General features: G+C 44.5%; 2 protein-coding genes and 3 long non-coding RNA genes across 10 annotated transcripts; 3 read left to right on the forward strand and 2 right to left on the reverse strand.

Moving 5' to 3' along the window:
- Positions 1-41820: 41820 nt before the first annotated feature.
- Positions 41821-556335, reverse strand: HNF4G (hepatocyte nuclear factor 4 gamma). 6 transcript variants are annotated; one of them, XM_085605412.1, is made up of 12 exons: positions 556113-556328; positions 448781-448881; positions 440028-440080; positions 185836-186007; positions 174488-174582; positions 118532-118638; positions 80734-80886; positions 65335-65422; positions 63043-63195; positions 60533-60769; positions 53223-53345; positions 41821-44008 (listed from the first exon to the last, which is right to left on the reverse strand). In XM_085605412.1, the coding sequence occupies exons 4-12, from the start codon at positions 185979-185981 to the stop codon at positions 43887-43889; spliced, it is 1224 nt and encodes a 407-aa protein (XP_085461538.1). In that variant the 5' UTR covers positions 185982-186007; positions 440028-440080; positions 448781-448881; positions 556113-556328; the 3' UTR covers positions 41821-43886. The 6 variants fall into 6 exon arrangements, with proteins under 6 accessions (XP_085461538.1, XP_085461536.1, XP_085461540.1 ...); XM_085605410.1 differs by lacking the exon at positions 440028-440080 and having other exon boundaries at positions 448786-448881; positions 556113-556335; XM_085605414.1 differs by lacking the exon at positions 53223-53345 and having other exon boundaries at positions 556113-556286.
- LOC146831160 (uncharacterized) lies at positions 381047-381405 on the reverse strand. Its single transcript, XR_014961243.1, has 3 exons — positions 381364-381405; positions 381212-381250; positions 381047-381130 (listed from the first exon to the last, which is right to left on the reverse strand). It is a non-coding gene; the product is annotated as an uncharacterized LOC146831160 (long non-coding RNA).
- Positions 382448-382883, forward strand: LOC146831161 (uncharacterized). The gene is made up of 3 exons (XR_014961244.1): positions 382448-382553; positions 382648-382711; positions 382800-382883. It is a non-coding gene; the product is annotated as an uncharacterized LOC146831161 (long non-coding RNA).
- A 218609-nt stretch (positions 556336-774944) lies between the features above and the next one.
- On the forward strand, positions 774945-776473 carry LOC146831162 (uncharacterized). Its single transcript, XR_014961525.1, has 2 exons — positions 774945-775327; positions 776039-776473. It is a non-coding gene; the product is annotated as an uncharacterized LOC146831162 (long non-coding RNA).
- A 79958-nt stretch (positions 776474-856431) lies between these two features.
- LOC146831163 (homeobox protein CDX-1-like) lies at positions 856432-860184 on the forward strand. The gene is made up of 3 exons (XM_085603845.1): positions 856432-856864; positions 858906-858968; positions 859973-860184. The coding sequence occupies exons 1-3, from the start codon at positions 856432-856434 to the stop codon at positions 860182-860184; spliced, it is 708 nt and encodes a 235-aa protein (XP_085459971.1).
- Positions 860185-1153433: the final 293249 nt, after the last annotated feature.

The following is a 1153433-nucleotide window of genomic DNA, read 5'->3' on the forward strand; positions in this document are numbered from 1 at the left end:
GGATTTGTATATACAACAGCAACTCATGCATGAGGTGGCCTCGCTGGAGGAAAACATTTTGAAACAAAATGACAAGCCACCCTGTGGCACAAGAAGCCTGCAATGGCTCTGTTACTTCAACAAAAGCAGTGCAGGTCAAGGAGACTGTAAGGAGGCCTGGGGCACCATTGCTCACTGCCCATAAGTAAGGAAAGCTGCCACGGTGAATATCCTGGGAGTCTCTAGGGAGGCCCATCAGCAGTATCATAGCCATGGGTAGGGTCCGCGAGGTCCGTTTCTGGCCTCGCATAAGGAATCCAGATGTCAGTGATACATGTGGTGAGCAAAGCTGCGCTGAGCTACTAAATAGTACATTTGAAAATTAGGGAACCCAAATCCCACCTTTCATATAGCAGTGTCATCGTATCTCAGCAGACCCTGGCCCTACTGCCGCCCCAGATCAGTCTGGTGAGGATGGTGTGTAATGCTTGAAAAACTTCTTGGTTAGGTGGGATGGGAATGTTGTGGAACAGGTATAGGAACCTGGGCAATAGCACCACTTTAATGATGGTGACGCGTCCCGCCAGGGAGAGAGAGAGTTTTAACCACCGCTCCACTTGTGATTAAAGGGTACTTATTGCTGGGCCGTAGTTGAGTCATGTAATCTGCTCAGCCTCCCTGTGTACATCCATGCCCAGATATTTAACCGATGTATCAAACCCCGCGAAGGGAAATTCATAATCCAGTTTAGCTGTGACAGAGGTTAAAGGGAAAACTGATTTGCTCCAGTTTATGTGGAGTCCAGAGAACCCTCCAAATCGGATGACTTCTCTGACTCTTGGTGCCAGATTTTCCTGGTGGTGGCAGATATACAGTATGATATCATCTGCATAGAGCATTATCAAGAGTGGGCCTGTTTTGAACTGTAACCCCCTATGAAGGTGCCCCTCTTGTAGCTGCCTAACTAGGGGATCAAGCGCGATAATGAAAAGAAGGGTAGAGAGTGGACAACCCTGTATCGTGCCGCATATTAATTGGAAGGGTTGGGACAGGGTGCCGTTTAACCGGATCCGGGCCATGGGCTGTGTGTAAAGTAGCGAAGTGAGTGCGACAAATCCCTTAGGTATTCCCATTTTGCTCATTGTGGCTAGTAGGAACGGCCACTCCAGAGAGTCAAGTGCCTTTTCTGCATCCAGCAGGGTACCCATTGCTGAAACGTCTGGGGAGATCCTGTGCAACACGGCAAACAAAGTGCATAGGTTTAAGGCCGTAGACCTATACGGGACAAAATCTGACTGAGCTGGTGAGATTATTAGAGTAGACGGGCTAACCACATCGCAATCATTTTTGCTAATATTTTATTATCAAAATATAGTAGAGAGACTGGCCTATACGAGCCGCATAGCTATGGATCTTTCCCAGGCTTAGGGGCAGTATGATAACCGCCTCTCGCAAGGAGGGTGGCAGCACCTTGTTTTCAAGTGCTTCTTGATATACCTCAAGGAGATATGGGACGGGGAGGGTTTTATATGTCTTATAAGAAATACTGGTATACCCGTCAAGGCCAGGTGCTTTTGTGCCATTCATGGCATCAATTGCATTGATTATTTCCTCCGTTGTGTAGGGTTCCCCCAAGAATTGTTTCTTAGCAGAGACCTGCCAAACCATTGGAATTTCCGCCAAATATTTCGTTCTTTCAGCCGCATTAACTCTCACCCGTGACGTTTATAAATTAGCATAGAACTCAAGGAGTTCATCCCGTATGGCTGGTGTGCCTGTTATCAGGGCGCCCGCCTTATTTTGGAGGTTAGTGATGTAGGATTGGCCTCTAGAGGGCCGCAATAACCCTGCTAGCATGCGTCCCGGCCTGTCCCCTCTCCCGTACCATCTCGCGGTGGCATACTTGCTTAAAAAATGTGTTTCCCTTTCAGCCACCTCACGGAATTCAGATCATAGAGTCATCCACATATCTCGCTCCGCATGCTTCCGGACTAAAGTTTCTAGTTGCTCCTCTAGGCGGAAAAGTGTGTTTCTGAGGTCTTTTAGGATACCGGCGTGCCATGAAATACAAATTCCCCTCATGTAGGCTGTAACGCCTCCCACAATGTGGCCCAGGATTTGATGGATCCTTTATTCAAATCGAAATAATCCACAATAGCCCCACGGAGTTCTGGTCGAGCAGTTCCTGCCTCGGGAACCTCCATTGTCTTTCACCACCCCAGCCCTGGGCACTTGCAGTGTAAGGGTCACTGGGGAATGATCTGAAAGTGTCCTGGAAAGGTGGTGTAGGGCTTTGTGTCAGGGCACCATATCAGGGGGCAGAATCCAGTAATCCAGGCATGTCCAAGTGTCATATGGCACAGCATAGTTTGTGTAAGCTGGCTCAACTGGGTGATAGTGGCACCACATGTCTATTAAATTAAGTGCCTCACAGAGGTCTGACAGTGCTCGGCGTGCCAGGGGTTTAAAATCTGGAGTGTCTGCAGTGCTATCTCATTTGATGTCTAATAATAAGTTGAAATCCCTCCCATGCAGATGTAATCAGATTTCAACTGCTCAATCTGGGCATGCACGCTCCGAAAACAATCTGGGCTGTCTGAGTTGGATGCATACACACAAACAAATGCCATGCGGTGACCCGCTACTATAGTATAGCAGCACTCAGTGTCCGTGCGGTTCCACGAGGGTTGAAAGTGTATTCGCTTATGTATCAAAATGGTGGTCCCCCTAGCGTACTTACTGTAATTGGCAAAGTATCAGTGGGCTCCCCATGAGGACGTGTATCCTGTTGTTGTTGCCTGCGATAGGTGTGTCTCCTGAAGTAAGACAATGTCAGCTTTGTGTCTTTGCAGGTAGTGTAATACCTGTTTCCTGAAGCTCCAGGTGACTAGTATTAGCTCTGAAAACTCAGCCGGCTTACCACCATGGTTATGTGGTGTACTTAGTAATGTCAGGTATGTGTGTCTAGCGTTTAGGCGAGCGGACAATAGCAACTATAACAAGCAGCCAACATATATTTCCCCTTTATTCTAATGACCCCTATCCCCCACATCCCCCCCCATCCCTGCTAAACCCAAAACAGGGAAGTTGCAGCATATCTAAGGCACTGGACATAGATATGAGTATGAAGAAATAAAGAGAAGGAATATAAAAGCCATTCCTTTCAATGTTCCAACAAAGAAAGTGATACAGACTAAGGGAGTGGCAAAGCTATGCCAGCTACCCAAGCTTGTAGGAGGTTTCAAAATCTAACACATAACATTATTTTTGCCATATTACCAATATCAGGGTGCTAGTGCCGAACTCAGTACCTGTATGTCATTATACAGCCCACATATTATGCATGCGTTACTGGTGACCATGCGTGCAGGTGGCAGTTATTCCGTGGAGAATAGATCCACACTGGCCTCGGATCCACTGTGAGGTGGAGAGTCCGTCAACAGTTCCCTTCTCTGACTCCCACGGGCCTCAGAATATTCGCGGCAAAACTCTTGCACCACCGAGGAAGTATAAAAAAAAACGAGCTCTTCACTCCACCATGACACGGAGTCGGGCTAGGTCGATCATGCCATACTTGAGGCGAAGGTTGACTCCCATTTATTTCCGTATGGCCTCCAGCACCATGGCCGTGAAGTCAGGGTACAGAGAAATTAGATGACCTCTGCCAATTCAGCTGGCCTTTCTCCCTTGCCAGTCACAATGCGGTATCTCTATCGCGGTAGTTAAGCAGCGTTCTTGGGGGACAACCAGTATTAGGGCAGGGGGCCGGAGTCCAATGGGCACGCTCCACTAGGAACGAGGTTGTGAACGACTCCTTACCGAATAGATCAGACAGTAGAGTCTCCACAAAGTTGTCTAAGCGGCCAGTGTCTGTAGTTTCCAGTACCCCCAGTATACGAATATTATTGAGTCTGCTCCTCACCTCGTAATCTTTGTTTTTCATTGCAACTGTTTTGAAGAGTTTTTCCATCCGATCTATACTCCTGGTCTATTGTGCAGCGCCGTCCTCAAGGTCTGACGCCCAACCTTCAACGGTATCCAGACGTTTCTCATGTATGTCGATACGGGCCCCCATTACATCCACACATTTTTCCAGGATGTCAAAGCATCCATCTAGGGCCTGGAAGCCAGCCCTGAGTTCCACCATTAGGGCATCTGATCCGGCCGGTACAATCTCGGCGGGGGCCCTCACGCCCCTCCCTCAGCCATTCCAGCACTGGGGTCTAACTCTATTCTCAAGTTTGCCGAACTGTAGTGGCCTCTTCTTGGGGTCTCTACGAACCATTGCATACGCTGATACTGCTGTGCTGTGGGCTCCCAACCCCTACGACCCTCAGGGCACACCCCTTCCGAGGAGGGCCGTCGCAAGTAGTGACTCCCGTAGCTCCAGAGATGGTGACAATGTGCAAGGTACTCTCTGCTGTTTAGGAATCTCCCGGATAGAAGGGTGGGAATGTCAAAAGATAGTTTGGTACAAGCAGCAGCCAAGAAACATACCAATACAAGTCACAAAACAATTTAGTAAACACAAATATCATTTTGTTAACATTATCACTTAAAAAATGGTCAAAATGGATTGAGGGAACCAGAGACATGAATTTTTAAAGTTTGAAGTTAAGAAGCTATTGGAAAACACAAAGCACCATTTTAATTCAATGGTTCCAGTGTATCGAGACTTGATTTCACACCGACTGTGGTCCTGTGGTTTGGCATGTTAAGGATGTTGCATCAGTTAAAACTTCTGCCTCAGCAGGGTCTCTCAGAGTCAGAAACATGAAGTCCAGACTCATGCTTAAGCATTCAGTTTTGGCAGCAAAAAAAACAAGTTAGACTAATGTAGAAAATGTAGCCATCAACATTGCTTCTCTACTGGGGTAACTTTGATGTCTTGCTCCAGTCGGATGTTCTAGCTTTGGAATTAGTTACTGTAGTGCCCTGCTGGACACGGTCTTGTGTTCAACATGTTAAATGTGATCAGCCACTCCTTTGAGGGCTCTCTCTTACACCCATCCTGCACCCATCCGACACCGGCGTCACAGATCAGGTGACCCTGCCAATAAAAGAGACAGAGAGCAAATTCTTGTGGCCAGTTCTAAGTACCATACTGATAGTGCCTGCATCCATTATTTATATAGTATGTGGGCTTAGGGCCCAGGACAGTAAAATGGTGACTAGTGTCACTGACTCCATGCCATGTTGCCTATGAGGTTACCCCATGTTTGAGGAGGAAATAGGGCTGAAGCCTGCCCATAAAAGCAGGCATGTCGCCCCAAGAGGAGGGTGAACCCTAGCCTTGCTGCTACTGCTGCCTTTCACCTGGTGCAAGGTTTAGAAAGCTGGTGAGCAGCAAAAAGAATCCCATGTAGCGCTACCGGTAGGATGCCAATGTCAGATGCTCTTCCCGCCCCTGGATGTGAGACATAACCCAGAAATAACCCTGGCACAATGCAGCTGCCACCTGCTGTTATCCATCCTCAGAAGCCCATACCCTTCTATGGTTTTGATGTCACACACAAAGACCCAAGGGGAGTTAACAGGAAACAAACACTCAGGAGGAGAGAGGTGCTATGGATTATGAGAATTAAAAGTGTCGAACAGGGCTTGAACATGGACCATGAGCTTCAATACTTCCTTGGGGATTAGCCCGTACCCACTTCCAAAGGAACCGAAACACTGGCTGGATTACATATCCTTACATACCCGAATGTAAGCAACCATGTTAAACTTAAGCTCGTACTAGATGCTACTTTATGTGGAGTTAGGATTTCTAAGAACGCCATGCCATTATCATAGTTTATAGAGCACTCCCACTATCATCCCTATGTATTTTGTTAGACCACACATTGTTGTAATACATGTTTCCACACTAATGTAGTGATCTACTCATACTCAATACCTGACATGTTGGAGACTATGTACAGTGAGGACTCAAGACCTGGACACATAATATGTTGTAGACAATGTACATTGAGGAACTGAGACATAATGCCACTGTCCTCACCTAGCTATGTCACAGAATTCACATTCACATTGCATAACGTTTCGGAACATGCTTTGGATCTGATACTAGCGAGAATTGAGACCGACTGCCACTGTCCGTAATAAGTCTAAGAATTTACAGCTAAATTTGAGGTTCACCCAACTATGTCATGAAATTCACTATCACATTGCCACATGTCACAAAACACACTATCATGTTGATTAGTTCGGGTCAGAACGACAAAGCACTTGGATATCATGTGAAATTTCTAATAAGGATGTACTTATGTACAAACGCCGCATGCACTCTACCACAAATGTCACACTTGTATGGTAGTGCACCTCAATACTGTCATGTGCCCCTACAGATACGGATTTCTAGCAAATAGCTTTTAGCATTTGAGCATACCATTGGCCTTTTTCTTCCAATATTTCGCTAGTTCTCACTAATTTCGATTCCAGTGCCCGGGGGGTCCCGATACGCCATTCTAAGATGGCACCCAAATGGGTTCAGTACCTCCAGGGGCCCGACACCCGACTCTAAGATGGCCCCCAAAATGGGTTCAGTACCCCCGGGGCTCGACACACCACTCTAAGATGGCCCCCAAAATGGGTCTAGGAACTGGTTTAGTCCGCCCTTGCTCTCCATTACTTAAGACAACGCCGGGGTGGCCGGCTGCAGCCTTCAGATTTGCACGGCAAACACGCCACGGCCTGGAGATCCAAGGGGCTCTACCTAATACTGCTGGTAAGGAGTGAAAAAACTGACTTATTATAGTCAAAATACTAGACACACAAATAAGGGATAATAATATTATTAGATTGTTAATTTCACTTTAGGATGATTGTTAATTTCACTTTAGGATGGGGCAGTTCTTCTAAAAGAAACTCCCTTACACTTGGAAGCACATTAAGATATTCGGACACAAGACTAAATAGTCTACCTCTCCAGGAGCAGAAATTATAGGAACCCCTTCAGGGTTGGAATTATCACCGGAACTAAGGTGGAGGGATCCTTCATGGTTACCAAGTACACTGTATTAGAATGTACCGATTGCCATTCTTTAGCTTATGTGCCCTTTTCTCTGTCATTTAGAGACTACTTGAAACTGACCTCAGGTATCATATTTCAACAAAATACATTCCCATACACATGTTTAACTACAAAATTTAGTCAGCATGTATTTATCATTGAGTGACAGCTTGAGGGAGCACTACTTTGCCACAAATATAATAAAATACAATTAATGAATAAACTCAGGATTGTAAAACCAAATGGGTTGATTGCATGCCAGCACCTTGCCAACCACAGGACTACTCATATAATGGAGTCTTGAATACCAACTGTACTTGTATGTCTTATAACGGTAACATAAACGACAGGGGGCCTTTTTTTGTTCTTTCTTTCCCCCATTGATAAATTGATACACAAAGGAGTTGTACGAAAAGCACATACAATACCAGTTTCACATGGAGTTCCACACAGTAATATTGACTATTTTATAATTCACACAAGTCACCAAAGTCACTTTGTCAATAATTTGAAAGATAAAGTTTCCTTACTAGCATTGCATACACAAACAAGTACTTGTTTATATATTCCCTTAGCCCTGAAGAAGTCGAGGGGTAAACCCCTGTAACAGCGATGAAACACGTGTTGGCTAAGAAGGCTTAAGATCTTGAATTAAAGACATATGAAAATAAAAAGACAAGCATCATTGTGATATTTTATGAAACTTTATGTATTTACTTTTAAACATGTGCAGAGGATTTGTATATACAACAGCAACTCATGCATGAGGTGGCCTCGCTGGAGGAAAACATTTTGAAACAAAATGACAAGCCACCCTGTGGCACGAGAAGCCTGCAATGGCTCTGTTACTTCAACAAAAGCAGTGCAGGTCAAGGAGACTGTAAGGAGGCCTGGGGCACCATTGCTCACTGCCCATAAGTAAGGAAAGCTGCCACGGTAGGTGAAATGACCACAGCGCCACACAGCGGTTACTTACGGTAACACACTTGAATGAAGACCGTAATCTGGAATGAAACAGCCCCACCCAAACAAATACTCATACTAAGTGCAAGCTGCTGTAGCGCACCTATGTTTCAAAACTCCCACTGTACCTATATCTCCAGTGGCCCTTTCCCTCAACTTTATCAGTGGTAAGACAAACTGCAAAACTCCATGATGTGCTGACATAAACTGCCTCCCACTGCCTGCCATAATCAGGGGGGAAGTGCGAAGTCTAGGCAGGAGTTTCCCAGATCATGTCTCTGCCCAGAAAAAGGAAGCACCATCCCCCATGCACAGAGTCCCCTGACAGGGGAGAAGCCTTTGCAGCACTGTATCTAATGCCATGGTGGAGACTGCGGCAGTAGAGGAGGGCAGAGACTGGATGAAGATGCACTGCCACCCCACCTGCTGCAGAGGAAGATAAACTAACTAAGCTTTCCAGTGATGGAGGGTGGAGAAGAGCATTGCACATCCCCTGGTGACAGGGTGCCATCACTGCAAAAAAGAGGACACAGAACAACAGAGTGCCAGCTGAGTGCTCCCCAAAGACAAAACAAGAGGAAAGGCCTAGCATGGCCTGAATGCAGGAAGGACAGCATCCACTCCCTAACTGCACATCACTGCCCCGTAGTGGGCCAAACAATGTTCACAGGGAGAGTCCTTCCCTACACTGCCTTAAGACTGGTCGCTCACCAACACAGTAGAGGCATGAGGAGAGTTGCACGTTCCCTAGTGGCAAGCAGCTGCCACCACAAATAAAAGGAGACCCTAGTCTCCTATGGCGATCCTGCGTTGCACCCAGAACACCTTGTCCAGGAGAAGAAAGGTATGGAAGAGGCTGAAGACCATCAAAGCAATCCTACCTCCACTGACGTCCACAAAATGAGTGAAGCACTGGTGGGAAGACGCCCAGGCCTACTGATAGGACAGAACCTGAGAGTCGTCCAATATGGGAGAAGATATGAAGTCCTACGTACAGGAAGGAGCTGGCAGGAGGTACATGAGAACAGAATTGATGACGTGTGGCCTGGTGTCACCTCTCAGCCTGTGCAGAGAAGACATGCGACATGTGGCCAGGTGCCACACCACACAGCAAGCAAGAAAATTAGAGCATGGCATGATGCCACATGGCAAAGAAGAAATTAAGAGGAGAGGAGAGAGAGAAGTGTGACAGTCCTACACACTGAAGAACCAGTTGACCACAGGTGTGCAGAAGAAATGAACATTGGGACAAGACCGAGGACTCGTATCACTACATGAGTGCACCTACAGGCACAAGCCAGCCCCCGACCGAGGCAGAGCGACGTCCCTGGTGACAGCTCATCATGGGAACCAAACGTAAACCATCAGCAAGCACAAACTGCGTCTCTAACCAACACTTCCCAGTGTGAGTGTCAGTTTCCAAGTGTCAGCTACTTGAGTCAGATGGCATCCCTGCTCGTAACTGCACATGCCAAGGAAGAAGAGCAGCACCAGCAAATACACTGAGCTACGTGGCTGCGAAGTCCCTCCAGTCACCCTTAATCCATGAAAGTTATCGCCACCTGTCGTCCAGGTTGTCTAATGGCAAACACACCTTCATTGCCATGTGCATCACCCGATCCAATGAAGGAGCATCTCATCATCAGGGTGAAGCCTTATGCCATATGCATCCAGAGGCTGAGGTGCCCATGACAACATGGGAGGCCATGTGTCCAGAGCCTATCTGATAGCCCACCACACCTAGGTCCTGTTGGCAAGCACACCGGTCACGAATCATCCACCCTTGCAGTTGCACAAATGACTTAGCCATGTTTCTATCAGCGATCCTTTGGTGGCCCCCAGGAGGCTCACACGCAGCCCTGCACAGGTCACGCAGTCCTGTGGAAACCCATCAGAACGGGCCTTAAGAGAATCACCGCACTAGAGATGGTCTGGAAGCTGTTCTGCCAACAAGGTACTAGGAGGCACCGGGGCATCAGAAGAAGACATCCCAAGCATCGTCAATGCCATCCCAGTCATGAACAGGCTTGCCTACACGGAGTCGACGCCCCTAAGAGTAAGCTCCGCAGCGGACTCCACCAACACTCTTGATGCACCAAGTTTGAACTGTTTGTACAACAATCACTGCAAGAGCATGCAGGACCAACCAGCAGTACTGACCCAACTAACTGTCTGTCAAAGTGTCCGGACTACATATAAACAGTGTTCATGCCCAGTGGTAGCTGGCTAAACCATGGACGCGTGCAGAGATACCAAGATGCTCCCAGCTGCACCTGTCTACCTGTTCGCTGCTGTCCTGCAGACCGCCTCTTGAGGCTGATAGACTAAGTGGTGTCCAGCGAGTTTTTGTTTATTCCCACAGATTGGACTTGTTTTTGATTTTGATTTGATGTCTTGCCCCAGTCTGAAGTTCTAGCTTTGGAATTAGTTACTGTAGTGTTCTTTTGGACACGTTCTAGTGTACAACATGTACAATGTGACCAGCCACTCCCTTGAGGGCTGGCTCCTACACACACCCAACACCCATTCAAAACAGGCATTACCGGTCAGTTGACCCTGCCAATAAAAGAGCCCAAGTGCATGTGTTCATGGTCAGTTCTAAGTAACATACTGACTGTGTCTGTGTCACTTATTTTTGTATATGTGGGCCCTTGGCCCACGACCTTACAGTTACATTTTCGGACATAGACGGATACTGAAAGTGCATGACAGTTCCTCAATACAAGGCGAATTCTTTAGCATTAGGAGTAAGTGAGAATGCCCAGAAATAAAACTAGGGTAAACTTCAAATGACTAACGCAGGCTTGTCTAACATTAACATCTAACACAGCTGGTCTAACACTAAAAGCAAATAGCAAACATGGTAGATAATGTAGATTATTTTTGCTGACTTTAGGTCAGTATTTCCTCACGTCTGTTGCCTTAAATGTTAGGACATTTCCAATATTACATATTTGTTTAATTTGGAATTTCATATGAGAAACACCGGCCTCAGTGCCTTTACATTTGCGCTGATGTCCAAAGAGAGAAGAGAAATATATGAATATTTCATCAGCTCCTTTTCAAATTATCGTGCAGTCTTTCAGCAAACAATACAATGCTGCACTCTGCAGTACCTGACATTGGGAAATAAACAAGACTTCTATAATTATGAAAAAAAGGGTCTGTACTCAATATTCAGTTGTTCTACATATGATCAGTCGGAGTTAATTGAGAACAGAGCAGGTTTTGCCTTTTTAAACACTGTGACATGTTCGTATTTTGGTAGCCCCCACCTAACTGAGAGTGAAACAGTCATGCAAAGAAACTGCTGAGATCTTAAATTCAATCCTTGGTCAAGAAGGATGATAGAAATCTATACATATGTTTAATAATTTCAAGTTCCCAACAAAGATGCACTTTTCGCATTTGATCTACACCTTCATATTTATTTTTGCATGACAGATAAAATATTAATTTTGTGTAATTATAGTAAAAATTAAATAAATCCCGTGTAAGGTAGCATTAATGCTTCTTGCGATTTCCTAATCCACCCACTATGTAAGATTTGTTTCCAGATGTGTTCATGGAGGTGTGCTTTTCCTTAAGTCAAACAGCCTGGACCAGCAATCGTGGCCGAGCTTTCAGCCTGTCACAGGACCTGGGTGTTAAATAAAGGATGGCTCTCCTTTGTATTGACGTTTCCCTGACAGGTACATTAATACAGGATATGAATAGAAGCAGTGGTGACAAGGTGTGAACCGGCAGAAGCTGCACTTGTGACAGTCTATATTAACAACTGAAATGCGCCCACCACAATTACAGCCCTGCAGGACGATAACTGTCCAGTACATCACACGAGTGGCATAATTTGACTCCGAGGAAGACTGCCGAACTCGGGTTCCAATTATTCAGTAATTGACAGCCCTTTAAAAGGCACCACAGTGTAAACCAGCGAGCAGGCTTGCATGTCAGTCAATCCGGGGGAATCAGATTATCGGGCGGATTAGCTGATAATTGGTGTCATTATTATTAATTAACATGCGTGTCGTGCACAATCAGTCATTAGGTTGGCAGCTCAGTGCCCTTTGGCAGTCCGGTGCGGATCTTTTTTTTAAGCCAGACTTAACGCAGATATTAAAGACTCAGAAAGCAGCAAGACACATTCTGGGCATTTTGTGACAGCACACACCCCTCATTGAGACAGGCTGATGCTGACAGAGGCTGTGCTTTTCCCCACCAAAACAAGCATTAGCAAATCCAAAACTCCTGGCCTCTGCAAACCTGTTTTTTATGCACTTTTTCTTTTTACAAACATATGCAATATACATTAAAAGTAAAAAAGAAAGTTAAATGCTGGCATCACATAGTGACGGTTCAAAATACACGCCGAGCTTTGAACACCAGACGAGTGTGGCAGAAATCAGGATACGGCAACGTTCATGGGTTTCTTCAAAACGAGTTTCAGAAGACTGAGTGCAGAGGAACCTACAGCAGCCTCTCTGAACGTGCACGTCCCGCCTGCCTGCGGAGAAGGAGGGGGATGCAATTTATGGGGCTAACTGTAATTATATGGGGCTTACTGTAATTATCCATGCACCTTCATAAGAATCCAATAGGGGGCGCATTAACAGTGCGCCTCCTCACGAAGGACGTCCCTTGAGGGCTTTTTTGCCCATGTACTTGCGTTAGAAAGATGAGGGATGCGCACAGCCTGGCATTCCCTCACCTGCAAGTGGCCTCGTCCCCACGCAAATGAGGGGACATTGCCTATACATTGCACTGTGCTCTCCTTTGATAATCGGGCCTTGGGAGTGATACCTATTTTAGAATTTGACCTGAATTGAGCAATGCCCCTGAAGTATGTATTCACCCCGATGCCCACTGCGAGGACTGAAGGTGAGCAGGAGCTTCAGCCGGCTGGTGTTGACAGTACATCTCATGCCCATAGGGTGAGCAAAACATCAAGGAAGCTATACTGATATATAAGATTTGCGGAATCTCATGGTAAGCTTGGTCCTCAGGGTAATTAGGATGTCCCGGAGCTTCCAGGTAAGAGTGAATAAGAGCTACAGGGTCTGATGGTGAACAGGGAAATCAGGTGATGAGACGGAATCCGAAAGAACCTGAGAGTGAGCTGGAACCTTAAGGATCTGAACAGGGGCAGGAGTCTCAGGGGACCGGAGAGTGGAAAGGAACTTCAGGGTCCTTTTAATAAATGGGTAGTTAAGAGACCAACTGATGAGGAGCAAGAGGACTTAGGACAAACAGCACCCATTTATTTTTAAGTGTGAACAGAATCCTACAGAAAAGAGGATCTACATGAGGTCCTGTTGGTCAGGGCCAAGCAAGGATCCATAAGAATGACCAGGAATTTTAGGACCCGATTGCAGAGAGAGAATTCAGAGACCAGAGGGTGAGTAAGGTTTAGAGGTTCTAAGAGTGAGCGAATGATTCAGGGACATATTCGCTGGAAAACGTGCGAGTGTGCTGCAGAGAAATAATGGTATTTCCAGCATTGGATAATGTTAACACTCCTAGAACATTTGAAAAGTTACATTTATCACAAATGTCTCCCTAAATTAGCTCCCTGATACTGACCAAGCAATGTTTCATGAAAGGTAGTGCTCTGCAGAGGTGGGCCACTTGTTTGTGGGTGTCCGATCCAATATTTGGTCCTGATTCACCTCTGGACATAGGCTACTTTCAAGCCTGGGTACAAGTGTGATGGCAGCAGGGATGGTAGCTGCTACATGCACAAAGGAACAGCACAGATATCCTGCATAATCTCACTCACTCTCACAGATGAGGCAAAGGCTCCAGTTCCAGCCACTTTGCATCATAGCACTATGATTGTTTTCAAAAGCACTTTACCTGACGTGTTTCAGTGCCTTAACCTCTTCAATGCCCATGATGAGATAGTCTCGTCATGGAGCACGGTTGCGCTGTGCCCATGACGAGACTGTCTCGTCATGGACCCCGCCCGCTAATGAAAGGCCCGGCACAGGAGGGGGAAAGGGCGGGGCACTGAAGGGGTTAAAGATAGGTGTTTTAAGGTTCATAGTGCACACCCTTTGTACCCTTCACTCCTGTGGAAGTCTTTTTTTAATACATGAGTGGCTAAGCAGAGCTCTGTAGTGCATACTGGAGTGTTTCTATTCCAAGCATGTTTGTTTAATACAGGCCACTGCAGGATTGTTTTCCTGAATAAAGCTTCTTTTATTATTTGGTACACATTAATTACCATTTACACATGGCAAACCAAATACATGCTAAAAAACAACCAGAGAACTCCATGCTAGCAGTTTAAGCATGTTGTTACTTCTTTCATTACGGGGGAGATATAAGTATTACCACTACAGGGAAGACTGACAGAGTCTAGAATGGCCAAACAAGCAACAACTCAGAAAAAGCTTAGATGGCCTCAAAACAGATGGGAGAAGGACCCAGGCCCAGTTGAGTTGGTTTTGCGCGTTTGTTAAAAGCATAACTCAGTTTTCACTTTGCAGTGCACAAAAAGGGAGGAAAGAAAAGGGTGAAATCTGCATTATTTTATAGGTTAAGGGTGTGCAAAGTTGTCAGATGGCTTACAGCTGCATTTTTAAACTTCAATGCATTGCAAATTGCAGACATATATATATATCTGCAAAGAGATATGTGGCAGCAGGAATGTTTCTGCACATGACATGGGACAGGCTGTAGCCCATCTGCATGCTGCATCCCTCCCTTTCTGCATAGGCGGAAGCGCAGCAGGGAAAGCGAAGTAGGTACCTCGTTGGTGGTTATGGTGTTAAAATATCAAAGGTTGACAACGTGTGTACCTAAAATATCAGATCTCTGCAATACATTTCCCATTAATCTTCATGGGCCACCCATCCTTGTTCATGGCCCTCCCTGAGCACGAATCATAGAGTGAGCCCTGCCAGCAATACGCAAACAATTATGCAGGTCTTCTCTTTTACTGTGCTGTGTCAAGTCGGTTGTAGTCTGGCCAAAGATGGAGTATAGAAACAAGAGTCCAGAAGCATCCATGAGTAGAATGATCAGTTAAGCTGATAGAAAGCATGCACCCCAGTCAAAATATATAGGTCATAGCGGAATGTCAACGTAAACACTGCACTAGAACTTTGGCACCCAAGAACACACCTCTGCAAAAGGAAGCACAGCAGAACGAACAATACACTGAGGGCAAGTCGCATGAACTGTTTGTGATTTGGAAATCTGTTGCAAATAGGTTAGCGACCATCAAAAGCCAAGTATGGAATGTATCAAACTGGGTTTCGGCTCCAGTCTCGAAAATAGCAAAACAACCTTGCTATTTTTGTGATTAGAACTTGTGATTACCTATTACCGATTACCAATTGGTGGTTTTTATTTTGGAATGTAGTATTGATTCGCTAATTGTGAACAGTCGCAAAAACAGGTTTTTCCACCCCCAAATTAGCATAAAGTGGGAGCAGATGGTTATCGGGCCCAAACTATAGAAGGGGTGGCAACTTTTATAGGTTTTTTTCCACAATTGCTGCTTTCCATGCTGTGGTGAGGATCATGAGGCTGTTTGCTCCACACCACCACAGGAGAAGGCAAAGACTGGAACACTTTTCCAATTTTTAGATTCAGAGTGACTGTGTTTCAGCAGACTGGGGAAGAGATGTGTAGTAAATATAAGCTCAGCAGCACTATTATTTTAGACTTAAAGCTGAATTAAACTCTGTGTTCTGTAGGGACACACAAAACTAACCCACATTCAGGTACCTCTCAGTCAGCACCTTTTAGCCTCAGGAAGCTATCAAGAGATTGTTGCCACAGCCAGGGGGGGGTTTCCAAAATGTTTATTCACATTTTTTTTGCAGTTATTTATATTGTATGCCGCTAAACATTCATGGATACATTTCTCCCAGCTCCCAATAAGACTTGCAGAAAACATAAAATTTCCCACAGGTTATAGACTGTTTTGAGGGGACACATGTCTTAAATTACCCTACTAGTGCTACTGAATATTTTGATAGGAATCGGAAGAGTCAATACTCCTTAAACATTTAAAACTTGTACTGCACACCACCTCCGAGCTCCAAGAAGTGAGCTGTGCTGCTAGAGCGGTGGCCTTATACCCCCCCAGCTGTTCCTTCTGGTTGGCGGCAGCGTCCCCCCATTGGGGGTTCAAGAACCTCACCTGGCCCAACATTGACCAGGTATTTTTGCGCCAGTTTTGGCGTGCATTTTCTCAGGGTGGGTGTGGGGGGAGAGCCCCCTCTTTTGTCCTTGGGTGCGCTGCAGTGGGCCAAACTGTTTTTTTTGGTTCCCTGCAGCTGTTATGGCGCTGGCCCGTGAGGCCCCCTTCGGGTGCGGCCTCTGCGATAACCCCCAGACTGTGCCCACTCCAAACTGTCAGGCAAATCATTCCTTACATACATCCAATGAAGTTGCCAACCCGTGTTGTATCTTGTTACATTGTGGTCGATGTTAGCTGCAGTTGTGTGCCCATGAAATGTATGAAATAGCTCTTACAGTACAGTGCAGTGGTCATACCGCTATGACCATGCCATAAATCATCGTCACAGACTGTGATAAATTACTGGCACAAATAATTTTGCTCATCGAAGGTTCATAAATCATCATATGACAGTTTGTTACCTTTTGTAGTCATAAATCATTTCTTTACGTTTTTTTGGGTCATAAAGTTTCTTGTTGGTTTTCATGCTGATTGCATGGAGGGGTAGCCTCTCCCTAGCATTAGGCCCCGACTTGTTACCTTATTTGTCCATTTTGTGCCCTGCTATCTGGTGGTTCTGGGCTGTAAGTGCCGTCTCTGTTTGCTACCCCATTTCTGGCCTCCTCACCCTGCCGTATGGCATCGCCAAGTGAGTGGCCTTCCTCCTACACACCACCCTGCCGGTGTGCCTCCATAACCAACAAATGAACCCCTTCTTAGCCATCATGCCTCAAGGGATGCTTCCATCTCCCGGTGGCTCCCCTGACTCACTTGTCTGGTTTTTTTGTATGTGCAGACTGCCAATGCCATAGCTTCCCATAGGTTGGCCCAAAATACTTTCATCCCCTCTTCCAACAGATGCACCCCATTTGGGTGTAAAGCTCTGGGCACCCTGGGTTGATCAGGCCCTGCCTGATGCTCTCCAGGCCATTGATCCTGCAGAATCTGCTAACTGCAATGTTCAGTTTCCTCCTTGAGTTCTCAACTGCCTTGTTTGACATGGCGACTCGCAACGCCAGTCTGGTGATTAACTCGGACCATATGATGGTGGTGCTGCCGAACAGCTTGGTGCCCTCCGTTAGGCCTGACTGGATGGCATGGAGGAGGTCCTTCCTCCTCAGCTGCGCAAGGCCGTTCCCTCCCAGATGTATCACCAAGATATATCTGGGAGGTCGCTGCCTGCAATTCCCTTAGAGCTGATTAAAGCTGGTTCCAATTCATCCCAGAACAGCCCCACCACCTAACGCACATGTCCACCAGCACAGCTTTCTATGATTTCTTCTTCCCTTCCTTTTTTTATATTAGTTGTGGCCTCACGTATGTCTTATACGCATTGGACCGCCACCTGCCTACTGCCTTGATCCCGGCCTCACACATCCCCTGTTGTGCAGCAGATGTTGCTGCCCCAATTCTAAATGAATGTGAGCCAAAGGATGCCGTCTGGAGCCCTGCCCTACCCAAGGGTTGGTGCACGACCGCCGTGAGCTGAAATGTACTCAGGAGTTTCCTGTTTGTGTGCTTGAATAGTGAGCCCTTCCCTGTGGGACGTATCACCATATAGGCCAATGGGCAGCAGAACGTGCAGTATCTGGGGTCCTCTAGGCATTCCAGCCACACCCAGGCCCCTTTGCCCACCTGATCTGTTTTTAACCTTCTCAACAGCAGCTCTATTCTTGCTATCCCTGGTTTGACATCAGCTGCCTGCAGGCATCTTACAGCCGCAGCACTTTTCGATGGGGCCACAAGTTCACTGACCCTAAATGCCCCAAATAATGCCATTGCAAAGGCCGCCTTGAACAGTGTTACCTCAAATGTGTATCTCGCTACCTCCCCATGTGTGTCCATTAGCAGGGTCAATTTCTTAAAGTCTATGGGTTGCCGGGTGTCAGGTTTCTTCCCTTCAGTGCGCTTCCATCCTTTCATTGCTACCCTGATGTATTGGGTAGCTGTGGGGTCTTGCTCTGTGTATATCTTTGAAAATGTGCTACTGCCATCAATTGGGCCTGCGCCCATGATTTGGGTTTTTTCTCTGTGTATGCCCACTGGATAAAGCGCTCCACTGCCTTGGTTGTATCCAATGGGTCTCCCAGTTTCTTAAGCCCAACCTGCATCACTGTTCCTGTGTATTTCCTGTAGCTTTTCACTGCTCCCGGTGTGAGTACATGTTTGACTAGTACAGACAAGTTCAGTCTGCCAGGCCCCATAAATACTCTGGGAAAGGGGTCATCCTCCATTCTGCTCCTGGGGACAATTTCCTGAATTTGTCTATCTGCGCTGGTGAAAGTGCGTCTTCTACTGAATTCTCCACCCCTGGTATGTGGCATGCCTTCAGCTCTATGTTCCCCTCCAGCTGCAATGTAACCATGCAAAGCATTAATTTCTGTATCTCAGGACACATGGCTGTACCTTAGTTGATCACATGCACTACCCGTTTGTTGTCCGACCAAAGCGTTAGCTTCATGTTCCTCAGCTTCCGTTTCCAGACTGACAGTGCCACTACAACAGGAAATAGTTCCAGGAATGTGATGCTGTTGGTGATACCAAAATCATGCCATCTCCTTGACCATGGCCCCGTGCACCACTTATTTCCCAGGACTGCCCAAACCCTAAGCTGCCTGATGCATCAGTGAATAGGGCTATCTGTCTGGCTGTTAACCAGCCTTCTCTCTATATTAGTAACCCATTTAAGTCTACGAGGAATGCGTCCCTCGTGATCAGGTCCTTTTTCACCCCTGTGCCAGCCTGATGTGGTGGTTGTGGTTTTCCGTGAGCACAGCCGATAGCTGGGTTAGGCACCTTGCAAAGACCCGGCAGGCTGTGAAGCTGAGCTTGCCGATCAGCTTCTGCAGCTTGCGGAGAGTTGCTTTCTCCCTGCCGCACATTGCCCTTATCTCCTCCCTGAACTCCTTCAACTTGTCCTCAGGCAGTCGGGACGTTCCTGCTTCTATGTCTAGTTCTGTCTCCAGGAATGTGAGTTTGGCTGCAGGACCCACTGTTTTCTCTGCCGCCAGAGGTACTCCCAACTCCCTTGCTAGGTCTTAGAATGCTACCAATGTGTCCCTGCACTCCGAAGACCCGGCCTGTCCCACCAACAGGAAGTCATCGAGGTAGGGCAGCCTACCTCCTTGTGGGTGTCGGTCATGTAGGGCCCATTCTAAGAAGGTGCTGAATTGCTCAAAATAGGAGCAGGACACCGAGCAACCCACTGGCATTGCTTTGTCAAAGTATGTTGCCCACTCCCATTGGAAACCTAGCAAATTAAAACTTGCTGGATGCACAAAGAGAAGGCGGAATGCTGACTCTATCTGCTTTCGCCATGAGGGCCCCTAGACCCTTAGTCCTCATCAAGTCAACAGCATTGTACACCATTGCATAACCAACTGAGCATGCCTCAGGACTGATCCTATCGTTTACCGATTGTGAGAAGTTGGCCTGGTATATCCTTATAGTTATAGTGGGCACCTTGCACCAGTCCAAACAACCCATATTGATGATAGGTTGAAGACAACCTTTATTGAAAGCTATCCTAGTGGTAGCTATGGAAAGCAGCCGTCAGACTAAGTCTTGGAGGAATGTAAAGCAGCTTGTTTTACCAGTCTATAGTCCCTTGAATGGCAAAATGAAAGGAAACCACACCAGGTATATATATAAAATATATGTATTTATTACTAAACACAACCTACTAGTCTCTTTATGAGGCTAGAGGTAAAAACACATAAGTTACACTTCAAATATTACAGGTAAGTAGCACAAATACACGTTAGGCCCTAGGGGCGAGCCAAACCATATACTAAAATAGTGGTATAAGAGCCACGACTTAACTAGACACAAGGCCTAGAGCCTGTAGAATCGCTGGGACCCCAAGGAACCACCCAAGGTAGTGACACAGGGGACCCACGGGGGCCGTGTGCAGTGTGAGAACACAGCCACAAGCTCTCGTTAGCTTCTATGGGAAAAGTTGAGGTTAGATTTTTAAAGATCAGGGACACTTAGGGATGGACTAGGACCAAACCCCTTTGGACTTAGACAGTTCTTGGGTCAACACCTACGGGAGCACCAGAGTACTCGACCGACCTCACCCAGGGAATCCGGGTGCATAGGTGTCAAATGGTGTCGGATCGCGTCGTTGTTTTCAGTGGAAGCTGGCGAAGAAGTGCTGCTGCCGGGAAGATGCGAAGTGTCTGCAGAGATCCAAGCCTGGATCAAAGATTTTAAGAACCTGAAAGCAGAGGGGACAGAGTCTGGGTCACATGCCAGTGACCAGGGGCACGATAGACAAATGCCCACCGAGGTCGGGTGTTTGAGGTGAAGAAGGTGAAGTTTGACTCTTCAGCCACGAGGACCAGGAGACGTTGAGGACAACCAGGAGCTGGATTCGAGCTGTCCCACAAAAGATGTCGAGTGCTGCAGCATAGGTGCCTGGATTGGACACAACAAGCCTTGGCAACAGCAACCCATGCAGAAAGGAGAAAGATGCTTCGGTGCAGACCAGCAAGGTCCGAGAGACTCCCTCAGCAAGGAGTGAGGGCACATGTGGAGCAACCAGGTAAGCCCAAAGGAAGTCAGAGTTACCTTCACGGGGACTCAACAGTCGGCAGACCAGGGATCGCAAAGGGACCTCAAGGGGAATCACAAAATAGTGGCCCACGGGTCACTCGGGTGACTAGGCTGACAATCTTCGGTGGATTCTATGCTCGGGGTCTGGGCTATAAGTAACCTAATGCACAGCCTCAGAAGACGTTTAGAAGCTTATGCACTTGCAAATGTGCATGGTGTCCATGGATTCCTGTTCCACGGTACCCACGAGGGCTACGGGTCTCAGCTTTGCTGGGGACCTGGTTCGGCCTCTCGGAAGTCTGGAAATCTACTTCTGGTGTTGCAAAGTCTTCGGCGTCCGGCAGGAGCTTCGGAGATGCAGACCGGACAGATGCGTCTTTGGTGCCTGCCAAGCAGGGGAGTAACTCCTTTACTCCAAGGGATATTCTTCAGTCATCTGGTGTTGAACAGATCGTCGAAATTCCAGGATTCAGTTTCAGAGTTTCGTCCAGGGATATCTAAAGTCCTGTTGCCAGGGGTTCCTACTTTATATCCAAGGAAGGGGTTGGACTAACTCAGGGGACACACCTATGGGAGGGTTTGGAAAGAGGGGAGGCTACACCCATTTCCTTTGTCCAGTTTCACTCCAGTGCAGGAGCTGGTAGCCCCTGAACCGGTTTGAGCTGGACTATGCACAGGGACACCAAATGTGCCCCCAGCGCAGGACTTCAAAGCACTCTCTGAGTGCACCCACCCAGCCCCAAGACACTAAAGCCTGTCTGGGAGGTGGTAACACCTCCCTGTGACAGGAAACCTATTGTCCAGGCCTCCCCTGCCAGAGTTTCGGTCAGCAGCAGGAGGCCAGACTCGTGTCTGTGGCTGCAGCATCCATTTTGTGATGCCAGGGCTCTTTTAAGTTGGTACCGGGTATACCGGTGCTGTCATGTCTTTCCCTCTAGAAGGGTGGGATCATACCCCCACACCAGTTACTGGTGTGGAGGTATGATTCCATGGTGTTTGACAACAAACACAACATGTTTCCATGCAGCCAGTTCAAAGTTAGCATTTACCGTTGGGTTACAATGCACGTAAGAGTATATGGTCAGGCTGCATCACAGACAACCCCGGAGAAGAGATTCCGAAGGCTGCAGAGGGGCTCTGCTCATGCATGGGCACCCTCTCGCACAAAACCAAGCAGGATTGATAAGGCCTGCCACAGGGGTGACTGATAGGTTTCTTTGTGCATGTACTACCTTACCAAGGCTGCATTAGAAGAGCTGTGGTGTAATTTTGAAGGGCTTTCCAGGGGTGGCATAATACATGCTTCAGCCTCTGGTAGGACTTTGGGGTACCTTTGCCCTGGGTACATAGTATACCATATACTAGGGACTTATAAGGGAACCCCAGAATCCAATCTGTGGTGTACCTAAAGTACACTGAATCAATTTAGAGAGGAAGCAGCTAGGCTGGGGTCCTGAATAGCAGGGCCCCAGCCAGACAAAAGTTGAAAAACAGTGTTACAGCAGAAAATAGTGGGGGTAACCATAAGAAGCAGATCCTACTCTCCTACACCGATGTGCACTCAGGGAAAGACAGGTGATGGATGAGCCTGAACTGGCCTATCTCCTTCTTAGGCACTACCCCTAGAGGTGAGATCACAAGCCCCTTGGGCAAGTGGGATGGCAGGGGGCCCACAATGCTTCTGAGTTTCCTTTCCTTTTTAGCGGACCCCCTCAGGGTGTTCCAGGGCCGATTTCAGGTTCTTTACACTGCCCCTGGGGAGGGTGCCTTCAAATGGAATTATAAATTCTTCCTCAAACCCCTTCACTAAAAGGGCTTCATCTCTCTTGTTGTGGTATCTGTTGGCTAGCCTCCTGAGCTAGTGTGTGTTGATGGGGGATCTGGCGAGCTGGAAACTGCTATTTTCTATCTGCCCCCCCAACCCCTGGGATCACATTTCTGCACAAAAGTGAACACCCTGCCGGTTTTATAATCATTGTTGTCCCTTCTAAGTTTATGGGATTTCTCATCCTTCAAATACATTTTGCCTCTATTAAGGACTTCCTCCAGAACTTTGTAATTTGTTTGCGTTCGCTGACAAATTCAATTTCCTCCTCTAGACTATCAATCTCACTAAGGATACATGCCCTTTTCCTTTCTGCATGTTTAATTAAAATGGACATCATGCTATATGAGGAATTGTGAAATTGTTTTTCCCAGTCTAGTAGAAGATCCTCACTTAGATCATCAAGTGATAGAAATGTGATGATCCTCAGACCTCTAGGTACTTGTTTCATCTCCATGTACTTTTTTTTAAGATAGAGGCATCCCACCAACAAGATGCATCTTGTTTCCGAAGTCTTTCCAAACCTACAAATTTGGCTTTGAGTCCCTCTTTATAGTCTTTAGTAATTGTGGTATTTGTAATACTGTTATCCTAAAACAATTCCTCCAATAATCTATTCCTGTCATCGCTAAATGTAGCCACGATTAAATCTGTAGATGATCGTATCCTCTAAATCAGTCCCTTGCTATCAGGAGTGCAGAGCAGAACCATAATAATGCAAAAACAAAGGTGGCAGTCGTCAAATAGCTCAGCTCGCACTTCAAAAATTCAGGGTAATTGTACAACAAAGTCATGAAATAATGTTTGCTCAAATGGACAAACAATGCTATGCCGCCCACCTAGTGTTGACAGATATATGAAAGAAAACATTCTCAAATATTCAGTATATAGTATATCAAGAGCACCACACAATTAGAATTTCTTTGTCTGTCAGTCTGACAGGTCCAAGGCTTAATCTTTAGAACACCAGAAACTTGGTAGCACATAAATCAAAGTCCAAACTTGAAAACACAGTGTAGGTCTGTAGGTCCAAAGGCTTTTATTTTCTAGACATCAAATGATTTGAAATCCATAGATGAGCACGTGCACGTGTTTTTCGTCATTTGACAACTTTCTCAAGGCTGTAAAAGTAAAAATACACACTTTATAGACCGTACAGTTGTTACAAGTGATAACAGTGTCTTAGGTATTTTTTATTAGCCATTCCATTTGCCAAAGCACATTGATTAGATCCGGAAGAGTCCGAAGCAAGACACACATCAATGTGTTTCTCAAAGAACTTACTAAATGAAGAAACCCAGAACAAATGTTGTCCCAGCTCTAGAATTCAATATGCATGCACACATCAAATACCTCAATGGTGTCACGGAGCAGGTCCGCTCCAATAGCATCTAGCACAAAAGAATCCAACGTGCCTCGGATCCCCGAGGACGAAAGTCGAGTTTGTTTGGATGGTTTCACAAAAAAAGCAAGTAATATGATCCACAAATGTACTACATCAAAATACGTCAAGAAATACTGAAAGGAAAAGAGACAATAACTAACAGCATCATAAGAACTAATATTACAAGGCTGGAAGCACAGTCAGGTCCCAGAAGAAAGAAATTGCCCATATGCTCCTGACACATTACCATACTATTAAAATCGGTATAAACCAGTATGAACTTTGATGTAACAAAAAAAAGTTCAAAAAAGCGCAAATAGAAACAGAAGTCATCCTACCAGAAAATGAGTAGCACTGCTGAAGTCTAAATGCCGGCTGCTGTGTAGAGGGCAATGACAGGCCCGTAATTATCATAGTCAAATAGCTAAAGGATTAACAGAACACTGTAAGCATCAAAAGTGGTGCCATATTCGCCCTAGTAATGCCATTGCATGTCCAGGTGATTTTTAAATAGGCACATAATAACAGATGCGGGTGGGTGGAGTTTTTGGAGTTGCACTACGTGGAATTCCACAGAGTTGAATAAAAACTCAGTGAATTCCGCGGAGTTCTGCTCTGCCCTACAACCATCTACTGTCTCTTTCCATTCACCACCCCTCCACTCTCTCCATTTCCCATGCCATCTTCTCCCCTCCTCTTCTCTCTGTCGCCCGAATCATCGCAACGCCTTAGATGTCTCCTTCCCCTCTCTTCCCTAGGTCCATTTTGCCCTCCTTTCCCTCCCGTTATCCCCGCTTTGGCTGGACGGTCTACTAGTGCCTCCTGCACGTCCCTCCCTGCTAAGGAATTAGGATCTCACCGAGACATCCCTCCTGCCCGCAATCCCTGGTTGGGACATGATGCGATCTGCTGAAGTGCAGCCTCCTTCTCACTGGAAAATACCGCCACAATGATCATCCATGGAGACCTGAGCATTGAACAGTTTCCACAAAAGAGCACATCCAGGCATCCAGGTGCCTCTCTCTGCCCTGCGTCTAGACGGTGGGCAGGGTGTGACTTCAGTAGCCGACGTACTCTACAGACATCTATTCTGGACCACAACACTAGACAGACTCTGCACTATAAATATCATATGTGTGCAGCTGTGCCAACTCAGCATTCAGTGTCTAATCAGCACTCAGACACTGTACCTTCCTGGCACCAAGTGGCTGCTCGGCCTTCCTCTTCATTGTGGTGTTGGTAGGTTCTCTGTTACTTGTCTGTGCACTGTTCCTGGCTGCATAGCACACTGACACATGTGAGAGCCACACTACCATGCTGCTAGTATAACCCCGCCTATCCTTCCTGAATTCCGACACATCACAGGGAAAATATACTGAAGTTTAATTGGTTAATGCTAGTGGAAACATAGCTCTCCATTGGCCATTGGTTCTTCCGTGGGTGGGCAAACTAGTGTGCTTGCCTGGTCGTAATTTTTCCCTACGGTTGGATATGCCCTCATTCTCAGTACTGTGTGGTCCTAGTCACAAAAATCCTCTGCAGGGGGCCGTGGCACTTGACCATTAAGGGGCAGGCAATGGCCGCTCAGGCAATGGGGTTTTCCAGTGAGCATGCAGGGGTTCCTACATATTTCTTGAAGACAAAGTTAACACCAGATAAGACTCATTCCTATGGAAACAGCACCAAGGTGCAATGCACAATTAGCTGTGCAATTACAACCATGTTATTTATGGAATAAAAAGTAACTAACATTTTATTTATGGAAAAAAAGGCACATGGAATGGTTACGTGTGTATGAAGTGACATCTGGCATTAACTGATGAATACAAAAAGAATGTTGTCTGTATACATAGAGATGTGTGTATGGCCCAACATTTCTCTGATCACTGACTGCCTTCTTATAACTGCTCATGCTCACCGAACAGTAAAGGCGGCACGTTAGACCTGGACACGCACCATGCACGGCTGGTGGCCTGCCTGCTGCTGGCTCTGGGCTTCAAGCGGCCGCGGGACGCCATGTTAACGCAGCCGGGAGTTACAGACTCACGGTGCAGCCACGCAACAGAGAGAGAGTCCCACCTAGGGGTGGGCGGCGGGGGCAAAGTTCACCACGTGGTGGAATCAGAGTCTTTTGCTGAACTCCAAGCTCCCAGCAGAGCACGGAGTTGGCAAAACTCTGCAAACTCCGCTGGCGGAATGGAGTTCACTGCCCACACCTAATAACAATACATATGGCATAAACATAATGGCTGAGACTTACTGACAAGTCAGAGCATCCTTGGTGCAAGGCCTGCCGTCTGTTGAGGTATGCAGCTGTTGCGTAGCACCAGTGAGTCATGGATGAAACTTAGAAATCTCACACAGACACTGGCGATGTAGAGCTCCTCGATGGAAACCATCTTCGCATTGATGGAATGGATATGGTTCCTAATGTATCTTACAATATTGAGTGATGTCCTTCATACATTTTTAAAAAAAAATAATTAGGCAATACTACTACCTCAGACCCATGCATGTTAAGTCAACTCTACGTAATTTCTCAATAATATTTTTGTTAAATAAAAAAGTGTTTTCTTATCTCCCTCTGTATAGTTTATCCCCATCAGAATATAACGACCCGATGGGCCACTGCAAGGGGAATGCATCATCAGGGGGTCTACAGGTGCTGTAGCATTCACAGCCAAAAATGTTGGGAAAACCTTAGGCAGTAGACCTAACCCATGGCTTTAAATCAACTGAGAAGGTCCACCAAGCAGAAAAGCAGGTGTAACAGTCGCTGAGCTCCATGATGCGGCGAAATTTGGCAGCCGTCTACGGTGACTTGGGCAGAGAGATGAAGGCCGCAGAGCAGCAACACGGGGGTTAGTTTCATCAGCTTTGAAAATATTGATGTTGCTTATAACCTTTCTTTACAGTTTGATGGATAGATTGCTGTTTCAAAAACTGGCAGGTGTACTGTCCTTCGGATTACAAGTGCCATAGGACATAATACACGTAAGTCAGCAGATGGTATATGAGTCACAATACTCACAGAGTAAGTCAGGCACAAACCAGTAAATCAAGCCCTGTGTGTTTCCACTGTGGTTTCATGTTTCAACACTAACAATGCTTTACTAATTTTCTGCCTGTAGCTTTGCATATTAACATGTTTGCACATTAAAATGTGTCCTAACATATGCGTGTATAGGCTACATAACAAGCACGATTTGAAAACAAAAAAATGTTGTTACATATTTTTGAGCATGACATTCTCTATTGCAAACACAAAGTCTATCCCATCTGTTACATTAGAACTAACATAAGCCATATAGCACTTGCATCATGGCAGACGGGATATCTGCAACACTACAGACAGAGTATTCCATCCACAGAAATTGACACAAGACCCTTCATCAAGTGGGCTCAAGAGGCACATACTTCTGGGGTTCAGGTAAAAAGTACTGTTCATCCTCAGAACTGTAATAAACATAATTTATTAGTACTACTGTGCCAATCTAACTACTATATGACCTCCCTTGGCCATTACTTGAGGGGATGCCTCTAGGCAACATCCAGGTCCTGGGAAAGGATGAGCAGATTACTGCCACAATTACAGGCAAGGCCATCAGCCACAAGTTTTGTTTGAGATTAGGTCCATATAGAGTGCAATAGCATATACTTCCAAATGCGAATAGAGGGTATGGGCTAGGAGTGGATACCACTCAGGGCTCATTCCTGTCACAAAAAATAAAGAAAACTAAAGGTAACAGTATGGGTCTGATTTTCAGTTTGGCAGATGGGATATGCCTTCACAAACATGACATAACACACATCCACTGTATTACAAGTGCATTATAGTGTGTGGCACTTGTAATATGGTGGATAGGATCTATGCCATATTTGTGATGGAAACTCTAAAGAGGGTCCACAGTATTTTTGTGTCCTACAAAATGTAGCACGTTTTCAAAATGTTGAATCACCTTTAAATGTGTACTTTACCATATTTTTGGCTTGAATTAGAGTTTGGTGGTTGCTTACTCCATCACGAATGTGACTAATACCCTGTCCATCATATTACCAGTGCCATAGAATATAATGCACTTGCAATAAGGCAGAGGGGGTATCTATGACATTTGTGATAGAGTACCCCATCAACTAAATTCAAAATGAGTCTCTTTGTGAAGCCATACTTGGTGTGCATTCCTTAGAATATTAACACTCATTGAAACAAATTGCTGACATTTTTGCAGCATGTACAAATTCACTCTTTACTATGTAAAAGATGTGTGCATATGTTTGTCTTCAACTTCCTGTGAAGCAAATGAGACACTGACCATGCTTCAGATATGGTCAGTGACCATGCGGAGGACCACGGGGAGTCAGGTGATGGAGCCACTGACAAAGAAGCACCAAGTGCACTGAGGATAAAGAGGCTGGCCAGTAGACAACATCTCCATCTGACTTTGAGGCCTCTGACTCTAACCAGCCACTGGTGGTGGTGGCTGTAACATCACAGACAACATCTTCTCCTGTGGCTCCTACAACTACTAGCACCAGCACCACCATCACTCCTGCCCCCCACCCCAGCACCAAGACAGCTCTCAGTCTGAAAACAGAATATAGTCTCATTTGCCCCAGGTACTTCACCCCCCAGTTCCTATCCAACAAGTACAGATATCAGAAGAGGCACTGGAGGCTCTTAAGAACTTCTCTGTGGAGCAGACGGAATTGCTGCATGCAACCCGGGGTGTCAGTCAGTAATTGGCTCAAGTGACTTAGATCCTGGACATGCTCTCTGCCATGTCTGTCACACAAAAGGTTTCTGCCTTTAGTAGTGCCTCTTCTAATGCATCATTTATTCTGCTACACCTACCACTATTGCTCTTTCTGAATACATTCCGACTCTTAATACATAACCCTATTCCTACACTTCACCCATTCTAAAGCTCACCCCAGTTTACCTGCTGACCAAGTTCCTCCTCCTTCTTCCACTATACCTCCTGTCTCTAAATCATCCAATTCTACCAGTTTTATATCCATAAACATCACCATGCTCCTAAGCATTCCTCCCTACAAATCCCTGGCTCTATCCCAGCCAATAAACTTTTTTAAATCCCCACCCTTTCCCAAAACATAGGTGTCCTAATTACTCTCTGTTTCACGAGGCTAGAAAGCCTCCTGAAGGGCATATTACAGCAGCGGCTGAAAGGTAAGAACCACGTCTGGAGGCGTTAAAAAATAAAACTGTGATAGTGCACTAAACAATCAATCTCCCAGGCTTTTATTTTTTATTTATTTGTTTAATTAAATTACCCTGAAGAAAAGGTTTTGCTTGTGCCTTCTTGGAGTTCATTTAAAAAAGTTATTATTCAATATGTTGTGTTTGCATTCTACCTGTAGATATTGGTTGTTGTTGAAAATGCTATGTTTGCCAAAATACCATGTAGGATTTCTTATTTAGTTACGTTGCTTATATTAGCCATTTACTTACATTTCCAGGTACAGTGATTTCCTTTGTGTTGCATTGTGGGAAATGTAGTTAATTCCATTTCCCATGTGTGTTACAGGAACTGCAAGTAGTATTGTGAGGGACTGGTGTGTGTGGCATGCTCAGTGGTATAGTATGTGACTACATTTCACATTATTATTTGGGTGATAAAATGTAGGTATGCATTCAGGTATCAGGATTAACAAAGTGCATGCCATACATTAAGAAAGTATACACCTAATTTGCTTATACAAGTAGAATTTCTGGTATGTGCATATTTGTACTGCCCTTGGTATTATGGGCAATATTGAAAAAAATGATGGGCTGATTATGATGTCGGTTGGAGTTGCCTCGGATCGACATCTCTGCAGTTTTGGAACCGCAATTACGATGCGACCGCACCTGGTTGGAAACCAGCCGCAACACAACCTCCCGTAGACAAATAGGAGTTATTGTAAATCCCTGCACCGTTTGTCAGGCACCTAGCGGTGCCTGCCACATGGTGCAGGGATTTACATGGGGGCACCATAGGTGCCCCCCAACCAACAAACTGAGGCAACAGAAGGAGGGGGGCATGCTGGGGGCCCCCAAAGTTGCTTTCTGACAGGCTTTTCATGCCGGAAAGCCCAACATGGAAAGCCTGTCGGAAACCAACATCATAATCCCATCCGTTAGGAGTTGTGATCGGTTTCCGACTAATCGATGGGCTTCTTGAGCCCATCGGAAATCAGTCGGATTGACTGGCCCGTTTAAACTCTGGACGCCCTCTTTGTAATAAGGCGGTCGGAGTTCAAACCATGGATGTCAGTCGGAAAGCCTCCGACCAGCAGTCGGAGGCTCTACGACTGACATCCAAATGAGACCCTTAATAGTAGAGTGAGTTCTGGTAATATCTACTTGAGGTACATCGTTGAATCATATAAATTCAGATTGTGAGGTAACTGAGTAAACAGGGATCAAGAGTATACTCATAATAGTTTTGTTATTTAATCAAACCACTTCTGTTTAGGTTTATACTAGAATACTGACACTGTAATACTAAATATAAACATGTAGGTAAGTGTCGTAGAAATAAATGATTGGCTAACCATGTACACTTTTACAAAATTTGCAGGAACTCACTGATTCAAGGTGTAGTAAAACTGTCTAAGGTGAGTATTTTATATGAGTAGGCTGTGTGAAGCATGTGGCCAGAGAGGAAGAGGAGGTAAAATGCTGTTACCTATGCTTTTGTATGCATTAAGTTAAGTTTAGTGCCTCAGCTTCAAGCTTTAGGGTTGTAGACTATGTGCCTGTTCTGAGTAACTCAGTTGGGGAATTTCTCACCGTCGAACCCCTTGTGAGGCAGGTAATGGGTCATCGTTGTGCTGCACTGCCGGTGCTGTGATGTCCTCAAAACAGCAATTCACCGGCGTCAAAGCAAATGTGTCGGTTCTGACCAGTGCAAACTCGGCGAACCGTGGGTTTTGGTGCTGCAGCACAGAAAACCCCACTTCCAAGGGACCAGGACTGCATTGGCACCACTTGGCAGGGTAAGACTCACAGATGGCAGGTGCTGGTTGGTAAACTGGAGTGAAGTCTTTGATGTCCCTAAGAGTTCAGAACAGGAGGCAAGCAGACAACCCCTTGGAGTCACTATGGGTTAAAATGGTGTAGTCCAATCCTTCTCACCCAGGCAGAGATCAGCAGGCAGGTCAGCACAACAGAAAAGCAGTTCTTCCAGAGCAGCAGTCCAGCAGAGTGGCAGTCCTTCAGCAGCACATCAGTCTTTCACCCTGGCAGAGTATCCACAGGTCAAGAAGTGTATTGAGTTGGTAGGGTCAGAAGTCCAGCCCTTATACCCAGTAGTGCCTTTGAAGTGGGGGTGACTTCAAAGAGGGGCTTTGAAGTGCACAGAGGTTTTCCCTTTCCTGCCATGGCTCCATACACACTACGGGGGGGTAGTATGCAGCATTTGTGTGGGGACAAGTACAGCCAATTCAGGTGGAAGTGTCAGCTCCTCCCTCCGATCTGTCCCAGGATGACCCATCAGGACGGCCCATCAGGATGTCAATGGCCCATCAGATCCCTTTGTGTGTGACTGTCTAGAGGGAATGCACAAAGCCCAGCTGTTACCCAACACAGATGTATATTGGAAACAGGCAGCAGGCACACAGGGCTTAAAAGCAGAAAAATGCTGACATTCTAAAAGTGGCATTTTTAAAGTTGTAGTCATAAATCAGACTTTGCCATTAAAGGGGATTTAGTAGTACAAGTTCATAGGTACCAAATATGACATTTCCACTGCTTCTCAATTAGGAATTATTCTTCACAAATATATTAAGGAATCCCCAATGTTAACCTATGATAGGGGTAGGCCTCATAATAGTAAAAAACGAATTTGGGCTTTCACTATCAGGACATGAAAAACTACAACATATATGCCCCACCTTTTACTTACACAGCACCCTGCCCTATGGGCGACATAGGGCCTACCTTAGGGGAGACTTATGTGCAATAAAAGGTAGGTTTAAGGCTTGGCAAGAGGTGTTGAATGTCAAGTCGACAGGGCAATAAAACTGCATATACAGGCTCTGCAGTGGCAGGTCTGAGACATGTTTAAAAGGCTACTTAAATAGGTGGCACAATCAGTGCTGCAGGCCCATTAGTAGCATTAAATCTACAGGCCCTGGTCAGATACAGTGGACTTTACTAGGTACTTGAAAGTAAATTAAATATGCCAATTGTGGATACCCCAAATTTACCATGTTTTAGGGGAGTGAGCACATGCAATTTAGCACTGATTAGCAGTGGTAAAGTCCCCAGAGTCCTAAGGCTAGCAAAAACAGATCAGCATAAAGTGAGCGAAATGGCAAAACGTTTGGGGGAAGACCAGCCTAAGGATGACAGGTTTAACAATTGTGTTGGGATTTTGGGCAGGATTTTTCTATTTATGCTCTTTTTTCTCCAGCACAGATGTGTAGAATGAACCACCATGCTTACGTTAATGGAAATTGTACTCTAAATAAAATGGAGTATTGACTTTCCGTCAACCCTCTGCTGTGTGTTAGGTATAGGGATGGAGTAAGGAAAATGTGACAGACATATTACAGACTTTCATCCGTCACACTGCCATAGTTTCAAAAACGATGGACGGATCTCCATGGTGGTAGATGGTTGAACAGAGGGTTTTTGACAGCCAGTCTGCATCGGCCCTTTACGCCACTGATGTGTCACTTTTTGCAACGTTGAAGTGGCTCAAAATATGCACCACATTGCGCCCTATTTACAAAGTGAAGCATCTAGGCATATACGTCACTTTGTAATCCCTGCGCTACTTTATTCCTGTGTCAGGTATAATGTATGCATGGTGGGCTTTCCCCCACAAAAAAAGCCTCATAGAAGTGGTGCAGTGAAATCTATGAGATTTCAGTACGCCACTTCTAGGACGCTACTGCTTAAAGCAGGCGTAAGGAGTGACGCAGGCCCTGTCACATGGGGCTTGCACCATGTGAAAGGACACATTGCTGGAGTTGCATCTGTTTTCAGACACACCCCAGCAATGTGCCAATGTTGCACCTATAAATACATCAGGAATACTGACGTATCCCTAAATCCTTACGACAAGGAGTGCCCTACAGTAAATATGGCGCATCCATGGTCTCGCAAGGAAAGCGCTATTAAAAGTGTTAGATCGCTGGTTTTCCCCAGCATGCAAAACTTTTCATAAATGAGGCCCTAAATCTGGCACTTAGTCACTCTTCTTCCAGAAACGTTTGCGAAAGTAGATGATCATGATTTAAGAGTTAATATAATGCACTGGATATGGAAACCAATGGGTCAATCTAAAAAAGAATCCAGTTTGGTTAATGCTGAAGGCAGATGGTTTATTTTCTATTTACCTCTACTAAGAAGTAAACCTCCACCCCTCTGTAACTAAAGGAATGTCTTCAGTGGCTAAGGCAACTGGAAATACTAGCGCTCTTACTTATGTGCCTTATGCCACAAAAGAGTTAATAATTGTCAAGTGAATGTCAGATCAGCAGTTGTTCAATGCAATGATATAACCAACCCTTGGCTTAAAGTACATTCACTTTTTAACCATTAGTACGTCTTGCAAGAAAATTGTTCCATTATTATAGTGACTCTAGTAGGGGTAAGGAATGAGGGACAAGGTTAAAAAAAGAAAAAAAATATATTTGTGTCAATACCCATCGTTGGTTTGTAAATTTCCTGTTTACACAGACCTCTTGTGCCATCATTATAGCCTTATAGCCCGCCGTAGCCTCAGCGTTAAAGGCCCAAGCCGAAGGCGAGGGACTTTAACAAAGCAGAGGGACTTTAAAAGCCGGTATAGCCCTGCTACGAAGGGCTATAAGGCTATTAGAACATTCTGCCACTAGAGGGCAGAATGTTCTAACAAATAAAACAAAGCCTTCAGGGAGCGTGAGGGGATTGAAATCCCCTTAGGCTCCCTGAAGCCTTTGTTCACAGCCAGAGCTGTGAACAAAGAAACATTGGAATGTTGGAGCTCCGGGCTTATACCAGCCATTATAAGCCCAGAGCACTCCATGGTTTTCAATGGAGCTGCCAACATTCCAATGTTCTAATAGTAGTTATAAACCTCTGGGGTGGAGACAGATGTCGAAGAAGCTTTCATGTTAACTCCCTACTGAGTTTTAAACAATCTATCCTGGTAAACGGGTACTTATTCTTGTAATGATAGTTAGTAATGGACGGTTTGATTAAATGGAAAATATGGGTGCAGCCTCACTCTTGAATCAGTTGGAGGTAGTGGGGTAAACACAATGGACTATTATACTCATGAATTAGAAGGGTCACATGTCAAACTGAATTTCGATAGGTAATGGCCTTACTCCCCAATATATAGGCAATCACATTTTTTACCTAGATAGATCATGGCTTGGTCTATTATCTCTTTCCCTGTGAAAAGGAATGTACTAAATTTAAGGCAGGTAAAAAAAGCAAAAGTAAAGTGGAAGAAAATAAACAGGCACGGCCCAGAGCAGTCCCTGGATATATTATGAAAGATATCTTTCAGTAATGACTTACCATGCCAAAGGGGACATGACACCACAGGGTCTCAACAGGTAGTGAAGACCACAGACATCAGAGCAAGAGGAATTTTTGTTTTAGGGTGATCCTTGTGGTGCAAGTCGAGATATTGTCATCATGTCCATGGACCAGAGGAGATTGATGGGTATTATGCCCAGTGTATGTTAGGTGTCTGTGACATAGCAGGTATAGGAAGGTGTTCTTACTATCCAAAGAGGGCATTGACAAATGGCCATCCAAATGCATGTACATGGTCCCAAGTGTTTGCCCTGTCATGACAATTTCCACTTCCAGGTCAAAGAAAGCAGCTGTACTATACAAAAAGCTAGCATTGCACATCCTTGCCTGGCAACTCGTGAGTTGCTGAGATCCTTGCAAGAGCCCAAGTTCTTGCTTGGTCTCCCACCACTCTGAACCTTTCTTATGTTCTCAGATTCCTTTGGTGTGCTCTCCTTATGTTTGACGTGTCCCCCAAATGTTGTGCCTTCACCCTCCTATTTTTCGGAATTTCTTTTGCTGTCTTTCAGACTCTGCATTTTACCACTGCTAACCAGTGGTAAAGAACTTGTGCTTATTCCCTAAAACATGACAGAAATGGCTTACACCTTATTGGCATATTTAATTTACTTGTAAGTCACTAGTAAAGTGGTATACCATATACCCATATTGCAGGGCATGTAAATTGCTATTAGTGTGCCTGAGGCACTCATTGTGCCACTAATTAAGTGGACCCTTGAAACATGTCTCAGGCCTGCATTTCAGGCTGCTGGCAGCTTTAAACTGCTAATATGACTTGACAAAATAACATCCTTGCCTAGCTTTAAACTTACCATTTTATTACATATGTCACCTCTAAGGTAGGCTGTAGGCAATCCATAGGTCAGGGTGTATTGTAATTAAAAGTATGGGCAATTACTTGTAAGTTTTACACCTCCTGAAAGTGAAAAACTCCTAAATTTGTTTTTTGTTACTGTGGGGCCTTCCTCTCCCATAGGACAACATTGGGCTGCCTATTACATTCAATAAGTGCTATCCTTTTATCAGAAGCAGATAGGAAATTCACGTTTGGTGTCTAAAAAATTGTAATTTAATGGAAAAGTGGGATTTTGAAATAAAATTTTGAAAATGCCACTTTTAGAACAATGGCATTTTCCTGCCCTAGCTATTTTGTGCTGCAACCTGTTCTTGGGTCACATGACTGGATGTAATTAGCAGCATAACCTTGTTCATTCCTCATAGACAGCCACACAATAGAAGAATTAGGTGTGCTTGGATGGGTCATCATTGGCAGGGTGAGGGGTGGAGCTGGGCACAGCCCAACCTGCAAATAAATAGGCTGTGCACTGTCTTCACACAAAGGACTTCACACTACTTCATTGTTTAGGCAGCCAAGCCGGAGCCAAGGCAGGGGAGGCAGGAAACTTCAAGCACTTCAAAGGGAATTCTCTAGAAACTTCTCCTACTTCAAGGAAGGCAAGAGGTATAAAAATAAGACCGTCAGGCCACTTTACAGTTCACATTCTGGACCTGTGGAAGGACTCTGAGAGAACTGCCTGCTACTGTGGCCTGCTGTGTACTTCAGAGGATTGCTTTGTTGCACCTGGAGGAACTGCTTTGCTATCTGAAGGCTGCCTTGAACCCTCAGAGACCTGCCCTGCTGCTTAAGCCCTCTTCCACTTCTTCAGCCCAGGGCTACCAGAGTCACTCCAATGGCTAGATGGTTGGCCTTCTGATCAGAGCCTCAGGGACAGAAAAGGCAAAAGCCAAATGGCACCTCCCCAGTCCTGGGCCCTTGGAGGTGGTGCTAAAAGTCCCCAGATAGCCAAAATCCACAACCTGGCCCTAAAAATATTGTTGGCTAAAAACTGCTCTGAGAACAGAGAGGAGACCGGGGCCAACCTACTTGTTTATCCACCCAAGGTGCATCGCTGGTTAGCCTGACTTCGCAGCAGTTTCCAGTTCGTTCTTCTCAGCAGCAACAAATCCTCGTCAGCAGTCCTTCACAGATGGGGTATCTGGCCCTGAGAAGCTATCTTTCAGCTATAGCCTCCAGCCTCATTCAGCTGGAAGTTTTAAGCTGCCAAAAAAGAGACTAATCCCAAAAGTGAAAATATTCACCACAAATTGTCCTGCAGCTCCCTGATGAAGAAGTCTCCTTCTCTGATAAAGCCCACAGTCTTGCCCTGCTGAACTTCTAACTTCTCAGACATGTTTTAACAAAATTCCTTCTAAGTCCAAATGTAAACGCTGACCAGGCCCAATCAACTTCTTTTATCCGACTCACGCTCATTTGCGGTTGGCCATATATGTTTTTTTACTTTGACCTGGTCTTGCGAGACTAGATGTCTGCAGTTGGCTCTTTGATCTTTTAGGTGCTAGTTTTTCCCTAAACTTTAAAAACTCATAAGTCCAGTTTTACTGATTGGATTTTGTTGTTTTGGTGTCAATTTTCTCTTATTTTCTAAGTTGGTGTGGGATTTTTCTTGTATAGTATTTTCACTTTATTAATGTTTGTGTACTGCATAAATACTTTACACATTGCCTGTACTTTACGCCTACATGTTTTTGTTCCAAGTTACCAGAGGATTAAGCACAGGTTAATTTAGTGACTTTTGTGGTTCACCCTGACAGGGATTGTGAATGTTACTTGAGTGGGGTGAATACCCAACTCAACCAACAACCCAATTTTTCACACTTTGTCTGATGTTCCAGAGTTTCCCTATGTCTTCATGCTTCAATTGCTCTACCATACAGTTCTACTACATCATCCTTCTTCCCAAAACTCCCTTGGGCAGTGCTACAGTATCTGCTTCAGGAGTACAACAGGCCTTTGCATCCAGTTCATGTGCCTTCGGGGAAATTGGCATTATGGAAGATGCTGTACATACTTGTACTGCCTTTCTATAATATGGATCGCTCCAGCACAGGATACGCGCCAGTGTGACTATAAAGGGCCTGGGGATGTGGCCCCATGCAGATAAGGAAACTATTTGCCTTTGTGCCTGTACTGTATTACAAATGTGAGGCCAGAGACAAACAGATCATCAGGTGTCCCACTTACTGTGTGCCACATAAATGGACACACAATCAGAATGCCTCCTGAGGAAACCCCATGGACAGAGTGAAAGAGGGTCCGATCAGGCATCCCCCTGACAGAGGGTGCAGCAACTCACTGCACCTATCTGCAGGGGGATCTCTGCCTCCCTTTAAATTGCAGGCCAATTTGCAGACCTCATAGTGAAAGGTTAAGAGCAGTACACCTTTCACTGATACATTATTTACAGTGCAGATGCAGGTATGCAGGTTTGCGTCTGCACTGGGAACAGTGCTTTCAGTGTAATAAGATACACTGTTCCAGTCAGCACTTGGTGCACACAGTTAAAGATCTGTTGCAATGCAGACCATTGCAGTGCACACTATTTTCAAAATGAACCGTGGAGTTTAACAGTTCATGGCTGTTCTTCAGTCCAACAGTAGTGACTGCAGGATCCATTGCAGTTCAGAATGGGTGCAAAGCCAGTGGTATGTTTCTATCTTACCTATCCCTTTTGGGTACCGACGTTTAAAGGTGCACTCAATTTTCACCTACTGGTGAGGCGGAGGATTATCAACTTCACCCTTAGCAGTTTACCGGTGCATATGAGGTAAAGGAATGTGTATGTTACCTCTTTAACAAGTGAAGGTCCTTGCACCAGCTCCCCTCACCGCAGTCAAGCAAGTCTCCCGACCGTGGTCTGTGTGCCGCTATTGCTTGCTTCACTCTCCCCCGCTTGTGCTCCCACCCCTTCTGCAAACTTTCCTTCTATTCTACACTGTTTTTCGGAGCGTGTTCTGCTCAGTATAGCCTCTGTTCCTATTACTCTTAGCACCTGTGTCAGCGTAGCCGTCTATTCCTGTCCAGCCCATAATATTGTATTGTTTTTCTGTTTCTTTTGTCATTTTCAAGTTGAAGTTGATTTGTATCTGAGTTGTTTTGATTACTGTATTTTCTTTTGTTGTGCAGCGAGCAAGCCCACCGTGCCGCTTGCTTCCTGCCATGTTATTTCACTTCTCCAGCTTCTGGTCAGACAGTGCCCAGCCCTCCTTGCAGGACCTACTTAATGGAGGCCACAGCAGGGTCGTGCAGTGGACGAGCACAGCAGGTGCACCAAAGACAAGCCCAGTCTTGTCTTCCTGCCATCCACTGATACACCGCTGCAGAACTCCGAGACCAGGAATCCAGACTCTGCAACAACAACTGTTGCATCACATCTCCTTGGTCATTGATAAGACCTTTCACCTGCCACTACTGTTTCTTCACCTGAAACTCAGGACCTCCCGCTCCATGGAAAACCAAACCACACCCACCTTGTCGACCGCAAACACTACTCCTGTGCCTCCTACTGAACGCCTGATCACTCTGCAAACACACCACTGAAATCTAGGACACCATCACCACCCTGACCCCTGATTTGATCTTCATCACTAAGACTTGGCTCAACACTTCCTCCACTCTTGACATCGCCACTGAAAGACACCCAGTGGCTGGAAGATGACACACCGGGACTGCACCAACAAACTTGGAGGACTCAAGAAATGGTTTTTAGACTGAACCCAGCAAACCCTTTGCCTGGATGCCCTGGCGGGTGAATAGCCATGCTTTACAAATCTGAGTTGATTGATTTATTGATTTAATATGTGTGTGGGCTAATGTTTTGCCATTTAAAGAGGGTATGATCCATGAGAAAGTCTGAGAATCAAAACCGGTCCCCTGAGGAACTAAGACAACTGCAGCCTTGAGGTATAATGAAACATAGAAAAGATTTTAACAGTCATGCTCAATATGCATGTAAATTCACTGAATAAAACCAAAGGTTAAAGTGACATTATAGATAGGGTGTTGAAATAAAGTAAAGGCTAATGTTTAAAAAACAAAACACTCTGAAATTCACCAGTTATAGTTTACTGAGCTAACTATAACTTAGGCTGCTTCTGACCTCACATATTAGATCACTCATGACTTATTAAATGACATCATTGATGGTAACACTGATGACTTCTAAAATGACAACCTGGTATTTGAAAGCTGTACTTGTGGGTTTATAAGTTACATTTTATTATTTTCCTGGTCCCATTTACCACTCATTGCTGCTCCGTCCTTGCACATCTTTCCAACTGAGGCACATTTGAGGGAAAGGTATTGTCAGCACTCTCTGCCCTTTACTGACATCAACAGCATAATCTCATCACCTCACCATCTCTCCGAAGTGCTTTTTGTTCCCCTTGCCAACTTCCCAAGATGTTTTCAGGTATTGCTATGCTATGTATCTGTCGTGTGTGCGATACAGCTGTCTGCTGTACTTTGACAGAAGGTTAAAAAGAGCTTGGGGCAAATGGTGCCATTGAGCACAGGTGCACAGTCTCACGGATTGCGATCTTCTCTAAGTACTTTTAAACATTATTGCAAGTGCTAAAATGTGTTATTAGATGCCCCTGCACTATATTGTGCTGTAGCAATGAATTATCTTGATATCACTGAAACAGACAGTACAAACAGACATCATGCAAGTGGACATGAAAGTAGACATAGCACAAGCATTTTTATAAGGCAATCTTCTGATATCTCCATGCTCCACAACTCTGGATTGTGTAGTCTGTTCCTCTTCTCTTGTTTTGTTTCTTTTAATCTTGACTCAGTCCACTGCAGTCCTGTCTCTCTTTAGTGCTTTAGTTTTTGTTAAGTCTTGGCCTGACCTTGGCAATATTTTGGTTGCTCCTCTGTCCTGCTGAGAAGTTAAAGCTATGGGCCTGGCCGCAACTTGAATGTTCTTTCTTACTGTGCCCTAAATGTTCTAGAAATTGTTTACCTTGATTCTCCGTTTGACCTTCTGTTATTTTCTTCCACTTCCTGCAGGAAGACTTCATCAACTGAAGGGTGACTCTCCTTCATTTGTAATTAGGTCTCTCGTCATTATCACCCTGGATAATCTGAACTATTTATTCTTTTCATAGTTCCATCTCCAGCACATCAGTAAAGGTTAGTCTCCTTTTTGCATAGAAATAGTAGTTCCTATTGTCACATTGGGTTACCATGTATCCTCCACACTTGTCGTTGCTAGGTCATATGAGTTGACTCAACCTGTGTTTTTGATTGAGGTTTCCACTACTAGAATTATTTATGTCATTCATATAGCTTTCCTTCGTAAACCAGAATCACTAACACACATGAGATGGAATTGCTGACGTTTCAACCTATTTAAGCCAAAGAGCTTATAGGATTTGTGAGAGGCAAAACTGATGACACATTTCAAGACTGTATGGTACTAACATCACAGAACATAACACCGAAGGAGATAGGCCACTTGATGTGGGTAGGTGATCGTTGTGGCATTGGAAGGGACCTCTAAGTTGGACTGCAGCAAGGATGGTGGTTCTATGAACTTTATATCAATATCTTTCTTTCAGCTTTTCAAGCAGAGAACTCATTATAAGACAAAGCTTGTTGTGCATGGTAGCCACATAGGAGCCAAACACAGAACATGTTCTAAATCTCGAGTCAATTATGTTTTCTGCTGCTTTTCAAGAGTTTGCTGCACCCAACATCAATTGGTTTCACAGAAGGGGCACTTGGTGAGTCATAACTTACTGAGGCGGAGCTCTAAGCAAGTGATGGTCAGCCTGTGGCCATCACTTGCTTAGAGCTTGCTTAAAGCCTTGGTGGCTGAGGTTAGGCACTGTGGTCAGCCTGTGCTCAGCCTGTGGCCATCACTTGCTTAGAGCTTGCTTAGCCTTGGTGGCTGAGGTTAGGCACTGTGCTCAGCCTGTGGTCAGCCTGTGGCCATCACTCGCTTAGAGCTTGCTTAGCCTTGGTGGCTGAGGTTAGGCACTGTGAATTGCAATAACATTTAACACTAGGGAGTAATTTTCATCAAGTGCTGGAAGGTTTCTGCTGACATTCTTGCCACCCAGCTCAGGGTAATGAGTCAGAAGCTGAGTCCACCCAGAGGGAGAAATCTGGTCTCAACCAAAATCAACTCAGTGTGCCAGAGCACAAAGACAAAGAGCAGTGCCTGAAAAAAAACTACTTCTGGCATTTTTGACAGCACAAGACTCTGGTTTGCGTATGGCTGCCTGGACGCCTTCACAGGAGCAGTATGGAACATATGTTTATAGGCACCATTAGTAATTATCTCACTAGAATCTATCCGACTGCCACAGCTATACAATACACAATATGTTACATTACACATGTATGCACTGAGAACAGTCATTATAGACTGCGCTCCATGAATGCATATGCTAAGGCAATCACAGTTTCTCTTAATTTTGATTAGGCCTGTGTAATATTATGTACACACACACATCTTAAATTTGCATACTTAGACCATAAAAGGACTCTTACAAGGCGTTTCTATTTCCTGCAAATATTTTATTCCGTAGACATAACATAATAGATCACCACAATGTAAAAAAAAGAAGTGTAAAAGTGTACATTCCTCATTCGATGTAATATTTGGCAGTGTTCATCATTTTCAATTCTTTTTGATTATGTTTATAAAAATATTTTCACTTTCCATATTTAAACTTTTAAAAATAATTACAATTATTTCAATAAATTATTACATTTGTTATATTAAAACATGTCAGCATCAGAAACCTGTCAGTACCTTAAAAGTACTTAAAACTATATATCTTTACCCACCACATATTGGTAGACTTACAAAAGGAGGCCAGCTATAGAATCATTCTCTTTCTAAACAGCAGAAATTGAAACTAATTCTTAAGCAAGGCATCAATACACTGAGTATTCAACAAAAAATATTTTCAAAATTAAAAAAGAATTAACGAGTACAAGTTATATTTATTATTTAAAAAGAGGTTTCATTTTATAAAAAAGATCTATTCTTCTATGGAGCATGATACCACACAGCCTAAAATATAAGATAGAGAAGATGTGTGACTGTTTCAAGTGTATAGTGTGTGGAAAATAGGAACAGCATCTCTTTGATAGAATTGCTCAGTGTAAAGTTTCTTCATAGAAGAGGGCTTTTCATGACACACGACTACAGCTCCTGAAGTAAACTCCTTAAAGTACATAATATAATATGTGATTACACTCTTCAGGCACAGTCAACATCTGTGCATGCATTCATGGCACCATTTTTAAAACCTTTCAACTGAGATTACATGTGTTGTCAATGTTGGTAAAGAAGAAGCTAACCAATATTCCAAGATTTGGCAATATGAACATCTAATTTTTATTTGTCGGTGTAAATATATGTTTGCCACCTGCCGATATTATTAAGGGGAAAGGATGGTATTCATTTATTATTTGTATTCATTTGGGGTTTTGTAAAGCGCTGGGACATGTGATAGAAGACTCAGAAAACCCAGAGGAACAAGAGAAGGGAAATGGAAAAATAACAAACAGAATTGTTAAAGTTATTCTAATCATATATCCTCTTGAAAGTGGTGGATTTTCAGATGCTTCAGACGAGGAGGCAGAAAAAGAAAATATCTTTAGCAAATAGTCAAACTGTGACAGGAACATTGCAGTGCAGTTTCTGGGTAGGTATGATTAATTGGATATTTTAACATGTTCTGAATGCTGTGGCATGCAGTGTGGAAGCACAGCTTAATTGATCACAGATAACATAATTTTCGCTTTTTTAGTGTTATATAGCTTGCATTACTTGACGAATATCAATGAGTGCCTTAGTCACAGCATGCCTTCTCCTAAAACATTGTAAACAATTCTGATAGCTATAGGTGCTCCATAAAAAACACAACAGTGCCTTACTTTGTATTGGCACAAAAATAAACCTAACATTTTCAAGCAAATCCTTGAATGTTCCAAAAACATTACAAAATTAATTATTGAATTGTGCATCATGTGTGGTCATTTAACTGCTGAGGGCAATTTGCTTTATAAAAGGTAAAGCCCCCTAAAAACCTTTGAATGGAAGAATTCAGAACAGCAGAAATGTGTTTACAAATCGTTTCGTGCATTTGCTTTACTACGCCAAAGTGGGCACCATTGAGCAATGCAATCATTCCAACTTTGTGGCAAAAAACTTCACCCTCTTATGGGCACGTTTAAAATGTTTAAGCCATTCTATATGACTGGTGGATGTCACATTACCATCTGTGCAGAACACAAACACTTTGTTCCTGATAATGGAAAAACTCTCACAGAAAAACATTTCACTTCAAAAACGAAAGCTACACATTCCAGTAACAATCACGAGTTAATGGCATTGCAAGCAGGACCCTTTTGACTGCACCGAAAATAATTTAGAGAAAAACTGTTTGTGTTCGATGAACGTAAATCTCCCTGGCGCCTTTTCCACAGCAAAGCACTCACTGGCAAGTTGGTCACATGAGGGGGCAGCTTTGTCGGGTCTTGGATGATTTTTCCTTTTCTGTTGTACCTGCAAAAAGTCCTCAGGCCCAATAGTTTAATATTTTACGACATCATAAGGACTTGTGCTTCGGAATAGGTTGCTGTGTAATAACAGAAGTGTGGTTTGTGGACATTTTGTATAGTTCTTGTCCTGAGCCATGAGGTGGAGATGGTAGTGGAGTCTCGGGGGCCGCTAAAAAAACAGAAAAAAATAAAGGTGCTTTTTGAACAACATGTCAGACCACTAAAGCAATATACCTCAAGTTTGAATGGAAATGACTTTCAATTTAAAAACGCTGCCTGTCCAATAGGATATTGTCTATAGCAAATTTAACGTCATTCCTATATTGTGGACATCATGCTGGTGTAGTCTTTTTAACAATATAAATACTGAGGATATCCTTACTCTATGTCAAACTACAACACAGCTCTACCCTACATAGCTCCCTGTATTAAAGTCATCAACATTCCCTGTCAGATCTGAAATGCATTGTCTCATGCAGCACCAGACACTATGGACCTCATTTTGACTTCCTGCGATATACCAAAAGGTGAAATATCGGGTTCGGATTGGGGTCCCTGCTCCCTTATCTGGACATAATGAGGTATTTTCCTGTGGAATGGGGAATAACATGTGAACACATCTATAATAGGTCCAATACCAAGTTTCCCCCTTTTCAGATATCACAGGCCCAAATCCGCACACATCACCTGCTCCGAGCAGGTGGTCAATAGGTGGACGGCATTTTCCCTTAAGCATATGGTGACGAGTGAAAGACAGCGGGAGTGCAGAGTAGGTTTATTTCCACCTGGGGGAAGATTTTTGTGCTCTTCCAATGCTGCACTAAGTGGGTGAGTGTGGGCCAAGCATAGCATCTGCCAGCAGCCCCCACTGGCCAGATAGCAAGATTGATCACTGTCTCTAGGGCCAGAATTATCTGGTCCAGAGTTTGCAGCCCCAATAGTTTCGGGCTGGAAACACATGGGTCATTCCTGTGTGCAAGGAGAAGTACCCCACCAGGAAACCATTCTTGGTAATTTGCAATGAGTTTTTCTACAAGTATTCTTCTCATTTTCTTTACTGGTTTCTGGCGATTATTTACTTTATACTTGACACTCTGCAAATGTGGACTGACCACCACACAACCCACCTACATATTCCTCAGCAAGTGCCCAAATGCCCCCTGTAATCTCATTTCACTCAAATGCTTCAATAGCCAACACACAACAACCTTTCTAGAGACGAATGTCCTCTCTTCTTGATTCTGTGATACACTTGTATTGTTTATTGAGAACACCGGTTGCATTTTGATAAGAAATGCTTTCCCTAATAGAAAGAATATGATACAAAAGAACATTTACACATGTGGTGGTATTATTATGAGCATATTATGCTTGAGGGAAAGCTATAGATATTTAAAATATTTACATATTCACATGTTTACTTTTCTGGAGTTTTACATTTGGAGGGGTGATGGGAGAGAATCAAGATTAGTTACATTGTTTCTCTAATTTAAGAGAAATATTTTAAGTGCTATTTTGAAAGTGGGAACGCAGGAGAAAGACTATAGATAAGCTGAGAGCTGATTCCAATGATGAGATCCAAATTAAAAGAAACCCTGCATGCATTAACAATGAGATTAAGGTTTCTGAATCAAACATTGCACTGGTGTGTATATAAATAAAATGGGGCTAGGAAGTAGGGGTGGACAATAAATTCTGGTCTGCCGCCTGAGTTTGCAGAGCTTTAGCCACTCTGTGTTATTCTTGTAACATGGAGCTCTAGCCAAACTCCTCCAACCACCACGTAGCAGAACTTTTTCTCATGCGCAGCTCCTGAACAGTAAGTTGGCAAGCACAAGCAAGAATGCACGTCCTCTAGTGATGTTTTCGGGTTCCAGAAGGGCACTGAGCAAGATTTTCTTGATGTGGGCAGTCGCGACCGTTCGCTATGAGAAAGCCGCCACTCGAGTAGAAAACCTTCTCGAGTGCAAACAAAGAAGCAGCATCCTCAGAGGCACCACATGGTACAATTTCCACTGGTTTGGCAGCGCAGAACATGTTCCTGGCGTAAAACATCAGCATGAGTTGTACGATGTGCTGATTTCCACCCGTTCACGGAACTCTGTGGATCTCACAGATTGGCATTTAACTCTGCAGAATTTCGAGAGTGAAACTCCTCGAGTTCAGCCCACCCATAAGTAAGGCATGCAAGTACTTAGTTGGCAAGAAATTATTTCAATCCTAGATGAGTTAGACATAAGGGAGCAGTAGCCCATCTATTGACTGACAGCTGTGAAGTAGTTAGCAACATTATATTGAAGACTAGATGTGAAGCTAGGAAATTAAATGATTTGTGTATGGCAAAAGTAGACAATAAATTCCAACAGAAGAGATAATGTCCCATAGTAAAAGAAGAAAATAGAAAGCCTGAGACCAAAGTTTTATATCCAAAAATATACACTGCCTACTATAACTTTTATTTCACTATCTGTTTGAAAAGGCTCTCTTGAGCTACTGAGCTGACAAGCTTGTGTTGATGCACCTGCGACTACTGAGTGGTGCAGAGACCTGAGAAGACTTTGGGCAGCAATTCCAGCACTCCCAAAATGACTTGTAGCTTTCTGCTGATGAAGCAATGAATCTAGAAACACACATCTAGAGTTATACAGCACTGGCTGTACCAACATAGGTAAAATTTAAATACTAATACTGAAGTAAGTGCTATCATGCACTGCATTTACCATGATGCATTGGGGAAAGTTGAGTGCTGCGATGCTCCTACCCTCCTTCTGTTAAAAAATATACATAACTGCCTACTATAGCTCTCATTTCACCATCTCCTCCGCAGTATTATATTCTCTCTCATCAAACACTCAAGCTTCTTTCGCTCAGCTAGGATCACATGCACAGGAGGAAGAGGTGAGGTCCTCATTAATAGAACTATCACCTTTTCTCCGCCTTTGGCCTTGACTCATTTCCACACACTTTTAACTACATTATTCTCGGAGTATTCATCTCTTTAAAACATTATTTTATCTGTTCTACTCCAGTTGGCGTAGAAACATTCTTTGAAACCACAGACAAAGAGAAAATAATGTTGGTCTTTGTCTGTCATGGTCCATAGCAATTTTAACATTGATATGAACAAATTGCCAAAAGACAACTCTCTACAGTAAACTTCTTTCTGTCCATTCACTATAAATTAATCACTAGATCTGACCCTGGGTTTCAACTCACTGACTCATTACCCCAATCACTAACCAATTCCTACTGACCACTGAGTATTTCACATGTCTATCTCATTTCAAATAGCACCCTCTCCTACCACTAAAACACCCATTTCAGGCATAAAATTGCTCCAAACATTCAAAATTCCAAAGTGTCTGAACCAAATACACAATGATTTGATGTCACTCCTAGGTAGCACCTGCTTTTATAATTTCAATGATATGATTCTCTATTTATCTCTATTTATCAACTTTCAAATGTGGTCCCCTCAGAACCCATTCATAGTATTTGTTTACATCAGCCACCCACGTACTCAAGATTAAATGGTGCATCCACCTATGTATGTGAAAGATGTCACTTCCCCAAAAACATCTTTTAAACAATAGAAATGCCATCTGAGAGTTAACCTCATCTCTATCTTTTCTGCCACAGAAAAATAATGATATTACCTGAGAAGAACTTGCTCTCCATAAATGCACAACCAACTTTCTCCTTTGACTCCTCAGACTTCCACAAAATCTTCAAAAAGTTTGCTATTGATTTGAATCCATTTGCCCCTTCTGAAATCTCTAGTATAAGAAACATAATTCAGCCACATGCTCAGTGCCTACACTCCACTTCTCCTAACTGCACTTCACTGTAATATCCCTCCTTGCAACTGATCTCATGCTTTGTTGTCCAATATCTCAACTGAGTCATTCTTGGGCTTCCTTAACTCTTTAGTCTAGTGATTCCCTTGCCAGCCAGCATGCCCTGAGAACCTAGATTTAGGTGGATATTGGGTCTACATCCATTGTTAATGACAAACATTGGAACATTCTGGAAGATTACTAGAGGTTTTTCTTCATATACACTTCCTGAGATTAGCCCATTCCAAGATAGTTGTTTTTTCCACACCTGGAGGAGGTACCTCCCAATCCATCATGGTACTTATCTTTTCCTTTTCCTGTATGTAATTTCCTGTTTGAAGGTATATAAGAAGTTCATACAAAGAGCATCCATGCATCACAATGCAGTTTCATCTAATGTATTACTTCTGTTCCAACTCTTTGCCTAGGAAATTTCTGTCTTCTTCAGTTCTGTTCTTCTGGAGAGAATCACCCTGAAGTCTGTTAGCATCTAGGAGATTTTTAGGCCACTGGTGTTTCCTCCTCAAGAAAGCATACCCTCTCTGGGGCCTCTGGTCCTTGCACGTGTCTTGTGAAGGGATCAAGGTGACTAGAGAGTAGAGTTACCCTTACCTTGGAGAAGCAAATCCTAAGCTTTCGGAGAGAAATTCATGACCAGCACTTGAAAGGTTTTGATATCAATATATTCAGTATCACAAAATGTCAACTTAGCCACCCTAATTCAGCAAAAAAATCAGGAACTGCAGGAGTGGCAAGCTGAAAATGTAGTTATTAGATAGTCCTTGGCAGGCAGAGAAGGTGACATTCATCACATTCATCAAGGGTCCTTACATTTCTCAGGGGAACCAGTCAAGCTGAATTAATTTCTGGGTGCTCCTACGGCACACTTTTTTCTTCAGACCTAGCCAGGTCTCTTCAGATTAAACCAAAGTGGGCTATTTGGTCTTCTATCTTTACTGGGCCAGTTTTGGCTTGGGTAATGCATCAGATTCCCTGGTCAGAGAGACAAACCCTTGCATAAACTGGCAAACTTGCACCTTGTAATAGTCTTCTTCATTTTTCTATCATAATAGCTATTCTTGCAGAAGTTAGTGGTTCCCTGGATATAATGGTTTGAAGAAGTTCCAGATCACCTCTGTAACCATTCTGGAGACAGTGGTAGCAGAAAGTCATTGTTTTGCTAAAGTCTTTGACAAACCAACAGAATGTTTCTTACCAGCTCTTTTAAAATTGGATTGTGCCATTCTAACCAAACCTAATGCAGTAATTCCCTATGGTCAGATTTATTATTTGACAGAGAAAAAAATTAAGATTTGAAGCAATATCTACAGGACAACCTACAGAATGGTCTAATAACTTGTTGTAAATATCGTGTTAGAGCACCCCTATTTTTTGTTTTAAAAAAGATCAATAAGCTAAGTCCTTGCATTATTATAGAGGAATAAACAAAATTACCCTAATGCTGGAGTGTTAGTATCCATGTAGGATACAGCATACCAGAAACTTCGTAGATGTTGGAAGCCGTGCCTACTCCTTGATGATGTGTAATCTCAACAGATTTTATCGTGGCTTTTCCTCCTTCTCTGGTTTACTCTTTAATTATGGTTGTGATTGATGCCTTTCCAAGATGGCAAATTTTTCTCCATTTAAGAAGATTCCTTAAGCTGCAGTAATTGCAAAGCTCTTTCGTCTTCATGGATCACCATGCACCATTATTTCTGACAAAGGATCTCAATATATTTCGAAATCTTGGAAAAGCTTACGTACGCGTCCCAGAATCCAAATATCATATTCTACTGGCTATCATCCACAATCTACTGGATTTACTAATCGGACAAACCAGGCTCTTGAGCAGCATTTGCGCTGTTACAGCAAGGCAGCATAGGGCTACTGTATAATAATCTATCCTTAGGAAAGTTTGCATATAATAATGAAACTCATTCAGCCATTATAGTGCCTTTTTCTGTCTCCAAGGCTTCCATCCAGGCTCTCTGCCAGCAATATTACATTTAAGCTCTCTGGTGCCCCAAGGAGATGTAATGTTTGATCACCTACTTGATAAACATTTTTAATAATCAAAGCTTTGATGGAGAAAAGGGTTAACTCTCATGTCAGGCCCACCCCAGACCCCTCCACCTCTACCACCCTTCCTGGTGGAAGGAGCTCCTGAATTTCAAGTTGGAGCCATCTATGATTTAAACAGTTATGGAGATTATATACCTCATTCTAATCACGTGGCTACTAGGCTGTCTTTGGTTGAGCCACTGTCAAGGGCATCCCAGTAGATGCAAATTTTGGGCAAACCATAGGTCATCCATAAAGTGTCCCTTGGAGTCGCCCTTTTACAACAAAAAATATTAATTCTTTTGTATGAGCCAAGTAGAAATTGTTTTTTCAGCTAATAACACCATTTTCCCCTGGTTTAGGTTTTGTAGTACACATGCCACTTACTGTACAAAAATCTCCCACTTTGAAATTCATGCTAAGAATTTTTCAACGCCTAGTATTTGTCTATGCTTTCGATTCCTTTAATGTTCTAGACTCTCAAGTATTGTAAAATATTGGTCATTTAGGAGCATAAAAGCTCAGACAATATCATTGGTATGAAAGCCTTGAAAGAGATTTCTCGCATTTAGTAGCAGAGTGTAGAACAAACTCCCCAATAGATTCCACAGGTCACTGGGCAAAGTCAAGACAAATTCCAGTTGATTTGCTGTGAATATTTAACTGCTTTTAAACTGCCACTGCTGCACTCTTCTGAAGAGCTCCATATAGAGGGAAATACACATCAGACATTGCTCTGAAGCAAAATGTAAGTAAATGTTTTACCACTTGAATAATTAAAATAACAGTTAAGGGTCCCATTGAAGCAAAATATTAGGAAATTAATTATAATAGCAACTACAATTACCATGATGCAGTGGGACCTGAGTGTATGAGCTACTAAAGCAAAACGTAAGTAAATGTTTTACCACTTGAATAATTAAAATAACAGTTAAGAGTCCCATTGAAGTAAAATATTAGGAAATTATTTATAATAGCAACTACAATTACCATGATGCAGTGGGACCTGAGTGTATGAGCTACTAAAGCAAAGGACTGGAATATAATTTAGCGAATAGATTCAACCTGAACAAGTATTAATCAGAGATGAAAGGAAAGTAGGGGCTATTAAAGCAAAGTAATACACATCAAAGTATACAGGATGGCCTGATAGAGTGTGCCTAATGTGTGCTTTGGTATTTTTAGGCAAAGCAGGAAAACACTTCTTGATTGTAAGTGTTTGCGTAACTGAACAAACTTCAGTACAATTTTTCCATAGTATAAAAGTGATGAAACACAAAAACACTGCCCATTTTCAGAAACTGAGGCAGACCATTTTCACACAAGATGTGAAGTATTTTTTCGACAGGGTCTCCTGGGGCTATCTCTGGGCTGTTCTTCGTTGGAAAGGGATACCGCCTGAATTCATTCTTGCCTTGCAAACATTATATATCTCCCCAATCGCTAAAATTCGCATCTCAGGAGAGGAATCGAGTTATTTTCCTATTACTCGTGGCACCAGACAAGGGTGTCCTTGTTCCCCTCTCCTCTTTGCGTTATATATTGATCCTTTTCTATCCCTTATAGAACAAGCACAAAATATCTCTCCGATTATCGTTCATGGCACTGAGTATAAAACACTGGCATATGCTGACGATATAGTAGTGCTAACAAATAATATCACTGCATCTTTTCCTGTGTTGGAGATTTTAGCAGCTCAATTTGGCTCAATCTCTGGATACAAATTAAATATTTCAAAAACTCAAATCTTGCAATCATCAGCTATGCCAACAACAACTGTTTCTACTGTTTTACAAGCGACATATTTAGGCATTGAGATATCGGCGGATGTAGGACAAATCTCAGATTTAAATTTTTCTCCTATCGTCGACCAGCTTCATAATAAACTAGAACGGCTCAACCACCTCCATCTCTCCCTATTTGGGCGCTGTAACGTTCTTAAAATGCTGGTGCTTCCAAAATTTTTGTATTTATTCCGATCTATCCCGTTATTAGTTTCCAACCTTACTTTAATAAAGGCACAAAGAATCTGTCAGAGGTTCTTATGGGCATATCGTAAGCCACGACGAGCTGCCAAATGGACCTATCTCCCGCAAGAACGCGGGGGCTGGTCAGTTCCAAATCTTACCTACTATTATTGGGCGGCGATGATTCAACACTTTGCCTTTCCTCTATTTGGTAAGAAGGTGGTGTTACAGCCATTTTTGGCTCCTTCAATCTATTCAATATCATTAGGTAATGCTACGCAAGGGATACTAACACGTATCTTAGAACCAAGCTATTTTAAAAAAACGAGGTTTAAGGTAGCCTGGGCCTTGTTCACGATCTGGCAAAAAATTCGTCGATTATTTTCTAACTATAAAATCAACTTTTATACTCCATTGAATGCGTCCGGACTTCCTCCGGTGATATTTCAAGACTCAATAACTGCTGTCTGGGCTTTGCAAGGCCTCACCGACATAGGTGATCTAGCTGATTCTGGCATGTTAGCTTCTTTCTCTTTTTTACAACATAAATTTGAATTGCATCCTAACCAATTTTTCAAATATCTACAAGTTAGAAGCTTTTTTGGGAAAAAATTATTAGAAAACTCAGCATTGTTTGACAAGATTTTGATATTTGAACTGGTTAAAAAACAAGCCAAAATTGGCATATTGTATCAAACTCTGCTATCCCAACTATCAGACGATCTCTCGAATTTTAATAACAAATGGGCAGTTAAATTTGGGGTACCTACTATAGATTTAAAGGTACCACTCATGCTAGCCAAGACTGTTTTTGTTTCGGGTACTCTCCGTACTCAAAGCTATATGGCTATGTTTAATCTTTATTATACCCCAGCTAAAATATCAAGATGGGGGATCGCCTCTGGGGCTATAAGTTCGTTATGTCCAAGATGTAAATTCCCATCTGCGGATTCTCTTCACATGTTTTTTGACTGCCCTGAACTATCACTCTTTATTAAGCAAATCGAAACATTCCTCACACAGATAACTCAATCTCCAATCAAAATCTCTGCTGAAATGGTGATTATAGGTTATCAATATGCCATGGACACTGCTAGATCAAGATATCTTCACTCCTTTTTGTTCATTGCAATGGCAATGTTTAGACTCTGTATTACCTCTATTTGGATAAATCCTCAACCCCCTGTTTTCTTTCATTGGCAGGCCAGGATGCTGGCTTGGTTTAAATTAGAAACTGCTGTACGTAAGTTTCAGGGAAGGAGAAGACGTTTAATTGCTGCTAAAAACTGGGCCCCATTTCAAGATTGGTTAGCAAATTAATAAGTTGTTTTTTATAATCAACTGTCATGCATTTGTGTTGCTCTTCTTCTGTTGTTTACTTTTTTTATTCATTGTATATATTTCTGTATTTTCGTTTATGAAGTTTAAATCGCCAAAACCTTTTTCCACCACTGTAAAAAATGTAAAATAAAATAAAAAAAAAAAAAAAAGATGTGAAGTATTTTAAATTACTTACACACATGTTCTGTGCGCAGGGGTGCCGACATAGAGCTAATAAGCAGCGTTTGTCCCGTTAAAGGATCCTGCGCTAAATGAGGATGTATAGAATGGGGGAGATGACCCACGTCACTGGATGTACCTGTAACAAGAGAACATTGATTTAATATTCTTTATTCAAAATATTCACCACTTTAGGGCAGGCTTTGATTGACAACTACCGCCCTTGCGTTTAAGGCACAACTTCTATTAAACATAATGATAATAAAGACGTTTGTGCGCTATTCATTATTTGTTAGACAGAAGAACCTCTGAAAATAATCCCACAGGTAACTTTTCAAACACTGCCCCCCAAACTGAGATTAAACTGAAGGTGCTATCCTTATGAATCAGTTGCAAAGCGTCCTAAGCATTAACAGTGCAACGAGAAGATGACTATTAGAACGAACAATATTTTCAAAAAATTAGACCCTGTCTCTACCAGCCCAATTCACTAAGCATTGTAGGAAGTTAAATTTAACTAAAGTATGTGAAATAAGCACTTCTGTGAAACCCCAACCGTGATGCTCTACATCAGGAATGGTTAGATTTTGCATTTAAAATTTCACTTACAAATGGGCATTTTTATCTGGTATGGCAGAACTACTGTGAGCACTTCTTAAAGCGACTCTTCAAAAACAGGTGAATGTCCTCACTCGCACGAGTATGTTGGTACTCTCTTAGGGGCTGGAAATAGAATTCCATTCTGGTGATGCATGTCAATGTTTTATTGTCAGTGGACAGAGTAAGTCTGTTTCCAGGCCAGCGATTGGATGGACCCCAAAAATCTACAGTGGATATAGGTTAAAGACGGGGGTACGGAATCAGGGTTTGTACCCACTGCCTTCTATTTCCATGCTATTCTGTCCGGAGTACCATATCTCAGGGGCACATCACCCTGTGCCAATTTCACTCCTGAATCGGTGCATAGCTCTCGTCTGGTTTATTGTAGGAAGGTAGGATCCTTCTGCATGGCTACCCCCACTTTTTGCCTGGTACTAAGATGTCTTCTTGATTAGTCTGACTTGGATCCTGCTAATCAGGTACCCAGTCTATCTGCTTTCTCCCTAAATTGTTATGGTAAGTACTTAGGTACATCCCATGTTGGATACTGGGGCACCCTTGTCAGTCCCTAGTATATGATATCCATGTACCCAGGGCATATGTACACCAGAGTTTTCCCATGGGCTGAAGCATGTATTATGCCACCCCTAAGAGACAATTCAAAATGGAACTACAACCCTGCAATTGCAGCCTGTGTAAGTTGGTGCATGCACCACTTACTAAAGATATAAGTTTACTATATCTAAGGGTCACTGCTCATAAAACCTATAAGTCACCCCTATAGCAGGACTTTACAATTAGGCCTGGGCAAAAATTTCGTTCCGTTCGCGGAAATTGCGATAATTTGACATTTTTGCGTTCCGCGGAGAGCGCGAAAATGTCAAAAATTCCGGTTTCCGCAGCTTGGCGATAATTTGTTTCTTGCTCGCGCTGTAAAATGATACATTCTTGCGCGCGCGCGATCGCCTTACCTGAATCCCTGCGTTCGCCGACAAGTTTTCTTGATCCGGTCGCGTTCTCCATGAGATGTTGTATTGTTTTTAGCCATTTGCGCTGTCTCGCGACAGTTCGCGCCCGCAGTGACGTCATGCGTCGCGCGATCACGTCTTTCTTCTCGCGATCATGCACCGCGAGAACAACTCAAAACAAGATGGCCGCGCCCGCAAGCAACCACATGGGTAAGTTGGCGACCCGCAACCATGCAGAAAATCTCGCGAACATGCCGGAAAAAAACTTCCGCATCTTCGCGATATTTCTGCTTGTTTGCGATAATTTTAAACATTCTCGCGATAATTTGCGAAGGTTAATTCCGCAAATTCCGCCCACCCCTATTTACAATCCTGAAGACAGGTTGATTGGTTCTAAGTGAGAGGGTGCCTCTGCATGAGACACATTTCTGCTCTCCTGCTGCTGAGCCAAGCTCGAGCACGGGAAGGCAGAACAATAGGCGTCCTGTCACAGGGAGGTGTGACCACCTCCCAGACAGGATTTAGTGTATTAGGGCTGGGTGGATGCACTTGCCAGCACCTGAAAGCCTGCATGAGGGGCACATTTGGTATCCCAGTGCATAGTCCAGTTAAAACCAGTCCTGGGAGACGTTGGCTCCCGCTCTGGCGTGAAACTGGAAAAAGGACATGGGAGTGACCTCCCCCCCCTGTCCAGACATTCCCCTGGGAGGGTCCCATGAATCTTCGCAATCCTTTCCCTAGGGTACTGAAGGGGCTACCTGGGTGTAGGTCCCTAGATTCGTAGTGGGATAAGATTTAGAACTGAAACCACTGCACTTCTATCTTTGGGGCACTCTGGACTTTTCTGGACTTCGTTTGTCTCCCTTCCAGTCTGCTGCATCGTATGTGCCTGTGTATCATACAGGAACCTTCCAAGGCCTGTGAAGCATCAAGGACAACCAAAGTAACCTCCCTTGGAGTGTAGGAGTCACACTCCTGCATTTGCAGGCACCACAATGAAGACGACCGGTCTGCAGAACCTGAGCTCCTCCAGACTACATGGGCTCTGCAACACCGGTGGTTATTTTCCTCAGCTACCGAGGCCAGCTCTACCCTCTTATCAAGTTTGAGGCCAGTAGTCTTTGTGGGGGTTGCAATAACTGAACCCAAGGGTACCCCGTCCCCTTGATGACATCTTTGCAAAAAGATCTTCGGGTTCCAAGTAGCCTCAATCTGGAGCACCTCCAGTAACCAGTATCTTCGGCCACACCGCATCATGTGCATCGTGGCCTGCATCTTTTGGTGAGCTGCTAGAGGTCCTTGCGACTCCTGTGCCTTTGGCCTGTGGGTCCATATGGGGGCCACCTTTGTTTTCCTTGGGCTCCCCTTATTATTCTGGCCTGCCCTGACTCCCCTGCTTGTGGTGGGTCTCCTGGTCCTTACTGGTCTCAACCGTGCACCTTCTAGACGCCCTGCGTGGGTTGCATTTGCCAAGGCTTGTTTGTGCTCCCACCAGACGCGACCCCTCAGCACTCGGCATCCTTTGTGGGACAACCCGTATCTGGGTCCTGGTCATCCTCAGCATCGCCTGGTCCTCGCAGCTGCAGAGTCAAGGTCACTGTCATCTTTCCTGAAGCACCCGACTTCGGAGGGCGTCCATCTTCCAAGTCTCCTGGTCACCCCTGAGTGCCATAGACACTGTCCCCTCTACTTTCAGGGACACCTCTTCAAGACTCCATGTTTGGATTCCTCTGGACACTTTCTCCTCATCCAGCAGCAGCGCTTTGCTGAAGGCCTCCACTGGGTTTGACGGCAGTTTCTGACTCCACTTCACACCTATGCACAGTCGCGGTCGGTAGTAGGAGTAACTGCATGGGTGGTGACATGGGGAGGGGGAGGGGCAGGGTGGGGGATAGTAAACTATGGATTACGGAGGTTTACAGGTAAGTTAACATATAAATTAATAAAACAAATTTCCTTGCGTGCACTGCATCGCATTTGGGGATGCAGTGCACGCAACGAAATTCGTTTTTATTAATTTATATGTTAATTACTGTAAACCTCTGTAATCCATAGTTTACTACCCCCCACCCTGCCCCTCCCCCTCCCCACGTCACCACCCTGCAGTTACTCCTACTACCGACCGCGGCTGCCTATGCACCTGGCTTCCTTGGGATAGGTAACTTGGGTACCATGGTATCCAAGGGTAGAGTGGCTCTCCAACCTTCTGTTTTAAACGGGGTTTCTTCAGGGTCCACTGGGAAGGGTCCCTAATCTTTAAAATTCCAACTGCGACTTGCACATAGACTTGTACAGAGCACGCGGTTGAGTTCACATACTGCACACGCTCTCCGTGGGGTCCCTATCTACTTACCTTGGGTGGTTTTGGAGGTCCTCAGCAATTCTACGTCCTCTTGACATCGTCCTGACTACAGTCGTGGTTCTTGAACCACTTTCATAGTATATGTTTTGCTCCCCCTGGGGCCCACTATGTATTAGTGCTATTTACTGTGATTTCTTTGCTAAAGTATTGTGTGCTTTGTGTCTATCTTGTTGTGGGAGATACTGTAACGTACTAGATAGTGTTATATAATAAATGCATATTTTTTTATAAATACTATGTGTGGTTCTCTTTTCATTCAATCTATACCATAAGATTGCATTCTGGTAAAACAAGCTGCTTTACACTCTTTCAAGACTCAGCCTAAAGGCTGCTCTCCACAGCTACCACTTAGATTGCTTTCTAAGGTTGTCTGAGACCTCTTAAATCACCATAAGGGTTGTCTGGACTCATGCAAGGTGCCCACTTACATTAGTGGACATCATATACCAGGCCAGCTTCTCGCAGTTATGCATTCCTGAGCATAGGAAAATAATGGTGTGTGTGCTCACTATATGCCCCAAGAGCTTCAACTTGCTTTAAATTCATTATTCATATTGTTCTCAAAAACTTTACTTAAACTTATATTCATAACAATTCAAAGTATGCAAAACACAAAATGCACCAATAGCAGGATTTGAACTTGTAAAGAACTTGATGTGCAAACAGGTGTGTATCCACTTTTATTAAAGAACATTTTGTATTAGCAGAATAATCTCAAAAGCTAGAAGAAATGGTCTCATGCTGTCTTTCATTCCAAGTTTCTCACTCATACTTTGACCTTTATAACAAGATTCACGCATGCAAAGTTTTCTCTGTCCCTGTTCTGCTTGCAAGCCTCAAGTTCATTTTCTCATTCCTTGTACACATTCCCATACTGTGGTGCCTCTGTTGTTCCTTGTGCTCCCCATTTTCCCCATTTCTCCATTTAGTTTTTTCTCCTTTCCTTTCATTTACTCCTTTGCCCTCCTAGTCCATCTTTTCCAGAAGTCTCATATTCATAGTATTTCCTCATCACCTCTGCATATCCATTTTTTTCTCTTTTCTAGTCCTTAATATTTCCCACCTGATTGTCATAATTGTGAGAGGTGGACAAACAGGCCCTCACTACAGCAGTTGGGCAGAAGAATTTGGTGGCCAGCTTTATCCCCATTTTTTGGTCTAAGTTGGAACTCAAGGTGAGTCAGACACGGATTTCTATGCACAGCCCCAGCCACTCTTCAAAGCAAAGCTTGGTACATAAAGAACAAGCAAAGTCAATATGTCTGGTGTTGGCCGCCAACTTTTTTTTTTTTTAATGTTTGCTTTTGTTTTTTCATGGTTTTTGCAAAATGTTATTGTTCGAATAGTTGACTGGCCCACATAAATCTAAAACAAAATTGGCTAATAACACAAAAAAGCACCCTTGCAATAAGAGTCCCTAGCCCTTAGGGGAACTGCTGTGTGTGGTGATGTGTGTCATGTGAAAGGACAGAATTAAGTCACTCACAGTGAAGTTAACCAACGGCTGAAGTGGGCTGACAAACTGCTCCATGCTGTATACGGTAGTGGCCGTTACAAAAATGTAACAATATAACACTTGTTTTGACTGTGAAGAATCCTGTTATGCCACGTCCCTCCTTTTACCTTTGTGTTGCTTCGTCTATTCACCACGGTAACATGAGTCCAATACATGGGGCCATATCACATATAAAGTGAGTACTGCCACATATTTGGGCTGACTGGTATCTTAAATTGTTGAAGACCTGGAGAAGCGCTATTTTATCAACTTTAAAAAGGGGCAAACAGTTGTTTTGTGAAAGGAACTTTCAAGGCCTTTGATAGAAATATAGCAGCATTTGTTGGCATATCTAAAGTAAGCACCTAAATTAACATGCACAGCATAACAACAAAACTAATACATAATCCGGCACATCACCACAAAACAGCCAGAGCCGAATGTAACAAAGCACCACGTTACAACACAACAAAATCACATTGCAATATCAGAGCTCAAAAACACAGCAGCACAAAAAACATAACAAATCAACACCACAACAAAATGCCACACAACAAATGTGCCATGGTTCTTATGAAGCTGTTTGAAACAAGCACTGCCTTTACTTACTACCAAGCACATGAAATAGTACCAGTCAAAAAGGTTTCGGGATCCAGCCTATGATCTTTAAAAGTAAAACTATTCATACTTTCTAGGATCCCACTAAAGCCAGGCTGGTCAATGTGGCATTTTTTTTGCTTCGAAAAGCAATCATTATCGTTAATAATCTATTCTCTCACAAGTTGTAATCACCGAACCCTTGAACGATGTCCTAGAGATGCCATTAATGAATATTTTGGAAAAAAAAGTTTATCTGGACATAAGCCTTCAGACTAATTTCTGTCTTGTTACAACCTTGTTTCTACTGGCTAAGCTACTACTGGGTGTGTGTTAAACTCGTTACATTCTCACAACGTTCCAGAGGCTGAAACCCCCAGACATGCCTCCCCCATGTAGTCTGGACTGATAACCAGATATAGGACTGAAACGGTGCTTATTTTTGCAGCACTGACTTTAAATGTGTTGATGAACAGCATGCAGCAGTACAACTGGCTAAACTGTGAATGTTACAATGCATTCTCTCATAAAATGTATGGTTTCCATGAAACAATACATGGCGGACTTAGGATGTGTTTAGTATATTAAACAATTGCACATAAATTATATTAAAATAATTTAACAAAAAAGGGGAAAAAAAGGCAAACAGTAAAAGAGGAGAGTGGAAGAGTTAGTTCAATGCCTATAACTACCTGGAGGGGAAAGAGCTCTAGTGAATATGCAATGATAGTGTGATCTAAAAAAGAGGAAGCAGCCTGCACTTTAACACACTGTGCCCCTAATGGCCGTCTTTGGTGGTACATGTCCACATGCTTCTCAGATCAAGAATGCTCAAGGTGCCAGCTCAGGTCTCCGTAGTCTGCTGCTGCCTCAATGTACAAAAATGTTACCGTGATTTAAAGGAAAACTCAATTGACAATTAGAAAGATCAAAATCCCGACAGTGAACTTAAAACTTCATATACAAAACTTCAGCTACAAAAAAGACTAAGGAGCATTTCCCAGAAATTCCCCAAAACTCCAGGTTCTTTCTTGCTGCCAGACTAATTCAAACATGTATCTTTGAAAGGCACTACTATTTATAGGAGAACATCATACTTTCTGGTGCAAAACCATCTTTCCTTTGGTAGTTACTTGACTCAAGGATCTGTGTGTGAACCCCTCCCACCAAAAAAAATGCATCTACATGTGGAAATTCACAAATGTTGGTACACGACGGCAAATTTTAACAACATGTATTAAAAATGCAACCTATTTTTTATCAAAATTGTTTTGATCTAATAGAAAACAAGGAATACATCTCACCTCCCAAAAGCATCTCCTGAAGCAGATTGTCAATTTTAATCACTCCAAAGAGTTTGACGAACTGTACTTGTTCGATCATCTGCCAGGTGATGCTCTGGAGTGTCGGCAGCAACAGCAGCAGCTCCCCGAATCGCCCCCGGGAGTCGTACTGGCGGTCATTGATGTAATCTTCCAAACTGACTTGAACCTGGAACCTCATGGTCTTGATCCTTAACTGGTCACTTAGGCCTTTCGCATCTTGATAAGAATAAGTTTAATAAACTGTGATTTATTAAAGAATGATGCATTTAAAAAGCAAAAATTAAGCCCTATTACTGCAGATGACAGGAATCCCAAATGTATAAACAAGCGTTTGTAATTGAATCTGCAATTGCAAGGTGAGCAAAAATGACAGCTCACAAAAGGCAACTTTCGGGACTATGGCTTCAACTGGCCTGTGATTATCCCCCTGGAGCAGGCGTCCCAGACTAAGGGCCTTAAACAGTGTAAAGTAAGCAGTATCATGGGCACATCATTGCTGAGGGCCTGATTAAGTTAAGGTCGACAGAATGTCTAGTTCATGCTTGCCATTATTCCACATAAAACGCTGCTGACAGTCACCGGAGAAATTAGGAAACCTCACTGGAGCTACAACGTTACTCAACTTCTTGCTTCTTTGTATGTTAAAGTTCCTGATTTACTCTTTCCTTTGACAGATGTAAGAAGCTATTAAGCATTTCTTGACAGACTGATTTTCTATTTCAGGCCATTAAGAAATGCTAAATGGGCTTTTCATACGTACAAAGCCCCTTAAGTGGTCACAAACTTGGGATTTCTACCCAGTAGAAATCGCAGTTTGCGATCTCCTAAATAGGAAATCACAATTAAGGAGTACCTATTTGCGATTCCTACTGACATGTACAAAGCATTTCCTAAACGGGAATTGGGCATTTAGAAAATGCAATTACCATTGACTCCAAGTCCATGGTAACCATGTGCAATTTAAAGAAGCACCCAAAGATGCTTTTTTTAAAGTGCCATAGAGCGCACACTTGCCCCTACATGTGCTCTACATGTGCACCACTATTTTTGGGGTGCATCACGGGAGCCTTGTGCCCATAAGCTTCCTTGGTTTAGCCTTTCCAAAATAGCGATTTCCTAATAGGAAATTGCTATTTTGGAAATGCTAAACCGGCCCATTTGAATGAGTGGCATGGGATTTGTTATTTGCGATTTCCAAATAGCGATTCCTACTATGTAGGAATCGCTCTTAGGTAATCGAATATTTCATAAATATAATTTTGCATTTCCTAAATAGTGATTTCTAATGAGTTGCTATTTAGGAAATGCTAAATTGCATTTTTGTACATCTGGCCTTTGATGGGTTAGGTTCTTGTATCAGAAAAAGTCTACGTGATAAGTGTAGTCACCTGATATCGAATATTTTGTGCAGCCCTTGCTAAATCCTATCTCACAAAACAATGTTTTAGAATGTCTGAGCAATACATTTTTTGCCATTTAAAGCATATTAGTGAGTGTTTATAGTTTCTCTTTAAAACTTTCACACATGCAACACATGGCTGGGTGTGTCAAGTGTACACTAACTGAAAAAAACACAAAATATCACACAAATAGCATGATTAATTGCAAAACTATGTATTAGAAATATCCATCAAAAAGATACATTTTTAATCAGAATTGTGATTCACACACCTACTAACTAAGCCTGGGGGGAGTGTGCAGAGTTTTACCTTGTGGAACTCTGCAAAGTGCCAGAAAAACTATGCCGTGCTCAGCGGAGATCCGCCAGCAGCAGAATCTATTAAGCCGTGCTACTCGCACTGATTTTTAGCACTGGGAGTTTGCCCTGCACTTTAAAATCATCGTAAACGGCACTATGCTGCTTTCTACCGCTCAAGTAGACATTCTACTCAAGCGGCAGGCGAATAGCAGATTTCTCAACACGAGTGGTCTCGACCTGCCGCAACCGCTTGCGATGAGAAATCTTACCGGGAGGAGGTCTACAGAGTGATTTTTTTCCTGCAAGCACTCGCTAACTTACGGTTGGCAAGCCGCTCAAGAGAAAAACATTATTTGGAACTACGCCGGCAGCGTGGAATTGTTCTCCCACTCCTACTACTAACCCTGCACTCCCACGAGAGACAGCAACTAGCTGTCCGACTTGACAAGGCTAACACTACTTTGGAGTAATCTATTGCACAATAAGATTCCGTGACTGCTTGCCACGATATTACCGTCATCTATAAATACTCTTTAAACCAAATCAGTTCAGATTCATCTAAAGAACGGTCTTTATGTTTTCTACATAAATATGAATGCGATTTGCTTCAAAAGAAGTATGTCTCATATGGAATCTTCATTTGACACATTCTATATAGGTCTCCTCACATACCAACATATGAAACCAAATAAATCCTTTGGTTCTCAGTGAAAAACGGACGAATACAGTTCAATCGTGTCATTTTCAGTAGGACAGGTAAGTTATTTGACTTCACAAATGCAAAATTTACCTGGATCGAAAAAGACTATCGCCTTCAAACACGCATACTCATTGTCATCTATTTGAATTTCCTGGAAAGGATGGACAAGTTCATCCAAAATCCTGTTAGCCACACGACTAATTTCTATCTCAGACGAATCACGGTGTATTATGTAATTGTTTCCTACAGTGGAAGAAAATAACATTATTATTCACATTGCTAGACTCAATAGAGAGATGCTGTTTTTACACACGCGCACGCACGCGCACACACATATTTCTTGTTTGGTTGTTGTATAAAACATGAACGCATCAGGAAACATTGCAACATGGTGTATTTGGCGTTTTAAGAACAAATAAACGAATACCCCTGCTCTCCAGCATTTCAACTACCAGACAAAACTATCTGTGTCATTTGGCACCGGACTTTTTACGCTGCCAGACCCTATTACTTGCCTTAAAGAAACTTAAATCACTCACTGCCACCATTGCCATGCTGCTAAGTATTTGAACTCAATACTTCCGCGCCTAAAAACAAACAAGTTGTGCACACTATAAGTAAAAGAAAACAAACATAAGCATTTCTTTCCGGAGAGTAGAGCAGGTGCAGAGTGGTGTTTACTAGCCTTATGTTTACATTTTTAAAACTTACGTATACATACAGCCATCATAGTCCTACCACAGATTCACAGGCGAATGGGCGAAAGAGGTTTACAATTACATACTTAGTAATGCCAAAACCAGTACCTGTGATAGCCTCACATTCCACTCAAGAATCAAAAGCTCAGAAGCGTTAGCGAGAAATTAAGCCCAATGATTGCTTTTTCAGGATGTCAGTCATCTACAGTCGGGGATTTGCGACAGAACAGAGCATTAGGACCCTAAAGATGCGGCAGCTGCTTACTTTGACTCTACTGATATGGGAAATTATATATTGATTTTTTAAACAGCGAGAGCAGCATGCTGGATAAGCTGATCTGAAGTCAATAAATGTTAGGATCTCCTTTGAAGTCTTGTTTTCTAAATTGGGAGTGGGTGCTCAAATTTGACTTCAAGGTTTGTATTTTAAGAAAAAATATTACTTTTAGCATACTGAAAACATGGTAAAGGAAGTGTAAGGAAGGAAGTCAATATTTATAAAACTCAGTCAGTGAGAAAGTAAAGAGTGTGCAGTCTAAACACATGCATGTTAACCGATGTGAAGAGACAAGTCAAATGTTTCTTAAGAACATACGTCTTAGAATGGATGCAGCTAATTAATATGGTAACATTCATGAGAATCAGAAAAAAGAGAACCATGGTAATTCCTGTTATCTGCTGTTCTATTTTTTTTTTTTATTTGAAAATGCCTTGCATTCGACACCATCAAGCAGACAAGTTGATGCTTGCCACTGACCTCTACAATGATGTGAAGGTCACAGGATACAATCCCAGCATCCTACCCTTCCATGGTTGGAACATTTCATATGATTAAATTGGGTAACAGTAACATTAGTTATTTACAACACTTGAAAATGGCTTAAATGCAGTATGAAGTCTTCTATGAGAACGCTATTTTTTATTATGAAAGAAATTAAAGGTTGTGTTTTTTGCCTGCTGATCAAATAACAGACTCTTTACCGCATGTTTTACTTGTTGCTATGATTACCTTTTTCAAGGAAAGAAACACATCTTAATTATTCACTACATTGATATTTTACTCTTCATATATTTTAATCCTGAGCAATGTAAACTGCATTTTTATTACCTACATTACACCACATGTTTTTATGGCATTTAATCTATGTTTTAGTCTGTAAAATTTAACGCCATTTTCTATCAAAGTTAAAGTCAAAACGGTAATAGCAAAAGGGTTGGGCAGAGCAATCTATATGGATTGGTGAGAATATTAGTGGTTTTCATGTTGGACTCCAACTCTTCTTACATCTGTCTATTGTCTACACAGACCCCAATGTGGAGGAGTATTGCTCAAGCATCTGTCTGTCGCTTCGTGAAAGTACATTGGAAAAGTGATTTGGAAGAATGCTGCAAGTTATGGTGAATGCTGCTCAGGATTTCAATGAAAATACTAATTTTAATTCTTATAGAGAATGCAGGAATGTTCTTCTCCATTTTCTGTGAGGGGTGCTTGTATTCTAATGAAATGTGCACTGCCGTGGCCTGGTCACTGATACAGACCTATAGGAGTGGGCAGAGGAGAGATATGTAGGCAACCGTAGTACACAATTCTTGTAAAATTGCTTGAAAAGAGAAACTTCACATCTATACCCTTTCAGTTCAATTAAATACAAACTTCACAGTATCCATGACTATGTAAAATTACCTAAAAGCAATATGTCCTTATAGACCATTGATCTTTTAGCGACTCCAAGTAAAAGGTGTTCCCCAGCATGTGCCCTCAACAGAGCAACCTAGAAAAAAAGTACATGTACACCTCATTATTGTGATTTTGATTCTTTCCTGACTAAAATAACATTAGACTCCTTAATATAATTGTAAAATACTCACAATATACTTATTTTACATATGCATGCATCACATTAAAATATGAACTAGTCAGAAGTACAGGATATTGTTCATATACTCAGATGTTCAGCCAACGTACCTAGGTTGTCATGGATAAGGGACATATTAAAAATAATGTCCAGCATGAAAGAATAGTTTGAAACCACATCCAGTGCTACATCACAGCAATCAACTTCAATGGGGCTTTAGCTTAATGCAATCCACTTGGTCTAGGCTTTGCACAGTGTATATATACCCTCTGTACCCCTTTAACAAATGTAAGATCGTATAAATACAATGCCATCTCATATATACTAATCCTATCCCTCTGAAAACCGTCATCTGCATCAAGTGGAACATACATTCTTAAAGTGAACGTATGGTTGGTCAGTCAGAGATGAGTAGTTCTATGTACAATGACAATTTGCACCTCGTTCCAGTACAGTTCTGACAGTAACACTACAAAGTCTCTTGATTTGGGACACATCAAAGAAGGAAAACAAAGGCTAGAATATTCAGTCCACTGGATGATCAAGGGATGAATGGAAAGGTACTGTTTAATGTGTTTGCTCAGACATAACTCTTGAATTGAAAAAGGGATGCATATTTCAGGATCAGGAAATAATTTGAATGCATGCACTGCAGCAAAATAATTTGCTGATATGCAATCCTTTCCAAACAGTTCATAAATTCAAATTGTATTTGCTTATCAAATCTGGGATCCACGCCAATATAAAGTATCTCAAACAAATCAGTGAAATGTGCTACTGTAGATTAAAAAATATAATAATACCTTTCATTTCAACTAAAGCAATACACAGCAGTTACAAAAGCAGCAGTCAATTAAAAAACTACCTAATTCAGCTTTCATCTTACTGCTGGTTATCACCTTGCCTTAGCCCTTCTTATTACGTATGTGAACCTTTGTGATAAACAACAGCTCGAAAAGAGGGCAAATTTTACTATGATTATATGGGTCAGCTGAAGTTTCTTTAGGTGGCTTGACAGAATAGCTGCTTCAAATACCTTCCGATACAAATATGTTAACACATATACAGAGTGGCTTTTCAGTCAACCACAGTGCAGTATCTATGTTTATTATTAATCGACCAATAGCATGATCATAGACAGCATAATACATATCAAATGCACATAAACACATTAAAACAAATTCTTACAACTATGATTTAAGACATAGTTTGGGTCAACTGCCGAATTAAGTTAAGACAGTACAATTTTACAGTTCTATAAAATAGAGGTATGCATGTAAAGACACATATATTGAGACCGCTCTAATCCCAACACTTATTATGATATAACTTTCGATATCTGCCACCAAGCATGTAACAGGTATCTAGTTATTGTAAAAACAAGCCACTTTGTTGTATCTGACCTGAATATGTGTAAAGGTTCAGAGGGGCATGAGAAAGAAAGCAGTCGACAGGCTGGAATAATCCATGATTTCCTTAGGCTTACATACACAGGGCACAAGAAAATAAAATGCTCTATGGTCTCTTGGGCAGTGTGACTAGATGGACACAAAGAAGATATATTAACATTTGCCTAACTGTTTTTCCATGCATCTAGTGACTGAGTTCCTAACCTAAACTCTATATAAAGTGCTCGTGCTTGGGGGCATTCGATTTCATCCATATACATATCAAGCTTAAAACAACTCTTAATATTTACAAATCGGAGAGTTAAAGTGCCACGTGCTACATTATCAATACATGAAAACTGTTTAAAATCCCAATTTCTTTTTTTTTTTAACAAGAGGACGTTTTATTTGTAATAGAATGTGGAACCTCCCACATCCCAACCAGGCCCAGCCTATAAAGCCACTCCCTGATCCTATTAAACCATGGCACTTGGACTGTCTGTTTTTGGAGGGTTAGTAATTCTGCCACTGCTTCTTTTACATGGATCTCGGTATCATTAGTCCAAATTCTAACCCAAAACTTTAACAACAGCAAAATGTGTAATGGAAGCAAGCCTTAATTCAAGGCGTAATGGCAGTATTGGCGTGTTGATGGGAAGATTGAGGATTGCCCGTAAGAATTTATTTTCCGCTACCTCTAGCTGTTGCACATTCTCCAGACCCCACAATTCGGCCCCATAAAGGGCCCGCACTTAGGCCTTTGGCCCTGTGTATTTCGAGTGTGGGAGAGATTGGGCGAAAAGTTGAGCATTTTGCCCTCCTTGCTATTGCTCAGTCCACATGTTGTAATGCCAGCTCACTCTTCAGGATTTGGGGAGTCCATGCTAGATTATCACTAATTCTAACTCCCAGGTATTCTAACACCTTCACCTGTTCTAAATGTTGGGTACCCAACATCAATTTTCCCTTGGCAGATTTATAAGGGTTAAAAACCATGTATTTTGTTTTAGAGCAGTTAATCTTAAGGCCCCGATCTTTACATGCTTCCGCAAACTTGTTTAAAACGTTCTGTATGACCACCGGGGTCTTAGAAATAAGCAATGTGTCATCTGCGAATAGCAAAGAGGACAAAGGACTACCTGCTAATTTTGGTGGATCCCCTCCACAATCATGTAACTCTTTAATTAGCCCATTAATGTACAAAGTAAAGAGATTTGGGGTGAGCACACAACCCTGATGTACACCTTTAGAAATTGCTATGCTGTTGGAGAGACTGCAATCTGACTTCCACCTAACTTTGGTGTAATTATTATTATAATTTTTTTTTATATAGTTTTATATAGCGCGAACTAGACCCGAGATATCAGGTATCAGAGCGCTTTACATGAGCACTAGTTTCGTTACATGAGGACACATTCATTTTTGTTAGGCACGGGGAGATTAAGTGATTTGCCCAGAATCACAGGATCTTGAGCGTCATTGCCGATACTCGAACCCGGTTCCCCAGCTTCGAGGTAGACCGCTCTAGCCTTAAAGCTACATCCTCTCCCCATTATCATGATGTATACGAACCAATAGGGGAAGTAAATCATTTGGGAGTCCTAGTTTTCTGAGCGTGGTCAGAGCTTGTTGCGATCAATGGATTCCAAGGCCGTTTTAAGATCCACAAATACGACGTATAAATGTCCCTTCAGGATCTTCACTTCCTTCCAGTTGAGCAACAAGAATCTGAACACTTGATTTAGGGTACTTGTTGATGACCTAAAGCCGGCCTGCAAGTGTGAAATAATGTTATGCTCCTCTATCCAGTTTTGGAGGCGTAGCAGAATTACTTTGCAAAAGATTTTTTATGAAACATCTATGAGACTTATTGGTCTGTAATTTGAGGGGTCCCCTTTATCCCCTTTTTTAAAGATGGGAATTATTTCTGCTCCTTTCCAGGTTGGGTGGATATCCCTGCCACGCTGGGTGGCTTTAAAGGCCTTTTGGAACAATGAGCCCTAGATATTAGGCTCTGCTTTATAAAGGTCTCCTGGGAGTCTATCTAGACCAGGCGTTTTCCCAGTCTGGAGTAAATTAATTGCTGTTGTGATTTCCTTTAAGGAGAAGCCTTCGGCATATTCCTGAGTTGGTATTAGGATGCCTTCCCTTACTACTCCTGCAATTCCCTTCTCCGAGTTAGGGGCCACACCAATATAAAGCTCTTTAAAATATTCTTCCCAGACATGTGGTTGGATATAATAATCATCTTTACTGACCTGCTTACCTGAGCCCTTGGAAAGTAGTTGCCAAAAGAGTTGACTATCCTTCTGTCTAGAGGCCTCAACCAGTATGTTCCAGTTGTCAGCCTCTCAATTTCTTCTAGCCATATCCTGAACCCTCTTGCACATTGTTCTGCCGTTCTTAATGTCGTCTCATGTTCCCTGCTTAACTGCCATCGTTAAGTTGGCCTTAGCTAATCTACAGTCCTCATTGTACCACAGGACAATGTTTCGTTTAGAAATATTATAATTAGACAATTTACTAAAATATGATTTAATGCTATTGGATAAATACTGAAAGCTGGCTAAAATGGAATCATCCTCTTCTTGGTCTAGGTCACTAAGAACCATAATAGTCTGTGCTACTTCTTTGTACATGGTTACAATTGGTTACAATTGGGACTGATGTTTGGTGAGTTTGGTTATCAAAAAATAGGGAGGCCAGTTAACTCTAGTAGGAGAGCATTGTGATCACTATCCTCACGGTGTTGGACGGTCATATCCTTGACAAGTCAAGGTCCACCATAATGTAGTCTATCCTACTTTTACTCCCCCTCTTGAATGTAAACTTGGCTTCCTCGTCAGAGGGTGTCCGCCCATTACAGGCTCGCTCCCCATGAGCTAGAGTGAGCAACAGTACCTGCTGCCCAACCTAAGTGAGTCTTTTAATAGGGTAAGTATGCAGCTTATTAACACCCCTAGCTTGCTCTTCTTCCTCCACTAACTCTTGTACAAAGTCTACCGGCTCATCGGTTGTATTAAAATCGCCAGCAAGGATAAGATAAGACCCTCCACTACAGATTCCAAGTGAATTGGAGTTGTTATAGTTTGAGAGTGCTTATGCCGGCTACTAAACCTATTATATATGTTAAACAATCTAATATGGACGCCCCTTTTGGGCCATATCAAATAGATACCAAGAAACTCCTGGGATTCTACCTTAAGTAATTTAATTTTACAATTCAGTATTGTCCTAACCCATATTAACAGCCCTCCAGCCGGTTGGCCCGCTGTTGATGGCCTAGCCTCAATACTAAATGTGGTAACCCCCACCCTATGCATCCGCTCTGTCGCCCAGGTTTCCTGAAACAGGCATACATGATTACTATCCACCATCCTACTCCACTCGGGGTCATTTAGCTTGTAATTAATTCCTGCAATATTCCAAGAGACAATCTGAAATGGTTGCTCAGTATCCACACTTCCCTGTTGCCGGCAAGTAGTTGTAGGTTTTACATGCGTAGGTTCCTGGGCTATTTTACAAGTAGGTGGTTGAGTGGAAAGGATGTTATTTACTATCTTATCATGGGTAATGTTATCGATGACAATTGTTCCCAGTACTGGAGTGATTGTGGCTACATCATAGGCCGGCATTACATTTCCCTTCGTTTGATTTAGTCAATCAGGGCTATCCAAGTCTGTGAGGGCTTCATACCTATTACTGACTTCCACAGGAAAAATGACTTTTCTGTTTAATGAGTTCTGGACTGGGAGAGCATTGGATGGGGGAGATAACCAGGTTGTCTTAAGAAGAAACCCAGTGGCACTAGCTCGATCCCTTGTCCTAGATCCCACCCAGGTGGTTACTTCCTACTTTGGAGTAACTTCCCTGCAAAATCCAGAAATCAACAGGTAATCACTATGCAGTCTCCTTTTGCAACCTTTCGTAATGGACCAACCCAGCTCACTTCACGGACAAACAGGATATCATGGAAGCAAGAATTGGAGAAATTGGTGTTCTGTGTTTGCCAATGGCATGCTTTGTTCTTCAGCTTAGTAGTAGATTCCCTTTGGTTGCTCATAAGTAGCGGAACATTGGATAAAATCACCACATATGGGCAACATTCTGGAGGAAGGTTAAGTATCACGTCATTACAGAGGCCCACCCCTGAGGAAGCATTGCCCAATTGTAAATTGGACTGTCTGGCCTGTCTGTGTGGTTCCATTCCTTTCCCATTTGGTGGGGACTAGTGGTGTTGAGGCCAGTATAGGTACCAGGATTGTGCAGCATGATTTTCTGCCCAGGAGGAACTTCACGTATATCGTGACCATTTTCTTGAACATTGGTCACAGCTCGGGGTTGTATTACATTACGATGGTAGTTTTCCACCATGGTGTTAGACTTCCTACTATTTTTAGCTTCCAGTTGGTCTACAGACTCTAAACATAAAGAGATATAATTTATTGTGTCTGCTGCTAAGGTGATAGGTGACTTTTTTATTTTCCACAATAGCTTCTAAGTTATCAAGCCTATTCATAATAGGTGCTAACTATTTTGCATGATTTTTTCAAACCCGTTCATCAAAAGCTTGATATCTTGCGCAGATAAGACTGCAGGAAGAGGCAGAGGTAACACAGGATACACGGGATGAGAGTGTGGTACTTTTGGCGATGCTAAAATGGACCTATTACAATCCACAATTGGGGTCTATTTGGCTTTTCTCTTTGATCTAGTGTTGGCAACTAGTGCGGGCTGCAAATGTTTTTGCTATCTTTTCCTCTTAGCTGGAGGACAGGGTACTGGAGATGCTTGAGATCGAGGCAGAGGCATCACAGGGAGGATTATTTACAATACTGATTGATCAACAGTCTTATTCTCTAAGTCCATAGTCTTTGTTTGTGTACTTGAGGAAACATCCTGGTTTGTACATATAGTAGAGCCCCCCTCTATAGATAGCCGACGTTGAGCTACTAATATTTCTTTGCCTATGGCTTTCGCGGCTCGTGTTAAAAAACAATCAAGGGTAGAATTCTGAAGGGGTTTAGGGGTGCGCTCCCTCCCCACAGTTTGGTTCACTTTCTCAATAATCCAGGTTATATTGAGTCACACCAAGTATCACACTAAGTAGTACTAAGGTCAGTACAAAGTATCAGGCAGACTGACTTGGCAGTGTTCTTCCTCCCAGGATGTCACTATTACAGGCAAGTCAAGTCCCAGTAAAAATTAGAGAAATGAAGAAATGGAAAAATGAAAAATAATGTGATTAAAAAAACAAGGGGGCAGGCCCAGGCCAACCTCATCCTGCCTCTGATGGGTGCAGATGGGCCTGCCCTTGGCCCGGGCGCTTCCTGCGCTGCGGGACCCGTGTAGGTGCTTTGTGCTGCCCCCTCCTCTCTGGACACGAATACGGGCTCTGGCACTGCGGTACCCGTGCAGGTGCTTTATGCGCCTCCAGGTGCAGATTGGCAGTGGTGGCAACAGCCGCAAGGCAGCAGCACCTGGGGGTTGTAGGCAGGCTGCCCCCTCCTCTCTGGACACGAAAACAGGCTCCTGCAATGCGGGACCCATGCAGGTGCTTTATACGCCTCCACGCGCAGATTGGTGGTGGCGGCAACGGCCGCAAAGCAGAGGCACCTGGGGGTTGTAGGCAGGCTGCCCCCTCCTCTCTGGACACGAAAATGGGCTATATCCATCACCTCATGCTAATGCTTGTTTGGCTGTATCCTTCCACACAATGCATGAGGAATTACTTTACATCTCAAAAGTACACTCAATCGTTGCACATTCAATGTGTTATGCCACACATGCAATGTGCTCATAAAGCATTACGTGGTTATTTTTTCATTATATTAGCCTTCGGATGATTGGTTCTTTTTTTCGAAAGTTCAGCTTTTGTTGAATTTTCTTCACTACCAATAGGGCAAATTATTTTATTTTAATTAGTCAAAGTTCCCAACAGCTTTTCATCACTACTGCTGGTGCCTGGCACGCTTAGTAAATGGATGGCAAGGAAGCCCTTATGATATTTTATGCCAACGTTATAAACGCAGAACTCCAATAATGTCTCCGATACCATCCACCTTTCGCTTGCCATAAAAAAGGAAGTAGCACTACACTGAAGGCATCATTGCCTTTATTATACTTCTGTTCTTCATTGTAAGTGAAATGAAGGCTGGATGGCAAAGGAGTCTTTATTATAGTCTGCATCTATTTCTGTCATTGAAATGAAAGCAGGACTGTAATGGCAGCACATATGCCTTTCCTCCTTAATTACATGCAAAACTAAATCAGGACTATAAACATGGCTCGAGATCATTCAATATTGTCCAGCGTTCGTTTCTATACGAAACAAAGATACAAAGGTTCTGGTTTGAACAGGCTGTTGCATACAAAGGATTCACAAAGTTAGATAATTGGGAGCGATTTGGTGTCTTGTTGATTAGAATATGATTGGTGGAGTTACCGGAATTCTTAGGACCATCAATAGCATAGGTGATGTCAGACTGAGAATCCTCTTCAAATGTAAACCAATTGGATGTGATTTACTTGGAGACACCAGAGGAGGACTGCATTGAGGAGGGGGGTCAAAGTCATGTTTAATGGTTTCATATTTTTCATTGTCGGACTTTGTGAATCTGTCTCATCGGTTTTTGTTAAGGCTTATCTGAGTAATTTTGGGACTTGGGTGTGGATACCTGGGTGTGAAAAAGGCGCTTTCTGCAAGCTCATCTGTAAGTTTGTAAATTAATTAAGTGTAAACTTTTAGAGGTGTGTTCCTTAACCCATTGAGGTTAGTGGAAAGCTGTTGGGTAAATGTACGCTGATTGTATTGATAGAAGTTGCGTAAGATAATGGAGCAGACCACACAAAACCTGAGATCCATGAGATCTATGTGCCTACTGTCTCATACGCATGTCTAGCAAATAACCCTAGGTTTGGTGAAATTAATGAGAAGCTTCAACAGAAATCCAGGTTGAAGGGTGTCAGGGGCCAGAAAGTGCTTGGCCCCAATTTATCCAGCTGTTCACTTTGGCCTCTAATGTCCTGTGGCCTCAGTACTTCGGACCCCCAGACTTGGAAGCAAGCACCCCTTTTCCGCACTTGACTCAGGGTAGTGAGGTGCAGCAGTCCAAGGCTTACTCAGCAGTCTCAGACCTCAGCTGTGCAACAAACAGCATTTATTAAACTGCTGTCAAGTACATTTAAAACAAAAGTAGTTTATTGCACATATTACATTGCTGTCAAGTACATTTAAAACAAAAGTACTTTATTGCGCACACACAAATGTACAAATATATCCAGACTGCCAGGTGCAAATGGCTATTGAAAAACACTCTATGGGGCTTCACAGCCTACAAAAGAAGCACAACAAAGAACATTCATACGAGTTATGTATCTCCCTAAATGTACCCTGTAATTCCTATGCTGGATGCACCTTACTTTAACAGTCACACCAGGAGGTGCTTAACCTAAAACCACAATTCCCCTCTTATGTGCCTTAAACAACATAAAGGATGCATCAAGAAATTCAGGCCTATTTACTTTGGAAGAGTGTCACTATACAATTCAACAACAGAACAGAAGTTCTTCTATAACAACACATCTTAGTAATGAGAAAAAAAAACATTTGCGTTGGTATAGACAATATGCACTGATTTTAACCTTCATCGGCCATGTATCATTTCTGCAATAAATCAATAAACCATTAAAACGGTGAACATTTTGTGTGTGTCTTATTTCTTTGAACAAAGTTGCGTAGCAACTATGGATGACCTAACAACAAAGGTTTTGCGCCCCAGAGAGATACAGGAGTGCCTGCAAATCGTAGAAATTCATAGAAAATGGCAGAGACTGCAACCAGAGCCCCTACTTCCTGTACCCAGGAGATCAGGAGACCTGGGGTGAAAATTGAGAACTTGTAGGAAGGGCTCATGTGGGGGGCTGCCAGTCTCCAGGGAGCCCCCATCGCTCAACAACTATTCTGAATTGTACTACTGGGGGACCACTCTTGAAATATGCACATTTTCTCACAGGGTTGCAAGGCCTTATTGGAAGCTTCTATGCTGGCTCAGGCTATACTTTTGCAAAGGCTGCCAATAGAGCAAGTAAATCTATTGATCTTGTTATTCTATGTCTGTGCCCCCTGTAGAGGTGTGTTTGCTTTGTGGTGAGTGCACTGGCCCCCTAACATGAGTCATTCACATACTGGTTCTCGAAAACACATGCGAACAGAGGCCCACAGGGATAAGCCGGCTTCTGCTCCACCCAACACTTCTCCTGCTAGTAAGGTAGTCAGCTTCTGGTTTTCTCTCTCCCACCTATTTTTCTATCTTCCCACGCTTCACTCCTCAGCATGGACAGAAGGAAGAGGAGAGATGACGTCTGCCTTCGCTTTGCAGAGTGCCTGTGTATCTTGCAGGAGTCTCAGGTACTCCTTCCCAGGTGGCATGCTCCTAGAATTGAACTTCACAGGAACCCTGTCCTTCATGGGCCCTAACAAGTCTGTTCTCTATGGTCCTCAAGAGAGAGTTGGGGAGGCCAGTGCCAAAATGTCCAAGATGTACAAGGCTGGAAACCTCACCAGGTAGTGGATTTTAAGCAGCCTGGTCCGTTTTCTTCCTCTGTTGTTTCATTTTCTCTCAAATGTCTCTACCCCTGTGCAGGAGTTTAAAGGTGGAGGTGGACTGTTCTAAAAGGTGAAAGTCTCTTCTTAATCAAAAAATGTTATGTTACCCCTCCATGCCTGGCATATCCTTGGAGTAGCCCACAGGTTTGCTCACTCCCTGCGCATGTATACTTGGACTTTTTTTTTTAAAGATGGCATAATCAAGTTATGGTCTGATATACCTATGCATGTATATTTGCTCCCCTCCCATTTAACACTACAAAACTGTTTTTTTCTACCTAGACTTCACAGGGAACCCCGGTGTGGCCTATGCAAGAGTTCAACCTGTTGCCTGATTGTCAATGTAAGAAGGGCATGTGCTGGCTAGTTAGTGAGTGTCAGCTAATCTCACTATGCAGAATTCTCTCCAATCCCTACTTCTAACAGGATAGAAAAAAATCCCACTCAAAATGCCCATTGTCCAGAGGAGGATATTGACTTGTCAGCTGAGCAATTAAAGTGACCCATCCGCATAGTTCAAAATCTGAGTCTCATTAAGGCTTCCTCAAGAAACATTGCAAAATCCAAAAAGCATGAGAAACTGCAAATATGTCCCAATTAATATTTTATTTGTTCTCTAGATTCTTTTAGACACAGAAAATGTTATGTTTATCATTTTTCTATGCAGAACCAATCCAAAATTATATTTTAGGCACTTTCCAAGAATGAGTAGAGCAAAACACAACAGATTTCCACTTTAGTAAAAAAGAAAAGGAATATTGCTTTATAGATTTCCAGTTAAATTATTAGGCCTATGCAGACTACAACCAATAAATTCTTTGTCTCATACATGACTGTTGTGTGACAGGAGTGATGCTGGCCAGGATTGTGGCTGCCACATGTGCTGCTTTGCTGTTAATCCTCCAACAACAGTGGAATGAAACATATCCCCATGTGGACATCACAAATGCCATGACCATATGCCCCATTTGAGTAGCAGGCTACAGCAGGATCGATGATCCCCAGGTTTTGTATTTGAATGTACCAGAATTTGAAAATGTACTGCAGGATTCGAAGAACCTGCAGTCTATAAAGCCATACATAGAGAATGGCCCGCTTTTCCTCCCTGTTGATGAGAGGGAGCCTCTGTTTCTGCTCAGCTATTTACCTATGTTCCTCTGTTTGGGTTCAGCTCTTTATCTGCATACTTCAGCAACTTCACCTCAAAGGCTTTCCTAGGAATTATTCCACCTCTCCCAGCTGTAAGTGATAGCTAGGGTGAGTTAGGTATTACCTGTTTGGGTTGTGAGACTCCTGTTGGGCCCCTTTCCCATCCCCTGCATCTATGTACTGAGATTCCATCACACACTAAAAGGTATGCAGTCTCTTGGGTCTCCACAGCATGATATGCAGATCCAGTGTGAAGCTTAGTTTCTGATCGGTGTCTGATGTTGTGGAGCATTAAAAACTGCTTCAGGACATTGAATAAGACCAACTCATGACTGTTATTTTGGTTTCAACAAGACAAAGGTACTGTCACGTTGATATGTTGAATGTTTACCATAGTACATCAGTTACTGGAGCAAATACTGTGCATGCTTCTTTTAGTACAGAATACGACCCTTCATGCAAAATTCATGTACATGAAAAATCTGTGTATATTTTAAGGTGATGTAAGAACAAAGAGTAACAATAGTCTGGTGTTCTGTCTAGTATAAAAAAATGCTGTCACTCATGAAAGGCTGCAGAAAATCTGAGAAAACCTTCATCTGAAGGGAAACAAGATGAGCTATGTAACTGAAAACCGATGATGTGTTGAGTGGCTTCTCTCACATCCCTATCCTCCTTCCTCCACTCTTTACTGTCAGTGTTGCGTGGAGTCCAGAACGTGTTTGGCACTGTCGATCGGGAGGGATCCTGATGGGTTCCACATCGTTCCTACAGCAACTTTTGGATCTACAAGCTAGTTGTGACTTGCGTCTGACAGCTTGGAAGGGTTAATCCAAATAAGGCTTTTTTTTTATATCTTTACTGTTAGTTTGCAAATCCTACAAGGATTCCAACCTACACTTCCTTTGCGGATAATGCATTTTGAATATAAATAATTCTGATTGGAAGAGGGAACATTTTTCCTTTTGTCCAATATGGGCGCTGAGGATCCTCAGCAGATTCGCGGCTCCAGGTGATTCTGTCGGCTGGCAGCAACCGAAATGTTTGAGGATTCTGGTGAATCAACTGCCTGGCATTAACTGAAAATATTTGTTTCAGCATATCTTGTGTTGATACTAAGATTTAGTCACCCAAGACTTCATCAGCAACAGTTATGTGACAGTATATCAGGCTTCAATCACACGAGTGCTTCAAAGAGGTTGTAGGGACACATGAAAGTATTCAGTATGGAAAACCTTGTAGCAAGGGTTGACGTTTTAGACAACACGGTATTCCATAGCCTGGGAATATGAAGAGAGGAGCCCTGGTGATGTGCGCCACTAGTGTGGGGAAATAAGCCTCAATGCTTCTATTTTCTTTAAATTCCCTGATGCAATGTTCAGCAATTCTATGTACACAGGTACATGAAAGTTGATGAAGATTCGAGTAAAAGACTAATACAGCAGAAGATCCTTCATTCACTTCATAATCTTTCATTCATAGAAAATAAGAGATAAACTATTTTTTCCTATGTTTCAATGTTATTGATAAATATCAGAACTGAATGAAACTGGGAGCTCGGTATGATAAAGCTGACTGTAGCCAATATAGTTACCTAATGAATTTGCTTTTCTTATGGTGTGCACACTTTATTGAATGACCCAACTGTTGCTAAGCAGTACTTCTATTTTTCATCTAACCATTTTGATGTTAAGGGCCTTATGGCCAGATCTGATGGGAGGTACTCCATCTGTGAGGCTGGTGGAGGACATAACGTCTGTCACCCTGATGGACTACCGCCCACCACATTTTGAGATCACATTGACCCAGACATGATCTCTGCACCATGATAGGAACCACAGTCATGACCATTCTTGTAAAGACACAAAAGGTTTGGTGGACAGACTCTGTTGGTTTTGACAATCATTCTCCAAACGTTACCAAAGTGTTTCTTTTTCAAAAACAAAGTCCCAAAGTGGACGCTTACTACTGAAAAACAAATAACTAACGACACCCACACGCAGGGAGTATTTTTCCCTTGGTGTAGGGGACAATCTTTATTTTTGTTCTGTCACTCACTGCCAGATTTATACCATCCACACTAATTAGGGAGGGTTGTGTAATGTTGTTTTTCTGATGCCCCCACTCTGTCAAAGGAAGCATTACAACAATGGACCCAAAGAGGGCTCCACCGATGGAAAACTAACAGTCCGTCGACTCTAAACTAGGCTGAGGACCAAGGTCGAGCGGAGGTGGAATATCCTTAAAGCTTGCTTGTGACTGTATCTCAGTCTAAAGGCAAGCATCACTGCCATTGCAGCCCAACGCTCACTGGGATGTAGCTGTTGCATTGGACTCAATAACCGAAACGACACATTAGATGCCCTCAGCTTTTTTCCCTGTAACAGGACAATAGTGCCATTACTCGGCCCACATTTTTCAGCAACACATGTGTATCTGCTCTCGCTGTGGATGCACATTGCAAAGTGAGTGTTACCTTTTATGCATAGTTGCATTGCCCTTTGCAAAAGAGGAACTATTTTTTGCCAGTGTATATTCTTTATTTCAAAAAAAGCATGCACATGAGCAAACTCGTCCTACAGGTGAATGCTCAATGACCTCCACTCGGGTTGCAGCACTTTGGGAGGCTACATAGAGGGTCTCATACACCATGTGGGAACCTCCAATGGTTTAATGGGGTGATTTAAAAAAAGAGGCTAGTGATGCCAAAAACAGACACTGCCAATGTGGTACTGGCTACACTATTAGCATCTGCAAATGCCCCCCCCCCCCCACACACACACAGGTCGGGCCCTAATGGCACACACTGGTGTAAATGCAATAAAATACTGTTTGTTTATGGGACTGTGGGTGTGCTCAGTTTCAAACCAGGATGCCCCCCCTGTAATGGCACAGTCACTGACCTTCAAACATTTGGACCTTTACTGGTACAATGCCAAAGCAACTCCTATTTTCCATTCATGTTTTTAGGGCACTGCAGTTCAACATGTTTATTTTTAAACATCCAAATACCTTTCTAGATTACAATGTGAGATTTGTATGTATTATTTGTATTGGTGGGTGGGCAGTAATCAATTACAAGATAGTGGCCTGACAGACACATCTTCATGGCCTTCAACTAGACCTTAATGGCCCTGAAATCAACAAACTAACAAAAAATGTGAAGGATATAAGGCTATTTGTTATGAACATCACGTCATTAGGAAAAACCTGAACTATTCAAGAAAATAAATGAAGAGTTAAAAGGTCATGATTCATTTAATGTTCTGCGTCTCGGGAGCCATCCTTTGTCTTTTTCCCACATACACTAAGACAAAAAGCTGGGTACCACTTCTACCTTTACCTGTCAACAACAATTATGATATTTCGCCCTTGTTCTCTGTATCCCTTCTGGCTTGCTTTCCATCACTCTCTCGCTCTGTATTAAGTCTGGAAGTAGCCAATAACCTTTTTAATTTTATGCTTGTAGAATTATATGTATATGTCATATACTTATTGGGGCATCCAACCAGCCCTTTTCATCCATTGGTCTGTTGTTGTGTCATTCACATTTTAATTCCACCCACTACAGCATACACCATGTGGCATTGGTTCAGTCCACTAAAATGCAGTTATTTTTAGTGCAAGAGACAAGTGGCCCAATGTGTGCTTGCTTTAATGAAACAAAAGCAGACAAGACTGACAAAACAAAAATGTTCTTTGCAATAAAGATTTACAGCAACCACTAAAAACAACACATAGCATTGGCAAAACCAAAGGTTTGGGCACCAAACCAGACCCACTGGCTTTGCCAATGCCTGTTCTTCTCCCTGTGGCTCCTCCGTCACCAGACCCAATTGCCGTCAGATGTGAGCACTTCCTGAAACAATAGAGTTCAAGAAAAGAAATGTCCCGTCACCTGGGTGGACAGGGAAGGGCAGGTGATGCGATGGTTGCGTCCATAATCAATAATCATTTCAGACCTGATTTTCAGCCTCCACCGTACATTGGGAGATGCACCCTACTCGGGAGTGCATTATTAATGCCATGTATCCTGTCGCTACAAGGAGGAAGCTGGTTTGATTAGTAAGTCTGATTCATACCTGGTCATCCAGCGGGAGCTCGCAAAAGGCAGGGATGTATTTCGCCCACTCTACCAGCACCAATAACTGCTGCTTCATGGACTCGCACACATCTCCAATGCCGGCAATTTTCTTCACATTGATATCGCTGCTTGCGCCAGGGTTTGAGGTGATCTGTGCACGAGGAAAGAGAGAAAACAATCCGCTGCGTCAAACATGCATTAAAAAGTGCTATTTCCATTGGCTGAAACAGTTTCGAAGCAAAAGTCAAAGAAGCAATCATGCAAATAATTGAAAATCTCCCAGCGTTACTTCAACTATCAGCGGTCACACAAATTACAAAGCAGTGTCTCGCGCTGCTGTCAGGGATTAATACTTTACCCAAGGCTGCGCTGCGTTCTTTCCTTTACACAATATTATCATTGCATGGGCTTTTTATACAGAGAGCTTCTCAATGCACTCGTTCAATATTTGTGCTTTTCCTTTCTAACTTTCAAAGCTGCTCCTCGATGGAGAACAGCAGTCAGTCGTAGTTTAGTGTTTCTAAATCCACTAAGGGATGGTGAGGCAAATGAAATCAGAGGTTCAGAGCTGAAATGCAATCCTGGAAATTCAAATTTTAAACACAAATGGGTACAGAGGTTCTGCTGGTGAAGGCAGAGCGAACATTATGCAAAGGATGCTTTACAACTGCAATGTCATTAGCCGCTGAGATTGGCACACGCTATGAAAGGGACAAAAAATAGTCCCAATTCTCACAAGATTGGGGATGTATGTATCTGTATATTGTGTTTATGTAGTGGAACCAAAGCAAACGGAATAGAGAGCTGCACAGGGTGAAAGACTATGATCTATTCAATGAGTGCATGAAGGGGGGCAAGGGCTGAGCCAGCGGTGCTATTATCTTATCCCAGTAGCTGTGCACAGGCAGTTGTTGCAGAGAGGAACTTTCATAAATTGATTATGACCTGTGCAGGTCGTATAATTTATAAGGGTTCTCAAAAATAAACATTTTCATTTGTTTTTAAATATGAGCATGAAGTGTTAGTCTGTACATACGTCGGGCTTCATACTGTAAGGGGCAGCTGCACAAAAATACCAACTCTTCATTGGCTGAACCTTGAGAAAAGAATAATTTATCTTTTTATATGCATCAAAAGGTCCTAAGTGCAAATATAATGACAAGTTGGCCATATTTGCTCTCCTTCATGCACTATGTTGCAGCATTTTCCTGAGTCGACCACTGATTAGGTTCGGACTTTGAACTACCCCGCTGGGCTAATTTAGGGGCATATGTATCAACATCTCCATTTGCGATTCTCAAATAGCGATTTTTAAAGAATCGCTATTTGAGAATTGCAAAACGGGATGTATTTAAAAAAAATCGCAAAACTTTTGCGATTTCTTAAAATTCCTTAATTGCGATTAGCAAATTGCGAAATCGCAATTAAGGAATACCTCCCCATTCATTTCTATGGGCCAGGAGACCCATAGGAATGAATGGGAAGTAATTCTCAAATTGCGATTCACAATTTGCTAATCGCAATTTGGGAATTATTTCAAAGGTACAAGGGTGTCATGATGACACCCTGATGCACCCCTGAAATGAGCATGTGTGTGCATATGGCGCACATACATGCCCTAAGGGCATGTATGTGCACCACGTGGCACTTTGTAAAATTCCAAAAAGTGCATTTTTAACAGAAATCGCAAATTACCACCAACTAGAAGTTGGTGGTAATTTGCGATTTCTTAAGGATAATTCGCAATGCTTTGGTGCGTGTTACATGTCATTTAAGAAATCGCAATTTGCGATTTCTTAAATGTTTACGCAAAATTAAGAAATCGCTAAATTAGCAATTCCTGAAATTTGCGCTGAGAATTTGCCTCATACATCCCGTTTTGCGAATTTTTAATCGCAAACGCTGTTTTTTGCGAATCGCAGCGTTTGCGATTAAAAATTCAGTTGATACATATGCCCCATAATTACTTTACTGGCCAGCAGGTAGATCAAAACCTACCCGACATAATAGGCCCAATCTGGAGAAGATTAGCTTGTAGTGGGGTATTATTTGTGCCATGGAGAAATCTGCATGGCATTTTTAGCCTACATTAACTGTAAAGCCTAGGCATGGCCTTCCCCAGGGACACAAAGGGAGGCAGAATCACCTGGCACCACTCACCGGATGAGCTCTCCTTTGAAGGCTTGGAGCAAACTGACCATTACTGCATCTGCTAGGGATGGCAACTCTGGAGGAGCTGTGTCTGACCGAGAGTTGAATTTGTCAACTTGAAAAATCTCATCATACACTGAAAGGAAGATAGATCAGGGATGACGTGGCTGGGCAGAGGTGACCCACTTCAGGAACTATCCAAATCCATCTTTAAACTCCTGCACAAGGGAAGAGATCTGAGCAATAATGGGCCGTGCAGAAGACAGAAATGCAAGCACCTAGCCTGTCTGGAGTGAAGAGACCCTCTGGACTTCTACTGATGTGGACTCTGTTGGACCTGGTCCAGTGAAAGGTACCCCTGCCAAGGGACCCCTGACTCCTGCTGGACAGACTGGCACACTGCGATTGACCAAGAGGTCATGTGGTGCAGAGAGTGCATGCAGGGAGCATAACCTGCCTTTAGGGCCACTTAGTGTCGCAGAGGAAGTCTCCAGGTCATGGAGATTATCCGAAGTTCAGAGAGAGGCGTAGGTCTTGGGCTTTACACAATTCACTACTGCTGGAAGGTGATTATTGGGTGCTAGAGCTGCAGAAGAGCCTAAAAAACCTTTTTGGGAGTAGCATGATTGTGGCTGAGCTCTACCTCATGAGAGGGAGAGCAGTATAAAACCAGCTCCAAAAATGCCCCAAAGATTTAGAGGACAAGATGCCTAAAACCCACACTACTAATGCCTGGAACACACCTCCAGGAGCAATACAAAACCAAACCCTATCTCTTTAGACCTAATGGGGCATAAGAAACATAATATTGTGTGGCCCCTTCGTGCTGAAAGCTGTCTGGAGGGTCACCTAGGCTGCTGACCCGAAACAGCCTTTACCTCATTGAGCATTCTCCTTGAAATTCCCCATGGTCATGTATGTTACCCAAGGAGACTATTTAAAGCTAGAGCATTGGCACCCCATTTTCACAGCAGCATTCTCCCCCGAAGAAGGCCCCGGGGTAGAGGTGAACCAGGAACATGGTGCTCCCTGCGCCAACAACAAGGATCCCCTGGGTAGGACGAGTGCTCTAGGCGTATCACCTGAAGTGCTGTCACTTTTACTCTTAGAAGCTCGTGTGGTGGGCTAGAGCTGCAGGACCGCTGCTGTGATATTCCTTCCCTGCTACACATGCCCTTGTGTAGGGGTAGTGGAGAGTATCCAGCACTGTGGTTCCTGCCATTCTGCCCATAGTGTTTGGTGGGCAGGAGACAGAGGACACAGACAAGTTTCCTATTTTTTGCAGAGTATCAATGCTGTACGGGCAGAAAGCAGGCAGGGTCTCCAGAAGCTGTGGGCTTTCTTCGCCGCAATCAGTACCTTGATTGTAGTACATGTGGCACTTGCAGATTAGAAAACAAAACAACAAGCTGAAGCCAGCATCACATAAAAGGAACACATTTTGGGCTATATTGTGTCCCCAGTAGGCACTGGGGTTGCTGGAAAAATGTGCATATCTTCAAGGGTAGTGCCCCAGGAGGAGTAGGTGGCATCACCAATGTTGTACATTTGCTATGGAGGCTGCCAAAGAGAATCAGATTCCACAGGAGCGCAATATTTTACTCTCACCTGTCACCTTAAGTCCCGAGGTACAGCAAAAAGTGTGACCTGGGAATACGTTTCAGCTTTTTTTAAGCTGGAACTTTTCTTGAAGGTGGGACATCACAATGATGGTAATAGGGGGAATGGCTCTTTATTTCTAGATTCTGAGGTTGCTTTGTAACCAGGTTAAAGTAAGAAGAAAGATACATACACTGAATACTGTTGAACATTAAACACTTTATTAACATACACATAGGTGACAGTAAATCGTTGCATGCATTGTTGAATGTCATTGTAAGTTGTACCATCCCCACATGTTTTAATATTGATTGCACTGTGTTTTGACTGATTACATGCACCTGTTAGGTACATAGGAGAGCTAATGTTTTAGGGATCAAGGTTTGCTGGTGCAGAGATCATTAGATGTGCCTTCAGCACCAAGGGTTCTGGGTACATTTTGGGAGATATCTATCACGTGTGACGTTTCATCAGTGTGCACCCCATGTTGGCCCTTTAAAGGGTGTCCCCATTGGTATTCCCACCTGACATTTTTTAATATATTTGTTAATTTGAGCTGATGTTAAAAAGGGTCATTAGGTGTGATGGAGCAAGGATTTGAGGAAAAGAAACTTGCTCGGATCCACCTCTCGTTAACAAGTACTAACAAATAGAAATAGTAGATAAAAGAAAATTAACATACACACTACAGTCATACATGGGGAATAGGCTTTATGCTTGCTTAAATATTAAAGAATAATTTGCTACGTAACTGAAATCCCGCTTGAACTAACTGTAGTTCTCGAGGCACCGCGTACCTGGCATATGCTTGCCTGAATTTAAAAGGAGCTGAGGCTGCTAATGCTTTTGCTTAACAAAGGAGAAAATAACATAGGATAGAGTAGAAGTGGGTGGTGAACAGTGATAATACCGTATTTGAGATATTCACATATGTTTATGATTCCTTTATCAATAGTGTACGTTTGGGCTTCATGTACGAAGCCAAGGAAAAAGATGGCGGTTGAAACGTAACACAAGTTGAGTCTGCGCATTGAAGTTTAGAAGTGACCTGATGACCGGATCATTGACAGACTGCCAAAAACCAAGCACCGATGCCTGGGAACGCTCTTCAACTGCAGAATAATATAAACATTTCATCTAATTTGTTTTGTGAATGTGTGTGAAAGGAAATTGTATGGAAAAATGAATAAATTAAATGGGAAGGGTTTACTAAACAAAGAATTAGATAAGAAATCAAGAATGACAGCATAAGGTGATGACAACTCCCCTGCCCCTGCCCAATCACAGTCCATGATTCATGAATACTTGCAACTTTTGAGGGTGGGACATGCACAATTAAAGAGTATATCTTGAGTGACTAAAAGTCTGATTGAGGAGTGGGTGAGAGCTGCTGCCTGAGAAGAACAGACTGGGAAGATTCAATACTGAAAGACAGCCCGATTAGATTGAAGATTTGCGGAAGAATATCAAAGAGGGAGAGAGTGTAAGAGAGGGATGCGCTCCGGTGCGTCGGGTTCTAGGGAAGTGTAGTAAGTATAATCCTATCTTGCACCTGTTTATAGTCTTTGTCTCCTGACTCTTTATCAGGTGACCTCCACCAATCCTTTTGGCCAGGGGTTGGGTTTCCCCATTTCACCACGCGGTAAATATATTTCTGTCTTGAATTTGCATATCCTTTGCAAAGTATGAGTTACTGTGTCTATTGTCTCTTCATCTATCACACCTAATGCATTAAAGTTGTTGAATGTGTCTGTATATTTGAATGTAATTTGATAAATACATTTTTCTCTTCCATGAAAGTTGATAGAGTTTGCACTGTGAATCTGTACAAATGAGCGTTCATTTTGAATGAGTTATTAGATAAAATGTATTGAATCTTACTTGGAGTCTGTGATTATTTAATTGAAAGTTATAAGATAGATTAATGAATTTGTTAATATCACCATCAACTACTTGACTAATAGTCCATTGACCAAAAGAAGAGTGTTGATCTGTGAGGGTTAGTTAGATGTTGACTAATTCAGATCAAAGTGAAATAAAACTTGACCCCCAGCGAAACAGTCAAGAAACCTGAATGTGAAGATGTGCCCATTTTGAGTAATTGTTGATTGTGAAATGTTCATCCTGGCCTTTCGGTGGATCAGGTGTAGCAATCCAGTGCTTCATCTTGATCTAGAACTGTTAATCAGCACTTTACCTAAAAGTAACACCTGTCAAGATGAAGTTCCTGCTGCTGGCCAATGACTGGTGACTGAAATATTCTTTAAGAAAATTAACACATACCAGATAGCTGGACAGGACAAGTAAGGAAGTGTGAGAAATATTACCTCTAGGGATCACAGTAAGAGTGTGTAGGAAGGTGAGTTATTAGTAGGTGGAGGTAGGTACCTTCAGCTAGTAATAATACCACAATAACTAATAAGGTCCAGTCAAGTCTCAATAAATTAATCCTTGCTCAACCCTTGGTAGCTTGGCAGATGAGCAGTCAGGCTTAACTTAGGATACAGGTGTGTAAAGCATGTAATATCATCAAAACAGTAAATAAGTTAAAGACATGACCCAATAAAAATACAACACCAATTTATAAAAACAGAGAACATTATTATCTTTAAAATGACACCAAAACAACAAGAATCCAATGTAGGGAACCAGAGCTATGCATTTTTAAAGAATAAACTGCATTATAGCACCTAAAAGCATAAAGCGCCATCCATGGCTATCTGATCACACTGGACCAGGTCAAATCTAAAAGTTCAAGCTGACCGCGATGGAGTATGCGTCGGATACAGTACCAGAAAACTCCAGCTGAAGTTTTACCTTCTCAAGAATTGTACCAAGAGTCCCATTCGCGGGATAGACGTTCGCTGGGGGGAAGTAGAGCGTCGCTGGCAGTGGTCTGTGGGGCGCAAAGAGCTGCCGGGAATCATAGATGGATGTGCTGGAGCCTTGTGGTCATGAGCGATGATACTTGATGTGCAAAGAGACAAACTTATGGCAGCTCAGTCTGATTCTTCAGGAGAGCGACACAGTTTCCGTGCGACCTGGCCTGTTCATGTGCACGAAGAGTCCAAAAGCTTGATTTTAAGGCTACAGATCCACCCAAGGTCCCATGACCTGAGAGGTGCCTCTTGGGGGTCAAGAACTTGTTGCAGACTAGTCAAGGAGCTGTAGTCCAGTTGGTTCTCATGGTTCCTTTAGTGTCTTCTAGTGCTTGCCAGGGGTCAGAAGCTCTGGATTGCCACTTGGAGGCTAGGACTCAATCTTCCACAATGCACCTGTGCAGGCCAGGAAAATTAAGGTGTAGCTTGTCAGCTGGAGTAGTACTCTCTTTTTGGTTGTCGCAGGTGCCATTTTCCCAGCGCTTCCCTACCTGTTGCTGCTCAGGGAGGTCAGTCCTTTTCCTTTAAGACAGGCCCAGTCCTTTCTTTGTGGATTCTGAGAGTGCAGCAGGTGCAGTCCCTCTGACTGCAAGACTTCTGTGGTGCAGTCCAAGGGTCCAGCTGGGCAGTCCTTCTTCTCTTGATGTTCCAGGCAGTGTTATGTTCGCTCCTGCAGATTTCCCATATTTATTCTCCATTCTGAGTTGGCAAGGGGGAGGGGCATCCCAACCAATGGGGTTCAAGTTGCCACCCTCTGCTAAAAAACAACTTCCTGGGAAGTGTGGCATATTTTTGACCCAGAATGTACTCTTCTCCCAAAAATCTAAATGGAGAAATTTTCTTCTTAGAGTGTATAACTGGCAAACCCATCTCACAGGTGTGGCTAACTTTTTCCTACACTTCCCTCCCAGCCCATCGACTAATCTAATTGGGGGGGCTCCAATCTGACTTGGGATCAAGGAAATAGGGGCTGGCCTGAGTCATGTGGCATCAGTTCTTTTACCTTTAAAGTTCAGTTTATCTCTCCAACCATGTTCCTGTACCCTGGCTTCTCCTGGAAGCAAATACCCGCCCAACAAATGGCTGCATTGTTTCAGCCCCAGGCCTCTTCAGACCTACTCAGGGAGCAGCTTGGCTCAGGTTATCTGAGTCTGGCCAATCAGAAGAGGCTGATATAGGGCTGTCGTAGGTAACATCAGGATAGTAAGTTCTAAAACTACTTTCCTGTAATAGGTATAATGAATCAGACTTTGGCAAGATGTTGGATTTATTGCAACTATTATTTTGATACTTTTATTCATGTTGTTAGCTAACTCCAATCAAAAGTTAGACTTTATTACAGTTTAATAAAGCCTTACCATGGTAGCCTATGGAGCTAGCAGCCAGACAATGAGGAAAAGTAACTTTGGCTGTTTTCCATACCAGGGCATATAAAACATATTTTATAATTTCCCTGCTTTTCATAAAAAGACACCCTAGACTGGAGGAACTTACGGCAGACCTTAGAGGTAACTTATATGTAATAAAAAGGTAGTTTTGGACTTTAGAATTACTTTTAATTCCAAAGTCGTACTTGGACACAGTTTTATTTTAAAACCAGCCTGCAAGGCAGGCCTGGCTTTAAAATGACACTAGACACCACAGCAGTGCACATGTAAGTGCATTCTGTCTACTAGGGTCTCTTACCTAACATGTCCAACAATATACTAGGGATTTACAGGAAGGCTATCTTGGCCATTTAAAATTACACAAATTAACATATACCTTTTAAGGACAGAGCACTGGCCCTTGGCCTGGCTAGTAGGACCCAGGGCCCTTTCAGAGTCAGTAACTACCAGCATCAGTCAAAAGAAGAGGGGGTGAACAGGGCAAAACACATGACTTTACTACAGAATGACAGAGAGTCTTCTACTAAAGTCTTTCCTACATTCACCTCTTTGCTTTACTGAGGCTGTGGGTGACAGGGCCATGTAGTTTGATAGTAAAGCAATAGGAGATGCATTTAAAACTTTACACAAGATAACGCCCCCCTCCTTGCTTGAAGCCACTCATGTAATACAAGAAGACTGCATTTCGTATATGTCACAAGAACCTAAGAAATAAAACTGTTCTGGTAAAATATCTTAACATGCTTCTTTTGCTACTAGGATGAGTAGAAGAAAAATGTGCCTTATTAATGGAAGAATGATGATAAACAATTCCAAAACAATATACAAAATGACAGGGTTGGATGGGAATGAAGGAAGATGGCGCTCAAGCGTGTGCACTAAGGGTATCACTATGCGAAAGTAAGTTTAGGTGCTGCCAGGTCAGGGATACCAACCCAAAAGGATCCCTGCGATTAAGTGGGAAAACCCACTTGAATAAATAGCAAACAAAGTCCTGCGCACGCAATCAGGATAGCGCTACTGATAGCATACAAAACGAAATGAACAATACTCAGGGACTGTGGTTTCTTGAAAGAAAAGCATCAACATCAATGACATTTTTTAGAGTTGTATTCTTTATGTGTAACAAGTCTGACCAATACATGGTGCAAGAACATTCAGCCGACACGTGTTTCATCACACTGTATGTAGCTATGACCCTTCAGGGCTAAGAAGGACATGAAAACAAAGAAAAATTTAGAAAATATAACATTAAATATTAAAGCAAAATTAAAAGAAAAACATGGGTTCACATGGCCTGGTACTGTACAAGTACAGTTGAGTGACAAAATAAAGCGGAAGCAACAAGAGCAGTGTGCCACTTGTGACAGGAGAAGAAAACACCCTATGTGTTGGGGTGGATGTGGCTATTCAAAAAAGGGAGAAAGAGCGTGGACCATGCGAAGTGCTCGTGGATGAGACAGGTAACACATGGTGCCTTGGAGTTGAAATAAAGCCAAGAAGATGGAAACCGTGGGGAATGAAAAGTCCTCCTCACGTCACTAGGTAATGTAAATCCAAATGGTAAATGATACTAGAGTAAGACACCATGCTGTAAAGTCCAATTCTAATTAAACTGGTAAACCAAAAAACCAAGAAAATATGGTGAGGAGACAGAAAATGAAAAGGTATAATCAGTAGTGATCGTGAAATCAACATCAAGTGTGTGAAAAACAGGACATTTTAGAAAAAATACCCACGTACAATAGGTGGTGAGTATATAAGCGATTGAACTCGGACACTGTGATAACTCAAAAGCAAGTAGTGTAAGAAAAGTTCGTAAGACTTGTTGAGAACACAAAGAACTGGTGCGGATGAATGCACAAAGTCATAACAAAAAAAGTAATAGGCATACAATCATGAGACACAAGCAGTATGTGGAAAGAACGTCTTCACAAATGAGAATTTAAAACATGTAATAATGAATGCAGTCTAAGTATATAATGAGGCAACTAGGAAAAACAAAACTTAAACAAACAGCTCGAAGAATTATGGAAAACAGGGGTTGAAAGGAGTTTACCCAAGGAGCACATAGAAAATCAGTAAACCTGTGTTGTAGGAAGAAGAGCACGGGAAGAAAATAGACAGCATGCACGCACAATGACACATGGAACGAAACCGCATGAAAGCAGAATAAACAACAATCCCGTACCTGAAGTAGTGTACAATGACGCGGCTCCAGAAAAAGTAATGTGCGGTTTAAAATTTTACCGTATCAGATGTGGTAAGGTGAGCGGCGAGATATATCGACAGCTAGGGTAATCAGCTGGGCGCTCTAGGGTGGAAAAAGGCACAGTGAGCCTATGTGCGAGTATAGAACCTATGAGTGAGACTGGCGGGGAAAAAAACTCTTACCGGGTGTAATGCGGATCACGGGTGGTGGATCCTCAGGTTCGGGTGAAAGCTCTGAAGTGAGGAGAGGGGCAGAGTAAGCCGGACGTACTAAGGAAGAATTGCAGAAAAATGTGGTTAGCGCTGGTGGAGTCTTACCGGGTGCGTGAGTGGATCGCGGATAACGGGTTCCCGGTTTCCAGGGTGTTGGAACCTCGAGGTCTAAACACCGGAAGTTTAAGTAGGTCAGGTGCCATTGGGGGCAAAAACAACTAGAACGCGCGATGCATGCAGCTGAAATGTGAAAAAGGAAGTGAGGGAGAGGTTGCCTCGCGTTGTCATGGTGACGCGTGTTAAAGACGGAAAAAAGCGGCTGTGATAGCCGTGCACGAAAACAGAAATGGAGAATAAAAGGCAGTGTCTAGGAGTTCAATGCAATCAGCATATTAATAGATGACAAATATGGGATACAAAGATGATGTGAAATTCATGTGTGACACTGTAAAACGAGAAATGGGCATTGAGTAGAAAGTCCAACATTCTGAACCTATTTAACACAAAATAAGTCAAATATGGAGACTCAAAAGAAAGGAACAGAGATCTCTACTGTAGAGAGTAGGCATAACCAAAACATACATAGAACTATGTAAGAAAAACAAGTACATGTGTGAGGAAGCAAAACAATCAGTGCTAATTGTAAGATAAAAGTTATGCAATGACGATCATGGAGAGACCTGAAAGAAATTTACAAAAAATCCGATTAGGTTCCTAGAAAGTACTGTAATTCGTGGTCGATATTGAGACCGTGCTTCACCGACTGAAGACGCATGATCCATGTCGCCTCCTGTCGTCTCAGTCTTAGCTCACGGTTGCCACCTCGGGCATTGTTCTTGGCGATGTCTATTCCGAAGAAGGAAAGTCTTTTCCGTGTGCCCTGTGTTTTGTTTAGACCTCGAGGTTCCAACACCCTGGAAACCGGGAACCCGTTATCCGCGATCCACTCACGCACCCGGTAAGACTCCACCAGCGCTAACCACATTTTTCTGCAATTCTTGCTTAGTACGTCCGGCTTACTCTGCCCCTCTCCTCACTTCAGAGCTTTCACCCGAACCTGAGGATCCACCACCCGTGATCCGCATTACACCCGGTAAGAGTTTTTTTCCCCGCCAGCCTCACTCATAGGTTCTATACTCGCACATAGGCTCACTGTGCCTTTTTCCACCCTAGAGCGCCCAGCTGATTACCCTAGCTGTCGATATATCTCGCCGCTCACCTTACCACATCTGATACGGTAAAATTTTAAACCGCACATTACTTTTTCTGGAGCCGCGTCATTGTACACTACTTCAGGTACGGGATTGTTGTTTATTCTGCTTTCATGCGGTTTCGTTCCATGTGTCATTGTGCGTGCATGCTGTCTATTTTCTTCCCGTGCTCTTCTTCCTACAACACAGGTTTACTGATTTTCTATGTGCTCCTTGGGTAAACTCCTTTCAACCCCTGTTTTCCATAATTCTTCGAGCTGTTTGTTTAAGTTTTGTTTTTCCTAGTTGCCTCATTATATACTTAGACTGCATTCATTATTACATGTTTTAAATTCTCATTTGTGAAGACGTTCTTTCCACATACTGCTTGTGTCTCATGATTGTATGCCTATTACTTTTTTTGTTATGACTTTGTGCATTCATCCGCACCAGTTCTTTGTGTTCTCAACAAGTCTTACAAACTTTTCTTACAATACTTGCTTTTGAGTTATCACAGTGTCCGAGTTCAATCGCTTATATACTCACCACCTATTGTACGTGGGTATTTTTTCTAAAATGTCCTGTTTTTCACACACTTGATGTTGATTTCACGATCACTACTGATTATACCTTTTCATTTTCTGTCTCCTCACCATATTTTCTTGGTTTTTTGGTTTACCAGTTTAATTAGAATTGGACTTTACAGCATGGTGTCTTACTCTAGTATCATTTACCATTTGGATTTACATTACCTAGTGACGTGAGGAGGACTTTTCATTCCCCACGGTTTCCATCTTCTTGGCTTTATTTCAACTCCAAGGCACCATGTGTTACCTGTCTCATCCACGAGCACTTCGCATGGTCCACGCTCTTTCTCCCTTTTTTGAATAGCCACATCCACCCCAACACATAGGGTGTTTTCTTCTCCTGTCACAAGTGGCACACTGCTCTTGTTGCTTCCGCTTTATTTTGTCACTCAACTGTACTTGTACAGTACCAGGCCATGTGAACCCATGTTTTTCTTTTAATTTTGCTTTAATATTTAATGTTATATTTTCTAAATTTTTCTTTGTTTTCATGTCCTTCTTAGCCCTGAAGAGTCATAGCTACACACAGTGTGACGAAACACGTGTCGGCTGAATGTTCTTGCACCATGTATTGGTCAGACTTTGTTACACATAAAGAATACAACTCTAAAAAATGTCATTGATGTTGATGCTTTTCTTTCAAGAAACCACAGTCCCTCAGTATTGTTCATTTCGTTTTGTATGCTATCAGTAGCGCTATCCTGATTGCGTGCGCAGGACTTTGTTTGCAATTCCAAAACAATGCCAAATAAGTTAGTATGGCATACAATATGAAGAAAACAGGTTTCACAGGTGGCTTCAATGAGTATCAATTTCTACCCCCCACATTATTTGCCACAAATAACTTAACCTATGTTATATAGTTGACTACATTAGGTGCAGACCTTTAATATTCTGGTTGTCAATCTGGAGTAATGAGAAGGCATCGCTGACTAGAGATATAATATTTGATTGCCTCTCTTGTGACTATGGCCTCTGAATCCCCTGGTTGGCATATGTTGAATTAGAAATGTGTAGAATCGGCATGCAGAGGGCTTTTGTTGAGCCACATTTATGTTCAAGTTTTAATGAAAAGAAAGTAGCAGTAGTTATATAAATCTGCAAAGGAAAGGCGTCTTAGAAGTATAGAAGGGAAAACTCTGATTATGTCATACTTGTCCCTGAGAGTTCCAGATTACCCCCCTGTCTACTTGTGGCAGCCATCTGAGTGATGGGTGCGCTCGTTGTTTTTTAGGTTAAGAGCTGATACTGTTAAATATTTACTGCATTTCCAGCTTGAATATCAGCCAAACCTTGCTGCTATTCTGTGCCCATGCAATGGCAAAATCGGCCAAACGAAGATACACTTTTTGCTATTTTGCAAATGTTATTAATTTTATACCAGACAGTATTTAATCCCCCTGATTGAAAAGAAGTATCATAATCTCTGATTAAAAAGAAGTATCATAACATTAAGCAGTATAGAGCTGTATTTTCACTTGTTTTGCAATCATCCGATACGTAAATCTGTTTATACATAGGTTCATTTTTAACTCATGCTGTAAGGGCACGTGGCACTTTATCGCTCTAAATCTTGCTGCTATTAATTGTTAGCACTGTCATATTTATTGCCTTGGATATATTTCTTTTCTGAAATGTTTTACTTGTATTTATGTTACTTTTATGGGCAAAAATATCGTCTGAATAAAGTGGTTTGAAATGAAATGAAGTTAGTATGTATTAGAAGGTGGTTTATTAGTAGGTGTAGGTAGGTACCCACCACTAGTAATAAGGCCACAATCACAATATAAGGCCCGCTCAAGCTCTCAATAAATGATTCCCTTACTCAGCCCTTGGTAGCTGGCTGCAAACATGCAGGCTTAACATAGGATACAGGTATGTAAAGCATTTAAAAACACCAACACATTAAATAATTAAGACACAGCACATAATAAAACTCCAACACCAGTTTATAAAAATAGGTTATATTTTTATGAATAAATCAACACCAAAATGACAAACATCCAAAGTAGAAAACCAGAGATAGGATTTTTTAAAGATTAAAAGTAAAACTATTGCTTAGAAGCAAATAGCGCTCACAGGGTTAAAAAAGGTCACGCTGGACCAGGACACCGTCCAGAGTTCAGGCCACCCATGATGTAACACTTTTACACTTACTTCCTGAAGTGTTTCTTGATTCAGGAAAGTGGTCCACTGCACCAGTCAAGGGTTCAGATGCTCTGGTTTGCCTCTTGGTGTCTGGGACTACAACTTCCACAATGCATCTGATCAACTAATATAGCTTTCTACAAAAGTGGGTCCAAACTTCTGGAACTTCTTCCTGAAGTTTCCTTTTGTGGGTTAAAAGTGTCCAAAACACCAATTCAAGGGTCTTGAAGCTCTAAGATGGTCTATCGGATACTAGGACTAAGTTCCCACAATGCACCTGATCAAATATTTAAAAGTGCACAGAACGCACTCCAGATGGCAGAAATGATGCAGGTGGAGTTATTTTAACCTGTTGCTGTTAGTGTGTCCTCTCCTTAACACGAGTGAAGCCGGGCGAAGTCCTGAGGGCCGTAGACCCAGATTGCGCAGCAGGTGCAGTCATTCAGAGTGCAATCAGGTGGGTGCAGATCAGTGTTCCAGCAGGGAAGTGATCCTAGGCATCAAGCAGGGGATATACCCTTGCCTAATAGGTTGCAGTGTGCCACCCTCAGGTATGTCAACTTCCTACAAAATGTGGTATATTCTTTTCTCAGAAAGCAATATTCTTCCAAAATCCAAAATGGAGAAACTTTCTCCTTGAGGGATGGATCTGGCTAAGCCAACCCACTGGTGTGGCTATGATATCCTAATACTCCTCTTCCCGCCCCTCCACTAATCCAATTACTGGGGCTCCTGTCTGGCTGTGGGTGCTGGATGTGGGGGTGAACATGTGCTGCCCTAAACTGTCATTTCTTCTTTGAAGACCAGTTTGGTTACTCCACCCCTATCCTGCCTTGTGCTCTGCAGCTTGCAGTTCTCCTCCCACAGTTAATCCGTTGTCTCTAATCAGGCCAATTCACACCTCATTAAAGACAGCATGGTGCAGCCTGGATCAGGCTGACCAATCAGGAAAGGGAAGCTGAAAGGCTAGATTTTGGTTTACAGAAAATAATATTCTAAAACTTCTTTACTGTGATAGTTATAATAAATCTAACAATACCAAGTTGCTGAATTCATTGTAACAATGATTTTGATACTTTGAAGTATGTTTCTTTCCATAGTCCTACATTAATAAAATAATACTATGTTAGCCTACAGAGCCATTGTGCTACAATGGGGAAAAACTAAATTGGCAGTCTTCCTCCACCAGGGCATATAAAACATATTTTATAATGTCCCTGTTTGTAGCTACAAGGCACTCTACCCCTAGGGCACATAGGGAAGACCTTAGTATAGCAGTTGAGGTATGGGCATAATAAACAGAGTGAGTAGGTACTGAGCCACAGTACTGAGCCACAGCATCAGCTATAGAATGTATGACTAAATAGGGCTCAATAGAAGTGCAGCCATTTTGTGTGAAACAAGTCAAGCTGCAGGATGTAGCAAATTTATACTAAACAACACCATAACTAAACATTATAGCAACACAGATCAGCAACCAATGTTGATGTGCTGTGTTGTGCTTAGGGGAGAGAGCAGAATATTGTGCTGTTGTTCTGTTCCCTAGTGCTGGTGCACAAATAACCTACGTAGTAGTAGGGACACACCTTTGCACTACAGAGCAAAGTTATGTGCGTGTTGTCTAACATATGTTTTTTACTGGAAGTGTACCCTTCCACTACAAAATACTATGCCTAGACAATGTTTACACTTTTCACACATTGGATATGTGCTGCACAGTGCAGGAGTCACACATTGGATGTGTGTTGTACAGTGCAGCACACATGCAATGTGTGGACAGTTAGTATAATTTGCGCTTATCTCAAGCCCTTCATTTAAAATGTCATGAGTGATGTAATATGTGAGGTCGTGAGCAGGGCACTGTTGGGGTGCAAGGTATAGTTAGATCAGAGAAATATAACTGCTGAATTCCAGTGTATTTTGGATTTTAAAGTTGTTTTTTGTGTTATAACATCACTTTAACCTTTAGTTATTTTTAGTGAGTTTCTGGTTTTTTTTTTAACGTGAGGTAAAATCATCTTACCACACCTAACTATAACATCAACCCCCTGCAAACTCTCACCTGACAAGCTTGTTATTTTTTTTTTTGAATGTTTCACGGTACTCTTGTAGTACTGTGCCCAACTGTCACCTCCTTGGTACGGCAGGTCCCACCATTGCCGTCTAGGGGAGTACCCCAGTGTCTCACAGGAGAGCAGCGCTGGGACCTGCCCCAAGATACCTCACAGTTCTGGCCCCCCCATGAGTGCCGGTGTGTCAAGATGTTCATACCTGGCCCCCTTATATGATTTTTAACACTAAGCTCATAACATGGGGACCAAGTTACTGCATACAGTAATGGTGGCTGCAACATTTTTCTTTAAAGTTTGGCCAGCCAATCTGATCATTCAGTTCTGTGGGACTGAAAAGTCAGACAGGAGAAAAACTCTCTCTGCCAATCAGATCCCCTCATTTTTAAAATTTACCATACTGCTGGACTTCTATAGGATCAACTGTCCAGATATCACAAAAGATATTTAACACATTCATGAACACCCTGAGAACTGCTTTAAACACAAATTCTCAAACAGGGCTGAACGGATTTTCACAAAATAACAAACAGCACCTTTTCTGAATAAGGTTCCAACTTTCTGCCAAATTTGGTGTAATTTCATTCCGGTGTTTTTTCTGTATCACTTCCCAAAAATGTCTATGGGACTTAACATGGGAAAACAGCATTTTGGAACCTCCATTTTCAAGTCCCCTGATTGATGGATCAGTCTGAAACTTTCCAGAAAGGAGCTGAGATGGATGAACCAAGCACTTTGCCAGGGCCGGTTGTGGTTCCCAGTCCGGCTCTGACTGGGACACATGGATGGTTTTATCATACTCCTCATTATTGGCGACATGCAACACTCATCCACTGTTCTAACAGTACTGAGGAGCACCAGCAGGTCTACAGTGCATCTCAGTCCCGGACTGCAGCACCCCACACTATCCCCTTACTTTCTGGACTCACAAAAACCTATTCAGCAATCCTTGTCAGCATCACCAACCCAATGCTCTTGTAATTCTGGGACACACAAGCTATACACCCCAGCAATGCACCTCCAAAACTGGCAAGCACAAGCAGTTCCGCCACACACTTTAATTCCGATCTTCAGCATCCACTGCTCTAATACAGTACTTTGACACACATGCAGCTCCGCCTTACACTTCAGTCCTGACTTGCAGCACCCACACACTGCCTTTGGGACCGGTATACAGCACTGCCAAACTCCTAAACCGTGACTGATGACACCCACCCACCCCTCTTCTAGTACAAGTTCACACATGCAGCTCTCCTATACAGCACTAGTTTGACGTGCAGCATCCATTCACTGGCATTTCAATAGTGGTGCACACTCTACTGTAGTCCTCATTACTGGCATGTGTCATCCTTCCATTGTTCTACTAGTACTGGCCCCCCATCAGCAGCTCTGTATAACACCTATATCCTGACATGCAGCAACTAACTCTATTGTTTTAGTACTGAGTCCTACAAGCAACTTTGCTGTACTCCTTTATATAGGTTTATAGCACCCTTTTCTGTTCTAAATACACGCCTAACTCTTAATTTACAACCCCCACCCATGACCTGCTGGTCTGTAAAAACCACGGGCCCGATTCACAAAGGTAAACTGAGACGAAAGCCTAACTTTACTACCTTTTGGTACTCACAAAGGGCATTTACGAGTAAATGCCCCGTAAATGCCCTTTGTAAATACCGAAAGTTGAACTTTACGACTTTCGGTATTCACAAAGGGCATTTACGAGTAGCAAATGCCCTTTGTGAATACTGAAAGTCATAAAGTTAGATTTTGGTCTCATTTTACCTCTGTGAATCAGGCCCAACATTTCTACCTGTCACTAACTTTCAGATTGAAAATGTTGACATGTACCAGAGTTTATGGCTCATATCCCAAGAATAAACACAACCTGTAATAAAAGTATACTAAAAACAAATACATGAAACGTTGTATTTTTAAAACGCATTGCTGCAGTAGCAGCAACAAACTAAATGTGCACTGTTGCAAATAATATAAGATCAATGAAAAACACTCACTGTGACTGACTCCAAGAAAGTTGCATGCAAGAAAAGTAAGTGTTTGCCAGCCCCAGAATGCTCCAAGACACAACTATTTCTATAGTTCAGGTCAATGTAGAATTGCACACCAACACTGAGAGCCTCCTGTTCAAGCGTACTCATGCTTGGGAATGTCCAGAGTCATGGAGGTCCTTATAGTGCAAATTATAACTGTTACAGTCTTAAACAGCACAGCCATGAGCACCTGCTATTCCCAGTCCCTGTTCTTCCATTTCTGGAGCTGTCTTTTTCCCTTTCAAGTCAGGAATCACAAAGGACAATGCCAACGGTCACACTTGCGACCACTGGTGACCCCCAAATGACATCCATATTTATCCTCACCTCTGGGTAATGGAAAACACTATGTTACAATACTGGAATGTTGGAGGCTCCTTTGAAGACAACGGAGTGGTGGAGTTAATAATATAGCCTTATAGCCCGCCTTATAGCCCTATTAAAAGGCCCGCTCCCACGTTAAAGGCCCGAGCCGAAGGCGAGGGACTTTAACAAGGGAGCGGAACTTTAATAGCCGGTATAGCCCTGCTACAAAGGGCTATAAGGCTATTAGAACACTCCGCCACTAGAGGGTAAAATGTTCTAACAAATAAAACAAAGGCCTCTCGAAGCTCTATGGGATTTAAATCCCCTCGAGCTCCAAGAGGCCTTTGTAAAACATTGGAATGTTGCTCTGCGGGCCTTTACCGGCCCGTAGAAGCATGGAACACTCCATTGTCTACAATGGAGCTCCCAACATTTCAATGTTCTAATGGCTGGTACAGACCTTCTGCCCAACATTGCAATGTTTTGCTTTATTTTTCTCCATGTTTAATTTAGGCCATTCTACCCGCAGTTGGGTGGGTTTTCTAATAGCATACTGTTAGAAATGGGATTTCTGGCTGGCTAAGGCTTGCGCCAAAGTCAGGCAGAAATCACCCCTCTAGTCAGGGCAAGGAAGTTACACGCCAAAGATAACCCCTGCTCACCCCCTTGGTAGCTTGGCACGAGCAGACAGGCTTATCCCTGAGGCGATGTGTAAAGCGTTTGCGCACGCACCCAGCAACAACACCCAAGGCCCACCACAAAGGAAACTCCACACAAGGTATTATCTAAAAATAACCTTTGTATTATACACAACACATTAGATAAAAACACACACTTTACAATGTGCCAACAGGCACGGGCAGAATTTACAAGGGATTATATATACAGGGGACAGGGCCACATGGACCACTGTCAGGAATTAGCACTCTGTAGGAATAGCACTTAGAACGTAGGAATAATATTTGAGAACATAGCACACAATCACTGTAGCACTAAAAATAGAACATGTAGCACACTACCAGTAACTACTGGTATCAGAACGTACCACCTACGCAACCCTAACCACCTTTAGGAATACCACGCAGGGAACTAGGACCTCACTAGTACCACCTGTACTAAGGAGAAAACAACCACCTAAGTATCACTCTACCTGTAGGGGTCTAAGCACATAAACACAGGATGCATAAAATACATTTAGAGGTGTAAACACAATTCAGGACAGAAAATATCATGAAGGCATTGCGCAGGCGCAAAAAGGACATGTATGAAAATCACCAAGTGCCCTAGGGGAGGGCACAACACAAGATAACTGTCCGCAGGCCAACTGGCCTCTCAGGATGCAGAAATGACCAATATCCAATACTGTCAGGGCGCGACTGCGCAGGCCGCGCAAGCCAGGCGCACAATGCCCAACCTAAACGTGGCAGCTGCCCACTAAGTGCTGGGCAGCTGTAGGAATGAGCGTGGGCACCACCGTGCCTTCTTGGGACAAATAGGGCAAGTGTTGGAGCCTCCCTGGGCTCTAAACAAACGAATGTGGCCCCCAATAACGTGGAGCGCACCAGCGCTCAACGAAAACCATGCGGGGTGTTGGAGCCCCACGAGCGCTCTAAAATAATATGCCCCCACGATGGATTGGAGCCCTCAGGCTCTAGGCAGGGAGAAATGCCCCCGTAGCGTTGGAGTCACACCGGACTCTGAAGGAATACCAGGCGCCTCGTTGGAGCCTTACTCGGGGGAACCTAGTTGGAGCGCACCAGCGCTCAGCAACCCCCTCGGCTGCCTTGTGCACCCTCCCGGCCAGAGCCCCACTCACCCGGCTGGAGGCGCTGGTCTCGGTCACCGGCAGTGCTGGGGGTGGAGTCCCACTCAGGAAGCCTCCGGACGCCGGCACCACTCTCCTAGGCACCGAGGGACTTGTTCCACCGCTCGTCCCAGCGCGGGGTAGGCTCCCACCTGGGTCCGTGAACCAGAGCGTCGCTTCCTTCCTCGCTACGGCCCCGGTCACATGGGTGATGCTCCCTGCCGCTGGACCAATCCCAGCGCGGCAGGGAGGTGACGTCAGCGAACCCTCGGGCTGCCGGCGGTGAATTCAACACGGCTCTCTCCGAAGCACGGGGTGGGCTCCCGTCTTCGGATTTCAAGTATCCAAGGGCAGAAACAAGCGGCAAGTTCCTGGCGGGGTGGGCACCCGCTAGGGCACAGGAATAATCAACTAAGCGGGGTGGGCACCCGTAGTTTAAATAATGAAGGAAGCGGGGTAGGCACCCGTAGTTTAAATAATGAAGGAAGCGGGGTAGGCACCCGCCAACGACCACGGCGATGTCCCTGGCAGGGTGGGCACCTGCCAGGGGACTTTCAGGTCGGCAAAGACGGGGCAAACGCCGGGTGGGCACCGGCTTGGAGAAATAAAGCGCTCTGAGCGCTAAAAGGCAATTACAAGCGCTTCCAGGCGCTTGAGGGACAAATAAAGCGCTCCCAGCGCTTTGGCAAATTAAAGCGCTCCCAGGTGCTTTGGGGAGCAGGAAAGTAAAAGAGAAAGTCCAGCAACAAAAGTCCTGGCAGCAAAGTTCTCCCCTTCGTGCAGCAAGGCAGGGGGGGGGCAAGGCTGGACCCAGAGCCAGCTCACTGGGCCTCCAGGCAGGGAGGTAGTCCAAGTGGCGGTCCTCTGGTCCAGCTACAGCAGCAGCCCCCCTCAGATAGGATCCTTGAAGAGAACAGTTTCTGTGGGGACACAGCCCCATTTTTATACAGGCAAACCCTTTGTTCTGGGTTCAGGGTGAGGGGGAAAACCAGTCGCAGCTGGTTGGGGAGCACCCTTGATGTGCTCAGCCCCTCACTCTATTCACTGGCAGGGCTAGGGTCGTCAGTCGCACCACAGGGGGCGGGGCCAGCATTGTGTTTGGAAAACCCTGTCCTATTCAGGACCCAGGTGGACTCCTCCCACCCATCTAGCTGCTGATCTCCCCATTCACCACTGGGTGACTCATCCTGACACTGGGGAATCCCTAGCCCGTCACATGACATGACCAGCCAATCACGCGACAGACACACTGCACACAGAAGTGCCCACTTCTAGAAGTGGCACTTCCACACTAGGTACATACACGCCGCACACATCATCGCGCAGCATTCACTCCCACGAGTCCGCACATACCAAACTCGGGCCTGCACACCCCACGCATCCGGAACTACTAGGGACACATACATTCCCCATGCATTCCTATGGGAGGGCAGGCCTATCTCACCACATGCACTCAGAGCACGCACGCACTTTACCCTGGGACACAGGGAAAGTGCGCAGAAACCAAACAATCACCACACCAAGTCACCAGTAAAAATCAAAAAAGTTCAGGGGTGAACCTGCCAGAAGGGCCAAGTCCAACACATACCAACCATTATAGTCTCTAGCTATAATGGTTGGTAAAGGCCCCATTATGGCCTGGAGGTTCTCTTCTATCATGTGTGGAACCTCCTGTGATGCGTGGAGTGTTGTAGCAGAGAAAGAACACTGCCGGCTGGGGAGCTTGTAGGACCCGTCTCCTGTTGTATTGTGCACAGTGCAGTAAAAAAGATTTATGAGAAGTCTGTTTCCTGTGGATTTGTCCCACTACAGACCAGTTCACGCTGCAGCGTGGGCCAATAACTCAGGAAGAGGGCCTTTAACAATAGTAATAGGCCTTGCAGTTGGTTATAGTACACTATTAAGGCTAACATGGTTATGGTATTTAAGGAAATTGACAGAAAATTATTCATTGGTGGGCCCTGCTAACGCAAGAACTAATGGAGGTCAAGTTCGTTTTTGCACGGTGTTACAATTACAAGCTATTTGCAACACCATTTTTATCTTATTTCTTCACACAGTGCGTGTTAAAAAAATTAACACAGGAAAGATCAGTCCAAAGTCTTATCTGGGCCAAATATTGTAATATCTGTGAAGAAACATTCTGAGTGAATCATTTGTCTGATACTGTCCATGATGGGAGCGGTGTATTTTATGTGACCTTAAAAGTGCAATCAAATTTAAAGCTGAAAATACCAAACCTATCAGGCAGCACCTGAGCCACAAATTGGAATGGCCTTCTATGATAACGCATACTACCCTTATACGCATTTGCTTCCGACGTATGAAAAACCTTCTCAATTCCTCAATTGAACATATTTTTGCCGCGCGTCATAAACGACGACTATATGTTTGCAACAGAGGGATTGTTAATTTCAGAAAGAGGATTTAAATAAACCCGGAATACATTGTGGACCAACGCCACCTTGAACAGCTGGACTGTGAAATGAATAAATACACGTACGAGATGGCAAACTGGTCAGCAGAGGGCTAATGAATGGCTCTACCCAGCCAAGCATGGGCTGTTTTTTATTATGGAGTGCAGAACATGAAATGCACAAAAACACGGCAGTAGGCACGTTTGTGAACGTGGTGAAAGATTGCTTTTTAAAGGGACAGGGTTTCGTATATAAGGATGGAGTCCACGGAGAGACGCATATATAATGTCCTGTTGATGTGATGGGAGGCAGGCTGCATCCACAGTAGGAAACAGTGATCGCAGTCATATTAGGGCTAGAAGGAAAATGGAAGTCAAAAGGCAAAAGCGAAAATTTAACAAACACCACCACCGTGTTGATGAGTTGCAACAAAATGGAATTGAATGAGCAAAGATGGTGGGAAGCGCTCGAGACATCGCAGGCATTTTGCAAAAAATCATCACATACTCGTAGGCCTAGCTGTGGACCAGTCATGTATATATATATATCTCTACATGGAGGGATAAAATGACCAAGGCAAGTGTGACCGATGTGGACGCGAAATGAAGAAATGAGAAAAGTTAATGGGCCATCAAATGGTGTAGGAGAAAAATATAGCAACAAGATAGATCACTAACATTAACAACAAATGTAAAAAATGGAAGAGAAAGGCTGTGGACAAAAGTAAAATAACTGCATAGAAAAAAACAGCAAAAGGCATTTAGCGAGACAGTGTTTTTTTAACAATACAGTAACAGGATGGCCCAGCCATGCTTGTTTTCTAACTGAGGTTACAGATCCTACAACTAGTGCCTGAAAGAAACTGTCCATTTTAGGCAGTGAACTGGTTATTCATTTGTATATGGACATATTTACTGTCCTTGCTTATTTTCTTTAAATAGAGTTACTAGAGAATATTTATGATGTATCCATGTCTTTTATTTTTCTCTTCTAAAATGTTCGCTCATTATAGTTAATTAAGCTCTCCTGTTGCTTTGGTATCAGGATAAGATGTGTCTAGCTACTGTAAAGTCGATCAAAGGTAAAACCCATAAGGTAGCCAGGTATGACACCCCTCTTGGAACCGCAGCAACAGCCTGCTATTGCCATCTTTGCTGCATCTTCTATTTTGAGGATTATTTTCCACAGTATGCTATTTGCAACCTTTCTCTTGTTTTTTCAAATAAACACATTTCATTAAATAAATTAAACATAAATGTTGTTTGTTGTTTTGGAAAATATATTAGCAACTTTTATCCAAACCAAATATTCAGTCGTAGTATGAGGTGTTTCAGGTGTCTTTATTAATTAAGTGTAAGCATGTGCGTCACTTAACAAACAACACAAAAGAAGGAAGGGCGTACCAATACAATTGTAAAGCGGCTCCTTTCCAGGCAAGCCTTCATTGCATCTAGTCTCACACCTAGCAATGAACTCTTAAAATGTAATGGTGCACGTTGACCACTCTGCCCTTTCCTCTTTGCTTTGTAGGATGGTAGGCAATATTTTGGGCAACCAACATTCAGTGGTTTGTGCAACACAATTATTGTGATAGAACTTGGGTACTGGCAACATTTTTACCAAGGGCCAAAAGGCTTGGTCTGTGGTGTGACCGAGGGCTGCATTGATGCCAGCAGGGTGGGGGTCAGACGAAGGGTGGATGGACTGTAAAGTGGGTGTAGGGGAAGTGAAGTATGTACATCTAGTGGCTGAACTGCACAATGTGAAACCAGGAAACCTGCGATCAATCCTCGCTTCCCCACTTGACCAAATTGTGTGATTCTAGGCAACTATTTTATCTCACTTTCCCTCCTTTATCTTCATAATCACATATAGGAGAACCTTGAAATACATGACTTTAGGATGTGCGCTGTACGAAACTTTTCCTGTGTATGATTTAATAAATTATAATGTTGTCTGCATAAAATACCAACCCACACACCACCCAAAGAGTGCACATAACAAGTGACTTCCCTCCAAGTTCACTATTGCAATTGTTGTCAGTGTAGGTGGAAGGAACCATGACTGTTTCTTAAATTCGTGTTTGAAACATATCACTTCCAAAAAAAAGAAATCACCTCTTAATGCACTGATATACCCTAATGCACTAAGGTGAAATGGTTCTGCATGTCAATGAAATACACTTTTTGAATTTTGAAGTGCAATGAATCATACAACTAATCAACAATTTTGGGTTCTTACCATAAAGCAATTATTTTCACTGCAACACCACAAGCTAGGGCCTTTTTAGGCCAAAGTTACAAGCAGCTGTAGCTGTCAGTTGGCAAAACCTTTCGATTCCAATCCATCTAGTGTGGGCTTTGGCTCATCCCCTTGCTTATACTGAATGGTTTTGCTGTTTAGCTCAGTTATCTCCTTTTGATTTCATGACGTTCCTCTCTATTCCTGTGTTTGTATAGCACAGGAGCATTTAGGTTCCACAATGTTATGACTAGTTGACGTGTTTCATTAAATTGCTGATATTGCTTCTGTTCAAGGAGCAATTTATTTTGTATTCCTTTAAGCAGTCTTTGGAGTGCATATTTTTATTTTTCTCTCTCCGTCATGTGCTACTTCCCTCTTCACGTCGCAACAACTCTCTATTGTTCTCAGTGACGCTTCCCCTCTAACCAATTTTACCACATTTTTGGAGTCTAATGCACTGGGTTCATTAGCATTGTCCCAGGGCACACAGTCCAAAAATCAGTAACAACAGTCCAAAAAAAGGTGGTGATCATGAAAAAAGGGCACTTTCTCACATGCATGTCATCTATTTTCTTTGGCGTCACAGCTATGTCACCACCTTTCCTCCATCAACTCCCTTCACGTTATCATCCCCCTCTGTAAACACCTCTCCTCGATTGCCACACTTCTCTGCCATCGGCATTCTCTTTGATCACCTAATATAATTCAGCAAGCACTGAATCTTTTTGCACATATTGCAGCAGTCTATATTACACTGCATGGAGCCTGTCTTACACTGGGTGCAATATATGTTTTCAACTGTGGCATTGTACTGACAGAACATTTCTAAGTTCCGACTCCATTCCAGGCAAGCCCTCAAATCCATCCCAGATCACACTCTGGCAAAATCCTGTCATACCTATTACAATAACACCATGAATATAATTCCCCCTTATCATTTGTCAAACCAAGGGAGGGACAGAAAGTGAAAAGGCGTTCTGATAATGACTCCCATATAAACCTGATAATACACTCAGTCTGGAACAAGATCACCCATATCAATATATGAAGGCCACCAAGAACCCTCCCTGGATAATTTATCAAAGAGGTGTAGCGCACATTGATGTCCACTCATCTCCCACCTCCTTGGAGATATGTCCAGGACCCGCTACCACACCGCATGTTTGCCTTTCACAGGGAACATTTCCTCCAAGGACCTTCTGGTGATGATAGCCCAAACTGTCAACAAGGTATGTAGTGCACCCCGTCTTCCCAAGAAACCGTAGTCCGCAAGTCACTCTCCTACTTGTGCTCCTTAGGTAGCGAATAGAATAGATTTAGGGTGTAAGGCTTTTAGATGACATTTTAACCTTGTAAGAAATGTTCATTTTATTTTCATCATGTATAATGTCCCTTCTTGTTTTAATAATATCCAGTGTGATTATTTTAGATGTAGCGAGAAACAGGTGCACCTTGTTGTAATAAATACTTTTAGTTAAAAGTGTCTGTTCTTCATGGTACTGGGTAAATGATACAATGAACATGGACATTTGTTTACCATTACCACATCTCCCCTGATCTCCTTTATTAGTAACCCAAAAGCAATGATTTCCCTTCATTCTGTATATTGAGTGGAATTCTGTGGGACCACAATAACCCATCGTTCACATTCAGTGCTGGTGCATTGAACTAAGTTCACTTAAATCACTCGGGTGGGAAAGCAAACCTTGCAGAGCTGCTCCAGAGTTGTAGGTTACTGAGCAGTAACTTATACAGTGTGTAATACACCTTTTAAACTAATGACATAAATGTTCACAGTGCTTTCTGTCACAGGCTGGGCTCCTATTAACACATGTTGTTACTTATCCCCAGGGTACCAACCAAGATTCAAATTAGTGACCCTCTAGCTACACACAAGTGCAAGATGTCTGAATTGATTATATTAACCAACTGAGCTTTTCTAGCAGAAAAATGAATGTCCTAGAGATATTTTTAAGTTTCATATATATGTATTATTTAAGGAGTGTTCATTACATGTTATATGCAGTTACCTGTAGGAGAAAGGCCATTAAAAAAAGTTACAGAATAGTTTGTTCCTTCTAGCAAAATGGCTGATCCTGCCCCCCCACTTACTTGATTCTGTGCATTATTTCCCAGTGAGTCACCACGATATCTTGCAAAGATTAGAAGAAATGGGCCTTTGAGTCTTTATGCTACGCCCACTGATAGATTACCTGTGAGGAGGAGCAGAGGGAGTCCACATCTCAATTGCACAGATACCTGCATGGAGAACCAAGACCATTCTCTGCAGATAATCAGAGGGTGCAGTATGGACAAGTCAATCCACCACAGAACTGTGGAGCATTGCTGCACAAATGTGAACAGCTCCATGATACTGAGATGCACTGAACTGCTCCTGCATGGAGCAAAAACGAAACCGCTCTTCGGCCGGCTCCATAGATACACCGGAGGCCCACATGGCCATTTTATGGTGTCTATTAGTTATTTGCAAAATCACTAAAAGCCTAGGGGTGTGCCTAAGGTTACCAGTGAAGAACTATATGCTATTTTTGTAAATGGCTGTAAATTCAGGAAGGGTTTCAGTTTTGCATCAAACAACTGCTTATGTCATTGGATGATGGTTGGCAGCTATTTACCACATTGGAATAGATAGTACACTTGGACAAAAAACGGCCGATCTCACTCAAGAAACTCTAGATGATCAAGTGTTGTTAAAGGCAAGATAGGCATTGAATAATCTGGCAAAAAACTTGCAAGGACTTTCACTTCATCAGGCAACAGAACAAAAAAAAAACATACAAAGGATATTAAGAATTATAGAAATAGATGTAACTTAGTTGATGAGTACTGCCAACAAGATAACCAGGGACAATATACTAACAGAGGTTGCACTTACAAGAGGTGCTTTGTCACTTTCTCCAAGTCTTCTATCTGCAGTTTATCTGACTTAGACTGCAAGCCAAACCAGGCACTAGTGCCTCATCTCTGCACCCTGGTCCCCCAAGATTCCTTTTTATTCAGAGGGAAAAGAGGCAGGGGGATGGGTCTCTGAAGATAAACCACAGGGTTCTCATGGGGTGAGACAAACTGCACCAAGTCTACATTTGGTAGATCATAATACATTGGAGCACACAGAGATGGTGCCCATCTTCAATACAGCCAATCATACCCTTACCCCCTTGCAATTGTCAAGAATTATCTTTTGTACCTACTAACAGATCTAACTACCTCAACACCAAAGTTAGATTACACAAATTGTTCTGAAAAGTGAGATTAAACTCTTTTGTTCTACAGAATGAAAATAAATGGACTGCTGATTCTGAATGATCTTCGAGCTGTTGAACTGGATTTCACTGGACAAGCCAGCAGGGTCGCTCCTTTAGATGACAAAAAGGTGTTCAATTCTTTGGAGTGGTCCTTCCTGAAGGCAACACTGGACAAGCTTGGATTGCCCGGTGGATACACTGCTCTTATTATGCTCCTTTAATCTCACTGAGTGGCCCCATTGAGGTTCATTGGCTCTCTCACTGGCCCCTTCCCGGTGTCCACGGGGACACTACAAGGTTGCCCAGACACCGCTCCTCTTCATCATTGCAATGGACCCCCTGCTTTGCCACTGACAGGAGAGGCATCTCCACCATGTATTACAATCCGGTCCAAGCACATTTTTGACTTTTAGGTATGTAGACAACATCCTGCTCTTTGTATGTCACCCTGCATACAAGAAATTATCTGATTTGGGTTCTACAGGCCTCACCATTAACTGGGCTAAGTCGTAACTTTTTTCACTCATTGACACCACGACGCCAGACACATTGGACTATCCACTGTCCTGGTGAGATGACACCACCAAATATCTACGAATTGTACTATACAAGCAGAAAGACATAGGGCCACATGTACGAAGCCTTTTTCAGGTTGCAAATGGGCCGACTCGCAGAATCAGGCTGTTTGCGAACACAAAAAGTAATTTTGATATATACCACACCCAAATAGCAATTCGGTAACCTGTACTGAATCGCAATTTGAGTTTGTGATTTAGTATTAGAAAGAGGCGTGTTGAGGGTGTCCCTTCCTAATACCGTATCGCAGTGATATGCATGAATGTTTTGCAACAAAAATGCAGTTACAAAAACATTTGCATTTTACCACTAAATTCAATATGGTGATAACCCACTCGAAAATGGGAAGGGGTCCCCAAGGGACCCCTTCCTCTTTGTGAATGTTTGTTAAAGCATTTTTTAAGAGCAGTCAGTGGCCCCATGGACTACTGCCTGCTCTTAAAAAATGAAACTTAACCGTTTAATTTTTGTTTTGGAAATGCATCCCATTTTCCTTTCAATTTGTAATTCCATTCAATTTGTAAGGCACTCTGATGTCCCTTGAGATGATATATGTTCTGTGCAAAATGTAAAAATAAAACATACTTAAACTTATCTCGGATATGTGAAATGCAAATTGATGGCTTTATCAGAACAATAGCAAGCAATGAAGTAAAATCATTGAAACTTTAGATTGACTGTTACTTATCTAGGTCTTCTCACAGAGACAATATATTAAAAGCTGCAGAATGTACTGCAAACTCTCTGCAAAAGAAAGTTCTCGACCATAACTATTTTACTTTCATGTGGTTCTCCAAACACTTGTGTGCGCATTCATGAACTACGGGAATACCATTCTAATAGGTATTCCAAAATTTGAACTAACACCTTTCACTGCCATCCTGGATTCAGCTGCAAGATGTGTTTTAGAACAAGAACATTTGAACATACCCTCTTACCAGGCAAACTATGCTGGCTTCCACTAGAAGCCAGAATAACATTTAAAATGGCATGCATCATCTTTCAACCCCTCCTCTCGCTACAATTAAGATATTTGCATTGTTCATTGAAAATACTTGGAGGCAACAACAATCTAAGAAATAAAGCATTATAAAACAGGAAATAAACAATTTACTTCAAGGTGGCTCCCAGTAGATCTTTTTATGGAATACGTCCCCCTCCATGGAACACTCTTCTAGAACATATGATGCCCTGAAGACTGACTTCACTTTTGAAAAAAAACTGAAAACTCATCTCCTTAAAATTTATCTACACATGTAACTTCATTAGAGCCCTTACTTCTAGAGATTCCTCCAATGCTGTTCTGTCTCCTCGGTTTCTACCTATACTGACCTCTTTCCTAACTTTATTTCCACATTGTCTAATCTCCTTCGCTTAAGCCTTCCTCTTTTTACCCTCCTGCACTAAAACCTCTCCACTCTTTTTACTCCTTCTCTGTTTATTTACCATGCCCCACAATCAGTTAGCCCTAATTTTCCATTTGATATGGCTTTCTAAATCTACTTATTTGTAGGTTTTGTGAGCTTACTCATTTGAAGGTTTTGGTTTATTTTTAACCTTATGTTATTGATTGTTTGTAAAGAGATTTCTGTGTCTGCAGATGTATTTACTATGAAGCTTGCTAACATCTAGATGTTGGTAGAGCTGTGCTATGAAAAAATGTAAGCAAAAATGTACTTAATAACATCAGTCAAGAAGATCTTCCTCCTTCTGAGTTTTTATCACAGGGTCCTGATAATTCAGGCACTTGCTATTGCCTGACTAGACTATGAAAATGGATATATGCTGGCTGTCCGACTATACATTTGAAATGCTTCAGTGGTTCACTAAACGACAGAATCTCAGGTATTTGGCCTGGAGGATATCGAAGTATGTTGATAAATGTTAGAAATGTGGTTTCTGGTAGACTAAACCTGGAAGAACCCACCACTCTAGTCAGGGTAAGGAAGTAATACACCCAAGATAACCCCTGCCACTTGGTAGCTTGGCAGAGCAGTCAGGTTTATAACAGAGCCAATGTGTAAAGTGTTTGCGCAACACACACACCAGTGACAAACTAGACACAACACAAAAAGAGACTCCAAACAATGGTATATAAAAATATACTCTGTATTATACATAAAACACATTAGACCACAATCACATAAATCACTTTGCCACTAGGCAATTGTCATAGTAAGGTATAGACCATAAATCACTTTTCCAACTAGGCAATTGTCATAATATCACAGGGAGGGCAGTAACATAAAGACATATGTATATTGTTCATATCATAAGAACATATTATGCTTAACATCACAGGTAGTGCGATAAACCAAATACTCATAGGTTACAAACATCATGAAAATTACTGTGTGGGATAGGCCAAATACATTAGATCATCATTACTTTATATACCATGCAGTATCTGAGATGGGTACTTGTCATCCTATCATTGCCAGTTGTAATACAACATACTCAAGATATTAGGGCATAGAACTATAGTAATTAGATCATGCATGAATCACTAGTCCTTACTGCACAGAGTTGCCAAAAATACTGCTATAAAGGACTCCCCAGCTACCACTGTACAGGAGTCCAAATGTCACCACGGACGAAAAGGTTGCAGCTTCCCTGCACTCCTACAACTAGTTGTACTTAGATTTGGTGGGTGCTTAGAAAACACTCCTTAGTAATTTCATCAGGCTCCTCAGGCCGGGGAGGCAATTGCGGCCACAAGGCACCCCGTCCTTGCAGACATAGTGAAAGGCAGGTGCCCTCAAACACGAGGTGCAGCTGCTGCCGGCCCAGGAGATGCAGTAACTTTACCAGGGGAATTGGGAGCCTCCATCAAGGCCTTCCCCCAGAAAGTCACAAGAAATAAAATGCCCCCTAAGGTTCGAAAAGGAACCGCGGCTGCACACATGGGCTCAGTCCGCTGACACAAATGAGGTGGGGGGCCTGGCCACACCACTCAGGTTGAGGGGCTAGCTGTGCCCCTTGTAGGTCCAAACTCACCAGGACCACCTCACCAGGACAACTCTTGGTCACGCCCTGTTCTCTTCAACAAGAGCCACTGTCGACAGGTGCTCTTCGATGTGGGAGGCGGTCGAATGGGGCCGCAAGGCTCTGGTTCCTTCTGGGTGGGGCTGGTTGGAGCCCACGAGGCTCCGGCTTCCTCCAGCGATTGGGCTGGTTGAGGCCCGCAAGGCTCCAGTTTACTCCGGCAGTTGGGCCCCCCTCCCTCTGGCGTCGGCATTGCCCAAGCAACGCAGAGGAACTTCCAGCCAGGATTCCTCACTGTCTGCGCACCGCAATACTTTGAAGCCTGGGGCCACATAGCAGAGCCCCGGCTGCAGATTTAAAAAATGCAGGAATGACAGGCCAACAGGGAGAGGAAGAGCGCTTCCTTCACCTCAGCTCTCCCCTCCTGTTGCTCAAAAAGAAACAACCTACGAGGAAGGTCCAACACTACACGCGCTACAGGGCAAACTAAAGCCCTCTTCATGCGCTTTCATTTGAGATTGGAAGGGGCAGGACACAGCGCTTGCCACACTCTGTTTGCCCAATGTAGGACAGTACAGTCCTTTCTTCTGCTCTAGACAGGAGCAACAGTTTCTCCAGCCCTCCTCCCAGGCAGGCTACTTGGTTTGAAGTCTTTGATTTCCCTGAGACTTCCAACAGGAGACCAGCACACACAAGCCCTTGGAGATTCCCTTCACAAGCAGGATACCACAGCAGGGCAAAAAGAGTCAGTCCTTTTCCTCCACCAAAGACAGAAGCAGCAACTACAGGCCAACCCACACCTCACTCAGAAAAGGCAGCACTCCTCACAGTCCTTCTTCTATACTTTTTGGCAGGGTCCTCTTGTTTCTTGAAGTAATCTAAAGTCCTGGGGTTTTAGGTCTAGTACTTATACCCCATTTTGTCATTGTTCTCTTTGTGACAAGGGTCTCTAAATCCATGTCAAAATCAGTCCTGCCCTCTCTGTTGCAGCATGACAACAGGGGGCGGAAACAACATTGTGAAAAGGAGAAACAGCCTATTCAGGTTCAAGCAAAACTCCTCCCACCACTCTAAATGCAGACCTGGTCTACTCAGTCCAGGTATGAGTCACCCAGGCAAGGCAGGGCACACCTCAACCCCCCCTGTGACTGTGTGGAGTGAAAGCACATCCCCAGCTCCTGTCAATCCAACACCAGGCGCTAAATACGCAGTCAGAGGCACACAGAATGGTAAAGTAAGAGTAAGAAAAGGCCCACTTTCTTAAAGTGGCATTTTCAAACACACAATTTAAAAAACACCTTTACCAAAAGGTGTGTTAAAAATGAGTTAACAGAGCCTAAACTCCATTTTTCTATCTTCTTCCTATTGAAAGTTACACATGTAGAAAGGTTACAGTGCAGCCCCAATGATAAGCCTATGGGACAGACTGCCTTTCAATAGTTATCACGACATGTCACACACACTAGTGCAGGTCCTACCTTTCACATACTCTGCACACTGCCCATGGAGGTACCTTGGGCCTAATTTAGGGGTGCCTTACATGTAAGGAAAGAAAAGGTTTGGGCCTAGCAAGTGGGTGCACTTGCCAAGCTACTTGGCAGTTTAAAACTGCGCGTGCAGACACTGCAGTGGCAGGTCTAAAATATATTTACAGGGCTAGTCATGTGGGTGGCACAACCAGTGCTGTAAGCCCTCTAGTAACATTTGATTTACAGGCCCAGGCACACACTGTGCACTTTACTAGGGACTTATCAGGAAATCAAATATGCCAATCATGGATAACCAATCATATTACAATTTATACAGAGAGCATATGCACTTTAGCACTGATCAGTAGTGGTAAAGTGCCCAGAATCCTGCTACTTAGTCCATAGGCCCCATCGGAATTTCCGCAGGGAACGTGAAATGTTTTTTTTAAACATCTTATTGTTAGGTTTGCAGCAATTCAGTCATACATAAATACACCAAGGAAGTCTTATACATTGTCAATTATAATGGACATTGCATTCGTATTGTTGACTATGTCCACTGTTGGCAATTTGACACTTATCCATTCCAGGTGACAATAGATACTTCCACTCTGAGGATGGGGGAAGCTATTGACATGATAGTGGGGGCAGTACATGTACTTACTCTGTAGATATTCTATTTGCCCCAAACCCTCTTCCAGTATGTGCCATTTTAGAAAAAAGTTCTACCACTCCAATTGCCTTGTATTGAAAAGCTTTTTAATGTTTTGAGCATTTTCTACGGAACTGTGAGATGATTTAACTGACTGTAAAGGTGGTGTGATGGTTCACAGTGGAGGGTTGAGTCACTTTGTGGCCTTCGAAGGAAAATGCTCTCAGCACCAAGATGAATTTGTTAAGATCGGGCGGGAAAGAGTAATTTAGGTTGGTCAAACCCTAACGGTTTTGTGAGAAGTCCATTTCTGGGGTGTTTACTAATTTTGCAGTACTGGAGGTGAAATGTTTAGAACCAGCAATTTGTGGGCTTGCTATTGTTTGTTAATGACGTCAGGTATGCCCTTTTAGTAGTTTCCCAGTAAACATAGTTGAATTTCTGCATTTGGTAGATACATAGGGAAACACGTTTTTCATCTACTTCAGAGGTACCTACAAGAAAGCCACCTACCACGGCTTGAGAGTCTGCATCATAGCAAAGAGATATAGAGCTAGCCTAGGTGGAGGATGCAATGAATTCCCTTCCTTCTGGCAAGGCAGCAGGTGAGGATACTATCCCGCTTGAGTTCCATAAAAATGTAGGGATACTCTGGCACCTGTTTTCATGGAATTAATCACTTACATCACTATTGGGGGTGATGCCCCACCTCTTGGAGTGTTATTAATGTAAAGGTATTCCCCAAGAAGGGAAAACCGCTTGAGGAAATAGGCTTGTATCACCCAATATCTTTGATTAACTCTGATGCCCAATTTTTTAGAACAAGTTTGGCCTCACGCCTGGCCCCTCTTATCCACCAGCTAGTCTCTGACCAACAGCATGGGTTTGCACCTGGTAGAGATACCGTGGCCCATATTAATACATTTATTGCAGCCCTTGACGTATCTGGTATATTAAACAAACACATAGGGATGTTCATGCTTGGCGCCAAGAAGGTTTTTGACAGAGTAGCCTGGGAAGCACTTTGGCTTACTATGTCAACATTTGGTCTCCGTTCCCGGTTCATCTCCTTGGTACAGCAATTTTTATAAAAAAACGGTAGCAACAGTCTAGCTGAACGGCATCTCATCAGCCCTCTATATTGAGGCTTTTTTATAAGGCATTTACTGCAGAATGCAGGGATCTTCACAGTGTGTCTCAACGGCATGGAACTTATGCTGAGTGCGTACGTAGATGACATTGCTGTTTTTTCTGCCAATCCTGTTGTCGCGTAGATGACATTGCTGTTTTTTCTGCCAATCCTGTTGTCGCTATAGCCAGTATTACTCGAGAAGCTGAGCTTTTTGGTTCTTTTTCAGGTTACAAGTTAAACCTAGCTAAGACTCAGACAGTCCTAATTTTCACCCTGATACCATGCCTATATCTCTAGGGGCTACTAAGACAGCTACATATCTAGATGTCCATCTTAGCAGCCAAGTAGAGGATGTTATCACCTTGAATTATGCCGCTTCTTAAAACTGTTTCAGCTAAACTGCGTAGTTGGCATTGGTTTCCCCTCAGTATATTTGGAAATTGTAACATAATTAAAATTAACATACTGCCGAAATTTCCATATCTATACTGCTCAATTCCTTTGTTGGTTCCACGGTCTTTCTTTAAGTGCTTAGACAGCGCCATAGGCAGTTTTATTTGGGGGTATAGATGAGCTAGGAGGGCCCTCAGGTTCATCAAATTATGTTATAAACAAGGGGACTTTAAGCTCCCAGACTTTAAGCTTTATTTTTGGACTGCTTTTATCGGGCGGATCCAGAGCTTGCTTAATGGGCTTGATGCAGGTCCGTCTTCACTGTCCTACAAGCTAGCTTGTGGACCTTCCATTGGGTTCGCATTATATAAGACCTCCGATCCTAACTACTACAAGCGTGTCAGATTCAAGGTAGTCAAGGATATCATTAGGATCTGGCAAGATATCTGTAAGGAATACTCTTTGCCCTCGCTGAATCAGTATATGGTGTTATGGGGCAATTCAACGCTTCCTGATATATTTCAGGATCATGTCGAAAGAGTATGTCAGCGTAAGGGCATTAACCGATTAGGACAACTGTATGATGGGCAGGGATTTCGATCCCAAAAGATGAGTTTGGGCTCTCGCATGGTACCTTTTTTAAAAATCTACAAGTAAGAGACTATTTCCCACGGTGACAGAAGTTATCAGATTTGCCATCCCACTCGGAAATACTGTCAGATATAGATGCGAGCCTCGGCAGAGGCACTATCAGCGCAGCTTATCAGAAATTTCTCGCAGTAGCTTGTAATGATACCCTGTAGATTTCCGTAAAATTAAGTTGGCTTCTCATAATTGATATAACAGCAGAGGAAATACAGGAGGCAATGGGTACATTAGATCGAGTAGGATGCTCTGTTAATTTGAAATTACAACAGCACCGGACAATCTTCATGTTGTACTTCAAACCAGAGCTTATTTTTAAGTGGGAAATATCCCAACCCTCTGCGAAATCGTACTGCCCAAAATGTCAGCTCTCTGCTGCAGACTTAAGGCACATGTTTATTGACTGCCCAAGGCTAAATACATTTTGGAATGATGTTTCCTCTATCCTTACACTGCACCTCAGTTGTGACTTCCAGCTCACTGAAAATGAAATCTTTCTTGGGATTAAACAATAGGTAGCTAGTCGTGAGAGCTCATTAGCCACCATTATCATTGCATGTGCCCGTTTATGTATCGCAAGAGCCTAGATAAATACTATCAGCCCAAATGCCAATGAAGTCTGGGCTGTACTTAGACAGGTGTACGAGTTGGAATCAGCTCTAGCCAAAGTCAGAGGTCCCTGCTCCTGGTTAAAATTTAGAAAGATCTGGTATAGCTTCCAATGGGATTCATTTTGTATTGCCATTGTATCATGTGCACCTTGACGTTTCTCCCCGCAATATAGCTGTTTTTCTCTCCTTCTCCATCTCTTCTCCTTACTTTCCAATCAGACTTTTTTATTCTTTTTCCTCTTTTTTTCTTGTGTTTTAATTGAGTATTTTTTTTAACTTAGAATCATGTTATTATTTCAAATATGTGTGTGGATCTTATTTTCTTTTGTTTCTTCAGCACTTCATACTTTTGTATTTTTGTCACACCAATGGCTATGGGGAAATAAAATAAACACAATAAAAAAAATGTTTTTTATAATGATATAATAAATCCTGCAGGACATGATATGTGCATATTTTTGGAGTTTATATATGTTTTTGCACCCCCAAAGAAGTTCATGTTTCAACGAAACGCTGTGGCTGTGTTTTGATTTTATACGAAAAAAGAATCAAGATTTGGAAGGAGAAAAAGAAAATATATGAACTTTCAAATACAATTGCACTGCTATGAATTATTATTTTGAGTGCACCACTATGTCTAAAATGATTACATTTATACATTGGTCCCAAAACTTAGCTTTTTAAGAATCGGGGCATGAAAGGTAGGGAATATTACAACGACCAGATAAGAGATAGTATTTCCGTATTTTTATGTATATTACATCATCAGTGCAACATAAAGAAGACTGCTTGCAAAAAGGGATTCTCTACCTGACGTGACAGACTCTCAGCTTGCGACAGGGTGTTAATGGAGGGTAGATCACTGCCCTCCAGGTTACTTCTTCTGGTGCTGATACGATCCCTCTCGTTTTGTACAGCTAAAAAATAACAAAAACATTTAGACGGGAAAATACACAGCGTTTTCATGTAATGCCACTATCATATATGACAACAACCAACTCGAAGTATAGACACAATAAAATGTCAAATGTAACGACCACTGAGCTAAAGCAACACTGCATTCAGAAATCAAAGCTGGCATGGTACAAATGGCACAGGTTGTATCTTCAGACTTTGTAAAGTTCATATTTAGTATAGAGGAACATGGACGAAAAATCATAACACAAAACCAAATAATATGGAACCTCATTCAACATAACTATTAATTTTGTTTAGTTTGTTTAATCTCTTCAGTGCCCATGACGAGATAGTCTCGTCATGGAGCACGGTTGCGCTGTGCCCATGACAAGACTATCTCGTAATGAACCCCACCCACTAGTGCAACGCCCGGCACAGGAGGGGGAAAGGGCGTGGCACTGAAGGGGTTAAGCACTCTTTTATTGATCTATTTACAGTCTGATAGTACATTTCTACAGTTCTAGGTATCGGTTTTTAGTTTGAAGAAACTAAACTGGGTTTGGTAACTGACTCCGTCTTAACCCGTTTACCGCGGCGGTAATTCCGACGCGGTGGGGGGGCATTCCATTGAGTGGGCGGGCCGCGTCAGCCAACGGACGTGCGCAGCCCTACCGAGGTAGTGCTCGCCATGGCCGTTGGCTGACGGGCACAACAAAAGGGTTAAACAAACAAATTGATTCAGGATTTTTAATTAAAGGTCACAAAATATGTTTAACTAAGGAAAAATGAATGGAAGTTGTGTCCAGTGTAATTACAGACTTACATATGCATGCAGAATGAATTGAAAAGCACACTATGTACCCAAGAGTCCGCTTAGAAAAGAGCATTGAGATTAAGAAAAGCAGCCTCTTACCAAGCCATGCACACTTAGGAATTAACCATTCAAAGAATGTTCTAAACACAATATTAGTAATTGGAATGTTGAGCATTCCAATGGAAACTTTTGGCGCAGCAGCGTCCTATAAAAGCTGGTATAGGCCCACTGCTCTCAACATTACAATTCCCTAACAGGCCTTGAAAAATCCTAAAAATGTTACTAGACCTGCAGTTCTAGTGACTTAAATAATCTACTCGACCTAATTATAATGCTCTAGACCCATAAACTGGTTTCAAATTCTGTGATCCTAGGCAAGTATTTTAATTCACTGAGATGCCATTTTCTTCTTTATCACATATGAGAGCACCTTTATATACACAATTTCACTATGTCTGCTGTATAGAAAACTATTTTGTTTGATTTAATAAACTAAACATCAACTCCATATAGAATACAAATCTATCCACATAAAGGATACACATGACCACTGGCTTGCCTCCTAATTCATTAACTGCATTGCATTTACTAAAGCATAAAGTAGCAGCACACTGTAATTTGCACTCAGCAGATTTTACAATGAAATGGAAACAGAATTTGCCACTGACATGTGGTTTATATGTTTTTTAAAATCTATATAGTGTACAATATTCAGAAATAAAGTGTCTGCAAATATTTGTCATTTGTACATCACCAAGTAAAGTATTCTGATTTTCTTTGCTCCTATTTAAATATTTGTTTGCATCACACTTCTAAATTATAAAAAAACGTCCTTCATAATTCCAGTTATATTTTGAAATACTTGTACTATTCATTTTCAAGCAGCTTAAATGTTGCTGGAGAAACAGACATTTTACATCCTTTTGTTTCACAATTCTTGTCAGCTCACTTGACAAAAACCATTAACTGTGATGAATAAGTGAAAGAAATATTAAAACCATTTTCCAGGAATAGAAAGGCAACAATAAGTAAAAAGTCAAACTGATATTTGACTTCTGTCCTTGAGCAGTCAGCAAATGTGTCAAGATAAAAACATGATCTAAAGGCCTCTTAATTGCTCATTCACTTTCTGAATGAACAGAACACCTGCTTCTTCCAGCTTAAGTTTACTCGCCAGTAAGGTCGAGTAAGTGCTAATAATAGCTCGACCTGATTAGAAATTCACTCACCCACTCACAATTGTAAAATCCCACTCGCAATTGCGAGTGGGCGAGTGGATTTTTCGAGGCCTGCCCTAATCCACAGCCTGTCTCTCCCTCTCTCTCTCTCTCTCGCTCTCTCTCTTTCCCCTGCCTTTTCAGAATATGTGGATTAGACAGAGGAAATTGAGAGGCAGATCCAGTGCAACAGGGTACACAGTAAGTCTCCCCCCACCCATCCCGTTGCTCACAGTGCCACTGGAGCTTCGGAAGGAGGGAAGGGAGAACTCTACTCAGATCCTGTCTCCCTTCGTTCTGCCAAATGATGGCAGTGTGATATAGCCGAAATAGAAAGAGGCTGACTGTTGCCCACTTTCACAGCTCTTGCTGTGTGTACTTGTGCTAATAACAGCCAAGCACACACAGCAACATTTGTGAAAGGCCAAAGTCTTTGAGGTATGAGTGGTTGTGAAGCCCTTACGCCTCCCAGACTGTTTTTCACTATGAACATTCTGCCCTCATGGTGTGAAATGTTCTAATAGCCTTTTAGGTCACCATAGTGGGCTATACCGACCATTTAAGGCTGACACACTTGTTATAAGGCTTTGCCTTCAGCTCAGGCCTTTTACACTGAAGCAGGCTATTAAGGGATAATATAGACTGCTATCGAAGGCTATACGGCTATAGTAAGGCACTCTAGGCAGGCCTGCAGTGCTGCTACCTGGGATGCTTTCTCTGTGTCTATGTGCAGTGTATTATTTGCTTAAGTCTCATTAACCTTTTCCCCAAAAATGTGGCCAGGCCAAATTTTTGTCCTTTCTCCCTACATATGTAAGTTTCTAAAGAAACCCAGGGGTTGTGGATTACCCTGGAGAAAACTGAGAAAACAATGAAAATACAGCAATATTTTATATTGTTGTTTGAAAAAATGAAGAAAGTGATGTGCAAAAAAAGTCTGTTTCCTTTCTAAAAATGTAATTTACTGTGCTATGATAATCAGAGATATATAAAAAAAAAAATTCAGAGAAGCAAAAAAATAGTTGATCTTATTTTTGGTTGTTTCTACCTACTTGAGGTTTGTGGAGGACATAGGTGCGAAACCTAAGTTTGAACCCAGACAGTTATACATTTCTGAAAATTAGACTAAATTCTCAATTCAGCAAGGGGTTGTTCATTCATTATTCTTGTTAGGTTCAATGAAGGTTGCAATAATTTAAACCTAAGCGAAACATCTATTAGCTAGGGCACAGAGCAGACAGGCGTAAAGGTCAAAAACACCAAACAAAAAAAATCTCACTCCAAGTTATAACAACAGGGAATGATTTAATGCACAGAATGACACCAACATGGCAACATTCCAATAAGGGGAACTTGAGATATGATTTCTTTTTAGTTTTGCCACCAGGAACACTAGGCCTTGTACCTCCACTTTCTCATCTCACCCATCTTACAATGGCCATGGGATTCCACCTCTGTGATCCCACCAACATACCTTTCTCTGCAAATGAGTCATGGATGATAAAGGTAGCTGGTTGAGACATTCACTTTTTGGGCAGATGTTCCATTAATAGACTAATGTAAATGCGTCCCCTGCACATTATGCAAGCCCACATGTTCAGCTGTATAGAAGCTTTTGACACTGAATTCTCTTTTTTCCTTCAATAAAAATATTTTTCTAATGATTTTCTCAATTTCCCTCACCCACCACATAACAATGGGACTTTCTAGAGCACTTCATAAACTCTGTAAGGCACTCACACTTCAGTCATTCAGGCGTGAGGTATCTGACCAAACAAATGTGGAAAAAATATTATAAAAAATGTGTGGGAATAAACCTGTACTCACTGTATACACTTACCCAATCCTGTGAAACTTCTCTAGGACCATCATCTGGACTAAAATATCTACTCCTCTACATCGCAGTGAAAGGGTTTGTATTGTACACATTTATTCTGTGGAAGAGTTCAATAAAATGACCTTGGGGGTCTCTTCAGGATCCCCTTTGGACCCGCTTCCACACAAAATCTGGAAGGAATTGGCTCCTGAACTCTTTCCGATACTTTGGCAAATCTGTAGTCAATCCATGTCTAGTGGATCTGTGCCGACCTGCTGGAAACAGGCGCTGGTGACACCCCTCTTGAAAAAGCACCGCTTGACCCAGCTTGTCCTAAAAGCTACAGACCCATTTCTCTTTTACCATACCCAGTTAAAATCCTGGAACGATTAGTCAGTAAATCACTCCCAGTTCTTAGAAACTAATAACATTCCGGATGATGTGCAATTTGGTATCCGTCTTGATCAGGGAATGGAGACCGCCCTGCTGACCGTTATGGACAATCTACGAATGCGAGCAGACAAGGGACAGTCAGTTATACTGATTCATCTTGACCTGTCTGCCGCATTCAATACGGTAAACCATGCGGTCCTTCTGTCCAGACTTGAAGAGGTTGGGTTTGTGGGAACTGCCCTGAAGTGGTTTCAATCGTATCTATCTAATAGACAACAGGCAGTAGCCCTCCCCTTTTCGTTCCAGGTTTTCCAACATTTTGCACGGTGTCCCACAAGGATCTGCAATCAGCCCAATATTGTTTAACATCTATATAAGCCCTTTACTTGCTGTTATAAGGACTCACAATATCAATCTTGTAAACTACGCACATGACACTCAACTTATTCTGTCTTTAGAGGGAGATCAATCTGTATCTCTGGAAGACTTTCATGCATGTTTTCTGGACACAGCACTTTGGCTTAGAGAGAATTCTCTTCAATTCAACGCTAGTAAGACAGAGGTCCTGCATTGTGCAGCGGGTAGAATTCCCCCTTTACTCCGGTATGATTTCTGGCCCATTCCCACTGCTACCCCATTGGTTCACAGCAACATGGTAAGCAACCTGGGAGTTATGTTCGACAATAGACTGACCCTTGAATATCATGTGAATAAAACAGCTGGGGGCTGTTTTTCTTTGATTAGAGCATTTCGGAAAATCCTCCCGATGTTCTCAAAACAGGCTAGAATATTGATAGTTAGAAGTACCATCCTCAGTACTGTTTGTTTGTTTTTTGGCGTTATCATGCGTGTTACTTTTACTCTTGGCACCAGCATGGAGACGTGACTATGTCATCCTTACACTGTGCCTATCCTTCTTTACGTGACCTCCCACTGATTTTGCTCCAGGGGGTTTAGAGCAAGCTACGTGTATCGAATTTTACTTGTCTTGCTCATTATCTTTACATGTTACGCTTTGGTTACTTATCAAACAGAACGGATTAATTACAAGCACGATTTGCTCATACGGAGGATTTACTCACTTATTGTATACGCTTTCGTGGATTTTGAACTCAGCAGCTACATTGATTGAAATTCTCTTTCAGAGCATCTTGTACTTTTATTGCCTTGAAAAAGTCATTGTACCCAACATGTACAGACGAAACACGTGTTGGCTGTTATCCTTATTCAACATATACGGAAGAACAATAAAACCAACATCACACTCAGGAGTTTGGTGGATCCTTATTTCATCATTTGGAACTTTTTTGGATATCCTGCTAATTATTTAAGAACTTTCGGAACAATAGCTATTATACTACCACTGGTCTGTGTTATTTGTTTAGTGCGAACGACCTAGTTTTTTACATATGGGAGTGCTGCTCAAGCCAACCTTGTCTGATAACCATCCTCAGTAGGTTGGATTACTGTAACGCTTTGCTGCTGGAGTCTCCAAGATATTTGATTGAGAGACTACAGAGAATACAGATCATGGCAGCTAACTTGGCACTAATGAGACTATGTTTCTCCTCCGCCTCTCAGGCACTCTCAGAGTTGCATTGGCTCCCAATATCGCAAAGGATACAATTCAAGGCACTATTTATAGTGTTTAAAGCTTTGCATGGCGCTGGACCCAAATAACTGCAGGACCAATTTACATGGTATGCCCCTCCCCGAATTCTTCGTTCCTCCTCGGCTAAACTGGTGAAGGTGCCCAGAGTCAGAAAAACTAAATCAGGAGGCAGGGCTTTCAGCACGGCAGCTTCACGTCTCTGGTACAAACTTCCACTTGAGATCAGACAAGTGGATGATCTCTTGCAGTTCAGAAAAAGGGTAAAGACATGGTTCTATCCTAGAGTATGTCCTCTGCCATCTTTTCTTCTGGTAACTGCGCTCCACCTGTATCTACGCTAAGCCAGACATAGGTATCACAGCACCAGGGTACCCATAGGGTGTTAGCTGCGCTTTACAAGTGTTGATAATAATAATGCATATTAAATACATTTGTTTCAATATTTTGAATCAGGTGTTAGTTACTTATAAGAGACATTAAAACCGTTACTAGTTTCTCACTACCAAATGCCTGCAAATGCCTTGTGAGTCCGCCCCTTTGAGAAATCAGTCAGCACTACTGAATTGGGGCATAACAATGCATCTTTATAAATAGATTTGAGAAGTAGAATGCAATTGATCAAACAGAAGAAATATGTCAAGGAATGAAAATATGGATATGTAAAACCATCCGTTCCAGCAAAAGTGATAGTTCGATGAAGCAACGTGGCTGATTCTCAGAGATGTATGTAATTATGTGTGTGTGTTACCCCAGTCCTCAATGTTAATTACACCTGCATATCAAGGCATGAACTAAGGAGCATTTTCTGTGAGTGACGGTGTCTTGCTCCAGGATTAGGTGAGATCTCTACGTGGATGTCTGTGACATGGCACTCTAAACTTGTTATCATGCCACACATGTTATGTTCAATTGTATTAGAGGAAGGGTCTCTCCTTCAATGCACCACTGTTACCCACAGCATACAGGTAGGGTGTGTGATTGAGTGTTCCCAAAGCAGGTACAGTAGCAAAGAAACAGCTCAATCATAGCGCTTGTGTCTAATCCATCCACCACACTGGCAAAATGCACCACAATTGTACCCGAGATGTATATTTACCAACCATGTGATGTTTATCTGTGTAATCAGGAGAGGCTGCTGTGTAGACATAGTGGCGTGGGCTGGGGGGGACAAAGGATGATGGGGAGCTGGGGGAGGGAGCGGAAAAGGATATTAAACATTTAGAAATAAAAGTAACTTATCTTCTGCCTGCTGCCCGACGCTCTGTTCCGTGTCCTCTCCTCGCTGCAGGAGAGGCTCCCAGCCTACGCTGCTTTCATGTTAGAAAGCAGCGTCAGGATTGGCCTGAGCGCTGCAAAGTTGCGCTCCCAGGGAGACTGGGAGCCTCTGCCTGATCTCTCTCCAACCCTTGCAATGCAGCTGGGTTGAAACAGATCAGTGCCTGAGACTGCCGGCCAAACCCACATCTGCACTGATAGCAGTGCTGCTCACCGCTCTCTCTCCTGGCTGACTCGCGATGGCCCCACCCCCGGGACGCAGCAGGGAGAAGTTGAAAAATAAAACGATAATAAACTTGTTTTATTATCGTTATTCAACTTTTGAGGGTGGCAGGGAGGGCGAAGCTCCTGCGCCATAGCGATCTAAATAATTGATGAGGATGATCTGGAATAAGGTGTGCTGTTGACCACATAATCTTTGCCATCTGTTGCTACATGCCTGCTCATTACAGGGTGCAAACCCCCAATGTGTAGTGCAAAGGCATACAGTGGAGCAACTTACAAAGTGGGGCCCTTTTTCCCCTCTTATGGGAAAAAAGATATAAACCACAGGACTATCAAAGGCCAAATACCATTTAGTCATCATCCTGACTGCATGTCTGCATTCACTGATGGCCAGATCCAGCAACATTTTGAAAATCTATGCGGTTGTAGTCATTTGCATTCATCCACACCTTAGAATTCAACATTCTCTCAACTTTCAATGTGCCTCTGGCATACCTACTGCAAAACTATAACTTTCATAATTTCCTTTGCCTCCAATTTCATACCCTACGCTTGCAATCCTCAGTCCCAGGGTGCGGGGATATATGCATCTGCACATTCATTTTTCCTTCACATCGAAGAAATGCCTTTTCATACACTTCACAGTGTATGGGGATTCTTCACCATTTCCTTGTCTCAGTCTAAAGGCACAACTACGCCGAGCATTTTAGGTGAAAACAAACTCATGCGTTTGCAACTTCGTGGATGTTCAACAACTTTGCATTCACCACCTTGATGGCATACCCATAGAAATAAGTATTTCGCCATTAAAATCCAGTTAAGACTGCAGAAATACACCCAACGGTTGCTTTTCCACAATTAGAAGTGCCACATGCGCCAATAAATACACACAGATAATTTCATGAATCAAGATCTGTCATTTGTGAGAGCAAGTCACAGATTCTTCACACTTAAATGTCACTTTGGTGTGCAAATTCTTGTGTTGTTCTGCACTAGGTTTTCACCTTTTCACTGCTTAGCAACTCTCTGAGCACAGGGTTGGTCTACTGACCACCACTGACAGGCATATTCAGAGGATTTTTAGGTCTCGCCTGACCCAGCGCATGCGCTGGTCTGGCGAGGCTTATTGAGAGGGCTCCAAAAAGTGCTACCAGGCCAGCCTAGAGCTACAGTGCATGTGCGCGTGCGCGCGCGCCGCGCTTTACCGCGATTACTTTCACTTTCGCAGCCGCACGGCCGCTTTGAGGTTTGATCATGATCGCGATCACTTTCACTTTCGCGGCTCCACGGCCGCTTTGCACAGCCAATAGGCCTCGCTTTTGGGAACTTATAAGTATTTAGTTATGAAACTGTTGCATGGCTAAACACTTATAAGGTCCCAAAGGCGAGACCTATTGGCTATGCCAATGCTTGTTTTAAGTTTCTTCAGTTTGTCCCACACTTTCCACACAACTGGTAAACTGCATGACTAGGATACAAGATGCAGATAAGTAGACACTTGCTTAGATCACAGTGATTCATCAAGTGGAAGGTGGCTATGACTTTGCTGACCAGTTATGGCACTAAGTTAAGCCTATTAATGACCCTATGTGGACTCACATGTTCCATGTGGCACTTGAAAATAAGACATCACCAGCCACACTCAGTGCTTGAAGGCATACCCGTAGAACAATAGTAGTACGAAAAATAGTAGCTATTTGGCCACCAGCCAATATTTCCCTTTACTTTCCCTCTATTGACTGATAAGAAGTGCAGTTTTTTTAGTTGAGCGCCATTGATCCAAAACATGTGCCTGGACTAGAGGCACTGAGGTAAAACAGGTTTCTCCTTCTGGGCTAGACACAAACAAAATGCCCCGTTGTTAGTTGACTACTTTTATTTTACTGTTCTTTAAACTGAGCTTTGTCCTCAATGTCTATACAACTTTTTCTTTTAATATCAGTGGCTATTTCTATATTTATAGTAAGAACAAAATATAATCCTACATCACCCTGAGTGTGGGTTCGATATCGAAGAAGTCACAAACGCTTCAAAATGTGATCAAAAAAATGAATGAAATTGTTTTTACAACTTATTTACATGCAGATAAAAACACAAGCTGTCCTCCGAATTCCAAAAGTATTTTCAAAATCTACTAAAGTGTGCATAAATCATCTTCAATAATAAATCAGCAGTAGATTCTGCCAAGTTATATGACATAAGCAGGGCCGGCTTTAGCACTGGTGGAGCTCTGTGCGACAAAGTTTTTTGGCGCCCCCCCCCCACCAATGACCACCTCCGCCACAGATTCCCTCATTACCACCATTTGATAGTGCCCCTCAAGTCTCCATAGCCACTGTCTCTTAGAATAATTTTGTTTTATAGCGCTTCTCAGAACACTTTACATCACACACACATTGCACAGAGAGAATCATACATGTGTAAATGAGTGTATAGAACATGTTACATAAGACAGAGGACAACAGGGTGTAGGAGTCAAATGTCATCCATTCTGGTAGGCAGTATAGTTTAAGAGTGCTTGGTCTGGAAAAACACAAATTCAGAATTTAAAATGTTACACCAATGTTAGGGTTTTTCTTTAATAAAAAGAATGTACTCCTACCTAAATGAACCCTTTTTGCAATAGTATGATAAAGAAAGACTGGGCAAATAAACACATAGCTCTAGTACATTCCTTGCAGTTTGCATGCAGCTCTTTGATGGCAATATATTAGGATGTTAACTTATAAACTGCAAGTAACAAAAGTATCTCTCATACACAAAAGCGGTAACCCATTGACCAATTTATATTATGTGATCTTTGTGATCTGAATGGGACATGTTCTTTGCAGCAGGAATATTAATCCTCTGCACTATGAGTAAAAATGTCTTAGACAAAGCTCCAGTCCCTCTCCAGGAAGAACATTAATCAAATGAGTTATCTTGACATTTTTATTGCTGGAACTAGGAACGCAGCACCAGGTGTTTTTAAAACAATGAACATGGAGCCCCACCCCAAGTCAGCGTCGGTGCAATGGCACCGATCGCACCGCCCTAGAGTCGGCCCTGGACATAAGACAGAATGAAGGTATGCAACATGCACACCAACGTCACGATAGGTTGTCAGGCTGCTGCCTGTGCTGGCTAGCATAGACCCCAGACAGACCCCCGGCTCACTCAGATCCTCTCTCTTTGGGAGGGTTTTTATTGTTTTTGGTTCTAGTTTTTCTGGCAGATCTTTGGACTTCATGAGCCCCAGTATTTTCCGTTTCTAGCCAGGGTTTCAAAGTCTTGACCTTTGTGCGAGGGTGGGTGGCATGACTGCCATTAAATCCACAAATCCAATGGAATGGGGTGGTGTCCACAACACAGGGGGGCTGTCATTGAGGGAACAGTAACCCTCACCAGGAAGTGAGGAAACACAATGTATATCCTTGGAGGTTCAGGCATAGATTTATTTTAAATGAATAATCAGAAGGTGGTAGCAGTGTGTTATTCTACACTATAGTCTGTTAGTTTATTTGTACGGCACACTTACGCCAATGGTATCCCCTCAAACCCCTGGGGGTATCTGGAGGGTGAATAGTCATGATGATGTGATGTATCCAGCAGGCAGGTATCTGTAAGTGGGGTGGTGGGCCTGTTCCCTGAGTGTCTGTCATTCCATGTGTCCCAGTTTATATTTGTGTCATTTACATCATCTGTATTTGTGTCAGGTATCTCAGGTATTCTGTTCAATGTCTCTATCAACCATTCGCCTTCATGTTCTCTCATTGTCAATGTGTGTGCCTCGTGTTAACAGCTGTATCGCTTTCCAAGTGTCTTTGTGTGTCCAAGCCTCGGTGTCAAAGTGCCTCCCATTATTTGTGCCTGTTTCACCTTGTCTCAATATCTCCCTTTTCAAGTGACTTTTATGAATCTGAAAAAACAAAGAAAAATGGCAAAAAATGTTTAACCATCCTAATTTTGAATGCTAGATATTACAGACACTGCAGCAACACACACATTGCTGTTTACAAAAACAATTGAACAACTTCATTAAAAAAATCTTGACATGGTGTTTTAGTCCAGGCCTAACAGTACATGTGGTTACTGGAACAATCGCACCCCACAGCATCAGGAGACACAAACACATACACACAACAAACCACCAGCAAACTCAAACCAACGCAACATAAATATATATAACCAATAGGTCTCGCCTTTGGGACCTTATAAGTGTTTAGTTATCCAGTACAATATCCTTGGTGCAACAACATCAACTGTTGCATGGCTAAACATTTATAAGCTACAAGGTTTAGCCATGCAACAGCTGATGTTGTTGCACCAAGGATATTGTGCTGCAAAACTAAATACTTATAAGATCCCAAAAGCGAGACCTATTGGCTATGCCAATGCTTTTTTATTATTTTAGTCTACACACCCCATGGATTCTGAAACGCCCAAGCTTTGAGTATTTACTCTTTCCTGCTTGGCAGGGTCTGAGAGAAAGCAGCCTCTGCTCGAGCAGTTTATATCTGTTTTCCTGTTTGTGCCAGGGTGGGAGTGCACACAATGGAGAGATGGCTATCCGTCTGAGGAAGTCTGCCTCCCGCTACATGAGGGAAAGGCTGGGTGTCTGTTGTAGAAAGGAGAGTGAGGCTTGTTAGACACTTTGAAGTCTGTGCGATGTTGAAAGGTGAGCAGAAGGCCGACAGAGGAGTGGGAGAAATGAAGGAAGTAAGAGAGGGAGTAAACTGAAGTTGGAAATACAGCTCTGTGACCTAGAAGGGGAGGCAGTTAGAGAGCAGAAAGGGAGGCAGGAGCGAGGGCAAGAAAGGGGGGAAATTATAGGTTAAGACAGGATGCGCTGCAATTTTGGACTGAATAGGTTTTTCCATTTTTAACGATACTGAACTATTTAGTAAAAATAAATTGCAATCAAGATTACTGCAAAAAAAGCACGCCGCCACCAGAAAATTGCCCACCGTCTTTTCAAGGTTGCCCGTCATGGTCACGTTGTAGTTTATGCAATCTGGTCTAACATGCCCCTGTGAGTGACAGGAGCAGAAGAGAGCGAAGCAAAACTGTTGACGCCATTCTGGATGAAAAGAAGGCGAGGGGTGAGGAAATGAAATTGAAAACGCACGTCTGATTATTTTTTCCAGTATAATTGCAAAATGTTTATTTTACTGTTGCTACCTCATCGAAAGAACATTATGAGGCGCTATCATTTTAAATGAGATCTCGAGGCCCCAGGGCACCGCCAAACTCACGTATCCCCAGAACTATTTCTGACAGCGCTCGCTTTAAGGCCTGAGCCTCCCTGGAGTTAGGCAAATTGAAAAATTCCGCAGGCACCATGGGGGAAAAATAGGAATAAAGTCAATGCGCAGTAATTCACTTATATGAAGCAATTACTTTCCTACTTTTCTAATTAAATGCTCTGATTACCCACCTGAATGCCCGGCAGTGCGCAGAGACGGCGGGGCGGAAGTAAAAGGGGGCGGAAGAGTTAATTCTGTGATGTCACAGGTGGTCCCACTATCTAGATCCCAGACTCGAGGGGCGGAGGAATTACACACGTGGCCTGGGGTAACTCTCTTGTTCAAATATATAAATACGCGTGACATACATGATCATGAATGCAGGCAGCAGTGGCTTAAGGGTTAAAAAAATATGACCCGTTATATGCAAGAATATCAAATACAGACCTGCCAACTTAAAACAAGCGCGCGATAAAAGTAAAACAAGCAATGGCCACGCGCCGTGAAAGTGACACGGCCGCGAGGCGCGAAAGTGAAAGGAAAATGAAGCTGATGAGGAGGGAGTGGGAGAAGGGAGGGGGTAGGGGAGGGGATTCACGCGCACGCTGTAAGGCTTAATAAGCCATTACAGAAAGCCAGATGGCAGTTGTGTACGTCGCGCGCGCTTGTGCGCGTAACAAGCTGGTGGCCGGCAAAAGCCTTCGGGTAGCACTTTTAAAACCCCGCTACTAAATGTCTCGCCAGAGCAGCGCATGCGCTGGCTCATGCGAGACCTAAAAAGGGTTGGTGCACTAATCAAATTAAATATAATATGGAAGAATTGGAACTGAAAATTGCGAGACTACTGGAGTGGCAATAAATGGTAACTTGTTTAGGATTAAATGAAGCACTTTATTGCCAAAGAAGAATCACACACGTTCTTTATATGTTTAAATGCCCATTTTTATGATATTATGGAATCTTATTGACTGACAAATTATTTTTTGTATTATTAGGAGTTGGGGGGAATATTTTGAGAAAAACTAGACTTTTATCTGAACAGTGAATTAAATGAATATGGACATTGTAACTGGCAAGGAATTTTAGAAAAGATTTGTTCTAGGGATTATGCATTATGTAATTTTTTTTGTTTTGTTCTTTCTCTGCTACATCGTAAATAAGAACCAATGCATCATGTAACCAAAACCAGCACATACATCTGGTGTTAGACTCCATCCAATTTTATGGGCCAGTAAGAAACCTGCAGTCCACTATCATCAGCACATGCTTGAATCCTAGCCCCTCACACATGAAAATCTATCATAGAAAGAGATGCTGTCACCAAGGCTGCTAAATAAAAGTACCATGGACCAATCCATAAAACATGCTTAAAAGTTCATATCAGAAAATGGTAACACCAGTATCCCACTGAACATCTCACAGTGATGATTTTGTTAGACACCACAACCACTGAAAACATCACCATTTGCACTAGTGTCACCAGTCGTGAACTTGAAGTGAATGCACCCACGATCTCCACATGGAAAATAAAGCAAGACAACACCAAAGATTAAAAAATTAGGATTCTAGCCAAGAGGTGGCCAACGTAGGTGCAAGAGGGCAGGTTCAGAGCCATTTTGTCACATTCACATAAAATGAAACTTAATGTAACTTATTTACACATTTATTACTTTTACTGTGACTCAGTCCTACATCTGACCATATGATTTCAAATGGGGGAAAGGTGGGCATTAGCCCAACTTTTCCCCATTTGAAATCACGTTTGCCTAGGCCACTCTTGATGTGGGGACTACCTGCCATATTCATATACCTCCCCTTGCTTTGATATCTACTCTCTGTGCACTAGACATTTATATGATTACTGGTTTGACCACAGTTTAGATACAATTTAACTAATTAGATCACTGTAAACGTACCCTAATCAAATCGAAGGCCAATACCGGCCCTAATTAAGACAGCCTTTTCACAGCTACTCATTATACTGATCTATTCTAGAGGATCAGTATCTGAATCATTTACACATTTGAAGAATTGTCACTCTAGAACTCTTTAAAGAGTCTGATTTACATGTTACTCCTCAACTATATGCCTCCTCTTTTTTTTGTCTCTAATCATAGTGCATTAGACATTTATCTGCAGATTGGTTTACGCACAGTTGAAAACTTTAACACACACACCTACTCTCCCTTTCTCACCCCACTTTCCTAGGATACGACCTACAGTCTCTTCTTTTCCTTCTATCCAAACCCTTCAAGCCTGTTACTTCCCTCGCCATTGGCTATACCTACTGGTCTTAAGACCACCTAGTAGGCTCCCGGACTGATTAGCCCTATGTCATTCAGGTAGCAGCCCAAATCGTTTCTGGCTACCCTCCCCCTTGGTCCCCCCAATCTCCCATTAAGGCGTTAGTTGCTCTCTCAAACATTATTTCCCACTGCTCCAGAGCACTTGATATCAAATTAGAGCCGATCAGACATAATGCTTTTAAAATAATGTATCTGCCCAATCTTTTTGAAAATGATTAGAAAAGCTTTAAACACAGACTCCTTAATATCACCCAGAAACACTAATCTCTGGCACATACTTCTGTTTAAATAAATAAGCTATAATTAATGACCTTATCTTCTACACAAAAAGACAAGCACAATGGAGGAAAACCTTTCTCTCCATGCTCCTGATCACCACCTTCTAGAAAACTCCTCATTGTCTCAGACTCTCAGTAGCATCCTCTCCCTTCTGCAGAGCATATGCAACTATATCCCTATGGATGTATGACGTTACAAAGCGTGCTGTTATAACGCATGCTGTTACAACGAAACTGTTACAACGCAAGTGGATTTACAACGCATGCCATTACAATGCAAGTCTTTACATCGACTTGCGCTAGATGGCGTGCTAACATTAGAAAAGTGTAATTTACTATTCCAACTCCAGTCCACTTAACAGTAGGGAAGGTGTTGGGATAGTAAACTACACTATTTGCAATGTTAGCACGCCATCTAGCGCAAGTCGATGTAAAGACTTGCGTTGTAATGGCATGCGTTGTAAATCCACTTGCGTTGTAACAGTTTCGTTGTAATGGTAGTGCGTTGTAAAAGTTGCGTTGTAAAGGTTGTTCCCCTATCCCTATATAACAATGGGATTATCCTCACCCAAGCTTCAAATAGCAACCTTGAAATACTGGATGGAATCTTTGCTACCATCAAGATCACTATGTCTAGAAAAGAAGCTGCCACCCCCCAAGACGATCCGAGTACATCAGCCATCTCCATGGAACCTCCATCAGTGCCGACACTGTCCCTTGACATACCAAGTTCCCCACTCATTCCCCGCACTTGCTGCCCCACATCAAGTCCAACATACAACATATTTTCTACGACACCCTCGGTGAGGTCTGTGGTACCCCTTCAGGATCGTCGTACCAGACCTCATTCACACCAAGCTTCTAGAACAGGGAGCACAGACTTACACAATCCTGGAACTAACAACTGCCCCACAACTACTTCTCTGTTCCCTGAACACACTCTTGATGGTTCTGCGTATGCTCCCTTGACTACCCCATTTCCCCAAGCTTGGACACTTTCAAAGTCCGAATGTCCCACTGTGACTAACAACGTGTCTCATACGACCCTCAATCAGCTCTCGAGCTCCTCACTTCCCCCTCTCCCACTGGACTCCATACACAACCAGACTTAGCCCGTGCCGGACCAGCAAAATTCCTACACCACAAACCAAGGCACCCCCTCAACACCTGTCCCCCCGCCCCATTACCATGCGTTTCCATGCTCCTTTGGAATCTAGACTAGACGAGATCTTGCAGAACCTTCAACAACTTAAGACAGAATTACAAAGCCTCAACTCAGAGCTGGTGATCAATCAGTGGCCTAACAGGTCTCTGATAAATTGTAGTCATAACCATGCCCAAACCGCTAACCTCTGCTCTTGGCTGCCTTCCCACCTCTCCTCCTCTCCTGATATGGAGAACCATTATGGAGAACCCTAACTTTCTCACCCGGCACAATAGACAGAATGACCAACTAATGACAGTGACATCCTAGCTCTCCCCCTGACTTATAATTATTCTAAACCCATTAACTCCGAGTCTCTTGGCAAAATCCACAATATTCCTGCTAACCCACACAGAGAACGCAGCCTCAACACTAGAACCGTAAACAAAGATAATCTTATTATATTATATTTCCATCACCCAAACTCCCTCAGCTGACTCCAATACTCACCTGAAATGCATGCTTCTCAACTGCAGATCGGCTGTTAGACGCGCCAGGTATCTCTTACCTCATCCTTAAACATGAGCTCAAACTCACTATCCTTACAGAAACATGGCTAAATTATTCCTCCACTCCTCTACTATACTTAAGAGTCACCCTTTCTCACGACATCATTAGACTAGATAGAGCTAACAGACATGGTGGTGGGATTGCTGGCATATACCACAACAATCTGCTAGTGAAACAAACACAAATGTTTGCCCTATCCTCCTGCGAATATGCATACAAATTGCTAGTAATAACAGACCCATATGCAAACTTCATGCAATTTATCATCCACCATGAGACAACCTACTATTCATTGAGCAAATCATGGAAGCCATCACAACCACTGCTAGTCATAAAGTTACCCAGATCTTCCTTGGAGACATTAACCTAAACTGGAATGACCCGAATGAATTGGCAGCAAACAGTTTAAAAACCTTTCTTGCTGACCTCGATCTGTTGTAATTCTGCAACAGCCCTACACAATACAAGGGTGCGACCTTAGACCTTATCATTGCTAAGGTGGATAACATCCAACTTGAATCTGTCATCACTTGCACCTGGACAGATTGTCATCGTATCATTTTCCGCCTCCATAATGCGGTGACTACAAAAAAGGCTCAAATAAAGACACCCAAATCATGGAAAAGAAGCATGGGGAACATAAACCTGAATGATCTGACTTCCCTAAGCAACAATACCCTGCCCTCTCAGTCAGACATGATAGACGTACAAGCCCTTACAGATCACTACAATACCTCCATACTGAACATCCTCGACTCGATTACACCCTACAACTAAAAGGAATATCCATTAAAGATTCGAAAGCATGGTTCAATTACAGGTCAAATACAGAAAGACTAGCTGAACAAGCTTAGAGACTCTCTCTATCCATGGAACTTCTAAAACACTTAAGATCGGTGAGGAACATCTACAATAAACTTATCAGTAGTTTGAAAGCAAATTTCTTTAGAACCCAGCTTGATCTAGTCAAAAACCTACCTAAAAAATTCTTAGAACTGGTGAAACAACAATCGAACAATCAACACAACCCAGCTATAATTAAATCCAATATGCTTGCAAACTACAAAGAATTTGCCTCCTTCTTCCAGGGAAAAAAGGAAACAATCGAAAATGACCTGCAGACAGCAAGGGAACTCCTTATACCGCCTATCAGCCTCCCTCACTCACAAATATCTGAGCCGCCTGGTCTCACAGGGCATACCCGCCAAAACAATGCTTCTTGGAATACATTTAAAATCTTCTATGAAAACATCCTTACATTGCTTAAACCCTCAAACCACTTCAACAACCCATTACCATCAAAAATCTTCACGGAGATCAAATCCTCTTTATTTCAACTTTGGACCACGATAGTAAATGCCTATCTTCAGCAAGGATCTATCCCGAACTGCCTAAAAGTAGGGCAGGTAACCCCTATTCTGAGAAAACGCACAGCAGATCACTTGGACCCAAACAACATCTGCCCTATTTCCAACGTTCCAACTTTAGCTAACCTCACTGGAAAATGCATTCAGGTCCAACTTTGCAACCACATTTGTCATTTCCAACTTCTTGACCAATTCCAATCCGGCTTCCGTCAAGGCCACAGCATTGAATTGGCTCTCATGCATATAGTGGATGACTTGCTAAAAATGTTGTATCAGATCAAATCCTGCCTCCTAGACTTATCATCTGCGTTTGATACAGTTAAACACTCCTAGTCTTACTTGAATGGAGGATGGGGCTTTCAGGGTTTGTACTAAATTGATCGCCTCCTTTCTCCACAACAGAACTCAAAGAATCAAGGTTAACCTGTCCCTGTCCTATGCTACATCGGTCACTTTAAGGGTCCAACAAGGGTCCTCTCTATTATCCATGCTCTTCAATCTTTTCAGGGAGCCCCTAGCTGAAATCTTGAATTCCTCCATCACCCATTATCACAAGTATGCTGATGACAACCAATTGGACTTAAAAAATCTCTTCCCCAGAAGATATTCGGTCCCTCAACACAACTCTACTCAAACCCTAAAACTGACTAAGCCACAACCACCTCAAACTTAATGCCATAAAAAATGAATTCCTACTAATCGTCCCACCCAATCACTCGCCCAAGATAGATCTATGCATGAGTCATCTAACAGCTCTTAACTGCTCACCACACATTATAGATTCCATGAGATCTCTGTGAATAACTCTGGACACGAACTTCAACATGCAGGAGTACATGAGTACCACCATAAAAGGAGTGAACTGCCAAATGAATATTTTAAGGAAACTAAAACCCTTCTTCCCTCAGGATGACTTCAAATCAGCGGTTTCACCCTAGTTATTCCCAGGTTGGACTATGGAAGTGCAGGCCTGTGTTGCCTTCCTAGATCCAAGTTGGCACCTGTAAGGGCCTCTCTAAATGCTGCTGCCAGGCTCATTGCAGGATCTAAAAGTAACAATCAAATCTCCTCATAGCTTAAAGTCCTTAACTTACTTACATATGAGGCAACAATACAGTTACAAATTGATTGCATGAACCATAAAGCTCTACATTACAACACCCTAAGGTACTTGGCACAAACATTAGAATTATTTGGTGAATGTAGGTCTTCTAGAAGCACCAGCACCTTGGTATTGAAACTACAGAAATTCCATAAAAAAGAAAACTTGCAGCAGAGCCTTCTCAGGTATTGCCCTGAGAATTTAGAACTCTCTATCACCTGAAATCAGACTGAGTCCCTCAACTGCTACCTACTTAAATTACTACTTATGAACAAATTTCTGCCCTAGATCATACAATTCATCTCAAGATCCGCACGCACGATTATTACTATACTTTTGGTCCATCTCTATTTTTTTGTCACCTTGTCCCAATGATACTACCTCCCTTAATTTGTGAACTTGTTTATTTTATTTACACAGTGTTTACCTCTCTTGAATATGTTGTTGTTTGCTTCCCTGTTTTCTTTTTTACGATCATTTGTAAAGTGCTCTGATACCCTCGCAGGTCATGTTCACGCTCTATAACACTTCATAAATAAATAAAAATAATTTCCCCCAGCCCTTTGCTGCCCCCTTCTGCTTCAATCCCTTTCATACCATCCATATCGAAATATCCACCTATTCTTAAGAACCTTAATATTATAGGTGTATGCGGACAAGTCAAATAAATAGACTTTATTTTGCAGGGAAAAAAACATAAAAAAAGAATAGATTAAGTCTCAAATAATCAATCAAACTAATAATTAAATGGTATGGAATTCTCTTGCCCCTTCCCCTGCACCAGTCATAACTTTCTATCATTCTTCCTTAAACTAATACACGTCCTGAAATAGGAAAATTTCATAGCTTTTGAACAGTTCAGAACTAAATCATGGTGCTGTAGCTGCAGCTAGCATTTTTCCAGCATTCACTGCTTGAATAAAAGATGGACATTTAGAAGCTTTAGATGAATCTGCCAAGGAGGGATGACGCATGGAAAACACATTTTGGGCCTCTGTTAGATACAAACTGTTAGATCTGGGGGTCTCTAGTTGGCAGAGGTATGTACCTTAGACCAAATAGGGACCCTTGCTTCTAGTCAGGGTACAGGGACACATACGGTAGATAACCCCTGCTCACCCTCTAGGTAGCTTGGCTCGAGCAGACAGGCTTATCCCCAAGGCAATGTGTAAGGTATTTGCACGTAGACACCACAATGATCCCCCCTCCGCACACCACAAACTTAGACCACACAGGTGAGTTATATCAAAAATAATATATCTTTATCTAGTTTCCGCAGTTAAAATCAAGCATCACAGATTTACACACTACTCGCTTTCTTGGTTGGTCGGGATCGTAAGACGATAGTCTCTAGTCTCTTGCGTGATTCGATACTCACTGAGAATGAATCAGTTTGTAGGCTCCTGATGTTTAGGCAGCTACGTTGCTCCGGCGGTGTCGCTGCGCTCGTTGTAAAAGCGCTCCTCTGGCTGTTCGGTGCAAGGTTTCCACAACTCCCTCGACGAGCCCCCAGTGACGATGTCGACGTCACCGGAGTCAGCCACTCACAGTGCGGCTTCGTAGAGCAGGGAAGTACGACTCTCGATCTGCTTCAGGCCTCCGGGTCGCGGCAAGGCACGTGCCGATGAGCACGTCGGTCTTCCTGATGCGGCAACCGGTGTCAGGCCCGGGTCAGTGCGGCACTCTCTAGCACGACAGAGAGCAGCCAGCCCACTTCACAGGCAGATGTTGAGAAGCTTGGTCGAACAGTCCCCGGTCCCTGCAGCACACAGAAGCGCAGGGGGGACACAGCAGAGTCTTGAGTTCTTGGCAACCTTTCTATCCCTGGGTTGCGAAACAGGAGGCCAGCTCTTCTCAGGCCCTTGGAGATTCGGTTTAAGACACAGCACACAGCAAAGTCTTGTTTGGTCAAGTGGGTAGGGTCAGCACACAGCAAGACCCCTTCTCCTCCTCAGCGTCAGTTGTACAGCAGAACAGGTCAGCCCTTAGAGCACACAGCAAGGCAATCTTCCTTTAGTTCTTCAGCGGTCCGTCTTTCAGCCGAGGTTCCTCTTGATGGTAGAATCTGAAAATCTGGTGTCAGGGGTCCTTTACTTATACCCCTAAAAGTCTTTGAAGTCTTTGTGCAAGTGGGTCCTGAGCCCGGTCTGATCCAGTTCTGGGTGTTGCTGGTGCACTTTGTTTTCCTGGCTTCTACTTTCTTTTCAGAGTGAGGGGCAGAGTCATCAGCCGCCCAGCAGGAGGTGGAGCCAGCACCGTGGCAGGCAGGCACAGCCCTATTCACTCCCAGGTGCTATCTCCTCCCTCCACTCTCCTTGCAAATGTCACCATTCAGCAGAGGGCTGACTCAGCCAACCTCCCGGGGGATCCCCAGCCCCTGTCACTCTCAAGCCAGGCAGTCAATCCACAAGCATGCCCAGGCATACAGAAGGGTCAGACAAGAGAACAGCTACTCTCTAAAAAGTACTATTCTCCAACTCAGGATTTAAAAACAACCTCTCCTAAAAGATGTGTTATTAAATGCTGAGCTCAGGGATATCAAACACTCATGTCTTATCTTGTTCCTATGAGAAGATAGGCGGATAGCCATTGGCACCAGCCTCCCCCATGTTAGCCTACGGAGCAAGATAACCTTGCAGCAGTGAACACACAAAATGGCCGTTGTTCACTACCAGAACATGTTACCTGCACTAGTACATGCTCTACCTTTTGCATACACTGCACCCTGCCCAGGGGGGTACCTTGGGCCTTCCATAGGGATGACTGACGTGTACAAAAAGGGAAGGGTTAGGCCTGGTCAGTGTGGACACTGGCCAGGAGGACATGGCAGTCCGGGGACTGCAGGCAGGCCTGCGGTGGCAGGCCTGAGACACCGTTTTAGGGCTACACAGGTGGGTGGCGCAATCAGCGCTGCAGACCCACTAGTAGCATCTGTCATCACCAGCCCTGGCACACACAGTGCACTTTACTAGGGACTTCATGGTGATACAGATATGCCAATCAGGTATATCCAATCAATATGATATTTTACACAGGGAGCACTTACACTCTGGCACTGATTAGCAGTGGCAGAGTGTCCAAAGCATCTAAACCAGCAAAAACGAAATCCATCACAGCATCAAAAATCCAGGTAGCAGAGGCAAAAGATAGGGGAAAACCCCACGCCAAGGATGTCAGGTCTAACACAAACAAAATAAACCCAATTTAAAAAAAGGATTTGCAATGCAAACGGTCTCGCCTATGGGACCTTATATGTCTTTAGCTATGCAGCACATTAGCCTGGGTGCTGAAACATCTACTGTTCTGTAACATGGAGGGAAAGTAAGCACCAAACTGCGTGACACACCAGGCATGGGAACACATGGAGAGAAATCCAAAGCTCTGTTTTTAATATAAAATCAGGGCCTTCGGCGGTCATATCACTGAAAATACAAGATTAAAAAATATATATTATTGTCTACGGGTGCTCGTGGAAGACAATTTCTATGGACTGGAATCTAGAGAATGATAAAGTGATTCTGGTATTTTACTGATCTCTGCTGGTCGTTTTCTATCAAGAAAGTTAAATAGAGGCAGTTGCCAGAAAAATAAAAAACTGAAAGTCCCTCAGAAGAAAGAAATTCTGGTATTTTACTGACCAGGGTCGGCTTTAGTGCTGGTGGCTCCCGGTGCAAGAATCTTTGTTGCGGCACCCTACACCCCATGACTGCCTCCTCGGATTCGCTCACTACCACCGGTCATAAGTGCCCCTCACCTCTCCTATCATGTTATTGCTAAACACAGAGCACCCCCCCACGAGTTTGGCACCACCTCCACAGGTCAGCGCCCAGTGCGGCTGCACCAATCGCACTGTCCTAATGCCAGCCCTGCCGATGACTGTCAGGCGGAGTTTAGATGCTTGCCGGGTAGAGTAGAGCAGGGGTTCACACTATGTTGCTTCATCATGAAATGTGCCGCCCTTAGGAAAAGGGGGGCTTTTTTGACTTCTTTGAACTTTGGTCAGTATTTGAGAACATTAACAGAGCCTTGCTAATAAAGTTCAAGGGAACAAAGCTTGGTACTCTCTGTTGTGATAGATGCAATTATCTCAATTCATGTAGATAATAAAGACTTGGCTCTTTGCAGTCAGGGAGGGAAAAAATACATATTTTCATAACGAAGATAGTCACACAGGGCTGGTTCGTAGCTCACTTGTTTAATGTTTTTTAACAATCCCTCTGTCCATCGGGGTAAGTATGGAGTGGACTGCCCAGTGGTTATTGGGGTATCTACACCATGTTTATTACATGCAAATGATACAGCTTTAATCACTCGCACTAAAAAGTGCTGCATAAGCCTTTAACAGCTTTTGAGTACTACTGATAAATTAAAGGGCTGTGCGCCAACCTAGAGAAATGTAAAACTATAACTGCAGCCCTTGGATACCAAATTAAGAAATGATTTCATACAGATAATTAATAATTAAGCTGGTAGATACATTTGCCTATCTAGGTTTGGTTTCTGGCCCTGGGTTCTACGCGTTCAGTCAATTCACACCGTTTCAGCTCATTAACAGAACTAACTTGATTGTTAATATGTCTAGGAATCAAGAGCAGCAGATGAGCACATCAGCAGGACAGAGGGCATTCTGGATTAACAGGCTGATTTGTTAATGGGCAGAGCAGAAGAGGATCAGCAGTCTCAAGATTTCAAGTGGAGAAGCTGCTGCAGCAGACGACTGTGGCCCTCAGCCAGCATCCATCTCATCCAATGATTCTGCACAAGCACAAATAACTAGATTTGGATTTGTTTTTTTAGAGGAGAGTATTTCAATTGATGTGCTCTGGTCACAATTATCGATAACAATACATATATTTACCAGACAAGGTGAACTGTCAGGTGTAAATGTGTAGACATGGTTCATATCCACTTACTCTATTTACTCATCTCTATGTAAACATAAAATGACCCAATCATAGCCTGAGCTAGTCTTTGGCCATGTAGTCTCCTGGAATGCTGTTTCTTTTTGGTGCTCTTAACTGACACCTTTTCCACTTAGGGCAGGCAGGAAGGCTTTATGTTGTTTTCACTAATGATTGAGAGCTAAGCAATGAAACTTGAAATGGTGAGATTTAAATTGACACCGTCCCACACCTGATCCAATGTGGCGTCTATGGTTGCATATCATTTCACTGTAGAGGGTGACCTTTAGGCTGGGGCTGTTAAATGGAAAAATATTTTCCATGCAGCAACTGATCTACCTCCAGCAGACCATGTCAAGCCTCCTTCGGCAGCCTCTTGCAACATGCCAACAAGATCTGACTTAAGGAAGACAGTGGGTCATGCCATGTGGTCATATAATCAATCATTTTAAGGCTGGAAGAATATGGTTAGGAGTGAATCGTCAGTCACTCCATTCCCACGGCCTGCTACACTGATAGCTCAGATGGCATCACTTGTGCCCATGACATTTCATTAAATGAAACATCTTTCCCTCAAAGCGGGTCCCTTTATGTATACATTACCCAGCTGCAACAGCTTGGTGATGGGTTTGGTCATGAAGGGTAAAGGGCAGCATATTGCTGACATGGAGCCCTAAATGTCATAGGATCGCAAGCGTACATTGGGCATTAGGGCAGGGGCAAGCTCAATCTTAGGTACAGCTTGAGTTCTCTAATAGGGATTGGTCCACAATCTTAAACCACATTCCCAAGATTTCCAGGATAGCCCGCCTTAAGTTGCTGCAATTTAATTATGTCCACCAGACCCACATGACATCGCAACGGCTACACCGAGTATTTATCACTGACTCCCATAAATACCCATAAATACCCTAGGTGTGACACAGAGTTAGCAGACTTCTTCCACATGAAGGGGAAGTGATCTGCACTCCAACCATTTTGAGAGAGATGATGCAAGCTGATCACGAATGAAAATGTTAGACGTTAGGTCATACACCTAGAATGTGTCACCTCGGTCTAATGCCTTGCTTTTAAACAGACAACGCAGTAAGCACATTGATTGACTTAGCATTCGCAATCCAGAATCACGCAACTGCAATGAAGTCTGCTATTTCCCGTTGCTGCATGCATGGAAGTTCGAACTCCGTCGGTTGGTACAGCACAAAGTAACAAGACGTATATGATATCGGGCTAGTAAGCATACGTACATCAGAGCTTGGGACACTATATTGTTGGCTCTGGGCCCGGAATGAGATCTAATGCCACTGTAGATGATCAACATGAGATTATTTCACCTTGGTATGTTTTACACTCCCTCCAATATCTCAGTGTGTCACTAATGACCAGCACCTATATGGACAATATCACTGATTACTCTCTCACTCTAGTACCTGTTGCAAGCCTACAACCACCCCATCTCGTAATACTACCCCAATCACCACAACACACTTCTTAAAACCTGTGTGTTGCTATTTCTGCTGCTATATTATTTTCTCTGGTACTGTTTTATAATGCTGGGACCTTACATGTATCTTCCCTCAATTCACATTTATTCATTCTAATTGTGTGTGTGTACGTCAAAACATTGTTCTGGGGAGGTATGTTTTGTAAACTTTCAATAAAGAACAATTTAAAGAAAGGGCAGAGGGCAGGCAAAAAAGTCAACTGAACGGCACTGAAAAAACTGAAGAAATATTCTAGGTGTAATAATATTGAGTTGATAGTCATTGCATAATACACACTAGTACATTACTTGTAGTCAATACTTTGCTAATATCTAGGCAGAAACAAACAGTTCTTTGTGTCTGTTGATTGTTATTTTTTTATGTTGCCTAGAGTCTCTTAAAAACACAATGCAGCCACCACAAATGTCTTGCAAATCTCAGTTTACAGGGAAGGAAAGGAGGGTTTTGTGACTTCTGTTGGGAGAGTCAAATCTTTGTTGGCTTCATCCTTTAACCCCTAAGCCTGCCAGAACACATGCAATTTCACGAGTTTCCTTAAATACCAAAAACACTATTCTGAGGAGAAATTGTGCACGGCATGCCTAGATGAGGCAGCCAGGTCTGATTTTAAGATGTTTGGAGTTTGCCCATTGTCCCGTCTCGTACACCTGCAGAGATTGCATTCAGTTCTAGAGATGGCCACTGCAAGAAGAATAGTCAATCTTTGTGCTGAGAGTGTCAGAGGCATGATTCTGCGAAGGGCATGCAGATAAAGAAGCCATTTTAGTCCTGCTGTTCACATGAAGGTTTACAGAAAGGTTTGACTGTGGTTGAGAACTTTCTGAGAAGGATACGATAGAATTCCAGTGGTTTTCTAATGAGGTTGACAAAAGGCAACCCATACTCTTAGAACTACCCACATCATGCAGTCTGAAGCATCACACTCATGTGTGAGGCAAACTGTGATTGGTCATTGGTTCCCTGTTTTTTTGTTTTTGGTTGTACCAAAGACCTCAGCCATCCAATCATGGAATGCCAACAATTGTGTTATTGAAATTCAAAGCCATTCAATCAATTGCTGTACATAGTAACGAGTTGGTACTTAAGGTTGAGAATCCTCTATTAAGGAAATGTATATATATATATATATATATATATATATATATATATATATATATATTCACTGAAAAAACCATAGGTTTCACACATGTTATAGTTAGCGGAAATTTTACTGATAAAAAACCAGTGAAATTGCCCCGTTATAGTTAGTGCTGGCAACTATAACTCACGCGACCGCAATCCTCTGCTGATGCTAATACTGTATTTAGACACTTATTTGCCCATGTCTTCTTCCATACATTTTTAGCTATACATATATTACAAATATTTTTTTTTTCATAAAGACACATATGTCATCAGCAGAAGATTGCGGTCGCGTGAGTTATAGTTGCCAGCACTAACTATAACGGGGCAATTTCACTGGTTTTTTATCAGTAAAATTTCCGCTAACTATAACATGTGTGAAACCTATGGTTTTTTCAGTGAATTTGCAAGGTTTTTTAAATGCTAATTCCTAACTATAACGTGTGTGAAACCTATGGTTTTTTCAGTGAATTTGTACGGTTTTTTAAATGCTAAGTTACTTTACGCCATTCGAGGCGTGCGCGCCCACTTAACGCAGTTCGTTCCGTGCACGGTTTTTATCAACTTTAATAAGCCCTGTACATTTGGTGGCCTTCGGCCACCAAAAGCACAGGGGGTGGGGTCAATGTGGATAGTGTTTTTTTTATTTTGATTTTATAATTTCATGTTGCCAAAATTTAGTTTTTTTTACCTAGTAATAAGCCCTGTACATTTGGTGGCCTACGGCCACCAAAAGCACAGGGGGTGGGGTAAGTGTGGATAGTGTTTTTTTTTTTTTTTTTTTTTACCGTACGCTTACGGTAAGCGTACGGTAAGCGTACTCGGCGAAATTGCCGAAAAAAAAATAAAACAGTTTTTGCTCTTGGGGGATGTTTGGGGACTCCCTCAACATGACTATGTGGGAGGGAGTTGTCAAAACAGCCCCGTAACATGTTTTTGGCCATCTTGTTTGATAAACAACACTCAGTGCGAGAGACAAAATGGCGGCCGCCGCTTCCTGGTTTCGGCCGATTCGAATGTTTACTAAGATCTAAGAGCCAATCAGAATCGCGCTCGCGCACGCCACCGTACGCTTACGGTAAGCGTACCGTAAGCGTACCGTAAGCGGGCTCAGATATATATATTGATTTAAAGGCTATTTTCTCAGAATCTACTGAACAGATTTACACCAAACCTACAAAAGGCACTTCCTTGACCTAGGGACTACCTCTCTGCCAAATTTCTAGTAATTCTGTTCAGCCGTTCGGGCTGTAGCTCGTTCTAAAGGTCCTATGGAAAAATGCATGGGAAAAACGCGTTTTGGGACCCCCCTTTTATCTCAGCCCCCGCTTGACGAATCCCCCCGAGACTTTCAGGGTAGGAGCGGAGCGTAGCGCCCCACCTATTTTGATAAATTCGCGAGGATTCATCGACCGGCGCCAAAGTTATTCAAAATAGAATGTTGAGGTTTTCCTATGGAAAAGGGGTCCTAACTATAACTACCTACTGGCGACCGCCAGTAGGTAATATATATATATATATATATATATATATATATATATATATATATATATATATATATATATATATATATATATATATATATATTTTATATATATATATTGATATATATAGATCGATTGGACTGCCATTACTTGTTCTTTGCTTGCTGGCCCCGTGTTCCCATGCCGCTGTGTGCTTGCTTTCCTCCGTTGCCTTCTTCTATGGCTTTTGCTTTTGTCCTCCAGACATAGATAAAACAACATTTAAAAGGTAAAAAAAAAATGAAATGACTGGAATTACTTTCCAAGAATCTTTTTTTTGGATCAAATGCATATTACTAACAAGAAAAACAAGGTTTCGTTTCGTTTCGTTTCAAAAGCTTTTATTCGATTTGTACATACAAATCATACAAGCAAAAACACAATTGAAATATTAAAATCACCAAATAATCTTTCCTAAAAAATGGAAAAAGCTAAAGTGCAACAAGTGAAAAGTAATCATGCCTCTATAGATCAACATGTTTTTATAAAATACACGACGGTCTTACATAGACTAACTGGGAGTCAGAAAAAATTACTTACTAGGCCTTTACTGGGAACTGTATATTAAAATTATTAAATAATCATTCAATACTGTGGGGGACTGCATAAATACCTTAATACAGACATGGATATAAAATTCAAAGAGAAATAAAACATATGTATACAGACAGGGATAACAACATTAATTTCATCATGAATAAACCCTGGCAGCTGTATAACACAGGTACAGACAGGTCAGTAAACAACATTAAAGTACAATACTTTTCCTGGCAGCTGTACATTTTAAAATAAAAGTAGCCAAGAAGAAACAAATCTCCTCGTTCACTAGTAAAGATAAAAATATCAATGCTGTTTGTGTGGTACAGATGTTGTATTTAATAAAAATTGGTTTAAGGTATTTAAGCCTAAAATACTGATAAAATTTACAAAAAAGTAAAAAATGGCAACTACTCTGACGAGAAGTACCATCACACGGACAAGGTGTGTTTGAACTAGTCTTTGTGTTTGGAAAAGCAACCAAGTGGTGTACTATACCCAATCTGACCCGTGTTAATACATACTGGTGGGAAGGGCGGGTCACAAATACAAGATAGGATTGTAGTCCAGGAGCTAAATTTAGATCTTTGTAAAATTTCAAAGTAGCAAGATTTCCAACAGCTTTGTCTCGCTCAGCCTTACGAAAATTAAGGAACGTTATCTTAATTTCTTTTTTTGAAATGGATACAACCTTTTCCGGCTCACGGAACACATTAATGTTGAACAAAAGTAGATACCAATGATGGATGTATCTTAGCCATAATACCCGTGAGGAATGATCCAAACCTATACAATCAAGGATAATATCCTGAGTGAATCGGGTCTCCGGTTTAGCCCAAATAGATCGCCACAATAAAAGTGGCCGAACTGCTGCTAAGTCAGAGATGTACTCGATCCCAACTTCGTCATGGATCAATTGTATGGAGGCGGAAGGGGGAACACATAATAACCTCCTTAAGAACTTGTTTTCCTCCTTCTGCAGGGAAATACCCTCACAGTGACCCCATACCCCTGCCCCATACAGAGCAGAGGAAGCACAACATACATTATATATGTTCGTCATATCATAGATACTTCGTGAGCCAAGTTTAGAGGCAAAACGAAAAATACTACTAGTGGACCGTAACATTTTTATTTTTACGGCATCAAATTCCGCATTCCAGGACCCACTGTTACTATATGTTATTCCCAAATAACAAAAAGATTTAACAGAGGTCAGTTTTTCCTTATCTAGAAAGAAAGTATGTTTTACCTGCTTGGCTGCCTGACCACATGACATTACGTATGTCTTAGTTTTATTCACACGAAGCTGCCTAGCTTGTATAAACTGCGTGAAATTATCAATAAGGCGCTGTAGGCCCAACTGTGTTCGAGATAAAAGAACAGCGTCATCCGCATAAAGTAACAGCGGAACAGGTTTACCACCAATCAGGGGGGCATCTGCTAAAATGTTGATCAAGGATCGGTCTACACCATTAATAAAAAGGGAAAATAAAAGCGGGGCTAAAACACAACCCTGACGAATGCCCCGGGACACTTTAAAGAACGGGGTACATTCGCCAAGGGTTCCATAGCGGACTTTACATGAAAGTTTTTCGTATAGTCTGGCTAAAAAATACACTATTTCCCTTGGTGCCCCTGCATCAAGCAGAACCTCCCAAAGAATACTATGGTTAACCAAATCAAAAGCGCTGCTCAAATCAGCAAAACATAAAAAGAGGTTGCCACTTTTGGCCACAGTATATTTACTGATTAAAAGGTCTAGATTTACGCATTGGTCCAGTGTACCCAGACCTTTGCGGAAACCGTATTGGACTTTAGTTAAGATGTTAAAATCAGTTGCCCAGTCTTCTAGCCTCTTCAGCAAAATCCTGCTCATCACCTTTACAGAAGCATCCAGTAATGAAATTGGGCGATAATTAGCGGCCTCTGACTTATCGCCCTTCTTATGTAAAGGAATGATGATCGATTGACCCCAGGTAGAAGGGAATTCATTTTCAGCCGCACAATTAAAAATCCTTGTCAAAATGGGAGCCCATAACGCTGTTTCATCTTTATATAAATCCAGCGGGACCCCATCGGGGCCAGGTGCCTTGCCTCCTTTACTCAAAGAAATTGCTTCCTGACATTCTTCCAATGTTATAGCCAACGAAAGGGGCAACCATGGGTTTATATCTGGTGGAGGTAACTCAGAAGTTGGTCCTCCAGGGTTAAATATTTTAGAAAAATGATTAACCCAGTCGCTACAAGCCACGTATGAGGTCAGTTCTGGAACATTTTCTCTACTGAGAAACGGACTATTAATCGTTTCCCAATAGAGTTTACTGTTTTTAGTTTCAGCAGCCTCCCTCAGCTTGTCCCACGCCTCAGACTGTAATACCCTTTTCCTTTTATTAATGGCTAATTTATAACTAGCCCTGAGGTGTTGTATCACATTCTTAACACGAGGTTTGGTGCCTAGCGCATTCTTTAGGTTGCGGAGGGCGACAATACATGTCTTATCAAACCACCCCTGTTTTTGACCACTATTGGCTGACGGGGTCTTAGTGAAGATACCCTCAATAATGATGTTCAAAGATACAAAACATTCTATTAAACAGCCAGAATCACTGTTATCATCCAGACAATAACTAATTTGATTCTTGCATTGGGTGACAACCTCCTTCTGCTTAACTTTGGAATTTACACCGGTCCATTTAACCCTAAGGCCCTTTGGTCTAATAGGCACTATATCGGTTGTACATTTACCACCTGAAACTGTTGAGGTGCCATGCCCCAAGAGGGTAACACGTAGGCTATTATGGTCACTGAGACTTTCTTCATTCACATATAAATCAGTGTAGTCTCCACTGCTAGACAACAAGATATGATCAATAAATGAACCTGCATCTCTGCCCGTGAATGTAGGGCATGTTATTGCCCGGTTGTTAACATTGCAGTTTAACAGGGTCATATCTAGCATAGCTAGCATATTATTTAGGGTAGAACCGTAACTGCAGTGTTGGAAATGGGGGGAATCCTCCTTCCCCCCCTGATCTCTCCAATGACTATTTACTGCTACATCAAAGCCACAGATATTCCCGTTAGATAGATGGCAAGGCTGCAGATTAAAATCCCCAGCCCATACCACCTCAGCCTTTCTTTTCGAGATATCTAGAGCTTTAATGATTTCCTTTTCTAAAGGCAGTAAAATATCCCCCCTGGTTGCGTCAAAAATGTTGTTATAAAAGTTAACAATAACTAAGTCAATGTTCTTTCTGCATTCCACCCTTATAACTTGGCTGTGCGTCCCCACGGTTGTACTATATTTGACCGTAAAGTCACGCTGCTTAGTTGACACTAACAATAAAAGGCCTCCCTTAGCCCTACCCGAGCTGGATTTGGTTGCTCTAAGACAAAAAGATACATACCCTTCAATATTAATAGGGTCTGGACACCAAGTTTCCTGTAGTAAAATTAAATCAAAACCCTCGCCCAAAAAGCTGGTCCAAAAGGGCGTACCCAATTTACTAGTAAGACCAGCAATATTCCAGGAAATTAGAGAGATTCCTGCTGGTTTCCCAGCATTACCAGCAACAGGTAACTCCTGCTGGTTTACTGGTGATAATAAAGCAGGACCCTCTTCCCGAAAGATGGTAACCGAACTTAGGCTGGGGCTTGCAGTAGTTGTACATATATCCAGGCTACCCTGATTACCTATGTGCTGGGAAGGTCTTAATGATGACAATGCAATAGATTCGTGGGGTACAACTGGGGGCTTGGCCGAGGAAAAAGAAGAATACTCCATCTCAAAATTAGGGTTGTTTAGATCCAGTGCTTCTAGTGAGCTGAGTCAGTCTACCTCATCTAGCACGGCATATCTATTTGGGTGGGCGAATTGTGAGGACATGGGGTCTTGAAAGTGGGGCGGGTCCTGCCACGTTTGTTGCCAAGAATATTTATCCAATTGGGGTGGCTGAAAAGATTGCGGCCATTGGTAAACTGGCTGGGGTAAAGGTGGCGGAAAATGAAAAGGGTGTTGCCAGTGGGCTTTTGCTTGATGCATAGGAAAGAGTGGGGCATTTGGGGGCTGCTGCTGTAAATTAACATGACGTGGGAAAAAAGGGGGCGGATAAGGTGGTTGCAACCAAGATTTAGCAGGTTGCTGTGGAAAATATCCAGGTCCACTATCGCTTTGAAAAGTGGGGCAGGGAGTGTTGGGTCGTACAGGCTTTGATAGAAAATAAGACAAGGGAAGTGGGTTAATTTGGGTCGCAGGACCACTATTGGGTGCATTACACACGTAGCTTGCTGCCCCTACATCCCTAAAATTAACAGTTATTACATCCCCTACTATTGATTTCTTGCTTCTGCCCACCCAATCCCCTCTACGCACGGTAAGAATTTCACCGTTCATGTTGTTAGGTAGGGGTTTATGTAAATGGAGCCATTGAGCACATTTGTTCCTAAGCTCGGTAAACGATTCTTTTACTCCCTCCTTCAATGGGGGAACCGCCGTCAGCACGACTACAAAAGGGGAAACCTCTGGTGGTAGGTTTATGGACCTAAAACGTGTCTGCTTTAGTTTGGGCCCTTCAGGTTTATTTATAATGGGAGGTGCAGAAGTTAAATTAGGTTTCCCTGCTACTTCTTTAGCTAGGATAGTGGGGGTAGTAATATTAGCAACAACGGGATGTTGAGTCGCCTGGACAGGAGTATTCCCCTTTGTAATCTGAGCAGTTATTGGTTGAGCAGGAATATTCCCTATTTGCGGCTTAGGGAGTATAACTGGGTTCCCATGGACTGTAGTACCTTGAGCCTTATTTGATACACCATTGGGGGCCTGAGTGCTCGTTGGACATTCAGGGGTTGATTCTATGATCCCTTGTGACTGGACAGGCACTTGTACCTGCCTTTTTTGTGGCCATTTGGAGTGTATTAGAGAAGTAAGCCTATCCACCTTAGAAATTAAAGGCTTAATTTGAGCTGCTAAAGTGGCTTCTAGGTCTAGTTGTAAATCTTTTACCATATTTTGCACCCAGCACGGGATACCTGATGTCAATTGTGGGGTAGGGGAGATCAAATTATGGTTCCTAGCTGTGGCTTTTACTTTACTTTTGCCCTTCAATAAGGCCTTATGGGGGTTAGAAGCCCTTCCCCGTGGAGCAATGGGTACAGAAACTGTTTCCGCATCCTTATGCCCACTCAGACTCGGCTCCACTTTGTCAGATGACTGACATATTTCGAGATCTGGTGTAACCTCCAGGTCTTCAAAAGACAGGTCCGAGTATGATGGGGCAACCGATAGATCTACAGTATTCGGTACAGTCGAAACATGATTAGTGGGCACAGTTATAGGTAATGAACAATTATTCACATTCTGCGGAACAGGAGATTTAGCCTTTGCCAAAGGGCCCAGGGAAGAACGCCTAGCGTTAGCAAGGTCCATAGAGACTCTTTTTTCCAATAAAACAATACTTTGGTCAATAGTCTCGTTTACGCGTGAAATAAAGAGATCAATAGGACCAGTCACCTGAGCTACCGCCGTAGCTTTTTTCGCGCAACTTCGAGTTCTATTGCGTATGGTCGACATCTTGGGTATTGGTTTTCAGGGGTGAAGACACAAAGGTTCTGGGCCAGGGCCGTCCTCTGCCGTCCTTGAACGGCCTTAAACGGCCCGCTCTTTGCCCGGTCTTCGCCCCGGTAGTCGCCCCGTGCGCGTCCCGCGTGCGCGTTGTTACAGCAAAATATATGGAAGAGGCAAGTGAAGGGGCGGGAAGAGGACCAGCTGCGGCCGATCAGCGCCGCACTGCCTGCTGGTCCTCGCAGTCCCGCCTCACGTCCTCTGATGAGATGCTGGCTCGGCTTAGCCGCGTCGGTGCTTCCAGGCACTATGGTATTGGTCCAGCTACACAAGACTGCAAATTGACCTGGCCTGCGAGCGGCACCCGCGAAGCGGGGGCCGCGAGGCGTAGGTCTCAGCAACAGAGGAATGGAAAAAAAGGATCTGCACTCGCTGCACAACAGCTGACGAAGAGAGTCCCAGGCAGCTCACTCGGCAAGGTGTATTTGACCGGTGGAGGGGCGGGAAGAGGACCAGCTGCGGCCGATCAGCGCCGCACTGCCTGCTGGTCCTCGCAGTCCCGCCTCACGTCCTCTGATGAGATGCTGGCTCGGCTTAGCCGCGTTGGTGCTTCCAGGCACTATGGTGTTGGTCCAGCTACACAAGACTGCAAATTGACCTGGCCTGCGAGCGGCACCCGCGAAGCGGGGGCCGCGAGGCGTAGGTCTCAGCAACAGAGGAATGGAAAAAAAGGATCTGCACTCGCTGCACAACAGCTGACGAAGAGAGTCCCAGGCAGCTCACTCGGCAAGGTGTATTTGACCGGTGGAGGGGCGGGAAGAGGACCAGCTGCGGCCGATCAGCGCCGCACTGCCTGCTGGTCCTCGCAGTCCCGCCTCACGTCCTCTGATGAGATGCTGGCTCGGCTTAGCCGCGTTGGTGCTTCCAGGCACTATGGTGTTGGTCCAGCTACACAAGACTGCAAATTGACCTGGCCTGCGAGCGGCACCCGCGAAGCGGGGGCCGCGAGGCGTAGGTCTCAGCAACAGAGGAATGGAAAAAAAGGATCTGCACTCGCTGCACAACAGCTGACGAAGAGAGTCAAGGTAAAGTGGTAGGTGGAACTACTAGTGGAAGAAAGTAAAGCGCCCCTTCAGTTTACTGAAATAAATAAAAACACTATATAGGCCTAGACAAAGTCTTAATAGTGTGGCACACAGGAATGCTGGGTAACATTTCCTATTAATGTCACGCGCCCAACCTTAGCTTCTGCAAGTTAGGAGTAAACACTGTGTAGATATGATGTCTCTCCAGTGGTGTGTCTGGAATAATCTGCTGTGTGCAGGGGAGACTGTAATGATAAAATGTGTTTCTCACTATCAAAGCAGCTGCCCCCCTTGCCAGTGACTCATTTCTTGTGACCTCCCACCCAAAACACAAGAGTTACTAAAGATATAGTTCTCCTCCTTCACAACATATTTGTGGGCGAGCACTTGAGAGCAGAGTGGAGACACTGAAGAGCAGGGGACAGGGCTTTTCCAGGTGCACTTCCGCCACAGGCAATGTGGGATTTGGCAGGCTTATTTCTTGATAATGGGGCCACAATTACTGCTTGTAATGCTACTACTTCTTTCTGCCGTCCCTTCCCCGCCTCCTCCCACCCCTCGTGGTACCCTGTGCGGTTGCTTTGTGTAGAAAGGATGGATTGTAGTCACGAGGTAAGTTCAAGTAGATGTTTATTGGTAAGTTACAAGTTAGTTTAAGATCTCAAGATCCAAGTAAATATGTTAAGCAGGCTAATTCAAGATCCCACCAGGAGCTGCATCTTTGCTGCTCAGCCTACTCCTCCAACTGTCATTCCTCCAGTCCACCAGGCACACCAACATTCTACACAGTCATCACGCATTCCAACATTCCATACACACATACTCATGCATACTGGCTGAGCAGCAGGAAGTGTAAGTACAACATATCCTCTTCCCTTGAGAAATCAACGAACTAAAAAAACAGAACAAGCTTTTAAGAGGGTAGCACCCATATGCAGAGGGCTTGTTGAAACATTGCAACCAAAAGAATATTTTAGGTGAAGAAAGGATGCAAGATGAGGAAGAACATTGAAGCTGCAAGAAAATAGGTACGTATTGCAAAAGAACAGAGAATGGAAAAGTGAGTGAAAGTATACAGCAAGGAAAAGAGTGCAAATGAGAAAATACGAACATAACATAGCACATCCCCTTCCCTTGGAAACATAAAGAAGAAGAATCCAGAAATTGGAATAAATGAGAAACTGCAAATATGAGATAAAGAGGGAAACATATTAGCAATTCACATGGAAATAAGATTTTCAGATGGAAAACGAGAATAGGAAGAAGGCTATCCTCTAAACCACTATATTAAATTCAATTTTAGCATGGAAATACTGTGCAAGGTTGGGAGAAGAGCTGATACCAATAAAGAATATAACCCAACTAGTCACCCACTTCAACACACCACGCACTAAAGAGGACAAAGTGTAGGACTTGGAGAATGGAGGACACCCGCGGAGTGTAAATTCCAAACCAATCACACTGTTCTACACGCCACAACCATATAAGGAACACTATGGAAAACTCAATGCATTTACTAAAATGCATACAAAATAAACAATTATAGGGTACACTGCCCATTGCGCACCAAAAAACAGACAAACTATATATAATATATAGGGAACACGGCCCATTGCGCACTATAAATTTTAGAAAAGGATACACTGCCCATTGCGCTCCAAAATATATATTGTATGGGAAACACAGCCCAATGCGCACTAAAAATTTAAGAAAAGGGTACACTGCCCATTGCGCACTACATGTTACAATACTTGGCTAAACCACCAACTGCACAAGTATGCAGGGAAAACAAAACAAAAATATAGGTGTAAAGGAAAAGTAACCCACACCGCTAGAAATTATACGGGTAATGCAAGTGTAAAATGGGTAAACGACCCACACTACTAGGCAAACAATCTTCACAAAAATTAGGCACACATGCTGTAAAAGGTGAAATCAGTGTAAAGGGTGTGCGCACCACCCACACCGAAAGATAAAAACAAGTATATAGAGACCAGCTCTAATACACAACTACCCTAAAGGAAACATCTAAGCATAGTGCCCTGAAGATAACTAGATCGGCCATAACATTAGCAAATAAAGCTCACACTAAATGCATACCACATATGCAACAACTCAATTAAAATATGAGTAAAGATAGAACAAAACACAGTGTAAATAACAGATTACCTGGTGTACTAAATAAGATGAAACTGAAGTACACCTCCCCTTACACACACTTGTCAAACACCTTAGAATGTCATTAAAACAAAACATAAGCCATTACAAGCAAAATAAATCGTAGTACAAAACTCATGGCAGATGACTATCAATAAGAAAGGAAGAACAAACGCCGGTGAGCGAACTCTCTCACCCGAAAAGTGTTGAACTGTCCCACGCCGATTTTAAGACCTTTAATTGTTAGGACTTGGAAGAGAAAACACATACAGAATAACTGCACCCTCGGTTGACAACGATGTGACTTATTTTAAATGATGCAAAGATTGCTTAACGATTCGTAACGCCAAGTCAGCTGGTAGATTTTCCGGTGACTAGGAAGCACAGTATTCCCACAGATTGCCAACAACTGTCACAAGCCAGGTGCAGGGTTGATCGAGGATACCAAAAACAGAGTACAACCCAGGAGCATTCACTTCAACTGAGCACGAAGGGTTACGTAGCGTGAATGTGATCGGGAAGCTAACAGCAACAGAGATGACTCCGGATGAAGTCAACAGTCAATATAACTTTATTGACTCGCTCAGCAGAACAAACGTGGTTGGCATGCATCCTGTTTTGTGCTGGAGTTTTCTGGACACGATGAAGCACGCCAAACTAAAAATGGCGGCACGCACAGGTGACGCCGTGCAGGATGGCTCCCGGCACTTCTGTGTTACCTGTGTTACAGTGCACAATGCATTGAGGCTCTGGATACCATCACACGTCATAGAGGAAGCGCAGCAGCTCCCTCTATGACTATGGATTGTAGTCACGAGGTAAGTTCAAGTAGATGTTTATTGGTAAGTTACAAGTTAGTTTAAGATCTCAAGATCCAAGTAAATATGTTAAGCAGGCTAATTCAAGATCCCACCAGGAGCTGCATCTTTGCTGCTCAGCCTACTCCTCCAACTGTCATTCCTCCAGTCCACCAGGCACACCAACATTCTACACAGTCATCACGCATTCCAACATTCCATACACACATACTCATGCATACTGGCTGAGCAGCAGGAAGTGTAAGTACAACACTTTGCATTCCCTTAGCATACGGCAGGTCTTGCTAGTTGTGAAATCCCACGCATTACTCGTCTGAGTACCATCACTGTATAAACAAACGACTGCAGTGCTCACATCTCTACATATGTCTCTTCTTCTAGCACATAATTAGGAAGTCCGTGACATAAGTAAGTACAATCCATACCTGTGACTAAAGCAGTGGCTTTGGGACATTGATCAGAGTTAGGGTGCTGCCATCAGTGTTACGTCAGTAAAGTCATACTGATGGTGAAAAAGCCAAGCTTTGCTCAAAGAACAAGAGTAGTAAATGAGCCACACCCGCTCAGCGGAAGAATGGTCGTGGTGGGGGGGAGGGAGGGGTTGTGGTACTCCAGTGGTGCATTTTGAAACACAATTTCGTGAATATTTGACTAAAGCATGTGCGCAGGGGACTTCAATTTACAGAGAGCACATTTTCTATTGAAATGGTCTCTTGAAATGGACACTAAATTCACTACATTTCATCAGGCATGTCGCTTTACTGCTAAACTTCGTATGACACACAACCGTTAATATCATTTGTGAATCACACAAGTAAAAATGGCTTGGTTTGTTTTGATACTATTAAACTCTTTCTTTCCGTCGCACGTTACCATTACAAAAACACAATTACCTTAATTTGTTATTATGGCTGCCGATATATTTTGAAATGTTAAGCTTAACTGCAGTATTTAAATGTTGTTGTTGTTAGAAAACATTCCAGATAGTGCAGCCTTTTCTTTAATACTTCATGAACCCTACCAGATTGTTACTTGGTTCACATTACAAAATTCCTTCCCGTTGCAATTTAAGCAAGGAAAAGTAGACACCAATGTTATGTCGAATAAGCAGCAGTTTATCAGAAGACAGTGCCTGACACTTGACCTCTGCTCTGCTTTGAACTAACAGCAAATGGACAAGTGAAAAACAAAGTTTAAAGGCCACTTCAGTGGTCATTCACCTTCTGAACTCCTACAAAGTCTACTTGTGGCACCTCCCACACCCCTACTACTAATGCGTGGCACTGACACGAGAAAACAAATACTTCAGATTTTTTCATTCAAATGGGATCAACCATGTGCTTTCAACAGCAATGCGATTTGATGTACTGCTTTGGATGACAAGATTGATAGGTCAAAAGACACAGATAACGAAAGACGTGTATATAATTCTAAATCCCAACACTTAATAGAACAGTACATTTTTCTTCATGCTTTACAAGTTATGTGATGGGAAAATTGAACTTCAGGCGCTAGTGTAAATAGAAATCGATTCAATTTAAATAAATACACACCAATGCCCACTAGATGGCAGGCCTCTCCCACTTGCATGGTTTAGATTGTTAAACCAAATGTACACCTAGAAAGACATTGGAATCATTTACGAGTATGTGAAGTAGTACTTCTGCAGTACTGCTATAGGTACTCTTAAACGCTTTTGTGAATTGGCTCTCAAACATCTGAAATGGTAATAATCAGGGAATAGTCTTATAGAGTTCATACAAAAGTGAAGAGGTAAATGAACCAACAAATTAACAAGGATATTAGAGCCAGAGCCAAGTCAAGGGTCTGGCTTGACTCTAAGAACCCTTGCACAAGCCAAATTATGAACAAAGTTGGCATTTAAAATGTACTACAAACATCATATAAAATATGATAAAGTCTTTTCAAAATTCAAAAACTATTTCTTTAACAATTCGGAACCTCTTCAATTTAGTACATCATGTTATATCACTGTAACTTAATACAATAGATTATATCACTGCTCGGAGAGGAATTTATTGAAAGCGATAGTTTTTAAACATGAACTCAGAAACATTTATGCCTCCCCCAACAATGACAGCAATGCCATCAGTGAACTAAGGTCAAGTCATTTGTCATGTGCACCCTATATGTTGCATAAATTATTTTTATAAATGGAGCAACATTATAGTCCACTATATCAAATACAAGAAATGTATTTCTACTGAGCACATCCTGACCTTGTGTATTTCAAGGCGCTCGTACAGTAATAAAGAATAAGGAAGCACAGTGAAATAAAATATTGTTCTAGGCTCACACAATTTGGTCAAACAAGGAAGATGGGGCTAATTTCAGATTTCAATATTTCATGTTGTGCAATTCAGTCCGTAGATGGTATCTGTTAGACATTGCCTCCTCGGCATGGTTTAGCCCTAACATTTTGCCTTCAGACCTCCTGTTTTTGCTGGCCTTAGGACTCTGCACACTTTACCACTTCATAACATTGGCTTATACCTAATCAGCATTTTCAGTTTATTTTTAAATCCCCATTAAAGTGGCAGTACATGTGCCTCGGGCCTGTAAATTAAATGTTACTAGTGGGATTGCAGCATCAGTTATTCCACCCACTTAACTAGCCCTTTAAACGTGTATCAGGTTTGCCATTGTAGAGGCTGTGTGTGCAGTTTTAATCTACCATTTCGATCTGGCAAAATAAACCTTTAGCATGGCTCAAACCTTTCTTCTTAATACATATAAGTCACCCCTAGGGTAGGATGTGGACAGCCCCAGTGTAGGGTGCGGTGTATTTTAAAAGTTGGACATTAACTTTTAAATTTGTTTTTCACTACCGCAAGACCTATCTCTCCCGCAGGATAACATTGGAGTTACCTATTACATCTTAGAAGTGTAATTTCCAAATAGGAAGAGATAAACAGTTTGTGTTTGATATCTCTGGAATTACAATTTAAAATCCTAACTTATGTTGGAGTCTGATTTTAAATTGCAATTCTAAAAATGACACTTTTAGAAAGTTGGCATTTTCTTGCCTTTGCCATTTGGTGCCTGCAGCCTGTCTCTGATCACGTGACTGGGTAAAGATGGCAGTCGAGCTTTGTGTATTCCTCCTAAACAGCCATACACAATGTGAGTGTAGGTGGGATTTAAAAGGCCACTACTGGAAGAATGGGTGGGAGCAGCTGGGACCAGCCTCATTTACACCCGAATAGGTTGTGTACTCTCTCCACACAAAGGGCTGCATACCCCCTTTTAGTGAGTCTGGCGCCAGGGCCAGGAAGCAATGGCATCTATGCACTTCAAAGGCATGCCTCTAGAACTGTGTATAAAACTAGAACTTCAGATGCCAACTCTTCAGTACACTTCTGTACCCGTGGATATTCTGCCAGGAAGAGAACTGCTGTGCAGCTACAAGGACTGCCACTCAAATGGACTGCTGCTCTGAAGGAGCTGCTGCCCTGCTGTGCAGACCTACTGTCCTATGTCTAGGTGAGAGGGACAGGAGCTTCATTTCTTGCACCCAGAGTGACCCCAGGGACTAGTTGGCTGTCATCCTGATCTGAATCCACAAGGACACAAGAGACTTCTAACTACCTTCCACATGCCCCTGGACTCTGCCATTTGCTAGTTTACCCTGCCAAGGGGTGTCACCACAGTCCTGGACCCTTGAAAGTGGGCTTAAGTTGTTTATCAACCTCTATGGATCCAGGGGAATCAATGCATCTCCTCTGCTGAGCGGCGCGAACCCAAGCAGAACTGTCGCATCACTGCTGCTTTGTGGACTGGACTGTTGCAAAGACCCACATTGCACTGTAGCTCTTCAAAAATGCTGCATCGCCCCAATTGCATGGCATTTCCCCAGTGCAGGCCTTCGCATCCCTCAGTGACAGCAGCCTCAACGATGATGCTGGACTCTGCATCACAGCCTCACAGCTCTTTGGAACCGATTCTTCGCCCCAACTGCGCCCCACATCCTCAATGCCGGACTGCGCATTGCAAGTTCTGTTGACAGGATCCTCAACAACGAGCAAGCCCTCACATCAAACCCTCACCACATCTCGGGACCGACGCATACCTTCAACTGCGCGACGCATCATCGATGCAGATCCTTGCAACGCTCCACAAACAAGGAATTAAGGTACTTTGTTAAGCTGGCCAAACTAGGTCCCTGTAGCCAGCCCTTGCTCCATTGTGGTCGGCCTGAACTAGTGACTTTGTCCCAGTCCGGCATGACCAGATATTCACAGTTGGTGCTTTGTGCTTTTTGGCACAATTTTTGCCTAAAACATTAAAAGTAATATCTTAGGTTTTACTAATTGGATTTTTGTTGTCTTGGTCTTGTTTTATTTATTAAATTGAGATCTATGTTTCTAACTTGCTGTAGGGTCCTTTTTGCATGGTGGTGTCAAGGTTTTGCTGTTTGAAGTGCTGCACAAGTACTTTACAAATTGTCTCTAAGTTAAACCTGACTGCTCTATGCCAACTATCAGGGGGTTGAGCACAGGTTCATTTGGAATTTACTTGTGCCTTACCCTGACTAGGATCGCATTTGCTGCTTGACCATAGCTCATGCCCCAGTCAACAAATAACCCAATTTCTAACAGAATCTCTTTCTCTGTCCGACATCTTTTACACTAAAAGTTAATGTTTGTCTTTAATCCTTGGCATGTGATGTTAGAGCCTGGGTGGCAGCAGAAGCCACATAAAAACTTGGCTCGTTTTGGGCTCCAGGGTCCTGGAGATCCTCTAAATGAACCAGAGGGAGGCATCTAGTTTGAGCCTTCAGTGGCTTGTCCCCCTTTACTCCTGTGGTTTACTGCTTCACTCAGTCAAACTCCTTTGTGGATCATCCCCTTACTTTATTAAGAGTGATCCTTTTTTAAAGAAAGATAAATATCTTTCATTTCTTTCAAAGGATTTAATGTATTCCACACTATTACACAAATGCCCATTTGCAGCAGATAAAATCAGTTATTTGGAATTATCATTAAAAAATTAGCATAATGTATGTATGTATGTATATATTTATTAAGCGCAACAAACACCCCACGGGTACTCTGGCACTGCAATACATAATTTGGAGGACTAATATTAATCAGAGAGGCAACAGAGGGAATGAGCAGTACTCAAAGGATAATGGAACAAGTTGTTTGGAAATCCTTGTATCGAAGACTATAAAAGAATATATGGAATTAATTAAAAAATATTGCCTTTCGGCTTACATCTCATTCATACACATCAATTTCTAAAATTGCCATAGGTAGTGGAACTGACATCATATACCCTTTGGACCTCCACCACTTATGACATCCCCATGGCATCACAGGAAGTGATGCCACATGACATCTGATCCTGAATCAATCACAGGAAATTACACTTTTACAATACTGTTAGACCTGGCGTGGGTTTCCCTGACTTTTTGCTTTCTGACCTCCTGTTTTGCAGACTTAATTTTTGATGGATTTATAATTCTGGTCACTTTACCAATGCTTACCAGGGCTAAAGTGCAGGTGCTGTTCCATAAAACAAGTTAACATGAGCTTATACACCATTGGCATATTTAATTTACTTATAAGTCTCTAGTAAAGTGCACTACATGTGCCGAGGACCTGTAAATTAAATGCTACTAGTGAGCCTGCAGCAATGATTGTGCCACCCACATCTGTAGCCCTCTAAAACATGTCTAAGGCCTGTCATTGTAGAGCATGTGTGTGCAGTTAAAACTGCCATGTCGACCTTTGCAAGGTAACCCACTTGCCAGGCCCAACCATTCCTTTTTAATACATATAAGTCACCCCTAAGTTATGCCCTGGACAGTCCGAATGGCAGAGTGAAGTGTATTTAAAACATTGGACATGTACTTTTAAGTTTTACATGTCCAGGTAGTGAAAAACTCTGAAATTCATTTTTCACTAGTGCAAGGATTCTCTTGTCCATAGGTTTACATTGGGGTTGCCTTATTGCATCTTATAAGTGTAATTCCCGATTGGGATTGCATTATTGCATCTTATAAGTGTAATTCTCAATTGGGACAAGATACAAATGTTGAGTTTGGTGTCTCTGGACTCACAATGTAAAACTTCTGGTGAAGTCAGATTTTAAATCATTCTGTGTCTCTGCTTCTCTCTGAATACACGCCTGAGGTGGGTGACAGCTGGACTTTATGCATTCCCTGTAGACATACACAAACAAAGGGAGCAGAGCAGTGACATTCACATGCTGATGGCCCATCATCAGACTGATGAGGATCCCTGAGCTAGATGGGAGGGAGGAGCTGACACTTGCATCTGGATAAGGCTCTGCCTATCCCCACACAAAGAGATGCATACCGCCCTGTAGTGAGTCAGAAGCCATTGCAGGGAGGGCAGGGATCTGGCGGACTTCAAAGGCCTCTCTTTGAAGTGTCCCCCACTTCAAAGGCACAACTGGGTATAAGTACTGGACCCCTAACTCCACCACCTCAGTTCACTCTGGACCTGACAACACTCTGCCAGGAAGAAGGACTGCTGTGCTGATGAAAGGACTGACACTCTGCTGGACTCTGCTGATTTTGCTGGATTCCTGCCCTGCTGTTCCTGCCCTGCTGCCTCTTGCCTGGTGGTGAGAAGGACTGGACCTGAATCTCTACATCCCCAGAACCAAGTGACTGCAGGGGCTTGCTGGCTTGCCTCCTGTTCTGAAGCCTAAGGGACATCAAAGACTTCCTTCAACTCTGCTCCATTTTCAGGACTCTTCCAATTGTGAGTCCTGTTCAGAGGAGCCAATCCTGTCCTGGGCCCTAAAAGGGTTCTGCAACTGTGTTTCTTCAAAAACCAACACATCACCTGCTTTGGGCCAGTCGGAAGTGATGCATTCTCTTTTCGACGAGGACATTGCTGCATGGCTCAACGATGACACAAAAGGCCAGACAATTACGCTTTGCCTGCATTGTAAGGGGCTCAACAACTTCTTAGAACTCAACTCCATGGCTCAAGGATGACGCATCGCCTTTACCACAAAGGGGTTCGACGATGAAAATGCAGGACTCATCTGCGAGGTCCGACGACAACAATGCATCACCCGATTGCATGACTCGTAACCGATGCATCTTGCTCTTGCCGTCAACACATCCTCTGGAAAGGTCCTCATTTTCAGTGGGGCCTGCGTGGCTTCTGCATCCGACCCACTGTCCATCACAGCCAGATTTAACCTGGTCCAGTGTGACTAGATAACCCCGGTTGACGCTTTATTAATCTGAGCACTATATTTTAAAATATTTTTTATAAAATCAAAACTCGGGTTCTGCGTATTAGATTTTGTAGCTTTGGTCTTATTTTGTTCATTAAATTCAGCTCTATTTTTCTAACCTGGTGTATATCATTTTTTGTGGTGTTTTTCACTGTTTTACTGTAATAAGTGTTGCACAAATTCTTTACACATTGCCTCTTAAGTTAAGCGTGACTGCTCTGTGCAAGCTACCAGAGGGTGAGCACAGTTTAATTTAGAGTGTGTATCTCACTTACCATGACTAGAGTGTTGGTCCCTACTTGGATTGGGTGCATACCTCTGCCAACCTGAGACCCCATTTCTAACAAATGCAATAAGTTCAAGATTACAAAATAGCAAGAAAACTACTAATTCTGATAAAACCTAGTTTAGTCACCACCCATGTGCTAACCGGGGGACAACAATTATCTATGAAAAGATGGAGACAAGGAGAGCTTAAATGTCCAGCATGAGTGCTCCAAATGAACTAGAACATAATGCTTCATGAATGAGCAAGCTCCATGTCGGCGCTGCACTGCCCGACAGGCACACAGGCTCTTTACCTGAGGTCTTTTCGGTTTGCTGTTTATGGTTTCACACAAACCAGTAAAGAGCCCCCTTGTGGGTGCCCGTAGGGCATTGAAGCAGTGTGAGGGCTCTTGCACCTTAGGAGTCGTACTCCCTGCCGACTCTCCATGATTCTACTACCTGTTCATTAGATATTTTCTTGCTGTCTCTCACAGGCACTTGTTCTTATGTTGTAATAGGGGGGCAGCCATGGTATGCTGTGGTTGCAGCTGGAAGACCTTTCCATGCAAGAGGCATAAATAATGAACTATGCATATAGCTGGGGCATATTCACAAGAAAGAAGTTTGCCAAAGCAGCAAAATAAATTGTTTAACCCCTTCGCTGCGGCGCGAATTCCGCTGCAGCGCTGGGGGGGTTTGCGACGCCGCCATGCTCATGACGGAACCACGCCGTCATGAGTCACGGGCGAACTGTGCTCATAACGGCGTGGTTCCGTCATGACTCCACCCACTTGCGCTAATCGCCCGCACAGGCGGGGAATCAGCGCCGCGTGGGAGGAGCGGCCGCAAACGGGCGCAGCATGACGGAACCACTCCGTCATGAGCACACGGCGCCCGTGACACATGACGGAGTGGTTCCGTCAGAAGCATGCAAGGGGTTAAAATACATTGTTTATGTTAGAACTGGTGTCTTTTGGCATGGTCTCCCCTGATACTTTTGGCTTCCAAACTCTGTTTGCACCATGTTTTGCTGGTGTAGGACTTTAAGCACTTTGACACTGCCATTCAGTGCCAAAGGGCTGTGCTTGTCATATACATACTGGTGACTGGTGTATACATGATTGGCTGATTTGAGTTACTTGTAAGCCCCATGTCTTGGGGTAAGTCATATACCTAGGGCATGTAACTCAAATGCAGCAGTTGTGCCACTCACAGAGGTAGCTCTTTAAATGTGCCTCAGGTTTGCCATGATGGAGCCTGTGTGTGCAGGTTAATGTTACTGGACTTGGCATTTAAAAAGCTACTTGCCAAGATTCTGCATGTCTCTCGCTATTTTGGAGTACTCGCTGGGGACAGGGTGAAGTGTTGGTTAGAGATAGGGCATGTGTGCTACATGCACTGGTGGTGAACAGCACCAGATGGTGTATTCGGTGTGGTAGGGCATGCTTCTCACATTGGATTGACATGAGGGGGTCCGTGGAAAGCCTATTGAGCTGTATTTCCTACATGCAGAAAAGTAGCAGAAAAGTGTTTTTGATATCGATGAGTTAGTAGTGGTAAATGCTCTCCGGTGGTGCGAATGGATTCAACATTTATACTGTGAAAATACCACTATGGGAAAGTGGGCATTTCTGTGCTCATGGCTCTGTGTCATGGCCCAGGTCCCTAAGCACTCTCCAAGGACCGGTCGGCTGGCCTCCTGTCCACGATATCCCAGGGATAGGAAGGATCTCCCCGCTTCCACAAGATCATAAGGACCATGTAGGGTGCGACAGAAAAAGGTGAAAGTGATCTTCGGTTGGGATAAAGACCGTCCTGATGTGTGCAGTATTCACACTGTGTCACAAAGTGTGCTCATAATGATCAGTGGCCCACCTGGGGGTCCTGTAGAGTGAGGAGTTTAAGGAGTGCGGGGGACATTTGCTGAGTCTGAGGGACCCAAGCTTACAAGTGGAAACCTGCGTTAGCTCGCACTCCGTAGTGTGTGGTGTCAAAGGGGTGTTGGGGGAAATTTGCTGATTCTTTGGGACCCCAGCTGGCAGTCTAGATGGTCTCTGACCTCCAGATCAAGAGGCCGACAGTGCCTGATATCGGGCCTCAGTCCTGGGTCGCAGGATCTCTCTCTCCGGACCCGGTCCACTATGTAATCTATTGTTGAGAACACCGTGACTTGACCCAAGGAGTCTTGTTGTGCCTTGTGTGCACCCACAGCTGGCTGACTGGAGCAACTGCAGCGCACACCTCCGCAGAAGGGGAAACAATCCTCCAAATTGAAAGTGCACCAGCTTCTGGTGTCACAGTCTTTTGCCTACAGCGATAGTGATCCCACTCTTGTGAAGGTGCTGCTGGGTGCCTGAAGACCTAATCTGGATGTAAAAGAACATATAACTGTATCCTTCCGCTTTATGTGGTCACATCAATCTAATCAAAGTGTTGTCAGATTGTGCAACGTGTATCAGTGGCTGGTGTAGTTTGAGTGGCTGAGAGGCTGGGTCACAAAGTCAGAACCTATGATTTCTTGACCATTACAATTGTGTGGGGTATGCAAAATTGGGAATGTCATGTTTTATGCTAATGTGTTAGCGGAAAAATAGAATACCTCTGAGCAGCCTGCAAATATGTTTCTTTCGCTCTTGATGTGGGAGGGACTGCTTCGATCATGAACACCTTGGGGAAGTACGCTCATGGGTTTATGGTGCTTATGAGACTGAGGGGATAAAGTGGCAAGTGAATAACTATGACTAGTACATATATGTTCATGCCGTTCTGCTGCTAATAATATAACTGTAAAGTATATATCCAATGTGTATATCGTTTTTATTTCAATGTGTGTGTGTAATACAAAGACTAGTATCTTATACATACAGTGTGGAGTCTTTTTGTAGCATACACAGTGTGTTGCGGGGGTAGGGGTTGTGCCGATACTTTACACTTTGACACTGAGGATAAGCCTGACTGCTCTGTGCAAAGTTACCCAAAGGAGAGCACACGTTATCAGACAAGTGCAACATACTCATCCTATCAAAGGCAGTGGGTTCTGCCTGCCAGCCAGAAACTGCTGGGTAAAAGAGATTAAAAATGAAAAAAGTATTTAACTTTATTTGGCAAGTAAGTGGCACTCATGGCATTAAACTAGGTCTGACTCTCAAGTGCAAATAACTATAAAATAAGATCCACAAAATTTCCTACATTGAAACAACATTGTGGATTGATTCCTATGTTGTTCAGAAATGTACGCCTTCACTGTGTAATGTGTAGGTGCTATTGAACTGTTTAAAGTCATACTCTCATCCCAGAGGGAATTAAGACCTTCTGTTTAAGTGTGCATATTTATTTTTGCTATTCTACATGTTGTTCTATATAGATCTCTTGTACGTAGTCCTAACTGGACAATAACGTTTAGTAATATGAATTTGTGTTTTCCTGAATCAGACTTCCAAACTTTCATCCCTTCCTGGACTACACCTTAAATTCTCAACCGCGCCATACAGGAATATGTGGAAGTCAATGTGCAGTACAACAGTACCCAAGGTATTTGGACACATGTAATAAACAATAGCTAATCACCAAATAACTGCCCAATTACCACTAACTGACCCAGGCACTGAGTAAGAGACCTTATGTGGGTACACAGCTGTGACAATGTGCCCAAATACTGGCCTAAAACTTTAGTACTGGGAATCAAACAACACGAACAGCGCACTTCAAATCTGACCAGTAACATCACTGGGATCACAGAACACTTCAAATTCATCTTTAGTGGTAAAATATGGTTCCATGTCATGAAGACTCATATTACTAATCTATGTTTTCATTTATCACTATAATGCATTCTTTGACATTTAGTATTGATTTAATTTAACAAATTCTATTATAACATCATTTCTGCAAATACTGAATTGTAAAAGTCAAATTCAGTACTTTAAAAGATAAGTGTTGCACCCTACATCCTTGATGTAGTTTTCCCCCAACGTTTTGCCTTCCATCCTCCTGTTTTTGCCGATTTTGATTTTGCTGGTCTTAGGACTCTATGCAAACAAATGATAGACGGAATATTGAATTAATCAAACATTCACCCCCAGTCAAGATCTCTGGGTTAAATCCATTGTTCTTTTGCTCATCATGACAGCCCAGTTTGGACCCAGCCATATGTAAATCAGTCTTGAACATGAACCTCATGGAAACAGTCCTGCTCCTCCTGGGAACAACTCAGCCCAAACTGCCAAGCCAGGTCCTCCCTGGACTGGAACCAAGAATCCTGTGACCGGTTTTGGGATATCACCCCTCATTAGCAAGGTTAGCTTGAATCCAGTGTCACAGCAAGCAAGGGACCCATGTTCGGGCATACCCATCCCACTTAGGGCAAGAAATGCAGTGCAAACAAATGACAGACGGAATGCTGAACAAATCAAACATTCACCCACAGTCAAGAGATCTAGATTAAATCCATTGCTCTGTTGCTCACCATGCCACCCCTGTTTGGACCCAGACATACGCAAATCAGTCTTGAACATGAACCTCATGGATACAGTCCAGCCCGAACTGCCAAGCCAGGTCCTCCCTGGACTGGAAACAGGCATCCTGGGACTGGTTTGGGCATATCACCCCCTATCAGCCAGGCTAGCTTGAATCCAGTGGCACAGCAAGCAAGGGACCCATGACTGGGCATACCCATCCCACTTAGAGCCTTAGGACTCTAGCATTGGTTAGCAGTAGTAAAGTGTGCAAAGTTCTTATGTTCTCTTACTAAAACATGGCAACATTGGCAACCACCCAACTGGCTCATTTTATTTATGTGTAAGTCCCAAGTAAAGTGAAACTACGTGTGCCTAGGGCCTGTAATTTAAATGCTACTAGTGGGCCTGCAGTACTCATTATGCCACCCACTTAAGTAGCTCTTTAAGCATGTCTCTGGCCTGCCATTGCAGCCTGTGTGTGCACTTTAAACCTTCCATTTCGCCCTGGAAAAACACACCTTTTGAAAGGCCTAGAATTTCCTTTTTAATACATATAATTCACCCCTAGGACAGGTCCTAATCAAGACATAGGGCAGGGTGCAGTGTATTTAAAAAGGTGGACATGTAGTTCTGACTATTAAATATCCTGGGAATTAAAAACTCTTACATTCTTTTTTTACTACTGTGAAGCCTGCTTTTCCCATTGAACACAATTGGGTTACCTTAATACATTTAGTAAGTGATACATTTAAATTGGGAGAGCAGGTAGAAAAGTTGGGTTTGGTCCCTAAATAATGGTAATTTAAAACCCTCTTTAGATGGTAAAATTGGATTTTAAGTCACAGTTCTGAAAATACCACTTTTAGAAAGCTGGCATTTTCTTGTCTCAACCATTTGGTGCCTGCAGCAAGTATCCTGGGTCACAGGTGTAGCTGGCAGTTGTTCTTTGTGCATTGCCCAGACAGTGAGACAAAGGGGGAATAGGTGATGGCAGGATTGGTCATTTCTGACTTCATGAGGGGGATGAGATGCCACCTACCTCACGTGCACATCTCAAAGACTTTGCCTCAGCACATTCACAAAGGGTTTCACGGCAGTCTATCGTGCCCCCAATGAAGCTGAGGCCAGGGCCAGGTTGCAGGAAATTCCACACACCTCTGTAGGGGGAGACTCTAGAGGAGTCTACCACTTCTTAGCTGGCACCAGGTATAAATACTAGACCCCCTGCCCCAACTCTTCATTAAACATTTGGGTCTGTGAAGACTCAGAAGAAGGACAGCTGGGCTGCTGCTGTGCTGAAAGAAAGACTGCTACTCTGCTGCCTTGCTGCCTGAGAAGAACAGGACCTGCATCTTGAACCCAGGACCACCAGAGTAATACAAGGGCTAGTTGGCTGGCCTCCTGAACAGAGCCTCAGTCACAGAAAAGGCTCCAATCACCTCAAGCCCTGAACCTGTACTCAGCCTGCTGTGAGTCCTACCTCTCTCAAGTAGTGCCACCCCATTCTTGAACTCATGGAAGTGTGCCTGAAGTTGCTCTGCCAGCCCAACTGTGGTCCCAGCAGAGCCAATGCAACACAACACATCACATCATAGCCTCGCATCAGAGTTGCTGTTGATCGATGCATCTCTGATGCAGGACCCCACAGCTCCTCAAAAGCACTGCTGCATGACGCATCCTCGATGCCGGGCCTCACATTGCAGCCCAGCAGCTCCGCAGAACCACGGCTGTGCGATGCATTCTGAACAAGGGACCTCGATGCAGGACCTCACATGACAACCCTGCCGCTACTTGGGATCACTGTTGTACTGAGCATCAACACAGGACCTCACATCTCAGCACCACAGCTGCTCAGAACTGCCACTGCTTGACGTATCCTCGACACGGGCCTCACAACACTCTGCAACCAGGATTTAAGGTACTTTGTTCAGCGGGCCATACTTGGTCCGGTATCAGGCTCATGCTCCATTTTGGTTGGCCTGAAGTTGTGACTTTGTCCCGGTACTGCGTGGCCAGATAGCCACAGTTGGGGCCTCATTTATGAGGTTTTGACATAGGGCAGCGGCGCAAGGAATCTTACTGCGCTGCCCTACGTCAAAACAAAAGGGCAGGAATGTGCTGTATCTATGTGATACGGTGCATTACTGTCCTTTTCCCCAGCGCTGGCTAACAATGGACTGCCATGCACCAACACCATGGTGCAAGGGAGCCGGCGTTGTGGGGATGATTGATTTTGTACAGGAAGGGACACCTCCCTGCACAAAATCAATAAATCCAGGCGATTTTCTTTGTCTGTGTGTGCTGCAGAATGAAGCGCACATAGAAAAAGGAAAGCACGAGTAGAAATTAAAACATTTCACCTTGCTGCGCCTCCCTAACACCACCCCTTGGGTGGCGTTAGGTTCTGATGCATTCCAAGGTTTACGATTTCTCATAAATCTGGGCATGTGTCTGGTTTCATGCGTGTTGCAAGGGAACAATCACAGCAACACCCATGGAATGCCTCTTTCATGCAGTTTTCTGTGTGAAAGGGGAACATATTTATAATGCCATGAAAAGTCACGTAAAGTAGCTTTATGTGGCCTTATAAATATGCTGTGGCACATTGTGCCACCAGAATATCAAAAACATTATGTTCTGGCGACGCAAATGTGCCTGTAGGCCCTTGCTGCTTTGCGCTTTTAAGCATTATTTCTATCTAAATCTTTAAAATTGCATATCTCTGGTTCTAGTGATTGGATTGTTGTTTTGGTATCAAATAACTTATTACAATTTACTCTATTCTTCTAAAATAGTGCGGGATTTTCTGGGGTTGTGTTTTCAGTTGATTACTGCTTGTGTGTTGCATAAATATTATGTCTCTAGGTTAAGCCTGACGACTTTCATGCCAAGCTACCAGAGAGTTATGCACATGTTAATTTGGGGTTTGCTTGCGCTTCACCCTGACAAGAATTGTGATTGCTGCTTGAGTAGAATTTCATCCCCCTCAACCAGTAACTCAATTTCCAAAAATATGTCTTTATAATTTTGAGTCAAATTATTACCCTAGGCACCTACTCCTGACCTGCAGCAAACATGCTATGCCATCACTAATACATAAAAAGGCTTTCATGGGGTACTTCACTCTTAAGCTGTGACACTCCCTCCTATTGCGGAACTGAAACCAAGGCCTGCATATGGCGCTGGAAATGCACTTTAATGTGGAACATATTCATGTTTTCATAAATTACAACCCCAGAAGTCAATTATAATAGCTTGTGATTTGGATCTAATGAAACGCAGTTTTCATTATGCCATGCCTTGCACATTTTTCCTGCACCCGTACCCTGCAGTACATACCCAACAGCTCAGGAAACATGAGAATGATGTCTTCTCACACTTCTACTACTTGGGTTAACTGCAGGGAGGCTTAGAATGTTTGTGCCTTTCCTATCAGAAATGTTATAATGTAACACGAGGGCTTTAAACCTCACGTGACCAGTGCCAGGGAAACGCGTGTTTTCGCCTCTTCACATGAAATACAAGACTTGGCTGGGGCTTACCCTGCTAACTCTTTCTTTAATAACACACGGCTTCCTGCAGGCACCTCCAGGTCAGAAAGTTACTGTTGCATTTTACTGTTTAGAATGATATGTGGTTTGCCAATATCTTACTTTACTTTTTTACTTGATAGCACGCTTTAAGTTAAAAAAAAATCATTATGATAATGGCAGAAGATGGGTAAGGGCATACCAAGATTTTGGTGTGACAATTTCTGCATGAATTAATTTCCTGCATTCAAAAAAATAGGCAAAAACATGTATTGTGAAATTTAAAAAAACAACATGTTTCTTAATAAGAAGTACGTCAACCTTGTGAATTTCGCTGGCTTCGTTTCATTTCTGGCCAGACCTAATTCAACCCATTGTTGAATTTAAAATGATTATGCTGCCTAATCTAGAAGTGCACCCGGATCTCGTTCCATCAATTTTCCAATTTTCCACCAATTTTCCACCATCTGATGACATTTCATAATGCATCTGGATAATGCACCTTAACCCTTTGACACTATTCACAAAGTGTGTATTCATGCATCCATATATTTTCCATGATCATCACACGTTGATAAATGCGTCATTTACGAGTGTGACTCTGTTTCACATATGTGCAATGTACACAACATGTGCATTTATTATGCATACCTAACATCACACTAGATTTACCTGAAGTGGGCATCACCAACGGACTTCGGAGAAGATGAGAGAGATATTGCTAACTATGCTCCTAACATTTTACAAACTCATGCATGTTTACTCGTGCAACATAAAAATTCCTAACTAAAAAACACACAGATCTGGCGTTATTACTGTTGAAAATGTGACAACATTCAGCCCACTTTCAGGTTTTGTGCAGGAAGGAGATCAATTTATGGAAACATATATTTTTCAGGGAAACTAGTACAATTTAAACTAGTGTGAAATTCGATAAATGTTATATACAAACCCATGCATAATTTACACAATTTAAATGTAAATTTACAAAAACAGGATCTGTTCATCATCAACATGCAATAGACTACCATAGATGTGCACACGCCTACCAACATTTAGTTGTGCTCTTCAAATTAAATCACTTGGAGGTTAATTAGAGACTTGAAACAGACTGTCCTGGATTCTGCAGGGCCAGTTCAAGGGAAGTGTCAGTTCAGTATAGACGGTCACATGAGATGCTACCACCAGGCTGTGACAGGTTATCTTTACAAGGAAGAGCAGTTACAGTTCTCAGAGAAGGGCAGAGAAATGTAACTACTCCTCGAGTAATAAAAATAACCTGTGTGGGATGCATCAAGATCCTGAATTCTGAAAGCAGGAAATGGAAGTACTGTTTTATAATGAGCACCTTGCATTAAACACAACATCTGTTATGATCCCCCAACATAGGCACATTCGTATAGGGGTATACTTAGTTGTCTTAACAGAGCTGCTTTATATTTCCTCATTGATCCCCGAGCTGCAGAGGTCACTTATGAGGTCACAAAGCTGGGCACTTTCACTACTTGGTGTCAGTGGTGGATTGTGTCTTCCCAGCTTCTCCTCATCGCCACACATTGGCTTACATGTGTTCCTGTCATGATGCCTGTCAATGTAGAGGTGGGCGCCAGTAAACCCCGTCACACAGAGGTTGGCGGTTTTTGCAGAACTTTGTGCTGCAAGCAGAGCACGGAGTAGCAAAGCTCCATGAACTCCGCCGTTGGAGCGGAGTTTACAACCCAACCCTTCTTTCGTACCCTAGATGATCATTCAGATTTCTTGCAACTCTTTGTTTTTGTAACATTCAGAAATATAAATGTATCAAAATATAATCTTTACCTTCTTTTTTCATCCCTGCCCGGAAACACTTTCTCAAACGGCAGAAACGACATTGATTTCTCTTGTCTTTATCAACCACACATTGTCGACTGAACCTAACAGAAATAAACATTGGTGATTGCAGATGTAAATTGGTTTTCAAAATGGTGCTCTCTAATCTCTGTGAAACACAGAGTATACAATCCCTCACCTAAATTGTTTAGAATCAAAAACATTTAAGGGTGTTTTTGCATTTATTGGGAAAAGTTCTTTGAAGCTAAAGAAACACTGGAAACAAATACCATTTTATATAAAATGCTTCTCTATAATGTAATCCTCAATCACCTAGATGTGCATTCATCTCAAAGATATTATAATATACAAACTCACAGAAGGCTGACATCTAGTGGGGTGGGGGTGACTCCTAGTTCCTCCATGACCAATGTCCCAGGGGCAAACTTGCCCTCTTTTGCATTAGAACCTGTTTGCCTAACTGCAAGTTATCCCACAGTGCACCTCCCTCATGAAATTCAAGCTCGAGCATCCCTTTCCACTTGCAATGGGACCTGTTAAGCAGTGACCTTATGCACAGAGTAAAAAAACGAACGGCAGAATAAGTCTATAAAAGTCTCAAAGAAACGGGGGTAATAAAGCAAACATGGCACTTTCTCCCAGAAATAAAATTATTAACCCGAATTAATAAACCGCTGAGACTCACTGTAAACATGTTGCAGTCAATAACATTTAAACATGTAGGCAAACTTTAGAAATACCATGAAAAATGGGATAAAAATAAACATGAAATCAAAGTTGTTGCACTAGTTCTAGAAAAGAAACAGAGAAGCTTTGGACAATACAGCTGAGGTACACCTGAAAATAAGAGGTCTGGTAACTCAGCAAGCAATTTGTAAGTGCACAAAGCAGCACAGTGCAGAGGCCGAAATGTGAGCAACCTAACATAGATTGTTCTAACATGAAGTTTAAACTGACTCCAGAAAAACCCTATTCGCTCATCCATCAGAAGACAACATAATTGCATTGCCAGTGTGATCTAAAGGATGTGTGCAGCAGGTGCACTAACCCATTGGTGTATTTGTGTCTGTTCAGTGTCCTTTGGAGATATATTCTGTGTCACTGACATTGTTTCCTCTCATGTTGAGCATACTGTCTTCTACAATGATGAGCATAATAGGCATTCAGGTGTACTTCCAGGTAATTGTGTGCACCGCAAGCTAATGTCTTGGTACTTAGGGCAAATCTCACTAATGTACCGTGAGGGCATTGCATTTTTGGTAGGATGCAATGTGGACAAAACCGTCTCATGGCCTTCGGCATTTATATCGAAACCCAATAATAATTGTCATAATAATTAGGCGCCATAGACCATATCCCCAAATACATCTTGTTTAGGAAGCTTTTCACCCTACGTAAAGCACTGCTCATATCTAAATATAAATGCTTTCCCCTGATTCCAGTGGCTGACATATGTTTTTGGGAGAGTGTCTCACCTGCTTGCAGCTGCACCCTGCAACCAAATGTACATGTTTGTATTGGTTTCATTTCAGTTTGTGATTTTTCCTGAACCATTAGACTTTCCCACTTCAAATACCTAGTCTGCTCTCTAGGTATCCATCGTGGAGGTGAATGAAGTCGAAATCAATTATAACTGCCCGACTGAAATTTTACCTAGGGATGCCTACATGGAGTGTCACTTCATTCTAAGCATCTGACACCCAGTCTTTTCTTTCTGCAAGGGGTGACAACAAATTGACCCTGTTAAAGGGCCGATCCTTGTGTCTCTTCCCCCTCCTACCCTTGTGCAAGGGCTGACACTGCCCTTGTCTCGCTGCAGTGAGTGAAACACTCTTCTCCTCAGCAGGGTTGGCATCCTTTGCACTTCTCCTGGAGAATCTGCTACTCCAACCCACCCTGCAAAGGTTGAAACCTACCCATGTCTAACTGCAGCTATTCACAAATACGTTTCCACTTTATAGGGTCAACATCAGTTCTCCCAGACAGCAGGACCAGACAGCCCGGTCCTCTCTCTTTCCCTAAACCGACTCTCCTCGCTAGTTGGACTCCCTCACTCCACTTGCAACACTGAACACAGATCAGCCCCCCTCCTTTGCAGGCACTGGGAAGTTTTATCTCCCTCACTCATTGAGAATCTTCTCTTCCCTCTCATTGTGGGGGCTCATTCCCCTCTTTCCCATCACTGCAGTACCCCTTTCTCTAACACTTCAGAGTCCAGCTAAAGGGAGTCACACCGTATTTCTCATTATAAGGGTTGACGCCTCTCCTCTCTGGGTGGAGGGCTCTCTCTCACTGCAGGGGCTGACACCTCTCCTCTCTCTATTTTCTAGATGTATGTCTCTCACTGCAGGGGCTGACACCTCTCTTCTCTCTATTTTCTAGATGTGTGTCTCTCATTGCAGGGGCTGGCACCTCTCCTCTCTGGGTGGAGGGCTCTCTCTCACTGCAGGGGCTGACACCTCTCTTCTCTCTATTTTCTAGATGTATGTCTCTCACTGCAGGGGCTGACACCTCTCTTCTCTCTATTTTCTAGATGTGTGTCTCTCATTGCAGGGGCTGGCACCTCTCCTCTCTGGGTGGAGGGCTCTCTCTCACTGCAGGGGCTGGCACCTCTCCTCTCTGGGTGGAGGGCTCTCTCTCACTGCAGGGGCTGACACCTCTCTTATCTCTATTTTCTAGATGTATGTCTCTCACTGCAGGGGCTGACACCTCTCCTCTCTGGGTGGAGGGCTCTCTCTCACTGCAGGGGCTGGCACCTCTCCTCTCTGGGTGGAGGGCTCTCTCTCACTGCAGGGGCTGACGCCTCTCTTCTCTCTATTTTCTAGATGTGTGTCTCTCATTGCAGGGGCTGGCACCTCTCTTCTCTCTATTTTCTAGATGTGTGTCTCTCACTGCAGGGGCTGACACCTCTCCTCTCTGGGTGGAGGGCTCTCTCTCACTGCAGGGGCTGACACCTCTCTTATCTCTATTTTCTAGATGTATGTCTCTCACTGCAGGGGCTGACACCTCTCCTCTCTGGGTGGAGGGCTCTCTCTCACTGCAGGGGCTGACACCTCTCTTCTCTGTATTTTCTAGATGTATGTCTCTCATTGCAGGGGCTGGCACCTCTCCTCTCTGGGTGGAGGGCTCTCTCTCACTGCAGGGGCTGACACCTCTCTTCTCTCTATTTTCTAGATGTATGTCTCTCACTGCAGGGGCTGACACCTCTCTTCTCTCTATTTTCTAGATGTGTGTCTCTCACTGCAGGGGATGGCACCTCTCCTCTCTGGGTGGAGGGCTCTCTCTCACTGCAGGGGCTGACGCCTCTCTTCTCTCTATTTTCTAGATGTGTGTCTCTCACTGCAGGGGCTGACAACTCTCTTCTCTCTATTTTCTAGATGTGTGTCTCTCATTGCAGGGGCTGGCACCTCTCCTCTCTGGGTGGAGGGCTCTCTCTCACTGCAGGGGCTGACGCCTCTCTTCTCTCTATTTTCTAGATGTGTGTCTCTCACTGCAGGGGCTGACACCTCTCTTCTCTCTATTTTCTAGATGTGTGTCTCTCACTGCAGGGGCTGACACCTCTCCTCTCTGGGTGGAGGGCTCTCTCTCACTGCAGGGGCTGACACCTCTCTTCTCTCTATTTTCTAGATGTGTGTCTCTCACTGCAGGGGCTGACACCTCTCCTCTCTGGGTGGAGGGCTCTCTCTCACTGCAGGGGCTGACGCCTCTCTTCTCTCTATTTTCTAGATGTGTGTCTCTCATTGCAGGGGCTGGCACCTCTCCTCTCTGGGTGGAGGGCTCTCTCTCACTGCAGGGGCTGACACCTCTCTTCTCTCTATTTTCTAGATGTATGTCTCTCATTGCAGGGGCTGGCACCTCTCCTCTCTGGGTGGAGGGCTCTCTCTCACTGCAGGGGCTGACACCTCTCTTCTCTCTATTTTCTAGATGTGTGTCTCTCACTGCAGGGGCTGACACCTCTCCTCTCTGGGTGGAGGGCTCTCTCTCACTGCAGGGGCTGACACCTCTCTTCTCTCTATTTTCTAGATGTGTGTCTCTCACTGCAGGAGCTGACACCTCTCCTCTCTGGGTGGAGGGCTCTCTCTCACTGCAGGGGCTGACACCTCTCTTCTCTCTATTTTCTAGATGTGTGTCTCTCACTGCAGGGGCTGACACCTCTCCTCTCTGGGTGGAGGGCTCTCTCTCACTGCAGGAGCTGACGCCTCTCTTCTCTCTATTTTCTAGATGTGTGTCTCTCATTGCAGGGGCTGGCACCTCTCCTCTCTGGGTGGAGGGCTCTCTCTCACTGCAGGGGCTGACACCTCTCTTCTCTCTATTTTCTAGATGTATGTCTCTCACTGCAGGGGCTGACACCTCTCTTCTCTCTATTTTCTAGATGTATGTCTCTCACTGCAGGGGCTGACACCTCTCTTATCTCTATTTTCTAGATGTATGTCTCTCACTGCAGGGACTGACACCTCTCCTCTCTGGGTGGAGGGCTCTCTCTCACTGCAGGGGCTGACACCTCTCTTCTCTGTATTTTCTAGATATATGTCTCTCATTGCAGGGGCTGACACCTCTCCTCTCTGGGTGGAGGGCTCTCTCTCACTGCAGGGGCTGACACCTCTCTTCTCTCTATTTTCTAGATGTATGTCTCTCACTGCAGGGGCTGACACCTCTCTTCTCTCTATTTTCTAGATGTATGTCTCTCACTGCAGGGGCTGACACCTCTCCTCTCTGGGTGGAGGGCTCTCTCTCACTGCAGGGGCTGGCACCTCTCCTCTCTGGGTGGAGGGCTCTCTCTCACTGCAGGGGCTGACGCCTCTCTTCTCTCTATTTTCTAGATGTGTGTCTCTCATTGCAGGGGCTGGCACCTCTCCTCTCTGGGTGGAGGGCTCTCTCTCACTGCAGGGGCTGACACCTCTCTTCTCTCTCTTTTCTAGATGTATGTCTCTCACTGCAGGGGCTGACACCTCTCTTATCTCTATTTTCTAGATGTATATCTCTCACTGCAGGGGCTGACACCTCTCCTCTCTGGGTGGAGGGCTCTCTCTCACTGCAGGGGCTGACACCTCTCCTCTCTGGGTGGAGGGCTCTCTCTCACTGCAGGGGCTGACGCCTCTCTTCTCTCTATTTTCTAGATGTGTGTCTCTCATTGCAGGGGCTGGCACCTCTCCTCTCTGGGTGGAGGGCTCTCTCTCACTGCAGGGGCTGACACCTCTCCTCTCTGGGTGGAGGGCTCTCTCTCACTGCAGGGGCTGACGCCTCTCTTCTCTCTATTTTCTAGATGTGTGTCTCTCATTGCAGGGGCTGACACCTCTCCTCTCTGGGTGGAGGGCTCTCTCTCACTGCAGGGGCTGACGCCTCTCTTCTCTCTATTTTCTAGATGTGTGTCTCTCATTGCAGGGGCTGGCACCTCTCCTCTCTGGGTGGAGGGCTCTCTCTCACTGCAGGGGCTGACACCTCTCTTCTCTCTATTTTCTAGATGTATGTCTCTCATTGCAGGGGCTGGCACCTCTCCTCTCTGGGTGGAGGGCTCTCTCTCACTGCAGGGGCTGACACCTCTCTTCTCTGTATTTTCTAGTTGTGTGTCTCTCACTGCAGGGGCTGACACCTCTCCTCTCTGGGTGAAGGGCTCTCTCTCACTGCAGGGGCTGACACCTCTCTTCTCTGTATTTTCTAGATGTGTGTCTCTCACTGCAGGGGCTGACACCTCTCCTCTCTGGGTGGAGGGCTCTCTCTCACTGCAGGGGCTGACGCCTCTCTTCTCTCTATTTTCTAGATGTGTGTCTCTCATTGCAGGGGCTGGCACCTCTCCTCTCTGGGTGGAGGGCTCTCTCTCACTGCAGGGGCTGACACCTCTCTTCTCTCTATTTTCTAGATGTATGTCTCTCACTGCAGGGGCTGACACCTCTCTTCTCTCTATTTTCTAGATGTGTGTCTCTCACTGCAGGGGCTGACACCTCTCCTCTCTGGGTGGAGGGCTCTCTCTCACTGCAGGGGCTGACATCTCTCTTCTCTCTATTTTCTAGATGTGTGTCTCTCACTGCAGGGGCTGACACCTCTCCTCTCTGGGTGGAGGGCTCTCTCTCAGTGCAGGGGCTGACGCCTCTCTTCTCTCTATTTTCTAGATGTGTGTCTCTCATTGCAGGGGCTGGCACCTCTCCTCTCTGGGTGGAGGGCTCTCTCTCACTGCAGGGGCTGACACCTCTCTTCTCTCTATTTTCTAGATGTATGTCTCTCACTGCAGGGGCTGACACCTCTCTTCTCTCTATTTTCTAGATGTATGTCTCTCACTGCAGGGGCTGACACCTCTCTTATCTCTATTTTCTAGATGTATGTCTCTCACTGCAGGGGCTGACACCTCTCCTCTCTGGGTGGAGGGCTCTCTCTCACTGCAGGGGCTGACACCTCTCTTCTCTGTATTTTCTAGATGTATGTCTCTCATTGCAGGGGCTGGCACCTCTCCTCTCTGGGTGGAGGGCTCTCTCTCACTGCAGGGGCTGACACCTCTCTTCTCTCTATTTTCTAGATGTATGTCTCTCACTGCAGGGGCTGACACCTCTCTTCTCTCTATTTTCTAGATGTATGTCTCTCACTGCAGGGGCTGACACCTCTCCTCTCTGGGTGGAGGGCTCTCTCTCACTGCAGGGGCTGACGCCTCTCTTCTCTCTATTTTCTAGATGTGTGTCTCTCATTGCAGGGGCTGGCACCTCTCCTCTCTGGGTGGAGGGCTCTCTCTCACTGCAGGGGCTGACACCTCTCTTATCTCTATTTTCTAGATGTGTGTCTCTCATTGCAGGGGCTGGCACCTCTCCTCTCTGGGTGGAGGGCTCTCTCTCACTGCAGGGGCTGACACCTCTCTTCTCTCTATTTTCTAGATGTATGTCTCTCACTGCAGGGGCTGACACCTCTCTTCTCTCTATTTTCTAGATGTATGTCTCTCACTGCAGGGGCTGACACCTCTCTTATCTCTATTTTCTAGATGTATGTCTCTCACTGCAGGGGCTGGCACCTCTCCTCTCTGGGTGGAGGGCTCTCTCTCACTGCAGGGGCTGACACCTCTCTTCTCTGTATTTTCTAGATGTATGTCTCTCATTGCAGGGGCTGGCACCTCTCCTCTCTGGGTGGAGGGCTCTCTCTCACTGCAGGGGCTGACACCTCTCTTCTCTCTATTTTCTAGATGTATGTCTCTCACTGCAGGGGCTGACACCTCTCTTCTCTCTATTTTCTAGATGTATGTCTCTCACTGCAGGGGCTGACACCTCTCCTCTCTGGGTGGAGGGCTCTCTCTCACTGCAGGGGCTGGCACCTCTCCTCTCTGGGTGGAGGGCTCTCTCTCACTGCAGGGGCTGACGCCTCTCTTCTCTCTATTTTCTAGATGTGTGTCTTTCATTGCAGGGGCTGGCACCTCTCCTCTCTGGGTGGAGGGCTCTCTCTCACTGCAGGGGCTGACACCTCTCTTCTCTCTCTTTTCTAGATGTATGTCTCTCACTGCAGGGGCTGACACCTCTCCTCTCTGGGTGGAGGGCTCTCTCTCACTGCAGGGGCTGACACCTCTCTTCTCCATATTTTCTAGATGTATGTCTCTCACTGCAGGGGCTGACTCCTCTCTTCTCTCTATTTTCTAGATGTGTGTCTCTCACTGCAGGGGCTGACACCTCTCCTCTCTGGGCGGAGGGCTCTCTCTCACTGCAGGGGCTGACACCTCTCTTCTCTCTATTTTCTAGATGTGTGTCTCTCACTGCAGGGGCTGACACCTCTCCTCTCTGGGCGGAGGGCTCTCTCTCACTGCAGGGGCTGACACCTCTCTTCTCTCTATTTTCTAGATGTGTGTCTCTCACTGCAGGGGCTGACACCTCTCCTCTCGGGGTGGAGGGCTCTCTCTCACTGCAGGGGCTGACACCTCTCCTCTCTGGGTGGAGGGCTCTCTCTCACTGCAGGGGCTGACACCTCTCTTCTCTCTATTTTCTAGATGTGTGTCTCTCACTGCAGGGGCTGGCACCTCTTCTCTCTGGGTGGAGGGCTCTCTCTCACTGCAGGGGCTGACACCTCTCTTCTCTCTATTTTCTAGATGTGTGTCTCTCACTGCAGGGGCTGACACCTCTCCTCTCTGGGTGGAGGGCTCTCTCTCACTGCAGGGGCTGACACCTCTCTTCTCTCTATTTTCTAGATGTATGTCTCTCACTGCAGGGGCTGACACCTCTCTTCTCTCTATTTTCTAGATGTATGTCTCTCACTGCAGGGGCTGACACCTCTCTTCTCTCTATTTTCTAGATGTGTGTCTCTCACTGCAGGGGCTGGCACCTCTCCTCTCTGGGTGGAGGGCTCTCTCTCACTGCAGGGGCTGACACCTCTCTTCTCTCTATTTTCTAGATGTGTGTCTCTCACTGCAGGGGCTGACACCTCTCCTCTCTGGGTGGAGGGCTCTCTCTCACTGCAGGGGCTGACACCTCTCCTCTCTGGGTGGAGGGCTCTCTCTCACTGCAGGGGCTGACACCTCTCTTCTCTCTATTTTCTAGATGTATGTCTCTCACTGCAGGGGCTGACACCTCTCTTCTCTCTATTTTCTAGATGTATGTCTCTCACTGCAGGGGCTGACACCTCTCCTCTCTGGGTGGAGGGCTCTCTCTCACTGCAGGGGCTGACACCTCTCTTCTCTGTATTTTCTAGATGTGTGTCTCTCACTGCAGGGGCTGACACCTCTCCTCTCTGGGTGGAGGGCTCTCTCTCACTGCAGGGGCTGACACCTCTCTTCTCTGTATTTTCTAGATGTGTGTCTCTCACTGCAGGGGCTGGCACCTCTCCTCTCTGGGTGGAGGGCTCTCTCTCACTGCAGGGGCTGACACCTCTCTTCTCTCTATTTTCTAGATGTGTGTCTCTCACTGCAGGGGCTGACACCTCTCCTCTCTGGGTGGAGGGCTCTCTCTCACTGCAGGGGCTGACACCTCTCTTCTCTGTATTTTCTAGATGTGTGTCTCTCACTGCAGGGGCTGACACCTCTCCTCTCTGGGTGGAGGGCTCTCTCTCACTGCAGGGGCTGACACCTCTCTTCTCTCTATTTTCTAGATGTATGTCTCTCACTGCAGGGGCTGACACCTCTCTTCTCTCTATTTTCTAGATGTATGTCTCTCACTGCAGGGGCTGACACCTCTCCTCTCTGGGTGGGGGGCTCTCTCTCACTGCAGGGGCTGACACCTCTCCTCTCTGGGTGGAGGGCTCTCTCTCACTGCAGGGGCTGACACCTCTCTTCTCTGTATTTTCTAGATGTGTGTCTCTCATTGCAGGGGCGGACAGGCTTCTTCTTCCTCATCACAATGGTTCATTCTTCTTTACTCCTTCATTGATGATCCCCCTCTTTATCACTGGCAGAGGTGACAGTCAATGTTGAGAATTGCTCCAAACTTCTCTCTCTCTCTCTCTCTCTCTCTCGTTCTTTGCTGCGCTCCCCTGTGTCTTGTTCTCACCTTGGTTACCGTCCTCTTTCTTATAGCTGAGCTAGTCTCCTTCTTTTCTCCTCTCTTGTGGGGCTGGCTCCCATATTTTCTCTCACTGTGGGGCTGGCTCCCTTCTTTTCTCTCATTGTGGGGCTGGCGCCCATCTTTTCATTCATTGTGGGGCTGACTTCCTTCTTTTCTTTTACTGTGAGGCTGGCTCCCATATTTTCTCTCACTGTGGGGTTGGCTCCCTTCTTTTCTCTCATTGTGGGGCTGGCTCACATCTTTCCATTCATTGTGAGGCTGGCTTCCTTCTTTTCTTTTATTGTGAGGCTGACTCCCTCCTTTTCTCTCATTGTGGGGCTGGCTTCCTTCTTCTCTCTCACTGCAAGCTAACTTTTTGCCTAGCTACTATTATGCGGCTAGCCTTCTGCTTCTCTCTCACTGTGGACCTGGCTTCCTGCTTCACTTTTACTTAGGGGCTAGCTTTTCTGCTTTTCTCTTATTGCATGGTTGGCTCCTTCCTATTGTCTTATACTAGAGCTGGCCTCTCTTTGTCATTGAGGGGGTGGTCCCCTTTTTTTCTCTCATTGAGGTTCTAGCTACCCTCTTTTCTCACATTGTGGGGCAAGTTCCCATCTTCACTATCATTGCGGACATAGCTCCCTTCTTCTCTCCTTCACTACAAGGCTGGCTGCCTTAATCTCCCGGATAGTGGGACTGGCCTTCTGCTTTTATCTTATTGTGGGACTAGTTCCCTTCTTTTCTCACATTGTGGGGCTAGCTCTCTTTTTATCCATCATTGTAGACGTGGCTCCCTTCTTCTGTCTCTCATTGCAAGGCTGGCTACCTCAGTCTCCCTGATAGTGAGGCTGGCCTCCTTCCTTTCTCTCATTGAGGAGGATGGCCTCCTTCCTTTCTCTCATTGAGGGGGATGGCTTCCTTCTTTCTCTCACTGTGGGGCTAGCGTTCTGCATCTCCCTCATTACCGTATTGGTCTTTTCATCTCTCTCATTGGGGGTAGTTCCACTCCTTGTCATTGAGAGGCTGAAACCAGTCTTCTCTGTCAAAGTAACTGTGACACCCTATTCTCACCCAGCATCTATTGACACCCCACTCTCTCACTGCAAGGAATAACAAACCCTCCTCTCCATTCAGCATCACAAAACCAGTTTCTCTTCCTGTTGGGATACATATCCTTCTTCACCCACAGTAATTTAACCTCTCTACATTCCAGCAGTTCTACCACTCCCTTCTCTTCACAGTAACAGGCAAGCCTCTCCTGTCCCTGCACTGATGCTCAAACAGCGTCATCACTGTCCCTTCCCAAATGTTCCCTCACAGGCCCTGGAAGGTGTGTGTATCCTGAGGGACAGTCCTGTTACTTGAATACTCAAGTGATACAATATGTAAATCTGTAAAAGAGCAAGTTGCTTAGGGGTCTGTCAGTAATTCGGTTGTAGGTTTAAAGAGACTTTTGTGTACGTATAGGGTGGTGGTCAAAGAAACAGGGGGTTCTGGGTGTGCTCTTCACAAATCTTTGCCCACGCCCCATGTCAGATGACAAAATGGCCCCAACACCTTCTTAAATAACAATAGAGGTGTGCAGATGGAGGCTTTTTTCTGCTGCACAATATTCTACCTTACACGGAAAATGAGAAAATCCCTTGATTTTTTTATTCTGCTTGCCTGGCAATCCGCACGGATATGGCAGTCATGACTGACAGTATTCAGAATCACTAAAAAACAACTTATTTTCCGTTTTTATCCACATTTACAAATAAAAAAGGAAAGATAGGAAAATAAATGGTTTTCTGTCTGTATTTATCTGTAAAAATCAGTAAAAATGGAAAACAGGGAGCCTTGATTACAATACAGACATGTTGCTTCCTTTCAGCCAGGGTTCAACGAATCTTGAGTTACCTGCAGGAGTATATGTGGCTCTTCCGTATGCTGCGCCTGAAGAAGCCCTTGCAGCCGTCACAGCTGGAGGCGCCGTAGTGCTTGCCCGTTGCTCGGTCTCCACATATGGAGCAAATGCAGTTCACGCCACCATCTGCTGAGTTCATGTCGGCTGTTTCTGACGGAGGGCGATCTGTGAAGCATAAAACAGGTGCTCTATAGTTATTATTATTACACCGACGGATACAACCGCACAACCATCCCTGATGGAATTCTGCTGTTCCATTGCATGCACACCAGGGGTCGGATATGATGCAGTACACCAGTTACAGTTTTCATTCATTCTTCAGATTACAAAGATTATACTGGTGGTGGGCATATTTTGACAAAAAAAACCTTTATACCACATGATGTGTCAAGATGACGCCTGCACCGGCTGACCTGTACGAACGCAACATTTTTATTGGTTAATCGGTCCGCAAGGCAGCTGCAAAATGGCACCTGTGCAATCTATGCAATCCACCCCCTTTCAATGACTTTTCATTTTATTTTTTAAATAAACTATGGATATATTTTGCTTTCCAATCCAGATAAGAATCTCTAGGAATGAAATATGCAAAATATGTCAATTACGGCTCCTACCCAATAAACCTTTCTAACACAAAAACAACTGAGATAGGCTACTACGAAACTTTATCACGACTGTATTTTTCATTTCCTGGAACATGTCTGAGTGTTTTATTACAAATGTATTGTGTAACAAAAGTCGGTTAGGCAGAGATAGACACATGACAAAATAATCTGCTTGCACTTACAAGATAAGCATAAAGAGCCTGAGTAAAACTTAGGTAACAGTCTGGTTGACTTCCAACTGAGCTGCGTGAAGATTTAAAAAAGGTATTTGACAAAGTACATACAACACAAGTACTCAACAGAATGTGAATCTATTTATCGCCCTGACTCTCTGTCTCTCTATGTATGTATGTGTCCGCCTGTATGTCTATTTTTCTATCTGTCTATACACATCTATCTAGATATCAATATTTTTATGTCTGTACATATATACCTAGCACACCTTCTTTAGGTTTGTTTACACCGCTATGTGTTTTTTGGGCAGTTTTACAAAGCGCAAACTCAACCCAAAGGTATTGGAGATCTGTATCATTCAAATCAAGTTTATGGGTTCAGCTTTACAAGAAGCCATACAATAACAAAATATATAATACTGGATGCAGATAAAGGCCCTGATTTGTGGAATCACTATGGTTAATTTACCCAGTAATACAAGAAGCTGTAAGTAAAAGAACACTCCTGGGCACGAAACATAAACATTTTAAAACAGGTATGCGGTTCTCACAGAAGGCGGTATACAAAAAGTTTATATAACTATGCAATCAGTATTATTATATTCTTTCATAAGCAGGGCCGGAGTTGGAATGCAAAGCAGTCCAGGCAGTTTTCTCGGACCAGCCCCTGGAGTTGCCCTGCCTGGCCCTGGGAGGCTGGAAACACTTGTTGCTTTTGTTCCTAGGGGCTAATATTGCTGCACTGCTGCAAAAGCGGCCCCCAGTAACAAAACTGACCCCCACCGCTCCAAAACTGCCCCACCCTGCCAGCCTCCCGGGGAATTGCCTGATGCCCAGTAGGGTCAGTCCGGCCCTCTTCATAACCCAATAAGTAGTGTAAAATCTAAATAACAAGCTAATAAAAATAAATTAAAAGTCATTACACCTACATCAAATCAGGCTTTAGAAAGGAGGGGACAGTCTTGGGAAACCAAGAGCACAGAAACCAATAAAAAGCAACCATGCATGGAACACAATTGGGGCAGGCACACAAGATCATACAATTTGCGAAGTAAAGTGCAGGATACAATTGCTAAAGTACAACTAAACGCTGTTAAACTTGCAGGCTTGAAAATGCAGCTCCCACAAAGATTCTTATGAGTCCACACAACAGACGAAATAAAGTGCTGTTTGCAGCTGACAACATGATCAGGGTATAATGTTACTACAATTAGGCACGTCCTAAAAATGACATGAATGAATATGGGAACCATGTAACAAGCTGATAAAATGATTCATGAAAAAGGAAGACTGTGTGGAGCATCGTAAGAGAATTAAAGAGGGCAATGGCTACGGAGGGCATCCAAATTAAAATTGGATTAGATTATTATTTCTGTGCAGCTTGCAAGATAAAGAGCAATATTCAGTCTCCGGCATAAGGAGCCAGCCGGCTATTGCTATTGATTGTACTCAAATGTGCAACCGCGCAAAAAACTAAAATAATTAGTAGATAATACATATCTGTGCAACAAAATGAAATAAAATAGAACACTCGATTTCCAAGTGACATTCCCATCCAGCAATATACGGCTTTTTTGAGCTCTCCCTGTGTGAGCACTAGGGCTGCGAGCTACCTGAGACCAGTAGGGACAGTAGGGACAGGCCAAAAAGACCTCGGAGATCCAGGAGGGGCAAAAAAAGTAATTCCACCTTTGGACAAAAGAACGACAAGGAGCCAGCGGTAAATGATAGTGACAACTTGGTCATCAACATTTCCTCAACGGTTCTTAACAAATCCCAATTACGCTTGTTACAAAAGGGGTCTTCATTTGTACCAACATATTCTAGTAACCCCATGGAAGCAGATGTAAGTTTATTTAAGTTTATGCGGAAACTCAGACTTAGACACTTTTTTGATAATGTTCTCACTGAGCCTTTGACTAAAACAGAAAATACACTGAAAGGTCTTACATCCAAGAGTACCTATGTAGCCCCGGTGAGCCACAAAATTCTTGATACCTTTGAGACTTTGGTGAAGCAAGATCTTCAGTCTGTTTTTAAACATCGCAAACCCAAACATGCAAACTTTACATCGAAGGATAAATCTCTGCTCAAGCAACTAGCTGACAATCCCAACATAATCTTCCTTGATGCTGACAAAGGAGGGGCACTGGTTGCCATGGATACCATACACTACACTCGAAAACTGGATGAACATGTGTTAGACTCTAACACCTACTCAAAACTTGATTACAATCCTACAACTACCATCTTACAAGTTTTACAGAATCTTGTGGATGAAGCAGTCCTATCGGGCACCATTGGTGAGACAGAAAAGAAATTTCTAATCTCTAAATTTCCTAGAAGTCCATCCCTACGGATGTTACCAAAGATCCACAAAAATCTACTGGATCCCCCTATGCGGCCCATCGTTTCAACTAGAGGCTCACTTCACGAACCAGTTGGCAAATACCTGGACAGACATTTTCAACCTCTCGTGCAGTCTATGTCTACCTATGTTAAAGACACAACAGACTTTCTGAACATTTTTCTCAAGTTCAACATCCCGTGGGACACGGATATGTACCTCTGCACGATAGATGTTACTTCCCTCTACACCTCAATTCCCCATAACATGGGGCTAGAAGCCACGGAACATTTTCTTCTACAATCACAAATTTCTCATGATTTACAGGTTTTTCTAATGGAGCTTCTACACTTTACACTTTATCACAGCTATTTCTCTCACAACAACCAATTTTTTTTTCAATTGAATGGAACATCCATGGGAAATTGTGCAGCACCTTGCTACGCTAACCTGTTCATGCACAAGTTTGAGTTGGATCACATTTTGCACACCACACCATGGGAGAATCATCTGTTACTGTTTGTTCGCTACATTGATGACATTTTCTTAATTTGGAGAGGTTCAAAAACCATACTGACTGAAGCGATTACGAATCTTAACACCATCAACGATAGACTCAAGTTCACTTCTACCATCAGTGAAACAGATATAAATTTCCTAGATGTTCACATTTACATCGTGGATCATCACATTCAAACTACACTCTTCAGGAAAGACACAGACAGAAACAATCTGCTACACTACTCGAGTTTTCATCAACCTTCTCTAAAACGACATCTACCATTTTCCCAATTTCTCAGGATAAAGAGAATCATCTCTGAACCCCAACAACTAACCCAACAAACCTTGGAAATGGAACGACGCTTTGTAAAGCGAGGTTATCCATCACAAATACTGACAACAGCCATTGACAAATCGTCCAATAAACAAAGGGGAACGTTGTTGGAAAAACAACCAACAGCCTCAGATACAGCTACGAGAATGGTTATGGTTACAAAATTCTCAACAGAAAGTTTTAACATCAGGAAATCCATTCTCAGACATTGGCCTTTACTACAAATGGAATCTGACTTCAATCAGATCTTTTCGCAGCAACCACTGTTTGCCTACGAAAGGAGTAGAAATTTCATGGAGGTATTAAAATCAACAAGCTCCTCACAGCCATTTTCTGAATACAAGGGTACTATACCTTGCCACAATTGTGGGAATTGTAATAACATCATTACAGGCACAAACATACAACATCCAACTAAAGGTCACAACATAAAACTTTTCGTTTCTGCAACTTGTGATTCCAAAAATGTTGTTTACATGTTGAAGTGCCCATGCGGCTTGCCTTATATTGGCAAAACCGAAAGGAAAATGAAAACCCGATTAAACGAACACAAAAGCAACATCCGCAACAACAATCTCAATTCGACAGTAGCAGTACACTTCAATGAACACAAACACAACGTCAGTCAATTACGTTTCCTAGTGTGTGAAACAGTTCCGCTAAGGGAAGGTTGTGACAACAGAAAATTTCTGATTCAAAGAGAGACCTTTTGGATTTACAAAATGAACTCCATGGTACCCCTTGGACTGAATGATCGTCTCGAACTGAGTTGCTTTATTTGACTTTGAATTGTTGCCTACAAGAATGCCCAAAAGCTCATATACATCTTTCATGTTTAAAATGTTATTGTTTTTTCTCCACTGTTTCTTTACCCATCTTCAACCTTTCTGCTTACATGTATTTTCCATCCATGTTTCTTTTTGATTTGATTTTTTACAACTTTATTTATTTAATTTTTTCCAACACCGTTTTTTAGCTTTTATCTTACATTGGTGACCACAACTTATTATTTCAACTTTTATGTACTTTGCCTTGGTTACATTGTACTAACTCGGTTTTCTTGTCGAGTCATTGTTTATTGCTTTTTGTCATGTTCTGACAATTTATATGTTTCCTATTCTAAGATGGCCGCCACTATTAGAGTCTTCTTTCTTTGTTCACTATCCGCATACTTAACATGGCTACACGCTTACTAACGGTTTTTCGGATCAGAGCAGTTTGGATATGCTCATTCGAACGGGTGAACTGAGGTAACTGTCACGATCTCAATCGACTTTGGTGCGTGGTTCTATCTTATGGCTTATGTTGCTAACACTGCATGCTTTACTTTGTACACGTGTTGGACTATCTCACTTGATCTCGGCACGCATATTTCATATAACATTCACGTATCTATTTAACACGCCGCTATCACCGTATCTATTTCACAGCACGATTCACACGCCGGAAATTTTCAAAAAAGACACCGGATAGCTTGGGTGCAATTTCTAATATGCCTTTGTAGTTCTCCTTAACAGCGTTTCTTGATATGCTTTCGTGCACTTTTTGAAGCTTGATATCTTGGATGGTACATGTTTTCACTTATTTAACTTTGTTAACGCTTTAATTTGTAAGTGGAAGTTAAATCCTATGAGGGGACATGCAACATTATCTCCTGTTTTTGTTTACAGGATTCCTCCTGATGAAGGGTTTCACCCGAAATGCATAGAGGATATCCACCAGCACCTTTGTTGACACAACATGTGATAATTTGTTACACGGAACAATGAATTTCTAATTTCTAATCATGAATAAATGAACTTTGGTTTAACCAGAACGAAAATTGGTAACTTTGTTACCCCACAACGCTGTGCGCATAGAGGGACACCACCCTGGATGGGATAGTGCAACTCTTGCTTTTTAAACGTGACTGCACTTGTTTTTATCATCATTTTTAAATCGTGCTGAAAATCTTTCTGGGGGCATTTTTATTGTATTAGATTAACTGGGAATTAGTCAGAGGCACTCTAACACCCCTCTCCACGCTATCCTACCTTTCCTTCGCTAGCCAGCCGCTTTCATTGATTGCAGGCGGCGGCGGGCACCATCTTGGGTGAGGGCTGGGGCTGCGCTCTAGTCGCGCTGGCCTCCCACCCTCCTCACAGCCTATAAATGGGCACTAATAACAGACGGCGCAGCGGGCTGGCGCAGCGGGCGCGCGCCGAAGCCGCGCCAAAGCCAAGCCCGTCTGCGCCCGTCTGCGGCCGGACACGGCCCAGGGCCATAACCCCTGGTCCCCGACTGCTGTACTCATCTCTGTACTTAAGAGAGCTGAATCTTGGTAAAACTCATAAGGATTGTACCCCCGTCCCTCTCACTGTTGGGAGGGACACTAGCCACCCCCCATGTCCAGGCTGTGGCTACCAACTTCCTCATTCCCACCCTCTAGCCCATCTAGATCCTAATTATATCTTGTCACACGTTCCAGACAATGCTCCTTCGCATGGCTGTCGAGCCGCGCTTATCAACTCGCGCTCACTTCCTTGCCACAGTTTTCACATCAAGGAGTTTATCATCGCTCATAACCTAGATTTACTGTTCGCTACTGAGACATGGGCAGATGCCGGCTCTGGTCCGGATTTTTACGACGCTATCCCAGATGGATATAGCGTTGCTAGACATGATAGGCCCATAGGAAGAGGCGGTGGCCTTGCAATTATCTACAAGGACAAATACCGGACCACACTCGATCCTATAAACTCTGCTAATTGTGAGTCAGCTGCCTTTGCGATCAGCATTAACCCCAAACAAGCCCTAAAGGGTATAATATTATACCGACCCCCTGGCCCTCGTAGTGCCTTCCTCTCCACTCTCTCTGACCTAAATGACAATGTTCCAATGCAAAAAGGGGAACCCCTGTACAGTGGATGTGGGTAGAGATTCAGGGGAAAGAAGACACAATAAATTCAAACACATATATCTCTACCTATTAATTTCAGCACGTACAATGTATCGTCTTCATTGGTGTGCCCACAAAGGACTAGGGCAGTACGATTCAGAACAATAAGCAGAAATAGATTTTGATAGTTTTATTATCAAATAAATTGAATTGCAAAGAAATAAATTCAAAGTACATAGCAAATATATCAAATGGCAGAGAACATGCTTTTCAGGGTCCCAGACACATTCAAACACGCACTAACAAACACACTCAAACCAGATTCATTCTACAACATAAATGTTGAAGTCACATAAATATCTTCACATAAATATCTAACAAAGAGAGAAATCTTTTTTTCAAAAAATGAGGACATGAATCAATAAATGTTCAACATAGAATTGGCTGACATTTGTCCACAATATAAAACAAGCAAAGCAAGGTTTAGGTGGGCCTCATGTATGCGCCGACGCGCGTTTCGGTGAATGCACCGAAATGTGGGTGCCACCTTCCTCAGGCAAGCAGAGACCATGTGTCAAAGGGACCTATCAGAGACATGAATTGAAATACATAAAATGGTAAATCTAAAAAACATCATCATAACTCAAATCAATCGAAAAAATTATTCGCATCAAAAGAATATAAACGTGGGCAGCAATAAATTAGAGACAACAATACATTCTTAATAGAGGTCGTTTAGTGAGCGGATATGCTCTGGATTCCAGGAAATTACCAAGGATTGGAAAGAAAAAGAAAGGAAAAATGGAGAGAAAATTGAGTGTCAGAAAGATTGTAATTAAATATATACAGGTGTAAAGAGTTCTTTTTTAATATGTATTGATGAGTATTGTCCCCCAGATAAAGAAAGACGAAGGGGCGGGAAGGAAAAAAGGGGAAGTGGGACGAGGAAAAGAAGGGGGAAAGGGAGAGGAGAAGAGGGGAACAGAGAAAGAGAAACAGAGGCGTGGAAAAGACCAGGGAAGGGGGGGGGGGGAAAAAGGATACTTGACGCTCACCTGTGGAATCATGAGAAGCTAATAACGCCGGTTAGATGCCGTCGCTTCAGCCAATAGTTGGAAATAGTTCCACTAAGAAAGGCAAAGATTAAACAAATGAGTTGATCCTGGCCGAAATACCGTCCACACTGGTAGCATAGATAATACGAACAAACGAGTATAAAAGGATGGTAATAGGGCTGGGATACAAACTATGCTGCAGGGGGGGAAAAAAGATACAATGTGACATCAAGTCAAAAAGACACGAAGTGTTAGGCTTTACTGAAGTTTCTAGAAGTAAGAAGGGGAATGCAGTGTTAGGTGCTAATGAGGACAGATATATATAAAAAATAAGATGGGGAAGGATAAACGCATGGACTAGTTGCGAACCTTATGGTCTTGTAAGAGGCATGTAAATATCAATGCATCAACGCAAAAGAGTTACGAAAGACAAAGAAAAAACATGGGGTAGACTGGGAATGTAAGAGTGTTCAAGCGATCAAAGGACAAACGCACCTGGCGGGAAAACTCGCTTTCAAAGTTAGTTGCAGATCTCTTACTGGGTGCGTTCCAGGGGCGGAGTGATAGAGTGGCCGATTCTGCAGGGAAAGGCAATAGACACAGAAAATAAACCGACTAAATACCAACGCTAGATGCCGGTGGGTGTAGCGAAAAAGGTGGTAGATCATTACCTTTACTAGTAGAGCTAGAATGGATAGCTTGGGAACTTCTGTCCAGAGTCTTCGGAATAACCGCTTTAGGCAGAATTAAATCAAGACTGAAAATTACAAAAACATAAAACGGGTGAGGATAAGGAAAGGGGAATTCAAATGCGTAAGGAGGTAAACGAAAAAAGCAGATGGAATGGGGGCGTCAAATCAAAATACCTGATACGGTACGAGTCAGCGCGATGCTCAAAGTGCAGCGAGAGTCCTCAGGTGAAAAGAATTCGGCCCAGTAGCACACATGATGAAAGAGGGCCGTTTAAAAAGGCCGAGAGGCTTGCGCGTCACAAATAGGACGCGGAACAAGGTAACAGCGATCCGTGTTATTACCAATAAAGAAAAAGAAAAAGAAAAAAAGGCGGGGGGAGTGTCCAGGATCAGCGGTAGGACGGAAAGCGTTTTTTTTAAAAGCTAACAAAGCCAAACGGGGATGAAATAACTTCAGTATGGAACATAACAATGAGGGAGGGAGCCAAGTGGCCGGGAGCGGTCAAATGCTGCCACAAGAAATGAGACTAATATTGTGTGTAATACACGCGCACGAAATGTGCTAACAGGGAAAGGTGGTATCGAGTGGACAGAATTAGACAAATCTAGAGAAAATGGATGATGTGAATAGGAATAAAAATAATAAAAATAAAAATAAAAAATGAAAAAAATAAAAATAAAAATAATAATAATAATAAGGGACATCAGAGACTACAAAGGTCGGAAAATAAAATAATGTGATCACAATGTAATAAAAATGATGGAAGAAAGGGGATACACTACTCATGGTATAGTGATGAGGTTTGTCATAGAGAACCATGTGAGGCACAGCGAAACGGACAGTTAGATAAGGTCGCCTAAACAATTGCATTTTCCCAAGGTAGGGATTCGTTAAGGCCCTTATCCTTGGATTTAAGAACAAATATCCAAAAAACTTCCCGTTTCTTGCGCACGTTGTTGCTGTCAGTTCCTCTTTGTGTGCGGATCTTTTCCAGAATAGTCCAGCGTAAATCGGCTTCAGAATGGCCATTTTGAACCCAATGGTCTACTAGGGGGGCTCCAAGTTTGGATCGTCTGATGTTAGATTTATGTTCACCAATGCGTATCCTTATTTCTCTGGCCGTTTCGCCTACATAGGAGAGAGGGCACAGGCATTGGATGGCATAAATGCAGTTGGAGGTCCTGCAATTAGTCATGTCCTTCATGTTGACGTATATTCGTTTATACAGATGTGGTCGCCAACTAAGGCGTGGGGGCAAGCATGGCAGGTACCGCATTTATGATTGCCTTTGATGGGTGTCGAGCCCTCGATAGATTTTTGTATGCAGCCCTTAGGTTCAGGTGGTTTGGCTTTCACAATCCAGTTTTGCAAGTTTTTGTTTCTGCGAAAAGCAAAAAGAGGTTTGGGGATATTGGTAGTTTCCGAGTCCAGATTGAGTAAATGCCATTGCGAGTTGACAATTTGCCTGATTTTATTATTCATCGCAGAATGTTTGGTGACGCAGACTAGTTTGTCTGGTTGGTTTTGTGTTCTAGGTTGGAACATGGAGTCGCGATTGAAATACCGCGCTCTCTTGAGGGCATTCTTCACCATTCTGCGGGGGTATCCTCTTTGAATAAATTTTTCTTTCATGGCTTCCGCATGATACAGATAGTCATTGATGGAAGTACAGTTTCTGCGCAAGCGTAGAAACTGACTGAAAGGTATTCCGTCCTTTTGGCTTCTTGGGTGGAAACTGTCGAAGTGGAGGAGTGTGTTCCTAGCAGTGGGTTTCGTATATAAAGAGAAACTCAGTTTGGATTGCCGGTGTTCTACCCAAACGTCGAGAAATTCTAGTTTGGAGGTGCTGGTATGTGCCGTGAATCTAAGATTAACATCGGCCGCGTTGATCCATTCAATGTACTCATCAAGGGACCTTTGGTCGCCGGTCCAAATAAAGAAAATGTCGTCGATGTACCGGGACCATAGACGCACATTCTCAAAGAAAGGGGCAACTACATTGTAAATATTGCGTTGCTCAAAGTGTCCCATGTATAGGCAGGCGACGCTTGGGGCACAGGCCGCCCCCATGCTGACTCCCTTAACCTGTTGGTAGAAGTCTCCATTGTATTCGAAGAAGTTTTCTTCTAGCACAATGTTAAGACACCGGATAAGGAACCTACCGTTGTGTAAGGTGGGGTCTGCCTCAATCATATTGCTCACAACTCTACAGGCCTCGGCCTGGGGGATGTTCGAGTATAGAGATTCTACATCCAGTGTGACCATGATTTCTTGTTGGGGATTGTACTGAAGACCTTCTAGCTTTGAGATGAAATGTCCGGTGTCCTTGACATATGAGTCCAAAGATTCCACCATGGGTTGCAGAAATTTATCAATGTATTTTGATAATGGTTCGGTGGCCGAGCCAATAGTATGCTATGCTACCAGTGTGGACGGTATTTCGGCCAGGATCTACTCATTTGTTTAATCTTTGCCTTTCTTAGTGGAACTATTTCCAACTATTGGCTGAAGCGACGGCATCTAACCGGCGTTATTAGCTTCTCATGATTCCACAGGTGAGCGTCAAGTATCCTTTTTTCCCCCCCCCCCCCTTCCCTGGTCTTTTCCACGCCTCTGTTTCTCTTTCTCTGTTCCCCTCTTCTCCTCTCCCTTTCCCCCTTCTTTTCCTCGTCCCACTTCCCCTTTTTTCCTTCCCGCCCCTTTGTCTTTCTTTATCTGGGGGACAATACTCATCAATACATATTAAAAAAGAACTCTTTACACCTGTATATATTTAATTACAATCTTTCTGACACTCAATTTTCTCTCCATTTTTCCTTTCTTTTTCTTTCCAATCCTTGGTAATTTCCTGGAATCCAGAGCATATCCGCTCACTAAACGACCTCTATTAAGAATGTATTGTTGTCTCTAATTTATTGCTGCCCACGTTTATATTCTTTTGATGCGAATAATTTTTTCGATTGATTTGAGTTATGATGATGTTTTTTAGATTTACTATTTTATGTATTTCAATTCATGTCTCTGATAGGTCCCTTTGACACATGGTCTCTGCTTGCCTGAGGAAGGTGGCACCCACATTTCGGTGCATTCACCGAAACGCGCGTCGGCGCATACATGAGGCCCACCTAAACCTTGCTTTGCTTGTTTTATATTGTGGACAAATGTCAGCCAATTCTATGTTGAACATTTATTGATTCATGTCCTCATTTTTTGAAAAAAAGATTTCTCTCTTTGTTAGATATTTATGTGAAGATATTTATGTGACTTCAACATTTATGTTGTAGAATGAATCTGGTTTGAGTGTGTTTGTTAGTGCGTGTTTGAATGTGTCTGGGACCCTGAAAAGCATGTTCTCTGCCATTTGATATATTTGCTATGTACTTTGAATTTATTTCTTTGCAATTCAATTTATTTGATAATAAAACTATCAAAATCTATTTCTGCTTATTGTTCTGAATCGTACTGCCCTAGTCCTTTGTGGGCACACCAATGAAGACGATACATTGTACGTGCTGAAATTAATAGGTAGAGATATATGTGTTTGAATTTATTGTGTCTAAATGACAATGTTGTCGGCTCAGAAAATTACACGATACTTGGAGACTTTAATTTTCATTTGGAAGAGAAGGATAACCTTGATACAATTCAACTAACGACTGACCTCGCTAATTTAGGACTTCACCAATTAGTCAAGGGCATTACACATCAAGCTGGACATACCCTTGATGGTCTGTTCACCAATGATCCTGACATCTCTGTGTTGGACATTATTCCCATCACGTGGTCAGACCACAGGGCTATTATATTTCAGCAAAATATACGGGCCCTACATTCTTCTCTTCCGAGACCCCGAACTAGGGTGGGGACAAGTGCTTGGAAAAACGCTGACATTCCTCAGATGCTAGACTCCCTTACCTCCTCCCATCCTCAGGGAGGAAATTCTTCAGCATTATCAGCTATAGATTTCCAAGATTGGATCCGAAGTGCCGCCGATCTAGTGGCCCCAGAAAAACTCACAAGACCTAACAGAGCATCTCCTTCGGCTGCCTGGTATAATGAAGATTTAAGACTCCATCGCCAACACTGTAGGAATCTAGAAAGGCGATGGAGAAAAGTTTACTGCCCCACAGCCAGACAAATTTATAAAGATGCCCTTATGATTTACAAAAAGGCAATTGTGGCCCGAAAAACAGTCTTTTTTTCGGCACAAATTGAAACCGCTGCCAACTCTGCCAGAGAGCTGTTCTCCGTTGTTACGACCCTGTCCACCCCCCCCTCTGGCCCTGGGGTAGAGCCCTCACAGACCTTTTGTAATGATTTATCCACCTTCTTCACCACAAAGGTGGCAGATATATATGCTTCATTTGAAGGGGATACCAAAACTGAACACAGAGGCGGTAGTGTGAATGAGGTACCTTCTCATCATAATTATGACTCTTTCTTATGTTTTTCACCTGCCTCACTTGATGACGTTATCACCCTCATCTCATCCACTAAATCGGGTTCCCCTTTGGACCCTTGCCCTCCTTCTGTGATGCAAAAACTCACAGAGGTGATTTCAAGCCCCCTTATGGAGATCTGCAACACTGTATTTCAGACAGGCCAATTTCCTAGTATATGGAAGAAGGCTGTTATAAAACCCCTTCTGAAAAAACCCTCCCTAGACCCCACAGCCGTCGCCAGCTATAGACCCATTGCGTGTCTACCCTTTGCCGCCAAAGTATGCGAATCCATGATGAATAGACAGCTTTCACAGTTCGTCGAGACCCACCAACTTCTCGATGAAACGCAGTTTGGCTTTAGGAAAGGGCATGGGACAGAGACCGCCCTGATTAAGGCCTCTGACGAGATCAGGGCAATCATGGATCAGGGGGGGGCGGCTGTCCTCATCCTTTTGGAATTGTCAGCGGCCTTTGACACGGTCGACCATGCCACCTTAGTCGACCGTGTCACAGCTCTGGGCATAAGCGGTCTGGCCAAGGATCTCATTTCATCTTTCCTGGCAGACCGTACCCAGACTGTAAGGCTGGGAGATTTCTATTCACCCACCTCTGCACTCCCTTGTGGAGTTCCACAAGGTTCCTCGCTAAGTCCCATGCTATTTAACATTTATGTAGCGGACTTAGCGAGGGTAATAAAGGCACATGGAGTACGGCTAACATCCTATGCAGATGACACCCAGCTGGTCCTGGGCATCCATAAGGACGGCTGCACTGTGGCAGCCAACTTCCAGAGAGCTATGCTTGAGGTCAGTACCTGGATGGCCTCTAATTGTCTTAGGCTCAACTCGGACAAGACCGAGGTTATGACCTTTGGAAAACTCTCTCCAGAATGGTCTTCTAACTGGTGGCCGGAAAAGCTCGGCTATCCACCTGTCCCAGTGGAAAAAGCCAGAAACCTGGGAGTCATTTTTGACAGCAAGTTGGTATTTGACCTTCATACAAACAAGGTTGTGTCGTCTTCATTCTTTATTCTGAAAAAGATTAAGAAGCTACTCCCTTATCTCCCTCCCTCAGCTGGGAAGACTCTGGTCTCTACCTTAGTCTTCTCCAAAATGGATTATGGAAACGCTCTCTTTCTCCACACCCAGAAGCGTGTCATAACAAAGCTGCAATCCGTCCAGAATGCGGCAGCCAGGATTCTCCTTAGCATTCCTCGCCGCAACTCCACCACTCTTGGCATTCGTCAACTCCACTGGCTGAGAGTAGAGAGCCGCATTAAATTCAAGGCCCTCTGCATTGCATATAAGGCAGTACACGGCATAGGACCCAGGTTCCTGACGGAAGCCTTTCAGCCATACACTCCTAGACGGCAATTAAGATCGGCCAATACCAACCTCCTCACTGTTCCACGCACAAGAACGGCCACCTGGGGAGATAGACGTTTCTTGGTGGCCACCCCAAAACTCTGGAATCTTTTGCCACATTCCATCAAAACTGCCCCGAATTTGATGAGCTTTCGCAGGCTCTTAAAAACGTGGTTATTTAACCAGTGAGAGGATGACTGACCCCAGTAGCTCCACAGTGCCGAGACACCCCAGGGTATTTGTTGCGCTATAAAAATTACGTAAATAAATAAATGCAATTTAAGTCAAAAGCAGCAGTTTAAAAAACATAGATCCCAACGTCCACCTTGCTCTCCAAACATAAATGACATAGGGCTGTGAAAAATAGTAAAGAAGAAAAAAAATGTAAATATATATCAAGGCTCCATGATCCCTATTTCAAGTGGCGCTCTCCATTGCTGGTGTTGTAACCGGTCGTCTTCTTTTCCAGACGAAGACATATGTGTATATAAGGCTACGGCCTGCTAGATCTCTGGGTGGTCAGCTCTGTAATACAGTAGGAGAGCATCCTTACCGCTCCTCATAGTATATTTTAGTAACAAGGGAATAAGGTAAGTTCTATGAAGGGCTAGAGAGTTATTGCAGAGTAACAAAAAGTGCATCAAAGTTTCTTGGCCACCTAGAGAGCAATCGCATGTTTCATCTTTCCTACCATGGCCCTTGGGCCAGGATTCAGTATATGAGTGGACCTACAATGTGCCTAGCCTGAAGCGGAGGAATAGAGCGCTTTTTCAGATGGAAAGATCGTATCAATGTAAGTTTCCAATGCGGATTCGGCCGATATGACTAAATATTTAGTTAACAAGGCAATGCTTGTCCCTGCAGATTTTCCCACATAAAATCCCAGTATTTCCTTTTCACCAATTGTAGTGTGTATTTGGTTATATTTTCTGAGTAGAACCACAGATCTGCACAGCCAATTGCCTTTAAAATGTGCTCTATATGCCTAAACAACAACAGTTTGTTACAGTTCATCAAGGCAAAAATGTCCCTCAGGCCGTTTTGCCACTCTACAAGATCCGGTGTTGACCAAAGACGAGTCCAGTAGCTTACAGGGCAAAAAGCAATGTAATCTGCTGCAGACCTTACTCCCAGTTCAGCTCTCAGTCCTACCATTGGAGTCCCTGGGCCTAGGTATAAAAGACGCCTCAAAAAGGCATTTTCCAATATTTGTATTGCCTTTGCGTTAGTGTGTCCCCAAATTTCGGTCCCATAGGTGCTTGCAGCAATTGCTTTGGTTTTATATAGTGACAGAGCTGGTCTTATCAGAAGATTATTGCACTTGCTCGCAAATCTTCAAACTGCTCCAGGTTGTTGGAAGAGGAAAGTTTTAGATTTGGATACTTGGCTGCCCCAGAGTAACTTATCATCAATCCGGTTGCCCAGATAATCAAAGGTTCTCACCATACTTGGTTACCATATATCCTCAAGTTTGATTCAAATTTTTAATTTGGCCTTTGATTTTATTATCATGAACTTGGTTTTCTGGACATTTATTGCTAATTTTCTGGATGTGCGGAAACGTTCAAAACCTTCCAGTAGGTAGTGCATGGACAGTTCGGTGCGTGCTAAAATAATGCACCACCCGCGAACATGAGGATCGGAATTTGATGGTTCCCCAACTTGGGTACATCCTGTGCGAGACTGATAAGCATCTTCCCTTTGTCATTGATGTCGATGTTAAATAGGGCCTAGATCAGCAAGCACCCCTGCTTGACCCCTGATTGTATTCCAAAAGCATTAGTTTACTGACCTGTGGGGCCATATTGTATGGCCAATGTGTATCCAGTATGGAGACTAATTAACAAATTCAACACATACTTGGGAACAACATGGTCTTCAAGAATCTGCCAAAGTATAATCGGATCCATGTTATCAAAAGCGGTCTTAAATCAATACAAAACAGAAAAAGTGGTGTTTTTCTTAACATGACATACTTCAAACAGATCATATACAGGCACAATACTTGATCAATCATACTCTGAGCCCTACGGAAGCTGGCTTGCAAGTGAGACATTATTCCATTAGTCTCCATCCACATCTCCAGGCGAGTCAACAGCAGCTTATCAAAGATTTTGCCTACACTGTCCAACAATGACATTGGGTGGTAATTGGAGGGGTCATTCCTAGGCCCTTTTTAATGAATAGGGACTATGATAGATGTTTTCCATGAATCAGGAACACACCTTCCAGTAAGACAGCATTAAAGGCAGCTGGCACAGGGCCCAGCCACACTTCCACGTTCCTGTTGAACACATCTGTGGGGACCTAATCATGGCCTGGAGCCTTTCCCAGCTTTTGGTGTTGGATGGCCCGGGCTATTTCCAATTTGCCGATTACAATATTGTTGGAAAAGTAATTACACCGTAGGACCGCGCGTTCAGTTTGTTACTGTGCAAGGACCTGTCGATTCTCTTCCCAGATCATCCACCAGAGGCACTTGATATAACGAGGAGAAATTCTCCACCCATCGTGAAGGACTTATGTTGAGTTTTGAGTTTTTACAAAGGCCTGAGCAGCCCTATTCTATGATTTCCCAGTACTTTTTGATGTCTTTTGTGTCAATTGCATACTGAAGGGCTTTCCAAGCTTTGATACACTGGATCTTCTTTTTGTAGCGGTTGAGATGTTTAGAAGATCTTCGAGCTTCCATTAATTTTGCCTCACCCGGGTGTCTTCCTTCTATTTCTTAGAGTGGAGGTGAGGGCTTTCTTTTTTCAAGCACACTCATTATCATACCAATCATAGTAAGCATCTTGTACTATCCTGACTTTGTACTCGAGTAGAACTTGCCTGGTAATTATGAGGAGTGATTTAAAAGATTCAATCGTCACAAGACCACCGTCCTTGTCCTCCATACTCAGTGTTGTTAAGACTGCACTCAACTGCGAGTTGGTTGAGAAATCTAGCGTATCCCACTCAATAGGTCCCCTGACAAGTGTTTTTTGCGGTCCTATCTACACTCAGATTCCACTTATATACATGATCTACCTGGTGCCATTTCTCAAAGTGGGATTTGGCAAGATCAAGCACAAGGAGGAGTGGGTGGTGGTCACTCTCTATTCTTTCTTCAACCCTCATAATGATTACCTGATACCAACACTCCAGGTTAATCATGAAGTTATCAATTATGCTAACATGCTTCCCAATCCTAAAAGTTGGTCTTGGAATAGAATCAGAGATAGTCCGACCATTCTGTGGTCGTAGGCCATCATTTAGGATAATCATGGTTACTTGCTATGCCGTTTTTGATGACGTGTTCTTTGCATAAAGTATATGGAGGGAGCCCCCAGGCATGGTCCTCAATCATTACTTCTTAATCCTGCAGGGCTGAGTGGAGTCTGGTTTTAGAAACCCCTCACCAGATTATTATTCTTTCCTGATTTTTCGGAGGATGATGATTAGCTCAGCTTTCATGCCCTAAAGAAATAAGTAGTGACTTCAGTACTTATAGGAGTGTCTAGGTTTCAGTCTTACCACACGGTGGAAGGTAGATGTTAATAAGATCTATCCTTCCCTTGCCTCTTTCAAGCTTCGGGTTTTGGATGTTTTTACCCATGGGGAAGAATGATAATTTAATATTAAGTGTGCAAGATGCCTTAATCCAGATATGTAGACCACCCTTTGCTCTTCCTCTAGGCTGAATTATTGCGGGAGTATTGAAGGATACAAATCCCTCTAAATCGATAGTTTCCACTGCTCATGTTTCTTGCAGACAACAGATATCCTGCAGCTTCATGTACACAATCGAATCGTTGTCTTCCACTTTCATATTTAAACCTTCTATATTCCAAATTACTCTCTTCATACAGTCAGGCACTGAATGATGGGATCTCTGTATTCTCTATACGTAACTGATTGGTTGCCCAGCAGTTCGAATGAGATCCCATCCAGGATGAGTTGTTGATGTGTATTATTAAGGGCCATATTGGAATATAGATCTAGCAGACGGGGCAAATAGGCAGCATCCCTCGCTATGGCTTGATTTCTTGCTACATGCAACCTCAATTTTTTTAAATCAACTGTGGATGGGAGGGGATGTGCAGGGCCACATGCTCTGTTCAGGAGTGCTTGATAACTTGACCTCACTCTGGTGCTTGGCTTTTGGAGTGTTTCCGAGCCTGGCACAAACACGGGCGGGTAAGGCTCAGCAAATTGTTTCTCAACTGCTATGCCCCAATATGCAAGATATTTAGAATGCTTAAGTAGATAGTCTACTATTCCTTTTGTATTCCAGAGCGTTAACATCTGCTCCCTCCCCTGCATATTCCCCCGTGGGTGAAAACTTATACTGAGCAATTCATTTGAGGTTAATTTAGGTGAACCTGGTAAGGCATTGACCTATTTGAGGATGTTTTCTCTATTTAGCATGTCTTGATTCCCCTCGAATGCTACGTTGGAGTAAAGACTAAGACAGCAGAACCCACGCGAAGGCCTTTGATTTGATTAGCACTTGGCACTCAGTTGGAAAGAAATATTTGTGACCCAAGTGGACTGCGACACAATACCTGAGTCTCAGTTAGGTGAGCATTACCCACTGCAGCGTCGTCAATGCTACTTAGGGCTCCTCTACAGGGTGCTTCAATCGGGGTCTCCGATGGTTCTCTGAGCGTTTAAAGGGGGGGGGGGGTAAAGGAGGAAATATTAGAAGTATGCAGATTGTTGAACTAGGCCCTTTTTGCAGGGTCATCCCTGAACTTGTTGCCGTGCTCCTAGCGTTTTTCTGACATGGTGTTGGTGGTTTTAGAACTCTTGGCACTTTAACACTGCTGTTGAGTGTAAAGTGCGTGTGCTCTCTGTGGTAAACATGGTAAGATTGGTCCACACCTGTTTGGCGTATTTAATTTAGCTATCAGTCCCCAGTAAAGCGGTATCTAATATACCCGGGCCAGTAAATTAAATGCTACTGATGGGATTCCCTGATAAGTGTTTCAGTGGTAATTCCTGATATGAGAGGAGCAGCGTGGTCAAGTTTGGTATGTTTGGAATAGTGATAATAAATGCTGCATAATGGTGTGCGCAGATTTATGCTCACTATTTTAGAAATGCCACTTTTAGAAGTTGGCATTTCTGTGTGCTATGTGTCTGCCTGCCTGATGTGTATTGCATGTCTGGCTCTGGAGTGACAGGGGCTGGTGAGGTGTGCGGCTCCAGAGGGGCTGGGTGAGTCAGCGCTAGGCTGAATGGGCAGATCTGCATTTGGAGTAGTGGGAGAAGTAGTCCCTGACCCTGAATAGGTCTGTGCCTGCCTGGGTGAATGCTGGCTCTGCCCCCCTGTGGTGTGTCTGATGACCAAACCCCCACCTGACAAAGGGGAGTAGAAGAACTGTAAACAAAGTGCTCCAGTACCCCCCCCGAACCAGTTGAGACTGGTTTTCCAAGCCCTGTCCCAGGGCCGAACAAAGGGAATTGCAGTATGAATATTGGGTCTGTGACCCCATGGGTGTGTGCTTTCTGGTACTTACTTGCGGCCGGCAGGCTGCCAGCCTGCCAGGAGGGACCGCCACTGGGGATAGACTTGCTGCCCTGCTAGGCAGCTGAGGGGTCTGCTGGCCTTGGAGCCCCAGCGTGCTGGCCTGCCTCCTGTTTTGATTGCCCAACTTTGCCCATCCAAAAAGCTCCAGGACAAGAGGAGCGTGTGTGCTCTGCAGCGCTGAGCTGCCAGAGTGTCCTGAGGGAATCCCGGCATGGGGATTCCTCTGCACAGCGCAAGAGTAAGGCGGGAACCAACCCTGCATTTTTGTGCACCTCCAAGTGGAGTCATCTCTCTGATGCGAGTGATATGCTGGGTGAGGCTCCCGTATGCCAGGGAGAGTCCAGCGTTTTGCCCAGGAAGAGGAGCGGGAGCTCACCACACATCTTTGCGTGCTGAATGAGACGGCCGCACCACGGGCGGCGACCCGGAAGACAGGCGGACTGCCTGGTTATAGGCGGGGCCCGGGAAAGGAAGCAGGCGGCAGGAGGTTATGCCAGGTCATGGCCTGGTTGGAGGCGGTGCTCCCGCAGCCACGGTGCCTGCCCGCATGTGGTCCCGGGCATCAGCCGAGTCTGGCCGGAGCCCTTCCGTGGCCAGTTGGAGTCTGTGCAGGAGAGGGGCCAGTCCGAGGTCTGAGCTTCCATCCGAGAGGCCGTGGAAGGCTCCGGACGTGCTGCACAGCATCAGGAAAGACCAGAAGAGTCCTGAGAAGCCCCGGAGAGGGGGGCTGGGACCACAACTGGCTGGTGCCCGCTGTGTGATTATTTCCTTTTCCCCAAGAGAAGTCCCAGTAAGGAGTCTGAGGAGGCACTGTAGTGCCAGTGCTGAAGTTGATGGGCATTGATTAGGTGCCGATCGAGGGCACCAGGAGGAGCCCAGGAAGGAGGGGCTCCCAAGGCACTGTGAGTGCCAGTGCTGTTTTACACAGCTGCACCACAAGAGCGCAGTCAGCTGCAATAAGGGGGCATTTCTTTCCATGACGAGGAAGGGGGTGGGACTCACCCTCACCCCCAGTGCATTTGCGCACATTTGTGGTGGTTGCATTGGCAGCCAGAGGGCCAGTTGGAAGGTCCTATGATTTAGCGCCCTGACTTTTGGGACAGAGGGCATTTGGGACAGCCCAAACAGGCCCCAAGGAAGGCCAGTTAGCCTGGGGTCATTTGGTGTCCTGGTGTGACGTGAGGCCCCCAGATGTTGTGTGCACCTTCCTAGTGCTACTGGGGTGCACTGCTGGGTATTAGCATGTATGCCTTAGGTGATGCCTAATGCAAATATCATGCTATGATGTTTATGCCTAATGGGATGCAGACATAATGCGTTTATGTTGCTTGACCTGATTCTGAGAACGGTATTTTACCAGTAGTTGCTGGTTGTTTTATATTTGCCACTTGTGCTTTCTAATGGTTCGGACAGTGGCCCGATTGGCTCTGTCATGTATATAATCCCCTGTGAAGTATTGCCTGGTGCCAGGTGGCACAATGTACATTTGTGATTATGAATCTAATGTGTTTATGATAATTCAAAGGCTATTTTTTTATATAACCTTGTGTGGAGTTTCCTTTGTGGTGTGCGTAGTGTGTTGCTGCGGTGTGTGTGTGTTGTGCAAACGCTTTACACATTGCCTCTGGGATAAGCCAGAATGCTCGTGCCAAGCTACCAAGGGGGTGAGCAGGGGTTATCTTCAGCGTGTAACTCCCTTGCCCTGACTAGAGGGGTGGTTTCTGCCTGGCTTAGGTGCATGCTCTAGCCAACCAGGAATCCCATTTCTAATACTGAAGATAAGCCTGTCTGCTCATGCCAAGCTACCAAGGGGGTGAGAAAGGGCTGTCTAAAAGTGTAACACCCTTACCCTGACAAAAAGCAAGGGTCCCTTCCTGAACAAAGGTGCAAACCAATGCCAACTAGGGGCCCCCATTTCTAACAGTGGTTATTAGCGCCCAGCCCTCCTAACCCCCCCAAGTTGGTCCTCCATCATTGTTTTCAGCTGAGAGGTCCACGTCATGCTCGTCTTCTGCATACGTACGTGATTTGGCTGTAAACCATGCTTTGGCCCTTGTTTTGCACATAATAATGATGATAGTAACTCCTAATATGCAAGACTATCATCCACTGCAGGATAGTAGATAAAAATAAGAGAGAAATTAATAGTAGAGGGAAGGGGGCATGAAATAGAAATAGGGAGCTGGCAAGCAGATTTAAACAGGTTTAAAGGCTGGTTTACAGGTTCATATACAGCGGTGGATGGCGGACGGACAGCGGATGCAGAAGCAGAGGTAGGGGGGAGCCAACACAGTGCACAAAAGCCGCACCCTAACTTAGCGGGCCACCTGCGTATGCCCGGGCTCTACTTAATATGGTGTTATTAAACACCCACCCTTCAGCATTTCTGCAACAGTTCTACTTAAGTTTTCGCCTCGTCTACGCCTCTCCACCTTTTTCCTCTATGCCTCTTGGTGCTGTATCCGCTGTATCTGCCTTTGTCAGCCTTTATCAGCCTTATCCAACCGCCAATCGCTGCCCCTACAGTCACTCGTAGTTGCTGCATGTTTCTCGCTGCAGCGATAATTGAATGGTCACAAGGCGGAGGACTAGCAGGCTGAAAGGGCAAATGAAGGCGGTGTATGAAGTGGTTAATAAGGGCGGCCACCACTCTGCATCAAACTATGGTACCAGTGCTGTCTGCTCGCATTCAGGCACGCCCAATGATTTCCACCCTTTCTGCTCCAAACACAGGCGGATACAAAGACTCACCCTCGCTACATGGCTCCACTGCTCTGCGGCCCCGTGGCCCAGCACGGTCCTCCACCGAGCGTACAGGGGGCCAATAAGGAGAGGAGAGGAGACGGTGAGTGACGGTGGATGAGGTAAGGTGATCTGGGCAGCAGCAAAATAGTAGGCAGTAGACCAGCTCTGGTGACTTCAGCGGCTGGAGCACTGTACACAAGCACCAGTTACATTACACAAGGACAGGTTCATTTTTGGCAGGCAATTAAGTGATTTGCCCAGAATCACAGGATGTTGAGCCGACACCGAGACTCGAACCTGGTTTCCCAATTCCAAAGTCAGCAGTTCTGGCCCTTACACCACATCACCTCATCTATCTCTCTATGTGCATCTGGGTACATTGCCGCTTTATCTTCATTATCTCAATAAATTACCCTGCTGCCCATCCATCCATCCACCCACCCACCCATCTACCCATCTTTTGCTTATTTTAATTACAGAAAGCAACATAACCTGTGCCGCAATCTACTGGGTGAGAACAATGAAAGCAGCTAAAGTGCTAGCCCCGTAAAATTCCATATACCCTTCCCAATAATGGGCCTGATTCACAAAGCGTTTCTGCGTACCTAATGTAATACTTCAGTAGTACTACTTTACGCACTTTTTAGTTGCCTTTCAAAATTGCCCCATAATATATACATGGCAATAAAATTGGGATATTAAGAGAATATTCATATACAATTGGTACAAATAGAAAGGACTCTGCCCTCTTGTCAATTTTACTAGTAGGAAATTGGACATATGGGGCGGGTTCACCAAGACGTGTGTGTGTTCCTGACAGAGTACTCCTGTAGCGTGCTTCACGTACTTGTAATTGCCTTTTGGGTCAGCCCGTCTGTCTTGTTTCTAAAGTCGAGCAAGTGGACAGGCCCCAAGTTTTGAACCAGTGTCCCTGTTTCTGTGTTCAGTTATTAATAGCCGCATGAGTTGTTAGTGTGCATGAATAACTGTATGACATTATCTTTATCTGCTATTGTCCCCTAAATACACGATTTAAAATGTGTCCACAATTTGTTTCAAAATAAAAAGCTCTCTGCCAGCCCCACAGACCCCAACGCGTGACCTCTCCAAAGCTGTCCAAAAAGTCAGTTTTAAGTGTGCAGACGGACCCATGTTCAAACCAATTTCCAGCATCAAAACGTCTGTTTTTCGAAATCAGGACCTCGTTTACAGGGAGGAAGGAGTCTTTGGAAACCATGCGATCTGGGTGAATCGAAACCGCAATTCTGAATGCAAAAAAGACCCGAGAAATGTGTACAGAACGTCGGGCGTATGTATGAATGACGAGAGGACAGCGAATACCTGACGAACAGGTATATGGGCCGTGGTAAGACATCGGTGTTTCATATAGACACTGACGTCACTCGGGGGCTGCTCGCTGACGTTTTAAAGTATTACTTAAGTACATCAAGAACGCTACAAACGCAAGTTACTCTAAGGGAATGGCGTTAAAGCAGATTTAATTAATGTGCGTGGGTGTATGCGCTAAATTGCTTATATTCAAACATTATCGCCTGGCGCAGGTGCTGCCATTTTGAATTGAAGCGGTTCTAGTGTCCTGCCATGTACCGAAACATCACATAAGTTAAAATGTAACTCAAGATAAATACCAAGAGATTTACTTGGCTAACCATTAACCTAGAATGACACTAGCGGGACAGCGTCGCCCATCCAAAGTGACATGTTGATCAGCGAGAAACTTCATAGCATATCAACCTGCAACATATTCACCATTCGTTCGTAAGTGAGGTGTCTAATCTCAGATTTTTTAAAAATATTTACGAAACAAAAAACATAAAAACACCCTAAACCGTCTGTTGTTTCAACGAGTGTAATTATAATTGTCTCGAATTTACACAGATCATAATTGTGCCTACATTACAGGTTATTTCTTCTACAGCTTTAATCTACAACACTCGCACCAATAAGAGCAATCGCTGAAGCAGCTGTTCAGTGCCTATGGATAACTGACCAACAGTAGTAGGCCTGCCCTTAAAAATATGTGACATCATCATCAAAGGCCTTGGGGCGAGAGACCACGTGACCCGGTAGTGCACTGGCCAATACAGACATGTTGTAATGAATGAAAAGCCATGTGAATAAACCCGAATGGTCAACAGGCATGCGCAGCACTTTCCAATTGTGGCACCTTGTCCTCTATAGCCTGACAAGTGTAGCACAGCATCTTCATTCTTTGGGGCGCCTTGCCGCTAAATAAAAAGCGTCTTTTGTTACCCAACGCAAAGGTACTCACTTTATCAACATTGGAAGGCTGAAAGACTAAGTGTACCCGGCGGCATTTCTATCTACTGCCATGAGGTCCTACCCAGGTTTCTGGTTAGTCCCCTGAGCCGCCAGACCTAGCCTGGCCTGTCCTGACAGCAAGAGGAGGTGGTGACTTACCACTGCCATGGCACAGAAGCTGCATGGTCTCAAACTCCAAGGACGTGTAGGTCGGGTCCAAGGCCTCGCTGTAGTCTGCCATCTGCATGTCCATGATGGGGTCCGAGAGCCTCATGGCTGGGTCTGACAAGCCCGTCCGGTTTGAGAAAAGGGCCCGGCTGCTGAGATGTGCTCCTCTGAGCAGCAATCCGTGATTGATAGTGCGGGTGAGCTGCGACTGTGTGACCTGTGTGAGGTGATGGGAGGAGTTGAGCTGCCTCTTGTGCGTGCCATCTTCTACCTGGAACTTATTTCTTTTATGGTAGCTGAAGTCATTCTTGCGATAGTTTCGGAATGATTGACGGAGGCCTCTTATCTAGAACGGCTGGCCACAAACGCTTTCCAGAAACTGCAAGGATGTCCAGTCAGCACATCACCTTGTTTTAGCCACACAATGATTTTAACATCTCATCTCTATGGTTCATTGGTTTGTCCTTTTGGGATGTTAACACTACTGGCTCCTGGTTAACCATTTGAGTGCAATTAAACATTACATTACAAAGCCCGAGCGCCACTCAGAAGCCTGCATGAAGGGGCGTCTTAAAGCGCCTTTAATTCTTGTCAATGAGCTCACGTATTTTAAAGACGGGGGCACAAACGCAAAGTACCTGTTAACATAAGAAATCCATCTGTAAGGCTTTCACAACAACCAGTTTACATAGAGGGACATCAACTGCTAGCCAACGAGAGGACTGGTTTAATTCAGGGATACTCACAGTACGGCCCGGGGGCCTTTCACATTCGGACCCTGCTCAACAGCAGCACGGGGCTGCTTTGTACTGGACTCCGCAATAGCATGAAACATTTTAAATAAACGGACACAAATGTATTTAAGGGTTAATTTAAGTCATAGGAAGAAACTACAGCAAACGAGTACAAATATGGTCAAGTATTTCCAAAATTCGAAAAGTTTATTTCATTAACATGCAGAGCCGTTTCACTTTATTTCCTCTTATATCATTGAATTGAGAAGTGTTTTTTTAAGTGATAGTTTTCAAACATGAATTTAGAAACATGCATGCTTCCTTCCCCCCCACCCTGGCAATAATATCACTAATGAACTAAGAGGCAAGTTATTTGCTATGTGCAGCCCTTGCGTGGCCTGGGTTACTACTATACATAAACAACATTGTAGTTTATTAAATCCAACACAAGAGAAGGTTTTGTACAGCACACATCCTGAAGTCATGTATTTTGAGCTCCTCTTATTTCTGATCATTCAAGACAAGTGAAACAAAACAATTGCCTAAGATCACACAATTTAGACAACTGGGGAAACCGGGATTGATCCCTGGGTTCTAGTTTCACATTGTGTAATTCTGCCTCTAGATGTATATGCTTCACTTCCCCTATACCCACCTTACCACCCCAGCCCACCCGATGGCCACCCTGCTGGCGTCAATGCAGCCCTCGTTAACACCACTGACCAAAATTTTAAAACCTTCACAAAATTCTCAAATGTTTAAAACGAGCATAAGTTCTGGATACAAGTTTTGTGATAGCCTGTTTGGTAGAGAGCCCTCCTTCCATAACTTCTTGTTAAAACTTAGGTAGCTGGCATTATTTTTAACGAGAGGTGAAACTATTGCAATTTTGAGAACCTAGGCAATCTCACGATGTAGGGGAGACCATGGCGGCAGGCATAGCCCACATGGCCTGCTGCTAGCACTGATTCATGATTCCTCTCCCTTGTGCATGCTCTCTCCCTTGTGCATGCTCTCTCCCTTGTGCATGCTCTGTCCCTTGTGCATGCTCTCACCCTCAGCATATTGGACAGGCCGCAGTGGAATGGCGGCGTGATGGCCAGCGTCAGGAGGCCTTCAGCTTCTGATTAACTTTCTTGGCTCCCAGGTGGTTTGGGATTAAGTCAGCACTACAGGATGAATATTGGTAGGTACCTGGACTGGGAGACAGGGCAAAAAGGGTCATGGTCTTTGTTAGAATGGGGAACCTCTGGTTGGCACAGGTAGGTACTTGTGACAAGCAGCGGTCCCTTCTTCTATTCAGGGCGAGGGAATTACCCCTTCAGAACAACCCCTGCTCACCCTATAGGTAGTGTGGCGCGAGCAGTCAGGGCTAAACTTCAGGGCGCTAGTCAGTTAAGCATTTATGATCCCACACAGTAAACCACAATGATCCCCCACAAACGGACACCAGGCGTAAGTTGTATCAAAAATACGGATGCTTTATATAAAAGATTCTTTGTTACGCAGGCATGTACCAGACCATCAATAACGGTTACGAAATGGAAGCCACAAGATGATAATTAGGCACTGTTCTTGTCGTTGGTAACTTATTCGATCACGAGCGCTTCACAGGGCTCGGTTGAGTCGGTCCAGTCACGATGATGCGCAGTGCACCCCGGGTACAGTGATACGGGGAAATCAGAACGTTGCGGACCCCGAGTCCGATAGAGAGTTCACTGTATCTGGGAACGTGCGATGTGCTTGGACGAGTCTTCAGGAGAGATGCAGGTCCTGCACCTCGTGGGTCTTCCGGATCAAGAATTCAGCGGGCGGCTCTCGGTAGACAGGTGCGGCCCAGGGCCTCCAACACGGACTGTGCGGGAGGTCACTGCGGAGGGCGGCACGGTCAGACTCAGGCTGGGAGGGGAAGCGGGGCGGCCGGATACGTTACGACGTACGGGCGGCCGTCCGGGGCTGGATTTCACTTCCCCACTAGAAATCCGGCGGGAGGGCGAAAGGGCACCAAGCGCGCTCCAGTAGCAGGCAGGTGACAGGGAAGCGGGACGGCCAGACTCGATGGGTCCAGAGCGACTCAGGTAGAGCGGGGCTCTCGGCGAGTGGAGGCGGCCAGGCTTCTGGGTGTCACGGCCCTAGGAGGGATGCGAAGGTGCGCAGGGCACTCCGGCGGGAGAAAGCACACGGCTCGAATTCTCAGACGAGCGGAGACACGGTGAACCCACTGGTCCTGGGGTTCAGTTCAGGGGGCAAGGTCTTCTTCCAAGCCCTTGGAGATAGTTGAAGAACAAAGTGCAAAAGTCTCTTTCAGTCTTTTTCCTCTCCTTCCTTAGCAAGGCACCTACTGCAGGCCAGTCCCTCAGGTCAGGGAAAGTTACTCCTCCTTCAGCTTCTTCCAGGTCCTTCTAGTCAGGCAGAGTTCCTTCGTGGTTCAATCTGGATCTGATTTCTTAGGAGCCAGGCTCCTACTTTTATACAGGGATTCTTTTGTTCTTTAGCGCCAGGGGGCCTGGGCCTGGCTCAGTCCAGTTTTGGAGCACTCTGTTGTGGTGACTCGGCTTGTTCCTTTCAGCAGCAGGGCAGAGACATCAGCCGCTCCACAGGGGGCGGCGCCGGCTTTGTGGTGGCAGAGCACAGGTCTATTCAAGAGTCAGGGTGCACTCCTCCCACCCATCCTGGGGTAATCTCCCTACCCACCACCTGGCAGCCAACCTGTCTCCTGGAATCCCCCAGCCCTGCTCCTGTACTGTTGCTAGGCAGAACACACACACACAGCAGAGGCAGACTGAGATGGTTAGGCGCGCAAAGGCTAACTTTCTAAAAGTAGCATTTGCAAACCCAGGATATTAAAATAACCTTTACTAAAAGACGTATTTTATTATCCTGAGTTCAGGCATACTAAACATGACTTTCTACCATGCTCTCTGAGTCCACTGGGGTCACAGCGTGTAGCGATCCCAGCAGCCCATTCTGGCCTATGGAGAGCAGGTAGCCTTCAATAGTGAAAAACGAAAATGGCTGTAATTCACTATTAAGACATGCCACACACATCAGGGCATGTCCTACCTTATACCTACAATGCACCCTGCGCTCAGGCCTACCAGAGGGGTGACTAACATGTAGTTAAGGGAAGGTTTAGGGACTGGTAAGTGGGGACACTTGCTCAGTCAGCGCGACGGTACCAGACCGCGCGCAGGTTCTGCAGTGGCAGACCCTAGACACATTTTACCCCGCTGCTTCGGTGGGTGGCACAACCAGTGCTGCAAGCCCACTAGCAGCATTTGGATATACGAGCCCTTGGCACCCCTGGTGCACTCTACTAGGGACTGATAGTAAACCAAATAAACCAAACGTGGAAGTCAATTCACATAATACATTTTACCATAGGGAGCACTTGCACTGTGGCACTGGATGGCAGTGGCACAGTGCCCTGAGCAGCTAACATCAACACAAAAACACATTGAGGCACAGACAAAAATGGAAGGGTGACCCACGCCAATGGTGCCAGGTCTAACACGTGTCCCCTCCAGCTGAAAAGTGGGGAGAACTACCCTACCCCAGGGAGTTCTGCATCACTAAGGCGGAAAAACCTGGACAGACCGTCAGCATTGGCGTGATCTGTGCCAGGGCGATGCTCCACCGTAAAGTCCATACCCTGTAGGGAGATGGACCACCTCAACAGTTTTGGGTTCTCACCCCTCATTTGCATCAACCATCTGAGGGGCCTGTGGTCGGTCTGAACCCGGAAGTGAGACCCAAACAAGTAGGGTCTTAGCTTCTTCAGCGCCCAGACCACAGCAAATGCTTCTCGTTCTATCGCACTCCACCTTTGTTCCCGGGGAAGTAGCCTCCTGCTAATAAAGGCTACGGGTTGGTCAAAGCCCTCCTCAGTGATCTGTGAGAGAACAGCCCCTACACCATGCTCTGATGCATCCGTCTGCACCAGGAACTCTTTGGAGAAGTCAGGAGCCAAGAGCACGGGCGCCGTGCACATGGCAGTTTTCAGGGTCTCGAAGGCTTTCTGACAGGTGTCAGTCCATATCACTTTTCTGGGCTGCTTCTTCGAAGTCAGCTCTGTCAAGGGGGCAACGATGCTGCCATACCCCTTGACAAACCTCCTGTAGTACCCGGTGAGTCCTAAAAAGGCCCTCACCTCCGTATGGGTCTTTGGGGGCTCCCAAGCCAGGATGGTTTCAACTTTGGGTTGGAGGGGCGCCACCTGGCCGCTCCCCACTTGGTGTCCCAAGTACACCACTGAACCCTGCCCGATCTGACACTTGCTTGCCTTGATCGTGAGGCCTGCCTTGCGCAGCGCCATCAACACTTCCCAGAGATGTTGCAGGTGTCCTTCCCATGTGCCGCTGAACACTGCGATGTCATCCAGGTAGGCGGCGCTGAACTCGGTCAGCCCAGCCAACACCTGGTTGACCAACCTCTGGAAGGTGGCAGGGGCATTCTTCATCCCAAAGGGCATCACCCGGAACTGGTAATGCCCATCTGGCGTAGAGAATGCGGACCTCTCTTTGGCCCCATCAGTTAAGGCGATCTGCCAGTACCCAGACGTTAAGTCAAACGTGCTGAGGTACCGTGCAGCCCCTAACCGATCGATGAGCTCATCAGCTCTGGGGATGGGGTGCGCGTCAGTCTTCGTGACTGAGTTGAGTCCTCGGTAGTCCACACAGAACCGGAGTTCGGGCGTGGCACCCGGCGCTGCAGCCTTTGGGACCAAGACCACTGGGCTGGCCCAAGGACTGCTGGAGGACTCAACCACCCCTAGAGCAAGCATCTTCGAGACCTCCTCTTTGATGCAGGCCCTGACCCTGTCAGTTACCCGGTAGGCCTTGTGCTTCACAGGTAAGCTGTCTCCCGTATCCACATCATGGATGCACCAAGTTGTGATACCAGGAACCAGGGAGAACAGGTCAGGGAACTGCCCCAGCAGCTGGCGACAGTCACCCTGTTGCTCAGGGGTCAGGGTGGGTGAGAGGTTAACTCCATCCACTGACCCGTCGCGCTCTGAGGCTACCAAGAGGTCAGGAAGAGGCTCGGACTCCTCTTCCATCCCGTCATCGGTGGCCAAGAGCATGCCCACTTCGGACCTCTCCAAGTGGGGCTTCAGTCGATTGACATGTAGGACCCTTAAGGGGTTCCTAGGAGACCGCAAGTCCACCAAGTAGGTGACAGAACTCTTGCGCTCCACAATCTCAAAGGGTCCTGTCCACTTGTCCTGGAGTGCACAAGGCTCCACAGGGGCCAGGACCCACACTTTTTGGCCAGGTTGAAGCTCAACCAGAGTGGCATTCTGGTCGTACCACCGCTTCATTTCCTCCTGGCTGGCTTCCAGGTTTGCCTCAGCAAGTTGCCTGAAACGCCTAGTCTGGTTCCGGAAAGCCAGCATGTAACTGTATACATTCTGGGGAGGTTTCCTGGGAGATTGCTCCCAGCCTTCCTTGACCAGACTAAGAGGTCCTCGTACTGGGTGGCCGTACAAAAGCTCAAAGGGACTGAACCCTAGAGACTTTTGTGGCACCTCGCGGTACGCAAAGAGAAGGCATGGTAAGAGGACGTCCCACTTACGCCTCATGGGTTCCTCGAGACCCATAATCATGCCCTTCAGGGTTCGGTTGAAGCGCTCAACCAACCCGTTTCCTTGGGGATGGTAAGGGGTGGTGAACTTGTAGGTTACACCACACTCTTGCCAAAGGGACTTCATATATTTCGATATGAAGTTGGTCCCCCTGTCAGACACCACCTCAAGAGGGAATCCTACTCGTGAGAAAATTCCCATCAGTGCCCGTCCCACCACGGGGGCCGTCACTGTCCTCAGAGGGATGGCTTCAGGGTACCGGGTGGCATGGTCCACCAAGACCAGGATAAACCTGTTGCCCATGGCTGTCTTGGGGTCCAGTGGCCCCACAATGTCAATCCCCACCCGCTGGAATGGGGTACTGACCACAGGGAAAGGTTGGAGTGGAGCTCTCAGCTTCCTTCCACTCTTGCCACTCGCCTGGCAAGTCTGGCATGTCCTGCAGTGAGTGTCAGAACTCCTGCGCATTTGGGGCCAATAAAAGTGGGTGACAAGCCTTTCAAAGGTCTTGTCCTGCCCCAAATGTCCTGCTAACGGTACGTCGTGAGCCAACCCCAGTAGGAAGGTTCTGAACTTCTGGGGTACCACCAGCGCACGGGCTGACCCAGGTTCAGCAACCTTAGGCTCGGAGTATAGGAGGTCGTTCTCCCAGTAGATCAAGTGAGTTCCGGACTGATCACCATTGGCCTGGGCTGCAGCCTGCTGCCGCATACCCTCTAGAGAGGGGCACTCTTTCTGCTCCCTGCAGAATTCCTCCCTGGTGGGGCCTCCTTCTTGCTGCCAATGGGTCAGCTCAGGCAGGTCCCCCAGTTCGGCTATCTGTTCCCCGGTAGGCTCCAGGGCATCCCCCTCAAGGTCTGCTTCCTCCTGGGCAGTGGGAACGTCAGGAGCCGGATTCCCGTGCCTCCCTTGCCCTCTCTCTAAGGCCGGTTCCTGGGCCTCTCCCTCAGGCTCCAGGGTTCCTTCAACACCCCTACCGGCTCACACACGCCCAATCAGGCAAGCCCACCATCCGCAGGTGAGTTGTCTTCTCCACCTTTTCCCAAGGGGAGCTCTCCAAATCGTTACCTAGGAGACAATCAACAGGCATGGCCTCTCTCGCAGCCACTTGCAGAGTACCAGAGACCCCCCCCCACTCAAAGGGAACCTGAGCCATGGGACACTGACTCTCGGTGTTGTCAGCGTTGACAACACGGCAGAATGCGTGCGGGACAACCTGCTCTTGAGACACCAGGTGTTGCTTGACAGCAGTCACACTGGCTCCAGTATCTCTAAGAGCCCCCACCCTCTTGCCATTTATGGTCACCCACTGCCCATACTTTTGAGTATTGGGGGGCAGCTGGGCCTCAGCGACCATCTCACTGTCTCCTAATGAGACTAGGGTCATCTGTATGGGATCCCCCGCCCCTTGGACGTCTATCTCCCTCCCCAAGGCTACACTATTCACCTGCTTGGGGGGTGGAGCACCAGAGGGTGCTGGTTTACCATACAGGGGGCACTTGGGATCCACGGAAATGTGCCCCAGGTTGTTACACTTGTAACATCTGAGGGGCCCTCTTTGAACAGGGTTACCTGTCGGGGCCCCGGTCTGCTTCGGGGGTGGGGGTGGCTGAGAACCTTTCCCTTGGTTCCCTTGGGAATTACTTTGGGGCCCTTTGTAGAACTCCCTCTGTTTACCCTTGTCCCCCCCACTCTTCTGCTGGGGACCCTGAACACCTTTGGCGGGGCCTCCCACGGGACCCTTGTGGACCCTGGTGCTGATCCAGCGGTCCGCCTCCTCAGCAAGCTTCCTCGGGTTGGACAGCTTGCTATCGATCAGGTGTTGGCGTAGCTCAGGAAAACAATTATCCGACAAGTGCTCCCATGCGATTAAATCAAACAGCCCTTGGTAATCATCCTCCTTGCTACCCTTCACCCAACCATCCAGCGCTCTGCAAAAAAAGGTCACATATTCTACATAAGTGGTACCAGGTTTCTTGGTGCAATCCCTAAATCTCTGTCTGTACAATTCAGGAGTCAACCCATACCTTGTCGTAAGAGCCTCCTTCATGTGTGGATAGGATGTGTGGACATCAGAGGGGAGGTCTAGCAGTGTGTCCCGCCCCTCACTCAGGAACCTTCCCCACAACCCCGCTCCCCAATCCTTCTCAGGGACCCGGTGGGAGGACATGGCTACTTCATAGGCCCTAAACCACTGCCCAATATCATCCTGCTTATAATATTCTTTGACTACATCTTTAGGAATGTGCACCCTTGACTCTGTTAAATTGCTGCCACCAGAGGGTGAGTTGTCTAAACTCCTGGCCTTGAGATCCAACTCCCTCATTTTTACCTCATGCTCCATGGCCAGTTTCTGCCTTTCTCTCTCCATTTGCAGTTTTGCCATCTCCACCTCATGTGCTCGGGCGGCACTCCTGTCGGCCAACTCCTCTGGCGACAGGCCTCTGCTAGGCTCAGAAACACCTTCTGGGGGTATCACCTCCCGGGCATTCTCTGGGAACTTTGATTCGTGCCAGGCTCTCAGCGCCTTTACGTACTGATCCTTAGTGGTTAGTCCGCTTTGTTTAATTCGGTACTTGGAGAGATATCCTTTCAAGATATCATTGTTGCACTTCCGCAGTGTGCCTTCCTCCCAATCGATGTCATCAACTCCAGAGAATACGGAGGACGCTCTGCTCCCACTGACTGAGCTAGGCATGGTTTCTTAAGGTGGAGATTCTTCTTTAGCAACAACTGTCAATCAATCTGTGGCTGCGTTATAGGTCTGCTCTACGTGGTGATCAATAATTCACTGTATGTAAATCATAAATGCAAATTCGAAATCCCACCGCTGCCACCAATGTTAGAATGGGGAACCTCTGGTTGGCACAGGTAGGTACTTGTGACAAGCAGCGGTCCCTTCTTCTATTCAGGGCGAGGGAATTACCCCTTCAGAACAACCCCTGCTCACCCTATAGGTAGTGTGGCGCGAGCAGTCAGGGCTAAACTTCAGGGCGCTAGTCAGTTAAGCATTTATGATCCCACACAGTAAACCACAATGATCCCCCACAAACGGACACCAGGCGTAAGTTGTATCAAAAATACGGATGCTTTATATAAAAGATTCTTTGTTACGCAGGCATGTACAAGACCATCAATAACGGTTACGAAATGGAAGCCACAAGATGATAATTAGGCACTGTTCTTGTCGTTGGGAACTTATTCGATCACGAGCGCTTCACAGGGCTCGGTTGAGTCGGTCCAGTCACGATGATGCGCAGTGCACCCCGGGTATAGTGATACGGGGAAATCAGAACGTTGCGGACCCCGAGTCCGATAGAGAGTTCACTGTACCTGGGAACGTGCGATGTGCTTGGACGAGTCTTCAGGAGAGATGCAGGTCCTGCACCTCGTGGGTCTTCCGGATCAAGAATTCAGCGGGCGGCTCTCGGTAGACAGGTGCGGCCCAGGGCCTCCGACACGGACTGTGCGGGAGGTCACTGCGGAGGGCGGCACGGTCAGACTCAGGCTGGGAGGTGAAGCGGGGCGGCCGGATACGTTACGACGTACGGGCGGCCGTCCGGGGCTGGATTTCACTTCCCCACTAGAAATCCGGCGGGAGGGCGAAAGGGCACCAAGCGCGCTCCAGTAGCAGGCAGGTGACAGGGAAGCGGGACGGCCAGACTCGATGGGTCCAGAGCGACTCAGGTAGAGCGGGGCTCTCGGCGAGTGGAGGCGGCCAGGCTTCTGGGTGTCACGGCCCTAGGAGGGATGCGAAGGTGCGCAGGGCACTCCGGCGGGAAAAAGCACACGGCTCGAATTCTCAGACGAGCGGAGACACGGTGAACCCACTGGTCCTGGGGTTCAGTTCAGGGGGCAAGCTCTTCTTCCAAGCCCTTGGAGATAGTTGAAGAACAAAGTGCAAAAGTCTCTTTCAGTCTTTTTCCTCTCCTTCCTTAGCAAGGCACCTACTGCAGGCCAGTCCCTCAGGTCAGGGAAAGTTACTCCTCCTTCAGCTTCTTCCAGGTCCTTCTAGTCGGGCAGAGTTCCTTCGTGGTTCAATCTGGATCTGATTTCTTAGGAGCCAGGCTCCTACTTTTATACAGGGATTCTTTTGTTCTTTAGCGCCAGGGGGCCTGGGCCTGGCTCAGTCCAGTTTTGGAGCACTCTGTTGTGGTGACTCGGCTTGTTCCTTTCAGCAGCAGGGCAGAGACATCAGCCGCTCCACAGGGGGCGGCGCCGGCTTTGTGGTGGCAGAGCACAGGTCTATTCAAGAGTCAGGGTGCACTCCTCCCACCCATCCTGGGGTAATCTCCCTACCCACCACCTGGCAGCCAACCTGTCTCCTGGAATCCCCCAGCCCTGCTCCTGTACTGTTGCTAGGCAGAACACACACACACAGCAGAGGCAGACTGAGATGGTTAGGCGCGCAAAGGCTAACTTTCTAAAAGTAGCATTTGCAAACCCAAGATATTAAAATAACCTTTACTAAAAGACGTATTTTATTATCCTGAGTTCAGGCATACTAAACATGACTTTCTACCATGCTCTCTGAGTCCACTGGGGTCACAGCGTGTAGCGATCCCAGCAGCCCATTCTGGCCTATGGAGAGCAGGTAGCCTTCAATAGTGAAAAACGAAAATGGCTGTAATTCACTATTAAGACATGCCACACACATCAGGGCATGTCCTACCTTATACCTACAATGCACCCTGCGCTCAGGCCTACCAGAGGGGTGACTAACATGTAGTTAAGGGAAGGTTTAGGGACTGGTAAGTGGGGACACTTGCTCAGTCAGCGCGACGGTACCAGACCGCGCGCAGGTTCTGCAGTGGCAGACCCTAGACACATTTTACCCCGCTGCTTCGGTGGGTGGCACAACCAGTGCTGCAAGCCCACTAGCAGCATTTGGATATACGAGCCCTTGGCACCCCTGGTGCACTCTACTAGGGACTGATAGTAAACCAAATAAACCAAACGTGGAAGTCAATTCACATAATACATTTTACCATAGGGAGCACTTGCACTGTGGCACTGGATGGCAGTGGCACAGTGCCCTGAGCAGCTAACATCAACACAAAAACACATTGAGGCACAGACAAAAATGGAAGGGTGACCCACGCCAATGGTGCCAGGTCTAACAGTCTTCTGGAGGAATGCTGCAACCAGCGCCTGGCAGGCTGCCTGTGACTCACCGGTATACTGAGGTGACTGAGCGTCGGCCACGAGGAGTAGTGGCAGGGGACTCCTTCCAGGGGATTTAGTGTAATTTTCTGTTAACATGCAAGCTGCTTCTGATATGCGGCAACTCCATCCCAAATCGGCAGCGACAGCCCACAATACTCCAACAGCTCAGAAATTGAAATGTTGGGCGGCCCAGGGTCTTTTAGAGCCGCAGCAGCCCAAAGAAACACCGGGCAGAATGACTCCACGGCTGTTGAAATGGTGGAGGGATACTCATCCCCCAACCAAGAGGGGTTGCAAGACCAGTCTGACCGGCGAATGTATCTTTAGTCTCCCCTATGGTGAGTCCAGTGTTAGTAATACAGCTTTACTCTGACCGGATGGACAGTCACAATAAAGGGTCCCCAGGAAGATATCAGCTGAGCAACGATGGGGGGCTAGGCCTCATTTCCATGTCTAGCCCAAGTGCAATGGCAAAAATCAAAGATTACCCAGTGTTTCATAAGTCAGTGACCAGTCAGCTTGACAGAGAGAAGAAAAACAACCAGCAGCATGGAAAAGGGGAGCACATTAATAAAACCAATACCGGTCAACATGATGAGAGTGCAACCAGGGAGGAGGTGCCAGCCTGCACAGGAGAAGGGACACCCCAGGATTTCCAGGATGACATTTCAAATCTGGGAGACAGCTCTCGGGGCAGTAAGGACCAAGGAGGTCCTCTTCCATTGCTAGTGTCTGACAACAGCAGTAAAGAAAGCTACGACTGGGCCTCTTTGCTACAGGTAGAGACGCTAAAATCTTTCTAACCTAAGCACGAGAGCGGAACCCACAAAGGAAATCGCACCTGTCCTGATATCCCCAATGTATCAGAAAGAAAAGGGAATGCCATGTAATTGGAATTGTGCACACAATTCAAGCACCCACTGCCAAGGTGCGGTCCTAACAGGAGTATACAAATTCAGACAAAGTAAAAGGTTCACCATGAAACAATTGTATATCAAAGTAATCAGACAATACAATTCTGTTTTCAGAGATGCGTCTTTTTACATACATTAGGAACGCAGTAATTAGGATGCGGTTAGACTATGAACAGCTCCTACAATTAGCTGGATGAATCGGAAGGATCGCCATCACGTACATCATTTTGACGCTTGCCCTGAAGAAGTCCCATGTTTTGGACAAAATGCGTTGGCTGTTTTCTGCTGTACATACATCTTATATGTGAATATGACTGAATAAAAAGAAGATTTCAAAGGATCTCTGAAAACAGAATTGTATTGTCTGGTTACTTTGATATACAATTGTTGCATGGTGCACCTTTTTACTGTGTCTGAACGTTAAAATCTTTGAAACAATTTTGACAGAAATTTGGAAGCTAAAACGACAGCAAGTTCACAAAATTGAAATACTAGATCAGAGACTGTCCAAGATTGAGCAAAGCCTTACACAAATGCAGCAGACATGTAAGAGGAAGAACAAAGAATCTTCTATCTGGAAGGCAGATTGCATTCTGTCAACAAAGATGTTTTGAACGAGCAAACGTAGATTCAGCTTTGGTGTTTGGGGAAAACTTTACATCCTGACCCTTGTGGGACTCGCTGTCCCAGGGTCCTGCTGAACAGCTCCAGTTGCGTTCGAAGGGATGTGCTGGGATCATGGTTAAAGCGCTGCCTCATACTCCACAGCTTGGGACGCTTTGCTGTTTGGGGCAAACTTTACATCCTGACCCTGGTGGGACTCGCTGTCCCAGGGTCCTGCTGTCCAGCGAATCCCAGGCCAAAGGTGGGCCCATCTGCACCCGTCCGCATCTGGACGAGGCTGGGCCACCCCAGAGTCTGGCAACTGGACTATGGACAATTAGGTGAGATACTCCTTGTGTGCTTTGTGTGCCCACCTGCACTGTATTAAAAATCGGAAAGCATAAGACCGTTGGATGCCCTGGCCCCCCACAGAAAGTTCTACACAAACCTACCGGCATGGATACCATGGTGAAACGTGCGGTGGAGGTGGTATCGAATAAAATGGGCTTAACAGAAAGGAGTCTGTCTCTTGGTCAGGGGAGCTGTGTTGGCCGGATAACAAACAGATTTGGTGCTGTCACACCTAATGTAACTAGTAGCTTCACGGAGGCTACAGGGACAAAAGCATCTCCCCACTGTTCAGGAGCCCTGCAGAGAGCCAGGGCTACCATAACAAGTTTTGACTCTCTTTTGGCCCACTAGGCTCTTTCAGCCCTGTTGAACCTGCAACCAAATGTAAAAAGCCCAGCACACGAGCTTTACTGGTAAAACCCAAAACGGTCAAAACAATGGTAAAAGGGGGTCAAGGACTGTGTCCATGGGCATAGTTAACACAGAGGAGATATATAAGAATGTTGCCAGCATTCTGGAGGCTCAATTACAGCCAATCAAAAAGCACTGCGAGTCAATTGAGTCCCAACTAGCCACTATGTTAAAATGCTGTGCTTCAACGGCTGCTGGAGCTACATGTGCCACAAGCATACCCGGATTCGCAACCAGTGGCAAATCATCGGTCTGCAAGAGTGGTCAGGTCACCCATCTCAGGGCGGGGCCAATTCCCAGGCCTCTGCAACATTATCTGTTCCCTCTCTTCCTACCCCTGCAACACTGAGGTCCAGCAATTGTGGAAATAAAGATCTTTTAGGTATTGCTTGTAGCACCGGTGGCTAATAATGTACTAAACGCGTGCCACTATGGTTTTCGAAGTGGCATAGGGACAGTTAAGCAATGCCTTAATTTAAGCTTGACCATCGGGAAATATACTTACGCGAAACAGTCAACACTGCATCTTGCCTTTATGGACCTATCAATAGGTTTTGACTGCGTTAATGGAGCACAGCTGTGGCATTGCTCAATAAACAAAAAATGGACACAATGATAGCACACCTGCTGATCTCCCTACACACAGGTACTGAGACCCGAGTTAGGTTAGGGCATAAGGGGGAAGATTCTGATGAATTTAGCATCGGTTGGGGGGTCCGCCAGGGCTGCATATTAGCCCCACTTCTCTTTATTGTATATATAAATGATCTTAGCGCAGAACTAACTAAGAGCAACCCGGATGGGCCTATGGTGAATGGTACTCCCTTCCTGTATCACTTTATGCTGATGACATAGTTTTAATTAATCTTTTGTTCTTTTTATGGCAAATCATTTTACCGAATCGGTGTTTATGACGTGTGGCCCGAAGCATACGCGACTCAAATCTATTTCTCAGCCCCTGCACTTTTTCCTATATGTGGGTCACCTTCATTTGGGCCATGGTCCCCTCATATTGTACAAATCAGGGTTAAGTTCTCAAGCGAAGTTGGGCCACTTCCCAGCTTGCCGTCACCAAAGGGAGGGAGGTCCCTCACACTTGCAGCAAATATATTCTGCTCAGTGCCCCCCATTGCGACTTATGGGGTGGGAATTTGGAGATTAGGTGACCCCATAAACCTTCAGAGGGAGGAATACCATTTTTGCAGCTGAATAAAATCATCACAAGCATCAACTTCCCATTTCATCTGCCATAGCAAGTTGAGCTTAGATTATTTGAATGACTATATCTGTAGCTGGCCAGCAATTTCGTGGCTATCTATTTGGAGCTCAGAAGAAACGTCACTAACAAAAAATATAATTTCTGACTTCCTGGCATAAGATAAGGGGCTCTCATTCCTTGGTTGGCATTAGTTAAAAAATCTCTGGAAGCAATTGGCCTAATTGACAGGTTTTTCGATAGAGCCCCATGGGCAGCAGCGGGCAGGAAGCAAGTGCAAGTTTTAATTATTTGAACAAGCCAAAACAGAGAGGTTACGCATGGAAGGCCAAAAACAATGTGATACTAATTATTTGCACCTTAACACAAGTAGGAACAGGGAACAATTAATATTGTTGAGCTTTAGGGCTGGCACAATGAAATATTCCCTATGCTTCCCGCTTGGGTACCAGCACAAGCTTGACTCTAGGATATGCCAATGCAATAATCTGTTTAAGCAAACTATGTTGCCCTTTTTTTCTGTAGCTTTTATAAATTGTACACCAAACAACTCCTTGTGCCTTTTATGATGCTTAGAAAGTTATGATCCTGTTCACAGGCTATTGTTTTTTACAAACATTCTCAGATGATGAAACTTGTTGTTGTGTAGTTACGTTTCTCCAAGCTGCAGTACTTTCTAGGAGGTCAGTGCTTTTAGAATGATTTTATTGATGAATCAAGCTATTGTAGTTCAACTATGCAGCATGCGGATCTAGGACAATTTTGAACGCTATTGTTTTATCCGATTGTACATAACTTGATATTTTATGCATTTTTTTCATGTGTCTTCTTTTTTAAGATGGGCTGTGTATTTCGATGCTGTTGTTCTCTTGCACATATCCTTTTTTTTTTAAAGTTTCTTTATTGAGTTTTTTATGACATCAGGCAGTCAAGACAAAAATCAAGAAATGCAAATAAATTAACAAAAACATCACTTGCAGGAAGGCACGTCCCATAAGATACATACATTAACAGTATTACATCAGTTCATAACCAGTTGAGAAGTGGGGTCCACAATTTCAACCCAATTGCTCTCCTTTTCTTACCCTTAGTTTTATAAACAGCCATTTCCAGGTGATACACAGAAAGTAGTCTGGCTTGCCAATTATTAAAGACAGGTGGTTCAATGTCTAGCCATTGTGTAGTAATGCAACACCGAAAGATTGACATACATATAAATACAAATCTATCCTCCACATCTGTTCTTATACTATTACTACTAGTTTGTACCCCCAGAATCACCAATTCTGCAGTGATTTGTGTTGAAACCCCTAAGTAAATCGATAAAAAGTTCTCGATGTCTCTAATAAATTGGCTGAGTTTTGGACACAAAAAAAACATATGTATAGTGTCTGCAGCTATTAAGTCGCATCGATTACATTTATTCACTCTGACCTGTGCCCATCTAGCAATTTTAGCCGGTGTATAATATAAGTCATAAATGGACATGAAGTGTTGACTTATTAATGATCCATTATATAGCGTTTTACTAGATATTTCGATGACTCTGTTCATATCAATTCCTTCTACATCAAGTTTCTTTTGCCATTTGTCTCCCACCATTGATAGGTCATCCTGATAGTTGGCAAGCATTAATTGATAAATAGTTCCAATTCTCGACCTTTTCCGAAGTATTTCAATAATTTTAATTTTTTGAAGCAAAATTTGATTCTCAGAACATTTTCTATCCAAAAAACTGCGAATCTGTAAAAACTTAAAAAATTCTATCCGAGAAAGACCATATTTCTGTTGTAGAGACAAAAAAGAAGCCATTTGTTGACCAACAAATAAATTCCCCAATTGGCTAATACCGGCCCGATACCATCTGTACATGATTGGATCTTTGAATATATCCGGTAGCAGAGGGCAATTAATTAAAGGTGTATAATAATTTAAATTGGAGCTGAGACCTATTCTTTTCTTAATTTTTTTCCCGATCTCAAAAGCAGTTAATATAATTTTAAATTTGTTTTTTTTATAGTAACTCGGCTCGATAATACGAACTAAGCATTGGCGTGCCTCCTGTCCTAATACCATCTCATATATAGATGGCCTAACTGACTCATCCAAATATGTTTCATTAACCAATAGGACACCCATATTCTGTAAAAAGATAGACCAAAAGTATAATTGAAAATTAGGAATTGCCAGGCCCCCTCTATCTCTTGATAGAGTAAGTTTTTTTAAAGCTCTTCTAGATCTATGATAGCTCCAGAGAAACCTGGACGACATTCTCTCAATTCGGTTAAATATTGATATGGAAAAAAGCAGAGGTATAGTTAGAAATAAATACAAAAACTTAGGAAAAATGAGCATTTTTAAAACATTGCTGCGGCCATATAACGACAAACGAAGGTTATCAAGCCTCTCCAAAGTTTTGTTGGCAGAAGCAATTACCGCATCAGTATTTAAACAAACAATTTTATCTAGGTCAGCAGATATCTTTATTCCCAAATATGTAGACTCTGCCTCAAAATGCATGTCTTGTGGACGTCCAGCTTCTGAATGAAGAAGTTGAGTCTTGGCAACATTAAGCTTATATCCAGAGTATTGACCAAATTTTTCCGCCGCTTCTATTATTTTAGGGAGGGCAGTCCTGATATCTGTTGTGACTATGGCAATGTCATCTGCATATGCAAACACCTTATAAGCTATGTCGTGTATCATAACCGGATTGATTCCAGCGTTATTGTCAAGACTATTTAAAAAAGGCTCAATATACAAAGCAAACAACAGGGGCGATGTAGGGCAGCCCTGCCTTGTACCCCTCGTAATCATTATATTACCAGAGAACCGACCTGCAATACGCAGGGTTGCTTTTGGATCTTTATATAGAGCCTGAATAGCTATGATAAATTCAGCGGGAAAGCCTTTCCAAATTAAAGTTGACCATAAAAACTTCCAGCAGACCCGGTCAAACGCTTTTTCAGCGTCCAACAGAGCCACTGCAACCGGAGAGTTAGAGGCCTGTGCCCAATCTAATATGGAGATAATTCTTTTGACGTGGTCCGTTGTGTCACGCTGTAAAATAAATCCATGTTGTCTCTTTGATACCAACAGAGGCATAAAATTATTTAATCTGTTTGCTATAATTTTAGAGTAGATTTTGCTATCCACATTAAGAAGAGATATGGGTCTATAAGATCCCATATCTACTTCTGCTTTTCCTTTTTTTAGGAAAATTACTATAATGGCCTCTGACCATGACTCCGGGGGTCTACCCAAGAAGGATTGTTGGAACACTTCCAGTAATTCATTTTTCAACATATTTCTGAAAGTGCCATAAAACTCCAGAGGAATCTGATCCGGGCCCATTGCTTTACCCAAAGCTAATGCTAAAATAGCTTCTTCAACTTCCTCCCACATTATTGGGGCCGATAAAAAAGTTTTCTGTAGTTCAGAAAATTCTGTTGTCAGAGCCCCCATCGTATACTCCCTCCCATCACGATCATACGTCTCACTACCCGGGGCACTATAAAGCGATTGATAAAAATTCTGAAAAGCCTCCAAGACCCCCTCTCTTGTTTCTTGAATAACACCATCGGCATCCATAATTATAATAATATCATTATATGCCGCTTTTTGCCTTAATCTTTGAGCCAAGATTTTCCCAGTTTTCTCACCGAATTCGTATACTTGCTCTTTATGTTGTTTATATTTTAAAGCTATTTTATCCGCGATGTTAGAGTATACTCTAGCCCTATTGACCGTGAGTTCTCTTTGAGCCAGTCCTGGGTCCCCACCAGACCTAATTACCTCGGCTAATTTATGTTCAGCTAACATGACCATCTGAAAATTATTTTTATATTTTATCAGCATTCTTTTGCGTCGAGATAATGAAAAACTGAGGGTCTCCCCACGAACTATGGCTTTAAATGCATCCCATGTAGTTTGAATAGATGCCGTGCCTTTGTTAAAAGAGAAAAACTCCTGTATAACTTTAAGCATACATTCACAATATTCGGTTTCTAAGAGGAGGCTCCGCTCAAAGGACCATGACTGATTCCCTGCTTTTGTTTGTGATTCAATTGAAACTTCGAGAACTAGAGGATTATGGTCAGATATAAGTTTTGGCAAAATCTCTAGCTCCAATTTTCCTAGATATTGTAAAGACATAAAAAAATAATCTAGTCTCACAAATTTCTTGTGCGGAGCAGAGTAAAAGGTATATCCTAAGTCATCCCCATGAACTGCATTCCAAGTGTCAAATAGCCCATGATCTATAATCAGATTTCTTAATGCTGTATATAACCGAGGTTTTCTACCCTTATATGAAGTAGTCATCCTAACATCTAGATTAGCATCCAAATGAATATTCAGATCGCCACATAAAACTAGAGGTTGTGGCCATTGAGCTAACTCAACATTAAGAAAATGAATAAATTCTGTATCATCCAGATTAGGTCCATATACATTACAAACCGTGAGTCTAAGTAGTCCGATCTGAAATAAACAAATCGTCCAGCGCCCCCATTTGTCTTCAGCCGACTTAATACATGCACCTAAGCCTCGTTTCATTAGAATTGCAACCCCTCTCTTCACCCCTGTCTGTTTGGAGCAGGCAACCAGTTCTAGTCCAAGTTTCCTCAAACAGCCCCTTCTGGCCCATGCAACATGAGCTTCTTGTAAGCAGAGTAAATCAACATTTATAATCTGTATAAACTTCGCGAACACTTCTCTTTTTTTCACATCATTCAACCCACAGATGTTAAGCGTGCAAATTTTTAATTTCCTGGCCATAATATAAACAAAAAATTACGGACCATCATCTTGATGAAAACAAGAGAAGTTATCGAGATGATATCTTGTACATACATTAGTATAGTTTTGTCATAGAATTTAATCCTTTCCAGATCAGCAAAATCATACAAACTCATAAGTCCAGACTGCCGATGTTTTTTATTCCCCCCCACACAACCCAACACCCCCCACTCTTCCCTTCCCCTAGACCCAAGATCCCCCGACAAACCTCCCAGACCCACCCAAACCACCCAACCCACCCAAACCACCATATGAGGCATAGGGACAAACAGGCCCTAATAGAGATGGTCAGCCGGCCTCCCTCCCTCCCTCCCTCAACTGCAGACAAGGTTAAACTTATAAAGAGAGACATCCCCTATAATTCAAGACACATATTATAAAGAATCTAAAAATCCTCTAGCTAGAATTTCAGAAAAGAAAAATCTAGTCTGACCTTTAAACATAACTTTGAGCTTGGCGGGGTTCTGCAAATATACAACAGCACCTTTCTCTTGGAACCCAGATATTAATTGTCGTAAGTGCCATCTTCTAGAGACTGTTTCCTTACAAAAATCAGGTCTAACAAAGAATTTACAACCTTTTGCAACTCTCTTCTTATCAGGTCGTGGCAAACCAAACACGGCTTCTCTAGCCAGAAAATTGTTGAATTGAACCAGAATGGCATGAGGTTTCTCTTCTTCTCCCAATCTAGTCTTCCTAACATTAAAAGGAATCCTATGGGCCCTTTGAATCTCCATAGACCAGCCCCATGAAGTCAGTTCCGGAAAAGCTTCGACAAATAAATCACAAATAAATTTCCGAGCATCAGCTCCTTCTTCTTTTTCCGGAATGTCAATAATACGAAGGTTCTTTCTCCTAGCTTGATTTTCCAGTTCAGCCAGTTTAGACACAACATCATCCCTATGTTCACAAATAGAGTTTATTTCCGTTTTTTGTGCTGCTACAGTATCTTCTAAGGTAGAGATTCTAGACTCTGCTTCAGTCATTCTGAGTGCAGTATCAGAGCAGATTTTTATAACCCGACGCACAGAGTTTTGAACTTTCCGACATGTGGCTTGCATGCGAACATTTTCTAATTTAATCTCGGCTCTGTGCTCCATCATAGTATTATAGATTGTGGATAATGTGATTTCATGATCTAATAATTGTGTGGCAGAATCATTTACTATATGAGAATTTTTTTCAGATATTGGCCCCGTCTTCATAGGTCCTGTAGGCGTGTCACCATTAGCTATGTACTTATTACTGTTAATAAGACGTTCTTTTCCTTTTTTGTTTTTTTTCACTGTTATTATCGGGGAGTCCTTACTTAAATCGTCTTCATTTTCAGTGTAATTTTCTGCTTCATTCTCAGACCAATCCTTACTGCTTTCATCTGACGAAAAATCAGACAAGGAATAAAAGTTATCAGTAATTTCTTGAGACCCTGCACTTGCCTGTGGTAAAGCTCCTTTATTTAATCCAGATACCTCTGTTTGTAATGTTAAATCTTCAGACAAAGGAGTTTCACGTACTTCATCTCCCAGAATTCCCCTTCCAGAATTGGAAAGCAACTGATTTTTATCCATTAGCTGTTCTTCTGTTAAGGTACATTTTAGGGAGTTAGATAAAGACAGGCTAGCGCATTCAACAAAGGGTGAGAAATTACTAGCTACAATGTCGCTATTGCCAGATAAAGTTGAGCAAGGCTCCCCTTCCCTTTCAAGTTGCAACATGGTATCTCTTTTTGTTACCTGCTTTCCAAACAATTTTGGGAGAGTTACCGCTCCGTGCTTTCCTGTACGAGGTTTCTCCTTTCCGCCTCGATCCCCTTTCTTTTGAAGCAAGTTGCTGGAGTGCTGGATGAAGCCGGCGTTGGCCGCTCCTTCTGTCGATTCATTAGTTGCACCAGTAGTAACGTTCTCCGCAGAGACTGCCTGAGTCTTAGTGCTACGCGTTACAGCTTTTGGTGGCATCATGCACTGAGTACTTCTGCGCCTGTCAACAGTGTTCTGAAGAGCACGCCAAACGCCGATAGAAGGTAAACGGGTCAGAGCCGCTTCCCGGCTCCAGCTCCGGCTCTGGCTCCGACTCTGTCCGGTTAACGCCCTCCAGCCGTTATGTATTCTGGCAACAAAACGGGGAATAAGGACCCCGCCAAACATTCAGAGGCTCCAAATGCGGGTCATTTACCGACCGAGAAGCATTTTCCTCATTTAATCACCATGTAGCCATATCGTTCAAAACCTTCTCCAGCAGTCGGGACAGGTCAGGGAGTCGAGCTGTTACACAGCCTTAACCACGGCGGCCATCTTGCCTCGTCACAGTCTGTCCTCGGCCCTCCCCCTCTTGCACATATCCTGTATGCTTTTGTGGCTATTTTTACCCAAATACAGTCAATTCTGATCTGAAGATTCAGCAGTTAAGAAATAAGCTTGATGAAATAGAGAATCAAGTCAGGCGCTCAAATCTCAGTCTTATTGACATCCAGTAGGGAAGTGAGTCCCAGGGGGGTGACCAGAATACATACCAATTTACAGACTCACTGATCAGAAAGCATATTTTACCAGATGCTTCAACTGATTTGACAATCATGAGGGCTCACAGGGTCCCTGTGCATCGGCCAACAGACATGAAATAACTGCAAACAACTCTGGTTAATATATCTGACTTCAGGATGAAAGAGTGGATTTTGACTGCAGCAATTAAAAAAAAATGTTTCAGTTGGTGGATAAAATGTAGATGAGAGTGTTCCCTGACTTGTCAATAATAACTGCCTGATGGCGCAAATCCTTTCAAGTCCTGGTAAGGGAATTCAAATTGCTGGTGGTGCAAGCCTCCTTAGTTCAGCAATATGTTCTTAATCAATAACTCCCCACAATCAACAGCTGACTTTCAATCTACCATGACATTCATCCAGCAATGGATGAACCATAACCATTTAAAACTTAACCCTAGCAAAACATAACTGATTCTGACGGGCGGAGGCCTCAATCAGTGGGGCCCACAATACTGGCCTAGCGACTTGGGCCCTCCCCTCGCCCCCTCCACTTCAGTTAAAAGCCTAGGGGTCACCATAGGTAACGACCTGTCCCTAAAAACGCACGTAGGCACGGTGGTCTCCGCCTGCTTCCTTCAACTACGTAAAATTAGACAGATAAGCAGGCTACTGTCCCACGCTGCACTGGCACAGGTGGTGATAGCTCTGGTCCTGTCTCGTCTAGACTACGCAAACGCCACATACCTGGGACTTCCAACCCTGTCCCTACGCTTGTGGAACTCCATCACCCTGGAAATCAGAGTCAGCACCAATTTACTCAACTTCAGAAAATCTCTCAAAATCTGGTTATTCACACAAGCTTACGAATGATCTGCTCCGGGTTGCCTACCCCCTAGTTTTCTCAGTGCCAAGAAACCAACCGGTGTACGAGCGCTTTACAAATCCTTGATAACATAACATAACAATATAAGCTGAAGGTCCTTGTCAATTGTCAATTGCATGTGTTCATGGCAGTTGAGGAAGCTAGGGTCCTACTTTACAAAAAGGCAAAATCTTGAAATAGTTGTTGAAACGCTAGAGTATGCTGCAGGGGGTAAAAACACTGCAACAGTTTATGTGATAACTAATCGGATAGCATTTGTTTGTCTTGGGGGTATCAGTGCGGGGTTACTCAGGGATCAGGGGAGCAAGAGGGTACCTTTGAAGGGTATGTTACTTTGGGGGGGAAGGTGGGCAAATCCCAGATCCAAGGACGGGGAGGGAGTTGGGGTTGGTTGTGGGGGTGTTGGTTTGCAGTGAAAATGACCAGGATGCAGGAGTGGTTATGTTGCATAAATGTAAACATGAATAGCAAGCAACAAGTGTGTAGAAGTGCAGCAATTAAAAAACGTAAGCGTTGCAATGTGTTATGGCAGAACGTTGGAGGTCTCGGTTGGGGGGATGAAAGTATTAGCTGACTGGATTGATAATGGGGTAACAAATTTAAATTACTACCTGTAATGTGAATGGGTTGTCGAATAAGCATTGATGAATTGGTTAACCTGGTTTAACCCAGAGGTGATTTTCCTCCAGGAAACGCATCTTAAAAACAACATGCCCAAATTATCTATTCCTGGAAAATAATCTTTGACCTTTTACACCTCAGCAGGAGTGGCAATGAGGGGAGGGTGGCTATACTTTAATCTAGCTCCATAGCCTGGCAAATTAAGGAGGCCTCAAGGGATCGTAAGGGTAGGTGGATTTGGGCCAAGGTTAGTGTTGCAGATAATGTGCTGAACATGTTTTACTGCTTTGGCCCCATATCGGATGACACAGAGGTTCTGGAACAGATTTATAACATTGCAATACAGACAGAGGGATCATTACTGATGGGAGGATTTGCCTTCATACAAGATCTGACCGGTGCCACCTCCAACTGAAATAGATGGCAGATGAAGGCAACCAACGTCAAGCTCCTGAGTATAATGAAACAAGATCTAGCATTGGTAGATCCTTGGCAGTTAAACTACCCTCAATATACATATCAAGCTTTTAAATTTCAGTCTGCCTCATGTCTAGATTTTTTCCTCATGGCAATAATTTCCATGGTCACAATTTTAGAAATGACTCAAAGGAAAAGGCTGGATGGCAATTCGACGAGGCATTACTTAGGATCAAACCTGGGTCAGTGATACTAAGCACTTTATTCACAAGTTCTTTGAAATAAACGCAAATTCAGTTGCAGTTTTTATATAGTCTGGGAACCTTTTAAGGCTCATTTAAGGAGGCAGGTGATCTTGTACAAAGCTAAATAGCTAAATTAACTAGGGCTTGAGTTGGTAGGATCTAATATCTACAGACAGCAGTAGTTAACTTATGGGATTGCTGGGGGCGCCCCCTCCACGGCAACTCACCGGCCTTTGCAAGATCAGCTTTCAAAGGCAGAACAAGAACTTAGGGATTTTTTCTTGTTGGAGGAAATCGCGGGCGGCAGAGCCTGCAAACAGAAGTTCTATGAGGGGAGACAATAGGTAGGGAGGACATTTCTGGCTTGGACAGCCAAGACTCAATGGAATATGCAAACAATTAATAAAATAAGAAATCCTGATACCGGGGCATTGGAGACCTAAAACACTGCAATAACTGGGAATGTTTTTTAATCATTACAGATGCATTTAAGAAGAAGCTGAACTGGTCATGGAGCACAATCTAGAACAGTAATTTAATAGGCCGCAGCTCCCGCAAGTCTCTAACACCCAAAAAAGCACACTGAGTAGCAAAATGGAGCCTTGTGATGTCGCTGCAGCCCTAAAAAATATGGTCAACTCCAAAGTGAGTGGGAGCGACGGGATTTCTAAGGAAGCCTACAAAACGTTCGAAGAGGAACTCCTTCTATTCCTTTTAGTTATTTTTTAATAGCATCAAAGAGGGAGCAGAGATACCCCAAAACTTTAAAGAATCGGTCATTGTCAGTTTTTCATTAAAAAAAATAAAATCCAACAAAACCCTAATACATATTGCCTTATAAGTCTACTAAATGTGGCATACACACTATTTACAAAGATCTGCTGGATAGGTTTTCACTATTCGCTCAATCATTGAACCATCCGGATCAAATTTTTATTTTTTTACCCAAAAGGTCATTGGCAGCTAACACCTTTCAATTGTCACAAGCCAAGCCGCAATCCTTATGATGGATGTAGAAAATGCGTTTGACCTTGTTCACTAAAAAGCCCTTTTTCATTCTGTATATATCTTTGGTTTCCCACCGGCAATTATAGATTTGCTCAAGAAACTTTATTAGGGGGCCAAGGCTAAGATTATTTTATTTTATAAAGAGGTGGGCATAGTGAAGATTAATCGTGGCACCCATCAGGGACGCTCTCTTTGCCCGCTACATTGTACACTTTAAATTGAACCCTTAGCCTCCAGGATTCGAAATGATCAAATTATTCTTCCACTGATTGAGAGGATGGCAAAAATCAAGTTATTCGCCGATTATATGGTTTTATACTTAAGGGCCGACAGTCCAAATTTCCAGAATGCTATGAATAAAATTGATAATTTTACGTGAATTGGGGGCTATAAAGTAAATCAGGATAAGACAGAGCTTTTATTGTTTAATTAATCTCGTTCTGAGCTCCGAGTGGGTTTACAGATGGTTCCACAGCACCCTGTCAGGTATTTAGGGATTTGTGTAACATATTACTCTTCACAATTATTTCATTTAAATTATGGCCAACTCTTGTAAAAATGAGAACGTTGCTGGAAAGATGGACTCTATTGCCCCTGACTCTGGTTGACAGAGTTGCTTGCGTTGGTTAAAATGTCTATTTTCCCTTTGTTGCTATTTCTTTTTCTGAATCTTCCCTGAAAAATACTTAGCGTTTATTTTAAAGAACGTGATACTATTATTAGAAGTTTTGTCTGGTCCAAGAAACAATGACAGGTTAAAATGTCTGCTCTGCAACTCGACACATTGCAGGGAAGTCTAGCTTTGAAGCATTTTAGGACATACTAACAGGCCTCTTAAATTGATTCATTGGTCCAACTAACAGCAGATACCACAGTTTATGAACATTTTTTGTATCACATGATTGAGGAAAGTCAAATAGGTTTTCTTTAGAACCGCCAAACTTCCCAAGAAAATTAGGTACAAGTTTATCGAGGACTTAGCATCACGTAATCAGACTTTTTTTTAAATCATGAAAATTCTGGTATGTCATGTTTACACTCCGCTGCAGGATTGTGAAGTGTGGGGGTGGAATTATCTAAACAATGGTTCTGTCATGGCAAATGTTAGGCTTCGAGAAACGGAGGGATTTTTATATCGGCACAAATGTGATTTCTTGGGATTCATTAATTCAACATTTTGGAAACCAGTAAATGTTATTATTGTTCAGTTTTACCCAGCTGACCAGTTTAAAAAAAAATAATTATGTGGTAATGAAGGAAGAGATTTGTTCGAATTGTTTATCGCATAAACAAAACCAAGCTGGTGGGAGTGGGAAATTGGTACCAGATGCTATGGCAACATGCTTGTCAGACTGCACTATTCGAGTTGCTGACAAAAGTCTCTCAGGCAACCAGTTGTAGGTATAATATTAAAGAATGGCAGCGCCTTACTGAGGTTGCTCAGAGATTGCTAAGGGCTGCAAACTTTAAGGGAATGGCATTTCTATTCAGATGAATAGCTTATTATACGCCTGATAGGTTACACAGGATGTTTCCATCCCATCCAGACCAATGTTTGAGAAGAAAGGCAACTGATAGAGGTCAGCGGGTTCACACATTTTTTGATTGTTCAATGCTCCAACAATTTTGAGATAGGGTTTTCAACTCATTTAGCCAATCCCTAAAAATCCTAGCATCCCAGTCTTCAAAATTGGAGATCTTTGGATCATCTCATAAGGTATACTATCTACATAAACACCAATAATATTTTATATTTATAGCTATTGCTGTTGCTCGTTCATTGATTCTCCAAAATTGGAAAACAGATGTGGTCCTACAATATCCTCAATGGCACTATAAAATGATTAGGACTTGATCCTTTGAAGAGGCCTATGCTAAACGGGTAGGCGCCCTCCAGAGATTCAATGCAAGATGGGGTGCCTTTATGCTCCTGTAGCACATCTTAATGGTTCTTCTAAATGCTGCAAGTTTAAGGGTATTTTTCTCTGGTAGACACATTATTTTTATGTAAGACAGTGTGCAGCTATATTAGGACTAAAGTTTTCGATTTTATTATCTCATAACAGCATTTCCATGAATTGCTGCTAAGTATATTTAATTAGTTATTTGACTGTCTGAATTGGTAATGCACTGTTGTACTTGTATGGTCGATACTGCTGCTCTGTTATGCTATCTTAAGGGGAAGACAACAAACCTAACGTATATATTGTATGCAGTTTGTCTTTTTATGTATCCCCCTCAATAAAAAATTTATATTAAATAAAAGCTCACAATGTTGGGAGTTTGGTAACTTTGCAAAATCCTAAGAAAGACCCCTTAAGATGTCAAAATGGACCATAAAGGGCTCTGTGCCAAATGGATAGGGTTGGGGCAAATTGCTTTATTAAATCTGCATATTAGATCTGTCAGCCTTAGGGGTGATTTCCCCAACATTTTGCCTTACTGCTCCATATTTTTCTCATCCTGTTTTTGTCGGCCTTAGGACTCTATGCACTTTGCCACTGCTAATCAGTGCTAAAGTGCACGTGCTCACTCCTTAAAACATGGTAAAATTGTATTCTCCCCAATTGGAATATTTAATTTACTTGTAATTCCCACTCCAGTCCCTGCAACAGTAGCGAACAAATTGGACTCAGGAGAGGTCAAAACTACTATTCCCACTCCAATATGTGCAACAGTAGGGAAAGCGCTGGACTCAGATGGGGTCAAATTTACTATTCCCACTCCAGTGGGGGAAACAGTAGGGAAAGTGTTGGACTCAGGAAGGGTAACATTTACTCTTCTCACTCCAGTTGGTGCAACTGTAGGGAAAGCGTTGGAGTCAGTAGGAGTAAAATGTACTAATCCCACTTCAGTTTGTGTAACAAAAGGGACATCAGTAAATTTAGGAGAGGTTACATTTATTATTCCCACTCCAGTCTGTGCAACAGTAGAGAGAGAGAAGTTCACTTCAAACAAATAACATATTTTAACAACTCTATTAAAGAAAAAAATATATAAATATTTCAATTGTAAAATGATATGTCTAAATGTTAGCAAAAATTAAAACATTACAAAATTATTATTTTTTAAAATAATTATTATCAATTAAAACGACCGATATTCATTTCATTAAAATACCACACAATGGGCCTGATTACGACGCCGGTCAGACTTCCGTCCAACCGTCACCGTGGCGGAAGCTGGAACGCCCGACTAAAAGTCTGCGGTCCCGCTGCCCGCATTACGATGCGAATGTGTAGATGCTTAATTTGCATTAAGGGTATGTGCTGTGGGCTGCAGCACACACTGCAGTACAAAGTATATACATTTTAAACATCCATGCACTATGTGGCAGGCACCATGCGGTGACTGCCACATGATGCAGGGAGTTTTAGGGGGGCATCATAGGCGCCTCCCAGCATCCACAGTGGAGGGTCCCCGATGTCACTTCCTGCCTGCCTTTTTATGGTGGGTAAAATGCCATGAAAGGGCCAGCGGAAAGGGACATCCTAATCCCTACAGCAGTGCCTGAGCAGTTACTGCCCCATTCTAGGGAATAGGAGTCCGACCGCTACACTGTTCTTGATTCTGTCAGACGCGGCGGTCTTCGCCCCCGCCAGCCAAGATCCAACCACCTGCATACTAATTCAGCAGTCAGATCTAATGGGCTGGATGGCGGTGGGATTGCCACTGACGGCTTGACGGTGGTGGTTCCATCGCCAATCGTAATCAGGCCATATAATCTCAAAATCATAACAGCCACCAATTAAAATGTAATTTAAATTAAAAAGCATAAAACAATTAACACATTGCATAATAAATAACACATTTTGTAATAAATAAATAAATGCTTTTTAAATGTATTATTACTTAAATACCTTCCCACCATATACCTTTATAAAATAAACAACACACACTTAAAATATACCTTAACAAATATGATAATTTCCCAATTTAATATAATTATTCATTAATAATGAATAGAAAATGAATATTTGATCATCACAAATAATTTCCTAATTAACTTCTCACATTTTACCCCTAAAAACCCAACAAACCACACCTAAAATACATCTTAAAAATTATTATATTTACATAATTAATTATCACTTAAACAATTAATAACAACTAGCTAATAATTAATTAAGTATTGTATTTAACTTTCCACCTTTCACACCTACAAACACAACAACCTGAACCTGAAATATAACTTAAAAAATATCTTAATTACACAATTTACTTAGCTAATTATCAATGAAGCAATTATTAATTAAGATCAATTATTACTTAATTTAGTTCCCACCCTGTAGCCCTGCAAGCCACACAACCTGCACCTAAAACATAACTTTAAAAAACATGAATTACTCAATTTACATAATTAACAATTAAAATTAATTAAAAATGTTTTATAATGAATTGCTTTCGACCCTGTACTCCTACAAATCTCACAAACCGCTACAACACTAAAAATTACAATTAAAAATTAAATTACATTTAAAAACAACTGAAAATTTACTAACTATATTAAAAACATTAACAATAATTATACAAACTATTTATATAATATACATTTAAAACATATACTAAAATATATTAAAATAATAAAAAAACAATATTATTACATACAAGATTTTTGTAAATGATGTTAACAACATAGATATTTTTAACATCGATTCTAACAACAAAGGGGCCTATTACAATTTCGCTTGGAGTTTCCTCCAACCGACACCATGGCGGAAATGGGATCGACCCACCTCTGGTAGGCAGTCCTGACCCCCTAATTATGTTGCAACCACACATGGTGTGGTTGCTTTCTCCTATTTCTCTATGGGAGCTTGTTTCACGGCCATAAACCGGCCATAACACAAGATCCATGAGATTGTGTTAATCCCTGCCCCACCCCCTGTGGCAGGTACCTTAAAGTGTCTGCCACAAGGTGCAGGGTTTAACTGCCCCCAACCAGAGGCTGCAAGGGAAAAGGGGCCCTGCCAGGGGCCACCAAACACGTTTTTCGACAGGGGTTCCATGTCGGAAAGGCTGGCATGGAAGCCCTGCAGGAAACCGTGCATCATAATCTAGATGGCGTAAAATGCCGTCCATATAGATTACGGGCCAGTTCCGGCTGGCCAACGGCTGTCAGAAGCCAGCAGAAATGACTGCCTGGTTTCAATTCCGACGGCTGTGTCGTAAACAGCCGGTCGGAATTGAAACTAACTATGTCATTCGTAAAGTCTCCGACCTATGGTTGGAGGCTTTACAACCGACATCGTAATCGGCCCCATAGATATTTTTGTAAGCAATAGTAAAAACATCGATATTTGTAACATCAATATTACTTACCTTAGAAAATTGATATTCTTGTCACTGATATTCCTGCATCACAATGTTTGTGGCTCATGATATAAAAAATTAGATATTTTTGCATCGCAATGTTTTTTACTAGATATTTTGTCCGAATTCCAACCAACACAGTAGTCAGAGTAAGTGAAGTGCAGAAGAAAAGTTTACCTGTGCTTACCCTGTGGTAACGTGGCGTCGAGCATTCAAGCTAAACTAGAGAGGCATTGCATGAAGTGCTTGTGCAGCACAACACACAGTAATACAGTGAAAACACCAGAAAAGAATCCGCACAGAGTTAGAATAAATAATTCCTTTACTCTGTAAAATAAGACCAAAAGGACAAAAATCCCATTTAGTAATCTCAAGTTATGCACTTTGCAAAAGTAGAATGATAAACACAGTGTTTAAATAAAACGTTATTAGTAGGTTTCACTGGCACTGATCCCGGGAGGGAGATCAATAGATGAGTCTCCTGAAAGTTCCTGTGTGCCCTGGGATCAAACAGGTACCAGAACTGAGAAACTCAGCAGGTGGCATGGGCCAGCTACAATTTAAGGGATTTCAGCCGCTCGCGATAGCGTGCGGTTCGGCTATAGGAACCTCACGGGTCCTTTCTCTGGTGAGGTCGTCGGCCTTGGATTCAGGTGCTCATGTTGGTTTTCCGCTTAGCAATGTTGTTGCCGTGGCAAAGTGTGGGGAAAGGAAGGTGGGGCTTGGGTGCGGCACACTGCTCTTGATCTGGACTACGCTGACCTAGGTGCTGCCCCGACAACAATTAGGAAAAGGAATGTGGTGATCATGAGCAACGCACTGTTTCTTCATCTAGGCTCTGCCATCACTCAGAATGCCATACAAACAAGTGTTCCATCAGAAGGACAATTCAAAACAAAACTTATTTTTTAAGAAACATGGATTTTGTATTAACCTGTAGTATAAATCAATTTCATATTTTCAAGAAAAAGATTTCTTTTAACCACAGTGCAGATGTTTCAATTCTGTATTTAGAATCAATCACGCATGTCCTATTAGAGGGTGGAAACATCGACTTCACTTATGCCCCTCCCTGACATTCATTGCAGGATACTTAAACTCCAATGTTTTAAACATTGCATTTACAACTGCTCAAGTAAAAAATCCAAGGGGCTTGGATGAACTTTGTATATTAATCCCACTATGTTATTATTTTGTTATGGCTCACTGATTATCACTTTCCACTACCCCGTCTCTTGGACCACCTTTTTGGATGATCAGTCTCTTGCATGAATAATTCACACGCTAGCCGATCTCCACTACTTCAGGTTTCAATCTCTTGATTTCCGTGGCGACGTCACTTCAAAGTACACCAGTGCCCTCACTGAGCTAGAAAACAGCGTGTCCATGGAGGAGCGGGTAAGAGGTGCCCTGCCCCCTGCCTGGTTGTGGCCTGAGGTCCGCACCCCAGCAGCCGCCTGCTCTGAAGGCAAAGCATCAGCTGGGATGTCAGGATTTCTTCGAAGACACCTTGATCAACATGTCCTTTATGGAGTTTTTGATTGTTCTGGCCGCCACTGTGGTGGTAGGATAGTGGCTGCTGCGCAAAACACTTGTGGGGGATAAGCAGTCAGGATCTTGCCTGTTAGGGGCCACCCTGTGGTGATGGAGGCAGTGGCCATTTAGGGGCGGCCAATGCGATCCACCAGTAATCAGCTTTTCTTTCTATGCTTCTAGTTGGTTAGTGCGGGGGTTATGTACGCCTTTATTTATCCTGGAAGACAGTCTCTCCTGTGTCAGAGGGAATGTCTTTGCCAGTGGACCCACTGGCTGCAGTTTCTTGGGCCCCCCATTTTCAAGAGGCAAACCCCACCTTGTGTCCCACAGCACCGCTATTCATATGGACTACCATGGGGCATGGGCCCCCGACTATCACAACTGCAAGGAAAGCAAGCCTTGATAGTGGCCTCATTGCAAGGTGCGCAGTGGTGAGGTCAGACTTTTACTATGAATGTCAATTGAAGGATCTTAATGGTCACCAGAGCTCAAGGCTGGGTTCTTATAGGCACAGGTCCCAGGGCCGTGCTGGTGAGTGGAGGCAACTCAGTGGAGGGACTTCTAGGTTTCAGTGGCGCAGGCCGTCTTCAGGAGCTGTGTCATGCGTCTTGGTAGAGGGCCCCACTGGTGGTGCAGATCAGCGCCGATCTGGTTCATCAGCACGCAGGTACCACAGTCAGTGCAAACCTGTATTCCCACTGTGGAATGAGGGGCAAAGTGCATATTTTTCACTGGGCCTCAGTTCACTACTGAGGCGTGCCCCTGTATCACCAGTCGGCTCCAGTCACAATGATGTGGGCTCTGGCTCCTGCCAGCGGGCAGTTGGGCAGTGCCGACCCAGGCAGGGACATCTTAAGGATTTTGGGGGCCCGGAGCCGATTAAACTTTGGGGAACCCTGTCCGGAGCAGTTTTGAATTTATGATCCAGTTTCAGCTCTTTCATGACATCTTTGGCCAGGTCACTGACAGTGCAGAGGCACACTCGTCCAAATTCTAAAGTTGTTACATCTAACATTCATGGATAGTGATGTGTGTTTTCAATACAGTAACGCAGCAGCAGCTCACTAATATTACTGCAAATAATCTCAGTAGCACCCTCCCATTTCTCATGTATGAGGTATCGTTTTAGTCTGAAATAAACTTTATTTATGGATGTTGCATGAAACATAAACACAACATTTCTCTGCAAAACGTCTGAAATAGACTTTCACACATCACACATCAATAAATAAAGAAAAACACAATTTAAAATAATCTATTGAATAATTATTTAAGATAATCAGGGCAAGACTCTGCAAAACGGAGCAGGCTCTATCAGTGGACCCCCTGAAAGGCTTGGGTTCTGGGCCACATCCCACTTTGCCCATGCCTTAAAACGTCTCTGGACTCAATCGGAATCTCCCCATTCGGCCTGGGAAGAATACTCCCCTTTCCGCTGTACTGGGGATCACCGGTTTGGAGAGGATGTTCACAACCTCTCTGGATGTCTCCTCCACACACTGCTGAGTAAGGACTATCTGAAAGCCGATCTGGGCCACAGTTTAGTGTTGATAGGGTGTGGGGCTGTATAAAAGCGCTTCTACACGACTTCCATCTGGGCCATGCCCCAAAACGTATTTTTTTCAAGAAAAAGAATAAGACAAAACAGGAAATATTTTATTTGAGAAACCTATATGGTTTAATACTATGATTTGTGCACCTGTTCAGCAAAGCAGCTTCTACCTTCTTCACTCACCCTCATAACCCACACAGGTGAAATTTCTAGGAAGACAGGGTATACCATCCCGGGAATTTCTGGGAATGGTTGAGAATATCAGATTAGATCAGGCAAGTAACTCCTCTCACAAAAAGTAAACATTTTGTGGCATTCCTGATACTCCTGCAGCATCACTGTAGTTCAGATCTTCAGGTCATCCATGCTCTGACCCTTTCTGTGTTAGACCTTAAATGTATATCTGTTAGAAGAGGTGATTAAAAAAGGATAGTTGCATTCTGTACTGCTAGCTCTATGGCACAAGGAAATATTGCACGGTCTGCTCATTCTTGTTTCACTTGAGCATAGTGCACGTGCATTACACATTACTGGACCTTTGCGTGTGTACTGCACAGCATGACTGACACCTCTGTATATGATCTCTAGCAGCTATGGGACTCTAAGAGTTATAGTGGGCCACTCCAAGATGAGGCCCCAGATGCAGACCTAGAAGTTGGCACCATCTGCCTGGACTTCATATTTACCAAGTTAGAACAATATTAATCAGCACAGTTGTCATATTACTCTCAAGTTTGTTATAGTAATTATTTCTAAGTACATCAACACTGACATGATTTGAAAAAATTTGAAATTTTGAGGTAGTAGTATTTTATTGTATTTATGTTGGAATTTCAGCATGTGCTAGATATGAAAATTCCAGGCATTTTCATTAATTTAACAAAGTATTCAACCAGTTCAGTGGTCCTTAGCAGCTAGGGCTGCACCTCCGGGCCAAGAGTCTTGATCGCAATGGCTGGTGTTTGTCAAGTGGAGCTTATCTACACTGGTTCTTATCCGGTAAGTGGCCCATTTTGCACAGTCATATATGACTATTAGAACTGTCATCCTTATTGTGGTCTTCCCACAAACCTTTTGCCTGCTTAACTCCACTTTTTGCTGTATCTTTGTGTTGGCCCTAGTACTCAGAGCACTTAACCACTGCAAACCAGTGCTAAAGTGCATGTTCTTCTCCCCAAAAATATGGTGATATTGGTGTATACCTGATTGGCATATTTAGTTAGTCCCTTGTAAAGTGATATACCAAATATATTGCAGCACTGGTTGTGCCACCCACACAAGTAGCATTTCAAACCTATCTCCGGTCTGCCACTGAAAGTCTTGTGTGTGCAGTTTACTGCCACTTCGACTTGGCATTTAATCAAGTTACCAGGCCTTAAACTCCCTTTTTATGACACATAAGTGTAGGCCTTAGGTAGGCCTAAGGGCAGGGTGCTGTATACGAAAAAGTAGGACTACTGTGAGGCCTACTAATCTCATAGGCTATAATTAGAAATTCCTTAAAACACTTTTAAGCTGTAATTCCTGATTAGAAAGGAGTAGCTGCATCATGTTTCATATTTTTGGAATGGTATGATAACTCACCTTTACTGGTAAAGTTCGATTTAACAGTACTATTTTAGAAATGCCACTTTTAGAAGGTGATTAGAAAAAGGGGTATACCCAAAAATCACTGGGACCTGGGTGTCGAACAGTATAGGGAAAGGGGTCCCAGAGTATATGAAATATAGAGCACACTGAATAGAATAAATTAAGAAATTGAATCAACAAAAAGGAAGCGTGAGTGTTATTTAATCACACTCTGCACTGGTATCAAGTCATTTCAGATACAACAACAATTTTCAATTATGCAAAATTAGGTGCAAGAGAGTGCCCAGGGAGGGAGGGGGGGGAAAGGGTAACGTGTAGATAGTGATATTTTAGGAAGGGGGGGGGGGTAAGTGACACAACAATTCAAAACAGTATCACAACTTAATTGTTTGGGCAAAATATTTCATGCCACATATTCAGACTGACATAGATTCGTTGAGACATGCGATGATTTGAGAACCCATGTACATAAAAGAGAACACAGTGTAAAATACACTATTGAGGTACTGGTATTGATGATAAGTCGACGTTTCGACCCCTTAAACCCAGGAGGGTGGATAGGTAATTTGATTCCTTATTGACGGGGTCTTCATCAGGACAGGGTCGCAGGGGTGGAGGGAGTGGGGAAGGGCACCGTTAAATGAATTCTTAGCTGAATCACGAATAACGGGGCAGTAGGGCTCCCAGGGTGGAGAACGAAGACACTGAATGAAGAAGTCTCAGGATAGCAAATTAGGAACTCAGTCTAAGCCGTGGAAATGGACCATCGGTGAAAGGCGTGGAATAAATCGCATTCGATTATAACTTCGAACCACAAGGAGGAAGCGCTGAATCAACCGGTTGATTCAGCTGTGATACTGTTTTGAATTGTTGTGTCACTTACCCCCCCCCTTCCTAAAATATCACTATCTACACGTTACCCTTTCCCCCCCCTCCCTCCCTGGGCACTCTCTTGCACCTAATTTTGCATAATTGAAAATTGTTGTTGTATCTGAAATGACTTGATACCAGTGCAGAGTGTGATTAAATAACACTCACGCTTCCTTTTTGTTGATTCAATTTCTTAATTTATTCTATTCAGTGTGCTCTATATTTCATATACTCTGGGACCCCTTTCCCTATACTTTTAGAAGGTGGACATTTCTCTGCCCTTCACTTTGCTCTGTGTGCCTGTAGTGTGCCTGTAGTCTGTCTCCAATACACGTCTGGGGTGGGTGGCAGCTATACTTTGTGCATTCCCTCTAGATAGTCACAAACACCAGTAGGGTGGGTGTGACAGAGAACTCATCTGCATTCATCTACATTCCAATAGCTCTTCCTGGGCAGGAAGAAGGTAGGGGAGTTGACACTTACATCTGAATAGGCAGTGTTCTGTTTCCCACACAAAGGACTGATTACCCCCCACAGATAGGACTGGAATTAAAGGGGACCTTTGCACTTCAAGGGCTTGCTTTCAATTAATCCCCACTTCGAAGGCACATTTGGGTATAAGTACTGTGGCTCTGACCCAACCAAGACAGAAAACTCCTGGACCTGTGAAGGACTCTGCCAAGAGTAAAGACTGCTGTTCTGCAAGGATTGCAACTCTGATTGACTGACTGTTCTGAAGGTACTGCATCTCTGCTTTGCTGAGCTGCCCTGCTGCCTGTTAGGCTCTACCCTGCTGACGACAAGGACTGGGCCCATCTCACTTGAACTTAAAGTGTCTCAAAGGCTTGCTGGCTTGCCCCCCAGTCTCAGGGCCATCAAAGACTTCTTGCAACAGTAGGTTCTACAGCTGTTTTTGCTTCAAAAGCGATGCCGTGACGACTTTTCGCTGATCAGAACCGATGCATGACCCTTCAATGCTGATGCAGGAGCTGATCAACTACATCGCCTTGTGGACTAAACGGCTCGACTGTGACATACAGCGCAACTCAACACCCACACAGCGCCTGCATCATAAAGGGGGTCAGCACCGAAGCCTTCATCAACTGTGCAGATAGGCGCTGACGCATCGCCTTTATCAACAGGACTGAAGCGGCGCCTCCTTGCATTGAGCCTTCGATGTTGCTACAAGCTCCATCCAAGGTACGTTGTCAGCGGCACCTGTCTGAGTCCTGTAGCTGGATTGCCCTCCATTGTGGTCAACCTGAATTTTAGATTTACCCCGGTCTAGCACAACCTCAAGTAACCCTATAGCGCTATTGACTTCTAAGCACTATTTTTGGTTTATTCTTTAAAATGTAATAATTATGGTCCTACTTACTGGATACTTGTTGTTTTGGTCTTCATTTTTGTATAAAAACATTCCCTATTTTTCCAAAACCCTTTGTGGAGTATTTTTGTGGTGTTTTTATTGTGTTACTGTGTGTATGTGTTTCACAAATACTTTATACATTGCCTCTTTAGATACGCCTGACTATTCTGTGCCAAGCTACCATAGGGTGAGCACAGGTAACTTTTAGTGTATATCTAGCTCACCCTGACTAGGATTGTCGTCCCTACCTGGACAGGGTACATACCTGTACTAAATAGAGACACAATTTTTAACATTGGTGATCAGTGGTGAGGCTAGGACTTGTGTGTGTGCAATACCATATAGTAACTCATTGTTTACTACAACTCTATACTAAGACCAATTTAAACCTTTTTCAATGCTCCCTGATTGACATCTTTGATTTTTCCAAAAGTCTTTATGCCACATACTCATTTTTATCTGCAATGTCTGTGGCCTTATCTGGCAACATGGAATTCAAGTTGGCCAATCTGGAAAGCTATACAGTTGCCCACTTCAACGGGATCTTCCAGGAAAGAAGGGTGTTAACTAAGGGAAGTACCAAGAAGGCAGAGCTTCAGAAAGCCTTCAGCTTGAAGAGGAATTGGAGCAGGACCTGTAAAGAGATCTTGCCATGCAATTTAATGATGTGGCGAATAACATCCTCCCAGAACTAGAACTCCACATCAGACCAGGCAAAAGTGTGTATTAAAGGAACCTGTCCCCAGAGGATGTGGAGGACAGGAGGGAGGAGAGAAACCTGAAGCTAGAGCTTAATGTCTAATTCAAATTGAAGAAGGAGCATGCCCTTGCTAAAAGGGAGAGAGAGCAAGCTATAGAGGAGTAAAACTGGCCATGGAGGAGAAAAAAATGGCCCATGATCTCAGCATGAGAGAGCAGGAAATCAGACCCAAGGAAGAAGGGTCCAGCAATAACAACGCTGGCAGCATACCTGCAGTGTCCACTGGTGAGTCCAAAGTCGGGATATCTAAGGATTTGTTGCCCAGTTATCTAGTGGGGGATGATACAGACAAATGGTGTGCAGCCTTTGAAGAGGCTCTAAGAGTACACAAGGTCCAAGAGGAGTTATATGGTGGTAGTTTAAGGCTGCCTTCATTGAATGCACAGATTGGCACGACGCTTCGTTACCATCTACGGGATCGACGACAGTGCAGCGCCTCCTTGACTCCTCGCATCAAGTCTTCCATGTCGACGCTTACTCCATCCAAGATTCTTTGTCTGCTGGACCTTTCTGAGTCCTGTAGCCAGCCATCGCAATAACAACGCTGGCAGCATACCTGCAGTGTCCACTGGTGAGTCCAAAGTCGGGATATCTAAGGATTTGTTGCCCAGTTATGTAGTGGGGGATGATACAGACAAATGGTGTGCAGCCTATGAAGAGGCTCTAAGAGTACACAAGGTCCAAGAGGAGTTATATGGTGGTAGTTTAAGGCTGCCTTCATTGAATGCACAGATTGGCACGACGCTTCGCCACCATCTACGGGATCGACGACAGTGCAGCGCCTCCTTGACTCCTCGCATCAAGTCTTCCATATCGACGCTTACTCCATCCAAGATTCTTTGTCTGCTGGACCTTTCTGAGTCCTGTAGCCAGCCATCGCAATAACAACGCTGGCAGTATACCTGCAGTGTCCACTGGTGAGTCCAAAGTCGGGATATCTAAGGATTTGTTGCCCAGTTATGTAGTGTCTGCTGGACCTCCTGTAGCCAGCCATCGCTGTCAGCCTGAACTTTTGATTTACCCGGGTCTAGCGCGACCTCAAGTAACCGCTTAGCACTATAGACTTCTAAGCACTATTTGGTATATTCTTTAAAAATTCATAACTTTGGTTCTACCTATTGGATTTATGTTGTTTTCATCTTGAGTTTTTCATAAATATCTTCGCAATTCTTCAAAGCTTTGTGGAGTATTTTTCTGGTGTTTTCATTGTGTTATTGTGTGTGTGTTCCACAAATACTTTACACATTGCCTCTTTAGATAAGGCTGACTGCTCTGTGCCAAGCACAGGTTATCTTTTAATGTGTATCTAGCTTACCCTGACTAGGATTGTGGTCCCTACTTGGACAAGTGTATAACTAGGCCAACGAGAGACATCATTTCTAACAATAACATTTTTGGACATAGTCTGCCTGTTTTTCATTTGGTCACCCCTTGCCCTTGAATGATTGGGAATTTTTACGCTTTTGTTGATGTAGTCACCTCCTATGGTGGGTTAGCTTGTGGCTAGTCACTATGAAGGGCAGGAGATTGGCACAAAGGAGGCATGTTTTGTTGTCTTTTTCTTCCTCATAGGAAGTCCCTATCCTTGCCAACCACTCTAGAGTGGAGGGGGAAGATGATCCTGCGTAGAATAATCTGCCTTTCGTGACAAAAGACTAAATTCAGGTCATGATTGAGGCAGCGGTCTGGATAGCTCCTGGATCTTCACCTAAACAAAATTTAAAGGCTTCCTAGTCTCTGGCTTTGCTGCATGCAGGTGATTCTGCAGCTTCAGACTTAGATATGCCTTCCTCATCATTGGGAAAATATGTAAGGAGACAATTTGTGGTTTGCTCCGTTTCACTCTGCGGAAAGTGACAAAGCTCTCTTTTCCCAATATGTGAAGCTGGCAACAGTAGCAATGCTGTTTCATGGGCGGATCAGAGACAGGGTCTTGAGTGAATGGAAAGATCTGGGTGAGGTGGCAGTTCCTCACTTTCTGCAGAAATTATATTTGATGGAAGGGGAGGATGTTTTGCCACACACTGTAAAGGCTGACAAGATTCTTGCCACATTAATTGTAAAGATGTACATTAATCAATGTGACTGATAGGAAAGTGGACGCTCGTATCCCACATACAGATGGTGTTGGCTGTTCCTCATGAGCATGGATTACTTATTAATTAGGGAGAGTCCTCTCTAGCTTATTCTCAAAACTTAATTTTTATTGGAGTTCATTTGCAAACAGTGCTGGGTGTGGTTTCACTTCCTAAAAAAAAGATTACTCAAATTACGGTCTCATATCCTACAGCTTCTGGGACACAAATGGCCAAGGATTTCAGACTGCCCTCAAGTCCGGGCAATTAGACCTCAACTAAATTCTTGGTGCCTTGGGTAAGGTGTCCGGTGCACAAGTTCATTGATGGATTTTGGACAACTGATCGCCGAGCTCCCAGAATCTCTCTCACAATTAAATGGACATAGAAGATGAGGAGGAACATCAGGTGGTGGTTGAATCATGATCATCTCCTGAAAGGGATTCTGTTTGATCCTCCTGTCCCATTAGTAATTATTATAGATGCCAACCTGTCAGGGTTGGGTGCTTGGCTGGAAAATCAGGAGTCTTGTGGCTTTTGATGAAAGACAGAGGCCCAGAACTCATCCAACTGAAGTGAGCTGAAAGCCGTGAAATTGGCTCTTTGTTCCTTCAGACATCAGATTCTGAACCAGGCAGTTCTGGTTCGTACAGACAATATGGTCACCAAGGCTTACATCAACAAGCATGGGAGGACCAGTTTTAACTGTTGAACATTGAACATCATCAACAACAACATTTTCGGTTGGGCTAAATATTCCTAGATATCTCTCTCAGCAATCCACATCCAAGTGCACAATGGGAATGCAGAGATCCTCAGCAGAATTATTCCCTCATCTCTGGACTTCTCCCTTCATCCAGAACTCATCGATCTCCTCTTTCTTCATTGAGGGAGACTGGTTAAAGACCTGTTTGCATTTTCAGAAGATGCCAATTTCAAAGGTTCTGCTCGAGGGGCAGGAACAACCTACATGGGAAGTGGATAGTCTGAGATGTCCTTTGCCTCAGAGACTAATATATGCATTTCCCCCTTCTCCCTGATAAGGCCATTTCTATCAATGGTGATAAGGGAGATGGCACAGATTGGGATGATTGGTCTTCATTGACCTTGCACAAATTGGTTTCTTCTCTTGGAAAACATGAGGATTTCTCAGGGGTGGAGGTCTCCCATACCACTGACTGGAGCAGTGAAGACCTGGTGAGGTGAGGTTTGGCAGCTAGTGCAAAGAGTCCCCCTAAAAGACATGCAGGTTCTAATCACACCAGCATAGCCTCGATCAAATTGTGGCTATCATACCATGTTAGTGATTTATCAACTTACAAATATTGGAAATTGGACTACATTCAATAACCTTTGGATCTTTATATGGATCACTCATTCAACATACAAATCAGGTGATAGATTTCTACTTCTGCTCAGAACAATCTACCTATAAGGCGACAACAGATCTACTTATCTTTCAGTTGCCTCAGACTGAAAAAGCCCTGAAGAAGTCATATGTTATAGGACGAAACGAGTTGGCGGTTGCTTGTTTTGAAAGAAAGAATAAAGAAGAAAAATATCTCATTCTACGCTTCACTGAGCTATGATTATCTATAGGGACATGCTCTTTTCATAGTGGTGCAGCTCTGATTTAGTGTTTGTTTAATTTCCCCTTCAGATGGGGGGTGCTCTTGGAGAGGGAGCACCTTTGGAAGTCTGCACACAAGATATTTCAATTCTTTTATTAGTGATTTTTTGTGATTGGTGCCGCAAGTGTTTGTGTTTGGTCCACTGTCTACTTTTTGTATTTCTAGTCTCCCATAACACTCTCTCCTCTCAGCTTTCCGGTTCTGTCTTGAGAGACACTACTCAGGCTAAAGTTGATGACCTAGAGGTTAAGCACAGAGGGTTAAGTGAACAAGGGGTGCCCAAGGAACTTGCCCTTACAGTACAGGCTTCCAGATCTTCTAGGCTTCTGTCATGCAGTAGTCATTTTTACAATGGTGCCAAGAAAGACAGTTATACTCCACTTCACCCAGTTTGATTTTGGAAATTGAATTTGTACAGGAGAGGTCAAAATTGGGGTTGACAGTGTGAAACCTGAGGGTACAATGGGCAGCAATAAAAGCTTTTAAAATTTCTTGCAAGAACCTAGTTCCCAGGCTTCCTAAGGGGCTTTTAAATTTATATCCTAGATCTTATCAGGCTTTTCAAAATCGGGACCCTTCCCTGGAGGAGTTGATGGCTCTAACTCTCAAAACATGATTTCTGATAGCTATTACATCAGCAATAAGGTTGGGCGAGCTAGCTTAGTAATAGTTCTGGTCCCTTCTTTCAGTCCTTAGATAAATTCTGCATTCCACACATAACCGGAAATCATTTTACCAGAATGTGTTCATTCCGCTTCTGCAGCTGAAGACGTCAAGTTGCGCTGCTTAGATGTAAGGAGGGGTCTCATTCTATATTTTGAGAAGGTGGCGTCCTTCAGAAGCTCTGTTGGTTAACTTTGGACCCGCTAGGAAAGGAGAGAAACCAGCTACTTCTACTTTAAGTAGGTGAATAAGGTAGTTGATTTCCATAGCTTATAAGGTAATGGGTAAGGTTCCACCTCCCCAAATACTGGGCAGATCTACCTGTAGCATGTCTTTTTTTATTGCAAAATTACAATAAGCTTCAATCTCAGAAATATGTAGGACAGCTACATGGGCTACTCATTCAACCTTTGTGAGGCATTACAGGATTCCGGATGGTGAAACCATCAACAATGTTCTTGCTTATGAAGTTCTCTCCTCTATGAACTAATAGGAGTTGGGCTGGTCTTGAAAAATAAAGGATCATTTGTTTTCTTTCTTGCTACATCTTACTTGTTCTGAATTCAAGCAAGAGAGGGGTATGGAGGTAATGCTTTAACTACTTACAGGAAATTGCATTAATCCTAGTCTCACTCCCTCGCTTTAATTGAGAGACTCTCTCCCCCTCACAGTATGAAGCAATTGGGTTGTTTCCTGTACTGACCTTGTTTATGAACAGGAAGAGCATACGAGGGTGAAGGGGCTTTCATTAGACAGGTTGGCTCGGGATTCGTGTCAGGTGAGGGAAGGAAGCTTCACTTGTTCTGAATTAAAGCGAAGGAGTAGGACTAGGAGTAATGCAATTACAGGTAAGTAACTGTAGCATTTCCATGATGGCCTGTTTTGGTTGTGATGTCACATTATCAGGATCAAAGGCAATGCCATGTGAGTTGCTGTGGTGCCATCAAGGTAAAGTGATGTCACTTCTTGTGATATCATAGAGGGGCAAAGAGCATAGGATGTTATTCCGTTACCACAAGCATCTTGATGAAGACATCCATGTATTTTTAATTTCCCAGTGATTTGACTTGTTTGTACTGTAAATATATTTAAAATATATGAGCTATTACTAAAAGTTTGTGAACACACAACCTTGGCTGGACATTTATATTTTTCTGTAGCTTTGATAAACAGGTTACACTGCATATGGATTCACCATTCACAGTCTTTGGCATCAATCCTTAACCTGACACACCTGTTGTTCATTTTTTGTCAGTGGCTAACGACCCTAACCTTCTCGAACAGCTCATTTAATCGGGCAAAATATACTCTAATTCACATATGCTACCAGAAATTAGAATTCTTTGATTTAGAAGTAAACACATGTATCCTGCTGGGCCATATAGCAGAGCAAACACACCTATCATGGAGTTGTAACCGTTAAGCATTAAGGTATTGCTGGAGTTTTCATATCTTATCTTTAGAGCAATTAAGTATGTCCTGCTCCGTGTAACATAACTATTCCTTCCTTCTGATCTTGATTTCAACAAGCACAAATCCATTCTTGTAACAAGGAGGTCTTTAAGATTAAAATATTTTCCCAGAAACAAGATCCTCTTCCAAGTGGTGTTGTAGCAGTTGTGCTTGTAGTGGTTTTCTTTTACATTTGTACAACCATTTGGCTAGTGAATTGTATCGTCTGAGAAGACAGTCGTTGTTTATCTGTGATTGTTGGGAGAATCCACATACATTGTTGCTAGGAAATAACTCTTCAAGAGAACCAAGGACCTACCTAAATTTAGTTGCTCCAGGAGAGGCTGCTTTGTCCTGCCAAGAGACAGTTCACTTTTGCTAAAAACGCTAATTAACAACACTGGGCCTTATCAAAGACACATCCGTGTAGCCGGAGCTTAATATGTAATCGAATATATGCTGGGGCCCAAAGTTTTGTTCACAAGGGGCAGGGGGGCGGTGACACTCCTCCACCATAGCGGAGGAGCCGCTGCTGCAAATTAGAATCCCCAGGAAAAGTGTCAAGGTACTGATTAGTGATGTTAATTGTCCAAGAAGGTTAACAACAAGAATAAAAGTGAGGGAGTTGGAAATGCTAACAAAACTTCAAATACAGTGGAAGTGGGAAAATTAGAGATAAGGAACACCAATGTAATTGATTGGTATATTGAAACAATCTCTAAATTTATTAAATGTATAAGAGTTGAACGTAATAAGACTACAAAGTTAACAACCAAAGAATTAAAACAGCAAGTTAATAAAAAGGGGTGGTTTTATCCCCATTGTCAAAAACTAAAGGGCTGGCCAAGGAATCTTCAGATGTTGAGGAAAAGAAAGGAGGAGGGAAAAGTATGAAGATTGCAGCACATGTACAAAAAAATAATAAAAAGGAGAAGAAAGAGCTTTTTATAATTCAAATGGGAAGAATTGTAAGGTGTTCTTAAACTGTAAGGGAGATTTGGAAATTAATTAATTTTGGAATGGGATCAAAAGTAAATTTTAACAGACTGTATGGTCACTAAAGGTTACACAGTGCATTTCTTAGGTGACTATATGGCAGGCAGGAAACCTTTACAGAGCATCAATATTAAAATTATACAGGAAGTTAGAAATGATCTCTCCCTGTCAAAAGCAGTGGGACCTGATGATCCGCCTGCCATAATGATTAAGATAAATAATGGCTGGTGAGGAGGGATGTTTACGAACCATCAATGAAGGGGGATTGATGTAGGAGCAATAATTATCTGTGTGCTGATTCTTGAATTGGTCAAACTATGTGTGTTGCACCGCCTAAATTTCACTTGTAGGTTTTTTTTTTTATTAGTGCCCATGTACCTTTATACTCTCATCTTGAGGTGTTTGTATGTCCGACTTTTCTTGGCTTTATAATAAATTTTCTGAATTTGGCTCAGGATTCTGTGTTCCTTTTGCATCATGGATAAGAGTAATTCATAATTGGCTAATGTTTTTCTCTCCCCTCCACATTAACAAGCAGGCAACATAGAGCCATCAACCATGGGATCCAGAGTAAGTCTAGAACGTGGAACCCAGCTCCTTCAGCTTGTAGCAAAGTAGGATAGTTGCCTCTTGAAGTAAGGGGAGAAGCCAGAAAAATCTAGAATAGACTTAGACCCATAGAGCCTCAAAATAGAGCCCAATGATCGAGAGCGGAGAATGACAGACTTTGGCAGGGACCGATAAAGAGTGATGGTGCAGTGAGGACAGCGGTGAATGGTGGCGTGAGTATGAATAGGTATGTGTGTGTTAGATTGTGGTGATTATTTGATTGTGTGATGTCTTGCACAGTTGAGTGAATGTGGTCTCGGGCTGAATGTGCGCGGTCCAAGAAGTTTTGTTTTAGTTAGGTTTATCGGGCTCAAAAGTAGCCTAAGATCTCAGAATATATTTGTGGTGTAGGAAACACCAATTTGTTGTAGTTGTCTGGCCGTTGGTTTGTTGGGAAGTCGTGGAGCACTATCGATGACCTGCCTGAAACAGGGAACTTTGTGTGAGTGGACCTGTTAGAAACCTTTGTGGAAAGCCTTGTGCGCAGGGGTAGACAACAGCGATTCGAGCACCCAGCGCAGGTAAAAGGTCATGGTGTGTGAATGCTCTTGAGTGATTTTGTTCCATCGATCTTTTAATAAGGCAGGCAATTACTTGTTTTGGTTTATTGTAACTGTCTGGTCATTGGGAAGGCCGCCAGTTACCTGGTTCTATGATTGGAAGGGGTGAATGTGTACAGTGAGATTGTGAAGGAGGGGGAACTGCTGTGAGCTGAGCTGTGATAGGTCGGTTGGTGTAACGCCATCCTGGGATTGGTTGGTTGTCAACAGGAAGCCGAAGCAAGGAAATTTGTTAGCGAAGTTAATTTTTGCTTAATCATGCGATGCTTTAGGGTACTACGAGATTTGTGCAGGGGAGACATAGGTGTGGTAACTCGAGTGAGTGAGGAAGCACTGCCCAAGGACACTCCGGCACATTATATGGCATGGAACGTAAGTCTTTATACTATTGTCTGGCTTCAAAATATGCATAAGATTACTGAGAAGCAGGGAGATTTGGCTTTTACTCACTATGGGTCATTCCGATTGGAAGTATTATACTAGTTGAGGGGAGTGATGTCTTCATTACGACCCCCGCCTACACCAACACAGTTTGAGGCATTAGATGCTTGGAAGAAAGCAGCTCACGCAAAGGCAGGGAAAAATCCCTGGGAAGGATGAAAAAAGCAATGAAGGCCTATCAGGATGCACAATGGGATGCACAGTTGAAGAAGTGGAGGGTAGACACCATTGAAGGAGAAAGGCTGTACTCATTATTAGTGAGAGGAGACACTGGAATAGGAATGGAGATGATGGAAGTGACACTGATGACAGCCTGTTGGACAAATTATTAGCAGAGCATCCTCCACCTTATAATCCACATTCAGAGAAGGGAAGGCATGAATTGGTAGGTGCAGCGAGCATGGAAAGAACAGAAGTGCCACAGACAGACCCTAGCGCGAGAGTAGTGGGAAATATTTCAACTGGGGCAGAAGGAACAGGGATCCCAGCACTTGGAGGGACTAAGACAAGTGGAGTCAACGCTGCCATACGGTTACCGAAAGCCCTTACTGTACCAGTCACCATCGGACCTGTAGTTTCTGTGTACTACCAAAAGTTAGGGGAAAGCATTAGCCAGCAACAGGCGGGGCTGGGAGAAGGAATCAACTGAGGGAGAAATGTCACGATGGATGGGAAAGGTCTAATTCTGGTGCCTGTGGAAGCTAGTACTTCACTGCCAGCAACTGCAGACCCTTCAAGGGTGTGTGGTGGGTCTAATGCAGTACAGTCAGGTTTATTGGCAAATTCCCAGTCAGATTTGAGAATGTGGGAAGCTCCAATTAGAGGATCCATGGGGAAGATACCAGAGGTGGGAACGAGTCAGGTAGCTTCTGGAGATCAGCATGTCTTACAGAATACAGTGTCAGAAGATCAGCGGAGGAACCAGAGTAGTGAAAGGGAAGGATAGACTAGTGTGTCAAGTCAGGGAACAATTAAGGCTGCAATAAAGGCAAAATTGTTAGATGTAGTGAGGTTGAAAGCAGAAGTAAAAGAGATAATCAGTGGGAGCTTGCCTTTGAAAAGGATATAACTGTATGACCAGGATGAGTTGTTGTTTGTGGTGAAGGACATTACTCGTAAGGCAAGGCGAGCACATGAGAAGTTGACCGAGTTAGCCTAGAAGTATGACGTGGACCTGTCCAAAACTAAAATGTTACAGGGAAATCATAGGTTACATTACAGTGATTAGGAATTGGAAGAAAAGATGATAATGGGCTTGAAAACATACATTCGGGAGTTGGTCATAGTAATACACACATGGAGCATGCTTGACAAGTGGGAAGAAAGGTGGTCCAAGAAGAAGAGTATCAAGAAAGAGATAGGAGATATGCTGACTCCCGGAGGGGGAACTGTGGGAGTGGAGGTTTACCCATTGCAAGAGGTACCGAGTGGAGGGTATGTGCACGTGCCTTGAAGCAGGGGTTATTTGGCCGAGTTTACAAATGATTTTGCTCGGCTGAGGGAGAAACCTGTTGATTGGTACAAGCAAGTTGACCACTTTGCAAAAATTTCAAAAGTGTTGTGGATTGATTTGAATACCATGCTTGATATTGTGGACCCAAGTGACGTATGAGCTGCGTGTGAAATTGATGTTTATTGGCCATCTGCTGAACCAGACAGATCCTGTAACACATGGCCCTTTGCCTGTGGTTATGAAAATGTTTGAGCAGGTAATTACATGGATGCAGTCTTAGGTCGCCCCACAGGATATTGATTGGGTCAAGATGGACCGAAAAACTCAAGAGCCTAAACAATCAGTGCATGCCTACTATGAGAGGATTTTGCAAGCCTTCGAGCAGTACAGTGGGTGGATACTCTAGACCCTAAGGATATGGGACACTTTGTTTCCAAGTGCGTGCTAGGATTGGGACCAGAGATTAGTTTCATGACTCAACAGCATTTGATCTGCTGGCAAAATAAGTATGTTGATGAAATCCTAAGGTATGCCAGATAATGTAGTGATGAAGTAGAGTCCAAGCACAGGAAGATGAAAGTCAAGCTAATGCAGGTACAGATGAGAAATGCGGAACGGGTAGAGCAGATACAGCTAAATGGAGGCACTTTGAGTCGGAAACAGAGGAATAGTCAAGGAAGGACCCAGAATGTGTCGGCCCCTATGGGACAGGGTAGAGTGGGAGGAATGGATCCTAAGTCAGGAGTAAACTTGGGGGCCCTAAGGAGGACAACTGCCTGTCATTATTGTCACAAAATCGGCCATTGGAAGTGCAAGTGCCGATAACATCCAGCAAATCAGGTCCAAAATAAAGAGGTTATACAAGTGCCTGATGTCATGAATACTGTGACAAGACCTAGATCCATGATGGGGGGGGAGTTTGAGTCAGCAGGGGCGAGTACCTCAACCTCCAAGAATTACACAGGGTAACCAAGTATACCAGCTAATGCCTTTCATTGAGACTTCTGACGACCTTGATTTGGGCTAGTTACAATGACGGTACCCCAAAGGGGGAAGGAGACTGTGCTATGGAGCAGACTTAGAGGTAGACCAGAGTGGACCGCTCGTAGAGGCATATCTTGACAGTCATCCCATTACATCCTTGATTGATACTGGTGCTACCTGTTCTACTGTGAGATCTACAGTAGTCTCAAACCTACCCCTCTCGGGACAATCGATCCAGGTTGTAGGAGTTGCCAATAAGATAATGACAAATCCTTTAACAGATGAGTTACCTGCAAGGGTAGGAATATTCCAGGATCAACACCAGTTTGTGGTGTGTGATTCAAGTCCAGTCTGTCTGTTAGGATGTGATCTTTTGTGTTGGTTAAATTGTACCATCTATTGCACAACCAGAGGAGTAGAATTACAGACTAATGATGATGATATAGCATTTAAAACTGGTGAACCAAAATCTGTGCGCAGAATGTTTCCTGTGTTAACGGTAGACAAGCTGCCATACCATTTGAGAGACACTGTCTCTCCAGTGGTGTGGGACTTTACAGGAGAGGAGAGAGGGCTGATTTGAGGGGTTGAGCCAGTCAAGACACAGATTAAACCAAATTCTGAATTTCCAAGAATGCTGCAGTAGATCCTGACCGTGGAAACTGTGGCAGGAATAACACTTGTAATTGAGTTCATGATCGCACAAGGCATTCTGAAGGAGATTAATGGAAGTCCATGAAATTCAATCTTCATGGGATTGCAGAAGCCAAATGGCAAGTATAAAATTGTATAGGACCTGCGGAAGGTCAATGCGATTGTGATTGCATGTTGTCCTCTGGTATCAAATCCATCTATGATCCTGTTTCCAATCTCTTGTGAAGCAGAATGGTTTACTGTCATTGACTTGTGTCAAGCATTCTTTTCGATAGCCTTACACGAGAAAAGCCAATTTTTATTTGCTTTCCGGTGGAGAACTGTGTGTTAACATGGTGTCTTATTCCCCAAGGGTATACTGAGAGCCCATCTATCTTTAATCAGATCTTGAAAAAGAACCTTGAGAGTTTAGTGCTGCCACAGAGTTCAGTACTTGTGCAATATATAGATGATCTCCTGATTGCTTCAGAGGAAGCTTGTAGGGTTGACACTGTTGCTCTGTTAAATCACCTAGCAGAAAATTAGCACAGTACTGTTTGCCTGAGGCCCAGTATTTGGGTCATCTTATCGAGAAAGGCAAGAGAAAGGTGTCACCAGACCGTATTGAGGAGATCATGCAAATGAATCCACCTACTACTCAAAAGGAAGTCCAGATGTTTTTGGGAATGGTCAGCTATTGTCGTCAGTAGATTCCCAATTTTTTATTGAAGGTGAAGCCTTTACGGAAACTGACGCACAAGGATGTGAGCAATCCGGTACCATAGGATAACCAGCCGCGGTCGGTAGTAGGAGTACCTGCAGGGCGGTGACGTGGGGAGGGGGAGGGGCAGGGTAGGGGGTAGTAAACTATGGATTACGGAAGTTTACAGGTAAGTTAACATAAATTAATAAAACAAATTTTGTTGCGTGCACTGCATCGCATTTGGGGATGCAGTGCACGCAACGAAATTTGTTTTATTAATTTATATGTTTACTTACCTCTAAACCTCCGTAATCCATAGTTTACTACCCCCCACCCTGCCTCTCCCCCTCCCCACGTCACCGCCCTGCAGGTACTCCTACTACCGACCGCGGCTGAGGATAACAACTGTTTGGTTACCTTCTTGGAGCTGAGAGAGAGCCTGTGTCATGCTCCAGCTCTGGGAATTACTGATTACATCAAGTGTTGTTCTCTAGTTGTACCCACCCAGACACATGGGGGTGCCCATAGACCAGTGGTCTACTTCTCAGCTACATTAGATCCTGTAGCTTCAGTGTTGCCCAGATGTCTCAGATCAGTTGCTGAAACTGGTGTCAGCATTGAAATATGTAAAAGTATTGTGATGGGTCCTCCACTTACTGTTTATGTTCTACACTCAGTTGAGCTCCTGATGACGAAACCAAAACACAGCATCTGACTAACAATAGGCTTACCCGTTATGAGCAGATTATCTTGGCCCTCAGAAAATGTCACCTTGAAAAGATGTTCTATGTTAAATCCTGCAACCTTGATGCCTAATCCGAATGTTGAAGGGGAAGTTTGTGAGGACGATGACTATCTAGATGTGACTGAACTTTGTACCAAACCGAGTCCCAACATTGTTGATGAACCACTGCCTGAATCAGATCAAGTCCTTTTTGTAGATGGTTCATGTTAAAGATACAATGAGGGTAATCTGTGAGCAGCGTTTGCTGTCTGTACCATTTCTGGAGATGTGGAGGCTGCTTGGTTACAGGGAGTACACTCTGCAGAAGTGTGCTGAAATCATTGCTTTGACATGTGCATTCCTTGTTTCTGATATCAAATCCGAGTCACCATCTATACTGATAGCCAGTATGGATTCGGTGTGGTTTATGACTTCGGACAGCTATGGAGGGGGTTCTTAACGTCATCAGAATCTCCTATCAGGAATGGGGAATATGTGAGACAACTGTTGGAACCTTAAAGTGACCAAAGGAAGTGGCAGTAGTAAAAAAAAGCCCATGGGAAGGGGGAAGATTTTGTTACTAAGGGTAACCGATAAGCGGATGAAGTTGCACTCTGTTGTGCTGTACATGCTTACCTTTTCAATGGGTATTACTCAGGAGAGAGCCCAGAAAGGACCAAGATCAGCATGATGATAGCCATAGCGGACACTTGGGATGAGGTCAAGCGTCTGCAGGGAGAAGCGTCAGACCAAGAAGAAACTGGTTTGATTATGACAATTTGTGAGAAAAGAGGTGATAGCATTTGGGCTTCAACAGATGGTAGAGCAGTTGTACCTGATTGTTTGCTAAGTCCTATGGCAAGCAAATTCATGGAGCAGTTCACATTGAGAGAGGTGCTATGGTGCGAGTGTTCAGACAAACATGGATAAATTTGAAGTTTGGTGTCTTTGCTGAAGCAGTATTTCACGTGTGTGTTACATGTCAACAAATTATTGCTGGAAAGAAAACTGGTTGCGTTGAGTCACATGGGGAGGTCGGGAGGTCCTTTTAATAGGATCCAGTTTGACTTCATTGAGATGCCCAGGTGCAATGGACTGAGATACATTTTGGTGGTGGTGTGTTGCCTTTCATGATGGTTTGAGGCCTATCCAATTAGGAGGTGTGATAGTCTCACAGTAGCAAAGTTATTGCTTAGAGTGCTAATACAGAGGTTCATATTTCCAACTTCATTGGAGTCGGATAGAGGAACGCATTTCCACAGTGAGATCATGAAACTGTTATGCACTGCCTTGCAAGGTGACCACTGTAGCTACAGACCGGAGGGGGTCGGTATGGTGGAGTAAATAAATTGGTCTCTCAAGCTGAGGATACCGAAAGTGTGCTCTTCGATGTCTTTGAATTGGCCTGATGTGTAGCTCTAAGTGCTGATGATTTGGAGTAGCACTCCAGATAGAACAGGACTCTCGCCTCATGAAATATTGATGGAGAGGGTGATAAGCTTGCCTGTTGTGCCATCCACAGAATTGATAAACATCACCCATGATTTGATCCTTGATTATTGTAAAGGATTGGCTGACGTAGTATGTTCTGTGTCTCACCAGGTTGAAACTACGACTGCACCGACCTCAAAGGACCTCTTGCATGACCTGTGTACAGGAGACTGGGTCTTTGGCTGGATATACGTGAGGAAGAACCTCCTTGATGCATGTTGGCGAGGTCTGTATCTGGTTATCTTAGATACGAATACTGCTGTGAAGTGCAGAGGCATGCCGAACTGGATTCATGCCTCCCATACCCGCAGAGTTCCAGGACCCTCAGAAGAAACAGCTCCTCTCCCTGAAGAAAATCCAGCTGTGGTTGCAAGGCCGTTGAAGAGGGCAAGCCAAGCAATTAGGGTTCCTGATGAGGCTGGTTACCCACCATGTCGAGCTGAGGGGGTCAAGCTCCACAAGGCCCTGGCACAGACTCTGAGGAAAACAGTAATGTTGCGAGTGGTAGAGAGTCACAGTCAGCTGAAGAGATTGGTGTGAGAAGTGGTCGAGTGCTGCAGAGAAGAACTGAAGCTGGAAGAGAATTGTGGCTGGTGAGACAGGAAAGGCAGAACTTGAGACTTGCATCTGAAAGAGATCTTGCTCACATATCTGAAACGTCTGAATCAGAGCAAAGTGCTACAGAGCAAAATCAGGGGAACTTGAGAAGATCAAGTAGAGCAAGAGTACCATGCCATAGATACACATCTCCAGAGTGGACTTATCTCGGATGTAGGGAACCACGAGGTCCTGGAGACTGAGATCTGGACGAGTAAGGCACGGAACCTCAGTGATGATAATTGAAATTGAACTGTTGTTCCCTGGAGTAGAAGCAAATGGAGTCCTGACACTGAATGTACCAGATCCTCCGAGACTGAGTGGCTTATGGAACCTGATTCTAGAAGAGCTTTCATTTCCAACTTTTGGGTGTCAGTCGTCCGCTCACGAGATGACAACATTTCGTATGGAAATTTTGCAGCGTGTCATTGAAGAAATTGGCCCTGATCTCATAAATGATGTAAATCGAACTGCAAATAAAAAGTTGTTAGTCTAAGAAGATAACCTAGGCCGTTGTGGAAAAAAAATAAAATTAAGGACTTTTCCATAAAAGAAGAAAGAGGACTAGGGAAGTCTTTGAACTGCGTAAATAACTGTATAGTAAATTGAGGACAAACTAATTCTATGACTTCAAGACATCGTATATAAACTTTGTTGTGCAACAATGAAAGGCAGAGAAAGGGGTTTATTTTGATCCTCTTGCAAGTCACAAGCCGAAATTGATTCAAAATGGAGTCTGAAAATTCGAACCATAGAAAGAAGTGTGTAATAGGCACACTCATAGTAAAAGTGTTCATGGTTATAGCTGTAGTCATTACTATATCCAATATTAAGGCACATGAAACAGAAGCTGATGGGGTGGGAGTACAAGGGACATCCACACCTTCTACTTGTAGCACAAAGGAGGGTCATTAGGTTCTGACAGTGCTATGATATAACAAGTTAGATTTGTCTGAAGGTGATTATACGTTGAATGCATATGCAAAGGTTCTATATGAGTACGTGAACAGAATGGATGTGAGATACTGTTATGCGTGCCAGCGTCAGTAGAGGAGGGAATAAGGTACCACCACTTACCTCTGACGTATGGTATAACTTGTAGTATATTGCTTAGCATGTTTTATGGTGGGAGACATTGTGAGTACTATTTCTCAAACTACGATGTAGTGCTTTCAGAGGTTCCAGCTTACAAACATTTGAATAAGTATGACTATTACAAACAAGAAGAGAGAATGGTAAAATATTTTGTACCTATCGTCACATTAGATACAGCTTATGCGCATAGACATAACTTGAGGTGCATGTTCACTGATATAGAAAAGAAATTTGTAGATCAGATAGAAGATAGGCATAGGCAATCACTATTTAGAAGTAAAAGTAGAGAGGCAAAAAATGAGTGGACTAAGGAGGAGTTAGCCCATAAGTCAAGGGAAAGTTATGGTCCAATAGATTTAGATTTACAACAACGACGAAAGAGACAGATGCAGACATATTATGACAAGATATTTGTGGGACAGAGTGTATGAAATCACATTTTCCTGATTGAAGACTCTGTGAAGAAACCCTTGCAGGATACGGTGCAAGTGGTGCTGAATTTGTATTTTGTGTGTGGGAAGAGTGTGTATGTTCGATTGCCACTAAATTGCTATGGCACATGTTGTGTGGCTATTGTATTTCCCAAGATATATCACGTGGAGGATTTGTGGCCATTCAAAGAGAAAAAGTCTCATTGAGAGAGGCATGGTACAAATGCAGGAGAGATTGTGGGAAATGAGCTTGGATCAATGATACAGAGTCTGCGAGTGGTTTTGAGTGATGTGATGATTAGACGGTCGTCAACTATTGTGGATAAGTTGTCAGTGAATACAGCTCAGTCTGTATTACTTGTGGATGGAGAGATGGTCCCGATAAGGGCTATGGTGATTCAAAACTGTCTTGCTTTAGACGTATTGATAGCAAAAGAGGTTGGAGTTTGTAAAATGTTGAGGGTTCAACAATGTTGTAAGTATATCCCAGACTATAATAAGGATCTAAGGAAGTATATAAACAATATTACCGAGATACACAATGAGATAAGTGACTTGGCCACAGAGGGAATTTGGGATAAAGTTGGTAAAGGACTTGGAAATGTTGGAAGTTGGTTTGCAGTTCTTGGGAAGGGATTTCTTGGTTATATCTTGAAGCCAATCATATTAGTCGTGGTCTTTGTCATCATTTTATTGGGAGCCATTAAAGCTTATAAGTGGCATAGAGGAAGACAGGCTGAGAATTCTCTTAGGCAGAGAGAAAAGAGAATGGAGAGGCTGCAGGACAGTCACTGTGATAATCTTAAGAATTTGGAAAAGTTCAGTCAGGGAAAACTAGCTGCAACATCTGTTAAGGTCAGTTCTTTCTACAGGGAAATGATTATGATTATGATGCAATGGCAATTACTAATGAGTAATTAGAGTGGGTGCTGATAAAGCGTGATTTTGCTCTTTTAATTGTAGAGGGCATGATAATCACAGTTAGTTTGCATCCACATATAATCCATTGTCGTATTAACATTAAGTTATTAGATCGTGTATTGTAATAACGTGTAAGCGAAGTTTTAGGCATTGTAACTGTACGTGTTTAGATGACATCTTAAATGTGTAAAAGATTCTTATATTGTGTTGATATTAATGACCCATATATGCGTGTATTTTAAATCTTGTGTACTGCTCTTATGTTGGCCGAACTCGCCAAACATTTGTTTCTCCCTGTTCGCTCTGATGTTAAATGTTGTTATTCAAATGAATGTGATTGTGAAATTTTTCTCTTTTGACGTTTCTGTTGCAGGTGGAAGAATTCATCCTTGTTAGTTAGAATAACGCCTTTGTTTTAGGAGATAGACATAGGGAGGAGAGGATGCCTTTGAACAGCGGCGCTGATAATGTAGGCGGTGTTCTTTCTCATCTGAGAAGACTTGGGAACCAAGGTCATCGAGCAGGAGCTTGGAAGTACCATTGCTTCATAGAAAATTACCTACAAGGAGGCATAGTAAATAGATGAGGTGGTCTGGTGATGTGTTTGGGGGTGTGATTTTCGACTTTTGTATTGGGGTTAGGGACAGAGTCCTGGGTCTTCTGGTATACCAGGAGAAAGGGGAGCATCTTGGAACGTGCTCCGTTGCTTTATGCTACTCGACCCATTTAACGTGATTGTGCTTCTTAGGAAGACTTCACATGCTAATACTTTTCTGGGGACTTGCCTGGGGAAATGTTAAGTAGGAATGTCATACTAGCAGTAGTGTAGGGACAGACAAATGCTTTTTTTATTTACGAACCATCAATCAAGGGGGCTCTTGATGTGAGAGCAATAATTGTGTGCTGATTCTTGAATTGATCATTCTGTGCGTGTTCAATTGTAGATTTGGTTTTGTATTAGTGCCCATGTACCTTTACACTCTCGTCTTGCTGTGTTTGTAAGTCCAACTTTTCTTGGCTTTATAATACATTTTCTAAATTTGGCTCAGGAGTCTGTGTTCCTTTAGCGGTAAGAGTTATTTATAATTGGCTAATGTTGTCTCTCCCTCCACACTTACATGCAGGCAACAAAGAGCCATTGGCCAAGGGTTCCAGTGCAAGTCTAGAAACTTGTTCCCGGCTCCATCAGAAGCTATGAAGTTCTTTTTATGCATGCAGTTTTTTGATTTGGTCTGTGCAATAGGGTGGCTTTCATTGCAAATTAAGATAACATTGTTTTTAAATTCACTTGTTTTAGATAGGTGTTTTTAATGATGAAGCATATGTTTATTTTGATATTTTTATGTTTAATGGACCAAGGTCTAAATAAACATATGTCTTGAACAATAAAGGGGTAGATAAAGCACCATAGCTTTTAAAAAATAATAGCTCTGACTGTGCAATCAAAGTACAGGGTGGGAATATAGCATAAGATTGTAATGGCGTTCCGAATACACTCTAACATACATACATATATAACATCCTTGACAAAGCTGGACTAAAATAACAGTATAAATTGTACTTAGAAATGGCATAGGGTGATATGAAGCGCTTCTGAAATGCAAAGCACACTTATGCTGTTATTATATGTACATAGAAATGAAGCCAAAAGTGGCGCGTAATATCAAATAGGGGTAGGAAGTGAAGAGTGTAGAAGAAAACGTAGACAACCTCTCCTGACACTAAACTTTAGCCTCTCCCATGGGTTTAGCTTGGCATGTAAAATTGGGAGTGAGAGCCTGAGATTTCCCAACACTCACTGTGACGTCCCCAACAAAGGTCTTATGTCATATTTTCAACTTTGGAACTCGTGTGATATCAGAATTCATGAAAATAAATGTTGTGCATAAATCTGAGGTGAGCACAGCACATAATTATTTTGTTACCACGGAGAACTACCCCCTCGTATCACTGAAAAAGGGGGCATAAGATAGTGGGAATAGCAGAAACAGCCATAGGACTTCACATAAAGCCTGATCTACTAAAATAGTGTGTCCTGGCTTTGCATCAAATTCTAGAGTCAAATGAAACCATAAAAAGGACAAGAGGGATCTTACATGATATTCCTGGGCCTAATGTGTAACTTATGCACAATTTGTGAAAAATACCTTCAAACTGTGGCCACTGCATAAATATTTGGACTAGAGTTTACACCTTGAGTATAAATTTCAAGTAAGAAACCAATGGCTTGACTTTAAATCAAAGTTAAATGATTAACATCGCTCAACAACTTTGTTTTAGTATAGAATCTTTAAAACTATGGCGCTGCACTCTTTTTTTTGCATTTGCACAATGAACTCTGAACCTCAGTGTTGCTTGTATAAAGTTTAGTAAATCCTGTCTCCAAAAGATGATGCAATGAACAGGAATTGGGGGGCTTCAGGAGTTGGAAAGATAGAAGGTTGTGGAATGTAGGGGGGAGTAGTGACATTATGCAAAGTATAGCACTCATTTCAAATCTACCTAAGCATTGAGTTATTTCTATGCTGTAGAAAAATTAGTTCAGCACCAATTGCAATGCAAAGGGGGGTGGGGGGTGTTGAGCCAATCTGACAGTAGAATCTATGCCTCCACCCTTGGAAGCCATTATGTCCACAAACCTTATTGTGTGTCAGTATTTTTTACTTGATTTTTTAATGTCCTGGCGGGAAGATGGTGTTGTGGCTGGCGCCGCAGGGCTGCTGGTAGTGCCACATTCGTCCCTTCACAAGGCTCAACATTGTTTTTGCAGATACGTCAGTCTAACACACCTAAATAGTTTCATTTTTGAGTGCCAATCAATGTTTTTAAATTAGAGCAGTACGTTTTGCACACAAATGTTATTTTATTCAAACAAAGATATTTGTGTTAGCAAATCTATGACCAGTTGTTTTCAGTGCCAGCAAGTGTGCATTAAAGGGCGCCTATGTCCTGTGATGTTGTAAACACTTACAAACATACATAATTGATGGTGTTCAACAAACCCTCTGCAACTCCCTCCCTATCCTGAAGAAAGGTTGGAGATGTACTAGTATCAGTGGCAGGACTAAACACATTTCCAGGGTGGAATTGACAAAAGAATACACACACAATTGTTGGGGTTTATGGAAAGGTGCTCTTCACAGCAGAGTATATTTTCTGTGTTGAGAGAAAAGAAACAAGTTAACAAGTGTATTTGAACTTCCTCTGATTCATGCATGCAAAAATAAAAGTGTGTTAATTTGCGCGTGCAAAATAATGAATTCACAAATGTTTTGCATGCTTGTACATTGACCCCAGTCCCTGAGGCAGGTTTTATGGCATAACCTGGAAAACGTTTGTGAAATGTGAAAATGAGTACACCTATCTCTATGTGAGCTTGTAATTAACAGGGTGCAAATGCACTATCTTTCTGTGAATCTGACTCATTCTCATGAGCAAGTGAGAATAGTTTTGTATTGGGACTATTAGGGCTATTAGGTTGGAAAGTGTGTTTATTGTTTGCTGGGTGCCCCTCTGTCCTGCGCTCTGTGTGTGCCTGTGATAGAGGGATACGAGTTTGGTCTAAACACTTCAATGCGTCTAATGACAAGTGAAATTAAGGCTGCCTTTCTGACAGAGATCCTGCACCCAACCACCAAGCAGCTGAAGCACTGGTGAACCATCAAGCCCCTCCTGCTTAAACAAAATAAATGATTGAATGTAGTACTGTTAAAAAAAATTAGCATTTGGGAAAAGACAACTTGCTGCCCATCATTTCAACCCCTGCAGGAGCTTTTTGGTGTATTCTTATTAATCCTATGGTTCAACTCGTACATTTTAATTAAGAGACACTTTAAACATAAGGTGATAAAACCTGTAATTTGTTTCTATACTTGTACTTTATGTTAAAAAGCTTGAATACTGTGGATTTGTGTTTACTACAAACTGATCTGATACTTATATTATAATAGTGAAATCTTCTACAATTAAGTACACTCCTTTGAAGATCTATTGTTCCACCATCAAACAGTGCCCAGATGAATCATGGGAAATAATCTACCTTCTGAACACTGTTACTCGGAATGCCTACATTCCAAAGGCCTGATTTTGAGTTTGGAGGAAGTGACACATCACCCAAAAATCGTCAACTGTCCCACGCTCTAAATAGAGGATTATCACAGGGTGTTAGACCTGGCACCATTGGCGTGAGTCTCCCTTCCATTTTTTGCTGTTGCCTCCTGTGTTTTTGCTGTGTGTTGGACTCTGTTTTGCTGGTCTAGATGCTTTTGGACACTTTGCCACTGCTGTTCAGTGCCAAAGTGCATTAGTGATTAGTGATTCCATGATTGTCATATTTGATTACTTGTCAGACCCTAGTATAGTGCACTGTTTGTTCCCAAGGTATGTAAATCAAATGCTGCTAGTGGGCAGCAGCACTGATTGTGCCACCCACAGAAGCAGGCTGTAAAATGTTATTCTGGCCTGCCATTGCAGAGCCTGAGTGCAGTCTGGAACTTCTATTTCGACTTGGCAAGTGCACACACTTGCCAGTCCCTAAACCTTCCCTTTTCTCCATGTTAGTCACACCGAAGGTAGGCCCAAGGTACCGCTGTGGACAGGGTGCACATGTAAGTGAAAGATAGGACATGCTCTGATGTGTTTGGTATGTCCGGATAGTGAAATACTGCCAATTTTGTTTTTTCACTATTGGAAGGCTACCTGTTCCCATAGGACAGAATGGGGAGTGTGTTTATAATATCTTATAAACATAACTGGCACTGGGAACAAGGTAGAAAAATAAAGTTTAGTATGCCTGAACTCAGAATGTGAACATGCATCTTTTAGTGTGGGTGATTTTTACATTCTGTGTTTGAAATGACCACTTTTAGAAAGTAGTTATATTCTTCCCTAACCATCCAGTGTGCCTCTGCTAGGTTTGTGTACTGCATGTCTGGCTTTTGATGACAGGGCTAGAGAGGGGCAGCAGCTCCAAAAGTCTGATGAGTCAGGACTGGGCTGAATAGGACTGGTCTGCCTTCAACAATGCTGTTTCCACCTCCTGCCAGGAAGCTGCACCAGTGAGAACAGAACTGGTTTTGGCTGGGTACAGACACTCTCGGCCTTCAGAGAACAATGGATTTTGGTGAATAAAGAGAGGGGCCCAGACCCCAGACTTTTATATCAGTTCCAGGAAATCAAGAGGAACCTTTGCCAAGGAGAAGCGCTGGATAAGCTGAGGAGGAATACTGCCCCTGTGCTGCTTGCTGTCTGGGGTTGGCCAGCAGTGGCTGCTTGCTGCCAAGGAAAGGAGAAAAAGGACTTTGTGGTTTGCTTTGTCACCTGCTTGAAGAAAAGATCTCCAAGGGCTTGAAACTGAGCTTGCCTCCTCTTGTGAAGTCTCAGGACACAAAGACTTCACCACCAGCTCCCCTGAATTCCCTTGCTGGGAATTCCAACCTGCAAAGAGATGCCTGCTGCTGTTTAGGACCTCTAGAGACTGTTTGTCACTGAGAGCTGGAAAATCGACGCAACATCGAAGAAGCGTGTCGCATCCGCATCTGTTTCCGACGCATCGCCAAACAAACCGTTGCAGCATCTGCTGCAGCTCGAGAAATCGCAGCACGACACATCGGGTGCAACGATCTCCAAAGTCCGAGATCATCGCACCAATCACGATGTAAGCCTGCTGTGTGGCTGCACGAAACCACGCATCGTACCGGATTGACGCATCACATCGAGGTGCCAAGACTGTTGCATCATTCGGGGACGCAGTAAGAAACCAGTGCATCAGCTCCCCACGCAGTAAGAAACCGACACATCACCTCCTCTCCGGTAGGGAACCGACGCATCACCTCCCCTGCGCTGGAGTAAGGAACTGACGCCTCACCTCCCCTGAAGCAAAGAGCCGACACATCACCTTCCCTGCGTGTAAGGAACCGACGCATCACATTCCCTGCGGCCATTTTGTCTGTTTTGCATGACACATTCAAGGTACTTTTTGAGAAAAATGTTGCATTTCCAACTTGCATTAAACGGAACTATTTCTATCATTTGAAAGCCTTATCTTTAATACGGTTGTTTTGGTTTAGATAAAGATTACGCATTTTTCTAAACTGGTGCGGTGTCCATTTGTAGTGTTTTCACTCTATTACTGTATGTGTTCACAAATGCTTTACACACTGCCTCTGAAATAAGCCTGTCTGCTCGTGCCAAGCTACCAAGGGGGTGAGTAGGGGTTACTTTAGGAGTGTATCCCCCCTTACCCTGACTAAAAGCAAGGGTCTCTATTTGGATAAAGGTCCCTACCTCTGCCAACTAGAGACCCCAATTTCTAACAGGGGCCATTAGAAATCTCTCCAGAATGACTGGTGAATCTTGAAATCTACCTCAAAAGACGATGAATTGTTGGAAGCCTCAGAGAGAAAATGAATACCACAACCGAAAATAAATATGAAACAGGAAGTGATATGTTTAATGTGAGAGCTGACATGGATGTTTGCGTCCATACATTGTTACAAATCCACAAACTTTTTCCGGATATATGACTCGCAGTTGGACAAATATGTAAAGCATGCTATTCTATGTGGGATTTACTAGTGCACATTACATATGTTTGGATTTTGTCTTATTGCGCATGGTGTCTGCAACTCACATGTACATTATCCTAATGGGACAAGTCATTACCATCATTAAAAAAACGACAGAGAATCCCGCTGATCCTAGCAACTTTCGGCCAGTATCCAACATTCCCCTATTAGCTAAAGTGATTGAAAAAAGTGTTCAGCAACAACTAAGCCAGCACATATCTAAATTCCAATTACTAGACGATTGCCAATCAGGATTTAGACCAAACCATAGTACGGAAACGGCAATTCTGCACATAGTAGATGACGCACTCTTCGCTCTAGACCAAAATAAAGCATGTCTGTTAAGCTTGCTTGATTTATCATCCGCGTTCGACACAGTTAACCACAAAATGTTGCTAGAACGTCTGGAGAACAGGATGGGATTTTCCGGGACAGTTCTTGAATGGTTCAAGTCCTACTTGAATAACAGATCACAAAGATTTCTGGTGAATAAGAACCTGTCAACATCATCCCCCATCCAGATAGGGGTTCCACAAGGATCAACCCTCTCCCCGTCACTATTCAACCTATACGTGGAACCACTAACGGACATTCACCGTGCCAACATCCTTTTCCACATGTACGCTGATGACACTCAGATTTACATTAAGATTTCCTCCTTAGAGGAGATCAGAACAATGAACAAGGCTCTATAGGTGACGATGCAATGGCTAGCAAGCAATCAGCTTCAACTAAACACAAAAAACCCCAGAAATCCTCCTAATTTCACCAACCAAAAGTCCGCCCATTATAAAGTAATGGACCAATTTGATCACTGCACTCAATTGCACCCCGATCACTGTAGATTCAACCAAATCTCTAGGAATAACGCTAGAACAAAGCCTAAACATTAACACACTTGCTAAAAGTGCAAGATTTCACCTGAGCTACATTAAGAAATTGAAACCTTTCATCGTTACGGCAGACCTAAAAATGGCAGTCCAAGCATTAGTAATCTCGAGCATCGAATACGGATGCACAACACTGTCTGGGCTCCCCAAAATTGCAATAGCACCTCTAAAAGCCTGCCTCAACGCAGCAACAAGGCTCATAACAGGATCCAAAAAATTCAACGACATCTCTACTCACCTGAAAGCACTGAACTGGCTACCTTATGACGCCAGAATTCAGCTCAAACTGGCGTGCAGAACACACAAAGTTCTACACTTCAAGTCACCAAGATACCTAGCACAGAAACTGGTGATTTCTGGAGGAAACAGACAATCAAGGAGCGCCAGAGACCTAGTGCTGCAACCACCGATTTTCCGCAAAAAAATACTTACAACAGAGCGTTCTCATGTGCCGCACTGATAATATGGAATTCGCTACCCCCAGACATCGGTAGGCTACCCAACCACGCAAGATTCAAGAAAGAAACCAAAATCTTCTTAATGAGTATATTCCTACCATAAACATTACAGAGCATTCATACATGGCTCATATTAAATGCTATACAGAACTCTGTACCGTAAAATGTACCATGTCCTGAACCGTGAATCGCTCTGATACCCTACGGGGTCAAGTTTGTGCTATACAAAACACTTGATTAATAAATATCCTCAAGCTGCTTTCTACTCAAATTAGACCAGTGGGTTTTTCCAGAGGAGAGTCAGGACCCGAATCAGGTAAATGCAATACACACGAGGTGTATATCCACACAGTTGGGACTATGGTTTTTCACAAACTTTCTCAGGGACTTTCCCATGCGCGGCCTTCGAATTTAACTTTATCCTCAATTGAGTACGAGTAGCTGGTGCAGACACAGAGGGAAAGAGTACTAATAGATCCATTTAAAGGTTGATTGTTGGAGGTAAAGAAATGTATTGCTTAGGCAAGCCAAAGAAATACGAGGGACCACAGACATTGGAAAACCAATTAAATGTAACTGAATAGAAAGCTATTTTCTGAAAAACTGGGCAATGATATTTGATAGATACATCGATATCGCAACACATTATAACAAACATAGAAATTACTTGGAAACAACAGATCTATGTATGCAATATGTATGGATCGCCTTACTAGAACTAACATAATACACATTATCTTTCAGTCTCCACACAAAGAAAAGACACAGCTTCAAATGTTCCTAGTTCCTCCTTGTTTCTATGCCCGATTTTTGCTTTTCTCTGATCCCGTATGTAAGGCACCGGCAATTATGAAAGTGCTAACCAGAAAACTGGCAGGTATGTCGATCAACTAGGAACAGTCAATGACGTCCTTACTAGAAGGCATTTCATGTTCCCAGGGCCTAAATGGGGCTATGAAAATGTGACCATTAACCCTCTCACCCCAGTGAAGGACTTAACATAATAGCAGGTCTTCTTAAGCATTTATGAAGTAAAGGCAAGTCAATATAGACACCAGCCTCTCTGTCCAGAGAGTAACATAGGTTACTTGTGAGTGCGACCAAGAATGTAGTTGTGAAAAGCCACAAATACATGAATGAAACCCGAGTGTATGTCCTAAAAACAGGACTAGTTGCTGCAAATGGATAAGCAAACTTATTGATGCATGCTTGGGTTGCAAGACTGCAATATCAGATAATCGCAAGAACCCAAGCATGAAATTATGGAAATTCGAATTGCAAGAGAGACTGTTGCAGCACTGGAGCATGGGGGAACTGAAGCTTGATGGATGACTGCAATAAGGAAATCAAAGGCACAATGAAGCTAAGCAGCTAAGCAGCAATGTAAAACTGTTGCTATAGTGAGTGAGCACGGAACACTGACGGGAGAAGGGATGATAAGGAGCTGCCATGATGTATTGGTTAAAGTGTGAATAAGGGCAAATTATCAATGGTAAGAAGGCAATATCAATAATCATCTGTGCAACAATAAGAGTAAAACACTGTTTGTACCAAGCTACCTTTTCCCAAGATAGCAAATCAGATCTTTGATGTTAACCTCCTTCAAACAGAAGAAAGACCATCCTTAACAGTTACTTCCTAAGTCCTCCATTGCGGATCAGCCGGCTTGTCAAAGAAGTGCATGAGAGAGGTGATCAATGTTTATAGCCACCCCTTGAGCTTCACCACAATCACCGTAAGATCCTCACATGTGTGGCAGGGATGTGATGGATGTGGGGTTATGGTATTAGGTAGGGGGTTCTAAAGGGCCCAGCTATATTCACCAAGAAGTGAATCAACAGTGACTTATTTTGTGGGTCCATCGACGCATTGTGACATTGAGGGCTTGGGTGGTTCTTTTGGGATTACAAATGCATCCCCGAAGACATATGCAAGATGCAAGTGTTAATGTGTACTACCCCAGTAGTTCTGTAACATCTACCAACATAATTTATGATGAAGCGGTCTGTCTAGTTCTAGCACAAATTGAATAAATCCCACTTTCAGTTCTTACACCCTTTGTTTGTCAGCAGCAGTTATCATACCATGGCATTGCCATGGTCTTCATGCTCTCCTCCCAGCCTGTTTGAAAGCTGTTTGCAAGTACAGCCAAAACTAAGAAACGGCTTGCCCTTGGTAAACAGTCTAGGAAAGCCTGGCACAATTACTAAAGCTTGACATTCCCCTCTCCAAGACTTGTTTCCTTTATATTCTATTATAACAGCAAAGGCTGCTGCCACACTCATTCGAGTACTGTACTACAAGAAGACAAGCAGGTATCGTGCAACACCGCACTCATCTGAGCGCTGTATTACAAGAAGACAAGCAGGTAATGTATAGTACCACAGAACCACACTCCTGATTGGGTCACTTATAGCAACACTAAAGATGTAAATCCATACAGTGTTATGGCATACAAAAAGTGTAAAATTCACAGTTTTAAATTACAATGAAACTGTAAACAAAACAACACGATTCAAAACTGGTATATATGCTACCAGTCAATAACTTTTGATATTGTTACGTGTACTTGCCCATGCCTGTATATGCTCAATGATACTTTGCTGAGTAAAGGTGGCAAGTGTACATTTGCATCTCTGCTAAAGTCTATCATCAATGCGCAGGGTTTAGATAGCTAAAGTGATACCTACTAAGCCCGGCCCATAGAAGTGATGGAATGCATAGCATACAGTAATGCATAGCACCAAAGCACAACATATACTTTTGAGTAACTACGGCTACTAAAAGGGCAACAGACTTACAGCACCTGCCTCTTTCTCAGTTATTTGTTATTTTACAGCACTACAGTTTCTTATGCAACCTTTGTTTGATTAGCCTGGAGCATCCTGAACGCTGCAGAAATAAATTATGTATTTTCTTCCTTAGGTTGTCACCTAAGGTAAGGAAGGGGAAGAGCATTATACATGATAACCAGTATGTTAAGCAACCACTTACGAAGAAGACTTTTTTGTTCCTAATATGTTTCGACCAGTCCCCTTACTAGAAGAGACCACCTCTCTAGCATCTCTAAGGGAAGCGCCTGGTGAAAGTGATTGTGCTTGAAGGTATCTCGAAGCATGGCATGAGATCCCCAAAAATAGGCGTTAGGCTTATTTACTCTGCTTTCCTTAGAGGCAATAGGCCCACGACCACCACAATGCAGTGGTGTGATGGATGACCACTCAAACCACAATATTAAAGGGTCATTTAATCTAGATAAGTAGATCTACTACTAAGAACCCAGCTAGAACACAGACACATAAATACACATTTGACTGCTCCACCCTGGTAATTGAACTGTCTATAAAACAACGAGGAATAACATTGTTGTTATTGACTGTGAGAGTAACGAGCGGATCAGAGCCACAGTGATGTCTATGTAGATCCTAGGGAGCTTTAACAGGGTGATGCAGGGATGTGCAGAGGATTGTTGATGAGTTACAAGGGCATTACCGCTCTGTGGAGATGAAGGGGTGCATACTAAGGTCATGTAGATCTGTTCAGGCTGAGTGGAGTACAAATGAGGTTTGGGCAGACAAAAGGGTGCGGTATTTTAAAGTAGACCGCTTTAGAGTGGGTCACAGGGGATCATTCTGACAAAGGGGTGCTAAAGGTGAGCCTTACTATGGAACTGGAAGTACAGCGTGAAAGCATCCTGCAGTTCAAATAAAACTCTTTACGTCATATGTTGTACAAAGAACTGTGAAGAAGAATAGTTGTAGATACCTGTGAGACCTCGTAATCCATATTTCCATGCAGTGTCCCTTACAAATGTTGTCCAGAAACCGAGCCCTAGGCATGAGATTTCTCAGAGATATCAGTTGGCCAAGTATCCGGTTTCCTTGTCGTTGAAACGACAAAGGAGGCAATCTGTGACAACAGAGCTTTCAAAATTTGATATCCATGAATATGCTTTAAGTCATTTGTGAGTTAGTATGCCCATTGTTCATGTGGTATTGAGACAGTATGCCCATTGTTCATGTGGTAATTAGACAGTATGCCCAGTGTTCACGTGGTGTTTAGACAGTAGGCCCAGTGTTCATGTGGTGTTGAGACAGTATGCCCATTTTTCATGTGGTGTTGAGACAGTATGCCTGGTGTTCATGTGGTGTTGAGACGGTATGCCCGGTGTTCATGTGGTGTTGAGACAGTATGCCCGCTGTTCATGTGGTGTTTAGACAGTAGGCCCAGTGTTCATGTGGTGTTGAGACAGTATGCTCAGTGTTCATGTGGTGTTGAGACAATATGCCCAGTGTTCATATGGTGTTGAGACAGTAGGCCCAGAGTTCATGTGGTGTTGAAACAGTATGCCCAGTGTTCATGTGGTGTTGAGACAGTATGCTCAGTGTTCATGTGGTGTTTAGACGGTATGCCCAGTGTCCATGTGGTGTTGAGACAGTATGTTCATCTGGTGTTGAGACAGTATGCCCAGTGTTCATCTGGTGAGGAGACAGTATGTTCATCTGGTGTTGAGGCAGTATGCCCAGTGTTCATGTGGTGTTGAGACAGTATGCCCAGTGTTCATGTGGTGTTGAGACAGTAGACCCAGAGTTCATGTGGTGTTGAGACAGTATGCCCACTGTTCATTTGGTGTTGAGACAGTCTGCCTGGTGTTCATGTGGTGTTGAGACAGTATGCCCGGTGTTCATGTGGTGTTTAGACAGTAGGCCCGGTGTTCATGTGGTGTTGAGACAGAATGCCCGTTGTTCATGTGGTGTTTAGACAGTAGGCCCAGAGTTCATGTGGTGTTGAGTCAGTAGGCCCGGTGTTCATGTGGTGTTAAGACAGTATGCCCGGTGTTCATGTGGTGTTGAGACAGTAGGCCCAGAGTTCATGTGGTGTTGAGACAATATGCCCAGTGTTCATGTGGTGTTTAGACAGTATGCCCGGTGTTCATGTGGTGTTGAGACAGTATGCCCAGTGTTCATGTGGTGTTGAGACAGTAGGCCCAGAGTTCATGTGGTGTTGAGACAATATGCCCAGTGTTCATGTGGTGTTTAGACAGTATGCCCAGTGTTCATGTGGTGTTGAGACAGTATGCCCAGTGTTCATCTGGTGTTGAGACAGTATGTTCATCTGGTGTTGAGACAGTATGCCCAGTGTTCATCTGGTGTTGAGACAGTATGTTCATCTGGTGTTGAGACAGTATGCCCAGTGTTCATCTGGTGTTGAGACAGTATGTTCATCTGGTGTTGAGACAGTATGCCCAGTGTTCATCTGATGTAAAGTTGCACAGCACTTCTGACAAGTCTGCAAACAATAAGTTCATTTTTGGGAGTCTCATATAAGGTGAACTTTATGCTGCTTTACTGGCATGCTGTTTTTTGTGTTTTATGTCTATGTACGTTTTATGTGCATACTGTCAATATTGATTTTTGAATCAGATAGCCGAAATGTTCTGATTTCCAAAATAAAACAGAAGTTGTAATAAAATGCTTCTACCCACACCACTTTAAATATATGAACACGCCGAAGCTGCCCCATTCCAACCCGTCTCTTATCTTTCGCGTAAATACCACGGAGCAGGTGTGCACATGTCTCTTGTAGATGGTGTTTGCTCTGACATTCTCTCAGGGTTTTACCGAGGTCAGTAAACCAATCATGGGCACGAAGAAAGTGTGTTGTTCTAGCCTTTATCCTGACTAGGCAGTGGAAAACTGTGCACAACTAACGTGGTTTTCTGACTTTATTTTATATGTTTTGTAAAGCGCTGTCTTGGATTTGAAGACCACTTCGTAGCGCCGGTGAAGATAAGATTGTTCTAGACACATAGAAATGCTGTCTTGTAGAACGCAATAGTTGCATGTTACTTCCATGAATGAAAACGAATTAGAAAACTGCAAGATGTGAGCCGAAGACTGTTTCTTGAGATTGTCGAAGTCTACTTGCAAGTTACATTTAATAATGTTTTAGATAAATTAAACGCTATTTGTCCCAGCCACAAGACGAAATGGCATTCCTACACAGTTACGCATGTAATCAGAAGCTACTACAACTTGCAAGTTTGTACATTTAATGTTGCGGATGGTAAAAATAAACTCCAATAAGCAAAACATTTAATGATCTAATTGGCTCGTTATCAACTCCAAACCCCATGCCATTCATCATACAATTTTCCCTTTGCAGGTTTAGATTGCCCATTATATATACACACCTTAGCTCACTCGTTGTTGACTTTGTGGAATAAAGATGCAATTGTTTTTTCTATTCATGAGAAAAGGCGGGCGTAATCGTTAGTACATTACAGCTCCCTCTAAAAAAATATGGAGTTAGTGGAGTGTAAATAATCTAACACGAAATGTTATTGTCTTTTTAGAGAGGCTAGTAAGCTGTACTGTCACAAATACAATTCCTCTCTCCCATCCACCGACGAGAGCAAGGTTGGACTTGGAGGGAGGCCATATTAATGTGGCCCTTTTCAACGTCAGGCCCGGCATGCATACACTCTGCCAGCCACTGCTATGAAAAATCGTCACTGTTCACCACATGCTGGTTGTGCACCAGCAGCATGTCAGGGACGGTCCGTTTTTGTCTTTCAGAGGCAACTGCAAGTGAGTTGTCTTTGTTGTCAGGATGGCAGTTAACATCTTTACAGATTATTATTAATTCAACACAATGTGACCGCTACCCTCCGATGTTTTGTAATGGAAAGAAATATACTATTCCCCGCCCGAGATTCAACAACATACAGGGCCCTTCCTAGCTACTGCCATCATTTTCGCAGTGCCTGCAGCACACTAATTCCATAAAACCACTCCAGCGCCACATTGTTCAGCTGTGCGCCTCGTGGTGGACGTCTGTCAGATGTCTACCTTTGAAGGTTCAGGGCCCCGAATCCACTCTAGCACCCACGGCAAGCTTTGATATTTATAGACTAATTCTGAAACGAAAGGAAGGCTGACTTTTAGCTTTTAATCAATAACTCTGCAGATCATCCTGGATGTTCAATAAAACAGAAACTCCTGCTCTCTATTCCGTAGTAAACAGAATGCCCTTATCTGTAAAGTTTAACATAGGGGGGAAGAGGGGGTGTCATAATAATTTAGTCACACCAGTGCCTATGCAGCACAACACTCTTAGATGCAAAGCCTCCTGTGCCTCATCATGTCTTATTAAGAGCTGCCCACGACAAGACGTGCTCTTCCAAGCAAAGATCCTCCCTGCAAATACTGCGGTTCCCTTAAATATTAATATTATGCTGTTGTTACTGGTAAGAGGAAAGAGGTAGATTATGCCCAAAATCCAACATCATTATATTGGGAAAAAGAGATATGGCCTAGGCACAAACGTGTTTATTTCACTTTTAATTTGCACTTGGTCCCATGGGAGCTCATACAGAACAAGCATTGGCATAGCCTATAGGTCTCGCCTTTGGGACCTTGTAAGTGTTCAGCCGGAGCTATTGGCTTTCCCAATGTCTTAGCCATGGTGTAGAGCAGTGTGCCTGCTATGCAGCATGTTGGAAAGTTATAATAGAAAAGTGTTATAAGAATTTTTGTTACCTTATAACATTGATAGCCCAACTAAAAATAAAGTAATAAGAAATTAACCACAAAAAACATCACAAATTAATGGAGCGAACACGCGAGAACTGACATTAATCTCACCAACCCCGCTCTGTCCTAACAGTGCTCCTGGAATAATACAATGTAATACTATATCTCTTCAACAGGCAGACTATCTTAAAATACTACATGAAAGCTGTTTTTATTCCAGAGTTGGCTTTAGAATAGTGAAGCATATAATATATCAATCAATCAATCAAAAAGTCTTTATTGCGATTGTTTAAAATCATAAAAGTACAGTATAAGAAGATTCATTTTAGATACATGTTCAATTAATACAATAAACCATGATAAAAACAGAAGGCATAAAATTTTATCTACAAGCACGGCCCTTTTTAAGACAATCAATCAGTCTGTATTATTACTAATTAATTTCCTACGAATTAACCACATCGCAAACAGAAACTTGGAAACTGCTACCACAACAAGTGGATTTAGATCACTTCGCAAAATCCTGAAAAAATCGAGGTAGCTCCTCATACCTAGGTTTAAGCATAACTGAATAATCCATTTTTTCCGGATTCCGACGTATGCTGGGCAAAAGAGCACAACGTGTATCATAGTTTCCTGTTCAGATGAGCACCCCGGGCAGCTGTGCTCGGGGGCACCCACCCATTTGTCAGTAAAAGAATAAAGGGGGAGTGTCCCATATCTGAACTGTAGAAACAGCTTCTTTGCTAAAATGGGCTGGATAGCGTCGAGGTCAGGTACAAAAGCGTAGTAACATTTAACATCTAAAAAGATATCTGTCAGGCTAGAAGGCCTGACTAGACTATAAGCTTTTATTAGAAAGTAGTCTTTAAGGGTAAGGGCAAGAATTTTTTTTGAGATGCCTAGGGTAGAATTCTCTGGATTGACCCAGAGATGGGCAAGGCCAATGTTCATTAATGTCTGCCTAACATACTGGAGCCAGGGGATCTTATCAGCCCCAAGTAGACCCAAGATTACTTTCAGTTCGTCTCTGTAACATGCCAACTCTGGTGTACTCCAGAGCCTTTTCCAGTACATCACCGGACGAGTGGCAACGACCTCTGAAATAGGACGGATGTTAAGATCCAACCTTAATGGCATAAGCGGAGTGTTGATTGGAAGTGATAGGAGTTTCCTCATAAAATTGTTTTCCGTAGTAGTCAAGTCATTTGCGCTAGTGTAACCCCATAGCTCAGCCCCATACAGTGTGGAAGATCTGGATTGGACACAGTAAATTTCTAAAGGGGCACTTATGATTTTTGAGCAACATTTCTTGTGGACTTTGAGGATGCCCCCCACAGCCTGGTTAAGTTTTAAATTGGCTTTGCAGATTTGTGGGGACCAACCCATTTTGTCGTTTAGGGTCAAGCCTAGGTACTCGAATACAGAAACCCGATCCAAGGCGACACCTTCCATTTTGGGGTGTGGATAATTAGAGGATTTTATATTAAAGGCCATGTACTTAGTTTTGCCTATATTGACCACCAGATTCCTTTTTTTACAAAAAGTAGTGAACTGATCCAACACCCGCTGCATGCCCATTGGGGATTTGGACAGCAGCAGGGTGTCGTCAGCAAACATAAGGGCAGGGAATTTCCTGGAGGCCAATTTTGGCGCATCTATGTCGGTGGCATCGAGAAGGTCGGCAATAAGGCCATTAAGGAAGAGGGAGAACAGGGTTGGGGCGAGAACACAGCCCTGCCGAACTCCCTTTGCAACAGGGAAGGGGCCGGTCAAATTGCCGTGTTTTCCATAACGGACTCTTGCGTAGCTCCCGTCGTGGAGAATCTTCAGTTGATGGCATAAGTATGGCGGGACACCCATGGCCAGCAGTAGGTGCCATAACTGGTTACGATCCACCATATCAAATGCGGATTTCAAATCCACAAAGGTCATGTATAAGCTACCCCCATCCAATATGACATGTTTCCAGTGGAGCATCTGGAGCCTAAATAGTTGGTCCATGGTTGACGTTTTGGGCCTAAAACCCGCTTGAAGTGGGGTTAGTATATTATTCTCATCTATCCAACTCTGTAAGCGTTGGAGAAGAAGCCTGGAATAGATTTTTTGGCTCACGTCTATTAGGCTTATGGGCCTATAATTGCCTGGATCAAGGGGGGATCCTTTTTTAAAGATGGGAATGATTTCCGCACCCATCCAGGTTGATGGTACCGGTGAGCCTTGTAGGATGGCATTGAAGAGAATTTGAAAATAAGGGGCCCAAATCTTTGGTTCATCTTTGTAAAGGTCCCCTGGAATGCGGTCTAACCCCGGGGCTTTATTGGCTTGGAGCTGGTCCAATGCCAGATCCACTTCTGATAGGGTCCAGGGGGGAGCAAGCCAGGAAGGATCCTTGGCCATTAGGATAGCTGGGGGATCGACGCACCTACTTGTGTCAATCGAATACAGGTTTTCAAAGTGGGAAGCCCAAGCGTCTTCAGAAACGTTTGGGTCGATCTGGGTAATGCCCTCAGATTTCCCAGAGTGGACAAGGTTCCAGAATGTTCTTGGATCTTTTGCCACGAGAGCTAATCTCATAGCATCCCATCTATCCTCTTCCCACTCAGACTTGGCAATAAGGATTAGCTTTTTGTAAGCCCGCCTAGCTTCCCTAATAAATAAGGGATTACCTCCTCTAATGGCCTGTAGTAATTCCTGTTTGGCTAGCCTACATTTCTTAGTGAACCAGGAATTTGAATTTCCCGGCTTCTTTATATTGTGTGGACCTGTGATATAAAAGGAACCACACAAAATTTCTACTAGATCTTTGTGGAGTTTAGCCAAATCGATGGTTTCATCAACTGCACTATTGTTGGCCTCTCCATTAAACACCCTATCAAATAAGGGAAGCATTTTAGAATACAGACTGGCTATTGCCGTTTCAGACTGTTTTATGGTTTGCCAGCGAATCCTCTTCCCCCCTTGTATAATTCTTAGATTACCTACTTGAGGAGTAGCTGTAACTAACCCTGTGTTCAATAGATAAAAATTTAAAACAACTGTCAGGGGGTCATGATCACTTTCAGTACGTCTGGTTATTTTAAAGTCCAGGTCATTGGGCCATAAGTCTAGGCTCACCAGAACATAGTCAATCACGGATTCATGTCCCATTCCCCTATATGTTGGCTGTCCGGGTATATCTCCGTTAAAACGACCATTACATGCTCTCATGGAGAAGGCATAAGTGAGGGAGGTAAGCTGGAGAACCTTCGGGGTCCAGTGTTTAACTGGATACATACTGGTGGAAGGTATAAGTCTAGCCTCGTCTTCTTCAAGTGTAAATGGGATTACTCCAAGCAAAGGCTCAAAGTGGCAATTGAAATCCCCTCCAATCATCAACACTACCTCGTCTGGAAGTGATTCCAAGAGTGTTGACAAGGAGTCTAGGGTGGGGGAACGGCCACCCCCTCGAGTAAAACGCGAGTAGATATTGATGAGTGCAATCTTTGGAGTCGTTTTATGGGACAAAAGAATGCATATTATATCGGTACTAGTCGTTTCAACCCTCTTGATATTAAAGCCAAGATGAGTGCCCACCCAGATGCACAAACCCCCCGATGGCCTCCCTCGATGTCCTTTTACAGCGGGATGCATATATGTAATGTAACCCGATCGATGTATAGGTTCAGTTGACCAGGTTTCCTGGAAAAGGCAAATCCCGAAAGGGTCTATAAAGGAGCACCACTCTGGATTGCCAATATTAGTAGCTAGACCCGCGATGTTCCAGCTAAGAACTTTAAGCTGGCCATGATTAGGGTGGGCAGGTAAAGAGACTATAGTTGCTGGTTGGGTCTCGAGAACACCCCTCAGAACTGGATATTCAGTGCAAGCATCCCACATAGAACCTGAGGGAATAGAAGGAATGGCTTCAGCTACCGAGGATGCTGAACCCTCGGTAATCAACACCGACAGTTCGCCTAGATCTCTCTTAACATCAATCATGTCTGCGGTGGGGATAAGGGTAGGAATGCAGTTAGCTTGTGTCTCTAGTCATTCCACATCATCCAGCAGGCTATACCTGTTAGAAGTTGGAATACCTAAGGCTTCGTTGATAGGATACCTACCCCGCATACCATCCCTAGGATACTCCCAATCAGCAAGGTTATGGGACGGAATAAGAGGTCTTGGGCAGAAAAGAGGGGGTTTAATGGGCGGGGGATAAAAATAGCCTAGGGGAAGCGTTTTGATGTTGGAGAATACATTATCGAATGCGGGGCTACAGATGTAATCAACCACCTCAGGGTTTTGAAAGTTAACGATTACACAATCGCCTCCCACATTTTTTCGTATGTGTCCCACCCAACCAACTCTTCTGACAAACAGAATAGAAGATCGTATATTTGTTGGCAGGGGTCTGTAGGTGTTCAGCCAGAACATTACTTTATTTTTAAGTTCCTGGAAAGATTCTGGTCTCTTAGAGGTCAGTTTAGGAACATTTGTTAAGATGGCCACATAGGATGCGCTTTCGGGAGGAAGATCAATGCGTGGGGGTTCCAACGAGTGGGGTGCCTTAACAGGGGTTTCGGAACGATGGTTGGTTATTGGAGGAATGCTAACAGGGATGTTATTAGCAGGGGAATTAGTTGGAGAGAACCCCCGTCTAGGGCTCTGGCGGTAATTACATGCAGCTCCCCGTTGTTGTGTCGACTGAATATTAGTTAGATCTTGCAAAGTTGGAGGGTATTCTAGAATTTTAGGCTGGTTTGGCGTGGGTGTGGACGGAGTATAGAAGATTGAATATTTTCGTCATGTTTAACTAAAGCAGACTCCAGTGCAGTCAGCCTATTTTCTATGGCAATCAATCTATGCTCGAGAGGTCGAATTACTAGCTCTAATACAGAAGACATTTTCCCTAGTAACAAATCCAAATCAAATGGTGGTGTTACTGCATCAGGGGGGGAGCACTCTGAGCGAGTTAGACTGTTAGTAGTTATAGATGCAGTCACGGAAGAGTCCAAAATGTCAAGATTTCGTTTCTGTATTTTATTCCTCCTGCGTTTTGGTGATTTCCCAATTCGTTTCCTTTTGGGGATAGTGCCAACTTCCCGAACTGAAGTTGCAGGCTTATTAGAGGGACCCGAAACAGAGACAGGGACATTAATGGCCGTATCCAATAATGAATCAGTGGGAGCAATAATAGAAGTTGATGGGCAAGGTTGTCCTTTGTCAATGAGCATGGTCGCCATAGTATCAGTGGAGGCAACAGGAGAGCAGCAGGAAGCGATAGTACCCAATGAGGAGCGTTTTGAGGATAGGGGTTCCATTGACAGCCTGCGCTCTGTGATAGCAATTTCATGCTCAAGTATAGAGGATGCTCTTACAATGAATAATATATATGTTTTACTTGCACAATAATAAAACTAATAAGTTAAAAATTAACCCAAAACAAAATCACAAAATAACAACGTAAACAAATTACAATGGACACTATTTGCACCACTAAAACATGCTATTTTGCCTTTGATAAAATGCATTCATACCATTCTCTGCAAGGAATTGAAAATGCGCAAAAATGCTGCCCGGTAGCTAGAGTTTTGTCCTAGACACAGATTCCGCATAAAGGTTGATACACTGCTTATTACACTACTTAGCATTTTGGTACTGCAATCTTTGCGAAGAGCATGCGGGACCTGGGAAGAGTTTGTTACTGCAATAAAAGCAGCATTTTTCTGGGCCATTAAAACTGTGCTCTCTGTTTTAATTTGACTGTAAAGTAGGAGGCGCTGTTTCCTTATATAACAGAGTAGGAACAAAGTTACGTTTCCGCTCTGGAAATTTCAGAATGAAAGTAGATTTGATATTTTGTATTTGTAAGTTTAAAAAATCGGATTGATAAGTGTGCGTTAAACTGTCTCATTGAGATCAATTTCAAAGAATAAGCATCAAAGTTAAATGAAACGCGCGGCCGCAAAAGTGAACGCGACCGCCATCTGTTTCCAATTAACGCGACCGCGAGACAGAGAGACAGGCAAATGTAAACAAGCGCAGGCACGATAATTTGAAACAGATGGCGCCGCTGCTCGCTCCTGCAAGTTGGATGCCGTACATGCACGAGTGCTCATTGGAAACAGTGCAGTACATGCACGAGTTTTCGAGAAAGTACAGACCGATTCTAAGAGGTCATCTCCTTTGCAGCGCTTGCGTGCTGCGCTAGCCTCGACCTAAAAACTATTCCTTGAGTGGGATCACTTTAGTATTTAAAGGAATTTTATTTGCAAAAACATCTTTTGTGCAGAAAATTCTCTTGCAAGTGATGTTGAATGAAACAGGTAAACTCTAAAAACCTACCCACACCTCCCACATGTGGGGGGCTGTAAAAGTCGAGATGCTTAGAAGCAGGGGTGCAGCAGACAGCAGGCTGTGAGTAAGTTGGAGCCTTTAATAACTGAATGTCATAGATAATTCTTTCTGGTTATCGTGTTTCTGTTGTACAATATCCAGGTGTTTGGAATGCGTCAGTCTGTGTTACATACATGTGAGGATAACTGTGTGTTTTTACAGCGTCATCAGACACTGCCTGACGTATCTTTGCTACCGAGATCTCAAGAGAGGCACAGACCTTTGTTTCAAAGCTGTGGAAGGGTATGTCAGGTGCTATACTGTGTATTATGCATATGCTGGTGATGTCATAGGCTGCTCGTAGTAATTACTAATCATCAATCATTCAGCCACTTGTTATAACAGTCCAGATTTAAAGACCTTCGGAACGGAATTAACATGTCGCATAACGGCTAGCTTGAATTTATCAATCTGTGTCGTAGGTTGTTGGGGGTACCTTATCCTGTATACATTAATACTAGCTGAGGCGTTCATGTGGAAGCTGCTGTCGGAGGCTTGCTATCGAAGCCTTTAAGGAGGTACAAAGGGTTGACATCTTGCAGCCTCAGTCTGGTACCAGTGGGGTACCAAGAGGTCATCTCCTAAGCAACGCTTGCACACTGCGCTAGGCTCGACCTAAGAACATTTATACATTACAACAACAGTAGGAAATTATTCCAGGCTGCCTTGGGTCCAGCTAATGAGGCTTAATGCTTTTGGAAACAGGTTCAGAAAAGTCAAGTGCCTCTATCTAAGGTGTCACCTGGAACACGAGCGAGCCACAATGAAGTTAGAATTCCTGCATGATCAATGACAAAGAAGAATGAGAATAGCAAAGGAATAGAAACCTGCTGCTGTGCCTCCCATAAGACATGGGCATTACTAAAATCCAAGTTTTCTCACCAAGTGCACATAAACCTTTTCAACCATCAATACAAAGTTTAAAACATCCAGACCCAGTCACAAGGGCAAGAGAAGGAAACATGGAAAGAGGAACTGTATTAAGTGTAACCACCAGCATTTGTGTCATTGTTTCTTGGTGCAGTGCTTAATTTTTAAAATATCGAGTGACGGTACCCAAAGCACTGCTCAGAAGCCCGACCAGTACTCTTAAAGTGTCAGCGAGCAGAATACCAAGGCTGTGTAGTCCTGAACCCACCCTAGGCCTTTATAATGCACCGCCAGAAGCTCCCCCTTTATCTCACTACTGCAGGTTCCTGCTTTCTCCCCTTGTGACAGGGTTTCTGTCTTTCCCGTTTGTCTGTTTTCCCTCTCTTGCTCTGTGGAAATGTCTGATGAGGAAAAATGAGTGCCAGTCCCCAAAAATGGGTGCCAGTGGCTCAAATTAAACACTGTCTTGGTGTCAGCTCTTCTGCACTAAATGTGTCAACTCACTTCTTGGAGGGGCCTCCTGGAAACAGCTATATTTTTGTTCTGCTCTGTCACATAACATCCCAGTGATAACAGCAACTAAAGCCTATTGGGGTCCTTGGTGGTCTTCTCTGGTAGAACCAGCACAGTTAAATTATAGCAGCTAAGTTAATTGAAAGTTTAAAGTTGCCTAGTGCTCACTGGTGACAGCTCTGAGCACAGGTTTGAAACATCGGGAAAAAAGGGCTTAGGGATTTGCAGAAATCATCATTCCACCAGCTGAAACACAATATCTTTTTACCCCAGGGGCGTAACACAGGCCCCCACAGCCCCCGCTTTGTGGGAGGGCCCCTTCGCTCCAGGGGTCCACTCGGCTCCGCACGCCCGGCCTCTTAATAAATTAAATGGTATGTACGCCGCAGCCCTGCCAAGTATCACACATCGGCGTTAGACTAACGCATTTCAGTGAGGTGGACCGCATCACCGCACTGAAATGCATTGTCACGCATTTATAGCACCTCCTTAGCAAGCCAAGCCTAGCACTATAATTACACCACACGCCGTCAGACAGAGCTCTTAGCAACCTGCAGCACGTCCCTGCGCTGCTTGCGGCAGGCTTGGGGGCTGGCTTAGATGGTAACAATGTAAAACATTCACCCGTCATGTGACCTCGGAGCTGCAGCACATTTTGTTCACTCAGGAAGTCTTCATGAGTTGAGTAAGCTATACCCAAAATCAATACTGTGGGGTCATCCTGCCAGGACACACTGTCTGTGAATCCATTCCACTCCTATAGGCTGTGGGAGGGCGAGGGCGTGGCCTAGTGTAAACTTTTGAAGCCAGCGCACGCAGCCGGGAGCCTGCCTCTGCTGCAGCTCCAACCGCACAAGGCTCCCAGCGTGGTAATGAACACTTGCTACCAACCCCCGGCAGACTCGTGGCCACCACTAAGATGTGGCCTGGTGCCTTAGCATTGCAGCCTGGTCCCCAGGTATGTAAAGTTAAACGTAAGAGTTCCATGCCAGTCAGACCGTATTTGTGTGTGAGTATAAAATGTGCACATATGTACGGTAGACTGCCTCACGGTATGTCATTTTACACACTCGTGAGGTGAAAGTGTGAGAGTGTCTGTGTACCTAGTGCTCACCTCTGAAAAGATGCTGTCACCACAAATCCACAATCCTAGCATCGGCACTCTTCAGACTGACACATCGTTAAACATGAGAAAGCGGTGGTGCTGGAAAGAGCTGTTGTAATACAGAGCAGGATTCATTATTGCTAGAGTTGCCTCTTAGAATGGGTGCAAGAGTATAAAACTTTTAAAGGAAGTGAAACATCTAGAAAGAAAACAGCGGAACGGGAGAAAAGTAGTAGGAAAATTAGCATGCGGTTCAGAGAGAGAGTACAGATGTATTTGCCTTGTGGCCTGGTGAGGTATTCTCAACGGAATAAAACGTGCCAATGGGCATTTTGTACCCAAAGCCTCCCATTGCCTTACCCAATACCATCACAGGCCCGTAAATCCTGCAGTACCATCCCTCCGTGCAAAGCATGCATATTGGGTCAATAGTGAGGGGTGTTATTTTGCACAGTGTGCATGCCACGCACGTTAAGTTCTGGTGCTTGTTTATTGTTGTAGCTGCAGACTCAGAAGGCCCCAGTTAGGACTGCATCAGAAGCAGAAAGAAGGTAGCAGTGTTCTCTTTGAAGTACAGGACAAACCACACTAGACATGACAGGCACATATTCGCATGCTGTCTGCTCTGACCTCACTCGATGTGTGCAAACGGTCATGCTAGGGAGTCATAGGTCTCTGGGGACATCCCACCTTATTATTCCAATACTGTCGCATTCAGACCAGTGTTTCATGCAACCAGAGAGTTTCATGTCACAGAGCACGACAAGGTGGGTGAGGGAAGAATGCCCCCTACCTCATTGTTTCAGGAGCTGTGACAAGACACTAATACATAGAGAGATGGGGAGGGAGAGACTAGTCAAGCTAGGAAGAGGAATATTGTATAGACAGGCAGGGAAGTGCGATGAAGTTGCAGAGGTTTCAGACAGAAAAAGGGGGAAGCTGAGAGGGAAAAGGGTGACACTTGGGAGAGAAGATAGAGCAAGGGAAAGCAGGTGCTGAGTAGGAATGAGGATGAAACATGGAGCAGGGGAGAAACAGGCAGTGAAATATATGGGTCACATGTAGACACATAGTAAGTAAAACGCAGACAACTGAAAAGAGACAAACTTTGCAAGATGAAAAGGGTCAGGAAAGAACTAGAGAGCAGATCAACAAAGATCAGACTAGCACCGATTTAGTTAGGGAGGAATCAAATTATAATCGGACACATTATCATGTATGCTTTTATATTAATATAATGGACGTAGTCACCTTTAGCAAAATATGTCAGGCAAGAATTCTCCAATAATACATTTATTGGATTGAAAAATAAAAGGCACACATCCTATTATGCATTTTATGGCACGACACTGAGGCCAACATTATGCAATAAATCCTTTATTTCCACCATTCAGCAGCAAGAGAACATGTTCTTAGAATAGAGAATACAGAACCTCTAAGAACATTCCAATACAACAAAACTCATCCACATAATCTCCTCTTCCTTCTTTTATTGCTGCTGCTCAAGAGATAAGTATTACTTCTAATTGAATTAATAGCTAATGATAATTTAAAGATCTTAAGACTATGAAAATGTATAATATGTTTGTATAATTTATTAATGAATAAGATTAGATTTGTAGACATGATATAATTGAATATAGGTTTATTGATTAATAAAATGCCGATTTCGGAGAATATAAATATTTTAAAATGTATTATTTTTAAAGGAATATGTTGTACATTATCACTTGAAAGAGTTTATTCACTTTATCAAATTTTTAAAGAGTTTAGGAAAAGTATTTATTTATCACGAAGCGTAATATTCATGTTTTTAAGAGGAAACATGACTTTGAACAATGCCGGCATGTGTTTCAGTAGGAAACGAGGGGTTATATTGTTGAAATTTAAGTGAAATATTCATTTGATAAAGAAACTGTTTATGCGCGCTATGCATGCGCGAGCGGTTTGAAATTGTTAAAACTGTCACGAGCTCTCATCGCGAGCCTACCTTATGACGCAGCAACGACTTTCTGCATATCCTCACGAGCCCTTCTCATGGCTATGAGTGATCTTTACAGACTCGATCGTAGGAGGACGCGCGTTTACACAAAAACGTTCGAGTTCATATTCATGTTTGTTTGGCAATGTGGAGTTGCCGTACACGTTTGGTTGCTTAGCAACGATGTTACACTGACAGAATCGGATATTCTAGTCAGTTTCATGAGGAGGAAAGAGAGCGTTTAAGGTGGTGTTTGTGATCGGATTGGTGTTGAGTTAAAAATAGGTTAAAGAGGCTTGATTTGATGTGTTTTAAGCTTGGAGAAAGAAATTTAAAATCATTTTAAGAGAAGTAGGCTTGTTAAGGGAAAAATGTTTTTTTTTTTTGAAAAACCTTTATTCAAAGAATCAAGGTACACAGCAGAGAGCCTACAACCCTTATGGGCCGGCCGCGGTAAGTATACTTGCATATGTCTCGAATCACACAGCCCAATGCCGTCAACCCGGAGGAACGGCGGCGTTAAAGGATGCAGGTGTACCAAGGTGGAACCAGAATGTGGCAGGTCTAGTGTCCTGCAGAACATCCACAAAGATATGGGCAGAGTGCCCCAACGTGCATTAAGATGCCAAACAATCAAACTCCCCCTCCCTCCCACCCCTTAACTACCGGTCAACACTACGCTCGTTTCACGTGTCCAAGGCTAGGGGCTGCAGCCGCCGCCCCCTTCCCAACACCCTAACCGCAACAGCAGGATACTAGACATCTCCGGGTTCTTCCTGCGCGATGGCAGGAGGTTCGCAAATGCCGCCCCTAAAATCGTTCCACTTGGTCCATACCTCAACCCACTTGCGAGGGCACCCTCTCGCCACATACACAGTTCTTTCCTGCAGCATGCACCAGTCCATATCATTGTTCCAATCTGATAGTTTTGGTGGAACAGCGCTTCCCCAGAGCCTAGCAATGTTCCGCTTCGCAACCATTTGGCCAAGCGTGACCCAGAGCCTCCCTTTTGGCGGCAGGTCGGTTGGTTCCCATATATTGAGGATGCACCTTTTAGCCTCCGGGCGAATCTCCACTTCCCACACCTCCTCCATACACCGCACAACTCTTCTCCAATACCTCTGAATCTTCGGGCAGCCCCACAATATGTGGAAAAAGGTTCCCGTGTCCCCACAACCCCTCCTGCAGCGCGCTGTGTCCGCCCTCCCCATCATGTGTAGTCTCGTGCAAGAGATGTAAACTCTGTGTAGAATCTTCAGTTGAATGAGCCGCAATCGGGCCGATATTGCGACTTCACGGGGGGAAGCCAGGGCATAAAGCCACTCCTCGTCATCTATCTCCAACCCTTCCGCAACCCATTTTTCTTTTAGGGGAAGAAGCATATCTGGGGGGTTATTGATAAGTTTTTTGTAGGTGAGGGAGATGGCGTGCTCCGCGAGATGTCCGTCCAGCAACCTATCTTCGAGGGGGGAGGCAGGTGGCAGTTTGGCCCCCGGTGGGATATTGGCCTGCAGGGAGTGACTTATCTGCAAGTACCTAAAGTATTCAGTATCTGCCAGCTCGTATGCTTCTCGCATTTGGGCGAACGTGCGGAGCCCGGCAGACCCCCAGATGTCTTTGATCTGGGAGATGCCAATCAGGTCCCAGTTACGGAACCCCTTGGTGCGTCTGAGATTGCCCAGTGCCTCGGAGGCCCAAAGTGGCGTGGGCATCGTGAGGACGCCGGACCAACCGAGCTTCTTCTGGGCGATGTGCCATATCTGCACCGAGTGGAGCGTCGGACCGGTGAGTCCGCGCGCCCCTCTTTTAGAGTGGAGTGCTATTTCATAATTCCCACCGGGAAACAACCATCTATCCATACCATATGCTGGGTCGTTCCCGTCCCCGTATGTCCCTTGGTTAATCGCGGACAGGTGAGCCGCCCAGTAGTATTTACGGACGTCGGGGAGAGCAATTCCACCATCGTACCACCCCAGCGTGAGCTTAGCCAGCGAGATACGGGGCATCCCGGCCCAGAGGAGGGTGCGTACCGCGGTCTCGATCGCCAGAAAGTAACTGTTCGGAACCAGGTCAGGGTAGTTTTGCAGCGCGTAGAGGAATCGCGGGAGCGATAACATCTTAAATAGCGCTGCTCGGCCCAGCAAGGACAGTGGGAGGTTCTGCCAGGACTTTGCCTCCCTTTGGAGCCGGAGCAGCGGCGGTTTGAGGTTGTGCTCATACAGCAGGGCCTTGTTAACGGTGATATACACTCCGAGATACTTAAACGCGTCCTTCGCCACCCGAATGGGACAAGTGGCAGGGAGTCTGGGAGGGTCCCCGTGCAGGACGTAGAGATGCGATTTAGCCCAGTTGACTCGGAACCCAGAGTTGCGACCAAAACTGGCCAGTATGTCCAGCGCTGCGATCAGGGATCCACGCGGCTTAGAGAGGTAAAGAAGTATGTCATCAGCATACAGCGATATTTTATCCTCCCACCCCTCCGCCCACGCTATGCCCTGCACGGTGGCAACCTGTCTTATCCAGGCCGCAAGCGGCTCCAGGGAGAGGGCGAAAAGAAGTGGCAAAAGGGGGCAGCCCTGTCGAGTCCCTCTGGCCAGCGTGAAGACTTCAGACACCTTGTTGTTTACCAGCACCTGTGCCAGGGGTTCTGCGTACATTAAGCGCACCCACTCGATGAAGCGAGGTCCAAAGCCCAACTTGCGTAAGACTGCGAACATATACGGCCATTCCAAGGTGTCGAAGGCCATGGTGGCGTCCAATGAGACCACCACCGCATCCTCCTGCAGCCTATGGCGTTGCCCTAGCACCCCATGGAGTCTCCTGATATTGAGGGCCATGTTGCGGCGAGGCATGAACCCCGATTGGTCGGGGTATATTAATGAGGCTAGCACCGGCTTAAGTCTATTGGCCAACGTTTTCGCCAGTATTTTGGGTTCCGCATTTAGGAGCGAAATGGGCCTGTAGGAGGCACATAGGTCTTTAGGTTTCCCCTCTTTCGGGAGTGCTACTATGGTCGCCCGCTGTAGCTCAGCCTCAGTGAGTGGGCTATCCAAAGCTTCCCGGTCTGTGTCCGAGAGAGTGGGCATGCGTATGTCGGCAAGGAGGTTCATAGAGTCCTCCTCTGGCCGGTCCGATTCCCGCCTATAGACCTGCTGATAGTGATCAGCAAACTGTTGTACTATTTCCCGCGGCTCTGTAAGCACTCTCCCGTCGTCAGTGCGCAGCTCAGGCACCACCCGACCGGCACGTTGTTTCCGCTCAAGCCAAGCAATGAGTTTCCCGGCTTTATCACCTTGGTCGTATATCCTGCCGATTTTGTGCCGCGCCACCTCCTGGGCTTCGTGGGTCGCCAGCGCTCTATATTCCGCAGCCTTGAGCTGCATCTTGTGCCTAACCTCCCGGTCCCCGCTCGCCGTCGCCTCCCTTTCCAGTTCTTCCAGTTGCGCCTCAAGTGTCGTGACCTGCTGGGTTCGGTCACGCCGTCTAGCCGCTATGGCCGACCGCGCCTCACCCGCACCACGGGTTTGAACGCCTCCCACAGGGTGACCGGGGAGTCCACCGACCCCTCATTCTCGGTAAAGTAACGCGATATGGAGGTGGAAATGTGTTTCCTAGTGACCTCATGTTTCAGGTGCCAGGCATGTATTGGTGCAGTGCAGCCCTCTCGTCTACTCCCGAATATGATATGTGTAAGGACCGGTGAATGGTCAGAGATGCCGCGAGGGAGGAGTACAGCCTCCAGTACCTCCATATCGTGCTGCAGCAGAGTAAGGATGTGGTCAAGCCGCGAGAAGGAGTGATGTGCCCCGAAGAAGAAACTAAATTGACTTTCGGTGGGGTGGAGCATGCGCCATATGTCAGTAAGCCCAAATGACTCTAGAAAGTCCGCCATCCACCTCTGCCCCTGTGGCAATTCTCTAGGTGGCTGCCTATTGCGCGATCCCGATACTACTGCATTAAAGTCCCCTCCAAGCACCAGCTGCCCCTCAGGAAGCGAAAGGAGAAATGAGCCCAGGTCTGCAAAGGCCCCGGGCTGGAGGCCTGGGGGAACATAGACTGAGAGTAGATTGAGCGTCCGGCCCTCCCAACGCCCCGACACCGCCGTGAAGCGTCCCTGCGGGTCAGTCTTGGTGAGGTCTATGTGAAGAGGCAGCGAGCGACGCAGGAGGACCCCCACTCCCCTCGACCCCGTGGTGAAACCTGAGTGCGCCGCTAGCGTGTAGCCATATCTGTTTAGAGCCTGACAAGCATTCCCCAGTAAATGTGTTTCCTGCAATAGCACCACATCTGGCTGGTGCCGTTTGAGAAATTGTAACACTATAGTACGTTTTAGTCTGTCCCCCAATCCATTGACATTCCAGCTGAGGATCTTCAAACTTTTTTCCCATCTCCTAGCCATTGCAGCGTCTCATCAGGGTGCCAAGTCCCACCACCCCGGAATCATATGTGTCGACAAGATTCGTGTGACCGTACCAATTCCCCAACTCCCCCCCCTCCCTGGGTCCCACCCCACCATGGCTAGACAGGTAGTGTACAACAAAGCTAATATACCAGTCAGGCCACCCCCTCCCTCCCGTGTCTAACCCCAACATCCCTACCCTCTCCTGCAAAAACAAACCCCCCTCCCTGCCCCCTGCTCCGTGGGTTCCGAACTACCCACCACCCCAATTAGCAGAGCGCCTGTCGCCCAACCCTGCCCCGGTGAACCCACCGAGAAACTGTACTTGGGAAGTTCGTGGGCCAGCCCCCTCCTGGCCGCCCGTCCGCGGTGTCCCAGTTCGTGCAGTCCCCAAGGCCTGGTGCCAAATGAAAACTGGAGCTAGCCCCCAGAGGACTTGCAACCATAGCGCCCCAGGGCCACCCAGTCACAGAGTGACGGCACATGTGTTATACATTACTGTTCGATGCCTTCATGGTGTCAGCTCTCGTGGCTTCGACGCGGCGTTCCGTCTCCCGGCGAGTCCCAACGGGGACTGTTCGACCTGGAGCGCCAGGACCGCTGACTCAGCTCACCACCCTCTGGGCGTCCTGCCGCCGACTCTCTCTCCGTGGCGGGAGGGCCCGTGCCGCGCCACCGCTCATTGTCACGCCGGGAACCCTGAGCCGCCTCTCCGGCATCCAGCCACTCCTGTACAGCCTCCGGCGAGTTGAAAAAAAGGGAACGGCCACCAGCTATAATTTTCAGTTTGGCGGGGAAGAACATCATGTATTTGAACCCACGATCTCGCAACACCGCCTTGACCCCCTGGAAGGAGCGCCTTTCCCGCTGGACCTGGAGCGTGAAGTCAGGAAAGAATCGGACCGTCGCCCCTTCGTACTTTAGATCACCCTGTTGTCTCGCCGCCTGGAGGATTGCGTCCCGGTCACGAAAGTTCAGGATTTTCGCTATGATCGTCCGTGGCATAGCCCCAGGTTTGGGTCGTGGGATGGGGGCTCTATGCGCCCTCTCGATTGTGAAGAACTTAGAGAGACGCTTGGGTTTCAGGTGCCTGAGGATCAGGTCCTCTAGAAAGAGCTCCATGCAGTCCCCTTCAAGCCCTTCCGCCACACCAACGACGCGGATATTACTTCTTCGGGCCCTACCTTCCTGATCGTCCAGCCGCAGGGCCATCAGGCGGTGCTGGTGCACTAGCTCGTTTACCCGACCCTCGAGCCTCTTCTCCGAGTCCTGCAGTGCCTTGATATCGACTTCATTGGCTTTGGAGCGGTCCGCTGTTTTCCAAAGGTCGGCTCGGAGCAGGTTCACTTCAATAGTGATTTTGTCCATCTTCGTTTCAAGGGTTGTGCCCAGGGTTTGAATCGCGGCCATTATGGACTGCAAGGACAGTTCCGCCGGGCCTGCAGCCTCCTTCGTAGCCCCATCTGTCTGGGGCGGCGCCCTGGTCACCGTGTACTGGTCGAGCTTGTTGGCCTGGGTCGCGGCGCCGCCCTTGGGCCTCATGATGGTCCGGGTGCCCCGGGTGCCGAGAGCTCTTCCGCCCGCCGCTCCACCAAGCACTCCCTGGCCCGCACCAGCGCCCTCCGGCGCGTCCCTGGCTCTCTCTCAAGGCCCAATGTGGAAGGAGGCCTCCGGCGCACTCAGACAGGCTCGCGATCGGGCGCGGGCCGAGACGCCCCACTCCCCGGCTTCTAGGCGGCAGGCTGTCCCCAGCCGCGATCGGCGGTCCACACCTGTCGTCTGTGTTGGGTAGTCCTCGGCAAACAGCCCGGGCCGGACCCCGTCACCCCGCTCCTGCGGCTGCAGATGGCGCCCTCTCCCGGCCAGGGAGTCACTCCGCACCAGCCTCGATCGCGGTGTCGCGTCCCTCCCTCGGGGGTCTGTTGGTCGCTGGCCTCTGCGACAGGCGCCCGGATCCAGGGGCGATCCAGCGCCGCACACGTGACCGCGTCCCTCCGGGCCGGCGCTCCTCCGCGCAGGCCATCAAGCAGGCCACGAGCCGGGGCCTCGGGTTGCACCCGCAGCCGTCGCGGAGCTCCAGAGCCGAGGCGCCCCGCCGCCGCCGCCCGCCGCGTCCTATCTCCCGGGCGGTGTGGGTCTCCCCGGAGGTCGCCGAGCAGCTCTCTGGGGCACCAGGTCGAGGGGATCCGGGGGGAAGCTCAGGTCGCTCCCCTCCGTGCGGATTATGGCCGGATTGCGCGAAACACCAACGGCCCCGGCGGAGCTCCGGGATCAAGCGGCCATTTCCCAAGGCGCCTGGCCACGCCCCGGGAAAAATGTATTTGATAAATATTTATTATTTTTACATAACGTTTTCAAAGTGTATTTTATAGTGTGGAAAATAATAATTAGTTGTTATGGAGCAAGGAGAGGGTTCTCTGGAGGAGAAATTGAACAAAGCTATAGAAAAAATTACAACAGAGGTTTCACCAAGAATGCAAAGGAAATTAGAACTAGAATTAGAATTCTGGCTGCTTCTAAGTCTAGTAGGCAGGAGGAGGAAAGGTTTTGGTCCGCAACTGAAAATGAAAATGCGCATGGAAGCAATAAGAGGGTATCACAAAAAAGGAAACATGTTTCTTCCAGTGTTCATCTGGGGAACAAAAAGAGATTTACTGTGGTAGAACATGTTTGCTGTTCAGACAGGCAAGCAGAGGATGCCTGGGGCATTAAAGATGGGCAAGTAAGAGGCCCAAGTGATGATGCAAGAGGATGCGCAGACATAAATATGTGGAATGTGAGGATTCCTCTGGGAGTGCAGAGGTAGAACTAAGTTGTAGTTCTGATTTTGAGTCTGAGGACAAAGTAATCATAAAGGGTGCGAAAAAGGATGACACGACAGGTTCAGAGAGTTTAAATATTAAAGATCCTTTGGGTGACAATATGTTTGACCCCTTAATTATAAAACACCCTTTTTCACCAGAGTGGTCTCCATTTGATCATGTGGCAGAGTATTTACAATACTGGATCAGAAGGGAAATACCAAAGGAGGTGCGTGTTAGGCTCAGATCAGAGCGCCCTCGACCATCTGTTGATAATAAGGTGTTGATGACACCAGAACTTGACTCAAAGATGATTGCATTTATTGCAAAAGGGGGACGTGACCCTAGGAAAGGAATAGATCGATGGTTGAAGTCCTGCCAGGACAGATTATTAGATGTTGTTGGGCCAGTATAAAAAATATTTGACATGGCAGAGGAGGCCTATGTCGGTAAGCACAGTATTGATGTGCAGGAACTATGTGAGTGGGTTCAAAGGGTGGTCTGCCTATTAGGCAAAGCAAATACGGCTCTGTCAATTGAACGGAGAAAGAGTATATTACTTAAAATTGACCCAAAGTTAGTAGACCTGGCGACTAAAGAGGAAGGACCTTTGGCTAAGGGTCTTCTCTTTGGAGATGAATTTATTAAGGAATTATCAAGGTATGTAGGAGCTTTCAGCAGCCTACAAAAGTCTCAGAGAGAGATTAAAAAGTTCTTCAGTGATCGTATTTTTGGGTCGGCTGGGAGAACGCGGAGTCAGTCCCCTGGGCGAGGCCAAGGCATCACGAGAGGCTCCTTTTCGCGTGGGTTCGGAAATAGAGGCTACCAGTATTTTTGCGGAAGCGGATTTTATCCACAAAGACAACGTTCTAGAGGAAGATACAACAGAGGTGAAAGACGAGGCAGAGGCACGAGTGGTAAGTCTAGACCCTTCTGCTATCCACTTAAAATTGGGCAGCAGACTTGCCCAATTTTTACAAGCTTGGAGGTCGATAACAAAGGACCCATGGGTGTTGGAAACTGTTCAAGGTTTCAAGATAGAGTTTATTGCAAACCCAATTCAGAGAGTTGTACCAAAATGTATACTTTTTCAAAAGGAACAGGTAAAAATGATAGACTTAGAGGTACAAGATTTATTAAAGAAAGGAGCAATAGAAAGAGAGAGAGAGTTTGTAGAAGGATTTATCAGCAACATCTTTTTAGTGGAGAAAAAGGACAAAGGGGGTATGCGCCCAGTAATAAATCTATGACAGTTGAACGATTGGGTAGTTTATCACCATTTCAAAATGAAGGGGATACATCTGTTGAAAGATGTGTTGTTGAAAGGAGACTGGATGACCAGATTGGATTTGAAGGATGCTTATCTTACAATACCAATTTGAAAAGAGCATCAGAGATATTTGAGGTTTGTGTGGAAACGCCAAATGTGGAGGTTTGTTTGTCTACCATTCAGCCTATCGTCAGCTCCGTGGTGTTTCACGAAGGTGCTACGGCCGGTGGTGGCTTTTCTGAGGGAAAGGGGTGTACGTTTAATAGTCTATTTGGACGACATTTTGATTATGGATCAGGACAGGAACACTCTTCTTTCTCATACAAAGTTAGCAGTGGAGTTACTAGAGTCACTGGGTTTTGTGGTGAACAGGAAGAAATCACAATGTGTACCGAGTCAACAAACACAGTTTTTGGGTTTGGTGGTGGGTACGGTGGAAGCTGTTCTGAAACTTCCAAAGGAAAAACTAAAGAGAATCCGGAAGGAATTGAAAAGTGTTCTAAAAATGAACAGTATCGCTTTTAGAATGTTAGCACGCATAGTTGGACTTCTGTCTTCTACAATTCAGGCAATTGTCCCAGGTCCTTTACATTACAGGGCATTACAGAGGTTAAAGGCTTTGGATTTGAGGAATGTTGAAATATTCAGAGAATGTATGTCTTTCGCAGGAGGCAAGAAGAGTGTTATTTGGTGGCTGAGGAATATGGAAGCTTGAAATGGGCAAGCAATTTTTGGGGAGAATGCGGATTTAGTTGTGGAGTCAGATGCAAGCTTGGAAGGTTGGGGTGCAAGATGCGGATTGCTAAGTACTGGCGGTCATTGGACAAGTCAGGAAAGGAAATTGCATATACATTGGTTGGAATTACTAGCTGGCTCTTTTGCAATAAAATGTTTTGGGAACAGACTGCAAGATGCTCGGTTATTTTAAGGATGGACAATGTTTCTGCTGTGAGGTATGTCAACAGGATGGGAGGTCCTCGATCGAAAGGTCTAGCAGATTTAGCGGGAATCTTTTGGGAGTATTCTTTGGAGAGAAATATTTATGTACAAGCAGAACATATCCCAGGCAATTCCAATTCAGTAGCAGATTGGTATTCGAGGATTTTTTACGATTCAAGAGATTGAACGTTAGACAGGTTGGTTTTTGCGAAGTTGAACCTTTTTTGGGGACCTTTTCAGATAGACCTTTGTGCAAACAGAATAAACACACAACTAGAGAGGTTTTACAGTTGGCATCCGGATCCGGAGGCTATGGGGATAAATGCTTTTCTGCAGGATTGGAGAGGTCTTCGGCCTTATGCTTTTCCTCCTTTTTCAATGATAAGCAGGGTAACAGGGATGATTCAGAAATGGAAGGAAACAGTGGTGGTGATCACACCGTTTTGGAGCTCACAAACTTGGTACCCTATGTTGTTGGAGATGAGTGTGGATTTGTCAATACTTCTGCCAATGTTTTAAGGAATCTTATGAGGTCCTCTGGGGGAGGTTCACAGTCTGGTAGACTCAGGTCAACTTCAACTTGTGGCTTGGAGACTTTCAGGAGAGTCTGGAGAAATCCAGGATCTTCATCTGAGGCTTCGAAACTCATTGAAGAGTCATGGGCACATGGAACAAGGAAGGTATATAAGTCAGCTAGGAATAAGTGGAATGGTTGGTGTGTGGAAAGGAATATATCCAGTTTCAGCAGATGTAGTTCATGTTTTAAATTACTTAACTGATTTGTATAAAAGGGGTTTGGCTTATAGGTCAGTGAATTTACATAGATCTGCTATTTCAGCAGGTCATGTTCTGGTGAATGGGATTACTGTTGGACAGGACATTATGGTTAAGAGGTTATTAGGAAGCATCAGGTTGTCTAAACCCCCTGGTCCAAGATATACTTCTATTTGGGATGTGTCTCATGTTTTACGTTTGCTTGAGTCTTGGGATGACAATATGCTTTTGGATCTAAAGGATTTATCATATAAACTTACAATGTTGTTGTGCCTTCTTTCTTTCAGAACAGTTTCTGATGTGCGTGCTTTGGAAATTACAAGCAGATGTTTTACTCCTGAGGGTATGTGTTTTTACATTAAACAAAGAACAAAGACTAATTCTTCTTCAGTTTTTTATCCATTCCTGTTTGAAAGGGAAAAGCTTTGTGTGGTGCATTGTGTTAAGGAATATGAATGAAGAACGAGGCCTTTAAGACCTGTTGGGGTGGATCAATTACTCATTTCTTTCAGGTACCCATATAAAGCTGTTTCGTCACCCACTTTAGCAAGATGGGTGAAAAGTTTAATGGAAAAGGCAGGTACAGATATAAGTATGTTTGGTGCTCATTCAGTGAGGGGTGCAGCTGCATCAAAAGCACATATATTGGGAGGTAGTCTGCAGGATATTCTAAAATGTGCAGATTGGTCAACAGATTCTGTTTTTAGACGGTTTTATTTTAAACCCATTGAAAGTGCAGCTAAATGTCTGGTTAATATGCTTTGAACTTGCATAATGTTGACCTCCGTGTCGTGCCATAAAATGTAGATTTTCCACAGCCTTGGTGGGCTGAAAATCTGGATTTTATTAAGGACACGGAGACTGATATTATCCCTCCCATGCTTCTACCCAACCCTGATGTCATTTACTTTGTTTATTAATGTAGGTCAAAATTAAGCTGATTGGGAGTGGTTGGATTCGAACATATCTCATCTCTACGTTTTGCAAAGCAAGAAGATATCTTTTGTTTGGATTATTTTCGTGAATAAAGACTGAAAGTATTATTTTTGTTTGAAGTTTTTCTCTTTTAGCAGGCAATGTAAGAAGGAAGAGGAGATGATGTGGATGAGTTTTGTTGTTATTGGAATGTTCTTAGAGGTTTTGTATTCTCTATTCTAAGAACATGTTTTCTTGCTGTTGAGTGGTGGCAATAAAGGATTTATTGCATAATATTAGCCTCCGTGTCCTTAAAAAAATCCAGATTTTCAGCCCACCAAGGCTGTGGAAAATCTACATTATATGACATGATATACAATTGTGGGTATAATCCTTATATGAATGAGTAACTTTATTTTTGTTGCTTTTTATGTTTTGTTTTGGGGGAGCGCAGCGTGTCATCAATCAGCCTGTAGTATAAGTAAAGTTACATCTCCTCTGCATTGATTGGAGTCATTGTCTGCCAGTCTGTGTGATCATTATACATTTGTTTAACAGTAAGACCAGTTTACAAGGGCCCTAAGTTAGTGCCCTTCATTTTCTGGTGCTTTTCAGCAGTTGTAAGATCTTAAGAATTTCTCGTTACTCAAATGGGTGTAATTTCTAATAGTTTTATGGTTCCCTCGTCTTCAGTGCTTGATTTTGCTTGCAAGAAAGTGTCACTCTTAGGCCTGCGCGGTCTTCAGGGTGGGGATAGTCCATTGTCATGCGCATTGTGGAGCGCAATTAAAAGTGCGCATGTCGGACTTGAGGTTAGGCATCCCCAGGACTCAGCCACGCGGCACCAGAGACTGAGAAGGACCGTCCAACTCTGCCACGCCGTAAGTTCAATTATTACTAGCCCCAAGCCCTGGGCCCTGCCTGGCTAGCGATAGCCCTGCCCTGCCCTGTTTTCTATCTGCTGCCCGCTCGCGCCTGACTCTGAAGCTGCAGGTGGCAGGCCAGGCCTCAGCCCTCAGGTGAGTGAGTCTATCCGAGGCAGGAGTGGTCCGTGGGTGGTGGCGATAATTTGATGAGATCATAATTTGATGATCGATTTGGTGGAGCCCGGCCGGAAATAAAAGTAAAGTAAAACATAATATAGTGGGCCCAGACAGTGAGTAACACAGGCCCCGCATTGTGGGGGGCAGGGAGGGAGAGGAGGAAGCCTCTTCATTAATTAATGGTGTGCATGCCAGGGTCCCGGCCAGGGCCTGTTCCCGCACACGTTTATTGCAGTGCACAGTCCCATGCATAGCACTGTATTGTAGTTTAATTGCATTCATATAGCGCTTACTACTGTTGCAATCATCTTTTGTGAAAATTGCAGCATGATCCCAGTGAGTGCAGCAGTGCATGGCTAAACCCTTCATCAAACACAATGGTGCCACACAGCAGTCTGTGCACCCTAAATACATGGGTTGACAAAGACGATTTGTCTTCAAAGTTCAAACTGTACTTTTTTACAGGAAAAGTATTTCTGATGTGAGCGCCTCCCAGAACTGGGCTTCTGTATTTGAAGCTGGCCCTTCTGGAGCAAATGTATGTTTTTTTATTGCCTCTTTCTTTATAGTTTACTGTTTTATGCAAACAGATCAGACAAACTTTTCAAAGTTGGGAAATACTTTGGGGACTTTGAGAATTGATGACAGGTGATTACCCCTGAAATCCAAGGATGTGGTAGTGAGCATTCATCTTGGTTTCAGGAGCTGGGTCAGATTTTCAACAAAGCTGCTTTTCAATAGTAAGCTTGGCTTACATTCAATGTATGAAAATGTACCTTACTTTGATATCCTGAAAATCTGATGTGGATGCCTGTCTTGTGGACCTACACTGGATTCTTAGGTAGTGCGGCTACCACATCAGTTGGAGAAATTCAGTCTTATCCCTTTTGCGATAATTTACCAGTGTAAGAGAAGGAGGCATTTTAAGGGTGGGATGTTAGCAATTCCAGTGTGTGAGCCCATGGCAGTCTCCAACTGATAGAAGCCATTCACTCTTCTTTAGTAGGTTCTGGTTGGAACAGAAGGCCTTGCAAATCTTTTTAATCCGATTTCTGCTTAGAGCTCTGCCCAGCACAGGGGCTTATTCTCCAAGGGTCCTCCTGGAGCCAAGGAACAACATGTGTAGAGGAAGTGTCCCAAAATTACATAATTTAGCACGTTAGCAGGGTGTCGTGCAATGGAGGACTCTACGGTGACAACGTTGATTATAGACTGCAGTCACAAGAGGACATAATCTAGGAGTCCTGGATTGGAAAATATAGTGTGTTTGGCAGACTTAATATAAGTAGGAAGTCTCCATCGCAAGCCCGTTAGTCAGACTGCTAATAACCACACAGCCTATTGGTAGAAACACAAAATAACTATCGGCTGGCAGCTACCTACAGTAGCACACCACAGATATCTCGCTAGCCTGGAAACCCATATATTATACACATCGGTTGGTAACATTTACATTGGCCTCCATCCTTCTCTTCCACTGACCTCCGGAAACACAGCCTCTCCAGTAACTCCCCCAACTGCCTCCACAACCCGTAGGTGAGCTATTAATTATTGTAACCTCTGCATCTCACTTGCATGTTTAGATGGAAAAAACCCATGGATTCCTGCGGCTATCTCTGAATTCCATCTGGGATGTGTTTTGCCATTGTATTTTCAAGACTATGTGCCCTTGTGTGTGTACAGCAGTTTTTCAATGGACTTAATACATGTAGCATTCTTGCAACCTATTGCTATGCTTTTCCCGATTGGACTTTAGTGTCAGAAGATGCTTGTTGTACGTTTGTGTGGTCTACTCTTCTGCATGGATTATTATTTTGTTGCTACTCACACTCTGCATTGCGATGAAAAAATAAGTACAGACATTTGGTTGTACATTATGTTTTGCGACAACGGATGCACCATAGAGTAGTTATGGAATTGCAAGAAATCTGTATATTTCAATTATGCCGGAAGAAAGTAACCCCAGCCCTCTTTTTTTTCTGAAGGTCGGTAGATTGAGTGCCGTTAAACTGAGTGATAGAAAACCTCTTATTTACAGTGCTTACAAATGGCAGAAATGTGTTAAGAAGCAGCACTATATAAAACAAGCATTAGGAAAGCCAATAGGTGTCTCCTACAAGAGGTATTGACGTTATTGTTTATTTAACCATGTTGTACAGCAGCGTAGACAATGGAGGAAGGCATGTGGGGGGCAACGCAGACAATAGCAGGAGAGTGGGTGGGGGTCAACATGTACAACAGAGGATGGTCAGGAGGGGTGGGGCAAGCAGACGGATAAATGGCAGGCTGGAGAGAAGGGCTGGGAGCAAGCACACAGACAAAGAAGGGTAGAAGGGAGGTGCTGAGGGCTAGCAGATGGACAACAGAGGAGGAAGATGCTGGGGATAATCAGATGTACAGCAGAGGATTGGCTGGAGGAACACATGGGTGAATAGTACAGGAGGGAGATGTAGAGTGCTTAAACACAGAAAAAAGTAGCACCTTAAAAAAATGAGCGGTTAAAGGACACAAGTAACACGATCATGCTTCAGGGGAGGGATAAATACACAAAGAGGAAGAAACCCTATGGCAGCTGACCAAGAGAAACAAGCAAATGAGAGTGACAATAAAGCCAACAAATGGTAAGCGATGGACAGTTTCTGAGCCCACTATTAGAAGACAAAAGGTCAGACAAGAGACAACGCATGTGCTGGCTTGGATGAGACCTAAAATTATGTTGTTATTATTATGAGTGCACCTGCTGCATCATACTTACTCATGGAGATTGACTGCAGGTGAACAATTACCATGATTATGTATCATGAAAATTTGTATTGTACTTTTTAAAACAATATCTCCACAGAGAAATTCTGCACCCCCTTTAAAATGGTGGTATTTTATTTTTCTTTTCCACCTCGAAAGCCCACTTAAGGCCAAATTCACAAAGATAAGTTTATATCTGTAGATCCACGCATGTGTAGCTCTACAATTACACATGGGTGTACATCTGTACTCCTTTTATGTTTACCATTTCCGAGTGTAGATTTATCCCAGGTGGAGACTTAGACTTAACAGTTTCCGCCCCCTTATAAGGGATGGGGGAAGACTCCTACGACGAAATTTATATATGAAAGTTACTGTTAGTAACTTTTCTCCTGTTTGTGGAGATCTCCTCCACCTGGATTGAGATCTTCCTATAGCAAAACACAGGGAGGTTAATTAATCTTAATTTCAGCAAATCAAATTAATGAAAACCAAAAATAGAACATACATTTAAACAAATAATGTTAACCTTTGACTACTTAATGGAAAAAGATATAAGGCACTACCTCCTAAAATTAACTTGGTATTCAATTGTAATTAATTTAAATATATTAATACATTTTTAAAATATTATTTTCGAACAATACTTTAAAAGTATCACCCACCCTTGCCTGCATTTTTATTTAATTTGTAACACTCCTTGGTTATAAGTTATGGTTTTAATTAATTATAATTTGTTTATTAGACTTTTTTAAATGTAATTTAATTTGGTCCAAATTTATGACTAATATTATATTCAAAATAATAAAATGTAGAATTAGCCCTTATGGGGTGATAGTGTTAAAGCCTACCTCTAATGCTTTCAATGGAAGTGTGTTTCCGTTCTAGAGGCAGGCCACGTGTGGTGTTTGACTTACACCAAGTCTGGGTTGGAGAATGTAGGAGAGTAGGATCTGCACTTATGTTGCCCCACTTTTTTTCTGATGTTAACACTGGTTTCTGGTTATAGTCTGGCTGGGTCCCTGCTAATCAGGGCCCCAGTCTCTCTGTTCTCTCTAAACAACTTGGAGTGCATATTAGATGCACTAGTGATTGGATATTGTGGTACCTTATGAGCCCCTAGTATATGGTACCTTAGGTACCAAGGGCATAGGTACTTCACAGGCCTACCAGGGGCTGAAGCCTGTATTATGCCACCCCTGGGAAGCAGACTAAATCTGACACCACTGCAGCCACTACTGCAGCCTGGGTGAGATAGTGTTAGCACTCCTCACTGAGATATAGGTTCCCTATATCTCACCTTACACACACATATGGAACCTATCAGTCACCCATAAGGCAGGGCCTGTCCATCCTGAGGAGAGGGTGCCTGGTTTACATGTGAGGGGGTGCCTCTGCCTGATGAGGGCCCCTCTGCAGCCCTCAGAGTCTATTCTCTGTGGCTGTTTGTGGATGCGGTTAAACCATATACTCTTAAGTGCATTATAACCTCGCGGTAAATGCTAACTCTGGGATGGCTGCATCAAAACATGTCGTGTTTGGTGTCAAACGCTTTGGAATCATAACCCCACAACAGAAACTGGTGTGGGAGTATGATCCCACCCTTCTAGAGGGGAAGACATGTACCTACTGTGGAAACATGGTAGAATCATGAAAGAACCCTGGCATCACAAAATGGATGCCACCAGCACTGACACTGGGCTGCCCTCCTGCTGACTGAAACTCACAGTGGAGGATGCCCAACAATAGGCATCCTGTTACAAGGAGGTGTCACCACCTTCCAGACAGGATTTAGTGTATTGGGGCTGGGTGGGGGCACTCCTAGAGTGCTTTGAAGTCCTGCACTGGGGGAGAAGTAGGCTCCTCTGTGCATATGCCAGCTCAAACCGGTTCAGGGGCTACCTGCCCCTGCTCTGGCGCAAAACTGGACAAAGGGAAGTGGGTGAAACCACCCACTCCCCTGACCCTCCCAAAGGAGGGATCATAGAGCTAGTCCCTCTATTTCCTTTAGTATAAGTTAGGGAACCCTTGCCATTGCAAGTTAGATATCGCTGTACAACGCTCTACAAGATGAATCCTGGACCTTCGATGTTCCACTACCTTTGGAAGATTGATGAATCTCCCTTGGAGTCAAGGAGTGACTCCCCTGCTTGGCAGGCACCAAAACTTTGAATCAACGGTCGCAAACTTTCCCGCTCCCGCCGCAGTCCGAAGTCCCTGTAGCCCCGGAAGTCAATTTCCTGACTTCACGATGGCCATTGTGAGTCCCCAGCAGAGCTGAGGCGAATGGACCCCACGAGTGACGAGGAACAGCAATACCCGGGTACCGTGCACTATTTTCAAGTGCAATCCCTTCACGAAGTTCTACAAACTTGTGCATTGGACCACGTGTGGTCCAAGCCTCCAGCAGGATTTTCACCGAAGATCAGTGGTCTACCTCGTCCCGAGAGACCGTGGGCTCCTATGAAGTGAATCCTCACGAGGCGTCTTCGCGATCCCTTGCCCGTTGGCTTGTTGGTCCCCTGATGACTTTCTCATCAAACCAAAGGGCTCCCCTAGTTGCTCCAGGCCTACCCTGACTTACCCTTGGGTGAGTCCCGCAGACCTTGCTGGTCTGCACCGCTGACTTTCTTCACATTCTACGAGACTTGCTGTTGCCAAGGCTTGTTGTCTCCCATCTGGTTGCCGACACCTCAGTAAGCTGCAGACATCGTGGGACACTCTGAATCCAGCTCCTGGTTGTCGTCGACGCCTCCTGGACCTTGTGGTTGAAGAGTCAAGACACCCATGATCACCTGAAACCACCCGACGACTGTGGGCATCCATCTTCCTGGGCCCGGGTCACTGGCAAGTGACTTTGAACACTGTCTCCTCTGCTTTCAGGTCTTCTTTCTTCAGAATCCATCCTTGGATTCCACCGGACACTTCTCCTGTCTTCACAAGCAGCAAGTCTTCTTTGGCTCCCATTGAAAACGGCGCCGCGACCCGACACCAAAAGACACCTATGCACCCGGCTTCCCTGGGTGAGGTAACTCGTGCACTCCAGTGCTCCTGTGTGTGTTGGCTCTAGAACTACTTACCCTGTAAGTGACTTGCTTGTAGACTCTCCCGAAGTACCCTAGAACTTTAAAATTCCAACCGCGACTTGCTCCATTGAAGTCTATTGGGATCCGGGGCTGTTTTCTCACACTGCATGCGTCTCCCGTGGGTCCTTTACTTACCTTCCTTGGGTGGATTAGTGAGGCCCCAGCGCTTCTGAAGGCTCTAGGCCTTCTCCCTTCTCAAGTCATTCTTCTTATACCTCTTTTTTAGTATATGGTCTGTTACGCCCCTAGTGCCCCAGCCATATAAGTGATTAACTTGTTGTGAAATATTGATTTGTGCATATGTTCCTGACTTCTAATCTCATAAAGAGATTAGTAGAATGTGTCTAGAAATAAATACATATCACAGGAAAGACCACTCAATTCGGAATGACCCAAGGACACAGCGGGGATTCTTTCAGGAGTCCTTTATTCACCCTTTGCGCAGCGTAATGCATTTCGGCCAGAGCGGCCTTCCTCAGACGCCATTGCAACTAGAGGGTACCGTCTCCCTCCTTCATTTATTGTTGCGGTGCTCCCATTGGTGGGAGAGCAGCTGATCCTGTTCAACTGGCGGCAGCTGAGATCACATGCGAGACCGCAACTCCCAGAATGCACTGGCATGGCAAATGCGTTGACAGGAAGGTAAGTTTATCTTTTATGCTGCAATTCCGTGTGAAGGGGGGGCCGTGTAGTTGCAGGAACCCTCCTAAAATGAAAGTGTCAAGGCTCCCTCGGGTCCCCAGCGCCCCAGCCTCGAGTTCAGAACAAATCGGGCCGTGGAGAGCACTGCAGTGAGTCCTCCCTCCCGTGCAGTCACGGTCTGTCTGCTGACAGCAGCCTTAGGCTTGATCCGTTCTCGTGGCGGTCCCGGTAATCACCAATCCCTTGGTAGCCACAACAAAGATGCCAGTAAAATCCGGGACTCTTGACAGGGCGGGTCCTTGTACCGCACTTCTGGCTCGTGCGGAAAATATCACAGGAAAGACCACTCAATTCGGAATGACCCAAGGACACAGCGGGGATTCTTTCAGGAGTCCTTTATTCACCCTTTGCGCAGCGTAATGCATTTCGGCCAGAGCGGCCTTCCTCAGACGCCATTGCAACTAGAGGGTACCGTCTCCCTCCTTCATTTATTGTTGCGGTGCTCCCATTGGTGGGAGAGCAGCTGATCCTGTTCAACTGGCGGCAGCTGTGATCACATGCGAGACCGCAACTCCCAGAATGCACTGGCATGGCAAATGCGTTGACAGGAAGGTAAGTTTATCTTTTATGCTGCAATTCCGTGTGAAGGGGGGGCCGTGTAGTTGCAGGAACCCTCCTAAAATGAAAGTGTCAAGGCTCCCTCGGGTCCCCAGCGCCCCAGCCTCGAGTTCAGAACAAATCGGGCCGTGGAGAGCACTGCAGTGAGTCCTCCCTCCCGTGCAGTCACGGTCTGTCTGCTGACAGCAGCCTTAGGCTTGATCCGTTCTCGTGGCGGTCCCGGTAATCACCAATCCCTTGGTAGCCACAACAAAGATGCCAGTAAAATCCGGGACTCTTGACAGGGCGGGTCCTTGTACCGCACTTCTGGCTCGTGCGGAAAATATCACAGGAAAGACCACTCAATTCGGAATGACCCAAGGACACAGCGGGGATTCTTTCAGGAGTCCTTTATTCACCCTTTGCGCAGCGTAATGCATTTCGGCCAGAGCGGCCTTCCTCAGACGCCATTGCAACTAGAGGGTACCGTCTCCCTCCTTCATTTATTGTTGCGGTGCTCCCATTGGTGGGAGAACAGCTGATCCTGTTCAACTGGCGGCAGCTGTGATCACATGCGAGACCGCAACTCCCAGAATGCACTGGCATGGCAAATGCGTTGACAGGAAGGTAAGTTTATCTTTTATGCTGCAATTCCGTGTGAAGGGGGGGCCGTGTAGTTGCAGGAACCCTCCTAAAATGAAAGTGTCAAGGCTCCCTCGGGTCCCCAGCGCCCCAGCCTCGAGTTCAGAACAAATCGGGCCGTGGAGAGCACTGCAGTGAGTCCTCCCTCCCGTGCAGTCACGGTCTGTCTGCTGACAGCAGCCTTAGGCTTGATCCGTTCTCGTGGCGGTCCCGGTAATCACCAATCCCTTGGTAGCCACAACAAAGATGCCAGTAAAATCCGGGACTCTTGACAGGGCGGGTCCTTGTACCGCACTTCTGGCTCGTGCGGAAAATATCACAGGAAAGACCACTCAATTCGGAATGACCCAAGGACACAGCGGGGATTCTTTCAGGAGTCCTTTATTCACCCTTTGTGCAGCGTAATGCATTTCGGCCAGAGCGGCCTTCCTCAGACGCCATTGCAACTAGAGGGTACCGTCTCCCTCCTTCATTTATTGTTGCGGTGCTCCCATTGGTGGGAGAGCAGCTGATCCTGTTCAACTGGCGGCAGCTGTGATCACATGCGAGACCGCAACTCCCAGAATGCACTGGCATGGCAAATGCGTTGACAGGAAGGTAAGTTTATCTTTTATGCTGCAATTCCGTGTGAAGGGGGGGCCGTGTAGTTGCAGGAACCCTCCTAAAATGAAAGTGTCAAGGCTCCCTCGGGTCCCCAGCGCCCCAGCCTCGAGTTCAGAACAAATCGGGCCGTGGAGAGCACTGCAGTGAGTCCTCCCTCCCGTGCAGTCACGGTCTGTCTGCTGACAGCAGCCTTAGGCTTGATCCGTTCTCGTGGCGGTCCCGGTAATCACCAATCCCTTGGTAGCCACAACAAAGATGCCAGTAAAATCCGGGACTCTTGACAGGGCGGGTCCTTGTACCGCACTTCTGGCTCGTGCGGAAAATATCACAGGAAAGACCACTCAATTCGGAATGACCCAAGGACACAGCGGGGATTCTTTCAGGAGTCCTTTATTCACCCTTTGCGCAGCGTAATGCATTTCGGCCAGAGCGGCCTTCCTCAGACGCCATTGCAACTAGAGGGTACCGTCTCCCTCCTTCATTTATTGTTGCGGTGCTCCCATTGGTGGGAGAGCAGCTGATCCTGTTCAACTGGCGGCAGCTGTGATCACATGCGAGACCGCAACTCCCAGAATGCACTGGCATGGCAAATGCGTTGACAGGAAGGTAAGTAAAATATATATATTTTATATATATACCTGTGTGGTGTCCTTTCATTTTGTAATTCAAGAGATTATTATTATTATTATATTATTATAAGGTAAAACAAGCTGCTTTACATTCCTCAGAGACTTAGCCTGAAGGCTGCTCTCCACAGGATAGCTTTCTTTAAAAGGTTGTCTTAAACCTATCTACCATAAGAGTCGAATTGGACTGGTGCAAGGTGGCCACTTTAACTATTGGCCAGCATATGCCAGGCCAACTTCTCACATTGGTGGGCATCGTGTGGGATTACAGCTTGCCATTGTTTTATCAGAAAATCTCTATTTGAATTACTAACTGAAAACCACTAAAGGTACTCAAGGTACATATGAAGTCAAGCTTAGTATCGACAAGTTCTACTGAACTTAGAGCTGTGAGTGAAGGGATAGCACACCCTTGCTACAGCTCAAGGTAGGATCAGTAGGCCACAAACTAGTGTAGGTAGTACAACACTGCACAACACTAGAATGTCCTCAAGAACTGGAGCCAGTGGGTCCACCCAACCTCAGTATAAGGACATGACTTTCTTTGACTTGAAAGCCATGTGTGCTGCAAGGCACCTGAGGATAGGACAGAGTCCCTCCACACTACACCTGATAGATCTGTTGACCACAGATGATCTTAGATTAGCTCTAGGAGCTAAGGGGTCTGAATCAGGGAGTGGGTCAGCTATAGTCTCTGGGTCAGATGATGAAAATCAAGATGACCTGGACTCTGTGGTTGAAGTGCCAGATCCACAAGGATCTGAAAAGGACAGAGGAATTCTCCCTAAGAGAACTGACAGAGTGGAGGAGAGGCCTAGGTCCCTTTCTAGGGAATCTGACCACTCATACCACTCTGGCAGGGAATCTGTCCAGCAGAGGAACTTATACCTTCCTAGAAGGGAGATCTCCTCTGACAGGATGTACAAACTGCTGCAGTATGAGGAAGCAAGAGTTGCCCTTAAGGCCAAGCAGTTGGTATCGGACAAAGAAGCCTTTGAGCTCCAGAGAGCTTCTAGAAGAGAGGGTTTAGAAACCCCTGGTGGCAGCAACAGTGTCCCTAGAGTCAGAGATTACATTCCAGACCATAGGAACCTGTCCAAGGTTGTTCCTCCCTACTAGAGTGGGGATGATATCCGCACGTGGATAACTGCTATGGCGAGGGCCTGTAGAGTACAACAGGTCCCCAGTGGGCAGCAATCTTGTGGTTCTCCTTTTCTGATAAAGGTAGAGACAAGCTCCTCACTGTTAGAGAAGAGGATGCCGATGATTATGAAGTCCCGAAGAGTGCATTAATAGATGGGTTTGGCTTAACCACTGAGCAGTACAGGTTGAAGTTCAGAGACACCCAGAAAGCACAGACACAGGACTGGACAGACTTTGTAGATTGTGCAACCAAGGTTCAGGAGGGTTGGCTGGTTGGTAGTAGAGTTACTGATTTTAAGGGATTGTATAATCTTATGATGAGAGAACATATCCTTAATAATTGCCAAAAACAGTTGTTGCATCAATACTTGGTGGACTCTGATCTGCCCTCTCCCCAAGAATTGGGAAAGAAGGCAGACAAATGGGTCAGAAACAGGGTGAGGTAGAAAACCCAGAACCAAGGGGGTGACACTAAGAAGCAGGATCCTAAAGGCTCTGAGAAAGGTGGGGATAAGTCAAAAGACCAGAAGTCTTCACAAGGGCCCCAAAAAGCTGCATCTGGTGGGGAGTCACAGTCCAACAAAGGAAAAGGCCAAAAGAAGCCCTGGTGCAAATTCTGTAAACAGAAAGGACACTGGACTTCTGACTGTAACAAGTCCAAAAGCCAAACCACCACCACTCCTGCCCCTAAGGCAACTGTTCCCCCTAGTACAGCTACTGGTGGAGGTGGTAATCAGAAAAAGGGTGTAGTAGGGTTGACCCTGGGTTCTGAAGTGGACTCTGGCCTAGTCAGAGTACCCACTCAGGCATTACTGATTTGTGATGGAGACATTGATATGTCCTTCCTAGTGAGCCCCAGTAATCTGGGCAAATACAAACAGCATCCTGTAATAAATGGCAAACAGGCTTTGGCATTTAGGGACACAGCTGCTAGTGTCACCATGGTGGCAGAAGATCTTGTGGACCCTGGACAGATCATCCTGGGTGAAATGTACCAGGTTACCAATGCAAGCAATGTCAGGACCAACCATAGTCTGGCAGTTGTGAATTTCTCCTGGGGAGGGGTAACTGGCCTTAAGAAGGCTGTAGTCAGTGCAGACCTCCCTGTCGAATGTCTATTGGGCAATGATCTAGAGACTTCAGCCTGGTCTGAAGTAGAGTTATAGACTCAAGCTGAGATGTTGGGCATACCTGCAGAGGTATTTGCTGTGACCAGGTCACAAGCCACAATGCATCAAACTGAAACAGCTCTGAATCCTGAAAGTATGGACCAGGTGCTATCCAAGAGGAGGAGCAGTAGGGTTAAGGCAGTGCCTCCCCCTCTGTCTCAGATCTCAGATTCCCCTCCTGAGGGAGGAGAAGCAGATCCTGAAGAAGGAACTGCCCCAGAGGGAATTGAGCCTGATCAGGTTGAGTTCTTGGGGGCAGGGGGACCTTCCAGGGAAGATCTGAGCAAAGAGCAACAGTGCTGCCCCTCTCTTGAACCCCTCAGACAGCAGGCTGCTGCTGAGGCTGCTGGAAGTGCTAGTGGGTCCATAAAGTTTATTGGGATGAGGGACTCCTATATTCTGAGGCTAGAGATCCAACCCCTGGAGCCACCAGGAGGTTGGTAATACCTCAGAAGTTTAGGGGGTTCCTCTTGACCCTAGCACATGACAGCCCCTTAGCAGGACACTTGGGCCAAAACAAGACCTGGGACAGGCTTATTCCACATTTTCATTGGCCACATATGTCAGAGGACACAAAGGAGTTTTGTCGCTCCTGTGTCACTTGCCAAGCCAGTGGCAAGTCAGGTGGCACAACAAAGGCCCCCTTGATACCACTACCTGTGGTAGGGGTTCCCTTTGAAAGGGTAGGGATTGACATTGTTGGTCCCCTTGACCCTCCAACAGCATCTCGGCACAGGTTTATCCTGGTGGTAGTGGATCATGCCACCAGGTACCCAGAAGCAATACCCCGGAGGACTACCACAGCCCCTGTGGTGGCAAGAGCCCTCATTGGAGTTTTCTCCAGAGTGGGTTTCCCAAAAGAGGTCATATCTGACAGAGATACCCACTTCATGTCAGGGTATCTAAAAGCAATGTGGAAGGAGTGTGGTGTAAACTATAAATTCACTACTCCCTATCACCCACAATGCAATGGGTTAGTTGAAAGGTTCAACAAAACCCTTAAGGGAATGATTAAAGGCCTCCCAGAAAAACTTAGGTGAAAATGGGACCTTTTACTTCCCTGCCTTTTGTTTGCATACAGAGAGGTTCCACAGAAGTGGGTTGGCTACAGCCCTTTTGAACTTCTGTTTGGGCATCCTGTAAGAGGTCCATTATGTTTGGTGAAGGAGGGCTGGGAGTTACCTCTCAAACCTCCCAAACAGGATGTGATGGATTATGTACTTGGTCTCCGCTCCAGGACGGCTGAATACATGAAGAAGGCAACCAAAAACCTGGAGGCCAGCCAAGAACTACAAAAAACTTGGCATGACCAACAGGCTGTGCTGACTGTATACCAGCCAAGACAGAAAGTGTGGGTGTTGGAGCCTGTGGCACCAGCAGCTCTCCAAGACAAGTGGAGTGGCCCCATACAATTGTTGAGCAAAAGGGAGAAGTCACCTACTTGGTGAATCTTGGAACTCCCAGGAGCCCCCTTAGGGTGCTCCATGTCAACAGATTGAAACCATATATTGACAGGGCTGACATGGGCTTGCTCATGGCAACTGATGAGGAACAGGAGGAGGAGAGTGACCCTCTCCCTGACCTGCTCTCACAGAACCCTGATGATGGGTTTGTAGATGGTGTTGCTTTGGCAAGCAGTCTCACTGATCATCAGCAAACTGAATGCAGACAAGTTTTGCAACAGTTAAACATACGTTTAACCTGACCCCTAGTCAGACTTCCTGGTGCACCCATGAGGTGGACACTGGAGACAGTCTGCCTGTCAAGAGTAAAATCTACAGGCAACCTGACCATGTCAGGGACTGTATCAGGACTGAAGTCCAGAAAATGTTGGAGTTAGGTGTAATTGAGCCTTCAGATAGCCCTTGGGCTAGTCCAGTAGTCCTAGTACCCAAACCTCATACCCAGGTGTTAAGAAAGAAATGAGGTTTTGTGTAGACTACAGAGGCCTCAATGCAGTCACCGGGACTGATGCCTATCCCATACCAAGGGCAGATGAGCTAATTGATACTTTGGCCTCAGCCAAGTATCTTAGTACATTTGACCTAACAGCTGGCTACTGGCAAATCAAGTTAGCTGAGGATGCCAAGGCCAAAATAGCATTTTCAACCCCTGGTGGGCACTATCACTTTGTGGTGATGCCCTTTGGTTTGGAAAATGCACCTGCCACTTTTCCGAGGTTGGTGAACAAAGTTCCGACAGGTATGGAAACTTATTGCTCAGCTTATCTAGATGATATTGCTGTCTTTAGTTCCTCCTGGCAGGATCACCTGGTCCACCTCAGAAATGTTTTGGAGGCCCTGCAAAAAGCAGGCCTCACTCTCAAGACCACTAAGTGCCAGATAGGGCAGAGTCCGGTGGTGTACCTGGGCCACCTTGTAGGTGGAGGCCAGGTTCAACCTTTACAGAGCAAAATCCAAACTATCATGGAATGGGTTGCTCCAACCACCCAGACACAGGTGAGAGCCTTTTAGGCCTGCCTGGGTACTATAGGAGGTTTGTTAAGGGATATGGATCTATAGTGACCCCCTTAAATGATCTTACCTCAAAGAAAATGCCAAAAAAGGTTCAGTGGACAGCTAGCTGTCAGAAGGCATTTGAAGACCTAAAGCAGACCATGTGCACTGCCCCCATCTTACAGAGTCCAGACTACACCAAAAAGTTCATTGTCCAAACAGATGCTTCTGAGCTGGGTGTGGGAGCTGTACTGTCTCAACTGAATGATGAAGGTCAAGACCAGCCAGTAGCTTTTATAAGCAGAAGGCTGACCCCTAGAGAGAAACGTTGGTCAGCTATAGAGGGGGAGGCCTTTGCTGTGGTGTGGGCCCTGAAGAAGCTGAGGCCATACTTGTTTGGCACTCACTTCATAGTTCAGACTGACCACAAGCCCCTCCTATGGCTCAAACAGATGAAAGGTGAAAACCCAAAACTTTTAGGTGGTTCATTTCCCTACAGGGGATAGACTAAACTGTGGAACACAGACCTGGGACCCAACATGCCAATGCAGATGGACTCTCAAGGTATTTCCACTTAGAACACGAAGACTCAACTGGTCAAGGTTAGTTTAGTGTCCCCGCGTTGGGGGGGGGGTTGTGTAGGAGAGTAGGATCTGCACTTATGTTGCCCCCACTTTTTTTCTGATGTTAACACTGGTTTCTGGCTATAGTCTGGCTGGGTCTCTGCTAATCAGGGCCCCAGTCTCTCTGTTCTCTCTAAACAACTTGGAGTGCATATTAGACGCACTAGTGATTGGATACTGTGGTACCTTATGAGCCCCTAGTATATGGTACCTTAGGTACCAAGGGCATAGGTACTTCACAGGCCTACAAGGGGCTGAAGTATGTATTATGCCACCCCTGGGAAGCAGACTAAATCTGACACCACAGGCCTGCTACTGCAGCCTGGGTGAGGTAGTGTTAGCACTCCTCACTGAGATATAGGTTCCCTATATCTCACTTTGCGCACACACATATAGACCTATAAGTCACCCCTAAGGCAGGCCCTGTCAATCCTGAGGGCAGGGTGCTTGGTTTACATGTGAGGGGGTGCCTCTGCCTGAGGAGGGCCCCTCTGTAGCCCTCAGAGTCTATTCTCTGTGGCTGTTTGTGGATGCGGTTAAACCATATACTCTTAAGTGCAATATAACCTCGCGGTAAATGCTAACTCTGGGATAGCTGCATCAAAACATGTTGTGTTTGGTGTCAAACACTTTGGAATCATACCCCCACACCAGTAACTGGTGTGGGAGTATGATCTCACCCTTCTAGAGGGGAAGACATGAACCTACTGTGGAAACACGGTAGAATCCTAAAAGAGCCCTGGCATCACAAAATGGATGCCACCAGCACTGACACTGGGCTGCCCTCCTGCTGCTGACCGAAACTCATAGTGGAGGAGGCCCAACAATAGGCATCCTGTCACAGGGAGGTGTCACCACCTTCCAGACAGGATTTAGTGTATTGGGGCTGGGTTGGTGCACTCCTAGAGTGCTTTGAAGTCCTGCACTGGGGGAGCAGTAGGCTCCTCTGTGCATATACCAGCTCAAACCAGTTCAGGGGCTACCTGCCCCTGCTCTGGCGTGAAACTGGACAAAGGGAAGTGGGTGTAACCACCCACTCCCCTGACCCTCCCATAGGAGGGGTCATAGAGCTAGTCCCTCACTTTCCTTTAGTATACGTGTTAGACCTGGCACCTTGGCGTGAGTCTCCCTTCCTCTTTTTGTCGCTGTGCCTCATGTGTTTTTATGGTGTTGGCCGCTCAGCGCGCTGTGCCACTGCCAACCAGTGTCACGGTGCGAGTGCTCCCTATGTAAATTGTATATGTTGGTTGGATTCCATGATTGGATTGTTTGATTTACTGTCAGACCCCAGTAAAGTGCGCCGGGGGCGCCAGGGCATGTAAATGCGAACACCGCTGGTGGGCTTGCAGCACTGGTTGTGCCACCCACAGAAGCGGCCGGTAAAATATATCCGAGGTCTGCCATCGCAGAACCTGCGTGCAGTCTGGTACTGACATGCTGACCGGCAAGTGCCCACACTTGCCAGTCCCCAAAACCTTCCCTTAGCGGCATGTTAGTCACCCCTCTGGTAGGCCCGCGGGCAGGGTGCGTTGTAAGCCTAAGGTAGGACAAGCCCGGATGCGTGGCATGTCCTAGTAGTGAATTGCCGCCATCTTGTTGTTCACTACTGCAAGGCTACCCTGTTCTCATAGGCCAGTATGGGCGGCCGGGATTATTACACCCTATGATCCTAACCGACCCAGGGAACATGGTAGGAGATCGAGTTTAGTATGCCTGAACTCGGAATAATAAGGTACATCTTTTCGCAAGGTTTATTTTAATATTCCGGGTTTGCAAATGCCGCTTTTAGAAAGTTGGCCTTTGCTTGCCTAAACCTTTCAGCCGCCTCTGCGTGTTGTGTATCTGATGTCTGGCTGGTGTGAGTGACAGGGCTGGGGGAACCCAGATGGGCAGGGCTAGGTAGCCTGGTATGAATAGGACGATCGACAGGTAGATGGGTGGGAGGAGTGCTCCTAGGTTCTGAATAGGACAGTGCTCCGCTACCTCGATGCCGGCTCCACCCCCTGTGGAGCGTCTGATGACTCTGCCCTGCACTCTGAAAGGAGAAGCCTGAATCACGTAAACAAAGTGCTCAGAAACCGGACTGAACTAGGCAAGGGCCCCCCTGGCCTGGGAGAACAAAAGATTTGTGGTATAAATGGAGGAGCCCTGCTCCTAAGAAACTAGATCCGCTTTTGACCAAGAAGAATCTCTGCCTGAGGAGGAGGCACCGGGAAAGCTGTAGGAGGAAGACTGTCCCTATCCTGGGGGATTGGCCTGCAGTGGTGACCTTGCTGCCAAAGGAGAGAAGAGAAACTGTTGCTGAAGACTTTTACTTTACTTTTACTTTCAAGACTTGTGCTTTTCCAAAACGATCTCCAAGGGCTTGGAACTGAGCTTGCCCCCTGAACTGAGCCCCAGGACCATTGGGCTCTACCTGATCTTCACTCGCCTGCTGCTGGACTGTGGTGTCCTTTCCCTCGCCGGAGCTGTGACCCTTGTGCCCAGTCCCTCCCTGAGCCGTGACCAGGACTGCTTAGCCGCCCCCGCCTTGGGAAGAGCCTCGCTCGATCGGAGCCGCTCCCCCTACGCTGTGCTGGGCTGCCCCGTCACCTCGCTCGTTGGAGGCTCGCTGTGCACCTTCACCCTCCCGCCGGAATCGGCGTTTGTGAGCATCTCCAAGCCTCGGACGGCCCGGACGCATCTGCGTGCCCGGCTGCCCCGCTTTGTTCACCCGCCACCTACAACACCCAGCTCTTGTCGTGAGCCTGAAGATCAGACACCCTCGTGAAGTGTGGGAGCCCCGGACGCCGCCTCGCTCTTCTGTCGAAGAGCCGCTGAAATCCCGCACCCGCCTTTGCGTCAAGAAACAAGGTACTGTACTTACGAACTCGACCGCGAGCTCGCATCGGATCCAGGGTCCGCAACGTTCTTATTTCCCTGTCATCTGCTGTGTGCTCCCTGGGCGCTGCCTCAGCACGAAGTGCGCTGAGGCCTACAGTTACCTTGTGCCCGCCTAAAGAACTTTCCGTAAAACCAAGAGAACTTGACCGTATTTCCAAGAATTGTGGCCCCATCAGTTCAACGTTACTGGGCCTTGTATTTGAATCTGCTGAAACTACATAAAAGCTTATTTTTATATACTTCCTGATTGGTGTCCGTTTGTGGTGCATGCAAGGGGTTTACTGTATGTGTTATTGCATTTGCTTAACCGTGTACGCCTGAGACTTAGCCTAGACTGCTCGCGCCACGCACCTAGAGGGTGAGCAGGGGTTATTCTGGGGAGTCATCCTTCGCCCTGACAAGAAGTAAAGGGTCCCTGCTTGTTGTGGGTTCACACCTGCGTCAACCAGAGCCCCCTCATTTCTAACATTGGTGGCAGCAGTGAGGATTTACGGATTTGCATTTGCGGTTTGCGTATAGTGAACCACTGATCACCACGTAGTGAGAGCAGACCAGTAACACAGCCACAAGGCTAGCATTTGTTTTTGTTTTGCCAAGAGTCTCCGTTGTTAGAGCCATGCCTGGTTCACTTTCCGCCGGAAGGGCGGCTTCCATAATCTCTGGATTTGAAGACGTAGATTGGGAAGAAGACGCACTTCTGAATCGTACCAATGAAGACTTGAAAGGTCTTTGCTCCAAGTTCAGGATTGCCCAAACTGGATTGAAAAAGAAGGAACAATTTGTGAAGGCGCTGAGGGCCTGGTATGAGTCAAAGGCACCAGAGAATCAGGTGGAAGTGGTTCCACCGGAAAGTGTCCATGAGTTTGGCAGATGCCTGTCGCCAGAAGAGTTGGCGGACAGGGCAGCAACCCGGGCACACGAGGTGGAAATGGCAAAACTTCATGGGCAGATGGATATGGAAAAACAAAGATTAGCCATGGAAGAAAAGAAACTACAATTAGAGCATGACATGAAGCTGAGGGAGCTGGAGCTGAAAGCAAAAAGTTTGGAGCTTAATCCCTCTGGTGGCAGCACACCGCCAGTACCGGCGGAACCAAGAGTTTATATTCCCAAGGATGTAGTGAAGGAGTTCTTCAGGAATGACGACATCGGGCAGTGGTTCAGAGCCTACGAGGTAGCCATGTCTTCCCACCGGGTCCCTGAGAAAGATTGGGGAGCGGGGTTGTGGGGAAGGTTCCTGAGTGAAGGGCGGGACACACTGTTAGATTTACCTGTTGATGTTCGTAATTCTTATGCCCATATGAAGGAAGCATTGATGGCTAGGTATGGGTTGACCCCTGAGTTACATAGACAGAGGTTCAGGGGTTGCACTAAGATTCCCAATAGTACGTATGTGACTTTCTTTTGCAGAGCGCTGGATGGTTGGGTAAAGGGTAGTAAGGTGAATGATTATCAAGGGCTTCTTGATCTAATGGCATGGGAGCACTTGTCCAGTAATTGTTTTCCTGAGCTACGCCAGCACCTGATAGATAGTAAGCTGACTAACCCGAGGAAGCTTGCTGAGGAGGCGGACCGCTGGGTCAGTACCAGGGTCCACAAGGGTACCGTGGGAGATTCCGCCAAAGGTGGGCAGGGTCCCCAGCAGAAGAGTGGGGGGGACAGGGGTAAACAGAAGCAGTTCCAAAAAGGGCCCCAAAATAGTCCCCAAGGGAACCAAGGGAAGGGTTCTCAGCCTCCCCCACCCCAGAAACCGACCGGGGCCCCGACAGGTCCTCCTGTTCAAAAGGGGCCCGTAAGATGTTACAGGTGTAACAATTTGGGGCATTTTGCCTCTGATGTAAAATGTCCATTGTTTGGTAAACCAGCACCCACTGGTGCTCCATCCCGGCAGGTGACTAGTGTAGCCTTGGGGGAGGAGAGGGATGTCCAAGGTGGGTGGGGTCCCGCAGAGATGTCCCTGGTCTCGCTAGGAGACCGTGAAGTGGTCCCTCCAACCCAGCTGCCTGAGAACACTAAGAAGTACAGGCAGTGGGTGACTATAAATGGCCATAGAGTGGAAGCTCTTAGAGATACAGGAGCCAGTGTGACAGCTGTCAGGTGTCACCTGGTGTCTCAGGAGCAGGTGGTCCCCAATGCATTCTATCCCGTTGTTGCCGCTGACAACACAGAGAGACACTGCAAGGTGGCTCAGGTTCCCTTTGAGTGGGGGGGGTCTCTGGTACTCTTCAGGTAGCTGTGAGGCCCGCCATGCCTGTAGACTGTTTGTTAGGGAACGATTTGGAGAGCTCACCTTGGGCTAAGGTGGAGCGGAGTGCTCACCTGGAGATGTTGGGTATGCCGGATTGGGCGTGTGTCACCACACGGTCCATGGCAGCCAGTAGAGGTACTCAAGAGGTCCTGGAGCCCAGGAACCGGCCTCAGAGAGAAGGAGCAAGGGGCGCGGGAAGCCGGCCCCTGAAGTTCCCATGGTCCAGGAGGAAGCAGACCTTGAGGGGGATGCCCTGGAGCCTACAGGGGAGCAGATAGCTGAACTGGGAGACCTGCCGGAGCTGACCCATTGGCAGCAGGAAGGGGGTCCCACCAGGGAGGACTTTTGCAAGGCACAGAAGGAGTGCCCTTCTCTCGTGGGTATGCGGCAGCAGGCTGCAGACCAGGCCGCAGGTGATCAGTCAGGATCGCATTTCGTTTACTGGGAGAACGACCTCCTATATACCGAGCCTAAGGTTGCTGAGCCTGGGTCAGCCCGTGCGCTGGTGGTACCCCAGGACTTCAGAGCCTTCCTACTGGGGCTGGCTCACGATGTGCCATTGGCAGGGCATTTGGGGCAGGACAAGACCTTTGAAAGGCTTGTCACCCACTTTTATTGGCCTCAAATGCGCAGGAGTTCAGATACTCACTGCAGGACATGCCAGACTTGCCAGGCAAGTGGAAAGAGTGGAAGGAAGCAGAAGGCTCCACTCCAGCCATTCCCTGTGGTCGGTACCCCATTCCAGCGAGTGGGGATTGACATTGTAGGGCCACTGGACCCCAGGACAGCGATGGGCAATAGGTTCATCCTGGTGGACCATGCCACCCGGTACCCGGAAGCCATTCCTCTAAGGACAGTGACGGCCCCCGTGGTGGGACGGGCACTGATGGGAATTTTCTCCCGAGTGGGATTCCCTCTAGAAGTGGTGTCTGACCGGGGTACCAATTTCATGTCCAAGTACATGAAATCTCTTTGGCAAGAGTGTGGTGTAACCTACAAGTTCACCACCCCTTACCACCCCCAAGGAAACGGGTTGGTTGAGAGATTCAACCGAACCCTCAAAGGCATGATAATGGGCCTAGAAGGAGCCATGAGGCGTAAGTGGGACGTCCTCTTACCATGCCTTCTCTTCGCTTACCGTGAGGTGCCACAGAAGTCTCTGGGGTTCAGTCCCTTTGAGCTTCTGTATGGTCACCCAGTCAGAGGACCTCTAAGTCTGGTCAAAGAAGGCTGGGAGCAATCTCCCAGGAAGCCTCCCCAGAATGTATATAGTTACATGCTGGCCTTCAGGAATCAGACTAGGCGATTCAGGCAACTTGCTGAGGCAAATCTGGAAGCCAGCCAGGAGGAGATGAAGCGGTGGTACGACCAGAATGCCACTCTGGTAGAGCTTCAGCCTGGACAGAAAGTATGGGTCTTGGCCCCCGTGGAGCCGTGTGCGCTCCAGGATAAGTGGACCGGTCCCTTTGAGGTGGTGGAGCGCAAGAGTCCTGTTACCTACGTGGTGGACCTGAAGTCTCCTAGGAACCCCTTAAGGGTCCTACATGTCAACCGCCTCAAGCCCCACTTGGAGAGGTCCCAAGTGGGCATGCTCTTGGCAACAGATGCTGGAATGGAAGAGGAGACAGAACCTCTTCCTGACCTCCTGTCAGCCAAGGAGCAAGATGGGTCAGTGGATGGTGTCATCCTCTCTTCCACCCTGACCCCTGAGCAACAGAATGATTGTCGCCAGTTGCTGGGACAGTTTTCTGACCTGTTTTCCCTGGTCCCTGGTGTCACTGATTGGTGCGTCCATGATGTGGACACTGGGGATAGTCCACCTGTGCGGCACAAGGCCTACAGGGTGACTGACAGGGTGAGGACCTGCATCAAGGAGGAGGTCTCCGAGATGTTTGCCCTCGGGGTAATTGAGTCTTCTAGCAGTCCTTGGGCCAGCCCCGTGGTCTTGGTCCCAAAGGCTGCAGCGCCGGGAGCCACACCCAAACTCCGGTTCTGTGTGGACTACAGAGGACTCAATTCGGTCACTAGGACTGACGCACACCCCATCCCCAGAGCTGATGAGCTCATCGATCGGCTAGGGGCTGCCAACTACCTCAGCACGTTTGATTTAACGTCTGGGTATTGGCAGATCGCCTTGACCGAGGGGGCCAAAGAGAGGTCAGCATTTTCCACCCCAGATGGGCACTACCAGTTCCGGGTTATGCCATTTGGGATGAAGAATGCCCCTGCCACCTTCCAGAGATTGGTCAACCAGGTGTTGGCTGGGCTGGATTCGTTCAGTGCAGCCTACCTGGATGACATCGCAGTGTTCAGCTCCACTTGGGAGGAACACTTGCGTCACCTCTGGGAAGTGTTGATGGCGCTGCGCAAGGCAGGCCTCACGATCAAGGCGAGTAAGTGCCAGATCGGGCAGGGTTCCGTGGTGTACTTGGGACACCAAGTTGGGAGTGGCCAGGTGGCACCCCTTCAGCCCAAGATAGAAACCATCCTGAATTGGGAGGCGCCCAAAACCCAGACGGAGGTGAGAGCCTTCCTAGGTCTCACCGGGTACTACAGGAGGTTTGTCAAGGGGTATGGCAACATGGTTGCCCCCTTGACAGCGCTGACTTCGAAGAAGCAGCCCAGGAAAGTGATCTGGACTGACACCTGTCAGAAAGCTTTTGAGGCCTTGAAAACTGCTATGTGCACGGCGCCCGTGCTCTTGGCTCCCAACTTCTCCAAAGAGTTTATCGTTCAGACAGACGCTTCAGAGCATGGTGTGGGGGCTGTTCTTTCACAGATTAATGAGGAGGGCCTAGATCAACCCGTAGCCTTTCTTAGCAGGAGGTTACTTCCACGGGAACAAAGGTGGAGTGCTATTGAGCGTGAGGCATTTGCTGTGGTCTGGGCGCTGAAGAAGCTAAGACCCTACTTGTTTGGGTCTCACTTCCGGGTTCAGACGGACCACAGGCCCCTCAGATGGTTGATGCATATGAGGGGTGAGAATCCAAAGCTGTTGAGGTGGTCCATTTGCCTACAGGGTATGGATTTCACGGTGGAACATCGCCCTGGTACAGATCACGCCAATGCTGACGGTCTGTCCAGATTTTTCCGCCTTAGTGATGAGGAACTCCCTGGGGTAGGGTAGTTCTCCCCACTTTTCAGCTGGAGGGGACACGTGTTAGACCTGGCACCTTGGCGTGAGTCTCCCTTCCTCTTTTTGTCGCTGTGCCTCATGTGTTTTTATGGTGTTGGCCGCTCAGCGCGCTGTGCCACTGCCAACCAGTGTCACGGTGCGAGTGCTCCCTATGTAAATTGTATATGTTGGTTGGATTCCATGATTGGATTGTTTGATTTACTGTCAGACCCCAGTAAAGTGCGCCGGGGGCGCCAGGGCATGTAAATGCGAACACCGCTGGTGGGCTTGCAGCACTGGTTGTGCCACCCACAGAAGCGGCCGGTAAAATATATCCGAGGTCTGCCATCGCAGAACCTGCGTGCAGTCTGGTACTGACATGCTGACCGGCAAGTGCCCACACTTGCCAGTCCCCAAAACCTTCCCTTAGCGGCATGTTAGTCACCCCTCTGGTAGGCCCGCGGGCAGGGTGCGTTGTAAGCCTAAGGTAGGACAAGCCCGGATGCGTGGCATGTCCTAGTAGTGAATTGCCGCCATCTTGTTGTTCACTACTGCAAGGCTACCCTGTTCTCATAGGCCAGTATGGGCGGCCGGGATTATTACACCCTATGATCCTAACCGACCCAGGGAACATGGTAGGAGATCGAGTTTAGTATGCCTGAACTCGGAATAATAAGGTACATCTTTTCGCAAGGTTTATTTTAATATTCCGGGTTTGCAAATGCCGCTTTTAGAAAGTTGGCCTTTGCTTGCCTAAACCTTTCAGCGGCCTCTGCGTGTTGTGTATCTGATGTCTGGCTGGTGTGAGTGACAGGGCTGGGGGAACCCAGATGGGCAGGGCTAGGTAGCCTGGTATGAATAGGACGATCGACAGGTAGATGGGTGGGAGGAGTGCTCCTAGGTTCTGAATAGGACAGTGCTCCGCTACCTCGATGCCGGCTCCACCCCCTGTGGAGCGTCTGATGACTCTGCCCTGCACTCTGAAAGGAGAAGCCTGCATCACGTAAACAAAGTGCTCAGAAACCGGACTGAACTAGGCAAGGGCCCCCCTGGCCTGGGAGAACAAAAGATTTGTGGTATAAATGGAGGAGCCCTGCTCCTAAGAAACTAGATCCGCTTTTGACCAAGAAGAATCTCTGCCTGAGGAGGAGGCACCGGGAAAGCTGTAGGAGGAAGACTGTCCCTATCCTGGGGGATTGGCCTGCAGTGGTGACCTTGCTGCCAAAGGAGAGAAGAGAAACTGTTGCTGAAGACTTTTACTTTACTTTTACTTTCAAGACTTGTGCTTTTCCAAAACGATCTCCAAGGGCTTGGAACTGAGCTTGCCCCCTGAACTGAGCCCCAGGACCATTGGGCTCTACCTGATCTTCACTCGCCTGCTGCTGGACTGTGGTGTCCTTTCCCTCGCCGGAGCTGTGACCCTCGTGCCCAGTCCCTCCCTGAGCCGTGACCAGGACTGCTTAGCCGCCCCCGCCTTGGGAAGAGCCTCGCTCGATCGGAGCCGCTCCCCCTACGCTGTGCTGGGCTGCCCCGTCACCTCGCTCGTTGGAGGCTCGCTGTGCACCTTCACCCTCCCGCCGGAATCGGCGTTTGTGAGCATCTCCAAGCCTCGGACGGCCCGGACGCATCTGCGTGCCCGGCTGCCCCGCTTTGTTCACCCGCCACCTACAACACCCCGCTCTTGTCGTGAGCCTGAAGATCAGACACCCTCGTGAAGTGTGGGAGCCCCGGACGCCGCCTCGCTCTTCTGTCGAAGAGCCGCTGAAATCCCGCACCCGCCTTTGCGTCAAGAAACAAGGTACTGTACTTACGAACTCGACCGCGAGCTCGCATCGGATCCAGGGTCCGCAACGTTCTTATTTCCCTGTCATCTGCTGTGTGCTCCCTGGGCGCTGCCTCAGCACGAAGTGCGCTGAGGCCTACAGTTACCTTGTGCCCGCCTAAAGAACTTTCCGTAAAACCAAGAGAACTTGACCGTATTTCCAAGAATTGTGGCCCCATCAGTTCAACGTTACTGGGCCTTGTATTTGAATCTGCTGAAACTACATAAAAGCTTATTTTTATATACTTCCTGATTGGTGTCCGTTTGTGGTGCATGCAAGGGGTTTACTGTATGTGTTATTGCATTTGCTTAACCGTGTACGCCTGAGACTTAGCCTAGACTGCTCGCGCCACGCACCTAGAGGGTGAGCAGGGGTTATTCTGGGGAGTCATCCTTCGCCCTGACAAGAAGTAAAGGGTCCCTGCTTGTTGTGGGTTCACACCTGCGTCAACCAGAGCCCCCTCATTTCTAACATTGGTGGCAGCGGTGAGGATTTACGGATTTGCATTTGCGGTTTGCGTATAGTGAACCACTGATCACCACGTAGTGAGAGCAGACCAGTAACACAGCCACAAGGCTAGCATTTGTTTTTGTTTTGCCAAGAGTCTCCGTTGTTAGAGCCATGCCTGGTTCACTTTCCGCCGGAAGGGCGGCTTCCATAATCTCTGGATTTGAAGACGTAGATTGGGAAGAAGACGCACTTCTGAATCGTACCAATGAAGACTTGAAAGGTCTTTGCTCCAAGTTCAGGATTGCCCAAACTGGATTGAAAAAGAAGGAACAATTTGTGAAGGCGCTGAGGGCCTGGTATGAGTCAAAGGCACCAGAGAATCAGGTGGAAGTGGTTCCACCGGAAAGTGTCCATGAGTTTGGCAGATGCCTGTCGCCAGAAGAGTTGGCGGACAGGGCAGCAACCCGGGCACACGAGGTGGAAATGGCAAAACTTCATGGGCAGATGGATATGGAAAAACAAAGATTAGCCATGGAAGAAAAGAAACTACAATTAGAGCATGACATGAAGCTGAGGGAGCTGGAGCTGAAAGCAAAAAGTTTGGAGCTTAATCCCTCTGGTGGCAGCACACCGCCAGTACCGGCGGAACCAAGAGTTTATATTCCCAAGGATGTAGTGAAGGAGTTCTTCAGGAATGACGACATCGGGCAGTGGTTCAGAGCCTACGAGGTAGCCATGTCTTCCCACCGGGTCCCTGAGAAAGATTGGGGAGCGGGGTTGTGGGGAAGGTTCCTGAGTGAAGGGCGGGACACACTGTTAGATTTACCTGTTGATGTTCGTAATTCTTATGCCCATATGAAGGAAGCATTGATGGCTAGGTATGGGTTGACCCCTGAGTTACATAGACAGAGGTTCAGGGGTTGCACTAAGATTCCCAATAGTACGTATGTGACTTTCTTTTGCAGAGCGCTGGATGGTTGGGTAAAGGGTAGTAAGGTGAATGATTATCAAGGGCTTCTTGATCTAATGGCATAGGAGCACTTGTCCAGTAATTGTTTTCCTGAGCTACGCCAGCACCTGATAGATAGTAAGCTGACTAACCCGAGGAAGCTTGCTGAGGAGGCGGACCGCTGGGTCAGTACCAGGGTCCACAAGGGTACCGTGGGAGATTCCGCCAAAGGTGGGCAGGGTCCCCAGCAGAAGAGTGGGGGGGACAGGGGTAAACAGAAGCAGTTCCAAAAAGGGCCCCAAAATAGTCCCCAAGGGAACCAAGGGAAGGGTTCTCAGCCTCCCCCACCCCAGAAACCGACCGGGGCCCCGACAGGTCCTCCTGTTCAAAAGGGGCCCGTAAGATGTTACAGGTGTAACAATTTGGGGCATTTTGACTCTGATGTAAAATGTCCATTGTTTGGTAAACCAGCACCCACTGGTGCTCCATCCCGGCAGGTGACTAGTGTAGCCTTGGGGGAGGAGAGGGATGTCCAAGGTGGGTGGGGTCCCGCAGAGATGTCCCTGGTCTCGCTAGGAGACCGTGAAGTGGTCCCTCCAACCCAGCTGCCTGAGAACACTAAGAAGTACAGGCAGTGGGTGACCATAAATGGCCATAGAGTGGAAGCTCTTAGAGATACAGGAGCCAGTGTGACAGCTGTCAGGTGTCACCTGGTGTCTCAGGAGCAGGTGGTCCCCAATGCATTCTATCCCGTTGTTGCCGCTGACAACACAGAGAGACACTGCAAGGTGGCTCAGGTTCCCTTTGAGTGGGGGGGGGGTCTCTGGTACTCTTCAGGTAGCTGTGAGGCCCGCCATGCCTGTAGACTGTTTGTTAGGGAACGATTTGGAGAGCTCACCTTGGGCTAAGGTGGAGCGGAGTGCTCACCTGGAGATGTTGGGTATGCCGGATTGGGCGTGTGTCACCACACGGTCCATGGCAGCCAGTAGAGGTACTCAAGAGGTCCTGGAGCCCAGGAACCGGCCTCAGAGAGAAGGAGCAAGGGGCGCGGGAAGCCGGCCCCTGAAGTTCCCATGGTCCAGGAGGAAGCAGACCTTGAGGGGGATGCCCTGGAGCCTACAGGGGAGCAGATAGCTGAACTGGGAGACCTGCCGGAGCTGACCCATTGGCAGCAGGAAGGGGGTCCCACCAGGGAGGACTTTTGCAAGGCACAGAAGGAGTGCCCTTCTCTCGTGGGTATGCGGCAGCAGGCTGCAGACCAGGCCGCAGGTGATCAGTGAGGATCGCATTTCGTTTACTGGGAGAACGACCTCCTATATACCGAGCCTAAGGTTGCTGAGCCTGGGTCAGCCCGTGCGCTGGTGGTACCCCAGGACTTCAGAGCCTTCCTACTGGGGCTGGCTCACGATGTGCCATTGGCAGGGCATTTGGGGCAGGACAAGACCTTTGAAAGGCTTGTCACCCACTTTTATTGGCCTCAAATGCGCAGGAGTTCAGATACTCACTGCAGGACATGCCAGACTTGCCAGGCAAGTGGAAAGAGTGGAAGGAAGCAGAAGGCTCCACTCCAGCCATTCCCTGTGGTCGGTACCCCATTCCAGCGAGTGGGGATTGACATTGTAGGGCCACTGGACCCCAGGACAGCGATGGGCAATAGGTTCATCCTGGTGGACCATGCCACCCGGTACCCGGAAGCCATTCCTCTAAGGACAGTGACGGCCCCCGTGGTGGGACGGGCACTGATGGGAATTTTCTCCCGAGTGGGATTCCCTCTAGAAGTGGTGTCTGACCGGGGTACCAATTTCATGTCCAAGTACATGAAATCTCTTTGGCAAGAGTGTGGTGTAACCTACAAGTTCACCACCCCTTACCACCCCCAAGGAAACGGGTTGGTTGAGAGATTCAACCGAACCCTCAAAGGCATGATAATGGGCCTAGAAGGAGCCATGAGGCGTAAGTGGGACGTCCTCTTACCATGCCTTCTCTTCGCTTACCGTGAGGTGCCACAGAAGTCTCTGGGGTTCAGTCCCTTTGAGCTTCTGTATGGTCACCCAGTCAGAGGACCTCTAAGTCTGGTCAAAGAAGGCTGGGAGCAATCTCCCAGGAAGCCTCCCCAGAATGTATATAGTTACATGCTGGCCTTCAGGAATCAGACTAGGCGATTCAGGCAACTTGCTGAGGCAAATCTGGAAGCCAGCCAGGAGGAGATGAAGCGGTGGTACGACCAGAATGCCACTCTGGTAGAGCTTCAGCCTGGACAGAAAGTATGGGTCTTGGCCCCCGTGGAGCCGTGTGCGCTCCAGGATAAGTGGACCGGTCCCTTTGAGGTGGTGGAGCGCAAGAGTCCTGTTACCTACGTGGTGGACCTGAAGTCTCCTAGGAACCCCTTAAGGGTCCTACATGTCAACCGCCTCAAGCCCCACTTGGAGAGGTCCCAAGTGGGCATGCTCTTGGCAACAGATGCTGGAATGGAAGAGGAGACAGAACCTCTTCCTGACCTCCTGTCAGCCAAGGAGCAAGATGGGTCAGTGGATGGTGTCATCCTCTCTTCCACCCTGACCCCTGAGCAACAGAATGATTGTCGCCAGTTGCTGGGACAGTTTTCTGACCTGTTTTCCCTGGTCCCTGGTGTCACTGATTGGTGCGTCCATGATGTGGACACTGGGGATAGTCCACCTGTGCGGCACAAGGCCTACAGGGTGACTGACAGGGTGAGGACCTGCATCAAGGAGGAGGTCTCCGAGATGTTTGCCCTCGGGGTAATTGAGTCTTCTAGCAGTCCTTGGGCCAGCCCCGTGGTCTTGGTCCCAAAGGCTGCAGCGCCGGGAGCCACACCCGAACTCCGGTTCTGTGTGGACTACAGAGGACTCAATTCGGTCACTAGGACTGACGCACACCCCATCCCCAGAGCTGATGAGCTCATCGATCGGCTAGGGGCTGCCAACTACCTCAGCACGTTTGATTTAACGTCTGGGTATTGGCAGATCGCCTTGACCGAGGGGGCCAAAGAGAGGTCAGCATTTTCCACCCCAGATGGGCACTACCAGTTCCGGGTTATGCCATTTGGGATGAAGAATGCCCCTGCCACCTTCCAGAGATTGGTCAACCAGGTGTTGGCTGGGCTGGATTCGTTCAGTGCAGCCTACCTGGATGACATCGCAGTGTTCAGCTCCACTTGGGAGGAACACTTGCGTCACCTCTGGGAAGTGTTGATGGCGCTGCGCAAGGCAGGCCTCACGATCAAGGCAAGTAAGTGCCAGATCGGGCAGGGTTCCGTGGTGTACTTGGGACACCAAGTTGGGAGTGGCCAGGTGGCACCCCTTCAGCCCAAGATAGAAACCATCCTGAATTGGGAGGCGCCCAAAACCCAGACGGAGGTGAGAGCCTTCCTAGGTCTCACCGGGTACTACAGGAGGTTTGTCAAGGGGTATGGCAACATGGTTGCCCCCTTGACAGCGCTGACTTCGAAGAAGCAGCCCAGGAAAGTGATCTGGACTGACACCTGTCAGAAAGCTTTTGAGGCCTTGAAAACTGCTATGTGCACGGCGCCCGTGCTCTTGGCTCCCAACTTCTCCAAAGAGTTTATCGTTCAGACAGACGCTTCAGAGCATGGTGTGGGGGCTGTTCTTTCACAGATTAATGAGGAGGGCCTAGATCAACCCGTAGCCTTTCTTAGCAGGAGGTTACTTCCACGGGAACAAAGGTGGAGTGCTATTGAGCGTGAGGCATTTGCTGTGGTCTGGGCGCTGAAGAAGCTAAGACCCTACTTGTTTGGGTCTCACTTCCGGGTTCAGACGGACCACAGGCCCCTCAGATGGTTGATGCATATGAGGGGTGAGAATCAAAAGCTGTTGAGGTGGTCCATTTCCCTACAGGGTATGGATTTCACGGTGGAACATCGCCCTGGTACAGATCACGCCAATGCTGACGGTCTGTCCAGATTTTTCCGCCTTAGTGATGAGGAACTCCCTGGGGTAGGGTAGTTCTCCCCACTTTTCAGCTGGAGGGGACACGTGTTAGACCTGGCACCTTGGCGTGAGTCTCCCTTCCTCTTTTTGTCGCTGTGCCTCATGTGTTTTTATGGTGTTGGCCGCTCAGCGCGCTGTGCCACTGCCAACCAGTGTCACGGTGCGAGTGCTCCCTATGTAAATTGTATATGTTGGTTGGATTCCATGATTGGATTGTTTGATTTACTGTCAGACCCCAGTAAAGTGCGCCGGGGGCGCCAGGGCATGTAAATGCGAACACCGCTGGTGGGCTTGCAGCACTGGTTGTGCCACCCACAGAAGCGGCCGGTAAAATATATCCGAGGTCTGCCATCGCAGAACCTGCGTGCAGTCTGGTACTGACATGCTGACCGGCAAGTGCCCACACTTGCCAGTCCCCAAAACCTTCCCTTAGCGGCATGTTAGTCACCCCTCTGGTAGGCCCGCGGGCAGGGTGCGTTGTAAGCCTAAGGTAGGACAAGCCCGGATGCGTGGCATGTCCTAGTAGTGAATTGCCGCCATCTTGTTGTTCACTACTGCAAGGCTACCCTGTTCTCATAGGCCAGTATGGGCGGCCGGGATTATTACACCCTATGATCCTAACCGACCCAGGGAACATGGTAGGAGATCGAGTTTAGTATGCCTGAACTCGGAATAATAAGGTACATCTTTTCGCAAGGTTTATTTTAATATTCCGGGTTTGCAAATGCCGCTTTTAGAAAGTTGGCCTTTGCTTGCCTACCTTTCAGCCGCCTCTGCGTGTTGTGTATCTGATGTCTGGCTGGTGTGAGTGACAGGGCTGGGGGAACCCAGATGGGCAGGGCTAGGTAGCCTGGTATGAATAGGACGATCGACAGGTAGATGGGTGGGAGGAGTGCTCCTAGGTTCTGAATAGGACAGTGCTCCGCTACCTCGATGCCGGCTCCACCCCCTGTGGAGCGTCTGATGACTCTGCCCTGCACTCTGAAAGGAGAAGCCTGCATCACGTAAACAAAGTGCTCAGAAACCGGACTGAACTAGGCAAGGGACCCCCTGGCCTGGGAGAACAAAAGATTTGTGGTATAAATGGAGGAGCCCTGCTCCTAAGAAACTAGATCCGCTTTTGACCAAGAAGAATCTCTGCCTGAGGAGGAGGCACCGGGAAAGCTGTAGGAGGAAGACTGTCCCTATCCTGGGGGATTGGCCTGCAGTGGTGACCTTGCTGCCAAAGGAGAGAAGAGAAACTGTTGCTGAAGACTTTTACTTTACTTTTACTTTCAAGACTTGTGCTTTTCCAAAACGATCTCCAAGGGCTTGGAACTGAGCTTGCCCCCTGAACTGAGCCCCAGGACCATTGGGCTCTACCTGATCTTCACTCGCCTGCTGCTGGACTGTGGTGTCCTTTCCCTCGCCGGAGCTGTGACCCTCGTGCCCAGTCCCTCCCTGAGCCGTGACCAGGACTGCTTAGCCGCCCCCGCCTTGGGAAGAGCCTCGCTCGATCGGAGCCGCTCCCCCTACGCTGTGCTGGGCTGCCCCGTCACCTCGCTCGTTGGAGGCTCGCTGTGCACCTTCACCCTCCCGCCGGAATCGGCGTTTGTGAGCATCTCCAAGCCTCGGACGGCCCGGACACATCTGCGTGCCCGGCTGCCCCGCTTTGTTCACCCGCCACCTACAACACCCCGCTCTTGTCGTGAGCCTGAAGATCAGACACCCTCGTGAAGTGTGGGAGCCCCGGACGCCGCCTCGCTCTTCTGTCGAAGAGCCGCTGAAATCCCGCACCCGCCTTTGCGTCAAGAAACAAGGTACTGTACTTACGAACTCGACCGCGAGCTCGCATCGGATCCAGGGTCCGCAACGTTCTTATTTCCCTGTCATCTGCTGTGTGCTCCCTGGGCGCTGCCTCAGCACGAAGTGCGCTGAGGCCTACAGTTACCTTGTGCCCGCCTAAAGAACTTTCCGTAAAACCAAGAGAACTTGACCGTATTTCCAAGAATTGTGGCCCCATCAGTTCAACGTTACTGGGCCTTGTATTTGAATCTGCTGAAACTACATAAAAGCTTATTTTTATATACTTCCTGATTGGTGTCCGTTTGTGGTGCATGCAAGGGGTTTACTGTATGTGTAATTGCATTTGCTTAACCGTGTACGCCTGAGACTTAGCCTAGACTGCTCGCGCCACGCACCTAGAGGGTGAGCAAGGGTTATTCTGGGGAGTCATCCTTCGCCCTGACAAGAAGTAAAGGGTCCCTGCTTGTTGTGGGTTCACACCTGCGTCAACCAGAGCCCCCTCATTTCTAACAATACGTTAGGGAACCCTTGCCATTGCAAGTTAGATATCCCTGGACAACGCTCTACAAGAAGAATCCTGGACACACACATATAGACCTATCAGTCACCCCTAAGGCAGGCCCTGTCAATCCTGAGGGCAGGGTGCTTGGTTTACATGTGAGGGGGTGCCTTTGCCTGAGGAGGACCCCTCTGTAGCCCTCAGAGTCTATTCTCTGTGGCTGTTTGTGGATGCGGTTAAACCATATACTCTTAAGTGCATTATACCCTCGTGGTAAATGCTAACTCTGGGATGACTGCATCAAAACATGTCGTGTTTGGTGTCAAACACTTTATAATCATGCCCCCACAACTGGTGTGGGAGTATGATCTCACCCTTCTAGAGGGGAAGACACTTACCTACTGTGGAAACACGGTAGAATCCTAAAAGAGCCCTGGCATCACAAAATGGATGCCACCAGCACTGACACTGGGCTGCCCTCCTGCTGCTGACCGAAACTCACAGTGGAGGAGGCCCAACAATAGGCATCCTGTCACAGGGAGGTGTCACCACCTTCCAGACAGGATTTAGTGTATTGGGGCTGGGTTGGTGCACTCCTAGAGTGCTTTGAAGTCCTGCACTGTGGGAGCAGTAGGCTCCTCTGTGCATATGCCAGCTCAAACCAGTTCAGGGGCTACCTGCCTATGCTCTGGTGTGAAACTGGACAAAGGGAAGTGGGTGTAACCACCCACTCCCCTGACCCTCCCATAGGAGGGGTCATAGAGCTAGTCCCTCCCTTTCCTTTAGTATAAGTTAGGGAACCCTTGCCATTGCAAGTTAGATATCCCTGGACGACGCTCTACAAGAAGAATCCTGGACCTTCGACGTTCCACTACCTTTGGAAGACTGAAGAATCTCCTTTGGAGTCAAGGAGTGACTCCCCTGCTTGGCAGGCACCAAAACTTTGAATCAATGGTCACAAACTTTCCCGCTCCGCCACAGTCCGAAGTTCCTGTAGCCCCTGAAGTAGATTTCCTGACTTCTCGATGGCCATTGTGAGTCCCCAGCAGAGCTGAGGTGAGTGGACCCCACGAGTGACGAGGAACAGCAATACCCGGGTACCGTGCACTATTTTCGAGTGCAATCCCTTCACGAGGGTCTACGAACTTGTGCATTGGACCACGTATGGTCCAAGCCTCCAGCAGGATTTGCACCGAAGATCAGAGGCGTACCTCATCCCGAGTGACCGTGGGCTCCTGTGAAGTGAATGCTCACGAGGCGTCTTCGCGATCCCTTGCCCGTTGGCTTGTGTGTCCCCTGAAGACTTTCTTATCAAACCAAAGGGCTCCTCTGGTTGCTCCAGGCCTGCCCCGACTTACCTTTGCTGGGTGAGTCCCTCAGACCTTGTTGGTCTGCACCGCTGACTTCCTTCACAGTCCATGAGACTTGCTGTTGCCAAGGCTTGTTGGCTCCGAACCGGTTGCCAACACATCAGTAAGCTGTAGACATCGTGGGTCACTTCGAATCCAGCTCCTGGTTGTCGTTGATGCCTCCTGGACCTCATGGCTGAAGAGTCAAGACGCCCGTGATCACCTGGAACCACCCGACGACTGTGGGCATCCATCTTCCTGGGCCCGGGTCACTGGCAAGTTACTTTGAACACTGTTTCCTCTGCTTTCAGGTCTTCTTTCTTCAGAATCCATCCTTGGATTCCACCGGACACTTCTCCTGTCTTCACAAGCAGCAAGTCTTCTTTGGCTCCCATTGAAAATGACGCCGCGACCCGACACCAAAAGACACCTATGCACCCGGCTTCCCTGGGTGAGGTAACTCGTGCACTCTGGTGCTCCTGTGGGTGTTGGCTCTAGAACTACTTACCCTGTAAGTGACTTGCTTGTAGACTCTCCCGAAGTACCCTAGAACTTTAAAATTCCAACCGCGACTTGCTCCATTGAAGTCTATTGGGATCCGCAGCTGTGTTCTCACACTGCATGCGTCTCGCGTGGGTCCTTTACTTACCTGCCTTGGGTGGATTAGTGAGGCCCCACCGCTTCTGAAGGCTCTAGGCCTTCTCCCTTCTCAAGTCGATCTTCTTATACCTCTTTTTAGTATATGGTCTGGTACGCCCGAGGGCCCCAGCCATATAAGTGCTTAACTTGTTGTGAAACATTGATTTGTACATATGTTCCTGACTTCTAATCTCATAAAGAGATTAGTAGAGTGTGTCTAGAAATAAATACATATATATTTTATATATATACCTGTGTGGTGTCCTTTCATTTGGTAATTCAAGAGATTATAAGGTAAAACAAGCTGCTTTACATTCCTCAGAGACTTAGCCTGAAGGCTGCTCTCAACAGCTACCACTAGGATAGCTTTCTTAAAAATGTTGTCTTAAACCTATCTACCATAAGAGTCGAATTGGACTGGTGCAAGGTGGCCACTTTAACTAGTGACCAGCATATGCCAGGCCAACTTCTCATAGAGAACATTACGGACATTCAACCCTATTTTTTCACTATTAGGGCTGTAGTAGAATTTGAAGTGTATTTTGTGAATTAGCGAATGGCTTACTCTTATGTGGCTGTGTGTTCTATCTGATCATCTCAGCCACCGGGCGCAGACCTATGCACAGAAAAGACTGGATAAGCAGGGTTGGAAATCTCTGGCCTTGGGTTTGTGAATTGCATTTTGTAGTATGTGAAGTAGTACTACTGGAGTACTTCTTTACGTATCCTACAATGTCTTTTGTGAATGTGTGTTTACATTACCCTACAGGGCAAAAAGGTTAAGCAGTAATCAAAGAGACGGACATAAAAAAGCAGTGTGTTTAGAATGATTAAACTCCTTTTTCAAGGAGATCCTTACAACTTTAGCTGTCGGGTAGCAGGCAGCACCTGTTCGAAAAGAACAGCGGGTATATCTGTGCCTCAATGAAATAGTACTGGTCACTGTCAAGCGTGGTGCACATCAGTGGCATAAAAACAGCCCCGCGGTGCGGGTGGGCCTCCTGAGCTCCAGGGGGGACCCTCCGGCACTGTGCACAGGTAGGCATGAGAGCTCTTGACTGGGTCAGAAGGGTGGAGGGCCCCCTCCATGCACTTTGCAGGGGGGTCCCCCTCAGTTTCGATACGCCACTGTTTTACCCAGGCCTTTCTTTAACATTTCCGAACTAAATAATATTTTCTCATCAGTGTTGTAAAAGGTATGTTGAGTTCTACCATGCTTTCTGCTCTAATTACTACAATGGGAAAAAGAGTGAGAGAAATTCACCCCCACTCCACACAACCCATGTTTTGTTAATGGAAGATTAACCAAAATAGCCAGAAACTAATCAACGAGACTCCGTACACAAGACACTGGAACACCAGGAGCCACAGCCTTACGGGAGATGCACAAAGGACTCCTCCAAAACCTAAACTCCCACCATTACACTGGACAAAGGAACAGGATCAAGCAGAAGGCAAAGCCAAGTGAGTACCTTAGGAAAAATCATTATTTTAGAGTTCCAAATCACGCCTGTGCACGCGTGCTTTTTCACGTTTTTACACAGAGCCCAACCTCGGTGCCATGTAGCACAAAGACAGGAGTTGATCAGCCACAGGGCAGTAAGGAGTAACAATACCAACAGGGCCCCTCTCTAAATCAGGTTGATCTCACTAGGTGGCTATAATTACCTTAGGGTAGCACTGTCTGACCAAATGAATTGCCACATGAGGGTACCAATACCAGCTTGTAAGAGGATATACGCCTACCATGAATAAATATGCAAGTAAATTTCCAAAATAATCTTTGATTTTCTGGAACAAAGGTGTTTTACAATTGCTACCTTCAAGAAATAACGAAATTACCAAAGCGGATTCAATAGTGGTAACTGTATCCAAAGCAGAAAACAAAATAAGTCATGGAGCAATAACTCACTCTAGCAACCTGAACTATGAGCAAGCAGCCACAACCAAAATGCTGATATAAAATAAAATGCATGTGATGCCTAGAACCCAATGTCAGGAACCGCGAGCATGGCTAGCTGTTAGTCACATAAAGAAGAGTGTTCAATCAAATGAAACAAAACAAAAGCAACTGATGACTCGGTTAAAACATTACGCCCACATATTTGGATAATTTGCAGTAAATACACTATTGAAATACCTAAGAGAAGTATAGTTTGCACAAAAATCAACCTAGGCCAAAAAAACACCTAGAAATCACACATGGAAGGACTAATCTTTGTCAGGACAGTCAACCCACAGACACCTTAAATAGCACCCTAAAGTAGTATTGCGCATATCACGCCACTATTGCATTTGCATGTGAAAAATAACCTTACTTCAGTAGTTCCTCATTACCATACCTATAATCTATATGATATCGTTGCTCTAACTAAATTCACATAACGCTGCCATCATACTAGACAATCCACAGTGTAAACATTAAGCAGTAACCATGCATACAAATGCAAATTGGACACCAAGAGGGAGTACACGACAAGGACATATGCACATGGCCCTCGCTCATCACAAACAAGATCACACAGTTTCTCGCTAAAAAATCCCATCACTTGGTGGATCAATTCAAGTGACAACATTTCATGGAAATATGTTCCTCACATGGTGAAAAAAGTTCGAGTATCGTTCCTTAGCTTACCTGACATCCAAGTCAAAAACATGTTAGAGAAAGTGAGTGTCACACAGGAAACAATGGTTTCACTTCCCTACTGGATTGGAAAGTGAGTTAAAGTTACCCTCTCAGCATGTATTAACACTAGCACCATGTTGCCTCTCCTTCAGGGGGTGAGGCATGTTCTTCCCCAAAAACATGTTTGAGTAAACAGGACCAATCTAGTAATTTTACAGTGCAATATTACAAATATTTTCAATAAATGACAGGTAGTATTGAAGAGAATCTCATAAAACATTATAATACTAAAGGGATGGAGCTGTACCGATGCAGCAGAATATACATTTCCATATCTGGACATTTTGTGGTGCTTTCTCAAAATTCCGCCCAGCTAGGCCCCCATCCTAGCCCTAATTCACCCGTTGTTTCCTCCATTCCCATTCCAGTACTGCTAATCAAGGTTTCATTATTTCCACCTATGTCACTCCCTTTGGGCAGAACATCCTGTAGCTCAGATGGCTTGCCTGTTGAAATTTTGGCTGTGATTAATTTGGTTTGCTTCATATGCTCTTTCCATAAAAGTAATGAAAAAGAAATAATAATTTACAAAAAGAACCCTCTGCGGTACCATGCAAAACAATTCACAAGCTCAAAACCAATACATAAATGGTTAAAATAAAAAACATGAAAAGCAAATAGTACATATTTCAGAGTTTGAAATCAGTGGCTTGAGTTCCATAAAAATGAACTCGCCTTTATCATACACTGCCCTATCTTGTGGGAAATATTTAATGAATGCACAAAATTATCAGGAAAACACTGAAAATACAGTATTTCATTTAATGACACTCAACAATAATCAGGAATCATTCAATGGTTTAGCAAATTGCGGCAGGAATATTTGGTCTTCAGATCTTATTCCCAAAATATATAATTGTTTTCTTGCTCATCAATATTGGAAATCAATGTTCTGATGCTTCTCTGCACAATCTATAAAATCTTTTGATGTGCACAGCAGCTTACTGTCAGAAATGGGAGTCTCGAATTGGCAGCGGCTTAAACCCTGTCCAAGTAGGGGCCCTTATTCTAGTCAGGGTAAGGGAGTTACACACCCAAGATAACAACTGCTCACCCTCTTAGTAGCTCGGCACGATCAGTCAGACTTATCTCAGAGTCAATGTGTAAAGCAGTTGTTTATAATCACTTAGTAATGCAGTGAAAACACAACAGATGGACACCACACCAGTTTAAAACAAGCATTTGTAATGCAATAGGTCTCACATTTACGCGAGTTTCAGCTATTTGCATTGTAAATGACAATGCCTTATATTTATGTTTTGGTTTTTAAAACGAAATAAAAGGCATTGTAATTTACAATGCCAATAGCTTAAAGTCGTGTCAAAGCGAGACCTATTGCATTGCAAATGCTTGTTGAATTTCTGTTACGATGAAGATGTTTCCAATTTTGTTACTTTATCATCCTCCAGGCATATTACTGAGTCCTGTTCTGGTATCCGTGCTCTTTATAGCGCCTTTTTGTTGCCCTGACCTGATCTCGTCCTCCCATACTACACTGTTATCAATATGTCTCCTTTCGGCCCCTTCTCCGTTTGAACTTTGTAAAAATAGTACTGCAGATGAAACTTTGCTTGCCCACTTCTGTAATAGACAATTTCTGACCGTCGCTCCCTATGAGGTAAGCTCCTGGGTCCATCAGATTCCTTGCTGATTTACAGAACCCGTGGGTTCTGTTTCAGCCTTTTCCTGGTCTGTCAAATTCAGCCTGGGGTTTACATGCTGATCTTTGCATATGGGACTGTTGGAGAAGCGAGAGAATTGTAGCGGCATTGTGTAAATGCAAGGTTGCAGCTAGGTTTAAATTTGAGGGTGTTTTTGTCCTTCAGGGAAGGACTGGGCTGATGCGGGTGCAGTTTGCGCAGTTTCTTCAGTTTTATTCTGGCGCAGCCTACTTCCGGGAATCCCCTGCTAAGCCAGCGGGGGCCTGGACGTCTCAATGATGAGACTCACTCTGGGAGCACACTAGTTACTCCCCACCACCTGCCCTGCATGCCACACTGCCCAGCAGCCCCCGCTGCCTCAATCAATCTTCCACTCACAGTAAATTGTCAGTCTGTTGAGTATACCTGGTGCTTAAAAGTGCATGTGTCTTTTTGCGACCTTTTCACTTTTTTATTGGACTGTGAATGAATTTGCAAGCCACTTACTGCTTACCACCTCTCTCTATGTCACGACCACCAGCTGTTAATCTGAATGGCGAGCTAACTGTCGTTTGTCTAAGGCCAGGATCCTAGGTGGGGGACGGTGAAAATGGGTGCCTCCACGGGCGCGGATGCGGGTATAACAATGCTTGGGTGCAATGACTTGGTGGGCGGTCACAAGCAGCACCGGCTTAATACCGACCCCCTCCGTGCTACGCAAGGGGACTGCAGCCTATTGAAGCGGCCACGTCATGTTGCACCGCCCATTGCCTGTCTCCTGCTGCCTCCTGTCTTCAGGCCTGTGTTGGGTGATAGGATAGCTGGGCAGTGGGGCAACCCAGGAGAAAACGACAGCAGCTGTGCGCGTCTTTCTCAGACTTCGCTATGCAGTAATGCCACCTGACCGCGCTCCACATCCGATCCGCAGACTGCTTCGTTCACTGCTGCTTGCTATTGCTCCTCCTCTGGAAGTCCATCACACAAATAATTACTTCACAAAGTTCCTGAAGACGAGCGGCCTGTGCTACATCAAGCCACAGCAAAGCGTTCTTGTTAGCTCCATTTAATGATTGATTTAGAAGATGGGAAGCAGGGTTTTCCACAGAATGGACATCTGCATATTGAAGCCTTTAGCTAAACAAGAGAAACAAGGGGAAAGGGCTGCAACGGAGAGCGCGAGCTGCTATAAATAGAGCACGCATCAAAGATTTGGGGGGAGGGGGGTGGAGAAATGCCGCGCATAAATGGGAGTCAGGAATGCTGCTGCATAACATCCACAGTGGTGCGCGCGCACCACAGAGGACCAGGGCCGGGAATGGAAACTAGTGGTGCGCGCACACCACAGAGGAGCGGGGGAGGGAGCGCGGCAGTGAGGTGAACGCGCGCTGCTGCGCGTGCTAGACACGGACAGGAATGGGCGTTGCAAAGGCGGGACATGCGCCCACCTTTGCCCAATCGCGTGCCTTTAAAAAAAAAAAAAAAACACTAAAGCCAATGGCGGCCGGCGAAAGCCTGATCACACGCAAGAGCGTGTGAGCTGCTTTCAGAACCCCTTTACAAGAGGTCTCGCGCTGAGCGAGCAGTGCTACGCACTGCAATGCTAGGCGCGAGACCTAAAAATGACCAATCTTTATCTAAGTAAAACAATACCAAATATTTTGCAGAGTATAATTTCCAAAGGATCAAAAAGAGTTTGGAAATGAGATTATTTTAGTCTCTGCAGGATGTCAGTGATTTATTTAGAGACGAGAACAGAATACAATGCAGTACTCTAGATGAGTAATCCCTAGAGCAGTTGTCAAGTCAACCTGGTTGTTAGTTTTCAAGAGTGTAGGGAGTTTCCTGACAGTTGACTACAGTGTTGATTAGTGGCAGGAACAAAAATGTTATCCTAAAGTCTCTCACTCACGAACTATGATCTCTGTTTTTGATCCACTTAAGTAGAAAAAACATCTTTCATCCATTGTGCTTTCTAGAAATTCAAGCTCATTTAATCATTGTTCAACCAAAAGTTAATTTAAGTGTCCCAATATACTTAAAAGTAGAGATTATGTATACTAATTATGTAGCAATCACATTAATGGTAGTTCCATAGCACTACAGAGGAAAGATGACTTGAAAAGAAAGTTTAATATAACAGCTTATGTTGAACCAAAATGGGGTAAACTGTTGTAATGCCACAAGAAGCCCCATCTCATATTTACCATATGGTGTTTTTTTTTTACTGTTGTTATTTGAAAAGAACTACACAATCAATACATTTTATAAAAAGAAAAGCTTTTGGAGGCTGTGGTGAGCAAAAAAAAATGTCTGAATAAAGCTATCAAAATCTGGATCACCATTATTTTTCTACCTAACCATGGTCAGCAATCTGATATTAAAAGTCCTAGTTTGAAATTAGCAGAAAAGTCCCTTTATTTTCATGTAGTGCCTCACTGCACACATGAGAACACTGCACCTGTTCCTCTCTGCTTTTTTAGGTCGAGCTAGACAGGGCATGCGCTGTCTCTTTGAGACCTGCTGTAATAAGTCTCTATGCATCAAGTCCATCCCCTTTCTTGGCATTGCTTTTCATTTGTTTATGTCTGTTTCCTTTAAAAATCATTGCTTGCTAGTGGTCAGTCCTGCCTCTTTGTCCGTCCTTTTCTCTTCTATTCCTCCCACAGAGCAGGGACTTAGTAGTGTCTCATTTCACTATGGTTTGTTATCTGTTCTTTGGGAAACTAATCGTTTCTTGGTTTCCTGCTCTGTTACTGTTTGTCTGTTTAGCTTCAGTGCCCTAGCTGCTTACATTCAAATGTAGCATTTTTCCACCCACCTCCTCTTAATGTCACAGTTGTGTTACTGCTGCCTTTTTACTGCTGCCTCCCCCACTGTGGCTCCTGCTCCGTTGCATGTATTTTTTTAATTTGGCTTTTTGCACTTTTCAATCTCTACAGTCAGTTGGGCTTTTTCTAGTAGGATATTTGCTTGGTTTGAGCTTTCTTTTAAAGGGGATTGGGCTTGTTTTGTAAGGAATGGCCTACAAAGGGTTTACATCCCAACCCCCTCACTTACATGGCTTTTCATTAGTTTCTATGCAGGCCACTTACTTTTCCTCCAGTTCTATTGGCTGTATCATATTTTCTTGCATTGACCAATGCTTGTTTTCCCTCGGGCTGGTTTACTTTTCAAGCCATGTTACTGGGCACTTGCTAATAGATGCGTTAAGTAAGAAGCGATGCATTCAGAAGGTTTTATAGTAAACAGCAACTTGTAGAGTCTTGGGTTACCCAACCAAGCAGGAAATAGAGAAATCTACACTGAAGTGCACAAGTGGGCGCACGCCCACGAGTTACCAACACAGAGACGGCCATGCCCACCCTCTGAAGCAGAAAAACATAACCCGGTTATTAGTTTGTACTTGCTCCCAGCCCTGTTTTATGGCATTCCAAGCTCAACTCTTGAGCAACATTGAGTGAGCAGGCAAGTCTATATGCGCTGCCCAGTGAACTGCTAGATTCAGAGTCATGTCAGTTACCCGCACTGAATTAAGACCTGGTTTAAGCATGTGACATGACTAGATTTTACAGTCTAATTGAACAGGTTTTTTGCCCTGAGGAAGTAATTTAAAATATTACAAAACACATTTGCAAAAACAGAATGACACTGAAATATTACTATTTCAAATTATGAAATAAAAGAAGTACTGACTATGAAATCCAACGAATTGTGCAAGACTTGAATATTGAATTGTAGAACTTATGTGTACATTTCACAGAAAAGAGCACCGCAAGATTACGTAAAGTAGCTTCAGATTGGGCGTGAAGCAGGACAATGCTTCACACATATGGAGAGTACGCAGCCATTACACGGTTTGTGTGTTACGTGTCATGTTCATTCAGCTACCCCACACTAAAGATTTTTTTCAATGGGGAACCGAGATATCCACCAAGAAAGAGATCACATGACATGCATAATAATTCCTGTGTCATGCAATCTGTAAAATGCATACCAAGGTACGCCGCTGTCCAGCCCAGACCCTTTGCCTAAAGAGGAGAAGTTTTTCCAGTTCAGGTAAGAAACAAGTCACACCTGTGTCCGTGCTTGTCGTAAAAACACGTTAATCAGTGTTTTATTTCCACACAGAAATACATGATGTATGCAAAGGCAATGACGAGCATTTTCTTTCATCTACAAACACTTGAAAGCAAAAATATACTGTGCATGGCTTTTACTTGTGCTCCGGTGATCGCCAATGGGGAGGCTTCCAGTGCTGATTGTTGAGACCTGGGCGCCGGTGCTTGAGCTGAATGCATGAATGTTTTAAAGAAAAGAGAAAAGCATTGTTTTTTTCGTTTTGATTGTGATATTTTGTTATAATGTGGCGGTGCAGAAGAGGTCTTAGAAGGGGAGCTTGTCCTGAGTGTCTGTTTCAAGCTTCCCTGCTCTGTCTGGAGACACCTGAGGAGCTGCATTCATTAAGGGCCTCATGTAGGTGGGCTTGCATTTACCACTTCATAAATACCGAATCATACCGATTCGGTATTTATGAAGTGGTAAATGCAATGTAGGTAATGAGTCGGTAAATATTACCGATTCGGAATAATTCGGTAATTACCGAATCGGTATTTACCGATTCGGTAATGAGGCATACCTTCCCATTGATGGGAAGGTATGCCTCATTACCGAATCGGTAAATACCGATTCGGTAATGGAGGAGCACATGCAAGGGTGGCAGGGTGTCACATTGACACCCTGTTGCACCCCTGATTCGGCCATGTGTGCACATGTGGCACACATACATGCCCTAAGGGCATGTATGTCTGCCACATTGCACACTTCTAAGCGCTATAAAATGCTTTTACACATCCATTCATTATTTACCACCAACTATTAGTTGGTGGTAAATACCGACTCCAAACAACACCCACACACTCCCCCTACATCTCATTTCTGTATTCGGAATTTACCGAATCGGTAAAATTACCGATTCGGTAATTTTACCGATTCGGTAAATTACCGAATACAGAAATGAGCCCCCTACATGTCACAAGCCTAAATACCGGTCGGTAACGGTATAATTACCGAAAATCGGCCGTTACCGACCGGTATTCGGCTACGTACATGAGGCCCTAAATGCTTATTGTCAACGATTCAGTCAAAGGGAAAGAGGTCTCTTGTAAGTGAATTTCCTAAGCTAAGTGCTGTCAGCTCTCTGTTATTGTCTGAACAATGCATGTGAAAGTTTATAAACCTTATCTGACCTGTGGAAGCAACGCTGCTGCTCCTGTATTTGCTAGGGCCTGGGACCAATTTTGTGCACAGTGTTTCTACACAGTGATGGCCTTTTCAGTGAGGTAGAGACCTGTTAGCCTGCTACTATCTGTGGGTGACTACTGCATACAGGGCAGCCCCCTTTCAAAGCTTGTTGGGTGGCTCAGTGAGCTGAACTTTACTGCTAACTATTAGGGTTAAGTTAAGATCACAAGTCCCAATCTCAGCAGGGCATGCTCACCCTTCCTTTGTCTGTAGAGCGGCAAACCTAGTAGATTGTTTGGGTAACAGTGGTACGTTTTATTTTCAGCTGTAAGAAAAGCTTCAGTCACCTCATGCACCCTCACACGTGTCCCGAAGGGATTGCAGTACTTTACATGAGCACCATCGCTTTCATTTTTTAATATTCTTTCGATTACACATGAAGAATTAAGTGATCTGCCTAGGATCATAGGATGTTGAGCCGATGCAGAGACTCATACCCGGTTCTCCAGTTCCAAGGTCAGCAGCTCTGCCTTCAACATGCATTAGTTGTCTTAACCCATATCACCCCGCCTCCATTGTTTCCCCTTCTCGCTTTTGAACCACAACCACTCCTCCCACTCTCTGTTGATCTCCCCACCCCCGTGTACTAGAAAAAAACATTGAAATCTCCATATGTGCTATTTATTTCAATGAAACATCCAACTCCCTATTAGTTAAAGTGTAAAGAACACAGGGTTTTCTGATTGTACTATTTTTATGTGAATAACAACCAAATATTTGCATTTTATTCCCATGTGAGATGGTTTGCAGCCAATTTATGAATGCATGTAAGAGTATGTAAAAGACTTCTACATGGGTACTTTGTGGATCAGCCCCAAGTAGACTGGGATACCTATTTGAGAAAAAGGAGAAATATTGCTATAGGAAATAAAGATTTTGGAATGCAGTTGACAAGTGTTGACTAAGCCTTCATGATTTTGCTACTCACTAGTAGTATTGTGGAGGGAAAATATCTCTTGATCCTCACAGCTGCACACAGCACTCAAGTAGCAAATCTAGGACTTTATTCCTTCTCTCTATGCAACATCTCTATCATTTTGTATGTTTTGATACTTCTAATTCCTGTCCGCAGGTCTCTTTTTTCACTCTTTTCTTGGTCTCATGGTATCCCCGCCACAGCGGATTTGTGACTCTTCAGATGACCAAACGATTGTATTCGCTAGGATATTTTGTTAACATTTTCATAGTATTGTATTTTCTCAAATGGGAGGGAGCACATTTCTGGTAAGTCAGCATCAGTCCTCCCACTGCATTATGGCGTATGCAGTTCATAGAATTTTTCAATTTCTCAGTGTCAAAGTGTTTGCCACAAGTGAGGAAGCAAAACCAAAGGGGATGATGGACGGAGTGTTGAACATTGCAAGCACTCACCCCCAGTCAACTCATCTGGGTTTAATCCATCATCATTCTTTAGCTCACTCCGCCACCCCAGTTCAGACATGGCCATATGCAAATCAGTCTGACCCTGTGCCTCATGGGAACAGTCCAGCCCGAACTGCCAAGCCATGCCTTCCCTGGACCAGAAACAAGCTTCCTAGGGCCGGTTTCTGGCATATCAGCCGTCTTCAGCCAGGCTTGCTTGAATCCAGTGGCAAAGTGAGCAAGGGACTCAAGTCTGAGCATACCCTGCCAACTTATGGCGAACAAAGCGGTACAAAAGGGGGTGGTTTTTGCTCAACAAAATATACTAGATAAATTGAAAGAAGCAAAGTAGAAAAAAGAAAACAGGCTGCCAGTCTGAACATGGTAGGCATATGTTTGCAATAACAAATACAATGAAACATAGCAGCAGGAGCCTGTCAAGCAATGGTATTATACATGGTATTTCATTCTTCTGAAGTTGCAGCATGGTCGACACATTTGCAGTGCGATGTCCGTCTTAGAATTTAAAAAAAGTAAAACTATGGCCAATACCATTCCATGACTGTGGCCTGGTAAGGAGGCTGTGGCCTCATGAGATAGACCTACTGCAGCTAAAATAAATGGCAATCAAGCAGTCTGTTAGCACTACTTGGAGAGCTGTAGTATTCTCTAAAATAATGTACATAAAAAGATGAGGAGGAAAGAAACAAGAAGAAACAATGGAAAGCCAAAGGACTGTCCCACCAGTTCTGGGTCGGAAGCACACTCATTTTCAGTTGGATGTGCACATGATCAGAAAAATGCCATCGTTCATATGGCAATACATCTAATGTTTGACATCATACTAGTTTGGGACTCACTTCCACGTTCAGACAAACCCCTCAGATGGCTCATGCAAATGAGGAGTGAAAATCCCAAACTGTTGAAGTGGTCTATCTCCCTACAGGAAATGGACTTTGTGGTGGAACATCCTTCTGGGTCAGACCACACCAGTGCCGATGGCCTATCAAGATTCTTCTGCATTAGTGATGAGAACTCTTAAAGGGTTGGGTAGTTCTCCCCATTTTCAGCTGGGGGGACCCATGTTAGATCTGTCAACCTTAGGGTGGTCTTTCCCACAACATTTTGACTTCCTCCCCCATATTTGTGTGGATCTTGTTTTGATGGCCTTAGGACTCTGTGCACTTTACCACTGCTAACCATTGCTAAAGTGCTTGTGCTCTCTCCTCTAAACACAGTAATAAAGGGCTTATCCCCAATTCCCATATTTCAATTACTTATAAGTCCCTAGTTAAGTGCTATTGCATGTACCCTAGGCCCGTAAAGAAAACGCTACAAGTGGGCCTGCAGCACAGGTTGTGCCAACCAACAAAGTAGCCCTTTAAACCTCAGAGCCTGTGTGTGCAGTTTAAACTGCCATTTCGACCTGGCAAAATAAAACTTTTGCCAGGCCCAAACCTTCCTTTTTAATACAAATATGTCATCACTATTGTAGGCCCTGGATAGACCCGAGGTCAGGGTGCAATGGATTTTAAAAGTAGAATATGTACTGTGAAGTTTTACATGTCCTGGTAGTGAAAACCTCTTAAAGTCGCACTTTCCAAATGGGAAGAGATGACCAATGCATGTATGGTGTCTCCAGAGTCACAATTTAAAATCCTAATTTATGGTAAAGTCGGATTTTAAATTGGCATTCCAAAAATGGCATTTTCAGAAAGTTTCAAAAATAACAATTGATGGACGGAATGCTGCACAATCTCTAACGTTCACCCCAATACAGAAATGTGGGCCTAAATCCATCGTTTTTTTGCTTACCATGCCATTCCAGTTAGGACCCAGCAATATGCAAATCAGTTTTAACCATGCTACCCATGGGAAGAGTTCAGCCCGAACTGCCAGGCCAGGTCCTCTGTGGACCAGAAACAAGCATCATTGGACCAATTTCGGGGTATCACCCCTCATTAGCCAGGCTAGCTTGACTCCAGTGGCATGGAGAGCACAGGACCCAAGTCTGGGCATATCCATCCCACTTGGAGTGAAAAATGTTGATGGTTGGAATGTTGAACAATGTCAAACATTCACTCCCAGTACAGAGATATGGGCCTAAATCCATTGTTTTTTTATCACTATGCCATTCCAGTTTGGCTTCAGCCATATGCAAATGGCCCATGGGTTTGGCGCTATTTTCTCTAAAACCGTACAAACTCAATATCCCCGGGTTCTACTAATTGGATTTTTGTTGTTTTGATCTTTTATTATTCATTAAAATAAGCTCTATTTTTCTAACCTGGTGTGGGATTTTTGTGTGTGGTGTTTTTACTGTCTTCCCGTTTGACGTGTTGCACAAATACTTTACACATTGCCTCCAAGTTAAGCCTGACTGCTCTGTATCAAGCTACCAGGGGGGTGAGTACAGGTTAATTTGGGGTTTGCTTTCCATGATAAGGATTGTGGTTGCTGCTTAACTAGGGATCATACCCTAGTGTACCACTAGCCCAATTTCTTACAATCCTGTATTTGGACTCTGCATCATTATTGGTAATTACATTACTGGTAGTTGCAGCATAAACCTTTGCATGGTGGTTACTAATTACATTATTGGTCAGAACTTGGTAAACCAAGTGAATGGGGTGTCAGTCATCTATTGTGACATAGCCAAAGAATAATATATAATATTTTTTTTGTCAGATTTAAATGTTTTTTCATGCGGGTGCATAGCATTTCATTTGATTAAAACATTTAAACACAGCGCCAACTTAAATCATATTTGACGTGCATAAGGTAATACACAACACTTGTTCATTGATTATTGATTAAGGTGAAAGCCCATCATTCCAGTGTTCACTTACCACCCTGAAGTAATTCATGAGAAAAGAAGAAAAAGAGGTTGAAAATATCTTTTGTCAGGAATAGTCTTGGATATTTAAATTCAATCGAGGCCTTTTACTATAGTTATCAATGTGAACTCCTCTGAGTTATCAATGTGAACTCCTATGAAAAAGGGGGACCCGTTTAGACCTGCAGGTTTCATGGCTCTACTGACTCTTGGTAGAATGGGGCGCGGTGAAGGGTTTCAAATGGATTTTCGGTTCTGGTGTTCTCTGGATGCACGTAGTCTTGTGCACCATGGATGCGCTGTACAGCAGAAGCCCGACTATGTTCTTCTGGAGCAGCTAGAATCGAAAATCAATTTAAAACACTTATGATGCTTCCACCAGACTACACAGCAGTTATCCACAACCACGTCTCTTAACACATTCCATAAAATGAGTTTTAAGAATTTTCTGGGTCTGGAGGTTGAACTCATGAGTGATCACTCTCTGGTTATCAAAAATATAGAAGGCAATAGTCACTAAATTACAGCCAAAAGAGATCAGAAAATGGTCACCAAAATAATTACCAAAAGTCAGAAGACAACTGAGTAACCAGATGAAACATACAGACCCAGTGCCTGCTTTCCTTAGCATTGTACTTTTTGAAAGCAGCCAGGTAATTACCCTGATGTGCTGAACAATGTGTGGATTATCATAGGCCTCACACACATGGGGACAATAGAGGTCTGTGATGGTAGGTAAATTCAATTGGCAAACTGAAGGTTTCTCATAATAAGTGACTATTGTTTATGTTCTCTCCAATCAAGAGAATGAATTGTCACCACTGGCAAATGAATTTGTTTTGATAACATCTGGCTGTCAACGACTGGATGTGAAGCTAGCCACTTTCCAAAACTCCACTGAAAAATATGTATAAAAAGTTGCCAACTGTCTCTTTTAGAGGGTTACAGACAGAAGGAAAAACCCATGTAGGGGATGCTATACCCTCTGGCAGTCTTGTGATTCTTGATTTCAGATGTACAGACCATTAGTGAGAACAAGTGCAAAACATCTGAAAATCAGAGAGCAGAAACGAGCCAAGCCGAAACAATAGATCCAGGAAATGAAGATCCATTATTAATTCCAATTACTTGAGAAATAGATGATAACAAGGGTGCAGAAACATCAGGCAGTAAATGACGGAGGAAGGAAGGAAGGAGAATTCAGAAAGGAAAAATTCAAATTGTCCAGGGAAAAGTCAGGGATAAAAAAAAGAACAAGTGGCTGTTGAGTGCGAGGAAGAATCATGGGACAAGATATGTTCCAACACACTATGGGCCTTATTACGAGTTTGAACCATCATACTGGCGGTTGCGGTCTGACTGCTGTGAGCTCGGCAGTCTGAGATGGTCAGATTGTCTTTTCAAAGATCACCGGTGAACCACCTACTCTGTCAGCACTCCGCCAACCACATCGCCTGCAATAGAGCGATACTGAGGCGGCTCACTTCCGTCTGTATTACAAGTTGTCTTTCTGATGAGTCGACCATGGCTGTTGGACCACAGTTTTCAGGTCGCCAGAAAAGAAGGAGTTGGGGTGCACACTCACCCCTTTCCTGTTCTTCCAGGCAGAGTTCCATGTGGATCCCTTACTCCACGTCCCCCCTTCACAGCAGCATCTTCTCCCTACCCTATTGGTGGAAATCTACAAGCAAATCCTTTTTGTTCCATATACACATTGCCTGGATCGCCCACTTATTGGCTGGAGTACGGAAATAGGTAGGTGGTATTTTTCCACGTGTATCATGCATATGTGTGCATTCAACACTTATGGAGTCGAAATGCTCACACAGGCATCGATGTGTATATATGGAAAAACATTCCCCACCTCTGTAAAACTGCCGTGGCCACACCGCGGGCACTACGCTTAACTCATAATACAGCAGTAGGAAGACTGCCAGCACTGCAGTCTTCTAGAGGTCACAGTGTGCGGGCATTCAGACCGCCTAACTCATAGTCAGGCCCTATATCTCTACAAGTTCCGCAATATATTTGCTTGAAACTGACCGTGCAAAAACAAACTGCCACAAATGGGAATGGGACAATCCAAAAACTCCTAATGTAATGATCATTGTCTTTAAAATAGAATTTCCAAGCTCCAACTTTCATTTCACAGCTTATTGTGCCTGCACCACCTTGAAGAAGGAACTGAAGTTTAACATAATGTGCATCATGGGATGTTCTGGAAGCTGGATTTTAATTCTTGTTCTCAGCATTGCTCACAACCCCTGAGAAACCCCTTCTGGTGTTGTATGCTGGATTATCTGTGGAAGTAAGGAATGGCACCCAGCAATGCATTGACAAGAAGTTTGCTAGAGAATTCTTCCCCTTCTGAGTCTGTATTATCCGTGATAAGCTCTTTGTACAGTCCAGGGCATGAACCTAACCTGCTGTGACAATAAGTTCACAGTCCGTTAGTTTTTGACATACATAATGCAATTCTGATGCAAGCCTCTTTGCCATAGTTTTTACTTGGTAATTCCAAAAATTAAGAAGGAATTTTAACTGTGAGCACAAACCAAAATACTCAGTTCTGGAGCCAGATCATTTTCACACAAGTGTGCACCACAACCTTCATACATTTGCTGAAGACGCACTGCATACTTGAAGATGTATGAAGTGAGTCTGTCTTTTCCAACTAATAAAACAATCCAATTTAAGATTCAAAATGAGGTTAGGAGTGTCTCCAGTAGACTAACAATAACCTCAAGTACTGTAATCCTGATAATTGTGTTGTTACTCCAATAAAAAATTGAGTCCTTTAGATTACGGGGGTCACTGTGCTGTGGAGTCTCATAACACTGCTTCGAATAAAAACACTAACTTAGTAAAAGGTCTCTTTTAAATTGGTCTTCTCACATACATTCTAGGCGTGAGTATCTCAAAAGCCCAGATTACCACTCTACTAGACGGATTGGAGATAATGATATCACCTGATACTATTAGATACTGCATTTTATGGGTGTGAATATTGTGTGTTATGGTGATTTCCTTGAAATGGCCAATGGCATTAGGTTTTGGAGTGTTCTGCTCAATAATCTGCATTGCTGTGTATTTAATGATCATTTTTCCATGTTATATTTTGGCAGGATTGATCGGTGCAGCTAATTTCAGAAGTGGGGGATTTATCACACCTGGTAATTAGAGGGAGCAGTAAACAACTAAATTTATAACTGAAAAGTTTGTGCAGGAGTTGGAATTAACTGAATCACTCGTACACCGTGCTAAACATATCTAATTGATTTATCTCTGTATACAAAACCATAAATGTGATGAAACGTTCCAAGTTTTAAGGCTTTGGATGAAGCTCAAAGGAGAGAGATGATACTATCACAAGGCTACCTACTGCCATCATGTGCGGTGCAGCTCATTCCTTTAAAGCGTAGGAAGTGGACATGGGACTTTTTTTCTACACGAGATATGGTGACCATGCCTCGTGCTGGAGGAGGGGCTTAATGCAGCACTCTTCAGTCTTTCTCTCAGCTTTAAAAATATCAGTCGTTGTATAAATACAATTAGGCTTCTATGAACACCACTACATAGGGGCAATGAAATACGAAATGCCTTTTGGGCCCTCTGCATTCAATACTATCATACCTGCAAGTTCTACCATCAATGACAAAATTTATGCCACATAAAAAGAATGGTCTATCAGATATCAGAGACATTGGTTTTCAAACTCAAGCACCTCATGATCCCAGATTAAGACACGTCAAGTATCATTCCGCTAGGTACATTTAACTTCTCAAAGTACCCTGCTCCTCTGGTTAAAAGTAGCGATCCTACCTTACACGGGTACATCATTACAGCCCAACTTCACATTTCTTGAGACCTGTCGAGCAGATATATATATTGTGAAGTAGCAAGGTACCCCTCTTTTAATGACCTTCCAGCCAATGGCAACACTTTCAAATTAAGGGCACCAGTCATGTATAGGCAGTGGCAATTCAATGGATTATGCAAAGGTGTGTGCTTAAATATATACTTTAGACCATGCTACCTTAGATAGCTTAAACTAATCTATTCAACCAAAAGTTGTAATAGTTATTCTGAGATATGTTTTTTAGATGTTTACTTGTAGTGAACAAAATTGTATTCAAAATATTACATTAGATATTGTTTAAATCCGTACTTGCTCTATGGCATTCAAGCTGTAGACAATGACTAACATCATATGTAAGCAGCTAAATATTGTTATCTGCAGGACATATAAATACTATTCCAAGGCACATGAAAATCACTTTATTGACACAACCTTACAGGTGTGGCTCAGCTGAGAAATAACTACTCAGATTTAAAGACATATGTCTGGAAGTGAACTCAATGGAATTTGATTAAATGTCTTTACTTTGCTTTTTATGTACGGCCTCGTGAATGAACCTCCGTGATTCAAGGAAAAGTGGAGGGGCAATAGTCATAGAGAACACCTTTCTGTCATAATCCTAGCCACAAGACTTCGGAGAGTGATAGCTTCCTTAGTACATGATTAGCAAGGTTTGTACCTTCTGGGACCCCACCCCCGGGGACAAGGACTCACCTCTTGTGGAAGTCACACTATACCCGATTGGTGACACAACGGTCTCCCTCAAGGCAAATGGGATTATGTTTTTCCAACAATAAAAAGTGCAGCACTGGAGCGAGACTTCATTTTTAAAGTCAGAACTAGACTGTGCATTTCAACTGCTGTTGATTATTTTTAGAACCATTACATATCAAGGGAGGAACTATACAGCACTAGCCCTATTTGCCATCTTATTTATGTTACCTTTCAACCCCCTATCTGCTATGATAAGGCTACCTGATAGAACAAATGGAATTGAAATTGCAAATGGGCAGGTGAAATCCTTCCTATATGCTGCCAATATATTACTTAAGGTCACCAACCCTGTGGTCTCGCTGCTGCTCAAACAGCAGTACCAGGTTCCTTTCTGGGTCTATATGGGTATAAAACAAACTGGGGTAAATGCCAGAAAACACATCTAGAGCCAGCCTAGGAATGTACCTTCGTCATAGGGCTCCCAAGGGTTTCATATACCTGGGATTTAGGAACAATAGGGGTGTGGAAGACAATATAAACCCTCTGATATCTAAAATTCAGAATTACATGTCATGCTGGACCTCACCTCAACCTATCCTTCTGGGGTAGAATCCAGATTGTAAAAATGATAGTAGCAACCAATACAATTAAGTACCTCTGTAATGACAGGTTGAAAGGAATTTCAGATCAATCACATAAAATGGCGCACAGCTGAAACCCTTAAAAACGCATACACAGTCACAGGTAATTGGCATTTGCATGGAGACAACCCCAATGTGGGTCTGACTTAAATTGGAAGACTGCGCACAAAAAGCAATGGGTAGAATTATAGATACACCTTTCTGCACCCACCTTGCAGAGTACAGGCATTGTAATGGGATAAAGGAGCTCATGAGAAATGAAGGGGATTACTCTTCTAGACCACCTGATCAATACTTGTCAAACCCTCTGACGCCCTGTGCTCAGAGTTCAAACTGAATTACTCCTTCCGCTGGCAGGACCATCAACAACCGGTGAGAATGCCAAAATATCTTAATCTAAGGTACATCATGACTTCAGGTTTGTTTCAAGAAGTGGGATCAGGATTATAGAGTGTGTTTATTGACCACTTCTTCTTGAGACAGGCATAGACCAACTCCACAGTATTGTGGTAAAAATCACTAAACAAGGATTACGTGATGGAAGACTTGTACTCAAAAACCATGACAAGTATTATAGAGAAGGCAAAGAGAAATTACTATATTTTAAACAGCAACACAATTGTAGTTAGACTCTCTACAAACTACACGAAGTGCATCAGTTACCTCACTCTGAACGTTGGCGGTAGTAAGCATTCTGATTTAGATTTGCTACAAGATCTATGGCACTGCCCAAGAAAGTATGGGCCCTGGACTGACCTATGGACCGAACTATCACTCGCCAATGGCTTACCTGTGACTGTCTCAGTATTTCTAGGGCTTCTGAACCATAGACATGTGTCCCTATGACATGGTTTTCTGTTTTGTTTTTGATTTTGTTTTGTGGTTTTGTAAAGTAAAAAAGAAATTGTTCCTTTATATGGTAACAAAAATGGCAACTGGGGCAGGAGGAATTCAATAAATATGCACTGAGAAATTTGCAAAAATATAAAAGGGGGAAACAAATTAGCATGTATGATGTGTCTATATATGTGTATTACTCTTTGTCAAAAACACCCGGTATTCACAGTATGTTCTTGGCAATTGCACACATAGAATCATACAGGCACTACCTATGCAATCATACAATCACCAAGGCACTACTCATGCACTTACATAAGTAAGCAGACATTACACCTTCGATCGATCAATATTAACTTTATTTCGGTTCGATGAACCATAAAAGTGCACAGTGCCAAGACATTTTTTGAATACATAAAAAACGTAATTAATCCAATCACATTTCATGCCAGTGTACATATATTAATCGATTTCCAACATAGTACCTCAATTTATAAAATGCAGAGCTATAACTACAGTCAGACCCAGGGAGACAAAAACCTCAAAGTGAGAACCCTTGCTGGTGGACTTCTAAGGGTCTGTCATATGACCCGGGTTATCTGTATTATTTCCAAATGAGGGCGGCTCCGGTACACCTTCACTCACAGACCCATACAGCTACTCACACACCCAGTCTCCAACCTATTCAGTGACTCACACACCCACTGTTAAAGTTTACAGGTTACAGTTTGGAAATAAAATTTAAAATGCCTTCGAAATTCTCTGAAAAAAACAAAGGTTACAGGGATGTTATTGTTGGTAATTAGCATTTAAAAAACCTTCGAATTTCACTGAAAAAACCAAAAGTTGCAGGGAAATATAATTTTTAAAAACTTTAGAAATTCACTAAAAAAACAGAGATTAAAGAGACGTTATAGTTAGACTGACATTTCACTTGTACAAAACCCAAAAATCTATAACTCACGTACCCACAATGCACTGCTTATGACCTCCCATATTACTTCACTCATGACATGGTAGGTGACATCACTGATGACATCACTGATGACATCTCAAATGATATCACTGATGACATCATCCAATGACTGTGAGTGTTTCTATAAAGTTTATGAGTGTTAAATATATATACACCAATGTGTATTGATGAATCAGTGGGTGTATGAGTGCCTGTATGGATGATTTAGTGGGTGCATGAATGACTGTTTAAGTGAGTGATTATACGTGACAATTTACACATCCCATTAAGATACAGTATTATATTAAAAATCAGCTAGCATCGAATTTAAAAATGTAACTCTAGCATCAAAAACTGTAACTCTAGCATCAATTCTGCTGGTAGTTGCTATAAGTTCCTATTGGTGGATATTCTAATGCATCAAGGTAATATACTTTGCATTTTTCTATTTAAGACCTCTAGTTGACAAGGATTGTATACATGTATGGTTAAATATTGTAGGTCTAATCATACTGTGCAGCATTAAGGGTTTCTAGAAGTCAGCCCTTTTGATCTAATTTTCTAAGCCCAATGTGCAACAGCAAACACAATCATTTCCTTCAGGTCACTTTTCAGAAATTCTTAATGTCTCCCAATAGTTCTCCAAATGTTATCTCACAACAGGGTAAATCGGAGAAATTATAACCACAAACGGTACCACTCCATTATGTCAAACTCACAAAAAGTACCGTAATGGAATTTATTAAGGATGAAGTTCTAAGTGTACATGGACAACACCTAAAGAAGTGTATAAAAAGCTTTAGTTTTAAAGACGAGAACCCTCACTCACCATGGCGGTGACATGCTTCATCATTGGGTCCCCTCTTGCACACAGTGTCCGCAAGGTACACTGTGTGGGCTACAACTCTCCCTATTGGAGAGGCGCTTGAGGTGTTCTACACTCCAATGTGAGTTTGTGAATGAGGGGCAGAGTGCAAAATAATATCAAAAGTGTGTTAAAACCATCGCAAAAAGGAGAAAAAATGCTTTTATAACTCTCCCTCACGGATGGAATTAAAATAAGTAGTTTGACGATAGGAGCAAGGATGTTTCCTATCTGACTAGGTCAGGTCAACATGTTTCTACCGGATGATATAAATTCATGGCATTCTTCAAGACCAATGTCTTGTCGCTCTGCTTAAAAATAATAAACAAAAACTATACTTATATTTTGTAGGTGTCGTAACTGACCAACTTCAATTTGGTCTTTGTGACAGGTTCGACGGGGCTCAGGAAGATAACAGGGACAGTGACTCTCTATCTCTATTGCAGCCTAGGGACTGGCCCTTTAACGAAGACACGGACTCGGGGGAGGCAGCGGAGTTCGCCCCTGTGACATCAGCCTTTGTCGACCTATCAGTGTCCTCCAAGCCATTGAAGAAGGACGATCCGGAAGACGCCAGCGCGAAAGCCGAGCCCAGCGAAAGAGAGTGGAAGCTGACGCCGGAGGAGCAGAGACGAAGGGAACCCAACCAGGACGACGGGAGAGAGTCCGGGAGCAGAGCGGAAGCCACAGAGGAAAGGCCAGGAGGCCGAATACACCGCGCAACGCCCAGCCACACTTCAGGAGAAGTGTGGCTACCCGAGGTACGCAAGAGAATCCGGGGGCTGTTCTCATTCAAAGGGGGAAGCGGGTGAAGTGTCGACGGGCTGTCCAGAAGAAGGAGGGGTTGAGGAGCCTGATCGCTTAGGGGTCCTTCGATTAGGGGGAAAACGCTTAGGCTCTCACACTTGGTGGCGGTCCATGGTGATTACTTCCCGCACTCCCTTGTCCCAATCAGATAAGAGACGTAGAACGTCCACCTAAAGCCCTGTTCTCTTTTGTTTCTTTCCGCATCTACTGCCTCCCGTGAGAACTACCAGAGTGAGGGAGAGGGAAGCTGAAGCTGGGGAACACAGAAGAAGGGACAAGAGATGGAACAAACCCGGATCTGAGCTAATTGAACCCTTACACTGGATTACTCCTGCTTAAATAAATCACTCACGTAAAATTCAGCCGTTGTGTTGGCTCCTTCCCTTCTTGTCCTACCTACCGGGTGACAGTCTTCTTACAGAAAGCAGATCAAATATCTGCCAGTACCTTTCATTGGTCCTTTACTTATAAGCGGGTGCCTAATACCACTGCACGCCTCTCTCAAATGGGTTCTTCACACCCTTCACCTTACATGCTGAAATAATCAATTTCCTACAGGACAATGAGTAAGTGGGCCATAAGTATAAACATTTCCCTAAGTTTTTTTTAGCTGTGGGCAATAAGGAAAATGGTTGGTAGAGCAACATGATTTATTTCACTTAGCTGTGAACGATTATAGCGGTAAAGCACCGGATATGAATTGTACATAAATACATTCTGCTTGCAGGGATAAATTCTGCTCATATAGGATTCAAATTTAGGAGAGCATTTAGGAGTTAAAAACTGGCCAGTTAAGCTCCCATCTTTATGATCATGTCAGATGCATATTAGGATATTTTCCCAGTATGCTTTTTTAAGTCTCTCAGTAGCTCCTTTGGCTATATTTGCTGGGGAGTTCCACAGATCCCTAATTTTAATCATTTCACATTGATTTTTAACATATTTTAACCATGGGCTATGTACTGTCTATCACTGGAAATTAGGTCTACTAATGATGCCCTGTAAGGCGTCAGCTCTGGGGTTGACTAAATCCGTAACCAGTACATCTGTGAATTTAGGGAGGACAACCAGTCAATACAGTTCAGTGCTAGTTGCAACCTTAGAGAAATAGTGGGAGTGATCATAGGTATATTAAAGAGTTCACTAATAAAGGTATTTTTTGCAAATGTAAGGATAGTTGCATCAGCAGATCTTCATATCTCTGCCCTATAAACAGCTGCTGACACTGCAGTGTCTCTGCATATTTTAAGGGCAGGTGACACAGCATCACCTGGGGTGTCATTTTTTCCCCATGCAACAGCTATCTCTGCTTTAGACCATTTTTACTTTTCCCCATTTGCAACTCCCAGGTAAAAATTATCTATCAATATTACTCCTAAATAATCAATTTTTTTACCTGATCTATTGAGGCTCCCTCAATATTCATCCTACCTCTGAAGGATCAGTGTGGGTTTATTGCCATAAATTTTGACTTTACTGGATGTAATTCTTGGCCCCTGCTTTTGCAGAAGGCAGATAAAGAGTCAAATTCTTTCTAAAAGGCTAAAGGGGTTCTAGTTATAAGGAGAGTATCGTCTGTGAACATGAGGAGTGAAACTGATGCTCCTGCACTCCTGGGTGTATTATGCTTACATTAGGATAGCAATTTAATCACCCCATTATTGTACAGGCTAAAGAGTGTAGGTGCCTGTTGGACTTGGCCCTTTTTCCCTGATTTTTTTTTCGTTTTTGTAGTGTTAAGGTGCAGGTGCTTACTTCGTCCAAGATGGCTGCCACAGACCCCTGCTACTGCAGGGTGGTCGTTTTTCATAGTAGCACCCTAGCTGCCAGGAGCTGGCTGGGACCCACAACAATGTTGCGATACCAGCCTGCCTTTTTGTCCCATAGTTAGAGTGGGGAAGCTCCTGGAAGAAGCTGGAACCTTCTAGAAGGGAGGTGGGGTTTTACTTTTGCCGCCTTGGCTAGAGGTCACCTGACCTAGGGCTACTTAAGAGTGGGAGGGAAACTTGTGTGGTGAGTTGGCCATTGGGGTGAAGCAGAGCTGGAAGAATCCACCAGGAGTGTGCCCTGCTGTGTTGCGAGGCCCAGGCGAAGTTCGGGGCCCCGTCGCTGCCGTCGCAGCCGTGTGAGGAGAAGCGCAAGGTCGGGGCCGAGTTCCCCCAACGTCGTGAGGACGGACGCCTGCTGACGCCGAGACGGAGGTAAGCCCGGAGGCCGAGATCCCCCCTGGTGCGCCCCCTGCTGGTCTGGAAACCACACCGCACTTGGCCCGGGTTGTCCCCTCCGTGGGAATCCCCTCCCCTGCCTGCGCGACGGAGAGACTCCGCCGAGGGATCCTGTCCGTGTCCCCCCTTTTGTAATTCTGAGCGCGGTGCTCTGTGAACTGCACCGGAGCATAGGGACTCGCTCCTCAAGTCCAGTAATCCTCCCCGCTGGAAGCCGTTCAAAGTACTGACTGACATTGCTCTCGTGTGGCGCTTCACGCCACCGACTCTGCTTCCTCAGCCGGAGAGACCGGGACGGCGAGTAACCCCATGTATTATATGCAAAGAAATTACCTGCCAGGAATGCGAGTAGCGCATTGTGTTATATGCTCTGCTCGAAAGTGATTATATGCCCAGGGATGCGAGTAGCGCACTGTGTTATATGCTCTGCTCGAAAGTAATTACATGCCAAGGAATGCGAGTAGCGCACTGTGTTATATGCTCTGCTCAAAAGTAATTACATGCCCAGGAATGCGAGTAGCGCACTGTGTTATATGCTCTGCTCAAAGGTAATGATATGCGACTGATTATGAGTCACGCGTTGTATTAACTGTTCTACGCAAACGTATCCACATGCAACTGATTGCGCGTAGCGCTATGTTTATATGCCTTGCTTCACAGTACTAGGGGCCCTTGATCACGAGGAGCGCTCAGTTCTACAGGCGCCATGTTAGTGACCCCAATGTGTCCCCTTTCAAGTATTACGCTTAGTTAGACGGCCGGTTCAGGGAAAGACTTTAAGTAAGCGCGCACAGCGCTAGAACAAGGTTAGGCACTGCCTAGATATCACCCAGAGTGTCGAATGTAATGTTACGATGGTAGTATGATTCATGTATTACCGTGTTATTTCCTGAACTGCAACTGACCAACTATACTTGGATAAACTTGAAGTATTTGCATAATTTAAACGGTGTGGCGTCCCTTATTGTGTGTGACTCTAGTCCATGAGAAGCGTGTGGTGTATGGTTGCTTAACACATAGCCCTCTGGTTGCCCGACCGGCTCGCGCCACGCTACCGCCTATAGGGCCTGGTGACCCCAGGTTCCTACAGTGCCAATACGCATCCCTGATTAACTCCCCGATTTAAAGAGAATCCTGTCCGTATAGTCTCCTCCCATGTTAAACTTCACCATGGCATAAGTATGTGTGGAGAACTCTTACTATCCAAAGGATGTCACTGGGAACCCTGTAGGTCTCCAGGACCCTCCATAGATTATCTCCAGGGACCAGGTCAAATGCTGACCTCAAATCTATAAAAGCAACATAGAGATGGTCCTTCCTCAAGGTTATTTATTTCCAGCATAGCACCATGAAGTGGAAGACCTGGTCTAGGGTGCCGACATTTTTCCTGAAGCATGCTTGTGTGTCCTCAAGAATATGTTTTTCAGAAAGCCAAGTTTGAAGCCTTATGAAGACCGGCCAGCAAAATATTTTTTGTCTGTTATAGAGTAAGCTAATAGGTCTATAGTTAGCTAACACATCTCTGTTCCCCTTTTTATAAATCTGAATAAAGGCAGCTCCACGCCAGGATGGAGGAATATCCTTGCCCCTCCTGGTGGCATTATTCAGAGCATAAGATAAGGTACCCACACTTCAGGATGTGATAAGTACAGCTCACCAATGATGCCGCTCAGTCCCTGGGCCTTTTCTTTCTGCAGTTGCCATGGGCATCTTCTGTTTCAGTTAGAGTGAAACTTACCAAATCCCTATCTTCAGTCACCCCACCCCTTCCAGTGGGAGTTAAAGGCACACACTCTGAAGCAAGATATTTTTCCATGTGCTTAGCCTGGGCATTATCTCGGTTCCACTTGCTGTTTAAGGCCCCACAGTGGGCTACCCATTTGTCCAGTTGAACTATTGCCTCCAGGTAATTATCAATTGCATGGTTGCCAACTAAGACTGGCTTCCAGAAAGCCTTTAGACCCTACATCTCTAATGAGTCAGTGAGATCTGTCCACTGATCAGATACCCATCTCCTCTAAGCCTTAATCAATATATTGTTATAGCTCCTCCGAGCAAGAGATATTGCTGCATTTCTGCCCTTCTTTAAAGCTTCTAATAAGCAATTTTTGGCAAGGCAACACTCTTTAGTATACCAGCTGGGGGAGATTTTTTGTGAGCAACTCCATTTCCCGGCTTTTGTAAAAAGTGTTTTCAGTTGACCCATTAGCTGACAGTGCAGAGGAACACATTGAATCTTGTGAGCATCCTTTAATTCTATCTTGGAGAGATTTTCCACAAATATCTCATATATTTTGGTTTGTACTACGGTATTGGTTGATACCTCTGACCATTTGATCCTGTTATTCACTGTCTCCATTGGGCTTTTAGTCTTTAAGGGTGATAGATTTGAATTTAGAAAGGGGCTAGCTTGAAATGTAATGCTCAAAGTTTGATGGTCACTATTGGGCTTTGCAACTATTTCTATGTCATCCAAGAAGGACCATAGTGCCTGGTGCAGAAGTACATAATCTATATTACTCGTAATGAAATCTCTTTTAAAATTTTTGGGCACAGTCAAGTCCTCCAATTGAGCTGCCACAGCGGTTGATATTTTGGGGTCGAGCTCGAACAACTTGGATCTAGTTTGTGAGTCAAGAAGAGCCATCTGCCCTACTTCCTTATGGTCATAGAGAGTATAGTATTGTAATCCCCTCCTAGAACTATATAATACTTTTGCTATTTTATGTCCAACACAAGGACTGCTAAGATGCGGATAACGAAAAAAGTTTAAAAAAGTAAATGTAATTGGAGAACACTGCCATCGATAATCACAGCAAAATGATGGGAAAACTATCAACTTGTGTGTAATCTAAACACATTGAATAAACAAGAGACAAAGACAGAATCTGAGTTACCCTTTAGTTAATATTCTAATTTTGCATGGCCAGCTCCATTGCCTTAGAAAACAAAACACCATTCCCATTTGCTTTTTTTTAGATTGCTTCATATATCACAAAATCGCGTTATTTGGAGTAGATCCTTTCTGTGATGATTTTACTGCTTTTATTACATCCTTGAAAAAGTGTAGAGAGATGAAAAACCTTCAGCTCTGTGTGTTCTACCATAACTCATTCTCATTCTTTTCTCTAGAGTTGCATGGGATGTTCACAATTACAGGGATCAGAAGTAACTTCATTATGATCGATTTTTGGCTCCCCCTTGGCTTAGGGTGAGGATCCCCATGCATTGTTTCAATTTTAGCTGCAGCATGTGGAGGATCCAAAGGCAGTGGCAACTCCTGAAATATCCAGTGAAAATATCCTGCTCACGTTTCTTTGGAAAAAGCGAGACCATAATATTGTTTGTCCAACTCTGAATTTGTTTATTTGGCTTGTGCTATATTTTCTTCCAGATTTTTAACCATTCCTTCAAACAACTCACACTGACTATTAATGCTTTAAGATCCCTCATGTCCCAACACACCTGCCAAAGATATCTCCATCTAAGCTGATAACTTTGGGTCACACTTCTCTTCAAAGAGCTCAAAAATCATACAAAAGTCTAACAACGATCTTCTCAAGCCCACCTCCTTCATTGTGCACTTCGCCACCCATCACACCCTCTCTGTCATACCCTACACTTTCTCTCACTCTTCTCCGTTCCAATAAGTCTCCAATCTCAAAGCTGACAACCCTTCAGCTGCACCATTCAACCCCTTCAATCTATAAATCATCAACTGGCGCATGCATTTAAAAAATTGCGATCGCAAACGGTGCGATTCGCAAAAATCGACAGTTTGCGATCTCAAAATTAGCTTTTGCAATGCATCAAGGGTCAAGGCCCTCGTAATTTGAGAATTCGCAAATAATTGTGATTTCTCAAATTGTGATTACATTTAAGGAATCGCATTTTGCGATTCCTTAAATGCAATGCAAGAATCACTTTGAAGTAGCGATTTCGCTACTAGGGAGCGCAAATTACCACGAAGTTGAACTTCATGGTAGTTTGCAAAAACTTTGAAAAATGCACTAAGGTGCATTTTTCAAAGTTGTAGGTTACACACACACATCCTTGGGACTTGTGTGTGCGCAACATTTGTGCACAGATCAATTTCAGAGGTGCAACAGCGTGTCCTTTTGACACCCTTGCACCCTTGAAATTTCTATGAGCAATTTGCGAGTACAAATTGGTACTCGCAAATTGCGCTTGCAATTTCCCATTCATTCCAATGGGCCGGCCCATAGGAATGAATGGGAAACTATTCCTTATTTGCGACTCGCTATTTGCGAGTCGCAACTAAGGAATGTGTAGGAATTGCTATTAATATAGCGATTCCTACAGGCATAGGATTTTGCGAGTCCTTAATTGCGAATCCTTAATATTCGCAATTAAGGATTCGCAAAATCCTAGCTTGATGCATGTGCCTGCAAAGCACTAACCTCTCACACACTATCCTGCCTAATATCTCCATCTAATTACTCTTTCCATACAGAAACCTGTTCTCCCTCCTTCAGAACTGCTGTGGTCCTGCCACTACAAAAAGAACCCTATTGCTGCTTTCCAATCCCCAGATAACTACCATTTTGTCTCTCTACTTCCATTTGTCCCAAAAACGTTTGAACAGTTGTTTTTTTAAATCATTTTACCTACTTCCACTCTATTCATCACCAATTTGACCCCTTTCGTTATGGTTATAGGGCGATGTACTCATGTGCATCCAACTTCAAATCCTCTGCTCGCTGCAACAACCTCTCATCGAGTTATTGTACTCCTCAACCTCTCTTCATACTTCCATACTGGTAATTACCCGACTCTAATATCCACCATAACCAAAACTGGAAACCGGGAATCCACTATAAATTGGTCCTCATCCTACCCTAACATCTCAGACAGCAGTTGCCCCTCAGGCGTCAATCCTGGGTCCTTTTGTCTTTTCAAATGACACCTTTATCTTGGCAGAATCATCGCATTTACTTTCTCCTACTTTGAAGGGCAGTACTTCACCATCATCTTTATTTTCAATAATAATTTGTAAACCTACACTGTAAGGAGACAATGAGAAGTAGAAAGCATGTGACCATCAACGAGATTATGCATGGTTTGACCCACAAACAACTTGTTGCTAGATTAAGAAGCAAGGCAAATGTGCACCTGGATTTTGGCAGCAAATACCTTGTTAGTTCCATTATGAGAACCATATGGCAAACTTATTAGCATGTTTCAGGAACTTTATGAACACAAGATTTTTAAATTCGGTGTTTTATAAATTTGACTGTCACTAGTACACAATTACAAACTCACTTTGTTCAACTTAATCCAAAAATCAAATCATGTACAATTTAGTTTTTTTTGCAAAAATATAGAAACATTAAATGCTGTATATGCAGAACATTTTTCAGAAGTCAATGTGTGTGTTTTAAAAAAAGATCTCTAAGAGAGCCTCTTCTATTGCTCTTTGTTTCAAATGATTTCATGTTTCAGTTTTCTTTCACAAAGCTAATGGTATGGTCATTAGTATTGCAATAAAGTGAGCACACAGCAATAAAGTGATCCTGTTACAGTATGTTTATTTAGTCATTATTTTTAATGATAGAGACCTTCGTACCAGGTGATAACAGAAGCCAGCAAGTTTCTCTGCCAAGAAATCCCTTTCTTGCTAAACCATTTTTGCTATTATTGTGAAAGCATACACAACTGGCGGCCTTCATCACCAATGCTGAGTTGAAAAAATAGTTTGTGATATAAATCAGAAAAAAAGCTATTTTCCAATCCGTGCATACTAAAAGAAAATATTTAGCAGGTTTAATTGAATAAAACAGTGCGTTTCCCACTAATCAGTTTAATTTGCATTTATTTGTCATTTGAGGTGTGGGCTTTGTTTTTTATGGTTACCTAATGATGAAAACACAGCAAAGTAATTATAGAATATTTAGTGGCTTCAAGCCACATCTTTTACCCCGCCACTACAGTGTTCAGGATCACAGTTGTCTACTGTTTGTACTTTTTTTCTTAAAAGCAACAACCCCTGAATTATTAATGGAGACTTTGTTCTTCTTCTTCCTGGGTGTGAAAGGAAAGTCAAAATGTAGGTCATGAAAATGAAGACAGAAACATGAAAAATAAACAAAGTCTCGCTTTGCAGGCATCTTCATTTACGAGTGCTTACTGACAAATGTGTGCCCCCTTGGGAACGGAGTCATGGATCTCTGTGGGTGGGGGAGGGCACAGTTGGAAGACCACTGCTGTAGATGTATTGCTCTCGCCTTAATGCCCTCTCTCAGATTCCCCCTTTCTCTGGTTGTGAACTCTCTCATCTCCTCCAGCATAGCCAATGTTTTATTATGACCGCCGTCATTCCTATTTCAGTAAAAATCTCTAGCCTTCTTATAAATTATTTAAAATCCACTCTAAGAATTGTATAGCATCCACTTAGGCAGGAAAATATTGCTCACCGTGTTCTTAAAAATTGTCCTTTACTAGTGGGTCATCAGCAAAATATGTCTGTAGCCATATTCGTCTTAGTGTCAACCTGATTTTAAGAATTCTGATAAAAAAGACTTGATTGGGCCGGGTACTGAAGCGATGGTCTTCGGTTTTGTAAGCTCATTAATTCCTAGTTATTGATCTTTCAGTTGTAGTGTATGTGCTATGTATGCTACAGTAAACTGAATAACCACAGTCTTGCTCATTAAAAAATAACAACAAAGATGGCTTGTAATCTTGGAATATGTTAATAACGAACTTCATAAATGTAAGGCCTCAGTTTGAGGAGGGTACACATTGAACTCCAGCCAAAAAAAGGCATCTCCAACACTAATTTGCAGGATCACAATTAAAATGAGGTTGTTAAAGAATGTTCTGTGCAGAGGACATGATCCAATTCATGGGCATGTCTATATTAAAAGTAAAATCTCAACAGACGTTAGCATGGATTCATCAAGCAGTGAAACCTTAGGGGAAGGGCAATCAGGAAATCTACAGCCTGGCACTGAGTGCTCACTACATGTGCACCAGATATTCCAAATGGTGTAATGAATAGTTTACCATAATAATTTGAAAGCAAAACAACCCAAAAAAAAGCCTAACGTTACAACATGTTATCCTTTCTCAAAGCCTGACTTATCTCTTCATCCAAAAATAATATTTTCCATCAGCAGTCTTCACGTCAACAGAAAAACACATATTCCACATTGTCACATACTTATTCTTCATGGCTGTGATTCAAGCTCTACAAAATAAAATCTGTTTTTTTTCTGGCTCAGTATAGTACAGCATCGGATGTATTCACTCTTTACTTAATAACATGATAGATTTCATAAATGATCTCTAACCATGTTGTTCATCTTGCTGTTAGTCCATATTTTCAAATATTGTTTTTGATTAAAAAAACAAATTAAATCAGCATTATTACATATGAAATGTGAGAATACACTTGGGTAGCAACAAAAACTATGTAAAAAATGAAAAGTAACAAAGGTGGGTGGGTCTTATTACTGATAACACACAATGACCCAATCCTAGTCATGGGTCAGACTAAACAATATGAGAAGAAAAATATACCAAAGTAAGTGACAAGCTCACTGTACCCCTAGTCATGAATATATTAAAATCAGTTTTATTTATGACAATTAAGTTTGAATTCCTGATAAATAATCTGTGGCTATCAAATGTTATGTTAGAATTTAAGGCAGAGTTAAGGCTTATGCACTAAACATAATTCACTTCACATTATATTTAAACATAAATCAATTCCAGGCTACACTTCTGAAAATTTATTACACCTAAAAACCTTCATTAGTGCCAACTATTAAATGCTGATAATTGTCTTTGCTTAATTATAAGATATATTTCTACAATCAACTGGCATAACATTCATATCAATTTCTAGTCATATTGCACATTTCAGTCATCTACTACTGTCTTTCTGAGGTTAATCTGACCCCTTAGTTCAGTATTTCCTTCACTTTTTGTGCATGTAAAGAATTGAATGTAAAGTAATTAATAAAATACTATCTATTTTTTGGGAAAAAACAAACAGAGCCGACTCCATGCAGATTTGTGCTTCTTTCTATAATCAGCTTTCAGCAATAACGCGTTTCGGCCGCTGCAACGGCCTTGGTCACATGACAGCTACGGATGCTTTTTACTTTTGTTTTTCGGGAAGACATGGATGAAAGACTACACCCTTGAAATGTCAAATATAAATAACAATTGCAAATCCATTGTAAAATATCATGATTGGAAACAACTAAAGTTTTTAGCCCACTTTTGCATACTAGTTAATAAATACAAATTGCAATAAAAGTAAAAAAATAGATGAGCGTGGTTAGTGATGACTTCTCAGGAAATTGCCTAATGTATATTTAGATCAATATCCACTGACTCAACTAACAATCGTGGATGCGCTGTGAGTAGGCAAATGCCTAATTCAATACACACAATCCAATCCATTTACTTTTATAAAACCATTCATACAAATTATAGTTAGAAAGTTTATTCTATTGAAGGTGATAAAGTGCTGTGTGCAATACTATATTCGGCAAGTGCCGGTTAATTTGACTGTCACCTTCTAACTTTTAGGTGCTTTTTCCCAATCGAATGTGCAAGGGTAAAACACAAAGTGTAAACAAAGAACAAACAGTACCTGAATTCACAACTAATTTACTGCTCTAAGTATTTTCCATCATACTTCCAATTGCAGCAATTATTGGACATCCCGGGGGACACACAGCATTTTTATGAACTTTGGGTATTAGATACATGATAGGAGTCTTTGGAGTATCGTTCCTAAGATATAGATATTCGTCATGAGATAATAGACCCTCAGACGTCCAATGTTCCAACTTTTGTCTATATTCGGGATAAACCAGGGTTAATGTTACTTGTTTGCATTTTTTGTGGCAATCTCTTTGCCCAAGTTGGATCTAAGCTTCTTGTAAATACATGTTGAGGGGCCATAGAACAATGTTCGCACCTTTATTGGCGTTTCGTACCACTACATTGTTATTCTTTCTCCGTTTTCAACTAACTCATAGAATTTCCATTCATCGGGAGTGCGTTTAGTCTTGCCATCATTGGTCTATATATCTTACAGTCCCTAACGTTTCTTGGCCTTAAAACAACTGGATCCTATTAATGGTGTCCAATTTAAGTTACATTTAAGGACTGTTTGTGGCCAACACCGTATTGAAATTCTATGTTATCATACATCAAATTATGCATTGTGATGTTAGTTCTGGCATAAAGAGATCTCACCATTAGATGCAACCCCAAAGTTACTAACCACCATCTTCTCATAATCCAACCGGATATGAAGAAACCCTGGGGAGCGGGAACAAGTGTAATTACTAACCATATAATGCTGTTGCTTTTAAAATGAATAAAACAAATATGTTTACACAATTGATATTTTATCGTAATTATATTTGATCCAAATGCTCTAGGAGGTAAAAAAAAAGAAGAACTTGATCAGGTATGCTTGATAAACAAATACCTATTCTTTCAAAAATGTAAAGTCAACTTAGTACTATGACAAGGATCGAACTTAATAGCATGGAAATTTACAAATGAATTTACCATTAACTTACGACAGAGAAATCCAACTCCGTGCCACCTCTGTCTCTCGGTCAACAGATCTTTACCACCGTTTTAGAATCGAGAGGAAATCAAAACCAACAACCTACTAAAGTTTAAATTTCAGTCAATGATGAGAGGGTTGGTACATTTTAAAAGCTTTATTTTTCATTTAGAATTGAGCAATAGTTTTAGTTTTTTTCCTATTCAAATTAGTCAGATATATCCAGTTAAAATTAGTTTGAGTCAGCATAGAAATTGACCGTGTATTCCATAAAGGAAATAATCCCTATCTTAATCTAAAAAGTCCTAACCTATCCTAACATGAAATGCATAAAGAGTTTCTTTTGGAAAAGAGCAAAGATTCAGAGCAACAGCAAATAGTCGCATAAGAGAGAGAGAACTCCTCATCAACAATAGTTCTGGAAAACTCAGCCAAGTTCCCTGTCAATTACAGTAGCAACCGTAAGTCCAAGTAATAGGAAATTTAATCAGGGCAGTAGCTATGATTTAATATAAGTAAGTCTCCTCATAAAGAGTAAGGAAACATAGAAAATAAATCAATGTAATCAGTACCTCAAAACAATGAAGTGCTAAGGTACATGGCAGGGTAGCAGTGCATAGAAAGCATGCATGGATTGATCAAATATTGAATACAATTGCATAGCATTTCCTCTCTATATAGGATCATGCATTATATGAAAGCATAAACATGTTGCAAAAACAGGTGCTTAAGTCATTTTGAACCAATGAAGAAGGATCTTCCGATGGTCGTCACTTCTCCTCTCGGTTCCCATGGAAAGCACACGAGTTGACGTAAGGTTATCTTAAGACTGCTAAAGGTATACAAAGTAGATACATTCAGTGAAGGTTCTCATGAGAACCCTCAGTAAGCCTATTCTATAAGTTGTTCATTGCCCCACCATACAATAAAGCACTCCAACTAGCTTTCGACCACAAACCACCTGCAACAAGCGAGTAGAAACGGCCAGTAAATTAGGATGTAGGGATGGGACTCAAAAGAATTCTACCTTAGAAACACAAGATAGCGATACAAGAAATGCAGCCAAGACACCTACTCTAGGGATGAGCACATTAGTTAAACAACAGGGAGGTAGGCTTGCACATGACACACAATCTAGACCAACTATAGCCACTTCTAAATCCCATGACTACCCAAGCGTGGGACATTATCTTGACCTCCCACTAGCAGCAGCCCCCCTTATAGCGGTCCTGGCAAATGTCCCAGTCCTTAAGCCAGGAGAACCTGAAACATGGATCACATTGAAAAACAAGGTCATACACTTCCTGGGAAATAGAGTAGGTTTGTCCGCGGAATTGTTTAGGAACTTTAAAATGGTAAGGCGAGTACCCTGGGTAAGAAAGAGTAAGAAATCTTTTAGTGGAGATTGTGTTGTCCTATCCCTTGGTTCACCATCTCTGGTTAGGGAAGTACTGAATAGGGCAGAGGAAATCACGATCACTGGAACTGCTATAAATGTTCTCCATTTAGGATTCTTTTACCGTCCATGTCGGTCTAACACGCAACAGGATATACATTGTAGATCACAATCACCCACCAAAACGAATTATAATTTGGAGATACGAAATAGATTTGAAACCCTACAATCACTAGACACGAATGATTGACTCATGGTAAAGAGAGGACAGAAGGCTGATACTGGGGAGAACAACAATTCAAAAGAATACAAAGTGAGTAGGTACAAAACAAGCACTTCCCTGAATCCCAAAAGGATAGAGCATTCAGATATAAAGGGAGGTGATGTCGGGACAGGGATTAGCACAACTGACCAATTTGATTTAAGCTTGCCTAGTGTTCCAACCCGTGAAGAGCGCACAGGCTTGGAACTAGACTATCAGCTTGAAACTGATCCAGAAGCAACAAGCATGATTGAATCAACCAACCAGAAGACCATTAGACACTATTCTGGAACGTGGCTGGCCGTCAGAGTAAAGAACACAATTTAGCCTGGCACGATTTCATTGAAAGCTTTGATATTCTGTGCCTCCAGGAAACGTGGATGGTAGAGGAATTACCCATTAAAGGATACAAGACATATCACACGTCGGCCATCCGCTCAAATCACGGTAGACACAAGGGAGGGCTCTGCATATATATTCCAAATCTAGTGGAGACGCAAAAAATATCATTGATAAAATGTACACATTTTTACCAGATAATGCAGATCCACCTGGTTGCAAATTGTATTTTAACAGTGGTAAACTTCTATAACAATATAGAGAAGGGCCACCTGGGGGATGCTCTAAGGCAGCTTAGTGATGACATTGGCAACCTGAGTATCCCCAAGGATAAAGATATGATCTCCATCTGGGGGGGGAGATTTTAACGCTAGCTTGTGTTCTAAACCAGGGCCAGGAGCCTGTGGCCTAATGACCACAGAGGATGACCTATTAGTTCACTTCGACCATACGGAGCGGGGTGAAAAGTTTAATGAACTTCTATTTTCCCACAACTTTGGCTTTGCAAATAGATTGTGTTCTCCTAGTGTTGATTTTGATTACACTTTCGTAGGCAGGGGCTGCCAATCTATAATAGATTTTATCATAGTCCCAAATTGCTATACAAATTGGGTAGCAAATTTTAAAACTCATTCAAACGTTATTAGTGATCACTTGCCCTTAAGTATTGATTTAATATTACCAGACGCGCCAGCCCAGCGAATAAATAATAAACTGGCCTGGACACAGGGTCTCTGTCTTTCTAGCCAAAATGGATACAAACTGCAATGGGAGAGTTGTAACACGGCCGAATTGAACAAGCAAATCATTACAAAGACCTACGACTCAATTTTAGCTTGCTTGCAGGAAGACTCGTCCCACGAAATTACCCTGAATGCCTTTTTACAGATTACTTCTACTGTCCAAGATACTCTTAAAGCTATTAATAGAACTAGATGAGATTTTAAAAATGGGTGGTTTGACAAAAAATGCACAAAGGCATATTCCAGACTAAAAGAGGCCCTACATAGGATAGAGAGAGACCATGATGAGATTAGGAAGTGTAGAACATCTTATAACTTAGCAAGAAAAAATCGAAAGAAAGAATTGAAAAACCAGGCGTGGATGACTCTTCATGATGCATCACTCAGTAAAGATTGTACCCTGTTTTGGCGGGCAGTGAATGCGCTATTTTTTAATCCTTAAGACGTTGCGTCGATCACGATTGCAATAGATGAAAAGGCATGGGTAGATTATTTCTCAAAGGTCTATAGCACACAGGGAGATGATGAAATCACCTCTGATTTTTTAATTCCACAGGTGGAAAACCCCATTACTTTTACCCCAGTTGAACTAGAAATTTCCCTTGATGAGGTAACGAGGCAATCATTTCCAGTAGGGGTGGCAAGGCCCCTGGACCAGACGGCCTTCCTATTGACTTATTTAAAACCACCCCTTTACTCTGGTCACCTCTGATAACCAGGGTACTCCAAGCAAGTTGTGCTAATGGCTTTTTAAAAACATGGGCGGAGTCTGTTATCCTCCCGATTTTTAAGAAGGGGGAGCGAGAAAACCCGGCATGCTACCGCCCGATTTCCCTACTCGATTCCTTGATGAAAGTCATGGGACGAGTTGTCTTGAACAAATTACAAATCTGGGCGGATGATAATAATATGATAAGTGACGTGCAATATGGTTTTAGACAAGGGGAAGGGACAATTGAACAAACTTTGAATTTAAGGATTTTAATAGGGAAGTACACACAGGCAAAGGGTGGGAGACTCTACGTGGCATTTGTAGATTCAACAGCTGCCTTTGATTGTGTGATACACAATAACCTGTGGAGCATACTCAGAAATTTAAAAGATGACCCGGTACTGATCCAGTTTTTAAAACAATTATATTCTGGGGCCACAGCTAAGGTGTGCTATGGCACGAACGGGGAATGTACCGTGCCATTCACCATGGATAGGGGTGGGTGCAAGGGTGTGTTCTTGCGCTGTTCCTTTTTAATCTCTATACTAATGCCTTGGAGCAGGAGCTCAAAGGAACGGCGCAGGATCCTCCATATATCATTAAATGGCCAATAGTTGCCCTCCTGTACGCTGATGACGCGGTCCTAATGGCCCGTACGCAATTAGGTTTGCAGAAAGCACTCTCAATTTATTCTTTCTTTATGAACAAACTAGGCCTGAAATTAAACGCAAAAAAAACCTTTGTGATGACCTGTGGGCGAGGGAGAATTAAATGTAACAGCTGCCCCCTGGGGGATAAAAGAGTAGACTCCACCAACTCTTTTACTTACCTTGGTGTATTATTCACTAATACGGGCTCTTGGGGCCCAGCGGTAAAAAACAGGAGCTTGTTATTTATGAAGTCGACTGCCGCCCTTGTCAATTTCTCCAAGAAAATGGGAAAAAGGCCCCCCGGTATACTCCTTAAAATATTTCAGGCCAAATGTTTAAGCATTGCAATATACGGGGCCGGTGTGTGGGGTTTCCACTATGTGTCTATTATTCAACGTGTAGAAAATGCATTCTTAAGATTTATTCTAGCTGTACCAGCAAGCTCCCCAGTTTTTAACTGTCATAGCGAGCTAGGCATCCCCTATGTTTCTGATATCATAAAAATGCAACCCATAGTGCTATGGCACCGTGTATGGACATCAAGCAGCACGTGCCTAAATAGAGAGATAATTAAGGATTCTATGAACCTGGATCAGGCTAACAAGATCATGTGGCTGAATTACGTGAAAAGATTCTTGAGTGACATTGGCCACACAGAGTACTATTTCACGCCTGAGAAAATGAATTCTATCTCCAGGACGGAGCTTAAAATAAATTGTTCCACTCATTTGGAATCACTCAGATTCACCCAGGAGGCAAATAAGGGAATGGTGGTTCAACATCAAATGACTTTGTCCACATATGGTATGCAACTGTATCTCCTATGCTGCACGGGGGGATACGATAGATATCTTTTAACTCGCTTTAGGTTCAACAGTATTCATCGGCTGGTCAGTTACCCAGAAATAAATGATTGGTCCAGAGAACTTTCTCCTTGCCCCTGTGATGATGTGCCCTCACAATCCACCATTCACGTGATCCTGTTTTGTAAACTCTATGAAATGGAAAGAAGAAGATGGTTCCTCCCTTTGTTAAAACAGGCTGGTTGGAGGGAATGTAGACCAGCGTTTTTATACCTACAAGTTTTAGATAGTACATTATTAGTATGTGCTATGAATGGTTTTTTGAAAAATATTATGAGAACCAGAAAAAGTGTTAACGCATAATGTTTATTTGTGACTGTAGTCTGGAACGTACCACTTTGTAGGCTAACTTACCTGAACACACTTTTTGCACCTTGTGATAAAATAATGTTTTTAACTAATGTACATATCAGACCGTTTTACTTTTCTTCGTTTTTATCAGTTTTTATATATGCTTGTGCTTTTATGATTTTAAATGTCTAAAATCGAATAAAGCTAATTTTGAACTTTGAATAAAGTAGTCAAATACATTAAACATTTTCTATTCACAATGTCCTGGTTAGATCATGGGAAATGTTTTCTACAACAAGCTTTAATTCTACTAAACATTGTATTTATTATTAACACAGAGCAGAAGACTCATTTTAAAATGACGAAATCATATGGTATGAGGAAAAGAATAAATACATTTGCAGAGTTTGGGACATACAGGTTGGTTTGCATAATTCTCATACTATTTTGTATAGCTCTTTTACCGAGTTGCTGTTCTCATTTATTCGTTGTGCAAAATACGTCCTTTTGGCCTTCTTAATTGCATAAATCTAGCTCCTGAGATCTGTCTTGTATGCTGACTTTTCGGGGTCCAATCTGGACAGTCTCCAGTTGTGTTCCATTATTTTGCAAGTTTTTTTCAGTGCCTTCTGCTGTGTACCACTTTTCGGATACAATTCTTTTTGTGGATTTAGGTTTGAGTTTTGGTAGATTCTATATTGGAGAACAATAAGTCCAGTGTATGCCCTGCGATATGTCTGGGTCCCTTGATCCATTGTTTTAGGTGAAGGATCCGCATGACGTTCTCCAGATGGGTTATCACCGTATTGTTAGATTTTTCAAAGTGGACATTGAAGTCCCCAATAACCATAACATTTTTGTACTTTAGGCAAGCAGGAAATAACTGTGTAAGCAGATTCGTGCTGAATTCTGGCTGGTATCCAGGGGGATTATAGATCACAGACCCACCAAGTATAATGTGATTTCCTTTACACACTTGGAATGGCAGTAGTTGGTGCTCTCCCCGCTGAGCTACTGTGATGGGGAGGCAATTGAGGCAGTCTTTGAACAGGATGCCGAGCCCCCCACCCTTCCACCCTTGCCTGTCTTGCCTTAGTATTTTACATTCAGGGGGCAAGGCGTTTGCAATGTCGGGAGAATTATTACCATCCAGCCAGGTTCCAGTGATAAAAACCAGATCGGGATCTGTCTCCTTAATGGTGTACCAGATCTCAAAAGAATGTTTAGGTACCGACCTAGCATTAAAGTAAATACAGTTGAGTTTCACTAGGTCACCCATTTCTCTATGCGGCTGATCAAACTGTGCTAGGCTGCACCATTTGCAGGTAATACAGGAGCAGGGCCCCTCTATATGCCCTGGGGACGCTTCCATGCATGATGTTTGCTTGCAAGGAGCATATATGGCTAACGCCAGAAGTGAATTTCTCGAGTAGAACAGAGGGTTCTTAGGGTCTTTCTTGGAAGGAGCAGGGGTCCCCGCCCCTGGTCCCAGCCAGGCATGGACGGGCACAGATGGGCTTGTCTTAGGCACGCCTTTGGCATGCCAGCAGTGCCTCTGCTGTGCACACACTGGCACATTGCTCTGAAGTAGGAGGGCGAGTGGAAGGACTACTCCGCCCCTTCCTCGACCGGAAGTGCCCTGTAATTGCCCTGAGTGCTGTCAGCCCCACCTTCCACTCAAACAGCATGCTGCTGTGGTGGACCAAGTTAACAACAACTGGGTTTAGGCAAGTAGCAGTAAGGATAAGCCTATAAACGTAAGTAACAAAAGAAATACCAATACTGAAAAAACTTTATTGTCCGCCTTTCTTTCGCGGAGGATTATATTGAATGAAAACAACATAAGCCAATAACCTATTTTTACATCTATTTAATATATTTGATCTTTCAATTATTTAAAGGTCACTTTTATTTTTGAGTGATTTTATAAGCAATAAATTGTAAACATGTAACTAAAGACAAACATTAGCTGTGGACATATAAAACTTTATCACTTCAGACACACCCAATTTTTTCACATTTCTTATAACATACATTCATTCACATACCATACTGCGCAGTTCCAAACATACAAAATACCACACACCAATCAACAGATATTTTAAATTCTTACAAGGAATCTTTAGAGGGAATATTTACATGAGGGCCATAGAAACATATTTAGTCAAAATGGAGTACAAAGATGCAAACATTTTTAGGGGTTATTTTAAACTCTTATGGCCCAAGGGTAATGGTCGACGCGTTTCAAGCCCCGTCTATTCTTGGGGCTCTCATCAGGACCTAGAAGCTGAAGAGACAGGGAGAAACTTAGTACTACTAGAACGCCACTATTCTGTCTAAACAACTAAGCAGCTTGTCAGGATTTTACCTTTAAGGGAGACAAAAACGTCCAGGGTCGTCTTAAGACCTACGACAAAAGAAGCCAATAAAGTAAAAAGGAGCCAATAAAAATCAGCACGACTGAAAAGCCATTCATTAAATCATACATTCAGTTTGAATGTTCGGAAAACACATGCTTACTTTATGTGTGTCTCGTCTTGTCTTGAAGGAGTGGTGATTTAACTGAAAGGAACGGGAGTGAGGAGATTAGTTTGGATAAAATGAGAAGTTTTCTAAGAGATGGAAAGCTGCACTTAGTGACTTACTGATGGCTGTTCACAATCTCTTCGCTCAGGGTGACGTGTCGGTAAGAGAATCTTTTCAGGAATGTGTTTCAACTACTGTGGAGATGAAAAAATGCCGGAATCAAAAATCAGAACCTGCTTCAAGGGGAGCTGTTCTTAAACAGTTTTAAAGAAGAGTGCAAGGTACCTTCATATTCACAGCGGTCGCGGCTCTTAAATCCGCGTGTTAACAGCTTTGGTTCACTCTGTTGCTGGAAGAGAAGGGAGGAGAGCTTAGTCTCACTCTGCGTATTATCGGAATAATTTTGTATGCAGCTAAAAGGGAATACCGCTCTGTTCGTATTATAAATACCTGCAAGTCTTGCGAATTTCTTTCCGTTGTGGAGACCAGTCCTACTGTGTTCCGCATTCAGGAACGAAGTCTCGTAGGATTTAAAAGTGTACCTTCGTTGTGCGAGTATTCATGGGACTTGTAGTTCGAGTCTCACGGGCTCATGGGATATGTAGTTGACAATACATTTCTATGGTTGTAGGATGTCACTTCTAAGCACCGTGTTTCTATGCTCCAAGTTGCGGTGAATTTCTGCGGGAGGGATGACCCACATCAAACCCTTCCTTTATCTTAGATTGTATATTTCAGGAAGTTCATTCAGGCCGTTCACAGCTGTGTTAAATTTAATAATTAGCATGGCTTCTCTACTTGACAGTTTTGCGGAGATATTGACGCAAAACTGTCAAGTAGAGAAGCCATGCTAATTATTAAATTTAACACAGCTGTGAACGGCCTGAACGAACTTTCCGAAATATACAATCTAAGATAAAGGAAGGGTTTGATGTGGGTCATCCCTCCCGCAGAAATTCACCGCAACTTGGAGCATAGAAACACGGTGCTTAGAAGTGACATCCTACAACCATAGAAATGTATTGTCAACTACATATCCCATGAGCCCGTGAGACTCGAACTACAAGTCCCATGAATACTCGCACAACGAAGGTACACTTTTAAATCCTACGAGACTTCGTTCCTGAATGCGGAACACAGTAGGACTGGTCTCCACAACGGAAAGAAATTCGCAAGACTTGCAGGTATTTATAATACGAACAGAGCGGTATTCCCTTTTAGCTGCATTATTCCGATAATACGCAGAGTGAGACTAAGCTCTCCTCCCTTCTCTTCCAGCAACAGAGTGAACCAAAGCTGTTAACACGCGGATTTAAGAGCCGCGACCGCTGTGAATATGAAGGTACCTTGCACTCTTTAAAACTGTTTAAGAGACGCTCCCCTTGAAGCGGGTTCTGATTTTTGATTCCGGCATTTTTTCATCTCCACAGTAGTTGAAACACATTCCTGAAAAGATTCTCTTACCGACACGTCACCCTGAGCGAAGAGATTGTGAACAGCCATCAGTAAGTCACTAAGTGCAGCTTTCCATCTCTTAGAAAACTTCTCATTTTATCCAAACTAATCTCCTCACTCCCGTTCCTTTCAGTTAAATCACCACTCCTTCAAGACAAGACGAGACACACATAAAGTAAGCATGTGTTTTCCGAACATTCAAACTGAATGTATGATTTAATGAATGGCTTTTCAGTCGTGCTGATTTTTATTGGCTCCTTTTTACTTTATTGGCTTCTTTTGTCGTAGGTCTTAAGACGACCCTGGACGTTTTTGTCTCCCTTAAAGGTAAAATCCTGACAAGCTGCTTAGTTGTTTAGACAGAATAGTGGCGTTCTAGTAGTACTAAGTTTCTCCCTGTCTCTTCAGCTTCTAGGTCCTGCTGAGAGCCCCAAGAATAGACGGGGCTTGAAACGCGTCGACCATTACCTTTGGGCCATAAGAGTTTAAAGTAACCCCTAAAAATGTTTGCATCTTTGTGCTCCATTTTGACTAAATATGTTTCTATGGCCCTCATGTAAATATTCCCTCTAAATATTCCTTGTAAGAATTTAAAATATCTGTTGATTGGTGTGTGGTATTTTGTATGTTTGGAACTGCGCAGTATGGTATGTGAATGAATGTATGTTATAAGAAATGTGAAAAAATTGGGTGTGTCTGAAGTGATAAAGTTTTATATGTCCACAGCTAATGTTTGTCTTTAGTTACATGTTTACAATTTATTGCTTATAAAATCACTCAAAAATAAAAGTGACCTTTAAATAATTGAAAGATCAAATATATTAAATAGATGTAAAAATAGGTTATTGGCTTATGTTGTTTTCATTCAATATAATCCTCCGCCAAAGAAAGGCGGACAATAAAGTTTTTTCAGTATTGGTATTTCTTTTGTTACTTATGCTGTGGTGGACCAAGGCGGAAGACAGATGAAAAACGTTGTGCAAGTAAGCAAAGTTATGTGCAAATACAATTCCACAGGGAATACGTTAAAATGCTGTTAAAAAGCGAGCAAACTGTAGCTTTAAAATGCGAACTCAAATTAAGAGCTATCAAACGTTTTACAGCCGCCATAACCACCGTGCAGCTAATGGTGAGATCAAGCGGCAGCCAACTCACCACGATCCACGAAGAAATGTTCTTTGCAAATCTTTCTATTCCCCCACTCTCGTCAGGTATATATGTGCAGCAGTGAGTTAATTTAAGCATTTTGCAGACTCTGCCCTTTTCTGCGAGTAAGATGTCTTACGCAAGTCGGTGTTGTAAAACCATGGAGCATATAGCACCTAACTCTGTGTTAGTAACAATCAAAGCTCCAGATGTACTTATTGCCATTTTATTGACAACTGTCGCTAGCTTTCTAATCTTTTCACCATTCAGGATGATGCCTACTGGTGGAGTGACTGCTCCAAATATATCTCCTACAAAACCGGCTTCTGTTTCTGATCTACGTTTCTGTCTGTGTGCTGATGTTATTGTTAATGCATCTATACTTTCTATGTGATACATTTTCAGAATTAGTAGACCTAAATAACAGATATCCTTCAATTCTGCTGATAATAAAAACAAGCATTCTATCCACAAATGTAGTAAACCCCTGGATTGCTTTTTCGTCTCCTTGTAAAACCTGCCAATTTCCTATATTAATTCAAATGTGTGTCTGTAGCTACTAATTTCTACATGTCTAGTCCTTTTGGGTGTCCATCTTCCGTATAAGCAAATTTCCCCTTGATGTTGAGTAGCTAGTCTTAATTTTGGGTAAACCATTTTCTTCCTGAATTTGTTTTCTTCCTTTCTCCAAGCATTCTCCAAAAAGTCACTCTTTCTGTCACTAGTCCGGGTTATGTTAGTGTATCTTTCTTCCAAAGCCATTATGTACGCTTTCTCTATTGGCTGCATTTAAACAAAGTTTTCTTATAAGCTTTAACACTATCTATAGGTCTATAAGGAAAGAGATAATAAAAGGCTGTATCCATTTCCCTTGCTTGTGAGTGCAAGTTCATGATTTCTGATAAAGGCTCTTGAGAAAATACTAGATCATAATAAGAATAGAAATACTCAAAATGTCCTTTACTATAAACTAACAACAGTAAGATGCTGCAAGGAATAGCATAAGATAAAGACATGTGGTAGCAGGTAACTTCTTTGGAAACTTGAAGTAGGTAAATGTGTGCCAACAAAGCAATTCTTTGCATCCAAAGCATTCATGTATTTTTGTACAACCTAGAGTACACTTTAGTTGAATTATCATTTTTCTTATAACTCGCAAAGGAGTAACTAAATGGATCCTCCCTACTATTGTCATTTTGTAACTTAGTAATGTCCTCTGCCTTAGACTCTGACTCGGGTGTTCGGTAAAATCCTATTAGTACTTTAGTGAATGTTATTATTGTTACGATGAAAATTGAACCCATAATATATTTACAGTTATTTTTAATGCGACACATTCTCTTTGAGTCAGACCCAAACAATTATATTTAGTTGCTTGTAGTAGGGTTTCAAAACGCAGCTCATTTTAGTGTAGTTAATTTCTTCTTCACAACAGTTAGATTTCTAAAAGACAATCCCTATCCCTACTCTGTGTTCTTCCAAGATGTTGTCCCTATCTCTTCTATAGCTTCTACTCAGGCCTAGGTTAGTGTTAAATAGTTGATTCTTCCATCAAAGATTAGATGAGAGTAAGTAGATTTCCATAGGTTCTTTATTCATAAGTATAAAGGTACAACAGCTCAGCCACCCAACTGCCTCTTACTCCGCTCCTCAAGATTCTCTCCACCACCAAGCTCGCTTATCCATTCTAGAACCCTCAGATGTCATCACAGCCATGATAGACAGCTGACAATCTGAAGCATGACAGCTGACAATCTGATGTGTACAAGATAATGAGCATAAACTTTACAACACATCTCCCTCCTTTACACACTAACATTTGGACGAAAAGTCAAAGGAAGAAAAGAACACCATACAATTAACATATAAATATGACTAAATCATTTTACTACATAGTCGTTCAAATATGAAGGAATATGAGAAATTCTGTTAGATTTCCTTAAGGTTCGTGAGCCATCATTGCTAACAATATTTTTTGAAAGATCACTCACATGACGCATCTTGCCACATACAGCGACTCTATTTAAATTCCACACTCTGTGGTCAGAAGTCCTCACAGCATTGCCAAAGACCTTAATTACCTTTAAAGGTTTCGTGAATTTGGCACCAGAAACACAGAAACCAGGTCTTTTGATCATGACAAAATCACCAACAGAAACTTTAGTAGATCTAACAGTATGTCTCGCATCATAATTTTCTTTACTTTTCAAACACTTATAAACCTCCCTTTCCTCCCACGAGCTTACATCCGGAACACCTCCCTTGGCCGAGATACATTTATTAACCCAAGGCGGTTCCAAAAAAGTATCAGGTTGCCTCCCTCTGAACAAGGAAAAGGGAGACCTTCCAGTCATGGTATGAGGCGCAAAGCGATAGACACCAACTCTCCTAGAAACCTCCTCCTTCCAGTCAAGACAATTCTGTTTAGCCAGGGAAATAGTGTCTTTTAGGACCCTATTAAATCTTTCAACAGTGCCATTAGATTCAGGGTGATATAAGCCACATTTTTTGTGAACAATACCACAATTAACAAGGAAGTCTTCCATTTCCTTTGACACCAGCTGGACACCATTGTCAGTCAGCAAAGTCTGTGGTATACCTTCCCTTGAAATTAACACTTTCAGAAAATCGATAACGCTTTTAGTATTAGTGTTTCTAGTGAAAGAAATTTTAGGCCACCTAGAGTAGAGATCCATGACAACAATAACAAAAGTATCCGACCCATCACCATGCACTGGTCCCAAAATATCTAGAGCTATGTCCTTCCAAGGACCACTGAGGCACGACCTTTTTTCCATGGGCTGAGTCCTGATCTTTAAACTCTTCTCACTTAGAGAACATTGGACACACTCCCTTACCAAACGCTCAATTTGAATGTCCATCCCAGGCCACCAGTAAGTAGAACGCACTCGTTCTTTGGTTTTAGAAATCCCTAAGTGTGCCTCATGAGCTAGATCTAGAAGAGAATTCCTTAGAGACAAAGGTGGAACTAGTCTGTGACCTCTCCATAACATTCCTTCACAACAGGACAACTGTTCCCTAACTGACCAAAAATCTTTAACAGCTTGACTTCCTTCTTACTTACAATGCCAACCCTCATGGATAAGTTTCAAAACCTCTTGAATAACTTGATCTTCATGACAAGCGTTTAGCCAGGAATCTTGAGAAATTACTTTGTAATCAATTTCACACACAAAATCATGGGAATGACTAAATTCAGAATCTAAACTGTCACTAGATTGGGTAACAGGGACCAGTCTTGAAAGCGTGTCGGCAACCAAGTTCTCTGAACCTGGAACATACCTAACTGAGAAATTAAAACCTTGCAACCCAACAATCCATCTGGAGATTCTCGGAGAAATTGAGTCAATACCCTTACTCGTTAGTACCTCACACAATGGTTTGTGATCCGTCCTAACTACAAACGAAGTTCCCCAAAGAAATTTTTTTAACTTCTTAATAGCCCAGTAGACAGCAAGGGCTTCTCTTTCAATAACCGAGTACCTAGATTCTGCACCCTTCAGACTCCTTGACACAAACATAATGGTGTTGTCAGGATTCGTGCCACCTTGATATAAGACAGCACCGAGACCCTTGAGACTAGCATCAGTAGAGATAATTGAACATTTAGCTGGATCATTACGAAGATTGGGCGCATTCTGTAACTTGTACTTTATATCTATGAATTCCTTATCACACAAATCATTCCAGACAAATTTTACTCCTTTTTTAAGCAAATTTCTCATGTTGAAAGTAGCTTCTGCAAAATTCTTAATAAATTTGTTGTAATATTCCGGCATCCCCAGGAAGCGCATGAGTTCTTCCTTTGAAGAGGGGGCAATCAGATCTTTAATAGTGCTTTCCAATTCGGCCTTGGGGACAACACCATCAGCTGTTACCGTGTGACCCAAGTAATCAATTTTATCAAGGCCAAACTTGCACTTCTCACGCTTAATAGTGAGATTGTGAGCGGAAAGTCTATCCAACACATGTCGGACCCTTTTCCCATGTTCTAATTCATCACATGCATAGACTAAAATATCGTCCTGATAGACGCAAACACCAGAAACGTTGACTAACACCTTTTCCATGACTCTTTGGAAAACCGAAGCGGCAGAGACAAGACCAAAAGGAAGTCTTACAAATCTAAAGGTACCAAACGGGGTAACGAATGCAGTTAAATCTCTGGAGGACTGATCAAGCAGAATTTGATGGTACGCAGATGTTAAATCTATCGTGCTAAACACTTTAGCACCACTCACCATGCTTAACAGCTCTGTTATATTTGGAAGAGGATATTTATCAACAAGAACACATTTGTTGAGTTGTCTGAGGTCCACACACAATCTCAAAGAACCATCAGCCTTCCTTGCGGCCACAACCGGAGCCAACCATGACGTTCCTTCAACCTCCTCAATAATCCCCTGTGATTTGAGCTTCTCTAACTCCTTCAACATCTCCTCCCTAACAGTGAAAGGGACATTACGTACCTTACTGGACACTGGGACGGACCCCGGAGACATTTTATTTTGTGACAATACCCTTTCAAACATCCAAGTTTGTCACCAAACACTTGTGGATATTCCTCCATCAGTTGGGTTTGCAGAAGGGAATGATGATCTACAGATTCAACAGTTTCCCTCTTTTTGAGTAAAATAGGAGGAGAGCTGTTAGGATCCAACATGACGCCTAGATCTTTCTGATGCCACCAACTGATTATACTGTCACCCTTCTTAGAGACATATACTTTCCCAGACGTAAAGCGACCCTCATATTCAACCAAACCCATAAAGTAACCTCTCAAATCAATAGGGTCCCCACCATAGGCTGTGGGGCGAATGTCAGGTTTTAACAGATTGATTTTTGACCTTAAATTATCATCAAAAAATTTGCTTGATACAATGGTAATTTTTGCACCAGAGTCAAACAATACTTTGGTTTTATGACCTTCAATAAGAATATAATCCAAAGGTCCATCACTACCAACCTGGACAATAATCTGACCACACTCAAAATCATGTTGGTCACTCGAATTGTCCACCGTAATTTCATTAATACCTTGTTTGGACGATTTAATTCTGCAAGCAATTACAAAATGTCCCCTTTTCTTACAATACGTGCATATGGCATTTAACGCGGGACAGGATTTATCATTGGCCCAATGACTAGCATTGTTACATCTGTAACATTTATTTCCTTTATTGAATTGTAATCGAGATTTATTTTCTTTTTTTTCTTTTACTGGTGTTTTGGATTGGGTCTCTTTAGGCCTCAAATTAGGAGTTGTGTTAGCACTGACCACCGATACATCTTTACTGAGATCTTTCTTGATCTCCTTAACACACTCAAGAGAGTGTTCAATTCTTTTAGCTATGACCAAAACTTCATCTAGAGACGGCTCATCTTTGAGCCAAAGTTCCTCACAAACCTTTTCTGAAACACAGCCCAACATAAATTGGTCTCTTATTCTCTCTTCAATTAACGTATCGAACTTACACGTTGACGCTAAACGTCTAAGGTCTGTGACATAATTCTCAATACTCTCACCTTCCTTCTGCATACGCCTACCAAAATGGTAACGCTCTAAAATGGTACTGACCTTAGGCAAATAGTGGGCATCAAGTTTGTAAATGCATAATTCAAATTCATTTAGGTTAGCTGCAGCACTGTTGGGGACATCCGGAAGGTGATCAAAAACGTCTTGACCTTCTGAACCGAGGCAATGCATAAGTAACGCAGTTTTCCTCTCTACGCTAAGAGAGGTACCAAAAACACGGGCATACCGTTCAAAAACCTTTTTCCATTTTGACCATTTTATGGGAGGATCCCCTGATGACTGTAAGAAAAACGGGGCTGCAGTTACATTTTGCATATCAGAAATTGACAGTTATGAGCTTATGTATATAAAAGAGTGAATAAGGTAAATATAGATGTTATAATTAGCAGAGATTTGATGAATGTCAATGAAGAGGAGAAATAAAGAAAAGAAAAGAAAGAAAAGAGAGAAAAAGAAAAACAAATAACAATAATGTTCAACGAAACGTTTCACACTTTAAAATTACAACCTTAAACTAAGCTGTGCGTATCAGCGTGATGTTGACACACACGGTGTGTAACTTGGAGAAACTCCTATTCCAAGTATCTCTTGCTTGAAGATTGTGTTGAGAGTCTCTGTGGCAACCAGTATATAAGACAGGCAGTAAATATATAAGCTGTGCGTATCAGCGCTGCGAATGTATAATAATGTTCAAAGAAACGCGTTTCACACTTTAAAGTTACCACCTTAAATTAAGCTGTGCGTATCAGCGTGATGTTGACACACACGGTGTGAGACTTTGACTGGAAAGCAAAACCGTAAGCAGAATTATAACCCATTTAAGTGGGGTCAACAGTACGAGTAACTTGAAGAAACCCCTATTCCAAGTATCAACAGTACGAGTAACTTGAAGAAACCCCTATTCCAAGTATCCAAGTATTGTGTTGAGGGTCTCTGTGCCACGCAGTACATAAGACACGCAGTAAATATATAAGCTGTGCGTATCAGCGCTGTAAGAGACGGCTCATCTTTCAATGTACGTGTTCCAACAGTACTTGCTAAATTCACCGCGAAGGATTACGTACAGCACGCAAGTGAAACACAAACTCTGAGCGTCTGCGTTGCTAAGTAACCACGGAGAAGACACCAACCAATCTGCAATGAGAGCGCGAGCATGCGCATAGGTCATAGAAGAAGATCCTTGGTAGCGCGACGTTGCATTCCAGTGACGAGTTAGACAATGGGAAGACGTCGTCAGACCACAAACCTCAGAGGGTTACAGGACATCGAATGTAGAGACATCAGCTGAGATTGCCAAAGTATGAACGCGCATCAGTAACTCACGAGGTATCCATGCGCATCAGGGGCTCACGGGACCTCCACGCGCATCACAAGGCTCACGGGCATCAACGCACATCAGAGACTTACGGGGCATTTACGCGTGTGAGACAGAAGGTAATTGAAAGTAACCAACTTTAACCGTTGAAAGTTCGGTAGTAACACAAAAGAAAACAAAAACTTAGATATTTGGCAGACAAAAGCTGACAAGTATAGTTTGAGAAGACTACGAAGTGAGTCTTGGAGGGCGCGCTTCAAATAAAGTGAAAGTCTTACTTGAAAGCCTTGAAAGGGCTCCTGGAACGGAGAGTACTTGATTCTATCTGTAGTTTACCTCACAGTACGGCATCTCAGATAAAACTTCAGTATCTAGCCAGTCTTCCCTCTTTGTCTTTTTTTAAAGATTTTGAAATGTAGATTTGGTTAAAACTGAGATTTTCCAGGCTGGAGTTGAGCTGCTTTTCCCAGTCGTCGCCAGTGTTAAATAGTTGATTCTTCCATCAAAGATTGGATGAGAGTAAGTAGATTTCCATAGGTTCTTTATTCATAAGTATAAAGGTACAACAGCTCAGCCACCCAACTGCCTCTTACTCCGCTCCTCAAGATTCTCTCCACCACCAAGCTCGCTTATCCATTCTAGAACCCTCAGATGTCATCACAGCCATGATAGACAGCTGACAATCTGAAGCATGACAGCTGACAATCTGATGTGTACAAGATAATGAGCATAAACTTTACAACAGTTAGTCTTCTGTAAAACAAAGAACTAAAATAATTAATATCTAGAAGACACAGTTTGGAAATTTGTTTGGCTTTCAGTCTTTTCTGTATCTTTTCCCAAGAAACCAGCTACTTTGTTTTTCAGGGTTGTTAATATTTCAGGATTCATGTTGCACATATCTACCAATGAGACATTGAAGGCAGTGTTCACGTAGTATGACCATTCAGGTGCTGAGTATCTGTGATAGGGCATCTGTGCTCTCTTTGATCTTCTCAGAATATGCTGATTCGGATCTATACCACTTTCATCACTATACTCAGTTTCTTCAGGTATAGTCTCTGGGATTCGGGATATTGAAGAGCTTCTCCTAGGGTTTTTATGCTCATAGCTCTGTGGCCACTCTGCTTGTTGATTCGCTCTCCTTGTTCCAGGGCTTGTACCCTTGCCTGAGTCCTCTTCTCCTTCTCGGCCTCTTCGGTGGTATTTTCACTCTTTGATTTGATCTCTGCTTCTTGGTCGTTAGAGATCTCAATACTACTCTGTGTCACTTCAGATACTTGCAGTTGTCTCTCTCTCTTTGTTGATCTTAAACACTCTCTTCCTCCTGATGCTGGACTGGCAACAGTGCTGCTGGTCTAGCTGGTCTCTCAACTGGTGGTGCAACCACCACGGTTCTTCTTTCAGGATCATAGACCAACAGTGCTTCTTCTGGTTTGCTTACTCTCTATATGAGAAGCGTGAATCCGGTTTGAAACTCCAGCACATTTAACAGCTGTGTGGATAGTCAGGATTACCTGGAAGGGGCCTTTCCATCTGGGTTTGAGACAAGACTTCCGAATGTGCTTCTTGATCACGACCCAATCAACAGGATTGAGGTTGTAGCACTGTTCTTGATGCAGGCCTGGTATAACAGCTTTGAGCTGATGAGAGACAGAATGAACCACATCAGTATTCTAATATCATATAATCTGTGATATTCAGGAGGGCATTTGCAGTGACAGTAGGTAATCTCATTGCCCTGCCCATGAAAATTTCATGGGGTGATGACCCCGTCTTTTTGTCTGGGATACTTCAAATGCTCATCCATACTAAAGGTAAAGCATCAAGCCATTTCAGAAATGTAGAAGTACAAACTTTTGCCAATCTGGATTTGATAGTATAATTTATCTGCTCAACAAGACCAGAGGCTTCTGGTCTGTAACTGCAATGTAATCTTTGTTCAGTCTTCAAGGCTGTGCAAATCATCTTCATCACTTCATTTTTGAAGTGTGTTCCTCTACCTGACTCAAGAGAAATTGGCATGCTGAACCTGGGTATCAATGCTGGTAGCAATAACTTGGCTACGGTTAGATTGTTATTTCTCCTAGTTGGGTAGGATTCCACCCATCTTGAGAAGATGCAGACAGTCACCAAGATGTATCTTATCCAGTATGTATAGACATATCAAGAAAATCCATCTGCAGTCAATTAAAGGGACAACCTGATCTTCCTATGTGTGTTAAAGTGCCATGAGTCCTCTTGCCTGCATTCAGTTGTTGACATGTTACACACCTATAGCAAATCTCATCTGCCATCATACAAAACCTTGGGTTGTGCCAACTCTGCCTGAACAATCTCACTATTAAATCCCTTCATACCCATGGTCATAACATGTAATTGGAAACAACAGACTAGCTGGCAATACAAATCTCCAATCAGCTGATATCCAAATACCATTTGTATCTTTCTGGCATCCCACTTTTACCACTATTCAACCCAGATCTGTGATTGGGTGTGAGTGTCTGAAAAGTATCAGCTTTCCGTCCATCATCTTGTGTTTGCCTCATCCCACTTTTACCCAACCAGTTTGTTCTGCTTCTGACACATTTTATTGCACATGTTTCAACTCGTCCCAAGTGTCAGTAAATTAGAAGGGTATGCCCAGACGTGAGTCCATTGCTCACTTTGCCACTGGATACAAGCTAGCCAGGCTGATGAGGGGTGTTAGCCCGAAACTGGTCCCATGATTCTTGTTTACGGTTCAGGGAAGACCTGGCTTGGCAGTTCGGGCTGGACTGTTCCCATGAGGCACAGGGTCAAGACTGATTTGCATATAGCTGGGTCTGAACTGAGGTGGCAAAGTGAGCTAAAGAACAATGATGAATTCATCCTAGATCTGTGACTGGGGGTGAGTGTCTGAAAGTATCAGCTTTCTGTCCATCATCTTGTGTTTGCCTCATCCCACTTTTAACCAACCGGTTTGTTCTGCTTCGGACACATTTTATTGCACACGTTTCAACTCGTCCCAAGTGTCAGTGACATTCATCATCATTCCAAAAGAACTCTCTTCATTGAACTCACATGCGAACCCTCCATTAAAGGTACGGGCTAGTAATGCGCAGTACCTGGCAACTGAGCCAGAATATCTGTTGCCCATAGCAACATATCTGCATCCAATTTGATGCCAAACACACTTCATTACAGCAATTTCACTAGGTAATTGTGGTGTTTCTAAGAGGTCCTTGGCATGCATCCCATTCTTTATTGGAGTTCCTGTGGAGGAAAGGAATCCCTTCTGGGACCAAAATTGCCCAACATCATGGACAAAACCAAATCCATACTGGCTGTCCGTGAATATGGTGACTCTCATTTATACAGTCAAACTTCAAGCCCTGGTAAGAGCAATCAATTTGGCAACTTGGGCAGAAAAATGTTTTTAAAGCCATGAAGCTTCGACAACAACATTTATGGTGCAGAACCAGTCCACATCCCTGTGATGACAAATGCTGTTGACCAGTTATGAGCAAAACATATTGTCTTCTGATAACATAATTCTAAAGAGATGCACTGTTTTGAACCCGTCAACACTGTTACCTGTAAATGGTGATAATGATAAATGTGATGAAGTAGAACATTATTGCCTAGATGTCACAGGACTATGCACCAAACCCCTACCTGATATTATCAAGAAAATCCATCTGCAGTCAATTAAAGGGACCACCTGATCTTCCTATGTGTGTTAAAGTGCCATGAGTCCTTTTGCCTGCATTCAGTTGTTGACATGTTACACACCTATAGCAAATCTCATCTGCCATCATACAAAACCTTGGGTTGTGCCAACTCTGCCTAAACAATCTCACTATTAAATCCCTTCATACCCATGGTCATAACATGTAATTGGAAACAACAGACTAGCTGGCAATACAAATCTCCAATCAGCTGATATCCAAATACCATTTGTATCTTTCTGGCATCCCACTTTTACCACTATTCAACCCAGATCTGTGATTGGGTGTGAGTGTCTGAAAAGTATCCGCTTTCCGTCCATCATCTTGTGTTTGCCTCATCCCACTTTTACCCAACCATTTTGTTCTGCTTCTGACACATTTTATTGCACACGTTTCAACTCATCCCAAGTGTCAGTAAATTTGAAGGGTATGCCCAGACGTGAGTCCATTGCTCACTTTGCCACTGGATACAAGCTAGCCAGGCTGATGAGGGGTGTTACCCCGAAACTGGTCCCATGATTCTTGTTTACGGTTCAGGCAAGACCTGACTTGGCAGTTCGGGCTGGACTGTTCCCATGAGGCACAGGGTCAAGACTGATTTGCATATAGCTGGGTCTGAACTGAGGTGGCAAAGTGAGCTAAAGAACAATGATGAATTCATCCCAGATCTGTGACTGGGGGTGAGTGTCTGAAAAGTATCAGCTTTTTGTCCATCATCTTGTGTTTGCCTCATCCCACTTTTAACCAACCGGTTTGTTCTGCTTCGGACACATTTTATTGCACACGTTTCAACTCGTCCCAAGTGTCAGTGACATTCATCATCATTCCAAAAGAAATCTCTTCATTGAACTCACATGCGAACCCTCCATTAAAGGTACGGGCTAGTAATGCGCAGTACCTGGCAACTGAGCCAGAATATCTGTTGCCCATAGCAACATATCTGCGTCCAATTTGATGCCAAACACACTTCATTACAGCAATTTCACTAGGTAATTGTGGTGTTTACAAGAGGTCCTTGGCATGCATCCCATTCTTTATTGGAGTACCTGTGGAGGTAAGGAATCCCTTCTGGGACCGAAATTGCCCAACATCATGGACAAAACCAAATCCATACTGGCTGTCCGTGAATATGGTGACTCTCATTTATACAGTCAAACTGCAAGCCCTGGTAAGAGCAATCAATTTGGCAACTTGGGTAGAAAAATGTTTTTAAAGCCATGAAGCTTCGACAACAACATTTATGGTGCACACGGCATATGAGACATGAGCCTTCTACAAACAATACATGGTCGGGCTCAGTCAGGAGTTCATCCATTATGTCAGGTAGGGGTTTGGTGCATAGTTCTGTGACATCTAGGCAATAATTTTCTACTTCATCACATTTATCATTATCACCATTTACAGGTAACAGTGTTGACGGGTTCAAAACAATGCATCTCTTTACAATTATGTTATCAGAAGACAATATGTTTTGCTCATAACGGGTCAACAGCATTTGTCATCACAGGGATGTGGACTGGTTCTACACCATAAGTTCAATGGTTTTCCTCGTATGATCCCAAACTTCGATATATACTGTTTCTCTCAGATCCTCTGGAAATTCATCACAAGTCCGGGTTCCGTCTGCAGTTTGATCTTCTTGAAATCTACATCCTCATCATGGGTCTGAAAAGGCACACTATCTGGTGTACAGTAAATAGTGCAATTTAACTTGCACAGTAAATCTCTCCCTAACAGATTCACAGGGCTTGAATCGCAGACAACAAATTGGTGTTTTTTCCCTAAATGAACCGCTTTTTATAGAGACTTTGTCTGAAACTAGGTTGATGACTTGTTTATTAGTAACTCCCACAACTTGGATAGTGTCCCCCGAGAGAGGTAGGTCTGGGACCTCCACTGTTCTAACAGTGTATCGGGTAGCACCTGTATTGATAAAAAACAATACGGGGTGGCCATAGACTTCGTGCATCTACAAAGGGGCCACTCTGGTCTACCTCTAAGACTGCGCCAAGTATGAAATCTTCCTCCTCTCCAAGCCATCGTCATTGGGAATTATCAGAACAGGAACCATCATTTTCAAATAAAAGGGAATCTCTGCAATGAACTTGGGTTTTGTTCTTGAAATTGTGGCACACCATTCTGAAATGAATTTGCATTTATTTTTGGCATTTGATCTAAATTAAATCTAGGATTCCCAATTTGTTCTGGTGCAATATGCATCATTGGAGCCTACCCCTGCATTGGCATCTGCATCCACTGTGTGGACACAATTTGGGTCTACATACGTCGTTGTAGTTGTATATTTCCCCTGCATTTTCAGGATTATATCAACATTCCCTTTTCCAATGTCCACAGGAACACCTCAACCTCTATCCTGCAACACATTAATTCCTCCTTGAGTTCCCTGAAATCCAGGATGTGGCACTGTGAGTCTGTGCATGTTTCCTTGGTTTCCTACAAAAGAAAGGTTCGGAAAATCTTTCTGAGCCAGCTTCATTTGAGCTAACATGAATGTCTCTTTTATCCTTTCCCTGGAGACACTTTGGGCCTCATGTAGGTAGCCAAATACCGGTCGGTAACGGCCGATTTTCGGTAAATATGCCGTTACCGACCGGTATTCAGACAAGTGAGATGTAGGAGTCCAAAAACCACTTTTCGGTAAATATGAGGCGGTAAATACCGAATCATATTTACCGAATTCTAAAATACCGATTCATATTTACCGAAGACATAATTAACGAATCGGTAAACATGAAGTGGTAAATATGAAGTGGTAAAATCTAAAATGACATGTAGGAGCACTCGGTAATTAAGAAATCCAGTAAAATCGGTAAATAAGAGTCGGTAATTAACACGGATTGAAAGCAGGTGGTAACCATCAACAATGCATATAATCAAACCCAAAATGCAACAGCGTGGACAACATGGCCGCTATGTACGTCATTGCAAGGCGCCTACGTCTACAGGCAGCAGGACTGAGGGTGTGGCGACGGGAGGAACAAATCCACAGACAGCGCATCACACTATTCCAGCTGACTGATGCAGAGATACATGAGAGGTACAGGCTAGACCCCGAAACCATCATGGACTTAATCAGGGACCTACACCCACTCCTGGACCATCCAATAAGAAGGGCGCACGCCATACCCCCACATGTGCAGGTGCTCTGCAGCCTACATCTGTTGGCATCCGGCAGTTATCAGGTGGTGATAGCTGCGGTGGGTGGGGTATCCCAGAGTTGCCTGTCACGTTTCTTCAGGAAGTTCCTGGATGCCATGATGCAGAGAATGCACCACTACATAAGCTTCCCGAACACACAGGCTGCACTGCAGAAAACAAAAACTGACTTTTATCACATGGCACAGTTCCCCCATGTCATCGGCTGTATTGATGGTACACACATCCCAATCTGTCCTCCAGCTGATACAGAGCACATCTACAGGAACAGGAAGTCCACCCACTCCATCAATGTGCAGGTGATCTGTGATGCAGGGAACATCATCACAGATATAGTTGCAAAGTTTCCGGGGAGCACCCACGACTCTTACATCTTCCAGAATAGTGGGATCTACACACGACTGAGTGCCGGAGAATTCGGAGAGGGATACCTGCTAGGTAAGTAACAGTGACGCCCCTTGAAACCTGCAAATCATAGTGCATAGAGGCTTGTTACTGATGGTTCCCTTTTACTCATCCAGGCGACAGTGCATATGCATGCCGGTCATTCATCCTCACTCCCTACCTACACCCAGCAACCCAGAGTGAGAGACGATACAACGTGGCACACAAAACAACACGCAATGTGGTGGAGCGCACGTTTGGACTACTGAAGAGCAGGTTCCGCTGCCTCCACAAGAGCGGAGGCGCACGCCAGTACAAACCCATCACCTGCTGCAAGATTATTGCCACTTGTGCAATGCTGCACAACCTTGCCACGAAAAAAGGTACAGATGTGGAACTGACATATTTTGAGGACAACGAGGATGAGTCAGGCCAGCCAGAGGGCAACGCAGCTAGAGTGCCAACTGCAATCGATGGGAGAGAGAGACGGGCAGTGATCACATGCAACTATTTCTGAGTAAGTAAGGGGACACAGCGAGTTGTGAGAAGTCCTGACGTAGTTTTAATGTGGCACCACGCCATGAACACATGAACAGGCCAATCTGGCAATATACCATCTATACAAGGAGTATGTCCAGGGTTACGTCACCCAATGGGAAGTGGCTAAGCAGGGCCACATCAATGTTTGCGCATACGCGCTGCAGTGGTGGATTGCACGGCCTGTGCATCCTCACTAGAGCCAACCCCAAGCCGCCTGCTGCTCCTGCGTGCTTCTGGGACGGGGGGTGTGATGCTGCTGCTGGTGTCGATGCTCTCCGCAGCATCCCCTGCAGCAGTTGTCGACGCCTGACTAGTCAATAGCACCCCTAGTGCACTTGTCACCTGCACCATCCCCCGAGACAGGTCGCTGCAGCACTGTGTTAGGCCCTCCTGCATCGTCACAGAGCGCCGGCACAGCAGAGAAGTCGCAGTTGCCAGACGGTTGAGTGCCCTGCTGGTGGTGTCCCGTCTCTGGCGTTCCCGGCGCCGTGCTTCGATGTCAGCATCTAATTTGCTGCACAACTGCTGGATTGACTGGGACATGTCCCGAATGCCCGCAGCCATGCCGCTAATGTTAGTGTCCATGTTGACTAATGTTGTCTTCATCACCCGCATGTGCCTCTGGACTGACATGACTGCCTTTGATTGCAGGCGCTGTTGCTTCAACATTTGGCCCTCGAGCCCCAAGAAGACACCATGGCCGTCAGTGGGTGCTGGTGGACTCTGGACACGCGACCTGCGGCGCCCTCTTGCTTCCGTCTGTGCTGCCTGTGAGGTGTGGGGCACAGTGGCATGGCTCCCTTCCTGGGGCCCGGTGCGGTCTTCTGGGCCCATGCTGTCGTCTGACGAGGTGTCTAAGGCTCGTAGCCTGGCTGCTGGACGCCTCCTCATTCTCACACCTGCAAGCGGAGATGTGGCCGGTGAATCGAACATGAGTGGCGATGCTGGCTCTGGTGGTGGTGATGCTGGCTCTCGGTGAGGTGATGCTGGCTCTGTGTGCGGCGAGGCTGGCTGTGTTGGTGGTGCGGCTGCCAGTGGGCCTGCTCCCTGGTCTGCACTTGTGCTGGCTAGAGGTGATTTATGTGGCCGGTGTGCCGTCTCTCCTGCAGCATGCCCTGTCCTGCATGATGTCACATCTGTGGACAGAAATACAACATTGGCTCAGTGTCCCCGAAGGGCTGCATTGCAAGCGTCACAATAAATCATTTCACATTCCAATATGTCCCCTGTCTCCTTGTGCCTCGAGTGCGTGACATGCCTTGTTGCCCTGTAACATTTACGTCATGGTTAGTGTTGCCCTGACTACATCTCCCGGAATGCATTGCCTGTCTGCACTGACACGTGTGGACTGCAGTGTGATTCTCGTTTCACAATGGGGGATGTGGGATAGGGGTAGGGGGGGCAACATTGCTGTGCTTTCGTCTTACCTTGGTGTGTTGCGGCTCTGGCAGAGCTGTCGGCGTCCCCAAGACCCACGACGCTCTCTTGCTCGATTGTGGCCGCCACCAGCTCCTCCAGTTCGGTGAGGGCAGGTGCCCTGTTGGTTCCACCTCCGGTCTGGCTGGCCTCCTTCTGGATGTCGCCCATCTTCCTCTTGGTTACAATCCTGAGGTCATACCAGCGCTTTTTGAGGACCTCAATGTCCCTGTGGGTCACTCCCACAGCATTGACCTGCGCCTGGATGGCCAGCCATATGTTGCGCTTTTCAGCCTCAGGCACTTGCAGGGATTGCCTTCCAAACAGCTTCTGGTGCTGCTTCACCACCTCCTCCACCAGCACCTGGAGTTCCTTGGGGCTAAATTTCAGCTTCCTCCTCCTTTCCCCTCCGTCTTTCTGTGTTCTCTGGCTGGACATGCTGTTCGTTTACCCGCTCGCACATGCAACGGCTCCCTGCCTCTCCTCTGCACTCCAAGCCTCTCCAGGGTCGGCTGATTATGTACACCTGCCTGGGTGTGGCCACTTCGGCTAATGATGTACACCTGTCTGGGTGTGGGCACTTCCTGGTTGGGTGGGCTGTCGTTGCACTGGATTGGCTGTTTCGTCAAGTCATGTGATTTGATTTACCGAATCCGTACATACCGATTCGGTATTTACCGATTCGGTAAATACCACCTCGGTATTTACCGATTCGGTAAATACCACCTCGGTATTTACCGATTCGGTGAATTCCGATTCGTATTTACCGACTGTTACCGAATCGGTAACTGTTACCGAATTTTTACCTACATATAACTTACCGATTCTAATTTACCGATTCGGTACGGCTCGGTATTTAAGAACCGGTAAAATTTATTTACCTACATGAGGCCCTTGGTTTCCAATTTGTCAGTCTCACTCCACCTGCGAATGCACTTGATCAATTCCATAATATGCAAATGCTATCCTGTAATCCTAATGTTCTTGAATGCTGACCCTTCAAATTGTACCTTATAGCTTCTGTGTAAATACCCATTTTTTGTAAGATCTTTTTAATACTTTTGAGATAGTTCAATAAATGTGTCATGAGCTAAGGCTGCCCTTCTTGTCGCCTGCTTGCGCAAGTACATTAATTCTTTCCTGTGATATTGCTCTAAGTGTGCAAACAACCCCATATTATTTCCTCTAGTTTCACTTTCAACTGAGAAACATTTAAGGGCTTTTTTCTCAACCTCTAATCTCTCAGGTGTCCCTGCACTCTCCACCTTACTGAGTTCTGCTGTTTCGTCATACCAAGCTGGTATATATCCCTCCTCAGTCAAAACTATTTCTTCTGGTGGCACTGGGCCAGTGAGTAATAGCATCCCTCCATCTATTAGTGCTTGCATCATCAATGGTACCTTTCAGGCAACTGTCTATGAGTTCTGGGAAGCCGGGACAGATCCCTTGGTGGGTAGATTTCCAGCAATTAACTGAGTCTCAGCTCTTACCTTCACTAGTGGAGCAGTGCTTGCTACTATCCTGGCTACAGATTGAGCATTAACAACAGGTACTGGTGCCATACGTGTCACTGTAGTAGTCAAAGTTGGAACGGTAACTTGTGGTCAAGCTATTACTGGTGAAGTAATCTGCAATATTTGTAAGGGTCATTCAAGTGGGGTTGTACCTGGGTGTGTGGGAGCAGTAGGCACTGTTGAACTAGTACTAGCGCCTGAGTCACTTTGCTCTGCCGGGATCACATGTGGTGGTCTCGAAGTCAACATTTGCTCCAATATTTCATCCCCTGAATCAGTATCTGACTCATCCCCTTCAGTCATTAAGGAAACTTTGTCCTTACCTTTCTTACCAGTTTCTGAAGTGAGTACTGGATAAAATCTTGTTGCCTCTATACTGGCCTTTCTCCATCTACACTGCTCTTCATGCCATCGGGAATTAGCATAATTTTTCACTGCCCTATTAGTCCTCCTCTGGTATTTCTCCCTGGCAACTTTTTCCCAAGCATTAAATGCTTCATACTGAAGCGGTCGAGATGGCAACTTCATCTTGTACAATTTCTCCTGCAAATGGTCAAGAATTCTAGTATTAAATATCCCCTATCTAGGAAAGCTCTGGGCACCCTCTTTCTCTGTGATTCTCCTCCACTGGTGAAGCCAAGCACAAGTGTTTAAACCATGCACAGTAGTCATAATATCTGCAGGCATACCCTCAGGAGGTGCCTCTTCCTCTTCGTGAACCAGAATTTTAATATCTCCTCTCAACAAACTCTTAATTTCCCTAAAAACATTTCATGAGGACAAAACTATTTGAAACTACACAATTAAACCAAATGCTATGATTTATTTCCGTATAGGTCAATTTCCTGTTAAACCAATTAAATTCTAGTTGTTATTTTTTCAAAGCTCTTGATAACAAATTCAAATACATTATTCACGTTTAACGATCCAATTCCAGAACGGCACCTCAACGTCACCAAACAATCACAGAGCGAAAAAACAGTAATCAACCAATCCCACCGCAAAAGATTATGACCCACAATCTCACTCCTCACAGCAGTTCACCCTCCTTTACAATTTTCTTCGTACTCGCACAGCTGTAATTTTAAAACACCTACTTGTTATCTCTACTAGAGAATTAAGTACTACAATCATCCAAGAATACACATCACAATCACATGTGACATCTCGACCAGCGGGAAATCACCCTAATCTATGTAGTCACCCCCTTTTGTGCAATTAAGTTCAACTAACACCGATCAATGTTAATCAGTCACCATAACATTAACTCTATGTTACTGGTGAAGGTGATGGTGCCTCACACACCACACCTCAATCCTGCAAACAAGTTTTCAAATTAATTTGTAATATCGAGGGATCTTTCGACTACAATGAGACTGAAATCATCAAACAATTTTCTTCAACAACTTATCAATACTTTCTCTCACCCACTCACTAAACCCAAATTAAAAAGGCAACCACAACACATTTGCCCTAATAATACTCACACCTTCCAAACCACGACTGCCTTCGAATACCGCCTTGTCAGATCCTAAAGTTCTGAACATTGGATTCAGGAATCAGGGATTTCAAATAAAGTTTTGACATCTATTTTATCTCTCCATTCACTGTGTAAACCAGTCCTCTGCTACCAGATTTTATGGCGCAGAAATCTACAAACATTTTGCCCCATAATTACGACAGAGAACTCAAACTCCACACCAACTCCATCTCTTGTTCAACAGATCTTTGCCACCATGTTAGATTGGAGAGGAAATCAAAATCATCGACTTACAACAGTTTAAAGTTCATTCAATAATGAGAGGGTTAGTAAGTTTTCAAAGTTTTATTTCTCATTAAGGATTTAGCAACAGTTTTTTGTTGTTTATTATTTAAATTAAAAAGGTATATACAGTTACAGAAATGTCAAGATAAATTGGTTAGAGGCAGCATAGAAAATGACCACGTATTCCATAAAGCAAATAATCCCTATCTCAATCTAAAAGGACTTAACTTAACCTAACATGAAACCCATAAAGAGTTCTTTTTGGAAAAGAGCAAAGATTCAGAGCACCAGCAAATAGTCGCAAAATAGAGAACTCCTCATTAAGAGTAGTTTGGAAAACTCAGCTGAGTACCCTGTCAATTGCAGTAGCAACCGTAAGGCCAAGTAAAAGGAAATGTTATCATAGCAGTAACTATGATTTAACATAAGGTAGTAAGTCTCTTCACAAAGGGTAAGCAAACAATGGAAAAAAATCACCATTGCTCCACTGCTTTTAAGCAGTGCGAAGAAAAAGCATAAAAGTATAATACCTTTAAGTTATTATCATTTTATGCTTCGTTGTGCTTTGCGGGCGGGTGGGTGGATGGGGCTGCTCTGCTCTAGGAGCAGGGCAGGGCAGGAGTGTTTTGCCCACTCCTAAGTATGCAATGACTGTTTGGGCAGCCCTCTCGGGCTGCCCAAACCAGTCATGCGTAGTTTCTCCATTCTCCATGCAGGCTCCATTGCAGCCTGCATAGAGAACAAGCCCAGGCCCCCATTTCCTGGTTGAGCATCGAACCAGGATGCTCAAAGCCAATGACAACACTGCAGCATTAAGATTGGTCAGGGAGGCCTGGCTGTGCTACCATCCGAGATGGAGAAGAGCAGGAGCAGAGACGCTGGACCCGGCGTAAGTTTATTAAATATTTTTTTTAAATATGTGTGACCCCCCCACGTGACCTGGCCAACCCACCACCCGCGATCCATGCCGGCCACCACTGACATTAGCAATAGCTGTTAGCAAATCAGGCAAGCACAATGAAGGACTAAGGCACATGGCAGGGTAGGAGTGCATAGAAAGCATGCATCGATTAATCAAATATTGGATTGAATAGAATTGCATAGCATTACCTCTCTAACTAGGAACACATATTATATAAAAGCATAAACATATGTTGCAAAAACAGGTGCTTAAGTTATCTTGAATCAAAGAAGAAGGATCTTCTGATTGTCCGTCGCCTATCCTCTTGGTTGTCATGGAAATAATGCGAGCTGTCGTAAGGTTATCTGAAGACTGTTGAAGCTATACACACCAGATACATTCAGTGAAGGTTCTCACGAGAACCCTCAGCAAGCCTATTCTATTGGTTGCTCATCCTCCCACCATACAATAAACTAGTCAAATAAATGAAATATTTTCTATTCGCAATGTCCTGGTTACATCATGAGAGATGTTTTCTACAAAAATCTTTCATTCTACTAAACATTTTATTTATTATTAACACATAGTGGGTGACTCGTTTTAATTTGACTAACTCATATGGTGTGAGGAAAAATAAAATACAATTTCTTGAAGCAGAACATTTTCTGATAATGACACATATTACAGTTAAATTCTGGAATAAATCAGTAGTTCTAAAAAGCATTTTGTATTAAAGGGAATTAAAAGGCGGGAGAAAAGAAAAACAAATGTGAGGCCTAGTCATGTAATCACAATGAAAATAGGAGCTTTACGTCGACTAATGAGCTGCACGTTTGTTTTTATACATTTAAGAAATGCACACGTCTACGGTTTGTTCTTGTTAAGCATTCTTTATGTTATTGTCATGTTACATTTTAATTATTGTGTAAGGCTAATATTGTCAAGAAATTTCGGTCTTTATCAAATCCTAAGATCGTACTACTAGGTTTCCCACATCTAACATCTAAACCTATCCATGGTAAGTAGGCTAGCCTTACATTCTCATATTTGACTTAATATTATTTAAATGTACAATGTGTCCCAATTTCTACTTTGTATTTAATTAATGTTACTTTTGCCAAATAAACACATATCTGTTAAAAATAATACAATTATACAGTTCTAGCATTCCTCGTTTCCTGTGGGGAAATGTTGCAGCCTGGTGCCTTCATATATAGGCTCCCTGGAATGTCACCTTGCAGCAAGGAAGCTGAGTTTTCGTTGAAGCAGGGCATTCTCAGCATTACAGAAAAGGGTGGGGACCTGTGTGACAGGTGTCATCTGGGTGTTGCAAGGACTATATAAATTACTATAGCTCTCAGAGAATTTTTATCCCGAAACAGTGTATGGGTCAGGGACTCCACAGTTAATTCCATGTACCCACTTTCTGAAATGCTGCAAGACTCGTAATTACAGTGTAATTCTGAATTGATCCGTCCGGTTGATCTGTGAGTCACTCCAGGGGAACAAGGGTGCTCTGTCGGCGCCTTGGAAAGCTTTTGTTTCATCCCTAACATTTAAAATCAGTGACTCTACCACTTTCATCCCGCCTCACGGTCTCCATATAATTTGCTAGTTAAGGGGTGAACCTTATCACCCACAATTGTTTTTCTTTTAGTAATCAATTTGCACATTTTTGCCACGGTTGCAGTGAGGTAGCCATTATTTCTAAAGAGTGTGGTTTGCCTGACTCTGCTGGTTTAAATACTGTAATGCTGATCTACATCTTGACACTTTTTATGCCACATATGCTAACTAGTGCCTGTAAGGATATGTTGATGGTGTCAAAGCTCTCAAAATGTTACTTCTGTAATTTGCAGGTTAACCAATGGACATGTGTGCTGTTGAAATATTACACTCATTCTGTAATGCAAGTCTTCTGGGTTGTATCCTGAACAGCAAACATCTGAAATTGACACAATATCGCCACGTGTGGGTGGAACCCTGTGCCAGCATCATCACAAAGTTAGCCGACCAACTGACGAAACAAGTGAGCAAGCAGAAACTCGAGTGAGGCACGACACACTGATAGTGTGGCTCACAGCACAGGGACTGACAGTTTATGCTCTTGATTTCTAATAGAGCCCTGGTGGGTAGAATTTGCATTGTCGCGTTACGCAAAGCTCCGCGAAATGGTAAATAATCTCCGCGAGCATGCAGAAATTCCGCGAAACCAGGGAATTGTTTGTTCGCGATGCTTTTTTCCTGTTTGCGAACGCTGTTTGCGTGCTCGGGGTGAAATATCTTGTGAACACGCATTTTGAGAACGCGAACAAGCAAACAATTCCGCAAAGCCACGGAACGCAGAATTTTGGCCAATTCCGCGTTCTCCGCGGAACGCGAAATTACCCAAATTCCGCAAATTCCGCGAGTGGAACAGAATTTACAACCCAGGCCTAGTCAGCACTCAACTGTCCTCTCACCAGGCAGCGCCTCAAACAAACACTCTAATCACAGGACTATTGCTGCTATGGTTCATTTTCACCCACATTACAATTCACTCCATGGTCACCATCTTGTAGCTATAGTGCTACACAAAGGGAGAGCCTTCTTTAACATACATAACTACTTAAAGTATCAGACACTGGCTGCCTGCATTTCAGAGAGCAGCCCCATCAAAACATCACAAATTAGGTTCTAGAAATGAATCCTTATTTATCTCAATATGAATGATAAAATAAAGGAAGCATGAGAAAATCTTAAGAGTACAATAAACCTCTCTCCTCTCAGTGTAGAAGAAAGTCACAACCCACTTTTAACACATGAGGCCTAATTTAGAGTTTGTGATCGAGTACCGGTCTGCCCGTGTCATTTAGGGACGGGATGGACCTTTTCTGTTGGTGGAGCCCCAATTGGATCCACTGACAGAAAACTTCCTCCAATGGAGCGATCGAGTAGGGGCCATCGGAGGAAGGATATTTCACCAAGCGTCCTTTTTGTGGTGTATGGTGTAATGTATGTTTTTTCCTGCCGGCGCCCGTCGAGAAAAATTAGCGGTGGGGGACATGAAAAAATAGTAATTGACACACCGTGAGAGAAAACTCCTAGGGTGTGGGCGTCATTCGTTATTTGATTTTCTGATACAAAATACCACTATTTTGTGTGTTTCAGAAAAATACAACATTTTGAGAAGTTTGGTGAATAGCCCTCATAACCTGCGGCAGCCATCCACCAAACGTTTGTGCACTGAAAGGAACTGCCATGATGGCCATCAGGTGATAGTTATTGCCTATTGGGACATTTTAGGGAGTAGCTTGCAGATTATGGTGCTTACTGTATAAAAATCTGCATGCCCTTGTAAATACCAGGACTTTTCCTTTTGTTAAATTCTGGCAGGTTTCACCTAATGAAATGTAACAAAGTTTACAAACGTTGTCGCACCTCACAGTTATTAGTTGTGATCAACTTCAAACCCTTTATAATTGCGATTCTTGTGCAAAACAGGTGTTTGGGCAGGGGTTATAATTTATTGGGACACCTGTAATCATGTTCATAGTGTTTCTTTCTAAATGCAGACAGTAGGACAGTAGAGCTGGGGGGAGGTATGTATGTATTAATGCTTATTAAGCACGACTGTCACCCGAAAGGGTATCCTGGCGCTGAGACCGTATCTAACCATCAGGTGAGGTGTATTACATTGCTCTTGGGAACAGGTAGGTCTTAAGATCCCTTTTGAAAGAGGGCAGATCTTGGCTACTCCTCAATGCCAGAGGTAAAGTATTCCATAATGTGGCGGCCGTGAAACTGAAAGCGCAGCCGCCCATCCTCACTCTATTAATCCTGGGAATCCTCACCAGGAACGCCGAGGAGGATCTCAAAGGTCTGGCAGCTTGATACCAAGAAAAAAGATTTTGGAGTGGTATTGGTCCTAGTCCATGCAGAGCTCTGAATACAATGCATGAAGCCTTGAAGGCAATCCTCTGCTGGACTGGTAGCCAGTGCAGATCGGCTAGTGCTGCAGATGAAGAAGCAGAACGTGGCCGAGATAGAGCCAATTTAGCAGCCATGTTTTGGATCCTCTGCAACTTTAGGATCAGGATCTTAGGAGCTCCCAGAAGTAGTGCGTTGCAGTAGTCTAACCTACTGAGGATAGAACTTCGCACTACCTCTGCTCTGGCTCCCCGGGGGAGTATTGGTAGGATCTTACGTAGGGCACGAAGCAGGCCCATACAAGTCGCTGCAGTCCTATTTACAGAGGCATCCAGCTGTAAATTAGGTTCAAACAAAACTCCTAAATTACGAGCCGATTCTGCGGCTTCCACCGAGCTCGGAATAGAGGTTGGCCAAAAGTCATCCGGTAGCACGCGAGGGAGACGGTCTAGGGAGCAATGGAGTACTTCCGTTTTCGACCCATTAAATTGGAGTGAGTTAGCTCACAGCCATTCTGCTGTAGCCGACATACAGCGGTGAAAGGTGTCCCTCGAAACTATCTCAGTGCCCTCAAATGAAAAAATCAGTTGAGTGTCATCGGCAAAATTGATGACTGATATGCCAAATGACTTGATCAGGTCTACCAGGGTTCGGAGATAAAAGTTAAAAAGGATCGGGCTGACCGCCGACCCTTGGGGGACACCATGGTTCACCTGCCGTGTGGCTGAACAAAATGGTGGTAACGCCACAGCTTGCTGTCTGTTGCAGAGATAAGATGTTAGCCAACTTAGAGCCAGACCGTTTACTCCCACGCTTTGAAGACGGCCCAGAAGAACCTCATGGTCCACCGTGTCGAACGTGGCCGACATGTCAAGCAGCACTAAGAATGCTGACTTACCCCTGTCGACACGCGTTCGTAGATCGTCCAACACGGTAACCAGTGCGGTCTCAGTGCCGTGGGCCGGTCTGAAGCCAAATTGGGCTGCATCCAGACAGGAATTTGTTTCCAGGAAGTTGGACAAGGCTCTCGTGACCCACCTCTCGAGAATTTTTATCGCAAATGGTAAAAGCGAGATGGGTCTATAGTTGGCAGAGCATAGAGGGTCTAGAGAAGCCTTTTTTAGCAGTGGAGTTACTATTGCCAACTTCCAACTGTCTGGGACTAGCGCTGTAGTCAATGACTGGCAGCAGATGGAATAGAGTGGAGGAAACAACTCATCTTGGAATGCCTTCCAGATCTTATGAGGCATTGGATCAAGTGGTGAACCTGAGGATACGCCATTGGCCAAGACACAGAATTCCTCTAGCGAGGGAATAGGAAAACAAGACATCTGAGAGGAGTCTACCTTGTTGTTGTTCCATGCGGGTCCCGAATGGCAGGGGGATTCCAAGGGGAGGGATAAAGACGGCACAGACTGTCCGGGTACTGAAAGTCCATTCAGAATGGTCCTAATTTTCTCCTCGAACACGAGGGCCAAAGAATCACAAAGTTCCTGGGAAGCCGGAATGGCTGGTACTGTACAAGACGCGTTAGATAGGTTGTTAACCAGCTTGAATAGAGTCTGCGATTTATTAGAGGCCTTCGCCAAGGTATCTTCTAAGAACTTTGCTTTAGCGCTTCTTAGCTGGGTCTTATATACCTGCAGGGCCGCTTTATATGCTGCCCTATCCAGCTCCTCATACCCTCTCCTCCAGGTACGCTCCACCTGTTTGCAACGGAGCTTGTGCTGTCCAAGATCATCAGTGAACCAAGCATTGGCTCCTCTAGGTCTGTCCCTCACCCTTCGCAAAGGGGCCAACTCGTCCAGAGATGTCAAAATTTGCTGGCAAAGGACAGCATAGCTCTTGTCCACACTATCCTCCACCTAAAAGTCCTAGGCAATAGAGTGGGTTGAATTGGCTCCCTAAAAAGGCGAGACCATTGTCGATTAAACTTAGTGCCGCCAAGGTTACTTGATTTTAGCGGAGCAGGCAAAACAATAGACATATTGATCAGTGAATGATCGGTCCAACACTGATCCACGACCTCTTTCACTACAACCAATTCCTTCTCGGCAAATACCAGGTCTAAAGTGTGCCCCTTGACATGAGTGGGTGACAAGACCAGCTGTGCAAGTTGAATATTGCTACACGCTTGGCAAAGTTCCCTATAGGCCAGATCTTGAGGGCCAGAGGGCCAGAGATTAAAATCACCCAGTACTAAGAATTTAGCATGGGAGTTTGAGAGGTCATAGATCAAATCGACCAATGACTGAAGGGCTGTTGTGGTCGAAGAGGGAGGTCTGTAGCATAAAAGGCCTGCTATCAAGGTACCGCCCTGGGCCGTAATAGAGAAGCCCATGAGCTCGAACCCTAACACCTCTTTTACCACCAGTTCCAAAAGGGAGATTGAGTCTCTGAAAATGTAACCTACTCCACCCCCCCTACCAGAAGCTCGGGGAGTGTGTCTTATGAGGTAGCCCGGTGGGCAAGCCCAACCGAGTTCCATCCCACAGTCTGCCGAAGCCCAAGTTTCGGTCACGAATAATATGTCCAGATGTAAAGATTCTATTAGAAGAGCAATCTCAGCATAATGCTTAACGAGAGAGCGAACATTCAGCAGGCCACAGGAAAGAGTCCTATGAGAAGATGGGATAGACAAACATTGAATACCAGCCGCAGTAAGGCACGATGAATCGTAAGAATCCTCACGAGTATCTGCCAAATGAGAGGTAGCAAGCACGCCGGGAGCACCCGGGACGCGAACGGGCGCAAACGGGCTTACCTCTGGCACACCTCCGGCGCGTCTACGGCGCGTCCGCTGCGCGCATCCGCTGCGCGCCTGCTCGCCCATATCTATTTATAGTATAATGCCGCGCGGGCTTTCGGCTGCTAGAGCCTCTAGACCCGACCAATATGGCGCCTGAGAGTGGCCCAAGCGTCAACACCCACCCAAGATGGCGGACGGAGCACCACGACCCTACTACCTAAGTCCCGCAAAATGCAAGTGAGGACACAATTATTATGCAGGTAAGCCTAACTATGCCCCTAGTTGCTGTACTGACAAGCGCCTGATGATTAGGCAAGGAAAACAACAGCGCGATTACAAGCAGCGCAATTTAAAAGTAATATGCCCAGGAATATACAAATAGGATCAAAATCTGTCCAGCAATGCGCGCGATGAAAGAAAGGTCTGTAGAGCGTGTTGAGAGAGCAGCTTAAATAAGCTCTCCAATGTGCGGGCTTCCGGCTGCTAGAGCCTCTAGACCCGACCAATATGGCGCCTGAGAGTGGCCCAAGCGTCAACACCCACCCAAGATGGCGGACAGAGCACCACGACCCTACTACCTAAGTCCCGCAAAATGCGAGTGAGGACACAATTATTATGCAGGTAAGCCTAACTATGCCCCTAGTTGCTGTACTGACAAGCGCCTGATGATTAGGCAAGGAAAACAACAGCGCGATTACAAGCAGCGCAATTTAAAAGTAATATGCCCAGGAATATAAAAATAGGATTAAAATCTGTCCAGCAATGCGCGCGATGAAAGAAAGGTCTGTAGAGCGTGTTGAGAGAGCAGCTTAAATAAGCTCTCCAATTCGCAGGCTTCCGGCTGCTAGAGCCTCTAGACCCGACCAATATGGCGCCTGAGAGTGGCCCAAGCGTCAACACCCACCCAAGATGGCAGACGGAGCACCACAACCCTACTACCTAAGTCCCGCAAAATGCGAGTGAGGACACAATTATTATGCAGGTAAGCCTAACTATGCCCCTAGTTGCTGTACTGACAAGCGCCTGATGATTAGGCAAGGAAAACAACAGCGCGATTACAAGCAGTGCAATTTAAAAGTAATATGCCCAGGAATATACAAATAGGATTAAAATCTGTCCAGCAATGCACGCGATGAAAGAAAGGTCTGTAGAGCGTGTTGAGAGAGCAGCTTAAATAAGCTCGCCAATGCGCGGGCTTCCGGCTGCTAGAGCCTCTAGACCTGACCAATATGGCGCCTGAGAGTGGCCCAAGCGTCAACACCCACCCAAGATGGCAGACGGAGCACCACGACCCTACTACCTAAGTCCCGCAAAATGCGAGTGAGGACACAATTATTATGCAGGTAAGCCTAACTATGCCCCTAGTTGCTGTACTGACAAGCGCCTGATGATTAGGCAAGGAAAACAACAGCGCGATTACAAGCAGCGCAATTTAAAAGTAATATGCCCAGGAATAAACAACTAGGATTAAAATCTGTCCAGCAATGCGTGCGATGAAAGAAAGGTCTGTAGAGCGTGTTGAGAGAGCAGCTTAAATAGGCTCTCCAATGCGCGGGCTTCCGGCTGCTAGAGCCTCTAGACCCGACCAATATGGCGCCATATCAGTCAACATGTATCCAGGTTCCTAGTATCAATCAATCAATAGTTCTTTATTCGGATGTTAAAAACACCATAAAAGCAAATATGCACAATACAAATATCATTCATAATCCGTTTTAAAAAAACAATTAAATCAATCAGAAAGAACATTTGATGAAGATGATACAAGATAAAACAATCGTGTCCCCTCATAGGTACACTACTTCTAAGCGGACGCTGTTTAGACTTAACCTTTGGTTAATCTTAGTCTCCAAGACACTTTGAGAAAGTTCAAAATACAACACAGAGTCAGTGGGTCAGCTGCCCTTTGTAAGAACAGTATTGCTGAGTGTGCCTGGGTCAGTTTAGCCCTTTTCAAGATATCAATTAAAAAACCTCGCCTGGGAGTGGAATAATAAGAACAAAATAATACAAAATGAAGGGTGTCCTGCGGAGACCGATTGTCGCAGCCGCAGGCACCCTTCTGCTCAATCGGTACTGAATACCCTTGTGGGTCCGCCAATAAATACGGTAAAAGATTGAGCCTAAAACGGGTTATTAAAAATCTATCTTGGGCATTATGCAATAAACAAAGATAGGGTTCCATGCCCACTGTGGTTTCAGTGTGAGTATACAAGTTCACTGACCTTTTAGACCCTTCTTCCGTGAGTCTGGTTATGTTCCTTTGGGCCATAAACAGGCTTTTTACCATTAGTTTATCCTGGGCTCTAATCTCTGGGGGGTTAGTGAAAAGTTCTATGTGACCCAACTTCTCTAAAGTATCCTTGACGTATTTGAGCCAGGGTATCTTCATACATTTCTCTCTGCCTAGACAGTCGCTCAAAATTAGTCTGCTTAACTTAGCTTCTGTATTTGACCAGATATTGAGCCACGCCAGGATCGGCCTGAGCTTAACCATGTCTTCAATGTATGGCCTCCCTAACTCTCTATGGGCAATAATAGCTGGGGTGCTCTGCGGGATTTTGAGTAAAGACCGCAATATTTTATTTTCCTCCCGCTGTAGTTGTGTGATGTTTACAAAGCCCCATACTTCGGCTCCATACAGAGCTTTAGAACAGCAGATGGAATTGTACATAAACAGTACTTGTTCAGGGGACCATCTACCTAGTCTATGCCCATAGTTCATCACTGCACCATAAGAGGATATCAATTTCCCACATCTTTCTTCTACCAGGGATGTAAATTTTAATCTCTCATCAAACAATATCCCTAGGTAGGAGAAAAGTTGTACTCTTTCTAGTTTGTGAGACCCAATTCTGTGTGTAGATGTGGGCCATGATTTTTTCCCTGCCCTCATCACAAATGATTTACCCAGATTTACAGATAGGTCTAGGGATCCCATGAACTTCACAAAGCCGTCAATTAAAACCTGTAAACTTTTCGGGGTGCGGGCTAACAATACCGCATCATCGGCATAGAGTAAGACTGGGATCTGGCGCATTCCAATTTTCGGGCAATCAGTATTTAAAGCAATCAGGGTCTGCTCAAGTTTGTTGATATAGAGGGAAAATAAAAAGGGCGCAAGGATGCACCCTTGTCTTACCCCGCTTGAACACCCAAAAGCTTCAGTGAGGCCCCCAGCATTGTTGTAGCGTACCCTAGCTGTGGTATCTCTGTGCAGCTCCCTGAGAATGATGATCAATCCCTGGTCAGTACCAAGTTGGGACATCATTAGCCACAGTTTCTCCCTATTTACATGATCAAAGGCAGCCGCCAAGTCCATGAATCCTAAATAAATGGATTCGTTACTTGCTATGGTGTACTTGGCGACTAGCATATATAAATTGAGACATTGATCACTAGTAGATCTCCCAGATCTAAAACCATATTGAATGTCCGAGATTATATTGTTCTCCTCGGTCCATTCAGTTAGTCGGTTAAGGATTACCCTTCCCAGGATCTTAGCAGAGACCTCAATCAGAGAAATGGGCCGGTAGCACTGGGGGTTATCCCTATTACCCTTCTTGAAGATGGTGATAATGGTAGCCATTGACCATGACCTTGGCAAACCAAACGTGATTGCTGCATTTATTACCCTGGTCATTAGGGGTGCCCACAATTCCACATTGCTGATGAACAAGTCGGGGGGAACCCCATCGGGGCCAGGCGCTTTGTTTTTTGATAGTCCCTCGATTCCTATAATGATTTCTGCTAAAGTGAACTCTACCCTCTGGGTCTGTAATGTGATATCTTCCACGGTGACAGGGGCCGTCTTTTCATGATTGTACAAACTCTTAAAATGTGCGACCCACTGCTCCGGTAAGATATTTGCGCTGATTTCTGGTGTATTGCTTTCGTGAAAGCAGGGTTTGTTAATAATACTCCAGAATTTAGCTAGATCCCTAGATTCGGCCGCTTCCCTTAGGTCAGCCCACACTTCCCCCTGTAGAGCTGATTTCCTTCTTTTGGTAACAGCCTTGTATTTTGCTCTACACTTAGTGACCCTATCTTTATTCCTGGGCTTTTGTTTTAAACAGCATTTTAGCTCTCTGAGTGCACGAGAGCAATCGCTATCGAACCATTTTGGTTGCGTTAAGGTTCTTTTGACAGATCGTGTAGTTAAAAGTTTGTCCACCAAACTTGTAATCTGCCCAAAGGCACACAATACTTGGGAACCCTCAGTTGTTAGATCGAGACAATCTTCAATAGGTTGTTTCCCTTTGTCTATCAGATCTCTGTAGAATACTGCACCCTCAATCTTGGCCCACTTAATCCGCCTTCCTTGATCTGTTGCCCTCTCAAGAACCCCATCCAAAGTGCCTATCTTGGCTACTACCTGGTACTGTAATTTTAGTGTTAGGGGGTTATGATCACTGAATGGGTTCCACTCTATTCCGACCGCTATAACCATGCGCTTGAGGGACCTAGACACCAAAAGGTAATCAATAATTGATGAACACCCTCTGCCTTTAAAGGTCGGAGGGAGGGAGCCATCACTTCCCATGGCCATCATGTCCAAAGTATGTTCCATGTTATGGCTATTCAAGAGGTTACTCAATTCTCTGCCTGCTGTCGTGTGGGCAAAATGGGGCCCCTTGACCAACGGGCAGCGTGACCATTCAAAGTTTATGGGGAACAAGGAAGAGCATAAATGGATATTTAAATCACCCATTATTATGTAATGTGGGTGAATTGCTCCATTTGCTTGTGTGTAGTTCTTGCTCAATAGAGTATCCAATGTTCTCACAAAATCCTCTTCCTCTTTAGCTTCACCCGGGTTATATATGTTGAGCAGTAACAGACCTAGACCCTGCCCCTCAAACCTTACGGCCTGTATATTACGCGATGGGCTTGATATGTTCGTCCACTTGCCTTTTATCCTTAGATCCACATACAGGGATAAACCCCCCATGGCTCTCCCTGATCTTGATTTCAGGGCTGGAATGAAAAAACATTTAAAACCCTGTATGTGATAGGGGCTATTTTCTGTTACCCAGGTTTCCTGGAGGCCTATTATCTCAAATTCTGTAATGTATTCTCTCCACTCCTGGATGTGGAACTTGCTTGCCAGGCCAGCCGTGTTCCAGGAGATAACATTTAGACCACCCTCTGACTTCCTTGACTGGTCCGTTTGTTGGGAAATTACTTGTGACCCATCAAAATCCCCTGTCACTCTTAACTCCTCGCTTGTACACTCCAAACCCTGGGGTGTCCCGCCTTCATCTGATGCCATTCCCGCGTTGTTAATTCCTGGCAATTCGTCACAGGTGGCATATGGCTTATCGACCAAATCAGCCTCTCTTGTTTCAAGGGGCGATACCAACAAATCTAAATAGATCGTATGGCAATTACCTTCTTTGGGGGCAACCTGTACAGTGGTCGGTTCGTTCACCCTGTCTCCCGGCTTATTAACCTTGCCCTCCATGTATCCATGTTCCGTTATCGAGACAGCATGGGTTAGTCAGTCATTAACTTCTAGGGACATAAGGGGTGCATACCTATTTTCCCACCTGGCCTGCTCGACGTCCCACGGCCTCGGCCTTTCTCTCCGCCATTCCTGAGGTTCGTGGGGTTTTATGCGGGTTAACTCCCATTGCCCATCCTCATGTTGACTTCCCTTGTGTGGGACGTTTTGGCAGGGGTAAAAATAGTCTAGGGGTAACGGTTTTATGGTTTTACTGTTCACCCCTATGTCCTCTCTGAGAATGTGGTTGACTACACTGCTATCCCTAAAATTAATGATTATGCAATTTCCCGGGATGTCTTTGTGCCTATTTCCGAGCCAGTTCACCCTTCTCACTAAAAGAATCTCGCCATCTTTCCCGTGTGGTAAAGGCTTATGGCTGCCCAACCAGTGTATGACCTTGTTCTTTAATTCCTGGTGGGACTCCTTCTGATCACCATTGAGTTCCGGTGCCCCAGCCAGGATAACAACTAGTGGGCATGCCTGTGGCGGTAAATTTACTGTCGGGAGGGAGACTGTAACAGCTGGCCTAGAGATGCTCATTGATTGTTGGGTGACCTGATTCCTATACGCTGTGTGCGGGGGGTTTTGTTTGTTCCCAGATGTCGCATGTAAAGCTTGCCCTAACACTTCTTTTTGTTGAGCTTTCCCCTTTAGATTTGTGGGTTTGGATTGCAACAATGTGTGAGTCTCACATTCTGGGGTCTGCATAACTTGTACTTGATTAACCTCTGAGTTAATAAGTTGTCCCTCATTCGTGCGGACACTGTTGGTGCCACTTACATTAGGGATGGGGGCTATATCTGGGGCTGACCTTACTACCCTTTCCCTGCTTTTTATTTCATTGATTATCTTATCCAATCTACTGGTGAGTGGTCTGATCTGACTGGCTATAAAAGTTTCTAATTGAGATTGGAAATCTGCCATTATTTGAGCTAACCATAATGGTGGGATTGAGTATTGTTTTGGCTCGTCGTCCCTCCCTGACTCTATAGTAGTCTTTATTGTTGGCGGGGCATTACGACTTTTTGATTTGGTCCTACCTTTTGCAGGGCCAACTCTTCGTTTCCTGCCTACCCCTAGTGGTGGACCTCTAATATGGGCCTCACTATCCCTCTCCGCTGTCCGCTGGGCACAAGGAAGATCCGAGACATTCATAGTTGTGATTGGGGGGGGGGGAGAATCCGTATTGTCACTCACTATTATTTGAACCGGGGATGGTGTGTCTAGTAATGGTGTGAGTGATAAGCGTCTCTCTGTGCGTTCGATTTCACTAGAAACCGCCCCTATAGCTTTTTGCAACATTCGATCGATTGCCGTTGGTTGAATCTGTAATGGCAAAAGACCCTGTTCCATGGGGGGCGGGTTTAGCTGCGTTGTTTGCCTCAACTTTGATTTAGTAGAGCGGGTTCTAACTGTACCTGCCATACTTCCGCTGTCTTTTGGTGAGGCTACCAGGCAATCTAGTCAGCTTAATACCCACCACTTACTTCACCCTACCCCTCACCTACACCAACCCTTTAAAGCCTTCTATACCCCGGGTTATCCCCTGCTCCTCTGCTTGGTAACTGTAACCCTTCAAATCACACCCACAGTGCTAGAAAGGGCAGCTGTGGTCTCTGTGGCTTGAGGTGTTCGTGATGTCAATCCAGCCACCTTGTCTCTGGGTTACGCTGCCAGCACATTAACCCCAATAAACAATATTAAGTCTCCAGTCAGGTGGTATCCCTACTGAGTCTGTTTTGCCGCCGCAGTACTTACAGTTCTCAGCTACGCGCTGTGCGGCAATCAGGCTTTGGTTGTCAGTTGTCCTTCTTATGGGAGTGATGTTAGAGGGGTGGCCCAGCCCTGCCTCTTCCTGGCGATGACGGGCAAGGACGGGCCCGCCCTTGGCCCGGGCTTCGCCCGGGCGCAGCCCGCGCGCGTCCCGCGCTGCGGGAGGCGTGCAGCGAAGATGTAGGCAGGTGACGCCTGCCACTGACGTCACCTGCTAGCGCCGAGTAAGGGAGCCTGGGAGTTGTAGTTCCCCGTTCTGCCGCTGCCGTTGCCCTCACGGCGATCCCGATGGAGTCCGGAGCGGTGTTGTCCCCGTGGAGCCAGGGACCCTCTGCCTGTGGTTTAGAGCGATGCCGTTGCCCTCACGGCTCTTGGAGGGTGTTGCAGGTAAGCCCCCTTCAAACGCGTCCCGCGCTGCGGGAGGCGTGCAGCGAAGATGTAGGCAGGTGACGCCTGCCACTGACGTCACCTGCTAGCGCCGAGTAAGGGAGCCTGGGAGTTGTAGTTCCCCGTTCTGCCGCTGCCGTTGCCCTCACGGCGATCCCGATGGAGTCCGGAGCGGTGTTGTCCCCGTGGAGCCAGGGACCCTCTGCCTGTGGTTTAGAGCGATGCCGTTGCCCTCACGGCTCTTGGAGGGTGTTGCAGGTAAGCCCCCTTCAAACGCGTCCCGCGCTGCGGGAGGCGTGCAGCGAAGATGTAGGCAGGTGACGCCTGCCACTGACGTCACCTGCTAGCGCCGAGTAAGGGAGCCTGGGAGTTGTAGTTCCCCGTTCTGCCGCTGCCGTTGCCCTCACGGCGATCCCGATGGAGTCCGGAGCGGTGTTGTCCCCGTGGAGCCAGGGACCCTCTGCCTGTGGTTTAGAGCGATGCCGTTGCCCTCACGGCTCTTGGAGGGTGTTGCAGGTAAGCCCCCTTCAAACGCGATAGTAAATATCAAGGTTATTTCCAGTGATGGCACCAAAATACTAATGGTAATCCTCATAAACTATGGATATTTGCTCTGGCCGTAGAGTCATTGGCAGAAAGGTTTCGAACGGAGAGAATGGATTGGGGGATTAGACAGGATGGCTCTGTCCATGTTCTTTCTTTATTCGCGGATGATCTGCTTTCTACCTTCGGGAAGGCGTAACAGATATTCCTCAGGCTCTGTGACTCCTGGAGAAGTTTAGCGAGTGCTCTGGTTTCTGGGTAAATAGGAGTAAGACGTGTGTGTTTTCAGTGGTTGCAGGTTTGGTGCACCCTGTTTCTTGTCCATCCTATATACTCTGGGCTACGCAAACCTTTAAATATTTCAGCATTCCATGATCTGGATGACCTGTGTGAGGGGAATCTTGTTTTAAAAAATACTCACTATTTATAATGTCTAAATTTGCAATACCCAGGGATCCAAAGGTGACTCTAGAGTTAAGAGATGGATCAGATGAATGAATAGTCACATTTAAAATGTGACCACTATTCACCAACTTCGAAGAGTCAATCTCCTAAAAGGACTTCAAGATGACACTTCTATTTAACGGAGGAGACTTGTTATCAAATAGCAGATAGAAATCCAAAAAAAATGATATGACACTCTGCTCTACACAAGTCCTTAGTAGCGGGCCTGTCTGGGGTTGTCCATAAAAATTCTCCAGCCTTCGGAAAAAAAACCTTTGCCCCATGATTAAGAGGGGTGATGGGAGTGTGGGGCAGTCTACAATAGTGCCAAAATCCACATTTCTCACACTTGAAGGGTAACCCAAAACACTTTCCCCACGAGACTACCCCCCTCTGATTGCTAACATCACTTGAACCTGTCTCTGGCAAAGGAAGAGCAACCCCACTTTCAATGCCCCCTCCCATTCCTAGAGGCTCAGATGAGACCTTCAATGTTGGAATTAAGGCCCCTTGGGTGCAGGGATAGGAGAGGGTGGGACCGACCAGCAGGGCTCCAGTTATAGACTCTGCCAAAATGGAGTTATCATATGTATTCTGCATATTAGGAGCAGTCAATCCCCCCCCCCCCCACCCTTGGACTCTTCATATCATACTTTTCCGTTTGGGGATTCTTCTTATTTTTGAATTTTTCTTTGCCTTAGTTGCACCCTTCTGACTTCTAACAGAGAGCACCTTGCCCTTCATAGAAATGTATTTTGCATACCACTGGACTCGGGGTCAATATTGTGCAATGCGGATGATGTACTGGCATTTGCCATCTCCTTTTCCAACCCAACACCCAACTGCAATGATGGTCCATATAACCTTCAAGGCTTTTATGATACTTTTTTTTTTTCAATCCCTTTTTAAACATTGGAAAAATCTCTAAATTTACCAGGGTCCCCAAGCAGCGTATACTAAAAACATAGCTCTTTATTGCCATGAGTACAGTTTTTTTGGGAGACACAACATAACGAAGTGGTATACCAGACTGTACGGTAGTATCTCTTATCCCTCCCAATGGCACAACCGATTTAGACTTTTGTTTCACAATGCTATACTTAAAAGGATTTACAACTGACTTTGACCCAGAGGAACCAAGCGTATTTACATGCTGTACTTCCAGCAAGATTGTGGATATCATTTCCAATCAATGATTGGAACATAGCACAGTTTTTCCAATAAAGATAATATCGATAAATAAGATCTTTTCAGATCAAAATTAAATGTCAGAGGAGTCAACCTTTCCTCCACTTTCGATGTTCATTTGAATACTCAGGAGGAAGACGTCATGATATAGCTCTGAGAGGACCCGCCAAGGGAGAGAAACTACAGTACAATGGAGGAAGTGATAGTCGCTGAGAGTAAGGGGGGGGGGAGTTGAGTTCAACAAGCTCCCTTCATCCGGCATAATCTGGGAGGGACCACCAACAGGGAAACCCCACTCCAACCTTCTTATGCAGATCAATATCGATATGAGGAAGAGTGAAATCTTCAGTAGGCACCATCTCTTTACAAGCAACTGCAACGGCCTCTTTGCAAAGATCACTTATTTGGACCATATCAAAAGCTGTGCATAGCCCCTCACACTGGACAGCCTCCTGAGATAGGCTTGTGCACTATTTTAATTAATATTGGAAGAGATAAAAGCTCAAAGTTGAGTGGCCCCAGAAAGCTCCTATGAAGACACAGATGGTGTGAGTGCACTGAGATCTCCTGTACATCACCAGCCAAAAGAGGCCCACTATCCTCAGTGATCCTCATTGTACATCCATGGGCCAATCAAGAGGGTGTAGAAATAGGTGCAGCCCGGAAGTACAAGAGCTGGAAACATCTGCCGCTGCCTCTAAGGCTACTTTAAACATTCTGCAGAAAAAAACTGTGATGAGGGGTTGAGATTTAAAAACATGGTGGTGAGTGCTTCTAGAACCACAGGTGAATTTCTTTACTTGAGTTTTGACATCCTGTCAGCTATGACTTATTAGTGGCTAAATAGGTTAAAAGAAATTGGCTCAAATGCTCTGAGCAGGAGCTCAAAAGCACTCAAACAGCAGCAGAGTCCTTAGACAGTGCCTGCAATGGCAAAACCACTGCAGTGCAAACCACACTGCAAAACCCCAAATCAAAACACGCCCTCAGAGAGAAAATAAGCAGCAGTGATGGCATTATTAACGATGCTTAACGGTGATTGCAGAAATATTAAAAGAGTTAGCAGCAGACCACAGCAGCCACAGCAGGCACAGACAGCCAGATAACACCGCATCGTCACAAAGGTGGCAATTGAGGTGGAGGGGTTGTCATAGTTCTACCCACAGTTATTAGAGCATGGGGCCTGGCACCAGTCAACAGGACCACGTCATTGTACAGGGTGGGCAGGTGAATACACAGGGGCCCGATATCCCAGAACCCTCCTCCTTGCCCCCTCCTTACTGAATGGGTTGCGGTTACGAGTGGATGGGCAGAGCGCAGACAATACTTAAGTGTTCCATTGCTGGTTTGTGCAGCTGTTGTCTAGCCCTCTGAAGGACCCTGCTTTGTATCTCGTGTGTGAAGGCTCAGCTCACCAAGCCGGCTCCCGCTTTGCGGAGGAACAGGACAGCGGTCGCATCTTCTCCACAGGTGCTCAGGGGTAGAATCACTGAGTCACAACCCCCTGGTCCTCCATACAGCAGTCCACCTCCACGCAGATAAGTACTACACCAGCAGCAGTCTAGCTGGCCCCCTCAGGCATGTCTCCGCTCACATCAAAACTGAGCACCACTCCCAGTACCCAACCAGGCTCCAGCGTCTGCGACAGTGGCACAGCCCTAGCCACTAGGCTGGACAGAAGCGGCAATAGTGTAATCACCTAACAAGGCTTCTTGGTGGCTCTCGACATGCACCTCCCCCACTGCTCCCCATTTGCCATGCAGAGAATGGTCAGTGGCAGCATAAACGTCCCAAAGGAGGCAGGAGAAAAGCAAGGCGCTAGGGAGCTTCCCTCTAGCATGTCTGCTCCTCCATCTTGCTCGTCCACGTCCCCTTGGTGCTGTCTTCTGATTGTGACAAATTGACCCACAGGAATTTCTTCACCACCCTTGATAAGGTCAACATGAGCATAGACCAATGTAGAAGAATACGCTGGGGAGTTTTAAAACAACCAATGGAATATGGTGGCATTGCACTACCTGACTTCCACACCTGGCAGCAAAGGTTCACTGTTTAAACTACTGCAACATGACACAGACTGGGAATGGCCTGGCATGATGTTGATATTCTAGCTGTCACAAGCCAGGCTTGACAGGAACTGGTGCAAACATAGGCGTCCATAATCACCCCCTTTACCTCTTGCAGACAAACCTATGCTACCTCCTAGTGGTGAAAAGGCCAAAAAGGGACTACTCTGGCAGTTCTATGTATGGGTCTCACTGTGCTGCCTTCAATCATAGTTGTACATCAAAAAGAATCGCACCTAAAAAAAAAAGGAATTAAGATGGAGGCGTGAATTATGTCTCTACTGTGGGATCACTGGACACTTTGTCTAAGACTGTCCTCACTTGGTAGGAAACTACAGAGCCTGACCATAACTGATGAACCCTGGGAAGTTACTCCCCCAGATAAGAGGTTTGCCCTGAAGACTAAAAGTAGCAAGAACTAATTCTCAAATGCCAATAAAGATCTTAACTTTAACAGAACTCATGAGTTGGCTGGCTCCAATAGACCGTGAAGCATTAGGATGCTTTATCAATCAATCAATGTATGCATTATATGAACATTCAAGACAGCAAAAGGATAAGTCGGAATCCATAGTAGGAACTGATGGTAACGCTTTTGTGGATAAAGGAGTCAATTGGCAAACAATGGAATTGGTTGTGGCATTAGAGAATGGTCATGTAGAAAAGGTACATTTTGACCTCAGATGCCCCTACATTCACTGTGATTTTAAGAACAAGCTGGCTTTGCAAACATACCCCTCAGATCAATTGGAGAGAACAGAACCTTGTTTTGTCTTCCCAGTGTGATAAACTGAAATGTTTTCCAAGACAAGTTTTAAATCACATGCTACCTTTATGGTGCATTATAGACCAAAGCCACTTCAGTGCCTATCCCAGAACCTTACCAATAGTTTAAAGATGTGTTCAGTAAACTTGTGTGTTGGACTTGGCCATTTTTGCAGGGTTATCCCCAAACTTTTTGCTTCTTCCTCCTATTTTTCCTGACCTGTTGTTGTTGGTTTTAGGACTCTGGGTACTTTACCACTGCTGATCAGTGCTAAAGTGCACAAACTCTCTGTTAAAATTGTGAACATGATTGATTATTCATGATTGGCATATTTGATTTACTGATAAGCCCTTAGTAAAGTGCACTGAGTGTGCCAGGGCCTGTAAATCAAATGCTACTAGTGGGCCTGCAGCACTGATTGTGCGACCCACATGAGTAGCCCTGAAAAGGGTTCTCAGACCTGTCACTGCAATGTCTGCATGCAGTTGTTAACTGCCATGTCGACCTGGCAAGTGCACGCACTTACCAGTCCCTAATCTTCCCTTTTCTTACATGTAAGGCACCCCTATGGTAAGCCCAAGATATCCCCCTGGGCAGGGTGCAGTGTATGTGAAAGGTAGGACATGTACCGGTGTGTGACATGTCTTGATAGTGAAATACTGCCAATTTTGTTTTTCTCTATTGAAAGGCTTTCTTGGCCAATAGGATAAAATGGGAAATGCTTTGTAACATTTTACAAGTATAACTTCCCATTGTGACAAGATGAAGAAATATCGTTGAGGCTCTCTGAAATCAGAATTTAATAACAAATCTTTTAGTAAAGTTGTTTTTTAAATTGTGTGTTTGAAAATGCCACTTTTAGAAAGTAATAAAAAACAACATAACCGCTAAGTAGGCATTTTCTTGTTTAACCATTCTGTGTGCCTCTGCCTGTTTGTGTATTGACTGTCTGGTTTTGGAGTGACAGGGCTGGGGATGTGCATTCGTGGGTGATGTTTGTGGTGCTTTTCATGAATGAGTCAGGGCTGGGCTGAATAGACATGGGCTGCATTCAGAGTAGTGGGAGGAGTTTTCACTAGCACCTGAATATGCCTGGTCTGCATTTAGTGTGGTGGACGGAGATATCCCTTGCTCCTGAATAGGGCCTGTCTCCCTTGCACAATGCTGTCTCCACCCCCTGTGGTCATACTGCACCAGTGAGGACAGGAATTATTTGGACTGGGCTCACAGACCCTTACACAAAGAGAACAAAGACAGCTTGGGGTATAAGTATTAGACCTAAAACCCCAGAACTTTAGACTACTTCTGGAATCAAGATGAACATTTGCCAAGGAGAAGAGCTGGAGAAACTGGAGGAGGAGTACTACCCCTTTGCTGTGTGCTGTCTGGGGTTGGCCTGCAGTAGCTGTTTCTGCCAAGTAATGGAGAAGGACTTTGGTGTGTGCTATTGTCCCCCTGATTGAAGATCATCTTCAAGGGCTTGAGTAGAGCTTGCCTCCTGTCCTGAAGTCTCAGGGACACAAAGACCCCTCACCCCCCCAGCACCCCTGAACTTCCTTGTTGGGAGTTCTGACCTGCCAAGAGGTGCCTTTGACTATGTTGGGCCTCTGGATGTTGTTCCTGCTATTGGGAGCTGGAAAAACAATGCAACTACAAGAAAATCGACGCACCCTTTTTCTTGCGGCTGTTTTTCTGACGCAGTACCACCGTGCGAAAACAATCTCCACACATCGCAACGCCGCTGCCAAAATCGACGCAGCGCATGTCGCAACTGCAAGAACTGACGCATTGAGGAATCGTGGCTGAAGAAACCAACGCATCACCGGTCGACGCAGCCGCATCGACTGCCGTTGCATCCTGGATTTCCACGCATCGTACCTGTACTGCAAGTTTTCATGACGCATCACCCATGGACCAGAATCATCTTGGAGTCGACGCATCACTTCCTCCTACAGACCAGACACGATGCATCACTTCTCCTGCGTGCAGTAGAACTGTTGCATCGCCTCCCCATGCTCTCAGGAACTGGTGCATCTCTTTGTGTTCTCAACGCTTCCCATCTCTGCGGCTGTTTTTCCTTGTGAATTCTGTCACAACATGTCACGGCGCGCATATAATTTAGGATGTCTGGGGGATGAATGCAGCACTACACATCCCAGAATGCCTGCCACAGAGTTGTGTGTCCTACCTCTCTTTCCAGGCCTCCCTATCTAACCACCTCCTTCCCAGGACACGGGGCTCGTCAACTGATGATTACGACCGTTGGAAGACCGACAAGCCCGTGGGACGTCTCCCGCTATCAAGGACAAATTGCTAACGGAAAGAACCTTGGAAAGGAATCCGAGACTCGCCGGGAGAACAGCGTCGAAGCACGCCCACAGAACTACCACCAGACGGGTTCAGCTGCAGGAGCTGAAATCCGTAACCCGCACTCAGCTGCTTATGCGTCGGAGACGTGTGAGCCCCCACCGAGTGACCCCGGGCAGCCGCCCGTGTTTTCACCGCCAGAAGCGACGCGAGAGCATTCCCCGTACATTACCAGGATACTGAGGAGCCGTGACCGGCTCTTATGTGAACGGCCATTAGGTCGCTACCTTCCTTGCACAAGCGCAGAGGAGCGCTAGTGAGAGGCTCTCATATTGTCTAAATACCGCTATTATAGCGGGTGGCCACACACACGCGCAGGAGCGCTTATAGTTTAATTAGTGGCAATCACAGCGGAGAGCTGGTTAGAAGCTCAGTTACGAACAAACACCGTTACGTGGCGGTTGGCAACACACATGCGCACAGGAGTGCTAATTCATTCGTCCTTTACTCCCCTAGGAGCCGCTGAAAGGCTCGGATCTTAGAACTCAGGCAAAAGCGAGTTGGGGGCGACCCCCACTAAAGGACGACTGCTACTTCGAGGCCCTTGACGTTTCAGAAGGGGAGACAAGTACCTCTGTCCTTGGCAGGAGATCCTGCTTCGTTCTTATTTCATTTCTATGTTTGATGACTCCTGAATGCTTGGGGCAGAGATACAGAGTACGTGAGTTCCTTCATGATACATTGTATGGCATCGCTGTGGGAGGGAAAGGGGCCACACTAATAGTCTGTGTTTCTGCAGGAACAAAGGACGGTTGAGGGAGTGAATGTTCCAACTCCCGGGCATCTTCCCAGGATCCCTACTGCCTCCTCGTTATTGTTTCGTTTATCCCTTTTTTTCCCTTTCCCCCCTCTCTGTGGTCTTCGCTGTAGAGGTGAAATATATCATTACTCACAGGAGGGCCACACAAATAGGGGAAAGGGTTACTTACGTCCAACATCTCTCCTGCTGCACCCGGCTAAAGGTTAGTACCTACTCTCTCTCTTGTGACACAACTACAGGTACTTTGAGAGAAATCATGCATCGATAGATTTCTATGGACCAAGTTGTATGAAACCTATTTAAAGTCATACTCTTAGTACATGTATGTTGAATTGTTGTCGTTTTGGTCTTGTTGAGTTTAGATAAAGATACTTTATTTTTCTAAACTGGTGTGGTGTCTATTTGTGATGTTATCACTGTATTACTGTGTGTTTTGAGTACAAATACTTTACACATTGCCTTTGGGATAAGTTTGGCTGCTTGTGCCAAGCTATCCAGGGGGTGAGCAGGGGTTATCTAAAGTGTGTATCCCCCTTACCCTGACTAGGAGCAAGGGAACCATTTGGACAAAGGTGCCCACCTCTGCCAACTAGAGACCCCCATTTCTAACAATGAGGCAGACCAGTTATTACCACATCTGCCATACTCCTGTCTGACTGATCTTCCTGAAGCGTAAGATGGCTCTCAGCTGAGTCTCGGTCTTGGGGCGGGGGGCCACAACAGGACGGTGTGTATTTGGGGCTGGAGGAGCAGCAATGTGCCCCCACCAACTTTGTGGCCTACGTACAAACGGATCCATGGCGTATCTGGCATTTACTGGCCTTGATAGTCAGGCCTGCTTTCTGCGTTGCTGGAAGCAGAGGTGTTGCAGGAGGTCAACCTAGCTAGAACTGAAGACAGTAATGTTATCTAGGTAGGCAGCATTGAAGTACTCCAACTAAGCCAAGTTGACCAACATCTGAAAGGTGGCAGGGGCATTCTTTAACCCAAAGGGCATCGCCCTCAATTAGAAGTGGCCCTCTGGGGTGGAAAAATCTGACATCCTTGATCACCCTCAGTTAAGGCAATTTGCGAGTACCCCAATGTCAGAGGATGTGGTTAGCATCAGTCTTGGTGACTGTGTTGAGCACTCTGTAATCCAAACAGACCTGGAGTTCTGCGGTGGCACCAGGTGGAGCAGCATTGGGTACCAGAACCAATGGGCTGGACCAAACACTGTTGAAGTGCTCATTCAGCCCTATCTCCAGGATCTTGGACTCCTCCTCCTTCATGCTGGCTCTAACTTTATCAGCTAGCCTGTAGATTTTATTCTTGACAGGCATGTGGCATGAGTACACCAAGTGGTGAGCCTGGGTGTAAGCGAGAATAGGTAGGAGAACTGATACAGCAACTGGTAGCATTATCTCTCCTGGTGTGGAGTCAGAGAGCAGCAGAGGTTCACACCCTCTCCTGACCCATCTTTCTCTTGAGAGGAGATCTGGGAGAGGTTCACTCTCCTCCCCTTGATCTGTCATCAAGAGCATTGCAACCTCAGACCTCTCAAAGTGGGACTTGACGTGGTTGACATGCAGGATACTCAAAGGGTACCTGGTGGTCTGGCGGTCCACCAGGTAGGTGACCTTTCCTTGTGCTTTGTGACCTCATGGGGCCCTGTCCACCCATCCTAAAAGGCCCGGGGCTCTTTGGCTCCATCACCTACACTTTTTGGCCAGGTTGAGACTCTACCAGAGTGGCTCTCTAGTCATGCCAGAACTTCATAACTTTTTGGCTGGCCTCCTAGGTTTTCTGTGTTCTTTTTCCAAAAGTGCATCATCTTAGTCCGGAAAGCCAACGTGTAGCTTCCTACATCTTGGGGAGTTTTTTTGGAAGCTTGCTCCCACCCTTTCTTCACAAGGCTGACAGGCCCTTGAACAGGGTAGCCATAAAAAGGTTCAAAGTGACTGAAACGTAGCCCTTTCTAAGGTACCTCCTAGTATGCAAACAACAGGCATGGCAAGAAGACTTTCCACATACCCTCAAGGTCTATGAAAGGCCCATATTCATGCCTTTGAGTGTCTTGTTGAATCTCTGAACAAGTCCATTGGTCTAGGCGTGATAGGGTGTGGGGAACGTATAGGTTACTCCACAATCATTCCTCATTGGTTTCTTGTAGACTGGCATGCAGTTGGTGTCCTACTCAGACATAACCTCCTTGGTGAATCCCACCTGAGTAAATATCCCTATCACTGCTCTGGCTACTGTGTGTTTGCAGTCAGTGTCCTAAGAGATATGACCTCAAGATACCGAATGGCATGGTCTACCAGGACTAGGAAAAAGCTGTTGCCCAGAGCTGTCTTCGGTTGGGGAGGTCCCACAATGTTGATCCCACCCTTTCACTGGGGTTGCCCAAAAGAGGGAAAGGGAGCAGGGGGGCCATTTGCTTTACCCCTGACTTGCCACTGAACTGGCAGGTATTGCAGAGCCTACAATAGATACAATTCGGTTAGTAGTGGTCCCCAATAGGAGAAATACCGCACATCAAATATTGCATACGTTATTTACAATTGATTCATGTGTGAATATATTAATATAACAAACTTTTTTTCAGTCACATTGAGGTGCTATCTTGGCTCGGTTCACCTACTACCTTAAAGATGCTCATTGACATCAGAAAAACTAACGTGTAACCACATAAGCAAAATAGAACCTTATTCAGCACCCTCATAGATAAATACAAATACAGATATTCATAATGTAATACGATTAACATGTAAGTTCTTTTTGTTCGATTTAAACACAACTTCACATTTAGCATCTAATCAAAAAAGGTCAACAATATCTTTTTGCGAGATGTAGATAAACGCAAGAGTCCATAAATTCCTATTCAACTTGTCGGTTTATTCTTTTGGTACTCCCAGCAAGGATTCTGCCAACACGTGTTTCATCTAACATAGACTTTTTCAAGCCTGGAAATATAAATACCATACATGTTGTTTTGGTCTGTAGAAAGGTTGATGGTGAGATTACAACATAAATGCATCAAAGTGATTTCGTCATTATTTGCCCGAAGTGGAATGGCAGTAAACCAAGTCTCTAACAGTAAGAGTCAAAATAAGAATAGAAGAGAAATGTTGTCAAGTGCTTGAGCTAGGAAGAGAGTTCCTCAGTCACCTTAGAGTGGAAGAAATTTTGTTAAAGAAGTGAGAGATAAAGGCAAGAATACCATTATCCACCAAAAATAAAAAATATAGTTCACCCAAAATAGTGTCAGAAAGAAGTGGAAGTTTAAAGGAAAATCACACGTGATTCATTCCATTCTAATGTTAAAACTATATATAATATACTAGTGGATCCACCGATTTCAGATCAGACATCTAGACGTTCCTGATGTGTGTTGTTCCACCGCAACGTCATATGATTGTACTCATGAGTAAAATGTCAATAGGAATCTGTAGCAATGATAGGAAGTTGCATTAGGCCACTATTCTCCCAAAGCTTGTAGGTTCCATAGTCTCCTACTATAATGTCAAACATTCTAATCTAATCTAATCAACATACTTGTATGCCCACTAATAATCAATCAGCTCCCTTCTGCGACGTCCAAGTATCAATGGCCAATCTGAAATGTCATAGATGAGACAGTGCTGCCTATAACAAAATAGATAGGTAGTGGTCAAAACGACAAAAAAGTAACCTGTTGCCATGATCCTCCAAAGTTAATAAGGATAGAAAATACACTGCTCAAAAAGTTAATTGACCCTTGCGTAATTTAATTCACATTAAAGTAAATATAAATTAAGAGCCATAACCCCAGAATAAATTGTTATTACTGTTCTAAAAAATATCTGATAGTTTCTAAGGTACTGTTGGTGCAAAATGTAAAGCACAGTCCTTGACAGTGTGATCTGACCAATAGGGGGTCACTGTTACACTTACTCACTAAACAGTAAAAAGAACCAATACAGTTTAAAATATTCTCTCAGTAAGAAGTCATCAAAAAAGCTTCTAACTATCCTTTAGTTCATGATGTTCAGAACCACGAGGTTGGTTTACCCGAGAACATAGCTCCGCGTTGTCTTAGACGCAAGTCCGAGTTAACCGCATCAGGGGCCTCATGTAGGTAGCCAAATACCGGTCGGTAACGGCCGATTTTCGGTAATTATACCGTTACCGACCGGTATTTTGGCTTTTGAGATGTAGGGGGAGAATTTCTGTATTCGGAATTTACCGAATCGGTAAAATTACCGAATCGGTAAAATTACCGATTCGGTAATTTTACTGATTCGGTAAATTCCGAATACAGAAATCAGATGTAGGGGGACTGTGTGGTGTGTGTGGGGATTCGTTATTTACCACCAACTGATAGTTGGTGGTAAATGACGAATATGTGTGTGAATGCATTATTTTGCCCATAGATGTGTGCAATGTGGCAGACACACATGCCCTCAGGGCATGTATGTGTGCCACATGTGCACACATGGCCGAATCAGGGGTGCAACAGGATGTCACCCTTGCATGTGCTCCCCCATTACCGAATCGGTATTTACCGATTCGGTAATGAGGCATACCTTCCCATCAATCGGAAGGTATGCCTCATTACCGAATCGCTAAATACCGATTCGGTAATTACCGACTCACTCCGATTCGGTAACATTTACCGAATTTTTACCTACATACACTTTACCGATTCTTAAATACCGAATCGGTATGATTCGGTATTTTAGAATCGGTAAAGTGTATGCCACCTACATGAGGCCCCAAGTCACTGCATTAGTATCCCGCGGTAACTGAAGATATGTTCCACTTTAGAGGACGTCCTTGATAAGTTACTGCACTGAAAAATGAAAGTAGCCCACTCTTAGCTGAAAATAAATATATTGGAATTAAGGATCATGGTGAATCAAGAGACCGCTGTATCCCGTATCTAGTGCACTGGTGCGATTCACTTACCCGAGACAGGTTGTAACAAATTCCCAAAAGCGAGTCCGGGCTGTTAGCACCCAGTCACTGCGTTTGTTCAGCGCGGTAACTAATGTTGAATATAAATATCCAAATCACCCATTCACGTGTGACTACAACAGTAATATGTGACCGCTAGACTAGTGTATCTCAGTCATCGGCTGCGTCATTATAGAGTAGTCTCCAGTGTGCTAATTATTATTAAAATGCCCTGAAGTGTCAGTTGAAATTAGTTCAAGTGCACATTTCTATGGTATGTTCATAATATAAACCACTACGAGGTTACAATGTGGTGGTATATATATTTTGTCTTAGTCAGGTCTGGGGGTGTTACCTGCAATTAATCACCTTTTATTCTCATGTCATTCAGGCTAGTAGTGTATAGCCCAAAAAGAGGAAATTCTCACCAGATCAAGGAGCGTGATGCAAAATACAGAGGGAGATAATATGCAAAATAAACATTAATGCTTGAATATCATATCATAATACAATATGTAATTTCTTCTTGTTTGTTTATAACAGGACACTAGGCATAGGCAACATAATACAATGTCAGTTTCACATTAACAGTGTATACTCTCAGTCACGTAAGAAAACATGTAACTCTCAGCATTGAGTCCTAGATCTACAGATCTCAGTTTTATCAACCACTTTATTTCAAGCTTTCTCAATGCCAGAGTTCTGTCTCCACCTCGTGTGTCATCATCTGCTACTGCAATATCATAGAAGCTAAGTTTTTTTATTTCGGACGCAGCATGCATATTATTATAGTGAACTGCCAATGGATAATTGGTATTGCCATTGCGGATAGCTCTAATATGTTCCTGAATTCGTTCTTTAAGAGGCCTGATTGTACTGCCCACGTAAATCAGGCCACATTGACATACAATACAGTACACTACAAATTTAGTGTTGCAGTTTATAAAGTGGTGTACTTTATGTACCTGTCCTGTATTGTAGATGAAACTTGTTGTTCAGTTTATAGCATATTGGTAAACATTACATGTAGCACACCTATAAAAGCCCATAGGTCTATTAGGTAGTCATGTTTGTGCCTGTCCAATCCTTTTGGGTGGTGTGTATGATGGACACAAGAAGTTTCTAAGTGTTCTCTCTCTACTGTACATAATTTGTGGTTTCTTCACTACATATTGGTCAAAGCTGTGGTCAAGTTTCAAAAGATGCCAATGCTTATGTAAGGTTTCATATACATCGTGGCTGCATGAGTTATATTTCGTGATAAATGCAATATTAGTCCTCTGTTGTTTATTCTTTTTGCTACTGGATTTGAGAAGCCCCGTACGACATATTTTATTTATCTTGCTGTGTGCCTTATCTAAGGTGGTTTTGTCATAACTCCTGATTGAAAAGCGAGCTTTCAGAAGGTCTAATTCCTCTTGGAATATTGTGTCATTGCTGCAGTTTCTTCTCAGTCGAGTCATTTACCCAAAGGGAATTGCTCTGATCTGTGTACTGGGGTGCGTCCTATCAGCGTGTAGCACCGAGTTGCACGCAGTAGGTTTGTGATACAACCTGGATGCAATTTTATCATTTTCTATATATACACATTTGCTGGACTTATACGTAAACCCCAAGTTTTATTCATTGCTGTTAAGATGTAATATAAATTCCATCAGAGTCTCATTGTCTCCACCCCAAATTATGAGGATGTCATCTATAAAACGTCCCCAGGTCCTGTCATGTTTGGTGGACAGCTTTTCCAAATATGGTGCTATTAAAAACATTTTTTGACCCCATGGCAACCCCAGATGATTGCCTAAATCACATTCCATTGTGTAGAAAGAAGTTGTTTTCCAATGTAAGGCGTGTGCGCTCTAAAATCATTTGCGTGTGTTCATAAAGTGTTGCGTCACGCTTGCATAGATAATAAGTTAACACCTCCATACCCTTGTTCAAAGGAATGCTAGAATATAATGCATTGATATCTAAAGAAACAAAAGTAAAATCATTAGACCAAGTCTGATCCTCCAGTTTTTTCAAAAGGTCCTTGGTGTCTAGGATGAATGCTGGTAGGTTTTGTACAATAGGCTGCAGGGAAATGTCTATGTATTCTGAAATTCGCTCGGTGGGTGACCCAATCCCCGAAATAATGGGTTTACCTGGAGGAGAGGTGCAGTTCTTTTGTATTTTGGGTAACGTATAAATGCATGCTGCTCGTGGTGTTGGATTGAAAAGATTTTTCAGTACCATATCAGTAAGCAGACAGGAGTTGTGCCAATAGTTTAGTGTTTTTTCAATTAATGCTGTTACCTCCTTCAATGGATTCTGCTTTACTTTAATGTAGGAGCCAGTATCTGCTAACTGATTATCAATTTCCTTGATGTAATATTCTTTGTGCAATAGGACAATGTTACCCCCCTTGTCTGCCTCTTTAATGGTCATGTCAGAATACCTGGACAATTTTTGTAGTGCTGTTCGTTCATCTTTACTAAGATTGTCTTTAAATCTAATATGTTTGCAATGAAATTTGTCGTCTAACATGTATAACTCATTTGTTACAGCCTTGTAGAAGCAATCAATCAAATTGTCTGGTGATAACATAAGTACAAAAGTGGACTTTGCCCTAAGACCACTGTCCAAATTTAGGTTAGTAGCTATATCCAAATCCTGTAAAATTTCTCCAATTGTTGGTGCTGAACCCTTACTTTCATCCAATGATAACAACGTTTGTAAGTATTGAATGTTTTTAATTGTTTTGTCACTTTTGCTCACCGTGTAAATTAGCATTGGACATGGTTTCTGATTCGCATCAAAACAATTGTTTAGTTTTAACCAGCGTACAAATTTGAATAAATCAATATGGATTTGTGTGAAATCATGTTTGGACATGGGGCAAAAACTCAAGCCTTTCTTAAGCACATTATTTTCCATAGTTAATAATCTATATTGTGATAGATTAACAACTGAAACATCGTCATTAATACATTTGACCATAGGCGTGGTGAACACAGATGTATCATTAGATACACCTCCCTCTCCAGCATTTAGTTCTTTTAATTGAGTGATGTGGATCGCGTTACTATTTTTTTCTGATTTGAGCCTGATCTTTCTCCCCCCTCATCTTGTTCTTTTGTGCCTGAATTCTTTTTGTAGAAACTTGATCTGGTTCCCTTCCTGTACCGCTCTAGCTCTGCGAAAAAGGAGGAGGCTGCTGGTGTATTTTCCCCTCCCCCTACAGCTGTGTATGTTTCTCCTCTGGCCTCATTTATTTCGCTTGTAATGCTAGATAGGTCCGACTCACTTGCTGAGGTCAAAACCACGGCTATTGTGTCACTAGGCACATTCTGTATACCTCTTGGTTTGAGTTCATCAAACTTTTTGGCAAAAGTAAATATTCTGCCATTTCGTAGTCATTGTGATCGCATTTTCTAGTCTTTGATATACGTCTGGTGTGCACTTAAAACTTCTCTCAGAATCTTATAGTTTAAATCAGTAGCCTCTTTAAGATTCAGTGATTTAAACTCTTCCTCTATTTGTTCAATTTCACTCAGTAGTTTAGATCTTTTTCTCTCTGCATGCCTAATAAGTATATCCATCATACCTAAGGATGATGATGAAATCCAATTTTCATCAAAGAAAGATAATAACTCTAAGACCTCTTGGTATTTGCTTAATTTCAATATATTTCTTCAAAATTGGTAAATCCCATCATCGTGAGAGTTCTTGTTTGCGTAGTCTTTCAAGTTTTATGAACAGTTGTTTTAGTCCCTGAGGTTTATCAGTAGATTTCATTAGTTTTCTGTTTTGAATATTTTATTTGATTTATTTGCAGAGTTTTATATAGCGCTGGCTAGACCCGGAGGTATCAGAGTGCTTTACAAGAGGATTAGCGTTAGAAAAAAACAGTGTTACTTCATTTACATCAGTTACTAGATCATAGCATTACATTAGACAAAAAAAACAGTGTTACATGGTTCCATCAGTTAATAGAGCATGGCTTAACACAGAAACTAGTCCCATGCAGCATAGAAGGAAGTGGGGAATAGCAAGGGGTTGGAATATTGATCAGGTCAGTCAGACCAGTCAGGGAGATAGTACTTCAGGGGAAGATCAACAAAGTCAGAGTAAACAAGTCAACAAACTCGTTGCTACTTTGTCAGGGGAGCAAGACTTTGTGCGTCCCAACCGTCATCCCGGAAAGGCATAGTGGGAAACCAGGCAACTGTGGTCAAGTCCGGAAGGCAGGTGATGGCCGGAGGAATACTTTGTCCCGAAAAGATATCATTATCTCTATCATCATCGAATCCTGCCATCTTTTTATTAGTTGATTCCAATTCCTCTAATATAATTTAAATCAGATCACACTTTCAAATGAACTTGAGTGCTGGTAACCACAAAACATATAATAGATAGAAATGAGGTAGTAGTGGTCCCCAATAGTAGAAATACCGCACCTCAAATATTGCATATGTTATTAACAATTGATTCATGTGTGAATATATTACTATAACAAACTTTTTTTTAAGTCGAATTGAGGTGATATCTAGGCTCGGTTCACCTACTACCTAAAGGTGCTCATTGCACATCAGAAAAACTAATGTGTAACCACATACACAAATTAGAACCTTATTTAGCACCCTCACAGATAAATGCAAATACAGATATTCATAATGTAATAAGATTAACATGTAAGTTCTTTTTGTTCAATTTAAACACAACTTCACATTTAGCATCTAATCAAAAAAGGTCAACGATATCTTTTTGCGAGATGTAAATAAACGCAAGAGTCCATCAATTCTATTCAACTTGTCGGTTTATTCTTTTGGTACTCCCAGCAAGAATTCTGCCAACACCTTTTTCGTCTAACATAGACTTTTTCAAGGCAGGAAATATAAATACCATATATGATGTATTGGTTTATAGAAAAATTGATGGTGAGATTAGAACATAAATGCATCAAAGTGATTTCGCCATTATTTGCCTGAAGTGAAATGGCAGTAAACCAAGACTCTAACAGTAAGAGTCAAAATAAGAATAGAAGAGAAATGTTGTCAAGTGCTTGAGCTAGGAAGAGAGATCTTCAGTCGCCTTAGAGTGGAAGAAATGTTGTTAAAGAAGTGAAAGATAAAGGCAATTTTACCATTATTCACCTACAGAATGCACCTGTGGTCACTCTTATCTGGGGCCAATATAAGTGGGTGACCAACTTTGAAAGGTTATGATCTACCTCAGATGTCCAGCCAAGGGTATAGCATGAGCCAGCTCCAGTAGGAAGGCTCGGTAGCAATGGGGGACCACAAACACATGGGTTGTTCTAGGCTCAGGGACCTGGGATTCGCAATCCAGGAAACCATTCTCCCATTAGATGAGGTGATCATCTGAATTAACTTTATTTGCCTGGGCCTTGGCCTGTCATCTGTGCCTGGCAGAGCTGTGCCAAGGAGAATCTCCTTCAGCTTACCATTCTGCTAGTTCAAGTAGGACTCCCACGGCAACAATGTCCTCTCCTGTAGGTTCAGCGATGTCATCTTCAAGTTTAGTCTTCTCTCAGACCATGGGAACATCTGAAGGGGGTTTTCTATGCCCCTGGCCCCTCCTATTTTTGGCAGGTACCTGGACCATTGTTCCAAGCTCCAGGTTCTTTGGACTCTTCTCTCAGGTTGCCACTGACCATGTGGTGAGGCACATACACTCAGGAAATCCTTAGATCTCCAAGTGGGACCAGAGGTCCAACTCTTTCCAGGTAGTGTGTTCTAGGTCATTACTTAGTGGACAGTCCGCAGACATGACCAGACTTACAGCTACCGTTAAGGAACCTGCAACCCCTAATGTCATTCAAAGGGAAGCAGATCCAGATCTAGTGTATAGTGGCTTGCATGGTTTTCTGCAGTCACAACTTGGTAGAATACATTGAGGATTACCAGCTCTGAGGACTACAGATGATAGCTAACAGTAGTTATACTGTCTCTTCTATCTCTCAGAGCCTCCACTCTCTTCCCATTGCTTAGTATTGTCAGGCATGTGAGCCTTTGGCACCATCTCTTGGTTAACCAGGGAAACTAGAGTAACCTCTGCACTACCCCCAACACTAACTGGGGTGACTTCCTTCCCAAGCACTACACTAACCATCATGGGGTATATCCACCAGTGCGGGCTGCTTCCTGTGCCCACAGACGGGATTTACTTTAAAGTGTCATACTCGTAGCCCTCATTGCACTTGGGCTTAAAGTGGACCGTGGGTTTCTTCCCATAGCAACTACCTTTCTTTTGTTCAGGATGGGGCGGGGCATCCTTCCCCTGGGAACTCATCATTTAGGGGCTTTGCGAAAACTCGTTGTGTGTTTCCTTGTCACTCCCTCTTTTTTTCACTAGGACCCTGTCCACAATTTTAGTGCTCCCACCAGGTACCTTCTTGGACAATCTGGTGCTAATACAGAGGTCAGCCTCATTTGCAAGCTCCCTGGGTGCAGTGAGCTAGGAGCTTGTCAGATGTTGATTCAAACTCTGTAAAGAAATTACTGAGCACATGCTCTCCCACCATCAGATCATATAGCCCATCCACATCACTCACTCTGCTACCCTTCACCCCACCTTTCAGTGAATTACTGGTGTACTCTACAAAATCCACCCAAGACTAGTTAGACAGTTTGTGACTGTACCTCAACCTCAAGCGGTACTTTTTTGGGGTGGGACTAAACTTGATGATAAGGGCTATCTTTATGGGGGACACACTTCATCTGGTCAGCTACCTCTAGGGTCAGCACAACCACTGGTATATGGCTCCATAGAGTAGTCCCCTCAACCCTCCTCTGGGTCCCTATGCATCTGCAGGGCTACCTCATAGGCAGCAGAACACTATATATCATCCCTTTCACATAACTAGGCACCAGGCCTTTGTGGATGTGAACTCGTCTGCCTTGATTGAACACTTCATTGATGTTGCCACCATTACACCTGGACTCTAGAGCTGTTTATCTTTTAGGTCCTGCTCCTTTTGACTCACTTCACAAGCCAGGAGAATTTTATTTTTCTCCAGAGCAGGTTTCCTTTTATCTAGGGCCCTTTCTCTTCTCTGCCTCAGCCATTTTCTCATCTGCGGCCGATTTTCTTTCCTTTCCTTTGCAGCCAATTTCAGCTGGGTCAGCTGCAGTTTGAACTCTCTGTCAGCTCTCCTGTCCTCCAAGTCCACAGAGGACTGCTGGCGGGAGGACACACTGCTTCCTGCTCTGGATCCAGTAGGGGACCTCATTCCTGGGGGTACCCCGCTCTCCTCTGGGGCCATAGCCAGGAGGTTCTCTCCCTCCTCCTCAATTTCATCCTTCTATCTGACATCATCCTTAACTACTACTTGCACTTCTGACAATGACTGTAGCTGATGGGCCTTTGAGGGCTACCTTGAGCTCCTTTTTCTTGGAGCCTTTTTCCCTCTGCAGCCCCCTTTACCTAAACAAGTGTTTCAGCTCTTTCACAGTGTTGCTGAGGACTCCCTCCAACAGATACACAAATATGAGGTAGGAATTAAATGTGGAATTTAGAAAAAGGAAGAAATTGCCAACCAAGGAGAATCTTAAAAAACAATTCTAATGACAGATTGTCACTAGGGATTTTTGTTTTTAAAAAGATCATTGAGTGGCCCCGTGCAAACACAACTACTGGACACCACGTTCAAACACCAATGTAAGAACATGGATTAATAGATGAGAAGGGTTCTCCGAGCACCCAACATTTTTTATCATATGTCGAAGTTATGGTATCAACTGTTCTTTTATTGCAGTATCCAATTCTAGTCCTTACACTAGGACTATCCACTTACCCAATTGCCAACATGTGTTTTGTCTTAAGCTATAACAGCAGACTTCCTCAGGGCTATAATATAAACACCGGAGTATCAAAAAGAGAGGAAGTTCTGGAAAAATTAAAGAGTCCAATCACCAGGTTCAACGACTCAAGAGGCACACAACATGTGTCGTGTTTAATCCTAAAAGTCAGACCACGGAGTAATTTAACATTATTTGTAAGTGGTATCAGTAAAGTGAAGTAAGAGATGCTGTAATCAATGCACTCAGTGCACTGTAGTTCTCCTTCACTTTAGGGCGTAGTGCTAAACATCCATGTTACATGCCCGGTAATTTATCTTGTCGTGAACGTGGTTAGCTTATTGGCCAAAAGCGTGAGCATGTGGGTGGTTTGAAGCAACTGTCACTATGGATGTATGGGAGCTATAACTAACCTCCATCTCAATGTATAGGTCATCATGTTCAGGATATCAAATAAATCCTGTTAATTCGATACAAGCAGGCTTAATAGACTAGGTAAGCTCTATATCGTGGCTGTGGAGGACCATAGAATGTAATTATTCTGAAATGAAATTCAAAAGCCATCCAAATAAATAACGGTATGTGTTGAAGCACATTATCTTACCTTAAATTTCCCAATAGCCTTGAGTGTAACCCGGATATGGGTTACACTCAAGGCTATTGAAGTTCAAGTTCCCTACTACCACACCTTGCTCTATTGTAATCATTTGTAGGCCATGGAAATGGAAGGTTCTGTGGTGATCCTGTTTGTCGCAGGTAAGTGTATGTGAAGCAAACGGGTATCTGGAGTCACCTTGTTTAACTGCTTGAAAATGTTCAAATATTCTTTCCTTTAGCATCCTTATTGTGTTGCCCACATATATTTGATTAAACTTGCAAATCAATATGTAAACAACAAAATGTGTGGTGCAATTGATGCTGTGCTTGATCGTGTACACTGGAATCTGATTATAGCAAAAATTATTTATTTCTGTTGCCAACCTGCATTTAGCGCAGTGGCAGCATTTATAGGACCTCTTCATTTAAGTAGTGAGACAATTGTCTTGGGTCTTAGAATGTGGGTAGCTGGGGCTGATCAGACCTCCCAATGTTGTGCCTTTCTGGAAAGTAATGCATGGATGTCTTGTGATATATGTGGTAATATGAGTATCTTCATTGAGCAAATGCCAATGTCACTTTAGTGTTTTGCTGATGTCAGCAGTATTGGTACCATAGGACATGATGGGTCTGAAGGTCTCTGCAAACTTATCTTTTGTGAGTTTGTTATCTGTTAGTGTTTTATGCCTCTTTAATTTGACTGTTCTCGTATATGCTTTGTTGACGGTGTCATTATCACACCCTCTGATTTGAAATCAGTTTTTTATGTCTTCTAGACTTTTGAAGTATTCTACTTCGCAGCTGCAGTTCCTTCTAGCCCTGGCCATCTCACCATAAGGTATTGCTTTGGGTAGGTGGCTGGGATGGGCACTATCTGTATATAATGCTGCGTTACACGAAGTGTCCTTTCTGACCATTCTACTCATATGTTTGCTGTGAATAACTAAGTTGTGTATGAGAGGAGTTCTTCTCCAAACAATGTGTGGCATATATAATGCTGTCCTTACTGTTATGTCTCATTTACAGAAAATTCCTGGGATAAAAATAAATACAAGCAAGTATCTACTGAATATTTTATGTTTGCCCTGTTTGTCCTTCCACTTGTTTGACTGATTGAGTATAGGAACAGGACTTTGCGTGAGGATATCATAGTCCACTGGGTTAGATAACTTTAAAATTGAAAGACTGTTATGTGAACAGGAAAAAGAATGTTGTTCAGATTCCTTTAAAAGAATGCAGACATGTGACAGCAGAAGATATGGAAGAAAATTTACAATCAGTGTATTTCTATAATAAGTAGCCTTTGCATCCAATAAGATCAGCAGAACAACATGTAAATCATTTTTAGTGAGATTAAGCATTTCCTATAAACCTCCTACACAGAGCTATCAAATTAAAAGGATGAAAGGCATACTCTCCTTGAAAAGATACAGATTGCAAGTTATGCAGTGCTGCTGATACATTAAGTGAGAGACAGTCATTATCTGGCTCCACTATTGTAAACTGCTACTCTGCCACCCGGAATTAAAGGGCTGCACTGTTTTAGCAGAGGTCTGCCTACTCTACTGGCTGGTGCTGGTGTCTGCAACAGAAGTGATCCAAGGCACAAGATCCACACTCTCTGAATACACTTATTCAGTGTCTTGATATGGTTGCAGAAGTCAAGTAATATACTGCATCTAAAGCACACAGGGCTAGGCTGTGACATCTGATCTGGTGTCCATAACTGGCACGACCTGCGATCTGCTTGTCATACTAACTGCAAGACCCCACAATGACTCTCAACAAAAGTTGGAGTTCTGTCACAGCAGTTTTTCCTTGCAATCAGCCACTCTTTGTTTAGAAGGTCGTGGCTTTTAAAGTGCAAGTGCTCTCTCCCCTGCTTCTAGGGTTGGGACTACTGACTATTCTTTACCTCCTACCAGCTACCACATAACACAATACCACATACCACATAACACAATACTAATGTCTACCACATCATGTCTTGCCTTCACCAGTCCCCTCTACCCTACAGCCCGGCTCCTGAAGCTGAACAATCAACACAGCACTATCTCTGCAGCTATCAATAAACAAAATTTCCGATCTCCAGTTGTGAAGGCACTTACCAGAGATCTCACCATAACCATCTTAACCAGATTCAATAGTGCTCTTCCAAATTTATGTTCAACCGTCTTCCACAACCATTTGTATAAACAACACATTAACTGCTTTTACCTAGCCATGTCCTACATGTACAGGGTCTCTCAGTCTACTGCACTGATCTAAAATATAAATGCTGCTATGATGGAGGAGGCACTGTTACCACCCAAGCACTTTATGCATTCTCAAGATAAGATTTGAGGCCGTCATTATATTTTAAAGCATCCCCTCCAACCTAAAGGCCAACTTTCATTTTTATAACTTTATTCAGATAAAAGTATATCCATAAAAGAACAAGCACATTACAATATTTAAAACCATACAAATTGGGATGTATTAAAAGACACGCATAATAATTCAATACAATGCAGAGCTATTAAAATGCAGTTATACAGTATTCACGAGTTGCGTGAATGAACAGTAGTTTTCACCCACACAAATTATTAACTCGTCCTTTCCCAATTTGAAAAGGGTCCTGTATGCTTCTCTATGATCTACATAGGAGTGCCTCTTAAAAAAAAGGAAGTAGAAAAAGTTTTGTTTATTGCATATAGTACTGGCAGAAAAATAAGAAGTGTAACTGGGTTTGGCCTGAGCGCCCATAGGGGTGCAAGCTTTTCCCTTGTATAATTTTGCACCCACATTGCTCATTGAGTTACCCATCAAGGCAGCAGACAAGATGCCCTTCTGCATACCTTTTACCACAGCTATGTGTCATCAATGGTGCAATGACTACTGCACAAAAGACAAGTAAGCTTTATTTCTGCCATGAGATGCTGAGTAATGTTGAGCAAGAAGGAAACCACCAGAGAATCTTTCAAATGATTTTAAACTAAATTAAGTTATCATTCATTACCTCATTCATCCACCCCTTACAAAATGTCTGGAGCATTCTAAATGCCCTTTTACTATACATAATTACTAGAAACAGAACGGGTGCTGCATTAGCTGCAGACGGGTGAACTTGAGCACTCCATTGTATTGAACAATCAAAATTAGGATCTTTGGTAGGGTACATAACATATGCAGCAGGATTCCCATCAGGCTTGAAGTAAAAAAATACATTAAAGGGAAGACAACATTTTTTGCTAAGCAACTACAATGGGATGGTCCAACTATCAGCCTGATCCTGCAAGTCCCTGAGCTCCAGCGATACAGGAAATAACTGAAAACCCTCCCATTCAAGCAACACTTCATCAGTGTGTCAACCTCTGGACGATAGACCACACCGATAATACCGACTGGCTTCTCTGCATCTACATCATCACCTTTACATTACCTCTGCATTGTTATTTTATGTATATTTGTAAAGTGAACTATCGCCAGAGATGGTATCCAGGTGCTGAGTTGGTGTGTGCACCTAGCCCTCCCAATGGGAGGTTGGTTAATTGAAAGGAAGGTCTTCAGCTTCTTGAGGAACTCAAGAAGATTGGAGGAGGCTCTGATGTGGAGAGGGAGTTTGTTTCATGCTTTAGGAGTGATGTAGGAGAATGCTCGTCCTCCTGATCTGGTTCTGTGTATGCATGGGATGGTTGAATGTAGGAGTCCTACAGCGCAGAGGTATCTGGAAGGAGATGCAAATGTTCAGTTAGGTGGGGCCTGAGTTGTGGAGTGTCTTGAATGTGTGCATGAAGAGTTTGAATTGAACATGTTTGTGTATTGGAACCTTGTGTAGTTCCCTGAGTTGTGGTGTAATGTAAGTTCTGTGTGGGAGATTGAGGAGTCTGGGTGCTGAGTTCTGGGTGGTCTGTAGTCTTCTAGAGAGTTGCTTGGTGATCCTGGCATAGAGGGTGTTCCCATAGCCCAACATGCTGGTGAGTAGGGAGTGATTGACTGTTTTTCTAGTGTTGCTTGGGAGCCATTTGAAGAATTTCTTCAGCATCTTCAGAGTTTGGAACCCGGATGCAGTGACAGCTTTGACTTGTGTGGTCATGTCCCATTTGCAACATTCTGAAGTATCTGGCATGGCTGCTGGTTGTGGGTCTGGGTTGAGGTGGCCACTAGTTGGAGTCCCACCATGAAGTGTTCTTGCCAAAGATCACTACTTCTGTCTTGTCAGTGTTGACCTTGAGACAGTTGGTTTTCTTCCAGTTAGCAACTTCGGTCATGCACGCGGTGAACTTGTTTCTTGAGTTGGGGGTCTTATCTGAGAAAGAGAGCATGAGTTGTGTGTCGTGGGCATATGAGAGAATATTGATGTAGTGTGCTCGGATAGTGCTTTCCAGAGGAATCATGTATGCATTGAAGAGGGCATGGCTGAGCGATGAACCTAGAGGGACTCCGCAGATGAGTTTGCCAACTTCCGAGGAGTAAGGTGCCAGGCTGAAAACTTGTGTTCTATCAGTTAAGAGAAGCAGAGATAGAGGAAAGAAGGTCTTGGAAGCCAATCTTTTGGAGGTGCCTGATAGGGATAGGGTGTGAGACTGTGTCAAATGCTGCAGAGAGGTCCAGGAGAATGAGGGCTGTTGTGTCTCCTCTGACAAAGATCATGTGGATGCCGTCTGTGGCAGCAATGAGTGCTGTTTCTGTACTATTGTTGGGCCTGAATCCATACTACGTGGCACTGAGCCGGTGGTTGCTGTGGTTGTTGGTGAAGGGTCGATTGATTAGTTTCTCCAAAACCTTTGCCGGATATGGTAGGAGGGAGATGGGTCTGAAGTTGTAAAGCGGGGTTGGGTCAGCAGATGGTTTCTTGAGCAGAGACATGATGGTGAGATGCTTCCAGTTGTCCAGGAATATGGCTGAGTTGCTGAAGCTTTAAGGATTGGTGTTAGTGCTTCAGTGATTTGTAGGAGTCCTTTGGTGAAGGCATTGTGAGGGCAAGGGTGTGATGAAGCACTCGAATCGAAGATCTTCAAGGTAGCAGGGATTTCAACAGTGGTGATGGCAGGCCACAAGGCCAGTGTTCGTTCATCAGCTGTGATGGGAAGTTGAGTTACCATGGTAATGGGGTCTGGTTGAGGGTAAATGTTGCTGTTTATCAAGGTGATTTTGTTACAGAAGAATTATGAGAACTTATTGCACAGGTCTGGTGAGGTGGCAAAATCGTTGATGGCAAAGATTTGTGTGCTGCTGTTAGTGCTAGTGTTGATGTGATCTGCTGCAAGATCTGTGTTATTGGTGTTCCATATCGGCTGGTGGTAGTATCTTATGGCTGATTTGGAGATGTCTTTATCTGGGGTGTCTTGGCATGTTCTCCTTTCGCGCATCAGTTGCTTGCAGTGGTGTTTCATCAGCCTGAGTTCCTCTGTGTACCAGCTGGCCTGTGGTTGGGTCTTCCCTGTGGGTGGCAGTTGAGGGGAGACAAGGTGTCAGCACAAGGGGTGACTCAGCTGTTGAGGTGTTTGATGGATTTCAGCATGTTGTTGGTGCGCTCGAGCCAATGCTCCGATAGGGTGGAAGCCCACTCCTCTTCTGAGATGTTTTTCCAGCTCTAGCAGGCGGTTCCTGTCGTGGTAACTCTGTGATGGTGCAGGATAAGTATACTGAAAATGACGAGGGCGTGGTCTGTCCAGGTCATAGTCACTGGCTTGTCGACAGTGATGTTGCTGATTGAGGAGAAAATCGGGTCCAATACATGTCCAGAGGTGTGGGTGGGTTCGGTAATGTGCTGGGTGAGGACAAGGTTTGTGAAGATTTCTAGAAGGTCCATAGAGTTTGGGTCAGTGCAGCCGTTGAGATAAAAGTTGAGGTCTCCAAGGATGAGGAAGGTGCTGATTTTGATGATGAGGGTTGTGACAAAATCCGCCTTGTCGCTGGAGAAATTGGTGTGGGGTCCAGGGGGTCTGTATATGAGGTTTCCACTCAGGGAGAAGTTGCCTATGAAGTGTATCTTGAATGTGAGGTGTTCCATGTAGCTGGAGGGGTTTTCCGTATAGGTGGTGCAGCATATATCTTTGAATATGATTGGGACTCCACCTCCGGGCTTCTGCTAACGGTCTTGTCTAACAATCTTGTAGCCAGCGGGATTTACAGTAGTGATTTCCAGTGCCGAGGATGGGTTTATCCATGTTTCTGTGAGAAAAAGCAGATATGTCGGGTGGTCATGCAATAGGTCTCAAATTTCTGTGGCATGTTTGGTGAGTGAGCGGGTCTTGAGGGGTATGCATGTGAGTGTGGCACATTGTTTGGGTGGTGTTTGGTCTATGTGAGCATTAGTGAGAGGGGTGCTGTGGGTGCATGAGTGGTAGGTGTAGGGTGTGGGAGAGTGTATAAGAACTTGCAGGATGCACAAGTAAAAGCTCCTTCCAAATTCTGTGGTGTGAATTGGCACATTGATTTGTGGTTACCTTGTGCTAGATGAACTCACACACAAACACAAACATATAAATAAATATTGTCAGTCTCCCCAACTGCTAAACTCCCTCTGCACGTTTCATACCAATGACCCGTCTGAACACTTACCTTACCAAACACTTCCATGTCAGTTTCTACAACATTTATCCTGACCTGACCAAATACCTGCACCTCACAACACGGTCATCAAGGTTTAGGTCATATCATTTCTGCTACCATCTTCAAATAATGTTTCGGCATTCAAATGATCCATTGATCAAAATAACAACAACTAAACTACTTACCTTGGCCGATTGTCTGCTGCCTCTTCTCTGCCCTCTTCTTCCTGTTTCCTCCAGCTGCAGTAAGGAGCAGGAAGTACCTGGGCTCCCAGGCTCTCCTTAGCCAATCACAACGCTGCAATGGAGCGCCAAATCACAGAGGCTTTAAATGTTCCTCACCAGGCTGTGTAAAGCAAACCTGGTAGGGAAGATGCAAAGTACGCAGGACTGTTCGGCAAGCAGTCATGAGCACTTAAGAAGTGCAAACCACTCCTCTTCCTGTTCTGGCTAGCCCCGCCCCATCGCGAGATCCACTCACTTCAATAGGAAAAATTAAATAATAGTAACGATACACTATTATCATTTTATTTTTCCTATTGAAGTCAGTGGGGTGACGCTACTGCGCCTTAGCAGATGAGCCACCACCTTCTGGGGAGCGGTAATAATTTGGCCACATCTCAAAAAGTAACTATATGCTCAGTGAGTAAAAGGAAACAAAACATCTCCACATCAAAGGAGCCAATACATAGGCCATCTTACTAGACATATCACACATACTCCACACCCAAATCACTGTCCCTACATCTCCCCACATCATCTTTGAACACATTACCTTTTTTGTCTCTGAAATGATCTAAAATATTTAGCTGGACAACTGCCTAAGTATGTCTGCAAATGAATGTAATATCCCATTTAGCTCCTTCTTTCACTCAGACAACTGAGAAAGTTTCTCAATTACGTATAGTGGGAGTGGGTACACTAGATAATGCTAAAATCTCTATGCTAGAATTATGTAGTCTATATAAAAGCGTGCAGAAAGTTCAACTCATAAGCACAAGATCAGAATCGGAACTAAAACCGGACTTAATTAAAAATTAATTTAAAAAAATTGTGCTTCCATATATCCTTGAAAGGACATATACCCATCTATATGACACATATCCCACATCTTTGTAGCAGAACTGTCCCTTGCTAAACTTACACCGTTGTTGTTCCTCCACCCTTTAACTCCTCCGTATCACAAATCAGCAAGCCTTGTGGAGGGTTGACGAATGGCTGATTCCCTGTGAATGGCAAGCCCTAGATTCTGGAAGTTTCCACTTTGGAAAATATCCCTCACAGTCCTTATCTCTCTCACAAAGCCCTCCAATCTTTTATATTGTGGTATGATCGGTCCTAATAAGTGCTAACGATGAAAGGCTGTTTCCTGATTTAAAATGGAAGCATGTGGACAAGGGAACCCAATCTGTTATGAGAAGGTGAAGTGACTGTGCCAGTGAGGTCTTGATAAAAGGGCATGCCAGTTCAAGTGTGTATGCGTGTGATTTAACAAATACGTATAATGTAACAAACGGTTTTATCTAATTTTATCATGCTGTGGATTTAAGAGAAAAGACAAATGGCTCCAGTTATTGGAGGACATTCTGTAAAAGAACAGGGAGAGCACTAGGTACTTTAATAAAAAAAAGATTTGGGTAGAAAATGAAAAGTAGGAGAAATATAGGGAAAAAACCTCAAATTAGGACTGATGTGAGGTTGAAGAGATCAAGAGAATCATAATGCAATGGTAAAACACGAGTCTAAATTATTGGACTAAAAAGAAAAGTTGCACTGACATAGGCACAACAGACTGACTTAGGCACCTGATGTAGAGTTTGGCGGAGGGGTTAGTTCATCGCATAATTGCATTTAATTTTAATTTTGGAAAGCGTGACGTTTGTCCTAGGGCGTTTTGGCGCTACCTGTAGTGTGAAAGGGAAGGACAGCATTTAAAGTCTACAGAGGGAAAGTGGCAGATATACCATTACAAGTGCGTTTTAATCCTGTGACACTTGCAATACCGGAGACGTTGCCAAACTCTAAACCAGAAACACAATTATTTATGCACCAGCTGATTATATAAATGCCACCAATAACCAGCCTGCCACAATCTCTAAATTTAAACATGAACAAAGTAATGGATGCTTTGGGCAGAAACGGAGTCAAGCTAATGAACTTTAAAGGCATGTACAGCGAAAAAGGAATCAGAATAATAATTCAAAAACAGCTAATTTCATGTCACTGTACCTGTGAGGCTCAGCATTCCATACGTGTTTATGGTGGTGCTCCTGGCTTGGGAGACGGTCTCATCCACTGCTTGATTCTAATTTGCCATGGCGGAACCTGCAATAAACAGACACTATAACTACAGTTTATAATTTAATATTCACATCACTTTTTCAAAGACTGTGGTAAATACAATTTAAGATGACTTACCTAGCATTCAACAAAATACTGAAACATACATAAAAAAGCGATGTGACATAGTTTTCAGCCCAGCAAGGACAAACTTTGCAATAACTCCAATTTATGCAAGAAATATATGAACTGCTACAAAGGGGTCATTGTGGTACAAATACTGTCTAAGAGTGAACTACAATAAATGGAAATAGTGGCAGCCTTCAAACTCATAAAATAAAATCATCCAAGGGGTACAGGATTAACAAGGAAAAATAGTCATGAGGCATCAACATATTTATATATAAATGCAATTACCATACAATTATGCACGTGCCACTACAAAGAACCCACCGGCGCTCCAGGGTTCCTTTTTAAAGGTGAGCTTTCTGCTCTGTGACTTCAAGTAGCGAAGCAGGATATCCTATTTGCTAGGTCTGACAGAAGAAGAAGACGTGGCCGGCTGTGGCTCTCGTCAGCAAAGATGCCCAAAAATAAAGGTCCACAGCAACTATATAAGCTAATTAAAACCAGTTAAAAATGACTTCATTTTGGTTGCGCTCCCTCCCTGCTATTTGTCCTGTCTGAGTTTACTGGCTTTAGGACCCTGTGCTAAACACTGGTACAGCGCTTGAGTTTCCCTCCCAAAGCAGATTCTTAAGTTCGAACCTACTATTCGGCTCATTTAAGTTTCCTATGAGTCTGTTGTAAACAGTGAATAAAAGGCACCTATGGCATGGAAAGTTACACACACCACTTATAAATGTGTAACCCGCACATCCAATACATGCAACGTATCTGGATTTTAACACCAGAAGATGGTATGCCTGGTCATGAACTTTATACATCTTGAATAGCATGTAAAAAATGAACTTAATAGAGCTTAAAGCCTGATCCACCATGACGGATGTGATGGGTGCAGGACTCGAGAGAATTCTGTTCAAGATTTGTGGTTCATTTCCTCAACCCTTACTGTACCTAAAGATCCTGGCTTTTGCCCTTTGAGAACAACAGATGAGGCTGGCGGAAACACTGGTGTAGCGCGGCGGGACCTTGGGAGTGATTAGGCTGCAGCTATGCTAAAAGAATCCACAAGACTCCACTTTCGCTATCGTGGCCGGAAGACCCCGAGCAGTCTCCGGCTGTTTATTTATCCCCTCGGGTCGAGCCCGCCCCGAGGGGTGTGGGAATGCGTGTAAGTGGCAACACTGTAGTGAAGAGCCCGAGTGGCTCTCTACATCCCTCCTTTCTTTCGGTTATAGACCACAAAGTCCTCTCAGTTCACGGAGAAATATATACAAAATCTTTCAGTCTCTGACTTGGCACAGGATTTGGCCGGAGACCATACTTCTGGCTCCGGGAACTATGACCGGCCTGAGCACTGGACGGGATACTCTTGGATGACTCAGTTGCTGTGCTTTGACCAGTCGACCTGACAGCATCACTAGACCCTTGACTAACTTGCCGTGGTGTTTCCGATGGTGGGCTCCCCATGCTGGGAGAAGCAGGTGAGGAGAAACTCGGAAGGGTGTCCTGATGGTCAGATGCTTCTTGGTCCAGCTCCCTATCAGACACCTTCTTAAAGCTGGACACATTTCTCGTGACAGAGTGCTGTCCCCTTCGAGCAGTAAACATGGTCCCTTGAACGCCTACAACGACCCATGCTTCCGGCTCATAGGGCATCCGCAACTTCCAACAAGGGTGTCGGTCTTAAATCACCACTTGATCTCCTACTCTCAGATGATGTTCCTGTGCCCTTCGGGCTTCGCTGACCTTTCGATTGGTTGTTTCTCTCTTTGCTTGGACTGCGTAGTTGTCCCGTTCCATGGGCATCCACGTCGGGTCAGCCGGGATGCTGTCCCGTGGCGCCCTTTTGAACAGTAGATGAGCCGGCGCTCACTTGGTCGTACTGTGTGGGGTCTGTCGATATGCTCCCAGAAATTGATCAAGAGCCGTTTCAGCGTCTTCTCCCCCATTCACAGCGATGCACAGGTCTCGGTTGAGAGTCATCATTAGGCGTTCTACTTCCCCATTTGCTTGGGGCCAGAGCAGGGTGATCTTCCGGTGCTGTATTGCTTTGTTTTCAAGGTACTCTTGAAAGTCTCTGCCCTGAAATGGGGGTCCATTGTCGAACTTGACCTCCTCCGGTAGCCCCATCATTGCAAAAGTTCTGTCAAGGACCATCTTCACTTGTGGAAATACCATTGATGCAACTATTTCCACTCTGGGAAACTTCGAGAAGGAGTCCAGCATGTGACGTCCATCCGGGAAGCTCCCAAAGTCGAGACTGATTTGAGTCCAGGGAGCCGTGCTCGGCTCTTCCGTGATCACTGGTGCCGGTGCAGGATCGCCTCCAGTGATCGTGCAGGCATGTCACTGCCTTACCATTTCATCCACCATAGAGTCCATTGCCGGGAACCAGACCTTGGCCCACAGCCTGGCTTTCTTTTTCACCCTTCCTTGGTGGCCAACATGTGCCAGCGTGAGGATCTTCTTCTGTAAACCCTCTGGGACCACTATGAGGTGACCTCTCAGAACCACTCCTTGCTCACCCACGCTGAGTTCGTGGCATATTTGCCACAGCTGCTGTTGGGTGTGACTGACTTCCGGTCGGAGGACGCGGGCCCCATCCATGAAGTATGTCCATCCGTTGTTCTCAAGGGCCTCCTTTACCCAGGACAGTGTGTGATCCTCCTGTGTCGCCCTGCTGATTTCTTCCAGCGGCATGGCCGATGGGCACGCCCCTTGAGACACCATATTCACGAAGGCCTCTGTGTGACACGCATCTTCCGACAGGTCTGACGCCCTTGGGGGCTCCGGGTGACGAGACAGGTAGTCAGCCGGATTATGAGAGCCGTAACGGTAGATTACTTTAAAGTTGTATGATTGCAGCTGCACCGCCCATCGTTCTATCCTCGGGGGCGCCAGCCGAGAGGAGCCTGCGAACAGCGGTAGCAGCGGCTTGTTGTCGGTCACCACATGAAACTCCTGGCCACACAGATACAGATGGAAGTGCTGGCACGCCCACTTGATGGCCAACGCCTCCCTTTCTATTTGAGCGCACCTGGTCTCTGTGTCGGTGAGAGCCTTATTTGCTTAGGCAACTGGCTTCCAGATCTCCGAACCATGTTCTTGCAGGAGGACCGCCCCTAGGCCGACCGGACTTGCGTCGACGACTAGCTCAGAACGCCGCTGGGGGTGAAAGTAGGCCATTATCGTCTTGTCAAGTAATCCCGCCTTGATGGCGTTGAATGCCTTGTTGGGTGCCACCGTCCTCTTCAATTTGTGATCTTGACATGTGAGGGTCCGAAGTGGTTCTGATATGGCCATACCGAGAATACTCCTCACCTCCATTGGATTCTTCGGAGTGCTGGCGGCACAGATGGCCACGGCCTTCTTGGGGTCTACGAGCAATCCATCCCGGGTGAAGGTGTACCCAAAGAAGTAGACTGTCTCTTGATAGAATGAGCATTTGGACTTATGCAGGGTCAGGCCACAGTCTGTGAGTCTCTGCAGAGCAGCTCGGAGGTGAAGGTGATGGTCTTCTAGGGTGCTGGAAAACACCAAGATGTCGTCACTCAGGTAGATTACTCCCTGCAACCCGGACAGTGCTTCCCTGATGTCGTTTTGAAAAGACTTCAGCTGCAGACAACACCCCAAAACTGAGCTGTTTAGATCTTCGGAGTCCAATGTGAGTCATGAAGGTCGTGATATACTGGCTTTCCAGCTCCAGTTCCAGCTGATGGTAGCCAGCTTTGAGATCTAACTTGGAGAACCACTTGGCTCCATTCAAATCAGCCACTATGTCATCCATCGTGGGCGTGATATGGCATTCTCTCTTCACGGCGGTGTTCGGCAGCCTCATATCGACGTAGAGCCGGATGGCTTCGGGCTGCTTGGGCTTAGGTGCTACGACCAGCGGAGAAACCCAGGGGGTCAGGACAGAAACTTTTTCGATTACATCTAGTTCCTCGAGTTTCTTTAGTTCTTCCTCGAACTGCGGGCGAAGGTTGATTGGCACTCTCCGGTGTCTGAGGGCTACTGGTCTGACCGAGGGGTCAATGTGCAGTTTAAACCTTTTGCCTTTCAGCTTTCCTAGTCCTTCAAAGAGAGCTGGGAACTCCTGCAGTATTTCTTCAGCGTGCGAGTCATGGACTTGATTCGCGAAGAATACGAGTCCTGGAGCTTCTGCCATGTAGCAGCTCAGTAGGGTCCCTTTTCGTCCCTCCGTGATGTAGAACCGGGTTTCCGTTGAGTTGTTCCCGCTCATGTCTTTTGCTTGCATGACCCCACGGAGAGGAAGCGGGTCAGTCCCTCCATATGCGTATATTCGGGCTGTAGAGAATGTTAGCGGGGGACGAGGTGACAGGCAGTCGTATTGTGTGGAGTCCATCACATTGACAGATGCTTCGGTGTCAATGAGGGCTCGTACTTCTGTGCCCTCGATGGTGACTGAGCACATGGGAGGTGGCCGCCGCCGCCGATCCGTTCTGCAAATGTACGACACTACAAACCCCTTGTCATCTTCGTCTACGTACATGGGCCATCGCCCCTGTGGCTGATTGTCCGCGACCGTTGGCGGATCATCAAGAGAGATCTGGTGGACGCGTTGTGCCATGCCCCGGGACCTTGATGACGTTTGCCTGAAACGCCTACCGCGGCATACTCTGGCATAGTGTTTTAGCCTTCCGCACGGGGAGCATGTCTTTCCTTTTGCCCCGCAGACAGCCATCGCGGGGTGGTCCTCTCCGCAATATCCACACGGTCCCCCTGGTACCGGTTGCGGTCTGGGCGATTGGCGAGCCGCCGAGGGGCGCCGTTGGATGGCTTCAACTTTTTCCTCTTTGATCGGCGGATGTCGGGATGCAGACGACACGGCAACTGGCGTGTGTAAAGCGGCCTCCATCTCCTGTGCTCGGACGTCCGACAGTTCATGGGAGCGGGCTAGGACCAAGATCTCGTCTAGCGAGATTCCAGGTTGCCGGAGGATCAGCTTCCTCAGGAGTTTGGAACTGCTTCCTAGGATGATTTGGTCTCTTATCTCCTCTCTCTGATCCGTGAATGTGCACGTGCTGGCCAGCTGGCGCAGCCGTGCATAGAACATGTTGACTGACTATGAGTCCAACTGCCACGCCCGTCTGAACTTGAACTTCTCAAAATCTGGGTTGTGTTGCGGGTCGAAGTGCCTGTTAAGTGCAGTGACCGCCGCGTCGCAGTCATCGTCATTGCCCGTGTTGGGGTGCGTCTCAAAGAGGTCATATATCTCCGCACCTCCATAGTAGATGAGGAGTGAGCGTTTAACGGTGCCATCTGTTTCCCTTGTCCCCTTGAAGTAGTGGTTGAGCCGTCCGACCCATGCTTTCCATCTCGGCGCGGCAGTGGCAGGATCTGAGGCTTCACTGAAGGGGGGCAGAGGCGCAACTGCTGTGTGGCTGTGTCCTGGGAGAGGCAAATTGGCACCCCACGTGGATTATTTGCTCCATCCTGCTGAGCAGCAGCGCCAGCTACCAGCGGGTTGCTCATGGTGGCTGAGCGCTGGGGTCCTGGCGCGAGTCTGGGGCTTGGATATCAAGCTTGGTGGATGGGTGCGAGTGTTGGCGTGTGGCCACTTGCCACTGGCTGGCTTGTGGCAACACATGCATGTGTGCATGGGAGGTGACGTGCCCTCTGGCGCAGTCCTATGGTCGAAGAGAGGCGCGGGTGTAGCATGCGCCTTGTTCCCCAGATGTCCACTATTGCCCCTTTCACTTTTTGTCTATGTTAATGTCCTTTCAGGTGTGTGACCTCCTTTCCACTCTTCTGTTGTGCCCCCTTCTTGGTTTTTTTTCCTTTTGGGTGTTCAGAAACTCAGGTGTCAATCGCTTGCCACTAGGTGCTGTCCCATCAGCAGAGTACCACTCTGCAGGCTAGCTGCAAAGGGAGAGGTTGTGTCTCTCCGTTGTCCTCAGTTCTGGAGGCTCTGTCTTGGTGGGGCAGGCAGTGCAAAGGGCAGCCCAAGGAAAAGGGGGCCTTCGCCTCAAAGAGCCGGTGAATCACTCACAGGGCAGGCAGCAGGAGCGGACACAGCCGCGGAACGCGCTCCGGGTGGGCGGGGCACCAATCACTTACCCCGATGCGATCAGCCTCTGCGAGCGCCGCCAGCTGAACGCGCTCCCGTTTGGACAGGGAGACGCGTGGGCGGGCGCGAGCATAGAGGCGGTCTCAGCAGGGCAGGCAGTGGAGCCGCGGGGCTCACCGGTGCCAGAAGGCGGAAGGCCCCGGCGAGGACAGAGCTGCGCGGGTGGGCTCCGCGAGCTCCCTGCAGGAATCCAACTCGGTGGCAGAGCGTAGCAGGACTATGCAGGTAGGCACCGCGCGCTCCCAGCAGGAGCCGACCAGGTGAGCGGGCACGCGTGGGTTCGCATCCCACCCTCGTCGCCAATGTAGCGTGGCGGGGCCTTGGGAGTGATTAGGCCGCAGCTATGCTAAAAGAATACACAAAACTCCACTTTTACTATCGTGGCCCGAAGGCCCCGAGTGGTCTCCGGCCGTTTATTTATCCCCTTGGGTCGAGCCCGCCCGAGGGGTGTGGGGATGCGTGTAAGTGGCAACACTGTAGTGAAGAGCCCAAGTGGCTCTCTACATCTGGCTACTGCTCACCTGCTACTCCACAGAAACATCTCTTTCAGGGCATTTTTCCCAGAAAAATCTACAAATACCGTCACAATAGTTTTTTTGCTGTTTTTTTGTCAGAACTTTCCTCTGTATTAATCTATATCCTTTGATACATTGGAAGGGAAAGTAACAGACATTTTCCACAACCAATAAAGTTCCTAGTCTACCTGTAAGAGGTGAATAAATCCTTATGTTGTTTGGACATTTTCAGGAGTGATACATGCACCTCTGTAAATTGTCCTCAAACCCCCTCGCCAGAACGGCTTTTCTTATATTGCCCTATGTCAAAGGATTTCCTATGTGACTTGGTTTACGACAACATGACAATATTTGGGAGTAGTAAGTTCTTTAGTCTTTTGTGAGAACTCTTGCTCTATAAACGGATTACGGATCCGGCAAAGATAAAAAATGTGGGGACACTAGACCCAACTCTTATCCTGGGCTGACCTCGGGTATTAAATTAAACAATTCAGTTGCCTGAAACTTAAGCAGCTGGTTTTTCAGGTCCAAAGGCCCAAATAAAACAGATATCACTCACAAAACCAATAATCCAAAAACCAAACAATGTAGACCCCACCAAATAAAGTGAAAGGTGCACAAGCAGAGTCTCAGTAGTGTATACATGGCGACCCCAGTATCTAAAAAAACACAAGTTACTGGAGCCTCACAACTGCTTTAGCACCTAATCAAACAGTTGACAAAATGACCAAAAGTATTCTTGGATGATAAAATAATGTCTTTTACCTTTTGAGGCCCGTTTCACGAAATCAAACACATGCTTTCAGAATTTTCTGATGATAGGCGCACCCTTCTGACCAGAACATACTTAATTGACTTACTGGTGCAACTGAGATTTGGTCTTTTACAATTAGGGCCTGAAGCAATGACAGCAGTCAATAATACCTCATGAACTGTAATTGCTTGAAAGATTGTTCGATGTATCCAATATCAGGATAGCTCCCTTCAGCCAGAAGAACTAGCCTGCTTGCCAGGGGCATGAACTCTGACCCTCTCCTGAGCAATTTGGGTGAGGGAGAGTGGATAAAGGTTCCATAGAGGCACCAGATTGGTCAGAGACACTGCATCACACATGTATGCAATATTACTTGAATATTGCAAAAATGGCAGCAACGGATCACTGAACAGTGGAAATTACATTGGGACAAGATCCGTTAGAACTATCAGCCTTAGGGAGGTCTTCCCCCAAACGTTTTACCTTCTACCCTCCTGTTTTGCTGAATTCATTTTGATTGGCCTTAGGACTCTGTGCACTTTACCACTGCTAAAGTGCTTGACATTACTCCCTAAAACATGGTAAAACTGACTTACACCTGATTGGCATATTTAATTTACTTATAAGTCCCTAGTAAAGTGGTATACCATATACCAAGGGCCAGTAATGTAAATGTTACTGGTGGTCCTGCAGCACTTAATGTGCCACCCACTTAAGAAGATCCTTAATACATTATAAATCACCTGTAGGGTAGGCCCTAAACAGCCTAGAGGCTAGACTGCATTGTATTTAAAATGTTAGACAGGTGCTTTTAAGTTTTATGCCCTGATAGTGAAAAACTCACAAATTCGATTTTCACCACAGTGACCACTACCTCTCCCATAATATAACATTGGATTAGATTATTACATTTAATAATTGATAACTTTTGTTTGAGAAAAGGTAGAAATGTCATGTTTGGCCTCTTGGAAATTGTGATATAAAATCCTCTTTAATGGTAAGTCAGATTTTAAGTCCCAATTCTGAAAATGTCGCTTTTAGAAAGTTGTCAACTATTTTGTGCCTGTGTAGTGGGTTACATGACTAGGTGCAGTTGGCCATTGTGTATTCCTCTCAAACAGTGTCACAAAGTAGTACAGGGTGTTGGCAGGATGGGCTATCCTAACAAGATGGGTTGGGGGAAGCTGCCACCTAGAGCACTTGAATAAGGGTGCCTCCTTTATGCACAAAGAACTTCCCACTGGCCGTTTGTCACTTCAGACATCATGGGGCCAGGGTAGGGAGGAAGGACATTCCATAACCATCTGTGGGGGGGGAACTCTAGGAGCTTCTCCAACTTCAAAGCTGGCCCCTGGTATTCATATTGGATTCTGAGACCCACTCTTCAGTACACTCCTGAACCTGTGAACACAACAGAGGAAGGAGTTCTCTGCAGCAAGAGGACTACCCTGCTGCTTCAGGCCTGCCCTGCTCTATGAGAACGAAGACTAAACCTGCTCCCTTAATCCCAGGCAGAGTGACTCCAAGGATCAGTTGGTTGACTTCTTGTTCTGAGCTAATGGGACATAAGTTACGGAGGCCTCCCTGAAACTGCCCAGCTGACCTGTTGCAAATGGCCTGCCTGAGCCCTGCTGGTCTATGCTGGAGTGAGTTTCTGATCCCCAAGAGGTGCTTCCTCAGTTCCTGGACCTTTGCTGGAATCAGTTGAACTCCTCCTGTGAGGAAAAGGAGAAATCCTGGAGTTTTGGGTTCTTCGTAACCGCAAGCGGGTCTGCTCAAGCCGAGATCTTGCGCCTGCAATGACTGCAACTCAAAGCTCCAGTGGACCCATCTCTATGTGCTACAGTGACCACTAACAACAACCGGCAACATGAGATCTGTACTTCATACTACAGCATTGACAGCCCATGGTGACCATAAACGCAAAACTCCAACATTGACGGTTCATGACGAACGACAGGATTGTTGCACTCCAGTGACGACTGTTCGTGACACCCGGCCTGCTCTTTGTGCTTCAGTGACAACCATCTGCAACACTCTCCCTGCTTCTCACAACCTCCTCCACTGTGAACTGAACTCTTAGCGAACGACTTTGAGAAGGTAATTTTTTCTACAGGACCAACCAAGCCCCTGTATCAGGTCCATGCAACATTGCGGTAGGCCCAAACTTGTGACTTCCCCGGTCTAGCACAACCAGATGACTATGCTTTTGTGCCAGGCTACCAGAAGGTTCAGCACAGGTTAATTTAGTGACTTTTGTGGTTTACCCTGACAAGGACTGTGGTTATTGCTTAAGTAGGATTGCACTTCCTCAGCCAATAACTGTATTTCTCAAATAATCCATGATCATTTCCAATAGGCTTGATGTCAAGAGGGCAGAACCCCACCACCAGGATCATTTTAGCCAAGACCACAGTGCCTGGAACAAAGATCACAGTGATATCACTGATCTATCTGCAAAATGCAAATAAAACCACTGGTAAAGCACAACTGGTGTCTGTTTGCTCTCAGATCACTGTTCTGGAACCACTTGTCTACATAAATTAAAGAGACATGTGGTCAATCTCACTCAGCAGCTCATAGGTGGTGGTGGGCTTGCTGTCACTATTAGTGTCCTTGAAGGCAAGGTAAAAGGCTCTTGAAGAGCAACACAATAGGAAAATAAAACATGTCCCAGGATAATAAACAGGGGCCATCGTGGGTGGGTTCCTGCTGTAAAAGGCGGCCCGCCCAAAGACAGTTTCTCTTTATTCCCAAGGACTGGTCGTGGTGGTTGGAGAGGGAGGGGCTGTGCTTAATTTGAGCAGGTGATTTCTGGTTCTTGGCACAGGAACTTAATTATCAACAGCAGCACTTATGACAGTTCACCACATGGTGGCACAGTCTGTCTAATTTTGAAATGAGCACAATAGTTTTATCATTCAACAAACAATAAAAATGGCTAATACCTTCTGCTTAAACCTTTGTTATAGCTCTGGGTGGCCTGTAATAGTCTGAATTATCACACTTGTAGGAGTGTGATGGTTAGTACTTGTGTTGGTACTGTCACTGGTAGCGCTGGCAGGGGCAATGGGGGATGCAAGCTGCAGTTGCCTCCTGAGAAGGGCTCTGCCACTCACTTTTTGACATATTATCACTGGGAAGGAATGATGGATTTCAATTATATAGGCAACAGCTCCCGTGTCCAAGAGGCAAGTGCGGTAAGGGCGCATCTTGTTCAAAACAAATTGGTGTTTTTTCACCTTGACAAAATGTTGAACTTTGTTTATGACATTTAAGCAGACAAGACAGATCTGCTGTGAATGGGGGTATGAACCCTTGCTATAGTAACAAGTAGGAAACATATTCCAGGGTGTGTTTGGACATTTACATGATTATGCAAAGAAAAGATTAAGGCGTGTCTTTTGATATTTCTTTCAAAGGATGTAAATTCATAAAAAGGCTTAGAAAACTACTAGAGAGAATCAAAATCAAAGAATAATTGAGTAGGAAGTGTCAGAGACAATAATTTCTTCCCCAAGAGAAAAAAGAAAAAATTTGGAGAACAGACCACTTGGAAAATCTGTTTATAATCATTTGCAAATCTAGGCACATGAATGACAGGTTGAGATGTTGTGTGTTTTGTAATTGAATGACTTGATTAAAGGCAGTGAAGACCATGAAAAGAGGGAGCCCTCAAAGAAATGTCCCAAACATCCTGAGGACAAATTCAGTGGTATGCACTTTGTTTGTTAGAACAGTATTTGTTGGACCTGGCATCCTTGACTTGGTTTTCCCCCTAACTTTTGTCTTCAACCCTCTGCGTTTGCTGACGTCTTTTTTGATGGCTTTAAGATTCTCTGCAGTTTACCACTGCCAACCAGTTCTAAAGTGCTTGTACTTGCTCCTTAAAACGTGGTAGCAATGTCTTATACCCAATTGGCATATTTTATTTTACTTATAAGTCCCTAGTAAAGTGCCACTACCCATGCCTAGGGCCAGTAAATTAAATGCTACTAATGGGCCTGAAGCACTGGTTGTCCCACCCACTTAAGTTGCACTTTAAACATGTCTCAGGCCTGCCACTGCAGCCTGTGTGTGCACTTTTACACGGCCATTTCGACCTGGCTAAATTAACCCTTTGCCAGGCCCAAATCTTCCTTTTCAATACATATAAGTCACCCCAAGGGTATGCCCTGGACAGCCCAGAGGGCAGGGTGCAATGTATTTAAAAGGCAGGACATGTGCTTTTAAATGTTGGAGGTTCAGGTAGAGAAAAACTATTAAAATCAATGTTCTCTACTGCAAGGTCTACCTCTCTCAAACAATGACCTTGGGGTTACCTTATTACAACTAATAAGCTGTAATTTCCAAATGGAAGAAGGTAACCAGTTCATGTTTTGTGTCTTGGAATTGTAATGGAAAATCTTAACTTATGGTAAAGTCATATTTTAAATTACAATTTTGAAAATGCCACTTTTAAAAAGTTAAGCAAAAATAATGATAGCGGTTGCACTCCTTCCCTTCAAAAATAGTTAGTTTTTGCTTTGACTGCCAAATAGATGCGTGCATTACAGTGCTGTGATCGTCCCTCCACACCATATAATCCCAAACGTGAGGTAGCACCCCAGAGGTTTAATGAACATCGGATAAACTATTGAGTGAATCTAAAGCATCACTGTGGGGACAGCATTACATCGTAGAACCTTGAGCAGGTGATCTAAAAGTGGCATGAAGTTTGGACTGAGTAAAATTCTACTGGAGAGGAAGCATTATCGACATCTAGAGGGCTGCTCAATACATCATGAACTTTGTTTTCTTTTAGTTACGATATTGTATTGATTTATGTTTTGCTTATATTTATGATTGCATGTATTTACACATATTTTGATGCTTTCATTTCTTTGTGTTATGATGGAGTTTTTTAGTTTCTTGGGTTCACGGTTTTCGGTAACTGTGTTAGTGCATTATGGGATATTTAGGCAGGAGCTTTTTTTCACGATCAAGGGAGTTTTAATAGGTCACGGGGTTTTGATTTAATTATGGACTGATTGGGGAAACGTGTGCAAGCAGGCTTTGAATAAAACTATGGTGGGAGAGAGAGTAGTTGATCTTTTTTCGAATTTGAAGGGAGATAAGCATACGTTAAACCGCCGGTTATGGTTTTTTAAGGTAAATGAGCACTGTTTGTTTCTTGTGGTTGTTATGAATAACATGGGATTTTTCAGATTATTTGTTTCACTTTTTTTGTGTGAGGATGAGACTTCTAGGTTTGTGAGGAAGGGGGAAGGTTAACGAGGGTTGTTAGGGAGGGGATGACATGGGGAAAATGTATTATTTACAATTATTTACTGAGCTTTGTTTTGGAGCAGCCGTTTAAGCAGTTCTTTCTGATTTATTACAGTATCCCTGACGAAGAACTTCCAATAGTTCGAAATGCATTGGGTTTTTCTACTGTACCGGCTCAAAGGACAGTTGGCAACACATGTCTATGTTAAAGCTTGGATGAGAAGCATATGACATTTGAAAATGAGGAATAAAGCATTCAAGTTCAATTTATCTGTCTCCGCAGTGACTCTATAAGCATGGAAAATATGGATTACTGAAATCTTTTTTTTAAAAATGGGAACACTATGGATTACTTTGGTCAATGTTAAAATAAATGGTTTACTTATGAAGGAGTTTTCTCATCGTAGCAGTGCAGCAGTTGGTGTTGTAATTAATGCACCTTTTTTTCTGTACTTTTAAAAAGTTGGCATTTTCCTGCCTTAGCCATTCGGTGCCTGTAGCCTGTCTCTGGGTCACATGACCGGGTGTAGTTGACAGTTAGGGTGACCTCCTGATTTAAGCCTCAGGAACAGAAGTCTCCAACAACCATGAACCCAGCACCTGGACTCTGTCATCTGTAAGTCCACCGAGCCAAGTGGTACCACCCCAGTTCTGGACCCTTGGAAGTTGGCCTTCATGCTCTGCCAGCCTCTGAGGACCCAGCAGAACCAAATCATCTCCTCTGCTGTGCGGTGCAACCCAGAGCAGAACCAACGCATCACTGTTGCTGCATGGATCTGACCAGTCGCAAAGATCTGCATTGCCTTCGCAGCCCGTTGCCTCATCCGAACCGCTGCTGTGCAATGCATCCTCGGCACAGGCCCCTGCATCCCTCGCCAACGGAAGTCTCGATGATGACAGACTCCACTTCGCAGCTCCTCGGAACTGATGAATCACCATGACTGCACAACGCATTTTTGACACCGGAATGCACAACGCAAGCCCTGATTGACGGAATCCTCGACGACGATGCAGGACAGCCTTGTCACTCCTCGGAACCGATGCATCACTTTAGAAGCATTATGCATCTTTGACGTGGATCCTTGCAATGCTCCGCAAACCAGGGTTTAAAATACTTTGTTCACCTTTTTTTAAATTGCACATGGTTTTAAATTGCATTTCCTAAATGCTCATTTTGCATTTAGGAAATGCACCGTACATGTTCTATGAAACTGCAAATAGGAAATCCCTATCTGCAATTTTCTATTTAGGAAATCGCAAAATGCGATTTCAACTGGTTAGACATCACATTTTCGCGATTCCCACAAGACTTTTGTACTTAGGAAAAGGCAGTTTTGCATTTCTTAATGGACCGAAATTGCGATTCGGCTGGTTAAGAAATGCAAAAAGCCTTTGTACATCTGGCCCATAGCAACTAGAGGTGAACACACCACCGTTGCTTGATTGTAAAAATGTTCTAAATGTTGAATGGATCGCTCTCGCCCCCCCATTTACCACACACAATGGTAAGTCAGACTGTGAAGCCTCACAAGATTGGCTGACCAGCTGGTTGCTATTGAACTGCGGGTGCATTAGAAACCCGAGTGAGCAGGAATACTCATTTTATTCGCTTACACATGATCTGCATACATGCTAGGACTGAAATTTTGCATTATGTCACTCCAGACTTTGGTGTATCACAATGAATGTTTGAGAAAAGCAATGCGTGATCATATATAACCCACTTGTGCTGAGTAATAGGTGGAAAGAACAGCTCCCCTGGTATTCTCATAATACCTACAATGTGCAATGCTGCCAGAATTCACCTTTTGCAACACATTCAGGGAAGCTAAAGAGCAATACTTTCATCCCTCCTAACTGAACAGGTAGCTTTCAAAATCAAGGTGAGGAGCCACTGTATACGGGTAACAGTAGGAATTCAAAGAACAACTGAAAAGAAGCCCAGAACCCTAGACATCTCATTAGCTGGGTTGTAGCGAGAAACCATACATGACTCTACGAAAAGAGACTACCTCAGGCAAGGTACTTGCATAGATTGTTCCTTGTTTGTGGCAAGACAACATAAGGAGAGGGATGATCACGTTGTTCATAAAACCAGACTATAGGGACGTTCCCGTAATGGCGGTCAAGGATGGGTAAGATTACATTCTTCAAACGAAAGGGGAATTCGGTAGAGCTTTCCTTGATTGTTATTCACAGTTATACAGCACATATTACTTGGATGCAGTAACTTAAATAGAAGAATTCCTCAGAGAGGTGACCCTACTGCAGGTGACCCTAAGAATCAGTAAGGAAATAGATCAACTGATTAGGCTCCAGGAAATAATGGGAACTGGGAGATCATCATGCATGGATCAGCTCGCCCTAAAGTTTACAACACATATGTGGAGTGCTTGGCCTGGGACTAGAAGCATTATGCAAGATGACCTTTGAGGTTGGTCACATGCTAGTTATAATTAGAGAACCCTTGACTGGTTCCTTACCTAAACTCAGGAGGGACCCTTTAGATAGACTCCTCTCCATTTTGCACATTGACAACACATTTTTAGAAAAGGTATTGGCTAAAATACTTCTACTGCAACTGCTTGCAATGGTCCATATAAACAATAACAGATTAGAAAGTATGCGTGACTGTGAGGGGGGACCAACTCTGGGGTGGCAACTTCAATTGTGTGATGAACACACACCACTGCGACGGCACGCACTATTGCTGATGCATTGACACAACTCGAACTATATGATGTCTGGCGACAGCGCCACTCGAACAAAGGCGGGTACACACACTACTCCGCCTTCCATGACCTACACACTAGGATACATTACTGGCTTGCGGCTACGAATATATACGATGTAGTCCGTGACTGTGTGGTGCTCCCTCGCACTCTCTCAGACCACTCATAGATACTGCTGGTACTGGAGACCACACATAAATAAATCCCCCCTTTCACCTGGTGTTTTCCACCATATTCGCTGCTGGATACGGTCTTTAACGCAGAGATAGCTGAGGCTATAGACACATTTTTTGCATGCAATATACGTTCTGTGGACACTTTTACGGTAGTATGGGAAGCATTCAAAGTGTGTATGCGTGAGATAGCCATGTTGAAGCACTCCGGTGTCCTTCGGGCGCTCCGTAAGCAGCTGTCGAACTTAGAGAGTTCCCTGAAATCTTTGGAACTATGGCTCCTAGATGGCGCTGAGGATAGCATTACAGCGGAGTTCTAGTGCTAGAAGAGTATCACGATGTGGCGGATTCTGAGATCAAACACTTAGGCAAATTTGCGATGGCCCGCACGTATGGTGAGGGAGAGCGCCCGGGGGCGGTCCTGGCCTCGCTTCTGAAGAAACGCAGGGAAACAACGGTGGTGGCAGAGATTAGTGACGCAGAAAGGGAAACCCTAACGGACGAGACAGAGATCATGGAACGGTTTAGGCAGTACTATTCGACATTACATAGCACACAGAATGCAGGCACTGAGGCGGAAATATTGGATTATTTGACGCATATTAAACTACCCTGGCTTACAAACAAACACCGAGAGTACCTTATGTGGCCCTTGGAGCTAGAGGAGATAACTTCAGCTTTGGCGGGGATTGAAATCTGGCAGCGCGCCAGGAGTTGATGGCCTAACAGTTAACTTTTACAAGGAATTTAAGGATCTGCTGATCCCGCACTTGGCGACGCTGTTTGAAGAGATGTATGTGGAGGGTATCATGCCACTTTCAATGAGAGAGGTGGTCATAGTTGCTATCTTGAAGGCGGATAAGCCACCGGCTGACTGCTTGTCGTATCGACCATTGTAGCTATTGAACGTCAATACTAAGATTTACGCCAAGATTTTGGCTACCCGACTTACGCCACGGGTCCCGTTACTAATAGCCCCAGAGCAAGTGGGATTTGTTCCCAGCAGAAACCTGACCTACAACCTGCGAACTGTATTCGGGGCGATACAGCACACTAGACAAAATGTTCAAGCAGTGGTTGTATTCCTTGATATGGAAAAAGCATTTGACTCAGTTGAGTGGCCATTCATGAAGCAGGTCTTGACTAAAATGGGATTGGGGGGGAATTTTCCTACAACTTATTGGGGTCTTATATAACACCCCCATGGCCAGAATCAAGATCGGCAACCTAGTTACTGCCCCAATCCATATAACTAGAGGCACACAACAATGGTGCCCTCTATCCCCGATACTCTATGCACTGGTGGAGGAGCCGTTGGCTTGCGCTCTCCGGGAGTATCACAGGCACAGTGGAATACGATTTCCGGGTTATCAACTGATAGTATCTACATATGCGGATGATACGCTGTTTTATGTGTGAGATCCCGAACAAAATCTGTCTCCAACATTGAGAGAAGTAGTGAAATTTGGCACGGTCTCGGGCCTAAAGGTAAATTGAATAAAATCAATCATTTTTCCCCTGACTCCTGCCTGAAGGCCGAGAGGAAGCTACAGGAAGCTGGTGTGAGTAGCACTGGGGACTACGGAGAGACGCTGTGGAGAGTCTGTCTGAGGTGACTCTCAACCTGAGACTCGGACCTGGAACATAATGGGGAGTCCCAATTAGAGGATGGGAGAGCCTGTCTGAAGCAGAGGAGAGCCTAATCCTTGCACTGGGCCACACGCGAGGTCTGTCCTGGGGCTGTGTGGAGCATGACTGACCCGCATGAACTATTGGTGAATTACTTTCCTCATGCTTCCTCCCTCTGCTTTTTCGGAACCTATGCATTAGTAAAATTGCCCTCAGGGCTCCCTGGTGGACTTGGCATTGGTGCAGACGGTGGTAAGACCCTGCTGAGGTGAGTTGGGCGAGGACAAAGCACCCAAGCCAACACAGAGCATCACCATCACCCAGTATACTTTGGCCCACACCCCTTTCCTGCAGACCACAAGGCAAAATGACCCCAAAGGGTGCCAGGGCAGGAGGCGCGGAATGAGGAACCATCTAGGCTGCAATTCAGGGCTCATGAACATCCCTTGAGGGTAAGATAAAGATTGTCTCTATCGTGGTGAACCTCCTCTCTACTGTTCTCCACAAGGTGGGGGACACAGTCCAGATGGTGTAGAGCGCAGTTGTGATCTTACAAATGGAAGTAAAAGCCCTGAAGGCTCAGGTAGTTTGGCTGAATGCTGAGGAGAAGAGGGCAGAGGATGCAGAAAACCACTCCCACTGCAATAACCTATATTTCTGGGATTCCCTGTAAGAATTGAGGTACGAGATTCTGAGGCCTTCCTGGAGAACTGGATTCAGACAGAACTATGCCCTGAGGGACTGTCCCCCTTGTTTGCTGTTGAGAGTGCCCAAAGAACCCTGGGCACGCAACCCCCTACGGGAGCCCCGCAGAAGGCCCTGATTGCTAGGATTTTCCATTATAAAGACAGAGATCAAGTACTTTAGAAGTGATGTAAGAGAACACTCATTTTGGTTCTATGTATGCATGGGATGCATGAGAGTAGGTGGCCTGCAAAGCAGTGTTGTCTGGGCGGTTGGTGGTAGGAGATGCAACAGTTCAGCTATGTGGGGCATAAGTTGTCTAGTGTCTTGAATGTGCATGTGACGAATTTGAAATTAGCATATTTGAATATCAAGAGCCAGTGGAGCTCCCTGCGGTGTGGTGTGATGAGAGTTCTGCATGGGACGTTGAGGATGAGTCTTGCTGGCAAGCTCGGGATGGTTTGTAGTCTTCTAGTGAGTTGCTTGGTGATCCTGGCCAAGAGGGAGTTCACACAATCCAACTTCATAGCCTGAGTTTAGCCAGCCACCATTTGGAGCATCACTGTAATCACTGACGTATGAGCGGGTACTGATGTAGTTTGTGTGGACGGTGTTGGCCAGCAGAATCATGTATGCATTGAAAAGGGTGGGGCTGACTGATTAACCTGTAGATGAATTTGCAGGATTTCGAGAAGTAAGGTGCCAGGCTGACAGCTTGTGATTTATCCATTAAGAAGGAGCAGATCGAGCGGAGAGCAAGTCATTGGATGCCCATTCCATTCAAGCACTTGATGAAGATGGTGTGTGAAACCATGTCAAATGCTGCAGAGAGGTCCAGGAAAATGAGGGCTGCTGTGTCTCCTCTGCCAAGGATCATGTGGATGTTGTCTGTGGCAGTGATGAGTGCTGTTTCTGTACTGTGGTTGGGCCTGAATCCGGTCTACGTGGCATCAAGGAGCTGGTGGTGGTTGAGGTGGTCGGTGAGGAGTTGGTGAGGATGAGTGTTAGTGTTTCGCTGATCAGTAGGATTCCTTTGGTGAAGGTGTGGTGGGGGCATGGGTCAGTTGGGGCCCCCAAGTGGATGGTGTTCTTGGTATCAGTGAATATGACTGCAGGCCACAAGGTCAGGGTTTGTTCTTGGACCATTTTGAGAAGTCCAGTTGAGGTAAAAGTTGCTATATATGTAGGTGATTTTGTTAAAGAAGAACTGAGAGAGCATGTTGCAAAGGTCTTGTGAAGGGGTGATGTTGCGGCAGGTTGCAGGAGGTATGGGGAATTCTTTGGTGATGGTAGTGATTTCTTTGCTGCTGTTAGTTCAGGGATTGTTGCGATCTGCAAGAGCTGTGTGCTTTGTATACCGTATCTGCTGGTGGTAGAGTCATAGAGCTGATTTGAAGATGTCTTGCTAACTAGAATAATAGGAAGATCTCTCTAACCAGAATAAACAGACAACCTATTTCATGTATCATGAGCTATTAGCATACTACTATCCACTCAAGAGACCAAGGGCCAGGTGTGGGCATGGTTGGAAATGTGGGATAAGGCAGGCCTGCAGGGGTTGGAGCCTTCTCGTTCCCAGCAGTGGGATTGTGATTGAACAGAGGTCTGGAGACAGAGGCATCATAAACTGGGCAGAAGGAGGGTTAGGTCTTACAGTGCTGCCTGGATAACATTCCAGGGAGACGGCACACTGGCCAGAGCAGAGGACTCATCTTTGGAGGGCCCGGAGACATCTTTAGACCACCCAGACAAAACACCTGAGGAGGGCATCCAGATGGAAAGGGGGCTAGCCCTAAGAACGGCCTAGCAGAGCCAGAAGATTAGACTATGAGTGCTTCCCCAGAGACTGCGCCACCAGTGGGGAGCAGTGATGAACTGGGCACCTTCTATACTCCCCTTGGTTGGGGAGAGCTGTCATGAGAGACATGGATCAGCACCCAGAGAATGGACTGGGGTCTATGGAGTGAATGGAACCCGTGAATAAACCCTCCCTCCAACCTGCTGCTCCTCATCTAGAAAGTGGTGTGGCAGCCTACAGACGGATCTGTGCTAGTGGTGCTGTTACTAGGTGGGTTTTCTTAGGGCTGACCTGGCCTGGTCGGCAACTGCCTGCTATTTTCTCTTTTCGTCGGTTTGGTTGATCTTTTTGGTGGGTTTGATTGCCTGTTGAGGGTAAGGTGGAAGGACAGTGCACTGTTTTCCTGAGGCAAGGCGGGATGGTGTTACAACTGAGTGGGCCAGCAGTTGGGGGCAGTGTTTGATATCTGCCCTGAGGGTGGGGGAGGTGAGTTTTGGAGCACCCCTTTGGGGTTCAACAGCTGTTCTGTGGGAAGTTTTAGGCCGGCAGCCAAATGAATTGGGAGTTACGACATGCAAGACAAGTGTAATAACTGGAGTGATTTGCCTTTGACTGATTGGAGGGCGGGCATTAGCCCACACTCACACTGCAGATTGCAACACAATATGACTAGAAAGCGGCTCACCGGGAACGGCTGAGGTCTTGTTAGCTGCCCTAAGTGGTATAATGTATGCTCCTATTTACATCGGTACAAGGTCCAAATTACTCTCTTTTAGGAGACCCACTTACTAAGGATTCAGGTCTCTAAACTGGGGTAACGCTGTTGGGGCCATATGTATGCAGCAATTATGCCATGGGGGGTGGTGTCATGGATCACTGGTGGGGTCCCATTTCTGGAGCAGTCAGTTGGGGTAAATCCACCGGCTAGATATGTGGTTGTGACTGAGCTCTTGGGTGGGATCAAGACCTGTCTAGTAAACACGTATGTACCGGACGTGGATGATAGTCAATTTTTCTCAGACATTAAGGCCCTCACAGTGCCTTACAAGGACATGAGGGTCATTTGGGCGGGTGTCAACTGTGTGCTAAACATGCAGATGGATAAACAACCTACGAAGCTAAGTTTCAAACCCAGCATGGACTTGGGGTCTTGTGAGTGACCTTAACCTCTTTGAGGTGTCGCGGCACCTACATTATTGGTTTGGGTCCTTCTTATTCTACTCTTTAGTCCACAGTGCACTTAGCAGACTAGACTTTGTGGTTGGACGCTCAGAAGATTCTCACATCTTTGTACATTCAGCTTATCCTGACAGATATCTTACTAACCACTCATCGTTGCTTGTGGCACTGTCACTGGGTTGGCGTAGACCCAGGATTCCGTTGTAGCACCTGAATGCCAAGACACTGCCTGACGCAGCTTTCCTAGCACATATCAGGGATTACACTGTGTCCTTCTTTCCGGAAAATCCGGGCTTGGCTGGAAGCAGGGTTTTGGACTGGGAGGCATACAAGGTGGCCCTGAGGGGAGAATGCTTGACATGCATCTATGGGGGGCATTGCCAACTGGAAACAGACTTGACTGACTCGGAGGGCGAAGTGGACTGCCTGAACTAATTGAGTGTGCAACCGCCCTAAGACCTGCAAAACTGAATAAACAGGAGAAGCGTGGGCCAGGTTAGAGAAGTATACCAGCATGCAATACAGGCAACAACTGTTCCACAAAGATGATAAGTCAGGCAGGCTGTTTGCTTGGCTGTTGAGATGGAACAGGCCCCACATGTACATATTGTCACTACAGGCTGATGGACACCCTGACATTGCACACAGGGGAAAAGTCAACGATGCTTGCTTTGACTACCTTCAACGGGCATTGCCCACGTATATGATGCTCACAGGATGAGCCTAATTGCTACTTCGATGAGATCAGCCTGCCCCACACCATAACCGAACAGAGACATCTATTAGATACTCGATTGGACTAGATAAGCTAAAGGAAGACCTCGCTGGGCTGCCCCATTGAAAGACACCAGAAGCAGACATGATGCTGCCAGAACTATATTAGTCCCTGCCTTCCTCTGTCCTGGAAAAGCTCCAGGAGGTCTTTTGGATGCGAGTGAGAAGAGGGTCCTAACCCCTATATTGAGAGAAGCAGGGATGATCCTTATCCTCAAGGAGGGCTGAGATAAGCTGGAGCTGGTCTCTTACAGACCACTCTCGATGTTAAACACAGATCTGAAATTGCTGGACAAGGTCTTTTCTGCAATGCTGCTCTGGTTAGTGGAAGCCCTGGAACTCACTTATTTATTTATATTTTTAGTTGTATAAAGCCATTGGCAACACCACATGGTGTGTCCCCATGCTAGGACCAGAACCTCTTCTAAAGCTGAGGACACTACACTAAGAAGTGCATAGGCCTGGACAACGAGATCGGACAGCTGAACCTAGCCTAAGATAATTGAAACAGACAGGTTTTAAGCCTCTTATGGAAGATCAGCTCAAATGGTTGCATCCTCAGGTAATTCAACAGGGAGTTCCACATCTTTGCTGCTTGGAAACATGAAGAGCGCCCCCCTAACCGGGCTCTATTTACACAGAATACTAACGCTAAGTTAGCGTAGGCCAATTTAAGGCTGCTCGGTGGATGATAGGGCTTCATTAGTGAGGGCAGAAATTTCGGGCCCCTGTCATTGAAGATTTTATGACAGAAGCACGTGGCTTTGAATGAAATTCTCTTGTCTAATGGGAGCCAGTATAATTTGGCAAGGGTTGCACTGGCAAATGCACTTCTCAATAGATTTAATGCCAGCTGCGCCGCTCCGTTTTGTGCCCTTTGTAGTTTTTTCAAGCTTCCCTTCTCCACACCAAGGTAGAGGACACTGCTGTAACTTTCCTTGTGGCCAAAGGGTGCAGATCCAAAGTCTTGATGGTACCGAAGCATTTCCCGGCAATGCTAATTATCTGGCCCTCAAAAGGCAATTTGGGGTCAAACCATACACCCAACCTTTTCTCTTTGTGTTTATGGTTTGGAATCTGACCCAATACATCCGGCCACCAAGGTCCAAATGGAGGGAGATTTTCCAACAATGAGGACCTAGTTTTATTCGCATTGAGTCTTAAACATCTCTTAGACAGCCATTTTGCCAGCTCATCCAGGCAAGATTTGAATTGCACTGCGGCTTCTTCTCCTTCCTGAGATAACATCACAATCAGTTGTGTATCATCAGCGTAGGACATAAGTTTCACATTGTGTCTCCCGATGATCTCAGCCAGGAGACACATATATAGATTGAATGAAGTAGGGCTCAAAATGGAGCCCTTGTGGCACCTCCTTGGTCAGTGGCAACGTGTTATAGAGGGAGGGCCCTTGAGCTACTTGAAAAGTGCGGTGTTGGAGAAGGGAGGCTAGCCACTGTAGCGCACATCAACCGACACCGCAGCCCCCCAACCTCTGTAGAAGCAGGCCATGAGACACGATGTAGAATGCTGCACAAAGGTCCTACAAAACTAGTGTCACACCTTTATCAGATAGGGTTTATCCCAGGCAGGAGCACAATGCTTAATATTAGGTTCCTGAACCCACTGCACTGCATACGTTGGCCTCCTCCCAGGGTAGGATTACACTCTTGCTATCCTGGATATCAAATGCACTATCAATACAGTAGGGTGGCAATATTTTTAGGTGTTCCTCCCAACGATGGGTTTTACACCGCGCTTTATCTAGGGGGTGCACATTCTGTATACAGATCCGACAGCCAGAGTGCACAGTGGCAGGGTAGTCTTGGAGGCCTGAATGTGGGAAGGGGCACTAGACAGGGGTGCAATCTCTCTCTTACTATTTGTACTTGCGATGGAACCCTTGGAATGCTGGCTGAGGGTGAGACTTGAAGCCGGGAGAATCATACTCACAGCTACAACACATGTGATATCGATGTTAGTGGATGATACTCTGATATATTTGAGCAACCCTAAGCTCTCTGTCCCTCTCCTTCTGAAGGAGTTGGGCTTCTTCATCCGTATGTCAGGATTGCGTACAAACAGGATGAAATCTAAGCTGTTCCCCCTGGGTGGGCTTGGACCCTCGTAGCGGTCCTACCCCAACCGTTGGTGCTGGAGTTGCAGTTGGAGACATTCAGGTTCCGCTACGTGGGTATCTGCATGAGCATTACCCCAAGGATCATTACAACTTGAACGTGGGTATGGTCCTGTTAGGCCTGGATTGGCCAGTGGAGTTCTGAACTGGTCCATGATGGGCAGTGGTGAAAATGGTGTTTCTTCTGCACCTAGATAGACTGATGTGAGCACTAGTGTGGGCCAGGAAAACGGAGCAGAGTCAAACCAGATACTCTGAAGCTCTTATGGTTGGAGGGTGGGCTGGGATTGCCAGCCTTGTTCTTGTACTACGAGGAGGCACAGCTTCAGCATGCTGTGAGCTAGTTTGACAAGGGCGCCAACTGGGGGAAGTCATTGCTGACTGGCTCCCAAGGTGAACATACTGTCACAGAGCTTTTTTTATGGGGAGAGGGGTCCCTGCCGACTCCTTGTATCTGAGTCAATTAATAGCTGATGTATAACACAGGGTGGTCACAAGGATCTTCAGCAGGGTCCCCTTTTCAGGGGGTCTGCCCCGAGGTCATTGAAACTATTTAAAAACCTGAGGAAGGACATGAACTGTGTGACATGTACCTAAATAAGAGATTCATCTCCTTTGCGCAGGCCCAGGAGCGGTTCGGCCTGGGTGCTGGGCAATTCTTGCACACAGCCTGTGAGATCTGGCCGCCCTTCCCCGATGAGCCACCGGAGGACGGCACTGTGCCTCTACTCCTTAATCAGGCCAGCTGCTGGAAACTGATCATTCATCTACATGTGGCCTTAGTGTCTAATAGAGGGGGCAGGACAGACCAAGCTGTGGACAGGTGGTGTATGAACTGTGAGACAGACCTGTCAGACTTAGAATTGAAGAGCGCTTGTGAGCGTTGTATTATGAAAAGTGTCCTGGGGGTGCAACGGGCATGTGCGCCCCCTTTCTACGTGCCCGGGGGCACTTTGGTATTACAGCCGCTTGTGTGGCCCTTTGTGTAATACAGATGTGATGGCACACATATAGCACTAGCACTGTCACCAGAGGGTGTTCCCTCTTTTGCATGGGGGTGTGGCCCTATGCAAATGGGGGAATCCCTTTGCCTCTGTGCTGGCAGCGTATTATAGGCGTAGGCACAGAGGCAAAGAAGCTGTCAGGAGATTAACTGACAGTGCACCACCTAAAAGGTGGTGACTGTAGTGCTCCCCATGATAGCAGCTCTCTAAAGGGGGAAAGGAGTCCTATTGACCCCCCCAGACATCCCCTTGCAGGTGTGTGCCATCACTCAGTGCACCCGCCTGGAAGGGGATCTCTAATCCCTCTTAAAAGTGCAGGCACGGAGAAACACGGAGCAGCATTTTTTAAACAGCTGCTCCTATTTTCTCTTGAATGCGTTGGCCTGGGGGCAGCACCAGTTTGTGGCTGATGTGAGGGCAGAGCATTCCTATGGATAAGGTGCTCTTTCCATGTTTGCACCTAGCACACCTGCTTTAAGGTGGTGCAAACATGGGAGTTGCGCCCAATCTGTAATCCGGGCCCGGGTACACTCGTGCGTCTGGAGGTTGTTGCCTGTGGCAGGCAAATTTAGCAGCACGCCAGACATGAAGAGAACAGGCAGGCGGTTTTTAAAATGCCGTTGCACACACTTGAGCGGTACAAAAGGGGGTGGTGATGGACGGAGCATCAGAACCAATCAAACACTCACACCCAGTCAACAGATCTGGGTTTGATCCATCACCGTTCTTTAGCCCACTCTGCCACCCCAGTTCAGACATGGCCATATGCAAATCAGTCTGACCCTGTGCCTCATGGGAACAGTCCAGCCCGAACTGCCAAGCCATGCCTTCCCTGGACCGGAAACAAGCTTCCTAGGACCGGTTTCAGGCATTTCAGCCGTCTTCAGCCAGGCTTGCTTGAATCCAGTGGCAAAGTGAGCAAGGGACTCACGTCTGAGCATACCCTGCCAACTTATGGCGAACAAAGCGGTACAAAAGGGGGTGGTGATGGACGGAGCATCAGAACCAATCAAACACTCACACCCTGTCAACAGATCTGGGTTTGATCCATCACCGTTCTTTAGCCCACTCTGCCACCCCAGTTCAGACATGGCCATATGCAAATCAGTCTGACCCTGTGCCTCATGGGAACAGTCCAGCCCGAACTGCCAAGCCATGCCTTCCCTGGACCGGAAACAAGCTTCCTAGGACCGGTTTCTGGCATTTCAGCCGTCTTCAGCCAGGCTTGCTTGAATCCAGTGGCAAAGTGAGCAAGGGACTCACGTCTGAGCATACCCTGCCAACTTATGGCGAACAAAGCGGTACAAAAGGGGGTGGTGATGGACGGAGCATCAGAACCAATCAAACACTCACACCCAGTCAACAGATCTGGGTTTTATCCATCACCGTTCTTTAGCCCACTCTGCAACCCCAGTTCAGACATGGCCATATGCAAATCAGTCTGACCCTGTGCCTCATGGGAACAGTCCAGCCCGAACTGCCAAGCCATGCCTTCCCTGGACCGGAAACAAGCTTCCTAGGACCGCTTTCTGGCATTTCAGCCGTCTTCAGCCAGGCTTGCTTGAATCCAGTGGCAAAGTGAGCAAGGGACTCACGTCTGAGCCTACCCTGCCAACTTATGGCGAACAAAGCGGTACAAAAGGGGGTGGTGATGGACGGAGCATCAGAACCAATCAAACACTCACACCCAGTCAACAGATCTGGGTTTGATCCATCACCGTTCTTTAGCCCACTCTGCCACCCCAGTTCAGACATGGCCATATGCAAATCAGTCTGACCCTGTGCCTCATGGGAACAGTCCAGCCCGAACTGCCAAGCCATGCCTTCCCTGGACCGGAAACAAGCTTCCTAGGACCGGTTTCTGGCATTTCAGCCGTCTTCAGCCAGGCTTGCTTGAATCCAGTGGCAAAGTGAGCAAGGGACTCACGTCTGAGCATACCCTGCCAACTTATGGCGAACAAAGCGGTACAAAAGGGGGTGGTGATGGACGGAGCATCAGAACCAATCAAACACTCACACCCAGTCAACAGATCTGGGTTTGATCCATCACCGTTCTTTAGCCCACTCTGCCACCCCAGTTCAGACATGGCCATATGCAAATCAGTCTGACCCTGTGCCTCATGGGAACAGTCCAGCCCGAACTGCCAAGCCATGCCTTCCCTGGACCGGAAACAAGCTTCCTAGGACCGGTTTCTGGCATTTCAGCCGTCTTCAGCCAGGCTTGCTTGAATCCAGTGGCAAAGTGAGCAAGGGACTCACGTCTGAGCATACCCTGCCAACTTATGGCGAACAAAGCGGTACAAAAGGGGGTGGTGATGGACGGAGCATCAGAACCAATCAAACACTCACACCCTGTCAACAGATCTGGGTTTGATCCATCACCGTTCTTTAGCCCACTCTGCCACCCCAGTTCAGACATGGCCATATGCAAATCAGTCTGACCCTGTGCCTCATGGGAACAGTCCAGCCCGAACTGCCAAGCCATGCCTTCCCTGGACCGGAAACAAGCTTCCTAGGACCGGTTTCTGGCATTTCAGCCGTCTTCAGCCAGGCTTGCTTGAATCCAGTGGCAAAGTGAGCAAGGGACTCACGTCTGAGCATACCCTGCCAACTTATGGCGAACAAAGCGGTACAAAAGGGGGTGGTGATGGACGGAGCATCAGAACCAATCAAACACTCACACCCAGTCAACAGATCTGGGTTTTATCCATCACCGTTCTTTAGCCCACTCTGCAACCCCAGTTCAGACATGGCCATATGCAAATCAGTCTGACCCTGTGCCTCATGGGAACAGTCCAGCCCGAACTGCCAAGCCATGCCTTCCCTGGACCGGAAACAAGCTTCCTAGGACCGCTTTCTGGCATTTCAGCCGTCTTCAGCCAGGCTTGCTTGAATCCAGTGGCAAAGTGAGCAAGGGACTCACGTCTGAGCCTACCCTGCCAACTTATGGCGAACAAAGCGGTACAAAAGGGGGTGGTGATGGACGGAGCATCAGAACCAATCAAACACTCACACCCAGTCAACAGATCTGGGTTTGATCCATCACCGTTCTTTAGCCCACTCTGCCACCCCAGTTCAGACATGGCCATATGCAAATCAGTCTGACCCTGTGCCTCATGGGAACAGTCCAGCCCGAACTGCCAAGCCATGCCTTCCCTGGACCGGAAACAAGCTTCCTAGGACCGGTTTCTGGCATTTCAGCCGTCTTCAGCCAGGCTTGCTTGAATCCAGTGGCAAAGTGAGCAAGGGACTCACGTCTGAGCATACCCTGCCAACTTATGGCGAACAAAGCGGTACAAAAGGGGGTGGTGATGGACGGAGCATCAGAACCAATCAAACACTCACACCCAGTCAACAGATCTGGGTTTGATCCATCACCGTTCTTTAGCCCACTCTGCCACCCCAGTTCAGACATGGCCATATGCAAATCAGTCTGACCCTGTGCCTCATGGGAACAGTCCAGCCCGAACTGCCAAGCCATGCCTTCCCTGGACCGGAAACAAGCTTCCTAGGACCGGTTTCTGGCATTTCAGCCGTCTTCAGCCAGGCTTGCTTGAATCCAGTGGCAAAGTGAGCAAGGGACTCACGTCTGAGCATACCCTGCCAACTTATGGCGAACAAAGCGGTACAAAAGGGGGTGGTGATGGACGGAGCATCAGAACCAATCAAACACTCACACCCAGTCAACAGATCTGGGTTTGATCCATCACCGTTCTTTAGCCAACTCTGCCACCCCAGTTCAGACATGGCCATATGCAAATCAGTCTGACCCTGTGCCTCATGGGAACAGTCCAGCCCGAACTGCCAAGCCATGCCTTCCCTGGACCGGAAACAAGCTTCCTAGGACCGGTTTCTGGCATTTCAGCCGTCTTCAGCCAGGCTTGCTTGAATCTAGTGGCAAAGTGAGCAAGGGACTCACGTCTGAGCATACCCTGCCAACTTATGGCGAACAAAGCGGTACAAAAGGGGGTGGTGATGGACGGAGCATCAGAACCAATCAAACACTCACACCCAGTCAACAGATCTGGGTTTGATCCATCACCGTTCTTTAGCCCACTCTGCCACCCCAGTTCAGACATGGCCATATGCAAATCAGTCTGACCCTGTGCCTCATGGGAACAGTCCAGCCCGAACTGCCAAGCGATGCCTTCCCTGGACCGGAAACAAGCTTCCTAGGACCGGTTTCTGGCATCTCAGCCGTCTTCAGCCAGGCTTGCTTGAATCCAGCGGCAAAGTGAGCAAGGGACTCACGTCTGAGCATCCCTGCCAACTTATGGCGAACAAAGCGGTACAAAAGGGGGTGGTGATGGACGGAGCATCAGAACCAATCAAACACTCACACCCAGTCAACAGATCTGGGTTTGATCCATCACCATTCTTTAGCCCACTCTGCCACCCCAGTTCAGACATGGCCATATACAAATCAGTCTGACCCTGTGCCTCATGGGAATAGTCCAGCCCGAACTGCCAGGCCAAGCCTTCCCTGGACCGGAAACAAGCTTCCTAGGACCGGTTTCTGGCATTTCAGCCGTCTTCAGCCAGGCTTGCTTGAATCCAGTGGCAAAGTGAGCAAGGGACTCACGTCTGAGCATACCCTGCCAACTTATGGCAAACAAAGCGGTACAAAAGGGGGTGGTGATGGACGGAGCATCAGAACCAATCAAACACTCACACCCAGTCAACAGATCTGGGTTTGAGCCATCACCGTTCTTTAGCCCACTCTGCCACCCCAGTTCAGACATGGCCATATGCAAATCAGTCTGACCCTGTGCCTCATGGGAACAGTCCAGCCCGAACTGCCAAGCCATGCCTTCCCTGGACCGGAAACAAGCTTCCTAGGACCGGTTTCTGGCATCTCAGCCGTCTTCAGCCAGGCTTGCTTGAATCCAGTGGCAAAGTGAGCAAGGGACTCACGTCTGAGCATACCCTGCCAACTAGTGGGATGGGTATTCCCAGACGTGGGACCCGTGCTCACTACGCCACTGGAGTCAAGCTATCCTGGCTGATGACGGCTGATAGCCAGAAACCGGTCCTAGGATGCTTGATTCCGGTCCAGGGATGACATGGCTTGGCAGTTCGGGCTGGACTGTTCCCATGAGGCACAGGGTCAAGACTGATTTGCATATGGCCATGTCTAAACTAGGTTGGCGTAGTGGGCAAAAGAACGATGGATTTTACCCAGATCTCTTGACTGGGGGAGAATGTCTGCATTTTCAGTATTCCGTCCATCAATTGTTTGTTGTAACGCTTTTCGCCCTAAGTGGGATGGGTATTCCCAGACGTGGGACCCGTGCTCACTACGCCACTGGAGTCAAGCTATCCTGGCTGATGACGGCTGATAGCCCGAAACCGGTCCTAGGATGCTTGATTCCGGTCCAGGGATGACATGGCTTGGCAGTTCGGGCTGGACTGTTCCCATGAGGCACAGGGTCAAGACTGATTTGCATATGGCCATGTCTAAACTGGGTTGGCGTAGTGGGCAAAAGAACGATGGATTTAACCCAGATCTCTTGACTGGGGGAGAATGTCTGAATTGTCAGTATTCCGTCCATCAATTGTTTGTTGTAACGCTTTTCGCCCTAAGTGGGATGGGTATTCCCAGACGTGGGACCCGTGCTCACTACGCCACTGGAGTCAAGCTATCCTGGCTGATGACGGCTGATAGCCAGAAACCGGTCCTAGGATGCTTGATTCCGGTCCAGGGAAGACATGGCTTGGCAGTTCGGGCTGGACTGTTCCCATGAGGCACAGGGTCAAGACTGATTTGCATATGGCCATGTCTAAACTGGGTTGGCGTAGTGGGCAAAAGAACGATGGATTTAACCCAGATCTCTTGACTGGGGGAGAATGTCTGCATTGTCAGTATTCCGTCCATCAATTGTTTGTTGTAACGCTTTTCGCCCTAAGTGGGATGGGTATTCCCAGACGTGGGACCCGTGCTCACTACGCCACTGGAGTCAAGCTATCCTGGCTGATGACGGCTGATAGCCAGAAACCGGTCCTAGGATGCTTGATTCCGGTCCAGGGAAGACATGGCTTGGCAGTTCGGGCTGGACTGTTCCCATGAGGCACAGGGTCAAGACTGATTTGCATATGGCCATGTCTAAACTGGGTTGGCGTAGTGGGCAAAAGAACGATGGATTTAACCCAGATCTCTTGACTGGGGGAGAATGTCTGCATTGTCAGTATTCCGTCCATCAATTGTTTGTTGTAACGCTTTTCGCCCTATGTGGGATGGGTATTCCCAGACGTGGGACCCGTGCTCACTACGCCACTGGAGTCAAGCTATCCTGGCTGATGACGGCTGATAGCCAGAAACCAGTCCTAGGATGCTTGATTCCGGTCCAGGGAAGACATGGCTTGGCAGTTCGGGCTGGACTGTTCCCATGAGGCACAGGGTCAAGACTGATTTGCATATGGCCATGTCTAAACTGGGTTGGCGTAGTGGGCAAAAGAACGATGGATTTAACCCAGATCTCTTGACTGGGGGAGAATGTCTGCATTGTCAGTATTCCGTCCATCAATTGTTTGTTGTAATGCTTTTCGCCCTAAGTGGGATGGGTATTCCCAGACGTGGGAACCGTGCTCACTACGCCACTGGAGTCAAGCTATCCTGGCTGATGACGGCTGATAGCCAGAAACCGGTCCTAGGATGCTTGATTCCGGTCCAGGTAAGACATGGCTTGGCAGTTCGGGCTGGACTGTTCCCATGAGGCACAGGGTCAAGACTGATTTGCATATGGCCATGTCTAAACTGGGTTGGCGTAGTGGGCAAAAGAACGATGGATTTAACCCAGATCTCTTGACTGGGGGAGAATGTCTGCATTGTCAGTATTCCGTCCATCAATTGTTTGTTGTAACGCTTTTCGCCCTAAGTGGAATGGGTATTCCCAGACGTGGGACCCGTGCTCACTATGCCACTGAAGTCAAGCTATCCTGGCTGATGACGGCTGATAGCCAGAAACCGGTCCTAGGATGCTTGATTCCGGTCCAGGGAAGACATGGCTTGGCAGTTCGGGTTGGACTGTTCCCAGAGGCACAGGGTCAAGACTGATTTGCATATGGCCATGTCTAAACTGGTTGGCGTAGTGGGCAAAAGAACGATGGATTTAACCCAGATCTCTTGACTGGGGGAGAATGTCTGCATTGTCAGTATTCCGTCCATCAATTGTTTGTTGTAACGCTTTTCGCCCTAAGTGGGATGGGTATTCCCAGACGTGGGAACCGTGCTCACTACGCCACTGGAGTCAAGCTATCCTGGCTGATGACGGCTGATAGCCAGAAACCGGTCCTAGGATGCTTGATTCCGGTCCAGGTAAGAGATGGCTTGGCAGTTCGGGCTGGACTGTTCCCATGAGGCACAGGGTCAAGACTGATTTGCATATGGCCATGTCTAAACTGGGTTGGCGTAGTGGGCAAAAGAACGATGGATTTAACCCAGATCTCTTGACTGGGGGAGAATGTCTGCATTGTCAGTATTCCGTCCATCAATTGTTTGTTGTAACGCTTTTCGCCCTAAGTGGAATGGGTATTCCCAGACGTGGGACCCGTGCTCACTATGCCACTGAAGTCAAGCTATCCTGGCTGATGACGGCTGATAGCCAGAAACCGGTCCTAGGATGCTTGATTCCGGTCCAGGGAAGACATGGCTTGGCAGTTCGGGCTGGACTGTTCCCATGAGGCACAGGGTCAAGACTGATTTGCATATGGCCATGTCTAAACTGGGTTGGCGTAGTGGGCAAAAGAACGATGGATTTAACCCAGATCTCTTGACTGGGGGAGAATGTCTGCATTGTCAGTATTCCGTCCATCAATTGTTTGTTGTAACGCTTGTTGCACACACTTGAATCAGAACTCCCCAGCGTCCCTTTAGACCCATGCGTTTCAAGGTAAGGTATACAATGCTCTCTCCGTCATGTGGACAAAGAACTCAACACTTTCCAATAAATGTCAACAAATTAATTCAGCAATCCTACCCATTATGCTTTATTGCATATTATAATTCATATGGGCATGTATGTACGATGTAAAACAAACAGCGCTAATTGATTGTGAAAGGCTGCATGTCATGTAAACCTCCCCTTAAAGAAATATTGCCTTTACCTCCTATTTGGCTTCATGATTTATTGGGGTGCGCGTGGAATAGTAGTTAGATGTAGCCTTAGTGCTTCTAATCCCTGTGTGAGCGCCAAGCCACAGCACTCAGACCAATCACAACAATGCATTGCAGAGTTGTGATTGGCCTAGGGAGCCTGGTGCTTCCTGTTTGCAGAGAAGCCAGGAAGAGGACGGAAGTAGCCAGCTGGCAGATAAGTGATCTAATTTTTTACACCCCCCTTCCCACCCCCCTACTGATTCACCACTGCTGTACCACGCACAAAGCCATGAGATCTTCCATGCCACCAGTTTTTTCCAATGATACAATTATAATTGTGCAGTAGTTCAGGTCTCCATTAGACCACAAGTTAACTGCTTTTATGTAGTGCCCATTTTCATAGCTTTCAGCGTGCAGTGATGCCATCTCGCCAACTCCAGTAGTAGAGGTCTAGCTGGTGAGTGGGCATTTTTTACATGTATTTTAATGATATATATTAATGCCAAGTTGGTATATCTCAGTAGACACACAAGGACACTAGCTTTTACTGAATGCCAGGGTTTATGTTAAAGTGTTTTCTTCGGGCGCACTACCGACATTCGCTCTTGGGACGTGGCATTACATGAAATGCAGTCAGTTCTAGGATGGAACATGGTTGCAGTATCCGTTAGAACGGCGTATTGTAGTGTAAAGGTGGGAGAAGGTCGGAAGCAACATGAAAATGGTGGCTTTTACAAGGAAAGTAGAGCAGAAGAGAAACTGAGCAAAATACAGTGAAGAGGAGCAGTATCAGACCACTTAGTTGGTTTCATATAGTGCTAGGTTCTTCAAATGTTGTTAGTGCTATAAATAAGTGCCATTATTAGATAATTTAATGGCACTCAATTTACTCAACTTGGACGGATGAAAGGCTCTGTTGGCTTTGGTGGAAAACTTGTGACCCACAAGTTAGAGCCGATGCCAGAACAGAGCAGTAACGCAATTGGGGTTCATTGTGTGTTTCCCTGTAAAATGAAGCAATAATACCACACACACGATTTTATCAATACTCTGGGATGCGGTAATTACTAGGTTTTTCCATTTGGAATGAACATAGCATGCAAAATATGTGAATCGCGCACTCATTTTCGAAAGTTTCGTCTCCTGAGAAGTTTTCCCTGTTCACATTTTGCTAGATTGTTCCCGGCGGAATCCAAACGGGTAGAATGACTCAATCTGCAGTTTTTTCGACTCGAATCGTAATCCTAAATTGGACGGAAACTCGTTTTTCCACCCAAAACGCAATCACAATGAGATTCATAATAAGCCCTTTAGGCATCTTGCTGGCCACTGAAGACATAACGCTGTAGACAGGGAGATACGGAAAGACATATAGACAACAGAAACAAAGAGATGCCATTGGAAAGGAGGTTGAGGGTTGAGGCATGCATGGGGGAGTGGTGGGTGCTGTGCAAGATGTGAGTTGCGAGTGGCAGCACGAGATGTTGGCTAGTTATTTACAGTTCGAAGGCATTTGACTTGCTGCTTGCATAGGGGCCCATATACTCCTTATCGCACCACTAAGTTAGGGAGACGCTTGACTGCATCACAAGGGCCCATGCCAATGGCCAAGAAGTCACTAGTAATGACAGCCGGTCCCAGCCCAGGCTAAGCATAGACCCAAAATACACTTCTTGCACACTAACTCTTCTCTTCTCTACTTTCTTTCCACACTTCTCTATCCTTCTTCTAACCTCGTCGGCAACACAGAGGGCTCCAGATGGATAAGAATAAAGCGGGCAATTTGAACTGTTGTTAACAGCAATTAAGCTACTATGTAATTTTTATTGCTCCTTTATGCTTTTTGAGGTGAAGATATGTAACGACAAACTGGAACTCTCAACTGCAATACGAATGTACCTGTATTTGTTGAAAAATTATAAAAATTAAAAAGAAATTAAAAAAATACAAGTATAAAACGGCATACAAAACCACAAATCTAATTATTACAAATGTATATATTAAGGAATAAGTACAATAACACATTATTATTGCTCTTTCGACTTTCTGCTAGTTTAAAATCAAGTCAGGGAATAAAGGCCTGCGGGAGAGAAAAGTACAGATATTTTATGAAACGATACTACCGAACGATTTTATCGTAATATTATTATTAAGGCCTTAATTAAGGTTTTTAGCGTCTTTTTTTTCACAGAAACGTGGTAATTCGGGCATGTTGAACAGATAAGATTTTCTTATAAACTCTTCCAACAAAAGTCTATGACATGAAGAAGGTTTCAGTTCGAAGGCGTAGGTTCAATGGAACTTGGCTCAGAGTCAAACCCCAACCCACTCTATCTCCACTACTGGCAGTAAACTCCGTTTTTGAATTGTAGAATTCTCCGAAAGTATGAAACTAGTAGATCTTGTTTGTTCACATTTGTCAAGTCTGAAATATTACATTCTTCTGTTATTCTGGCATTCGAAAGAAATGGAACTGGCGTGGAAAGCATTTAAACTAAAGTGCAAAATAAATCTGCCTTGTTTGTGAAGAGAGCAAACCCTTTAGAAGCTTGCTGAAAAAGCTGCAATCAGATGTTGCATAAAGAACTCAATTTAATGACAAGTCGTCTTTAGTTTCTTGAGCTTTTGTTCAATCACTTGCCTTCTCATCCTTTGGTATGTTTTTCTACACATACGGCATATTCTTATTTAACAACTTGGTTTAATGTTTACAATTTTATCCAACGTCCTAAGAAATAATGCAATGTACAGAGAGACTGAGAGAAAGCTTTGTCGAATATGCTGAGAGATATATGACAAAAAGAAACAAAGTTATGAACGTTATGAAAGAAAGAAAATCACTGCTACATCGTAATTGTAAATAGAACATCAGGTTTAGGAAATCAAAAATGCTGATGGTGGGTAGGATGATATAGGAGTTGGAAAATCCAAATGCTATAATCCGGCTATTCAGTTAGTGCAAAATCATTAAGTGAACATTCAGAGGATAATCCAACAGTGGTTTTAACCACAAGCAAAAAAACATATTTTATCATCAAGAAACATATTACCTTCACATACTAGTCGTTAGTTAATGAAAATGAGTACACCTAAACAAAATAAACGGGGGTCAGTGACAATTTAAAACACTTAACCAACATCCATGCCCACCATCCAAGCCTCCTGACTGACTGGAGAGTGTTTAAGCACAGACCCCTCTCCTCTTTTGCCCGTAGAGATAGATTTTGTGCACTGTGGCTGAGTAAGGGATCAACAAAGTTATTTGTTGCTCAAAATGTGCATCGGCCAGCAGTTCCAGGGCATGTGGCCGGCTGGGTCACAGAATTACGAGCAGTTCCCTAAGCCTTGGGAGAACTGGAACTCAAGTAGAGCAAAGTTTGAAAACGTGGCGTGGCATGGCATGGTAAAGCTGACTGTGTTGCTCATATGTGTGTGTATAATTAAACATACATAAATATAATGTAACACTATTATTAAAAATATATATTTTATTATATTAAATTTGTTGAGTATTTTTTTATTTACTACTATAAAAAGCATACATTTATAGCTCTAAAAAAAACAAAAAATATATATATATATATATATTATTTGCAATTCTCAATCTGTAATTACTAAACATTTTGGACTGGTTAGAAATCCTTGAAAATTAGCAACCAAATGGAAGCAGGTGATGGTAATCATGTGCAAACTTTACAATTAGGTGTTCCTTATTTTGTTTTTCTTTCACACTGGCAGCATGTTATGTGAGCGCAAAGAGGAGAATGAGAATCATGGCAATGCACCAGAGACAGAGAAGGCAGCAGGAGAGGATTTTTAGGGTTAGGGTCACTTTAATGGACCGAATAGAGCTGGAGATTTCTACCAAGCACAGACTGAGTGGACAGATCAAATTTGTACATCTTAAATATTTTAAAATATAACATTATTATAATGTAAATTAAATGCATTTAAATAATATTTACTACTATATGGAAATATATATATATATATCAGGTCCTGGGTCCAAAACCACAAGAAAAATGCTCACTCAGAGTTTGCGAGGAGAACTCGCTTCTTAAATATTTTAAAATACAACATTAATATATAAAATACATTCAAATAATATTTAATGCTATATATAAATCAACAAATGTCTCCAATCTCTAACAGGAAGAAAGATGCGGCTAGCCAAAATCTCACACTGCAGTTTATTTACTCGTTAGAACATGGCACATTTCAGCGATCCTGTAGCCTTTGTCAGACTTGACAGAGGCTACAGGATAGCCGAAACGTGTTGTGTCATCTGGAGTGTCGTTTGTTAAGGAATGGTAACCAAAGTGGGTGTATGTACTCACTGATCTGGCATGCTTGATAAATTGGATACATATTGGAACAGTTATTGACTAATAGGACACTTTTGAGCGAATAGGTAAGCCACTTGGCTTTAACATGGTGAAATAAATGTTTGCAAATGTTAAACGTGGAATGAACGCGGATCATACGATACTGTGATCTATTTATGAACAGTACTCTTCCGTTTGTACTCTATTAATTATTTATTTGTATTTTTATTTATTGTGACTTCACTGTAAAAATTATTCTGTTTAGCTGGCAAATGAATTTCGAGTCAAATGAAATTAATTTGATAATATCACGTAACAATTATTATTTTGGTGCTCAAATACCACATCGGCATTGTAACCACACGCCGAAAGGAAGTCTTTCCTCTATATGCAAACGTGTGTAAACTACGAATAACAATGTATGAGTCTGTTTTCAGTGTCCATACAGCTAACCAGTTCATTTTGGTCCGTTCTTTATTTTGTGTAAATACATTTTAAATGGTGGATTCAAATGGTGAAAGTTTGGCTTGTGAAAAAGACCGTTCCGGTGGAAACGCGTCGCCATTTTTGTTTACACTGACCCTGGTGTGCGAGTCTTTTTCTTGGTGAGAGAATTGCTCACAGGATTTTGTGGATATTCGCTTAATGTGTACATGTGATCAAGGCCACAAGGCTGGCCAAAACGTGTCTGGCTGGAAGTAAAGAGAGTAAGCGAGTTCTCCATGCAAACTCTGAGTGAGCTTTTTTCTTGTGGTTTTGGACCACGGACCTGATAAATATTCGTCAGACACGTTTTGGCCATCCCTGTGGCCTTGATCACATGTACACATTAAGCGAATCACAGTACTTAAATCTACCATAAGTGAAACCAACAGTGGACTGAGGATGAAAACATTAGAGAAAACATAGAAGAAACACTATGAATAACATGGATTTCATCGTAAACCATCTTGAGCAGTTGGTTGTGGATTTACATATATATACCTCCACCGGCTATTACTCCAACATCGATCAAGGACCAGGCGCAGGCACCAACTCTCTCCTTGCAAGTTGTTTTATTTGGCAAAGATTGGCCATTAAGCGATTCGGCCCCACAGTGCCCTTATTCACATACGTGTGGTGGCATAATGAACACAGACTTATAGTGGTCACGTGACATCGAACGCAACAAAAGACTACCTACATTGTCTTTCTTCTCATAAGTATTATGCCCCAGGGGAAATAAATACATTGCAAACGAACATCAATAAATCCAGCATACAATATGTATGCAAAACTAAATGAAATATAATAGAGTGAAATGAGGAAATAAAAAGAATTGTTGAATGCGTTTACAAAATGTGTGTCTGCGCCAATAATTAAGTGACATTGGAGTTGATCGGTGCTGAGCAAACTGCATTATAAGTATGTGATATTTTCCCATTGAATTCCACACATTTTGTTAAATTAATGCCAAGATTATTACTGACATAGACACACAATTAAACTCAAAGTGAGCAAGCATCATCCCAGTTGCCATTCCCTTGGCAAATCACTGATTGATTTCACACATTTTGTTAAATGAATGCCTAGATCATTACCGACACAGATACAAAATTGAGCTCAAAGTGAGTAAGCATAATCAGTTACCCATTTCCATGGCAAATCACTCATTGAATTGATAAGTCAATGAATCCATATTCATTGCATAGGTAAACCATTTGAATTAACAAAAAATATAATTCCACAAATAGTTGTAATACATCAAGATTGTGTCCCAGTGGGCAAAATTAACAATTTAAACATGTAATTCAAGAGGCCCCTAAACCCATAATCCTGTCCTGGAGGTACTTAAAATACATTGTACCACTCATATCTAGTTCACTTATTTAATGGAAAATCAAATCACCTGTGCAGAAATTTCCTTCCTAGGGCAATTTACCTCCTCAACGTAAATAAGAGCAAAACCTCAAAAGAACTAAACAAACTAAACAAGACTATTACCTCTTTTAATTCTCAAACTTCACCGTGAGAATAGTCATACGCGAGCACTAAAAACTTTTCCATACAGAGGGCTTGGCAGCTATGTGAATTTTTATAAAAGAAATATGTATATATACATTTATACAAACATAAAAAATATTAACAAATAACAAATTATCTGCATAACATTAAATACATTACCAAATTAATAAAATATAAAAGCCCATAAAATGACATTTACTAAAAATATTGTTAAAAAAAATAAATATATATATGATATGATTGCTGAATAAATTATACAAAATAGGAAGCAGAGAACTCTGGGCAGTTCTCCAATTTATGGTGGAGAGCAGCTCCAATATAGAGCACCCTATAACACCAGCGACACTCTGAATTTGCTAACCTCAAAATGTCTGGTTTTGTAGCACAGTATTACAGCTTTGGACTGGTAAAATACCATCCAAGCCAACCTGGAATGTATAAAAGCAACCACTGACACGTGTTTCACTCTCATTAGAGCTCTGCAAAGAGCTATAGCGTTGTCCAGACACAAGGGAGCACCCAGTATAAGTTAAAACAAGACCCTCTCGGGCTTAGAGTGCAAAATTAATTATTCAAATTAGGAAGCAGAGAACTCTGAGAAGTTCTCAAATTTAGGTGGAGAGCAGCTCCATTATAAAGCACCCTACAACACCTGCTCAACATAAATGTCTGTTTTTCTAGCAAAGTTTTTAACATAGGATTATCACAGTGCCATCCACGCCGAGCTAGAACGGGACAAAGACATTTGCCATTTATACAGCAAAATTTAAGCACAGGATTAGCAAAGTGCTATCCATGCTGAGCTGTAAAATGACAAAATACTTTTACCACTCCAGGCACAGTAATACAGCTTTGAACTGGTAACATTCCATCCAAGCCAACCCGGAATGCATAAAAGCAACCTCTGACACGTGCCTCACTCTCATTAGAGCTCTTCAGAGAGATACAGCTTTGTCCAGACACAAGGGAGCACCCATTATAAGTCAAAACAATACACTTTCAGGCTTAGAGTTCCGAATAAAGTATGCAAAATAGGAAGCAGGGAACTCGGGCAGTTCTCAAATTTAGATGGAGAGGAGATCCTATATAGATCACTTTGCAACACCAGTGACACTCTGGATCTGCTCACCTCCAATGTCTGTTTTTCTGGCAAAGTTTTTAACCATAGTATTACGACAGTGCCATCCATGCCTAATATAAGAAATTAGTGTTTCTGGATGTATTTAATTCACAAAAGGAGATACCTTTGTTTTTTTGTTCAATGTGGTGTACTTTGATGCTTACAATGTTATTGTATTCATATCTTATTTTTGTTAGCTGATTTAAATATGATCTGTTTGGGTTTAGTTTAAGATCTTTCTCTAGAGATATTATTTATTTTTCTAGTTTATCTAAATTGAGATTTTTTTTTTTTCCAAAGACATTATTTTGATCATGTGACCGCGGATAGTAGATTTGAAGGCGTCCCAAACAGTTTGTGGATTGGGTCATGAGTTTCTATTAAATATGAATTTCATTTTTAATCTTGTCCCTAAATATAAGGTCTCCTGTGAAGTGGTTATTCATTCTCCAGGTTTTTGGTTTGCTTGCGTAGATCTGATAATAGGATTGGTTCAACAGTGGGGTAGGAGGTGTTGGGGATATGCAGTCTAAATGAGAGAAAAAGTTGTAGGGATGGGAGAAAATGAGTACTTTTTGCCTGTAGGGTCAAAATATCCCTATACACCTTACAGCTTGAGGGCATGGCATACGTTTAGCAGTTTGTTTGGTCTACAGGGGCAGGTGGAGTTCCTGTCCAGGATACTGTTTCAAGGAAAGTTAAAGCAGTGGCAGCCAGCACAGGTAAAAACGCGGTGGGCGGGGCAGGGCGTGGCAGGGGGAAGTCGACAGACGACGGAATAGGTATTATTTATATATACCTATTCCGTCGTCTGTCGACGTCACCCACTCCCACCCCTCCCCGCCCACCACTTTTACCTGTGCCGGCTGCCGCTGAGTTAAAGTCACCACCAATAATAAGTCCACAGTGTAAAGGGATGAGCGATAACTTTTTATTTAACTGTGATCAAAAAGTGAGGAGGTTGTTGTTGGGAGCATAAACATTTACCAGAACGATTTTGGTGTTGTTCTTTTGGAGTTTTGTCATTAGCTATCTGTCTTCTGGGTCTGCTTCTGAGAGCGTAATACAAAGGGCAGAGGAGTTGGGTGTAAGGGTAATAAGGCTGTTTTCCTTTTTGATGGCAGGGACACAGGAGAGGTCATTCACCAAATGTTTCCATAGAATGATGGCTTCCTTCATAGCAACCTTTGTTTCTTGTAAGAGGATTAGGTCTCCTTTAAGTTTGTGGAGATAGTCTAGGATGTTCTGACACCTGGTGGGGTGGTATAATCCTTTTATGTTTGTGGTATAATATCTTTATATCATGCATAGTTGGGATATGTGGAGTTTGTGGAGAATGTACGTAGTTGTGTAATAGAGAGAAAGGGTGGATTTATGGTACCAATGCCACCAAGCGTAAGTTCTAAGGGGATGGGTTCGGAGTGGGCATGGGGTGGCAACAGGAGGAAGGTGGGGCAGTGGGGGTCAAGGGTAGGGTGGGTAGATGAAGTGGCATATACTGTAAGATAGGGAGAGAAGAGAGAAGGAGAAATAAAGAGAACAAAAGTACATACAAGAACAGGTGTACCGGAGAGAGGTACGCATGTACAGAGATAAAGTCAACAGGAGGATTGGAGGTGGAGGCCACTAGGGGTCAAGCTCAGCTCATATTCACAACACTAGAAACCATGCCTTTAGTGTGGTATTAGGAAGTTCAGAAATAGATCTTGGCTGATCCTATAGAACGATTATGACCGAGGTTAATTGACTATACAGGGCATTGCATGATATCAGAACAGAGTCGTTAGGGACCACATCAATGAGTGGGTGCGCACAGCAGGACTCCAGGCACCTCTTCAAAGGTGGCTATACAGGGAGAGGTATGACCTTATAGCAGTGATGTTTAACGATAACAGAATTGAGGGTGTATATGATGTAGGGATTGTAGTAAATACAGGCACTTCTTGAAAGCAAAGGTAAGCAGGGACAGTTAATCTTAGATAAACAAAAGCAAACTAAACAAAAACGGAAAGAAACTACCATAACTTTATAACTGGGTGTGGGTTGTGAGGCTCACCGTGGTGTAGCTTGAACTTGGAGTATGCTAGCTTAAAACCTTAGGTAGGCGCAGTATTCATGGGACTCATGGTGCTCATAATGTTCACATTGCTCACAGTCAGAAAGAGATGCAGATACATATGATGGTGAGAGCACAATCTAAGGTATGAATGTGTGCGAACTGGTAAATAGTAACTCATGGTTAGGGGTGTGAGCCGACACAGTGTGGGATGAGTGTATCGGCTGCAAGAGGCCAATTAACAATTAAAGGCTGAGAAGCTGCTCTATATGTAGGTGACTAGAACACTGTCAGAATGGGTCAGTTACTTAAGGGTTAGGAACAAGTGCCTTGCTAGTGACTCAACAATTAATTAGAAATTGGTTAGTTTAACTTAACCAGTAGCCTTCATGGTCACCTCAAACTTTAGTGGCTGGAGGTGAGAAGTTGGAAGTTGTCAAGAACACGTAGGGAACTTAACATCAGTGGATTATTGTGAGGGGTCAGTCAGTGTAGTAGTGATGTATGCTCATGGTATGAGGTAAAAGGGTGTGATTTTTTGTTGGTTAGATAAGTGATTAGGAGTGAGAAATTAGTAGTTTATCTCATAATAATTATTGGGCCAAGAAACAGTTAATCTAATAATTCATTTTCAATTCCTGAATTTCCATGATGAAGGAGTCCAAGTCTGTAGGTTTATTGTAGATGGACATTGTCCCATTGTAGATGATCTTCAGGCAAGCTGAGTCAATGAAGAAGAATTGGATTTCTAAGTCTTTGAGTACTTTCCGTTGAGCTAAGAATGCTTTTCTTCTCTTGACTCTGTCTTTAGAGTAGTCCTGGGATATTCCAATAGAACAGCCATGATAGCTGATCTTTTGCACCCTTTACATCTGGGAGAGAATTAATTCCATGTGTGAGTAGCAAAGAGGTCTGAAAATCAGAGCTGTGGGTTAGGAGATATTTTTCAGTTTGTTAATTAGGACTCTGTTGGTGTGAGTTATTTCAAAATCCTTTGTAAAGCTTAAACCCAGGGTTTGTGGTATCCACCTTTCTATGAAGGCGGCACAGGAAGGGGAGTGATCCTCCGAACACTCTGGGAGGCCAAAGATAAAAAGATTATCCCTTCTGTGACTATTTTGTAAGTCTGTAAGACTTCTTTCCAGTCAGGCCACTCTTGAAGTGTTATGTTCCATATAGGTACCCTAATATAGGCTCAGGTAGTCATATAACCCTTCACCTATATTCTCCCTACCATTACACTGCATGACGGTTCTAAGCACTGACCTTTTACCTAGTTACGGTAATGTCCAGAGATAACATGGGGATTTCTTCGAAAAGCTTAAGCCTCATTCATTATGCATGAGGATTCTTGGAATCACAGAAGGGGAGCAGGCCTACCGTTTCCTGCATAATAACTATGTATAAGGGCCATTCCTTCCATTATCCCAGTCCTACATGACACAGCAAGGTATATCCCCAGGTTGTACCACTTTGGGTATATATACATCATCTCTTGCTGAGATAGTCAAAGGAGAAAAGAACTTCCATGTTGACACACTGACGCAAGACGCTGATGCTCCTGCATGCAGATACTTCAGCTCGCAGTGGTCTGAGATCCCTTGTGGGTATCCATCTTGAGACCAAGACGGGGTCCCACAGTCTCTCACTTCAGGTAATGGGGTTCACTTTATCCTGGAGGTATTCTTGGCTTTACACCCACATACATGCTAGGTACATTCAGGTACATCTAGTCAGGGACGCATGGTAGGAGTACACATTTTACTAATGTCATGTATTTTATATACTTGCCTGTATTCATTGTTTTAGCACGATGGTAGAAATCTACCATCCTTTTACTCTGTTAGTAATTGTAATCATTTATATCTGTTACTGTCTAATGGTTGTTTCAGCACACCTATTTTACACTAGAATGACGCTGGTTCAATAAACACTTATTTAAAAACGTCCCCATCGTTTATTCTGTGTATCTCTCTGGGACAAAGTGAGCACGAGTGACTGAGCGAAAAGTAGTACCATGTTTCTGCGATCCCTGATGGGACAGAGTTGTCATGTTCGATAGTTGCCAAGAACTATTCTCTCGTTGGTAAGAAGGGTTAATAGTGGCACTGTGAGCTAGCTGGTATACAGGCTGACATATCCGGTAGGAGTGTCCAGAATCAGCCTGACTCCAATCCTACAGTATATGTTGTCTGAATGTGCAGTTCCTATATAGGTTTATAGGAACTACACAACAGAAGTAGTAACCAGCAAAGCTTTAGACAAGCTCTGTTTATGATCTTCCAAAAGGTTTATGTGTGACCCTGCTTCCGTCACTCTTCCCCCCAGTAGTCGAATATCCTGTTTAATACATGTAATATAAATCTGCATAGAGTCTGTGCTAGGCTTTGTGGATTAGACAAGGACATGTACTGTATCGAGCTTTGACATGATGAGGTCCAGAGTAGGGATAGCGTTCAGTTTATATTTGATCTGTGAGTCAGGGATGGGGGCTCTGTATGGATCTATTTTGCATAGGATTTACGTCTTAAATGCCCCCCCTGGTATTCTTGGAATTGTGAGATCTGGGGTGAGACATATCGGCTGTATATGTAGGTGAAGCTGGTATCTATTAGGAGTGTAGATCATAGGTAGGTACTTGCCAGATCCCATATGAGGGGATGTGAGTGACTTAGTGAGCGAAGATACCCCCACAGTACGACAGTGAAAGCGACAGTGATAATACCAGGGTTGTGAGGCAAATGAGGAAATGAGAGTCATTCTATATGCACCAGGAGGTTGATAAAATTGGTGGTGCCACCTTGGAAGTTAATCAAAAGGGGGTGGGGGGGCGAGGTTCACAAAGGACTCAGCCTCCTGTCTTACATAAATAACCAAAGGAAAGTCCACTCGTATTTTAACAAACTATCCTTCCAGTAGTCTTGTTAGAACATAATGAAAACAATTAGTTTTCCTAAAATAACCCTCACCCACCAAAACGTCCCTTGGTGGCATGCTTCATCATTGGGTTCTTTCCGCCCCACTGCGGGATGGGGCGTGTTGCAACCGACGGAGACGTGGGAGCACCTTGGAAGGCGTGAGTTATAAAGTGATGTGAGAGTGGAAAGGTCATTAAAAAATACCTGGCCACGTTGAACCTAAACTTTATTGAATCCAGAGCCTATGTCATTTCAATTTGGCAAAATAATCCTTTAGCTAGACCCAAACCCTCCTTTTTAATACATTTACAGGCACATGCATCAAGCACAATACCGGTCGCAAACGGGCAGATTCTCAGAATCTGCCCCTTTGCGACCGGTATTTTAGCATTTGTGATGCATCATCCCAAATGCACAAATCGCTATTTAAGGAATCTCAAAATAGCGATTCCTTAAATAGCGATTGCATTTAAGGAATCCCTAATTGAGATTCCTTAAATGCAATGCATTACGGTTTTAAAAATAGCGATTTCGCTATTAGCGTGAGCAAATTACCATGAGGCTGGACCTCATGGTAATTTGCGAAAACTTAGAAAAATGCACTTATTTGCATTTTTCTAAGTTTCATGTTGTGCACACACATGCCCTTAGAGCATGTGTGTATGCAACATATGTGCAGAGTTAACATACATGGGTGCAATAGGGTGTCATTTTGACACCCTTGCACCATCGAAATTGCGGGAGCAATTTGCGAGTACCTACTGGTACTCGCAAATTGCTCCCGCAATCTCTAATTCATTCCTATGGGCCTGGAGGCCCATAGGAATGAATGGGAAGACATTCCTTAATTGCGACTCGCAATTTGCTAGTCACAATTAAGGAATTTGTGGGAATCGCTATTTCTTTAGCGATTCCTACATGCATAGGGTTTTGCTATTCCTTAATTGCGATTCCTTAATAATCGCAATTAAGGAATCGCAAAACCCTATGATGGTGCATGTGCCTATTAATCACCCCTAAGGTAGGCTCTGGATAGCCCGGAGCACAGGGTGCAATGTATTTAAAAAGCAGAACATGTACTTCTAAATTTACATATTTTGAAAAACTCTTATATCCTTTTTCACTGCTGCAAGGCCTATATCTCACATTGGATAACATTGGTATTACCTTATTACATTAAATTTGTGTAATTTTTAAATGGGAAGATATATCTGGTTTAATTTTGCTGTCTCTGTAAATCCTAATTTATGGTGAAATCAGATTTCAATTACAATTCTGAAAATGCCACTTTTAGAAAAATGGCATTTTCTTGCCTTAGCCATTTGGTGCCTGCCTCTGGTCACACGGTTGGGTGTAGTTGGCAATTCAGCTTTGTGAATTCCTCCTAGACAGCAACACACAATGGGAGTTTAAGTATGACTGAGTGGGTCATCACTAGCATATGGGAGGGAGGAGCTGTGCCCAGTCACCCTTACACCTGAATAGGCTGTGTTCAGTCCCCACACAAAGGGTTGCAAACCCCCTGTATTTAGTCTGGAGCCAAGGCAGGGAAGGTAGGGCATCGGTGTACTTCAAAGGCATGCCTTTAGAAGCTTCTTCCAGACTTCAATGGCACAACTGTAAAGAAGAACCTCAGACAACACCACTTCAGTACACTTGTGGACCTGTGGATACTCTGCCACTGTTGGAAGGCGGACCCCGAGGAGTCGGCGAGACCACCAAGGGGGGGCCTCACACTGCACGAAGTAGCCGAGCGCTGCCGAGAAGTCTCCTGAGAGATCCTTCTCCTATCACGTACTAGCACAGTAACACCACCACACAGGACTCAAGGAGGTTGTCTCAAGGCGAGCAATTCTTTATCAGTATTAAAAGGTTACGAGGTCAATATTTACACGAAGGGATCGAGGGATCCACCAAAAGTCTCAGTGTCTCTTTGGAAGGGTAGGGGTAGCGGGACAGTCTTTGGCAGGAGCTCGGTACGAGGGTACCTGGGGCCCAGTTCTTATCCTCAAGCTGGAGGACCTCCGGATCTCGGAGGGGTCGAGCCGCGACGGCGTCAGCAGGGCTCTGGCGTACAGTTCGTGGAGAGCCGCGATCAGATCAGCAGGGCTCTCAAGATGGTTTCTGCTCAGCTCGAGCCGCGACGTCGTCAGCAGGGCTCCGAGGGAGGTTTCAGCGAGGTTGGGCCGCGACAGCGTCAGCAGGGCCCGATGTTCCGGGGGGCTTCAAAGTGTTCACAAGAAGGAGCCGCGACGCAGTCTGCAGGGCTCGTGATAGTTCCGACAAGAGTTCTTCTCCGTAGGGTCAGCCGCGATTCAATCAGCAGGGCTCTCGACTCCGGGATACAACTGCCGATCTGTGGCGGGGTCGCCCCAGATATAGGTCTGGAGCCCTTTGATGTCCGGACCCTGGCGCCCGGGGGGGGCGGAGAGGCCGGGTGGAGGTGGCCAGACGCCCAGCAGGAGAGGCGCCAGGCCCAAGAAAGTTGCAGGGCGATCACACCTAGAGATGGGAGGACAGTTGGGGGTCTCATCGATACTGTCCTCTGCCGGGGGCGGTGAATGGTTCCTGCGGCACCCCCTGGCCAGTTCTTGGTGCCTCGATGTCGGGGCTTCGCTCGGGCCGAGGCCGGGTTGAGCGGGGTCGCGCCGGCTGGTGCACAGAGTCACGTGGATGCCAACAAGATGGCGGAGCCACGAGGGGTATGCGACCTCGTGCGGCTCGGGATGAGGGGTCTCGGTGCAGTTCGGAAGGGTGGCCCGTGAAGGCCGGGGCGGGGAACGGGCACAATCCACGGGGGTAAGGACCACGCCACGAGGCCGGGTCCAACAGGCGTCCCCCCCAGCCGAAGGCATGGAGAGTCACCCATCTCCTTGGGGATTCTCCTCGTCAAGGCGGAAGAAGCGGGACAGGCCGTCGGCGTTGGCGTGGTCATTGCCGGGCCGGTGTTCGACATCAAAGTCTATCCCTTGCAGCGAGATGGACCACCGCAGCAGCTTGGGGTTCTCGCCCCGCATTTGCATTAACCACCGCAGGGGCCGGTGGTCGGTCTGGACCCGGAAGTGGGTACCGAAGAGATAGGGCCGGAGCTTCTTAAGGGCCCACACTACAGCGAAGGCTTCACGCTCGATGGTGCTCCATCGTTGCTCCCGGGGCAGTAGCCGTCGGCTGATGAAGGCCACTGGTCGGTCGAGCCCCTTATCATCGGCCTGGGACAGGACGGCCCCGATCCCATACTCGGAGGCGTCCGTTTGCACCACGAACTCCTTATTATAGTAAGGGGCCTGCAGCACAGGGGCAGTACACATCGCTGTCTTTAGGGTTTCGAAGGCTGCTTGGCAGCGGGGTGTCCAGTGCACCTTCTTGGGCTGCTTCTTGGACGTGAGCTCTGTGAGGGGGCCAACAATGCTCCCATAGTCCCGGATGAACCGCCGGTAGTATCCGGTGAGACCCAGGAAGGCCCGGACAGCTCTCTGGGTAGTGGGGGGTTCCCAGGCCTGGATGGCATCGATTTTTGGCTGGAGAGGGGCCACCTGCCCGCTTCCCACTTGATGGCCCAGGTAGGTCACGGATCCGTGGCCGATCTGGCATTTGCTGGCCTTGATCGTGAGCCCGGCCCGCTGGAGGGCGGCCAGGACGGCTTTGATGTGAAGGAGGTGCTCCGCCCAGTGGTTGCTGTACACGGCAATGTCATCTAGGTAGGCCGCGCTGAAGGCCTCGAGCCCGGCCAAAACCTTGTTTACCAGCCTTTGGAAAGTGGCCGGGGCGTTCTTCATTCCGAAGGGCATCACCCGAAAGTGGTAATGCCCATCCGGGGTAGAAAAGGCGGATCTTTCTTGGGCGCCGGGGGTGAGCTGGATCTGCCAGTACCTGGCGGTGAGGTCCAGCGTGCTCAGGTAGCGGGCGGCCCCTAAGCGGTCGATGAGTTCGTCGGCCCGGGGTATAGGATGGGCGTCCGTCTTGGTCACTGCATTCAGGGCTCGGTAGTCTACGCAGAATCGTAACTCCGGGGGGTGGCCGGGGGCTGCGGCCTTTGGTACCAGGACGACAGGACTGGCCCACGGGCTGTCGGAGGGTTCGATGACCCCCAGGGCCAGCATCTTTGCCACCTCGGCCTGGATGCATGCCCGCACTCGGTCGGGTACCCGGTAGGCTCTGTGTCGCACGGGGGGCTCTCCCCGGTGTCGACGTCGTGGACGCACCAGTGGGTCACCCCCGGGGTGAGGGAGAAGAGGGCTGCATAGTCCTGCAGCAGTTGTTGACAGTCGTCGCGCTGTTCCGGGGTCAGGGAAGAGGCGAGTTGGACACCTTTGATGGATCCGTCATGGACGTTGGACTGCAAGAGGTCGGGCAGGGGCTCGGAGTCGTCCTCGCCCCCCTCGTCGGTCGCTAGTAGCAGGCTCAGTTCGGTCCGGGCAAAGTGGGGTTTGAGCCTGTTAGCATGTAGAACCCGGAGGGGGTTCCGGGGGGACTCCAGGTCGACTAGGTAGGTGACGGGGCTTTTCTTCTCCACTACCTTGAAGGGCCCGGTCCACTTGTCCTGGAGGGCGCCGGGTTCAACCGGGGCCATGACCCATACTCTCTGGCCTGGCTCGAATTCGATGGTAGAGGAGTTCCGATCGTACCACCGCTTCATGTCCTCCTGGCTGGCCTCGAGGTTGGCTTTGGCCATGGCTCGGAACTTACGGGTCTGGTTTCGAAGGGTCAGGAGGTATCGGTGGACGTCAGGAGGGGCGCCTTGGAGCTTCGTCTCCCAGCCCTCCTTGACCAGGCTGAGCGGTCCGCGGACCGGATGTCCGTACAATAGTTCAAACGGGCTGAACCCCAGGGACTTCTGCGGGACCTCCCGATAGGCAAACAGGAGGCACGGCAGCAGGACATCCCATCTCCGCCTGAGGGGCTCTTCCAGGCCCTGGATCATTCCCTTTAATGTTCTGTTGAACCGCTCAACCAGTCCGTTCCCCTGAGGGTGATAGGGGGTTGTGAATTTGTACGTGACCCCGCACTGCTGCCACAGGGACCGCATGTATTTGGAAATAAAGTTCGTGCCCCTGTCGCTCACCACTTCGCGGGGAAATCCCACTCGGGAGAAGATCCCCATCAAGGCCCGGCCTACCACGGGGTCCGTTATAGTTCTTAGCGGGACCGCCTCCGGGTACCTGGTGGCGTGGTCCACGAGGACCAGGATGAAGCGGTGGCCCAGGGCGGTCTGGGGGTCCAGGGGCCCCACGATATCGATTCCGACCCGTTCGAAAGGGGTGCTGACGGCTGGAAAGGGCTGGAGGGGGGCCTTGACCCGACCCCCCGTCTTCCCGCTGGCTTGGCAGGTCTGGCAGGACCGGCAGTGGTTGTCCACGTCTCTCCGCATCCGGGGCCAGTAGAAGTGGGTCACCAGACGGCTGTAAGTTTTGTCTTGCCCCAAGTGTCCGGCGAGGGGCACGTCATGTGCCAGTTTGAGCAGGAACTCCCGGAAGCGGAGGGGGACCACCAACACTCGCTGGCCCCGAGTTCTGCCACTTTTTGCTCACTGTATAACAGACCCTCGGCCCAGTAGACCCAGTGGGTGCCGGTCTGGTCCCCGTTGGTTTGTGCGGACGCTTGTTGGCGGACCCCTTCGAGAGTGGGGCAGGACTGCTGCTCTTGCTGGAACTGCTCCCGGGTGGGGCCCCCTTCGTGTCGCCATTGTGTCAGCTCTGGTAGGGCGCACGGGGAAGCAATCTCCTCGGGGGAGGATTCACTAGGTCCAGGGTCGGTGTCCGCCTCCCCCTCGCCGCCGGCGGGGGGTGGTGCGAGCCCCTTGGGCTGGGCGGCACCGGAGGCCGAGGACGAGCGGGGGGCCCGGGCGGTCATGGACCGGGTGATGGCGCAGGCCCAGTCGGATAGTCCCAGCATTCGGAGGTGCTCTCGTCGTTCTACTTGAGCCCAGGGGGAACTCTCCAAGTCGTTCCTCAGGAGGCAGTCTACGAGGGCGTCATCGCGGACCGTCACCTTTAGCAGGCCAGTCACCCCTCCCCACTCGAAGGGGACCAGGGCCATCTGGCACAGGCTTTCGCTGTTGTCGGCCGTCCGGACGGGGCACAGCACATTGGGTAGGATCTGTTCGGGGGTCACCAGGTGGCAGCGGACAGCGGTGACACTGGCGCCGGTGTCACGAAGGGCTTCGGCCCGTTGTCCATTGACAGTGACCTGCTGCCTGTACTTCTGGGTGTTGCTTGGGATGGGTGTGCAGGGCACCATTTCTCGGCTACCCAGGCAGACCAGGGACATGGCTGCCGGCTCCCATTCGGTGGTCCCTCGGTCGAGGGTCTCTTCTTCCTCTTCTCCCTCTCCCAGGGTCGGCGGCCGCCAGCTGTCGGGGCGGGGGCCCGCCGGCCCCGCTTCTTCGGTTCAGGGGGCAGACCGGATCGCTGGCATAGTGTCCGGTTTGTTGGCAGCCGTAGCATGTTACTGGTGGCCGTGGTCCGGGTCTGGCCGGGGTCGCCCCCCTTCGGGCTAGGCTCGGGGAGAGTTGTTGCTGCTGTGGCCCTCGAGGGGGGCTCCTGGGGGCCCCGGCGGGGGGGTCCCGGTTCCTGTTCGCCCCCCCCCTCCACCGCGTTGGCGGGGGGGTCCGGTGGGGTTCCTCTAGTACTCCCCCATTGAGTTCCGGGGGACCCGGGAGTTGACCCATCGATCGGCCTCGACGGCGAGATTTCGTGGGTCGGTCATCTTGCTGTCGAGGAGGTGTTGTCTCAGTTCCACGAAGCAATTGTTGGAGAGATGTTCCCACACGATGAGGTCGACCAGCTGCCCGTAGGTGGTGACTTTGCTACCCTTGATCCACCCTTCTAGGGCCCGGCTGAAAAAGTCCACATATTCCACCCAGGTGGTACCCGGGATTTTTTTGCAGTCTCTGAACCGCTGGCGGTACATTTCCGCGGTTAGCCCGTAGCGGGTGAGCAGGGCCTCCTTCATGTGATCGTAGGAGGTCATCACCTCCTCCGGCAGCTGGAGCAGTGTGTCTCGACCCTCACTCAGGAACCGCCCCCACAGGCCGGCGCCCCAGTCTTTTCGGGGCACCCGATGAGAGGTCATGGCCACCTCGTAGGCCTTGAAGCATTGTTGGATGTCGTCATTCTTATAGTACTCCTTGACGACCTCTTTCGGGATATGTACCTTGGCCTCGGAAGGCGGTAGGGTGTCTCTAGTACTGGGGGTGTTGGTCCCCCCGTTCTTGGAATTGATTTCGAGCTCCTTGAGACTGCGCTCGTGCTCAAGGGTCAGTTTCTTTTCCTCCAACTCTCGGTGCCGTCTCTTCTCTTCTATCTCCTCTTGAAGCCGTAGCTGCTCTAGGGCCAGTTTCTTTTCTGCCAGCTGGAGTTCGCCGTCCAGCCGCAGTCGTGCGAGCTCTAGTTCGTGGTTCCGGACCTTCTCCCGCTCTCGTATTTCTTCTTCGGAGAGGCCGGTTTCTAGGCTCTTTCTTCCTCCGGTTGCCGGAGTCAGTGCGGTTGATGTGGCCTCAGTCAGGGGCAAGGGACCTTCTTCCTGGGAGTGGCCTGCCTCGGCCTCCAGCCAGGTCCTCAGAGCTTTCTGCATCTCCTCTTTGGTACCTAGGCCGGTGGTTGCAATGCCTTTGTCTTTGCAGAACTGTTTTAATTCTTTGTGCGTATATTCCTCCAACCGTTCGGGCTGGAACTCCATGGTCGCGTTGTTTTCCTGGCTGCTTATGATTACTGTTCGCCTGGATGGGTAGCTAGTGGGTACTGGCTGGTACGTACTGCGTTCGGCTCGGATCCCGTCGCTGGCCACCAAATGTTGGAAGGCGGACCCCGAGGAGTCGGCGAGACCACCAAGGGGGGGCCTCACACTGCACGAAGTAGCCGAGCGCTGCCGAGAAGTCTCCTGAGAGATCCTTCTCCTATCACGTACTAGCACAGTAACACCACCACACAGGACTCAAGGAGGTTGTATCAAGACGAGCAATTCTTTATCAGTATTAAAAGGTTACGAGGTCAATATTTACACGAAGGGATCGAGGGATCCACCAAAAGTCTCAGTGTCTCTTTGGAAGGGTAGGGGTAGCGGGACAGTCTTTGGTAGGAGCTCGGTACGAGGGTACCTGGGGCCCAGTTCTTATCCTCAAGCTGGAGGACCTCCGGATCTCGGAGGGGTCGAGCCGCGACGGCGTCAGCAGGGCTCTGGCGTACAGTTCGTGGAGAGCCGCGATCAGATCAGCAGGGCTCTCAAGATGGTTTCTGCTCAGCTCGAGCCGCGACGTCGTGAGCAGGGCTCCGAGGGAGGTTTCAGCGAGGTTGGGCCGCGACAGCGTCAGCAGGGCCCCGATGTTCCGGGGGGCTTCAAAGTGTTCACAAGAAGGAGCCGCGACGCAGTCTGCAGGGCTCGTGATAGTTCCGACAAGAGTTCTTCTCCGTAGGGTCAGCCGCATTTCAATCAGCAGGGCTCTCGACTCCGGGATACAACTGCCGATCTGTGGCGGGGTCGCCCCAGATATAGGTCTGGAGCCCTTTGATGTCCGGACCCTGGCGCCCGGGGGGGGCGGAGAGGCCGGGTGGAGGTGGCCAGACGCCCAGCAGGAGAGGCGCCAGGCCCAAGAGAGTTGCAGGGCGATCACACCTAGAGATGGGAGGACAGTTGGGGGTCTCATCGATACTGTCCTCCGCCGGGGGCGGTGAATGGTTCCTGCGGCACCCCCTGGCCAGTTCTTGGTGCCTCGATGTCGGGGCTTCGCTGGGGCCGAGGCCGGGTTGAGCGGGGTCGCGCCGGCTGGTGCACAGAGTTACGTGGATGCCAACAAGATGGCGGAGCCACGAGGGGTATGCGACCTCGTGCGGCTCGGGATGAGGGGTCTCGGTGCAGTTCAGAAGGGTGGCCCGTGAAGGCCGGGGCGGTGAACGGGCACAATCCACGGGGGGTAAGGACCACGCCACGAGGCCGGGTCCAACAGCCACGAAGAAGGACTGCTGTGCTGCCAAAGGACTGTCACTCTGCTGAACTGCACTCTGCTGGACTCCTGCTTTGCTATGCTGACCTAATGCCTGATGGCCTCTTGCCTGGGTGAGAAGGACTGGTCCAGCATCTCTTAAACCCAGAGTGACTCCTAGGGCTAGTTGGCTGGCCTCTTGATCTAATACTTCTGGACATAACAGGCTTCCAACCTCCTTGCATCTGCACCTGGACTTTGCAATCTGTGAGTCTGCCCTGCCAAGTGGTGCCACCTGGACCCTTGAAAGTGGGCCTAAGGTGCCTACCAGCGGAACTGACTCACCTTCTCTGCTGAGTGACGCATCCCGAGTAGAACAGACTCATCTCCTGAGTTGAGTGGTGCTTCTCAGGGCAGAACTGACGCATCGCCGCTGCTTCATGGATTGGGCCCGTCGCAAAGACCCATAGTCCTCGGAACCAATGCAGCTCACCGGTGGCGTGGAGCATCCACAGCCCCAGACTTTGCATCCCTTGTTGACAGCAGCCACGGCGACAACAACGAACTCCACATAGCAGCCTTGCAGATCCTCAAAACTGATGCAACACCAGCTGCGCACCATATCCCACACACTGGGCTTCACATTGCAAGCCTTGTTGATGGGATCGTCGAGGACGAGGCAACAGGGCCTCGCACTGTAGCCTCGCGGCATCTGAGACCAGACATATTGCTTTGGCTGCGCAGCACACCTTGAACCTAGATCCATGCAATGCTCAGCAACAAGGATTTAAGGGAATCTGTTAAGCATGCCTAACAGGGTCCCTGTAGTTGGCCTGTGCTCCATTGAGGGCAGCCTAAACTTGTGACTTTGCCCCAGTCCGGCATGACCAGATATCCCCATTGGCAATTTGTGCTTTTTGGCGCCATTTCCACTATAAACTTTAACATTTAATATCTCCAGTTCTACTAGTTGGATTTTTGTCATTTGGTCTTGTTTTATTTAACCAACCATACTGTATTTTTCTGAAACCTGCTGTGGGCTCCTTTTGTGGTGTGTTTTCACTGTTTTACAGTTTGAGGTGTTGCACAAATGCTTTACACATTGCCTCTAAGTTAAGCCTGACTGCTCTGTGCCAAACTACCAACAGGGTAAGCACAGGGTAATTTGGGAATTGATTGTGCCTTACCCTGACAAGGATAGTGGTTTCTGCTTGACCAGGGTTTACACCCCTAACAACCAACAACCCAATTTCTTACAGTTAGAAGTCCAGTGATGAAGTTAGTTAGATAATGTGAGTTAAATAGTTACTCCTGTGATGGGTTTTCTAAACAAAACATAAAAAAACAGAAGGGGGGGGGGGGAGTACAAATTTCAACATCCCCAAAACTCAATCAGACCTCTTGCAATAAGCAGTCCACCTGCAAGCATCTCTTTTAACATTGCAAACACAGATATTAGATACTGTATTCTATTTAATACTATCTCTGTCCTGAATGAAAATGTCCTTCTTTATGACTACATTTTCACTTCCACAATAGTGTCAAGTGAGAAAAAAAAGGATAGGATCCTGCATGGATTCAAACTTAACCACAAAGAGCACCATGATGAATTTGCAATCAGCTTTTCTAGAAATCTTTCGGTTAGATAGAGAGCTTGTTATCATTTAGGCTAGTCCTGTCATGTATACCCATTTTTACATACACTGTCCCATCCACACGACAATAACGATTCTGAACAGGTGACCTTTTACCTAGTAGCTTGCTCCTATCTTTTTGACACCAGGCTCTTAGTATTCTATCATAATCCCTGTACCTGACGTACATAAACATGTCCTCAGGCACTGCTTAGTCATTCTGTATAAAGGCCACCACTTTTTAGGACTCGCCTGAGCCAGCGCATGCGCTGGGCAAGCGAGACATTTAGTGAGTGGGGCTTTGGAAATCCGACCACAAGCTTTTGCTTGTGACCAAAAGCTTGCGGTTACGCTTGCGCGCACGCGCATAGCCGCCATCTGGCTTTTCTCGCGGCACCCTTACAGTCAGGTGCCATCTGGCTTTCCTCCTGCTTGCTTACCGAAGCGCCTCGCTCTGCCCCTCCCCCACCACAACTTTTAGGCAAATGAAAGCTGCCAACATTTCTACCCAAATCACTTTAGAAGTAGAGAATCACCAGGGCAGTGTTTGTTAAAGCTGGTTGCTTACTGACTCCTACATCCTTTAGTATTCCCACTTCAAGCCTCTGTCTTAAATGTAAATTCCAACACAAGCTCCTGTGGCATTTCTCACAAGAATTTTTTTGTAGAACTAAATGTCTCCAGAAAATAGCAGAACGGCATTGACTTCCGAGGTTGTAAGACACCGCACTACAAAAACCTCAGCGCATTTCTGTTGAAAATATATAAAGGATATCAAGTTAGAGAGAGTGGGGTTGTGGAGGTGGTTCTCAATGAAGTTAACTTACCACCAAACCATGATTGATTAATTGGTTTGAATATTAAGATATCACGTCTGATGCCAACGGAACTTGGGCGATTTAGGATCACAGTAGCGGAAAGCTTCCACTTCTCTCCATGTTAGGCCGAAGAAGCACTCCCTGATCTGTAAATACGTAGTGCTTTCATCTGATATTGTCCGATTACATTACATTAGGCCACACCCGCTTGCCTGGCCCGCATAATTATAGCACAAACTTGAACCAAGGGCATTACAGCGCTTCACACGGAAATCAGCTCCCCTTACACAACAGTGTTTAAGCACAGTGTGACAAAGCGATTTGCACAGAATCACAAGATGTTGCGCCTGAGCCGAGATTCTAACCTAGTTACCGAGTTCTAACATCCGCAGCCCTAGGTGCAACGGGTGTGATATTAGGAGATTTGTCATAAGAAGAAGCACTCCCTGAGCTGTGAATACCTAGTGCTTTCACCTGATATTGTCCGATTACCTTACATTAGGCCACACCCGCTTGACTGTCCCGCATAATTATAGCGCAAACTTGAACCAAGGGCATTATAGCGCTTCACACGGAAATCAGCTCCCCTTACACAACAGTTTTTAAGCACAGTGTAACGAAGCAATTTGCACGGAATCACAAGATGCTGCGCCTGAGCCGAGATTCTAACCTAGTTACCCAGTTATAACATCCGCAGCTCTAGCCGGAACGGGTGTGATATTAGGAGATTTGTCATAAGAAGAAGCACTCCCTGAGCTGTGAATACCTAGTACTGTAAGGGAAACGTTGTCACTCTTGTTTTTTGCACATTCTTAGTGCTGTAAGGAAAACGTTGTATGCCATTATCTTTTAAAATCTTTTAAAACTTTGGGGTGATGTGATGTATGCATTTTAATAAGGAAACGATCGGATTTGGTGAACTAAACTTCAAGGAGGGTGTGGGAATTGAACCAGGGATTGAGGGAACCATGAAGTGGGGAACTATATTTGGTTGCGACCCACCATCTTGGGCAAGGCGCGGTCTAGTCCTTCAATCATGGAGACGATAAAACGGGACGCTGCGCTACGTATTAGCTATAATAGCAGGGATCTTAAAGATTTGGATAGTTGTGCGAACTGCCGCCCCCACTCTCTTTCTGTAGGGTATATGAGAGTTTGGAGCTGTGAAATGTGCCACTCGACCCTCCCCCTCCCCACGACTATAGCCGAAACTTCATCACTGGGAGAACACGCCCTCGGTTAGTCAATCTTAACTAATCAGCGAGTTAGCAGAGACCTAACGCTGATGCTTCTTAGTACTCGCTCTATGAGACAGCATGAATACCAAATTTTTGATCTCCTCTCTGAGTCTAAGCCCGACGTGTTGTTTCTGACAGAGACGAGGCTCCATGAAGGATCCAATCCAACCATTGCTAACGCCATCCCACCTAATTACCTTATTCTAAGGAAAGATCGTTTAGAGGGACGAGGCGGAGGAGTTGCGATTATTTATAAAAACACTTTCACTTGTGCTATTTTACCTAACTTTGTCCTGGAAGACGCTGAAAGCCTTGGCTTCCTCCTAAAGTTGTCACCACATCAGTCTATTGCAGGAGCTTTAGTTTATCGACCTCCTGGTCAGGCTAAAAGCTTCCTTGAAGTGTTAAACTAGGCCATTGCCCCTTTGGACGCTAAATACATACAGTGCTTAATTTTAGGAGATTTTAATATTCACATGGATTTGTCCCATGATCCGGACTCGATGAAGCTATATGAATCTTTAAATATGCTACATCTTACTCCCTACGTCTCCCTTCCCACCCAGGAAAGGGGACACACTCTATACCAAGTTTTTTCATCAGACATGATTGAAATGGCCCCGCCGCATCCCCTGGTTTGGTCTGATCATTATCTACTGACTACTTGAAAACACCTGCTCAGTCTCCGAAGCGATACGTGGAGCGGACTAATAGTTTTAGATCTTTTAAATCTATGACTCCGGCAGCCTTAGGAGTTTTTCTTGAGGCGCATCCGTTTGGTCTTATGGACAGTCTTACGCATGATGTTCCCGCCTTAGAAAGCTGGTTGAAATCATGCGTAAACGTTCTTGCCCCTCTTAAGACCCGGGTAGCAAATGGAGGCTGAACATCTGCTCCTTGGTTTACGGAAGATCTCAGGAAGAGCAAGAGCCTGTGCAAACGCTTAGAAAGAAGCTGGAGGAAGGATTTTAACCCATTCGCTAAACAAATGTATAAGACGTCACTAAAAGCCTATTACAGCAAAGTACGCCTGGAAAAAAAGAACTTTCTCAACGGAAAAATTGAGAAAGCCGGTAATAAAAGCGAAGAACTTTTTTAAATTGTGAAAGATTTTATGGCCCCTTGCGCTATAAAGAATCCCTTTACTTTGACAGAAGAATGGACAGTGAGCATTGCGCAATATTTTTTTACTAAAATCTCCTTTATACAAGCCTCTTTTGGAGAGGTTTGTTCAGATTCCCAGGTGAATTCGGAGTGGCTTCTCTCTCAGACACCTAAGATTGAGAAATGTCTGTTACAATTCCCGACGCTCTCTCCAGAAAAATCCTTAAATATCCTGCGCTCTCTTAAATCAGGCTCTCCTGTGGACCCTTGCCCCGCAAAGATTCTTGCTTCTATAGCTGAGGTGATCAACCCGGCAGTAAATCGGGTGCTGAAACTTTCATTAACTGAAGGGATAGTACCGGATAGCTGAAAACAGGGGAAAATCTTCCCACTTTTAAAGAAACTATCTGCCGACCCTTGGACAGCAAGTAATTATAGACCCATCTCACTGCTCTCGGCCCTCTCTAAGACTTTGGAGAAATATGTGAATCAGGTTCTCGGAGAGCTTGTTGAATTTAATGGCATTTTACATCCTAGCCAATCTGGGTTCCGCACCAACTATAGCACTGAAACTGCTCTCCTTGAGATATCGAATCCATTAAAGCTACATTGGATAAGGGCGGAAAACAAGCAGTCTTGATACTGCTTGACCTTTCGGCAGCCTTTGATACCGTACCACATGACCTTCTTCTCGAGCGTCTTTGGGGGTACGGTGTCGGTGGTACTGTCCTTCAATGGTTCCGGTCCTACCTAACTAATCGTCAGCAAACAGTTTGGTCCCCCCCTTTTGAGGCACCCATTCAATTGATGAATGTGGGCGTCCCTCAGGGATCTATACTGAGTCCTACTCTGTTCAATGTGTATATGGCCCCCTTTACATTTCTGGTCGAACCTTTTGGTGCCAGAATCGTTTCCTACGCCGATGACACGCAATTATTGTTTACGTGCGGTAAGGGCAAAGTCCTGGACGGGAAGAGGCTCAACCTTTGTCTATCGGCGGTATTTAGTTGGTTTAATTTGAACCAACTATGCTGTAACTCAGAGAAATCATAAATGATCTTCTTCGGCTGCAAGCCGGGTGAAGAATGGTGAGAATGGTGGCCCTCTAATATGTCCGCCCGACCACCTTGGCTACCACGGTTAAGAATCTGGGGGTCAAATTGGATAATAACCTGTCCATGAATTCCCAGGTTCAAACGGTGGCGGGCACCTGTTTTGGCCTCCTGAGGATGATGCGCAACTTTCTTCCTTTACTTTCTGTATCTCATAGAAAGATAGTCGTGCAAGCTCTAATATTGTCTCGTCTTGACTATGTGAACGTCCTATACCTAGGCCTTCCCGAGTATCTGATCAAACGGCTTCAAGTCGCTCAGAATGCTGCTGCCCGGGCTATCTTTATGGCCGACCGCAGGACACATATGACCCCACTCCTTAGAGCGCTACATTGGCTCCCAGTGCGTAAGAGGGTGTTTTTTAAGGCACTTGTACTGGCCTTAAAGCCTTTCACAATATCGGCGCTCGTATCTAAGGAACAGATGTCAGCAGTATGTTCCCGCTTGTAATTTACGATCCTTGTCCTCCTGCTTTTTACAGACCCCAAGGTTTCTACGCGCCCGTCTGGGAGGTCGCTCCTTTCAGGTAGTGGCCTCTGGGCTGTGTAACAATTTACGCATTGAGTTGCGCCGTGAAGATGATCTCCTGCGCTTTCGTCATAAACTAAAAACATTGCTGTTTTCATGATCGGTGTTTTCGGTCTGACTACTGAGGGTTTCTGTCACTGGTCCCCCCTGTTAGCGCCGGGACACTCCTGGGAGTAGCCGTGCGCTTTACAAATACCCATTAACATTAACATTAGTGTTTTCACCTGATATTGTCCGATTACATTACATTAGGCCACACCCGCTTGCCTGTCCCGCATTATTATAGCGCAAACTTGAACCAAGGGCATTATAGCGCCGAGATTCTAACCTAGTTACCCAGTTCTAACATCCATAGCCCTAGCCGCAACGGGTGTGATATTAGGAGATGTGTCATAAGAAGAAGCACTACCTGAGCTGTGAATACGTAGTGCTTTCACCTGATATTGTTCGATTACATTACATTAGGCCACACCCGCTTGCCTGTCCTGCATAATTATAGCGCAAACTTGAACCAAGGGCATTATAGCGCTTCACACGGAAATCAGCTCCCCTTACACAACAGTTTTTAAAGCACAGTGTAACGAAGCGATTTGCACGGAATCACAAGATGCTGCGCCTGAGCCGAGATTCTAACCTAGTTACCCACTTCTAACATCCATAGCCCTAGCCGCAACGGGTGTGATATTAGGAGATTTGTCATAAAAAAAGCACTCCCTGAGCCGTGAATATGTAGTGCTTTCACCTGATATTGTCCGATTACATTACATTAGGCCATTTACAATGTTCTGCTGTTTGCTTCTACCCCCTCCTGAGTGTGCAATGCACTCTTCCTAAAGTAAATGCTTCTGAGGTAATTTCCATCCTTCCAAGCCCCGTCGCTCTTTGGAAAACTCGCATCCAATCTTTAGTCGCAGCTGTTGGTTGCCCCTTACTGCTGTCCCAGTTAGGGGTGATAAGAGACGGTTCTTACTGGCACAGACCATTCTCAGAACTTCCAGGGAAGGTTTGTAGCAGCCGCCATTGTCAAAGTCACTGTGTGTTTGTGCCCCTAGCTCACCCTCGACATTCTCACTCCACCTCAGACCTCAGCCTATCCGGCAAGCTGAATCCAGGTGCCAAAAGGCAGCATGAATAAAAATACATACACATAAATGTAATAAATCCTTCAAGTCCTTGATCATTTTCTTGAGCAGTTGTTAATTTAATCAAACTTAATTTAAACTGCATTGTAACCACAATTAGGTAAAATGTGTTTACTAAGGTAACTCTCCAATAGCATTCATTAGTAAACAAAAATGCAGCAAAAACATGTAGTGTTCTGAATTTTACAAGCACCACCACAGCATCACTCAGCGCAACAGCAGCATCACTCAGCACCACAACAGCATCACTCTGCTCTACCACAGCATCACTCCATGCCACCACAGCATCACTCAGCACCACCACAGCATATGTCAGCGCCACCACAGCATCACTCAGCACCACCACAGCATCACTCAGCACCACCACAGCATCACTCATCACCACCATAGCATCACTCAGCACCACAACAGCATCACTCAGCACCACAACAGCATCACTCAGTGCTACCACAGCATCACTCCGCGCCACCACAGCATCACTCAGCGCCACCACAGCATATCTCAGCGCCACCACAGCATCACTCAGCGCCATCACAGCATCACTCAGCGCCATCACAGCATCACTCAGCACCACCACAGCATCACTCAGCACCACCACAGCATCACCCAGCACCACATCAGTATCACTCAGCATCGCCTTTGCACTAGTACACCACCACATCATCATCAGCAAGACCAGAGTATCATTCAGCATCACCTCAGCATCGTCTCCGCACCAGTCACCACCACCACCACCACTACCACCTCAGCATCACTCACCACCACCTCAGCCTGCTCTCGGAATCTGGCACCAGTTGATTCTTCCCTAGCGTCTGGCCGCTGCTAGTGTTATAATACAGGTACTAGTTCCTAACCTTCGCCCTCCGATTGTTTATGCCCCTCACAAAAAAGCTTTAATAAACAACCATTGGAATAGGCAGAAAAAAGTTGCCAGCATTGCAAGAACAAAAGAAAACTGAGGACATTTTTTTATTGTAAATACTTTTTTTAATATGGTCGTTCAGTTGTACATAATGCCTTCTTGGTCATATATAAGGTAACAAAAATGCTTCTGACACTTTTTTATTAAAACTTTTTAGCATGCTGCACAGCAGCCACACTTTTCTACGGCACAGCTTAAAGACATTGGCAAAGTCAATTGCTCTGGCTAAACACTTATAAGGCCCCAAAGGCGAGACCTATTGTCTATGCCAATGGGTCTCGCCTTTGGGACCTTATAAGTGTTTAGCCATGCAACACTTGATGTTGTTGCTCCAAGGATATTGTGCTGGATAACTAAACACTTAAAAGGTCCCAAAGGCGAGACCCATTGGCGATGCCAATGCTTGTTTTTATCCTTGGCCAACACCCAGCTGTGCATGATCACATTTGTTTGGAAAAACATTTATGATTGTTTTCAAAATGTTTATGATTGCTTTTAAAACACACCGATTCTAGAAGAAACCCTGGAGTGACCTCTAGTATATGAGACTCTTATTCCCCCCTACAAATTAGAGGAGCATTCCTTCCAAGCTGACACGGGGTCCTGCATGCTGAATCTTCGACACGCAGTGGTCTGACATCCCTTGTGGGGTGTGTCATCCTCGGATCAGAGACGGGGTCCTTCATTCTTTACCATCAGGTGAGGAGGTTGATTCTTCCCTAGGGGATTCTTGAATATATATAGATATATATATATATATATATAAATATATATTTCTATACCGACACCCCGTGGAAATCTGGAACCTCCTGTACTCACTCTCACCTGTCATCACTTTCTTCACAGAAACCTGGACCAACACTGCATCACCCCCTGACATCGCCATCGCCATCCCGGATGGGTACAAGATCCAGCGGAAGGACCGCCCCAACCACCCGGGAGGAGGCATCGCCATCGCACACAAAAGCTCCCTCCGCCTCGCCACCTCCAGCGAAAACTGCCCTGCAGCAGAATACCTGCACTTCCAGTTCCAGGCCAGCCCTAACTCCATACTCCGTGGCACCCTCGCCTACAGTCCACCCGGCCCTCGAGCACCCTTTGCGGACACCATCACCGACTTCATCGCACCCCACGCCATCGCCACCAAAGGCTACATACTTATCGTAGACCTGATCTTTCATCTCGACCACCACCACGACTCCAACATCACCTCCCTTTGGGACAACCTTGCCAACATCGGACTCAAACAACTCGTCACCACGCCGACCCACAAGGCAGGACACACTCTCGACCCCATCTTCGGTGGAGATAGCAGCGTCCACTTCAGCCACGCCACGCAGCCTACATGGATCGACCACCATTGCGTACACTTCATAGTCAACAAACCCAAGCCACCTGAACCGCCTCCATGCCTCCCACGCAGGAACTCGAGCAGAGTCACCGAAGAACTCAACTCCACCCTCAATGACAACACCTCCTCTGCTGCAACCAACACCAACCTCGCGGCCATGGAATTCCACACTTGGATCACCAACTGCGCAGACAAACTCGCCCCGCTGCGCAACCTCAATAATCAACACCCCAGAAAAGCCGTCTGGTTCACCACTGATCTCCAAGAAGCCAGACGCACCTGCAGTCGCCTGGAGAAGAACTAGAGAAACAGCAAGACACCTGACAACCACACCACCAACAAGGACGCTATGACAGAATACCACCAAGCATCAGAACCACCAAAAGGATCTTCATCCACAACCAAATCCTCGCCAACTCCAGCAACTCCAAGGAAATATTCAGCATCATCCAGGAATTCACCAAGCCCAGCAGCGAAGCAACTGACATCTCCCACTCCTAAGACCTCTGCGACAAACTTGGTACTTACATCCACCTGAAGATAAAGAACCTCTACGACAACTTTGACGACCACACGCCCAACCCTGCAGTCAGACCGCCCGGCGACAACACCAGCCAGACCACCATCTCTACCTGGACACCGATCAGGACTGCAGAGACCACTGTAACCATGAATGGCATCCACCCCGGGGCCCCCACAGACCCCTGCCTATCGCACATATAGCACAGATTCTCCACCACCATCGCACCTATCCTACAACGCGCCATCAACACCACATTCAAGGCCGGCTCCTTCCCCGATGACTGGATATGCGCAGAAGTCAGGCCCCTGCTCAAGAAGCCCTCAGCAGACCCAACGGACCTTAAAAACTACCGGCCCATCTTGCTCCTCCCTTTTGCAGCTAAAGTCGCGGAGAAAACAGTCAACACAGAACTATGAAGATTCATCGAAAACAACGCCATCCTCGACCCCTCCCAATCCCCAAAACGAGAACGCCCTACTAGCCGCTACTGACGACATCCACGCCCTCCTTGACCAAGGCCACTCCGTGACCCTGATTCTACTAGACCTGTCAGCAGCCTTCGACACGTCTTCTGCCGCATACCAACAGACAGACACCACGACGCCAGAATACAAGGAGCCACCCTCGGCTGGAATAGATCATTTCTCACCGGCAGAATCCAAAGGATCAAACTGCCACCCTTAATCTCCCAACCCACCGAAATCAACTGTGGAGTCCCACAGGGATCATCACTCAGCCCTACCCTCTTCAACTTCTACATGGCCCCCCTCGCCGCCATCGCCCGACAGCATGGCCTCAGCATCTTCTCCTACGCCAACCACACCCAGCTCATCCTCTCCCTCACCAAGGACCCCACCACCACCAGACTCAACTTCCAGAAAGAAATGCAGGACCTCGCAGCCTGGATGAACAACAGTTGCTTAAAACTCAAATCAGAGAAGACAGAAGTCCTTGTAACCACCCCCTCGGCGTGGAACAACACCTGGCGGCCCACCGCCCCCGGCAACCCCCCGACCCCCACAGACCACGCAAAGAACCTTGGCATCGTACTCGAGTCCTCCTTCTGCATGAACTGCCAGGTCAACGCTGTCATCTCCGGCTGCTTCAACACCCTCCGCATCCTCCGTAAGACCTTCAAATGGATCCCCCCTGATGCAAAGAAGACCGTCACCCACGCACTCACCACCAGCAGGCTGGACTCCGGGAATGCCCTGTATGCCAGCATCAACAAGTCTCTACTACGCAAGCTTCAGACAATACAGAACACTGCCGCCAGACTCGTCCTTGGGGTCCCTCGCTGCGAACAGATCAGCCAACATCTACGTAAGCTGCACTAGCTCCCCGTTGACAAAAGAGTCACTTTCAAGCCTACAAATGCCTACACAACACTGGACCCCAATACCTCAACAACAGAATCACCCCCATGTGCCAAAAAGCTACCTCCGCTCCACCAACCTCCTCCTTACCGAGACCCCACACATCCACAGAGCCAGGGCAGCGGGAAAACCCTTCTTCTACATCACTGCCAAGAACTGAAACGAGATCCCCATTGACATCAGACACGGCTGCTCCCTGAACACCTTCAGGAAGGCACTGAAGACCTGGCTCTTCGACTGATACAGAACTGCTGACCACCCTTCCCCCCTCAGTGCCTTGAGACCCTCACAGGTGAGTAGTCCGCTTACAATCCCTGATTGATTGATTGATATATTGATATACGCATATACATGCTACAATTACATATCCAGGCTAGGTACGGATGTATGACATTACAACGCACACTTTTACAACGCATGCACTTACAACGCATTTTTTACAACGCAAAATCCATTACAACGCATGACATTACAACGCATGACACTACAACGCATTTTTAAAAAATACCTTTACAACGCATTACCATTACAACGCATACTACCTTTACAACGCATACCATTACAACGCATAATATTAAATTACATTTAAGGTAAGTATTAGATAGTATAGGGGTAAAAATTACTATTCTAACTCCAGGGGGTGCAACAGTAGGGTAAGTGTTGGATAGTATAGGGGTAAAAATTACTATTCTAACTCCAGGGGGTGCAACAGTAGGGTAAGTGTTGGATAGTATAGGGGTAAAAATTACTATTCTAACTCCAGGGGGTGCATCAGTAGGGTAAGTGTTGGATAGTATAGGGGTAAAAATTACTATTCTAACTCCAGGGGGTGCATCAGTAGGGTAAGTGTTGGATAGTATAGGGGTAAAAAATACTATTCTAACTCCAGGGGGTGCATCAGTAGGGTAAGTGTTGGATAGTATAGGGGTAAAAATTACTATTCTAACTCCAGGGGGTGCATCAGTAGGGTAAGTGTTGGATAGTATAGGGGTAAAAATTACTATTCTAACTCCAGGGGGTGCATCAGTAGGGTAAGTGTTGGATAGTATAGGGGTAAAAATTACTATTCTAACTCCAGGGGGTGCATCAGTAGGGTAAGTGTTGGATAGTATAGGGGTAAAAATTACTATTCTAACTCCAGGGGGTGCATCAGTAGGGTAAGTGTTGGATAGTATAGGGGTAAAAATTACTATTCTAACTCCAGGGGGTGCATCAGTAGGGTAAGTGTTGGATAGTATAGTGTAATATTATGCGTTGTAATGGTATGCGTTGTAATGGTAGTATGCGTTGTAATGGAATGCGTTGTAAAGGTAGTTTTTAAAAATGCGTTGTAGTGTCATGCGTTGTAATGTCATGCGTTGTAATGGATTATGCGTTGTAAAAAATGCGTTGTAATGGTAGTGCGTTGTAAAAGTTGCGTTGTAAAGGTTGTTCCCCCTAGGTACATTTAGGCAAATTACATAGGGCGCGGATTATAGAAGCATGCAAGTGCTACTGTTTTGTCTGAACTGTATATGTTCATCTTCTTAGCACTATGGTAGAGATGTATCTATTGTTAACTATATTAGTACTTGCAAATTTTTTGGTATGCTTCTGTCTCCTGATTCTCGCAGCAAATATGTTTTACACAAGACTGACGCTGGACCAATAAATACTTATTGAAACGTCCTAATCGCCATCCTTTGTATTTTCTGAGAATAAGTGAGCACAAGTGACTGAGCGAAAAATACTGTACTGTTTTCCACGATCCCTGAGGAATCAGGGTTGTCATGTTTAGTGGTTGCCAGAAACTACCTACACCATTGTAAGATACAGGGGGTGGTAATGGCACTGTAGAGCTTGCTGGTCTAATGGCTGACTTATCGTGTGGGGGTGTCCAGAAGCAGTTTGAACACCAAGACCTCAGTTTAGGTCATCTAAAACGCACAGGTCCTGGGGATTCCTAGGAACTACATGACATGGCACCGCCAATGTTGGTTTGGATCTTATATTAACAGTAAAATATAAGTAGTTCAGTCGTTTTTTTTTCAGAAAGCACTACTCTCACTTTTCAGAGACGTCAGAAGTGAGAAGGGAGATCCGCCTCAGCTGAGCAGATATACCCTGTGTAGTGGCTGAAAGTTTAAAAAGCTTTGAAGGATAAAAGGTTCCCACACTGTGCAAAACTTCTAATTACTTAAACCTGTATTCTTCTCCTGAGAATTAGTCCATGAGTGGTTGTTCGGGCTCTGGGGAAGACGAATTTGCAAATGCTCTCAACATTACAGAGAACTACAGACATGCAGTAATATAAAGTTGTTGAACACAGCGCCCCCGCACCAGCTGGCTGTGGTACCTTCGTGATTGAGGCACACGAGGTGTTCGGATAAGAGGTATTCTATTCTTGGGATCAGTTCCCGCTTGCAGATCCACAGACTAAATTGTTTCACACATACATTGTAGTTGAACCATCAGAAGAATACCTTCCACACAGAAAGTGGTTTAAAGGCACCCTATCACACACAACATCCATTGTAAGACTCGGTCCTCTCAGCATAGAAGGAGCGAACTGGCCGGGCTCAGCGACATACGCTCCACATCCTGAGATAGATACACTACCAGTGGATGAAGTCCATACAATATACAAGGACATAGTCCAGCTATACAGACACATTGTTCAGTTTGTCATGCGAACATTAACAGTCCAACCTGCGAGAAATGCTCCAGTTGGTCCATATCAGACCACACCTACAATTAACCAGCACACACTAAATTCAGTAATGGGGACAATCCCTTCCAATCGAAGAAACCTATGCTGCATAAGGTAGAAATAGTTTGGGAGTCAAACCAGGGAAGCCACAAATGTAAGGTAGTCCCGACAAGGACCTACTCGAAGCAAGCACCCTCTTTTTCTAAAAAGAAATGGGATAACAAACAATCTGAAAATAACAATACAGAAAATAATTCAGGATTAAGGGGTGGGTCTCCCCAACGGGAGTCCCCTGAAAAGAGGTATAACCTTAGAAACTGTGATAACATTAGGAAACCTGACAGGTATCAGGATACACGTTCCATTCGGGGTTCAGCAAAAATCTCAGAGAGGGACGGGTGGACAGAACAAAAGATTGAAGATCGACAAAAAGGGGAACGCATTGAACTTCAGATTACATTATCAAACAGGAAGAACAACCTAAAGCAAGGCCTCACTTCATAAAGAAGAAAGTAGCTGGCTTAAAAATAAGACTTGGCCAGGTTACTAAGGACTCAGCTTCTGAATGGGAAATGGGCTCTGACGATGCTAGACAATGCAGCAGAAGTAACAATAGCTGGCCAGAACCTGAAGGATTTTCTAGTGACAGCAGTATTGAATGAACATGTCACGGTGGAAATGCCTGATACGAGAATTAGTGTCCCACATCGACCATACAAAATTTCACTTCAAATAGAGGGGAACGTCTTAAGAGAAGTTAAAGGTCTCTTTTGGGAGAACTTAACATATAGATATGACATCCTGTTAGCAGAAAAAGATTGGCTGCCAGAATTTGTGATGGATTGCCCAAAAGGGGAAAGCGTCATTTTGCCAGCTTTCTCCGACCTTGTTCCAGAATCTTTAAAACATTCCTACATGCAGGAATGGATGTTAACGCTAGCTCCAGCATTATACCACAACCATATAGGGTGGGACGTGGACTCTACTCACCACTAAATCCCATTAAAATCTACTCCAAATCCACAGAGACAGTACCCTATTAAAAATGATGCAAAAAGACAGGTCAAAGAAATCTTAGACCAACTTGAATACCAAGGTGTGATTGAGACTTGCACCTCCCCATTGAACAATCCTTTGTTAACCATAATGAAACCTGACAATTCATATTGTCTAGTTTTGGATTACCAACATTTAAACACATGCACATGAACATTGGCGGTTCAAAACGCACATAGTACCACATTAATGAATAACATTGTGCGGAAGAAATACAAAACCACATTAGATATCTCGAACGGATTCTTCTGCCAAAATATAGCTCAATGACGGCATTTTCTGCCTTCTGCACTCAGCGTCCTTTCCGTCGTTTACCCCAGGCTTATAAGAACAGCCCGGGGCTATTCTCAGCAAGAGTGTCAGAACTAATACAAACACGCGACGAGGAGGGGGTGTCCTATGTAGATCACATCTATCTGATGGACGATGACTTACTTGAACACTTGTGCAGGGTGAACAACATAATTGTGGGATTCGCTAATTTGGGCTACAAATTTAATTTCAAGAAATCAAAAATTGCCCAGCTCAATGTCCTATTTTTGGGATATGAGCTATCAAATAACGGCAAGAGCCTGGCAGCCAACTTTTTACAAAATTGACCGCTGCTTCAACCTCTGAAGACGCTGAAGGGTTTGCAATCCATTTTAGGATTTCTACATTTTGGCGGAACATACATTCTGGATTATGCAGAAAGATTAAAACCTTTCTACGACTTAATCAGACCTGATTTCACAGCACATCAGTGGACACAGGAACACACAGATATTCTCCGTTCCATTCAGGCTGACATAATAGCATCAAAACATTTGCACACATGTGTGTATTCCACTAGCTTGGTGATCGTGGTGGTCCCGAGTTTATTGGGATATACATACATCACTTTCAATGAAGGTGAGACAGTCCCAATTGCATACAAATCACATTCATACACAAAAGCTGAAATGCGATTTGCAGCCACAGAAAAAATACTGAGAGCAGTACAGACTGCTGTAGTGAGAGAAAGAGCACTAGCACAGGGGATACGCATAATCGTTGTAACCCCGGTACCAACTTTAGAAGCTGTTACCAAAGTGAGCAATCCAAATGTAAAAGCACTGCATCCACGATCGATACAATGGCTAATTCCCTCACTACAACAGATGTAGATTACAAATACGATCCTACAGTGAAAACATAAGCATTCCTGCAGTACAAACTAGAATACCCTCTCCCGAATGAAATCTTGCCTCTAGAAAAATATGAGTATTTATACTGATGGTTCTGCTCATCCTGCCATTGAAAGTAAACAACAGTATAGCGCAGCATGTGTTATAGTGAAGTGACGTATGCGGGATGGTAAATTCCATCCCATCAATACAACTACACAATCTTTAGGAGATTGTGCAGCACAGCTGGCAGAACTGAAAGCCCTGATACTAGCACTACAATATACAGATCGGGAATTCACGACAGTGATAGTGTGTGATTCATTCTACTGTGTGCAGTCTTATAATGAATATCTTTATTACTGGGGTCAGAATGGGTTTAGAGATTACAAGGCTTGCACAATTAAGCATAAATTGTTATTGGAAAAAGTGACAAAGCTGAAGGAATGCCATCCTCGGGCTCAAGTTATTCACACCTTGAGTCATCAGTGTGTTTGCATACACATTGAAAGGAATTTACTGGCTGATAAAGCCGCTAAGACGACAGTGCGAACTGCTTTTGTTGCTGCAATCACTCGTTCTAGCACGAGGATAGACGGAAACATACTGATAGCTGTCAACGCCTCGAAAAATGGCCCTGTCATGCCAAAGTGCTTTCCACTCAAATATTCCTATAAATTAGATGCACAAAATACATAATATGCTCAAATTCCAGGAGCTGGGGATAGAGTACCAAACATAGATCGCAGATTAAGTTTTATTCTAGCAGCACACAAGGGTCTGGGCTCAGCACACGCAGGAGTCACTGCTACAATTTCATTGTTGAAACTGCAATACTGGTGGCCTGATTTGTCTAAACAAAGCAAGGGTTATGTCCGAAAGTGCGACATCTGCCAGCAGATGAAAGGTTCTACCGTAGCACTGCCACCGCAAACACCATTACTTATTTCAGACAGCCCTCTCACGTGTCTATTTGGACCACTGTGGCCCCTTAAATTCAGATGAGGCCTACAAGAACATCTTGGTGACAGTGGATTCATGCTCTAGCTTCCTATGGGTTTGGCCTCAGTGCTCGGCTGATGCGCGAACTGTTTTAAAGGAGTTGCGAGTCCTTATCGGTCATACGCAATTGGCACACTACATTCCGACCGTGGTCCTGCGTTTAGCTGACTTACAAGGAATCCATAGAAAGTATGGGCGTGGCTTTGGGGCACTCCTCCCTCTACCATCCCGAGGGAAATTCGGTGGTGGAGAGGAAAAACCAGGATCTAAAGCAATCCTTAACAGCAAGGGTGTTAGGTGCAGGCGGTAGTTGGTCAATCACCTGTATGGGGTCCAGAGGGCACTTAACAACATGCCAAGAAAACCCTTGGGAGGACGTACCCCCAATGGGATCCTGTTTGGGACAAGAATGTGGGTACCTTACCTCCATTGTGCTAGCACAGTGGCAGATGTAAAACCATTTGAATTGAATGATCGTTTGGCTGTTTTACAGGGACTCAATTAATTCCGGGCATTACAAAGCAACGTCCAAGTCCAATGCACTGCCACTGGGAAACAGAAACGGGTATCGGCAAGACCTGTCTGGGTCCTGAAGACTGGGGACCTGGTCAGAGAAAAGATCGTGGACAATTACGTGCACTATTATAGGTGAAACAACACTTGTCCCTTCTCTCTGATAACATGGATCTTAGCGATTTCTTACCAGCTCCCAAGAAACCACGTGAAAGACGCTTCTTAAATGCCATTTACAATGGACTGCGGAAAGTCTCCCAACATGAAGCTGCTGAGAGATTATGTGAGCTTGATAGAATTAACCTAGAAAAGGCCTTGACTGTGGTAGACAATGGAATGACCACACTTTCTTCACGTATTTATTCACTGGGCAACATTGTGTTGTCAGCAATTGACAAAATGAACCAAGATTAGTCTATTCTACAACATGGGCAATCTCAATTACGCTCCATTATGCTTTTAAGCTGGACGCTACAATCATTGAGTTCTGGCCACGTGTCATGGCGGTACATTAATGGCACAATTTTTTTTCCGGCTTATAAGCTGACCGACAATTGACCATGGCACGCAGGGATGCAAAGTACACCATGCTGCTCATCGAGAAGTTAGAGAAGTTATCTTTTACAGTAGCAGAGTCACCGTCTACGGAATGGTTAATTCATGGCTATATCACGCTGCCAATCATGACATTTCAGTTCCAATACAGCCTTAGATACCAACAGGTAGGCAGGTATGAAGTGTTGGGTGAAGGGTACATACAGGAACATGGGAGTTGCTGTACAGATAGAGATGTAGAAATAAGGACACTGACGTTTTCTTAAGTGGTACAGACTGTGAGGGGGCTTTAAGTGGGTCTTTAGTGTGCAAGGAGGTCTCACTTTACGGAGCGTGTAATGCTTCAATAGCGAACTTACCTTGCTACTTGAAAGGCTCCCCAGCTGCAGTGATCCATCCAGTTTTCGAGTTACTCTCGAATTGGAGTTATTTAATGCTGAATGATCAAGGCTATTGCAGGATGGCGACAGGGATCGCATATCTAGTCACAGTAAACTTCAGGGTTGTTTGCTGTAAGCGAGTTGATCTTTGACCTCTGAGGCGGAAGCCGGAGGAGGAAATTTGCAGAATTTTTAAAACTGTTGTATCTTTGTGTGTTTTTAACTCACTCACTCGCACTCTCACCTGTGCTTAAATTGGGGCTGAAGCGCTGACAGGATCCTACAAACTAGCGGTTCTCCGCTGTTTGGGACAGCTTTCTGTCAGGGACGCCATCGCGGCTCTTGCGAGGCCACGCCCACCTCATAGGCCACGCCCACACCCCCCTGCCCTTAAATTGCAGCGCGGAGTACCGGCGCGTTCAGTTGATCTTTGACCTCTGAGGCGGAAGCCGGAGGAGGAAATTTGCAGAATTTTTAAAACTGTTGTACCTTTGTGTGTTTTTAACTCACTCACTCGCACTCTCACCTGTGCTTAAATTGGGGCTGAAGCGCTGACAGGATCCTACAAACTAGCGGTTCTCCGCTGTTTGGGACAGCTTTCTGTCAGGGACGCCATCGCGGCTCTTGCGAGGCCACGCCCACCTCGTAGGCCACGCCCACACCCCCCTGCCCTTAAATTGCAGCGCGGAGTACCGGCGCGTTCAGTTGATCTTTGACCTCTGAGGCGGAAGCCGGAGGAGGAAATTTGCAGAATTTTTAAAACTGTTGTATCTTTGTGTGTTTTTAACTCACTCACTCGCACTCTCACCTGTGCTTAAATTGGGGCTGATGCGCTGACAGGATCCTACAAACTAGCGGTTCTCCGCTGTTTGGGACAGCTTTCTGTCAGGGACGCCATCGCGGCTCTTGCGAGGCCACGCCCACCTCATAGGCCACGCCCACACCCCCCTGCCCTTAAATTGCAGCGCGGAGTACCGGCGCGTTCAGTTGATCTTTGACCTCTGAGGCGGAAGCCGGAGGAGGAAATTTGCAGAATTTTTAAAACTGTTGTATCTTTGTGTGTTTTTAACTCACTCACTCGCACTCTCACCTGTGCTTAAATTGGGGCTGAAGCGCTGACAGGATCCTACAAACTAGCGGTTCTCCGCTGTTTGGGACAGCTTTCTGTCAGGGACGCCATCGCGGCTCTTGCGAGGCCACGCCCACCTCATAGGCCACGCCCACACCCCCTCACCTCAAATGTGCTTTCTACGCAAGCGCAGCGGACAAGCGCAGCGGGAGCGCCGACTGCGCGCCGAAGTCGCGCACAAGTCAAGCCCGTCTGCGCCCGTCCGCGACCAGCCGGGACCCGGGGCCACAAACCCTGGCTCCCACCAAATACAGAGTAGGACTTATAGCGGGGCGGCCTTACACAGTATAGGCAGGACTGCCACGCCCCAGTGTTCCCATATTTCTGATCCCACAGAGCTACCCGCTCGATGTCCAGGGTGCAAACACTCCTTCCGCAAACCCTCATTGGCCGCGACACAAAAGTACAGGATGTATGTGCTTAATTGCCGCTCCCTACCAAAACACAGCACACAGATTGCCCTGCTGCTCGAGGAGCAAAAGCCAGACGTGGTTTTCTTGACTGAAACCTGGCTCACTGTTCATTCTGAGCCAGACGTGGTATTAGCCCTACCCGGAGGCTATCATATCTTTAGACTGGATAGACAGGTAGGGAGAGGCGGAGGTCTGGCAATTATATTGAAGAACCATTACCGATGCCGCACTACTGCAGAAACTATCTCTGAGTGCGAGAGTGTAGCTTTTTGCATAGAGTTCAACGCAAACAGCTCCTTTTCGGGCACCCTGATCTACCGCCCCCCCGAACCTGTAAAAATATTCCATAGGTCTCTTCCTGAAATTATAGCTGAAAGAATTCTTTCTTCCGCTACCTACACGATTCTAGGGGATTTGAATCTTCATTTTAACTCCTCGTCAGACCACATTGCTCAGGAACTTTTAGATGACCTAGAAGCTCTCCAACTGTCCCAGCTGGTTGCAGCCCCGACCCATGAAAGAGGTAACTTACTGGACCCCATATTCAGTAACTGCCCGGATATAATTGTTGACCAACCCATCCCTCTTCCATGGACAGACCATTTCTTGGTCTCATTCACCTGGATCTCATCTAAAACCTCCAAAGTACCTCCGCAAGCGATCACCAGGAGGAACTGGTCAAAACTCCCTCTGGAAACCTGGCTGCACAACCTGGACGCCACGCGCCCAGCACCCTGCCTAGACCCTAATAGGGCAAATGTCAACTATGAAAATTGGATCAATCACTCGTTAAACTCGATCCTCCCGCTTCATAGATCCTCCTCGAAGAGACTACAGAAATCTGCTCCCTGGTTCTCTGACTCTCTAAGACAGTTAAAGCGCCGCTGCAGGCAACGAGAGAGAGCCTGGCGTTTAGACTTCCTTCCAGACAAAAAGGTCGCATATAAAGAGGCGATTAAAGCTTATAGAGAAGGGATCAGAGCAGCCCAGGCAACCCGCTATGCTGAGAAAATTTTAGGAGCACAATCAAAACCCAAGGAAATTTTTCAAATTATAAAGCAATGTACTAGTACCAACACGGCACCCCCTCCTAAAAAAACCCAGGACCAATGCAACGAGCTTGCAGATTTCTTCTACAATAAAGTCTTAAAAATGTATTCTTCTTTTTCAATTACAGCAACATCTACGGACGTGATTAATCCTCCCCCTCCTAGTTCACCCTGCCACCCTGATCGGCCTTGTCTTGATCACTTCCCTCCGCTTGACCTCGACACTTTAAGTAAAGTGGCTCGACAGGTCAAGTCAGGCTCTCCCTGTGATCCCGCCCCCCCAGAAGTACTGATGCAGGCTAGTAAAGCCACCCTGCCTGTGGTGCTGGATCTTCTGAATTCGTCAATTTCTGCCTGCTCTGTCCCCACAGTTTGGAAGCAAGCCATGGTACGGGCGCTACTGAAGAAACCTAGCCTAGACCCAGATGATCATTCCAGCTACCGCCCTATCTCACTGCTTCCCTGGGCCAGTAAGGTACTAGAGAGATATATAAATACACAGCTGGTCCAGTTCCTGGAAGAGCATTCTCTACTACACACATCCCAGACAGGCTTCAGACCAAAACATGGTACGGAAACCGCCTTGTTAGCAGTCACCGAAGAAGCTAGAAGGATACTGGATCAGGGAGGATCAGTGGCAGTGATCCTCCTTGATCTAAGTGCCGCCTTCGATACGGTCAGCTATACCACCCTGCTGGACCGTCTCCATAACAGTTTCAGGTGATGCTTTAAGGTGGTTTGATTCCTTCCTGTCTGGGAGGTCATTTCAGATCTTCGACGGTGAGACAACGTCCTCTATCAAACCCCTGAGCTGCGGAGTACCACAGGGCTCCTCCCTAAGCCCGGTCCTGTTCAACGTGTACATGGGACCGCTGGCGGGCGTTGTCGAACCGTATGGCATTAAAATGGTGTCATACGCCGACGACACCCAGCTCGTGGTCTCGCTGACAACCGGGAATGATAGGCACTCCCCAACCAATTTGTTAAAATGCTTATAAGGACGTTAAGGGATGGATGACCACCTCCTCCCTCAAACTAAATGGAGAAAAGACGGAGCTCATGCTCCTTGGTCCAACCTCTCCGGTACCTTTCACCTCCCTGTGGCCCAGTACTCTGGGACCCCCCCCTCCCCTAAGGAAAGTGTTAAAAGCCTGGGAGTATGGCTGGACAATAAACTTTCCTTTTCCACCCAAGCCAAAAAACTGTCCGCCTCATGCTTTGGTCTACTTAGAGTCTTGAGGAAGGTTCTCCCGCTACTTCCCTTAGAGGCAAAAAAGGTGGCTGTACAAGGTCTCATACAGTCGAACAATGCCCTATATGTGGGGGCTCCTGAGATGACCTTCCGAAAATTGCAGGTTGTGCAAAATTGTGCAGCACGTTCTCTGTTGAAAGTTCCGCGTACCCAGTCGGCCAGACCTGCTTTAAAAAGTCTCCACTGGTTGCCAGTGAGGCAGCGAGTGGCCTTTAAGGCACTGTGCCTGTCGCACCGCGCTTTTTGGAAAACTGGCCCAGCTATTAATAACGACCTTGTCACCCCCTACCACCCTAACAGGAATCTTCGGTCTTCAGAGGCGTTCCTTGCCGTCATTCCCAGAGTGAAGCGAGCCAGGTCGGGGGGTAGGCTGTTCTCTTTGAATGCCGCCAGGCTGTGGAATGCTCTCCCCCTCTAACTTCGCTCCAATCCAGATCTTTTTTCATTTCGTAAAAACCTGAAGACACTGCTGTTCGCCAAATCTTGCGTTTCTTAGCTCCTTCATCTTTCACCTCTCTGATCAACTTAGCGCTTGGACGCCTGCGGGCAGCAAACGCGCTTAATAAATACTTTTACAATTACAATACAAGTATTGTTTCCCCCAGCTCGCATAGTTTGGGGGGCACCACTGTGGCCTTCATTGAATGTTTCCAATATAAGGTTTGATTCTCTAAGCAGACTGAAAGCCATGTTGTTTCAACAAAATGTGGCCTTTACTTCAGCCCGAGAGACTTTTGATATCCAGGTTGCAATGTCTTCGGCAGAGGTACAGGCCCTGGTCTATATACGAACATCCTGATCTATTTAGGAGAAATGGTTCATCGTATCTTTAACATGTCTGATACAAGGGGGATCATACACTTATTTAGGCATCTTGGATCAGGTCTCTTAACCATCTTTGAGACCATCTTGGGGTAATTTCAGCTTTCATACAATCCGTACTTGGAAACGATTTCGGAGGGCTTCCTCTGGTCCTGCTATCGGTAGGTGGCATCCTGATTTCAATCCTATTGATTCGCAATGGACGTCTCAATCCCTCAAGACATGGAGAGAACACTGCTGGACTGACATTGTTGTGAGCGTATGGTGTTCACCTGGGTATGCCTCAGCTTCGAGAGCTGAGTGAGCATTGGTTCCTGTCTTTTAGACCAATCTGGTTAGACTGCGTCCTGCCTGTGTTCCGCTGCCTCTTCTGTGGATTCGGATGCGTGTTGGACCTGTGTCTGACACCTTCATCGGTTGTGCCACCTGACAAAGATGTGCTCCTGGAGTCCTTGCAGGCCCACGTGTACAGTTTTCCACAGCATATTCCCATGTTGATGACGGCATTTTTAGAGCCTTCAAGGGATGCTTCCGCTCCTGTTGGAAGGGAAATTGGCTCTGCTCCAAAGGTACAGGCATCTGTTCCAGGCGTGTAGGCATCTAATTCTTCCCCGGCGGCTTCTGTAGGAAACAGAGATGACAATCTTTGCTCACTCTACATGATATTGGAAGTGCTGGAGGGATTACCACCTGCGGATAAAATGTTCAGCGATGTTGAGTCTTCAGCACAGGATTCATTAACAATATGGCCTTTCCTGTACAGGGAACTATTCTGCACTTTTTAAACATTTACCAAATTTAAGGTCGAAACTGACTTTTTATTTTTCCTTTCCTGCTCTAACTAAGCATAATTGCTTTCAAGGTGCTTAGTGTAATAATAACCACATATACACGTTTAGAGGACCTTTTGAATGCTTTTAAGAAAAACAGATTTTCTTTTATGGACATTTTTACAGGCTTTTAAGAAATGCTTTTCAGTACCTTAGTTATAAATGATTTTTATGCTTTTTATGGCCTTAGCTTTATTTAGCTGACCCTGTTGACCTTTTGATGAGGAGTGGGTGTCATGTCCTTTAGGCTAGTCCTGTCATGTATACCCCTTTTTACATACATTGTCCTATCCACACAACAATAATGGTTCTGAACAGGTGACCTTTTACCTAGTAGCTTGCTCCTGCCTCTTCGACACCAGGCTCTTAGTTTTCTATCATAATCCCTGTACCTGACACACATAAACATGTCCTCAGGAACTGCATATTTATTCTATATAAAGGTAACCACTTTTCTTCATCCTTGGCATACAGCCCGCTGTGCATGATCACATTTGTTTGGAAAAAAATGTATGATTGTTTTCAAAACGTTTATGATTGTTTAAAAAAAAAACTATTCGAGATGAAACCCTGGAGTGACTACTGTAGTATACAAGACCCTTATTCCCCCCTACAAATTAGAGGAGAATTCCTTCAAGCTGACACAGGGTCCTGCATGCTGAGTCTTTGACACGCAGAGGTCTGTCATCCCTTGCGGGGTGTCATCCTCGGAGCAGAGACGGGGTCTTTCATTCTTTACCATCATGGGAGGGGGTTGGGTCTTCCCTAGAAGATTCTTGGATATATATACACCAAATTCTACTCCATCTGAAAAAGGCACGTAAACAGGCTGTGAGGATACGGCAATATTTGTTTTCTTGAGTCTCCCCCGACCCTGCGACCAGAGAGACGTGTTTCGGCTGCACAGCAGCCTTTATCAATCTACATATATGCTAAACCTACATATCCAGGCTAGGTACATTTAGGCAAATTACATAGAGAGTGCATTAAAGGAGTATGCTAATGCTACTGTTTTCTCTGAACTATTTATATTCATCTTAGCACTACGGTAGAAATGTATCTACTTTTTACTATATTAGTACTTGCGATTTCTTTTGTATGCTTCTGTCTCCTGATTGTCGCAGCAAATATGTTTTACACAAGAATGATGCTGGACCAATAAATACTTATTGAAACGTCCTAATCGCCGTCCTGTGTATTTTCTGAGAGTAAGTGAACACGAGTGACTGAGTGAAAAGTACTGTACTGTTTTCCACAATCCCTGAGGAATCAGGGTTGTCATGTTCAGTGGTTGCCAGAAACTACCTATACCACTGTAAGATACAGGGGGGTGGTAGTGGCACTATAGAGGTAGCTGGTTTAATGGCTGACATATCCTGTGGGAGTGTCCGGAATCGATTTGGACACTGAGCCCTCAGTTTAGGTCATCCAAAACACGTAGGTCCTGAGGATTCCTAGGAACTACACGACAAGCTGATATAATTCATAAAAAATGTAAAACACTCTAAAAGTCTATGAAGTTTGGTTAAAACAATCACATATTGGTATATCATTACTTGTAAGTGCAGAGACCACAGTTTGGACAGGAAAGTAGCAGCTAAAACACAACCCTATTTAAGCACCCTATCTGATATTCCATCTCCCCAATAAGATTGTACAGTGTTATTGAGATAGTAATTCTAAATGCTCTGGAAAACAAAGGTGTCTATTAATAATGGACACATTTCTATATCATGACATATAGTTCAGTGACCTAATCTATCCATTAACATATTGTATATACACGTTCATACTCCAACCCCGTATCAACATTCCTTTGCATTAATCTAGCAATTAATACTGATACTTCTGATCAAAAACTAGTGATGTTTGCTTACAGTCTTTGCACGTATGGACACCTTTATTTCATTTCTTGAAATGTTATGTGTTTTGTCATTAGTATTGCTTCCAATCTGGAGTCAGTCACTGTTAAAGCCTAAAATGAAAACATGTCTCTTATTTGATCTGGCTCCCTAGTGAAAATAATCCATTTTTCTAGCTATACCCGTGCCATTCTGTTGTCACAACATTTAAAAACGATAACATTAACCATCACAGGTGACATCAGATATGGCCACCCGATATTATCGTCCATTACATCAGTAATAACAAAGCATATGGCACTAACCAATGAAAAAGCATTGGAATGATAATGGCACAAAACAACTCAGGTAACCTATATTCACTCCCTACTGAAATCTGCTAAAACACTGGAACTGAACCATTTGGATCCCAACTCTCACACAATTCATTGCCACAATGAAAAGCAAAAGCATAAATTTGATTGCAGATATTTGCAGCAATATTGAAACAAATATTGAAACCATCCTTGCTTCACTGCTCAGAAAAATATGTTTCTCTGTTACGTTATATGGATAATAATTGGTTTAATAGGGTATGTATATCTGCATGGATTATTTTATGTTCTGTGAAATTGAACACTTTCAGGGTATGTGCATGCTTTATCAGCAAGGGAATCGATTACAGACAGACCTTCAGGAACTCTGTCTGCATGCTTTAAATAGGAGTCGATTGCATAGTTGTGACTGCTTCTGGATACTTTAATACATTGTCAGCAAACGAGGTGAACAAAAATATGATGGCACGTATCCAGAGATATTCTCCAATACCCCGAGGCCCGCCCTAGAATAGTAAGCCAGGAGAGCTCATCTAATGGAATAATATTAAATTTGCAAAATTCGCTTTTAAATCCCATTTGAATTAAGTTACAACGAATTCAAGTGATCATCCATGAACACTAGATATAGCTCAAACTATAACAGAGAAATAAATATGTATCGTTTTACAAAAAAAAAGCTTCTTCCACTTGCTAAACATGTAATAATCATAAAGAGTTTTTCATAGTATATAGTGCTACATAGCACAATTCTGCCATGTTAAGTACTCTAATTAGCTGGCATTACTATTACAAAATTTAGTGATACTTTTAGTTTACGCCCTAAGGATTGAAGGCTGAGTTGGAAGTACAGGGATTTCATCTCATGACCTGTAGCTCATACCATTTGATGTTTTTTACAGTAACGTATCTGTGTATTGGTGTCACGTTACTTAAAACAATTAGCCACTTCGGTATGTAAAGAATTGATGTCTTCTAAAATCACAAGTATCACTGACACAAATAGGCATAACTGACTCGTTGAATTGAATTGCTGGTTTTTCTTTTTTGTTGTTGTTAAAGAATCTGTATTTTTGCACCCCAACCAAATTTACAACTCAATTTATTTTCCAGTAATAAAGCATGTTGTACTCAACTTCACAAAAACACTAGCAAATGACAGCTTAGTGTGTTACAATAACGATTAAGGGCATTAGTGGCTCTTAATAAAACATAGTTTGCTCTATCATCAAAACATGCCTAATAAAGATAAAATAAAACATTTTACAAGCAAAACAATACTGAATCATTGAGATGGCATAATACGTAATACGGCTCTTTTTAAAAGGTTTAACAAAAAATGGAACCTTTGTTAGTCAGAGCTTATGATATACAACATATAAATAAAATGCTGATTGCGGTCCGATTTTGGTAAAGGTAATAAATTTGACTACACTTACACACAAAAAAGTGACTGTTACCCTGGTAGCAGAAGGCACTAGCTTCTAAATTACAACATAAAAAACTATTTAGAAATAAAATAACACTCAAGGAAACGAGATAATTCTGCCCACTAGAATATTTTTTTAGGAAAGATGAAGATTTTGTTAGTCACAGCATGAGCTAAAGACCCTTTAGAAGAAGGATGGATTACTTACTCATGTTTGTACAGACAATGACATTGTCTTCCCATAAGGTCAATGTTACATTTTTGCAAAAACTTGATGCATATCAGTTTTAATAAACATTGGCAATCTTCCTAGGCTCCAGTCCTCACTCAACACAATGAACAGGGACGTGTTTAGAGGCATAGGCCCCAGGAGACTTTTGGTGCAGGGACTTGTTGTCCCATAATTCAAGGTGGAGAGAGGAGGGGCAACGGCCGCTAATCACATGCCGCACGCTTGATATGTGCCTTCCTCCTCCTGCGACACTGGGCACGTATAGAGGCATCGGCCTCTGGAGACTTTTGAAGAAGGGACTCGTTGTCCCATATTATAAAGTGGAGAGAGGAGGGGCCACTACAGCAAATTGCCGTGCGCTTGATATGCACCTGCTACCTCTCAGGGAGTGGGACGCATTTAGAGTCATTGGCCTCAGGAGACTTTGGATGCAGGGACTTGTGTCCCATAATTTAAGGTGGAGAGAGGAGGGGCCACTGCAGCTAATCCGGCGCAGGACACGTTAATAAGGCATCAGCAGACTTTTGGTGCAGGGACGTGTTATCCCATAATTCAAGGTGGGGAAGGAGGGGGCACTGCAGCTAATCCCATACCGCACACTTGATCAGTGACTTCCACTTCCCATGGCATAGGATGCACCCGGTTAAAGCCCTGGCCATTAGTGGGTCTGTCCTGCGCCTGTCATCACCCGGAAGAGGCTGGACCATCCCTCTTGACTTCCCAATTGCCCATCAGACTGTGGTGAGTGTTCTGCATTTGGAGCCTGGGTTCTGTGTTCTTGTTGTGACAGGGCCCTTCCTGCACAATAATGGTCAAACACAAAATGGAAGGGGATAGAGTCCCTACCTCCTAAACCCCAAGTGGCATTACCCATGACTCATTTGTGGTGCGAGCTGTGGGGGTCATAGACAAAGAAATTGTCCAAGCGGAACGTCGCTTGTCTCTATAAATGAGGTAGCGCCCTTAGGGATGCTTTGGGCTACAAAGGAGCACTGGAAAAAGACTTCCCTGGTACTGTGTAGCTCCCAGTTTGATGTGATCGTTCAGCACTCACAGTAAACAATACTTACATCCAGCATGTCTGTCAAACCCAACACCTTGCATATCAGCGAAGTTGGTACCTCAGCTAAAAAAAAAAGGAAATCTAAGCAAACAGTTACCACTAGGGCCACACAGATGCCCATAGACCAGGGGACTGCCGTAACAGACAGCATGCCTACTTCAACTCCGATTTATCAGTCACATGCTTTAACACCAGTGGTTTTGAACTTGCATCTAACCTCGACTGGGATTATGTATTCAGCAAATTTCAGAGTATGGTGACCCCCGTTTCTCTCCACTGGTGGACAGATTAAGTAATTTGGAAGCCACTGTTTATCAGCTATCAAGGTCCCTTGTTAATCTGTTGGACCCAAAGAACTCTGGCCAGGACCTGACACGGTCTGTTATACCATTACAGGATTAGTATTCTGCCTCCAGCAAGGCTTCCACTGAGGCCCAAGGCCCGCCGCAATATGGACTGCCTTCCCTTTGCCTCCGCCCGCTTCATCCCCCGACATTAATGCTGGGGGCCTGGAGCAAGGGAAGGAATAGTATGTCAATAGGCCAGGGAGTAACAGAACTTTACCTGGACAACCAATCCAAGGCCCCAACATTTTCCTAACCAATCTTGCCTCAATCTTCTCCAGACAGTTGCTCTTTTGTGGCTATATTGACTGATGTACCATATTTAAATTTCCCCAGAGAAGAAACAACCCTTCAGCTGAAAAACTAAATTTGTTATTGGTTGTCCTGCAATTAGGGTTTTGATACCAATGAATTTGAGGACATTCTTCTTGTGAGAAGGGTTTTGTAGGTTGGTCCACGGGTCAAGCATAACAGTGGGGACTGTACTGTGGTGAATTGTAAAAGTCCAAGCCTTGCTCGACAACTAATCCCTAGTGGTTTTAGGAACAATCGAGAGGGTGTTAATTTTGTCCCTGTGGGGTATTTTTACAAACATTTCCAACACCCTCAACCAAGGGTAGAGGTTTGTGGAAATTTAGCTTGTAACTGAACATTATTTGCGCCATCTTGCCTCTCCCCAGCGCCACACACAGCGAACGCACGGCCGCCATTTTAGGCACCCCACTCTCTCCCCCGCTCATTGTCGATCGCCAGCACGTTCCCCTGGCGCTGCAAGCATCCCCCGCGCGCCGGCCACCCCCGCTCTCTCATACACGGGCCATAAACCCTCTCCTTCTGCGCGACCCTGCCATGGAACCGCATCCCACGCCCGACCGACATCCCATACATGGTCATGCATCTCTTTGATAACCCCCTTCCTCTGCGCCCCATTGTCCGAACCGATCCCAGGCCATCACCTAGCCCTGCGGATGCAGTTTATTGCCCCTACTGTAAGGGCAACGCCCCACATCAAAGGGATTACAGTAGATCAAGGCCCCCCACCCCCTGGGACCCGACCGGTCACACACACCCCCGGGAATTGGCGGAATACCCTGCTGTGTGTTAGCCATCTCCTACTGCGGGTGAGGTGGGAACTTCTACTGTAGCTATGTGTGGGATCGGATCTGAGCCGGGGCTTCAGGGGATGTTCTTTCATACATCAAAGTGATCTCAAGAATGTGCCATGTACAATAATCCTGTAATAAAGTCATAAACCTGTGTATAAGAGGCCAGGCCTCAGAGATGCAGTTAGAGCACCTCGTGACGATACCTTGCTGTCTGATCTGATGTGTTCTGCTCCGACGGAATAAAACTTTGTTTCCTGCCTTCCAGTCTCCGGCGCCTGCCTCTTTCATTGGTAAATTATCGAGTGGTATGAGAGGCGATTACCGCCGGGCAATACTTGAAAGGTTATCGACTGACACTGCCGCTACCATTTAACAATTGGCGTCCCAAGCGTGGGGCCCATCAGCGACACGTGGATCCAGTGGGAGAGGTCCCGACGACAGAGTGAACAACTGCAACGATCGGGAGAGCTCCTGCCCGATAGACCCTCGTCTGGCAGCCGATCATCCGAACTTCACTGGTTCCGAACAGACCTCTCTCGAGTGATCTACAGTCCTGACTGGGAACCATCAGGAGTGCCGCGGCAAATACGGAGAGTAGAGGACGATCGGGCGCTGGAGGCGGAAGACGAGAAACTGTCCACACAGTCCGGGTAAGGTCGTGAAACACGACAAAAGTGCGAAATAATTGATTGATTGTTTTTAAATACTAGTATAGCTCATTGATTGTTCTCTTTGAGATATTCGCTGTCTACAAACGGGGAGGAGTAGAAACTCTCTCTCTCCCTTTGCAGATAGTGAAGGGTAGGTAACGCAGACTTTTGTCCCCGTTGAAACCCGTCGTGCCTATCTTTATCTCCCCACTGATTGATTGTCCGAACATTGATTGTTTTGAAGAATAGTGCTCTTTGAGATATTCTCTGTTTGCAAATAACGTAGAATAGAAATATTCTGTCTAGTCTTTGCAAATAGTGAAGGATAGGTAACGCGGACTTTTGTCCCCGTTGAAACCCGTCGTGCCTATCTTTATCTCCCCATTGATTGATTGATTGATTGTCCGAACACTAGTTGTTCGATATTGGTTCTTTGGAGGTATTCTCTGCTTACAAATAACGAGGAATAGAGATATTCTGTCTAGTCTTTGCAAGCAGTGAAAAGATAGGTAGTGCTGACTTTTGTCCCCGTTGAAACCCGTCATGCCTATCTTCTCCCCACTGATTGGTAGTTGGTTCTGCCCGGACCGCTTATTAGAGGTGAACCATCCAGCTCCACTGTCGGGCACCCCTAATAAGGACATGTTCACTAAATATGGACTAGTCGCCGTAGCTTATAGCAAGCTGTGGCATAAATATACAAGGAAGGACCCCGAGAGTCAGTGGCCACTGATGGGATCCTTCGACGACCATAAGATAAAAGTGCTAGAAATAGCTCTGCGTAGCAATAAGACGACGCCTACTATGCTTGACAGTATCGGCATGTGGCGCAAAGAAGCAACGCAACGGAAAAAGAGGGACGAAGTAAAAGCAGAAAAGGAATTACAAAAGGCAGCTCACCTTGCCACTAGAAAGTTAGAAGAAGAAATAAAGGAGAGAAGGGAAACTAAACTAAGACAGGAGCCCGAAACATCAGGCCAGTACGCTGTTAGGACCCCTTCTTTGCTCTACCCTGAGTTGTCCTCTAAGCAACGAACGAATGATGAATTACTATTAGGTCCCCCGATCATTTACATGCCCCCTCCATACGCACCCTCCCAATCAGTAGTGCAACACCCACAACCCCCAAACACGAGCGAAAGCAGTACAGGGGCCTCGGTCCTCACGGCCTCCGCGCCGGCCGAGCCTCTTGTACTGAACACAACGTCGGCAATAACGTTGGATGACCCTGAGATGAGAAAGAAAGAGTCCACCAGAATGAGTCGACTAACGAAGGATGAACGAACAGGAATCGACAAGATAGTAAAAACACTGGTGGAGGGTAAGGAAAGTGAGGAGTATATAACAGATGTGTATAACTCGTATGCCGACAGCCGCAGACGACACTTTGTCGTACGACTTTGTTATCACGCTCTGAATACATATGAGGATAGGTACCACGATAAAGGTCCCGAAGGCTTAGCGGCCCTATATAGGAAGGTAGACATTGGGGAAGAAGGAGAGGGTGATGTGACGAACCTCTTCACTCATACACTCGAGGTCTATCGACACCTTAAAGAACACAGGCAGACAACCAAAACAGAAACCCCCATAGCGACTAAGCCCCAGGAAGGAAGGACTGATACCATGATGCCCATCAAAGAGGCCGCCCCCTACTGGGTCCCCCCGCGAGGTCAGGGAACACATGACGACATCAACCACCAAGATGCGAAGGGAAGGGTTGTATATAATTGGGTCTACCAGCCATGGGACCGACAAGATATTTTGACCTTTAGAAGAACTCTACCCGACTTGAGAAAGAACCCGACTGCCTTCTACACTGAACTGGGTACAGCCTTAGGTTCTACGATAATGATTTTAGCAGATATCGACTTGTTCTTCGGGCTATGTCTGCCGGCTGATGTGTGGAAGCAAATCCGGAAAGTTGACCACGCTGAGCCGTTTGGATATACCTGGGTACAACTCGATACCATAGATAAACAGCGAGAACCGGGACAGAAACCCCGAAAGCCATATTGGAGCTCCCAGACAAGATTGTACAGAAGTTGAAGACTCTAATCCCAGAAAGAAAGGTAGACTAGTCGATAGTGACGGCTTGTCGCCAGAAACCCCAGGAGGATGTGTTTGAATACTTCTCTCGATTCGAGACTGTGTTCTCCGATTATAGTGGCCAGGACATGACCACTGCAACCGGACATCACCTCTTTGTCCAGAATTATGTGAAGGGTCTGTCACAAGAAGTCTCCCAGAAGCTACAGACCAGCGAGAGTAGTTGGGCAGCCTCCAAACCCGCAGCTATCCTCCAGATGGCCCAATACTACGAAAACCAAAAGAATGAGAACGATAGGGCGTCAGAAAGGAAGAAAAAGGAACTGAAGGAGAGGGTAATGATAGCACAGTTGCAAGGGGTGACCATAGGAAGAGAACCCCCGAAAGGGAATTACCAACCAACCGCCCCTAGAAAGCTACCCCCTAGAGACCATACACCTGTACCCTACAACGGACGGAGAGACTTAGATGGGAACCAATGTGCGTTCTGTAGAGGGTTCGGACACTGGAAATCCCAGTGCCCGGTCCTTCTGGAATTGAACAAAAATAGGGACCCCAGTAGACACAACAGGAAGTTTGCTGATACCCACCATCAACGTCACCAAACTTGATTAGGATCACGTGCAATCGAACAATGCCATTTTCCGATTACACTAACTAGATTGCTGATATGTACAGCACTCCAACAAAATAGTATGGTTAAACATTTTTAATAACTTATGGGTATAACAACATTCCGACAAGATGAACAGGCTAAAACGTGTTTTAAACAACTATTTACATGACAGTCTGCTGCGACCTGCATCCCAAAGCATTTACGTCCACGTGACACCGTCCTCGCCTCTCCTTCCTCGAAGTTGCAACATTGGCCTGTTTTGGGCCGTCATTTTAGTCAGTTTTGGGCTATAAAAACCATGCAAAAATCCATTGACATCAGTGGCGGACGACTGTGCGAATAGGCCGGAGGCTGCACCGAAGCTCTGGCAGCGCCAAGGCGGAGTCTGCCACGCTGTGCGGATCTTCCCATTCTCTTCTTCCTTCAATAACGGAGGGTGCCCTGGCGGGGGGAGGCGACGCGGACGGGCCTCCCCCACCTCCCCAGGTGGAGGCTCGCCAGCAGATGAGGGCACCCCAACCGTCTCTTTCACCAGCCAGCCGAGTTGCACCCTGCCACCTCATTCGCCCTTCGGCTGAGCTGGCACCCCTGCACTCGACCGCTGGGCAACCACCCAAGCACGGGTTCACCAAGGTTGCCGCTAGCGCCCGACGCGAGGAGTGGGCCCCCGCAACCGAGTAATCGGGGACCCACCCCGGTAACGGTACCATCTGAACTGCTGCCGTCGCTGCCACTGGACAAACCACGGTGGCAATACCATCCGAACTGCTGTCGTTGCTGCTGCTGACCCCTCTCCGGTGGCTGTACCGAAGAGCTGCTGTTAATGCTGCCTTTGGACTCCGGCGGTCGGTTCCTCCGGATCCAGGCCTAGCCCACCGTGAGACAATTCTGGACTCGAAAGCTTGTCTGCTTGGGCGTGGGCCCCACCCTTGACAAAACGCTCCCCTCAGCTTTGCAGAATCGGCTGGAGTCATTGGCACTCGACTCCCGCGGACTTCCGGTAAGGACAAACCGCTGCCATTGTTCTTTGCCCCGGGCGGCAGCCACCTTGCCTCCGCTTGGTGCAGTGAGAAAGACTGGTTCAAAGCGTCGGCGGAAGAACCCGCCTGCTGCCCCGCCCCAAGAACGAACCATGGCTTTGCTACGAGGTCGCGGTGACGCCATGCTGACGCAAAGTTGACGCTACCGAAAGTTCTCGAACTACCGAAAGGAATTCTGGTCCAACAGCTAATTCATGGAAAGACTTAGACTGTACACTGGCCCGACCTCGCCCCAAGATGGCGCCGATGTAGGAGAGGCCTACAACTCCTCGTGGCGTTCCAGTCACGTGACATTTGTGTTAAAAAGAGATATATATATATATGCGATGCTTCCACACATGATGGTCGGGAGGGGGGGGGGGCGGGGAGGGAACCGATTTTATGCTAAAGTAGTGTTGCTCATGATGCTCGACGCCTCTCACGCCGTAGCCGGCCTATAGCGGTTGTAGGCCCCGTATTTGTATACTGACATTGTTTTAAATAAAGGGCTTCTTAAAAGGAATTACGGAATCAGTGTCATGACAAATCATCTAGGTTGTTAAAGGTTTTTCTTTTGAATAAATGATTGTTACTCCCAAGCGAAAGAATACAGATAATACAGACTCCATTTGCCTAAATCTTTTTGATTAACGGAATTTGTACCCATCACACCTGTCCTTTTCCAAGAGTTGTCAAATCGATGATCAACTATAACTTAAGGTATATGCCGAACGCAAGGTATGGTATCTTGCACCATAATACACGACCGATTGAGAAATACATGTACGACCAGGGAACCCGAATTTAGGAGATGAATGAAATAGAGCATCTTTGTCTCGGACAAAGGGAATAATAGGTCTGTGGTATTACCCACTCCTGCGGCCAGCCTGGTACGTGGTAAGTAGAACTTTTTCGTGTCTACGTGCGCTAGGGTACTTTGAATACTGCACATCCCCTCCCCTCTTTTTCCCCTCTATAGGTCACGACGAAGTTCCGACTGAAGAATGGAGTGGACATGGACCGCACCGAGTTCAATATCAGGGAAAACATAGACAAACGTTGTGAGATAGTGCGTAAAGTCCAGACCACCATTGGGAACATGAAAAACTGTATGGTATGATTGTGCGTGTGTGCTACGATTATACGGCATGAATGTGTATGCATTTCATGCTTGGGTCACTTGAAGAGAGCGTCACTGTATGATTGAAGTGTTCGTCCATCGATCAAAGGGAGGAGAATAAAAGGTCCGACACCCCCCAAGATAAACTACAAAATACTGAAAATACGCAGCATGCATAGGAAAAGAGGACAGGAAAGGAGAGGTCCCCATACTCAACGTAGCCCTGAGTCTCCGTCTTAAGTTTCTGCGCTTGATGCATGTACTGTCACACCCTATCCGGCATTTGTGTGTACGTGATCACCGAATTTATGTCTTTTCCCCGCTTGTGTTTTCTTACATGGAACAGACCCATGCTACTCCATGTTGTGTGTGCACCAAGTGGCCTATTATCATACCCATGTCTCTCTCGTTTTGTGTCGTATGTATGCCAAATAGCCTACTTGATGCACACGTCTCTCTCTCTCTCTCTCTCTCTCTCTCTCTTTCTCTCTCTCTCTCTCTCTCTCTCTCTCTCTCTCTCTCTCTCTCTCTCTCTCTCTCTCTCTCTCTCTCTCTCTCTCTCTCTCTCTCTCTCTCTCTCTCTCTCTCTCTCTCTCTCTCTCTCTCTCTCTCTCTCTCTCTCTCTCCCTCTCACTCTCTCCCCCTCCCTCACTAAAGGCTTTTCTTGCCCTCTTTCCTTTTGAATAAATTAACGACACATACCTCTTCGGTAAGTGTATAATTGGCCTGAAACACGGTGGTGTTCGAACAAATTGACAGAAACAAAACGACCATACTTTACCACGTTACTACCTCTCCTTTCTGCAAATGTTGAGCTTAATCGGCTGAGAAAGAAAGGACAGGTAAGACGACTGATGTCTCCCAATCTGGCCCTCAACACGGGGACTATATGTCAGTGGTTTTTGTTTTTAGAGACACCATCTCCACCGCCCAGAATTGCCCCCGCCCAATTACCCCGAAATAGAATGTCTAAAGCGCCCCGTTCTCCCAAAATAACCCCAGCCCTGTACTAGCCGTCTCAGAGTATTTCGAACGAAACAGCCGATGACCTTATTCTCTAAAAATACATCGCCTAAACTGATAAGGGTTACCTATTGTCTCCAGCAAGAATAATGTTTAGCTTATGTTCCTCCCCGAAATAGGATACTCGTGAACCCATGACAGTAGTTTTCATAAACTTAGCAGTCCTCGGAGGAAAATGTGTATTAACAAAACTTGTGTTGAAATGAACGAGTCTCTACCGGAGAAGCCGGTTCGAATTTTTAATAGACCAGAAGGTTGACAGATGTCAAGCTTCCTGCAACGATTATAGGGCGCAGGAATCGACACCTAGAAGGCCAGATGATGGACAGGGACACCCACAGAAACCTGCACCACAGCAATGCATAATAAATTAGTAACACGCACACTAACATCAGAGTTAATAGACATCAATCATACAGCAACCGATAAAAGCATTCCCGCAACTACTCGGTGGTTGGGAAAGAGGATGAAGTATGTAAATGTCTTCCCTGCCAACTCTCTAAGATTTTTGTTTCTTGTACCCATTCAAAGATAATCGGCGACCATCGGAAGAGAGGGGTCGGACGTGACGCACAGCCTGGCTGCGGACCATGGAACATCTATGGCATCGACCAAGGGGGAAGCATCGAAGCAAAAAGGGCGTGAGACGAGGCACCATTATCAGGATGATAAGCGATAAAACGAAGGGCTATATCAAGGCCCCCCGCTCACTGACCAGCGTGCCTGAAGTCCCAACCCGTCGGGCCCGATTGATGGGCCCAGTGCTGGAAGATTCTGCTCTCCTTGGTCCGCATTTTGATCCGATCCCACTCCACCCCCTCTTCCCTCGGCATCCCGAAGCACGTCACACCCTTCTCTCTTTCTCTCCCTCTTTTATATGGATTATGAATTTGACTTAACTACCGAAGTACCTATGATGAACTATGCTAAGGGAACAGGACTGTGATCGGAGAACAGCGAATGGTCACACCCTGCCACGTGAGAAATTGGATTTGAGCTGGACCTTAGCTCCACCGCCGGTGCTGAACAGTGCCAACGAAAGAAGAACAACAATAAGAGCTTACCAGTGATGGCTCTTTATAAAAGGACACTGGAAAGAAGAACCCATGTTAAGTTGAAAATCCTCTCCCAACCACCTTTTTATATTAACTATCTTCCTATCGAGTTTTCATGATGTTGCATCAGTCACTTCCGACTATACACTGAGACAGTATCCTATTCATGCTCAAACAAGCTCCCCTCCTCCTATCCCTGGGCCTGACATGCGGCGCAGCTAATGTAATTTTGTATGTACTACCTCCTCGCCTACTTTACCAACTGTCTGTAGTTACGTATAAATGTGTCAGATTACTCCTGCCTGCCCTAAAACTCTGTATCTTTAAGGAATGTATGGAAAACATTAACGATATTATAGCTGAAGGGTTAACGAAGGTGAATGCCGGCCAGGCAAGCTGGCGAGATATGTTAAAAGGGAGGACTGTGGAAATTTAGCTTGTAACTGAACATTATCTGCGCCATCTTGCCTCTCCCCAGCGCCACGCACAGCGAACGCACGGCCGCCATTTTAGGCACCCCACTCTCTCCCCCGCTCATTGTCGATCGCCAGCACGTTCCCCTGGCGCTGCAAGCATCCCCCGCGCGCCGGCCACCCCCGCTCTCTCATACACGGGCCATAAACCCTCTCCTTCTGCGCGACCCTGCCATGGAACCGCATCCCACGCCCGACTGACATCCCATACATGGTCATGCATCTCTTTGATAACCCCCTTCCTCTGCGCCCCATTGTCCGAACTGATCCCAGGCCATCACCTAGCCCTGCGGATGCAGTTTATTGCCCCTACTGTAAGGGGAACGCCCCACATCAAAGGGATTACAGTAGATCAAGGCCCCCCGCCCCCTGGGACCCGACCAGTCACACACACCCCCGGGAATTGGCGGAATACCCTGCTGTGTGATAGCCATCTCCTACTGCGGGTGAGGTGGGAACTTCTACTGTAGCTATGTGTGGGATTGGATCTGAGCCGGGGCTTCAGGGGATGTTCTTTCATACATCAAAGTGATCTCAAGAATGTGCCATGTACAATAATCCTGTAATAAAGTCATAAACCTGTGTATAAGAGGCCAGGCCTCAGAGATGCAGTTAGAGCACCTCGTGACGATACCTTGCTGTCTGATCTGATGTGTTCTGCTCCGACGGAATAAAACTTTGTTTCCTGCCTTCCAGTCTCCGGCGCCTGCCTCTTTCATTGGTAAATTATCGAGTGGTATGAGAGGCGATTACCGCCGGGCAATACTTGAAAGGTTATCGACTGACACTGCCGTTACCATTTAACAGGTTCGGAACGTTTTTTCCCAGGAGTGGGTAGATGGGTTGCCCAAATTTGCTGTCCCAGTCTTCAGCAGGTGTTATCCACTTTTAGACTTGGCAAGTGTTGATTGATGCCCAGTGACTAATGCCTCCTATACAGTGTTGCCCAATCAGGTTCTTCTCAGGAGACGCAGGCTTGTGGCAAGGGTGATTTAGTAGAGATTATTCTCTTGCCCCTAGACCATGATTTAGAGTGTTCAATTGAAATTCGTGCCATTTTTAGCGACTCAACTTCACAGTTTTGTACTGTGCACACCAACTTTACTCATCCCCAGCCCATGGCTAATATCACTTATGTCCCTTGTACCTCTGGCAGTCACTCTCATATATCCCCCAAATGAGTACTGTATACCTGCAAATGAACCTCTATCTCTCGGAAAATTATGGATCCAGATTAGGGAGATTTTATCAACTTGCATGACATAATAGTTTTGCCAGGGACATGGGCTGTGGAAACATTTTTTAGATTGGGTTAATCCAGTTTTATTATAGAAGCAGTACCTCCAAGGTCCTCTGGTGTACTTTTAGTATGGGTTAAAAATATGCCAAATATAATCATTAAAAAACTGGACATCAAAAGCAATGACATTATAGGTCCGTCCATTTGGGGTAGAAATGGTAGTAAGATTGAGCTCTATAATGTACATAACCGCTCTGTGCAGCATAATAAAGAATCTCTTACACTACAAACACTCGCCCATCTGCTCTCCATTAGAACAGACAGTACACCACTTATAATTGCCGAAGATTTTAATACCACCTTTGAGCAGCTAGACAGCATAGCTCCAACTATCGATTTAGAAGACAGAGCTAGAGGCATACCCTTACTAGAGAGGAATCCCTTATCATCATGGACAGTCTCTGCCACACAGTTTCTGTCAATCACCCTGAACCATGGTTTGTGAGTATGTAATGGAAGGTTTTCTTCCGAAATACAGCATGCCCATACATTTGCCCGAGGGATTATAAAAAGTTGAATTGACTATGCTCTTTTAGACCATGATCTTTGGCATATGGCAATTGATTTTGAAATTTTAATTAGATCAGACAGCGATTATAACGCACTTAGGCTTTCACTGTATGGCAAACTGTTGAGGAACTCCACCGTCCTGTGCGCCCAAACAGAGATGATTGTAACCTTGGGCAAAAATAGAAAATCCATCAATTGGTCAAATCTCCGATTTGATACCGAATCTCTAAAACAAATCTACAATACTTTCAATGTCATCCTTGAACCCCTCACTGAGCACACTTTTAACACATCATCACTGTTAGACCACCAAGATTTGCACCAAGGAGATCAAAACTAAAAGGGGCCTATTAAGAAGTCACCAGCCTGGTTCCCCACAGAGTGCAATAAGGCTAAAGGGCAATTAATCGATGCTGTCAAAAAGCGAACCAGAGGGGATATTTGTGCTGCTTGTGCAAACCATAAATGGATTGTTACAACCAGGGCTCAAATTGATTAGCCCTGGTTGAGGCAACAAAAATAAAGATCCTCAGACATTTTGGCACATACTTGCACATGGCAGTCCTAGATCCCATAGTCCCTTCGAACTGGCAAAACAACTGCAACAATGGATGGACCACTTTACTGACATCTATGCCCAAATTAGTACAGATATAGTTGCATCAAAGGCAAAAGTCCAGGACTTGGGGAATGTTACTATTGAGTATCCGATGCACTTCACCCTTGAAGAAGCACTTACAGCCATTCAGGTCTATACAGCCCAGGAAAGCACCGGGCCTTGACAAAGTCTCAGGAAATTTATTTCGTTCTCAAGCCACCATATAAGACATTTACATAAATGCACTGTCAAATGGGATATCAGCAGGAGGGAAAATACCTAATTCTTGGCGCAGTGCTGAGATCATCCCAATATACAACAAGCATTTGCAATGCAATCGGTCTCGCATTTGCGAGAGTTTGCACTATTTGTATTGTAATTGACAATGCCTTTTATTTATGTGTTTTGAAAACTTGCCGGTGGTGCATGAACGCCCACTGTGTACTTATAATCCTTGCTTACGAGAAGCAAGACTGGCAGTAACTGTGCCTCCTTTACTACCAGCCTTGTTTATCATAAGCAATGACTATTTTACTCACCAGCTGCAGGTTTTTAAAACACATAAATAAAAGGCATTCTCATTTACAATGCCAATAACTCAAACTCTCGCAAATGCTAGACCTATTGCATTGCAGTACCACAGGCTCCTACTAGATGTCCCTGTGGAGCTGTAAAGGGAGGATGTATGACGTTACAACGCACACTTTTACAACGCATGCACTTACAACGCATTTTTTACAACGCATAATCCATTACAACGCATGACATTACAACGCATGACACTACAACGCATTTTTAAAAAATACCTTTACAACGCATTACCATTACAACGCATACTACCTTTACAACGCATACCATTACAACGCATAATATTAAATTACATTTAAGGTAAGTATTAGATAGTATAGGGGTAAAAATTACTATTCTAACTCCAGGGGGTGCAACAGTAGGGTAAGTGTTGGATAGTATAGGGGTAAAAATTACTATTCTAACTCCAGGGGGTGCATCAATAGGGTAAGTGTTGGATAGTATAGGGGTAAAAATTACTATTCTAACTCCAGGGGGTGCATCAGTAGGGTAAGTGTTGGATAGTATAGGGGTAAAAATTACTATTCTAACTCCAGGGGGTGCATCAGTAGGGTAAGTGTTGGATAGTATAGGGGTAAAAATTACTATTCTAACTCCAGGGGGTGCATCAGTAGGGTAAGTGTTGGATAGTATAGGGGTAAAAATTACTATTCTAACTCCAGGGGGTGCATCAGTAGGGTAAGTGTTGGATAGTATAGGGGTAAAAATTACTATTCTAACTCCAGGGGGTGCATCAGTAGGGTAAGTGTTGGATAGTATAGGGGTAAAAATTACTATTCTAACTCCAGGGGGTGCATCAGTAGGGTAAGTGTTGGATAGTATAGGGGTAAAAATTACTATTCTAACTCCAGGGGGTGCATCAGTAGGGTAAGTGTTGGATAGTATAGGGGTAAAAATTACTATTCTAACTCCAGGGGGTGCATCAGTAGGGTAAGTGTTGGATAGTATAGGGGTAAAAATTACTATTCTAACTCCCGGGGGTGCATCAGTAGGGTAAGTGTTGGATAGTATAGTGTAATATTATGCGTTGTAATGGTATGCGTTGTAATGGTAGTATGCGTTGTAATGGAATGCGTTGTAAAGGTAGTTTTTAAAAATGCGTTGTAGTGTCATGCGTTGTAATGTCATGCGTTGTAATGGATTATGCGTTGTAAAAAATGCGTTGTAATGGTAGTGCGTTGTAAAAGTTGCGTTGTAAAGGTTGTTCCCCGTAAAGGGATCTTCATTAGCCACATAACGTACTGCATGTAATTATAAAGAGAAAGATTGCACCTGAGCATATGTTTCCATTTGTTTTTATTGGACGCAAGATTTTTTTTATTGCTTGCATTTAAAAAATGCGACATTGTTTATTTTAATAGTGCATTTTTTTTAACGCAATCTAACAAAAATCTCACTTTTAATAAAAACAAATGCAAACATATTCTCCACTGCAATCTTTCTCTTTATAATTGCATTAAGGGTGTAGTACCTTATATGGCTAATAGAGGTCCTTTTACAACTCCACAGGGACACCGAAAAACAGCATATAGTACTGTATCCTTTTCCTTCTTTGAGGATTTTCTTTTATTACTTAAGATACCGCTTTGTTGACAAAAAATAGATTATTATTTTGCAACACCAGTAGCTCAAACTTTCAGTATTGTGAGACCTACAGCATTGCAAATGCTTGTTCTTTAATGGTTTTGGGCGAGCTTTTGTCTGAGGATTCTTCCTTTCCTGCAACTTGACATTGCTAGATTGGAGTGGCAACCATATTTAGTAGCAAAAAATAGGTTTCGACAAAAAGAGAAAATTTGCCTTTAAAAAATTAAATGGCGGTGTCAGAAATCATCAATAGCGTTCATTGGAAGGTTCTGGAGATTGATGACATTTTCTTTGGCTGATGAAACTAGATATGTTAAGAATGTGGAAGACAAATGGCTGATCATTTTAACTTTCATAACCAGTTAAAGTTGTATTTCAGGCATCCTAGAGCACAGATGAACAAGGTGTTATCATCAAAAAATACTTATGACATTATACAATCCCTTGTGCGATCCTTCTGGAATACCCTATGTCATGTTTAAAATCAAACCCTCTTTGGTGGTTCTTGGTTCATTAATTGAATCCACATTTCTTCAAAGGTTGGTAAGATCACTATTGCTATGGCAAGACTTATACTGATTACTATTTAAAAGAAAGGTCCAGCTGAATCTCCAAAGTCATACTAGCTTATTTAATTAGTTGAAGAAATAAACTGATGCAAAATTATCAAGGGAGAGTCAGGAAGAACGGTTCAAGAGTATATGTGTTAGGCCTTTTGGCAAGGAAATACTCTTATCTTCCAAAATCACAATAGCTTCTCTAGTCCACTGTGGGTTATAGAGCTCATTTTCATTGTATTGCTAAGCTTAAGTATCAGTAAAAATTGAACAACAATCAAGGATGAATCAGATATTCTATTGTTGTTCACTGTCATATCTCCTAGTACCCTGCCAGCAGCTAGTTACGCCTACATCTTTGGGGAAAAGCAAAGATCTTTCCCAATGGGGAACCCTAAACTATTGTTGGATTTTGTTTGCAGAGGACTCTCTTAAACGTGTAGTGCCCTAAGTAACCATTCCTTAGCTTGGAACATATCATGCTGTATGACATATCGAAGTAGGAACTGATTCAGGAGCACCCTCATTGATAAACAAAATATTTCAATTCGCAACAACATATACTTGGCATATTACACCTTCAGAACAAACATGGAACCATTAGGGACGGATGATCCCTACTGACCATTTGATAAAGTCCGGAACAGGCTTTCCGACTGACTACAGCCCTCACAGCCTGAAAGTTGCAATTCTACACCAGCAATGAATAGATATTAGGACCGCTAATAATCTCCAGTCACTGTATCTTCCTCGCCATACACATCGTACACACTACTCTCCTTTTTATATACATATATTATTCTCCAATTTTATGAATAATAGTATCTTGCAACCTTTTCTTTTTCATATTTACTGTTGCATAGGTTCTGGTTTCCCTAATTTTTTGGTTGTTGATTCTGCTTCCACTACCATCTTCTGGCTTATGAGGAATTTATTAGTAAATGTGGTTGACCTAACACCTGGACCCTCACAAGTGAAAGCCAGTCTAGGCTCCTTACTCTAGGTCTTACTAGAGCGCTGGGCTTGTATTACAACTTGCATTTACAATATTAAAAGCCAGCCCAACCTGTTCCTTCATGATGCTGCTAACTCTGCAAGACTACTAGGTAAAGCCGCATTCCCAAAATGTTACTTATGTCCCAAAATTAGTCACTGGAACTTGGATGCGAAGTGAATGAGGCCCTGCTAAATGTTTGTACTCCAGCCCCACCAATGCTTCCGATATGTATGTCTGACTTGATACACCAGAGAATCTGACATAACACACTAAGCAGCAGAAACCTCTGCAATCGATCATCACCTGCCCATGTTCCAGCAGCCCCAATGATGTCAAATGACTCAAACTACGAGGAGGATAACATGCTCCCGTTTCCTGGCAGAGTTTTCCAAATACTCAAAACTTGTCGCTTTATTGAGCCATAACTACATTGGAGAACATGGCAACCACAGTCTTAGTTAGGATACTTAGATAGGATGGCACAACATAAGGTGTACCACTTCCAAAGGAAGTAATATGGTTTCTTTGTCTATCACCTGCCTCACCCATAAATCCCAAATCACTCCTAATTCTCTTCATAGGGCTAACTGCTTAATGCACATGGCAACAAAGTTGTTGCAGATTTCACAGTTGGAAAACAACCCCATTGTCCACCCACTCATTTCCTTCATGTTGATTGATCAGTGCCACATTCAACAAGGATTTGTATTTCTACTGCTATCAGTTTTAACATGTCCAAAACACCAAACCATCAGATTGCAGCACTTCATGTCGCCCAATACCATCATGTACTAGAATCCACATTCAACATAGCCCGAAACGCACAGCAGTACAACATTCATACACAACAGCACCCATAGTGAGTCACAAGTCCCTACTTTATAGTAGTCCTTCCTGTAGGCTTCTGGTAAAGCAATGGGTATTCACTTAGAATAAATGCATAGCAGGAAGGAGAGGCCAGGGATAGTAAATTTAAGGTGGGAGTTATGTCTGGACATGTTTTTCACAAATTAGAGCAATTCATTTACGGATGTGGCTCCCTCAGCAACAGACAAAATATAAAGACTTCATGTGCGCTCTCTCATGCTAGAAAAAAACACTTCCCACAAAGTCTTGTGAGATTTAGCAGCTTGTGCATGAATTAGGAAATCCTGGTGGCCATCTTGGAATGGACCCCGGTATATACTGCGCCCTGCAAATTCTCAATGCTTCGAATTGAGAATCTGAAGAGGAGCACTCCTGCAGGAGTTCGGGATCTTTCTCCACTGCCTCGACAAGACTTCAAGGTGGCGTCACTCCACAACTAAGTGTCCGACTCTGTAGCTTTCTTTGATCATTTGTTCCCCTTTGCTTGGTGAGCCATGTGATGTAAGATTGGGTCATCGAGATAGCTGTAAGAATTTTTTTTTAATTAATGCCCATTTTGAATTCAAGATACTTGTACCTAGAATAGGGATGATGTCAAACAATTATAGACGGTCAACTTAACCAGATTCTTTGGTGTGGTAAATGTGGTGTGGACCCTGAAGATAATCTCTGCCATGAAAAACCTGGAAGTATAAAAGTGACGGAAAGCTCCTACCCAGGATTTACTTTTGTGCGATAATCTCAATAATATTGTGTCTGTTTTTATGTTGAAGCTATCATGGTGTGATGTTTAGTCCAATACCTTGCAAAAACCTTATATTAAGCCCTAAACTATATCTTTGGGTAGGCCTGCACACCCCAAGTCCTGCTGGATGTTACGATGTGTTGTGTTTGATGTTGCAAGAAGCCATCCTCTCCTTTGATGATTTTCTAACCATGATGGAGATTCAGGAAGCGTAGGCAACAATGGAGATCCAGTGTGATTTGTGGCTCCTGCCCTACAATTAGCCCTTGTCAGTTGTCTATCTGAGGGCGAAGGGACAGCCAAGGCTTGTAAGTTGTCTACCTAAGGGAGGAGGGGTGGGAAATTCTGGGAAAAATGTATGTCCACACAATTAACGGTTCTCCTTTTTTCCTCAAAAGAGATATCAGTCGGGCCAATTCAACAAAACCCCAACTCTGAACTAGAGCAGGGTCTCAGTCGCTGAGCTATCTTAGCACATGATGTAGGAGCCGAGTTACCTAGGGCCAGATGTATGTCGCAAATGACCTACCTCATGAATATTAATGAGGTAGGTCGCAATTTGCGACCCCCTAGGAATCGCAAAAATCACAGGGATGGTGGCCTGTTGAGATCAGCAGACCACCATGTCCGTGATTGCTTTTCAATAAAGCAATCTTTTTTTTTTGTAAAGCAGCCTGTTTTCCTTAAAGGAAAACAAGATGCTTTACAAAACGAAAAATGAAAAGTTTTCTTTTCATGTTTTTAAGAGCAGACAGTAGTCCCTGGGACCACTGCCTGCTTTTATAAATAGGTTTACAAACATTCACAAAGGGAAGGGGTCCCTTTGGGATCCCTTCCCATTTGCGAATGGGTTAGCACCTAGTTGAAGTAGGTGGTAAAATGCAAATGTTTTGCGACCGCAATTGCGATCACAAAAAACTCATACATACCGATGCAATTCGGTATTGGGAAGGGATGCCCTAAACATGCCCCTTCCTAATACCAAATCGCAAACCCAATTAGGTTTGCTGCATCGAAAAAGCATTTTTTTGTGTTAGCAAAGGGGCAGATTCTGCCCTTTTGCAAACTCAAAAATGCTTGATACATCTGCCCACTGCTGTTAAGCAAGGACAGAAGGTGAGGAAAAAAAAACCAAGGTAACTCAAGTGATGCTAACCGTTTTTTCTTCCAGCGAGAGGTGCAACCTGTTTCTTAGTTTTTATTTCAATCTCCTATTTTATTATATGGTCTAGGCCTCCTTCCTTTGGGCTCAAACAATCACCTCAGTGTTTAATAATCTAGTGGGGTTTCATGGGTTTGCGGGATGGTGACTCCATACTGCCTCTGTTATCATACCAGACCGAATGGGTGTTGGTTCCTATGAGCTTCAAGACAGCGTGTTTCCTAACATCATGACTCACAGTGCTGCCTGGGCCACAACAATGCACAAGCCAACAGATGTGCGGAGACTGCCTCATGGCACATAGCAATACTATCAGCGGATAGAGAGGAGTTAGTATGCTTCCACATTCTGACGCCTGTTAACTGGATGAGGAGGTATTAAAGTACATAACTAGCTGTATGAAATGAGGCAAGCACAGTCACATGACAGACTTCCTCTTCCCAGAACACTATATCTGATGTCACTGCACACATGAAAACCATGCGTTCGCCAAGGTGGCCCAATCAGCAGGAGAAGAGCAATTTTCACTAGAGAACTACTACACCCATAACTAATACAGCACCTCCCTCACCTCCGTGGCCCTTTACTCAGTCAGTCCTGAATCAATGGCTACCGCAAGACAATGATGCTATACACAACAATCCCTCATGGCCCCTCATGATTCAGCCACAAAGCTCATTGCCATCTGATTGCCATCCAAAATTGCTGTGGCACAATGACTGTCTGCAACATAAGGATGGTTTTGTGGACAGCCTACTGGCATGTGTATGCAAGAAATTGTGAATTATAATGGCTCTGAACTCTTTTGTGACACAAAATGCCATAAATGGAATTGCTTGTAACCATTTCAACCACTTCCTGATCACATTTCTTATTAAAAGAAGAGATGCACAGCCTGCCAAAACCTCGACATGTATCCAGGTTTCCACGACGCTAATGTGGAACTCAAAAATATTGCCTTAGCGTAAGTGTAATACCATCAGCCATGTTTTTACTCAATGCTAAGTCAATGCTACCAAGCTGTGCCGTTCTCTGAGATATAACGCCTCATTTCATGCCTAGCATCGTAGATGAGAAATTTCAAATAACTTGTTCAGCTCTGAAAATTTACATTTTTGCATCAGTTTGAAGGTCGAGCGTGCACTATTGAACGATTTCATTTTCTTCACTTGTGTATCACCCTTTGCCTTCCTTTTGTCACATAATCTGCACTGGAGCCATATGCATGAAAATATATACAGTTGTATTCTGTACATATGTGCTTTAGTCTTTCTTCTCACTGGAGGCACGGGAATCCCCATGTTGCTGGACCCTATGATTTAAGGGTTTTAATGGTAATAAACATTTTCTACTTCTAATTCGGCGTGAGCGCACTCAGCGCAGATTTCTTTCTCGCCGACTTTTGTGATGACCACAGTGTACCCGCTATCTCCGATGTCCATAAATGACACCTGCTCTCACAGCAGACGCACACGCCATTTCAAGCCAATGGCCATGAAGAATATCTAAATGGTAGGGGTGCGGGGGGGGGGGGGGCAATTTCAGTAAAGAATACATAACACCACTTTGGAAGACGGAAAAAAGAGACACTTTAGAAATGTGGTTTCTTCATTGATTTGAATTTAATTTCAGATGGTTTTAAGCAGAAACCTGCTAAATGAAAGCCTATATATATTACCTCGAAACATTGGGAGTCTCCCACCTACATCTTTGATGTTTGCATGTATTCTGTCCCCAACACACGCACCTATGAATGTGTCCACAAGGGTATACACTGATACATATTACATTTCTGTGTCACATGCATTAGACACTGACACATTCTGTACCTGTACATGACAAGCGTCAGTCACGAAATCATACACCTGCGTGTCACCAGGGTCACACAATAGTACATATCACATGTATGCTTTACCTGTTAAATGCATATGCAGATTACAGCTATCCTTGAATACGTGCTCATTTTTAGGTAAGAATGCATGATTTATATAATACGTGCGTCACCAATGTCAAACACCTGTGTTACTTTAATTTTTTTAATCTACGTTCGGGACAGTGATTGGAAAAAAACCAGAACATGTCCTCATTAAAAACAGCAAAAGACACACACATATGTTAAAAATTCTAAGTAAGTCAGCGTGGCTGTTTGAAGATGGAGCTTGTTTCAAGATCAGACTTGGAGAGGCTGCACCTCGCGCCTATCGCATTGCCCAGATGTTGCACAAGGAGGTGCTGAGATACAGCCCGGACAGTGAGACGTCAACACATGCTGCCTGGTCAAAGGGTCCCCGGGTTGCACCACACAGCAGCTGCAAGCCGGGCACTGCTTTCCAGACAAGGACCAACTTCACATGCACTGCTACAGCGTGCGCAAGGCTGCTGGTCCCCGAGCCAATACTCCATGGGCATTAACTTCAGAGAAAAGGTGGGACATGCAGCAACTGTTAGCCATTTGCAGGCTACCATTTTTAATGACAGAAACAAAAGCCAATCCTAAGCAAAGGAGGAGTCAGGCCCCACAAAGCACATACAACAGATCGCCTGCAGCGCAAGCGCTGTTTAGGCTCGACCTAAAAAGGGAGACAGAGCAGTACCAAACAACTATCGGCCTATCCGTCTTATTGAAAACCTTCAGGAAATGTTTTGTTACCAGGTTTTGGTTTAGCTACTAGACTGGACTGATGAGGCTTCCATCCTGTCCCATTTACAGACAGGCTTCCACTCCAAAATGAGCACAATAGACCAAGTCTTTTGTTTTGACCTTATTTCGAAATATCTAAGGCTCTCCAAGGACCACATATATATGGCTTTTGTGGACCTCAGCACCTGTCCCAAGACATCCTCTGTGGTCCACTTTAGCGACTATGGGTATCGATCATGCACAGTTAGACATACTTATCAGATTACATGACAACACCTTTGCTCTGGTTAGATGGGGGCTGGGTGGCGAACTGACCGATCGCATACCAGTTAAGCGTTGAGTATGCCACGGATGCGTACTTTTGCACCAAAATTGTTTTCATTGTATATAAATGATGTTGTTAAATATCTACAAGAAAGTGTCCTCGACTCCCCATGGTGGATGTTCCATTCCTGCGCTGCTTTTTGATGACGATAGCCTTCTGCTTTCTCGAACCCCGTCTGGGCATCAAAACCTGCTTAACAATTTTACTGAGTTTTGTGAAATCTGTGGTTTGTAGGTGAACACCCCAAGGACTAAGATTATGGTACTTAAACCCCACAGAACTTGCAGAGGTGGGGTTTCAATGAAGGGGTCGACCCTGCAAATGGCACAAAAATGTCACTATTTCTGCAAATTCCTCCACATATGACAGACCTGGATTAAGCCACTCTGCATTTCTATTGGTGTGAGACAATTTAAGGCGACTTACCGAATTCTACAATCTGATACCAGTTTGCCAATAGTCTTTGGTATTAGCTGATATTTATATGTGGTGTGGTTACTCAGTGAAAAATTCAGGTACCATGTTCTGAAAATTGTATATATGATCCCCATGAATCATTTCTTTCTATTGTTGTTTTACGGAAACGTCAATATATTTACACTGGCATGGCACCATGCGTCACGTTTTCATTCAGCACTTCCATTTTATTTAAAGTTGCTAGGGGAGATTTGATCCAACAAACTTACGCCTCAAATGTAGATATTACACTACTATTTTAAGAATTGTCCATAATGAATGGTTTATAGACTAAGTGACACTCAAAATAGTGCTGCGTCGGCTAAAAACACTTGGGTGTTTGCATGCTATTTTAATAGGTATCCTGCACGTTTTTAGTGTAATTGCATGTAATGTATATACTGTAATCCCAGGCTAATGGTAACTCAATTGGTTATTATGTGTACTTCTTGTGCACGGTCTAAATATTACTAGTAACAGAACCGGTTGTGGGTTAAACAATTAAAGTCAACATATGAAATATATTTTAAAACAGTATAAGTGCAGAGTGTGCATAACAAAAACTTTTTAAAGAGCTCACACTATTCAAGCGGTAAAGACACGGCTGAACTTGAACAACTGCACATGGTACGCAACAGTTAGTTTCATGTTTTTCTAATTGATGCCAACTAGTTGGGCGGGAAATTGTATGCAATGTTGAATCAGAGTTTCGAACACCGGTCTTCAAAGGGGTTTTGTAACCAATTACTAGATATATTAAATTGCATCACCCATCTCTGAGAAGTGTGGCTCAATGATTAGAGTGGCAGACCTGTATGCAGAGGTCGAGCCCGGACCTGGGTTCAATTCTCCACCTTGGCGGGTTTTGGGCTCAAATTTCCATGGACCTGATAATTCTCACCTCGGTGCCTATTCCAATTATGGAGTGCAACTCTGGGCAATAGCTTGCTTAATCTCCACAACGGCCCCCACAATGCTAAGGATGCCTGGCCTACCCCTTGGGGGTGCCCAGGAGTGGACGACTCACAGGGAAAGCCAGGATGGGTTCCACAGCGGTATTTGTAAAAGCGCCATGAGACCCTTGCGGGTGAGTAATGAGCTATACAAGTATCAGTTTACATTTACATCTCTGTTTTGAGAATCACTGTGGCCGGAATTACATATTAAAGACAACAAAGACATAGTTACATCGTGGTACATTGTTTATCGTGCGGCCGTTTATACCTGACCCTCTACCAAATCCACATAAAATACTATTTTGAATATGTTAAATATAAACATCCCGCTCCAAACTACGGTACTTGAACGAACTGCCCTGTTATCTTTCAGCATAAATAAGCCCCGTTCTTAAGGACACAACACCTGTCCTGGCGGGAGTTTTTATACAGTCTCCGCCCATGCAGTCGTGTAATGATTACGTCACTGCGGGTCTCACGTGGAGTTGCTGACCAGAGGTGTAAGGTACCGCCTTCTGTTGGGAAGCAGTGAATGCGGGTCTAAGCCTAGCTGCGCCTGCGCTTAAGTAAAGAAGGTTTGCTGACAAAAACCATCACGTTTCTGTTACTGGTACAAATTTTAAGAAGCAAAGCGCAGTTTGGACTTGTCCCGGCGCTCAGTGACCGCAGAGGTGGCGCGTGTACGCGGAAGGTTCTATTTATGCCGACCCGCAGCGCATGGTTCCACCAGGGGCAGCAAAACGAACCTACCTTAGCCAGCTCGCGGCTGATGAGTACCGCCTGTAAGAAGCCTCCTCCGCCTTTGCTCCAAGCCGCCGAACCTGCAGGCTACCCGAATGTTTTTCGGTGGGGTTCAGAGGACGTGCCCATAAGCTTCAGAATATTAGCTGCCTTTACTCAACGGCGACGGGGCAGCCTACCATCGGATCGATTTACTAAACAAACTTAAACGTGGGTGGGGATGTTAAACAGTAACTAGCGCTGCTTCGGAGAAACCGAAAGCGAGTTTACCTGTACTCCAGTGCAGTTGCCGCGTCGCAGTCCTTCTCTTGCATCACAACACCTGCCCCGAAGGGAAGTGCCATGTGCTCACACCACCGAGACAGGTACCCTGAAACCACATGTGCCGTGATCGTTATTCCCAATACATTCAATGCTAACCACCAATAGCAGAGCGAGTCCTACGTGATATGCGCCTCTTGATAGTGAATTGTCAGGTCAGGTTTGATAAAGCAATCACTTTACATGCTTAGCTTCAAGGTTCTTTTTGTCCCATAACAAGTTTTAACATGCCATCTCAGCATTTGGGGCAGGCCAAGGCTGATATGCATATCGTTGGTTTACCATAATAAAGTAGGAGACACTTAACCATGCAACCTGCCAAAAGTAATCGCCATTCTATTACTGTTATCAAAGTATTTTCATTCTCCACTTTTCTGCTGTATCATGAACTGGATAAAGTTGTAATACGTGGCAAAGTTCTGCTTGGTTGCTATGAATGTCCGATGCTTCTCAACAAAAGTTCCAGGGACATATTATCAAGCGAGTTATCGCCTCTTTAGCGGCACTTTCATACCACTAACGCTTTTTTTTATCGCGCTATTATCAAGCTGCCGCTAACAGGCGTTAGCGACAGCAGCCGGATTTTTTATCGCCTTGCATGCCAGCGATATTTATCGCTAATGACATGCAAAGTAGGCGTTCCTTCCCAAAACTTCACAGAAAAAGTCGCTAACACAACATCGCACTATTATCAATGATGCCCCGGACCCGCGAAGCGACAAGAAAAGTCGCACTAAGCCTCTTTAGCACCAGGAATTTAACACCAGATAAAAACATGACAAACTGGTGATGAATGGTGCTGCGTAGGAAATACTAGGCCACAGCTCCATCAGAAGAGCCACAGACACCATGGAGGTGGTGATCATGCAGTTTAGGGGTCCCACGAAGGCAATAACAACCAATGCCCCCCCCCCAGGACCACCCCATAGGCAGTGACGAAGAAGACAGCGGGTACTTTGCAGACGTCACAAGCGCAAGTCCAGCGTAGCATCCAGGATCTCATCATGGTAATCCTGGATGTTGGGGGGGCTTGTTGATGTGTGCTGCACTTGGCCCTGGGTGCTCAAATCTGCATTTCACAGTTATTGTACATCTTTTCTATGGTAGGTGGACTGAGAGGCAATTTTTTCAAAGTCCACACTTGCGGGTTAGCGTGCGTATTTTTTATCGGTAAGAGCTCATCGCTTGTTTTTGTCTGCTATCGCCGTTTTTCCTATTGCTATCTCGCAGCGGTTAGCGGCAGTTTTCGCGGAAGCTATCACCTGTTAGCACCATGTTGATTATAGAGCGATAACAGGGCGGAAGAAACAGGCGATAGACGACGATAGAAAAACTAGCGCTAAACTAGGTTAGAGTTAGTTATCGCCAGTCCTTGATTATATGCCCCCCAGGGAGAGAGACTGTTTCGAGAAGTAAAGTCGCTTAGATAAAAGTGCTTCCTTATGGCAAAGTTCAACGTTTGAGTGCGGTCACAACTTAAACGGCGTGAGTTGTGCATTAGTTGTGAAGTCTGTTTTGTCAGTTTTATCATGGCAATGTACGCAGTGCAAAAGTTATTCTATAGAGCTGCTGCAGTCATAATTGAGTGGCGACAGTCGCGAGGATTCACAATTTAAAATAGTATTGTCCTGCTTAGCAGTGTGACAGATTTAGTTTATAGTCCTGAGCAGGCATGGGTTGGAGGAGGATATGTTGGAGAGATCTGCTGGGACGGACTTTATTAATCTCATCCCATAGTTGATTGCCATTGTGAGATGACAAGAAACAATCATATTATGTAGCTTGTTGGGACCTGCAGTGGTGGACTGAATTAAAGCGCCCCATTGGCCACCAGCATGTAACATATCTCTTCAGTTATCCATGACTGTTCAGATGGTAGTTGGTGGTTTACTGCTGTGAACTGCTACAGTACGGGGTAATGGACATGCACCATAGTAGTTTGTCTTAAGTGAGTATGAGAGGGTTGAGCAGAATAAGGAGTTTATTATGCATTCTGCATGAACTACAATTGATTGCCAGACTGGTGAATGTTATTATGGTGTTAGAGGTATGTTTTAATTGCAAATATATGGTGCTTAATAGCCTTGATGGGACGTTGAAGCACTTTAGATCGGCAGTATGCTGTTCTGAAATTTAAAGTTGGTGTCTGTTTTTTCAGGGGTTATTTGGATTACTCTTGTGCTATTAAGTAATTCCAATCAATGCATTTACCCCATTTTGTAGGTGGTACATCAAATTAATAGGAGTTAGGTGTGATCGTTTGCAGGAGTGGGATTTGTGAATTCATGCAAATGGTTGGTGATATCAACAGATGAGCTACAGATGACTAGGTTTTGTTTGGTTGCAGGGATATGACTTTCGAAGGAGAGGTTGTGATCTTTGAGATGAGATGGAGGAATTTGCCGAAAATAGAGTAATAGGGATCACGGTGAATATGCATGTTATTTGAACTGCCTGTGTTTAGAGAGAAGAGTCATGCAGAGGTTGGAAAATAAGTGGAGGTTTATTTGAAAGAACAAAGGAGATGCAACAATCAGAACATAACATCCATGGTTTGCTTTGGTCCGACCTTGCATTTCAAGCCTGCTTTTTTAAGTCTTCCACAAATCAAGGACTTTTGTCATTGTTGCTTTGTGAAACCTCTGTTTGTCGTCTATATTGGAGCAGCGGACCTTCTTATTTTCTTATCACACTTCTCATGTGGTTCCAGTACTGAAACTGCTCTGACCCATGAGTGCAGTTCAGGTAGTGCTCATACTGCCCAGAGTTTACTTTTGTGCACTTTGTTGCTTACCTAAAACAGGTGCATTCATTCAAACTGCTACGTATGGTTACAACTACAGTCTTTACTTTTTCTGCTGCGATTGGCGCACCACAGACAAAGTGACCAGATTTTTCTTCTGTTGAGAATGTGAAAAAATTACAAAGGAGATATAGTATTTTAATCCAGTGTACTCCATCCCAGATGAATGAAAGCTGCCAACGATGTGCATTTTCGGTATGAAGAGGTGGCCTTATGTTAAAAATTTCCAATTGCAAAAAGTGGTCGCACACTAAGCACTGACCTGTGATTTGAAAATAGTTTTGCTAACGGACCTATATGGTAATAGAGGAGTTTACAAAATTGCAAATTGTAGTAGACCACAATCCGACCTACCCCATCAATATTCATTTTCTTAAAAGGAAATGGACTGCATTCAAAATAAGTATTTTTTGTTTCTTTGATTACTGCCTGCTCTCCCACCAACTTTTTTTGTTTTACATTTGCAGAGGGAAAGAAGTCCTAATGGGGAGTTTTAAGTATGTGCTGTCACCCCAACTCGAAAGTCTGTAACCTTTTCCAATGTTTTGCAATCAGATTTCAGTTGCAAAACATTGATACATACTATAACAAATCGCTACTGTTTGGAAGGGATGCCCTAAACCTGCTACTTCCAGGTAGCAATTCGTTATGCCTTTCTTACCCCATTTTGCAATTCAGTAGCATGTTACTGAATCTTAAAATGGTTTAGTACATTAAAAAAAAGCCATTCAGCAGTTGCTGAAGCTGTTTTTTCAAGTACCCTAATGTTTTACGGATACATATGTCATTGTAATAGTCAAATGCACATTCCATTGGGAAGCATGAAAAGTGCACTCCTAAATTGCACGGTTGGCCACTTTCACTTCTTTATCTCCTATATGCGTTCTATACAGAAAGCAGTTGTTTTTGTTACTTCCTTCCCAGCGCTGGCAGGGCCAGTAGGGTAGATTTCAATGCGGTACACAGTATTTGCTCACCTACAGCCAGTTAACAGCATTTATGAATGTTAACGTGTTGGTATGTGGCAGCCAGATTGATTTCATTTGACTGCTTGTTTTCCAAAAGATGCTGTCGGCAAGGGCACGTTTTCTTCTGCCTTCACAGCTAGCTCGCTTTTATTTACTATGCTGCTTGAGGCTACAAAGGCAAATATCAAGGAAACTGTATCGGACTACATACACAAAGGGGGATATTCACAAGGATCCGTCGCCGAGTTAACGGCACTTTATCACAGCCAAAGTAGCGATAAACTTATCACCCCAATCACAAGCTGGTGTAAACAGCCCACATCACCAGTTTACCTGCGATAGCAGCCGCAAAAAACATCGCCACCGATGACCCCTGCATATATCGCTAATGAGATGCAGAGTAGGCGTTACCATGCCAAAAGCCGCGACAACACCACTAAGAACACAAAACAGGCGATAAGGAGCGTTAGCAGCAGGAAAATAACACCTGCTCTGACCTGGTGCAAAGTTGGACCACAGCCTGAACCACAAAATGGAGCACAGCCCACAGCCACATCGGAAGGGCATAAGATGCACCCGGGCAACTGAACATGCAGCCTGGAGGGCCGAAATTGCAACAACACCTGCTTTCACCACCCCCAGGACCCCCCCCTCCCCGGCACCCACGACAAAAGACATGCCACATCAGCTACACCTAAACACGTCAAAACTAATCCGCTTGATGTCGCCCAATCACAACTGGTGACATGCATGTATTGTCACAAAAATGAGCATCACACATTCACTTTCGAAGCAACAAATGAAACTTTATTAACATGAACACTGAAATGATAGAAGACACATGGCGGCTCCCCTCGGTACAATCCGTAGGTCACAGCCTGCAAGACAAAAATCATAATGAGAAGGTGTGTCCTGCACACATCAAAGGTAAGAGAGAGAGCGGAGGGGAGAAAGTGGAATAGAGGGAGAGAGAGAGAATAGAGAGAAGAGAGGGAGACAGGGAGAGAGAGATAGAGAGGAGAGAGAGAGAAGAGAGGGAGAGAGAAGAGAGGGAGAGAGAGAGAAGAGAGGGAGAGAGAGAAGAAGAGAGGGAGAGAGAGAAGAAGAGAGTGGGAGAGAGAGAAGAAGAGAGTGAGAGAGAGAAGAAGAGAGGGGAGAGAGAGAAGAAGAGATGGGGAGAGAGAGAAGAAGAGATGGGGAGAGAGAGAAGAAGAGAGGGGGGAAGGAAGGGGGAGAGAGTGAAGAAGAGATGGGGAGAGAGAAGAAGAGGGGGAGAGAGAAGAAGAGGGGGAGAAAGTGAGAAAGAGAAGAAGAGCGGGGGAGAGAGAGAAGAGAGGGGGAGAGAGTGAGAAGAGGGGGAGAGAGAGAGAGAAGAAGAGAGGGGGAGAGAGAGAGCGAGAAAAGAAGAGAGGGGGAGTGAGAGAGAGAGAGTACCGCCCCTGTGCACCCAGGCCACACTGCTCACCTGCTGCCCCTGGTGTGTCTCCAACCACTTGCCGGTATGAATAGCAGTACACCGGGTCACACATCTGAGACAGAGCCATCATCTGAAACAGAGTCCAGATGCATGATTGGCACAGTACACACAATTGCAAAAGACAACATCGCCTGCCCGCCCATGCACACCCAGGCAGAGGCACCCAAGCCCCTCCCGCCGCCCATCGGAGCACGCCCACCCATGCACACCCAGGTAGAGGCACCCCAGCCCCTCCTACCACCCATCGGAGCATGCCCGCCCATGCACACCCAGGCCTCACTGATCACCTTCCACCACCGGCGTGTAGAGAAGAGGTCCCACCACGTGCCGCTGCAAACCCGGGGCCCGCGGACATGGCACCCTCAACACCATGCAGCCCTGGTGCTGGGTCTTGTTTCCTCCATCGCATAGGACATACCAGTGCACCCGGCATCATCGCAGGCTGCACACCCACTCAGCCCAATGGGTGCCACTAACTCTGGGATCCCTGAAGCAATGCCACGTGGTGGTAGACCCGCGCTGCCCACTGGCTCCGGCCTGCACTGCAGTCCAGCAGGGCACACAAGCTGTCCAGGCCGCTGGGACGGGGCATCATCGCAGGCTGCACACCTGCTCAGCAGCCTAAGGTGCCACTGACTCAGTGCACCCAAAGTCACCGTCCCGTGGCGGGGTGCCTGTGCCGGCCACGAGCTCCGGGTGCCCCATACCCTGTGCAACGCCAGTCAGTGCCACGTGGTGGTAGGCCAATGACGGCCACAAGGTCTCGGGGGCCACTAACCCTGTTGGCAACAACTCGTGCCCTTTATGATTGAGAACCGTGGAGCGTCCGTCATCCAGTCACCACTGGCAGAGGGGAATGTGACGTCGTCAGCCCCTTATGTTGGCGGAGTCACATGGCCTGTGACGCCTGTGCCGGATGGGTGTGGTGTGCGTGCAAACCTGCCCTCAGGGAGTGGGTGTGACATACAGGCGACTAGACCAGTAACCTGCACACCACCAGCATGTACGCCAGCGACGGGCGTAAGCGGAGTGGTCTGGCCTGCCGTATGCTGGACCAGCACAGGGCCTGCAAAAATGACTCGTGGGCCCTGGGCGTGGTTCAGTCCATGTCCGGACATGAAAGTGACTGATGTGTGTGTCCCTGTTGTAGTGTTCACGGGACACAGTATGCAATGTAGCACCCTCTGACTGGCATCCCACAGGATGAGCTTCATTGATGCAAGGGAAATCACTGTCCCTACATTCATCCACACATTCATACATGAATGATGAAAGACATGACACAGAAGTGCGTCACTGGATGTTTATTGCACATCCAGTGCAGTTCTGCAGCTGGAGCGGTACAGGGCAATGCCGAGCACCCTACACAATATGGGCCCGTGGAGGGACAGCCAGAGTCCATCCGGGGATGACAAGTACTGCGGAAGAGGAACGGTGCAGTCCGCAGTCTGGTCGCCGTGTCATTGGTCATCACACAGGATATGGCAGTCCATGTCGCTGCCCAAGGTGAGTGCATCGGAGTGTATCGGGGGTCAGTGGATGGTCATAAGGCCATATGCGGCACCAAGCAGAAACAGGCCAGGTGGCGGAAATGAATGCTAGTGCCTCCTGATCACAAACCCATCCATGTCCCCGTCCCTGGATGTGTGCTCTGCCCCACCTGTGGGTGTTGCAGTACCGGCTGAGGCACTGTGTGCCACTGACACATCAGGTGCCGGAGTGGATACGTCTGCCGCACTGTGAGGCAATAACACACCAGGTGGCGGAGATGTGGATGGTGTGGGGGCAGCATCATTCATCTGCGCCACGCCTTGTGGAAGCAATGCCATGATGATGATCTGCAGGGCATGGTAGATCCCAGCTACATTTTGCTGATGTACAGCGGTGGCTGCCATCCTTTCCGCCTCCATCCGCACTATGTCCTCCATGAGCATCCGCATGTGTGCCAGCTCACGGCTGGTATCACTGGTGCCCTTCTGAGCAGACAGGTGTTCTTCTCTCTGTGTCAGGGCTCCAGCAATGTCAGTCAGGGCTCGTTGGAGATCATGGAGCGGGCCTAGACACCCACGGATGGCGTACAGTTTGGTAGCCATGAGGTCAAACCCCACCTGCACCTGCTCAGCCGTCTCCCTCTGGGCCTCCAGCACAGGGCATTGGAAGGCCGTGTGTTGTACCTCGGGGTCTTGGGAGACTGCTGGGGCTCTGGGTGCCTCCTGCTGGGTGGTGGGTGGGGTCTCCTTGATGCAGCTGATCAGCCCTGGAGGTGAGTCGCGGATGATGTCTAGGAGGGCTTATGCGTCGATGCTGGGGTTGTCCTCCTTGTCATCAGTGAAGAGTGGCTGGGACTGCTCTGCAGGGGGTGTTGACGGTGGCCCTGCAATGTGAAGGGGAGATGGTGTATTGAAATGTGCCCCCATGTATGTAACCCCATGGTACATGTTGACATTCAGACAGCATGGCATTGTACATTGTGACAGTCTATAGATCTGGGTGATGACCCAGAGTCATTGTGGGTGTGCACTGTGCTCTGCTTGATTGTGCATGTGTGCCATTGAGGCCATCTCCACCCGTCCCCCAGTACCTGGTGGTCACTCACCCTGTTGCGGTTGTGTTGTGTCCTGTCGAGCAGTGTCCGGTCCCCCGACTCCGGCCACAGTATCCACACTGATGACTGTCAACACCAGCTCCTCCATGTCATCCAGCACATGCACCTCCAGTCTGCATTGCTGCCTTCTGGTTGGCTGCGAGTTTCTCCTTGGTCTTTCTCTTGATGTCATTCCATCGCCTCTTAACCTCGTCCATTGTCCTCTTGAGTTCTCCGACGGCATTCACCTTGTCCACGATGTCCTGCCATATTCCAGTTGTTGAGCCCAATGACACGTTAGAGATGACGAACAGTTGGTGATGGCTTTCCATCACCTCCGTGACTATGATCCTGTTCGCCTGCGGACTGAACTTCGTCTTCCTCTTCTTCTTGTCCTTGCCCTTCTCTGTCTCCGAGGTCCTGGGCTGGTCGTCCGGTGCGCATGTGGGGTTGCGCTCGTCCTCTGTGCATGCTCCGGCTGCCTTCATGGTGCTTGGGTGTTGGTCAGTTTGTGTGTGGGTGTTTTTTCTACCTTTATGGGGATTTTTCCCACCTGCCAGGTGTGTTATGCAGGCCTGGCGCTGCTTATCGCTGATTTCCTGATCGCGCTTTGGCCCATCGCAGGTTTTTTTGTGTTGTGGTTTGTGTTTTTATCTCCATCGAGGTGGTTGTATCGCGGACATTGTCTGCAGTTTAGGCAGACCATCACATGGTACCGCCTTGTTGTGAATTCCACGTTGTCACAGGGTTATTTTCCTGCGATGGGCTGCAATGTTGAGAGTTGCGTTCAGCTACTCTTGCGGTAGTTATCACACGTTCTTGTGAATTTACCCCAAAGTGTTATAAAATGAGGCAACAGATCCTATGCTGGCATCGAGTCACCGATACGATCCTCATATCACTGGCTACCTCGTGTGGAATGAAAGAGAACATTATAGGTTTGTTTATATCCACAATACTGACCTAAGGCTCAATAACTGTATAGATTGTAATATGCTGTTGCCCTCTGGGATCATCATGTGTCGTCCACTGGTCACCTATGTTACTTATACCTATGTTATCTTATACCTTTTACCTCTTTTGTAAGTAATGACGAACATCAAATGCGTGTATACTACCTCATTTCTAATGTCTTTTTAACTATATACTGTAAAGCGCTCTGATACCCTCGTGGGTCATGTTCGCACTATGTAAAACCGTATAAATAAATAACCAAAATCAGAAACTAACACAAACTTTACATCACACCGTTTATTGACATGCTAGCAGTAGAAGCAGCATTCCTGTCTAAGATGCTGGCCAGCGGTACATGGGATCTGCATCAAATATGTGCAAAAACAAAGTGCTTCATTCTTGTTGTCACTTTTATGTTTGTTTATTGATGCTTCTGTTAGCTTCACACTCATATACTGTATGGATGGTGCCACACAACAAGCATTGGCAAAAGTGATGGGTCTTGCGTTGGGAAGCTTGGGCAATGGTGATTTCTTTTTTTTATTGCTGACATGTTCCACAAAATACACAAAATATATTGTCACCTACAGGTAGTAACTATGTTTGCAATGCAAAACAAATATCTGTAAATTTGTTTATGCATTTTAATAGAAGAGTACATGTGCTTCCTAGTAGACCTGCACACTTTAAACATGTTTAGAAACCCTTTTTTAATAATAATGCACATCATAATATGGAAAATATGATTCATAATGACCCCACGAAAATTACTATTGGTATAGATTACTGTTATCTGAAGACTTGGTGAATTCTCAAGGATGACTAAAAATAAAGTATAACGATTTGTTTCCTTTAAACTATTGCTGCAGACACTGGAATTAAGCCAGGGCTACTAGAGACTGAGGTGCTCGGTGTACATTAATGGGCGGAGGAGGATTGGTCTTCTAGTGTCTCGGCTCTCAACTGTAATGGTAATAACCTCTTGTCTATGGCCAGGTTCAGGGGTGTTGATTTAAATATAAACAGTCTGGTTTGGTTCTGCTGCTAGTGCCCAGGCACTACGTTTTAGGATGCCAAGGTTCCAGGAGTTGCCATAGCTAAGATTTCATGGCTGTGTTAGCTTTCCTAGCTGCTGGATTGTGATCCCTCAGTTTAACTAAAGTGTGGCTGTACTGCTAGTGTCTACTGCTCCTAGTATTGAAGATGATATAGTTATGTCCTTGGTTTTAAATATATTTGAGACACTGCTTGCTACCATTGCTTGCTACCAGAATCTGAAGCACTCCAATTACGCTGGGGCTCTTTCCTTGTCTCTGTACCCTGGACCCTCTCTGTTAAAAAGACCATAATGATCTATTGCAGCCAGCTCTTTTGACGTCATTTCTTTTTTTTAAAAAAAGAATTTTTATTAACAATGCTCATGAGACCATACAGTACCACATCATTGCAATATAGTACATTGGAAACACATTACAAGAGTTGACACCATAGTAATCGGTAGGGAACAGCAAGGACAATCAGCAATCTCCAACTTAACTACCCCTCCATGATTACTCCGTTCTCTGTACTTCCGCCAGGGCGCCCACACTTTCTTCCATCTTTTAGTATACCCCCTACTTTTGTATACCGTTTCCTCGGCCCTTTGACACCAGTCGAGGTCCCGCTTCCATTCCTCCCACCGCGGGGGTGACTGCGCCCCCTAGCAATATTTAATTTCGCCACACCCGCTGCCAGGGCCAACCAGATTTCCACGTACTTGGACAAGTCAGTGTCCCCTTTAATCATCAATAGAAGCCACTTTGGCTCCATCGGCACTGTCACCCCCACCACCCTAGACATGGTGTCGGTGACCCTCGTCCAGAAGGGGATGATCTCTGGACACTCCCATAAGATATGAAAGAAGGTGCCCTCTTGTTGACAACCCCTTACGCAGGACGCTGATGGACTCCTGCCCCATGCATAGAGGTGTGTGCGGGGGTAGTAGGTATGGTGAAGGAATTTTAGCTGCACTAGCCTGAACCTCAAACGGATTGCAATCTCTCTAGGACTCTGCAGCACATCCTGCCAGTCTTCATCATCTAAACTTCCTAGATCTTTGGCACAAGCTGCTCTGAGAGTGACCAAAGGTTCAGGTACATTGTTTATTAATTTACAAGAAATTGTAGTTTTGGGTTTCTCTGTTATAGGGTCAAGCAACAACCTATCCTCCATTGGAGAGTATTCCGGAATAGATGTACCACTCGGTATATGGGATTGTAGGGCATATAGGAGTCGCAGATGATTGTATCTCTGTGACTGGTGTAGGTTGTATTCCCTTTGGAGGTACTCAAAGGACCGGGGGGAATCCTCTTTCCAGATATCACCTAGGTATGCAATGCCAATCAATTTCCACCCCTTAAAACCCATCAAAGCAGCTACCTCCTGCAGTTGCTCGCCTAGCCATATTTGTGTTCTCTTGGTTAATGTGCCCGCCCAGCCTAGGAGTTTATTGGCCTCTCTCCAACACTGCAGTAATACCCTGGTGTGTTCAGACCACATTGCCTGCGGCCTACAGGCATAAAGAAGAGGTTCACAGTTTTCCCCGGGCACAACCATCCTATCCATATGGCTATGTCTGAACTGGGGTGGTGTGGTGAGCAAAATATGCATGGATTAAACCCAGATCTATGACTGGAGGTGAATGTTTGACAATGTTCAACATTCCATCCATCATCTTTTTGTGATGCATTTTCACCCTAAGTGGGAAGGGTATTCCCAGACGTGGGTCCCGTGCTCACTACGCCACTGGAGTCAAGCTATCCTGGCTGATGAGGGCTGAAAGCCCGAAACCGGTCCTAGGATGCTTGATTCCTGTCCAGGGAAGACATGGCCTGGCAGTTCGGTCTGGACTGTTACCATGAGGCACAGGGTCAAGACTGATTTGCATATAGCTATGTCTGAACTGGGGTGGCATGGTGAGCAAAATAACGATGTATTAAACCCAGATCTGAGACTGGGGGTGAATGTTGGACAATGTTCAACATTCTGTCCATCATCTTTTTGTGTTGCACAACCATCCTATCCACCCTGTAGGCAGGCTCACTACTATCCATATCCCAATCATTGATCACCTGAAGCTGTGAGGCCCAGTAATAAAGTTTGACATCTGGAAGCGCTAGTCCTCCATCGTATACTTCCCGGTGTAGCTTGTGTAATACAATCCTAGGGGACCCTCCATCCCACAACAATGTCCGCATTGCCTTTGATATTCATTTAAAAACACTCTTGGGGGGACCGGGTAAGGTGTGTTCTGTAGAATGTAGAGGAGCCTCGGTAATGTAAGCATTTTAAAGGGAGACTCCCTGCCCATGAGGGAAAGTGGAAGGGTACGCCAGTGGCTTACATCGGCGCAGAGGCGACTCAGTTGGGGTTCGCAATTTCTATCAGAAAACACCTTCCTGTTGCGCGTGACGTGAACGCCTAAGTATTTAAACCCCTCGATAACCACCGGGGCCGAGCATCGAGATGGGATCCAAGGGTTTTTTACAGCATTTCTAATAATAGAATGCTGTTGGCTATCACAACAATGATAGTCTGAACCACATCAAGCATATTTAGGTAACATACCCTTAAAATGGGCTAATGTGTTAAAATGAATGGTGTGCCATTGTGCCCTAATTTATTGGGTGGAATGGATTTACAATCTAGATTTAACTGAGGGACCCTCAGCAGAGAAGCTGAGGGCCTACGCAAGTCCATCTGAGTACAAGCCATTAGGTTGAAATTCACATTGAGATCTGCAAATGTAGGAGCACTGTAGGCAACAAACTTATGTTTGACCTACACCCAGAATGCAGCTTTGGACTCCTTATCGGGAATGCTTGACGTGATACATGTTTCCTGGGTGTAGGAAAGCTGATTGTCTGACTCTAGCTTAATCTCCAAAACTTGTTCTCCAGCTATTCAGCAGTTCCGAGGCAGTTTTCATAACCCTGACTGTAAACTCGGTAAAATTATTGACTAGGCTCCTTGTAGCTTTAAGTTTTATAAATTATACGCAAACTGTTCTAATCTGAGTTTACATAATTGCAACATATTCATGATGTTGTTTCTTACCTAGCTAAGAGGGCAATAATGCTGTTTAGGCTAATGCTGCTTCTGTGTGTCTATTTTATTTTTTATTTTTTATGTATTTTAATATCAAGTGCTTCTTTAGGTCTCCCTAGGAAGGAATGATTGTCGATTTAGTAGAAATTAGATGTAATGTTATTTTGCCCTAGGCAGAGCTTTGGAGAAATACACTTATTGCATTCTAATCAAGAACATAAATTTAATTTTGTTAAATGATGCATTTTAACAATTGATGAATTTAGACTATCTGGAAGGTAGAAGGAAATAATTTTTCACAAATGTATGGGTTGTTTTATAAAATGTCAATCGTTTTCTAAAATGCTTTTTAAATATGGTTTTATATTTTTGTCAACAAGTATAAACAGTTACTGTATCTTATCTTCAATCAAAATCCATGTGAAACTCATGTAATGGCTGGTGCTCTGGGCAATAAAGTTCAGCGAAATCACATCATTGTAGGTAAATCAAATACTTTTGTTAGTCTGTTGTTGGATCTAGTACTCTTTGCATTGTCACCCCCAAACATTTTGCCTTGACCCGTCCTATTTTGCTGAATTCGTTTTTGTTGGCTTTAGGCCTCTGTGCTGGTGGACCTGCAGCATTCTTTGTGCCACCCACTGAAGAAGCCTTTTAAATCTTGTCTCAGCCTGCCACTGTAGCCTGTAGTGCATTTTTAAACTGCCATTTCGACCTGACAAAAGAATCTTTTCGCAAAGCTTACCTCTTCCTTTTTTTAAAACCTATATAACCCCTGAGGTAGGACCTAAACAGCTCATAGGTCAGGGTTCAGATTATTTAGAAAGTAGGATATTTGTTTTTAAGTTTATCATGTTCTGGTAGTTTAAAAAACGTACATTCTTTTACACTTCTGCAAGGCCTCTTTCTCCCATAGGATAACAATGGGTTACCATATTACACTTAATAAGTGATAAACTAAGTTTGGGAGCAAATAGAGAGATGTTGTTTACACTCAAATGAATTGTCATTAATGGAATGTAAAATACTTTTAGTGATAAAGTTGGGTTTGTTTTTTAAGTAACAATTCTGTAAATACCACTTTTAGAAATGTGGCATTTTCAGGTCCTAACCAACTATGCCTTCTGCTGGTATCCTGGGTCACAAACCAGTGATTATTGTAGCTGTTGGCCTTTGTGCAGACATGTGAGACGTAAAAGGGACTAGGTGTTGTGATGATGGGCAGTCCTCCAGGAGGTTTGGGGGGCTCTGTTCCTTGCTCCACTTACATTTCAAAGGCCTTCCTCTAGCGCACACACACAAAGGAACTTGATACTAGTCTTTTTGTCACCCAGACTACTCAGGCTGGTACCCGGTATAAATATTCGAACTCCTGAGCCCCTCATCAGTACATTCTTGGACCTGTGGACATTACAGAAGAAGGACTACCTTCTTCACCAGAGGATGGGCCAGCTGTTTGAGTCCTGCCCTGCTCTCTGAGATGGAAGACTGTACCTGCTCCCTTCATCCCACGCTAACCAGAGTGACTCTAAGGAGCAATTGGCTGACCTAATATTCTGAGCTAAAGGGGCACAACAAGATCCAGGCTTCCCTGCAAGTGCCTATCTGACTTGCTGGACTTGGAACTGTCTGGATCAGCAACTGGGCCTGCCTAAGCCTGGCTGGTCTCTCCTGGAGTCACTGATTCCCCCAAGAGGTGCCTCTTCTGGTCCCTTGTCCGACATCCATTTGTACTTCTCCTGGCAAAACTGATGGTTCATCGAAACTGACAAAGCGAGACACATCTAAGTTCCTGAAAAGAATGAATGTTGTGGATAAAGAGAAACTAAAAGAATGGCAATGTTCACAAATAAATTAGAAAGTAAAGAATACATTTTCAAAGTACTCTGTTCCACCGTAGCCCTTATCCCTTTGGCCACAGATTATCCACTCAGTACAGGATATGTTGAGAAAGGAGAACACTCTTACAAGTATCTCTGATTCAATTCCTATCTACAGTTTAGGATGGTACACATTCAATCTTAGGCCTTTTCAATTTTAACTAAGATCTGCACAAAGAAAGTATAACAAAAAAAGCTAGGATCTAGAAAGCTTGTTGAACGTCATGCAACTGAAACATCAGTACAAGAAAAGGCTGTGAAAAAAATGATTTGAAAACCAGTGGCTAATTCTTCCAAGCATCAACATGTATTGATCAAAGTAAGTTTTGGAGCTACATCAAAAGGCCAGATGATACTACCTCCCCTTGGATGGAAAACAAAGTGAACATTTTTGATTGGGAAAATCATTCTGCAGCTTTGAAATATTAAAGACACTCCCATCCAAGCAGAGAAATCATGTGGTGCTCCAGATGGGATTCTAGGCACATGCTTAAGGCAGGTATAGATCATTGGGAAACTAGACCACCCATTGTGTAGAGAGCATTTTTCCTATTATCCACAGTAACTGTATTATGATGAAGTTCAATTTATACTCCCTTTTCATAAAGGGCAACAGATCCAATCCAAAATTATGTCATCTGAAAGCACGCTTAGATATTGATGGTATTACTTATGTTGGAATTGTATTAAGTGCATTAAAAACATGGCCTGAGGAAAAGTCCTAATTTCTTTTTTCCAAACTTGTTTGGATCTAATTGTAGCATGGTCAGTAATATAATTTGTAATTTCTAGCTCATCATGTGGTTAATCAGAAAGGTACCCTCTCCTTGCTTGTTTCATAGAGTGCTGTCCCTTTTTTGACAGTTTGTTATCTTTTCTGGAAAAAGATGTCGCATCTCTGCTTCAACTCCAAGACTCAGCTATCCCTCGTGCTGCGAGCCCTCGCCACTACTTCTCTATGATTGCTTCGATCATTCGCACTTTTCTCACTCGTGCTTAATTTCTTGTGCTTTTCCTCTTTTTGTCATTTCTTTTTCTCTTTCTCTATGCTTAGTTGGTATGCTTTTCTCTCTTCTTTGATTGTTCTTAATTTCTGGTGCTGGCTGCCCGTTTTTCCGCCTCCCTCCAAACTCCTCTCCCTAATGCAGGCACCTAGCCCCTGCCGATCCAGCGGCCCCCCTCCACCCAGGGCCTACTTAGTGATGGCTGCAGCATGACCCCATTGAGCAGGCCTCAGACCCAGCCCTCTCTCAGTATGATTGCTGCAATCCTTTGTGCCTTTCTCACACATTGTGCTTAATTTCTTGTGCTTTTCTCTTTGTCATCTTTTTCTTTTTTCTCTGTGCCTAATTCTTGTGCTGCCTGCCCATTTCTCCCACCTTCCACCAAACTCCCTCCCGATTGTTGCTACCGATCTTATGCCTCATACCTAGCCCAGTATACAAGGAAAAAGGTCCCCCCTGTTGCTTTTAGGTCTAAGTGGAGGGGGAAATAACAATAATTGTGAAACAACCTCTTAACTGACCTATTTCATTTCGACATTGGCAATTGCTCAAAACAACATTTCCCCATAAACACAGTCTTATCACATAGAAATTTTCTTAATAATTTTATTTATCAAAACATTTATATTTTTCTTTTTTTATATATAGTATTTATATTTTTTGATGCTCATGTACAAATATTCACAAATTCATATACTTTTTTGTAGTGTTATACATAAAAGATCAAATCTCTAAATTGTGGTAACCCCCACACTGAACCATCATAGCTCCATTCTCAACTATCATTCTCTTCAATCACACTATCAAGCATACCACACAAAAAATGACAATAAAATTCTGAACTTTGATGGGATCCTACTCAATTGTACTTTCTTGCGTAATTTTAAATTTCGACTTTCACATTTTGAAATTTGCTCATTGCTTCTTATTGATTCTTCTTCTCGTCTGTATCTCAGGTAGGATTCCCAGATGTCTAAGAAACGATCTACGCACGTTTTGGTGAAAAGACAATTTGTATCACTTTCATCAGGACCAAATAGATAAAGATTCCTTTAAATCTGTATAGTGGACAGGGGGTTATCTGTGAATACAATAGTAATTTACATAAGAAAAGGGGAATGTCACACTCTGCAATAACTTCAAAACTTGTTTCTACATAGTCATGCTCATATCATTAAGTATCTGTACTTTACGAGGGTCAGAGTGTGACTTGTGCTCAATGCTCATCCAGTACGCAATCTGTCCTGCATCCAACTTTTATATTATATTTATTTATTTATTTATTTGAAAGTTTTATATAGCGCGAACAAGTCAAATTTTGGAAACCAGTATAGGCCGAGTAAAGTACAAGTATAGGTGCTTCAGATATAAGGTGCTCCATATAACATACTTATAATTAAAATACAATATTAAGTAAGTAATTCACGTGAATTTAGCCATGAGAATTGTTTTCAATTCTTTTTTGAAGGAGGCAGTAGAAGGGTTCAGTCTTGTTTCTGTGGGCAGAGCATTCCAGATCCTGGGAGCCATTCCGGAGAAGGTTTGGTAGTGTTTTTTCTTGGCAGATTGTTGTGGTTTCATTAGAAGATTCTTGGAGCTCCTGGAGGGTCTGTTACCGGCGGAGAGAACCAGTTTCTGAGCTAGGTAGCTCTGAGAGTTGTGGTGTAAGGCCTTGTGCGTCATACATGCGATTTTCAGATGAATTCTGGCTTCAAGTGGTAGCCATTTTAGTGCTCTAAGGTCTGGAGAGATGTGCGAGGTTCTTTTTGAACCTGTGATGAGTCTTGCAGCTGAATTGATAGCAGCTCTTAGCGGGGCTGTCGCCGATCTAGGGAGGCCACATAGGGTTACAGCCCCATATTCTACTCTTGGGATTACAGTGATTACAAGGGCTTGAACTGCTTGTTTGAAATCGTTTGCTGGCAGGAAGGGTTTCAGTTTTCGTAAGGTGTTCATGAGGAAATTTGCTCCTTTTGTGGAGGTGCTGATATGCTTCTGCATCTTCAGGTTTCTGTCTAGTGTCATACATAGCGATTTTGCTGATTTAACAATGAGTGCTTGCCCTTTGAGTGCTGTTAGGTGCTTCATCCAGTGAAGGGTGGTGGCTGATTTGTTGGGGGTGGGGGGGGGGGCGATTAAGAGGAACTCCGTTTTAAGGGAGTTTAGTTTCAAATGGTTTTCGGCCGCCTATGTTTGAGTTTTTTTTAGCGTTGTGTTGAGGGATTTGATGTCCTCAAGTGAGTGGATCTTGATGTAGAGTTGGGTGTCGTCTGCATACATATGAAAATGGATCTTGGAGAGACTGAGAAGTTCGGTGAGTGGTTCCACGAAAAGGTTGAAAAGAGTGGGTGAAAGGGAAGAGCCTTGCAGTACTCCGAATGTGACTGGAACTGGGTTGGACAAGGATTGATTGACCTTGAATCTTTGAGATCTATTTTGGAGGAAGCAGATAAACCAGGACAGCACAGATCCAGATAATCCCATTCTGTGTATCAGGAGCTCTAGCAAGTTGTCATGCTTGACGGTGTCAAAAGCCGATGACAGGTCGAGTAGGATTAGTAAACAGGCTTCATTTTGGTCTAGGATTTTTAGAGCGTTGTTGATTATGAAGCCTGATTGATATTGGCTAAGCAGGTTGAATTGTTTGATGTGGTGGTTAAGCTGCATGTAAACACATTTTTCCAGGAGCTTGGCTAAAGTAGGGATATTGGATATTGGGCGATAGTTATTCAAGTCCAATGGGTCCGCTGTTGGTTTCTTAAGGATAGGGGGATACTTGACCTGATTTCAGGGATGGATCCTTGAAGGAGGTATTTATAATCTTGGTCCAGAGAGGTAGTAAAAGTGGAGTGAGGTCTTTTAAGTTGTTGGCAGGAAGCAGGTCTGAGAAGTGGCTGGAGGGATTCAAGGCGGTTAGTGTCTTTAGTATTGTATCTTCACTGTAGGTGTTGAAGCAGGACCAGGATGCGTTATTTTTAAGGTTGAATTTATTGATGCATTTGCCTGGGGCATCCGTCAGGGGCAGTGCAGAGTTATTTTGTATGTCCGTAAGGGATAACCGGTAATTGAGTAAGTTGGTTTTTATGGATTCTGATTTTGAAGTAAAAAAGGAGGAAAATTCCTTACAGTTGGGTAGAGTGTCGGGGATAGACTTGGGTTGGGTGGGTGCACTCTTGGTTTGGGCTTTGATTAGATCGAATAGTTTTTTGGGACGGTTCTTGGCTTGGTCAAGTTGAGTACTGAAGAAGTCGGTTTTAGATCTTCTGATCTTTCTAAAGTAGGAGTTTCTGGTGCTTCTTAGTAACTTGAGGTGGTCAGCTGAAGGTGCAGATCTCCGTCTTTCAATTACTCTAAGTGAACGTCTGTCTTCATTTAGCCTACCATCATACCAGGGTTTTGAGTCTTTTGTTGAGGGGCTATTTTATCTAGGAAGCTGTTCATGGAGTGGAAATAGGGGTTTGTCAGACCTTGAACATCTACTAAGTCTTCTGGGGGACATAGGATATTTGGAATAGAAGGTGCTAGTAGGTCGGCATCAACGTTTTTCAGATTTCTCTTCCAGATCTTTGTTCTTGGGGGTTGAGTGGAAAAACGTTTAACTGTTTCCATGATTTGGAATGTAATGATGTGATGGTCAAACCAGTCGCAAGGGAGGATTGAGTCAAGCTGAGTGGAGTCAACTTTGGAGATTACTAGGTCAAAGATTGCGCCTTTGTCGTGTGTTGGGCTGTTACAGATTTGGTTAAGATTAAGATCTGAGAGGAAAGCTTTGAGGCTGTTGACCCCTGGGTCATTTTGGTCATCCCAGTGTAGGTTGAAGTCACCTAGGAATATGTGCATAATTTGTTGGCCGTCATTTGTGGCTAGAATATCCATGAGGTGTTCTATGAATGTGTGGTTATCTCCTGGCAGGTGGTAGAATGTGTGTAATGAACATATTTGTTTATTATTATCTGAGATGTTTAAGTGAAGGTATTCACAGGAGGATGGTGCGGGGGCATTGGCGTTGGTCACTGTTAGATTGCTCTGATGTATACAAGCGATCCCACCACCCAGCCTATCAATTCTATCTAGTCTGGTGATGTCATAGTTGGGGGGTACTAGTATGTCCAAGATGGGTGTGGATGATTCATTTAGCCATGTTTCCGTCAGGATTAGAATGTCTGGTTCGTTAGCGAGTAGAAGGTCAGCTATATCGGCTGCATGTCTGGATACGGACTTGTAGTTTAGGAGTATACATTTTAGTTGCGTCTTGTTGGGTAATATGGTGGGTTCGAGTGTGAGAGGGATTCGTGTGAGGTTGTCTTCCACTATGCCTCTGGGATTGTGCCTTGTAGCTCTGTGTGAGTTGATAGGGATAGTCTGGATTAAGGAATCTATATGGGTGCATAGTGTTATGTGGGTGGTAAGATAGTTTGTAAGAGTGGAGTAGGGAACCTAATTCTATAGATGATAAGGGGTTTTTCATCCTGCTTGGGTGGGATAAGGCATTGGGGTCGGGCACTGTCCTCCATCTTGGGGGCTCATGATTTTGGGAGCTTGCGTGTAGTTGTTTGGTACGATTAGAATTTTTGATGTGTGTGGTATGTTCTGGATTCATGTTTATGGCGTGCGAGCTTAAGTTGCAGAATCAAATCATGTAAAGTTTGGATGTCAGCTTTGACTTGTTGAAGAGATAATAATATCTCATCTAGTCTAGAGTCTAGGGTGAGAATTACTGTATTTGATAGAAGGACTGTGGGAGAGGGAGGAGAAGTTGTCTTGTGTGCCATTCAAAGGGGGGGTCCTATTCGCGCTCCTTGTGTTGAGATCTTTCTGTGTGCATGTCAATGGGGGGGGGGGGAGTGTTGAGGCTGTGTGTGGAGGGGTCTGGATGTGGGCTATGTAAGGGACTGTGGTGGTATACGAGAGGATAGAAGGGACAGTTGGGACGTCAGGATTATTGAAGGTAGGGGTTAAATGTGTGATTGGGACCGTGTGACTATTATTGTTGTTGGGGGAGGAGTAGGCATAGGGGAGATGCGTGGCGCTATGAGGGTGTGTGAACGAATAGCTAAGGGGTGAGAGCAGGGCACTGGGAGAGTTGATGCGGGTAGATAGGCGTGGCGCTATGAGGGTGTGTGAAGGAATAGCTAAGGGGTGAGAGGCACTGGGAGAGTTGATGCGGGTAGATGGTGGGGTGGTAATGCGGGGAGTGTGGAGGTAATGTGTGTGGAGGTGGTGTTATGGTGCGAGAAGGGCTTAAGATGGTATGTGTTGTTAGTCCAGGAGTCAGTTAGGTCTGGGGTGGGTGTTTCTGTAGGGGGGGACATCTGGGTATCAATACTTACTTGGGATTCATATTGGGAGTTGGTAATTGAGCTGTGGATGGCTGATGGGGGGGGGTGTTCTTATAAATTTTTCCTTGATAAGCGGAAAGATGTTATATTCTATTATAGGTCCATTGGTTCCATCTGTAACAATAAATACCCAGACACATTTTATAGATGGTTTTTGATTTTAAAGTCTCTATTAATATGTGCACTTAGATGCTTGTATACCAAACTGGTAATATCTTACCTATATTTTAACAGCACTGTCAGTTAAATGGTGATTCTCACTAGACTCATTATCCAAAATTTGAAAAGGACAATTTCTCTTTATAGCTGTGGTTTATCCAAGTGGTTTTGGTTCTAAATCATATGAAAAACCAGTCGGTATATTAATACGATTAGTGTAGAGCAGGTTCATAGTCCTATTATATTGGACATTTATTTGATCTCAAGCCTTGTGTTATATACGAGATGCAAATCTATCATTGTTGGTATATACTCAAGTACTATTTATGCCATCTGTTTCGCGTGGCATACCATATCAGATTACTGAAATCATAGACAATATATGCCACTGCTCATGTGCCAAACCTTGTCTATAACTTCAGTCTTGTTCTCAATCTGTACATTTGATTCACAGAGATACATTTTTAAAGGTGGGTTTGAGGACGTCTATAGGTCATCACACCTAGCCCAGCCCACCGCCTTCCAGCGCCCTACCTCCTCCCAGGACCTACATAATGGAGTCCACAGCGCAACCCCATTGAGCAGGACCCAGACCCAGCTCTCCCTTGGGCTGCCAGCCCTCACCAGTGCTACACTCTGTTTGCTTCTATCTTTTGTGCCTTTCTCGCTCGTTGTACTGCATTTCTTCTGCTTTTTCTCTTTTTGTCATCTCCTTTTCTATTCTCTTTTCTCTGATCGTGCTTGAGTCTTGTGCTTTCCTCTTTTGTCATCATTTTTCTCTTTTCTCTGATTATGCTTAATCCTTTAGATTTTTTTCTTTTTGCCATCTTTTTCTTTACTCTGATTGCGCTTAATCGTTGTGCTTTTCTCCTTTTGTCATCTTCTTCCCATGGTGGTAATTCCTATCTGGGGGCCTTGTATGTATCCTGTCTAGGTAGAGTATATAGGATGCCCTGTGATTTAAAAATACAAGCTTTGTAAAAGCAAATGAATTTGAGCCTGGAGTTCACTACTGTGCAGGGGTCAAATACAAAAAAGTAAATATGGAAGCAATATTTCACATCCCAGAAGGAAGAAGTTATTCCAGAAGTTTACGTAAATATCATCCTTGCAAGGAATTCCTTTTACAGTCACTAGACTTTGTGATCACCATAAGAAGAGCTCCTCCCACATGTTCATTTTTCCTCTCTAAGTTCAGTTGGTTGGGCATAAGGTGTGAAAAAAGAGGTTTGTATTGCTCCTTTTGCCATGTGTGAATGCCTACACTCAGTAGAGTAGGCCTGCGGTGGTTATGGTGACAACCCAGTTGCCAATGCTGATCGGTTAATTTTGAATGTTATAAAAAAAGATTGCGAAAGGTAGAAGTTAAACGCATTTGGCCTTTAAGGATGAACTTTTAATATACACTATCAAAGCCCATAGCAGACTTCATTACATGGACACTCGCTTAGTAACATATCAGACAAGGATTTTGGTGAAAAGCCAGTGATAATAACTAAATGTCTGATTGGATCTTTGGTAAGAGTTAGGCCAGATACCATAGATCTGAGCTGTGTTTAGTATGAAATGCTACAGCAGTGGCTGTAGACCTGACATTTATTTTGAAATGGGGCTCTTAAAAATAAGTTGTTATGATTCTGTATTATTTTGTTAGATGGAATCTTGCAGATTTCTTTAATAGTCAAAGGTTTAGCGGTTGGCTACTCTCTTTGACACACCCTGGGAGTAGAATATGCGCACATTGACAGTGATTAGACTGTCTTCAAAGTGGTTTCAAATGATCAAATCTAATTGTGTACATATTTGTAATGTTATGACTCTATGCCTGTTGGTTGACTTTTCAGAAAGTTGTATTCTTAATAAGTAGATCGTGGTTGGTTATGGTGACAAGTCACTAATAATTGCTAGATGCCTGATTGATTCATTTAGAAAAGCTATGTCCAGTCCATAAATCTGATCTGTGTGTTGTGAAAAGCTATGACAAAGGCAGTAGGCCTGACCTATTGATTTTGAAGTACATATGTTAAAGGCAATAGTGTTTAAGCCATAGATTACTATGGACGAGATGATCTCATCCGCAGTGCCTTCTAGAGTGTGCCTGTTGTATGTGAGAAACTCTCTGGTGTTCTCACAAGAGAACTGCCATGTGGAACACTCTGTCACGGGCTGGTGAGGACATTCTTCCACTGCAGCCTTATCCTTTTGCATCTTGGTAAATGACGAATAGCATGTGTGGTGCACTAACAACATCAGAATTGCAAGTGAAAGTAGATGGTGTCTTAACAGTTCCTCCTGCTTTTACAGTGTCTGGTTGTCTGGGGGCACAACTCCACCCTCCGAACACTGCTTACAATGACAAAGGGATAGTTGGAAGGGAGACACTTCCAGTAGTACCACTCCTAAGTGGATTCATACTTGGAGACCTCTGCAGGAGGGTAATTCCTGATCTAAAACCCACCCCACTAAATCATTAAAGATGTTTTCATTTTGGGAGATTCCCCCACCTTTGCTCGCCCCCCCATCATAGGCTGTTACACCGCCCAACCATCTGGGACCCACATGATCTTTCTGCCCCCGGAGGGGCAGATTGGTTGGTGTGTCTCCAATTTAGCCAGCCCATTGAGGCAGAAAGCTGTCAAGATGCAGTAACCTTGCAATCCAGATCCAAAAGGAGCAATGGAAACTTCCAAACTTCAGCAGACCCACTCCCAACCTCAATCTGTTGACCGTTATGTTAGAAGTAGACTGAGGAAAAATGAATGGGACTAAAAAGAGAGGCAGAAACGTATATGCTGAGGAAAAATGAATGGGACTAGAAAGAGAGGCAGAAACGTATATGTTTATACTTCTTGTTGCACAGCTGGACTCAATCTGTACTCCTGGAGCATTGATTTATTAAAACAAGAGAGCAAGTTTGGTCATAACTGTAGTGTTGACCTTGGAAAATAATGTCCGATCTTATATCTGATATATCCGTTGACACACTCTGTATTTCCCAATCTCAGTATGGAAATGAAAGTCAGTATTTTTTTTGAGCTGTAATGCAATTAAAGTTGATTTAGTAATTGTTAACAACACTCTGATTGACTATGTATTGTTTGCTAAAGACTATGCAGTTTCTTTCCTTGGTTCTGTCTGTATTCAATTTAGCAGGTTAATAGCTGTAATGTTAAAGGCATAATGTCATGTAATTTTTGTATATCCTGGTTCATCAAATATGACTGTCATTAGTGTTTTCATAACACACAGCAACAATGTTGTGCCAACGTGACTCAACTGACTTCTATAAGCATTGCATTAGCAATGAAGTTCTTCTATGAACTCTGTGATGTCTTTAGTCGACTTCTCCAGATAACAGGTTCCACAGTTTCTAACAGCAAGTCGTGGCTGCAGCGACTACGTATCACGATTGCCTAGCAAGAACACTATGGCTGGACCATGAGGAAGTTATACTGGAGACATTCAAAATGGCCACCCACCATCATCCAGTCTTGTGAGAGTCCTGAGCCTCCATGCAACAGAAAGCCAACATTGCCTTTACTTCAGTGTTTAATGTAGCACGTCTCTCTAAACGCAAAGCTTCTGTCCAGATGCTACTCAACCCTCTTCTCCTCCTAAAGGCATGTACTTTAAGAAGTTCTGGAGTAGTGCATTTCATAGAACGAGCACGTGGAGGTAAGCACTACCTACACCGCATCCTGACAAAAACTTACTAGAAATAAGGGTGTATATAAATAAAAATCAGAGTGTGGACCAGCCAGTCCTACCTTTGGGGCTATACCCCTGTATCTCAGGACCACCACAGTCTTTCTTCCCCGCTGGGTTGCAGACGGACATGTTCACTCCCAGTCAGCGTACCCCAGAGGAGGAGAAGACCCAGTAGTCTCCAGAATTGTATATGTAAAAATCATTAGGGGCTGGCCACTTTTATTTATATCAGGGTGTACCATCCCGATTGTCTGGACAGCCTTTACATCCCCCTGAGGAGAGTAGGTTTGCCTAGCTAGGGTGTAGAAATCCCACTAGACACCAGAGCACATAATATAAAACTCACTTGGATTAGTGACAGCTTGTCCATGCATGGGGTCACACTCTCAAATCACCATGTCTTTTTGGGCAAGGGGAGCTTAACCCTAATCTACCCACACCACAGGAAAGAAAGCACTCTAGACCCCATCGTTTTCTATATAAAATGTGGTGTGCGGCCAGTCTGTCCAGATATTTGGCTGTGCTCATCCAGCTCCAACCCTGGGACACAGATACTTTAACTGGTGTCTTAAAACCTAATATGCCTAGTGTAGCGGTGCAGAATGCCCACTGGATGCCAGGGTATTACCCCAATATGTCTTCTGTTGGGGGCAGAAAGTCCACTCTAAAAATGGGGTGAATAGCCTGCCTATCCTGGCATCAGACTTGGAGGCTCTGAAAGACAGGTGGGACAGCTGAAGTATTTGCGTCAGAGTTTGGCCTTACCCATGGAACCCTTCCAATTCAGGGGAATTTAATAAAAAATAGAGACTCAGTGGGTTCCGGAGTAGTACAGCTTGTGTCGCTTCCATCATTATTTCCTATTAAGGATGCCTTGCAAATGTCATCCTATTGTTGAAAATACTAGATTTCCTCACATTTAGGTGACAGAACAGTTTGGAACTTCTAGACAGTGTCTTCACAACCACTGTCCCTGCATACTGTAGAGCTATTTAGATCTTCAGTATTCGAGTAGCTGATGATAATGTAATAGCGATCTTCATTCCCAAACAATCAAAGTCCTTGACTTGCTCCAGAGTAGTACATTCCAGCTTCACTTTCCCTCTAAAAAACCTGTGTGGGCCAAAAGCCATAAGTTTAGTGTTAGTAACATTAATTTCCAAGCCATACTGCCCACACGAAGTTGAGAACCAATCAAGTAGGTTCTGCAAACCTATAGTATTTTTCAAATTAATAACGTGTTGTCTGCAAACAGTAGGGCAGGGATTCTTTGGTCTGCCAGTTGTGGAGAGTCACCCTTGCAGTCTAGATTGTGTCAATTGGGAACGTGCTAATACACAGCCCTGGTAAACTCCTGTTTTGATGTTAATGCGGTCCGTCAATTTGCCTTCCTTTACCCATCTCATTTGCTCATAATTATTATTGTACAAGCGTATTATGACAAGCAGGTTAATTGGCCTCCCAATGTCTTTGAGTGCAGCCCATTGTTTCACCCTGGGGATCACATCAAAGGCTGCTCTCAGGTCGACGAATCCTACATACACTGGCCCTTTGTTTAACTCTACTGCTTTCTAAAGGATTAAGATGAAATGAAACACCTGGTATGTGGCACTCGTATGTGCCCTGAAGCCTGCATGCAGGTGCAACAACACTTGGTTTCCTTTCATCTAGGTTAGAGTTTTTACTAACAACTCCTTACTGAATATTGTATGGGCCTTAATCTATCAGGCTAATGGGTCTATAATTACCTGGATTATCTTTGTCTCTTTTCTTATATATTTGAATTATTTCTGCACCTCTCCATGTTTCTGCTATTTCTGCCCTCTTGTCTATAGCATTTGATGGAACATTAGACTCCCATACAACTGGCTCAGAGCGATAAAGATCTTCCGATATCTTATCCAACCCCGGAGCTTTCCTTGTTTTCATGCTATGTATGGCTGAAAACGCCTCTTCCATGGAAAAAGAAATTGGAGGAGTACACTCACAATCATGCCCTATGTTCTGATAATTCTTCTCAACATCTGCACTCTCACTCATGGTCTGATCAGAGTAAAGATTGGTGAAGTGTCGTAACCAAATGTGAGGTGGAATATAAAAATCTTCATCCCTTGCCACATGGGATGTTCCGTGTGCAAGTGTATGCCAGAAGGCTCTGCTATCTTTCATGGTTGTGGCTCTAGCCATTTCTCCCCAGTTCCCTTCATACCAGTTCTTCTTTCTAGTAACTGCAAGCTTCCATATTGTTTTATCCCCTTGACTATGGAATCTCTATTACCACTTTTTATAGTAGCTGGTATTTTTGTTTGGCATGTCTATATTGTTTATAATAACCGAGTGTGTCTTTCTGTTTTTATAGTTTTACCTTCGAGTTTATATAAAAATAGACACTTGTTGATTAAAGTAATTCATTGAAAGTAATTATAACAGATTTCTTTCTGGGCTGGGTCATTGATCAAACATAAAGCATCAATAACGGTAAACTGCATTTACAAGGCGGCTGGAACCACGCATTACCTTTACAACATGTCCATTGCAACTCATACACCCAGTCACTGGCCCACATAGCCACTCACACACACCCTCACAGACCTATACAGCCTCTCACACACCCTCTCACCAACCCATACAGCCACTCACACACCCACAAAACCACTCACACACCCATTCACAGACCCATACAGCCACTCACTGATCTATACAGTCACTCACACACCCGCTCTCAAAGGCTACAACTTACAGTTAGGAAATAACATTGAAAAACCATAGAAATTCACTGTCAAAAGCAAAGTTTACAGAGACGTTTTAGTTAGGCTCAGATTTCACATGCACAAAACCATAGAAATTCAACAGTTATAATTACCTGAGCTAACTATAAATTGCGCCCCCTAGTACGCTGCGTATGTCCTCACATATCACATCACTCAGGACGGTCAGTGACATCACTGATGACATCGTAAATTACATCATCTAGTGCGTTAGTATTTCATAAAGGTTTTCAGAAATCAGCTAAACTACTGCTTAAGTTAAATTACTATTGTTTCTGTACTTGTAAATAGCCATACTATTTCTAATATATCTAATCTGAGTGGGTGTATGACTTATCATTGTGTGAGTGGGTGTGTGAGTGGCTGTATGGATGTTAGGATGTGTGTGAGTAGCCGTAGGGGTGAATGTGTGGCTATATTGGAGAGTGAGTGGGTGTGTGAGTGGCTGTATGGGAGACTGAGTGGCTGTGTGAATGGCTATATGAGTTAGGAAGTGGGAGTGTAAGTGGCTTTATAGGTGAGGGAGTAGCTATTTGTGTGTGTGTTTAGGTAACTGAATGGGTCTATGAGTGCTGTATTGGAGAGCGAGTTTCTGTGAGTGGCTGCATGGGTTAGTGAGTGGGTGTGTAAGTGGTTATATTGATGTGTGAATGGGTATGTAAGTGGGTGGTTGTATGGGTACGTGAGTGTGTGTGTGTGGCTCTATGTGTAAGTGGGTGTGTGAGTAGATTTTTCACTAAGTGGGTACCTGTATGGGTGATTGAAGGGCTGTGTGAGTGGCTGTATTTGTGATTGTGTGGGTTGTGAGTAGCTGTAAGAGTGAATGAGTGAGTGAGTGGTGTGTGAGTGGTTGTTTGGGTATGTGAATGGGTATGTGAGTGGTTTTGTTGGTATGTGAGTGGGTATATGAGAGTTTGCATGAGTGTGTGAGATGGGTCTGTGCGGGATGGGTCTGTTATGTCACTGACCATGTCATGAGTGATGTAATATGTGAAGTAATTAGCAGTGCATTGCGGGAGTTTAAGTTATAGTTAGCTCAGATATCTAGAATGGCTGAATTTCTATGGTTGTGTAAGTGTGAAATCAAAGCTAACTATAACATCCCTGTAGCCTTTGTTTTTTTCATATTATCTTTGTTTATATATGTTAGGGCAATAGTGTTATTCGTGTTTAGGGTGCGTGTCGGTTTTTGGTGGCAAGGGTATTTTTAGGGTGGGTGTGTGTTTTTGGGGGCAAGGGTATTTTCAGGGTGGGTGTGGGTTTTTGGGTGGCAAAGGTATTTTTAGCATTTAGGGTGGTTGTGGTTCTTGGGTGACAAGGGTATTTTCAGGGTTTGGAGTGCGTACAGATGTTTGGATGGCAAGGGTATTTTAGGGTCTAGGGTGGGTGTGGGTTTTTAGGTGGCAAAGGTATTTTTAGCATTTAGGGTGGTTGTGGTTCTTGGGTGACAAGGGTATTTTCAGGGTTTGAAGTGCGTACAGGTGTTTGGATGGCAAGGGTATTTTAGGGTCTAGGGTGGGTGTGGGTTTTTTGGGTGGCAAGGTTATTTTTAGGGTTGAGGGTGTGTGTTGCTTTTGGGGTGGCAAGGGTATTTTTAGGGTTACGGTGTGTGTGGGTTTTTAGGTGGCAAAGGTATTTTTAGGGTTGGTATGTGTTTTTGGGTGGCAAGGGTATTGTTAGGGTTTATGGTGTGTGGGTTTTTGGGTGACAAAGGTATTTTTAGGGGTTGTGGTTTAATAAGGTATTACACTTATATATAGGGTTTAAACTTACCTGTACATTTTTTTTACCATGCATACCTTTACTATAAGTGTGTGTGTGTATATAAAGGGTTTATACTTACCTGTAAAATACTTACATTTTCATGGTAAAAGCATGCGTGGTAAAAACAAATCTATGGTAAAGACACATGCGTTGCAATGGACACATTGTGAAAGGCATGCTGTAAAATTCTTATATTTCGTGGTAAAAGCATGCCTGGTAAAAACATTTGTTGTAATGACGCATGCATTGCAATGAACGCGTTGTAAAGGCATGCATGGTTCTATTATACAACCATTAATAACTAATGTATGAATATGAGCTAGTATATCCACATTAGATACTATAGTGGGCCAATCAATCCGTCTTTTATTATTAGAGTAGAAAATTGTCGCTGAAACTGATTGGCTCGTATGTGGACAAAGGTATGTTCCACTGTACCAGTGATGAGGCATTGTGATCACTATCGTTTCCATTGACAACATTCATGTCCTGTAAATTGGGCCATAGGTACAAGTCATGTAGGACATAGTCAATTCTGCTTTCGGACATTGCCCTCTTAAAAGTAAAACTGGCCTCCATATATGGTCGTGTATGACCATTACACACACGCAGGCCATGTGATAACGTTAGAGATGCAACTTGTAATGTGTCCTTTGACCATTTCTTTAGAGGAGGAATCCTTAGCCTTAAAATGCACTTTTCTTCCTCCTTGGTAAGTGTTCGACTAATAGCTAGTGGTTCAAAGGTTATATTAAAGTCCTCTGCCAGAATAAGATGGATATCAGTATTAGATTTAGATTGTTCCAGGTAATCTTCAAGAATAGTTAGTGTCGGTGACTCTCAATTTTGTCTGAGAAAGCAATTTTATATACATAATAATCTTACTGTGAATGACCCAATTGATGAATCAATATACATCCCCAATATGTCAGTGTTCTTCAGATTCAGCTGTTTGATTTTGCAAGCTAGGGATATCTTTATCCAAATTGATAGACCACCTGATGGACGGCATTCTGCAGAAGGTTTGGCTTCTATGCTGTAATACATATAATTCTGATCCTTGCATTGGATACAAAAAGGCCAGGTTTATTTATTGACAGATATGGAATTTGTCAATAAAATCCCTCCCACTCTGGATCATTCATTTTAGATTTTAACCCTGCCACATTCCAGTAAAGCAGCTTAATCTGTATCATAGCATCAGAAATCTGGATAGGAGAAGTAGCTTGGCCTAACTGCTCCTGATGATTATCCCAGTTCCTAGGTACTTGTGTATCATTCCCCGGGGTGGGGTTAATTGAATTCATCTCCCCCTGCACCTCCTCCCCACTGGATATTGGACACCCATCATTAAGTCGATCTATCTCAATGAGATCTATATTAGTGCATGTCGTCGATATTGTCAAAATAATTGCCCTTTTATCAGTGGCCTGTAGATCTTCACACCCCCTAGCTCGGTGCTTCTTTATAGAAGGATTGTATTTAAATTGTATTGGGGAACCCTTTGATGGCAAAGTGTGCTGATTCCAAGCTCACTGTCCCATTCATATATTCATCTTTGTTCAGTTCCAAGGCTAGATAATCAAAATGCTTCTTTGAAAAGGAACAACACTTAACAGCGACAAGATCAGATCTTACTGTTGAGTAAAAATGCAGATAGTTCCTTGTCCAATGAATCATTTTATTCTTGAGTGATTCTTCACTCTCCTTAACTCCCGGGAGTAACTAGGGGATGTAACTATGAACAATTCCTTACCACTAGAACTTTGGGTCCCGACATTATCATATCGTCCCCTCTCCTCCTCTAAATGATTTATTTCCCTTTTTATGTCAGTAGTGGGGCACCTTATGGTTATCATTTTGTGCCAACCTCTGGCAACCTCCACCACACTGGGTATGCATAAGCGACCCTAGTAGTGCATTGGGAGTGTATCTTTCCTACCACCTCTGAAACTCTTTGCCATACTGGATATACCTAGAAGGTCTACATGGTGAGTCTGGGGTGCAATTCACCTCCCTTCTCTGACGGTCTCTGCAATGCTGGCTGAAACTAGGATCTCTGGGTCGAATATTCAGCATATAGCTCCTTTCTGGGCTAATACGTCTGTACAGAACCTCTCCATCTACCCCACCTCTACATTCCAACTCTGGGCCACTCCTCCCCATTTTGTCCTCAATTCCTCGCCCAGTCTGGGTCAGCCAAATTTCCTCAGTTTGGTTTGTTAATAATTCAATCTCCAAGCGTAGTTGCCCAGTTTCAACCCTCATCTGAGCAATTCTCTCCTTTAGGGCTTTATTACAATTGTGCTTCATATCCTATTTGTTCACAATATTTGAAACATTCTGTGTTGGGCATTTTACTTTGTCCCTAATAGGAGGGCTTCTTGGAATCTCAAAAAGTATGAGGGGACTATTATGTGTTCTTGTAAAGTATTTCAGGAATTATGTGGTTACTATTTACACTCATTAGTCTCATCATGCTCTTGCACCACCTTATGCATTATACTATCAGACTGAGCTCCTTCCTCCTTGTTATCAATACCTTGAGAAACCCTCAGAGTCTGGCATTTGTTAGAAGGACGAGGGAGCTTGCTCGATGACCCAGATTTATTCTGTGTATGTGACCTTCAGGTCTAAGTCTGGGCAATCAGTTATTTTCCCCTTATTCAAAATGGATTTCACCTTTTCAATGAGGTTGTCAATTTCATCTATTGTGCAATTGTGGGTGGCATGCTGGACCAGCTTCTTGTTATTCACAGCCCCTAGAGGCTTGCTTGGGCTGTACTTTTCTCCATTACTACTCAAACGTCTGAAGAACACTAACACCACTCCTCCCAGCACAAATAAAGTGCTTTAGAGAGCAGTTCTTCGTCATTCCCAATCCAGATCCAGCCAGATATCAGTTAATTGCATATGATCCTTCTTTGACCCGTATCGGAACTAATTTCCACTTCAGTCTTTGTGAGCTTCCACTTGAGCTACCTCTTTTCAATAAATGACCGTCATTCATCAGAGCCCCAACATAGAGATCAAAATTTTCAACATCGACCCCCCTCAAATTGGTTTGAGAACACTGGGAGAGGGATGGGTTGGAATTAGATGACGAAGAGTGGCAGGAAGCGGTGACCTCTCCCTGGGAAGTCGTAATTTCTTCCAGAATTCGGCTGGTCCAACTTATGAACCTCCACAGAATATACATCACGGGGCCTCAGCTTGTCAGAATGGGAAAAGCAGACAAGGGATTGTGCAGAAGACAGTGGGGCGTATTAGGTACATTTATGCATATTGTGTGGGAATGTGTCCATATCCAGTCTTATTGGAAGGGAGTTCACGATTGTATTGGTGATGTCCTAGGGGTACGAATCGGAATTGAAGGCAAAAGATGCTTGCTGAATGTTTTGGAGCCTACCGATTTAAATAGTGAGGATAAAATATGGGTTACATTTGGGTTGATGGTGGCCAAACAAAATATAGCCCAGTTGTGGGGTTCCGGGGTATTGCCTGGAGTTGTGACCTGGAAAGAAAACATGGACTGGTGTATGCTCAGAGAAAAAACTGTATATGTTGCACGTGGGTGACCCCAAAAGTGGTCTTTAATATGGAGCAAATGGAATGCATTTCGTGGCAATATTTGTATCCCGCCTTGTACCCTCTCTCTTGAAGATCCAGCGACTCCATAAAGATCTTAATTGTAAGACTCACAGTATAAATGCATGATGTAACTATCCTCCTAAGTATATTTGAAACTGATAATATCCCTTCTATTTGTATCTAACAAATGTTGACTCACTATTGTTCAATAAAAAGAATTAAAAAAAATATATATCAACATTTTCTTCCTAAAAACATGAGCTGAGGGCAGAGAAGAACTTAAAAGCCTTATCTTTTCAATCCCCCTCTGTCATTGTTTATCAGTGGGGGTAATGACAATCCTTCTGGCCAAATTGTCAAGATCTCCCAGCAAAATGATGTTAAATGTTAGGGGGATGGCCCTGCCTCTTCCTGGCTCAGATGGGCATGGTCTTGACCTGGACGCTCCCCGGGAGCGTCCCACGCTGTAGGAGATGTTGACACCCCTTAAATGCTCCGATGCTCCTTCCCAGTCTCCAGGTGACAATTGGCAATGTCGGATTTGTAGCTATCACTGATGACTAGCAGCAACCCAGATACAGCTTGGGTACTGTGTGTGCGGGAGAACCCAGTGCGCAAATACTACAGCTGCCCCCACTCCCCCTTAGGAAATTGAGAGGAATTTGTGTTTTTACCCTAATGTTTACATTTGAAGGCTTTCTGGATAAGAAAACATAGTGTAATGAATCCATACAAACCACTGTGGACTTCCTCAGGTCTTTAGTTTAAAAAATGTTTGAGGTTGGTAGGCTTTCCTGGATACTGAATCAAATATTGGAGCTACCCAGAGCCCTAATATAACATTGCAAGGTCCTTTGACAAGCTTTTCATACGTTGTGTTTTGGGAACTTCTCTGTCCAGGGTGATTAGCCTATCCAGCCCTATGGTGTAGCTTTTGTTTTCATTAGAAGGTTTGTGGGAAGGATGAGTGGTGGGGCATTTGCTGTTCCCAGTAGATTTCAGAACTAATATTACAAAAAAGTGAGAACATTTTGGATATTTTTACAAAATATTAACGTTTGCATGGCATTGTGGGTAAGAAAATATATTGTAATTCATGCAAGCCACATCAACCATGAGTGTCTAGTTATAAAAAAATGCCTGTGATTGATAGGGATTCCTCGGTGCAGGCTGACCAGAGGTGGGATATGTTAGCTACCCATAATGCAAAAATGATGCAAAGTCCAAAATGCCTAAACCATTGGCATATTTAAGGTCCTGTGACAGCCTTTCCTTACTTCAATTCTAGGGACTTACCTATCCATAGCTGTTCTTCATACCCAATTTTTATTAGATTATTGATAATTAAGTGAGGAGTGGTCGATAAAGAATGAAAAAACATCTTAATCCATGTCTAGGTTGTTTGCTCTGAAAGTTGCGAGTTTTTTTTAAACGTCTAAGCACTGTACATCTCTGTGAACACATGATTATAGTTGACATGATGTATATCTTTTGGATATTGGTCTTCATATGGAAAGTAATTAATGAAACACATATAGCCAATTTTTATTTTTTCAGTAGTTTTCTGACTTTTCATCACTGTCACGTTAAGTTTGTTTTAATGATTAGTTTATTTGCCTAAACCGTGAGAAATATATGTAAATGACCCTCTGCTGTGTTGAAAAGTTTGTCTCCTTTCCTTACTTTTGTGGGTTTACTTGTGGGGTTTTACCTTATTCCCACACTTATCACTAGTATGTAGAAGCCACAAAGTTAAGAAATGCTGGGCAGCAATTAGGAAACTGGAAAAAAAACAAGGGTAATGAAATCTCCTTGCTGTACGTTTTTAAAAGCAAGGAAGAGAGTGATGATAGCACAATTCTTTTGTTGATGCCATATTTTGAAAAATAGGCACACTTTTTTCCAGAGCACATCCTTTTTTTTTTTTTGTGTGTGCAATTTTTAAAATAATTTCTCAGGCTTATCTGGGGTTGATCTTTTTCTCTAGATGCAATCTCCAGCATGTGGAAGAGAGGAGAAGGGAAAGGATGCAAATGAATGTGACTGGAGGCTCAATTGACAAATGCCCCAAAAGTGAAAAAAGGGTATAGTATTCTAGGAGGAAAACAGTTAGCACATACTTGGTAAACAACAGATTTGTATTACACTGTGTATACACTATGCAATACTGTAAGAAAGTGAATTACTAATGGGGGTGGATGAAAGTCAACCACCAGTAATAAACCAGCTAACCTTTTCTGTCCAGTCAAAGGTTTCAGTAGTTTAAACCTGAGCTCACCCCCTTTAGCTATAGGGCAGAGCAGACAGTCTTAACTTAAAGAACAAACTTTTAGAAGTAACAAAACAGTTACAAAATGACATAAAAATGACAAAATTCAAATAATTTGAACTGGAGATATGAATTTTAGAAGATGTCATGAAATATAACTTGAAATAGCACAAAGCGCCAATGATAGTCCATGTTTGAGGTAGACTGGAACCAAGGTTGCCCGTTGTGTACTGCATGTTGGCTATACCAGCCAGGTTTGGCCCAGTTGGAGGTTTTATCTTGGGAGTTAGTGTCTGAAATGGAAGTTGAAATCCTCTAGTAGGGCAAGCTGAGGAAGTCCTCTCGAAGTCATATAGCAGTTGAGGAGATCCCACTGACGGCATCGGTTTTCGCAGGAAGAACTCTGAATTAAAATTTCGCACCCAGGGAAGTCTTCATATCGGCTGGATACTATCTGCACCTTTGTTTGGTCAAGATCTCTACATTTAGACTGCAGGCCTGATTTAGAGTTTGGCGGATGTGTTATCCAATCCGCTGTATTTGAAGTGCATTTGTATTTGAAGTGCAATATATAATATGGCACTTCTAAAATGGTGGATAGGGTATCTGTTACGTTTGTGATGGAGTAACCTATCTGCTGAACTCTAAATCAGGCCCTGAGTCTCTTTCTTTTTTTTAAAATTCCAAATGCCCTGGCGAGACATGGTTGCAGGCTGTATCCGAAGATGAGATCCACATTGCGTAATACCCTCTTGCTAAACGGATTTGCTACTGTGGAGAAGTTGAAGAAGGGAAAGATGTTTTGTCAGCCCAGCAAAGTCGTGCCTTGTACATCTTGGCTTGAGGTTTTGGTTCCTGTTCTCCTAAGGTTTGAAAGTCCAAAAATGTTCTAGGCCCCAGCTTTTCACAGCTATTAGGAGGAGTGTAGTAGGACCCAGCCAAGGATCCCAAGACCTCAGGAACAGTTCTGAAGGCCAAGACTGTTTCCTGCAGAGGCAACCAACAGGGTCCAGTACATGTGCTACTGGCCGACTGGGCAGTTAAGGAAAACGCCTGGTACAGCTTCTTGTGTCCCTGTAGCCACACAGGTGGTTAGCCAACTGATCCTTGGAGTCCACTTCTTTGTCCTGGATGCAAGAGGGAGCACATCTATCCCGTCTTGTCCCCGCACACGTTACAGACTGCAGGTCCAGTCCTCTTCTGATGTGTTACCAGTTCAGAAAGTTGCAATGGGTACAGTGCTACTACATTAGCCAATTAGTGGGAGTAGCTCCTGTACACTTCCAGACCAGTTGACAACAAGTTCTCTCAAAAAAATTGTCCCCCTTCGTACCACATCCTATTTGCCTCACTGTAAACTTACAGTGTATCATTCTCAGTAAAATCAAAGATGACACTGGAGGGAATATGTGGTGTACCCAGTGATGTGTTTTGGGTAATGAGCAGTCCCCCCTCCTGGTCAACAAATCCAATGTGTTTTTTACGCCAGCTCCCTCCTCCTATGAGACTAAAGCTGGGAGGCCAAATTGTGCTTCGGGATAGGACATTTTTTTCTCCAGGCTCCTTTTTATAACTAAACTATAAAAGTAAAGACCTCCTCCTAGTTCCTTTTAAGTTAGTGAAGTTCCTCGACACCTCTAAACTGCCATGCTTGGGTTAATTTGGTTCATCTTCCTCCCCGAGCTACCCTCCAAAACCCAGCATGTCTCCACTCAGAGCAGTATTTCACATGTCATCAAAGCAGTACTGACAGGGCAGGTGCAGGTAATCCAGTGCTAGTGAGCCTGTGGGCGATAAAGTCAAGGCAAATATAACATTTTAAAAGTTACTTTTCCTGTTTAGTTATCAAACATCATACCTTAACTGTACTTTAGGCTTTTCTTCAGGGAACCAGCTACATCCCTAACAGTGAAAATAGCTTCTGGGGGCCAGTCACTGTACAAACAATAAATTCTTATGCTACGTTTAAATTCAAGGCACCTTGGCCTGTAGGCTAAAAGACCTAGTTAAGGGGACTGTACTCAACATCTAAAGATAGGGATTCCCACCTGTCAAAAGATTATTTTGACAGGTCTACCTGCAGGTTTAAAATCTGCGGTAGTCCAGCTACATATGTAGGCCTGAATCCATGATTTACTTGTCAGCCTAGTAAAGGCACAATTGGAGTTGCAGTAAACAAGGGACATTTAACTTCCTATACTATTGGCGAAATTTTCTTATATCATATACTATGGCCTTACTGGGAAGGAAACTATGCCAATTGGGGGGTTGCTAATTTGACCAAGTATTAGGGGTTAGAGCACATACAGGACTGGACAGGGTTACCAGAGTGTGCACGGTTAAAAAGGAAATAGAAGTCCACAAAATATGAAGGTGACAATATGAATAGAGGTATTTCTCACATGGCTCTCTCCCAGATGAAAGCCAAAAAGCAACTCAGCTGTTTCCTTGGCAGTTCTAGTCTGTTAGGTTATTTTAATGTTATGATAATGTGATTTAAAATGTGCTATCTCGCCCCAGGAGGGGTATCCTGACTCAGTTATAGCAAAAAAAAGGAGACAGGGTAGCAGAAGGGCTAGATGTATTTTGAAGAGCCAGGAACTTAGCAACATCTTTAAGGTAAAGACTTTGCTGGTAAAATAGACCTAGGAAGAATGTTCCTGTGGTGAGCTGTGAAATAGCAAAAGGAGTAACCGCCTGATCTAGCAACTCAGAAATGGGTGTAGCTTAAGTGGAGGATCTAAGGTCCCTAGGTGGCTTGTACAAGGAATTTGTCCTAGGAAGATAGAGGGTCCAAGAGAATGGACCGCTCCATGAGTGTGACACAAGAGCTTATTGATCGCGCGTTTATGCAGGGGCAGTTAATGTGGGGTTTTCACAGTAGGCATTGAGGGATTGCTGGATGGGAGATTCAACACCAGATTATCGTCAGTATTTTGGACAGTTTGGAGTAATAGACGATACTCTCATATAGGCCATTGCCATAATCCAGCTAACTTGTGATCAAAGCCTAGGTAATGGTTTTACTGCATTCCAATGGGAGCCGTCTGAAGATTTTGCACATTATGTTTAGGATACTGTGGCAGTGTCTGCAGACTGTCACCTGTTCTTTCATGGACAAATTGTTGTCTGCAGTGATACCCAGACTCCTGGCTGAATCAGATGGGGTGGGGGAGAGCTGAGTTCGCTTGGCCCCTAGTCTGTAGACCAAGATGGTGTAGCCTTTCCAAATAAGATGTCTTCAGTCTTATTGTCATTAATCTTTAAACAGCTTTCTTTCATCAAATCAGCATATGACAGGATGACTGCGTGTTGGAACATATAAATGTTGAAGACAGTCAGGCTAAGGGAGCATCCCTGGAAAACTCCATAGGTAATAGTTGTGGGGTTAGACATTTAGGGAGGAAGTTAAACTGATTGAGATCCACCAGAGAGGAAAGACTGAAACCACTGTAACGCTTTGGAATAGATTCAAATATCATGCAGACGCTTGATTGGTATGGCAAGGTAGCCATATCAAAAGCTGCAGAGAGATTGAGGAGGATAATGACAGCCCTTATCCAGACTATGTGTAATGTCATTCTTGTCGGCCAGCAGGGTAGTCTCAGTCCTGTGGTCAGCTCTGAAGCCTGACTGTGAGGGATCTATTTAGTTATTCTGTTCCAAATAGAATGCCAGTTGCACATGTATTAGTTTCTCTAACACTTTAGTGGGGATTGAAAGTAACCCTGGGCGTAGTGGGGCTGCGTGGAGCATCACGTAGTGTGGCCAAGTCTACGCGCACTCGCACACTCCGCGTAGCCCCACTACGCGCCACCCGCCTCCCTCCCGCCCTCTTTTAAAATAACTTAAAGTGTTTCAAAGTAAGGAAAATATCTTACCTGCGCTGCGGCGTCCCGGGGCTCCCTCTTCCTGCTTCATTGGCAACTTCTTCCTCACAAATGCGCGATCACCCGCACATGTGCATTTCTCGCAAAAAATGTGCATGCGCCCGCGCATGCGCATTTGTGAGGAAGAAGTTGCCGATGAAGCAGGAAGAGGGAGCCCCGGGACGCCGCAGCTCAGGTAAGACATTTTCCTTACTTTTAAACACTTTAAGTTATTTTAAAAGAGGGTGGAAGGGAGGCGGGTGGCGGGCAACTCTGCTCCGCCGTGGCATGTGTGTAGCCTGCCTGCTACGCCTACTTCGTGGACCACGAAGTAGGCAGCACTACGCACACTCTGCGGGCGGAGCGGAGCACTGCGCCCACCCTTAATAGAAAGAAGTAAAATAGGCTGGTGGTTTGTTAATATAAGTGGGTCAGCTGAGGACTTCTTCAAAAGAGGGAAAACATTGGTGTGACTCCAGGCTGAGGGGATGTCTGACACGGTAAGGGACAGCTTGAACAAGGTGGCCAAGGGGCAACTTAAAAGATCAGTATTGGAGGAGACTATGGGGCAAAGGCCATAAGGAGGTCCGTAGTATTCTGACTGGATGGCTTTGCTGATTTCTGTAATAAGATGGCAAAGCGAGCCAAAGCTGTAGTGGGCATATAATTAATAAATTGAAGGAGCCCAAAAGGATTATGGGGTAGGGAGGGACTCACAGTAAATGGTTTTGATCTTTTCTTGATAAAAGGTGGCTAGAGTAGTGCGCGATAAGATGAATGTTAATATTTTTCTATGCATGCAGTCAGATGTTTATGTTGAATATGACAAATAGTTCTGTTGTAGAAACTTGGGGCTGATTTATAAGTAGCTGTGTCAGATTCCTGATTAGAGCATCACCAGATGCGCTCCAAAACATTATGTACATACCTCTGAACTGGCAGGCAGGATGATTATAGGTACAGTGACAGCAGCCTTTTGAGGGAACACTTGAGGTATGAGAGAATTAGGCCTCTGGTGTTAAGTAATTAGCAGCCAGAGGGGCAGCCCAAACCACCTGAACCAGGGGCAATCAATGTGTAATCCTAACAAAGGTTCAGAGAACAATTAACATCAAACTACACTACAAAAAGCTTTTAGAAGCAAGGCAAGTCATAAATCAATACCTTCAAAAAAAGAAAATAATAATAAAATGAAAAGAAATTAACCAAGAAGAAAAAGAAAAAAAGGGAGGGAGAGAGACCCATATATAATGTAAAATGATGATTTCTTTAACAAATGTATTATATTAATAAATATTGCAACAGTTAGAATAATGGCGCTCAATACAAAGTGCTGGTACAAAACCAATATATCATTCAAACCAGACAAGTGGCTGGCAAAAGAATAAACATCACAAAACAAGGAACAACATAGAACAAAATAATGTGTCCTTCATTAATTTTATGGCCCCATTGTGTCGACGGCGTTTCGACCTCTGCGTCCAAGTCGGCAACAAGAATCAAGAAGCTTCTTGATTCTTGTTGCCGACTTGGACGCTTTCGCCAGTTGTGGCGTCGGAGTACCTTGGTCATTTATTCACCTGACGCTTGACATGACTTGTTAAAGTCGAAATAACCAGCCAAAAAATGTTTCAGTATCTTGCTTGGATGGCCTACATTTATGCCTGCCCATTTAAAAAAAACTGGTGGAGTATTATTCCAACCCACAAAAGCAAGATAGGGTTGTTAAGTAAAGCCGAATAGAACTTTTGGATGCTCAATGTATTTCCCAGTCCTGATGATGACCGTGTAATTTTACAGAGGTCGAAACGCCGTCGACGCAATGTGGCCATAAAAATAATGAAGGACACATTATTTTGTTCTATGTTGTTCCTTGGTTTGTGATGTTTATTATTTTGCCTGCCACTTGCCTGGTTTGAATGATATATTGTTTTTGTACCAGCACATTGTATTGAGCGCCACTATTCTAACTGTTGCAATATTTATTAATATAATAAATTTGTTCAAAAAAATTGTCAATTTACATTATATATGGGTCTCTCTCCTTTCCTTTTTTTCTTTTTCTTCTTGGTTAATTTCTTTTTATTTTATTATTCTTTTCTTTTTTTGAAGGTATTGATTTATGACTTGCCTTGCTTCTAAAATCTTTTTATATTGTAGTTTGATGTTAATTGTTCTCTGAACTTTTGTCTGGTGTTAAGTAGGCAGGAAAGTATAGGTGCCCTGAAGAAGACCGTAGTACATCCGGCCGACACATGTTGGCTAAGTTTTAGTGGTAACTGAACCATAATAGATCTAATTTTACTGCTTTTTGTTTTTTAACAATATAGCCATAAGATACTTTTATCTAGACCCCCTTCACAATTCCAGTAAAACACTTATCCAAGAACTGCTGTAACAGCTTGAGTCCACCAGAGTGGTATTTACCTGCTCTGGTGTGGCTAGGTCACATTTGATGAAGCATACCTCAATAAGTTGTATGTGAGGTGTCATTTCCAGAATCTTTTAGATACTGCTGAATACTTCTATCCAACAGCTTAAACAATGTAAGCCACCTCCATCGGGGTACTGGAGGTGTGTATATATAAGCTGTCACCAGTGTCATGGACATACCATTGGGTAATACCAGATGTCAGGGAAAACCGACAAGCAAACTGGTTCACCAGCTGGCAGCAGTCCTTTGCTGCTGTTATGTCAGGGTAGGAGAGAGTACAACTCCCTCCAGTGAGCTATCTTTCTCATTGTGGGCCAGAAGTTCAGGAAGGTGCTCACTCTTTCCTACGCCCCCTTGCCATCAACTTGGTTATATCTGCCTTATCAAAGTGGGATTTCAAGGGATTGATATGAATCCCTCTGTTGGGATGTCTGGTAATGCCCAAGGACACCATTAGGTAACTCATCACCTCCAGCACAATTTGGAGCCCAGGCAATTGTATTGGGAGGCACAGAGAGCCACTGGCTCCTCCACACAATCCGTTTTGTTGGTACTGATTTTTTATTCTGATCAGATCATTGTTTGATCAGCTCCTGACTGGCCTCAAAATTCTGTTTAGCTTTCTTGATGTACTCGGCCATCCTATTTCTCAGGCCAAGTACATAGTCCACTATGTCCTGCTTGTGTTCCTTGAGAGGTTTTTATGACCCTTCTCTAAAAAGACTCAAAGGACCTCTTACAGGGTGCCCACACAAAAGCTGAAAGGGGCTGAAGCCTACTCCCTTCTGCTATACCTCACTGTAGGCAAATAAAAGGCATGCCAGCAAGACGTCCTGCTTTCATCGGATTTTCTGATTCAATCCAATGTTCATGCCTTTCCGGGGCTTGTTGAATCTCTCAACAACCGCATTCTTTTGGGGATGAGAAGGTGTGGTGAACTTATAAGTCACCCCACACTCATCCACATAGTCTTCAAGTATGTACAAATAAAGTTTGTGCACCTGTCTGTAAGGACCTTCTTGGACAACTCTACTCTGGTAAAAATGCCAAGCAAGTCCTTGGTCACCAAAAGCACAGTCGCCGACCTTAGGGGTACTACTTCAGAGTCTCCTGTTGCATTATCCACTGCAACCATTATAAACCTATTTCCTGAGTTTGTCTTGCAGTCTAGTGGCTCAACATTGTCAATCCCCACCCTTTCGAAATGCGTCCCCACTGCTGACAGTGGAAAAAGGAGGGCCTTTGCTGCCCTCCTGTCTTGCCACTGTTGACATGAAGTGCAAGAGCGACAGAACTCTTTCACTTTGTCGGATATCTGGGGCCAATGGAAGTGGTCACCTAAACTTTCCCATGTCCTCACCTGCCCCAAGTGCCCAGCTAAGGTGATGTCATAGGCCAAAACCAGTTGGAAGGGCCTATAGCACTGGGGGACTATCAGCCACCGGGCCACCCCAGGTTTAGGGTCAGTAGCCTCACTGTGCAGTACACCATCCTTTCAGTAGATAATGCATGGCTCCATCTGTTTTCACCTTGTTCCTGTGCCTCAGCCTACCACCACATGCCTTCAAGAATTAGTCTCTTTGTAACCAGCAGAAATCCTCCTGAGAGGGTCCTCCTGCCCCTCTTACCTCTGAGAGTTCAAAGATGTCTCGCAGGACAGTTTCCTCTTCTCCCTTAGTCTCCAGATCTTTACCTTCTGGGTCAGACTACTTCTGTGCCATGGAAACTGTAAGGGCTTTATTCCTATGTGCCCTACCCTCCCACTTGACTGTAGGGACTTAGGCCATGGTTCCAAATTCCCTTGATTCTTAGGCCCTTTGCCACCAGGTTGACCCAACATTTTGCATAGGGCCTCATTTCAACTTCCGCCCTAGCTGAAGTTTGTAGTTTATTGCCCAACAGATGCGTCATTGAGATGGCAGGTCTCATAGCTTCCTTCTTTTGGCCAGACACCCCACCCCTCCATGGTGACTGTCGACGCAGGATGCTACATTACCTCATTGTCTGCATTGACACCCTTCTGTAGAACATCTTGAATGATCTGCTCTGGGAAATCAGAATTTCCATCACCTTCGTCATGCCTGTGTTCATCAGGACCTTTTCACGGTTCCCACTGATGGTTGGCCATTGGCTGTACTTGCTGAGAGGTAAGGCAGCCATGGTCTCAACATCTACACCACCCAAGGAGACTAGTGTGGGTTATTTTCAAGCCCTTGGTTTCCTCTGTGCCAGTTCCATCTGAATTCTTGCACTTTCTGTTTCTTGGGACTGCCCACTCGTGGGAGGCTTTTTGGAGCAGGCAGTCTCCCCTCTTGTGCCCAGGCTGCTGCGAGTAATAGCACACCAAAGCCTCAGTGGGAACACAATTCTTCCCTTTGTACTCACCCCTTTTCTTGTAAGTGGTGGAGTGGGACTACACCTCTTTCTCAGACTTTTGGAGCCCTTTAGAGAACTCATTATTATCCATGTTGCTTCTGCTTCTCTTCTTTCCCTGTTGAAGGCCTGACCCCCCCTCTTAATATCACACATCAGCTTCCCTTCCAAATTTTCTGGGATCAATCAGCTTGGAGTCCACTACATGCTGGTGCATCGCTGAAGAACGATTACTCAAGATCCCCTTCAAAATCAAATTATATCGCCCATCAAAAGTATCAACTTAACTGCCCTTCTCCCAGCCCTCCTGTCGTTTACAGAGATGGTTCGAACTCTTCTCAAGACTGTTGTGACTCTTTGTGTGTCTTTTAGCTTCTTGTGATATTCATCATAAGTGAGACTGAACATTTTTACTAGTACATCCTTTATCTGGGTGTATGAATCTGCTACTTCACTATCTAGGGTCAGGATTGTGCCCCTCCTCTGGGTAGGCTCCAATCCCCACAACAATGATCCCTAATATTGTTTATCCTCCACATCCTCAATGCACTTTCGTAAGAAGCAAACCATTTATCTATATCATCCCCATCAACAAAGCTTGCCACAACCCCCTTGGGTAGGTTTGAGGGAGTTGGACCTTCCTGTGGATGCCTCATCTCTGCTGCTGCAATCTTCATTGGGCTGTACCAGCCCCACTTGGCCTTACACTCCTTTACAATGACATTTTATTGAGGTTGTATGCCATAAACATATTGCTACAATCCTTACATTACCAACAAAATTATATTCACTCCCTCCTCTCAATTATCCCCTTGGATACACAGAGTTATATTAAAACACATCCATTACACATGTTTATCCTACTCCTTCTGCTCCTCTAAAGCCAGTCTCCCTCAGGTCCAACTTCTTTTCCTCAAGGGTAATAGAAGGTGGCTTAGCCTGATACTCCCTCTCTGACCTCTTCTCTTTGAGCTCCAGCTCGCGGACTGCCAGCTCTGAGGTGGTTATGATCTGGGCGCCCTCACTCATATCCCTGGAGGGTGTAATGGAGAGCCCATCTTGCAACAGGTTATCCTCTGACTTCTCCCTCTCTTCTTCATACTTCTCAGAGATGCTCTTTTACTGGCGGACCACTTCCCACGCCCTGAGGGCTTTGTGCACATCCTCCTTCATGGAATCCTGGGTCAAATTTCAGCCCTGTCTACTTGCACGGGGTGGTCCTCAGCTCTCCAGTGGTGAGGCCATCCATGGTAGCCAGCTCCACCTCCATGTTCCCCAAAAACTTAAATTGCAACATTTTAAATCAAAAATGAATTTGGAAAAACATCAAAAATTACCCAATCAAGTTCTTATGCCAGTCACAAATCAAAAATCAATTTGTGCTGTCAGTTTTATAGGGGCATCTTTAACTAAGATTTCTAAAACTGAGAAGCGTCTCCTAAACTCACGTTTTTCATCTCACTGCTGCCATCATTGTAAGAAAATGGGTTATTAGTTGGGGCGGATGTAAGTCCTACCCTAGTAATAAGTCCATAACCCCTGTTACATCAACCACAGAGTTTCGATAATGTAAACCTGGGCTCAACCAATGGTTGCTATCCAACAGGTCAGACAGGCTTAACTTCGGAAAATGTGCAAAGTATTTAGCAACATTAAAGCAGTCAGGATGTCAACACTCCACTTACTGAAAATCCCATCACTGATTTCTAAAAGCTAAGATAAATGACACCAAAATGATTAAAATCTAATAGGGTTGTTGGAGAATTTTTTTTTTGTTTGTTTTATGGCAAAAAGCCAAGAAAAAGTAAAGAAGCAACTAGACTTCACTGTTTGTGGGGGACTTTGATCGAGGTGCAATTTTTGGCCGAACCCGATGGACCAGAGGTCGGATACATCAAGGGTGTCATCCTGGTCAAAGTTTCTACATTCCAACAATCTTTTTTTATGGAATCTGAAATCCTCCAGCCGGGCAAGGTTAAATGCTGTTTCAGACGAAGTCCCTTCAAAGCCAGATGGCTGCTGGTCGAGGTCCCACTGAGGCTGTTGGTTTTGGCAGGAAATTTGTGGGCGTCTAGGCCACAAACGCAAATACTAAACAACTCCAACTGCCTGTGTCATGTGAATGCATTGCTACAGCACTTTTACTTGCTCGACCTTCAAAGATTCATAATTTGGGGTATTACATTGATCTCAGCTATGGATGGCATTAGAAAATTAGGTAGTAAGATATAATGTGCTCTTTTTGGCATTTGCAAGTAACTCTTAAGGTTGCAGCTGCAGTCGAAAGAGTGTACAGTTTAACAAATGTTATCAATGTGCCAGGAAGAAGTTGTTACACAAATAATGAATGCACATCTGTTTGTCATGCCAGAGAACTGAACTGTTCAGTACATTTTTATTGCTGAACAACTGTATAACTATCTTTGTTTAGAGTTTTTTTGTCAGACATCTTGCTAAAGCTCCAGGTGTTCCCTGACATTAAGCTGAATAAAACTTTGCTCTTAAAGAATGATACTGCTTATGAATTTCATTTAAGGTTTGTGCATTGACAAAAGCTCAGTGTTGGAAAGTAATTCCACTTTTGTAGCTGGCCAAGTGCTATAGTCATCAGATACTTTTCACGGTTTCACCCTGCCAAGATTTCTACCTTCGGACTTGGGGCTTGATTGAACTCTAGGATTATGTATAGCATATAATGGGATTTGTATTTTAGCAGATGGCATATTTGTCACTGTTGTGACGGAGTAACCCATCCGTCATAATCTAAGTCAGGCCCTTATTATCTTGTTTGGAGCTCGCGATCTTTCAGCAGGGCAAACCTGGAGCTTTATCTGACCAAGTCCTTCCAAAATGGGACACATTTTCCTTGAGGCCCCGCCAAAGCCCCGAAGGTCTTGGAACCCCAAAAATGTCCCAAGTCCCAACTTTTCATACTTTCTTGGACACTATCTGTTAACCACTTCTAAGGTCCCAGGACCCCAGGGACAGCACTTAGAGGGCAGGGCAAACTCTAGCAGAGGTAACCAGCAAATTCCAGTCCTGTTCAAGTAACTGGTCTATGGGTAATTCTAGTTAAAAAGGTCTACTGCAGCTTGTTATGTCCCTGTAGCTAAACAGGAGATCATCAACTGACCCTCGGAGTCAGCTTCTTTGACCTGGGTACATGTGGGAGCTGGTTCAGCTCTTTAAGTCTCCACACAACATCATCACCAGTACTTTTATGTTCTGTCATAGGTCTAGAAAGTGATTTGAGGGGTGTGGTGAGGTGCTACTTAATTTCAATTCCCTAACCAGTTGCTCTGGGTGGCTTCTTTCACTCCTGACAAAAGGGCAACATGTTTTTTTGTTAGTTATATAATCTATTAATAGAATTTATTGTGAATGCTACCATCAAACTTTAACCACACAGCTGTTAGTGGACAGTTGTATGGTGTATATACACCTAAATGAAATGTACATTTTCAAAACCAAAATTGAAGTTTGATTAAGCCTATAACTCCTCTCAGCTTGTGGAGGAGTAGCTTTTTCATTTCATTGCCACGAAAAAAAAACAAATGGCATCATTCAATGTGTTCCGGTTATGATTGGTTTCAAAACACACCAGTTGGAAACAGTATGGGTCTGTTTATGCCCTAATTATTACTTTTGTGATAAATACTGGTGAATAATCAAAAATAATTGATGAGACTTATTTTTCTCATGATATGACAACTATCAGAGTTTTTCCAACATAATGTTCTATCGGGAAGACCTGGAAGAAATAGAAAATGTAAAATGTTTGAGTCAGCTTTATTCCCGCCTACCTGGCAATGAGCACAAGCTGAACAAACCATGGCAAAGCCATTAGGCCTGGCATTCTCTGCAGGCTTTTTGGCTTTATCGATGCTTGTTTTGTCATGACTTTTGCAAAACTTTGTTAGGGGAGCTGTCAAGTTCTGTCTAGTATAAAAAGAAATTGGCTAAAAGAACTTTTTTTTTGGTCCCAAAAAACACAAATTGCCATATTTAATCACTGGCACTGAAGGGAAGTACTCTGTATGTGTGTGTGTGTGTGTGGTCCTTGTAAAAGAGCAGAATGCCGTCACTCACAGTGAAGCTAGCCAATGTCTAAATTGGGCTGACCCTTTGCCCCAGGGCCGGCTTTAGGGCAGTGCGACTGGTGTGGCCGCACTGGGTGCTGACCTGTGGAGGGGGCACTGTTACCTCAGAGGGGCGCTGTGTTTAGCAATATCTTATGATAGGAGAGATGAAGGGCACTTTTGCATGTGGTAGGGAGAGAATCCGAGGAGGCAGTCATGGGATGTGGGGGCACCAAAAGTGATTGTTGCACCAGGCACCACCAGCCCTAAAGACGGCCCTGCTTTGCCCTTTTAGTATGCTGTACCAGGCTAACACCAGACCTTCAAATTCAGTGCAAAAAATGATTTTTCACTTTGCACTCAATTCAGGTCGAAGCCCTAAGTATTTATTTTGCAGCTGGTGCAATTTGCCATAGTGTAAATGCAGTAGCAAGTGTTTGCTTCTCCTCTGGGTGAACCTCTCATGCTTACAGTGAAATTCTAGCAATGGTGTATTCAGCTGCAACCTGATTTGCACACATCTCAATTCAGCATATCCAGTGCCAGTGTGCTCTGGGACCGTCAGCAGGAAGCTGTGTGTTTTTAGCAAGCCTGAGCTCAATGAGCCCCAATAAAGATCTGCGGCTCCTTGTAAGCGGCTTTACCTTCAGTAAGATAGAGAGCAATGATTCAGTGTTATCAGCAGTGCCTTTAATACTGGGTAATGATTGGCAGCCTCTAATTTATTGAGCAACAATATCATTAACCTTCAGGTGAAGCTATTGTTTGTACATTGATACTCTAGTTACCTTCGGCTTGATTGAATCTATCTCTGACTCCTCTCATATTATTCATTGTTTGTGTCAGCCATTACTTTACCAAATAGGAAACTTATATGCATGTATATACTTGGTAATAATGGAATATGCAGCATTGATTATTTAGGCTTTCCTTGGAGAAGAGGGCAGAACCTATCTAGGAATGTGCATCGTCTTACTCCTATCTCTTGCTCGTTAAAGTACAAACCCAAGTGCATCACCAGTTACCTCCTAAGTCACAATAAATAGCACGGACATTCGGTGACCGCGAGACTTTGCGATTACCCACTTCCTGTCAGTGTGCCCAAAGCATGCCATCGATGCTGTAATCAATGTAAACAGGAGTATCGGCCCCACTCTCTGGCTCCTGAGCGGAAACCAAGCTGAGTCCTACTGTACACAGGCTCGCAACACCCATTGGAATCAAAGGGCTTCAGCCCCCCCCCCCCCCTTTCCCTCGTGTGTGGCAGCCCGGGATGAGAGAGCTTCCCGGGCGCACACACAGCCGCATCCGAGCACTTCACAGGTCTTTAAAAGACCATTTGCATGTTAATGAGGCCTCGCTGTTGTTTCACCCCTTCTAAGAGCCCCTGCAGCTCCACTCTGCCTATTGCTCACCCCTTCTAAAAGCCCCTGCAGCTCCACTCTGCCTATTGCTCACCCCTTCTAAAAGCCCCTGCAGCTCCACTCTGCCTATTGCTCACCCCTTCTAAGGGCCCCTGCAGCTCCACTCTGCCTATTGCTCACCCCTTCTAAGAGCCCCTGCAGCTCCACTCTGCCTACTGCTTAAAGATTCAGCCCCCCCCCCCCCCGAAATTTTTTCCTAGCACCCCCCGAAATTTGGCTCTAGTTGCGCCTCTGACTGTACATAACTATAAAAGGCATTCCTGCTTCTAGATGTTAACAAGATTTACATCTGGGAGTTCAAGGACATTATGTTTAATATAGTGCCTCCACTTTGCCTTTTCAAAGCTTTAACCTTATACAAATAACCATGGGCGAAGACCACCATAGCCTCCTTGACTTTTATACATAGAGTTCAGTCAGGAGAACAATCTCGGCTAACTAAAATGGGTGTACACTTGTACAGTCTATATTTAGTTTCTTCAAACTATGTACATGGCGGTCACAAGTTTTTATCGTTGACCTCACCTGTAAGTCAACACATTCATAAATGTATATTCCCATTCAGGTTTCAATTCGGAATTTCCATTCGGCAGTAGCTTCAACAGAGCTCCTATGGCTGTCTTCGTATACCATTCCATTAACGCTCATCAGAAGTTTGACGGAACATTGCTACAATGGCTGCAGCTCCCCTGAGAATGTGTTCCGGTCCTCCCGTGCATATGAGACTGCAGTTTTCGAGATGCTACACAGCGAACTCCGGTACACGGCATGCATGTATCCCCACAATTTGTCGTGAACACCATTTGTAATTGGAGAACTATTTTAAATGTAAACTTATGCTGCCTTATATCTAGTCGTTCGGTTAATATCATAGCCATCTGCATTAGTAACTACTAATGTCTCCCATGTTGTAAGCTTTAAACACATTTTAGGTAACAACACACTGTTCCTTCCCTCTTTCAACAATACTAGGCATTTAATACCACAAGCTCTGTTTGCCTATATGTGAAATCTATACAACTGCGGATGAGGGGGAGGGGCGTTCCTCACTCCATCCAGGTGGTATGCGCCATGATTGGGCTCCGTTCTCACCTCAGCCTGCAAGTGTTGGCTGTTGAGGGTTTCGGAGCAGAGCGGTGCTTCTATTCGAGTTTTCCTGCCTTCTCCAAGATCCCTCCAGTGCCGGTGTGTGCATCTTCTCACTGCTTTGGAGACCTGTCTTGGGCATGCATTATCCTTTTGGCCTGGTAATACAGAGACCTGATCGAGTTTGATTCAAATTGCATGACGGTAAGGAAGCCTCATTAGTGAGTAGCTCTCGGGTCCATATTTCAAAAGAACAGGAACCTTCATATCCTCTCAGTCGATGTGTCTGTGCACTCAGTGAGCAGTCCTGGGTCTTTGGCATTCATCATGACTGTGCTCCGCTGATCACTACAGTGCCAATAACCGGCATGTATATGGTGTTCATCTATGTCTGTGTGTTTAAATATATGTGAGGAAAAGATGATGCTTTGTGAAAATGAAGTACACCTGTGCTGCTTTTCACTCCGTGGGCGGGAGAGTCAATGCTCTCACAGGGTCCATCTGGCGATTAGAATTTGTCCCTTCCTACTACCTGTTGTAACAACAGAAACACTAGGTTTTAAGAGCAACCATAGGCACCGCACCAGAGCACCCACAGTTAATTATGCTTCTCACCCTCCAAAAGGGGCTTTATGCCAACTCTTTACCTAAGTGGTGGCTTACTTTTCTGCTGTTTACTCTGCACAAGTAAGACCATGTTTATACAATAATTAAGGTTTAGGATGACTCTGTCTGAAATGTTTTCTGATTATGAGGTCGCATCTGCATAGACCTGCATACACTTGAAGGACCTCCTATGTCATTACCTCCTTCATCAATCACTTTTCCCTCTATCCGTCTAGCGATGTTTGCATTCAGCCAATCTTCCACATAAAAAACCAATGGAATCCATCTATTGTCTCAATCCCACTTGTGCTCACGTCCTCAGTGTCAGAAGATGGCATCCTTCCTCTGATGCTATTAAAATATGTTCTTTACAGTTCATTCCTACCCTACAGGTCAGAAGGTCGAGCTTTTAACCTGCAGTGCCAAACTGGAGCATTCAGCTTTACTGACACATTTTAAATCATCGTGATCATGGGGCTCCCAGCATCACTGTGAGAGAGGACCCAGGTGTTGCTCCAAGAGCTACCTGGGGGCGATTTGCATGAAGGTTTTCACAGAAAACATCAGCTTCAGCTCAACATTCCATGATGACGCCACAGAATCTCTCGGCGGCACTAGAATAATTTCTGCAAGAGAAAAATCTCACACTCTACACTCTCCTACAAAACTAAATGATTTCCTAGTTACATGAATGGTCAGTATTGTAGTCTTGCACTGGACTGAGACTCCAACTCGCACTAAGTCAAATATTAATAATATTGTGCCAGCGTGCTCAGCTCCGCCAAGCATTTCCCCCATCCAGAATGTTGTTTCACACACATTAAAGCGTCAGGCAAGGATGACGGAAATTCAAAGGGGATGATTGAGTGAAACATGAGGAACAGTGAGAAATGGAGAACAGTGAGAAATGCGACTTGCAGAGTCGTGCAAAATTGCAGACAGGGAGGGAGTATGAAACAGGAAGGGATGGATGGAAACATTACAAATAGAAAACGAGAAAATAAGAGTAGCAGAATCAACACAAAAACAAAGAAAGAAGCACGGGAAGGGAAATATGAGGAACTCGAGGGGAAAAGGTAGACGGGGTTGTGGTTGCCTCTTCAGGGAGTGCCAGATAAGGAAGGTGGAATCGGGAAATTCAAAGCCAACCTGGATACAAATGAGAGTGTAAGGGTAAGCAAGAAAGACACACACACAAATATAAAGGAGGTGGCAGCCATGCCGAAGAGGGAGAGACCCCGAAACTGTTTTCTCCGTATTGAGATGCGGTTTCAACAATTCTGGTTGTTCTGCATTTATTGTTGAGGCTAAGTAGGCACGCAAGCAGAGGCTTGGAAGTCAGTGAACATTGTAAAATGGCCAGGGCGGTTGCAACCTTCATTTTGTCAACTGCTTTTTAACATGTCGTTGGCATCTCTTCCACACCCATCCTGTTAGGTATTAATAGCAATACTGCAGCCTAGGGAAATATGCAAACTTTATTGTCATTTATGGTCGGTGTAATAAAAGACAGGCATATCAGTTACTGGTTCAGGGTATTATGCAGACATTTATTAGGTGTGCTTAGCAACTATCTTTAGCAGCTCTTCTTGTTTGCAGAACACACCCTTCCCATCATTCACAACTTCTGCAAAATCAATTGTGGTCACAGGACTTCAGTTAAACAGGTGCCTAAGATATTTAAAACAGGCGCAGGGCTCTGGGATGTGAAGTTGAACAAGTCAGCAGGGTTTTGACCATGCTAGAGATGCAGTTAACAGTGAGGAATTCCATTGTAAATCTACACAGCCAGTCTCTGCTCTTTAATGGTGTTTATCCATGTATGCACGTGGTTCTATATATTGCAAACCTAGCGACAAGCTGCAGAGTACTGCACGGTATTGGGGGGGGGGGGGGGGGGGGAGGTTACATTTCCAGTTAGTACAGAGACCATGACCATGGATGTGGAGCGCTAAGGGCAGAAGGAGAGCATAGGACGGGGAAAAGGGTGATGACGACAGGAAGTGCGGGTATTGGGGATACTCGCATCTTGATTAAAGGTATTTAATGTTTTTTCTTTTCGGATGTCGGGAAATATGATTGTATTTGTAGGAATCTGTTTCTGAAGTCAGTGGCTGATTGAGATTAATTGTGCTTTTGAATAATGGAGCGTTTCTAGTTCTGGATACGAATTGAAGACTATCTTCCAACAACAGTACCTGTCCAATTGAGCAGAATGGCTCACCTAAAGGTATAATTAAAATTAAGCCTGCGGCTGTATGATAACACAGAGTTTTGTATGGCTTCAGCTCACGTTAAAGTATGAACATATATGTATCTAAATATTTTATTTTGCAACTATGTATACATAACACGCATGTAACAATGGACTTAATACTTTTGTGTTTTCAGTAATTCACCCTTGGATCTGCATGAATAATTTGTTGCACCTTCCATTCGATGTTACCCAACTAGTGATTGCTTAAGACATAGGTGAGATTCTTATCATGATATATATGTAGGTAGAGAAGGGTCAGGCTTGGGAGGATAACTTTTAAATGGGTCTCCTTTTCTTTTACTCATTCCCAGATTGAACATTCCCTTTCTAATTGACGTGTGGCACATCTGCCTGTGAATTATTTGTGGAAAAGGTTATGTACTTTAACGGGCAGTATCATCTTCTAGTCTCTAATTTGGAGATATTATTTTTGTTTTGACTGAAAACTGCGCACCGGTAGACGGGCTTTTTTATGGTTTTACCGTAAACTTTCTAGTAGCGTCTGTGCTTGCTATTCTTATGCTTCCATTAAGTTGTATTCGCATGGGTGCTCTTATATTTATTTTTTGACTGTGCATCGTTAAAGGCACCACGAGCTCTCTATGAATTATATTGGAATCATTTTAGGGTGATCCTGGCCCTGATAAAGTGACCTTACTTAGTCACAAAACACGTGTTGGCCTTGTTTCTGAGGGAAAAAATGTAGCTATTGAATAAACATCTATGAATAAATGACTTGCAGAACTCTCCAGTATGATATTTACTTATACCAAAGTGACCTCAAACTCTGCCTGTAGTTCATGGAAGTTTGAGCAGAGGGGTAGGCACAAACATTTTGCTGGAGGTCCTATTTGCCTGAATTACAGAGCCTTCTCTCACTTCAAGATATATATATATATATATATATATATATATATATTTTTTTTTTTTCCAGTGGACAGTTTGTTTATGCTGCACCAGCAGTCTGAACATATCCTGGAGCAAGAAGCAGCTCCCATTCGCTTCTTGTTTTGAGTAGGCTGTGTGTAAGTGCATTTTATCTTTGTAAGTAATAAAAAAAGAAACTTTGAGTTGATGGGGAGAGTAGAGGAAATGGGACAGACTCAACTCTGACACGGTGTTGAGAGAGATAAAGAAAGATTACCCCTGGAGTGCTGAGATCAAGGTTTAACTGGCTGGTACATATATGTGCATGAGTTTAAGCCTGTGACCTTTGGCCAACCTCAGATTCAGGCATAATACATGCTCCTTTTACACCACCCCAATACTGAACCGTAATGCAGGAGTTGGGACGATTCTGTCTTGGTGGCATCCTGAGGAAGCTACTATTATGAAGCACAAAAAACCAAAGCATAGAGTTAGCGGATTAGCATCGCAGAAATTCCTGCTAAGTAGGTGAACGCTTACCAGCATCTGAGCTACTGAGTGAATCGTTGTTGCTCCTTCTCTGGTAGCACAGGTATGATGAAGGCTGGAAGCATGAGAACCCCCACTGCTTCTTCACTTCACATGATTATCCATCCATGTCCTGTTACCTGTACATACAAAATTGGGGTAGTCGTGGCCCCAAAAACGAGGATTTACTGCACCTCGTAATATAGCAGCAATTCAAAATGTTTCTAAACCATGGGAAACGTAAAGCAAATATGCTAAATGTAAACAAGAACAATGGAGGTACTGCTAATGTTCCAGCAACCTACTACTCAAGGTTGCACTTACACATTACCAGAGTTAATGTGTTCAACATACATTATAAAGAAACTAAAGAAAGTCACTCTCCTTAAAAGTCACACTACCCAACACAGTTGTTGATAATGGTTCATAGAACACGATACATTATATCCTTTTAATAGGTTTTCAATCATCCACGTATCAGTATATTTCAAAGTCACGAATTTGGCACTTCCGTGTTTTTTAAAAACAGCTTTCTCCTTTTCACTCAAATGACATTGATAAGTTCAAATATAGGTCAGTTTCCCCAAAGAACACAGTCCTCTTTTTATTTGAATTTGGTTTATTTTGTAAACAAACACAGCCTCCAGAAAAAAATCAGCCCTACATGTTTCATCAATCTTGACTTTTTCAAGGCTGAAAAAAGACATTTACATATATGTTGTTGATATTTAACATAATTTTTTACATAACTTTTACACAAATGCTTAAAGAGAGATGAAAGTAAAAGAATGAGTTCAAAAAATAGATTAGGAAACGGAAAACAAAAACAAATTAAAAAGATGGGAGAACCAAAGTGTAAGGAGGAAGATGGAATGAAAAGCCCGGTCTTTGTCCCCAAAAAACTGAGGTGTCTCAAAAGTGTCAATGCTGTCAAGCAATTATCGCGTGAATATTCACCGAAATGTATCCATGCACCAGTTTGTAAAACTCACACATGTAGAACGGTTGAACCGCCAAATGTACCCCATAGTACCTAAGAAACACCCAACAGGTAGGTAGAAACACAATCAATGTAATATAGATAATTCCAAAAGTTCTTCACACTGTGAATCATCTGTAAGGATCTCAGCGTATCCAGTGTTTGTCAACTTTTGTGAACCCGGGGTATACCACACACCTGAAGTAATGGATAAGCAAAACTAACACTGTAATGTACTGAGTTGTATAGAATTAGGAGAGTATAGTCTAGTCTGTTAAACTAGGAAGCACTTACTACTAATAGAGAAAACGGTCTGGGAATAATCTTGTGATCGATATCACAAGATAAAGTAAGAATGTTAATCAGAAGCGGAGTCTACCCAACAAATGTAATATAACAGAACATTCTAAAGAAGAAATTAACTGGTCGGAGGACGTTCAGATGCTGAGAAAAAAATACCTAGTCTTTACACGTAAAAAACACCCATGCAGAGTCATTGTGAAAAGTATGCAAATTATGTCACGAAAGCGCATCAAGGACAGAGGTATGTTACCCGAAAGCAGCGGTATCCATAAATATCCCTTTGACATAGGAAATCAAACTGGAACCTAGTTAAGCTGATGCAGCGCGGAATGCAAAATCCCTCTTTTCGTCACAGGTCATAGATCACAAACAATACTACATACGCTGGTGGGGCCCATAACACCAACATACACCCATCAAATAACCTGTTTCAAAGAGGTGATTGTTCCACTTGCTGTAATGGAAGAGAGTACACACATAACCCTATTCATAAAGATCTAAACTTCACCTTTAGTACTCCTCCCATGTATAGGCCATGGATCTAATAGCTGCAGGTTGAAGTGATAACGAAATCTATAAAATCATTTATATAAATTTTCTCAAATAATAACGACCCAACACAGTTCTTGTAATGAATATTACATTTCATTTAAATAATTGAATTCGATTCTCTGGGTTTTAATCAAGCAAATTAGATCATCATAGTTACCTATTCTGGCTAAGAAGTCGCCCTCTAAGTCAAAATCTCGGTCATCAGTTCATACTGTCAGAGTCTTTGGAAAACAGCTGTCCTGCAGTGTCACCGTCCTCTCCGTCAGCATAACGTCAGGAAATCTGAAGGGTCTCGAACGAATCACCCATACCAACCTCTCTAGTCTACCATTTTTATAGTAAATTTACATTCCAAAGTGTAACGATTTATATTTTAGACAATTTTAATTGGTACGTTGAGAAAAGTTCGACTCCTTTCCCATACATATAATGTGTCTTTAGATATAGTTCCAATCCATGCAATAGTATCTTTTCATTGTTTCTTTCAGAGCAGCTTGGCCGTAAGCCCGGGAAATAGCCTTGGTTGTCACAGTTGAGTCGGGGTCATATAAAGGCTGCGGCAGCTGATGGCGACGCATGCGCTCTTCACCCAGAGATGCTCATAATGGAGTTGTTCTCGTCTAACAGGGACGTCAGCCATTTTGTGGCCACCAAATGGTCAACTTAAGCAAAGAAACACAAAAATGTAATTAATACATGGAAATGACTAATAATCTGTTATCCCCTTACTAATACCCATAGGTGTATGTATTTATCTAGCAGAAGCAACACTTAATGCAGGTTATATTCACATTAATAAAGCACAAATCACAGATACATCACGAAAACAACACACAATCATGCAATTTCTGAATATATATTATTAATATGCATACAAATTTAGTTTACGTCATTAGTTAGGCCATGCAAATGCAATTCCCACATGTATTTCTTATATTAGTAATGTTGATCAATTCACACAGCAAACCATTAGTATAATTACCATTAATTAATCAATCTTATTAATCTAAACATGCAAAATGGAGAGGGTATATGATTTTTAAAGAAAACCCCACTCCAGCAAGGCTTATAAGAAAGAGTCCATGATTAGCTCCAATGCTGCAAAGAGTAGGTAAACGAAGTTCCATTAAAATATTAATAATAATAAAGTTGAATTAAAAAAGTAACATACCCATCATATAAATTTCAAGTCTTGTCAACCTGTTAATATAAATCCATTTATCACTAATAAGCGGGTGGAAACCACCATGTTTCATATCCTCAAATCCAATTACTTATGCAGATGATGCACTGTGTCACCCCTCATGCAATATACATATTTAAATGTGTAGTCTGCTGAAAAACGGGTATACCTCGAAAATTTAAAGCTCCTCCAGTAATACAACGAGCCAGCCTAAAATCTATTGTTGGATATAAATTACAATGTAATACAATGATTAATGTAGACTTATGAGTCCTGCGCTATAGGTTTAAATCTTGCACCGATATTAAGCCCGGAACCAGGTCCTGGAAGACATCTTGTTCATGGTATTACAATTGCTGAGGATAGTCCCCGGGAGGGGGGAGGGGAGGGAGAGATAGGACATTAGCTCTTAGGAAACTTGAGACAAGAGGGTTGATAAAATTAAGAACTGTTGACTGAGGCCTAAATACAGACAGAGAATTGCAGGTCTTCCTACATGAATAGGGCTTTACAATGAATGCAATACTCTTCAAGAGGGTGGTAATGAACTCGCAAAAGGGAAGGGGTCTCCACGGGACCCCTTCCCCTTTGCAAATGCAGGGTAAATTATTTTTTAAGGGACCACTGCCTGCCATTAAAAAATGAAACAAAGACCTTTCAATTTTTGTTTTTTAAATGCATCCGATTTTCCTTTAAGGAAAATGGGCTACATACAAAAAACACTGCTTTATTGAAAAGCAGTCCCAGACATGTTGGTCTGCTGAGCCCAGCAGGCCACCATACCTGGGAGGACCTGCCAATGAGGTCACAAATTGTGAGAGGCTCATTAATATTCATGAGTTTCTCAATGTGCGACCCATTGGGAATCGCTAATAGTGTGAAATACACTATTGTACATAGGAAATAGAGCCTCTCAAACTGCGGGTCGCAAAAAACGTGTAATTTGCGAGGCGCTATATCTACAGTCGTACATCTAGCCCCAGGTCCACTAATATTTGAATGTGTGGATGCATAGTCCCTTATCATTCTATTTTTAACACGATCTAACCTCTAAATATACCCCTCCAGGGTTAAAAGGAGCGCTATGTACCTAGAATTCTTTGTCCATCTGTATGCCCCTAGAGGTTCTGTTGTATGACTGATCATGCCTCCCCTGCACCCAGAGACGTGTCATTTAAGGGACTACTGCTCAGAGTACCCCACACCCTTAGTAGTATGTGCTTGGAGTGTTAGCCCCCAGAAAGCCCCTGTGCCCCTAATCCATGACCCCTCGGACTAGATGCATTGAGTCAATAATCATCTTGTGAGCTGCTGTACCCTATGAACTTAGCTTGAATGATCAAACCCACACTGCTCTGAGAACGGTGAGATGCGTGCTCAGTGCTTCTGTACTCCCTTGCACCCAAGGACCTGTGGTCGAATGTCTGTTGATCGAAGAACGGTGCCTTGAGTAAGTAGTCACAGCTCTGGTCCTGATGCTGGCAATGGCTGAGCGACCTATGTGCTCTCCAGTGTGCCAAGTGGAGTCCAACGTATCCCCATGAACATTGGTGTAATACTTGTATTCAGCAACAGGTACAGTGAGCCATGGCGATTGCTGCCAGTCATTGCATTAAAATAGAAGACAGACCATCTTGCTACACCACCTAAACTCAAACCATAGTAAATCTTTAACTGCTTTTAGGATGGGAAAGTGTTATGGGGGCATGTCAACATTGATAACTCTGGGGACAGACTATCAGGGGTAAAACAGAGGATCTCATAACTTCACTCTACTTGCTTTCTAAAAGGAAACTAATCAGTAGAACGCTAGGCACCAAAATGGGGGAGGCAGAGTTCTGGACTGATATAGAAGCTCCAGAACGGCAATGATGGATTATTTTAGTTTTTCTACTATTAGGTACATTAATCCAATACTGTTCCTTAATTCGTATTGTGCAGAAGCTACTGAAAACCCTAATTTTGAAAGCAAGATAAAGATGAGTGCCAATGGATGCTCCGGTTATTCAGAAACCTATGTATATTCATACCAACACAAATCCAACTATTTACAATAAGTATGTTATTAAGAAAGCATGCATTCATAATGAATCACAAAATCAAGATGGTAGCCAAGGTCATGAAGGGAAGCATACAAATTAGGGTACTTAGCGTCACATACTGAAAAAACAGACAGACGATCGCCATTAAGCCTCCTATCCCAGAAATACAAATGTGTAAAACACCTGGGAAATGAACCTCTCTTTAGAAAACTGAAAATAAATAGTGGGTGTTTGCTTCCAGTCAAAGCACCTCAAGGCAATTTGTACTTTCCTTAACCATTGCCATATTTGGGGAGAGGGGAGCAAAGGAATCTCAAAATAAGGTTGTGCACAGTTCCCATTTTATCAAGTTCCATTTAACACAGGAAATATCTAGTATTTTCGAATGACCTTCTCATGTGTATTGCAGTATTGAGCATCTCCCCAGTGCCCATGTCCAGACACATTTACCTTCCAGTCATGTGTTAGCACCCTTCTTATGAGGAATTTAGTAGATTGTGTCACTCCTTGGTGAATACATTTGAATCCGGTACTAGAAGATAGTCCTGGTTAAGGTGTGCTGGTGGGTATAGCCCTCTGATCCTGGGCATAGGTTGAGAAACTGAAGAAGAATGCGCTGTCTAAGATTAGAACAACGTCCCCACCAAGCACATCTTTTGTGAAATATACATCAATTCCAATGCTATCATAGTTTTATAGATACTTGTATAAAGTATTTTATTTTCTCTTTTTGTTCATATCACGATCTTTGTGTTTAGTAGTCACACGTTTAAATGTAAATTTCTTGTTCATAAATTGAGTCAATCCCAATGCCACTGCACGGACACACTTATCGAGCGGGCTTGTAATGGAATGGAAATTTCCCCCCTGACGAAGGGCCCTGTCCCGAAATGCATTGGGATTGATTCAATTTATGTAAAAGCAATTTACATTTAAACGTGTGACTACTAAACACGAAGATCGTGATGTGAGCACAAAGAGAAAGTAAAGTACTTGATACAAGTATCTATAAAACTACGAAAATGTTAGAATTGATTTATATTTCACAAAAGGTGTGTTTGAAGGGGACATTGTTCTAATCTTACACGGTGCATTCTTCTTCAGCACCCTTCTTATGATCATCACAGTAGATGAATATATGTATCAGTGGTTGAATAAAAAAGTTTTAGAACTTCGAGAGCATAACTATGGACTGACAGATGGGTTTAGATTCTAAGTAGCACCTTCAGGGAAAGTTCCCATAACGCTTCGTCAGCTGCTCAATGGCACTATCACAATTGTGCAGTGTGAGAAGTTGGCCTGGTACATGCAGTCCACTAATTAAAGTGGGCACCTTTCACCATTCCAAACAACCCTTATGGTGATTTAAGTATGTTGGGGTATTTATAAAAATTAACGCAATACCCCATATGGTCTTCATGTGTGTTCCTTTGATTGAAAGTAAATGTGTCTTTGAATAACTCATCGAGTTTTTCGGCTGTAGAAGTAATATGTAATACCCGATAGAACCATTGTTTTCTCTATATACGATTGCCCAGGTTCGGAGGGATACTGGGTTACCCCATTGCTACTAAACCGAGGTTAAACCACAGGCAGCAACCCAAAGGCTCTATCAGGATAGGAAGTGCCGTAAAAGACTCTATCATTGCACATTAGTTCAAAATATGTTATATGTATGTCAGGCTTAAATATTGCAAGATGGAGAGATGTTGTCTATGCAGGTTCTGAATACTTAGCAACAAGGACCTGCTACCCTGACAATCACAGAAATCCAGTTTTTGGTGTAACTCTGCATTGTGGCCCAGTGCATCAACATTGCCCTTTTCCTCGTCAGATCTTAGATGAGTCGGGTACCATTCCTTCTCCTGATTTTTTTTTTAAACAGATTTTATTGCCTTTTACATGTCAGCCATTTTGCTAATGGTGGGACAGGTAATTGCATAGCATTCACCTGGTCAGTAAATCTTAGTACATATTATGCATATACAAATCCGTATTATTCCTGGTGTCCTCAGTCTCATCCTTTGCTCAGTTCCATTCCTTCTCCTGATTTTCTGTTTTTGGACTTTCGATGTTTTTAGGTTCCACAGGTTCTAAGTTAAGGGCAATGATGTATTGTGGCTGTATGTGGGATAATAGTTGTTGACTCACCTCCTCTAGTACCATAGGTGTTGTTTCTTTAGCTGTTATGCTGGACTCAGGTGTTGATGAGAGATGCATGTCTTCTGAACGGCCATCATCACAGTGCTCTACTTGAGAATTTCCACTTCTTTAATTAATGTGTATTCCACTAGATTGAGCCGTGTCATGAGCAAGACTGAAATGTTGGTCTTTGCATGGAAGCAAACTTCTCAATGCTTATTGTTGTCTTGATGTTGCTAGTGTAGGCTCTGACTACAAATGACAGCAGTTTACTGTATCTTTTGTTATGTTGGTGATTGTTGCCGAGGGTGTTCAGTGTATCATGGGTGATGGTACCTTCGGAGCTCTAGGGATAGGGCTTTTGTAGGCAAACCTCCTAATTCTTTAGATTGCATAGGTGCACACCCTGTACCACTCACCTTTTAGGTGGTTTTGCTGCCATGGATTCCGTTGGTATTTTAATACCTAAGGATGTTGATGACAGTAAGTTTTTTTCCTTATGCTTTGTTTTTCTGCAATAGTCGTCCGATGTTTACCAATATGTTAGCTAGCATTAGCAGCACTTGTCTCAGTAGATATAGTAAGTGTAGCTGAAGAGTTTGAGGCTCTTGCTAGAGCCATAGCAAATGCACTTTGAGCATTCACTTGGCAGAAGTCTTCAGGTGGGGTACCTGCTGATGGAAAAGATGACTCACCATTACCAATTTTAAAAATGAATCAATTGTGCATAATAAACTGTTTTATTTTGGAGTTGAAAGGAAATAACCATGTAATTAATTCAGCAAATTATAGCTGTTAAAGTCGCCTTCAAAATAGATTTATAAATATTTTTATAAGATATTATAAGAAGAATTGTCCAAGCCAATAGGTCTGATGTTGTCAGTACTAATTTTGGTTTAGCATGTTTTCTAAAAAAGAAAATAATAATTTCAGAAGATGGAGAATGTTAAAAAATAATAGACAAATAGCCACTGAAGAAAAATCCTTTGGACCTGATTATTTTTTCCGAAACATGCGCAAACTCCTGTTTGTGAAGGGGTCGTAATACAGAGTTGTGTGATGTTTACTGCACTGAGTAATTAAATAGTGCATTAAATACTTCACCCTTAACTTTTGGCTGATCAAACTTGCAAGAATTTACATGGATAAACAGTACAGTATTTACCAATGTCAGCATTCTGCCATTCTGCCTTCAGGTGTTGCTCTCAAGGGCCCTATGGGAACCTACCTTAAGTCCATGTCAGAATACTCTTCAACACATTGCATACCTTGTGTCACATCATAGGTCAGTCCTCGTTTTCGCACCACCATTGTGATGTATCGTGGTCCTTGTAGTACCTTCTGTTGCCATACTTTACCTAGAACACATACTGGAGGTGGAGCTTTTTTCAGTATGTTGGCTCCTGGATCGTAAGACTTTTCTGATATTACATTCTGAACTTTTCTCTTGCTCAGCTCTAATCTACACTCCATTTCTTGTTTTCCTATACTCTTATTTATGGCTTCTAGCTTTTCCATCTTTAAGTGCCATTGCAGTCTTTCTTCCATTGCTGTTTTTCTGATTCCCAGGTCCTGATTAAATATTCACACCCATATCTATCCTTGCACCTGTACTCCTCCCAAACGTGCCCATTTATTTCTACCCTGTCAACTTAAGTGTACAGTAGCTTGCAACAGTTTTTACTGCTGAGAATTTACTCGAACTGTCACTGTGTTGCTGCTTTGATGCCAGGTTAACTCAGTGATTCTTTGGTTTTCTTTATTAATTGTTCCCCATTTCCTGTTTTGCTACTTTGGCTTATCTGTTTCTGTTCCTTGCTGTTGCTACTTCTCAGTCCCTTTCTTTTTGGCCAGTGTTTCTAGTTCTATGTGGATTGTTTCAGTCCTGTTCTTGTTAGCATCTGGTCCTACTTTTCCCTGAACCCAGTTCCAGTATTTCTTGCTCAGTCCCTTTAACCCCTTCGCTGTTAGGCCTTCCCCCCCCCCCCCCCTGTGCTAAGCCTTTTTTTGGCTATTCGCAGTAATTTGCGCTTAGGCCCCTGTAACTTTTTGACCACATAAGGTATTCACAGGGTTTGTGGATTTCCCCGGAGGGGACCCAGAAATTAGCCGAAATACAGCTAAATGTTCTATGTTTTTTTGGGGGGGGAAATGGGAAAGAAAGTGCTGCAAATAAAAGTGTCTGCTTTTTTTCCCTGCAGATGGTATCAACTAAGGGTTTGTGGGACTGAAATCAACATTTTCCCAGCTTTCAGGGACTGACAGACGTTTGTAAATAGTTTTACACAGTTTTGGCATTTTACTGGGACAGAGCCTATTTTTGCTATTTTTTGTGCTTTCAACCTTCTTCCAGTTAATGGTAGAAATGGGTATGAAATCAATAATGGATCCTGGAAAGCTATACATTTTAGAAATGTAGACACAACTCTGAATGCAGCAAGGGGTCATTTGTGTAGATCCTTCAAGGTTTCTTCATAGAAACTAACAGTTGAAAACAGGACAAAATCAAAATGATTTGGAAAAAACTGCCATTTCTGCCAACGTTTTCATCTGTAACTTCTTCTAATTATGACAGATGTTTGAAAGCAATATACCGTTACATTTGCTGGACCTTTCTGGTTGTTGGGATATATAAGACTTGTAGGTTCACCAAGAACCCAGATCTAATAACTGAGCAGCATCTTGCAATCGTTTTTTATTGTGTACCGGGTATATAGCAATTCATTTGGGAAAATATATACAGTGAAAAATAGGGATGAAAGACATCTATGTAACAAAATATAGAGTTTAGAAACAGTACTTATTTGCACATTTCCAAAATTGTGAGTACCCATACTTGCATGAGAATTATAGGACATTTTTCAAAGTGACTTCTTTTTTACACATTGTCTTCATGTGGAAGGCAGAAATGCATCAAAAGTCAATAGGTAATAACAGTTGCTATACAATTCTGTGTTACCCTAAGTCTCCAGATAAAAATGGTACCTCACTTTTGTGGGTAGGTCTAGTGCCCGCGACAGGAAGCGGCCCAAAACACAACATGTACATAACACATTTTTACAGTGAAAACTGACCCTTTTTTTCAAGGTGCTTAGCTGTGGATTTTGAACTCTAGCTCTGCCGGCACCTAGGGAAATCTAGCAAACCTATACATTGTTTAAAACTACACACCCAGGGAAATCCAGGATGGGATGACTTGTCTTGCTCTCGCCAGGTTCTGTTACCTAGAATCCCTTGCAAACCTGAAACTTTGTCAAAAAACCCACATTTTCCTCACATTTATGTGATGGAAAGTTCTGGAATCTGCGAGGATCCACAAAATTCCACCCACCCGCATTTCCCAAAGTGTTCCAATAAAAATGGTACCTCACTTGTGTGGGTAGGCCTAGTGCCCGTGACAGGAAATGGCCCAAAACGCAACATGGAAACACCACATTTTTACAGTGAAAACTGACCCTTTTTATGCAAAGTGCCTAGATGTGGATTTTGAACCCTAGCTCTGCGGGCACCTAGGGAAACCTAGCGAACCTATACATTTTCTAAAACTAGACACCCTGAGAAATCCAGGATTGGGTGACTTGTCTGGCTCTCACCAGGTTCTGTTACCCAGAATCCCTTGAAAACCTCAAACTTTGTAAAAAATAAAAAAAACATTTTCCTCACATTTCTGTGATGGAAGTTCTGGAATCTGCGTGGATCCACAAATTTCCTACCACCCAGCGTTCCCCCAGGTCTCCTGATAAAAATGGTACCTCACTCTTGTGGGTGGGTCAAGTACTAGCGACAGACAAGGGCCCAAAATTTATTCAGGAAACATCAAAATTACTTATCACAAAACAACCTGGTTTTGCAAGGGGGATCACCTGGGTTTTTGGCCCGGGCTCGGCGGACATCTTGGAAAACTACAAAACCCACACATTTTTGAAAACTGGACACCTAGGCGAGATCAGCGAGATATGGCTTGCGTGGATTCCCCAATGTTTTCCTATCCAGAATCCCCTGCAAACCTCAAATTTAGCAGAAAAAAACAAATTTTCCACATATTTGTGCATGGAATCACCGTGCTGGCACAAATTTCCTACCACACAGCATTCCCCTCAGTCTCCCGAGTAAAACTTACTGCCAGAATCTTGCACTCCCTCCTCTCCCAAAGACTCACTGTCGGTCTCATAATCCTGCTCAGAGGAAGATTAAAAAAGCATACCAACCACCTGCTGAGCAGTAATTCTACAGCTAGCCATAATCCTTACTAATAAAGGTAACTTGTCAAACAAGTCAACAACAACAAACACTTTGTAACATAAGTAATAAACAAAATGTGGCTTTATCACAAAAACCTATATACTCCAAAACTACACCACTTACTTGCCAGAAGCAGCTTGACTCACCACCACCTATCTGCACAGACACAATAAGGACCACCAATATCCCACTAAAAAAAAGATAAAACAAATTACACATAAGACAACACAAAACACATCACAAAGAATTTCATGCTCAGAACACTAACTAAATATGCTGCTATTATGACACCACTTACAAAAGAAGTTCTTTAATGCATGACAATAATACTCATTTGGATTTACACAACAAAAATGTTTTTCTTACCAAATAAATGCAACTACGCAAAACTGCAGATCAACCACTGCCGAAACCGAAAACAAGAATCCAAAGCTTTGCACTAAAATAAAAAGGAGAAATAAAACATTATAAACACATATGCAAATAATTCACTAGTCCACACACAATCCACAAGCCAAGCAAGGGTGGTAGGTGGACCTAAAAGCATAAGGCCGATCTGCTCTTATGGGAGCAGAAACAGCGAAAAAATTCACCCTTATAGAGTGAGAGCGACCATTGCCCAAGGGGTCACTTCCCAACACACATTTAAAAAACCCTGGTGTCTAGTGGCTTCTGCCCCCCTTGGGGACAGATGGGCCTTAAAACATTTGGCCGATCTACCCCCAAAGGGGGAAGAAATGGCTACAATAATCACCCAATAAAGGCGAGTAATCCTTGCCCAAGGGGCCACTCCCCAACAACACAAACACAATCCCTGGTATCTAATGGGTTCTGCTCCTGTTAGGAGCAGATGGGCAAAAAACATAATGCCGATCTGTCCCAAGGGGGGGCAGGAACGGCAGAAATATTCAGCCCCAAGGGGCTGCTCTCCAACAACACTAAAATAATCCCTGGTGTCTAATGGCTTCTGCCCCCCCTTGGGGGAAAATGGGCCTAGATTCACAAGGGGGGCAGAAATGGCCAAAATAAATGATCCCCAAGGGGGAGCGACCCTTGCCTAAGGGGCCACTCCCTACAAACATATTTTTAACAAAAAAATCCCTGGTGGACTAGTGGTCACACAGCTAGTTTTTAAATTATTTTTTTTATCCGGTCTTGGGGGCAGAACCAGCCAAACAAACTGCTCCCCCAAGGGGAGCGATCCTTGCCCAAGGGGCCGCTCTCCGACACAAAGGGCATTTAAAAAACCCACAAAACAAATGGGCATTCCTGCTGCACAATCGCGTCCCATGCGCGATCGTGCAGCAGGAATGCTTAAAAGAGACATCAGAGGAAAGGAAACCCCTTTCATTTCCTCCGATGCCTCTTTTTAACCCCCCCCCACCCTCCCAGAGGAGAAACGTACCTCCTCTCCTGCTGACGCGCTGAAAGCAAATGGCTTCCAGCGCGTCCGGTATCCTCTAGTGACATCAGCGCTCCTCACACGCTGACATCATTAGATGACGTGGAGTGGGTGCGGGGCAGCGGAAGGGCTTCCCCTACCTTCCTCCGTGGGTGCAGCATGGAGGGCAGCCCACGGGGAGCGCCTACGCTTCCCCCTTGGGTGGGTAATAGGACGGCTGGAACCTGTCCGACGCACACGCCCACCGTGACATAGGCTTCCGGCCATCCGACGCATGCAAGGGGTTAATTTTCCCTTGTGTTAGTGTTGATTATTGTTACTAAGGGGGCCTGTGAGAGTCTGAGGCTTGGTGCCTCATGCACAGAGACTCACCCAGCACTCTTCTTCATGAGAGCATCTGATTGTCTTTCAAATCTGTGTAAGAGTAACAGCTCCTTGCCTTATTGTAAGATCTTATTGTGTGGATGTGCTCCTTCTGAATGGACAGAATGCCATCCCACACTGTCATGTTAGACAAATATTACAGTTAACTGCCCCATTGTTACATGTTGTAGTTGGAAAAATGTGACTAATTCTATAACAGAACAATGGGTGAAGAGGGCTGGGTGAAAGCCTAAATAACACTATTATATAATATTATACATATATTTTGAATTAAATACATGTGTTTTCATATACCAGACTTAAAAAGAGCATTACATAGGTTATGATAATATACAAAGCAAACACAAGAAGATGATGGACAGAGCGCAGAAACTTTTCAGATACTCAGCCCCAATCACAGATCTGGGTTGAATTCTTCATCGTTCTTTAGCTCACTTCACCACCCAGTTCAGACCAAGCCAAATTCGAATTGGTCTTGAACCCTGTTCCTCATGGGAACAATCCAGCCTGAAGAGCCAAGCCAGGTCTTCCCTGGACCGGAAACAAGCATCCTGGGAACAGTTCCGGGGTAACACCCCTCATCAGTCAGGGTAGCTTGAATCCAGTGGCAAAGTGACCAAGGGACCCAAGTCTGGGCATACTCTGCCAACTTAGGGCAAGCAAAGCAAACACAAGGAGATGAAGGACGGACCACTGAAACTTTTCAGACACTCATCCCCCAGTCACAGATCTGAGTTGAATCCATCATCGTTCTTTAGCTCACGTCGCCACCCCAGTTCAGACCCAGCAATATGCAAATCAGTCTTGACCCTGTTCCTCATAGGATCAGTTCAGCCTGAAAAGCCAAGCCAGGTCTTCCCTGGACTGGAAACAAGCATCCTGGGACCAGTTTCGGAGTAACACCCCTCATCAGTCAGGCTAGCTTGAACCCAGTGGCAAAGTGAGAAAGGGATCCATGTCTGGATATACCCTACCAACTTAGGGCGAACAAAGCAAACACAAGGAGATGATGGACAGAGTGTTGAAACTTTTCAGACACTCACCCCCCAGCCACAGATATGGGCTGAATCCATCATTGTTCTTTAGCTCACTTTGCCATATGCAATCAGTATTGACCCAGTTCCTCACAGGAACAGTCCAGCTCGAAATGCCAAACCAGGCCTTCCCTAGACTGGCAACAAGCATCCTGGGACCGGTTTTGGGGCTGATTACGAGTCTGATGGTCCGAGGACCACCAGACTCATGGAGGCGGCGGTCTCCCAACTGCCCTTTTATGATTTGAGTGGTGGGACCACCGCAGCCGCCAGGGTACCACTGTTCCCTGGCGGTGTAGCGGCGGTGTAGGGCATCAATATGCTTGGCGGGACTACAGTGATTCCGTCAAGCACATTAAGAGTTGTCTAACCTTGGAGGAGAGGAAACAAAGGGGGCCCTACAGGCCTGGAAAAAACACAACATTTAAATAAAAAGAAAACAAGCACAAAAAAGCCACAGCAAAATATGACTTTGGTATGCCCTTGTATGTTTAAAAGCTACAAATGGCCCTTTATTGCCGATAACTGTAGTATCTCACGTCAGTAGTACACTTTCCTTGTGTGAGACACACATTACTGCTGTACATGCTGGTGTACCTTACACTGTTTCCAGAGACCCCTTAAGTAGTGCATGCATCCTTTTTGTAGATGGCTGCAGTACCTTAGGTCATCAATGGAGGTCCCTTGAGTCAGACACCGGTTCTTTGTTGCAGTACATTAGGCAATTACTAGATGCTGAAGAATCGCTGCAGAGTGGATGCTATGGAAAGTGATGGCGATGCGGATGGATGCAAACAGGAGGGCGTGACTCAGGAGTACCTGAATCCAACTACTGAACCATATGTCTATAGTAGCTGGACAATAAACACATCTCTGAAATGTCATGGGCTTTAGAACAGTTTATTCAAACAATAGAAAACAATTGATAAAACATAAAAAACAATGTCTAATTTGGCTGATTCACAGATCACTCGTATATTTCTTTCTTTCTTTTTGTTTTTTACTTTTTAACGTTTTTATGATATGATGTATCTCACACGCTTAAAGATATTAATATCAAGAGCTAAAAAGAGTACAAAAAAATATGTTGGGTCTTTCAAGTACCTTACAGAAGAGGGAGTGAGAATGTCAGAAAGGATATAGTGGCTAAGACTGTTGATTAATAATTTAAGAACTCCTCTAAAAACAACCTGAAAAGCTGAATGAAAAAAGCGAAAAAGGTGAAAGAGAAATGTATTCTTAATACCTAAGCATCCAGAAACTTAATTAAGTGAAAAAAGACTTACAGAATTATCAGCTGTGATCAATACAATTGTAAAAACCACCACGATAAGCTATTTAGGACTCATAAAAATTAAAATATGATCTCTTTATAATTATTTTCTTTGAACCGCAAAAAAAGTCAGACTCTGCATTATGTTGACTCTAGATCTGCTACGCAAACAAATGATGGATGGAATGCTGAAGTAAATGTTAGTGTTGGATTAGTGCTCCTGAGGCGGAAGCCGGGAGATTACGTTTTTAACTCTGCTTTTAACATTTCTTGTGTTATAATTGTGTTGTAATCTCTTACCTTGACATACTTGCACCGCGCAGCCGACCAAGGCGCTGCCACGGTGATTGCCGCCATCTACAGGGAAGCCCTCGCTCATGGACACGCCCACTGATGCTCGGCCACGTCCCCCCTCCCATACTCCCTTAAATGAGGTGTCTTCCCCGGACGCGCAGCGGACGCGCGCCAAAGGCGCGCCAAAGGCAAGCCTGTCTGCGCCCGTCCGCGAACGGCCGGGGACAGGGGCCACTCTCCCTGGTCCCCTTCAAATATGCAGAAAGTATTTTATCTCAGGATCCCTCCACAACCTACGACCCCCTTTAAAAGTCAGTTGTGGTCATCTCCACCATCCTCTAGACCTTCCCTCTTGCTGCTCAAACTGCAACACTAGGCTCAACATATCTCAGCAGAAAAATGATCTACAGAATTATACTATGCTTCTTCTAAACTGTAGATCACTTATAAAGCATAGCACGGAAATCTCTTTAATGATAGATGATTTAATGCCAGACGCAGTTTTTCTAACTGAAACCTGGCTTAACTCCGATTCCGAGCCGGACCTGATACAAGCACTCCCCTCCAGTTATCAAATTTCTCGTAGGGACCGCTTACAGGGGAAAGGCGGAGGACTTGCAATTATCTATAAATCTCTTTATCAGTGCCACTGCATTCCGGACCCCATCCCAGACTGCGAAAGCATGTCTTTTTCCCTCAAGCTTTCCCCTAATGATAGCTTCACAGGAACACTTGTCTATCGCCCTCCAGGCCCACTGAAACAATTTCACACATCACTACCCTCCTTAGCAGCAGAATTAGCTTTGTCCCCCTCCTACTTTACCTTGCTGGGCGACTTTAACATTCATTTCGACAATAGCGCAGATAGCACTGCAAATTACCTTACCGTAAACCTGGCCGCAGTGCAACTGGAGCAACTAGTCCGAACCCCCACTCATAACAAAGGACATTTGCTGGACCCAGTATTCAGCAACTGCAACAACCTCATGGTAGGCCCCATCACCCCTCTCCCATGGTCGGACCACTTTCTTATTCCTTTCACTTGGTCCATATATAAACCTATATCCTGCACCCCCCCCCCCCCCAACGCAAAAAGAGAAATTGGTCCAGGCTCCCACTAGAACAGTGGATTAGGTCCCTGGTAGCCTCAAGACCCTCATTTTCTCAGAATCCCTCGTTAGACAGCAGGGAATTTGATGGCTGGATCCGGGAGTCCATTGATTCCATACTCCCCATTCGCAAAATCACCTTAAAGAGACCTCGGGAAACAGCCCCTTGGTACTCAGATGAACTTAGAGGGAAAAAACGACTTTGCAGGAAACTTGAGAGGAAGTGGCGTCTGGGGTATGCAACCGCAGACAAAGTCATGTATAGGGAAGCCATCAGAGCCTATAAAGCTGAAATAAAAACGGCACAATCCTCTTATTTTTGTGGCAAAATTATGAAGGCTAGATCTAAACCGAGAGAGATTTATCAAATAGTAAAAAGCCTCACCAAGCTGCCCTCTCCTATAGTCCCAAATGACAATCCCATTGCGCGCTGTAATGACCTAGCGGAATTTTTTTATCAGAAAATAAACAAAATTTATGTGACTTTTACAGTCTCAACCCTGGAATCTCCCAGGGTTGAACCCCAGCCCTCTGCTAGGGCGGAGGGCCATTTACGAATTGCTCTGGATCACTTCCCCCTAGTGGACCTAGAGTCACTAGAATCCATGATACTACAGGTGAAGGCAGGTTCCTCAAATGACCCAGCCCCACCCCGCACTATGACCACCGCCAGTAAAGTTATTCTCCCCACTCTCATGGAGCTGCATAACAACTCCCTGATAAAAGGAAGTGTGCCACCAACTTGGAAGCAAGCTATGGTGCGAGGACTTTTGAAAAAGCCCAATCTAGACCCCAGCAATTATAATAACTACCGCCCCATTTCCCTTCTGCCTTGGGTGGGCAAGATTTTGGAGATTCACATCAACCTCCATCTCACAAGGTTTCTCGAATCTAACCACCTACTCGATGCCTCACAGACAGGGTTCCGCCCCAAACACGGGACGGAAACGGCTCTGTTAGCTGTGATAGAAGAAACTAGGCGGATCCTGGATCGAGGGGGATCAGTGGCAGTCATCCTCCTCGATCTGAGCGCTGCGTTTGACACGGTATGTCATAAAACTTTGCTGTGGCGACTGCGCGACCTAGGAGTGTCAGGAGACGCTCTGGCCTGGTTAGGATCCTTTCTGAGTGAAAGGACCTTCCAAGTCTTTGACGGAGATGCCATCTCCACAAGCAAACCATTGGACTGCGGGATACCGCAAGGCTCATCACTAAGCCCCACACTGTTCAACGTGTACATGAGGCCGCTGGCTGAGATCGTACGCCCATATGGCATTAAGATCGTCACTTATGCGGACGATACTCAGCTGGTGGTCTCCCTCGCACAGAAGAACAGAGAGCCGGTACAGGCCAACTTAACGTCCTGTATGGAAGAGGTCAGGAGATGGATGATGGCATCCTCTCTTAAACTCAACGACGATAAGACTGAGCTCATGGTGCTCGGCCCTCCAGCTTTGTCCACCATCGATCGCCTATGGCCCATCACCTTAGGCTCACCCCCAAGTCCGAAATATAATATCAAAAGCCTAGGGGTTTGGCTTGACAAATCCTTAACTCTTAGCACCCAAGCTACAAAAACATCTGCTACTTGTTTCGGGATTATTAGGAGGCTGAAAAAAATCTTGCCATTTCTGCCTCTTGAAGCTAAAAAAATTGTCATTCAAGGCCTTATTCAATCCCGACTTGATTTCAACAATGCCCTTTACTTGGGGGCGCCGGAATACGTGCTGCAAAAACTCCAGCGGATCCAGAACTGCGCTGCACGCACGTTGCTGCAGATTCCACGCAGGGCATCAGCGGTGCCCGGGCTGAGGACCCTACACTGGCTCCCTGTCAGGGAGAGAGTAAAATTTAAAGCCATGTGTATATCCCACCAAGCCTACTGGAGAACTGGCCCTAAAATTAACCACCCCCTGCTCTCCCCCTACTGCCCCGGCAAACAACTCCGATCCACCCATGCATTCTAAGCAGTAACCCCCCGGTTTAAGAGGTCAAGAGCAGGAGGAAGGTCCTTCACGCTCAATGCTGCTAAGATGTGGAACTCCCTCCCTTTACACCTCAGATCGAACCCTAATCTGCCATCCTTTCGCAAGGAGCTTAAAACGTTCCTTTTTAGCAACTACTAACCCTTTGCTGCTCTCCTCAAGGCACTATCCTCTCTATTAGCGCTTGGACGCCTCAGGGCAGCAGTCGCGCTTAATAAAACCCCTTTTCATTTCATTTCATTCATTCATTTCATTTCAAATCATACATTCACCCCCAGTCAAGAGATCTGGGTTAAATCCATCGTTCTTTTGCTCACCATGCCACCCCAGTTTAGACCCAGCCATATGCAAATCAGTCTTGACCCTGTGCCTCATAGGAAAAGCTCCAGACCCAACTGCCAAGCCAGGTCCTTCCTGGACTGGAAACAAGCATCCTGGGACCGGTTTCTGGGTATTGCCCTTCATCAGCCAGGCTATCTTGAATCTAGTGGCACAGTGAGCATGACCTCCAGACAAAGTACCAACTGGCACAATCCGAGACAGATTAGTCATGCAATTTCGTCCGCCCTGCTAAAGGATACCCCTCTCCCCGACTCTTCCCTCCTAGAAGACTGGTTATTATTGGACCCCATGTATCGCAAGGCCATATCGCTCACTTATTAAAAATTGGTAAATAACCGTGCAGATCCAGTGCAGAAATTGAGGGTTAGCTGGGAGACGGACTTGGAAAGCATAGAGGAGGACGACTAGCGAGACGCACTGGCCTCCTCCAGGGAAGTGGCCATTCCCATGCATTTGAGACTAATTCAGCTGAAAATTCTTTACCGGGTCTAGTTTGATGCTAAGCTCCTATTTAGACTGGGTAGACGCCCTGACCCGCTCTGTATCTGGCATTCTAACCAAGTGGGTACCTTTTTACACATATTATGGGATTGTCCACAAATCCAGTACTATTGGGAAAAGATTACTCGTCAACTTGAGAGGACACGTGACAAGCCCCCAAAGTTGTCTCCCCAGCTCTGTCTTCCTAATATTTGGGGGGCGACGGACCTCTCCCAGGCAGAACAGAATTGGGCCTCGATGGGCTTCATCATTGCAAAGCGCAACATCGCACAGAAATGGGGGGTGGACACGGTCCTGCTTGTGGGCGACTGGGCAAAAGACATTGACACGGCTATGATTGCTGAGAAGACGGTGTTTAAGGGACGAGGTTGCCCCAGGAAGTGGGACCATAAATGGAGCAGGTGGAATAAATACAGAGGAGACATCTGCATCTCCCCTATGGTAGAGCTGCGGAGAGAGCGGCAAACTTTGATGGCCCAGTTGACAGAAGAAGTGGTGTCCCTTACTCTTTCCAATTAGCAGATGTACTGACGCCAGATCTATGTCATTCATTATGTCTTAATATGTAGTTTTTATTTTTCCGCTAGTAAACTATCTTGTAATGGGCTTGGCTTTGAACATGGGCACGATGTAAAGTTACCAGAACTGGGTGTGGGAAACGCTAATATGGTTAAGATGTATACTGCGTACCGATGCAATGTTGTTGGAAAACAAATAAAAAGTTTTTTAAAAACAAAAAAACAGCACACAGGGTTCCAAAAGTCTGCATACTTACTCCAAAACTCTTGTACTTGTGTGTAGAACTGCTCAGGGAACAAATCAGAGGACTAGGGCTAAATATTCACCAATATGCTGATCAATCTCCGCTATATTTAAAGATGAGCTCAAAACAAGAGTTAAACTTATTTAAAGGATTCAAAGTGACTGTCGTGCTTATCTACATCAAACACACCAGAGAGAGGAGGAGGTAAGCAGCTGTAAATCCTCCTTAAGATAGACTGTAAACACAAGAAATGCTGCAGCTGCAGGAAGGGAACACAATTTCTGCTTATAGCTAAACACAATCAGTTTGTCATACTTGGATGGTCCATGCTGCTGGAAGGGTCATCCTTAGGGAAGAAGAAGCCTCACACACAATATTGTGTGATGCTTCATCATCAGCAACCTCTCCCCACCCTGGAAAGATAGTACCTCCAGGGCGGACTCAACCTCCTGTTGGACTTATCACAGTAGCGAGTTCTTAGATAAAGGCTACTGGACAGTGAGGGGATCCTGGTCAGTGAATTAAAACTACCTTAACGTATCTGTCCGCTTGCCTTTCTTAGTGGGTACATTAGGTAAGGTTAAAAGGTTCTGAGCTGGTCATGTGAGAGCAGTGACTCACTCTGCCATAAAAATTGGGCCAACATTTTTCTGCCCATCTACAAAGTCCAAAAAGGTCTGAGGCATTCATCAGGGCCAGGGATCCCTAATTCCTTCTAGGGGGCCCATATTCAATGTGAGAATGAAAAATGGTGAGTAACGATACAAAATTATTAAATGTGCTCAGGTGAGTACTACTTGAACAAAGCACGTCAGAATAACCTAGACATAAAAAAACACACATCTGGTCATCGTATGAGTTAATGCATACACAAAGTGACACACCTTGTTTATTTATTTTTTAACTTTTTAATAAAACAAGCAATGAAAGAGTGTGGCATGCAAGTGACACTGCACAGTAGCAAATGTACCCCAGCTCATAGCTGTAATAAGCCCAGCACCACATATGGCCACACACTGGTACTGCAACACCCTCTTGTAGGAAACAATAGAGGCATGCACTTAAAATAAAATCCCATAGGAGGTCATGTTAAATTAAATTAACTTGATGTAACTTTTTAAAAATGTAAATACATGTAATTTAATGCAAAGCAAATGATATATAATTAAAACATAATTATTAATTTGTTTACATATAGTAAAACATTTTTAAATTGAATGTAACTTTAATGTTTTAAAAAATAAATTGATTCAACATAATTCTGTACATACCTTGTTTTAAACAATACTACAAACTAATTTAATAACATTTTTATATACTATAGGTGGAAGAAAAATTGTTAGTTTAATATATTTAAAAAAATGAAATATTTAATTCAAAATCAAGTTAGTAATGCTCTTGCATTTTCTCATTTTGTTCTACAATTAAAATAAATATTTGTACATGAAAATGTATCATAACAATAGTTTTACTAATTTTATTTAAATTTAAATAAAGTTGAACACTTTTGGCTATAATTTACCACAGGACAGTCTCCACCCCAGTGGCATAGATATCTGCCTTCATGTGAAAAGTTACAGGTAGTAATTTTACATTTATAAATTAAGGTGTATGCCTGATTTTGGGGGTAAAGACATGCACACCTACACTTTGTAGTGTAGTGAGTTAACACTTGTAAATAATGAATAGCCTAAAGTAGTACATTTATTACAAATTGTAAGAGTAAACTTAGACAAGCAGATTTACACACATGTAAGTTTCCCTTTATGAATAGACCCCAAGGCTTTCATTTTTCTTTTTCAATATTTGCATCTTTTTTCATGTATATAGAGTTTAGAGTGTTTATTTTTATACTATAGATTTTCCTTGTATTATCTTTTGTTTGTTTTTACTTGAATTTGAGTAACATTCCTTGTTAAATATAGTACAGAGTAGGCCAACAATATTGAAGAACTCTGTCAGCTGATCCTCCTCCTAAAGTTATATGGTTGGGGAATTTCAGTATGTTTAGTGAAGACCACGAATGATACAATACATGCAATTAAAGCAAGAGGCAGATTTTACATATTTTACAAATACGTTTGCTAGCCAGGATTTGAGGGCCAAAGCTTGAAGAAAGGGGGTAGAAGAATGGAGGTGTAGCTAAAGATAATATAGAGTGAGTATGTGGGTAAATGGAACTCAAAGTTGAGGAGGTGACTCTTGAGAGGAAAAAAAGGCATATTGAGAGATTGTCCCTGAAGTTGCGATGGAGGATGTTCCAATAGAGTGGAAGCAGGAATGTGGAATGAGTGGAAGATAGATTGTGCATATGAGCATTTTAGGAGTAGTGAGGAGATGTCGGTAAACAGAGAGTTGATGTTGGGCAAGATGTTCTGGCAAGTTTAATGGAATATCTGTAAAGCAACTTAAATATCAAGACCAGAAGAACGTACTGGGTTCTGCAACTTATAAAGATATGAGTCCTGCCTTCTCTTTATTATTAGTGTAACATGCTACTATGACAAGATATCCTCCAAGTTGTAAAAGATGAGTATCTCTCTGATTACAGCTTATATATTGAATTATGAGCTCTTTGGGGTAAGCTACCACACACAGTGGTCAGTCTTTCCCTATTTACAAAATGTTTTTAATCAGGTCAATACTAAAAAGTGAAGTTCGGAGAATTTATTTTACCTTTGGTGGCAATTTCCGTATAATTCTCACCATGTCTAACAGACAAAATCTCCCTGGTGCATTGGTTGAGATAAACCAGATTGGGCCACTAGCAAACTAGTGGGGGCACCCAATGCCTCTTACCCATATTTGTTTAAAAATATAGCATTGTTGTAGAAACAACAGGACTACAAACCCATCTCAAGGCTATCCAAAAATGCAGAACCTCCTGCCAAAGACACTGCAGCGCTTATTAGATCTGTTTCTGGATCATCATCTTAAGGACCAGCAGTTCACATCACCCTCAAATGTTGTCTCTAATTAGCTGCATGAAGAATTGGCTTTCTGTGCTTTACAGATTTCCTGAAACCTGGCAGTGTGTTAGAAGCAGTAGTGCCCACTAATGCTGTAGGCCACAAGGATGAATCATACTTGCATCATTTGGAAGGCCGAGAGTGACCTCAGAGGTTTGTCCCAGTGAACTGTTGACATACTTTAATCGTGATCTAATTGGACCTATTATTTTCATGAGTGGTAATATTCTGAACTTAATTAATTAGTCTGGGACCTGGGGTTCGTCCTTCCACATAAAAAATGAGCTGTGGGTCGCACACCCAATCTTAAGAAAACGCACTTTGCTCAATCTACTAACCTTGGGGTCATATGTACAAAAAATTTTAAATTGCGATTTCCTAATTGCGATCCTTATTTGATCACAATTAGGAAATCACAATTCCTGATGTAAGAAAACTTACATCTTTTAAATAGAGATTCCTTGTGGGTCACAAAATGACGCACCTCAAGAATATTAATGAGGTAGACTGCAAACTGTGACCTACCTCATTAATTTTCATGCCGTACATCATTGTGGAATGATAGCCATCACAGGGGTGGTGGCATGTTGGGGTCAGCAGTATACCATGTCTGTAATAGTTTTTAAATAAAGCAATCTATTTTTTTCATTAAATAAAACAGATGCATAAAAAAAGAAAGAGAATGAAACTTTTGAGTTTCATTTTATTGAGAGCAGGCAGTGGTCCCGGACCACTGCCTGCTCTTAATAAATATTTTGTTGAACATTCTCAAAAGGGAATGGGTCCAATGGGGAACCATTCCCATTTGCGAAAGGTTACTACCTCCTTCGAAGTGTTGGTAAAAAATGAATGTTTTGCAACCGTTATTTGGTTGCAAAACGTTTATACATACCACACACCTTCCATCGCTAAACGAGTCGCAAATTAGTATATGTACTTTGGAAATTGCGTTTTGGGGCTCGCAAATCATCCGATTCGGCAAATGTGTCCGTTTCCGACTGCACAAAAAGTTTTGTACATATGCCCCTTATGTTTCTGTTTCAAACCTGTCTTACTTGCCAAAACTGTGGCAAGGCAACGTTAAATGTTAGCAATGTTAGATGTTTTAAATGCAAATAAATAGAGCTCCGGATTCAGCATTATTTCTTGTTATATATCCGGCGTCTCCTATTGGTCCATATGACTGGTTGATCTAAAACAATGCAAATGACAGGCAGCTGCTTGGCGGACTGCGCCCTGCAGGCCTACACACAAGACATACTGTTATTCGGCTATTGACACGTAGATGGCCTCTAAGCTGCTCATGTGCAGTGGGTGAAATAATGCTATTTTAATTGCTAGGTAAGACTCAAATAGGTTCCTGCTAGATATTTGCTTTAGAACCTTCCTTACTGTTTTTGGTTAAAGATCTACTGAATATTGCGGAAGCCCTAACTTTGGTTACTCATATAAATAACTGAAACTCTGGAGGACAATGCACCATCTTCCTTTTTTTGATGTATGATCCAAGCACCTTGTCATTTCGAGGACTGACAGTTGCTACATGATTTGGTGTCATTTATTTGTTAGACGTGTGCATACATGGCACAAATCCAGGGTCAGGGCTCGCTTTCTAAATTAATGTTATACTTTGGAGGCAAAGCATCCTTGAAAGCAGCTCCAACCTCACTGAACCGGTTCACCTCCACATTTCAGCAGTTGGCAAGTTGGGAGAAGCAGGTTGGGATCTGTTCTGATGGAAGATTCTTAACAGACTTCCTGACCTAAAAGCTATTATTTAATTTAACCTGATCATAAGCGTTGCAAAGCTTATCAAATAAGAGTTAACACTCTGAAATGAATGAGAACTTTATCAGGTAGCCAATTTAAACTGGGTTCTGTTCTGTCAGATGCTCAAATGTATTTAATCGACATACAAAAATGTTTGAAATGTTACATTTGGATAAGCTTGCAGAGTGAACAAATTGTATTGACTAATATTCAAATATATGTTAGAATATTAAAAAAGTCAGCAAAAACTATTGCCTTTATTAGCAGCATGAGTTGATTGAAGTGACGGCAATCTAAAATAAATTGAGTAGATGGAAAGGATCTGTCTTTGTAACCACTTATTGCCCCAGAATTTCTTACAGGTTTTTGTAAAGACCCTAGGGCTCTAGCTCACAGTACCAAAACTTTGGTATTCACTTGATTCATGCCTGAGAGCAAAATCTCGGTTTTTCTTATGATTACGTGTAGTCAATTAATAAACATCCAATATTTAATGGCTCCTAACACTTGTCGACACAGACCCACCCCAGGGCCTCTGCCCACCATTGGACGACACTGGAGAGGGCATAAAGGTAACCTCTGGTGCTCATTAGGAGGGAACCCTGCTTTTGCACATGACTTGTGTCACCCTTAGGTAGACCCTGTTGCCCTCAAGGTAGGGTGCCCAGAGCTTACAAGTGGAATATGTAACCAAGTATGTTTGTCATGTTCCTACAGTGGCTAGGCCTTAAAAGCTATTTTCATTGTATAGGGCTGTGGTCAGTTCCATAAGAAAGGATAAAGTACAATTAAAATACTATTTTTTATCTCTTTTGACTGAGAACAAGCTACACAGTACACCATTATTTTAAATATTTATTAAAATACATTCCAATTGGTGATGTTGGATATGTAATCAAATTAAAGGAATAGTAACTTTTAGTAATTTATGCTTTTCCTTCCCGCCTGAAAATGTAGTATGCTATTTAGTTTTAGCCTGTCTTCAGCTGTTCTACAATTGCTTCCCTTTGAAGACGTGCTTCCAGACAATCGACCATGTTTTGGGCCTGGCAGGATGGCCTGGTTGAGTTATGTGACCACAGATATCCGACTTTGAGAGGACTTGATCAGATATTGCTTGCATCCTTGCCCCACTGGAGGATTTAGACTTACAGAAAAAAGACTAAGTTAGAAGGTAACGTCTTGGCCTGGATCCTCATAGCGGTCTTAGCAGACATTTGGTGCATCGTGGTTGGCCTCAACTTATGCTTAGTCTACGCCATTCATAGGCACTGCGCTGCTTCTTGACATTTTGTAACCTTAGAAGTTTAAAAATTCATATCTCCCGTTCCCATGTTTGAATTATTGAAACTGTGTCTAATTTGACAAGTTTGTGCACTTATGATGGACTCACCTCCGCTCCAACTAATAACCAGTTTTCTTACAGTCCCTCGTTGCATTTTTGCTTGGCTAGTTGCTTATACTGTGCCCTGCTCTGAAGAAACGTAACACCATTTTCAACTACATGAGGTTCACTTCCTTAAGTACGTCTCTTTCTACGTACCTACACTTTTTATTAATTCACCAATGACTCCCTTTATTTAGCCTACACTATTAGGGCAATTACATTCTATGCACCAATTCACATATATGTTTTTCAAAACTTCTTATATATAGACGAGGTGAAGTGTTGAAACACGAAATTTCCTTGTGGGGTAGGATTTTCTTTGTTTGAACTTTATTTTACTCATCAGTCTTTGTCTCATCCTGCCACACTCTAGTTCATTACATTATTACGATATTATGCTCACTTCAGTTCTTTTAATGACTGCACATTTTTAACTAAAGCTCAGGTATCCTATTCTTAGAAAATCCACATGAGAAGTAGAAAATCCCTAGAAAAAGCCACATTAACTGGAACATCAGAACAAAACCTCTGGTTAAGAGGCGATAAACCTTATTTATGAGTAATTGACAAATTGTTTACGTGTCTGTCAAATTTTAGATCCTTGTAGAATGTTATGTTTGCAGAGGGATAGGAGTTTGACCCCAGCTCATATGCAGGACCTAAACGTATAGCTCCAATAAATTACAATCAAAATGTTTCTGCATTTGCATCATAGTTCATCACTAGTGAAGTAGGTGGACATATTCCTCAACTCCTTAATATTGTATTTGCTGTTGCTATGCAGCAGCCATTCAGGAACCCTCATCGGTTTCTCTGAAGCATTCATTCAACTGAACCGTTTTTTCAGCAGCAATAACTGGGCTAAAACTGTGGGCAAAACCTACATTTTCAAAGCGAACTCCCTAGGCAAAAAGTCTTCACAAACTTTGTGAATTCAGTGATATTTTCCATTGATCTTTGTGAAGGTTTCGAAACATTCCCAACTTTAACCATTGGTAAAAATGTTTCAAAATTATTTTAGAATATTTTTGCTGGTTATATCATAAGAAACGGAAGTGAGTGATTTTGCTTCAAATCTAGTTCCATCTGCACATTACAAAGGTGGAGACAAATGTATCTATTCTATCGAATGCAATGTGAAATTCATGTTAGGCCAACGTTGCCACGGTGCAAAACATTAGTTTGAAGAACATCCTGCATATTCTCGAGTATGCAATCTGCAAAAGTGGTGCAAAACCTTTTGGAATACAACCCTGCCAACCTTTTTCATTTCTCATAGACTGATTGGGGACCTCATTGACTAGTTTTGTTGCAAATGTTTTCACTGGCTTTAATAATAAACAGTTAACAATTTTATATTTTCCCAACTTTTCTAATTGATTCTTGTACCCACTATCACCTCCACCTAAGAATGAGTTTTGAGCTCAGGAAGATACTAAAGTGAGCAGTAATGTTGCAGGAAGGCATCTGATCTGTCTGTGTAGGGGTGATGTCATTGCATCAGTGCTTTAGAAGCTCAGGTAAAGCATGTGTTAATACCCACTCTCTCGCGGTTTTCCTGGCAGTGAAAGTCTTTACCACTTCTCCAGGGCCTGCAAGTGCAAACCAGCACAGCTCGAACTGTAGTAAATACTGCTAGACACAATCAATGTAATCTGCAGTCAGAAGGCCTTAGAGATTAGTGTAATGGACAGGTTCAAGTTTAAAGCATGGAATCAGGTTCACAAAACACTTTTAGAAATACACCTGCCTATTTACATGAAAGATTCGAATTATAAACCTATGTAGAAAGATACAAATCTACTACATTCGCGTTGGCTCCCAACCCTTGTTGGAACCAGAAATCAATGTACGGATAAGAAGACAGCTGCCAATTGAACATTCTCTGTTATAACCCGGCTTCTCTAGGTATACCACTCAGCTGCTCTTGTAAGTGCCCTATGCTTCCCACGATGGAATCTCTTAACGCCATCCTTGAAGGCTTTCAAAACAAGCAGACTGCAAAAGTCCAGAGGATTTAGCACACTCTTTACCAAATTCTTCTGAGAAAGGTTTTTTAATTTCACCATACAGTTCCCTTATGTTTTGTTAAATGAACAATCATTACTGAATTGTTAATGCTGACATTGAGCTGTGTTAGACCGAAAAGAAAGAAGGGGGGGTCGTCTGTACTGTGAAGTGAGATAAGGGACAGACAGCTAAAGAAGAAATAAGCATTCTCTCCAGGGCGTCTCCTATCTGAAAGAATGTATATGTGTGAAATATGTTCATCAGTTAATCTAAAGGTTGTTTGAGAGCCAAGTCAGACTTCAAGGCGCCTGAACACTTAGCCTGCTTCTTGCCTGTGGCCTTCAGTTCCTGCTTCTTCCGGCCTGATCCAGTGACACCGCCACTGCCTGGGCTTTCTTGCCCGGTTTTTCCAGCTCACCGTTCTACCCACCCGTTGAGCTGTGATGGAAGGTTCTGCATTGAGTATCCATTGCACAGCAGCAGTTCCGAGGAGTTGCAGGGCTGCGATGTGAGGTCCTGCCTCGAGGAGGCCTCACACAACAGTGATTCCAAATTGCTGTGGTATCCTGTATCCGAGATGTGTCACGCAGTGGCGGTTCCGTGTTGCACTTCGTCTGTTCTGCTCAAAAGACCACAGCTGGGCTGGCAGAGCTCCTTCAGGCCCACTTCCTAGGGTCCAGGACTGGGGTGGCACCGCTTGGTGGATAAGACTCACAGTATGCAGAGACCAGGTACAGGGTTTCAAGGTGTTTAGAGCCTTTTCTGTCACTGAGGGTCTGATCAGAAGGTCAGCCAACTAACCTGTGGTGAAACTCTAGTGGTCCTGGGTTCAAGATGCAGGTCCTTCTCACTGCAGCAGCATGGCAGGAGGTCCTTCTTGCAACAGAGTAGCACAGCTGTCCATCTGAATCTTCCACGGTCCAGATGTGTACTGAACAGTTCTGAGGTTCCACTATTTATACCTGGTGCCCACTTTGAAGTGGAAAAAACTTGTAGAGTCATCCCCCTACAGAGGTGTCTGGAATTTCCAGCCTCTTTGCCCTGGCCCCGGCTTGTCTTGGGGTACAAAATATTAGTGTGAAACTCTCTGTGAGTGTGCTGAGGTAGGATCTTTGAGATGTACAGGAGTGGTAGGTGACAGCTTTGCCCTCCTATCAAGTCGTAGATGGTCATCCTGCCAACACATATTCCCCCTTTGTTTCACTGTCTGGGAGCAATGCACAAAGATAAACTGCCAGCTACACCTAGCCCTGTGACCCAGCATACAGTTTGCAGGCACCAAATAGTTGGGACAAGAAAATGACGTCTCAGTATTGTGACTTAAAATCCAGCTTTACCATTAAAGAGGGTTTCAAATGAAAATTATTTAGAAGCCGAACTTGACATTCTTACCAGCTCCCAGTTGTAAGTTATCACTTATTAAATGTAATAACATAACCCAATGTTATATTATGGGAGAAGTAGGCCTTGCAGTAATGAATTCTTTTTTAAAGAGTTTCTCACTAGCAGGCTATGTTAAACTTAAAAGTATATGTCCAACTGTTTAGATACACCACACACTGCTTCTGGGCTGTGTAAAGCCTACCCTAGGGGTGACATATGAATTAAAAAGGAAGGTTTCGGCCTGGCTAAAGGGTTATTTTTATTTCATATAGACAAACTGGCAGTTGAAAACTGCACACACAGGCTGCAATGGCAGGCCTGAGAGATGTATGAGAGGGATGCTTAAGTGACTGGCAAAATAAGTGCTGCCGGCCCACTAGAAACGTTTAACTTACAGGTGCTTGGTACATGTAGTACCACTTTACTAGGGACTTTCAAGTAACTTAAATATGCCAATTGGGTGGAAGCCAATGTTACCATGTTTCAGGAAGAGAGCACAAGCACTTTAGCCCTGGTTAGCAATGGTAAAGTGTGCTTGGCCAGCAAAAATGAAATCAGCGAAAACAGGAGGGTTGAAGGCAAAATGATGTGGGAAAACCACACCAAGAATGTCCGGTCCAACAGGGAGAAAACAAACATGTGGCAAGAGAAATTTAGACATTGGCAATGGGCTACTAGGGAAATGCAAGCAAAGAGGCCATGACTGTTCTTAAATCAACCATTACAAATTATCATCATTTCCATCCTTATACATTTCAGTGTTTGCATAGTACCTTCGTTTTGCACTTTGATAAATAACATTTTCTGGAAAGTTTCATTGTATGAGTTCTTCAGAGGAGTACAGGACTACAGCTAATGCTGAGGAATGGTTTGTAAGCAGTTTCTGTATTCAGAAGATTAGTACTGGACTGCCTTCAGACTGTTCTGAAAGGGATGCAGAGACACTGGGTATGGGAGACATAAGCATGGTCCAGGAATTGTCAAACACTGCACCAGAGAGACATTGACCTTGTTGCAGGAGGACTAAGACATTTGATGCATAGACATGGATACTGTCAGCAGGAGACACTTGAAGCCTGCATTGTATACAGTGTCCGGTGTGTCTGCTATTATATTTTATGTGCACTAAATGGTGCCCGGCCATCATGGTTGTGTCCTATTTGTATGCCGTATTAGAAGGTGCTCATAATTTGTCAACACAGATATGTGATGGAGCAAGGTTTCACATCTAAAGAAACTTGCTTGTATGCAATCCTCTCAAATAACATGTAATACTGTAACCAACTTGTCCATGTGTACTAAAATTGCACCACATTTTACATAATCCCATCTAGGATAAACTTTTCTATGTGCTGTCTTAATAAGTAACCCGAGTGTTCTAAAAATGGCCGCTTAAAACACGGGAACTTTTATGCCCATGCGTCTACCATATCACGTGGTGTGACGTTCTTCTGTCGCTTGGGGGACAACTTTGCAGCTACGCAGTAGCTTCTAAAATGGCCGCTTTAAAAATAAAACACTAATGCACATGCTGAGCTGAAACTAACCTATGCACGTACTACTAAGCTATTAATGCAAAAGATTTATTAAGTAAATGGGGTTAGAGTAGAAGTAAGTGGTATACAGTGAATTCATTTAAGTTTGTATTCTAACGTGTTCTTCTTTGACTTTATTAATAGTTCCCATTCGGGCCTTGGAGGGTGACCGCGTCTCTGTTTCCCTGTGACTTCTACACATGCGCAGAATGTCTATTTGCCTTGAACAAGTGAACTAATTTTGATTGACTGCCAAACTCAAGCTCAGCAAGGACATGGGAACCTAACTTTCTGAACCCTACGAGAAGAAATTAAAGCAACATTGTAAAACAAATTTGTCGATCATAATATGAGATGCTTGTGGGAATAAAGCTTGTGGGTATTAAAATTAAGGGGAGGAGAATTAGACAATAGCCTAAAGGAAAATATTGCACTTGGTACGGTGTGATGTCCTCACCCCACTGCTAGGCCCAATCAAATTGAGGGTGAACATTGAATTGAAACATTTTGGGGTGGATCATACACTTGAATTTGGTATAACAGAGGTAAGTTATAGTTAGTTAGACACACTTGATGCTGATGCTATGTTATGTTATCGTAATTTGTATAGCGCGCGATTACCAAATAGGTGTCCTGGCGCTGTCCATTACTCCTTAAACCAAGATCCGGAATTATTTAACAAACAACCAAGTCTTCAGCGGTTTCCTAAATTGAAATAAGTTTTCCATGCAACGCAGATGAAGTGGCAAACCATTCCACAGCTTGGCTGCACCATATGAGAAACTACGGCCTCCTCAATTTACTTTTCTTATAAGAGGGACCGTACTTCGAATGGCATCAGACGAGCGGAGATGTCGGGCAGGGACATCCCTTCTAAATCTGTTGATAAGGAAGTCTGGGCCTTCTCCGTGTAGGGCCTTAAAAACCAAGCAAAGGGACTTAAACTGGACCCTACACTCAATAGGAAGCCAGTGTAGGTCTCGAATGGCCTTTGATATAGGAGAGAACTTGGGGAGGCCAGTTAAGAGTCTGGCAGCGGCATTCTGCAAAAGCTGCAATCTATGCAGCAGGCCTTCCTGAATGTTGAGGTATAGACTGTTGCAGTAGTCTAATCTAGATGTTATCAGGGCCACTACAACAGTCTGTCGATGCTCCTGAGGAAGAAGGAACAGAATCTTCCTCAACATTCTCAGGATGTAGCCTGTTTTAGAGGCTACCGCCTTTACCTGTAGTGCCATGGATAACTTGGCATCCACTACCATTCCAAGATTCTTAACTTTATTTACCGGCGTGGGAAGGGCCCCCAGTTCCTGCGGCCACCATGCTGGGGTCCAGAAACTAGGGTTGTTACCAAATAACATAACCTCGGTTTTGTTGGAATTCAACCTGAGGCAGTTGCTTGCCATCCATTGAGCCACTTCGGACATGCAGGACTGAAAGTTCTGGTCCAACCCTAGTTCGTGGCCGGGTAGAAGAGACACCACAATTTGCGTATCGTCCGCATAGGAGGTAACTCTAAAACCATGGTTTCTGATAATGGGCGCAAGGGAGGAAACGTAAATATTGAACAGTGTGGGACTCAGCGAGGATCCCTGTGGGACCCCGCAGGGCAGCGAAAAAGGTCGGGAAGCAAAGTTTTCCAAGGAAACTATTTGGCTCCGATCGGAAAGAAAGGAGTGTAGAAGGTCCCATGCCTTATGCTGAATTCCACTTTTCCTAAGTTGGCCCATCAACAAACTGTGATGGACCGTGTCGAAAGCAGCGGATAGATCCAAAAGGATCAAGGCAGCTCTGCCTCCCTGATCCACCGTGGACCTGATCTGATCGGTAGCCGCGATCAGCGCGGATTCGGTGCTGTGTCCTTCCCGAAATCTGTGCTGAGAGGGATCCAGTAATGAGGTGTTTCTCACAAAAGCTGTGAGTTGTAGGTTTAACGCCCTTTCAACTAGTTTAGCCGGAAATGGGAGACGAGAGATAGGCCGGAAATTATTTGGATCGGAGGGATCCAAACTTGGTTTTTTCAACAGGGGGAGGATAGAAGCCTTTTTCCAGACTACTGGAAATATCCCTCCATCAAACATGCCGTTGAAGATTGAAGTGAGGTGGGTGGCAATCGGTACTGGGGCCAATTTGATGATTTTCAGAGGGCAGGGGTCCAGTGGGGACCCGGAGTTAGCTTTGGCTATTAGCTCCAAGGTGTCCTGAAGGGTAAGATGCCTAAACTCCTTAAGGATTACTGGTGGTAAGATTCCACTGGTCTCTGTCTCGCCCTCCTGATTCCTCACAATTGGGTTTCTGAGACTAGTGAAGATGGTGTTAACTTTGTTCAGAAAGAACAATGCTATTTTCTCACAAAGCTCAGTGCTGGCCAGCACAGAGGCCGGTTTTAACGAGGACAGTTTATTAATGGTGGAGAAAATCTCTTTTGTAGCATTTTTTGCTGCTAAAATCCGAGAGGCAAAGTGCTTTTGCTTGGCCTCCCGTAGCATACGTTTATAATTAGCCAAGCTTGCCAGATATAACAGTTTTTCTCCATCAGTGTATGCTTTCCTCCAATTGCGTTCTAATCTCTTACGTATGCTTTTTTGAGATTTTAATTCGCTCGTATACCATGGAGCTGACGGCACAATTCTATTAAAAACCGCTAGTTTGGGTGGAGCCAGATTTACACAAGCCTGGGTAAGCCAGTTCGTGTATGACAAAGCCGCCTCCTCCATATTGTTGGAAATGGGTGTGAGCGAGGTGGAAAGTACCCTGGATAAGGTCTCGGCTTCCACCCTATTCCAAGCTCTGATTACTTTGGACACTGTTAGGGGTCGTGCTATGCTGAGATGCTGCCCGATTTTGCTGCAATCTGACTGAAGAATCCTACACTAGGGAAGATTTGCGGAACAACCGAGGAGGCACATCTAGGGAAGGGTCCGGACATGCCTGAGCCAGAGAGAGTAGCATCAGAGAGGGGTGTAATGCTGGTGTTGCACTAGAAGAGGTCACCTTTCACTGTCCCAAACCTGTCCTAAATCCTTGACTGTCAGATGTTGGGGTCCTCACACCATTTCTAGGTAAATATATCTGTAGGGTAAATGTTCCGTACTTGCTCTCTGTCCTTTTCTTTCCTCAGGTGCAAAGAATTTATTAATGCAAAACTGATTATGAGCTAACTGTATTATTTTCCTGATGGAGATTTCTGGTCTATTCAAGTGTCTTTGATTCGACTCACATGATATTAATTTAGTTAAACTTTTAAAACTCCTTCTGAGTCTGTGGTTCTTTAGAATAAAAACGCATTGTTGAATGTTTCCTTCCTGTTCTAATCTACTACTAGATCCGTCGACAGTGCATTTTACTCAGGAGACAAGATTGGTAAGAATACTGGTATAAAGGTCTCCTAGGGTAAACAAATTGATGACCAGTGGATATTTGCCAGCTCATTTTCTTGTATGAATGTGTATGGGCCCAAATGAGTGTTGTGTGTATGAATGTGTCGAGCTAGTAAACTCCGATGCATCATATGTGATACAATATTTTGCTCTCCTTACACTTTTTAATAGGTTGCTCAATTTGCCAAATGTTTACCTGTTCAAGTAATAAAAAAGAGGAGCATGTTAGCATGTAGTTAGGAATTTGTGTTCTAAAGTGTGAGAAGTTTATAAATTAAACAATGCAAACTTGTAATTGCTAAATTTGAATTCTTAGCATTTTTCAATGCAATTTGTCTAATCAAACCATGATAGTAAGGCAGGGAGACATTGACTTTGTGAGAGGTATACATGGACACTGGGAACTGTAAAGCTCAAACATGGACACATTAATACATGAATACTGGGGTAGGACATAGGGACACACACACAGACATCTTGCAAAGGGGTGCAAGTAGAGATGAAGGTGCAAATCCGAACAGGAACACAATGGAGCCAATTCTCTAAGATTTTTTTGTAGTACATAAAGTAATACTCTTGTAGTACATTTATGAACACTCTTTCTTTGTCAGTAAGCCCCAAAACATCCAAAACAGAAATAACTAGAATGTTTCGGTACTCATTGTGAGAAACTAGGACTTTTTACAGCGTCCTCCCCACTTTGCTTGCCCTCATTTTGACTACTACATTCTGGTTTTCTGACTCTGATTGTGCCCTGGGCTCTGCTAACCAGACCCAGGGTCTGTGCTCTGTGTGAAAGGTACTCAGTAATTAAGTATAATTACAATTGGTACTGACAACCTACCTGTAAGTGCTTAGTATATGGTAAGCCATGTGGGTTTAGAGGCCCAGTAGATTTAATGCACTTAATTGTGCACTGCTGAGGTGCCTGCTGTCATTTTAAGAAGCAGAGGGCTGCTTTTAAAATAAAACGATGTCCAAATTCGACTTTGGAATTAAAGGTACTTCCAAAGTCTTGAACTACCTTATTTTTACATAAGTCACCCTAAGGTCAACCCTATGTGCCCCATGAGTAGGTGCCATGTTAAAAAATCCAGGGACATAATAAAAATGGTATAAGCCCTGGTGAGGTCTAGAGCAGCCTCTCCTGATTGTCCAGCCTTTGACAGGCTTAGCCAAACTGCTCTAATGAGGTGTGAAGTGGCCTGAATAGAGACGAAAGAAACATCTGTTGGAGGAGATCTGCTGCTGCAGAGCGAAAGGCAGGAAGGGGCTAGGTAGCCAAACTGGTCCTTAAAGATGAAATTTCACTTAGGACAGGAACCAGGCCCACCTCCACTTCCTGCACTCCCAGCCAGATTGAATTCCCTGTAATTGATTAGCACAGGGGCTGGAAGGGTAGTTTTAGGGAAAGTTAGCCACACCTGTAGGGTGGGTTCGCCAGACCTTAAGCTGCAGGAGAGATTTTCTCCATTTTGGATTTGATGGAACAGTGCTGTCTGGGAGAGGAATTTGCCACACTTCAGGAGAAGTGGTCATCATTGAGGGTGGCAACCTGGACCCATTGATCAGGGGTGTCCCCCCTTCTTGCCAGCCCAGAATCCTGGATAAATATGGGAGTGCTGTCCAGCAACTCAGATCCCTGCATTGAGGGAACAAGAAGAAGAAGGACTGCCTTGCTGAAGCCCTGAACTGGACTCTAAAGGACTGCACTTGTAGCGCATGTTGGGCTTTAGCAAAAGAAGGACTTTGCCTGACTCTAAAAGTTTGAGGAGTGGACTTCCTGAAAACAACAGGTTAAAAGAGCTCCATCTGCATTATCTCCACAAAGAAGAATCCAGCTGGACAGCACTCATTGAACCTTTAAGGATTTGGTCAGGTGCATTGTGGTTCTTGTAGTCCCAACTTTCCAAGGAGCAACTCAGAGCTTTTGGAACCTTGGATTGGTGTTTTGGGCACTCCAAGAACCCTAAAGGACATTCTGGAAGAAGATTCAGAAGTTTGGAATCATTTGGAGAATTTTTTTTCAAAAAGCTCTATAAGTTGACTTAACCATCATCGATAGGAAAGCCAGCAACGTTGAATCACGAGTCGGCCTGAGTCCAGATTTGCCCCACTGAAGCTCCAGAGCTTTTCATCATCAACAAGACTTCCAGGAGATGACTGAGGTATCACACTAAGCCAAGTTGCCATTGTCAAAGAGCAAACCGCCCTGACGAGGAGACCCGCTCAACTTGAGAGAAAAGGCTCCTAAAAAGGACTAAGTCAGAAGGTAAAAACTTCACCAGGCCCTAATGCTCACTGTATCCAACCCACATTCCATCGGGGTCAGCCTGAAACTTTGACTTTGTCTCAGTCAAGCGTGACCAGATGTCCCAAGTGGGCACTTTTGGCTTTTAGTTGCTAGAAAGTATTTACTCTTTAAAAACTCATATCTCCAGTTACCTGCATTGCGTTATTGTCATTTTGGTGTCCTTTTATTCATAGAAATATTTCCTATTTTTATAAATTGGAGTTGGATTTTTATGATATGTTGTGTCTTACTTATTTAATGTATTGGTGTTTTTAAATGCTTTGCACACCTGTCTCCTAAGTTAAGCCTATCTGCTAACTGTCAAGCTACCAAGTATTGAGCAAAGTCATAGAAATATGCGTGTGGTGGCTCGGGATGACAACGCACACAGCACAGTAATCTCAGATATTCCAAGTCCGCTTTGTATGTAAATGTCCATTAGTTTCCGGTGCTGCTAGGAGGAGGAAGAGCCCCTAAGTCTTCCTCTGCTGGATGTATTCCAAATGCAGGAACGAACTCTCAGAGCACTCAGGAAATCAACAGTTGAGGTTGTTGTGGTTTCAACAGGTATTCTTTATTGCACTCCCATTAGTCCTTTCTGCCCTCGCCAACAAGTATTTCATCTATTGCTGAGTCAGTTATAGCAGACTTCATCAGGGCTAGTCTAATGGTGAATAGTACTGATATTGAACAGAAGTAGGATGAACCTGGTTAATATCTTGTGTAGCCCCACTGCCTGGGTAGAGTTTGGGGCATTAGTGGTCTAAATGCATCACAATATGGAGGGGAGTACTCCCAAGTGCATCCTACGAGGTGCAGCCACATAAAGAACACATGTTGAAACCAGGAATCAACTGTTGATCTCCTGAGTGGTAGGATAATTCGTTCTTGCAACGGTTGAGAAAAGATTAATTTATTGAGAACTTGACTGGACCTTATTTTTGATTGTGGTGTTTTTAGTAGTTGTAGGTACCTTCCAACACTAATCATATACAATTTGTAGAAAAAGAAAGGACTAGGCCTTCTGTGCACTTTTACTAGCAGGAGGTTGGACGTTGGAGCACTGAAAGGAGCACTCCTGTGACACTACTCCCCCGAGCTAATAATCAGGTTTGTGAATCGGCCCATAGTCACTGATCCGAAAACATGGCCTCACAGAGGAGCATAGAAATAGTGAAATTCACTGGAAAATTCAAGATTCAACACGATTCAGTAATGCAGCCAAAACAATCTGAGGAGTTACATGAAAGACCTTAGTCTACAATCGTCCTGTAAATGTTATATAATGCGTTCTTCTTGCTCTTCTCTAAACACCTTGCCCTTAGCACGACCGATGTTTGAATGTCAAAAATGACATGTATTTACTTGTATCTTTTCTAATTAACAACACGTTTATAGTTTATTTTTAACAGGACAGAGAGCCCATTTTAGCCTGAGTATTGAAATAGTGACTAGGCGACAAACCTGCCTTATTTAGAGCTCCTGAAACATAGAATGTTTCAGTATCACGACATTAGTGTTACACACTAAGCAGTTTAATAAGGTATCCTGAGACTTCCTAAATGTCTTGAGTCTCGTTTGTTTATACAGTTCAAGTGCTGACAGAGACTGTGAGCAAATATAAGAAATGTAATACCTCATTGTGGACACCAGATGGCATCACACAATAAAGTTAAGGCGTCCTAATGGAACTAAATCGGGAAAAAAAGAAAAACGTGTTAAATGTTGCTGAAAGTATGTGTGCAAGCGAGTGAATGTCGATTTCTTGGTAATCACATCAAAATATACCAGTTCAATCATTAGCTATCACATAAATATAATAATTTTACTTTCTGCTTTATTTGAGGTGCTCATAAAAGGGACTGTGAATTATTCCGACGAAATTCGAATTAAAACAAATTCAAATTATTTTCGAAAATATTGACAGAATTCACTTCGAAAGCGTACTCCTAGGAAGCGGAAGTTTGGCAATAAGGACCTGCTGTACTAAACAATTTTACTATCGTAAACACAGTGATTCGCAAATTCACATTGACGGCACCCGGGGGAAGTGAAGGTCGCAGACCAGTCTTCCCCCGGGGTATTCGCGCAATGACCGGAAGGACAAGGTGGGGGTGGGATCATAGGAGTGAAGGAGGGGGCGGGAGTTGGGAGGGTATATAAGGTGTCAGGTGAGGAGGATCCGGCCTCTTCCTGACACCTGAGCACCACCGGGGGGGGGGGGGGGGGGGGAAAAAAAGTTTGTAGTGAGATAGTTCACAGTGTTAGGCCATCTGCCGATTGGTCGATCGGCGGGGGGCTGGCACTGGTAGTTAGGGTAGGGTAAAGGGAATTTGTCACAGCTGGCTGTAAGGCACGGTGTCATCGATGCGACGGCCGTTTGCGCGGCATTGAGGTCTTGCCTGGCCCGGCCGGGTGGACCTCCTACGTCCTTTGGCGTTGTTATCAGGCGTGTGGGCCAGGATGGCCTGGCGTGCGCTGGATGGCAGACTCGACCGGCCGTTTCAGGTAGGGGGCGGGGGCTGCCATATCATGGTTGTCCGGGATGCGCGGGGGCAGGGGGGCACAGAATACTGGCGCATCTGCCGTTTTTGATGCGAGCATGGTTCATGCGGGAGGTGGGTGTGCTAGGGGACGGCACACACAGCTGCGCGATTTTGTGTCAGGCGGCCCAGGGCAGAAATGAGGTGGGGGAAGGCGGGGCATGCGTGTGTCGCCCGGTATGGGGGGAGCGCTCCGGTTTCTTCACACAGGGTGAACACCGGGGTCTGGGGGGCAGAGGCGGGACCCCTCCTCTTTCTGCTTCCCAGGAGGGGGATCTGTTTTTTCCGCCTGTCTGCTGCACTGCCGCCTCTGGTGCAGGAAACCAGGGTTCGAGCCTCGAGGTCGCGTACATATCCTGTGATACTGGGCAAATCACTTAATCTCCCCGTGCCTGAATGTGTAATGTAAATAACGTGCTATGTAAAGTGCTCCAATACCGTCGGGTCGAGTTTGCGCTGTATAAATATGCAGAAAGAAAAAAAAAACTCGGGCTGAGCACATTGTCCAAGTTGGTGCAGAGGGACGTGGTTTGGGGAGGGGGGGCGGCATTGGTGGTGGATTACTGCTTACCCCCAGCATGTGTGGAGCCTACTCAAGGTAGCGGGCAGTGGGCCCATCCCAGCGGCTGTATCCACGGCTACGCTCAGGGTCCCTAGGTTTTTGGTGGGGGGGAGGGTGGGGGCTAGAGTCCGGTGGCAGTGTAGGAGGCAGGGCTTTGCATAGGTGCTGCTTCTAGGGAAGGAGGTGTGGGGGGTGGGCCTAGGGGGTGGTGGGGAGCTGCAGGCAGTAGTGGCCAGGGTCATCAGAGTCTGGGTGAGGGACTGCCAGCACGGCACGAGGCCCGGTGGTGCTTGGTTGGCATGACCGAGTGGGGGGGGGATCCAGGACCGGCGAATAAGGCCGGCAGATAAGGGGTGATGCCAGCGGGGCGCACGACGGCCCCGAGACGCTGGCCAGAAGCAGTAGGGGGGTCCGCGGCGGCCTGCCCTCCTTCGAGGGATTCGCGCATTGAGCGATACAACCTTGTGAATCCTACCAAGTTATGAGTATGTTCTGTGTGAAAGATGGCATGGATGTTGTGGGGGGCGAAGATGGGGGAATGTGACGGTGTGCGACAGATGAGAATTTGGCGTGCCGGATACAGTGCGATAGAAGAAGGATGTGGAGAGGGGGGGATGCCGGGGGGGGGGCGGGGGGGAGTTCAGGCATCCAGACCATTTTGTTGTTTGTTTCAGGCAAGTGCGGCCTAAGACGGAGCGGGGGCAAGGAGCTCCAAGGGGGATGGCAGCTTCGGTCTGGATGAGGAGGTCCCGGACGGACACTCAGGTAAAGGAATGAGGGTTTAAGGTCTTGGATTCGTACTTTGAAGATTAGGTGTTCACTCCCTGGTTGTCACCGGGTGCTCAGTTATAAGTGTATGCAATGGTATTTCCTTCAGTAAGGTTGGGACAATACTGGGGGCTTGGGGAGCCCAGGGCCCAAATGACGCACAGCTGGTCAGCTGGGGAATGTGGGGGGTTTGGTGGTGATACAAGCGCGGAGGCGGCATACGTCAGACGATGGGAACCTTGGGGCCAAGCGATGAGAGGGTTTTGGGTTTCGAACGGCCGATTGTGATATCCGGCAAAAGTAAGGCTGGCAAGCAAAGGGTAGCTCGTCACTATTTGCCGTGTTTAAAGGCTATTTGCCATGCTTAAAGGCTGACTTTTGAGCTGGGGGTGTCAATTGACTCACATTGTGGATATCGGTCTCGAACACATGGGGCAGCCTATTGAGGTGTGAGGCCCAGGGACAGCTGGGGGTATTATAAGATGGATGGGGTGTTTGCCGGGCTGGAACGTTGGGAGGAGGGATAAGGTCAGCCCGAACTTAGCTCAACTGGGGGATGGGGGGGGGTTCAACGCAATATTCAGCCGCTACCCACAGCTGGGGGGGCAGGCAGGAGATTTTCTCGGCACTTACATTGATGGGCACGTAATCAGAAGAGGGGTTGACCTGGAGGGAGGGGGAACAGGTTTTTCTGGGGACTTCTTCTAACGGACAGGTCACATGGGGGACAAGGGCGACTGGTGAGGGCTCCCGTGTCGGTTGGACAACGACGTTTAGAGGGACGGAGAGTCATTCCAGGGGTCAAGCTGGGCCACGCCAGTAGAATGGGGGAGAAGCCCTTGGGGGTAGTCAGGAGCCTGGAGGTCTTTCTTGATTATTTGGAGGCCATGGGTCCATGGCGCTAGTTGACTAACAAGAGGAAGCAGTTGCTGTGGCAAGCAGGAGCACTGGGAGACGTGGCTGGCCATCATGGATGCCCCTCCCTCTTTTTTTGTAAGGGAGACCTGGGGCAAAGTCCATCTGCACAGGGAGCACTTGAGGACTGGGAGTAGTGGAGGTCTCCGGGGTGGGGGGGATGTCTCTGGGTGCGAGGGCAGCTGTTAGACGGGGCAAATATGCAGAGGAAGCGGGATTGCCTGATGGACGGTGCACACTGGGTGGGGGCTGAGGTCATGAAGAACTGTGGGGCTCTGGGGGTCACAGTACCTGAAGCGCGAGCGCCGCGAGGCGTGACGGGGGCAGTGTTATATAGGCAGGAGACTTGCCTGGAGGGTGGGACTGGTACAGGTAGTTTGTTGGCCACTTGATAAGATACTCACCTTTCGGTAGGCATCGCAGTAAAGTAGGCTGAGGGGGTGCGCCAGACAGGGAGCTGACGAGCCGGGGAAGGGATGGGCCACTGCTTGGGGGAGCCTGTAAATGTCCTTGTTTACAAGGGACACAGGAGTAAGGCTGGATGGTCATCCACCGATGGTGCCTTGCAGAGGAGGGATTTTTGGGGGCTGTTGAACATGCTTAACAGCTAATAGCCCAGAGGTAATGGGACTGTTTGAGGGGACATGGGGTGGTTTTGTTTGGGGATGGGGCCCTTTTCATGGATGGGGATTGCCCTGGAAATGTTACTTGTTTACAAGGGACACTGGCTTCATGGGTGGATGCTCGTCCACCGATGGTGCCTTGCAGAGGATGGACTTTGGGGGCTGTTGAACATGCTTACAGGGGAATGGCCCGCAGGTAATGAGACTATTTGAAGGGACACAGGTGGTCTTGTTTGGGGCTGGGACGCTCTTCATGGATGGGGGATTGGCCTAGAAATGTTACTGGTTCACAACGGACAATGGTTTTACGGGTGGATGGTCATTCACCGATGGAAGGGAGTTTGGGGGCTGGGGAACAGGATTACAGGGAGACGGTCCGCAGTTAAGGAGACGGTGGGAAGGGAAACAGGTGGTTGTTTGCGATGGTGCATTTTTCCACGGATGGGGTTTGTCCGGTAAATGTTGCTTATTGACACAGGACACAGGTTTCAAGGGTGGATGGTCGTCCACCTGGTGCCTTGGGGGTTGGGGGAGGTGTTAGGTGCACGCGAACTGGAGGAACAGGTAGTCCTACTTAGAATAGGTCCACCTTTCGCAGTCTGGGGTCTCCCGGCAATAGTGTGCTTTATACGGGACGCAGGTTTAGGGGATGGAGGGTCGTCCACAGGGTGCCGCAAGGTAGACTGGATGGAGGCAAAAGGTGCACTAGAACTGGGGGTGGGGCAGGGAACCGCCCTTCGGGGGTTTCCCTGGTTGGCGGGACTTTGAGGGGGTGGGGAGTCACATACGGGCGGATCCACCCCTCGGGGGGGAGAACGGTACACAGGTGACTGATAGCAGGCGCGGGAAGCAATGACCAATGAAGGAAATTCAACAGAGGATGCTTGGAGGGCAAGTGAAGGTGAGAATGGGGAGAGGAAGGAGGTCACTGAGTGAATAGGGGAAGAGTCTAACAGGTGAGATGGTTTTGAGAATGGATGAAAGGAGAATGAGTCGGTATGGGATGGGGAAAGTATATTTATCATCATATCACTTCGAATATCCTCTTGCAATTTAAAACTGAGACTGAATTCGCTATGCAGGTCACTATAAAAAGGGAAATCAGGAATGCATTCACGTCATCCTGTCAAATGTTTTGTGCCCACTTTTTTCATATTTTATTTAATGGCGGTTTTTGTCTTACAACACTAACAGCAGCTCAGAGCAGGACTGAAAGCAAAACAAAGGAGAAACCCACAACAAGCTATAGGCACAAAATGACATATAAAGTTACACAAAGCAAAGCTAGTTCCAGCAATGTCAAGAGGTATACAGCAATTATTTGGCTGGTGGTAGCATGAGATCTCACGCACAGTCTTACTCTGCATGCCTCCAGGGCCAGTCCGAAATCATCACCTCAGCACCATGCCACCCATCCCTGGGACGTCAGATGGGACCCATATTGTGCGGGTTCCTCAGTTGGGGCGTGGCAGTTCATCAAGGTCATGGCGCAGCAGATATGCCTGCAAGGAGCCCTAGATATTTTCTGGGTGATATGCCTGGAGCAGCAAGGAATAGTAAAGCACTAGCTCATCATTACAATATACCATATCTTTCAGCCACTCCCAAGTCCTGGGTCAACCGCAGCCACCCCACACACACAAGACCTGCCTCTTTGCCAGCTGGCATGCTAGCTATGCAAAGTGCCTAATCTCTCGTGGATATCCCCTTGTGCATCCACTGGCGGCTGGCATAGATCTGGGGTGGCGGTGTGAGGGGGTGTTAAAAAAGAAAGACACTTACCTCCTCGCTGCTATCTCCCATGTTGTCTCTCCTCTGCGTCGGTCAAATAGGAATCAGCCAGGGTCCCCTGAGTCAATCACAGCGCTCCAATGTAGCATTGTGATTGGCCAGGGACTGGGGACCTGGGCATGTTCTCCACCCAGGCTGTAATGCAACCTGGGTAGAGAACTTGCTAAGAGCCCATAACTGTTTGGCCGTCCCAGCCCGACTGGCCAAAGCGTCATGCACCCTTCAGTGTGCTCACCACTCCTGCCTTGCTCTGTGATACAATTGGCACAGATATTTGAACTGAATAAGTCACAATCCCCTGTTAGGGGACTGTTCTCTTGTTATGTTTCAACAGTAGGTCCAGTCCTAATCCAAAAGGGCCGCACCTAGATCTTGTTCTCTTTATTCCCTAGCCTTGATGTGCGGTGTTGGTGTGTCTGCTTGAATGGAGGAGTATAGATTGGTGATCCTCTGCCTAACTATGGTACAGACAGGATCATGAAGAATGGAGGTGATGCCAGGGACTCCTGGGTAAAGGTAGGGTAATATGCCCTGCATAACGCACGTATATGATAATACGTAAAGATGTCTAACGGGTTGGGTCGGTATTGGTGAGCACTGTCAGACAGTCCAGGAAACGGCTTCAGGGAAGAGATTCCCCAGCATGGCCAGGTCCCAAGTGTGCAAATGGTGGAAGAGTGTGGCTTTAGAAGTGAGTAATGTGAGTGGAAACTGGGCCAGGCACTGCTTGGGAGAGTAAAGAATTGCAGTCATCAATCTATTCCGGATCCCAGTCCAAGCCAGTTGTGTGCTAGAAATCATGTCTATTTCCACACTGCTACATCAGGAGGTCTGACCCAGTAACGTCACAATCTGGGTGGGGTAGGCATTATCAGTCTCAAATGTAACATGTGCCATGTAGGGTGGAGGTTTATACTAAAATTATGTGGAATGTGCTTTCGCACACACAATATATTTATTTATTTATTATTTGTGGTATTTCTCAAGTGCATTAGACAAAGAGGCTTCAAAGTGTTATGCATGAGGAGGGACAGCCAGAACAGTGGAACCCAAAAGACCAGACAGACCTCGAAAAAGCAACCCCTAAGCGACCTAGTCCGCAAACAGCCAGGTTTTAATTTGCTTATCGACCATCAAGTGAGAGCTCTGGCTCCTAATAACTTCAGGAAGAGAGTTCTACAGCCTAGCAGCTGCTACCGTAAAGACATGTTCCCCCGACCTAAATTTTGCATCGTGGAACCACTGCCTTAATTTGTCCCACAGATCTCAAAGATCTCCTGGGAACATACCAATTCAGGGTTGTCTTAAGATAGCTGAAAGCCCTAGAGTGAAGGGCTTTATGCGTTAAACACAGTGCTATAAAAGACATCAGTTTGTTTATCGGCAGCCAGTGAAGTGATTTCTATCCTTCCCTTACTGAGGTGTGTTTCGGTACTCCCAGGACAAGTGGGTGCCGGCATTCTAAATGACTTGGAGCTTGTTCAGTGAGAGTTGAATGATGTTTAAGCACAGAGCATTACAGTAGTCGAGATGTGAGTCGATGAGTGTGATGATCACTGAAGTTCTGAGCTCCTTCAGAAGCAAAGGCAGAATCTTCTTCAAGATCCTGATCAACCGAAAACATGAGCTCACAGTTCTATTAACCTGGGAGTCAAAAGTCAAGGTGCTATCAAACAGCACATCCAGGTTTTTGGCCTTGCCAATGGGATGGCTAAGGTATCACAGGTATCTGGCCACTAGCGGTCAGTCCAGATGGAACTGTTTGCTCCACACACCACAATCTCGGATTTCTCCCGATTCATTTTTAGCCAAGTATCCCTCATCTATCCACTAGTCTCCTACACACACTCCCTAACTCTGCCCGCTATCTCGTTCCAGTCATCAGAGATGGAAACGATGATCTGGGAATCGTACGCATAGGATGACATCTGGAATCCGAAAGACCGTACCAGTTTTGCCATTGGGGCAACGTGCAGGTTAAGTAGTGTCAGGCTTAAGGATGACCCTTGGAGAACTCCACAAGGGAGCTGAAAGGGGGCTGCTCTAAAGTCACCAGAACTAACTGTGATCGTTCTATTACACAGAAGGGACTCCAACAGCTTGAGGGCCGCATCCTTCAGCCCAGCCTGCCGCAGCCTTTGCACCGACAACGATGGAGATTTGGTGTCAAAGGCTGCTGACAGCTGTTTTGATTTCTTTTATCATCCTTTTATAATTGAGAGGAAGCTCCCTAGGTTTGGTTTTCTCTTCTAGTTCTGGGTCCAGTTTCCACTTCCAGTCCTGCCTCCCACACTGCCTTTGGAGCTCCTTCTGAAACCAGGGGGCAAATGGTTTCTTCCTACCCTTAGAGCTAACTCTCCTGAGTGGGGCAACCTCCTCTACCGTCAATCTTACCCAATTAGTAAAACTTTCAGCAGATGAACCCAGACCCAAAAGGTCCTTCTCCTGCAATTTCTCCAGGGCATAGGCAAACTCCCATGACAATTTTTCCCCAGTTTCTAATATTCTTGGCCATGCTCCGAGTTTGATCAACTGCGCATTCCTCCAGAACCAAAGATTTGACTAGACTATGATCCATCCAGTCTAGGTGAGAGCACTCTCTAAACATCAAATTCTCTTGATCAGAGAAGATGCCATCTCATATGTGTCCTGCTTTGTGAGTGGAAAACTTGACCCATTGGGTCAAAACAAAGCTTGACATAAAATCCCAAAAAGCGCTGGAATTCTGATCCTGCTCTTCATCTAAATGAAGGTTAAAATCTCCCAGAATAGTAAAGTTGTTACCTGAAATGAAGGGCTCTAGCACTTGGTGCCAGTGGGAAAGGAATTGTTTTTTATGTCCAGGTGGACAATAAATTAGCAGACCTTGCACTCACTGATTTCATATTTTTGATTTTTAAAAAACCTACTTCATAGCCTTCAGTGGGAGTGTTAATAGCTTCTAGAGTGCAGCTCAGGTGTTCCCCAAAAATAATGTCTAGGCCTCCCCCCCTACAAATAGAGTTCAAAGTACGAAGCATTCAGCCCTTCCTTATCGTACGGCAGGGTCAGCGTTTCCCAGCGTACCCGGGGCTGTCGCCCCACCCAGGCCAATTTAGTTAGATAGGATTTGTGCGTTTCGAAGAAACGTTGGGTGAGGGGAATGTGAATGTTAATCAATAGGTAAAGAAGCTTAGGCAGAATTACCATTTTTATCAGCAAATGGTAGTTCCGTAGTTTTCCCGGACCACAATGTCTTTATCCCAGTGGATCTAAACTCTGAGATACTTGACAGGCTGCATTGCCCATGTAATTGGGAAGTCTATTTTTCATGGGGTTATAGCTGGTGTGAGTGGGAATATCATGAATTTATTCCAGTTTACAGATACCCTGAAATTGTGCGAAAGAGGGTATCTTCTCGAATAAACGGATTAAGCTTATGGGCTGGGTCTGTCAAATGCAACATGATATCGTCTAGATATAGGACACTATTAGGTCTTCTGCCCATGTAGCTGCTGTATGGCTTAGGCTAGGGGCTCTGAGGCAAGGGCATAAAGAAGGGGGGCCAGTGGTTTCAGTTCCCACCTCTTCTGCAAATACTGTGTCAAGAAAAGAATATGGGGGTAGGTGCCATGTGAAAGCACCGTGTTTGGGAGCAGGCGTACTTATAGTCAGCATAATAGGTGAGTGGTCAGACAGGGTGTGAGGGAGGTGGTTGACACCCGCCACCCAACCAGAAATGTCTGGTGTACCCAGCCAGTAATCTAGGCGGGCCCAAGAATCATGTGCTGTAGAAATGTGCATGCCCTCCATATGACTGGGGAAGGGAGTCCGCCAGAGGTCCTCAAATCATGTGTGGTGAGGATGATGTTGGTAAGCGCAGTCACAGCCACCTGATGAGTGCGGGTAGAGGCGTTTTAGCTATTGAGATGCCTGTTCAGAACCATATTTAAGTCCCCCTCCCAAAGTATAGTGTGGGGTGCCAGGACCTGACATCTTGTCCAAAGCCATCTAACAAAGATGGGGTTGTCCGTACTGGGAGAATAGGAGTTAATCAGAATGATATGTTTACCCCCCAGTATCACATGTAGTATAGTGTATCAGCCGTGCAGGTCATTGTCTTCATGTAGTAAACGATAAGGGACACCTCATTTGATGAGGATGACCGTCCCTTGGCATAGGAAGAATCATTGGAGTAGGAACGGTGAGTGCTCCTGCTTGAGCCAAATTAAGTCAGTGTGTGGGCCAAGGTGGGTCTCCTGCAAGATGGCAATATCCATTATTTTAATGCAATTGAGGTATGCCACCACTTGCCGTGTTTTGTAGGGGTTGTTAAGCCCTCTCACATTCCACGTCAATAATGAGAGAGAAAGGAAGGCAGTTAAGTATAACACCAATACAGTTGGATACGTATTGCATAAATGAGGCAGTGGAGACCCTGTACCCTATGTGTGTTCCACTCACCAAACTGTGTTCAAAAGTCATAAGTGCCATATGCTCTGTGAGCGCAATTACTTAGTTCTAAGTTGTGTGCTTACAATACAAAACCTTTAACCCCCCTCCCACACAATCCACCCCCTAACCTGCCAGTGAATAATCACAGAATACAACAATCATCCCTTTGTAATACAAACCAAAAAGGAATTTCAACATAATAACAATGCCTACAATCAGATAAGGTTTCTCCACCTGTGGGGAGTCCAGAGTGTCGGCCGAACAACAACACCGCAGTCACCCAAGGCAATTGGTCCAGGATAGTCTCATCAGCTAGTTTGGACAAGGCGGTCCAGGACACAGCCATGTCACCCCAAACATAGGTATCTCATTCCGTGTCACTTTCCCCACCCTCCTGCACCCGCATGCCTTTCCGCGGTGATACATGCTGATCTTTGAAGAGTTTTCGGACAAATGGCTCAGTACTCTGAGGCATGGTGAAGAGGTGAGATTTCCCACCATGTGTGATGTTCAAGCGTGCTGGGTACAACATAGCATACTGTACTCCAGCCAGAGAAAGTTTATGTTTTTAGGGCATGGACTCACAGAGTACCTCCTGCGCCGCAAGGGTGAAGTCTGGAAAAATCAAAATCTTCGAGCCCTCGGAAGTAAGGTCCTGCTTTTCTCGGGAGAGTCTCAGGGTAACATCCCCCTAATTGATCAGCCAGGCACTGTTCTTTAGGACCCAGGCCCTTGCCTGGGGCAGCACCACGCCCTTTCTACTGGAAAAAAGGCATCAGTGTTTGCATATCCATCTCTGGAGAGGGGTCACAAGAGGTAGAGGCCTCAGCAATGTGGTGAGATTTGGCCACCTTAGTCTCGAACTGTAGCTTGCCCTGTCCACCCTCAGCCTTCCCCATCTTGGGAATCGATGTCCCAGGATACCTAGAGCCACAGATAGCTCACCTCGCTCCTCGAGCAGGCTCCAATAGTCTTGCAGACCGGAGCCATCTCGTCAAGAGCACGAGAGCCGCCTCTCCACCCAATCCCACCGCAGTCAAGCTCAGCGTCTCAAATATCCTGTATGGCTCCCTGAACAGTGGGTGCCCCAACACGGCTGTCTCTTCCCAACCCAGCAGTGATCCTGAAGGGCCACAGTATGATCTCACCCTACTGACCTTCACAGTGTGTCCAGGCAGGCATCGGTAGCCGCCATCCACAAATCGATAGAGGGAGGGGGCTACACCTCCAAGCCTGGCAGCTGTCTAGATCTGTCCCAATAGCATTGCGGACTTCAAATGTTACTCTGGATCCCCGGAGGGTGGGTGCCACACTGCGGCCATCGATCACCAGCACCCCAGCAAGCACAAAGGGCTGCAGGTCTGTCTCCATGGGGCCCCACAGGTGTAGGTCTCTTTCTGCTCCCTCCCACAGTCCCCCGCACGACCGCAGCGCCACCAAGCAGGCTGTGGAAACTGCAGTTTATGTAGAAAGAGGTATGGGGTCTTCCCCCCAGGCAAGGACACAGTGCTGAAGTGAGCATGCCGACCCCTGTAGTTCCCGTCACTACTGGTCAGGTGAGGCCACATTTTACCAATATGCTGCTTCAGTTGTGTCTCAGGAGATCCATGTAAGGCTAGGTTACTCTGGGGAATTTAGCGCTTTCTCAGGTAACATCACAGCAATGGAAAAATAACTTTGCTTTTTCACTGCTGTTATTTAACAGCAGTGAATAACCATATTCAGAATCCGATATTCACCCTAATGGCTCCCAGCAGAGCCTGGTATAATAATACCCTTACAGCCTACAATCCATCTCCACTTGACTGATCAGATCACTATATCATGCCCTTTAAAACAATTCCTCCCAAAATCTGCTCTGTTGAACCAAATCATGTGAGATCTGAAAAACTTCTGCTATCGGTTTTGTAATAGACTCCACTCAGGTGCACTGGATGAAACTCATGCCATTGATATGTTACATTCTGCAATAGATCGGGAATGTAAGCCATTATCCCTGGATGTATTTAACAATAAATACATTAAGTCCGGAAATCAAGCTCGAATCCCTTCTCTCCAAGACAGTAGAAATGCATTCACTTCCCTTGACTCTGGATCCTGTCTTCACCAGAAAAATATTGACACCTGAGCATTCAATCTGTATGCAAAATGGTCTACATTGATTTGACCTCCACATCTTTTCTAAATTCTAGAACTAAATGTACTAGCGTCTTTGAACATGGGCACCCAACTTGTTTAAATATTTTACTGCTGACACATTATCTATCTTCAGCAAGATACAACAACTCACCTGATGCCTTGCAAAGCTTCTTATCTCAAAAGAACCTCCAACAAAGTGGAAATTCTACAACGGGTAACTCACCGCATCCCAAGTGTGATCTGGCGCCCTCATGGCTCGCGGCTGCCTCAAGGATGCACAAGCTATTTACACACAAACCACAACCAAATGCTCATTCTGCAATGAAACAAAAAGGTAAAAAGGAATACTACTGTCCCCAATGATAACGCATTGTCTTTGCTCCAAGTGAACATTCTGAAGCTATTAAGTCTTTTTTTGTCAAAATGTAAACGCACCCAGGCCAAGTCTAACGCCAAATTATCCAGGCTAAAGATAATATAACCTATACGTTTATTCATATTTATAAAACCCAGGCTGAAATACATTCAATAGGTTATTTATTCTGAGAGTCATAAAATCCTGTACCTGAAGCAGAAAAAAACATCAACTCATTTGTGCTACTTTTAAAATCATAGAACTCATTTGAAGTACTTATCTATGCATGAGCAGCAACAAAGGTAGGAAGGTGGTTGTGGGTTCTGTTGTTTTATAAGGATTCTAGATTGATAGAATGTTTTTTAGGGTTCTAAATTCTAAATTCTTTCCCTGTTGCTAATGTGTAATTTGCAGTAAAGGAGGATTGCATATTATTGGCATTGCCATAACACTGCAGAAACATGAAGCAAGGAAAGTTGGAGTCCTATCCCATGGACATTGCATTGGTCTGATGCTCTTCAATTGCCTCTGTTCATCTATGATGCGTTTGCTTAGAAGGCAATTGTGAAAAGTTTAGGCCTTACGAGTTCCTGAATGGTAATTGACTAGATCCAGATCTAAGGGACAGATTTAGGGTATTACACAGTTTAGGGCTCTGCACTCGCAGGGGCCTGCCTCTGTGTTTTACTTTCATGAATAAACATTGATGGATCAGGTGAATGTGATACTGAACTGAGGTTTCTGGCTAAGATGTAATGAGGGGTCAATTTCTGCAGACATTTCTTGCCTTTGTCCAAATAGAGCTTGTGTGGGGTTCTGGCATGCTCCCTTCCATGAGCGCCTACGCTGGCCTGAAAAAAAAGAAACTGTAGATAGTAGGGAGAAAAGACAAACAAACAAGTCACTGCTTTCCCAGACGCAGTTCAAGTGATACAGACTTGCATGTAGAATGTTGGCATGTCTGCCTTGTATCCCTCAACTGCATTAAGTGTGTTATCTCAGTGTTTGATGTTTGTTTGTCCACATTTATAAATATGGAGTATTGAATCTTTTTGAAAAAATCAACTACCTAGTGTATTTCCTAAGCAGTTGTAACATTTACAAAGGTAAGGTGACCGTTCAGACAGTGGACATAAAGTGCTGAGGGTACCTCCTTCAGAAACCATGAAACCGACCTCTCATCACTGACGCTTCGTCATACCCGTGACCGACACAGTCTTTTTTATCAATATCTGATGATGATAAAACAATGAACATCTGACATGTCATTCCTTACCAAGGAAATCCACTTTATAGAATTCCAGAAGATTTACATTAATAGTTTTAATATGAAAGTACCTCACAACAGTATACACATCTTTTATCTCGTTTGTAAGTATAAAAAAAGCGCTGCCCTTAAGGCTGTCTGCAATACCTTCTCTATGAGATTAGCCATTATTGGGAGTAGCTCATTTTGAAGAATGTAAAGAACCTGCATTTTGTTGTCCATTCAGTTTCTTTTTAATAATGCTGTGAGTCTCTGCAATTAAAAATAAAGTTTATCTTATTTATATGGTTGATCTCACTAGAACTCCAACAATGATTTAATTGAGGAATGTTGTTTTATCACGTAGAGCACCATTTTTACGATGGTTTTGATATAATGTTTTTTTCAGTTGACTGGGAATAGGTTTTGTCAGTATCTTTTATGATGGATGGTTATTTTTTGTGTTCCTTCTTTAGTCCAATGCAAACTTCTTTGTGTGATTAAATCTTTTCATGTAGAGAAATTCCTGTTTTATTTTCCAACACATTTTACCAATTGGTGAAACCCACAGTGAAAAATGTGTTTCTTTAAAATCCCCCACTTCCAGGGTAAAAAGAGGACTGGCACACAGAAAGAAATATGGCATGTGAAACAGTAGGCCCACCTTGGGAAATTAAATACTCCACCCATTTATATGTAGGAATCCATTGTGATCTAGGACTATCTCCCATGACAGGCTGTTTGGCCTTTCTGTAAAACACTGACCAAGCTCACTTAGGCCTAGCGGTGTTCGCTTGACACATACACCTAAATGCTTCAAGTGTACCCTTTGTTCCTAGGTTCTATCACCTGGATGAGCTCCATAAGATTAAATAGATGCTTGGCTGGATTTTGTTAAATTACTTGTAGTATCTGCCAAGAAGGCTCATCATGTCCTGATAATTAACCAGCATTTGAAGTGGCATCATTTTCCATATCTCCACTCCCTACACCAACATCGAACCTTCATCCCAGATGAGCCAGGCAGACCCACCTCTTGCAGCTGCTCCTTTGCAGCATCCTCTAATGGACATGTGATGACTGATGATCATAAAACACAAACAGTAGGATCCTATATCCATTGTTAGTTGTCTTCCTTTACCAACTGCAGTGAAAAGAAGATGCTATAAACCCTTTGAAATTAACTATAGACCACTGAATAAATAATACTAGATAACACTTTGTCCTTCCAAGGGCATTTTTCAGTTCATTCTTTGGTGCATATAGTACATCTTATCTCCCACCAACTGTAAGCACATCCTTTCTGCCACTGAACATGCATGACATTTCCATGTCATTAGGTAAAAAAGTAATCTATTAATTGGTGGTCAGCATACTCTAGAGAGTAAATATTTCATATGGGAGGTTTAACTTTGTAAGATATACCCCTATCTCAGCAGCTGGGGGACCCCTGCAATATGAGGGGCACATTGGGGGCATCTGAAAATATGTACACGACTATAGCGGTTCTTAACCTGTGGTCCCTAGACCCCGGGGGTAGGTGATATTTACTCAGGGAAGCTGAGATAGTTTAGAAATGTAAATAATATTAGCAGATTAATAAAATATGTACACATAAAAAGGCAAAAATGAAAATGGAAAGTTTTAAAACACTCTATAAATGGGAAGGAATTTGTACTGGAGACTCAAAATTAAGTTGGTATCTTTAGCTTGATTGGTGGGACCAGCACAAGTACTGGAAACAGTTGTAGTGTTGAATGGTGGCCTAAACTGAAGCGCTAGTGTGCGCTGACCGAAAGAGAGACTCCATTAGGAGCAAAAAGACAAGCCTATAAATTAATAGTTAATTGGATTATTGCTGAACTTTTGTTTCTAGAAATACGTCTTGTGTGAGACTAGTTTAACATGAGACTAGTTTTATTTCTTAATTATACTCCTCAACTAATTAAACACAAATCATTGTACCTCGGTGTTAAGTGACAGAAACATGGGGATACCCACCCAGTGGCATTAACTGCACAGTCTATCACCGGGAAACCTGTGCAATTACAGCATCCAAACTTGACCAAACTGTGTGACCCTATGCAATTATCTTACTTGTGCCTCCTTTAATATGATAATCACATTTAAGAGCACTTTCAAATAAATGAGCTCAGGGTATAGTTGTACACAATACTTTCTTCTATATGATGTAATCGACTATAATGTTGCTCCATCCATAACATTGTAGGCCTTCTATATGGAATAAATGACCAATTACTTGCCTCTTTGGTCACCAAAGGCATCATTGTCAGGGCAGAGAGGGGTGGGATGGTTCATTAATGTTTCTAATGCCATGTTCATAAATTACCACACCTAATAAATGCTGCTCACACTGTGAAATAATCCCATGCTCTTATGGGAAATGATTCCATGTCGATGGAACACTTTTTAGAGTCTTTATCATGATTTTAAATGACACTTATTCTACAATATTTATGGCAAGTATGTGTGTGGCTTGGCTTATGCACTGTTTTTGAGGGCCAAGCCATATCCATTACCCTTAGGTCATCTCCCTGTTAATTTGCTGGCTTGCCCACTTCTAAAGCACCAGCCCTGAATCAAAACATGAAGAATTGGCCAATGCAGTCGTTTTAGTAAAAAAGGTGGCTCTGGCAACTAATAGCGTTCCAGGCAGCAACCCAAAGTATATACAACATAAGGTTCAAGGACCTTATGTGCTGATAAATATATAATGCACAAAACAAACATCAGTAAAATTCATGCATCACATCATGAAAGTCACTTCATACAGTCCAATCATAAAAATCATCTTGCACAAGATGGGTAGACATATCTAAAGCTATATAGCTAATCCATAAAATGAGGCTTTCCTTGATGGTCAAGTATAGAATGATTAATTAGAGCCCTGCGAAGTGCCACACATTGCAGGTTTAGCATGTGTGTCACTTCCGTCATCCAGGTCTGTTCTGTTAGGCAACAACCCACGTTTTTAATCTTAAAGGTGAAAACTACACGTCTCATAATGCAACCTGTTGTTGGCTATAAAAGCTGGTACTGCCTGCAGGTATCACCCATGAAGGCGATATTCTTTACAATGAGAACATCAATGTACCCAAAGTAATAGAATGATTTAAAGGTCAAATTCCAATACATCTCTAAAGGATAAGAAATACCGATAAATCATTGCATATATTGCTATTTTAATCCCAGCTCTCTCTTGAGAGAGAGAGAGAGAAAGAAAGAAAGAGAGAGTGTGTGTGTGGTGTCATCATTTACCAGCACCCCCACTCTAAAAATCTTTCCAGCACCAATGATTATAGCAGTCACTAGGCCAGAGGTCATCAAACTGTGGTGTGCACCCCCCAGGCGGTCTGTGGCTGTATTCCCTTGGGGATGCTTATGTCTCAATAAGTAATTGTAAATGAAGATGGCCTGGAAGTGCGACTTTGTTTATGTGGCGCCTTTTAGACTGTATTCGTTTACAAATTTACAATTAAAAGTTGAAGCGCATATAATTTAAAACAAGTATGAGAACTGCGATCCTGCAGGCTGTGGTGGCATGGACATGACTAAGAAAAACATTGTGTTTTTTGTTGAACTTTTCCACAATCTGGTAACTGCAGATAAAATAATGCACACACCTTGAATGAAAAATAAATGCAAGTTAAACTAATCAATGGGAAATGCACTCTTTAGGTTATAAAATCTAAATTGGCTAGTGGAACCACTGCAGATATCTGTGAGTGTGAGACCAGAGAACCACTGAATTGAATCCTGGTTGGTGCAGTGGTGAACAGGGTTCTATGTATTTATAGTGCTACGAGGTCCCAGCTTATAACAGAAAGCATGTGACATTATTTTCAAAACATACAGTGTACGATCACAAAATGATGTAGAGTTTAAAATAAACCAATTGCTTTCAAAGTATATATCTAATAGTAAGTAAACAGACTGTAGCTAGTGCAAGCATTGCGATAAGCATCCATTAAAAGGGCACTTTCCAGAACTCAGCACCCTTATGTCATGTTTCAAAAAGAGTAAATCTTTGTCACAATGAAACGTCAAGTGACTTCATCAATTAAAGCTCATACTGGCTCCCAAGGAACCTGTACTTTGGTGATTAGCCATTTGCACATGATTACATTTCTTGCAGGTAGAAGGCATCTTGGTAAGAAGTCCTTTTTAGGTCTCGCCTACGCAGAGCGCATGCGCTGCTTAGGAAGAGACCTTTAGAAATCAGTCCGGTTTTGCAGGCAAAAACGTGCACGCGTTGCATTGCTTTGAATGGCCATGCGTGCGCGTTTGGCGATTTCCTTGCAGGAGCGAGCGGCGCCGTCTGGTAGCAATTATCGCGCTCGCTCCCGCAAGGGAAACGCTGCCTGCTCTTGGCCGCACTCCCCCCCTTCCCCCTACTTGCGCGAGGCGCGCACGCTTGTTTACCCTAGAGGGTGCACCTGCAGAACAGACGAAATAAGGTTCTCCTTTACGTAATCTTGGCACGGGCTGCAGTGAGGCATCGTTCCTTGTCAGGTAAGGGATTGTGTTGGTTTCAAACCTGTCCATTTGCTGTAAGTGTCGATATACACAATTTTGAACTCAAAACGGACTCCCAAAGTTTGTAGAACGGAAGTGCTACGGAATCTATGGTGCTTTGTACCAATAGAGGGCGCATATTGGGGCAGCTTCAGACAGAGATTTCAGGATAAGAGAAGCAGTCGACGGAGCTTCAGGAACTATCGCAAACTGACAAGACATTTATGTGGCTGTTGAATAGAGCGTGGCTTCTGACGGGGAAAGGTAGATCCTGCCTTAATATTTATGTTTGGTTATGAAGATAATTTGTACCGTGGAGCCACAGTTTTCCAGCCAAACCTAAAGGAAACGTTCAAAAATTCATTTGGCGCCATCCCCTAATAATTGCATAAATTGTTTACTGTAGGGGTGTCCTCTCTCTTGCCAGAGCCACTGCAGCCAAACCCGGTTGGCTCTTGTATGAGTACTGTAAAATATCTAGAAGTGCAGTTAGTTTTGAAAAGTGTGATTTCCAAGATAACTGCTTGTGCGTATGACAAACAGTCTTATATGAAAGTACATTTAATATTGGCACCCCTAAGTAATTCACAATCTATTATCAGTTTCAGTTTTGTATTCTGAGACTCCATGACAGGTACTAACAGGGTCTTCTTTGCTTCTGTGGTTTTATTGGCGGTGGCATTCAAATTCATTTTCACTCTCATCAATCTCAGTTTTCTCTGCTTGTGATTACTCTGCATTATATCTATGTCCTAGTTCCGGCCATTACTTGTGAGGTACATATATCAAGTAGCAACAAGCATTGGCATAGCCAATAGGTCTCGCTTTTGGGACCATATAAGTATTTAGTTATGCTGCACAATATCCTTGGTGCAACAACATCAACTGTTGAATGGCTAAACACTTATAAGTTCCCAAAGGCGAGACTTATAGGCTATGCCAATGCTTGTTCTTCTTTAGCTCTGTCCCACCCCCAGCTTCACAGAATGTGAGACTCCATTCCCCTCCCCTTTCACTGTCACCAAGAGACACCTGAAGGTCCTTATTAAACATTCAGGTGTGGTTGTGTGTTTTTTTAACAAAAAGAAACTGTTTTGTAAAATAAAAAAAAATGGAGATATCGGTCTCCATAGATCCCTCTCATTTCGACATGCAAATGTCCTTTCAGGAGAGTTAAAGTGTGGCAGGGAGACTAGCAGGGTCGCATTCAGAAACAGAGTCCTTATCGCCCAGACCCTTGGCTCCTCAGAGTGATGGCCAAGGAGAAAGAGTAGGACCGAGATCCATGAACAGTGTCAAAAACATAGCCCATAGCAGGGGGGCTATATGGTGGCAAAGGTATTATATACAAACAGACAGAGACAGCTTTCTCGGAAAGATGCCCAGAGGAAAGTGGAAAGATATAAGGTCTCTTTTTTGTTTTTTTGTTTTGAGAGTGGACCAGTACTACTGTTAGAGAAGCAGGTACAGTGGCACTGCAACCAAGAGAGTGAGGGGGGCACTGAACCCCAACTATGTCTGTCATACTAAGAAAAGGTGGAGTGGGGCTCATTTTTCTTGCTGGTATTAGGGCCCAGATCACTCTTTTTGCACAGGGAACAAGGCCCAAGCAACGGGGGGTGAGATATGGGGTTTTCCTTTTATGCCCAAGCAAGGGTGAGATATGGAGTTTTCCCCTTTTGATTACTCAATGGGACAGAGAGCCTTTGGGCTTTAGGATTAGAAGGTATGGCCCTGTTGAGAGGACAGCTGTGGAAGCCTGCTTTGTGGGACTGTAGGCATCATTGGTGCTGCAGATGCAATGGCACCGAACCCCAGAGGTGTGAGGTGCCAACTAAACCACAAGTATAGCTGTTTTACTATCCTTCCTTCCTTGTTTGCATTAGGGCCCAGTGCACCCTTTCTGTGCCAGTGTTGCTTTGGGCCTCGTACCTATTGCTCAAGTGAGGGCAATATTGAAGCAGAGAGAGATGACTAAGAGGGGGATAGGGCAAGATTGTCTCATGTTTTTGTTAAAGAACTGAGGAGACTGCCTGCTTCTCAAGGCATTAGGTATCACTAGTGAAGCAGGTAATGTGGCACTGAGGCCTGGGGGTGTGAGGGACCCACTTCATCACAATCATGACTGTCATACTTTCCAAAAGAGGCATAGGGCCTTGCTAGCATTAGAGCTGAAGAAAGACTTGCTGCAAAGTGGGGGAAAGAGGTGAGAGTGGATTGTATTTCTGAAAGGGCCAGGGAGTCCGTGTCAGGACTGGAGTGATGGCCAAGCATAGTGGGGAAGGGGTGAAAGAGGCCGTTTGCCGCCTGATGCCTGAAACCTTGCCCACGTGGTGCAGCAGTTTCTTTTTGTTTTTTAATTGCCTTTCCAGCCAAGGATGTGCGGGGTTGCAGGGATCAGGATATATGAGCGATCAGGATATATGAGATAACGCAATGGCAGTCACTACTGAGAAACAAAAAACACCAATCCTGCTTTCCTAATCTTTTGAGTTCAATTGACATTTGCTCTGTGACCACTAGATGGCAATGTCAGCGCGTTTATGCACTGCGTGTGCGGCTCGTAACTGAATGTTGTTAGGTGCATAGCAGTGCACTGTAGCATAGTATTTTTAGAAAGCTGTACTGATTAAAATATTGATTAAATAATATACGCTTTTCAGTGTCAACGGGCACAATATAGCAATATTCCGATTCCAACATTCGACACAGCCCTTCGGGATTCTCAGGGTGTTTGTTCATGTTTATTTTTCCTCACTTTGAAATATGTACTTATAACCTGGAAATACCACACGTGCTAAATAGTACCAGAGGCAATATCAGAAAACGAAGAATATTTGTACGTGGCTTTTCTGTGATGAACTGTATTTCCGGTGAAATGTATATAGTTTCCATCCCATACAGTTTAAGTTGCGGCACTTTCCATGCACCCCAAATAAGTATTAAAAACCGCGAAGGCTCACAGAGCTGCCATAACCATCTTTTGAATAACTTGACGCGGGGAGTGGAGCTCTACATTTTAAATTTTTTTTATTTCCCCACTTCTTGTTTTTTTCTATAATCTGCATGGCAGACTATTCAATGCTAACATATAGAATCATAGATGAGTAACTGTGAAGTAAGTGTATTTTTTCTCTGACGGTTTCTGAGTGACCTCAGATAGAGAAAGTGAGTGAAGCCGAGCTCTTCGTGATGTCACTCAGAACCCGTCAGTGAAAACACCCCCTTTTCGGAATGAGTAATTAAAGGATTATTGCAGTTTTATAAGGAACACCCTCTACAAGTTCAGCGTTAAAGTCTAAGTAATGGCTTGAGCCTTTTCTTGGAGTGTCTTCACACCTGATCCCAGGGGTGGCTGGTGACATTTGAAAGTGGTGGGCCGTAAATACTGCACTGTGGCGAGCGAGGCCGAACCACCTACGGGGTGTTCGAGAACATTTTGAAAAAAGAGTGGGCAAATGGTGCATTCTCAAGCACATTTGAGAAAGAGGTGGCTTAGCGAATACATCTCTGGGAGTAGCCAGAAAAGTCTCTTTGCACTTGCACAGATACATCTCTCTCCCTGCATTCACATAGGCACACTACTCGCCCTGCACTCATAGACCCATTGCTCGCCCTTCCCTGACAGATCACTAAGCCTGCATTCACCCATCCATATCACTCACCCTGGACTCACACAGGCACACTGCTCAACCTGCACTCACACAGACATCACTGACCCTTAGCTGCACTGCACTCAATAGGTTTCATTTATTAAAGCCTGTCTAGGCCTGACATTGCCTGGTAACAGACTCCAGTAGATAGCACCACGTCTGCTTGGGCCTCTGAGAGGCTGGGGGTGCTCAGCACAGACCCGAGAATGCAAGCAACCTCCCCACAGGCACTGGCATTATTGTAGGCTGTTCGTCACTGCATGCGAAGAAGTTCAGCAATTGCCCCCAGCTGGGCCTGCTTGCGCAGTTTAACCATGGCACCAGTTCTTGTTGAAGTTTTAGTGAACATCTCTTGATATGAGAGGACCAACTTATTTTATGATTCAGGCAAACCTTTCCTCTTCAGATAATAATGATTACTTTCAAGGTGATGCAATTTGAACCAACTTTAGCATCACTTAACAAGTATAAAGGTAGATTGGTACTGGCAAGCCATTGCAAAACGACAGCTTGCACCAATTGCTATTCACAAATGTTGCCCAGCAACAACCAGGCAGCCTTTGTAATTCTTCACGGGGCATGTTCACTGATACAGAGTTTCCAGAAAATGAATGCAAGCATTTAGGATGGAAAAACACATGCTTTGCGACACAACCCCTAGGTAGGTGTTCATTAGCGGTTGCCTGCTAAAAATCCTCGAAAGAAAATATACCAGGAAATCAATCAGACGAGCTCTTTAGCTTTTACATTTATTTGTCAGTGGAACACAATCAAATTTACATTGAATTATCATTGTTAATCATCAGCTATTATGTGTGATTCTGTTAAACCAGGATGCTACAAAATTGCATGGATTTTTCTTCCAGTGCTAAAAACAATTTCCCATTAGAATTCTCACCAGGCAATCTATATACTGTGCTGCGTTAGTAAGAGATGGAATCTAAATTGAATTTCCTGCCATGAACGTGCCCGGCGTCAGGTAGATTTCTGTTATCTGTAATTATTGTGATAGATTATTTTCGGCTCCGGCTGGTGTGTGAAGTTTTTTCAGACTGCCTTACTTCTGCTTTTTGCTAACTGTGAACAGCATATGATGCGGGTTGACAATAACGAGCATAAACAAGGCAAACAGACTAAGAAGATGCGGGAATTCGAAAGAGACAGGAATCAAAGTCCAAGCAAAAAATCGTCATAGCACCAAGGAAGCTTGCGGCTGCCTATTCGTCCTTACAGGTCAGAGGAGGAATCTGTTGGTGTTTGCGGTGAGATCCTGCTCATGTCACTGAGGAAAGTGCAGCTCTGTGTGTCATCGCCCTGACTGTGTTTATACTGGCTTGCATCATAAACAAGCTCTTCTCCCCTCATAGCTTGTTCATGCATACTTAAATCACCCTGCCCATTAAAAATGTCTCTCTTGACAATTATTCTATCATGTTCAGTTGTCATCAGGCAATTACTGTAGCCCTAGGACGGGCCCAATAGGAGCCCAGGCTCTGGGGCTGCTTTCTGAAGCAGATAGAATGAAAAGTACAGGCATGGTAATTTATAGCCCAGGCAAAGCACCTTTCTCCCAGCCCCGCAGAATTAAACCATTGCACCGAGCTGATGAAATATAATGACATTTTCCAAAGCATGGCTTTTCAGCCCATTATGGTTTTGTCCTTTTTAATATATATTCCTTTGCAAACACAGGTTGACAGTGCCCTTCGTTCCTGGTGTTTTTGAGCCACATGCACATTGGGCAGCAACAATCCTCTCTGAGCCCTGACTCCTTTCATGTTTGTACAAGCTTAGCAATAAGACTTTCCCCCTTCAGCACAAAATAAACATCCGCTCCCACCCAGCAAGGCGCAGAGAGCTGCAGAACCCGTGGTCAACAGTCGTGGCTCGCGGGGGGGAAGTGGGGAGAGTGTTAAAATACATTAAAAAAAATCTTTATCCTACCTGCTGAGGTCCTGAGCATGTCTGCGCCGCATCTGGTCCATTCGTTGGCGCCTACAGCGGTACAGCCTCTCTCAGGCTCTCAGACAATCCTGGCACTGCCAGCAGCACCAGTATTGGCTTAGGGCACGGTTACTGCTCGCCCGCCTGCCCATTTGGAGACCGAGGTTTGAACCATTGCTCAACCCTCGGTCTCCTAATGGGCATGCGCCAGCCAGAGCACACACTAGTGCGCATGACTGGGCACGGAGCGAAAATTCGCTCACCATCCCCAATCATGCGCACTTGTGCTGCTGCCTGTTGCCCCTGCCTGGTCCGTCTGACGATCATGTCAGTCAACATGACGCCGGACCGCCCACCGGCGGTCCGACGTCATGCTGACTGACATGATTGTCAGTTCAACCAGAATCAACAAAGCCAGTGTACAGTAATTCAAAACAAGGGGCACTGTAGTCAGTACAATACTGTAATCAAAAGAGCACAGAGCCACAGATTCCATATGAACCGTTATGTTCATGGAAAGAGAGTGGGCCACTATGGAACCATACCCAATAGGTATAAAAAGCCCTCACTCGCCAACCTGGTTGGTGACATGCTTCATCATTGGGCTTCCACTGGGACGACCGAATGTCATCCCAGTGTGCTGCGACGCCAGGTTACTGCGGAGCGGGGTTTTGTTGTGTGTGGAAAGTGAATTTAAAATATCCAATTGAGTCAAAAATAAAACTTTAATGATTTTGCTTAAGTGGAAAGGAGTAAAAAGGAGTGAGGGTCAAAAAAATAAAAGACCTGGTTCACTCCGCGGCGGTCAACATGTTTCTGCCTCTAAGAGTGTTAATCGGGCATTCTTCAGGACCAGAGTGGGATGTGCGGAGCCCCGGTGGTGTGAACTCACTAAGGTCCACCCTACCGTGGGCTGCTTATGTGAAAATCAAAAAAACACTAAATAGTGTAAACTCCGCCAGTTAAAGTAATTAATTAAGGGGAGAGGAACGAGTTTACTCTAACGATACAGAGAGACAAACAAACAAAAAGACAAAACATAAAGAGAGATATCAATGTTTGTCGCAAAGTCGTGCTCTACAAATCAGGAGTTAAGAACTGTTGTGCTCGAAGGACAAAACAGTGCCTCTAGATCTACCTCAGGTGCCAAAATGTGAGAAGCTGTGCACCTAGGTATAATCAAATATCGGTGTAAGATAACAGAACGTTATCCTGTCAATAGTGACTAATAGTCAAATCTCGGAATGCACGTGAAATGTATCAGTGACACTCAAATGCGGAGAAATAGGGCTAGGGACTGATTCAACTGCCCGCGATGCTCAGTATGCACAAAATAGGGAACGAATCTTACAGAGAGGCCAGTTAAAGTAATTAATTAAGGGGAGAGGAACGAGTTTACTCTAACGATACAGAGAGACAAACAAACAAAAAGACAAAACATAAAGAGAGATATCAATGTTTGTCGCAAAGTCGTGCTCTACAAATCAGGAGTTAAGAATTGTTGTGCTCGAAGGACAAAAGAGTGCCTCTAGATCTACCTCAGGTGCCAAAATGTGAGAAGCTGTGCACCTAGGTATAATCAAATATCGGTGTAAGATAACAGAACGTTATCCTGTCAATAGTGACTAATAGTCAAATCTCGGAACGCACGTGAAATGTATCGGTGACACTCAAATGCGGAGAAATAGGGCTAGGGACTGATTCAACTGCCCGCGATGCTCAGTATGCACAAAATAGGGAACGAATCTTACAGAGAGGCCAGTCCGTTAGATGCCTCATGGATCCCGGGAGGGGGGTGGGAGCAAATTGGCACACCCTGCATCAGGAAGAAATGAAAAGAAAACGGAGTCCGTGTAAATGTCACGAACGGAGGAGAAAGCGAAGGCTCGCTTACCTTTATGGGCGAGGAGCGGATAATGTTACTTACGCCCTTGCTGCTCTGCACCCGTGAAAAGCCTACACAGCCTCTTGCTGCCGGGTCCGGATGGTAGTGATCCGGGGCCGGAGGTGTGTATAAAAAGGTAACTCGGCGCTTCCCTGGTCAGGCTCTCTAAGAGAGCTTCTACCTGATTGGGTAGAGAGCTCTTGCTCCGTTGCTGATTGGCCAAGAGAGATCCAATCGGAGCGAAGGTGAGAAAGAAAAGGTTGTTCGTTGCGCTTGACAACGTGTAACAACGAAGGAAGAGAAAAAAGGGAAAAGGTTTGCACAAAACTTTATTGGCAGGTTCCAATGGGGGCACTAAACAAACCAACACAGGGCACACGTGGAGTGTGCAAAGGGGCCTGGTCAGAAATACCCGGTTCCAAGTAGGTGGATGAAGGGTATCAAGAGTACACTAGGGACGGTACTGCTCGAAGGGGGTATATGGCAGACTCGCGTACTAGGTCAAGAAGATGTACGAGCAGAGTAAAGGGCAAGCAAGATAACCTTTTCTGTCTGAGGTTAAGGCATGTAAAGACAAATGTGTCATCATGGCTGGAAAAATGACAAAAATGGGACATCGCTGCCGGGGTGGCAGGAGTTCCTAATGTGTAGAAAAATTTTCCGTAATTGGAGGGAAGATGAAATACACCCAACGACTAATTAGAGTCATAGTAGCAGTGGTCTCAGGGGTTTCTGATGAATAGAGAACAGGAAGATAGTGATCATCCTATAGGGTGAGAGTGTTCAAAGGATATTGGTCCAAGGGACATTATCATTTAACCCATGGAGGTTAGTCCCCAAGCGGTAGACCCATCTCTGCTCCCTTTCAAAAAGTACTTTAGGGATGTTCCTACCGCTTGAGATCTCTTCTATCACCGTCCACTTTAGGTCGTTGGTTGTGTGGTTGGCAGATAGAAAGTGTACACTCATTTTGGTAGTTGCGCGTTTGCACCTGACGTTACTCCGGTGTTCGCATATCCGGAGTCTGACCTTCCTCGTCGTCATCCCCACGTATCGTAAACCGCAGGGGCATGTAATGAGGTAAACCACATTCGGAGTGTTACAGTTCGTGCGGCCTCTTTGGGTCCAGATCTTGTTAGGTTCAAGGTTGAGGGTTTTAGTATGTGAGGTCAGATGACATACACTGCAGTCAGAACAAGGAAAATGCCCAATGATCTTGGGGAGGCCCCAAGCTTCCATTATAGATCTTTGTGGGGTCTCTCGTGGCATCAGTGGTCGTGTATGTACCAGATTGTTGCGGAGGCTTTGTGCGCGTTTGAATGAAAAGAGCGGTTTTTCCCAGTTATGATTAGCGCTGTTGATTATACCCCAATGCTTATTGATAGTTTTTTTCAGTTGGTTGGAAAGGGTACAATAGGTGGTGACACAAGTAAGTGGGATAGACACAGTATCCTTAGCATAGTCAGTTAGGAGTACATCCCTTGGTTGATTCCTCGCACGTTTGTAACTTCTGGAAAGGAGAGGGGAAGGGTACCCTCTCGTTCTCAGTTTGGTTGTTAAGTCATGAGATTGGATCTTGAAATCGCTCAGGGTGGTGCAATTTCGTCGTAGACGGAGGTACTGTCCGTAGGGTAAATTTTCCCTCAGGGTGCGTGGGTGGAAACTGGTAAATTCGAGGAGATTGTTCCTCGAAGTTGGCTTGTAATAGGTCCTGGTTTGGAAGGACCCTCGTGTCTTAGTTATCACCACATCAAGAAATACAACCTCAGATTCGTCATATGTATATGTAAAATTCAGGTGCGGGTTCAGAGTGTTGATCCATGTGAGGAAAGACTGGAGGGTGTTGTTATTACCTTGCCAGATCAGAAGCACATCGTCTATATATCGCTTCCATAAGGCTATGGAAGAGCGATACGGGTTTGAAGTCGGGAGGATGAACTTTTGTTCAAAAGCATAGACGTACAGTCCAGCTACACTGGGAGCAAAGGTACTCCCCATGGAAGTACCTGTGGTTTGGAGATACAATTGTCCCTGGAACTCAAAGAAGTTTCTCTTCAAGGCCAAGGAAGCACATTGAATCACGAACTCTTTAGTGGTTCTGTATTCCCAGGGAGTGGAGTCAAGTGATTCTTCTAAGACCCTGATGGTTTCGTCCTGGGGAATGCTCGTATACAAGCTTTCTATGTCCAATGTTGCCAGTATAGTATGTTCTGAGCACGTGGTGTTACTGAGTAGTTTTAGAAGGTCCTTTGTATCCTTAAGGTAGGTGGTAGATTTTTGGACCAAGGGTTTCAGGAAGTGGTCACAGAACCGAGATAGGGGTTCCAAGAGAGAGTCGATCCCCGAGACTATGGGGCGTCCAGGAGGGGGGACTCTCTCTTTATGGATCTTGGGAAGTGTGTAGAAATAAGGGATCTTGCCCGGGCCTTCAGTAAGGAAACGTGCTTCAACCCTGGTGATGACACCTTGTGTCTGTGCCTCTTCAACCACACTCAGGATCTCACCCTTAAGCTCCTCGGATGGATCATTGAGGAGTGGTGTGTAGTTATGGCGGTCGTTTAAAAGACGAAGACACTCCTGGTCGTAGTCGGTAGTGTTCAGTAGTACGACAGCGCCCCCCTTATCTGCGGGTTTTATGGTGAGGTTGGGGTCCGCACGGAGAGAGGTGATGGCTCTGTACTCATCTGCCCTCAGATTCTTAAAAGTAGTGGGGATGACTGTGTGCTCAATTTCGGCAAAAACCGCTCGTTCAAAGGTCGTAATTTCCACAGGAATGGTATGTGGAGGAGGGTTAAAGGTCGATGGTGGTCGGAGGGGGGTGTCCCCAACGTCCAAGTCAGCTTCCTCGTTAGCTCGACCTTCAAAGAAGGCTTTTAATTTCAACTTCCTGAAAAATGCTGCCAGTTCGCAGTGAAGGCGGAATTTATCGGGGCGGGCTGATGGGACAAAGCCCAGTCCCTTTTCCAAAACAGATCTCTCATGGTCTGTTAGTGTCTTATTCGACAGATTGACGATCAGGCTGTCGAAGTGCTCGGTCCCGAGGCCAACTGTTCCTGAGCTTGTTTGCTCCGGGTGTGGTTGCCCACTGGGTCGTCTTGTACCCAGTGTACTCTTTGGTTGTTCCCTCTCCGCCGGCCTTTTCCCCTTTGGCCCCTCTCTAAAAAATGGGGCTGTGAAAACGGGTTGGGAGGGTACATTGGGGAGGCATATCCAGGGTTCCAACCCATCTGTGGGCCGAATGGGTAATGGAATTGTATGGGGTGTGAGCCCATAGTACCTTGTTGTGGGGGAAAGTTTGCCCAAGGTGCTTGATTAGGGAAGGGACGTGATCTTCCTCTTTGTCTGCCCCTTCTGGTTTGTCTAGAGCTGCTATTGCTTGAACCACTGCTGTTAGAGGAGTCATCATCTGTCCCGTAGGAGTTGGTTTCAGTTCTACGTGTGGCCACAAAGGCCGGGTCAGCATAAGGGTATACCTTATTAAATTCAAATTTCTTAAGATCTTTCTGAAATTGATTCACCTTACTCTGTGTGAGATTCTCTTTATACTCATTGATGTCTTTGTTCAATTCATCAAGTCGTTTTTTAAAACCAGTGAGTGTGGTTTTAAATTGTGTTTCTGTCTGGGTAATCTCGATCATAATCGCCTCAGACAGTCGGACGGCTGTTTTTATGATTAAGACTAACCAGTCTCGAGTGCAGTGCCATGCTATCATTGCCCAGTCTTTTCTGAAGGTGGCATCCTCCAGAAAGATACGTGGAGCATTGGTTACTAGTAAGCCCCTTGGGGCTGTATTAGTCCGTAAGTACTCCGTTAGGATAGTGCCATGCAGAATTGTGCGGATCCGATTTTTCTTTAACTCAGAGAGTTGTTCCCATTCGCTAGCATATGTTACTGTTTGCGATATGGAAGGGTCCGCAAAAAGTGAGGGGCGTGCTAGAATAGCATCCACCTCAGAGTCTGAGAAAGTAAGACCAAGTGAGGCCATACTGTCTGGGTACAGGAGGGATGATGCAATCCCGGAAAGATAGGGAGAACCACCGCCTAAGGTAAGGGGGGGGAAAGATACAACACGATCTCTCACAGCTGTGCGCTGCTGAACTATCAAAAATCAACAAGAGAGGAAGGGATCAACACGGCTAGTCCCCTCAGTAGATTAACCAGAATCAACAAAGCCAGTGTACAGTAATTCAAAACAAGGGGCACTGTAGTCAGTACAATACTGTAATCAAAAGAGCACAGAGCCACAGATTCCATATGAACCGTTATGTTCATGGAAAGAGAGTGGGCCACTATGGAACCATACCCAATAGGTATAAAAAGCCCTCACTCGCCAACCTGGTTGGTGACATGCTTCATCATTGGGCTTCCACTGGGACGACCGAATGTCATCCCAGTGTGCTGCGACGCCAGGTTACTGCGGAGCGGGGTTTTGTTGTGTGGGGAAAGTGAATTTAAAATATCCAATTGAGTCAAAAATAAAACTTTAATGATTTTGCTTAATTGGAAAGGAGTAAAAAGGAGTGAGGGTCAAAAAAATAAAAGACCTGGTTCACTCCGCGGCGGTCAACATGTTTCTGCCTCTAAGAGTGTTAATCGGGCATTCTTCAGGACCAGAGTGGGATGTGCGGAGCCCCGGTGGTGTGAACTCACTAAGGTCCACCCTACCGTGGGCTGCTTATGTGAAAATCAAAAAAACACTAAATAGTGTAAACTCCGCCAGTTAAAGTAATTAATTAAGGGGAGAGGAACGAGTTTACTCTAACGATACAGAGAGACAAACAAACAAAAAGACAAAACATAAAGAGAGATATCAATGTTTGTCGCAAATTCGTGCTCTACAAATCAGGAGTTAAGAACTGTTGTGCTCGAAGGACAAAAGAGTGCCTCTAGATCTACCTCAGGTGCCAAAATGTGAGAAGCTGTGCACCTAGGTATAATCAAATATCGGTGTAAGATAACAGAACGTTATCCTGTCAATAGTGACTAATAGTCAAATCTCGGAATGCACGTGAAATGTATCAGTGACACTCAAATGCGGAGAAATAGGGCTAGGGACTGATTCAACTGCCCGCGATGCTCAGTATGCACAAAATAGGGAACGAATCTTACAGAGAGGCCAGTTAAAGTATTTAATTAAGGGGAGAGGAACGAGTTTACTCTAACGATACAGAGAGACAAACAAACAAAAAGACAAAACATAAAGAGAGATATCAATGTTTGTCGCAAAGTCGTGCTCTACAAATCAGGAGTTAAGAACTGTTGTGCTCGAAGGACAAAAGAGTGCCTCTAGATCTACCTCAGGTGCCAAAATGTGAGAAGCTGTGCACCTAGGTATAATCAAATATCGGTGTAAGATAACAGAACGTTATCCTGTCAATAGTGACTAATAGTCAAATCTCGGAACGCACGTGAAATGTATCGGTGACACTCAAATGCGGAGAAATAGGGCTAGGGACTGATTCAACTGCCCGCGATGCTCAGTATGCACAAAATAGGGAACGAATCTTACAGAGAGGCCAGTCCGTTAGATGCCTCATGGATCCCGGGAGGGGGGTGGGAGCAAATTGGCACACCCTGCATCAGGAAGAAATGAAAAGAAAACGGAGTCCGTGTAAATGTCACGAACGGAGGAGAAAGCGAAGGCTCGCTTACCTTTATGGGCGAGGAGCGGATAATGTTACTTACGCCCTTGCTGCTCTGCACCCGTGAAAAGCCTACACAGCCTCTTGCTGCCGGGTCCGGATGGTAGTGATCCGGGGCCGGAGGTGTGTATAAAAAGGTAACTCGGCGCTTCCCTGGTCAGGCTCTCTAAGAGAGCTTCTACCTGATTGGGTAGAGAGCTCTTGCTCCGTTGCTGATTGGCCAAGAGAGATCCAATCGGAGCGAAGGTGAGAAAGAAAAGGTTGTTCGTTGCGCTTGACAACGTGTAACAACGAAGGAAGAGAAAAAAGGGAAAAGGTTTGCACAAAACTTTATTGGCAGGTTCCAATGGGGGCACTAAACAAACCAACACAGGGCACACGTGGAGTGTGCAAAGGGGCCTGGTCAGAAATACCCGGTTCCAAGTAGGTGGATGAAGGGTATCAAGAGTACACTAGGGACGGTACTGCTCGAAGGGGGTATATGGCAGACTCGCGTACTAGGTCAAGAAGATGTACGAGCAGAGTAAAGGGCAAGCAAGATAACCTTTTCTGTCTGAGGTTAAGGCATGTAAAGACAAATGTGTCATCATGGCTGGAAAAATGACAAAAATGGGACATCGCTGCCGGGGTGGCAGGAGTTCCTAATGTGTAGAAAAATTTTCCGTAATTGGAGGGAAGATGAAATACACCCAACGACTAATTAGAGTCATAGTAGCAGTGGTCTCAGGGGTTTCTGATGAATAGAGAACAGGAAGATAGTGATCATCCTATAGGGTGAGAGTGTTCAAAGGATATTGGTCCAAGGGACATTATCATTTAACCCATGGAGGTTAGTCCCCAAGCGGTAGACCCATCTCTGCTCCCTTTCAAAAAGTACTTTAGGGATGTTCCTACCGCTTGAGATCTCTTCTATCACCATCCACTTTAGGTCGTTGGTTGTGTGGTTGGCAGATAGAAAGTGTACACTCATTTTGGTAGTTGCGCGTTTGCACCTGACGTTACTCCGGTGTTCGCATATCCGGAGTCTGACCTTCCTCGTCGTCATCCCCACGTATCGTAAACCGCAGGGGCATGTAATGAGGTAAACCACATTCGGAGTGTTACAGTTCGTGTGGCCTCTTTGGGTCCAGATCTTGTTAGGTTCAAGGTTGAGGGTTTTAGTATGTGAGGTCAGATGACATACACTGCAGTCAGAACAAGGAAAATGCCCAATGATCTTGGGGAGGCCCCAAGCTTCCGTTATAGATCTTTGTGGGGTCTCTCGTGGCATCAGTGGTCGTGTATGTACCAGATTGTTGCGGAGGCTTTGTGCGCGTTTGAATGAAAAGAGCGGTTTTTCCCAGTTACGATTAGCGCTGTTGATTATACCCCAATGCTTATTGATAGTTTTTTTCAGTTGGTTGGAAAGGGTACAATAGGTGGTGACACAAGTAAATGGGATAGACACAGTATCCTTAGCATAGTCAGTTAGGAGTACATCCCTTGGTTGATTCCTCGCACGTTTGTAACTTCTGGAAAGGAGAGGGGAAGGGTACCCTCTCGTTCTCAGTTTGGTTGTTAAGTCATGAGATTGGATCTTGAAATCGCTCAGGGTGGTGCAATTTCGTCGTAGACGGAGGTACTGTCCGTAGGGTAAATTTTCCCTCAGGGTGCGTGGGTGGAAACTGGTAAATTCGAGGAGATTGTTCCTCGAAGTTGGCTTGTAATAGGTCCTGGTTTGGAAGGACCCTCGTGTCTTAGTTATCACCACATCAAGAAATACAACCTCAGATTCGTCATATGTATATGTAAAATTCAGGTGCGGGTTCAGAGTGTTGATCCATGTGAGGAAAGACTGGAGGGTGTTGTTATTACCTTGCCAGATCAGAAGCACATCGTCTATATATCGCTTCCATAAGGCTATGGAAGAGCGATACGGGTTTGAAGTCGGGAGGATGAACTTTTGTTCAAAAGCATAGACGTACAGTCCAGCTACACTGGGAGCAAAGGTACTCCCCATGGAAGTACCTGTGGTTTGGAGATACAATTGTCCCTGGAACTCAAAGAAGTTTCTCTTCAAGGCCAAGGAAGCACATTGAATCACAAACTCTTTAGTGGTTCTGTATTCCCAGGGAGTGGAGTCAAGTGATTCTTCTAAGACCCTGATGGTTTCGTCCTGGGGAATGCTCGTATACAAGCTTTCTATGTCCAATGTTGCCAGTATAGTGTGTTCTGAGCACGTGGTGTTACTGAGTAGTTTTAGAAGGTCCTTTGTATCCTTAAGGTAGGTGGTAGATTTTTGGACCAAGGGTTTCAGGAAGTGGTCACAGAACCGAGATAGGGTTCCAAGAGAGAGTCGATCCCCGAGACTATGGGGCATCCAGGAGGGGGGACTCTCTCTTTATGGATCTTGGGAAGTGTGTAGAAATAAGGGATCTTGCCCGGGCCTTCAGTAAGGAAACGTGCTTCAACCCTGGTGATGACACCTTGTGTCTGTGCCTCTTCAACCACACTCAGGATCTCACCCTTAAGCTCCTCGGATGGATCATTGAGGAGTGGTGTGTAGTTATGGCGGTCGTTTAAAAGACGAAGACACTCCTGGTCGTAGTCGGTAGTGTTCAGTAGTACGACAGCGCCCCCCTTATCTGCGGGTTTTATGGTGAGGTTGGGGTCCGCACGGAGAGAGGTGATGGCTCTGTACTCATCTGCCCTCAGATTCTTAAAAGTAGTGGGGATGACTGTGTGCTCAATTTCGGCAAAAACCGCTCGTTCAAAGGTCGTAATTTCCACAGGAATGGTATGTGGAGGAGGGTTAAAGGTCGATGGTGGTCGGAGGGGGGTGTCCCCAACGTCCAAGTCAGCTTCCTCGTTAGCTCGACCTTCAAAGAAGGCTTTTAATTTCAACTTCCTGAAAAATGCTGCCAGTTCGCAGTGAAGGCGGAATTTATCGGGGCGGGCTGATGGGACAAAGCCCAGTCCCTTTTCCAAAACAGATCTCTCATGGTCTGTTAGTGTCTTATTCGACAGATTGACGATCAGGCTGTCGAAGTGCTCGGTCCCGAGGCCAACTGTTCCTGAGCTTGTTTGCTCCGGGTGTGGTTGCCCACTGGGTCGTCTTGTACCCAGTGTACTCTTTGGTTGTTCCCTCTCCGCCGGCCTTTTCCCCTTTGGCCCCTCTCTAAAAAATGGGGCTGTGAAAACGGGTTGGGAGGGTACATTGGGGAGGCATATCCAGGGTTCCAACCCATCTGTGGGCCGAATGGGTAATGGAATTGTATGGGGTGTGAGCCCATAGTACCTTGTTGTGGGGGAAAGTTTGCCCAAGGTGCTTGATTAGGGAAGGGACGTGATCTTCCTCTTTGTCTGCCCCTTCTGGTTTGTCTAGAGCTGCTATTGCTTGAACCACTGCTGTTAGAGGAGTCATCATCTGTCCCGTAGGAGTTGGTTTCAGTTCTACGTGTGGCCACAAAGGCCGGGTCAGCATAAGGGTATACCTTATTAAATTCAAATTTCTTAAGATCTTTCTGAAATTGATTCACCTTACTCTGTGTGAGATTCTCTTTATACTCATTGATGTCTTTGTTCAATTCATCAAGTCGTTTTTTAAAACCAGTGAGTGTGGTTTTAAATTGTGTTTCTGTCTGGGTAATCTCGATCATAATCGCCTCAGACAGTCGGACGGCTGTTTTTATGATTAAGACTAACCAGTCTCGAGTGCAGTGCCATGCTATCATTGCCCAGTCTTTTCTGAAGGTGGCATCCTCCAGAAAGATACGTGGAGCATTGGTTACTAGTAAGCCCCTTGGGGCTGTATTAGTCCGTAAGTACTCCGTTAGGATAGTGCCATGCAGAATTGTGCGGATCCGATTTTTCTTTAACTCAGAGAGTTGTTCCCATTCGCTAGCATATGTTACTGTTTGCGATATGGAAGGGTCCGCAAAAAGTGAGGGGCGTGCTAGAATAGCATCCACCTCAGAGTCTGAGAAAGTAAGACCAAGTGAGGCCATACTGTCTGGGTACAGGAGGGATGATGCAATCCCGGAAAGATAGGGAGAACCACCGCCTAAGGTAAGGGGGGGGGAAAGATACAACACGATCTCTCACAGCTGTGCGCTGCTGAACTATCAAAAATCAACAAGAGAGGAAGGGATCAACACGGCTAGTCCCCTCAGTAGATTAACCAGAATCAACAAAGCCAGTGTACAGTAATTCAAAACAAGGGGCACTGTAGTCAGTACAATACTGTAATCAAAAGAGCACAGAGCCACAGATTCCATATGAACCGTTATGTTCATGGAAAGAGAGTGGGCCACTATGGAACCATACCCAATAGGTATAAAAAGCCCTCACTCGCCAACCTGGTTGGTGACATGCTTCATCATTGGGCTTCCACTGGGACGACCGAATGTCATCCCAGTGTGCTGCGACGCCAGGTTACTGCGGAGCGGGGTTTTGTTGTGTGGGGAAAGTGAATTTAAAATATCCAATTGAGTCAAAAATAAAACTTTAATGATTTTGCTTAATTGGAAAGGAGTAAAAAGGAGTGAGGGTCAAAAAAATAAAAGACCTGGTTCACTCCGCGGCGGTCAACATGTTTCTGCCTCTAAGAGTGTTAATCGGGCATTCTTCAGGACCAGAGTGGGATGTGCGGAGCCCCGGTGGTGTGAACTCACTAAGGTCCACCCTACCGTGGGCTGCTTATGTGAAAATCAAAAAAACACTAAATAGTGTAAACTCCGCCAGTTGAAGTAATTAATTAAGGGGAGAGGAACGAGTTTACTCTAACGATACAGAGAGACAAACAAACAAAAAGACAAAACATAAAGAGAGATATCAATGTTTGTCGCAAATTCGTGCTCTACAAATCAGGAGTTAAGAACTGTTGTGCTCGAAGGACAAAAGAGTGCCTCTAGATCTACCTCAGGTGCCAAAATGTGAGAAGCTGTGCACCTAGGTATAATCAAATATCGGTGTAAGATAACAGAACGTTATCCTGTCAATAGTGACTAATAGTCAAATCTCGGAACGCACGTGAAATGTATCGGTGACACTCAAATGCGGAGAAATAGGGCTAGGGACTGATTCAACTGCCCGCGATGCTCAGTATGCACAAAATAGGGAACGAATCTTACAGAGAGGCCAGTCCGTTAGATGCCTCATGGATCCCGGGAGGGGGGTGGGAGCAAATTGGCACACCCTGCATCAGGAAGAAATGAAAAGAAAACGGAGTCCGTGTAAATGTCACGAACGGAGGAGAAAGCGAAGGCTCGCTTACCTTTATGGGCGAGGAGCGGATAATGTTACTTACGCCCTTGCTGCTCTGCACCCGTGAAAAGCCTACACAGCCTCTTGCTGCCGGGTCCGGATGGTAGTGATCCGGGGCCGGAGGTGTGTATAAAAAGGTAACTCGGCGCTTCCCTGGTCAGGCTCTCTAAGAGAGCTTCTACCTGATTGGGTAGAGAGCTCTTGCTCCGTTGCTGATTGGCCAAGAGAGATCCAATCGGAGCGAAGGTGAGAAAGAAAAGGTTGTTCGTTGCGCTTGACAACGTGTAACAACGAAGGAAGAGAAAAAAGGGAAAAGGTTTGCACAAAACTTTATTGGCAGGTTCCAATGGGGGCACTAAACAAACCAACACAGGGCACACGTGGAGTGTGCAAAGGGGCCTGGTCAGAAATACCCGGTTCCAAGTAGGTGGATGAAGGGTATCAAGAGTACACTAGGGACGGTACTGCTCGAAGGGGGTATATGGCAGACTCGCGTACCAGGTCAAGAAGATGTACGAGCAGAGTAAAGGGCAAGCAAGATAACCTTTTCTGTCTGAGGTTAAGGCATGTAAAGACAAATGTGTCATCATGGCTGGAAAAATGACAAAAATGGGACATCGCTGCCGGGGTGGCAGGAGTTCCTAATGTGTAGAAAATTTTTCCGTAATTGGAGGGAAGATGAAATACACCCAACGACTAATTAGAGTCATAGTAGCAGTGGTCTCAGGGGTTTCTGATGAATAGAGAACAGGAAGATAGTGATCATCCTATAGGGTGAGAGTGTTCAAAGGATATTGGTCCAAGGGACATTATCATTTAACCCATGGAGGTTAGTCCCCAAGCGGTAGACCCATCTCTGCGGTAGACCCATCTCTGCTCCCTGATTGTCAGTTCTCCTTCTGCTTCTTTGAACTTAAGTAAACTGATTCAGTTTACTTAAGTTCAAAGACGCTGACTCTGCGGGCGACGCTGCGGGCGGGGGGGGCTACGCCCCAACGCCCTAATGGACGCACCGCTACTGCCTGATCCATGTCGGAATTCAGGGCCGGACAAACTGTCAAGCTTTGACCAGTTTTAACTGGGTTTATGTCAGGTACTGTCCCCCCCCTCTTACCGCATATAATTGTGCATATTCACCGCCGTTTTGGTGGGTCCGGGTCTCTGGGGTTGTCCGGGTTGGGCGCCATCTTGGCTTGGGCACTGTATTCTCCGGCGGGCGCCATTTTGAGCGTGACTACGCTCGGTTTGCCTCGCGGGACGCCTACTTAAGGCGGTTTTTCTTTCGCTGATTACCAGACAAGGTACCCGTACAGCTAAGCCACGCTCGCGTTGCTGCTAGCGATTTAACTTTTAATAATATTCCTGTTTTGTATTTTCTTTTATTTTTTATTTGTTTTTCCCTGGTTTTAACTGGGTTTATGTCAGGTACTGTCCCCCCCCTCTTACCGCATATAATTGTGCATATTCCCCGCCGTTTTGGTGGGTCCGGGTCTCTGGGGTTGTCCGGGTTGGGCGCCATCTTGGCTTGGGCACTGTATCCTCCGGCGGGCGCCATTTTGAGCGTGACTACGCTCGGTTTGCCTCGCGGGACGCCTACTTAAGGCGGTTTTTCTTTCGCCGATTACCAGACAAGGTACCCGTACAGCTAAGCCACACTCGCGTTGCTGCTAGCGATTTAACTTTTAATAATATTCCTGTTTTGTATTTTCTTTAGTTTTAATTTGTTTTTCCCTGGTTTTAACTGGGTTTATGTCAGGTACTGTCCCCCCCCTCTTACCGCATATAATTGTGCATATTCACCGCCGTTTTGGTGGGTCCCGGTCTCTGGGGTTGTCCGAGTTGGGCGCCATCTTGGCTTGGGCACTGTATCCTCCGGCGGGCGCCATTTTGAGCGTGACTACGCTCGGTTTGCCTCGCGGGACGCCTACTTAAAGTCGCTTTCTCCCGCGCAGCGGGACCGCGCAGCGGGGATGCCGTCGCTTAGCCGGAGTCGTGCCAGAGTCCTGCCCGTCTGCGCCCGTCAGCATCTCGGAGGCGGCGGAGAGGCGGTAGGCTCTGGTGGTATTCTGTTCCTGGGCAAGATGATTTGTTATTCCGCCGGGGAACTCCTTACATTGCGAAAACGTTCCTGTACATGCCGATCCGTGTTCCCGGGACGCTATAGGGGTAAACGGCTTTGCCCGGGGTGTGGTTGGGTGCCTAATTATGCCCCTGTTTCCTCACAAGGGAGAGAGGAGGATCGAGCGAGACATCTTTTCCTATTGCTCAATACTAGATCGGTGGGCAAGCATGCTCTGGAGATCTTTGATCTCCTTGTGAAAGAAAAGCCACTCTGCCTGCTGTTGCCTGAAACTTAGTTGGGGGAGCTGTCTAATCCGGACATCATGGCAGCGATTCCCTCGGATTATAACATCTTCCGGCAAGATAGAGTCAAAGGCAGGGGTGGGGGGGTTGCGGTGGTAGTAAATAAAGCTGTTTCCTGCTCTGTTCTTCCTCTTAATGCCATTGCAGGATCTGAATCTCTTGCTTTTACCATTAGACTGTCCCCGCAGCTAGCCCTGAAAGGGCTGTTGGTGTATAGATCCCCTGGCCCACTTGGATCCTTTTTCGACGATCTCCAGGCCGCCACTGCTGAGTTGGTCTTGAGTGCGCAGCACTCTCTTTTGGCAGGAGACTTTAACTTTCATATGGATGTCGTCGGTGATTCGGATGCCAACAAACTGCAGGATATCACGGCTTCTCTCGGCCTCGCCCCTTTTCTCACAGGTCCCACTTATGATAAAGGACACACCTTGGACCAGGTCTTCTCTTCAATTCCTCTCTCTGATATCGAGCTTCTTCCGGTGCTTTGGACTGACCATAGGCTGGCTAGATTCTCGATATTAGCCAGCAAGAAACCCCCTTGTAGTGGGCCGAGACAGCATGATATGGCGCGGAGGGCTCTGCATAGAGTTACACCTGAGATGTTAAGTCAGGCGGCCGAGGACCATCCGTGCCCTATATCAGGCAATTTGGAGCAGGACGTTGAGTCCCTACAGGGGTGGTTGACGGAGAGGTTGGATGACCTTGCCCCAGTTATGGCCCCGAGAAATAAGATTAAGAGGGTTTCGGCTCCCTGGTTCACTAAGGCACTGCTGGCCACTCGTCGCCAATGCAAGGTGGCAGAAAGGGCGTGGCGCCTCCATTATGATCTGGAGGCCAGAGCGGCCTATAGGTCAAGGGTTAAAGCCTACCACTGTGATATTCTCCATGAAAAAAAGGTTTTCTTGGCCAGGAGGATTGAGGCTTCCTCAAACTCATGCAAGGAGATCTTTGCAGTAGTTAGGGAGTTTACGGCCCCCAGATCCAACCTGCCCCAAGGGGTTCCATCTAAGTTGTGGGTCTGTAACCTCGCTAGTTTTTTCACGGATAAGATTAAGTCCATTCAGGACTCTTTCGCAGTGGGCTCAGCCGCGGTGCATGCGAGCGTGGTGGTGGGACCAGTGTGGCGACCTTCACAGGCTGTGGTCCTCGCCGAGTTTCCACCTATTTCCACCGATGCTTCCTTGGCGCTTCTGGCCAATCTTAAGTCGGGCTCGCCATTAGATCCTTGCCCGGCCAAATTTTTGGCTAAGATGGCGACTGTGGTCAACCCTGTGGTCAACCCACTTGTGAATTTGTCTCTGAGGGAGGGGCAGGTTCCACCGCCCTGGAAAAGGGCGATGGTGATCCCCCTCCTCAAGAAGCCTGGGCTGGATTCGGAGGTATTGGCCAATTACAGGCCAATTTCCCTCCTTCCAGCGCTGGCCAAGATCACGGAGAAGCATGTGCACGGCGTTCTTTCCAGCTTTCTTGAGTCCAGTGGTCTGCTACACCCTTCACAGTCCGGTTTCCGTCCTAATTTAACTACGGAGACTGCACTGTTGGAGGTGTCTGAGATCATTAGGGAGACGCTGGACTCTGGAGGGCGTGCTATGCTTGTCATGCTCGATCTCTCGGCGGCCTTTGACACCGTCCCCCACGAGATGCTTCTCGCCAGACTTTATGACATCGGTCTGAGCGGGACGGTGTTGGATTGGTTTTCATCTTTCCTGGAGGGCCGCCGACAAACGATCTGGGCCTCTCCGAGCTCCGCTGAGATGCCGCCATTGGGAGTCGGTGTTCCGCAGGGCTCTGTGTTGAGCCCGACTCTCTTTAACATCTTTATGACACCTTTGGCGGCACTGGTGGAGTCTTCTGGGGCCCAGATTGTTTCTTACGCCGATGACACGCAGTTGCTTTTCACGTGTGGGAAGGATCAGGCTTTTGATGGCGAGAACATCCGGGGCTGCTTGGAGTCGGTCTTTAGCTGGTTCCAGTCGAATGGCCTTAAGGCCAATTCAGACAAATCGGAGGTGTTGTTTTTTGGCTGCTCCCTCGACCCTGATTGGCGGGCCTGGTGGCCGACGGATATGTGTCCTCCTGTCCTGGCGTCACTGGTGGCAAAGAATTTGGGAGTAAGGATGGATAATAGCCTGACACTGGTGCCACATGTTCGTGGTCTAACGGGCACTTGCTTTGGGCTACTCAAGATGCTCCGGAAGTTTTTGCCTCTGCTCTCGGAGGAGCATAGAAAGATCACTGTACAGGCCTTGGTTGGTTCCAGATTGGACTATGCTAATGTCCTGTACAGTGGTCTCCCGGACTATCTTGTTCAGAGGCTGCAGGTTGTGCAGAACGCTGCAGCTCGCGCTATTTTTGGCCTCCATTGGCGAGTTGGAGCCTCTGGTTTGTTGCAGTCGCTTCATTGGCTGCCCATCCGGAAGCAGATCATGTTCAAAGTTTTGACGCTGGCGCATAAAGCGCTTTTTGGCGTGGGCGCGAAAGACCTCCAACGCAGGCTCGCCTTTTACCGTCCTGCCAGATCCTTGCGCTCCGAATCTCTGTTCTTGGCTGTGGTTCCTCGATTTAGGAGGGCACGCTCTGGTGGGCGCTCCTTTAGTCTGGGGGCCCCTCAGTTGTGGAACACCCTCCCTTTGGCCCTACGGTCCTCTACCAATCTGCTTCACTTTAGGAAGAGCCTGAAGACCTGGCTTTTTAACCTTTAGTATCTCTGTTATTTCCGTTTCAGTTGTTCGCTGTATGGTGTTATGTTTTTTATCCTGAGTTGCCTTGATAAAGCGCCGGGACACTCCTTTGGAGTTGCCGTGCGCTATAAAAATAAATGTATAACATAACATAACATAACATAACATAGATCTGCTGCTGCTGAGATCTGAAATCTGATGAGAATCCATGACGTCCCTGAATTCTTCCAGCTGCACTGAATCTGGAAATTCCTCACAAGTGAAACAAATATCATCAAAGCAGATAGGTCGGATTTAGAGCTAAAAGTGCCTGTATGCTTCCATTTACCCTGTCCCTCATCCATATGTCCATGTATTAAATCACTGTTCATCCATTCACTCATCCGTGGATTCGCACATCTATACCTATATCTATATCTATTTGCCCATTCACAATGCCGCAAGCCCACTCGCTATTTGATGAACAGGCACTTTCCTTTATAAGCCAAACCTACTGGGTTTGCTGCTAATCTGATAGGGTTTTAAGAGTGCTGCAAGTATGTGAGGCTGTTACCTTGTGAGAAAAGTGAAAGTGCTACTAGTAGTTTGTGAGTGCTAGTCTGCGTGAGCTGTGAGATTGCTTCCGGTAGTGTTTGATTTCTAGTCTGTGATAGGTTTAAGAACACTTCTGCTAATGACTGCTATTCTGTGAGGGTGTGAATGTGTTGTGAGAAGAGTAACACTGCCGCTGTCTGAGGAGTGTGAGTGGTTTGAATAGTGTGTATGTGAGAGTCTGTGAGGGGTGTGAAAGTGGTTTGGTAGTGTTAAGATGGGTGAATACGATGTCAATGTATACCATGATATATGCAGGCCCGAGAATGGCAATACTATTAAATGTGATGTCAATGTATGCCCTAAAGTATGCTCGCAAAACACTGTCAATACCAGTAGGAACAATGTTAATTTATACCATAATCTATGCATACATAACAGCATCATTACCAGTAGAAACAATATGAATGTACCCCTTGACAACTGTACGCTCAATACTGAGGATGTCGGTATAAATTATGACCACTGCATTATTTGTTGAAGTTCTAAAGAACTCATATCATTGCTGTTGGATTCACCCAAGGTGACCTCCCTATCAACCCTGAGTCAGATATGTGGTCAGACAGGCCCTGCGACCCCCAACCCACGCCTATCGAGTGACAGGTCACAGGTGGGGTCTCACTCAGCCCATAGACAAAAACACGCCCAGGGAAAAACCTGATCGATCCCACAGATAGGTAGTCACACCACAAAAAGGACCTAAGAGATTAGCCCCAAAAAACACATTTGACCAAAGGTGTGATTCTCCAAAATTCCACAAAAGTTAGATGCCACATGTTGTTAGGAACACTCAGCCACCCAGGACACGACATGCACACCGCACGAGGTGATCATGTGCTCCCCAGACCAGACATCTGGACAGATACCCACTGGCCCACACTAGCTCTCCCCCAGGTCAGGTCCCTTATCGATGCCCAAAATTGTTATTTATGACTATGATGCTTTCAAAGAATATCAAAGTGTTTTAATGTACCCACAAAATGTGTATATGTGTGGCCCAAACTTCTGTACTTAGAGACTGTCTTCAGTTGCGTCTTTGTCGATACTCTCCAGGCCACTGCTCCTAATTAAAACAATGTGTTCCTGTTTTGCCAAAAGCCTCTTGTCTTTTCATTTTCATATTTGAGCAACAGTATGAATGAATGAAATAGTTTTATAGTGCGCGCATTATCCAAGCGTGTCTTAGCACTGAGCAGATCAAGGCTGAAAAAGGTGCCGAGGGTTTGGAGGGGTGGAAACCTGGGTGATCCCGCTAATTAAAGTGGAAACATTCAAGTCTTTAGCTGCTTTCTGAATAGCTGCAATACCGGTTGTGAGCGGAGAGCTAGGGGAAGAGAGTTCCATATTGTTCCCCCCTGATAAGCTAGCGTTTAAAAAAGTTCCATGGTGGAGTTTGCAGCTAAGCTGATTTTTTTCTGAAAAATACTTAGTCTTTTCTGCTTTAATTAGCTATTTATACTCCAGAAGAAATTTTTTATATTACATTTTTTTCTTCGAAACTTATTCTCTCCTTCAAGTGCGCTCCTGCTGCCTGCATTTAAGCTGTACTGCTTTTAATGCTGGTGAGAACCATGGTGATGATGGATTTTTCCTGTGGCTCTTTAGCGTTTTTTCAGGCACCAATTTGATGCAAGCTGCATCCAGCCAGCACGTGAAGCTAAGAACTGCGCAATCTAAAATGCTCTCTGGAGTTGGAGCTGATTGAGAGAGAGCATGACATAAGGCTTCCACCGTGGTATACTTCCAGGGCCCGTATTTAATCGTTCTAATTACACTAGTTTCATCCGCTTTGTTACACAGGGTTGTAACTGAAAAGAGAATGGCCTTGTGATCCGACCATAGGAGTGGCAGGATCTTGTCAATGACTAAGTCTGCATTGTTAGTGAAGACTCCATCTAACGTATGATTAGCCGTGTGAGTAGGAATATCAATTTGTTGGTGTAGGTTAAAGCTATTGAGAGTGTGAACCAAATGCCCTGTGTCCGCACTAGAGGACAGTTCTAGGTGAAAGTTGAAGTCCTCTACCATTGTGAAGCTGGTGTGCGTCATGCAGGATTCCATAAAGGACTGGATTTTGTCAATGAAGCCGTTTCTGGGCCTGGAGGTTGATAGACTAGCATTCCATGAAACGTATATGATTTATACAGTTTAACGCTAAACTTGAGCGCTTCACAGTCTAGATGAAACAATGGGATGAAACTGGCCTCAAGAAAGTTGCGATAAACAATTGCCAGCCCTCCACCTGTTTTCCCTGTTCTGTCTAACCTTACAATATTGAAGCCCTCCTGGGATAGCAGTCTTGATGTCTGGATCAGACAAGCTATTTGCCCAAGTCTCAGTAAGAAAGGTAATGTCAGGATTATGCTGGATCATAAAATCTGCAAATTCATATTTATTCTTGATGAGCCATCTGGTATTAAGGAGCAAACAGTAGTGTGTCCTAACACCCTCTACTCATTTGTTGTTTCTCTAATGTGGGCTCTAGGGGCAACAGGCCCTGACCCAACCCCCACATAGGGGGAGAAATTACACGCATGGCAACTATACTCCTTTGATCCGCCACACCAGTCATGAGGGAGACAGTGGCTGTTGAATCCAGTATTGCGTAAGGCAAGGAGTTTCTCTCCCGTGTAATGGATCGGCGAGACAGGGGTCCTGGACCCTGGCGCTGTCCAGGCATGGACGGGCGCAGACAGGCTTACCTTTAGCGCTCCTGGTCCCTCTCCCGCCCTTATGGCAGGAAGTGGAGAAGGACTAGAGTGCCAACCCCCAAGATGGCGGTTGGCCTTGTCGGCCCAGAAGTAGGGCTAAATGAGAAAGTATGTAGCCATCTCCACCTGGCTCCCTCCACACAATCCAGAAAAAAAACGGTGGTGGACCGGAGAACCAGGGGGGCACCCACAGGCAGAGCAAAGCAGGGAAACAGGTGAGAGAATTTAAAAACGATACAATAGTGTCCCCCTAAAAACAGTATCCCCCACAAATTGGCAGTAGTGCGATACATTTAGCTTGTGAGGGGTGTGAAAATGCTGTCAGTAGTGTTTGACTGCTGCTGAGTTGTGCGAGTCCTGTCAATAGAACAATAATGTCAATCTGCGAAGGGCGTGAGAGTACTTCCTGTATGTGTGAATACAGCTCTAAGAGGGTGTGCAAATGATGGGGATAGCGTAGTGAATGACTCAAGTGCTTTGGAGCTTTGGCAGTCTAACACAGTACCCAAATGAATTCATCTTCATGATTAGCACAACTGACAACATTCTTCAGAGTCCAAAGTTGCAATTTTAGTTGCTTCCACAGGCCACTAAAGCATAGCAAAGTGTTCAAGTGAAGACTTACATACACTAACAGAGCTTTTGGGTAGAGATGATGTCCTTGAGTTTTGATCTTTCATATTACACATATGAAGGTCACCTTCATTTCATGAAGGTGACTGGAGGTGATCAAGCGCCTGGAAGATTTTAGGTTAGTAGGGTGAACCATAGCAGTATTGGCAATCAATTTTGTAAACTTTGAGGAAGTCTCAGTGTAAGAAATTGGGGTATAATTTGAGCGTAGTGAGTACCCACCGCAAGTAATAACCACAACACTTGCCAGGGTGAACCAATAAACTCACTGAATAAACCTGAGATCAATTCCATGTTAGCTGTGGCACAGAGCAGACAGGCTTAATTTAGAGGCAATGTGTAAAGTATTTATGCAGAATAAAAATAGGAATAAAGACAAAACACAAGAAAATGAAGGCAAATAGACTAGATTTTAATAAATAAAATGACATCAAAATGTCAAAAAAACAAAAAAGGAAACCAAGGTTATTTATTTTTAAAGTTTAAATAGTCATCTGATTGTGATTAACCGCTACTTATGCACAAGTTATAGCCAACTGTGATGGGACACAGTTCAGATACAATAACCAGGTTCGACCCAGTTGGAAGTTTCACCTTCGGACATACTCTCTAAAATGGAAGTCAAAAATCCTTAGCGGGGTAAGGCAGCAGGCTGTGTCCAAGGTGGGCTCCGGGTCTTTGGGTAGCCACTGGATGAGGTTGTGGTGAAGCTATTAACTTTTGGTGGGAAAGCTCTAAGAGGGAGAAATTAGAATTTTGTCCCCAGGGAAGGTCCCTTTTTTGCCTGATAGTTTTGGTGCTGTTGCACTGTGAAGATTTCTACCTTTGGACTTTGACACTTTTTTGGAGCTTTGATTCTTCCAGCGGACTAAGACTGCATCCGCAAAGTGCTCCACAAGTCCAGATAGCTTCCCAATGAGGTCCCATTGAATCAGATTTGCTGCTGTTGAAGAGCTCAGAATGGGACAACCTGAACCTTTTACCCAGCAGCAACTACCTTTGGTGAATCAGCCTGGCCGTTTGGTGCTGGTCCATCGTAAGTTCATGGAGCCAAAAAGTTTCTAAGATTCAGGTTTCTGGAGATGATGTGAGGACACCAGTCAAGCTGTTCAAGGACCTTGGTGACAGTACGTGGGCGGCAATACTCATTCCAGCACGTTCAGTTGCAACTGATCATCTGGAAAGTTGCAGAAACAGAACAAATCATCCATTTGAACCTTGAAGTCTACGTCTTTGACCTGGATACAAAGAGAGGGCTGGTCCACTTTTCTAGACTTTATTCAATTCATAGACAGCCCTCTTCTGCTCTTCCAATGGCCCAGACACTGATCTCAGAAGGGTACTTGAGAGTACACATTTATGTGTGGCTACAACCTGCAGTTGGGAGGAACTCCTGGCCACTCCCTAACCAATGGGGTAAAGGGTCCCAGGGGTAACGCTACCCACCTTTGCAGCATTTTCTGTGTTTCCTACTGCAAGAAATCCAATAGGGCCCCTCTCTACCTAAGCCAACATGGCAGAACATTTCTCCCCTTGTACAGATCTCCTGTGCCCACCCCGGACATGTGGCCACAGAAATTAGCAGCCCCTCCTCTGTGGTTACTCTAATCCGGTTCTGGAGTCAGCTCCCTTCCTACTGGGATTGGGTTCATGCCTGACTGGTGGGCCAAAGGAAAGGGGCAACCTCAGATGTTAGCTACATCTGCCTGTGAGAGGGTAGGCCTCTTTGAAGTTAATCGGTACCTGGGCCAGCTCAAAGCCCATCTGTCAAGGGATAAACAACACCTCCTCACACCCAAGGGCTTTAGTCCCTGCTCTGGGAGCAAGTTCACACCCCATCAAGGGGAATATTCAGCTTCCAGGTGGCAGTTAAAGCACATGCAAATTGACCTCCAGATCCCTTATACAGCAAAAAGGTTTCTTTCTAAAAGTACCTTTTTAAAATTATTTAGTTGGGTTTTGATACGTTTTTCAAGAAGTCCAAGAATGAAATTTGTAGGTGTGTCCTAGCCAGAGATAACATTATTTAATTTAACATTGTAGCCCAGTGTTTTCCTAAGCTGAAAATGGCTTTTGGGCATTTTCACTTTAAGGACAAGTGTAACATTAAACATTTACATGTCCTACTTTTGCAAACCATGTGACCTGCATGATGGATAATAAGGTCATCTTAGAGGTAACTTATTCATATTAAAAGGAAGGTTTGACCTGTCAAAATGGGTAATCTTTTACAGGGCAAATTTGTAGTTTTAAACTACACAGTCAGACTACAAATGGTAGGCTCTAGTCAAGTTTACACTGTCATTGGAGTGGGTTGCAGAATGGGGGCGTCAGTCCACTTGTGGCCTTTAACTTACTGTATGCTAGGAAATTATAGGTAAGTTAAATATTCCAATTATGGGTATGCCAATGTTATCATGTTGAAGGGGAAAGACAGGACCTTTACCACTGGTTAGCAGGGGAAAAGTGAACACAGAGTTCTATAGCAAGCGAAAGCGGTTGAGGCAAAATTCCATGCAAAACATTGTCCTTTTCAACACTTTTGAAGTCCCAGAAGATGCCTATATAAACAGAAATTGCTAACACAACACTGCACTTGGATGTCAAAACAGAAACAGAAGCAGAACAAAGACAAATATTCCATAGAATGGATGCTGAAGAAAAAAGGTGCAATAACTGGAAAGAGCTACCTTAAACTCATGTAACTGGAGAACAAGACACTCTTGAACAGATGAACAGAAAGGGCACTGAGCAGTGCTTAAGTTGTGAAATAATAAGTGCCAGGGCCCTGACCAGGAGGCCACTGTAGCTTGCACCACTTATTGCACTGTTGTCACTGCCAATGACAGTAGCAAAACTACTACTGACCATCTCTCTCTCTCCTGCAAGTGCGACTGTTCAGATTATTCCAAGTTCCCAAAGCTAAATGAATGGCTGGGGAGGCAGGTATATTATTTTTTATGTATATTGCATTTATAAACAACTATTTTTCTGCTCATCTCTCAATTATATGAGCAGCACCACCATGTGGTAGTCTCACAAGTCAGGTGATGACAGTTAAGTGCCGGTGCCGCGCAGTGGAAATGAAATAAGTGCTGGTGCCGAGCACCTGAAACCACTGGCTCAAATTAAACTCTGGCACTGGGGAGTATGAAGGGAATGAGAAGATGCATGTATGGAAAGTTTGCTATAAATAGATGACATTTGAGTAATAATTAGTCCAGCTCTCCCAAATCAACAACAAAAGATTTGACCCCGACCACTAACACAGTTTGCTTATTTCCAGTTTGTTGGAAATGGGGTTTCTGGTTGGCTCGGGTATGCGCCTAAGCTAGGCAGAACCTATCCCTCTAGTCAGGGTAAGTAAGTTACACGCGAAAGATAACCCGTGTTCACCCTTAGGTAGCTTGGCGCAGATCAGGTAGGCTTATCATCAGAGGCAATATGTAAAGCTTTTACGCAACACACACACACACACACACAGAAACATAATGAATAAACCACAACAGAGACCCCACACAAGATTATATAAAAAATATAGTATATAATGTGCATATAACATAGGCCAAAAAGACATGGATCATAAATACTGTGCATACTATGCCAATTCTTGTCACGTGGCCCATAGGGACATTTTCGTCTTCACTAAGTTAGCATGAGCCCGTTGCAGCCTGCCTGCTGCTTTACGCACGTTACTACATGTCTTTATTTTGTGCAATATTTTCTATGGTTGCTTTCACATGAGAACTCATCGCTGTGCTCGCTCTCTGCATGTTCCTGGGATTTTGACAGAAAATTATGTTCAAGGTTGAACAACAATGCCCCTTGTTATTTTGTTCTGACCAGACCTTAGCCCTTAGACAAAAAATACTGATGCAGCTGTTGTTTGGACAATGTAATTTGTTTTTTTTAGTGGGATGCACGAATAGGTAGCACACACTTGGAGAGGGAGCTTTCCAGAGAGTAAGAGCGAGACAGTACCTATCATGTAGCTCTAACATTTATAGGTTAAGGTATGGGGTCTGCTGACAAAGCCCAGAGATCTTCTAATATATAATAATATTGCACCGTAGCCTTGGGGAGGGAGGTTAGGCTCTACTGTCTTTCCATGATGACATCTCCCTTCATGATTTATGGACTAGCTGCTATGCTGACTGTATTTTTACTATGCATTTTTCTGCTTGTTGTGGCACGTATACTGCATGTTAGGGCACGTTAGTTACAATAAATATTTTAAACTGTTTCGTTTCTCTGTCAGATCTTATTGTGGACAAGTACAAGAGTGCAAGCGAAAGGGTGTGTCTTTTTAACATGATTCCTGAGAGATTGGAGAGTGTTGTGTTCTGGGGTGTCTAATAATTTCTTTCTCTATGTGTGAGTAGGAGAGCAAGTGAGACACTTTAGCTAGTTGGTCCTTGGCTTGTGGGTACTAAGGTGGTAGGAAGACCCAGTCCCTATACATCAACGTCCCATAATCCTGCGCATAGTGAGTCAGCATTAATTATCCTGACAATGCAAGAATTAAAATTACATATGTCCTAACATCAGGTCAAGAACTGCAGCAGGTTATGAAAACATACATGAATCAATAATACTGTGCATATTATAACAATCCTGACAAGGCATGAAAAACAACACCCATTAGGACTTAAGTGCCTATTTAAGGCATGAAAATGCAGCAGTTTATGAATAGGTTCCCACATCACCAATTATGGCCCTTTGAAACACAGGGCATTGTGCACTTGTGTTTTTATTAAACTTTTAGGGGGAACTTTGCTATAAGATAAAGGGTACCTGAAATACAGTGATCTAATGTAAGCCCATTTCCTATCGATGAGCGGGGGGCCTCCATCGAGGTTTCACCCTGTAATATGGAGAAATATAATGCTCATGGTCTGGTGAGCACAGGGATTTCTCGGGGCTTTAAGGGTCACCAATGATGCCCCCAAAGAGAGGAACTAGTAAGGGTAACCCTCCTGCCACAGTACAGAGGAGTGCGGGACAGATTCACAGCTTTCCCTGGCCCCACTCACCCTGAATACTCTGCAGGGGCATGGCAGAAGCTACGCCAGCACTACTACTGACCACACAGTGCTGCAAGAACCACTTCATGCCTTCCGGGAACTTCTGGGCAGAGCTCAGAGTGTGGCGGGCATTGGGGAATGGACCAGCCAGGGCTTCTGAGGGTACAGGTGACCTCCTGCTAAGGCAACAGGTGTCAGCGGGCCTTGGGAGTGGGGCCCGCTATTCCTCATAACTTAGTCTTCCCACAGTACCGTGGCTGATGAGCCCTGTAATCTCGTCACTGTGAGGGGCCACGCTGAGTGGGGTTATTGACGGTTGATGGCTCTGCAGAGTGCAGGGGGATGGTGCCTCAGGATGGTACCTCCCTCTTGAGCCTGCACATCACAAATCACTTGCCGGCAGCTGCTGGGGCATCAACAAAGGTTCTGCGTGATTGAAGACCGGAGTGGATGGCTTTGTCTGCACAATTAAAAACGTTCAACTTGTGCTGGTCAGGATGCTCCTTTTTGAAAGGAAAGCACTCCACACGCACTCTCCCACTAAAAGCTCTCTTCAAATGCTTCTCTCTCTCTCTGGGGAAAGTGGAGGAGCAAAAAGCGCTCAGCCCCCACTCTAGTGCAGGAGAATCCAGGACTAGTACATAGTGTTCTCAAAGTGCTGGGGTTCCTGGGAGAACACTTGGGCACAAATGAGGATAGCAGGCAGCAGGCCAGCACATAGGGCAGAGAGCGTTATGACGGTTTCATCTGAAGGCCCAGCAGTCCTCTGGCAATGTGCAATTAGTAGAGCCAGCATCAGGGAGCAGCAGGCAGCAGCAGGCAACAGGGCAACAAGAGAAATGCAGTCCATTTGAGTGCTTTGAGCAGCACAGCAGGCAGCAGGGCAACAACGGAAAAGCAGTCCAGATGTGTCCTTTAAGCAGCACAGCAGTCCTTCTGACAGGTTCTGTTCCAGATCCAAAGGGCTCTGAAAACATGGGATCAGAGCTTCTGTACTTGCATTCAAATTTGTCTTTGATGTAGAGGGTTACTTCACAAGGAAATCTTAGAAGTGCACAACATTCCCTTTCAACCCAGCCCTGGCTCCAGACATCTGTGGGGTAAATTAGCCCCTTGTGTGAGGTCAGGACACAGCCTGTACAAATGTAAAGTGTAAACACCCCCCTCTCTCCCAGCCCAGGAAGACTATCAGTATACATATACATACAGATGTAACTCTGTCACACCCAACCCTTCCTGTGTGATGGCTGTCTGGAAAGCATGCACAAATGTAGCTGTCACGCAGGCTTAGACATGAATTAGAGACAGTCTGCAAAGCATAAAGAGTTATAAGCACAGAGAAATGCCAACATTCTAAAAGTGGCATTTCTACAATAGTAATGTAAAATCCAACTACACCAGTGAGCAGGATTTATCAAAACTGTACAGAACATATCAAACATTGCAACGCTACTCCTTTAAGATCAGGAATTACCATTTAAACACACATAAGGGAATTCCCAAGGCTAGTCTATGAGAGGAGTAGGCCTCACATTAGTGAGATACAAAATAGGCTGTTTTTCACTACCAGGACATACCACACACTAAAGGTGCATCTCCTTCCTGTTTCTTACACAGCACCCTGCCAATAGGGCTACCTAGGGCCTACCTTAGGCGTAAGCTATTTGTAGTGAAAGGGCACTTTAAGGATTGGCAAGTAGTTTTAAATGCCAAGTTAAAATGGCACTAAAGTGCACATGCAGGCCCTGTAGTGGCAGGCCCAAGACACTTTTGAAATGCTACGGCTGTGGGTGGCACAAGCAGTGCTTCAGGCCCACAAGTAGGTGACCTGAAACCATGGAGTGGTTCTTGCTGCACTGCGCGGTCAGTAGCAGTGCCGGCAGGTATACAGGTTGATTGTGTCTTGGTAATTAAGTAATGCAAGATGTTGCCAATCCTTTGGAAAAGCAATTTGCAGTGACAGCACATGTTGCTTGCTCAGATTTAGTTCTACTCTTAACGGTAAGTGATCCCTACCACTTGACTTGACTACCTGAAATGTATTAAAGAGATCAAAATACCAGGCTTGCATAAAAATATACTGTATAGGGCACTTAGGGTTTGCTAGTATAAAAGTTTTTGAGGCTGGGGTGTCTGTTTTAAAACAATCTTTCAATCAATCAATCAATCAATGACACTTGTAGAGCGCGCTACATACCCGTAGGGTCTCAAGGCGCTGGGGGGGGGGGGGGGGTGCCGCTACTGCTCGAACAGCCAGGTCTTCAGCTTCTTCCTGAAGGAGAGGTGGTCTTGGGTCAGGCGCAGGTCGGGGGGGAGGGAGTTCCAGGTCTTGGCGGCCAGGTAGGAGAAGGACCTTCCTCCTGTAGTAGCTCTTCGGATGCGGGGGACGGCGGCGAGGGCGTGGTTGGCTGAGCGGAGGTGGCGTTTGGGGGCGTAGAAGTTGACTCGGCTGTTGAGGTAACTCGGGCCACGGTCGTGTAGAGCTTTGTGTGCGTGGGTGAGGAGGCGGAAGGTGATTCTTTTGTTGACGGGGAGCCAGTGAAGGTCTCTCAGAGGTCCGGAGATGTGGCTGGTTCGTGGGATGTCGAGGATGAGTCTGGCTGAGGCGTTCTGGATCCGCTGGAGTCTCTTCTGGAGCTTGGCGGTGGTACCGGCGTAGAGGGCGTTGCCGTAGTCCAGACGGCTGGTGACGAGGGCCTGGGTGACGGCCTTTGAGACAAATAAAATCCCAGTGACCATACAATTATGCATTTTGCTTGCAGCCTAGTTTCTACAGATTTTGGAAATCCCTTTCTAGGTATGTTGTATGTAGCCAACACATCAGCCTACACAATATCCTTTTGGTTTGGTTTTGAACCTTGAAGTCTACGTCTTTGACCTGGATACAAAGAGAGGGCTGGTCCACTTTTCTAGACTTTATTCAAGTCATAGACAGCCCTCTTCTGTTCTTCCAATGGCCCAGACACTGATCTCAGAAGGGTACTTGAGAGTACACATTTATGTGTGGCTACAACCTGCAGTTGGGGGGAACTCCTAGCCACTCCCTAACCAATGGGGTAAAGGGTCCCAGGGGTAACGCTACCCACCTTTGCAGCATTTTCTGTGTTTCCTACTGCAAGAAATCCAATAGGGCCCCTCTCTACCTAAGCCAACATGGCAGAACATTTCTCCCCTTGTACAGATCTCCTGTGCCCACCCCGGACATGTGGCCACAGAAATTAGCAGCCCCTCCTCTGTGGTTACTCTAATCCGGTTCTGGAGTCAGCTCCCTTCCTACTGGGATTGGGTTCATGCCTGACTGGTGGGCCAAAGGAAAGGGGCAACCTCAGATGTTAGCTACATCTGCCTGTGAGAGGGTAGGCCTCTTTGAAGTTAATCGGTACCTGGGCCAGCTCAAAGCCCATCTGTCAAGGGATAAACAACACCTCCTCACACCCAAGGGCTTTAGTCCCTGCTCTGGGAGCAAGTTCACACCCCATCAAGGGGAATATTCAGCTTCCAGGTGGCAGTTAAAGCACATGCAAATTGACCTCCAGATCCCTTATACAGCAAAAAGGTTTCTTTCTAAAAGTACCTTTTTAAAATTATTTAGTTGGGTTTTGATACGTTTTTCAAGAAGTCCAAGAATGAAATTTGTAGGTGTGTCCTAGCCAGAGATAACATTATTTAATTTAACATTGTAGCCCAGTGTTTTCCTAAGCTGAAAATGGCTTTTGGGCATTTTCACTTTAAGGACAAGTGTAACATTAAACATTTACATGTCCTACTTTTGCAAACCATGTGACCTGCATGATGGATAATAAGGTCATCTTAGAGGTAACTTATTCATATTAAAAGGAAGGTTTGACCTGTCAAAATGGGTAATCTTTTACAGGGCAAATTTGTAGTTTTAAACTACACAGTCAGACTACAAATGGTAGGCTCTAGTCAAGTTTACACTGTCATTGGAGTGGGTTGCAGAATGGGGGCGTCAGTCCACTTGTGGCCTTTAACTTACTGTATGCTAGGAAATTATAGGTAAGTTAAATATTCCAATTATGGGTATGCCAATGTTATCATGTTGAAGGGGAAAGACAGGACCTTTACCACTGGTTAGCAGGGGAAAAGTGAACACAGAGTTCTATAGCAAGCGAAAGCGGTTGAGGCAAAATTCCATGCAAAACATTGTCCTTTTCAACACTTTTGAAGTCCCAGAAGATGCCTATATAAACAGAAATTGCTAACACAACACTGCACTTGGATGTCAAAACAGAAACAGAAGCAGAACAAAGACAAATATTCCATAGAATGGATGCTGAAGAAAAAAGGTGCAATAACTGGAAAGAGCTACCTTAAACTCATGTAACTGGAGAACAAGACACTCTTGAACAGATGAACAGAAAGGGCACTGAGCAGTGCTTAAGTTGTGAAATAATAAGTGCCAGGGCCCTGACCAGGAGGCCACTGTAGCTTGCACCACTTATTGCACTGTTGTCACTGCCAATGACAGTAGCAAAACTACTACTGACCATCTCTCTCTCTCCTGCAAGTGCGACTGTTCAGATTATTCCAAGTTCCCAAAGCTAAATGAATGGCTGGGGAGGCAGGTATATTATTTTTTATGTATATTGCATTTATAAACAACTATTTTTCTGCTCATCTCTCAATTATATGAGCAGCACCACCATGTGGTAGTCTCACAAGTCAGGTGATGACAGTTAAGTGCCGGTGCCGCGCAGTGGAAATGAAATAAGTGCTGGTGCCGAGCACCTGAAACCACTGGCTCAAATTAAACTCTGGCACTGGGGAGTATGAAGGGAATGAGAAGATGCATGTATGGAAAGTTTGCTATAAATAGATGACATTTGAGTAATAATTAGTCCAGCTCTCCCAAATCAACAACAAAAGATTTGACCCCGACCACTAACACAGTTTGCTTATTTCCAGTTTGTTGGAAATGGGGTTTCTGGTTGGCTCGGGTATGCGCCTAAGCTAGGCAGAACCTATCCCTCTAGTCAGGGTAAGTAAGTTACACGCGAAAGATAACCCGTGTTCACCCTTAGGTAGCTTGGCGCAGATCAGGTAGGCTTATCATCAGAGGCAATATGTAAAGCTTTTACGCAACACACAGACACACACACACACAGCAACATAATGAACAAACCACAACAGAGACCCCACACAAGATTATATAAAAAAATATAGTATATAATGTGCATATAACATAGTCCAAAAAGACATGGATCATAAATACTGTGCATACTATGCCAATTCTTGTCACGTGGCCCATAGGGACATTTTCGTCTTCATTTAGTTAGCATGAGCCCGTTGCAGCCTGCCTGCTGCTTTACGCACGTTACTACATGTCTTTATTTTGTGCAATATTTTCTATGGTTGCTTTCACATGAGAACTCATCGCTGTGCTCGCTCTCTGCATGTTCCTGGGATTTTGACAGAAAATTATGTTCAAGGTTGAACAACAATGCCCCTTGTTATTTTGTTCTGACCAGACCTTAGCCCTTAGACAAAACATACTGATGCAGCTGTTGTTTGGACAATGTAATTTGGTTTTTTTAGTGGGATGCACGAATAGGTAGCACACACTTGGAGAGGGAGCTTTCCAGAGAGTAAGAGCGAGACAGTACCTATGATGTAGCTCTAACATTTATAGGTTAAGGTATGGGGTCTGCTGACAAAGCCCAGAGATCTTCTAATATATAATAATATTGCACCGTAGCAAGGGGAGGGAGGTTAGGCTCTACTGTCTTTCCATGATGACATCTCCCTTCATGATTTATGGACTAGCTGCTATACTGACTGTATTTGTACTATGCATTTTTCTGCTTGTTGTGGCACGTATACTGCATGTTAGGGCACGTTAGTTACAATAAATATTTTAAACTGTTTCGTTTCTCTGTCAGATCTTATTGTGGACAAGTACAAGAGTGCAAGCAAAAGGGTGTGTCTTTTTAACATGATTCCTGAGAGATTGGAGAGTGTTGTGTTCTGGGGTGTCTAATAATTTCTTTCTCTATGTGTGAGTAGGAGAGCAAGTGAGACACTTTAGCTAGTTGGTCCTTGGCTTGTGGTTATTAAGGTGGTAGGAAGACCCAGTCCCTATACATCAACGTCCCATAATCCTGCGCATAGTGAGTCAGCATTAATTATCCTGACAATGCAAGAATTAAAATTACATATGTCCTAACATCAGGTCAAGAACTGCAGCAGGTTATGAAAACATACATGAATTAATAATACTGTGCATATTATAACAATCCTGACAAGGCATGAAAAACAACACCCATTAGGACTTAAGTGCCTATTTAAGGCATGAAAATGCAGCAGTTTATGAATAGGTTCCTACATCACCAATTATGGCCCTTTGAAACACAGGGCATTGTGCACTTGTGTTTTTATTAAACTTTTAGGGGGAACTTTGCTATAAGATAAAGGGTACCTGAAATACAGTGATCTAATGTAAGCCCATTTCCTATCGATGAGCGGGGGGCCTCCATCGAGGTTTCACCCTGTAATATGGAGAAATATAATGCTCATGGTCTGGTGAGCACAGGGATTTCTCGGGGCTTTAAGGGTCACCAATGATGCCCCCAAAGAGAGGAACTAGTAAGGGTAACCCTCCTGCCACAGTACAGAGGAGTGCGGGACAGATTCACAGCTTTCCCTGGCCCCACTCACCCTGAATACTCTGCAGGGGCATGGCAGAAGCTACGCCAGCACTACTACTGACCACACAGTGCTGCAAGAACCACTTCATGCCTTCCGGGAACTTCTGGGCAGAGCTCAGAGTGTGGCGGGCATTGGGGAATGGACCAGCCAGGGCTTCTGAGGGTACAGGTGACCTCCTGCTAAGGCAACAGGTGTCAGCGGGCCTTGGGAGTGGGGCCCGCTATTCCTCATAACTTAGTCTTCCCACAGTACCGTGGCTGATGAGCCCTGTAATCTCGTCACTGTGAGGTGCCACGCTGAGTGGGGTTATTGACGGTTGATGGCTCTGCAGAGTGCAGGGGGATGGTGCCTCAGGATGGTACCTCCCTCTTGAGCCTGCACATCACAGATCACTTGCCGGCAGCTGCTGGGGCATCAACAAAGGTTCTGCGTGATTGAAGACCGGAGTGGATGGCTTTGTCTGCACAATTAAAAACGTTCAACTTGTGCTGGTCAGGATGCTCCTTTTTGAAAGAAAAGCACTCCACACGCACTCTCCCACTAAAAGCTCTCTTCAAATGCTTCTCTCTCTCTCTGGGGAAAGTGGAGGAGCAAAAAGCGCTCAGCCCCCACTCTAGTGCAGGAGAATCCAGGACTAGTACATAGTGTTCTCAAAGTGCTGGGGTTCCTAGGAGAACACTTGGGCACAAATGAGGATAGCAGGCAGCAGGCCAGCACATAGGGCAGAGAGCGTTATGACGGTTTCATCTGAAGGCCCAGCAGTCCTCTGGCAATGTGCAATTAGTAGAGCCAGCATCAGGGAGCAGCAGGCAGCAGCGGGCAACAGGGCAACAAGAGAAATGCAGTCCATTTGAGTGCTTTGAGCAGCACAGCAGGCAGCAGGGCAACAACATTAAGCAGTCCAGATGTGTCCTTTAAGCAGCACAGCAGTCCTTCTGACAGAGGTTCTGTTCCAGATCCAAAGGGTTCTGAAAACATGGGATCAGAGCTTCTGTACTTGCATTCAAATTTGTCTTTGATGTAGAGGGTTACTTCACAAGTAAACCTTAGAAGTGCACAACATTCCCTTTCAACCCAGCCCTGGCTCCAGACATCTGTGGGGTAAATTAGCCCCTTGTGTGAGGGCAGGACACAGCCTATACAAATGTAAAGTGTAAACACCCCCCTCTCTCCCAGCCCAGGAAGACTATCAGTATATATATACATACAGATGTAACTCTGTCACACCCAACCCTTCCTGTGTGATGGCTGTCTGGAAAGCATGCACAAATGTAGCTGTCACGCAGGCTTAGACATGAATTAGAGACAGTCTGCAAAGCAAAAAGAGTTATAAGCACAGAGAAATGCCAACATTCTAAAAGTGGCATTTCTACAATAGTAATGTAAAATCCAACTACACCAGTGAGCAGGATTTATCAAAACTGTACAGAACATATCAAACATTGCAACGCTACTCCTTTAAGATCAGGAATTACCATTTAAACACACATAAGGGAATTCCCAAGGCTAGTCTATGAGAGGAGTAGGCCTCACATTAGTGAGATACAAAATAGGCTGTTTTTCACTACCAGGACATACCACACACTAAAGGTGCATCTCCTACCTGTTACTTACACAGCACCCTGCCAATAGGGCTACCTAGGGCCTACCTTAGGCGTAAGCTATTTGTAGTGAAAGGGGACTTTAAGGATTGGCAAGTAGTTTTAAATGCCAAGTTAAAATGGCACTAAAGTGCACATGCAGGCCCTGTAGTGGCAGGCCCAAGACACTTTTGAAATGCTACGGCTGTGGGTGGCACAAGCAGTGCTTCAGGCCCACAAGTTGGTGACCTGAAACCAGGGAGTGGTTCTTGCTGCACTGCGCGGTCAGTAGCAGTGCCGGCAGGTATACAGGTTGATTGTGTCTTGGTAAGTAAGTAATGCAAGATGTTGCCAATCCTTTGGAAAAGCAATTTGGAGTGACAGCACTTGTTGCTTGCTCAGATTTAGTTCTACTCTTAACGGTAAGTGATCCCTACCACTTGACTTGACTACCTGAAATTTATTAAAGAGATCAAAATACCAGGCTTGCATAAAAATATACTGTATAGGGCACTTAGGGTTTGCTAGTATAAAAGTTATTGAGGCTGGGGTGTCTGTTTTAAAACAATCTTTGAGACAAATAAAATCCCAGTGACCATACAATTATGCATTTTGCTTGCAGCCTAGTTTCTACAGATTTTGGAAATCCCTTTCTAGGTATGTTGTATGTAGCCAACACATCAGCCTGCACAATATCCTTTTGGTTTGGTTTCAAATGACAATTGAATTTCCCCAGAAGTATTAGCAGGATGTTAACATACAAAATACTTATATTATTTACTGTTAAACGTGGCTTTTTCAGCAGGTTCAACCCCAGAATTTTTGCTTTTTGCCCTCCTTTTTTTGACCCTGTGTTTGTTGGCTATAGGACTCTGGGCATTTTACCACTGCTGATCAGTGCTAAAGTGCATATGCTCTCTGGGTAAATTGTGTTTATGGATTGGTGTTTCCATGATTGGCATATTTGATTTACTGGTAAGTCCCTAGAAAAATGTGCATTGAGTGTGCTAGGACCTGTAAATCAAATGCTACTAGTGGGCCTGCAGCACTGATTGAGCCAACCACATGAGTAGCCCTAAAAAGGTATCTCAGACCTGCCAATGCAGTGTCTGTGCGCAGTTGTAAACTGCCATGTTGACCTGGCAAGTGCACCTAACTTTCTCTTTTCTTACATGTAAGGCACCTCTATGGCAAGCCCAAGGGACCCCCATGGGCACTAGTACGTGAAAGGTGGGACATGTACTGGTGTATTTGAGACATGTCCTGATAGTGAAATATTGCCAATTTTGTTTTTCACTATTGAAAGGCTCCATGTCCCATAGGATAACATGGTAGATACTTTGTAACATCTTACAAGTATAACTACTCGTTGGGACACAATAGAGAAATACAATTTAGGCTTCCTGATATCAGAATTTAATAAAGACGGTTTTTAAATTGTGTGTTTGCAAATGCCACTTTTAGAAAGTAGGCATTTTCGTGTTTAACCATTCTGTGTGCCTCTGCCTGTTTGTGGATTGACTGGAAATTTACTGTGAACCTGCTTGAAGAAGAATCTCCAAGGGCCTGTGTGTGCTGGCTTCCTGTTCTGAAGTCTCAGGGACACATAGACTTCATCCCCAGATCCCCTGAACTCTATTGCTGAGATTCCTGACCTTTTAGGAGGTGATTGTTCCTATTTTGGGCCTCTGGAGGTTGTTCCTGCTGCTTGGAGCTGGAAAAAAATCTAAGGGAAGCAAGAAACCCCGTTTCCGACGCCGTCAGTGGCCATGTGATGCCACATCGTGCACCGAGGCCAGGGTCACCGCTCGTGAGGTGCCTGCACCACAGCTCTGATGCGCTCGATGCCTGCCGACACCTGCAGTTATCGACATTTCCCGATGCTTTTACTCACACCGACTCCGTCATTGCCAGCGCCTGCATCTTGTTATCGTGGCACTCATAACTGCTGAGGGTGACTCCACGAACTCGCTGACTTTGCACCATCACCGGAACCGAAGCCTCACCACTGCCGCCACCGACTTCCCCTGTCCTGGATTAGACACATTGCCTCCTCGCTGACATGATGCCTCGACTGCCCAGTGGCAGCCAGGGAGACTTCTTTATCCAAAGGTTCTGTTTGTTTGTGGGTCCGTGTGACCCGTGCCCGACGCCACGCACCTTGCGGTCGGTGCCGTACTTTAAATTTATTGCTGTCACAACATCGTAATAGCCCCAGGCAGAGCTATTTGTTTTCTAAAAGCTTTATTTTTTAAATAACTGTTTTTAAGTAATATTTGGATACTTTTATGTTGGATTTTTGTCATTTTGGTCTTGTTGAGTTTAGATAAAGATATTTTATTTTTCTAAACTGGTGTGGTGTCCATTTGTGGCGTTATCACTGTATTACTGTGTGTTTTGAGTACAAATACTCTACAAATTTCTTTTGGGATTAGCCTGTCTGCTTGTGCCAATCTATATAGGGGGTGAGCAGGGGTTATCTAAAGTGTGTATCCCCCTTACCCTGACTAGAAGCAAGGGTCCCTATTTGGACAAAGGTACCTACCTCTGCCAACTAGAGACCCCCATTTCTAACACTTACATATACATTGAATAATTGCACCTGTTTCTTATTATTTTGATTATCTCCCAGAGACACATAAAAGTTCATCACAATTACTGAGTCAACAAATGCAGAGTTACCATACAAATTAATTACACATGCCAACATCCAGTCACATTCAGTTCTTAGTTGTTTTTCCCTTTTACAATCTTAATGGGAATTAGGGTAATTAAACCACCAGTGGAACTCACTATGCCAGTAGATATAGATGTTGCTTGGGTGAAGATTTTTACAAAAAATGGTGAAAGTCAGCTTTTCTCGCAACAGCTAGGTCTCCTAGAAACCAATAATCCGGTTCGTATCTAGCACTTTATTTATACATTCTGTATCTAATATTCTACCTATCCCGTGGGTATTCCAGGAGTATAGCCACAGGTTGTCTGTCAGACTTTCATCCTAATCTAGATCGCTAATGCTTCTATGTTCATCTTCTCACTAAGGGTTCAAGCAAGCATATCAATTTCCCATCTGCTGAACTGGGTTTTGCCCAAGCTCACTGCTTTGTGGGAGGGTTACTTTAAGGATTTCCCTGCTAAACTCTATCAATCTCTTTTGCACGTCCCAGGTACCATCATTCAGATGAATTTGACTTCATGGTTATTTATAAATACCTTTACTAAACCTTTCTCTATTTCTTCTCCAGGGGTTATCATTCAGCTTTCAGAGTTTAGCTCGTTGACTTCACTCTGCATTAGATTTTTTTACCACAAGGGATACAACCATATATTCGAAACACCTTTCACATCTTTCTGCAGTATGGACCTGTTAGACCTGATCTCCTTGGAGTGTATTCCCACAGACATTTTGCCTTCATTACTCTTGTTTGGCAGAATTAGGATTCATTTGCTTTAGGACTCTGTTCCCCTTACTACTGCTATCCAGTACTAAAGTGAATGTGCTCTCGCCTTGAAACATGGTAAAATTGCACTGCAACTAATTGTCACCTTTAATTTATTTGTAAGTCCTTGGTATAGTGCTGCCTGCACCTGTAAATTAAATGCTACTAGCGGCCCTGCGGCACTCCTTGTGCCACCCATCAGTGTTGCACTTTATAAACATGTCTATAAAAACATTTCAGTGGCAGAGTCCTAAAGCAAACAAAATAGATTTTAGCTGAAACTCCTCTAAACTGATTGCCCTATGCCAGAAAGTTCTGGACATTTTAAAAAAAATATATTGTACACGTGAAAGTCCCTTTTACTCTTACACCTTCTGTGGATGGTAATGACGAAGGCCAAGCAGTTACTGAAGGGGACAATGTTGGGACAAGCAACAATTAATTGAACATGTCAGAGTGAATTAAGCCAGCTCCAAGTAACCATCAAAAAATTAGTCAATGAAACTCACTGTCAGAATTGATAGGTCAGGTCAATGCAGATCAGTAAAGTTGCTCTTAGGCCCCGGGATTGCAAAAGTCCCCAGCCAACCAAAAGTTTAGGAAACACTGGGATGCACATCTTACACCATCATGACCCAGTGGCAGGCCCAAATAAATTTCTGGACCTAATACCCCAGCTCATATCTAGAGGTCACATGATGTTTAGCTGTAGGAGTCTTTTAACTAGGGAGATTCCCCACGCCCCCTATGGAGTCCAGCATTAGGAACCCTTGCATAATCCCTGGCCCAGGCCATTCACAGGAGGGCATTAAGACACCATTATACTCCCTCACTCTCTAGGGGTAATGGGTGGGAGGGCAAAGATGCACCCTCAGGTGGAAAGGCAGCCTCCGAGGTAGCATACTTAGTGTACGCAGAGGAATTCTTCCACAAGCTCTGGGTATCATCCAGAAGGAAGTAGAAATACAATTTGCATGGTAAATGTACCTATAATGGCACATTCAGAAAAAGGAAATGGGGAGACTTAAATAAATAGGATTGCCCATTGGATCAGGCAGGTTACACAATGCCATTCCATCATAAGACCAGATATAGTGGCTGCAAGACAGTGTCATTCTGGCGATGATTATGACTACATCACCCTTGAGCTAGCCAAGGTAAACCTTGGAGATGGATTAGTGAACTTAGACAAATGCACCACACCTCCCAATGGTTCTAAGATCCAATTTAAGTACTCTCTACCTAGTAGGTGGGAGGTACCTGACTTGGGGAGGAGTAGACTTTTTGCAAATCAAACTGATAATGCTCAAGACAACTCGAGAAAGGGTCATCCCAGCAGGGCTGAAGTTGGTAGAATATGATGGGTAGAGAAATTGTCCCCCCGAAGCAGCAAAGCAGCGTGATGAGGGAAGACGCTTTCCCCTGCATAACCGTAGCAACAGATTAATATATCAACCTCAAAGGAGACTATTCAGTCTCCTTTCCCTCTGGTCACCTGGAAATTAAAGATACTGTCCTGGAACATAGCTGGCATGAAATGCAAACTTAATTGTGAGGATTGGGGCAATTACATCAATTGTTTTATATATGTCACTTCCAAGAGACGTGGACCAATAATGTGGTTATAGGGTGGGCTTTACACATCTTAGTGTAGAAGCCTCCCCATCACCAATAGACTGATAGGGAGCCTTATTATTTGGGTGACCATTAATTTACAATGCACCATCAAAAAAACTTGACACAAATTTTAGGGACCTATTAGCTCTTAGTCTTCTAAGTGTGAAAGGGAAACAGTCTGTACTTGTGGTTAACATTTACAATACATTTTCTTCACAGCACCAGCATTCTCCCACTATAACAGCTCTCGAGGATTACTTGGAAAGGGTAGAGGGTACTGGCCATCCTATACTTACAGGGGGGCTAAATACAACATATGAACCCTGTGAAGTAATTGCAAATGTCACTGAGGAGGAGAATGAGGAGTGGGGAATCCCTATTCTGAGCCATCTTGGCCCTTCAGAGAAATACAAAAGTTGCTTTCCAGATAGCCTCATTTACTTTTCAGCATATTTTTAGAGTCTGTAAAGGGGTGCTGAATATCAGACAAGGTCCTGAGACAAACCTTCAAAAGGGCTAACTGCTGAACTAGAATAGACTACATCCTACTAGATTTACCATGCTGGTTCTATCTGATTGACATGATGATAACCAAAAGGCTAGACCGTGATCACAATGCCCTGATCCTAGAACTGGATTATATGCTCATATCTTCCCAGCTCCAATCAGTGGGAGAATCGGCCTACCCAATTGTCCTAAGTAACAAAGAAGTTGTCAAGTGGCCCAAGATTGAGGGGAACAAGTGTACCTTGGCCCAGATATATACCATACTAGTACAATCACTTATCGATCTCGACAGGCTCCTAGATGGGGCACAACTAACTCTAAATATTTTTTGTGAATTAATGTGCAAGATCAAAAAATTTCTCTATAAAACAGTGAAGTGCACAGCCATAAGTATTAATAAAGCTGAATAGTTTAATGAGCTCTGTAAGGTAGCAAGAATGGAGATGATGGGTGGGGAATAAAAAATGACTATAGAAATATAGTGGCCTTTAAAAGGACAGAATACAGTAGGTTTAAAAAAGAGGCAAGAAGAACCTGGGACGAGTGCCTATGGAGAGATTTAACAACTGCAGCAAAAATTAAAGACAGCAAACATTTTGGCACATTCTAGCCAAGGGAACTTGGAGCCAAGTTATAGAAGAAGACTTCCATATCCTAGCTCAGTCCTGGGAAACATATTTTGGCACGCTCTATGCCGGCCAAAATGGGGTTGGGGGCTGATGACCTAGCCTGTCTAGATCAGAATAAAGAGCCTTGGGCTATAGACCAGACTAACTTTAGTTATGAAGAAACTAAGCTAGCCCTAACTACTCTACAAAAGGGAAAAGCTCCCGGACTAGATGAAATACCAGGTGACCTCTTCATTTCGAAACCTGACGTATGCTGTGTAATCCTCAACCGAAGTTCTAATGCCATTCTAAAAGATGCCAAAGTTCCTGACTCCTGGCTGAGGACAGAGATAGTCCCAGTATATAAGAAGGGAGATACAAATGAACCGGCACACAACAAGCCTATCAGCCTTATAGACATTTCACAAATATTATTCTGTAGGCACTTGCTGGAGAGACTATATGACTGGATATGGGAGAACCTGATCCTCTCTCCTTTACAGGCTGGCTTTAGAGAGAACACGAGCACCACTGATCAATTATTTTGGCTTTTAACCATCTTATGGAAATATTTGGTGATTAAAAGAGAGCACATATATGTAATATTTGTGGACCTTTCTGCTGCTTATGATCTCATCCCTAGAGATAAAACGTGGGCAGCCCTGGAACAGTTAGGGGTTCCAAACTACCTACTGCAAGTAATAATCGGGCTCCACAGAGACCATTACGCCCAAATAAGATGGGGACGCAAAGGTGAACTTTCAGAACATATAAGGGTGAACAGAGGGGTTCACCAAGTGTGTGTACTGACACCGACCCTGTTCACCCTATACATTAACGAGCTGGTTGAGTCCTTCGATGACTATAATGGGGATTTTCCCAAGATTACTGATAACACAGTTGCGTCTCTGCAGTTTGCTGATGACCCGTTAATTGTATACAGAATTCCAATGGGGCTACAAAATCTATTGAATAGGTTTTTAGCATCTTGTGAGAAACTTGGTCTAGAGGTAAACGTCAACAAGACTCAATTTATGGCGTTTAACCCACAAAAGTCATTCAGAGGCAAGGTCAATTTGGGTGATACTTTCCTGGAACAAGTGAAGCGATTCAATTACCTGGGGGTAAGGCTCACAAATGCACTTTCATGGACCCTGCAAATCTCCAGCCAGTTCAAACAAACTTCAGTGTGTAAGCTCCGCTCTGGTCAAAAGGTTTAAAGTATCCACTTATAGGCCAGTTGCTCTGGTTATTGATATCTATCGGGCCAAGGGCGTGGGTGCTGCGCTAAATGGCGCTGAGTTCTGGGGCTCTCATACTATACGGGCCATGGAAAAAACAGGGAAAATCTTTATGAGATCGATTCTTGGCTTACCTTGAAAGATGTCTAGATCTTAGGCTTGAAATATAGTGTATTTAGCAGCATCCAGACCCCTTGCTTACTGGATCTGAGTTTGGTTTAATAACTCACCGCTCCCTATTACACAATCATTTCTTGAAATGATTGCACTCTATATTAAAGGGGCTATACCGCAGCTTAAATACGTCAAGACATGGCTATACAGACTCGGTATGAGTAAACTCTGGTCTATCCCATACTGTATACAGAAAACACCTTGCTGTGCCTTAAGAAGTAATACTGGCATTATATCAGTTGTCTTTGGCTAAATCACAGTACTGCTGGGGAGTCAACAGGAAGGTTTCTGGACTTTAAAGATAACTTACATTTTGAGAAATTCATGAAACAAATTTAACCTCCCCAAGCAAAATATTTGTACCTGCAATTTAGTTATGGCATCTTGCCAATCAATGGTTTTCGCTGTCCATAGAATGGCAATAACATCTCCCCTAATTGTCCATTCTGTCTTGATAGCCCAGAAACAGAGGAGCATTTCTTATTCTTCTGTCCTAGAAACACTGATCACAGGAGAAATTGGTAATTCCGATCTGTCATATTCTGTTGGCAAGGCATATGAGGGCTACAATCAAGATTCTCAGAAGCGATTCCACAGTTTGGCAAATGTGTGCTCTGTCCTGATATCTATTATATGCATGGCGGCTAAGATGAAAGAATATGTCACTTTCTGTAATAGAATGGAATTGGTACTTCTTGTTACTTGATTTGTATTTTAAGATGTAAATCTGTCTTTGTTATCCGCAGAAATGTTATAGATAATGGTTAATTGGTCTGTTGTTTCCTCTTGAAATTTCCCTAACAATCTCAGGGAACTAATTCACATAATTGTACTTTAGTTCTAGAATGTGTTGTGTTTACTTGCTTCTGTCCTCGCAACTTGCCTCGCGCTGCCTTCTGCCACGAGCCTTCGCCCAAGGCTCTATGACGTTTACTCGTTCCATGATAGAACCTTGGGCGAAGGTGACGGTTGGGGCGACAGTTGACTTCTGCTAGTTAGAGTGTCAGACGCCTCTTGGTGTCAGGGCTTTACCGGATTAAACTACTTTTATTATATCCTTACCTTACTCCGGAATTCATCTTTACAGAATGTTCTATAATTTCTGTTATTTTAAATTGTTTTATAGATGACAGTTTTAATAGACACATGCAAGTGTGGCAATTTTTTGGCGACAGCTTTTGTTTTATTGTTGAAGCTCAAATAACAAAAATGTCAAACATGCCAATATTCTCGAATGTGTCAGTCTTAAGGATTACTCATATGAACATTATGTTCTGAACTGATTTTATAGCTTTCTGTGTATTGTGTGTGCTTTTATGGTTTTTGTTTTAAAACCGAATAAGTCTGTTATTAAGAAAACAGGTGGGGTGAAGGCAAAAAGTTTAGGGTGACCATGCAGAGAGAGCCAGAATCAACATTATCCCAACGATCAGTGTCTTGGATCACATGACTGTAAATCACCCTGCTGAAGGGGTTTGTGTATTACTTCCAGGCAGTGACACCAAGGCAGGACAGGTGTGGACAGGATCGGCCATTCTGACAGGATGACAGGGGAGGGGCTGTGCCCAGCACCCTTACATATCAAAGGGCTTTGCCTCCTTCACACACAAAGGAACCTGGCACCAGGCCTACCCTGTCTTTTGTTACCCCCAGACAGTTTGGAGTCTTGACAGGGGAATTGCTTTGCTGAACCAGACGTGGAGCTAAGAGAGGGAGATCACCCACACAAAAGCTGGCACTAGATATAAATATTGGACCTCCAGAGCCACTCAAGAAAACATCCCTTGACCTGCGGGAGTGAGAGAAGAAGGACTTCCCTGCTGCCGGAGGACTGCCCTGCCATGTTGCTTTCATCCCAGGCTAACCAGAGTGACTCCAAGGGTCGGCTGGCTAATTTCCTGTGTGAGCTTCAAGCACACAGCAAGTTTCAGAGGCCTCCCTGCAACTGCCCAGCTGATTTGTTGCGACGGGACTTGCCTGCAACTGGAACTGCCTGAGCCCTGCTGCTGGCCTCTGCTGGAGTAAGTCCTGATCCCCAAGATGTACCCACCAGGCCATGGACCTTTGGCTGGCATCATTCCTCCTAAGGAAAAGGTAAAAATGCTGAAGTTTGGGATCTTTACGACTGCGAAAATGTTGTTATCCACGACAACAATCATTGCAAAGATACAGTGAGGCCTGCTCTTAATGCCAACCGTGACCGCCAGTAACAACCAACAACAACCAGTGACACAAGAGCTGCACTTCACGCTACAGCAGTGACAGCCCGAGGTGACCACTGACGCAAAGCTACAGCACCAACTTTCCACAACTTCTGACTGGCTCTTCGCGATACACTGACCATTTTTTAATGCCCGACCTGCTGTTCGAGCTACGGTGATGACCATCTGTGACGCTCGACTTGCTACTCGGGCCTTCTCCAATGAAAACAGAACTCTTTGTGCCGGACTTTAGAAGGTATCTTTTCAGTGGACTGGCTTGGTCCCTGTATCCAAACCTTGCTCCATCGTGGTTGGCCTGAACTTGTGAATTTCCGCCGGTCTAGCATGACCAGATGACTGCGAGTGGCGCTTTGGGCTTTTAGGCGCAATTTAAAAAAATAATAATAATCTATAGCACTGGGGGGAGGAGCCTAGCGCGCAACCAAGATGGCCGCGTAGGTGCGAGGCTCCCGAGGACCTCCGCAACCTCCTACATTTATCCTGAACTCATCCTGCCTCGATTGAGGGGACTGTGTTGGTGAGCCTGAGCTGAGGTGGAACCCGTTTTCCGTTCTCGAATCGGACCTCGGGTGCCGGAGTGAGCACCGATTGAAGTTTGCGGCCTTCTTCTCGCCGAACCCCGGATTTGCGTTGGGGGTGACCCAGTGGCAAAGTGAACAACAACGGCGGGCCGGGCCTGGCGGGTCGCGTACCCCGCACTTTCGCTTTCGCTTTCTCGCCGCCTCTGCAAGTGAGATCGCGGAGCCTTTTGTGTTGGTGTGGCCTCGCTGGGGGACCCTGCCTGCCTGCCTGCTGTAGCCCACCCCGCCGATCTGGGGTGGCCCCCCCGGAGCTCGTGGCCCTGATTGCCTGCCCTCTACGGCGTTGCTGGTGCGATTGTGGGACCAGCGGCGATGGCCACGAAACAAGATGGGGATCGGTCAAAGACCAAGTCGACCCGACGTGGCACCGTCCATCCGGCCAACAGCATGGACCGCTATACCCTCCAGAGGGGATCTCCCGGCGGACCGCACAAGTCCCCTGAGGGCCCTTCTGATGCCCCGGACTTGCCCACGGATCTGACTCTCCACGACGTCATGGGTGCCATTTCCGAGATGAAGGCCTCGGTGGGCCAGCGGTTCGACACCCTGGCACAGAAGATCGACGCGGTCCTTGTGGACGTTGGCCTGGTGAGGGCCGATCTTTCCAAGACCAACGATCGAGTTGATTCTTTGGCCCACACCGCATCGGGCCTTACGACTGAGGTGGCGGCACTACAACTGGAGGTACGCCGGCTAAGTCAGGCGAGCGCACTTATGGATCGGCGCCTCGAGGATTCCGAGAGTCGGGCCCGGAGGAATAACATCCGCATCATTGGAGTACCCGAGGGACGGGAGGAAGCGGCGGCGGATCTATTTGTGGAGGACCTGATCGCTACCCATCTCCAGCCTCGGGGACTGAGTAAATTTTTTGCTGTGGAGAGGGCCCACAGGGTTCCCGGGGGAAGGCCGAAGGTCGGAGCCCCTCCGCGACCTCTCATTGCCCGGATTTTTAACTTTCGGGACAGAGACGCTATCCTGCAAGCTTCCAGACTACATGGGCCGGTTAAGCTGGAAAATATGGAGGTGAACTTTTACCCTGATTTCACCCAAGCGGTCCAGAAGCAAAGACTGAGCTTCCTGGGCGTTAAACGCTGACTCCAGGACCTGAACTTAAAGTACGCCATGCTCTTCCCGGCCAAGCTGCGAGTGGAGGTGGATGGTCGCACGCACTTTTTTGATCGTCCCGAAACGGCCGGGGACTGGCTGGACACTCTGTCTGGGGATCGTGATCGAGATGGCGGGGGGGGGGGGCAGCGGGAGGAGACGGCCCACTGGATCGGGACTGAGGGGTCAATATTGGGCCTCACTCTGGACGAATACGATGCTACTTTCGATCAAGCGTCTGTCTTTGTACATTCCCCTCCCATGGAGGTTGTGTGGGGTCTAGAAGGGGTACTCTTTCCTCCTCTAGGGGGTCTAGCTAGTTTCTTTCTATAGGGGCGACAGGCACACTGCAAGTTGGGGGGGCTGTCCGGGCTCATGCAGGGGTGCAGGGAGGGGGGAGTTTTGTTGGAGTGGGTGGGTTGGGGTGGGGTGTTGTTCGTTTACACCACAAGGCAAACGTATCATTGTGTTATCTCTACAGTGCTCTCTGGGGGACGAGTGATGACTTCTGTTTATGATGGGGGGTAGGGGACTGAGTTTGTTGTCCTGGAATGTTAATGGACTGGGGGACAGGATAAAACGAGGTGTGGTCCTGCAGTTCTTGAAGCGAACTTCGCCCGATATAGTTTTTCTGCAGGAGACGCACCTCATTGGCAACTCCTTTTGCGCTATGAATCGACGGGGCTACCGCCTTGTGGCCCATTCGGGCTTCACGTCTGGTTCAAGGGGTGTGGGCATTATGGTTAGAAACTCGCTCCCGTTGGAGATTGATGAGGTGCGCCATGACGATAGGGGACGTTACACGGTTTTGGTGGGCAGACTGGAGGGCAGAGTGGTCGTTTTTGTGTCAGTATATGTCCCACCGGGGCTGCAGACGACCACCTTTGCGGACCTGGGGCGCCTCCTCCTTGGCCTTCCGGAGGGGTTTCTAGTGGTGGGGGGGGATTTTAATGCTGTAGTTTCCGGAACTGTGGATCGTCACCCCCCTAGGGATCTCCCCCGGGCCCAAGCGTGGTTATCTGGCCTCTTGGATACCCTGGGGCTGGTGGATTGTTGGCGTTTAAAACATCCCACGCAGCTACAGTACACCTTCCATTCCGGGGCTCATGGTAGTCTCTCACGGCTAGATTATGTCCTGGTCCCAGCGGCTTAAGTGGGGAGGGTGGGAGAAGTGCGCCATTTGGCACGGGGTATTTCGGACCACTCCCCGCTCTTGCTGCACTTTGATATTTTGCCGAGGGGAGAGGGTAGAGTGGCCCCGATCAATCCCTGGTACCTGCGTGACCCCACCATTCGAGCAGAGCTGATTAAATCCCTTAAGCGCTATTTTGACGAGAATGTGGGGTCTGTGCCATCGGCGGTCTCACTGTGTGAGGCGTTCAAGACAGTACTCCGAGGAGAGGCCCTGTCCCTTATTTCCCACTCCCGGAGGCGCGAGCGGGAGGAGGTGACCCGTGTTGAAGCTGAGATAACCGAGTTGGAGGGTGATCTAGAATGTGGGGTGACGGATGATAAATTACATGTTCTCCAACTCAAGCAAGCGGCCTATAAGGCCCTCGTCACGGAGGCGGCCAGGGGCCTCAGTAGAGAGCAACAGGGGAGACTGTATGATGTGGGTGATAAGGCTGGTAAATTGATTGCGTGGCTGGATAAGAAAGAGAGAGCGAGTCGAGTTGTCCCGTTGATTGAGAAAACGAATGGTGTGTGTGTCACTGAACCGGAGGAAATTGTCTCCTGCTTCGCGGACTATTTCCGTGGGGTGTATTCCCCAGTGTCTTCCCGCTCTGAAGAGGATTCCCATGCCCTGCTCAGAGATATCGCGCTGCCTTCCCTTTCGGAGGAGGACAGAGTGTTGTTGGACGCCGCTCCAACCTCCGAAGAAATTGCCCTCGCCATACGCTCGGTCGCTTCCGGCAAGGCCATGGGTCCTAATGGTCTTCCCATCGAGTTGTATAAGCTGCGACCGCATCTCCGTGCTATGTTCCTTGCGGCCCACTCGGTGGGTTCCCTCCCGCTAGACCAGCGTCTGGCTACCATCGTGGTTATCCACAAGGAGGGGAGGCCACGGGACCGGGTCACATCCTATCGACCCATTTTGTTATTGAATGCGGAGCCCAAAATTCTCGCCAAGGTTTTGGCCAATCGGCTGGTCGGCGTGGTGTGTGTCTTGGTCCACCAGGACCAGTCCGGCTTTATTCCCCATCGTAACACAGCTCTTAACCTGCGGCGTTTGCATGGGGTGCTCGCACGTGTCCCGTTCATACGGGAGCCGGCCATCTTGGCATCCTTGGACGCCACTATGGCGTTTGACACACTTGAATGGCCATATATTTGGGTTTGGCCCGGGGTTTATCAGCTGGGTTAAATTGTTGTACTCTGGCCCACTGGCGCAGGTGGTTGTGAACGGTAGAGTGTCGGCTCCGTTTGAGTTGGGCAGGGGCACGCGGCAGGGCTGCCCGTTATCGCCGCTCCTTTTTGCGCTTGCCTTGGAGCCCCTGGCGGAGTGGCTGAAGTGGGAACCTTCTATTCGTGGTCTCTGCTGGACCCCCGAGAATGAGGACCGCGTGTCTCTATATGCTGACGATATTCTCCTGTACCTGGCTTCCCCACGTAAATCACTGATAGTACTGGTTGATGTATTGCAATCATTTGGTCCTAACTCCGGCCTTGTCATCAACTGGGCTAAATCGTGCGTGTATGTTCTCTCTGGGGAGGCTCCTATCCTTCCGCGGGGCTGTCCTATCCAGATCGCCCCGCAGGGATTTAGGTACCTGGGTATCTTCATCACCCTAGACGCGGAGGCCCGGTATGATCGAAACCTGCTGCCCCCCTCCAGCGCCTGAAGGAGGATGTCGCGCGTTGGCGGCGTTTGCCGCTCTCGCCGCTCAGCCGGGTGGCATTGTTTAAGATGATGTCGCTGCCGCGTTTCCTCTACGCTCTGCAGAATACAATGGACCTCGTCCCGGCGCGCTACTTCCGCGAGGTGGAGAGTTTGCAACGCCGCCTGTTCTGGGACGGGAGACCGCGTATCGCCCTGGCGAAGCTGACGCTCCCGTGGTATGACGGGGGGATTGCCCTCCCGGATATTAAACGGTATTATTGGGCCTCCCAGCTGGCTGCGATTAATCACGGCCTATACGGGCCCGCCCTAAACCCGGCCTTTGAAATGGATAAGATGCTACTGCCGGGTGGTGACTATAATCGAGCGCTCTACTCCAGCTCGCTCGACGCACGTCTGACGGGCCCCACGCGTGTCATGGTACGAGTGTGGCACGCGGCTAATGTAGCGATGGGGTGGAAGGATCGTTTGACCCGGGCGTCACCACTGTACGCATCTGAGCAGTTGGGCTCCCTGTGGACCTCGAAGGGCTTCGAGAAGTGGGACATGATAGGCATCAGCAGGGTGGGGGATCTCTGGACGAGGGGGGGATTCAAAATGTTCGGGATGCTACAGACGGAATTCCAGTTGCAAGACAGGGAGTACTTTCGGTATATGCAGATCCGTCATGCACTATGTTCCGCCTTCCCGGACGTCGCCTCCATCCCGGAGTACTCCCCTCTGGAAGATAAAGTGCTGGATGGACATGTACCGGAAAGCACGATCTCGTTAATCTATAAAAAACTGATCAATGACCGCGCGGGATTGCTGCTTGATCTTCGCGAGGCTTGGGTTGCTGATGGATTGGAGCTGGACGACGAGGACTGGGTCTCTGCGGTGGCCTCCCCGAAAGAGGTGGCCATACCGGCCCGTCTTCGCTTCGTCCAGCTCAAGATACTCCATAGGGTCTACATAACGGGGCCAAGGCTATTGCGTATGGGCTATGCTGTGGACGGGTTGTGTAAGCGTGGGTGTGGTTCTTTGGGGACCTTTCTTCATATTTTGTGGGAATGCCCAGAGGTGGAGCGATTCTGGCGTGGTGTGCATGAGGTCCTGCGGGTGGTTACGCGTGTGCCGCTGCTGCCCGAAGCGAGGAGATGCCTGTTGAACGTGTGGGAACCAACCGACTATTCGGCGCCACAGACGTGGTGGGTGACTCTGGGATATATGGTGGCCAAGCGCGATATTGCTCAGCTGTGGGGTTCCAAGAGGCCCCCGACTGTTTCGGCCTGGAAGGAAAATATGGACTGGTGCATGTTTCGGGAAAAGGTGGTCTATGTAGCGAGAGGTAAGCCTGGGACATGGGTGAAAGTATGGGGCCCCTGGAACGCCTACCGTGGGGGAATCTGTGCCCCGCCGTTATTGCCCGATCCATCGCCTGCCCCGTCCCCTTAGCCGGTTTAGCTCTCCGGTACCGGGCACTGAGTCCACCCAGTCCCTGTTCTGACCTTCTCCCCCCCCTTGATACTCCTATGGATTGGTAGGGTCCCCCTTCTAGGGGAGCAGATGCTGCTGTTTTCGATCGTGGGTTGCCTTGTGGTTTGATTTTGTTTGTTGTTATTTATGTTTAAAAGAAACCGTCATGTGGGGTCCGGATGGTGTGGCCATCAACGCGGCTAACTCCTGTACGTTTCCCTTTGCCGCAGCCTGCGTTCTATTGTGTGTATCTTATGCTCCTCTTGTTTGCTAGCGGCCGGCCTGAAGGTTGTAGGCCCATCTTTGTATATTCTTTGAACTTTGTAATAAACGGTTTAAAAAATAAATAAAAAAAAATAATAATAATAATCTATAGCACTGGTTCAACTCGTTGGGTTTTTGTTGATATGTATAATTTTATTTATTAACATTTACTCTGTTTTTCTAAATTGGGATTTGTCTTGTGTATTACAGTTTGTGGCTGCATAATTACTTAACACATTGCCTCTAAATTAAGCCTGACTGCTTTGTGCCAAGCTACCAGAATTAGATTGGTGACTTTTGTGGTTCACCCTGAGAAGGTTTGTGATTGTTGTCTTAGTGGGGCTTCCATTACTCCCAATCAATAAGCCAATTTCTTACAGAATCCTTTTTGCTTGATGTCTTTAAGACACAGCTAGGAAAGATGTACACTTTTTGAACGTTTTTAACTAATGTAATCTGTTTAAAGGTATCATTTTTTTTTTTATTCTCTGTAGTTTGAAATTCAAATATAGGTTATTATCCACTACCAGACCCTATAATTTGTGATCCTCCCCATTTCTGGACGATGTTTCATTTAACTTGATTTCTTTCTTTGGGACAGGCTGTTACACCGTTTCTCTGAACTCCGTCTTAAGCTTCCCTCTCCCTGCCCTGGATAGTCTTTGTTATTTTTATTCCTTTGAAATTACATCTTTGTGTTTTTTGTGTTTGGCTTGTCTGCTGTCGTATTCTTTTTTTTGGGAGGGTTCCTATTTGCTTTGGGCATTACGAAACGTGGCAAACTCTATTTTGACCTTACTAGAATTAGCGAGTTTAATTCTTGCCCTTTTCTCTTTCTATGCACTGCCATCACTTTCCCATTTGTAATAAAGACGTTTCCCTTTTTAACTAGTCTCTGGTGGCTTCTAATTGGAAATTTCAGCCTCTTATAAGATAATTGATTGGTTCTTCTTCTTATCAGTATGGGCTTTCTGGAGCTGTATACCTTGGAGTTCTCATCCCTTTTTTCATCTCGAGTAGAAAGTCATTATCTTTTACGCCAGGCCTTTGGTCTGGGCCTGTGACTGGCTTTATCAGTGAGGGTATATTTTTTAACTCTTGGGCTATGGTCCTGAGTAAACTGATATGGGTCTTCAAAGTGTTATTGTTCAAAACTACTGATTCAAAGATATCATGTAAAGTTATTTTGCGTAACAAAAAGAATGTACAATTGTTTTTTTTGGTTATGTCTTTATTGAGCACATAACAAGCAATAAGTGAACAAATACACCACAAGTAGCCGCATATGTAGACAATTAATAAATAAATTGCAGTCTCGTCAGTAATGATCTTAGTCCCTGCCTCCCAGTATCTTCCTCACCCCTCATTTAACCAAAGCATCAGTCCTGTAAATGGGGGCTTCAGTAGACAGTGCTATGGGAGCGGCACAAGGGCTTCCTCTGTACACATTTCTCTTGCCCCAGACCCTCTCCCTCTTCCTGGGACAACCTTGGCTTTCATACACCCCTTTGTTCGGCTAACATGCACCAATCCGTGTCCCTTTTGCAGTCCTTGAGAAATGGTGCAGATGTCGACCCCGATAAGTGCTCTATGTTACTTTGGCAATCATCCTACCCAGGGTCATCCAAAGTTATTCCATGCGACTCAAATCAGTTACATTGCACATATTCAGAAGGCGCCATTTAGCTGAGATGAACAGATCTCTACCACGTACGTTATTCATGCACGTCATCACTGACCCCCCCAGAAGGTTTGAACCACTGGGCAATCCCAAATTATGTGGCAGAAGGTCCCTTCCTGTGCACATCAACTATGACAGTTTGTGTCAGACACCCTACCCTGGTCGTCATCTCAGCACTCTCTCAGGCGAAAAAGTGTATCTGGTGAATCATTAATCAGCCTCTGATAGGTGAGGGAGATTGCTTTCCAGCTCAAGTGGTCATCTAGTAATCTATCCTTGAGTGGTGATGATTCAGGGAGGTCCTCCCCTCAGGGAATTACAGCCTGGAAAGCATGGCATAACTGGAGTTACCAGAAGGTCTCAGCGGCAGCCAGTTCAAATGCCCTTTGTAGTTCAGAAAACTGGACCACTCCACCCTGGGTCCACAGGTCCCTGACCTTAGAGAAACCTATGAGATCCCATTTGTCAAAGCCAGGCCGCGTCCCCAGAGTGCCCAACTTCTCAGAATTGTACAAAGGTGTTTCCTGGGTAATCTTATCTCCCCATCCCAGTGTTTTAAGTGTCATATGCCAAAGTCGGACCATGAGTGCCATAGGTCTCATAAGGGTCAGGTGTCTCAGGTTGGTGTAGAGGGCCTGCAAATATCCTCCCAGGTGCAAAACATAACGGTTCATGTGGTATGCCTGCTCGTCTATGGGGTTGTGGGCCCCTTGGTTATTGACCACCAGTTGTGCCGCCCAGTAATTTTTCTGAACATCTGGTAGGGCCATCCCCCCATCATACCTACCCCGTGTTAGTTTAGCTATGGCTATTCATGGCAGCCCTCCACCCCAGAGCAGTGTCTGAACCTCATCCTCCATAGCCTTAAAATAAGCTGTGGGAATAGGGAGGGGCGTGTTCTGCAGCACATAGAGAAAGTGTGGCAATGCAATCATTTTGAAAAATGCCGCTCTCCCAAGCAGTGAAAGTGTTAGTGACCTCCAGTGCTGGACATCACTTTTAAGATGCGACAAAAGGGACTGAAGGTTTTTGGTGTTGAATAGGTCAGGACCAGTGCTGACAAAAACACCAAAGTAACGGAAGCAATCCATTGCTCTTCATGCCTCACAGTTCGCTGGGAGGACTGGTGTACTGCCATGTATAACATTCACTGTGTATGTGGACCAATTGATGGTGTACCCTGAATATTTACCAAATTTAGTGAAAATGGGCAATATTCTCTGAAGGGAGAACCGTGGATTACTATATCGTTGGCATAAAGAGATATTCTATCTACCCTCTCCTCTGTTCAGCGCAGTCCCCAGATAAGTGGATCAGACCAAACCCAGGCTGCCAAAGGTTCAAGAATCAGGGCAAAAAGGAGTGGGCAAACCTGAAGGGTCCCGCACCAGAGGGGGAACACAAATGATGTTGTCCCACTAACTACAACTTGGGCTAGAGGCTCAGAGTTGAGAAGCCGTAGCCAGGACAAAAACTTGGGGCCGAAGCCCATACCTTTTAATACGGCAACAAGATATAGCCCTTCAACCTTATTGAAGGTCATACGAGCATCTAATGAGAGGACTACTGCATCTTCGCGGATTCTACCAACTCAACCCAATAGTCCATGAAACCACCGTAAGTTAAGGGCCATGGTGTGGTCAGGCATAAAGTTGGATTGATCGTGATGTACCAATGTAATGACAGTTTGAACAAGTGGGGGATGACAGGTGCATTGCCAGGACCATGACCTTGGCATTAAGCAGTGACATAGGTCGATAGGAGGTACATCGCTCTGGGGGCCTACCCTCTTTGTGTAGGGCTACTATTGAAGCCACTCGCTGCTCTCTGGGAAGTGTGCCCTGTTGTCAGCTTTCCATATATATCTTTAACAGATACAGCACTATGATAGGTGCTGTAAGCTTATAGAGCTCAATCAATTGGCCATTGGGCCTCATTGCTTTGCCTGATCATATGCTTTGTATCGCTTGGGCAACCTCATCCTCAGTACGATCGCCCTCCATAAGTTTTGTGTCTTCATCGGAGAGAATCTGGAGCTGCTTATCAGTCAGGAGGTCACACGATTCTTGTGGATCTCGCAGATGTTCCTCATTCTCAGTACAGATATCTGATACCCATTGGTTGGCCCTTTCGTGTCTATCTAGCCATTTTAGTATTTTCCCCGCTTTGTACCCCATGCCATAGACGCGATGCTGCATTGCCTGGTGTCTGGCCCTGGCAGCCTCCAACACAATATCTTTATACTTCTGCTATTTAATGCCCAAATTGTGTTTCGTGTCCCTGGTCTCATCTACCACCAGATTAGTCTTGAAGTCAAGAATATCGAGGCCCTTTTTTCTTTCTTGTGCCCAACTATCAGTTAGAGTGCCTACCCCTTAATGACAGTCTTATAGGCCTCCCACAGAGTCTGAGGGGCGTCTACAGAGGACTTGTTTTCTATGAACTATCATTCCGTGGCAAGAACGTACAACATTGATGATGATCCTGTTGCTGAATGTCTCTAATTTTGATAGTAGTCATTGACTTGCGTGTCCTGGCGTTTTTGCTTCTTGTGCCGTTAATGTTCTCTCAACGTCTTAAAGAACACTTTTTTCGATGGGAACAATGGCTGGGGTGTACACCCTAATCCCTACACCTCTTGATACTTTTCCCCTTGTGTGTTCAAATTTAACCAAGCCATTTGTGCCAACAGCAGGGAGAAGGATATGCATTGTTCTAAATACCCCAAAGCAAAGTCCCCTGAAAGAGGAAGAATATTGTCTCCTGTGTTGATTAATGAGGTGTATTGTATAATATTATTATCCAAATGGGGAATCGTTTGGACTGTGGCAGAAGTACCAACATTAGTTTGCATAAAATACTTCCCCTCAAATTCCCTAATAGAAGCTGCTAACTATGCTGAGGATGTGAAGCTGAAGGAAAATCCGCTGGGGTGCATGCTTGTTTATGGGACTGTTTACTGAAATGAGCGAGCCCAGTGCACTGCCTTTGCCTCTATGTACTGCATGTTTTCAGAGCTTTTTTCCCTCCTTTTCGTTTCTCTTTTGAGTTCCCCTGTGCCCCTCAATATTCTTTTCTTCTATTAGCATTGGAGAAGCCTTCAAAATGCGTGATGGTTATTGTTCAGTATATAATTTTCTGTGATGTCCTTTAAAACTTTTTATATAAAACAATATTTGTTGGAAGCTTAACTCATCCCTCCTCATGGAATCAGATTGCTTCCTCCTTACCCCTGACTTTTACTGCAGGCATATGTCACCCTGATGTGAACTCCTAGTCTCCTCAGGTGTCTCCATTACATTGTTGCCAGAAAAGGGGAAAAAGGTGTTGCGGTCTCAAGGAGAACTCTCCACCACACACCATTTTTCATCTCTGGGCCTGGCCACCTAGAACCACAGTATGCTGGGACTGGTGGGGGATTCTAATAACCCCCCTCAATTCTCTTCACTCCAAAAAGAGCCAAACCCACGCTGATTAATGGTAAGGAGGGAAAGGCCAGGGAACATTGAAGATCTGACTTGAGAAACTCAGGCAGCTCCACTGCTGTTCAATTTCAGCTGTGTAGCCCAAGGCAAATATACCACCCTAGCAGCCCATCTGCCCGAACTCCAGTGGTAGTATGGGGAAACAGTTTACTTGACTCAGCTCAAATTCCAGCAAGCCAGGGCAGGCATGAGCATTTGCAAACAGAAGAGGAGCCATTCTCAGGGCAAGCTCTTGGAGAAGTATATGATGACGTTGTTATCTCTGGGGCATGAGGTATTTTTACTTTAAAAAAAAAATTGTAATTACATGATTATATTGTTGAATTCATGTAGAGTGATACGTGGAAATTAAAGTGGTGGGTACCTAAAGTAATTGTATTTCCAACTTGAAGGGCCTTAGAGCTTTATCTTGCAACCTAGCTTGTATTGGTACTAAACTCCTAAATACTGATTGGCTGAATCTAGTAAGAAAGCATGACATAATATGCTGCCAAGAGGCTTGAACTTTTGATGATTTTTATGTGGATGGATTCCATGTGCATTGTCAACCAGCTACTCCGTCATCAGCAGGTAGACCAAAAGAAGGTTTAGTTATCTTTGTATCTATTAAACTTCCAGCCATAATCACTGAAATAGTGCACTGTATGCCCTGGTTTTAATTATTGCATCTCTCTTTCCAGGGATAAATTGATCTTCTAATTAATATCAAAACATTTTTGATAATCAGATACCTGAAATAACTGATCAGCTGGCGAAGCTTTGATAAAATTTTTTTACTAAACATCACCTATATTTTATAGTCGTATGGACAGGACATTTTAATACGAACATCTCCAGATTTAGAAGGTCTCCACTTTGTGCTTTGTGCACACATATGGGGAAGATTCCACTCACTTTTCACACACGGACTATGGTGAAGTATGAAATGGACATATAACAAAATATAATTTAGTTTTTGCCAAGGATTTCTTATCGGATGCCAAATCGCATATACCAACATTTACTAGCTCTGGGCAGGGTAGCATTATTGATTTCATTCTGTTTTCCCAGGCAGGACTTAAGTGCCCAATTCGCTGATTTTAAGATCATTGCTAGACATAGTAGTGACCAGAACCCCCTCCAGGTGATCTTTATCTTATGTCTTGAGTCTTGAGTCCACACTGGATGCTAGAACAACAGAGAAGTTAGTGTATTTAGAAAAAAGGGCATTAGTGTTAAGTAGGGCAAAGTAGATCAACTGCTGTTTTTTTAGGTATCTGATAGTCAGTAACACCAATTTTACACTTAACTGTTTGACCCCTGATTTAGAACCCAGAATTTTAATTGAGAGTTTTGCCATGATTAGTCAACACATATCACAGTTGCTAATGATCATAAAATCTATGAAACATAGCAGTAGTACGCCATTTTATAAATGTTCAACTTAGGCAAAGCACAAGCGACTTAAGATGGCCTTGAGTATTGTCCTGCTCAATACCAAGATGGTGATTCATGCTTGTGCACTTTATAAGTCAGTTTTAAAATCCGGAGAGAGGAGGTCAAGAGAACAGCTTGGGCAAATCTCGAAACCGCGGGATGTGCAAGGGATAGCGCAAGCTTGGGAGGACATCAATAGACCATTTTTTCAGATAAAGTAGAATCTGGTATTACTTGTCACATCGCAGCTAATGCATGGAAATCTTATTTTGATGGGGTCTTTGGCTGCGATGGTATGAATGGATATTTTTAATCAGGCGAGACCAAAATTGACCATGAGGCTGCTAACATCTTCAGTAAATCCATAGGCATTAAGGAAGTAACTTTTGGTATCCAGAAAAACCAACAAGGGAAAGCACTGGATCCTGATGGTATCCCGATAGATGTATTCAAAGCAAATTTTCCACGGTGGTGTCCGTTAGTCACAAATGTTTTATGTGCTGCTATTGAGGGATACCTTCCAGAATCCAGGAAGGAATCAGTAGTTGTTCCCATCCTTAAGAAAGGTGATAGAAATAATGGCAAGTTCTACTCTCCAGATTGGAGGAGTGGGCTGAACGAAACCATTTTTTCGCTGATGTACAGTTTGACTTCTGTCTCGGAATTGGCACAGTGGAGAAATCTCTCAATCTATCACTGTTAATAGGGAAATATGTCAAAGCCAGATGAGGCTCCTTACAAATAGCATTTATGGACTTCTGCTGTGCCTTTGACAATGTAAATCATTCTAAATTGTGGGGCATGATGAAGGATATGGGAGCTGAAGAGGCATTAGTTACTCTACTGAGAATAATGCACACAATACATTTGTCAGGATCCATTATGTCCCAAATGGTGAGTGCACCACACCCATATGTTCCACACGTAGTGTGCGCCAAGAGTGTATCTTGGCCTCCTTTTTGTTTTTATTTTACATAAATGGCCTTGACAGCTATTTAGTCCAGCAAGGTGCTGATGTTCGGTTAGTGAGGAATCGGCCAATACCAACCATGCTGTATTCCGAGGATGCAGTTTTCCATGCTAATACTGTGAATGGCCTTCATGTATTGCTGGATGCATTCACTGCTTTTATGAGCAATCTAGACCTAAAAGTGAACCATAGAAAATATGTTATGGCCAGTGGTCCAAAAAACAATTTCCAAATTTTATTTTATTGGGTGAGCTGAGGTGGGTAAAGGTACTTCAAAAATCAGACAGGAGGGAGAAAGAAGAGGCTTAGATCCACTCAGCTTCCTTGTCTCAATATTCGCAAAAATCAATTGGAGAGTGGATCAATAGTCCTGAAAGAACCAGGGTATGCAAGGTCAGTACTTGGTACTGTTTAAGAAACCCTCATTCACGTTTAGCAAAGATCGAATAAGTCGGTATATCTTGATTCTCCGCTCAATTGTTATAAACGTGACAGCATCATCATTGGGTTAATCCAATGCTTCCTCCACCCGGAGGTTGTACCACTGGTAGTCTCAGTAGTGATCGTGAATAAAAAAGTGAGGTGACGTGTGGTGAAAGAGTACTTGATAAAATTCTCGTAAAACCAGCGAATGTCTTTAATAGAGCTGGGTTCGAGATTGTTTTTCTAAAACGATTCTATTGTAAGTGTGCACGTTTAAGACTTGTTATGGTCTAGTGCACTATAAAAAAGTGTCCATAATAAAGGTCAACATGTTTCAGCCCTTTTAGCCCCGAAGGGTCAAGCGGGCTTTCTTCAGGACCTAGCGTAGTGAAGAGTAAAGAAGAGTACCCTTTATTTCAAGGGGTCTCTGGTGAAAGAAATCCGGATGGGATGATTCGTTTTCCCATGTATGTGGGTTCAACTTGAACCTATATTAGTCAATCAAATAGAATTTGTTGGGGGAGGGGGAGGGAAAATGACAGAAGACAAACCATGTTAGATATATGTATCTGTTATGTATAAACAGATTGTAATCATTGCATCAAACATTATAACAGCTAAAAAATGGCAATTCTTTTGGAGTGAATAGTAATTTCTAGAAAGTCACTCATTATGGCAAAATTCGTCCCTCCTTTCAGCAAGAACTCGACCAACACACAATCCATTTTGTCATATATTTCAAATATATCTCTCAAACCAACTCAATGGGATACAGTCAAAAAAAGTCAAAAAAAGGGAGGAACGAAGACGTACACAATGGTGCGTGTGTTACCCCGAGGTATTGTTATTAGAGAACGTCAATTTCTATGGTTATTAGCATAATTCATTATACGTGCTTGCGGGTAGCCCCGAAAAAGTAGAGTGTGCAATCTGATCAATTCTTATTTTTATATATAATCATTTAAAATCAGGTGCAACATTCCGGACAAAGCGCGCTAAGTTAGCGTAAAAGTGCAGTGTTAGTCCTGAAAAAATTAATAAAATAAAATAAAAGACAACAAGCGCGTTAGACACACAAATGAATTAGAGCAGTTAGAAGGTAAAAGTGTAACTCGTGTCTTCTAGGAGTTTCAAAATGTAAATGAAGCTTTTACTGTTGATTCTTTAGAGAGTACATAGGAAACTGCTAAAGGGTGCATTGCGTGGAAAATAAGGCATGAACAGGAAAGAGTTGAGGCATATCCAAGGAAGGATTGAAGTACGCACTAATGGTTGTTTAAAGGCAGAGCCGCGTTATGTAAAAAGCGAAGTCTGCTCGGGCAGCGAATGGAAAAACAGCCATACCTGATATCCCTGGTTGTGGGCTACAGCGGGTACTCTAGGGGGGTCGCTTCACGCTCTTTCAATAATAAAGAGGAAAGAAAAGAGAGTTCATAAAGAAGCGCCTACGAGGAATACGTTACGGTTTCAATGGTGTCCTCTTCTTCCTGTTACCTCTTAGGCATCGGTATGTGACCAGTGCTGACTCTGCCTCCTAGGACCCGGTATTGACACGGGTGCTTGCGTTACAGAGATTTTAAAGAGGCTGAGAAGGCATAGAGGGAGAAAACGGACTAGAAGTAGGTTATGTCTCACCCTTGAGAGTTTTTTGTATATCAGCTGGATATCACAGTGCTGAGACAGTTGTCAATATTAACACTTCAAAGACGAGACTACACCAGAGAGACTTCGTAGGATTATTCATCACAGTCTGTTCACTAGGAAAGTAGCGGAAGGCATTCTTTCAAAAGCGTATTGAGTTCCCATAACCAGGTGCATTTTAAATAAAGTTATTTCGTCATCGTTTCTTATCACTGCTCATTGGAAAACGGCAGGAGACATTACTTCATGAGTATGCTTTATTTCCGTCTGCAAAAGCTATTTTCAATAAAGTTATATCCTTTTGTACAGTTCTTTCGCTGTAACCCGGTACTGTAATTTTCTCAGCAACAGGGTAGAGCGTTGTCAGTATTGTATTGTTGAGAAGTTCAATCTGCCCAAATGAAGAAGTTGAGAGATTCAATCACACAGATATTTATAACATTCAAGGTGCTCATTATGAAGTTATATTGACACATAGGTCTCAAAAAAGGTACTGACAGAGGAAAAACAGTTTGTCAATGTAATTAGTTCTTAAAACTGAGCCATGGGATATTATCGTTCAGACCGTGTTTGTGTGTTTGAAGACGATAGACCCATCTTTGTTCTTTCTCGAACAGTATTTTCTCAGCATTGAAGTTCTTGATGAGTAAGGTCTCTAAGATAACCCATTGCAGGTCATTGACAGTATGTCCTTTCTCTAAAAAATGAATGCTCATTTTGGTAGTGTTCTTCTTGCACTTGACGTTGCTCCTGTGTTCGCAAAGTCTCTGTTTGACTTTGCGACACGTCATTCCAATATAGCGTAGATCGCAGGGGCAGGTGATCATGTAGATAACATGGGTAGTGTTGCAGTTGGTATGTGATCTGATTGTCCATTTCAAGTTAGGCAACAGTTGCAGTGTCTTTGTTGCAGTTGTTAAATGGCAAACAGAACAGGAACCGCATGGGAAATGTCCGGTTATTGGTGTATTGTTCCAGAGTCCTTGTGGGGCCTTAATGGGAAGTTTTTTTCGGTGGTCTTGTGTGTACTAATAAGTCTTTCAGATTCCTGGTTCTTCTATTAGAGAACCTAGGTTTAGGCCATTTAAGGGATCCAGAAGTAAGGATACTCCAGTTCTTATTGATGATTTTTTTAACGTTGTTGGATACTGTGCTATAGGTACTAACACAGGTCACCAGGTCTGTTGTAGGTTCCCTCACGATGGTGTCGAGGAGGGTGTCCCTTTGTTGGCCCTCTTTTGGCATCTTTTGATGGTCCTGGCGGGATAGCCTCTTGTGCGGAGTTTATCGCTGAGTTCCTTTGCTTGATTTTTGTAGTCTTGAACATTACTACAATTTCGTCTTAACCTGAGGAATTGTCCGTAGGGGAGGTTCTCTCTCAACGGGCGTGGGTGAAAGCTCTTGTATGACAAAAGGCTGTTTTTAGCAGTGGGTTTAAAATAAGTTTTTGTTTGTATTTTGTCATTTTCAATAAAGATTGTGACATCCAAAAAATCCAGTTTGTTTAGACTTGCTGTATATGTGAATTTCAACCACTCAAGTACTCTTTCACCACACGTCACCTCACTTTTTTATTCACGATCACTACTGAGACTACCAGTGGTACAACCTCCGGGTGGAGGAAGCATTGAATTAACCCAATGATGATGCTGTCACGTTTATATCAAGTGGGTAAAGGTACGACATTTAAATATTTAGCTATTACCATTGATTTTTTGCTATGCTGAGGTCACCTTTTAAATATCAGATCACAACAATTGTCCCATTTAATAGAAGCAAATTTTTGTTTTGCAGCTTAGTTGGGACACTGACCAGCAAAGGAACTGTTGCAGGTCTATTTCTGTATATGTATCCCAGTGGGACTCTCGGGGGCTGGTGTGTAGAGGTACACTAACCCTGAGTTTTGTAAAGAATAGAGAACAATTTCTTGCGCAAACTCTTTTCTGTCCCCAAGGGTGCCACAGCATATATCTGCCATACAGAATTGGGGATGGATTACAAGCAGGATTCCGTAAGACTAGCTCCCCTGCTCTTATGGCTCAAGATATGACTTACTCCTTAGGCATCTTTTACCAGCCTGAGAGTTGAAGATTTTTTAACAGCTAGACAACATGTCAAAGATCCTATGGCCTAATTAAATAAAACAGACATTTTTACATTTGAGAGTTCCCAAATACTTTACTCATCCAGAATTTATTATGCTAAACTGGAAGCAGCAAATTAAAAATTTGTTTTTTATTTGTTATAGAAATGAAGAGATACAGCAGGTTCAAAATACTAAGGGGCCGATTCCAATGTCAGATGGACCGGAGTCCAGATCTGCAAGTAGGATGCAACAGAACCTTGTTCGGTCGCAATCCTATACTTAACAATGGGAGCATGCATCCCGAAGGAATGCATGTTCGCATCATTAACTGCAGAGGTGCAGTTCATCCCTGCACCCCGTGGCAGGAACCCCAGGGTGCCTGCCATCGGGTGCAGGGATCAACAGGGGGGGCACCATAGGTGCTCCCTAGGCCGTCATTTGGCGGCTTCCCAACCTTATTGAAGGTCATACGAGCATCTAATGAGAGGACTACTGCATCTTCGCGGATTCTACCAACTCGCCCCAATAGTCCATGAAACCACCGTAAGTTAAGGGCCATGGTGTGGTCAGGCATAAAGTTGGATTGATCGTGATGTACCAATGTAATGACAGTTTGAACAAGTGGGGGATGACAGGTGCATTGCCAGGACCATGACCTTGGCATTAAGCAGTGACATAGGTCGATAGGAGGTACATCGCTCTGGGGGCCTACCCTCTTTGTGTAGGGCTACTATTGAAGCCACTCGCTGCTCTCTGGGAAGTGTGCCCTGTTGTCAGCTTTCCATGTATATCTTTAACAGATACAGCACTATGATAGGTGCTGTAAGCTTATAGAGCTCAATCAATAGGCCATTGGGCCTCATTGCTTTGCCCGATCATATGCTTTGTATCGCTTGAGCAACCTCATCCTCAGTACGATCGCCCTCCATAAGTTTTGTGTCCTCATCGGAGAGAATCTGGAGCTGCTTATCAGTCAGGAGGTCACACGATTCTTGTGGATCTCGCAGATGTTCCTCATTCTCAGTACAGATATCTGATACCCATTGGTTGGCCCTTTCGTGTCTATCTAGCCATTTTAGTATTTTCCCCGCTTTGTACCCCATGCGATAGACGCGATGCTGCATTGCCTGGTGTCTGGCCCTGGCAGCCTCCAACACAATATCTTTATACTTCTGCGATTTAATGCCCAAATTGTGTTTCGTGTCCCTGGTCTCATCTACCACCAGATTAGTCTTGAAGTCAAGAATATCGAGGCCCTTTTTTCTTTCTTGTGCCCAACTATCAGTTAGAGTGCCTACCCCTTAATGACAGTCTTATAGGCCTCCCACAGAGTCTGAGGGGTGTCTACAGAGGACTTGTTTTCTATGAACTATCATTCCGTGGCAAGAACGTACAACATTGATGATGATGCTGTTGCTGAATGTCTCTAATTTTGATAGTAGTCATTGACTTGCGTGTCCTGGCGTTTTTGCTTCTTGTGCCGTTAATGTTCTCTCAACGTCTTAAAGAACACTTTTTTCGATGGGAACAATGGCTGGGGTGTACACCCTAATCCCTACACCTCTTGATACTTTTCCCCTTGTGTGTTCAAATTTAACCAAGCCATTTGTGCCAACAGCAGGGAGAAGGATATGCATTGTTCTAAATACCCCAAAGCAAAGTCCCCTGAAAGAGGAAGAATATTGTCTGCTGTGTTGATTAATGAGGTGTATTGTATAATATTATTATCCAAATGGGGAATCGTTTGGACTGTGGCAGAAGTACCAACATTAGTTTGCATAAAATGCTTCCCCTCAAATTCCCTAATAGAAGCTGCTAACTATGCTGAGGATGTGAAGCTGAAGGAAAATCCGCTGGGGTGCATGCTTGTTTATGGGACTGTTTACTGAAATGAGCGAGCCCAGTGCACTGCCCTTGCCTCTATGTACTGCATGTTTTCAGAGCTTTTTTCCCTCCTTTTCGTTTCTCTTTTGAGTTCCCCTGTGCCCCTCAATATTCTTTTCTTCTATTAGCATTGGAGAAGCCTTCAAAATGCGTGATGGTTATTGTTCAGTATATAATTTTCTGTGATGTCCTTTAAAACTTTTTACATAAAACAATATTTGTTGGAAGCTTAACACATCCCTCCTCATGGAATCAGATTGCTTCCTCCTTACCCCTGACTTTTACTGCAGGCATATGTCACCCTGATGTGAAATCCCAGTCTCCTCAGGTGTCTCCATTACATTGTTGCCAGAAAAGGGGAAAAAGGTGTTGCGGTCTCAAGGAGAACTCTCCACCACACACCATTTTGCATCTCTGGGCCTGGCCACCTAGAACCACAGTATGCTGGGACTGGTGGGGGATTCTAATAACCCCCCTCAATTCTCTTCACTCCAAAAAGATCCAAACCCACGCTGATTAATGGTAAGGAGGGAAAGGCCAGGGAACATTGAAGATCTGACTTGAGAAACTCAGGCAGCTCCACTGCTGTTCAATTTCAGCTGTGTAGCCCAAGGCAAATATACCACCCTAGCAGCCCATCTGCCCGAACTCCAGTGGTAGTATGGGGCATCTCGCGGCAACAGTTTACTTGACTCAGCTCAAATTCCAGCAAGCCAGGGCAGGCATGAGCATTTGCAAACAGAAGAGGAGCCATTCTCAGGGCAAGCTCTTGGAGAAGTATATGATAACGTTGTTATCTCTGGGGCATGAGGTATTTTTACTTTAAAAAAAAAATTGTAATTACATGATTATATTGTTGAATTTATGTAGAGTGATACGTGGAAATTAAAGTGGTGGGTACCTAAAGTAATTGTATTTCCAACTTGAAGGGCCTTAGAGCTTTATCTTGCAACCTAGCTTGTATTGGTACTAAACTCCTAAATACTGATTGGCTGAATCTAGTAAGAAAGCATGACATAATATGCTGCCAAGAGGCTTGAACTTTTGATGATTTTTATGTGGATGGATTCCATGTGCATTGTCAACCAGCTACTCCGTCATCAGCAGGTAGACCAAAAGAAGGTTTAGTTATCTTTGTATCTATTAAACTTCCAGCCATAATCACTGAAATAGTGCACTGTATGCCCTGGTTTTAATTATTGCATCTCTCTTTCCCGGGATAAATTGATCTTCTAATTATTATCAAAACATTTTTGATAATCAGATACCTGAAATAACTGATCAGCTGGCGAAGCTTTGATAACATTTTTTTACTAAACATCGCCTATATTTTATAGTCGTATGGACAGGACATTTTAATACGAACATCTCCAGATTTAGAAGGTCTCCACTTTGTGCTTTGTGCACACATATGGGGAAGATTCCACCCACTTTTCACACACGGACTATGGTGAAGTATGAAATGGACATATAACAAAATATAATTTAGTTTTTGCCAAGGATTTCTTATCGGATGCCAAATCGCATATACCAACATTTACTAGCTCTGGGCAGGGTAGCATTATTGATTTCATTCTGTTTTCCCAGGCAGGACTTAAGTGCCCAATTCGCTGATTTTAAGATCATTGCTAGACATAGTAGTGACCAGAACCCCCTCCAGGTGATCTTTATCTTATGTCTTGAGTCCACACTGGATGCTAGAACAACAGAGAAGTTAGTGTATTTAGAAAAAAGGGCATTAGTGTTAAGTAGGGCAAAGTAGATCAACAGCTGTTTTTTTAGGTATCTGATAGTCAGTAACACCAATTTTACACTTAACTGTTTGACCCCTGATTTAGAACCCAGAATTTTAATTGGGAGTTTTGCCATGATTAGTCAACACATATCACAGTTGCTAACGATCATAAAATCTATGAAACATAGCAGTAGTACGCCATTTTATAAATGTTCAACTTAGGCAAAGCACAAGCGACTTAAGATGGCCTTGAGTATTGTCCTGCTCAATACCAAGATGGTGATTCATGCTTGTGCACTTTATAAGTCAGTTTTAAAATCCGGAGAGAGGAGGTCAGGAGAACAGCTTGGGCAAATCTCGAAACCGCGGGATGTGCAAGGGATAGCGCAAGCTTGGGAGGACATCAATAGACCATTTTTTCAGATAAAGTAGAATCTGGTATTACTTGTCACATCGCAGCTAATGCATGGAAATCTTATTTTGATGGGGTCTTTGGCTGCGATGGTATGAATGGATATTTTTAATCAGGCGAGACCAAAATTGACCATGAGGCTGCTAACATCTTCAGTAAATCCATAGGCATTAAGGAAGTAACTTTTGGTATCCAGAAAAACCAACAAGGGAAAGCACTGGATCCTGATGGTATCCCGATAGATGTATTCAAAGCAAATTTTCCACGGTGGTGTCCGTTAGTCACAAATGTTTTATGTGCTGCTATTGAGGGATACCTTCCAGAATCCAGGAAGGAATCAGTAGTTGTTCCCATCCTTAAGAAAGGTGATAGAAATAATGGCAAGTTCTACTCTCCAGATTGGAGGAGTGGGCTGAACGAAACCATTTTTTCGCTGATGTACAGTTTGACTTCTGTCTCGGAATTGGCACAGTGGAGAAATCTCTCAATCTATCACTGTTAATAGGGAAATATGTCAAAGCCAGATGAGGCTCCTTACAAATAGCATTTATGGACCTCTGCTGTGCCTTTGACAATGTAAATCATTCTAAATTGTGGGGCATGATGAAGGATATGGGAGCTGAAGAGGCATTAGTTACTCTACTGAGAATAATGCACACAATACATTTGTCAGGATCCATTATGTCCCAAATGGTGAGTGCACCACACCCATATGTTCCACACGTAGTGTGCGCCAGGAGTGTATCTTGGCCTCCTTTTTGTTTTTATTTTACATAAATGGCCTTGACAGCTATTTAGTCCAGCAAGGTGCTGATGTTCGGTTAGTGAGGAATCGGCCAATACCAACCATGCTGTATTCCGAGGATGCAGTTTTCCATGCTAATACTGTGAATGGCCTTCATGCATTGCTGGATGCATTCACTGCTTTTATGAGCAATCTAGACCTAAAAGTGAACCATAGAAAATATGTTATGGCCAGTGGTCCAAAAAAAAAATCCAAATTTTATTTTATTGGGTGAGCTGAGGTGGGTAAAGGTACTTCAAAAATCAGACAGGAGGGAGAAAGAAAAGGCTTAGATCCACTCAGCTTCCTTGTCTCAATATTCGCAAAAATCAATTGGAGAGTGGATCACTAGTCCTGAAAGAACCAGGGTATGCAAGGTCAGTACTTGGTACTGTTTAAGAAACCCTCATTCACGTTTAGCAAAGATCGAATAAGTCGGTATATCTTGATACTCCGCTCAATTGTTATAAACGTGACAGCATCATCATTGGGTTAATCCAATGCTTCCTCCACCCGGAGGTTGTACCACTGGTAGTCTCAGTAGTGATCGTGAATAAAAAAGTGAGGTGACGTGTGGTGAAAGAGTACTTGATAAAATTCTCGTAAAACCAGCGAATGTCTTTAATAGAGCTGGGTTCGAGATTGTTTTTCTAAAAAGATTCTATTGTAAGTGTGCACGTTTAAGACTTGTTATGGTCTAGTGCACTATAAAAAAGTGTCCATAATAAAGGTCGACATGTTTTAGCCCTTTTAGCCCCGAAGGGTCAAGCGGGCTTTCTTCAGGACCTAGCGTAGTGAAGAGTAGTGAAGAGTACCCTTTATTTCAAGGGGTCTCTGTTGAAAGAAATCCGGATGGAATGATTCTTTTTCCCATGTATGTGGGTTCAACTTGAACCTATATTAGTCAATCAAATAGAATTTGTTGGGGGAGGGGGGAGGGAAAATGACAGAAGACAAACCATGTTAGATATATGTATCTGTTATGTATAAACAGATTGTAATCATTGCATCAAACATTATAACAGCTAAAAAATGGCAATTCTTTTGGAGTGAATAGTAATTTCTAGAAAGTCACTCATTATGGCAAAATTCGTCCCTCCTTTCAGCAAGAACTCGACCAACACACAATCCATTTTGTCATATATTTCAAATATATCTCTCAAACCAACTCAATGGGATACAGTCAAAAAAAGTCAAAAAAGGGAGGAACCAAGACGTGCACAATGGTGCGTGTGTTACCCCGAGGTATTGTTATTAGAGAACGTCAATTTCTATGGTTATTAGCATAATTCATTATACGTGCTTGCGGGTAACCCCGAAAAAGTAGAGTGTGCAATCTGATCAATTCTTATTTTTATATATAATCATTTAAAATCAGGTGCAACATTCCGGACAAAGTGCGCTACGTTAGCGTAAAAGTGCAGTGTTAGTCCTGAAGAAATTAATAAAATAAAATAAAAGACAACAAGCGCGTTAGACACACAAATGAAAACTCATAAGTATTAGAGCAGTTAGAAGGTAAAAGTGTAACTCGTGTCTTCTAGGAGTTTCAAAATGTAAATGAAGCTTTTACTGTTGATTCTTTAGAGAGTACATAGGAAACTGCTAAAGGGTGCATTGCGTGGAAAATAAGGCATGAACAGGGAAGAGTTGAGGCATATCCAAGGAAGGATTGAAGTACGCACTAATGGTTGTTTAAAGGCAGAGCCGCGTTATGTAAAAAGCGAAGTCTGCTCGGGCAGCGAATGGAAAAACAGCCATACCTGGTATCCCTGGTTGTGGGCTACAGCGGGTACTCTAGGGGGGTCGCTTCACGCTCTTTCAATAATAAAGAGGAAAGAAAAGAGAGTTCATAAAGAAGCGCCTACGAGGAATACGTTACGGTTTCAATGGTGTCCTCTTCTTCCTGTTACCTCTTAGGCATCGGTATGTGACCAGTGCTGACTCTGCCTCCTAGGACCCGGTATTGACACGGGTGCCTGCGTTACAGAGATTTTAAAGAGGCTGAGAAGGCATAGAGGAAGAAAACGGACTAGAAGTAGGTTATGTCTCACCCTTGAGAGTTTTTTGTATATCAGCTGGATATCACAGTGCTGAGACAGTTGTCAATATTAACACTTCAAAGACGAGACTACACCAGAGAGACTTCGTAGGATTATTCATCACAGTCTGTTCACTAGGAAAGTAGCGGAAGGCATTATTTCAAAAGCGTATTGAGTTCCCATAACCAGGTGCATTTTAAATAAAGTTATTTCGTCATCGTTTCTTATCACTGCTCATTGGAAAACGGCAGGAGACATTACTTCATGAGTATGCTTTATTTCCGTCTGCAAAAGCTATTTTCAATAAAGTTATATCCTTTTGTACAGTTCTTTCGCTGTAACCCGGTACTGTAATTTTCTCAGCAACAGGGTAGAGCGTTGTCAGTATTGTATTGTTGAGAAGTTCAATCTTCCCAAATGAAGAAGTTGAGAGATTCAATCACACAGATATTTATAACATTCAAGGTGCTCATTATGAAGTTATATTGACACATAGGTCTCAAAAAAGGTACTGACAGAGGAAAAACAGTTTGTCAATGTAATTAGTTCTTAAAACTGAGCCATGGGATATTATCGTTCAGACCGTGTTTGTGTGTTTGAAGACGATAGACCCATCTTTGTTCTTTCTCGAACAGTATTTTCCCACCATTGAAGTTCTTGATGAGTAAGGTCTCTAAGATAACCCATTGCAGGTCATTGACAGTATGTCCTTTCTCTAAAAAATGAATGCTCATTTTGGTAGTGTTCTTCTTGCACTTGACGTTGCTCCTGTGTTCGCAAAGTCTCTGTTTGACTTTGCGACACGTCATTCCAATATAGCGTAGATCGCAGGGGCAGGTGATCATGTAGATAACATGGGTAGTGTTGCAGTTGGTATGTGATCTGATTGTCCATTTCAAGTTAGGCAACAGTTGCAGTGTCTTTGTTGCAGTTGTTAAATGGCAAACAGAACAGGAACCGCATGGGAAATGTCCGGTTATTGGTGTATTGTTCCAGAGTCCTTGTGGGGCCTTAATGGGAAGTTTTTTTCGGTGGTCTTGTGTGTACTAATAAGTCTTTCAGATTCCTGGTTCTTCTATTAGAGAACCTAGGTTTAGGCCATTTAAGGGATCCAGAAGTAAGGATACTCCAGTTCTTATTGATGATTTTTTTAACGTTGTTGGATACTGTGCTATAGGTACTAACACAGGTCACCAGGTCTGTTGTAGGTTCCCTCACGATAGTGTCGAGGAGGGTGTCCCTTTGTTGGCCCTCTTTTGGCATCTTTTGATGGTCCTGGCGGGATAGCCTCTTGTGCGGAGTTTATCGCTGAGTTCCTTTGCTTGATTTTTGTAGTCTTGAACATTACTACAATTTCGTCTTAACCTGAGGAATTGTCCGTAGGGGAGGTTCTCTCTCAACGGGCGTGGGTGAAAGCTCTTGTATGACAAAAGGCTGTTTTTAGCAGTGGGTTTAAAATAAGTTTTTGTTTGTATTTTGTCATTTTCAATAAAGATTGTGACATCCAAAAAATCCAGTTTGTTTGGACTTGCTGTATATGTGAATTTCAACCACTCAAGTACTCTTTCACCACACGTCACCTCACTTTTTTATTCACGATCACTACTGAGACTACCAGTGGTACAACCTCCGGGTGGAGGAAGCATTGAATTAACCCAATGATGATGCTGTCACGTTTATATCAAGTGGGTAAAGGTACGACATTTAAATATTTAGCTATTACCATTGATTTTTTGCTATGCTGAGGTCACCTTTTAAATATCAGATCACAACAATTGTCCCATTTAATAGAAGCAAATTTTTGTTTTGCAGCTTGGTTGGGACACTGACCAGCAAAGGAACTGTTGCAGGTCTATTTCTGTATATGTATCCCAGTGGGACTCTCGGGGGCTGGTGTGTAGAGGTACACTAACCCTGAGTTTTGTAAAGAATAGAGAACAATTTCTTGCGCAAACTCTTTTCTGTCCCCAAGGGTGCCACAGCATATATCTGCCATACAGAATTGAGATGGATTACAAGCAGGATTCCGTGAGACTAGCTCCCCTGCTCTTATGGCTCAAGATATGACTTACTCCTTAGGCATCTTTTACCAGCCTGAGAGTTGAAGATTTTTTAACAGCTAGACAACATGTCAAAGATCCTATGGCCTAATTAAATAAAACAGACATTTTTACATTTGAGAGTTCCCAAATACTTTACTCATCCAGAATTTATTATGCTAAACTGGAAGCAGCAAATTAAAAATTTGTTTTTTATTTGTTATAGAAATGAAGAGATACAGCAGGTTCAAAATACTAAGGGGCCGATTCCAATGTCAGATGGACCGGAGTCCAGATCTGCAAGTAGGATGCAACAGAACCTTGTTCGGTCGCAATCCTATACTTAACAATGGGAGCATGCATCCCGAAGGAATGCATGTTCGCATCATTAATTGCAGAGGTGCAGTTCATCCCTGCACCCCGAGGCAGGAACCCCAGGGTGCCTGCCATCGGGTGCAGGGATCAACAGGGGGGGCACCATAGGTGCTCCCTAGGCCGTCATTTGGCGGCCTCCCACCCATGGGGGCCCCCGCTGGGGGCCCACAAAGACAGTTTCCCGCTGCTTTTCTGTGTCTGAAAGGCTGGCACAAAAAGGCAGTGGGAAACTGCCATCGTAGTCCCTCAGCCGGAAAGAGCTGACTGGGGAGTACTGAAGGGTTTCCGGAAAGTGGACAGGCTCTCTGAGCCCATTGGAAGCCATCCGAAAAGCCGAGTTGGATTATTTTCCGACTGAGCACATCAGAATCGCTCGGTCGGAAAGGAATCCGAACAGCAGATTCTGATGCGGGCAGGAGGGCTCTGACCAACGGTCAGAGAGCTTCCTTCCCGCATCGGAAATGGCCTCTAAGTCGTACTTATTGTATCACAATTTATAACCTAGAACCCTACTTGGTTTTTTTCTGTAACTCCAATTACAGATTTTATCTCATTCGATTTGGCCTAGGCATGTTGCACTTTCTTTTGGCTTTCCTAGTCCAGGATGGGTGGCACAAGAATTTGCCAAATTGTCTGTGTGACAATGTGTCTATTTAAAGCACCTTCATTTGTTTTGTTTATAGCAGACATTGTAAGTCAATCCATCAATCAATGCATTTATGTAGCGTGCTACTCACCCGGAGGGTCTCAAGGCGCTTGGGGAGGAGGTGGTCCGCTACTGCTCGAACAGCCAGGTCTTGAGCTGCTTCCTGAAGGCGAGGTGGTCTTGGGTCAGGCGGAGATGGGTCGGGAGGGAGTTCCAAGTCTTGGCGGCCAGGTAGGAGAGGGACCTGCCTCCTGTGGTGGCTCTTCGGATGTGGGGGACGGCGGCGAGGGCGTGGCTAGTCGATCGAAGCTGGCGTGTGGGAGTGTAGAAGTTGAGGCGTCTGTTGAGGTATCTCGAGCCTTGGTTGTGAAGGGCTTTGTGTGCGTGGGTGAGGAGACGGAAGGTGATTCTCTTGTTGACCGGGAGCCAGTGCAGGTCTCTCAGGTGTCCGGAGATGTGGTTGTGTCGGGGGATGTCGAGGATGAGTCTTGCTGAGGCGTTCTGGATCCGCTGGAGTCTCTTCTGTAGTTTGGCGGTGGTTCCGGCGTAGAGGGAGTTGCCGTAGTCCAGTCGGCTGGTGACGAGGGCCTGGGTGACCGTCTTCCTGGTCTCGGTGGGGATCCACCGGAAGATCTTACGTAGCATGCGCAGGAGGTTGAAGCACGACGAGGAGACGGCGTTGACCTGTCTGGTCATGGAGAGGGAGGAGTCTAGGATGAAGCCCAGGTTGCGTGCGTGGTCCGTTGGTTTGGGTGCGCTGCCCAGGGCGGGGGGCCACCAGGAGTCGTCCCAGGCGGAGGGTGAGGAGCCCAGGACGAGGACTTCCGTCTTGTCTGAGTTCAGTTTCAGGTGGCTGTTCATCATCCACTCGGCAACGTCTGTCATCCCTTCGTGCAGGTTGGCTCTGGCGGTGGCGGGGTCGTTGGTGAGGGAGAGGATCAGCTGGGTGTCGTTGGCGTAGGAGATGATGTTGAGGTTGTGTTGGCGTGCGATGGCCGCAAGGGGGCTCATGTAGACATTGAAGAGGGTGGGGCTGAGCGAGGAGCCTTGAGGAACGCCGCAGATGACTTCGGTGGCATCTGATCTGAACGGGGGGAGGCGGACTCTCTGTGTTCTTCCGGCGAGGAAGGAGATGATCCATTCTAGTGCCTTCTCTTGGATTCCGACGTTGCTGAGGCGCTGCACTAGGGTGCGGTGGCAGACAGTGTCGAATGCCGCGGAGAGGTCCAGGAGGATGAGGGCCGCCGTTTCCCCGTTGTCGAGCAGGGCTCGGATGTCATCGATGGCTGCGATGAGGGCGGTCTCGGTGCTGTGGTTGGCCCGGAAGCCAGACTGCGAGAGTTCGAGGGATCCGTTCGTCTCGAGGAAGGCGGCCAGCTGCTTGTTGACGGTTTCTACTACCAATTTTTGTATGCTTCTGCTATTAGACACTGCAAGTTATGCCTACAATATTTACAGCATCTTGAGACACCGGAAATCTTTTTCACTATTATTAACTTTGCAGTTTTAGCCATTAGAAAAATATATGAAATGTTAATTTAATCATATTGACTGATGGATTTTACTCCTAAAGATGCATTACAAAACATTCTGATGTCACAATATTTCTGATCTGTTTTTTACATTATGTGTTGATCTGCTGTGCTTTAGTGTTTTTAATGAATATTTCCATGCCCTGTTGTTAGAAATGGTTTATTGTATTGTACGTTTATGATGTATTTGCTTTCAAATAAAGGTAAATAACTGACTGCCTGCTCCCCGGGGTGGTTCACTCTGCTACTATCATTCCGCTGTACAGACTGTGTTTGCAAAGGGACATCACAACAGCCATGACCATGACCATGTTCCTCAGAATTGCTGGAAAAAGAGTCATCAGATGGAACTCAACTGACTGAAATATCACTTCCAGATTCTACTCCAGTTTCCTCTCCCTCATTTGCTGTCTCAGTATCTGACCCTGCTTCAGAGCTGTCCATCATTACTCGGTTTACGGCCTTGGGCATCAGTTATCCACAAGACGTCATCTCTATTTAAAACCTGCCTAAAGCTTACTCCTAAAACACTGTGTACTATGTAGAAGGCAGAAGTATGGAGTGTAATCAATGGGTAAATGTGTGTATCTGTAAGAAGTGTCAGACAAAGCATAAAAGTAAGAAAGGACTTTCTTTGTTGATACTGCGGTGTGATGAACTCCTTTAAACAACTTCTCCACAGACACTAAAAAAGGCAAAAAAAACAAAGTATTACTTCAACGTACCACATATGCAATACAGGAACATATGTCATGGTAGAAATGTTCCAACACAGCAAGCAAAGTTGCTGTGCTGCGTCATCTGGGTAGAGCAGAACTGCACCACTTTTTTAAGACATTGCGCATTTCTGCTCTCTCCATGTCCTGGCACACTATGTGTGCTGCTTTGCGCCAAAGCAGGCACCCTTATGCCCTAGTGCTACAATGTCTGCGTTATGGGCAGGATAATGTAGGTGCAGGAAGGGGCCCCTCCATGCATAGAAATTAAACTTTGAGGCTTTTTGCTCTATGTATGTGTGCTGCAAAAGACGCCACACATGCCAATAGAAAATACTGAGAAGTAAAATATTTCTCCATGTTGCCACAGGCTCAGGATTTTTGTAGACATGGATATGTGTCAAAAAACAATGGTGGATGTATGGAACACCAATGAACCACCCAGGATACGCCTCTCCTGAGGCACAGTTAAGCAAGGCAGCACAAAACGCTGCGTAACGTTCCTTCTCTACAAAGCAATGCAAAGAGCTATTTGCACAGCTTTGTAAATCCCAACATGGATTTTGCATCAGGTCTGAATGAAATAAGTCACGCAAACCTGGTGAAAATCTTTGAGTCATTTGTATTTTTCCCTCGGGGGCACACCCTCTGTACATTTATCAATGCATTAATCCCCTCTAGAGCACCCCCCAATGGAAAACACATTTGACTATATTTTTTGCCCCATTGGGGGTCAGCAACTATGCAACAAGGACGGACTGTGGAAATGTAGCCCGTAACTGAACAATATCTGCGCCATCTTGTCTCTTCCCAGCGCAACACACAGGAAAACGCACGGCAGCCATTTTAGGCACCCTGGTCTCTCTCCCTGCTCATTGCCGATCGCCAGCGCGTCCCCCTGGCGCTGCGAACATTCCCCCGCGCGCCGGCCACCCCCGCTCTCTCATACATGGGCCATAAACCCTCTCCTTCTGCGCGACCCTGCCATGAAACCACATCCCACGCCTGACCGACATCCCATACATGGTCATGCATCCCTTTGATAACCCCCTTCCTCTGCGCCCAATTGTCCGAACCGATCCCAGGCCATCACCTAGCCCTGCGGATGCAGTTTATTGCCCCTACTGTAAGGGAAACACCCCACATCAAAGGGAATTACAGTAGATCAAGGCCCCCCCACCCCCTGAGACCCGACCAGTCGCACGCACCCCCGGGAATTGGCGGAATGTCCAGCTGTGTAATAGCCATCTCCTACTGTGTGTGGGGTGGGGACTTCCACTGTAGATATGTGTGGGAACGAGCTTGAAGTGGGGATTCTGAGGATGTTCTTTCATGTATCAAAGCGATCTCAAGAATGTGCCATGTATGATAAACCTGCAATAAAGTCATAAACCTGTGTATAAGAGGCCAGGCCTCAGAGATGTGGTGAGAGCACCTCGTGACGATACCTTGCTGTCTGATCTGATGTGTTCTACTCCGACGGAATAAAACTTTGTTTTCCTGCCTTCCAGTCTCCGGCGCCTGCCTCTTTGTTGGTTAATTTTCGAATGGTATAAGAGGCGATTACCGCCGGGCAATACTTGAAAGGTTATCGACTGCAACTGCCACTACCATTTAACAATTGGCGTCCCAAGCGTGGGGCCCATCAGCGACACGTGGATCCAGTGGGAGAGGTCCCGACGACAGAGTGAACGACTGCAACGATCGGAAAGAGCTCCTGCCCGATAGACCCTCGTCTGGCAGCCGATCATCCGAACTTCACTGGTTCCGAACCGACCTCTCTCGAGTGATCTACGGTCCTGACTGGTAACCATCAGGAGTGCCGCGGCAAATACGGAGAGTAGAGGACGATCGGGCGCTGGAGGCGGAAGACGAGAAACTGTCCATGCGGTCCGGGTAAGGTCGTGAAACACGACAAATTGCGAAACGATTGATTGATTGATTGAAAATACTAGTATTGCTTATTGATTGTTCTCTTTGAGATATTCGCTGTCTACAAACGGGGAGGAGTAGAAATACTCTCTCTTCCTTTGCAGATAGTGAAGGGTAGGTAACGCAGACTTTTGTCCCCATTGTAACCCGTCGTGCCTATTTTTATCTCCCCACTGATTGATTGTCCGAACACTGGTTGTTCGATATTGGTTCTTTGGAGGTATTCTCTGCTTACAAATAACGTGGAACAGAGATATTCTGTCTAGTCTTTGCAAGCAGTGAAAAGATAGGTAGTGCAGACTTTTGTCCCCGTTGTAACCCGTCATGCCTGTCTTCTCCCCACTGATTGGTAGTTGGTTCTGCCCGGACCGCTTATTAGAGGTGAACCATCCGGCTCCACTGGAAGGCACCCCTAATAAGGACATGTTCACTAAATATGGACTAGTCACCGTAGCTTATAGCAAACTATGGCATAAATATACAAAAAGGGACCCCGAGAGTCAGTGGCCACTGATGGGATCCTTCGATGATCATAAAATAGAAGCATTAGAAATAGCTCTACGTAGTAATAAAACGACGCCTACTATGCTTGACAGTATCGGCATGTGGCGCAAAGAAGCAATGCAACGGAAAAAGAGGGAAGAAGTAAAAGCAGAAAGGGAATTACGAAAGGCAGCTCACCTTGCCGCTAGAAAGTTAGAGGAAGAGATAAAGGAGAGAAAGGAAGCTAAACTAAAACAAGAGTCTGAAACATCAGGCCAGTGCCCTGTTAGGACCTCCTCTACGCTCTACCCTGAGTTACCTTCCAAGCAACGAGCGAATGACGAATTGCTATTAGGTCCCCCAATCATCTACATGCCCCCTCCATACGCCCCCTCCCAACCTGCAGTACAGCACCCGCAACCCCCAAACGCAAGTGAAAGCAGTACCAGGGCCTCGGTCCTCGCGGCCTCCGCGCCGGCCGAGCCTCTCGTACTGAACACAACATTAGCAATAACGTTAGACGACCCTGAGATGAGAAAGAAAGATTCCGCCAGAATGAATCGACTAACAAAGGATGAACAAGCCGGAATCGATAAGGTAGTAAGGACACTAGTAGAACGAAAAGAAAGTGAGGAATATGTAACAGACATGTATAACTCGTATGCTGACAACCGCAGACGGCACTTTGTCGTACGACTTTGTTACCACACCCTGAATGCCTATGAGGATAGGTACCAAGATAGAGGTCCCAAAGGCTTAGCGACCTTGTATAGGAAGGTAGACATTGGGGAGGGAGGAGAGGGCGATGTGACGAACCTCTTCACTCGTACACTCGAAGTCTTCCGGCATCTTAGAGAACAAAGACAGACAACCAAAGCAGAGACCCCCATAGCGACTGAACCCCAGACAGGGAAGGCTGATACCATGATGCCCATCAAAGAAGCCGCCCCCTACTGGGTCCCCCCACGAGGTCAGGGAACACACGACGACATCAACCACCAGGATGCGAAGGGGAGGGTTGTATATAACTGGGTTTACCAGCCATGGGACCAACAAGACATCTTGACCTTTAGGAAAACCCTACCCGACTTAAGAAAGAACCCGACGGCCTTCTACACCGAACTAGGTACGGCCTTAGGTTCAACCATAATGACCTTAGCGGATATCGATTTGTTCTTTGGGTTATGTCTGCCGGCTGATGTGTGGAAGCAAATCCGGAAAGTCGACCACGCTGAACCGTTCGGATACACCTGGGTACAACTCGATACCATTGATAAGCAGCGAGAACCTGGACAAAAACCCCTAAAAGCCATATTGGAACTCCCAGACAAGATCGTACAGAAATTGAAGACTCTAATCCCAGAAAGGAAGGTAGACTGGTCAATAGTGACGGCTTGTCGCCAGAAACCCCAGGAGGATGTGTCTGAATACTTCTCCCGATTCGAGACAGTGTTTCCCGATTATAGTGGCCAGGACATGACCACTGCAACCGGACATCACCTCTTTGTCCAGAATTATGTGAAGGGTCTGTCACAAGAAGTCTCCCAGAAGCTACAGACCAGCGAGAGTAGTTGGGCAGCCTCCAAACCCGCTACTATCCTCCAGATGGCCCAATACTACGAACATCAAAAGAATGAGAACGATAGGGCGTCCGAGAAAAAGAAAAAGGAACTGAAGGAGAGGGTAATGATAGCACAGTTGCAAGGGGTGACCATAGGAAGGGAGCCCCCTAAAGGAAATTACCAACCAACCGCCCCTAGAAAGCTACCCCCTAGAGACCATACACCTACACCTTACACTGGACGAAGAGACTTAGACGGGAACCAATGTGCGTTCTGTAGAGGGTTCGGACACTGGAAATCCCAGTGCCCGGTCCTTCTGGAGATGAACAAAAATAGAGACACCAGAGACATAGCATATGACCCCAGAAGTAGAGGACAGGGACGAGGGTACACGAACGACACCGCCAACGATAGGCCAGGCAGACCAAACACCTTTGATCGCCCCGACAGAACCAGTGCCAGCAGTCCGACTACGAAAACACCCATGACTTTGCATAGGACCGCCAGAGGCAAGGGAGGGATCCAGTCGAACTCCGTGTTGACCAGCAAGGTCCTTACATCACTGCTAAGGTCCTGGGCACAAAGTCTCCATTTCTGGTAGATACTGGGGCGACACGTAGTGCGTTATCTAAACGACTGATTCCTAGGGCACCCTTGTCTGGCTCACACGTAACCTCAATAGGCTTCGATGGAACGCCCTCCACTAACCCCTTGTCAGCACCAATCTCCTTTGACTTAGAAGATAACACCACTGACACGACATTCCTGCTCTCCTCCAACACCCCCGATGCTATCATGGGACTTGATTTGCTAAAACATTTCCGAGCTACCATCAGATGTTCCCCAGACGGAGTGCGAGTCATCCTGCACGATAACCCGGATCTGTTCAGGTCTTGTCTCACACGACGTATGTTCTCCATAACCAATGCTGACTTGTCCCTACTCGACACGTTACCCTCACACCTGTGGGCAAAAACCGACTCGGACGTAGGACGCATGGTGATCGACCCCGTACACATAACTGTCCGACCGGACGCGGTGCTCCCAAAACTTCCACAGTATCGGATATCGCCCGAAGGCGAGAAGGCATTGGTGGAAATCATCCAGTCCCTAGTCGATGCAGGAGTGGTAGAAGAAGTAGTCAGTAATGTTTGCAACAGCCCTATCCTACCCATTGTAAAGAGGCATGGTGAGGGAGATGAGAAAGCATACCGCTTCATTGTTGACTTGCGAGAGGTTAACAAAGTAGTCATACCTCAGTACCCCGTGGTCTCGGACATCACCACCATCCTCACCCTAATTCCGTCCACTGCCACCACCTTTACCGTTATTGATCTCAAGAACGCATTCTTTTCCATCCCCATCCACCCAGACAGCCGCTACCTGTTCGGCTTCACCTTAAAAGCCCGTTCGTACAGATTCTGTAGGGCACCCCAAGGCTACACTGAGAGCCCCAGCATTTATAGCCAAGCCCTCAAGAGACAACTAGATGCAGTCCAACTACCAGATGGAGTGGTGTTAATACAGTACGTTGATGATATTCTTTTGGCGGCCGACACCACTCCACTTGCAGTCACAGCCACCATTCACCTCCTCCACTTCCTTGCGGAGAACGGTCACAAGGTCTCCAGGAAGAAGTTACAATTCTGCCAACCCCAAGTGACATACCTAGGCCACCTCCTATCCAAAGACGGGAGGAAACTTACACCTGACCGAATTCAGACCATCTTAGAAACCCCTGTCCCCAAAACTCAGAAGCAAGTGCGGTCTCTGGTCGGCCTCACCTCCTTCTGTCGACAGTGGTTGCCAAACTTCAGCCTTATTGTAAAACCTCTGCTTTCCTTGCTAGCTAAAGACGCCCCCTTCCCCCTCCCCTGGACACCCGAATGCCAGTCTTCCTTCAAAGAATTGCGAAATGCCCTTTGTTCAGCACCAGTCCTAGGAACCCCAGACTACACTAAACCTTTCTCCCTCTACACCCACGAAAGGGAGGGATGCGCGTTGTCTGTCCTAACCCAGTCCATAGGTCCTAAACAACGCCCTTGTGCCTACTTCTCTGCCACTCTTGACCCTGTAGCCAGAGCTTTGCCCGCCTGCCTTCGAGCAGTAGCCGCCGCTGCTGTCTCTATCCGGCAAAGTGAGGGGATCGTGCTCTCGAACCCCCTCACTGTGTTAGTACCCCATGCGGTTGACACCCTCCTGAACCAGACCAAGACTCAACACCTGACTAGCGCACGACTGACTGGTTATGAACTGACTCTGCTTGCACCCCACATCACACTGAAACGATGCACCACTCTGAATCCAGCTACTCTGCTACCTCTCCCTGACACTGACCCCAATGCGTCCCCTATACATGACTGTGTGACCCTCACTGACGAACAGACCAAGAGTAGGGTTGACCTCCGAGATACTGCCTTCCCAGATCCTGACGGAGAACTGTGGGTAGATGGCTCATGCATCAAGCTCCCCGACGGCACCACCTCAGCCGCCTATGCAGTTACCACGGCCCGAACAGTTGTTGAGACAGCCCGCATCACACAGCGATCCGCACAGGCGGCTGAACTGATTGCTCTCACACGAGCATGCATCCTAGCAGCGGGGAGAACCGCAAACATTTACACCGACAGCCAGTATGCCTTCGGGGTGGTTCACCACTTTGGGCTCCTATGGAAGGAGAGGGGATTCCTGACTTCCCATGGCACACCCATCCTACACGGATATCTAGTCTCCGCTCTGACCGAAGCAGTCCTCCTCCCCACACGACTAGCTGTGATCAAATGCCAGGCACACAAAAAGGTGACGGACATTATAGGACAGGGAAATGCGCTGGCTGACATCACCGCCCGAACCACAGCCTAGAATAGGTCAACAACACGCATGTACGTGACCAGGTCACAAATTGAGAAATGGAAGGATGCTAGGGAGACGATTAGGGACATCCAATTAGCCAGCTCACCACGTGAATTGACTGAATGGGCACGGGTGGGATTGAAGGACGATGACGGTTGCTGGCGAACTAAAGACACAAACAAATGGTTGCTACCTGACTCGTTCCTGATTCCCATGCTAACCATGACACACTCCCCCGCGCACATAGGGTCTGCCCCCATGATCGAGCTCATCTCCAAGGTCTGGCACAACGACAAGATCCCAGACTCAGCCAAACGTCTGGTCCAACAATGCCTGGTATGCCTCCAACACAACCCTGGTAAAGGAACTGCTGTACCCCGGGGAGGGTTTGGGGTTCCGAATCATCCCTTTGAGGTCCTACAGATGGACTACATCCAGTTAGAAAGGTGCCAAAGCTTGAAGTACGTACTTGTCGTTGTGTGTGCTTTCAGCAAGTGGGTAGAAGCTTACCCGACCCGCGACAACACTGCTATGACTACCGCAAAGGTATTGCTGAAAGAATTCTTCCCCCGTTACGGCCTTTGTCGAATTTTGTGGAGCGACAACGGCCCCCACTTTGTAGCCGAAGTTATCCAACTCATCTTAAAAGGGTTGGGTGTAAAACAGAAGTTCCATGCGGTCTTCCATCCCCAATCTGCAGGCTTGGTTGAGCGACATAATGCCACACTGAAGCTCAAAATAGCCAAAATAGTTGCCACTACAGGACTGAAATGGCCAGACGCTCTCCCGCTAGCATTGCTATCAATGCGTTCCACTCCCACCAAACACCACTTAACCCCCTACGAGTTCGTCTTCGGGCGGCCCATGAACCTTTGGACCGCACCAAAACCAACATCCATTCACAACGTCCCGGACATCCTCATGTCTGACTATTTGTACAACCTAACTAAAACATTGTCTGTTATCCATCGGCAGGTGCTGCAAGCCATTCCCGATGCTTCCAGGGGCCCCGGGCACGATATCCAACCCGGAGATTTCGTCCTAGTGCGTAATTTCCAGCGTGCAAGGAGTCTGGAGCCCCGGTGGACGGGCCCCCTGCAAGTCCTGATCACCACCCGAACAGCTCTTCGAGTGGAGGGGAAGCGCAATTGGCTGCACGCACATCATTGCAAAAAGGTATCACCGACCCTGACGACAACCGACAACATCGCCGGCCAAGAAGAACTCCTGGACGAAGGCCGACCATCCCTGAGCTGCTACCCGGACACAAAGACACTTAAATTAATGAAATATCCCGATCCCACTGTGCCGTCCAAAGAAGGGTATAACCTGCGACGAAAGGAGGGAACTTCGGCTAAGCAGACCACGAACTAAGTTGAAATCTCGAACCGGTAGCCTAATCACCTCAAAGGCCTCCAGAAGAGAAATTAGACAAAGTCTGTGTTTCTGCCCGCTACCGAGTCCCTTGAAGGTGATGGAAGCGCCCGACATGAAGATGATGGAAGCAACCGGACGTCCGAATATCCACTACAAAAACCCAAAGACTGACAAAATGCACAGCTCAAAGACTATCGCGATTTTTATTACACTACTCTTTTGCCTTCTCCTCATGATCACCTTCTGGATCGTGGAAGAGAGTGCACCCGCTCATGAGACATTGTTGACCACTGTCCAACCTACCACCATGAAAGAACACCATCTGATCTCACTTTCACCCCAACTCCGAGAAAGGCGTAAGGAGTTCTGGAATAACTCTTTTGTACAGTTGCTCCACCAACACAATCTTGCCGCCAATGCAACCAACTGCTGGATCTGTGGATTGCTGCCACATGCCACTGGACATTCTATCCCTTTCATCCCTTCGCCCTTCTCTGTCCATGGCTCTTGCCTCGCTTGGTATATCCTCCTGCAAGAAAGCTACAAGGACAATGCCACTTCCGACAAAACTATGTCACACTTCTACCATGGGTTCTGGCTGAACAGAACTGGAAAAACTTCTGCTCCCTTCTCTCCTCTGAGATCAAACACTTCCTTTCATATGGACATCCCTGCCAAAGAGCGAGTCGAAATGCAGGTGTTTAACAACCCAGCCAGACCCACCTTCTCTTACCTCCGGAAACGAACGGCCGCCACCCTAACAGTGGCCCTATCCGTCATCAACATCACAGGTCTTGTGTGCATCGAAGGTCTGGGAACGCAGCTGGTGGGCCACAGTTCCTGTCTCATCACCCGAACATTGGACTCAGTTGACCCACCCTCCTTTGTTACCTCCCCAAATATGTACTTCGTCTGTGGTACTAAGGCCTACACCTGGCTTCCGAAAGGGTGGGGAGGCACCTGCTACATCGCTTTTATCCTTCCTCCAACATATGTGGCTCCAGCAAACCATCACCGGCAGAAACGTGCAAAGGACATTGTACAAGCCGACTCCACTGGAGCACAGTTCATGGATGCAGTAAAGGGACTTGTTCCACTGTGGGGTCCAATGGCAAACAGCCGTGCCATCCGGGACCTGACCCAGGCAGTCGAAACCACAATGAACATTACAGCCAGCATCCTCACCAACAACACCGCTGAGCTTCAGGTCGTCCGCCTGGTAGCTCTTCAGAACCGCCTCGTTCTAGACGTAGTTCTGGCCGATCGTGGAGGAGCATGCCGCATCATTGGGTCCAGCTGTTGTACCTACATACCGGATAACTCACCCTCAGTCTACAAGGCAATTGAACACCTCCACAGACTTTCCGCAGAGGTTCATCAGGAGCAAGAAGGATGGTCGCTTGGGAGTTGGTTTTGGGACACTATTAAAAGTTGGGGGTGGAGGTTGTTTGCGTTTATCCTAATACCAATTGTGATCCTATGTGGATGTTGCCTGGGGATTCAGTGTTTGCCACCTTTATGTTCACTTCTCATAAACTGTATCTGCCCTAAGACTCTGAACTTTGAAGCAGAACATATGAAAGCTCTATACGAGGTAGAAGTTCGTGGCATTATGAGGATAGATCCGAACTAAACAAGCTGGCGAGATATGTTAAAAGGGAGGACTGTGGAAATGTAGCCCGTAACTGAACATTATCTGCGCCATCTTGTCTCTCCCCAGCGCAACACACAGGAAAATGCACGGCAGCCATTTTAGGCACCCTGGTCTCTCTCCCTGCTCATTGCCGATCGCCAGCGCGTCCCCCTGGCGCTGCGAACATTCCCCCGCGCGCCGGCCACCCCCGCTCTCTCATACATGGGCCATAAACCCTCTCCTTCTGCGCGACCCTGCCATGAAACCACATCCCACGCCTGACCGACATCCCATACATGGTCATGCATCCCTTTGATAACCCCCTTCCTCTGCGCCCAATTGTCCGAACCGATCCCAGGCCATCACCTAGCCCTGCGGATGCAGTTTATTGCCCCTACTGTAAGGGAAACACCCCACATCAAAGGGAATTACAGTAGATCAAGGCCCCCCCACCCCCTGAGACCCGACCAGTCGCACGCACCCCCGGGAATTGGCGGAATGTCCAGCTGTGTGATAGCCATCTCCTACTGTGTGTGGGGTGGGGACTTCCACTGTAGATATGTGTGGGAACGAGCTTGAAGTGGGGATTCTGAGGATGTTCTTTCATGTATCAAAGCGATCTCAAGAATGTGCCATGTATGATAAACCTGCAATAAAGTCATAAACCTGTGTATAAGAGGCCAGGCCTCAGAGATGTGGTGAGAGCACCTTGTGACGATACCTTGCTGTCTGATCTGATGTGTTCTACTCCGACGGAATAAAACTTTGTTTTCCTGCCTTCCAGTCTCCGGCGCCTGCCTCTTTCAGGTGGCTGTTCATCATCCACTCGGCTACGTCTGTCATCCCTTCGTGCAGGTTGGCTCTGGCGGTGGCGGGGTCGTTGGTGAGGGAGAGGATCAGCTGGGTGTCGTCGGCGTAGGAGATGATGTTGAGGTTGTGTTGGCGTGCGATGGCCGCAACGGGGCTCATGTAGACATTGAAGAGGGTGGGGCTGAGCGAGGAGCCTTGAGGAACGCCGCAGATGACTTCGGTGGCATCTGATCTGAACGGGGGGAGGCGGACTCTCTGTGTTCTTCCGGCGAGGAAGGAGATGATCCATTCTAGTGCCTTCTCTTGGATTCCGACGTTGCTGAGGCGCTGCACTAGGGTGCGGTGGCAGACAGTGTCGAATGCCGCGGAGAGGTCCAGGAGGATGAGGGCCGCCGTTTCCCCATTGTCGAGCAGGGCTCGGATGTCATCGATGGCTGCGATGAGGGCGGTCTCGGTGCTGTGGTTGGCCCGGAAGCCAGACTGCGAGAGTTCGAGGGATCCGTTCATCTCGAGGAAGGCGGCCAGCTGCTTGTTGACGGTTTCTACTACCAATTTTTGTATGCTTCTGCTATTAGACACTGCAAGTTATGCCTCCAATATTTACAGCATCTTGAGACACCGGAAATCTTTTTCACTATTATTAACTTTGCAGTTTTAGCCACCTGAAAAATATATGAAATGTTAATTTAATCATATTGACTGATGGATTTTACTCCTAAAGATGCATTACAAAACATTCTGATGTCACAATATTTCTGATCTGTTTTTACATTATGTGTTGATCTGCTGTGCTTTAGTGTTTTTAATGAATATTTCCATGCCCTGTTGTTAGAAATGGTTTATTGTATTGTACGTTTATGATGTATTTGCTTTCAAATAAAGGTAAATAACTGACTGCCTGCTCCCCGGGGTGGTTCACTCTGCTACTATCATTCCGCTGTACAGACTGTGTTTGCAAAGGGACATCACAACAGCCATGACCATGACCATGTTCCTCAGAATTGCTGGAAAAAGAGTCATCAGATGGAACTCAACTGACTGAAATATCACTTCCAGATTCTACTCCAGTTTCCTCTCCCTCATTTGCTGTCTCAGTATCTGACCCTGCTTCAGAGCTGTCCATCATTACTCGGTTTACGGCCTTGTGCATCAGTTATCCACAAGACGTCATCTCTATTTAAAACCTGCCTAAAACTTACTCCTAAAACACTGTGTACTATGTAGAAGGCAGAAGTATGGAGTGTAATCAATGGGTAAATGTGTGTATCTGTAAGAAGTGTCAGACAAAGCATAAAAGTAAGAAAGGACTTTCTTTGTTGATACTGCGGTGTGATGAACTCCTTTAAACAACTTCTCCACAGACACTAAAAAAGGCAAAAAAAACAAAGTATTACTTCAACGTACCACATATGCAATACAGGAACATATGTCATGGTAGAAATGTTCCAACACAGCAAGCAAAGTTGCTGTGCTGCGTCATCTGGGTAGAGCAGAACTGCACCGCTTTTTTAAGACATTGCGCATTTCTGCTCTCTCCATGTCCTGGCACACTATGTGTGCTGTTTTGTGCCAAAGCAGCACCCTTACGCCATAGTGCTACAATGTCTGCGTTATGGGCAGGATAATGTAGGTGCAGGAAGGGGCCCCTCCATGCATAGAAATTAAACTTTGAGGCTTTTTGCTCTATGTATGTGTGCTGCAAAAGACGCCACACATGCCAATAGAAAATAATGAGAAGTAAAATATTTCTCCATGTTGCCACAGGCTCAGGATTTTTGTAGACATGGATATGTGTCAAAAAACAATGGTGGATGTATGGAACACCAATGAACCACCCAGGATACGCCTCTCCTGAGGCACAGTTAAGCAAGGCAGCACAAAACGCTGAGTAACGTTCCTTCTCTACAAAGCAATGCAAAGAGCTATTTGCACAGCTTTGTAAATCCCAAAATGGATTTTGCATCAGGTCTGAGTGAAATAAGTCACGCAAACCTGGTGAAAATCTTTGAGTCATTTGTATTTTTCCCTCGGGGGCACACCCTCTGTACATTTATCAATGCATTAATCCCCTCTAGAGCACCCCCCAATGGAAAACACATTTGACTATATTTTTTGCCCCATTGGGGGTCAGCAACTATGCAACAAGGACGGACCCCAAACAGAATGACTGCCATTTTTTTTCCCCTAAGAGTCACACTCACAATCTCCCTGGGGGAAAACACACAAGTAGAAAATATATATGTACACCCCTGAGGGCCGGCCTGCATATCAGATGCGCCGACCCCCCAAACAAAATGGAGGTCCTTTGTTTTACTCCTACGTGAGCAAGCGCGCCCCCCATGGGAAAACACTTATGTAAATATATGTGCCCCCGTGGGGGCTGGCCCATATATTGTAAGGGCCTACCCCCAAACGAAATGGCAGATATTTGTTTTCTCCGGGGAGGTGCAAAGGTTTTCTTCAATGTGATAAGAAGATGCGAGATTAGAACATGCCCATCCCTTATAGCATGGCAATAAATCATGCATTAGGTGACACATATGTTATGTTATGTATGGACGTAAGAAACTTAATGCATTTGTTTTTAGTTTCTGTCCCAGTATCAGGTTCAACAGTGAAAAACTCACTCCTATAGTAACTTCATCTTCACAAGGTTGTAACGAGTCATCAGAAAATTATGACAGCGAACTCAGTGTGAAAGTTTGAGTTTATATTTTCTTGCTGCATGCACCAGAGCTACCCAGGGATAAACAATGGATTCGTTTGCACTTGCCTTCCTAGCATTCAACAGGAGAGTTCATACAATGCCATCTTTCGACCTTCTTGTGGGAACAAATTAGGGTTTCTAAATAAAAAGTGAATGTTCCCAATGTGGTGCAGAGTGCAGACTTCGTTTTCAGTCTATCAATTAAAACTTTGATGGAGAAACCAGACTATTTGCATACCTAATAAAATCAATGAAAGTTAATCTTGGGCCATGTCCAGAAAAAACTACAGCTAAACTTCCTTTCTCTTATGTACATATATTTTGCAAGCTTCCTAATGTACACTTTGACAATTGCAATACTTTATGCACAAAATCAACCTTAACCTCAATGCTTACAGTGATATCAGTAAAAATGCAAAGTTTGTGTTGCTTTTTCCTTTGGAATTTGTTCTTGTTAAGCTCCTGAAATATCTCTCACTCCGCCCCAGAAAAAGTTAAAAAAAACATATGTAGAAGCTCTGGGTACCAGGAATGAAACTAACATTTTCATAGCATGAACCCTCAACCAAGCTTCTGTGATAGGTACCTAATGCCCAGAATCCCTAAGGGCAGTGGCAGTGCTCTGGCACGTAGGCGCACTTCACACCAATTTACAAGTATTGGTCTTCTGTGTTACCCTGGTGCAATATTCACATATCTTTTCTTTAATAATAGCTCGAGTGTTCTCTCGATACTAGCATTTTGAAAGTATTACTTCGCAACGGATAATACTATTGCATACTTTTAAATAAGATGGCTTCTAGCCAGTCATTTGACATTCAAACGGTAGACGTATTTCTTTGTTGGGAATCTGCGGGGGTTCGGCATCAAAGTTACAGTCAAGCCAACCTTACATTTTAATTCAGTGCATTTTCTGTAAGACTACTTTGAGAAACATATGGAGAGGAATTAAAGTATGAATGTTAGACTTTGCATCTTTGGCATGGTTTCCCCTGAACTTTTGCCTCTACCTCCTGTATTTTTGATGCTGTGCTGGATTTCGTTTTTGCTGGCTTAGATGTTTTGGGCATTTTGCCACTGCTGATCAGTGTCAAAGTGCAAGTGCTCCCTGTATAAATTATTGTTACAATTGGTTTCCCCGATTCTCATATTTGATTTACTGGTAAGTCCCTAGTAAAGTGCAGTGAAGTGTGGCAGGGCCTGTAAATCAAATGCTACTAGTGGGCCTATAGCACTGATTGTGCCACCCACATGAGTAGCCTTGAAAAGGTATCTCAGACCTGCCGCTGCAGTGTCTGTGCGCAGTTGTAAACTGCCATGTCGACCTAGCAACTGCACCCACTTGCCAGGCCCTAACCTTGCCTTTTCTTATATGTAAGGTACCCCCCTGGGCAGGGTGCAGTGTATGTGAAAGGTAGGACATGGACTGGTGTGTCTGACATGTACTGATAGTGAAATACTGGCAATTTCGTTTTTCACTATTGATAGGCTTTCTTGCCCTATTGGATAGAATGGGAAATGCTTAGTAACATCTTTCAAGTATAACTTCCGGTTGGGACAAGATAGAGAAATAAAGTTTAGTCTCTCTGAACTCAGAATTTAAAAACACATCTTTTTGTGAAGATGGTTTTTGAATTGTGTGTTTGAACATGCCACTTTTAGAAAGTAGACATTTTCTTTCTAACCATTCTGTGTGCCTCTGCCTGTTTGTGTATTGACTTTTCTAATTTTGGAGTGTCAGGGTGAAGGGATGTGCATTCACTATAGACAGTCACTGGGAAGGTTGAGGTGTGCCGGGCCCTTCCTGGATGACTCAGAGCTGGGCCGAATAGATCCCGACTAAATTTAGAGTAGGGTGAGCAGATTTCCTTGCACCTGAATAGGGCCTGTCTCCCTTGCACAATGCTGTCTCCACCTCTTGTGGTCATACTGCGCCAGTGAGGACAGAAATGGTTTGGACTGGGCTCAGAGACCCTTGCACAAAGAGAACAAAGACATTTTGGGGTATAAGTATTATACCTAAAACCCCAGAACATTAGACTACTTCTGAATCAAGAAGATCCTTTGCCTAGAAGAAAAGCTGAAGAGCTGTGAGGAGTACTGCCCCTTTGCTGTGTGCTGTGTGGGGTTGGCCTGTAGTTGCTGTTTCTGCCAAGGAGAGGACAAAGACTGGAACTTTGCTTTGAACCTGCTTGAAGAAGATCTCCAAGGGCCTGTATGTGCTGGCCTCCTGTTCTGAAGTCTCAGGGCCACAAAGACTTCACCCCCTGCTCCCCTGAACTCTGCTGCTAAGATTTCTGAACTGCCAGGAGGTGTCTGTTCCAGTTCTGAGCCTCTGGATGTTGTGCCTGCTGCTGGGAGCTAGAAGAAACCTGAAAAACAATGAAAATTGATGCATCTCTGTCCTTATGGCTGTTTTCCCGATGCAGCACCGCTGTGCGAGTAGAATCTCCACGCATGTATCAAATTCATAACATCAATATGGTATGCATCAACAAGGTATGCATCTCAGACCAATATAAAGATGTCACATCACCCCAATACCCCTGATACATCCTACTGCATGGCATTTTGGGATTTTCTAAAATGGCCAAAACAAGCTGTGGTTGGCCATTAATATTCCAGAGCCATTAACTCCACCCCTCAGTTCCTGGACCCATGGTGTGGCATAAATTGAGCTCTCCCCTCGAGAAAAGGACAAATACTGAAGTTTTAGACTTCTTGCTAACAAGCCAGTTCACGCCAAAATATTACCACCCTTGATGGCCGGCAACACGAAGTTCTCATGAACTTAAATCTTTGCACCACAGTGACCTCCAGAGATGCCTCGCAAAGCGAGATGTACACTTTGCGCTCCAGCATCAACAGCTCATGGTGACTGCCAACGCAAAGCTCCAACAGTGATGTCTGTGACGCCCGACAGAATCTGTCCGCAAAACCTGGCCTGCTCTTAGCGCTACAACAACAACCATCCACAATGCTCTTCTGGCTCCTCGTGGCACCTTCCATCACAAACAGATCTCTTTACATTGGATTTTAAAGGTACTCTTTCAGTGAAACTAACCTGGTCCCTGTATCCAGCCCATGCTACATTGTGGTTGGCCTGAATTTGTGACTTTGACTTGGCCACGCGCGACCAGATAACTGCGAGTGGCTCTTTGCGCTTTTAGATGCTTTATTCACTTGAAATCTTTGAATGTGCATATCTCCAGTTGTACTGATTCGATATTTGTTGTTTTGGTGTCAAATAATTTATCTATTTTTCTAAATTGATGTGGGATTTGTCTTGTTTTGTGATTTTACTTTATTACTGTTTGAATTGCTGCATAAATACTTAAGCCTGACTGCTTTTTTGCCCAACTACCGGAAGGTTACGCTCAGGTTAATTTGGGGTTTGCTTGTGACTTCAACCTGACAGAAATTATGGTTGCTGCTTGAGTAGAGTTTCACCCCCTCAACCAATAACCCAATTTCCAACACATATATAGATCCGAAAAACATGAGGTATCCACAATGAGTTTCAACATTAACAAGAGTATGTCCCCATCTTTGAGTTCTGTTGACCGGATAATCCTGTGAGTTGTCGACAGCAGCAATTGACTGATAACCTACAAATTAAAAATAGGGCCCCCAATATTACAAAAAATATTATCAGCACAAACGAAAATACAAAAGTTTAGGTGCTCCTCATACCTTAAATAGAAGCAGCCGCAAATGCAAATCACAACTACAATCCTGAGGTTGGTCTATTAAACAATCAGTGACAAATTCATTGCAAACTCCAAACAGAAATTATGGTAATATTCTGCATGCGGGTGTAGAGTTCACTTTGTCGTCAATGTATTGCTTGCAGTCTAGTGCCAAAAAACATAGATACTTGCTAGAATGAGCAATATAATGGTCGCAATAGTAATAGCATGCACTACGATGCAAAAGGTGGGCAAAACACAAAATATCCGGAAGGGTCCAGCATCTTAAACATGTGGAGTAGTGCATCACCTTAGTCACACCACGTCCGGACATGCTAACGGGGGTTTGCAAACTGCCTTCGCACCTAAAGAATGTGAAAGATTACAGTGCCATGTATTAGAAAAGCCCATCTTGTATCAAGATCAAAGTCGCATTCATCTGCAACATATGAGCTGCAGAACCATAAACAAGTAAGCTGTTCAAAGATTGTGGAACTAAAAGGTGCATGGAAGGCTTTGTTCAAATGATATGGGCTACACAGCAGATAAACAATTTGTGTCCGGTAGACACTGGACAGTCAAACTCAGTGCAGCAAAATGCCAGTGGACCCAAAGGGGAAAACACTGCATGGTCACATGACCAACATCAAGGGCACAACAACTAGACTGGTGTTTATGGCCAATGCATGCATTGGCATCGCTCTGCGTCAGCTCCAGTGTAGCCACCAACTTGGAGCTGTGCGGTGCTGCTATGCGAGGGCATATGATGCTCTATGCCAGGTCTAGCGAAACCTTCAGTTAGCAGGGAGAAGTACACTTTGACTCCAGCCGAAGATCCAGGACCCTGAGGACAGAACTTGGAGGTCAGAACTTACACCCACAGAGGCCAGAAGAGAGGACCAGGTCAGGTTCAGTTGGGTATGGTCAGCTGCTCAGCAGGAAAGGCCTCTGAAAGCTTGTTGTATCCCTGTAGCTCAAACAGGAGGTGAGCCAACTGACCCTTTAACAGGAGCCCCATGCTTAGAATCATCATGAGGTGCTTTATAGCCCTTTACCAGGTGGCTTAATCCCTTGCACCACCTCCCTGATATCCTGAATGTGAATCCCAGCCCTCGGCACCACAATGTAATCATTGTAACGTGACCTGTGTGACTGCACATATGTTATTGTGCTCTGGTTTTGTGACTGCTCCTCTGTTGTACTATTTTATTGTGCACTGGTATGTACTGACAGGATTGAGACCCGCACCTCTCTGGCCCTGTGACATTACCCCAGGTGAACACGGAAGCTTGCTCAACTCTCACACGTGTCTAACAAATTCAGGTGGCCATCTTGGGTGTGGTTGGGCACGGCTCAGTATTTAAGCAACCACCAAGTCTACCTTAAGCTCTTGGGCTTGAGCTTCCTGCAGAGCACAGATAGCTCTCTCTACAACTTTCGGCAACTTAACTGGTCTGCTCATCCTGCCGCGTCGTGTTGCATCGCCGCTCCGCATCTCACTGCCACATTCCGCAACTGGACGCCGTGAAGACCCTCATATATGCAAAAAAAGGGTAAAGAAAGAGGCCTGACTGTTGACGGGGGAAACAGCTAAACCGGTCCCAGGATGATTGTTTTTGGTCCAGGGAGGACCTGGCTTGGCAGTTCGGGCTGGAGTGTTCCCATGTGGAGCAAGGTCAAGACATTTGCATATGGCTGGGTCTAAACTGGGGTGGCATGGTGAGCAATAGAATGATGGAGTTTTTCCCAGATCTCTTGACTGGGGGTTAATTTTTTTATTTGATCTGCATTCCGTCCATCATTTGTGTGTCTTTTGGTATTGTGATCCACTCCTCTGTTGTGCTATTTTATTGTGCAGTGGTACACGCTACCACCAGGATTGTGACCCACACCTTTTTGGCTCCGTGTCATACCCCAGGCAAGCATGGAAGTTTTTTTAATCTCCCACAGGAGTCTAACGAACCGATGTGGCCATTTTGGACATGGTTGGGCTAGGCTCAGTATTTAAGCCCTGCCCAAGCCTGCCTCAAGCGATTTGGCTTGAGATTCCTGGAGAGCACGGATCACTCTCTCTATTAACTCACTTCAATTTACCTGATCTGCTCAGCCCACCGCATTGCGTTGCATCGCGGCTATGCATTCCACTTCCGCATTCCTCACTGGACACCAAGAGACCCTCATATCTGCAAATAAAAGACAAAAGAAAGAAACACAAAGCAGTAAGTGGTTACCGATGGATACAGGCATAAAGAGTGCATTTATATCTCCTAACCTTCGTATGGAACCTAATCTGCATATTGATAACAGCATTGCTACTAACACAAACTCTAACCAAAAAATGTTGTTTGTTTCTTGAATTTAACTAAGATAATACCTTCTTGACAAGAACAGTCATTTGTTTCGTGAACATAACCAAAAGCTATACCTTCTTGATATTGATATATATTAGTAGCCAAAAGACTAATTGAAAAGCGGTGTGAAGGAACACCATGATTAGAATCTCCAAGTGGGTAACAGATCACAGTGTAAAGCAAATTCAGTGCGTTTGTAGTGAGGAATAATGCCATTAAGTATTCGCATTGCACCCTGTGAAGGAGCATGGAGCTATAACTCTTAGCATACCATTTTCTGCATCGTGCAAATCTGTACTATTGCGCCACCTCTGTCTTAAACCATGTGTCTTATTTGTTAGTGGCCTGAATGGTTCCTCATTTATATTTTAAGAGCAGATGAAAATCAGAGCTGACATCTGATTTCCACAGATACCATCATTCATCACTCCTGTTGCCTCGCAGGTACGAATGTGGTACTTACTTTATATACACCACAGCATAAGGGATTATCTAGGGGGGATTTATGACTCATGGCTGGACTTAAGTATTAATAGTATATCTTCTCCACAAGGTTTGAAAACAGAATGCAGTGCCAGTAGATTAATCACTTCAATGAGACATCCAATGGACCAGGCCCTCCTCTCTGAGTTCGACCACTTTTCTGGTAGAACGCTTCTTTCTAGTAGTGGAAAGGTAGGGCATAGTGGAGGTGGGTCTATATCGTCTTTGTGATGCCCATTTACCAAGTCACAAAGCTTGTTTTCATTGTCTGTTACCTTTGGAGTCACTACGGGGTCCTGAGTTGAAGACAAGCTGCGGCCAGTCTTCCAAATTCAAATAGCAGGGCAGACCTTCTTTTGAATCTTCTCGAGTCCAGGAGTGTTCTGATTTTAGGATCTAGAGATGTCACTTTTATGCCCAGTGCCAGTCTGTGGGTGGAGGACACCACTTTGTCTAACTTGTAAACTGGTTCTTGTCAATTCTTACCCTTCTCATGAGTTTGGATCCAGGTTGGCTAGTGAAACCAAAGCCAGGCAGACCCAGGTGTGAGCTGCATTTGCCAGTGACAAGGTAGGCATCTTCTGAAATCAGGAAGGGGCGGGGCACAACCCCTAGGCCATCCTACTCAGGAGAGCAGACCCTTCCCTTCTCCTGAGACCCTTTTGTCCAGTCTATGGGAGTAATACTCATCTCCTCATAGGAGAACTGTTAACAACCAAGTGACCCTGGACACTGGCAGAAAGGCACATTAGGCTTAGTCAGAAAATGCCAACTTTCTAAAAGTGGGTCATTTCCAAAATAGCAATTTAAAATCTGAATTCACCATTAAAGAGGATTTTAAAGTATAGTTAAAAGGGGTGAAAGATCTATTTTCCTAGCCGTCCCCAAACTGAAATGAGCTCCTAAGTGTAATTATGTAAACCAGTGTTAGTCTTTGTGCAGCCAGCCTTGGCGCAGTGAAAAACTACTTTGAGGTTCGTTCATCGCAGGCACATGTAAAATATGAACTACACATGTCCTGCTTTTTAAATATCATGCACTGTTCCCCATGAGGAGTTAGAACCTACCATAGGGGTGACTTATAAGTATTAGAAACAAAGGTTTGGTCCTGGCAAACAGGTTATATTGCCAGGACGAAATGGCAGTTTAAAACTGCACCCATTGGCTGCAAGTTTTGGCCGGTAGGTGTGTTATGCAGTGCTACTGTAGTGGTTGCCATAATGAGTGCTGTAGCCCATTGGTAGAATACAATGTCCACCCCTGAGGCACACATAGTACCATATACTAGGTAATTATAAATAAATTGTATTTGCTGATTAGGTGTATACCAATTTCACAATGTGGGTAGAGTGCAAGCACTTTATCATTGGTTAGTAGGATAAAAAGTGCAGAGCCCAAAGGCCGAGAAAAACAGGACCAGCAAACATAGGGCAGTGAAGGCAAAATAAATCTGGGGAATACCAATCAAAAGAAGATAATTTCCAACGAGAAGTGTACACACATTACACTGTAAGCCAATAACCTTGGGACAAGTGCTCCTCCAAATTCAAGTTTCAAAAACAAAATAGTTTTTCCAAAACACTTATCGGAAGATTAATTAATCAGTTTTCAGTGTTTATTATTGCAACAAGCTATCTTTAAGAACAAAAATCTGTACCCAAATTGTACTTATTTAAAAACTAGTTGATTGGTGTGTTTTTTTAAATTGATTTCACGTGTAGTTTTCAATAGCTTTCACTCTTATAACGCAATAATTTAATATCCAGCAACAGTTGGCTATCAGCTATTCATTTGTACAATTTCTTGGACTGCTGCGTCGCATCACATGGTCTGACTGACTGGAAAAAGATTTAAAAGCTGTGCCAGTACAGCATGGACCATGTGATTCCTGGACCGGGCTCAAAGATAAATGACCAGCCTTTATTTTATGCGTGCTTCAAGAAAACAAGGTGTTATTTTGTTACCTCTGTGCGTGTTGCTCAGGTCAGCTGCTCCTTTTTGGAAGACCCTCTAATTCAATTTATTGGAACCTCTCACAGCAGCTTAGCACTAATGTCCTTGTCCTTTAAAAAATGCTTCTTCATCAAAAACAAATCCCCCCAAATAATTTTCCTGGTAAGATTTACATCCTGTGCTTTCTCAGATTTTGGAAGCCAAAAACCGAACTTCTTCTTTAATCGAAACCAATGTCCAATTTTTCCCAAAAACGCTGTGGAAGATTCTATTAGTAGTGTTTTTCATATGTTTCTTGCTAACACACAAGGCTAGTGTGTTTCTTTCAGTCGGTTTTGGTCTGCATTGCGTACATCCCTGTAGCCACATATCCCAGACCTGTTTACAAGAACATACAGGATACTAATCTAAAAGGTTCCTAGCTTTTTTCATTCTAAAGGTTAGCAAAGCCTCCCATTGGCATGAAATCAAATCATATTTATGTGAGGGACCTTGTGTTCTCTGATGAGCTAAATAGTATTTAAGGAAATATTCTCCAAATCTTCAAACAACCAAGCAGTTGCTTGATTTTCTGAAGAATAAACTTTATTTTTGGAAATGATTCCCTTTTTTCAATGTTTTCATTACTTTTGGTAAACTGTATTATTCTTAGTCTTCCTGTCCTTACTCCACTGCTTACAAAGTGAGTCATTCTTTATCTCTGGCAGACCTCGGAAGCCTCCAATGCAGAAGTCTGTTTTCTGTTCATTATGGCTGTGGCCTCCAGAATGGCCCGCTATCTCATTACCTCATAATCTTAGCAGGGGAGTAGCCTCGGGAGGGGTGTTACACCCCCCTAATAAATGTATTATTTAAAAAATAGTTGGGTGCAGGAGCTTTCAATCCCGCCTGGTGAGGTGTCTGTCCGATTTCATGTGGGATTTTTAAATACTCACGCACACAAAAACACACACACATAATGGTCTCTGTTTAAAGGTCTTAAAACATGGATATTTTCGGAAAAAAATACTGTCTTTTAGGTACCCCTTACTATCTGCACTCCTTTCACTTTCCACTGAGCCTTAGGCCCTACTCATGTGCTGCTTCTCATGTAAGGATTAAAATGAAATGTCAGCGTGATTGTTGGAAAATCTGAAGCTCACCCCCCCCCCACCCAGTCAGACCAAGTTACACCCCTGATTCTTAGAGACGACAAAGCGCTTGACCTATCATACCACTAATGAGGAATGGAGAAAAACTGAGGTGGTGGTGTTGGGGAAAAATCCTTTGAGATGAATGGAACTGAACTGGCCTTCCTCCTTTGGTGTCCAACCTCCCCCAAAATCAGAAGTCAAAAGCCTCTGCTTTAGGATCGATGATAAATTGACAATGTCGCCTCAAGCCAAAAAATTGGCATCAACCTGTTTTGGCAAAATAGGAGCCTTTAGAAAAATGGCTTAAATGGCCACCAAGCAGACTAGTAATACAAGGCTTAGACATCTCCAGACTTGACTACGGGAATTCTTCGTATCTAGGCAGCCCGAAGTCTGTTTTAAAAAGACTTCAAGTTGTTCAAAATGCTGCAGCATGGATACTATTGAAAATTCCCAGGTGTCAGTCTGCCACTACTGCCCTAGCAAGCCTTCCTTGGCTGCCGGTACTTAAGAGGATACATTTCAAGGTATCGTGTATGGCTCACAAAGCGATATATAAAAGAGGTCCTAAACTGATTCAAAATCTTCTCACTGCATATAACCCCGCAAGACGTTTGCGGTCCAACACTCAACATCTCCTTGCAGTTCCAAGGATAATGAGAACCAGGAGTGGCAGGAGGCCCTTTGCCGTTATGAGTGTCTACACTGTGGCATGCACTCCCTCTGAACTAAGACTATGTGCATTTGAACTAGCTTTTAGGAAATTGTTAAAAACCTATCCATCTGATGATGTCCGGTTGTGACAGTGCTGGGAAGTCTTTTATGGTAGCCATGTGCTTTAGAAATCCCTGTGAATAGAATAGAATCGAATAGAATAGAATGATATATCGAAAAATCTAGGAATGGAAGGGAGGTATCTGGTAATGGAGGAAAGATGGCAAGAATAGAAATAACGGTGATTAGCAGACGTCATCCTGACAATACCTCCAATTCTCTCTGCCTTTACTCTATTACTTACAAAGTTAGGTCACACTAATGCAACAACAAGATGAGGCATGTGCACAAACAAGAATAAAAGACAATCCCCAGTGATAAATGATGAATACACAAAACAATATTAACTATACACTTATCAGAAAAACTAAAAAGCCACAGTTAGTACAGCCTCGCTGACGGTCCTTGCTGCAGTATCTGATACTAAATCCGAAAATGCTGAACAAAGATAGACCCTTCCACCCATAATTCTTCATAAAAATATCCAACAATGTAATGTTCACTGCAGAGCCACACCCCCAGTTCAACACCAAACAACAACAGTAGGAAGTGCCCCCCTCAGGCATCTCATATCCTTTCATGATGACTGTACGAAGCACAGTGAGGGATTCCACTTAAAAGAGTAATTCTGCTGCTGACCCAGCTGTGAGATCTGCAATACAAATACAAAAAATAGCAGCAGTAAGCCCATCACAAACTAAGAATGACACATAATTACACTTAGCATTACAATTGCCCACAAAGTGCCCATCCCTCTAGGATTATTCGTGAACTCAGCTACTTTCTGGTACGGTACGAAATGAGCCCCTCCCAGCTACCCTTACTAGGAGCAGCACACTGATGCATACCGAATAAACCAGCTGGTACTGTAGTATTTAGAGCAGTGCATGAATGTGTTTCTTTCCAAACATGAAATGTTATATTCACCTGTGTTTTTAATCCAGCATTCTGAACAGGGTGTTATAAAATGGAACAAAACAATTACTTTCTAGGGTGCAAGGCAAATGAAGTAGCAGGTGCAAAGAATAGACACTACCAGGCACATGCATCAAACCTTTTTGCGATCGCAAAGGGTGCGAATCGCAAAAATAGGCCGTTTGCGATCGCAAAAGTCAGTGTTGAAATGCATCAACTGTATATTTGCGAAAATCCATTTTTTCGCAAATATAAGGAATCGCAAAACATTCTGCGAATCAAATAGCGAATCGGTATTAGCGTGTCCCAATTACCGAATCGCAAACAACGAATCGCAAAATGTATGCATGACAAATCGCAAATAGCGATTTCCATGAAAATCGCAAATTAGCGATCGCTAAATAAGAAGGATCACAACCAGGTGGTAATCATGAGTGCAAATCACAGACAGGTGAAAACCAACTGAAACCCATTTAAACACACCCAGAATGAGCCAGCACTGTTCACAATGGCAGGGATTTACCTGATGGCGAGGAGGATGAGGCTGCAGGCTGCCGCACAGAGACGGAGGCGAATGAATGAGCGCATCTTCAGAGTCCGCATAACTTTGCTAGGCCAGCAAGAGGATGAGATATACGACAAGTATAGGCTCAATGCAGCAATGATCCATGACCTAATCAATGAATTGGACCCCATAATGCAACGACAGACACGTAGGACCAATGCCATCCCAACGCATGTGCAGGTCCTATGTTGCCTACACCTTCTGGCGTCAGGCAGTTTTCAGGGGGTCATTGCTGTTGCGGGAGGTGTGTCACAAAGCGCACTTTCAAGAATATTGAAAGCATTCCTTGATGACATGATGGCCGTGATCGGGTCTCATATCAAGTTCCCTACCACCGCGCTTGACCTTGCAAAAACCAAACAGGAGTTCTACCAGATAGCTCGTTTCCCACATGTTTTGGGTTGTATTGATTGCACGCACGTTGCAATATGTCCCCCTGCAACACAGGAATATATATATAGAAATAGGAAATCTTACCATTCCCTCAATATTCAGGTTGTTTGCAATGCCAAAAACATTATCACTGACATTGTTGCGCAATTTCCAGGGAGTGCACATGACTCTTATATCTTCAGGCAAAGTGGCATACACACCCGTCTTGTCAGGGGAGAATTTGGAGAGGGACATCTGCTTGGTAAATATGTGTTATAGTTTATCACTGTCATTGTACGTATGTCAATGTGAAGCTGCCACTGACTCTTTGCTCCATTACATGTAGGTGACAGCGCATACGCCTTGCGTAATTACCTAATGACGCCTTACCTCAATCCCACAACTGCCAATCAACAGAGGTACAATGCAGCACATATTTCGACAAGGAACATCATAGAGCGCACATTTGGGCTGTTGAAGAGCCGATTCAGATGTCTACATAAGACCGGTGGAGCACTGAAGTACAACCCTGAACAATGCTGCAAGATAGTAGCGGCATGTGCCATGCTGCACAACATAGCGACAAGGGGAGGAATGGACATCGAGGTGTCTGACAGCGATTCGGAGGATGGGAACCAGCAAGTGCCACAACACCATGCAGCACAAGGGGCAGGCGCAGCAGAAGGGCGTAGGAGAAGATTTGACATCACACAAAATTATTTCTGAGGTGAGTAATGATGACACAGAAACTGACTATTGCTATCAGAGTATTCTTTAATTAAATAAAATTGCCATGAGTGTTCAAGCACACTTGTAATCTGACCAGTGCAATGGACATAAGTGGTTTGCAAATGTCAATTCACTTGTCACTCTGTGAAAAGTCAAATCCAAATAAATGGTTACGTCACCATAGTGGAATGCACTTGTACATGCCAGTCTAGCGCTTTTTCCCACGAACACCCAGACGCCTGTCAGACCCAGCATTGTCATCCGTTATGTTGGAAGCGGCGGGGGTACTGCTGCGTGTGTTGCGTCTTCCTGCAGTGCGGACTGGAACTGCCACACTACTTAGGCTTGAGCCACCCTCACTACCCTCTTCGGGCGTGGAATTGTTGGCCGCAATTGTGGAAGCATTTAGCAAATCAACTGCATTGGTGACCTGGTCCAGTGCTTTAGCCACATCGCCGCTCCAATGGCACATTTCAGTTTGCATGGTCACAGACCTACGTGCCAGCAGTGCAGTTGTCGTGGCCAATCTATTGTTTGATTTAGCAAACATTTTCAATTGCAGCATTAGTTGACGATGCTGTCTCTTCTGGGATACATTTCCCTCATGCATCACCTTGCTCAGTTGCTGCACACTTTCTGACAGTACTGCTATGTTGCTAGCCATCTTGCCAACTTGCAATTGTACTAATCGTGTGTTTTTTGTCTGCAGGCGCTGCATACGGAGCATCTGTCCCTCAAGACCACCCCAGACATCACTTGGTTGCTCCTCCTGCTGTGTCCTGAGTGCTCTTCCTCTCCTACGCCGGGCTCTGTGATTAGTTCTGGGGACCTGTGGTTGTGTTTGTGTGATGGAAGTTGTCTGGCCATGGCTGCCACCTGGTGTTGCATCAGCCTCATCATCTTCACACTCCATGGTGACTAGGGATGGAACAGTAGCCCTGCGTGACTTTGTTGGACGTGAGGGATTTATTTGCACCACAGGTGTGTCCATCTGTTCACCTGCGCTGGTGTCCTGCATGTCTGGGGAATCGCTATCCACATCTTCTACACGTTGTGCATCTGTGAGGTGAAACAGTGCAACACTGTATTATTTCATGTCTGTGATATTAATTGCACAGTAATAAATTTCTGCCTTTGTAAATGATTTTATACTCTATTAAGCTTTTTTGGGTTGTTACTCTGAGATTTGACATTTTAACTGCTTGACCTGACTACATCTCCCATAATGCCCCTCACCTACTGAATGCATTGTGTACTGGATGTTCAGGGTCTGCACTTGGGCTGTGCTGTGGTCGAGTTCTACCTTTACATTTTGTAACACTAAGAAAACATACATTCATCTTACCTTCAGATGTGTTTGCTGCTCCGGACGTGTCCAGCTGGGTCACACCAACAACAGCTTCTGGCTGGATGGTGGATTCAATCAAGTCCTCCATGGGAGTGTTCCCAGTGTCTGTTGGTGTTCCCCCTCCTGTCTTCTTTGCCTCCTTCAGGCGGTCAGCTATGCGCACCTTAGCCCGACTGCGCAAGTCGTACCATCGTTTTTTGAGTTCTTCAATGGTGCGGTGTGTCACCCCAATGGCATTGACCCTGTTTTGGATCCGGAGCCAGATTTTCCTTTTCTCCTGCTCTGCCACTTTCAATGATGCCTTTCCAAACAGCTTGTCATGGCTGTGGACTACTCCCTCAATGAGGGTGTCAATTTCTTTTTCTGCAAATTTAATTTTGCGTTTCCTGCCTGTTTGGCTCTCCTCTGCTGTTTGTGAGGCTTCCATTTGATATCACAAGTTTTTCTTCTGTCTCTGTCACACTCCTGTTCTGCTCCCAGAGCCAGCTCCCTCCTCTCCCTGACACTGTGCACTGGAAATGAGGCTGGTGCTGCTCACTTCCTGGTTGTGATGTCATCAGGATGCATCAAAAAGCGACTTCGGTATTAGCGATTTCGCTAATTGCGAAATCGCTAATAGCGAGTTCGCAAATGCCGAAATCGCAATTTATTTAGCGATTTTTAGCGATTCGCAATATTCTCGCAATGTTTTTGTTGCATCGTGTTTTGCGAGTCTTTATTTGCGATTCCTTAAAATTCGCAAATAAGGACTCGCAAACTCTCTTTTTGATGCATGTGCCTGTACATATCCAGTGTATTATTATACTAAAGATATATGGGCCACATTTATGAGGCCCTACTGGCACTTTTGCACCGCCGGAACTTTATTTTTTGACCTTCTAGTGGCGCAATGTGCCACTGGCATATTTATAAGGGCACGTAAAGGCACGTTACATGGATTTTCATGGCCTTATAAATATGTGATCCTTTCATGCAGAAAACTGCATTAAAGGGGATTTCATGGGTGTTGCTGAAGGCATTCCCAGCAACATTCATGGCTTTTTGACACTGCCCTAGATTTAAGAGAAATCGTAAGTCTGAGGCAGCGCTAAAAACTTACGCCTCGCGAGGAGAAATATCTTTACTTCTCATTTTTCCTCTTTCTATGCGTGCTGCAGAATGCAGCTCACATAGAAAGAGGAAAAAGCCTCTTGTGATTGTTTTTGTGCAGGAAGGTTTCCCTTCCTGCACAAAAATAATCATCGTAACGCAGGCTCCCTTGCACCATGGTGCAAAGGTGCCTGCGTTGGCGCACGCAGCCTATTGTGCACCGGCGCAGGGGAAAAGGACAGGAATGCGCCGTATCTAATAGATACAGCGCGTTCCTGCCCTTTTCTTTTGATGTAGGGTAACGCAGCAGCAAAGCCATAAATGAGGCCCATATATTTCTAAATTATACTATTAAGCAAGCAACGTGTTTTGTTTTGCCATTGTTAATAACTAATAATTCCAATTGTTCTTCAGCAAAATTATTCATGTTTTCTTGATTGATTTGAAGTGGAGAATTTTAAGCAGTTATGAAATTACTGGTTTAAATACAAATTATATTTTTCAGAATACTGCAGATTAATCCAAGGGAAGCTACATTTGCAATTTACATAGAAACACAGAAATGAGTGTCACCAAAGATTTGATAAAGGAGTTGTGGGACCACTAGCAAATAAAATGTATCCTAAGTAGAGTAAATATGTTGTCAGCTCACATAGTACTGGAAATTGTGTTAAAAAATAGTGTAATAAACGTCCCTTTGCCGCATTTCCACAAGACAATGAATCATTTAATGAAAACATGCATGTAAGGTGGGCATGGCTGAGAAGATGGCTTACAAGTTAAGCTAACCTATCAAGCCTCCGATGGCCCAAACATAACCCTCCCAACATCAGTAGTCCAAGCATCGGTGGGTAAAAATTATATCATACGAAATAAGTGCTGACTGACCTTAGATTGAAGCAGAGATGGGCGTTGGCGACCACCATAGAGACCTTTGAAGTGGTGCCGTACAAGAGATCCTTGAGGGGAAGATAGTGCGGGACCCACGTCTGGGCATACCCTTTCCACTGGGACGGGTATACCCAGACGTGGGTCCCGTGCTCTCTATGCCACTAGAATCAAGCTATCCTGGCTGAAGAGGGGTGAAACCCCGAAACCGGTCCTAGGATGCTTGTTTCCAGTACGGGGAGGACCTGGCTTGGCAGTTCGAGCTGGACTGTTCCCATGAGGCACAGGGTCAAGACTGATTTGCATATGGCTGGGTTCAAACTGGAAGGGCATGGTGAGCAAAAAAACGATGGATTTCGACCCAGATCTCTGTACTGGGGTGAATGTATGACATTGTTCTGCATTCTGTCCATCGACTGTTGTTTTTGCACCTGACTGGAGAATGGCACTGGTCCAAGAGAGGTGAAGTAGGAAAAAGTATAGTGATCTTTGAAGGTGGCCTGTGAGGTTGCCTGAGCACAGGGCAGAAAAAGAGAAGTTGTTAGAGGAAAAACAGGAAAACAATGAAACAATCACTGGCACACTGAAAAAGGGTGTAGAGCTTGGTTAGACTGGTGATAATCCAAGTGGTAGGCAACAGGTAAATGGAACAGGGAAGGGATCTGTCTGTGAATTTGGAAAAAAGGTGACTGACAATATAGTACTGAATTCATTGCTAACATAGGAACGATATAATTGCACTAAATAAAGGAAGTCTGTGAATGTTATGCTGGAAATTAGTTATACATAATAAAACAACAGCCACTTATCTATGAGTGACAAAAAGAATGCCAAGACTATTTGGTCCTGTACATTAACAATGAATGCTGCAATATCTGCAAGAATAGTAAAATGGACAATACTTTACAGGACAGTAAGATCCTAGAGCACACATCTGCTCTAGGATCTTTGTCCCAAAATGCGTTTTCCCCCTGCAGTTTCCCATCGAGACTTTAGACACGACTACAGCTCGAATCACTGAATGGAATTACACCAAATTTGGCAAAAAGTTAGATCTGGGCCCAGAAAGGGCCCTTTTTGTGATTTGGTGTAAATTCGTTCAGTAGTTTTTAGGATATTAAAGGAAAACAAAATGTGTATATCCAGTGGGGTAGACCCACCACAAATCCAACAGATCTCAAGCTGAGATCTGATAGGCTGCCATTACTTCAAACAAGAAGTGTTGGCAGCCATTTTGGGGCTCGGACTCAGCCGAGTCCCCCCAAAAAAGTTACAAATAAAGGAAAGTGGGTGGATTAGAAATACCCTGCCCCCCTAGGCCTGATGCTGGGGTCCCCCAGGGATCCTGCCTGGGGAAAAAGCATCTTTAAAACATTTTGCCTGTGAATTAGTGTGAAAAAGAAGTAGAAGCGCTGTCTCCCGCACTTCTTTGTATTTCAGCCTCCAGGTGGGCCAGGTCCTGGGGCATATTTAAATGTATATACTGGGGAGGGGGTGCATACCGCCCCACTCCCCAGGGCTGAAATGGACCCTGGGGACCCCCACCTACCTTGAGCTAGGCCAATATGCAAATATATGTGAGGGGAACGTGTGGTCTCCTCTGTAGGCCTTTTAAGGCTCAGGGGACCACCAACAATGGGGCACGGCCAACAAATTTTGATAATAGGAGGGGGGCCGAGCAGACCCCCTCTAGGGCCCTATTTGACCTCAGGGACCATCACCTCCCTGGGGCCAGGCAAATTGCCTGGCCCCTGACCATCCAACCGGGCCAGGCCGTAGAAGAACAAAGGAAGGGGGTCATGTGGCCCCCTTCTGGAGTCCTTAATGGACCTGGAAACTACCCCCCCCCCCGGGCCAGCTCCCTATGTCCCAGGGTTCCCATCCCAGTGACATAGCTGTTTGCAGAAAATCATATTACAGGATTCCTACCCAATGCAGGGAGCAGCGTTTTTGACTGCTCCCTTTGTGTGGGAGCAATGCTGGCTCCTGCTGGAGGTGGAAAGCCAGCAGTGACAGCATGGGCATTGGAGCGGCCCTCCTGTCCCCAACACTGCACACTGGGTGCCCTGGGTGGGCTCCAGGGCACCCAGCATCCTGAGGCCATGTCCCAGGGGATGGGGTCCCTGGGGCCAAAATTGGCATGGCCTCCCATCCCCATGATTGGGAAGTGTGTTCCTTCTTGTCCTGTTCATGGTTCTCCCTTTAAATTACAATGAGTATGCAAACGTACAAATCACCTGGAAGCTCTGCCAATTTGGCCCCGCCCTGTACACCTTATTAGTATGCAAAGGTCTTCCTGCCTTTTGCCAGCATGACAAACAGCTTAAGGAAAGGCCCCCCACTGCGATTTTGGTGACACATTCTTGATGCTAAGGAATATGAGAACAGCTCCAGTAAACAAAGAAGCACTTTCTTCATATAGTTAGGAGGAAGAACACTTGTTTGGTGGAGATTTACCTCTTTGTAGTCTCGCTGTCTTCTCTATAGAAGGATTCATGTTATTACAGATTTCTGGATGAAGATGCACGAGAGCACTGGAGACATTTCCTCCTGTTTGATTATGCAGCTGGAGTGTAGAACATACACTAGACATTTACCCAACGAGGTAGCACTTACTTATTAAACAGTAGAAAGTACTCCAGTTGGGTAGATATTTTTTGCAAAACTGTGGACTTTTGTTGGATAAAGGGACAGGTGAAGTTCAATTCTGGCCCAATCACTCATACAGCTACTGACACACCCACACCACTCACAAACCTATTCTAGGACTCTCACATCTACTCACAGTCACAAACAACCACTTACACACCCACTCACAGATTCATGCAGCCACTCATACACCCTCTCACAGACCCATGCAGCTAATCATACACACAAATAACCACTCACACACCCACTCATAGACCCATACAGCTACTCACTCACACACCACCACTCACACACCCACTTGCACACCCAATACAGCCACTCACACACCAACTTACAGATCATTCAGCTACTCACACACTCACTCACAGACCCATACAGCCACTCACACACCCACATAACTACTCACAGACCAACACACAGACTTATACAGCCATTTACGCATCTGCAAAAGCCCTTCACACACCCACTCACAAATCCACTCACACACTCTCAAAACTACTCATACACCCACTCATACACTAATACAGACACTCACATACCTACTCACAGACCCATACAGCCAGCCACACAGCCACTAACCGACCCATACATCTATTCATACACCCAGAAATCTACTTACACACCCATACAGCCACTCACAGACCCATACAGCTACTCACATAATCACTCTCAAAGGTTACATGTTACAGTTAGGAAATAAAATTTAATACACTTTCAAAATTCACTAAAAATCCAAAGGTTACAAGGAAGTTATAGTTAGGAAATAAAATTTAAAACACGTTAGAAATTCACTCAAAAAACTAAGTTACAGGGACGATATTGTTAGGAACAAACGTTAAAAAATCTTGGAAATTCACAAAAAAACGTTACAGAGACATTATAGTCAGACTCAGATTTCACATGCACAAAACCATAGACATTCAGCAGTTATAGTTATCTGACCTAACAAAAACGTATGCCCCCGCAATTCACTGCTTATGACCTCACATATTACATCACTCATGACATGGTCAGTGGCATCACTGATGATATCTTAAATGATATCACTTATGACATAATCCACAGAAACACTCACACACACACAACCACTCACACACCCATACAACTACTCTCACACTCACTCACACACCCACTCACAGATCCATACAACCACTCACACACCCAATTCCAGACCCACAGAACCACTCATATACCCACACATCCACAACACCACTCACACACCCTCTCACTGACCAATACAACCACTCACACACTCACTTATACACCCACTCACAAACCCACTCACACACCTGCATAAGCACTCACATACTCATAGAACTACTCACACACACAACCACTCACATTCCCACTCACACACCCACACAACTACTCAGACACCAACTCAAACATTCATAGAACCTCCCACACACCCATACACCCATTTACACACCCATACAACCATTCACACACCCATATAACCACTCACACAGTTACTCTCACACCAAGAAAACCACTCAAAAACCCATTCACAGACCCATACAGCCACTCTACTGACAGACCTATACAGCACTCACACACCCAGTGGCAAATCCATACATCCACTCACACACCACTACAGTCACTCAGAGACCCACTCATACACTGATAAAAACAGTCACAAAGCCACTCAGATGACATATGTTAGAAATAGTAACACTGATTAGTAGTACAGAAAGAATAGTAATTTAACTTATACAGTAGGTTAGTATTAAGTCTCAGGTATGTTTACAAAACACACTCACTGGATGATGTCATCAGTAATGTCATTTGAGATGTCATCAGTGATGTCAGTGACCATGCCATGAGTCGTGTAATATATGACGTCATAAGCGGTGCATTGCGGGGGTGTGAGTTATAGTTAGCTCAGGGAGCTATAACTGCTGAATTTCTGTGGTTTTGTGTTTATGAAATATGAATCTATCTCTAACATCCCTGTAAGCTTTGTTTTTTTCATTGAAAAAATATATATATATATATATATATAAACACTACTACTAAGATGTAACACAGGCCAATACATACGGGAATCTCAACAAAATCATCAACATGCAATTAAAAGAACCACCTGTCTCCCTATATGACTCATGTTCACCACTATTCTTCTGCCCACATTTAACTGCGGAGTGTCTTGTTTGGCTCTCCCTCTTTCATCCCAAAACACCTTTCCCCTCAGAGACTTTACCGGTGGCTGTGAGTCTAAACTCCAGCAATGATTCTCAGTCTTTAGGGGGATAGAGGTCTTAGGGCCTGATTTAAATCTTGGCGCAGGGGAATACACTGTCACAAATGTGACGAATATCCTGTCTGGTGTATTACGATCCCATTATATACTATGGATATCGTAATACAGTGGATGAGATATCTGTCACATTTTTGATGGAGTATTCCATATGTCGAGATCTAAAAAAGGCCCTTACTCTTCACTCCCATGGACTCACTAGATTCCAGGTTAGTGGAAACCTTCTTTTAACAGAAAGCTAAGCCCACAAATTATCTTCTGCCATGGTCTTATGTAGTAAACCCTGATGGTTGCATAGCTTGCTCAAGCTCTTGCTACCTTACAGTCAGAAGTAATTGGTTTACAACAGGAGAATCCGATGCTAAAGACAGATTTACAATGGTATAAACTGTGGACAGCACCTTTGGTGGACAACTTGGGAGCTCATTCAAAAAAATCCCCTCCAGTGCTCCAAGCATCTGATTTTACTATGACTAGGGGTTCTTCCCAATCACAAGAGTCATCCCCTGCTGCTTCTTTTACCGAGACGAACCCTGCTGACCTGGCAATGAACCATACCATGATGACCCTGACAGCTGTGCCATTAGATGCTCCAAAATGCTTTCTGGAGATAGTTCAAAATATGGCATTTTAGTGAATCAGTGGCAACTTCAGTTCCTTTGCAAACCCACAGCTTTCCCAGATATCGCCTCTAAAGAGACACTTGTGATTTCTCATTTAGCAGGAAACGCCGCCATCTTGTCGACAGTGGTATTTGACTCCAATGATGCCCTGTTACACACCTTCCCTGCCTTTAAGGAGGCCTTGAGAAAAATGTTTGCGAAACACACTTATCTGAAAGCTAGTGATAATGAGGTACTGAATCTCAAGCTAGGGAATAGGGATCTGTTAACATATAATTCCAATTTGAATAGACTGATGTCCAAAACCGAATGGCCTAAAGAAAAACACAACCAGATTGTTCTACTAAGGCCTCCGTGATCATCTTACAGATGTCTTATCTTAGATAATTGGTACTCCAGATGAGTGTTCTGACTTCATAAATCTGGTAGTCAAGGTAGACCATAGTTCTAGGAGAAAAATCTAGATCAGATAACAGGCTAATCCTCCTATGTGGAGAACGGAAAGAAGTAGAACCTAAAAAATTGACCTCCTGAGCCCAAGCGGATAGGTGGGGTACAAGACAAACCTGTGTCTTTCTTGTGGCAAAGGGCAACGTTTTGCCCACCAATAGCAAAGAAGGAAGTCATGAAAAAGGTTGCTCTGGTGGATGACACCCCATCCTAGGAGTCAGAAAACGTATACATTTTGGAGAAAGAGGTCCAAACTTCTAGTGATATTGATAAGGTCTCCTAATCCCTAACCAATACTTACTCCTCTGTGCCCAAACATCTCACGATCATTATAAGTCTATTATTCCCCCCCAAATGCAGAAGACTTCCAGTTTTAGTCAATTACAGAGCCACATGCAACTTTTTTGACATAACTCTAGTCAAGACCTTGGGATTGCCTGTAGTGCAGAAAAAGGTCCAGGAACCTGTTAGAGCAGTCAATGGGTCCGAACATTCCTCAGGATTTCTAACTGGACACACTGAACCCCTTCTTTAGTTTGTGATAATGGGCATTCGGAGCTCCTTCATTTTGACCTTATTGATACTGCAATTTTTGGGGCCATCTTAGAAATACTCTGGCTCAAATCATACAATCCCAAGATAGAATTGACCCTTAGAAAAATAACTCTAGTCTCCCAGTTTTTTCGGCATTCATGTTATCATCTGGACACTGATTGGTTGACTTCTCTCTCTTGTGCTAGCATGCCGACACTTCCTTTGACCTCTGACTGTTTACCCAAGGGCTATGGAGAGTTTTGAGATGTTTTTGACATAAAAAGGGTGACAGGAGCTTTGATTGCCGAATCGACCTGGAATCTGGAGCAACCTTACTCTGTAGTCGAGTGCATGACCTATCAGAACCAGAAATGTGCCATCTCAAAGAATACCTGGATGACCTGCTATCCTGTGGTTTCATTAAGAATTCCACTTTACTGGTATCATCCCCACTGTTTTTTGTTACCAAAAAGAATGGGGAATTATGGGCATGCATATATTACTGTGTCCTCAACAAGGTCACAGTAATGAACTGTTATCCCTTGCCCTTAATTCCACTGCTACCGGATCAAATTAAAGACACTACCATTTACACCAAGTTAGAACTACGTGGAGCCTACCATTTGATTCCTGTCTGAGAAGGAGATGAATAGCAGAGTGTGTTCCACATTACATTTGATCTATACGAGTATTGTGTGATGCCCTTTGGTTTAATTAATGCCCCAGCAGTATTCCATTACTTTATCAATGAAGTCTTGAGGGAATTTCTGAAGTCATGTCATCGTCTCAGGGATGTTAGGGCATTCCTACTAGCCTTGCATAACAATTAACTTTCTGGAAAACTAATACAATGTTTTTTCCACACTTCAGAAGTAGATTTCCTTGGTTGTGTCATCTTCCCATCTCCCCATTCGGGATCCAAATGGATAAGAATAAAGTGGGAGTAATCTTTAAATCACCCACTGTGACCTGTATAAAGTGATTCACTAATGTTTACTGCAGATTTATAACTCATTTTCCCATATTTTTTTATTATAGTCATCTCCATTACCACCCTTACTTAGGGAAGGAGTCACATTTAACTGGCATCTAGAAGCTGAACAAGCCTTTCACTTACTCAAAGAGAAATTTACCTCTGCACCAATTCTGAGACACCCCGATCCATCTCTAACCTATTTCGTAGAACCGGACGCTTCACAATATGCCGTGGTTGGCGTACTTTTCCAAAGTGATTTCATGCATGAAATAGCCTATTTCTCTAAGAAACTATAACCGTTTGAGCAAAATTACACAGTTGCAGAGCGCACATTATTACCCATCCGATTGGCTTTCTAATAAGTTTGTTAGTACCAATTCAGTGCTCAACACACAGTAAAAATCTATTCTGATCATAAGAATTTACAATTTCGATCTGCCAAAGCTCTAACCCGATGTCAAATGTGTTAACTACTATTTTTAGTGATACAGATCTCGAACAAAACAGGCCAAAACAAATGCTTTGTCTAGACTACACCAAAGTCTAACTTCTGATGTCCCAGAAGTATTCATACCAACTATCCTGCCCCCAGAAACGGTAATAGGAGCAATGCCTAAATCAGACTTTTGGCAATGACTGCACCAAGTATACAATGCTATAGACCCCAGGGCTTAGCTGCAAAAAGCCACACACAGGATTGCAGGTAGATGTTACTGCCATTCAGGTTTTCTGTATATACCCTCCCCAGAACTAAGACAGGAAATGTTAGGGAGTTGTCATGCATCCTCCTTAGCTGCATATCCTGGAAAATCCAAGATCATGCGATGGTTCTGGTGTGAAGAGATGTCTCAAGATATTACCTCTTTTGGGCAGCAGTGTTCAAATTATTCAATTAAGCCTAGCTCCACCAAACCCGCTGATTTGTTGTTACCAATGCCAATCCCTCCAGCACCATGGCATACAGTGATTATGGATTTTATTGCAGGCTCCCCTTAGTTAAAGTTTTCACCACCATAGTAGTAGTAGGAGACCTGTTAACCTAACAAAGACATTTCGTACTCTTAAAGAAACTGCCTACTGCCTTAGATTTAACAGACATTTTCCTTCACCAGGTTTTCCGTCTTCACGGACACCCGACTGTAGTGGTTTCAGACCGAGATCCGCAATTCATAGCAAAATGTTGTCAAGGTTTATGTACTTTCCTTGTCATAGACACCTGTTTGTCCTTGGTCTATTATCCCCAGACCAATGAACAGATGGAACGGGTAAATTATTCCTTGGAACAACTTTTCTGCTGTCTCTTAGCCACACTTACTAGTGATTGGGTACCAGCTTTAAGCATAGCTGAGTTAGCCTATAATAATTCCACACACTCAGCCACAGGTGTTGCCCCCTTCTATTGCAATCTGTACTACCATACCCGGTCATTCCCTATACAGTCACCCAACACTACACATAAACCTGCAATGAAAACACAGCACGACCACCTTATGCACAAGACCATTTCCTTCAATACAAAGCCTCCATGAAACTCCTGGCCAATCTCAAATGCAGAAAAAGCCCTGACTATACTATTGGGAATCTAGTATGGCTCAGCGCTAAGAGCCTTTCCCTACCTGGTCCCCGTAAATTGTACCGCATTTCATTGGACCTTTCCCCATTGCCCACATTTTAAATCCTGGATCTATAATGTGGACATTGCCAGAGGAAAACCAGATCCATCCTGTATTCCATGTCTCCCTCTTGAAATGCTTTTGTCCTAGCGGGGATCCCGCTTCCCCACCACCTCCAGTCCTCGTAGATGGGCACCCTGAATATTAGGACTCTAGAGTGCTTGACTCAAAAAGTATTCATGGAATAAAACATTTTTTACCTCCTGGACTGAAAAGGTTTCCCTCCAGAAAACCGGTCCTGGGAACCTGCGGCCCATGTTCACGCCCCATACCTGGTTCATTACTTCCATGCCTGTAACCCGTCTAAACTGCTTCCTGTGGGTCGGCCTTTTGGGGGGAAAAATATTGTGCCTCGCTCAGCATCCCCACTGTGCTCCTTGGCCTTGTAAACTCTTCTCTCACATACACATTTGGGTCTCCCCCTTCCCTCCACCAAACATGTATCCCTTCTTTCTCCCACTTCCCTTTCACCATTTATTCACCCTTCACCCAGCTTAGGCATCCCTCTCATACCAAAACAAGAAAGTTCTGGGCATTTCCTGAAGTCTTGTGAGACTTGGAATAGTGTGGCCATCTTGGGCACGGCTTTATAAAAGCCATGCCCATGTGTTTGGGCCTTCCTTAACTTGAATGCATCGGAACCAAGAGCATCTACTCATGTGCCCGATAATCGAAGTCCCTACACATCAGTACTTACTTGCAATCAGGATCTTGCAGCATTGTCTTCCTTCTTTCTGGCGATCAACATCCACAATGTCTTCATCTCTGGCAAACAGCATCACAGCCTGCAACAAAGAAAGAAAAGACAATAGTTACAAGTGCTGAAATTTAACCATTAGTGGCGCAGGACTACAGAGCGCTCCAGAAGTAAGGAGAAAACAAAAGGTCAGTGAACTTGCAATTAACCTTTGTTTATTGACACCTGGGAGAAGCCTCCAGAGAATAAGACTGGAATTCCATAAAATAAACTTTGAATCAGGATGCAATTTGAGCCCTGAGTACATATTAGAATTGATGCAAAGAAGACAGCTTGAAGAATGAGATAGAAAACCCATAATAGGGACACACAGGTGGAGGTGCTGGATTAAACAAATAATTTTACAATGTTTGCCTAGCCTGTTCTCCTCCTAGGGTTGTGGGAACAATTAACCAGAGCCTAACACTCATTAGCACTCAACAGAACACAGCTTCCTCCCAGCTAAGGCTCCCTTCTTGTCCCATGGTAGGACCCAGGGAATAGGTCACTATCGACATCACCAAGTGCTGATGTAAGATGAAGTGCAAAAAACTAACACACCCTATTGAACAGGGAGATTAAACACAGGGAATGTTCTGATCTTTATTTATGTTACTCCTGTGCAGAGTCTATGTTCAGTACCAGTCTCAGTCATTCAACATTCAACTAAGGATACACGGTCTGCAATTTCCCAAGGCCCTACAGTGTGATGCAGTGTGACAACCGCCCTAACGGAGTGTCTTGTTCATCTTTCACTCTGTCTCCCTCCTCCCAAAACCCCTTTCTCCTTGGAGACTTTGCTGGTGGATGTGATTCTAAACTCCAGTAACGAGTCTTAATTTCTAGAGGGATAGAGAACTTATTTGTCAATCTTGCGGATTCGCTGGATTCCACATGAGGTGACACATCAGTGACAGAGATTCTCAGCAATAATGCAAAAACAGGAACGGAACTAGTTTGTTTTAAAAAAGCGCATCATTGCATCTCTCCCTATATAGGTTGGTCCATGAAAATGTTTAGCCATATCAAACATAATGACAGGTCTCCAATCTGCTGAAGTCCACATCTCATCCTGTTTCCTTAAACACCCTGGTTTGACGCATCCTTCCTGCTCACTTTCTAGGACTTATTCCTCCAAACTCTTGATCACTTCCTACATACCAGCTGCAGTCTGCAGTAGGCTTGGAGCAACCTCATTTTCAGAGTCTATTGAATGGTCTTGTTTCAGTGTGCAATACCCAAGAGTGCAATATTTGGCCATCTCAACCACATAGTGGTTGTGAGCAGTGACTAAATCACATCCACTCTTTTATGCTGCACATTTCACAATCGCTATTTCAGCAGACAACTGTAAAGCATTAAGTAAATCTATTGCATAAGTTCCATTGTGGATAGGGGATCCAGAGGAGGTCATGAAACCCCTCTGGCACCATAACTGTCCCAAATCATGTACCATGCTAAAGCTTGACTATGTAGATGGTCTCAAGTTATAATTCACATAACAAGCTCGAGTAAGAGCAATCAGTTCAGCCATCTGTTCTGTACTTTCATTGCACAAATAGGAGGCTTCCACTGCACCTTCAAAGTTGCAGAAAGCATAGGCTGCTTTCAGAACTCCTTAGCCATCTCTTAAACAAGAACCGTCCACAACCATACAATCGGGCTCTTCCAGAGGGATGCCTTAAATATTGGGTCTAGGCTTTGTACACAATTCTTGGATGTCCAGACTGTCATGGTCAACACTATTATCATTTTTATCAGTCAAAGGCAAATGCAACACAGTGATGTTCTCCGCTGCAAGGATAACCTCATGACTGGTCAGCCTACTATTGTTCATGTGTTGTGTTTGAGTGTGGGTGTGCAAGATCTCCACAGCATGGGGAACTATAAGTGTAAGTGGGTAGTCAATAACAGTTCCCTCATATTGCAGAATGCTGATACCAACTGTGGCCACTTCCTTTAGGCAACTTGACAATGCTGTGGGTACCAGATCAAGAGTGGTGGAGAATGATCTAACTGTACATTTAGAATTTGCATGGATCTGTGTAAACACAGACAGCAAGCACCCAAGACCTTCACAACAGCACATTATGAAATCTTTGTCGTAGTCTGGCCTTCCTAGAGCTGGGGTGCTACTGAGACTTTATCTCAGCTCGAGGAAGGCACTCATGCAGTCTTTGTCCCAAGGTAGCGAATCAGATGTCTGCAACGACAGTAGCCCACCATTCCCACAAAAACATCCTGATTTCTCTTTGTGATGTCAGAGGGTTTATTCGCAGTACGGTAGAGATTCTCTCTTGAAACATTTTTCTAGCTTCTTTCTCAATATTTTGTCCCAGATACCAGACTTCCTTCTGGCAATATTGCAATTTGGATGGGGACACTTTATATGCATCTTCTTGGCCAAATGGTTAAACAGGGCAATGGTGTCTTATGTGAATGCATCTTGTGTTGGTGACACCATCAGTAGGTCATCGATTTACTGGACCAGGACTGAATTGCGTGGCAACAGCAAGGTCTCCAGATTCTTTTTCCGTATCTGACTTAAGGTCAAGAGGCTCTCTATATGCTTGTGGAACTTAGCACCATGAAAGAACTTTAATTTGTAATCAGAATGCAAAAAGGAACTGGCTGTCCTCAACCAAAGGAATGGAAAAGATTGCTTGGCACACATTGATGACCATGACTACCTTAGCATCTCAGAGTGTTTGGAAGAGTATCACAGCAGAATTGGTACCATGGGACAACATGGAACAATAATATTATTGAATTTTCACAGGTCATGCATAATTCTCCACTTCTTGTTTGGATTTTGCCAACCCATTATAGATGAATTGCAAAAGCTCCCTAATATCTCTTTTAAAATCTCTTGCTCTAACATGGACTCAAGTCAGTCAAGAATTACTTTATTCGGTTTACAACAAAAACCATAAAAGCATATAAATATTAAAAAACATACACTATAAATATCAATAATAATAAACACTACAATTGGGTTAAAAAGGCATACAAGACACTTCGTTTCAATTCATGAGTTACCCAAATAATTATTGTATCCAGGAAATTTTCTTCCTTAGTCTCATTGAGATTGCTAAAAAAATTGGCAATATTAAACATCTCCCACGTAGATCCCAGCATTTGTAAATATAAAAGGGCAGGTTTAACCTGCCTAAAGCCTTTCTCCGTAATGAGGGGGATGATGAATTTTTTGCGAATAGGAGAAAGGTGTTTACAAAAGAAGATAAAGTGCACTGTGTCTTTAAGGGAAAATCCGTCACAAGAGCAGATTCCCAAGTCCCTATCACTAGACCACCCTGGGTAATTGGTGAGCAAAAGATGGAATTTGTTCAGTCTAAACTTGGTCAATAAAAAACGATGATTCATATTGTTAACGGTGACCAAGTATGGTTCAATACTGTTGGAAGTAATTACCAACTGATGGGCCCTGACTGAGGGTTTAAGTAGCTCCTTATCTTCTCTTTCTAAGGCTATCCGCTGTTTAAATTCAGTTTTCACCCATTTTAGATCCCCCTTAATTAAGTTGCCCGGTAGATCAAATAATTCTGGACGACCTAATTCTCTGGATAAGTTCTTCATAAAATTTATCCAAGGAATGGAGCAGCCATACTCAAGAGATAAACAATCTTTTAAAATCGCATGATTTAATTCCAGATCAGGGTTTAGCCAGGTTGTAATCCATTTTAACAATGGAGCTAGAGCAATACGGTCCTCTAAAAAGTCTATCCCGCATTCCTGATGAACAATAAAAGCAGGGGTTGACTGGGGTAAACATAAGATGGATTTTAAAAATGTATCTTCAACTATTTGAAGAATTTTAACATCTTTGATTCCCCACAAATCGGCCCCGTACATTGCTATGGAAAGACATTTAGCAACATAAATGTTCAAAATGGCCTGTATGGGTTTCACCCCCAATTTGCGGGCAAAATCCAAGACAGCTAAGGTAGACCTAACATATACATTACCCTTAGCTGCCAATTGCGGAGACCAATTGAACTTGTCATCAAAGATAACCCCCAAATAGGGAAATCTACTAACACGGGATAAAACATGCCCTTCGCAGTACAAGGTCTTAACTTTTTTTGCTTTACAACCCATAATCATGACATGCGATTTAGAAAAATTCACACTAAGATCCAGTGCTTTCATAAAATTTGCAAATGAGTCCAGCAAACGTTGCAAACCCACAGGTGTACGTGCTAACAAGGCGGCATCATCGGCATATAATAATGCCGGAATGGAGAATTTGCCAGCTCTTGGGATATCCTTGCACGACCTAGTTAAAATAGCACCTAAATCATTGATATATAAAGTAAAAAGCAGGGGGGCTAAAATACAGCCCTGTCTAACACCGTTTGAGATTTCAATCTTACCAGTACAATTACCCTGGCGGTCGTATCTGACAGTGGCGGAGAGGTCCCTATGTAAGTCAGCCAGGAAAAATACAATATTTTCATCAATGCCACACTTAAGGAGCAAATCCCACAGCTTTGACCGATTTACTCGGTCAAATGCCGAGGACAGGTCCATAAAGGCAAGATATAACTTCCCTTTTTTGGCAATAGTGTATTTACCTATTAATAAATATAGGTTCAGACTTTGGTCTATAGTGCCTCGACCAGCTCTGAACCCATATTGTAAACAAGAAAGGGTCTCATCACCTCCAACCATGCTGTAAGTTTCCCCAAGACTACACGCCCAAGGACTTTGACTGCAGAATCAATAAGGGAGATAGGGCGGTAACAACTAGGATCCCCCCTGCAACCTTTTTTAAAAATGGGTATAATCACGGATTCGGACCAGGTGTCCGGGATGCCTGAAACACAAACCCTATTAAAAACATTCATTAAAACCACAGACCAAGTCTCAAGGTCAGATTTATAAAGGTCAACCGGGACACCATTCGGGCCCGGGGCCTTATTACTTGTCATTTTTACAATGGCCTCGACTACCTCGGACTTAGTAACCGATAAAGTATATTGATTTACGAGAGGGGGCAACGGGGTCAACGTCCCGTTTCGTACCCCTTCATAGACTGACTTAAAATCAGTACACCACAAGTCTTCCCCTCTACCACAATCTAATTGGCCATTACAAGCATCGCGAAAATAGGGTTTATTCACGACAGACCAGAACTTTGCACTATTTCTAAGAACGTCCACGGAAGCTAATTCCCCCCATGCATCCTCTCTAATCTTTTGCTTTCTTGTTTTCAAGGCTTTATCATATTCTTTCCTAAGCTTTGGGATGATCGGCCTATTAATAGGTTTACGACGTAAAGCAGCCTTCAGCCTTCTATTAGCCGAAGAGCAATTACTATCAAACCAACCTAAATTGGTGTTATCATTACCCTTGACTGGGCAACTAAGGTCCGCAGAGATTTGGGAACAGATTGCCGAGTAAGCCTCTAGAACTTCCTTATTACCGGCATCCAAGTCCAAACAAGTATTTATCTCAGGACCCACTTTCCTTATTAAATTAGAATGAAAGTCCTTCGGAATTATTTTGTTCCATCTAATCCTGCGATTCTGATCCGAGGGGCGGATACTAGATTTATCCGTCCTGCCCAAAGTTTTAGTAGGGATGATAAAAGTATCTGAAAAGCTAAGGACCACAGGGTTATGGTCACTAAAATGTGACCAAGTCGCCTTGTAGCCGTGAATCAATTCACCAAGTGCACAACTAATAAAAATGTAATCAATGACAGAATGTTTGCCATTCCCTTTAAAGGTAGGAATTACCTCAGATGTCGTAGGAGGGAGTATAAGACCAAAGTCAGCTAAAATTGACTCGAGACAGTCTCCCTGAGCTGAATGCTCAAAATGAGCATCGCCTTGTATAGATGAGCCTAGAGGATCAAAGGACAAACAATTTTCAGGACAGCCGTGAATATTAAAATCACCCAAAATTATAATAAAACAGTCATTTTGATTTGCGTCCTTGTAAGCTGCCAAGAAGCGTGTTAAAGATAAGAGATGATCAGTTGTGGTGACTCTATCAAAGGAATTATAAAAATTTACTATTAAAAGAACACCTCTTTCTAATAGGGAAATTTGAACTGCCAAACTGTTCCGTGAACCTGTGTCTATTTGAGTCTGTTGACCCGGAATGCTAGCGGAAATTAAAGTAACCAGCACCCCCTTTGCCCTCCCCGCATTTGAAGGCACGGCTGGAACAAAAAAACTCCTGTACCCATCAATAGATAGGGTATTCTCTATGTCCCAAGTTTCTTGTAAACTAATAATGTGTCCTGAGCCTATAAGTGATGGCCAAGCTGGATCATCAATTTTATTTTTCAGGCCAGCTATGTTCCAGGTGACCACACTAAATAGATTACCCAATACGCCAGATATAGATGCGGCATTATAGTCATCCGATGGCTGCGATATATTCTCATCACAGCCAGCTACCCGACTATCCAGAATATTGCGCTCTACCAATGTCCCTAGTCATTCATTGTCATCTAGGTTTGAAAGAGCGTCAAATCTATTAGAAATAGGGATAGTATAGTTGTTTAAGCCAATATCCCTGATGGGGTCACTAAATAGGGGCCCAACATGAAATGGAGGATAAAAGAACGCCAAGGGGAGAACATTAACAAAATCCGTCTGAATTCTCACTGTCCCCGCCTGTTTCAATATATCCTCAACCAACCTTGGAGATCTAAAACTTACAACAATACAATCACCCGTCAAACTCTTATTCGTCCTGCCCACCCACGGGACCCTTCTGATCATCATAAAATTGTTGGCAAGATGTTGTCCCAAAACAGTTTTATTAGATAAGAAGTGGATGGCCTTATTTTTCAAGGAAGTCCAGTGTTCTCTTTTATCCCCTTCCAATTTTGGGACATTAGCTAAAATGATGGTATATGGACAGGCCTCAACAGGTAAATGTAGGGAGTCCCTCTTATCATAATTAGCCAAAAAGCCGGGCCTCCCCTCAGTATTCCGGGAACCTGAGACCACCGCTTGGGTTGTGCCCCTAGAAATTAAGGCTGGGGCTGGTGGATTTACACCAGTAGCCGAGATGGAACCATGAGGTACTGGTTGTTGGGGTACAGTAATTATGGTATCCAAAAGGTTGGTAACCGAAGCAGTGGCTGAACTAAGAGAGTCGATTGCCCGAATACTAGGGCCAGGAATGGAAGCCCTAGGAGTGAGATATGACTCAATTATATTCAGCCGATCCTCAATACGCCTCAAGGTAATCAATAAAGGAGCAGTAAATGATTTAAGATGATCATCAAGAACAGTTTTAAGATCTGTCAAAAGTTTTTCACTGTTTCTATCGACAATACTATCAGTTGCTGAATTAGTACCAACATTCCCTGTTGCTCCCAGAGTCTCGCTAATTGAACGGGGGGCCTCAATATTAACTTTAACTTTGTTCAATCCAGGAGCGGGACTAGCTTTAGATAATTTTGCCGGTTTTCTACCACCTTGAGGGTTATCCTTCGCCTTTCTTTTCCCCATGGCAATTTTACCACCACCAGCATTCAAATTAGACCTAGTCCTTGATTGCCTAGTGCGAACAACCGGGGAGGGTTGTACAGGACTCACTACGGTTGAGGGGGGTGACACAATTGTAGGACTAACATTAATGCAAGAGCCATTCATATTCTCAGGCAAATGCACATCAACCAAGGGGACGTTATCTGATGAACAGACCACAGCGGGTGATAGAGGAACAGATAATCTAATGGGGTCCAAAGATAGTCTTCGTTCGACCGAAGCGATCTCCTTCACAATGGCAGATTCTGCCTGTTTTAGATAACTATCCAAGGTCCCCATACCCGCAACCCTGGTGCATGCCTTAGAAGACCCTTTCGACATGCTTCCGCCGCGCAGTACACAGCACAATCCAACCAACCAATAAATGGCACGATAACTCGTGCTATAAACTCCTCCTCACAGTCACCTGTACAAACCCACAAATGGGTGGGCACTCCAACAGCGGTTTACAGTCACTTTACAGGGGGCAGTCCCAACCCAACCTCTATCGGCCTCTGAGGGCCACAGAGGGCCCGCCCTTTGCCCGGGCTTAGCCCGGCGCCGCCCGCGCGCATCCCGCGACGCGGGAGGAGCGCCGGTGCTTTATGCGCGCTCGTGCGCGTGTGTGGCGCTAGGCAGTGTGGGGGCTGAAGTCTCTGGCCGCGAGGGTAGTGATGGCGGCGGCAAGGAGACACACAGCAAGCAAAGGCCCAGGGCGCGGTAAAGCCACCAGCAATGAGGGAGCAGTCTGCAACAATGAAAGCCAGCAGGTAGGCAGCGTTTCTCCGATTTCAAAGGTTCCCACTCTGCAAGAGGAGCGCCGGAGCTTTATGCGCGCTCGTGCGCGTGTGTGGCGCTAGGCAGTGTGGGGGCTGAAGTCTCTGGCCGTGAGGGTAGTGATGGCGGCGGCAAGGAGACACAGAGCAAGCAAAGGCCCGGGGCGCGGTAAAGCCACCAGCAATGAGGGAGCAGTCTGCAACAATGAAAGCCAGCAGGTAGGCAGCGTTTCTCCGATTTCAAAGGTTCCCTGGACTCAGTTATGAGAGTAATGCCAGCCATGGTCTCTGGTGAGAAGTTGTACTGGGGCATTCGAGAATACTCTGCATTCTGTTTAATTGTTATTCTTACAAGTTCAACATCTTTGATCAAGGCAATATCTTTGACAGAATAATCCCAGATTTCCTCCTTTAAAGAGTGCTTTAGGTCAGGTAGTAAGTCTTCCTTGGCCAAAAGTGGGAAAAATCCAATGGCTGACGTTTGTGTGCTTAGTTTAAAGTATACATCCTCATTGTGTGTCTGAAGCTCATCACCATCCGGTTCAGTAGATCATGCAATTACGTTTGCAGAGGAGATCTCCGCCCTATTGATTGACTGGACTTGAATATCACAAACTGATAGTCCTCTTCACGGCAACCCATCTTCACAGGGATGTTTGCTGAAACAAGATTCATTATTTGCTTATAACAAATGCCTACAACTGTGACTTGTTTCCTTAAGAGCGGCAGGTTGGGAAGGTCTACAGTTCTCACCATGGAGCGGGTAGCACCTGTATCGATATAAAATGAGATGGGGTGGATATTAATCTCTGCATCAACATATGGGCCACTCTGGTCTATCTCAAAGACTGAACCAAGCATGCAATCAGCCTTCCTTCTCGGGCTCCGTCATTGTGCTTCATCAGAACCTGGATCTCCGAAACTGTTAAAGAATGGGAACTGTTGAACACTATCAGAACTGATTAAAAGGATTTGCTGAACTCTTGGGTTGGGAGCTGAGTTAAACTTTGGGCCATTTGCTTTTTGGTGCATTAGCGGGGTTTGGGGCATATTAGCATTTTGAGGTCATTGCATTTGCATATTTGGCATCAGTATTGCTTTCATATATGACAACTGACCATCAATTTGTATCTGATTAGGATTCAACCTAAATTCCTGCTTACAGTAACACATCTTATTATAATAATGACACAGAGCAGTCTATTTCAACATGGCTATGTCCATCTTTGAATTCATTCATTCCTCATCCCCTACCCTGTGGGACACTGTTCTCGTTCTGCATCATCTGACCACCACCTTGATATCCAGCTCCCTCCATTATTGTACTAGTATAGGACCATTACCTGAATTTGCCATACAGGGGCCATTCTGAAATCCCTTCAATAGTAACTTCGTTTCAGCCAACACGATTTCTCATTGACTTTCTTCTGTCTCGCTTCAAAATATTCAATACAATAATTTGCATATCATAGGATTTTATCCAGAAAATCATAGTCTGCTGAATATGCACACTAATTTCTGGGGGCAAACCAAGAACGAAATGAGACACAAATTTACTGAGATTTCCTCTTGCTGAATTTTCGAAGCCACAATGCTGGTAGAAAATTTGCATTAGCCATTTGTAAAAGGCATGCACAGACTCTTTAGAATCGGGTAGCTCTTGATATTTTCAACCAATCAATCTATTTCTGCTGAAGCTTTGTCTTAAAAAAGTCAATCACTTGATTATATTTGTCCATGACAATAGGCAAAGGGGCATTCGATTAAGCAACCCTCTGCAGTTCCTCAGTCGGCCCCTGCACCGACACCTTGCACTTGGCCCAATATATTAAAGTAATATTTAAGAAAGTATTCAAATCATCTCAAAGCATCTTTGAAATGTTCATAAACCACTCAAACTGTGTGTACCAGAGGTCTGGATTTTCTCTCAGTTTTGGAAATTGATTTAGGAATGTGAAAAGATCACCACAACTCCAAGGTACATGCACATATCCACCCCCATGCACCTCTCTGAATGGGTAATTCTAGACCTCTATGTCCCTTTGGATAGTCTCTCTATCTGGTCCTCGTGCATCATCTTTCCTTTTCTTTCTCTCTTCTTTCTGAGCCCACAGATCTTTAATACCTTGAACATCCCTCCACCTTTCGATGTTAGTAAATTATTCCCTTAGATGTAATTTTAGTTCAGGTGTTTGCATGTTCTTGAGAGATTCCTTACTTATGAGCAACCACAATTCTTCCTGAAATTCTGACTCTTGTATGAATCAATCCTAAATTCGGCGGCTTTTCCCTCCAAAATGTGCATGTCTAGCAGCTTTGTTGCCCAGAAACAAGAGCTCCGCTTCTTTTATCCATTTATGAATCCCAACTCAAGATTTCCCTCTACCACTTTCTTAAATTCTAACTTCAATCGCAAAACATCCAGCACATTTGAAGAAGAATTCCAAGCCGAGGTTTATAGTGCAGTACTTCCCTCAAACTCGACAATGGGCACACTCACAATGGGAGTTGCTCCAATTTGGGACCTAGCTCCTGGATCTAAAATAGTACCAGTGCTTGTTAGCTGGAACTGTTGTAACTGTGGATGTAATAGGGGCTGTGATAATGACAGTAGTACTCAGTTCTCCTAATGGTGGACCTGGTGTTATAAGGGATAGACTTCCTTAGGGAGACCCTTATCCACAGGCATTAAAGTTTTTTCATATGTGCAAATTTAGGCCACAAATTATTTGTGCGAAATAGTGGTTTTAATAATGCAAATCATCGTAACTGATTAACTAATGCAAATGCACTTGAAATGATTTCATAAGGTGGGATAGAAATGCAATTAATATTGTAATATAGTTAGGTCACATTTTTGGGTTAGACTCCATTTTAACAGGATGGATGAGATTTCTGATGTTCTGTTCATCTTGCTCCTGCTGATTCCTCATCCCAATAAGAGACCGGCTGTGAGTGTTCTCTCCTCACAGTACCCTGTACCAAGACGTAGAGGGTGATTGTTTTAGAAAGCATGTATTATGAATAGAAGTTTCCACTGTAAACCTGATTTATCACTTTGAAGGATTTCTGATTGAAGTTCTGATGTAGGTGTGCAGAACAAAGTTCTAGGATCTATTGTTTGAGAAATGTTTAATATTATATTGTACATCTCCAGAGTGCAGTTGCTGAGGAAGCAAGTGGAAGATCTTCTCTTACCTTAAGAAATGGGTTAATTTTCAGAGTTTTCATTTTTACGAAGTTGCTTTTCATTTGCTAATTCAACTTACCAATGATCATACCATGCCGAATCTGCAGTTTTCTAATGGTTAGTGAATAAATGTGCATATAAACCCCTGGTTTTGAAAGTTCTGTGGTGACTTCTCATTTTTCTTCAGAGACTCTGTCTGATTATTTTGAGACATTCTCTTTCTCCCTTAGGATGTTGTCAGTACTCTTTATGAGTTTGACATTTAGTATCCAGAGAGATTTAATTGCCTAAAAGGGTATTTACTATGATTTTATGATTCTGTGTTCGGTTGCTAATCCTTCATGGCAAACTATGATTTTTTCTGAATTGTTTATACAAAACAATTCTGTAATAAACCTTTTAAACTTAATTTTGATCTATATCTCTGTTATTATATATTAGTCCCTGTTTCTATTTTTAATTTCTACTCAGCTAAATGATTGTGTTTTTGATGGGGACGGTAGTCTCTTGCCGCTAGATCAACAAGAAATCTCGGAACCGAACTGCCTATGGTAAAAATCGGGGTGCATGAACTATTGGGGCTCAGCAAGTTATTGGGGTTTGGTGCCACAGAGGCACACTCGCAGCTGTGTCTGCAGGCTGTGGGGACCCTACAGGCTCTTGATTCCCTCCAGCCTACAGTGTTCTATGGAGGTAGTCGGGAAATCAATAGATCATCTAAAAAGTCCTCACTGGAGTCACTATCACCTGTCTCATCTTTCTTTTCTTGAATTCCAACCCCCTCTTGTCTTTTCTTCCTCTCTGTTGTGTCTCTTGTTAATGCAGAATGTATTCTTATACCCCAATTACGTTCTATTCAATCTTTCTTTTCTCTATTTAGCACCTCTCCCATCCAAATACAGACTATGGGGCATATTATCAATACCGGCAATAAAATTATCGCCGCTTTAGGCGATAATGGGCTTGATAATATGCTCAATGGAATTCCGATTGAAGCCCATGTTAGATGTGAATGACATCTAACATGGGCTTCAATTGGAATTCCTTAGAGCATATTATCAAGCCCATTATCGCCTTTTTAGCTGCAGTTTTCTGCTGCTAAAGCGGCGATAATTTTATCGCCTGTCTTGATAATATGCCCCCTTATTCTTTGCTAGGGTCCTTCTATTTCACAAAAGCAGCACTCTCTTCATGCATTCAAAGCCTCATATTGGTCTGTGCTGGGTGTGGGTTTTGTCTCACACAACAATTGCCTCAAATTCTTAATTATTTTTTAGATTAAGGGTAACATGTGGAGGAAACTTCAAGGACCCTTCATTTGCAGTGATCGTATTCAATTTTTTGACCCAGATACACATGTGTAAACCGATCTTGGTTGTCATGCAATGTGCAGGCACTCCTCACCCTCACAGACAGGTATTCTCACATCATCGCTAAACAAAGCTCTCAATTTCTTCAAAAATTGTCATCTTTTCTCTGTATACGTTGAAACACAGAATCAATAAAGCTTCAACTGAAATAACTGGCATTTCTCAGCAAATCACAATGCAATACGCAACAACACTAGCACCTAATTGCAGAGCGACACCATGATGCTGACCACTCAAAAGAGCAGCACTCTGACGTAATGATGAATCCCAGTGTGGAACACACATCAACCAACCAATATCAGTGTGGCACCTTAGGACTCAACTTGCAGCACCTCACAGCAGCTCTCACTAGCAAGCATTCAGCTTTGCAATAGCAAATCATTGAAACCAAAATAATAACTCTTGACTGTTACACTAAAAGAAGAATTCAAAGTCACCAATCACTCTAGAGGAAATGTGGAATATGCTGAACAAACACTGATTGAACAAAGGAGGAGTAGGAAACCCTGAGAATTCAGTGACAAAGGAAACAGGAGAGTATTGGTAAATGAAGACGGAACTGTCAGCATGGATCACCGACTCAACTGCTAGGGAACTCTCTGCAGCCTTGATTTGTGCAGTGAGGATTGTGACCTGGAGCTTTTTTCAAAAGTGAATGGCCTGCATGATTAGTAGGATGCCTGATCCCTCACCTACCCCATCCACACCCAATCCACATGGACAACAGCTGGGGTTGAGGCAGACACTTGCTGAGGTATTCTTGAAGGGGGGGCTATTACGTGGTGTTGGTATTCTTTGCTCCACCCTCGATGAATTGTATATTTTCCAGTGAAGGTTGTGGAAGGGATGAAAATTGCCCTTGGTTAAATGTAAGTGCTCTTTAAGGAAAGAATATTTTGGGATGCTCCTTGTCTCTATGGAGGGGCTGGAGGAAGAGTCTGTTTTGGTTTTTGTTTATGTTGATTGGCAGTGAGGTTTGGAGATGCACATGTTTGGGGAAGTAAGACTAGAGAAGAGATGGGAGGAGAGCATTAACAGATACTACAGCTATATTATGACTGTACAGGAGGCAGGTTATGAGTGAGACGCAGAGTATGGATGATGACCTTGAATGTCTGGGGGATTACTGAATGCAGGAAATACAGAAGTCTGTGTTCTTGAGAACTCAGACGGTAGAAATTGGTTTCCTTCAGGAAACTCATCTAAATACAGAAGATCGTACTAAATTGGCCTGGAGAAAAAAGTAGGGTTGTGTATTACTCATCTTACTCTTCCTCTTTCAGGTTAGTTTCAATATAAGTGAATAGAGGTGTTTCCTTTCAGAAATCATCGGCGATACAGGTTAAGGAGGGACATTGTGTACTCGTAAATGGCACTTTGAATGCTCAAGAGGTAAGCCTATTAGATGACTACTCACCTAATACCCAAGACATGTCCTTCTTTTCCCTGTTGTTGAATATGGCTCCTCAGCATTGGACTTCCAGATGATCTGGGGATATTTTACCTGTGCTGTATCAGGAGTGTTAGACATTTCACCTCCTAGAATGGGACCTACACCTAAATGTATGGACCAAATGAAAAAACACTTTTTGAGGTCCTGTGGAGAATGAAAAAGCTAGACTACTAACTAATGAAGGTGGAACTTACAGTTTGCCATAAACTTCTAGGTTAATAGCGAGGGTAACTATTTAACTACCTTACACGATTATCATAGCCTTGTGACTACACATAGTTGCAGTGTCTCTCTCTTACAGTTTGTCCACCCAATGCTGTGTCCCACACCTTAGTTATTTTGACTCTTTCCCAATTCTGGAGCATAGCCACTAAAAAGAGTATCTTCTTTGGATTGTTTTGCCTCATCTCCTTGTGGGTGGAGCATGACCATCTGCTGCTGATACCTAATCGCTGATGTCTGAGCATCCTGGGGAGCAATGTTGGTATCCTGGTTGACGTCTACTCTCATGAGCCTTTCATCACTGATCACTGTTGAGCAAGTGAGTGTCCTATCCAGAAGCAGATGCTACTCGACTCTTGACTTGGCTTACATTGACTTCCTATAGTATGTTCACCTGGTTCTTCTCTCTTTTTCCGGTTATCTTCTTCTTTTTTTGTGAGGTAATAAATGGGTTAATAGCTCCAGAGAGAGGTGAAGATAGCCAGGACTCTCAGCAATTTTCAGTCTGAAGCTTGGCAGCTATAAACCAGTTCAAAAACATGGGGTATTGAATGGAGAGACCCTACAAATCTCTGCTTTTAGCAGTCATGTGTGAGATATTAGCTGACTACTTTACATATAACTGGGCACAGCATGCATGAGGGCAATAGAGTGGGACAAAGATGGTCTTTAGAGGAGCTTGCATTGGGAAAACACATGGAGTAAGCCAACAATTAATCTGAGCTATAAAGAAGATAGAGATATTAATACTGACATAGACAATAATGATGCACGTGACCCCAAACAAATGTTGGACTGTAAAGGAAGATGAGACAAATTGCATGCTTCCATAGATACATTTGCATATGTGGCATACAGACTAAAACTGCATAGGAAAGTAGACAAATCAAGGAGGCTGTTGGCCTGGCTTCTGAAGAGGGAGATGCCGAAACCCCTGTTCTCCGTATAACAGACCAAAATGGGGGGACATAGAGCATTGAAAAGATATTTAACACAAAGGGACTATTGACAGACCTACCCTAACTGTGGCTTGTTTGATTCACAAGAAAGCAAGGTATATTTAGAGAAAGTTACAGTGGCTCATCCAAGAATAGATGAAACAGATAGAAGACCCTTAAACCAAGGAAATGTTTTAACTAGGATACAACCTATGAAAAGAGGGAAGACCACTTGATGTGATTTTTTTTTTGCAGAGTTCTACTAGTCCAAGTTTCCCGAAAGTCGGTACTGGAGGGTCAGATCTATGCCAGTTTTTAATATAACTACATTTATCTAAATGGAGATATGCTAAAAGTCTGGCATGGATCCAGCCCTCCAGGACCGACTTTGGAGAACCTTGTACTAGACTTACCTGAGAATTCTACCGGAAAATTTGTCAAAGTGCGCAATGAGACTTTTGAGAGGGTCGACTTCTGAGCCAATGAGGGCGGCTTTAAAACAGGAAAAAGTCCCTGAAGATATCGAATGCTATGGACCACTGTCAATGTTGTTGGCGGACAAAATATTCTTAGTGGAGCCATTGCAGACTAGTTGCTAACATTCGTCCAGAGTCTAGCAAGAAAAAAAAAAAGAAGAAAAGTGTTGTCTGCTTCATGGGCAGACGAAATATTCAGCAATTTTTTTAATTTGGGTATAAAAATGAATCTTCACAAGAACTAACCAGGTGCTCCTTGAACAGCAAACTTTGTATTTGACTATTGTGCTTCAAATGATACTGCCAGTGGCAATTGTTGTGTAAACCCAAGGCCCACTTAGTCTGCTTTTGCATTTAATGTTGACTGCATCTACATAGATTATCTTTATCTTCGATATACATTTTCGCATATTCTGATGATGATATTCTTTCTGCTGAACACATTTTTGCGTTTTCTCTTGTTGTTGAGCTATGTTGCTCATTTTTGACCCTTAATGGTTTTCACCACAAAACGTGTTACTATTTTAGTTTTTATTATGTAACATGTAACTATATCTGGATATCTGTTTTCTCTGGATCTTCTTTGAATTGTATATGCTATTTGGTGTGCGTTATCCAAACCTTTTCTAAGGAAGGCCTTGAGCAAACTAAACAAAATTAAGCCAGTTCAGAGGCACTTCAATTCACCCCTTTCTGTATTTGCTGGGTCTAGGTGCTGTGGTAGCTTTAGAATAGTAGATTCATGTTTTCTTCCATTATGTAACCCTATCTACCTTTCAAAGTTAATGATTGGCCTTGGCAAATGGGTAGTATTTTGTGTTGTACACATTTGCCAGAAAAATAAAAATAAAACATGTTGCCAGCTAAATGTGATTTCCAAATGTTTACAATAAATATTTTAAAGTTCAAAATAATCAACCATTGCATATAATGTTTATAGAACAGTATGGGTGCTTCTTAGTATGCAGGTGTACTTCATACATCACTGGAAAATATTACTCTTAGAGTAAAGAAAATATACTACTCAGACTTTGGGCTTGATTACGATGAAGGTTGGATCGCAACCACGTCTGCCCCTGCGTTTCGCCTACCACATTATGATGCGGTGGTCAGAGGCAGCATGCAGAGAAAACGACCACTGTTGATCCAATGGGCTCAAGGAACCCATTCGCCCACAGTTGGAATGTAATCCCTACAATACTTCCAGAGCCTTATCAGGCACCATTCAGATTACAATGTACCTGTCGGTCTTCCTTTCTATGGCGGTCCGACCGTCATGGAAAGGAAGATGGAAATGGACTTTGGGGGCCCCTAGCAGGGCCCCCCGTCCCTCCGCGGCCTCCACTATGGGGCCTGAGGGCACCAATGGTGTCCTCCTAAACATCCCTGCGCCATGTGGCAGACACCGCATTGTGCCTCCCACACTGTGCATGGATGTTTTAAATGTGTATATTTTTTATTGAGGCTGGTGCTGCAACCCGCAGCACAAGACTCAATAGAAAATATATACTTTCCGACTGCCCTGAAGGCGGTTGCATCATAATAGTGGAAGCAAGACTGCAAACTCCTTGTCGGGCAGTCCTGTTTCCGCTACGATGTCAGTCGGACGCTCCTTCGACCAACATCATATTTAGGGCCTTAATTACTGTAACCATCAGACAGTACAAAAACAAAAGACTGACTAATTATTTTTAAAAATGGACAAAAATGGAAAGAAAAAACATTGGTAAAAGATTGGTAAAGTAAAGTTTAGCACACTAGCCATGGCTGTGGAGAGCACTTCCTTTTATGTGAATATGGACATGTAATCAGGCAAAATGCTGTCATTCACAGTGCAAGACAGCCAATGGCTGAAGTGGGCTGACCCACTACCCTATTAAGAATGCTTTGGTAGAAATGTTAATGATAGTTTAACAGACCAATAGATAAAGAGGGCTAACCCAATGCCCCTCTCCATATATCTTTATGTATGTTTGATTTATGTATTAATGTTTTTGATTATATGGGGCTGATGGGACAGCTAAAGCTGTCTCTAGGCCTGACCTTAACATTGCATAATTAGTACCATCAAATGCTGGAACTAAACATTGTGCTATTATTTGGCTCCGTTGAGTAGCCATACAGTGATAAATTCAATGCACTTTCCCTCCTCCATCCCCAATAAAAGCACAGGAACTTGCTAGAAAGATTAAGCACTTTGATAAATTGCTCTCTGTGTTTTTAATTGTTCACTGCACGTGGCGGTGCAGTACCTTGCCTGTAACTTCCTTGCGAGCAGGAATTCACACTGGTGACAATCACATTTTACTGAAACTGTAACCCACCTCTGTTAGGACAATACTAGGGTGCACCGTCTCCGAACCTTCAAATGACCCATAGGCACGACGGATCTTAGAAATGGTATCAAACCGTGTAAAGCATGACACGATCCAGTTGTCATCGTATTAATCACTGACTTTGGATCTATGTAGAGGCACAATTATTTTATATCGTTTATATTTTAAGAATATTTATTTAGGACGCTAACTAATTTATTTTATGAGAATTGTACGTTTGAAATACATAAAATGGCTGAATTGGAGCATTACTATCCTTGCATGCTTTCTCTCTGACATTTCAAAGTTTGCAATATTATATAGTTATTGATCCTGAAATAATACTGGATAACGGATGTCAACGCAAACATCCTTATGACGATCAAGATTCGGTTAGACTTTATTGACCATCGAAGAAGTGACGTAAACAAAGTATCGCTTTAGTTTAGGAAAATAAACAGGTAATAGTGGCTTGGGGTGTTTGCACAAGGCCCCACTGTGCACTTGAAACCCGTTTTCTCTGTTGATCTCGCGCCATGTGCGCCTCCGCAAACATCTCTCGCGATACCCAGACATTTCACAGCGAGAGATGTGGAAAGTTTATGAATGATTATAATTGTATAACCTGTTCCTATAAACAATATGGCATCGATATGGGGTTGCATTTTTTGGCTGAAGAATGCATTCGCAGTAAATTGTACAGTATGTTATACTGCACTGAGATACAACGTCAGTGTTCCAGCTCTAAACCAACAATTAGCTGTGCGCTGAGAAATGCCGACAGTTCAAGAGCCTGGAGCCATGGCGGCGGCCAGGGAAAAGGTACTGGAACACGGCCAATAGGCATCGTGGATGAAAATAATAGCTGCTCACTCGAGGCCCGTGTAATTGTAAAATGGCTGTGCTGACACGTCCAGTCATAGACATTCCTTATTGTTTATGTATACTGTACATCTGGAATGTGCAAAGGTTTGACATTCAGGTCGTTTTCCTGCACTGTATGTGGATGTTGTTTCATTGAGTTTGACTCTACTTCAAAAGAAGGACCAGGGGAGGGGTGGGCCACCTTCCTCCAAATCGATCTTTGGAGACGCATCCTCACCACGGGAACTAGAAAGACATTCTCGGCCACATGTGCAGGTACCGTCTGTTGAGGTTTATCAGGTCGAATGGCCTCTAAATATCAGTAATCTTTATTATTCTGATGTTAGTGCTCAGACAGTAAGGTGTGGCGGCCTTTCACAGATACAATATGACGCGACGAAAAATAACCTTTCTTCCTTCCTTATTGTCCCAGGCCCAAGGGGGGCGGTGCCTAATTAAAGAGTGAAGACGCATGAAGTGTAGGCGGACTGCAAGTACCGAGGAAGGGAAATTAGAGCATCGAAGATTAACAGGGAGTAAACGGGCCACTGTATCCGCTAACCCTGCTGCGTCCTAGTCCATATATGGTGAGGGTCTCCCTTAGCAGCACGCGTGTGATGAAGTCCCGTAAACAAAGCCACTTAAAGGAATGTAGTCATACAGATCAAGTAAAGCATCTTTTAGGATGGAAGGAGCAGTAATTGACCATAAGTCGCCTCTGATGGGAGGCTGAAGTTATGGAGGGGCACGTGTGGCTCCTTGAAACCGAGGGCGGAAAAGACAACACATGAGCCATCGTGTCATTAAAGAGTAATCTGAAAGAGATAAATGAAGAGGGCTAAAGAAGGACTGTGGTAGTGTGCACAAGGAGGCAGATAGCCACGAAAGGTAATAATAGTAATAAAAAAATATATCACCTTACAATTACGCGTATGGGACACGATAGCTTTGCCTCATGTTTGTAATTGTCTGGTGGTTCACTATTTCTGGATTTTAAGCTCCTTGTGCATGCATGCACGGTCCTGTTTAGCCCTCCTCATCTTTTCTTTCAGATTATTCTATGTCATCGACAGCCGATTAATGTGGCATTAAACAGGAAAATTACCTTTATAGTAAGTGATCCCCTAGCTTTCTAATTCCTAGATCTTCCTAGCAAAGAATCAGACTTTCAAACACTGATTCTGCACCTTATCCTCACAGGTGCTGTCTTTCCTGCCCTCGGTTTCAAGGAGCCACACTTGCCCCTACATAACTTCAGCCTCTCCTCAGAGGCGACTTATGGTAAATTGCTGCTCCTTCCATGCTAAAAGATGCTTTACTTGATCTGTATGACTACATTCCTTTAAGTCATTTTTATGCTCTTCCCTAGATTCCTCAATCCACCCCCACACCTCAGTCCTGATGAAGACCCCGGCTTAAGGACTGCAACAGCCTACAAATCTTTTGAGGTCGAAACGTCAACATTTCTCCATCAAGCCAGCTTGTACAACAGAGGTTTAGTACTGTGTTAACTAAAACCATGGCTACACAAGCTATCTGGTGTAAATTGTGATTAATGGGCTGGATCAATGAGCCATGTATCTTCTAAGTGATATATTGTTTTGTTTTGATGCACACTACACTTCTGTAGACACCACCCCAACCTCACCTGAATCACAATCACCCCACCTGCTCCGCCTCCCCTTTCGCCATCTAGGGACATCACTGTATATAATAATATGTGAACTATGTCAATAACAGAGCAATGATCAGTGTGAATTAAACACTATGAGCAACAAACACCTTGTGTCTCGAGTTTGTATTTATGTTATGTTCTTGTATTTATGTTTTGAATTTCAAACTGTATGGTCTTTTTCTGGGACCACTGTTCCTTTGCTGGGTTGGCGTGCAGAGGCTGCTTCTGTCTTAGAGAGGACAAAGACTGGACTGTGCTTTGGTACCCTGCTTAAGAAGATTTTCCAAGGGCTTGTGTGTGCTTGCCTCCTGTTAAGAAGTGTCAGGTACATCAAAGACTTCATCTGCAGCATCTTTGAACTCCATTGCTGGGAGTTCTGACCAGCCAAGTGGTGCCAATTCCAACTCTGGGCCCTTGGAGGTGGTTCTGCTGCTTCCGGAATTGAAAATCCACGCATCAGCCTTCCAGCGCCTGTTTTCTGACAACCACCGCCGAAGCCTGAGTTCAGCGCACAGTGTCTCCGAAGTCCAAGACCACTGCACTGACTCCGACGCAGGGCCTTCTATGTGGCTGAGAAGATCGACGCATCATGGACCATGGATGAAGAAATCGACGCAGCGCCTGTTTACTGTCATTGCAACGCCCTCCCACGTGTGTGGATTTCCACGCATTGCACCTGTGTGCCAAGTCTACATCGATGCTGGCCTTCAGTAAGGAACCGAGGCTGCGTGTATGGAGAATCGATGCATGACCTCCCCACACAGTAAGAAACTGGCGCATCACTTCCTCTCACAGTAAGCACCTGATGCATCACCTCCCCTGCATAGCAGTAAGGAGCCAACACATCACCTCCTCTGGGAGCAAGGAGTCAATGCATCACCTTCACTGTATGTAAGGAACTGATGCATTGCTTTGCTTTCCGGCGCCTCCCGTCCCCTGCGCCCGTTTTCTTCTTGTGATTTTGACACATCACTGGTACTTTGCACAAAAAGTGACACTTACATATTTGTATATGGACCCAACAGGTTTTACCTTTTTAAAGTGATATCTTGGTATATGTATGTTGGATTTTTATTGTTTTGGTCTTGTTTTGATTCTATAAATATTGACTATTTTTCTAAAATGGTATGGTGTCCACTTTGTAGTGTTTTTATTGTGTTACTGTGTGTTTAGGTACAAATGCTTTACATATTGTCTTTGAGATAAGCCTGACTGCTCCTGTCAAACTACCAAGGGGGTGAGCAGGGGTTATCTTAGCTGTGTAATCCCCTTACCCTGACTAGAAGGAAGGGTCCCTACTTGGACAGGATGGAAGCCAATGCCAACTAGAGACCCCCATTTTTTTCAGTTCCAAAGTCTAGTGACCCCTGCTTAGCTGTTACGTACAAAACGCTCTACACTTGCAGCTGGATTTTATCAGTGATAGACTCAACACATTGGAGGAATGGTGAAGCCTGAGGAGAGACTACAGCTACTAATTAGGGCACACAGTACTTTTCAAAGACTGCATTTTGAGAAAGTCGTGGCTACACATCAGTGTAATGTATCTAGTGTGTATGAAATATTTAACTGTGATACATATTCTCTCCTATGCTGAATACTTGCAACTCATACTCTCCCTCTTGGAAAGACCCCCCCCCCAGAAACACGTTCACTGCCTGCTTGACTGAAGTTGATAACTGGATAAAAGCCAACTGTATCAAGCTCAACACCGACAAGACAGAAGGAGTGATCTTTGACAAGAACACCTCGCTGTGGGACTCTAATCTGTGGCCGACTGAACTAAGACTTACACCCAGAACCCATGTCAGAAACCTCAGAATAACTATCAGCAGAAAACTGGGCATGACTGCACAAGTCAACATTTGTATTGCACCCTGCTTCCACACCCTGAAAATGCTGAGGAAGATCTTCAAATGGCCCCCAATCAACACTAGAAAAACTGTCACTCAGGCTTTGTCACCAGCAAGTTAGACCATTGGAACACACTCTATGTCGAGATCACTAAGCAAATCACTAGTAGACTGCAAACCACACAGTACTCTGCAGCCAGACTCATCCTCAACCTCCAACACAGAACTCACATCACACCACACCTCAGGAAGCTCCACTGGCTCCAGATACACAAACAAATCTCCTCACATGCACAATCAGCGCACTACAAAAGTCTGGACCCACCTACTTGAACAGTAGCATCTTCTTCCAACAATCACCTTGACAGTTCCACTCTGCAGAACTCCTTCTCTTACATCACCCCTAAAGCATGGAATGCCCCTCGCTCTATATCAGAGCATTCTCTTCTCTTCTCTTCTCTTCTCTTCTCTTCTCTTCTCTTCTCTTCTCTTCTCTTCTCTTCTCTTCTCTTCTCTTCTCTTCTCTTCTCTTCTCTTCTCTTCTTCCACAAGAAGCTAAAGACCTGGCTTTCCAATTAACCAACGTAGCATAGGAGGGGCTAGATTAACACACCTGCACCTCGCGGGTGATAGTGAATGTTACAAATACACATACCATAACATAATATTGAGAATCCTCATATTTACAACATCTCCCTCTCTGGTCGAAATTATAAAATCTTTGGTATCTTCATCTCTGTTGCGACAATGTTTTCACAATAATTGCTGGATCTTGAGCATTCCTCGTGCATAAATTACTAAGATTCCCCATTCCACACCTCTGCCCACTCAATGTTGTGGCATTAATTCTTCTTTTTGTGATGCTTCGCATACATAGAATTATGAAGGAATCCTTTTCCTAACCTATCCATGTCATTCCTTTCACCTGAGCAGATTGGCTCCATTTCTAATGCGGATTGGGCTAACCCACTCTGATAGACTGTACAGTGGCGGGCCACGTGACAACTTTGTTGGCATGCTCCATTCAGGGAGAGCGAAGGCAATCCTGTCTCACTCACAAGACGTTTTCTTGGTGTTTTTTTTACCTGCATTCTTCCGTGAGATACCGTTATAGTTGCCTCCCCTTGCTCATGAGACACTTGTGTCCTTGACCTGCCCTCCTGGAACACTCATAGGATGCTGGGGCTGCTCACTAAGTACATGGGCCCTAATTGTGCCTGAATATCTGAATTGTACCTGCAGTCCCCCATGCAAGGAATCAACTTCACTATTGCCCGCCCGCTTTGTGAGTCCTTTTATTTTTTGTTATACATTTTTTTTACTGACCAATTTATCTCGTTTTGGCCTACACAAACCCTCATAGATTTATTGTTTTCCTCCAATGGTATGATTTCTTGTTTGACTCGACCAGCTGTAAGTACCTCAGCAGCCTGCATGTAACACAGTGCACTTTATCACTACTTGGGTACTCCTCGCCATTGTACCCTGTTTAAAGCACAATGTATAACAGGGAAACATTTGTTGATTTATTCTTCTTCATGTAACAATATCCATAGCCCGCATGGCACACAGAGAATCCATGTTGCGCTAAGGTATGGGTATGCGTTACCCCTTTGTATGACTGTTTACACAGCAAGAGTGACCAGTGACATTTTACTGATCCTTCTTTTATACGTGAGGAATATATCAATTCTACAAGTTTTGAGTAGCTCAGCACACTCCTTGATGGACTAATGTGTCCTCATTTTATTGCACCTGCCCCAGTTCTATCCTTGTCCTGATCATGACCTCGTTGAATCAATGAGTGGTCGGAGCCCTGTCAACAGCAACTCAAACTGACTTCAATTTTGTGAAAAGCTACTTGAGGCTCTGTGACTTACAATGCTTAGGCTACACAGCTCTCTTCAAACTCCTTTTTGTTAGCTGTCTGATTTTCTCTACACATTTTTGAACAATATTTGTATTTTTATTGAATGTAAGAACTGGGGGCACTCAACACTGCCCTGCTTTTTTTTAGATCGTGTTGTATATAAAAGGGTTTAAAACCAAATGTGAGACTTCAAAGGCTAGTTGTTTCAGAAATGTTCTTCATAAAGTGTTTGCTTACTATTTTTGGAATGTATCCATGAGTTGTGGTTGCCTAAAACAACTTTATTCTGTATTATGTACTCTGAATGAGTCCCTGCTAACCATTGTTTTTTTTAATCTTGCATGTAGTACACAGGTTAATGTGGACTTAACGAGTCGCTCTTGTTTCTTCTACAGATTGCTGTGGCATACCAAGAGATATCTGGAATAGACGTCACATCAGCCCAAGCTTAAACTGTGAATCAGTCTAAGTTAAGCACAATGATAGTGGCTATTGCTACAAGACACCACCCAAAGACCATAAAGTCAGCACCCCAAAAAATTGTCAGTATAGAGATTCTTAGGACATTTATAGGAACAGCAATCATCCCGAGTGGTACGCTGCCCCCTCCCCCCCCCCCAGATGGGGGCATTCATTCACAGCTAGCAGAGAGGAGGAGACTGCTGCAGACCTGCTCCACTGCTACCCACCATGGGCACCAACAGAATGATATACTTTGGATCTCCCCAAATCAATTATTTTGGCCAGCACAAGGCAAGGCAATCCAGGGGGGCCGTGATTACTGGAGATTTCCAGCTGCTATGGAAGACTGCTTCTCCTCAGGCACAAAGAACCAGAAATCGGGTCTGTCAAAGTTGCTAATCAAGACTGAAGCCAACCAAGCCACTGCACTGCCATGGGCAGTACCTGCCACTGAAAGAGGACGATTACTTCTGTACTAATTGCTTAATGCAAGGTAGTAGATTACCGTGATTGAGGCCAGATCGGCAAAGCCTGTTATACTTGCCATGTGGCTTCACTAATACCTGGAATGAATATATATGAGTGAAGCCCCGAGCCCAAAATGCACTGGGCAACAATGAAAGGTTGGAATGAAATTTGAAGTTTCTGTTTTCATATGATTCTGAACAAAATCATGCAAGATTGGAATTAAAAAGAAAAAGTCAATTTTAACCCACAAAGATTGAGTTGTATTTTTGAGTTAAATTATGAATTTCTTGTCTACAAAAAGTTTGGAATAAATTGTTATATGGATTTATGTTAACACAAATTGTTTGCAATTGCATTGAGTAAATGTGAATAGTGGACAAGTCAATGTGACTTAAATTAGGTTCACCAATACCTGAACAGATGTTGGTCCATCCAATCCCCAAGCATTCGTTTGAGCACAAAACACAAAAACAAATAGTTGTGGGGATTAATCCTGACACATAGCGAGAAAAGTTCCCACTTTTGCGTGAGTTACATGATGTCTGGGGGAGATGGCAACTACGCTTTGTAAGGATTGGTATTAGGAAGCATTTGAGGTAATTCCAAATTCTTTCCCTAACCTGACTTCTACCTGATTCCAACTCTAGGACTTTCTTTGCTCTCCCACCTCTCCTTTCCCACCTTTTTTGTCTCTCTACCTTCTTCTATGCGTACATTTTCCTTTGCTTGCTGTTGTATAGTCTCTTCCTTTCCTTTGCTTCTTATTTCCAGCCCGTCCAGTGCTATCTAATTTTCTCACTCACACCTTTCTATTCCCCCTTCTACTAACACTCATCCTCTTCCTTCCACCACCACCTACATATAAGACTCTTATTCCACCCTTCTTGTTCACCACCTCCCCTGGATTTCCACCCTCCACTCATCCAAACCATCGTATTTTTGTGTATTATTTAAATCATTGGCAGGCAATTATTACAAATTCACTGACACATGCACAATACCACAAAGCAACATATGCAGTTTCAATTTGCACCAATTCCTTTTGCACCATTTTCTATGTTCACAACTACCTGACAAAACACACAATATATACCCCAAGGTAGGCATTTGGAAAGCTGTGTCTTGTTGGACTATAAACATATGTCTTCTGAGACATACAACACATTATTGCAACACGCGGGGTTTCACTTTCCACCATTTTTAATCTCATGACCAATGAATACTGAGCACACAAAAGGGCCACATATGGGCCAAACAAGTGACACACAACACACACTTCATAGTAAGCAAGGAGAAAAGCTCGTGCCTTTGTAATTCATAAATGTGTATCCCCTGAGACAATTGAAACATTATTGTGAGACAAGAATTTTCACTTTGCACCAAAGTGTATGCACCAATTTTGTCCTACATATTTCTGCGCCCAGCCAAGACGTGTAGGAAAACGGGCCATATGTTGTGTTGCCTGCACAAGTAATGGGTCTGCATTTGTCCTCCACTGGAAACCAAACACACTATTGTAGCGCTTGACTCTCTCAAGGTAGAGAAGTAGAGCAGTCCAAGACCTACTTGTGGGAGGTGGTGTGGGTTAGTAATCACCATTCATTGTCACGTAATAATAACACTCATTAAATGATTGTCTAGTCCGTGCTCTTTCTTTTGTTGTTCCTCTTCGCTGTATGACCTTGTGCAGTGCAGTCTTTTCTTTTCTTTAGAGGTGCCCGGTCCAACCCTGGCATCTCATGCAAGATCTTTGCCAACTTTCGGCTTGTTTGGCTGATAGTAGGCCTCTAATGCCCTGTGACTTGGAGGCAGCAATTTCATGTTTTCATGAATGGGTTGTCCTTAGCCTGGATACTTGTATCCCGGCCCGCCTGGGAGTAAAAAGTAGAGGGTCCTCCAACCCCTGGTTTGATGCCTCACTCGTCTCAGCCAAAAAGGGTTGTAAGCAGTTGGAACGTGTCTGGAGACGTTCTTTTGATGTCTCGGCTAATGCGGAAATATCGGGCCGCTATTAAACAGTACCATCGCCTTATTCGGAAGGTGCGAGCTGAGTATGTGGCTGAAGAAATCTTGGCAAGTTCTAACCCTGCCAAGTCGGTATTTGCCCAGCTCAAAAGTATGAAAAGTGCTGGTTCTGTGGTATCCTCCCTGATTGCCTCCAAGCAACAGTGTAGTGAGCTGGCTCGTCACTTCCTGGATAAGGTTGAGCAGATTTATTCCAACCTGCCGTCGGTAGATAGGTGCGCTGGGAGTGAGTCTTTTATCACTTCTGGCCCTTTGGCGGGTCGCAGTCTGGTGTCCTTCCCTTCTCTATCTTCTAACGAGTTTGATGTACTCTGTTTGAAGATTAAGTCTGTATCCCCAGCTGATCCCCTGACTCCTGCCTTATTTCGCCAACTCCACTCTGTGATCTCCCCTTGGGCTGTGGGATTAGTGAATTAATCCTTGTCTTCTGCAGTGGTTCCCAGGGTATGGAAACATGCCTAAGTCGTGCCTTTACTTAAGAAACCCTCCCTGGACCCTGTGGTACCGTCCAATTATCGGCCTATTTCCCTGCTCCCGTTCCTGGCCAAGGTGACAGAATCCCATGTCAACTCTGTCCTTTCGGAGTATATAGATCAAAATGCCATCTTGGACCCCTCGCAACATGGTTTCCGTGTGCGTCATGGGACCGAGTCTGCACTGTTGGCAGTATCGGAAGCTTTCAGGGATAGTCTGGATAGGGGTGACTCTGTGGCTTTGGTCCTTCTGGATCTAAGCGCCGCCTTCGACACCATATCACATGCAATTTTATTAACTCGGTTGCAGGAAATTGGTGTGGAGGGCAAGGCCTTGGGTTGGTTCCGCTCCTTCTTGGAGGAAAGGTCTTTCCAAGTCTCTATGCCCCTGTTCCATTCCCAGGAGTTTACCCTGCATCAGGGAGTACCGCAGGGCTCAGTTTTAAGCCCGCTCTTGTTTAATCTCTATGTTTGCCCTCTGGCTGCAGTAGCTAAAAGCAGAGGGCTTGCATTGGTGTCATATGCTGATCTCCTTTTCTAAGAACTGTGATGTCAACCTGGAGAAATTTAAGGAGGATCTTTTAGCAGTGGCAGATTGGAGGGCGGGTAATTTTCTGCAGCTCAAAGCCAGCAATTCCGAGATCTTACTGTTTGGGAAGGATCGGGATCTATGGTCCGAACAGTGCTGGCCTGAGCATCTTAAACCTGCGCCCTCTCCCAAAAAGGTGGTAAAGAACCTAGGGATATGGTTCGATCAGGGTTTGACGTTTGAAGCGCAATCCAAGACTGTGGCTGGGGTGTGTTTTGGGCTTCTACGTGGCCTAAGACCAGTGATTGGCTTTTTTCCCCCCAAAGTGCGGCAAACCATAGTCCAGGCCCTAATTTTGTCTAGGCTGGACTATGGTAACGTACTCTATCTGGGCGCCAATGTGGCCAGTATTAAGTGTTTGCAGCGGGTCCAGAATGCCGCTGCGCAGCTGCTGGTAGGTCTACCTAAGTCGAGCTCAGTGACCGCTTTGCTTCCTAAATTGCACTGGCTTCCTGTGGATAAACGCGTCCAGTTTAAGGCTTTATGTGTGGCGGACAAAATTCTATTGGGTCAGGCCCCTTTGGGCTTGGCCAACTTACTTAAGCCTTATACTCCACGGCGCCTCTTAAGATCGGCTGGCTGTGCCCTGGTCTGTACCCCTTGCATCTTCAAAGCCAGAGCAGGTGGCTGCTCCTTTCGGAATTTAGCCGCCAAACTCTGGAACTCTTTACCGGTCTCAATCAGAACTATTCAGAAGCACTTGGCCTTCCGCAAAGCTATAAAAACCTGGCTCTTTTCTGGGCCTGCCTAATCCTTATATGTTTAGCTGTTTTCTTGCGTCTGTCTCCCCGGTATTGGTCTCGGTCACGGTTCGCGCTGGGACGCCCCGTTGCTGGGGCAGCCATGTGCATTATAAATCGGTCTAATAATAATAATCAAGGTGAGGTCCTGGGAGCCCATCCCTGGCTGCTACCGCCAGCTCCCCACACATGCAGCACTCCTTTGTGCTGACACGGAAGCCGGCAGGCTTCTTCTGCCTGCCCTCTCCTGCGGGCAAGGTGCTGTGGTGTGTGGTGGCCTCCTGCTCTCCCAAAACACGGGCATGAGAAGCAAGGCGAGCCAACCACATCTGTGGGAGTGTAGCGGCGCTCCCCCTATCTCCTCTCAGGGAGCAGGTATGGAGTCCTGGGCCCTCCAAAAAAAAAACAGCTTGGGGATGTGGTCCCAGGACCTCTAGAATGCTCAAAAGTGGGCCCAACACACGCCCTTCCTGGCATAAAAAGAAGGTAACCCTCCTTTCAGCAACCCCGGGTGGGATGTTGGGGCTCAGCAGCAGACCTCCACATGCTCTGGCCTCACCAGGGGAGGTCAAAGGTCAATATATTTCTAATATCTCAGGCCCCGTGGGGCAATTTTGCGTGAACTTGGTTTCATTTTACTCCGTGTGGCAAGCTCTAGGTCCAGGAGCACTTTCTTTAGGCCTCCTGGCCTCTAAGGTGACTAACATTGCAGGGAGCTGGTTCACTGTGCTCCCTGATCCAGCCTTCCTCCTTGATTTTCTCTGAGCCTCTCTCCTTCTTGGTGCAGAAGCCCAGTCATTGCCCCAACTAGTACTCCGGGGGTGTAAAGGGACCAGCATTCCTGGCCTTGGGACTACTGAAGTCAGAGTCCTTAGTCTAGATGGCATCAGCGGGTTCTTTCTTCCAATTGTCCATGGCGGCTTCCTCCATTCCCAGTGTCCAGCAGAAAACACAACCAAGAGAGAGCTCACACCCTACAAAAGACCTTTTAAGTGGGAGGTTACAACAGTGAGGTACCTTTTGCCTTTCCTGGGGTGCCACATCACCTCTTCACACAATAACGGATGCCCAACCCCTGCCAAACTCAGAGATTCTTTCTTTTTTTTTTTAGGATTCACAGATTATTTGTTTCATGATGTTCACAAACCTACACCAGCTCGTAGACCTATGTAGAGTTATCTGTAAAATGCCCAGACTAGACCACTTTTTAAATATTAGTTCCCAAAAACTGTGGAACAGATTTAAACCAAACCAAGTAAAGGCATTTTCTTGAATAAAGTTCTACTTTCATGGCAGGTTTGGTGTAATTAATTTCAGTCATTTCTTCTGTATCGAGGAGCAAAGAATTCTCTGTGATTTAAAATGGGAAATGCCTATTAGGGACCCCTCTTCCTTTCTTTTCCCCTCACCTCAAAGATCTGAATTAATTGCTACAGCACAAAGTTCAAACTCCATGTTACTATGACAGTACAGTGAAATTGACATGAGAAAAACAATGTTTACTGCGTCATTGATTGCATATAATAGTGCCTCACAATAACATGATAAAATGCCATGGCATAAACCATACATTCAGATATTGGATGTAATATGCAATTTCTTTTTACCATGATTGAGGGTGGCACTGGGCATCATGACCCACTCTCAAGAATGGTAATAAAGAGCATATTACTAATTTTCCAGTCCTACTCATTAAACCTTGCTCAAAGGTATAAAAAGTCCTTTATATGTTTCAATCCATATATACATATACACATAAACTACCTTGCTGGGGTAAACAGCAATGTGATATTTAAAATCTTTGCATTCCAATCACCCTTCGTTACAACAGTTTTATGTGAAGTAGAAAAATTGTTAAGTACACATTTCTTATGAGTGTCAATCTCCTTATTCTCGTATGCATTTTCCATTTATTTACATTGTGCCATTGTTTTAAATAGCCTTAAAAAACTGCCATTGCAGTCTCTCAGCCCATTAATATGTTTCTCAACTTAGTGGGTATTGTCTATACTCTATTTCTTCTACATTTACTTGTAAGGAATTTGATTAATATTTGGATGGTTGACTGCCCACTTGAAGGAATAATCACAATGCTTCTGAGGGTAAGCCTTCCAAGTTAATTAATTATCCCAAGCTCATTTCCCTGGTAGCAGACATGCTTAACTTGGGGTAATCTGTAATCTATTTATGCAGAACCAAAACAGTAATAATGTCAAAATATCAAACAATGAAAAAACAAACCAAATTAGAAAAAAGAGTAAAAACAGACTAACATTTTATAACAAAATGACATCAAAATAACACAAATCCAACAAGAGGACCAGAGATATGAAGTTTTAATATTTTAATTAGAAATTGCATCTAGAAAGATGAAGAACCAATGAAAGTCAATGTGCATGGTAACCCGGGACCAAGGTGAAATCTCAGGTTGAAGGCAATGGATCCCGGGTCAGATTCACCAAGTGGATTGGTTCCAGTGAAAGTGTGGAAGACAGTTTGAAAAACTCCCGCTAGTCTGGCTGAAAGGTTTCTAAACATTCTCATTTTCTTCTGGTACCAAAACAACCATAGGACTTCAGGTGAGGCACTTAGACACTCACACAGTGTCAGGCAGAGGCCAACATCAGGGTCGAAACCTTGTACAGTTGCCACTAGTCAGCTTGGTGCTTCCAGAAAAATACCTTTTGAGACTTGCTGTCTCCCTTTAGCCACACAGGAGGGCAGCCACTTCTTTATACTGGGTATAAGAGGGGGCAGGCCTAGCCCTTGAGAGCTCCTATTAAGGCACAGACAGCAGGTCCAGTTCTCTTCCGATCTTTAACAACCCCAGGAAGTGTTTTGAAGTGGGTGACTGGAAGTGGCACATTTATGCTAGGCAACAGCTAGAGGGCAGGGGGGACTCCTCGGCACACCCTCAACAGAGGAGTAAATGTTCCCAGAACCAACCCTACCCACTTTTGCAGCAGTTCTTATTTGCCTTATTGCAAACAGACCCAAAAAATGCCATGTGTCAAAGCATTTCCAGGATGATGAAAGTCTTTGGCTGTTTTAGACTTGGGCTCTGAGGATGTGTGTAGAGAGTGTACTGTGTTAATCGATGTGTCCTTCCATATTTAACACTAAAATCCAATTTGAAGAAGGCACTAAACCCACAACAAACCCAGAGACAGACATCTGTAAGGACAAAGCATGACCCTGCAGTACCAAGACATTGAATGCAAAGAATTGTCGTGGCATCCTGTTTTCTTACTTTCAAGTACACCCCAAGTGCTACATGTGGCTCAAAACATCTGTAAAGCAGCCACCCTCTGAATATTCTGTTGAGTTCAGAGGAATCATCTTTGCCTCTTCAGGTCAGCCTATTGTTTGCTTCGGGGAGGCATTTCACACTTCCTTCTCATCTCTTTAAAGATCAGCACAGGATGAGAGCTGGCCAAGGATTATGCTAATTATCCTTTTGACAGTCCATGCATGTAAATGGTAAATCTCTAAAACGTATTTATTACAAATCAGACTTTACCATTGATATAGTCATGCACAGTGGGTACTGGGCACAGAGTCTGGCCTCAAGCTAAGCCTTGCACCTAACCCTCTGCAATCATTCAACTTCACTACCTCTGCAAACATCTTCTGGTTTTGGACACAGATCTTTGCCTCTGGACAATCTGAATTTTTAGTGTGTATTTTTACAGACGTTTTTCAAACTATTTTTGTAACCTTTTTGGTTTGAGACTTTTTAAAACACTCTTTGAACCTTTTTCACAGTGTTGAACTATTCTATTTTAAAACTTTTTATGTAATATAATTTTATTTATTTATTATGTTTTTGTGAGGTCTTTGTGTTTTTCTCACATGGCCCTGTATAGTTTCCAGAAAATTAGTTTAATTTGCCTCACCAAAAGCTACAACCTTCCGACAATGTTAGTGACACATAGCAAAATGCTTCATATTGTTGTGACTGGCCTCTTCCTGTTCATGCTGTACTTACAGTGGTGCAGTTTCAGATTCTTCTCGCTGTTGTGTTCCTTCCATCTCTTCACGAGCTATGTGGTCAGGGTGCAAAGACTGCAAGACATCCCACTATGTACCGGTGGAGTACTGCACAGGTTTGCCCCGCCCTTATGGAGCACCTGTTTCTACAAGGTGCGTGTAACTTCTGGGTCATTAATTTATTTGTCCGGCTGCAAATGAAAAGGCCTACTTAGTTGACATCACCCTATCATGTCCCAGCCCAGGAGTAGAAAAGTCGGCAGATGGATGGGGTAGGTTGCTGCTGGTCTGGAACTTTTTCTGAGGCCATGATGGACTTAGATTGCCTCCACAGGAGTTTCCGCAGCAAACCACGAATGTGCTAATAGTGTTCACGATATTGCTTTGTGTTTTTTTTTTTGTAAGTATGTGGGCTTTTTTTGAGAAGTGTACCTTGTAAGACCAATCAGATGGCTGCTTTGATTTTTTGGGGTGTCCCATAGGTACCACAGTACTTCAGCAGGGCCCATAGAGCAAACGATAGAGCGCCATGTCTCCCAAGAGGCCTTTACTGTCTTTTCCAGATACCGTGGTAGTACAATAGGAACCAGAAGCATTACAAAAAGTTTGCTCTAAAGGGATCATTTTATTTCATGTTTGAGATTAGAGGTTTGCCGACAGTCAAAAATAGCTGAGAATGTTTTTAGTTTGTGTTAAAATGTCTCCACTTTTAGCTGTTACTGTACCACAGTATCAAAAAGTGGCACTTTGGCACCAATGGTTCACAGTAAAATTACAAGTCACTCCTTAATGTGACTGCACTCAGGTATTTTGAAGTAATTCCTACCACAGCACTCTCACTTCGGGCCTTGACTGTGTCCACATTTTATGCACTCTCATCTTTTTTTTTCTAAGCGTTTCTTCTTTTTTGGGATGTTAGTCTCAAACTTCATACAACATGCTATCTGGGGATCTGATAAAACCTGAAGAATCTCAGGAAACGCAAGAGTAGCTGAGAATCTCTCCTGAGTTAACTGTTTGGGATTTCTTCTCCATACAACCGCGAGAAAATAATGTGTCAGGAAAACTGGTCATATGCAAATTGTGCCAGAAAGAGTTCAGTAGAGACACTGGGACAAAGTACTCTTCTGGTACTTTTGTTACGCTGAAACACTCAAATGCAGGGCATATGTGGCAGTTGAATGCTGCATAGTAGGCACATGAAGAAGATGAGGAGGCGTCTGTTCCTTCTGGTGTAGTGTGAAGTGTGCAACCTGCCTACTCTCTTCCAGTAAAAGTCGTTGCCATCCAACAACATGACTTGAATCCCTCAAACTTTGGGTGGTATATATTCAATGTTCTAAAATGTTAGCAAGCAGAGTTCCATGGCTCGTGATAATCTGGTGACTGTCCATCAAGCCACTTTCAAAATATATTTTTGTTTTGTACACAAATTTTGATGTCTTGTTTTGTTATTATTTTGAGTTAATGCACAATAAAACTAGAAACATTCCAGGGCAAAACCATAACATTAAAAAAAATTAAACATTAGAACCACCTCCTTTGGTTAAAAAATATAAAATCAATTAAGTTGTTTTTCACGTCTGTCTCTAACTGTTAAAGTATGGAACTATGGACCCACTTCGGACCTGCTTCCAGAGGTACTAAGAATAGATTTGTAAAAAGGGATTGCAATATTTGCACCAACCTTTTGCAAATCCAGTGATCATTTGTGACCTGACCTATTTACTAAAAGATTGGTTCACAAAATTCTGAATCATAGTTGCCCGCAATCCTACCTCTCTTGAAATATTCATAATGGATTACAAATTTCAACCTAATTTGATTTTCTGTCATCACACAGATGGTGACCTACAGGGGTCAATACTCCTTTATGTTTGCAATCACTTCTCCATGTTGCACAGTAGCAGTTAACCACGAGGCCTGGGTTTCAGCCACACCCTGTGCCCAACCCCTGAGTAGCTGCCAACCCTTGCTCTGCATGGCTTTTAGCAGTGCGCAGCAGGCTTTGGCTGTAGGAACTTGCCTGAAGCCAAGCCCCATACGCAATTTATTGAGGGGATCCACTGCAGAGCCTGGCCCAGCCCTGTGGGACGCCTCCAGTTGGGGGTGGGCCTCAGAGGGTGCTCATCCTACCCTCTTATATGCCCTTTTATTCTCTATTTCAAAACTTGGGGACAGAGTCTCTGAGTTCTGTAATGGTGTCCGCAACATTTTCTTTAATAATATGGCTAGCTGATTGAATTGTTTCAGTACTGCAGCACTGGTACCATAGTACTGAAATACTGACAGGATAAAACCCCCCCATGACCAATAAGGTTCCATTACATTTTTAATTTTGGTACAGTTAGACTACTGTTGTACCATACCACAGAAATACTACGGGACCAACCATCCAGGGGCCGTATTATGAAAGTGACCCTGGTTACAATAGGCTTGGCGCGTCCCCGGGCCACTTTGGCATTACAGAAGGGGCCTCAGACATTTGTGTGGCCCCTTCTGTAATACCGATAGGGCTGGCACAATTAGAGCGCCAGCGCTTTCTTCAGAGAGTGTTCCCTTTCTCAAAATAGGGGCATGGCCCCATTCAAATGAGGGAATCCCTTTGCTTCTGTGCCCGCGCCGTATTACAGATGCGGACACAGAGGCAAAGAAGCTCTCAGAAGGTGCACAGACAGTGCGGCACCCAAAAGGTGGCGCGTTATCTGTGCGTCCCCTTAGAGCAGCCCTCTGGAGGGGGGAAAAGACATCCCCTTGCAGGTGGGCGCAGTCACTCACTGCCCCCGCCTGCAAGGGGATCTACAAAGTGCAAGTGGGTTCCCGCCTGCTGTGTGAAAACACAGAGCACCTCAAACCAGCTGCTCCGTTATTCATTGGAATGCGCTGCCCTGGGGGCAGCACGATTTTGCGGCTGCCCTGGGGGCAGCGTATTCATGGTGTTATGGCACATTGTCATTGTTTGTGCTAGTATAATCAGGAGGCTGATGGGTACTGCCAGGAGTCTTCTAAGAAAGGAGTTTTCTGTTGTCTGCAGAAGTGAAGCATTACAAAAGCTCCAGACTCCTGCCTCATACATGATAACAGAGCAAGAGCGTGCACCATAGATGTTAATTGGTATGTATCCCAGTTTCCTTAGAAACCTAAATAATAACTCAAGGGTTTGGTTCAAAATACTTTTCCTAGCCTCTATAAAATGGTGCCAAGTGCCTCGTTGATCAAATGGACACCTGATTAGTAAAAGGTTGGTAGGTGGAGCAGCTTGTCATTGTTAATAAAACAAGACTTTAAAGGGGAACGAGTTTTCCCAACTACCTTAACCTGCGACGTAGATGTGTTTGTTTTTAGGCCCAAGTCACTCATAAAATCACTGAATCAGTTAAAAACGTTTGAATAAATTATATTTTTTCTTGCACAAAGGTCGCAGCACTCCAAAGATTGGGGTTTAGATTTGCATTTATTAAACCATGAATGTAACGGATACAAGCTGCCATCAAATTTCTATCACATTAGCTTGTTCACGGCCAGCCAGTCTATCCTCAGCAGGTGCTTACATAGCATCCCATCATTCCGTCCAGGAGGTATTCTGAGACTTGTGATCTAAACCATAAATGGACAAGTGCACAATTAAAGTGAATAGAGCAAATTCCAAAGTGCTTAACAACATCTAAATCCACATATAGCAAAATGTGCATTGCAAACTATTTATTTCCCACATTAATAAACTGATGTTCTCTAAGAGAGATGTAATTAGATACAACATCATAATACTTTTCAAATGATTCTTCTCCTTATTTTTCAAGCAAGGTCACATTCTTTCTAACCATTCTCTCCATAACACGGTCCTCTGGGATTCAAAGTGGACGGCCATAAAGTAACATGTACACATGTACAGGCCATACAACTTCAATAATAACCTTAAATGCAATCTCTTTCAAATTTGACATTATATTTTAATCACTGGTTCCACATTACACTACTGATCACAACATCCCCAGATTTTAAATTGTGATCTCTAATGAGAGACAATTACTCTTGAAAACTAATATTCAGTCCATGTTAGTATCTGTCCTTGCATGATACCTTCCCTCTATTAATAATGCCTACATTAGACCACTAATTCATAATGTGCATACCATCCTAATGCTGGGCAAAGTTCCTGATTACGTTTAGATGAACATTTACAATAGAGTTGCAATTATTAAACTCTCTAATCCATAATTTTCATCTCAATCTCATATTTAAATTTATATCTTGCTAGTCATATTGGCTAAACTATTAACCTGCTATCCATCATTATCAACCATCCAGATGTAAAAACATCTCCTCATCATTATTCAATCCAAAATGGATTCTGTGCTATATTCGAATAATGAACTAGATTCTAGTTGGAGCAACAGTCTGATTCTATATCCTGCCCTTTCAGCCATCACATGCTCTTTCCATTGTATCTCTTTGACTGCCAGTTTGCGTCAAGATATTTCATATAATGTTTCGCTATGACATACGATAGGTACATATTTTCCATTGCCTGAATATGTTCCAATATCCTCTTCCTGAGGGGGCAGGTAGTACTCCCAACATATTATAGCCCACAACCACATTCCAAATAATTGATTCTCATGCAATTTTGTTTAATCCATGATCGCCTTAGTATTTTTCCAATCATACAACCTTTGCATGTTGAACATTTGATAAAACCATTCACTGATTGTTCCAACCATGTCATTTGTGTTTTTGTTTCAAAATGATTTTTTTATCACTTTATCCTTTAAAGATGATGTTTTCCTGCAGGTAATGGATTGTGTTGTTCCCATTCTTTTCCCAATATCCGATTCCTGACTGATGACACTCCAATGTTTTTGGAATCCTTTCCTGATTTCTTCTCTTTCCTTACTATATGTCAGGATCAGTCGTATCTCTTTCTTATCATTGTTAATAATCTCTTGATCTCTTCTTGCAATAAGAATGTCCATCCTTTTTGTTTAATTTTGACCTCTTATACCCCTTTTGGATAACTCCATCATGGTATCCTCTTTGTTTAAATCAATGTTTTGTGTTGTTAGACCTGTCATCCTTAGGGTGGTCTTTCCCCAGACATTTTGCCTTTTGCCTCCATGTTTTGCTGATTCTTTTTGTTGAACTTAGGACTTTGAGCACTTTACGACTGCTAAACAGTGCTAAATGTGCTTCTCCGCTAAACATGATGAAACTGGTGTATACCTGATGTATTGGTAAGTCCCTTGTAAAGTGGTATACCATACACCCTGAGCCTGTACTTTAAATGCTACTAGTGGGCCTGCAGCACTAATTGTGCCATCCATATAAGTAGCCTTTCAATCCTGTCTCGGGTCTCCCACTGCAGTGCCTCTGTGTGCAGTTTAATGCCAGTTCAACTTGGCATTTAAAACTACTTGCCAAGCCTTAAACCCCCCTTTTATTACATATAAGTCAATCCTGTTTCAATTTACAAAATGGTCTCTCTCTGGACCAACAGCTATCTTTCTGCCAAATTTGGTGTAATTCCGTTCAGTGGTTCGGGCTGCAGTCATGTCCAAATTCTCATGGGAATTAACATGGCATTCACACATTTTTTGGACCCCCTTTTTCTCTGCCCTGCTTAATGGATCAGGTGCCTTAGGAGAAACCGGAGTTGGAGTTTATATATATATATAGATAGATATATAAGATATATCTTATATATCTTATATTTTTTTCTTGCACAAATATATATATTGCATACACAAACCATAAACAAATTTAAACACTCCTAAGGTAGCCCACAAGTAACCCTAATGGCAGGGTGCCATGTAAGTAAAAGGTAGGACGTGTGTGTTTATGTTTTGCATGTCCTGGAACTGAGAAACAACCTATTTCATTTGTCATTACTGTGAGGCCTACTCCTCTCATAGGATAGCATTGGCAATACCTTAATACACTTCTAAGCTGTAATTCCCGATCAGAGCGGTGTAGCATTTCATATTTTATATGTTTGGAATGGTAATGATAAATCCTCCTTACTGGTGAAGTTGAATTTAACATTACTGTTTAAGAAATGCCCCTTGTAGTGGACATTTACTGCTCTGTGAGCCTGACAGCCTGTCTCCAGTATACGTCTGGGGTGGGTGACAGCTACACTTTGTGGGTTCCCTATAGACAGTCACAACACAGAAAGGATGGTGTGTCTGAGTACCCATCTACAAACATCTGCATTCTAATGGCCTTGCCTGGGCAGGGTGGAAGGGAGGGGCTAACACTTCACATGAATAGGCAGTGTCCTGTCCCCCCCCCACAAAACACTGATGACCCCTCCACTGATAGCCTGGCAGAGAGAACTGGGTTGAAATGGATGATTGTGCACTTCAGAGAGCTGCTTTGTAGTCACCCCCAACATCAAATGCAGTTTTGGGTGTAAGTGCTGTGCCTCTGACCACTGAAATCAGACACTACTGGACTTGTAACTGAAACTCTCCCAGAAGAGCTGCTGTGCTGCTTATGCTTAAAGGACTCTAATGTCCTGCCTGTAGTTCAGGCTTCAGAGAGCGCTTCCTCTGTCTCATGCCCTTTACCCATATCCAATAGATTTGGCGTACTTTCTGATATGGACTGACTCACAGGCCTTAAAGTAGTCTTAACAACCACTACTTCATGTACTACATATTTGAATGACAATTTTACAGTGACAACCATCGTTACCCCTCCGTCAAGGACAATGGTAGTCGCAACTCACACTTGGCATACGCATTACAGAACTCTTTCTGTCCTTAGCTGAAATTTGGCAGGCCTCAAAGGGAAGATTAATAATGAAGACTAGAGGGCAATCGTTTCTAAGCTTGACCTAATTATTTTGCGGAAGACCTGGCTCACTGTTACACTGCACTTTGAGGGTTATGCTGTCATTCAAGTCCTGCAATTCCCTCCACTCACGGCCGTACGACCGTTGGATTAGCTACCTGGGTCAGCCTAAGCCTTCAGGTAGGGGTCTCAAAGATTAAATCTAGTTCCTCTTTCTTTTTAACATTAATTAATCGAGTACCAAAGACTAACATGGCTTTTTACTTGATACATTTTTATAATAAGGATTTTACTATTGCTAAGCTGTACACCCCATAACAGTCTATTTCATTTATATCTCTACTACAATCTAAGATAAACAACCGTGCTTCTGAAGTTCACTTTTTTCACTGCGGTGGCTTTACCACTAAGATTAATGGGGGTCTCAGGTTGGAAGACTCTGACACGAATGGGCATTGCATTATGCAAGACGCAAGAAGTGTAGAGCATTTTAAATATCTTACTGCCCATGGCCTGGCCGACTTACAAGAAACCCTTGGGGGAGCTTGAAACATATCAACATCATTCATGGGGGGGGACTGAAGTTGAGGTAAGTATTAAACGCCCGTCCTAGGAATAAGACTGAAATCTCCCTGGCACGCACTGAGTATAAAACTGGCCTCACAAAAGGAAGAGGGAAGTACATGATGAAGATTGGGACCTTTTGGAACATGCATCCTGGGGAAAGGACAGTAAATCCTTCAGGGACTTAGTAAAGTTAATTCGATCCAGGAATCCCTCCATCAACCCCTTCTCCAAAATAACATTTCAGGCACAGACTGGATTACCCACTTCGCCTCTATCTGCCACACAGAGGACGTGCCAATTATGTCTGCTACTCTCCTCAACAGATTGTAAAATTCTCTCGCACTTTTATTAACTTAGCAGGAAGTTGAGTCGGCCATCCACCACAGCAAGGGTGGGAAATACCTAAGTCCAGATGGGGAATCAATGGATTTGTTGAAATCCATGCCTAAAATTTGGGGTTGGTTATATATAATCAAAGAGGGGGGAGGGAGAGAGAAGCAATGGTCCATTCAGCTTCCACAAAATATGCAAAGATCAAAAGAGGATGGACCACTTGTACCTGTGTGACCGGGGTCATTGGTTATCAGTACCTTTTATAAATAACCCTCATACACGCACACAGGTGGAAGGCGGTACATCTTGGTTCTCTGCCTGGTCGTGATGTGACAGCATCATCATTGGGTTAGTTTTTTGGTATTCTGACCTCCACCTGGAGGTTGACCGACTTGCGTTTACAGTATTGTCCAGAGACCAAAAAGTAATAAAAAGTGAAGTGTTTGGGTGACGTGAGAGATAACATTTCCTACATCGCCACACCAAAAAGTCTTTAATTCTTATGGAGATGTGGAAAAGTTAAAAGTATTCTTGGTGTGCGTATGTGGATCGTGTTAATGATCCTTCGCACTGTTTAGTCTATATGTGAGGTCGACATGTTTCAGCCCTGTTACGCCCATCCGGGTCTGGGAGATTTCTTCAGGACCTTGAGGTGTGTCGGTGTTTATTTAACAACCGAGAGATAGTGGTTTTTAATTTCGCCCCCGAGGGGCCTGTGGGTACATAATGCACCGCGCATTTGTCTTCATGACATTGCTTTCCGGAAAGATTGGTCCTCGATCTTGTGAAATGCATGCGGGACTATTTAGTACTAATAATGAAAACACCTACAAGACTAACAGAGGCGCTAACAATTAAGATCCAAATAAATGAAGCGAAACTGAAATCAACAGTACACATTTCTGTATACAAAAAAAACTAGAAGAAATACATTGTGAGATGGACGAGACTTACATTACCCAAAATCAAATACAGAAAGTAGGCAAAGAGCTGAAACGCTTCTCCCAAGAAAAAATGCACCCCTATTCAAAAGATGATTATGTTGCACCAGACCAATCAACTGACAACGAATCAACAGGAGGGAACTCAACAAACAACTCTGACTGGAGTGGAGATGACACCAGCTCTCACCAACACAGCGGGAGAGGCAGATTCAGGAATCAATGGCGTCGAAGACCAAATGCTTGGCACACACCACAATATGGTGACCAACCCATACCTTTCTACCAACCCTGCATACCCAACTACCAAGGATGGATGAACCCATTTCTTCAAGGACCACCACCGCATAGCCATTTCATGGAACAGCAGAATACACAACGGCTGCCTTTATTAGGGAGAGGCCAGATCCCCCAAAGAGGAAGAAGAAAAGAAGTGACATGGACAGAGCAACAATGCCAAGTACTGACACGCAGTATGTCCAAGGAGAAGCCAGGACCCAGCTTAGCAAATCGCTTGTAGTTAACCTAACAGACATCAACTTAACTGAAGACCAATTACAAATCCTGAACAGAGGTCCGGGTTTTGTACTGACACCACCATTAGATATTAGATTGGCTGACATCTGTAGAAAATTGAAACTAAAAGCTTTTTTTCGCTGGGGAAGAAAATCTAACACCTGAAAGTGATACGAATCTCAGATGCAAATCAATCTTTTGCCCTCCCAACCAAATGACACCCATTGAGATACAAACTATTGAACAGGCCATCATGAAAGAAGCGGAGACTGTTCAGAACAACATTAAGAAACCCTTTGTCACCATCACTAAATGTGAACACAAGCGCTGGAACAACTAAAAAAGAACAACAACATAATAATCAAACCGTCAGACTAGGGGGGAGGCATTGGATTACTAAGCAAAGAGGGGTACAACAAACAGTGTCTGGACCTCCTCTCAGATGAAAAATACTACAAGAAGATCTCAACGGACGCCACCACGAGGTTACAACAAGCCATTGACCTGATGGTAGAGGAAGCTGAAATAAATTGCTGGATCACAAAGAATGAGAAGGATTTCATGATAACAAAAAATCCAAAGATACCATATTTCTACTCTTTACCAAAGACACACAAAAACAAATACCCCCTCACCCCCCCCCCCCCTGGATTACCCATTGTTTCTGGGATAGGCTCTGTACTAGAGCCACTCTCCCAATTTGCAGATCAATTTCTCAGGCCTCTGGTACAAAAAACATCTACAGACCTTAAAGACACCAGGGACCTCCTGAACCATCTCAAAAGAATGTCCTTCGATGGAGACAACATGTTCTTGGTAGGCTTAGATGTAGAGAGCCTTTATACGAGTCTTCCACAATGTAAAACCTTGGAAACCCTAGAAACCATCCTATTCACTGAAAAATGGAAATATAAAACACCCAGACACTTTGTCCTAGAATGCTCTAGGCTGGCGCTCACTGAGAACTTTTTTTAATACAATGGCAATCTGTATGTACAATGCCACGGTACTTCTATGGGCAGCCCTTTTGCGCCTTCCGTGGCAGGCCTCTATGTTAGCAATTTTGAAAACCAACATATACTGAACAGCCAAAATCCATTCCACACCAAGATACTTTTTTGGAAACGCTACATAGACGATATCATTGAAATCTGGAAAGACACTGAGGACAATCTAAAAAATGTCATCAACTGGATCAATACCAGAGATGACTGTCTAAAATTCACCTTCACAGCAGCCAAGAGACGCCTAGATTTTCTAGACATTACCATATACATAGAAAACAACACTATCCAAACAAAAACATACTACAAGCCTACCGCGAAAAACAGTCTACTCTCTTACACGAGTTTCCACCCTAGACCATTGAGAGACAATTTACCTTATAGCCAGTTTTTACGTCTGAGACGTAACAGCAGCAAACTCAGTGATTACAAACAACAAGCTGAGGAACTGAGCCAAAAACTGATCAACAGAAACTACCCCCTGAAAACTATACGAAAATGCCAGAAGAGGGCCAGGTACCAACAGAGAGACAGTACCAACAGAGAGATTGCCTCCTGGGATGTAACTCCAAAAACACCTTCTGAGGATATACTCACATGCGTGACCACCTACAGTCCAGCAACTAACCCAATGAAAAAGATTGTGAAGAAGAACTGGAGAATCTTAACCTCTGGCAATCTCAAACGGCCAAAACCAAGATTCGCAAACAGAAGAATGAGAAACCTGAAAGATATCCTGGTACACACACGACCAGCCAGCACCCAAGACCAGAATTGAAATCATCACAGCATCATGGAATATGAACCCCGTCAATGGCCATTACCCTTGTGGCTCATGTGCCGTTTGCCAACTTACATCAGCAACCAAAACTCTAACTCTGGCTCACAACTTGACTTGGACGCAGAAACAGCACACCAATTGTAATTCAACGCACGTGATCTATATGATCACATGCCCATGCGGAATGAAATACATTGGCATGACTACTTGCAAAGCCAACTACGAATTGGAGAAAATAAGAGCAATGTAAGATGCAAAAAGGCAACACCAAAGATGAGCAAGCATTACATTGACTCTAACCACACCATTGACAAATTAAACTGGACTGTAATTGAGATGCTAACTACAAAAAGTCACAACGCTGAACGTATTCTATTTGAAAAGGAACAACGCTGGGTGCATTGTTTTAAAACAAGCACCCAAGGACTGAACGACGCAATTCCGTGGCACAGTCTAACCTAGTCTGTAATAAAAGTCTATAATTAGACTTCTCATCCATCCAATAAATACCTACCTCAATAGATAGGGAACTAGATCATTTTGCTGCCCTCAACTATTCAACATCGCAAACGTCGCGGAAGGAAGCAAAAGCATAATAAACGAGGTACATTATGACAACTATTACCACTATAACTATTACCTCTACTAAGCCCCCTTCTAATCTCCCTATTAATTACATTATTCCATTTATACAATAAACGTAACTATTATTAAAAACAGAAATATAATTTATGGATGTGAGCAGTAGATCCTCCTGACATCATCGTTGCAGTCTAGCTACTATGCCAATGATGCCTCAGAAAAATAAATGACAGCTCTAAACGGGCCGATGTCACCCGGGGTACCGTTTTCGGAGCGAGAACAAGTCCGCCACCCAGGAGCCGCAGGTGAGAGAAACACGAGGAAGACGCCGCCATCAACCTAACTAAGTAAGGCAGAGTAATGATCATCTTTCTCCCTTTACAGTAGGTTGGGAAAACTGTCGCAGGTTCCCCGCGGAGGCCCTCATACGGGAGCCGTAAGGTAATTATTCACTGCATAACATGAGTGTGCACGAAGCGCGAAAGCAAGCCGCATTTAAAGAGTATTCTATGCATCTCGCATCACTGATATTACGATCTGTACCTAATTACGGGCTATGCGACCAGGGCACTTAGAATGCGATGACATATTTGCATTCAAAATTTGACGATCAACACTCGAACATTTTTAACAAAATCATATGCTATGTCTCCCTCGCACTTACGTATCTCAAACAACACAATTACACGAGGCGCTTAGGCTTAAATTTAACCGAGGGTGCCTAAGATTAGTTTTTGAACACCACGAGTGACATCTACTCAAAGCTCACGCTACCCTAACATCGAGATATATATTATGTGCCCTTTCTTAAGTGCCTTTTAATGACAAATTTGGTGGCATGTCGAATTAGAACACTGACAGACCAAGTCTGAATTCGATTTATCGAAACAACACAGTATAGATTCGTCATACTTCAGCATAGCTAAGGAGAACAATTTATGACAACGTGCGCTCTTTCAATCATCCGCGCCATAGATTCCGAATCTGCCTTGTTCACGTAGCAAAATTTAAAAATGAAGTATTGTTTGTTCAACCTGCACAATAGCATAACTAATGACCTAACAAATGTATGGTTTACAACACGTGACAACACTCGTACTACTCAATTGACATGTAATTTTTGTCTTCCCAACTATAGATCACAGGTACTATTGGCCTACCAAAACTACTGGCGAAATTAAAAACCACTATCTCTCGGTTGTTAAATAAACACCAACACACCTCAAGGTCCTGAAGAAAGCCCCCAGACCCGGCTGGGCGTAACGGGGCTGAAACAGGTCGACCTCACATATGGACTAAACAGTGCGAAGGATCAGTAACACGATCCACATACGCACACCAAGAACACTTTTAACTTTTCCACATCTCCAGAAGAATTAAAGTCTTTTTGGTGTGGCGATGTAGGAAATGTTATCTCTCACTTCACCCAAACACTTCACTTTTTATTACTTTTTGGTCTCTGGACACTACTGTAAACGCCAGTGGGTCAACCTCCAGGTGCAGGTGAGCATACCAAAAAACGAACCCACGACCAGGCGGAGAACCAAGATATACCTCCTTCCACCTGTGTGCGTTTTTTATGAAAGGTACCAATAACCAATGACCCCGGTCACACAACTACAAGTGGTCCATCCTCTTTTGATCTTTGTAAAGTTTGGGGTCCCCTTATCATGAATACATATACACTTCCCTATCTACAACTATTCCCTGTCATGGTCTACCGCAACAATAGTACCCAGATTAAAAAAGGGTGACTTTATGTCACCCAAGTGCTATCGACCTATTTCACTTATCAACCTCACTATTAAAATCATCAATAGAGTCATTTATCACCGTTTGGTCGAATGGGCAGCTGACAAGCACACACTCTCCTCTTTTCAAATCGGATTCCGCCCAAAACTAGGAACCAACGAAAAATGTCTGAATCTGGCTCTGACCATATCTAAATACAATGAGGCCAAGAGACACCCCATCTACTGAACTTTCATGGACCAATCCACCACCTTCGACTCAGTGAACAGAACAAAAATCTGGGTAAGGTTGCTGGATGAAGGCGTGGACCCCATCTGGTGAATTTCTTGTACTGTCTTCACTCAGATATTTCAGTCAGGTTTGTTTAAATTCCCTTGGGGAGATTTCTTCTGAATTCCTCCTGAAGAGTGGAGTGAGGCAGGGTTGTAAATTGGCACCTTTCCTCTGCCGTCCACTTCCAGTCTCATTACCCGCTTAGAGTTAAACCAGGGATTTATTGAGGATAAGATTCATCTGGCACCACTTTTATTCTGGGTTAGCCTTTCGTTGAACCCAGCTGCAAAACTCTGTAAGGACATTCTATCTAACTGCTTTGCGTTGGATAAGGCATGCTCCATACCCTGGCTGAGTGTATACAGGATACACCTGATATCCTCAGTAAATCCTGGTGGTTTACCAAACCCAGTCGTATCCCCAAAAATGCCAAGTTGGAGGTGAAAACATTATTTAAGGACTGCTGTGTAAATTCAGGCTGAAACACGAGTTATCCAAACCCTCGGTGTGGCATTCGTATAGTCTTTTACACAGATGTCCCCCTTTGTATCTGTCGTTCGCCTTATCAAGATGGGAGCAGTCATTTCTTTTCCGCCTCAGAGCAGGGACAAATATCGGTCTTCATTTTTTAAACACCTCTTAGACCCAGAGGGTAACATAGTCTCTTCCTGCCCCTGTGATAATCATTCTGCCCAATCACTATTGCACTTTATGCTCTTCTATAAATTGCACAGCCTGGCACGAAAGCACTTTCTTAGACCCTGGTTACGGAGGATATGCCACTGCCGCTGTAGACCAGCTCTCCTCCACTTACAATCCCTGTGTTCACCCGAAATTGTTTTCATCATCTGTGCCTTTTTGAAAGCAGCACTTATTTTTAAACACACCATGATGGGCTAGTCTGTCAGAATTTTACGTGCAGTATGGTTCAGTATATAGAGTTGGCTGAGAAGTTGCGTCTACTCCTGGGGAGTAGTAGGAGCGCATGGCGAACCCTACTTTTAGATTTTTGATCTCTCTCTATCTCCTCCTCATGCTCTTTTAACTGCATCTACTGCCTATAACAATGTAATGGAGCACTGAAACCTGACTTCGACTTGCACTTCTCTGCTCATTTCAAGCATAGTTATTTAACACATTATTTGATGTTTTGTTGAATGCTAAAAGTCATCTTGCACTCATTTTATAACTGTTTTTAATGTACAATCATTTTAAAATGTGTATGTGTGATTATAGCTATGCGCAATATTTCCATGTACTTTGAAGGCCTATTGTTTTTTAGACAGAATAAAGTTATATTGATTGATTGATTGACATAACTCGATCGTCTGAAGAAACACCATTGAGTGTTCATACTTCCCAATCCATCTCTGTTTCAAATAATACTCGTAAGCTCTCAATCCGACTTCATGTTTAATTAGTGTGTATAGAGAGACTACATCTATTGTTAGCATTTTGTAATCTTGGTGGCATGTAGTATCAGATAGAATTCATTGTAAACATCCAGTGTCTTAATATAGGAGCTCAGATTCTTAACTGTATGAATCATGTAGTAATCAATATATTGTGATGTTCTTTCGAAGAGAGACTCACATGCAGAGACAATTGGTCTCCCTGGTGGATCTAAAAGACTTTTGTGTATTTTCAGGGGAAAAAATATTGTATGAGTGCTGAGATTTTCCATTTTCCAGCAAGTGTACTCATAAGCAATGATCAACATTTTCGTGTGCCATTCCTTCAATTCCTTTTCAGGATCTTCTTTGATTACTAACTTAGGATTGTATGCAAGTCTTTCATTATTCGATGTATCTCCCAACGGTCGGTTAGCTTCTCGCCCATATGCTTGTTTACCTAGTATTACAATATTTCCACCCTTGTCCATGGGCCTAATTATAATTTCATCATTTTTTGTAAGGTTTGATGGCATTTGTCTCACTGCATGTTTGACTTTCTTTTTGTCCTTTGTTATCATATTTCTTCAACTTTTCAATATCGGCAGACACTAGTTCCTAGAATACATCAAATTTATTTCCTGGCTGTTGTATTGTACATCCCCACGATTTTGCCTTTACTGTTGTGTTAGTATCAATTCCACAAGAGTCTAGTATGTTTGTCTCTGTCATTGATAGTGACTCACCTTCACTTTCCACTTCCAAAATGGTTTTTGGAATTTTGTGGTCAGAAGTCAATTTGGCCAGATGTTTCTGAGGAGCTAAAAATTCTTGTTTCATGGCATAGACTTTGGCCAATTTTGATTTACATATGGATTTCAAGGTGCCAATGTGAACTTCGATGCAGTCCAAATGAGCTTCTGGACAGAAAGATAGTCCATTATTAAGTAATTTGTGTTCTGACTCTGTCAATTCATACTAGGAGAGATTTACAACCAAGTTATTTTTCTCCTCTATTATTGTTTCTTCTGACTTAATGGGGGATAATTTATTTCTATTACATCTTCTCCTCATTCTCTTCCTCTCTGACTCTTGTTTGTCAATCAATGTATATCAACCACTGTCTTCTAAAAAAAAATCTTGGCTATAGTTATGTAACTTTATCTGTGCCAATGTTAATGTGTTGAACTAAAAAAGACACAGAAAGTCAGCAGATATGTTTAGCAACATTAATCTCTCAGGGCTGCTTACAAAAATGAGTATCCACTATGTATTCTGTTGGCAACCTTTTCTGCAGAAACAAAACGTTCTGTAGAGCATAATGAATGCAAGTCAACTGTCATTCGCAGACTGAGATTCTCATGAATGCAAACATTTGTAATGTGTTACAACAAACAATTGATGGACGGAATGCTGACAATGCAGACATTCTCCCCCAGTCAAGAGATCTGGGTTAAATCCATCGTTCTTTTGCCCACTACACCACCCCAGTTTAGACATGGCCATATGCAAATCAGTCTTGACCCTGTGCCTCATGGGAACAGTCCAGCCCGAACTGCCAAGCCATGTCTTCCCTGGACCGGAATCAAGCATCCTAGGACTGGGACAGGTACAGACTAATTTGCATGTAGCCAGGTTCTGAGCTGGGATGGTGCAGTGAGCTAAAAAACGGTGATGGATTAAAACCATGATCTCTTGACTTGGTAAGAGTATTCTGCATCATTCAGAAACTCTGTCCATCACCACCCCCTCTTTCCCAAATCGATTTTATCCACACTCAGTGTGGGAGGGTATGCTCAGAAGTGAGTCCCTTGCTCATTGCACCATCAGGATTCAGGCAAGCCGGGCCGACGAAGGCTGTGATGCCAGAAACCGGTCCCCGGAAGCTTGTTTCCTTCCCAGTATAAGAATTGGCTTGGTAGTTTGGTTTGCCCTGTTCCCATCATGCACTGGGACAGGTACAGACTAATTTGCATGTAGCCAGGTTCTGAGCTGGGATGGTGCAGTGAGCTAAAAAACGGTGATGGATTAAAACCATGATCTCTTGACTTGGTAAGAGTATTCTGCATCATTCAGAAACTCTGTCCATCACCACCCCCTTTTTCCCAAATCGATTTTATCCACACTCAGTGTGGGAGGGTATGCTCAGACGTGAGTCCCTTGCTCATTGCACCATCAGGATTCAGGCAAGCCGGGCCGACGAAGGCTGTGATGCCAGAAACCGGTCCCCGGAAGCTTGTTTCCTTCCCAGTATAAGAATTGGCTTGGTAGTTTGGTTTGCCCTGTTCCCATCATGCACTGGGACAGGTACAGACTAATTTGCATGTAGCCAGGTTCTGAGCTGGGATGGTGCAGTGAGCTAAAAAACGGTGATGGATTAAAACCATGATCTCTTGACTTGGTAAGAGTATTCTGCATCATTCAGAAACTCTGTCCATCACCACCCCCTTTTTCCCAAATCGATTTTATCCACACTCAGTGTGGGAGGGTATGCTCAGACGTGAGTCCCTTGCTCATTGCACCATCAGGATTCAGGCAAGCCGGGCCGACGAAGGCTGTGATGCCAGAAACCGGTCCCCGGAAGCTTGTTTCCTTCCCAGTATAAGAATTGGCTTGGTAGTTTGGTTTGCCCTGTTCCCATCATGCACTGGGACAGGTACAGACTAATTTGCATGTAGCCAGGTTCTGAGCTGGGATGGTGCAGTGAGCTAAAAAACGGTGATGGATTAAAACCATGATCTCTTGACTTGGTAAGAGTATTCTGCATCATTCAGAAACTCTGTCCATCACCACCCCCTTTTTCCCAAATCGATTTTATCCACACTCAGTGTGGGAGGGTATGCTCAGACGTGAGTCCCTTGCTCATTGCACCATCAGGATTCAGGCAAGCCGGGCCGACGAAGGCTGTGATGCCAGAAACCGGTCCCCGGAAGCTTGTTTCCTTCCCAGTATAAGAATTGGCTTGGTAGTTTGGTTTGCCCTGTTCCCATCATGCACTGGGACAGGTACAGACTAATTTGCATGTAGCCAGGTTCTGAGCTGGGATGGTGCAGTGAGCTAAAAAACGGTGATGGATTAAAACCATGATCTCTTGACTTGGTAAGAGTATTCTGCATCATTCAGAAACTCTGTCCATCACCACCCCCTTTTTCCCAAATCGATTTTATCCACACTCAGTGTGGGAGGGTATGCTCAGACGTGAGTCCCTTGCTCATTGCACCATCAGGATTCAGGCAAGCCGGGCCGACGAAGGCTGTGATGCCAGAAACCGGTCCCCGGAAGCTTGTTTCCTTCCCAGTATAAGAATTGGCTTGGTAGTTTGGTTTGCCCTGTTCCCATCATGCACTGGGACAGGTACAGACTAATTTGCATGTAGCCAGGTTCTGAGCTGGGATGGTGCAGTGAGCTAAAAAACGGTGATGGATTAAAACCATGATCTCTTGACTTGGTAAGAGTATTCTGCATCATTCAGAAACTCTGTCCATCACCACCCCCTTTTTCCCAAATCGATTTTATCCACACTCAGTGTGGGAGGGTATGCTCAGACGTGAGTCCCTTGCTCATTGCACCATCAGGATTCAGGCAAGCCGGGCCGACGAAGGCTGTGATGCCAGAAACCGGTCCCCGGAAGCTTGTTTCCTTCCCAGTATAAGAATTGGCTTGGTAGTTTGGTTTGCCCTGTTCCCATCATGCACTGGGACAGGTACAGACTAATTTGCATGTAGCCAGGTTCTGAGCTGGGATGGTGCAGTGAGCTAAAAAACGGTGATGGATTAAAACCATGATCTCTTGACTTGGTAAGAGTATTCTGCATCATTCAGAAACTCTGTCCATCACCACCCCCTTTTTCCCAAATCGATTTTATCCACACTCAGTGTGGGAGGGTATGCTCAGACGTGAGTCCCTTGCTCATTGCACCATCAGGATTCAGGCAAGCCGGGCCGACGAAGGCTGTGATGCCAGAAACCGGTCCCCGGAAGCTTGTTTCCTTCCCAGTATAAGAATTGGCTTGGTAGTTTGGTTTGCCCTGTTCCCATCATGCACTGGGACAGGTACAGACTAATTTGCATGTAGCCAGGTTCTGAGCTGGGATGGTGCAGTGAGCTAAAAAACGGTGATGGATTAAAACCATGATCTCTTGACTTGGTAAGAGTATTCTGCATCATTCAGAAACTCTGTCCATCACCACCCCCTTTTTCCCAAATCGATTTTATCCACACTCAGTGTGGGAGGGTATGCTCAGACGTGAGTCCCTTGCTCATTGCACCATCAGGATTCAGGCAAGCCGGGCCGACGAAGGCTGTGATGCCAGAAACCGGTCCCCGGAAGCTTGTTTCCTTCCCAGTATAAGAATTGGCTTGGTAGTTTGGTTTGCCCTGTTCCCATCATGCACTGGGACAGGTACAGACTAATTTGCATGTAGCCAGGTTCTGAGCTGGGATGGTGCAGTGAGCTAAAAAACGGTGATGGATTAAAACCATGATCTCTTGACTTGGTAAGAGTATTCTGCATCATTCAGAAACTCTGTCCATCACCACCCCCTTTTTCCCAAATCGATTTTATCCACACTCAGTGTGGGAGGGTATGCTCAGACGTGAGTCCCTTGCTCATTGCACCATCAGGATTCAGGCAAGCCGGGCCGACGAAGGCTGTGATGCCAGAAACCGGTCCCCGGAAGCTTGTTTCCTTCCCAGTATAAGAATTGGCTTGGTAGTTTGGTTTGCCCTGTTCCCATCATGCACTGGGACAGGTACAGACTAATTTGCATGTAGCCAGGTTCTGAGCTGGGATGGTGCAGTGAGCTAAAAAACGGTGATGGATTAAAACCATGATCTCTTGACTTGGTAAGAGTATTCTGCATCATTCAGAAACTCTGTCCATCACCACCCCCTTTTTCCCAAAACATTTGTAATGTGTTCATTACCTCTACACAGCTATGGTGCATTAGGAGCACACGCCCATTAGCTGCACCCAAGCTGTTCAAAATTATATAGAATTTATATGGTAGTTACTTGCCACTATGTAAACTGTAAAATAAATTAGCACACTCATTGGAGGATGTCATCAGTGATGTCATCAATGATGTAATTTGAGATGTCATTCGTGAGATAAAAAATTATACCACAAGTGATGTCATATGTGAGGTCATAAGCAGTACATGGTGGGGGCAAGCTATAGTAAATACTTCTAACTATAACTGCTGAATTCCCGTGGGTTTTTTTCAATTCAAAATGTTAACATTGTCCCTGAGAAATTCACCTAACTATAAAGTTACTTTAACCTTAACTTTTTTCATTGGAATTCTAAGATTGTTTTTTATCGAAAACTAATATTTTTCAAAAAATTAGAATGTTACTTTAACCTTTGCTTTTTATTAGCGAATTGCTAGGTTTTGAAGAAGAAATACATATATATTTAAAAATCCATAGATACTATGTACTCAAATAATGAGAGTGTGCAACTTGTTAGTGTTTGTAACTCGCATACACAGAAATGTTCCGAGTATAGTTTTTGTTAGAAATGGGATTTCTGGTTGGCTAAGGCTTGCGCCAAAGCTAGGCAGAAACCACCACTCTAGTCAGGGCTGGGGAGTTACACGCCAAAGATAACCCCTGCTCTCCCCCTTGGTAGCTTGGCACGAGCAGTCAGGCTTATCCCGGAGGCAATGTGTAAAGCGTTTGCGCGCACACACAGCAACAGCACCCTAGGCCCACCACAAAGGAAACTCCACACAAGGTTATATATAAAAATAGCCTTTGTATTATAACAAGCACACTAGATTAAAATCACATAATTTACATTGTGCCAACCGGCACTAGGCAGAATTTACTGGGGACTATTTACACAAGACAGGGCCAATGGACCACCGTCAGAATCATCACAAAAATCACCAATTGTAAATGTAGAACAAATAATAAATGTAGCGCACAACCAGTAACTACTGGTAACGTTAGGAACTTAGCATGAGATCCTGCAATGCAAAACAGTGGATGCATACATCACTTTGAGCATAAACCTCCTTAGGCATGAAACTATATCATGCCCAAACCTCAGTAGCCTCACATATTATGCAATAGGCAATACAGTAGGCATCCCAGGTGTAAGACCCGTGGGAAATAAATTGACATAAAACACAGTGTGCCCCAATCGGGGGCACAACGCACTGAATCTGGCCCCCGGCCAACTGGCCTCTCACAGGGGCTGAAATGCCCAATGTCCAGAATGTCTGGGCTGGCTGCAAAAGCAGCGTAAGCAAAGCACGCAGGGGCACAACCTAAAAGTTGCAGCTTTCCACTAAGTGCTGGGCAGCTGTGACAATGAGTCTGGGCACCAGCGTGCCCCCTGAGCTCCTCTCTGGGGCTTTTCAACGAAACCTGCCCCCTCGTTGCAGCTGTCCGCCAACCGCGGTGCAGCTGGGAAGTAACCGATTAGCAACACCAGTGCCCCAATCAGATCAGGCACACCCGGTGGTCCTTGAGCCCCTGTTATGATGCACGAGGGTGTGCCGTTCCCCAAAGAGGATACTGCCTCTAACTGTGGACCTCACTCATCTGGGTCATCACTAGAAGGACGCTGTCCCGTATAATGCCCCCGCTGTACATGGGCTCCAATGGGGGACCGCTTTCCTAAAATGCCCCCGCTGTAATCTAGATCGTTTGGAGGGCGCTCCTCTAGTCTCGCTCTTGCACCCGCTCGCTCACAACCCCCCCACCAGCTCCTCACCCGCTCCCGGCCTCACATAAGCAAAGCGCGGCTGGGAGTGTGTTACCTGGGGAGTTGCTCACGAAGCTGCTTCTTCCTGGGTAGGCGTCTGGTGATACCGGAGACCTTCTCTTCCGTGAACTGGGACTTCGGAACTCTGCAGGGCTCTCACCACACACGGGAGCCCTGCTGAGGAAGCTGCCGCACGTCTTCACTACCGTGGTGCACCGGAGCGCGGGGTAGGCTCCCGTCGGCTTACCTCTTCGTCCTTCAGTACAGGAGCACGGGGTAGGCTCCCATCTGCTTCCTGCTCCTTGCCCCGCCCACAACACAGCCGATCGGCCTGGCTTCCGGGTTGCCGGGTAGCGGCGGTGATTCCCTCTCAGATCTTGGCGATGCGGGGTGGGCACCCGCCAATAATGACAAAGTGCGGCAAAGCGGGGTGGGCACCTGCTATGAAGGACACACAAATGCGGGGGCTCCCGCTCCCCTCAGAGATGCGCAACGCGGGGTGGGCACCCGCTATCGAGGCAGCCAAAGCGGGGGAATCCCTACGTCGGGATTCCCTCGGAAATGATCGCAGCTCAGCGCTGCTGGCAGCAATGGGACGCGCTTCTTCTTCAGCTGGCAAAGAGTCAAGCGCTCTTTTAAAATAAATCCAAAAGCGCTCCCAGGCCGCTAGAGGCAAAAGTCCAGGATCAACCAGTGGACAGCTTCTCAAAATTAAAAGGCAAAGTTCCAAGTCCAGGGAGAGCTGTTCAGGATGCAGGGGGGGCAAAGGCTGGTCCCAGGGGCCAGCTCACAAGGCCCTCCAGCAGGGTGGCAGTCCCCAGTGGCGGTATGTCCTGGCGCCCAGCAGCAGCAGGCCCCCCTCAAGTTAGGAACACAGAGAGAGAACATTTTCATGGGGTCACAGCCCCTTCATTTATACACAGATTTCCTTTGTCGCCAGGGTGCAGGGCAAGGGAAAAACCAGATGCAACTGGTTCTGGAGCACTTTGTTTTGCTCAGCCCCTCTCCCTATTCACAGAACAGGCTAGGGACATCAGATGCACCACAGGGGGCGGAGCCAGCATTGTGGAGGGAAGGCACAGCCCTATTCAGGTCCCAGGTGCAACTCCTCCCTCCCATCTAGCTGCTGATCTCTCTACTCACCACTGGGCTGACTCATCCTGGCTCCTGGAATTCCCCACACCATCCAGCACCTGTCAATCACAAGCCAGACATGCACTCCACATCAGGCAGGCAGACACACAGCACACAGAAATGCCAACTTCTAGAAGTGGCACTTCTCCTATAGTTATAATAAATCCGCGCACATCATTGCACAGCATTTATTCTTCTGAGTTCACACATACTAAACTTCACCCTGCACTCCTCTCACATCAGGAACCGCCATGGACACACATATCCCCATGCATTCCTATGGGAGGGCAGGCCAGTCTCATTAAATGTAACACAGAGCGCACGCACTTTACACTGGGACACAGGGTTAAAGTGCCTAGAGGCCTAAAACAACTAACATCAGGTCACATTAAAAGGCAAAATGTTTAGGGGTGAACCTGCCAGAAGGGCCAAGTCCAACAGTTTTCATAGTCTTTGTATGTATCTTTACATAGGCTTCATATGTATATTTCAAAAAGACACTGATCAGTTTTTCCTATTCTGTAAACTAGGTGTTTTCACTATGTAAATTTATTTCCTATGTAAATCTACTTTTGCGGGAGGCTTGCGAGAAATACAGAGTTACACATTTTGTTCTAATCTGTTGTACAAAGTTCTTTTTCACCTGGTCAGGTTTATTGAATGCTAATGTTTAATAATAAATTCAGCCACTGCCAGCCCACCTTAGGAGTACACACCTCCACACGTGCCCTCGATCCCCCGCACAGATGTACCCACCACTGTGTATAGGGGTCAGAGACCTGAGATACTGTACCATAGTAGAACCTTGCCTGAATACTGAAGAAAGACACACTGCTGCAACCTGGGGAGGGTTGCCCATTCTGCCGGAAGCTGTCAAATAGCAATAGAAGTTTGTTTGTTTTGTTTTGTTTCCGTTTTCGAAAAACGCTAATCAAAAAAGTAGGAATGTGATTACGGGACGCAATTGGAAATGGACTATTGTGATAGTGGGAAATTAAAGGTCCCTAGAAAATTGTACCAGCATTATGGCCTAGGCTACATTGTAAAACTAACTCTTTTATGGCACCCCTTAAAGGTAGCACTCCATGAGCTGGGAACGGCGCCAAGCTGCTGTTTACAGCTGGGTAACAATATACTGCATTGATGCTTGTAATATGATGTCTGTACATTGATCCTCACATGCATACTACCAAAATAAAAAAAGTTAAAAAAAGAATAATAATAATAATAAAATCAGCTCAGTCTGTATATTGTACTTTTTTTTTTTTTACAAACTTATGGCTTCGCAAGACGGTCATGGGAGCCAAACACACAATCCCCTGCATGCACGATGAGGGGGCAGTACTTCCTGTCCGGCTCTCAGGATCCAATAGTGAGATCGTACATTTGGAATTAAGTTCATAACAGTGAATGTTTGATGCAAGTATGACTTGGGAAGTGTTGTTTAAAGTGCAAAAACAGTTGATGTTTTGTTGCATTTGGAATATTAAGTAAATTCTCTATTTTATAAAATGTAGCCCTCTTGCAAGACACGAGCAAGAAGCCAGAGAGAGGAAAGACATCCCAAGGAAAGATTGTGATTGGTTCATTTGGATGTCTTTAGTTGGCTAAGAAAGATTTATTCCTTGCCCACCTAGGCAGCATTTGTTTTACATTATTGTTCAACATTTTTCTTCTTGTTTTGAAGGAGATGCTGTTTCTTTTACTCCCAGATTTTTTTCTCTGTGCTATCCCTTTACAAAAAAAGTTAAAAAAGGATTAAAAAAAAGCACAAAAAATACAGTTGTTGAAAATGTTACTTGGAAAAGGTCTTTTCAGAGCTACCCTATATGTTCATTGTGTATGTTGTTTGTACTATGTTCCCCCTTTTTTCCCTCCATGATGCTCTCATACATAGCATGATAGACTCTCGCAGGTCTCTTGTGAGAGTCAGGTGCATAGTTTTCCGCGTCCACGCCGAGGGGGCAGCGTTTGGTGCTTTACGCTCATGAGCCTCTAGTGAGAGTGTACTTTCATATTGGAATTTGCTGGTTCACTGAATATATCCTGTTGTAATAGATATAATTTATATGCACCAGGTTTTCGCTACCCTTCTGTGGTACGATCCCACAAGAGTCTCTACAGATCATAACTTTTTGGGGAAAATAGGAATTAACCATCTACTCATCATAGTACTTATCTCTTACACACTTCCCCTCAAAAATAATAACCACTATATGCATTCTTATTAATGGAGTGCATTCAGAACATACCCCTTTTTACTATTCATGATCTCGTGAGAGTCCCACAAGACCATAACAATTTGTTAAAAACAATATACATTTATGTTCTTCAGAGTAGTTATTTAATAGACACCTCACCTCTAAACTTAGGGGTACAGCATGCCTTTCTGCTTCTCTCTTCTATAGCTTTTTTTTATTCAATTTCCACAACAGCTCGAAATTTTTACAATAAACAGTAATTGCTGCCATTTCATTTCCAACATTCCCATACCCAAGCAATCAAAGGGCTCACAAGACTCATAGTGAGAGCATGAAGGCTCACGGGAAGAATACAATCACAAATTTGCGCTCAGCCAAGCCTCCCGCAAGCCCAACTGCCCAAATATACACGAGCGAGTTATAGTTAGCTGAAGTAACTAGCTGAAGTAACTATAAAGGTGGAACTTCTCTGGTTTTGTATGAGTGAAATATCCAACTAACTATAGCGTCCCTGAAACCTATGGATCTGAGACAACGGAACAGAAGAGGAAAGGCGTGGTCACAGAGCAGCAGAGCAGCAGAGCGGTCACAGAGCAGCAGAACAGCAGAGCGGCAGAGCAGCAGAGCGGAGTGGAGCGGAGCAGAGCGGCACCATTCGACATCACTCGCTTCTCTCTCGCTTCTCCACCATCGCAGCATCGCCGCGTCATCGCTACCATTGCCTCCCGTGGTCCAGCAGCTTGACAGCGATAAAAGTAAGGTGGCAGTTGCAGATGGGGAGCATGAGAGCATGAGAGCGTGAAAATTGCTGCCGACTCTGGAGTTGGCGTTCCTAAGTTCCCTGAGTCCCTGAGCTCCCGAGGCAAGTGTGGCCGCCTTAGTCGGCGGCCGCAGCGAGTGTGTGCCCTCTGTAGAGCGTGGAGGGGCCCGATTATATCGGGTGCAACCCGCAACTCTACCCTGCGTGCCCCGCTTGTCCTCCATCTACTGGCCGCCCTGTTCTTACTCTCTGACATGACGAGAGCAGTTGTAACGCAGTGGAGCAGGAGCCAGAGTCAGAGTCAAAGCCAGGTGGAAACAGGCCGCTATGGGGGGGCGAATTAGGTCCCCTCTCACGCCTACCATCACGCCTATCATCACTACTCGGGTGCCTAGAAGGAGCTGAACAAGGCGCCTAGAGGGGGGTGAACACCACAGAGAACGGCAGAGAACCGCAGAGAACTGCAGAGAACCGCAGAGAAATTTTTAAAATAAAGAAATCCATACAGGAAGACCAGGAAAACCAGTTAAACATCATCCCAATCAAGTAATCAAATCAAATCAAGCTATCGATACCAAGTATCCAACCACTCAAGTAGGCAAGCAATCAAGCAATTTCGAACAAACTGCTTGCGGGGGCATAACTACACTACAACTGCAACCTCTTGAGAGCGCTATGAGGTCAGAGATAGTCAGGAAAGCGACAAACAATGTCCCGGCAAGAAGGCACAGCAATAGCAAGCCCAAGGCACCAAATTAAACAAATAACTTGTTGGTGCAGGAGCTATCTCCATCAGAAAACCTGATCTATGAAGAGGCAGAATCAGATATCCTGAGCAGACCGGCAACTAAGGGTTATCAACCAAAAATGTACAATCTTCTCATTCTTGAAAGATCCTGACTCGTTCCTAAGTACCTCAATTAGCAATCTCAAGGGACTCCCTTCCCCCATGGAACCCGAGGGGAGTGCTCAAATCACTGCTCCTGGAGGCGAAAAAAGTGAAAACACCGAAAATATACCACAAGACATAATGAGACATGGGAAAGGCATAAGGGATGGACGGGGGGCAAGATCAAGGAAGCGGGATCCAGGGCAAGGCTGAGGGTGAACTGAGAACACACACATCCAAGGAAAGCTCCATCCAAGCAGAAATGACTGCCACTGGCATCGGCTGCTGCTGGGAAAATCATAACGTTAATAATAGCACCACTAACGATAGGGGCTACGCGCTTGATATGAAGATAGCAATCCTGCCAACTTTGCAGCCATCAATTACAGAAACAGGGGTTGACCAAAACAATCAAGATCTTACCAACAACAGAAAATCAGATTCAGATTCATTCAGAAATTCTGAGCCACAAACCCTAAGACACCCATCAACCAAGGACCCTAACGCTTTGGATCAAATATTAGCAAACCTAGGATCCACCATTAGCAAACTAGTGACAGTTACCACCACAGACCAGGCCCCAGTCCAGATGATACAATTAGACCATGTTCCAGAGGGAGATGGGAGAGAGCCAGGAAAAACGGTGAAAAGAGAGGAGATAGAAGAAACAGAAGAGATAGAAGAGAAAGAAGAAACAGAGATAGAGTATGACCAAATGGATACTTCTAAACTAGAAAATACCCCTCAGCTTACAACAGAAGAAGTGGGAGAGGCTAGTAGCATCATACTCCCCAGTCATCCCGCAGGAGGAAGACTGCAAACGAGAACCCAATATAATCCCAATCAAAGAAGAGCTTCCAAAGGGACCAGAAACACTACGGTCATCCTTGCTAAATACGTTACAGCTATCAATAAAGGCCATGCAGTACCACTCGGACAAAATGGATATGCAATTATCCCTCCTAAACTTTCTAGCCATACATGTAGACAATATCAACAACAAGCTGGCAGACATGAATGGCATGATCAAGAGGGTGCAAGCAGAAACAAAAATAATGCAGCCAAGCTGTGCATGCTACACAATTGTGGACAAACTCACAACAATTCCATCATTGCTGGGGGGTATCCTGTCTGACTTAAAAAAGACAACTGACAACGCTAAAGACGAAGCAAACTCAGGCATTGCGAATGTAACAACAAATCCACATTTCGGCCAGTCAAGAGAACAGCTTAGGAGCTTAAGTTTCCTGAGCTCTGCACATGATCCCCCCAGTAGCCTTAGTAGCAACAAAAGAGACATAGACGGAAAGGACATAAGTCCATTCCAACAACCAGGAGGCATTGGGCAGCAAAAAAAAAAAGAGTCACAGAATTTACCCAATATATCAAACCCCAAAAACAAGAATGGGCATATGGCTCAAACCCCCAACGGGGTTGAGCCAAACAGCTCAAACACCTTGGAGAAAATCAAAGACAAAACTTATGCCGCAGTAGCAGGGAAAGCCCCAAAGCTGCCTGCAGAAACACAACAAAAGGAATGGTGTGAGCAATCGATCACATAGCCCAGCCATACGCAGGGGCAACAGGGGAAGGTTTCAGAAATCATCATTCATCAAAGTCCGCATGGCCAAAGCATGGGGAAAGAAAGCCCGGAAAAATCCAGGGAACAAAATAAAAGAGGGCGAAAACAAAAAAGGAAGGGGAGAAAAAGACCAGCAATATAAAAGCAGTCTTTAAAGTGGTAAACTCGACCCCAGAAAAGGAGATGACGCAGAAATAGATAGGTCAACTGCGGCCACAACAACATCACCGGCCAAGGAGACTGTACAAACTGTACAAAGTCAGAACTTCAACTATACAGGTAAAAGCACAAATTGCAAGCGCCAAACAGAAACCATTCACCAAAAAAATAAGTCCACCAACTGGACAAAGAGGGCAGACAGTCCTGATCCCCCAAAAACCCAAAGGCTGGGAACATCGCAAGTTGGCAGCAAGGGAGCCCCCTGACACAGGACCCAACGTCGGTAGAAGACACGGAGGTAACAGATGCGCGGGCAGAAGAGCCACTACTCGGAAAGAGAACCGACTTGACACAGGTCAAACCAGTTACAGAAGAACTTAAACAATGGGACCACAGCCAGGAGGGAGCCGAAAGCAGCATAATATTATTCATCCAAGAGTACAAGTCAAGAGGCAGAGGGGATATCCTCAACCGAGGCAACATTTTACGCTTACTATCCACCATCAGCAACCTGATGGATATAAGCACAAATTACCTGGAATCTGTGGAGTTTGCACACTATCACTACCTGTCAGATCAAGAGGTCACTAAAACAACATGGGCCATGCAGGAAGTAGCCGAGAGAATCATGAAGATGGAAACGCACTTACAAGCATGGGGGATACGCCTAAAAATACAGGAAAAAACGGGGTATCCAGAACCACTATGTCAGGCTCAGAAAGAGAGAGACGATTGCATCTTCCCAAACAAACAAAAAATAGCGAAAACGAAAAGTGTCCTGAAGGGGGCCCGAAGTTCATCAATCTCACATATGGACACCAACTCATGGAGTCCAAGGCAAGCTCAAGGATCACTTGGACAAAATGACTGGAATTGGATAGCAAGGACCATTAATACAAGGGCCTTGAAGAAATGACAAAATAGGCAACAAAATACTGCAACAAAACATCAATTAAAAATATGTTCTTGGGACATAAATATCCTTGGGATTAAAGCCGATGATACTTTGCTACTACTTTACCTCCAAAAATTCGACATAATTGCCCTTCAAGAGACCTGGTCAGATCAACCATATCAAATACGGGGGTTTAAAGCATATCATCTACCAGCAATAAGAAATGCCAAATATGGCCCTTTAAAAGTAGGCCAAACAATATACACTTCAATAAAAAGAATCAATGAAATAAAGAACAAAGACGCTAAACAGTCAGGTAACAATAGCATAAAAACAATAGAGCTGGATCTAGGCGGAAAAGAACAAAACCAAAAGCTAATACTGCTAAATGTATAGTTACACCCTTGTGAGAAAAAAGCTGGGATGAAACTACTGATTGCAGAAGAGACAAAAACACTGTCAGAGGAGGTAACACCTAACCTCATTGTAACAGGGGACTTCAACATGTACTTTGGAGAGCCCCAGACAAGGGATCCACTTGTGAAAGAGCATTTTCTGGCATGGGGCATACCACAACAGGAGGCAAGCAAATGGGGCAAACAAAACAGGCTGGCAAGAGACAGCTTAAAGGATTTAGAACATCTTAATCTTGTAGCTCTAAATATCTGCTTCCCAAATGACAGCCCCTCAGCTGCCACGTTTCATAACTCGACCGCAAGTACAACCATAGACTTTACATTCACATCTCTACAACTTTTTGGCAAAGTCTTGGATTTCCGAATAGGAACGATGACAGCCAGCGACCACTTACCGCAAGAGATCACACTTAACATCCACGGGGTAGCGGTAACTTTGCCAGCACTAAACATGGGATCTTCACTTTCGGTCACACGAAAAAGATTAAAATACAATACGCATAACTTGGAAGGCTTTGAGAAGGAAGCGAAAAAACTGTGGGAAAAAAGTACTGTGACTCAGACAGACAACTTAAGTCGATGGGTGCTATTCACCAGCAGCCTTGGGACTGCATACACAAGGAAAAAAAAGGTCCATACAATAAGGGAAGCCCAAAATCAAAAAAGCCCCATAAAGCGTCCTCATAGCAAAGAAAGGTCACGACAAATTAATAAAACAAAATACCAACCTAAAGAACCTTAAGAGAAATACTAATAAATTACTGTGGCACCTACACCAAGATGTGCCGGACAAGGCGGTTCAAAAAGAACTGCAAAAACTAAAAATCACCAAAAAGAAACTCATTTGGAATTTAAAAAGGGAAGCAGAGGAAGAGCTATGGGCTAAGCTGCTCCACGTCGCCAAAGGAAATAACACCAGTGGAAGATTCTGAAAAATGGTGAATAACCTCCAGACCCCGAGAAGACCCAGCATTAATTCTCACCTCACTAAAGAAGCTTGGTCCGATTACCTTTTGCTCCACTTTAATACAGCACCAAGGAACATCATAACGGGGCCATCAGAATCCGACAGTAAAGTCCTAGATTGCGCCCTACTAACAGAGACAACTATATTGGCCTTCACAGAAAAGCAAATTTATCTAGCTGCTGATCTCTCTATTCACCACTGGGCTGACTCATCCTGGCTCCTGGAATTCCCCACACCATCCAGCACCTGTCAATCACAAGCCAGACATGCACTCCACATCAGGCAGGCAGACACACAGCACACAGAAATGCCAACTTCTAGAAGTGGCACTTCTCCTATAGTTATAATAAATCCGCGCACATCATTGTACAGCATTTATTCTTCTGAGTTCGCACATACTAAACTTCACCATGCACTCCTCTCACATCAGGAACCGCCATGGACACACATATCCCCCATGCATTCCTATGGGAGGGCAGGCCAGTCTCATTAAATGGAACACAGAGCGCACGCACTTTACACTGGGACACAGGGTTAAAGTGCCTAGAGGCCTAAAACAACTAACATCAGGTCACATTAAAAGGCAAAATGTTTAGGGGTGAACCTGCCAGAAGGGCCAAGTCCAACAGTTTTCATAGTCTTTGTATGTATCTTTACATAGGCTTCATATGTATATTTCAAAAAGACACTGATCAGTTTTTCCTATTCTGTAAACTAGGTGTTTTCACTATGTAAATTTATTTCCTATGTAAATCTACTTTTGCGGGAGGCTTGCGAGATCACAGAGGTACACATTTTGTTCTAATCTGTTGTACAAAGTTCTTTTTCACCCGGTCAGTTTTATTGAATGCTAATGTTTAATAATAAATTCAGCCACTGCCAGCCCACCGTACGAGTGCACACCTCCACACGTGCCCTCGATCCCCCGCACAGATGTACCCACTACTGTGTATAGGGGTCAGAGACCTGAGATACTGTACCATAGTAGAACCTTGCCTAAATACTGAAGAAAGACACACTACTGCAACCTGGGGAGGGTCGCCCATTCTGCCAGAAGCTTTCAAATAGCAAAGAAGTTTGTTTGTTTTGTTTTGTTTCCGTTTTCGAAAAACCAAATAAAAAAAGTAGGAATGTGATTACGGGACACAATTGGAAATGGACTATTGTGATAGTGGGAAATTAAAGGTCCCTAGAAAATTGTACTAGGAATATGGCCTAGGTTACATTGTAAAACTAAATCTTTTATGGCACCCCTTAAAGGTAGCACTCCATGAGCTGGGAACGGGGCCAAGCTGCTGTTTACAGCTGGGCAACAATATACTGCATTGATGCTTGTAATATGATGTCTGTACATTGATCCTCACATGCATACTACCAAAATAAAATAAGTTAAAAAAAGAATAATAATAATAATAAAATCAGCCCAGTCTGTATATTGTACTGTTTTTTTTTTTACAAACTTATGGCTTCGCAAGACGGTCATGGGAGCCAAACACACAATCCCCTGCATGCACGATGAGGGGGCAGTACTTCCTGTCCGGCTCTCAGGATCCAATAGTGAGATCGTACATTTGGAATTAAGTTCATAACAGTGAATGTTTGATGCAAGTATGACTTGGGAAGTGTTGTTTAAAGTGCAAAAACAGTTGATGTTTTGTTGTATTTGGAATATTAAGTAAGTTGTCTATTTTATAAAATGTAGCCCTCTCGCAAGACACGAGCAAGAAGCCAGAGAGAGGAAAGACATCCCAAGGAAAGATTGTGATTGGTTCATTTGGATGTCTTTAGTTGGCTAAGAAAGATTTATTCCTTGCCCACCTAGGCAGCATTTGTTTTACATTATTTTTCAAAAATGTTCTTTTTGTTTTGAAGGAGATGCTGTTTCTTTTACTCCCAGATTTTTTTCTCTGTGCTATCCCTTTACAAAAAAAGTTAAAAAAGGATTTTAATAAAGCACAAATAATACAGTTGTTGAAAATGTTACTTGGAAAAGATCTTTTCAGAGCTACCCTATATGTTCATTGTGTATGTTGTTTGTACTATGTACCCCCTTTTTTCCCCTCCATGATGCTCTCATACATAGCATGATAGACTCTCGCAGGTCTCTTGTGAGAGTCAGGTGCATAGTTTTCCGCGTCCACGCCGAGGGGGCAGCGTTTGGTGTTTTACGCTCATGAGCCTCTAGTGAGAGTGTACTTTCATATTGGAATTTGCTGGTTCACTGAATATATCCTGTTGTAATAGATATAATTTATATGCACCAGGTTTTCGCTACCCTTTTGTGGTACGATCCCACAAGAGTGTCTCCAGATCATAACTTTTTGGGGAAAATAGGAATTAACCATCTACTCATCATAGTACTTATCTCTTACACACTTCCCCTCAAAAATAATAACCACTATATGCATTCTTATTAATGGAGTGCATTCAGAACATACCCCTTTTTAGGTCTCGCTGAGACAGCGCAAGCTGTCTCTTTGAGACATTTTGTAAGTGGGTTTTCAAAAGTGCTACCCACATGATTTGGCAGGCCTAAAGCTTGAATGCACGATGGCGTGCACGTGCACAGCTGCTGCTCACACTCCCTCCTCCCCCTCCCTTTTCGTCAGCTTTAATCAGGCTCCTCTGATGCTGGCATTACCCCTCCCTTCTCGCCCAGCCCTTCTTGTCACCTTGGCTTGTTTATTCGCGCGGTCGTGTCACTTTCACAGCCAATGCTTGTTTGTGTTTACTGCAATGCTTCAAATTTGCAGCAGTGCTCGATGCATGTCTGTGTCCGTCCCACCCCTCCCGCACTGCCACCCGCCCTCTGTGTGCCACCCCCCCTCATTCCTTGTTATTATTGATTCCCGCTTGTGTCTTTAGTACTTGTTTTATATGTAACTTGGCCTATCCCGCCATGTGAACAGCCAGGCGTCTACTGAAAGTAGAGGGAACGTGTGACACAGATAGGTGTCGAAGTGCACAGCGTGCGTTAGCCCGAGAAGGCACACCCCTAACAAGGAAAGAAGCTGATTACAACTCGTACATCTTTTTTAACAACACCCATTTATAAACTGCCCATGACTCAGGCCCTACCAACCCCAGAAAAAAAACCAGCAGCTTTTCCAGCCACCTACTCCAAAGAGCAGTAAAACGCAAACAGGAATGGCTACCATTCGCCAGCACTCCCGTTTTTCACTGCATGTCTATAATTACTGTATCCACTATATTTACTAGGCGCTCATTGCGAACTCGATGTTGTCTTTGTACAGTTAGGAAAACACCAACGTATGTTGTGTTTTTGTGTTAATACATTTTTTCATTAAAATGTTTGTATAAAGAACGTGCGCTCAAATATCCCCTAAATTAGCTTGATACACGTAACTCCCTAATCACTTTCAATCAAAAAATAGGCGTAATAGAAAAATATGATCTGATCTTACTATTAAAGAATTTCATGGCAACCTCTAAACATTTAAATTGTTAATAACTCTATAACTGCTCACGGACTTTACGTTGTGCTTTAGGAAATGTAGTCGTTTACTGTTTCAAACAGGATATGTTTCAAAGGGATGTTCGAGAGCAGATCGCAGATATACAATTCAATGCATATTTGTGTAAATGCGTACAATTAGAAATGTGGCCCCACAATAACGGTATCGCTTAGCGGAGGTCTGAGGGCTTCTTCTGAAGTCAGTGGGGTGGGCTGGCCGGGGCCTCAGTGCTTCTTTTGAATGCAAATATCTTGGGGCAGGCAAAGGCTAGGCCTGACGTCAGACAGGGCCTGCGTGGAACATTCGCACACGCAACAGCGCTTGGTGACACTTCCAGAAGCTCCTGCAAGTTCTAGGCAGTGCAGGGAGGGCACTATTTCTCTGCCACGGGCAGAAGCAGCAGATAAAGTGACCAGAGGGCACGCACCAGCCACCACCCAGGATGTCCTAGGAGCAGCAGGACCTCCGAGGAAGTCCCTAACACACGCATCATGTACGTGAGCTACTTTGGGGACAAGGAGAGCAACATGTTCCCAGGCTCTGTCAGCTCCACCACCAACAGTCTGCCCACTCCGAACTTTGCGCCCACCCAACCCTACCCCAAATATGCAGGATACCACCACCCTGCAACGCAGGTGGAGGAGCACAGCCACTCTTCGGGGGGCTGGGGCCCAAACTGCGGACTCCCAAGGGAGTACTGGAGCGCCTACGGGACAGGAGTGCCTAGTCTGGTGTCTGCGCCGATGCCCGGGCACATGCCCTACGGCTCGCACGAGTACAGCCCCATATACCCTGCTGGCACCGATCTCCTGCCCTTGGTGGTGGACATGGGGAATGCGGTGCCTATCTCGGCCAGTACCCCTAGGCTGCACCCCTACATGTGGATGAGGAAAACTGCGGAGCCCGCTGCATCAGGTGAGCAGAGGCCACTTTTATAACAGATTCTCTTCTCTGCTGAGCGTTGGCGCCGGGGGCGCGGGTGGACGAGGGCACTTCACAGGAGGTGGCGGCTTACGATGGATGTTCCATTGGCCACATGGGGTCAAAGAAGCCTTGCATGGAGGTCGATACATTACACGCCGACATAACCAATGCAAATTGAAGGTTAGCATGCTCTAAAATGAGGTGACACATGCCATATTATCCTGCCACATAACCGGACCAGTTTATTGTAATCAAAGAAAAAATGTGTCGTGTAATGTAATCGGTGCTCATGTAAAGCGCCCCAATAGCTTCAGCTCGAGTATATAAAACTGCAAAAAAAATTAAAAAGGACAAGTTTGACCTGTATTGTAATGTAATTACGTTTATATAGTGCTTACTACCCCTGACCAGGCGTCGAAGCGTTTTTTTGGCGAGTAGCACGCTACTCCAGAACCGATAAAGGATTAGTGGCGAATTAGTGTAGTGAAAATATTCAAGTAATTTGAGTGGAGGACCTAAAACGATGGTGTTTACCATGGTATGGAATAAACCGTTTTTTTTACCTTGAAAATGAATTGTATCATTTAGTTAATTGGTGAACTTGTGAAGCTTATCCTGGGTTTGTTAAATGCTATTAATGTTTTAAAACAGGGCTACCAGCTTATTTAGGGGGCACTTGGCAGCCAGGAGACAACAGTTTCTAAACCATCACATCAAAAGTGGGGTTGGCTTTTGTTTAATCAGGTGTGTGTGTGCGTGCGTGCGTGTGTGTGCGACCCTCAGGTGTCGCGCGGTTTTTGTGATCTTACGCCACCATTAATTTAATTTTTTTATTTTACTGCTGACAGGTCATTAAGGAATGTCAAATCTAGTAATTAAATTGCGTGATTTAAGTTCACTCCTGACTTCATGAACTCGTGTGAGTGTGGGCAAACAAACCACTTTTCCTCCTACCCCAAAATGTCTTGTCTGCCAATAGTGAAGTGCTTAGAAACAGCACTGACGCCGGCATGAAATAATGAATGTGCACATTTGAACAGGCAGAATACATAGGGTCTTTTTTTTAACCTGAGCGGCGCCCTCAGGGCAACAATTTTCACAATGCAAAGTTACTACGTTTCATCCCTTTAAAAAAATGTTCACTTTCCACAACATTATTTTGTAACAGTTACACTAGTAAATAAGCAAACTGGTCTAATTTGGTGAAAATTGCACTCTCACAAATATTCCAGGACTCCAGCTGGAATGGTAATTTGCGTCCTGGCGTTTTAGGGCACCCTCCTGCTGGGAGCACGATCGCCGACAGTACTCTGTGCTTAGGCTTCCAATGCACCTGCACAGCGAGGGTTTGGATTCATTAGCTGGTCGCTTCGAAGCGCAGTGTGTTTCCGGGTGTGAACCTGAGACTGTCACTTGGATGGAAATACCAAAGCCTCGAAAAACAGGCTGCAGCCTGGGCGAGGCCACGCTGGTAGGAAGAGTTTGTACCAGCCCTTAGGCCAACATATGGATTGCATTTGGGCCACAGTGTATGAAACTGTGTACAATAACGCACTGCATAAATACGTTTTATTAGAAGGCGCTAGGTACAATCTACCAAACTTAAGGATGCAGTAATTAGTCTGTTATGTGGAGCAAGCTGCTATGGTCCAGCAGCTTTGCATCGCAGCATGTAGGACGTGACTAGTATCCACCCCAGCAGCACAAGTTCTAACAGAACGGGCAAGCTGAGTCGAAAAATCCTCGAAGCTCCATGTTCCATGCAGGCCTTCTCAGCAAATGCAGCGCGTCCGTTGTCTGACAAGAAGCTGGGGCGAGCGCACTGTATCCGGCGAGCTTCACATTTAAACCCTCAGGTCCATCAATATAATGGAAAGATTCAATAAACGTTGCACATTTCTGAAATATTACTTCTAAGTAACTGACAGCAATATTAACAAACTATGCAGGCATCTGTACGTACGTAAGTGCATATATGTATATTTAGACACATTACAATTCAATTCAATTCAATTAGACACATTACAAGTTTAACGCTTTTGGCAACGAGAGAGATATCGGGTCCTCTATCAATTGGATGATTTGTGCATTGAACCCACCACACGTTCACTTCTGAGCCGTGTCTGCAACACACTTTTAAAACAAGCATTGGCAAAGCCAATAGGTCTCGCTTTTGGGACCTTATAAGTATTTAGTTATGCAGCACAATATCCTTGGTGCAACAACATTAACTGTTGCATGGTTAAACACTTAAAAGGTCCCAAAGGCGAGACCTATTGGCTATGCCAATGCTTGCTGCTATTCATGATCTCGTAAGAGTCCCACAAGACCATAACAATTTGTTAAAAACAATATACATTTATGTTCTTCAGAGTAGTTATTTAATAGACACCTCACCTCTAAACTTAGGGGTACAGCATGCCTTTCTGCTTCTCTCTTCTATAGCTTTTTTTTATTCAATTTCCACAACAGCTCGAAATTTTTACAATAAACAGTAATTGCCGCCATTTCATTTCCAACATTCCCATACCCAAGCAATCAGAGGGCTCGCAAGACTCATAGTGAGAGCATGAAGGCTCACGGGAAGAATACAATCACAAATTTGCGCTCAGCCAAGCCTCCCGCAAGCCCAACTGCCCAAATATACACGAGCGAGTTATAGTTAGCTGAAGTAACTAGCTGAAGTAAACTATAAAGGTGGAAGAGGTGTGGCTCACTGGTTAGAGGTGGCAGATCCGTAAGCAGAGAATCGGCCAGGGACCAGGGTTCAATTCCCGACGCGGCAGGGTCGTGGACCAGGGTCAAAACGGACTTGATAATTCTCGCCTCGGTACCTACTCTAACCAGGAACACACTCGGCAACTCTGGGCATTAAGCTTGCCTCATCTCTACAACGGCCCCCCACAGACGCCGGGGATGCCTGGTTTCACCTTGGAGATACCCAGAAAGGGACCATCTCACAGGGATAGCCAGGACGGGTTCCCCAGCGGTCTATAGCGCCGGGACACTTCCGAGTAGCTGTGCGCTGTATAAATGAAAATAACATAACATAACATAACATAACAACTTCTCTGGTTTTGTATGAGTGAAATATCCAACTAACTATAGCGTCCCTGAAACCTATGGATCTGAGACAACGGAACAGAAGAGGAAAGGTGTGGTCACAGAGCAGCAGAGCGGTCACAGAGCAGCAGAACAGCAGAGCGGCAGAGCAGCAGAGCGGAGCAGAGCGGCACCATTCGACGTCACTCGCTTCTCTCTCGCTTCTCCAGCATCGCCGCGTCATCGCTACCATTGCCTCCCGTGGTCTAGCAGCTTGACAGCGATAAAAGTAAGGTGGCAGTTGCAGATGGGGAGCGTGAGAGCATGAGAGCGTGAAAATTGCTGCCGACACTGGAGTTGGCGTTCCCGAGTTCCCTGAGTCCCTGAGCTCCTGAGGCAAGCGTGGTCGCCTTAGTCGGCGGCCGCAGCGAGTGTGTGCCCTCTGTAGAGCGTGGAGGGGCCCGATTATATTGGGTGCACCTGCAACTCTACCCTGCGTGCCCCGCTTGTCCTCCATCTACTGGCCGCCCTGTTCTTACTCTCAGACACGACGAGAGCAGTTGTAACGCAGTGGAGCAGGAGCCAGAGTCAGAGTCAAAGCTAGGTGGAAACAGGCCGCTCTGGGGGGGCGAATTAGGTCCCCTCTTACGCCTACCATCACGCCTATCATCACTACTCGGGTGCCTAGAAGGAGCTGAAGAAAGGCACCTAGAGGGGGGTGAACACCACAGAGAACGGCAGAGAACCGCAGAGAACTGCAGAGAACCACAGAGAAATTTTAAAAATAAAGAAATCCATTCAGGAAGACCAGGAAAACCAGTTAAACATCATCCCAATCAATTAATCAAATCAAATCAAGCTATCAATACCAAGTATCCAACCACTCGAGTAGGCAAGCAATCAAGCAATTTCAAATAAACTGCTTGCGGGGGCATAACTACACTACAACTGCAACCTCTTGAGAGGGCTATGAGGTTAGGGAAAGTCAGGAAAGCGACAAACAACGTCCCGGCAAGAAGGCACAGCAATAGCAAGCCCAAGGCACCAAACGAAACAAATGACTTGTTGGTGCAGGAGCTATCTCCATCAGAAAACCTGATCTATGAAGAGGCAGAATCAGATATCCTGAGCAGACCGGCAACTAAGGGTTATCAACCAAAAATGTACAATCTTCTCATTCTTGAAAGATCCTGACTCATTCCTAAGTACCTCAATTAGCAATCTCAAGGGACTCCCTTCCCCCATGGAACCCGAGGGGAGTGCTCAAATCACTGCTCCTGGAGGCGAAAAAAGTGAAAACACCAAAAATATACCACAAGACATAATGAGACATGGGAAAGGCATAAGGGATGGACGGGGGGCAAGATCAAGGAAGTGGGATCTAGGGCAAGGCTGAGGGTGAACTGAGAACACACACATCCAAGAAAAGCTCCATCCAAGCAGAAATGACTGCCACTGGCATCGGCTGCTGCTGGGAAAATTATAACGTTAATAATAGCACCACTAACGATAGGGGCTATGCGCTTGAGACGAAGATAGCAATCCTGCCAACTTTGCAGCCATCAATTACAGAAACAGGGGTTGAACAAAACAATCAAGATCTTACCAACAACAGAAAATCAGATTCAGATTCATTCAGAAATTCTGAGCCACAAACCCTAAGACAGCCATCAACCAAGGACCCTAACGCTTTGGATCAAATATTAGCAAACCTAGGATCCAACATTAGCAAACTAGTGACAGTTACCGCCACAGACCAGGCCCCAGTCCAGACGATACAATTAGACCATGTTCCAGAGGGAGATGGGAGAGAGCCAGGAAAAACGGTGAAAAGAGAGGAGATAGAAGAAACAGAAGAGATAGAAGAGAAAGAAGAAACAGAGATAGAGTATGACCAAACGGATACTTCTAAACTAGAAAATACCCCTCAGCTTACAACAGAAGAAGTGGGAGAGGCTAGTAGCATCATACTCCCCAGTCATCCCGCAGGAGGAAGACTGCAAACGAGAACCCGATATAATCCCAATCAAAGAAGAGCTTCCAAAGGGACCAGAAACACTACGGTCATCCTTGCTAAACACGTTACAGCTATCAATAAAGGCCATGCAGTACCACTCGGACAAAATGGATATGCAATTATCCCTCCTAAACTTTCTAGCCATACATGTAGCCAATATCAACAACAAGCTGGCAGACATGAATGGCATGATCAAGAGGGTGCAAGCAGAAACAAAAATAATGCAGCCAAGCTGTGCATGCTACACAATTGTGGACAAACTCACAACAATTCCATCATTACTGGGGGGTATCCTGTCTGATTAAAAAAAGACAACTGACAACGCAAAAGACGAAGCAAACTCAGGCATTGTGAATGTAACAACAAATCCACATTTCGGCCAGTCAAGAGAACAGCTTGGGAGCTTAAGTTTGCTGAGCTCTGCACATGATCCCCCCAGTAGCCTTAGTAGCAACAAAAGAGACATAGACGGAAAGGACATAAGTCCATTCCAACATCCAGGAGGCATCGGGCAGCAAAAAAAATAAGAGTCACAGAATTTACCCAATATATCAAACCCCAAAAACAAGAATGGGCATATGGCTCAAACCCCCAACGGGGGTGAGCCAAACAGCTCAAACACCTTGGAGAAAATCAAAGACAAAACTTACGCCGCAGGAGCAGGGAAAGCCCCAAAGCTGCGTGCAGAAACACAACAAAAGGAATGGTCTGAGCAATCGATCACACAGCCCAGCCATACGCAGGGGCAACAGGGGAAGGTTTCAGAAATCATCATTCATCAAAGTCCGCATGGCCAAAGCATGGGGAAAGAAAGCCCGGAAAAATCCAGGGAACATAATAAAAGAGGGCGAAAACAAAAAAGGAAGGGGAGAAAAAGACCAGCAATATAAAAGCAGTCTTTAAAGTGGTAAACTCGACCCCAGAAGAAGTAGATGAAGCAGAAATAGATCGGTCAACTGCGGCCACAACAACATCACCGGCCAAGGAGACTGTACAAACTGTACAAAGTCAGAACTTCAACTATACAGGTAAAAGCACAAATTGCAAGCGCCAAACAGAAACCATTCACCAAAAAAATAAGTCCACCAACTGGACAAAGAGGGCAGACAGTCCTGATCCCCCAAAACCCAAAGGCTGGGAACATCGCAAGTTGGCAGCAAGGGAGCCCCCTGACACAGGACCCAACGTCGGTAGAAGACACGGAGGTAACAGACGCGCGGGCAGAAGAACCACTACTCGGAAAGAGAGCCGACTTGACACAGGTCAAACCAGTTACAGAAGAACTTAAACAATGGGACCACAGCCAGGAGGGAGCCGAAAGCAGCATAATATTATTCATCCAAGAGTACAAGTCAAGAGGCAGAGGGGATATCCTCAACCGAGGCAACATTTTACGCTTACTATCCACCATCAGCAACCTGATGGATATAAGCACAAATGACCTGGAATCTGTGGAGTTTGCACACTATCACTACCTGTCAGATCAAGAGGTCACTAAAACAACATGGGCCATGCAGGAAGTAGCCGAGAGAATCATGAAGATGGAAACGCACTTCCAAGCATGGGGGATACGCCTAAAAATACAGGAAAAAACGGGGTATCCAGAACCACTATGTCAGGCTCAGAAAGAGAGAGACGATTGCATCTTCCCAAACAAACAAAAAATAGCGAAAACGAAAAGTGTCCTGAAGGGGGCCCGAAGTTCATCAATCTCACATATGGACACCAACTCATGGAGTCCAAGGCAAGCTCAAGTATCACTTGGACAAAATGACTGGAATTGGATAGCAAGGACCATTAATACAAGGGCCTTAAAGACATGACAAAATAAGCAACAAAATACTGCAACAAAACATCAATTAGAAATATGTTCTTGGAACATAAATAGCCTTGGGATTAAAGCCGATGATACTTTGCTACTACTTTACCTCCAAAAATTCGACATAATAGCCCTTCAAGAGACCTGGTCAGATCAACCATATCAAATACAGGGCTTTAAAGCATATCATCTACCAGCAATAAGAAATGCCAAATATGGCCATTTAAAAGGAGGCCAAACAATATACACTTCAATAAAAAGAATCAATGAAATAAAGAACAAAGACGCTAAACAGTCAGGTAACAATAGCATAAAAACAATAGAGCTGGATCTAGGGGGAAAAGAACAAAACCAAAAGCAATACTGCTAAATGTATAGTTACACCCTCGTGAGAAAAAAGCTGGGATGAAACTACTGATTGCAGAAGAGACAAAAACACTGTCAGAGGAGGTAACACCTAACCTCATTGTAACAGGGGACTTCAACATGTACTTTGGAGAGCCCCAGACAAGGGATCCACTTGTGGAAGAGCATTTTCTGGCATGGGGCATACCACAACAGGAGGCAAGCAAATGGGGCAAACAAAACAGGCTGGCAAGAGACAGCTTAAAGGATTTAGAACATCTTAATCTTGTAGCTCTAAATATCTGCTTCCCAAATGACAGCCCCTCAGCTGCCACATTTCATAACTCGACCGCAAGTACAACCATAGACTTTACATTCACATCTCTACAACTTTTTGGCAAAGTCTTGGATTTCCGAATAGGAACGATGACAGCCAGCGACCACTTACCGCAAGAGATCACACTTAACATCCACGGGGTAGCGGTAACTTTGCCAGCACTAAACATGGGATCTTCAGTTTCGGTCACACAAAAAAGAATAGAATACAATACGCATAACTTGGAAGTATTTGAGAAGGAAGCGAAAAAACTGTGGGAAAAAAGTACTGTGACTCAGACAGACAACTTAAGTCGATGGGTGCTATTCACCAGCAGCCTTGGGACTGCATACACAAGGAAAAAAAAGGTCCATACAATAAGGGAAGGCCAAAATAAAAAAGCCCCATAAAGTGTCCTCATAGCATAGAAGGTCACGACAAATTAATAAAACAAAATACCAACCTAAAGTTCCTTAAGAGAAATACTAATAAATTACTGTGGCACCTACACCAAGATGGGCCGGACAAGGCAGTTCAAAAAGAACTGCAAAAACTAAAAATCACCAAAAAGATACTAATTTGGCATTTAAAAAGGGAAGAAGAGGAAGAGCTATGGGCTAAGCTGCTCCACGTCGCCAAAGGAAATAACACCAGTGGACGATTCTGGAGAATGGTGAATAACCTCCAGACCCCAAGAAGACCCAGCATTAATTCTCACCTCACTAAAGAAGCTTGGTCCGATTACCTTTTGCTCCACTTTAATACAGCACCAAGGAGCATCATACCGGGGCCATCAGATCCCGACAGTAAAGTCCTAGATTGAGCCCTACTAACGGAGACAACTATATTGGCCTTCACAGAAAAGCAAATTATAAGTAGAAAAGCGAAAGGAAAAATAGAGGGGGCGCCGGGCCCCAACGGAATCCCCCCCATTCTGTACAAACGAAACCCAGAAAATTGGGCAGCGGCGTTATTACCACTTTCCAAACAGATTTTAGAAACTGAAACAATTCCTGATCAATGGAAAGGCTCAATAATAGCTCCAATACACAAGAAAGGCAGCATAAACGAACCAAAAAACTATATAGACTTGTTGCCTTAATCGACAATGAGGCCAAATATTATGCTGGCCTTATACTAGTGGAGCTTATGGAATGGGCGAACGCAAATGCTGTGATTCCCATCACCCAGACAGGTTTTCGGAAACAAATGGGAATAACGACAAAAATATTCTGGCTTTAACACTCCTAATTGATGCTGCCAAACTTGCCAACTATCCTCTCTACGTATGTTTCAGCGATTTCACTTCAGCTTTCGATAACATCAACAGAAATCTATTATGGTGGAAGCTGGTCAACAGAAATATACCATCAACCTTACTATCACAGCTGATGTTATTACATACGGACACATGGCTACAAATTAAGCTGGGTTCAGGCGACTGCCTGTCGAGGAAAATACAGACGATCAAGGGTCTTAAACAAGGGTGCGTGCTAGCTCTGACCCTTTTCAACATCTTTATGTCCGATCTCTCATTGAAGCTAGATGAATGTAACTCTCATGCCCCAAACCTAGGAGGACTCAATCTCTCGAACTTGAAATATACGGATGATATTGTGCTTATTAGCCGCACGCCGATAGGGCTACAACATCTAATCACACAACATATAAATATTCGGCAACGAATGGCCTGAGCATAAACCTCTCAAAAACAAAAGCCATGAGAATAAACGCGAAGATGTCCACACCAAAGTTTCGCTGGCAAATGGGAGGATTAACACTAGAAACTGTGGATGAATACATATATTCATGTGTAATAGTTGATAGAAAAGGATCATTTCAACCACAGAAAGAAGCAATAATAAAGAGAGGAATCACAATAGCGGTCGCACTGAGGAATCTTAAAACTAAAGTAGCTGGCCTCAGCTTTACCCCATTACTACAGGTGATCCAAGCAAAACTAAAACCGGCCATCTCTTACGGAAGCGAATGCCTCCGAGGGAGTGATGCGCAGACATTGGACAACATAACAGCAAGGGCAATGCAAATGATATCCAACCTTCCTAAGTATACCTCGCAGGCACAAATAAGGCTTGAATTTGGCGTGAGGAATTAAAGAATAGAAAGAATGGGCGCCTATGCCAAAGGTTGGCATAAAATACAGGGAGCCAAAGTTTTAAGCTTGGATCACCATCTCTGGAAGGAGTTAGAAAGGAAAAATAAGTGTGCAGCTGCAAGCTATCTAAAGCATTCAATAGACTCTTTGGAACAACAAGATGCCTGAAAGAGCATCGGATCTCATAACACGTTCAAACAACTAGTAACTAACAGGCACATGCATCAATGTAAAAACCGGTCGCAAACGGGCAGATTCTCAGAATCTGCCCCTTTCCGACCGGTATTTTTGCATTTGGGATACATCATCCCAAATGCAAAAATCGCAATGTAAGGAATCTCTAAATTGCGATTCCTTAAATTGCGATTGCATTTAAGGAATCTCAAATTGAGATTCCTTAAATGCAATGCATGAAAGTGAAAAAATTCGCGATTTCGCTAATAGGGGGAGCAAATTACCATGAAGTTGAACTTCATGTTAATTTGCAAAAACGTTGAAAAATGCACTTTTGCGCATTTTTCAAAGTTTCATGTTGCGCACACACATGCCCTTAGAGCATGTGTGTGTGCAACATATGTGCACAGATCAATTTCAGGGGTGCAATAGGGTGTCATTTTGACACCCTTGCACCCTTGAAATTGCATGAGCAATTTGCGAGTACCTACTGGTACTCGCAAATTGCTCATGCAATCTGGAATTCATTCCTATGGCGAACAAAGCAAAAACCAAAGGAAATGATGGACGGAGTGTTGAACATTGCAAGCACTCACCCCCAGTCAATTGATCTGGGTTTAATCCATCACCGTTCTTTAGCCCCCTCTGCCACCCCAGCTCAGACATGGCCATATGCAAATCAGTCTGACCCTGTGCCTCATGGGAACATTCCAGCCCGAACTGCCAAGCCATGTCTTCCCTGGACCGGAAACAAGCTTCCTAGGACCAGTTTCTGGCATTTCAGCCGTCTTCATCCAGGCTTGCTTGAATCCAGTGGCAAAGTGAGCAAGGGACTCACGTCTGAGCATACCCTGCCAACTTATGGCGAACAAAGCAAAAACCAAAGGAAATGATGGACGGAGTGTTGAACATTGCAAGCACTCACCCCCAGTCAATTGATCTGGGTTTAATCCATCACCGTTCTTTAGCCCACTCTGCCACCCCAGCTCAGACATGGCCATATGCAAATCAGTCTGACCCTGTGCCTCATGGGAACATTCCAGCCCGAACTGCCAAGCCATGTCTTCCCTGGACCGGAAACAAGCTTCCTAGGACCAGTTTCTGGCATTTCAGCCATCTCCAGCCAGGCGTGCTTGAATCCAGTGGCAAAGTGAGCAAGGGACTCACGTCTGAGCATACCCTGCCAACTTATGGCGAACAAAGCAAAAACCAAAGGAAATGATGGACGGAGTGTTGAACATTGCAAGCACTCACCCTGGAGGCCCAAAGGAATGAATGGGACGGCATTCCTTAATTGCGACTCGCAATTTGCGAGTCGCAATTAAGGAATTCGTAGGAATTGCTATTTTTATAGCGATTCCTACATGCATAGGCTTTTGCAATTCCTTAATTGCGATTCCTTAAAAATCGCAATTAAGGAATCGCAAAAGTCTTTGTTGATGCATGTGCCAGTAAATCTGTAAGGATCATTTAGCTAGTAGAGGACAAAGCAATATTAGCCAACAGGGCTCACGGCTGGACCGTCATCCAAAGTTATGCCAGCAGCTTCTGTCAAGGCTACATAGGAGTCGGTTACACACGGATTATGAAGGAGAAGTTCATACGATTACGACTGGGCATTCTTCCATCACGATACCATCTTCCCCCGTGTAAACGTCCCCAAACGATTACAAATTGCCTTCTATGTGGGGACCCAAAAGAAGACATCCTTCACTTAATATGCATTTGCAAAGGACTGGAAAAGGAGTGCAGATATCATTTAAAACCAATCCTAAATAATCTGGGAATAAGAACATGCCGGCAGGCGGTCAAAGCATGCTTTGACGGCAAAAACACCCAATTAGTAAGTCATCTTGTCAAATTTCTGGATATAGCGGAAAAAAAGCAGAACGCCAGAAGGGAGAGATTGGATGAAGCAAACTCATATGGCATTTAAGCCCAACTGCCCCACTTGGCAACGATAAGAAACAACCACCTCACTGTCAAACCTTGCATATGCAAAAACTTCGGACCATTCTAACTTTTATGCTGGCAGGAAGGAGGCTCAAGAAAACGTCATTCGTCATTAAATAATACAAGCTACGCACCAAGACATTCTGGCTGTGCCCATCTTTATTACAAAATATTACATTTTTTTCTTTCTTAAACAAGCCAGTACACTTCCGTTACTATGGATCGGTCACTATGTCACAAAACTGCCAAAGCTGTTTGCAACCAGCCAACACACTCTTCCAAAGGTTCATCTCTTGACTGTCACGCCCTCCTGACGGTGCCGCTCAAAATTGCTTCAAGAATCTGCAGTCGTATGGATTTTAATATAGACACTTTGGGCCACATAACGACTCATTTTTATCCTAGTTTATTGAAAGCGCTAATAATGCCAACATTTTATATGCAATTTTAGCCTCATGAAATGTTTGCAATGTTTCAAAGCAATTTTAACAAATTCCATTTATAAAAAGGGCTGTACTAGATACATTTGTATTTTAACTTTGTTTATATGTATTAGCTCATGTAGCTAATTGCAATGGTTTTAATTAACTGAGCAATAAAGAATACTTACTATGGCTTTTTCCGTAAATTTTAATGTTTATTTAAATGCTAATTTCTAACTATAACGTCTGTAAAACATATGGTTTTTTCAGTGAATTTCAAAGGTTTTTTAAATATTAAACTACTATTCTACTATTTGTCATTAGTAGGGGTGGGCAGAATTTGCAAAATTAACTTTCGCAAATTATCGCGAAAATGTTTAAAATTATCGCAAACAAGCGGAAATATCGCGAAGATGCGGAAGTTTTTTTCCGGCATGTTCGCGAGATTTTCTGCATGGTTGCGGGTCGCCAACTTACCCATGTGGTTGCTTGCGGGCGCGGCCATCTTGTTTTGAGTTGTCTCATGGTGCATGATCGCGAGAAGAAAGACGTGATCGCACGACACATGACGTCACTGCGGGAGCGAACTGTCGCGAGACAGCGCAAATGGCTAAAAACAATACAACATCTCATGGAGAACGCGACCGGATCAAGAAAACTTGTCGGCGAACGCAGGGATTCAGGTAAGGCGATCGCGCGCGCGCGAGAATGTATTATTTTACAGCGCGAGCAAGAAACAAATTATCGCCAAGCTGCGGAAACCGGAATTTTTGACATTTTCGCGCTCTCTGCGGAACGCGAAAATGTCAAATTATCGCAATTTCCACGAACGGAACAAAATTTTCGCCCAGGCCTAGTCATTAGTACTGTTTTTTCTAACTTGCGGGACAGTGATGTGGGGAGAGGGAGCGTGAAGGGGGTATCTCGCAGAGAGAGAGCTGCGGTATATTTCTAGTCTTGGCTTTAGAGATATAACTGCGGGCCTAAGAACTCGCACACGAAGAGCTACGAGCTGACCGGTGGTTTGCAGAGGGAGAGTTGCGGGCCTGAGAAGGTTGTTGGGGCTATGCTTCAGAGAGCTGTGGTCTAACTCGCACAGAGAGAGCAACGGGCCGTCGGGCCTGCTAGCAGACACACGGCTACGAGCTAATGGGCTGGCTCACAGAGTTAGAGCTGCGGGCCCGACGGCTCGCAGACGCAGAGCTGCCAGCCGACGGATTAGCTTCGAAAGGCATAGCTGCTAGCTGGTGATGTGGGGACAGGGAGCGTGAAAGGGGTATCTCGCACAGACAGAGCTCCGGTATGTTTTCAGAGTTCCTTTGCAGAGGTAGAACTACGAACTCGATGTCTTGTAGACGGAGAGATGCGAGGTGGTGTGGACTGAATCACAAAATGGCTGCCAACAGTTCCTAGTTTCAACAGTTTGCACCCAGGCTCACAGAGGGAGAGCTGCAGTCCGTGGGCTCGACTCGCACAGGGAGAGCTACGGCCCGTCGACTTGCAAAGGCACAGCAGCGTACTGGCTCGCAGAGATAGAGAGCTGCGAGCCGACGCCACAGCGTACTGGCTCGCAGAGGTAGAGAGCTGCGAGCCGATGGACTGGCTTCTAAAAACATAGCTGCGAGCTGGTGATGTGGGGAGAGGGAGCATGAAAGGGGTATCTCGCACAGACAGAGCTCTGGTATATTAAATTGCCCCCGGGACCTTTGTTTTATTTTCACTCGATGCGAGGCACAAGATGGCTGCTAACACTTCCTGGTTTGAAGTGTTAGCAGCCAATCGGAGGCAAGCTTGTGCTTGGTAGTTAGGCTTCTCCCAGATATATATATATGTTTTTCCTTTAATATCTCAAAAACTACTGAACAGATTTACACCATTTGAACAAAACCGTGCTTTCTGGGCCAAGACCTTTCTCCCTGCCAAATTTGTCGTAATTCCGTTCAGCAGTTTGACCTGCAGCCTTGTCTAAAGTTTCCTATGGAAATTGCATGGAGAAAACACGTTTTTGGGACCCCCCTTTTTTCTCAGCCCCCCTTGATGAATCACCCCCAAACCTTTCATGATAGGAGTGAATCTGAAAACAGGAACTTTTTGGAAAATTTCGTAAAGATTCGTTAAATGACGCCAAAGTTATAAGCACATCAAAAAATGCTTTTTCTATGGAAACTAGGTTCTAACTATAACTATCTACTGACAACCGCCAGTAGATAAAATATATATATATAGATATTCAGTGAAAAAACCATAGGTTTCAGAGACGTTATAGTTAGAAATTAGCATTTAAAAAACCTTAGAAATTCACAGAAAAAACCATAGGTTTCAGGGGTGTTATAGTTAGCTGGCCATTTCACTCGTGCAAAACCATAGAAATTCCTCTGTTATAGTTAGTTCTGCTAACTATAACTCGCGCGCCCGCAATGCACTGCTGATGATGTCCCATATTTTATCATTCATGACATGGTCAGTGACATCACTGATGACATCACTGATGACATCTCAAATGACATCACTGATGAAATCACTGATGACACCATCCAGTGAATGTAGTTTAGTTTGAAATTTAAATATGTAATATATATATATATATATATATATATATATATATATATATATATATCAAAAAACCAGGGTGTCCCCAAGAAAACATCACACCTGGAAGGGTTACCGCACACCACCACCAGCAGCAGCGTCCACCACGAGTTCTGGCAACTTCCAATATGCCATTGCGTGCACAGTTTGGGAGTGGATGGGGCCTCACCACCGGATCATATTGGGAGCTACACTGTGATGTTCTTGGTTACCTCCACCCAACCGGGTTGACATTTCTTTCATCGTGAGGCAGCATCGCCACTTGGTCTTACATGGAACTTGGGTCTTAGCAGATGGACTGCATCTACCACAATGCCATGCCTGCTCACGCCCACATGGGCGGGACTCTGAATTGAATAAAGGCGTTCCTAATTTACCTTACTGCCTCACTTTGTCTGTTGCATACCAGTGAACAAGGGCTACGGCTTGAAACGCGTATGGTAATATGCATATTGGAAGTTGCCAGAACTCGTGGTGGACGCTGCTGCTGGTGGTGGTGTGCGGTAACCCTTCCAGGTGTGATGTTTTCTTGGGGACACCCTGGTTTTTTGATGTAATGCGGCTAGTCCGGCCGCGGAAATGTCCCGCCGCTCAAGGGCGGATCCTGGTGCGCGCCATTGCGTGCACAGTTTGGGAGTGGATGGGGCCTCACCACCGGATCATATTGGGAGCTACACTGTGATGTTCTTGGTTACCTCCACCCAACCGGGTTGACATTTCTTTCATCGTGAGGCAGCATCGCCACTTGGTCTTACATGGAACTTGGGTCTTAGCAGATGGACTGCATCTACCACAATGCCATGCCTGCTCACGCCCACATGGGCGGGACTCTGAATTGAATAAAGGCGTTCCTAATTTACCTTACTGCCTCACTTTGTCTGTTGCATACCAGTGAACAAGGGCTACGGCTTGAAACGCGTATGGTAATATGCATATTGGAAGTTTCCAGAACTCGTGGTGGACGCTGCTGCTGGTGGTGGTGTGCGGTAACCCTTCCAGGTGTGATGTTTTCTTGGGGACACCCTGGTTTTTTGATGTAATGCGGCTAGTCCGGCCGCGGAAATGTCCCGCCGCTCAAGGGCGGATCCTGGTGCGCGCCATTGCGTGCACAGTTTGGGAGTGGATGGGGCCTCACCACCGGATCATATTGGGAGCTACACTGTGATGTTCTTGGTTACCTCCACCCAACCGGGTTGACATTTCTTTCATCGTGAGGCAGCATCGCCACTTGGTCTTACATGGAACTTGGGTCTTAGCAGATGGACTGCATCTACCACAATGCCATGCCTGCTCACGCCCACATGGGCGGGACTCTGAATTGAATAAAGGCGTTCCTAATTTACCTTACTGCCTCACTTTGTCTGTTGCATACCAGTGAACAAGGGCTACGGCTTGAAACGCGTATGGTAATATGCATATTGGAAGTTGCCAGAACTCGTGGTGGACGCTGCTGCTGGTGGTGGTGTGCGGTAACCCTTCCAGGTGTGATGTTTTCTTGGGGACACCCTGGTTTTTTGATGTAATGCGGCTAGTCCGGCCGCGGAAATGTCCCGCCGCTCAAGGGCGGATCCTGGTGCGCGCCATTGCGTGCACAGTTTGGGAGTGGATGGGGCCTCACCACCGGATCATATTGGGAGCTACACTGTGATGTTCTTGGTTACCTCCACCCAACCGGGTTGACATTTCTTTCATCGTGAGGCAGCATCGCCACTTGGTCTTACATGGAACTTGGGTCTTAGCAGATGGACTGCATCTACCACAATGCCATGCCTGCTCACGCCCACATGGGCGGGACTCTGAATTGAATAAAGGCGTTCCTAATTTACCTTACTGCCTCACTTTGTCTGTTGCATACCAGTGAACAAGGGCTACGGCTTGAAACGCGTATGGTAATATGCATATTGGAAGTTGCCAGAACTCGTGGTGGACGCTGCTGCTGGTGGTGGTGTGCGGTAAGCCTTCCAGGTGTGATGTTTTCTTGGGGACACCCTGGTTTTTTGATGTAATGCGGCTAGTCCGGCCGCGGAAATGTCCCGCCGCTCAAGGGCGGATCCTGGTGCGCGCCATTGCGTGCACAGTTTGGGAGTGGATGGGGCCTCACCACCGGATCATATTGGGAGCTACACTGTGATGTTCTTGGTTACCTCCACCCAACCGGGTTGACATTTCTTTCATCGTGAGGCAGCATCGCCACTTGGTCTTACATGGAACTTGGGTCTTAGCAGATGGACTGCATCTACCACAATGCCATGCCTGCTCACGCCCACATGGGCGGGACTCTGAATTGAATAAAGGCGTTCCTAATTTACCTTACTGCCTCACTTTGTCTGTTGCATACCAGTGAACAAGGGCTACGGCTTGAAACGCGTATGGTAATATGCATATTGGAAGTTGCCAGAACTCGTGGTGGACGCTGCTGCTGGTGGTGGTGTGCGGTAACCCTTCCAGGTGTGATGTTTTCTTGGGGACACCCTGGTTTTTTGATGTAATGCGGCTAGTCCGGCCGCGGAAATGTCCCGCCGCTCAAGGGCGGATCCTGGTGCGCGCCATTGCGTGCACAGTTTGGGAGTGGATGGGGCCTCACCACCGGATCATATTGGGAGCTACACTGTGATGTTCTTGGTTACCTCCACCCAACCGGGTTGACATTTCTTTCATCGTGAGGCAGCATCGCCACTTGGTCTTACATGGAACTTGGGTCTTAGCAGATGGACTGCATCTACCACAATGCCATGCCTGCTCACGCCCACATGGGCGGGACTCTGAATTGAATAAAGGCGTTCCTAATTTACCTTACTGCCTCACTTTGTCTGTTGCATACCAGTGAACAAGGGCTACGGCTTGAAACGCGTATGGTAATATGCATATTGGAAGTTGCCAGAACTCGTGGTGGACGCTGCTGCTGGTGGTGGTGTGCGGTAACCCTTCCAGGTGTGATGTTTTCTTGGGGACACCCTGGTTTTTTGATATATATATATATATATATATATATATATATATATACCAATCTGTATTGAAGATTGAGTAGACATATAACTGTCTGGATGGAGGATTTAGTAGCTGTCTGACTGTCTGTTTAAGTGAGTAATTAAAAGTGTCTCACTCAATACATGGATTAGTAACTAAACTATGTGAATGTGTACATCACTGTCTCTGGTGTCGAAGCACACCCGGATGGTACTCGGCTATCCGGATGGGACCCCGATGATGAAGCATGTCACCAACCAGGTTGGTGAGTGAGGGGTCTTCTACAGAAGAGAGAATTCTTCGTGCCTTGTGCACTCTTCCCAGCATTTTGGAGACTCTGATCGGTCTCCCGGTTATACTCCTTCTTTTGTTTGTTTGTTGTATAACATGCTGCATCAGTTGGTCACTAACTACATTAGTGTGTATATTAGTTATTGATTAGTTGGGTGAGTATTTGTATGGGACACTGAGTTTGTGTGTGGTTGGATGGGGTGTGTGTAACTCTATGCATAGATGTGTGAATGGTTGATTGACTGGGTGTAAAGGTTTAAGAGTGCATGTGGAAACAGTTGTTTGGGTGACTGAGTGTATTTATTTGTGTGTTGGTGAGCGAATATATGTTTTAGTTGTACACCTTCAACAAAGTAAAAAAATAAAAGGCATTGTATGTGAGAGTTGGTGTATATAAATAAGTATGTGTAAGAGTCAGTGATTGTGAGAGTAACTATATGATTGAGTGAATAATTGTAATGGTGAGTTTTTAACATATTAACTATGAGTTAATATGTGTTTGAATAAATGAGGTATTGTTGGATAATTGTGTAAGTGAGTAAATGTAAGTGTGATTAATTTTTTTCATGAGTGAGTAGGATGACTGCATAACCGACTAAGATGACTGCTGATGTGTCAATGTCTATATATGTGTATAAGTGCATTTGATAGTGTTCTATTAATTAGTGACTGCATGTATAAATGATTCTGTTGTTGAATGAGTAGTTGTGTGTGTAGACTTAGGAATAAGTGAGTGGGCATGTAGTAACTGGTATTGGTGTGTCAATGGTTTCAAATATGGTACTCTGTATTTTACAGTGAGTGATGAAAGGTTATACTAGTGTATGATGAGGTGTATCAGATTGTCACGTGGATGATGTCATCAGTGATGTCATCTGAGATGTCATCAGTGATGTCACTGACCATGTCATGAATGATACAATATGTGACATCATCAGCAGTGCATTGCGGGCGTGCGAGTTATAGTTAGCAGAACTAACTATAATGGAGGAATTTCTATGGTTTTGTAAGAGTGAAATGGCCAGCTAACTATAACACCCCTGAAACCTATGTTTTTTTCTGTGAATTTCTAAGGTTTTTAAATGCTAATTTCTAACTATAACGTCTCTGAAACCTATGGTTTTTTCAGTGAATTTCAAAGCTTATTTAAATGCTAATTTCTATCTATAATGTCTCTGAAACCTATGGTTTTTGCGGTGAATTTCAAAGGTTTTTTAAATGCTAATTTTTAAGTGTGATAGTTGTTATACCTATTTTTTTGTACTGATTTTCTACAGTTTCTTAACTGTTCATTTATAAATATTTTATTCATTAAATAACATTATATATTTTTCTGAAAATTGCAAAAAAAAACGTAAAAAAAATATTTTAATATATTTATATTATTTTCTTTAAAAAAATGTTCTTTCCAAATATTTTTCGGAGCCACGCACTCAAAGCGTACACATCACGGTGGGTGCGCGGATTCTAGACGCTATTTTAGAAAAGTCGTGAAGGATCCGCGTACGGTGCGTGACAGCTGCGTGCTTTTCAGTTACATCATATACATTTAATATTACGTGATGTGCACGATTGGTATGCGACCAGTCCGCGACTCCTGCTCACGCGCTTTCGCACCACATGTGCATTGCGGTACGAGATGCTTGTGCGGTGGCAGGTCCCGCGTGATGTCATATACGTGCTGGGGCGCGCTGGGTGCGCAACTCCCACAAAAAAATGTTATGTTCCAAAATGATATGTATGTGTCTTTAATATACATATTAGGGCAAGAGAGTATCTAAGATAGTCATAAAAATAACATATTTGTACTTATAATAAACTTATATTATTTTTAAATATATTTTAGCAAAGTCAGGTGCGTGCATCGTGAGTGCAGAGAACCAGGTCAACAGAGGTGCTGTAGAGCCAGAGAAACCAGGTCAGCAGAGCCGTTGTAGAGCCAGAGAACCAGGTCAGCAGAGCTGCTCTAGAGCCCAAGAAGCAGGTCAGCAGAGCTGCTCTAGAACCGGAGACCCAGGTCAGCAAAGCTGCTCTAGAGCCAGAGACCCAGGTCAGCAGAGCTGCTCTATAGGCAGAGAACCAGGTCAGCAGAGCTGCTGTAGAGCCAGAGAAACCAGGTCAGCAGAGCTGCTTTAGAGGGAGAGAACCAGGGCAGCAGAAATGCTTTAGAGCCAGAGAACCAGGCCAGCAGAGCTGCTTTAGAGCCAGAGAACCAGGTCAGCAAAGCTGCTTTAGAGTCAGAGAACCAGGTCAGCAGAGCTGCTCTAGAGCCAGAGAACCAAGTCAGCAGAGCTGCTTTAGAGCCATAGAACCAGGTCAGCAGAGCTGCTCTAGAGCCAGAGAACCAGGTCAGCAGAGCCGCTGTAGAGCCCGAGAAACCAGGTCAGTAGAGCTGCTTTGGAGGGAGAGAACCAGGTCAGCAGAGCTGCTCCAGAGGGAGAGAACCAAGTCAGCAGAGCTGCTCTAGAGCCAGAGAACCATGTCAGCAGAACTGCTTTAGGGCCACAGAACCGGGTCAGCAGAGCTGCTTTAGAGCCAGAGAACCAGGTCAGCAGAGCTGTTGTAGAGCCAGAGAACCAGATCAGCAGAGCTCCTCTGTAGCCTAAGAACAAGGTATGCAGAGCTGCCCTAGAGCCAGAGAACCAGGTCAGCAGACCTGCTGTAGAGCCATAGAAACCAGGTCAGCAGAGCTGCTTTGGAGGGAGAGAACAAGGTCAGCAGAGCTGCTTTAGAGCCAGATAACCAGGTCAGCAGAGCTGCTCTAGCTGACACTGACTCACTGACACTGACAGATTGACACTGACTGACACTGATTGACTGACACTGACACTGACTGACACTGACACTGACTAACACTGATTGACTGATACTGACTGACTGACACTGATTGACTGACACTGACCGACACTGATTGACTGACACTGACACTGATTGATTGACACTGACTGACTGACTGACACTGAATGACTGACACTGACACTGACTGACTGACACTGACTGACTGACTGACTGACTGACAATGACTGAAACTGACTGACTACTCTCTACTACTCTACTACTCAATCTCTACTACTCTCTCTACTACTCACTCTCTACTACGCACTCTCCACTATTCTCTACTACTCACTCTCTACTACTCTACTACTCTACTACTCTCTACTACTCACTCTCTACTACTCACTCTCTACTACTCACTCTCTACTACTCTCTAGTATTCACTCTCTATTACTCACTCTCTACTACTCTCTCTCTACTACTCACTCTCTACTACTCACTCGCTACTACTCTCTACTACTCACTCTCTACTACTCACTCTCTACTACTCTCTACTACTCACTACTACTCTCTACTATTACTCTCTACAACTCAATCTCTACTACTCACTCACTAATACTCTCTACTTCTCACTCTACTGATCTCTAATACTCTCTACCACTCACTCTTGACTACTCTACTACTCACTCTACTACTCTCTCTCTACTACTCACTTTCTACTACTAATTCTACTACTCTCTACTATTCACTCTCTACTACTCACTCTCTATTACTCAGTCTTTACTACACGCTCTCTATTACTGTCTACTACTCACTCTCTACTACTCACTCTACTACTTTCTACTACTCACTCTCTGCTACTCACTCTCTACTATTCACTCTCTACTACTCACTCTCTACTACTCGCTCTCTACTACTCTCTACTACTCACTCTCTACTACGCACTCTCTACTACTCTCTACTACTAACTTTCTACTGCTCACTCTCTACTACTCTACTACTCTCTACTACTCTCTCTAATACTCACTCTCTACCACTCTCTACTACTCACTCTACTACTCTTTACCACCCACTCTCTACTACTCTACTACTCACTCTCTACTACTCTCTCTACTACTCACTCTCTACTACTCTCTACTACTCTCTCTCTACTACTCACTCTCTACTACTCACTCGCTACCACTCTCTACTACTCTCTCTCTACTACTCACTCTCTACTACTCTCTACTACTCACTCTCTACTACTCACTCTCTACTACTCGCTCTCTACTACTCTCTACTTCTCACTCTCCACTACTCACTCGCTAATACCCGCTCTCAACTACTCTCTACTACTCACTCTATTACTCACTCTCTACTACTCTACTACTATCTACTACTCTCTCTACTTCTCACTATCTACTTCTCCCTCTCTACTACTCTCTCTACTACTCACTCTCTACTACTCTCTACTACTCACTATCTACTACACACTCTCTACTACTCGCTCTCTTCTACTCTCTACTACTCGCTCTGCTACTCTCTAATACTCACTCTACTACTCACTCTCTACGAACTCTACTACTCACTCTCTACTACTCCACTACTCTCTACTACTCTCTCTCTACTACTCACTCTTTACTACTCTCTACTATTCACTCTCTACTACTCTCTCTACTACTACTCTCTACTAATCTCTACTACTCCCTCTCTACTACTCACTCTACTACTCACTCTCTACTACTCCCTCTCTACTACTTTCTACTACTCACTCTTTATTACTCTCTACTACTCACTCTTTACTACTCTCTACTACTCACTCTACTACTCACTCTCTACTACTCTCTACTACTCTCTCTCTGCTACTCACTCTCTACTACTCACTCTCTATGATTCTCTACTACTCACTCTACTACTCACTCTCTACTACTCACTCTCTACTACTCACTCTCTACTACTCACTCTACTACTCTCTACTACTCACTCTCTTCTACTCTCTACTACTCTCTACTACTCACTCTCTACTACTCACTCTTTACTACTCTCTTCTATTCACTCTCTACTACTCACTCTCTACTACTCTCTACTACTCTCTCTCTACTACTCACTCTCTACTACTCACTCGCTACCACTCTCTACTACTCACGCTCTACTACTCACTCTCTACTACTCTCTACTACTCACTACTACTCTCTACTATTACTCTCCTCAACTCACTTTGTACTACTCACTCTCTAATACTCTCTACTACTCACTCTACTACTCTCTACCACTCACTCTCGACTACTCTACTACTTACTCTCTACAACTCTCTACTACACTCTCTCTACTACTCACTTTCTACTACTCACTCTACTACTCTCTACTACTCACTCTCTACTACTCACTCTCTACTATTCACTCTCTACTACTCACTCTCTACTACTCACTCTCAACTACACTCTACTACTCACTCTATTACTCACTCTCTACTACTCTACTACTGTCTACTACTCTCTCTATTTCTCACTCTCTACTTCTCCCTCTCTACTACTCTCTCTACTACTCACTCTCTACTACTCACTATCTACTACACACTCTGTACTACTTGTTCTCTACTACTCGCTCTCTACTACTCTCTACTACTCACTCTACTGCTCTCTAATACTTACTCTCCCTCTCACTCTCTACTGCTCTCTACTACTCACTCTCTACTACTCCACTACTCTCTACTACTCACTCTCTACTACTCACTCTCTACTACTCTACTACTCTCTCTCTACTACTCACTCTCTACTACTTACTCTCTACTACTCCCTCTCTACTACTCTCTCTACTACTACTCTCTACTAATCTCTACTACTCCCTCTCTACTACTCACTCTACTACATACTCTACTACTCGCTCTCAACTACTCCCTCTTTACTACTCTCTACTACTCACTCTACTACTCACTCTCTACTACTCTCTACTACTCTCTCTCTGCTACTCACTCTCTACTACTCACTCTCTATGATTCTCTACTACTCACTCTACTACTCACTCTCTACTACTCACTCTCTACTACTCACTCTCTACTACTCACTCTACTACTCTCTACTACTCACTCTCTTCTACTCTCTACTACTCTCTACTACTCACTCTCTACTACTCACTCTTTACTACTCTCTTCTATTCACTCTCTACTACTCACTCTCTACTACTCTCTACTACTCTCTCTCTACTATTCACTCTCTACTACTCACTCGCTACCACTCTCTACTACTCACGCTCTACTACTCACTCTCTACTACTCTCTACTACTCACTACTACTCTCTACTATTACTCTCCTCAACTCACTTTGTACTACTCACTCTCTAATACTCTCTACTACTCACTCTACTACTCTCTACCACTCACTCTCGACTACTCTACTACTTACTCTCTACAACTCTCTACTACACTCTCTCTACTACTCACTTTCTACTACTCACTCTACTACTCTCTACTACTCACTCTCTACTACTCACTCTCTACTATTCACTCTCTACTACTCACTCTCTACTACTCACTCTCAACTACTCTCTACTACTCACTCTATTACTCACTCTCTACTACTCTACTACTGTCTACTACTCTCTCTATTTCTCACTCTCTACTTCTCCCTCTCTACTACTCTCTCTACTACTCACTCTCTACTACTCACTATCTACTACACACTCTGTACTACTTGTTCTCTACTACTTGCTCTCTACTACTCTCTACTACTCACTCTACTGCTCTCTAATACTTACTCTCCCTCTCACTCTCTACTGCCCTATACTACTCACTCTCTACTACTCCACTACTCTCTACTACTCACTCTCTACTACTCACTCTCTACTACTCTACTACTCTCTCTCTACTACTCACTCTCTACTACTTACTCTCTACTACTCCCTCTCTACTACTCTCTCTACTACTACTCTCTACTAATCTCTACTACTCCCTCTCTACTACTCACTCTACTACTCACTCTACTACTCGCTCTCAACTACTCCCTCTCTACTACTCTCTACTACTCTCTCTCTGCTACTCACTCTCTACTACTCCCTCTCTATGACTCTCTACTACTCACTCTCTACTACTCTCTACTACTCACTCTACTACTCACTCTCTACTACTCTCTACTACTCACTCTCTACTACTCACTCTCTACTACTCACTCTACTACTCTCTACTACTCACTCTCTACTACTCTCTACTACTCTCTACTACTCACTCTCTACTACTCACTCTCTACTACTCTCTACTACTCTCTCTCTACTACTCACTCTCCACTACTCACTCGCTACTACTCTCTACTACTCACTCTCTACTACTCACTCTCTACTACCCTCTACTACTCTCTACTATTACTCTCTACAACTCACTCTCTACTACTCACTCTCTAATACTCTCTACTCCTCACTCTACTACTCTCTACTACTCTCTACCGCTCACTCTCGACTACTCTACTACTCACTCTCTACTACTCTCTACTACTCTCGCTCTACTACTCACTTTCAACTACTCACTCTACTACTCTCTACTACTCACTCTCTACTATTCACTCTCTACTACTCACTCTCTACTACTCAGTCTCTACTACACATTCTCTACTACTCTACTACACTCCCTCTACTACTCACTCTCTACTACTCACTCTTCTACTCTCTACTATTCACTCTCTACTACTCACTCTCTACTATACTCTACTGCTAACTTTCTACTACTCACTCTCTACTACTCTACTACTCTCTACTACTCTCTCTCTACTACTCTCTACTACTCACTCTACTACTCTTTACCACTCACTCTCTCCTACTCTACTACTCACTCTCTACTACTCTCTCTCTACTACTCTCTCTACTACTCTCTACTACTCACTCTCTACTACTCTCTCTCTACTACTCACTATCTACTACTCTCTACTACTCACTCTCTACTACTCACTCTCTACTACTCGCTCTCTACTTCTCTCTACTACTCGCTCTCAACTACTCTCTACTACTCACTCTGTTACTCACACTCTACTACTCTACTACTATCTACTACTCTCTCTACTTCTCACTCTCTACTACTCACTCTCTACTACTCACTATCTACTACACACTCTCTACTACTTGCTCTCTACTACTCACTCTCTACTACTCTCTACTACTCACTCTACTATTCTCTAATACTCACTCTACTACTCACTCTCTACTACTCACTCTCTACTACTCCACTACTCTCTACTACTCACTCTCTACTTCACACACTCTACTACTCTACTACTCTCTACTACTCTCTCTCTACTACTCACTCTCTACTACTCGCTCTCTACTACTCTCAACTTCTCACACTCCACTACTCACTCTCTGCTACTCGCTCTCAACTACTCTCTACTACTCACTCTGTTACTCACTCTCTACTACTCTACTACTGTCTACTACTCTCTTTACTTCTCACTCTCTACTTCTCCCTCTCTACTACTCTCTCTACTACTCACTCTCTACTACTCACTATCTACTACACACTCTGTACTACTTGTTCTCTACTACTCGCTCTCTACTACTCTCTACTACTCACTCTACTGCTCTCTAATACTTACTCTCCTTCTCACTCTCTACTGCTCTCTACTACTCACTCTCTACTACTCCACTACTCTCTACTACTCACTCTCTACTACTTACTCCCTACTACTCACTCTCTACTACTCTCTCTACTACTACTCTCTACTAATCTCTACTACTCCCTCTCTACTACTCACTCTACTACTCACTCTACTACTCGCTCTCAACTACTCCCTCTCTACTACTCTCTATTACTCTCTCTCTGCTACTCACTCTCTACTACTCACTCTCTATGACTCTCTACTACTCACTCTCTACTACTCGCTACTACTCACTCTACTACTCACTCTCTACTACTCTCTACTACTCACTCTCTACTACTCACTCTCTACTACTCACTCTACTACTCTCTACTACTCTCTACTACTCACTCTCTACTACTCACTCTCTACTACTCTCTACTACTCTCTCTACTACTCACTCTCCACTACTCACTTGCTACTACTCTGTACTACTCACTCTCTACTACTCACTCTCTACTACTCTCTACTACTCACTACTACTCTCTACTATTACTCTCTACAACTCACTCTCTACTACTCACTCTCTAATACTCTCTACTCCTCACTCTACTACTCTCTACTACTCTCTACCACTCACTCTCGACTACTCTACTACTCACTCTCTACTACTCTCTACTACTCTCTCTCTACTACTCACTTTCAACTACTCACTCTACCACTCTCTACTACTTACTCCCTACTACTCACTCTCTACTACTCTCTCTACTACTACTCTCTACTAATCTCTACTACTCCCTCTCTACTACTCACTCTACTACTCACTCTACCACTCGCTCTCAACTACTCCCTCTCTACTACTCTCTACTACTCTCTCTCTGCTACTCACTCTCTACTACTCACTCTCTACTACTCACTCTCTACTACTCACTCTCTACTACTCTCTAGTATTCACTCTCTATTACTCACTCTCTACTACTCTCTCTCTACTACTCACTCTCTACTACTCACTCGCTACTACTCTCTACTACTCACTCTCTACTACTCACTCTCTACTACTCTCTACTACTCACTACTACTCTCTACTATTACTCTCTACAACTCAATCTCTACTACTCACTCACTAATACTCTCTACTTCTCACTCTACTGATCTCTAATACTCTCTACCACTCACTCTTGACTACTCTACTACTCACTCTACTACTCTCTCTCTACTACTCACTTTCTACTATTAATTCTACTACTCTCTACTTTTCACTCTCTACTACTCACTCTCTATTACTTAGTCTCTACTACACGCTCTCTACTACTGTCTACTACTCACTCTCTACTACTCACTCTACTACTTTCTACTACTCACTCTCTGCTACTCACTCTCTACTATTCACTCTCTACTACTCACTCTCTACTACTCACTCTCTATGATTCTCTACTACTCACTCTACTACTCACTCTCTACTACTCACTCTCTACTACTCACTCTCTACTACTCACTCTACTACTCTCTACTACTCACTCTCTTCTACTCTCTACTACTCTCTACTACTCACTCTCTACTACTCACTCTTTACTACTCTCTTCTATTCACTCTCTACTACTCACTCTCTACTACTCTCTACTACTCTCTCTCTACTACTCACTCTCTACTACTCACTCGCTACCACTCTCTACTACTCACGCTCTACTACTCACTCTCTACTACTCTCTACTACTCACTACTACTCTCTACTATTACTCTCCTCAACTCACTTTGTACTACTCACTCTCTAATACTCTCTACTACTCACTCTACTACTCTCTACCACTTACTCTCGACTACTCTACTACTTACTCTCTACAACTCTCTACTACACTCTCTCTACTACTCACTTTCTACTACTCACTCTACTACTCTCTACTACTCACTCTCTACTACTCACTCTCTACTATTCACTCTCTACTACTCACTCTCTACTACTCACTCTCAACTACTCTCTACTACTCACTCTATTACTCACTCTCTACTACTCTACTACTGTCTACTACTCTCTCTATTTCTCACTCTCTACTTCTCCCTCTCTACTACTCTCTCTACTACTCACTCTCTACTACTCACTATCTACTACACACTCTGTACTACTTGTTCTCTACTACTTGCTCTCTACTACTCTCTACTACTCACTCTACTGCTCTCTAATACTTACTCTCCCTCTCACTCTCTACTGCTCTATACTACTCACTCTCTACTACTCCACTACTCTCTACTACTCACTCTCTACTACTCACTCTCTACTACTCTACTACTCTCTCTCTACTACTCCCTCTCTACTACTTACTCTCTACTACTCCCTCTCTACTACTCTCTCTACTACTACTCTCTACTAATCTCTACTACTCCCTCTCTACTACTCACTCTACTACTCACTCTACTACTCGCTCTCAACTACTCCCTCTCTACTACTCTCTACTACTCGCTCTCTGCTACTCACTCTCTACTACTCCCTCTCTATGACTCTCTACTACTCACTCTCTACTACTCTCTACTACTCACTCTACTACTCACTCTCTACTACTCTCTACTACTCACTCTCTACTACTCACTCTCTACTACTCACTCTACTACTCTCTACTACTCACTCTCTACTACTCTCTACTACTCTCTACTACTCACTCTCTACTACTCTCTACTACTCTCTCTCTACTACTCACTCTCCACTACTCACTCGCTACTACTCTCTACTACTCACTCTCTACTACTCACTCTCTACTACCCTCTACTACTCACTACTACTCTCTACTATTACTCTCTACAACTCACTCTCTACTACTCACTCTCTAATACTCTCTACTCCTCACTCTACTACTCTCTACTACTCTCTACCGCTCACTCTCGACTACTCTACTACTCACTCTCTACTACTCTCTACTACTCTCGCTCTACTACTCACTTTCAACTACTCACTCTACTACTCTCTACTACTCACTCTTTACTATTCACTCTCTACTACTCACTCTCTACTACTCAGTCTCTACTACACATTCTCTACTACTCTACTACACTCCCTCTACTACTCACTCTCTACTACTCACTCTTCTACTCTCTACTATTCACTCTCTACTACTCACTCTCTACTATACTCTACTGCTAACTTTCTACTACTCACTCTCTACTACTCTACTACTCTCTACTACTCTCTCTCTACTACTCTCTACTACTCACTCTACTACTCTTTACCACTCACTCTCTCCTACTCTACTACTCACTCTCTACTACTCTCTCTCTACTACTCTCTCTCTAGTACTCACTCTCTACTACTCACTCTACTACTCTCTACTACTCACTCTCTACTACTCTCTCTCTACTACTCACTATCTACTACTCTCTACTACTCACTCTCTACTACTCACTCTCTACTACTCGCTCTCTACTACTCTCAACTTCTCACTCTCCACTACTCACTCTCTACTACTCGCTCTCAACTACTCTCTACTACTCACTCTGTTACTCACTCTCTACTACTCTACTACTATCTACCACTCTCTCTACTTCTCACTCTCTACTACTCACTCCCTACTACTCACTATCTACTACACACTCTCTACTACTTGCTCTCTACTACTCACTCTCTACTACTCTCTACTACTCACTCTACTATTCTCTAATACTCACTCTACTACTCACTCTCTACTACTCAATCTCTACTACTCCACTAATCTCTACTACTCACTCTCTACTTCACACACTCTACTACTCTACTACTCTCTACTACTCTCTCTCTACTACTCACTCTCTACTACTCGCTCTCTACTACTCTCAACTTCTCACACTCCACTACTCACTCTCTGCTACTCGCTCTCAACTACTCTCTACTACTCACTCTGTTACTCACTCTCTACTACTCTACTACTGTCTACTACTCTCTTTACTTCTCACTCTCTACTTCTCCCTCTCTACTACTCTCTCTACTACTCACTCTCTACTACTGACTATCTACTACACACTCTGTACTACTTGTTCTCTACTACTCGCTCTCTACTACTCTCTACTACTCACTCTACTGCTCTCTAATACTTACTCTCCTTCTCACTCTCTACTGCTCTCTACTACTCACTCTCTACTACTCTCTCTACTACTACTCTCTACTAATCTCTACTACTCCCTCTCTACTACTCACTCTACTACTCACTCTACTACTCGCTCTCAACTACTCCCTCTCTACTACTCTCTACTACTCTCTCTCTGCTACTCACTCTCTACTACTCACTCTCTATGACTCTCTACTACTCACTCTCTACTACTCTCTACTACTCACTCTACTACTCACTCTCTACTACTCTCTACTACTCACTCTCTACTACTCACTCTCTACTACTCACTCTACTACTCTCTACTACTCACTCTCTACTACTCTCTACTACTCTCTACTACTCACTCTCTACTACTCACTCTCTACTACTCTCTACTACTCTCTCTACTACTCACTCTCCACTACTCACTTGCTACTACTCTGTACTACTCACTCTACTACTCTCTACTACTCACTCTCTACTACTCACTCTCTACTATTCACTCTCTACTACTCACTCTCTACTACTCACTCTCAACTACTCACTCTATTACTCACTCTCTACTACTCTACTACTGTCTACTACTCTCTCTATTTCTCACTCTCTACTTCTCCCTCTCTTCTACTCTCTCTACTACTCACTCTCTACTACTCACTATCTACTACACACTCTGTACTACTTGTTCTCTACTACTCGCTCTCTACTACTCTCTACTACTCACTCTACTGCTCTCTAATACTTACTCTCCCTCTCACTCTCTACTGCTCTCTACTACTCACTCTCTACTACTCCACTACTCTCTACTACTCACTCTCTACTACTCACTCTCTACTACTCTCTACTACTCACTCTACTATTCTCTAATACTCACTCTACTACTCACTCTCTACTACTCACTCTCTACTACTCCACTAATCTCTACTACTCACTCTCTACTTCACACACTCTACTACTCTACTACTCTCTACTACTCTCTCTCTACTACTCACTCTCTACTACTCGCTCTCTACTACTCTCAACTTCTCACACTCCACTACTCACTCTCTGCTACTCGCTCTCAACTACTCTCTACTACTCACTCTGTTACTCACTCTCTACTACTCTACTACTGTCTACTACTCTCTTTACTTCTCACTCTCTACTTCTCCCTCTCTACTACTCTCTCTACTACTCACTCTCTACTACTGACTATCTACTACACACTCTGTACTACTTGTTCTCTACTACTCGCTCTCTACTACTCTCTACTACTCACTCTACTGCTCTCTAATACTTACTCTCCTTCTCACTCTCTACTGCTCTCTACTACTCACTCTCTACTACTCCACTACTCTCTACTACTCACTCTCTACTACTTACTCTCTACTACTCACTCTCTACTACTCTCTCTACTACTACTCTCTACTAATCTCTACTACTCCCTCTCTACTACTCACTCTACTACTCACTCTACTACTCGCTCTCAACTACTCCCTCTCTACTACTCTCTACTACTCTCTCTCTGCTACTCACTCTCTACTACTCACTCTCTATGACTCTCTACTACTCACTCTCTACTACTCTCTACTACTCACTCTACTACTCACTCTCTACTACTCTCTACTACTCACTCTCTACTACTCACTCTCTACTACTCACTCTACTACTCTCTACTACTCACTCTCTACTACTCTCTACTACTCTCTACTACTCACTCTCTACTACTCACTCTCTACTACTCTCTACTACTCTCTCTACTACTCACTCTCCACTACTCACTTGCTACTACTCTGTACTACTCACTCTACTACTCTCTACTACTCACTCTCTACTACTCACTCTCTACTATTCACTCTCTACTACTCACTCTCTACTACTCACTCTCAACTACTCTCTACTACTCACTCTATTACTCACTCTCTACTACTCTACTACTGTCTACTACTCTCTCTATTTCTCACTCTCTACTTCTCCCTCTCTACTACTCTCTCTACTACTCACTCTCTACTACTCACTATCTACTACACACTCTGTACTACTTGTTCTCTACTACTCGCTCTCTACTACTCTCTACTACTCACTCTACTGCTCTCTAATACTTACTCTCCCTCTCACTCTCTACTGCTCTCTACTACTCACTCTCTACTACTCCACTACTCTCTACTACTCACTCTCTACTACTCACTCTCTACTACTCTACTACTCTCTCTCTACTACTCACTCTCTACTACTTACTCTCTACTACTCCCTCTCTACTACTCTCTCTACTACTACTCTCTACTAATCTCTTCTACTCCCTCTCTACTACTCACTCTACTACTCACTCTACTACTCGCTCTCAACTACTCCCTCTCTACTACTCTCTACTACTCTCTCTCTGCTACTCACTCTCTACTACTCCCTCTCTATGACTCTCTACTACTCACTCTCTACTACTCTCTACTACTCACTCTACTACTCACTCTCTACTACTCTCTACTACTCACTCTCTACTACTCACTCTCTACTACTCACTCTACTACTCTCTACTACTCACTCTCTACTACTCTCTACTACTCTCTACTACTGACTCTCTACTACTCACTCTCTACTACTCTCTACTACTCTCTCTCTACTACTCACTCTCCACTACTCACTCGCTACTACTCTCTACTACTCACTCTCTACTACTCACTCTCTACTACCCTCTACTACTCACTACTACTCTCTACTATTACTCTCTACAACTCACTCTCTACTACTCACTCTCTAATACTCTCTACTCCTCACTCTACTACTCTCTACTACTCTCTACCACTCACTCTCGACTACTCTACTACTCACTCTCTACTACTCTCTACTACTCTCTCTCTACTACTCACTTTCAACTACTCACTCTACTACTCTCTACTACTCACTCTCTACTATTCACTCTCTACTACTCACTCTCTACTAATCAGTCTCTACTACACACTCTCTACTACTCTACTACACTCTCTCTACTACTCACTCTCTACTACTCACTCTTCTACTCTCTACTATTCACTCTCTACTACTCACTCTCTACTATACTCTACTGCTAACTTTCTACTACTCACTCTCTACTACTCTACTACTCTCTACTACTCTCTCTCTACTACTCTCTACTACTCACTCTACTACTCTTTACCACTCACTCTCTCCTACTCTACTACCCACTCTCTACTACTCTCTCTCTACTACTCTCTCTACTACTCTCTACTACTCACTCTCTACTACTCTCTCTCTACTACTCACTATCTACTACTCTCTACTACTCACTCTCTACTACTCACTCTCTACTACTCGCTCTCTACTTCTCTCAACTTCTCACTCTCCACTACTCACTCTCTACTACTCGCTCTCAACTACTCTCTACTACTCACTCTGTTACTCACACTCTACTACTCTACTACTATCTACTACTCTCTCTACTTCTCACTCTCTACTACTCACTCTCTACTACTCACTATCTACTACACACTCTCTACTACTTGCTCTCTACTACTCACTCTCTACTACTCTCTACTACTCACTCTACTATTCTCTAATACTCACTCTACTACTCACTCTCTACTACTCACTCTCTACTACTCCACTACTCTCTACTACTCACTCTCTACTTCACACACTCTACTACTCTACTACTCTCTACTACTCTCTCTCTACTACTCACTCTCTACTACTCGCTCTCTACTACTCTCAACTTCTCACACTCCACTACTCACTCTCTGCTACTCGCTCTCAACTACTCTCTACTACTCACTCTGTTACTCACTCTCTACTACTCTACTACTCTCTTTACTTCTCACTCTCCACTTCTCACTCTCTACTACTTGCTCTCTACTACTCACTCTCTACTACTCTCTACTACTCACTCTACTATTCTCTAATACTCACTCTACTACTCACTCTCTACTACTCAATCTCTACTACTCCACTAATCTCTACTACTCACTCTCTACTTCACACACTCTACTACTCTACTACTCTCTACTACTCTCTCTCTACTACTCACTCTCTACTACTCGCTCTCTACTACTCTCAACTTCTCACACTCCACTACTCACTCTCTGCTACTCGCTCTCAACTACTCTCTACTACTCACTCTGTTACTCACTCTCTACTACTCTACTACTGTCTACTACTCTCTTTACTTCTCACTCTCTACTTCTCCCTCTCTACTACTCTCTCTACTACTCACTCTCTACTACTGACTATCTACTACACACTCTGTACTACTTGTTCTCTACTACTCGCTCTCTACTACTCTCTACTACTCACTCTACTGCTCTCTAATACTTACTCTCCTTCTCACTCTCTACTGCTCTCTACTACTCACTCTCTACTACTCCACTACTCTCTACTACTCACTCTCTACTACTTACTCTCTACTACTCACTCTCTACTACTCTCTCTACTACTACTCTCTACTAATCTCTACTACTCCCTCTCTACTACTCACTCTACTACTCACTCTACTACTCGCTCTCAACTACTCCCTCTCTACTACTCTCTACTACTCTCTCTCTGCTACTCACTCTCTACTACTCACTCTCTATGACTCTCTACTACTCACTCTCTACTACTCTCTACTACTCACTCTACTACTCACTCTCTACTACTCTCTACTACTCACTCTCTACTACTCACTCTCTACTACTCACTCTACTACTCTCTACTACTCACTCTCTACTACTCTCTACTACTCTCTACTACTCACTCTCTACTACTCACTCTCTACTACTCTCTACTACTCTCTCTACTACTCACTCTCCACTACTCACTTGCTACTACTCTGTACTACTCACTCTACTACTCTCTACTACTCACTCTCTACTACTCACTCTCTACTATTCACTCTCTACTACTCACTCTCTACTACTCACTCTCAACTACTCACTCTATTACTCACTCTCTACTACTCTACTACTGTCTACTACTCTCTCTATTTCTCACTCTCTACTTCTCCCTCTCTTCTACTCTCTCTACTACTCACTCTCTACTACTCACTATCTACTACACACTCTGTACTACTTGTTCTCTACTACTCGCTCTCTACTACTCTCTACTACTCACTCTACTGCTCTCTAATACTTACTCTCCCTCTCACTCTCTACTGCTCTCTACTACTCACTCTCTACTACTCCACTACTCTCTACTACTCACTCTCTACTACTCACTCTCTACTACTCTCTACTACTCACTCTACTATTCTCTAATACTCACTCTACTACTCACTCTCTACTACTCACTCTCTACTACTCCACTAATCTCTACTACTCACTCTCTACTTCACACACTCTACTACTCTACTACTCTCTACTACTCTCTCTCTACTACTCACTCTCTACTACTCGCTCTCTACTACTCTCAACTTCTCACACTCCACTACTCACTCTCTGCTACTCGCTCTCAACTACTCTCTACTACTCACTCTGTTACTCACTCTCTACTACTCTACTACTGTCTACTACTCTCTTTACTTCTCACTCTCTACTTCTCCCTCTCTACTACTCTCTCTACTACTCACTCTCTACTACTGACTATCTACTACACACTCTGTACTACTTGTTCTCTACTACTCGCTCTCTACTACTCTCTACTACTCACTCTACTGCTCTCTAATACTTACTCTCCTTCTCACTCTCTACTGCTCTCTACTACTCACTCTCTACTACTCCACTACTCTCTACTACTCACTCTCTACTACTTACTCTCTACTACTCACTCTCTACTACTCTCTCTACTACTACTCTCTACTAATCTCTACTACTCCCTCTCTACTACTCACTCTACTACTCACTCTACTACTCGCTCTCAACTACTCCCTCTCTACTACTCTCTACTACTCTCTCTCTGCTACTCACTCTCTACTACTCACTCTCTATGACTCTCTACTACTCACTCTCTACTACTCTCTACTACTCACTCTACTACTCACTCTCTACTACTCTCTACTACTCACTCTCTACTACTCACTCTCTACTACTCACTCTACTACTCTCTACTACTCACTCTCTACTACTCTCTACTACTCTCTACTACTCACTCTCTACTACTCACTCTCTACTACTCTCTACTACTCTCTCTACTACTCACTCTCCACTACTCACTTGCTACTACTCTGTACTACTCACTCTACTACTCTCTACTACTCACTCTCTACTACTCACTCTCTACTATTCACTCTCTACTACTCACTCTCTACTACTCACTCTCAACTACTCTCTACTACTCACTCTATTACTCACTCTCTACTACTCTACTACTGTCTACTACTCTCTCTATTTCTCACTCTCTACTTCTCCCTCTCTACTACTCTCTCTACTACTCACTCTCTACTACTCACTATCTACTACACACTCTGTACTACTTGTTCTCTACTACTCGCTCTCTACTACTCTCTACTACTCACTCTACTGCTCTCTAATACTTACTCTCCCTCTCACTCTCTACTGCTCTCTACTACTCACTCTCTACTACTCCACTACTCTCTACTACTCACTCTCTACTACTCACTCTCTACTACTCTACTACTCTCTCTCTACTACTCACTCTCTACTACTTACTCTCTACTACTCCCTCTCTACTACTCTCTCTACTACTACTCTCTACTAATCTCTTCTACTCCCTCTCTACTACTCACTCTACTACTCACTCTACTACTCGCTCTCAACTACTCCCTCTCTACTACTCTCTACTACTCTCTCTCTGCTACTCACTCTCTACTACTCCCTCTCTATGACTCTCTACTACTCACTCTCTACTACTCTCTACTACTCACTCTACTACTCACTCTCTACTACTCTCTACTACTCACTCTCTACTACTCACTCTCTACTACTCACTCTACTACTCTCTACTACTCACTCTCTACTACTCTCTACTACTCTCTACTACTGACTCTCTACTACTCACTCTCTACTACTCTCTACTACTCTCTCTCTACTACTCACTCTCCACTACTCACTCGCTACTACTCTCTACTACTCACTCTCTACTACTCACTCTCTACTACCCTCTACTACTCACTACTACTCTCTACTATTACTCTCTACAACTCACTCTCTACTACTCACTCTCTAATACTCTCTACTCCTCACTCTACTACTCTCTACTACTCGCTACCACTCACTCTCGACTACTCTACTACTCACTCTCTACTACTCTCTACTACTCTCTCTCTACTACTCACTTTCAACTACTCACTCTACTACTCTCTACTACTCACTCTCTACTATTCACTCTCTACTACTCACTCTCTACTAATCAGTCTCTACTACACACTCTCTACTACTCTACTACACTCTCTCTACTACTCACTCTCTACTACTCACTCTTCTACTCTCTACTATTCACTCTCTACTACTCACTCTCTACTATACTCTACTGCTAACTTTCTACTACTCACTCTCTACTACTCTACTACTCTCTACTACTCTCTCTCTACTACTCTCTACTACTCACTCTACTACTCTTTACCACTCACTCTCTCCTACTCTACTACCCACTCTCTACTACTCTCTCTCTACTACTCTCTCTACTACTCTCTACTACTCACTCTCTACTACTCTCTCTCTACTACTCACTATCTACTACTCTCTACTACTCACTCTCTACTACTCACTCTCTACTACTCGCTCTCTACTTCTCTCAACTTCTCACTCTCCACTACTCACTCTCTACTACTCGCTCTCAACTACTCTCTACTACTCACTCTGTTACTCACACTCTACTACTCTACTACTATCTACTACTCTCTCTACTTCTCACTCTCTACTACTCACTCTCTACTACTCACTATCTACTACACACTCTCTACTACTTGCTCTCTACTACTCACTCTCTACTACTCTCTACTACTCACTCTACTATTCTCTAATACTCACTCTACTACTCACTCTCTACTACTCACTCTCTACTACTCCACTACTCTCTACTACTCACTCTCTACTTCACACACTCTACTACTCTACTACTCTCTACTACTCTCTCTCTACTACTCACTCTCTACTACTCGCTCTCTACTACTCTCAACTTCTCACACTCCACTACTCACTCTCTGCTACTCGCTCTCAACTACTCTCTACTACTCACTCTGTTACTCACTCTCTACTACTCTACTACTCTCTTTACTTCTCACTCTCTACTTCTCCCTCTCTACTACTCTCTCTACTACTCACTCTCTACTACTCACTATCTACTACACACTCTGTACTACTTGTTCTCTACTACTCGCTCTCTACTACTCTCTACTACTCACTCTACTGCTCTCTAATACTTACTCTCCTTCTCACTCTCTACTGCTCTCTACTACTCACTCTCTACTACTCCACTACTCTCTACTACTCACTCTCTACTACTTACTCCCTACTACTCACTCTCTACTACTCTCTCTACTACTACTCTCTACTAATCTCTACTACTCCCTCTCTACTACTCACTCTACTACTCACTCTACTACTCGCTCTCAACTACTCCCTCTCTACTACTCTCTACTACTCTCTCTCTGCTACTCACTCTCTACTACTCACTCTCTATGACTCTCTACTACTCACTCTCTACTACTCTCTACTACTCACTCTACTACTCACTCTCTACTACTCTCTACTACTCACTCTCTACTACTCACTCTCTACTACTCACTCTCTACTACTCTCTACTACTCACTCTCTACTACTCACTCTCTACTACTCTCTACTACTCTCTCTACTACTCACTCTCCACTACTCACTTGCTACTACTCTGTACTACTCACTCTCTACTACTCACTCTCTACTACTCTCTACTACTCACTACTACTCTCTACTATTACTCTCTACAACTCACTCTCTACTACTCACTCTCTAATACTCTCTACTCCTCACTCTACTACTCTCTACTACTCTCTACCACTCACTCTCGACTACTCTACTACTCACTCTCTACTACTCTCTACTACTCTCTCTCTACTACTCACTTTCAACTACTCACTCTACCACTCTCTACTACTTACTCCCTACTACTCACTCTCTACTACTCTCTCTACTACTACTCTCTACTAATCTCTACTACTCCCTCTCTACTACTCACTCTACTACTCACTCTACCACTCGCTCTCAACTACTCCCTCTCTACTACTCTCTACTACTCTCTCTCTGCTACTCACTCTCTACTACTCACTCTCTATGACTCTCTACTACTCACTCTCTACTACTCTCTACTACTCACTCTCTACTACTCTCTACTACTCACTCTACTACTCACTCTCTACTACTCTCTACTACTCACTCTCTACTACTCACTCTCTACTACTCACTCTCTACTACTCTCTACTACTCTCTACTACTCACTCTCTACTACTCACTCTCTACTACTCTCTACTACTCTCTCTACTACTCACTCTCCACTACTCACTTGCTACTACTCTCTACTACTCACTCTCTACTACTCACTCTCTACTACTCTCTACTACTCACTACTACTCTCTACTATTACTCTCTACAACTCACTCTCTACTACTCACTCTCTAATACTCTCTACTCCTCACTCTACTACTCTCTACTACTCTCTACCACTCACTCTCGACTACTCTACTACTCACTCTCTACTACTCTCTACTACTCTCTCTCTACTACTCACTTTCAACTACTCACTCTACTACTCTCTACTACTCACTCTCTACTATTCACTCTCTACTACTCACTCTCTACTACTAAGTCTCTACTACACACTCTCTACTACTCTACTACACTCTCTCTACTACTCACTCTCTACTACTCACTCTACTACTCTCTACTATTCACTCTCTACTACTCACTCTCTACTATACTCTACTACTAACTTTCTACTACTCACTCTCTACTACTCTACTACTCTCTACTACTCTCTCTCTACTACTCTCTACTACTCACTCTACTACTCTTTACCACTCACTCTCTACTACTCTACTACTCACTCGCTACTACTCTCTCTCTACTACTCTCTCTCTAGTACTCACTCTCTACTACTCACTCTACTACTCTCTACTACTCACTCTCTACTACTCTCTCTCTACTACTCACTATCTACTACTCTCTACTACTCACTCTCTACTACTCACTCTCTACTACTCGCTCTCTACTACTCTCAACTTCTCACTCTCCACTACTCACTCTCTACTATTCGCTCTCAACTACTCTCTACTACTCACTCTGTTACTCACTCTCTACTACTCCACTACTATCTACTACTCTCTCTACTTCTCACTCTCTACTACTCACTCTCTACTACTCGCTATCTACTGCACACTCTCTACTACTTGCTCTCTACTACTCGCTCTCTACTACTCTCTACTACTCACTCTACTATTCTCTAATACTCACTTTACTACTCACTCTCTACTACTCTCTACTACTCACTCTCTACTACTCCACTACTCTCTACTACTCACTCTCTACTTCTCACTCTCTACTACTCTACTACTCTCTACTACTCTCTCTCTACTACTCATTCTCTACTACTCACTCTCTACTACTCTCTACTACTCACTCTCTACTACTCTCTCTCTACTACTCACTCTCTACTACTCTCTACTACTCACTCTCTACTACTCTCTCTACTACTACTCTCTACTAATCTCTACTACTCCCTCTCTACTACTCACTCTACTACTCACTCTACTACTCACTCTCTACTACTCACTCTCTACTACTCTCTACTACTCACTCTACTACTCACTCTCTATTACTCTCTATTACTCACTCTCTGCTCTCTATTACTCACTCTGCACTCTCTACCTCTCTACCTCACTCTACCCCTCTCTCTACTACTCTCTACAGCTCTACCTCTCTACCTCTCTACCTCTCTACCTCTACCTCTCTATCTCTACACCTCTACCTCTACACCTCTACCTCTCTACCTCGCTCTACCTCTCTCTACACGCACACATATGCACATATATATATGCATATATATGCATATTCATGTATATATATGTATGTGTCTATATATATATTCATACATATATAAACATATATATAATCTGCATATCTATATAAATACAAATATAAATGCATGCATACATATACATATACATATATGCATACATATGCATGTTATGTACATGAAAGTTTGAAAAACACTAATACAAGCAAAACTAAAAAGCCACCTAATTACAGACAGAATTGCTTTAACTTAAACGAGGGCGAGACCTATTGCATTTTCAATGCTTGTTTCCTTGGTTCCATCAAGAAGGCATTCAGATGTATCACACATTTGCCATAAATTCTGAATGGTCGCACTCTAGTTGCTCATTAGATCACTGTAGTAAAGCTACTGCTCACCAGGGAAGTCTGCTGCTGGTATTCAAAGTGCATGTTAGAATTTTTTAATGAAATAGAAGAGGATTTGAGAAGTCAAAATGTGTCATAATTTTTCTTTCTGCAGCATTAATCATAATTTCTATGGCAAAATGATCCCCCTTATTTTGTTCCCTTGCAAATTCAATGTTTTAAGTGTTACCACTTTATTCCAATCAAGATGGCTTCAGGTGTGCCATACTTTTGTCATAAGTAATACTGTTAGCGCTCTAGTTGTTATATAGAACACTCTGGGACATTTTGTCATTGGGCTATACTTGGGCTACATCTGGGTGATATTTGTGCTACATTTGGGCTCTTTTGTCTCTTGTGGCCATCTTGGAAGACTTATTTGTTATGAAGTTTCCTAATTTCCTCATTTACTACAGTCTCCTCAGTAGGAAATATTTTCAGTTTTTTACTTTGATTCCATCAAGAAGGCATTCAGATGTGTCACACATTTGCCATAAATTCGGAATGTTAGCACTCTAGTTGCTTATTAGATCACTGTAGTTAAGCTACTGCACACCAGGGAAGTCTGCTGCTGGTATTGAAAGTGCATGTTCCAGTCTGCATGTCAGAATGTTTTAATGATATAGAAGAGGATTTGAGAAGTCACTCAAAATGTGCCCTAATTTTTCTTTCTGCAGCACTAATCATACTTTCTATGGCAACATGAACCCCCTCATTTTGTTCCTCTTTAAATTAAATTTTTTAAGAGTTACCACTTTATTCCAATCAAGATGGCTTCAGGTGTGCCATACGTTTATCATAAGTAGGACTGTTAGCGCTCTAATTGTTCTTTGGAACACTCTGGGAAGCTGCAGTAGAACACAAAGGAATCAACTGACAGTCTCTGCCCTTGTTGGATGTACAGGTTTTACTGAGAATGTCAGAATTGATTCTCACATGACTGAGAAAAATAATGTGAATTTACAGAAAATATGCTCTCAGTTTAGCTTATAGATCACCTTCCAAACCTCTGCAGGAAAAGCATGAGAAAATAGTTTTCTCTCAAACATGATTCATGATATCCCAGTAGAAAGCTTTTTCAAATCTTAAAATCACCTTAGAACATACCACAATTCCTAAAATGAGTATGGTACCATCAACAAATGATTAATAATGTAACTAAAGTTTTAAAACCTTCTATAAACTGCAATGCTTTTTAATGAGGTGCTTTCATGTGTATTGGTCCCAAGATGGCTGCCAACACTTCTTGGATGAAGTGCTGACAGCCAATCAGATCTCACGATGAGATGTGTGGTTAGGCTCCGCCCAGATATATATGTGATTTTGATTTTGATTTTCTCAGGAACTACTGAACAGATTGACACCATTTAAGCAAAAGGCACAAGTCTGAACTAAGGACTACCTCTTTGCCAAATTTGGTGTGGTTCCATTCAGAAGTTCGGGCTGTAGCTGCGGCTAAAAGTCCTATGGGAAATTGCATGGGGAAAACACGTTTTGGGACCCCCCTTTTTTCTCGACCCGCGCTACACGAATCATCCTGAGACTTTCAGAATAGGAGCGGACTGGAGCTGGCCAAAAGTTTTAAAAATTTTGTGAAGATTCGTCAATCGGCGCCAAAGTTATTGGGAATAGAATGTTGCGGATTTCCTATGGAAAATAGGTCCTAACTATAACTACCTACTGGTGACCACCAGTAGGTAATATATATATATATATGTATGTATATGTATTACCTACTGGCGGTTGCCAGTAGGTAGTTATAGTTAGGACCCCTTTTCCATAGGAAATCCGCAACATTCTATTTTGAATAACTTTGGCGCCGGTTGACGAATCCTCACGAATTTTTCAAAATAGGTGGGGCGCTATGCTCCGCTCCTACCCTGAAAGTCTCGGGGGGATTCGTCAAGCGGGGGCTGAGATAAAAGGGGGGTCCCAAAACGCGTTTTTCCCATGCATTTTTCCATAGGACCTTTAGACAGGGCTACAGCCCGAACGGCTGAACAGATTTACTTGAAATTTGGCAGAGAGGTAGTCCTCAGGTCAAGGAAGTGCCTTTTGTAGGTTTGGTGTAAATCTGTTCGGTAGAATCTGAGAAAATAGCATTTAAATCAATATATATATCTGAGCCAGCTTACGGTGCGCTTACGGTACGCTTACCGTACGCGTACGGTGGCGTGCGCGAGCGCGATTCTGATTGGCTCTTAGATCTTAGTAAACATTCGAATCGGCCGAAACCAGGAAGCGGCGTCCGCCATTTTGTCTCTCGCACTGAGAGTGATTTTCAAAATATGAAGCCCAAAAACATGTAAAGGGGCTGTTTTGACAACTCCCACCCACATAGCCATGTTGAGGGTGTCCCCAAAGATCCCCCAAGAGCCAAAACAGAATTTTTTTTTTTTCGGCAATTTCGTAAAAAAATTGAAATAAAAAAAACACTATCCACACTCACCCCACCCCCTGTGCATTTGGTGGCCGAAGGCCACCAAATGTACAGGGCTTATTACAGCTGAAAAAAAAACTAAATATTGTAAACATGGAATTATAAATTCGAAATTTAAAAAACACTATCCACACTGACCCCACCCCCTGTGCTTTTGGTGGCTGCAGGCCACCAAATGTACAGGGCTTATTAAATTTGATAAAAACCGTGCACGGAACGAACTGCGTTAAGTGGGCGCGCACGCCACGAATGGCGTAAAGTAACTTAGCATTTAAAAAACCGTACAAATTCACCGAAAAAACCATAGGTTTCACACACGTTATAGTTAGGAATTAGCATTTAAAAAACCTTGCAAATTCACTGAAAAAACCATAGGTTTCACACATGTTATAGTTAGCGGAAATTTTACTGATAAAAAACCAGTGAAATTGCCCCGTTATAGTTAGTGCTGGCAACTATAACTCACGCGACCGTAATCCTCTGCTGATGACATATGTGTCTTTATGAAAAAAAAATATTTGTAATATATGTATAGCTAAAAATGTATGGAAGAAGACATGGGCAAATAAGTGTCTAAATACAGTATTAGCATCAGCAGAGGATTGCGGTCGCGTGAGTTATAGTTGCCAGCACTAACTATAACGGGGCAATTTCACTGGTTTTTTATCAGTAAAATTTCCGCTAACTATAACATGTGTGAAACCTATGGTTTTTTCAGTGAATATATATATATATATATCTATATATATAGATATATATATATATATATATATTCACTGAAAAAACCATAGGTTTCAGGGGCGTTTATAGTTAGCTGGACTTTTCACTCGTACAAAACCATTGAAATTCCCCCGTTATAGTTAGTTCAGCTAACTATAACTCGCGCGCCCGCAATGCACTGCTGATGACGTCACATATTACATCACTCATGACATGGTCAGTGACATCACTCATGACATCACTGATGACATCTCAAATGACATCACTGATGACATCATCTTTGTGATAGAGTGGCAGACCTCCTCTCCCCCTAATATAACCTTTGATACACACATTCAAAAATAGAAACTAAAATTTTCAAAACAATGGACATACCAATATCAGTTACAACAACCTATTCATTAATTCTAAGATCCACATACACATCCACTCATTCACCAACAGTCCTAAACAGTCACTCATACATGTACTCACTCATCATATGTACTCATACACCTATACATCCTGTTACACAATGCCACTCATCCATAGAGTTACTCACACACATAGTCATTCATGCTAATAAAGAATCAAACATCCATTTAATTGCATATACAGTTATACACACACCACCACACTTACTTCTACAGAAACTTACACATACTTAGTCTTTTAAACAATCACTTATATAAACACATACTTATTCATACAGGAACTCTTTCAATCTCTCACTCTCACATATACTCACTTATATACACCAATAGTCACATATACTAGTTTAAAACATATGTAGTTACTCATAAAGACACTATTGAGACAGTCATTCACTCACTAACACACCCATGCACACACTCATCCACCAATACAGTCCTGCACACATGCTGTCTTCAACACATACAAACAGTGAGTCACTCATTCATGCACTTATGCACTACGTAATACCCCCACCGAACCATACAGACACTCAGACACTCATTCTGATACTCAAAAAACCAACTAATAACCTATATAGATACTCATGTAGCTACTCACCAACCCATGCAGCCACTTATACACAAAGTGAGAGACTGATACAGATATTTACATATTTAAACATTACTCACTAATCCATGTATTCACTAAAGATACACTTAATCAGTCAGTTATACAATCTATTTTTCAAAAACAAATCATCCATTTAGACACTTATATACCCATTTATTCTTCCATCGACCTTGAGATATACATTTATAAAACATATGTAATTTTCAGAAAAAAACACATTCACCTGATGATGTCATCAGTGATGTAATCAGTGATGTCATTTGAGATGTCATCAGTGATGTCATCAGTGATGTCATGAGTGATGTCACTGACCATGTCATGAGTGATGTAATATGTGACGTCATCAGCAGTGCATTGCAGGCGCGCGAGTTATAGTTAGCTGAACTAACTATAACGGGGGAATTTCAATGGTTTTGTACGAGTGAAAAGTCCAGCTAACTATAACGTGTGTGAAACCTTTGGTTTTTTCATTGAATTTCTAAGGTTTTTTAAATGCTAATTCCTAACTATAACGTGTGTGAAACCTATGGTTTTTTCATTGAATTAGCAAGGTTTTTTAAATGCAAATTCCTAACTATAACGTGTGTGAAACCTATGGTTTTTTCAGTGAATTTATACGGTTTTTTAAATGCTAAACCTATGGTTTTTTCTGTGAATTTCTAAGGTTTTTTAAATGCTAATTCCTAACTATAACGTGCCTGAAACCTATGGTTTTTTCAGTGAATTTCAAAGGTTTTTTAAATGCTAATTTCTAACTATGGCTACAGAGATAGGACATGTGAAGAAAGAAGAAAAAACACACAGAAAGAAAAAAAAGTAATGCAGAAAGAAGCAACAGAAGTCCTCAAAGACGAAGAAAAGTGCAGGAAGAAGGATAACGTGCAGAAAGAACAAACAGAAGAACAGAAAGAAGCCTTGTTGCAAAATCATCCTGTACCCTCAACTTTTTCAGACGGATACTGGTGTTAACTGAGTCTGACTAACCAGTCCTAGAGCCAGTGCTATGTTAAAAGACACTCAGAATACAGTGAAAACACCTACATACACTAGGTAACACTATGCGTTGGGGTCCCCCTGTGATCAGCATGACCTCCTCTGTAAGCCCCTAGTATATAATAGGGCAGGTGATTAAAACTACCTCTTAAAACGCGCCACAGGGCGTGTTTGCACACGTCATCTCAGGCCCCATCCCCTCACTTCCCCACTGCGTAAACACGCCCTGTGGCCGTTTTAAGTTGGGAGATTAAGTCCCCTTGAATCCTGAGGGTCCCTAGGGTCCAACTAGACCACTAGGTACCTCCAGTAAGCGCCACAGAGCTGCGTTGCAGAGAGATGTAAAAAGGGGCACGGCCTAGACCACCTCTCTGTAACGCAGCGCAGTGGCGCTTACTGGAAGCACCTGGTGGGCTAGTTGGCACCCAGGGGCACTCAGGATTGAAGGGGAATTATTTCCCCAACTTAAAACGCGCCACAGGGCGTGTTTGCACACGTTAACTCAGGCCCCGTCCCCTCCCTTCACCACTGTGTAAACACGCCCTGTGGCCGTTTTTAGTTGGGAGATTAAGTTCATTTGAATCCTGAGCGTCCCTAGGGTCCAACTAGCCCACTAGGTACCTCCAGTAAGCGCCACAGAGCTGCATTGCAGAGAGGTGTAAAAAGGGGCACGGCCTGCACCACCTCTCTGCAACGCAGAGCAGTGGTGCTTACTGGAAGCCCCTGGTGGGCTAGTTGGCCCCCAGGGTCACTCAGGATTGAAAGGGAATTATTTCCCCAACTTAAAACGTGCCACAGGGCGTGTTTGCACATGTCACCTCAGGCCCCGTCCCCTCCCTTCACCACTGTGTAAACGCGCCCTGTGGCCGTTCTAAGTTGAGAGATTAAGTCCCCTTGAATCCGAAGGGTCCCTAGGGTCAAACTAGCCCACTAAGTACCTCCAGTAAGCGCCACAGAGCTGCGTTGCATAGTGGTGTAAAAAGGGGCATGGCCTCAGAACACCTGTCTGCCACGCAGCTCCCTGGCGCATACTGGAGATACCTGTTGGGCTAGTTGGCCCTCAGGGACCCTCAGTATTGAAGGGGAATTATTTCCCCAACTTACAACTGGCCAGGGGGTGCATTTGCAGAGTGCTGCTAGGAGGGGGCATGGCCTCCGGCGCGATGCTGGTCTTTTATTTATTTTTTTAAGAAGGAGGGCTGTGTGGCCCCCCCTTCTTTTTCTAATTTATAAAAAAAAAAATTGGCCCTCCCAAGGCCTTAATCGGCCCCGGGGACCCCAACCCCCGGGTCAAGGCCTTTTTTTTTTTATTTTAAAAATATATATATTTATAGAAACACTTAGGACATGCTGGACAAACCGTATGTACCTATCACCATGACGATTTGCGTGATAAAAGGCAACTATGCATAGAATGAATCCACATGGAATGTATTTACACCGCTAGTGAAGCTCTGACGTGTCTGACGCCCTACCGTGCCTAATCCCGGTGCCCCCGCCGGTGGGTACTCTCCAAGTAGACACCGTTGTCGTTTATTTATACAAACATGGGTAGCTATTGACGGGCACATTTAATATACACGCACACCAAGCCATTCAAAGGGGATTCCACAAAAATTCGACCAAACTATGCAAGAAACCCCCCTCACGGTTAATAAAACACACATCCACTGCCGGATGTGTAATACTTTTTATTTTACTCTCTGGAAAGGAGACGAACCTCACTTGAGAGTCACAGTGTGCTCCTGGCTGAGCCCAATGCTGTGTTACACCCACCAGTGCCCGCCGAGTGCCTCACACCTCTGTGTTGTATTCCACCAGCTAGTGCGTATGCTATGACACTCTCTAGCCCATGTGCACTGTAACACCACCCTGTGAATATGTCGTGCCACACTTGCCTTCGCACGGGTTATATTGCCCCATCTAACGTGCCTTCCTCGATGCCTATGTTATAACGCACAGCGCTATTTCATACATATTACAATCTGGGTTCCATATCTTTGTCACAGTGCATATGCAACGTTACACTCCCCAGCAAATATTTTATATTACAACTTTAGAGACTAGTTAGGTTACACAACACTGCCCTGTGCATATTACACTCCAAGGCGCATATCGCATAGCACGAGCTAGTGCCTGTGCTATCTCGCGCTCTCCAATGAATCTGTCATTGCGCACAATGTATTGCATATTATATTTCACGCCCCGGTTCATCTTATATCACACTTTTTGGTGCATAGTTTATACCATATACTATATCTAGTTTTCATTTTCAATCGTGCTCTCAGGACTATGTTCTATATAACACTGTGTCCACCTACCCTTTTCACGGACATTACATTTTGCGTTGGGGGGGTGGTGGGTCAGGGAGTGTTTCTGCCAAGTGAGCCCGGAGTCACAGTCACAAACGTCCTCTTCTTCCTGAATAAAAGTGAGATTATGCTGCATAATTGTTCATATTTTAAGTAGTTAGCACAGACACACATTTTAAAAACAATAAAGTTCCTAATACCCACCTTCTCTGAACAGTTAGCTTTCTGCCCCATCCACCTCCTCCCTATCCTCTGCTGTCTGAACCCATGGACTAGCCTCCTCCCTCCTGCCATGCATGGTCTGATGTGCTACCACTGCCCTCCATTTAGCATGATGTACCAGTCCACTCCTCCTGCCCTCCATTGCCAGATTCTATGGCCCATCATTGACCTCCTGCTTAGCCTCTGTGCTTAGCTTGCTGCCCCTATTCTCCTTCCCCCTGCCATCCGATGTCTTTGTGCATGCCCCTGCTCCATCCCATGGACCTGCCACTCCTATCTACTCTGCGTGTTCTGTTGAGCTGCCACTTCCCTCCCACCTGCCTAGCATTGTCAGATGACTGTAACCTGTCCCTGCCACCTCCACCCTGCCTGTCCACATGCCATGCCCCTATCCCCTTCCTCCTGTCCTCCATGGTCCATTTTACTGCCACACCCTTCTGCCCTCCCTGGTCTGTTGTGCTGCAACTGCTCCTCCTGCCTGCCCCGTGCGGTCTGGTGTGAGGCCCCTTCCCCTGAACTCTCTTGTCTGTGCCCAGGTCCTGGCCCTCCCTTCTATCCTCCATGGTCCTTTGTGCATGCCCCTGCACCCTCCTTCTTGCCCATCATAGCCATTGTGCTGCCACTAACCCTCCTGCTTGCCATGCATGGTCTTCTGTGCTGCCATGGCTCCTCCCACCTTCCCTGTGTGGTCAGCTAGCTGCCCCTGCCCCCTCCCACCTTCCCTCCATGGTCTGTGTGTATGACATCATAGTCTCATTGTTGCTCTCCATGGTGTGTCTTGTTTCTAGTGCCCATACTGCCTGACCTCCATGGTCATCTTGCTGCTCCTGCCCTGCCCCTTGCCCCAGCCTCTTTTTCCATATGCAGACCCCTATTCCCTCCCTCCTGGCTTGCCTGTTCCATTGTAATGCCCCTGATCCGTCCCTCCTGCCCTTTATGGTCTGTTATGCTGCAGCTTTCTCTCCTATCTGTCCATTATGGTCAGCTAGCTAGCATTGTCCCTTTCCCCTCTGTTCTCTGTTGTCCATGTGCATGGTCCTGTCCTTCCCTATTGCTTTCCATGGATTGTTGTGCTGCACTCCCTGATGCCTGCCCTGTAGGGTCAGTTTGGTGCACCTCTCCATGTCCCTCCTGTCCTCTGTTATCCGTGTCCATGTCCCTACCCCAATTCCTCCTGCCTACCATGATCCAATGTACCATACTTGCAAACATTTTGAACTTGGTAAGAGGGAGATTTTGAAAAAAAACTGGGGTATTGATTTTCCCCTTTGAGTTACATTAAAAAAGAGGAGATTGTAGACAGGAGATAGATCAAGTAAAGCCCATTTGAGCTTAAAAACATTGGACGTTTCCTGGCTGAAACGGGTCTGTTGGCATGTATGGTTGTACTACCACTGCCTCTTCCTTCTGCCCACAATGGTCTATTATATTGCCACAGCCTCTCTTGCCAGTCCTGTATTGTTGGTTTGTTGCCCCTGCCCCCCTTTCCACTGCCCTCCATAGTCTGTTGTGCTGCCACTGCCCTTCCTGCCTGCCCAGTGTGGTCAAATTGTTGCCTCTGCACTCTCCTACCTGCCTTCAATTTTCAGAGTCCGTGCCCCTGGCCTCTGTCTCTCAACAGTATCCCAATGAACAACTAGATTGCTAACATTCTATATTTATTACAAAAGTGTGGAACGCCTGACGTCATCTTGATGTAATCAAAACTGTAATACCTAGAGTATTTCCTTTAGAAATTACATATATGAGAGGGTCTTATTTGCATCAAAATTATGGTTAGTGCTCTAAAAAACTAAAATGAGCACATATTTTCTGAGTTTTCAAATAGCGACAAAGAACTTTTAAATTATTTGTAATCTTTATGTTTTTTTATCCAGTTGACCACTTGATTAAATGTTGCACCTAGGGGAGAGGATGTGGTGTTACTTCCAGAGCTGCAGACTTTGCAACTGGGGAACCAGGTTGGAGTTTCTGCTTCAGCTCAACATTCTGTGATTCTGGTCAAATCACTTAATCTCCCCATGTCTACAACCAGAATGAATTTGATCTTGTGTGATGTAACCAATGCTCATATAAAGCACCCCAATACCTGACAAGTCTGCACTATATAAAACTGCAAATACACAAAAAATAAGTGTTTTGCACACTTCTGTCATTGGGCTACATGTGGGCTACATCTGGGTGATATTTGTGCTGCATTTAGGCTCTTTTGTCTCTGGTGGCCATCTTGGGAGATTTATTTGTTATGAAGTTTCCTAATTTCCTCATTTACTGCAGTCTCCTCAGTAGGAAATGCTTTCAGTTTTTTACTTTGATTCCATCAAGAAGGTATTCAGATATGTCACACATTTGCCATAAACTCTGAATGTTAGCACTCCAGTTGCTCATTAGATCACTGTAGTAAAGCTACTGCTCACCACTGAAGTCTGCTGCTGGTATTAAAAGTGTATGTTTCAGTCTGCATGTCAGAATATTTTTATGAAATAGAAGAGAATTTGAGAAGTCAAAATGTGCCCTAATTTTTCTTTCTGCAGAACTATTCATAATTTCTATGGGAGAATGAACCCCCTCATTTTGTTCCATTGTAAATTAAATGTTTTAAGTGTTACCACTTTATTCCAATCAAGATGGCTTTAGGTGTGCCATACTTTTGTCATAAGTAAGACTGTTAGCGCTCTAGTTGTTCGTTAGAACACTCTGGGACATTCTGTCATTGGGCTATACTTGGGCTACATCTCGGTGATATTTGGGCTACATTTGGGCTCTTTTGTCTCTGGTGGCCATCTTGGGAGATTTATTTGTTATGAAGTTTACAAATTTCCTCATTTACTGCAGTCTCCTCAGTAGGAAATACTTTCATTTTTTTAGTTTGGTTCCATCAAGAAGGCATTCAGATGTTTCACACATTTGCCATAAATTCTGAATGTTAGCACTCTAGTTGCTCATTAGATCACTGTAGTAAAGCTACTGCTCACCAGGGAAGTCTGCTGCTGGTATTCAAAGTGCATGTTTCAATCTGCATGTCAGAATTTTTTTATGAAATAGAAGAGGATTTGAGAAGTCAAAATGTGCCCTAATGTTTCTTTCTGCACCACTAATCATAATTGCTGTGGCAAAATGAACCCCCTCAGTTTGTTCCTTTGTAAATTAAATGTTTTAACTGTTACCACTTTATTCCAATCAAGATGGCTTCAGGTGTGCCATACTTTTGTCATAAGTAAGACTGTTAGCGCTCTAGTTGTTCGTTAGAACACTCTGGGACATTCTGTCATTGGGCTATACTTGGGCTACATCTCGGTGATATTTGGGCTACATTTGGGCTCTTTTGTCTCTGGTGGCCATCTTGGGAGATTTATTTGTTATGAAGTTTACAAATTTCCTCATTTACTGCAGTCTCCTCAGTAGGAAATACTTTCAGTTTTTTAGTTTGGTTCCATCAAGAAGGCATTCAGATGTGTCACACATTTGCCATAAATTCTGAATGTTAGCACTCTAGTTGCTCATTAGATCACTGTAGTAAAGCTACTGCTCACCAGGGAAGTCTGCTGCTGGTATTCAAAGTGCATGTTTCAATCTGCACGTCAGAATTTTTTTATGAATTAGAAGAGGATTTGAGAAGTCAAAATGTGCCCTAATTTTTCTTTCTGCACCACTAATCATAATTGCTGTGGCAAAATGAACCCCCTCAGTTTGTTCCTTTGTAAATTAAATGTTTTAACTGTTACCACTTTATTCCAATCAAGATGGCTTCAGGTGTGCCATACTTTTGTCATAAGTAAGACTGTTAGCGCTCTAGTTGTTCGTTAGAACACTCTGGGACATTCTGTCTTTGGGCTATACTTGGGCTACATCTCGGTGATATTTGGGCTACATTTGGGCTCTTTTGTCTCTGGTGGCCATTTTGGGAGACTTATTTGTTATGATGTTTCCTAATTTCCTCATTTACTACAGTCTCCTCAGTAGGAAAAACTTTCAGTTTTTTACTTTGATTCCATCAAGAAGGCATTCAGATGTGTCACACATTTGCCATAAATTCAGAATGTTAGCACTCTAGTTGCTTATTAGATCACTGTAGTAAAGCTACTGCTCACCAGGGAAGTCTGCTGCTGGTATTGAAAGTGCATGTTTCAGTCTGCATGTCAGAATGTTTTAATGAAATAGAAGAGGATTTGCGAAGTCACTCAAAATGTGCCCTAACTTTTCTTTCTGCAGCACTAATCATACTTTCTATGGCAAAATGAACCCCCTCATTTTGTTCGTTTTTAAATTAAATGTTTTAAGAGTTACCACTTTATTCCAACCAAGATGGCTTCAGGTGTGCCATACTTTTGTCATAAGTAGGACTGTTAGCGCTCTAGTTGTTCTTTAGAACACTCTGGGAAGCTGCAGTAGAACACAAAGGAATCAACTGACAGTCTCTGCCCTTGTTGGATGTACATGTTTTACTGAGAATGTCAGACTTCATTCTCCCATGACTGAGAAAGATAATGTGAATTTACAGAAAATATGCTCTCAGTTTAGCTTATTGATCACCTTCCAAACCTCTGTGGGAAAAGCATGAGAAAATAGTTTTCTCTCAAGCATGATTCATGATATCACAGCAGAAGGCTTTTTCACATGGTAAAATCACCTTAGAACACACCACAATTCCTAAAATGAGTATGGTACCATCAACAAATGATTTATAATGTAACTAAAGTCTTAAAATCTTCTATTACCTGCAAGGCTTTTTAATGAGGTGCTATCATGTATATTGATCCCAAGATGGCTGCCAACACTTCTTGGATGAAGTGCTGACAGCCAATCAGATCTCACGATGAGATGTGTTGTTAGGCTCCGCCCAGATATATATATGATTTTACTTTTGATTTTCTCAGGAACTACTGAACGGATTGACACCAGATATGCAAAAGGCACATCCCTGACCTGAGGACTACCTCTTTGCCAAATTTAAAGTAATTCTGTTCAGCCGTTTGGGCTGTACCTTGGACTAAAGGTCCCTATGGAAAATTGCATGGGAAAAACGCGTTTTGGGACCCCCCTTTTTTCTCAGCCCCTGCTTGACGAATCCCCCCGAGACTTTCAGGGTACAAGCGGAGCGGAGCGCCCCACCTATTTTGAAAATTTCGCGAGGATTCGTCAATCGGCGCCAAAGTTATTCCAAATAGAATGTTGCGGATTTCCTATGGAAACACGGTCCTAACTATAACTATCTACTAGATAATATATATATATATATACATATATATATATATATATAAATATACCATTTAAAGATCGTACGAGCTGACACCCAGAGATGGAATGAGAACATGAAAATGGGCACTGAGGAAAGCTATTGAGGGCTGAAACGCGTCTGCCAGCGTTTCATGGACTCGTAATGCCAGCGCTTTTTTACTAATAAAGCCACTTTGTTACACCCCGGAGCTGTCCCGCACTCTTTCTTATTGAGAGGGAGTATTGGTTTGATGTTTTACCAGCGTGCAGGTTGCTGGTGTAGCGGGACGCCCTCTCGTTCAGGAGCTACGCGGAGTGCCTGCAGCTTTGGTCGTCGCATGAAACTGCAACGCGTCGCCCCCCCTGGTATAGCAGATTTCCACTTGGCGGTTATCGTTACCTGGGGAGAGAGGAGGCGAGATTGAACTGCCCGATAAGGGGTGCAAAAAGTGGCTTGAGCTTCCGGACAACTGCGGTGGGGTGAGGTTCATCAGCCACACAGTGGGACATCGTATGGTGTTGTGCAACACCCCATCACTGTATGGGATTGCTCTGAGGACTCCATCTACCAGAATGCAGTGGACTGGGAGGAGTAGCGCGAGGTGCCGCCGTGTCATCAAGGCGGAAGGAGGGGCAAGTGATCAGCTGACTGGATGTGGTCGCCATTTAAAGATCGTACAAGCTGACCCCCAGAGATGGAATGAGAACATGAAAATGGGCACTGAGGAAAGCTATTGGGGGCTGAAACGCGTCTGCCAGCGTTTCATGGACTCGTAATGCCAGCGCTTTTTTACTAATAAAGCCACTTTGTTACACCCCGGAGCTGTCCCGCACTCTTTCTTATTGAGAGGGAGTATTGGTTTGATGTTTTACCAGCGTGCAGGTTGCTGGTGTAGCGGGACGCCCTCTCGTTCAGGAGCTACGCGGAGTGCCTGCAGCTTTGGTCGTCGCATGAAACTGCAACGCGTCGCCCCCCCTGGTATAGCAGATTTCCACTTGGCGGTTATCGTTACCTGGGGAGAGAGGAGGCGAGATTGAACTGCCCGATAAGGGGTGCAAAAAGTGGCTTGAGCTTCCGGACAACTGCGGTGGGGTGAGTTTCATCAGCCACACAGTGGGACATCACATGGTGTTGTGCAACACCCCATCACTGTATGGGATTGCTCTGAGGACTCCATCTACCAGAATGCAGTGGACTGGGAGGAGTAGCGCGAGGTGCCGCCGTGTCATCGAGGCGGAAGGAGGGGCAAGTGATCAGCTGACTGGATGTGGTCGCCATTTAAAGATCGTACGAGCTGACCCCCAGAGATGGAATGAGAACATGAAAATGGGCACTGAGGAAAGCTATTGAGGGCTGAAACGCGTCTGCCAGCGTTTCATGGACTCGTAATGCCAGCGCTTTTTTACTAATAAAGCCACTTTGTTACACCCCGGAGCTGTCCCGCACTCTTTCTTATTGAGAGGGAGTATTGGTTTGATATATATATATATATATATATATATATATATATATATATATATATATATATATATATATATGAAAAGCAGGAAACTCCCACAACCTCCGAACGGGCGGCGAAGAAGGAGAGACGGACCACAGGAAACTTCAGGCAAGAGTATTTATTCGACCATTGCTCAGCAAACCATGACGCGTTTCGGGCTCGAAAGCCCTTGTTCACATGCGGAGACAAGTTGCACTGAAAGATTTTTTATATGCGCTGCAACGTGTACACCCACTTCCTGATCACGTGCTACTAGACCAGGAAAACAGACTTTGTGTGATACATTTTAAATCAATGGAATCAAATTGCACGATGATTATAGAAAAACGTAATACAAATGTAAAATACGTATAGTTGGTAATTTGTGCAATTTAAAATACGGAAATGTAATGATAGCCATTGTCATAGGCAGCCAGCATAAAGCATATACAAGATACTGAACTTGTTCAAGTAAGAGAGTGTAGATATAACATATATATATATATATATATATATATATATATATATTACCTACTGGCGGTTGCAGTAGGTAGATATAGTTAGGACCTATTTTCCATAGGAAATCCGCAACATTCTATTTGGAATAACTTTGGCACCGATTGACGAATCTTCGCAAAATTTATATATATATATATATGTTGCCACAACGGTAGACAATCCCGGTAAAACCGAAGAAGGACAGCACTCATGGGAATTCTTTGCAGTGATTTTATTGTGCGTAACCTCCCCCGAACCAACAGACGCATTTCGACGTTGCCGCCTTCCTCGATGTCGGTAAAAAACTTTACAAGCCACCATTTAAATGTGCACAGTGCTGATGTTAAAATAAAATTTCATGAACAGCGAAGATGGCCCAAATCAACTCATTTAGCCATGTTTGGAGTCTATAAGAGCGGACGTCTTTTAGCATGTCTCCGGCAATAATTCTTTTATATACAATTCTATATACTGGAAAATTAGTGCTTGAACATCGGTCAGGTATTGTAGCAAATTTGCCAGCGATATACCAGTATCTTTGAGAGGATATGCATACATATATAAATATATTACAATTTGTTGCACTTTATAAGATTTAAAATATGCCTTCTATCTCCTCTAATTGATAAGAATACTAAGCCTGCTCAGTGTCCAAGTAAACAATAAGCCTCGTAGGCAACAATCGCATGAATGGTCTCCATAATTATTCCATCGGAAAATTCCTATTTGTAAATACTCATGGGAACAAGATCTCATATTAAGCGATTTTACTTTGGCAGGGAAACTGCCCCAGTGTCTCACTTTCATTAATGATAGACAGAACAGAACAAAAGTCACATAGACAGTACTTAATGACAGGGATATTAGTCTAAATGAGTCCAAAGTTCCTCCGTGACTTTCAAACCTGTCGGTACCATGGTGTCGAGGTCAGTAATGTATTTTGACTCCATTCCGCGGAGATTCCTAACTCTGTTCCCACCTCTCTCCTGTCTAGGGACCTGATCTATACAGAAGAATTTAAGCAAGTCACAGTTACTGTTGTGTGCCAGCTCGAAATGGCGCGCCACTGGGTATGTTGGATCTTTCTACAAAATTGCGCGCTTGTGTTCTAAGACACACTTTTTTGCGGGATGGATGGTGCTGCCCACATTATGGCATGGACATTCCAAACAGTACACCGTGAAGTCTGAATTGCAATTAAGCAAACAATTGATCTTTCTCCTTGCTGTGGGTCCCTTACTTGTGCTGTAACTATTGACTTTCTGGCTATACTTGCATGCCTAGTATTGCATACACGGATAGAACCCGGTAATAATGTCTTTCTTATGTATGGCCGCACAGTAGTGGCTCGAGACCCGATGGTCATTGATGGACTTGCAGCCTTTGTAAGTGATCAGAGGTTGGGCAGGAATTACACCTTTCATGATCGGGTCTGTTTTGAGAATATGCCAGTTCTTTTTAAAGATACGCACTATTTTGGGGTTCTAAAGTTGTAGCGGGTAATCATTCTAGTGGGTTTAGTTTCACTACTCTGTGTTGTTGTGTGTGATGTTTTAGGTATCAGTAGTTCTGATCTAGTGACTGTGTCAGCTCTCTTTTCAGCTGCTCTCAAAGTGCGATGTGAATATCCCCTGATTCTAAAATGTCTGAAAGCTTCCTTTTTGGCTATGAGATATTCCTGTGATGTTGTGCAGTTGCATTTCAGTCGCAGGAGCGCCCCATAAGGGATGTTATTGATCATACTCTTTGCGTGGAAGCTCCTCGCGTGTAGGACAGAGATGCCCGCTGTTGGTGTTCGATACAGCCGGGTCAAAATCTGTCTATTTGCCAAGTAAACCTCTAAGTGAAGGTACACCATGCTAGTGTCACTAATCTGCCCGCTAAATTTCTAATTTAAATCATTGGAATTGAGAAAGGTTATGTATTCCTCCGCCAAGGAAAGTCTGTCCCGCCACACGATGAATAAATCATCAATGTAGCAGGCCCACAATGTCACATTCTCAAGCCAATTTTTGGGTGTGTCCCTTCAGGCCACGTGCTTCTCTCACCAGCCAACAAACAAGTTTGCATAGCTGGGGGCGAAGCACGTGCCCATCTCAATCCCCCGTTGTTGCCGATAGAGCTGGCCTGAAAAAATAAAGATTTTATTTTCAAGACAGAATTGCACCATCTCTAAAAGCATAATGTTATTCTGATGGAACTTCAGGGGTCGTTTGTCTAAGAACCATTGCACCGCTCTTATACCCTGTTGGTGTTTAATGCAGGTGTACAAACTTGTGATCTCAAGCGTTATAAGCAGCATATGCTCTTCCCACATGATGCCCTCAATCTGTCTCAGGAAGTCTTGCGTGTCTTTTATGTATGAACTCTTTACCCATGTTGCTAGAAATGAGTCAATGTAGTTAGAACAGTTTTCCAGAAGACTGTTGATTGATGCCACTATTGGCCTCCCAGGTGGTTTCATCTTGTCCTAAAAGGACAGGAGGACTTGATACTCACAGAGCAGAAAGTTGTATTCAACTATGTCTAGCATCCCATTCTCTCCAAACTGCTAAATATTGATGGTACATGGAGATACAGTTTACATAATCCACTCTGTTCACTGGTGAATAACATTCTTTATCTTGTAGTTGGTTCATTGCTTCATTCAGATAATGTTCCCTGGAAAACAAGACAATGTTACCCCCCTTGTCGGAAGGTGTTATAAATATTGATTATTCCAACGGATGGTTGCAGTTCCTACACAAAGACAGGGGAGTAACAGCCAATGGATAAGCTGTAGAAAGTAGGGGATGTCTCCAAGGACAGAGTGAGTGTGCAGAGTGAGGAGAGAGTGCTCCTTGTTGTGGTACTTGGTGCCCTCACACACCCTTGTGGATGTTTAGCATCATCATTGGGCACAGTTGCTCCTCGTGGGGGTGGCGCTGCAGTCCCTCACGGGCCCTTGGTTAGGGGCTCTCTGGCACTATGTGGATGGGGGTGTTAAGTGGTAACGGGAGGTCAGGGAGAGGTTAATGGTGAAAGGTATGGTTCAATACCTTAAGAGAAAAGCCTCTCAAGTAGACAAATGGTATTGTCGGTGATACCGACATGTTGAAGTGAAGGATTTATTAATTAATATATATTCACTGAGAATGGTATTCTCGGGTAAGAGAAAGAGGAAAATGGTGGGGTGTACCAGGTCCAAAGTGGACGTGATGGAAACGACTTGTCGGACTAAGTCCTAAGTAGGGGATATGACCCCAGCGCTCTAAGCCACGAATCAAAGGTCACGTGATGTAACCGTGGCGGTACAGTAAGTGTGGAAATTATGATCATACACATTAGAGCAATGCTGTGTTAACAGCAAAGGTGTCGAGGAGGATACTTTGCTTGCTATAAAGGGGATTACACCGAAACACATCGTTAGTGTAACTGTCGTTAAATGGTGCCTCAATAAATAAGCACCCAAGACTACAGATACAACAGTTAACATATAGCATAGTATCTTAAGGGACCTGCCAGACTGACGTGTCATGTAATCCGTGTCTTAGTTTAGAAGGTAGTGATGTGACTAGTGTCCCTGATACTAAGATTATTATAATCGTGGGCTGATAGTATTGATGCACAATATAGCTGGGTCATAAAGTTGTGGTGCTTGATGTAACATGCTACCTAAGATCATCTCGTGATATACCACTAACGGGATAATTCAACCCAGGGAATATCTTCATTAAGTCCCCCTTTATTGCTTCTCAATTTGAACACCCATCGTTGTTCCTGCCTAAACAGTGTGGATGCTGACCAATGGGGATTAGATTCGATGATAGTCCATCGTAAGCTTTCAGGGGAGTGATTCATTTCCAAGAAATGGCTTTGTAGTCTTGTTGCTGTGCATTTGCACCGAATCGTGCTCTTATGTTCCCCAATTCGTGTTTTGACTGGTCTCATAGTCATGCCAATGTATCGTGACCCACAGGGGCAGGTAATCATGTAAACACAATTTTTCGTGTTACAGTTGGTATGGTGTAATTGCTTCCAAGGTTTTGCAAGTCCCAGATCAAGTTCCTTAGTGATGCTAGTCAATGGGCATACTGTGCACGAACCACATGGATAATGACCAGTTACCGGGGGAAGATTCCATAGAGTTGGTTGCGTTTTGATAATGTTCCTAGGGCGTGTGTGGACTAGCATGTCTCTCAGATTTTGTGTTCTCTTGAATGCAAAGAGAGGTTTAGGTCCTGGTTGGAACTCCCCCATCTCCAGGATCTTCCAGTGTTTCTTGATTATTCTCTGGATTTTGTTGGAGTTCGGGGTGAAGGATGTTACACATGTTAGTATATCTGAGGTGGTTTTTTCTTTGATTTCCAGTAGAGCTTCTCTGTGATTATTCCTGGCTCTTTTACGTGCCTGCTTCACGATTTTCTTAGGATATTCTCTTTGCATCAAGTTCTCTGTTAGAGTGTCTGCCACTTTTTCGAATTCCATGATGGTGTTGCAGTTGCGGCGTAGGCGGAGGAATTGCCCAACCGGTAAGTTGTTTCTTAAGGCCTTAGGGTGGTGACTTTGGAATAGAAGTAAACTATTCCTATCTGTGGGCTTTTTATAGTTGGTGGTCATCAGACGCCCTTCTTTTAGGGATATCAGAAGGTCAAGGAATGGTATTGATTCAGATGACAATGTGCCCACAAATTTAAGGTATGGATTCAATGTATTCATCCACGTAAAAAATGTCTGGCATGTCTCTTCATCCCCTTTCCAGAAGATGATTATGTCGTCGATGTACCTGCGCCATAACAGGATGTTATTGTTATATGGGTTGGTCTCTGTTAGGATGTGTTCTTCTTCGAAGTTTGCCATGTATAGGCAGGCCAGACTCGGCGCAAAGGTGCTCCCCATGCTGGTGCCCTGTGTTTGGTGATAGAGGTTGTTCTCGAAGGCGAAAAAGTTCTCTTTAAGTGCTATCGTCGCACAATCACAGATGAAGTTAATAGTTGGTGACGTCCATGGGTCGATGTTGCGGAGGGCCTTGTCAAGGACCGCCAATGTGGCATCTTGGGGAATGTTAGTATATAATGATTCCACGTCTAAGGTGACCAACAGGGTAATAGACTCTGGTGCGGCGAATCGCTCAATGAGGTTGAGCACCTCTGTGGTATCTCTCAGGTACGTCGGGGTCTTAGTCACCAGGGGCGTAGGAACACGTCACAGAATTTGCTCAGGGGTTCCAAGAGGGAGTCGATCCCGGACACAATGGGTCTGCCTGGTGGGGGGGAGATTGCCTTATGAATTTTAGGGAGGCAGTAGAAGTACGGTGTACGTGGCTTGTTATTCAGAAGGAATAAGGCCTCTTCCTTGGTAATCCATCCCTCTGCCTCTGCTTCAGATGTTAAGTGTTGTATCATGGTCGAGAGGCGTGTGGTAGGGTCTTCATCGATGGATTCGTAATACCTGATGTTAGATAACTGTCGTATGCATTCATCATCATAGACAGGCTTATCCTGGATGACAATAGCCCCTCCTTTGTCTGCGGGTTTCAATATGATGGTACCATCCTCTGTCAGGTGTCTGAGGAGTGATCTTTCTTCTTTAGAGAGATTATGAAACGGGCGATTAGTGGTGATGTTATTGACGTCCTTCAGAACAGCTTGTTCAAATGTCAGTACCTCGTTTAAGGTCATGGCTGAAGTGGGAGTGAATTTGGATTTGTTCCTCAGGCCTGACCCGCTGGGTGGGGCCTCAGGTTTATCTTGGAAGAATGCTCTTAGGCGGATTTTCCGGAAAAACTGATGGAGTTCTTGGTGCAGGGTGAAGTCCTCTCCCTTAGGTGTAGGGACAAATCCTAGACCTTTTTCCAACAGTCTATTCTCACCTTCAGTAAGGGACCTCGAGGATAGGTTAACCACTAAGGTCTTGTGGTCTTGCTTCGTAGGTCCATTAGTTCTGGGTCCTGCCAGTGGATGGTCTTGGTTGTTCCTCTTCTTTATCCTCTTCCTCTGCCCCTCCCTCTGTTGAGAAAAGGTGGGATCTGATACTGATGGTAATTGGGTATCGGATTCTGTCCCATGGGGCCATTCCATATAGGTTGGGGACCCCTCCATGGTCCTTGATACATAGGTGTCTGGAAAGAGTGCGGAGGAAACCCGTGGAATAAGGGTGGTGGGGGTGGTTGATGTCTATACCCGCCTCTTGGTCTTGATTGTCTGGTTTCGTAGTTGGATTCACTCCCAGTAGAATCTGACCTTCCAGAGCTGCGGCTGCTGACATCGTCAGAGGAGGTGTCTATGTTGGAGAACACATAATCATCTTTGGTATAAGGATACATTTTCTCCTTATCAAACCGTTTCACGTCTTTTTGCAATTGACTGATCTTCTGTTTAGTTAGATATTCTTTGTGTTCATTAATTTCAAGATTAATCTCTGAGAGTTTCGATTTAAATGCTGTGATAGAAATCCCAGTCTTTAGTCTGTTCTCAGACAGGTTGATTTGGATAAGTAGGTCATCTGATAGACGTTTCGCTGTATTTATAATTAGTATCAGCCAATCACGTGTACATTTCCAGGATATTCTTGACCATTCACGACGGAACGTCAGATCTTCCAAGAATATCCTGGGAGCCAGAGTTATCAACAGGCCGTTGGGAGCAATGTTTGCTCTCAAATATTCTGTCATAATAGTCCCATGTAGGGCTGTTTTTATCTGTAGTTTTCGTAGAGTTTGGAGCGACCTCCAGTCATCGTTACCGCTCCCTGACGGTGCACTGCCATCTTCTGCTAGTAATGATGGAGCTCTCAAAATCTCTGCTACCATGTCCTCATCGAAGCTGAGACCAGGGTTGTCCATCGTGTCAGTTGGGTGTCTGATACTGCTCTTTCCAGTTAGGATCTTTCAATGGTTCTAGACCACGTGTGTCTCATGGGATGTGAGGAGAGTGAGGAAAGAAAGAAAAAGAGGATACAGATGTCCCACGGCCAATGGCCGTACTAAAATTCAGCAAATCAATAAGAGAGGGGACTAGGAGCGAATTGAAAAAGGTCCTGAACCAATGCTCCTAAAAGTCATATGTTATTCCAACGGATGGTTGCAGTTCCTACACAAAGACAGGGGAGTAACAGCCAATGGATAAGCTGTAGAAAGTAGGGGATGTCTCCAAGGACAGAGTGAGTGTGCAGAGTGAGGAGAGAATACTCCTTGTTGTGGTACTTGGTGCCCTCACACACCCTTGCGGATGTTTAGCATCATCATTGGGCACAGTTGCTCCTCGTGGGGGTGGCGCTGCAGTCCCTCATGGGCCCTTGGTTAGGGGCTCTCTGGTGGAGTTCTTTTTAGGAGTTGCCGCATTTGTTACTCCCCTGTCTTTGTGTGGGAACTGCAACCATCCGTTGGAATAACATATGACTTTTAGGAGCATTGGTTCAGGACCTTTTTCAATTCGCTCCTAGTCCCCTCTCTTATTGATTTGCTGAATTTTAGTACGGCCATTGGCCGTGGGACATCTGTATCCTCTTTTTCTTTCTTTCCTCACTCTCCTCACATCCCATGAGACACACGTGCAGCGCCACCCCCACGAGGAGCAACTGTGCCCAATGATGATGCTAAATGGCCTTGATCACATATATATATATGCTGATTTATTTTACCCAACATAACATCCAAGAGAGTCTTCTAAAAGCAGAGAAAAGGTGCTTTGGGAATCTCCGCCTGCTACTGCTATTACTCCCTGGTAACTTCCAGAAGCTAGCAGAAGAAGAAAATTGAGTACTTGGATACTTATCAATCAATCAATCAATCAATCAATCAATCAATCAATCAATCAATCATACAGTGTATTTGTAGAGCGCACTACTCACCTGTGAGGGTTTCAAGGCGCTAAAGGGGGGGGAGTGCTGCTACTGCTCGAACAGCCAGGTCTTGAGAAGTCTTCTGAAGGTCAGCAGGTCCTGGGTCTTTCGCAGGTGGATGGGGAGGGTGTTCCATGTCTTGGCGGCGAGGTGGAAGAATGATCTACCACCGGTGGTCGTTCGGTGGATGCGTGGAACGGTGGCGAGGGCCAGGTCGGCGGAGCGATGCTGGCGGTTTGGGGTGTAGAAGGTGAGTTGTTTGTTGAGGTATGCTGGTCCGGAGTTGTGGAGTGCTTTGTGAGAGTGGGTGAGGAGCTTGAAGGTGATCCTCTTGTTGACGGGGAGCCAGTGCAGGTCTCTCAGGTGGGCAGTGATGTGGCCGTGGCGGGGATTTCGAGGGTGAGGCGTGCGGAGGCGTTCTGTATGTGTTGGAGTCTTTTTTGGAGTTTGGCCGTGGTTCCCGTGTAGAGGGCGTTGCCGTAGCCCTGCCTGCTGCTGACGAGGGCCTGGGTGACCATCCTTCTGGTTCCGGTGGGGATCCATCTGTAGATCTTGCGAAGCTGTTGAAGCAGGAGGAGGAGACGACGTTGACTTGCTGGGTCATAGAAAGTGATGAGTTTTTGGTGAGGGAGAGGATCAGCTGGGTGTTGTTGGCATTTGAGACGATGTTGAGGTTGTGTGATCGGACGATGTTGGCGAGCGGTGCCATGTAGATGTTAAAAAGGGTCGGGCTGAGGGATGATCCTTGGGGTACGCCGCATGTGATCTTGGTGGCTTCGGATCGGAATGGGGGCAGGCGGACTCTCTAGGTTCTGCCGGTGAGGAAAGAGGTGATCAAGTCCAGGGCTTTGTTACGGATACCCACGTCGTGGAGGCGGGTGCGTAGGGTGTGGCAGCAGACGTGTCGAAGGCGGGCGAGAGGTCCAGGAGGATGAGGGCCAAGGTTTTGCCTTTGTCCAGCAGGGTCCTGATGTCATCGGTGGCAGCGCTGAGGGCGGTTTCGGTGCTGTGGTTGCTGTGGAATCCGGATTGCGACGGGTCCAGGGTGTTGTTCTCCTCGAGGAAGTGGGTCAGTTGCCTGTTGACGATCTTCTCGATGATTTTCACCGGGAATGGGAGCCGGGAGATGGGTCGGAGATTCTTGAGGTCCTTTGGGTCTGCCTTGGGTTTCTTGAGTAGGGTGTTGATCTCGGCGTGTTTCCAGCTCTCTGGGAAGGTGGCGGTTTCGAAGGAGCTGTTGAGGATCTTCCAGAAATGGAGTGCGATCATGGAGCTTGCTTTGTTGAAGATGTGATGGGGGCAGACATCGGATGGCGAGCCGGAGTGGATGGTGTTCATGATTTAGATGGTGTCGTTGACGTGGTTCCAGGAGAGCAGGAGGCCGGTGTGGCTGGGGGGCAGTGAGTTTGGGGTGTCGGCGGCTGTCGGGGGGTTCTGGGTGTTGAAGCTGTCGTAGATGTCTGCCATCTTGCGGTGGAAGAAGGTGGCTAGAGAGTCACAGAGGTCTTGTGATGGCGGGATGTCATTGGAGCTGGAGCTGGGGTTGGCGAGCTCCTTCACGATGTTGAAGAGCTCTTTGCTGTTGTGTGCGTTGTTGTTTATGCGTTCCTTGAAGGAGGTCCTTTTGTAGGTTCGAATGAGTTGGTGGTGCTTGCAGCTGGTGTTCTTGAGGGCAGCATGGTTGTCCGGTGTCTGTCTTTCTAGGAGAGTTTTAAGCTTAACTACTAAACCTAAAATAAACTAAACAAACTAACTAGAAAGTCCTAAATATTTTCTCCTCCGTTTGTTCAAAATTGGTAATCCTGACCCTAAAAAGCCATTCTGTCTCCTCCACCTCGTCTGTAGGCCAACCACTATTCACATTCTCTTCACCCTCACATACAAATCATTCTGGGGCTGTTTATATATGTACCACCTGATTAGCACCTGAATCCATTTTTTGTAAAATTACACATGAAAAATTCTCATTCGGCATCTAATGAGTGGCTTTGCTGAAAATAGCAAATAAAAAGTCTTTTGTACATACAAAGTATCTTTTTAGTGGTCAGTAACCAGTTTGCGAATGGTTACCAAATTGCTAAACGTTCATCCATCTGGCCCCAGGTTTCTCTACCACCATTCAATGTGGGAGGGATTCAAATGATTTCACTTTTTACAGATGTTTCGTGACAGGACAAACTATGGCACAAATCTATGTGGCAATAATAGCAGTTGTTCCCATATTCAAGACTAATCAAAAGGCTATATTTCAAACTCAGTGTAGGAAGCTGGCTCTTTATATGGTATATCAAAAAGAGGTATTCCGTGCAAAGAGTCCAGGTATTCCCTTACTAGTAGACAGAGGCTTGTTCTAGCAATCCCAAGGTGCTCTGTTAGGGGGTAGTGTGTACGAGCAGCCTTAGACCTATCAGAGAGGAATGTTAGACATCTACAAATACACACACTAGTCAATAAATGATGCGCACAACTCAATAAGGTGATCCACACTAATTTATAAAAATAACACGTATCTTGATATATGTTTAGGCACCAGAATCAATACGATCAAGTAAGTACATTCTTCATGAGAATTACTTAAGCATTTAAAAAGGCAAAGCTGCATTTTTCAGAAGCTTAAATGTTATCCAAGGGGAGGAAAAACACTTACAGCATTCATGTACAGTACAGTGGCTTACGAGTCCAATCTCCTGGACTTGAGGCGAGTATGGGGCAAGGTCCAAGGCAGCACCAATAGGTCACTTCAGGTGGCACTGAGACAGTCAAGTGCAGAGGTGCTTTTGAGCGTCAGGTGCCTAATGTTATCCTATGGGGAAAGAACATGAACTACATTTTGGGCACTACACAGCAACCTACGGGACCAATCTCCTGGGCATAAGGTAAGTATGGGACAAGGTCCAAGGAATCACCTACAGGTTACCTTGGGAGGCATTGGCAGAGGTGCTTTCCAGCATCAGGTACGCAATGTTATCCTATGGGTATTGGTCCGTTGGAAATGAAGCTGCAGGCTTGGACTGGGAAACCAGTTGGTCTGAGCCACAAGTGGGGGGGGGGTTCTGGTCTCAAGATGCTTGGGGACTTGAGGACATCGAGGTTTTCTTCTCAACGAGCCAGGGGCAATGGTTGCAGAGGTCTCTTCAGGCTTGGATTTTCATAGCCTGGAGCACTCGCAGTGGAGGGGGCCTGCAAACAGAGGCTGCAGGCGGTGTTGCAAGAGGCAAAACGAAAATTGTCTCTGTCTCTTAAGGAATTGGGGACTACACTGACACAATTGGCCTACTTTAGCTTGGCCTAGGAAGCGCTGTTGCAGTGGTGCTTTTAGCAGCGCAGACCTTTGACGTTCCGGAGTCTCTCAGTCTTCTTTGGGATATCTGCAGGATGCAGGGGAGCAGCGCCGCCTCTTCAAAGGAGTCCTTGATTCTTTATTGAAGGCAGGCAGTCCTCGCAGGCTTCAGAGGCATGACAGCTTGCAGAACAAAATGACTTTATCTCAATTCAACAGGGAAACCGCAGACAGGCTGACAGGGCTGGGGCCAAATCAGTTGATTTTCCTTAGTCTTTGCTTTTGCAGCTCTTCTGTGTCCTTCTTCTTCGTAGGTCAGCAGGATCTGATCCTTTGGTGCCAGTGTTCCCCTAAATACTGAATTTAGGGGTGTCAAGGGAGTGTAGAGTAGTAGCCAATGGGCTACCTACCCTTTGGGTCACTACTCCCCCTAAATGACACTTCCTGGGGGAGGTGGTTATAACCCTGTCCCAGAATTCCTGATTTTGCCATCACCACTATGGCTACCTTTGAAAATTTGCATCCACTTCAGGTTAGGCCACCTTAGGGGTGGTACTGGTAAGGGGGTGGACACGTCTATCGCACTAGATAATTTTCCCACCTGTCCAGGTGCCAAAATGGCTTTGGACACACAGGGTCGGCTTCTTCTCCTGAGAGAGAAACCAGATTAACATACCAAAAGCGGTAGGTGCTTTGAAGCTCCCCTGCCTTGGAATGTTAATCTGCAGGTCATCCTGTGGGAGGAGGTGAAAGCACCCCCTACCCAAGCAGGCTCAGGTTTTGGCCCCCAGAGAGCAGAGACCCTCACCCTTGGGAGTCAGCCACTCATCTCCTGGCAGGCTGACGAAAGCCAGTCAGCACCAGGGGCTGGTAGGTTTTAATGGGGCACCTCTATGGTGCCATCCGTGTACATACATTACTAAATCCAACACTGACATCAGTGTGGGTTTATTAATTTGAAATGTTTAATACCAAACATCCCTTTTTACAGTGAAGCCATTATTTAGATGGGGAACTCATTTTCACCAGTGTCCAGCAGATGTTTTCAAACTAGCTTCCCTTTTCCCTTGTATTTCCCTTAAGGGAACTGACCAGCACTTAGCCATATCTGCTCATGCAGATATGTCCTCAGGTGTAGCATAAGGCACCCTGACTTAGGGAAGTAAGGCCTGCTGTAGAGGTGACTTACAAATATTACATGAAGTGTTAGGGGACATGACACCCAGGGATGGGTGTCATGTCGTGTTTTCACTTTTGTCTGCACCAAGACACACAGCCTGTGAGACAGTTTGCATGAGCTTGGTGAGTGGTCATTTAGGATGCCACAATTCATGCTGCAGCCCTTTCGGACCCTCTTTAATGCTTCAGGCCCTAGGTACAAGGGGAGTCATTTGCTAGGGACTTACAGAAGCTACTGAAGGTATTGCCATTTGGGGAAAACAATTGCACAGTTTTGGGAAAGAGATCTGGCACTGGGGACCTAGTTGACATGAACCAAGTGCATTTCCAGTCGAAATCAAATTATATATAAAAAGTGGGGTGTGGCCATGTCAAAAAGGGAACTTTCCTACACTCCGACTAAGTTTAAAGAAGTTTTTTTCCGTTTACTCCATTCCGAATCTCGATAAACAAGAATGGTGGCAAATGTTCACTTGTCCTTCTGCGAAAATGTTGGTAACATTATTTTGTGTGTCATAAGGATAAATCACCTTAAATGCTTCACTTTCTCATTATGTTAATTATGCAATGAGGTTCCTCCTGCCTCTGATAGAACGTTACCCAAGCTTTCGTTTATGTTTATTGAAGTAATGCCATACAAATAAATCACCCACCCCCCTCCTGCACTTCCTGGTGTTACCAAGCAAATATAATTGAGCTAGGATAGGAGGGAGAGATGTTACAACAACGAGGAGGACTATCCTAAGGGTGATGAAGATGAAGACTGTAAGTCATTTGTTGGTTACCATCATAGAAAATCATTTGTTGTTGGCAAATAGTAGCAGTTTTAAAATTCTCGCATTGTTCCTCGAGACTGCTTTGTGGCAGCCCAGGCCCAATGCCAAGTGTTATTGTGTCGTACTAATGGCTTATTGGCCCCTATGTACGTCACAAAGCTGGTCGCGTTTCACGTTGCTGGCTTTGTCCTGTCACATAGTATGAACCGATTAGACCCTTTTTCCCAAACTCTCGTCAATAACTTACCCACCATTAAATACGTTTTCAGAAAAATCTTGACAGCATCTTGCCCGATAGTACTTGATACAGTTTGAAAGCTCACGCTCTATTTCGGCCATTGGGCTCACTGTGCCACAATATGAAGTGCACAGTTAATTAATGCCATCTTGGCCACCTGCACTAACCACGACAAGCCGCCGCACTCAGTCCGAGTTGCCTTCCACGCGAACATATTCAACAATCCGTAACCTTGACACCAGGTACTTGGGTGAAAAATCTGTCAGTATTAAAGCAAGCCATGCTGGAAAATGCACCATTCATTACCCTCGCTCAGAAGCCAGAAGTCTTTCAGCCTGAAACACCTTGCCAAGACAAAATAACACCACCTTGTTCTGTGCCCCAGTTGCCATGGACACGCATTCAATTGAAGGTAACATGTTCGTAGGTACCTGGTTTCTAAGTACTGCTGTTGCCTTTAAATGTAAAACCGCTACTCCATGGTTTGTTTGCTTAAATGTTCTTACATATGGTGCACAGCTGAAGCCTGTGTTTACAGATGTCTCAAAGTCCATCGTGGTGAAACCGTGCATCGGTGTATTAACAATACGACCCATTGAGAATGCACATGAATGGAAGGTCATTTATATTTATCCGCTCAAGCAAGGATAAAATATATATTTATATTTATACTTATTACTGATAATTCTCTCTGAATCTAAGTCCAGAAATATAATTGATTTATACCATCATAGGAGAAATTCAAAGTAGGTTTTTAAAATCACTGTGGCACACGTGTCTCAAGGTGGTTATAACGGTTCAGCTTGAATTGTGTGCAGGAAATACACCATTCCATTCTCCTCACTGGTGAGATCCCCACGATGGATTCGTCTCCCGGACCATACTATTTTATCACAGGTGGGTTGCCTATGAGGCCCCCACACCCTGTTAAGTTGCACAATTTGTGATTCCGGTTTCATCTCCATACCTACTTTGCAATTTATGCATGAAGCTCTACTTTGCCATTATTGTTTGCACAGGTTTACGCTTCCGAGGTGTGCTGTTGTGCCACTTTTTGACTCAGGACATTTTCCACGACTGCCATATTGTGTTGACCACAAAAGTGTTTTCCCTTAAGATAGGGATGCCCCTCATGCACTTACTTGCCTGTTTCCATTTGTTTCCCTGCCACCCTGTCCTTCTATAATACCGACACATCAGCCCCATGCCAGTTGACTGTGCTACCCCAACTGAATTGCTGCTGTTGGGTTTGTGGTTATAGAGTTAGAGCATAAACTAGTTTCTCATAACCTTACCAAGAGCATGCCAACCATTCAGGATATCGAGCAATGGACTTTGGTGCTCCCCTAGTGAACCCGTCTCTATTTCTTATGCCCTCATATCACTGGTAGGAATTGTGACATGCTCAGTAAGAATGACAGGCATGGGTCAAGATTTAAGGAGTTTATATAATCAATAAAAAAGTTTTATAAAGTGCAGCAAATCACCTGTGAGGGTCTCAAGCTGCTGGAGTTGCAACCTGCTGTGTGGCAATCGGTTCATTTGAACAGGCAGGTCTTTAGTTCTTTCCTGAATTCCCGGAGCAATGGGGCGATCCTAAGGTGCAGAGGAAAGTCATTCCAAGCTTTGCCACCAGGTGTGAGAAGGAACAACCACTGCCTTTGCCTCAGCGGATCTGGGGGGTGTCTGAGAGGAAGAGGGATCCAGAGCTTAGGTGTCTGGTCAGTTGGAGGAAGGTCATGTGTTTGCTGATGTATGCTAGTCCTTCGCTGTGCAGGGCTTTTTATGCGTGGATCAACATCTTGAACTGCCATCTCTTCTGGACCGGGATCCAGTGTAGCTTATCGTGGTGTGATGTGATGAGGGTCCATCTGGGGAGGCCGAGGATGAGTCTTGCCATTGCGTTTTGCATTATCTGTAGTCTTTTCCGGATATGCGTTGATTCCTAGATAGAGTGTGTTCCCGTAGTCCAGACTGCTGGTGATAAGGACTTTCATGACGGTCCTTCTGGTGCTGACTGGGAATCATCCGAAGATCTTGCGGAGCATGTGTAGGATGTGGAAGCAGGAGGATGAGACTATGTTTGCCTGTTTCTTCATAGAAGGCTTGCAGTCAAAGATAATAGTGAGGCTGCGGCTGTGGTCTGTCGGGCGGGGGAGGGCAGAATTCAACAGGCCACTATGCGTTGTTCCATTATGAGGTATTGTTACCAAAGATGTCTGCTGAGCTTGAGGCAGTTGTCCTTCATCCAGTTGGCGACATTCATCATGCATGTATGAAAGTTGGCTCCGGTGGTGAAGGGGCCTTCTGACAGTGAGAGGATGAGCTGGGTGCCATTGGTGCAGGAGATGATGATAAGTCTCTTTGATCTGACGGTGTTGGCCACAGGGTCATGTTGAAAAGGGTGGGGCTGACGGATGATCCTTGGGGGATGCCGCAGATGATCTTGCCGGGTTCCTAGGTGAACGGTGGGAGACAGATTCTCTGGGTTCTTTAGGTTTTTTATGAGGCGATCCACTTGAGGGCATCTCCCTGGATACCGATGTGGTGGAGTATGTTGGTCAAGATGTGATGGGAGACGGTGTTGAAGGACGGTGACCAGTCCAGAAGTATGATGGCTTCCATTTTGCCATGGTTCAGAAAAGTCCCTGATGTCATTGGTGGCTACGATCAGGGCGATAAGGACTATTAAGCAAAATACATGGAATAATTCATAAGCATGATTAGCACTAAGGAATACAGATCTTAAGTACAAAGAACTCAGTAAAGTTCAATGCAAATCCAGCATGGATTTGCCTTACAAAAGTGGAAATGAGTTTCCTACTTAGAGAGGAATAGTGCGTCCTTTTATAGGACTTCATACAAAGGATTTCATGCATGACTAAGCAAGTGCATGGTTCTAAGAATATGCTCCAACAAGCAATGAAAAACATTTTACTACAGAATACTTATGAGGGTCCTCTCATAATACTATTGCATTGAATTTAAGTGCTCCCTCAAATTATTCAAGCACTATAATTCATACATTGTATAAACAATAGTCTGAGATAGTTGGGATGTCCTTGGTTAGGTACAGCATGATGAGAAGTCTCTGGAAACCCTCACTGTCTCCCAGTGAGAAGCTTGCTGTTCTTTATTCAAAGCTGTGGAATAACAACAGCAACAATGATGACGTAATATGGTACGGAATCAATTTAAGATGAAAGTACATTTCTTGATTATGTTAGCACAAGTTTGATTTCAAGTGTTTAAAAGCACAAAAGATAAATTTTTTTAACAACCTTCCCCCTCTGATGATTTCTAAATCATTAAATCTACATCTTGATTACAGCACATATTTTATCAGCTTGAGGTTCTCCTCCTTCCATTCTGCCAAATCCTTCACTGTGTCATAGAGTTCATTTTGCATCTCTTCAACCTTTACATCAATTCTCTTTCTTTTTCTTTCTCTCATTGCTCACAGTTTCTTATACCCACAACTAAACCCATTGCCTGGTGAATTTTCTTTGCAGAATTTTATAGAAAAAAACACACATGCAATGCCAAGTAGTATAATCAAGAGAGGAGTTAAAAGCTATTTCAGTACTCATCCAACTATTCTTTCTAAACATTTGCTTATCTTAACAAAGCCATTTTCAATAGATCCAAATACTGAACCTATTCCTTTCCAGGCACCTTTATCTTCTAATTCGGTTAAATCATGTGTGATATTCGCAATGCTGGCAACGTAACTATTAAGATGATTATCTGTTTTCGGGATGTATCCACTGTGAGAAGTTGGCCTGATATGTAGTGCTCACTATTCTAGTGATCACTGTGTATCATTCCAAACGACCCTTATTGATGATTGGTTGTAAGTCAACCTTATAGACCAGCTATCCTAGTAGCATGGACACGAGCAGTCTTAGGCTAAACTCTAGAGGGCGTGTTAAGCCAGCTGTTTTACCACCACATTTACCCCTTGAACACCACGTGAAAGGACACCACACAAGTTGTTATGAAAATAAAGGATATTTATTTATAACAAGACTACCCTGGCTCTTTATGAGTCAGGGAGCTAAGCACACTACAAAACTCTTATGAAAATACTTCAAGTTGCACAATTTACACAAATGCCCGAGGGGCACGAGAAACCATCTACACTAACAGTGAAATGCGAATGGTTAGAGTCTGGAGTTACTGATTCCGGAGTGATCCGATCAGTGGGACTAAACGAAAAAGGAACTGGACACTTGTAGAGCGAACCTGCGATGGAGCACCGAAATGCTCGAGTTACCTAGCCCAGAGGCTGCGGCTGCGGGAGGTTCGGCAAGATGTCGGGAGTCCTTGTTGTAGTCTCGGGAGCCTGAAAGAAGAAGTTGCTGGCAGGCGACCAGTGTCGATGTTCAGCGAGATCCAAGCCTGGATCGGTTATGAAGGAAACCTGAAAGCAGAGGGGACTCAGTTCTCAAACGCTAGCCAGCGATCGTGTGGGCACCAGAAGGGTACCGGCTGAAGTCACCTCGACCAGGTGAGTGGATGACGTCGGACTCGGCTGTTCCTCGGACCAGGAGGCGCGGCGGCGACCAGGATGGAGGGCGAGCTGTCCCACGGAGGTGTCTGCTGTCGATGATGCTGGGCCCAGGAATGGGGCAGCAGGTCTTGGCAGTGGCACGCCCACGCGGTAGAGTCAAGATGACGTCTGGAGTGGACCAGGAGGGTCCGGGGTACTCCTCTGTTGAAGGGAAGCAAGAGCCAATCTGGAGCAACCAGACCGGTGATGAAACTATCGTGGTGCGTCGTGAAGAGGGCCACAAGCCGGTCGGCGAGTGGCCGGACAACGTGGTGAACAGCAAGGAGCGGAAGGGCCCCCACGCAGATCTCGTGGATGCTGGGGAGGCAGACTTCGGTGCTGGAGCTGCTCAGGGTTAGGGCTTCTCAAACCCTAGGTACACTCACTCGAGGGTCCCTCGGTGGGCGTGCTAGATAAGCGTCGTGCAGGTTCTGAAGATGGCCGGTCCCGCAGGTCTCGTCACACCTACGACTCTCAGCTGGGCTGATGATGTAGGTAGAGGTCAGAGATGGCAGGGAACTCGGGTCTCGTCGAGCTGGGCAGTCTTGATCCGTAGGAGAGACGTACAGCAAACCGCAAGCGCTTAGGTGGTGCCTGCTGGTGCAGGGTGGCTACTCCTTAGCCACAAGGGAGAGTCTTCAGAAACAGTCAAGAGTTCCTTTCGTGGAAAGTAGTTCAAGATTCAGAATTATCCAATTTGGGAATGGGACTCGCTCCTACCTTTATTCTAAGAAAAGGGGCTGGCCCGTGACTAGGTCCTACCTATGGGTGGGGCCAGGAGGGGGGTGGTTACACCCCTATCCTTTGTCCGGCTTCGCCCCAGCTCAGGGGCAGGGTTGCCCCCGAAACTGGTTTGAGCCGGACTATGCACAGTGAGCACCGGGGTGCCACTTGCAATCACCTTCCTTTCAGCCCTGCCTACCTGGGATACACAAACCCTGTCTGGGATGGTGCTAACACCGCCCTCGAAAGGAAACCCTTTGTCCAAGCTCCCTCCGCTGTAAGGTCTCCCAGCAGCAGGAGGTCAGACTTGTGTCTGGTGGCAGCATCCATTTTGTGATGCTGAGGCTTGAGTCAACTTTTAACCGGGGTTCAAGGTTACTTCCATGTCGTGCCCCTCTAAAAGGGGGGAATGCTAACCCCGTCGCCAGAATTGGCGAGGGGTTCGTATTCCAAATCGTATGACACCTTACTCGACATGTGTGGGTGATGCGATGCCAAAGTTAGCAAATAACCGCGAGGATTATAATGTATTTTATGGTAGTTGGCACGCGTCACCATGGAACGGCTATTAGGACTTGGTTCCGCCAGCTGTCGACGGGCTCAGCTCGCACCAGAGCACCGTCCCACATGATTCCCTGCACTCTGCCTTCAGGATTGATAAGGCCTGCCATAGGAGTGACTGATAGGAATCCATGTGTCCATTTTAGGGTTAGGTGTAGGAATACTACACCTAGAGCAACGGGTGATTACACCACTTTGCCCCAGCTGTCGTGCAGCCAGTTGTGTCAGATTTGGGCGGCCATCCAGGGGTGGCATAATACATGCTGCAGCCCCTGGTAGGCCCTGGGTACACCGATGCCCTGGATACCTGTGGTATGCTGAGACAGGGACTGACAAGGCGGCCCAGTTCCAATTAGTGGATGCACCTAATGTACATGTGTGTTAATTTCGAGAGAGAACAGCTAGGCTGTGGGTCTGATTGGCAGGCCCACAGCCAGGGAAAGTCGTAAACCAATGAAGCAAAAGCAAAAAATCTGGGTGATCATAGGATTGCAGACCCTACTCTCCTACATGACCCCCCCCAAACTTTGGGACAATAAGCTAACCTTGACCAGGTGAGTCTTCTTGCTCTAAGTGGAAATACCTGGAGAGCCCATCTGCATTGCCATGATCAGTGCCAGGTCTATGCTCCACTGTGAAGTCCATCCCCTGTAGGGAAATGGACCACCTAAGTAGTTTGGGGTTTTCACCCTTCATTTGATTTAGCCACAAGAGGGGCTTATGGTCGGTCTGAATCTTGAAGTGAGTGCCAAACAAGTATGGCCTCAACTTCTTCAGGGCCCAAACCACAGCAAAGGCCTCCCTCTCAATAGCTGACCAATTCTTCTCTCTGGGGGTCAGCCTCCTGCTAATAAAAGCTATGGGCTGGTCATGACCATCAAAATTCAGTTGAGATAGAACAGCTCCCACACCCAGCTCCGAAGCGTCTGTTTGGACAATGAATGGTTTGGAGTAGTCTGGACTCTTTAGGATAGGTGCTGTGCACATGGCCTGCTTTAGGTCATCGAATGCCTTCTGACAGCTTGCTGTCCACTGAACTTTTTTTGGCATCTTTTAACTTGTCAGGTCGTTTAGCGGGGTCACAATGGATCCATAATTTCTGACAAATTTCCGGTAATAACCAGTCAGGCCCAAGAAAGCTCGAACCTGAGTCTGGGTGGTTGGAGGAGCCCAGTCCTGGATGGCCTGTATTTTGCTCTCCAATGGCTGAACCTGGCCTCCCCCTTCAAGGTGGCCCAGGTATACAACCTGTGTCTGCCCTATCTGGCACTTAGTGGCCTTGATAGTGAGGCCTGCCTTTTGCAGGGCCTCTAACACTTTCCTCAGGTGGACCAGGTGATCCTCACAGGTGGCGCTAAAGACAGCGATATCGTCCAGATACGCCGCACAGAAGTCGTCCAACCCAGTGAGAACTCGATTCACCAGCCTTTGGAAGGTGGCAGGTGCATTTTTCAAACCAAAGGGCATTACCACGAACTGAAAATGCCCACCCGGGGTAGAAAATGCTGTTTTGTGCTTGGCCTCCTCAGCTAACCTGATTTGCCAATACCCAGCTGTCAGGTCAAACGTACTTAAGTAGTTGGCCGAAGCCAACCGGTCGATAAGTTCGTCTGCTCTTGGTATCGGGTGGGCGTCAGTCTTAGTGACTGCATTGAGGCCTCTGTAGTCCACGCAAAACCTCATCTCTTTCTTACCGCCCTGGGTGTGAGGTTTCGGCACGAGAACTACGGGACTAGCCCAGGGGCTGTCCGAGGGTTCAATGACTCCCAGCTCCAACATTTTCTGCACCTCTGTCTTGATGCAGTCTCTGACATGATCAGGCTGCCGATAGATTTTACTCTTTACGGGCAGACTGTCCCCAGTGTCGACCTCATGGGTACACCAATTGGTCTGACTGGGCGTCAGAGAGAACATATGTCGAAAGGATTGAAGAACCTGTTTACAATCCTTTTGTTGATGTCCAGAGAGGCTGCCACAAAAGACAACACCATCTACTGACCCATCGTCAGGGTTCTGAGAGAGCAGGTCCGGGAGAGGGTCACTCTCCTCCTCCTGTCCTTCATCTGTGGCCATGAGCAAGCCCATGCCCTCCCTGTCGACATATGCCTTGAGCCTGTTTACATGGAGCACCCTGTGGGGGCTCCGGGGAGTTCCCAGGTCTACCAGGTAGGTGACCTCTCCCTTTTGCTCAATGATCGTGTGGGGCCCAGACCATTTGTCTTTGAGTGCTGCTGGGGCCACTGGCTCCAGCACCCACACCTTCTGTCCAGGCTGGTACACAGTCAGGACAGCCTTTTGGTCGTGCCAAGCTTTTTGTAATTCTTGGCTCGCCTCAAGGTTTTTAGATGCCTTTTCCATGTACTCCGCCATCCGCGAGCGGAGACCGAGCACATAGTCCACAATGTTTGATGCCGGCTTTCTGAGAGGTCTCTCCCATCCTTCCTTTACCAAACAAAGGGGTCCCCTTACAGGATGTCCGAACAGAAGCTCAAAAGGGCTGTAGCCAACCCCCTTCTGCGGGACCTCTCTGTAGGCGAACAAGAGGCAGGGTATCAGGACATCCCATCTCCGCCGAAGCTTTTCAGGTAGTCCGTGAATCATCCCTTTTAGGGTCCTGTTGAATCTCTCAACAAGCCCATTGCATTGTGGGTGATAGGGTGTGGTGAACTTGTAGTTGACACCACACTCCTTCCACATTGCAGTCAGATATCCTGACATAAAGTTTGCACCTCTGTCTGAGACAACCTCCTTAGGGAAGCCCACTCTGGAGAACACTCCAACTAGGGCCCGTGCCACCACAGGTGCTGTAGTGGTCCTAAGGGGAATAGCTTCAGGATACCTGGTGGCGTGGTCCACCACCACCAGTATAAACTTGTGCCCTGATGCTGTCTGGGGTTCCATTGGTCCGACAATGTCGATCCCCACTCGTTCAAAGGGTACCCCCACCACCGGTAGTGGGATGAGGGGGGCCTTTGTCGTGCCACCTGACTTACCACTGGCTTGGCAAGTGACACAGGAGCGGCAAAACTCCTTCGTATCTTCGGACATGTGGGGCCAGTGAAAGTGTGGAACAATTCTGTCCCAAGTCTTATTCTGGCCTAAGTGACCTGCAAGGGGAATCTCGTGGGCCAAGGTAAGAAGGAAACCTCTCAGAGACAAGGGGATGACCAGCCTCCTGGTCGCGCCAGGTTTGGAGTCTCTTGCCTCGGAGTACAGGAGTCCATCGTCCCAGTACACTTTGTGGGTACCTATGGCGTTCCCTGCAGCCTCAGCAGCAGCCTGCTGTCTGAGGGGTTCAAGTGAGGGGCAGTCTAACTGTGCCTTCCCCAGGTCTTCCCTGGAGGGTCCCCCTGAGCCCAGAAACTCAACCTGACCAGGTTCAAGCTCTTTCGGCTCAGTTTCCCTCAGTTCTTTAAGGTCAGCCTCCTCAGAGACTTGATCCACGACCTGGGGCAAGGGGGAAGGCGAAGCCTTACCCTTACTGCTCCTTTTCTTGGAAGGTGTCTGGTCCGTTCTTCCAGGATCCAGCACCTGTTCAGTGGGGCATCTTTTGGCCTGTGACCTGGTCACAGCAAGGACATGTGCTGGCAAGCCTAACATTTCCATGTGAGTCCTCTGCTCCACTTCTGACCATTGTGACGTTTCCAAATCATTGCCCAACAGACATTCTACGGGGAGGTCTGAACTAACCACAACCTTTTTCGGGCCACTTACCCCTCCCCAGGAGAAATCAACAACTGCCATACTGTGATTGGTAGTGACGTTGCTGGCATTGGTCACTAGGTAATCGGTACCTAGCATGATCTGTCCAGGGTCCACAAAGTTAGGCGTCACCATGGTGACACTGGCACAAGTGTCCCTGTAGGCCTGAGCCACTTTTCCATTGATCAAAGGTGTCTGTCTGTATTTGCCCAAAGTATTGGGACTGGCATCAGGGGACATATCCATATCCCCTGTACAGACAAGGACGGCCAGAGTGAGCGTGCTGACTAAGTCGTCACTCCCCTCGGTTCCCAAGGTTAACCCAACTAATGCCTTGGGAGGCGCACTACCACTGCTGACTGTACTAGGGGGTGCAGGTGCCTTAGGGGCTGCAGTGGCAGGAGTTTGCCCTCCTTTCTTGGTGCACTCACTAAACCAGTGAGTCTTACTTTTACAGTATTGGCACCACCTTTTTGACTGGCCTTCTTGAGTCTTCTTCTTCTGTGAAGCCTGACCCCCACCCTCTTTGGTTTGTTGGGGACCTGTCGAAGACTTCTGGTCATTTTGTTCGTTCTTGTTACTACCCTTTTGGTCTGCTTTCTTCTGACCACCCTGGTACTGGTTCTGGTTCTGCTTGACCCTTGTTCTGACCCATCTGTCTGCCTTCTTTCCCAATTCTTGGGGAGAGGTCAGATCCGAGTCGACAAGGTGCTGATGCAACAATTGGTTCTGACAGTTGTTTAAAATCTGTTCTCGCATGATAAGATTGTACAATCCTGTGTAATCAGTAACCTTGCTACCCAGCAACCAGCCTTCCAAAGCCTTAGTGCCACAATCGACAAAGTCAGTCCAATCCTGAGACTGAATTTTCTGGGTGTCCCTGAACAGCAACCTGTACTGTTCCGTGGTTAAGCCAAACCCATCAATCAGTGTGTTCTTCAGGACTTGGTAGTTGTTTGCATCGTCAGCTCTAGTAGTGAGGAGCTTGTCTCGCCCTTTGCCTTCAAAGGAGAGCCACAGTATAGCTGCCCACTGACTTGGGGGGACGCACTGGAAAGTGCAGGCCCTCTCCAAAGCAGTTATCCACTTGTGGATGTCGTCCCCTTGTTTAAAGGGGGGCACTATTTTACTCAGGTGTCTAGTGTCTATTCCCCTGTCTTTCTCTCTAATGAGAATGCTGCCACCAGTGGGATCTAACCCACTTAATTTCTGCTCTCGGGCCAAGGCAAGTCTTTCTTTGGCGAGGGCAAGTTCTTCCCGCTCGATCCTCAGATTGACTTCCCTCATCTTCGCTTCATGCTCCCTTCTCTGAGGGGACGTCATTCCTCTCTGAGAAGATGCCTGAGAGACATGTGTACGAACAGATCTGTTAGAGCCTCTGGAGAGAGACCTAGCTCGTCCGTTCCCAAGGTTAGGCCTGCTTGAGCGTGGGCCCGGGGCTCCCCAGTTCCATTCTCATGCCTGCTTAAGTTGGTCCTTGTAAGCCTGCTGACTACCACTGGACCTTTGTTTGCCTCGTCTCCTGATAACTCCTCCTCGTCCTCCTCCTCTGTATGGAGGTCGAGGTCTGGGTCACCGAGGGTTCCCTCTAAGGGAGGCATGTTCCCATCAGCATTGGGGGGACCTGTGTTAGAGGACCTCCTAGCATCGTAAGTCTCCAAGAGACCTATCAGAAATGTGATGGTAGGGTTAGAACCCTGGTTTAGCTTCCTGGAGGCACACAGTTGTCTCATCTCCTTGAAGCTAAGAGCTGCATATCGTGACACGACCTGTGGAGGGTCACTGACCACTAAGGGAGTCTCCGCAGACTCTCCGTGGACCGACATGCTTTCTAGTGAGGTGTAAGTGATGCACCTACCTACACTATGTGTTTACCTACTGATCCCTTGCTAAGAGTTGTAGTCAGGGTGTGCTAAGCCCTGTTACACTACAACAGCTGGTTCAGTAGAACTCAGAGTATTCTAAGTTAAGTTATATGTACCTGGGTACTTATGTGATCTTTCACTTCGATATTCTTAGGATACGTGTGTGGTAAAACAACAGCAAGCTCAAATCCCAACCGCTGCTCACCAATGTGAGAAGTTGGCCTGATATGTAGTGCTCACTATTCTAGTGATCACTGTGTATCATTCCAAACGACCCTTATTGATGATTGGTTGTAAGTCAACCTTATAGACCAGCTATCCTAGTAGCATGGACACGAGCAGTCTTAGGCTAAACTCTAGAGGGCGTGTTAAGCCAGCTGTTTTACCACCACATTTACCCCTTGAACACCACGTGAAAGGACACCACACAAGTTGTTATGAAAATAAAGGATATTTATTTATAACAAGACTACCCTGGCTCTTTATGAGTCAGGGAGCTAAGCACACTACAAAACTCTTATGAAAATACTTCAAGTTGCACAATTTACACAAATGCCCGAGGGGCACGAGAAACCATCTACACTAACAGTGAAATGCGAATGGTTAGAGTCTGGAGTTACTGATTCCGGAGTGATCCGATCAGTGGGACTAAACGAAAAAGGAACTGGACACTTGTAGAGCGAACCTGCGATGGAGCACCGAAATGCTCGAGTTACCTAGCCCAGAGGCTGCGGCTGCGGGAGGTTCGGCAAGATGTCGGGAGTCCTTGTTGTAGTCTTGGGAGCCTGAAAGAAGAAGTTGATGGCAGGCGACAAGTGTCGATGTTCAGCGAGATCCAAGCCTGGATCGGTGATGAAGGAAACCTGAAAGCAGAGGGGACTCAGTTCTCAAACGCTAGCCAGCAATCGTGTGGGCACCAGAAAGGTACCGGCTGAAGTCACCTCGACCAGGTGAGTGGATGACGTCGGACTCGGCTGTTCCTCGGACCAGGAGGCGCGGCGGCGACCAGGATGGAGGGCGAGCTGTCCCACGGAGGTGTCTGCTGTCGATGATGCTGGGCCCAGGAATGGGGCAGCAGGTCTTGGCAGTGGCAAGCCCACGCGGGAGAGTCAAGATGACGTCTGGAGTGGACCAGGAGGGTCCGGGGTACTCCTCTGTTGAAGGGGAGCAAGAGCCAATCTGGAGCAACCAGACCGGTGATGAAACTATCGTGGTGCGTCGTGAAGAGGGCCACAAGCCGGTCGGCGAGTGGCCGGACAACGCGGTGAACAGCAAGGAGCGGAAGGACCCCCACGCAGATCTCGTGGATGCTGGGGAGGCAGACTTCGGTGCTGGAGCTGCTCAGGGTTAGGGCTTCTCAAACCCTAGGTACACTCACTTGAGGGTCCCTCGGTGGGCGTGCTAGATAAGCGTCGTGCAGGTTCTGAAGATGGCCGGTCCCGCAGGTCTCGTCACACCTACGACTCTCAGCTGGGCTGATGATGTAGGTAGAGGTCAGAGATGGCAGGGAACTCGGGTCTCGTCGAGCTGGGCAGTCTTGATCCGTAGGAGAGACGTACAGCAAACCGCAAGCGCTTAGGTGGTGCCTGCTGGTGCAGGGTGGCTACTCCTTAGCCACAAGGGAGAGTCTTCAGAAACAGTCAAGAGTTCCTTTCGTGGAAAGTAGTTCAAGATTCAGAATTATCCAATTTGGGAAGGGGACTCGCTCCTACCTTTATTCTAAGAAAAGGGGCTGGCCCGTGACTAGGTCCTACCTATGGGTGGGGCCAGGAGGGGGGTGGTTACAACCCCTATCATTTGTCCGGCTTCGCCCCAGCTCAGGGGCAGGGTTGCCCCCGAAACTGGTTTGAGCCGGACTATGCACAGTGAGCACCGGGGTGCCACTTGCAATCACCTTCCTTTCAGCCCTGCCTACCTGGGATACACAAACCCTGTCTGGGATGGTGCTAACACCGCCCTCGACAGGAAACCCTTTGTCCAAGCTCCCTCCGCTGGAAGGTCTCCCAGCAGCAGGAGGTCAGACTTGTGTCTGGTGGCAGCATCCATTTTGTGATGCTGAGGCTTGAGTCAACTTTTAACCGGGGTTCAAGGTTACTTCCATGTTGTGCCCCTCTAAAAGGGGGGAATGCTAACCCCGTCGCCAGAATTGGCGAGGGGTTCGTATTCCAAATCGTATGACACCTTACTCGACATGTGTGGGTGATGCGATGCCAAAGTTAGCAAATAACCGCGAGGATTATAATGCATTTTAAGGTAGTTGGCACGCGTCACCATGGAACGACTATTAGGACTTGGTTCCGCCAGCCGTCGACGGGCTCAGCTCGCGCCAGAGCACCGTCCCACATGATTCCCTGCACTCTGCCTTCAGGATTGATAAGGCCTGCCATAGGAGTGACTGATAGGAATCCATGTGTCCATTTTAGGGTTAGGTGTAGGAATACTACACCTACAGCAACGGGTGATTACACCACTTTGCCCCAGCTGTCGTGCAGCCAGTTGTGTCAGATTTGGGCGGCCATCCAGGGGTGGCATAATACATGCTGCAGCCCCTGGTAGGCCCTGGGTACACCGATGCCCTGGATACCTGTGGTATGCTGAGACAGGGACTGACAAGGCGGCCCAGTTCCAATTAGTGGATGCACCTAATGTACATGTGTGTTAATTTCGAGAGAGAACAGCTAGGCTGTGGGTCTGATTGGCAGGCCCACAGCCAGGGAAAGTCGTAAACCAATGAAGCAAAAGCAAAAAATCTGGGTGATCATAGGATTGCAGACCCTACTCTCCTACATGACCCCCCCCCAAACTTTGGGACAATAAGCTAACCTTGACCAGGTGAGTCTTCTTGCTCTAAGTGGAAATACCTGGAGAGCCCATCTGCATTGCCATGATCAGTGCCAGGTCTATGCTCCACTGTGAAGTCCATCCCCTGTAGGGAAATGGACCACCTAAGTAGTTTGGGGTTTTCACCCTTCATTTGATTTAGCCACAAGAGGGTCTTATGGTCGGTCTGAATCTTGAAGTGAGTGCCAAACAAGTATGGCCTCAACTTCTTCAGGGCCCAAACCACAGCAAAGGCCTCCCTCTCAATAGCTGACCAATTCTTCTCTCTGGGGGTCAGCCTCCTGCTAATAAAAGCTATGGGCTGGTCATGACCATCAAAATTCAGTTGAGATAGAACAGCTCCCACACCCAGCTCCGAAGCGTCTGTTTGGACAATGAATGGTTTGGAGTAGTCTGGACTCTTTAGGATAGGTGCTGTGCACATGGCCTGCTTTAGGTCATCGAATGCCTTCTGACAGCTTGCTGTCCACTGAACTTTTTTTGGCATCTTTTTACTTGTCAGGTCGTTTAGCGGGGTCACAATGGATCCATAATTTCTGACAAATTTCCGGTAATAACCAGTCAGGCCCAAGAAAGCTCGAACCTGAGTCTGGGTGGTTGGAGGAGCCCAGTCCTGGATGGCCTGTATTTTGCTCTCCAATGGCTGAACCTGGCCTCCACCTACAAGGTGGCCCAGGTATACAACCTGTGTCTGCCCTATCTGGCACTTAGTGGCCTTGATAGTGAGGCCTGCCTTTTGCAGGGCCTCTAACACTTTCCTCAGGTGGACCAGGTGATCCTCCCAGGTGGCGCTAAAGACAGCGATATCGTCCAGATACGCCGCACAGAAGTCGTCCAACCCAGTGAGAACTCGATTCACCAGCCTTTGGAAGGTGGCAGGTGCATTTTTCAAACCAAAGGGCATTACCACGAACTGAAAATGCCCACCCGGGGTAGAAAATGCTGTTTTGTGCTTGGCCTCCTCAGCTAACCTGATTTGCCAATACCCAGCTGTCAGGTCAAACGTACTTAAGTAGTTGGCCGAAGCCAACCGGTCGATAAGTTCGTCTGCTCTTGGTATCGGGTGGGCGTCAGTCTTAGTGACTGCATTGAGACCTCTGTAGTCCACGCAAAACCTCATCTCTTTCTTACCGCCCTGGGTGTGAGGTTTCGGCACGAGAACTACGGGACTAGCCATGGGGCTGTCCGAGGGTTCAATGACTCCCAGCTCCAACATTTTCTGCACCTCTGTCTTGATGCAGTCTCTGACATGATCAGGCTGCCGATAGATTTTACTCTTTACGGGCAGACTGTCCCCAGTGTTGACCTCATGGGTACACCAATTGGTCTGACTGGGCGTCAGAGAGAACATATGTCGAAAGGATTGAAGAACCTGTTTACAATCCTTTTGTTGATGTCCAGAGAGGCTGCCACAAAAGACAACACCATCTACTGACCCATCGTCAGGGTTCTGAGAGAGCAGGTCCGGGAGAGGGTCACTCTCCTCCTCCTGTCCTTCATCTGTGGCCATGAGCAAGCCCATGCCCTCCCTGTCGACATATGCCTTGAGCCTGTTTACATGGAGCACCCTGTGGGGGCTCCGGGGAGTTCCCAGGTCTACCAGGTAGGTGACCTCTCCCTTTTGCTCAATGATCGTGTGGGGCCCAGACCATTTGTCTTTGAGTGCTGCTGGGGCCACTGGCTCCAGCACCCACACCTTCTGTCCAGGCTGGTACACAGTCAGGACAGCCTTTTGGTCGTGCCAAGCTTTTTGTAATTCTTGGCTCGCCTCAAGGTTTTTAGATGCCTTTTCCATGTACTCCGCCATCCGCGAGCGGAGACCGAGCACATAGTCCACAATGTTTGATGCCGGCTTTCTGAGAGGTCTCTCCCATCCTTCCTTTACCAAACAAAGGGGTCCCCTTACAGGATGTCCGAACAGAAGCTCAAAAGGGCTGTAGCCAACCCCCTTCTGCGGGACCTCTCTGTAGGCGAACAAGAGGCAGGGTATCAGGACATCCCATCTCCACCGAAGCTTTTCAGGTAGTCCGTGAATCATCCCTTTTAGGGTCCTGTTGAATCTCTCAACAAGCCCATTGCATTGTGGGTGATAGGGTGTGGTGAACTTGTAGTTGACACCACACTCCTTCCACATTGCAGTCAGATATCCTGACATAAAGTTTGCACCTCTGTCTGAGACAACCTCCTTAGGGAAGCCCACTCTGGAGAACACTCCAACTAGGGCCCGTGCCACCACAGGTGCTGTAGTGGTCCTAAGGGGAATAGCTTCAGGATACCTGGTGGCGTGGTCCACCACCACCAGTATAAACTTGTGCCCTGATGCTGTCTGGGGTTCCATTGGTCCGACAATGTCGATCCCCACTCGTTCAAAGGGTACCCCCACCACCGGTAGTGGGATGAGGGGGGCCTTTGTCGTGCCACCTGACTTACCACTGGCTTGGCAAGTGACACAGGAGCGGCAAAACTCCTTCGTATCTTCGGACATGTGGGGCCAGTGAAAGTGTGGAACAATTCTGTCCCAAGTCTTATTCTGGCCTAAGTGACCTGCAAGGGGAATCTCGTGGGCCAAGGTAAGAAGGAAACCTCTCAGAGACAAGGGGATGACCAGCCTCCTGGTCGCGCCAGGTTTGGAGTCTCTTGCCTCGGAGTACAGGAGTCCATCGTCCCAGTACACTTTGTGGGTACCTATGGCGTTCCCTGCAGCCTCAGCAGCAGCCTGCTGTCTGAGGGGTTCAAGTGAGGGGCAGTCTAACTGTGCCTTCCCCAGGTCTTCCCTGGAGGGTCCCCCTGAGCCCAGAAACTCAACCTGACCAGGTTCAAGCTCTTTCGGCTCAGTTTCCCTCAGTTCTTTAAGGTCAGCCTCCTCAGAGACTTGATCCACGACCTGGGGCAAGGGGGAAGGCGAAGCCTTACCCTTACTGCTCCTTTTCTTGGAAGGTGTCTGGTCCGTTCTTCCAGGATCCAGCACCTGTTCAGTGGGGCATCTTTTGGCCTGTGACCTGGTCACAGCAAGGACATGTGCTGGCAAGCCTAACATTTCCATGTGAGTCCTCTGCTCCACTTCTGACCATTGTGACGTTTCCAAATCATTGCCCAACAGACATTCTACGGGGAGGTCTGAACTAACCACAACCTTTTTCGGGCCACTTACCCCTCCCCAGGAGAAATCAACAACTGCCATACTGTGATTGGTAGTGACGTTGCTGGCATTGGTCACTAGGTAATCGGTACCTAGCATGATCTGTCCAGGGTCCACAAAGTTAGGCGTCACCATGGTGACACTGGCACAAGTGTCCCTGTAGGCCTGAGCCACTTTTCCATTGATCAAAGGTGTCTGTCTGTATTTGCCCAAAGTATTGGGACTGGCATCAGGGGACATATCCATATCCCCTGTACAGACAAGGACGGCCAGAGTGAGCGTGCTGACTAAGTCGTCACTCCCCTCGGTTCCCAAGGTTAACCCAACTAATGCCTTGGGAGGCGCACTACCACTGCTGACTGTACTAGGGGGTGCAGGTGCCTTAGGGGCTGCAGTGGCAGGAGTTTGCCCTCCTTTCTTGGTGCACTCACTAAACCAGTGAGTCTTACTTTTACAGTATTGGCACCACCTTTTTGACTGGCCTTCTTGAGTCTTCTTCTTCTGTGAAGCCTGACCCCCACCCTCTTTGGTTTGTTGGGGACCTGTCGAAGACTTCTGGTCATTTTGTTCGTTCTTGTTACTACCCTTTTGGTCTGCTTTCTTCTGACCACCCTGGTACTGGTTCTGGTTCTGCTTGACCCTTGTTCTGACCCATCTGTCTGCCTTCTTTCCCAATTCTTGGGGAGAGGTCAGATCCGAGTCGACAAGGTGCTGATGCAACAATTGGTTCTGACAGTTGTTTAAAATCTGTTCTCGCATGATAAGATTGTACAATCCTGTGTAATCAGTAACCTTGCTACCCAGCAACCAGCCTTCCAAAGCCTTAGTGCCACAATCGACAAAGTCAGTCCAATCCTGAGACTGAATTTTCTGGGTGTCCCTGAACAGCAACCTGTACTGTTCCGTGGTTAAGCCAAACCCATCAATCAGTGTGTTCTTCAGGACTTGGTAGTTGTTTGCATCGTCAGCTCTAGTAGTGAGGAGCTTGTCTCGCCCTTTGCCTTCAAAGGAGAGCCACAGTATAGCTGCCCACTGACTTGGGGGGACGCACTGGAAAGTGCAGGCCCTCTCCAAAGCAGTTATCCACTTGTGGATGTCGTCCCCTTGTTTAAAGGGGGGCACTATTTTACTCAGGTGTCTAGTGTCTATTCCCCTGTCTTTCTCTCTAATGAGAATGCTGCCACCAGTGGGATCTAACCCACTTAATTTCTGCTCTCGGGCCAAGGCAAGTCTTTCTTTGGCGAGGGCAAGTTCTTCCCGCTCGATCCTCAGATTGACTTCCCTCATCTTCGCTTCATGCTCCCTTCTCTGAGGGGACGTCATTCCTCTCTGAGAAGATGCCTGAGAGACATGTGTACGAACAGATCTGTTAGAGCCTCTGGAGAGAGACCTAGCTCGTCCGTTCCCAAGGTTAGGCCTGCTTGAGCGTGGGCCCGGGGCTCCCCAGTTCCATTCTCATGCCTGCTTAAGTTGGTCCTTGTAAGCCTGCTGACTACCACTGGACCTTTGTTTGCCTCGTCTCCTGATAACTCCTCCTCGTCCTCCTCCTCTGTATGGAGGTCGAGGTCTGGGTCACCGAGGGTTCCCTCTAAGGGAGGCATGTTCCCATCAGCATTGGGGGGACCTGTGTTAGAGGACCTCCTAGCATCGTAAGTCTCCAAGAGACCTATCAGAAATGTGATGGTAGGGTTAGAACCCTGGTTTAGCTTCCTGGAGGCACACAGTTGTCTCATCTCCTTGAAGCTAAGAGCTGCATATCGTGACACGACCTGTGGAGGGTCACTGACCACTAAGGGAGTCTCCGCAGACTCTCCGTGGACCGACATGCTTTCTAGTGAGGTGTAAGTGATGCACCTACCTACACTATGTGTTTACCTACTGATCCCTTGCTAAGAGTTGTAGTCAGGGTGTGCTAAGCCCTGTTACACTACAACAGCTGGTTCAGTAGAACTCAGAGTATTCTAAGTTAAGTTATATGTACCTGGGTACTTATGTGATCTTTCACTTCGATATTCTTAGGATACGTGTGTGGTAAAACAACAGCAAGCTCAAATCCCAACCGCTGCTCACCAATGTGAGAAGTTGGCCTGATATGTAGTGCTCACTATTCTAGTGATCACTGTGTATCATTCCAAACGACCCTTATTGATGATTGGTGGTAAGTCAACCTTATAGACCAGCTATCCTAGTAGCATGGACACGAGCAGTCTTAGGCTAAACTCTAGAGGGCGTGTTAAGCCAGCTGTTTTACCACCACATTTACCCCTTGAACACCACGTGAAAGGACACCACACAAGTTGTTATGAAAATAAAGGATATTTATTTATAACAAGACTACCCTGGCTCTTTATGAGTCAGGGAGCTAAGCACACTACAAAACTCTTATGAAAATACTTCAAGTTGCACAATTTACACAAATGCCCGAGGGGCACGAGAAACCATCTACACTAACAGTGAAATGCGAATGGTTAGAGTCTGGAGTTACTGATTCCGGAGTGATCCGATCAGTGGGACTAAACGAAAAAGGAACTGGACACTTGTAGAGCGAACCTGCGATGGAGCACCGAAATGCTCGAGTTACCTAGCCCAGAGGCTGCGGCTGCGGGAGGTTCGGCAAGATGTCGGGAGTCCTTGTTGTAGTCTTGGGAGCCTGAAAGAAGAAGTTGATGGCAGGCGACAAGTGTCGATGTTCAGCGAGATCCAAGCCTGGATCGGTGATGAAGGAAACCTGAAAGCAGAGGGGACTCAGTTCTCAAACGCTAGCCAGCAATCGTGTGGGCACCAGAAAGGTACCGGCTGAAGTCACCTCGACCAGGTGAGTGGATGACGTCGGACTCGGCTGTTCCTCGGACCAGGAGGCGCGGCGGCGACCAGGATGGAGGGCGAGCTGTCCCACGGAGGTGTCTGCTGTCGATGATGCTGGGCCCAGGAATGGGGCAGCAGGTCTTGGCAGTGGCAAGCCCACGCGGGAGAGTCAAGATGACGTCTGGAGTGGACCAGGAGGGTCCGGGGTACTCCTCTGTTGAAGGGGAGCAAGAGCCAATCTGGAGCAACCAGACCGGTGATGAAACTATCGTGGTGCGTCGTGAAGAGGGCCACAAGCCGGTCGGCGAGTGGCCGGACAACGCGGTGAACAGCAAGGAGCGGAAGGACCCCCACGCAGATCTCGTGGATGCTGGGGAGGCAGACTTCGGTGCTGGAGCTGCTCAGGGTTAGGGCTTCTCAAACCCTAGGTACACTCACTTGAGGGTCCCTCGGTGGGCGTGCTAGATAAGCGTCGTGCAGGTTCTGAAGATGGCCGGTCCCGCAGGTCTCGTCACACCTACGACTCTCAGCTGGGCTGATGATGTAGGTAGAGGTCAGAGATGGCAGGGAACTCGGGTCTCGTCGAGCTGGGCAGTCTTGATCCGTAGGAGAGACGTACAGCAAACCGCAAGCGCTTAGGTGGTGCCTGCTGGTGCAGGGTGGCTACTCCTTAGCCACAAGGGAGAGTCTTCAGAAACAGTCAAGAGTTCCTTTCGTGGAAAGTAGTTCAAGATTCAGAATTATCCAATTTGGGAAGGGGACTCGCTCCTACCTTTATTCTAAGAAAAGGGGCTGGCCCGTGACTAGGTCCTACCTATGGGTGGGGCCAGGAGGGGGGTGGTTACAACCCCTATCATTTGTCCGGCTTCGCCCCAGCTCAGGGGCAGGGTTGCCCCCGAAACTGGTTTGAGCCGGACTATGCACAGTGAGCACCGGGGTGCCACTTGCAATCACCTTCCTTTCAGCCCTGCCTACCTGGGATACACAAACCCTGTCTGGGATGGTGCTAACACCGCCCTCGACAGGAAACCCTTTGTCCAAGCTCCCTCCGCTGGAAGGTCTCCCAGCAGCAGGAGGTCAGACTTGTGTCTGGTGGCAGCATCCATTTTGTGATGCTGAGGCTTGAGTCAACTTTTAACCGGGGTTCAAGGTTACTTCCATGTTGTGCCCCTCTAAAAGGGGGGAATGCTAACCCCGTCGCCAGAATTGGCGAGGGGTTCGTATTCCAAATCGTATGACACCTTACTCGACATGTGTGGGTGATGCGATGCCAAAGTTAGCAAATAACCGCGAGGATTATAATGCATTTTAAGGTAGTTGGCACGCGTCACCATGGAACGACTATTAGGACTTGGTTCCGCCAGCCGTCGACGGGCTCAGCTCGCGCCAGAGCACCGTCCCACATGATTCCCTGCACTCTGCCTTCAGGATTGATAAGGCCTGCCATAGGAGTGACTGATAGGAATCCATGTGTCCATTTTAGGGTTAGGTGTAGGAATACTACACCTACAGCAACGGGTGATTACACCACTTTGCCCCAGCTGTCGTGCAGCCAGTTGTGTCAGATTTGGGCGGCCATCCAGGGGTGGCATAATACATGCTGCAGCCCCTGGTAGGCCCTGGGTACACCGATGCCCTGGATACCTGTGGTATGCTGAGACAGGGACTGACAAGGCGGCCCAGTTCCAATTAGTGGATGCACCTAATGTACATGTGTGTTAATTTCGAGAGAGAACAGCTAGGCTGTGGGTCTGATTGGCAGGCCCACAGCCAGGGAAAGTCGTAAACCAATGAAGCAAAAGCAAAAAATCTGGGTGATCATAGGATTGCAGACCCTACTCTCCTACATGACCCCCCCCAAACTTTGGGACAATAAGCTAACCTTGACCAGGTGAGTCTTCTTGCTCTAAGTGGAAATACCTGGAGAGCCCATCTGCATTGCCATGATCAGTGCCAGGTCTATGCTCCACTGTGAAGTCCATCCCCTGTAGGGAAATGGACCACCTAAGTAGTTTGGGGTTTTCACCCTTCATTTGATTTAGCCACAAGAGGGTCTTATGGTCGGTCTGAATCTTGAAGTGAGTGCCAAACAAGTATGGCCTCAACTTCTTCAGGGCCCAAACCACAGCAAAGGCCTCCCTCTCAATAGCTGACCAATTCTTCTCTCTGGGGGTCAGCCTCCTGCTAATAAAAGCTATGGGCTGGTCATGACCATCAAAATTCAGTTGAGATAGAACAGCTCCCACACCCAGCTCCGAAGCGTCTGTTTGGACAATGAATGGTTTGGAGTAGTCTGGACTCTTTAGGATAGGTGCTGTGCACATGGCCTGCTTTAGGTCATCGAATGCCTTCTGACAGCTTGCTGTCCACTGAACTTTTTTTGGCATCTTTTTACTTGTCAGGTCGTTTAGCGGGGTCACAATGGATCCATAATTTCTGACAAATTTCCGGTAATAACCAGTCAGGCCCAAGAAAGCTCGAACCTGAGTCTGGGTGGTTGGAGGAGCCCAGTCCTGGATGGCCTGTATTTTGCTCTCCAATGGCTGAACCTGGCCTCCACCTACAAGGTGGCCCAGGTATACAACCTGTGTCTGCCCTATCTGGCACTTAGTGGCCTTGATAGTGAGGCCTGCCTTTTGCAGGGCCTCTAACACTTTCCTCAGGTGGACCAGGTGATCCTCCCAGGTGGCGCTAAAGACAGCGATATCGTCCAGATACGCCGCACAGAAGTCGTCCAACCCAGTGAGAACTCGATTCACCAGCCTTTGGAAGGTGGCAGGTGCATTTTTCAAACCAAAGGGCATTACCACGAACTGAAAATGCCCACCCGGGGTAGAAAATGCTGTTTTGTGCTTGGCCTCCTCAGCTATCCTGATTTGCCAATACCCAGCTGTCAGGTCAAACGTACTTAAGTAGTTGGCCGAAGCCAACCGGTCGATAAGTTCGTCTGCTCTTGGTATCGGGTGGGCGTCAGTCTTAGTGACTGCATTGAGACCTCTGTAGTCCACGCAAAACCTCATCTCTTTCTTACCGCCCTGGGTGTGAGGTTTCGGCACGAGAACTACGGGACTAGCCATGGGGCTGTCCGAGGGTTCAATGACTCCCAGCTCCAACATTTTCTGCACCTCTGTCTTGATGCAGTCTCTGACATGATCAGGCTGCCGATAGATTTTACTCTTTACGGGCAGACTGTCCCCAGTGTCGACCTCATGGGTACACCAATTGGTCTGACTGGGCGTCAGAGAGAACATATGTCGAAAGGATTGAAGAACCTGTTTACAATCCTTTTGTTGATGTCCAGAGAGGCTGCCACAAAAGACAACACCATCTACTGACCCATCGTCAGGGTTCTGAGAGAGCAGGTCCGGGAGAGGGTCACTCTCCTCCTCCTGTCCCTCATCTGTAGCCATGAGCAGGCCCATGCCCTCCCTGTCGACATATGCCTTGAGCCTGTTTACATGGAGCACTCTGTGGGGGCTCCGGGGAGTTCCCAGGTCTACCAGGTAGGTGACCTCTCCCTTTTGCTCAATGATCGTGTGGGGCCCAGACCATTTGTCTTTGAGTGCTGCTGGGGCCACTGGCTCCAGCACCCACACCTTCTGTCCAGGCTGGTACACAGTCAGGACAGCCTTTTGGTCGAGCCAAGCTTTTTGTAATTCTTGGCTCGCCTCAAGGTTTTTAGATGCCTTTTCCATGTACTCCGCCATCCGCGAGCGGAGACCGAGCACATAGTCCACAATGTTTGATGCCGGCTTTCTGAGAGGTCTCTCCCATCCTTCCTTTACCAAACAAAGGGGTCCCCTTACAGGATGTCCGAACAGAAGCTCAAAAGGGCTGTAGCCAACCCCCTTCTGCGGGACCTCTCTGTAGGCGAACAAGAGGCAGGGTATCAGGACATCCCATCTCCGCCGAAGCTTTTCAGGTAGTCCGTGAATCATCCCTTTTAGGGTCCTGTTGAATCTCTCAACAAGCCCATTGCATTGTGGGTGAAAGGGTGTGGTGAACTTGTAGTTGACACCACACTCCTTCCACATTGCAGTCAGATATCCCGACATAAAGTTTGCACCTCTGTCTGAGACAACCTCCTTAGGGAAGCCCACTCTGGAGAACACTCCAACTAGGGCCCGTGCCACCACAGGTGCTGTAGTGGTCCTAAGGGGAATAGCTTCAGGATACCTGGTGGCGTGGTCCACCACCACCAGTATAAACTTGTGCCCTGATGCTGTCTGGGGTTCCATTGGTCCGACAATGTCGATCCCCACTCGTTCAAAGGGTACCCCCACCACCGGTAGTGGGATGAGGGGGGCCTTTGTCGTGCCACCTGACTTACCACTGGCTTGGCAAGTGACACAGGAGCGGCAAAACTCCTTCGTATCTTCGGACATGTGGGGCCAGTGAAAGTGTGGAACAATTCTGTCCCAAGTCTTATTCTGGCCTAAGTGACCTGCAAGGGGAATCTCGTGGGCCAAGGTAAGAAGGAAACCTCTCAGAGACAAGGGGATGACCAGCCTCCTGGTCGCGCCAGGTTTGGAGTCTCTTGCCTCGGAGTACAGGAGTCCATCGTCCCAGTACACTTTGTGGGTACCTGTGGCGTTCCCTGCAGCCTCAGCAGCAGCCTGCTGTCTGAGGGGTTCAAGTGAGGGGCAGTCTAACTGTGCCTTCCCCAGGTCTTCCCTGGAGGGTCTCCCTGAGCCCAGAAACTCAACCTGACCAGGTTCAAGCTCTTTCGGCTCAGTTTCCCTCAGTTCTTTAAGGTCAGCCTCCTCAGAGACTTGATCCACGACCTGGGGCAAGGGGGAAGGCGAAGCCTTACCCTTACTGCTCCTTTTCTTGGAAGGTGTCTGGTCCGTTCTTCCAGGATCCAGCACCTGTTCAGTGGGGCATCTTTTGGCCTGTGACCTGGTCACAGCAAGGACATGTGCTGGCAAGCCTAACATTTCCATGTGAGTCCTCTGCTCCACTTCTGACCATTGTGACGTTTCCAAATCATTGCCCAACAGACATTCTACGGGGAGGTCTGAACTAACCACAACCTTTTTCGGGCCACTTACCCCTCCCCAGGAGAAATCAACAACTGCCATACTGTGATTGGTAGTGACGTTGCTGGCATTGGTCACTAGGTAATCGGTACCTAGCATGATCTGTCCAGGGTCCACAAAGTTAGGCGTCACCATGGTGACACTGGCACAAGTGTCCCTGTAGGCCTGAGCCACTTTTCCATTGATCAAAGGTGTCTGTCTGTATTTGCCCAAAGTATTGGGACCGGCATCAGGGGACATATCCATATCCCCTGTACAGACAAGGACGGCCAGAGTGAGCGTGCTGACTAAGTCGTCACTCCCCTCGGTTCCCAAGGTTAACCCAACTAATGCCTTGGGAGGCGCACTACCACTGCTGACTGTACTAGGGGGTGCAGGTGCCTTAGGGGCTGCAGTGGCAGGAGTTTGCCCTCCTTTCTTGGTGCACTCACTAAACCAGTGAGTCTTACTTTTACAGTATTGGCACCACCTTTTTGACTGGCCTTCTTGAGTCTTCTTCTTCTTGAAGCCTGACCCCCACCCTCTTTGGTTTGTTGGGGACCTGTCGAAGACTTCTGGTCATTTTGTTCGTTCTTGTTACTACCCTTTTGGTCTGCTTTCTTCTGACCACCCTGGTTCTGGTTCTGGTTCTGCTTGACCCTTGTTCTGACCCATCTGTCTGCCTTCTTTCCCAATTCTTGGGGAGAGGTCAGATCCGATTCGACAAGGTGCTGATGCAACAATTGGTTCTGACAATTGTTTAAAATCTGTTCTCGCATGATAAGATTGTACAATCCTGTGTAATCAGTAACCTTGCTACCCAGCAACCAGCCTTCCAAAGCCTTAGTGGCACAATCGACAAAGTCAGTCCAATCCTGAGACTGAATTTTCTGGGTGTCCCTGAACAGCAACCTGTACTGTTCCGTGGTTAAGCCAAACCCATCAATCAGTGTGTTCTTCAGGACTTGGTAGTTGTTTGCATCCTCAGCTCTAGTAGTGAGGAGCTTGTCTCGCCCTTTGCCTTCAAAGGAGAGCCACAGTATAGCTGCCCACTGACTTGGGGAGACGCACTGGAAAGTGCAGGCCCTCTCCAAAGCAGTTATCCACTTGTGGATGTCGTCCCCTTGTTTAAAGGGGGGCACTATTTTACTCAGGTGTCTAGTGTCTATACCCCTGTCTTTCTCTCTAATGAGAATGCTGCCACCAGTGGGATCTAACCCACTTAATTTCTGCTCTCGGGCCAAGGCAAGTCTTTCTTTGGCGAGGGCAAGTTCTTCCCGCTCGATCCTCAGATTGACTTCCCTCATCTTCGCTTCATGCTCCCTTCTCTGAGGGGACGTCATTCCTCTCTGAGAAGATGCCTGAGAGACATGTGTACGAACAGATCTGTTAGAGCCTCTGGAGAGAGACCTAGCTCGTCCGTTCCCAAGGTTAGGCCTGCTTGAGAGTGGGCCTGGGGCTCCCCCAGTTCCATTCTCATGCCTGCTTAAGTTGGTCCTTGTAAGCCTGCTGACTACCACTGGACCTTTGTTTGCCTCGTCTCCTGATAACTCCTCCTCGTCCTCCTCCTCTGTATGGAGGTCGAGGTCTGGGTCACCGAGGGTTCCCTCTAAGGGAGGCATGTTCCCATCAGCATTGGGGGGACCTGTGTTAGAGGACCTCCTAACATCGTAAGTCTCCAAGAGACCTATCAGAAATGTGATGGTAGGGTTAGAACCCTGGTTTAGCTTCCTGGAGGCACACAGTTGTCTCATCTCCTTGAAGCTAAGAGCTGCATATCGTGACACGACCTGTGGAGGGTCACTGACCACTAAGGGAGTCTCCGCAGACTCTCCGTGGACCGACATGCTTTCTAGTGAGGTGTAAGTGATGCACCTACCTACACTATGTGTTTACCTACTGATCCCTTGCTAAGAGTTGTAGTCAGGGTGTTGTAAGCCCTGTTACACTACAACAGCTGGTTCAGTAGAACTCAGAGTATTCTAAGTTAAGTTATATGTACCTGGGTACTTATGTGATCTTTCACTTCGATATTCTTAGGATACGTGTGGGGTAAAACAACAGCAAGCTCAAATCCCAACCGCTGCTCACCAATGTGAGAAGTTGGCCTGATATGTAGTGCTCACTATTCTAGTGATCACTGTGTATCATTCCAAACGACCCTTATTGATGATTGGTTGTAAGTCAACCTTATAGACCAGCTATCCTAGTAGCATGGACACGAGCAGTCTTAGGCTAAACTCTAGAGGGCGTGTTAAGCCAGCTGTTTTACCACCACATTTACCCCTTGAACACCACGTGAAAGGACACCACACAAGTTGTTATGAAAATAAAGGATATTTATTTATAACAAGACTACCCTGGCTCTTTATGAGTCGGGGAGCTAAGCACACTACAAAACTCTTATGAAAATACTTCAAGTTGCACAATTTACACAAATGCCCGAGGGGCACGAGAAACCATCTACACTAACAGTGAAATGCGAATGGTTGGAGTCTGGAGTTACTGATTCCGGAGTGATCCGATCAGTGGGACTAAACGAAAAAGGAACTGGACACTTGTAGAGCGAACCTGCGATGGAGCACCGAAATGCTCGAGTTACCTAGCCCAGAGGCTGCGGCTGCGGGAGGTTCGGCAAGATGTCGGGAGTTCTTGTTGTAGTCTCGGGAGCCTGAAAGAAGAAGTTGCTGGCAGGCGACAAGTGTCGATGTTCAGCGAGATCCAAGCCTGGATCGGTGATGAAGGAAACCTGAAAGCAGAGGGGACTCAGTTCTCAAACGCTAGCCAGCAATCGTGTGGGCACCAGAAGGGTACCGGCTGAAGTCACCTCGACCAGGTGAGTGGATGACGTCGGACTCGGCTGTTCCTCGGACCAGGAGGCGCGGCGGCGACCAGGATGGAGGGCGAGCTGTCCCACGGAGGTGTCTGCTGTCGATGATGCTGGGCCCAGGAATGGGGCAGCAGGTCTTGGCAGTGGCAAGCCCACGCGGTAGAGTCAAGATGACGTCTGGAGTGGACCAGGAGGGTCCGGGGTACTCCTCTGTTGAAGGGGAGCAAGAGCCAATCTGGAGCAACCAGACCGGTGATGAAACTATCGTGGTGTGTCGTGAAGAGGGCCACAAGCCGGTCGGCGAGTGGCCGGACCACGCGGTGAACAGCAAGGAGCGGAAGGACCCCCACGCAGATCTCGTGGATGCTGGGGAGGCAGACTTCGGTGCTGGAGCTGCTCAGGGTTAGGGCTTCTCAAACCCTAGGTACACTCACTCGAGGGTCCCTCGGTGGGCGTGCTAGATAAGCGTCGTGCAGGTTCTGAAGATGGCCGGTCCCGCAGGTCTCGTCACACCTACGACTCTCAGCTGGGCTGATGATGTAGGTAGAGGTCAGAGATGGCAGGGAACTCGGGTCTCGTCGAGCTGGGCAGTCTTGATCCGTAGGAGAGACGTACAGCAAACCGCAAGCGCTTAGGTGGTGCCTGCTGGTGCAGGGTGGCTACTCCTTAGCCACAAGGGAGAGTCTTCAGAAACAGTCAAGAGTTCCTTTCGTGGAAAGTAGTTCAAGATTCAGAATTATCCAATTTGGGAAGGGGACTCGCTCCTACCTTTATTCTAAGAAAAGGGGCTGGCCCGTGACTAGGTCCTACCTATGGGTGGGGCCAGGAGGGGGGTGGTTACACCCCTATCCTTTGTCCGGCTTCGCCCCAGCTCAGGGGCAGGGTTGCCCCCGAAACTGGTTTGAGCCGGACTATGCACAGTGAGCACCGGGGTGCCACTTGCAATCACCTTCCTTTCAGCCCTGCCTACCTGGGATACACAAACCCTGTCTAGGATGGTGCTAACACCGCCCTCGACAGGAAACCCTTTGTCCAAGCTCCCTCCGCTGGAAGGTCTCCCAGCAGCAGGAGGTCAGACTTGTGTCTGGTGGCAGCATCCATTTTGTGATGCTGAGGCTTGAGTCAACTTTTAACCGGGGTTCAAGGTTACTTCCATGTCGTGCCCCTCTAAAAGGGGGGAATGCTAACCCCGTCGCCAGAATTGGCGAGGGGTTCGTATTCCAAATCGTATGACACCTTACTCGACATGTGTGGGTGATGCGATGCCAAAGTTAGCAAATAACCGCGAGGATTATAATGCATTTTAAGGTAGTTGGCACGCGTCACCATGGAACGGCAATTAGGACTTGGTTCCGCCAGCCGTCGACGGGCTCAGCTCGCGCCAGAGCACCGTCCCACATGATTCCCTGCACTCTGCCTTCAGGATTGATAAGGTCTGCCATAGGAGTGACTGATAGGAATCCATGTGTCCATTTTAGGGTTAGGTGTAGGAATACTACACCTACAGCAACGGGTGATTACACCACTTTGCCCCAGCTGTCGTGCAGCCAGTTGTCAGATTTGGGCGGCCATCCAGGGGTGGCATAATACATGCTGCAGCCCCTGGTAGGCCCTGGGTACACCGATGCCCTGGATACCTGTGGTATGCTGAGACAGGGACTGACAAGGCGGCCCAGTTCCAATTAGTGGATGCACCTAATGTACATGTGTGTTAATTTCGAGAGAGAACAGCTAGGCTGTGGGTCTGATTGGCAGGCCCACAGCCAGGGAAAGTCGTAAACCAATGAAGCAAAAGCAAAAAATCTGGGTGATCATAGGATTGCAGACCCTACTCTCCTACATGACCCCCCCCCAAACTGTGGGACAATAAGCTAACCTTGACTAGGTGAGTCTTCTTGCTCTAAGTGGAAATACCTGGAGAGCCCATCTGCATTGCCATGATCAGTGCCAGGTCTATGCTCCACTGTGAAGTCCATCCCCTGTAGGGAAATGGACCACCTAAGTAGTTTGGGGTTTTCACCCTTCATTTGATTTAGCCACAAGAGGGGCTTATGGTCGGTCTGAATCTTGAAGTGAGTGCCAAACAAGTATGGCCTCAACTTCTTCAGGGCCCAAACCACAGCAAAGGCCTCCCTCTCAATAGCTGACCAATTCTTCTCTCTGGGGGTCAGCCTCCTGCTAATAAAAGCTATGGGCTGGTCATGACCATCAAAATTCAGTTGAGATAGAACAGCTTCCACACCCAGCTCCGAAGCGTCTGTTTGGACAATGAATGGTTTGGAGTAGTCTGGACTCTTTAGGATAGGTGCTGTGCGCATGGCCTGCTTTAGGTCATCGAATGACTTCTGACAGCTTGCTGTCCACTGAACTTTTTTTGGCATCTTTTTACTTGTCAGGTCGTTTAGCGGGGTCACAATGGATCCATAATTTCTGACAAATTTCCGGTAATAACCAGTCAGGCCCAAGAAAGCTCGAACCTGAGTCTGGGTGGTTGGAGGAGCCCAGTCCTGGATGGCCTGTATTTTGCTCTCCAATGGCTGAACCTGGACTCCACCTACAAGGTGGCCCAGGTATACAACCTGTGTCTGCCCTATCTGGCACTTAGTGGCCTTGATAGTGAGGCCTGCCTTTTGCAGGGCCTCTAACACTTTCCTCAGGTGGACCAGGTGATCCTCCCAGGTGGCGCTAAAGACAGCGATATCATCCAGATACGCCGCACAGAAGTCGTCCAACCCAGTGAGAACTCGATTCACCAGCCTTTGGAAGGTGGCAGGTGCATTTTTCAAACCAAAGGGCATTACCACGAACTGAAAATGCCCACCCGGGGTAGAAAATGCTGTTTTGTGCTTGGCCTCCTCAGCTAACCTGATTTGCCAATACCCAGCTGTCAGGTCAAACGTACTTAAGTAGTTGGCCGAAGCCAACCGGTCGATAAGTTCGTCTGCTCTTGGTATCGGGTGGGCATCAGTCTTAGTGACTGCATTGAGACCTCTGTAGTCCACGCAAAACCTCATCTCTTTCTTACCGCCCTGGGTGTGAGGTTTCGGCACGAGAACTACGGACTAGCCCAGGGGCTGTCCGAGGGTTCAATGACTCCCAGCTCCAACATTTTCTGCACCTCTGTCTTGATGCAGTCTCTGACATGATCAGGCTGCCGATAGATTTTACTCTTTACGGGCAGACTGTCCCCAGTGTCAACCTCATGGGTACACCAATTGGTCTGACTGGGCGTCAGAGAGAACATATGTCGAAAGGATTGAAGAACCTGTTTACAATCCTTTTGTTGATGTCCAGAGAGGCTGCCACAAAAGACAACACCATCTACTGACCCATCGTCAGGGTTCTGAGAGAGCAGGTCCGGGAGAGGGTCACTCTCCTCCTCCTGTCCCTCATCTGTGGCCATGAGCAAGCCCATGCCCTCCCTGTCGACATATGCCTTGAGCCTGTTTACATGGAGCACCCTGTGGGGGCTCCGGGGAGTTCCCAGGTCTACCAGGTAGGTGACCTCTCCCTTTTGCTCAATGATCGTGTGGGGCCCAGACCATTTGTCTTTGAGTGCTGCTGGGGCCACTGGCTCCAGCACCCACACCTTCTGTCCAGGCTGGTACACAGTCAGGACAGCCTTTTGGTCGTGCCAAGCTTTTTGTAATTCTTGGCTCGCCTCAAGGTGTTTAGATGCCTTTTCCATGTACTCCGCCCTCCGCGAGCGGAGACCGAGCACATAGTCCACAATGTTTGATGCCGGCTTTCTGAGAGGTCTCTCCCATCCTTCCTTTACCAAACAAAGGGGTCCCCTTACAGGATGTCCGAACAGAAGCTCAAAAGGGCTGTAGCCAACCCCCTTCTGCGGGACCTCTCTGTAGGCGAACAAGAGGCAGGGTATCAGGACATCCCATCTCCGCCGAAGCTTTTCAGGTAGTCCGTGAATCATCCCTTTTAGGGTCCTGTTGAATCTCTCAACAAGCCCATTGCATTGTGGGTGATAGGGTGTGGTGAACTTGTAGTTGACACCACACTCCTTCCACATTGCAGTCAGATATCCCGACATAAAGTTTGCACCTCTGTCTGAGACAACCTCCTTAGGGAAGCCCACTCTGGAGAACACTCCAACTAGGGCCCGTGCCACCACAGGTGCTGTAGTGGTCCTAAGGGGAATAGCTTCAGGATACCTGGTGGCGTGGTCCACCACCACCAGTATAAACTTGTGCCCTGATGCTGTCTGGGGTTCCATTGGTCCGACAATGTCGATCCCCACTCGTTCAAAGGGTACCCCCACCACCGGTAGTGGGATGAGGGGGGCCTTTGTCATGCCACCTGACTTACCACTGGCTTGGCAAGTGACACAGGAGTGGCAAAACTCCTTCGTATCTTCGGACATGTGGGGCCAGTGAAAGTGTGGAACAATTCTGTCCCAAGTCTTATTCTGGCCTAAGTGACCTGCAAGGGGAATCTCGTGGGCCAAGGTAAGAAGGAAACCTCTCAGAGACAAGGGGATGACCAGCCTCCTGGTCGCGCCAGGTTTGGAGTCTCTTGCCTCGGAGTACAGGAGTCCATCGTCCCAGTACACTTTGTGGGTACCTGTGGCGTTCCCTGCAGCCTCAGCAGCAGCCTGCTGTCTGAGGGGTTCAAGTGAGGGGCAGTCTAACTGTGCCTTCCCCAGGTCTTCCCTGGAGGGACCCCCTGAGCCCAGAAACTCAACCTGACCAGGTTCAAGCTCTTTCGGCTCAGTTTCCCTCAGTTCTTTAAGGTCAGCCTCCTCAGAGACTTGATCCACAACCTGGGGCAAGGGGGAAGGCGAATCCTTACCCTTACTGCTCCTTTTCTTGGAAGGTGTCTGGTCCGTTCTTCCAGGATCCAGCACCTGTTCAGTGGGGCATCTTTTGGCCTGTGACCTGGTCACAGCAAGGACATGTGCTGGCAAGCCTAACATTTCCATGTGAGTCCTCTGCTCCACTTCTGACCATTGTGACGTTTCCAAATCATTGCCCAACAGACATTCTACGGGGAGGTCTGAACTAACCACAACCTTTTTCGGGCCACTTACCCCTCCCCAGGAGAAATCAACAACTGCCATACTGTGATTGGTAGTGACGTTGCTGGCATTGGTCACTAGGTAATCGGTACCTAGCATGATCTGTCCAGGGTCCACAAAGTTAGGCGTCACCATGGTGACACTGGCACAAGTGTCCCTGTAGGCCTGAGCCACTTTTCCATTGATCAAAGGTGTCTGTCTGTATTTGCCCAAAGTATTGGGACCGGCATCAGGGGACATATCCATATCCCCTGTACAGACAAGGACGGCCAGAGTGAGCATGCTGACTAAGTCGTCACTCCCCTCGGTTCCCAAGGTTAACCCAACTAATGCCTTGGGAGGCGCACTACCACTGCTGACTGTACTAGGGGGTGCAGGTGCCTTAGGGGCTGCAGTGGCAGGAGTTTGCCCTCCTTTCTTGGTGCACTCACTAAACCAGTGAGTCTTACTTTTACAGTATTGGCACCACCTTTTTGACTGGCCTTCCTGAGTCTTCTTCTTCTGTGAAGCCTGACCCCCACCCTCTTTGGTTTGTTGGGGACCTGTCGAAGACTTCTGGTCATTTTGTTCGTTCTTGTTACTACGCTTTTGGTCTGCTTTCTTCTGACCACCCTGGTTCTGGTTCTGGTTCTGCTTGACCCTTGTTCTGACCCATCTGTCTGCCTTCTTTCCCAATTCTTTGGGAGAGGTCAGATCCGAGTCGACAAGGTGCTGATGCAACAATTGGTTCTGACAGTTGTTTAAAATCTGTTCTCGCATGATAAGATTGTACAATCCTGTGTAATCAGTAACCTTGCTACCCAGCAACCAGCCTTCCAAAGCCTTAGTGGCACAATCGACAAAGTCAGTCCAATCCTGAGACTGAATTTTCTGGGTGTCCCTGAACAGCAACCTGTACTGTTCCGTGGTTAAGCCAAACCCATCAATCAGTGTGTTCTTCAGGACTTGGTAGTTGTTTGCATCCTCAGCTCTAGTAGTGAGGAGCTTGTCTCGCCCTTTGCCTTCAAAGGAGAGCCACAGTATAGCTGCCCACTGACTTGGGGAGACGCACTGGAAAGTGCAGGCCCTCTCCAAAGCAGTTATCCACTTGTGGATGTCGTCCCCTTGTTTAAAGGGGGGCACTATTTTACTCAGGTGTCTAGTGTCTATACCCCTGTCTTTCTCTCTAATGAGAATGCTGCCACCAGTGGGATCTAACCCACTTAATTTCTGCTCTCGGGCCAAGGCAAGTCTTTCTTTGGCGAGGGCAAGTTCTTCCCGCTCGATCCTCAGATTGACTTCCCTCATCTTCGCTTCATGCTCCCTTCTCTGAGGGGACGTCATTCCTCTCTGAGAAGATGCCTGAGAGACATGTGTACGAACAGATCTGTTAGAGCCTCTGGAGAGAGACCTAGCTCGTCCGTTCCCAAGGTTAGGCCTGCTTGAGAGTGGGCCTGGGGCTCCCCCAGTTCCATTCTCATGCCTGCTTAAGTTGGTCCTTGTAAGCCTGCTGACTACCACTGGACCTTTGTTTGCCTCGTCTCCTGATAACTCCTCCTCGTCCTCCTCCTCTGTATGGAGGTCGAGGTCTGGGTCACCGAGGGTTCCCTCTAAGGGAGGCATGTTCCCATCAGCATTGGGGGGACCTGTGTTAGAGGACCTCCTAACATCGTAAGTCTCCAAGAGACCTATCAGAAATGTGATGGTAGGGTTAGAACCCTGGTTTAGCTTCCTGGAGGCACACAGTTGTCTCATCTCCTTGAAGCTAAGAGCTGCATATCGTGACACGACCTGTGGAGGGTCACTGACCACTAAGGGAGTCTCCGCAGACTCTCCGTGGACCGACATGCTTTCTAGTGAGGTGTAAGTGATGCACCTACCTACACTATGTGTTTACCTACTGATCCCTTGCTAAGAGTTGTAGTCAGGGTGTGCTAAGCCCTGTTACACTACAACAGCTGGTTCAGTAGAACTCAGAGTATTCTAAGTTAAGTTATATGTACCTGGGTACTTATGTGATCTTTCACTTCGATATTCTTAGGATACGTGTGGGGTAAAACAACAGCAAGCTCAAATCCCAACCGCTGCTCACCAATGTGAGAAGTTGGCCTGATATGTAGTGCTCACTATTCTAGTGATCACTGTGTATCATTCCAAACGACCCTTATTGATGATTGGTTGTAAGTCAACCTTATAGACCAGCTATCCTAGTAGCATGGACACGAGCAGTCTTAGGCTAAACTCTAGAGGGCGTGTTAAGCCAGCTGTTTTACCACCACATTTACCCCTTGAACACCACGTGAAAGGACACCACACAAGTTGTTATGAAAATAAAGGATATTTATTTATAACAAGACTACCCTGGCTCTTTATGAGTCAGGGAGCTAAGCACACTACAAAACTCTTATGAAAATACTTCAAGTTGCACAATTTACACAAATGCCCGAGGGGCACGAGAAACCATCTACACTAACAGTGAAATGCGAATGGTTAGAGTCTGGAGTTACTGATTCCGGAGTGATCCGATCAGTGGGACTAAACGAAAAAGGAACTGGACACTTGTAGAGCGAACCTGCGATGGAGCACCGAAATGCTCGAGTTACCTAGCCCAGAGGCTGCGGCTGCGGGAGGTTCGGCAAGATGTCGGGAGTCCTTGTTGTAGTCTCGGGAGCCTGAAAGAAGAAGTTGCTGGCAGGCGACAAGTGTCGATGTTCAGCGAGATCCAAGCCTGGATCGGTGATGAAGGAAACCTGAAAGCAGAGGGGACTCAGTTCTCAAACGCTAGCCAGCGATCGTGTGGGCACCAGAAGGGTACCGGCTGAAGTCACCTCGACCAGGTGAGTGGATGACGTCGGACTCGGCTGTTCCTCGGACCAGGAGGCGCGGCGGCGACCAGGATGGAGGGCGAGCTGTCCCACGGAGGTGTCTGCTGTCGATGATGCTGGGCCCAGGAATGGGGCAGCAGGTCTTGGCAGTGGCAAGCCCATGCGGTAGAGTCAAGATGACGTCTGGAGTGGACCAGGAGGGTCCGGGGTACTCCTCTGTTGAAGGGGAGCAAGAGCCAATCTGGAGCAACCAGACTGGTGATGAAACTATCGTGGTGCGTCGTGAAGAGGGCCACAAGCCGGTCGGCGAGTGGCCGGACAACGCGGTGAACAGCAAGGAGCGGAAGGACCGTGGATGCTGGGGAGGCAGACTTCGGTGCTGGAGCTGCTCAGGGTTAGGGCTTCTCAAACCCTAGGTACACTCACTCGAGGGTCCCTCGGTGGGCGTGCTAGATAAGCGTCGTGCAGGTTCTGAAGATGGCCGGTCCCGCAGGTCTCGTCACACCTACGACTCTCAGCTGGGCTGATGATGTAGGTAGAGGTCAGAGATGGCAGGGAACTCGGGTCTCGTCGAGCTGGGCAGTCTTGATCCGTAGGAGAGACGTACAGCAAACCGCAAGCGCTTAGGTGGTGCCTGCTGGTGCAGGGTGGCTACTCCTTAGCCACAAGGGAGAGTCTTCAGAAACAGTCAAGAGTTCCTTTCGTGGAAAGTAGTTCATGATTCAGAATTATCCAATTTGGGAAGGGGACTCGCTCCTACCTTTATTCTAAGAAAAGGGGCTGGCCCGTGACTAGGTCCTACCTATGGGTGGGGACAGGAGGGGGGTGGTTACACCCCTATCCTTTGTCCGGCTTCGCCCCAGCTCAGGGGCAGGGTTGCCCCCGAAACTGGTTTGAGCCGGGCTATGCACAGTGAGCACCGGGGTGCCACTTGCAATCACCTTCCTTTCAGCCCTGCCTACCTGGGATACACAAACCCTGTCTGGGATGGTGCTAACACCGCCCTCGACAGGAAACCCTTTGTCCAAGCTCCCTCCGCTGGAAGGTCTCCCAGCAGCAGGAGGTCAGACTTGTGTCTGGTGGCAGCATCCATTTTGTGATGCTGAGGCTTGAGTCAACTTTTAACCGGGGTTCAAGGTTACTTCCATGTCGTGCCCCTCTAAAAGGGGGGAATGCTAACCCCGTCGCCAGAATTGGCGAGGGGTTCGTATTCCAAATCGTATGACACCTTACTCGACATGTGTGGGTGATGCGATGCCAAAGTTAGCAAATAACCGCGAGGATTATAATGCATTTTAAGGTAGTTGGCACGCGTCACCATGGAACGGCTATTAGGACTTGGTTCCGCCAGCCGTCGACGGGCTCAGCTCGCGCCAGAGCACCGTCCCACATGATTCCCTGCACTCTGCCTTCAGGATTGATAAGGCCTGCCATAGGAGTGACTGATAGGAATCCATGTGTCCATTTTAGGGTTAGGTGTAGGAATACTACACCTACAGCAACGGGTGATTACACCACTTTGCCCCAGCTGTCGTGCAGCCAGTTGTGTCAGATTTGGGCGGCCATCCAGGGGTGGCATAATACATGCTGCAGCCCCTGGTAGGCCCTGGGTACACCGATGCCCTGGATACCTGTGGTATGCTGAGACAGGGACTGACAAGGCGGCCCAGTTCCAATTAGTGGATGCACCTAATGTACATGTGTGTTAATTTCGAGAGAGAACAGCTAGGCTGTGGGTCTGATTGGCAGGCCCACAGCCAGGGAAAGTCGTAAACCAATGAAGCAAAAGCAAAAAATCTGGGTGATCATAGGATTGCAGACCCTACTCTCCTACATCCACAACATTCCCGCGCATGAATAACCTTATTGACTCTGTCTTCCTTCACAAGCAGTAAAACTAATGCTAGGCAATTCGGCGTGATCATAGCTCTCATAGCAAGCAATTATTTATCATAGTTAGTGCTCCTGCTCCATTAGTAGCAAGACAGTCTACTTGGGTTGATAGATTTCTAATCTTAACATTGTTCAATGCAATTCCTAAAGAAGGTGTACATGCTCCAGAAATATCACTAAGAATCTGCTTCAAGCTCTGCTTACTTCATTTAATGTTGCGATCCAAAGGTTTAACTTATTGGTATGGTAGATTCTGCGGAAAAAAAAGCATAACAACTGCCTACCCAGTTGTGCAGTAACTTGAAATATGCTGATTTACTACCACATAATTGGTGTATTTGATACTCAAGTCTAATTCAGCAAATGTCCTGCCTTTGACCAAATACCACTGTTCACATTCACTCCATCCCAATACCTTAGCAGTTTTGTTTCCCTTCTGTTTTCATATCATACATAAAGTTCCCTTTTTAGCAATGTCAATGCTCAAACTTGGAGGTGGTTCCTACAGTCTCCATTTACTTCCCAATTACTTGTTCCGAGCTAACTTTCTTTTACCCTTTCTCATCATCTGACCATATCTTCCTGTTCAACACATCTACAAAAGCTCTTTCATCCCTGTTAACTCTGCAGTTACATCATGCATGCTTTGATTAGTAATACTCAAGTTAGTCAAAGGAGTAAAGAATTTCACCATATGCTTACACTGATTTCTTCCCCTAAAAGACTTGGAAGAACAATAAGCATGTTTAGTATCCCAAAAATGCATATTCACATCAGTCACAATTGGTACAATTTCTAAAGGCCTATTATAATCAGAATAAAACAGCTTGATCGAATTCTGTTGATATTATAGATTCAGAAAGATGGATCAGGAAAAAGAGTACGACAGTAGCAAATGAAAATACGCTATCTCTTTCGCCGCAGAGGCTGGAAGATAGGAACAGATATAACAATTTTCTACCTCCATAACTTTTACATACCCGGCTACCATTTGGAAGTACACATTATAACTATAGACAATTTCACAATTCGGGACAGAAGAATTTTCGCCTTTCTGCTCTGGTTTATTGACAATCAATCTATTTTGTTGTGTCTTCTGGAATACATGTAATCTCTCCACCCAGCAAATAGATGTCTAATCTAATAGCCAATCCTGCCATAGCTATGAGTAGGAATTTGCGGCATTGCTGCGCTATGTTACCTTAATTCAAATCAAGAAACAAATTGACATTTTAAGATGAAACAACTAGTCCTATAATCTCTTCCCTATCATCACTACCCTGTCTCAAAGCTACAGTGGTTTTTATTCTGCGTCTGCTGGTGGCCTACAGCTCTAACGTCCTCTGACCTTTATTCTCACTGTGTAGACATCCATTGAATGTTTGTCAGTGATTTGCGTATATGGGTTCCCTTTCTGATTGTCTCGACCTCAAGGAAGCTGGTCAATGTCAGTCAGACAGTCACCAGATTCCCATTGATTCTCGCAAGATAGGTCCAATCCTAACGTGAGTACTTTTGATTGACCTTGCTCTCTCCTTTAGGTTATTTGGGAGTTGGCAAATCTACTTTCTCATCCACTAAATCAGGTTGTTCAGCATGTTCTAGTTCATATAACTTCCTAACTTCCTTTATTGTCTCTGGCCTTTTTTAGTCAACAACACTCTCTTTTGGCTTGTCGTAGTCTTTGGCTCTTCTTCCTCAGTCAAGCCACGATCCTGAGAAGTGCTTGCAATCTCTGGCTCTGATGGGGCCGATTCAGTCTCAGAATCAATAGCCAGGGTTCAAATCAGTAGCAGCCTCAACCTGATAGGAAATAGAATGCACCACATCAGCCAGTCGTTTGCAGTACTCCAGAACCAGATCATCTGTGATACTCATAATGCCAGCAGCTGGAACAGAAGGAATTTGCATGGTTATTCCCATCAAAACCTTGTGAGGAGACAATCCTGTTCATCTACAGAGGGTGCTTTGTAGCCTCAGCAATACCAGAGGAAGGGCATTAGGCCATTTAAGAAATGTAGAGGCACAGGCCTTGGCCAATTTAGCTTTAATCATTCTGTTTAGTCTTTATACGACTCCTGAAGCCTCAGTCCTATAAATACAATAGAACCTTCGGTCTATCGCTAGTGCTGTGCATACACAGTAACTGCAATACCTAATTCATAAAGTGGCTTAATTGTTCTGATTTTAAATTAGCTGGCACTCTGAATCGTGGTTTCAAATCCCATACAATAACTTGGCAACCGTTAGATTGTCACATCTCCGAGTGGGGCATATCTCAACCCAGCAGGAAAATAAGCACTCAGTCACAAGGATGTACCTTATTGGTTACATCGGGGATTCACCTCAAAGTCATTCTGGAGATGGTTTAAGTGACCATCAGACTTTCCTATGTAGATCATGCTCACTATAACCTTTTTGCCCACATTTTGTTTCTGACAAGTTGCACAATGCTGACACAAAATTTCTGCCATCATCCGAAAATGGGGATTTTACTAGTACCATTTGAAGATAGACACCATCCCTCCTCTGCCTACATACGTTGGACCATGAATGTTTTGTACCATGCAGGTAACATTGAATCTGGGAGTCCCTGCTTCCTGTCATTGGATATCCGATTGTCACTGGCATACCTTACACAGCCCATCTTTTCCCCTTTGGCTTCCTCTACTTCTGGTGTAGTGTGTTGCAGTTCTCTCAGCTTACTGAAAATGTGTACAGTGTTTAATAACATATTTGCCACTGTTTCTTCTTCTGCATTGCATGGCTCCCTCCAGAGCACAATATCAGGCTATTTCATCTTCATTGCGGTTGCCTCCAGTGTGCAGAACGCTTCACTACTGCAATTTCCTTTGGCAACTGTAGGGCTTTCATTAAATTGAAACCATTCTGATGGGGGACCCAGCAGGGGTCATGAATCCCCTCTGTGACCATAACTGCCTAAATGTGTGCACAATCCCAAACCCATTCTGGATTGTAAATGGTAACTCATGAGCCTTCTGATGTACAATAGGCTCTGGTAAGGACAATCGATTCAGCCACATAGGGAGATGATACATGGCATCGGTGAGATTTTATTTATTTATTTATTTATTCTGTGTTTTCTATAGCACGAACCAGACCCTGAGTTGGGTGTCAGAGCGCGAATGCTCTATCGTAAGTGCTGGTTTCAGTAGAAAGTCTTCCAATCCCCTCGAGGGTCTAGCGCCTCCGGATAGCGTAATTTTATGAGCTAGGTAAGTTTTGTGGTGTACTGCCTTGTGAGTGATACAAGCAATTTTTATCTCTATTCTTGCTTCGTATGGTAGCCAGTTGATCGCTTTCAGTTGTGGAGTGATGTGGTTGTATTTTCTTGTTCCCGTTATAAGTTAAGTTGCTGCATTGAGGCACGCCTTTAGGGGTGCTGTTGATATCTTAAGGAGTCCTGATAGAGTTGGTCATCCATGTTCAATTCTTGACATGACCAGTGCTTGTACTGCCAATTTCAGATCATTGGGATCGATGAGTGACTTCAGTTTTCTGAGTTAATTTTTGATAAAAAAGGGCGCTTTTTCCATTGTGTTGATGTGTGCTCGCATGTTTAGATCTTTTTCCAGTGTGATACCCGGGGATTTGGTTGAGTCCAGTATAGTAGGGGTACCGTTTAGAGCTGTGATCAACTTGGACCATTCTTTGATCTTGGCTGCACTTTTAGGAGGGGGGATCAGAAGGAATTCGTTTTTTTGTGAGCTGAGCTTAAGATGATTGTCAGCTAGCCATTCAACGGTTTTCTGGAGTGCATGGTTTATAGTGTTGATCTCTTGCGGAGATGATATCTATCCCTGGGTGTAGCACTTCGCGAAGCTACGCAAAGTGCAGTTCGCACTACGCGAGCTACGCGTAGCACTTCGCGAACTGCGTAGTACCTTGTTCGCACTGTGCCAGATGTCGTTTTCAATGATTGCACAGTGCGGACAAGCAAACGGCACTGTGCAATCATTGAAAATGGCATCTTACACAGTGCGAGCTGTAGTTTTCTGCTGCTCGAGTAGATTTTTACTCGAGCGGCAGCTTTCTCAACGCGAACTGGTAGTTTCTCATCGCGAGCGGTCGCGAGCATACGCGACCACTCGCAATGAGAAACCTGACCTCCTCGCGTTGGGAATCTCGCCGGGAGGTTTATTTTCCATGCTCGCGATCGCCAACTTGATGTTGCTGATCGCGAACAAGGAAAAAGACTCGCCGGGATGTCATTTTGCTTGCTCGCGGTCGCCAACTTGACGTTGAGGACCGCAAGCAAGCAAAAAATGACCGCAGCACTACGCAACACTACGCTACGCATGTTCGCACTGTGCTACGTGCAGTTCGCGTAGTGCGAAGTAGCGCGAACTTGGCAAACTACGCGTAGTGCTTTGCCCAGGCTTAATGATATCTTCATATACTGCTGGGTGTCGCCAGCATACATGTGAAATTAAATGTTGCCTTATGCAGTACTTCCGTTAATGGTTCGATGTATAGGTTAAGTAGTGAAGGGGATAGAGTTGATCCTTGTGAGACCCCAATTTTTATCGGAGATGGTGGGGATAGCTTGCTGTCTACCAGGAATCTTTGCGATCTGTTCTCTAGGAAGGAGTGGAGCCATTTCAGTACAGTTCCTGATAAGCTCATTCTATTTTCCAGGCACTCTATTAATTTGGGATGGTTTACTGTGTCAAATGCAGATGATAGGTCTAGAAGGATCAAGAGACAGGTTTAATTACGGTCGAGTGCTAGTAAAGTGTCATCTACTATGTGTAGGATTGCTGTTTCCGTACTATGGTTTGGTCTGAACCCAGATTGGTAGTCATTAAGTAGCTCAAAATTAGTAATGTGTTGACTTAAGTGATTGTGTGAACATTTTTCTAGTACATTGGCTAGAAGGGTAATGGTTGTTACAGGACGACAGTTTTAGGAGAGGGACCACCTGTCCTGTTTTTAGGCGGTCCTGAATTGATCTTTGGGCCAGTGGTTCATTAATGATCTGAAATGACTATGGGTTCGATAGAGGAAGATAATAGGTTTTGAGATAAAGAGGGAGAAAGAAAAATGTAATCAAGGCGAGAAAAAGATGCATGAGGAGGAGAGAGGAAGGAATAGTCAAGGGTGTCAGGATGAGAAAGTCTCCAAGAGTCAGTGAGGTGGACTTGAGAAATAGTGTCTAGAAATTGTTTGTGAGGCTTGTGAGGTATGAACCAGACAGTTGACTTACGATCAAGAAAGGGGATCTACAATCTGGTTACAATCACCACCAAGGATGAAAGAATCATTTCTATATTGAATACATTTGTTCGTAATTGAGGGCCAGAAAAGTAAATCGGGTTGAGTGGGACCATAAACATTAAACACAGAAAGGGGGATAGAATTAATTAGTAACTTAACTAGTATCCATCTACCATCAGCATCTGTTTCTTGTATCAAAACTTTACACTTTAATCTCTTGTGACATAAGATAGCAACACCATTCTTCTTATTGGTTGAGGGAGAGAATAAGACCATACCTACCCATCCTCATTTTAACTTAAGGGACTCAGCTTCGGTGAGATGAGTCTCTTGTAAAAGAACTATGTCAGGGGAATATAAAGCTAAGTGGGAGAGAACTCTCTGACGCTTAATGGGATTAATAAAACCTTTTACATTCCAGGAAATTACTCTGAATTTAAAAATTGGAGAACATTAATAGAAACAAAGGTTACAGCAACATATGAAGAGCAAAAAATGCCAAAAAGTGAAAGAAGAAAGAAGCAAGAAAAAAGGAAGGTTCCAAGAGGAAAGGAAAGGAAAAATAAAAAATAAATTATTGAAAGAAAATGAATGAGAGAATGAGATAATAGTACAAACAAAGGGGAGACAAAAATAGATAACAAATGAGACAAAAGGGAAGGGAGAATAAGAGGAGGATGAGGAGAAAAAAGTACAAGAAGAGACAGTACATATCCAAAAAGGATGACTGAGAGTAACATACCTGAAGGGGACACAAAGAGGAGAACGGGGTTGTGGGAGGATTCGACAAGAGTGACCTCCCGGCACCAGGAGCTCAAGCCGCACCAAGACGGAAGATGATGAAGACGAACCATATGGGATGAAGGGGAGCACACCAGACGGTCTAGATGAATAAGATAGATATTAGAGACAATTATAATGAAGGAAACATATGAAAAAACATAAATGCATGGAAAAGGAAATACAATACAGCAAACAGTTGAGAATGGTAACAAGAGTGGACTTGGGAACATGTTATAACAACAACCAACCAACACTATAACAGGCAGAGGCTAATGTGAGGACGATAACTGAATGAGCCTGCAAGAAAAAAGGGAAACTAAATAGTCAGCCATGAGCAGGAGTGGAGGTATCCATGCCAGCATTTGTCTGAATATGAATGAAGTTTTTGAGTTCAGCAGGGTCATGAAAAGTCCAAGTTTGATTTTGATGGGTAACTTTGAAGATGCAAGGGTGAAACAAACCATATCTGGCACCAAGAGAGCATAGGGGAGCACGAAGGTTCAAAAACTCTTTTCTTCTTGCAGCGGTGGCATTAGAAACATCCTGAGCGACAAATACCCTCTGGCCCAACCAGGAGACTTGACGTTTGGATCTAGCTGCGGAGAGAACTAGAAGGAGATCAGTGAATTTCAGAAACAGAATGATGACTCCTCGCGGCTTAGTTGACGACGATGAACGAGGACCAAGTCTATGAGCTCTTTGGATACTTAAAGAGGTGGTAGCAGGGAGGTCCAAAAGCTTCAGAAGAAAAGAGGAGAAAAACGAGACAGGGTCATCTCCTTCCAAAGATTCTGGCAGACCATAAATACGTAGATTGTTCCTCCTATTTCTATTTTCTAAGTCCTCAGTGTGTTGTTGGAGGGCAAGAACAGATTTTTCTAGTGAGGAAATACGTTGAGAATTAATGTGGATTTCTGTAACCTGCTGCTCCACGGAGGTCACACAATTTTCCATAGTTGACCACTTTGCCTCAAAAAGCTGCATCTTAGTGTTGGTCTCCTCTACGAACGGGTGTAAAGCGCGTATCTCCTCCAGCAATAACTCCATGGCTATAGGAGGTGGCGACTTATCTGGGGGAGGGGAGTCCTGCTTCAAGCGTTTAGATGAGGTGGTAGAGGGAGAAGCTTTGTTTAAAGCTGGCTGTGATGAAGAGGAGCGATTGGGAGCTGCTGCCGTCATTTGATCTGTGCTAGAAGAAGAGTCTGCTGTTGAGAAAGAAGAAGAAGAGACCGTAGGAGAGCTCTTCGAGGGCACAAAGACAAATTTTGGGTTACATAATTTGCCCATAGAGACCTGGACGTGCAAATAATAGAATGGACAAAGACCAAAGTACAGGTGCGCGTCGTGCCCCAAGAACAGGAATTACCAAGATGTTCGACAAGGAAGCGCAGGAAGTAGCAAGAACAATAAAAGTCTACTACGGAGCAGCAGTGCTCCAGTCTCCAAAGCTCGCCCCAATCGGCGTTAAAGTCTCACCTCTGATGGTGGCTGAGAGACCGCTGCTCCACTTGGTACTTTACGCACAGAACCTCATTTATCTTTTGTTAAAAATACATTTGAAATTACTTTAACATATATAATGGTCTCTCGTTAAAGCCATACACAACTGCTCAAAAGTCTCATTTGGGGCTGTCGTGGATAGTGCAACGGCTGACGCATAAGAATATATCCCTCTGACACAGCCACAAAAACTGCAATGCCCTATTAGCTGTACCGGGCGCTGACACAACTACGCTCTTTGGCGCGAACCAGCAGGCGCAAATCCATTAGACTATAGTGTGTCAGAAAGCGAACAAACTGAAGACTCTTCCAGTGAGGGAGCGCTTCGCAGCAGTGTCGGGCCTCTTGTGCAATATATTGGTACAGTGACCCTTCATGGAGCACCTCTGATGAATACTGAGAAAAAATACTCCCCTATCAGATCGTTTGTGGATTAACTGCTACTCAGTATGGAGGACTGGGCTGGTGTGCACCCGTTCTGTTGAAGAATGGAGAGGAACGAAAGGTGTAGTAAGCCAGGAGCATACTATATAGGTGAGAGAGGCCATCAGGTTTTACTGGGTCTTCACATTATGAAGAGAGATGTGTGCAGTCCAGCCTCACACGAGCGTTGCGCAGGTCTTAAAATGGCGGACGCGCTGAGGTGCTTACATATTGCGGGGAAAACGGAGCATTTTAAGCAAAGTAGTCGAACCTTTTAGTGACACCAGTCGTGCTTCATGTTCCGCTCGCTGGAACTGCAACGATCCCGCTGGAAAGATAGTGAAGTTCCGAGAATAAAAACAAAGTCCGTCTCGGCGCAGCGGAGCTCCGAGCTCAGGCGGCCATCTTAATCGGCGTCCAAGCCACGCCCCCGAACCAAGGAGTTTTTATCTTTGATTTGTATTCTTTTAAGTTTTAGCGGGGCAATGTCGTCAATTATTTTAGCTATCGACTGATTGTAGTGATCTGTCAGCTCGTTGACGTCCGTTAATTCTGACGGGGGTTTTGGTTCCTTCTCGACTTGTATTTTTAGAATCCCCTCATTCAGATTTCAAGTGTCTCTCATCCAATGTTTGGGTTTGATTGGTTGCTATTTTTGTTGATGTTGATATTTTCTCTTCTTTGGCTGATATTTGGAAGGTGATGTAGTGATGATCAGACCAGTCACAAGGGATGATTGAGATTTCTTGGATCGCATTTTCTTTGGAGGTGATCCAGTCTAATGTAGCACCTTTAGAGTGGGTAGGTAGGGCACATGCTTGAACTAGTGAGTGGTCGGCTAGGAATTCTTTCAGAATGTTGACCTGATTATCTTGGATGTCGTTCCAGTGATGACTGAAGTTCCCTAGGAAAATATCATTGGAGTGAGGTTCTGAGTTGGTTGTAATAATTTCCATTAGATTGTCTATGAAAGTTAGGTTTTTTCCCGGGGGGTGATAGAATGCGTGTAGTTTGTACACTTGGTTGTCTGTGAATCATACTGTGAGTCTTAGGTATTCACATGAGTCTATATGGTCTGCAATCGTTTTTAGAGAGGGTGATGTTTGATCTGTGGATACATGCCACTCATCCTCCCGTTTTGATTAGCCTATCTAGTCGTATAATGTTATAGTTCGGAGGTACCAGCATGTCAAGGCATGGGGAGGATGATTCCGATAGCCATGTTTCTGTTAGGATAGCCACGTCAGCATCTTGATTCAAGATTAGGTCGGCAATGTCCGCAGCATGTTTCATTGCTGAACGGCAATTGATAAGTATGCATGAAATCTTATTTTTTTGAGGGGGGGTTTCTAGGTCAGGGCTGTAGTCGGGCTCTTCTGGACATAGCGTTATTTCTTTCAGATTATATGAGTCTGATTTTCTGTGCTTTGTATGTGTTATTCTGTTGGAATTAATTGGTACCACCTGAATCTTCTGGTTACTTAAATTGTCGGGGAGGTTGGTAGTCCTATCATAGGAGAGTAGTAGGTTTTTGATTTCAGTGTCCGACAGATATCTAAGGAAGATACGTGGCCTGTAGATCCTATTGGATAGAGGCAGTGGGGTTGTGTTGAGCATAGTGTGGAGATTGTGTGCCGATTTTTGACTCTGGATAAACTTGTCGAGATAGCTTTTTGAGAGCAATAGAGTATTCTTCATGTTCCTAATAGCATTGCGCATGTCTGTAGCTATCTTATCTGTCTGGGCCATGAGCATTTCTAATTCCTTCCCTGATGGAAGTGGAAGTTGGTATTATTGTTTTTGCAATGAGCCTGCTGACCTGTGGATCGTTAAGTTGGAAGGTTCCTCCTCCGGCTGTTTGTATATATCTTGCGTTCCCTCAATAGTTCTTTTTGGCAGGTCCTGAGTTGATATCGGTCATGTTGTTTGTCATCTCAGGGCCTTGGATGTTGGGTGTTGTCCCCGATACCTCGGTGGTTTGTAATGTTGTCGAGGTCTTGGCATCAGATGTGCACAGATTGATAGCTTTCAATTGGATTGCTTCTATGGGGTAATTGATGAGTGTTATGTGTATGTCTATCTGCTTGATGTATCGTGTTTCTTTGTGTGTTGTCTAGTCCTAGAGGATTTGGAGAGTTGATTTCCCTGATCTGTTTTGCTGTCTCTCTTCTCGATTACCCTCAGCAGAGTATTGATGTAGGTGTCTGAGCTTTCGTCTTGGTGTTGAACTGATATAGATGCTTCCACAACCCTACTTAGGGTGAACACAGCATAGTCAGCACTTAGTATGCTGCATCGGTCTCTCAGATAACACCCTTCAACAAAAAGGATGTGGTCAGATTTGGGAAGGAGTACATCCAGTATTTTGGGTCCTGGTTTTGTGCACAAGAGTTACACTTACGCAATCATGGCCAAAGTTTCCCTCTACTTCTGCCTCTGTGGTTGGTAACAAAGCAGCAGGATTTAGGGTTTTACATCTTCTGATAGAAACATTTCTAGCAGCCAAAATATTTCTCCAAAGTGGATGTTTGTCAAATGCTGAGTGTGTGTGTGCGAGTCCTGAGGTTTTCAATTGAATGGGGGACCGTTACAATTAACGGGTAGATCATCACTATCCCTTCTGTTTACTGAATACTAAGACTTACTGCTACAACCGCTTTGAGACAACCAGTCAATGCTGCAGGTACTGGATCAAGAGTCTCTGAAAAATATCCAATGAGGCGCTTAGTTTCCCCAAGGGCTTTGTTAGCACGGATAAAGCATACCCATCTCTCTAAAGGCAAAAGAGCACAGATTTTTGTATGAACAGACTTTCCAAGAGCACGTGCGCTGCAAAGTACATTTTTGAGCTCCTGGAAGGCTTTCGTTCTCTCATCATCCTATGGTACCAGGTCATTGTCATCAGTGTGCATCAGCCTCAGTAAAGGCTTTGACACAAAAGAAAAGTTCTGGATTCATTCTCGCAATAGCCAGCCATGCCCAAGATCCTTTGGACTTCTCTGTGTGTGGTCTGGAACTTCATCTTAAGAACTGTTTCAATGCATTCATGGGACACTCATCCAAATCTTTTCTCTATCTGGTGTCTCAGGCACATGAATTCCTTTTGACAATACTGTATTTTTTCTGGGGAAACCTTGTGTCCATTCTCTGCCAAATGGTTGAGTGGAGCAACAGAGTATTGTCTACAAGCTTCCCTGTTCATTGGTGCAATCAGAAGATCATTGATGTACTGGATCAGGGTGGAGCTACAGTCACATAGAGTATCTGATTGAAATAGGATTGACTTTCGGTGTACTTATAAGGAGCACAACACCATACAAGAGTCTTCTCTTGGAACCAAAACATGAATGACTGTGAACTATTCAGCTTCTGGGGGAATTTGGAACAAAATCATAGGAAAGCATGGAATGACAATTTGCTTAATCTTTCGAAGATCCTGGACTATCCTCTATTTTTTTGTTTGCCTTGTGCTAAGCCATAATTGGAAAGTCACATGAACTCAAAATGAGTTCCTTTAAAATGCTCTGCTCTATCACACTCTCAATGACCGGGGTGATTCCTCCAATGACCTGTTGTGCCATTTAGTAAGGCACGTTTGAGGAAAAACTGCATTGGGCTATAGGATTCTCTTTAGGGGTTTTACACCATTAATCAATGCGATTTCTTTCCCTGTAAAATACAAAACGTCCTCTCTAACTGTCTCTTTCAAGTCAGTGGGTAGGCCCTTTTGGTAATAGCCGGTTACAGCTGATGACAGATTCCAACGTTTGTAGCATGAACTCTGCATCTGCTGCTTGGTTCACGATTCCGACCCCATCCTGCGTACAGGAAATGATGCAGTTCAGTTTGCAAAAAAGATCCATTCCCAGCTAGTTTACAGGGCTCGAATCGCACACTACAAAATGGTGTTGTTCTTTGATGTCTCCTATTTTTACTGGGACAGGGGCTGTGATCTGATTGGTACGCTGCTGATTTGCAATGCCTACAACTTGTACTTCTTTTTCTGAGATGTGTAGTTTTGGGACCTCAACTGTTATAACAGTCGAGCAAGTGGCTCCTGTGTCTATCACGAAAGATACAGTCCACTTTCGTCCACTTCTAGGACTGTGCCAAGTACTCACTCCTCCTACCCCTTCAGGCACTATCACTGGGCTTTGCCGAAGTCTGTGGAACTCTCAAACATCATAGAATCAGGCCATTCTGAGACACAAATGGTATCTGGGAACTCTAGTTCTTGGTGGAAAATGGGACTTTCCTTCCTGCATCTGCATAGGGCCGGGTGAACTCAGTGATATGCCAGGTTTCTGAGTCTTTGGAGCTGGAACAGGGGGTCTGGGTAATGGAGGGATCGCTCACTGGAACACAAACATTTCAGTCTGGGCATCAATCTTAGCTCAATCAGTATTGTAGCGACACTCTCTCTTCCAATGCTCAACCTTGTTACAAATGTGGCAAGGGCTAACCTTCTTAAGGGCACTTGTTTCTGCTTGTTCCTGGTGTGTTGCCTCAACCTATTCCCGTTCCTTCTGTACCTCCTTGATATGCCAAGGAAACTTCCTGCATGTTTATCCCAGTACTGGGCTCAATCTCAGGTCCTTGATGGGGTATCCCAGGTCCCTTCATACCTCCGTTCTGTGATAATTGGGTCTGAGCAATCATGAACCTTTCCTTGATTCCCTTTTGCTCAACTTCTATCATGTCACTGTAATATTTTGCATTCGACAGAATCTCATCAAGGGGTTTACTCTGCCAATAAAGAACACCTTGAATGATCTGGGTACTAATTTCTTGTTGTAGCCCTTGCACAAAAGAGGCAAGGAAACCTCCTATATTAGCTCCAAGTGGATAATTAGCCCACTATGCTCCCTGTACACCTGCATCACCCTTTCAAAGTATGCATGCACATACTCTTGAGAGGTGCAGAAAATCTTGGGCCAAATTATTTCCATTTAGGGGACCTTAGTTTTTAGGTGCATTGTGACTTCCACACATTTAGGGGTCGATTACGATCCTGGTTTTTTTTCCACGTACGACTCGCATCCGTATTTTTTTACGTATGAATCGTACAAGTACCGTACAAACGGCGAAGTACGATTCGTACGTGAAAAATACATACGAATTGCCTCGGGAAAAGTCTACGAGATGTCCCCGGACAGTTTTACATACAAAACGTAAAACTGAAGTCCGAGCGCGCAAGTACGATCCGTACCACCCGTCCAAAAACACAAGCGCATGGAAAAGGCTCCGTACGGAGCAAACTTTGTACGAGCCCTACCCCGTGTGCCCGGGGTATGAGTCGTACGGCCCCCCCCAGCCTCCCATCCTTCCCGCGTACGTCCGCACCGTACCCCCCACCCCCCGTATGTACAGTGTGTAACCCCCACCCGCGTATGTCCGCACCGTACCCAAGGCGTACCCCCCACCCGCGTATGTCCGCACCGTACCCCGGGCGTACCCCAATCCCCGCGTATGTACGGACCGTACATACATGAGGATTGGGGTACGCCTGGGGTACGGTGCGGACATACGCGGGTGGGGGTACGCGCCGTACATACGGGGTGGGGGGTAGGCGCTGTACATACAGGGGTGGGGGTACACGCCGTACATACGGGGGGTGGGGGGTGCATGCCGTACATAGGGGGTTGGGGGGTACGGGCCGTACATATGCAATGTTGGGGTATGCACCGTACATGATGACACGTACGATGTGGGTGATGGCGTGTACGTCGCGTAGCGGGCCCCCTTTTCTTAGTGCATCGCAGCATACTTAGCTTTTCCGGCACTTTTTAGCTGCCATAAAAATATAGCAGTGCGGAGTGCTGTAGGTACGAATCGTACTTGCTGGTCCGTAAAACGCTGCCTGACTCCATTTGGACGTCGCGTATGCGCTGTCCAGGATCGGAATTGTATGTATTTTTTAGCTGTACGGTGTTTTTTACGATTCGGACTGAAATGGTATTTCTGTACGAATCGTACTTGCTGGTTTGTACGGTGGAATTCCTGGGTACGAGTCGTACGGAGAAACGCTCCGTACGACCATTTGTACCTGGGTTTTACAGGATCGGAATCGGCACCATTGTCTTTACCTAGGGTGAAGGTGCATTTGTTCCTGCTACCCTAGGGGGCTCCTGGGTCAGCCACTCCACTGCTCTCTTGCATTCTGCCCACATATTGTTAAGGACCACCACTTCAGTCAGCACATCTAAATCCACCCACATGGCATTTGAAATGGTCACAGGTTTGTCCACTTGTGTGCAGCAATTATCAGGATTTATACACATAGATATATATATACATATATATATATATATTCACTGAAAAAACCATAGGTTTCACACATGTTATAGTTAGCTGGACATTTTACTGATAAAAAACCAATGAAATTCCCCCGTTATAGTTACTGCAGGCAACTATAACTCACGCGACCGCAATCCTCTGCTGATGCTCATACTGTATTTAGACACTTATTTGCCCATGTCTTCTTCCATTAAATTTTAGCTTTACATATATTACAAATATTTTTTTTTCATAAAGACACATATGTCATCAGCAGAAGATTGCGGTCGCGTGAGTTATAGTTGCCTGCAGTAACTATAACGGGGGAATTTCATTGTTTTTTTATCAGTAAAATGTCCAGCTAACTATAACATGTGTGAAACCTATGGTTTTTTCAGTGAATTTGCAAGGTTTTTTAAATGCTAAGTTACTTTACGCCATTCGTGGCATGCGCGCCCAGTTAACGCAGTTCGTTCCGTGCGCGCACAGTGAGCACTCGGTGCGCTTCGCGCACCGCGCGCCCACTTTACGCAGTTAGTGCCGTGCATGCACAGTGGTCACGCGGTGCGCTGCGCGCACCGCGTGCCCACGTTAAGCGGGATGGGCCATGTACGCACGATGCGCTTCGCGCACCGTGCGCACATGGGGGACATATTTTGCGCATCTTTGTGAAATGTATTCTTCGGGCACCATTTGCACACGGGGTGGGGAGAATGTGGATAGTTTTTTTTTTTATAATTTTTTACCGTGCGCGTACGGTAAGCGTAATCGGCGATTTTCCGAAAAAAAGAATTTTTTTTTTTTTGGGCTTGGGGGTGGTTTGGGGACCCCTGTATCAATGCTGGGTGGTTAGGATCTCATGAAACTGCCTCTTTACATATATTTGGGGTACGTTTTTGCTGCCCAACTCAGGAAGCGAGAGAGAAAATGGCGGCCGCCGCTTCCTGGTTTCGACCGACTCGAATGTTTACTAAGATCTAAGAGCCAATCAGAATCGCGCTCGCGCACGCCACCGTACGCGTACGGTAAGCTTACGGTAAGCGTACCGTAAGCTGGCTCAGATATATATATTGATTTAAAGGCTATTTTCTCAGAATCTACTGAACAGATTTACACCAAACCTACAAAAGGCACTTCCTTGACCTGGGGACTACCTCTCTGCCAAATTTCATTAAATTCTGTTCAGCCGTTCGGGCTGTAGCCCTGTCTAAAGGTCCTATGGAAAAATGCATGGGAAAAACGCGTTTTGGGACCCCCCTTTTTTCTCAGCCCCCGCTTGACGAATCCCCCTGAGACTTTCAGGGTAGGAGCGGAGCGTAGCGCCCCACCTATTTTGAGAAATTCGTGAGGATTCGTCAACCGGCGCCAAAGTTATTCAAAATAGAATGTTGCGGATTTCCTATGGAAACGTGGTCCTAACTATAACTACCTACTGGCGACCGCCAGTAGGTAATATATATATATATATATATATATTAACTACTGGCGGTCGCCAGTAGGTAGTTATAGTTAGGACCCCTTTTCCATAGGAAATCCGCAACATTCTATTTTGAATAACTTTGGCGCCGGTCGACGAATCCTCGCGAATTTCTCAAAATAGGTGGGGCGCTACGCTCCGCTCCTACCCTGAAAGTCTCGGGGGGATTCGTCAAGCGGGGGCTGAGAAAAAAGGGGGGTCCCAAAACGCGTTTTTCCCATGCATTTTTCCATAGGACCTTTAGACAGGGCTACAGCCCGAACGGCTGAACAGAATTACTAGAAATTTGGCAGAGAGGTAGTCCCTAGGTCAAGGAAGTGCCTTTTGTAGGTTTGGTGTAAATCTGTTCAGTAGGTCCTGAGAAAATAGCATTTAAATCAATATATATATCTGAGCCAGCTTACGGTACGCTTACCGTAAGCTTACCGTACGCGTACGGTGGCGTGCGCGAGCGCGATTCTGATTGGCTGTTAGATCTTAGTAAACATTCGAATCGGCCGAAACCAGGAAGCGGCGGCCGCCATTTTGTGTGTTTCACTCAGAAAAAAAAGAGTGAAAACAAGAAAAGGGGGCAAGGAGGAGAGTTACAGACCCCCTTACATTTGTGAGGGGGTCAAAGAAGGACAGAAAAGTACAAAGAAAACATTTATGGATTTTAAAAAAAATCACGGGGTACGCCTACGGTAAGCTTACGGTAAGCGTACGGATGAAAAATTTTTTTTTAAAAAAAATGAAATGCAGATTTAAGAGTTTAGATATTAGGGGGCTCTAAAAAGAGCCGTTGTGTTTATGAAGTGATTTTTTAAGTGGTACCTACAAGTAAGTACCGATGCAGAGTCTAAGGTTCAAGAGGAAGACTCTGTTCCCTTCATCATTGAAGTGCACACCATCTCCTCTATAAATGTCTTGCATGTCATAACGCAAGTTGTTGTGGTAAATGGCACCCATACCATAGTCACGGAGGAAAGCAGAAACAGATTTGTTGACGTGCTTTCTTGCTTTGTCAATTTGCGGACAGAAATGATTGGACCACTTCCATTTTTGCCTTTGGCATATGTTGGAAAACACAAAGGCAGTTTTAGGGAAAAGTGAAAACAGTTGTGCAAAGGTGTCCTTCATAAGCATTTCCAGACCTACCCCAGTCAAAGTGCCTAGGTCATTGCCACCACAGTGCACTATTATGAGGTCAGGGTGTTGGATTTGCATGAAGGATTTCACCAATGGCATCACTTGGTGCCACTTTAACCCTCTCTGACCAATCCATTTAATGTCTACATTTGGCAAAGCAAGGTCTCTCACCATACCTGTTTTCTCTGCAAACTTTTCACTCCAGAAGACATAGATGTGCCCTACAATCCACACTGTGAACATCTTCAAAGGAGAACTGGATGCACTCAGGAGGTGTCTTTCAGTAGAATGGCAATAAGAAAAGAAAGACAGTTTGGAAATGGAGGCATACATATTTTTTTCAAAACAAAAAGAACTGATTGGCTGTTTCATACCATTCTAGAATAAAAACTAGGCTGTATGTGTAAATTAATAGAAGCATGTTTTGTATTGGTACAAAAAAATGTGTTACCAAAGAACAGTACTATGGATTTGCTGTTAGGTTTGAAAAGTCAAGCACTCTTGCTCTGTGGAATTGAAACATTGTGTGGCGAACTTCTGACCTAACTCCACACAGCAGTGTTCCATGAGCTGTTGCTATGGTAGCAGGCAGAAGTCAAGTTGGGGGAAGGGTACTAGGCAGAAGTCAAGTTGGGGGCAGGGTACTTTTGGAAAAGGGTTGGTTTTCAACCAATAGAAATGTGTGATTACATTTGAAAAAAAGGGGGAAGCACTGAGATTTGAAACTTACATGTATATGTGTGGAAAAATAGAGGGAAAGTTTGCCATTATCTGGTTCTGCTGAGAGGAGAGAGGTGTAGAGAACAGAGATCCTGGCTATGATAATCTGCTGTTTGAGTGCCACATTTCTTTCACAACTAACTAATTTTAAAGGTGAGTTTAGAGTTTGAGAGGGGATGTATATGGTAAATTAAGAAATGAATAATAGAATTGGAATTCCTTTTGTAGAAGTTGTGTTTATTATTTTCTGTTTTGGGAGAAATTTAAATGTGAGGAACATGTAAAATAATATGGACAATTTTTTCATGATAAATTAAGGTGTACTGGTAAAAATAAGGAATACTTTAAGGGTTTGAGGTTGCAGTCAGTAATGCAAATACATTCAGCATCACTAAGGCTGGTTGCCCTTGATGGAGTGTAGGCAGTCACCGAGGATACACATGGTGGTGGTCTGAAAAAGCAGTTTGGACATGGGCTTTTTAAGAAAATCTAAAAAGTGGATTCATAATGTGTCAGTCTGTAAAAGTGATTTTCACTTGCCAAAAAAAAGAGCAGTAAGTGTGCATTTAAATTGGCAAAGAAATTTCGTTTTGTGACTAATGTGAAAACATGACTCTGTGTGCAAATAGGAATTACAGGCAGAGATTTATTGCGTATTGCTCTGGTGATTTCACAGTTGCATTAGATGGAAAGGGGGAGCGATTTTTTGGTGCAGAAGCAGACTCTTAGCACACACCCAGCTCCTGTCCATGTATAATCATGCACAGTATTTACAAGCGAGTGGGGTTTTCAGGTTTCAGTCTGTAATGCAAATACATTCAGCATCACTAAGGCTGGTTGCCCTTGCTGGAGTGTAGGCAGTCACCGAGGATACACATGGTGGTGGTCTGAAAAAGCAGTCTGGACATGTGCAATTTAAACAAATCTGAAAAGTGGTTTCATAATGTGTCAGTCTGTAAAAGTGATTTTCACTTGCCAAAAAAAAAGAGCAGTAAGTGTGCATTCAAATTGGCAAAGAAATTTCGTTTTGGGACTAATGTGAAAACATGACTCTGTGTGCAAATAGGAATTACAGGCAGAGATTTATTGCGTTTTGTTCTGGTGATTTCACAGTTGCATTAGTAGGAAAAAGGGGGAGCGATTTTTTGGGGGAAGAAGCAGACTCTTAGCACACACCCAGCTCCTGTCCATGTATAATCATGCACAGTATTTACAAGCGAGTGGGGTTTTCAGGTTTCAGTCTGTAATGCAAATACATTCAGCATCACTAAGACTGGTTGCCCTTGCTGGAGTGTAGGCAGTCACCGAGGATACACATGGTGGTGGTCTGAAAAAGCAGTCTGGACATGTGCAATTTAAAAAAATCTGAAAAGTGGTTTCATAATGTGTCAGTCTGTAAAAGCGATTTTCACTTGCCAAAAAAAAAGAGCAGTAAGTGTGCTTTCAAATTGGCAAAGAAATTTCGTTTTGGGACTAATGTGAAAACATGACTCTGTGTGGAAATAGGAATTACAGGCAGAGATTTATTGCGTTTTGCTCTGGTGATTTCACAGTTGCATTAGTAGGAAAAAGGGGGAGCGATTTTTTGGGGGAAGAAGCAGACTCTTAGCACACACCCAGCTCCTTTCCATGTATAATCATGCACAGTATTTAGAAGCGAGTGGGGTTTTCAGGTTTCAGTCTGTAATGCAAATACATTCAGCATCACTAAGGCTGGTTGCCCTTGCTGGAGTGTAGGTAGTCACCGAGGATACACATGGTGGTGGTCTGAAAAAGCAGTCTGGACATGTGCAATTTAAAAAAATCTGAAAAGTGGTTTCATAATGTGTCAGTCTGTAAAAGTGTTTATCACTTGCCAAAAAAAAGAGCAGTAAGTGTGCTTTCAAATTGGCAAAGAAATTTCGTTTTGTGACTAATGTGAAAACATGACTCTGTGTGCAAAAAGGAATTACAGGCAGAGATTTATTGCGTATTGCTCTGGTGATTTCACAGTTGCATTAGATGGAAAGGGGGAGATACGTAGAAAAATGTTTCAGAGAAGAGTTATGTCCAATTTGATGAAGGATGTGAAGAAATATAAGAAAAAGACAAAGTTTTATAAAAGAAAAAAAGAAATAGAAGCCATTGCAGCTAAGGCATTAGAAAGAAAAAGGAAACTATTCATTTTAATTTTGAATAGGATGCGTACATTAGACAAAATGGTTAATGTACTGAAATCACATAGCAAAAGGAAAAGAGTAGTGAACAGAACAAACTTTTGTAAAGTGTTTTTAGGAAAGTGGATGCATAGTTCAAGTAGTGAACCTTTTTTTAATGAAGAGAGCTATTTTCAAAGTAATAGTTTGCTGCATGCAGTTGACACCAGAGGTCGTTCTTACGAAGTAAAAAATGGTTGCATAATGGAGAAGGAGATAATGGTTCCAAGAGATGAGGTACAAGTGATGGCAGATGAGGCTATGGGGAGACGTCCTAAAGCCCCAGTGTACACTTGGAATTGTAGTAGTATTTGCACTGTGCGTCAGGAATCTATTGACAAATTTCGAGAGTTTCTAAGAGAATATAGTAAAAAAAAGTATAAAACAGAAGATTAAGGTGCTTCAAAGTCTGGATCCATGCAGAGTGAGAGAGAATACTGGTTTGCAGGGTCATTCTCTGGCTTGTCTATCTAGAAAAGTGTGCAATAGTGTTTTCCATCATTTTAGGATGCTGGCTGTTCATCATACTGAAATGAGAAAGTTTGTGAGACGGTTGTATTTTGCCAAAAGTCCAGCAATAAAGTTAAATGAATTGAATAGGGCTCTGTTCCGAGGAACGGTATTAGATGTAGAGAAGGTTGTGGATGAAATTCAGTTTTGTTACTTTGGTCCTGAACAAAACAGTGCAGAGAAGGACACAGTAAATGAGGAAGAAGTGGAAGAGAATGTAGAACCCTCTGTAAGTAACACATTTAATGATCATATAACAAAATTTCCAATAGTCTCTAATGAAAGACCAAATTTTACTTGTATTTGTTGCCGCAGAACTCATTATAGAAAACAAACTAGGAATGTTGATCTCTACAGAAAGAGTGAAAATGAAGATAATTATAAGTGGAAGGATTTTGCCACATATATATTTCTAGAAAATTGTTTTGATTTGGGTGAAGATCAGCGTATTTGTAAATACTGTTACAACAAGTTAGAGGAAAATAGAATGCCGACCAGAGCTGTACATAATAATTTAGAATTGGATGCTATTCCTGCTGAACTTTCTGAATTAAATACATATGAGTCTATACTCATTCAATGTGTTCATCCGTTCCAGACCATAGTACGTATGGAGCCCAAAACTGGTAAATTGCCTCCTTCTGATTTACTGAGAGGTTTAAAAGGAAGAGTGGTGTATTTGCCCTTGGATTTGAAAAAAAATATGGAAACTATTGATGCGGATACTTTGGAAACTGAACCATTAATTATTCTGGTTAATGGTGTACCTACAAAGAATAAGAAGATTTGGCAGGAGCTGGTAGATGTGCGGAAAGTACAAAGAGCAAATTTGTATTTGAAAAGGAATAACAAATGGTATGAATCAATTTATATAGAAGAAGAAGAAGAAGAAGATTTACAAGAAGACACAGAAACACCAACTGGACAAATTGAAAAAGTGGACAAGTCAAAGGAAGAAGAAATTTATGAACATTTTAGCATACATCCTCTTCATTCAAAAGAAGTTATGGGAGATAATATTGATCTCTTTCAGATGAAGAAAGCAAAAGGAACTCCCGTGAGTGTATGGGAGGAGAGCTTGGAAGCTCAATGTTTTCCCCAGCTGTTTCCTAAAGGAAAAGGAGGACGATACGATGAACGTCCAGAACAAATTCCAGCTTCTGAGTATCGGACTACAAGACTATATGCTGAAGATCCCAGATTTCGACAAAGTATTCCTTATTTGTTCCATCTTTTATTTGAAAGCGACTTGTCTGCACTGTCTTATGCAGTAAATCACATTTTAAAAAGTGGAGTACATTTACAAAATGTGTCTGCTAAGGATTTTATGGAGAAAGTGCAGCACCGAGATGATCATTTGGAAACACAACTGATCAATCTGATGGCTTGTCAGCGTGGGACAAATGAATATTGGTACCGACGCCATGGTGAACTAAAATGCATGTTACGGAATTTAGGAACACCAACATGGTTCGTTACCCTAAGCTGTGCGGAGTACGCTTGGGATGATTTACTGGATTTTCTACGAGAGGCAAATTCAAACATTAAAAACATTGAATACAAGACAGCAGGAGAACTGTGCTCATTGGATCCGGTTAATGTTTGCAGATATTTCAATCATAGATTTGAGGCTATGATGTCCTTCATCTGCAATAAAAAAAATCCACCTCTTGGAGAAGTAGTAGATTTCTTTTGGAGAAAAGAGTACCAGGCAAGAGGTGCTCCTCATATTCATATGCTGTTGTGGATCAAGGATGCCCCAAAGTTTGGAACAGATACTGATGAAGCAGTGTTATCTTTCATTGAAGAATATGCAACATGTGCTATACCAAAAAGCACAGAAGAGAAAAAGTTAATGGAGCAAGTTTTACATTTCCAAAGTCATCGGTGTGGAAAATACTGTCGACGGAAATACAAGAGCAAAGATAAATACTACACTAAATGTCGATTTGGATTTCCTAGACTTGTTCTTTCAAATGGAAGAGTCAACAGTTTTATGTCAGCTGTGAGACATACTATCACAAGGAAATCACCTAAGAATACCTACAACCTAAAAAGAAAAGAAGAATCCAAAAATATAAATGACTACAACCCAGTCATTTTATCCATGTGGAACGCTAACATGGATATACAGTATGTAGCTGACAATTCCATTGCTGTTGCTCGATATGTAACGTCTTACATTACGAAATCAGAAAAAACAGAATTGAAGGAAATGTGGGAAGAGATTTCTCACGAGAAGACTGTCAGTAAGAAGCTGTACAGTTTCAGTTTGAAGATGTTATCGCATCAAGAAATTGGATCCTACGAATGTTCAGATAGGTTATCTTCTGCAAGTCTCTACTCGAAGTCAAGAAGAATAATTTGGGCAAGTTTAGGCCTTGCAGCAATGAGAAATCGGGTACTGAAATCTGTTGGAGAAATTGAATATTTGGCCGAGAATGACCCAGAAAGTACAGATATTTTGAAATCAAACATGTTGGACACATATTATCCCAAGAGAAGTCAACATCTGGAGAACATGTGTCTCTATGAAGTGCTGCAGAACTACATTTATTCACGGAAAGCCGCAGAAGACATCAACAATGGAAAATATAAAGTCGTTGGTGAGGAAGGATGTTTGGTGAAGCAAACAAAAGGAAGTTTGATAAATCACAGGAAGCTGAGTTGCGACACTACTGACAAGAAGGAATTTTACTACTTGGCTCTTTTACAGTTGTTTAAACCATGGCGTACAGAGGATGAACTACTGGGAGAATTTCAAAGCTATGAAGATTCTTTTAATGCTTGCAAAGACAGCATACAATGCAGTACATTCTCAAGTTATCTGCAAATGTTAAATGAAGAAATTGAACAGGAAACTACAATTGCAGCAGAAATAGCTAGAGACAGTTCTCAGGACAGCCAAAGTTCAGGAACACTCAGTCAAGATCCCCTAGGACAACCAATCGTTGAAAATGAAGCATCAATAGCCATGAATGAAGTGGAAACGGCTATGAATCAAGCTCAAGAAGAATTTATAGACTTAGAAATTTTGGAAAGACAACTGAATCAAGAGCAGCAACAAATTTATGAAGAGATCAGAAGCAAAATTGAACACGGATTTCTACATGAAAAAAAAGAGTGCTCATGCACATCATTTCATCCAATCAGGATGTATGTAAGCGGACAAGCTGGAACTGGAAAAAGTTTCCTTATAAAAGTCATCAGAAGCTACCTACAGCAAAAAACAGATTCTACTTTGTCTTGTGTGGTTACTGCTCCAACTGGGTTAGCAGCATATAACATAAAAGGAATCACTTTACATCGTTTGCTAATGTTACCAGTGGAGCATGAGAACAAAATACAATACAACAAGCTAACTGGAGAAGCATCCTTGGAAGTTTCAAGAGTATTGAAGAAGATGCAAGTTCTCATTATTGATGAGGTGAGCATGGTATCAAACTTAATGCTTGCCTTTGTGCATTTAAGAATGCAGCAAATTTTGAAGACAGACTATGACATGTTATTTGGTGGAAAACACGTCATAGTTTTTGGAGATCTTTTGCAACTTACTCCAGTTAAAGTGTGGTAAATATTTCATTACCGGTACTATTTTTTATGCGGTAAAGTCTAGTAAGAATAACTCAGTAAATATAAGAGGCAGAATCCGTGGTATTAGAGGTTCTAAAAGGCTTTATTCCTCTACAAAGGAATTACAGTTCGAACTGCAGGCTTCAAATTCCATCACCACGAAGGTTCAGGAAGGGAAGGCAATACATTATTGACAAGTAATGATATTTATATGAAAAGTATTACATTAAGACAGATGCAAGAGGCGTAACAACTGATAGTACAGATAATGATACACATACGTAATGGAAAAAGGCGTAAACATAGGCGTAACTAAATACGTCATTAAACATGATGTCACAAGTGGGTGGATCCATAGGAGAATCCTGCAATGTCAGCAGAAAATATTTGGCAGAGATGCGCGCGCAGCCGCATGACGTGTGATTGACGTGCAACTAGAGGGTGAAAGGGGGTTGACATTTAGCTCTACATGTGGAGACAGAAGTCTGAGGGGTCATGTCAACCTAATCCCAAATCATATCTAATATCTTATGTTTAAAGAACTGTATTATCCAAAAGGAAAGGTTTCTCGGACAGAATCTATTCTATACTAACTGTTAGTGCGTGTACAAGCGTCTAAGTGTCTACATGAGATGCGAGGGGGAAGGAATCTTCCATGGTAACAGGGACTATGAATTACTTGCATGAGGACAGTGAGGCCTGGCCCTTTGCATTGTAGCTGGAAGAATGTTTACCTAAACTACTAGACAGGAATGCATCGGATGAGGAGCGGAGCAGATAATCTTGAAGGTGAAATACAGTTTTTGGCAGGCAACAGGCTGGATCAGGCATCGTTAGCCGCGCAGGGAGTAGGACAAAGTTCATGGATACAGATGCGGGCTCGGACTGGAGCTTTCAGAGGCAGAAGGCAGGAAAAGGCTTGATGGCAGAATTCAGGGCCTACTCGCCTGAATCTGTAAAATGTGGAAAGTGAACCACATAAAGTCGGTGGCCTTTCATACTTAGGAATGGAATATCTGACCCATTCATGGCGGATCTGAAAGAGGACATGTTGACGGTGGACGCACATGTATTTGCGTCTTCATAACTGGAACTGGAGGGAACATACATGTACTTATAGCATGCACATGGAGCCGTTGGGGTCTACGATAGGGGACATAACTGATCACAAAATTCATATTTCCTCATTCCCTCCTTGTCCCCTACGGACCCTCAGGAGATATCGATCTTCATCAATCCATCGATCTGTTCATATAGCATCATTTGTTCTTCTTTCTTCTTCCGGGATCTTGAACGAAAACTTGGATGCGGGATACACGATGTGGCACACAGACCACAAATCGCTGGCCCACATTGTAGACATAAGCAGCAACTGAATAGTATGAGAAAGCCAATACCTAGGAAGGATAGGATTCTCCATCCCCAGGCTGACAACACGCTCCAGAACCAACCGGACCAAGTCCAGGTGCCTGGACTTTGGTGTATCTGGCTTATAATCTTATGAAGGCGAGTTATGGCTTTATATACTGACGGCGAGTTTTCTGGTATGAAAACACAGCAACTTGATCCGATGACCCTACAAGCTCCGCCCCTATCGGCCAGGATGACGTCAAGGACAAGACGATTTTGAAGCACAACAATCCGCATAGCAGACTGCTCTTCTGTTAAATTGCCTAAGGCGGAAGTAGTCTCGTTCACTACTGCTTCAAGGGTTCTAGTTAATCTACGTATCAGCTTACTATTAGTGACTGTACCTATATAGGGAAAGAAACCTTTATTGAAATCTGTGTATTGCTCCCATGCCGTTTCAGTGTAATCGACAATCGGGAGATCTCTCTGCTGTCTATTGTGTACTAAATGGATATTTCGGTGATAGTCAGGAGGGGCTAGGAAGACAGGTGGCAGAAGAAATGCTATGTAACAGGTACCATCCCAATCTAGAGGTAGACGTATATATGCGGTCTGGCCACATATGAAGTAGGAATGACGGGAAGCTCTAAACGTAGACTTGCCTTGATCACTGAATTTTATTACAGTGGTGCATTTACTATGGCCCATGTGTATGGAACCATTCTTTCTTACACATAATTCCCCTTTAACTGGGAATACTGACATAGTGGGCAAGATTGGCGTAGCTTTGGATTCAACATTCAGAATCAGGAGGTTAAGTGTAAAATTACCTAATCCATATACTTCATTTTCTAGATCGGTTCCTGTTCTTTTGGGAAGTCCCTCCTTGTTAGGGTAGCAGACTTTAAGCAAAACTAGGTTCAGGTTTCCCCATACCCAGTTGTCTTGATAAACTACTGAATTTGAATCTAGAGACTTGATCAAACTAAACCATGCTCCACAGGAGCCATTATGAGTGAATGGGTACGGAAAGAGGGGCAAAACTCCCTTATAGTTCTGATAGGGAGGGAGTCGGCCACATATCCAACAATTTGTAGCATTGCTGGTCTGATGGGAGTGATGTAACATACTAATGAATGTGTTGTTGCGCAGCGCAAATCTATAGGACAACTCATGCGGAGGTAATTCGCTAAAAGAATGTTCAGCAGTAACATTGTAAGCACGCTTAGAAATAGGGTAATGCATATGTAGCAATATACTAGTTATAATGATCAGAAAACTTAGAGAAAACAAAATTAATAATGTTACTGTGCAGTGACTACGAAGTGATTTACAATACGCATGCCTTTTAAGCTGCATCTGTCGATTTCTTTCTCTATTCCGGTCTAGAGGATACATGTCAGAGACAAATTCAACCGATTCACCTTGGAGAGGACTTAAACAATCAAATTGTCTGACTTGCTAGACCTTAGCTTCAGTTTATAAAGTTCTGTTTTTGTTTGTTCAACCAAGGGGAGCTTTGAGTCTGTCTGTGAGGGAATGCAGGGCTGAGTGTTCACGTCGGACGGTAGTCCATAAAATTTCTTGATATGACTCGAGTGCAACCACCCTTTACGTCCCTCAATCTTCACGGCTGTCCTTGTTGTTAGCAGAACGAGTTTAGGCGATTTCCACCTAGGCTCCAGTTGGGTCTTCCGGTCGAAATTCCGCACCAGAACCAGATCACCTGGAACCACGTCATGGGGCTTCACCTCAGTGTTATCGGGAAAAGCTGCAGCTACCTGTGAACGACAAGATTGTAGTGCAGACATCAAGGAAGCCAGGTAATCTGTCAGCATATTACAGTCAACATCAGTGATTTTGCGAGGTATAGGCGTCCCCCACATATTTGGTGGTCTACCGAAGATCACCTCGTACGGGGATAGCCCTGTTCGAGAATGTGCTACCATTCTCATATAAAAGAGCGCAACTGGTAAGGCTACTATCCAATCGACACCTTTTTCTCTACATATTTTGGACAATCTAATTTTCAGAGTTTGATTATGACGTTCCACAAGACCTGCTGCCTCGGGATGCCGAACACAGTGGAATTTCCATTGGTAACCTAACAGAAGTGAAACGTGTTTCATCAGTTCGGATGAGAACGGCTGGCCGTTATCTGAGTAGACAACACGTGGCAAACCGAATCGTGGGAAAAATTCTCGAACTAGCTGTTTGGCAGTAGTCGGGGCAGTGTAATCTGAAACCGGGTAGGCTTCTGTCCAACGGGAGAGAGCACAGACAACTACGAGAACATATTTGAATCCTCGACATCGTTCCATCTGGATATAATCCATCTGGAGGACTTCAAAAGCATGATCGGGAGGTTGAAATCCACCCTGCTCTACGGGGATGCTTTTACCTGGATTAAACTGACAACATATCATACAGGTACGTACTTTCTGTTTGGCTGCTGCTCGCAGATGTTTGTTAAACCAAATGTGTTGAATACTGTCTAGCATAGCTTTTTCTCCTAGGTGCGCTGGACTATGTATTGTGTTAATGATGACTTGAACCATGGAGTCGGGAAGAAACCATATAGATTTTTCCTTCGTCATCCATCCTTGATCCGTTTGGATCCCTCCTAATTCAGTCCATTTCTTTATTTCTTCTGGTGTAGCATGTGTCTGTATGTCAATTACATCAAGGGCGGGATCCTTAACTGTCATGCAATGTGTTGGTGTCAGAACTATTGTCTTTGTCGTGTCAGTTGTGTGAGTCTGGTTCTGAGCAGTCTGTTTAGCTGTTCTGTCAGCTAAGTCGTTACCCTGAGAAATGATATCGGTAACTTTTGTATGGGCTTTGCATTTCATAATCGATATTGCAGTAGGTAAATGAATCGCGTCTAATAGGGCTTGAATGAGGGGTCCGTGTTGGATATGGGCGCCGTGAGAAGTTAAATAACCTCTCTCTTGCCATAGTACGCCGAAGTCATGGACGACTCCGAATGCATAACGTGAATCTGTGTATATGTTGACTTTCTTATTTTTGGCTTGAATACAGGCTTGTGTCAGAGCGATGAGCTCTGCTGCTTGAGCTGACAAAGTGTTAATACAATTTGTTTCAATGACTTTTGTGTCTGTTGTGACTGCGTAAGCGGCCACTAACTCTCCTGTACTTGTTCTCATACATGAACCATCTACATACAATGTCAAGTCTGGATCTGATAAAGGGATATCTGTCAAGTCTTGTCTGGGTTTCGTCGTGATAGTAATGACTTCAATACAATCATGTGCTAATGGATCTGTTCCATTTACTAGCAAAAGTGTGGCAGGATTTAACGTATTACAACGTCTGATTTCTATGTGTGGCTGAAACAATGTTAATTCATAACCGGTGAGTCTCGCTATAGTCAAGTGTTGTGTTTGTGTGCGGTTCAAGAGAACCTCTACTGCGTGTGGTACTTGTACTGTTAATTGATGTCCTAACACTATGGCATCGCTTTGTCTGATTGCTAAAGCTGTTGCTGCCACTGATTTCAGGCACGCAGGAAGAGCCTGAGCTACTGGATCTAATGTACTAGAGAAATAAGCACATGGTTTGTGTGATCCTGCTTGTTCCTGAGTGAGTACTGACAAGGCAGTACCGTCGCGTTCTGTAACAAAGAGTGTAAACTGTTTACTATAACATGGTGTTGCTAAAACAGGTGCTTGGCATAAAGCTTTCTTTAAGCTTTCAAAGGCATGTGTATGTTCTTGAGTCCAAGGGAGGACAGTCGATGTGGCTGCCTCCTGTGTTGTTAACTGGATGAGTGGTTTTGCTAGAAATGCATATTGAGGGATCCACTGCCTACAGTATGAAGTGAGACCTATAAAAGCCCGCACCTCCTTTTGTGTCTTGGGTGGTGACATGTTAGCAATTAACTGGATGCGATCAGGTGTAAGCTGTCTTCCCTCCTTGGACAGCGAGTGCCCAAGGTAAACAACTTGCTGGACACAAAATTGCAGCTTAGAAGGGGACACCTTGTGCCCCTTGTCGGCCAGAAATTTCAAAACCGTCAGTGACGCTCCTTCACATTCAGGTTCGCTTCGGGCGGTGATCAGCAAATCATCGACATATTGAAGCAAGGCAGTGTTAACTGGCATGTGGATACTGTCAAGTTCTCGTTTCAGTGCTTGGCTATAGATGCTGGGGCTTTCTGTGAATCCTTGAGGAGCGCGTGTGAATTTAAAACTTCGTCCATTTAAACTGAATCCGAACAAATATTGACTTTCCGGATCTATTGGGACGCTAAAGAAAGCATTCTTGAGATCAATTACAGTGAAGAACGTTGCTTCTGAGTCAATAGCTGTTAGTAATGAAGAGATATCTGGAACCACAGGGTATTGTGGTACAATACATTTATTTAATTCGCGCAGATCAATAACTAATCGATATACTGGTGATGCTTTCGGATCCGTTCTTTTAAGAATCGGAATTATCGGGGAATTACATACATTGGAGTCGGTTTCTACAACCACTCCTTGTGCAATGAGCTCGTCAATGATTTGCAGCAAAGCCACAACAGCATCTGGTGGTAACTTGTATTGTCGCATTCATGGTAGTACTACTCCTGTTTTTAGTGTGACTCGATATGGTGTAATATTCATGCAACCAACATCAGTGGGGCCTTGTGCCCATAAATGTGTAGGTAAATTCTGCAGCCGGTGATCCATGTCTCTGGACACGTAGTGACCTTTGAAGTCACGTAAAAATAGTCGTACTCCTTCCGGAGAACAACATATTATAGCTCCTAGAGCTTTCAATGTTTTTATACCTAACAAGTTTTCTGGACATGATTTAGTAAGCAATAAATCTGTAGTTCGTGTCAATGGACCAACCGTAAGTGGAAGGGGTTGCGTTACTTCATTAATGATAGGCTTTCCTGAGAATCCAAGGGAAATATTCTGTGAGCCTGAGAGGGGTGCCCCTGGAACTTCACTGCGTCGTATAGTTGTTCTGCTTGCCCCTGTATCAAGTAAAAACTTTCTGTCTTCCCCTAATAGTTCACTATGTACATAAGGTCCCTCTTGATCTACAGGAACCTCGATAAGGGGTAAGCCAACTTCCCTCTCTAGGCTATTTCATGTGTATCGCTGATAATCGGGATAGTCATTTTGTGCATACTGGTACATCTGTTGCGTGGTTGCTTGTGTGGCAGCAATAGGCTGCGCTTGTGGTGGTGCTACGGTCTGTTGTGGAGCTGCCTGTTGCGGAGCTAGTTGTTGCGGAACTGACCTAGATTGTGCATGCTGAGGGATTTGTGGTTGGTTCTGATCCTGTCTAGGTGGACGTGGTCTTTCCTGTGTTACCTGGCACTGGATCGTATCTACAATCCACAAGATGTTCTTTAAACATGTCGGATGTCGCTAGTTGGGGTGTACGTTGGAGTGCTAAATCTCTAAGGGTCTGTTTATTTCGCGGCGGTGTGGCAAACATGTCTGTCGTACCTCCTGTAGCACCATCTGAGGTGCTGGGCAAGAAAGGATTCGTTGGACGTAAGATAGAAATTGTAGATGCGGGAAAAACAGTAGAAACGGACGGACCCGTGGGAATGGGCGTAGGAGTTTGTTGTTGCGGGGATACAGACGGATGATCTTGACGTTGAACACCATCAGCAAGCGGTGTGTGTGGTATGGTATTAGCATACTCGGGAGCTACGTCATCTAAATAGGAGGAAAGGAAAACGTCTTTTGCTGTTTTAGGATGTGCTTTTATCGGGAGTAATGGGGGTGTCAAGTTTTTCGGTATTTCCGGGGTGGCCTGAGGTAACCCTTCGGCCAGAAGAGGATACATACCGTTCATAAGGGTATTTCTTTGTCTATCTACTTGTTCTGTTTTTACTCGGGTACCTTCCTCGATTAATAAATTTTCTCGGGTTTTATTCGAATTCTCCCTAACTTTCTCTTCCTGTCTGAGCGCTTTTTCTGTACGTCTATATGATTCTTTACGCCATAATTCAATGGCATCTTTCTGTGACTGTCTGGCTTTCTTTTTCCATAATTCATCTTCTACTCTCATGATGCAATCTGCATCCCAGGTCCCCGCTGCGGGCCATCTCTGACTCTCTGGTAAATCCTTGGTGTAGTCCACCCATAAATCAAGAAATAATACGGCATCTAGGCCATGTTTATGATACATAAAGTACCCTGGAGTGTCCCTAGGTGGGATGGGAACAGCTTCTTCGAGTACACCTTTTCTGGTTTTGATCTGTCTTAATTTCGAAAAGAGCGGCATTTTTAGACCTTATTACTAGAACACACTTTATACACGTAAACACAATAATGAACAATCATTCACACCACAATATGTAGAATGTATTAAAACAATTAACATTTAGAAGTTTAACGAACGATAATAACTAATAGAAAACTAGTTACGGACATAATACTGACACTAGATAATACTGAATTATATGCAAGACATACTAGATATACTGCTAAACAGTACAGATACACTGCTAAAACAGTGCAGACCGGATTTGTGTACCCAAACCCGTCTTGACCGGCACAATCTATGTGCACGTTTAAATGCCTCCCCGGCAATGGTACTCACCGGGTAGCGCGGAACGGAAGGCCTCGGAACTGAACTGGACTGGACCGGACTGGACTTGACTCGACTGGATTCAGAACTTCGGAACCTGGTGGGCCTCTGTATACCTCGGATCTTGCTCTCTCAGCTAGGCTCTGGTCGGGATACTTCGCACTTCTCACCGCCTCGTCTGGGTGTTGATCGCAGCCTCAGTCACCCCCGCTCGGCCGGAGGGAGATACAGGAAATCCTGCAGGTACGCGTTTTTGTCCGTTCAGCTGTGGCAGGAGACCGGGCCTGCAACGCACCTCCGGCGCGTGAGATGAGAAAGTGTCCCTGTTCGGGCGCCAATTTATGTGGTAAATATTTCATTACCGGTACTATTTTTTATGCGGTAAAGTCTAGTAAGAATAACTCAGTAAATATAAGAGGCAGAATCCGTGGTATTAGAGGTTCTAAAAGGCTTTATTCCTCTACAAAGGAATTACAGTTCGAACTGCAGGCTTCAAATTCCATCACCACGAAGGTTCAGGAAGGGAAGGCAATACATTATTGACAAGTAATGATATTTATATGAAAAGTATTACATTAAGACAGATGCAAGAGGCTTAACAACTGATAGTACAGATAATGATACACATACGTAATGGAAAAAGGCGTAAACATAGGCGTAACTAAATACGTCATTAAACATGATGTCACAAGTGGGTGGATCCATAAGAGAATCCTGCAATGTCAGCAGAAAATATTTGGCAGAGATGCGCGCGCAGCCGCATGACGTGTGATTGACGTGCAACTAGAGGGTGAAAGGGGGTTGACATTTAGCTCTACATGTGGAGACAGAAGTCTGAGGGGTCATGTCAACCTAATCCCAAATCATATCTAATATCTTATGTTTAAAGAACTGTATTATCCAAAAGGAAAGGTTTCTCGGACAGAATCTATTCTATACTAACTGTTAGTGCGTGTACAAGCGTCTAAGTGTCTACATGAGATGCGAGGGGGAAGGAATCTTCCATGGTAACAGGGACTATGAATTACTTGCATGAGGACAGTGAGGCCTGGCCCTTTGCATTGTAGCTGGAAGACTGTTTACCTAAACTACTAGACAGGAATGCATCGGATGAGGAGCGGAGCAGATAATCTTGAAGGTGAAATACAGTTTTTGGCAGGCAACAGGCTGGATCAGGCACCGTTAGCCGCGCAGGGAGTAGGACAAAGTTCATGGATACAGATGCGGGCTCGGACTGGAGCTTTCAGAGGCAGAAGGCAGGAAAAGGCTTGATGGCAGAATTCAGGGCCTACTCGCCTGAATCTGTAAAATGTGGAAAGTGAACCACATAAAGTCGGTGGCCTTTCATACTTAGGAATGGAATATCTGACCCATTCATGGCGGATCTGAAAGAGGACATGTTGACGATGGACGCACATGTATTTGCGTCTTCATAACTGGAACTGGAGGGAACATACATGTACTTATAGCATGCACATGGAGCCGTTGGGGTCTACGATAGGGGACATAACTGATCACAAAATTCATATTTCCTCAAAAGGACAACCAGTGTTTAGTACTGTCACACATGAAGACACGAAGAAGTCATTGGGAAGCATCGGAAATACAAATATTTGGTCCTTCTTTGAGTACAAGGAACTTACTACTAATATGAGGCAAGCAAGCGATGAAGAATATGGAAGTATTCTGAAAGATATCAGAATTGGACTACTCACAGAAGTTGGCAAAAAAGCATTACAGAGTCGGCTGCTACATAATTTATTTCCAAAGGAAGAAATAGTTGCAGAGAAGATATACAAGAACATTGCAGAAAACAAAAGTGTCATCTGCTTAATGCCAACTCTACGTGAATGCTCAATATTTAATGAGGAGCTTTTGAAATTGGAAAAGGAAGAGATCAGGAAATTGGAAGCAGTGGACAAAATTGAGGATGGAAGAATTACTGTCACAGTAACAGGCAAACTGAAAAATAAATTGGACTCACTAGAGAAGAACATCTCAAAAACAGCTGGATTAGAAAAAAATCTATATGTTTGCATGAACTGTAGAGTATTTTTAAGAAGAAATTTGGATGTTGAAAAAGGTTTAGTTAATGGAGCTATGGGAAGAGTTGTGGGTTTTATTAATTATCAGAAAAAAGATGGAATTGAATGTTTAAAAATAAAATTTGATCAGATAGAAGAAGTTAAAGATATTTGTCGTTGTACAGTTCGTTTCATGCTTGTGAAAGACTTATATGTACGTAGGAAGCAGTTTCCGTTTTCTCTAGCATATGCTGTAACTATTCACAAGTCTCAAGGATTGACTGTAGATTGTGCATTTGTGAACATTGGTTCAACTGTATTCAAAGAAGGTATGGCATATGTTGCTTTGTCACGAGTGAAAACATTATCAGGTTTATTCATGATAGACTTTGATGATTCAAAAGTTAGTGCTGATACAAACTGTGTAAAGGAGTATAATAGATTAAGAAGAAGCTATGCTCCTCATTTAGGTCAGTATCCTGTGTTGGAGAAACGTGTAGTTTCTCGTAAAAGAAAAAATGAGAATATCTGTAGTGAAGATGTAGAGAAGAGGAAAAAAAAGAGGAGTGATGTAATTGCAAGCAAAAAGAAAAAGGAAAATGAAGAACAGGTTGTAGGATGTCATTTTGAAAATAGCTCTGGTGTCAACTGCTACGCAAATGTAGTGCTGAATGTTGCATTTTATCTGGAAAGTTTGCAAGAGCAGATAATAGTAAATCAGGGAAAAAGATTCTGTTCTGAGCTGAGTCTCCTTTTTCAAAAGCTGAGTAAAGATAAAACTCAAATAGAAAGTGCTACTGAAATTAGAAAACTTTTAGATATATGTTCAGGACGAACACAGTTTTCTCAAAATGTACAGCAAGATGCACAGGAATTCTTGATGTATTTTCTTCAGGTACTGGAAGAAGAAGGGGTTCCCATTGAAAATGTATTTGGTCTCTCTTATAAATGGGAACATAGTTGTGAAAACTGTTATAATATATGTGGCTCTAATGTTGATAATGAAAGGTTTATTTATTTGACATTGCCAGACAGTAAAACAGTCACTTTTGCAAAATTAGTTAAAGATGCTAATCATAGCATGAAATGCGCTGAGTGTAAATCTGACATGTTTTCAACATTAATTTTAAACGAATACGGAAAGTATGTAATTTTAATGATGCAACGATGTAGAGCTGATGGTTCAAAATTGGATACTTTAATAAAGAAGTTTACAGGACAGCAATTATCAATTTCAGGAAAAACTATTGTAACTGTTGCAATAATTTTCCATGATGGACCTACTGTTACTTCTGGACATTACACAGTTTATCTTAAATGTGAAAAAGGCTGGACACTGTGTAATGATTCCCAATTGATTTTCAAACAACGTTTGCCTTTTGATTTAGCAAATTCCTATCTAATCTTCCTGAAACCTAAATTTTAGAGAAACTTGGCAAGATCTGGACAAAATAATTTTTCCATTTTACTGGATTACCATTGGAAATTTCTAAAAAAAATATTTTTTAAATTATCATTTGGCCTAATGGAAAGATAACCAATTGTAATGTTGACTTTTTTAATTTTTAATGAAACTTTCAAAAACCAATAATTTAGAGATAATCGGTAACATCTGCACAATTTAAATTTTGGAATGTTATTGGAGTGCCATTGGAAATTTTTTCAAAAATTATTTTAAAAATTACTATTTGGCCATGCGGAAAAGTAACCAATTCTATTGTGGACTTATTAAATTATTAAAAAAAAATTCTTGGACCAAAATGTTACAGAGAATCGGTGAGATCTGTACAAATTAAACTTTAGAATTTTATTGGATTACCGTTGGAAATTTAATCCAAATTTTTTTTTAAAATTACCATTTTGCCTAAAGGAAATGGAATCAGATGTATTGTGGAGTTATTTGAGATATAATATTGTGATTATACTTCTGAAACAAAAATATCAGACGGTATTTTAAAGAAATAAGTATTGTTTTTTGATGATATTTTTTTAGAATATTATGCATTTCTGTAATGTTAAGTTTAAGTGAGAAGAGATTCTGGGCTTTTTTAATACAATCTTTGAGATTGTTATTTTTTTTTTGCCTGCTGTTAACTGATGAATGCAATTGCTTTCACAATTTAAAGTGAAATGCAATATATTCTGAAAACAGCAAAAATAAGGCAAAAATATTTTTTTAAAAATATGTAAATACGAGTACTGTATTTTAAAATGTTTAAAAAATATTAATACTTTTTTCTTTTTTTTCAGATTGATATAGAAAATTTTCGAAAACTAGACCCATTTTTAAAGGAATTTTTTCTTAAAAAACAAATGAATAAATATTTTTTTGAGTGGGTATGGTAAGTCAATAATAATAATTGTAGTGTTTCAAAGTCCTTGTAATGTGATTATTGATTTTTAGTGTTTTAAAAAAAAAAAAAAAAAAAAATTACGCGCACGGTACGCGTACGGTAAAAAAAAAAAAAAAGTTTTTAAAAATATCTATAAAAAAAAGATGAAAGATAAGGTTGGCTCTTAAAAGAGCCGTTGTGTTCATGCAGGGAGAGAGGAAAGAAAGAATGGGAAAATTAGTCTCTGTGACAAGTGTGCTGATCTATTTTGAGGTCCACTAGGGAAACACTGGTCTCCCTATGACAAATTAGATCATGACAAGAGGCACATCGAATATCAACCCTCAGAAATCGAGGGTTAATTTCCAGAGGGCCAGCAAAAGGAGATGCTCCCCCCACAGATGAAGGGCTCACCTGACCTGCAGAAGAAGGAGTCAGCCCTGCAGATGATGGTCCAGGCTGAGCTGCTGTGGATGTGCTTGGTTGACTTTCTGAAGGGTTACCTCCAAAAAGTCGAGCATGTGTCCTTCTGTGTACATCCTTGAGGTGTCTCTTCATGGTATGATTCCCAAAGGAATACTTCCTGTCAGGATTACCTCTTGAAAGTACACGCTTACACAGCTTGCAAGTTACCAAGGGTGCATTTACCTTTTTCTGGCCTTCAGGAAAAGTAAAATAATCCCATACATAAGAGGTCTTTTGTTTCCTCGCTCTCTGCCTCAAGGTAGTGCTGCTAGTGCTAACCTCACTCTCAGAAGAGCTCTGCTGGTCTGCCATCGTATCACAAAGACAACCCAGCTCCTTCTCCTAAGGGATCACAAGCAGAAATGAGGGGAATGGGTGTGGTGTAGGAGAGTTCTAGAACTGAAAGTAGTTTCAACCAATCAAAAGTTGTGTTTCATGATCACATGACCTACCGTACGCTTACGGTACGCTTACGGTGCGCTTACGGCAAAAGTGCGCATGCGCGTAAAAAAGACACGCGCTTGCGCGCATGCGCATAACAGTCACTACCCGACACTTCCGCGTAACGTGCGCGTGTAGCGTACACGCGTACGCGTCCCACGCGGAGTACGCGCGGCTACGCAAATTGCGTAACTATACGCAAACAGCGTAGAAAAATTACGGGCGTTGCGTTAACCGTACGCTTACCGTAAGCTTACGGTACGCGTACTAAAAAAAAATTTAAAAAAAGGAAAAAATGTATTGCTAATAAATTTTACCTTTTTGTATTATAAAAATTTAAAAAAAAAACATATTATAGAATTTTAAAAATTTAACCACAGTCTTAAAAAAAGGATAGAAAATTTTAAAAAACAAATATGAAAAAAAAAAAAAAAAAATACATAACTTAGCATTTAAAAAACCGTATAAATTCACTGAAAAAACCATAGGTTTCACACACGTTATAGTTAGGAATTTGCATTTAAAAAACCTTGCTAATTCAATGAAAAAACCATAGGTTTCACACACGTTATAGTTAGGAATTAGCATTTAAAAAACCTTAGAAATTCAATGAAAAAACCAAAGGTTTCACACACGTTATAGTTAGCTGGACATTTTACTCGTAAAAAACCATTGAAATTCCCCCGTTATAGTTAGTTAAGCTAACTATAACTCGCGCGCCCGCAATGCACTGCTGATGACGTCACATATTACATCACTCATGACATGGTCAGTGACATCACTCATGACATCACTGATGACATCTCAAATGACATCACTGATGACATCACTAATGACATCATCCTTGTGATAGAGTGGCAGACCTCCTCTCACCCTAATATAACCTTTGATACACACATTCATAAATAGAGACTAAACTTTTCAAAACAATGGACATACCAATACCAGTTACAACAACCTCTTCAGTAATTCTAAGATCCACATACACATCCACTCATTCACCAACAGTCCTATACAGTCACTCATACATGTACTCACTCATCATATGTACTCATACACCTATACATCCTGTTACACAATGCCACTCATCCGTAGAGTTACTCACACACATAGTCACTCATGCTAATAAAGAATCAAACATCCATTTACTTGCATATACAGTTATACACACACCACCACACTTACTTCTACAAAAACTTACACATACTTAGTCTTTTAAACAATCACTTATAGAAACACATACTTATTCATACAGGAACTCTTTCAATCTCTCACTCTCACATATACTCACTTATATACACCAATAGTCACATATACTAGTTTAAAACATATGTAGTTACTCATAAAAACACTGTAGAGACAGTCATTCACTCACTAACACACCCATACACACACTCATCCACCCATGCAGTCCTGCACACATACTATCTTCAACACATACAAACAGTAAGTCACTCATTCATGCACCTATGCACTACGTAATACCCCCCATCGAACCATAAAGACATCAGACACTTATACTGATACCCAAAAAACCAACTAATAACCTATATAAACACTCATGTAGCTGCTCACCAACCCATGCAGCCACTTATACACAAAGTGAAAGACTGATACAGATATATACATATTTAAACATTACTCACTAAGCCATGTATTCACTATGATACACCTAATCAGTCAGTTACACAATCAATTTTTCAAAAACAAATCATCCATTTAGACACTTATATACCCATTTATTCTTCCATCGACCTTGAGATATACATATATAAAACATATTTAATTTTCAGAAAAACACACATTCACTGGATGATGTCATCAGTGATGTCATCAGTGATGTCATTTGAGATGTCATCAGTGATGTCATGAGTGATGTCACTGACCATGTCATGAGTGATGTAATATGTGACGTCATCAGCAGTGCATTGCGGGCGCGCGAGTTATAGTTAGCTTAACTAACTATAACGGGGGAATTTCAATGGTTTTTTACGAGTAAAATGTCCAGCTAACTATAACGTGTGTGAAACCTTTGGTTTTTTCATTGAATTTCTAAGGTTTTTTAAATGCTAATTCCTAACTATAACGTGTGTGAAACCTATGGTTTTTTCATTGAATATATATATATATATATATATATATATCTCCTGATAATTGCTGCACACAATTGGACAAACCTGTGACCATTTCAAATGCCATGTGGGTGGATATATATATATATATATATAGATAGAGAGATATAGATATATAGATATGCGCTAACCTTTACTTCTCTCAGAGGGTTTTCCCTCACTGCTCATGAGTCTCATTTTTATCCCCTTCCACAGATTATCCTCTGCCAGGCCTGGGACAAAGCGAGGATCTTCAGGATTTAAATACACTTATTATCATGTCCTTTTGATACAAAAAGAGGAGGCATGACAAAATGCATGAATATTTCATGGATGCAGACTTATAGAATCTAAGGGTGAATCTGTGATTTGCGAGGCCATGCAATATCTAGCCAGTGGATCCTGTTTCTCAGCTCAGTTACAAGGATTTGAGGCGGTAAGAAGTACATCTTTGAGCTTGCACATAGGTCTTTGCACATGCAGCATTTCGGTTTCTTGCCGAGTGGGACCTAATTGTTACTTATTCATTCAGGAGACCAGCAAGCAAGTGTGTTCTTGTATATTGGTGAGCATTTTGTTGTGTTTATTGCAATTCCTGCTGATGCTTTGAACTGTGCAATACTTGGAGGCATTTCTCTATCCTTGGTGACTCTTTTTGATTATTCTTGAGGCAGTTCCTGTTTGGGGAACAAAGTTGAGATGTGTTTTATATGGATTGCTACATAGGGAAATACACAATGCAAACATACTGATTCTTTCTCCTCCTCATCATCATCTTCTACAGTCTCTTCAACTGCCTTGAAACAAGGAAAGGAGATAAGTGATGAAAGATTAAAAAATTAGTCATTAAAAATATTTTCACCTTAAGGAATAAATCCCAAAAAGGGGCTGTTTCAGAAGGTGTTACCTCACCAGTGGCATATTCGTTCTCAGACTGGTCTCTATTGGAGTGAGAGTCTGAAATTATTCTGGAGTATCAGAAACAGTGGCGTCTCCTCCGCTATGGCGGAGCACCGACTCACTGCAATTTTCAGCAGTGCAAAAAATAAAAATAAAATGATAATAACAGGACGTTAATATCATTTTAAATTTGTATGCAGGAGTTGGTGTGGGGCTGGGCTCTATGATGCCAGAGCAGGGAAGTAGTTGTTTACACTCCTCTAAGTGCACATGAGGGTTTGGCTGGCCCTCTAGGGCCGGCTAAAACATCATGCGCACATGGCATGTCCTTCATTAAGCTGTGTTGCACAGCCACCGTGGAGAGCATGCCCAAGCTCCCAGGCACTGCCCGAACATCGGAACAGGACGCTCAAACCAATCATGACGCTGCTCCTGCAGCGTCGTGATTAGTTGGGAGAGTCTGGAAGCCTGGGTGCTTCCGGTGCTTCCAGCAGACCAAGGACAGAGGAGAGGTGTGCGGTGGTGGGAGAGGCGTGTGCCGGCGTGCCAGAGAAGGTATGTTTATTATTAGTTATTTTTTGTACTTCATCTCGCCGCCTCACCACCCTCGTTCTGAGGCAGCAGCTACTGATTAGAAAGCATATACATTGGAAACGATATACTCCATGCTGTGCTGACTAATGTTCATTGTAATATTGGGTGTCCATTGCCAGAGTTTCTGCATACGGTTTAAAAAACATGACTCAAGTGAATCTGACTATTTATTCTCATGTTTTTGATGTGATTATGAGGGAATGGAAAGGCACTGATAAGATAAAACTCCCTAGTAGGGGTGGGCAGAATTTGCGAAGTCGCGCTATGCAAAGCTCCGCAAAATGGTAAAAAATCTCCACGAGCACGCAGATATTCCGCAAACACGCGAAATTGCTTGTTTGCGATGCTTTTTTCCTGTTCACGAACACTATTTGTGTGTTCGGGGGGAAATATCTTGCGAACAAGCGTTTTGAGAATGCAAACAAGCAAAAAAATCAGCGAAGCCGCGGAACGCAGAATTTTGGGCAATTCTGCGTTCTCCGCGGAACGCGAAATTACCCAAATTCCGCAAATTCCACGAGCAGAACGGAATTTACCGCCCAGGCCTACTCCCTAGGCTATCTCGAAGCTTTATCAGTTGGAAGTAATGGAGGCCAAACTGAAAAAATACGTTTTGATTAACTCCTTGATAGGAAATTTAGTTGATAGAATATCCATGGTTGATATTGTCATTATTAAAGCCTCCCATAAGGAGCTACAGAGGGTAATTCATCAGGTCGCCCTCCACTCACTAAATCATAATAAGCACAAAGACCTGACAACACGAGGGCTCAAACCATCTAGTTTTCTTTTGTGATCCTGGATAGAGGGGGTACATTAACTCTGTATCTTTCAATCCTCTATTAGTTATCCAGACTATTTTTATCCAGTATCCAACACCCCAACAAGTTAATACAATTGTTTATCAGTCCTCACTTAACAAACATACCCCTTAATAAAGAAGTGTATGTGAAAACAAAAAATGTGTGAAGGTGAGAGAGTCCCTCACGTGCGCTCCACCAGAGGGGTTACTGGTTGGTTCTCACCGGCTTGCCCACGTTTCTCATCATTGGGATCTCTCTCACCTGTGAAAAGAAATAGAACATGTCCAGTATAAAGAAAAGAGGTGCAGACAGAAATGTGCATGTCTGAGACAGACCAAAAAGTGCAAGTAGGAAAAATTGTTTCCTCAAAATAAAAGTGAGTTATGGTTCACATAAACCAAGTTTCAATTTTAATCACACTCTTGGACCATACTCAACGTTCAGTGCCAGGATATGTAAAACCTAAACAAGCATGCCTTCATTTTTAAATACCATGCACTCTGCGCTATGAGGCTTCAGGCCCTCCATTAGGGGTGATTTCAAAGTATTAAAAAGGAAAGTTTAGGCTTTGTAGAAAGTTTATTTTACCCAGTAGAACTGGCATTTTAAAACTGCACTACAGGCTGCAGTGGCTGGCCTGCAACATGTTTTAAAAAGCTGCTTAAGAGGGTGTCACAATGCATTCTGCTACCTACTAGTATCATTTAATTTACAGGCCCTAGGTACATGTAGTACCATTTAATAAGCATGTATTAGTCAACTAAATGTACCAATTGTGTGTAGACCTATATTGCCATGTTATAGGGGGTGAGCACAAGATCTTTACCACTGTTTAGGAGGGAAAAAGTGCACAGAGTCCTAAAAGTCAACTAAAACATGCTCAGCAAAAGAAGGCATAGGAAGGCAAACATCCGGGGTCACGCTGCAGAATGGGCCAGGTCCAACAAAGCTCAATGGCATTGGTTGAATAAACATGAGTATCTGAAGGGTACCATTATGACATGGAACCAGTTACCTCAGTGCAACAAAATCCATGGTGCTTTCTCTCAAATGAGGCTTTACACTTAGCCGAGTTCTAGAAATGTTCCTTTTAACAACATGTTGGAATGCAATTCATAGTTGTTGCTACATTAAAAGGTGACTACTTCAGTGATTACTCTTTAGAAATGTAACTTTGGATCCATGTCCCATCTACTTGCTGCACATCTTGACACAAGAGCCTTACAACCACCTTGAGGGTTAAGCCACTATCTTAAGGCAAATACACATTAGACCACAAACACCTCTCTTTACAGACATTATTCCCATGATCATATAATTACTGGATTTTTCAATTATTCTTTTAACAGACTATCCTAACATTTGGTTTCTTTATGTAAAAAAGTACATCTAGTAGCTCCAAAAAGAAATGCATCTTTGTGGACAATTAGGACTACCAGGCGCCCTCTTATCACCAAGGCACAGATATGGCTGTCCTATCTCTTATTTACAAGTCATTCTATTCAGGTGTGATATTTCAATTGTTAAATTATAGTGAACCAAGACTACAACTTCCACAGCCCATTGATGTTTCAAATGAAAGAAAATACCTGGAAAAGAGAGTTTGCTGATTTGTGGAGCCATAATGTAACTCTGTAGCTAAACGATATAGTTTCACATAAAATGTGGGATTTATTCACAATTTTTATCCTCACAATTCTATGCCATTTTTGTTCAAGGAAAATTAAGTTCATTATATATTTTATATGCAATCTTTGTTCAATGGGTGCATGAAGAAAAATGTCTAAGGTGATATGCCACAGCAAGAGTACAAATCCAAAGTACAGTTCTCTACCATAGGCTAATACAGCTATCAGAGAGTAAGGTGCACTTGTGCATTTGAGAACGACCCTTAGCTGACTGTAACATTGGGCATTGTTTTACAGACCAGGAGGACCTAGCATCATTCTTTTTGCTTAAAGTTTCACCAGATCAAGTGTGATCTAAAAATAACCACTTCAAAGGCTTACAACATAATTGCCCTTGATTCTCTCAAAAGTGTGAGGCCATCTAAATATGCAAAGAGAAAGCCATATAAGGATGTATTTTAGAGTCAGGCTCTGAAATGTATATAATGTAAGAAGGAATAATCCTCTTGCTTAGTGCCCTCAACATCAGTTAACCTTCTGCTGACTTATTTTCCTAACCTTAATTAAATTTGAGGTACAACTCAAAGTAGTTTTGTAGATCCAAGATTATCTCAGAAACAGCAAGGGCATATAAATATTATTTATTCTCTTGGTAACCAAAATTGTCCAATTTTTTTCATCATCCAAACATGTTCATATTCATTAGAAAGAATGTAACCTGCACACAGAATGTCTTTACTCACAGCAATCGACAGTGATTTTTGCGTATTACCTGGCTTTCTCCACGCTCAATGTGATTAAAAACATGTGTTATATTAGATCAGTTCAATAAATAGGGATGCATTACCATGAATAAGATATATCATATTAACTGATAGTACATAACTAGTTAGGTCCAAAATAGTCTAATCATTTGTAACAGTATCAGTAATGCTAAAAATAAAACTAAAAACAAAACAAAGATATAAGGAGCTATCCCTTGATTCCAGTTTCAGTAGCAGAACATATATTATTTTATTCATTAGTGTGTCTATGTTAGACACTGAAATACTAACTCAAATATACCTAAACTTGAAAATATACACCATTTCCCAATTTAAACATGATCTAATGACAGTAAACAAGACCCTCTCTTATTTTTCTTTTTAAAATGGGTGCTTATTACAATCTCAGTTTTTTTTATGTGGCGCTTTTCAGGGCTTTCAGTTGCTAATGGGATTCTAATTATATATGGGATTTTAAATGATGATTGCATTTGATTTTTGTGCCTGCTCACTTGGGAGGGAGGGGGTCAAGCCAGCAAGACCAATTGTGTGTGTGTGTGTAAAAGGCTGCTTTATTAAAAAAAGGTACATATCACAATAAAAAACACTGTCAACTGCCTTACAAAACTTAAACCTCACTATACATCAAATGTCTGATTCCCCATTCCCCCCGCCCCTACGATCCCCACTACAAATCCCCACCCTGCCAACAACATAATAACATTACATAACAACCACATTACACATTATTGCAGTTAGAAATCCTGCTTCCCCTGAGACCCAAAACCCCTACCTGCATTTCTGCAACTGTAACTACCAAACATCTACTCTAAATTTAGCCTACCTGCCTACCCTTTCCCTGCCACTACTCTCAAACTTCCAACACTTAACTAAAAACTTCTGCCAATCCTGGCCAACTTTTTAACAACCCTGCCACCCAGTAAAAAGCGGGAGCATAGGCGGAAACGCTGCCTCCCATTTTTGCTTCCCCCCTTACTCAACTTAGGAATTAGTCTCTAGCAACCCTGTACTTTCAACATCCTGGCCAATACCTCTCTAATTTCCAACAAATATAAATCCATGCCAATACGCGACAGGTGAACACCATCACCCCTGAAAAGTTCAACTGCGTCAAATCTAATTTCTTTGTGAGCGATCCTCTCAACCCCAACTTCCCTGCAAAAACGGACCATTTCTGTATTGAGTTTTCTCCTGGCCCTGTCCACTGCTCCGGGGCTAACTGCGCATCTCTACACCCTGCGGGGAATAAACTCCATCCAAATGAGAGAGCACCCAGACCACTGCTGCTTCAACAGAGCCAGGTCCGTCTTCATGCTCCTCATCAATACTATTCCCTTTTCTTTCACCATGTCGTTTCCCCCAGGTGAATCAACAATATGTCGGGGCACCTACCAGCCACCAACAAACCATTCAGAGCCTGTACAAGCTCCTTCCAGAGCATTCCCCCTCGTCCCCTCCAAGACACTTTAAACAGATCTTTATAAAAAAGCAAATTCTCTCCAAAGTAACAGACTCTGGCCTGGACCTGGGCCCACTTCACAAAGGAATGCCCGTCTATCCAAATGGACATTTCGCTGGCTCGGGGGCCAGCCAAAGAAACTGAAACAAGAAAAACTGCGTGAACATGAAGAAAACCAACCGCTCTAACCCCCCCCGGCTGTGCTGCGAACATACTGCCTGTAACAATCTGATGACCATCTCCCCAGCCTCATATTGTTCCCCCACCCTCACCCCCTGTTGTTTGCTTACGATGCTTACGATGCCGCCCCAATCCTAAATGAATGCGTCCCAAAGTCTTTACCATTTATGCCCAACTCCTTGAGCGCTCTCCGCAGGACTGCCAATACCTGAAACGCTGTAACTCTCTGTCCATTCGCATACAAAAAGACCAACCCAGAATGTGACCTAGATCGGCATCATACGCGGCGGGGCACCTCAGAAGGAGTAAAGCAGCGCTGGTTGAACGTTGCGACCGGTTGGTGGGACAATATAAAGCAAAGGTGCCAGTCGAGTACACTCGAGCCACCCACTGGGGTTTTTAAACAGCAACATTGTGGAGTATGGTGGCATGAACTATGAAGGTGATGAAAGGTAGTACTCTATCTACCATAATGCATTGGGCCACTACGGCAGGAATTAAAGTGCGCAGAAGCGCTGAGAGTCTGTCTGCCATTCTTCATTACTTGGGTCAGTGAAAAAGGGCGAATGCAAGCCCGAAACGAGTTTGGCAAAATAATCAAATTGCAAGGAAAAATGCTGAAAGAGAGCTGAATGGACAACACTGAATCCTTTGCAACCGCCAATAAAAGGTGAAACGTTACGCAACGTGTGTGGCCCTCAATTGGGAGCAGTTTCTTGTGGATCTATATATATATATATATGTATATCATATATTATTATATTATATATTAGTTAGAACCATGTTTCTACAGGAAAAGTGTTTTTTTATTTTGCCAATATCTTTGGCGTTGTTTGATGAATCTTCACGAAATGTTCAAAACTAATACGCCACTCACTTCAGCTGTTGTGTTCAAAGATTCGGGGTGGTCCGTCAAGTGGAGGCCAAGACAAAGGGGGGTCCCAAAACGCTATTTCTCCATGTTAATTTCAATAGGAAACTTTAGACATGGCTACTGCCTGAACTGCTGAACCTACTCATACCAAATTTGGCAAAAAGTTAGCTCTTGAGTCCGAAAGTCCTCTTTTTGTTAAATGGTGTAAATCCATTCATTAGTTCCTTAGAAATGTAAAGATTTCTCAGATATACAACTGTGGCCACGGTAGATCCGCAACACCTCCCGATCTAGTGCCTGAGATCTGATTGGCTGCCAACACTTCAAACCAGGAAGTGTTGCCAGCCATCTTGTGACTCAGTTGAACCGAATCACAAGAAACAAGGTTAAAAAACAAGAAAAGGGGGCAGGGTAGAAAACACCCTCACCCCCTAGGCCTGGTCAGGAAGTCCCACAGGGACCCTCAGGGCCCAAAAAAGCATTTTTTTTTTACATTTTGTCAGGATTTACAGAGGATCCCACACTTCATTTCCTTTAAGCCCCCGGTTGGGCCAGATACCAAGGCCAATTAGAAATAGTGATGGGAAGGCCTGCGCTGGCCCCTACAGTCCCGGGAACCGCCACTTCCCCGGACTAAATTCGGGTGGCCACGTGGCCGCCCATAGCCCGGGGAACGCCACCTCCCTGGGGCTATATGGACAAAAATGGGTGGGGTGCTCCAGCCCCCCATGCAGCCCTGTGGACCGCCACCTCCCCGTGGCTCATAGTGTGAAATGAGGGGGGCCACGCAGCCCCCATGCATTCCTGGGGACCTCCACCTCCACTATGACAAGATCATTCTGCATCTCACCGCATGTCCGGGCTTAAGCAAGTGGTTCAGTTCCATAAGCCTGCGTCTGAAAGAGAGCAGGGGTATCAGAGAGCGACACCTCAGGGTCCAGGGCACTCGGTGCACTCCCTGCCCCAGATGGGCTCGGTGATCCTGTCATCTGTGCTGGTTTAGTCTGAGAGTGGGATCTCTTCCTCCAAGATGCCCGGGAGGGGCCTCAAGTGGGACCCCGCTGCCCCCGATTGCACCAGTCCCCCACCCCCGGTTGGCCGGAGCAGCCGCTGCTCCATTTTCCATTCTCATGCTTGGTTGAAAGTTTCAAAGAAATAGGTAGATGAGTTGAAAATCACTCAGGCGGTCTGGGAAGAGAAGCATGTATTGGATCTTGAATGCACAGCGTTTCTGCTTAACCCCTTCAAATGAGCAGCGTCGCTGTTGGACTGCCTGGGTATTGTCCAGAAAGATCATGATCTTGGTGTTGAGGATGTGCAGATGCTGGCGACTCCGAGTCTCCTTAAGGATGATGTCCAAATGGTTGAGGATGCAGGCTATCATGGGTTGAAGGGGAGCCCACGGGGGAAGTCATTTAGGTAGGGGTCAATGTGCACTTTCCACTACTAAACAACAGGACAGTTTATCCAGTGGAACCCAAGACCAGAACCACTCCTCCAGTAAAGCATCCACACTTTAAGTCTCATCCCCCTCTTGGAACCCAATGAGGCAAAGATTATTTCTCCTGGACCTGTTCTCTGCATCCTCTGCCTGGCCCTCCAGGATGGCCACCATGGACAATCATTTGGAGACTTGGCATTTGAGGGTCACCATTTAATCCTCAGGCTCCGTCTCCCGTTCTGCCACCTTTTCGCAGGAGTAAAACATCAATCTGGACACCATCCACTTTTGTCTCCTCAGCCACCCTGAAGTCTTGAATCACTTTGAGGATGACTACCAGGACTTTATGTTGTGGGTTAGTGTCGATGGGAGGATGTGCCTCTGCTGCCCCCTGTGTATATACAGTAGGTTTGGTACACTGCTCCATTTTGGTTTGGGAGATTTTGGCAATGGGGGTTTGTCACACCCCATTTCCAACTGCAGAGTCACTATCGTTCTTGGAGGGCAGAGTCACATTCCTGCTGGCCCGCTTGCTCCGAGGCAGTCTGAGTAGCCAGTGACTGTCGCCACAAGGTGCGTCCAGAAGAGGCGTCACTGCAGGTCAGAGCTCCATTTAAGGCACATGCAGGATTCAGGAGGGGTGAGGGTCTCGAATGTCCCACTGATGTCACCACTCAAGCAAATGAGAGGCCCACAGCCCGGCACAGCCCCAGCTATCACCCAGAGAAGGGAGACAGCCTGAGGACATCCATGCAAGGGCAGGATACACCCCCCCTTAGTGACCCAGCGGGGAGAACATCCTGGACTCCACACAATCCCCCAGGAGCCGGGGCAGAGGCCACCAAACACAGTACCGGGAACACTGGAAATCAGTGCTCAAGGTCTGCGTGGTCACTCCAGCTGTGAATCTGGTCGGATGCTTGCCAAGGATGCCGGTCAACAGCAGTCCAGTGGAGAGCAGGTATCAGCACAGTTCGTTATCTCCCATCCGGCTGCCCTCAGTCCAGACCTCTGGCCATTCGTCAGTCTGTAGGGTCCCCCCTCGACCCACGGGACTGAAAGGGAGAACTCAGGCTTCTCGGTGGAGCCCACCAGTAACCTTCGCTTGGTAACACAGTCTAGGCAGTCGCGGTCCATGCAAGTAACAGGGGTTGAGCGATGGCGCCAAGTTAGGGGGGATTTCGAAGGACAATGCAGAAGGAAAATTAAATAAATAATTAATTCTACTCAACATCGTCCCTCGAAATCCCCCCTTACCGGGCCCCACCGCTGTTACTTGCAAGGACCGCTGCTGAATCTAGGGTATGCCGCCTTCTCACAGCAGCAACTCACCTGTGTATGTCGCAGTCTTAAAAGGGGGGGACTCCCTCAATCGCCAACCTTCTTATCACAGGTCACATACACCTTCACCAGGAGGGGGAGAAGATCTCCACAGTCACCCCTAAAAAGGCCGCAGCCGATGATGAATGAGTAAAGGGGGAGGTTACTTGTGGCAAGACCTCAGATCTCCAGATTGTTCCCAACAGAAAGGGCATGTGGGCCAGTCACACCACACTACCTGTGCCTACCCCTGTACCCGGCGCTGTGCATGATACTCGAGGGGCCACCCCTGCTCAGGGGACTTTCCACAGTTATGGGCGTATCGTGCCTTGTCTCCCAGGGCCCTTGGCAATTGGCTGGGTCTCTCCACTCAGTAGAGCCCAACTGCATGCCCCCAGTTGACCTCTCCATGGGGGTTCTGTCCTCAGGGCTACTCCCAGTCTGTGGCCATCACCATGCAGGTCTGTAGGCAATGGGGACTGCAGCTCTCTGCTTCAGGGATTCAGCACCTCCATTGCAGGGATGGCTGCCATCTTGTTAGTAGTGCCCTTTCACCGCAACACTACATAGGGCCGTGGGGTCCTCACTGCGGCCCCCGCTGATGATTCTTCAGACAAGGGAGCCACCACAGTTCTAGGCAGCCAGTGTGCGGCAGCCAACCTCGCTAATGCGTGGTGGCCGCCATCTTGTTCCCATCCATCTCTCGAGAGCCTTGTGTGGCTGGGCCCTGGCATTTCTGTCACTGCCGTCACTGGCAATAGGAAAAGCCCCAGAATATGGCAGGCACGGGGAGAGGTCAGGGGAGGCACCAAAAAGGCTGTCAGGAAGGATGGTGATGGATGTTGAATCAGACTGCGGGTGCTGGACTAAAGCTCTACCGCCATCTTAGCTGCCCAGGTCATGCCCATGAATGCTTTTTAAATGTCATTTTTATATTACAAGCACATGAGGACCACATTTAGGTGGCAGAATGTTTTATTTTTTATTTTCCCAACGTAAGCTTGCATTATAAAAAATTATCAAATATTTAACCATTGTACCACAATTACAAGTCAGGGCTTCATGACTTTGCCAATGTTTGCTTACCTTATTGCATCACACAAAATGAGAGGAGAGAAGGTGGTAATAGGATTTTCCTATTAGTTTCCTCTCAAGATATAATTTAACGCTATCAATACAAATGACCTGGAACACATGGACAGTAATTTGGACTGTGCTTGGAGGCATATGTTTGAATACGTAGCTACAATTATTATTTAGGAAGTGTAATTACTTTGATTGAAGTTTTTTTTTTCTGAAGATCTGTAGCCAGAAAGTCTCATATGTGACGCTAAAATAGCAGGCGACTACTTGTGCACAAATGTATGGGCTGTATGAAACCTTTTAGCATGGGTGAAGACTAAATGAAAGAAAATTACCTTTGGATTTATTAATTGTATAATTACATTGTTAAATGTAACGATATGCTTGTAAGTGGAGAATGTTAATAGACATAATGGCTCTGAGACAAGGAGAGTGATGCAATTATTTTGAATTAATTATATAAAGTGAAATGACAAGTGTTGTATTTACATTTGTGGTAACTATTTAATTTTGACTCCATAGAAAAGAACCTTTTGAAAATGAAAGAGTTTAAAATAATGTCTGTGAATGGGTATTTATTCTGAAAAAGACTGTTTAATAAGGGCTTGTCAAGACGTTGCATCGAACTGGGATTTACGGAATATCAGCATCCTAGTGTACATAGATTGTCCTAAATGATATGGAGAATCTTTGCCTGTCTTTGAGCGGGAATAGCAAGTCCAGTAACTTTAAAAAGACTTTTTTATAAAGAATATTTGTGTATGAATTTATGACTAATTAAAACTTTATTTTTTGTACATGTTGTTTAATATATATCTTCCCAGCCGTGTCATTGCCTATGAGCTGTCCATTAATAAATGCACAAATCTGTGTTGTGTACATGGTATATTGTCGTGAATGATATATGTTGGTCGCTTTTACATTTTCTTCAAATGCGTGTTCTGAACCCCAGTGTCCAGGAAGTTACCATTGCGTGCTGGAAATACAGACGTCAGTTCTCTACCCGGATAATGTCATTTTGTTCAATGACAAAATGTGTGGATGCCATTTACCCAAACATGTATGATCGCAGGAAATGGTACTACAAAAAAGTCTTACATACATGCCTTTGTGAATCGGCCAACTCCCTACTAATAAAAATGTAAAGACGCCACAGTCCGATATATGAGAAATATTAATATTGTTATTATTAGTATTTAGGTTTTAGAAAGTGCGTAGATACCACTAAGGGTTTCCCGACGCTACGTAACAGCAGGGCAGCCAAGGCACATAACTTAAGATAGCCATGTTTCCAGCTCCTTACTGAAGGAGGTTAGAGGTAAATGAAGTTACCCGGTTACGGAAAAACACCTGCCATGCCTTTCCAGGCAATGAAGAGTCGGTCAGACAGTAGAGAATACAAACAAGCATCAATTAGCAATATTCTGCAGAGGAGTCCAATCTGACCTGCACCCTAAGATGTCTGCCGAGGGACTGGCTCCTCAGCAGTCTGCAGCACATAATCATTCCTCCAAGAACCCCCAACCACGGCCGTAGTGTACAGTTACCGGCTAAGACCGAGCATGACCAAAGGAGGCACAGAGGAAGGGTTACCATCTGCTAGATGGGTACATGCTATCTCTTTCTCAAGGTTGCCTTGTTGGGGCTTGGCGTCTCCTAAAGTGGGAGCTGAGTTACACACAGGGATAGGCATGTGAAGGCAGAATGGTTTTTTCATTAGTAAGTCAGAATGCGACCTTGAATAGAAGAGGAAAATAATAACTGAATACAGTGTTCTGCTGAGGCAAGCAATGCGAATAATGGGGCCTAGTTCAGACACAGCCTAATAGGGATTACGAAATGCAAAATGGAGTCACACGCGCTAACTGAAGCTCACACATTGCAGGGACAACTCAGTGAGTTACATAAAAGGGATATGAATGATGCCTAATTTAGCCGCACACTGCTAACCTCATATAGCATAGAACAAGTGTATAACGATAAAGGATTTTTCAAACCTAACAGGTGGAATGGGCTCACAAAGTAGTGGCGCACCCTCCCACCCCCTGGCTTTGGGGACACCCCCTCGCCTGATCATAGCCAGACTGTTGAATTTTAGAAACCGAGACCACATTCTGCAGGTGGCTCGATAAACTATGGAGGGCAGCTCAGTAAATATTTACCCAGACTATTCAAATACCGTTCAGCAACATCATTAGACGTTCCTGCCAGTGAAACGCCACCACCATAATCTGGGTCTTAAATATGCCCTACTCTTCCCGGCAAAGCTCTGCATTTATACATCAGAGAAATCGTGGTTCTTTAAGACCGTGGGTGATGTTTGGGACTGGTCGGAGGAGCAAGGCCTCCACCGCCTGGACCAGAGACAGGGGCTCCCCGGCCAGGAAGATGCCTTTGGAGCACCACCCGCAATGGCCGCCGGCAGAGGACTATGACTCCAACGAAGGAATCGGCCTACGAGAAGAGAGCTCAAGTGGTGCTAGATGTCCAGGTGGGTAGCTCATAGGCAATGGACAAGTGAGCGGCCCTTTGTCGGTGTTCCTCTGAATCAAGTAGGGGCTGTGAGACAGTTGTGGTGGAGCTGAGGTGTCGGGTGAGCCAGTGTTGACCGCAATCACTGCAGCAGACCTGCTTTAGCCACTGGGAGGAGAACTATATGGAGCAGCGGCAGTGCCTCAGCTTCGAGACAACGGGGACAATGTTCCCTCTGAGAGACTGTAAAACTGGCCTGTGGGAGGATGACCACCCTACCACCAAACAAATTCTTTCCATATTTTGCCAATGCGTCTGTCAGAGAGTGGACTGCCAGTGGTACCACCGGCCCAATTACGAGGTGCCTTGCAGCCGACATGAATGTGGCGGTCCAACCACCACATCTGAGCCGGTGGAAAGGGAGGGATATAAGGCTGAAACTCACCTCCAAACACCCTGTGCCACCACGCAGCCGATAGTACACATTCTGCTGCTGCTGTACCTGCTTGATGACATCCAAAACTGACACCTTCGCAGACACAACTGATGGTAAGCTATACTCTTAAGTGTTTCCGTCATCTCATCTGAAAATAGATGCCCTGCTATGGTTCCTGGCAAGGGGTTTGGGATCCCTGGGCAAAACATATTTTGTGGGACCATGTTCGGAATTGTTTTCAATTTATGACCCAAACACAGCTCTATGATGCCTGCCTTGGCCAGGTCACAGAAACTGCAGAGGCACTCTCAACACAAATAGACATGTGTTTACATCTCATAATCAGTGACAGCAGTGTGTGCATTACATTGTGTCACACAACAGTACCTCATCATCAATGTGACACCTGTTAATCTCTGTGACACCCTCACATTGCCCATATCCTAGGTCCTGTTGTGATATCAAAGATACATCTGTATGAATGTGTCATGAAACTCAAACTCGCCTTCTCTGCTACAGCTCTCCATTGGAATCTCACACATCACCCACATTAAAAGGTAATGTAAGTAAATGGGATTACAAATAATCAGTGTGAAAAGCTTTCAAAGGGCACAATATAAACACTCCCTACAGAATAGGTATGCCTCTACCAATGGGAGCCCTGAAAGGCTGGGGCCCTGGACCACAGTCCACTTTGCATATGCCATAAAGCCACTATGTGCATAGGACCTGTGGATTGAACTATATCAGGGACAACCAATAGTATAACCAAGTGCTACGCATGTGTAGGAAATGTGCAAGTCATGAAAGCAAACACAGCACTGACAGCATTTGTCACACATTTAGATAAAGTAGATGTACGGAACACACAGGAAAATGACACGTCCATACAAATGTTTACAAAGGTATGCCAATTTAATACCCTCAATGTGTGGATAAACAAATATCTAACTTGAACACATCAAACACATATCAAACCTACATCATAGGAGAAGTGCAACCTAAATTATATTGACATTGTCCAGGCCAAGCTGAAATACTTATCATATAATATAGCACTCAATGCAATGTCAGCCTCAATTGTATTTCATCCCACATATACATCCATTCAACATTTCCCCTTATCCTCTGTAACTACAGCACTGGGTCTAAGATTAGATAATACTACCCACTTCAACTAGATCAGCAATCCAGGATGAAACAAACACAACTATAGTCACACATCTCTAACTATCCAATAACATCAAATAATTAGAAAAGTAATGGCAAGACTAATGTCTTCCAAAGTAAGAAAACTTTCAATGATAGTATGACAAAACATAATGTAAAACAAAGGACAGTCCTTTTTTTAAATCTGTGCCACTGCACAATGCTGTGCCTCTAAACTTGCCCTTACTGACACTGCCAGGGAACCTCCTCACAAAGGGACATTTATTGGGCATGGCAGGCAACTTGAAGATGGTACTTGGGCAGGGGGTCGGTTTAGGGACAGGTGGATTTGGTTTTGAGAGGAGATTTCTAGGACTTCTTAGGGGTATGGCTGGGATTAGTGGGGGTTGGGATCAGGTTTTTTAAGGGTAGATTGGGACATGGAAAGGATGGGATGGTATTTGTGAGATGTTTTTTTTTCTTTGAGAGTGGAGGTAAGATTTCACAGGGTTAAGAGCAAGGTCAAATAACACACTTTCACTTGGAAAATGTGCCGGATGTTCCAGAGGGAGTTGGGTTTGGGAGGAAGAGGGAATGGAAGTGAGAAGTGTGTGCTGTAACTTCTCTGTGTTTTGTAGGTGTCTGTTGTGTGGGTGACTATGAGCGTTTACGTTTTTTGTGTGTGTGATGTAGATGTTGAGGGTTGTGGAGGGTTCTGTGGGTGTTGATGTGGAATCTGCCGGAATGCTGGTGGTTGGGATGGGTCTGTGGGTGTTGGTGTGGTACTGCAGAAATGAGATATTTGGATGGGGAAGGGGTAGGAGGTTGGCTGGAAGGTTGAGGGTGGGGATTGATGCATGGTTGCCATAAGAGAGGAGGCTAGACTTTGAAAAGACCTCTGTAGGCCAGACATTGCACTTTGGATGCCTTCCAGGTAGGCCACCATCTGCCTCAACTGGCTACCTTGCCCCCTGGATGGCCTTCAGGGGTACAGTCTGACCCACAGAGATGTTCCTCAGGAGTACAGTAGCCTCCTTACTCAGGGCAGTGGCGGAGGTGCCTGTTGCGGGACCGCGACCGGCCAACTGGGTGGGGTACACCAGGGAGGGTGGCGATGAAAGTGGTAGTAGTGGACAAGGATGAAGATGGAACTAATCCTGTGGGATCTGCCACCACTCACCAGAGTCCACTGGAGGATGACTCCGAAGAGGATGGACTAGAGCTTGTGTCCTCCATGGCACTACCAACACCATCCTGGTCTGTGCTGTCATGTCCAGAACCACTGTGACCAACTGTATCCCTGATGACGTTCGCCTCCTTTCCTTCACGTGCCTTGGATGAATGTGAAATGACATGTGAAATAGGTTTATTGCAACTGCGTTGCCACACCTGACCATCACATGTCAACAGAAAACATTTATTAAATGCACATATCTCACCAGCTTCATGGTTAACTATATAAGCTTAAAGATTAGCATGAGCACATGCATGCATGGTACATAACCTGCAAACAGTTGGTTTCACTTATGGCGTAACCCCAGACAGCTCCAATTGCTTTAATGGACTCGTCTTACTCCATCCTTATGTCCATACTAGGATAGTTGATCACCTTGTAAACTTTGGCACTTGTAGTATACCATAGTAACATGATGTTATCAAATAGAATGGATACAATTTGTACACTTTCACAATGTTCACACAAGGCCCACATTTCAACTGATATTCATATTCCTTATGACACATCATGATGTCATGAAGGTCAAGTTAAAGACCAATGTGCCATCAATATGTGCTGTAGCAGAAATCATGTCACATGCAAATTCTTATTGGACACTGATGACACTTTTGATTTGAAACTTCTTCATAAATCCACTACCTGAAAAGTCTAATGAAAGCTGTACTGAAGTACTTTAGCTATGCATAACATGTAGCATAGAAAAGCAGCCTAGTGATATAGAGGACCAAAGTTTTGGGAGATAGATACTTCAAAATCACACAGTATTAAACTGGTGATTCACATATCAAAATCTCTTCAGAAGTAACCATCTATCTACACTGTCAATGTGTCATATGTGCAATAGGCCTGTACAGTGCAACCTTGACTTATAGAAAAGTGACAACAGACCTGTGGGCGTAAGGGAACTGTCATAGGTAAATGTCATACATTGACAATGTGGGTTAATGGAAAGAAGTATCTGGTCCGGGGGTTACCTGAGTCACCATTCCAAATGTAGTTCATGTAAAAGCAATCAGGGCTACTTTTGGTTCAGAAAACTCAATTTGGGAACATCCAAGGATCTGCAGGTCTACATGGATATTACTCTGTGCATCAGTTTTATTGCCAAAGTAACTCTTCCCCAGCCTGGGCCATGGCCCATATTGGGCATAACTCATTGTTAGGCCTTGCTCTCCGTAGGCTGAGCATACTGATCCCACATTAACATCCCATTTCCACCAATTCAATACATAAAACTTAATTTTCTGGGCATCAAATACATGACCTCAAGGTTGTGTAGCACTCTGAAGGGGTCTGTGAGGTAAAGCTAGCTCCCAAACAACAGTTTAGCGAAGCCTGATGTGGGCTGAGTGATATGTGGGACTGCACACATAGCTAACATCATCCTCAACATTCTTCTTAGAGTATACAGACACAACTCATGCTATAACGCCTATACATGTACTTGCACATTTACCATGATATGATTAGCAAATATATCATAGGTATCATGAAATGTATACGTGCATAGATATGCACATGCAACACCAGTAGGATATAGGGGTTATCACACATCACAATGATGATGTTAAGTCCACAAAGTACAATGCCCCATAATCCATTACATGATTGTCCTATGCAAGGACCACAAAATTTCATAATTAAAAAACTGATTGCACTCTGGGACTCAGAGGCACATTGCAACCTATGGGAATGGAAAGGATGAAGTTGAACAGAGTAAAATATTTATTTGAGATAATTACCTGTTCCTCTGGTGAGCCATAGAGCTGGTCGTACAGGGGAAGGACCTCTCCAACCAGGGTCTCCGGCTCCTCTGGAGAGAAGGGACTGGCCCTCTCACCTACTTTGTGTGGCATGATTGCTCCCAGAGGTGGCAAACAGCAGCTAGAGTGGAGGAGGGTTTAGAGCAGCAGTGTAAGGAGGCAAGTGAGTTATTTTTCACGGTCATCAGGGTAGACGGGAACAGCCATTGGACTATGTGTTGTAATTAAAGCAAGCTCCCACAGGGTCAAGTTGAAGAAGATGAATTTATTCTTCATCGAAAGATCCTATCCAACAGTCAACCAGATCAGCTCCAACCGCTAACCCAGAACCTTCTTCACACCTAGATTCTACAGAACTCAAGTATGTCATACATGGCAACAACACCAGTATGTCATACACGGTAACTACAATAGAAATAGAAGATACCACACATCTCCCTTCCCTACAAAACAATGTAAGCAAAAAAACATTAAAAAAAATAAGAAAAATGACAACGTTATTGAACATATTCCTTTAAATAATTAGGACGTGAAGAATATCTCGATGAACGTCGGACTCCCACAGCAGGAGTAGTTAGACTCTTCCTCAAAGTATCCTCTTTTAAGTTTCTGTGAACATCTCTCTCATTCATCTTGCTGTGTCCATTTTTCAGAACTACCACTCTGTTCAGATTCCATACACGGTGGTCTTGAGTCTTGATAGCATTCCTAAATACCTTAATAACAGTCATAGGTTTAAAATACTTTAGATTTGCATTTCCACTTTGCCCAGGTTTTTTGATTGCCACTAAATCACCAATTTATACCTTTAATAGCTTGACACAATTCCTACTGTCAAAATTAATCTTTCTTTTACTAACTTTACAATCTTCCCTTTCCTTCAGATCATCCTAATCACACACATCCTCTCTACCCTTGCTCACACTGTACTCATTAACCCAACTCGGCTCCAAATGTGTGTTTGGAATTCTCCTTCGAAACAAAAAAAATTGCGTTTTCCCTGTAGTTGAATGGGGAGTTCTTCTATATTCCTCAATTTTTTAAAGAACTTCACTCCTCCAATCCAGAACAAGAGCTTTAGCAAGAGTAATCGTTTCTTTTAAAACTCTATTAAACCTCTCTACCATCCCGAGAGAACATTTCTTATGCAAAATACCACAAGAACTTAAAAATTCTTCCATTTCTTTGGAGACAAATTGTACCCCATTGTCAGATAAAATCGATTTAGGCAACCCCTCTCTACCAAACAACTTTTTCAAACATTTAATGACATTCGTAGAGTCAATACTAGTTAAAAAAAGCACCTCAGGCCAACGAGAGTACATATCAATTATGACTAAGAGATAAATCTGAGAACCCGACATGTTAATTGGTCCTAAAATATCCAAGGAAATATCATCCCATGGTGACTTGGGTCGAGACCTAACAACCATGGGTTGCACCCTGGGTACTTTGGATTTATCACCCACATTGCACAAAACACAGTCATGGATTTGTCTCTCAATAAACTTGTCCATACCTGGCCACCAATAAGATGAACGCAGCCTTTCTTTTGTCTTTGTAATCCCAGGATGGCTAACGTGACCCAAATTTACTAATTCATTCCTAATTTTCTCTGGAGGAATCAGTTTCGTACCCCTGAATAATATGCCACTATCCACCGCCAGTTCATCCCTCACATACCAGAAAGGTTTAGTCCCATCCGAACCACATTTCGTGCTTGCCCAATTACTCTGGATCAGATTCTTAAACTCTTTGAGAGTATCATCTCCTGCTACCTCATCAGACCATTTCAATTGAGAAATATGATTAGGTTCCACAGTACAAACCCATTCACCACAGTCATCAACATCATTACACTCACTGCAATCCTCAGAAACCAATCTTGAAAAGACATCCGCAACCACATTATCTGCACCAGGAATATATTTGATTGAAAAAGAGTACTCCTGAAGGCCAATTATCCATTTAGTTATTCTACTTGATATCAAATCCAAACCTTTATTCTCAAAAATCTCCACCAATGGCTTGTGGTCCGTTCTAACCTCAAAATCAACACCCCACAGAAATTTCTTCAATTTCTTTATAGCCCAAAAGATTGCTAAAGACTCGCGCTCGACCACCGAATACCTAGTTTCCGGTTCTTTCAGGCCACGCGAAAGAAACATAATAGTCTTTATTCCTTCAGGACTCATCTGTTGCAACACGGCACCAAGCCCTTTTTCACTTGCATCAGTAGTCAAAATAGATCTCAGATTAGTATCAAAACTCTGCAAGAACGGCGCACTCACTAACTTCTCCTTGATAGATAAAAATTCTTCCTGACATCCACTAGATCACGCAAAATTAGTTCCTCTCTTAAGAAGAAGTCTCATATTTGCTGTTAGTTCTGAGAACCCTTTAATAAATTTTGCATAATACTCAATCATGCCGAGAAAACTCTTAAGCTCATCTCTCGTGCTAGGTGCGGACAACTTATGAATAGAACTAACCAAGTCTTCCTTTGGTCTAACTCCTTTTCCAGAAATATTATGTCCAAGATAATTCAAAGAATCTGTTCTAAATTTACACTTTTCGATCTTTATAGTCAAATTGCCATTGCTTAACCTAGAAAGAATATCTTTAAGACGAGAATCATGTTGCTCCGTGTCATTACCAAACACCAGGATATCATCTTGGTAAATGCACACGCCTTCAATGCCTTTAAGCAAGCTTTCCATAACCCATTGAAAAACCGAAGACGCAGAAACAAGACCAAAAGGCATCCTAATGAAGCAAAACATTCCAAAAGGCGTTATAAAGGCCGTAAGATCTCTGCAAGATGGTTCAAGTTCAATTTGGTGGAATGCCGACGTTCGGTCGATCGTACTAAAAACCTTAGCTCCACCCAATAATACTAGTAACTCACTAATATTAGGCAAAGGATATCTGTCCACAGCTACATTCTTATTCAATTGGCGTAAGTCTATGCATAGACGCAAATCCCCATTGGCTTTCCTTGCAGCGACCAACGGAGAAAGCCATTCAGTTCCTTCCACCTCTTCAATAATCCCATTTTTTTTACCTTCACCATTTCATCTTTAATAGACAAAGGTACTCCCCTGACTTTACAAGATGAAGGAATGGAATTATTTTTTAGTTTAATCCTATGTTGATAACCCTTTAAACAACCTAGTCCATCATTAAACACCTTTGCAAACTCCATCTTCAACTTCCTCGTGAATTCACAATCACTACGTTTCTCAACAACACACACCTGGTCTTTCAACAATATCTGAGGAACAGAATTGGGATCTAAGTAAACACCAAGCTCACCCTGATGAATCCAACTTATCAGACTATCACCCCTTCTTGACACATAAACCTTTCCTGAAGTCATCCTGTCTCGATACTCAATCATACCCAAAAAATAACCATGTAGCTTTATAGTTTCTCCCCCGTAAGCCACTGGAGTTATGTCAGGTTTCAACAAATTCCCCTTATCCCTTAACTTGCTCATATAAAATTCATTGGACACAATCGTTATTTTAGCACCAGAGTCGAATAAGACACGGGTTGAAATGCCATCAACTAAAATTTCATCATACGGGCATGACCTCTTATTAGTAAGACCACCAATTTCCGAGATGATCTGTCCACACTCATATTCATCATAACTCGTATAGGCACCATAGCCCTCTCACACATCTATTCTTTTGACTCTAGGAGGAGGTTTAGTTTTACAAACCGATGGATAATGCCCCTTTTTTTTACATTTACTACAGATGTTATTTAGAGCTGGGCATTTTTTATCATTTGCAAGATGACCTGATTTGTCACACCTATAACATCTCAAAGAGGAAGTAGAGCTATTCATCCTTCCTTTATTATTAACAAACTTCTCCCTGTCTTCTGTTTTGAGAGCAACTTTCTTTTCATTCACACTTTGTACTTTGGAGTCAGCTGTTTTATCTTTGTTAATAATGGCAACACATTTCAACGAGTGCTCAATTCTTTTTGCCACCGCAATTACCTCATCCAAGTTAGGCTCATCCCTAAGCCAAAGTTCTTCCCTAACTTTGTCCATGTTGCAACCCAACATGAATTGATCACGCAAGTGCTCATCAACTAAGCCCTCAAATTTGCATGAAGAAGCTAACTTCCTCAGATCAGTTAAGTAACTTTCCACTGTTTCCTCTTCATGTTGCATTTTTTTGCCAAAGTGATACCTTTCTAGGATTGTACTTATTTTAGGCAGTTAATGTTTGTCTAATTGACATATGCAAATTTCATAATCATTTAAACCTCGTTCTTCAACAGTAGACAATTCGGGTAAATGATCAAAGACATCTTGCCCTTCTGACCCCAAACAATGAAGCAATAATGACATCTTCCTTTCTGCACTTAGAGATGCACAACATACCCTCGCATATCTTTCAAAAACTTTTTTCCATTTCTTCCACTTTATTGGAGGTTCACCCGGAGAAGCTAAGAAAAATGGGCCAGCAGTGACATTCTGCATTGCTCCAAACTTCCAATGCTTCACCTGATGTATGAATCTCTTCTTTCTTTTTCTTCTTTTTTTTTAACTATCTCAGCATCACAGGAGTAATCACGTTAGTCACTGATTCAACCTTAAACACGTGCACATCGCAGGTTGGAGAAAAGGTCTTATAAATGTTGTAACCATTGATTTTAGTGTAATCACACACTGTGACACTAACGTGTTGCTGCACTCAAATCAATGCGTGCGCAGTAATGGGCATCCACTATGTAGAAGCAATGCACCAAACTGTAAAAGCAACGCACAAAAACTGTACTGTACTAGTTTAGAACATGCTAGGTACAAATCAATATTGTAACCATTGATTTTAGTCTTATTACATGCTGTGACACTAACGTGTTGCTGCATTCAAATCAATGCGAGCGCAGTAATGGTCATCCACTATGTAGAAGCAATGCACCAAAATGTAAAAAAACAAAAAACAAAACTGTACTAGTTTAGAACATGCTAGGAACAAATCTAGCGTAACACTGAAGCATGAAACTCCGGTTTAGTATCTCTGAATAAAGTTGTATTTAAGGTTCATAGCGTGCGTATCGCTTGGGCAACACGTCACAAATAAAGGACTTACAAGTGTAGCATGCGCATCGCTGAAGCAAAACCCCAATGTGAAGATCACGTGAGAAGCGTGCGTGTCGCTATGCGGTGGAATAACATAAAATTGCTTCCCAGTGCAGTGGGTCTGAAGAACACTTCCTCGTTACCGATGCCTGGACGGAATAGCAAAGACCCGTAACTAAGCAACCACGTCAGTATAGATCATCACGCACTCCCACGTTGTCAAGAATCATGCGTTGCACGTTTCCTTGAATCTTCCTCGTCGTGACGAACGTGCTACAAAGGGACTGGAATATCACGTGCAGAGTGAGTAGCTCTCTGGAATCACTTGTTTACTTTCATCTCTTTTTACCGATTGCGCATTGGTTTAGTTCAAAGCAGCGAAGCAATAAACATCAAACGATACCTGCAATCTTGGTTTAATTGTAAACGCTGGACCCTTTTCTGTCTTTTTAAGGTTCCCCAACGGCACAAGCAAATAAGCAGTACACACCGATGGCTCCCAACTCACACTCTAATCCTCCCCAGAGATCATAAGTGAGCGCTGTGTGTCGGAAACTGCTACCGCTTTAGAATAACTCGCGTTTAACGCGCAAGTGAGATTCTTGTCAACAAAGTAAATAGATGCAGCTTTATAACTTGCAGTCTCACCACCACCTTGGAGAATGACGCGTGTTAGGATCTTCTTCTTGAAAAAGGCTGCCGACTACGCCAGTGTTGTAATTAAAGCAGGCTCTCACAGGGTCAAGTTGAAGAAGATGAATTTATTCTTCATAGAAAGATCCTATCCAACAGTCAACCAGATCAGCTCCAACCGCTAACCCAGAACCTTCTTCACACCTAGATTCTACAGAACTCAAGTATGTCATACATGGCAACAACACCAGTATGTCATACACAGTAATTACAATAGAAATAGAAGATAGCACACTATGATTGTCACTATCATCAACGTTAGCCTATGGCTGTGTCCGCCGTGGATGAAACTGTCCACCGCGCGGTCGACTTCCGCCAGCAGCTGTCGTCCCAAATATCCTATACGCGAGGTGAGGCATCTGCCATTTTAGCTGTTGGAACTACAGTATTGGTGACTGTTAAGTATGTCACTACCACTATAAATTAAGGCAAACATGTTTATGTTGCATTTGAAATACTCCATTGCCATGCAATTTCCAACACACAAATCATTTTTGTTGTGCATTACTGTGCCTAAAGGCAAGATGTGTGCGGGGCCTGTACACCCCAATGCACGATTTTTGACCTAATATTTCCTAAATTCATAATTATAGCGTGAATTTTACATTTCTGAATAAATAATGTGCACATTTCTGTTACAGACACATGTGAAGGCCACAATGACAATTATTGATGGATGTTGGACAGTAGACAATGATTATGTGAATTATGTGTAATGCTTTATGAAGCAGTTATGTTTTGTCTCATGACATTTGACCTACTCTTCACATATGTTACTCTGGACACTGTTACTAGTGTTCAAAACATTTTTCACTCCTCACTTAGGTACCCTGGGAGAGGGTGAAGATGACAGCCTCCAGTGTACAGCCCATTTCCAGACCTTCAGACCACAGAAGGAAGGCATATCATCAAAGCGTTTTGTTGGAATAGGCAAACAATTCAGAATGTATGTCATCAATTGGTGCCTGATCTCCTTCCTCTAGGCGCTAGGCACAAGTGAATCAAGGTAGAGCATTAGAAAAAGATGTAAGATGTTACTCCTTCCTCAAATCACTTATACTACATGTATCCCACCAATTGCATTTTCTGGCCACAGGTTCCTATCAATACACTGTGGCTATATCTGGTGGTATGTCACACCAATGATGTTCAGTGGTGTACTACAAGACGTGCTTTCAGCAATGATGAGACACATGGACAGCTACATCCAGTTCCCCAGATGTGAGGATTGAGCCACTGTGAATGGGGATTTTGTAGATTTGCTCGCATTCCACATCTCGTTGGAGCCATTGATGGCACCCAAATTGCCTTAACACCAATGCAAGCCAGGGAACAAGTTTACCCTAACAGGAAGCACTTCCATTCTATCAACATGCAAGTTGTCTGCTTACTGGAGTTGTGCATCTCAAATGTCTGTGCCCAGTTCCCAGGTTCAGCTCATGATTTCTTCATTCTGCGGAACAGCACCATACCCAAACTGATGTCACAACTACTACCAGAGAGTGCCTGGCTTGTTGGCAAGTTTGATCTGTCCAAACTTTGTGTGGGTAATATCAGGTACTGTAATCAGATAGTCTGTGACATATTGTTACACTTCTGCCTGTCTTCCGTTTCCAACTATGAGACTCAGCGTACCCCAACCGTCCATGGTTGTTGGCTCCGCTGAGAAATCCAACTACGCCAGTGAAAGTCTGCTACAGTGAGGTCCATGGAAGAACATGGCGGCTAGTGGAGCAGGCTTTTGGGCTCCTGGAAGCCAGATTTATATCTCTGGACAAGACTAGGGGAGCTCTCTTCTATTCACCCTGGAAGGTGTGTCAGATCATCATGGCTTGCTGCATGCTCCACATTGCCCAGTGACAGAACATCCCTTATATCGCAGAGGATGAAGACCATGATGACCCCGCAGATAAGGTTCCTGAAATGCCAAATGATGATGATAGTGGTTAAGAGGAAGGAACTGACTTGCGTGTAGATCTGTTCGACAACTTCTTCTCATGAGTGTAAGTATGTTTTGAGATGTCATGGCTTTGACTATTAAAGCAACTCTTGTTGTGATGGGGTGAGGAAGATGTTTATGGGAAATACTAGGAAGTTAGAGATCTGGCAAAATTTGGTGAAAGGTGTTTGTTGAGGAAGAGTATGGCACATATTTACTTTTGTTAGTGTTGCTTTGTTTTGCTTAGAGTTTTGTCATGGACTGCGTTCTCTAAAATTTGACCAAGTGAGTTGTGTCATATGTATGGTTTCATACCAATCTCTTTGCTTTGGTCTGTTTTAGGTACCTTCACCTTGGCATCTTCATTTGAACATTTCAGAATTGTGACATTAGCAGGTATATGATGCTGTCTGGATGCACAAAGTGGACATGGATTTTTCCTGGGATTGTCTGTCACAGACTTTGAGTTTACAAAACCTGTGCCAAGACAGCTTCCACAGCGATAGGATGGAAAGTAGGAGGGTTCCATCGTACTTGATTATTGTGGTGTGATGGTCCTAATGCAAAATGTGTGTCATCATGTGCTCCAACGCAATATTTTGTTGGGCCCAAATCATGCTATTCTGCCTTTACTTTCGCTGAATCCTCATAGTGTATTAACTGTATGTAGCTGTTGATGGGTCTCCTCATTGTAGGCCAAAGTGCTTGTGACACACCACTGACATTTGGGCGTAACATTTCACCAGATGCAGCAGCACTCGATTGGAATGACCATAGTGATCAGAAACTGTTGTACTGCCATGTGTTGTCTGTTTATTGGTTTAAATAATGGGGGATTCCTTTTGTGAGGTAGGCAATATGACTCCAGCTAATGATATAGACCTATTTTTATGTTGCCAATCCTATAGGAAATTGTCTGATGTGTTCCCTCCTTCCATGTTGTTAAGGTCGGCACCTGAAAATGTGGTCACTGACACAGAATATTTGAGACATGTATGATTGGTATGTTTCTGACATCATGTCAGTCTATGATTGGAACAATGGACTAAATATGTTATAAGACCAGACACTTGTATGTGTGCATTGGTGTGACGTGGTTGTGCTACTGAGTTAAACATTGATTACATTCAACATATCCATGCTTACACAAGTAGCTTGTTTTGGCATTGTAAAGTTCACAAGGAAGTATATATACATTGCTTGTTGTGAGCGACACTACAGGAGGCGGTGGGTTTATAACTAGTGTATTTATTGCAATGAACAAGGAGAAAATAAACAATAGGGAAAACAAAAAGTGAAGAACTCAGTCATGGTGAATGAAACCATAGTTGTAGATACCAAATTGTCTGAAGTCCAAAGCGCAAAATACTACTCCAATCAGAAATGGAAAAGTGTCCAATAATAGCCCACAAAGTGAATGTGTTTCACACACTGGAGGGAATTAGGTGCAAGGATTCTTACTGATGTTGGTGGGTGTCTTGCCATCCGTCTTGCCATCCACACCTCCTGGATTTTTAGGTGGAAGTCCCCTCCTGTGGGGGAGGGAGGGATCTGCTGCTGCTGAGACAGGGGTGTCTGCAGATGTGTCTTCTTCTAACAGGGCCTCCCTTCCTGTGGCTGCTGCAGATGTTAATGGCCCAGATGTAGTTGGACCACAGCAAGGGGTAGATGGTGTTGGAAAAGCCCTTGAAAGGATGGTGTTGATGTTCCGGAGCACCCCAATGAACTGGCCCATGTTGGTGTTGTGGGTGGCCAGCTCCTGCTTTATGTCCCACTGCAGCTGCTTCATCTCCCAGATTTCCATTAGTACCGAGCCCATCACACCTTGGGAGTCCTGATAGGCTCCCAAGACTTGGTTGATGGTGACTATTGTGATCTATTTTTGTGGTATTGAACAAGATATTTGGAAACATTCAATACATGTCATAGAATTGAGCAGCTCATTAGATGTCCTGATATGTTGCATTTTGGATTAAGGAATGACCATTACTTCTGCCAAACATGTAAGCCAACACAGTGTAGAAGTAACATGTGTATTTGACCATTCCCAGGTCTAGTGGTGTACAATCCTGGCGAACGCACAACTTGGTTGTATATTTACTCATCATGTGAGCAGTGCAGAGTCAATGGGTCACCTGCCACTTCTAATCAGCTAAGTTACCTTCATGCCTTATGCATATTTGAGGTACACACTTGGTATGGTGTCAATCATGCCATAACTAGTTTTAGGGGAGAAGACCAGGACATCATCAAGCTAAGTAGGCAGACATGTCTCTGAGTAGAGCATTGTCTGTAGATTGCTCAGTCCAAGAGAAGTGGAAACAGCTCTAACATGGCTGACAAGTGAGAATGGGTGTACAACACTGTCGCTTCTTGTTTTCTGTTACAAAAACAGGGCCTCATGGTAATTGTAGTCATTTTTGTCTCCACTTTCCCACACTTGACAAATGGGTAACTCCATGAGAGGTGAACGTCAGTTGTAACATGGCTGATAAGTGAGAATGGGCAAACAACACTATTGGATCTTGTTTAGAATTACAGGAACAGGGCCTCATGGTAGTTGTAGTCATTTCTATCTCTACTTCCCAACACATGAAAAATAGTTAGTGTAACATACCTGTTGTCAAAATACATTTGGGCTGGACCACATATTTACATATTGACACATATCATGTGACCTGGGGTGATAATTTATTAGTTATACACTTACAGACAGCATTGCAACATGTGGCATGTAAAAGACATTTATTCATGGGATCTTATATGCAGTAATACCATTGAAAGTGGCATTCAAACATATCTGATACTTTGAGTACTGCATGTTAGGAAAGTAGATAGAGAACACATTAGAAAAAGCTGAGGTGAGAGCATACAGGACATTGAAGAGTTGTTGCACTTAGTGAGGTTGAACTTACCTGACTCCACTTCCCCAGCTATTCCTGTCAAGCCCACAGAATGCTGGATAGTGTAGACCTTCTCCTCCAATGGAAAGAGTTGTAATGGGGAACTGGAAGGACCACCGCCCATCTTCTTGGCTTCCAGGTCATGCTTGGAGGCCAGCAAACGGACCTTCGCCCTCAGGTCGTGCCACCTCTTCCTAATTTCCTAATGTGTGCGGAGGGTGATACCTACAGCATTCACTTTGTTGACTATCCTGGTCCACATTTCCATTTTCCTACTGAGAGGAGTATGTTGGACTTGGGCTCCAAACAATTGGGAACTACTCTTATGTTTTCATTCACCATGACGACAACCCAGCCTCTGAAAAATATGGATTTTTTTGTGCGTAACATAACTAGAAATTGAAGTGGGTGACAATGACTAACAAAAACCACCAAGGGGTATTTGTGGATTTTTTTTTTTTAAAGTGTGTGGAGGTGTTAAATGGGATATTGGGAAAAAGAGGAAAGCCTTATGTGATTACATTTGCAGCTCTGTATTGCTGTGCTGCAGTGTAGAGGCAAAGGATCATGGTCTGGGATGGGTGTGTTTTACAGTGTGATTTGCAGGTGTGCCCACTTGGCAAATGGCCATCAGCTATGTAGTCTTTTAATCCATCCAATTGTGGTGCTTTGCTGCAAATGTACCGCAGTGGTCTACCACTGTCGGGGAACCACCACTAGGGGACTGCCAGTACAATTGTGTTTTCGGAATCGGCTTGGATGTTAACTGCAGCCCTGACATCGTTGGAGTACTCATAGCCAACATTGCATACTGCTGCGGCCCAGGCGTGAAACATGCCGTCCGCGCAGTCAATGGTTTGGGCTTCATGCATCGTAATACGGTGGAAGGAAGACCGCCATCGCGGAGGTATGGCATTCAGACTGCCAAACTCATAATCAGACCTTATATTAACTTCAGAGAAATCAGAATTTGTATCTCTATCCCCAGGTCTGAGTCTATGTTTATCATGTGATTGATGTTACAAGCTCATTTAAACCAGAACCCCATTGAATGTTTTAATACGGCCGCATGATTGTATGATGAATTGATTAGGTTTACCTATAATTGTATTACATTCTGTCTTTTTAATTTATTCATCTATAAGTATGCAACAATGTATCACTGATATTTTACCTTTTTATGGCTTTCAGCTAAATAAAAGCATTTAACTGGCCTTTGTGTATAGGTATCATGGTACTGGGCACCAAACATATAATTCATTCAAAAGCAGTTGTACCACAATTTCATTAATCAATATATTTTCAACTAGAAAATTCCCAGAATAAATGATCACATGCCACTCCTTTGGAAGAGAATCCAATAGTAAAAATTACACTTATCGAGTAAAATGTATTACCACTGCTTTTAGGAGGATTATGTATTACCACCCTTTTGTAAATTAAACAGTAACACCTAAAGTGAAACCTTTCAGGGTGGCTGTCACTCCATTACAGTATCAACAAGTTTACTGGTATAAGAAGAGCAACCCAGCATGCATTTTAACAGCATGTATATTCTTTTTCTCATCAATGAAAGTAAGCAAAATTAGCACAGCAACATATGGATCCAATTCAAAATATGCAATGTATTTGCCAAATAATCAAATGTCCTCGGTTTACTTGACTGCTTGGCTTACCTGGTGACAGAAAGAGTCTTTAAAGCCTTGAGTACTTTCTTGGATACTGATTTGTTTTCACTGAGCAGTAATGCATGATGGTGGCAGGGAAAGAGTCCAGCACTGGGCCAAAATAGCACCACTGATACAAGTCAGAATGATCTCCCAGTATGTTCCTCGGCTTAAGAGGGATTCATATGAATTTACTTTTGCTTAGATTATTTTTTTAAGTCACCATATATTATGAATCAATCAAAACCACCAAATGCCGGTTCCACGCCTGTAAATGATATTTACCTATCAGTGTGGCGAGTGCCCTCGTTCATGCAAATCGGGACTTCCTGAATTAAATGGCAATGCTATCACCCACAAGAGTTAGCAGACAGAGAGGTCTTGGAAAAGAGTGAAAGTGAAGGGGTGATTGTGCTGAATGAGAGCAAGTTATTGTCTTGCTTCCAGTATTAAACTATAGCGCAACAATCGATTAGGATCCTCCTGTCCACTTTAAGCAATAAGTAGGCGGCTGACACACATTAGAAGTCTTTTTGCTTACTTTTCTCTTTCTGAATAGTCAGACAACTTCACTGCATTCATGAATTTCCCCTAATTAGGAAACATTAAGATAGTTGCTCTCACTTTTTAAAAAAATCAATTTTTATTGATTTTTATACTTGGCCCAGCTTTGCATAACCTGCAAAGCCATCAGCAACCAAACTCCAAACAAACCATGCAACCAAGACCAAATTATCTGGCGGAAAGTGAACAGCAGTTGCGTCACCAGACAATAAATTAGTAAAAACAAAAAGAACAAGCATTTGCAATGCAATAGGTCTCGCATTACTGAAAGTTTAAGCTATTGGCGTTGCTAATAACAATAGATCCTACCGACAGCACACACAGGGCATTACCATTGCCCATGCCAAGGCATGGCATATCAATTCATGCTTGGCGAGTGCCCACACTAACCAACTGGTGCAGCCTATTCAGTTTGCGTAGATCACCCCATGTGGTTATATCGATCTACAGAATCAGATTCCCACCACTCTAATTGTACCAGGACTCTTCAACATTTGCTTTGCTCCTTTTTATTAAATCCAGCTTCTGGTTGCAAACCCCATAACCAAAGTTAGCTCCCCTTCCGCAAAAACTAAAAAGCCATTCCTCTACTTCTGTCGCACACTGACAATGTAACATGGCAACTGCCTGCCTGCCAACCCTTCCCAGCCACAGAGGGACGCAATCAAGATATGGGCCAAACAGAGAATGTTCATTTGTAAATGTAATTATACATTTGTAAAGTGCTTTAAACCATACGCATCAAAGTGCTGTAACCAGCAAGAGCATACGGGGATGACCAACAAAGGCAATTATAGCTGTGAGAAAAAACAAGTCTTCTTTTCTACCAATCAGAAATCAGTCTTAGAATTAAAATGTGCGGCCTAAATTCTTAAACCATAAAATGGCCACATCTTATACATGTGCGATGCCATTTTTAGAGAGATACAAAAGAGAGGGAGATAGCTTGACCATGCCACATGTCTGGTACTCAATGTACACCGTTTGTGTGGCCCATCTGGCAAAACAATCGTGTGGGAAATACCACCAGAATAGTTATTTTGGTCTTTCTCAGTTTACAACTTTAGACCCTGGCTTCATCAAGTTTTAAACTGGGCCACAATTTTCCCTGAGCTGGGAGTTGAGGGGAGCAGGTTTCTGTGATGGGAGGTCTCCTGTGTTCAGGTCCAAGGGGCTGGTGTTATATGCCAACCGTTTGCGTTTATGGAGGACCTGAACCCTGGGCCTTGACTGCAGAGTCCCCTAGCGCACAGTGGGGTCCCTTTGGGACATCTTCTTGTGAAGCAGGGGCCTCCTCCTCACCAGACCCCGCAGCTCCACAGTTTTCAGAAATGCCAGGATAGCGCGGAGCCGATCTTGGAATGCAGCATTATCCCCAAGCGAGGCACTCGGCCGAGATAAGCTTATCTCTCTCTCCTGGACAAAGTAAGCGCTCTCTAACGAATGATCCCTCTGGCTATCAGCGTCATGGGGCGGGGTGGCCTTCATCTCCACGTCTGTCTGAGCAGACAGGGATCCCTGTGGGGGGCTGGACAAGCAGCCTGCCCAACCGTGCCCTTACGTCCTGACACAAAAAGCCCACCGTACCCAGGTCAGTCAGAGAGAACCCCGGGGGCTGGGCAACCTTCCTGACCACCAGTGTTCCTGGTCCCTGTAATAGGAAGCCCACTTTACCCAGGTCTGTCTGAGAGAACCAGGGATCTGGGCAACCTGCCTGACCTCAAGTTCCCTAGTGCTCTGGGGACACTAGGGGTGGCCTCTTTCAAGGTACCCTGAAAAGAGGAAGCCCCTGTGCTGGTAGACATGTGTGTGTATCTGGGGCATTAGCATTTGGCTGGCATGGGTATACAGTGTTAGATAGCCCCTGGCACACTTGTGGTTGTGCATGGCCTAGATTGGCATATCAGGCCTATGGCCTTTGCCCCAAGCCCCACATGACTATGTTTCCTACGCCTTCATGTGTTTGCCATGTTAAGCACACAAGGCTGCAGCACGTGCAGGTGGACAGAGGACCAAGATGGATGAGCTGGTCTGTCCTACAGTAGGTACAGATGTCTGGCATAACACCTGTAAAACGTGGGTTCACCCCTTGGGGCTGAGTAGTGTAGGAGAGTAGGATCTGCTTCACATGTGTACCCCCACTTTTTGCTGGTGTTTCACTGTTTTTCGACCTTAGTCTGGCTGTGGCCCTGCTAATCAGGACCACAGCCTAGCTGCTTCCTCTCTAAAATGGTTTCCATGTACATTAGGTACATATCTAATTGGATTCTGGAGTGCCTTATAAGCCCCTAGTATATGGTATACTATGTACCTAGGGCATAGGTACCTCAGAGGCCTACCAGGGGCTGCAGCATGTATTATGCCACCTCTGGGAAGCACTACAAAATGGCTCCACAGGTCTGCTACTGCAGCCTGGGTAAGGGTGTGCTTGCACCCCTTACAGTGGTATAGGCTACCTATATCCACACATATATACATACACATATAAACCTATAAGCCACTCCTATGGCAGGCCTTGACAATCCTGAAGGCAGAGTGCTTGGTTTTGTGTGAGAGGGTGCCCAAGCATGAACTGAGCCCCTCTGCAGCTTTCGGAAAAACTTCCTTATGGCTGTTCTGTGATACAGCCATACCATATACTCTTAAGTGCATTATAACCTTGCGGTAAATGCTAACTTTGGAATGGCTGCATCAAAACATGTCGTGTTTGGTGTCAAACATCTTGGAATACTACCCCCCCCCGCCAGTCCTGGCGGCGGGGGTAGCATTCCACCCTTCTAGAGGGAGAGACATGTTCCCGCTGGTCAAACCCGGTAGGACTTTCCTGAGCCCTGGCATCACAAAATGGATGCCTCTGCCACAGACACGGGTCTGGCCTCCTGCTGCTGACCGAAACTCCAGCAGGGGAGGCCTGGAGAATAGGTTTCCTGTCAAGGGGAGGTGTAACCACCTCCCCAGACAGGCTGATGTGTATTGGGGCTGGGCGGGAGCACTTTCGCGTGCTTGAAGTCCTGCACTGGGGACACATTTGGTGTCCCTGGGCATAGTCCAGTTCAAACCGGTTGCAGGAGATACCTGCCCCTGGCTCTGGTGTGAAACTGGACAAAGGAAATTGGTGTAACCACCCCTCTTTCCAAGCCCACACATAGGTGGGGTCTTAGAGTTAGTCCATCCCCTAAACTTACTATAGGTATAGGAATCCAGTCTCTAGGACTTTAGATTACCCTGGACGAAACTCTGCAACATATATCCTGGACCTTCGATAGTCTACTTTAACTAGAAGACCAAAGAAATCTCCCTTGGGGTCAAGGAGTGACTCCCCTGTTTGGCAGGCACCAAAGAAGCAACTGACCGGTCTGCATCGCTGAAGCTCCCGACGGATGACGAAGTTTTTGTATCACCAGAGGTGAATTTCCAGACTTCCCTGAGGCTACCCTGAGTCCGCAGCAAAGCTGAGGCCTGTGGCTATCGTGGGTGACGTGGAACTGTGACCACTGGACACCGTGAACTTTTGCAGAAACACTATCTTCCTGGTCTTTCTTGATGTTTTGCTTTGGGCTCTGAGTAGCCCCAGCCTTGAGCATCTCCTGCATCAAAGATTGTGGGCCTCCACTCCATGAGTGACCTGTGGGCCCATTTCAAGTGAAACCGCTTGAGGCTCCTTTGCGATCACTAGCCCGTTGGCTAGCAGGTCCCCACAAAGGCAACTCCTCTTCATTTTGGGCTTTTCTGGTTGCTCCAGATGTGCCCTGACTTACCCTTGCTGGGTGAGTCCCTCAGACCGTGCTGGTCTGCACCGCAGTCCTTTCTCTGAATTCCAGTGACTTGCCGTTGCCAAGGCTTGTTGGGTCCAATCTGGTCGGCGACACTGCACCACTCGACAGACTTCATGGGACAGCTCGAATCTGGCTTGTGGACTTCGTCAACGCCTCCTGGACCTCGTGGTCAAGACAGCCATCAACTCACCTGAAGCACCCAACATCTGTGGGCATTGGTCTATCCTGCCCTCGGTCACTGGCAAGTGACCCAGACTCTGTCCCCTCTGCTTTCAGGTTCCTTACATCCTAGATCCAGGCTTGGATCTATTCGGACACTTCTCCTCTTCACGGCAGCAGCAGTTCTTTTCAGGCTTCCATTTGAATCGACGACGCGACCCATCACCAAAAGACACCTATGCACCCGGCTTCCCTGGGTGAGGTAACACAAGTACTCCGGTGCTCCCGTGGGTGCTAGCCCTAGAACTGCTTAAGTGCAAAAGGGTTTGGTCCTGACTCGATTCTAAGTGTCCCTAATCTTTAAATTTCCAACCGCGACATTGACCATAGAAGCTAACGGGAACCTGCGGTTGTGATCACACACTGCATACAGTCCCCGTGGGTCCCCTGTGTCACTACCTTGGGTGGTTCCTTGGGGTCCCAGCGATTCTACAGGCTCTAGGCTTTGTGTCTAGTTCAGTCGTGGTTCTTATACCACTTTTTCGTATATGGTTTGGTACGCCCCTTGGGCCCAAACGTGTATTTGTGCTTGCTCACTTGAAAACGAAGTACTTCGAACTCTAGCTTCATAAAGAGACTGGAGGGGTGTGTTTTATCTTAAATACATATATTTTGAATATATGCCTGGTGTGGTTGTCCTTTCATTTGATCATTCAAGAGATTATAGACTGGTAAAACAAGCTGCTTTACATTCCTTCAAGACTTAGCCTGAAGGCTGCTCTCCATAGCTACCACTAGGATAGCTTTCAATAAAGGTTGTCTTTAACCTATCACCATAAGAGGTTGTTTGGACTGATACAAGGTGCCCACTAGAACTAGTGGACAGCATATATCAGGCCAACTTCTCACAAGTAGGACTTGTTTATTATTACACAGCTATGGGGCACCTGTTTATTGACCTCAGAAGGATGAAAGGCTGAGTGGGCTTGCTGGGATTTGAACCTTTGACCATTAGGTCTAACACATCTGAAGCAGAGGCACTAGTCCACTGAGCCACCGTGCACAGGTACCTACTGACAGTAGGTGAGATTCACCAGTGTCCCACGGCCTCCTGATCACCACACGCCGTGCTTAGTCTCTAGCTCTGTCTTTGCCATCGTAGTATGAGCATTGCCCATAGTTGTACCGGGCTATTTAAGTGCAGCCACCTGTTTATCTTTTCCACAGTGCCAGTCAAAGGTTCACTCATCACAGACGTTTGTTGTGACAGTCACCATGAATTTACACTGCCCGCTGGTGCCTGCATGTAGTACTTATTCAGCAATGGACCTTCACTTGCCCTTTTTTAGCATTCCTGGCATAACATTGTTTAAATACATGGCGGTGTTTAGATATATATTATAGATATAGCGATCTGAAAAGGTAGATACAAAATATGTTGGCGTTATACAAAATAAACACAGCATATGGAAGACAGCGTGTGAGGAACAGATGGAGAGCTAAAGAGACAGGGAAGGAACAAAGAGATGCTGAGTGAAAAGAATGTGATGCCGAGAGAGTGACTGTGTGAGTCTGTGAGAGAGGGAGGGAGAGAAAAAGAAAAAAGAAAGAAGACAAGAAAGGGAGAAGGAGAGAGAGACAGAGAGACCAGGAGAGGATAGAATAGTTAGGGGAAAAGGGAAAGATATCAAAGGAGGGTGAAATAGAGGGTGTGAGAGATAGAGAGAGAGGGGGGGAGAGACAGAGAGGTCAGCCTGACATCTGAAGCGGTACACACCACATGCATGCAATGCCACTTTCCTGCCCATCTTCCTCCTCCCAGAGCCTATCAGGAGCGCTCTCACTGCTGTGCACTGCTTGAAATGAAGTATCCCAGGCACGCTTACTTTCACTTTCTCTCATAGACTAATGAGGGCGGAAAGTGATGGACAGGAGAGAGGCCTGGGAGGGAGTGTAACTAATGAGCGGGAGGTTAAACAAGCACTGATAGGCTGCACTCTCAGGTCAGCATTGCACATAGGGACTGTGTTGCTGCTCGTACCCGCAGCAATACTCCATGGGAGTGAATTTCTTAGAAAAGGTGAGACATGCACCCTCCATTAGCCAATTGCAGGCTGCCATTTTTAAATGAGACACGCAAAAGCCAATCCAAATCGTAGGAGGAGTCAGACCCCACAAAGTACAGACACCTGAACGTCTAACAGTGCATGCAATGTTTAGGCTTGACCTAAAAATATGAGAGGTCAAGCATTCTTCTGAAGCATGCGATGAATATGGAACACTATCCCAGTTGAAATCCACCAGACCACTTTGCTTCTCTAGTTTTGGAACTGAAGACCCTTTTTGAAAGCACCTCCTGCATTTTGCAGTTAAAGTCAACCCTCCCCAGTATGCCTCATTACTCTGGTCCCACCCTAGTCGTGTTCTCCTGGGCTCCCCATCTTGATTGTTCTCACCCCTTCCTTCCCTCGCTGTACGCGGATGTGTTGTACAATTACTCTCTTGTATTGTACTCTGTTGCTTTGCAGCTAGGTTTGAATTTCAAAAATATAATACATACGTATCGGTTGAACACTGAACACTAGATTAGACTTCGAGCTTCGCCTTCTCAAGTTGTGTACCTTGATGATGAAGATAAATATGTCAATGTGTGTCTACAGTTTGTTGTGTTCCCTTTTTGAAGGGAGATAACTCACTTTCATTTATTTTCTTGAGTCTGTGTTATCTGTATTAAACTCTTGTCATTGAGTTCTGGACAGTTTTTGAATATTGTGGTTGTTATTTGTCTGCAGTATCTCAGATAACAAAAACACAATGGATTGAAATGTGACCCAAAGTAATTCATATTTGCTGAGATACATTCAAATATTTCTGTATCAATTTTTCTTTTTTCAGTGAGACAACAGTGTAATGGCTATATCCAGATATTGTCCCTGTAGCTCATTGTGTCATACGCCTAAAGCTGCATCTCGTTGTGCCATGGGATTCAAGCTGCACCACGCTACTGAGTCCCGACAAGGCCAAAACATGTCTGGGGTGCATTTTGTAGGAAGGAGGAGTATTATGTGTTGTGGGAGTTAGACCTCACCATGTAATACTATCAATATTCCCCAAAGATGGTCCTTAGATTCACACTAATAAATCCTTAGCTCACTCCTGGTAGAGTGACTAAGAGCAGTCAAGCTTGACTAGAGGAACATGTGTTAAGCATTTCAGAGTACCCAAATGGACGATAAGTAATTGACATGACTGGAGAGGAATCCAACACTAATTTATAAAGATAGAGGGTTTTTAAAAATCTTAATTTAGACACCAAAATGAACGAAATACCATACACATAACCAAAGACATAGATTTTTGAAGCAATATAAAATCAGTGCAGAATAATACATTAAAAATGTAACATTGCAGTCAATGGGAAAAACCACTTGTGAGAATCGGCAACTTGCAGGTCGAGTTACCTTGTACCCTTTCATGGTAAAGGGGATGTGGGTTCCAGGACTAAGCCACGGCAGTCAGTTAAATTTGACCTGGCCCTTGGAGCCCGGGTGCAGAGTTGTCCTAGCTGTCTCTGGTGCTCAATGACAGCTGCGGGAGATCTGTTTTTTGCTTCTGAAATGGAGCAGCAAAAGATGCAAAAACGCAACTGAGCCACTGCTGATGTTGAATGGAGTTCCCTCTAGGTGCAGAGTTGAATGCAGGGGTCAGTTGCCGGACTGGCGACCAACAAGTCTTGTCAGCGGCAAGTGGAGCCGAAAGTAACTTCAACGTCCAGTGGTCCTAGGGAATGCCTTAGAAGCCTGTAACTTTGTGGAAGGCAGGACTACAGTTCCCACAATGCAATTGATCATTAGAATTTGGGCAATCCCTCAGAGGGCCCAATGGCAGTCTGCAGGGGATTAGTGCCACTAGTCCAGGGTAGTCTGAGGGTGCTTCAGGCTTTCACAGGTATCCCTCTGTCTGGGAGAACCAAAATATAGCCTAGGACCAGTCTCAATCAGGTATCCCCAGTACCATTGCCACAGGTGTAGGGTATCTCTCTTTTGCTTGGTGCAAACCCTGTTGTTGCTGACACAGGTCTCTTCTTCTGTCCTCTTTAATGCAGATTGTTCAGAACTGAGGTTCTGGTGTCAGGTGTGTCCCGTAAATCCGAGATTTAGGGGAGGTAGAGGTGTGGGGGCAAGTAGACAGTGGTCTGCTAGTCCCTGCAGCTAGTCCGCCACTGAGGTGACGACATCTGGGGGAGTAGGTCACCTTTTCTACCCAGAGTCCTCTATTCTGCCACATCTAAAGATGGCAGGAATCTCATTTTAGTGGACATACCAGACTGCAGGTGTTACTATCCTTCTGTTGTTGTACACCTCCATGACTAACTAATTTCCTGCCTATCCAGGTGCAAATGCGCCTGGGGAAGGCTGTTTACCCCTCTGGGAATCAGCCTGATGCATATCAGAGGCGGTGCATCCTTTGAAGCTCACCGGTTTGATGTGCCACTTCACTAGCCGGCTTGGGAGGACAGAGGTGTGACCTCCTTTCTGCCCAAGCCTTTTGTTCATGACTCCTGGGAGTGATCACGCTGCCTAGCAGGAGGTCAGAATCATGGCTTGGCTAGAACAAACATGGAAAACGCAGGCTTGCCAGCCAGAGCAAAGAGAAGCTTGGGCAACCTCCAATGTAGCCACCTGGATGCATGCCACATTGCCCTCAACACACAATTCATGTTAGGGGTGAGAAGGCCCGTTGTTTGATACCAAACATGAGATATTTAGGGGGTACCATAATGAAGCTGCCAGCCTCGGGTTTGCCAGGGTGCCAGTCCATGTTAGCCTATGGACCGTCTATCAGTTATAGTGTTCTTAAATGGTAAAGGGACTTATAAGGTCATATAAGCTTGCTCTTACATGTACACACCTTTGATATAAGGCACACTGCCTCCTGGGTTTTAGGAGGCCTTACTTAGTGGTGACTGCCACATATCAGAGAAAGTGCATTGATTTAGCCATACATGGTGAGGGCCAAGTCAAGTTCGAGCAGGGTGCACTGCTTCTGCAGTTTGCAATGGCAGGCCTGATGTCAGTAGTTTACTTGGGTCACTCAGGGTGGCACAAACAGTGCTGCAAACCCTGGGGACCACTTTATCACCCATGCCCTGTCAACCACTGGTACCATGGGTTTTGTAAGTCAGTTTTGCTTGTATCAGATTTTCAGATGCGGTTTGATGGACTCGAGTTAAATGTTGTACCAAATTATTTACAGCTGAGACAGAGATTTCTTCGGACGTTACCAAGGACTTTGGATGTCTACCATAATTCAAGTAGAAATGGGAATACCCTGTGGACACATTCTTTGCATTATTATGTGCGAATTCTGCAGCCCACAAGTACTCTGGCCAATCACCCTCTTGGTCTAACAAGAGTAAGCGAAGATACTGCTCTAACACTTGATTCACCCTCTCCGTCTGTCCATCTGTCTCTGGATGATAGCTGCTGGAAAACATGGCCTCCATTCCTAAACCCTCAACAAAAGCCTTCCAAAAATGGGACAGGAACTGGAACTGAGAGCCCTGATCCGAGACTATGACCTTGGGAATCCCATTTTTTCGTACCACTAGTGTGCTAAAGTGTGTGGCTAACATTTTAGCATTGGGAACTCATTTAGGGCCAGGAAACGTGTCATCTTAGTGAATGTGTCCACTACTACCAGTATGGTGTTGCAACCTTAACTAGAAGGAAAATCCACGATCAAGTCTAGGGTGACCATGTGCCATGGCTGAGGGGGCCTGTCATTTGGATTCTCCCTGGGCATAAATCTCGTATGTTTTAACATATTCATGTATTTCCTTGGTCATTTTTGACCTTCGTTTTATTAATTCTTCAATCTTTTGAATTCCTTTGTGGCCAGCCAGTGGATTGTCATGGCATTCATACATTGCTTGAATTTGCAGTTCTTGAGTGGGAAGATACAATGCTCCCTCCTTAAATGGTAGCTGCTGACAAACTTCTCTTTCGTCTACTTCCTCAGCCCATTTCAGCATTTCTTCTGGATTCATTGTTTTCTGAATCTGTTCCACCATGGTACCATGGGTGACCACACTCACAATCTTTGATTCAGGAATTATTCTCTGGTCTTCAATTGGTTCCTTAGAAATCGCTGTGTCTATTTTCAACAAGGCATCCGTCTTTCCATTCTTGGTTCCTGGTCGGAAGGTGATTACAAAGTCATAATCCGCAAAGTATAGGGACCTTCAAAGTTGCCGGGGTCAAGGTCCTGGCTGATTTCAAAAACTTTAAATTCCGATGATCAGTTAGCACTGTTACTGTGTGTCTCGCCCCCATCAAGTAATAGCGCCATTCCTTAAATGCATCCTTTATTGCCAACAACTATTTTTCTGAAATAGTGTAGTTTACTTCTGCTGAGGTTAATTTCCTTGATCGGTAGGCTACTGGATGAAGTTGACCTGTGACTTTATGGCTCTGTAATAATACTCCTCCAATTGCCTGATCTGAGGCATCAGTTTCCACATAAAATGGTTCGGAGGGATCCTCATGCACGAAGATTGGTGCTGTAGTAAAATCTGTTTTTAAGGATTCAAAGGCCTTTTCTGCCTCTTTGGACCAGTGGAACTGGATTCCTTTTTTGAGTAGTCGTTTAAGAGGTAGTATTTTATGGGAGAATTCGTTAATAAATCTCCGATACATATTGGCGAACCCAATGAAGATTTGTACCTCTTTCACACTTGCTGGAGATTTCCACTCTACCACTGCTTTGATTTTCTGCTTATCCATTGCGATTTCCGTAGGGGAGATGGTAAATCCCCAAAACTCCACTGATGTGACATAAAAGGCAAATTTTTCCAATTTTAAACAAAGCTTATTTTCTCTGAGTCTTTGTAAGATTTTTCGTACCTGTTCTTGATGTAGTTCTCTGGTAGCCGAGTAAACCAGTATATCGTCTATATAAACGATTGCAAACTGATCAATGAATTCACTCAAGATGTCATTTATAAAGTATTGAAAGGCGGCTGGTGCATAGCCAAATCCGTAGGGCATCACCTGATACTCTAAAAGACCATATCTAGTTCGAAATGCGGTCTTCCATTCATCGCCTTCTCTCATTCGGATTAGGTGATAGGCCCCTCACAGATCAAGATTTGTATACATCTGAGTTTCCTTCACTTGATCTAGATGTACCAAAATGAGGGGTAAGGGGTAATGATTTTTCTTCATAATACTGTTGATGGCGCGATAGTCGATACAGAGCCTCAGATCCCCTTCCTTTTTGGGCACGAAAAATAATGGCGAAGACACCGGGGATTGGGAAGGTCTAATACAACCATTTTCCAGATACTTGTCTAAGTAGTTTTTCAATTGCTGGTTCTCTTTTTCTGTTAAAGCATAGACCCTGCTACAGGGCAAGTTGGCTCCAACTTCGAGATCTAGCTTGCAGTACACAATGAGGTGGTAGCTTCTCTGCTTCCTTTTCACTGAAAACATCTTCAAATTTCTTGTACTCCAACGGAATTTCATTAGTGTGAATCACGCAAAGTGATGTACCAGCATCACATAGGTAAGCTGCCAGATTTGATTCTTTTATCCCTTTTTTCTTCCAAAACAGTGGTCTTTACAGAGTTCAGAATCCATTGTTATGGTTCTGGCCCCCCAATCGATGGTAGGATTATGTTCAGTGAGCCAGGGTAGATCCAAGATGACCTTAAATTGAGGTGCATCAATTAAGTTGAATTGAATTACTTCTTCATGACCTTCAGCAGAGCTTAATTGTACCTGTTCGGTATGGCTCACAATGTCCCCAGAAGACAAATTGCTCCCGCCCACTGCTCGTACTGGTTCGCTCTTTATTTTCTTAATTGCTCTTAATCCCACCTTGTCTGCAAACTTGAGGTCGCAGAAATTTCCGATGGCTCCAGAATCTATCATTACTGTGATGCCAATCAAGGTTTTCTTTTGAAACTTCATTGTCATGGATAATATCAGGTGAGGCGATGATGATTGTAGAGTGTTTGCCAACCAATGCTCACTTGGAGTTGTTCCTTTGTTTGCATCCATCAGCCCAACTCCCTCTACTGATGATGCTGTGAGCTTTTCTTCAGCTTAAAGGTTGTCCTAGGCTTCTTTGTGCAAACTCATACAAAATGACCCCTTGCTCCACAATAGAGACATAGATGATTTTCTCTTCGCTTGTCTTTTTCCTCTTTGGTCAAAGGTCCGCGGATAGTTCCAATCTGCATTGGTTTAGATCCCTGTTGGTTCTCTGCAAATTTGGTGCTTTCAGTTTTAAACCAATCAAATCCTGGTATGGTGGATCTGAAATCTTTTCTTCACTCTCCTTTCCTCTCACTTAGTCAGAAATCTATTTCCAAAACCAGGTCAAATAAAGCTGAAATTTCTGTGGGGCCATTTGGTATTCTAGATAGGGCATCTTTTAATTAGTCTCTTAACCCTCGATAAAAGACTGCGCCTCGCTTACTCGCTGGCCAGTTTGTTTCCACCACTAATCTATTAAATTGGGATAAATTGGCTACTAAGTCTCTATTTCCTTGGTGTAATTCCAGTAACTCATTGTCAACAGCTTGTGATATTTTTTGTCAATCAAAAATTTGGAGAAACTCTTTTTTGAAGTCTACGAAATTGTAAAGTAAGGCATCATCCCTGGAGACTAAGGGCATTGACCATGATGCTGCATCTCCACTAAAGTAGGACAACATAAATGCCACTCGAGATTGTGCGTCGGGTGAAATCGAAGGTCAGCACATAAAGTGTAGCGAGCATTGTGTTAAAAATATTTGCGCCTTCTGTGGATCCCCGCTAAAACTTTCTGGTGGTGCGAGTGGGATAACTGGGGACAAGGAATGCACTACCTGGGTGTTAATTCAAGATGAACCCCCAGAACTTGTGCCTGATGTTTCACCTTCTGTGTTTGGGAATCTATTTATTCTTGAAACTAGGTCTGAGGTTTCTCTCCTAGAACTTATTACCTCCTCTCATACATTTTTGTTTTCCTCCCTTACCGCCACAAATTCTTTTTTAATAGATTCTAAAACTAACCTAAGGGTTTGTAAATGTATTCCTTCCACCATATTCTCGGGTGCAATCAATACGTAGGCACTGAGAAGGGGGGTAAAGTTCTTGTCATTTGCGATTTGCAATTCACACTTAACATTTTTAGGGAAGAGCACTAGCACTAGTGTCTGGGAAGCAGACTCCAGTGAACTATCAAAGTCATATCCATTAGCATTGGAACAAAAAGTGGTGGGGGGGGGTAAACATCCAAAAAGGGCACTTTCCTACACATGTGTTATTGTATAGTGTGGATATGGCCAAGTACTTTGGAATGGACTATCCTATTGGGTAGGTCCACAACTGGGAACTGCAACTGATTTACATAACATTGTTTCATGTCAGCACTGGTGCACTGAACAAGAAAACAATTAATTGGATTGATCTCCAAAGTAATTATCAGTGGTTTAAAGTAATTGCAACATATCAACCAGCATTATTTGCTTTTTTTAGCACTCCAGCTACAGACAATGCACTTGGTCGAGCTACTTGTCAGGAGGACTCTCACCTTGACTTGCACAGCGCAAATGCTGCTTGATCCCAATTCCCCTCCGAACTCCCCTAGACACCCACTTAGTATAATCAGGTGTCCGGCAGGCTCAAGGGTGGGAAAGGGGTTTGGGACAAAATAATAAACAGAGAAGAGACTGCCAAGGCTCACTGGTTCCTTTTGACCTCTCGTAGTACCTCTCATATTCTTTGTTGGTAAGGAATTTTTTGAGAGACCTAAAGGAGACTGAAAAAACAAATATTCAACATTTGTTCTAATATTCCATCTATTTACTATTCTTTATCTCAATGATCTAACACTTTCTCTACCTACCCTTCTGTCCTTGACCTTTGCCTTCTCTTCAATCGTGTGTTTTAAATTCTTAGAAAATTCTATATAATTATGCACACTGAAATGTTAAACATAGAAACATGTTATAACAGCTATGCTTTGTCTCTTTTTCTTTGAGAAATAATTGAGGGAATGAAAATTGGTGAGTATATCTTTCAATAGTCAGAATTCTTATATAGTTGTCTTGTTATTAATAATGTACAGAAAAAAATTAATTCACTTAGCTTTGATAATTAGAAACTCTGAAACTGCCAATGTCCAAGACAAAATGGAACTGAAAGGCTGAAGGAAGTCTCTGGCGCCACTGGAACACTTCTCCGACGCTCAAGAAGGCTGCACTCTTTCCAAACTGCTGGGATGAGGTTTCTCGCATACAAGCATGTGCAGATTTGAAGAAGACGCGCACGCTCTCTGAGACATAGTAATTTGAGACGCTGTTCTCTCCAGAAATAAAGGCAGGGAACCCGACAGGGTCCGTAATGATTTCCCTAACTGACCGACACAGCTAACACGACAAACATATGTCGAAACTACCTGACTGAAAAGGCTCTTCAGGGAAATGGTGCGTAACTCCTGAATTTCTTCAGTGAAGTGCGCTGGGTTCCAAACGCACGAGCCTTAAATCGAATCTTTGGGCTAATGTTCTTTTGTACAACAACTAGACCACGTACCAGAAAATACGAGCGGCCATTTTGGAATTTAGACGGTGCCATGCTCTGCTCCATGAAACACGTGTTGGAGTAGAATATCCTCTTGTGGGTCCCTGCTTTATTACTCCGCAGGTGGAATATTTTGAGTTTTTTAAATCCTGGCACTACCACAAAAGAGGAAATATTGGTGATACAAGAGGAGACCTACAAATTTTTACCTTCAGAGGAAATCAAGAGAAGTCAAAGAGATCGAATGGATATCTGGCACACACATAGAGAGTGTGATTATAGACAGCACTTCTGCACCCTAGAGGACAGGGCCACACTGCTAGTTGGTTAGCATTGTTTTGGTGCAGAGCCATACAGCACATCCTGACACAGTCCCAGGAATCCCTATTCCTACTATTGCAGAGGGCTTGATTGGATATTTAGGCTGGCAATACCATCAGAGACTGTACTCTGATTTGTGAGTTATTTTATGTGTCCTAAACACACTGAAAAGCAATGGATGAGACAAACGCACCGTCCTAGTGCTTACTGTGCTAAGCATTACAGCTGCCCTGTGAAATTTCTTTAATCCCATAGAATATAGTAAGCCTTGAAGAGCACAGTTGTAATTTCTGTGCACTCGTCATATTGTATTTTTGCACATCGATTTTACTGAGGCACAGGCATGTGCATCACAGTTACACAGAAAATAAAAATAGCGGAATTGCCATTTTATCAGACACACACAGTTGCAGGGTCAAATCTCTGCAGGGCAAACTCAGTCGCTCTTCCTTTTTAGGTTTCGCCTAGGCAGAGCATTCACTGTCTCTTTGAGGCATGCTGTATCTATTGTATGGGCTTTTGGATAAATAAACCATAGAAGGCTGGGCACTCAAGAGGGATGTAACTGTTATTATTGCTTTAGGACCCACACAGCTTCAAAGGAATAATTATATCTCTTCTACTGCTGGTATTGTATCCAGATAGTTGTAGTCCTGTTGCCCTCCAATATCAAAACAGCAACAACCCACCGTTAACCAACACCTTCACAGAGAAAAGTCAAAAGTACTTAAAGAAAAATGAAGGTGAAAAGTGAGTGGGCCCCTCACGTACGCACCACCAAGGAGGCTGCCAGCCGGTTCTCGCTAGTATGCCCACGTTTTCTCATCATCGGATGCCCACTCACGGAAAACAAGAGTTAGAGTCCAGTGAAGAGAAAGAGGAAACAGCAGTTTTTCTGCTTGTGTGAAGGTACTAAATGTTAATCAAGTCTTCAAAATAGAAACCAGTTTACCCTAGTAGAGATCCCGAATATATTTTTAACTCATGTCCTGGGACCTTCTTAATAAATAATCGTTGTCAAAAGGGCATCTCTCAGAGACATTTTTAACTCATAGTTTCACTTCACATAATAAGTCACTCTCTTTTCACTCAACAACCTGCTCCGCTGTAACTCAGGCGTCGTAGCACAGCTGGGTTGCATTAGGCAATCCAGTTGGGCCCCGATGATGAAGCATGCCACCTACTAGGTAGGTGGGTGAGGGGTTTCTTACAACAGTTGTGTATTCTCCTTCTTAAATTTACAACAGGTGACGGCGAAAAACGTTTGCTCCAATTTACCTTCCTAAGTACTTGTCCATTTTGTTTCTGAAAATTCATTGGGGAAAAGGACAAGTTACCTTGTTTTCCTCGCTCTCTTTTTGTTTACGTTTACCCACTACCATAGCCATCACCCGGGATACCCCCTCTCAGTATTGTTGAATTTTAGGACAGGTCCAGAGGATGTCAAAAATTAGTTCTCACCTCCCTAAAGCTCCTAACTCATTGACTGGAATCACACCTCCCCAGCCTCTGTTGGAGTGTTCGAGTAATGTATGACTTGTGTACAATCCTAAACCGGATCAGTCTAAATCTTGCTCATATAGCGATTTCCCTGGGACGCTGTACGGCCTCAGCCCAATCGTCATATTCCAGCAGACCCGGTCCATCTCCCATGCCTCCCTCAAGGAACCCAATGGATCTGGTATATTATTAATGATATTACGATATGTAAGAGAGACAGCCTTGCCCACCATTGGTTCTAGCAGCAACCTATCTTCTAGTGGGGCATAGTCAGGCAGCAGCTCTCTCTCTGGTATGTGGCACCTTAAGGCGTGCCTCAGCTGTAGATGTCAGAACTGCTCCCCATCTGCCAGCTGATACTCTGCCAGCTGATACACTATCTTCTGATCTTCAAATGTAATCATGGCCCCATTATGCCAGACATCTCCGAGGTGGTCGATCCTGATAAGACCCCACCTGCGGAAACCCAAAAAGCGACCGACTTCTCCCAACTGATCACAGTCGCATAACAGGCTTAAGTCTGTTAATTTGTATTCCCATACCCCAACAATGTTGTGGCCAAACGCCATGCCTGAATCACAGTACTCGTGTGTGCAGGGAAAGGAGTCTTGCGTCCCCCCGATACAATGCTGCTGGGTAGCCCCAGTGCCCCATGGTATTAAGGTCCACCCTGTACGCAGGTTCAGTATATGGTGCAAAGACCCAGGTGTTTACGTTAATAAGCTGGGATGCCAAGTAGTAACTCCTGATGTCTGGTACCGCCAGTCCATCCTCATAGATTCCCGTTGCAGCTTACGCAGTGCAATTTGAGAGCTGCCCCCTCACCCATAACAGGGTGCGCACAAATCCGTAAGTCGTCATAAAACTGCGCTTGGGACCTGGTGTGAGGTATTTTGAAGCACATAGAGCAGGCGTGGGTAGGCCATCATCTTGAACAGGACAGCCCATCTCATAAGAGAGACCAGAAGCTTCCATCAATTAACCACATCTCTATGCAATTTCTCCAGTTGTGAATATAGAAATCTCTTCTCCTATTAAGTGACCCAGATACCCAAGTATTTGAATTCCTTCTGTTGCGTCATGGCCGCACAGGCTGACGTGAGGTGCGGAATCTCACACGCCGGGGGAAAAAGAATGATTTATCCCAGTTTATCTGTTAGCCGAAATAGTTACCAAAGGTTCTGAAGATGTGTATTAGTCTTTGAAATGTGTGACATAGCTTATATGCATTGAGCAAGATATCATCCGCATACAGGGAGATACGTTCCTCCCAACCACCCCACTGGCTATCCCATACACTAGCGGGTCTCTACGCACCCACGCCAGAAGTTGCTCAAGGGCCATTGCAAAGACCACAGGGGAGAGTGGACACCACTGCCGTGTGCCCCTGTCAAGTCGAACAGTCTGGATCCTGCTCTGTTGACACAGACTCTCGCTAAAAGGTCAGAGTATAGGAGACGGACCGAAGCACAAAGCTTTGGTCCAAAGCTCAACCAGATTAGGACCGCAAACAAATATGGCCCCCGGTACTATCAAATGCCATACGGCATCTAGGGACAGCACCTCTGTGGCCTCTGTCGGGTGGGCTGCTGCCACGTGCATTACCCCTATGGGTGACGTAGATTCAGTCTAGTACTTATCTATGGCATAAACCTGGATTGGTGCGGGTGTATTGTTGAGGAAATAATGGGATGAAGTTGGTTAACCAATCCCTTTGCCAGCACCTTGGCTTCAAAGTTATGAAGGGAGATGGGTCTGTAGAAGCTGCACAGCTCCGGAGGTGTGCCTGTTATTGGAATGACCACTCAAAGACATTTAATGCTTTTGTTTTCTTTACTTTATCTTGCAACTTACTCAAAACATCATCAATATTTCATAATTTTTCATAGTTCCTTCTTCTTTTTAAGATCACTAATTTGTTTATTTCTTCTATTTTTTACTAAAGCTATCAGTTTTAGTCTCTTCCCTTTCTATTATAATTTGCACTGATTCTCGAAATTATTGAGTTATGAAAATATATAACCATAATCATAATGAATAGCCTATTCAAAAGATAGGACGATTTTATATATCTGTATTTGAACCAATAGAATGGAAGACTGAGCATGCTAGAATCATTTCATTGTATATACTTCGAAGTAGCTGTCATGTCCTTCATAATACAATAAGTATCACTCCTGCTGAGACAACTGGAGGTCATGGTAGCTCTGCTAACTTAAGCGCAGGTTAGTCACTGAATTTGATTGAGGTTAAATTTAAGTTTCAAAAGTTGTCTGAAAATGTGGTGGTCTTTTTTCTCATGTGAACTGCCATTAACTAGTATATGGTGTGATGAACAAAATTTGCTACTGGTGGTAACTCTAATATCGCATGTGGAGTAGAACTTTGAGCATGTCTGTGGTTTTGGTGAATATCAATGTCTGAGAATGTAACATTAAACATTTTGTTATCATGAGCAATTATGGAAATTGCTGAATCACATACCCACATTTTAAAGGCAACCCATTTTATTGATCTAAAAGTGACCTCAACATTATTACAGTTTGAGTCAGGGAGCCTGTATCACCAAAGTTCCCTCCATTGTTTTCCGTTTGCGTGTCCCATGGTTCCTAATTTTGCTGGTGTGTAGTGCAATCAACATAATATATTTAGCAGTGTTTTCTTTCTTTCTGTATAGCTGCAATATTATTAGCAAATGTCCTTACATCTTTCCATTAGTGTGTATCTAATGTTATCCTAAGTTCCAAGTCTTCTGAAAGCAGTTGGTGGGTACAAGAGATAAAGTGCCCCTCGTTATGATAGTTGATGGGTATTTCGAAGGGGTCAGGTCCTTGATTGCCTTTTTTTTTTATGTGTGGTTTTAATACCCAATGCCTCACCTGGCGATATTGAAAGCACCTTCATTTTTGAATGCTGAACTCTGCCTTGAGGTGTTGAAAATATTTTCTCCCCCCCATCTTAAGCCCATTTTGTAATGTCTTACAGCCTCTATCTCTCCATTGGTGGAACACTTGTCTATCGACCTCTGTTGCATGGTACCTGATCTCCACAAAGATATGAATTGGGAGGTATGTGAATTCAGGGCTCTTTGTGTCCCTGTTACATCCCAGAATCTCGGGATTGCACCTTAAGTGATCTTTTTGTTAATATTGTATGGGTAATGCCCAGGTCTAAATAGTGACACGTGGTAGAATCCCAACATGAAAGTGATGGATGGAATGCTTGAATTAATCTCAGCCACTGGCATTTGATGGAATGCTTGAATTAATCTCAGCCACTGGCAGTTGTTAGGGCCGTATCCCAATCCAACGTTTTCTGCTCATCATGCCACCTCAGTTTGTACCCAGTAATATGCAAATCAGCCTTGATCTTGCTGCTCATAGGAACAGTCCAGCCCGAACTGCCAGGCCAGGTCCTCCCTGAACCCAAATACAAGCAACCTAGGACCGACTTTTTCTTTATAAGGGCTCATCAGTCAAGTATAGCTTGATTCCAGTGGCTCAGTGATCACATAACCCATATCTGGGCATACCCATCACCCTTACGGAGTCAGCTGCAACAACAGAACGCGATGGATGGAATACTTGAATTAATCGCACCCACTGACAATTGATTGGGGCCCCAGCTCAATCCATCTTTTTTTGCCCACCATGCTATCTCAACTTGGATCCAGCCATATGTAAATGTAAATGTAAATGTATTTGTACTTATATAGCGCACTTCTACCCAGGGGTCTCGTAGCGCTGTATTGTACATCAGCTTTGACTGTGCTCCTTTTGGGAACAGTCCAGCCAGACCTGCCAGGTCAGGTCCTCCTTGAACCGGAATACAAGCAACCTAGAGCCGGTTTGGTGCTGATAAGGGCTTATCAGCCAGGAATAGATTGATTCCAGTGGCATAGTCGGCAATGACCCATGTCTGGACATACCTGTCATACTTAGGGATTCAACTGCAACAACAAAAAGATAATGGATGGAATGCTTGAATTGATCTCAGCCACTGGCAATTGCTCGGTCCACATACGAATCTGTAATTTTTTGCCCACCATGCCACCTCAGTTTGGATCTAGCCATGTGCAAATCAACATTGACTCTGCTCCTCATGGGAACAGTCCAGCCCGAACTGCCAGGCCAGGTCCTCCCTGAACCGGAATACGAGCAACCTAGCACTGGTTTTGCCCTGATAAGTTCTCATCAGCCAAGTGTAGCTTGATTCTTGTGGTACTATGAGCACGGGGCCCTAATCTGCGCATCAACGGCAACAACAACAAAATGGAGGTCCTGTGCACACTGTGTCTTGCTGATGAGCCCATAAATAGGGAGAAGCCAGTCCTATGTTGCTTGAGTTCCGCTTTGGTGAGGACTCGGCTTGGCACTTCGGGCTGAGCCATTCCTATTGGATCAGTCTCAGGACTATTTTGCATATAGCTGCATCCAAACTGAGGTAGCATGGTGCGCAAAATAATAATGGATTGGAATGTAGCCCTGAGTGATTACCAATAGCTGGGATTAAATCAAGCATTCCATTCATCACTGTTTTTTATAATTATTATGGCACCCTAAGTGGGACTGGTATGCCCTGACAAGATCTCCCTGCACAGTGTGTCACTAGAACCGAGTTGTACCTGGCTCATAACCCCATAACTAGGGCGAAACTGGTCCTGCGTTGCTTGTGTTCAGGTTCTAAAAAAAGGACCTGGCTTGGAAGTTTAGGCTGGACAGTTCCTATTGGAGCAGGGACAAGACTGATTTGCTTATAGCTGGGACCAAACTGAGGTGGCATGTTGTGCAAAATAACAATGGATTGGAATACAGTCCAGAGTGATTCCCAGTGGCTGAGATGATTTGGGCTGGACTGTTCCTATTGGAACAGGGTCAAGACTGATTTGCATATATTTTGGTCCAAACTGAGGTGGCATGTTGCGCAAATAACGATGGACTGGAGTGCAGTCCTGAGTGATGATCAGTGGCTGAGATCAATTCACGCATTCCATCGATCACTGTTTTGTATACTTATTGTGTTGCACTAAGTGGGCCAGGTATGCCCAGATGTGGGTCCCTTGCACACTGTGTCACAAGAACCAAGCTGTAACCGGCTGATGAGCCCATAATTAGGGCAAAACCAGTCCAAGGTTGCTTGTGTTCCAATTCGGTGAAGACCTGGCTTGGCAGTTGGGGTCGGACTGTCCCTATTGAGACAGGGCCAAGACTAATTTGCATATAGCTGGGTCCAAACTGAGGAGCAGTTTGTGCAAATAAAGATGGATTGGGATGTAGTTCCAAGTGATTACCAGTGATTGAAATTGATTTAAGCATTCCATCCATCACTGTTTTGTATCCTTGTTATGTTGCCCTCAGTAGGACAGGTATACCTAGATGTGGGTCCCATGCACACTATGTTTCTCGAACCAGGCTGTACCCGACTGATGAGCCTATAACTTGGGGGAGACTGGCCCTGGGTTGCTTGTATTCCAGTCGGTGAGGACCTGGCTTGGCAGATTGGGCTGGACTGTTCCTATTGGAACAGGGAAAAGACTGATTTGTATACAGCTGGGTCCAAACTGAGATGGCATGTTGTGCAAAATAACAATGGATTAGGATGCAGTCCAGAGTGATTACCAGTGGCTGAGATTAATTCAAGCATTACTGTATCACTGTTTCATATACTTATTGTATCTCACTAAGTGGAATGGGTATGCATCACTGTTTTTTATGCTTAATATGTCGCCCTAACTGGGACAGGTATACCCAGATGTGGGTCCCATTCACACTGTGTCACTGGAACCAAGCTGTACCCAACTGATGAGCCCATAACTGGGGTAAAACTGTTCTAGTTCGGTGAGGACCTGGCTTGACAGTTCGGTCTGGACTGTTACTACTGGAAGAGGGTCAAGACTGATTTGCATATAGCTGGGTCAAAACTGAGGTGGCATGTTGTGCAAAATAATGATGGATTGGGATGCAGTTCGAGTAATTACCAGTGGCTGAGATTAATTCAAGCATTACTGTATCACTGTTTCATATACTTATTGTATCTCACTAAGTGGAATGGGTATGCACAGACGTGGGTCCCATGAACACTGTGTCACTGGAACCAAACTGTACCCGGCTGATGAGCTTATAACTAGGGCAAAACCAGTCTCAGGTTACTTGTCTTCCGGTTCGATGAGGACCTGGCTTCGCAGTTAGGGCTGGACTGTTCCTATTGGAGCGAAGTCAAGACTGACTTGCATATACCTGGAACCAAACTGATGTGGCATGGTGTGCAAAATAATGATGAATTAGGATGCATCCCAAGTGTTTACCAGTGGCTGAGATTAATTCTAGGGGTGGGAGATAAATTCCTCTCTGCTGGCAGACTTCTTTGAGTTTTAGCCACTCTGTCTTATGCTTGTGACGCGGCCCAAGTGATTATCAGTGGCTGAGATTAATTTAAGCATTCCATTCCTCACTGTTCTGAATACGTATTGGCTGATAGAATCCCAGCATACGCTTGTCTTGCCTATTAACTTGAAGTAATGGAAAATTAAATGAAAGCTTGCTAAATTCAGTTCATCCATCCTGGGACATGGTACATACAGTATCACATGTGCTTGCCTTTTCCACAATTATAAAGAATTGATGTGAAGAAAGTCTTACTTGTATATGGACCTCCATACACATGTATATGCAAAACACTAAAGCATCTTTTTCCAGCCTAATTTCATTTAAAAGATCTTATTTGTTACCCAAAGGAAGACAGGATCCTGGTTATAAGGGAATGTAACAGTTTGGAACTAGACTAGTGTCAGCCATTTTGTAGACTTTAGGCTGGTTGTAAACACAGAGAAACTGGGAAACTACTTGCAATTGTTGATGGAGTCCCAATGGGTCTGAGGTCAAGATCCAATTGTATTCATTTGTACTGTTTTAGATACAACTATTTTTCATTAGCATATCGGAACATATCTAGACAAAATTGTTGGGCCAAAAGGAGGCATGGGGTGTTACATATATGAAAAGGTCAGTGTAAGCAGGAGGATTTGGCCATCTTTACTAAGCCGGATCTGTTACTCTGGCCTTGCTGGATCTGTCAGTCAGTTAAGATCTGACCTAGTGCCATCCAGTCCCATCCATTTTGAATGGTGTTGATGAGAGTCTCATAGTCACCCATTTCAATTCAACAGGATGGTTGCGCAGGATTAGGGTGCATGATCTCCTTCCTCTAGGGTCTTATGTGCATTGTCAATCACTGTTTGAGCTACTGGCTCAGCACCGTATCTGTCTCTGAAACTAGATAGGTATGTATTTAAGAGGATATTTTTACTAATATGTTCTTTTGATTGTATGTTTATGACATTCTGTGGTGTCTTTCCAAGAAAGGGTAGCATAGTTACCAGTATGAAATTGTTGAGCTTATCTTTTTCTGCTGAGGGTTTGTTTAGTTTGTTTAGGCCTGACATTGTTTAATGTTCCCATTTCCATGTAATAGACAATAGAACACAATCTATATGGAGACATATGTATCCTTCTGGTTTTAGTTAGAGAAGTTGGGATAGGTTATGTATCATGTGAAGTGTGATTTAAGTTCATCAGTGTTTTCTGCTGGCAAAGATTGTGTCGATTTTTCCATGTATGTATCTACTTCCCTTGCAACTTTCTGGAGATGTATAGCCTGTTTCACCTTCTTGTAATTCCTGACTTTTTGCATTTTGCAGTAGAAGCAATTGTGGTATTTTGATGACAAAAAAATCTTTTCTCTAATTTTAAACAAAGACCTACATTTTTCACTTGTTATAAACTGGAACACAACTTCTACATCATATGCATGTTACATAGGAGATTTGAACTTTGTCTAGCTTTCATTAAAGTTGTGCTCATATTACAGCTGACTTACAAAAGTGTCTTCTTTAGAGAACTGCACATGCAATCGGGAGCTATTTGTTAGATCCTAGCTCCCTGGAGATACCATTACGGGGGATTTAAAAAGGAACAACTTAAGGGAGACAGGCAAAACTATAGATGTCCTGCAAGCACCAAGAGAACCCAATGTACTTCTTCTTAGAAGCCGTAGAACTAGCAAAATGTCCTTCTTCTTATAGGTCATAGCTTGATACAATTTGGACCTTATCTACATGTTTGAAAGCATCATTGGCACAGTTGATAGTGACTCACACCATGTTTTGCCCTGAGTATGATCCTGGAGATTTGTCATTAAACATCTACTCTGTCTGTGAAGGGGCTGTCCTGTGGATAACAAGATACTCTTTGCTAATTGCTGGAGTATGCTATGAGGAACACTATTTAGCCCTCTCATAGCTTGTTTTATGTTTTGTCATGAATATTTGTATTTGTAAATGCTGTTATATGTTGTCCATGTGCAGGTGGGGTCTTTAGTGCCTCCATTTTATGAACGCTTAAATCCTGTGGAATTTGGCCCTCTTCAAAGGTTCTAAGGTTCACAACTCCTTTTCTGTCTCACACACTGCTCTCCTCCCAGACGCCAGGTTGATAGCATGTATGCACACTAGTATGGAATGAGGACACCACATTCGGAACAGTCGCACACTCATAACGCTAGCAGGTAAGACCAGTTGAAATATTGACTACCGGTGGGTCCACTGGGTGGGTCAGAATTATCAGCTGCTGTTTCCCACGAGTTCCCGTTTAGCTCCTGGCCATGGTTCCAGGGGTTAGTGAACAAAAGGAGGCCTGGTGCCTGGCAGGCTCCCGACTCAAGCGAGCAAAAGAATCAGAGGGAACTGAGCATGACAGTCCTACCCGCTCCCTACGAGCTCCCAAAAGACAGCTCATCCCCCCACCATGCAACGTTACTTTCCTCAACTGACTAGTCAACAAGAGGTGAGAAGCCAACGGCGGGGATGAAGTGGCCAGTGCATTGTCTTGAGGCCTGGTGTGTGGTTTGAGGAGCAGTAGCGCAGAAGCTGCAAAAGGAAGAGAGCTAGCCACCTGTGGGTCTTGAGGGCTGCGGCCAGCATCAGGACTGGTGACCCTTGCTCACCATATTGCCCCCTCCCTGCCCCCCTCTCCTCACCTCCTCCTCTCATCTACTGCGGGGCGGAAACCCTGAAGTGTGCTCATGCACCTCTCCTGACAAAAATCAGGAATACAATCATAAGAAGGACCAACACGGGGGGTTAGGTAGTTCTTCCAGCTTTCACAACAAAGCTGACCGGCAGTCCAGAATGCCTATCCCCAGGTTCCCCAAACCCAAAAGGATCAGACATCAAGAGCAGGGATTGAAGCAATAGTGGTACCTAAGTGCACTAAACAAGGGATCACCAGGGCCAAAAAAAAGAAAAGAAAAATCCACTATGTAGCTCGCCACAGTGAAGAGCAGAAGGTTGACGTAGCTCAGTGAGGACTCAAAGGACAGAGTAGTGACCAACCCTGATAATGTGTTACGGTGTGATAGTGTCACTGTGTAATGGTGTCACCACTAACTCCAACAGCCATAGCCAACTATGAGGTCAGAGAGATCGAGAAACTCACCACATAATAGAAAAAACAAAAGAAACTGATTATCAGTGCACCAGCACTTGTAAATGTCTCTGAAACTGGGAACTCTGATGGTCAGCCAAAAATACCCACCAATTTTCAACTTCTGAAAGATGCAGGTGCTGCCATCTACTCAATTATTACACCAATTATGTGGTGGCCAGTACCACTCACACCGACCATCATTATGCAAATGAAAGGACAAATCTCTAATCAGACTCCTCACAGCAACTCTGGTTTAACACCAGTCCCTGCATATGACCACACGGTCAACGGGTTCAACAACCTCTAAGTCAAACACTGGGAAACCGAGACTGCCCAGATGAGGCAACAAGGGGTAGCTCCTAGATTCAAGATAGCACAAAAGAAAAAGTGAAAGAGGAAACTCAAGTAGAGGAGAGTCCAAAGAAAAACTGCTCAAACAACCCAGTAGCGTCAATAGGGTGTGAAATCCTGACCCAAGCATATGCACAAATAATCAGCAAACCTGAGAACCTCAAAAGGAGCCCCCAGCAATCAGCGAACCAGCCAATGGGCTGGACGGTGGGGATCAGTTCAGGAAGTAGCCCTCTAAAATTGACCCACGATTTAATCAAACAGGAGGTGGAGGAATGCTCAAGAAGGCCAAATAGAAATTGAACGACTTACACATCTCATAAGCACTCATCTCCAGCAAAGAATGCTACAGATGCAGAAGCAGGAACGGATTCTTCTGACCTGCCACAAGAAGAGTGGAATTGGCTGATGCCCTCATACTTGTCAGAGAAGGACCACAAGAGCTCCACAGAGGGCACAGAGGGAACAGAGGCGATCCTATCAACACCTAGGGGTCTGTCCCCCATATATGCAACAAAGCAAACGGACCAGCCAAATAACAGCGTTTGGCCTCCTATGCTGAAGACCTTCAATCAATGATCGATGCCTTGGTATGCCACTCAGTCAAAATGGACATACAAATCGAGGTATTGAGTACTGTAGCAGCCCACATGGCCGAAAGCGACTGCAAAATTGCTGACTTGAATAAGCTAATCAAAAGAACTCAAGCTGAAACACTGGAACTTACCCCCATATGCACATGCTCCCCAGTTCTGGAGAAGCTCAGCACACTACCTGAGTTCCTGGGGGAGGTAATCGAGGACTTATAAGTGATTACCAAGCCAAAAGTAAACATGGAACCATCCTCATTGGAGGTATGCAAAGCCCTAAGCAGGTGCACCTCGGCAGTCAAGCAAATAAAATCTACACTGCCCCCTCAGAACACCGGTCCAGCTCAAACAGAACCTCAACTATGTACAGCACACTGAAAGAAGGCAAGGTCGCGAGGACCAGGTCTTATACCAAGAATGGAATTGCCCCAGGGGATGTCAGCAAAAGGGACAAATCCATGCAAAGTCAATCATCCACCAAAGAAGTACAACTCACACCTGGGGCACCCAGCGTAATGTGTGACCCAATGCAAAATCATTCATCCACTAAAGAAGACGTCCATCCAACCGCTGCAGCAAGATACAAAATAAAATCTAAAAGAAGCCAAAAATGGAAATCACAAAATAAAAACTTCCCAAAAACAACGTGGCTATGGAACTATGCATTTCGAAAAGCCTGGCCACAGAGCAGGTGGGCACAACAGAGATCCATCACCATCAATTGAATCGTCTTCAGAAAAGGTCACTAAAAAAAATCAACTGCTTAAGGCATCCAGCGCAGGCACTGAGATCTAAAGGGTCAATGCAAGGGATCCTGCATTGCTCCTGGATCACACCCTAGGGATACACATATCAAGCCACCTCACATCTGTCCCTCCAGAATGCCAAATGCCCTTCAGACCCAAATGGCGACAAGGGCAGAACACCAGAACCCTTCAGCCAGGGCTTAGGCTTCTCTAGTCATGCATGGGGCAACAAAAAGTCTGAAACAACAAACCCCCTCTTAACAATCTTGGAAACAGTAAATCATGAAAGCATTGTCTCCTTAAAAAGGACTGTTTTAAACATCACAGAAGGGGATGGCCTCTCTCAAATGACCCAGGACAAATAATCCCCACATACCACAAAGCATGAAAAAAGAATTGACAAGGATCCTCTCAATATGGGAGGTAACATAGAATCTCCTATGCTCGAAGCTGTTCACATCACCCACAGGCAACCACCTTCAAGTACGCACAAGATTTTTCTGCCCCCAATAGCAACCAGGCCTATGGAACCACAACCTCCTTGACACCGGCAAAGAGACACACATCAGACAATCTCCCAAAAGGTCCACCAAGCTCAACTCTGTTCCCCCCCCAAATATCGCTCAATGGGAAATGAAGATATTTTAAACTGAGGCAACAGATTCAGATTGATAAGGCAGATTCCCACACTACCAGTGGTCCCTTCAGCTGACCCTTAGTCTTTCCAATTCATTAGTCCGACACTAGTGACTCAACCAAGGTCACTTGGAGATCCAATGAAATAGCCCAGAAAGTCCTTAATGAGAGCAAACAGTTCATAGACTGGGGGATCGTGATGGAAACCTTTTTTGAACCAGGGTGTCTGCACCCACTGAGGAGGCTCAAAGACGCTCAGGCAGAGAACTCAACACTCCCATCTATGCCCTATTCGGTCCTTAGGAATGTCAAACCTTTGCAGTCATAGCCTTGCAGGAAACCTGGGCTCTGGAGCCAGACTCAATTCCGGGCTTCTCCTATACCTTGACACCAGCCGTAAAGGGTGCAAAATTTGGAAGAAGCAAAGGTGGTTTAGGAATATACCTGTCAACAGCAATGGAAATTAGGAGCAAGAAACTAACAACAGATTCTGAAAAACTCCAAACATTGCACCTAACATTTGAAAATAGTGGGAAGGTACAGGTAGTGACACTAATAAACATCTATGTTCCACTTACGCACAAGGACCGTGGGGAGTCATCAAAAAATTAATTGAACACATCCTTAAAGTAGGGGGATCCCACCCAAGTTCACCACTAATAGTAACGGGGGACTTTAACATGAAACTGTTCGGCAATCTATAAGAAATGAAGTCATTGAGGCCCAGGACTGCCAATGGGAAATTAGAACAAGAGCCCCTTGGTCTGTGGGTCCTAAACAGCCGCTTCAGCGGGGACAACCCCCCAGCCCTCTCGTTTTACTTAATAAATGGAAATTCACTAAGCGATTATACACTGGTATCTCTTCCCTGCTCTGCTCGGTCCTCTCCTTTAAAATGGGACTAAGATCTAAAAGCGATCACCTTCCCCAGGAGCTGGAACTTGCTTTCGAACCAACCTAGAACAAACGGACAGCAGAACCCGGGGGGTCCATTTGCTCAACTGATCTCAAAAGAGTCAAATTGTTCTCTGGAACAATAGCGTCTGTGGCCCAAAAAACTGTACATTACCTGCTAAACACTCAAGAACTCAAATGCTCAGTTAGTGAACAATGGGAGGCATTCATCGATACAGTTCACCACAAAAGTAAATTTGAATCCATTCCTTTGAACAGCAGAAAACTAGATAAGGCTGGTGCGCTGAAATAATTAAAGTGGAAAGTCAACAAGGCCCTTCAATTAGTCCGCTGGTCTCCACTTAATGAAACACATACCGCTAATCTGAGGGCCACCATCAGGAATACAAACAAGCAATATGGGCCATAAACATGGCAAAACACAGAGACCTTCTGGGCTAAACTTCTCTTGGACCTTAAGCACCACAACTCTAAAATGTTTTGGAAAACAGGAAATGCCCTAAAAACCCTGCCTACTGCAGGTTAGAATCTTGCATCTCATGCCTTGGATGCCTACCTACATGCCCGCCTCAACTCACAAATTGGCACTAATGCAACCTTGCAAAACCTGGTGGTTGATCACTGCGAGGGAGTTGATCTGGTAGCGAAGCCGATGTCAGTTACTGGCAGCACCTATCATTGCTGTCAAGGAGGTACTCCGGCAGATAGCAAAGGGGCGCATCACAGGAGCACCAGGCCCAAATGGTATCCCTCATGCTAACTACAAGACAGACCTGGTAAAATGGGCTGAAGTATTGGTTTTAACAGGAGCTATGATCCCAGCCTCCTTTAAAGGAGGCAACAAATTCAAGCCTGGGACCTACATGTTACTAGCCCTAATTGATAATGAGGCAAAATATTATGCTAGTATTCTACTTGAAGATCTCTGAGACTGGGCCAACACGATGGCTCTGTCACTTATCTTAGACATTTCCAAATTTGATAACTTCCTATGTACCTTTGCTACATTGATTCTCAAGCCGCCTTTAATTGTGTTAATCGCAAAAGACTCTGGAAAAAACTAAAGAAGTGGTGTATCCCCCACTTCTACTGATAGCAATTGAAAACCTATATTCTAAAACTTGGGTTAGAATCAGGTTGGGGAGCGGAGCCAATCTATCGAGGGCCATTCCAACAAAAAGTGGTCTCAAAAGGGGTGTGCTTGGCACCAACTTTATTTATTCTATTTCTAGCAGACCTTCCCCTAGCTATACCCTCTGTAAACTCACATGCCCAGAAAGTATGGTCTACACAACTGTCAATCCTTCTCTATGCAGACGACCTGGTGCTACTTAGCTGAACCAGGGTCGGCATCCAGAATCTCCTGGGAGCGACCCAAGCATACTCCTTGGCAAATGGGATGAAAATAAACGGCAAACAAACCAAAATCATGATCCTCGAGCTGGTACCTTGACTGGAACAAAATTGAGGAAACAAAAGACTACAAATACTTTGACCTCTAATTTGATTACAACAGCGCATTAAATCCGCATAAGGAGGAAATCAAAAGAAAAGGAGCTGCCTTGGCAGCAGGGCTCTCACTCATGTTTAAGAAGCCAAACGGGCACTTGTTCAGCCCTACATTAGAAATTGCCAGGGCAAAAGTAGCACCAACCCTCGCCTATGGCTGCAAGGCTCTCCTGGGCAGAGGCAAAACAACTCTGGCCACCACAATAGTATGTAAATGCAGACACATCTTTCAGCTCCCCCATCACACACCATCAGTCCAGATTAGGCTTGAGTTTGGGCTAACAAAACAGTCTTACACATTTGCTAACGTCTAACACAAGCTTAAAACCGCTGAGGAAAACACAATCAACCATTATAAGGAAATCTCTAAAAGATCACGCTCACCAGCTCAAGAGTTCGATGAAGATACCCCTGACTGGGTTGGCAGAACTATGGCCAGCTGCAGTGAGACATGATATTATCAAACGAGCTGGTAATAAAACTACCAAAATAACTTCCTCCCTAGAAGACAGGGCAACCCTAGAAAAACGTTCCCCTGCCTAATCAATTTTGAACAACTACAAGGTCCTAAAACCACAGAAATATCTGGGTGACATTTTAAACTGTAAGACAAAGAATAAATACAGGAACTACTGCCTTATGATCTTGCCGTCTCAGATGCATAACAGGCCCTGGCTGAGGGCAGAAGGGGAAATGATGTGTCAACTATGTGGGATCACGACTGAAGACCTGTGCACACCATCTGCCTCTGAAATTCCACCTTAGGCTTTCGTCAACAATGGCTGTGCCCTCTTTGGAATGAGTTAGAGGTGTGCTCCTTTAGACAAATCTATTTTGGCTTGCCTCAACTCAGCAGACCAAAAAATAATCTCCTGGACTGTAAAATACCTTCAAGGGGTAGAGGGGGCACTGAAGAAGGCAAGAGCCATCTAACTGCCACTTGGACATAAATCAAATCACATCTCCTCCTGCAGAACGATTCTGTGGACACTGAAGATATTAGCTGAACCTCAACATTCTTGCTCATGAAAAAAAAAATTCCCTTAGGTACTTGCACTTTGCCTTCTTTAATCTTTTTAAATGAGAGGTGTATTTTGCATTAGGACTTTTGCACAATGTAACGATTTTAATTAATCGAACAATACAGGTTGACTTGACTTGAACCCTTTTTTCCTAGCCTACAGGCTACAGCTAATGTATAAAATGTTACAAAGGGAGTAATTGACCTACCCTGTTGAAGAGCAAACTAAAAGAGATGGTTTGCTCAAGGGGGTACTGAAGATAATAATCACAAAAAGAAAATAAATTGTCCCTTGGGCCAAATTCAATCAAGCATATTTCAGAAGGGCCACAATCTATTTGGCAATATTATATATTTCATAATAAGTAGATAAGGTTCACAATTGTGTCAAGCTATGACCTAGGCAATAGACAATTGGAAAAAAAAATCACTATCTACAGGACAACTTCAAATATCAAACAAAATTCATACAGACAGTCAGTATATTATTAGTACTATTAGGATGCTCAAAAGAAATCTTGATACCATTTATCTATCATCAGGGCAATTACAACATAGAAATATCGGGGAAATTCTCATCCTACAGTGTTTACAATGACCTCTATGAATCATAAGTACTTTTTAGATTAAGAAAAATGGAGATCAGATTCACATACCAGCATGCCTCCAGGCTAAGGAGATCTGAAGTCGGATCCTGTGTATTAAACATAAAAAGAAGTGTGACAAAATGAAATATTTGGACCCCCACAGCTTGAAACAGGAACCTTACGCCTCTACGTGTCCGTGAACATACACTTATTGACAAACAGTCCAAGTATCAGAAGGATTTCCTGCAAACACCAGGAGAGCAAAATTAGCTTTTTCTTAAAGGCCTAGTCCCCTCTTCCTCAAAGATTTACAACTCCTTTTTTTCCTGTTTTTCCTGTTCTACGGGCTACAGCTAGTGCAGAAAGTTTAGCCTCATTTGTTGATGAGTCATAAAGGTTAAATTACTATCCTTTGTTGTGGCCTCCCTTTGTACTAGGGTGTGGGAATTCTGACATTCCATACAGTGCTTTCTGACTAGTCACCATCAATAGATCCCACACTGTTCCTCAAAGGGGCCATAAGTTAATTTCACCAACAGTCTGGTTCCAATATCAAAACATAAGTAATAGTTTATTGTCTGGTCAATTACAACCTTTACAATTTCTCTTAAAAAAGCAGTTATAGCGGCAAAGTTCATGATTTAAGACTAATTAAAAATAACATTTCATAAAACATCTGTGCATTATGCTAACATCAATGATGCAATTATCAATAATTGTTGTCTAATATAGTACATTGATAAGAAGTTTCAGCCTTTCAGTATATTGACAGATTGCCAAGTGATTTGCTAATACTGTCTAAATCTGGAAGACTTACAATTTGATAAAACAAATACTCAGTTCTCAAGGGAGGGGTAAATGTGCAATTATCACTTGCTTTATGAACAGCGGCAGTAATAGATTGCTGTTGACTGTTATACTGGAGCATATGTCGCTCCTGTGAGGGGCAACCTAAATATGTGTTGTTTGCTGTGAAGTGACACTTAAAAAGTCTTTTTATTACAGTGATAAAGCGTTTAACGATCAAGTTTCTCCCCTACCGCTTCCATAAATTGCACAAAGCGGCATGCTAGCTGAACTTCTCCTCCTCCAAGGCATGCCATCACAGCTTGTCTACAGGTTCGTATCCCCTTGCTTACAAAGAATGGGTTCAGTAATTGACGCTGTTCAGCTTGTAGTTCTCCGCAGATGTGCAAAAGATGTAATCCACTTTCATTGGCTTCCTCACATAAACGACATGTTGTCTGACCCGGCGATCGTTTCCAAGGGGGAAGGTGCGGCAATGATGGTAAGATGCCCATTCGGAAATCAAGATATTTGTCTTTCCTCCTCCTATTGAAACCTATGCCCAGGTAAGATTGCGGAGGGGACTTAACATAGCTGTGCACAACAAACCATCCGTGAGTTCTTTCTGTGAGTTCTGCCTTGTCTTCTATTAGGGATAATTTTTTCACTGTCTTATTTACGATATGTTTAAAACAATAGTAGGACCCTTAGGCCGCCCAAAGTTCCTATAGGCTTAGACGCTGTTTTGATGCTGTCAGATAGCTCATAGTTGCGCAATCCTTCTTTCGATGTATTTCATTCCTTAGGTAGGAATTCAATGTTCCTGCTTCGGCCCTTTTGATCCTATACCAGCTCTTTACATAAGCTCCTTTGCGGGTTAATTCTTGGCTTTGTAGGCTGAATTCTAACCTTATTTGGGCTGGCGAAACATACTTAGGTAGATTGAAAATCATTCTGGCCACTCTTGAGACAGTGCTGTCTAATATAGCCACATCTCTTCCCCTCAGGCACTCACTCCCATAAGTAATTGCCGGAATGAGCTTTGCTTGCCAGACTTGTAAAAGTGGAGTAAGATTTGGGCCGGTTGTTTTATGTTTGCTAGATTTTATTGCTGCTGCAATAGAGTTGCCTCTTCTTTTGATGACATCCTTTTGTGAGTTAAGTGTGCCTCTATTGTCTAATGTCACTCCTAAGTATTTGTATTGGTCAACTACTGCTATAGTTGAGTTAGCACGGTGCCAGCAGAAATTAGAGGTTTCCTTTCTTGAATGAATCCTCATTACCTTTGTTTTGTCGTAGTTGATGGTTAGACCATTGTTTGCTGAATATCTACTGGTTGTGTCTAATAGATGTTGAAGGCCAATGGGGGTTCGGATAACCAGCACAAGGTCATCTGCATACAGGAGATTGGAGAGTAGCAGCCCTCCTATGTTTGGCGCATGCGAGTTACAAGTGTCCGGTTCAGACGATAGATCAGACATGTACAAGTTAAAAAGTATCAGCGCCAAGACACACCCCTGTTTTTGCCCCATGGTTGTTGGGATTTTCCGGGACAGGATCTTACCATCTCCTAGCTTGACTTGAACCCACATATTTGTGTGTAGAAGTATTAACTGGTTTAGGAGAGCAGGTGATATTTTTTTATCCTTGAGCTTGTGCCATAGTTTGCTCCTGTCGATTTTATCAAACGCTGACGAATAGTCAATGAAACACATAAATAGAGGGTGTTTTGCTAATTTCGCCCCATCTACCAATAGGGACAGGGCAAGTATGTTTGTAGTTGTTCCCATGCCCTTGCAAAAACCCGTTTGATTGATGGGTATAATTGATTTTTCGTCTGTCCAGGCAATGAGGTCTTCCAGAAGTAGGCCGGCGTAATATTTCACTTCGATACCGATTAAAGCCACAAGCCTGTAACTGTTTGCTGAGTTCTTGTCCCCTTTCTTGTATATTGGGGATATGATTGACCCCCTCCAATATTCCAGGATGGTGTTTCCTCCTTCGATTTGTGCAAACAGCGGTAGCAGTTTGGAAGCCCTGCATTCCGGGTCTTTTTTTAATAAGCTTGGTGGAATCCCATTAGGGCCTGTTGCGCCCTCCCACTTGCCTTTAGCTATCTAGACCTTGATCTGGTGAGTTGTGAACCAAAGATGCTTGTTTGCTGGTGTAACATTCTGATTGGAAGGGATTGCCTCTGGGATATAGCGTGTGCTCTGCTTCTGATCAGAATTGAAATGAGGAAGGTGTGAGTTGATTCTTAGAATGTTCGTGTTTGCTAGGCTGTTTATTGTGTGCCAGAATCTTGCGCTGTTGTTTGATTTTGAGTCATGTAACAGTCTAGCCCACAGATTTTTGTCTGAATCCCTTTTTGCCTGCCAGATTATTTTTTTCTTTTCCGCTTTGAGTTGCGCTAGCTCCCTTTGTAAACTCGGATCCTGCCCTGTACGCGAAAGCCTGCGTAATGTTTTGTTTATTGCTTTCTTGACATTACTGAGATGTGGAGTTTTAGTGATAAGAGAGTGTTTGTCTTGATGGTCTAAAGGCCTGTTTGTCGTTGAGGCTGGAAGAACGCTTGCCTTGTGCTTTGCTCCTAATGTTTTAATGAATTGTTCCCAGTGCGTTATCTCATTTTTGTCAGTCTCGTCCCTTTGTTCCCATAATGACTTCGCTGAGGCCAGTAGTTCATCTGGTTGATTGGTTCTGAATTTGATCCTCCTGAAATTGGCTGTATATACAGACTCAGGGTCCTCAGAAAGGTGGTCTAGTGGGGATCCAGGTATTCTTGTGGCGATTTACTGTGGCAGATGGTCACTTTGATCTTGGGTCCCTACCTGGAAGCCTGTAATCCTATTGAAGAGTGATAAAGATACAAAGGTGTAGTCTATTAGCGTGCTTGAGATTGCGCTGTGAAAGGTTGCCGCCGAGGGCTGATCTCCCGGGAAACGCCTATTTAGTGCCACAAAGCTTAGGTGTTCCAGATCCTTGACGAAGTTCCTAGAGAGTACTGATTGTTGCTTATTGGTACTCAGCTCCTGACAAGGAATATTCCAGGCGGTATGCTGTTCCTCGAGTAGGTCATCCCTCATCTGTGGCCCCATTAGGTGCATGTTGAAGTCACCTGTCAGCAGTAGATTTGAAGTTGGTTCTTCCGGCAGGAGCCTAATAATTTCTGCCTCCACCATTTAGACTCCTTTAATTTTGTCGCGAGGATGTATATAGGTGTTTAGGAGTAGTATTTGTTGTATAGTATTTCCATCCCGTATACTCACTCTGAGTGCTTTAATTGCATTGGTGGAAGATGTGAAGGTGTCATCATCTTCAGTCGCTGTTATTGTTTTTATTGATGAATACATATTTAGACAACCCTTTAGGTGTCCAAATTTGGAACCTTTCACTGCTGGAGTTCGATGGGTTTTGAAACCAAATAAATGGAAGGGTTCTTCTAACCATGTTTCTTGTAGCAGGTTGAGATCGAAGCCTTGAAAGTAATCCAAAAGGTCTTTATCCGATGTTTTATTGCTCAGGCCATTTATATTCCAGGAGCAAATTCGTAGGTGGTGATTGCCTGGAGGTGGTTGTTTTATCCTAAGTCAAGTACTCTCCTCTTGTTGGTTTATCGTCCTCGCTAGCCAGGACCAGTCTTCCAACCTGATTACTCTGTGTTGATTATTCCTTTCTGATGGTTGTGCGTCCGTGCTGCACGCGCTTTTAAGTACTGATTGTGGCTGTAGGCCCGCTAATGAGCTAGCTGCATTTGCTTGCTCTCTTTTGTTTAGAATCAGTGGATCCGGGTAGCCAGGCCTTTGATAGAGTAATATTTTTATTCCCCAAAGGATTCTTCGTCCAAAATCTTCCTCACAATTTCTTCTGAGGACCAGGTTGTCTTTGTTATTTCCCTGTCAGAAATGTATTTGATGTTTTTAAATGCTATTCTTTCCAGATTGTGTATACTTATATCCGCTTAGTTTCAAATCGCTTGAATTAAATGTAGAATGTTCCGTCTGTTAAGGGTATCCCCACAACCTCTGGATTTATATTCAGGGATAAACAGAATTGATTTGCTTTTAAGTTGTAGTTGGCTGGCGGTTGGCAGTTTTGCCTGGACAGCTGGTTCTTCTTCGAGGTGAGGGTTGGAAAGATCCACTCGGAGACTGCAGTCTTCCCTGGTGGTAGTAGTTGCTTTCCTTGAGGTGATTACCTCTACAGGTTTTTTCTTGATAGAGTGTGCTGGAGCTCTCATACATTCATACTTTCTGGCTTCATCTGAAGTGTTTATAGATGGCCCTGTTAATTCATCCACTGTCAGAACCAGTTTAGTATCTAAATCCCCTGATGTTGGAGTGGTCGAAGGGCTTGGTTTATTGTCTCCTTCTGTTTTCCTGGGAATGGCTGCCTCTGCACATCTTTTGTGGTGGAACATGCTGAAGCTCTGGTGCTTGTATTCTTTGTGCTTCCATCTTATGTCTTTGTAGATGGCCCTGTTGATTCTTCCGCTCTCTTATCCAATTTGGTTTCTGAATCCCCTAATATTGAAATGGTAAAGTGGCTCAATTAGTTGTCTACTTCTTGGGACAGTAGTTCTGTTGTTTTGCTAGCAGCTTGTCCTTTTGTCCCAGGTCTTACGCTACCTGAATGGAAGTATTCCACTATGGTCTTTTTCTTCTTTCTTCCCTTTCTCCTCTGCTTGCGGCTATGTGTTTGGTCTTCTTTCCCCGCAGCATGGGGCTTTTCTGAAGCTTCTGATTCAAGCTTTATTTGTGATGATTCCTCCGGGTGGTGGTCGTGGCTATGTTCTGTGCCCCTTCTGTTCTCTGGCATGTTGTGGCAACCAGGATCCTCGCTTTTTTGATCAGCAGTTTCTGCGACAGTGCTGAATGGTCTGACGATTGGGTCCTTGGCTTTTCGTGTTCGGTTTAAGAATCTTTTGGGGGACCCTTTTCCCCTTCTATGTTGGCCACGTCCTCCTGACTGCAGGTTGATCCCGTTGAGGGCCCTTTTGTTTGGGCCTCCTGAGGTATTGTGCTGGGGCTTTTTGATATTTCCTTGATGTCTGCCAGGATATCCCCCATTATCTCTGGAAGGGTGGAGAGTTTGATTGATGGGTATAATTGATTTTTCGTCTGTCCAGGCAATGAGGTCTTCCAGAAGTAGGCCGGCGTAATATTTCACTTCGATACCGATTAAAGCCACAAGCCTGTAACTGTTTGCTGAGTTCTTGTCCCCTTTCTTGTATATTGGGGATATGATTGACCCCCTCCAATAGTCCAGGATGGTGTTTCCTCCTTCGATTTGTGCAAACAGCGGTAGCAGTTTGGAAGCCCTGCATTCCGGGTCTTTTTTTAATAAGCTTGGTGGAATCCCATTAGGGCCTGTTGCGCCCTCCCACTTGCCTTTAGCTATCTAGACCTTGATCTGGTGAGTTGTGAACCAAAGATGCTTGTTTGCTGGTGTAACATTCTGATTGGAAGGGATTGCCTCTGGGATATAGCGTGTGCTCTGCTTCTGATCAGAATTGAAATGAGGAAGGTGTGAGTTGATTCTTAGAATGTTCGTGTTTGCTAGGCTGTTTATTGTGTGCCAGAATCTTGCGCTGTTGTTTGATTTTGAGTCATGTAACAGTCTAGCCCACAGATTTTTGTCTGAATCCCTTTTTGCCTGCCAGATTATTTTTTTCTTTTCCGCTTTGAGTTGCGCTAGCTCCCTTTGTAAACTCGGGTCCTGCCCTGTACGCGAAAGCCTGCGTAATGTTTTGTTTATTGCTTTCTTGACATTACTGAGATGTGGAGTTTTAGTGATAAGAGAGTGTTTGTCTTGATGGTCTAAAGGCCTGTTTGTCGTTGAGGCTGGAAGAACGCTTGCCTTGTGCTTTGCTCCTAATGTTTTAATGAATTGTTCCCAGTGCGTTATCTCATTTTTGTCAGTCTCGTCCCTTTGTTCCCATAATGACTTCGCTGAGGCCAGTAGTTCATCTGGTTGATTGGTTCTGAATTTGATCCTCCTGAAATTGGCCGTATATACAGACTCAGGGTCCTCAGAAAGGTGGTCTAGTGGGGATCCAGGTATTCTTGTGGCGATTTACTGTGGCAGATGGTCACTTTGATCTTGGGTCCCTACCTGGAAGCCTGTAATCCTATTGAAGAGTGATAAAGATACAAAGGTGTAGTCTAATAGCCTGCTTGAGATTGCGCTGTGAAATGTTGCCGCCGAGGGCTGATCTCCCGGGAAACGCCTATTTAGTGCCACAAAGCTTAGGTGTTCCAGATCCTTGACGAAGTTCCTAGAGAGTACTGATTGTTGCTTATTGGTACTCAGCTCCTGACAAGGAATATTCCAGGCGGTATGTTGTTCCTCGAGTAGGTCATCCCTCATCTGTGGCCCCATTAGGTGCATGTTGAAGTCACCTGTCAGCAGTAGATTTGAAGTTGGTTCTTCCGGCAGGAGCCTAATAATTTCTGCCTCCACCATTTTGACTCCTTTAATTTTGTCGCGAGGATGTATATAGGTGTTTAGGAGTAGTATTTGTTGTATAGTATTTCCATCCCGTATACTCACTCTGAGTGCTTTAATTGCATTGGTGGAAGATGTGAAGGTGTCATCATCTTCAGTCGCTGTTATTGTTTTTATTGATGAATACATATTTAGACAACCCTTTAGGTGTCCAAATTTGGAACCTTTCACTGCTGGAGTTCGATGGGTTTTGAAACCAAATAAATGGAAGGGTTCTTCTAACCATGTTTCTTGTAGCAGGTTGAGATCGAAGCCTTGAAAGTAATCCAAAAGGTCTTTATCCGATGTTTTATTGCTCAGGCCATTTATATTCCAGGAGCAAATTCGTAGGTGGTGATTGCTTGGAGGTGGTTGTTTTATCCTAAGTCAAGTACTCTCCTCTTGTTGGTTTATCGTCCTCGCTAGCCAGGACCAGTCTTCCAACCTGATTACTCTGTGTTGATTATTCCTTTCTGATGGTTGTGCGTCCGTGCTGCACGCGCTTTTAAGTACTGATTGTGGCTGTAGGCCCGCTAATGAGCTAGCTGCATTTGCTTGCTCTCTTTTGTTTAGAATCAGTGGATCCGGGTAGCCAGTCCTTTGATAGAGTAATATTTTTATTCCCCAAAGGATTCTTCGTCCAAAATCTTCCTCACAATTTCTTCTGAGGACCAGGTTGTCTTTGTTATTTCCCTGTCAGAAATGTATTTGATGTTTTTAAATGCTATTCTTTCCAGATTGTGTATACTTATATCCGCTTAGTTTCAAATCGCTTGAATTAAATGTAGAATGTTCCGTCTGTTAAGGGTATCCCCACAACCTCTGGATTTATATTCAGGGATAAACAGAATTGAGTTGCTTTTAAGTTGTAGTTAGCTGGCGGTTGGCAGTTTTGCCTGGACAGCTGGTTCTTCTTCGAGGTGAGGGTTGGAAAGATCCACTCGGAGACTGCAGTCTTCCCTGGTGGTAGTAGTTGCTTTCCTTGAGGTGATTACCTCTACAGGTTTTTTCTTGATAGAGTGTGCTGGAGCTCTCATACATTCATACTTTCTGGCTTCATCTGAAGTGTTTATAGATGGCCCTGTTAATTCATCCACTGTCAGAACCAGTTTAGTATCTAAATCCCCTGATGTTGGAGTGGTCGAAGGGCTTGGTTTATTGTCTCCTTCTGTTTTCCTGGGAATGGCTGCCTCTGCACATCTTTTGTGGTGGAACATGCTGAAGCTCTGGTGCTTGTATTCTTTGTGCTTCCATCTTATGTCTTTGTAGATGGCCCTGTTGATTCTTCCGCTCTCTTATCCAATTTGGTTTCTGAATCCCCTAATATTGAAATGGTAAAGTGGCTCAATTAGTTGTCTACTTCTTGGGACAGTAGTTCTGTTGTTTTGCTAGCAGCTTGTCCTTTTGTCCCAGGTCTTACGCTACCTGAATGGAAGTATTCCACTATGGTCTTTTTCTTCTTTCTTCCCTTTCTCCTCTGCTTGCGGCTATGTGTTTGGTCTTCTTTCCCCGCAGCATGGGGCTTTTCTGAAGCTTCTGATTCAAGCTTTATTTGTGATGATTCCTCCGGGTGGTGGTCGTGGCTATGTTCTGTGCCCCTTCTGTTCTCTGGTATGTTGTGGCAACCAGGATCCTCGCTTTTTTGATCAGCAGTTTCTGCGACAGTGCTGAATGGTCTGACGATTGGGTCCTTGGCTTTTCGTGTTCGGTTTAAGAATCTTTTGGGGGACCCTTTTCCCCTTCTATGTTGGCCACGTCCTCCTGACTGCAGGTTGATCCCGTTGAGGGCCCTTTAGTTTGGGCCTCCTGAGGTATTGTGCTGGGGCTTTTTGATATTTCCTTGATGTCTGCCAGGATATCCCCCATTATCTCTGGAAGGGTGGAGAGTTTATCGACAATAGCAAAGCAGGTTCAGTGTGTTGGGAATAGTTGCGTATCTTCCTGGGCCCTTTTGATCAAGTTATTCATGTCTGTTAGTCTGCTGTTAATATTTGAGATATGGATGGCCACTAAGTTAAGGATCGATAATTGAACATCCATCTTATCAGAATGATACTGCATTGACTTGATGGAAAGCTGCATGGTGTCTAGTAAAGATTGCCAGAGCTTATCTGAGTCTAATTGATTAAATCCTTTAATGTCAGTTTGCTGAGCAGGGGTGGCCTTTGCCTTCCAGGCGGCAGAAGAATGGAAAAGCTCTTGCTGATCTTGGTTGTGAGTTATTTGGGCTAAATTACCGGCTATTGTGCCTTTTAGGACCTCTGTGGTTCCCAAATCCCTGTCTCTAGTTATTTGGTCTGAACTGCTAAAAGAATTGGTAAGTTGTGAGTTAGGCTGGAGGGGGAAGTCAATACTGGAGCAGTTTGTTACGGTCGAGTTATCCTGTTTTGGTGTTCTTTTGTCCTTACTCATAAGGCTCTTTGTCCCGCTGGGGCTGATCTCGGTGTGCTGTGCTTCCCTACCTGTCTCTGCAGCTGGTATAGTTTGAGTCCTTCAGTCCCAGAGGTTTTTACAACTGTGGCAGTGGAGGATCAGTACGATTCTCTTTCTCAATGTACATGACTTTATTGTGTGTTGTCGTGGGTCCATAAGCCAAGATTTCTATGACTCTACAAGTGCCTCATTGTGGGTGGAGGGGTTGAGCAAGAGGCAGTTGTAGGCACTTATTCAGTATTTTGAGGATTGATATCAAAACTGAAGTTTGTTTTCCCAGAAAAGATTTTGATAATTGGTTGTTGTATAGTTGTGCCAGGCTCAATCCTAGCAGAAAGTGCTCCTGTTATTGTTGTCTGGTTTACCTCAAAAGCTTTTTCCATTTTTGATGCTTGGAAAGATCCAATATGGTCTCTCTTTGTTAGGACACTCTTTTTTTGGCTGGGCAACATCCCCCCTTGATGTCCTTCCCAATGTGGGGTGCTTGTGACTATGGGCTTTTCCCTGTTGCCTTCTGTACCTTTGGTGCCTTGATCAGGCGTGATTGCCTTGGGAGCTTGATGGTCCAATATCAGCAAACATACATTTTTGCTATCTAACTGTCTCCGAAGCTGCTACTTGAGAGAGAATGTCTGCAAGAGGAAGGAGACCTCTACGTTGAGTTAGGCTTCATGTGGGGATGGTTTGAAACGGAGACTACAATCCACATGAAATGCAAGGAGGGTCAGTCATAGAAAGGTACAAGCTGTCAAGGAAAATAAGCTAGGAAACTCTCAAGGGTCAAGAATGGGAAACAATCATATTATGGAAACTGGACTTTCTCAGATGTTAGCTCACACCCCCACATCAGCTACAAAGCGACTGGTATGTGAACTCCTTCAAAATTGCAGTTTTTGACAGGTTCTTACCTTCTCATATGCTGTTGGCAGCAGCGGCCGGCACCGATCGTGGTGGAAGGGCAGCGGTGGGGGGAGCGGTGCTGGGGGTGGGGGGGGGGTTTTGAGGTTAAATAAAAAAAAGAATGTAACTTACATGTTTGACGTGACCTCCTTACCGCTCCTCCTGGTCATGTCTTTCCCCTTTCTGCTGGCAGGAAAAGTAGGCAGCCTGGAGGCACCTAGGCTCCCCTGAGGCAATTAAAATGCTGCAATTCAGCGTTGTGATTGGTATGAGTGCTGTTGCTCGGCACTCAGACAGGGCATGGGGGCCTGGGCATGTACTCCACCCAGGCTGTAATATAGCCTAGGTGGAGAAGAGGAAAAGAGGGTATGGCTGGTTTGGGCAGACCCAGGGGGCCGGCCAAACAGTCATTGCGCACTTGGAAGTGGGGCACACCACTCCTCGACTGCTCTGTCAGACCCACGCCACCTCGCCTCGCAAAGCTGACGTGCACCAAAAAGGAAAAACTAAAATGATAATAACTGTGTTATTATCTTTTTTTTTATACTGCTGAAAAAAACGGTGCAGCGAAACTCCTCTGCCTTAGCGGAGGAGCCGTCACTGGCTGTTGGCACTGAAGTTGTCCCAGTACTAAAAGTGATATGGGCTATCCGTTTTGCCTTATCTGGAAGGAGCAATCACTAAAAGAGAGTAACTACTCTAAACCAAAGGGACAGGGATTTAAATACCAATAAGAGGACTGTCTTGTATTTCTATCATATCCAAGTGAAAATAATAATTGTTGATACCAGTTGTAGCAGCAAGACAGCTCATTGGTATTCGAGCGCTTTATAAAATCATATATTAAAAAACAAGATGGGAATAGACCCAGTCCAGATCCCAGGGTGTATTCTCCATCATGTAAAGGCCACAAGGACCCAACGATTTGGGAAACCAAAATGTGGCTTAGCAGTTTATATCTCAACAACTTTAAACATTACATCCACCCAACTGCCTATAACTACAACAGACATGCAAATTATAAAAATGGATCTGGGTTTAAATAAAAAAGCCGGAACAATTATTCTCATCAACCTTTACGTGCATCCAAAGCATAAAATTAAAAATGAATTATTCAAAACCTTAATTACCACCATATCGGAACTTCAGTTTGAACATCCTGCGCGGGAAATAATATTAACAGGGGATTTTAATTCAAATTTGATTTATACACCTGAGAAAGATGACCTTTTAAGTGCAGCTAATGCAATATGGGCAGCACAAAATTAAGTGTATACTACCGCCCGCCAATCAGCACCTGTCACGGCCCCAAAGTTAGCTCTATTTTGGATTGCACGATTGTTACACTACCACTCCTCGAGCAACTAGGAGCTTTTTTAATAATATATTCCACGGATAGCGTTCATTCCAGGCAACATCTTGAATTGTTAAACCCATGTCCATGGCATTTGGAAGCTGTACCCGAGCTTGGAATTATATCAACGATAAATCTGAAAAGACTTCGATGGACTAGTAATACACTTCCACAAATTGCTGAGAGGGCAAAGGAGCTGGGGACATCACTCAACGGTGGAATGATTGAAACCTGGGTTGCCTTTCTAACTAAACTCCCCAAGGATGCTAAAACAACAAATTCAAATCGAAACACGATGCATAATCCACAAAGATTTTTGAGTCTAACCGCTAAAAACATAAGAAAGAACATACGCGCTGTCATTGGATCAACAAGGGGTAGCAACGTATCAAAAATGAAACAGGAGCAAATACATCAACTTAAAAAGCAATACAAAAAAGAAGTCTGGGATGACAATAAATTGCAGCAGGACAAATTTTGGAAAAAACTTTTATACAACACTAGAAGATCTAACCCCAAAGCCTTTTGGGATCAAGTGAATTCCCTAGCAAGAATGCCAAAAGCGATCAATTCGACATGCGTGACGGAACAAGCCTGGGTACATCATTTAACTGCTACTTTCTCAATAACATCTGAGAGAGTGAGCGCATTGCAGGTATCCCCATTCACTAAGTATGCAAAAGACAGAACTGCTTTTGTACAGTCAAGTTCAGCCATCTATACAGCGCAGGTACATACAATGGAGGTTGAAGGCATAATCAAAAAGGAGGATAAATCAAATATCACAATCAACCTCCCTAATGATTCAGGAAGTACAAATCATTTATTCACGTATTCTGTCCAAGATGGAATTGCAAGAGTTATAGCCAAGGGCAGGCTTAAGTCGCCCCTGGCCCGAATGGTATACGACAGGCAATATAGAGGCGAGGATCGTCGGAAATTGTTAAGGAGTTCACTCAATACAAGAGGTGTCGCTCTTGCAGAACTGCAATATTAAGATGTCTTGGCCCGGAAGATGCACAGCTTAACTGCTTGATCAAATTCCTAATTAAACATGAGGAAATATCAAATAAAGACTAGTGGCCAGGCAAAATGGTTGCATGGTATGACATTAGAGACCATGCTAAGGAGACCACTTAACACAAGAGGTATCTACTCTGATGGAACTGTTATATTAAAATGCCCCAGCAAGGAAGATCCATAGCCTAGCCGCGGCTTGAATAATCTCATAACCCAGCAAGAGGAACATCCAATATAAGGCTAGTGGCCTGGCAAAATGGTTGTATGATGTAACACTTGAGACTGTGTTTTAAATATTAGCCAAATTTATCAAATGCTTTGTTTAAAATTTACAGGAAGAAGTGCAAATTTTATGATAAGAAATAGTTTTCCCTTTTAGAGAACAAAAAAAGGAAACAGCTTTTTTATGGATATTTGTTTTAATGTTGCTATGTATAAATTGTTGTGGTTTTAATTAACTGAACAATAAACGTATTCTGATGTTTTAATGTTCATTGTTCTTTTAATATTTGTGTCCGTGAAATGTAATTCAAGGAAATCTTTTAGTAAATGTGGGATTTTGTAGTACTGAATAAATTAAATACAATTATATATTTTTGATACAAAACTACAGAAGTGTTATTCGTAATACACAGAGACCAATGTAGTATGAGAAAGAAAGGAATTCTTGTGAAGTCTTAAGGGTCTTTTAAGTCACTTTTTATTTACTGGTCTATAAGAAGCTGGTGCAGGGAGCAAGAGAGCTATCATGCACAGTGATTCAACTTGAAAATAGTTTTGAGTGGAATTCTTGAATTATTCTCGGCCGTTGTTAATTTCTTCAGGCTGCATTCTAGTCCATCATTTTTTGGCCACAATTTCACCTAGGACATGGGCCATCCATATGAAAATCAGCATTGGTCCTTGTTGGAAATGACCATCTTTTGCATTGATTTTTGCCTGAACTGTTTTTGCTGGCTGTAGAACTCTGTGTACTTTAACCCTGCTGACCAGTGGTAAAATGCCTATGCTCTCTCTTTCAACATGATGAAATAAGCATGCCCCTAATTGACATATTTTACTTACCCTTATGTTGCATGGAAATGGTACTCATAATGTACCAAGGATCTATATGTTAAATGTTACAAGTGCACTACCACACCCATTGTGCAATCCACTATAGTGACAGGGTAAACATGATTGTACATCTGCTACCAGTAGTCTGGCTGTGCAGGTTTTATCTTCAATTCGTCCTTTCAAAATAACCCGCTTTCCGAGGCCTATAACTTCCTTCTAAATAGTTCTAAATCATTTCGATGTATGATATGTAAAAGTAGGACTTGTAAAAGGTTAATGTACTTACAGTGAAAAAGCCCTGAAAGCTATTTTCACTGCAGCAGAGTTGGCTGCTTGATAGGAAAGCATTGGGATAAAATATTAAAATTAAATAATGTCACATCCTCCCGAGAAACAGCTATAAAGTTCATTCTTGGACTTTTTAAAATATTTATTAAAAGCCCAATTCATTGGTAAAGTTGTATTTGAAATTACAAATTTTAGAACAGGTACTTTTGGAAAGTTGTTTGCTACATGTCTAAGTCTTTAGAAGAATCATACAGTTTTTTTTGGGATCGTGCACAGACCGAAGGTTGAGCAGTTTGCAATGTTGTCAGGTGCCACAGAGGTATCACTCTCAAAACCCAAAGAGTGTAAGAAATCAGAAAACACATGCGCTGACTGACAACAGTCAGCGTCCCTCTGGGCGCGCCGTAAGTGCTTCGCTGGGAGCGAATAAGGAAGTTGTTCGGAAAGAGTAAAGCCAAAAGGTTTATCTTCAATTCCACATTTTAATTCATGGATGTTCAGATCAGTTCATATGATCGAGTGATGAAAACATTGCATTCATGAAATAACATCACTGTGTTAAATCTTCACTCAGGTGTTAAACTCTATCCCAATGCATTTCGGGCCCCTCTGGTCCTTCATCAGGGGAATCTATATTACAAAGAAAACAAGTTCAAATCAGTCATTTGCGGAAAAAATGAGGAATTAACCAAAAATCACAAAAGAAGAAAGGACTACGCCTATCAACAGGTAAGTTTACGCTCAACGAAGCAAATATCTCAATGTTGGCTGAATGAAACAATGTCAATATACCCCTAAGGACAAAAAAGACTAAAGTAGTTACGGATAGACCCACTCACTAATGAAAAGTGAGAAGAAACAGATCACCCTCGTGCGTTTGCTATGGTGTAAAAAAAGAGGTGAAAACAAAGACAGCGCTAAAAGTGCCTAAACTCAGTTAAAAGACCCGTGAGGCGTGTGAAAACGCTTAATGCAAAATTCAGGGAGGTGCGCTAAACTGATGGGAAGAGAGTTGGTCAGCGAGTTAAAACATGGGGTTCTAATTAGTCAAGGTCAATACGATACGCTAAGGCGAACGTGCAGCTTACTGTGAAAGCAAACGCTCTCTACCTGATATGTTCTGATGTTGCCGGTCAGTCTTGCATCGGGGTTTACAAAAGTGTGGTTGGGCGTGCTCTTAAAAAGCGAAACACCGGAAGTGACGTGAGCGGTAATGGGACGGCAAGTGTGTGTTGAAAGACATTGGTTGAACATGGGCGCCATCTTAAAAGGGAGGGAAAGATGACTAACAAATACGTGTATCAACTTTAAAAAAAGGTGCTCAGGATGAAACAAGGAAAAAACAAAAACAATAACAGCAGGTATTCACACAACAATGAGCAGACATTGATAACAGCAAGATAGTTCATAGTTTAAAGGTAGCAAGCGAATTCCAAGCGGTCATTAAGACCCTTCGGCTTCATGGATTCCAGTTTGTAAATCCAGTGTATCTCGCGTTGCAACAAGAAGGAGTTGTTGTCTCTACCTTCTTTTTTCAATACAGTTTCTAGGACCAAAAATTGAAGTTGAGCAATGCTGTGTTGATTTTCAAGAAAATGCATCGCTATGGTGGATTTGGGGTTGCTGGTGCGAATGTTACTCTTGTGTTCATGGATGCGGGTTTTTATCTTTCTTTCGGTTTTTCCCACATAAACAAGCCCGCACGGGCATTTCAGTAAGTATATTAGATTGGTGGTGTCACAGGTAGCATTGACTCGAAGCTTGATCGGCGTACCTCTCATGGGGTGCGAAATTTTTTGGCCCTTAATGATATTGTTGCAATTACTGCAATTCATGCAGGGAACTGTACCTCGAAATGTTGTAATAGGAATTTCAGTTTTGGGTCGGATCAGTTCCTGTATGTTTTTATTCCTGGTATGTGCAAACATCGGTGGATTGCTGAAGATGCCATTGAAATCGGTTTCTAGGGCCAAGACTGGCCAGTGTCTCTTAATGGTTTGCTTGAATTTATGACTCATGGTTGAGAAGCGGGAAACCACTACCATGCGGTGATGCTCACTACGTGTGGTGGGTTGCAGCAAAGTTTCACGGGATGCACTAGCCACTTTGGTAACAGCATTTTGTAAAATGGCTTGAGGATAACCACGGGTGGCAAAACGTTGTATCATTGACTGAGTTTGTGTGTGAGACTCAAAAGGATCAGAAACAATTCTCTTCACTCTGAGCAGTTGGGAAAATGGTAGATGAACTTTTAAAGATGGTTGGTGAAAGCTTGTGTAGTGTAAAAGGTTATTGCGATCGGTTGATTTCCTGAAAACAGATGTGGTGATCTTTTCGTTCTGGATTCTCAACAGAACGTCCAGGTACGTGATGGAAGTTTTATCGACATTGAAGGTGAATTGAATACGATCATTGATCAGGTTCAAATTATCCAAAGCAGCCCCGAGAGATTCTCGGGGACCAAGCCATAAAACAAAAATGTCATCTATGTAACGCAAGAAAATGCGTGCATGTTTCTTCCATGTGTCTAAGCTCAAAATGAATTTGTTTTCAAATGCGTGCATAAAAAGGTTGGCATAGGTCGGCGCGGCGCAATTGCCCATCGATGTGCCAGATAGCTGCAAATAATAGGTGTCATTCCATCTAAAATAACTCTGATACAAGGTGAAAGAAAGGAGTTCCATCAAAAAAAGTTGAAAATCATGATCTAAATCAGATTGCACTAATGTTCCTTCAATGGCTTCAAGGCCCAAACTGTGGGGGATCGAGGTGTAAAGGGACTTCACATCGATCGTGCACAACCAGACAGGTACGCCGATCAAGCTTCGAGTCAATGCTACCTGTGACACCACCAATCTAATATACTTACTGAAATGCCCGTGCGGGCTTGTTTATGTGGGAAAAACCGAAAGAAAGATAAAAACCCGCATCCATGAACACAAGAGTAACATTCGCACCAGCAACCCCAAATCCACCATAGCGATGCATTTTCTTGAAAATCAACACAGCATTGCTCAACTTCAATTTTTGGTCCTAGAAACTGTATTGAAAAAAGAAGGTAGAGACAACAACTCCTTCTTGTTGCAACGCGAGATACACTGGATTTACAAACTGGAATCCATGAAGCCGAAGGGTCTTAATGACCGCTTGGAATTCGCTTGCTACCTTTAAACTATGAACTATCTTGCTGTTATCAATGTCTGCTCATTGTTGTGTGAATACCTGCTGTTATTGTTTTTGTTTTTTCCTTGTTTCATCCTGAGCACCTTTTTTTAAAGTTGATACACGTATTTGTTAGTCATCTTTCCCTCCCTTTTAAGATGGCGCCCATGTTCAACCAATGTCTTTCAACACACACTTGCCGTCCCATTACCGCTCACGTCACTTCCGGTGTTTCGCTTTTTAAGAGCACGCCCAACCACACTTTTGTAAACCCCGATGCAAGACTGACCGGCAACATCAGAACATATCAGGTAGAGAGCGTTTGCTTTCACAGTAAGCTGCACGTTCGCCTTAGCGTATCGTATTGACCTTGACTAATTAGAACCCCATGTTTTAACTCGCTGACCAACTCTCTTCCCATCAGTTTAGCGCACCTCCCTGAATTTTGCATTAAGCGTTTTCACACGCCTCACGGGTCTTTTAACTGAGTTTAGGCACTTTTAGCGCTGTCTTTGTTTTCACCTCTTTTTTTACACCATAGCAAACGCACGAGGGTGATCTGTTTCTTCTCACTTTTCATTAGTGAGTGGGTCTATCCGTAACTACTTTAGTCTTTTTTGTCCTTAGGGGTATATTGACATTGTTTCATTCAGCCAACATTGAGATATTTGCTTCGTTGAGCGTAAACTTACCTGTTGATAGGCGTAGTCCTTTCTTCTTTTGTGATTTTTGGTTAATTCCTCATTTTTTCCGCAAATGACTGATTTGAACTTGTTTTCTTTGTAATATAGATTCCCCTGATGAAGGGCCAGAGGGGCCCGAAATGCATTGGGATAGAGTTTAACACCTGAGTGAAGATTTAACACAGTGATGTTATTTCATGAATGCAATGTTTTCATCACTCGATCATATGAACTGATCTGAACATCCATGAATTAAAATGTGGAATTGAAGATAAACCTTTTGGCTTTACTCTTTCCGAACAACTTCCTTATTCGCTCCCAGCGAAGCACTTACGGCGCGCCCAGAGGGACGCTGACTGTTGTCAGTCAGCGCATGTGTTTCCTAAGTCTTTAGAAGCCCATTTTCATGAGCTCCAAACTCACCCAGGAGCTGAATAGCACCTTTGATGAGGGGCGAACTTGCTCCCAGATCTGAGACAAAGGTCTTGGGTGTGGGGAGCTGTTCTGTTACTCTGGAGGACTAACACTCCGACTGTGCACAGGAGCTTAATTAACTTCAAAGAGGCCTACCTTGTCATAGGCAGACTGCCCCTTTCCCCTGTCCTCCTAGCCAGTCAGGTACCAGGCCCAGTGAGGTAGGGGCTGCCCCAGAACTGAGTTAGAGGCACCTCAGGGCAGGGGTTGCTCATTTCCCTGACCTCACCTCTGAGGTGGGCACATGAGCTCGGAACAGGGGAAGAAAGGTTCTAACATTTTGGTTTTAGTCAGAGAGGAGCACTGTGGGATTCTTTGTAGTAGGGCACACAGGAAGAGCTGTGTGCCCTATTGTACCCCATTGCTTAAGGAGTGGGCAGGAGTTTCCTCCCCCACAGGCTATCACTAGGCATAAATGTAGCATCCCCAGTCCTCTCTGCAGAACACTTGCTGGACATGTGAAAGAACTGAACCTACTGCCAGTGACCTGAGAAGAACTGTGACGACTGGATCTGATTTCCCCTTTGTATACAGGACAATGAAGTGGACGTCAGGGGGCATAAGGCTGACCTCCTGTTTGTGCTACAGGAACAGAATGAGCTTCCAAAGGCATTACCATCTGATCACTTCCCACTGGACTTGCCCTGGACACTGTTGCTGGCCTCTGATAGAGTGAGTCTTAACCCCGGAATGCTATCCGCAAGATCCCAGAACATTGGCTACTGTCAAAGTATACTCCTAACAAAGCCTGTAATCTAGGACTTAGAAACTTTTTGGCATCTTTTTGCCCTGTCAACCAGTGGGGGACTGGGACCAATATACCAAACCAATCTGACAAAGGGCCTTTTCCAATATATCAAAGATTTGGGTTGCTCCTGGTACATTCTTTTCTGCAGCAGCAAATCCAATTCAACAGGTCCTCAAGGAAAAGGCATACAGCCTTGTGGAGCCCTCTTTGGCTACAGTTTGCAGCCTTGCCCCACTGGAGGAATCCAAGCTACAAAAGAGGGGCTAAGTCCAATGTTAGAAATCTTCATCAAAGTATCTGATCATCAAGGGACATTTTCTGGGAGTGAAATTCAAATTTTATTTTGAATATGTTTATTTTGGTTTACTCACCCATAACGATAATAAATATCAGATAGGGATTAACATTGCAAGAGCACAGTGCACACAGATAGGATATGGCTTCCAGAAATACTTTGACTACAATAAAAGACTTATGATTGGCATATCGACATCACAATATACACACATACAGCCAGCCAGCCAAAGTCAAGGCAAAGTCTTTCCGTCAATACAGTCCAGGTCATAATATTTTATCCAATGACCCCAGTCTTTGTAAAAAATGTTAGGGACATCACCAGCTCCTGCAGGTAACTTTCTCAGAAGCCCTGTACATGTCCATCCCCTTTCTCCATTCTTGTAAGGAGGGGACTTCCGACACCCCCAGTGTTTAGGAAATTCACTTACCTTTTGACTCAAGTGGGATAGCAACCCCGAAGAGCCTGCATAATTCTCGTACCATCTTGTTCCAATAGCGCTGAATGGGTGGGCAGCCCCACAATGTGTGTAGGAAAGTCCCTATGTCCCCATTACATCTCATAAACTCCGGGGATGCAGCTCACTCCATTTTATATAGTCGCTCCCAGTTGTAGTAAACCCTGTGTATATCTTAACTTGTATTGACCTTAGCCTGGATTCTAAGATACCTCCCGTGGGTGCATCAGGGACACCTCTCAGTCAATATCATCCATCTCTCCCGTGTCTCTCGCCCATCTTTCTCGTAACTTAATCAATGTGTCTGACATGTTATTAGTAAGTGTTTTATACGAGAGAGAAACCACCCCCTTCCTGAGCCACTCTGTGAGCAGCCTACCCTCCAGGGCAGCATAGTCAGGTATTTCAGGCTCTCCCAACCCCTAGGCCTGCCACACATGCCATAGCTGTGCATATCTTAGGTATTGATTCTGGTACAGTCGCTAGTTACTCTGGAGTGAGAGGAAAGGCACGAAGTCTCCATTCTCGAGGATACTGCTAACCTTGACCTCAAATCCCATCAGCATCCCCATTTCCCGCAACATTGACCCCTCCCACAAGAGCGTTTCTATGGTCACCTTCTGTGCCCACTTTATGTGTCTGGTGACCTTCGTCCACACCTCCAGTGCCACCAGTGTAGCTGGCAGCAGCTGTCAGGACCCTTTCCCACGATACAAAAAGGGCATGTGTGATCGCCATCGCAGTCGAGCCCTCTTTAACCTCTTCTGTGCCCATGACGAGATAGTCTCGTCATGGAGCACGGTCGCGCTGTGCCCATGACGAGACTATCTCGTCATGAACCCCACCCACTAATGTAACGCCCGGCACAGGAGGGGGAAAGGGCGTGGCACAGAAGGGGTTAACCGGTATGTCGGGCGAGTGTGGGTGTAAATAGCCAGTCATTGATAGTTACCAAGGGGATTATTTATGAGAGCCCTGTGTCACCTTTGCAGCCATGCAAAACCACGTTAAGCCACCCTGCGTGGTTTTCAGTGGCCTCATAAATCATGAGCAAGGCGAGGCAGCACAAATCACTGAATTGTCTTACTCTGCACCCAGGAGGTGTTCCATGGGCTTTGTGGTGGGTTTTCCCGTGCAACACCCATGGAATTTGATGCTGCCCCAGATTTACAAAGTGATATAAACCTGGGGAAGCACCAACTCCATATGCCTCCTGAGGTGAGGGAAGGGAGAAGAAATATCTTTATTTCTCCTCGGTTTTGTTCCTCTTTCCCTGTGTGCTGGATTCTGCAGAACAAATAAATAGAAGGAGGAAAACGCCCCTTAGCATAGTTTTTGTGCAGTAAGGTACCCCTTCCTATACAAAAACAATTGTGCATGCAACGGAGGCACCCTTGCAACATGGTGCAAGGATTCCTACATTGGCACTAGGCTGCTGATACGGTACCAGCACAGGGAGAAAGGACAGGAATGCACCGTATTTGCTTAAATACGGTTAATTCCAGCTCTTTCACTTTGGCATAGGGCAGCACAGTAAGGTGCCTTGCTGCGCTGTCCTATGCCAAAATCCCATAAATGAGCCCTGTTACAATTCCCAGGATCCCTGGTTGGCTGAGGTAGGTACCGTAGGCCAAACAGGGACGCGCGAGTCCCAACGTTAGGGAAAAGACAGGTCGCCTCTAGAGATAGCTCCCGCTCCACCCCCTTGGCACGAGCAGCCAGGCTTATCTTCAAGGCTAATGTGTAAAGTATTTGCAATTATGCTCACAGCAATCCAATGATGACACAACAAATAGACTCCACACGAGGCAGCTCGGTATGCAACACTAATGCAATGTGTAATACGACAATCCGGAAAATCGTGATGCAGGTCTAAGACAAGGCGTAACACGTCTATCAGACAGTTCGTTATGCAAACCTAGTGCAATGCGTAACACACCTATCAGGCAGTTCGTTAGGCAAACTAATGCAATGGGCAATACGACAAAACAGGCGGTCCGTTGTGCAGGAATAAAGCAATGCGTTATACAATCATCAGATACTCTGGTATGCAGAAGTAATGCAATACGTAAGTTACTCCGGCACCGTTCACGGTGCCTCCGGCGGTCTCTCCACCACTTGTGCTGGCTTGCGGTTAGTCTACGGCCACAGTTGCCCCCCCACACTGGTAAGATAGAACACAGTAAATGCAGCTTCGCAATCAGGCCCCGGTGCTACCACTCTCTTGGCACACGGGCCTCAATCCGAGCCGAAGCAGAGGCTCACGCTGCAGGAAAGCGAGAGAGGCCGAGAGCATCTCCCTTCGAGCCCGCGCCCCGCCCCAGGAGTCAACACACGTTACCTGGGGGCGCAAACACACTCTCCTCTCCTTGTCCAGCGACTTGGGACTCCGATGCAAATTCTCTGAATTTCCGGGCAATTTGAAGATCCCCGGTTGCACACTACACCCGCACTCAGTGTCAGTGAGACTTACGAGAACTCTGGGTGCACGATAACCAGACAACTCCTCGCGAGGGTCTCAGGCTGAGAACGGCACCCGCACGCAGCATCGCTGAGACACACTTGATCTTCTGGTGCCCACGATCACAGGGCACAACTTGTGCAGGTCTCAGCCGATAGAAGTTACACGCACACAGCGTCACTGAAATACACTTTATCTTCCGGTGCCCCCGATCACAGGGCACCTCCAGCGAGGGTCTCAAGCTGCAAACAGGCAGGGGGACACAGCACACAGCAAAGTCCCTGCAGCTTTTCCTTAGTTGAAACAGCAAACTCCAGGCCAGCCCCAGATTACACAGCAAGAGAAGTCCTATCCAACAGTCCCTTCAGTTGCTTCTTCCTTGGCATAGGTTCCTCTTGATCCACGAAGTAGCTCCAGTCTTGTTCACACTTGATCAAGCCATTCTCCAAAGTTCAGGGGCTTCAGCTCGCATAGGTATACCCCTCAATGGCTGTGAAGTCTTTGTGTTACAGGGGGCACTGACCCCTGCTCAAACCAGTTCTGGGTGCCTCCCTACCAGTGACACCTTCTTGCTTTGATTAGTGGGGGTCTGGATTCTCAATCACTCAGTAGGAGATGGGACAATTGTTTTATAGCACCAGCCCAGGCCTCTTCACCTCTAGGCCTACACTTCCCCCTACACCCTCCAGATGCAGGTCAGCCTGTGTTGTCTCACTTCCTCCCCTGGATCAAGACATTCCCCAGATCCTATCGCTTTCAAATCCAGACACTCAATCCACAACCAGGCAGAGACACAGAAATGTTTAAAGCACAAAAACCCAGCCACATCTGAAAGAGTGGCTTACAAACACATAATGCAAAAACCATTTTTATAAATAGATGTGTTATTGCAAGGTGAGTTCAGGCATACTAAACTTCACCTTTCCATCTTAAGCCTTTGGGAAGATAGGCTGGCAAACACATTACACAGCCTTTCCATTCTATTCTAATAAGCAAGATGGTGTTTCAGCAGTGAAAACGAAATGGAGATTATTTCACTGCCAGGACATGGTACACACCTTGGTACATGTCCCACCTTTCACATGCAGTGCACCCTGTCCAGTGGGTACCCTAGACCTACCATTGGGGTGCCTGATGTGTATGGAAAGGGAAGGGCAGGGTCTGGTAAGTGCGTGCACTTACCAGAGCAACATGGCAGTTTAGGGAACAGCACGCATAATGGACAGCCAATCTCCATTACACTTTTCACAGGGAGCACTTGCACTCTGACAAGCCCCAAAATGTGCAGCCCAATAGTAGGCCCTAACGTCTGGAAGGGCAATCCTGCTATTATAAGGGTTGCGCTGCAGTGTCTGGAGTGCTACTCTGGGGGGACCCTTGTTCCATAGTAGGGTCATCATTTCCGCTCTATTTTGTTCAACATTATCTCCGGAATTTTGTAATATGTGTTTTGGAGGGCATAGAGGAGCTTGGGAAGAGAAATTATCTTAAAGAGAGCCGCTTGCCCCAGAATCATCAGGGGCAACCATCTTTCTACATCTCCCTGAAATTCCTGTAATTCCCACCCCAGGTTCTGGGCTTAGCATAGTTCTCAATGGCTGGGGGTGTCAAAGAGAGGCCGAGGTATTGAAGCCCTGTCCTCCTACCACCAACCTCCATGAGAGGGCAGTAAAATCTGGTGAGCTGTATTGCTGACAATGTATCAATTTCCCCAATTTATTTTATGCCCTGAGTAGCCACCATATGTTTTGAAAGGTCTGGAAAATGACCAGGATAATTTTTGTAGGTTTGGTGATGTAGAGGAGAATATTGTCTGAGTACAGTGAGACATTTTTCTGCTTGATTTCAGAGGGCTCTATCTTGAAGCCTTGTATTTCAGAATATTCTCAGACCATACGTGCCAAAGGCTCAATGGTGAGGGCGTAGAGGAGAGGGACAGGAGACATCCCTGTCGGGTTCCTCTCTTAATCGGGAAGACTGATGAAACTATACCTTTAACCCTTATTACTGCTGTTGGGCCTGGTAGAGCAACGCTATCCATTTTCTGTATTTGGGGCCAAAACCAAATTTCCATAGCGTCTGTTGTTTGAAGGTCCAGTGTTTAGCTTCAAATGCTTTTTCAGCTTTTAACAAGATGAATACAAGAGGCTCCTAACTATCCAGAGCTTCTGCCATCCAATTATAGAGCCGTCTCAAGTCGAATCTGATCAACGTACCTGGCACAAAGCCAGATTGGTCTCCATGTATCAGTGAAACCACAGCCTTAAGGAGCTAGGTGGACAGTACCGTAGTCAGTATTTTACCTTCAGTGTTCACCAATGAAATTGGATGATAGTTGTCAAAACTGTCCTTGGGCTTACTGTCTTTGTGAATTACTATAATGATAGCATAATGGAGATCTGGTGGATCCGCCCCCTTGTCCCTAGCCTCTTCAATAAATGGTGTCCCAATAGTCCAACATTCTGCTTATAAAACTATGCCGCAATGCCATTGGGCCCCGGTGTTTTCCCAGGCTTTACCTTCTCAATGGCCTCTCGAACTCCCGGCAGCATCATTTCTTACTCCAGTGCTGCCCGCTCCTCAACTGACACCACTGGACTATTGACGATGTCAAGATAGTCCTAATGCATCTAGTGTCTGCCAATGGAAGCATTCTGTAGAACAACCCAAAGTACCACTAAACTCCTCTGCTGTATGACTCTCTGTAGTGTAGGATGCCCCTGATTGATCAGTGATGTGTCTCACCTGCTTAACCATGCCAACAACTTGCCTGTTTTATCACCCTTGTTCCACAGTCAAAGGTTTGTTTCTTTGCCTCGCCCTGCGCCAGACCGCCTTATTCAGTGCACAATATTTCATTCTTTTGAAGGACCTGTGAGTCTACCAGAGCTTCCAGGCACCCCTCTAGACACAGTAGCTTAGCCTCTATTATCTCCACCTCCGCTACCTCACGCCTATGTTTACACATTATTATGTTCTGCGCTCTGTCCCTTAGGACCGCTTTGTAGGCCTTTCAGAGAACAATCACAGAGTCCACTGACTTATTGTTCTTAGTAAAGCAGCTCCCAGGCCACCTCAGCATCCTGCAGTTCCCAGAGATTCTATTTCCAAACAATTCCCTGCCTTCTTCCCTTCATGCCCACCAAAAACCAGAGGAGGTAGTGGTTGGACAGATCCCATGCCAGATACTCAAGCCCTGTCTCTGCGTTATATCTCCCTCGACAGGGCATACACATGGTCCAACCTGGAGAAGACACAGTGTAGTCCCAAACATTTCCTGAAGCAGAACTATATCAGCCTTTAGTTGGCATGTAAACTGTGCGACCAATCCCTGCATGACCTTATTCCCTAGCCCATTGACTTTCTATGTTAATACTGTGTATCGCTTATTATCTGAGGGCCTAGGCTGTACCATCAATGCAGAGTGTAGTAGAACTCAAGTGTTTAGCTGTCATGAATCCCAGAGTGCTGCATCCAGTCCATGCTTCCACCTCCATGAACAGTTTAAAACATTAAACTGGAAGAAAATAACACAACAAGTCTCACCCTCTTCCCCCACCCCACTTCCTACCACCCCCACAAGTGTACAACCTTATTATCGAAACACAAGTACTCACAAGCAAGGCCAGAGAGATCTGTAGCCCACCCCACCCTCCCAACAGATAAGAACAACTACTTCAAATTCTGTAAAAGAAGAATACAAGTTGAATCCCATAAACTCACTCGCACCACCTCACCAACTGGGTGACCCAGCTACCTCAGCTGAGCTCCGATGTAAAGGTGCCAGGTACAGAAACATCCAAGCCTAGAAAGAGATACTTCTAATGTCTACTAAACTGAACTACCTTGGGCCCATCCAGTTCACACCTATGTTAGGGTTCAATATGTTCATACGAGGATCTGTCTTCAACATCAGAAGTCACTGCGACTACATCCAAGTTTTGATTGTTTTCAGCGTCTGTCTCATGCTTAGTCCCAGCTCCCTCAATCTCCTTCAAGAGGGTTAGGAGCACCCGCTGTGGCGCACCCCACTCTAAGTCAGACTTCCCTACTCCCTGCCCCTAGGTGTGGCTCGGTGTGGCTCTCTCATTGCCCATTATGAACTGCTTTTTCTTCCTCTTCACTCTGTGCCAAAGTATAGGTCGGGCTTACAATTCCTCCTGCCCTGTCCATGGCAATGGACATTCTCACGTTGCCTTGAGCTGAGACAGTTCCTCAGTCACTGCCAGGCCTCCTCAGGCGATTGGAAAATAAAGGCCTTTTCCAGTTTCACCAGGAATAACAGCATGTATTGCAATTGTAGAGCACGAGGCTTAGCCTTATTTGCATCGTATGTCCTCCTTTGTTTCTGCACTCCTCTAGATTAGTCCAGGAATATCATGATTGTGGAACTGTCATGTTTGATGACCCCAACGAGCCTAGTTACCCTGAGGATGGTGTCTTGGTCTTGAAAGCTCAGGAAGCATGCAATGACCAGTCTCGGGAGGTGGGGGGCAGGTGGAGGTATATCACTGAGCATCCTATGAGCCCTTTCAATGAAGAAACAGGTGGATAATTTATCAGTGAGAAGATGGAGCGGAGCCACTGATCAAAAAAACTGACCATGTTGCATTTTTCGATTCCCTCCTGAAAGCCCACCCGCGCAAGTTATTCCTTCTCATCTTGTTTTCAGCACCATCAACTCTCCAGGCCACATCTTTCATGGTCCCCCTTACCTCAGTGACCCCCTGCCTGAGGGTGTGGACAGCATTCTCCAGCTCCGAGATTCTGCCCTTGTCTCTGGTTACTTGCTCAGAAATGTTGCGCAAGTCCAGACGCAGGAGCAACACCTCAGAGCGCACTTCACCAATTCTGGAATCCAGGACTTCCCTAGAGGTTTGGATTGCCACCAGTGGTGCTGCATTGTCCAGCATCTCAATGAGTTGGTTGGGCCTTCCTAGGGGGCATCCACCACCTTTGTGTAGCGATCTATCCTGCCCTGGAAGTTATCTTTGGCCATGGGGGCAGAGGGCACACAGTCACTCTCCCAGCTCTTCTTCAAGTCAGTTTAGAGTATGCCCCACGTGGATGCAGCCGAGAGGATGGGGGTGTAGAGGAACCCCTTGCATTGAGCGCCAATTGCCATTGGGCTCCCCACCCGGCTGGACACAGCTGGGCACACAAGATGGAGGATCTCAACAGCCCAGGCACTCCGCATCAGGCAGGGTGCACCAGGAGCTCACCTCCCCCAATTCGCCTCAACTGAGGTCGGTACATGGTCCTCACCTTTACCCGATGTCCTCCACCCCCAGGAAGCAGATCCAATAGCCAGGACCACAGGCCGTTTCCACTCACTGCCACCCAGACTGAGTGCCCCAAACACCTAAAATACCTCTAGCGGGCTGCAAATCTCTCTCCACCTGTATCCCCTTAGCTGTCCATCTGTGTTCCAATTAATTACCCGCACCGGGCTCAACTTACCAAGCGGGGGACAGCAAGTTCGGCAGTCAGCCATCAGCCAGCATGGAGTGCAACTTCCCAGCTTCTCAGGCCCCTGGGGAGCCTGGGAGTGAGGACAGGGGCCCCATCACCATAGTGTCCATATGCGCAGTCACAGGATCAACTCGCGGCACCAGCTGCAGCCGCGAATCAATGGCTTGGCTGCCAGACAGTGTCATATGATGCCTGGCACCCCATGGTTCGTTAAGCAGTGATTTTCAGTGGTGGATTGGTACCCCAGGTGGCAGAATTGCTGTCAATTATTGCTCAGCGGACGGAGCTCGCAGAGGCTACGTCAAGCCCACCATCTTGCCAGCCACAACCCCCCTCGTGGAATTCCAATTTCTCTCACTTGAAGCTTTCCCACCAAAAGTCAGCAGCTTCACTGAGACCTAATCCAGCAGCTATCCATCAATGTGGACACCTCTTCCAGACTGCTGCCTTGCCCCTTGCCTCAACCTTAATTTGCACCTCAGGTGCCAGTCAAGCGCAACCAGATGACTGCGACTGGTGTTTAGCGCTTTTTGGCACTATTTTATCCTAAAACTTTCAAATGTCATAGTTCCAATTCCCCTTAATGGACTTTTGTAGGTTTGGTATAATTTAATTTACTAAGATTTAGGCAACTAACTTCAAAATGCAGTTCGGAATAAAATATGAAAAGCACATATTTATTTTCATTTCTATTCAAACAGTTATTAAGCTTTCTAGGCCCTAAACCTGTCACACGCACACTTCAAGGAATTAGTGCATTCACGTTGCCACACAATCAGGCCTAGCTTGTGTCTTACTCAAAAAGCCCTGGCAGACAAGACATACCTCATAAGCGAGCGGGACACTATGTCTCAAGAACACTCTTGTCCCCTACTGTGAGGGCTTTAGCTACCTATGATACCTTGGCTTCTGTTGGGGTTTTTGCTCTTATCAAGTATATTTTCGAAGACTTTATACCACGAGCTTTTTCTACTGTGCTTCCCTCTGCAACAGATATAACCAGCAAACCACAACAAAAGGCAGTCTGTGCTGCTGCAATTAAGCAGCTCTGGGGACCATAAAAACGTATCCTTTCGGGAGTGAGTGATTTTCCATTTAACTAGTGAAGTAAATCCTTGTCAGTTGCCCTGAGGCCAGAAGTTGTTCTTGGAATTATGAACTGAGTAGGAGTGCTGCCAGATCCCAATCTATGGTCCACAGGAGGGCAACCGAGGACTTGGCACTCAACAGAAATCCACCTTTACAGCATTGCATTTAAAAGTCAGAATATTTAGGAGCAGCAGAATGTAAAACGCAGTAGTTAGAAAGCAAACGTTTATTTACATGAAATATGACTTTTTACAGTATTTTTTTTATAGGATTTAAAAATTAAAATACAACAAATTAGTATCCTGAAATTAAAAGCTAACATTCTGTCAACAATAGTTTCATAAGACATGTTTCCTGAATGGGGACAAAGTACCATCTGTAATTAAGGGCGTTTTTTTTTTTAAGGTCGTTTTTACAGATTGTCAGTTCACTCAAATGTTACTTTAGTACAGCAGGGGGTGAGCTCCTGCGAATAAGGATTAAAGAAGCTAGTGTAATGATGACTTTGGGAGCAGAGTCAAAGATGTACTGCAGTCAAATATGGAAGGTCGTCTTTCATCAGGAGAGTTGAGGCCAGAGCTCCACCGACCAGGTAGTGGTTGGTGAGCCGCTCACCAGGGTCTAGGGGCCATATGTATCAAAATGTTCTTTTGCGATTCTCAAATAGTGATTTTTTGCGAATCGCTACTTGAGAATCGCAAAAAGCTATGTATGTAGGATTTGCAAATAATTTTGCGAATCCTACATATGCCTTAATTGTGAATCGCAAATTGTCATTCGCAATTAAGGAATACCTCCCCATTATAGGAATGAATGGGAAGACATTCTCAATTTGTGATTCTCACGTAGAGAATCGCAAATTGAGAATGCAATTTCAAGGGTGCCAAAAGGACACCCTGTTGCACCCCTGTGTTGTGCATGTGTGCACATGTGGCACACATGCATGCCCTAATGTATGTGTGCCAAATGGCACTTGAAAAATGCAAAAAAGTGAATTTTTCAAAGAAATCGCAAATCACCACCAACTTGAAGTTGGTGGTAATTTGCGATTCCCTATTGCCAAATTGCATTTTTTCTGTGCTTCTTACATTGCATTTAAGGAATCGCAATTTGCGATTCCTTAAATGCAATCGCAAAATAGGGAATCGCAAATTTTGCGATTCCTTATTTTGCGAAGCTGTTTTCCATTCATACATCCTACTTAGCCCAATTGCGATCGCAAACGCCGAAATTCGGTGAATTTCAGCATTTGCGATTGCAATTTGGAATGATACATATGGCCCATACATCCCACTTAGCTCAATTGCGATCGCAAATGCCGAATTTCAGCGAATTTCGGCGTTTGTGATCCCAATTTGGAATGATACATATGGCCCTATGTGAGGACATTTAGGCTACCCTCTCAGCCAGAGGCTTTAAAACTCTTCCAAACTGCTGCCACATCACTCATCTGCTTCTGCCTCGCCGTCGGTTCAAGAGCGGTTGGGAGGTGAGGTGGCTACTGGGAACTGTTCTTCCGCCACTGCAGGAGGATTTATCGGCTTGGAGGACTGGCTGTCTTCAATCTACACAGAAGCACCACACTGCTGCTCAGCCCTCGGTGATGCACTGTGCACTACTCTCACTTCATCGGGGCCCGACGCTATCCCTTCAGCAACCAGTGTTAAGGATCTGTAAGCAGAGCATTGAACCCCAACACCGACTCCACCTGCTGCCTTCCCTCATTCTGATAGTTTTAAAGCTCATGCTTTGCATGTGCTTTCTGGACTTGCTAAAGTGAACGAGAGAGATTCTAACACAAAAATATTATTTACACTTAACGTCTTTGCTGAGAAAAAACGCTAAAGGGTTACACAAACGGCCTGCCTTTTTTTGCACAGCTATGGCCATATGTGTCAGCAAGATCGAAGAGCCAGAAGAGATTGTGGAACAGCCAACAGTGATATTGCCTCTGAGAACTGCAAAGAAGGGCCTTTTGGAGAGTTTGGAGAGCACCACAAACAAAAATGCAATCCTGCCATTGATGCCGTGAACTGTTGTGTGATCTCTGTCAAGACTGATACAGTGAGATCAGAACAGGCGTAGTTGTTTTTCGTGAGAGTCCTTATTTAGGTTTGTTCCTATATCGCCACCAACAGAGTTAAGGGAATGTACAGCATATTTCTTTACGCAAATCATAGCTCGTCAGGTATTATGAACCCATTTCTCTTTTGTTCTTATTTCTAGCACAATGTCCTCAACCTTGTAATTAGAGCAGCCCAATTGAGACTCCACCCTTACTCGTCACAGAAATGTAATTGTACATGTGCATTTGACATTATATTCACGGTGAGCCTTAACTTCATTAATGTGTGAAGCATTAAAAAGTATTAATGAAATGTATTCACTACAGAGACTGGAGATTTATACACATGTGCACTAATGTTCAGTTTAACCAAGAAAGCTTGAATTCTTTGTTCACGCTTCTACACTTCAAGTTATATTTTCATATGTAAAGTTACCCGTCTGCATGTATAACTATGTATTCAAAGTGCACATTAAATGTTCTGCTAAAGTTAGCCTGAGTACAGGCCTCAGTTGAAATGCTTTTTGCTTTGTTAGCATGTTTTTCTTTCTTTGCAGGTTTAGTATTTCAATAGTTAGAGAAAGGTTTATTGTCTGCATTAGACTGCTGTTAGAGAGGCCTGGAGGGGAACTTGGTAGTGAACTTGGAGAAGCAATGATCAACAGAGGCTTTCAATTCATCATGTACCAGGATGGCAAGCTGTTCAAGGTTGAGAACTGCAGTCTCAGATCAATGCGTTGGGAATTTTGAGCTATGTTGCAGATGCAGGCAAGTAATGGTGTGATTGGTCCCTGGTGGTGTGAAGGGAGTTAAGGACTTTCTGAGTCTCCTGTTACTTTTAAATTGGTGTTCACACAGTTAGAGTGATGGCAGATCCCTTTTAATCTTAGACATGTACATACCTCTATGCTTGCCTTATCCTTGCAAGTGTGAAACTTGTATCTTTTCTTTTCCAAGACTTTTACTGAAGTCTGACCATGCTGATACCTTCTATGTTCCTGAATTTGAGACCCTTAATAGATTACGATATATTTGATTTATGTTTAAAAGAGAGAATGGAAGTTTCTTTTATGGAACACCTGTTCGCTTTCATTTGTTTCTGCTTTAATGTGGCTATCACAATTCTTTATCTCATTCTGTTGCGTCTCAACCAACAGATATTTCAGTTGACCTATTGCACTGATGTACTTATTGAACTTACTTTTGGCTTGCATATCTACTGGATTGATTGGTAATTCAAATAAGGCCCTTTACTATATTCAGCAATTCCTGGTCCTTACTGTGGAATCACATTGGCTTCACAAGCTAGAAATGTATTGTTGATGTATTCTCTTTCCAATGCTTCACCTCAGCTATCATAGGTCCATATGACTAATGGAGAAAAATCTTTAACGACTTGACTAAAAGATTACGTTGCAATGCCAGGCGCTCTTACATAATTGTTTACCTCGATTTTCCACCACAAGATTCATAATTCTTTACTGGCTGAATTGAAAGTTAGAGGCCACTGCTCAGAATATGCTTCCTTTTCTAGTATTCTTGCACACTTTTTTAATACTCTTGGTTATAATATCTATTTTTGTTCATACGTTTTGCAGTTTTGTATCACTTGAACTCAGCCTAAGGGCATTATAACATGAGCACCAGTTACATTACACAAGGTCAGGTTAATTTTCTTTCACATATCTTTACAAGTACCTGCAAGCGACATTCTTCTTGTGCAGCCCAAGTGCATTGAAACTGATTAAACATTTCCAAACTTTTCTAATGCATTAACTTTCCGTCTCCCCAATGTACCCTAATATAGGCCTAGGTAATTGGACAACCTTTTACCAACATTTGCCCTACCTTGCTCTACATAACGTCTGGCGCTGACCTTTTACCTAGTTAGATGCCGAATAAAGTTTGTGTGGTTTTCTATGAAAACGAACCTAATTTATTATGCATGAGAATTCTTACTATCACAGCAGGATTACCATCTTCTGCATAATAAAAGTCACCGCTATCGTCATCCTTGGCCGACATGCCCACAGTACCATGACCACATCTTCGCTGGGCAAACCAGAGGAGAAGCTTCCATGTAGTCCCTGCACCCAGACACTCCAGCACGCTGTGGTCTAATATCTCTTGCGGGGTGTCCAAACCGAGACCAAGACGTGGTCCTTCGTTCTCTCCCATCATGTAGTGGTCATGTTCGATAGTGGCCAGAAACTATTCGCTCCTTGGTAAGGTTGAGGGGCTTATAGTGGCACTGTGACCAGCTGGTCTACAGACTAACATATCCTTTGGGGGTGTCTGGAATCAGTCTGGACACCAATCCCCCCGGGCTTGTCACCCCGGAGGGGCTCCAGGCGCTGGGTTTCTGTGAGTATTGGTCGAAGAACCAAGTCTTGAGCTTTTTCCTGAAGTCTTCAAGCAGTGGTGAGGTGCATAGCTTGAGCAGGAGGTCGTTCTAGGATTTGGCAGCGAGGTAGGAAAAGGAACGCCCTCTGCAGCAGCTCTGATGGATGTGGGGTATGTGAGCCAGGGGAAGGGAGGAAGAGCGGAGCTCTCTGGTTGGTCAGTGGAATGTCATGCAGTGTAGGCAGGTTTGCGAATGTGGAGGGAGTTGTAGGCATGCGTGAGGAGTTTGAAGAGGCATCTTTACTGGATGAGGGGGCCATGGAGAGTTTTGTGGTGAGGGGTGAGGCTGGTACTTCTGGGGAGGTCAAGGATGCATCTTGCTGCAGAGTTCTGGATGGTCTCGAGGCTGTGTAGGAGCTGTTAGATGGTTTCTGCATAGAGTGCACTGCCGTAGTCAAGGCGGCTGGAGACGAGGGCTTGGGAAGCCATCTCCCTGGTGGAGATGTGGATCCATCGGAAGCTCATGCGGAGCATCTGGAGGGTATAGAAGCAGGCAGAGGAGATGGCGTTGATCTGTTGCTTCATGGTTAGTTGGCTGTCCAGGACGATTCTGAGGTTGCGTGCAAGGTCGGTGGGGGTTAGTGGAAGTCCGAGTGCGGTGGGCCACCATTTGTCCCTTCAGGGGGAAGGCTTGTTTCTGAAGTTGAGTACCTCCATTTAGTTCGAGTTGAGGTTTAGGCAGTTGGACTTCATCCAGGTGTCGATCTCAGACATGGTATTTAGGAAGTTTGCTCTGGTGGTGGTGGTGTCTTCTGTGAGGGATAGGGTAAGCTGTGTATCGTCGTCAATGAGATGATGTTGACTCCGTGGGTGCAGGTGATGTCAGCAAGTGGCATCATATAGGCGTTGAAGAGGGTGGGGCTGAGGGAGGAGCCCTGGAGTACGCCACAAATTATGTTTTTGGGTGCGGAGGAGAAGGGTGGGAGATGGATCCTCTGTGTTTGGCTGGTGAGGAAGGAGTAGATCAAGTTGAGAGCATTGCCTTGGATTGAAATGTGGTGAAGTCTGGTGATGAGGGTTTGTTGGGAGACAGTGTTGAAAGCTGCAGAGAGGTTGTGGAGGATCAGGACAGCTGTTTCACCTAGGTCGAGGAGGTTTCTGACGTCATCTGTTTCTGTGATTAGGGTAGTCTCTATGCTGGGAGGTGCAGGGCAGGTTGTATTCTTTGAGGTAATCTGTGAGCTGGCGATTGATGACTTTTTCCAGGACCTTGGCGGGGAAAGGGAGTAGCGAGTAGCCCAGTGAGATACCCTTTCACACAATCCTTGGACCAGTACCAAAGGTGCATGCTTATCAGTCTTCTTTGGGAAAGATACTAATGCCAAGGAGTTTTGGTAAGACCAGCTAGAGAGCACAGTGTGTTAGGCACTCAGGAGCTCATTTAGATTCAGTAAAAGCATCTTCTCTGGGAAATTAAGACAAAACCAAAAGACCCCTCATTTTGCCATGCTATTGGTTTAGTGTGATGTGGTAATAGCACAACACAGCATGTAAATATCATGAGTGGGTTTTGACATTGAACATCTAATGTAAATTAAATGCAAATATATGAAGAAAAATGGATGGTGAGACCGCTGCTGCATGTTCTTCCTTATTTACATGCACTTAAACATAAACCCTGGAGGATGTACTGGGAGCTAACATCATTATTATCATTACCGCTATTAACTAAATGAGCATTAAGTGCAGAGGATTGTGTGCAACAAGAGCTTCGCGAATCCCAGCCCCCTTTTAGCAACCACCGTGCAGGTGAAGTTCTTAATGGGCCCTTTAGTGTGTAATTTGGCAGAGACAAACTCAAAGTTAATGCTAAAAAAGGTAGGTTGATAGAAAAGGGAAAGAAGGATGAAAGAAGGATGAAAAATTAAAACAGGATGAGCGAAAGGATAATGACTGAAAGTGTGGATGGGTTACCGATTACATGGGTGGGTAAAAGGATGCATGGTGGATGAAATGATGGGTGAAAGGGCTTATCCCTGAAAGGATACATGGGTGAGTGAAAGGGTGGATGGGTGAAAGGATGTGTGGGTGGATGAAAGGGATGATGGGTGAAAGGATGGCTGAATGGATGAAAGGATGCTTGGGTGGGTGAATGAATGAAGGGATGGAAGTGTATGGGTGAATGGATGGATGGATGGATGGTGGATGGATGGATAAATGGAATGGTGAAAAACTGGTTTATGGATAAAAAAATTAATGGAGGGCAGAATGTAAAGGTGAATGGTGGTTAATCAGAAGTGAATAGAATGGTGAAAGGATGAATGGATAGATGCTTGTAAGGAACAAACAAGGGAGCTCTTCTGGAGTGGCTCGGACTCACCTGCTTTGCTTGCTTGGTGCCATCAGAGCTTTGGAACAAAGTTGAGGGTATTTTCATTTTCTGGTGTGCAAACTGTAGGTCACAGATTGAAATGAAGGCAGTATAGTCTCAAGATTCATACTTCCAATGGTGATAAAATTAGTGCCACGTTCTAAGGTAGTAGCAGCACCTGGTTTTTATAGTGGCAGTTTCTGCAGTAGGGAGCACGTTGTAAGTATCAAAATGATGGGGAAACACATTTATCTTGTTTTCTTGGCTGACATGGAATAGGCGTTCCGTAGGTTACCTTTTTCCAAACTTCTAATACCAAAACCATAACGTTCCGCTGGCAGTTATAACAAAATGTGCACTGCACCGTGAGTATCATACAGGCCATTATAGTGGTACGTTGGCTACCCCGGTTGTGTGACCTTACCGGATGCCTTAGATTGCAGTGGGTCATATTCACATTTGACAATTACCATCACAAAACACAGTAACATCTTTCACCATTTCTACAGTTAAGAAATATGAACAAAGGCTATTAATAAGATGATAAACCCTCTTCTTTGATATGTTTTACGAAATACTAACATCTATTAATGCACTTTCCAAGTTCTTTTTGTTCTCCATTTATGAAATGTAACTTGAAGCATTATATGATAATCACACTTCATTCCTTATCTACTTATTATCTACTTTATGTACATTCCTTATCTAATGTATCCACAAAGAACCCTAGAGCTTTTCATGTGGTGAAATTGTTCTCTTGGGAAGCGTTTTCTTTTTCATGTCATGCCTGATGTTATTTTGCTTAGTATTGACTTCACTCACATGCAGATATACATAAGCTGACTATAATAAAGGGTAACTTTCTCTTGACTGAATGTTTGGCAAACTGCATGATATCCTAGTGCAAGGAACATTGCTAACTTTTCCCATGCAAGTAAAAGTAGCTATTTTCTGATTTCCAGCACATGAAATGCTTCTTTTTCAGATTAATATTGCAACTTTGTTGCTGCTACCTGGAAGCTCGTTTACAAAGAGACAGAAGTGTCAAGATATATGTAAAATAGGACGTAAACATAGGCAAGTGATGCTGCGGTACAGAGGAACAGAGGCCAGAAGCCCTGTCATAGGCAAATGCCAGTCACCGGCTCAGTCTGCTTTCTCCTCCCAGGGCATGAGTATGATTCAGCACACCCAGAGCTTATAGATGGGGGTCGCCCAAAGCTTTTTCAAGCTCCAGGAGCAATGGATTTCAGACAGATGGGCAATGGAGATCGTGAAGAGAGGTGATGCAATTTACATCTCCCAACGATTTGTTTTTATTGAACTCCATCCACTTCCTTATTGTTTTGTTCAAGAACAGCTCTTGTGGAGGGCATTTAGAAACTTTTTTGGAAAGCAGTGATTGTGCCAGTACCATAGTACGATAGGGAAATGGGTCGTTACTTTATCCTTTTTCTAGTACATAAAATGTCAGGAGATGTTAGATCTGCAGAGAGTGAACGAGTTATTTCAGAATAAAAGTTCAAGATGTTGTCCCTCCAGATATTTTTACTAAGTGTAAAGCAAGGCAATACGTTCCCATATACATGATATCTCAAAAGTATTTACTTTTTTGTGTGCAAAATCAACATACCCAATTCAGAGTACTGTCATTTGACTTTTCTTCAGCTACAAGAGTTTTTACAAAGTTGTTTGCGTTAGTGATGGGTAGAATCTTTGCTCAAAGATGTCAGGTGTATGTGTATTTGGGTGATTGGAGATTGAGGGTAAATCCCTTAAACCTTGCCTCCATGGGAGAAGAAAAACTGTGTTGCTCCTTTTGGGGTAGGAGGATGACCTGGTGGCAGGGTGCACCTCCCACAACCCTTCATGTTTTAGAAGGAAATTGATCCTTGGCGGTCTAGTGTGCCATCTGCCTCTTGGGGATGGTTTTCGTGACCCCCAAATTGCTCTCCAGGAGGCAGAAAGTCAGTAAATATTTTTGTAGGGAAAGCACTTGCTCTTTCGCAGAAGACCATACACCCTCCCAAAGGTATCCTCGGAGTCTATTGGGTGGATCTCTGCTGGGGAATGTGATAGCGGGGCAATCCCCATGGAGGGATCCACTTGAAGGTCGTACCCCTGGAAAGGGGAAATTGTCCTTTCCCAACTGTACCCCTCCTGCACAGATTAGTGCTCAATGGACAGAACATGAATCAAGTTGAAAGTAGATCGTGCTTATGCCACGGTCTGCTTTCATGTATGTTTACTGTGCCGTGAGCTCACTGTGCGTGTTTCGCGTCACAGTAACCAAAAAAATAACTGATATTAATTTGACAACAAGAAGGACACTCATCCCTTGCATATTGAAATCATTTTTAAAGGACAAAATCCTTCTGGTGTAAGCATCACAAGGATTTTGCTGTGCAGTGTGGTGCATGACCGGTTCGTCACTGTGTAACTAGTGCAGTGAACATGAACGGTTCATCCACTGCACTGCAGGGGTTAAAAGACCTGTGATTCATTCACCTCTTGCCTCTTGGAATCTTCCACTGGTTTTAAGAGCTTTGCCGTTTTCTCCCTTTGGTAGTGTTAGACCTACAATTCGTAGCCTTAGATGTTCCTTTTTTGATAGTTTGCTCAGTTAGAAGGACTGGAGAGATTGGCACTCTGATGTTGTGCTCAGAAAAGGTTTCACTCTTTGTCCATGTAAAAGTCAAGTTAAAACCAAGTCAGTCATTTTTGCCAGGCAGTCCTTCTTTTCATGTATCCTAGAACCTGGTACTGCCAGTTCATTTCCCTTCTCCAGCTTCCCTGGAGGAAGAGAGCTTCCATTCCCTAGATGCGCAGAGGACATAGCTCATTTATGCAGATAGAACTTCTTTGCTTGGGAAAGGTTATTCCTTATTTATGACTTTTTGAATGGCAGGACAAGGTCTTTGGTATCAGCAACTGCTTCGAGCAGATGGCTCAGACATGCACACCTATTGGCTTATGAGAAAGAAGGAAAAGAACTGTCTGGATCAATCTGAGGGAGGGCCTTATTTTGGGCAGCTGTTACGGAAACATTCAAGACCCACCTGGGAGGTCATACTCTTGATCCTATCTTCTCTAATTTCCCCCTTTCCATCAAAACCCCGCTCCCGGTTTCCTGGTCTGACCATCACCTAATTGGCTTCTCGTGGGTCGTTTCTTCTCCTAGTACTAGATCTGCCGTTGGCCACAAACCAGCGTGTAAAAAGGTTGATCCTATTCTCTATGCTAAGACGCTGGAGGCCCATAGGCCATCAATGCCTCATGAGCTGGATAAGTCTTTAGCTGCCTTCTCCAACTGGCTCCAAGACTCCCTGGCGTTAATCGCCACGCCAACCTCGGCCAGACAAACTAGGGTTTCACCTTCTAAACCTTGGTTTACGGAGGACCTCTACCTGCTGAAGCAGGGATGTAAGAAATTGGAACGGTCTTGGCGTGTCGGGAACTACTGTCCGGTCGCTAAGGCTAATCTCAGACAGGGTCAGAAAATTTACTACAAAGCCATCGTCTTGGCAAAAAAGGCCTTCTTCTCCAGCCGGATTGTTCAGGCTCAGAACAATGCCAAGGAGATTTTTTCTATCGTCCAGAGTTTTATGTCCCCTGTGGCGCAGAGCAGTGTTCTTCCGGTGACAGTTGACTGGTGCGAATCACTCTCCACTTTTTTCCGGGATAAGATTTTAAAGATACAGAGTAGCTTCTCTATCCCTGTTGTGTTAGATGGACCCACGGCCCCTCTGGATTCACCGCCCACTGCTCCCGGCGCCCTGCCTCTTGAGCATTCCCTTTCGAATTTTACACCGGTGGACTTGTCCTGCACCTTAAGAATTTTGCAGGGCCTTAAGTCCGGCTCGCCGGATGACCCGTGCCCAGCAAGACTCCTGGCATCTGTTGCTGAGACGGTGAATGGGGAGGTTAATCACATCATTAACCTATCCCTTCAGCTGGCCAGGGTTCCGTCCGGTTGGAAGCAGGCTAAAGTTCTCCCCTTGCTAAAGAAGCCTAGTCTTGACCCCTCGACGCCCGGGAACTACAGGCCTATCTCTCTTCTCCCTAGCCTTTCAAAGGTATGTGAGAAGATTGTGAGCAGACAGTTATCGGATTTTGTTGAGGGAGCGGGTCTTTTTCACCCAGCCCAATCTGGCTTCCGTTCCTCGTTTAGCACGGAAGGTGCTCTGGTAGAAGTCTCAGAGGCCATTCAGGAGTGTCTGGACGCCGGTGGGAAGGCAGCCCTTGTGCTGCATGACCTGTCGGCGGCCTTTGACACTGTCCCCCACATATTGCTTCTACAAAGACTGTCTGAGATCGGGGTGTCCAACCTTGCTTGGGACTGGATTCAGTCTTTCTTGGAGGGCCGGCTCCAACAAGTCTGGTTACCTCCTTGTGTTTCGTCACCTCTACAAGTGAGCATGGGGGTCCCTCAGGGCTCCTCCCTTAGCCCCCTTTTGTTCAACATCTACCTCACTCCCTTGGTGGCTCTAGCAGAGAGGTTGGGGGCTAAGGTTATTGCTTACGCTGACGACACCCAACTTCTGTTCACGTGGGAGAAGCAGGGGGTCTCGGTAGACTTCGTACAGAGGTGTCTTTCCTCGGTTTTCAAGTGGCTGGCAGTTGCCCAGTTAAAGTGTAATGAGGACAAATCCGAGGTTTTATTGTTTGGCGACTTCCCCCTCGGATTCAGAGAGTCGCTCTGGCCTCCAGGGTTCCCTCTGCCCGCCTCTACGAGTCAGACGGTTAAGAACTTAGGGGTTTATTTTGATTGTAACCTCTCCTTCGCTAGTCAGGTTAAGCGTCTGACCAGCTGTTGTTTCGGCCTCCTCAGAATCCTGAGAAGATTTCTTCCGCTGCTTCCGCAGGCTGCCAAGGAAGCGGTGGTTCGGGCTCTGATTTTATCCAGACTTGATTATGCCAACGCTCTTTATGCTGGGATCCCTGCCTACTCTCTTAACAAGCTTCAGGTGACCCAGAATGCGGCGGTCCGCCTGTTGGGGGGTTTGGCGCCCAGGCAGAGCGTGAAGGAGTACCGCCGTTCCCTTCATTGGCTACCGGTCGGGGCTCGTGTAGTATTCAAAGCCCTTACTATGGCCCATCGTGCTCTACATGGTCAAGGCCCCGGTTACCTGCAGAGACGTTTTTCATTCTATGTGCCGGGGAGAGCCTTACGCTCCGCTTCATTAAGGCTGATGAAGATACCTAGATTTCAGCGTCATAGGCATGGCGGCTCTTCCTTGGTTGTGTTCGCTGGGCGCGCCTGGAATGCGCTTCCTCTTTCGCTTCGCTGTTCTGATGACCTTGGAGTTTTTAAGAAACTTTTGAAAACACATCTCTTCGCGTAAGGTCTGGTTATGATGTTGTCTCCTCTTGGGCCGCGCCGGGACACTCTTCGGAGTAGCCGCGCGCGTTATAAATGCAGATAACATAACATAACAAGAAAGATATCATTTTAGCATAAACTTAATTTAGGCTACACACTTTCATGTTGCATTATCACCTTCAAGTATGACCTAGGATCCAACAGATTTTGGGGTTTGTGTGCTTGATGCAGCAAGAGGGTAGGTTAATTGTTTTACTGAAATTAAATGACAAGGTGTTTCAGCACTGATGTTGCATGTGCATTGATTATGCTGGTTAATGCATTTCTGTTTGGGTATGGCCTCAACCTGTAATGACTGGGACAAGGAGGCAAAAGTCTCTTTACTCACAGTTAATCTTCAATCCTCCAATTTCAAGTCTTCTTCTTGACATTTCTGGGTTGCATGCCCGCCCTCATCAAATGGGATGGATAACCAGTTCACCAAGTTATTTTGTTTCCTAGCTTGGTATTATAGGAATTGGTAACGAATGCTCGCTCCATTTATGCATGAAAATGACCAGGAAGACAAACAAATCTACATTAGAAGTAAGAATGTTTTGCTTGGATAGATGCACATTGTTCTGAGGTATGGAGACATTCACCTGTAAAGGGCTGTGATGAGGAAGACCTGAACGCGGTGTAATGAAAAATAACGGTAAGTAACCGAACCATTTCTCTCACTCCCCCGGCTCCTCCTCACATTTTACACTCCTCAATCCGTACATTATTATCTCCTAAATTTATGCTTTCCTCTTCCAGTGGCACCTGCCGCAGTCAAGCATCCCTTTGCATTTTATTCTGTGAACTACCAGGACACACAAAGTAACTTCCCAGGTCTGTCAGATGTGATCTGGTGGTAGCAACCCCTCATTCACATGGAAGTAATTGAGAACAGAAAAATGGCTTCTTTCACCCATGCAGCCTGGCATGGAGAGATGAGATTCGATCTCCTTTCAAGAGCACGCTTTCCCTGTTTACGCCCTGGCACACCTTAAAACAGTTGCGCCAGGCACAAAGAGAGAAAGTGAGCCCTATTACATAGAATGCACTTCCCCCAGGGCAGACGTGAACTCGTGCTGCCTTGGGGGCAGACCATTCAAGTGAAATATGGAGCGGCTTTAAAGCAGCTGCTCCGAGTTGCTCTATGCACTTTTAAAGGGGATTAGAGATCCCCTTGCAGGCTGGTGCAGTCAGTGTCCCCCCCTCCAGAGGGTTGCTCTCTCGGGGCACTCTGACAGTGCACCATCTTCAAGGTGGCGCACTCCCAGAGCCCCTTCTGGAAGCTTTTCTGCCTCTGCGTCTGTAATATAAATGAGGGAACACCCCCTGAAGATAGCACTGGCGCTTTACGAGTGCCAGCGCTATCAGTTGTACTGAAGTGGCCGCACAAGCACGTGTGGCACCTTCTGCAATATCAAAGTGCCCCTGGGACACGCAGAGCGGGCACAAATGCCTATTGCGCCCATGGAGCACTTTGTGTAATACGTCCCCAGATGTGAAATATTGACGAAGTGAGCTACTATGTAGTGGAATATTATTCCAGACGCTTGATGCATATCTAGGGAAGATTTCTAGTCTTTCATTTTTTTCACTTCCTACTTTCAAATTTGGCATTGCCATGTCTTAGGGCCATATGTATAAAAATAGAGTTTTACGATTCTCAAATTGCGATTTTCAGCAAATCGCAATTTGAGAATCGCAAAATGCAATGTATGTGGGATTTGCTAATAATTTTGTGAATCCCACATATTCCTTATTTGCGAATCGCAAATTGAGATTCGCAAAAAAGGAATACCTTCACATTCATTCCTATAGGCTAGGAGGCCTATAGGAATGAATGGGAAGGCATTCTCAATTTGTGATTAGCAATTTGAGAATCGCTAATTGAGAATGCTATTTCAAGGGTGCCAGGGTGTCAAAAAGACATCATGTTGCACCCCTTAAATGTGCATGTGTGCAGATGTGGTACACATACATGCCCTAAGGGCATGTATGTGCGCCACATACACTTTAAAAAATGCAAAGTAGTGCATTTTTAAGTAAAATTGCAATTTACCACCAACTTGAAGTTGGTGGTAATTTGTGATTCCTTTAGGCCAAGTCGCACTTTCTTTTGTGCTTCTTACATTGCATTTAAGGAATCGCAATTTGCGATTCCTTAAGTGCAATCGCAAAATAGGGAATCGTAAAATTTGCGATTCCTTACTTTGCAATGGTGTTTTTTTGTGATACATTGCACACTGCTCATTTGCGATCGAAAATGCTAAAATTCTGCAAATTTCAGCGTTTGCGATCGGAAATTGGCTTCCTACATATGGCCCTTAGTGTGTTGCATGGGCCCCCTAAGATGTTAAGTTTTTCTGCCAGATTTAATGGTTTATTGATTGTTACTGCCTTAGAAGTGTGGAAGCAGGTATTAAATATGATTCAGGTCAGGAGAATAGCTTGTACAGGTCCACTTGTATTCGAGTGATTTGATTGCATATCTTAAGCATCCTTTTCAGACAAGCGGCTGCATGCTATAAACTCCCCAGTGACCGAGACGAGTCAGAGAAGCAGCAAGTAAGACATTGCCAATATCAAATACTTCACCACCTCTGAATGTATTTTGTCCAATCTTTGTTCTATGTATTTCGATTTGTGCCACAATAAAAAGTTAATTATGGTTGTCCACGTGGATGGCGAACACCCAATTAGTGAGAATAAATTCCTCATGAGCGATATCTCAATGCGAATGGTGTGCCGTGCTGGAGAGCTACTGGCGTCTTGTCGGGCGTGTTTCTATCAAAAGGCCACCCTGCTGCACCCCCAAAAATGGTATTTGTGCACATGTGGCGAACCCACATGCCCTTGTATGTGCCAGATGGCACTTAGAACAATGCTATTTTGTGCATTTTTCTAAGGAATTGCAAATTACTATCAACTTGAAGTTGATGGTAATTTGCAATTCCCTAAAGCAAAGTCTCATTCTGAGAATGCTTCTTGCATTGCATTTAGGAAATTGCAAATTGCGATTCCGAACTGTATTTACAATTAGCTAATTAAAAAAATTGCCATTAACTATTTTGGGAATGCCTTTGGGGTGGATGCATCCTAAGAGGCTATTTACCGGTCGCAAAGGGGCCGATTCTGCGAATCGGCTCGTTTGCGACTGGTAAATAGATTGATGCATATGCCCCATAGTTCAGTATCTTTTGTCACCCTGCACTCTGATACAGATGTTTTGTCATGATGTCTTTCTAACTTTAAAGGTTTTCTAAGGATAAGGCATTGGTCTTTCTTGAACATACGTCTGTCGATCAGTGAAGCGCTCTTTACACGCCAGATGTAATAAACCACTTTGTTTCTGTTAAACCTGTCATACTCCTAGTACACTGCATACATCGAAAGTACCCCTGTCTTGTAGTATTAAGTTCTTTTAAAATGACTAAATATGACCAGAAAAGTTGTTATTATGTGTATTTCTTTCGTGGAGTACACTTATAAATCCCAATCGGTGTTAATGCCTTTGCCACCCCTGATAAATATGTTACTATTTTCACATAAATAATATGACATCATTGTAGAATATAGTAAAGCATTGGGTAAAATAATGTTTTATGTCTTTTGCCGTCCGTTTACTGTATTAATTTTTCTTATTACTGCTTCTAATTTATGGAGGGAAGAGTTTGCCAAACAGTTATAAAGAAACAGAATGGTTGCAAAAGACAGGTTAGTCAACAAGCCACATTAGAACTTGCCAAGTTAAACGAAGGAAAGCCAGAGACCTTATGGTAACTCTGCGACTGTACACGTCTTCAGTGTTAGCTCAAATATATATGTGTGGTCCTTTCCACCATGTGGTAGCTGCATCAAATGTTGTGTACAGTATTTGGATTCATGAAAGCTGGTCCGTGTCCACACCGTGGTGATGAGTCAACTTGTGGTGACGCTCTTGAGGTTATGTTTACGTTGTTCATTCTGGTGCAATCACTGTGAAGAGGTTCACTATTAGCTCTTTCCAGGGTGCGCCAAAGTTAAGACACACACATTTAAAACATGTGTGAATGCCAGCTTCCATGTAATAGCATCACCTTGCAAATGGGAAGGGTTGATGAATATATCTTAATTATAGGGTGACAACTAAAACATGGGGCTCGAGAAAATGGTCTGTTTTTAAAATAAAGTGATACAAAGAACACTTTTGTCACAGCTTGTTACCATCTACACAGCATTATTCTTTACCTACTATGGAACTTTTTCTGTCGCATAAGATAAGGTTTCATTCCTGTCTTATGCTGCCTCACGTCACCCAAGGTAATAAGAAGCATTCAAGTAAATATTTTCAGAATATCACGAAATAGGACGTCAGTGCTCCACGTGTCACTTTCTGCGGTATGGGTACCCAAAAAAATATCCAAATGGACTATGGGCATTTTTTAAGGCATCACAACACGTCTAACTTTGTATTTTTAAAAAAAAACATTTTTATTATGGTTATGACATAACATAGTATAATAATCAGAGCATTTCTTACATGCTGGAGCCTTATACAATAAAAGTGATATTGCCGCTCCTTGAACAGATCAGAGCATCGTCAGCACAACAAATTTACATGTTTTCTAACTTTGTAAACATTATATTTTCTAATGTACAAAACTGCATTTTGGCACGTGGTTGTGATTGAGATTTCTTGCAAGTTACAATTCAAAGAAGGCGACAAAGTAGTGTTTCCTCGTTGTAACTTGCAAGGAAATGTAAACAATTGTTGCACCCAGTTCTGTAGCTGCAAAGGAATGAATGGTGTCCACTGAGTGTGGGACAGCTGTTGGTGTTGGTGGATGGAGGAGCAGACAGCGACCTTTATGGATCGTTACATTCTCTGTCAGTGTGCCTTGAGTGTCAACAAACGGGTAGAAAAACAGGGTCTAAGGGAAACTATGTTTAATGACCAGCCCAAGTCCTAATCCCCTACTACAAACTTATTCAACATACAAAAACGAACTGGGGGTCAATCAAAAAAGCACTTTAGGAAATGTACATACTGATTGAAGGATATCAATTATATCACCCTAGGCCTTCAGAGCAGAGCAGGGATTACCATCAAATTGCTGTAAGTGGTAGAGCTAAGGTATCAAGCTCAGATGATCAATGTTATCATTTGGTCATCCACCAAATCCAGAAGAACAATCCTTTGATCATAAGGATTGCTTCTATGGCAATCTCTAATGCTCTCAAGAAATGCCTTACCAACCCGAGGCAGACATTAGGTACAAAAAGGTGTATTTAGTGATGAAAAAATCTAATGTGATGCAGTGCAAAAAAGAAAAGATTAAAAAGATTATGTGGAGAGACTAGAAAATCTAGGCAATATTCCTCTCCTCACACCTGGTAAGAAATGAAAAGCAAATAATGCAGTAATCTCAAATAACTGCTATTAAATCATAGCAGTAAACACAGTGACTGCTAACAATGGGTCGACATGTTTCAGCCTAACTGGTAGCTGCCCACGGCTTTCTTCAGGACCTATAATATTGTAGCTACTGCATATACAGAAACCTCTTATTGCATGAGAGCAAAAAGTTAATTAAAACCATACAACCTCGCTTGATGCAAAACCTTCAATCACGGGATGCAATCATCACCTATGGAGATATAAATCAATTATCATGCTCTGTGCTAGAAAATAGTGAACCACACAAACACAAAAGAATGTCCACTTGAACAGCAATTCTTTGCTTACCCTGCGTGATCAAGGCTCAAAGCTCACCTCCCTGGAACCTTTCTCAGGTAAAATGAGGCCCCGCTCTACGGGAAAAAAAGGGAAAAAGGCGAAGCATGAATCACGCAGAAGAAACGCTAACGACAATGCCCCAAGTGCTAATTTGTGTAACATAAACAAATAAATCAGGTATGCCTACCATGAGTGCATACTGACATGTATCTCAACTCTTAAAAATAGAAAACGCTAGTTCTCGATCAGGAAAGTCTAAAAGCGAGCAGCATTAAAAGCTAGGATATGTAGCGTGAGTCGATGTAGAAAAAATAATCAGTCCACATCGTTGTATAAAGGCAATGGCAAAAGCTCAAATTCTTGTGTGCACGATATCTCAATCAAAGTGTCACTCAAAAAGAAAGACGTTATCTAGACAAACACTGACTGATGCGTTATCTAGAGAAACACTGGCTAATGCGCTTCCAAGGCACAACTACTCGGAAAGTTTGCTGCTTTGGCTTGTGGATGGCAGAGTAGAAAAATGCCACCAAGTAACAGGGGAGGATAAACCTGCCATCAAAACCTCATCATACATTCTCAAGGCACAGTGGTTACAAATGCCAGTGTGAGGGAATGTCGTCAGATATCAAAAGGCATAGCTACACGTAGAGTGTGCTGCATTAACTTGTGAATAGTTGCATATGAAATGCCGCCAAGTCTCAAGGGTGGATATAACTACACCCAAAAAATCCCTGGTAATCCCTGCTCTGCTCTGAATGCCTAGGGTGATATAATTGATATCCTTCAATCAGTATGTACATTTCCTAAAGAGCTTTTTTGATTGACCCCCAGTTCGTTTTTGTATGTTGAATAAGTGTGCCTTGAGTGGACAGGGGTACAATGGATGCACATTACAAAAGTGAATGCTGCAGTGTAGATCTGATGCCCCTTCAGGTCTCCATCTCGACATTCTGAGCCATTCACAAGGTTAACTAAAGGCATAAGGACCTAGGCATTAAGTGGCATCGTCACCTAGATAAGTACGCATCAGACTTTCCATTAGCCTATAGTTTCGTTAAGGTTCCATCCAAAATGAAATAGCAACCCAACTGCCAAAACACCAAGCACACTTAAGTAAGGGAGCTTCACATGAGAGAGATGCGGTCAGACTGCAGGCACAGGGAAGTGCAATTCTTTGCTTGTAAGGACTAAGCCTGGGCAAAGCACTACGCTACGCTCGCGTAGTTTGCAAAGTTCGCGCTACTTCGCACTACGCGAACTGCACGTAGCACATTGCGAACACGCGTAGCGTAGTGTTGCGTAGTGCTGCGGTCATTTTTTGCTTGCTCGCGGTCCTCAACGTCAAGTTGGCGACCGCGAGCAAGCAAAATGACATCCCAGCGAGACTTTTTCCTTGTTCGCGATCAGCAACATCAAGTTGGCGATCGCGAGCATGGAAAATAAACCTCCCGGCGAGATTCCCAACGCGAGGAGGTCAGGTTTCTCATTGCGAGTGGTCGCGTATGCTCGCGACCGCTCGCGATGAGAAACTACCAGTTCGCGTTGAGAAATCTGCCGCTCGAGTAAAAATCTACTCGAGCAGCAGAAAACTACAGCTCGCACTGTGCAAGATGCCATTTTCAATGATTGCACAGTGCCGGTTGCTTGTCCGCACTGTGCAATCATTGAAAACGACATCTGGCACATTGCGAACAAGGTACTACGCAGTTCGCGTAGTGCGAACTGCAATTTGCGTAGCTTCGCGAAGTGCTACTTCGTGAACTACGCCCAGGGTTAGTAAGGACTTTACCCTGTACAACATACAACTTCGATAACAACACCTCACATACGACACAAATCATGTTCTGTGATCTAGAAAGATAATTACATTAAATGGGTCCCTTGAGCCTAAATGTCCATGCTACTACCAGTTGGCTTTTTCAAGTGATATGTCTGTGTCTTCCAAGTGTTACCCTGAATGACTGCAAACGTCTTTAACTAACAAACGCAATCTATCAACAACACAGTAAATAAGTTTAGAAACATTTTATGGGGAAAAACACCCTGGATTTTCATAACCTTTTGTGTGATCGCACTACTATGATAACGATATCAGAAGCATTTGTTTTAAGACAAACACTTTTAGATTATTCAGATTTTTGTAGAAGATACATATTTTCCAGTTACTTAGGTGCATTTTTTACCATTTTCTTTCTAAATCAAAGGAATATAATTGTGTGGTGATATAATAAATGGAACCGACATTGTTGAATTACTGGAAATGCATCACCAGTAGAGACTGGCAATAGATCCACTAGGTGCATGACGAGTTGACTTGTGAGTAGGCCCCAGCGGTAAAGTCTGCCCCCGTAGTTTGCAGAATTCAGGCACTCTGCACTCCACGGAGGAGCACAGAGTTCCTGAATCCCACCTTACGTGCATGAAGTGTAGTTTTTTTAGTTTGTGAACTTGAGATTAGTTTTGTTGTGCGCTCACGAGCGACACAGTACTCCTGGGCCACTAGCGAGTGTATGTGAGACTTTGCACCTGTTCACATGGCATCTGGCTGCAACGGCACCAATGTAGTGCTGATCGCTGTCATGAATGCACCACTTGAGTAGCTTTTTTGCTTGATAAGACGCTGAAGAGATTTTTGAGCGGATTTTCTTATCCAACGGACCATTGGAGTTGGGTTTTTTTTCAACATGAAGGAAGTGCCCCAGAGACTCCAACTTCCTGTTACAGTCCAGCAGGCTCCTCACAGTGCTTTGTCCATCTCCTGGTCACTTTTCATTTGGATTTGGAGCTGGAAGGAACACTTTCCTTGTCTGCAGCAATATACCATTGGATTTAAGGATTAAGGACTCTGTATTTGAGATTTCACAAGTAAGTTCAAAAACATTTCTATAAGGGTGTTGTTTTGTTTGATAAAGGGCATGCACCAGTATTCATTTGTACTTTCATTCGATTTTTCAAAGTTATTGCGGCGGCTGGCCTGCAATTTCAGTAGGCGCCTTATTAGAATTTTGAATTTAATTTAATTTTTCAACTTTTGTGAAGGGACATATTGCACAGTTTAGTATATTTCTCCATGTTTGTTAAATGTGCAATATTTACTTATTTTACTATGTAGCCTTTTCTGCCAAGGGACAATCCATTAGGCCCAGGCCAGTGTTAGTTATGGGTGCATGAAACAACTGTTTCTGTGGTATATGTTGTTTTAAAACATCATTTAGGACTGTGATGGCATTGGATTAAATTAAAAATGTAGTGGGTTTGTTTGTAATTCATTTTTGTTTGTGTACAAAAAGTGCATATGTGAGATAATATTTGATGCCTTTGTGAGGATGTGTGTTGTAAAATATTTATAGGTCAGTTAATTTTCATTTTTGGCATTGCTGAATTAATGGTATTGTTTTTTTCATTGTTACCATGCCTCCTTTGTCTGTCCAGTGTGTGTATGTCTTTGCCATAGGCATTGATTTGTCTTTGTTCTCCATGCCAGATGGTCAGGGGCCACTTTGTGGAGTCTGAATGTGCCTGAATGTGTTCTCGTTGTTCCCCATGCCTCCTTGCTTGCTGTTGTTGTGTATCCATATGACTAGCAGCCATTTTGTGCATCCAGCCAGTGTGCCTTTGCCACAGTCTTGCATGTGTTCTGTGTATCCCATGCATCCTTGCTCGCTGTTGTTGTTTGGCCATGTGCCACTGGCTGGCAGTCATTTTGTGCATCCATAGACTTGCACAGATGGATATGATATCAGATTAATAATATGCTTGAGGATCATTGAAGTATGTATATTAGGAATATAATTTTGACGAACAGTGCTTATATATTACGTGCATTTACTTTTTATTTGGCACCTCCTTGATAAAATTGTGATTATTTTTTTACTGTAATTTTGAAAAAAAAATTATTTAATTTTTTTTTAAATTTTCTACATTGCATCGTCGATCCATCAATCCACTATAGGCACAGAGCCGTGCAACAGCATTCAGTTTTTTTAGGTATAATTCCTTTTCCTCCTAGACACCCTGGTTGCGTTGCACTGTACACACATCAACATAATTAATTTTTTTAATAATTATTCCACTTCACCTGGATCACATTGTCTGCGATAGGTGCACACTAACCTCCATTTTTAGGTCGCACATTCGAGACCTGTTGTAATTTCTCATGTTGGCTTAAAGCCATCCCCATGTGTTAGACCTGGCATCTTTGGCGTGGTTTCCCCTGACTTTTTGCCTCTACCTCCTGGATTTCGTTTTTGCTGGTTTAGATGCTTTGGGCACTTTGCCACTGCTGATCGGTGTCAAAGTGCAAGTGCTCCCTAGGTAAATTGTAATATTTATTGGTTATCCATGATTGGTATATTTGTTTCACCTGTTAGCCCCAAGTAAAGTGCACTGAGTGTGCCAGGGCTGGTGATTCAAATGCTACTAGTGGGCCTGCCGCACTGATTGTGCCACCCACAGGAGTAGCCCTAAAATGGTGTCACAGGCCTGCCACCGCAGTGCCTGGGTGCAGTTGCTAACTGCCATGCTGACCTGACCAGTGTCCACACTGGCTAGGCCTAACCCTTCCCTTTCTGTACACAATGGACACCCCTATGGAAGGCCCTAGGTACCCCCCTAGGCAGGGTGCAGTGTATGTGAAAGGTAGAGCATGTACTGGTGTAGGTGACATGCTCTGGTAGTGAATTACATCCATTTTCGTTTTTCACTATTGAAAGGCTATCTTGCCCATAGGCTATAATGGGGAATGCTGAATATAATGTTCACCTGCATATCTTCCCATAGGAGCAAGATAGAAAATTAAAGTTTAGTATGCCTGAACTCAGAATGATAAAATATATCTCTTAGTGAAGTTGGTTTTAACATTCTGTGTTTGAAAATACAACTTTTAGAAAGTAGGTATTTTCTTGTCTAACCATCCAAACCTGCCTTTGCTAGGCAGTGTATTCCTTGTCTGGAGTTTGAGTGACAGGGGCTGGGGAATTCCAGGGGGCTGGGGAATTCCCGGAGACAGGGTGAGCCAGCACAGGGCTGAATAGAGAGATCTGCATCTAGATGGGAGGGAGGAGTTGCACCTGGGACCTGAATAGGACAGTGCCTGCCCCCCCACAGTGCTGGCTCCACCCCCTGTGGTGCATCTGATGTCTCTGCCCTGCACTGTGAAAGGAGAGAAGGAATCATGTCAACAAAGTGCTCCAGGGCTGTGCTTTGCCTCCACAATGCTGGCTCCACCTCCTGTGGGGTTTCTGATGTTTCTGCCCTGCACTGTGAAAGGAAAGAAGGAGTCATGTAAACAGAGTGCTCCAGAACTGGTTTGGACTGGGCAAAGGCCCCTCTGCCCTCAGAGGACAAAGGATTTTGGGGCATAAATATTGGGACCCTGATCCCAAGAAATTAGATCATCCTGGAATCAAGAAGGAACCTCTGCCAAGGAGAAAGCTGGAAGACTGAAGAAGAAGGACTGACCTGCTGTAAGGCTGACCTGCAGTTGCTTTTCTGCCAAGGAGAGGGGAAGGACTTTGCTGTGTGCTGTGTCCCCTTGCTTGAAGGAATCTCCAAGGTCCTGCGTAGAGCTGGCTTCCTGTTAAGAAGTCCCAGGAACAAAAGGACTTCACCCCAGCTTCCCCCTGAACTCTGCTGTGTGAGTTCTGCCCTACCTAGAGTGCTTGACCCAATTGTGGGGCCACTGGAAGTTGTGCCTGTTGTTGGGAAGCTGACCAAGAGAAAAGAAGTAAATGATCTGCAACTTTTTCACGCACCGCCGGCTTAGCGAGAAGTTTGTCGCAGCACCTGTCGCCGCTGCAACATCAACACCGCGTTCGTCTTTGGAGCGCATCGCCCCTGGAGCGGGAAGATTCCTGTTGCTGCGAGTATCGTCGCAGAACCTGCCTTCGCTGGTAAGATCGTCACACCGCTCGTTAGCGGATCGCATTTCGTAAAATTCTACCGGAGAAGCTACGCCTTCGAATCCATACAGGTATCGCCTCACTCCCCATACAGACCGGATTCGTCGCACATGCCCGCTGCATGCAGCGAGGTTGTCGCATCGCCTCCCCAGGGTCTCAGGACTGACGCTGTTGCTTGTTTTTCGATGCCTGAGCGCCGCTAGGAACTTTCATCGCATCACCAGGTACTGTTGGCTAAAATCGACGCTAATTTGGATTATTTTGTCGCTAAGCTAAGAACTCTTTTGAAACCATATTCTTGAACTGTGTATGTTGGATTTTTGTCGTTTTGGTCTTGTGTAGTTTATATAAAAGTAATTTATTTATCTACACTTGTGTGGAGTCCATTTGTGGTGTTTTCACTGTGTTGCTGTGAGTGTTGGTACAAATACTTTGCACATTGCCTTTGATAAGCCTCTCTGCTCATGCCAAGCTACCAAGGGGGTGAGCAGGGGTTATCTAAAGAGTGTATCCCCCTTACCCTGACTAGAAGCAAGGGTCCCTATTTGGACAGTGCTACCTACCCCTGCCAACTAGAGACCCCCAGATCTAACACCCTGCTTTTGATTTGTTTGTTTCAGTGTCCTTTAAAAATCCTTGCTTGGTAGTGGTCGTCCTGCCTCTTTGTCCCTCCTTTTTCTCTTTAGTTCCTCCCAGGCAGCAGGAGCTAACTACTGTCTCATTCCGCTATTGGTCTTTATGTGTTCTGAGGAGGACTCTTTTATTTCTTGGTTTTCTGGTCTGTTACTGTCTGCCTGTGTTCAGCTTTGGCACCATGGCTGCTTACATGTAAATATTGCATTCCACCCTCCCATATCCTTATACCGCCACATTTGTTTTGGTGCTACCTCATGCACTGTACCTCCCCCTCTGTTTATTGTATTTATTTAGCTTTTTTAAACTTTTTGATGTCCACGGCAATTGTGTGTCTTTTGGCAGGATTTGTTTTATTTTTGGCTTTCTTTTTAAGGTGATTGGGCTTGTTTACAAATACACTGAGCTGCAATCATGGTTGCAGCCCAAACAGTCTATCAGCATTGCTGAATTGGAGCAGCTAGGTGTCTAGTGTCTTCTATTGTAAGGGCCCCGGTAGCCAGCGCTCTCCCAACACTGATTTTTCTTTGGTGCAATTTTATATAGTGCAAACTTGCTTGATCCTCCCTCCGCTAGGATACAAAAAATACGGAGGCTAGGGGGAGGCAATAATTGCTATTATCCTGGCATTTAAGGACACTAAATGAAAGCTGTGCCCTTCCAACATTGCGCCGACTGCAGCTACAGTGTCTCACTACTCTTCTACGACAGGCGGGAGGAGTTGACAGGTAACTTGTGCATTTTAAACTTTAGTCCCGCCTCCAGTCTGCCAGTGTTATTGAGAGCACGTTAGTGTGGAGCATCCGTTCTCTGCCACTCTTTGCATCTCGTGCCAGGAGCAGGTAGTCAGCGGCATGCACTGCAGGTGGTGCACTGAACACCCCAAGTCCTCTTTGGCTGCAGCATGGCTTGGCTTAGCTCCCTGCCACTGTGGGCAGCGCTGGTGCTGGCAGACCTGACAGTGTTCATTCAGGTGCTGCGAACGCGGCTCCGCTTAAAGACCAGAATGATATCACAGAGCTGGCCCAGCAGCATGCACGTGAGACCCCGGGATACTGCATGAAAAAAAAGAAATGCTATCCACTTGCACTCTGTTCATTCACTTTTCAGGTGTAGGAGATTAAGGGATTTGCCCTGGAATGCACGTCTCTCCATTCATATTCCCCCCTCTTTCCTCCTCAACACGCCTTGTTTAGTATTTCTACCCTCCCACTCCCCGCCCTCCCCTCTGGGTTCTCTCTCTTCTCTCCTCTGATCCTCAGCACATTTGGCAAACTTTAACCCTTTGCCTTGGAGTGTCGTGCTGAAGACCCTTGATGATAATATCTGGTTCGCTCAAGATGTTTACTTAAAAGCAAAATGTGGCTCCATCACTAAAGCTAAAAACACACAAAAAACTCAGGTCAACGATGAGCAGCAGACATTGGCCGTTCCCGAGCAGGGTGGAGAGCATTGTGCCCCTCCCCCATTTCCATGGTACAAGATTTGATTTTTCAGGTGTGTTACCCCATAACTCCATGATGTCAGGGCACCATGTTTCCAGGCCAGCCTATTCTCTTCAAATCATCGTCATTAGGTGAGTCAGCCCAATTGGTTTAGTTGAAGCAACTTGTGACTACAATTCCCATAATGCACCTTCCCCTATGTTCGCTAGTTGCTCTGATTGCAATGCATTTTATTTTTGGCTCGCCTTTCCTAGAAGAATGCTTAGAGAAATGAATTCGAAGAACTCTCGTGACTTTGACGACTGTGTGTTGCCAGTTGTATCGGTTTTTAAGCAAGCACATGATGCCCAAATGATTGCTAAGCAAGAAAATAAGGTGATAAAAATTATATTGATTATAACGACGCTGGCGTGTGATAATGACTGTAAAGATAATGCTGTTTTATGATGTACAGGGCCGTGGCACAGCGAGCTGTTGCAGGAAACTAGTAAAAAGGAGCTTATGCGGAAACACAAAGACCTAGACAGAGATTACTTCCGGTGTCCCAAGGGTACATGTGTCAGGATGAGGAGGAAGATTGTAATGCCTCAATCCTCGCACTTCCTCATACCGCAAAGTCATTGCCTTGGCCCTACCCAACTTGATGGTTGCCGCCCACCAATGTTTCACGTTTGGGAGAGTGTGCGTCTTCCAATGCATGGCTATGGACCTCCGGTTATGAGAAGGGACAAATCTATGAATCTGTTGGTTACCATATGTACCTTTTTAGGTCAAGCCTGGGCAGCTCATGCGCTGCTCTGCGAAGCATGCTGTATTGAGGTAGGGACTTGATGCTCCTCCCACACTCCGCACTCATTTTTCATTGGCTTGTGTGATTGTCCATTGTAAACTGTGGCGGTTCATTGGTCAAAAGGCTTAGTAGTCCCTCCTTAGTACCGCCTTGTCTCATTTTGTAATCTCGGTAGGCTTTAATTACAGCCTCCGAACACTATTATCTCAAATAGCATTGTCATGCCTGCTGTTGCAGGCAGAACACATGCTCTCCTAAGAGCTTTTTAAAAATTTTATAGCACGCATTTGCAATGCAAAAGGTCTTGTATTTGCAGAAGTTTAAGCTATTAGTATTGTAAAGGACAATGCCATTTATTTATCTTGTTTAAAAACAACACATAAATAAAAGTCTTTGTCATTTACAATGCCAATAGCTCAAACTCTCATAAATGCGAGACCGTTTGCATTGCAAATGCTTGTTTAAATGATTATTATTCCATTTACCCATGCAGTCTCCCGAATGTTGCTGCCTGTGTCTCCTTTAAAATATATGGGCTCTATTTACAGATTGTGTGTTACCCTGATGGGAAATTACATTTTATGGTATGGTGGTGTGGTTTGTCTTTAATGTTATTATATTACCTAAGTAACCAACCACACTAATCTTGCCATTGTCTGCACTAAAACTGCAACAATGGCACGTTTCACTAAATGTTTTTCTTGCTTGTTTACCTTTAGGTACACAAGAGAAGAAGAGGCATCATCCGCAGTACTGCCAAACAGAAGGCCTGTACAGTGACTTCACACGTCAGTCCTCCAATCTCTTCTGCATGTGCAGCTGAGTGCCACTGCCAACTGAGAGCTTAAAGATGGCCCAACGAAAGTTGCTACCAAGAAAGTGGTCACTGAAAAAAAGCAGCTTTCCATTGGTGGCGTGTCGGCCCAAACCTTTTCCGGACAACGTCATATGCGTGCTGTACCGGCCTCCTGGGAGCAAACTGGTAGCAGCACTCCCGTATCAAAAGCACTGCCCCAATCTAAGCCGAAGACCATGTCTGTCAGTGAGGCATCCACTGCAACCATGGTGATGCCGACGAGCAGTGATATTGAATTGCATGTGTCCCTTTTGCAAAGTAGTACCCAATCGTTTTAGGAAACAGATCAAAGTGGACAGCAGCCAGCAATAGTACATCTTACTGATGTTGTAACAGGACTGGAGGTTGAGCATCCTGCTGAGCAAGAACCTCCTCTTTTAGAATCATTGGCTCCACAACCTTCAGCAAGGAAAAGGAAGGGTACTACTCCACCATCTTTTTCAAACACCACTTTTGCTGACAATGATAAGGATACGGTGTGGACCCCGCCAGAGTTCGGGAGTTCGGGATACTCAGGGAGAGGTAAGGGAAAAGAAAGGTTCCTGAAAGCCTCAGAATTATGGATGGGTGATGAGGAGGATGACGATGGAGAGCTAGTTATTGTGGAAGGTGACACAGAGGAGTACGGTATTGCTACTCAACCTGAAGCAGATGGATGTGGCAGAGGTGGCACCGCCAGCTCCCATATTTGTACTAGCTGAGACCTGCACTAACCACTTCATCAGTAGAAGCATGCACTGCAGAGATGCAATTGAAGACGCACCCACCTACCTCCAGTTCTTCTTCAGGCTTTGGCAGTGACACAGTAAAAAAGTACTTCTTCCCAGTTTGGGACTTTTTTTATTGTTAGCACACAGGGGGAACACATTGTAGTGTACAGCATTTGCAACACCCATGTTTGCCTGGTTTAAATTATGGTACATGAGGTCAAACGACCCATATGAAAAAAATATCACGCAATCTGGTGGGAGGTGCACCTTAAAGAATTGCTGAATGTGGTCGTGGTGGTGAAAGTGAGGCGAGTTGGGGAACATCAGCTACAAGTCCAGTCACGTTGGGAGGAGAGGATAGGGAAGAAGAGAGTGACATTCTCATGCAAAGCTGCCCTGTCCCAAGCAGTGCACCAGCAGATCATCCGCATCAGGGACTTCACAAAAGCACAAGACTCAGAGGCAGATGGGGACTCCACGGCATACAGTGAATGCCCACCACTACGTGCACTGAGTCTATCACCACCTACTTCTCAAGAGTCGGCTGTGTTAGTGGCCCCAGAAAAGAAGAAAAAAATACAGGCTACTATGATGTGCATGTTTTGGATGGAGGGGCCCTACTACTGCAAGCCCCCCCCCCCCGAACAGCATGCTTGCACAATGGGAAGCTGTCAAAAATGTTAGCGCTGGACGTCCTCAACATACATGTGGACCATTTGTCAGGGTACTGATTGCATGCACAATACTGAACATTGGGTCTCTTTTAAGTGGGTAAAGCGAAAGATATCTGTAGGTCTTGGCCTTTGTTAAAAATGGGATTTCTGGTTGGCTAGAGATTGCACCTAAGCCAGGCAGAAACCACAACTCTAGCCAGGGCAAGGGAGTTACACACTGAAGATAACCCCTGCTCACCCCCTTGGTAGCTTGGCGCGTGCAGTCAGGCTTATCCAAGTGGCAATGTGTAAAGCATTTGCACAACACACACACACAGCAACGACACACTAGGCACACCACAAAAGATACTCTGCACAAGGTTATATAAAAAATAGCCTTTGTATTACTCATAAACACATTGGATCATAATCACAAATATACACTGTGCCAACTGGCACTAGGCAATACTTCACAGGGGATTATATACATGACAGGGCCAATCTGGCCACTAACAAAAGCATCCAAAGGCAAGTAGTGAATATAAATCAACCAATAACCACTGGTATTAGCACTTAGGCATATGCAGGACATATTAGGCATAACCATCATATGCATCAACATTGGGCATAAACACAGTATGCATAATCACATTAGGCAGAAACCATATTAGGCATCAAATCATAGCATTGCATAGAATAGCCTATTATGCATACATCATAATCAGCAGTAGTGCACTCATTAAGAAAAAGTATTAGGCAGTCCATCATACCAACAGCGCACTACCACCACCCCTATAGGGTGCAACCATCACCTCAGTGCATCCTGCCCAACCTGGGCACATAGGGGAGCATCCGGCCGTCCCACGTGGTCCTGGGGGCCCCTTTCCTGGGATTGCCCTGCAAGGCCACCAAATCAAATGGCCCCGATATCTCAAAATTATGCAGCAACCCATGACCATGTGATGCAGCTGCACTCAGAGGGGAACAATTGCTGGGATATCCTTGGTGCTCTCTCTGCACCTACAGGAGTCTTTTCAAGGCCCCCAGGAGGGCGATACGACCTCACTCGGTCTCCCTCCGCCCCCTTCAAACCTAAGGGATCGCCCCCAAGGTGGCCGCCTGCTTTCCCGCAGTGCGGACATCTCCTTCTATCGCAAAAACAATGAGGGACTGGTCTCCGGCCAGCTCTTCCCTGGGGAACTCACCTCCCCGTCAGGCCGTCAAGACGCATCGCTTCCTCTGGGTGGGGCACAGCCACACGGCCCGTTCACCGGCACATCTCCCTGCGGGTCCGGTCTCTCATAGTCGAGCAGGTACTCCTCTGGTTGCTCCAGTGAGCCTCCCAGGCTCCGTCTGGTCCACCCGCGGGGCTCTCCTCTGCACAACGGGAGCCCCGCCTCCAACCAGCCACGGACCTTGCCTGTCTTCCTGTGGCACCGATTCAAGGTTGGCTCCCCATCCTGGACTAGCCTCACCACTGGCCAGGCATCGGGTGCCTGACTTCCGGTTTCGCTCTGAATGAGCGGAGCTGGTGCCCTTCTTCGTGGGTTTCCCAGAAAAAGGAAAGGCAACTATGGAGTGCTCGACATGCACTCGGCAAGGAAAAGTTAGAGCCCCTCCTCTGGCTCGTAGAAGCACGCTCTCCTCACCACCACGGGAGCCCCTCCCACAGCCAGGCAACAGCTGCCTAGCTTCCTGGTTCTTCTACCAAGGTGCAACGGCGCCTCCCCGGCCTCTAAGTTGGAGCCCCCTCCTCGGGCAGGTGAGATATTTTATTCACATAAAGACACACACTTTTTTTTACTTATCTTTTAGACTCTATGTCATAACAACAGCAAACATTATATGTTTTTTTTAGCTAACTGTCAACATTATTTTTGCGCATCATCACTAAGAACTACTACATTTATGAAGGAACTATCGAGCTATATTTGACATTCAAATTTAATGGAGGTACACAGATTAATAAAAGTGACTTTTTCACTTATTAACCGCACCACGGTCCGAATTTTCACTACTCATTAAAATGGTGGCGTAGGTCTTTTCTTTTCGATTTCCCACTGTTTCACGGAAGCAGGCTGATAGCATTAACCCACTTTGATTCTTAAGTGGCCCTGGTTATACCACTGAGATTTTTCTGGTTCTTCTCACACAAGATGTTTCGCTTTTCTCTTCTTAAACCTATGTATTTGTTTTTCTCCCGGCAATTGAAAGGCTGCATTAGAGTATATTTACTAATGACAATGAATACATGTGCATATTTATCATGTTTATGTTTATTTTAGATTCCCCTGAAGAAGGGTGCATAGAACACCCGAAATGCATTGGGAATGTTTCTCGTCATGATTGTCAAGCACTTGAATTATCATTTTGAAGTCTTTTCAACATTCATGAATTCCACTTCTGAATAAAGAAGTACCGGACAACTTTGAACTTCGGCTTCCTTTTCATCGTTGAACTTTTTGATTATAACATTTTATTAATGGTTACATTGATTTACTTGTTAAAACTGTTTTTACTGTCTTCAATATTGACAATATAATTTGTGAATACTCTATATTGAGTACCCCAGGTAGTGCTAACTTTGTCCAGAACAGTTAGGTCCTGGTTTCTTTTTTTCTTTTGAATTGGTGGTAGGGTGGAACCACCTCAAAGAGAGCACACTGATTTTGATTATTTTCAGAACACTAAGATACGCTTGATTAATTGAATTTGTTTTGAGTGCACCACAGCTGTTATCTTATACTTCTTATAGATTTGTTATAGGCATGACCTAAGTAAAAGTGGAATGGATTATTAGTATTGGAATGTTTTTTGCAGTTTTGCTATATTAGGCTCAGCCTTACTGATTAGAGCCTGGACCCTGTATACGTTTTTTGAACTTCTAAAAGTGGCATTTCTAAAATAGTGATCATAAATCTGCGCACACCATTATGCAGCATTTATTATCACTATTCCAAACATACCATACTTGACCAAGCTCCACTTCTTATATCAGGAATTCCCACCGAAACACTTATCAGGAATCCCCAATGCATTCCTATGAGAGGACAGCCTCACAGCAGCGAGAAACCAAAATGGTTGTTTGTCACTACCATGACATGTCAGACAATTAAGGTACATGTCCTTCCTTTTACCTACAATGCACCCTGCCCATCGGGCTAACTAGGGCCTAACTTAGGGGTGACTGATATGTAGTTAAAGGGGAGTCACAGATGGGGCACACACTTTAGGTGCAACGTCACAGCAGCAGTAAACTGCGTGCACAGGCCCTGCAATGGCAAAGGCCTGAGACAGGTTTGAAAGGCTACTTTGGTGGATGGCGCAATCAGCGCTGCAAGCCCACCTGTAGCATTTAATTTACTGGCCCTGGGTATCTGAGATACCACTTTACAAGGGACTGACAGGTAAATTAAATATGCCATACAGGTGTAGACCAGTCTTACCATGTTTACCAGAGAGCACACGCACTTTACACTGGACAGCAGTGCTAAAGTGCCCAGAGTCCTAAAACCTCCAACACCAGGTCAGAAAAAAGACTTGGAGGAAGGCAAAAAGTTCAGGGATGACCCTGCAAAAAAGGGCTAAGTCCAACAGCCTTGAAGATTGTTTGAAGAGAGTTTGGTGACATGCAAAAGTGGCCATGTTCGCCATGGAGAAATCACATACAGCTGCAAATATCCTGGACAAATTTAACAGCAAGGTGTCTGAATTGAATGCGACCCAGAAGTCTCAGAATTGGATTTGTTGTCACAGACAATGGCAGTAACATGGTCAAGGCTATGGCAGACTGTGGCTATTTCAGGGTCCTGTGTTTGATCCATTGCCTCAACCTGGTGGTGCAAGACTTTCTCAAAAAAAGAGGACACCGTCACCAACATACTGACCACCTACAGAAGCATCTGCACTCATTTCAGTCATTCTTTTAAAGCCCAGAAGCAGTTGCAGATTATTCAGCATGCTAATAGAGTGCCAGTTAAAACTCTGATACAGGAGGTGCCAACACGTTGGAACTCGACCCATTACATGTTGCAACACCTGTTTGAGCAGTAAAAACAGATCTATGTCATTTAAACTGAATGGGATGCAGTTGGGAAAGCTATGACCATTGATCTGGAGAAATTGAGCCTAGTCAAATGACTGACATCAGATGCTACTCCATTTTGAGGTTTTCACACGGGAAGTTAGCAAGGAGGACAGTGATGGACCAAGCTGTACGGTTGTTGCATCCTTTACAGGACCAGCTAAAGAAGGTGTCTGAAAGGTTCACCATCGCAGGTGTGAACGAAAACACAGAAGCGCATGCCTTGGTTGAGTGCTTACTCTTTCAATTAGCTTCCAATAGAAGCGTGCAAAGACAACATAATCTCGTTCAAACAGTAAATCTGTGCTACACTACTTGATCCAAGGAAAAAAGTGCCCACTTTCATTATTTTTTCTGAAAGGGATGTTTCAAAATGCAAGAGGTGGATTGTTGAGGAAGACAGAGACCTGGAAGAACAATGGCTGGAACTTAGAGTCCCATCCTTCAGTTCTGGATGCCACCTTCAACTTTCAGAGGGGGCAGTTTTGTCTCGGAGCAGCCAACATAACCATCAACCTGAACACTGGCAATAACAGCAAAAGAAGGACCAGACCCAACCTCTGCATTTTATAAATACCAAAAAATTGACAGGGCTTAAGTCCAGTGCAGAGGTGATGGCAAAATAGGTCGAGCTAGTGGCAGCAGCAATGACCACCCAGAGGATGTTCCTGGAATACCTGGATGATCTAAAAGAGGTCTATGTGGATGAAAACCCATTGATGTATTGGAATGGGAAGATGCACCAATGGCCAGAGCTCAGCAAGCTGCCAATAAAGAATCTGGCTTGTCCTGTAGCCAGGATGTGTGCTGAGTGTGAGTTCAGTGCAATTGGTGCAGTTGTTACAGTGAGAAGGACCAGTCTCTCACCTCAAATTGTGGAGAGATTGACTATGATCAAAATTAACTGACATTTCATACCACACAATTAAACCTTCACTGAAACAGCACAGAAAGAAAAGGATTGGTCAGAATCAGGTGTGTTAGCTGACTAATGTCTGACTGAACCACTTAAGTTTGAGGACAAACTCTACTCCTGGACTGAGTATGCCAGTGTCACTGTCAAACTTTTAAATTATTTCTCGTTGAACTTCTTTCTTTACAAAATAAAAGTAGCTGGTGGAACATTATTTGTGTCAGATGTATGCTGCCCCATAGTTTTTTACGACGATAAGGTTAACAAGGGGGACCCGATTAAGGTAGCTTAGGACCACGGGTATATCAATTAATTTAGAGAACAATGGTCCTTCGCCTGAATTCAATTAAAAAAGAAAGAAGTATTGCAACATAGACTACAATGAGACCTATGTGTATTTTTCCTAAGTCCAGCCGGACAAAGGAACATTTATTCTAAGGTATTCATAGAGATAAGGAAATAAAGAGTAAATAAACAAGGGCACAATCCTGTACCAAGTTTTCAAAAGGGGGAGACAAGGAAGTCAGATTTGAAAGAAAGAAAATAACAGGCAAAACGTTTGTCGGAGCAAACAGAGGGCTTACAAATCAATAAACAATTCCATTAAGCACAACCAAACAGAAACCACCAAACATTTTCACAGTGGATAAAAATTGTGGTACTGTAATAGAAAGTCGACGACGTTTCGATCCCAAGCTCCTAATAATGTGGGATCATCATCAGGACTAGAGTTTGAGAGGAAGTTGCCTGGTATGCATAGGCAATGCCTGTTAACATGAATATTTGGAAAAGAAGGGGGAGAGAAAAACAAACAAAACAAATTTGTTCCACAATTCTGTTTGACTTGTATTAAAACAACAATTGTGAGGTCCAAGGACGTGCCTCATGCTTGTGGTGAGTGCTGATGCTTGTTAAAAAAGGTCCGTGGTCGGGAGAGCGGAGGAAGAATTCATTTGCGTGGTGCCCAGGTCGCCGTTGATGTGGCTGAAGGTAGTGGTTCGTGTGCGTGGCCATCTAGCAAACAATTGACTAGATGCTGTTCATGCGCTGAGCATCGTTGGTGAATTAATTCCTTTTATTTGGAGGAGTTGATAAGGGCGAGGTAGAAGAAGTTGTAAGGTGGAAAACAACTTACAATTTGAAAAATAAAACAATTACCTAAGGTATCGACGAGAGGAGATTTCTCGCAACCGTGCTCGAATGAGCAGGGCAATCAATGGCAGTCGGTGGACACTGTGATTAGGGAGGGAGATGGAAAGTTAGAGTATTGCAAGGAACGGGGATGGACCTGATCGAGTGGTATGTCCGCTTACCGTTTAAAAGTGGAAAGGTTCAAATAGAGAGGGCGCGGTTAATCCCGGGTGTAGTAACCAATTTCTGCGTCTTTAATTAGGATATGCAGAGCTAAGGGGATAAAGAGATGGAAAGGCGGGGGGAGATAATTAACGGGAGATGAGGACGAGGTGTCCTAGACAGGGGATAAATAGTTGCAGGCTTACCTGCTATGGTTGGCTCTGCAGGCGATAGTTCAGGAAAAAGTCCAAGGGTAACAACGACACGGCAGCTACAATGGCTGTCCGTTACATGGAAATGAGCTGGGTGGGAAAGGAGGAGCTCATTAGTGGACGTAGCTAGTGTTGAGGTAGGAACGGGTGTGATAGGCCAAATATCGCTTACCTCAACAGAGTCTCAGAGGGACGTGTAGTGGCGTCCGGTCCTCATTGTGGAATGATCTCTGAGGTCCCGCTGCGTTTAAAAACCGCGCGAGAGTGGAGAATGGAGGTGGGACTCAATGAAGCCCCGTGAAAGGGAGTGAAAATAGTAATAGGACTGTGCTGGGAAGTGAAAGCAGGGGACATCTTGGAGTGGTGAAAATTAAATGTGACTGTTTGAAATACAGTTATACTTGTTACGGTCAACATTGGTAATTTACAAAAAAGGGGGTATTTGTCAAAAACAAATTACGATTTAAAACAAAATAATTCGGTTGGGCTACCTTTGTAGCTAGAAAACGGCAATTTGACAAAGTGACAACATGATCAACCATAAAAAACATTGGAATAAACAAGTACACCCCGATTTTTGAGCACTATTAGAAAACTGGGTCGAATAGTTCAGTTATTACTTCAATGGTTATTAAAGCAGTGTAGTCCAATCTTCTGTCCTGTTCAAGCCATTACTAATAGAGTCATAGGTAATGATAGATTTAAGTTCTTCTCGGTTCAGTAGTTGCACAATGTCTCCTCCACGATGTGGCAGTTTCAGAACTTTTAAAACAGTCCAGCGAATGTCATTCTCGTTGTGATTAGCCTCTGTGAAGTGCTCGACCAGCGGCGCATTTGGAGTCCTACATCGTATTCTGCTTCTATGTTGGCAGATTCTTGTCTTCACTTTCTGTGTGGTTTGCCCAATGTAGATTTTATGACATGGGCAGTAGATGAGATAGATCACATTTGATGTGTTGCAGTTAGAAAAAGAGTGGCAAAGTGAAGTAATGTTATTAAAAGTGAAACTTTTACCCTCCACGGTGAATGCACAAACAGTACAACAACCACATTTGAAATGACCAATTACAGGAGAGAGGCCCCAAGCAACATCAAGAGTAGAGGCAGTTACAGGACAGGGCAAGGAGGCTCGGATAAGATGATCTTTCAAATCTTTGTTCTTTTTAAATGCGAATAAAGGTTTCTCTAGTTCTAGGTTGCCTACATTCAAGATCGGCCAGTGGTGGAGTATCATCTTCCTCAATTTATTTGAGACTGGAGAGAATGTTGTCACGCATGCTAATCTTTGTGTTTCTTTTTTCGGTTTGGGGGTCAGCAGGACTTCCCTTGGGCAATACCATGCGCGTTTTGATGCATTTTTCACTATTTTTCTAGGGTAACCTCTAGCTTTCAGTTTCGCCGAAAGGTAGTTTGCCTCTCTGAAATAATCAGTTTTGCAAGAGCAATTTCTCCTAATTCGTAAGAATTGGGAGTAGGGCAGTGAGTCCCTAAGGGCCCTAGGGTGATTGCTAGTGTAGTTCAACAATGTGTTGCGCTCTGTAGGTTTGCGGTATAGGCGTGTGAGTAGTACACCTTCATGGTGAAAAATGGTGAGATCTAGGAAGGCAATTGAATTTTTATCCGTCGTGATAGTAAAGGAGAGACCTGAACAATTGTTATTCATCCAATGTACAAAGGCGGGCAGGGTTTCTGTGTTCTGTTTCCAAATGATAAAAATATCATCTATGTATCTACGCCAAAGGCTGATACAAGGAAAAAAAGGGTTTGAATCAGTGAGAATAACATTTAGTTCTAATTGGTCCATAAACAGCACTGCCAGATTTGGGGCAAAAATTGCACCCATAGACGTGCCTTTGATTTGCTGGTAAAATTTGTTTTCGAACCAAAAGAAATTGCGTGTAAGACAAAGTTCAAGGAGTTGTAAGATGAAGTGACTAGGGACAGCGTGTGGACGGGGACGTGAGTCAAGGGTCTTTTGTATTGCCAAAAGGGCAGCTGTCTGAGGTATGTTGGTGTATAAGGACTCAACGTCCATGGTACAAAGAGTTTCAGGTGTCGGATTGTACGGGTGATGTTCAATTAAATTAATCATAGCCATGGAATCTCTAACGTAGAATTGTGTATTGGGGACAAAGCCTTTAATGAAAAAATCTACGTATGCCCCTAGTGGTTCCAAAATTGAGCCGCAAGCCGAAACAATTGGTCGGCCTGGGGGGTTGGATGTGTTTTTGTGGATTTTGGGAAGTGTATAAATGACAGGAATGCGAGGAGTTTTGACATTTAGGAAATTGAACTCTTTTTTGGAGAGAAAACCAGCTTGCAGTCCATCAGTGGTTGTTTTCAGGATCAATTCTTGGATCTCTTTTGTTGGATTTTTAGCCAGAAGCATATAGTGATCTTTGTTGTCTAGTTGGCGCTGAATTTCAGCTATATACGCTGTTTTTTCCTGAAGGACTATTCCACCGCCCTTGTCTGCGCTTTTGATGACAAGAGTGTCGACAGTTTTCAAATGGCTGATCGCTTGTTTTTCTTTTAAGGAAATATTAAAGGGAATGAATTGCCTTTTATTCTGTATTAGGGAGAGGTCTTTCATAACCATTTTTTCAAATGTCAATATTTCGGGTGGAATCATTCCTGCTGAAGGTAAGAAGGTGGATGGAGGTCGAAAAGGGGTGTTGCAAATTTGTTCAGGTGTGGGGTGTAGCTGAAAAAAGGCTTGTAGGCGAATGCGCCTAAAAAATCTAAGAAGTTCTGTGTGTAGTTCCATATAGTCAGGTGGCACTGTAGGGACAAAAGATAAGCCTTTTTTAAGGAGAGAAAGTTCTTCTGTAGCTAGTAGGTAACTAGACAGATTGAAAATGGGAATAGTATCAGTGTATTGGAGAAATGGGTTGCCAGAGGCTACCATTGGTAGAAGTTGTTGCGGGTTCTCCGTTCCCCTGGTTGGTTGTACCATCGCTGGTTTCTCTTGGCTCTCCCGCGTTGTGGCGGATCTTGAGGGCCTCTGGCTAAAAAAGGCTGCTGGTGGGTGCCTCCACGTCTAGTGGTGCTAGTCCCTTCACCAGGGTCGGAATTATCAGATGATTCAGCTGAGGTATCTGAAAAACCGACAAGATTTTGGCGTCTATTATATCTGCCCCAGGGGCGATTGTTTTGGTGGGTGGTGTAAGATCTGTTCGTGTAAAAGTCTTTGTGTAAATACGGGTAGGTAGCCTCTACACTATAGGTCCTAATATCTTTCTTGATTTTGTTGGCCTTCTTGTTCTGCTCTATTCTCTGAAAGTCTGATACAGTTTTGTCAATCTGTTCAAGCAGTTTTTTGGCCTCTGCTGTGGGATTGGAGTCCTGGATCTGCTTAAGGATATCTGATATTTCTGAATCTAAGTTTTTAAGGGTTTCTGTGGCAATGTCTATCCCCAGTACTAACCAGTGGCGTGAACAGGTAGTTCCGATATAGCTGAAGTTTGATATGTATTTGGGATTGTCAGTAAAGATACCTGGGATGTTGCGTACCTGTAGGCCAAGGGGAATAACTTCTGCTTTCAGGTATTCTGTGAGCATCAAGATCATTAGTTGCAGGCGGACTTGTTTTTTCTTAAGCTTTTCTAGTTGATCAGGTATCGAAGTGTTTGATGATGTTGGTATGTCTGAGGTGTCGGATAGTAATGATGGACCTGAGCAAAGTTGTTTAATGTAGTCATCTGTATAGAGTGGAGTAAATGCTGACATACTCTAAAGTGAAAGTAGAGATAAGGGTGAAATTGGTAGGGAGAGGTGGATAGAGGAGAAAACAATACTAGGTAGGCCCGACCAAGAGTAGGTTGGGGGGGGGGGTAGAAGTACCCTTGCAATCCAGCGATTGCGCTAAGTGACGATAAGGTTAACAAGGGGGACCCGATTAAGGTAGCTTAGGACCACGGGTATATCAATTAATTTAGAGAATTTAGTTTTTTAGCCACATATATTTCTGGATTGCATTTGGACCAGTGTGCAGTAAAGAAGCAGCCACAATTCCTTCATGACATTTGAGACATTGCCTGCCTCCCTCGCATGCTTATCCTTTCTTGCATCACTTAGCAGGGCTGCCCCAGAAGATCATTGATTTACAAGAGTGCCAATGTCAAATTCCAATATGCTGCCTGCATCAAAGATACAATTGTGTACCTACTACCTAACCTACCCATGCTTGAACAGGAAGAGTTAACTACAACTATTTCAAGAGTGAGTGACTAATTGTTAGTGATTGCTTATTCATGTGTTGGCAGAAAGTGAGGGAGGTTGTTCAACTGGAATTTTTAAACTCGTTTGAGATGATTTGCAATGTTTGGGGCCTAAATGATGGGTGATCATTTTTTCCTGGAAGTGATTGGTCTATACATACTTACTTAGCGAAAACAAATCTGCACGGTCCACTCCTATGATCCTTCTTTTTTTCATCACCTGGAAGGGCTGCACCAGCAGATATTTTATTTTACAAGACTGCCAAATTCCAATCTGTTGCTTGGATCAAAGAGAAGATACCATTGTGTACCTAACCTCATGCTTGTATTGGAACAGGTAACTATTGCATCAATGAGTGATATATTATTGAGTGTGAGTGATGATTGATGTTTCATGTGGTGGCAGACAGTGAGGGAGAGTGTAATTTGTATACTTTGTTAAAATGATTTGCAATGTTTGGGTCTGAATGATGGGTGATAATTTTTCCTGGAGTTGATTGGCCCGTTTTGTGCTGCCTCTGAGTCTTCTTGGTACACTCCTCATGAAGCTTACCTCCCTTCTGTCCTTCTCCTTGGCTCTACAATACAGTTTTAGTTTTACAATCCACAGGCCTTCTCGTCTCATACACAAAAGAAAGGCAAAAGCTGAGCTCAAAATCCTGCTTACCTATTGGACCGGTCCACACAGACACCCAAGAGTGATGGACATTACCGAGGAGAACACAGATGCACCACCCAATGCAATTCACCCAATTTGGAAATACAGTGTAATGTTTCTTTAAACAATCATATTTTTAGGACTGGGTGGGTTTACTCCTCCATAATTCGATTTTTTCAAAACCTAGAATGCAGAACATTTAGATATATGATAACGTGGGTCTCTTGGGCAGAAGGACTGTCTGCAGTGCACTTAATTGTACTGTGTCATACTCATTCCTTCGTTTCATTCTACAACAGATTGAAGATGATGATGTGCTGCTTATCGCCCAGATGAATCTTGTCCTTGTGTAGTGTTTGTCTTTGTCACACCTTTCCCCAAATCCCCTTTCCCATCTATTTCTCAACCCCCTAAACCTCTTCCCATGGGCTGGGGGATTTATTGAGGTGTGTGACTTAATTTACACCATAAATGGATCACACACTTGGTGGGGTGGATTTCGCGAAAGCAACACCAAATTCCTACACGATCTTCTATTACCTAAACAATAGCCCTGACTGGCCCCATTTACCCACCCACTCATAAAAGCAATCCATATTTTAGACATAGAAGAACATCAGTTGTCTGCATCATCATTCAGGCCTTGTGTTGCGTAAAAGCTTAACCTTGCCCACTCCAGACTTTGAGTCCACTTTTCATGGCTCAAAGAATTCGTAACTTTAGTTTTAATTAAATACTGGCTCCCCATTGCACAGATGGAGTTACTATTGCTATTGTCTGTCATTTTATCACTATCAGGTATTATTTGTTGTCTCATATAGTAGTCTGGTCTCAATTCTTTGTAAAGCTATGAGATAATTTATCACCCACTAACTCAGTGTTTTTATTTCTATTTAGTCGCCTGCGATGTATAATCCTTCTGATTAATCCTGCAGTTGGAGCTCACCTGGGTGGGAATGGGACTACGCTGATGAAGTTGTGATACCTTCCCTGTTATTGCTTCATCTATATTCAGATGAGAGAACTATGGAGTGAAGGGAACTTGTTACGTTAGTAGTAAGTAAGCAACCAACTGACATTGCAGATAAGTAATTGTTTAGCTAGGTTGCTCTAGGCAATGAAGGTCATGGCAGCATCCACCCAAATGGCCAAGATAGTTATAGAGGGTAATAAGGCAGGGGTATATAATTAACTATAAGTAACCAGTATACACTTTCACAAACAACTTTAAAAAACAGGTTGCTCAAAAAGGCAGCAGGTCAAAGTAAAAGTAAAACACAAATAAACTACTTCAGGCATAAATTGTGATAAAATAATGTTCCCCTTTAATATTTTACAAAACAAATCCACCCTCTCAAACCACAACAGGCCCACCCCCTCCCCAATCAAATTGACCCATCCCCAACCAAAGTCCAAGTAAAAGTCCAAGAAAAAACACACCCAATCCCAACTCCCTTCACACCCTCTCCACCCTCAGCAAGTCCATCCCTCCCCAAAAAATAAATAAAAAGTGCTTAGAAGAGGGCATTGTCGATATGGATCTGGAGCTGGATGAGCTCTGCTCTATACTCCCTAGCCTGCATTCAATGGGGGCAAGCCGCTGCAGGGTGCAAGCTTGAAATTGTCTGTCCGAGCGGGAGGGGGTGGCAGCAGTGGCAGTCCGGGTCAGGGTGGTTGACAGTGGCGCCGGCGATGTAATTGCCGGGAGGCTTGGACTGGCTTGTTGAACTGGTGCCTGGGTCAGAGGCAGACACTTCCGTCTCTTCATCCTCCAGGGCCGCCAGCCACCGGTATTCAGACTAGATGTTCTCCAGCCTCTGCCACCACAGAAGTAGCTATATCGAGAAAAACAAAAAGAAAAAAAGACACATTGTAAACAATGCTTTGTGCAAAGATTGTTTAAAAGTAAGTAGTGGGTAGCAGAGTAGCAGTACATTGCTGGTCCCCTAGGACCATTGGAATTTGATGTGATTATGATTAGGAGAGTCACAGGGCCAATTTACTTTTTTACCCACAAATGCCTCACATAAAAAGCACTGGCTGGCAGAAAGGAATTAAGGCAGAATATCATCAGATTTAAAAAAAATCTGGGATTTGATTTTTTGTTCTGTTAAAGACTTTTCTAGTAACTAAACAGACACTTTGAGTAGAAAAATAAAAATAAATTGCCTCTCATTAATGAGTAAGGCATTATGCACTATGGAGCACAAGTTGTTGTGCTAAATTAAAGGAGGCATGCTAGCCGGCGCTTTGGGTACTTTGCTACTTTCTGCAGCTGGGGCAGCTGTAGTTGACAATTATCTAGCATTAATTCCAATGGCCCTGCTCTTCTCCAAATACCTTTCACTTTCTACCCTTACTCCAAAGAGGCAGATGAATAATAAATAAGATACTACGGCACATGTAAAATGTGAATATCATTATCCTGTCTACTGTAAGTAGACGGTTGGGAAAACAATGCACTGCACTACAGGGAAAGGAATGGGCTATATAGATTGCAGTTGGCACGCTTGTCACAGAGAATACCTTACACCAAACTTGAAATCAAATCAGGCACTTAGTCCCGCTTTACTCACTGGCCTCACCCACCACCACAATTATTTCCAATAAATGTATTCGCTGGGCAGGAAGGAAAGGAACCTTGACTTACTCTACTTCAGGGTAAGGTAGAGGGATTAGGCGGGTAGGTAGAACTTTTGCTATAGAATAGAGGGGTGTCCCTGATAATCGATTGGCCATGTGCCTAAGCTTTGGCTTCTTCAGTCACTGTAATAGACGAAAGTATAAGTGGAAAATCTGAGCAGGCATAAAATAAATCTGTTATGGGAAACCATTAAATTTAATTTGCAATCACTTCACATGGCCATAAAAATGTGGCATATGCAAAGAATGGAATCTTTCAATTTTTTGGTAGGCTGTGACGGAAGAACTTAGGAAAAATAAAGGAGTGAAGTATTAAGAGGTGACTTAGTGGGCAAAGGTAGACACACCTTGTGTGCTCGGTTTGAGGTCCATTGAAAAATGTGTACATGTTGCATTGACTGAAGAAGAGACACATTGCACAGCCAAACACTGCAATCATGAATTGAGCCATAGTGCACTTCGGTCATGGGCGGCAAAATGCCATGGGCAGGGAGGGGGGTGATGAATGATGAGGGTGGAATACATATTTGCCTTGCTTAAAAAAAAAGTGAGTCAAGGGATTAGAACAAAAAATTAAAATTACCCCCACTTTGAATCATAAGTTTGATAATCATAAAATATAGTGAGCGAAGTTGGTGATCAGCATGCCCCTCGCTAGAAGATCTCTCTTGTTTATTCATTCAAACAACTATTCAATCATCCGTCATTGCTCCTACTATATTCACCCATAGCCACCATGATTCAAGCTTTACTTTCTCTCATCTAGTCATTCACCCAAATGTCTAATCCTTTATCCATCCATTCAGTATCCACCCTTTCTTTCAATCATCCTTTCACCCATCCATCTATTTAGCCAATATTCACCCACGCATCCTTTCACCTACCCACGCATCCTTTCCTTTCGCTCATATACGATTTCACCCATCCTTTCTTTTAACCTTCCATTCTTTCCCATTTCCATCAAGCCACCATTTTGCAGTGTACATTTTGTGAGCTTTTTCTGAGTTGTAGATAGAAGAGTCCATAACTCAATCCCAGCTGTAGCTGGTAAAGCGACGGTTCGTGATCATGAGTGTGTCATGACGACGCCCTTGCAGTTAGTGAGTATAATAGTAATTGTCAATAAGCAAGCAATGTGACTTATCACCACTTTTACGATCCATAGAGATTGAAATAAAGTTCTTTGATGATGATGATGACTTACCACCACCCGTCTCTGCCGCCGCTTCTTCCCAAACGAATCTCCTCCTCCAGCAGCAACACTTGAGCCGGCAGCACTCTGTGTGGCTAGAAAAAAACATTATACTTTTTTTAGATGAAAGATATGCCTCCCAATCATTTGTTTTATAAAAAAATACAACTGTAATACATCACTCCTGTGCATGGCCACTCTTTCATTAACTTTTTGGGCATAAGCAAGAAAAAGAAAGCTTTCTCAACAAACATGCATGGTGAATATTAGTTATAATATTAGCTTACTTGGGCCTGCGATCTTCTCAGTGGACAGCAGAGTACCAAAAATCTGTTCTTAGTCTTACAGTACCACAAGATATATAGGGGAGAGGGAAAGATGAACAACAAAGCCGAAGAAAACTACAGACTTGTACAGATGGGAAACTAAAAAAACATGAAATAAGGGGAAAAAAACATAATGCAGGGGTAACGGGATTGATTAGGGCAGTTGAATAACAAAGGAGACAATATTAAAAAAATAAACAAGGCAAAATTAAAAGCAGTATAATGGTGGACAGAGGTAAAAGTTAGGGAGAAATATTAATACATAATAGGACTTACTGGGATGAGCAGAGTCCTCAGCAGTGGTGAGGGTGGTCTGTGCCTCCCCCAATCTCTTCCCGGACCGCCTCTGCGCTGCCCCTTTTCTTGCCCTTGGGTGCTGATGTAAGAAATAAACAAGATAAAGAAAATAGATTAGGGGTACAGTTAATCTCCATAAAAATATAATGACAGGCAAACTCAGCAACATTGTACTTTTGTAAATCATACTATAGTACTAGTATAGACTATTTTTGAGTTGGCCACATTAATCCTAAAATCCATATTCTAAATTTCTTAACAAAAACTACATTTGAAACTAATGCATTGCAATGAATGATCTTTGATTCTATTCTTATTTCTCAACCTCCTTGATGTACCAACTCAGTCTCCCTTTTTTGCAGTGCATTGATGCACACTATTACTACACATCACTGTGAAATTGCTTGGGACAGTACGAGCTGCATAAAGAAAGTCACAGAGAATGCCATCTCACTGATATCACTAATTCACTATTGTGACAGGAAGACAGAGGAGTCTGCAATGGCCTCTTAAATAATCAGCTAAAGCGAGCACCGATGAGTACGATTAGGTAGCGCCGAGCACCTGCCTAGCTCAAACTGATTCACATAATATTCTTAATGTAAACTAAATGTAACTTACCTCTGAGTGTGAGCAGCATGCAATTTGGTAAAAAATGTTAGCATTGTAGAACACAAGCACAACAAATAATTAATATTCACGGAGGCCCGCAATCTTCACACCTAGCAGGTCGAGCAGGTCTTGCTCTCGGTCTAGGATATCCGCCCAGCGGTGTGTCAGCTGCTAGGTGGTGTGCTGGACTTGGCTGGGGCACTGCACACACCTGCGCACCCTGTCCGAAAGCAGCCGATGCTCCCGCAGGGGGTATCCACTGTCAGGCCTACCGCCTGCTGCCAGCATGAATGGGAGGTGACACTGCATTCAAAAAAACAGTGCTGTCACATTTACCTCACAAAAGATTGTCTGGGGCTGCACCTCTTGCGAGCGCAACCTTCTGCAAGGTAGGCAGCTGCTGGCTATTTGTGCGTGGGGGTTCTGGCACCGCCTCTCCCCTGGTCGTTCTGCTCTGCCATGGCGCTGAGTGGGGTAAAGAAAAGAAACAGGAAAAGGAAGGAAGGAAGGAAGGAAGGAAGGAAGGAAGGAAGGAAGGAAGGAAGGAAGGAAGGAAGGAAGGAAGGAAGGAAGGAAGGAAGGAAGGAAGGAAGGAAGGAAGGAAGGAAGGAATAACAAAGTAAAGGGAAAAATAAAAAAAAATCACAAAAAACTGGAGAAAAATAAAAAAACTTAAAATACTCAAACCCCACTCTAATACAATAAATAAAAGTGAGGGGTAGATTAATTAAGAGGGCGGGGGATTAAAAAGATTAAGGACCTTATTTAGATCTCGCTGGATTAAATACTCGATCACAAATGTGACAGATATCCCGTCCGCCGTATTACAATCTCCATAGGATTTAATGGGATCGTAATATGGTGGACGGGATCTCCATAATGTATGATGAAGTATTCCCCTCCACCAAGATCTAAATTAAGCCCTAAAAAGAGATTCAAAAATAGGCGTAGCACCATAAACAGAGTATGAAATTAGGATGGCCTTGCCCATGCAAACCACATGGTGCCGTTTGTGCACGATTTTGAACACAAGGACGTATTCCGCGTTGTGTTTGATGTAAAACGCAACTTGAACAGGCATACCAGGAAACTCCACCTGCCCACGAACAACACCCAGGTCTCTTGTGAGTAGCTTATGCTTTGTATCTGGTTGACCAGGCCAGTTCCGTCGTCCATCTACAAGGCAGCACGTGCCATTGGCAGAGCTGCTGAATTAAGGTCAAACTGCTTCGGAAAAATAAAATACAATTGTTTCAGAAAAAAAGCAGCCAATCATATAAATAGGTATGAAACGAATCGAAAATGCATGGAAATGCAGAGCATTGTTCCAATGGACAAAAAAACTAAGGGGCATATTATCAAGCAGCAGAGATAATTATTGCTGGCCACTCTTAGCGAGAACTTATTTATCACCGGCTATTGCTGGCAATTATCGCCATGCTATCGCTGTATCAACAACGCATAGCGCAATGGAGATAATCCACCCCCCATTGTTAGGTATTAGTAAGTCAGCATTTTAGCAGACGTTAGTTTTTAGCAAAAAACGCGTTTTTTTCCAAAAACTAACGTCTGTTAAAATGCACGGGCCTCCTTGTAAATATCGTGATGTACATCTACCGATATTTTACAGGGTAGTCCATCAGGGGTAGGCCCAGTGACGCCCACTTTGCATCTCATTAGAAATGCAAAGCGAGGCGTCGGGAAAACGGTTGCTAACATGCACTAATGCATGTTAGCACCACCTTGTAAATAGGGCGATGAAGATATCTCCGCTTTAGCGGCAAAAAGTGCTGCTAAAGCGGCGATACTGCCCTTGTTAATATGTCCCCTAATGGGGAAGTATTTTGACTGGAGGCACGAAAAAGCCAGGGCCTGCCTTCCAGTGCTCCTTTTCTACTGCATATTTCTAGAAGCATAGCATAGCAATGGGCCACTCTAGTTTCTTGCTCAGTCCCAGTATCTTGTAGCCTCTTGAGTCACAGTAACAGTCTGCAAATATGCGGCCTCAAGTTTTGACCTTACATGGTGGCAGATTTCAGATTTTGGGGGGATTTACAAACGTTTGTGTGGTTATGCTTAGATTCCTGAAACAGTCCTGGAAAAATTGCATGCAAAAGTAGTTTGTAAACTAGATTTAAAAGTTCAGATGACATTGCGAATGAGGCCGGTGGTTCATCATGCTAGATTTTTGGCCTCATGGACGGGTTCTTCTTCTGTGTTTGAGGGTCTTGACTCATGGAATTACCTTCGAGACAAGTTGAGTAAGATTTGCTTTCCAAAAGAATTGCAAGTTGTGTCGGTTGTTTTCTGTCTCCAAGTGAAGTCACATTCTCCAAGCTGACCTTTGGAAAGCACTTGCAGTGAGTGAGTGAGTCACGCTTTGTTCCATGAAAAAAAATGCACATTCATCCATATAGTTTTTTAAAAAAAGTCTCCAAATGGCAGTGAACTATAAGATAAGCCATACAGAGCAGGGGAAGAGGTTAACATCAGGCTTGACATCTGTTCCCACTGCTGAATAGATTCCAGGAAAGTAATGCGGCTGAACATACCTTACTGGTTTCCAGCGAAGCATCTGGGTCCTACGATTTTTTTCCAGTAAACATGCACCACACATGAAATATGTCTTAACCGTAGGAATATGACTGTGCCAGCTGTGCACATTTCTTGTAATGAATGGCATTTCTAATTAGATGACAAGGCAGCAGCAACAGAGCAATGCTTTCAATGCTGATTTACCTCCAGCTAGGTATATAGACGTCTGTCCAGTTATACGTGTATCTATCTGTACTGTCTCTGTGTTTGCCTACATCCATCATAGGGAGTACTTGAATAAAAATCTTCAAGGATAGGGGCTCACAGAACAGTGCTAGTCTTCTCCTTGCAGCTGGGGGGGGAACTCGGAAATCTGTGCATTTCTGTAGGAAACAATCTGCAATTCAGCAAGGGTTCGTTGCTGTAGATTGCCTATAGTTTTCCCAAAGAAACCTATCCATGAAATAAGCACTAATGAAACTAAGTAGGAAATAACAGAAATAGTGATTGTTTTTATCTGTAGTATTGTAACCCAATGGCCACATACAAAAGTGAAAGCTATTACATTCATCAGACTCCAGTTGCAGGGACTAATATTGTTGTTTGTTGTCCAAAAACATGTGATACCCAAAGCTACCAAACAAGCTGAAGCGTGTATTGAATTTTTATTGTGTACCAACCATGCACCAATAATTAAAGCAAATTCTAATCCATGAGAAATGGGTATAAAGAAAAGCATAACATTCTGAACTGGGCACGAGAATATTTGCTTAGGATGAGGGTACTTTAATGAATTTGGAGGGATTGATAAAAGTCCTACCACCAAGTATTCCCACCCTTCTCACAATAAAACTGGCATCCCATATGTGTGGATGTGCCCATCGCCAATGGCAGGAACTGATATGACTTGCATGAGGTTGACCCAAACGTGGGGTATTGCAGCGTTTTTATCAGGAGAGGTGAGGGAACACGGGGTGTTAAGTCTTGGGCAATGGAAGTTCTTGAGATATATGAAACTCCTTCTTTAAAGAAAAGAATCTGTAATGTCTAGTGTGCTTTCTGCAGCTCCTCCCCCACTTGTGTTGGAATGATTTGGAGTAAATCTTCCAATCTAGCCACCTAGGGGCAAAGAGAGTGTTGCCCTCCTGGAATGGGAGAGGGTGTCCCAATGCCAGGGTGGACCGCCTTTCGCCCATTCTGTTTTTTTAAATCTTAAAACCCAAGTGTTTAGTGGTTTCTGTCCCCTCTAGGGAGGGTGGATTGGGATAAATATGACTGTTTGAACTCTAGTGCCAGGAAGAGCCAGCAGCCACCCTCTCTTTTTTTTCTTACATAAAAACAATCACTGTTGTCTAGTGTGCCTTCTGTCCCCTGGGGAAGATAGCTTGAGAGTAAATCCCCCCTCTGCTTGTGGAGCCCAGAGACAAGGTGTGACTCCAGTGTTAGGGGTGTGGCCCAATGATAGGACAGGGTAGTTCCCACCCCATTTTTTACGTATTTTGTTTAATTTCTACTGTCCAGAGTGCTTTATTGTACCCCTAGGGAGGGTAGCTTGAGAATAAATCTCCTACTCCCTGCTTTAGAGGGCAGAAACAAGGTTTGAGCTCTAGGGTTAGTAATGTGGTCTAATGTCACATCAGGCCAGTTCTCACACCATTCTATTTTTTTATTAAATCCCTAGTGCCAATTTTGCTTTCTTGCCCCCTGGGGAGGGCGGTGTTGAATCAATCCCCTGAACTCCCCCATGTTGGGTTTAACTCTCTAGGGCCAGGGGATGCGCCAGCCCCACCCCATTGTTTTAAATAAAAATCTCTGGAGTCTCTGTTCTTTCTGCCCTACTCAGGAGGGCAAATTGGAGGTAAACCTTCATTTCTGCCCCCAAGGGGCAAAGAGACTATATTCCTGTAAGAGTGGGGGTGTGGCCCAGTGCACATAAGGGCCAAACCCACACTCCATTAAAGAAAATTGTGTCTAGTGCTCTCTGCCTTTTGGAGAGAATAGATGGTGGGTGTATTCAAAAAATGATCGCTTCCTCTATAAAATGTATTGATGAGATAAATAATTTATTGTGTAATGATTCAGTGGAGTCTTAAGATTAAAAATTGTCGTGCATGCATTCCATAGGAGGTGACATTATTTACTATTCAACTAATAGCATCAAGTGGGAGAGAAAAATGCTTCTTGGCCAATCTCACTCTATATATTTGTTTTTTGCAGTTAAGATCAACAACTCAAAGAGACAGCTGCTCTGTGAAGCCACTCCTAAAAAGATGAGTGAAATATTCTGTGATTGCTTGAATCCATCACCTACTGTGATAGCTGGAACAGGTTAGAAGGGCCAATACAACTGAACTTTACGTATAACACTCAAAAGAGTAACGGTTTACATAATATTTGCTCACATAGGTTAAGTTGGAGAGTTAGAAGATTCTATCTACTCATAAAATCAAATCACTAACACTTACTCAGGCCAGGAAATAGTTTTCCAAGTGGAGACTGCATAGAATAACGCCAACATACATCAGCCTGCCATGAGAATCTATTGTGTAAGGAGGCCAAGGAATTGGTGAATGCTTCCTTGTACAACTCTTCTCATTCTCAGCCTGGTGAAGTATGCAGGAAAATTCTATTTCAGGGCCAGTCCAAAAAGAGAAGTATTAATGTGCATCTCTAATATATAGATTTAAGGAGATAAACCATATAATGAATATTGATTCCAAAATCAACCCTTATCAAATCTAATACAGATGAAATCTGTTTTTTCCAAATGTGTCATTGGCTAGCGTGTGGTCTGAAACAGTGTAGTGGGAAATTGAAAGAAACTGATGGTATGGCCCTCCAAAACACTGTCCAGCACTCAATAACCTGCAAAATCCATCAATCGAGATCTCCGAAAACATCTCAATCTGCCTCTCGTAGAGAATACAACATCTACAAGAAATGAAGAAGTGCCAGTGTATGTAGGTGCGCTGAATCTCCGGAGGCGGATAGTTTCACCTCTTAAAACAGAATCAAACTCACAATTCCCTCTGTGACCTCTGGAATATTTGTCTTGGGATGCAGCATAGAGCAGCATGGGATGGAAAGGGATGCCCACTGTTAGACCTGGCATCCTTGGTGTGATTTCCCCTAAACATTTTGCCCTCACCCCTCTTGTTTTGCCAGAATCATTTTGTTGGCTTTAGCACTATGTGCACTTTACCACTGCTAACCAGTCGTTAAGTGCTTGTTCTCTCGCCTTCAAACCTGGTAACATTTTCCAACACTTAATTGGCACATTTAATTTACTTATCCATAGTGAATGGTACTACATGTACCCAGGACCTGTCAATTAAATTCTACTAGTGGGCCCGCTGCACTCGTTGCTTAACCAACTAAAGTAAACTTTTAAAGCATGTCTTACACCTGCCACCGCAACCTATAGTGCATTTTTAAACTGCCGTTTTGACCTGGCAAACTAAACCTTTTCCACAACAAGGAGCTTTAGAGAGAAAAATAAAGCCAGGTCACCCTCCTCTCATCAATCACTTTGACAACAAAGACCTGGCTTTTGAAGGGGCAATCTTAATTTTTTTACAGCGGAAAGGCGTTTCTCGTGGGGGTATTTAACTCCACACAGCAGCTGGCAATTTGTACAGTTATCGGCCACTCCTTGATACCCCAAACGTACGCAACACCAGGGAGGCTACCGGCAGGTTCTCACCAGCATGCCCATGTTTATCATCATCGGTTGCTAACTCACTGAAAAACCCGAATTTGTGTCCAGTAAGAAGACAGAAAAGAGTGGAAATATGTGTATCTCCAAACAAGAATCAACCCAGTGAATATTCAAGACAAACTGTCCCCCAGTTAAAATTGAGATAAAGCTCACAATTGACTTTGCCCTCTTTTTTCGCATTTGTGAGCTTACTCAAATTAAAAGCACCGCATGTTGCAAACCTTTTCAAAGTAGGCCAACATATTTCATTGTCTCTGCTTCGTCGTGGCAAATTTGTCAGGGCGCGAGGTTTCATAGTCGCCTCACTGGACAATAAACTTTGTTATGCGGATTGGCGGTTGGAAGCCAAGGGCGCACATACCAGCCTCCACCATGCCAAGAGGGTCTGTATTTGTCACAGATACCCTTATTTCAAAGCACTTTCGTTACTTTTATTATACCGCATTCGGGCGTCTGCGGAGCGTTATCTCGTCCCAGCTTCAAACTGGAAGCTTTTAAACTGGAAGCTGGGACGAGATAACGCTCCGCAGACGCCCGAATGGGAGGCGCTTTGTTTCGTTGGCCCAGGTCAGCAGATCTTCCAATAAAATGCTGGCATAGTATTTAGACTCAACGTCTAGGAGTGGTATCATTCGATAATTACCAGTATCATTTCTTTTCCTGCTCTTATAAATGGGATGAATACTGGCACCACTCCAGGACTCAGGAACTATGTTGTTTAACCTACAATAAAAAAACAGGGGGGTAAGATGGACTGACCAGAATTCGGCTTCCGATTTAAACATAGCCTGGGGAAGACCGTTTGGCCCGGGTGCACCATCGGCCCTAGCTTTCTTTATTGAGCGTAGAATCTTAGATTTTAAGTCTTCTGGTGTCGCTGTTTTTCTCTGGAAATTAATCGATGTTATTCCCACTAGCCACTTTTACGGGTTCTTCAAATGTACTAATAGATGAAAAGCTGAGACCCGGCCGTATTGAATTCGTAGCCTCCGACGATAATATCTTTGCGTTGTTTATGCTTGGGAGTTTGGGGCAATTGAATTTGTTGGTGTTGATCTTGAAATGAGATGATAAAAAGAGGGTCCATTTATCAGCACTGATATTTGTGCTGCCATAGCCACTTCCGCCTCGCTGACCCCTATTTACCAGAGACCAGAATTGCTTTGAATATGATTTCTTACTTTCGTAGAGGAGCTTCAGCCAAAATTGATCCGAGGCCTCCTGTTTTTCCCTGCGTACTGCAGACTTAAAAGCTATTTGAGCTTGCTTTTAGTTGTTACATTTGGTTTTATTATCTGGGCTCTTCCTTGATTGCTGAAGGGCTTGATTTCTGCATAACTTTATTTTTTTTATTGCTGGTGAAATTTGAGGTCGAAATACGTACTTCCCAATACTCCTCTTAAGTGGAACTGCTTCTAGTAGTTGATTAATAAAGCTAGCCCAGCTGGTAATAGCAGAGGATTCAGTATCTGGTAGTTGGGTTAACAATGCTCTGCATTTTTTCATCAAGAAGGGTGCCACGTCGTCTGACCATTTCATTCGTTTTAGGTTCTCCGTGTGGCAACCTGCGTGGGTATGGGCAAGCTCTTGGTGACGCGGGGTATTAACGAGATTTGTTATTATTTGAGGCTGATGGTCATTCTCACCTTGTGGTGCTATGTAATAACTCTCAATCAAAGGGAGAACTTCTGTACTTCCTAGGGAAAAGTCCAGGAAGGAGAAGGTTCAGCCATCGGATCATGTCCAAGCTGGTGGGACATCCGTATGGAAATGACCGTTCAGTACAGTATAACCTACACTGCTTAGCTGAGTAACTGCGTACTTCCCCAATTTAGATGGTCTGTTTCCTACGGGAATTGACTGTGTGACACGATGTGGTGGAACCATTAAGGGAGCAATCTCTGAATCCTCAAAGAGGTTGCAGTAAAGGTTGGTGTTAAATTCTCCTGTGATTATACTTGCTACACTACCATACTCACTAAGCAGGTTGCAAACGGTGTTGGTCAGACAATCCAGTTTGGATTTTTTCTCAATGGTGTGTGGGGATATATAAACATTAAGAAGAAGCAGCTGGCTATCGATCTGTTGACTTCCCAAAACTATTTCAGAGAGCCAGTCTTCCTCAAATTTTAGCTGCTTAATACGCTGGGATAGTTTAGTTGACACATAAATCGCAAGGACACCACTCGGCCTGCCAAACTTGAACTGTCTTATTGCAAAGGACGCAAGTTCAAGGTAGCCTTCGATAGGAATATTGTCTACTGCCCAAGTTTCCTGCTGTAGAATAATATCATGCTCGTTTATAAAACCACGGGTGGCTGCTGATTGAATTTTATGTCCAGGGCCATTGATGTTCCAGGAGCATATTGATATACCAGAGTTGGGGGTGTTTCAATCTTTCCTGCTTCTTACTTGGGCCCCTGGGAGCCATGACCAGTCTGTCTTGTCTGGGTTTTGCTGATTTGTTATGTGTTCCAGGGTTGCTGTAGGCAAGCGACTTCTTGCTGACTTTAATACTGAGAAGGGAACTTGCACTAACAGCCTGGGCCTGATTATTTTCCAAAATTTATGGATAACAGGAGGCACTAAATGTTGACATTATTATGCCCCAGTTTTTAAATTGATCAGATTTTGACTGGACCAGTTCTCGAATTGCTGAGGACGCGAGCGTTAGTTGAGTTGTTTCGCGCGCTTTGGTTCCTAATGATGGAATAAATTGAATGACGGTTATGTCATTGGACTGCAATGCGCTCAAGTCCAGGATTGATTTAAAAAGTCTTAATTTGTTTCCACGATTTAAAATGCCATGGGGACCTATTGAGACATACTCTGAAGTTAGCAGTAATATGGTACCTGAGTTGGTGATAGGCTGCGTGGGAATTTCGTCAGCGATTAAGGACTTTATTTTCATTGAATTTTTGATAAAAACCTGCTTGGTTGTACATGTGACTGCCCATGAAAGAGACGGCTCACGATAATTAATAGTTGGTGGCAAAGCACAGGGTCTTTTGCTCGTGGACACCAGCAGTTGATTACTTGACGCGTTTGAGAGATTCTGGTAAACAGACTGTTTGACTGTGCATTGTAAAGCATAATGATTACACTCTGTTGATGAACTATTAGGGCAGGTGTCTAAGGGCAGCATCAAATGATTTTCGGTCCCCAATTACATTGTGCAGGCACGGCTGTTGAGAATTGCCTAGATCCAGTTATTACTTGCATGGAATGCTCTAAGACGGACCGTCGATCTTGGAAAGACCCCTCTTGATGAGTATTTAGTTGTGGAGGATCGCTATGGGGGTCGGGACTTGTGCTGTTGAATTCGAGTTCAGGTTTACTCCTGAAATGGGCAACTGCTCTCCTACTTGGTCTAGGTTGATGGTAGCGAGACTGCTAGCATTTAGTGTTTTGATCTCAATTGTATTTTTGTTCCGAGTCTTCCGTAGTCTTTTTTTCCCATTTTGACAACCTGTGTGTATTGCGTTGTTGAGTTGATTTGGTGGGAGTTACTTTACAGTCTTCAAACTCCATAAAATGTGGGGAAAGGGATGAAGCTTGGTCATCCATAGCAGTGGGTCCCTCGGCTGGGTTGGAAGCTGGGGGTAAGGAGTCGGATGACCCAGCCAATGGTAGCTTTGTGATTTCTGTTAACACTGAGGAAAAAAATTGTGGAAGGGATGATAAAGAATCGATAATGTGGGAGCAGCAACATACCGATTGAACCAATTTGGCTTGAGATTGGGCTTTAGTGATGAGCAAATTAACTGCCTCACGCTTTTGGTCTATTCCAGCAGTGTACACCGCTAGGACCATAGCTGGGACCAGAGATCGTTAAGGTCAATTGATGATGGAGTTTCCTGGGCGACAGGTTTTTGCTGTTCATTTGCAAAAAATGAGAGATCTAGGGGGGTAAGACTAATGTTCTCTGCCAGCAATTCTGAGTTACCCGTTTGATCACCTTGGTCAGCCTTTTCTGATTAACTTTCAGAGTTGAGATTATTAAATTGAGGACAAAAATGAGACACAACTTGAGGGATCATAATGCTAGCACTCTTTTTTTGATTGTCAAGTAAGGTTGTGATTTAAAATGTTAATGCTAATGGGGAAAACTGACTTGAGTTCTGTGCGGGCTGAGCAGTTGGCAAACTGGCATCTTTGAGAGTGGGGGCTTGGGAAGGGACTTGTTCTATTTGTACTGACAGTTGGTCCAAGGAGGGCAGTCCTGGAGTTTGAAACGATCGGCTGCCTTCTGAGGCTACTGGAGCATCCGAATTGTGTGGTTCCATCGTTACTGTGGAACATAGCAGCGAAGAACTATTGCCTTCATTGGCAGCCGCGTGGATCAGGTGCTGGATCAAAAGTTGATTTGGAGTTACGACTGCTTTCATTGAGGGGAAAGCCTGAGGCAATTCCGCTGGGCTAAGGTTTTTTTTTGGGGCTGCCGATGGAGCTAGGTTCCTAAAATAATCCCTTAATGAGAGTTGTTTTGTCATTGGATTTGGAGGAAATATTGAACCCAAGTTTGGTGCCTCATTTTTCCTATGTTCCTGCACTGTAGCCATATCCCCTGCGGCGGGATATAACGAGTGCGTTTTAGTGAATTGTTCTTGCACTGAGGGCTGCCAAAGTTTGAATTTGTATCCTGAGTCAGGATCGAAGTCTGTGTGTGGATTTGCAGGTGATTGGGATTGCTTGAGAGATTCAGTCGATACTTCCAAACTATTGGGGGAGGCCTTCACAGTTTTTTTGTGTGGACCTTATTGGTGCTTTCCTCACCCGCCCTGATCTCATGCTTAAAGAACTGTTGCTAAAGGGGGGTGCAGCCGGCTTCCTGGAAGTTTGACTAAAAAGAGAATCTCCACACTTGGTAAACTTACAAGAATTGACAAGAAACTAGTTGTTGTTATTATTGCAGTGGGTGTTTGCAGGTTTGATTATCCCGCCTGTGGCCAGGTTTGATGAATATGTGTAATTAAACTGAGCAAACTGAGCTGCTGGATCAGCAAAGGGAAAAAGATATTTTTAATTCCCTTGTTGTGCGTGGGCTCCGATAGAAATAGGTGCTCTGGTGTTAGCGCACCAACTATAGATCGACACGAGATAAACTTGGATGTAGCAACAACGAAACAGGAAAAGACAAATGGGCCGCTCCGCTGCTGCAGCCTAAAGTATGAGTAGCAAAATAGGAGGGGCTGAGGTGATTAAAGTCAGTTTTGACTCAGTTTGAGAAGCGTTGCAGCGGTGTTTGTCGCTGGGCTGTGGGCTATGAGCTGAGAGCAGCAGGGCTTTGGGCGGCTGACGCGGGTGCAGGATTTAGCAAGCGGGGCACACAAGGCTATTGCAGGCAGCAGGCCGCACCTGATCTAACAGGCCACCTCCGCAAATAGCCAGGGGCACTCACTTAATGCGGCCGCCTGCTAAAGGGGAGCTGCGCTTGCCCTTTCAACGGTCCGCAGAGGTGACCCTAATGCTGCAGACCGTGACCGCTACAATGGTTATTTTGCAGGAGGTGGAGCCAGACGGCGTAGGGAGGGAGATTAGGGAGGCTAGAGGAGGTGATTAGCTGCTCCCCTGGCGTTCGGGACCGAGCCCAAGCCCAAGCCTGCTACCAACGGCCTCACTGTTTTTCCAGTCTCCGTATCTCTCCGTGGCTCCCCCGCTGTGATCTCACTTCTTCCTTCATCTTTGCTGCCTGTCGACTCTGATGTTTTGGCTGCTCTGCCACTCAGTCGCTCGGTCGCTGGCTGACCGGCTCGCACTACGAGATCCCGCTCTGCTCGCTCCACAGACGTCCGACACGTGACCGGATGATATCTAATAAGTGCTAATTTTAGATTGGGAGTAGATAGAAACATGTTGTTTATATTCAGATGAATTGTAAATTAAAATCCTCGGCTGTTATCAGAGTCCAGTACCACAATGAAACTTCTTTTTTCTGAAATCTA

The sequence above is a fragment of the Triturus cristatus genome, chromosome 5_1 (genome assembly GCF_964204655.1).
Source record: "Triturus cristatus chromosome 5_1, aTriCri1.1, whole genome shotgun sequence".
NCBI lineage: Eukaryota > Metazoa > Chordata > Amphibia > Caudata > Salamandridae > Triturus > Triturus cristatus.

Excerpts from the sequence above, each read along its gene's own strand:
- LOC146831163 (XM_085603845.1), top strand. The coding sequence starts at position 856,432 with ATGTACGTGAGCTACTTTGGGGACAAGGAGAGCAACATGTTCCCAGGC. Across the intron at positions 856,865-858,905 it reads CGCTGCATCAGGTGAGCAGA|GGCAACGAGAGAGATATCGG; the intron begins GGCCACTTTTAT and ends TTTAACGCTTTT. Across the intron at positions 858,969-859,972 it reads GTGCATTGAACCCACCACAC|CGTCCCTGAAACCTATGGAT; the intron begins GTTCACTTCTGA and ends AACTAACTATAG.
- HNF4G (XM_085605409.1), bottom strand. The coding sequence starts at position 211,051 with ATGAGGCTCTCGGACCCCATCATGGACATGCAGATGGCAGACTACAGC. Across the intron at positions 80,887-118,531 it reads CTGAGAGTCTGTCACGTCAG|ATCACCTCAAACCCTGGCGC; the intron begins GTAGAGAATCCC and ends CCTCGTGCACAG. Across the intron at positions 44,009-53,222 it reads CCTGCGCACAGAACATGTGT|CGGCCCCCGAGACTCCACTA; the intron begins GTAAGTAATTTA and ends CTGTTTTTTTAG.